This window comes from Puma concolor, chromosome A3 (genome assembly GCF_028749965.1).
Source record: "Puma concolor isolate L17-30 chromosome A3, mPumCon1.1.hap2, whole genome shotgun sequence".
NCBI lineage: Eukaryota > Metazoa > Chordata > Mammalia > Carnivora > Felidae > Puma > Puma concolor.
In genome coordinates this window covers 23,543,621-24,697,053 of record NC_141669.1, presented here as the reverse complement: position 1 = coordinate 24,697,053, position 1,153,433 = coordinate 23,543,621, and the positions used below count along the sequence as shown (strand labels likewise).

The 1,153,433-nt window shown below is 43.2% G+C and overlaps 6 protein-coding genes and 3 long non-coding RNA genes across 19 annotated transcripts; 3 read left to right on the top strand and 6 right to left on the bottom strand.

Annotated features, from left to right (window-relative positions):
• Positions 1–45,626: 45,626 nt before the first annotated feature.
• Positions 45,627–62,326, bottom strand: YPEL5 (yippee like 5). Of its 3 annotated transcripts, XM_086700289.1 has the most exons (4): positions 62,191–62,317; positions 59,220–59,447; positions 49,067–49,231; positions 45,627–47,547 (listed from the first exon to the last, which is right to left on the bottom strand). In XM_086700289.1, exons 3-4 carry the CDS (start codon positions 49,205–49,207, stop codon positions 47,323–47,325), a joined length of 366 nt encoding a protein of 121 aa, XP_086556415.1. In that variant the 5' UTR covers positions 49,208–49,231; positions 59,220–59,447; positions 62,191–62,317; the 3' UTR covers positions 45,627–47,322. The 3 variants fall into 3 exon arrangements, with proteins under 3 accessions (XP_086556415.1, XP_086556414.1, XP_025782881.1); XM_086700288.1 differs by lacking the exon at positions 59,220–59,447 and having other exon boundaries at positions 62,191–62,326; XM_025927096.2 differs by lacking the exons at positions 59,220–59,447; positions 62,191–62,317 and adding an exon at positions 61,117–61,253.
• LOC147582322 (uncharacterized) lies at positions 58,853–68,316 on the top strand. Its single transcript, XM_086702793.1, has 3 exons — positions 58,853–58,870; positions 61,121–62,681; positions 67,946–68,316. The coding sequence occupies exons 1-2, from the start codon at positions 58,853–58,855 to the stop codon at positions 62,246–62,248; spliced, it is 1,146 nt and encodes a 381-aa protein (XP_086558919.1). The 3' UTR covers positions 62,249–62,681; positions 67,946–68,316.
• A 207,957-nt stretch (positions 68,317–276,273) lies between these two features.
• On the top strand, positions 276,274–960,793 carry ALK (ALK receptor tyrosine kinase). Of its 2 annotated transcripts, XM_025927337.2 has the most exons (29): positions 276,274–278,092; positions 481,942–482,061; positions 500,709–500,873; positions 644,475–644,676; positions 776,201–776,328; positions 834,108–834,239; positions 841,683–841,814; positions 844,117–844,217; positions 863,078–863,247; positions 878,227–878,321; positions 878,493–878,621; positions 903,698–903,860; positions 914,320–914,470; positions 920,657–920,788; positions 921,533–921,677; positions 924,225–924,407; positions 925,571–925,669; positions 926,184–926,336; positions 927,391–927,495; positions 929,362–929,548; positions 930,254–930,344; positions 930,477–930,541; positions 932,288–932,417; positions 937,918–938,015; positions 941,646–941,738; positions 944,110–944,211; positions 954,041–954,175; positions 954,876–954,966; positions 957,955–960,793. In XM_025927337.2, the coding sequence occupies exons 1-29, from the start codon at positions 277,405–277,407 to the stop codon at positions 958,639–958,641; spliced, it is 4,872 nt and encodes a 1,623-aa protein (XP_025783122.1). In that variant the 5' UTR covers positions 276,274–277,404; the 3' UTR covers positions 958,642–960,793. The 2 variants fall into 2 exon arrangements, with proteins under 2 accessions (XP_025783122.1, XP_086556409.1); XM_086700283.1 differs by lacking the exons at positions 276,274–278,092; positions 481,942–482,061; positions 500,709–500,873; ... (10 more) ...; positions 920,657–920,788; positions 921,533–921,677 and having other exon boundaries at positions 924,215–924,333.
• On the bottom strand, positions 400,832–404,754 carry LOC147582321 (uncharacterized). The gene is made up of 3 exons (XR_015248693.1): positions 404,458–404,754; positions 401,240–401,370; positions 400,832–401,036 (listed from the first exon to the last, which is right to left on the bottom strand). It is a non-coding gene; the product is annotated as an uncharacterized LOC147582321 (long non-coding RNA).
• LOC147582320 (uncharacterized) lies at positions 922,179–924,437 on the bottom strand. 2 transcript variants are annotated; one of them, XR_015248973.1, is made up of 4 exons: positions 924,181–924,437; positions 923,491–923,737; positions 923,075–923,219; positions 922,179–922,633 (listed from the first exon to the last, which is right to left on the bottom strand). It is a non-coding gene; the product is annotated as an uncharacterized LOC147582320 (long non-coding RNA). The 2 variants fall into 2 exon arrangements; XR_015248974.1 differs by having other exon boundaries at positions 923,075–923,175.
• On the bottom strand, positions 949,768–956,212 carry LOC147582319 (uncharacterized). Its single transcript, XR_015248975.1, has 2 exons — positions 950,941–956,212; positions 949,768–950,325 (listed from the first exon to the last, which is right to left on the bottom strand). It is a non-coding gene; the product is annotated as an uncharacterized LOC147582319 (long non-coding RNA).
• A 6,378-nt stretch (positions 960,794–967,171) lies between the features above and the next one.
• Positions 967,172–1,050,493, bottom strand: CLIP4 (CAP-Gly domain containing linker protein family member 4). 4 transcript variants are annotated; one of them, XM_086700286.1, is made up of 17 exons: positions 1,034,641–1,034,781; positions 1,033,704–1,033,743; positions 1,026,728–1,026,875; positions 1,018,112–1,018,251; positions 1,017,222–1,017,315; positions 1,015,749–1,015,910; positions 1,013,844–1,013,962; positions 1,010,438–1,010,674; positions 1,005,402–1,005,537; positions 997,949–998,086; positions 993,388–993,477; positions 992,464–992,607; positions 988,737–988,871; positions 985,160–985,283; positions 981,082–981,146; positions 974,676–974,748; positions 967,172–969,347 (listed from the first exon to the last, which is right to left on the bottom strand). In XM_086700286.1, the coding sequence occupies exons 3-17, from the start codon at positions 1,026,858–1,026,860 to the stop codon at positions 969,026–969,028; spliced, it is 2,112 nt and encodes a 703-aa protein (XP_086556412.1). In that variant the 5' UTR covers positions 1,026,861–1,026,875; positions 1,033,704–1,033,743; positions 1,034,641–1,034,781; the 3' UTR covers positions 967,172–969,025. The 4 variants fall into 4 exon arrangements, with proteins under 4 accessions (XP_086556412.1, XP_086556411.1, XP_086556410.1 ...); XM_086700285.1 differs by lacking the exons at positions 1,033,704–1,033,743; positions 1,034,641–1,034,781 and adding an exon at positions 1,050,193–1,050,493; XM_086700284.1 differs by lacking the exon at positions 1,033,704–1,033,743 and having other exon boundaries at positions 1,034,641–1,034,778.
• Positions 1,050,494–1,059,125: 8,632 nt separating this feature from the next.
• PCARE (photoreceptor cilium actin regulator) lies at positions 1,059,126–1,069,847 on the top strand. Of its 3 annotated transcripts, XM_086700282.1 has the most exons (3): positions 1,059,126–1,063,187; positions 1,068,254–1,068,425; positions 1,069,058–1,069,847. In XM_086700282.1, exons 1-3 carry the CDS (start codon positions 1,059,457–1,059,459, stop codon positions 1,069,145–1,069,147), a joined length of 3,993 nt encoding a protein of 1,330 aa, XP_086556408.1. In that variant the 5' UTR covers positions 1,059,126–1,059,456; the 3' UTR covers positions 1,069,148–1,069,847. The 3 variants fall into 3 exon arrangements, with proteins under 3 accessions (XP_086556408.1, XP_086556407.1, XP_025783192.2); XM_086700281.1 differs by having other exon boundaries at positions 1,068,251–1,069,076; XM_025927407.2 differs by having other exon boundaries at positions 1,059,127–1,063,187; positions 1,068,254–1,069,076.
• Positions 1,069,848–1,078,129: 8,282 nt separating this feature from the next.
• TOGARAM2 (TOG array regulator of axonemal microtubules 2) lies at positions 1,078,130–1,130,889 on the bottom strand. Of its 2 annotated transcripts, none has more exons than XM_025927348.2 (22): positions 1,129,806–1,130,881; positions 1,128,778–1,129,407; positions 1,123,126–1,123,266; positions 1,118,699–1,118,838; positions 1,116,668–1,116,781; positions 1,114,888–1,115,163; positions 1,113,002–1,113,213; positions 1,111,966–1,112,156; positions 1,108,982–1,109,028; positions 1,106,491–1,106,657; positions 1,103,881–1,104,028; positions 1,103,512–1,103,673; positions 1,101,298–1,101,451; positions 1,101,078–1,101,183; positions 1,100,075–1,100,310; positions 1,097,965–1,098,123; positions 1,093,780–1,093,897; positions 1,093,310–1,093,404; positions 1,091,586–1,091,778; positions 1,090,478–1,090,694; positions 1,083,100–1,083,186; positions 1,078,130–1,078,622 (listed from the first exon to the last, which is right to left on the bottom strand). In XM_025927348.2, the coding sequence occupies exons 4-22, from the start codon at positions 1,118,724–1,118,726 to the stop codon at positions 1,078,366–1,078,368; spliced, it is 2,967 nt and encodes a 988-aa protein (XP_025783133.2). In that variant the 5' UTR covers positions 1,118,727–1,118,838; positions 1,123,126–1,123,266; positions 1,128,778–1,129,407; positions 1,129,806–1,130,881; the 3' UTR covers positions 1,078,130–1,078,365. The 2 variants fall into 2 exon arrangements, with proteins under 2 accessions (XP_025783133.2, XP_086556406.1); XM_086700280.1 differs by having other exon boundaries at positions 1,078,485–1,078,622; positions 1,090,478–1,090,671; positions 1,129,806–1,130,889.
• Between the last annotated feature and the right edge of the window lie 22,544 nt (positions 1,130,890–1,153,433).

The following is a 1,153,433-nucleotide window of genomic DNA, read 5'->3' as shown; positions in this document are numbered from 1 at the left end:
GTCTCTCTCTGTCTCAGAAATAAATAAACATTAAAAAAATTTAAAAATATATATATAAGTAAAATAAAAATAGTATCAGGTATATAAGACTCCAGATAGCCTGTCCCCAAACCCCTTTTTGAAACATTCTTGGAGCTAATTTTTTAGTGTAGGAAGGAAGCTAGAAAAAAAAAAACTTCCAGAATAATCCTGAAGAAAAAGAAGATGAAGGGGGAGGAGAAGGAGGAGGAGGAGAGGAAGGAAGGAAGGAAAAAGAGAGAGAGGGAGGAAGGAAAGAAAACATATACCTAAGGTCAAAAATCAGAGAAATAGAACATAGCAACAATAAGACATTAAATAAGCTGGTGTTGTGAAAAAGATTATAAAATATACAAATATTTGACATGACAAATACATGACAAAACTAATGGGGGAAAGAAAGAGAAGATATAAACCTGTAATAAATACTGAAAGAAACCACAAACATAGCAGAAAGTTTTAGACTAACAATATTATGAAGACTTGTAATTAGGAGACAATAAAATTGATATAATTTTGGCAAAATGTGAAATTCCAAAATTAGAACAAGAATAAATAGCACACTGAGTTATAAGTATTCAACTAAGAATTACAATACAATCAAAGACCTCCTTCTTCCTGAAAAGCCCTAGGCTCAGATGGTTTTACAGAAAAGTTCTAGCCACCTATTAAGAAGGAGATAATCAAATAAGATACATAAATTGTTCCAGAAACTAAAAACTGGTTTCTCTTTTGTTGTAAGACTGGTGTAAGCTTTATTACAAAGTCAGATAAGGATTGTAAAAACAAACAAAAAACTATCAGGCTATTCCATATTTGAATATAGATATGAAAGTTATAAATAAAATATTAGCTAACTGTACCCCACAATGTATTTAAAGAGTTATGACCAAGCAAGGTTGATTCTAGACTATAGGTACCTGTAATATGAAGAAGAGAAACTATTAAGGTCATTTTTACCATTAAAGAAAAATGTCATGCATTTTGTGCATTTAAAGCATTTGATAAACACCTTGGAATTTTAAATCGTATATTTTCTCAACTTGATGAAGGCTAGTTATTGACTACCTACAGCAAATATAGTACATGGAGAAAGTTTAGATGCATCCCTGCCAGCACAGGTACTTTCTATCCCTCCCGTGGATGAGCAGAGTACTAGAGGCTTGGCCAAATGATACAATCAGAACAACACATAAGAGCTATAGGAAGGAGGGAGAAGTATGACCGGCTGCACGGAAAACTGAACATAGGGGCACCTGGGTGACTCAGTCAATTAAGCGTCCTGACTGTTGATTTCGGCTCAGGTCGTAATCTCACAGTTCGTGAGTTTGAGTCCCAGGTTAGGCTTGGTGTGGACGGCATGAAGCCTGCTTGAGATTCTTTCTCCCTCTCTCTCTGCCCCTCCCCTGCTCATGCACACTCTCTTTCTCTCTCACTCTCAAAATAAATAAATAAACTTAAAAAAAAAAAAAAAAAAAAAGAACTACCATAGGATCCTGAAATCCCACTTCTGGTTATACACTTAAAATAAATGAAAATAGGATCTTGAAAAGAAATATACATTCCATGTTCACTGCAGCATTATTCACTATAGCCAAAATTAGAAACAACCTAAGTGTCCATCAACAGATAAAGATGTGGTATATATATGTAAACATGTACACACACACACAGGAATATTATTCAGCCATGAGAAAGGACATCCTGCCATTTGTGACAACATAGATGGGCCTTGAGCACATTATGCTAAGTGACATGAGTTAGAGAGAGGGCAAACACTGTGTATCACTTACATGTGAAATCTAAAAAAGGTGAACTCATGAAAATAGACTAAAATGTTTACTGGGGATGGAGGGTGGGGGAAATGGGTAAATGTTGGTCAAAGGGTATAAACTTCCAGTTACAAGATGAGTAAGTTCTAGGGGATATAATGCACAGCATAGTGATTATAGTTAATAATACTGTATTATATACTTGAAAATTGCTAAGAGAGGAAAACTTAAACGTTTTTGCCACAAAAAAGAGATGGTAATTATGTGATGTGATGGAGCTGTTATCCAGCTCCATCCGTAGCTAACTCTACGGTGGTAATCATTTTACAACACAGAAGTATAAAAATCAACACTCCTGTATACCTTAAACTTACACAATGTTATGTCAATTATATCTCAATACATCTGGGGGATAAAACTTGAGTGTGCATAAAAATCACCTGGAGATCTTATTAAAATGCAGATCTAATTCAGTAGAACTAGATGTACCTGATATTCTGCACTTCTAACAGGCTCCCAGGGGATGGCAATCCTGTTGGTCTGGGGACCACATCCTGGGTAGCAATACAGTAGATCTACACTGTCCAATAGGCAACCACTAGTCCCATGAGGCTATTTAAATTTTCACTGAAATTAATTAAAACTAAAATTTAGCTCCTCTGCCACATAAGCCACATTGCAACTGCTCGATAGCCACATGTCACTAGTGGCTACCATATTGAAAAGCACAAAAATATAGAACATTTCCATTAGCATGGAATGTTCCATTGGACACCACTGCTCTGTCATTCAACTATTAGAATACGTAAAACTATTACAGAGGATCAAGATCAAGGCAAGAGTATCAATGATTTACTGTCAGCCTTACAAGGAGTTAACTTGGACCTTTAGGTGACGGTTGAGGACTGACCTAAAGTGACTGATTCTGAACATCATCGTCACTGCCTTGGATGCAGGAGTCAAAAGCATGTATATACAGTAAATAAACAAATAATACAAAATGAGCAGGGAAACGCCTCCAAGCTGAGAATTCCAGTCCAGAGTAATATAAAACAAATCAGAAGCCAGTAAGAATAAAACAAATGAAATAGGTACAAGTAGCAAGTTATATATTTTGGGATGGCAGGAGTGGGGAATGAAGAATCACCGGGAATGAAGCAGAAGAAGGACCAGAGGTTAGGGCTGAAACAATAATACCAAAAAAGAAACACTTATTAAAAGCATCACAAGCACAGTGGTGGTCAGAAATGTATCTGGCTCAAGCATCCAAATGAATGAATGAATGAATGAACAAATGGACTCGCCATCCCACCAACCAAATTGGAGGGAGTGCCAGTTTGGGGGCTAAGAAGGGGTGTGGAGGAGTGGAATACAATGAAATTAAACCAACCAAGAAAGGGTCTTTGCACAGCTTGATAATGGTGATGATAAGTCGAGAATGGTGTGCTTAGATTTCTATACCGGAAATTTATTTATGTTTTTAATTTTTTTTAACGTTTATTTATTTTTGGGACAGAGAGAGACAGAGCATGACGGGGGAGGGGCAGAGAGAGAGGGAGACACAGAATCGGAAGCAGGCTCCAGGCTCCAAGCCATCAGCCCAGAGCCCGACGCGGGGCTCAAACTCACGGACCGCGAGATCGTGACCTGAGCTGAAGTCGGACGCTTAACCGACTGAGCCACCCAGGTGCCACTCTATACCAGAAATTTAAAAAGAGAGAAAGATCAGATGGAGAGGGATGGAAGGTCTCTGTTAGTGGTAACATTAGTGCAAGGTGATGTCTTTAGGGCCCTAAGACCAGGTCCTGAGTTTGTTATTTAACCATTGTATGACTTTAGGGAAATCAGTTAAGCTTGACAGATTCTTCATCTTAAAAAATGGGGTTAAAGGTATATTCTGGCCTACCTGCCTCTCAGGATTGTTGGCCTGATGAATAAAATCATGGATGTCATCTGAGGTTGTGCCCCTGGACAGAAGCATAGAGAGTTGTGAGCCGTCAGAGGGCTTCCGGGTGTGTGGTCTCTCTCTGGTGTTTCAGTGCTGAGCTATCCGGCCTGGAGGGACTTTGCCCACAGTCCCTGGGGTGGAGGGAGCTGGGTCACATTGCTGACCCTCATTTTTTCTCAGCTGCTACCTGGGGAGGCTCAGGGCTTTCCTCTGGGGACATAGGATCCCTGGGAACCGACAGCCCATTTGCAGCACACCACACTGGGATGGAGTGTCCTGAAAGCAGAGCAAGCCCTGCCAGAGAATGCAGGAAGTGGCATCCCCTTCTCCCTCTATTTGTCACCTCAAGGCCAGCCAGCGCCTCTCCCCCAGCCCTCCAGCACCCATGTCCACATGACCACCTTGTCAGCAGCTCACGTGCCAGTGAGAGACGATGTCAGGGGAGCAGCCTGTGAACTCACATGAACCAACCTGTGTGCAACCTGCAAGTACACTTTATAGTTGGCAAAGTGCTGTTGCCCTGATTATTCCCCTCGTCCTATGAGGCAGTTGTTATGATCTTTTCGTGGATGCGGAAGCAGGCACAGAGGGGAACGATGACTCAAGCTAGAAAACGGCAGGCTGACGATCCGAGGTTTGGATTGTTCGTCTTCAAATCCTGTGCGGGTTCTAGAGTCTTGTGCTGCTGCACGTCTCCTGGGGGCATCCTCCTGCCAGATGGGAGGGCTCTTTTTTCCATGCCTCTGGCTCTCCAATGCACACTGCCTGAGATTGGCCTTTCCCGCAGTCCACACTGGTGCGTTCCTGCTCTTTCTTTAGGGCTCTCAGTGAAAAGGTCTGACTGTATGGACTCCCAGGCCCGCCTGGGTTTTAAAGGATGTAAGCATGGAAGATGGCAGGCTTCTGCCGCCTCCTGGTGATTCACGAGCATTGCTAACCCATTGTCGAATTTCACCAAATACCTTTTCTTCTTCTTTGAGATCATTTTCTTTCTTGAAGATACATACTCTGGGGAATTTTTCAGTTTTTACTGTGTCTGAACAGAATAAAAATCAGGATATCATACTATGAGCCACAGATAAAAAGTCAGGAAACCTGGACTCAAACCACTTGTCTTTGTGGGATACTGGGCAAATCTTTGAGCCTCAGTTTCATTATTTGTAAAGTGGGAATACTATCTACATCTTGGAGGCATCAGGAGGGTTGAGCCATGGGACATATCAGTGTCACAGAGCAGGGCTCAAGGAAAGTCCCGGTTATTATTTGCTCATATTCATTGTTTTGCAGGATTGGCATAGGTCCTGCATTTGCAGGAGACCTCTTAAACTTAATTCAAGTATTTCAAAGAATTGTAGAATTGGAAGGCGGTGAAAGCAGATCAAAAAGTGACTTTCAGAAGTTCTTTGTAAGGCTCCTTAAAAGTAGTTAACATCCCAAGCACTGCTCAAATACTCCTGTCCCAACACCTTACCTCATATCCACCAGGGAAAGTCGCCATCTCAAGAAGCAGTCCATTCCTTCTCTGGCCAGCTCTGCCTGGGAGCAGGTGCTCTCTCCTTTGTGGGTAAGAACTTCACTTGACCACACTTGCTGAGGTCCAGAAGTGAGGTCAAAGGGCGGACTTAGAACCTATTTTCTTCCAAAGTCCATTTGCTTTACTCTTCGGTGGCTTAATTTAAGTTTGGGGCCACCTGGTTTTGCCTTTAGTAAAATATCTCACTCATGAATTTCCCCTCTGTAGAGTGGCTTTTGGAGTAATAAACTCCCATCTTACAAAGCAAGAGTTCTTGCATGGGTCTCTTGGCCATTCATAACTCGGTATAGAGTCCCTAACTTGGTGTCTACAGCAAAGGAGTCAGGACTGCCTTCGCTGAGAGGTAATCTGGGGACAGGCAAACCTGGATGGGGTGAGGGAGGTATAGCAATGGGGGGACCAGTTGAGACCATCTGGGAAGAAGGGCTCCCAAAGCTGGAGGTTGGAGAAGTGTTCAGAAAAGGAGTAAGAGAGCAGTGGAGAAGGTGGTTACAGTTAGTTGACAGTTTGGTAGCAGAGCTCCTGAAAAATCATCTCATACTCAGCCTTGGCCACTTGCAGGAACCACTAAGAAATCATCCAGTCCGGGATGCTGGGTGGCTTGGTCAGTTAAACGTCTGACTCTGGGTTTTGGCTCAGGTCATGACCTCACGGTGTGTGAGTTCGAGCCCCACGTCAGGTTCTGCACTGACAGTGCAGAGGCTGCTTGGGATTCTCTTTGTCTCCCTCTCTCTGCCTCTCTCTCTCTCTCTCTCTCTCTCTCTCTCTCTCTCTCTCTCAAAATAAATAAATAAACTTTAAAGAAGTCACCCAATCTGGAAGGCTACATAACTCCTTGGGTTCTTATTGAACCTTACCTATGTATCTTCTGGGATGAAGGGGAAAAGAAAGGAAGGACCATGGAGGACCAGGTTCCCCCATCTCTGTCTCTTCTTTTATTTGTATGTTACAGCAACATTTCCCTGTTTCACTGCTTATGGGGCCTCTAGATAAAATTAGTTCTGCATGTTTTATCTCCCCCTAGATGGTGGATGCCTTCAAGGTAGGACTGGGACTGATTTACTCATGTCTCTGGAGCCTCACAGAGTGCCTGGAATAAAGCAGATGCACAAAAATGCCTGTTGAATTTAAATGGCCAGGAGGTCATCTGAGTAGTTTAAAGTTGGAAACTTGACATCATTTAGTCTAGTAGTTCTCAAACCTGGATGTGCATTAGAATTGTCCTGCGAACTTAAAAAAAAAAAAAAATTAGTGCCCTAGTCTCTACTCAGGCCAATTAAATCAGAATCTTGAGGGCAAGATTTTCATAGTTTAAATACCCAGAAAGCACTCACTACCTGAAGACATGATACAGTAAATCCTTTTATAAAACTGAGAAATCACTTTCTAATGCACAATAATTATCCATTGTATCATGTTTGAGTTATCTTGTAATGCATTCTCTTAAAGTTGAGCCTGTGTGTACAAAATACATAGAACTTGAAATTTTTAAAAAGGAACTAGGAAACATATAAGGGGAAAAGCTAATTTTCACTGGACTTTCAGAGACTTGCCCATTCACAGCATGGCAAAAGATTCAGCATAATATCATAATGCTTGAACTGAATTTCATTTAAAAAAGTTTTTGTTTTTATTTGAGAGAGAGAGAGCGCGCACCTGTGTGCATGCACAAGAGAATCCTAAGCAAGCTCTACACTCAGCGTGGACCCCGACGCAGGGATCCCATGACTCTGGGATCATGATCTGAGCCGAAATCAAGAGTCAGACGTTCAACTGACTGAGGCATCCAGGTGCCCCTGAATTTCATTTTTTTAAAAAAGAAGACAGATAAGTCAAAGGGATGGAATAGAGTGAGAGAAAGGAGACTCCACCCTTCATTAAGAGTCTTTGTGTGACCTGTTGGGGCAGATGCTGTCCCACAGACACCTTCTTTTGAAATCTGTGTATATTTGAATGTCCTTATGTTTAAATGGGGTAGAAGGGATACAAACCTAAGTGTGGATTTTAGTTATATTCAAGGATCTGTTAAGAGAAGCTTGTGTGGCCAGCACCTTCCCTGCACAGACCCAGCTGCAGGAAGATGGCAGAGAGGGTCTACTGATCTCAGCACTTCAGTACTTGAGCAGGGTAGGGACAGGAAGTACCCTGGCACCTGTTTCTCTAAGTGTGGTCCTGAACCAGCGGCGTGGACCTCATCTGCTTGTTGCCTAGAACTACTGATATGAATCTGAATCTTAACAAGATTCCTGGGTGATTGATTTACAACATGTGAAAGGTTAAGAAACACTGCCTTGAAGGATGCCCCATTCAACTCCTTCTGAAGCTTGCCCCTGGCCTCACATGGAGAGGCTTGATCTTTTCTTATTCGCCCCAGTAGCCAGTATGTAACTCTTCCAATATTTGAACAACCTTTCTGAGCCCTCCTGATTTTTTTTCTCTTTATAGGGAAAAGAAAAAATAAATGAAATAGCTGTCATCACTGATCTTAGGCCCAGAGGGAGAGAGGAGAAGATCAAAAGTCAACATCTGTGATTCTGCAAATAGAAAATGAAATGTTTCCCAGGCGGGCTGGGAAGTAGCTCTCGGGTGTTTGGCTGGTCCTCTGTGGTCCCATCTGAGGTGACTGGGCTCCATCCGGAGCCTTTAAAGGGAACCCCGGGGCTGCCCATCGTGGGGCAATCGGAATGCTTAGCCAAACTTCTGGGGAAGCTTGAGGCAGATCTGCCAAGGCCCAGGCACCAGCCAGGTGGGTCACTGACAGCTCTTCTGCTCACTGGAGAACTTCCAAGAAGGAGTAGGATGAAAAGTCCCCTGATACAGGACACTCTGTACAGGTAATAGTCCACTTACCTCCTCTCTTCATCCCCAGCTCTGAGCCAGCACCTTGTCCTTCCTCTGTCTGGGGACCATGTCTACCTAAAAAATGAGGTAGAGTCTCAAGCCTTCTTTCTGTCTTTCTGGAGTTCTTGTCAAGTTGTTTCTCCGAAAGAAAAGCCAGAGTGCTACAGAATAACTGAGCGGCCAGCATTGTGGGCTGGGGACAAACATGGTGGGGGGAGGAGTAAGGGGTTTAGTTCCAGAGACTTGGTCTCCCAGAAGTCCCTGTGATCCATACCTGGACAGGCATCCCCATCAGGGCTCCCCCACCCTCTTCCAGTGTGCCCGTCTTTTCGTCTTTGACAGTGAGGCTAATCTGTTCTATAGGACAACATGCTGCATACCTGTTCTCCTTCACCAGCACACTTGGCCTGCACCTCTGCAAGGCCTACCTTCCCATAGCCAAGGACCTCCAAACAGGCTCACCTTGGCTCACATGCAGTTTCGCTTTTCTTGCTCTGGATTCTGGCCATGGGGAAGCCTCAGAGGCACTGGCCTCAGGGACATCAATTCCTCCCGGAGAGCTCCTATAGGGAGGGTGTTGGGCAGCCAGATCTAGAACAGTCCCTGTGCTATGCCATGAGGTGTCCTCTCTACACTGGACCTCCTCTCCAAGAAGGTAGAGGAGACTGGGAGGAATTCAGCACTTAGGGGCCCTGGGCTGGAAGCTCATTGCTGCCTGGGTTTGTGCCTTAATTAAGAAGCAGAGTTGGGGATTACTGAGCAACTATTCATTTCTGACCTAGTACCCCTAAACAAGCAAAACTAGGTATATTCCTGGCTTGAGGGTTAAGAGTGGGGAAAAAAAATTCCTTGCTTTCTTTCGATATTTTTTTCTAGATGTTCAAGTTACGGTTTATTTGGGGATAAGTCTTTAAATGTTGGCACTCCTTAACCAATAATTCCATCTTCCTGAGGACATATTCAAGCATATGAACAAAGGGCTCCACAGATGTTCATGACATTGCCACTTAAGATAGCATAATGTTCAACAAAGTAGCCTAAATGATCCATGAAAATATCATAAATGTTCAACACCAAGGAAATGGCTAAATCAATTATTATATAGCTTTATGGTGGACAATGATACCCATTAAAAGTAATATTTTCCAAGAATTTTAATGACTGGGAATATACAAGAATCATGTTAATAGAAAAAAGTGGGATTCAGAACTGTATAAACATTAATTATAATTGTGAAACTATATATAATATAGATGCGTATATATATGTGTGTATATATAATATAGAAAAAAACACCAAGCCTTAAGTATTAATAGTATGGAATCTGTGGATTATTTAAGTATGGTCTTATTTGTTTACTTGTTTCCTTATCTAATCTTTTCATGTTTTCTTGTTGGAATTAAAAAATGTATTCTAGGGGTGGGAAATTTGTATCAGGGCCCTCCTTATTCCCTGTGCAATCAGTCCTCACCGTGTGGGCTGTCTGGGGCCTGGCTCACCTACTCTGTGTGGGGCGGCAGCTGAGTCCACTGCCCTTCTGCTCCCAGCAGGCAGTCGTCTGCTTCTTCAAATCCAAGCCAGCTGTGTGTGCGGCTCTGAGGGCCACCGGCCAATCCTGCATGTCACCTGCATCACTGAAAGGAAGCGAGACAAATCCAAGTTCCAGTTTCTCTCCCAGCGTCCCCATCCATCTTTGTGGCGTCTGGTTTGTCCTTTTCCTCCCCACTCTGTGTCCATCCTCCCTTCCCAATGTCTATCCTAGGGACTTTGGGCCCCACACTGGATGCAGGAACAGCCACATTACATAGACCGCTCAACCAACATCCACAATTGCATGAGGTCTAATCCCCCCAAATGTCTATTTTCTATCACTCATAGAAGTTCTGCCTCTCTGATCAAACCCAATGGGTATAGGGAGGAGCCCAGGGACATCCAGACAAACACCCCCGAGCCAGGCTTTGATCCCAAGACACACTACAAAGAACAAACTTCTTCTATAACAGCATGTCCCTCCTCTTTTAATCTCCGATACCCAGGGCAATCTGTTCTATGGGACAATTGGCCCAATTTCTGCAGCAAGTCAATAGCATGGAATAAAAATAGCAGTGAAGAATGGGGGAGAATGGACTGCTAGGTTATAAGAGAACTGAGAGACAGGATATCTAATGTAAAGTGTAGCTAGATCCTGATGAGAATAAACCATTTTTAAAGAGATAGTTTTTAGATAAATCTAAATCTGGTTAGATGCTAGATGGTGGATATTAAGGAATTATAGCTTATTTTGGTAGGTGTGACAGTGACATTGGAGTTCCATGGGAAAATTTCTCCCTTTTGAAATACGTTCTGAAATGACACAGTCCTGGTGATTTGTATTAAAATATTTTGGCAAAGAAAAAAAAGGATAAATGAAGCACGTGTGGAAGATTTCAGATGGTTGCTGAACTCAGGTGATGGATAATGGAGGTTCTTTCTACCATTTGCTCTTTTGTTTGGATATGTCTATGTCAGCCCTGTTCCCTCTGGCACACGGTGGGGTTTGGGCATAAGTCTTTAAATCTCTCCAGTTGATTCCTTGCCTGGGAACAGAGTGGGGAGGAGCTAAGCTCAACTCTTGATGCTCAGGTTGGCGGTCCCCCAGTCGTTGCTCCATATGTCCTTTTCCCAAATGTTTCCCAAAGCTCATGGGTCAGAGAAGTGCAGTTATGGTGTGTCCCTTGCCCTGTGGCCTCTATAGTCTGTGTGGCCCATGAAGAGGAAATAGAATGTGCTGTTCCCAGCTGAGCTGGAGGGAACTAGTGTCCAGGACTTTCTGTGGTCCACAGAGAGCAGCAGCCTCTATTTCCTCCATCCCAAGAGCAGCTGCTCCAAGTCTTGACATACAAATTCAACTTTGTTTGGGTTTACATGGGTAAAGACTCAGTCTTCTGCAGACCAAGAGCCTATGCATTCTATGCCTGCTGTGGTTAGGGCCACTGCAATGATGTGGGCGCCGTGTGCCAGGACTGTGAGGGGCTCTTTACGCAGCATCTCATGACAATAAATGGAAGGTTCCATTCCACCCCTGGCCGTGCCCTGCCTCATCGATTAACAAATATTTATTGAATGCAAGGGCTAGAAGCGAAATTAGAAAAAATGATAACTCTCCATCTTAAAGGTGTGAAAAACTAAGGCCCAGAGAAGTGTGCTGACCTGTTGGGAATTTCTTGTTTTGACCAGCTGCAATCTGGATACTTTCCTGGAGGGGGGGGGCAGATTCCTGAGATAGCTACAGGGCAGGGACCCCTGCACCCTGGAAACTGGAAGCTGAGGGAGGTTGGGTGCTCTGTACCTCAGTCCTGGCAGGTGGGGGATGGGCTCATGAGCCCTGGGAGGTCACTCCTCCCAGGTCAATGCTGCCGCCTAAATCCTAGGGGGTAAGATGAAGGTGTGAGATGAGGCAGGAGGGGGTGTCAGCAGCACGTGTCCCCGGCAGTGGTGCCCACAAAGCTAGTGGCAAGTGTCCAGTAGGGGCAGTGTCCTAAGCAGGCCATTCCCGGGGCAAGGTTTCACCTGTGCCTCGCCTACCAGGGCCAGGTTCTCCAGGCTGCCCCTCAGTTCTCTGAGCTGCCTCCTCACTTGCTATATTAGTTCCCTTTTACATTTCATTTTATTTTTTTACTTTTTATTTTTTTTTAGTTTTTATTTATTTTTGAGAGAGAGAAAGAGAGCAGGAGAGGGGCAGTGAGAGAGGGAGACAGAGGATCTGAAGTAGGCTCTGCACTGTCAGCACAGAGCCTGATGCAGGACTTAAGCCCACAAACTGTGAGATCATGACCTGAGCTGAAGTCAGATGCTCAATGAACCGAGCCACCCAGGTGCCCCTTACTTGCTGTATTAGTTCCTAATGCTGCTGTAACAAGTTACCACAAGTGTAGTGACTTAAAACAACACAAACTCATAATCTTACAACTCTGGAGGTCAGAAATCTGAAGCAGGTCTAATAGGAATAAAATCCGGATGTTAGCAGGATTGGATCTTCCTGGAGGCTCTAGGGAGAACCATTCCCTTGTCTTTTCCAGCTCCTAGGCAAAGCCTTTTCCTGCATTCCTTGACTCATGGCCCCTTCACCTGTCTTCAAAGCCAGAAGAACACCTTCAAATCTGTTTCTGACCTCTCCTTCCAATGTCACATCTCTTTCCCTGACTGTGACCTTCCTGTGTCCTCCTATTAGAACCCACCCAGATAATCCACAATAATCTTCCCAATTTGGGATCCTTCATTTACACACATCTGCAAAGCATATTTTGCCATGTGAGTTGACATATTCACAAGGTCCAGGAATTACGACCTGGACATCTTTCAAGTATCATTTGGCTGACCATGCCCTCCAATAAATTGTTATCCTGTTTCAGAAAACCAAGAACCCTTTCAATTACAGTGGACCCTTGAACAACATGAGGTTGGGGGGGTTAACTTCTCACACAGTTGAAAATCCACAGATAACTTTGGATTCCCTAAAAACTTAACTAATAGCCTACTGTTGACCAGAAGCCTTACCGATAACAGTCGATTTGCACACGTTTTGTATGATATACTGTATTCTTACAGTAAAGTAAGCTGGAGAAAAGAAAATGTTACTAAGAAAATCACAAGGAAGAGAAAATACATTTTACAGTCCAGTACTGCATTTATCGAGAACAATCTGCATGTAAGTGGATCGGTGCAGTTCAAACTGTGTTGTTCAAGGGTCAGCGCATTTGCAACTGAAACTCCTGACCGGCACTGTCACCACACTTGGAATTGTTAGAGCTAGGACTGGAATCTGCTTTCTTTGAAGAAAATGGAATCTACAGAGAGTCACCTCCACACTGAAGAGCATCTTTCCCAGTATCTTGCAAACCTGCTTGACTCCCATTACCCACAGTCTCTCCAGCCAGGAAGGAGGCTTCGCTTGCTTGGTGCTCCACGGGGTCCCTGCGTTGGTGATGCCTGGGGAGATGACACAGAGCCCCTGCGCTGGGACAGCAATGGCCTCCCCTAGACATACAGCCAGGGAAGGCCACCTCTGGGGTGAGCCAGGCTTTCCACTGTGATGGGCGCAGTCCACTGGGAACAGCGGGAAGCACTGGGAGACACGTGACGGACGTGAAAGCCTGAAGCTGCACGGGCCACACAGCTGAAGGGATTCCTCTGCAGGAGAGTCTGAAAGGGCCAAGGAAGCTGCCCCACCAGAGCCAGGCTGCCTGCCTTTGGACATCCTTCCTTGACTTGCCTTAAATTTTGGCCAGCAGCTGCCTTAAACATTCGTGCCACGTTTGAATACCTTACTCCCCAGTGTGACATTTTTTTCCAGTCACCTTTTTAACACTTTGATGAATTATGTGCTTATGTAACCTAAGCTCTGCCAACTCCATAAAAAGCAAATGTAGTCTTCCCAGATAGAAGGTGCTATTCTTCTGAGAAATAACATTACTCTTGCCTTGAAATCTGTAGATTTGAGGGTCGCTCCTGCCAACTTCCAACATGGGGATCAGCCAAATGTTTAAAAACTGTCACAAGACAATAAGACTCCAGGGGGGCAGTTGACAGGAGGGGATGTTCAGAGCGATGGTCTGTCCCAACAGAACTAAACCAAACTAATTTTTTCAGGATGAATTTCTTATCTCTGCCATTCTTTGGAATATACTATTTTTCTGCTTTCTATGGAATATAAAATAAAATAATAAAATTAAATTAAAAAGGAAGGAAGGTGGTCCGGGGCAGGTGCTAATATCCCATTTTATGTATGGGAACGGAGAGGTTCAGGGTCCCATAGCTCATAAGAGTGGGTTCATCTTCAGACTCTTAAGTCAAAGATTAAGAAACGCATGTGAAGGGGCGCCTGGGTGGCTCAGTCGGTTGAACGTCCGACTTCGGCTTAGGTCACGATCTCCCGGTTTGTGGGTTCCAGCCCCGCATCAAGCTCAGTGCTGACAGCTCGTAGCCTGGAGCCTTCTTCAGATTCCGTGTCTCCCTCTCTCTCTGCCCCCCCCCCCCCGCATCCGCACTCACACTCTGTCTCTCTCTCCTTCAAAAATAAATAAACATGAAAGAAAGAAAGAAAGAAAGAAAGAAAGAAAGAAAGAAAGAAAGAAACGCATGTGAAGCACCTGACACAGCTCCATGAGTGATAAGGCAGAAGGGAAGATGGGGGACAGAGGTGACACTCCCCTTCTCTGCCACAGGCGCCTCCTTCCCTCCCTCTGGTTTCATCCCCTTCAAGACACAGGGATTTGTTTGGGGCCACTGTGACACTGCCCCCTCCTCATCTCTGTGTCACTCTTTGCTGTCCAGCCCACAGCCCTGGAATTACTGACCCTTTTACCTCAGCAGGGTGTTCTGCCACCATCCAGGCTCTTTCATTCCAGGGCGATATTGACAAACCCATCTGCTAAAGATAAGTTGGTGCCCCTATTTCAGCGGAAGCATACTGTGGTAGGTGCTGGGGCTACAGAGGGCGCCCCCTGCTGACGCCCTCAAACAAGATTCATGAAGAGCATCTTTGTGTTTTCAAGCTAATAAGCTCCCGATCGCCTCCCCCACTTCTTCTTCCTTTTCATTTTAACATCTCTTTCCCTACACCTGGCACTCAGGGTAATTCCACTCAATGGCCACTGTTCACAGGAGACAGGTTGGTGACCAGAGAAGGGACAGCTGGGAAAGGCATTCTTCAATTTATCAAGAGATGAGCTATGGCATCTCGTTTTTAAAAAACAGACTCTAAGAGCTTTCCCCCTAAGGTCTGGAACATGACAGGGATGCCCACTCTCGCCACTGTTGTTTAACATAGTGTTGGAAGTCCTAGCCTCAGCAATCAGGCAACAAAATGAAATAAAAGGCATCCAAATTGGCAAAGAAGTCAAACTTTCACTTTTCACAGATGACATGATACTCTACATGGAAAACCCAAAAGACACCAAAAAACTGCTAGAACTGATACATGAATTCAGCAAAGTCGAAGGATATAAAACCAATGTACAGAAATCAGTTGCATTTCTATACACCAATAATGAAACAACAGAAAGAAATAGCAAGGAATCAATCCCATTTACAATTGCACCAAGAACCAGAAAAGACCTAGGAATAAACCTAACCAAAGCGGTAAAAAATCTATAGAAAGCTTATGAAAGAAATTGAAGAAGACACACAAAAATGGAAATACATTCCATGCTCATGGATTGGAAGGACAGATATTGTTAAAATGTCGAATCTACACATTCAAAGCAATCCCAGTCAAAATAGCGCCAGCACTCTTCACAGAGCTAGAATAAACAATCCTAAAATATGTATGGAAGCACAAAAGACCCCAAATAGCCAAAGTAACACTGAAGAAGAAAACCAGGATGTGTGGGCGATCTGGCTGCAACATTGGTCACTGATCGCCAGGGTTGATTCGGCTGATCTGGCTGGCTAGGCAGGTGTTTCCTTCCTCCCTCACCGCCCCATGTGCGTCCCTCCCGAAGCACATGTCGGTTGAAGAGGACAATCTTCCCTGATAGAGGAGGACCATTCTTCCATCAAGGGTATACAAGTAGCTGTTCTCCCCTTCTAGAACCTCCAAACAAGCTCTCAAGGTCCATTTGTAGGAGAATGTAGGGTAGTCAAGCTTCCACGACTCCAGACACCTCCAAATGAGGCACTTCATGTGGCAGTCTGCCTTTCTTAAAAAAAAAAACAAAAAAACAAAAAAGAAAGAAAGAAAACCAAATCTGGAGGCATCACAATTCCGAACTTTAAGCTGTATTACAAAGTTGCAATCATCAAGACAGTATGGTTTTGGCACAAAAACAGACACACAGACCAATGGAATAGAATAGAAAACCCAGAAATGGACCCACGAATGTATGGCCAACTAATTTTCGAGTATCCAATGGAAAAAAGACAGCAAGTGGTGCTGGGACAGTAATATGCAGAAGAATTAAACTGGACCACTTTCTTACACCATACACAAAAACAAACTCAAAATGGATGAAAGACCAAATTGTAAGACAGGAAACCATCAAAATCGTAGAGGAGAAAACAAGCAACAGCCTCTTTGACCTTGGCCACAACAACTTCTTACTTGACATGTCTCTGAAAGCAAGGGAAAGAAAAGCAAAAATGAACTTATATTCATATTGTTCAAAAATGAACACTATTTCAGCAATATTTTCATGACCCTAAAAATCCTCTGTGCTCTGCCTATTCATCCTCCCCTCCCCATCCAGTCCCTGACAACCTCAAATCTTTTTACTGTCTCTATAGTTTTGCCTTTTCCAGAATGTCATGCAGTTGGAATCATACAATATGTGGACTTTTCAGATTGCCTTCTTTCACTTAGGAATATGCGTTTAAATTTCCTCCATGCCTTTTCATGGCTTGATAGCCCATTTCTTTTTAGCACTGAAAAATATATCCTTGTCTGGATGGACCACCGTTCCCCAATGTGTTCACCTACTGAAGGACATCATTTTGGCAATTACAGACAAAGCTGCTATACACATCCTGTAATAGGAAAGACTCAACTTTTTCCTCTCCTTTTCCTTCACCCCTTACTGTGTCTTTATCTTGTGTGTCTTTTTTACCTTCACAAAAAATACTTCACTTCTGACACTTCCCGTCACCAAATGTGTGGAGGTTTTTCCCCATATGAAGCAATTATCCACGATACCAGGAGGGTGTCCTTCAATATAGCTCATTTCTAACACTATCTACCTGGAGATAGCGTCAAATCCCACAGGGTAAGGTCTTAGTCCCACAAGACTGCTTCCGTCCCACTTCAGATGCTAGTCACAAATAGTAGGTCCCCAGGTTACTCACAACTTTTGTCCAATTTGGCAACAAATCAGAGATTTGCATGATTCCTTTCTCAGGTTTAATTAATTTGCTAGAGTGGCTGCAGAACCTAGGGAAACACTTAATATTTACCAGTGTATCATAAGGTATGTTAAAAGACACAGATGAACAGCCAGATGAAAAGACACATAGGGTGAGGTCTGAGAGGGTCCCAAGCACAGGAACTTCTGTCCCTGTTTAGCTGGGGTGAGTCACTCCCCTGGTGTGGTTGTGTTAACCAACCTGGAAGTTCCTCAAACCCTAAAACATACTGTGATTTTATGTAGGCATGATCAATCAATAATTCCATTTTCAGCCTTTCTCCCTCCTCAAGGGAACGGGAGGGTAGGGGGGAGGGTGGTGGGCAGGACTGCAAATTCCAAGCTTCTGATCATGGCTTGGTCTTTCTGTGACCAGTCCTCTCCAGGAGCCATCCAGGGAGTCTCGTTAGAACAAAACCACTCCTATCATCCAGGAATTTGCCAAGTTTTCAGAAGCCCTCTGTCAGGAACCAGGATAAAAGACCAAATGTTAGATTGAACAAAAGATGCCCCTAGTACCCTTATCATTCAGAGAATTTCAAGGGCTTCAGGAGCCCTGTGTCAGAAATGCAGGAGGGGAGGTAGAGACCAATGTATATTTTCTATCATCTCACACATCCTCGTGCAGGTTTTTCTGTGGTCCTAAGTTTCCTAGGCAAAGTATAACGCAGAGGGAGATAAAGGGCTTTGCATGTGTTGTGAGTGAATTGGAGGTGATTTCATAACTTGTGATACCTTTTTTTGAAACCTTGAGACCAGAATCGCTTTTTACAACCAGCAATGGAAATATGACATAGGATTTCCTCCTCTAAAATTTTTCCCTGAACTTCCTCCCTGCTATCTTCAGTTCCAGAAACCTACAGCTCTTTTGCAGCAGGATCACTGAAAGCTCTGAAAGCTTCTGAAAGCTCTCATGAGCCCATGAACTTACAACATTCTGTCTTCCACACCAGACTGTGAGGACTTGAGCACAGGGGACTGTGTCTTATTCATCTTTGTGAATGGACCCTAGCCATTATTCAAAAATTATTTCACAGATGCATACAGAAAGGAGGGAATTCTGTCTTTCTTCTATTCTAGAAACTGAAACCAAATTTCCATCTGTATCTATAGCTAAATCTGTTTGTGTTTTATGAACTCTGCTCCATTCTTCAAAGGATTTTTTTAAAACTTAGCCATTTTTACCAGTGCCTTGCTAGGCAGAAGGTGGTATTGTTTTTCCACTGGGATGTAAATTCTAAAGTCACAGAGCAAATCCCCAAGACAGGAATAGAACCAGTGTCTTCTGTCTCAAACCAATCTCCTCTGTCATCAGCTTGACCCCAATCTTTCTGGAGCAGTCATTCTTGAGACAGAGTGAATTTGGTACTGATGTCAGAGAGAGACAAACTTCATCCAACAGGATCATTATTCTACAACATGCCAGTCACTACTATAGGTTAATTGCAGCTGAAAGGATGGAGAATTGGCCAGCCTCACTGCACATGGTACAGTCAAGTGAAGGGGGAAGATGTGCTCTGAGCCCAGCCTGGTCCGTTCCCTTTCTCAGAGTTCAGCCAGAGAATTAGAGGCTGGGTGCCATACCTTAATTACCTGCTTTAATCCTCACAGCAGGTGAGATGCTGCTATTATCCTATTTTACAGATAAAAAATCCAACAATCTAGTTTGTTGACTTGCGCAAGGTAATCCAACTTGTAAATAACAAAAAACAGATTTTACTCCAAATCTAAAAAATTCCAACCAATGCATGTTACTTTCCTGTGGCTGCAATAACAAAGTACCACCAACTGGGTGGCTTAAAAAAAAAAAAAAAGGAATATATCCTTCTGCACTTCTCAAAGGTATAAGTCCAAAATCAAGGTGTCAGCAGGGCCATCTCCCTCCGGGGCTCTAGGGGCAAGTTGTTCCTTGCCTCTTCTAGATTCTGGTAGCTGCCAACAACCCTTAGTGCTCCCTGGTTTACAGATACATCACCCCAATCTTTGCCTCCATCTTTACTTGGCCTTCTCCCCTGGGTATGTGTTTCCAAATTTCCCTCTTCTTATAAGGACACCAGTCATATTGGATTTAGAGACCACCCTCATCCTGTATGACCTCATCTTTACTTGATTATATCTGCAAAGACTTTCTAATTAAGGTTACATTCACAGGTTCCAGAGGCTAATATTTGGACCTATCTTTTGGGGGGACACAATTCAACGCATAGCACCATGTTTTCTCCCATTATATCAGCTGCCTCATATTAAAGATGACTGAAATGGCAAATGCTTTACACTCAGGCATTATTTGCTCTCAGCTCTGTTTGAGGACTTCATAGTATGGTGGAAACAAGACTGGTTCTTGAGCTGTGGGTTGGGATCGCAACTCTGCCATACCTGGGCCCCAGCTTCCACGTATGTAGAAGATGGAAGTTAGATTTGATAAGTGGTAAGATCTCCTTAGAGCCTGATGTGATAGGCTACAAAGACAATAGTGACAAAATCTTACATAACACCTCTCTCTGTCCAAATTACAGCTATTTTAACCCAATTCAGTAAGTATTTACTTAGAATTTCTATGTACCCATGTCTAATTATATTGTATTTTCCACAACTAGAAATGTTCTTTTGAACAGTGAGTGTGCCTAGAACCTAGTGTGGGCTCAGGAAATGCTTGTTAAATAAACAGGGTAATAGAGTGTTAGGAATGCAGGAGACAGAGAATTAGAATGGTGGATTACGTTGACATGTTCACCAAGTGCTATGCAGATTTCTGCCTTGTTTCCCTCAGTAGAGTATAAGCTTGGGGTGGGTAGAATTTTCCTCTGTTCTTTACAATGCTAGGACCAGGGCTAGTGACTGTAGAGATGCAATGCGTGGTTTAATTCCCTGCCTCCTTATTCAGTTTTACATAAACACATAAACGTGATCACATCATTGGCTGTTTTATGTTGTGGTTCCCTTTCTCCTCCACCCTCTTCAGTACCCACTATCACCCCAAATCCTTCTGGGGGTAACTATATTAACAACCTGGTATGTTTCTTTCCGTATTTTTCTCCATACATGTAGACTCATGTGCAGGCACATGTACATGTACGTAGGTACTCATATACATAAATGAGAAGGTTGTTTGTCATTGTTTTATATGATAGTGTCGTATTTTAGAGACTTAAAAAGCTAAAGTATCTTGCTTTTCTTAATAATAATAGCTGGTAGAAATCCATCCAAGTTCATTGGTGTAACTCTAATTTGTACTATCCAATGGATGCACATAGTTTCAGGGTATATGTATACTGTAATTTATTTAGCCATTCCATGGCCGATGGACAGTATTTGATTTACTGATCACTTGTTCTTGAGAAAGACAGTTGCTGAGAATTCTCTGATCTTATTGCCAAATTATATTGTCCTCATTTACCACCTTTCTCCTTCCACCTCCCAGGTGTCCACATGAGCTGGCCGGTACTTGGAGTTCTGTCTTCTCCCATTGAAACTGAATCCACATGGTTCTCACTATTTCATCTTAATGGGATCTGAGGCTTTTAAAAATGGAATCCAGACTTTCTGGGCTGTTTCCAAAAGAGATGACTTTTTACTTAATGGCATCAACCCCACTAATCCTGTCTGAAATTTAATCAACACATCAGACAAGAGAAGAAAATGTTGTTTCTTGAGGGAAATGGAATGAGCTGTCTACAATAAACACACCTCCTGTCGATCAGGTGCCCTGAAACAAGGGAAGGGCAGCAGAACCTGACCTGGGATCTGGCCTTCTGAGCCAAAGCCACTCTGCCTGGGGGTCCTGCCCAGAGCCTCCAATCTTCAGCAGCATCAAGAGAGTAACAATCAAGTACCTTGTTTGATTGTTGAAAAAAAAATTTTTAATTGCAAAAGATAGCCATATATAAAAAACTATATAAAAAATAAGTGTTTAATAAATTACTATAAGTGATCACCTGTGTGTCTACTTCCAGTTCAAGAAACAGAATATTACCTGCATTCCAGGAGCCTCTTTCTGCCTTTCCTTGAGTACAATCCCTCCCCTCCTTCCCAGAGGCAGCAGGGTCCTGACTCATGAGAATCACCTCCTTGCATAATAATAATAATAATAATAATAATAATAATCACCTTTTGCTCAATGTTTTTAAAAATTTTTAGCCCTTTCTTACCCAGTTATAAAATACATATGGTAAAATGTATAATTCTTGCTGAGCTTTTGCATATGAATAAACCTGTGTAATCACTACCCAACTCAAGATATAGAACATGTCCAGCATCCCAGAAGACTCTTTTGTGCCCATTCTCAGCCAATGCTCCCCAAGGATAACCACCGTTCTGACCTCTATCACCCCAGATAAGTTTTGCCTGTTTTTAAATTTAGCATAAATGGAAGCGTGTTTTTGGAGTCTATTTTTTTCCCCCACATTTAATAATACCTGAGATTCGTTCATGTTGTTGCATGTAACAGTAACCGGTTCTTTTTTATTGCAGTGTAACATTTCATTGTATAAATATATCCCCCAATATTTATCCATTTTATTGATAAACATTGGGTTGTTTCCAGTTTTTAGATATTATAAGTAAATATGAGTAAAAAGCTTCTAAGCACATTCCTCTTCCTCTCCTCCTCCCCCTTCTTCCTATTCTCTCTCTTCTTCTTCCTCCTCCTCTTCCTCCTCCTCCTCCTGTTGTTGTTGTTCTTCTACTTCTTCATCTTTTTTTTCGTTTAGATAACAGAAATTTATTCTCTCACAGTTCTGGAGGTTAGAAGTTCAAGATCAAGGTTTGGTTTCTGGTGGTTTCTCTTCGTGGTTTGCAGACGGTTCGTTGCCTTTTCACTAAGTCCTCACATGGCCTTTCCTTTGTGTGTGGTATCTCTTCCTCTTATAAGAACAGTAGTCCTATTGAATTAGGGTCCACCCTTGTGACTTCATTTAACCTTAATTACCTCCCACCCACCCCGCCACTTAAAAAAAAATTTAACATTTATTCATTTTTGAGAGACAGAGAGAGAGCACAAATGAGGGGCAGAGACAGAGAGGGAGACACAGAATCTGAAGCAGACTCCAGGCTCTGAACTGTCAGCACAGAGCCTGATGCGGGGCTCGAACCCATGAACCATGAGATCATGACCTGAGCTGAAGTCTGAAGTCAGACACTTAACCCACTGAGACATTTAGGTGCCCCCACCCTCCACTTTTGCTTTTTTTTTAAATTTCTATGCACATTCTTATACATGTCTTTTCAAGGCTAATGTACTTGTTTCTTTCAAGTCTGCTGTACCCAGGAATGTAACTGCTGAGTACTAGAATAGGAATATATTTAGCCCTTATAGTACATCCAGATGAATGCCCAAGTAGTTGTACCAATGTACACTCCTACTGCTGATGTATGAGAGTTCCAGTTGTTCTACATCCTCTCCAACACCTGGTATTTTCAGTCTTATTAAGTTTAGCCATTCTGGTGGGCATGTGGCAATACATTGTCATAGTATAAATTTATGTTTCCTCATAGGAGCATTGAATATTAGCATGTATGGCTTGAAAGAACCTAAAAGACTATCTACTCCAACCCTTCCCTTCAGAAGAGAAATAATAAACAAAACAGACCCAAAGAGGTGTGACTTGCCTAATATCCCATAGTTAATTGGCATCAGAACAATCTAGAAGCTTAGAAGAGTTCAATCTGGTGCAGAGATTATCTCTACAGTGTGCAACTTTACCCTCTCATTGGCCCACCCCATCCAAGACAGCCAGCCATCTGTGTACTCTCTGTCTATGGTTTACTCATCTATTTCTGGCCTTTGGCCCCAGAGATATATAGCTTCCTGGCTTATCATTTATTGGCTGTGAAATTTTGGCCAACTCACTGGGATGGTTGATTTTGTATCAGCTTGGGGAGGCTATGATGTCCAGTTGTTTGGTCAACACTATTCTAGATGTTGTTGTAAGATATCTTTTAGATGTGATTAACATTTACAATCAGTAGACTTTGAGTAAAGCAGATTGTACTGCATAATGTGGGTGGGAATCATCCAATTAGTTGATGGCCTTAAGAGGAAAGACTGAGGTTTCCAGAAGAAATTCTCCTCAGGACTGCAACATAGAAACCCTGATTGAGTTTCCAGCCTGCTGCCATGCTGAATTCAGACTCAAGACTTCAACATCAGCTCTTACCCCAATTTCCAACCTGTTGGCCTGCCATATGGATTTCTGATTTGCTAGTTTCCACAATCACATAAGCCAATTCCCTAAAATATCGCTCTCTCTTAAAATCTCCCTATATAGAGTTTGCTCTCTATATAGGATATAATGAAACCAATCTTGAAAAGTTGTTAGAAAGATCAGATACAATGCATATAAAATTCCTAACACAGATATTTAATAGCTATTTAATACATGACTATTTAAAACATAAACCACCTAATTTATGTTAAGTAGGTTGAGAAAGTGGTATATACCCAGGTTGAAAAAATAATTTAGTAGAGCCAAAGGATATAAAATGAAAACTAGTCTCTCTCTCAGCCCAGAGAAAACTACTGTTAATGGTTGCTCATATTTCTTCTACAAATTTCTATGTAAAAACATGCATGGATTTAAGAATGCTATACCAACAGCCTTAGTTTTAGTTAAAAAAAAATGTAACATATATAAAATACGTAACACATATAAGACTGTCTCCACATGGTCCACATTCTGAGCAGTGTCCTGACCAAAAAAATCCTCAACAACCAAAAGTTAAAAATAAACTCAAGTTCATAATTGCATTGTTACCAGATGAAGGATTTGTCTTAGAAAATCTCACTTTTCTCTCCCATCCATTTGGCTCACATACCTGAGCTATTTGGCATTTTGTTCTTCAAAATTCCCTAGAAAATCTCTTTTAGCATGACTCCTGGTTTCTCTTCCTTTTCTCTTGTGCCGAGTGCCAAGCGCTGTCCATTAGCTGTATCATCTAAGTTAATTCTCACGCAAACCCTACCAGATCCACATTTTAAGAATGAGGAAACTAAAATTCAAACAAGCCGAGTAGCTATGTTAAGGCACTTGCAGTTGAAATAGCTAACTTATGCCAGAGGCCAGGGTCAAGTGCTACTGGTTTTGTCCCATCCCCCTTTCTCTCTTTTGAGTTTTGGGAGACTTCTCAAAGAGATGCCCAATGTCTAATGATGCTTTCAATGAAGTGTCTCCATTTATAGACTAGAACTTCCCTTCCTTACATCATAATATCCTTAGGACCATATTTAATTCCTCTCCGGGAATTCTGTGGGCACTACCCACTAGGGCCCGAGTGAGTCCTTCTTACCTCCTTCTCACTTACTAGGCTGGGAATGGAATGGCTCCATGACAGCAAAACTCAATGACATCTTTCAATTCTCTACCCCCTTTGAGTTTCCATATCATAGTTACAGTGAGGAAAGGGGAATGTGGGGAGCTACAGCTTTTAAGTGTTTCTATTTGTTATCATCTATGTAACTAGGAGGCCCACAGTATTTTTAAAATAGGTCCACAGAAACATGGAATCCAATCTTTCCTTTAAATATGGGTTGGACTTAGTGACTCCCTTCTAACAGATGCAGTATGGTGAAGTGACATTGTGATTTCCGAAGGTAGGAGGTAAAAAGGATACAGTGTCTGCTTGGCTTTCTCTATTAGGACCCTTGTCCTTGGTACCTAGCCACCATAGTCTGAGGAAGCCCAGGCCACATGAAGAGGCCACGTGTCAGTTTTCCGGCCAACAGCCCAGCTAGGCCTTCAGCCTACAGTCAGCATCAAGAGTTAGCCACGTGAGGGGATGAGCCTTCTGATTTCCAGCTAAGGCCCCAGACATAGTGGAGCAGATGCAAGCCATCCATCCCCTCGGTGCTCAGTCTGAATTTCTGAGCCACAGAAACAGTGAGAGATAATAAATTATTATTGTCTTAAGCTTCTTATTGGGCTAATTTGTTACTTAGCAATAGATGGCTAATACAAAGCCATTTCCAACCCCCTCAGTTTTCAGGGTTATGTCATTCACACTGAAATCTCAGAGGGTGAATGACTAGAATACAATGTCATCATTTATTGACTATCCTGCCATTTGGAAAGCAAATAAGAGACTCCTACCTGTTGCTAAGGAGTCCTGGGCCTGGGAACCTACTTGTCTTGTCTACACTGAGATCTGGAATGTCAGCCATCTGTCCTCAAAGGGTGGAGCCACACCTACCCAGCTGACTGAGGCCTGCAGAAAGCACATCTCAGATGGGAGCTTCGTGGATCAGTCCTGCTTCTCGTTGGCTGCTAGAATTGCTTCTTTTTCTTCCTCAGCCCACTGACGCTCACATTAGATGTTAACTGGAAGAAATGATAAGGGTAATACTCCGTGGTTTACTAATTTTTAGCTGTGTGTCATTGCAGCAGGAACTCAGAGAGTGCATGGACCCCCACGCCTTGTTCTTTGGGTTGCGGGCAGAAAGCACACACCAATAATTTCGAGAGATGTCAATATTCCCCAAGTCCCTGCTGTAAGGTTAAAAATTCAACATACCCAGCCCGGTATCTGCCCTGCCATATGCTCATTTCAGAGCAGCGAGGGCAACGTGCCCAGAAATGCCCTCCTGCAAACTCCCCTTTGGGTGGGGGCCTTGAAAATGCTCACGCAGGCATATGCCCCTATTCACTCAGTGTGTCTCTGTAGCATGTTCGAACCCCCTTCCCTAACCTTTTCTCTACTCCCCAGTACAGAGCTCCCTGCAAACCCTTCCAGTGGAAAGCAGTTCCGGTGTTTCCCAGATGTTCAGTCCCCCAGGCAGAGCCGGTGGGCCAGCAGCTTGCTGGCCCTGAACCAGCCTACTGTGATTCCGCAAGGGAGTCTCAGAGACTTCCTCAATTTAGTGACTCACATAATCGTTCTCCGCTTGGAACATCCAGTTCCGAACCGTGCCGTCTCCCAGAAATTGTATTTCCAGCCCCAGCCTCGTGTCTACGATATCCCTTTGGCTTTCCAGTGGTGTTGCAGGAAGCCTGCTCGGGCGGGCCTTTCTCTCTCCCCCAGAGATGGGTGGCCAGTATGAAAATGCACTTTGGGCTCACATCCAGGCGCACGATTTTAAGTCAAGATGCAACTGGGCACTGCCCTTTGGTTCCAGAATCCGGAACAGCAACACCCTTCCCCTCTGCCCCGTCCCGCCCAGCCCCCAACCCAAGCTGGAACACTCACAAAACCATGGTATAGGTTTAGAGCGACGTAACAATTAATGAAAGACAGGTATCCTCCACTTTTTGAAAGTTTGCTTTCTGCCACTTCACTTTTACGAACGACCTACACTAGTGTCTGTTTTTTCCTAACCAAAAGAAATCCGAAAAGGATTTCTCCTTTAAGAAAAAAAAGATGAGTGAAAATAGACTCCAGGGTTTGTTTGCCAGCCGTCCTAGAGGCATAGCGACCCCACCAGTGAGTGGCGCTACCAAGCGCCATCTCTGGGAACTACACTCAGTGTCTCCACCTCAAACGTCTGTAGCTTTCACTTATTTTGTGCATCCGTGAGCAAGATGTGTCCTAAGGTATCAGAATAGCCTTAAAAAGGTTATTTGGGGCGGGGCGGGGGTGTCTTGGAATGGTCAAAACAAATTTCTGTACAAATGAATGGTAATTGCTTCTTCACTGAATGTCATCGTTTCAGGTTTCATAGGAAAGGTCTACCTTCGGATTGCGGGGGGAAACAGGTACAGTGTATTGTTCTGCTTCATTTAATTTAATGGCTGCATCATGTACCATGGATGTACCATAATTTGTTTAACTAATCCTCTATTGAAGAACATTAAGGTAATTATTATTGTTATTAGAGGAGCAGCTGAACCTTGGAAACACACTCTTAAATGCTTTCCCTCTGAGGAGCATGAAGAAGCTCCTCCTTATCAAGCTAACAGTGCCCTTGGAGATAATTGCACACCAGCCAGAGGTTCCCTGGCATCCTCAGAGGTGGGTACTGATGGGAAGCGGGCCACTCAAGGGTGCTGGGGTGGGAAAGGGTTGACAACCAGCACAGCCTTTGAGGAATGAATTTGTAAATCGAGGAAAGTACAGGAGAAACTTCTAAAACATCCACCAAGGGAAAAAGTAACCAAACTTCCTTGTATTTTCTGATCCTAATCCTCAGAACCCTTCTTTATGCAGCCGTGGAATGTATCTTCTGGAGATGCCATGGCTGATGTCGCCTCCTCTTTGAGGTTCAGGAAGGACTGCTTGATATAAAGGAGGGAAGCCAAGAGACCCAGGGTCTGCACAGCCACAGTCCTCCTCAGATGAAGGTCGGCTCCTCACCGTAACCTGTGCTCCTTTGTGTCATGTGACAGTGCCTCAGAGCCAAAGACAGCCACGTTTAGGCAGGCAAGAGGGAAGCCAGAGGCCTCTGGGAACGGTCCATCCATCTGGGAGGGAAACATTGTGCTGGCAGTGACAAAGAGATGTCATCAGAGCCCGGGCTGGAGGGAGAGACCACAGAGAGAAGGCGCGGAAGCCGGACAGCTGTCAGCAATGACTGCTATGCTCCAGACACTCTTCTGAACACTTTACCTGATCTCACTCTGTTTACCTCATAGCAGCCCTTTGAGGCAAGTTCTAGTGTCCCCATCCTACAGATGAGAAGGAAGCACAGGCATGTCACATAACAGCCCAAAGTAGGCACCCGGTGGCCCTAAGACCTGAACCCTCCTGCAGTCTGACTCCTGTTCTTGCCCTGACACTGGCTGCTTTCCAGGTAGTGGGAGCGGAAGCAGTGGGGAGCGGTCAAAAGTAGATAGAGAAACAGAGTTTTGTGACTGTCAGTGGGACTAGGGTCAGAAACTAGGGGCACCCACTTGGGAGGGGAAAACAAGAGGACCGGGTCACCAGGACAGCACTGGTCCCCGAAGGACAAGGAGCCCTTGTTCCGGGCTCCAGGGGTAGGTGGGGCCTAACCTTGAGGGTTTTCAGAGCTCAGTCCCCATAGCTGCCTTGGGCCTCAAGTAATAGCAGCGGGTCTTTGTTTCCTAGGGCCTGAGAAGGCCTAACTGACTTGCTTTATTATGTTAATTGTGCAAGATAATCATCTTGAGCTAAATGGTCGGAGAGAAGAAAAAGAGATTAGGGTAAATAAACCGGGAGCTCCAGAACCCAGCTGAACGGCAGCTCGAAAGACAAAGGAGTTGCAAGTCGAGGGACCTTTAAATCAGACAAAGCGTCTGTGTATCAACACCACTGCCCAGTTAATCCCCATTGTGTTTCACAGTTTTCCATGGCTTTTCGTGTCCTCTGTTTATTTGTCACATCAACCCTACCAGGCATACCAGATAGGTACTACTATCTCATTTTACAGATGAAGCAGAGGCCCAGCGAAAGTAGGGATTGCCTAGAGGGCAGCTGAGCCAGAAGGAGAAGCCCCGGGTCTCTCAGGGGTGAGCAGGGTGCATCATGTCAGCTCTCTAGAGGTGAGTGTGTGCGTCTCCTCCCAACTCCACATCACTGAAACCAGTCATGGTGAGCGTATTTACACCATGGAAATCAGCAAACAAATTCCTGGCGCCCCCACTCTGCCTGCCCGCCAGAGCTGGTTGTTCAACCTTTACTGACACACCATTGAGAATATCCCCATCATTTTTCAGGTTGGTGCTAAAGAAAACATTATGCCCCTTGAGATAGAAGTTAAAGATAATAACTGAGGTAGGAAATCCGTCTTTCCCATCCGGATGGCCAACAGGCACATGAAAAGATGCTCAACGTCGCTCCTCATCAGGGAAATACAAATCAAAACCACACTCAGATATCACCTCACGCCAGAGTGGCCAAAATGAACAAATCAGGAGACTACAGATGCTGGAGAGGATGTGGAGAAATGGGAACCCTCTTGCACTGTTGGTGGGAATACAAACTGGTGCAGCCACTCTGCAAAATAGTGTGGAGGTTCCTCAAAAAATTAAAAATAGACCTACCCTATGACCCAGCAATAGCACTGTTAGGAATTTACCCAAGGGATATAGGAGTACTGATGCATAGGGGCACTTGTACCCCAATGTTTCTAGCAGCATTCTCAACAATAGCCAAATTATGGAAAGAGCCTAAATGCCCATCAACTGATGAATGGATAAAGAAATTGTGGTTTATATACACAATGGAGTACTACGTGGCAATGAGAAAGAATGAAATATGGCCCTTTGTAGCAACATGGATGGAACTGGAGAGTGTGATGCTAAGTGAAATAAGCCACACAGAGAAAGACAGATACCATATGGTTTCACTCTTATGTGGATCCTCAGAAACTTAACAGAAACCCATGGGGGAGGGGAAGGAAAAAAAAAAAAGGAGGTTAGAGTGGGAGAGAGCCAAAGCATAAGAGACTCTTAAAAACTGAGAACAAACTGAGGGTTGATGGGGGGTGGGAGGGAGGAGTGGGTGGGTAATGGGTATTGAGGAGGGCACCTTTTGGGATGAGCACTGGGTGTTGTATGGAAACCAATTTGACAATAAACTTCATATATTGAAAAAAAAAAAAAAGGAAATCCGTCTTTCCAAATGGGTCAAGTTCCCCCTTTGTGGCAGAAATCCTAAGAGCTAACATTTATTTTGTGCTTGCTAAGTGCCAGGCTCTGTGCTGTGGGCTTTATTTTCTTTTTAAATGTTTATTTATTTATTTTGAGAGAGAGCTTGAGTGGGGGAGGGGCAGAGAGAGGGAGAGAGAGAATCCCACGAGGGCTCCATGCTGTCAGCGCAGTGCCTGATGCAGGGCTCAAACTCATGAACCATGAGATCATGACCCGAGACAAAATCAAGAGTGGGATGCTTAACCAACTGACCACCCAGGCGCCCCTCTGCTATGGGCTTTATCCGTTATCTAATGGATTCCTCATCTCAAGCCTTCTGTGACAATGAGGACAGTTGAGGACTAACTTGCTCAAGGTGGCACAGCCAGAGTGCGGTGAAACTAGGATTCAAATCTAGGTCTGTACCAACCTCTCAATCATGGTGCCATCACCATTATTATTTCATAAGGAGGGTAGACTTTTCTTTTCAGTTCTATAGCCCCCCTCCTGTTCCCATCTTATAAACATATAACAGAATTATAACTAAAATCAATCAAGACAACTGATTTCTAACACACAATGAATATTTTAAGGGCGGTCTGAAATCTCAATAAAATTCCATAACCTATTAAACCGTTTTAGCTAAATTTATAATCATGGCCTATAGAGAATGTCAGAATTAATATTCGGCTCTCTTATTATTTCAGCCATCGAAGATATCTTACGTGATAATTGGCTCTTAGCAGCCACAATCTAATTTAATTTATTTATGAATACCTTGTATTTATATTTCATGGATATTGTTTTAATTATTAAATCACTACATCTTAGAAAGAAATGTAATTTTGTTATATGGCAAATGTTCTTCATGTCAACATCTGTAATGCCATTTTAGAAGTGTATAAGGCCAAAGAGATTGCTTAGGCTTCAAAGACAAAATTTGTTGCATTTTGCTGGAAACCATTTTGTCAGAAAAGAAATACTACAATAGAGACCTATTTGGAGATCTAAAACAACTATTGTGCGGATAAAGGGACAAAACCCACCTACTAATGCACTCTAAGCTGTAGTGTCTGTGGTGTCTAAATGGCGTGTCTCTCAATCGGATGGGGGCCTTCATATGTGGGGGGACATGGGAGCTGGAGAATTCACCGGAGGCAGAACAAAGAAGATAGAAGTTTATTGAATACACCGCAAGAGAGCAGTGTGCAGAACAACAAAGGAGAGGCTGTGGGTGGGGGCTGTTTTTAAAAGGGGAAGACGAGTTATGGTCAAGTATGGAATCTTCCCTTTTTTGGTAACTGTGCCTCGTTGTAAGTAGCTCATTGGTCAGTTAGGGCCTACGGATACTTTGACGTGGGTCACCTGATGTGCCTGTCTGTATTCAGGCCACAGGTGGTCGCTGTGGACCCTTTCTACATTCCAGTGCTCAAGCCTATTTGCCAAAAAGCTGCCTCTACAGTGTCCAGAATCAATATCGTATTTCAGAGAGGTGGACTGACTCAAAATAGACAAAAATAAGCCATCACAGAGTCAACAGAACATGGATGTGGGGTTGGTAGCTGGATCCTGGCTTCAAATTCCAGATCTGCCATTTTCTATCTGTATAACCTGGGGTGAGTTACTGAATGAACCCACTCGGAACATCCGTTTCCCATTCTAAAAATGGGATCAACAATACCGACCACACAGTGGAGTTATAGTGAGGGTAGAACTGGGTAAAATTTTCAGAGTACAGTGCAAAATGAAAACGCAGGGTCCCTTGCTCAAAAGTTGACAACTTGAAATGTTGTCAATTTCAAGACAACAACAGCAGAGCAGTAAACCAAGTGTGGGGGCCCTTCTGAGAATAGGGCCCTCTGAACTGCACAGTCATTCACCCCCGAAGCCAGCCACAGGTAAGGATCACATGAAGTGCTACATGTAAACTGTGTCCACTTGGGAGGTGCCTGAAGAATGTCAGCTACCCGTGTTTTGGCTGTTTGCCACCTTATTTTTATGCAGCATGGAAAAGAAATCTAGTAGTCACTTTTGTTTTGAAGATGGGTATACCAGAATAGTTTGGTAGATATCAAGCACTGAAAGAGTTGAAAGTCACAACAGTCTAGGCAAAATGGGGCACAGAAGCCATGAGAGTGCCCCTCACCTTAGATGTCTGTCAATTTTTGGAAGAGGAATAGAGAACGCGGGATTCTGTTTTCTAGCAGAGGTCTTGAAACCATAAAGCTAATCTCATTGGGTTTTGCACTACATTGAATTAAAGCCCTAATTCTAATTTCACCAAATAGGGTTACCGGGAGAACAGGAAGTGAAGCTTGATAACTGAGTTCCACTGTCCAGAGGAAGTCAAGAGAGAACAGAAAATCAATTTCCTGACTGCGGAGAAACTGGTAGAGTTATTCCAACCTGTTGGGAACAGTGTGTTTCTTTGTAAGGAGGCGAAGACATTTCTGCAGAGACTTTTCATGCAGAGGGGGGCCATATGGTTTTCTACACATTTCTCTTTGGGCATCCTCTATCACCATGGACTGATGGAGGCTCTGCTGACTTTCTTGGTTCTTACCTCCTGCAGGTGAGAACACACTGACCAGGCTATAGATAGGAAAGGTGAGTGTCCCTGGGGTGGAGACATTCATCCATCTCACCTACCTCTTCCAGAGAGTTCCTTTTTGATTTTTTTTTTTTTTTTAATGTATCAGCACCCAGCTTCTGCCCAAGGTCCCCTTTGATCCTTACAGCTGCCTATTTTCTCACCTAGGCCACACCGGACCACCCCAGCTTCTCATTGGTTTCAGTGCACTACTTAGGTAGAATATTTCCACCTAACCAACAACTTAGAAATGTATTGAACTTCAGTTTCGACACACCTCATCCAGCTGGTAGACTGAGGCCTTCACTTCATTCTGTGTGCCTTGAAAGTGGGAGACAACAATGAGGGTTGTTTTCTAAAGTACTTGTCCTTTATGGAGATGGTCCCTCTTTTACTTTATTTTTTTTTAAGTTTATTTATTTATTTTGAGAGTGAGAGAGTGCGAGTGGGGGAGGTGCAGAGACAGAGGGAGACAGAATCCCAAGCAGGCTCCGCACTGCCAGTGCAGAGCCCGGTGTGGGGCTTGAACCCATAAATGGTAAGATCAAGACTTGAGCTGAAGTCAGAGGCTCAACCCACTGAGCCACCATTCAGGGGCCCTCCTTCCTTTACTTTGTTTTTTAAATTTTTATTTATTTTTAATGTTTATTCTTTTTTGAGAGAGTACAAGTGAGGGAGGGGCAGAGAGAGAGTGGGACAAAGGATCTGAAGTGGGCTCCATGCTGACAGCAGCGAGCCCCATGTAGAGCTTGAACTCAAGAACGGTGAGATCATGACCTGAGCCAAAGGCAGACGCTTAACTGACTGAGCCACCCAGGTATCCCTCCTTTACTTCAGAATTCTCTACAACCTGTGCCCAGAGCCTTACGTGCAGTAGGTGCTGAATCATTAGTTGTTGAATGAATATATTCCTATGACACCATTCCTTTCATCAATGTAGTTTTATCATGCCATGTAGACCAAAGGCTCCTTAAAGCATTCGTTTATGGAAATATTTATCGAGTGCCTGCCACATGACAGGAAAGTTTCAAAAACAAAAGGAATGAATACCATTAACCCTATCAAATACTAACTTATCAATAACAACATAGTGGGTCCTCAGAGGGAAAGTGACCCGCTGGGCAGGCAAGTGCAGGTGCGGTCATCCAACAATAAATCCTCCCAGGGACTGGGGTTGACCTCTCTGTGAGAGCCAGAATCTGGAAAAAGTGAGGGTCTCAGTGAACACAGAATGGAGAAGGTCAGCTGTGGGATACTTTACGACAGCAACTATAGAATCAGACTTGTCAACTGGGGGCTTCCCCAAACAAGCCATAACCTTGTGTCTTCATCCATTCAGGCTGCTATAATAATAATACCGTAGACTAGGGGGCTTATTCCTCACAGTTCTTGAGGCTGGGAAGTCCAAGATCAAGGCACTGGTGGATGTGGTGCTGAAGCACACCACATCAGAAAGAAAATAAGCCTTCCCTACTTTTCTCCAATCCCCTAGAGTGTGGTCCTGCCTCCTCTCCAGTTCTACTGGCAAAGGAAGCAAGTATCAAGGATCATTCCTGGGCCCAGGGGTCCGCAACTCACAATGCATCGAGCTTTACCTTCTCACTCTGTCAGAAGACCTCTCCCCCCAGCCCCTACCCAGGCTTTATACCCCAACAAGGAATGGGGTGGAGTATTCAGGATGTGTTCTATCCCTTTTCTCTCTCCCCTGAAAGCCTGGCTTTTCCTGGGCCAGGAAGAGATAGCAGGACTCCTTTGATAACCTTGAGTCTCTGGCTCAGAGGAGATGAGGGCCACTAGGGCTCTCCATTCTTTCTGGAGAACACCGAAGGAGAGCAGAGAGGTACGTTCAGCCATTGTGCTCACCTCCCAGCAGGAACCATGGCCCCGCACTCTGACTTCAGCTGTCTCCAGCTTGCTGTGTGGCCCTCTTTAGGGCTGGCTATCTGGTCTTCAGGTGCACTCCCTGGTTTCACAGCTCTTCTGCAGTTGGGGCAGACCCAGTTGCCAGGTCCTCATTTCTGGAGGCTGGTCCTGGGTCTGCAAGTATGTGCTGAGGGCCCCCCAAAACCTCAAGCATGAGATGGGAAAGGTCAATGGCCCTCCTGCAGCAAGACCCTCACCTGCTGACCAGGAGGCAATCACAAGGGTACTTGCTGACAGGGTGGGCTGGGGTCACCAGGACAGCAGACAGAGCAAGCTGTCTTCTCGGTGCAAATAGGCCATTTGGAAGAATAGAAACCCTTCCCAAATGGTGCCTCACAACCACAGCACCCTGACCAGGGTCTCTGCTTTAAGCCCAAGAACAGGGGAGCCACTGAGGAGTTGTATCCAGGCCTGCCTGGAAACTTGCTTTAAAGCAGTGAAGCATGGGGTGCCTGGGTGGCTCAGCCAGTTAAGCATCTGGCTCTTGATGTCATCTCAGGTCATGATCTCACAGTTGGTGAGTTCGAGCCCCGCATTGGGCTCTGTGCTGACAGTACAGAGCCTGCTTGGGATTCTCATTCTCTCTCAACTAAATACATTTTTTTAAAAACTTTTTAAAAAGTTGTTTAAAAACATTAAAAAAATAATAAAGCAGTGAAGCAGGACTCTGAGCCACATTTCCTGGGCTTCCTGGCTACAGGGGTAAGGGGCCTGCTCTGAGCTGATTCTTGGGTTATTCCCTTGGGATCACCATCAGCTCTGCTCACGAGGAGCAGGGGCCTGAGGTGGCTGGCCTGTTTCCTGGCCAGTCTGGCATTTCCTTTGACCCAACCCGGATGTGCCCCCTATTTGAGGGAGAAACAGGCTGGCATGGTCTGACCAGAAAATGGTCCAACGGCGCCCCCTGCTGTTCGCATGCTAGACTGCATGGATTTGCAATGGAAATGTCAATCTGCTGTTACTTGGGGGACTTTTTTTTTTTTTTTTTTTAAGCATTATGTTAGTTAACTGTTGCTGTTTAACAAATGAGCGGCTTAAAACCAATAATGTATTCTATCTTCCGCTGTTTCTTCAGGTCGGGAATTTGGTTTGGCTGAGCAGTTCCGGCCCCAGGTCTGCCACAAGGCTGCTATCAGATGTTAGCCAGGCCTGCACGTCTCACCTCTCGTGGTTTGACAGGTGCTGGGAGATCCACTTCCCAGGTGGTAGACTTGTATCAGGCAAGTTGGCGCTAGCTGTTGGCAGGAGGCCTCCGCACCCCTCCATGGGGGGCCTTTCCACGGGCTGTTTGCATCTCAACACATGGAGGCTGACTTCCCCCAGGGCAAATGATTCCAGAAGCTGAAGTGGGAGCAGCCATGGCTTTCTGACTTGGTCTTCCACTGTATTCACACTAATTCACACTGGCTATGATTCGGTATAGGAGGAAACTACACGAAAGTACGAGTGCCCGAGGGTGAGGCTCCCTGGGGAACCATCTCGGAGGCTGGCTACAGTAAGCATCTATCATGGGCTAAGCAGTGTATAAACAATATATAACAACAGCTGGAGCATACAGTTGGCAATGATCTCATGTTAAGTACTTTCCCTGAGTTAGCTCATTTATCCTCGCAACGACCTGACAAATCTGGTCCTTCTATTACACGTTGGAGAGATGAGGAAATTAGGGCTTGGGGAGGTTGGGGACTGAGGTCACACAACCAGTAAGTGGTTGATTGAGCATTTAAGACTTTGGCCTGTGTTCACTGTGCCGGAATGCCTCCGTCGGCGTTTAGAACTAACGACCAGAGACGTGGGCACAGATGAGGAAACTGAAACTCAGAGGTCAAACATCACGGTCAAGTTTACCAAATCAGTAAATGGCAGAGCTGGGGTTGGAGTAGAGGCCTGATTCCAGAGACCATGCTCTGTCCAGCCCATCGCATTGCTCTGGAATGGGGGAGAGAGACACAGAAAGGAGAGAAGAATGCAAAGAACAAGGTGGCCAGCCCATCCAGTGCCTCCGTGTCTATCAGAAAGAATACTCCCTCCTGGGTGGCTACAGTTCTGCAGATGCTTCTGGGCTTGGCAAGCTCTGCCCCCACTATCCTCCTGGTCAGGGCAAAATGTGAGTGTGGCCACCCTGGGGCAGGAAGGTAACATGAGAGAGATGTGGTTAGAGTGTAAGAGGCAGTTGCAGGGGCTAGAAAAAGAGGGGAGAAAAAATAAAGAACAGAGAGAGGGGAGGGAGAGAGGGAGGGAGAGGGAGAGAGAGAGAGGGAGGGAGAGGGAGAGAGAGAGAGGGAGGGAGAGGGAGAGAGAGAGAGGGAGGGAGAGGGGGAGAGAGAGAGGGAGAGAGGGAGGGAGAGGGGGAGAGAGAGAGGGAGAGAGGGAGGGAGAGGGGGAGAGAGGGAGGGAGAGGGGGAGAGAGAGGGGGAGAGAGAGATGAGATTGTGAGATGAAGCAAGAGGGGGAAAAAATGGCAAAAGAAAACCAGACCAAGTACGTGGGATCTGATTAGTCTTCTGTAGCAGATGCTTGGGACCTTCTCTCCCAGTGGCTGGGAGCTCCAGCATGGCTAGAGCAGAAGATCAAGTGCATGGGGTCCTGAGACTCCAGTTCACAAGCTCCTCCTCACCTCCATCACTAGTTGGAGGAACGGGGTATCAAGAAGACACTCCAGCATGTAGCTGGCTGGAGGAACACCTAGTTTCAGGGAAAATGGGGTGGCTGCCAGGTCAGCAGCCTCCCAGGAGAGCCAGGGAGACCCAGTCCAGATGATAATGGTTATAGCATCAGAGAGCTGATTGACAGATTAACTAGAGCTCAGACTGGAAGGTGTAACTGGTGGCTTCACTATTGTGTATCTGTCTCTCTGTAGTTTGATCCCCAAAACGAATTGTTTAATTGGTGGGTTCATCTTTGTTACTGACCACTGTTCAATTAACGTCTGCTTGCCTTTGCATCTGAATTTGTCAAGTACGACTTTCACACCACACATGGGGTCAGAACCCACCCGGAGTTGCTGATCATTTGAAGTAGGAAGGTTATGAGACTCGGAGGCAGAAAGTCATGGCTTTGAGTCCTAGTTTTAGCAGCAGCTGTACATGAGGGATCCCCCACCCCAGCAACCTCAAGTGCTCCCACAATCAAGCCTCACTGGGGCTGCCTGTCCTGAAAGTTCAGCAGCCTTCTGGAGGCCAGTATCTGGCAGGAGGGCAAAGAGGAAAAACCACTTTTTTTCCTGCCTCCAGCCTCTCTCTACTCCAGTAAGATCTTATGGTTGCCAACTGGTTTTCCAAAAAAATGTTTATTTCACTGTTCTGTGTTATACTCTGCCAATGCTTTCCATCCACTTACAGCTCAAAGTTTAAATTCCTGAGCACAGCAAGTTGGGTCCTTCCTGGTTCACCTGCTCACTACCTTTATATCTTGGATCATGATGCTCCTGTGTACTTCGTTACCTCTGGGCTTTTGTTCATGCTGCCACTTTTCATTAAAAACTCTTCTCCCTCTCTCTGCATGGTATACTCCTTTTCAAACTTCAGACTGATTATCCAATCATCCTTCCAACCGTCCAACCATCCTGCATCCTGAAACTCGACTTCAATGTTTCCCAAGCTTATCTGCACATTGGTTCACCTGGGGAGATTTGAAAAACATACTAATGCCCTGTGTCCCACCTTCAGAGACTGTGTAACTTAATTCATCTGGAGTGTGACCTGGGCTTGGATTTTTCAAAGATGGCCAGGTGATTCTTTTTGAAACAAAACTTTTTTAATGTTTATTTTTGACACAGAGAGAGACAGAGCATGAGCAGGGGAGGGGCAGAGAGAGAGGGAGACGTAAAATCCAAAGCAGGCTCCAGGCTCTGAGGTGTCAGCACAGAGCCCAACGCGGGGCTCCGACTCACAAACTGTGAGATCATGACCTGAGCCAAAGTCGGACACTTTTTTTAAAAATTTTTTTTAACGTTTTATTTATTTTTGAGACAGGGAGAGACAGAGCATGAACAGGGGAGGGTCAGAGAGAGGGAGACACAGAATCTGAAACAGGCTCCAGGCTCTGAGCTGTCAGCACAGAGCCCGACGCGGGGCTTGAACTCACGGACCGTGAGATCATGGCCTGAGCCGAAGTCAGCCGCTTAACCAACTGAGCCACCCAGGTGCCCCCAAAGTCGGACACTTAACCAACTGAACCACCCAGGGGTTCAATGCCCAGGTGATTCTAACGTGCAGACAAGTTTCAGGACCACTGCCCCACCCTGTACCAAATACTGTAATAGCCCCTGAGGACTTAAAGGTACAAGTTGGTTTAGACTAGATATTTAGTATTGGAGAAATATATCAATAAATATATAATTACCCAACAATACGCACAAGTGTTATGACAGAGGTAAGCCACAGACGGTACTCTCGAGAAGGTAGAGGAGGTATACACAGCCCGCACTGGTGGGATTGAGGGGTGGCCAGAGCTGTTGAGTCTTCTGGGACAAGGAGGTGTGTTCCAGGCAAAGAAGGGGTTGGGTACCCTAGTCAGAGGGAAAACTGAGCATAGCACGGTGAGCCAGAGAGAGAGCAGGTCACTTTCAGAGGCGGACAAAAACTCAGTAGGACTACAGCTTTGAGGCTCATGAGCCTGCAGAGTCAGACGTGGTCTTGGAGGGAGCAGGGAATGGACAGTCAACAATGGGGGTGTCAGGGATGTGGCCTGGTCAGACTTAGTGGCTGTGAATGCCCAGGAGATAACAGCAGTTGGTGAACAAGGAGGGGAGACAGTAGGAACCAGTAGGAAGGCCTTCCCTTCTTCAGAGAAGTCTCCCTTACGTCTTCTCCACCTGTACACTCCAGCTCATCACAGACACCCTATCTTGGTGCCTCCGGCCCATGGCAAGGTCCTGGTGGAGAGTAAATGATCATGCCTCACGCCACATGGGGAGGTAGAAACGCCACAGGCTTCCGAGTCAGGCTGACTTGATTCAAGACCCTGTTCCACTCCTTACAAATGGTGTGATGCTGACGACGTCAGCCACATTCTCTGGACTTGGTTTTCTCCACTATAGCATGGAGAAAAGGCCAAACTCATATGATTCTTTTGAGCATTAAAAAAAAAAATGTATATCAGTGTTTTTTTTATCGTGTAGGCCCCCCAGGAACAGCAGCTTCAGCATCACCTGGGAATCTGTTAAAATGCAAATTCTCAGGCTTTACCCAAGACCTGCTGAATCAGAAAGTCCGGGAGTGCAGCCAGCATTCTGTGTTTGAGCACACCCTCCAGCTGATTCTAATGCACGCTAAAGTTTGAGAAACACTGGTGTGTGTAAACCGCTTCATCCCTGGACTTGCTTTTCTGGAAGCCTACACTATTCCTGAAAAGTAGAAAAACCCACCCAGCCACCCAGCTCTGGCCTCTGTTCCAGCCCCTCCCTTTGCAATTCTTCTCAGGTTGGTCACTGAGGATACAAGGCTGAGGAGGCCAGGAAATCGGTATGTCTGAGAGGGAGTGCCATACCCCCTGCGTGTGCGTTTGTGGATGCGTGCAGACGTAGATTTTCGACCTCTAAGGAAAGCTGTATGACCTTGACCTCTAAGCGTGCATGTGTCTGTACGTGGGAGGGGTAATGCTAACAGGCTAGTCATTGCTCTAAGCACTTTCCACATTTTAACTCATTGTATCCTCACGACAGCCTTACAAAGTCAGTGCTATTATCAGCACCATTATCATTATTATCAGATGAGGGAGTCGAGGCACAGAAAGCTTAAGTAACTTGCGTAAGGGCACACAGTTATTAATTGTTAGAGCTGGGATTCAGGCACAGGGACTCTGGCTGCAGGGTCCATGCTCTTAACCAGTCTGCCTCCCAAGGCTGCTGTGAAAATGTTAGTGTGCTCAGGCTTTAACATACTCCTGTTGGGCTCTCTGTTGTGTTAAGATGCCTCACCCCGAACAGAGTCTTCTCTCTGCTACTTAAGATAGCAGAGAACCTGCTACTTAAGATAGCAATAAGAACTTGGCTTTGTCATTTCTCCTCTCCTGGCCTTAGTTTCCAAATGTTTAAAATGTGCAGTTGGGCCAGATTAGGGATGTAAGCTGGAGCCCCAAGGCCCCAGAGAATAAGCTGTGTTTGGCCAGCTCTCTTGATCGGAGTTGAAAGTGATGGTCTTGAAGTGGTATACGTTCTCGCTCTCCACGCTGCAGCCCTACCTTCCGTGGTCTTACACGGGCCCACAGGCCTCACCTCAGTGAACTGTCCGGCATCCAAAGGCACTTGAGTTTGAGATCACTCATCAGAAAAATGCCTAAATCTGAGGGCCCATGAATTTACAACTTGCCCCAGCCCCTGCTCCTCCAATTTAAAGAACACTTTACCTGAGATGTTTCTTGTGCAAAGAAGGCCCTGAGGCTTGGCTCCCACCTTTACGGACATCCTCTACTTGGAATGGCTGTCAGATGTGAGCAGTGTCCTTTCTTATGTCCGTGTGCCCTGGAAATATTGATTTACCCTTCTCCTGGTTTACCTCCTCCTGGAAGGGAGACAGATGAAGCTTGTTTTAGCATGGAAGGCCAATCCAATTTCAGAATCCATTGCACCTGCAGAGATGATTTCTGTTATTTTTATTTAATCTGGAAGGTTCCGTCTTTTCAAACTTAGGAATGAATCGATTCCTGGAAGAATGAAGATGCTTCATCAGCTTTTGCACCCCTATGTTGGTTGCCTTTCATTTCCTGCAGGAGGGATACAGTCAGTATTGATAAAGTAGCTTGGAGCATTTTTACTGGGCTTCATCTGGGTGCTGGGAAGTGGGTGCCAGGTGCTGCTGAGTATTAGCATATTGTCTTACACGGGGAACAGGCACTCAAACGTTGCTGGATGGATAAAGGAATGAGCGAAATACTTTCTAGCAACTGGAGCCTATGCTAAATAACTCATTGACTCTCACTCAATTTATAGGAATGTATTTTATTTTTGGACTACTATATGGCTTATAAAGAATTTTCACACACATTCCCCATAATTTTTTTTTTCCATATTTTAACGTTGAGGCAACGAGGCTTCAGGAGGTTAACCTCAAAGTCACACTGTGGCGTTCAGTTTTCTGTGACTCACGTTGTCATTTCCAAAATAAAAGCTAATATTAAAAAATAGTTGTTGAAAAAAATACTGCTTGAAGCTGTGTAAGCTGAAACTTTAGATACTAAAACAAACATGGTAGAAAAAAATCACTTCTCCCCAAAACTAGAAACCAGACTATTTTTATAATCTTTGTAGTTTCCAAGCACATTCTCACATCTGATTTCCTTTGACCCCCACAACAACTCTACCCTGTTGGACCCCCACAACAACTCTACCCTGTTGGAGTGAAGTCCTCTCGCATTTGGGGGCACTGTGAGACTGTCTCAGATGTTCTTTTCCAAGAGACAGGTCAGACTGGCAGTTAAGGGCTGAACTTCTTGCGTACTCATGCCATCTACTGGTACTTTCCTGGGATCATGAGTCCCAGCTGATAGTCTATTAAAAACTATTTTTTCTTCATTGTAAACTTCAGCAGGGGCCACTCAACTGTTTTACTCCTTATTACTCAAGTCCTTGAAAATACTGCCTCCTCTCAATCTTTGAAACTTGTTTTCTATGGAGCCTACTTTAACACAGGACCTAAGGTTTACTCAGAAAGGGATTGGAAAAGCTTCTGGTTCCTCTTGGCATATCGGCAGGTTTTACAAATGCGCCTGAGCACCTTCCAGTTGGCTTGGAACCTGTGGGAAGGGAGATGGCTTAGCTAGGGAAGGAGAACTCTCAGAGAATCTTCATGTGTTCACACTAACACCTCCACTTTGCCCAGTATTTTCTGGGAGGGCTACAGGTAGTGTTGGTTAGCTGAGAAGGTCGGTGGCCAGATGCTGACAGCTCACCCCATGGTACCTCAACAGTTCGTGGAAGGGGAGTGAGATTCTGGGGAACAGCTGAAGCCAACCTCCCGATGCAGGGGCACATCGTGTGGGGTTTCTCCAACTGCACCAGATCCTGAAAGCCTCTGGCCAATCCTCAGGAACACAAATACCTCCTTTTTCAAAGCTGGGCTTTGCTCTGGATACATTTTCTAAGTTATTAGATGGAATTGGTCTTTGTACTTTGCTTTAAATCCAGGGACAAGACATGACATGTTCGTTATCTTTGGGGCAAATCTACAAAGGAGGATCAAAATGAGATGATTTGGTATATAAACCATTTTTGCCATAATCTTGGGACTCTAAAAATTGGATCAATGCTATTATAGCAGTAGTGTGGAATAGGCTAAGACAACACAGGAGAAAGAAAATTAGGTTTGGAGTAGTCACTACCTATTAGTGAACATTCTTACAGGATTCTTCTCAAAAGTTATCTTGTCTGGCTGCGGGGGAAATGGAGGTTTTATTTTTTCTTTATTTACTTTATCATTGAGGTTATATTCAATGAGCCTTTTACCTTTTCTTCCTTCTGTTCCATGGTAGGAGAAAAATAGGAGCTTTGACAATTTTTGAAAGCAAAGTAAAATGTCTATTCTTTTGCCTATGAAAGGCAAAAAGGTCAAGATGATAACATTTGATAAACAGCAGATTTCTTTCCCTAAATTGTTATAAAGGCATATTAAGACCAGGAAGGATTTCAAGAGCTTTGAAAGCATTCTGGCCATTCTTTAATTCAGAGTAAAATTGGAGTAAATTGTGAAGGATTGTGAAGGATTAATGAAAAACAGCATAGTTATTCCATACATTTGCATAATACTTAACAGGTTTTTAAGCCAGGTATTCCACTATGTTTTAACAAGAACCATTAAGATAGAACTTGTGTTTGTAATTTGTACTTAAGAAAGCGAAGGTTAAAAGGTTAAAACGAAGGTGAAGCCAAGGAGCACTTGGGTGGCTCAGTTAAGTGTCTGACTCTTGATTTCTGCGCAGGTCAGGATCTCATGGTTCATGAAATTGAGCCCTGCATCTGACTGTGCTGACAGCGTGGAGCCTGCTTGGGATTCTCTCTCTCCCTCTCCCTGCCCCTCCCCTGCTGGCACTCTGTCTCTGTAAAAGAGCTTAAGTCACATACTTCCCAAAGTCACATAGCTAGTAAATCATACTCAACACTGAGTCTTTAAAGTTTAGTGATCTTTTAGAAACTTTTTCCCAGGAGACTCTTCCTCTCCTTAAAAGTTATTATCTGTTGGATTATTCATTTTAAGGATCACTGTTTTTAAGCAGGTGGCAATCTTATTAATCCTTTTTTCTCTCCTTCCTACTTCTCTATGGGCCTCTTGTGAGAAACACCTGTTTGTACCAGGTGGTAACCATAACCATACATTATAGTAGCCCCTCCCCACCCCCTTATCAGCAGGGAATACGCCTAAGACTCCAGTCAATGCCTGACACTGAGACAGTACCGAACCCTACACAGTGTGTTTTTTCCTATATGTACAAAAGATAAAATTTAATTTATAAATTAGTCACAGGAGATTAACAATAAAGTAGGACAATTTTAACAACATACTGTAATAAGTTATGCAAATGTGGTTTCTCTCAAAATATATTGTACCTTTCCTCTTGTGATGTGAGAGGATAAAGTGCCAACATGATGAAAGTGAGCTGCATGACAAGGGCATTGTGATGGGAGTCACACTGTCAGAAGGATCATCTGCTTCCTGACCACAGCTGACCACAGACAGTGATTGATTGCTCAGAAAGTGAGACCACAGATAATGGGAGACTACTATATTTTGAGTTTGAATAACCCTTTGAATAGTGATTATCATGTATTCAGACAGGTTATGTTTGCAGTAGGGTAAAAACTCTGGGTTTCTTGGCTCCCCCTCAGAGACCAATTCAGTATCGGGAAAGGTAATGGGGGCATAATTCAGTTTAACAAGCCTCCCAGGTGGTCAGATTACAGATGACGTCACAAGCCTAAATATGTAGAGTGTTGTCCAGGGTCACAAAATCCTTAATGGTGCTTTGGAACCTGTATTTTACATACATAGTATAATATACAAGCTTCAATTTGTTAAGTCCCACTATTTTAAAACAAAGAAGCCATACAATTCACACTCAACTTTAGATGGGTATCCATCCTGATTTTTCCTTTTAGTTCTGCTTTATTTCTATAGTAATTTTCGTATCAGTGCAAAGTGCTAGCCTTTAACAGTTTTTCAGTTTAATCTTGCTCTACTCCCAATTCACACCTTCCCTAGAAGGTTTTATATGGCTCCTGGTGGGAAGCTGGTGTTAAAACAGGCATGCAATAGTGGATATCTATTTAAACTGAGATATTTTTATAACCAGTGTGGAAATGAACCATCATAAACATGTCTTTGAATATTTTACAACTGGTAGTTTCCCAATCCTGCCAGATCAAGATTACCTGTGGACTGATTTCAGCCTGGGCTGGGGCCACCTCTGTATTGAAACATCCCATGTGACTTTTACGAATAGGTAAATTTAGAAAACAGACATGGTACTACTATTTTTCTCCTCCAGTGCCAAAGTAGCCACTCACAAGGGAAACATAAATCATTACAATAATCACTAACAAATGCTTAACCCCAGAAATATTCACCTTAGGTTCTCTTTAAATAAAAGCACTCACGTGGCTTAAAATCAAAATAACTCATAGCCATTGTCACTTAAGAGGAAGGGTTCTGGGGGCGCCTGGGTGGCTCAGTCGGTTAAACGTCCAACTTCAGCTCAGGTCACCATCTTGCAGTTTGAGAGTTTGAGCCCCACGTCGGGCTGTGTTAACAGCTCGGAGCCCAGAGCCTGCTTCAAATTCTGTGTCTCTCTCTGCTCTTCCCCTACTCACATCCTGTCTCTTTCTCAAAAATAAACATTAAAAATTAAAAAAAAAAAAAAAAAAGATTCCGAAGTCTTCAAACATTAAAGCTTACTCTGTCCATCCCTCAGTGACCCACTGATTATGTGATATACTCCCCTGTATTTGGTCAACCTCCTCATCCCAAAGCAAAATCCTTCCCATTAGTGCTTTCCCATCTCCAGTGAACAGTGTGTTTGCTTTTCCATAAACAATCCAATTCAACTGGATCTTCCATGTTGCTTTTTTATTTTTGCCAAGATTTTAAGAGGAAGACAGAAGACCTTGTTGTTCATTGTGGTACCTGCCAGTCGCTTAAGTTAATGTAGTGATGGGTCATTTTATTTGTTCATATACACTATAGTTCATCAGTGCCCGAGACAAAGTCATCTCACAGAAGTTAGTACTGGTAAATTCAGTATCTCCTGGTGGAGATTAGGTAAAGTTGAGCCAGAATCTCACTTTATCACTGCTAATTGAAGAAAGCCACAGCTACTCAAAGGTATGACATATGTGTTCACGTTAAAACTAAGACAAGATGAGGAGTGCCAGGGTGGCTCAGTCTGTTAGGCATCCGACTTTGGCTCAGGTCATGATCTCGCAGTTTGTGAATCTGAGCCCTCCATCGGGCTCTGTGCTGACAGCCCAGAGCCTGGAGCCTGCTTCCGATTCTGTGTCTCCCTCTCTCTCCCTCTGCCCCTCCCCCAACTCAAGCTCTGTCTCTCTCAAAAATAAAAAGTTTTTTTAAAACTAAGACGATTACTAGAGAAGGCTCAGTGGAAAATAAGTAATATTGCACCAATGCAAGACAAAATATACTTTATTGTGACAGCAAATGCTCATAGTGCTGCAGATAAGGCAGGCTAAGCGGGGATGTGCATGTAATCCAAGGCCAGTATGGAAATGGATGGGAATGAAAGCTGGTTCTTAAAGCTTGAAGATTTATTCCACGGTGAAGGAAAGATCATTTGTGTCCACTTCTCTCAAATGCAGTATTATACACCTACTTCATCAGAGACCTATGCCTCTAACCAAAAGCCCGAAGGCAAAAAAGAGAAACTTAATCTTAACTGTACTCAGAAGTCACTTCTAATACCAATGACAGAAAGATTTTGCTAATTGAGGCAAATATCCTTTCTAGACAAAGACCTAGAGATTGAGCACGCAAACATCCATTCACACATTTTAAATAATTAGCCAATTTTAATGTTATTTATTCCACCAGAAACAAATACTAGAATATCTAGAAATAGTTTGGATAAAGAAACATTTATATTTTAATACTTCATAATGTTGTAAATTTGGGGCTAAAATAACACCCTGAGTCACATTTGATCCCTTTCTGCTTGAAAGGACCAAGTACAGTTTAAATTTCAATAGTTGAACTTCTGAGGGTAGATCTGAGAAAATAATGCTAATGACAGATCTAGTGCTTTGATGAAACTATTAGGTTCTACAGACTTGTCAAAATCAACACAAAACTGAGGACAGGCTGAAAACACTTTTTTGCAAAGCAGTAATTTTAGATAGGCTCCTTCATTTCTCCCCTTCTTTTAAAACAGATGCAGATGAAATGCTTTCTGCATGGATGCACAGACATTCCGTTCAACTCTTTTCTTAACGCAGTACTAGGAGTTTAAACAGTATGCTTTAAACAAAGTAATCTCTACACACTCAATTTAGCTTAAGAGATGAAAAGAAACACTACCAGGAAAATTACTTATCAAATACTCTGCTCTTTTAAAAGGTGTTTTTAAAAGCAACACAGGACCAAAAACATCCAACTATCACTTTATTTATATTACTATGCTTAAGTTACATGGAAAAGACAACCAAGCAGTTCTGCCCCATTTCAGGAAAAGTTTCCAATCAACACCAATTACGTGGTGACAAATAACTAGGACTGGTGACATCTTTGGGTCAAGACTGACAAGGAAGGATGGGCTCTGGTGCTACGGTTCATCTCCAACAAGAATATGGCACAATGGCCAGCACAAGCCATACTAACACTGAACCTTTAGCGCTGGTCACAAATTCGGATCTCTTCCCTGAAGCTAGCAAATCAAGTGAAATAACTGGGTTTAAAAAAAATTTTTTTTAAATGAAGCCCAAATAAGTTTAAAAACCATGCTCTTGACACATTTTTCCTTTCAAAATTTACATACAACACACTTTTTCACTCTAATAGCCCAGATTTTTTTCCTCACATAGCCCATCACGTAGCTGCAGATAGACTATTCTGCCTCAAGATGTAAACACAGGGGAAAAAAAATTAACAGCATCTGCATAATATTCTCTCTACACACTGCTGCTGGATGGAAAATTGAAAATTAAAAAAAAAAAAAAAAGAAAGAAAGAAAGGTTCCATCTTAGATTCTCACAACCTCTTGTTCCGCAGTTCATGAATCCGACCCTGATGCTAAGGTGACAGTGTATGTAAGTAGATTTTTGTTTTCAGTGAAGGAGACCTGGGAAGAGATGGAGTTAGCTCTTTTTCTTCAAGAGTTATCGGATGGTACATGCTCCTCAAAGCCCTCGCTCTCTCGCACTAGAGCGCGCTCCAGGATCACACGGCCCTCCTTATAGCGCTGGCTGTCTTCAGTGGCAAACTCATAGATCCATCCCAGTTTGCTATTGCAGTTCTTGCAGCTCACGTCTCGAACCATGTGGCGGCCAGTGAGCATGACCCGGTCTTGAACTTCACTGTACTGCAGGTTAACTACCTAAGAAACAGGGGAACACAAAATTGCAGAGCCATGTGAGTTGCTGGCCCAAAAAGCACACACTATTGTGGTTGATGCAATGACAGCAACTTGAGAAAAGCAAACAGCAGTTGTTACTTTAGTCAAACCTACCATACCCTTCCCAAGGGCTATTTTTAGAAGCTGCTGGGAAAGGCAAATATCTGGAAATTGCACTGGACATCTAATGCAATCTTGAATTACTATACTATATACTAGTCCTAACCATATTATTCATATACACTAGTTACATTTCTGTGTTGCAGCGAAGAGTCCTCAACTTGGAGTCGTAAAATGTTGGTTTGGATCTAGCTGTCATCATTCACCATTCAACGAGGAGTTCAAATAAGGCTACCAATGTAAAAGAACCTAGTATGCAACTTGTATTCCATAAAAAAGGTTTGCCAAATCTGTTTCTGGAAATACATTTTATATACAAACCGAAAAAGACACACTAAGCCAACTATAGATCATACATGGCAATACAGTTTTCAAGTGGATTCAAATAATCTGTGAAGAATTTCCAATGATTCTGACCATCCGAAAGTCCTCTACACTTTACTCTTCTGTAAATGGCCAGATAGTAAATATTTCTGGCTTTGAAGGCTATATGATCTTTGTTCTAACTATTTAGCTCTGCTGTTGTAGCACAAAAGCAGCCACAGGCAATACATAAATGAATGAATATGTCTGTGTTTCATTATTTACAAAAACAGGCAGCTGTCCTGCCATAGTGTACCAACTCCTGCTCCATCCCTAAAGAAAGATCAAGGGGTATACACTATCAATTCTTTGAGAGAAAAGCTTATTTCTAAGTGGAACAGAGGGGTGTCCACAGGGGAAGTTTAGTTGACCTTTTAAGAGCAGTACCTTAGACTAGTTCTGTCTCTTAGCCTAAAAGATTTGGGAATCCAACTCTGCTAGTACACATTAGAGATTTCCAGGAGACAGAATCGGCTCAACCAATTTTAAAGCCAGCCAGAAATTAGAGAAGTGGGCAGACTAGTCATTAATTAGTAAATCGGTAAATGCTCTTCCCCTTGGCATGCCATAAGCCACACCATAATCAGAAGGATGACTGGTGAGCATAAATTAGAGCAAGGGAAGTTGGTTAGATGATCTTCATTCAGTTGCACTGTCAAGCTATGAAAGCTTAATGCAGCTATCCCCACATAAGGACAAATCAGTAACATGGGTGTAGTGGCATTTCTACATTCTTCCACAGTCCATGAAGTCACTACTAAATTCTTACACTGAATGTTTTCTAAAGCAATGGAGACTACCCTTCTTATTGTAACAGTCTTCAAACTTTCATGGTAAAAAACTCACATTCTAGTAATCCCTTCCTAAGGTCCCAAAGGTAAGCTAGTGGGCACTCATTTGAACATGCAGATTATAGCTCTCATTTCTGGTATCTCCAAACTCTGAGAGGTATTCTAGTACTGCTGTCAAATACATTCACTGAACCCACTTAGGAAATGGAACTGGTCTTCCCACCAACCTTGTTAAAAAGAAATGCTCTGCCAGTGGCGCCTGTGAACCGAGTAGAGATGAGTTCTGAGCGGTTGGTCAGGATTGTATCGCAGTTTGCACAAGAAAACAGACGGGTACCACCAATGTGATCAAGGAAAATTCTGCCCATTTTTATAGCTGAAGTTCTAAAAACCTAGGAGCAAATGGAAAAGCACAAGAAAGCATTATGATTTAAAAAAAAAAAACTGCTGGTATCTACTTGGTGGGAGTCATTTATACATACATATATATGAGAACCATTTATTCATACATACATAAATTATATATATAAATAAAGTATCTACTTTGTAGTAGTACTCCTTTGCAGCACTATTATGGGAAATAGTTGACTCTGTACTAAAGGACCCAAGGTTCATTCACTGAACAAATAAACAGGCAAACCAAGCTAAGAACCGTTTAGAAACAGTGAGCCAAGGAAGCAAACATGTTTAGGCGAGGCCAGAACAAGATCACTTCTCTCTTGGTTGGTATGAAAAACACAGGAAAAAGTGGAGTATCAAAAACTGAATAATGAGAAGCACAGGCAGAGATGTCAGAAAGGCTTAGGCTAAGTGTTAAGTGTACATTCTGAGTATGTATAATTTGAGGAAAGACTTGTGGGGCATGAGTGGGATGATTCCAAGAGTAGAAAAAGGGGTGATCAGAAAACGAGAAGAGGGGAGTCTTGGTCCAGAGCATGGGGTGGCTCTGGTCATCAGGTACCTCTACAACCATGGAGGGGTGATGGCATTAACATTAGGTTGGAGTCTGTGGAGCACTAGGTGCTTTACTTATTTCAAAATTGTCACAATAACTCTGTGAGGTTATCAGCCCCACTTCATAACTTATCCAAGGTTATTAAGTGATCAAAGGTTACACAGCTTTCAAGTACAGAAAACCATGACTGGAGTGCAGTTCACCCAACCTAAAGCCAAAATTCTTCCACTGCCCTGGCATATGGCTAGGAAAACAAGAACAGAGAAGAAGAGAAAGAGAAGCCATTATTACATAACTTATGTTTAAGAAATCACACTGATTCAATATATCACGGAAGTGCTGAAACATTGGGGGGATGGGGGGGAGCTTTGAATCCAAATTCCAAAACAAGAATAATCACACTTCAGGATTTCAAAAGTTAGAGAGTGAATATATGCAACTCCTTCAATTTACAGCAATTAATCCCCTTAAACACCATTTTTTAAAGATCTAGATATAGTCAAGAATACACAACAGCTCTCATTAAAAAAAGAATTTATTCCCAGTGTGGCTTTCAGCTCCTGTGTTTTAAATATTTGTATTACATATATTTTATTTTTAAAAAATTTTTTTTCAACGTTTTTTATTTATTTTTGGGACAGAGAGAGACAGAGCATGAACGGGGGAGGGGCAGAGAGAGAGGGAGACACAGAATCGGAAACGGGCTCCAGGCTCCGAGCCATCAGCCCAGAGCCTGACGCAGGGCTCGAACTCACGAACCGCGAGATCGTGACCTGGCTGAAGTCGGACGCTTAACCGACTGCGCCACCCAGGCGCCCCTGTATTACATATATTTTAAATGGCATGCAGAGTTGCTATAGCTGCCACTATGAAAAATAATGTACAATTTATGTTTGTAGTAAGAATCCACTGTCATTTTAAATTTGGGGAAATTTCATTACAAATTAAAAATTCCATTCCTTCTTACATCTGTGAACTTCTTCTTTAGTTATTAGGTGGTCCTAAGGTCATCAGAAAAGTCATTATCACAAAGATCATTATGACTTCCATTAAATATTTTGATATGAAAGTTTAAGAAGAATGAAAAACAAATGGTAAATACAATTAAAATCTGTGGCTAGTGAAAGGAAAACCACTTCACTTTAAGCAAACATGCCAATGAATAAACCCTGGGTGAAAATGACACCACTTAAGAAATGGTATTTAACTTTTTGATTACATTTTTGCAAAATGACAACAGAAGGTAAAACTATCGTTTCAGCCTTTAAAATGATAGCTTTCCCTTTTCCAAAGGCTTAAGAACACAGTATTTGTTACATAAAGGTCAGAGGTTGCAAATTTGAGGCCTGCAGGCCGAACTCGTTTGGTGGCAAAAGGGACACAGCAGTGAACAAGACAGGCAACCCTTTCCTTACAAAACACATGTCCACTGTGGACATGTTTAATGTGGCCCACACAGTTTATTAATAAAAAAACAGCTGGGTCACCATTTAAGACTTGAGAGATTTCTAACGATAGAGCCTGTATTTTTTTTTTTTTTTTTTTAAACAATGGGGAGATTTGGCACATGGGGCACCTGTTCTCATAAGGCAACAATGACTAGAGTTGAGTGGTAGCTGCAACTCCCCTGAGGTCATTCTGTCTGCTCAATCACCACTTTGCATCACATAATTACTTCCCCTGTAAGACATCGGAGTGTATGACTCTTCACATAACCAAAGCATGCAACGGCTTGTGAGCAGGTGATCTGGGTCATGTTTCTTAATACCAGTCATCTACAGAAAGTAATCAACAGCAAGGTTTCCTGTCCTACGTCTTAAGACACAGTGCTGGGATTCTGTATTTCTCTGAAAACTAGTATTTGTGCAGTTCACCCCCCTGCTTGGGCTTCTGGGACTCACTACTTTAAGGCCAATTTTTCTCCAAACTTTTAAATATAATATTCATAGTGTAATTTATTTCAACCATAATACAGAAGTATCTAGATGTTTTTGAATTGGCCATGGCAAACACAATGCTGTTGTGGAAAATGTACTGGGCTTCAAAACGAACTCTGCCTATACCCTACATCATTCTATCTTTGATTCAAAATTACAATATAGCTTGACCATTTGCTACTGGCCCTTTATCCTAAATGGGGTAAAGAGATTTAATATGCTTTCTCTTCCCTGCTTCAAATTCAGTCTATTTTTTACTTTTACCCAAGTATTTTTACTGGATTCAATTATATGATTCATTACCAAAACCAAAAATATCTGTGCAGAGTCACTATTTCTAGTTGTGGTTTCCATTTATAGAGTACTATATATGTACACAAAACTGTAAAATGTAGTTCTTATTTGCCAAAAAAGCTAGGTTGGAATGCCATGGAATCTAGCAAAAACCAGCAAAACATCCTTTTCTGTCAAAAGTCTTTAGGAAGTAGAAAAACCTGTGCAGGGTGGGGTCATCAGGTTCTAGGTGTTAAGCCTTAGCGTTGCAGGGCTAGGAACAACCTACTACTGACTCACACTATCCAAATTCTCAAGAGGCTGGTATCAATCACAACGCCACTTTATTATTTAAGGAGGAAGGTCATTAAAAAGCTAAGACGTAACACCTGAATCAGGCTTCTTGGGATCTGGGGAATATATTAAACTCTGCCTTACACCTAGTAATTACTTAGCGTCTACACTGCATGGGACACTGCACTTGGTACTTTACATACCACATTTAATCTTGACTTTTCTTAACTAGGAATTTGTCACCCTCCTAGTTAGAGGAAGAAATAAAGTCCTGACACTGGCCAAGCTGGGGCCTGAATGAAACCTTGCCCCAGTTCTTTTGACTCTTTATTCTCTAGTGACCACTGGGCTGCCAGATTCAGATTTACCATGTACCCTTCCTGCCTCCATGCTGATCCCTCCTAGATTTCCTTTCTTGGTTGGTGGCCAATTCAAATGACACACTCTCCTAAATGAGAAACCCTGGCAACTTCTTAGAAAAATTGCAAAACCAACAGTACTTCCTAAATCACTTTTGGAGGTCTTTCCTCCTTCCCCATCAATGTCTTAATTCAAATTCTCATCCCTCCTAGATAAACCTCTTGTGGCTAGGGACCGTGTTATTATCAAATGCAACATACATTCACGCGTGTCACTATACTTGTGCTAAACTTAATAGCACTACAAAAATAAGGTCAAAGGCATGTGCTTTAGCCATCTCTAAGAGCTCAAATAGACTACTCCTTCACAAACTTTGAAACTTTTTGTCTGACAGCATATAGCTAATTCTTTTAAGAACCACCCCCCCAGATTTTTAAAGGAATAAATTACACACCATAAAATCTAGCCACTGTTAAGTGTACAACTGAATGATTTTTAGTAAACTTATAAAGTTATGCCGCCACTGCATACCACCACAAACCAGCGTTAGAATATTTCTATCACCTCCCCCAAATTCCCACAAGCCCCTCTTTAATCACAGGCAATCACTGATCTATTTTCTGGTTTTATGTTCAAAATATTTCCCAGATATGCTAAGTCCCTTGCTTAGACTTAGAAGAGTCCCCAAAACCCTTCAGCCACATATTTAAAAAAACCTTAAAACTGAGCTTTCATAGATGACTAACAAAGATTTCTGTGTCAACTGTAGGGACACCTTATCATATCTTAACTAGTAAAATGCACACTTTGGTCTCTGTCAGTGTTGAAGTTCAAGTTTATAACCAAAACTAAGGTCAAATGCATCACAGCTAAAGCTTTAAGATGTGTTTTTTCTTTTTAACATTTCAAGCAAAACACAATTTTAATAAGTACTATTCCCCCAGATAATTTAATAAATAAGGTCTCTTTGGTACTCCTTTTCTTAGTTCCAGGTTATTAAAATCCTTAAAAGCTTGAAAGAACTACCAAACGTGGTTGTTTATTGGTAGGCTATTATCAGTTTAACTGAAGTTACTGGAAACTGAGAAGCCAAGTTGAAAATACAAGTGAAATTCATAGATGATCTATAGATCACATTTTAGTAACTGTTTCAATTTCCTTCCCCTTGAATAGCACATTTAGCTACTTAGAATTTCCATTTTCTATTTTAATAGGAGACCCTAGTGAAGCAATCACATTTTTAGAAACTATACCTTTTTAACAGAATTTTTAAAAATTTACACGATTTACAGAACTTGTAAGAGAAAAAAAGAAAGGTTTTTTTCTTTTTTTTTTTTTAATTTTTTTTTTTTCAACGTTTATTTATTTTTGGGACAGAGGGAGACAGAGCATGAATGGGGGAGGGGCAGAGAGAGAGGGAGACACAGAATCGGAAACAGGCTCCAGGCTCTGAGTCATCAGCCCAGAGCCTGACGCGGGGCTCGAACTCACGGACCGCGAGATCGTGACCTGGCTGAAGTCGGACGCTTAACCGACTGCGCCACCCAGGCGCCCCAAAGGTTTTTTTCTCTTTGAAAAATCCATGAAAGACATCTCCAGGCATGGATTACAAGTGACTCTTGAACAAAATGGGGGAGAGGGGGATGGTCAGGGATGCCAACCCCCGCTCCCACCTTGCACAGTTGAAAATCTGCAAATAAGCACAGACTCCCCCCAAAACTTAATAGTCTATTGTTGACCAGAAGCCTACAGACAACATAAACATAACATAAACCACAGCCAATAACATAAGCATCAAATAACACCTTTTCTATATTAGATGTATTACATACTGTATTCTTACAATAGAGAACATTAAGAAAACCATGAAAAAATACATCGACAGTATTTATTGAAAAAAATGCACGTATAAGCAGACTCATCAGTTTAAACTTGTGTTGCTCAAGGTCAACTATGTTAAAAATTAGACAATATGGGGGTGCCTGGGTGGCTCAGTTGCTTAAGTGCCCTACTCTGGATTTTGGCTCAGGTCACGACCTCACAGCTCCAAGCACAGAGCCTGCCTGGGATTCTCCCTGCTGCCCACACATACTCTAAAATAAATAAACTTAACGTGTTAGACAATATAGACTATGTAATTTCCTAGTTTGAGGCCAAGTCAATAAAATATCTTCCTAAAAATGGCTATTTTTAGGTCAGATTTAAGTTTTGTTTCTAGCAGTTTTAGGTTCACAGCAAAATAAGGCAAGATTTTTGTCTTTCAGAAATGTGTGAAAGCCAGGTTTTGTATGGATAGAAGTTTTCAGCCCCTATGGAGAAGTACCAAGGAGTGCAATTGCTGGATTGTATGGTAGGTTTAGTTTTGTAAGAAACCACGGTGTCTTCCATTTTATGTTCCTACCAGCAAGGAATCAAAGTTCCTATTGCTCTACACATCCTTGCCAGCATTTGGTATTGTCAAGGTTCAGTGTTTTGACCATTTTAATAGGTGCGCATTGGTATCTCATTGTTGTTTTAATTTGCATTTCCCTAATGACATATGACATGGAGCAGCTTTTCATATGCTATTTGCCGTTTTTCAATCAGGTTGTTTTCTTTTTGTTCAGTTTTTAACAGTTCTTGGTATGTTTTGGAGAAATCCTTTATCAGAAGTCTTTGGCAAATATTTGCTCCCAATCTGTGGCTTATCCTCTTACTCTCTTGACATCTTTTGCACAGAAGTTTTTAATTTTAATGAGTTCCGGGTAATCAATTATTTCTTTCATGGATCATGCCTTTGGTGTTGTATTTAAAAAGTCACTGCCATAGGCAATACCATCTAGATTTTCTCCTATGTTATCTTCTGTGAGTTTTATAGTTTTGCCTTTTACATTTAGGTCTGTGACTGATTTTGAGTTAATTTTTGTGAATGCGTGTACAGTCTGGGTCTAGATTTTTTTTTTGCATGTGGGGGTCCGGTTGTTTTAGCACCATTTATTGAAAATACTATCTTTGCTCTGCTGTATTGCCTTTGCTGCTGTGTCAAATATCAGCTGACGATCTTTATGTGGATCTATTTCTGGGCTCTCTATTCTTTCCCACTGATCTATTTGTCTATTCTTTGGTCAATACCATACTGTCTTGATTACTGTAGCTTCATATTAAGTCTTAAAGTCAAGTAGTGTCAGTGTTCTGACTTTATTCTTTTCCTTCAATATTGTCTTGGCTAGTCTTTTGCCTCCTTATAGAAACTTTAGAATCCATTTGTTGATATTCACAAAGGAACTTGTTGGGATTGGGATTGCATTGACTCTAAAGTTGGGAAGAACTGGTATCTTGACAACATGGACTCTCTCCATTTATTTCATTCTTGATTTCATTCATCAGAGTTTTGTATTTTCCCTCATACAGATCTTGTCACATTTTGTTAGATTTATACCTAAGTATTTATTTTGGGGTACTAAATACTATTGTTCTTAATTTCAAATTCCACTTGTTCACAGCACATTTCTACACATACATATATATAAATCAGTAACAAATATGGTGTCCTGTTGGTTAGTCTGGCTCATTGCTACATACTTTCCTTAAAAACAGGGGTCAGGCCCTCAGCTGCAGCAACTTCCTACTCGACACATCTCTGAAGGCAAGGGAAATAAATGCAAAAATGAACTACTGGGACCTCATCAAGATAAAAAGCTTCTGTACCGCAAAGGAAACCATCAACAAAACTAAAAGGCAATGGAATGGGAGAAGATATTTGCAAATGACTTATCAGAAAGGGTTAGTACCCAAAATCTATAAAGAACTTACCAAACTTAACACCCAAAAAAACCAAATAATCCAGTGAAGAAATGGGCAGAAGACATGAACAGACACTTCCAAAGACATCCGGATGACCAACAGACACATGAGAAGATGCTCAACATCACTCATCATCAGGGAAATACAAATCAAAACCACACTGAGATACCACCTCACACAGGTCAGAGTGGCCAAAATCAACAACTCAGGAAACAGATGTTGGCAAGGATGGGGAGAAACGGGAGCCCTCTTGGCACTGTTGGTGGGAATGCAAACTGGTGTAGCTGCTCTGGAAGATAGTATGGAGGTTCCTCAAAAAATTAAAAAGAGAGCTACCCTATGACCCAACAATAGCACTACTAGGAATTATCCAAAGGATACAGGAGTGGTGATTCATAGGGGCACATGTACCCCAATGTTTATAGCAACGCTTTCAACAATAGCCAAGTCATGGAAAGAGCCCAAATGTCCACCAACTGATGAGTGGATAAAGAACATGTGGTATGTGTGTATATGTGTATATATATATACACACACACACTGGAATACTACTTGGCAATGAGACAGAATGAAATTCTGCCATTTGCAAAAATGTGGATGGAACTGTAGGGTATTATGTGAAGTGAAATAAGTCAGTCAGAGAAAGACAGATACCCTATCATTTAACTCATATGTGTAACTTGAGAAACTTAACAGAAGACCATGGGGAAAGAAGGGGAAAAAATAGTTTCAAACAGAGTGGGAGGGACGCAAACCCATACGAGACTCTTACATACAGAGAACTGAGGGTTGATGGGGGGTGGGGAGAGGTGAAAATGGGTGATGGGCATCGAGGAGAGCACTTGTCGGGATGAGCACTGGGTGTTGTATATACACCCATATATACATATAAGAGATGAATCACAGGAATCTACCCCCGAAACCAAGAGCACACTGTATATGACGTATGTCAGCTAACTTGACAATAAATTATACTAAAAAAATAGTAACCAAAAATAAAACGTAAAAGAAAACAAAACCAAAAAAAAAACCCAAAAACTCCAACCAAACAAACAGAAAACAGGGGTCAGGCAACTAAGGCCAGTGGGCAAAATTCAGCTCACCACTTGTTTTTATACCACCCACAAACTAAGGATGGTTTTCACAATTTAAATGGTAAGAAAAAAACAGAAAAATAATCAAAAGATTATTTTGTGACACATGAGAACTATGAAACATTCAAACTTTAATGTCCATAAATAAAGTTTTATTGGGACATAATCACGCACATTTGCTTATACTTGACAGCTGTCTCACCCCAACAGCAGAATTTGAACAGTTATGGCTGAAACCTCATGGCTTGTAAAATTCACAATATTCACTATCTGGCCCCTGACAGAAGGTGTGCTGACCACTGTTAAAAACTCCTTCAGATGGCGAACAGGGTTTTTCACTTAGAAAGCAGATAGTCTTTTTTAATTAAAAAAAAAAAAAAAAAAAAAGTAAACTTAGTTGCCACTCAGGGTTAAGGATCAACAGGAGTACCAGACAAGATCAATTTTATCCTGCTCCCCTTTTCTTCAGATTTTTCTAGCTAAAATCTTTAACTTTCTATAATCAGATTAGTTCTAAAAAGATTACAAAAATAAATAATATATTCCTAGCTGCTGCCTTCTTCTCTCCCATTTCCAGGATTTAAATAACGTGGCCCAGATATTTGAATTCTGGAGTCAGACAGCCTGGGTTCACATCTCAGCTCTGCCCCTTGTAAGCTGTGTAAACTTTGGATAAGGTATCTTCTGCTTCTTCAGCTGTGAAACGGAGACAGCATTACCCATCTCTGAGTTGTGACAATTAAATGGAGAGAATACATTAGGAGAACAGTGCCTGGCACATCATAAATGTTAAACAAAGGTAAATGCAGTAAAACTAGATTTCCTTCTTCCACATTCCCCACCCCAACTTCCCCTTCCTATTAAAGAGGAGAAATCAAAACACAGACTATGAAACAAACAACTGGCTTCATCTCCTGTTCATCAATGCAAAGCTAAGTGATGAGGTGACAGAAATTAAAAGCAGAAGGAAAGTTAGAAACCTTGTGAAGCATCTCAAATTCTCAGTGTCACAGTTCCAGGTCTTAAAATAGGTACACGCCCTCCCTGTGGTTAATAATCCAGTTAGGATCCAACCCTGGCAGGCAGAATTCAGCAAAGAAAGCATTTTACTGTCCAACCCTAAAAACTCCAGAGAGAATAGTAAGCACTGATGAGTTTCTAAGGATCCACTGACGGGAAAACCCCCCATTCACAGATAAGATTCTTCCTCAGTAGAGAGATTAGTTTCTTAGGGCATTTCCACAGACCACAGACCACACAATACTGGGACTCCACCTATTGCTGGGCCAGTAAGAGGGGCTTTTCCAATGCCAGAAGATGGTTGGCAAATACAAGGTACAAGGACTCTCTCCAGCAGGGAATGGTGTAGGAGCCCAGTACAGAAAGGGCTGAAGAAATCTGCCCTTTTAGAGGAGACTGTGTTTTGCAATAGTTCTGGTAAAATGAAAACATGCTGGAGCATGTTTATCTACTTTTCAGTCTCTCCCATCTCCAAAACAAAGGAACAAAATCTAAAGACTTTAAATAGTTGATTACTATAGTTAACATTTAATGCTGTTATCTCATCAACTATTTTCACACTGATTTGTGATGGAATTCTACTTAAAAACTACAAGGGAGAAAATACGTTAAATTCATAATGTATCATAAAATCAATTTACCAATTTTTGTACAAAATATTTACCAAGCCAAGGTTTCAGGGACAAAAGCAAGCTGTGTTTTCCTCTTGTTAATTCTCTTGCGACACCCGATCAGTTTTCTTTACTGTGTCAAATGATGTTCTAGTGGTGGAATCAGCTCTTCAACTGACAGTAACTTCACTATTTTTGTTCCCGTCCTTCAAATAATGCTTTTGTTGTTGTTGAATGTTTTCCAGGTTTACTATATTTCTATAATACGTATTTAGTCATCACTAGAAAATAGGAGTAGTCATGTAACTCAGTGAATCAGCTAAACAATCTGAGTTGGTAATCTCCCCAAAACACCCACTGGCAAGACAAATTCAAGATCTCTCCTTTGTTGTGATGCAATACCATGTGTCAAAAATACCATGGTATTTATACCATGTGCCTCTTATTGGATACACTAGAGTATAAATTAACTGTCTGGTTTCCTGATTCAGGTGTCAAGTAGCAAGTTCATGTCATAGCTAAGGTTCAGTTCCTACATTACCCAGCCATTACTACACAGGATTACCAGAGAAACAGATGATTTCTACAGCCATTCAGGCTCTATAAAACCTAAAGTGATATTCTTGGTGCAAATATACTTAGGACTATGTTCATATCTCATGAATATATTTAGAACTAACTTTCACATCTCGTGAACATATTTAGGACTGTTAGGCCTGTATTGGAGGGTACTGTCTAATTTAACATCTTTTTAGACTTATTTTGGTTTTATTTCCCTTTGCTTTTTAATGGTTTCTAAACCTTTTTCTCTCTCCTACCACTTAAGTAGAACAAAAGGCAAGTAAGTCTAGGGAAAAGTCCTTGATAATCCAGACATGTGGTTTAGAAACCACATGTATGTTACCAACCTTACTTTTCTAAAAATCCAACTTCCTTAGTTCCCCTGTACAGAACTAAATAGTTTACTTGAGCACATTTTATCATCTCCCTCTCTCATAGAGAAGATGGTTGCTAGAGATAAACTTCAAAAACAAGTCAACCAGTAGGCCTGCATTGGGCACTGAGCTGGGTGGGAGTATGATAAAGGTAGACATCAGTCTTTCCCAGGAAGTACATTCTACCTGGTGTTCCAGTACCTACCCAGAAAGATAATGGGAGATGGAAAATTCACTGTGTGCCAAATTCCACCAGCTCCACCTTCTCACTATTGGTAAATGGTCCAGGCCTATATTTCCTTCTAGGCCTGGATCCCCCAAAGACTCCCGTTTTCCAGGTCGGAGCAATACCGGTCCAGTTCGAAATGCTTCCTACTTGACTCTTACCCATTTTTTTCACTGCCCCGGTTTTTCAACCTCTATAACACTTATTTCGTATTTGACTAACGTTTAAGTTTATATGGTTACTCAATTTCATTTGTTCATGACTTTTTACTAAGTTACAGGCTTCTAGAGAAAAGACCATGAGTTCTTGGTAATTTCCATCTCATCTAATACAGTACATATATGCCATAAACTTTCAGGAAGAGAATACACCTAGACACTTCACATCTGGCACAAATATTTACCCAGGAAACACTTCATGTATTTTGGTTCACCTGTGTGCGAATTCGGCTGCAACACTGTATGCGCGGCTACGCAAAGTGAGCTAATATCCTATTACCCCCCTCCCCCCGCCCCCCAGTTACTTCACCAGCAAGGCTAATTTTCCAAAAACACAAGGTTAGCTAGTCTGAGGTTACATCAGGTTTTCCATCTGTCAGAGAGACCTGGAATAAAAATCCTCAGATTACCAACAAGGCCCTGTAAACAGAAAAAGTTTAAAAATAAATGAGGTGTACACCTTCCCAGCCTCTCCCTTGAAGGGGGGGGATTAATAAGAGTCAGGATTAAACAGATCTTTGTAGCAGTTCCGTTTTCCAACTCCCGCTGTTCATAATACTCATTGTCTTACCTAGCTGCCTAAAATAAAGGAGTTGCGAGAGCACGCCCACCCTCCAGCCGGCGGCGGGGGCGGAGAAGGGAACCGGGAGGAAGGGCGCGGCCCCCTCCGCCGGCTGCCGGCGACCGCGCGACCCGCCAGCCGCCTGCGGCCCCAGCTGGCCCCAGCTGATTGTGGGCACGTGACGCCGCGGGCCAATCGGGAGGGGCCGACCGAGCGAGGCGGCCTCCTCCCGCACCACAAACACGGGCCGGAAACAGCTGAGCGGGCGGCGGCGCGGGGTCCCGGCCGGCCCGCCGCAGCCCGGGACGCCCGACGGCCGCCCAACAGTCCCACCCCGCCCTCCGCCAACCCGGCGGGGCCACACGCTCGTTCCTGGGGCCAGCCAGCGAGCTGCAGGGCAGTGTGGCCGGCAGTCACCCGGGGGGGGCAGACACAAAGCCAACGAGGCCCCCCGCCCGTGCCTAGTGCCGGGCAGCCGGGACAGCGGCCCTTTTTAAAGACGACCCCCGCCCATTGCCCAGCAGAGCTCGGACTTCACTTCGACGCCGGGGGCGCGGCGAGGCTGCAGAAGAGCAGGCCTCCCGACGACCGCGGCGGCGCGGAACCCCGGCGCGCCCCCGACACTGCGGCGGGGACGCGGCCCGTGGGGGCGGGGCAGCCGGGGCGGGGGAGGTTGCCGGCCAAACTGCCCGCGGAAGGGCCTCCCAGGCTGCGCCGTGGATACTGGCCGGGCGAGAGACTGCGGCAGGAGGGCGCGGGCGCCGAGCGGAGGGGTCGCGGCTGTTGCGGGCGCGCCGGTCGCCCCGGCTGCGCGGCGGGGGCGGGCCGACGGCGGCCGCCGCGCCTGGGCCTCACAAAGAGGAAACAGCCCAGCCCGTCTACCCGCAGCCCCGGCGCCGGGACCCGCCCAGAGGGGTCGAAGGCGGCCGCGCTGGGACCCCAGGGGGAGCGCGGCAAGAAAGAGGCACTTCCTGCCAGGGTCCCCCGCCCCGGGCCGATTCCCGAGTGCTTCGAAGCCGTCGACCTAGAGGGCTCCTCAGCCTCCACCGGGCTCCGAGCCCGGCCCCCGCCAACCGCACTCACCCCGAGCGGCTGTGAGATCCGCGGCCGCCGGCGGTTCTTCGCTCCTCAACTGGGATGAAGCCCCTCGGCCACCCGAGTCTCCAGGTTTAGTCAGGCCCTGGCCTTGGCCCCGCCTCTCCCTGGTTGGGCCTCAGCGTCAATCACTCGGCGTAGCTCCGCCCCTCGAACAGTGGGCTCTCCCAGTTGGCCCAGAATGCCCTTCATTTCTAGGCCCCGCCCTCATTCCCGGCACCCTGCCCCTTCCGCTGGGCCCCGCCCCTTTTCTGGTTCACCCTCCCCCACTCCCTCACCCCTCCGCGGCGCTGCCCACCCCTCCCAGAAGCCGCAGATCCTGAGCCAGCTCCCGCAGCTCGCCCCGCCCCTGACTCTACTCCTCGTACTCGTGCAGCCAATCAAAGAGGCTAACTCTGCCCCTTCTCGGGAAGAGGCCAATGTGAAGAGACTTAGGATCCACCTCCTTCCCAGCTGAGAGCACACAACACAGCATCCACGTGAGTCAGCTTCTTAAAGGAGAAGGCTCAGCTTTCTAATTGCGGCAGCTGTAGGACATCGCGCGTCATCGGCGTCACCAGGTGGTAGCTAAGGCCTAGCTTTTTGAGGCCCAGTAATGACAAATGAAAACAACAGGCTGTTTTTCTAGGCAAAGGAGGTACCTAAATAGTTAAAACGTACCGTGTAATTAATTTCCTTGAGACTGCTTACTCTAGTCACTCCTTATAGAGCGCCACCATTTACTTACAAACCCCAAACCCTTTGAATCCCAGCATATAGGAAATCCTGAAGAACATCTATGGAAAACGGCATTTTTCAAGTGTGCTCGACTTAATTTACAACTCTCTGAGTTTTCTCTTGGTAGTGGAAGTGATTTTCAAGAAGATGAGAAAATTCAGAATCTTTTACATGGAGATTGTCTGCCTATGAAAGTCTGAGGTTTGTTGAAAAGGGTAGCTGTTCCCATAACCATCATGAACACTTGAGATAGAAGGCTTTGCGTCTCATTTCATTAACATTTCCCAGGTAATTACATTATGATCTTTGCCTGATTTTCAGGATGAAGTATAAATATTTGATGATGCCTATTTCTCAGACAAAAAATAAAGGCTAACATTTGAGGTTAATCTGCAAGGTGTTTAAAGCCATCAGGGGTGCCTGGGTGGCTCAGTTGGTTGGGCGTCTGACTTTGTTCAGGTTATGATCTCACAGTCTGTGAGTTCGAGGCCGGCGTCGGGCTCTGTGCTGACAGCTCGGAGCCTGGAGCTTGCTTCAGATTCTGTGTCTCCCTCTCTCTCTGCTCCTCACCCGCTCACACACTCTGTCTCTCAAAAATAAGTAAACATTAAAAAAAAAAAGCCATCTTTAGTGAGTAAGAGGTTTTGAAGCAAATACTAGCAATTTGACTTCTCATCAACCTCAAAAAAAACCACAGGTATTTTCATGCAGTTCAGATAAAAACCTGATCATCAAAGGAAAACAAGCAGATAGGAAGTTTTTTTCTTTTAAGTTTTATTTATTTATTTTGAGAGAGACAGAGACAGTACAAGTGGGGAAGGAGCAGAGAGAGAAGGAGAGAATCCCAAGCAGGTTCTGCACTGCTAGCACTGAGCCATGAAACTGTGAGATCATGACCTGAGCCGAAACCAAGGGGGTCCAATGCTTAACCAGCTGAGCCACCAGGTGCCCAGAGATAAGGAAGTTTTAAACATTTTTAAGTTTTTTTCTCATTGTTTTGTTTTTACTTAACTTTAATTACAAAGTAACACATGTTCATTGTAGGAAGGTCATACAGCCTCATGTCCTAACAGAAACCTGTGTCCTCTGCTTACAGTTTCATGTACATCCTATTCTTCCTGAAACAAATGTGTATGAAAGCATATTGCACCTCTTACTCCGTGCATCTAAAAGCCAATGCAACTTTTATCTACAAATTTACTTTTATCTATATCCACAGTTTTCCGTGGTATGACTTCACCATCTTTTATTAAGCATTTTTTTTCCTACAGACATTTTTCAATCTTTTTCTATTAAATGTGCTGCTGTAAGGAACATATGTGTTCACTGATAACCTGTTTGTCAGGTATTTCTTAATATAATCATTTGAAATGGACATATAGTGTCTAAACCCACAGGAATGAGTTCTTAAAAGTGAGCACTTTTGAGTGCCAGGTAAAACAGTAGGGAAGACTATTTATTTAACAAATACATAGTGCTAACTGTTCTAGGTTCTCTCACATTAACGCAGTGAATTTTCATGAAAACTCTGAGTTCAATACTGTTATCCCCATTTTACAGATAAGTCGACTGAAGCACAGTGATTAACAAATGTGTCCAAGGTCGCCTGGTGGATATAAATTACAAATATTAAGCACAGCATTTATAAGCTTGGAAGGGAATGATGAAAATCATATTTTAGAAAGATTAAATGATAGTGATATGCAGAGTTAAAGCCCAAATGTGAGGTAAGGAGGGCAGGTAGGAAAGGAACAGAAGTTGCAGGTTTGACTTTAACAGAAATGGCTGCACTGGACTGATTGATTGTTTATAGGTGGACTAAGAATTTTCCCAGATAAGCCAGAGATTTTCTAGGTGACTGATGGCCTCCTGTTGCCGGGTATAGGGCTGTTGGGAAGGTCAGTTTGGGGTGGAAGACGATGGATCCCCCTGATGGTGGCACACCTATTAGAAATAAAGAATATACAGTTGAAGATAATGTAACAAATATGGAAGAGAAATGAAAAAACGTAAGAGATTTTTAAAGATGGTCTTGTTGGGCTTTTGGTTACAGTTGTGTTATACCTTTTAGTTTAATTAAATTTGTTTTTTTTTTAACATTTATTTATTTTTTAAGACAGAGAGAGACAGAGCATGAACGGGGGAGGGTCAGAGAGAGGGAGACACAGAATCTGAAACAGGCTCCAGGCTCTGAGCTGTCTGCACAGAGCCCGACGCGGGGCTCGAACTCATGGACCGCGAGATCATGACCTGAGCCGAAGTCGGCCGCTTAACCGACTGAGCCACCCAGGCGTCCCCCTTTTAGTTTAATTAAATTTGGGACAAATTAGTACTTTATAATACTGAGACTTTCCCACTAAGAACATGGTATGTTTATCCATTCTTTTATGTCTGTATAATTTCATGGTACAGCTACCATCCGTTTGGTTGTTCATGTATCTTCTTAGGGCTCTATTTAGGTACTGTATATTTTCTGAGGATATTATGGGCTGAATTATGCCTCCCCATTCATATGTTGAAGTCCTAACCCCCAGGTATCTCAGAATGTGACTGTATTTTGAAGTCCAGCCTTTAAAGAGGTGATTGAGTTAAAATGAGGTTGTTAGAGTAGGCCCTAAAACAATCTGACCGGTGTTTTCATAAAAGGAGATTAGGGATGTGAGCGCAATCTGGCTGTGACATTTGTCACCCCTTTGATCACCATGGTTGATTTGGCTGATCTGGCTGGCTAGGGTGGTGTCCCCTTCCTCCCTCACCACTGCATGTGCCTGTGTCCCTCTCTGAAGCTGCATACTTGATGGAAGAAGACGACCTTCCCTGTTAGAGAAGGACCATTCTTCAGTCAAGGGGAGACAAGTAGCTTCACTCCTCTGCTGGAACCTCCAAACAAGTTCTCCAGGTCCATTCGTAGGAGAATGTGGGGCAGTCAAGCTTCCACAACTCCAGACACCTCCAAATGAATTACAGCTTGTGGACGTTTGCCTTTCTTAAAAAAGACAGAGATTACTACATAAAAAGGGATACCAGGGATGTGTGTACATATAGAAAAGACCATGTGAGGACACAGAGAGAAGGCTACCTGCAAGCCACAGAATAAGGCCTCAGCAGAAACCAAACCTGCTGACACCTTGACTTTGGACTTCCAGGCTCCAGAACGGTGAGAGATAAATTTCTGTTGTTCAGGCTACCCAGTCTGTGGTATTTTGTTGCATCAGCTGTAGGAAACTTAACAGAGGGGTTGCTGTGAATGGAACTTCTATTATATATTATAACTCTTCTTGGTTATTTATTTTGTAGGAAAAATAATGATTTTGTAGTTTATTTTCCCAAATATTCTAGATAGATTAGTCTGTCTTCAAATGATCATAATTTTGCCTACTTCTTTCCAATCATTTGCCTTTTATTTGTTTAAGTTTCTTTGAGCACATGTGTGAATATTTTGGTCAAAACTTCCTTTGGGGTACCTGGGTGGCTCAGTTGGTTAGGCATCTGACTCTGGTTCCGGTTCAGGTCATGATCTTGTGGTTGGGGAGTTCAGGCCCGTGCTGGGCTCTGTGCTGACAGAGCCCTCACCCTTTCTCTCCCTCTTTCTCTCTCTCTCTTTCACACACACACACAGTAAATAAATAAACTTTAAAAAAAAATCTTTTATTGCTCGTTTGTAAGGTTCCTTTTTTAAAAATAAAAAATGGGTGTGAAAATTTATCAAATACCTTCTCAGTGTCTATTAAGATAATCATGTTTTTCTCTTAGCCTATTTCATTGTATGATATATTACAGTAACCCATCTCTAACATTAAACCAGCTTTGCATTTTGGGATAAAAACTTTTTTATCACTTGATATGTGCTAACTCTGACATTGTTCCAATACATAAAATCAGAAACATGAGCATATCAACAAACACCAACATACTCTGTGCATTATTCTGGTTGCTGACTATGCTTTCTGGTGGAAACTCTCTGATATGCTCCAAATAGGTAGTTCAGTATCACAACTACAAACCTGGGGTCTGACTTTCAGAATGCCCTTCTGTTGGTGCTTCCGTGGACCTCTCCTTTGCTCTGATTTTCCTTCTCTTGGTTTGAAGGACTCTTACACTGAAGCTGGGCCCTTGGAGATAAGACCACCTTTCAAGTGCAGGCTTCATGCCCAGCTCTAAGTCTCTCTGCCTCCTCACACTTCCCAAGGCCTTGTAAATCTCTTTGCTGGATAAACCCTGAAACACTTGGACCTCCACCCACCTCTGTTACTCTCTGCAGAAAATCATGCAGACAATTTAGAGTCAGATTAAGACTGCTGGAGATGAGCTACCTCAGAGTTTCTCAATCTCAATATTTCCTCCTCTGTTTTCTATTTTCTTGGCACTTTCTCCAGTTAGAAGAAAGACAATCTCAAAAAAAAAAAAAAAAAAAAAAAAAAAAAAAAAAAAAAGGGAGGAAGAAGAGGAGGAGGAAGAGGAGGAGAAAGACCATCTTTTTTCCTTTCCAAAGGCTGATGGACACCTATACCTGGAGAACAATTCTCGATCTTGAAACTCAGGCAGTCTTTAAGAGAATCCACATCTTGTCTTAATAGTACAAACAACACATACTTCCTTTTTTCTTTTTTTTTAAGTTTATTTATTTTTATTTATTTTTGTTTGAGAGAGATAGAGCATGAGCGAGGGAGGGGCAGAGAGAGGGAAAGAGAGAATCCCAAGTAGGCTCTGTGTTGTCAGTGCAGGGGCTCAAACCCACGACTGTGAGATCATGACCTGAGCTGAAATCAAGAATCGGATGCTTAACTGACTGGGCCACCCAGGTGCCCACAACACATATTTCCTTAGGCGTAGGGTTGTCACTCCCCTCTTGTGCCTGTTAATAGACCACAATCCCCCTGGCTCCTTCAACCGCTGCAAGTACTTACCATCTCTCTCTTGTTGGGACCCTACATACAAGTAATCTGCCCTCACATCCAACACCTAGGTTTAGCCCCAAGTAACCTCTTAAAATAACTTGTCTATCATTTCCCTTGTTTTATATTAGCATCACCTTCATTCCTCCCACCCCCATCCTGTTGCCTGGAATGTGGATGCCGCCTGGACCACAGGACCAGGACTTTGCCCAAAGGATGGAGGAGCAGACGGCTGGAAGGAACGTGGACCCCAAACACTGCATAGAGTAGAGCTGCCATACGAGCCTGGGACTGCATGATTTGGGTTTTGTTTTGTTTTGTTTTGGTGAGGGGAGGGGAGGGACACTGCATGTTTTTTACTTTAACCTGAATTTATGAGAACTTTGGGTAATTTAAACAGACCAGCTCCTTTAGGCAGAAACATATATGTAAGTCCAGTCACAACTTGGTAGTTAAAATATCAATGTTAATTAAAATATTAATAACTTTCTCTTGAGTTGCAGCCCTGCCACTTTACTAAAAGCTGTCTCAAAAGTCATTGTTCATAAAATTCAGCTAAATCTTTTTGGACTACACAGATTCTATGTGGTATTTGAAATCATCAACCAAACATTCAGTCTTCCAACTTTTTATTCTCCTGGCTTTGGCAGTAGAGTAGTTACTTGTGGTAGACGGAATGACGGCTGCCCCCCTCCCTGCCCTACTATCTTCCACAATGGCTATGTCTTAACCTCCAGAACCGGTGAATGTGTTATCTTACATGACAAAAGGAATTTTGCTGGTGGGTTAGTTTAAGGATCCTTAAATGGGGAGATTATTCTGGACCATCCAGGTGAAGCAATGTCATCACAAGGTCTTCATAAAAGAGAGGTAGGATGGCCAATAAGCATATGAAGATGTTCGAGGTCACTAACCATTAGAGAAATGCAAAGCAAAGCCATAGTGAGAAATCACTTCATACCCTTCAGGATCGTTACCATCAAACAAAACAAAACAAAACAAAGATGTTGGCAAGTACTTGGACAAATTGAGCCCTGTACATTGCTGGAAGAAATGTAAAATGGTACAGCTGCTATGGTAAACAGTATGGCAGGTCCTAAAATGTTAAAAATAGAATTACCGTATGATACAACAATTCCACCTCTCGGTATATACCCCAAAAGAATGGAAAGCAGGGTCTCAAAGACATACTTGTTCACCCACGTTCATAGCAGCATTATCCACAATAGTGCAATACAATGATTTATAAGAAATATGTATGTGGTCATTCGGCCTGCTGGTGTCCAAGAATTGCTTGGTGTTGTGTGTGTGTGTTGGGGGGGAGTTAGGTCTGGGAGCCTAAAAAATAGCCAAGAGCTAGAAGCAACCTGAGTGGACTTCAGTGGTTGAATGGATAAATGAAACATGGTACATATACAAAATAGAATATTATTGAGCCTTGAAAAGAAATTCTGACACATGCTATGACATGATCTTTCAAGACATTATGCTAAATAAAATAAACCAGATACGAAAGGACAAGGATTGTATAATTCCCGTTATACACAAAATCTAGAGTGGTCCCAATTCATGGAAACACAAAGTAGAATTCTGCTCCCCAGGGGTTAGGGGGAGGAATTGTTGTTTAATGGGTATAGGGTGTAAATATGCTTAGTAATACCAGGCTGTACCCTCAAAAATGGTTAAGATGATCAACTTTATGTTTTGTGCATTTTACCGCAATTAACAAGTAAACTAGGTTTTCTAACAAAAATAACAGTAATAACAAACTGCAAAAAGGAGGTAGAAGAGTCAGTCAGAGAAGATAAGGGATGCTAGAAGTAGAGGTCGGAGCAAGCAGGACCTCGAACCAGGAAAAGGCAAGGAAATGGATCCTCCCTAGAGCCTCCACAAGGAACTCAGCTCTGACGACACCTGGATTTCAGCCTCGGGAGACTCATTTTGAATTTGTGACCTCCAGAACTGTAAGTTAATAAATTTGTATTGTTTTAAGCCACTAGGTCCATGATGATTTGTTACAGCAGCCAAGGAAAGTTAATAACATCCCCCGATTTTCCTAAAGCCATATTTTATATTGAGTTTTCTTACTAATGACCTGGTGCTGTTTATAATCAGGATTAATTTTGTTACCGCACATAACTATATTCTTTCTAACGTATGTTATTTTCAGAAGTCTGACTCAGCAAATGTTGGAGGTGTTAGGGAACAGAACCTCAGCCCACAAACCCCTAAGTCTTTTTTGCAACAGATTGTATCAACCAAGAGGATCTTGTAATATCCTCCCCTAAATTTCTTGTAAACCACCAACAACGGTGTTCATAAAATTTCCATGAGTTTTCTCAACACTAAGACCTTGTACACCTCAAACCCTGAGTCCTGGGGTAAGGATAGGTATGTGTCCGAAGTCAGGTGGGGGCAAATTGGAGGGGAAAATAAATGGTGGTGAGGAGCATGGGTGTTTGGGTTATGTAGCCTGAGGTCAAACTCCAGCACTGCCATTTGCTAGCCACCTGACCATGGTGAGAACTTCAATTTAATTATTAAAAATAGAGGTAATCTTAGGGTTATTGTGAATATTAAAGAACATAACTAATGTCAAGTGCTTAGCCAGTGTCCCCGACACCTATCAAGTGCTCAATGAAAGTTGCTGTTGTGGGAGTTCTTGTTATTATTTTCATGACTCTTGATTATGAAGCTGAGGCTAGAAGACCAGAGTGAGCAGGCTTTGCTCTGTTTCCCCTGTACTGTCCGCATTGCAGAATGGTAAGGTCACCTGGCAGACTGCCAGGCAAATGCCTGCTAGCTCTCTCATGTGGTTCAACCCTGAATCGAGAGAGTACTTGAAATACTGCCAACAGTCTGACATGCTTTATATCATGGAGATGACAAATGAGCCATTCAACTTCTTTCAAAACCTATCTGCCCACAAAAAGTCAATAGCAGGGGTCTCTCTGGTCTATAAGCTAGAATTTCATCAATGAGATAACATGCACTCTTAGTGACCGCCATTACCAATGATAGTCATTTAGGAGTCACTTTGAACACAAAATAAACATTGACAATGCCACCAAACACCAATGAACTGATATATTACGGTGTCCAAAATACATTATTATGTGGAAAATGGCAAGCTGTGGGATTACATGCATAGTCTTATCCAATTTTTGTAAAATAATAAGAAAACTATGTATTTATATATGTAGAGATAAAAATCTGAGATACTCACTTTATACACTGCCCTCATTTTCATAAACCTATCTTACAATGCCTGTGTTTAACTTGAACAATCAGAAAACTGATAAAATGTTATTGCCAAAAGCATTGTTAAGTTTAGTTTGTACTCAGCTTTTATTGAGGATGACACAAAAGATGATCACATGAAGAATTTGCATCTTCTGCTAAACTAGCAGTATCAGTCAACTCTGGTAGGTTGTGAGTAGCAGGAATCCAATTTGAGGTAGTTGAAGCATAAGAAGGAAGTGTACTGGCCCACATCACCAAAGAACAGGAAAGGGTGGTTTGATCCAGCCTTAGGGAACTTGGATGCAGCCAAGACTGGCTGATTCTGTCTCTACTTCTGTTTCTCTTTGCAAATTGACTATTTGTACTTCCCTACCATGGCATCAACCAGCTCCGTGTTTGCATCATTAAGGCTTCCTGACCAGAAAGGAAAGAAAGCTCCAGTTATAAAAGTCCCAGAGAAGGATTCTGACAGGCTGGGTGGATCAGGGACCTGTCACCATGGTCAGATGTGTGGGGTCTTGTGATCCCATCCTTCCCTAGTACCATGGATTTGGAGCTGGGGCGATGGCTCTCTTAGAACAGGCCACTATAGCAAAGTCCTATATATAGGTGACTTACAAACAACAGAAATTTGTTTCTTGTAGTTCTGGACATTGGAAGTCCAAGATCAAGGTACCAACATAGGTTCTGGTGAAGGCTCAGTCCTGGGTTGCAGGCTGCTGACACGTCATTGTATCCTCACATGGCAGAGAGAGAGCAAGCTAGCTTTCTGGCCTCTTCTCATAAAGACACTAATCCTGTTATAAGGGTTCCATCCTCAAGACCTAATAATCTACCAAAGGCCCCACATCCAACTACCCTTACATTGTGGCTTTGGGCTTTAACATACAAATTTTAGACAAGCCTTCAGCCCATAACAATGGCATTCCCCAAAAGAAGAGTGGTTCTGTTCTGGGCAGACAGCTATATGTTTCTGTTTCTGGAGACACTGCCAACATGCATTCCAGCATCTGTTGTAAAAGTTTATCGGTGACTAATGTGCCCTTAAACAAAGGCTCAGAGACCAGAAGTGTCAGTGTGCTGCGGGAAGAAAGGAAGACTGAGAGACTCTGTTTAACAGAATAGTATCTGTAGAGGGCAGTGTCCAGAGACAATATTGGAAACCCAGGTTGAGAATAAAAGGTAGATAGACCATCAGCACCAGTCTGAGAAATTTGGCCAGACCAATACATTTATTTTAAAGGGTTTGGTTTTTTTTTTTTACAGGTAAGTTTATTTTTAATCTCAAAGATTTAAAGGTCTTAAGATCCCCAACTTCAAGTTATTCAAAACCTACATTTTCAGGGACAGAAGCCTCACTATTGACAAAGGAATACTATATGCAAAGTTTTATTGAATGTCAATTAAATGAGTCTGTTAAACACATAGGTGATAGGACTGATGGATTTAGGAGTTCTATAAAGATACCTGTGGTAGGGCTCGCCAACCAATAGGACATGGATAGATTACTAGATAGATAGTTATAGAGGAAGAGATTTATCACAAGGTATTGGCTCGTGATTATGGAGACTGAGAAACTGCACACTTGCTATCTGCAAAAGCTGGAGACCCAGGAAAGCTGGTGGTATAATTCAAGGGGCTGAGAGCCAGAGAGCAGATCATGCAGATTTCAGTGTGAGTCTGAAAGCCTGAGACCAAGGAACACTAAGGGCGGAAGAGATCCATGTCTCTACTCAGTCTGGCAGAGAGAGATGGAATCCAACCTTCCCCTGCCTTTTTATTCCATTCAGGTTCCAATGAATTGGATGATTCCCACTCACCCTGGGTAAGGGCAATCTGATTTATTCAGTCTTCTGATGCTTAAATGCTAATCTTTTCCAGAAACACTCCCACAGACACACCCAGAAATAAGGTTAACCAGAAATCTGGGAATCCCATGATTCAGTCAAGTTGACACATTAATAGTAACTATCACAATACCTTTATGTCCTTACCATAATTCTGAATTTTCGTTGAAGCCAGCTGAATAAGCTTTGATTTGAAGAGATGTCATCTTATGGAGTTCATAGAAAGCCCTTTGTTTTGACAAAGATTGTAATTATATCAGTAATCGGGGAGGTGGTTCAAGGCTAGCACATTTTTACCTCTGCAGATATGTTCTCTGGCTCCAAAATGGACTTTGGAGCATGGGCAAATTAATCACTTCTTGGAAGAAATAGAGAGAGAGATACAGAATTTCAAAAATACAAAGATAATGACTATATAATAGATAGCTCAATGCTTGTTTATCAGATTGTAAATAGCCATCTCTTCCCCAGTGCCATGGTCATTGTGTTCCATTGTGTCCTGGGAAGCCTCATGTCATTTAGCACTCACCAGGCAAAGAGGTTAACTGTACCCACTGTAACAGCTCTGTGTCACTCATGCATCTTAGCCCAGTGAGAATTCTGCAGAAGACATCAAGTGGGGCCGAGTGTTGTCTTTCATGGATGTGCAGTCTCAATTTCCAGATGAACACACCATGAATATTAACCAGTGCCTTTTGATGATGGAACATGGCAGTTCAGTACACTGGCAGCCTTCCTCCCCGCCTCCCCCCAGAGCAACACTATGTGTTTATTTTCTAAAAATCATTGAGAGATATTAGGCTTTTCTTTTTTTATCCAGTTTTTGAGTGCCATACATAGAATATAGAATAGACTACATGTAGACATGTGCACCAGTTGAAGAGGATGACAAATTTAATAAAGGGTGAGAAGGTGCAGGTAAAAGGGATAAAATAGTGAGAGAAACTTTTATAATTTATGAGAATGTGATGCCTTTTCTGTAAACAAAAAAAAAGTATCAAGACGTATTTAGGTAGCTCTGTTCATAAAGTAATGCTTTCTGTGCTCACAAATAAATCACAGCAATGACAGTATGACAGTACTTACACAGCGTTTACTATGTGCCACTCAGTATTCTAAGTATTTAACGTATATTTTGATTTATGTAATCCTCGCAACAACTCTATGGGATGGATACTATTATTATCCCCATCTTATAAGAAAACGGCGATACCAGGCATGGAAGGTTAAACAACCTGCCCACAGAATGCAGGAAACCGTGGTAGTGGTGCTTACATTAGCGCTGGTGAATGGGACCCGTGTCCTTACAGAAAGAGGTCAGAGAGCGAGCTCTCTCTCTGCTGTGTGAGGACGCAATGACCCTCAGCAGTCTGCATTAGCACTCAGGCAGTATGGCTCCAGAGCCCATGCTCCTGATGGCTATGCCACGCTACCTGATGAGTCATTTTCCCATTTTGTGCAGAACTTTGCATCCTAGAAGAAGCTTATAGATCTAAACAAAAACCTGGAAATGATCTGAGTGTTCGAGAGAAATGGTTTTATAAATCATGGTTCAAATACAGTATAATATCTTATATAGAGAGAAGGGGGGTTTCTACACATGGACATAGAATGAGGTTTGCATAATATACTTTAGGTGAAAAGAACAAGGTGAAAAGAGTAGATATAGCATGAAACCATTATTTTTTTTTTAATTTTTTTTAACGTTTATTTTTGAGACAGAGAGAGACAGAGCATGAACGGGGGAGGGTCAGAGAGAGGGAGACACAGAATCGGAAGCAGGCTCCAGGCTCTGAGCCATCAGCCCAGAGCCCGACGTGGGGCTCGAACTCACGGACCGCGAGATCGTGACCTGAGCCGAAGTCGGCCGCTTAACCGACTGAGCCACCCAGGCGCCCTGAAACCATTATTTTTAAACTCATAGATACATATATATGTTTTTATTCTTTATTCAGTAACTATTTACTAAGGTCTTACCATGTACTATGAGCTGCTTTAGAAACTAGGGATGCAGTGCTGGGTCAGACCAAATCTGTGCCCCTCATGAGGGTTGAGCTGTAGTCAGAGAGTCGTGGAACAAGTATATAACTAAATACTTGCAGATTATTTTTACTGCCTTGAAGAAAACTAAGCACCATCTAAGGGAGGGGTGGGAAGACTTTTTGAGGCTGTGTAAGAAGGGATATTTGAGAACGAAGCGCCATGTGAAGATGCCATAGAAGAATGTCCCAAACTGAGGGGACATAAAATTGAAGGTCCCTGTGGGGAAGGAGCTCTGCATAGCCTAGTGAGCCAGGGGCATAGGGAGAGAAAGGGGAGCAGGTCATGCAGGGCCAAAGAGGTTGGATTTCATCCCAGTTGTAATAGAAAGAGCAGTCGTTTAAAGCTCTTTTTGGGGGGGGGCACCTGGGTGGCTCAGTTGCTTAAGCCTCTGACTCTTGGTTTTGGCTTGGGTCATGATCTCACGGTTCCTGAGTTGGAGCCCCAAGTAAGGCTCTGTGTTGATAGCTCAGAGCCAGCTTGGGATTCTCTCTCTCTGCCCCTCCCTTCCCCTTTCTTTCTCTCTCTTTCTCTCTCTCAAAATAAATGAATGAATGAATAAAAATAAATAAATAATAAAGCTCTTTTTTAAAAATTTATTTTGGAGAGAGAGAGAGAACCCCAAGCAGTCTCCACTCTCAGTGTGGAGCCTGATGCAGGGCTTGATTCCACAAACCCTGGGATCATGACCTGAGCTAATATCAAGAGTAAGATGCTCAACTGACTGAGCCACCCAGGCGCCCTGGAAGCTCTTTTTAAGTGTCCACCTGGCTGCTGTTGGAAACATGGAGATCAGTCAGAAAGCAAATACAGTCATTTAGGTGAGAGTAGAGGGTGGCTTGCACTAGGGCCATGGCAAGAGACACCATGAGATATGGCAGAATTAGGGTTGTATTTTGAAAACAGAGTCAGTAGGACTTCCTGATACATTGGATATGGGGTGCAAGGGAAAGAGAGAAACCAAGTCTGACTCCCCGATTTTAGCCTAGATGAGATGAAATTTGTGGCCCTGTAGTGACAGGGAAACTTTGGAGCATGAAGTTGGGCCAGTAGTTAAGTGGCCCATCTTGGACTTATTGTATTTGAGCTGCTTATTTGGAATACAAATCAAGATATCAAGTAGGTAGTTGTACATTCACGTGCAGGTATTATCTCCTGGGAGTTGACCTACATTGGTAAAGCAGACCTTACTTTGTAAGCTCTGAATCTTCTAATAAAAAATTTTTTTGCATTAAGCTTCTGGGTTTTTTGATAATTTTTAAAATGCAAAAGAGAAAATGTATATAAGTGCAAAGATAAGAGTTTGTGTAAAAGAGAGACAGGTCTGGAAAGAAACACATCATGGTCAGCAACGATGACGCTTAAGCCGTTTACCTTTTAAAAAGTTTTTTTTTTTGTTTTAAAGTTTATTTCTTTATTTTGAGGGGGGAAGGAGCAGAGAGAGAGGGAGAGAGAGAATCCCAAGCAGAATCCATGCTGTCAGTGCAGAGCCCGACATGGGGCTCTAACTCACAACATTGAGATCATGACCTGAACTGAAATCAAGAATCAGATACTCAACTAACTGAGCCACCCAGGAGCCCCACGCAGTTTACCTTTTACAGTTATGTATTAAACAAATTTTAAATATTTATTTATTTTTGAGAGGGAGACAGAGTGCAAGTAGGGGAGGGGCAGAGAGGAAGACACAGAATCCGAAGCAGGCTCCAGGCTCCAAGCTGTCAGCACAGAGCCCAACGTGGGGCCCGAACCCAGGAACTGCGAGATCATGACCTGAGCCAAAGTCTGACAACCGACTGAACCACCCACATGCCCCTACACTTACATATTGATTAGATCTTTTTAATTAAATAAAGAACCTATAGACTTTTTTCAGTTTCAAAAAGAAGTCCATGATAGTAAAGGCAGGTTGTGATCTCTGTATCACCTCTCGTTCCAGAAGGAACCGGATACACCATATCCATTTTGTTCCTGCTCGTCTGCCTGGGATTAATAACTGCACCATTCATGAGAAAGACTCATCCTAGGTGTAATTTTATCAGTTAATAAAGACAATCCATCTTTCTCTTTGATGATAGAGGCCACCTCCACAAATTTGAAATCTTAACGAATTCCTGTGATAGTCTGTGACACTATGGAGCTGAAGAGACCTGGAGCTTCTGTCCACCTCTCCCATTTGCAGATGAGGGTGGAGGTCTAGACTCCCCGCCTGGCTGTCTCTGCTGAGTGGGTGCATGGGGCACAGTGTTTCTTCTCTGTTATCTGGCTGGAGTTGAGTGGTTATTGTGTAAAAGCTCCTCTTATGCTAGACTGGACTTTCCTTGGTTCTGTGGCTGGAGGAAGCAGGCTTTTGTGGCTGGTTTTTCATGCGTGCTTGTTGCCATTTCTGAGTTCCCGATTCTTCAGCTCCAAGTCTGGGATCTATAATGGAGAAAGAAAAACCCGGGTTGCTCAGCACTGTGTTATTCCTTGTGTCTCAAGGTCCCTAGCCCATCTTCCTTCCTCTCTCCACCTTCAGAGTCTTCTTTTGTTTGTGGTATATAGCATGTCCATCATATAGTTGAATTTAGCAGGACAGATAGGGAAAAGTACACCTATTCCATCCTTCTGGAGGCAGAAGTCCTTTGTGACATTTTTAAACTACAGAATGGAAAAATAAAATCTGGAGTCAGCTCAGTCCTTCGTTTCCTCAGAAGACCTCCAGGCTCCGCAGCAATGGCTGCATGGGGGGTAGGGAGGAGGGGAGCAGGCGAGGCTCCTGTCACAGGCTGGCTTCTCTCGGAAGCAGACTCTGAGATGGAGCTAGCATGTGGAATGTTCAGTAGGGAGAACTGTGAGATCGACACCCATGGAAAGGGAGGGAAGGGAAGGAAGCAGGATTTTGTAGAGGAAAGATGTCAAGTCTTCACCTCCATGGAAGCTTCAGCTGACCTTGCAGGGCATTCTGAAGATGTCCCAAGTTGGACAGACAGGGTCAGACCTTTAGGCTCCCACGTCATCAGTCACGGGATGTGGGTCACCAGAGAAAGGGTGTGACTTTTTGCAAGGCAGTTTCCTTTATTGAGGTCATCTCTGGAGGGGGCTGCTAGCAATGCTCCTGGCAGCTGGGGAACTAAGTCTGTCCTTCTGAAGGGCGCTCTGGGTGATACATCACAGCTTTTGTCACACGTGACTTTCTGCAATCAGCTGGTGACAGAGAGCTCCAATCACTATCCTTAAGTTGTGGCTTGACTTGGAGGTTGTTGATTTCCATTGGTTTTCTGTAGTTTTGATGACTATTTTCAAGGAAAGGGTAAGCCTCGGCTATGGGAAATTTCTCTGGCTACACAAAGCTAGATCCTAGCAATGAGAGCAGAGAACAGACTTCTTACCCTGTCCTACCCCATCTCATCTGGCTCTAGCCAACCTTGCTTGTTAAACTCTCTTTCTTTAAGACTGAGCAGCCACCTCTAAACATGTTACTGTGAACAGCACTACTCATATGACCATACTTTATTGTGCATCACTGTGTTTCTTCAACTCACATGTTTTATTGTGAGTGCTCCCAACCACTCTGGGTGGTAGGAATTCTTATTCCTTATTTTCCTCTGCTTTTCCCACTATACTGCTCTGTCTGCCTCTTATGTATGAGGGCCTCAGGCAGCTTAACAGAGCCATTATTTCATAGCCTGTGTACCTCATGCTCTGTACAATATGAAACTGTCATATGCAGCTTCAATTTTAAAAATAATTTGAAACTGGGTGCCTGGTTGGCTCAGTCGGTTAAGTGCCTGGCTTTGGCTCAGGTCACAATCTCACAGTTTGTGAGTTCAAGCCCCGCATCAGGCTCTGTGCTAACAACTCCAAGACTGGAGCCTGCTTCAGATTCTATATCTCCCTTTCTCTCTGTCCCTCTCCTGCTGGCACTCTGTGTGTATCTCTCTCAAAACTAAATAAACATTAAAAAAAAGGTTTTTTTAAATAAAAATAATTTAGAAGAAAATATTTCAAATATTTACTTTGGCTATCTCCAGATTATTAGAGTTACAGGTGATTTTGTTTTCTTCTGTACGTTTCAGTGTCTTCTAACATTTTTATAAGAATACGTATTACATCATAAAGTAGAAAAAAGCCTTTGAAAAAAGAAAATAAACAGTCCGATAGAAAAGACGGTTCAAAAGTGAAGCCAGCTGTCAGTGGGCAAAGTGTGAAAAAAACACAACACAGTCCGAGAATAGACACATCTATATACTCTGCCCTCATTTGTAGAAATGATTCCATTTATGTATTAGATGAGTTTCTGAAATGTTGACTGTAAATCGGTTTTTTCTAAGTTGAAGCCTACTTTAGAAAGGATAGGGAAAGTACTTATATAAGTAAATATTGTAGTAACTCCCTTTGTATAGTTACAATAATACATTTAATTGCACTTTACTGTTTACAAAACATTTTAATGTACATTGTCTGGTTTCACCCTCCCAACACTGATGTATGGAGCACTGCTTTTTTTTTTTTTTAAATAATTTTTAATAGCTTATATATTTATTTTGAGAGAAGCAAAGACACCACAAGTGGGGGAGAAGCAGAGAGAGGGAGAAAGAGAGAGAATCCCAAGTAGGCTTCATGCTGCCAGCACAGAGCCCGACATGGGGCTCAAACTTTCGAAACCACGAGATCATGACCTGAGCCAAAACCAAGAGTCGAACGCTTAACTGGCTGAGCCACCCAGGTGCCTCTGGGCACTGCCTTTTTCCTTTTGCGGGCCCAAACGTGTCTGAGACTCAGAATTTTCAGTACATTGGCAATCACAGCTAGAAAAAAATCCATCTAGGACTTAAATTCATGTCTTATGACCACTCAATCTGGCCTTCTTTCCACTATACCAGCCTTGAATTCAGTTACTTACAAACACTGATTTCCATGTCTACTTGATGTGAATTTGTTTATAAGGCATTTCTTTCATTAACTCATTCTGAAGCTACTGAGTGCCTGCCATGTGCCAGGCCTCCTCCCTTGACTGGGGACACAGGTATGTACGAAACAGACACTATCCTAGTCTCATAGAATTTAGAGTCTGGGGGCAGGGCTTAGGGGTGTGGGAGAAAGAACTGACCAGGACCATGTCAGGTGGTAGCTGAGTATGATGAGGATGACAGGCACGACACTAGAGCAGAGAGACTCAAGGTGTGTGTGGGTGTGGGGGTCACTTCAGGAAGGGTCATCTGAGGGCCCTTTCTGAGTAGGAGGAAACTAGATAACTCAAGGGATTAGAGCATTCTGGTGAGAGGGAATCATAAAAGTAAATATCCTGAGGTGGTAGGAATAGACTTGGTTTGTTTACAGGACCAGAGGAAGGTCTGCAAGACTGAAGTGGGGGCTTGGGGCACCTGGGTGGCTCAGTTGGTTAAGCGTCTGACTCTTGACTTTGGCTCAGGTCATGATCTCACAGTTCGTGGGTTTGAGCCTCCACATCAGGTTCCACACTCTTAGCATGGAGCCTGCTTGTGATTCTGTCTCCCTCTCTCTCTACCTCTCCTTTGCTTGCTCTCTCTCTCTCTCTCTCTGTCAAAATAAATAAAAATAAAACTTAAAAAAAAAAAGACTGGAGTGGGGGCCCTTTATGGCTGGTGGACTATAGCTAAGAATTTGGCACGTGACTTATGATCATGGGACAGAGCCCAGCTCTTTCTTGAGGCTATTGTGTGAGCAATGGCCAGTGTGGTCTCGTGGGTTCCAGGCCTGACCCTGGCACTGACTCATTCCATTCTTGGGCAAATGGCTTCTTGCATTCCCAACCTCAGTTTCTCTACCCATGAAGTACAGAGGTTGTCACTGTCCTTGTTTCCTACTGAATTCATTCCCCCTGCCCCCTTCCTCACAAGATTATAAGCTCTGTGAAGACTGGAATGAGGTCTCTGTTTTATATCTAGCTTCTTCACACCACAACCCATCCGTCCACCCACACCCAGAAGCACTGAGGCCATTTTTGTTAAATCATGACAGATCAACTGTTACAGAAGGTAGAGATTTAAGAAATATCCAGGGGTTAGAATAAGCTGGATTTGTTGACCAATTGTAAAAACTAACAATCGAATTAGCTATAAAAAGAAAAAGGAGGCATGTGTAGGCACTTGCAGCTGTTTTCCTGCTAGCTCCCAGCAGCCCTCACCATCTGGGACCTGAGGGTAGAGCTCCACACCCCAATCCTCTCCCTCACTCAGGGGTGCCTTGCTGGGAAGAAATGTGCCATCTTGCCTGATAGGCTCTTTGGAAGTCAAGCCTGCTAGTCTGGAAGTCTTCTGGGAATGAGATTTACCTACCTGAACAGCCCATGTTTCATACCGATGTCTCCACCCCAACCGTACCTTCTTTGAAGACATTAGTAAAGAAAGGGATAGAAGATGTTTGCTCAGCTTCAACCTTAGGAATAAAAGGGTGAGTCTTCCAAATTCAAAAGTGATCATTTGCTCCCAGCTCTCCCAGGGCTCCCCATCACCCTTAGAAGGAAATCCAATATCCTTACAAAGACTTTCAAGGTCCCTCAAGTTCTAGATCTTACCTCCCCTCCCAGCCTTACCCCACACCATTCCGCTTCTCTCTGTCTTCTCACCTTCTCTTAGTCCCTGGGATTGGCCATCCTGACCTCCTCCCATGGCTGGGAACTCTCTCTGCCTTTCCCCTTGCCTTTCTCATTGGCAGGTGAACTCATTCCTATGCTCATCCTTTGCATGTCTGGTGGAATATGACTGCTGGGACACAGGCTCTTCTAGTCGAAGTCCCACAGCCCTCTAGGGCTCTATCTGTCAGACCTCATTGTAATTTACCTTTAATGCCCTGACTTCCCGAGGGAAAGGGCTGTGTTGTCTTATTCACAAGGTGGCCTTCCTGCCACACCCAATGTGTGGCATAGAGGCCAAAAATCTTTGTTGAATAGATGAACAAATGAACCAGGGAGGCCTTTGAAACTTGTCAGCATTAGATTTTAAGGTGAAATTTGGGGGATTGCTTGAACTTTTGTTTTTTTGACTCTGGCAGTTGTTGAGATGAGCAGAGGTTAGGAAGGGGAAGGTGGGAGAACAGTAATAATGACAAAAGCATTTTTGTGCTCTTATGTCAGGCTCTGCTCTAGACTCTTTACATGAATTGGCTCATTTAAACCCCACAATAAATATTATTATCTCTACTCTGCAGTTAGTCCTGGTGGGGAGGGTGGGGAGGTGGGCAGTATGTACTAGGTAGGCAACTTTAAACAGAAAGAAAGGTAAGATCAATCTGGGAACTGCTTTAAGAAAGGGAAGAAGCCCTAGGACTCTGGCTTCAGGGCTGGGAACTGGCTCTGGGTTGCCCACTCAACAATAGACAGGGTTTACTGTCTATTGTTCTTGCCAGTTGCTAGGCACCAGGCTACGAGTGCTTTCTATGCACACTTCATCCAGTGTGCCCAGCAGCCCACTGAGGAAAAGGAACTTCAGAAAGTTCAGGCACTAAGGTCACCTGCTTAGTGTCACACAGCTGGTTGGTGGCAGAGCTCTGTCATCGTCAGCTAGGACGGCTACAACAAAATACTGTAGGTTGGGTGGCTTAAATAACGGACATTTATTTTTCACAGTTCTGGAGATTGAGAAGATTGAGATCAGGATGCCAGAGTGGTGAGGGTCTGTTGAGAGCCCCTTTCCTAGCTTGCAGGCACCTGCCTCTTTGCCGTGTCCTCACATGGCAGAAAGAGAGAGAGAGAGAGAGAGAGAGAGAGAGAGGAGAGTGCAGGAGTAAACACTGGTCTCTTCCTCTTCTTATAAGGGCAACAATCCCATTAAGGGGCTCCATTCTTGTGACCTTATCCAAACTTAATCACCTCCCAAAGGCCTCGCCTCCAAATAAAATCACACTGAGGTTTGGGTCTTCCACATTTGAATCTGGGGGCGGGGACACAAACATTCAGTGCATAACAACCCTGAGGTCTACTTGCTCACCGGGAGAGTCCCAGATGCTCAATGAAGCGCCATGTTCTGGTTCACTTCTTGAGTGTAGCTGAATGTGTTTCCTTGGAGCACTGAAGCTGTATTAGGGATTTATACAAACAATGTACTGCGCAGGTCAGCAAGTCTAAGTTTGAAAGGGCAGATGCAGAACTCACTTTTGCCTCAGTAGAAGACAGATGATTTTAACTGAGATCCCTCAGTCTGGAGGCCCCCAGAGAATCCCCTAAGCTCAGTCTGGTATCTTGATCCAAGATATTTTTGGCTGGTGCTCCAAGTACTTTCTCTGTTCCCTGGCTGAGCCTCCTCCATCTGATACCCACAAAGCCCAATCTCTTCTATAAAAGCAAAATTTCTCTTTCTCAAGCCGAGTCTTCTGTCCTGAGCCAGATGCCTGAGGTCCCTTCTGTCTTATAGCTTCTGCTTCCAGAGTCATTTTATCTCTCCATGTAGGCTGACTAACTCATCTCTGTTTGCTGGGGACTTCACTGGTTTTATTTAGCACTTACAGTCTTCTGCCTTATGTCCCCTTTCAGTCCTAAGTAAACTGGGATGGTAACTTTACATCAAGATAGGGAAGAGGAATGTGTTTTGTCATCCACACACCATTTCCTTAGCCCCTAGTATATACATCTTGTCTGATTGTGTGACAAACTTTCATCCCTGGTCCCAGAGATTGGCAGGTTAGAGACAAAACACTTGTGCAGACATAGCAGATTTCTTTCACGGCTGCATGTCCCCTTTCAGACACTAGATGGCAGCCTCACCCCCTTTGTTTAAAGAAAAGACTGCAAATACCACTTACCAGGCCTCTTGGAAATGCTAGCCATCTGGGAAAACCACGGGGCCAGAGGATTAAGAGAGAGAGAGAGCGAAGTGAAATATATATGCTTATGGGACAGACTGGAATGAGCAGATTAGTGTGAGATGGCAAGTAGTGAAAAGCAAAAATAATCAGATTCAGCACAAAATCTTTCAAGCGTTTAGAATTGAGGGGGGGAAGAAAGGCATGCTGTTTCACTGCGGGGTAGGTCTGCTTTCACCATCTGATCCAAACAACATGTCCCTGTGAGCAAATTGTATAAAAGAGGAAAGAAAAGCCAACTGCAGCGAGAGAAGCCAAATGCAGGGGATAGACCATCTTCTGGGTCAATTTAATCACAGCTTTGGTTCTCTGGGAGAATGAACAGCCTAATACAGGAGACGTCCCTTGAGGTGTGTTTAACCGGACCCAGCTGACTGGCCGAAGACAGGCTGGCAAGCCTGGGGAGAGGCCCCTCTGGAGGCGTGACTCAGACCTCCTGCAGAGAGCACCGTTGCCATGAGCCCGCTCATCATCCTCGAGGAGCTAAATTTATATTCTGAGAAAAGAACATTGTGGTGCTGGAGCTGGCAGGAGGGAACAGGGAGGAGGTGGGAAGGGAGAGCTGCACCCTCTTGGGGTGGGTCTTTGTTGGCTTTAAATGGATTCACATCATAAGGGCTTCTGGGAGTGAGCCCGAGGGATTTTTCACGGAACAAGTAGTGTATGAGCAAATCTAGTTTTCTCTGTAAGCATCTTCCCCCTTAAATTTCAGCAAGTGCTAACAAACACTGAGTGTATGAGGCACGCAAATTGTGCCACTGACTTCTCCTCCCCATCTCTCAAGGCCTTATTTGAATTCAAGATGCATACACTGCCCTTCATAAGCCATACTTGTTAACCCAGAAAATGGTGGAGCTGGACGGGCCTCGGTGGCCTCAGTGGTCCCGGGGCTTTTCAAACCGTTGGAGAGTCCTAGCCACCCAGGGTTACTGCAGGGGTTCCTTAAACAGAGATGCCTTTGACTCTGCACATAGAATAATGTAAAAGTGTCTGAAGAAACAGTAACCACTTTCATCTCTTTTATTATGGGCTCTGGAAAAAATTTGGTCTGGAAAAAAAAATCCCTTATTACAAATAAAAGAAGCCCACAGATCAAGTTTTTTGGGCCCAGAGTGGCCAAGTGGAACAATGGCCTTGTCTGGAGCTGATCGTGCTGGATGATTAAACCCACGTGGACACGGCTGGTCCTGGCAGAGCCCAGTCAGAAGACACACTTTCCCTGTCCTGGATCCCGAGGAGCAGGTCAGAAGAGGGATCCGAGGCTGGGAGTCTGGAGTGGAGTCGCCAGTAGGCAATGAGATGTTTTTGAGGAGAAAGCTGAGGAGAGGCATCATGGAAGGTGCTTCCGCTCAGGCGTGGGAGCTGCTCTCAGTCCGTCAGAGGGAATTGGATGGCTGAAGAAGTTGTATCCCCTTTTGCTTTTAGGGATCAGAGGAATGTTTTTATGCTTGTGTCCTCAGCATGGGAGTCTGACACGCCAAGAGTTGAGGACAGCCCTGAACTGCCCGGCTGATGGGAATGTCCCCAGCTGGAGGGAAATGTGAGCAAAGGGCGGAAGGAGCCCTGAACATGGGATATGTCGGCCTCTTACCTCTGAGTCTCAGGGTCTTCAGCTGTAACATTAGGAGTTATATTAGAGGTTCCGTATTACCACAGAACCTCTAATATACGATCACAGGGTCGTTTGGAGAAACAAGTAAAATGGTAAATGTGGCAGGTGTCTTCAAATACAAAGTCGAATAATAAAAATGGCTGATAGCTTTGGGGCACTATGTTCAGCATAGGACTACACTTGATCTTAGCCAAAACGCTGAGAAGCGATTCAGCATAGGACTTATACAGCCAGTTCTCACGGAAGGATCTGTAGAAAGCAATGATGCCTTAACACAAAGGACATAGGAGTCCCCCATTGTACCAGTTAAGAGCAGGGAGTTTGGCATCACACAGGCCTGGGTTTGGTCCTGCCCCCAACAGTTCCCGACTAAGTGTGATGCTGAATGGGTTACTTAACACCTCTGAGTTTCACTTTCCTCAAGGTAATTCCTGGTGTATAGGATTGAGGTGGTATAGATTAAATGAGATCGTGTATATAAGACATTTAGAAAAATGCTTATCAAGTGCTTGCAAACACTTATCAAGTGCTTGCAAACAGCTTAAAAAGGATGTTTTTACATGAGCTTCTGTAGAGCTCCTATCCTAGTCACTAGGGGTACACTAACATTAGTAGGGCATCGTGTCTGCACCTGCCTTGCAGTGTTTACGATCAAATTGGGAGGTAAGATGTAAATGTAGGCAGATCACTAAAGTATAAGACAGTTGACAAAAGATAACAAATAAGTGATCCAAACTTTATATATTTTAAGGAATTTAGACTAAGGAGAGCAGTAACTTCAAGGTGGGGGCAGGAAGTAGGGCAGGAAGATTTTTTGCAAAGCCAGATTATATGTCCATGTAATTGATATTTTGTCACTCTCAGGGCAACCATGTAAGGTAAATCATGGGTAAACTCGACATCTTGTCCTTTGGGGATTGGATTTCAGCATATGAATTTGGGATGGGGGAACAAACCTTCAGTCTGTAACACCTACGCATTTCTGAGAACAGTCCCCTCCAGATGTTTTCACACATAGATATATGAACTCTGCGAACCCTTCTTGATTATTATAGTTAAGACTGGTGTCCAGAATGACCCAAACCTGGAAAGTTCTATTTTATAGTGAATATATGCCATTTGGCTTTCTCTCTAGCTAGCTACAGAATGAGGACTGAGCCAGGCCAGGCTTGTCATTGTAGTTTATTCTCTTGGCCACAATAACTGGTCAGTGGAATGAGCATTGACAAAGGCTAGGTAAGTCAATATTATTCCCTGGGATTTTTCATACGTAATTAAGAAAATCTGGTATCTCAGGTTATGGGTTGTGGTAGATTGTTATTTTCAAAGATGTTCACAACAATGTTTCCCAGAGTACAGCTCTTCTTACAATGTGACTTTTTCACTTCTATTGGGAAGTAGGGTTTATGTTCCCTCTCCTTGGATCTGGGTAAATTTGAGACTATGGTGGAAATAATCCTTTGTGATATCTGAGTGTATGTAATTAAAGATAATGCACTTTCCACCTGGTTCTCTTGGGGTACTTGCTCTTGGAATCCAGCCATCATGCTGTGAGAAGGCCCAAGCAGCCATGTGGAGAGGTTATGAATATATGTTCTGGCTGATAGCCCCAGATGAGGTCTCAATCAACTGCTAACATCAATCATCAGACAAGTGGGTAATCTCAGATGATTCCAGATCCCAGCTATTATCATTCCTAGTCTTTGAGACCCAGATGATGCCACAAAGACTAAAGATGAGAGCCTTGCCCAAATTAAAGATTATAATGGTGATAATTAGTACAGGTTTGTCAGCAAAATAAATGATGGTTGTTGTACTGAGCCACCAAGTTTGGAATGGTTTATAATATAGCAATAAGTAGTTGAAACATGGAACCCGAGAATAAGAATTTGGAGTGTCCAGCAACAGTGTCCTCTATAGCAAGACAATTTACTGGCAGTAGGAGAGAACAATGCCAAGCAGAGGTCAAAGTGAAAAGAGAGTTCCAATGAAGATCGAGTCCCCAAATTCAGTCCCTGAGCTTCTCAGATTTTCATCTGCTTCTACTCCTTTTCCACTCACACTGTTGAGCTACCTACTTCAGCGTCCTTCCAGCACATCCATTTTCTTGCTTAAGATAGTTGGACTTAGGTTCTACCATCACTTTTGTGAAGAGAGAGGTCTTAATGCCTCTTTCTGTCAGAATGTGCTACTTGGGATGTGGTGTGTAGACCAACAGCATCAGTCTCAATTGGGAGATTGTGAGATATGCAAATTTCTAGGGACCATCCCAAACCTGTTTGTGGGGGCGGGGCCCTGGAATCATTTTTAACAAGCTCTCTGGGGAAGTCTTATGCTGTTAAAGTTTCAGAGACTCACTACATTCTAGCAGTGCCTCACTGTTTTTCTCACTCTCCCTAAAGTAGGGACTAGGGACTGATGTAAGCGACATGAGATCCGAAAGGTAAATTCCTGACTCTGTCTCTCCACTGTATCCCTCTGAAGCTGCCTCCCTGGGGAATGGATAAGGAAGTGTGGCCGATGGTGACATGGCACGAAAATAATTTTCCCATAGAGACTATGCATTTGAAATTGTGTATTCATAACCATTCAGTTGCTGTATAGAATTTGCGAGGCTCTGCCTAGTTGTTGGGAGTGCATCTAGGTATTGACACAGTTTCTGTCCCCAGGGTAATTAAAGCTCAGCTTTGGAAAGATGATCTGAAGAAAAGAATTTAATAACACACTGTATGTAGCTCATGCCAAAAGCCAAGTGACAGATACAGTCATGCATCCTGGACACTCTGTATATTCACCATTTCAAATATTATGTTCCCTGGCCCCATACACTATCACACCATCTTCCAAAGTCCAATTTTTGAGCATTGGAGCCATGTTTCCCAGACTGTCTCTCACATCTGTCAACAGCACAAAACTCCACATCCACGTGCCCCAATTTTGGGTTCAGAAATATAGGCTCTATAGATAGGTTTTTAATGGAAGGGAAGATAAATTAACATCTAGTGGTGAAGCCAAGAAAGGATTTGCAGAGGATGTAAAATTAAGCTGGGTCTAACAGGAGGGGCAGCGCTTGGATTCTAGGGGAGAAGGGGGAGGGGCAGTCTAGGGGGTGGAAGAGGAACCATGTGACGTGAGGAGGGCTGAGGAAGTGCTGGGAGAGCGGCCAGTGGGTCTGTTAGGTCAGACTGTAGAGAAGAAAGGTGGAGAGAAGGGGTGGGTATTGTACTTGTGCACATAAATCATGGAAGATGACAGGAAATGGGAGAGCAAGGGCCCGCCTGAAAATGATCGCTGAGAAAGCTGATTTTAGCTGCAGTATGCAGGATAGGCTGGAGGAGACTGTGGTGGGCCTTCTCTTAAGGCCCTGCCATCATTTTTGTTCCATTCTGTGGGAGGATGGCGCTGTGCTTTTCAGGGCCTTTAACCCCATATGAAAACGATCCCAGGTTTATTTTGATTGCAGTCTTGACCAGTCATTTGCCCAAGGAGGTGTGTTCCTTTCCGCATGCATTGCAAAATACTAAAGCTCTCTCTCTTTTCTTTTTTTCAATATATGAAATTTATTGTCAGACTGGTTTCCACACAACACCCAGTGCTCATCCCAAAAGATGCCCTCTTCAATACCCATCACCCACCCTCCCCTCCTCCCACCCCCCATCAACCCTCAGTTTGTTCTCAGTTTTTAAGAGTCTCTTATGCTTTGGCTCTCTCCCACTCTAACCTCTATAAAGCTCTCTTTTTAACCTGTGCACAGTTGTCTGGCCTTTCGGCCACCATCCACCCCCTCCCCCACCCCCACCATGCCATCCAGTCCAGCCTTCTCTGCTTGGATCAGTGTTTGGCAGACTGTGGCAATGAACAGAGAGTGTTAAATGAGAAACAAACCAGCTTCGTTGAAGTATAATTGGTGGACAATAGATTGCACATATTTGAAGCATACAATTTGATGTTTTGACATATACATGTATATATAATGATTTTTTTTTCAACGTTTATTTATTTTTGGGACAGAGAGAGACAGAGCATGAATGGGGGAGGGGCAGAGAGAGAGGGAGACACAGAATCGGAAACAGGCTCCAGGCTCTGAGCCATCAGCCCAGAGCCCGACGCGGGGCTCGAACTCACAGACCGCGAGATCGTGACCTGGCTGAAGTCGGACGCTTAACCGACTGCGCCACCCAGGCGCCCCTATAATGATTTTATATATATGGTGTATACATATACCCTATGTATATACACATACACAATCATTACCATGATCAGGACAATGAGCATATACATTATTCCTGGAGGTTTTCTCATGCCAATCGGGACAATTTTAGCTGCATTTTATAGATGAGGAGACAGAAACATAGAAAGAGATTTTCTAAGGGGCCAACCTGATTGGAAATGGAAATTGGTAAACCAGAGTCTTCCAATTTGTAATGGAATTTTATGCTTTGGTGCTCCTTAAATTGTCATATTTTTAATTATTTAAATTTTTTAAATGTTTATTCATTTCTGAGAGAGAGAGAGAGAGAGAGAGAGAGAGAGAGAGAGAGAGAGACAGAACATGAGCAGGGAAGGGGCAGAGAGAGAGGGAGACACAGAATCTGAAGCAGGCTCCAGGCTCTGAGCTGTCAGCACAGAGCCAGATGCGGGGCTGGAACTCAGGGACCACAAGATCATGACCTGAGCCAGAGTGGGACACTTAACCGACTGAGCCATCCAGGCGCCCCTGTCATATTTTTAACTGTATAAAATAAAAATCAGGTAATCATAGTGTTTTAAAAAACGTTTGTATGTACCTGTATTTTTACTCGTCTTAAGCTACAAGTGTATACCTATAGGAAAACAAAACCACATTAAAGTAAGTATTAAATTTTGGGCTTTTGGGTACTGTTTTCCCTTTTTTAGGGAAAAAGGACTGCTACTCTTCAGGCGGTAACACAGATTAAGGAAACAATGTTTTAATCATAGCTGCTCCAGAGTTAAGTGGTTCAGGAGAAAGTTTAGATTGGATTAGGCCAAAGATACTTTACATTTTTTTTCCAGAAGAGAAACATTTCTACATAGGTTGCCTATTTTAGTTTTTAAACTCCAAATCAATTCAGAGTCCTTCAGACTAAGGCATTTATTACTCCAGGTGCCAATTTAGCTTGTACAGATATTTGTACAATTAGCTCGTGGATGAAAAACATACTTCCTTCTCAACCTCCTTCTATTATAAAAAGCAAAGTAAAAGAATAGAGCCTTTTTGGTAAGTCAGCTTTTTTGTCTAGTGTGAAAGCTCTTCCTTGGTTTTGTTCCCTTATTCAGGCAAAGGCAGCAGAGGTAGGTTCTAATTCAGCTCCAAGACTAACTGGGTTTTTACACTGGCTGCTTTAAAATCCTTGTTGAGGGGCGCCTGGGTGGCGCAGTCGGTTAAGCGTCCGACTTCAGCCAGGTCACGATCTCGCGGTCTGTGAGTTCGAGCCCCGCGTCGGGCTCTGGGCTGACAGCTCAGAGCCTGGAGCCTGTTTCGGATTCTGTGTCTCCCTCTCTCTCTGCCCCTCCCCAGTTCATGCTCTGTCTCTCTCTGTCCCAAAAATAAATAAATGTTGAAAAAAAATTAAAAAAAAAAATCCTTGTTGGACACCTGTGTCATCTTGGTGGTGTTTTCTCGATTGTCTTTTCTCAATCAAGTTGAGATCTTTGATGTTGCGTACGTTTTTAAAAAAATTTTGTTTAACATTTATTTATTTTTGAGAGACAGAGCATGAGTGGAGGGAGGAGCAGAGAGAGAGGGCGACACAGAATCCGAAGCAACTCCAGGCTCTGAGCTGTCAGCACAGAGCCTGATGTGGGGCTCAAACTCATGAACCACGAGATCATGACCTGAGTCAAAGTTGGTTGATGCTTAACTGATGAGCTACCTAGGTGCCCCAAGTAGTTTTTTTTTTTTTTTTTTTTTTTTTTTTTTTAATTGAAACTAGGATATCTTGAGTATTATGTTCTGAGACTCTGGATCTTAATTAAATCTTGTATGTTAGCAGGTCTTTGCTGATGCTGCTTTGGTGGAGGAAAGGGGGGCATTGCCTATTCCTGCCAGGTGGGGATGAAAGTACAGGTCCCCCTCCTGGCCTCAGTGGATACTCGAGGGGGAGAGAGACTCCTTGTCACTGCTGGACAGCAGTGGGTGGGAGTTAGGCTCCCCACATGGGTTCCACTGACACCTTGGGGTGGGGGTTTGCGTGGTGAGTCTCATTATTGCTGAGTGGTGGCCAAAGTCCCAACTCTCCACTGGGCCCCGTCTGATCCTCCAACAGCACCCCAGCAGAAAAAAGGAGGGGTGCCTTGCTACCACCTGGTGAAGGAAGAAGTCCAGGTGCCCCTAGAGTCTCCAATGACCCCTCCACATGGTCGGGGATGCTTGTTGTTGATCAGCAAGAAAGAAAAGCCCAGTTTCTCACTTGGCACCACACCAGCGAGGGGGTGGAGGGAGGAAGGGAGTTGAGAGTGTGTTATCACAGTCTGCAAAAGTAAAAATCTAGGCTTTCCTTTGACATTTACTGGTAAATGTGGGAGTGAAGCTGCAACAGTTTTGGGGGATATTTGGCTGGAGCTGAATCATTTTTGCCTAAAAGTTTTCTGTTTTGTCAGGCTGTCCCTTTCTTGGGAGGGAGCAGGCTTTTCTTGGAGGTTTTTTTTTTTTTAATTTTTTAAATTTTTTTATTGTGGTCTACGTTTATTGGCATTTCTAGGTTGCCAACTTCTCCAGCACTTAGACTGGAGGCAAAAAAGAAAACTCAGAGAACTCACTACTGTGTGGTTTCTTGGGTCCTGAGGTTCCTAGTCTGTCCTCTTCTGTCTAACTTTTAGAGTCTTCTTGAGTTTATTTTAAGGTCAAGGGTTTTTATCTGCACTTAGCAGGGAAAAGGGACAAATATGTCTACTCCATCTTTCTGTAAGTGGTAGTCATAGGGTCAGTTTTAACTCTAGCAGCCTGTGACCCTGGAGCCCTCTGGAATTCCTTATGGATTTGGTGAGCCAGTGGTACCCAGTGGCTGAAAGGTCGTTCAACCCAAATGATGACTCTGCTCTGACTGCTGTGTGACCCTAGTCAAGTGACTGCCTCTTTCTGATCTGGATTTCCTACATGTCCTGACCTGCATTGCTAGAAATGTAGGGTCCTCAAATTCAGAGCATTCTATTCTCTTTCCTTCTTGTTTTCCTTAACCATTAACTCTGGCCCTGTTCCTTATCTCTTTTGTCTTTTCCTTCTCCTCTTGTCTTCTTACCCTCTTTTCATTCTTTCTTCTTGTTCTTCTGACTCGACCTGTAATGTAGAGACAAAGTGTCAGGCAAGCCCCTGAGAGAGCACACTTTTTTATCTTCTGGGGGTGAGCAGAGTGGAAGGAGGTTTTTCTGGTGTGATACTCATGTTAGTTCTGTCCAGTGTCTTTCAGGGTACTTCCCAGCAAGTGTCCTTCCTAGCAGGTGCTCACAGGAGGTTGAGGCTTTGAGACCCTTAGGTCCCAGCTAAACAGAGCTGCTGTACCTCTAACTTTGTTGACTGTTGCCACCTTGTGGAGTGAGAGGGAAAGTCAGATGAGAGGAGACTGGAGAGGATATTCCAATATGTGATAAAGATGTCCCCTGAGTAAACTGCCCTTCCTGCCTGATGACTTTCTTTCCTTGAAGTTATATAATCATTTCAACTGGTTTGTGATTCTGACTCACATATATCCTTTTGAAGGAGAGTGCTGTGGGAAGCATAAAATGTAGACTTTGGAGTCCCAGAGAATGAGGTTTGAAATTCAGCTAAGCCTTTGTGGGAGCTATGTGACCTTGAGAAAGTCACCTGACATCTCTGAGCCTCTGTGAAAGAGGGAGTCATCCCAGAGTGATCCTAAGAAGGGTCAGGTAAGGGGGAAATGCCCGGGAGATGTTAATTTCCTTCATGCAGTGATGAAAGAGCATTAAGAGAAAGGCTTCCACTTCTTTCTGGGGATCATGGCTGCAACTGAATGCACTGGGTCAGAGGAGGAGGGGCACCGACATTTTCTGAGGTTCAAAGTGCCAGGTACTAAGCTACTTAAATAATTTCCTTTAGCCCTCCAAAAACCCTGAGAAGAAAGCACTTACTTTATAGGTGATAAGGCAAGCTTGTGTGTGTGTGTGTGTGTGTGTGTGTGTGTGTGTGTGGCGGAGGGTGTTTAACTCAACTCTGCTTCCTCTCCCTCCACCAGGTTCTACTTCTTCCTCTAGCATCTGCTAGGGGGGGTGACGTTGGGGTTCTCTAATGAGATTTGAGTCCCTGGCTGGAGTAGGAAGGAGTGGGAAGGCAGCCCTGGAGCTGAGGAGCTGGGCTGAGCTGGAGACGCCAGGAAAGGTGACATGGGGAGTGAGATTAGAGCTGTTAGAGATTCCTGAGACCTGCTTCCATGCTGGGAGTAGCCCTGGGACATACTGGTTGATAAAAACTGTCGGGAGAATCGTGACTTAGATGGTCTAGGAGATCTCAACTGTGCTGGAGGATGTTGGAGCCACTGTTGTCCTTGACTGTGGGTTGGTTGACTATATCCCTGGGACATCACACTGGCCAAGGAGGCCTGGGCGAAACTTTTAGGTTGAAGGGGGGGCTTGTTTCAGGGTCATTGCTGGAGCAGTAACAGTGGAGAAGGGAGGGAGAGAACATTAGTCTTTTTTTTTAAATTTTTTTTTTAACGTTTATTTATTTCTGAGACAGAGACAGAGCATGAATGGGGGAGGGGCAGAGAGAGAGGGAGACACAGAATCGGAAGCAGGCTCCAGGCTCTGAGCCATCAGCCCAGAGCCCGACGCGTGGCTTGAACTCATGGACCGTGAGATCGTGACCTGAGCTGAAGTCGGACGCGCAACTGACTGAGCCACCCAGGCGCCCCCTTTTTTTTTTCTTTTTAAAAATTTTTTTTAACGTTTATTTAAGTCTTTACCATTTGTGTACTACTTGCCATTTTAAAAAAGTTCTGTCACGTCTGTCACTTAAGCTACCATTTAGCCAACAATGCATGTTGGGTTTACTCTGAGCCCAGAAGTGTGCAACAGTGAACTGTGCAACCGTTGTGAACGAGGTTTCACATAAGGAATGGGATAGACACACCCTCTGCTCTCCTAAAGCTTACAGTCATCATCACAACCTTGTGAGGTGGACACATCAAGTACGATCCCATTTTGCAGGTGGGAAAACAACGTTGGTGACTAGTGTATGGTGAATTGGGACCTGAACCTGGGTTTACTTACTCTGGGGACCAATGCTCCTTCTAGTGCTCCATGCAGACTCTATTGTCATCTGAGTCTGTTTTGAATGTGGGTCTGCATTCGAATGTCTTCACTGTTCATTTTCTATTTTTATTCCCTTCAACTATGTTTGAATAGCCTTTCTGAAGTGCCCCAGAGTCCTGCAAATAAACCACCTAATCTCTCTTTTTCATTTCTCTCCTTCAGTGTGAGCTGGGAGTTTCTTAAATTGGCAGTTTAGTACAGAAAAGGATGGAAATCTTAAGAGAAAAATAAGGAATTCATCACCTATGTTTACTGATATTGTCATTGCAAAATTACCTGTATATTTATATATACACTCAAACACAAATATAAACAACCTTAGCTGACTCATGCCCTTCTCCAAACTTCATGGCCTATCAGCATCCTCTCTAGCATACACTCTTAAGTATCTTGCCTCTGTTTTGTTTTGTAGTATTCTCAGAGTAAAACTCAAACTTGGTTGAATGTAATTCTCTGGTTTCTCTCTGCGTGTACTCCTGCAGTCAAAGATGGCTGGAAAAATACACAGAACCATGCTGATCAGCCTTCCTCTAAATTCAGTACTGTAGTCCTATCATGTTTTCATAATGTTTCATAACCCGTTCAGTGTCTCCCACTTTTAGAGGCAATATTTTGTTCAGATTTTCTATGATGATGATGATGATTATTAAAGAATATTCGTAGCAGCTTTATTTGTAACAGCTCAAACTGGAAACAGCCAAACTATCCATCAATAGGTAAATAAAATGTGGTGCATTCAAACAATGAAATATTACTTATTTATCCATAAGAGGAATGAAATATTGATACATGCAGGAACACGGATGAATCTCAAAGTAATTAGGCAGAGTGGCAGAAGCCAGATACTAAGAGTAAACACTGGATGATTCTATTTCTAAAAAAATTCTAGAAAACGCAAACTAATCTGTAGTGTCTGCAAGTAACCCAGGGGCTGCCTGAAGGGTAGGGGGAAGATGGAAAGGGCAGGAGGGAGGCATTACAGGGGGCCCCGGAAACCTTTCAGAGTGCTGGATATATTCACTGTGTTGATGGTAGGGATGGTTTCATGCGAGTCTCGTATCTTAAAACTTATAAAATTGTACACTTTATATATGAGCAGTTGTTTACATGTGAATTACATGTGAATTAACCTCAACTAAGCCCTTAATTAAAAAAAAAAAAATTATTTGTTTTTGAGAGAGACAGAGAGCATGAGCAGGGGAGGGCAAAGAGAGAGGGAGACCCAGAATCTGAAACAGGCTCCAGGCTCTGAGCTGTCAGCACAGAGCCCAATGCAGGGCTCGAACTCACGAACTGTGAGATCATGACCTGTGCTGAAGTCGACGCCCAACCGACTGAGCCACCCAGGCACCCCAGCTCTTATTTATTTATTTATGAACATAAAGAGTAATAAGTCAAATTAAAAAAAAAATCTATGTAACCAGTAAGGCCTGCTTCATGTTGATCATATTTCTTTTTTGCATCTGCGTAAGGAACTAAAAGACCTCCACGAAATTTGATCTGCTACTTAGAAGTATCAAAATATACATTAATGTCTTAGATTTGGGATCCTTTGGGGGTTTTGTTTTGATAGGGAAAAATCTATTATAAGATGGCAGGTAGGATTCATAGGGGAACTCCAGTCCCCGAACCAAAGATTCCCCTTCCTGGTTCTTCTTCCTACCCCGCCTGCTTGCGCAGGCGCCAAATTACTACTAATACGGAATGCGGAAGTAACAGACTATAAATTGTTCCTTCTGCTTCCCCTTCGGGGCTCAGACCTGTGGAGAGTGATTTCTGAGCCCCACGGTGGGAATAAACCTGCCTTCCAAGATCTCCGAGTGCCGCTTGGTTCCTCCTGCCTTCCAAGATCTCGGAGTGCCGCTTGGTTCTTCTGTCGGGTGATCCAGACCAGGTTCCGTAACAGTTTATTTGTTTTCTACAGTTTTAATCTGGTACACTGGAAAGAAAACGTCACATGATTTTGGTAAATGACAAAGGAGACTGTTTCAAAACGAAATGGTATAAACGAGGACGCTGTGAGTGGCACACCGACATCTCGGGGGGCCTGCATGGCAGGAACCGGATTGCTACTGTACCCATTTCACAGCCCACTGAGGATGGAGAGTGCGAGTGGAGGGACCGCTTGCCCTGAGACCTCTCCATTTGCAACAGGGAGTCCAAAGACAGAACCTTCCCCAGGTTTTCTGTTAATCCTTCACGGAACTTTACCCCGCCCCCGGTTTCTCATTTTCCTGCTGTATTGTAGATCCAGACTGCATTTGCATCTAATTTAAATTTGGAGGTTTTCTTCTCGTTAGTCTCCCTGTTCCCCATTTGACCAGTTCACAGATATTGGGATTTATTTCTGCAACGATGTTCACTGCCGGTGTCTCAAGAGCCTGTCCCAACAGGAAGAGCTTGCCCACGGTCAGGCTGTCCAGAGCTTCTGCTGCCTCCCTAAAGGCCGAGCAGGCGGGGCGGCGCCCCTCTTCCTGGGCCTGGGTCTGTGGGCTGGGGCCTAGGAGCTGGGACCTGGGGGCTGGGGCCTAGGAGCTAGGGGCAGTGCACTGGTGACTACTTTGCCCCCCTCCGCCCCGCGACATTTTCTATTTTAGCTCCTTACTCTAACTTGGAACACCACTTTCTTAGAGCAAAAATCAGAAGGAAACTTCCCCACTACCACATTGACCCTCCATGGTCTGTCCTCTTATGCTGGGTCATCCTTCCTGTTACTTTCAGTTTAATTCTCAGGCTGCTAAATTTGGCCGACTTTGGCATTCTGTCCTGTCTTCTCAGGTCTCAAGGGCATTGCTTCTGAAGTTCTCCTTCATTTCTCATCCAATTCCTACATCTTAGTTCTCTCCACTGGATCATTCTCGTTAGCATAGAAGCATGCTATTCCTCCCCACCCTTCCTGTTTTTTTTTTTTTTAAACCTGCTTTTGACCCCGCTTCTCCCTTTAATACTGCCCCATTTCTGATTCCCTTAACAGTAGAACTCCTTGACCGAATTTTTGTATACTCATTTTCTCTGTTTCTCTCTTCCTGTTCTTTCCTCAACCAATTACCAGAAAGGCAGTAAAATAAAACAAAGTACCACTTTGTATTGAATTTATATTGAAATCCTATGGTCAATTGAAATCAGTTGAAATCAGTTTATATTGATTTATATTGAAATCCTATGGTCAATTTTCAGCGTTATCTTACTCTATTATTAGTGTCCCCCTTGAAATATTTTTTTTCCCCCATTTGTTTCCAGAACCCCACGCTCTGACATGCCTCCAACCTCACTGCCTCTTCTTCAGTGTCTTTTCTCCTCAACCTCTCAATGTTGGAACGCCCCAGAGCTTAGCCCTGGAACCTCTCCTCTTTCCACACTACTCTCTTCATGATTTTCCAATCCCATGTATTAAAATGCTATCGACTTACAAATTTTCATCTCTAGCCTAGACCCATCCCATGAACTACATATTGGTGTATCCAACTGCTGAAAAATATCTCAACTTGGATGTCCAGTAGACATTTTAAATTTAACATGCTCCAAACGATTTTCCTGCCCTAAAACATGCTTTACTTTCAGTCTTCTGCATCTTAGTTAATGACAACTTTAATCTTTTAGTCCCCGGATAAAAATCCTTGGGGGTCATTTTTGATTTCTTTCTCTCACATTCCACATTCAATGTCAGGAAGTTATATTGGCTCCACCGTCAAAATAGATCCAGAATTTGACCATTCTTACTGTCTATACTGAAACCACTCTGATCTAAACCTGCCTCATCTCTTATCTGGATTATTTTTACAGCCTCCTAATAGTTTTCTATTTGGGTGACTTTATGACCCTGCAAGTTATTCTGAATACAGCAGCCTAAGTGATCCTTTAAAACATGAGTCAGATGATGTCATTCCTTTGCTCAAAATTTGCTAAAGGCTCCATTTCCTTCAGGGTAAAAGCTAATGCCTTACACTGGCTGAGGAGGGTCGATACCCTCTGGCTAATTTTACCTTCCAGACCTCTCCCTTACTGGTTTCCTCTTTTTCTCTGAGGTCGTACTGACCTTTTTGCTTTGACTTAAATATGCTAGGTAAGCTTGCACGTCAGCCTTTGCAATGACTGTTCCCACTCCCTGGTATACCTTCCCCCAGATATCCCTGTGGCTCACTTCCTTTCCTTATTTAAACCTTTGCTCAAATGTCATCTTCTCAGTAGGCTTATCCTACTGACCATTCTATTTAAAATTACTACTTCCTCAACCTTAATTCCTGGTATCCTGTCTCCCGTTGTCTGCTTTATTCTTATTCATGTCGTTACCACATTCTGTAATACTAAACACATCCCTTATTTGTTTTGTCCATCTTCTGTCTCTGTTAGAATATAAGCTCCAGGAGGGCAAGACTTTTGACTGTTTTATGCACTAATGTACCCAGGACTGTGGCTCTGGCATGGCAGGTGAAACTTTCAGGTAGCTGTTATGATAGACTCCCAAGCCCTTGTGTGGGACAATGGGACATTCCTTACTGTAATACGTTTGGAACACAGTGTGAACAGTTGCCATAGAACTTATGCCATGTAGCATCTTGGATGCATTTCCAAGGCTAGAAAAAAGCCAAGTCATGTGGTAGGTGCTCAGAAATATTTGTTGAATGAAAGTGACTAAATGAATGGATTTATTGAGCTTTTTCTTCTAGCCTCATATAGGGTCTATTTTTGTAAATGTTGCATATCTGCTAAAAAAGTGATATTCTCTGCTGTTGAGTGTAAAGTTCTAAATACATCCAATAGCCAGTGTGACCATATACTTTATTGTCCCAAGTGTGACAGGCTTGAGAGTAAAAGGGGCCACTATTAAATTTTTTTTTTAACGTTTTATTTATTTTTGAGACAGGGAGAGACAGAGCATGAACAGGGGAGGGTCAGAGAGAGGGAGACACAGAATCTGAAACAGGCTCCAGGCTCTGAGCTGTCAGCACAGAGCCCAACGCGGGGCTTGAACTCACGGACCGAGAGATCATGACCTGAGCTGAAGTTGGCCGCCTAACCGACTGAGCCACCCAGGCGAAAGAGGCCACTATTAAAAATGAGCCAGGACATTAACTAGTACTGTCTGGGACAAATGAGGACATAGAGTCATTCCACTGATAGCTCATACTTATTGATTGTATTGTTCTCATCTTGAATATGTTTGCTTATTTCTGTCTGCTTGATTTATCAGCCTCTGAGAAGAGTATACTAAAATCTCCAATGGAAAATGTTAATTTATTTCTATTTTGATATTCTTGTACTTCACTATAGTGTTTGGTGCTCTTTGAACCCTTTCAAATTTGTTCATTTTCTTTCATTATAGGAAAGTTATTATTTATTCAAATATTTCTTTGCCTTTTTTCTCTTTCTGGATACCCTGTTTTTCAGATGTTGGCCTACAATTATTGTTATTTTTTTAAAATATTTATTTTGATAGAGAAGGTGAGAGAGAGAGAGAGAGAGAGAGCGAGCATGTGCAAGCGGGGGAGGGCCAGAGAGGGAGAGAGAGAATCCCAAGCAAGCTCAGCACTGTCAGTACAGAATCCGACACGGGGCTCGAACTTGCTAACTGTGAGACCATAACCTGAGCTGAAATCAAGAGTCAGATGTTTAACTGACTGAGGCACCCAGGTGCCCCTGGCCTCCAATTATTTACTTAGTAGATAAGTTTTTTTTTTAAATTTAAACCTTTATCTCCTTAATTTTTCCTGCTTGATTTTAGAACAGTTTCTCAATCTAATTTTCAAGCTGACCAATTACTTTTTTCAATTGATGCCATCCTTTTATATATTCTATTTTTATTTTTATTTCAACCATTATAATCATCAAATCTAATACTTCTTTTTTGTTTTTAAAAAATAATTTAAAATTTTTGCTTTGCATTAGTAACACCTTTACTTACTATACTTTTCATACTTACTTAAAAAAACAATCTTAGTTCATCTGTTTTAACATTTCTTTCTCAGATGGGTCTATGTTTCTTCAGTTTGTTGACCTTCCTTTGTGATTGTTCTAACTCTCAGGGGTCTAGTTATTTTTGCCTCTGAGCGCAAGCTCCACTGGGGATATCAGCTACTCTGTTTGGTAGTGTGCATTTTAAAAGTGTTTTTGTTTGTTTGCTTTTGGTGTTTTTGAATTAATTGCATTGTGATCAGAAAATGTGAGCTGTTTCATATATATATTCTTTGAACTTTATAGGGACTTGCTCTGTGGCCTCCCCAATACCTAGTCTATTTTTTAATAGTTGAACACGGAATTGAGAAGAATTGTGCATTCTGAAATTATTGGGAGGAAAGTCCTATAACTGTCCCATTAGATCTAGCTTGTTAATGCACTGTTCACATCTATAGCTTTACTAATATTTGACTGTTTGATCTTTTCAGTAACTGACAAAAGTGCATTAAAAGATTTCACTGTGATGTTGTGGTTTATTAATTCAGTCAGTTTTTGCTCGATACATTTTGAAGGTAGGTTGTTAGTTGCATACAGATGTAGAATTATTGTATCTTCCTGAGAATCGAGATTTTTATTACTAGTGATCTTCCTTGTCTGTAATAATATTTTCTGTTGAATTGTATTTTGTCAGATGTTAGTGTGGAGTGATCTGTCATATCTCAGTTATGGTAGTTTCTCAGTTTTTTACTTTGAAATATTCTGTGTCCTATTTTAGGTGTATCTTTTATAAGCAGCATACAGTTGGATTTTGTTTGCCATCCAAAATGATGATCTCTTTATTTTAACTGCTGAGTGTGCATAAAGTTTTCTTCTTTATAATCACTATTCTGTATTATATGTATGTATGATTTTGGGCCTTCTATTTGCCCACTTTTTCTTTTCTTTTTTTTTAGTAGGTGCCACACAGAGCCCAACATGGGGCTAGAGCTCATGACCCTGAGATCAAGACCTGAGCTGAGATTAACAGTCAAATGCTTAACCAACTGAGCCACCCAGGTATACCTATTTATCCACATTTTCATTGCTTTTCTTTCTCCTTTTTTAGCAATCTTAGGATTCATTTACATTTTGTTTAATCCCCTTTGTCTATACTGTTTTGGAAGTTGTATGCTTTGTTTTTAAAAAATTGTAATGGGGGGCGCCTGGGTGGCGCAGTCGGTTGAGCGTCCGACTTCAGCCAGGTCACGATCTCGCAGTCCGGGAGTTCGAGCCCCGCATCAGGCTCTGGGCTGATGGCTCAGAGCCTGGAGCCTGTTTCCGATTCTGTGTCTCCCTCTCTCTCTGCCCCTCCCCCGTTCATACTCTGTCTCTCTCTGTCCCAAAAATAAATAAACATTGAAAAAAAAAAATTGTAATGGTTTTAGGGTGCCTGGGTGGCTCAGTTGGTCAAGCATTGGACTCTTGATTTTGTCTCAGGTCAAGATCTCACTGTTGTGGGATTGAGCCCCACGTTGGGCTCTGTGCTGACAGCGTGCAGCCTGCTTGGGATTCTCTCTCTCTCGCTCTCTCTCTCTCTTTCTCTCTCTCTCTCTCTCTCTCTCTCTCTCGCCCTCATGCGCGCGCGCGCCTTCTCTCTCGCTCTCGCTCTTGCTCTCTCTTTCTTTCTCTCTCCTCCTGCCCTTCTGCTTTATCTCTCTCTCAAAAAATAAACATTAAAAAAAATTTAAAAAGCCATTAGTGATAAAAGCCACTTGTATTTATTTATCTGAAATGTGTGTGGTGTGTTATATGGATCAGGAGTCTCAGTGTTAAAGAGGGAACAAGTACAGTTGCCATCCCTAAAGCTGGGGGAGCAAAAGCAAGGGGCTAGAATTACTAAAACTCACAAGCTTGGAGGAGGGGCCTCATGATGCTGAAATGTCAATCTTTGGGGCGAGGGTACTTATTGCTTATCTGGTACTTATCTGGTTCTGGTGTCTGTGAGCTCAGGGGAAGGGCCTCCTGGGTCTGAGATCCAGACCCCAGAGGAGGGAGCCCAGCTGGTGGATGCTGATGTCTCTGAGGGTGTGCAGGGAGGCTTGCTCTGCTAGAGCTGAAAAACTGTGAACTGAAGTCAGCTGCTGCCTGAGTTAAGAAATGTGACTATTTCTTTAACTTTTCCCTTCATGATAGAGCGTCTCCCAGGCAGTCGTAACCTTCTTGAGCTTGGTGAGGATGCTGGAAGAGCCAAAGCAGGCATTGCAGTAGTTACAACCCTACTTCCTTGGTTTTGGATGCCCTCTGGAGCCCTTACCTGGCTTTTCATCCAATGAGAGTGTGCTTGAAGAACTGTAGAAATAATTTGAGGCTGTGGATGGTATCTCCCTCCAAAGATGATTGACTTTTGCCTCAGTCGGCCAGTTGTGCTAGGTGAAGACTTAATTCATTTTGAAATTCAGTTGATTTGATACTGGTTTTGGCCTCTGTGGGGGCCATCACTCTTATAGCTAGGGTGTAACTCAGCTAAGTCCCACCTGAAAGCCTGGGGTTACGTTACAGGGTTCTGAACTCCACTGTTTATCTCCCCAGCCTGTAAGACTACCAAGAGTTTGGCTTAGCTTCTCAACTTGTTTGTTGCTACTTTCTTCCCGACCTCCCATATTCTCATTTGGTCACTTTGAGCACATACTCTACGAGGAAAAAAGTACAGCTAAACATATGGCTCTTGTCTCTCCTTGTCTCTTCTCTTAGAGGTCTTAGGTTCACGTTCTCACTGTTTTGGTAGTTCTTCAGCGTTTAAAAACATCTTTTAAAATAACAGCTATGTTCTCATGGCTCACTTGGTTTAGTGTCTGGCTCTTGATCTCAGCTCAGGGTCTTGATCTCAGGGTTGTAAGTTCAAGCCCTGCATTGGGCTCCATGCTGTGGGTGAAGCCTACTGAAAAACAACAGCAACAACAACAACAACAACAACAACAAAAACAACCCAACTATATTCTTCTGCTTTTTTAAACATTCTTGATGGATGACTTGGTCTGATACAAGTCTTAACTTGAAACAGAACCTGTTCAGTTTTTGAATTCAATGATTATGTATTTTTATTTCTAGAAGTTCTTTCTGAATCTTTTGCAGATATTCTTGATTACTTTTTAATGGGCTGGAACATGATTTTCATTCCCTCTTTCATTAAATGTGTCTGTGTATGTATTTTATAAAGATGTAACTAATATACAATAAAATGCACAAATCTTTACAGTACAGTTTGATGAATTTTGACAATTGTATGTCCTGTGAAACCACTATCCTAGTCAGCATATTGATATTTCCTTAATTCCACAAAGCTCCCCCATATATCTTTTCAGTCAATTTTCCTCCTACTCCCCCAGCTGTTCTGAGATCTATCATCCGTAGCTTACTTTTGCCTGTTTTTGAACTTTATATAAATTGAATCATACACTATGTATGTGTGGCTTCTGAATGTGCTTTCTTTTTCTCAGCATCATGTTTTTGAGAAAAATCCATGTTGTAGTTCATTCTTTAATTCATTTCCATTTTATTGTTGAGTCATATTTCATTGAGTGAGTTATACCACAATTTGTTTATCCATTCTTATGGATGAATATTTAGGCTGTTTCTGGATGTTGGCCATTATAAATAAGGCTGCCATGATCATCTTTGGACAAGTGTTTTTGTTGACATGTGTTATATTCTATTTTTACTTATTTTATATTTTGTATCTGATAATTTTAATATCTGAGTCATTTGGGTTTTAAATTTTTGCTTTGTTGTTGTTGGTCCTTCCCTGGTGGTTTGTTTTCATGTTTTTGGTAATTATTTAAAAAGCTTATTTGTTTCTTTTGAAAGAGTGGGGAGGGGCAGAGAGAGAGAGGGAGAGAGAGAATCCCAAGCAGGCTCCACACTGTCAGTGCAGAGCCCAATGTGGGGCTTGAACTCATGAACCATGAGAACATGACCTGAGCCTAACTCAGATGCTTAACCACCTGAGCCACCCAGGTGTCCCTGTTTTTGGTAATTTTTTAAAAAAACATTTATGTATTTATTGTGTGTGTGTGTGTGTGTGTGTGTGTGTGAGAGAGAGAGAGAGAGAGAGAGAGAGAGAGAGAGAGAGAAGAGGACAAAGAGAGAGAGGGAGAGAGAGAATCCCAAGCAGGCTCCGTACTGTCAGCACAATCTCACGAACTGTGAGATCATGACCTGAGCTGAAATCAAGAGTCGGATGCTCAACTGACAGAGCCACCCAGGAGCCTCTGTTTTTGGTAATTTTGATTTAGTCATACTTTGCTGACTGCGGGAATCCTGAGGGGTTTGAGCGATTTTGCCTTTGTGTCTGCCAGGTGCCTGGGGTGATTTTGATGAGAAGCGCTTGAAATTAATTTTCCCTTTGGAGTTCCCTGCATATAGATAGTGTATCTTCAGACCCCTCCCACAGGAGGGAAGCCTTGTGCTTATAAATTCCCAGTGAGCCTTTTTTCAACCCTGAGCCATGGCCCGAGACAGACAGATTTCCTTCTGCTCCCACATTGACATTTCCCCCAGCTCACCCCTCTCCAACGGTGTAGCTCTTCAGAGATCCTGGATGCGTGCAAGGTCCCACTTCTAGCCTCCACCTTGGGTCTCTCAGTCGGCATCTGGTCTTGTATCTTCCATGGAGCACTGTTAAAACAGGGCTCCTAGGTTCTGGGCAGAGAACTCCAGAATAGCCCAAGTCTCTCTCCTCAGACTCCTTTCTGTTCCCCCTTCATTTTGAGACCTTGTGGATTTCTCTTATTTTCTTGTGAGCTTGGCTGTGCATTTAAAAGATTTTTTTATATCCATCTCGTACTTTTAGATATTTATAGCACGAGTTCCTCCCCTCCGCTGTCCACCCCAGCAAAGTCTGGTCACTTGCCCCAAATACAAGCCCTTGAAATACTTTTACACAGACACTGCTCTGCCTTCTGCGGAGAGTAGATCACTACTTCATGTTTTCCATTCTCCATATTTCTATTTTCGGAGTGAGCAGCAAGTCTGCTTACTCATCATAAAATCCTGCATTGTCACAGGGTTTCTGGATAGCGTTTTGGCATTTCTTTCCCTTCAGCTGTCTTCAATCAGAAGTGGAAGAGCTTTTTGCTACCTGGCCTCGCTGAGGGCTACTAGCTTTTTCATAAAGAGTTCTCATTTGGCTTCCTGTTTCCCCTGTCCTTGGGTGGTGCCAAGCGAGTGCCAAAATGCCCCTGACCTTGCTCAACTTGATGGTTGCTGGTTTGGCCTTTCGTGGTGTGTGCAGACGTCTCCAGAACTTCTCTAGAACTGTTCTAGAGCTCTTTAGAAGTTCTCTAGAACTTCTCTAGCACTTCCCAGGGCCATTCTGTGCCTCTCCCCCTGACTTGGCCCAAACGCCTTTACTGTCCATCCACTGGGCTTTGGCCTTTTGGCTGATTCCAGTTTCTCTGAAGGTGAATTTTCTTCCCCATTTTCCATCCTTTTTGGAAAGAGAGTGGTGTGCAGAGGGGTTTGGTGCACAGAGAGCACTTACTGAGCTGCCCAGGGCCAGAGGCCCACGCCTTGTGTCTAGAGCAGAAGTGACTCTAGGGACGCCTGTGGCTCAGTTGCGTGTCTGACTTGGGCTCAGGTCATGATCTCGCTGCTTGTGAGTTCGAGCCCCGTGTCGGGCTTTGTGCTGACAGCTCAGAGCCTGGAGCCTGCTTCTGATTCTGTGTCTCTGTCACTTTCTCTGCCCTCCGCCCACTCACGCTCTCTCTCTCTCTTTCTCAAAATTAAACATTAAAAACAAAAGAAGTGACTCTGTACAGTTCTTCCTACTCCTCTGGAAGGCTGTGCTCCACCTGCACTTGGGCCTGCCTGTCACAGTCCTATCCCACCCCCTCTCCTTGTGCTTATCAGCCTCCCTGGATAGATTAAAAAAACTTCCTCAGGAAAAGAAAGGACTGTCTTTTGTTCTCTGACAGATAGTGCCTGGCACATGTGAGTGTTCCAGAAGAGTCTGTTGACTGAATGACCTTGGGATTGCTCCGAGGCTGCGTCCTGTTTAGGGTTTGGGTTTGGGGCTCCAGATGTGGGACGCTAGATACCCCCCTCCCACATCTAAGGCATCTCCCTGGCTAAGTCCTAATGATGCAGCATTAAGGAACGAGCACTTAGGACCAGGAGACCTAGGTTTATAGATAAACCTGCTAACTTCTCTGCAGCTGTCTTCTCCCCATAAAACAGGGCTGTGACAGCTTGCTCTGTCTGCCTCCGAAGGTTGTAGTGGAGACTGTAAGGCTCTTGCTTCACCACTGTCTTCGTGAGACGGAATTGTTTCCCAGGGTCTAGTTAACTCACCCACCGTCACCTAACTCCTACCACCCCTCAGCCTGGCTTGTCCTCCTGACCTGGGAAGCTGGAGGGCAACTCTGCCTGGGTCATGCCTAGAAGCTAGCTCATCTTCTGTGCCCTGAACCAAAAGGCAAGTGATTGAGAGCCTGGAGTGATCTCTGTGAACACTGGGTGTCACTCTTGGCCTTAAAATACATCTAATCCCCTGCCCTGTAAATTTTCCTCTTCCTGTCCACCTTGGTTCGGGGTGTTGAGCGTGGCAGGGCTCATATGTTCCGTATATTTCCAGTATGTGAAATTCCTGGCAGTTTTTCAATTCCTGGCAGCGACCCTTGGTGCTGTCACTCCGAGCCCATTTAGGCCTTCGCTTTCGGGTAGAGAGTGCTTGTGCAGTCCTGATTTATTTTAATTTTCACCTCACTGACATGTGACCGGGAAGGTATGTCCATGGCCAAAGTGTTAGTAAATTGGGTTTCAGGACTAAAGTCGGACAATTTTTGAAAGTCAGCACATTTGGGATTGGTCACAGAAAGTACCCTGCATCTTCCTCAACTATTTTGCTGTTTAAAAAAAAAACGTTTTCAAACTGCTGCCTCAGGATGACCTAGTTATTCTAGTAGGACAGCAGAGGGATATCTCTGACTTTACATCCACCAAAGTTTTCCAGACGGACAAAGTCAGTCAGTGATGCTCTAGTTTAGCTTTTAAGTTTCTGGAGCTCTCTGGAGGTGCTACTTTGTTGATCGCTCTCCTCTTTTAAAAAGTCTATCTCAGGGAGCCTGTGCGGCTCAGTCAGTAAGGTGTCCGACTCCTGATTTCCGCTCAGGTCATGATCTTATGGTTTGTGAGTTCGAGCCCCGAGCCGGGCTCTGTGCTGACAGTGCAGAGCCTGCTTGGGATTCTCACTCTCCCTCTCTCTCTGCCCCTCCCCTGTTTGTGCATGCTCTCTCTTTCTCTCAAAATAAATAAACAGACTTTAAAAAAAAAAAGTGTCTATTTCAACTTTTGTTCTGTTTTCTCCTGGTGTGCTTTCCAGGCCTCTAGATGCTTCTTCTGAGCAGTCTTGCTCCTCTGTACCCATGCTGTCACCGTTTCCTGCGTGCACTGCCCTTGGCCTTTGTCCTTCTACGTCATACCAACCCCTCACCCACCGTTCCCAATCCATGTTGTATATACAGCTCTCTGCTCACTGCTGTCTCTAGCTGGCTGTCCCCGAAGACATTGCTTTAAAAAGTAGCTTTATTGGGGCACCTGGGTGCCTTAGTCCGTTAAGTGTCCAACTCTGGATTTCAGCTTAGGTCACGATCTCATGGTTGGTGAGTTCGAGTCCTGCATCTGCACTGACAGAGGGGAGCCTGCTTGGGATCCTCTTTCTTCCACTCTTTCTTCACCGTCCCCATTCATTCTCTCTCCCTTAAAGTACATAAATAAGCTTAAAAAAGTAGCTTTATTAAAAAAATAAAATTAAAAAATAAAAAAATGCAGATTTATTGAGGTATTTATTTATGCACAATACAATTCATTCATTTTGGGGGTATAGTTTCACAAATTTCAGTAACTACCACCTCGGTGAAGATATGGGCCTTAGAAAAATGCACTACTCCCATTCTGTAAAATTTCTTTTTCATATCTTAACCTTGGTTCTCAGTATTTGCTCGCCCTGAAAAGTTTTCCCGTGGTCTTTTGCAGTAGGTCCCCTGCCCTGATCCTTGGGCCCTGGCAACCACTGATCTTTCTGTCACTATGTTGTTTTGCCTTCTCGAGAAGTACATGAAAATAGAATCAAATGGCCTATGTTTTTTTGTGTTTGACTTCTTTCACTCAACTGAATCATCACTTTTTTTTTGAGAGAGAGAGAGCGTGCGTGCAAGTGTGCATGAGTGGAGGAGGGGCAGAGGGAGAAGGAGAAAGAATCTTAAGCAGGTTCCATGCCCAGCACAAATCCCTACCCAGGGCTTGGTCTCAAGAACCACAAGATCATGACCTGAGCTGAAGTCAAGAGGATGCTTAATCAACTGAGCCACCCAGGTGCTCCCCTAATCATCACTTTTGACATGTGCAAAAAATAAGCACATCTCTTTTTCCAAGCTTCTCTTGTGATGGTGCTTCTATTTGCCCTGATAGCAAAGTCAGAAACCTGGGTGTCATCTTACTGAGGCCCCTTCCTCTCATTTGCCATTCTCCGCCTATACCCTGCCACATGCAATTAGCCAGGAAGTCCTAGAGCTTCTTTCTCTTCTATTTCTGAGCCTACCCTTCTCTTCATTCTCAAGGTCACTGACTTGAGGTTCCATTTACTCCTTGCTCCTCTCCCTGGTCTTTGTGCCTTCAGCCAGGACCTATTCAGCCTGTGCTTCTCACAGTCACCAGTGTGAACGTCTGAAACACAAATCTTATCTTACCACTCCCTTACTTCAGAGGTTCTCCATGGCTTCTTAGCATTAGCTAATGCCACCTTGATGGTTTGATTTATTTCTGCCTAAATCTCTATGCTTTATTTTCCTGAACTTCCTCAAATGCAGCCTATGCTCAGCCATTACTTAGGATTTTCTTGCAAGGGCCATGCTCACTCATCATGCCTGTGCCTTTCTTTGTGCATGCTGTTCCCTTGACCTGGGATGCCCTTTTCCTTCTCCTTCATCTAGCTGACTCCAACTCACTCTTAAGAGCCAACCCATATGACTCTTCTTCTGCAGGGGTTTCCCTAGCTACCAGCCCCAGACTGGGTTAGGTGTTCCTCTGTTATCACATTTATCATCAGTCATATATGATACTGTATCAGTTTATTGTTGAGCTGGTAATCTGTCTTTCCCACCAGGCTCTTAAGTTCCTGAGGAGTTTGTGTTGTGTCTGAGTTTGTATCCTGTTCCTAGAACAGGGCCAGGCACATGGGTGGTATCCAATGAATGTTTCCTGAATGATTAAGGTAGACCAGAGAGAGATCTAGAATGTCATGCAGAAGCAGGGGCTAGGGTCAGGAATACCTGGTGTGGAAAACAAATGCCCCATTTTATGTCTCAATCATAGGTAGGTCTGCCTGTCATGGCGGGAAGAGAAGCATAAGTGGGGGAGTCATTGGGGGGAGTCCACAAAGGAAGTATGGGAAAGGAGGCATATTGGAATAGCTGGATCTCTGGTCTAGTAGTAAAAGTGTCTGACTGTGGAGAGCAGCTTCTTTGTTTTTTAGCAATGAGTTTAAAAAAGATTTTAAGGGAGGGAAAGTCAAGAGAGAAAGAGAGCCTGAACTGTGGCAAAAACAATAAAAATTAGAGAAGTTTATATTCTTAGATTTCCGTGTGAGAGAGCAAGACTATGGAGTACCAGACAGTGCTCTTTTGATAACATCACTCAACCGGGCTAGTCACAAATGTTGTTTCTGACTGTGAACAGTGTCCTGTGGTTGTCACAGTACTTTTCCAAGCCTTGTCTTATAGTATCTGCACACCAAACCTGGAAGTAGGTAGAGTTGGTATGGTGAATCCCATGGAACCCATGGTGAATCCCACGGAACCAACGAGGAATGGGAAGCTTAGGGAGCCTTGCTGACTTACTCATGCCACAGGGCTGGCACTCTTCCTCTTTCAGCTTCTGTCTCTAAGGTGAGCCCTTGGGCTGAGTTGCCAATATCAGGTATGTTTAGAGATGATGTGTTTGAGAAGGCCTGTGGCTATTTGCAGACCTTATAATGAGACAAGAGAGACCTGACCAAGAACATCCAGAGGAGGAAGCTACTGTAGGTTGGAGAGCAATCTCTGAGTCAATGAAATGTTAGAACAATTTAATATTAGATTAACAGGAGAACTGTGAGTTCCCCAAAGTCTTAATGTCTTCCAGTTACACAGATGGGGCAATTGGCCAAGGAAACTTTTGATTAACTAGAGCTTTATGGGATGAAACATTTCCTATGGCAGTGCTGTTTTTTTTTTTTTCTTTTTCCAATGAAAGAGAAAAGAAATGATTCTCAAAAGGGAGAAGGGATAGTTATAAAAGGAAGCACTTTTATATTTCCTTTTAAATAGATGTTCTTGTGTTAAATGATTTGAGTCTTAATACCATATTATCAATCTTTTTTTTTTAATGTTTATTTTGAGAGAGAGAGAGGGAGAGACAGAATTCCATGTGGGGTGAGATCCCATGAAACATGACATCATGACCTGAGCTGAAATCAAGAGTTGGACATTTAACAGGCTGAGCCACGAAGTGCCCCACCATATTATCAGTCTTATCACAACATGGAACTTGGAAGTTTTGGTTTTGAGTGGAAAACTGGCATTTTTCTTAGTTGATGTAGTGTAGAGGTTAAGAGCACAGGCTCAGGCTTGAGACTGTCTTAATTCAAATCCTGGCTGCACCACTTACAGCTGTAGGATCTTGGGCAATTTGCTTATTTATTCTGGGCCATTCTGTTCCTAACTTATAGGTTTACTCAAGTGTTAATTGATATGTTCAACAGAAATCATTTAGCGTATTATTGGAAATAATATAGTAATAATGCCTCATATTTGCATGTAGCTGGCTTTAACTTTTTAAAAGCCCTTCCATTTCATTCTTACAAAACCCCATTGAATAGGCTAGGCAGGATTATTGTTTTCTTGACACATAGGGAAACTACAGCCCAGAAAGGTTAGGTGATTTGTGAAAGGTCATAGATAAAGCGTGAAGGACAGTCTCCTGAATGCCAGTTCAGATGGCTCTTACCAGTCTACTTTTTACAGAGATGGTGGAATTCGAAATTATTGTGGGGGAGCAAAAGAGTGATTATGTTGGGGGGGGTCTTAGCCACTCTTTCCTATTCTTCTTTATCAGGAATTTGCTTTCATTGGGTTTTAGATCTTAAGTAAGAGCCTGAACATCAGCTGAGGCTCTATAAGTTAGATTGTTGTGTGTCAAATCCTACTTACTGATATTCTAAGTGAAATCTTTGTTATTCTCACTGATTATTCTTGGGGTTGTTTTGTATTCATTTTATTCTCAAGTTTAAACTGATTAGAGCCAGAGTCCATTCCAGTCTTTGAATAAGTATTTGTTGGGTACATACTACGTGCCAGGAAATGGGCTAAGTGATTTCACATTTCACACATTTAATCCACGTAGCAACCCTATACATTATGGTAAATTGTGTCCATTTTATAGAAAAGGAGATAGAGGGTCAGAGATGTTGAGGAATGCACCAAAACCTATTAAGGACCATTACAAGAAAGGAAAATTACAGGTGAATCTTTCTTTTGGATAATGATACAAAATTCCTAACAAAATACTAGCAAACTGGTCCAGCAATATATAAAAAAGATAATACAGTAGAACCTTGGATTGCGAGTAACTTGTTCTGTGAGTGTTCTGCAAGACAAGTAAACATTTCTAATAAATTTTAACTTGGTGAATGAGTGATGTCTTGCAATACGGGTAGTATGTGATGCTAAATGTCACACCGTCACAACTGAGTCAATGGTTGTTCTCTCTCATTCTCTCTCTCTCTCTCTCTCCAGGATTGTGGGTGATCGTCTCTCATGCTTGGATGCTCAGTCTCAGGCCATAGTGTTTGGCAGAAATTAGTGATTTTTCAGAATGCTGGAAGGTGCCCACAACTGGCACTAGTGTGTTTTTTGTCACTTCAAAGCACCTGTGGACAGTCCTTTGCTTTTCCATACAAGAGTGAGCTTAGGAATGCTTTACTTCATTCTAGGTCAGGCTGCCTGCAGATACAGACTCTTTACTACCTTTAATACAGTATATGACCAGAGTTTGTTAATACTGTACTGTGCTGTAGTCCACATCATGTGAGCGTGTACAATGGCCCCCATGCTGAAAAAGGTTGAAAAGAAAGGCGGTAAGAAGAAGGAGATGATTAGGGTGGAAGTTAAGAAGGAAATCGTTGAGAAGTATGAACAAGGTATGTGTGTGGCCGAAATTGCAAGATTTTATGAGAAGTGTGTGTCTGCATCTTGTCTGCAGAGGAGGAGGAGAAAAAGGTGGAGGAATCCCTCACTTCAAATAAGGCTGTAGCAGTGTGAGTGATGAATCTGTTTAACAACAATGCAACATCACATTGCGTTGAAATCCTCAAAAGGAGGCAAAAGCAAGTGTCATTGGATAGATTCCTTTAGAAAATTGCACTAAAAGAAAAAGATTCCATTGAGCCAATGGATAACAGTGATTCTATTAGTGATAGTGAAAGTTATCCTACACAATAACCTTCCTCTCTCTTGTCTCCCTTGCACCAGCCACGAAGGTTTTCAAAGGTAAGTACAGGCTAATCTGCTTATTTTTCTTTATATTTTGTATTTTCTTTATTATTTTGTATTATGTTACAGTATTGTAATCATTTTTATATGAATATTTTTGGGTTGTGGAATGAATCATCTGAGTTTCCATTGTTTCTTATGGGGAAATTCACTTTGATGTACAAATACTTTGGAGTACAATCATGTTTCTGGAATGAATTATGCTCGCAAACCAAGCTTTTACTGTATATCACAACCAAGTTGAGTCTACGTAGGAAGTCAAGGTTGGTTTAACATTCAAAAATTAGTCAATTCAGTTTACCTAATTAGCACAATAATGAAAGTCAAATGCTTAGTTTAATAGATGAAAATCATATGATTACTTTCATAGATGAAGTATAACATTTCATAAGGTTCAGTACTAATTTATGATAAAAAACTCTAAGTTAGCCAGGAGTAAAAGGAATCTTCCTTCTTCTGATAACAGGAACTTATGAAAAAATAATAAAAATCTATAGTAAACATAATTAATGGTGAAATTTTGAAAGTTTTCATGAGAAGATCAGAAAGGAGGCAGTGATGCCTGCAATAACACTTCACTCCAACAATATATTAGAAGTCCTAGCTAGAGAAATAAATCAGGGGGTAAAAAAGGCAAAATGAATAGTAAGAAAGAAATAAAGTTCTCATTATTTGCGGATGACACGATCATGTCCACAGAAGTCCAGAAGGTTCTACAGGTGTAAGATTTAGATTATTAGGTGAGATTGGTAAGGTCGATGGTTACCAGGTCAATGGGCAGTAGGAACAGTTAGAAAATGAAAGTTTTAAAACATAGCATTTGCACTAATGTCAAAACCATCAAATATGAGGAATACGTTTAAAGAAAGACCTGCAAAACCACTACGTTGGGTCTCCCTCTTCAATGTGCAGAATATCGTTTTTTACCACTGTTTTTCACTGAGGTACTTTGCTCTTGTTTTCTGATCAGTCTGATTTGCTCAAGCAAGCCTCACTAGTTCTGTTTCACCCATGGCCATCCTCTCGTCTCCTCCCAGAGAAGAAGGCTCCTTCATTTGGCTACTTGAGAGTGGGGTCCTTAGCTGCTTCCGGTCCTCTTTCCTCCCTTACCCTAGTCATTGGTTTTCTGGTTCCTCCAAATTTGGAGATTTTCTGTGGTTCTGAGGTGGAAAGGTTTGATTTGCTTCTTGATGACTTCCCCCTCTTCATGCTTAGTTCTCAGCTTTCTCTGTGTTCCTAAGTCAGCTATCACTTCCATTTTCTGGAGTCTTGTGGATGCCTTTCATTTGCTGTCATCCTCTCTCTCCATTTTGTCCTTATGGATTCACACCTAAAAAATTCTTGTCTTGTCATTTTAGTGGGGCTGGAGGAGGAAGTGGAGATAAATGCATGGGTTTAATCTGCCATGTTGAACAGGAAGTCATATACAAAGTTATAAAAAAGCAGTCAGGAGGCAGTGTTTGTATGTTTATTCCTATATAAGCCACTTAACACCTAATATCCTGCTTGCTTCCACAGCTCTCTTAGCTGCTGTCCTGCACGGGCATTTGAGTTTGCTGCTGCTACACCAGGTGATCTCTGGGGTAGCAGCCTTGATAGCTTGTCATTGCTTCCCAATGGTGTTCCACGCCATGAGGATCCTGGGTTGACTGACAGGAAGGAGACTGCAATCCCTGAGTCCTCAGTCCCCCCACTTCATTCGTGAGATTGTCTTTTGGGGTTTGAAAACACGGACCAGCTTGAACAATGCCATTAATTAAAGCGTATTCTAATTGATTGGATAATCCCTAGGCAGTTTAAGTTTAGGGAGGGAAGGGATAAAGGAAATGAGAATAGATGCAGAAATCTAGATAACTCTTTCTCCTTCTCTCAAGCTCATCCTAACTGCAAGCACCTGATGAAAAAGGTCTCCTTAAACTATAATTTGCTGAGTGAATGGCTCTCCTTCCTACCCTCTCCTTGCCTTTCTTCTGCACGCAAACATCTGTAGCGTCTCTGAACTGTGAGGCCGAGGAATGCGGGGATCAAGTGTGGGAATGCTTGCATTCAAATGATGCCTCCACCCCTTACCAGCTCTGTGACCTTGGGCAAGTTACCTAACTTCCCTGTGCCTCAGTTTCCTCATCTTCAAACTGGGGCAATAGTAATCCCCACCTCATGTGATTTTTGTGATAATTAAATGTATTTGTATGTAGACATACTTAGAGCTGTGCCAGCCACATATTAAGCACTTAACGCACATTTGCTATTATTATTACATTTGCTATGTGCTTGTCTTTACAAATGGAGTTGAAAGTCTTTATACTCAGGAGCTTGCTGTCTGTATGAAGATAGATTCATATTTTAGTAGAGGGACAGTCATTAATTCAGTGAGGGTTGGTGACTGGGGGTTGTGGGAGGGGGCATTTGGGAAATTATTCCAGAGCAGGTGGAGATCTTTGAGAGAATGAGTCAGCCATCACCAGAATGTAAGTAGTATGAGGGCAGGAATTTATCCTCAGTGCCTAGAACAGCACTTGCCATGTAATAGGTACTCAGTAAACATTTGTTGAGTGAATGAATGAATGATAAACGGGAAGGGTGGGCCAAGGAGTAATGAATTGCAGACAGAAGAAACAGAGTATTGGGCAAGTACAGGGTTCAGAGAGCATATGACACGCACTGGGGGGAAGTGTCAGGTCACAGTATAGAAGGAGCTAAGGGTCTGTGTCAGAGAATGGAGAACAGAGAGGAGGCAGGCCAGGGACCAGTGAGAATGTGGAAGATGGGCTTCACGGGACCCAAAAGTGATGAATTCATTTCAATGGCACATAGGCCCCAGACCCACATTTTCTTAGTCATAATGTCTTAGTTTTAATATCAATCCTAAATATCATCAATCAAGTTTACATTTTTATAATGCTTTCCACTGTACAAAGCATTGGAACACTTTCACATGTATTATCTCATTTAAGAATCGCAATACCTTGTGCAGTTGGTGATATCCCCATTTGACAGGTAAGGAAACTGATGCTCAGAGGGTTGTGGGATTTTCCAGGGTTACTCAGCTAATAAATTGCAAACCTGGGATTCATACTAGGACTTTTGAGAGCATAGTGAGTTTTGCTGTTGCAGAAACAAATTCATAGTTAAGATGAATAGTTTAAAAATAAACACCCAAGTAACTGTCACCTAGGTTAAGCCATAGAGACATTACCAGAGATTGCAGGAAGTCCCCATGTTTCCCACTCAGGTCACAACACCTTCCTCCCTCCAGGGGTAACATTATCCTGACTTGTATGGTCATTAGCTTGTTGTGTTTCTTTCTAATTGTAGCACCTATGAAATGCAGAATTGTTTTTTGATGAAGCATATAATCATTTATAATATGGACATTTTTCTATTAGCCTGAAAGTTCTGTGAGGAACCACTTTTGTGGCTTAATGCATAATTATTCTCCTGTTAAATGTTTAGTGACCGTCATCTCCCAAGAGCCCAGCAGCTAGATTCTGAAGAGCCAGAAAGAAAAACAGTCCCCGTCCTCAAGTTGGAACAACTTTATGGTCACTGATTTAACAATTTGTATGATTTTTAAATTAGAAATAAACAACATTGCCAGCAACAGTGACCCTCAACAGCCTTGGTGCACAAATACTTGATGTCCTCTGACTTTTTCGCAGGTGTGGCTTCACCCCTTCTGGCCAGGTTGTTTTTTGCTGTATGTGATGGATAGTAGGGTAACCAGAACACCAGCTCCTCATTTTGACCACTTGCTATCATGTTGGCACTTGGACTTTGTAGGTGTTGTTCACATTTAGAAATAAATTTGTTGTTCAGTGTTTCTCAAACTTGAAAGCTTATAGTCTCCTGAGAATACATCTGCTTGTTTCCAGCTTGAGGGACTTTATTAAAAGTTTAGCGCTTGTAGTCTGGGTAATCACTTGACTTCCATATGACCAACACCCACCTATAGCACTAACATTGAAATCTAATGGCAGTATTGCATTATCAGTAGCTATCTGTGAGCTCCAGAGTAAAGTTAGATTGATCAAAAAAAATTTTTTTTTAACATTTGTTTATTATTGAGAGACAGAGAGACACAGAGCGTGAGCAGGGGAGGGGCAGAGACACAGAATCTGAAGCAGGCTCCATGCTCTGAGCTGTCAGCACAGAGCCCGATGCGGGGCTCAAACCCACGAACAGCGAAATCGGTCGCCTAACCAACTGAGCCACCCAGGCTCCCCTTAGATTGATTTTTTAAAAGATTATCATAAAAAATGAAAGTAGAAAAAAGATTCTTACAGAGAGCTTTGAATTCCTGAGGATATAGATCTCCATAGACCCCAGTTTAAGAAACAGTGAAGTACTTTGTCAAAGGAAAGGCACACATTTCCATGTTGATTGGAATTATAGATAAACCCATGACGAGTCTGCTTTCGGACGCGTCTTGAGATCTTCAAAGCAGATCTGCCTTCCAGTTAGGTTGACATTACATTCTTATAACACCTGTTGACTCCAAAGGAAAATGAGCTGGGGGCAGAAGGTGGATGACTTAGGGTTGCACACTGTTCCTGGATAATCTGTGAGTAACCAATAGCATACTGAGTCAAGAGATCTGCCTTTGGATCCCCAGAGGAATTTTATTTTACATTCCCATTGACGAACCGGAAGATGGTCTTTTTCCCCATCTGGTTGCCTGGTAAATCAAAATCTTCAGTTTTTGCTCTGTTTGTTATTTCTCTGACCACCAGCCCCAGTGGATTAAATAACTCAGTGTGCCGGCTTGACCTGTGTCTATTCTAACATATGGAACAGATTTAATGAGCCTGTTGTGACTCCCAGCAGGAAGCTACCCAGGGAGTCCTGGAATTTCAGAGGAGAACAGAAAAGAAGGATGCGGCTTCACTGACTGTTGCAGCAGCCTCCTGCCTTGTTTCCCTGCTGCCAGTCTTCCCCGGCGCCAGTCCATTTGCCACACGGATCATAGTTGCTTTGGATTCCCTAGAAGCAGACACTGAGCTGGGTTTGGGGATGCTGGTGCAAAAGATTTATTGAGAGAGTGATCTTGAGGGAAGAGGAATGAGGGAAGCAGGACATGGTGAGGGGGGATGGGGAAATGGAAGGATGAGGTAACAGCTAGAGCCCACCTTCAGCATAGTCCCTTGAGAGGTGCTGGTGTGGGAATGGTACCGCATGGGTGTTCCCACCTTGGGGCAAAGGGGCCAGCCCTCTGTACTCCATGCTAACCAGTCATTGGTTGTGGACCCCCAGGCTGATGGGGAGGGGGGTGAGGGTGATTCTTAAAGTTAGGGGGCAGCTGTGAGCATTAGCACCCGATACCACACCGGAGAGTGTGTGCCATGTGAGAAAACATGATCTGGGCTGGACACCGGCTGTGCGTATTGCGCCAGATAAACCTAACATGCACATTTGATGCAGACAGCTGGCAAATTGACTTGCTTAGGGGCACACATCTAGCGCTTTGCTGATACAGACTTTAGCCTGGCTTATGTGGTATTTGGTGCTTTGCCGAAGGCCCTAACGCTTAATCTGAGATTAAGGTTTTTGGGGTGGAGCAAGAAAAAAAACCCCAAAAATACAACTCCAGATATTTCTTTTTTTTTTTTATTAAAAAAAATTTTTTTCAACGTTTATTTGTTTTTGGGACAGAGAGAGACAGAGCATGAACGGGGGAGGGACAGAGAGAGAGGGAGACACAGAATCGGAAACAGGCTCCAGGCTCTGAGCCATCAGCCCAGAGCCTGACGCGGGGCTGGAACTCACGGACTGCAAGATCGTGACCTGGCTGAAGTCGGACGCTTAACCGACTGCGCCACCTAGGCGCCCCTCCAGATATTTCTTATAATTCAGACAGGCTTGGTGGCCAGACACTCCGTACTGGATTTGCCCTACTGGAACTGGCTAGTCACAACACAGGCTCCCAACGAGGGTCACCTATCAGTGTCTGAAAGACTCAAATCCAGTGAGTTGGATGTAACAACGGGGTCTCTATAAAATGGCATTCTTACAGTCAGATGGGTAATAGAGAAATTCCAGAAGAGGACACTAGGAGTCTAAACTCTGGACCTGTGTTAAAACAACCTAACTGGACCCTAGCCACTGAGCGTGATGACACTTGTGATATGCTCTTGCCTTGGTCACAGTTGGCTCGGTGACTGTGTGGGACCAGTCCTCAAAGACTTTGTTGTACAGGACTGGTGAAGGCAAAAAAGCTACTAACTTTTGTTTCAAATCTTTAGTAAAAGATAGTATTTCCAATTTGAGAAGCTCAGATGAAGAGCTGGGTCCCAAGGGGATCTGTATTATTTTGTTACAAGCTAGTTGTTGCTTCATTTTGGTGAGAATTAAGCTTTTCCCTGAAGGCGCTGAATGGTTTGATGATCTTCCTAGCAATTATAGATGCGGTCTGGAAGCTGGTGCCAGATGAAAGGAGCTATGTCCCCGCAGTCTGTACCCCTGCGTGCTCTATTGACCGGCAAATATGGCACGTAGAATTTCGAGCATAATGATTGCTCAGCCATGTAGCTCAAATCTTATTTCTAAAAGCTGTTTTCTTTTGGAGCTAATATGTTTGTTCCTGACTCATTCTGATCAGTGGGGCATCGAGTTGTAAGGAACAGATTGGAAATTATTTCATTGATTTTTTTTTCTTTTTTCTTTACCAAAGGTGAGAGTGAATTTCCCTTCCCTGAGTGTTGTTCAGCTCTGAGTAAACCTAAGGACATTAGGATGTTTGGGGAGAGTCGATTTGGAATCATCACAACCTGACTTCGCTGCCTCGGCACATAAACACTTGGGAAACTGCCTTTTGGAGCAAAAGAGTGACTCTGAAGGGCAGAGTCAACTCTACTTTATGGCCCTGGCTGTAGTGGCCATTGGGAGATCTCCTCAGTGTGTGTAACCAATGTCCAGTGGGGGCCCTAGAGCCTCACGGACACCCCTGAAATCATGTTGTGGGACTGCCAAGGCCACTGTCTTGGCTCAGGCTCTTTGGGAATTGTCTGATTTTGAATCTTCCTTTCCTCCCTGGTCCCCAGTCTTTCATTAGGAGGGAGAGTGACAAGAGTTGGTTTCTGTCGATTCTAGGAGAAAGCTTTTTCCTCACCACTCACAAGAAGGAAATACCAGATAAGAAACAGGAAACCGTCTTTTTTCTTTCCCCTCAGGTTTTTCTTCCTCAGGGACTCTCCCAATTCCCATTTCCAAATCGTTTAAAAATTAACAGTGAGGGGCGCCTGGGTGGCGCAGTCGGTTAAGCGTCTGACTTCAGCCAGGTCACGATCTTGCGGTCCGTGAGTTCGAGCCCCGCGTCAGGCTCTGGCTGATGGCTCGGAGCCTGGAGCCTATTTCCAATTCTGTGTCTCCCTCTCTCTCTGCCCCTCCCCCGTTCATGCTCTGTCTCTCTCTGTCCCAAAAATAAATAAACGTTAAAAAAAAAAAAATTAACAGTGAAAATCATGCTTAGGCTGTCTTCATGCGGCCCTCTTCGGATTTTGTTCCCGTTAATGATTTTTTAAGTTATGCAAAGTGAAAACTTTTATGTGCACTGTTGGCAAACAGTAATGACCTACCATGGCACTGTGCTAAGCAGCTTTACATGCGTTACTTCATTTAGTCCTCAAAAGCACCCTATGAATTAGGTTATCATAATTACCTTCCATTTACACAGCTGGGAAGTGTTGACACTTGAATTCACACAGAGGCATATTGCCTAGGACTTTAGGGTCCAGTGCTGTTCACCATGAAGTTACATTACCTCCCAGCTCTCTGAGAGTGAAGGCATACCTAATTAGTGAGCCTTCTGTGGGGGCCTGGCTTCATGGTACAGTGGCCATCCCCCACCCCAGTCAAGGCCTTATGGTGAGGCCACCGTGGTGATTAGAATGGGCTGCCAGAGCCAGGCAACTTTACAGACCTGCACAAATTCATTTCTGACTTTTATACTATCCCACCTGACACTCCCCATTCACTGAGGACGTGTGATAGAAGACAAATTCTTAGATTTAAGAGAAAGATGCACCTTGAGTTGCAAAGAGCACTTCATTATCATGAGAAGAAAGATGGTTCATTACCTTATTGGACTTGTGGCTTACCCGTTGTCTCATATTGACCAAAACTATGTGAGTAGATTTTTAGTTGTAGCTGCTTAGAGCTCAGAGTTCTAAGAGTGGCAGAAAGTTCAAAACTGGTGTTGAAAGAAGTACCCTCTTTTGCATCTCTTAGGTGCTTAGACCAAAGAGCAGCTCTTCGATGCTGCAAAAATGTTAAGATGTTACAGATGTACTCCATTAAGTTGAATCAGTATCCTATTAGCTTGTATGTGTTTGATGTGGCCTGTTAAGTGGATAAGCACCACCCACGTCTCACATTTAGGTTGAGGCAGAAAGGTAATAAAGTAGTTCTCAACCCTGGATGCACATTAGAATCACTTGTAAAGCATAGCAATGCCTAGGCCCTACCCCAGACCAATTAAATCAACATCTCTGGGCGTGAGGTCCAAGCATCAGTGTGTTTTCAAAGCTCTCTAGGTGATTCTAATGTATCCAGGTCTGAGAATCACTGGATAAAAGCTAAGTCAACTGTGAAACTGTGCTAATAAACCGTGTCCTAAGTAAACTATGATACATGTGGGAGCTTGAGAATTAGTACACAATTCAACTGACCAGCCTGGAAGAGGTCATGGTGGCAGCAGTGGGGTTGCCCACAGTGATAGCTTTGCGGAAGCACGGGAAGGGCAAGGTAGAGAATGAGGGAGAAAACGATTGTCCGGTAGAGAGTGCTGTGGCAGTATTGAACTCTGGTGGGATAACTGGCTGAGACTGCAGGGAATGGAGTCAGGTGGCTATAGCATTGGTGGTGTTACTTTGTGAAGGTTTGGGGATGCAAGAGTGCAGGCACATCAGGGTAGGTCTCGGAATTATGGCAGCCTCATTGAGCGAGATCGTGGGCCTTGGAGACAACAAAGGGCAGTGGCAGCAGCCACACACTAGAAGCAGTGGACACGATGCTGGGAAGGAGCAGGAAGCCCCAGCCTCACGGTTTCCAGGAAGGTCAGCAAGGCATAAAGATTCCTGTCCTACCAGAATCCCTATTGAATACTGTCTTTTGATGTTTGTGAAGTCTCTTAGGAACACTTATAACTATGTATGTGCAAGCAGTGATAGCAAAGTGAGGACGTTGCAGAGGGTATGGTATTCAAAATGCTTGCTTGTGTGGTCTTCACAAACCCATCCTATCTTCTCACCCTGCTGCAAGAGTAACAGTGCATTGTAACTAGCCCAGAATTTAAGCCCAAGAGGCGGCTGAAGTTCCAAGGCTTCTAGAGGGAAAATAGGAGGAGGAAAAAAAAAGTCTCCATCCCTGAACCTAGACCTGTCATCTTGTGGAATCCTGGCTTGTTCAAAGAGTCACAGACAAAAGAGCCTGAATGGAGTCCAGAGATGTTATTGGGCCTGTTGTGTGTACGGATGGAAACTGCCCATCCTAGCACTTGCCGTGCTTGGAAACTTCCAGGTCTGAGAGGCCCAGAGAGAGTAAAGCAAGCCCCATTATCATTTCTTGACATAGTCCCATCTCTCATCACCACATCACCATAGCTCGGTGGGTGTCCCTTCATAGACTCCCTTAACAGTCCCTCCCCTCAAGGATCCCACAACCAAGTGGAATGGATAACATTCACAGCCATCTGTAGGACAGTGTGAATCTGTAAAGCGAGGTAATGCTTCTGCCTGCATTCTCATCGTGTTGTTATGAGAATCAGTTAGCTAACATAAGTATAATGTGCAATAACAGTTAAGGTGTTAGTATTATCAAAATTCAGGCTATTAAGCTATATTTCAGCTGTATTGCCATATTTTTCATGTCAGAACCCGATGTTTAATGCAAAATCACCTCCACTTCAGAAATGAGGTAAAGCCTGGAGGAATGAAAGTTCTTGAGCATTATGCCGAGAGGATGCCATTACAATATTTAATACATGCTCTGGTTTAAACTAGCTCCTTAACTATAGTCTTCCTTCCTGCCTCCCTCCTCCAAGCAAAATGATGAGACCAACTTTGACATATGGAAGAATTTCTGTGGCGCAAATTATCGTGGAAGAGAAAAACAAAACATGATTTGCAAATGCTATCAAGGAAATGTTTCTTTCCAAAGGCTGCAAGCAGAACCGAGCATGTATTGGTGTGTGAGGATTGTCTGGTGGCTGTGCATGGCTGAGAACGAGAGGGCCGTGGTGATGAGTGTGCCAGGTACCTGTCCATGTGCTCCACCCAGATGTTTTGCTGTGATGCTCTTAGGACCCCAGCATTGTCACCTTGAAATCCTCAAATATCCAGGAAATGAAATCAAATATTTCAGGAAACAATATTCCTACATCCCTGTCTCTCATCATGTGTAGACAGGAAGATACCTGGATATCAGGAAACACTTTGGCCAAGCTCTCCCAAGAGGTATCTACTCGTGGATGGCCTACTGAATGGCTTTAAAAGATCCTTAGAGGGAATATTTGAATTATGAAGACCGTCTGATTTTCCTAACAGGCCCTCTTTGAGAGAATCTACTGAGTGGGAAATGGCATTGGAGCAAAGGGAGAACAATGGTGCTTTTCTCTCACGGCACTTACAGATAGGCAGACGGTGTGTGGGCTAAAGGAGTCATCGCCTTGGTGACAGCACCTCAGCCGGTGTCGTATAGCAGCACTGAAACAGGGGCCAGATGTACTACACCACAATCTTGCTAGAAAACACATGAGAAGCAAAATTGTGTAGTGGATAGCAGCACAGATTTGGACAAAACTGGCTCTGCCATCTCCCAGTAAGATGATTTGGGGTGCGGTACGTAACTTTGCTACGCCAGAGTTTCCTTAGCTGTGAAATGGAAGATGGTAATGGTACCTCTCTCATGGAGTTCGTTGTAAGGATTGAGGGTAATAATGCCTGGAAGGGCTTTGGCACAGGGCATGGTGCGTTATAAGCATGTGACAAATGTGAATCAGGTCCTCCTGAAGATCTGAGGACAGTGAGGCTAGAGCATTTGCTTTGCCACCTGATAAAATAAGTGCCATCCTATTTGCAGCCAGATGGGGGGTTACGATAGGCAAATATTCATGTGTGACTGCAGCAAGGTATTCACATCCGGGTTTAAATGTGGTTCTTTAGGACATCATGAAGTTGGGAACTCTCCAAATGATGTACAGATGCACAGAGACTATTACAAACATGTGAAACTACGAGTCAACAACTTGAAGCTGGCTTGCGAAAGTCAGAGTGAAAACACGGCCAAGGGTGAAGTAGATATAAAAAGTTCTGTTAAACCAACAAACAACTTAGTGGCTTCTTAGAAACGTAATTTCAATTTTTGTCAAGTGAATACATATGTATAATTCAAAAAGTCAGCTAATACTACTAAGTGTATGTTGAGAAATTATTCATCCCCATCCACCCCATTCATCTTTGAGTTCCACTCACCATAGGTAAGGACTTTAAACTCTTTACTGGTGTGGGTGTATTTATGTCCTATTTCTTGTAACATACAATATTCTGTTAGTCAGTTTTCAGTTTCACATAGTCTCTGGTGTCTTCCATTCCCTCAAATGTCTGGTGATTCTTGACCAGTCATTTCCATTGAGTGAGGCCATAGAGAGTGGGTTGGATTTACCTCCCAAGCAGAAAAAGGATATACATCTGAAGTCCAGGTTGGCATTGAAAGGTACTTGTTGACTTGCTTTTCATCTGTAGAAAACTTGGTGGATACTGTTTTCTTTGTCTTTGTGGGACTGTATCCTTTTAATTCCTTTATTGTCATTTTAGTGTGATTTGAGATAGAATCAGAAATAAATGACAGGATTCCATCTCCCTGGAAAATCTCATCTATAACTTGTCAATAGCTTCCATAACTTGAGAGGCTACTAAGTAATAATAATAAAAATAACCAATAGCAATCAAACTTTAATCAGTGGCTTCCTCTGGGAAATAGGAATTCAGGTGGGAGTGAGGGGAAAGGCTTTTTTTTTTTTTTAATGTTTATTTAATTTTGAGAGACAGAGAGCGACAGAGAATGAGCAGGGGAGGAGCAGAGAGAGAGGGAGACACAGAATCTGAAGCGGGCTCCAGGCTCTGAGTTATCAGCACAGAGCCTGCTGCAGGGCTGGGACCCATGAATTGTGAGATCATGACCTGAGCCAAAGTTGGATGCTTTTTTTTTTTTTTTTTTTTTCCCAAAGTTGGATGCTTTAACCGACTGAGCCACCCAGGTGCACTGAGGGGAGAGGCTTTTACTTCTCATGTTACATGCTTCTTTTAAGTATATATATGCATATATAAATATATGTATTTAATCAAACTACTCATGATAAAAACAAGGCCATTTCAAATAATTTAGTCATTTGCAGTAGTTATTGCTCAAAAAATTGCACTTATGCCAGGGGCTAAGGTTGTGGTTAGGATTGAAATACTGCTTATTTTGTTCCCATTTTGATTTCATCAGTGTTCTGAGGAAGAATTTTTTTAGGTTATTTTCTGCCACCCTAAATGGCTATGGGATGTTAAATGAGATTTTTACTCAATTTGAACAGAAATTGATCGGGCCCCTGAAATGAAAAACAATATTTTGTAGGATGATATCTTCTGGATTCTAACTGCATTCTAACTGCAGAATGACTGAATAGATACTCCAAAAGTATGGAAGAAAGTAAAGTTGAAGTTTTCAGTAAGGCATGACAGACAAGTAGTTTGCTTTATCTGCTGCAAATGTCTTGAGTCCAAGAGCAGAAGGCATAAAGGCAGTGATATCAGCCATGATAACTCACTAAAAAACCCAGAGCAGGTGAGAGCCAGAGCCACGATCGGGACCCCTGTAGGTCCATCTTGGTTTCAGCTGGCACACTAAACACAGGAACCAAGGTACCTTGGAACAACGCTGAGAGACCCAAGGGTGCCATCGGTCTGGGATGTCTGGGGAAAACTTTATCCAAAGGGGACGTCTAGGCTCGGTAAGCAGGGTTTACTTCCGGCTATTCCCAGGCATCTGTGTGTTTTAGAAGGAGTGTGTATTTGTGGGGAGTAGAGGATTTGCCACTGATTTCCATTCCAGGAATGACTGTCTACTTAGAAACTTCCAATCAGTGTACTACAAAGTTACAGTGACCAAGTCAGCATGGATTTGGACTAAGAACAGATGGGTAGAGCAGTGGCACAGAATTGAGAGTCCTGTAACAAATCATTCTCAGATGGTCAATCGATTTTTAGTAAAGATGTCAATGTAGTTCAATGGGAAAAGGATAGCCTTTTCAATATGTGGTGCTTGAACAATTGGTTATTCTTGCCAGCACTCTTTCCTCATTGTTTGCAATTAAGCTCTTCTTGATTTCCATAAAATAAATGACTCAACACCGAGAAACTTAAAATTACAGGAGCACAATGGAATTAAATTAGAAATCAACACAGAGAAAATTTGAAAAACTCCCGAATACGTGCAAATATAAATAACACACTTCTAAATAATATGTGAATCAAAGAAAAAATCACATGGGAAATTAGAGCATATTTTGAACTGAATGAAAAATAAAAATGCAATGTATCAAAATCTGTAAAATGCAGCTAAGGCATGATTAAAGAAAAGTTAATATCCTTATATGCTTCCATTAGAAAAGCAGAAAGGTCCAAAATTAGTGGGCTAAGCTTCCACCTTAAGGAATAAAGGGCAAATTAAACCCAGAGAAAAGTGGAAGGAAGAAAAAAGATCAGATAAGAAATCAATGAAATATAAAACAGTCAAGTAATAGTGAAAATCATTGAAATCAAAAAACTTGTTCTGTGAAAAGGTGAGTAAAGTCAATAAAACTTCAGAGACAGAAAGAGAGATATTGAAAGAGAGAGAGCAAGAGAGTCAGATTACCAGTATCAGAAATGAAACAGAGGAGTGTCTGGGTGGCTTAGCCAGTTGAGTTCTGACTTCAGCTCAGGTCATGATCTCATTGTGATTTCGAGCCCTGCGTCAGGCTTGCTGCTGTCAGTGGGGAGTGGCTTTGGATCCTCTGTCCCTCTCTCTTTCTGCCTCTCCCCTGCTCGTGCTCTCTCTCAGAAATAAACATTAAAAAAAGAAAAAGAAATTTGAGGCGCCTCGGGTGGCTTAGTCAGTTAAGCGTCTGACTTTGGCTCAGGTCATGATCTCGCGGTTCATGAGTTCGAGCCCCACATCGGGCTCTGTGCTGACAGCTCAGAGCCTGGAGACTGCTTCGGATTCTGTGTCTTCCTCTCTCTTTACCCCTTGCCCACTCACACTCTGTCTCTCTCTCAAAAATAAATAAACATTAAAATATATTTAAAATAAAAGAAATGAAACAGGGACATCACTATAGATTTTGCAAACGTTGAAAAGATATTGAAGTAACAATATGAAAAGTTTTATGGCAACAAACTCAACAACTTAGATAAAATGGATACATTTCTTTGAAGACACAAGTTATCAAAGTTCACTCATGAAGAAATAAACTGAATTTTCCCATATCTGTTGAATACATTGAATTCTTAATTATAAACCATAAAACCTCTAAGCCCAGACAGTTTTATTGGTGAATTTCATTAAATGTTTAATGAATAAATAATACCAATCCTATACAAACCCTTTCAGAAGATTGAGGAGGAAGGACCACTACTCAACTCATTTTATGGGGCCAGTATTACCTTGATAACAAACTTAGATGAGACAACACAAGAATAGAAAACCACAGACTGGTATTCCTCATAAATGTAGATTTAAAAACCTTGAGGTATTCATAAACTAAATCCAGCAATATGTAAAAATTGTAGTACATCATGACAAGTGGGGTTTATCCTAAGAATTCCAAGTTGGTTTAACATTATTATATCAATGTATGTGCCAAGTTAATAAAAGATAAAACCCATTTGGTCGTCTAAATAGATGCAGAAAATGCCTTTTGAGCAAAGTTGACACGTACTTATGAATAAGAACTCTCAGCAAACTGGAGATAGAAGGGAGCCTCCTCAATTGGAGAAAGGGAATCTATGAAGAACCTGCAGCTAAAATCACACTTAGGGGTGAATATGTTCCACCAAAGATCAGGAGTAAGAGGACCCTGCGCTCATGACTATTACTCAACACTGAAACGTAGATCTAGCCAGAGTAGTAAGGCAAGAAGAAACAAAGCACATATAGATTTGAAAAGCAGAAATAAAACTTTATTTGTAAGCAGTATTAGCATGTATGTAAAGTGTTCTCAGACATCTCCAGAAAAAAAGAAAAGTTGCTAAAACTAGTAAGCTAATTGAGCAAGATTGGATGATGTGAGATCCATAAACCAAAATTAGCTGTATTTCTATATATTGGCAAATAACAAACCAGCAATAAAATTATAGAAATACCATTCACAATAGTAGCACAGAATCCTCAGAAATAAGTTTAACAAAAGATTTCAAGACTTCTACGCAAAAATATATAAAACCTTGCAGAGACAATACCTAAATGAATGGAGAGCTACACCAGGTTCATTTTTTGGAATAGTCAGTATTGCTAAGATGACTCTTCTCTCAAAATTGACTTGTAGTTTCAGCATAATCTCATTCAAAATCCCAGTAAGCTTTTTTTTTTTTTTTTTTTTTTTTTTAGATATAGACAAGCTTATTCTAAAATTTACATGGAAATACAAAGGAGGACCCAGAAAAATCAAACAATTAGAAACGAATTGAAGAACTTACATTTTCTAATTTCAAGAATTACTCTAAGGGGTGCCTGGCTGGCTCAGTCAGTAGACCACACAACTCTTGATCTTGGGGTCATGAGTTTGAGCCTGACTTTGGGCATAGAGTTTACTTAAAAAAATTCCTGTAAAGTTGCAGTGATCCAAGTCAGTATGGTTTTGGCATAAGGATATACTTGTAGATCTTGGCACAGAATTGAGAGTCCTGGAACAGGTCGCTCTTATGTGGTCAATTGATTTTCAATAAAGGTGTCAAGGAGTTCAATGGTGAAAGGATAATCTTTTCAATATGTGGTGCTGGAACCACTGGTTATTTATATGGAAAAAATGAACTTTGACCCTTACTTCATGCCATACACAGAAATAAACTACAAATGAATTAGGTATTAAAATCAAAATTTTTATGAGCAAACACAAAAATCACAACTTGGATTAGGCAAATGTTTCTTAGGACACATAAAAAAGCATAAACGATAAAAGTAAGAAACTATAAACTGGATTTCATCAAAATTAAAAACTTTTGCTCACAGAAAGACAAGAAGATGAATGAAAAGCCACAGCTTGGGAAAAATATTTGCAAAATATGTATTTGGTAAAGGACTTACATACAAAAGCACAAAGAACTCTTAACAACTGGATAAAAGAGTTTTAAAACTGGGCAAAAGATTCAGATGTTTCACAGAGAAGAACATATATATAGAAAGTACTAGGAAGCAAATGAAAAGATGTTCAACATCATTAGTTACTAGGGAAAAATGCAAGTAAGACCACTATGAGATACCACTTATTATTCCCAAGAGTAGCTGAAAAGATTGACAGTAATAAAGTGTTGAAAATAATGTGGATCAACTGAAATTCTCATGTTTTCTTCAAAACAAGTTTGACAGTTGCTTTTTTAAAAAATCAAGTTGAGCATACACTTACCATACGACCCAGCAATTCTGCTGCTTGCTGTCAATTCAAGAAACAAAAGCACATGACCACATATGGAGGCATTATTCATAATAGCCTAAAAGTGGAAATAATCCAATGTCAACCAACTGGTGCATGGAGAAACAAGATATGGAATATCCATGCAATGGACTGCTACTCAGCAATAAAAAGGAAAGAACTACTGATCCAGATAACAACGTGGATGAATCTCAAAAGCATGCAAATGAAAGATGTCAGCAACCAAAGACTCCATCATGTGTAATTCTATTTAGATGAGATTCTAGAAACGGTAAAACTGTGGTTGCAGAAAGTAGACTTATGGTTGGCTAGTACTCCAGTGCCAGGGATTGACTGCAAATAGATACAAGGGAACTTTTTCGTTTAAATTTATCTGTTTTTATTTATTTATTTTTTTAAAAAATTTTTTTTTTCAACGTTTTTTATTTTTGGGACACAGAGAGAGACAGAGCATGAACGGGGGAGGGGCAGAGAGAGAGGGAGACACAGAATCGGAAACAGGCTCCAGGCTCTGAGCCATCAGCCCAGAGCCTGACGCGGGGCTCGAACTCACGGACCGCGAGATCGTGACCTGGCTGAAGTCGGACGCTTAACCGACTGCGCCACCCAGGCGCCCCTAAATTTATCTGTTTTTAAATTTACATCCAAATTAATTAGCATACAGTACAATAATTATTTCAGGAGTAGATTCCAGTTATGCATCCCCTATGTGTAACGCCCAGTGCTCATCCCAAGTGTCTTCCTTAATGTCCCTTACCCATTTAGCCCACCCCACCTACCCACAACCCCTCCACCTCTGTATTTAAGAGTCTCTTATGTTTTGTCCCTCTCCTTATTTTTATATTTTTGCTTCCCTTAGGTTCATCTGTTTGGTGCCTTAAATTCCTCATATGAGTGAAGTCATGTGATAATTGTCTTTCTCTGACTGACTAATTTCACTTAGCATAATACCCTCTAGCTCCATCCACATAGTTGCAAATGGCAAGATTTCATTCTTTGTGATTGTGGAGTAATACTCCATTGTGTGTGTGTGTGTGTGTGTCTGTCTGTCCGTCTGTCTGTCTATCTATCTATCTATCTATCTATCTATCTATCTATCTATCTATCTATCACATCTTCTTTATCCATTCACCCATTGGTGGACATTTGGGCTCTTTTCATACTTTGGCTACTGTGGATAGCACTGCTATAAATATTGGGGTGCATGTGCCTTTTTGAAATAGCACACCTGTATCCTAGTAGGATAAATACCTACTAGTGCTATTGCTGAGAGGTAGGGTAGTTCTATTTTTAATTTTTTGAGTAATTTCCATACTGTTTCCCCTTCAGTATCACTGCAGTGATAGGGATTGTATTGAATATATAGATTACTTTGGGTAGTATTGACATTTTAACAATATTTGTTCTTTGAATCCATGAGCATGGAATATTTTTCCATTTCTTTGTGTCTTCAATTTCTTTCATAAGCTTTCTCTAGTTTTCAGTGCATAGATTTTTTCACCTCTTTGGTTAGGTTTATTCCTAGGTGTTTTATGGTTTTTGGTGTAATTTAAATGGGATTGATGATTTCTCTTTCTGTTGCTTCATTATTAGTGTATAAGAATGCAACCAATTTCTGTGCACTGATTTTATATCCTGCAGCTTTGCTGAATTCATGGATCAGTTCTAGCAGTTTTTTGGTGGACTCATTTGGATTTTCCATATAGAGTATCATGTTGTCTGCGAAGAGTGAAAGTTTGACTTCCTTCTGGCTGATTTGGATGCCTTTGTGTTGTTTGATTGCTGAGGCTGGGACTTCTAATACTATGTTGAATAACAGCGGACATCCCTGTCGTGTTCCTGAACTTAGGGGGAAAGCTCTCAGTTTTTCTCCATTGAGGATCATATTAGTGGTGGGTATTTCGTATATAGCTTTTATGATCTTGAGGGGTGGTTGTTATATCCCTGCTCTCTTGAGGGTTTTTATCAAAAAAGGATTCTGTACTTTGTCAAATGCTTTCTCTGCATCTATTGAGAGGATCATGTGGTTCTTTTCCTTTCTTTTATTGATATAGTGTATCACATTGATTGTTTTGTGGATATTGAACCGGCCCTGCATCCCAGGTATAAGTCCCACTTTGGCTGTGGTGAATCATTCTTTTAATGTATTGTTGGCTCTGGTTGGCTAGTATCTTGTTGAGGATTTTTACATCCATGTTCATCAGGGAAATTGGTCTGTAGCTCTCCTTTTTAGTGGGGTCTTTGTCTGGTTTTAGAATCAAGGTAATGCTGGCTTCATAGAATGAGTTTGGAAGTTTTTCTTCCATTTCTGTTTTTTGGAACAGCTTTAAAATAATAGGTGTTAAGTCTTCTTTAAATGTTAGGTAGAATTCCCCTGGAAAGCCATCCAGCCCTGGACTCTTGTTTTTTTGGGGGAGGTTTTTGATTACTAATTCAATTTCTTTACTGTTTATAGGTCTGTTCAAATTTTCTATTTCTTCCTGTTTCAGTTTTGGTAGTGTATAGGTTTCTAGGAATTTGTCCATTTCTTCCAGATTGCCCAATTTATAATTTGTATATTCTCTTATTGTTTGTTTTTCTGTAGTGTTGGTTGTGATCTCTCCTCTTTCATTCTTGATTTTATGTATTTGGGTCCTTTCCTTTTTCTTTTTGATCAAACTGGCTAGAGGTTTGTCAATTTTGTTAATTCTTTCAAAGAACCATTGATCTATGTCATTGATCTGTTCTACTGTTTTTGATTTTTTGTTTTTGTTTTTTTGTTTCGATAGCATTGATTTCTGCTCGAATCTTTATTATTTCCCATCTTCTGCTGGCTTGGGTTTTATTTGCTATTCTTTTTCCAGGTATTTGAAGTTTAAGATTAGGTTGTGTATATGAAACCTTTCTCCCTTCTTTAGGAAGGTCTGGATTGCTATATACTTCCCTCTTATGATGACCTTTGCTGCATCCCAGAGGTTTTGGGCTGTGGTGTTACCATTTTCATTGGGTTCCGTGTACTTTTTAATTTCCTCTTTAACTTCTTGGTTAGCCCATTCATTCCTCTGTAGGATGTTCTTTAGTCTCCATCTACTTGTTATCTTTCCAAATTTTTTCTTGTGGTTGATTTCAAGTTTCATAGTGTTGTGGTCTGAAAATATGTATGGTATAATCTTGATCTTTTTGTACTTGTTGAGGACTGATTTGTCACCCAGTATGTGATCCATTCTGGAGAATGTTCCATGTGCACTCTAAAATAATGCATATTCTGCTGATTTTAGATGAAATGTTCTGAATATATCTGTTAAGTCCATCTGGTCCAGTGTGTTATTCAAAGCCATTGTTTCCTTGTTGATTTTCTGATTAGATGGTCTGTCCATTGTTGTTAAGTGGGGTATTAAAGTCCCCTACCATTATGGTATTATTTTCAGTTTGGTATTATTACCAAACTGGTATTATTTATGGTATTATTTATTATGGTATTATTTCGAGTTTCTGTATGTTTGTGATTAATTGATTTATATATTTGGGTGCTATCATGTTTGGAGCATAAATGTTTACGATTATTAGATTGTAACGATATGATATTACGATGTAATGCCCTTCATCTCTTGTTACAGTCTTTATTTTAAAATCTAGTTATCTGATATAACTGTGGCTATTCTGGCTTTCTTTTGGTGACCATTAGTATGATAGATGTTCTCCATATCCTTACTTTAAATCTGAAGGTGTCTCTAGGTCTAAAATGGGTCTCTTGTAAACAGCATATAGATGGATCTTGTTTTCTTATCCATTCTGTTACCCTATGTCTTTTGATTGGAGCTTTTAGTCCATTGACATTTAGAGTGAGTACTGAAAAATATGAATTTAGTGCCATTATGTTACCTGTAGAGTTGGAGTTTCCAGTGGTGTTTCTGGTCCTTTCTAGTCTTTGTTGCTTTTGGTCTTTTTTTGTTTTGTTTCGTATTTTCTACCCTCAGAGAGTCACCCTTAAAATTTCTTGCAGGGCTGGTTTAGTGGTCATGAACTCCTTTAGTTTTTGTTTGTCTGGGAAACTTTTGATCTCTCCTTCTGTTTTGAATGACAGCCTTGCTGGGTAAAGCATTCTTGGCTGCATATTTTTTCTGATTCAGCACGTTGACTATATCCTGCCACTCTTTTCTGGCCTGCCAAGTTTCTGTGGATAGGTCTGCTGCAAACCTCATCTGTCTTGCCTTGTAGGTTAAGGACTTTTTTTCCCCCTTGTTGCTTTCATGATTCTCTCCTTGCCTGAGTATTTTGTGAATTTGACTATGATATGCCTTGTTGATGGTTGGTTTTTGTTGAATCTAATAGGAGTCCTATGTGCTTCCTGGATTTTGATGTCTGTGTCTTTCCCCAGGTTAGCAAAGTTTTCTGCTATGATTTGCTCTCATAAACCTTCTACCCCCTTTTCTCTCTGTTGTCTCCTGGGACCCCTGTGATTCTGATGTTGTTCCTTTTTTTTTTTTTTTCAACGTTTTTATTTATTTTTGGGACAGAGAGAGACAGAGCATGAATGGGGGAGGGGCAGAGAGAGAGGGAGACACAGAATCGGAAACAGGCTCCAGGCTCCGAGCCACCAGCCCAGAGCCCGACGCGGGGCTCGAACTCACGGACCGCGAGATCGTGACCTGGCTGAAGTCGGACGCTTAACCGACTGCGCCACCCAGGCGCCCCTGATGTTGTTCCTTTTTAATGAGTCACTGAGTTCTTTAATTCTTATATTGTGCTTTTTTGCCCTAGTCTCCCTCTTTTTTTCTGTCTCATTATTCTCCATAAGTTTGTCCTCTATATTGTTGATTCACTGCTCTTTTGTTCATCCAACCTTGCTGCCATGGCATCCATTTGAGATTGAATCTCAGTTATAACATTTTTTATTTCATCCTGACTAGCTTTTACTTCTTTTATCTCCACAGAAAGGGATTCTAATCTATTTTCAACTCCAGCTAGTATTCTTATTATTGTGATTCTAAATTCTGGTTCAGACATCTTGCTTATATCTGTGTTGGTTAAGTCCCTGGCTGTTGTTTCTTCCTGCTCTTTCTTTTGGGGTGAATTCCTTCATTTCATCATTTTGAAGGAAGGAAAGGAATTAATAAAATAAAAATTAAATTAAAAAATTAAAAACAACACAAAAAAATCAAATAAAGAATGCTAGGTCCAAGATGTGTTTTGGTCTGGTTGTTGAAAGAAGCTTGCTAGAGTAGAGAAAAAAGGGAAAGAATAGAAACGAAAAAAAGGGGAAAACAAAAAGAAAAACGTTTGAAAATTAAAAAAATAAATACAGTAAAATAGAATAAATTGAAATGATAAAATATAATTTAAAAAAATTACAAAGTAAAGATATAGTAGAAAAAAAATTAAAAATCTTTTTTATAAAAACGGAAAATAAAAATAAATTTTTTCTCTTTCTGTATTCAAGGATAAGAAAAGAAAAAAAATTGAATAGATGGTCCAGTGAACAGAATGAAATATGATTACAATTACATCCAGTTTCCCCTAAGTCAAACTATGAACCACTTTATAGTCCGTAAACTAAGCAGGCAGAGACTTGGGTTTCTCAAGAGCAAGGTTGGCCCAGTTGGGCAGGGCTTGGTGTAATGGTTCAGTTCTCCACCAGATGGCGTTGCTTAATTTACTGGGGTCTATCATTGTGGCGCATGTAGGCATGTATGCGCATGCGCGGGAGCGTGTGAAAATGGCGTCCCCCAGCTACCCAGTGGCTAGCCTCAGACCTCTGCTTTTGCCAACAGGCAGTCAAGCACCCCTTCTTTGTCCCCAACTTTTGTCCATTCCCTGCTTCTACACTGTGACCAAGCTGTCAGCCTACCAGGCGGCACCTCCCTCCCGAGTTTTATCTCCGATGGGGCTGTGTTTCCAAACCTTTCACAAAGCCCTGTGGCTGTGACCTGCTCCGATCCTTTGGGGGGAGGGTGTAGCTGAGCACTGGCCAGGTGCATCGGGACCCCTGGAATGGTCGTGTGACCGTGCTGTTGCCAATTCCCATAGACTGCAGCCGGGTGCCAGCCCACCCCAGAAAAACTTCCCGTGATGGTGTAGCAGCAGCGTTTCAGTTATTATGGTAAATCGCAACACGCATCTGGCACAAGACTTCATCCTTAAGGTACCTGTTCCAGCACCAGTGAATGTGGCTCTTCTCTGGGGTCCCAGAGACCTTTGACTGTGGGGAAGATGCACAGCCTCTATCAGATGTCCTCCCAGCAGGGGAGCCGCTTCTCCCCTTGTGACCAGAGAACCCCTTGGACCTTGCTGTCTGCTCCTGGGGATTCGCCCTTCCTACCAGAGCTCTGCCAGGTATGGGTTGTACTCCCATGTTTATAGCGTCTTAATGGAATTTAAGCACTCTTTCTCCTTTCTCCCTTGTTTTGTTCAGTCCCTTGTGGCTGTTTCCACTCTCCCTCTTTCTCTCCAGCTGCTTTTGGCAGGGGTGCTTTTCCTGTACTTCCCCCCCCCCCATCCTCTCTCTGCAAGCAAAAACAGTTCCCTGCCCTCCTGGCTTTTTCCTCCCCTAGGTCACCTCTCCCTGTTGCGTACCTGCCAAGTTCTGTGGTTCAAGTTGTGCAGATTGTTGTGTTAATCCTCAAATCAGTTGTCTAGGTGTGCAAGATGGTTTGGTGTTGATCTCTCTGCATTGCAGGGAGGAGAGAGGGCAAAAAAAGCTTCCATGCTGTTTCGACATCTTGACCCCTCCTCCCAAGGAACTTTTTGAACTGTACACTCTAAATGGATGGATTGTAAGTAATGTATGCTCCCATAAAATGTAGAAAAATATTATTACTATATTATTTACACAGTTTTTTTTTTTCTAGAACTCTTAAAAAAGTGTTTTAGCTCGAATAGTTTCTCTTGCTTCTTGGTGGCTGTATGTGGTGGCATGAATTTTCACGGCTAATTTACAGAACTTTCAATACTTGTGCATGTGAACTCTTAGATGGAGTTGAGAATACCTGTTGTGGTATTTGGGTAAAATGGGGATTAAAAACTTAAATCCAGATGAGATTTGATTTTTTTAAGGAAATATTTTAAGAAATGCTTTAGTTTACATCACAAAAAAAATGTGTCTGAAATTTTTGACTGGGGTTCTTTCCAGCAAAAATTTACATGCTTGTTTATTTGCATCTTTATAGATTGTATAAGGCCCTCCTCCCCTCCTGCCCTTGTATAATGCATTGGTGAGGAGAATGATTCCCATCTGTTTCTACTAATGGCCACATTTTAAGCTTCTGGAGAATAAATGATGAGAATATAAATGTTCTTTATTGAATGCCAATATTTTGGCTACTCTCTGGTTGGTGATTATGTTTAGAGAATATTCTAGAGGTCGAGGGCTGAACAGTGAGAAACAATAGTAAACTTTTTGTTTTTGGTAAAGAAGAGCTGGAATAATACGGGAGTTGGGTTAATGCTTATGAGAAATAATAATTTTTGTCTTGACTTCTTTGAGTGTTCCTCTTTTTTTCTCTCTCTCGTTCTTCCTGTCTTCCTTCTATACACACACACACACACACACACACACACACACACACACACACACTCATAACAATTGTGACATTTGGAGCCAGGAAATGAAGAGAGCAAATAGAAGTAAAAACCCAAACCCAAACTACAAACACCAAAGGCATAACTTTAAATGAAGTGTTTTCAGTTCCAGGATTTTATCCTAAGGAAAAATTAAGTACTTGAAGAAAGTTTAAGCTGTAAGGGTTTTTTTTTTTTTTTCCTATCTCACTTTGGCATGTAATAATTGAAAACTGAACAATCTAAATGTCACAGGAGGATTTTATTTAATAAACTACTGTGAATTTTTTTTCAAGGTCTAAGTTATTGAATATTCAGCTATATGCTTTTAATATTAATTTTTTCCAACTTTGTACGTAACTAAAATCTTTATAATAACTCTTGGATGTTCAACTCAGCTATATATGTGTATATATATAATTTTTAAAATGTTTATTTAAATTCAAGTTAGTTAACATACAGTGTAGTATTGGTTTCAGGAGTAGAACCCAGTGATTCATCACTTACATAGAACACCCAGTGCTCATCTCAACAAGTGTCCTCCTTAATGTCCATCACCCATTTAGCCCATCCTCCCCACCTCCCCTCCAGCAACCCTCATTTTGTTGTCTGTATTTAAAAGTCTCTTATGGTTTGTCTACCTCTCTGTTTTTATTTTATTTTTCCTTCCCTTCACCTATGTTCATGTGTTGTGTTTCTTAAATTCCACATAGGAGTGAAATCATAGGATACTTGTCTTTTCTTTCTCTGACTGACTCTTTTCTCTTAGCATAATATACTCTAGTTCCATCCACGTTGTTGCAAATGGAAGATTTCATTCTTTTTGATTACCAAGTAGTGTTCTATTGCACAGACTACTGTGATTTTACACAATAGAATAGCATGCAGCCACTAAAAAACCATAACTATACTACATGGATAAATGTTACTCTGCTAAGCGCAAGGTTGAATTTGCTTCCCCGATGGTGGTGGGTTCTTGGCAGGTCTCTTGTGGGACCAATAACCTTCTAAGAAACAGAAGACTGAAGCTGTCACTGTGATGAAGCAAAGAATTTCCTTACATAGTTTAGGATGGGCACATGAGGCAACTCCCAAGGCCAGCAATCCTCTACCACTTGCTTCTTCAGTGGGGTCCGTGGATCAATAGCATCCTATCACCTGAGACTTGTTACACAGACCAATTCTCAGTCCCCACCCAGACCTACTGAATCACAATCTGCATTTTAACGAGAGCCGCATGTGGTTCCTATGCACATAAAGTCAAAGAAAACCTTCCTATAACCTGATTGTGTGAGGGCTGCATGGCCCACCAAATTTTGAGTACCCACAGAGAGCTGTACTTATTCACATGTGCCCTTGGTTTTGTGAGTAATTGCATTGCTTGATTTGCTGGTTTGGAAGCCAATTTCCGTGAAAACAGCATTAATGGAGTTTGAGACACTGTTTCCTTCCTTCTTTGAAACAGACCAGCCTTTGCCGTCTAGACTAGCTCATATGTATGATTCTAGAATCAGCGGTTCCTAAGATGCGTCCACTGGAATACTGGTTCATTAGTTTTCTCAATAACCATTTATTAAACCACAAGTGTGTACCCAGCTCTATTGTAGGCTCAGGGTCACAGCAGGCAGCTAAACAAAATCTGTGCTCTCATGGGGCTTAGGGATCTAGTTGTTAAAGGTATGAACAGATTAACAAAAAGTAAGACGTAAGAGGGATTTGTGGCCAAATGCATTTATTAACTGCAGAATTTCTCACATGCTTTAATATATTATTGTACTTTAAAAGTTACCATGGGGGTGGAGGGGATGGGATGGGCAGAGGTTGAACATGTGAAATGCAGTATTTTCAAAACCAATTTGACATGGAGCCTTTTTATTAAGGGAATCCTGGTAGGATTTATGCTCTGCAGAACAAATGTAACTCCAAAATCTTAAGAACAAGAGGGTTTCTCATTGTTCTTATTGTTATTCAGGAGCTTAGTAGTGTAGGAATCTATTTTTCATAAAATTCAGAGATATTTATTCTTCTCTCTTTTACCTTCAAGTAACGATGTCTTATACTTATTTGACAACTAACTCCACAGGTGCTTGAAACATGCTGACATTACCCCACAATGATGTTAAGGCCAAATGAAGTGAGAGATATCCTCATTCACATGTAATAGGTGAGAAAATGGTGGAAGAAGGAGAAGAAATTATTGAAATCATAATAATTATAGTGGAGTGTGACAGCCAGAATTCTAAGGTGGCCCCCATGACCTTCACTCCTAATTTTATCCCTGTAAAGGGATTTTGTAGGTGTAATTAACATAAACTAGCCAGTTTACACTAAGGAGATTATTTTGGGGGGGGCTCCCCCCATCACATTAGCCCTTTTAATGGCAGAGTTTTCTCTGGCTAATCCCTTGATATCAGCCTGTGATATCCTGAGCTGAAAACATGACCATGCTGGCCTGGTCTTATGACCTGCAGAACTGTGGGTCTTGTTTTAAGCTTCTAAGTTTGTGCCAATTTGTTACAAAGCAATAGAAAACTAAAATCCAGAGCTAGAAAGCCATTATGCCTCTCATTTGACCAATGAAGGAAGTGAAGCCTGTGGTTCACCTAATGCAAGTGTCTTAGAGGGTCTCTGAGGCCACTTCACCACTTCCAACCTAATGATGCAATAGCTTTAACATCAAGCTGTCCCACTCCTGGGAACTTACCTGGCAGAGTGTTTTCATTACTCATATGATGTGCATTCAGAGAGTTCACCGGTCTGATGAGGGGAAGGGAACTGCCAGGTGCACAGAGCTGGTGCAGGTGGAGTGCCATACAGAGCTTTGCACCAGAAGGAAGGGGTATCTTCTGTATCCATTTGGTGGGAAAGTGTATGTGTTCGACTAGAATTTTGGTGATATGTGATATTGTGAAACCCTATTATTACCTGCAAGGACCTCTAGGATGAGTTCACAGACTTTGGACTGGGACCATTGCTCCTTTTATTGATGAGGAAACCAATATTACAAGAGGGGTTATGACTTACCTGAAGTCATGCCTTGGAATAGTTCAGCACTTGTTAAAGAACTCAGACCCACTGACTTGCCTGTCCTCCCTGCCTCCCTCCCTCCCTCCTTCCTTCCTTCCTTTTCTCGCCTCCTTCCCCTTTTCCCTTCCCTTCCTCCCTTCTTCTCTCTTTCTCTTCCTCCCCCACTTCCTTCCTTCCTTCCTTCCTTCCTTCCTTCCTTCCTTCCTTCCTTCCTTCCTTCCTTCAAAAAGCCAATCTCTTTGTAAAAGTACAAAGGAGGTGCAGCCCTTTTAAGAAACTGCCTCTGCCCAGACAAGACATACCATACTGTAAAGATCCCATACTTTTCCCACCTATTCTTTATGAATCCTGTCATCCAGAGACCATTTATGTCCTTTCCTTTGTCACTGAATCTTTAATTTGGTTCTTCCACCTTTCATTTCTTTCTCATCTCTTTCTCTCCTCTTTGGATTAGAATATCCAGGGATAGGGGTGGAGGGGTGGGGCTTTAGAAACATGTATTTTATAATTCCACATGATGCCTGGAACCTTCGCTTTCTTCATCTGCTCAAAGAGCAGTCTCAGACCTGGTGTGGCCTGGCTTTGAGGGCAAGGGCCGAATAGCCATGAGTGGAATGATGGTGACCAGATGGGATGATGCTGGTAATATTTGTTCCAAGGGCCCAGCTGCTTGGCTGATGTGAATGCCAGGTGATGTCCATGAACATGACAACTGCCTGGCTCTAGGGCCACATTCAGCTCTCTAACTTTTCCTGTGATTCACCCTCACTGGGGGCTGTTGAATGACTACTACCAGGAAGAGGCACTAATACTTGGCACTGAAATTTAGTAGCTCTTCTAGCCTGGGGACTTAATTAACTGGAGGGAGAATCAATGACAGTCTCTTTATGACCCAAGGCTTCCTACTTAGAGCTCCGTAGGACATACTGTCCAAGAACAAGAGCTGTACCATCTTGGAATGGATATCTGAGAGACAAAAATTTCTTTTTGTTGTTATTCATCCCTAGATGTTTATCCCTCTTCTCCACAACCCAGACCTACATCTTTGGTAACGTTGAAGTAATTATAACCTGGCCTTTGGAAGATGGAAGGACAATTGATTACAGATACTTAGGAAAGTCTGACTTTGGCAAGCTAAGAGCTATGATGTTAGATTCCTCACTCTGTCCTTGGGGAAGTATGTGTTCACTAGGTTTGTCATTCTATGTGTGCTTGCCCAAGTGTATCCCTAAGCAACCCAGTTTATGGTCTCAGAAGTATGCCTTTGCTTTCTCTGTTTCACAGTTGTCTTAACTTCTATCAATTCGAATCAACTCCTCAAAACATTTCTTGCTAAGAATTCAGTTTGGTTACTGTAGATTAAATATCTGAGTTTAGTTTCAGAAAATCTGGGTTCTAAGACTTGCTTGGCTGGTAACTCAGTATGAGCTTGGGAGAGTCATCCTCAGGAAGATGAAGATACTTAGCCATGGCTATCTCTTGGCATCAAAAGAGAAGACTTAATTGGAAGTTACCTTTTCTGAGGCAGTGCCCTCATTTTCAGGAGTTGCCATGGTTATCATATAAACATGGGCTTGGGCAAATTATGGAAAGAGCCTAAATATCCATCAACTGATGAATGGATAAAGAAATTGTGGTTTATATACACAATGGAGTACTACATGGCAATGAGAAAGAACGAAATATGGCCCTTTGTAGCAACGTGGATGGAACTGGAGAGTGTTATGCTAAGTGAAATAAGCCATACAGAGAAAGACAGATACCACATGTTTTCACTCTTATGTGGATCCTGAGAAACTTGACAGAAACCCATGGGGGAGGGGAAGGAAAAAAAAAAAAGGTTAGAGTGGGAGAGAGCCAAAGCATAAGAGACTCTTAAAAACTGAGAACAAACTGAGGGTTGATGGGGGGGTGGGAGGGAGGGGAGGGTGGGTGATGGGTATTGAGGAGGGCACCTTTTGGGTTGAGCACTGGGTGTTGTATGGAAACCAATTTGACAATAAATTTCATATATTGTAAAAAAATAAACATGGGCTTGGGAGTGGACAGACGGATTCAAATCCCAATAACAGTGTTGATTGGCTGTGTGTTCTTGGGCCAGGTTGTGAGTCTCATTTTCCTCTTTATCTGAGATGTAGGGAGGACATTGCATCATTGCATTATGTTGGGGTGCCATGAGGTGATTTTGACAAAGTATGATATGCATTGTATTGCAACCTGTGCTCCATTCCCTAGCACGTCCTGTCCCCTTAACTTACCTTTGTTTTTTTCAGAGCATTCATCAATTTTTGGATTCTGTATCATCTACTTATTTTGTTTAGTATCTAGCTCACAAGTGCCACGAGGACAGTTTTTTGTTTGTTTTGTTCACTGCTATATCCCTAATGCCTAAAACATAAGCATTCCATAAATACTTGTAAAATGAATGTTAAATGAATGTGATTTTTGTAGAGAAGAAAAAGAAAAGTCAGCAGACTTTTTCTGTAAAGGGCCGGATAGTAAATATTTTAAGCTTTGCAGGCCGTACAGTTTCTGTCACAATGACTCAGTTTGGTTGTGTGGTTTGAAAGCAGCCCCATAGACAATACATAAACACATGACTCTGGCTGTGTTTCTATAAAATTTCATTTACAAACAAAAACCAAAAACCAAAAAACAGGACTGGAGCTGGATTTGGTCCACAGGCTTTAGTTTGCCCATCCCTGCTGTAGATGCATTTAGTGGCTCTGAATTCTGAGGTGTCATTCCTGTAAGTCACTAATTCGGGAACAGCCCCCGTTTGGCCTCCTGTGTTGAGGAAAGAGGGAGGCCCATCCTGGATAGCCTCTCTGCCCCCGATGCACTCTCCTTGCTTCTGTATGCTGCCTCTGTCCTAGGAGGCTGACCCTGGATGGCTTTGTCCTATCCCTTTGCCCTTTGGCTTCTGGTTGATTTCACTGTCTTGGAGGCACTGGCCAGAATTCGGGACATGGGGGGAGAGGACGCTGGGGGGCTTATTTCCCAGCTCCCTCCCTGCTGGCAGTGCTCTGGGGAGACAATTCCTTTCCCAGAGCTCAGTTCTCTGCAGCTTCCAATCCCACTGTTTCTAGACCCAGGATACTTTATCTTTTTTTTTTTTTTTTTTTTTTTTTTTTTTGGTGTGTTCTTTTATAAACAGTGCCTTCATTAAACTTGCTTTTCTTGCCCATTTGAGAGGGGGCCATCTGTTTAGTGCCAGGTCCCTGACTCCTGTGCTGTCCATGGAAAGCTGTGTGTAGTGGAGGCCAGGTGGGACCTCCCTCATTCCCCATCTACTGCTGCCAATGATCCTAACCACTGCTCTTGGTTGAGACTTCGTGTTTTCTCTTCTTTTCCTGCCAGGAAGCACAGATAAAAGAGGAAGTGATTTGCCTGAGGTGGTAGGTTGACAGAGCGAGAGATTCTATTTATTTCTCAAATTCATATAAAGTGGAATAGAATGTCAGAACTGTTTGGTTCTAGATTCAGCCTTTTCATTCAATAACCCTGTGTCTTTGGATTAGTTATTTAACTTCTTTAAGCCTCAGATTACTTATCTTTAAAAGGGGTCTAGCGGTGCCTGAGTGGCTCAGTTGGTTGAGTGTCCGACTCTTGACTTTGGCTCAGGTCATAATCTCACAGTTCGTGAGCTTGAGCCCGTGTTGGCTCTGTTCTGTCTGCTTGGGATTCTCTCTCTCCCCCTCTCTCAGCCCCTCTCCCACTCACTCTCTCTCTTAAAATAAATAAGCTTTTTTTTTTTTAAAGGGGTCTAATAATCCCTGCTATGCAAATTTGATTATGTAGCATGATTACAACTTAATGAAGAGGAATAAAACTCAATGGAACTACCTTATATAATATGATATGCTATTTAAAAATGTTAGGCATGAAAGTCTACAGGTAGTTTTTTTTCCTTCCTCTATTTTCCAAATTTCATGAATGTTTATTGTTTTTATTATGAGAAAAAAAGTCACTGTCAGTTCTACAAAGTGGCTCAGGACATAAACAAAAGGTTATATTTGAATGCACTTTGAGGACCACAGAGTACCATGAGGATTAGAATTATCATGATTTATTTACCCTGTGGATTTGAAATGATTTCAGAAAATAACATGCAGAGTTCCAATATATTCTGTTTTCAGGTTCCCTTATTGTTAACATCTTACATTAGTATGGTACAGTTGCCACACTTAATGAACAAATATTGACACATTATAATTAACTAAATTCTATACTTTATTCAGATTTCCTTATTTTTTTTCCTCTTATCCTTTTTTCCCCCCTCTTTTCCAGGACCCCATCCAGAATGGCATATTGCATTTAGTTATAACATTAGGTCTCCTCAGGCTCCTCTTAGCTCTGATTGTTTTTCAGACTTTTCTTGTTTTTGATGACTTTGATAGTTTTGATGAGTATTTTGTGGGATGCTCTGCTATCAGAATCCATCTAATGTTTTTCTCATGATTAGAAGTGGGGATGAAAGGCTTTGGGAGGAAGACTACAGAGGCAAAGTGTCATTTTCATCCCATCATATCAAGGTTACATAATGACAGTGTAATTTGTCACTGGTATTAACCTTGGTCATCCAGCTGAAGTAGTGTTTGTCAGGTTTCTTAACTGTAAAGTTAGTCTTGCCCCACATCCCCTTCCATGCTGTACTCTTGGAAAGGAAGTCCCTACAAGCAGACTATACTTAAAGAATAATGAGTTACTCTTCCCCTCTTTAAGGACAGAGTATCTACATAAATTATCTGGAATTCTTATGCAAGGGAGATTTGTCCTTTCTCTCCATTTATTCAAGCATTTATAGTGTGTTGTGCTTTTTTAAAAATGCTTTTATTTATTTTTGAGAGAGAGAGAGAGAGAGAGACAGAATGTGAGTGGAGGAGGAGCAGAGAGAGGGAGACACAGAATCTGAAGCGGGCTCCAGGCTCTGAGTTTTCAGCCCAGAGCCCAACATGGGGCTGGAACTCAGGAACCATGAGATCATGACCTGAGCCACAGTCAGCCGCTTAACCGACTGAGCCACCCAGGCACCCCGCATATTGTGCTTTTAATGTGCATTTCCTTGGTCCTTAATGAGTTTAAGAAACTTTTATATGTTTATTGGCCATCTGAATACCTTTTTTGTGAAATGTCCATTTAAGTCTTTTGTTCCATTTTTAATTGAGTTGCCTGCATAACTGATTTGCAAAAGTTATTTATATAGTCTGGATAAGCCCTCCCCTCCCCCCCCCCCCCACTTATATATAATATCTTTTCCTTTATCAGTGTTATGTTCTGAAGCACAGCAGTTTTTTTTTTTTTAATTTTTTTTTAACGTTTATTTATTTTTGAGACAGAGAGAGACAGAGCATGAATGGGGGAGGGGCAGAGAGAGAGGGAGACAGAATCGGAAGCAGGCTCCGGGCTCTGAGCCATCAGCCCAGAGCCCGACGTGGGGCTCGAACTCACGGACCGCGAGATCGTGACCCGGGCTGAAGTCGGACGCTTAACCGACTGAGCCACCCAGGCGCCCCAGCACAGCAGTTTTTAATTTTATTATAGATCAATTAATTAATGTTTTATGGTTGTGTCTTGTGTAAGAAATCTCTGTCTGCCACTAAGGTTAATTCTCCTATGTGTATTTTCTAGAAGCTGTATTATTTTGCTTTTTGTATTTAGATCTGTAATCCACCTGGAATTGGTTTTTGTGAATAATGTGAGATAAGGGTTGATTTTTTTTTTTTTTTTTGCATGTGCATATCCAGTTTACCCAGTAACTGTAAAGTGATGATACACATTTACTCCCAGTCTCAGAGGAAAAAAACTCACAACAATTCAAAGTGAAAAAAACAAAGTTAAATGAAATGTTTGCTGTAAGGTTTTTAGTAGGCATCCTAGATCAGATGAAGAAAGTCCCCTTCTGTTCCTTATGGGCTAATAAGCTAGTTTTTTCTTTTAAACCATGAGTTGACATTTATCAGATGATTTTCCTCATTTATTAAACTGTTTTTCTTTCATTATTTTTCTATTAAATTGGAAAATTACACAGATAGATTTTCAAAATGTTAAACCAATCTTCCTTTTTTTTGGAATAAAACTACCTTTGTCTTAATGTTTTATATTCCATTTGTATATTGTATTTTAGTTATTTCATGCACATGGGTCTTGCCCCCATCACCTTGAGGACAGGGGCTTGCTTTGAACAGATTTGGAACATGCCCAGTGAATTCTTATGGAGGTAAAGTGCTATTAATCTAGGTAGAGTCATTTTTCCTTCCTGCAGTCAGGTGGGTTTGACAGTTTGGATGGTGTGATTCTCCCAGTGGCTAATGAGCAGCTCAGGAATGCTAATGAAGGGCTTCCTTTGGTTGTCTCTTGTGAGTCAGCAAATGAGCTCTGTAACTTGGAGAGCCAGAAGTTAATTAGCGACCCAGTATAGACAGACCCTGATGGAAATAAGGGAATTTTGGTCTGTCAGAGGAGAGTGCTAAGAAGCTTTGAAGGTGAGGCCAGGATTGGGGACGTGAGACGAAAGGCAAATGGAAGCAAGAGCTAGGATTTATAAATAAATGTCAGTGGGGAGGCTCTGTCGAGGAAGCCAGGAGAGGCCAGAACACGTGGCCTGCCTACATGGGGAGAGGAATGGGCCCCGCATTGGGGTATTGCTGCCATCATGGTTGCTGTGGATTCACATCTCTCCCTCACAGCAGACTGGAAGAGAGAAATGCAGGAGATGTGTACAGCATGGATAGCTAGTGCAGATCACCTGCTAGTGGGCAATGATGGATCAGGGGTTTTAGGTATTTTGCACTCCTTGTTCATTTTTCTTTGAGACAGGATGGAAAATCTAAAACCCCATCTGCTTACAAGTTTACTACAATAACCCAACGGATAAATAATTTGCCAGGCAATACCATGGATACTGTTCTCCAAATGAAATCGAGTAGGCTATAGACATTAGACAAGGAGGAAAGATGAGGGCCTTCCCTGTCAAGTGGCATGAGTGGTGTCCACCATAAGCGCTGGACTTGTGTGTACCAGATGCGCTCACGATCCTGGAAAGGCAACTTCAGCCAGAAAAAAGTGTCACTCCCTTGGCTTAAACAGATACCTAATTAGGTTAGGAGAAATGCCAAGAAGCAGCCTATTGAAATCTAAACTGTTGCAAGGCACTGTGGGTAAAATATGCAAAATGCCACCAAGGCAGAAGTAAGGAGGCCTGTAGAACAGGTACAACATAAAACTAAGCTGCCAGGGAGATTGTTTGCTTCCTCTTGAGATGGGTTTAATCTTTTTTCTTCCCAATGTGGGAGCTCTATGCCCTTTACCATTCAAGACCCAGAAACAGATATGCCCCACCTCTCTCAACCTAAATTTTAATGGTAGGCTGCAAATGGAAAGGGGGCTCCTTATTCTTCCATATCTGGGTCAGGTCTCCCAGCCACTCTGTGTTCACCAGAAAATGGTATAGAATGGAATATGATGTATTAGAATCCTGCCTGGTTGAAGCCCCTTCTTCGAAAGTTCAACTATTTGAATGCAGCATCCCTAATTTGCCCATACTGATTTTTTTTTAAATTTTTCATTACTTATTTTTGATAGAGACAGAGTACAAGTGGGGGAGGGGCAGAGAGGGAAGGAGACACAGAATCCGAAGCAGGCTTCAGGCTCTGAGCTGTCAGCACAGAGCCTGATGCGGGGCTCGAACTCACAAACTGAGATCATGACCTGAGCTGAAGTCAGACGCTTAACCAACTGAGCCACTAAAGCACACCTGCCCATACTGATTTTTTACTGCAATGATTATAATACAACATTGATGTCAGCTAGAGCCTCTGGAGCCTGCAGAAGGCCTAAGCTTGTCCTCACGATGTCTGCAGAGAAGCAGATTCTCCAGGGCTTGCTCTTTTATGGTTCTGAACTGCACCACAGGAATGGCCAGATGTAAAATGCAGCTTCATCACATGTACATTCTGCTTATGTCAATGTGTTTTATTAGTTAGTGGTTTTGCTACATGAGGTGGAGTGTGGTGGGGTGGGAAGAGTGGACAGGGGCATTGTATCTGCCTGTTACAGCGTCATGCTATCTTCCTGGCTCTCCCTCACTTCTTTCCCTCATGCTTTTCTCTGCCTTTTATTTTAGGAACCTGTCTTGTCTCATGCAGAAGTTTCTCCCCCTTCCCTGAGCCCTTGGTACCAGTTATACCCATGTCTTACTGGTTGTACATGTCTCAGGTGAGCTTCTCAGGGAGTTTTCCTACAAAGGAGTCTCTCCCTAAGAGATCTGGTACCAGCTCCTTTTGAACACTTTGAAGTGGGCATCATTACCCCCATTTTACACTTGAGAAGACTGAGGCCTGGAAAGAATGAGTGAGTTGCTTAAGTTAACAAAACAGGGCTCATTTAATGTAAGTGATGAATCCTAAATGAGGTTGCTTGACCCCAAGTCCCATGCTGTTTCTGTGACTCCCATGTTCCTTTTAAGGGCCCCTTGTAAGGACTATGAAAGCCTTTACCTAAGTGACCTCTCCCATGGTGAAGACGGCTCTTACACCGTATTGGTGCTGCAGAGTGCTTTTGCCACTTTGTTATTAAAGCCTGTGAATAACCCCTCACCTGTGAATAACCCCTTTATAAAGAAGAGGAAGCTGAAATTCAGAGAGGGCCGTGACTTGGCTGAAGTTCCACCATTAGTTAAGAGCAGGCCCACGTCTCAGACCCAGGCCTTCCACCTCCAAATCCATTGCTCCTTGCACCAACCACCACATGGTAGAAATTCAAAGTGAAGGGTGAGAGGTTTGTGATTTCCATGTGGCTTTTCATGTGGATGTTTAGCCCAGACTGGAGAGGATAGTGAGCTCAGCCACCAATGTGGGCTCATCACGCGCCTGCCTGCTCCCGGGGGCCCAGCCCAAGTCTGAGGCCGTGTCAGCTCCAGGGGCACCAGTGGGTGCTGAACCTCCCTGGCCAGAAGAGCCCTGACATGGCTGGACTTTCACATTTGTTTTCTCCCCTTCCTTGGCTTTTGAGGAGCTGAGCCTGTCATTAGTCAGGCTGTGCAGCAAAGGAAATGAAAAGCTGCCGTGGAAAGAACTCATTAATTAATTAATTAAGTAATTAATTAATTTTATTTTAAGTTTATATCCATAGGTTTTAATGATGTGGTCAAACAATTTTAAATATTATCTTTTTTAAAATTTATTTATTTTGACACAGAGAGAGAGAGAGAGAATGAATGAATGAATGAATGAATGAGCAGGGGAGTAGTAGAGGGAGGGAAAGACAGAATCCCAAGCAGGCCCCATGTGCTGTCAGTGCAGAGCTTGACTCAGGGCTTGAACTCACAAACCATGAGCCAAGATCAAGAATTGGATGCTTAACTGACTGAACCACCCAAGCGCCCCAATATTATATGTGTTTTAATAAAGCACAATGGTTTGTTTAAATTCAACTAGTCTTTGTGTTTAAGCTCCAAATGATGTTTTTAAAAATTTAAATCCAAGTTAGTTAACATAGAGTTAATTTAGTAGTGGTTTCAGGAATAGAATTTAGGGATTCATCACTTACATGTAACACACAGTGCTCATCCCAACAAGTGCCCTCCCTAATGCCCGTCACCCATTTAGCCCATCCCCCACCCACTTCCCCTCCAGCAACCCTCAGTTTGTTCTCTCTATTTAAGAGTCTCTTATAGTTTGCCTCCTTCTTCTTCTTTTATCTTATTTTCCCTTCCTGTTAGAAAGACCCCTTATTTATTTAAAATTGAAAAAAAAAAAAAACAACTAAGAAAAACCTGAAACATGTTTTCAATATACTGGATTTGCTTTTCGGGTTGTGAACAAGGGGACCTTGTCATTTACAATTTAAACTTTAGATATCTGGCAAGTTTGTGTGATGAGTCAAACAAGGTGGAGCCCTGAGTGACAGCAGTGGTGACTGAGGCTTCCTTCCTCTTCCCTCTGTACATTCTGAGGTGCTTTTAATTGCTTTAATGGTCCGATGTCACTGTTCTACAAGCACTGGGTAAAGGATGGAGTCCAAGAAGTCTGTGTCCTCGTTGTATAGTTTGAACAAGGCTTTTTATCCAAGCAAGGGAACTCTGGGTTTCCATCCACAAGATTGACTCTGACACCACCCTCCTCACAGCACCCCAAATACTCTAGCACAGTTACTTTTCTTTTTCTTTTTAAATTAAGTTTTTATTTTAATTTCAATGTAGTTAACATACAGTGCAATATTAGTTTCAGGCATACACTATAGTGACCCAGCTCTTCCATCCATCACCTGGTCCAGCATACTTTTGACTTTGATGTGAATATCAATCAGGAACATAACCCTTTGCCAGTCAGGAGCAAAGGCAAACACATCGTTTAGACAGCAGGACAGAATGGAGGAGAGGAGGAAGCAGAGGATATTATTATTGTTCTCCAGGGTAGCTCGTAGAGGAGAAAACCTGGCAGTGAGTGCACAGGAAGCAGTAACTGGCGGATATCATCCTGGCAATATGAACACTGGGACATAGTGTTCAGTGCTTTCAGTTGAATTGCAAAATGAAATCCCGGTGGATGGAGGAACCTCTCTTCCCATGAACTCATGCCCTCTCCTTCCTCATACCACAGCGTGTGCAAGGGCTCTCTTTTACCTGCAACTGAAGTAATTTTCCTCAGGCACACGTCCCTCTCCTGTGTAGGAGCCTGCAGGGGCTCCCTCTTGTCTACTGAGTTGTAGACTTGGCATCCAAGTTTGCTTTACCATTCTGCCCCTTGACTCATCCTTTCCTGTCCTTTCCACCTGTTGCCCGTGCATCCCTTCTTGCACAGATTTCAGCCAAATGGGACCACCATGTTTCCCATACCCACTTTCCCTCCTTTTGCTGTTCATGCTCTTTCTTTCTTCTCCACATGCTCTAAACCCCATCTTTGCTTGCCCCATTCTTCCCATGGTTTTAGAGCTCTGGTGAAGTGACACCTCCTTCTTTGATTCCTCTCCCTCACCTAGACAACCACCCCACTCTGGGTGGCCAGAGTCTTGTGTCTTGTTCATCATAAAACCCATCATCTTATACTTTGAATGTTTGAATTGCTTGGTGGGGTTTCTTTTCTGCATACCTTCCCTCATACGTTCTTTGAAAACAGTAGTAAGTGATTCTTTATTTTGTGTACTCTGGAATCAGGCAGGATGCCTCCGGCAGAGTAAGCATCCACAAATGTTTGATGAATGAATGAGTGAGAGGTGTATGGAGGTAAGGGTTAGCAGTCTCTGGCCCAGGTTGGTGCTCAGTGGTTGCGTCTGTCCAGCCTTTTCTTCCTGCTCTGTTTCCCCCTTTTGATTTTCCCTTTTCTTTCTTTACCTTCTCCTTTTCTTCTTTTTCATTTCACTTGTCCCCAAACCTTGGTCTCTAAATAGCTCTGCTGGGCATACCCCATCTCTCCAGGCACTGATTACTGTCACAGGGGGAGTTTGCCATGGTCCCAAACAGCTTTTAATTTTTTTTTTCAACGTTTATTTATTTTTGGGACAGAGAGAGACAGAGCATGAACGGGGGAGGGTCAGAGAGAGAGGGAGACACAGAATCGGAAACAGGCTCCAGGCTCCGAGCCATCAGCCCAGAGCCTGACGCGGGGCTCGAACTCACGGACCGCGAGATCGTGACCTGGCTGAAGTCGGACGCTTAACCGACTGCAACACCCAGGCGCCCCCCAAACAGCTTTTAAATTTTTTTTTTTTTTTAACGTTTATTTATTTTTGGGACAGAGAGAGACAGAGCATGAACGGGGGAGGGCAGAGAGAGAGGGAGACACAGAATCGGAAACAGGCTCCAGGCTCTGAGCCATCAGCCCAGAGCCCGACGCGGGGCTCGAACTCATGGACCGCGAGATCGTGACCTGGCTGAAGTCGGACGCTTAACCGACTGCGCCACCCAGGCGCCCCCAAACAGCTTTTAAAGAAGAACAACACAGAAGCTGCAAACTCAACATGGTCTGGTATCAGGGAAACAGGAGCCTTTTTCCATATGCTGCTAATTTGCTTTGTGGATTACCATGTGAAATTATGCATTCATGGAGCATTGCCTTCTCCCCTCTGGGCAGCAACAAGCATTCTTTCCTGGCCAGTGTCTCTGCTTACCTCCAGTGGAGGGTTAAGAATGGAGGAAGCAGGTGAACACAGCATTGAATAGCAGCTAAATCTTTTTTCTTGCTAAGATTCCTCTACAAACTGCAGTCAAGATTTCTGGACATACTGGTTTGGCTTTAAAAAAATAGGAAATGAACAAGGCTGTAGGGAAGGAGCACCAGGTTGGACCTGATCAGGTTCTGCCATCCCAGGGTGTGAAGGGGGAGCTACCATCATCTAAGGGGCTCAGTTTCCTCTTCTGCCCAGTGAGGCAAGGGGTTGAATGATCTCTGGGGTCTTTTCTAGATCAAACACCCCAGAATTCTTGATTTGAGATTCCAGATCTGAAAAGACTGCTGTGGCTGAGCCTGAAACAGGGGCCAGGAGGTGGCAGCGTCTGCCCTATTCGGAGCCCGCAGCCTCAGCTGCACTGCTGTAGGGCTGGGGTGGACACCACACTGCACTCCCATTTGGACTTGTTAGTTATGTACCATTGCAGGTCGTTTGTAATCTGCTGGGTCATGACTGCCAGGCCCTGGGTACTGGAAGCACTTACTGCTCCCACTAGACCCGCGTTTGACTTCACCTGGCATGACACATGCAGACCAGGGCACACTCATCCCCAGTGAGGCCCCAGTGACTGGCTCATATCCGGGCAGCTCGCTGGAGCTCCTTTGCTGGAGCTCCATGACGCAGGCTTGGGTCTCCCCCAGGGCAAGAGAGAGCTGCATCCGTGAGTAAGCGCCTGTGTTCGCCCACTCTGAATGTGCACTCCAGTCTCCCAGGGACCCCTGTGCTGTTTCTAACAGCTGCATTTGCTCATAGCACAAATGGAAATGACTGGCATGACTGATCCAAGCATCAGTAGATGACTTGGGGGTTACCCCTCTTATGAAGAGCTTTTGCTAAATGGGGATGGACATTGACACTTAAAATGCAGTAGAGTGTTTGAATTGCAAGGAATTTGTAGGATGATCTAGTTCAGTTATTCAAAAACCCTGTAGGGGCATCACCAGGAAGCTTGTTTTTTGTTTTTTGTTTTTTTTAATTTTTAAAATTAATGTTTATTTACTTTTGAGACAGAGAAAGAGCAGAAATAGGGGAGGGTCAGAGAGAGGGAGACACAGAATCTGAAGCAGGCTCCAGGCTCCGAGCTGTCAGCACAGAGCCTGATGTGGGGCTCGAACTCACGGACTGTGAGATCATGACCTGAGCCGAAGTTGAATGCTTAACCGACTGAGCCACCCAGGCGCCCCGGAAGCTTGTTAAAACACATGTCCTGGGCCCAGCTGCAGCACTATCCAGTAAGAATGTCTGGTGATGGAATCTAGGAATCTGTATTTGTAACAAGGTATGTCTAATGTAGCCGGTTTGCAGAAAGACATTTAGGAGCCACCCACCAGCTAGTCTGTAACAGTGCATTCAGGAAGCCTATTGGTAGGGCAGATCTCTGGGGTTGGGCCAGGTACTCTGTTTTAACAAGCCCTTCAGATGTACGGGTGACCAGCTCATCTTGGTCTGCCTGGAGCTTTCCTGGTTTTTGTCCTGAAACTCCAATGTCCCAGGGCCTCCCTCAGTCCTGGAAACACTAGGATGAATTGGTTCCTTTTTGAGGTGACTTTATGCTTGCTAAAGCTTGAGAGGCACTGGAAACAGTTCAATCTCCAGTTGAGGAAGTGGGGGCCAGAATGGAAGCAGAGACAGGATAAGGCTTCCAGCCCTGCATCCTCGCTATTCTTGGAAATACTTGATGCAAATAGCTGCCTTGCTCTTTCCTACTCCCTATTAAGAGCCAACCCCAGAGGAGCTCATTATGGAATGGTCATATTTGGGATGAATAATCTGTATTCTGTGGTCTCACCTGAGTGAGGTTTACAACAGTGACAGGTATAGGCATCATCAGACTTTCATGAATTCTTTCAGGGCTTCTCTTGTCCCAGGTGGGGGAAGTGATTTATAATTTAATGCATTTCCATTTGGTCATAACAGCATTACTGAGACAGAGAACCCTTGGAGAAGGGATTACAGCCCAGGGGCTGTGGTTCAACTGAATCAGGATCCTGGGCTGCTCTACCACCTCCAAGATCCCCCCCTGAGGTCCTGGGATAGATCCTAGTATGGTTCCCTTTGTTCTGTTGCCATTGGCTGCCAAGACTTGCCTGGCTATGCCCGATTATCAACATCAGGTTTGATTTATTTATGCCTGGGTGTCCATTGCATTACTAATTATCAAGGAATGGAGTACCAGGCCAGAAAGTTCTTGTAATACAGTGGTTCTCATACTGGAGCATGCAGCAGACTCACCTGGAGGGCTTGTGGAAGCTCAGATGGCTGGCCCCATCCCCAGAGCAACCATAGATTGGTATATTATGAGCACCTGAGTGGCTTTGTCATGTGGTGCTCATTACTGATGTCACCAGGCTGGTCTAAGTGTATAAAGCAGAGCGCTAGGTAATTTCTAAGGTCTCTCTTAGCAACGAAAATTTTACTTATAAACAAAGTAGATACGGCTTAATAAATGATGTACTTTTCTCATCACTGTTCCTCCTCCCCCTAAGTGTGCCTGTGTGTAGGCTAATATTTAAAATCCCACAAATGGAAAATAACTGTTTTGATGTAAAGTTTTAGTCTCATTAATATATATCTATATCTATATATATGTATATATATATACATATATATACACATACATACATATATCTACACACACGTATATATACACACATACATGTATCTATCTATATATATACACACACATATATATATGTCTTCAGACACCACACATGAAACATATATAAAGCCATGTTACATATGAAGTCTATTCTTTTTTCTATCTGCATGGCCCCTTCCCTAGTCTTGGCTACCACCATCATTTATCTTTTTGCCAATACACTGATTTCCTCCTACTTTATTCCACAGTGGCCAGATGATGGTCTTGAAATGAAAAGCAGACAATCTGTACCATACTGAAAACCAGTTCACATTCCTCACCACGGCCCACAAAGCTCTCCAGGATCTGGCTTCGCCTATCCCTGTAGACTTATCTCGTGCCATGTTTCCCTGCAGCCCACCTACTCCAGCCATGTGCTTTCTTTTGGTTTATGGAGCACAACAGACTTTGTCAGACTTTTGTGTGTGCTGTTCCATCAGCTTGGAATGTGTATTCTTTCCCTGTGTTGGTGTGGCTGGTTTCTTTTCAGACTTCAGGTTTTAGCTTAAACATCACAGCCTTAAAATATTCTTCTCTGACCACCATCCTATTGTAAGTAGTTGCTTTATGGCTTATTATTTTCTGTCAAGCATCCTGTTGGTGTCTGTGTTTGACCTTATAATCTGTACTTATAATCTGTACTTATTTTCTGCTTCCAGTCTGATTACTTATGTCTTGTCTCTCTCCCACAATGGACTCTGGGCTCTACATGGACAGGATGTTGATGATAGGAAAGAGGCTGGCTTCACTGCCTGGTGTGTAGATCAGGCCTTTAAGAAAGTAAATAAATGTATTAGTTCCCATTTGGAAAGTATAATAACCCTGCTTAGGGCTACCAACCATGGGCAAGAAGGAAGGGGAGGAACAGAGGAAGGGAAAGGTTTCAGACATGGGGAGCCATGGGCATTGGCATCAAACAGTGCTGGGCTCACAGTTCTGTTTTAGACCAGCCAGGTTGAAAGATTTCCCAAACTGCATGGAGCACAAGGTCCATGTCCTAGTCGTGGACGTGGACCGGCCTGGAGCAAGTCACAGAGCTACTCCTTATGTTCTTATTCTCCCCTGAGCATCTCAATGGTTTCTCATGGAGTACTGCATGGGGGTGGCAGTAATTTAGTCCATACTCAGATTTGTGCCTTTTGGTATGTATTTGGGGGAAGGAAGATATTCCTTGTGGTGGAGATATGCTTATGTGAAGTAGGGAGCCACTGAGAAGTTCCCATCTCTCCTCCACCAGTCTGCCTCCCTTATGCCTGGAATACTCACCCAAGCAAAAGCACCCTGTTCCAACAACTGGAAAGGGCAGGAGGTTTGGAAGGTACTGTTGTGTATTTGAGGACCAACAGAAAACAGTTGGTTCTGAGTGTGAGGAGATATGAGAGGATAGTGGATACACAAAGAGCTGCCTCTTAGAGAATGATGTGTTAGCTTCTTAGCTCGGCCTGGACCTGGGTATAAGCCTCAGAAGGTGATCTCAATGTCTTCTCATCATGTATTCATTCATCAAACATTTACTGAGCCCTTGAGATTGGCACATCTGTAGGCACTATGGACACAAAGTTGAATGGGGTACAGTCCCTGCTCTAAAGAGTTACAAAAATCATTACAGTTCATTATGATGAGACAAGAATAGTTCTATGCATAAGTCCTTGTGGGAGCACAGAAGAGTTCTGGGCCAACCTATGTGGTCAGAGAAAGCTTCTGGAAGGAGTTAACATCTAAACTGAAACTGAAAACTTTGAGTGGAAGTAAGTGAAGAGTAGGGGGACGAGGTGCAGAAATTGATGTATTCACTCTACAAATGCTGGCTGAGCCCTACTCTAATCCATGTACTGTGCTAGTTGTTTGTCTTCTTCTTTTGGAGGTTACCTAGGAAATTACAATTTTTTGGTAGGGGCTGAGCTTGAGGGTGGGCAGGGAGCTATGGGAGAAGCATACATGGTGATTTAAAGCATGGATTCTGATCAGACAGCATTGGAATTGGTTTTAAATTCAGGCTTTCACTACTCACTGTGTGACCAGGAGCAAGTTACCCAAACTCCCGTTATCTCATTTTTCTTATCTACTCAATGGGGGCAATGATGATGCCTACTGTTGTGATGATATAAGGCAAATTTATATTAATGCATTTAGCATGAAGTCAGAACATAGTAAACACACAATAAAAGATAGCTATCATCACTATCATTATCGTTGTGGTAGATTGTATAATTAGCCTTAATTATTTTCTCCTCCCTTCCCAGTAAGAGGATTCAACATCCCTTCCCATTTCCATGTGGCTTACGGTGTCTCCCTGTGGGAAGAGTATACATCCCCATTCCAGTTATGGCAAACTTGTCCATGGGATATGCTTTGATCAACAGAATGTGAGAGGAGGTGATGTGTACCAAGTCTGAGTAGACATTTTTAGAGGCATCTCATGTTTCCACGAAAAGAATGTCATATCATAGATTGGGACTGCTCCATCAGCCTGGGCCCTAAAATGAGAAGATCCAGGGAACAGAGCTGACCTGTAGCTACTGATTTGTAAGATAAGAGATTAAGCACTAGTTGTAAAGCACAGAGATTTTATGGTTGTTTGTTATTGCAGGAAAGCTGACTAATAACATTATAATCCTTTCAAAGGAGAAAAAAAGTAGGGAAGACTCTTTGGAGGAAAGTATTTCTAGGTTGAACCCTGAAGATGGTCTAAATATTTAGACCACAGGGGATGTGGATGGGGAGTATTCCAGGTGAAGGGAAAAAAAAACCCTGTAAAAATTCATGAGTTTATGAGAAGGAATGGAAAAGAAATTCAGAATGGCTGCAGAATGAGAAGGGGAGAGTGTTAGTAAGTAAAGCTACAGAGGGAATTAGGGCCACATTATGAAGGGTCTTGTGAGCCATGATGAGGAACTTGCTTTATCCTAAAGACAAAGGAAGGCCATTTCATGATCTGTTTTGCCTTTTAGAAAGATCACTCTGGCTGATTGCAGACACTAGATTGGAGGGGCCAGGATTATGGACCTGGTGGCACAGGGAAGTGACAAGTGTGTAATGTGTTTGGAAAGACGTGGGGACTTGCTGTGTGAGAGTTCAGGAGAAGGAGCCAATGATAAGGCCCAGACGTGTGAATTAGGTGAGTGGTGTTGATGGGGAGCACAGGAGAGGAGCAGTGTAGGGGAGGCAGATGAGGAGTCCGTTTGGCCATTTGGGGTTGCAGGTATTTGGGAAACACTGTGATGTTCCTTCTAACAACAGTTGTGTGTCCAGCTAAAAACTACATTGTGCATCTTCCCTTGCAGCTAAGGAATGGGGAAGAGTCCAGAGGAAGTGATATCAATAATACAACGATAAATACCATTCCTGAATTCCCCAGCAGATTTCAATTTGTCTGTCATTGGCCAGAACAGTGTCAGATGTCATTTTAAGTTTGGTTTTTATTTCCCATGAACATTTCCTATATGTGCATACTTTATGATAGTGTGGTTTTTTTTTCCCTGTAAATTGCTTAAAAAAAAACTTGACCACATGTCTTAGAATCTGTCCATATTGTTGTATATAGACCTAAATCGTACCTTTTAACTGCTGTGTCGTATTCAGTATGAATGTATTACTGGTTGGTTATCTAATCATTCTCCCATTGACAGATATATATAGAGTTAGGTTTGTTTGTTTTCAAGGTTTTGCTTGTATGACAATGCCATAAGGGACACCTTTGTATTTGCTTCTTTTTTTGCGTTTCATAAGTCTTTCTTAAACAACAAATCTCATAAATAATGTCTAAGACAAATACAGTAAAACCTCGTTTTGCGAGCATAATTCATTCTGGAAATATGCTTGTAATCCAAAGCACTTGTATGTCGTAGCGAATTTCAAGAACCATTGGCTCAGTTGTGATCATGTGATGTTCGGCATCACGTATTGCTTGTATGGCAAGACATCACTCATTTATCAAGTTAAAATTTATAAGAAACGTTTACTCATCTTGTGGAACACTCACAGAACAAGTTACTTGCAATCCAAGGTTTTACCGTAATAGAATAAGAAGGGTCAGCAGATAGGCATGTTTTAGTTTAACAGATGGTCTCAATTGACCACTAATGTGGTTGTATTGATTTTTACTTCCACAAGCAGTGCAAAAGAGTACCTGCTTCCTACAGTTTTGCTATGACTAGGTATTATAACACTTAACATTTGGATTATCTGATGAGTGAAAAATAGTGTCATTTAAGTTTATACCTTCCTGCCTGTTAGCAAGATTGTGAATTTTTATTTATTCCTCATTTGTAAATTTTTCTGTGAGCTATTCATATTCCAGTCTATTTTTCTGTTAATTTGTCATTTTCTTATTGATTTCTAGGTATTCTTTGTATATTCTGGATGCTAGTCCTTTATTCATATTTGCAAATATTTTATCTCAGTTTGTTGTAGTTATTTAAATTGGATTTATCTGCATGATTTTTACTTTTAGCATCTGTACCTCTAAGGATAATAAATACTATATTTCTGTCTACTTTTTATAGCTTTCTATTTTACTTTTAGATATTTATTCCATTTAGAAGTTATTTTCATTACAGTATGATACAGATATTTATTCTTCCTACCTAAAGAGGAAGCCTACTGCTCTAACACCATTTTTTGAGTAATCCATTTTTTCCTCTTCTTATAAATTCCCATATAAATTCCTCTTCTCCCAACTCCTTCCTTCTGGATTTTGGGTTCCTGATTATTTTCCTTTTTCCATCTTCTCGATTTTGGGAATTGACATCTCTCTTTGCTTCTTAGCGCCTGGGGTTGGTAATAGCCCAATTATTGCTGACTTTAGTGTATGGATAGCACTTTTACTTGTGATTTCCCTACACTCCATATCATGTATAAATAGCTCTTTTATTAAAACCTCCTGAAATCATCCTAATGTGAAGTATGCTGTTTATTTCCTGCTGGGTCCCTGAATGATAGTCACATTGAGATTCTGATTGGGATTATTTTGGGGAGAAATAAAATGAAATATTAAATTTCTCAGCCATAAACATTATTAGTCTATTTATTTTGTGTCTTTAAAAATATCTTTCATTTTTTAAAAACGTCTTTCAGTAAAGTTTTATGATTTTTTTCAAGAAAGGACTTGCATATTTTTGTTAGATTTATTAATAGGTAGCTTTTGTTTATCTCATGAAGAAGATCTCTTTTCTAAAGTATTTTTAATTGTTAAATGCTAGCTTTTAGAAAAGCCTTTGATTTTTATGTAGTGGTTTTGGATCCAGATATTTTGCTGAACTCTCTAAGGAGTTCCACTTGCTTCTCACTTGATTTTCTTCAATTTTCTAGGTATGTAATCACATCTGTGGGTAATGACAGTTTCATTTCACTTACAAGTTTTTAATAACTTCTGTTTCTTTCTTGTAGTTTTCCTTTTTTGGCAATATGTTGAATAATATTAGTGATGATGAACATTCTTGTCTTGCATGATATTGATAGATGTTTCCACCAAGTTAAGGATGTAAACACCTATTTCTCATTTGCTCAAAGTTTTAACAATAACAAATAGGTGTTGAATTGTATCAAGTGCCTTTTCAACAGTTTTGGAAGTAATCATATTCTTTAATTTTAATTTTTATTGAAGTTATACATGTTAAAAAGGAAGATAGTCTATAAGGGTCTAATAGAAAATATCTTTTTTTTTTTTTTCTCTCTTTTTTTTTTTTTTCCAACGTTTATTTATTTTTGGGACAGAGAGAGACAGAGCATGAACGGGGGAGGGGCAGAGAGAGAGGGAGACACAGAATCGGAAACAGGCTCCAGGCTCTGAGCCATCAGCCCAGAGCCTGACGCGGGGCTCGAACTCACGGACCGCGAGATCGTGACCTGGCTGAAGTCGGACGCTTAACCGACTGCGCCACCCAGGCGCCCCAGAAAATATCTTTTTTAAAGCGTATCCTTCTTATTTCCTACTTCCCTGAGTCAACCATTTTCTGATTTCTTTCAGTTCTTCTGCTTATTTACCTCAGTTTTTTTTTTTTTTTTAAATTTTTTTTTTCAATGTTTATTTTATTTTTTTGGGGACAGAGAGAGACAGAGCATGAACGGGGGAGGGGCAGAGAGAGAGGGAGACACAGAGTCGGAAACAGGCTCCAGGCTCCGAGCCATCAGCCCAGAGCCCGACGCGGGGCTCGAACTCACGGACCGCGAGATCGTGACCTGGCTGAAGTCGGACGCTTAACCGACTGCGCCACCCAGGCGCCCCTATTTACCTCAGTTTTTAAATTTTTTTTTTTTCAACGTTTATTTATTTTTGGGACAGAGAGAGACACGGCATGAACGGGGGAGGGGCAGAGAGAGAGGGAGACACAGAATCGGAAACAGGCTCCAGGCTCCGAGCCATCAGCCCAGAGCCCGACGCGGGGCTCGAACTCACGGACCGCGAGATCGTGACCTGGCTGAAGTCGGACGCTTAACCGACTGCGCCACCCAGGCGCCCCTTTACCTCAGTTTTTAATTATGTGATTATGTTGCTACTTTTTAGTTTTGAAAAATTTCCTCCACTGATTGGATGCAAGTTATGCACTTTATCTCAACTTTTCTAGGTCTTTCTTCCATTCTGACATGATCCATGTCATGAACTGTAGAGTTAATTAGTATTTATAGTCTTTCTCTGAATATGAATAAAAAGCAGTTCTTTATCTGCCTCCCCTTTATCTAAACCCCATGTTGCTATTGACTAGAATTTTGGGTTCATATTTTTATTAAATTTTTTTTCTTTTGCAGTCAGTACTTACTTAGACTTAACAATAAGCTTTTTTGATTTTTTGTCTCTCTGTATCTTATTTATAAACATTTAAAATTGTTTTTATTAGATATTAGGTATGTACAAAATTATATTTGTATAATGTGTATGAGTTATAAAATAAAAATACAATGAGCGCATAAGTACCCCAAATCCATTGTAAAGGAAAGAACAAACAGCTGCTAGAGTTCTTTCTTTGTTTAAATCCTGGGTTTACTATTTATCAGTTGTGTGACAATGGAGAAATTATTTAAACTCTTTGTACCTCGGTTTCCTTATCTGCAACATGAGCATAATAACACCTTCCTCACAGGGGTATTGTGAATGAGTTAAAAAAATCTAATAGTGTTTAGAACAGTACCTGGTATATTATAAGCATTATAGTTTATATAATAGTTTATAAATACTAGTATTCACTATTGTTTTTTTTTTTTTATATATGAAATTTATTGTCAAATTGGTTTCCATACAACACCCAGTGCTCATCCCAAAAGGTGCCCTCCTCAATACCCATCACCCACCCTCTCCTCCCTCCCACCCCCCATCAACCCTTAGTTTGTTCTCAGTTCTCAACAGTCTCTTATGCTTTGGCTCTCTCCCACTCTAACCTCTTTTTTTTTTTTTTTTTTTTTCCTTCCCCTCCTCCATGGGTTCCTGTTAAGTTTCTCAGGATCCACATAAGAGTGAAACCATATGGTATCTGTCTTTCTCTGTATGGCTTATTTCACTTAGCATCACACTCTCCAGTTCCATCCACGTTGCTACAAAAGGCCATATTTCATTTTTTCTCATTGCCACGTAGTATTCCATTGTGTATACAAACCACAATTTCTTTATCCATTCATCAGTTGATGGACATTTAGGCTCTTTCCATAATTTTGCTATTGTTGAGAGTGCTGCTATGAACATTGGGGTACAAGTGCCCCTATGCATCAGTACTCCTGTGTCCCTTGGAAAAATTCCTAGCAGTGCTATTGCTGGGTCATAGGGTAGGTCTAGTTTTAATTTTCTGAGGAACCTCCACACTGCTTTCCAGAGCGGCTGCACCAATTTGCATTCCCACCAACATTCACTATTGTTTTAAAGATATACCATACTTGGTTATTTAATGACTATGGACATTTTTTTTTATTATCTCAAATAGTGCTTCTATGGATATCTGAGCACATGTACCCTGAGCCACATGCATGTACTAAATCATAGGGTATGAACATCTTTAATTATATAATGCCAAATTGTTTTTTATGGTGGTTGTAATAATTTACACCTCCACTTGCACTGTGTAAGCATTCTGTTTGTGCCACATCTTTATTATACTTGGAATTAAGAGATTTTTAAATGCTTTCCAACAGGGTGGCTGTGAAATGGTATCTTGTTATGATTTATTTTGTACCTTCCTGGCTACTAGTGCAGTTTACTGTCCTTTTATTTGTTGGCCATTGCAATTTTCTTTCTTTTATGCAGTACTTATTCAACAGTTTCCCCATTTTTCTACTCTATTCTTTTCTCTTATTGCTGTTTAGAAGTTTAAAAAATATATATGTCATCCTAATGTTTCATCAATTTATATGTGTTATAAATTTCAGGCTTATCTTTTTACTTCCTTTATAGTGTGTTTTCATGATCAAAAGTTATTCAATTTTATATAGTTTATTTATAAATTTTGTCTTTTATTATTTTGTTTTTGTGTCATTTTTAAGAATCCTTTCATCACCCTGGGAACATAGCAATAATCTTCTATACTCTCTCTGAAAACTTTGCTTTTCACTACTATGCCTTTAACCCATCTAGAATTGAATTTCTATGTGGTGGGAGGTTTGAGGTTTAATTTTATTATTTTCCCATATAGATGACCAATTGTTTCAGCAATATTTATTGAAAAGTTGAATATTTTCTACTGATATACAGTGTTATAAATAAGTTGTTTTATTGAGTTGGATATTCTTTGTCTTTAACTGTATTATTTTAGTCCATTTGCATTTATTGTAAACACCAATTTATTTGCATATATTTCTGCCATCTCATTTGCTATCATATTACTTGCCTTGCCCTTGTTATTTTTTCTTTCTGTATTCTTTTTGATTAAATGCAATTTATTCCACTTTTTTCTTCTTTTTCTATTTTTACTAGTTTTCCTGGAAATGTTAACATAAATCCCTAACTTATCAAATCTAAAACATATCAATATCTGTAATCTTATTTGGAATAATAAGAGAACATTAGAGCAGTTTAGCTTTGCTTATCTGTGCTCTGACTTCTTTTATTATCTTGTTTATTTTTAATGCCACTAGATGCTATTATTGTATCATATAGACCATATTTATCTCACACTTACCATATCTATGCTTTTAGATCATTCTTACATTTCAGATCACTTTCCTTCATTTGAAGGTTATCCTTTTGTATTTCATTTAGTTATGGTGCATTATGCAAACACTCATCTTTTGTTTGTCTTAAAATGTCTGTTCATACACATAGATCAATGGCATAGAACAGAGAACCCAGAAATGGACCCACAAATATATGAACAACTAATCTTTGGCAAAGCAGGAAAGAGTATCCAGTGGAAGAAAGACAGTCTCTTCAGGAAATGGTGCTGGGAAAACTGGACAGCAACATGCAGAAGAATGAAACTGGACCACTTTCTTACACCATACAATCTCATATATTCAAAAGAGGGGAAATACCTAAATGTAAGACAGGAAACCATCAAAATCCTAGAGGAGAAAACAGGCAGGAACCTCTTTAACCTAGGCCACAACAACTTCTTACTCGACATGTCTCTGGAGGCAAGGGAAAGAAAAGCAAAAATGAAGTACTGAGATCTCCTCAAGATAAAAGATCTTCTGCACAGTGAAGGAAACAATTAGCGAAACTAAAAGGCAACCAACAGGATGGGAGAAGATATTTGCAAATGACATTGTATAAAGAGTTAGTATCCAAAATCTATAAAGAATTTATCAAACTCAACACCCAAAAAACAAATAATCCAGTGAGGAAATGGGCAGAAGACATGAACAGACACTTTTCCAAAGAAGACATCCAGATAGCTAACAGACACATGAAAAGATGCCCACATCACTCATCATCAGGGAAATACAAATTGAAATCACAATGCCATAACACCTCACAACGGTCAGAGTGGCTGAAGTTAACAACTCAGGCAACAACAGATGTTGGCAAGGATGTGGAGAAAGGGGAACCCTTTTGCACTGTTGGTGGGAATGCAAACTGGTGCAGCCACTCTGATAACAGTATGGAGGTTCCTCAAAGAGTTAAAAACAGAACATAGAGCCAGCAATTGCACTGCTAGGTAACTACCCAAAGAATACGAAAAATATTAATTCAAAAGGACATATGCACCCAAATGTTTATAGCAGCATTATCTACAATAGCCAAATTATGGAAACAGACCAAATGTCCATCGACTGACAAATGGATAAAGAAGATGAGGTATATATATACAATGGGATATTACTCAGCAATCAAAAAGAATGAAATCTTGCTATTTGCAACAGTGTGGATGGGACTAGAGTGTATTATGTTAAGCAAAATAAGTCAGAGAAAAATATCATATGATTTCACTCATATGTGGAATTTATGAAACAAAACAGATGAACATAGGGGAAGGGAAGAAAAAATAAGGTAATAAACAGAGAGGGAGGCAAACCATAAGAGATTCTTAAACACAGAGAACAAATGAGGGTTGCTGGAGGGGAAGTGGTGGGAGGATGGGCTAAATGGGTGATGGGCAGAAAGAGGGCACTTGTTGGGATAAACACTGGATGTTATAAATGTAAGTGATGACTGACTAAATTCTACTCCTGAAATCAACATACACTATATTTTAACTAACTTGGATTTAAATAAATACGTTTAATTAAAAAAAAAATTCTGTCTCTTTCTCCCTCTGCTCTTCTCCCCTGCTTGTGATCTCTCTATAAAACATAAACAAACAAACAAACAAACAAACAAACATACATTTATGTAATAATATTTTTCAAAGGTATGTAAGTGCATTTGTGGTCTAATAAAATGCACACTCATTAAAAATACAAGTATAAGTCAATGAACACTTAGGCTGTTTCCATAATTTGGCTATTGTAGATAATGCTGCTATAAACATTTGGGTGCATATGTCCTTTTGAATTAATATTTTTCGTATTCTTTGGGTAGTTACCTAGCAGTGCAATTGCTGGCTCTATGTTCTGTTTTTAACTCTTTGAGGAACCTCCATACTGTTATCAGAGTGGCTGCACCAGTTTGCATTCCCACCAACAGTGCAAAAGGGTTCCCCTTTCTCCACATCCTTGCCAACATCTGTTGTTGCCTGAGTTGTTAACTTCAGCCACTCTGACCGTTGTGAGGTGTTATGGCATTGTGATTTCAATTTGTATTTCCCTGATGATGAGTGATGTGGGCATCTTTTCATGTGTCTGTTAGCTATCTGGATGTCTTCTTTGGAAAAGTGTCTGTTCATGTCTTCTGCCCATTTCCTCACTGGATTATTTGTTTTTTGGGTGTTGAGTTTGATAAATTCTTTATAGATTTTGGATACTAACTCTTTATACAATGTCATTTGCAAATATCTTCTCCCATCCTGTTGGTTGCCTTTTAGTTTCGCTAATTGTTTCCTTCACTGTGCAGAAGATCTTTTATCTTGAGGAGATCTCAGTACTTCATTTTTGCTTTTCTTTCCCTTGCCTCCAGAGACATGTCGAGTAAGAAGTTGTTGTGGCCTAGGTTAAAGAGGTTCCTGCCTGTTTTCTCCTCTAGGATTTTGATGGTTTCCTGTCTTACATTTAGGTATTTCCCCTCTTTTGAATATATGAGATTGTATGGTGTAAGAAAGTGGTCCAGTTTCATTCTTCTGCATGTTGCTGTCCAGTTTTCCCAGCACCATTTCCTGAAGAGACTGTCTTTCTTCCACTGGATACTCTTTCCTGCTTTGCCAAAGATTAGTTGTTCATATATTTGTGGGTCCATTTCTGGGTTCTCTGTTCTATGCCATTGATCTATGTGTCTGGTTCTTTTTTTGCCATTATCATACTGTCTTGATGATTACAGTTTTGTAATACAGCTTTAAGTCCGGAATTGTGATGCCTCCTGCTTTGGTTTTCTTTTTCAACATTACTTTGGCTATTCAGGATCTTTTCAGGTTGCATACAAATTTTAGATTTGTGTATTCTAGCTTTGTGAAGAATTCTGGTAGTATTTTGATAGGGATTGCATTGAATGTATAGATTGTTTGTGTAGTATAGACATTTTAACAGTATTTGTTCTTCCAATCCATGAGCATGGAATGTTTTTCCATTTCTTTGTGCCTTCAATTTCTTTCATAAGCTTTTTATAGTTTCAATGCACAGATATTTTACCTCTAGTTCAGTTAATTTCTAGGTATCTTATAGTTTTTGGTGCAACTGCAAATGGGATTGATTCCTTGATTTCTCTTTCTGCTGCTTCATTTTTGGTGTACAGAAATGCCATAGATTTATGTACATCGATTTTATATCCTGCAAGTTTGCTGAATTCCTGCATAGGTTTTTGTAGTTTTTTTGGTGGAGTCTTTTGGGTTTTCCATGTAGAGTGTCATGTCATCTGCAAAGAGTGAAAGTTTGACTTCTTTTTTGTCAATTTGGATGCCTTTTATTTTGTTTTGTTGTCTGATTGCTGAGGCTAGGACTTCCAGTACTATATTGAACAACAGCGGTGGGAGTGAATATCCCTGTTGTGTTCATGACCTCAGGGGGGAAGCTCCAAGTTTTTCCCCATTGAGGAAGGTATTAGCTGTGGGACTTTTGTATATGTCATTCATGATGTTCAGGTATGTTCCTTCTGTCCCTAATTTCTTGTGGGTTTTTATCAAGAAAAGATGCTGTAATTTTTCAGATGCTTTATCTGCATGTATTGAGAGGATCATATGGTTCTTATGTTTTCTTTTATTAATGTTATATATCACATTGATTGATTTGCAGATACTGAACCACCCATGCAGCCCAGGAATAAATCCCACTTGATTGTGGTGACTAATCCTTTTAATGTGTTGTTGGATTGGGTTAGATTTGCTAGTATTTTGTTGACAATTTTTGCATCCATGTTCATCAGAGAAATTGGTCTGTAATTCTCCTTTTTAGTGGGTTCTTTGGTTCTTATAGAATGAGTTTGGAAGTTTTCCTTCCACTTCTATTTTTTGGAACAGCTCTAAAAAAAATAGGTATAAACTCTTGTTTGCATGTTTTGTAGAATTCCTCTGGGAAGCCATCTGTCCCTGGACTGTTTTTTGTTTGGAGATTTTTGATTACTGATTTCAATTTCTTAGCTGGTTATGGGTCTGTTCAAATCTTCTATTTCTTCCTGTTTCAGTTTTGGTAGTTCATATATTTCTAGGAATTTCTCCATTACTTCCAGATTGCCCAATTTGTTGGCATATGATTGCTCATAATTATCTCTTATTAATGTTTGTATTGCTGCAGTGTTGGTTGTGATCTCTCCTCTTTCATTTGTAATTTTATTTATTGGGGCTTTCCTTTTTCTTTTTGATAAATAGGGCTAGTGGCTTATCAATTTTGTTAATTTTTCAAGGATACAGCACCTAGTTTCATGGATTTATTCTACTATTTTTTAAAATTTTGATATCATTAATTTCTGCTGTAATCTTTATTATTTCCCTTCTTCTGCTGTTTTTTGGGCTTCATTTGCTGTTCTTTTTCCACATCCTTTAGGTGTAATGTTAGGTTGTATGCTTCCCTCTTATGACTGCCTTTGCTGTATGCCACAGGTTTTGGACTGTCATGTTTTCATTTTCATTGGCTTCCATGTACTTTTGCATTTCCTCTTTAATTTCTTGGTTAACTTATCCTTTTTTAGTAGGATGTTGTTTAACCTCCAAGTATTTGTCATCTTTCCATGTGGTTGATTTCAAGTTTCATAGCATCATGATCTGAAATACACATGGTATGAATCGTAGTGTCATGATCTGAAATATGCATAATATGATCTCGATCTTGTTATACTTGTTGACGGCTGATTTATCGATCATTATGTGATCTATTCTGGATAGTGTTACATGTGCACTTGAGAACAATGTGTGTTCTGCTACTTTAGGATGAAGTGTTCTGAATATATGTTAAGTCCATCTGGTTCAGTGTTTCTTTCAATGCCATTGTAACTTTGTTGATTTTCTGCTTAGATGATATTTCCATTGCTGTAAGTGGGGTGGTAAAATCCCCTACTATTATGGTCTTGTTATCAATGAGTTTCTTTTTTTTTGTTATTGATTTATATATTTGGGTGCTGTCATGTTGGGGGCATAAATATTTATATTTGTTAGAACTTCTTGGTGGATAGATCCTTTAATTATGATAGAATGCCCTTCTTCATCTCTAGTTACATTCTTTGTTTTAAAATCTAGTTTTAATATAAGTATGGTTACCCTGGCTTTCTCCTGATGTCTATTGGCATGATAGATGGTTCTCCATCCCCTGACTTTCAATTTGCAGGTGTCTTGAGGTCTAAAATGAGTGTGTTGTAGTCAGTATACAGATGGCTCTTAAACATTTTTTTTTTTTTTGAGAGAGAGAGAGATTGTGAGTGTGGGGGAAAGTCAGAGAGAGAGAGAGAGAGAGAGAGAGAGAGAGAGAGAGCGCACGTGGACAGAGAATCCCAAACAGGTTCTGTGCTGTCAGCATGGAGCCCGACATTTGGCTTGATCTCATGAACCATGATATCATGACCTGAGCTAAAATCAAGAGTTGAATGCTTAACCGATTAGCCACCCTGGCACCCTATAGATCTTGTGTGTGTGTGTGTGTGTGTGTGTGTGTGTGTGTGTGTGTTTTAAATCCATTCTGATGTCCTAATCTCTTTTGATTGGGGCATTTAGTCCAGTTACATTGAGAATGATTATCAAAAGATAGGAATTTAATTCCCTTGTGTTGCCTGTAGATTTGGTGTTTCTGGTGATGTTTTCTGGTTCTTTCTAGTCTTTATTGCTTTTGGTCTTTTTTGTTTTGTTTTGTCTTTCCTCCACTCAAAGAGTCCCCATTAAAATTTCTTGCAGGGCTGGTTTAGTGGTCACAAACTTCTTTAGTTTTTGCTTGGGTGGGAAACTCTTTATCTCTCCTTCTATTCCGAATGGCAGCTTTGCTGGATAAACAATTCTTGGCTGCATATTTTTCCCCACTCAGCACATTGAATATATCCTGCCACTCCTTCTGGCCTCCCAAGTTTCTGTGGACAAATCTGCTGCAAACCTGATTTGTCTTCCCTTGTCGATGAAGGACTTTTTTTCCTTGTTGCTTTCATGATTTTTTCCTTGTCTGTTTATCTTGTGAATTTGACTATGATATGCCTTGGTGATGGTTGGTTTTTTGTTGACTCTAATGGGAGTTCTCCATGTTTCTTGGATTTTGATGTCTGTGTTCTTTCCCAGATGAGGGAAGTTTTCAGCTATAATTTACTCACATAAATCTGCCTCTTTTGCTCTCTCTTCATCTTCTGGGACTCCTATGATATGAATGGTATTCCTCTTTAATAAGTTGCTGAGTTCTCTAAGTCTTGTATCATGAGCTTTTGCATTTGTTTTCCTCTTTTTTTCAGTTTTATTATTTTCCATAATTTTATCTTCTTTATCACCGATTCACTGCTGTGCTTCATCCATCCTTGCTGCCATGGCATCTCAAGATTGCATTTTGGTTATAGCATTTTAAATTTTGGTTTGACTAGATTTTAGTTCTTTTATCTCTGCAGGAAGGGATTCTCTGGTGTCTTGTATGCTTTTTCCAACCCCAGCTAGTATTCTTATGATTGTGGTTTTAAATTCTAGTTCAGACATCTCACTTATATCTGTGTTGATTAAATCCTTGGCTGCATTTCTTTCTGTGTTTTCTTTTGGGGTAAATTCCTCTGTCTTGTCATATTGGAGGAGGTAAGTAAATTAAAAAAATAAAATAAAAATTAAAAACAATACAAAACAAATAAAGGAAGTGAGATCCTAGGTGTGTTTCAGTCTGCTTGTTGAGAGAAGCTGCCAACTTCTCTTGCTGAAAATGCAGATTGTTGTGTTAATCCCCAGATCAATTTCCTAGATGTTCAAAACAGTTTGATGTTGATTTATCTGTGCTTTAAGGATGAGACAAGCTCAGCATCCCCTTACTATTCTGCCATATTAACTCTTCTTGAGAGAGAGATAATCTTAAGCAGACTCCACACAGAGCCTGATGTGGGGCTCCATCCCACAACTCTTGCATCATGACCTGAGCTGAAATTAGGAGTTGGTTGCTCAACTGACTGAGCCACCCAGGCACCCTGATATATTCTATTTAAAGACAATATTTGGTGTGCAGGTGGATCTTTAAAAAATTACCCACAGGTTAGGAACCATGGATGTAGGGACTGCTCTCAAATGTCACTTTCAAAAATAACCATAATAGCAATAACCATATATTGAACGCTTATTCTGTATTAAGTATTATTCTAAGTGATTTTCAGAAAACATTTTTATTTTAATATAATTTTAGATGTACAGAAAAGTTGCAAAAAATAGTAACACAATTTTAATATACCCTTTATCCTGCTTTCTGTAAATGTTAACAACTTACACAAAGATAGTAAAATTCTTAAAATCAGGAAATTGACATTAATGAGACTATTAACTAATCTACAGCCTTTATTTTAATTTCACTAGTTTTCCCACCAATGTCCATTTTCTGGTCCAGGATCTAATTATAGGAATTACAAGATTCCACATTGAATTGGCACATCTCCCTGACTCCTTCAATCTGACAGTTCCTTTTACTTTCTTTGCCTTTCATGACCTTGACACTTTGGAAGAATCCATGCCAATTATTTTGTAAAGAGTCTTTCAGTTTAGGTTTATCAGGTGTTTTCTCTTGAATAGATTGAAACTAAGCATCTTTGTCAAGATTACCACAGAAGTGATGTTTTGCCCTTCTTAGTGCATATCTGGGAGACATAGTGTTGATTTGTTTTATTACAGGTAATATTAACTTTGACCACATGATTAGGATGGTGACTTCCAGGTTTTCCAATTTTACCTATAATTAATAATCATCTGTAATTTTACCTATAATTACTAAGAATTAACTTATTTATTTGTGATTAATAACATTCTTGTGGGGAGACATGCTCCTATTTATTTCTTTTTCTTTCTTTCTTTCTTTAATATGAAATTTATTGTCAAATTGGTTTCCATACAACACCCAGTGCTCATCCCAACAGGTGCCCTCCTAAATACCCATCACCAACCCTCCCCTCCTTCCCACCCCCCATCAACCCTCAGTTTGTTTTCAGTTTTTAAGAGTCTCCTATGTTTTGGCTCCCTCCCTCTCTAACCTTTTTTTTTTCTCCTTCCCCTCCCCCATGGTCTTCTGTTAAGTTTCTCAGGATCCACATAAGAGTGAAAACATATGGTGTCTTTCTCTGTATGACTTATTTCACTTAGCATAACACTCTCCAGTTCCATCCACGTTGCTACAAAAGGCCATATTTCATTCTTTCTCATTGCCACGTAGTATTCCATTGTGTATATAAACCACAATTTCTGTATCCATTCATCAGTTGATGGACATTTAGGCTCTTTCCACAATTTGGCTATTGTTGAGAGTGCTGCTATAAACATTGGGGTACAAGTGCCCCTATGTATCAGCACTCCTGTATCCCTTGGGTAAATTCCTGATATGCTCCTATTTCTAATCATACTTTTTAATCTACCTTACTCATTTCATATTTTCTGCTTTTTTATCTTTCTGTTCTGAATTCTAGATAATTGCTGCAGATCAGTCTTCCAGTTCTCTAATTTTCTCTCTAGTTATGTCTACTCTGCTACTAAACACATCAATTATATTTTTAATTTTAAAGTCTTTAATTGGTTCTTTGAAGAAATTACCCATTTAAAAATTGCTTACTGATAAAATTTTATACTCATTTTACAGAGGATTTCAACTATACTTTAGAAAAGTCTTTTAAAATTCTGTTTTATTACTATTTCCCCCACATAGAAGTTTGCTTTGTTGGAGAGTTACCTCTTAATTCACTTTCATCTGACATTTATGTAATTCTTGGTTCTGCATTCATTTTCAGTGACAGCATCCTCCCCAGTGACCCTGGGACATGCTGATTTCTTTCCAGATGGCTGAATGTCTTCTCAGATAGTGTCATTAGTTATTTCTTGGCCTGGCAGGTGAGACAACCTCTTGTGCTTCCTGGCATGGTGACCCATCAGTTTCCCATGTAGGACTTATGATTTCTTCCCATGAAGTGTCAGGAGATACTGTGGAATCTTAGCTTGTAATAAGCCTTCCTATCTACTTTTATTTTCAGTGTGTTCACAACCTCAGATACACCAATATCATTTCTGTTTATATGTATTTATTAAAGTAAAGTTTAGGGACACCTGGGTGACTAAGTCTGTTAAGCATCTGACTTAAGCTCAGGTCATGATCTCATGGTTCATGGCTCATGGTTCAAGCCCTGAATTAGGCTCTGTGCTGACAGCTCAGAGTCTGGAGCATGCTTAGGATTCTGTCTCTTTCTCTCTCTCTGCCCCTCCTCAGTTTGCATGCCCTTTCTCTCTCAAAAATAAATAAATAAATATTTTAAAAAGGATTCTGGGAAAAAGTAAAGTTTTAAAAGTGTGGGGTGGTAGGATAGGTAGGATATGACTCTTAACATATGCTATTCACTGTTCTAAGTGCTTAACATATACTAATCTAATTATTCCTTACAACATTACTGTTAGGTAGGTACCATTCCTTATCTTCATTTTTTAGATCAGGAGAATGAGGTGCAGACATATTAAATAGCTTCCCTAAGATCACAGACCCAGAGTATTGCTGAACCATATTCTTTTAAATCAGATATAAAACTTCCCTGTTCATCAGCCAGAGGGCCCAGATTCTGCAGCTCTGACTCCCTAGGGCAGCATCCTACCACTCAAATGAAGGCTTGAAACCAAAGAGACTGGGAATACAAAACTGTCAATTCATCTGCTAATACAATCCATATGATCCTCTGGGCACAATGACAGATTGGATTTTGGACCTTGTTCTTCTGTGTACTGTCTCCCTTTTCTATCACTCTTCTAGGACTGTGTTGTTAAAATAAGATCATTGTAGGAATCAATTCCAGGTGAGATTTTAGGTAAGTAATGTCTTCTTCTCTGAGCCTGCTTTTCCCACCCGTAAATAAATAGAGGGCTGAGGGTGAACCGGAGGAAGGAATCTTTAGATTGTTTTCTTTTCTAGCTCTGTGGATTCTCTGAATGTATAATTCACACATGATCATATTTTCCTCACTTTCTTTCATTATGCTTTGACTTGTTTGTATACCTTTTACTTACTTTTTTTGTATGAGTCCATCTAAAATACTGAAATTAATAACACATGGTTAAAAAATTGAATGGTACACAAGTGCTCAAAATGAAAAACTGTGTCCTTCTTTCCACCTCCTTCTCCTCCCAAATATTACTCCCTGAAGACAACCTCTCATGGGTCTCTCTGGTTTTAGTTCTACTGGAGGTTATTTCCATACCTCCAAATAAGGGATGTATTGCCAGTACTTGATTTACGAGCTCCAGATATCACCCGTTGGGCCCTGCTTTGAAGAGTGAGGAGATAGCTCACTTCCTGTGGTCTAGGGGTGCAAGCACTTGCCCCAGCTTTGTGGTCTCAGCTCAGTTCCAGAGGTAGTGCCCCTGCAAGATGGGAAATTTCCCCCATATGTCTGCTTTGGTGTTGTGAGAGCCTTCTCCAGGTCTGTCGAGCAGAGGATGGGAGCATGGAGAGGCGCTGGAGACAGCCCATGGCTGGACTCTGAGGAGGGCCTTTTTACTCTGGAAACAGTGGCTGGGGTTTTAAAGAGGTTAATCAAGAGGGAGTACAGTGATTGTCTCAGATCAGCACATAGTTTATTGCTCCCAAGAGGGCCCTGTGGCGTTGGGGAGACAAAGAATAGGAGCTATTTTACCATAATTGATGTCTGCTGCTGTTCCAGGCAGTGGGAAATAGCAAGGTCACCTGAGATAGGAATAGCTGAGCACCCAGAAATCCTCTGGCCATGCCCAGTGAATGGCATAGGAAAATTTGGGAAGTGACCAATGTCATCACAGCATCACGGCAGGTCAGGTTTCCTCCATCCTGCTGGGGACCGGGAGAGCATCATTTGGAACCTTTGTGGCGGGGACTGTGGATGGGGGCTGGGAGCAGGTGGCTGCTCTCTGATAATTAGGTTGAAACACTGGAGGCCTGGGGAGGAGTGAGAGCCCCAGAGAGGACAGCCTTGAAACTCTGATCATCTTTCTTACCTAGGTGGGCCTACTAGTTCACAGAGAACTCTGTCACATGCCTGTCACTAGCATCGACCTCTACCTTTCAAGGTTCACTTTCCCAGTGTCTTTGGGGGAAAGGGGAGTTTGATTAATAGCTGCTACCAAATGCCCATGGGCATTTGCTTGTCTGTGATGTGAGTGTTCCCCTCTCCCAGCTCCATCAGGGGTTCCCCTCACATCACTGCTGTCACTGCCTGGAACTCGGAGACTGCCATCGCACACAGAGTGATGATAGGGCAGCCCTGTAGGCCTCTGTAGAGGTGAAAGCCACACATCCCTATACTGCCCTGCACTTTCTATCCCCCATCCCGCCTCTGTAGAAGGCTCAGTAGCTGAGGACAGTAACAGGAAGTAATTTGAGTTGGGGGAAAAAGGTGAATTAATGTGTGCTTTACTTTCTCTGTAGTGCAGGGGAGGAAAAACCCAACCAAATAAATAAATTCTCCACAGGGATCCCCTTGGGGTACACACTGATACCTAACTTCCCTATGCAACGTGTGAAGTCTCTTCTTCAACCTCTTTTTTTTCAGAGACCTTGTCAATTTCCAATGTGGAAAACCTCCACCTTTTAAAAACTGAAAATTCACACTCTTTCATAGTTGTTGATCCACGCCAGAATCTACTCTTTTCACCACACGTCAGACTAAGACTGTATCCCTGACAGCATCAAGGGGAGGAAGAAGGGTACAAGGGTAGTCCATGGTGAGCTTTGGCACTCCAAGGCCTAATGCCCTTTGGGGATCTCTCTGTCATTGTGAAGGTAGGTCCCTTCTTTAGTCCTGGTCCTCAGCCCTACACACACACACACACACACACACACACACACACACACAGATCTCTCTCTCTGTCTCTCTCACACACACACACACACACATACACACATACACACAAGGCACAGTAAAGTTGACCCTTGAACAATGCTGGGTGAAGGGCACCAACCCACTGTGCAGTCAAAACTTGTTTATAACTTTGAGGGGCACCTGGGTGGCTCAGTCAGTTAAGCGTCCAACTTCAGCTCAGGTCATGATCTCCTGGTTTGTGAGTTCGAGCCCGCACTGGCTCTCTGCTGTCAGTGCAAAGTCCACTTCAGATCCTCTGTCCCCATCACTCTCTGGCTCTCCCCCACTCGTGCGCATGCAGGCTCTCTCACAAAAATTAATATACATTAAAAACAATTTTAAAAAGGGCCTGAGCCTGGGTGGCTCAGTCGGTTAAACATCTGACTCCGGCTCAGGTTCGTGAGTTTGAGCCCTCAGTCAGGCTCTGTGCTGACAGCTCAGAGCCTGGAGTCTGCTTCAGATTCTGTGTCTCCCTCTCTCTCTCTGCCCCTCCCCTGCTTGTGCTGTCTCTCAAAAATAAATAAGCGTTAAAAAAAAATTGAAAAAAGAAAAAAAAAGTGCATATAGCTTTTGATTTCTCAAAACTTAACCATTCATAGCCTACTGGTCACCAGAGGCTTTACTGGTAAGATAGTCAATCAATACATATTTTGTATGTTTTATGGATTATCTACTGTATGCTTACAATAAGCTTTAGAGGAAAAAATGTTAAAATCATAAGGAAGAGAAGATACATTTAAAATACTGTACTGTATTTATTGAAAAAGTCCACATATAAGTGGTAACCCACACAGTTCAAACCTGTGTTTAAAGGTCAGCTATATTTTTCTGAAATAAGAAAAGGTGTAAAGGAGAAAAACATGATCTTTTCTGAAATATCATCTGCATATATTGTGCTGCCCAGAGCAGAGAGAATGCAATGGCATTTGTTCTTTTTTTTTTTTTTTAATGTTTATTTATTTTTGAGAGAGAGACAGAGTGTGAGCAGGGGAGTGACAGAGAGAGAGGGAGACACAGAACATGAAGCAGGTTCCAGGCTCTGAGCTGTCAGCACAGAGCCCAATGTGAGGCTTGAACTCATGAACCACAAGATCATGACTTGAGCCCAAGTCTGACACTTAACCAACTGAGCCACCCAGGCACCACACATTTGTTCTTTATTCATTCTTCCATATGCCCCAGACTCATTGCTCTAAAAAGGAAGATGGTCAAAGACCCTGGGCATTTAAAAACAATAATCACTTTTCTTACCTTTGGCCCAAACAAATTGTCAGGCATCAGTGTCTTTCTCCCCCAGTGTATAACAATCTTCCAGAATGGTGGTATAGTGGTGTCAGTGGGGTCTTTCACCTACATACATGAGCTCATGGGGTACCCCAACAATATTATTAATATTCCCTGTTTCACAGATCAGGAAGTGGAGATCCATAGGGACTTTCTGGTTTCTCCAAGGTCAAGTGTGGCTGAGTCAGGACTCGAACTCAGATCTAATGAGTCCAGGCCTAGAGGTCTTCCTATGCCATTAAAATGGAAGAGAACTTCACTGAATGTGTATCTCATTAAAACAGATTATTGCACTGGTAAAGGAGAAATTAGTGTGAGAATGTGCAAGACAGGCGGACCCAGAGCTCAAAATAGATCAAGTTATCAGTAAACTTTATTTTCCAGGAGGACTTAAGGAAGAAGGACCTGTTATCTTCTGTCTGTAATCTTGTTACAGGAGGCCTTGTTTCATTCTTCAGCTAAATTTTCTATCAGATACTTTAAGAGGATCTTAGTTTTTTCGTCTAAAGTTAGGGAATGTTGGGTTATGATCAACCCCTTCTCACCCCTACCATTCTCTGATATAAAAAGCTAGTGTAATACATGATATAAAGTAAGGAGAATGTCTTTCTTTGTCATGTGTTGATTCAGGAATGGTCATAGTAGAGTCCTGCAGCAATGTGGCTGATCTTATAACTTATATTGCATTCAATGTCCTTGAGTTACCCAGTCCTATAGTCCCGGTGAAGAGAAGTGCTTGATTTCATGATTGTGGAAGATGATTGAGCATAATCAAAAGCAAAGAACTCCTATCAAATCCTCTGTGAGGTTAAACAAATTTTGAAATGAGACACTTGACATGTAAAAGGAAACTTAAGTGGGTCAAGAAAAAGAGCTTCCGGCTGACACTTAAGGATTCATGAAGGTCAGATACACGCATGAGGTGGGGGTTCCATCATCTGCAAAATTGATGAAAATTTGAAAAGGTCAGAAATTTGGTTTGTACAAATAGACAATTATCTTTGAGAATGATGGTTAAGGACTTAAACTGAGATGAAAGAACAGATTTATTTTGAGAGAACACTTGAGGAAGAAAGTTTCTGTGATGATCGTGCCTTGCATTTGCTTAATGATCAGAAACAGCCAGGACTTGGCATTCATCTGGATCTCTCAAGGGGAGCTGGACACAGTGAAGGATTTTTGAGGAAAAAAGTAACTGGTCACACAATACTTTCTGTCTCTGGCTCACCTCTCTAGTTTACTCATAGTCACAATTCTTTATCTGGAAGCACTCATCAAAGAAAAAAAGGGGGGGGAAGTAATATCCAGTTTACAGATTGTTGTCAAAATGAGATTATGTGCATGAAAAGGCATAGCAACTTGAAAAGCGAGTGTTATTGCTATATTTTAGGGGGACTGAAAAGGAAAGGGGGTCAGGATGCAGGATGGTATCTTGGTGAGAACTGTGGTTTTGGCATCAGGAAGCATGGGTAATAAGCCCTGCTCTGTCACCCAGAGATAAATTACCTAACACCTAGAGTCTCATATTCCTCATCCATAAAATGGGGATAACAAATCCCACTCGCACAGGTGTGTGACTTATGGGAAGACTTTGCAAATGCTAGGGCACTGTATAAGTGTGAGGAATTATAAATATGATTATTATTGCCTGGTTCCCCAGTTTATGGGATTGAAATTCAGCTGCTCCACTGACAGATGAGTGGGAATACATGAATGATCACCCCCAAAGTATACTTTTTCTCTTTACCATCTATCACCAATAAATATTTGGTTTACATTTGAAATCTGGCAGCCTTGAAAGCCATTAATCCAAATAAATACTCAGCACTCTGCAAGGCAAAATGTTTCCCAGCAAGAGCCTCCACCTGCTCTGTAATGTTTGCCTTGCACACATGCTGATAGACTCATTCACTGCTGTTGCTGTCTATAATGACTCACCCATCAGTCAGCAGCCTGGCGTATGTGACCACTGTGCATGGAGCAAGTTGCAGGATCCCTAGGCAACTGTAGAGGAAGAATAAACATTGTCCTAAAGAGCTTTATAAGCTAATTGATCCTGTTGAGGATGACTGTTGTTTCTGTCTGTCCAGTCATCATTTTCCTTCTTCTGGTAGGAAAACCTCAGTTTTCTTTTTGTTAACCACCTTACCTAACTCTTGCCAGTGTGGTATTTGGGTGAGGCTGACTTCAGCCTCCTGTTCATAGAAGCTGGTATACAACCCAGGCCTTCTCACCAGAGAGCACCTCGGCAATTGGTTCTGAGATGGGCCATTGAATGTCAGGTCCAGATCTCTTGCTAAGCTATTGAGACAGAAGTTTTCCTAAGATTCAACATAGCCATAAATAGCTTCCTGCCAATATTTCTGAGCATCTGGGTATAGCTAGGTCTGAAACATACATTGGACTTTGAGGCTTACCCTGGACTTTGAAGCTTACCCCCAACTATTGAATTTCTTTTGTTTTCTTGGCCATTTGTTTGGTCTGGTCAAGGCTGTGCATAGCATATGACTACTTATGGCTGTGTTCATTCCTTCAGACTATATACCACTTATTGGGTGCCTCCTTGTGTCAGGACCTGTGAAGTGAGTTTTGATGACTAAGACCTGGACTGTTCCCTCATGGAGCTTACAAATTAGTAAGACAGAAAGGTTATTAAAACACAATGTAGCAAATATAATGAGTGATATATGTTTGAGGCATTAAACAGTATGAACCTCTTAACTCATCTAAGAGTCGGTCAAATATAGGGGATCTGGGCGGGTCTTCTACCTTGAGGAAGTAAACCTTGAGAGACTACTTAAGGGGTGAGTAGGAATAATCCAGGAAGTGTTGGAGAGGAAAACAGATATATGCTTGTTCTTCCCTCTGAGACACAGAGAATGATGTGTGTGTGTGTGTGTGTGTGTGTGTGTGTGTGTGTGTGTGTGTGTGTGTATTAAGGGCTGGGAACTACAGGGGAACAACAAGCAGGTCCAAGTTTCCAGAATGAAAATACAAAATCTCATTGATTGAACAGTGAAAATGAAAGACAGTGAAAGTGATGGGGTCATAATGGAAGGAATCAGGATGGTAGGAGGAGTCCTTGTAGCCATGGACTTCTCTTGAGTTTTGATTTCATATTGTAGGTCAGCCTTGAAATGTATAAAGCAGGAGAATGTTTTGAAAGGTCATGCCAGAAGTTTGAGAAAGACAAGCATAGAAGGAAGTAAACCAGTGAAGAGGCTTCTTGGGGTTCTTGCCCTAACCTTGATGAAAAACCAAATCAAGTTTGGAGAAAGAAATACAGATTGAAAAAAAAATATTTTGCAGGTGAAATTTATAGTATTTATGTCTAAATGTGCAAATTAGAAAGAGTCAAAGAGAAGAGTCAAGGTTTTTGGCTTGTGTGACTAGTGAAGATAGATGGCCAAATGAAATGATGAATTTGTTTTGGACCTGCTGAATTTAAGGTACATAAGGAATAACCATACACATGCAGAAGGCAGTTGGATATATGAATCTGTGGCTTGATAGAGAAGTCTATGTTAGAGAAATTTAGGAATCACCAATGTACAGTTAAAATTGCAATATCATCTAAGGAGAAAAGTAGAATATAAAGAGCAGAGCTTTCAGGAAAAGCTTTGGTTATGCCAATACTGAAGCATTGTGCTGGGGTGTAAAGAACCCTCAAAAAAGACCTTAAAGGATGGTTTGAAAAGCAGGAGAAGAACCAGGAGTGTGTGGAGTCCTAAAAGTTAAGAGAATAGAGCTTCAAGATGTAGGGAGTGATCATCAGTATCACATGCAGTACAATATAGGGGAAAAAATGGTACCCAAAACTACCTATTTTGAGAACTAGGAAATCATCTAGTGATCAGAGAGTGGGTTCATTAGAGGAAGGATAGGAGAAGGAACCAAAATGGAGTGAGTTGAAGTTGACAGAATAACTATGACCCCTCTTTGAGAAATTTACCTGAAAAAAGAGGAGAAAGATGGGATAGTAAATAGAAATGGACCCAGTACCAAGAAAGGTTTTCTCTTAAGGATGGGAGCCATGTGAGCATATTTTCAGGATAACAGTTAAGACAGACTTACCAGAAAGGGGGAAATTGAAGATATAAAATGAGAAGGTTTGGAGATGCAGCAAGACCTTAGAGCCTGGAGGGAGTGTGTTCAAGGGCATCAAGGGGGCAGATTGGCTTTGGAAAGCAGGAGGGTATATCATGCTCCAATAATGGAAGAAAGGTTTTTAGGATGGGTATGAGTTTTAATAATTGGGTGGGTGGAATCTTCAGGAAGAATACACATTATATCTCAGTTTCACAGAAGTGGGAGGTAAGAATGGTGGGAGAAGGGCAAGGTTGGGAAATTGGGGAGGTAATACCAGGTAACTTTTTTCCTGTGGGCACCATCAAGTTGGCTGGGAGTGGAAAATGATAAGAAAGGGTACGTTGCTGAAAACCACGTGGCCCAAAGGCAGGTGGCCTTTTGTCTTTTTTTAAATTGAGATATAATTTATACACCATAAAATTCACCTTTTAAAAGTAGTTTTTAATATATTCACAAAGTTGTGCAATCACCACCACTACCTAATTCCAGAACATATTAATCATGCCCCAAATCAATCCCATTCGCAGTCACTACCCATTTCCCCTCCTTCTTCCAGCCCCTGGCAAGATTAATCTATTTTTCTGTCTCTATAGATTTGCCTCTTCTGGACATTCTCTGTCAATAGAATCATTTAGTATGTGGTCCTCTTTGATACTAACTTCTTTCACTTTGTATAATGTTTTCAAGATAATGTATATTGTAGGATGCATTAGTATTTTATTCCTCATTTTTGCTGAGCAAATAGTTCATTGAATGGATATACCACATTTTGTTTATCTATTCATCAGTGATGAATATTTGATTTGTTTCACTTTTGGGCTATTACGAATAATGTTCCTGTGAACAATTATTTATATACAAGTCTTGTATGGACATGTTTTAAATTCTTTTGGGTATATACCTAGGAGTGGAATTACTGGGTCATAGGATTTATGTTTGACTTGTTGAGGAACAGCCAAACTCTTCCCCAAAGCAGCTGCACAATTTTATATTTCCATCAGCAATATAGGGTTCCAGTTTCTCCATATCATCACCCACTTGCTGTTACTGCCTTTTTTTTTTTTTTTATAACAATCTTAGTGGCTGTGAAGTGGTATCTCATTATGGATTTTATTTGCATTTATCTGATGGCTAATGATGTTGAACATCTTTTCATGTGTATATCAGCACTTGTATATCTTCTTTGTTGAAATATCTATGTAAATCTTTTGTCCATTTTTAATTAAGTTATTTGTTTTCATACTGTTGATTTGTTATATGTATGTAAGATTAGTTCTTTATCAGATTTGATTTGCAAATATTTTCTCCAAGTTTTTGGGTTTTCTTTTCACTTCTGGATAGTGTCATTGGAAGTATAAGTTTTTAATTTTGATGTAGTTCAGTTTCTCTATTTTATCTTTGATTGCTTGTGCCTCTGGTGTCATATCTAAGAAACTATTACCTAGTCCAAGGTCAGGAAGACCTTGTTTTCCTCTAAGGGTTTTGTAGTTTTGGTTCTTATATTTATGTTTTGATTGACTTTAAGTTAGCTTTTAGATATGATTTGGGGCTGAGGTGCAACTTCATTCTTTTGCCTCTTACTATCCAATTGCCCCAACACCATTTGTTGAAAAGACCATTCTTTCCTCCATTGAATTGTCTTGACCCCCTTGTCAAAAATAAATTGACTATAGGGGCACATGGGTGGCTCCATTGGTTGAGCATCTGACTCTTGGTTTCGGCTCAGGTCATGATCTTGCAGTTTGTGGGTTCGAGTTATGCGTCGAGCTCCAGGCTGACAGTGCAGAGTCTGCTTGGGATTCTCTCTTCCTCTCTCTCTGTCCCTCCTTTGGTCTCTCTCTCTCTCTCTCTCTCTCTCTCTCTCTCAATAAATAAATAAATAAACTTAAAAAAATCAATTGACTATAAATGTAAGGGCTTATTTGTGGATTTTCAATTCTATTCCATGAAGGCACCTGGGCAAGCTCCAAGTCAGGTCAAATAACGATAGGCCTTGTGAGTGGGCTCTTCCAGGGATTTATAAGATAGGCAAATATTTGCAGTTCTCTAGAAATTAGGCTTTGAAGGTGCTCCCCCTTGCTCTGCCCCCTCCAGTAGCTGTCAGGATGCTGATTTTCATCATGATTATAGGCTCTTGAATCTGTGGACAGGGGAAAATGAGGCTACTATCGAGCTGGGGTAAGTTAGAGACTGGGAATAGAGCAAGTCAAAATGCCATAATTTTACTGAGATTTTATTTTTTTCCTTGAATAAATGCTCCCTGGAATGCTTCAAGCCTTTGGTTAATTTTCAGAGTTCTGAAGAAGTTAATTCTGACAACTTTTCCCAGTGTTCTAGTTAATTTTATGGAGGGGAGGATTTTTAGAGGTCCTGACTCTGCCAAATTTACTGACATCACCAGATTTTTTTTTTTTTTCATAAGGCAAAAGTAAGTAGAGTGATGATGAGTTCCAAGGAGTCCACCACAGGGAAGAAATGGTTATAGCTAAGAAGGGGGATAGTGTGTGGGGTGCCTTAAACACATTTGAAGAGGGAAGGCTTATGCTTAGGTAGAAAAGGGGAGGGAGTTTCCATGTGATTAGAGAGGCAGTCAGGCTTCCGGGCTCCTAAAATGGGAAGCGTCAACTATAGAATGATGGCTAAACTTGTCATCTTGCAAATAAGTTCCCATCCTTAAAATAAAAGCTTCCATGATACTCTATCTCCTTTCAGTAACTATTCCATCTTTCTCGTCTCTCATGTATAATACTCAAAAGAGTGATAGTGTCTTTTGCACTATATGTTACCTTCAACCCACTCCACGTTGGCCTCTGCTTCTGTCTAGAGGGACTAGAGGAAAGAAGTCTTTAAAGAGAGTCATTCAAGTATGGGGTGGTTCCAGTAGAAATTGTGGATCTGGGCTCTGGACATGGAGTGAAAGGGGTAGGACTGAGAAGGATCCTTAGAGGACCAGTTGGCCTAATTCAGAGACAAACCACCTGAAGAAAGAGAGATGTCTGACTGGTTTTTGGTGAAATGGAACAATACACAAACAAGCTAATTAACATGCATTAAGAAATGAAACCAAGAAATAGCTTCTTACCTGTGTACCTCTTGAGAACATTGCTGTTCATGTTTTCAACTGTGGTTATTTTCTGAATCAAGGCACAGATTGGGAGGACATCTCTTTCTACTTGCTCCTTTGTCCAGGATAGGATCAGATTGAGGGTGAGAGCAGCCTGGATAAAAGGGGCTGATTGGAGACTTATATTCTTGCTGACAGGTAGCTGGATGAAGGCCGATGTTGAAATCAGCCCAGTTCCTGTCACCTCTTGTTTCCCTCTCTGCCTCAGCTAAAGCGAAAGGTGAACTCACTTTTCCTGAACCTCTGCTGTCTGTCAGGCATTGGGCTAAGGTGCTCTGTGTTCCCCACCAAATCTTCACGTGAACCCTAAGAGATGGAAATCATTGTTCTCACTTTATGGATGAGGAAACTCGGGCTTAGAAAGATTTTTATTTGCCCAGGGTCATACAGTGAATAAAAAAAAGTATAGCAAGATAGTAATTGTAGGGCTGACTAACTATTGCTTATTTCTTTTTATCACTGTCTGTTTTCAAAGAGTGAGTCTATGTCAGGTGCCACGGATGTAAAAAGTGCAAAGGTAAATAAGTAAACCCTGGACTCTGGTCTCAAGGAGCTAACACATTAGATAGGGGAAGAAACATGCAAATAAAAGAGAGAGGGTAGTACAGGTTCAGACCTAGATACCTGTCCTGGGGTAGTTGGGGTGCAGAGCATGAATAAAGGGCGAGATTCACTCTACTGTTAGGTGCTGTCAATAAGATCTGAGTTTTACCAGGAACATAGGTATACCAGGGTGGCCGAGTGCTCATTGTGTCTGTATGATTTTGATGTAAACACTCCCTTCTCCTGTCTGTGAGGGCCATAGCTCCTTCCTTCTTTTTGGTTTGAAAAAAGGGAAGAACAATTTGGGCTCTGTTTCCTCTCCGTCTCTTTTCCAGGGGCTCAACACAGAGCACTGCAGAGTTTCATTGCTGGAAGGAAAGGCTGGTGCATTTAGACAAAAATAAAGAGAGAGAGACTTTCAGAATTTATTTTATTTTATTTTATTTTATTTTATTTTTCAATATATGAAGTTTATTGTCAAATTGGTTTCCATACAACACCCAGTGCTCATCCCAAAAGGTGCCCTCCTCAATACCCATCACAGAATTTCAGAAATGTGGAGGAACTAAGGTAGCAAAAGAACCTGCTTGGTCTGTCTTCCCCATGATGGATGGTGGGCACAGAGCCCTCACAGGGTCACAAAGTCCTATCCTCCAGGGCAGGTCACACAATGAGAAACACAAGCAAGATACAGAAAACATGTGGCCCACTTGATCAATCTTGGTTTTCCCACTTCTGGTTATACACATGGGGGGCAAGAAATATTTTATTCTCTTTTTTCTAAATAAATAATGGATCAGGTACAATGATAAATGGCAACTGACTCCTGGCTGCTGTTGTAGGGAAGACAATAGGATAAGGTGGGGTCTGTAGTGATGGGAGAGCAGGTGCCCTACCTGAGGCTGGCAGGTATATTGGCTCAGTGAGTGTCCTGTCATGTAGGAATGTGGGCCCAGTTTTCCCAAATCTGATTTTTCAAGAGAAGCTGGAAAGCCAGATTTTCAAGTGAAATCACTCAATTACTAAGTGTGTGCACTTAATTCAAAAAGAAATTTTTTTAAAGAGCAGGTGGGTGGGCTATTGATCTGCAGGCCAAGCATAATAAATCTGCCTGCCACTAGTTGCAACTCTCATCAGATCATTTTGCATCCCAGATCCAGACATTTTTGGCCTTGGGGAACCAGCTTTCAAAGCGTGTGGGAATCTAGGATACTTTCACTCTTTAGGCAGCAGGAGAGCATCTGTGCGGGAGTGGTAGTCATTCTGCCTATCTGAGGTCAGGCAGACATGCTCTGACTTGATATTTCTAACTCCTGTGCATGCCATGCTTTATGGTTTGGCTTCCCCAGAGTGCCCTTCTTCCTTACTCACCTGTACACCCGAAGCAGGTGTCTCTAGAATGACCGGGAAACATAAAAAAGGATGTGACTCTGTGGGAATCCCAACCAGAACTATGCTATTCTAATGGTAGCCACTGGGTACTTGTGACTACTGAGCAATTGAAATGTGGCTAGTCCAAATTGAGGGGAGCCCTAAATATATAATATATACAAGATTTCAAAGCCCTTGCTATGAAAAAAAGAATGTAAAATATCTCAATAATTGTTTTATATCACTTACATGTTGAGATGACATTTTGGATGGATCAACTTAAATAAAACATATTATTAAGATTAACTTATCTGTTTTTACATTTTTTTTAAATGTAACTACTAGAAAATTAAAAATTGCACATGTAAGTAACTTTATATTTCCATTGGACATCGCTATACTAGGCCCCTCCATTCTGAGGGTAAATTGGGAAAAGATCATTGCTCATTCGGTTCTCATCATTGCAGGAACAACCATTCTGAAACTCTTAGGAGGTGATGGGACAGTTGTGAGGGGTAACTAGGCCTAGCAATGTTGGGCATCACTCTAAACAGCTGTGCTTTTAAGATGGCAAATGTATGTCCACGGAGTGGCCACTGAATTTTTAAAGTAAATGGTAGTCTATGGGGACAACTATAGGCTGAGTGCATCTCCACAAGTCTACTACTTGTTATTTCCTTTTATTTTGACCTCTGACCCTGGATTTTTACCTCTTTACTCTCTCAGGATCTGGCATTAGTCCTAACCCCATGTGTCTGTACTTGGGGGAGTGGCCATTTTGAGTAACAGCTCTATTGTTCTGCAGTTAGCACCAAACTGAGTGGAAGGCTGTTTGAGCTTGGGTGGGCAGGTTCAGGGATAAGAGGGCCTTCTGTCTCCTCATGGCTGGACCACCAGCAATAGGGTCCCCTTTCCTGGCTGGTTTTGCAGGTTGGATAGTGGCATCCCAACCAGTCTGCCTTTGGATGAGAGATTTATATTCCCTTAGATGCTTGACAGAAATTCAGCAGTCTGTGAGCTAGAGACCCCACCCCTCCCACCACATGCGTCAAGGGGTATCTGGAGGAGACTGCTAGAGGCAAGGAGCACCTAGAGCCAAAGGATGCTCTGTTGACTGGGAGTGCTTGGTGAACACGAGTACTGAATTCTGGCTGTGCCAGTAGGGATTTTAGCCAGAAGAGGAGTCAAAGCAGTAGGGACGAGAGTGCACGTGTTGAATGGAAACATTAGAAATCACTTTGAAAAATACTGTACTGCATGCTACCACTAGCATTCTTTCTGTATTTCTCCCTTTCTTTCTCCTTCCTTCCTTCCTTCTCTCTTTCTCTTTTCTTTTTCTTTCTTTCCTTCTTTCTTTCTTTCTTTCTTTCTTTCCTTCCTTCCTTCCTTCCTTCCTTCCTTCCTTCCTTCCTTCCTTCCTTCCTTCCTTCCTTCCTTCCTTCTGCTGGGGCATGAACCTGCCACCATATCTCTGCAGTCTATCAGAGCCCTGATTTATGCCACTCAGAAGTTTTGCATGGCTGTCACCTCATTAAGGCATTTATGTCCTGGTAGAGCCTGAACTTGAATCTACCTTGAAGGTGTAATTGTGTGTTGCTAATGTAATGGCTGGAGTTGCCCATGCAAAGAGCAACATGAGAAAGGTCACGGGGGAGGAAGGCAAGGTCATAGAGCCACCTGAAGCGTGCCAAGGGTTGATTTGCTCATTTCCTCCAATCCCAGGGAGGAGAAGTCTCATGACAGCAGGTAGGACTTGCAGAGGGGAATGACTGCAGCATGGGCTTGTACAGATGGGAACAGAGAGTTTATTGTGGTTTCCAAATGGCTAAAAGCTTCGCTGACAATCTGAGAACACACACAGCAATAGCTCCAACCCAGATGCCCGTAAATATGGATGAATCAATGGGAGAGGTGGTTGCCTCTCCCATAACAGTGGCTTGCTGTTTCCCTAGTGTTAGCAAATCTGTCTGCAAATCAATATAGGAAAACTTTTTCCTTTCTAGAAATTGATAAAAGATCCAGCTTTGCTTTCTTGCATTTGTTATTCCCAGGTAGATTCCTTCAGTTATGTGGCATAAGAGATGTGGTCAGATGGACCACTCCCTGGATGCAGGGAACTATAAACAATGTGCTAAATGTTGTCATGAAGGAAAAAGGGTGCCAGGGCTTCACGGAGAAGGGACATTGCACCCGGAGCAGGTGGCACAGGGAAACCTCCCCAGTGGCACAAGGCCCTGTGAATCCTACCTCTTAGAGTCATGGAAAGGACCTTAGAATTCATCTCATCTACTATTTGCAACAATGAAGAAACCGAGTCCCATAGAAGTGAAGTACAATCCCGAGTTTACGTAGCTGGTTAAGTGAAAGACCAGCTGAACTCAGGCCTCTTTAGTTCAGTCTATCATTCTGTCTCACTAAAGCTATGTAATTTTCTTTTCTTAATGTTGGGTGTTGAACGTATTGAACTTTAAGACATAGATAAAGAGTTGATGGGGACTAAAATGTTGGTGTTACTAATCATATAACTGATACTGGAGAATACGGCTGTGGTCTTAGGCGAAGGCTGAACCCCAAGATAAGCCAGACCTGTTTGCCCTGTCTTAGTGGTGCTGAAGCCAAGAGAACTCTAGTACCTGTGGACAGCTTACTTTGAAGAGAAAGAGGAAAGCAAAAGGCTGGTCTACCTTCTCCAGCCTCGTCTTCCACATGCAGCAAGCAAGTAAGGCCACAGTGAGCAGGAGGAGGGGTGAGGCCAGGCGTGCTGTTAATGAGCTCCCTTCACAAGGAGGAAACACAGGAGAAGGGAAAAGGCACATTCCAAAACTCACCTTCCATCTTCATTCATTTGTCACATGTTTTTGAGCACTTTCTCTTTCTCTCTGCTAAGTGATGAGGATTCAAAGATATCTTGGCTATGACAGAAGGCAATACCTTAGTAATGAATAGTATTTTTCCCTGAAGTTTAACATGGGAAGAGGAGGGGTTATTAAACATGAATTCTAAGTGACACCATCTGTAGGTCACAGAGTGCCTTTTTCTGTCCTTTGAGTCTGGAAGAAAATCCATGTGACATCACTTGCTGTAGTAATGCTCTCATCTTGGCTTTGTGTAATCCAAATCACCATGAGGTGGTGAAAAGAAACTGAGTTATATCCTTCTGTGGAGAGAATGGGACAGTTGTTTTCCTCTTTCCTGTGGCTGCCAGCTGGTCCTGCCATGCAGTCACACCCTGTGTCTCTCCCTCCCCCCATCTGACTCTCCTTCCAGCATCTCTTCTCCTTCTCCTCCTCATTCCTCAATAAAGATGTACTATCAGGCTTTGACTCACCCGTTTTCCAAAATTTCATTGACTACTCTTCTCAGAGAACATTTGATTAATTTCACAGACTCCTGAGTTTGGAAGGGTCTTAATATAATTGGGCATTGACCTTAGTGTGAGTGAGTTTTCTATTGTCTTACTTTTGTTTCCCCCCAAAAAACCCAGAGACAAGTTTGGGAGGCAGTTCAGGAAGGGCCTGTAGGGGGGTGAGGAAGTGATAGAAGAAAGAGAACAAAACAAGCCAAGTGTGAGTTAATTAGGAAGTTACTGCTGTGGGCATTTGGGGCTCTATTCCTCAACTGAGAGAGGCTGTGTACAATGTGCCTCAGAACTGTACTTGCAGAGTGAGGAAGTTAGGGTACCCGCCACATCTCATCTCTCACTAGACAACAGTTGCTCCTGAGGCACTGACTCCCTGGGACTGCTGGTTTCTCCAGAACAGACTGCAGGGCAGAAAATGCCCTGAAGCAGACAGTGCAGAAAGCCATCTGCATGATGGAATTGTGTGCAGTGACCTCCAGGGCAAGCTGGGGGTGTGGGCAGGGCACATGACCACCTTGGTCATGTCTCTGCTAGTCTCATAAGCCACTCTTTGTAAAAAAAATTTTCTGTACTTATACTCTTCTTCTTTTTTTTAATTTAATTTTTTAATGTTTTTAAATTTACATCCAAATGAGTTAGCATATAGTGCAACAATGATTTCAGGAGTAGATTCCTTAATGTCCCTTACCCATTTAGCCCATCCCCCCTCCCACAACCCCTCCAGCAACCCTCAGTTTGTTCTCCATATTTATGAGTCTCTTCTGTTTTGTCGCCCTCCCTGTTTTTATATTATTTTTGTTTCCCTTCCCTTATGTTCATTTGTTTTGTCTCTTAAAATCCTCATGTGAGTGAAGTTATACAATTTTTGTCTTTCTCTGACTAATTTCACTTAGCATGATACCATCCAGTTCCATCGACGAAGTTGCAAATGGCAAGATTTCATTCTTTTTGATTGCTGAGGAATACTCCATTGTATACATATGTACCACATTTTCTTTATCCACTCATCCATCGAGGGACATTTGGGCTCTTTCCATACTTTGGCTATGGTGGATAGTAATGCTATAAACATGGGGGTGCACGTGTCCCTTCGAAACAGCACGCCTGTATCCCTTATATAAATGCCTAGTAGTGCAATTGCTGGGTCGTAGGGTAGTTCTATTTTTAGTTTTTTGAGGAACCTCCATACTGTTTTCCAGAGTGGCTGCACCAGCTTGCATTGCCACCAACAATGCAAAAGAGATCCTCTTTCTCCGCATCCTCGCCAACATCTGTTGTTGCCTGGGTTGTTATGTTAGCCATTCTGACAGGTGTGAGGTGGTATCTCATTATGGTTTTGATTTGTATTTCCCTGATGATGAGTGATGTGGAGCATTTTTTCATGTGTCAGTTGGCCATCTGGATGTCTTCCTTGGAAAAGTGTCTATTCCTGTCCTTTGCCCATTTCTTCACTGGATTATTTGTTTTTTTGGGTATTGAATTTGATAAGTTCTTTATAGATTTTGGATACTAACCCTTTATCTGATATGTCATTTGCAAAAATCTTCTCCCATTCTGTCGGTTGCCTTTTAGTTTTGCTGATTGTTTCCTTCACTGTGCAGAAGCTTTTTATTTTGTTGAGGTCCCAGTGGTTCATTTTTGCTCTTGTTTCCCTTGCCTCTGGAGACGTGTTGAGTAAGAAATTGCTGCGGCCAAGATCAAAGAGGTTTTTGCCTGCTTTCTCCTCCTGTCTTACATTGAGGTCTTTCATCCGCTTTGAGTTTATTTTTGTGTATGGTGTAAGAAAGTGGTCCAGGTTCATTTTTCTGCATGTCGCTGTCCAGTTTTCCCAACACCATTTGCTGAAGAGACTGTCTTGATTCCATTGGATATTCTTTCCTGCTTTGTCAAAGATTAGTTGGCCATACATTTGTGGGTCCATTTCTGGCTTCTCTATTCTGTTCCGTTGATCTGAGTGTCTGTTCTAGTGCCAGTACCATACTGTCTTGATTACAGCTTTGTAGTATAGCTTGAAGTCTGGGATTGTGATGCCTCCTGCTTTTCTTTTCTTTTTCAAGATTGCTTTGGCTATTTGGAGGCTTTTCTGGTTCCATACAAATTTTAGGATTATTTGTTCTAGCTCTGTGAAGAATGCTGGTGTTACTTTGATAGGGATTGCATTGAATTTGTAGATTGCTTTGGGTAGTATTGGCATTTTAACAATATTTGTTCTTCCTATCCAGGATCATGGAATCTTTTTCCATTTTTTTTTTGTGTCTTCTTCAATTTCTTTCATAAGCTTTCTATAGTTTTCAGTGTATAGATTTTTCACCTCTTTGGTTAGGTTTATTCCTAGGTATTTTATATTTTTTTGTGCAGCTGTAAATGGGATCAATTCCTTGATTTCTCTTTCTGTCACTTCACTGTTGGTGTATAGGAATGCAACTGATTTCTGTGCATTGATTTTATATCCTGCAACTTTGCTGAATTCATGAATGAGTTCTAGCAGTTTTTTGGTGGAATCTTTTGGGTTTTCCATATAGAGTATCTTGTCATCTGGGAAGAGTGAAAGTTTGGCCTCCTCCTGGCTGATTTGAATGCCTTTTATTTCTTTGTGTTGTCTGATTGCAGAGGCTAAGACTTCCAATACTATGTTGAGCAACAGTTGTGAGAGTGGACATCCCTGTCTTGTTCCTGACCTTAGGGGGAAAGCTCTCAGTTTTTCCCCATCGAGGATGATATTAGCATTGGGTCGTTCATATATGGCTTTTATGGTCTCGAGGTATGCTCCTTCTACCCCTACTTTCTTGAGGGTTTTTATCAAGAAAGGATGCTGTATTTTGTCAATGCTTTCTCTGCATCTATTGAGAGGATCATATGGTTCTTGTCCTTTCTTTTATTGATGTGATGAATCATGTTAATTGTTTTGCAGATATTGAACCAGCCCTGCATCCCAGGTATAAATCCCTCTTGGTCGTGGTGAATGATATTTTTAATGTATTGTTGGATCTGGTTGGCTAATATCTTGTTGAGGATTTTTGCATCCATGTTCATCAGGGAAATTGGTCTGTAGCTCTCCTTTTTAGTGTGGTCTCTGTCTGGTTTTGGAATCAAGGTAATGCTGGCTTCAGAGAAAGCGTTTGGAAGTTTTCCTTCCATTTCTACTTTTTGGAACAGTTTCAAGAGAATAGGGTGTTAACCCCTCCTTAAATGTTTGGTAGAATTCCCCTGGAAAGCCATTTGGCTCTGGACTCTTGTTTTTTGGCAAATTTTTGATTACTAATTCAATTTCCTTACTGGTTATGGGTCTGTTCAAATTTTCTACTTCTTCCTGTTTCAGTTTTGGTAGTGTATAGGTTTCTAGGAATTTGTCCATTTCTTCCAGATTACCCATTTTATTGGCATATAATTGCTCATAATATTCTCTTATTATTGTTTTTATTTCTGTTGTGTTGGTTGTGATCTCTCATCTTTCATTCTTGATTTTATTTATTTGGGTCCTTTCATTTTTCTTTTTGATCAAACTGGTTAGTGGTTTATCAATTTTGTTAATTTTTTCAAAGAGCCAGCTTCTGGTTTCATTGATCTGTTCTACTGTTTTTTTGTTTTGTTTTGTTTTTTGTTTTTTGGTTTTGATAACATTAATTTCTGCTCTAATATTTATTATTTCCTGTCTTCTGCTGTTTTTGGGTTTTATTTGCTTTTCTTTTTCCAGCTCCTTAAGGCGTAGGTTGTGTATCTGAAATCTTTCTTCCTTCTTTAGGAAGGCCTGGATTGCTATATACTTTCCTTTTATGACCGCTTTTGCTTTGTCCCAGAGGTTTTGAGTTGTGGTGTTATCATTTTCATTGACTTCCATATACTTTTTAATTTCCTCTTTAACTGCTTGGTTAGCCCATTCATTCTTTAGTAGGATGTTCTTCAGTCTCCAAGTATTTGTTACCTTTCCAATTGTTTCTTGTGGTTGATTTAGAGTTTCATAGAGTTGTGGTCTGAAAATATGCATGGTATGATCTTGATCTTTATGTACTTAGGGCTGATTTGTGTCCCAGGATGTGGTCTATTCTGGAGAACGTTCCATGTGCATTGGAGAAGAATGTATATTCTGCTTTAGGATGAGATGTTCTGAATATATCTGTTAAGTCCATCTGGTCCAGTGTGTCATTCAAAGCCATTGTTTCCTTGTTGATATTTTGATTAGATGATCTGTCCATTGCTGTGAGTGGGGTGTTGAAGTCTGCTACTATTATGGTATTACTATTGATGAGTTTCTTTATGTTTGTGATTAATTGATTTATGTATTTCGTTGCTTCTCCCTTTGGAGCATGAATGTTTACAATTGCTAGGTCTTCTTGGTGGATAGATCCCTTATGATATAATGCCCTTCTGCATCTCTTGATACAGTGTTTTAAAGTCTAGATTGTCTGATATAAGTATGGCTACTCCAGCTTTATTTGTTGACCATTAGCATGATAGATGGTTCTCTATCCCCTTATTTTCAATCTGAAGGTGTCTTTAGGTCTAAAGTGGGTCTTTTGTAAACAGCATAGAGATGGATCTTGTTTTCTTATCCATTCTATTACCCTATGTCTTTTGATTGGATCATTGAGTCCATTGATGTTTAGAGTGAGTACTGGAAGATACGAATTTATTGCCATTATGATGCTTGTAGAGTTGAAATTTTTGGTGGTGTTCTCTGGTTCTTTCTAATCTTTTGTTGCTTTTGGTTGTACTTATACGTTTCAGTTTAATTTAATTTGAGCCCCAAATGCCCACAGCAGTAACTTTCTCATTAACCCCTGCTTGGCTAGCTTTGTTTCCTTCCCTTACTCACTTACTGGCCCTTCCTGTGCTGCCCCCCCCCCCACACTTGTCTCCAGGTTTTCTTTTGGGGGAACCAAAAGTCAGATAGTAGAACACCTGTCTTATTTATTACTGTATACCCAGTATCTAGCTCATTGCCTGAAACCTAGGAGATCCTCAATAATTATTTGTTAGTCGGATGCCTCACTGACTAAATGATTTGGTGTCCCTGCATCACCTTTCTATTTTGAGGGAATGTCTGGGACTGCCTCTGGGGCCTTAGTTACTGGGAAGAGAAAGGAGAAAAGGAAGGTTGGAAACTATTCCTGATTCTGGGTAGTTCTTAGACCAAGAATCTCTATAGGAACAGGGTATGGCAATCATTCAAAGGATATCCCCATCCCATTCCTGGGGCTTAACTCTGTGTGGACACTCTAAGATCCTTTCAGTGGCTCATTCATTTGATAAGTATCATGCAAACACTTTGGGCAGTGCACTATGTTGAGAGCTATAAGAAATGGAAGAAAGGGCACCTCGGTGGCTCAATTGGTTAAGCATCTGACTCTTGATCTCATCTGAGGTCTTTATCTCAGGGTCATGAATTCGAACTCTGCCTTGGGCCCTGCACTGGGCATGAAGCCTACTTAAAAAAAAAAAAAAAAAGCTACAAGGTGAAAGTTTTGTCCTCACAGAGCTTATAGTTGAATTGGGGGTAATAAAATAACTCATGTGAATTACAAAACAGCTTATATTAAGTGATGGATTAAGTATCTCAGTCTAAGTACTTGTAGCATTCAGAATCACCAGGCAGATTCAGTCCAGTAAAGGGAAATGGAACTCCTTGGGTGCCCCAGGAAGGCTGGACTTGGCTCCCTGTACACTCAGCCTTAACTGTGAACCCAGGACAGAGGAGGAGGAGATGTTCATCTTTGTGGGATTTCATGGGCTTGCACACTACTATATTACTACTGATGGACCATGGACTAGAGAGCCCTTCCTAACTGGTGCATACCATGCCAGGTCCCAGCCCACTTTGCCAACCCTGAGTGAGGAAAGTGCACTCCAGTTGTGACTAAAGTTAAATATGTCACCAACCCAATAAAGTGGGAGCTCAGAAAATATTAAATTCTATTTCAGGAGAGAAAAATAACTTGAAAATTTATTATGTTAAATGTTATAGAACAAAATTCATATCTGCTTCATGAAGGGACCTTATCTAGGACTGCTAAGAATCCAGTGTAGCACATATCTGTCCACTGATTTATTACCACCCTAGTGGTGGGACCAATTGGTTTTGAGGAAATGATTATTTCTCAATTGGAAAACTGGTGGGCAGAGATGAATGTGAACTCTCAGAAGTCACAGCTGATTTGGGGAACACCATGAACTTGTGATGAAAGTGAATTTGAAAGAGTACTATAGAATGCTTTAAACTTGTGTTGATACAGGTGGCTTGTACAATATTTGGAAGGAAGAAAACACAAGTATAGCTTTGTTAGATTACACTGACAATATTAGTTTCTCTGAAATCCAGTTACTGAGAATACAGTAACATTTTAGGCTCACAGAAAGAGAAATTTAAGGCCCTATCTATGATTTTATTTTTCAAAACAAACAAAATTTAACCCTTTTCCAGGATAGAGTGACATAATAGACTGATATCACCAATTGCCAGGTAAGAGAACTACTTCCCGAGGGTCATGGCAGGTGGAGAACAGACATCCTTGCATGATTTTACCAACAGTCTTTCCAATGGGGGTACATGGTATATACCTGGCATGTGTGAAAATTTTCAACATCATATGTCATTAGGGGATTACATATTAAAACAATAATGAGATCTCACTATATACCTATTAGAATGGCTGACATTGAAAAACTGACAACAGCAAACGCTGACAAGGATGTGGAACAGCAGAAACTCTCATTCATTGCTGTGGGAATATGAGATGGCACAGTCACTTAGAAGACAGTCTGGAAGTTTCTTACACAGCTAAACATAGTCTTGCCATATGATCCAGCCATTATGCTCCTAGGCATTTACCCAAACAAATTGAAATCTTATGTCCACATGAAAACCTGCATTTGAATGTTTCCAGCAGCTTGATTTATAATTGCCCCAAACTGGAAGCAACCAAGATGTCCTTCAAAAGGTGAATGGAAACAAATTGTGGTACATCCATACAATGAAATGTTATTTGGCGATAAAAATAAATGAGCTATCAAGCCACAAAAAAAAAGTGGAGGAAACTTAAATGCATATCACTGAGTGGAAGCAGTTAGTCTGAAAAGGCTACATACTGTGTGATTCCGAATATATGACATTCTGGAAAAGTCACCATATTCTAAGGAAGTCCCAGCTACTTGGAGATGTCTATGATGGTGTTCTCGCCAACAGTGCCAGCTAATGTCCTAGTTGACAGCATCAACTACTAGACATAGGAATACATGAACCTTCAGATAATTGTAGCCCTTACCTGTAAAGATGCCCTCAGCCTTCTGGTCTTCCAGCTGAGGACCCAGATATCACGAGCAAAGGCAAACCATCCCCATTGTGCTCTGTCTGAACTCTTGACTCCCAGAGTTCATGAGCATAATAAATACTTACTTTGTACCTCTAAATGGAGGGATTATTTGCAATAAATAACCGGGCCATATATATTAATAACAGTAGACAGCTGGCTCGTATATCTTATATTCTGGCTCCCATTTCATTGTTAGACAATTAATTCTTACATGGTAACTGTCAAGGAAGACTCAGACAAAAACACAGAGGAGGGTTACTTGTAAGGAAGCGAAAGATAGTCAGAAACACTTGTTCTCCAAATTACAAAAAACAAATGAACTCAATTTATTAGTTTCCTATGGTTGCTGTAACTAATTACTAAAAACTCAGTGGCTTAAAACAGCACCAGCTTATGTTATTGAGTTCTGGAGGTCTGAAATCTGAAATAGGTCTCACTAGGCTAAAACCAAGGTATCAGGAAGGCTGCATTCCTTCTAGAGGCTCTTGGGGAGATTCTGTTTTCTTGTCTTTTTCTGGCTTCTCAAGGCTGTCTATATATCTTGGCTCATGGCCTCATTCTTCCATCTTCAAACCCAGCAACATCAGGCCATGTCTTTCCCATGCTGCCTTCCCTCTGGTTCTCCCTCTTTTGCCTCTCTTTTCACTTATAAAGGACCCTTGTGATTACATTGGGCATCCACCCACGTAATTCAGGATAATCTTCCCATCTCAAGGTCAGCTGCTTAGTAATCTTAATTCCATCTGCAATCTTAATTCTCCTTTGCTATATTACTTTACATATTCACAGGTTCTGGAGTTTAGGACGTTATAGGCATCTTTGCGGGCCATTATTCTGTCTATCAAAGTTCCAAACTAACTTTAATGTCAGTTATGGGATAGGAGTTATGGTAGGTACTTCCATTCCTTAAACTAATCGGGAGTAAGTTGAAGCATGCTTTTGTATCTCTCTGCAAACTTTGTACATAATACATTCTCAGTAAATGTTTGTTGACTGCCTCCTCAAAAAAAAAAAAACCATAAAAAAGTGCAAGTAGAGAAAGTAAGTATATTCACATGCCATTTACATTGTTCTATGGAGAAAGAATAATAAAGATAATCAGGGAGCAATCTGAAACCCACCTGGGATGAATTAACTTGCTCTTGTTCTGGTTTATCTTAATGAACTCTTAGCATAACCTTGTGAAGTAGGTGGGATGGATTTGTTATCCATATTTTGCAGGTGGGAAAGGAAATCTCAGGGAAGCTGAATGACTTCTCTGAAGTCACCCACGGGTCACTATGGAGTCAGCCTTGAGGTCTGTCCCATGTTTACAAATCCAATGCTTTTCTCTTATCCACTGTGACACCTCAGCATCCCCTTAGCCTTTCCCTGAGAGGGTGAATTTCCTGCTTGTGTCAAAATCTTATGTTTGCTTCTGTCTTCCCCTTTTATTTCTTTCCTGGCCTAGGAGATTTCTACTCTGTCCTGTGATTTCATTTGCAGTATGATTTTCATATGAAGCTTGATGTTTTGGGACATTCTCAGAGACCAGCCAAGGAACACCAGGAAGAGCAGCTACATAAACTTTTTATCTCTGTGTCCTCTACTGCATGCAGACGCGCTAAATTCCATGCTCTTGTACCAGCACGTTTGCACTGGCCACAGCTGATGAAGTCTGAACTCACTCTTGAGCCATGATCACACTTCCCAGGGTCTTTTAGGGTTGTCAGGGGCAGAGGGAGTCAAAGTCACCAACAGCTTCCTCAGTTAAAAATTCACGAATTTAACCACCCATCTAGCTATTTAAAAATATTTATGGCCATATTTGGAGAAGTGGAATTGTTTAAGATTTCTCAGTCAGTTAGTAGCAGAGATGAGATTAGAGCCCAGTCTACTTCCTCAGCTGTATTCATTCCCATTATCAACCTGTTAACAGACAACATCATGGCAAGATGGCATGGTCAAGCTGTGAGGGCTGCTTGTCTCCTTCAGTCCATAGATGCCATGTTCTGAGCATGAGAAAACCCACGTTTTTGGGTTCAGAGGTTTGTTGACTGGGAGACATTAGGGAACAGAGGAAAGGGGAGAGCTGGGAGTGAGATTGGGATTTGAATCCGGCTCTAGAAGTTATCAGCTCTGTGCAAATAAGTTAAATAATTTCGAACCTTACCATCTTCTTTGTATAATGAGACTAATGATACTGTCTAAGACTTGTGAAGGTAAATAGTATGGTTCATATGAAAACATATAAGCAAGTATGTGACCCACAGAAAGTGCTCAGTAAATACCCACTTCTATCCTTCTTGTCTCAAGTGCATTTAGCCACACCTCAATGGTGTCCCTGAAGAAGACACCAAGGGTAGGTAAGGCGTACCTGGTAACTGAAATTATAGTCTTGGTTCTGCTGTTGCTCTGGATAAGATGCAGCCTAATTCTGTAAGTTGCTTTTTCATATCCATAAAAATGTGGATACTCAAGCCTACCCCTCATAACTTCACGAGGCTTGGTGAATGTACTAAGCTTCTAGGACTGAAAAATCTATATAACGTAGATCTATAAATTTGTAGAAAAACAGATTTCAAATATATAGAACAGTGAGAAAAAAAGAAGCTCAGCCGCTAATACTACTGTACAAGTGAGTAGAAAATAAGCAACCAGAGTAACTTGCCAACAGTTTAGAACTGTAAATATTTCAGGATGAAATGGATTTAGAATTGGTCAAAAAGCACTTGATTACTAGCTCCAGGGATTGAAATTTTTAATCAACATAGTTGCTGTTAATAGACATGTATTGAACAACAGCTATGCTCTAGGCAAGTGATAAATAAGAGTTTTTAAATGTAGTCCCTCCCAAATGTCTACAATTAAAGGAGATAAAAAGCAAGGTAGCCTGAATCAAATGAGAGAGGTACTAGGGGGAGAAGGGGGAGGGATTAGACTCATCATGAACCCCTTGAGCACTACATATGCCATGGGGCTCAAAGTCTGAGAAGAGAGGTGGGTAACTGGTCCAAAAGAAAGCAGCAAAATGGACAAAATGAACTCTGAAGGATGGTTAAATACTTTGGGTTGATTCCTCTGCAAATCAGGTTTCTGAGGCTCCAAATGTCCATTGCACACAGATCCATCCATCCTGCTCTCAGCTATTTGTTCCTCTTCCCCTCCCACTCTTTGTGGTCTGTTTCTAGTTTTATCAGACTGTGAGTCCTCTGAGGACAAGAGTCATACCTTATTTGTCTTTGAATGTCAGTCTACTGGTGTTTGTACAGAGCAAAGTGCTCACTTACTGCATGTTTACGGGACTGTTGAGTGACTGGGAGACAGGATGGATGTGGAGTGAGCAGGTCACAGCTGACTCAGAAGAATGAGAAGGTGGAGGTTATTTTTCATGACTCAAAAAAACATCTTGACACATTAGTTGGGAAGACAGCTGTTTGGATGTCGTGGTGGACATCTGTTGGTTGTTCACCTAGCATCCACTGCTGCCTTCCTCTCTTCCTAATAGCACAGAGTTTCCTTTCCATGGCTGAGGTGGGTATTACCTCACCCTCAGCCAATCAGTGTAATCTCATCTCCCCTGCCTGCATGTTGGTTTAGGACTAGGTGATAACCTAGGGCTAAGCTAATCAGGGCATGGATATACCTTGGTTCCTCCAGTTCTTTCAGGTTGATTTAAATCAGAGTGAAGCTTATTGGTCTGCTCCCAAGTTTTGGAGGAGAGAAGGTTCATGTCTCTTTCTTTCCTCTGGATGATGCAGAGCATGAATATTGTGTTGGAATCACTGTAACCACTTTGCTTCAGTCAGGGATGAAGCAAGCATATGGATAAAGGCACAACCAGAGAAATGGAACACAAATCTGAATCAAGCTGCACAGAAGACAGCTCTACATTGTGCATTTCTGTGCGAACCGGTACATTCTCTCAGTGTTTAGGCCAATCTGATTTAGATTTTATTAATATTCATAGCACAATGCATGTTAGGTGATGTAGCTGTAATTGTGCCATTAAAGTTGGAAACTGAGAGTCAGTGGCATGGTGTCTGGCTCTACTGCTCCCTCACCAGCTCTGATATTGGGTGAATTGTTTGCATTTTCTGAGAGTCAGTGCTTCTCATCTGTAGAGTGGAGTAAGGATAATAGGCTTTTGAGGATTAAATGAGATAATGCGTGTACACCGCTAAGCACACAACGAGAGCTCACAAGAGGGTAGCGCGACAGTGCTGACATAAACAACCTTGAAGGGTCCTGCCTGGGATTTCAAGTATAAAATGACATGTCCTGGGTCATAATTGAGCTTTTTTGTCAAAATTCTCTTTTGTAGGCTTGCTCACCTTAAGTTCTTTGTGTGTATTTCTTAAAAGGTCAAGTCAACTTAAATGGCTGATTAACACAGTCCATTGTATTTGTGCTTTGCTCCCCATATTTTAGTCAGGGTTCTCTCGAGAAACAGAACCAATAGGATAGAGTTATAGATATCTAGATACCTAGTTATATCTCTCTATATTTATATGTATATATCAAGAGATTTTTTTTATAAGGAACTGTTTTTTGTGTGTGTGAAAATTTCTTCGTAATTTAGCAAGTCGTTGCTCTTTGTTGTCTTACTTAATCCTCATAATAATCCTGTAAGGTTTTGACATATCTTTACCATACAAAAGAGGAGTCAGAGACACAGATTATTTTGTTGACTTGACTAAGGTCACAGAGCTCCTAACCAGTGGAAATAAGATGAGAATTGAAATCCTCTGAATGCAATGTAATGCTATTTTCACTCTACTGGATTTTTATATACCTATTTACCTGCAGATAGCTGCAAAGTTGAGAAGAGCCCATTTACAGAATTACCTATCTCTACTCTGCAGTGTGTTTAGGGACAGACAGTGCAATATGAAATGTCAAATCGTGTGTAATTACTATTATTACTCATTCACCAACAAAGTCTAACAACCTTGGATGCCTTTGTCCAATGAGCAGCTGCATTTGAGAAACATCCTTGGGTTGGCATCAGTTGACCACTTAATTCTCAACCTAAGATGAGCTCTTGTTTCGTTTAATGGCTTTCAAAACATTGACATGCATGGGAGCACAGAACAGCACTCTTTCTTGTTTTTCCCTCCTTCTAAAACCACAAGAAATTATTTAAGGAAGTTTTAATGAAATGCATCTGTCACTTATTAAGATGGATGGCTGGAGTGCAGCTTTCCATTACTGGAAATGGCAGAATCAAATTAGGAAATAACAGTCCTCAGCATCTTCTCCAACTGGCTTTTGCATAATGTGTTGGGAAAAATGCCACCTTGGCAGAAAACTGCTATTGTGAGGGCCAAGATTCCTAACCCAAAGGGGCTGTGTTTACCAGTGAGATTCCCCTTCTTTGGTGAGTGAAATGACTGGGTTTGAGAGTGAAGCTGCCTTGCTTATGGCATTTTTTGGTTTTTGGAGTTTGGAGGCTCTGTCTCACAGTCCAGGAGGCTCAGAGAACCTCTTAGGCTGTATGCTCCTCTCAGTCCGAAGCCCTGACTTTTGATTTGGCTTTCCAAACATTAAATTTATCTTGTCTTATTGGGCCCAACAGCAGCCATTCAACAAATATTGGATATCTACTATGTGGCCAGCACTCTTTTGACACTGGGGTTCCCAGCAAGAGCAAAACAATGTGCCTGCTTCATGTTGCTACTATGGTAGATGGGGACGCAGCAAATAAAGTTCAGAAAGTGTTTCATGCTATGAAGGTAATAAAGCCAAGCCACAAAATAAAGAGGAGGTGGATAAGGGGTTTATTAGAGAGAATAAAATCTCTTTCACAAGTCATGAAACCCAGACTCTTATTTCAGGATGACCATTGTATTTTTGTGTCCCTAGGGGAAACTGTGCAGCTAGTATTTTTTTGTGTGTGTTTTGCTGTTTTTGTTAAAAAGGATTTTTTGAGATCATTTAATTCATCTTCCATCCAAACACAGGACTGTTTTCAAACAACCCAATAAATGATAGTGGAATAGTCACCTTTTCCTGAATACATCTAGACTCAACTTTGTTGCCCCAGGAGGAAGTCAAATGGACTCAAAATGTTTGTTAATCCATATAGTTTTTCAGTAAACATTTATGGAGCCTCTATTATGTGCCAGGCATGCACGACGCCCTGGGAGAGAGCAGTAAAGAAGGTGCAGAATATCTTCAGCACACTGTTCATTTCCATATCACCTCACTGTTGCGAAGAGCTTTCATGCACATGATTTCATCCTTCCAACGATCCTGCAGGATTGGCAGGACAAGTATAATCAAGGCATTGAAATGTATGATTGTCATTAGCACTATTCTCTACATATTTCTGGCTTTCTGCTTTCTGAGCACAGCCCTTTTAGTTAGTTGTGCCATGTGACATGCTCTGGCCAGTGAAAAAGGAGGAGGATGGATCATGTCACCAATGATCCCAGACTCTAAGAGGACCATTCCTTTTCCCACTTTTGTGGTGATGGGTGATGACGGATGCTGATGTTCCTGTCACCAGCTCACTGAGGAACCACAGTGAGCAAACACCCCTCTTGTCCCACATTGGATGTGTGGTGTGTGTAAGAAATTAAACTTCTGCCATATGAAGCCACTGAATTTTGTGGTATTATAACTGCTTCATAAATGGACCTCAACGAATACAAGGTTTTGTCTGATCACTTTTCCTCACTGGGAGCTTAATATCTTGTGGAGGAACTTTGCATCTCAGAGGGAATCCACTCCCTTGCTAGGAAGTTTTGATTGTTGGGAAGTTGTTCCTTCAAAATTGAAATAAAATCTGTTTTTCCATCACTCCTGATTCCTCACTCTCCCCTCTGGAATATCAAGGGAGACACTTACATCTCCTTCTACATGGCTGTTCTTCATATAATATGACAGCTGTCATGTCTCCCCTCAGAGCTCTCTTCTCCAGGAGGAATGTGACTGATACCCTCAAACTGGTTCTTTGATGACACGGTTCCCAGATGTCTCATTATGCTTGTTCTCAGTCTCTAGATATGCCCTAACTACCAATGCAGCTTTTATATGGGGGAAATCATGGTTTCAGATGTTTTTTTCCTTTTTAAAAATTTCATTTCAAGTTAGTTAACATACAGTGCAGTCTTGGTTTCGGGAGTAGAACCCATCTCTTACATATGACACCCAGTGCTCATCCTAACAAGTGCCCTCCTTAATGACCATCACCCATTTAACCCATCCCCCAATCACCTCCCCTCCATCAACCCTCAGTTTGTTCTCTTGTATTTTAAGAGTCTCTAATGGTTTACCTCCCTCTCTCTTTTTATCTTATTTCAAATGTTTTATGACCACATCTACTACAATGAAACCTATATTTTTTTAATGTTCAGGTATTTAAAACTAAATATAAATATGTATATTTAGTAATATTTAAAAAATGTTTCTTAATGTTTATTATTTTTGAGAGAGAGAGAGAGAAACAGAGCACAAGAGGGGAAGGGGCAGAGAGAAAGGGAGACATAGAATCTGAAGCAGGCTCCTGGCACTGAGCTGTCAGCATAGAGTCTGATGCGGGGCTTGAGCTCACGAACTGTGAGATCATGACCTGAGCCGAAGTCAGACACTTAACTGACTGAGCCACCCAGGCACCCCATATTTAGTAATCTTTTAAGACAAATTCAATCTTACACTTCCTGCTTGAAATTCTTAAATAACTCCTCACCGTGTTTAGGATAAAGCGCTTCTAAGACCCTAAGTGATCTGACCATAGCCTACTTTACCAGTTTTAACCTTCCCAAACATCTCTGTGTTAATCATTTTTCTGTTTTCCCTCTGATCCATTCCTTTGGTCTACATCAAAATGGGATGGAAAGAATGCATTCCAGGGCTCCCATATTGGCTGGATTTCACTTAGGTTTGACCTACTGAAAGCACTGGTGGGAGATGAAGGGTGGGAGGGTATTTTTTCCTCTCCCACCACTCTGCCTCAGATGGTGTTCCAGAAATGGCTGTGTTTTCTATGTCTCCTGTGACTATAGCCCCTGTTAGGCTGTGGTGTCCTCTGTAACCCTATTCTTGCCTGGCAGTAACCTTTCCTAATTTTTAGGGAACATTAATGGGTTGTCTGTTGCATTGCAATTTGAATAGATTTTACAGACTTTTATTGAGGGGACATTTTAAAGTGGACTGGTTAACAAGTAAGAACAAAACTGGACTTAAGTAAAATTTATAAGTGAGGAATATGTTGCCTCCAAATCTAAATAGATCCAGTAAGTTGTTGGGCTTTCCTTAAAGCAGTGGTACCAGTAAGGTGAGAAGTTGGTTCCTTGATCAAACAGTGCCCAGAAATGTCATCGAAGTGGTAGAGCCTTGAATCTTATGGGGAACAATGGCTCAGCTCTAATTGGAAAAGTGCTATGACAAATGTTTATATATCCTGTATGAGTGTTTCCTTTGAATCTCCTCAGAGGAGGATGTAATCAGTGTGATGTCATACTTGTCATACTTGTGTTCCTGAAGAAAATTGAATGCAGTTAAGATCTTGCCTGCAAAGACTGAGTGTGATGGCAGGGCTGTTGAAATACCCCATGGGAAGGCAATTATTGTGTTCATTTAAAGGTGAAGGTTAGTTTCAACTGGGATTCTGTCAAAATAGGTACAGAAGAGAACATACTGGCCAAATTTATAACAGAATAATACTTTTAAAAAAAATTTTTTTTTCAACGTTTATTTATTTGGGACAGAGAGAGACAGAGCATGAACGGGGGAGGGGCAGAGAGAGAGGGAGACACAGAATCGGAAACAGGCTCCAGGCTCTGAGCCATCAGCCCAGAGCCTGACGCGGAGCTCGAACTCACGGACCGCGAGATCGTGACCTGGCTAAAGTCGGACGCTTAACCGACTGCGCCACCCAGGCGCCCCAGAATAATACTTTTCAATTGCTGATTGGATGGACTCAGTAGGGTAAATATTTGGTATGGGACTTTAACTGAGGGTATCATGGCATTAAGGTTATTGGTAAACCACTGTTAGGTACCATTTATTTTCATCAGGTTAGAGTGAGCACTGGCCAAATTGGGTTATTAAAGAGGGAGACAGTAGGAACAATGATCCCTTCTTTCAGTAAGTCTTGTGTAATGGCTCTTTTATTCGTGTAGACCTTGTTTCAAAATATATTGAGCTATCTGAAGTATTTTAACCAGGTGGAAGGGAGGTGTGGAGAAGGTCTATGGGATCCCATTTTGTGAAACCAACTGTAAGTGCCAAATAGTTCATTTCATTCACATTTACTGCTTGTGTCAGGGTGTCTATGCCCACTATGGGATATTTTAGGGCAATGAGTACTATGACCATGGGGAATTTAGGTAAGGTAATAGTGCTTATGGTTAAGGTAAAGCATACCTATTTGTCCTGTATTTATGTCTCATAACTTTCCTAAGGATATAGGGGTATCTTAGTATCTCACACCTATCAGAATGACTAATATTAACAACTCAGAAAACAACAGATGTTGGCAGGGATGTGGAGAAAGGGGAACACTTTTGCACTGCTGGTGGGAATGCAAACTGGTGCAGCTACTCTGGAAAACAGTATGGAGGTTCCTCAAAAAATTAAAAATAGAACTACCCTGTGACCCAGCAATTGCACTACTAGGTATTTTTATCCAAAGGATACACAAATGCTGGTTCAGAGGGGCACATGCAACCCAATGTTTATAGCAGCACTATCAACAATAGCCAAAGTATGGAAAGAGCCCAAATGTCTATCAACTGATGAATGGATAAAGAAGATGTGGTATATATATACAATGGAATATTACTCAGTCATCGAAAAGAATGAAATCTTGCCATTTGCAACAACGTGGATAGAACTAGAATGTATTATGCTAAGTGAAATAAGTCAGAGAAAGATAAATATATGATTTTACTTATATGTGAAAACAGAAAAAAAGAATAGGGGTATCTTGTTTAAATTTTTGTAACTTAGCCCAGTATTAAGGCCATAAAAATTTGCCAGTGGAGACCAGTGAACCACCAGAGAGGTATAGGGGCAATTGTTCCCAGATAGTGCCCGTTGCCCCTGGGAGATATTTAAGTTGCTAGCAGTGGCGTGAGAATCACAGAGGTCTGGAGGCAAGTTGCTGTACATCTGGTGTGGCCTGGCACTGGGGACCTTGTAGCTTCCTCATAGTCTGCTATAATGAAAGTTATAACTCTTCAGGGGTTATGTTCCAAATTAAATGATTTGGGAAACCCAGAGTTTAGAGTCTCCAATATCAGGCCCTTTGATGGGATCTTGGTTCGGGGGAGGTTGGTTGCCTGGACATCCTTTCTGATGACCATTGCTTCCTTTATAATTCTTATTCTCTCAATTGTTTTCTTGATAGGCAAACATTTATTTGGGTTTCATCCTGTTCATCAATAGCAACTAATGACTCTAGGCCATCTAATGCCTTCTTAATAGTGGCAGCCTGGCTAATAAGGGGAAATAAGGGGAAGTAAGGCTGTTTGATAATTTGGAGGTGCCCTTCTTAAGGAAAATTGACTGTCAACATCAAAAGGTTCTGTATGGGACTACTTAGGGCCTCTGGTGCATTGGGATTTTCAGTAACAATAAATCCATTGCACCATGCCAATTTTCCTCAATAGCTGTTGTCCTTCCTCCAAGGTTTTCCAACAATGGAAGGCATGAGCATTTGCAATGATGGCAAGTGGGATGGGCTATTTTCCATGCCATGAACACCCAGTGGATGGGAGGAAATACAGGGAGATGCATTATTATAGGTCCATTTTGATAGATTAAATGGGTTTCTTAATAAGTTACTAATTTCTGGATCATGAGATATGCCTGCCAATTGGCACATCTCAATAAATGTTAAAATTAATTCTGAACTAGTCTTCCAGAGGTGTAAAAGCCAATTGATTCCCCTTTCATCTTCCCATTGAATAAGTTCTTTTAGTAAATTTTGGGTTTCCAATCAGGTCAAATCATGGACTTCTGTTTTAATTTCTATTTCTTCCTGAAAAAAAAAAATTTTTTTTTTTCGAGTGGTGATGAAGAAGACTTCAGGGGAGGTCTTGCCGTGTCTTAGATTTAAGCTTCTCCACCCAGGGAATCCCAGTCAGTGTCATCAGGGTCAGGAATTCGACCCTTCCCCCCCACCATAACCTCACCCCACAATACCATCTTTTGTAGCCCAGTGGGGTTGGAATGGCCACTTAGCATTCTGATAGGTGGTAGCACTCAGAGTCTTTGGTGATCACTTTTTCAATTTTCCAGTAAAGTGTAGTTTCCTCTGGCCCCTTTGGGGAAATTTGGGTGAAGCATTCTGGTCCACTTTCATTACGGTTTTGCCTTGAGGCATCAGGCATATACTGCTGAGAATCAGGATGTGTGTGTATGTGTGTGTGTGTGTGTGTGTGTGTGTGTGTAATAGAAACAAAGTGGCAACAACAGCAGTGGCACTTTCAGTCTCACAGAGTCCTGGCCAACCAGGTTCCCTATGGAGCTTGTACCTCATGTAAAGTTGCTCTCCTTCATATGAGTGACCATCCAATGGCACATACATTGCACAGGGTATCAGTTCGTTCCTGAGTATTCCATAGAACTGGAGTGGTACCCACAAAGAACAGTCACTGGGCAAGAGTCCTTCCCTGAGCCTTGAGTCAGTCAGTCCTGGCTTATGGTGAAACCAAGATATGTGATTCAGTCTGAGACAGACATATAGATGTGGGCCATAGCGCACTACCCAGGGTGACTTTAAAGAGGGCACTAGTCCTATTTAGGGACTCTTCTTTCTAAGTGTCACATATTGAAGTTTCTGACTTAGATCAACTGGATTTAGAACCACCTCAATCGGACTCACAGTTCAGAATACAAGCTCCCCAGCCGGCCATGGCACAGCTCAAGGAGCACACTGGCCAGCAGGCAGCAACCACAAGTGCACACCCACCAAGAGGCAGCTGAGCTGGTTAGCAAGCCAATACCAAGAGAAGGATTCCCAGGTAGCAGTGGTCATTGCCCAGGCCGTCCAGCTTACAGTGTCTGTTGTCTCACAGTTGTCCGTGGAGGGTGAGATCAGCTCTTCACAAAAAATTTGTCGGGGCGTCAAGACTGATGATGCCACACCTGCTCTGAGAGAATATGAAAATAACTCATTACTTTTTAGTTGAGGCTTTCTGGGATGAGCAGGGCACACACCAAGCTGGTCTGAAATGGCTTGAGTGAAACAAGAGGCTGGTGGCATTGGTTTTTATTGTGGTTAGCAGCGGGCAGTAGAGTGAGTATTTCTGTGCACAGCAGGGCTTGTGTGGTTTGAACTTCTCTGCTGGCAGTCAGGGAGAGAGCACTAGGGTTTTCTCATCAGCTTGCCCAAATGTGGGGCAAGAGGGAAAGAGAGAGGGGTGGGGTCGGTCAGATGTACAAAATGGAGTCAGAGTCTTTAGTACACTGATACAAAATGTTTAGCAAATTTTAATTTTGGCTTACAAGCTCGAATTGTATCATCGGCAGCTGAGTGTTGTCAGGTGTTTTCCAAGAGGTGGCAGTCTCATTTTGTTTGCTTTTGACAAAGTGCAGTCTGAATAACTATAGTTTGTTAGTCATTCTTTCAAGAAAAAAAACGATGTTCTATGGAAAAAGTAGCCGGTGCAGCTTGCAACTCAGTCGCACCAGTGCTTTTCCTGGACATGCCTACGCTACTTGGGTATGTAGCACAAGTGCTTTAAGCTTACTTCCCATTTCCTCATGCAGACCATAGAAAGGCATTGTCTCAGGCATCAAGATTTAATAAAGTTAATCCTGTTTATTGCTTCATCAAGGAAATTGGTAGAGAAACCATTTTCTTTTGCTGCAAGTGTGTGGCTATGAACAACACAGTGACTACTGGTGCAGTTTGGTGGCACAGCCTTGATTCAGGCTTAGGCCCTAGCAGTTTTACCCAGTGTTGCCTTTGCACCATCAGTGAAAATATCAACTCAGTGTAAAAAGTAACTATTAGTATATCTTAGTATTATTACGAACATTGTTTTGACCTCATAGCCTCGCTGAAAGTATCTCAGGGACCACATCTTCCAGATGTTTGCGTCCCACACTTTGAAAACTGCTGTCCAGGGTCAACATCAGGTAGCAAGGAAGGACCTTGGCCCTCCTTGAGGCCATACTGTAAGGGTGCTACTACAAGGGGGTGACGAATTAGGACCAATAATTCAACCTATGGTATCTTATCATTCTCAGCTTGTCTCTCACCAAATTCACTCTCTTAATTTACATTATGTTCTAGACTTTGTTGGGGACATCAGTAATAAATAATGAATAAGATTTGGCTCCTGACATGTTTCAAGATCACCACAGACTAGACACACTGCAATAAGCCGTCATAAAGCACTTAATCATCAATATATCTTGTGATAGAAGTACATACTAAATGCTAAGGGAGTGCAGTAACTAAATCCTTACATTGGGTTCAGAAAAGACTTATGTGAGGACGTTTAGGCTGAATCTTCAAGAATAGTAGCAGTAATTCAGGTGGGAAAAAGAAAATAGGAGCTTTCAGTTAAGGAAGTGACAAGTTAATGACATGAAGGCCACAGAGTAAAACCTGCTGACATTACTTCAAAGCCAGCTGCAACTCTGGGCTTCTATGACTATCTCAGTGACCACTTCATTCACCCCAGATCACAACCTGAGCCTTATTCTCATCTCTGCCTTTTCCTTTTTAGCCATTCATTCATTCATTCATTTCTTTCATTCATCAACTTTGTATCAAGCACCTATTAGAAATTTTTGGAGAGTTGCATCTTACTCACAGGTGGGGCTCAAAAGTCTAACGTGGAGAAGGTAGAAAATTACATGGAGTCACAGTTACCTCTAAAAATTCCTTAGAGTACCAATAAAGTACAATATATATGGATTTACAAAGACTTGATTTGGGGGTACATGTTGCATGTAAGAAGGGATCTTTGAACATTAGATGTACATAGGGAGTTGAGACAAAGTGAAGGAATCATATTCATAACTTCTGTCTGGTTCACGCTCACTCCCTGAAACACGACCACTGAACGGAGGAGCAGGCAGATGAGTCTGCACATTTTATTTATTTTATTTTATTTTTCACCTTTTTTTCAAAAAATTAAATTCAAATGAGTTAACGTGTAGTATAGTATTGGTTTCAGGAGTAGAATTCAGTGATTCATCATTTACCTACAATACCCAGTGCTCATTCCAACAAGTGCCCTCCTTAATGCCCATCACCCATTTAGCCCATCCCCCACCCACCTTTCCTCCAGCAACCCTCAGTTTGTTCTCAGTATTTAAAAGTCTCTTATGGTTTACCTCCCTCACCCCCATTTTTATCTTATTTTATTTTTCCTTCCTTTCCCCTGTGTTCATCTGTTTTGTTTCTTAAATTCCACATATGAGTGAAATCATATGATAGTTGTCTTTCTATGATTGGCTTATTTTGCTTAGCATAATACACTCTACTTCCATCCACATGGTTGCAAATGGAAAGATTTCATTCTTTTTGATGGCTGAGTCATATTCCATTGTGTGTGTGTGTGTGTGTGTGTGTGTGTGTGTGTGTGTGTGTGTGTACACCATATTTTCTTTATCAATTCATCAGTCAATGGATATTTGGGCTCTTTCCAAAACTTGGCTATTGTTGATAGTGTTGCTATAAACATTGGGGTGCATGTGTCTCTTCGAATCAGCATTTTTATATCCTTTAGATAAGTACCTAGTAGTGTAATTGCTGGGTCATAGGGTAGGTCTATTTTTAATTTTTTAAAATATTTATTTTTGAGAGAGAGCAAGAACGAGAGAGTGAGAGAGCGAGAGAGAGCGAGTCAGTTGGGGAGGAGCAGAGAGAGAGGGAGACACAGAATCTGAAGCAGGCTCCAGGCTCTGAGCTGTCAGCACAGAGCCCGATGTGGGGCTTGAACTCACAAACTGTGAGATCATGACCTGAGGTGAAGTTGGATGCTCAACTGACTGAACCACCCAGGTGCCCCTATTTTAAATTTTTTGAGGAACCTCCATGCTGTTTTCCAGAGTAGCTGCACCAGTTCACATTCCAACCAAGAGTGCACAAGTGTTCCCCTTTCTCCGCATCCCTGCCAACATCTGTTGTTGCTTGAGTTGTTAGTCATTCTGACAGGTGTGAAGTGGTATCTCATTGTGGTTTTGGTTTGTGTTTCCCTGATTATGAGTGATGTTGAGCAGCTTTTCATGTGTCTGTTAACCATCTGGATGTCTTTGGAAAAGTGTCTGTTCATGTCTTCTGCCCATTTCTTCACTGGATTATTTGTCTTTTGGGTGTTGACTTTGATAAGTTCTTTATAGATTTTGGATACTAACCCTTTATCTGATATGTCATTTGCAAATATCTTCTCCCATTCTATCAGTTGCCTTTTAGTTTTGTTGATGGTTTTCTTTCCCGTGCAGAAGGTTTTATCTTTTTTTTTATTAAAAAAATTATTTTTAATGTTTTATTTATTTTTAAGACAGAGAGAAACAGAGCATGAGTGAGGATGGGGCAGATAGAGAGAGGGAGACACAGTATCTGAAGCAGGCTCCAGGCTCTGAGCTGTCAGCACAGAGCCCGATGTGGGGCTTGAACTCACAAACTGTGAGATCATGACCTGAGCCGAAGTCAGACGCTCAACCGACTGAGCCACCCGTGTGCCCCAGAAGGTTTTATCTTGATAAGGTCCCAATAGTTCATTTTTGCTTTTATTTCCCTTGCCTCTGGAGACATGTCTAATGAAAATTTGCTGCGGCTGAGGTCAAAGAGGTTGCTGTTTTCTCCCCTAGGATTTTGATGGTTTCCTGTCTCACGTTTAGGTCTTTCATCCATTTTGAATTTATTTTTGTGTATGGTGTAAGAAAGTGGTCCAGTTTCATTCTTCTGCATGTCACTCTCCAGTTTTCTCAGCACCATTTGCTGAAGAAATGGTCTTTTTTCCATTTGCTATTCTTTCCTGCTTTGTTGAAGATAAGTTGGCCATACATATGTGGGTCCATTTCTGGGTTCTGTATTCTGTTCCACTGATCTATGTGTCTGTTTTTGCACCAGTACCATACTGTCTTGATGAATACAGCTTTGTAATACAGCTTCAAGTCTGGCATTGTGATGCCTACAGCTTTGTTGTTGTTGTTTTTTCCTTTTTTTTAATAAAAAAAAATTCTAAGTTTATTTATTTATTTTGAGAGAGAGAGACAGCATGAGTGGGGGAGGGGAAGAGAAAGAAGGAAAGAGAGAGAGAGAGTCCCAAGCAGGCTCTGTACTGTCAGGACATAGCCCAACATGGGGCTCAAACTCAAGAAACCGTGAGATCGTGACCTGAGCCCAAAGCGAGAGTTTGGTGCTTAACTGACTGAGCCACCCAGGCACTCCTCATTTTTTTTTTTTTTTTTTTGTTTTGTTTTGTTTTTTCAACATTGCCTTGGCTATTCAGGGTCTTTTCTGGGTCCAATCAAACTTTAGACTTGTTTCTTCTGGTTATGTGAAGAATACTGGTGATATTTTGATAGGGATTGCATTGAATGCATGGACTGCTTTGGGTAGTATTGACATTTTAACAAAATTTGTCTTCCAATCCATGAGCATGGAAAGTTTACCATTTCTTTGTGTGTTATTACATTTATTTCATAAGCTTTCTATAAGTTTCAGTGTACAGGTCTTTGACCTCTTTGGTTAGGTTTATTTCTAGGTATCTTGTAGGTTTTGGTGCAATTGCAAATGGGATCGATTCCTTGATTTCTCTTTCTCCTGCTTCATTATTGGTAAACAGAAATGCCACAGATTTCTGTACATTGATTTTATATTCAGCAAGTTTGCTGAATTAATGCATCATTTCTTGCAGTTTTTTGGCAGAGTCTTCCAGGTTTTCCACATAGAGTATCATGTCATCTGTGAAGAGTGAAAGTTTGACGTCTTCCTTACTAATCTGTATGCCTCTGATTCCTTTTTGTTATCTGATTGATGAGGCTAGGACTTCCAGGACTATGTTGAACAACAGTGGTCAGAGTGGACATCCCTGTCGTGTTCTGGACCTTAGGAGGAAAGCTCTCAGTTTTTCCCCATTGAGGATTATATTAGTTGTGTCTTTTGTATATGGCCTTCATGATGTTCAGGCTATCCCAACCTTTTGAGGGTTTTTACCAAGAAAGAATGCTGTGTTTTGTCAAATGCTTTTTTCTGGCTCTATTGAGAGGATCATGTAGTTCTTATCCTTTCTTTTATTAATGTGATGTATCATGTTTCTTGATTTGTGGATATTGAGCCACCCCTGCAGCAAGGGAATAAAGCCCACTTGATTGTGGTGAATAATTCTTTTAATGTAATGTTGGATTCAATTTGCTAGTGTCTTGTTGAGAAGTTTTGTATCCATGTTCATCAGGGAAATTGGTCTGGAATTCTCTTTCTTAGTGGGGTCTTTGGTGTTGGAATTGAGGTAATGCTGGTCTCAGAATGAGTTTGGAAGTTTTCCTTCCATTTCTATTTTTTTGGAACAGCTTCAAAAGAATAGGTATTAAATCTTCTTTAAATGTTTGATAGAATTCCCCTGGAAGCCATCTGGCCCTGTTCTCTTGTTTGTTGGGAGATTTTTGGTTACTGATTCAATTTCTTTGCTGGTTATGGGTCTGTTCAAATTTTCTGTTTCTTCCTGTTTCAGTTTTGGTAGTTTATATATTTCTAGGAATTTATAGATTGCTTCACTTGTTGGCATATAATTGCTCATAATATTCTCTTATTATTGTTGGTATTTCTGCAGTGTTGGTTGTGGTCTCTCCTCTTTCATTTGTGATTTTATTTATTTACATCCTTTCCTTTTTCTTTTTGGTAAGTCTTGCTAGGGGTTTATCAATTTTGTTAATTCTTTCAAAGAACCAGATCCTAGTTTTGTTGATCTGTTCTGCTGTTTCTGTTTGTTTGTTTGTTTGTTTGATCTATGTAATTGATTTCTGCTGATTAGAACAGATTTCACTTCTCTGCTGGTTTTGGGCTTTATTTGCCGTTTTTTTCCCAGCTCCTTTCGGTGTTAGGTTAGGTTGTGTAGTTTAGACATTATGTCCTTCTTTAGGAAGGCCTTGATTGCTAAATACCTCCCTCTTATGACTGCCTTTGCTGCATGTCATTGGTTTTGGACTGTTGTGTTTTCATTTTCATTGGTTTTCATGTACTCTTCTATTTCCTCTTTAATTTCTTGGTTAATCCATACATTCTTTAGTGGAATGTTGTTTAACCTCCAAGTATTTGTGGTCTTTCCAAATTTTTTTGTAGTTGATTTCAAGTTTCATAGCTTTGTGGTTTGATACTATGCAAGGTATGATCTGGATCATTTTGTACTTGTTGAGGGCTGATTTGTGATCTGTTCTGGAGAGCAAATTATATGTGATCTATTCTGGAGAATATTCCATGTACACTTGAGGAAAATGTATATTCTACTTTAGGATTAAGTGTTCTGAACATATCTGTTAAGTCCATCTGGTCCAGTGTGTCATTCAAAACCGTTGTTTCCTTGTTGATTTTCTGTTGGATAATGTGTTCATTGTTGTATGTGGGGTGTTAATGTTATTGTATTATTAATGAGTTTATTTTTATTACTAACTGATTTATATAATTCAGTCCTCCCAAGTTGGGGCATAAACATTTACATTTGCTAGATCTTCTTGGTGGAAGACACTTTAATTATTGTATAATGCCCTTCTTCATCTCTTGTTACAATCTTTGTTTTAAAATCTAGTTTATCTGGGGGCGCCTGGGTGACTCAGTTGAGCGTCCAACTTTGGCTCAGGACATGATCTCACAGTTCATGGGTTCAAGCCCTGCATTGGGCTCTGTGCTGACAGCTTGGAGCCTGGAGCCTGCATTGGATTCTGTGTCTCCCTCTCTCTCTCTGCCCCTCCCCTTCTCATGCTCTGTCTCTGAAAAATAAGTAAATATAAAATCTAGTTTATCTGATTAAGTATGGCTACTCTGACTTTCTTTTGAAGTCCATTATTAGCATGATAGATGGTTCTCCATCCCCTCACTTTCAATCTGCATGTGTCTTTGGGTCTAAAACGAGTCTCTTATAGCAGCATATAAATTGATTTTGTTTGTTTTTTTTTCCTTATCCATTCTGATATCCTATGTCTTTTGATTAGAGCATTTAATCCGTTTACATTTAGAGTGATCATTGAAAGATGAATTTAGGGCCATTGTGTTACCTATAGAGTTGGTGTTTCTGATAATGCTCTCTGGTCCTTTCTAGTGTCTGTCGCTTTTGGTCTTTTTTTTTTTTTTTTTTTTTTTTTTTTTCTTCACTGCAGAGTTCCCCTTACAGTTTCTTGTAGGGCTGGGTTAGTGCTCATGAACTCCTTTAGTTTTTGTTTGTCTGGGAAACTCTTTATTTGTCTTTCTATTTTGAATGACAGCCTTGCTAGCTAGAGTATTCTTGGCTGCATGTTTTACCAATTGAGCACTTTGAATATATCTTGTCACTCCTTTCTGGCCTGCCAAGTTTCTGTGGAGAGATCTGCTGTGAACCTGATCTGTCTTCCCTTGTAGGTTAAAGGCATTTTTTCCCTTGCTGCTTTCATGATTCTTTCCTTGTCTGTGTATTTTGTGAATTTGACTATGATATGTTTGGCAATGGCTGGATTTTGTTGAATTTAATGGGAATTCTCTGTACCTCTTGGATTTTGGTCTTTGTCCTTCCTCATATTAGGGAAGTTTTCAGTTATAATTTGCTCACATAAACCTTCTGCCCCCTTTTCTCTCTCTTCATCTTCTGGGACTCCTATGATACAAATGTTATTATGTTTTAATAAATTGCTGAGTTCTCTAAGTCCGTATTCATGACCCCTGACCTTTGTTTCCCTCTTCTTCTCAGCTTCATTATTTTCCATAATTTTATCTTCTAATTGCTAATTCTCTCCTCTGCCTTGTCCATCCTTGTTTTTATGGCCTCCATTTGGGTTTACATCTTGGTTATAACATTTTTAATTTCATCATGATTAGATTTTAGTTTTTTAATGTCTGTAGAAAGGGAATCACTGGTATCTTCTATGCTTTTTCAAGCCCAGCTAGTATCCTTGTAATCATTGTTTTAAATTCTAGTTCAGACATCATACTTACATCTGCATTGATTAAATCCCTGGCCATCATTTCTTCCTGTTCTTTCTTTTGAGGTGAATTTATCTGTCTTGTCATTTTGGAGGAAGAAAAATAAAATAATAATGGAATGAAACAAAAATTGAAAAATTAAAAAAAATCAATAAAGGAAGCTAGATCCTAGGTGTATTTTGGCCTGCTTGTTAAGAGAAGCTTGATAGAAAAAAGAAAAGAGAAGAGAGAAAAAAAAATAAAAAAGTAATTAAAAAAATAAAATAACATAAAAAATTTTCTTCTTTCTGTATCCAAGAAACAAAAGAAAAGAAAAACAACAAAATGAAGAACAAGTGAATGAACAAACAAACAAACAAAACAAAACAAATGAAGCTAGGCCCAGTTTCCCCTAGAGCTGAAACTTTGCAGCAGTTTATGGTCAGTAGAATAAGCTCTGGAAGGGAATTGTGCTGGTGTTCTGGGGGAGGGGCCTGCTGCTCTGTTTCTCAGGCCGACTTGCCCTAGTGATTTGCCTGGAGGGCACAAAGGTGCAGGGCTTGGTGTAAGGGCTCCATTCTCCACTTGGTGGTGCTCTTTAACTCACTGGGGTTGATCAGTGCTGGCTGGCTAATGGTGTAAATGGCTTCCCCCTGCTCTCTATTCTCCCAACAAGGAAGTTCTCAGCCTCACTGACATGTGATCAGTCACTGTTCCTGTTTCCCCTGCTCCTGTCAGCTGCTGCCTTCTCCCATCTGTATCTGAGCTACCCACCTACCAGGCAGCACCTCCCTCTAGAGTTTTATCTCAGGTGCAGCTGTGTTTCAAAACCCCACACTAAAGAGACCCTTGTGGCTTGGACTCAAAGTGATCCCCTGAGGGAGGGTCTGGCGATGCTGTGGCCAGAGCTGGCCTGTTCCAGGAAATGGTCGCCCCACCGTACAGCGGCAGCCACTCAGAGTTTATGGTAAATCGCAACACACAGCCAGTGCCAGGGTTTGCTGCCCTTAGCTGGCATCTTTGTTTCTATATGGGTGATTGTGGCTTTATGGTTCCTGCTGGGTCTTTTGCCTGGAGAGGCCATATCACCTCTACCAAATGCACTCTAAGCAGGAGAATCTATTCTCACATGACCCAGGGGATCCTCAGACTGCACTCTCTGCTCCCAGGGCTCCCCCTGCTTCCTTGCCAGAGCACCACCAGGTGCTGACCTCTGAAACTTCAGACTCTGCTCCACTGTTTATCAAAAAACTGGCTGTATAGAAACCTTCTCCATTTTCCCTGTCAATGATTTTGGGGAAGAGTTTTCTTGCGTAGTCCCCTGCGTGCGTTTTTGCTCTTTCTCTCTAGCTGCTTTCAGGGGGAAAGCTTTCTTGTGCAAACCTGATACCCTGCTCTCTCTCCCCCTCTGTCTTTCTCCTCTTCACAAAGACAGCTCCCACACCTCTTGGGCACCATCTCTTCTCTTTCCCAGTTCACCTCTCCATGCCATGTACCTGCTGCATTCTCTCCCCCAAATTATGCAGATTTTTTTGTTAATCCTCAGATGGATTTCCTAGGTGTTCAAAATGGTTTGATGTTGATCTAGCTGTATTCAAGGGACAAGACAAGCCCAGGGTACCTTTACTACTCCACCATCTTAGCTCCTCCTCTTAAAAAAAGTTTTTTTTTAAATAATAAAATAGAATAAAGTAGATCAAATTATGCAGATTGTTCTGTTAATCCTCAGATCAATTTCCTAGGTGTTCGAAATGATTTGATGTTGATCTAGCTGTTTTCAAGGGACAAGACAAGCCCAGGGTCCCCTTACTACTCCACCATCTTAGCTCCTCCTCTTAAAAAAGTTTTTATTTTTTAAGAATAATAAAATAGAATAAAAAATTTGCTCTTTCTGCCAAGGTCTCTCGCTCAAATTATGCAGATTGTTGCGTTAACCCTCAGATCAATTTCCTAGGTGTTCAAAATGGTGTGATGTTGATCTAGCTGTGTTCAAAGGATGAGACAAGCTCAGGGTCTCCATACTATTCTGGTATCTTAACTCCTCCAAGTCTGCACATTTTCAATTTCTCTTCCCTCTCATGTGTACATACACACTCCCTGAATCTGTATAGATGAAAGGCATGTACTAGACCCCCTTCTATTCTGTCCCTGGTCATGTTGGCATTTATCACTTCCTTTATGCCACTGCTGTCACAACCCTGCTTTGGGCTCCCGGATAGCTGTTAGAGTTATGGATAGCTGGACTTCTACTCTAGTTTCTGCATGCCTCCATCCATTCTTGGCAGTAGAGTCATGAAGCTCCTAAAACCTCCTTGATTTAAAGCTTTCCATATGTTCTTCCATTGCCAAGTGGACACTCAGCACAGAAAACTTTGTAATTTTATTTTTTTTATCTCCCTGACTTTACCTCTCACAAAGAATGTGAGGTCTTTGAGTGTAAAATCATTTCTTCTACCCTTTGTATCATCACAAACTCTTCCCATTGTGGGCCCCCCATTAATTCTGGTCCTTTTCATTTCTGGAGAAGATGACATTGAAGTGTACATCTGGCCCACTGCATGCAAATCGATGCTTACTTGGTTTTGTTTATTTGTTTCTTTCTGTGTCTGCACAGTTTCTCCCTACATCTGCCTTAAGATAATAATCTGACAATGATTACTCACTTTATGAGCTCTACTTCTAGGAACCTAAAGCTGTCAATCATTTATCTTTTGCAGATCTGTTTTTCAAACCTGATTCTCATAAAGTCCCTAAAGCAAGTAGAACCAGTTTATAAGCATTTACAAGGTTGCTCTCCTGCATGGAAGTAATCGCTCCCTGCTGAGTTCCTTCTGACTGGAAGGACTGTGTGTGGAATGGAACCCCATGTGCTTTTCCACATGGCTTATCCAGGTGTGTGAAAGAACAGAGGGCACTAAGGAGTGGGAGTATAATACATGTCTCTTATTATTGGGGCCCAGCTTCTTTCTAAGAAGAATTCTGGGTAGCTTCAAAAGAAAAAGAAATTAACCATAAAAAAAAGGCAAAGAGGAAAAAAAAGTTCAACCTTATAAGATGCAAAAAAGCTATGAATAAATGCATACCATGAAAACCTCTACACTTGTAAAGGTGGGTGTGTGTTTGCTCCTGGCTGGCTGGCAATACCCTGCAATTAGAGCTACCCTAGAGTCACGGTGCCTTGAGCTTAAAACATGTCATCAATGGACAGAAGCACAGTTCCTATTATTGACAGAGAGAACTTCTCCTAAAGATTTCCATAAAGAATCTCTATAGTAAGCAGTGTCCTCAACAATGTTTTTACAATAGATGCAGTAGAGGGTTTCTTAAGGCTCTCTCTTATAAAGTCTCCAGATATAGCCCTAGGGAGGAGGACATCTTGGAGAAAAGAGGCTTCTTTCAAGCCTGGATGGTGGAGGGGGTAGTCCTGAACTAGATCAAGGTAGGGCTGACAGGGCTGGGTGAGGCATGGTGGGGGCAGGGTAGGGCTAGGCCAGGCAGGGCTTGTGAGCAGAACATAAACTGGATTGAGCAGGGCTTAGTTTGGCAAGGCAGAATTGGGCAGGAACAGACAGCACTGGGCAGAGCAAAGTATGGCTCTGCTGTGCCGAACTGGTCTGGGCAAAGTCTGGACAGGGCAGAAGTCATCAGAACTGGGCAGGACTCAGCAGGACTGGGCTGGGCTCCTATGACTGGACAAGACTGGACAGGTCTGGGCAGGGAACAAAGCATAGCTAGACAAGGTCTTGGACTCTGGACGGAAGTTGCTGAAGGAAAGAGAATGTTCTTTGTTCCCAGCAGTCCCTGGAAATTGCAATCCCAGAACTCATCCTCCCTGCATATTAGGAGCCTGCCTGCCCTGTTTTCATTGTGAACTGTGAACCCAGGCAAGGGTAGCATAGACTCAAGAGGCCTCCTCTGAGGATACTGGCTCAATTATTATCCACTGAACAGAGTAATGTCTTCCTGGTTGGAAAAGACCATTGGGATCTAATGTGTTCTCTGCCTGGAAGGCCCGTTTTCATGGAAAACTCCTTGTTCTTCAATACCTAGTGCAAATGGCACTTATGCCTCAGTTTTGCAAATCTTGGTCTCTTCACCTACATCCACCTTTGAGCACCAGTAATTTGTATCTGTGTCATTCCTGGTGCTGGTTAAAATTCCGTCCTTTCTCTCCTGCTCATTCATTATGATTAAGAGTGATGTCACTTGATTCAGTCTCTAATTTGGCACACCTAATGTTAGTAACAAACTGTTAATAAGGACACCTGTAATAGGTGCTGCTTTCATAGGCTAAGTTAGATTTGACTGCAGAATCAGGGAATAGAGTTGGAAGTGTTATTAAGAGGTCTTGTTAGGAAACGGAGGCCCAGAGTAGATAATTCATTTATAGAAGTTACCCAGAGAACTTAGGGGAGAACTGAGGCACACTTTTCCTGACTCTTGGTCTGATGTTTCCCCCTGCAGGATTTTCAAAACAGGTGGCTTTATATCTCAGAGCACTTGGGGCTAATGGCTCTGAAAACAAGATTCTCTAAATGTGGGTCAGTAATTCTTAGGATTTGGGAATTTGTAGAAATTTCTCTGGAATGTCACTGCTCAACCTGAACTTATGACCCTCTTCTCCTTGGTCCCATGGTATTTCCAAGGGGCTTTCTCTCTCTCTGTCTCTCTCTCTCTCCTTTTAAAAATGGTTTCGCTAGGGGCTATAGGAGTCCTTGAAGTTGAGTGAGAATCACAAAGAAACACATTCAGATCAGCCTGGTGGAAAGAGAACAGACCTGGGATTCATAGTTAGAGTGAATCAGTTACCATTCCTGAGTCCCAGTTTTCTGGTGTGTAAATTGGAGCTGAGATTATTTACCTCATAGGACCGTCACAAGGAATGCAAGAGATTATAAATGCAAAATACCTAGCACAAAGTAGGTGTTCACTAGACACTTTTTTTTTTTTTTTTGCCTTTTTCCTTAAAGGAGCCCTCAGGTGCCATTTATTAGAGCCTGTTCCTGCCTGAGAGGCAGTTCAGAACAGCACTCTTAGTTAGGGGTATGGACTCTGAAGTTGACACCAGTCCTACTTCAGAGGTTTGCTGCCACTTACAGGCTGTGTGAACTTCCCTAGGTGAACCTCGGTTTCCACATTGTCCCTCCTTTATAGAATGAATCATTGTGAAGATCAAATGAAAAACTGCATGCAAACAGTTTAGCAGCTCAGTGCTTAGTACCAATCAATGCTGGCCATTACTGGCAGTATTATTATGCATTAAAACACTGCAGACCAATGTCAGTGAGAATCATCCAAAGGCTGAAGCTCCTTGTGGCTGACTAGCAGCTTCCCCTTGGATCCAGCTTTCCGGCCAGGCCTGCTAAACCCTGCAGACACCTCCTTTCTGGGCTTGACCCTCTAGCCATTATGAAAATGGAGAGGCCTTGTGGCAGCTTCCTCTTCCTGGATGTGGCCAGTCCCAGGCCTACAGATCCCTTAGAAGCATGTCTGAAAACTGTATCACAGTTGTCACAGATATAACAGTATCACAGTGGTTAACCAAATGCAGGGGTCCTCCCTCCTCCCCATCCCTCCATGCAGGGGACTGCTGCTATAGCTCTGGGTCTAGGACTGCCCTCTGCCCTTCACCCCAACCCCTAATGTGATTGCAGATTCTCCCAACCAGGACCTGCCTGACCCAGGGTTTGATGCTTTACTCAGATTCACATTTAATGAGCATAGAGAGCAGTGGACTCTGTCCTGAGGGGCTCATGAGGGAAAGGAGCAGTCCTCCCCCAGCCCTGGACCTAGAGCTATATGTTGTGCACTACCTTCTACCCTTTCCTCCTCTCAAACTTGGCCATTCCAGCAGGCCCTTTAGGGGCGCCTCTATTGGGCTGGTTCCCCCAACCTCAGTGGTTGGATCTCCCCCTGAGGCAGGGGTGTGTGGTTGGGCCCCAAAGGATGATATGATTGGAGAGCCACTGACAGAGCTGAGCCACAGGGCAAGAAGAGCCCCTGCAAGAGCCTCCCCCTTTGCCCATCCAGTCCCAGAGAGGAAGATCTTATGCCTGGCTGGGCCCCTGGGGTCTTGGGAGTGACTTTAAAAGAGGGCCTCTCCAGGGGCCAAAGGGACATGGTGAGGTGAAACCACTGCCTTGGAAACCATTTTTAATGTGTTATATATGTATTATGTTGATTTACACAGTATACTGTGAGGTCAGCAAGGCACATCTCCATCCCCAGTTTATGGATGGGGGAATTGAAGCCTAGACAAGATGAATGGAGTGCCTGAGGCTGCCAAGTGAAACAGGCAGGGCTAACACTAGGACCAGAATTTTGAGGTCTTTTGACTTGGGTCAGTGCTCTTTGTAAGGGAGCCAGCTGCTCTAGGCAGGTCCACCAGAGGTCCTTGGCTCCTGGGGAGGGTCCTCAGAGAGGTCCTAAAAGGCAGCTGGGCCCAGATGTCTGCATCTGTGATGTGAGTGCTGGGCCTGATGCATGGGGGAGCAAAAAGCCAGCTGGCTGGGCTGGTCAGGTACTCCACAGAGCCCGCTTCATCCTCTGAAGGATGGGTACAAAGAGGGCTGGCCCCCAGATATCTTGGGACTACTGAGAATAAACTGAATGATGAGGGAGAAAGTGTTTTATAAATGGTAAAAAGTCATGAAGTGAGTAGCATAATTCACCCTGAGGCAAGGAGCAAGGTTAGGAAAACTCACAGAGGAAAACAAGGTAAGAAGAGAGGAGAGTGTTAGAATAGGGCTGGTTTTCTTTGCTCATCTCCTTCTGTCTTCCACCTGCAAGCTGTCTATTGTATCTGTGTGGGAGGTGCTGACATGTTTTATTTGACCCAGAAACCCCAAGACTAGCTTTGAGATGAAAATGACTGTATGAGGCAAAACTCCAATGTGTGTCCCTAACTTTCCCTGCATTTTAGATTTTAAGCATGCTATTATATTGATGTTTTAAATACCACTCTCTGTACTCCCAAGAATACAAATTAGATATTCTTCTGTTTGACACGATGCATTAAAAGAAAAAAACAATTTAATTCGATGTGCTAATGTAATTTGCACATAGATAACACTTAAAAATCATATCCTAAAAATGTCAGACTTACCTTGAACAAGTCTTAGTGGGGATATATGGCAAAGCGGAGGGAATAAATGCATCATATAGAAAGCTGTAAAATATAGAAACCTTAATCAACTGTGAGTGTACGTTTAGGCTTCAATAAAGGAGAATAATTATATGTGAGTGAATAATTATTTTAAATATAGATATAATTGGGATTACCTCTTGGCTCACACAGAATACTGTAAAACATGACTTTTATGCAGCATTTTGTCATCACTTCCCATTATTCCTCATAGAATATTTTTGGAGGAAGAAAGAGCTTTGCCAGTGACTGGAAAGACCTAAGGGAATAGGTCAGCATCATTAACCCTTGCATGAATGATGAACTGAAGCCTGGAGAATTTAAGTAACTCACCCAAGGTCATGCTGTCAATCAACATAGGGGATTGTGTAGCTCAAGTGCCCTGATTTCTGAGCTTGTGCATTGGTCTATAATGTTTAATTTTTTTAATGTTTATTTTTGAGAGACAGAGGGGCAGAGTGCAAGTGCGGGAGGGGTAGAGAGAGGGAGACACAGAATCTGAAGCAGGCTCCAGGCTCTGAGCTGTCAGCACAGAGCCTGACATGGGGCTCGAACCCACGGACTGCGAGATTATGACCTGAGCTGAAGTCAGACGCTTAACCAACTGAGCCACCCAGGCGCCCCGAGGTCTATAATGTTTAAATGCTGCTATTTACTAGTAGTTTTTGTTAGGGATGTCATCTGGTGCTATAGTTTCCTTTAAAAAGAAATCTTCTTAAATCTCATTTATAGAGCTCAATATGTTTTCCCTTCCCATTAGTTTCAGATTCTGTTGTAAGGAGACCCAGTGTTCTGCAAATATGACTTCACCCCAGAACATATGAGTGGATGGTGATAGAGAGGACTAAGGATGGGGAGTGGTAGTGGATCAGCAGGGCCTTCGTCCTCAGTCCCCCTTATTCAGAACTGCTCCACTATTTGTCATAAAGAATGGATTTCAGAGAAAAGAAATGTTTTTTTTTTTTTTTCAACGTTTATTTATTTTTGGGACAGAGAGAGACAGAGCATGAACGGGCGAGGGGCAGAGAGAGAGGGAGACACAGAATCGGAAACAGGCTCCAGGCTCTGAGCCATCAGCTCAGAGCCCAACGCGGGGCTCGAACTCACGGACCGCGAGATCGTGACCTGGCTGAAGTTGGACGCTTAATCAACTGCGCCACCCAGGCACCCCAAGAAATGTTTTGAAAAGAGGATTCCACTGCCAAAAAAAGAATATGAGGATACCACTGAGAGGAAACCATCCCCCTACGATTGTCAGGCCCGGGTTATGGAGGTCCAGGGTGGGTAGTGGAGGGCGGGGCAGCTGCTGTTTCCACATGAAGGCAGGGAAGGAGGCCTGACAAGAATGGGACTACACGTGTTGTCCTTCCAGGTGTGAATCTGGAGGAGCCAGGAAGCACCTGCCTTTCCCAGCTGCTCTGGGAGGTTCTGTTTGGCTCTGGGAATCTGGAGCAGCAGCCAAGGACTGCCTCAGAAAGGAACAGGCTGTTTTCTGAAAATAGGACATTTGGTGTCTTTAAAGGCAGTATACTCCCAGCTCCCCACGTGGTGCATTCACTTTGAAAGGGAGCAAGATTATAGAGATGTTCAGGGCTGAATGGAAGGTTCAGAGACATATAGCATCAAGCAGTCCCAAACTTCATGTTTGTGGGCCCAAATCCTTTCATCTTAGGATCTCAAAGCACCTTACCTGGCATTAAGGATGATTACTTCAGCTCTGTAGAGAGAAAACAGAGACAGGAGAAAGAACAGAGCCTGCAGGATGAGATAGTGAGGGGATGGTAAATTGCAAATAAATCCTTGAAATGCTGTTGGAAATTTGATAGGATTTATTTCCCCCTTTTCCCCCCTCTCATGGAGCTTGGAACTAAAAGAAGGGCGATTATGTGCATTTGGATCTAAATTTCATTTTTCATTCCTCAAAATATTGCCAATGAAATAATCCTAAAGTAAGGTTTCGATTATTATTAAGAAACCTGAAAAGGAGGTGCATTCCATCCTTTGAATAGGTCCTGAAATAAAAGAATAAAAAACATACTGTGCTTCATTGGTCACCAATTCTAATCCCATAATTTATTGATAAGGCATCAGCAAAAGATCCAGCAGATAAACCCGTGAGGATAAAGCACCAAATCTGAAATATATAAAAGTGAAAGCTCAGGGGCACCTGGGTGGCTCAGTCAGTTAAGGGTCCAACTTCAGCTCAAGTCATGATCTCACGATTTGTGAGTTTGAGCCCTGCATTGGGCCCTGTGTTGACAGCTCAGAGCCTGGAGCCGGCGTCAGATTCTGTTTCTCCCTCTGTCTCTCTGCCCCTTCCTGACTCATGCTCTGTCTCTCTCTGTCTCTCAAAAATGAATACATGTTAAAAAAAATTAAAAAAAAAAAAGGTGAAAGCTCAGAGTCTAAGAATCAGTGATCACATCATAGAAAGGGGGGAGGTAGGAACAACCTGTGTGAATTTTAAATATGCTACCCTATTTCATCCTCACAGTATCCGTTAGGTGTGGATATCATCATCTTCATTGTGCAGGTGAAGAAACTGAGACTCAGGCTATAACTTATTAAGATCACATGGTGAGGAAGAGTCAGGATTTGAATCCAGATGTAGTTGATTCTGCGGTTTGTGATGCTTTTTATCTCATTATGGGTGAGTTCTGATTTGAGGCTAAAGGTCAATGCTGTTAGACTTTTAAATGTGTTTAGGACAACTAAATGGATAAGACATTTTGAAATAAATTTAACAAAAGATGTGCAAATCCTGTATAAGCAAAACCATAAAACATTTCTGACGTAAAAGTAGACTTGAGCAAGTAGAAACACATCCCTTGTTTTTGGAAAGGATATCCCAATGTCATCAATATGTTGGTATACTTTAAGTAAATTTATAACTTTGATGTAATCACAGTAAAAATGCTAACATACTTTTTGCCCTGTAGTTGGACAAGATGATACTAAAAGTTCACATGGGAAAATAAACGTGAAAGAATAGTTATGTGTGTATGAGTGGTGGGTGGGTTGGGGTGGGTAGAAGGAGGGGTCAGGCCTGCCAGATATGAAAATATACTACATATCTCTATAATTAAAATAACATAGTACTGGGACACAGCTTGATAGACCAGTGGAATAAAAAAGAAATTCCCAAATAGAAACAGACCAAATATATACATAAATTCAGTGAATATAATAAAAGTGGCATCTAAAAATAACTGGGGGAAGATAGATCTTTAGTAAGTGGTGTGAGACAATAGGATAGCCATATAGCAAAAGATAAAACTAGACCATACAATATGCAAGACTAAAGTTGAAATGGGTCAGAGGGATGAGAATGCAAGCTGGTGCAGCCACTCTGGAAAACAGTATGGAGGTTCCTCAAAAAACTAAAAATAGAACTACCCTATGACCCAGCAATTGCACTACTAGGCATTTATCCAAGGGGTACAGGTGTGCTGTTTCAGAGGGACACATGAACCCCCATGTTTATAGCAGCACTATCAACAATAGCCAAAGTATGGAAAGAGCCCAAATGTCCATTGTTGGATGAATGGATAAAGAAGATGTGATATATATATGTGTGTATACACACACACACACACACACACACACACACACACACACACAAAATGGAGTATTACTCGTCAGTCGAAAAGAATGAAATCTTGCCATTTGCAACTATGTGGATGGAACTGGAGGGTATTATGCTAAGTGAAATTAGAGAAAGACAAAAATCCTATGGCTTCACTCATAGGAGGACTTTAAGAGACAAAACAGATGAACATAAGGGAAGGGAAACAAAAATAATATAAAAACAGGGAGGGGACAAAACGGAAGAGACTCATAAATATGGAGAACAAACGGAGGGTTACTGGAGGGGTTGTGGGAGGGGGGATGGGCTAAATGGGTAAGAGGCAGTAAGGAATCTACTCCTGAAATCATTGTTGCACTATATGCTAACTAATTTGGATGTAAATTAAAAAAAAATAAAAAACAAAACAAGTTAAAAAAAAAAAGAAATGGGTCAGAGGGAGAGTGGGACTTCTGACTATAGTGGCATCAAGAAGTTGGCATATTCCACCCTCCAGAGCCCTGACCCCCAAAATAAGTATAAAACTGGGAAAATTGTAAGAAAAAATCATTTAAGGGATTTAGAAACTGACCAAAGACAGACAGAAAATTGAGAGGCATCTATTCATAAAAATTACTAAAGCTTCAGGTGAGTACACCAGAGTCTGAAGCCTACTTACTAGGGCTGTGATCACTCTTCAACTATCATCCCCATCTCTACACACAGATCTGTTGGCAAGATTATGGTTTCACTGTTACAGAATTGGCCAGGAAAAACAGCAGCTTTGCTGCCAAGATGTTTGGACCCTGATGGGCAGAGGGCAAAAACTCAAGAGCGTTGTCAGCAGAAGTACATAATTCAGTATAAAATGAATAGGGAAAACCTACAACTCTGCCTACCTAAGGCTGTGTTTCCAGGGCAAGTCAGGGAAAGTGGTGGATCAGTCATCTATTTAAGGGGGAGAGCCTGGAAGTGACAGTATAGTAGGGTTACATAAGCTCTCCGCCTACCCTTGACTGACTATGAAAACTGGCACATGCTCAGAAGAGGCTCAGGAGAGCCCAGCGGAAACTGAAAGTCAATACAGACTTGAGAACTGGCTGAACTTTGAGCTCTTCCTAACCTATACATAGATAGGTCAGCAGAGGGGTGGGTGGAAGTCTTAAAGGATCAAGGTATTTGAGAAAAATCTCTACTCATTGTCCACTAAGCTATGTAATCCTAGAAAGTCTGGTTTAAAAATGAAGGTAAGAATAAAAAAAAAAAAAAAACTGATGAGAGACTTTGGTGTTTGCTCATGATGGTAGAGGGATTCTGCAGCTTAAGTCTAGGCAAGTTACTCCCTGCCATCTGATCAAAACAAAAACAAAGAAACCCACAAGAACTCAGGAAAAACAAATCAAAAGAGAATTCAGAAATGTTATACTATCTAATAATGTTTCCAACAAAAATGAGACATGCAAAGTAACAGGAAAGTGTGATTCATATTCAAGGAAAAAAAAGTCAATAGAAATGGATTCTGAGTAGACCCAGAATATTAGATTTAGCAAAGAAAACTTTAAAGAACTATTACAACTGTGTTCAAATAATTAAAGGAAACTGTTTCCAAAGAAATGAGGAAAATATGGTGATGACTTAACAAATAGGAAATTTCAATAAAGAAGAAAAACTATAAAAAGAACCAAATATAATTTTTAGAATTGAAAACTACAATAATTAAAACACTAGATGTGCTCAATAGCAGATGTGATATAGAAGAATCAATGAAATAAAAAAAATAGTTCAATAAAATTAAGCTAAGGAGCAGGAACAAAAATTATTGAAGAGAACTTAACCAGAGCCTCAGAGATCGCTGAGACAATATCAAACATACCAACATATCTGTAAAGGGAGTCCCAAAATGAGAAGAGAGAAAATATCAGAAAAAAACACTTAAAAAACAATTGAAAACTTCCCATATCAGATTTTAAAGATAAATATACAGATCCCAGAGGCTTAACAACCCAAACCAGAATAAACACAAAGATAACCATACTGAAACAAATCATAGTTGTTGATAAAATTCAAAGACAAGTAAAATCTTTTAAGTAGCAATAGAAAAATGATTTGTGTTATATGAGGGAACACTAATCCAATTGGTTTACTTGTCTTCAGAGAAAATGAAGGTCATAATATAGTGTAATGACATATTGCAAAAATGCCAAGAGAAAAAAGAAATGCCAACCAGGAATTCTATATCCAGCAATATTATCCCTCAAATATGAAGGTAAAAATAAACTTTTTCCAGATAAATAAAAACTGAGAGAATTCATTGCTAGCAGACCTATCCTACAAGAAATTCTGAAGAAACACCTTCAGAATGAAAGAAAATGAGACAAGATGTTAATTGAACACATAGGAGGAAATGATGAACACCAGAAATGGTGAATGTGTGGGTAAACTATAAAAAAAGAATGGAGGAAATTGAGCTTTGTTGGAATAAACTTGTTAAATTTTATTGGGATTAAGGTGATACAAATTTAAATTAGATTATGATAAAGAAATATACAATCTTATAGTGGTCACTAAGAAAATAACTAAATATAGTGAAAAATAAATTGAACCATTAAAATGATACACTAAAAATTGTTTAATATAAGAGCCACTAAAGGTGGAACAGACAAACAAATGGAAATGGAGGATCGTATGGAAAATAAGTAACAACTTGCAGACATAAATCCAGTCATATCAATAACTGCATTGCATGTAAGTGGATTAAACACTCCACTTAAAAGGCAGAAGTTCAAAGACAGACTAGGGTGTGCCAGGGTGGCTCAGTCGGTTAGGGATCTGACTTTTTTAAAAATTCTTTTTAATGTTTATTTATTTTTGAGAGAGAGAGTGTGAGCAGGGGAGGGGCAGAGAGAGAGGGAGACACAGAATCTGAAGCAGGCTCCAGGCTCTGAGATGTCAGCACAGGGCCCAACGTGGGGCTTGAACTCACAAATGGTGAGATCATGACCAGAGCCAAAGTCAGAAGCTTAACTGCCTGAGCCACCCAGGCATCCTACAGGTCCTATAGGCGTCCTTGATTTCAGCTCAGATCTTGATCTCACAGTTTGTGAGTTTGAGCCCTGCATCAGGCTCTGCACTGACAGTGTGGAGCCTGCTTGTAATTCTTTACCTCTCTCTCTCTCTGCCCCTCCCCTACTCATTCTCTCTCTCTCTCTCTCTCTCTCTTTCTCTCTCTCTCTCTTAAAAATATATAAATAAACATTTAAAAATATTTAAAAAATAAAAGGCACAGTGGATTGAAAAGCAAGATTCTTTAACAGGGAGAAACTTAGCGTGTCTGACTCCATATTGCTTGTTTTTCCCTTGCTGCTGTGACCTACAGGCTAGAAACTTCTGCTTAGGCCTGTATATAGGCATGTTACAGCTGAGATTTGCAAAAAACTGATTTTTTTTTTTTTTTTTTGCAAACCAAAACCTACCTCACTCAAGGAGTTAAGGAAGAATGTACAGAAATGACCGTGCTATTATGTTTAAGATATACAGGAACAACATGACCAGATTCCTGTATACAAAGACCAACTACTCAGGGACAAAAGAAGTTATACAACCCTCCTCAGATATCTACAGATGTCATCACCTTTTGACTCCAACCCTCTCTCACATTCCCCTCTTCCTAACATAAAAGAAGCTCAAATATTGTACTGGGGGATTCTTTGGGACAATACTCTTTCATCTCCTCAGTTTCCTGGCTTTCCAAATAAAGTCACCTTCCTTGCCCCAATACCTTTTCTCTCGACCGAATGGCATACAGAATGAGCTTGCAGCATGCAGAATGAACTTGGATTTGATGAAAGTTCAACTTTATGCTATTTACAAGAGAGCTATGTTTGACTCAAACAAATAATAAGGAAAGGATATACCATGCAAACAATAAGAGAACTGGAGTGGCTATAAATAGTATCACACAAAGTAGATTTGAAAACAAGAACTATAACTGATATAATGAGGGAAATTTCATAATTATACAAGAGTGAATATATCAAGAAGATAGTACAACTATGAAGACTTAACAATAGAGCTCCAAAATACACAAAGCAAAGGTGGCAGAAATGAATGGAAAAACAGATAATTCAATAATAATAGTTGCAGATTTCAATACCTCATATCAATAACAAATAGAACTAGAAGGAATATTAATACTTATATAGAAGACCTAGCCAGATATTTATAGAGCATGCCACCCAGCAACAGCAGAATACACATTATTTTAAAGTGCATATAGGGGCACCTGGGTGGCTCAGTCGGTTAAGCGGCTGACTTCAGCTCAGGTCACGATCTCGCGGTCTGTGAGTTCGAGCCCTGCGTCGGGCTCTGGGCTGATGGCTCAGAGCCTGGAGCCTGCTTCCGATTCTGTGTCTCCCTCTCTCTCTGCCTCTCCCCTGTTCATGCTCTGTCTCTCTCTGTCTCAAAAATAAATAACATTAAGAAAAAAAAATAAAGTGCATATAGAATATTTTCTAGGATAGATTTTATACTAGGCCATAAAACAAGTCTTGATAAATTTACAAGGATTGAAATCATACAAAATATGTTCTTCAATCACAACAGAAAGAAATTAGAAATCTATAACAGAAAGAAAAATTTATCCATTCATCAGTTGATGGACATTTAGGCTCTTTCCATAATTTGGCTATTGTTGAAAGTGCTGCTATAAACATTGGGGTACAAGTGCCCCTATGCATCAGCACTCCTGTATCCCTTGGGTAAATTCCTAGCAGTGCTATTGCTGGGTCAGAGGGTAGGAGGGGAGGGTGGGTGATGGGTATTGAGGAGGGCACCTGTTGGGATGAGCACTGGGTGTTGTATGGAAACCAATTTGACAATAAATTTCACATTAAAAAAGAAAGAAAAATTAAAATCCTTCAGTTTTGAAAATTAAGCACATTTCTGAATAATTCATAGATTGAAGAAAAAAATCACATGACAAATTAGGAAATACCTTGAAGAGAATGAAAATAAAATACAACATATCAAAAATTTAAGATGCAGACAAAGCAATGCTTAGAGGAAAATTTATAGCTTTAAAATGCTTATATGAGAAAGGAAGAAAGATCCTAAATCAAAAATCTAAATCTCCACTTCAGGAAGTTAGAAATAGAGCCAATCAGTTCAAAGTAAGTATAAGGAAAGAAATAATATATTTTCAATGAAATAGAAAACAGAAAAACAATAGAGAATCAATGAACTCAAAAGTTCTTTTCTTGAAAATATTTTTTTAAATAAAGATTAATCTTTACCTAGACTGACAACTAAATAAAATAAAATAAAATAAAATAAAATAAAATAAAATAAAATAAAGGAAAGACAAATTACCAAACATCAAGAAGTTAAAGGACTTATAAAGGAATATTATAAACTTCAGGTCAACAAATTCACAAATTTGGCAATTAGATGAGGTAATCAAATTCCTAGAGAGATACAAATTACCCAGACTAACTCAAGAATAAGTAAAAAATTTGAATAGGCGTACGAAGAGTAAAAAAAGTTGAATTCATAATTACAAATCCTCCCACAAAGAAAAATCCAGGCCTAGCTGAATTTAGTCAAATATATGCCAATCTTACACCAACTCTTTCAGAAAATAAAGGAGAAGGGAACAGTTCCCAGCTCATTCTTTGAGGCCACTCCTACCCTGACAGCAAAAGCAGACAATGACATCACAAGGCAAGAGCGTTATTCCTCATGAAAATAAAGGCAAACATCCCTAAACTGAATCCAGTAACATGTAAACAGGATTATGCACAGTGACCACACAGGATTTATCCACAGGAATCCACACAGGAATCCAAATGGATCAGAGACTTGAGTGTGAATGATAAAACCACATAAGTGCTGAAATAAAACATGACTGAATTTAGTATATCCTGATGAATTCTGTTTTGAACTTTGTAAAATCCAAGTGTACTAAAAGAAAAGATTGATAATTTTTACTACCTCAACATAAAAAAGAAAGTTTTCAATCATAAACAAGAAAAAAAACAACACATGCAGCTTTACCCATAATAAGAAATTAAAATAATACCGAAATACTGTTTCTTACCTTCAGAAATAGGATTGGAAAATAGGAACTGCCGTTTATTGCCATAGGAATGTGGATTGGTATAATCTCTGTAGAGAGAATTTGGTAATATCTAACAAAACTACCTGTATATACATAACAGTCTAATAATTAAGAAACATCAAGAAAACCCAAGTTGAGATAAATTTTGTAAAATAACCAACCTGTAATCTCCAAAAATTTCAGTGTAGTGAATGACAAAGAAAAACTGAGGAACTGTTTCAGGTTAAAGAATTCTAAGGAAACAGGACAACTTAATGCAATGTAATCCTGGACTGGATCCTTTCTGGGGGGTGGGGGAAGCTACTGCAAAGGGTATTATTAGGACAATTGATGAAATTAGAGAATCCGTAGTTAGATAAAAACATACTAATGTTAGGGGCACCTTGGTGGCTCAGTCAGTTAAGCATCTGGCTCTTGGTCTCAGCTCAGGTCTTGATCTCAGGGCCCTGAGTTCAAGCCCTGCATTGGGCTCTGCACTGGGCATGAATCCTACATAAAGACAACAACAATAAAAACATGTTAATGTTAAATTTCCTGGACTTGATAAGTGTGTTATGGTTTTGTAAGAGGATGTCTCTGTTCTTAGGAAAAATACATTGAAATATTAAGTGTAAAGGAATATGATATATATAACCCACTCTCAAGTCGTTCAGAAAAATTATTAAATCTATGAAATATGTAATATTTATATATTTATAAGGCATTAATTGTAATACTTTAATAATGCATGTATTATAAAAAATAGAGAAAGAAGATGATAAAACAAATATGGGATGATATTTAAAATATGGGTAAAGGGGGGCGCCTGGGTGGCGCAGTCGGTTAAGCGTCCGACTTCAGCCAGGTCACGATCTCGCGGTCTGGGAGTTCGAGCCCCGCGTCAGGCTCTGGGCTGATGTCTCAGAGCCTGGAGCCTGCTTCCGATTCTGTGTCTCCCTCTCTCTCTGCCCCTCCCCCGTTCATGCTCTGACTCTCTCTGTCCCAAAAATAAATAAAGGTTGAAAAAAAAATTTTTTTAAAAAATAAAAAAAAAATATGGGTAAAGGTTGTATGAAAAGTTTTGTGCTGTACTTGCAACAGCAAGATTTCTGTAAGCCTGAAGTCATTTGGAAATATAAACTTAAGAACAAAATTAACGTGGCTAAAAAAAATATCCAAAACCCTGTAAGACCTGTACTGTATTATGTATGAACTAGAGAATTAGATTTCTCTTTAGTAAAAAAAGTCAGGGATGCACCACATTTTTTGTGGGTTCTGGATTTTAAGATTTTTAATAACCCTTTTGAAATAATCTTTTTTTTAAAATAAAGCAGCAGCAAAACTAATATGCACATATAGTTTATAATAAAACCGATTCCCCCAGCCCACTCCCTGACCTTCCCATCCTCAACCTTGGCTGTTTCTCAGAAGCTTTATCTTTGAACCCTTCCTGGATTGAGTCTGGATCCCACTGCATATGTTACGCAGTACACTGATCCCACTCCCAATTTGAGAGAGTGTCAGTTGACTTCCGCCTACAGTGAAGGAAGATGTAGCTTGTTTATACTCTCATCCTCCCCTTTCTGTTCTTCTAGAAGAATGATGTCACTATTTTAAGTTCCTTTGGCTTTTTTTCCCCACCAGATTTATTAGGATATAACTGACATAGAACATTATGTAAATTTAAATTGTACAACATGATGATTTGATACATGTGTGAAATGATTGCCACAATAAGGTTGGTTAGCACATCCATCACGTCACATAATTACGTGTGTGTGTGTGTGTGTGTGTGTGTGTGTGTGTGTGTGTGTGTGTGTGTTTAGGACATTTAAGATCTACTCCCTTAGCAACATTTAAGTGTATGATACAGTATTGATTAACTATAGTCACCATGCTGTACATTAGATCCCCAGAATGTTTTCTTCTTATAACTTGAAGTTTGTATTTTTTATCAACATCTCCCCATTCCACCCTCCCTGCCCACCCCCCTCACCCACACCCTTGCAACCATTCTCCTCTAGTTCCTAGCTTTAAAATTTTAAATATTGTAGTTAAACCAGTGCATCTCATCATAGATAGAAAGTAAAGACCATATCTCTTCACTTGCACTTTGTAAAATGAAAGCATTAAGACCCTGTCGTTCCCTTTACTTCTTTTAACTCTTAATTTCTGTGAACTAAACCTTTAGATTGCTAAAGTTGAGAGTATCTACATTATATTTTGGAATTATAATTAAGTTTTCTTTGTCTTTACTTAATTCTGAAAGTGGAAACCAACACAAAACTTTCAGGTTACTGTGAGGAGGTGCTGTTGATTGCATAGCCAAGTACTGTGCTCTGATTACATTTCTTCCTCCTTGGCTGCAATGTCTTCACTCCTGTGCCACTCAAAGGAGAAATCCTCAAATGGATTTTTTTTTCTTGCACTCCTCCAATTGGTCAGACTCATGCCATATCTAAGCTTATTTCATATTTGGACTTTGCCTTTCTGGTACTTACCCCTTTTTCAAACTCCATGCTGAAATTACAGATTGCTTTACACTTTACTTGTTTAGGGGAGAAATGTATCACTTTTCAGCTCATTCCTTTTACTGCTCAGTCTCTCTGTTGTTCAGAATCCATTTCATTTCTTCTTCAAGGATAATGATCTCCTGTTCTGTCCTGTGTTGAGTCAGCTGCTTCATATTTGGACCCTAGCTTTCTTGAGAGCTTTTAGTTTTTCTTGGAGTATCTAAGTGCCTTCCTTTATTTACTTCCAGGTGTTTCTGGGCTTTGATCATCCCAAATGTGAGTTCACACTCCATTCTGTTGAGTCCTTTCTCCCTTCCTACTCCCACTCCTGTTTTCTCTGTGTTTGTTTGTTTGTTTTTTTGGGTTTTTTTCCCCCTTCACTTAGAACTTCCTTCTGAGAGGGCTGAGCCTCCCTGATTCATTCTTCACTGGGCTCTCACGCTAGGGCATTTTTTGTATTGCTATCCTTGTTGTATCCATTATTTCTTAGATTCCTTAGCTGCTTCTTTGCTTTTTCTTTTCTTTTTTTTTTAATATGAAATTTATTGTCAAATTGGTTTCCATACAACACCCAGAGCTCATCCCAACAGGTGCCCTCCTCAATACCCATCACCCACCCACACCTCCCTCCCACCCCCCGTAAACCCTCAGTTCTCAGTTTTTAAGAGTCTCTTTTGTTTTGGCTCCCTCCCTCTCTAACCATTTTTTCCTTCCCCTCCCCCATGGTCTTCTGTTAAGTTTCTCAGGATCCACATAGGAGTGAAAACATATGGAATCTGTCCTTCTCTGTATGACTTATTTCACTTAGCATCACACTCTCCAGTTCCATCTACGTTGCTACAAAAGGCCATATTTCATTCTTTCTCATTGCCACATAGTATTCCATTGTGTATATAAACGACAATTTCTTTATCCATTCATCAGTTGATGGACATTTAGGCTCCTTCCATAATTTGGCTGTTGTTGAGAGTGCTGCTATAAACATTGGGGTACAAGTGCCCCTATACATCACTACTCCTGTATCCCTTGGGTAAATTTCTAGCAGTGCTCCTGCTGGGTCATAGGGTAGGTCTATTTTTAATTTTTTGAGGAAGCTCCACACTGTTTTCCAGAGCGGCTACACCAGTTTACATTCCCACCAACAGTGCAAGAGGGTTCCTGTTTCTCCACATCCTCTCCAGCATCTATAGTCTCCTGTTTTCTTCATTTTAGCCGCTCTGACTCATGGGAGGTGGTATCTCAGTGTGGTTTTGATTTGCATATCCCTGATGAGGAGTGACGTTGAGCATCTTTTCATGTGCCTGTTGGCCATCTGGTTGTCTTCTTTAGAGAAGTGTCTATTCATGTTTTCTGCCCATTTGTTCACTGGATTGTTTGTTTTTCAGGTGTGGAGTTTGGTGAGCTCTTTATAGATTTTGGATACTAGCCCTTTGTCTGATATGTCATTTGCAAATATCTTTTCCCATTCCGTTGGTTGCCTTTTAGTTTTGTTGATTGTTTCCTTTGCTGTGCAGAAGCTTTCTATCTTCATGAGGTCCCAATAGTTCATTTTTGCTTTTAATTCCCTTGCCTTTGGGGATGTGTCAATTATGAAATTGCTGCAGCTGAGGTCAGAGAGATTTTTCCCTGCTTTCTTCTCTAGGGTTTTGATGGTTTCCTGTCTCACATTCAGGTCCTTCATCCATTTTGAGTTTATTTTTGTGAATGGTGTAAGAAAGTGGTCTTGTTTCATTCTTCTGCATGTTGCTGTCCAGCTCTCCCAGCACCATTTATTAAAGAGACTGTCTTTTTTCCATTGGATATTCTTTCCTGCTTTGTCAAAGATTAGTTGGCCATACTTGTGTGGGTCTAATTCTGGGGTTTCTATTCTATTCCATTGGTCTATGTGTCTGTTTTTGTGTCAATACCATGCTGTCTTGATGATTACAGCTTTGTAGTAGAGGCTAAAGTCTGGGATTGTGATGCCTCCTGTTTTGGTCTTCTTCTTCAAAATTACTTTGGCTATTCGGGGCCTTTTGTGGTTCCATACAAATGTTAGGATTGCTTGTTGTAGCTTCTAGAAGAATGCTGGTGCAATTTTGATTGGGATTGCATTGAATGTGTAGATAGCTTTGGGTAGTATTAGCATTTTAACAATATTCTTCCAATCCATGAGCACGGAATGTTTTTCCATTTCTTTATATCTTCTTCAATTTCCTTCATAAGCTTTCTATAGTTTTCAGCATACAGATCTTTTACATCTTTAGTTAGGTTTATCCCTAGGTGTTTTATGCTTCTTGGTGCAATTGTGAATGGGATCAGTTTCTTTATTTGTCTTTCTGTTGCTTCATTGTTAGTGTATGAGAATGCAACGGATTTCTTTACATTGATTTTGTATCCTGTGACTTTGCTGAATTCATGTATCAGTTCCAGTAGACATTTGGTGGAGTCTATCAGGTTTTCCATGTATAATATCATGTCATCTGCAAAAAATGAAAGCTTGACTTCATCTTTGCCAATTTTGATGCCTTTGATTTCCTTGTGTTGTCTGATTGCTGATCCTAGCACTTCCAACACTATGTTAAACAACAGCAGTGAGAATGGACATCCCTGTCGTGTTCCTGATCTCAGGGGGAAAGCTCTCAGTTTTTCCCCATTGAGGATGATGTTAGCTGTGGGTTTTTCATAAATGGCTTTTATGATGTTTAAGTATGTTCCTTCTATCCCGACTTTCTCGAGTGTTTTTATTAAGAAAGGATGCTGAATTTTGTCAAATGTTTTTTCTGCATTCATTGACAGGATCATATGGTTCTTATCTTTTCCTTTATAAATGTGATGTATCACATTGATTGATTTGCAAATTTTGAACCAGCCCTGCATCCCAGGAATGAATCCCACTTGATCATGGTGAATAATTCTTTTTATATGCTGTTGAATTCGATTTGCTAGTATCTTATTGAGAATTTTTGCATCCATATTCATCAGGGATATTGGCCTGTAGTTCTCTTTTTTTACTGGGTCTCTGTCTGGTTTAGGAATCAAAGTAATGCTGGCTTCATAGAATGAGTCTGGAAGTTTTCCTTCCCTTTCTATTTTTTGGAATATCTTGAGAAGGATAGGTATTATCTCTGCTTTAAATGTCTGGTAGAATTCCCCTGGGAAGCCATCTGGTCCTGGACTCTTATTTGTTGGGAGATGTTTGATAACTGATTCAATTTCTTCACTGGTTATGGGTCTGTTCAAGTTTTCTATTTCTTCCTGTTTGAGTTTTGGAAGTGTGTGTGTGCTTATGAATTTGTCCATTTCTTCCAGGTTGTCCAGTTTGTTGGCATATAATTTTTCATAGTATTCCCTGATGATTGCTGGTATTTATGAGTGATTGGTTGTAATAATTCTATTTTCATTCATGATTTTATCTATTTGGGTCATCTCCCTTTTCTTTTTGAGAAGCCTGGCTAGAGGTTTATCAATTTTGTTTCTTTTTTCAAAAAACCAACTCTTGGTTTCATTGATCTGCTCTACAGTTTTTTTTAGATTCTATATTGTTTATTTCTGCTCTGATCTTTATTATTTCTCTTCTTCTGCTGGGTTTGGGGTGTCTTTGCTGTTCTGCTTCTATTTCCTTTAGGTGTGCTGTTAGATTTTGTATTTGGGATTTTTCTTGTTTCTTGAGATAGGCCTGGATTGCAATGTACTTTCCTCTCAGGACTGCCTTTGCTGCATCCCAAAGCATTTGAATTGTTGTATTTTCATTTTCATTTGTTTCCATATTTTTTTTAATTTCTTCTCTAATTGCCTGTTTGACCCATTCATTCTTTAGTAGGGTGTTCTTTAACCTCCATGCTTTTGGAGGTTTTCCAGACTTTTTCCTGTGGTTGATTTCAAGTTTCATAGCATTGTGGTCTGAAAGTATGCATGGTATGATCTCAATTCTTGTATACTGTTTTGTGACCCAGTATGTGATCTATCTTGGAGAAGGTTCCATGTACACTCGAGAAGAAAGTATATTATGTTGCTTTGGGATGCAGAGTTCTAAATATATCTGTCAAGTCCATCTGATCCAATGTATCATTCAGGGACCTTGTTTCTTTATTGACCGTGTATCTAGATAATCTATCCATTTCTGTAAGTGGAGTGTTAAAGTCCCCTGCAATTACCACATTCTTATCAATAAGGTTGCTTATGTTTGTGATTAATTGTTTTATATATTTAGGGGCTCCCGTATTTGGCACATAGACATTTATAATTGTTAGCTCTTCCTAATGGATAGACCCTGTAATTATTATATAATGCCCTTCTTCATCTCTTGTTACCACCTTTAATTTGAAGTCTAGATTGTCTGATACAAGTATGGCTACTTCAGCTTTCTTTTGACTTCCAGTAGCATGATAGATGGTTCTCTATCCCCTCACTTTCAATTTGAAGGTGTCCTCAGGTCTAAAATGAGTCTCTGGTAGACAGCAAATAGATGGGTCTTGTTTTTTTATCCAGTCTGATACCCTATGTCTTTTGGTTGGTGCATTTAGTCCATTTACATTCAGTGTTATTATAGAAAGATATGGGTTTAGAGTCATTGTGATGTCTGTAGGTTTCATGCTTGTAGTGATGTCTCTGGTACTTTGTCTCACAGGATCCCCCTTAGGATCTCTTGTAGGGATGGTTTAGTGGTGATGAATTCCTTCAGTTTTTGTTTGGGAAAACCTTTATCTCTCCTATTCTGAATGACAGACTTGCTGGATAGAGGATTATTGGCTGCATGTTTTTTCTGTTCATCGCGTTGAAGATTTCCTGCCTTTCCTTTCTGGCCTGCCAAGTTTCAGTAGATAGGTCTGCCACTACTCTTATGGGTCTACCTTTGTAAGTTAGAGGGTGTTTATCCGTAGCTGCTTTCAGAATTTTCTCTTTATCTTTGTATTTTGCCAGTTTCACTATGATATGTTGTGCAGAAGATCGATTCAAGTTACGTCTGAAGGGAGTTCTCTGTGCCTCTTGGATTTCAATGCCTTTTTCCTTCCCCAGGTCAGGGAACTTCTCAGCTATGATTTGTTCAAGTATACCTTCAGCCCCTTTCTCTCTCTCTTCTTCTTCTGGAATTCCTATGATATGGATATTGTTCTGTTTGATTGCATCACTTAGTTCTCTAATTCTCCCCTCATACTCCTGGATTTTTTAATCTTTTTCTCAGTTTCCTCTTTTTCCATAATTTTATCTTCTTTTTTAAAAATTTTTTTTCAACGTTTTTTATTTATTTTTGGGACAGAGAGAGACAGAGCATGAATGGGGGAGGGGCAGAGAGAGAGGGAGACACAGAATCGGAAACAGGCTCCAGGCTCCGAGCCATCAGCCCAGAGCCCGACGCGGGGCTCGAACTCACGGACCGCGAGATCGTGACCTGGCTGAAGTCGGACGCTTAACCGACTGCGCCACCCAGGTGCCCCATAATTTTATCTTCTAATTTACCTATTCTCTCCTCCGCCTCTTCAATTCATGCTATGGCCACCTCCATTTTATTTTGCGCCTCATTTATAGCATTTTTTTTTAGCTCCTCATGACTGTTTCTTAGTCCCTTGATCTCTGTAGCAATAGATTCTCTACTGTTCTCTATGCTTTTTTCAAGCCCAGCAATTAGTTTTATGACTGTTATTCTAAATTCTTGTTCTGTTATATTGCTTAAATCGTTTTTGATCAATTCTTTAGCTGTCGCTATTTCCTAGAGTTTCTTTTGAGGAGAATTCTTCCATTTCATCATTTTGGGTAGTCCCTGCAGTAGCTCCTAACTGCAGGGCACTTCCCCTGTGCTGTCCAGAGTATCTTGTGTTGGTGGGCGGGGCCGCAGTCAGACCTGATGTCTGCCCCTAGCCCACCGCTGGGGCCACAGTCAGACTGTTGTGTACCTTACCTTCCCCTCTCCCAGGGGCAGGACTCACTGTGGAGTGGTGTGGCCCCTGTCTGGGCTACTTGCACATAGCCAGGCTTGTGCTGCTCCAATGGGATCGGGCATATTAGCTGGGGTGCATCTGCAAGGTGCACAGGGGCGGGAGAGGCAGGCTTAGCTCACTTTGCTGTCTGCTCCGGTCCGCTTTGTGGTCCACTTTGTGGTCCGCTTCGGGAGGGGCCCTGCAGCACCAGGAGGGAGGTAGGCTGGTCGGAGGGATGGATCCACAGAAGCACAGTGTTGGGTGATGGGAACTGGTTCCCTTTGGGATTTTGGCTGGGGGATGGAGAGGGAGATGGGATGGCCAGCCCCTTTGTTCCCCCTCTGAGCTGAGCTCTGTCTTTCAGGGCTCAACAACTTTCCCTCCCTTCATCGTCTAGCCCTCCCTGCTCTCCGAGAGCAGAGCTGTTAACTTTTAATATTCCAGATGTTAAGTCCCGTTGGTTGTCAGAACTCATGCAGTCTGGCCCCTCCGCTTTTGCAAGCCAGACTTGGGGATTCCACCTTGCCGGGCGGGCTGCCCCTCCACTGCCCCGGCTCACTCCCACCTGTCCGTGTAGCATGCACTGCCTCTCTGCCCTTCCTACCCTCTTCTGTGGGCCTCTTGTGTACACTGGCTCCAGAGAGTCCGTTCTGCTAGTCTTCTGGCAGTTTTCTGGGTTATTTAGGCAGGTTGGGTAGAATCTAAGCGGTCAGCAGGACGAAGTGAGCCCAGTGTCCTCCTACGCCGCCATCTTCCTCCTAAACCTGCAGTGCAATATCCTTCTAACAGAGTCTGCCCAGAGCCCTGCTGAGGGAGGTGGTTCTTGGAGGTTGTTGTACCATGGGACCCCTCCAGCTTCCCCATCACGGGTGGTTATATGAGACTTGGCCATGCCCCAAGGAAAACCAATCTATAGATGATGACACCAGCCTGTCAGGTGATTTTGCCTTGTTTTACCTCATCAGACTGATGGAGACTAAATTGTATCCAAGACTCTGTTAGCTGTTTGGTGATGCTGAGTGTGTGCAGAGTCTGCAGCACATGCAGTGAAGCAAATACAGAAACACACTGAGTCACATTAATGGTTGGGCATTGACGAGTGACAAAACAGGATAAGGCAGTCACTGGCACTATCATGGGCCCCAAGTGGCCTTCATCTGGCCTCAGACTCTATTACCAGGGTTAAGTCATGGAGCTGTTCTTCATATGAAGTTTGGCTGGAAAGCTTTTCTTGATTACAGTGAGGTCTGGCCAATGGCTAAGAGTCTTTTTCCCTTCATCTTGTCTGCATTCAAACCATTAGCCTCTTTTTGCTTGGGAGTGCTGTAAAAAAGTTTTAGAACTGGGGCCAGAATGAAACAAACCCAGAGGTGCTGTTCAAAGGCCATATGCTCCATGAAGCTACCACTGCCACCCAGGGATTGCTTCTTCAAAACTCACAGAGCACTTTGAACACTATAGATATTCCTTACAGGACACGGCCCATGCCCCATGTTGGCTTTTAGACCTGTGCTATTACTTCTGCAGGGTTAGAAGAGTTTGAGGACCATGCTTTGTGCACCGTTATGTCCTCCCATGTGCTTGGAGTGAGGATGACACATAAGGACTGGTCACCAAATGTTTGCTGAATCTGTGAATGAAACGATGCAAGAAAAGGAGAGAGCAGTGGAGAAAAGGATTTTAGTAAATACACATGGGAATTTCTAGGTATTATTTATTCCACTAAGCACATGGATGTATGAATTCATTTAACAAGAATTTCTGGGGGGCACATTTGCTGTGTATTAAGTGTTAGATATATAGAGACAGAGAAGATACAACCTTTCTTAAGGTGTTCTCAAACAGATGGGAAAGAGAGAGTTTATAATTATTATAACACAGGAAATGTGTTTTGATAGCTCTCTGAAAGTAAATCCAATATAGGAACAAGGAATTCTTCACCAAAAGGTAGGAGAGATTAAGCTCCTACTATGTGTCTGTCCTCTGCATAGATTCAGTGAGGTGATTCTCAGAGTAAGGCTTTTGTGCTCTGTATAATAAACCCTTTGTTCATCTTATAGGTGAAGAAACAGGCCTTGCGAGTTTGAGGCAGAGCCCTGGGTCCCACAGCCAGCAAGTGACTGAGGCAGGACTCCACCAGGCTCTTGTGACTTGAAAGCCGCTGCTCTCTGGAGCGTTGGGTACCTGCCACAGGTAAGTGCCGCAGAGTTGCAGACTGCTCAGACCCAGGATTTGTGGCCAGGAAACACAGGGTCTGATTTAAGATTGTTCTGACTATAACTAACACCCTTGGGGCCTTTAGGCAAAAACAAACCCACTGTTTATTGGCCTCGCAAGACTCTTTAAGCCTCAGCAGCTGGCTTGTGTTTCAAGGAGGCCTGGTGTTGCCGTCTCGCACCTGGCCCTCAGGCCAGTGTGGCCGGGCCCAGCTGCTGGGCCCAGAGGGAGGTGCAGACATAGGCTCCACGCTGTAGCTTCTCCAGCTGCTCTGGCCCTGGGCTTTGCAGCCCGGCTGCAGGGCTTCCTTTAATTGTCATAAACCTGTGGACTCTGTTGCTGTTTTCATTAGTGCTTTGTTTTTGTTTCAAGTACTAAGTTCAGCAAGGGGCCTGGAAGAGGGAGTAAAACATTTATCTATCATTGGTGATGTCATTACCAAAAATAGCTGGCAATTTCCAGGCCAGGGTTGTGCCGGAGCCAATCTGCAGTGCAGCCTGGTTCCCGGACAGAGTAAAATGGAGACACATACAGGAGGAGAGGGACCCTGAGGGACTGTACCCTGAGGGACTGCACAGCCACCTGCTGGTCAGCAGGCATCCAGATACTCAGGGATAAGGGGGGGGGGGGCTAGCAGTGATGGGAAGGGAGACACAGGCCCCAGGTGCCGTTCTAAGGGGACCTGCACAGATGGCAGCCACAGCACAGTGTGGCTGAGAGTGGGCACAAACACATTTCGTCGACCTTGGCACCACTTGCCTTCCTTGCTGTGCTGGTGAGCTCCTCGGAGCAGGGATGCTGCTGGGAGAGGGCAGCTGCCCATGCCCTTCCTGAGTGTTTGCCCTCAGGGTTCATGGAACCCTCTTGAGCACATTCAGTCCCTTCCTTCACCTCTTATGAACGCTCTGAGTGAACGACAATGAGTATGTTTCGCTGGAACAGAAAAGCTCACACAGCTCCAGGGAGAGCAGACCTGTATGTAGAGGTTAGGAGCATGGGTCTGAAGGTGAGAACAAGCACTTGTCCCCCTCCACCCCTGCCACTTTGTATTTGCACGAGCCTGGGCAAGGGACTTGGTGTCTCTAAGCCCTGGTGATCTGTGCAATGGGGCTGGTGCTGCCTACCTAATTTGTATGCAGATTTAACGAGATAACATTTAAGGGGCACAAGATATGGTGCAAGTGCTCACTGAGTGGAGGCCATTACGGGAGTAAAGTGCCCTTACTCCTCTATCCTCAGTGGGCCCCAGACTGAGGGTCCATGTATGTTAAGCCCTCTGCATGAACCCACACTTTCTTCCCCTTCCTGGGTTTGGATGGGTTTTACTGATACAAAACTACTCAGTTTAAGTGTTTCTCTCTGTCTTGAACTTTCCCTGACCCCCGACCAGGCTGAGTCAAATGCCCCTGCTCTGGGCTTCATAATTTGCCTCATATCCCATATTGTTTGGGTAATGATCTGTGCATGTGTTTCTCTGTCCCTTTATTTTTTTTTCAACGTTTTTTTTTTTTTATTTTTTTTATTTTTATTTTTGAGACAGAGAGAGACAGAGCATGAACGGGGGAGGGGCAGAGAGAGAGGGAGACACAGAATCGGAAACAGGCTCCAGGCTCCGAGCCATCAGCCCAGAGCCCGACGCGGGGCTCGAACTCACGGACCGCGAGATCGTGACCTGGCTGAAGTTGGACGCTTAACCAACTGCGCCACCCAGGCGCCCCTCTCTGTCCCTTTAGACAGTAAACTCCAGGAGGGCAGGGACGATATTTTCTTCTTTGTAATCCAGCATCACTCATAGTATGTGGTGTAGAAAGGTTCAATATGAGAAAAACTGAATTCGGGGTCCAAGGTTATCCCTTTCTATAGGTCAAGGCCAGGTGCTTGCTGGAGGAGGTTGGGTTGATAGCATCAATCACGTCTTTAATAGGACAGGATCCAGAGGGGAGCAAATTCTTATTCCTGCATTCCTTGTCTGAGCTGGGAATACTCTGGGGACTTTAGACGGATGTAAGCCATTAAAAGGAGAGGAAAACCGAGAGAAGAGAAAAACAAGCAGGAAAAGGAAACAAAAGCGTGAATGGGTCCATTATAGATCTTTGATGGTTGAGCAAAAAAATAATTGTTTGAGCATGAAAATAACAGAAGAGAAAGAGAAAAGTATTAGGGAGAGGACAAGCAAATAATGCCTCATAGACCCATACCTGCTGCCTCTGTGGGAAGGCCTGGCTCTGGGCCATGCAGTGAGGTTTCAACAGCAGGAGGAGGTGAGTGTGGGAGCCATGGACTCCAGTTCTGGAGTTAGATTGTCTCTTTGGGATCCATTTGCACCAAATGACCTCGAGCTGGCTCTTTAAAGTCATACGTATGGATAACAATATCTATTTTGTTGTTGTCATAAGGACTAAATAAGATGATGAGTATAGAAGCAGTTATCAGAGTGCCTGGAACATAGTCAGTGCTCATTAAATTATACCAATTATATAAATGTTAATGATGTTTCTGAATATCCTGGGTCTGATTCCAGAGTCTCAGAGAGCTGGGGGAATGTGGGATGAAGGGGAATCCTTGCATATAGGATAATGTGGCCTAGTAAAGATCTCCTCCTCTCCCAGTTGTTGTTCACCGAGATACTCAAAACATTTTTACCGTGGTTTTAAAGGAATTAGAAATATGGAGGGAGAAAAATAAAAACAACAGTGGAAAGAATGATCCTGGAGTCAGGACACCTGAGTGCTGGTCTAACTCCCACCACTGCTCAGTTTTGTGACCTGGAGCACGTTCCATAAGCTCTCTGGCCTCTGCTCACTCATCTGTCAAATAAAGGAATTGGTCTATAAGCTCTTTTTTTTTTTTTTTTTTTTTTGTCTAAACAATCACTGATTTTAATATCCAACCAAACTGAGTTGAAACATTTTTTCCCCCCACTTGTCTACAATTGCCTGCTACCCTACCCACTTGGCTGGGGCTGTACATTGATTAATAGGTGAAGCAAACATCACCAGACAGGGTCTTTGTAAAGGGAATTGATGCCTGAATAAATACAAGTTATATCTAGCACTATATATTTAAGAACCCAAGTTTAAGAACCCAGAGATTTGTGAGGTGGAGGTGGGGGTGGGGTGGGAGCGGCATAGGAAATACAAACCTTCCTCTGAATGCAGAGCATGACCAGGCTTGGGTGCGCATGGGTCCTCCTCTGAAATACAAGCAGTGACTAAGGCAGGGGTTTCCATCTCAGTGAAGGGAGGACCAAGAACAGACCGCAATGATCAGTCATATAAAACTGCAAGGTTGCCTGATGGAGGAGGGCATAGCCTCCCAGGGCCCTCCAGGGGAGAATTATGACCAACAGGACAGATTGCACATTTCAGTGTAATGTAAGAAAACTCATCCGTTTTATTGAAACGGGTTCAGAAACTTTTTCTGTAAAGGGACAGATAGCAGATATCTAGGCTTTGTGGGCCATACAGTCTTTGTCATAGTTACTCAGCTCTGCCATGTAGTGTGAAGGCAGCCACAGACAATACATAGTAAGCATGGCTGTGTGACAGTAAAAAATTATTTACACAAGTAAGTAGCAGGCCAGATTTGGCCTGAGGGCCATAGTTTGCTGACTCTGGCGTGAGAAGAGCATGTGTAGACTTGAGTGGCTGTTGGAGGTATGTAGTCAATACTGCCTCCCAACATCCCAGGAGGAGCAGTGTTTCAGTAGACATTGGAAGATCCTCTCACTAGTGTCAGGGCTCTCTCTTAGGTAGTACTGGCCTGTGGGGTTTGTTTCAGCACTAATTCCCACACTTCTTAGAAGGTGGACATAGGGCAAGACCATAGGGCTCTAAGTGACTGTGTGGGGGCAGAAGCCCTTGGAAGGAGAATTGGGATCATAAGACAAACTCCACAAGTAATCTGAGGCTTCTGCAATCTAGTCTGGCACTTTTCAACTTTGTTCCATTCTCTGCAGAGGAACATGGTCTGGGAGGGACTTTCTGCTCTTCCAGTTTTGGTAGATTTGAAGGGGGATCTCATGGAGATGGTCAGTTACTTAATATATCAGATAGGAAAAAAAGAATTCTTTCTTTTTTCTGTTATTCCCTGCCCCACCGCCACATGCTGTTTGCCCAACACACACACACACACACACACACACACACACACACACACACACACACACTTCACTGCTCACTAGTGGTGTTTATATTTTCATGCACACCAGCTGAATACAGAGCAGTCATCTAAGAACTTAAAAGAAACACAGCCTAGGTAGGAAACTGCAGCTCTGTCTCACCCCACACCTTCCTCTTCATGGTTTGCTCCCCAGAACATCATCTCCTTTTTGGATTTCCTTTATAACCTGTTCAGCCTTCCTCAAAAATACGGCAGTACTTGGAAGTGGAAGGAAGGCTTCAGGGTTGCCGGAGGGAATGTTCAGCATATTCACACCAGACTGCTGTTATGTGACTCCAGGCTGCCCGGCACTGCTGCACGTGGAATGTTAAGTCGCTGGGCCCCTCGGGCGGCTGCCGGCAGCTCACTGTGGATCCTGTCACAGGCCACTGGTAAGTTGAGTCCTCATGAAGCCCAGCTCAGTGGAGCCAGGCAAGATTCTACCTCTTTACTTGGTCATTCCATCCAGTCAAGAGCCAACTAGGAATCTCTGCAGATGCACTGAATTATCTTTCACCTTCATGGCCTGGCTGCCTATAGACTTCTGAGGCCTCCAGGACACTGGCATTTCTGCTAGGTTTGCATCTGTAGCATTTCAGGTAGAAATATGAAGGGAGCAGGTGTCAGACCATTTGGGTTCAAGTCCTGGCTCCATCACTTAGTACATAACAGTGCTTTTGGAAAGACTTGACTTTGTGAGACTTAGGACTTCTGTGAAAAGGAAGTTTAAAAGTGAAATAAAAGCCATCTAGGTACAGTGGATTTTTTTATTTGTGGTTGTCCTGTTCTATAAAGTCACCGAGAACACTGCATTAGCAAACACTGAACCAGTGCTCCTAGGGGAAATACAGAATTAGGCTCCTGTGAGCCTCTGGTCACAATGGTTTAATTAATATGCCAGCATATAACCCTGTTGTATGTGTGTTTGTGTTTAAAGACATTTTATATGTATCGTTGATTGGTTAACACTGAACTCATGGCCAATAGCACCGTAACCTGTGCCTGAATGAAGCCTATCTAACACACGCATTTCCTCTACCTTCTTGCTCTGCAGCACTCTAGCACTATGCTTGGGGACTACTGTACACAGTGAAATCACCAACACAAAGCACAAAATGTGTAAAATGTGGCATTAAATTTAAAAAGGCCCTTGTTTATATAGTATGAGAACTGTAACAGAAAGAGCATCATCTTGTCTGACCTGAGCTAGGATCATGCACACTTTTTGCTGCTCTGCACATGTGTGTGAATGACCACAACAGCACTGCAAGAATTAATTTTGGGGTTACAAGTAAATTTTGGTGACTAGGAGAATTTGCACATACCAAATGTGTCAATAATGAGGATTGACTGTCTGTGAGGGTCATCATGAGGATCTATTGTGATAAAATCCAAGGGACCCCATGTAGTGTGCAAAGCCCTCCAAGATCTATCCTGTCCCTGCTTTCCAAACTTTTCTGTGGCTGCCGCCTGACACACACCCCATTTTCCTGCTATCCTTGCTGTTCTCTGGGCAGGAAAAGAAATGCTGTTTCTTGCTTCTGTGCCATTACACACACTATTTTCTGCTTAGAATGCCCTCTTTATTTGCACAAAGATAAACTATTGAGCTCAAGGGATGCCAGTAGGTAGGAAACCTGTTCTTGCACACAATCTGTATATTTGGCTCAGAATAAAAAGGTTTGACTTCTAAGATTTATTTTTTAAGGCACACGTGAAACATATGAAGGTGTCTTTTCGTTAAAGACTACTTTATTCTGATTCTCCTAATCATCAGCTCTTGCAGAAACTCAGTCCCTGATGAATGCTGTCAGGATCAGGACTTGGGGTGAAATTCCTGCTTCATTTTTCCAGACTTTTATGCTCAAGATTTGGGGAACCCTCATTCCCAGCCTGTGGTTTCTACCCCTGACCTAAGCTTTCATCACACGAGACCTTTCAGGATGGTAAAGTTGGAATAGCAATCACTAAAATAACATCTGAAATCAAAGGCAGCCCTTTATGTTTCAGAATGATAGTCCCTCCCCCATCCTTGGTCACTCCAGGTCAGGGCTGGACTTCTTAGAGATGTGGAACCGTAATGCAGTGAGTCCCAGGAGTCTGGGTCCCAGGTACCTTCCTCCGAGCAGCTTGGCTGGATGTCCCTGCCAGCTGGGTTTGGGCTTCCATCCATTCTTCCTACCCCTTGCACATGCCCACTCTGTTTCTGCCTTTTCTCATGCCTGCATCTCTCTGGTCCAGGGGCTTGTTTCTATGTTTGTTTCATCTTGACTGTAGCCAGCTAATTTCCAGCTGCTCCTGGCTTCTCCCAACTGTGTGCACTGCCTTCCTGTCACCCCTCCTGCCAAGGCTCTGACAGTACCATATGACTCCAAGAAGAGGGGGCACCAAGTAGTGAAAGAACACTGGGTTGAGAACAAAGCAGACATGGGTTGTGGCCCTGTGTCCACCTCTTGTTACCTGGGTATTCTTGTAGGAGCCCTTTATTTTTCTGTGTCCCGGTTCCCCAGTGTATACACTGCAGGACATGTAGATTGTAGAGTGCTTTTTCAGCATGCACATTCTCTGACACTATGAATCCTTGGAAGGAAGATGGGGGGATGCTTCTCATTTGTCCACAGGTGGGTAAACCACCTTTGAATAGCTGCAGGGCTAATGAAAATCTGCTCTGTGACTGTTTGGTTGAAGATTTCCACCTACAAAGCTGCAGGCTGATGGTGACAGCACCTGTGTGAGTGCTGCTGACAAGAATGAAGATGGGGCAAAAACAAAAACAAGACAGAGGGTGCATGGGTTTCAGAGTCATCTCACATCAGTCAGTACTTTTCTCTTAGAGGAGAAGAACCTCTCAGGGTGTCAGAGAAAGCCTTACTGCTCACTTTTCTAATGTTTCTTGGTGGCTCAGACATTGACTCAAAAAGAAAACAGGAACAGCCTAAAGCCCATGAACCAAGGGAAGAGAATGTTCACCATTTATGGACATTTGTAATTTAAATTGAGCAATGCATGGCAATTACAAAGAGGACTGTGGTGGTGGGATGGTGGTGGTGAGGAGGGTGATGCTGGTGCTGATGGTCGTGGTGAGACAGTAGTGGTGGTGATGGTGGTTCTATTGGTGGTGATGGTGATGGAGGGAGGGTGATAATGATGATGATGACCACAGCCAGCACATACAGAGATACATATTATGTGCTAGCACTGGTGCGAAGTCTCCATAGATACCATTTCATTGAATCCTCAGAGCCACATTGTGTTAACCTAAGTCACAGGGATGTATCAACAATGATATCATAAGAACAACAAACCCATACCTGCTTTATATTTCTCCCAGTCTGGAAGCCACTGCTCATCTGTGACCCCTTTTCTGTTTTGACTTTGCAACAGTCCTACAGCACGGGAAGCCTGGCTATGTCTTATGTTATGGATAAGGAAGTAGAGACCCACAAAGGTTAGATAGCAGGGCACCTAAGAAAGAACTGTTGGAGATCACTTCAGGGAGCCTGCACTGGGGATTTGAGGGCAGTTCTATCACTGTGACTTGTGCAGCACAAAGAAGATAGAGTGTTTACTCTTATGTGGATAAAGCATTTACTCACTTGCATGTCCTTGGCTATGTTGAAACCAGATTTGGAAATATTTGCCATGTGAAAACTTCCCAAAATTCTTTAAAAAAGAACGTGGTTCCCCTTCTCCATGATCCTGAGCTCACTGTTTTTCTGTCCTGGTGGTAGAGCTCTTTCTTGGGTCAGCTACTGCCGCTCTGTGCCCCTCAGTGATGGCTGCTTTTTCTGCCAGTTTTTTCTTTGAAATTATTGACCTTTGAAATTCTAGGCTCACTTAATCTCCAGTCTGTGTTGCCTTGGCTGCAGCCAACTCTTAACCCAGGCACTGTGCAGAGTGGGGCCATGGGCAGTGGAGTGGAGTCCAACACTGGGGCCCTTCATTTTCTCCAAGGTCAGCCAGAGGGCCCAGACAAGAATAAAGATGATCTCAGTATGCTTGCTTCCAGTTTATACATTCAAGAACTTTATGAACTCATTCTTTTAATCTTTCTTCACATTTCTGTCTTGTCTCAGCTTGGTACCATGTGCCCTTCTGAGTAACTTTCTTCTTATTTCATCTTCTAGGTCATTCATAAGGATGTTAATCATTTAAAAGGATGGGAGCTTCCCCTACCTGGAGAATGCTTTTTCCTGAACTCATTGAAAGTCTCTTTGATTTGCCCAAGAACTAAGAAAATAAAATCTAGACTAAGTGGGAAAATATTCTGTGTGAATAACATATTTATAAGCTCTGGGTGTTATATCAAAATCCCCACATTGTGGAGAAGCCTGCTGGCTGGTCCCATTGGCAGAGTAAGCAGTTGCCTATATAGTGTGTTTTAAAGTTTGCTAGAGAAAGCTTCCTGCCTCTAAACATATTGCCTTGGATTCTGCCATTACAGATACATAGCTTAGCGTTAAATATTGTCCTCTATGTTTGTGAGATAGGGGTGAGAACCTCTTTTAAAATCAGAATGCTCCTAAGGTGGTTTTCAGCTGGAATTGTGTTTGCCTCTAGTAACAGAGTCTGGGTTGAGTTTTACAGGTACAGGCAGATGCTGTTAGTACCCTACACATGCCTGTCTATAATGTTCTCACTGATTTTGCAAATACCCCAGTCTTGGTCCTGGGTTTTTTTGTGTGTGTGGGTTTTTGTTTGTTTGTTTGTTTTGTTTTTTGTTTGTTTTTTTAGGCTGTGGGAGCATGCTTGGCTTGTGCACAGGGTGGGTCAGTGTGTTGGAGAATTCATGCCCTACAGAAGCTGGCCTCTCCCAAGCTGGGTTGGGATTTCATGCATGCAAACCCCAGCTCCTCAACCCTTAGTGTCCTAATTCTTTTATGTGTTTTACCCTGTCTCTCAGATTTCCCCAGTGGGACTAACCTCCAGTTTCTCACTGTGGAAATTGGTTGGATGACACACCATTCTTGGCTTCCTTCCCTTCCCTGTGTCGCTTTCCATCCCCCTACTGGTGTTTCCTGGGATTACTTCCCAAGTACACTGCAGTTGATTTTTTGTCTGAGGACCACTTCTGGGGAAACCCAGACCTAGACACCAGGTAGCAGCAGGTAGGCACATTCCATGAGGCATGAAGGACCCAGGTTGCTTCTTCCACTTCACATCTGCAGTCTATGATTTTCAATGTCATGGTAACAGCCCCTGAAGGCATTGGGTCTATGTTTCAGGCAGGAAAAAGGAGAAAACACTAAAAACCAAGACAAAGACTAAAACCTTTTCCATCAGAGGTTTTATTTTAAACAAGAAGGGATGTCTTCTCTGTGGTGTTCTGCCTGTACCTCTTTTGTTAGAATTATGTCACCCCACACTCGCATTACAGTGGATACTGGGGAACTGAACACTTTTAACTGAGCATATTGCCCTGCCAAACAAAACGGGGGCCCTCATTGTTAAATAAAAGGAGAATGAATACTGGATTAGGCAAGGAGCAGTGTTTCTCACAGGAGTTGTTGCCTTATAACGTATTGCTAATAGCCGAGTGTGGCATGGGCTTATTAGATCCATGGTACTCAAAGTATTGACTGGCAGCATTGGTGTCATCTGGGAACTTGTTAGAAATTCAGGTTATCAGGCCAGCCCCACACCTGTTGAATCAGCATTTGTTTTTAACAACCCCTCACAGTCAGGTAATTTATGCACAATCAAGTTTGAGAAGCCTGTCTTCACTCACTTTCTTTGGCATCAAGATGAACAAGGGAATCTCTGGCTCTTGATATCCTTTCCTTGGTCTTGCCCAGTGTCTTATCAGTGGTAAATTTCTGCTGGATGACTGAATAAGTTGTGCCAACCCAAGAGATGGGGAGACGTGTCCTCCCTAGTCCCTCACAAAGTGACTCCCCTCTCCTTTGGACTCCCCTCTCCTCCTCTCCCCTGGCCCCCTCGGTGCCCTTTGAGTCTTTTATGCATCATCACCAGTTTTGAACTTCTCTCACTGTTCTCTTGGACCAAAAAGTCTAGGATCTTATCTCATTCATCTTGGCATCGTTCCCTCCCAGCACCCAGCCAGGTGGTTTGCTAGGTTAAATTGAATGGAATTAAACCTCCTATACCTGGTTCTACTTTTGTTTTTTCACTGCTTTGACTATTCATTTCCATGTTCCTTTTCTTAAAATAAAGCAGCTCCCATAACTAACAAGGTAGTGTTTTCTTTCTGGATTTTCCTAGCATTGTTTTAAGTGACTCTGGTATTTGAATAAATAGAAAAAACATAGTGCAGAGATTTCAAACATTTTTTCGGCAGCAGGATTCTTTCTGCAAACATAGAAACTCAGCGTGTGCTCAGATCTGAGCTTTAATGAAGTGGTGATGGGGGTCCTGAGTCCTGGTCATGGGCCTCCCCTGCAGAACGCTTCCCAGCCTTCATAGTCCTTGTACATGTTTTTTACCGTAGTCCGCTTGCATGAGGCAAAAGTTCCATGACCCACCCATTCCTTCTTTCGGTGATCAATAGGATTGGTGAAGATAAAAAAGAGTTGAAGAAAAATAAAATCAACAAATTGTGATAAAGTGTGCTGCTAGTAAGAAATACATATTGCATACTTTTCACATCGTAAACGAGGAAAGCAAGCACAGGCAAGTGTATATGTGCTAAAGCAGCACCTCATGGTCTTAAAACAGCCCAGTGATTTAATTATGCTTTCTTTGGTAGAAGGCTCAAGTTATTCCAATGGCACACATTCACAGGCAGCACATTACAAGGTAAGTGTCCTTATAAAAGCACAGGGATATAGATGATTACTATTAAACTGCAATTATTGAAAAAACGGTAGGCCTGAAATACTGTTAATGCAACTATATATCATGACACACCATGGGGTTAACCCAATAATTGATAATACCCTAAACTGATAATAATGAGGCTAAATGAACAGCACTTTATACTTAAAAAAATCAAAAGTAGCAGCTCTTAAAAACCTCACCAACTCACAACAGTTGTGGTAATCTTGTTGCTAGTAAGAAATCATATGGAATATTATTCACCTTGTGAGTGCAAGTCACAATAGCAGTGAGGACCCAGTGATACAGAAAATCAATTTGCTCAAAATTGTTGGAGTACGGCTATCTCTAAGACATTGCATGAACAGGAAGTAAGAGTTGGGAAACGTGGCCAGGCTTTGTGAGGCATCCTCACGTTTTAGTGGATACTGAATTAAACTCCTCTGCAAATGCTAACAGTGAGCTACTTTTAGTTTATGAATCCCAACATTTAATGACCTCGATAACTCAATTTAAGTTGTTACTAAGTAGCCCATGGTCCCATGTCCTGATGAAATTCTAGAGAACAGCTCATCATCCCCTGGAAGAAAGGGACACCTCTTGTATTCAGCAGGCTTTGAAAATTGCTGCTGTAAAGGAGGAGAGGGAGGATGGAAAAATGCTTTGCTTCCCTCAAAGGAGCTTCCCTCATTATGTCATGCTGCTGGAGATAGAAGCTAAACTCACCAGATGGGCTCTTTCGATGGACCAGGTGTGCATTCATGTCCCTGCAAACTTGCCTTGATGTGGTGTGACTTTCGGGGAAGTAACTGCTGGTGATGTTGGAGGTTCATTAGCAGAGTCCTCGAAGCCCCAGGAGGCATGTCAGGAGGACCGTTCTGAGTAAGGGTTCCTTAATGGGCTGAGCTGCTTTACTCTTTTGCTAAAAGACCAATTTACTTTTTTCACTTAAAGACCAATTTAAAAGCAGAAGTTCTGCCACTTCTCACCACCCTTGACTCTAACCACAGGAGCTGCCTGTGGGTCTCCTTAGTGTTCTAAGGCTACTTTCCAAAGCAGCCCTGACTCCATGCATGTGAGGGGTAGATACTTTGTAAATATGGCTGGCTATCTCCAGGAATTCTTGTACTTACCTGTGGCCATAAGTCAGGTGGATTGACACCTGTACAGCATCAGCAGGCTGTGGGGAAAAGGAGGAGGCAAGAAGAGGGCAGAGATGTGTACAGGGAAATCAACCCTCTCCTACAAAATTAGAAGCCAGCGGATCAGCCATGTGGCAACCAGGGGGGGCTGCACATACCGTCTTGGATCTTGCTAGCCTTAATATCTAAGGCAACTCAGGAGCAAACATGTGTTCTGAGACACTGGGAAAGTTAGACACAAGCTTTCTCCATGGATATGGGGTCACAGAGCCAGTTTTGGGCACATGCTCACTATGGCTGGAAAGCTCTCCTTGTCATAGACTCTCATGGCCCATCCCAGTAAAGGCTTGATTTTTGTAAAGAAAGTTCCAAGTTACCTCATCTGGTTCTGGTTTAACCAATATGCCTTACTTCCTTCTTTCAGAATGTCCATTAGAATCTACCCAGGGATGATTTGCATGGGTTTCCATCTTCCCATAAATTCATAGAACCTTTGGAAACTCTGGGTTGAGATAGTTCAGAAATAGCGTTTGTTCCCTCTAGAGTGGTTGGAACATACTTAGATAATTCTAGGGACAGCCTGATGATTTAATTTGGACCTGGAAGAGTTGAAGAAAAAGAGCTGGGCCTTTTGGGCCGTAGGAATTTCATCAGCTCTTGTAATAGCAATGGAACTGTAGGGCAGTGTTTCTTCTCAGATTTTGGTATACATAAATATTAGCAGGCTTCAGTGGAGCCCGGATTCTAAAGGTTTTTTTGTTGTTGTTGTTGTTTTTTGTATTTATTTCAAGAGGGAGATAGAGAGCAAGAGGGGGAGGGGCAGAGAGAGATGCAGACAGAAACCCAAGCAGGCTCCATGCTGTCAGCACAGAGCTTGTTGTGAGGCTCGAACTCAGGAACTGTGAGATCATGACCTTAGCTGAAATCGAGAGTTGGACACTTAACTGACTGAGCCACCTAGGCATTCCCCAGGATTCTAAAGTTTTAATCAAGCATCTTGGGCTATTCTCATGCTCACTGAGAAACACTGATGTGAAATTTGGGTTTGTAAACTTTACAACGGTGACATTAGCTGGCTTGAGGTCAGGATAGGGAGTGTTTCTGAAATGACTCTGAGGCCAGGGCTGGGGTGTGCATTGTGAGTCAGAAACAGGCAAGGATTAGGGCACCTGGGTGGGTTCAGTTGGTTAAGTGTCTGACTTCAGCTGAGGTCATGATCTCACTGTTCGTGAGTTCGAGCCCCACATCTGGTTCTGTGCTGACAGCTCAGAGCCTGGAACCATCTTTGGATTCTGTGTCTCTCTCTCTCTCTCTGCCCCTCCCCCACTTGCACTCTGTCTCTCAAAAAATAAATAAAATGTTAGAAACAGGCAAGGACTTAGGTAACTCAGGGGGGAGGGTTCAGAAAGGTCAATAGTGTATGAATAGGTTTCGGTTTGAGGGTTTTGTAGCATAGTCTCCTTTCCTTAAATGTTCCTTGAAAACTAGTAAGGCCCTGATAGTAACTTCTCACTCAACACCCTAAAATGAAACTTGTGTAGTGCCTCCTTTTTGTAATCCATTTTAGAAAAAAAATGTTTAAAATTTTCTAATCATGGTTCTCAAGGTAGAGATTACCACCTGATTCTAAACTACAAACTCATTCCTCCAGCTTGAGATGTACATGCATATTGTCTGGCAGGTGCAGGATGGGGACCACAAAGATTGTTTGGGGGGATCTGAAATTTTTATGGGACCATGGAGTTTGGAAATATAAGAATTACAATTCAATAAAAGGTGAATTTTTCAAGGCAAATCCCAGCATCAGGCTTAATGGTGAGATTAGAATCCTTTTCATGCAGTGAGAACAATAGATACATAGCTCTACACCAACTTCATGATTTAATTTTGTTTTTTGAAGAGATTGACAATAAAATTTGATAAAGGAAGGAAAGATGGTCTCAAAATTGGAGAGAAAGAAGCAAAATTATTGTTGTTTGCAGATGATATAGTTGTATTCTTGGAAAATCGACAAATATCAACTGAAAAACTGTTAAGAAGGCTAGATACAAAATGAACATAGAAAAATCAATAGCATCCCAACATATGCCATAATAACTGGATAGAAATTATATCTGAAAGAAAAAACGTCCCCATTTGCAATAACAAAAGAAATGATAAGAATAAATATTACAAGGAATATGTAAGAACTGTGTGAAGACATCGTTAAATGTTATTAAGAACATGGAAAAAAAAAGAGCTCCTGTGTTATTGATAGAAAGACTCAACATTATATACTTGATCTTGGCCAAAAGGCCGAGAAGTGATCAAAAGGCTCAACATTATAAAGAAACATGATCTCCTTATGTTAATCTGTAAATTTTAAGTGATCTCAATAAATAAAATAACAGGAATTTTAAAAACTAGTTGAGTCAGTTCTAAAATTCATATGGCAAAATAAAGGAGCAAGAATAGGTAAATTATATAAAGAAAGAACAATTTCAAGAAGGATACAGCTGTCTACCTATTATACTTTAAGGGAGGGGTAGGCAAATGTATCCACGAACAGAATGGGGAATAAGAAAGAGACTCAAATTCCGGCAAAAAAATATTTTATAATAAAGTTGGCATTTCTTATCAGTGGAAGAAAATATTGTCCATGAAGTACATATTTTTTAAAAATTTAAATCTAAGTTATTTAACATATAGTTTAATAATGATTTCAGGAATAGAATTTAGTGATTCATCACTTGCATGTAACACCTAGTGCTCATCGTAACAAGTACCCTCCTTAATGCCCATCGCCCATTTAGCCCATCCCCCCATCCAATACTCTGCCAGCAATCCTCAGTTGGTTCTCAGTATTTAAGCATCTCTTATGGTTTGTCTCCTGTTCTTATCTTATTTTTGCTTCCCTTCACCTATGTTTATCTGTTTTGTTTCTTAAATTCCACATATGAGTGAAATCATATGATATTTGTCTTTCTATGACTGACTTATTTCGCTTAGCATAATACACTCTAGTTCCATCCACGTTGTTGCAAATGACAAGATTTCATTTTTTTGATCGCCAAGTAGTATTCCATTATATACATACATACATACACACACATACCACATCTTTGTTTATTCGTCCGTCAATGGACACTTGGGCTCTTTACATGCTTTGGCTATTTTCGATAGTGCTGCTATAAACATTGGGTTACATGTGCCCCTTTGAATCAGCACTCTTGTATCCTTTGGATAAATACCTAGTAGTGCAATTGCTGGGTTGCAGGGTAGTTCTATTTTTAATTTTTTGAGGAAGCTCCATACTGTTTTCCAGAGTGGCTGTACAGTTTGCATTCGCACCAGTGGTGCACAAGGGTTCCTCTTTTCTCTGCATCCTTGTCAACATCTGTTGTTGTCTGAATTGTTAATTTTAGCCATTCTGACAGGTGTGAGGTGGTATCTCATTGTGGTTTTTGTTTGTGTTTCCCTGACAATGAGTGATGTTGAGCATCTTTTTATGTGTCTGTTAGCCATTTGGATGTCTTCTTTGCAAAAGTGTCTATTCATGTCTTTTGCCCATTTCTTCATGGGATTATTTGTTTTTTGGGTGTTGAGTTTGATAAGTTCTTTATAGATTTTGGATACTAATTCTTTATCTGATATGTCATTTGAAAATCTCTTCTCCTATTCCATTGGTTGCCTTTTAGTTTTGCTGATTGTTTCCTTCACTGCACAGAAGCTTTTTATCTTGATTAAATCCCAATAGTTGATTTTTGCTTTTGTTTTCCTTGCCTCCAGAGACATGTCAAGTAAGAAGTTGCTGTGGCCAAGGGCAAAGAGGTTGTTGCCTGTTTTCCCCTCTAGGATTTTGATGGCTTCCTGTCTTACATTCAGGTCTTTCACCCATTTTGAGTTTATTTTTGTGTATGGTGTAAGAAAGTGGTCCAGGTTCATTCTTTTGTATGTTGCTGTCCAGTTTTCCCAACACCATTTGCTGAAGACTGTCTTTATTCCACTGGATATTCTTTCCTGCTTTGTCAAAGATTAGTTGGCCATATGTTTATGGGTCCATTTCTGGGTTCTCTATTCTGTTCCATTTACCTGAGTGTCTGTTTTTGTGCCAGTACCATACTGTCTTCATGATTATAGCTTTGTAATACAGCTTGAAATTGTGATGTCTCTAGCTTTGGTTTTCTTTTTCAACATTACTTTGGCTATTTGGGGTCTTTTTAGGTTCCATACACATTTTAGAATAGTTTGTTTTACCACTGTGAAGAATGCTGGTGTTATTTTGATAGGGATTATATTGAATATGTAGGTTGCTATGGGTAATATCGACATTTTAACAATATTTGTTCTTCCAATCCATGAGCATGGAGTATTTTTCTATTTCATTGTGTCTTCAATTTCTTTCATAGGCTTTCTACGATTTTCAGTGTATAGAGTTTTCACCACTTTGGTTTGGTTTATTCATAAGTATTTCATGGTTGTTGGAGCAATTATAAATGGGATTGATTCCTTGATTTCTCTTTCTGTTGCTTCACTATTAGTGTATGAAATGCAACTGATTTCCGTACATTGATTTTATATTCTGCGACTTTGCTGAATTCACATATCAGTTCTTGCTGTTTTTTTTAAGGTATGTGTTTTTTAAAATTTTTAAATGTTTATTTAATTTTGAGAGAGAGTGTGTGAGTGGGGCAAAGAGAGAGGGAGACACAGAATCCAAAGCAGGCTCCAGGCTCTGAGCTGTTAGCACAGAGCCCGATGTGGGGCTTGAACTCATGAAATGTGAGATCATGACCTGAGCCAAAGGAGGATACTTAACCAACTGAGCCACCCAGGTGCCCCAGTTCTTGCTGTTTTCTGATGGAATCTTTTGGGTTTTCTACATAGAGCAACATGTTGTCTGCAAAGAGTGAACATTTGACTTCCTCCTTGCTGATTTGGATGCCTTTTATTTCTTTTTGTTGTCTGACTGCTGAAGCTAGGACTTCCAACATTATGATGAATAGCAGTGGTGAGAGTGGACATCCCCCTGGTGCTCCTGGCCTTAGGGGGAAGCTCTCAGCTTTTCTCCATTGAGGACGATATTAGCTGTGGGTCCTTGGTATATGGCCTTTATGATCTTGAGGTATGTTCCTTCTGTTGCTACTTTCTTGTTCCTTCTGTTCCTACCCACAGCTTATGGGTTCGAGCCCCACATCGGGCTCTGAGCTGATGTTGAGGAACCCTCTTGGGATTCCCTCTCTCCATCCCTCTCTCTGACCCTCACTGACTCACTCACTCACCCTCTCTCTCTCAAAATAAATAAACTTAAAAATTTTTTCTATCTTTTCCTGTTTCAGTTTTGTTAGTTTATATGTTTCTAGGAATTTGTCCAGTACTTCCAGATTGCCCAATTTGTTGGCATATAATTGCTCATAATATTCTCTTATTGTTTGTAATTCTGTGGTGTTAGTTGTGATCTCTGCTCTTTCACTTGTGATTTTATTTATTTGGGTCCTTTTTCTTTTTGATCAATATTTCTAGGATTTATCAATTTTGTTCATTCTTTCAAGGAAACAGCTCCTGGTTACACTGATCTGTTCTGGTTTTTTGGTTTCAATATCATTGATTTCTGCTCTAATCTTTATTATTTACCTTCTTCTGCTTTTTTGGGGCCTTATTTGCTATTGTTTTCCAGCTCTTTTAGGTATAAGGGTAGGTTGTGTATTTGAGACCTTTTTTCCTTCTTTAGGAAGGCCAGGATTACTATATACTTCCTTTTTATGATTACCTTTGCTGCATTCCCAGAGGTTTTGTACTATTGTGATTTCAGTTTCATTGGCTTCCATGTACTTTTAAATTTTTTCTTTACTTTCTTGGTTAACCCGTTCATTCTTTAGTAGTATGTTCTTTAATCTCCAAGTATTCATGGTCTTTGCAAATTTTGTCTTGTGGTTGATTTTGAATTTCATAGCATTGTGGTCTGAAAATATGTGAGGTATGATCTCGATCTTTTTGTACTTGTTGACGACTGATATACGTGATCTATTCTGGAGAATGTTCCATGTGTACTCAAGAAGAATGTATATTCTATTGCTTTAGGATGACATGTTCTGAATATATCTCTTAAGTCTATCTGGTCATTCAAAGTCATTGTTTCCTTGTTGATTTTCTGCTTACATAATCTGTCCTTTCCTGTAAGTTAGGTGTTGTTGCCCCCTACTGTTATGGTATTATTATCAATGAGTTTCTTTACATTTGTAATTAATTGATTCATATATTTGGGTGCTACTATATAGGGGGCATAAATATTTACAATTTGTTAGATCTTCTTGGTGGATAGACCCCTTAATTATGATGTAATGCCCTTCTTCCTCTCTTATTACAGGCTTTATTTTAAAAATGAAGTTGTCTGAGAACAAACTGAGGGTTGATGGGGGGTGGGAGGGAGAGGAGGGTGGGTGATGGGTATTGAGGAGGGCACCTTTTGGGATGAGCACTGGGTGTTGTATGGAAACCAATTTGACAATAAATTTCATATATTAAAAAAAAATGAAGTTGTCTAATATAAGTATGGCTACTCCAGCTTTCTTATGACAACCATTAGCATGATAGATGGTTCTCCATCCCCTTACTTTCAATCTGCAGGTGTCTTTGGGTCTAAAAGGAGTCTCTTGTATCAGCATATAGATGGGTCTTGTTTTCTTATCCATTCAGATACCTTGTGTCTTTTGATTGAAGCATTTAGTCCATTTACATTTAGAGTGGGTACTCAAAAATATGAATTTAGTGCCATTATGTTGCCTGTGGAGTTGGTGTTTCTGGTGATGCTCTCTGGTCCTTTTTAGTCTTTGTTTCTTTTTTGTTTTGTCTTTTCTCCACTCAAAGAGTCCCCCTTAAAACTTGTTGCATGGCTGGCTTAGTGGTCACAAACTCCTTTAGTTTTTGTTTGTCTGGGAAACTCTTTATCTCTCCTTCTGTTTTGAATGACAGCCTTGCTGGGTAAAGCATTCTTGATGTCATATTTTCCCAGTTTAGCACATTGAATATATTCTGACACTCCTTTCTGTCCTGCCAAGTTTCTGTGGATAGGTCTGCTGTGAAATTTATCTGTCTTCCCTTATGGATTAAGGACTTTTTTTTCCCTTGCTGTTTTCATAATTCTTTCCCTGTCTGTGTATTTTGTGAGTTTGACTGTGCTTTGCCTTGTGATGGGCAGTTTTTGTTGAATCTAATGGAGTTCTCCATGCTTCTTGGATTTTGATGTCTGTGTCCTTCCCCAGTTTGGAAAGTTTTCTGTTATAATTTGCTTACAAACCTTCTGCCCCTTTTTCTCTCTCTTCATCTTCTGGAACTTCTATGATTCAGATGTTATTAATTTATTTATTTACTATTTTTTAAATGTTTATTCATTTTTTGAGAGGGAGAGCACAAGCAGGGGAGGGGCAGAGAGAGGGGGACTGAAGATCCAACGCAGGCTCTGGGCTGACAGGCTAACAGCAACGAGCCTGATGTGGGGCTTGAACTTTTGAGATCCTAATCCAAGCTGAAGTCAAATGCTCATCCAACTGAGCCACTCAGGCACTTCTGGATGTTCTTCCTTTTTAATAGGTCACTGAATTCTCTAAGTCGTATATCGTGATCTTTTGCCTTTGTTTCCCTCTTTATTTCTGCTGCATTATTCTCTATAATTTTATCTTCTATATAACTGATTCACTGCTCTGTTTAATCCATCCTTGTCATCGTGGCATCCATTGGAGATTGCATCTTGATTATAGCATTTTAAATTTTGGCCTGACTACATTTTAATTCTTTTATCTCCACAGAAAGGGATTCTCTTGTGTGTTCTATGCTTTTTTCAACTCTAGCTAGTGTTCTTATTATCATGGTTCTAAATTCTAGTTCAGACATCTTACTTACATCTGTGTTGATTAAATCCCTGGCTGTCATTTCTTCCTATTCTTTCTTTTGGGGTGAATTCCCTTGTTTTGTCATTTTGGAGGAAGAAAAAAATTAATAAAATTAAAAATTAAAATTAAAAATAAAACAAAAAAAATCAAATCAAATAAAAGAAGCTAGATCCTAGGTGTGTTTCGGTCTGCTTATTGAAAGAATATTGATAGAATAGATAAAGAAGGGAAAGGAAAGAAAAAAAAGTTAAGAAAAAATTTTAAAATTAGAAAAATTATATAATAAAATAGAATAAAATAAAGAAAATGAAATAGAATAAAAATTTTTAAAAAATAAAAAATAAAGTAAAAAATAAAATAAAATTTTCTGTACCCAAGAAAGGGGGGGGGGAAAGAAAGATAAAAAGAAAAACAGTTTAAGCAAAAACAAAAGCAAATAAAACAAACAGATGAATGAACCATCAAACAGAATGAAGCCTGAATGAAGTTACATCCAGTTTCCTCTAGAACTGAAACTATGAAGCCATCTATGGCTGATACACTAAGCAGGTGGAGTGACTTGTGCTGGTCTTCTGGGGAATGTGCTTGGAGGGCACAGTCGGGTTGGGCTTGGTGTTGTCCACTAGGTAGTTCTGTTGTCCACTAAGTTGTGCTGTTTAGCTTACTGGGGTGGACCTGTGTGCATGGCCATGTTCGTGCTGAGAGAGGTTGAAATGGTTTCTCCCAGCTCCCTAGTCTCTGGTACAGGAACTTCTTGCTCTCCCTGACCTGCCTTCAAGCACTCCCCATTTGTCTCAGGTCTCTGTGCACTACACCCCTCTACCCTGTCCATGTCCAAGCTGTCTGCCTGCCAGGAGGCACCTCCCTCCAGAGTTTTATCTCACATGGGGTTGTGTTACAAAATACTTCAGAGACCTAGGTGGCTAGGACCCACTCCTACTCTCTGGGGGATGGTCTCACTGAGTAATGGCCAGGTTCTGGCTTGTCCCAGAAAACATTCATGTGGTCATGCAGTGGCAGAGCTTCAGAGATTATGGCAAATCACAACACATAGCACCAGGTTTCACTGCACTCTGGTATCTTTGTCCCAATACCAGCAAATGTGGCTGCTCTCTGCGGTCCACTGGAACCATTGCTTGTGGGAAAGCCATATGGCATCTATCAAATGCATTCTAAGCAGGGGAACTTCTTCTCCCTGTGTGACACACGGACCCTTCAGACCTTGCTGTCTGCTCCTGGGGCTTCGTCCTACTTTCTCACCAGAGCACCAGCAGGCACTGAGCTCCGGAACTTTAGACTCTGCACTCCACTGTTTATAGAATCCTTGTGGTACTGAAACCCTCTGCTTTCTCCCTGTCTGTGGTTTTGGGGAAAAGATTTCTTGTTCAGTCCCCTGTGAGTGTTTTCACTCTTTCTCTCTTTCTCTCCAGCTACTTTTGATGGGAGTGCTTTCTTGATTGATCCGGATGAGCTACACTCTCCTTCCTTCTCTGTTTCTCTGTTCTCTTTCTGTGAAAATGGCTCCCTATGCTCCATGACTTTTTCTCCCCCACTTCACCTCTCTGCACCACATATCTGCCAAGTTTTGTGGCTCAAGTTATGCAGATAGTTGTGTTAATCCTCAGATCAATTTCCTACATGTGCAAAATGGTTTGGTTCTGATCTAGCTGCATTTCAGGGATGAGACAAGCTCAGGGTCTCCATGCTGCTCCACCATCTTCTTCATGGAATAAATATTGAGCTAATTCAATGAGTCCCATGTAGGAAGAAAATTTAAAAAATAAAGTTGGACTTTAATTATTTACCAAAAAATCAAATAGTTTAAAAAAAGCCATAAAAACTCATAAAAATACTACGATAAAATATAAGATAAATTTTTAAAATACGTGTGTGTGTGGCTCCTAGGTGGCTCAGTTGGTTAAGCTTTAGACACTTGATTTCAGCTCAGGTCATGTTCTCATGGTTGTGAGATCAAGCCCCATGTTGAGCTCTGTGCTGAGTGTGGAACCCGCTTAAGATTCTCTGTTTCTCCCTCTGCCCCTTCCCCACTCATGCACACTCACCCATGCATGCATGTGTGCTGTCTTTCTCTCTCTCAAAAAATAATAAATACATGTGTGTGTTGGGTGAGGGGAGCTTATAACCCAGAAGGTATGAAAAAATATTACTAATTTGATAGTTGCAAAATTTTTCATGGTAAAAGAAAATAATCAGAGGGCCAAAAGACACAAATGTGATAATATCCTTAATATATAAAGACATCCCACTAATCAATAAGAAAGAACTAATAAATCAAAAGACAAATGGGAAAACTGCATAAGCAGAGAGTTTCCAGAAAAGATGATACAGAAGACTTTTCAAAATAGGAAAATATACTTGATCTACTCAGAATGGGAGAAATAGAGTTTAAAAGTACAGTGGGATACTATATTTGTAATTATCTGATTTTAGTGATCAAAAGTTTGATAACACAATGTGATGGTGACACTGTGAGGGAACAATCACTCTCAACTATTTGAGATGTAAAAATTGATATATTCTTTCTGGAAGGCAATTTGGCGGTACATATTTTAAATGTGCATTCCCTCCAAGCCAGCAATCCCACCACTGTGGATTTACTATAGAGATATACTTGCATTTGTACAAAATGAGGGGCATACAGAGTTATTCTGTGCAATATTTATTGTTATATAATAGTAATCATGAAAGCAATGGCTTGGGGAAAAAAACACCAAATTCCATCAATAATAACTGGTTGAATACATATGGAACAACCATAAAATAGAATGAAATACAGTCATTTAAAAACACTAAGGCTGTTTTATAGGTGCTAAGATGAAATAATCTTGAAGATATATTGTCATATTTTTAGAAAAGCTACTATATATATTATATACGTAATATATACATAAACAAATATCAAATATTTTGGTCTCCAGAGGCCTCTGTGCTCTTAAAAATTATCAAGTACCCTAATCAAGCATCCTCAGTTGTCATAGAAAATCTTAGAAAACCCAGGAATACACAAGCACACATTTCATTAGCTGTCAAAGTGATGATATAATCACATGTCATGCAGCCTCTGGAAAACTCCACTGTATACTTGTGAAAGAATAAAAGTGAGGTAGGTGAATAATACATTGGTATTATTATGAGAATAGTTTTGATCATAGGGGCTTCCTGAGAGGGTCTTGAGGACCCCTAGGGGTCCATGGATCACACTTTGAGAACCACTTATCTACACATATGTGATTGTATATATGTAGATGAATTCTACATGAATATCCAGAATGGGTAAAAAACTGTCTCCTCTGGAGAAAGGACACTGGGAAGACCAGGGAACCCTGGTGGGAAAAAGATGAACTTTCACTGTATAACTTTTTGTGACTTTTAAATTCTATGCATGTGTTAATGGTTACTTTTTTTTTTTTTTACAAAGAAATTTAGAAGATATAAAGAAATGAATTGATATGCAAACAGATTTATGAGCTATAGAATTAATCAGAGACATGGGCTGAGATGGATATATATAAATATTTGTCACAGTATTATTTATAACAGTAGAGACTTGGAAAAACCCCACAAGTTCAAAGATAGAGATTGGTTAAACAAATTATGGTACATCTACACATTGTAATTCTATGCAGTCATTAAAAATCATAAATCCCTAGAATGTTCTGTGATATGGGAAAATGCTTACAATATAATGTTAACTTAAAGAAAGTAGTGCAGGATGTAACTTTGCTTGAGCCAAATTGTTGTAATTTAAAACAATACTGGGAGGAAATATACCCAAATTTTGAGTCATTATTTTTGGGTGGTGAGACTATGGGTTATTTAAACTTCTGAATTTCCCACATTTCCTATAATTAATGTGTATCACTTTTATAAACAGAAAGAAAATGCTATAAAAGAAAGAAATGGAAAGGATTCATTCCCAGGACTGTGGAGGGATGTGTAGCTTCTCTTGTAGTGCTGATAGGACGGTGAAGTATTTCTGAGGGGTACCTTGCCTGTGGCGGCTAGATGAACTGTGCCTTAGTGGATGTATTCCATCTTGGTGGATGTTTGGGCACATGCAGCACCAGCTCTGAAGGGCTGGCCTGCAAGGGCATGGCTTAGCTGGGGAAGCAGGTAAAAGGGGAGACAGAGGAACCTAATGAATTGGAAGGGGTGGTATAATTGTAACTTGCACAACAAATTAATCCAAAACTTAGCAACCTAAAATAACAATAAATATTATCATCTCACAGGTTCATGTGAGTCAAGGTTTGACTTAGCTAAGTGGTTCTGGCTCTGAGTCTCTTATGAGGTTACAGGCAAGATAGCAGCTGAGGCCACAGACATCTGAAGGCTTGACTGAGGCTGCAGGATCCACTTCTAAGGTGACTTCTTCACATGCCTGGAATGTGAGGGCTGGCTGTTGGCAGGAATCTTTTGTCCCTTGCCACATGGACCTCTCCATATGGCTCTTGAATATCTGTACAACATGGAATCTGGCTTCCTCCAGAGCAAGTCCTCCAAGAAAGCCACAATGTCTCTTATGACCGAACTTAGAAGTCCTACAGTATCATTTTTGCATATCCCATTGGTGACACTGGTCAGCCCTATATAGTGTGGGAGGGCAATGCACAAGGGTGCAAATATAAGGAGATGGGACAGTCTTTGAGGCTGGTTACTGCTGATGGACACTTGCTGTTCAAAGTAATGAGCAAGCCCCTCAGTCTTGGCTAACTTCCCATGGCCAAGTATCCTGGATAGGTGGGAGGTTTGAGGGTCTCTTTTGCAGAATAGGAACTGATTAGCTGGGCCATCCTGAGGCTGCCAAGTCACCAGGAGCCTTTAGGCAGGGTTTGGAAGAACTTGGAAAGGGAAAGGAGATACAAACAAGCAATTATGCATGTAATTAGATAGCTCTCCCTGTTTATAGGACTGCTTTCAAGTTATGGGGGCCTAGGTATTGGTTACTGGCGCCTAGGTATTGGTTATTGGTGTTATAAACTTGCATCCTGGGTGCTTTGGATCAGCATGATGTAACTTTATTTTCTATAGAGTCTAGATATATCTGCAGAATATGAACATTGCAATATCCAAATTGCCTACTGTATGTGGAAACCTGCTGTAGATAGAGGTCATATCAGATCACATGTTTACATTTGTGGCTTTGAAAATACTGTCTTAGGTTGTTCCAGTGCTGGTGAAATCCACCTGGATACTCAGTTCACAGTCAGCACAGAAGTGAAAACAGAGGACTCTGAGGCTTAGTGTTAATGGGATATGCCAGGCCAGTCCTGGATAGTAGGGTGAGCAGTGCTGGGGGTCAGTGCTCCTGGGAGGCTTAGAGAACAGTATCTACATAGAACCTGGGCAGGGAGTCAGTGCCAGGAAGGACTAATGAGAGGGGAAGGGCAAGCATCCCACCTTGTTTTAGTTTGGTTTGTCAGGAGCAAAGCCCATTCCAAATTTGCTCAAAAAGTAAGGTGTTTACTGTAAGGCCACAGATCTGATGGAAACCATCAGTCCTGAAGAAAGAGGGCATTCTGGTGCCCCACTAATAACATGACTCAAATGTCAGTTTCACACAGACTTTGCTTCCTAGTTCAGATTTTGGAGAGGGAAGCTGATTGGCTTAATCTAACCTGGGGATTGACCTCTCTAGAGTCAGATGGTTTGCAAACCATGATAGTCAATGATGCTCCATCTGGGCTGTGGGCTCAATCAGAAAAAGGTGGACAGGGGGAAAGGTGGGCATCCCTAGTTCATATCCCTGGGAGAGAGGACTGGGGCATAGCTTGGTCAGCGCAGGACTGGCACTGGGGAAGCCAAACAACAGAAAGCAGACTTCAGAGAAAGGGTATTGCCTGGAAGGAAGGTCCTGCAAGAACAGGGCTAAGTACAGCCCTTTAAGAAATTAGAGGTAAGGTGGGGCTTGGTCACAGGAAGAAGGGGGAAAAAAGCATTTATTTGAAATAGGATTCAAAGTGAGAGGGGGATTATCATGAATGTCAATTGATGCTAAGCCTTCTGATCTTAATTCTTCCTAGGTAGAACCATGATCACTGAACTGGGTAGAGCTTAGTCTAAGGCATTCAGTCAGCCCTGGATCTGGATAAGAAAGGAAGGCAGGGATACAGGCCCAGGCAGGACAATGTAGATGTGAAATGATGGATCAGATCATCCAGTGGGAATTGTTATTGTGATCATTCAGTTAGATGTAACTCATTGCTCAGAGATTGACTTGCCTACGGTCCATTTGATCTATCACATAGATGTGACTAAGCTCTAAGATACCAAGGTCTTCTTGATGCCACTAAAAGTCACAGGCCAGAGCACTAACCTGTGTTGGCTAAAAATCAGAAAGAACTGACTGCATTGGTTTGGAGCTCTTTAAAAGGCTTTTCAAGAAGACCATATTGATAAACCAAGTTACCCTTCAAATTTTATTTTCAACTTCCTTGGCCAAAAAGGATGCTTAAAGATGAGAAAATATTAGGATAGCAGCAGGTGATCAGACCAACACATGTTAGTTACAGTAAGAGGTCACACCCTTTCTCCCTAATGTACCATGCTTCAGCAACCACGGGGATTGAAGTACATAGTACTTCAACAAGTGAGAACTTGTGAGAGAACAAGTGAGTACTTGTTCTCACTCCTCTCTTCAGCAAATGTGAGATTGTTTATTGTTTCCAGGAGAGAGCTGTTAATCTCGGGTGGTTGAGAAGGGCTTTTTCTGTGGCCTTGCATATCATGCCTTGGGATGGAGAATACCAGGCTGAGCTCTTTCATTGTTTCTGCAATGACATAGGTACAGACTGAGAGACTGTGCTCTCTGAATGGCAGCGGGGCTACCCAGTTGGCTGTGGATCCCCAGGGAATTAAGTGATCTTTTCCCTGCCTTCTGCGTAACTCCAGTCCTCTAGACCCATCCTGGTTTAAATCAAATAATGCAGCACCTGCAGGTTTTTTCCTTCTTCCAATAAGGCTTCCTTCTTTTCCTTTTTCCAATAAGGCTGTTTTCTAGATATTTCTGACTTTCTATCTTGTGGAGTCTCTCATGATAGGGTAGAACCATATGGATATATCCAGCCAGAGGTGTGAGTTCCATTTCCACGTTGGAGTATTTTAGTTGTTGGTGAAGGACCCTACAAGCTCACAATAGTGATGGCTCCATCAGCCTGGATCCCTAAATGATTATGATGATCAGAGCCCTCTGCTTACCTGAAACGGACATAAATGAGAGGGATAGATTTCATTATTTTTAAGTTACTGAGAGTCTTGATTGTTGTTATAACATAACCTGGACACCCTGACTGATATACCTTCTTCATGAAAGCTAATGTTATTATTATTTGTCATACAAAACTATTAAAAGTCATCTGTAAAAAGAAACAAAATCACTCCCAATTCTGCCACCCCGTAAGTCTATTTTTCAATGTTTTCCTTCAGTTTTTTTTTGTATTTGTGATTTTTGCTTATATGTAGCACAGGCATAAATTCAATTTTGTATTTTGGGTTTTTTTTTTTTAATTTAATCTTATCATGGCTTCATGATGGTAGGAGCCCTGACTATTTTATTTACCACAATCTCTCTCCTTAGCACCTCATGTAAAACCAAGCACACAGTAGGTACTTAATAAATGATAGTTAAATTAATAACTTTACTTTCCTCTTAGCATGATGATCACTAGAAAATACCTTATGTATGACTGGTCAGCAATCGCAGGCTATAGATTCAAAGCTCAGGTTTGTCTAGTGGCAGAGACATTTTTTAAAAGAAGTTTTGGTTTTATTTTCACTTTTCTCTGGCTAGCATTAGGTCCAAGTTCTTTCCCTGGTTCCCCTGAAAGTTCATAGCCTCCTTCTAGTACTTGTCAACTCTGGTTCCCAGTCTTGGGTGAGACCTTTTGGCCACTTGGAGAATCTCACACAGAGTTTCAGAACAGATGTGTATCTTAAAGACGATACTTGGTCCTTCTTCTAATTTGATACTTGAGCCCAGAGAAAGCAAGGGTTTTCCTAAGGTCATAGAGCCTCTCAAGCAAGGCTTTAATTGAAAGCCAGTTTCCTAAACACAAATCCAGAGTTCGTTTGAATGTTTCTTCTGGGTCCCAATTCCTGTTCTTGGCCCAGGGTAAGCTCTTCCAATTGTGGGTTCCCAAATATCTTAGCCCAGAGTATCTAGTAAGGCCTAGTTTCAGCTTGACTTCCTGATTTTGCTTTTGCCTTTTTTCTCCTTCTCCTTCTTATTTCTCCTGCTCCTCTTCCTGTTTTCCTCCTTTTGCTCCCTCCTATTCCTCCTCTGCCTCCTCCTCGACCAACTAGATGCCTGACTTAGTTAACCCTGTAGGTCTCAGTCAGGTTTTGCAATTGTGAGATGTGTTTTGCCTTAAGTCACACTGCTTGGATTTGAGATATGTTTTTATCACTGCTTCTCTTATAGAGAATTCAAACCCCTCCCTGAGGTGTTTACTTCTCTGTTTTCAGAAATTGAGAGTTTACTGAAGAGGGTCTCAGTGCTCTCACTGTGCAACTTGGGCCTTTCCTCTCTTGCTACATGGACTACTCACTTTTCTCTCTCTCTACCTTACATGCTCAAGTCAATGGCAAGGTGACTCGTAGCAGCTCACCTCATTAGCTGTCTTCAGAGCTTCCAGTATCCCCTATCTGCCCCCCTCCTCACCAACCCCACTCCCTGCTTCTCCCTTTTTCAGTTGGGCTTTTAGTTTCTTTCTCTGTTCACCTCTGCCCACCTCAATCTATTCCATCCCACTCCATTTTCCCTCTTGTAAGATTGCCCAGGATTTCAAGTCATGGACTTCTTTGTCTGATACCAAAGTTCAACTCGTTTAACAAATCTTGTTCCCTGTGTAGTCTTCTTGGGAAGTCACTCTCTCTGAGCTTCCATTTGTGATCTGTAGAAGAGAGATACTATTACTTCCCCTCATAGTTTACTGTGAATCTTAAATGAGATAAAGCATGGGAATTATTTTGAAATATGCTGGCCGAAAATAAGTGTGTGAGACATGTTAGCTATCACTCTTGCTCATGCTTTTTATCCCTGTCTGTATTTCCCCTACTTGCTCTTAACTGCACTTTCTCATCTCCCTTCCTTTAGATGGCAATGATATAGGGTAGAGGTGTCAACATTATAGCTGTAGGCATGAGGAAAAGGCCTAATTTGTTCCAGAGGGATGTGTAAATTTTGGAGAAAAAGAATCATTGGTTGGAATTCCATTGCTGTTATTTACTTGCTATCTGACCTTGGGCAAATTATTTTGCCTCTCTGATCTTTAACTGTTTTGTCTCTGTAATGTAAATAATAATATGTACCTTTCTCCAAAAGCCCACTGTATGATGTGACAGACACATGCGTGCATGCACACACACACACTCACATTCCTACAGGTGCATGCATATAGTGACTAATGAACTATCAATATTCACTCCTGCCTCCTTTTTAAAATTAACAAAAAGTGGGGGGTGGCACCTGGGTGGCTCAGTCAGTTAAGCATCTGACTTCAGCTCAGGTCATGATCTCACAGTTTACGGGTTCTAGCCCCGCGTCGGGCTCTGTGCTGACAGTTCAGAGCCTGGAACCTGCTTCGTATTCTGTGTCTCCCTCTCTCTCTGTCCCTGCCCTGCTCACACTCTGTCTCTGTCTCTTAAAAATAAATAAACATTAAATTTTTTTATTAAAAAAATTAAAAAGGGAATAACAGTTTTGAGATTTGGTGTGATTTAATGTACAGGGAGAAGCACTTTTTCTTCTTCAGGGGAAATTTGATAGAATTTATAAAAATATGAGAATTAAGTGAGTCCTGCATCCACTGGGTGCAAAGGCAGTGGTCCCAGACTGACAACTGATGTTATCTGGGAGGTTAAACCCTGGCGGCTCTACTGAAGTTTCAAGTCTCTGCAGCCCCCTAGTGGCCACTGATTGTAGCAGAAGATTCATAGTTCTCGACAAATTACTCCAGTCAATTGGACTTTGGACAAGAATTATGTAGAGAATAAGGAATGGAGTGGGGGAGTGAAAGGACCTACATTTGAGTCTTTTAAACATTTCAAATAGAAAATTATTCTTCTATCAGTGTGCACACCAGTGAAAGCTGATGAAAATGAAAACATATATGGTCACATACTAGGAAAGTATCAACCAACATATCCTTTCCAAATATTAGCTCCCATGCCCTTTCCTTCCTCTTCTCTTTCTCTTTCTCTTCCTCCCTCCCTCCCTCCCTCCCTCCGTCCCTTCTATCAAGGTACAAGCATCCATTCTAGTCCTTGGGCCAAAGCATTCTTTGCCCTTAAACTTTTAAAGTCAGTGTACCGTTTGAGTTCCAGGGAGAAGCCAGTTACCTTGTTAAATTAAGTGAGTTACCACACATAGAGCAGGAAGCAAATCATTCCAAGGATCAATTTTCTTTTGTCATTAGGTCTTTCAGTTGCCAAAGGCAATGCAACAGGCCCTAAGGAACCCAGCCTGTGAGAGCAGAGGCCCTGTTTGGCTACCACCTCCTGTGAGTTAGTGGACACATTACTGCAGCACTCTGCAGCTCAGCGAGGGAGATTCAACTCCACTCTATGCTCTGATTCTATGAGGAAGCTTCTCTGCTGTCAGTCTATGAGCTCCTCAAGACAGGATCTTGCCTTATGTTTTGCTCTGACAGCACAAGGCATGACAATCAACCTTTGAGAAGAAGGAATGGAGGGATTTGTGTGAACTGAAGACTACAGTTCTGTCTCTGGTTCTAGTGAACCACTTGTTATAAATACAGCTATTCTCTGAGTTCTGTATTGGAAACTCTGGAGAGATAAAGGGAAAAAGATACTAGAGGTACAGTCCTTACTTCACAGATGAATAAAAAATGTTCTTTGGTTCTGAACTCTTGCTCCCAAGGCTATGAGCAAGTATTCAGTCATTATTCCTTCCAGCTAAGTCACCCTTCAGATCTTCTTGGTCTGTTATTCATGAAGAGATAGGTAAAGCCGCATGAATAAGAGTACAAGAGTGAGGGCCTGGGACGCACGTATGACTATGTGACCAAAGGAAAATCAATTGCCATCTGTTCGACTCCGTTTTCTCATCTCTAAAGCTGAAATTTAAAATATTTACCTTGCAGAGACGAAAGGAGGTGACACATGTTCAAGCACCGTTTTGAGAAAACACAGGGTAACTGACAAGTCTGAAATGTATTTGCTGCAGCTGAAGAACTCTTAAGCGATCACCGTTACTCTCTACCTCCACGCCGCTAACTTTTCTCATATCAATGGCAGAACTGTCAGGTTCCCAGGAATGCGTTTAAATAATGGAAGGGTCACAGAAGATTCTGTCTCGGGGCCTATTACAAGCTGCTCTCCATTTTGGCAATGTCGTGCTGCCCCTCCTCCCACTCCTTTACCCCTCGCCTCCAGTTTTATTTACGGAACCAGCTTTTCTGAAGTCGGACCCGTTTTAATCTTTTAAATGCATAATTAGGGAGAGTGCTTGATTGCAAAGGCCTCTTTCAGACCTCCCATTTATCCAAAACGCTCTCCTGTTCACATAACAGAGAAATAGGGCAGGGAATCTGGAGGAAGGGGAGGAAGGAGGGGAGAGTGATGGAGGGAGGGCGAGGCGGGCCCTGCGCTTTTCTCAATGAATGCCGAGGCCTCTGCAGATTTGCATAGGGGCCTATCTCGCCACGCCATTGGTTGGCGGGTGCGAGCGGGGCGGGGCGGGCCTGCCTGAGCCTGGCAGCAGTGCGGAGTTGGCCGTTCGAGCTCCGCCCCCGCCCCGGTCCCACCCCCTCCCGGCGCGAGCTCGCGCCTCAGCCAGCTGCAAGTGGCGGGCGCCCAGGCAGATGCGATCCAGCGGCTCCGGGGGCGGCAGCGGAGGTAGCAGCTGGCACATCCTGTCGCCGCTGTCCGGAGGGTCGCGCAGTACTGAAGCTCCTTCCGGCCGCCCTCTGCCCAGCCAACTGAAGCCAAGGGGGCTGCCAATGGGTGAGGAGGGGGCAGCAAGATTTCGGGCTGTTTTGCACAGAATGCTTTCACTCGGCTGCTGCCGCCGGGGCCGCTTCGGTGCCTGAGAACTCTGAGCAGACGAAACGCGGGAGGAGAGCAAGGACGCTGCAAACTTGCGCCGCGGCGCCCTGAGCCTCCACTTCACATCGCGGGGGCTTGATTCAAGCCCAGAAGTTCAGCGGGCAGTGCAGTCCGCAGACTTCTCGCTGCGGAGGGTTGCAGGAGGGTGCCCGACAAAGCAACCCCTGGCCCCGGTTTTTCCCTACACTGAGGAAGAGGAGCTCAGAAGCTCAAAGAAGCGCTGGGGAAGGGGCTAGAACAGCAGAACGCTCCGAACCATCGTTCCCAGCTGGAAAGTTGCGGACGTATTGGAGGCTGCTGGAGAGCGCGGACAGACCACAGCTCAAGCCTCGGAGGGCAGGAGAGGACTCCATCGCCACCTCCCTTCAACCATAGTAGTTTCTCTTGTTCTGGAGCGCAGTAAGCTACAGACGGGGGCGCGGCACGAGTTGTGGCGCGCCAGAGGCACAGGGTCCCAGCTGCTGAGTCCGAGGTGCTCAGGGTCTCTTGACACACCCTTGAGCCTCCAGCCCCATTTTATTGAGACTCCCGCTTGCCTCCTTGCAGTTGGAGGGAAGCTAGAGAATCAAGTGGACGCCTAATCCCCCAGATATCAGGTGGAAGGAACTGTTCAGGACCAAGGACTATTCGGAGCCCCTTTTCATTTGAGGGGAAGTGAAGGGCGAGGCTGGATCCTGGAGAGTCGGGAGACTAGTATAAACAACTCTTCTCTGGCGGGATGGGAGCCTTAGGGCTCCTAGGGCTGCTGCTACTGCTGCTTTCAGCGGCAGCCTTGGGCTCCGGAACCGGGACTGGGACTGGCACCGGCCATCTCGCCGGCTCACCCGCCGTGGGACCAGCTCTGCAGCCTCGGGAGCCTCTCAGCTACTCACGTCTGCAGAGGAAGAGCCTGGCGGTGGACTTTGTGGTGCCCTCGCTCTTCCGTGTCTATGCTCGGGACCTGCTGCTGCCGCCTTCGTCCTTCTTGGAGCCGAGGGCCAGACGGCCTGAGGCACGCGGCTCCTTGGCTCTCGACTGCGCCCCACTACTTAGGCTGGTAGGGCAACCGCCCGGGGTCTCCTGGACGGAAGGCTCCAGCTCGCCAGCCCCTGCCCAGGCACGGACGCTGACCAGGGTGCTGAAGGGCGGCTCGGTTCGCAAGCTCCGGCGCGCCAAGCAGCTGGTACTGGAGCTGGGAGAGGAGGCGATCCTTGAGGGCTGTGTCGGGCCCCCAGAGGAGGTGATTGCGGGACTGCTCCAGTTCAACCTCAGCGAGCTGTTCAGCTGGTGGATTCACCACGGCGAAGGGCGGTTGAGGATCCGCCTGATGCCAGAGAAGAAGGCTTCGGAAGTGGGCAGAGAGGGAAGGCTGTCCGCGGCGATCCGTGCCTCCCAGCCCCGGCTTCTCTTCCAGATCTTGGGGATCGGTGAGCAGCTCCCGCCTGAACGTGTCGGGATTTGTATTTTTAGGCACATCAATTTGCAACCACTGTCAACTAATCCCTATTTTCAAAACCCCAGCCTCTGGTTCTTAGGTCTTTCCTCCTTTTGCAAACCTCCTCCCACAGTTAGATCATAAAATACGGTCTTATGTTCTTGCTGAAAAGAGTCACTTCCCAGGGTTTTCCTTCCTCTCCAGTAACCAAGTTGGAAGAAAAGTTTTCTCTCTTGGCAGAATGCTTCTTCTTTCTACCGATTTACACCGGGTCCCAGCCAAAATTGGATGCACTTTGAACAGGGGAGGACCCCTGGGACAGTTGAAATGTCCTTATTACTTCTACGTTCCAAGCTTAGTTCTAGATGTCACGACTGTTGCCATCTTCCCTTTCCCTTGTTCCTCTTTCTGGCCACCGTAGATGTGGGTAATGTGGTGCACTTTCTTGGAGAATGTAGAAGTCTTCTTTATGTGGTTGAATCTCCCCTAGCTGTTCTCTTCAAATGTTGACTTATGTACAGATTGTCTCTTCTTCATTAATTTATTCTGCTCCCTCTCTCCAACCCCAGTCTGCTATCCACTCTCAGACTCTTTTTTTCCCCCCTCTCAGATGTTGTTGGAAGAGCCCCAGAGGAACTAAGAAATACGGGACAGGAGGGAGGTGTGAAGAGAGGGAGCAGAGTTGTTAAGATTCTCTCCCATTGGGAGAGTCACTGTGAAGCCAGAAGAGACAATAGTTCTTCTCTTGCCCACCCCCCCCCCCCAACCTTCCCTCTAATTCTTAGCTTGAATGTCTGTAGCAGCAGCTCTGGATGACAGTCTCTGGCAAGCCTGTTTCACTGCAGATCTCTCTGCTAGAGATTCCTGAAATAAGGTTTCTGTTTCATTTACTCTCATTTTCTTCTCATATTCACTGAGTTAGGGATGTGTGTGCAGGCACTTACTTCTAACTCTTCCCATAGTATTCTTTGACTGGAAAACCAGGTGGTTTTGAATGGATGTTTCTCTCGTAATACCACTGGGGAAAGGCTCAGTGAATAAAATATACAATGTAAATGAATGAGAAGACACAGAAAAGAAATCATGCCTTTTTAAAAGCCTACACTAATTCCATTGAGCAAACCCAGCATCTTTTCTATCATTCTCATCATCAGAAATAAATGAAATTTTTATGCTCCACCGGTTACTAATGACTAGTATTAATTGGATGGAAAGCACTGAAAAGAGCCCACTGTAGAGCTACAAGTACCTACCATGCTTGTCCCAGCACACACATATCCTCCCACGCATGCCCAGTACTATCACACAGCAGGGAGATCTAGAAGCTGAGGTTCTTCCCTCCTTGCACAGAAAACATACTTGTATGTGGTTCCCAAGGAAAACAGAATCTGGATGCATATTTCAGCATTAGCATTGGTATCCTTGGCACCCAAAATGACCCCTTTGTGTTCAATGTCAGAATTCATATTAACAGGCAGAATTTGTAGTAAGAAGCAGGGTTTGATGAGTTTGATAGAGCCTCCTGTGAACTGAGATAGGAGACCAATACTGTTGTCTCTCCACAGATACTTTTGTGGAGAACAGCTGTGCTTTAATGTCATGATGGCTTCTGTGGTTTATACATGCAACATTCTCTTTTAGCGCCTAATGTATTTGTAATGGATATAAGAATGACTTCTCTGGGAATGTGGATTGTCTTCTACTTTCATGTCTGTGAACATCTCTGGAGCTTCCCTATCACCTCTTGTTAAATGACCATAGGCCCAACAGTCTAGATCAGCTATTGTGAGATGTTGATGACAGACAAAAGGGGTCCTTTCTGCAGCCCTGAACTTGCCTACTATAAACAGGCAGGTAACATGAAGTTATCAGTGGGTGTTTCTGAAGAGTCACAGGCTTAATGCATGTGGAGCATATATTCCAGTCAAGCCTCTGGTAAGGAGTTGAAGCCACTGAGTAGGGGAGTTTCATGTCGAGAGGAGTGTGCTTCAAGAACTGCTTTGCTACTGACAGCAGGGAGTCTCTGTGAGCGTCCCAAGTCCTCCCTTAGCATCACAGTCCATTTGGCAGTTGGACCAAGGCCTTATGCATCATTTGACACATCTAGCAATGCTGTTTTCAGAAAGAGCCAGGATTCTGTCATTAAAAGGCTAGAAATTTTGGCCAAGCATTTTTCAGCAGCATTGGGATCAAATGATTATTGATGGGATCAAATAAGACACTAAGTGTAACTGGATGAGCTCCCCATGACCTCCAGAGAGACAGACAGCTTATTGAAAAGCATTTCAGGCCTTGTGGTGATCACACTTGGAACAGGATGGGCTCTCCTGCTCTGAGGCATATGCTGTTTTCAGTTAGGCAGCTGGCCATGCCGGACTAGCCTCTTGCCTTCCCACTGCCTCCCCAGCCTCATTCAGATATGGTTTCCACTGCAGACCTCCCCTTGGAGGGAGTGGACACACCCTGTTCTATCATGTTTCATGTTTGAGGCAACATATATCATGGTGTTTCCATTTGTTTTCTTGTATGAAAATTCAAGCTTAGGTTCTCACACTTGGATTAATTTTACTATTTATTATGTTTGAGGAAATGGATTTATTCCTTTTTATGGGCTCTGTTTTGTAGAAAAGGCATTTAACTCTTCTGTGACATAGGATATTCAGGCATACAAAGGGAAAATAGGCACAACTCAGCTTATTTCTCCCTGTTTCTGCCCAAATGCCTGTTGGTCTGGTCTAGAGGGGCACAAGTATGCTGATGGGGCTGTGAGGAGGGAAGAGAGTGGTGGGTGGCCTGCAGCAACCCATTTGTCTCAGACTGAAGATAGCTTCCTGAATCTGAACAGGACCATGACTAGGGATGTGATAGAAATGGAAAAGCACCCAGTCAGCATGAAGCAAAAACTCTGTTCCTTGTGGTTTGGGACGTCTGAGAGGACAAAAGGATAGCTGAGAGGCCTTAGAATGCATGACACGCAAATGTGTTTTCTTTGTGGGTTGCTTTGCTTTGAATTCATAAACGGGATCAATATTTCGAAGTCTGAAGCAGCTCCCCACAGCACTCATTCATGGAGAAGAGCGTAGAAAGGCCATTGCTGAGACTGTATGAATTTTGGTCTACCATTCTGGGACAGTCCAAACCTCAGAAAAGATGTCTGCCTGGAGGCAGTCACATTGCTCAGAGCCCCACTTTGTAACCTGTTTTCTGGATGTTTTGATGTCTTGCTTCTGCCTTCCCCCAGGCAGAGGCCTAGAGGATATTGACTTGTGGGCTAGGAGGGCTTGTTTCTCTATAAGCAGCCCCCTTCTCACTCCAGGAAAGGGGATAGGCAACTGGGGATTTTACATGTGCTATGGAGAGACCTGAGAAATTTAAAGTAGATGTATGCAATGCAATACACCTGACCCTTGACCTCACATATCTGTCAGTGCCTTCCTATTTCATTTCTGGAGAGGGCAAAGAGAGCCAAGGAAGATAGGGAGGAAATTGGAGCTCTCAGAAGGAATATCAGTTATTTGAGGTGAATTTGGGGAGTTGGAACTAGTCCAGAGAAGATCAGAGAGCTGATTTAAGAGTTGAGGGGACCAATTTATGGTGAAAGATGAAAAGAATTAAATATATATGGCTGAGCGAAGTGGCGATGAAGGGAAAGCCCTGGTAACAATCTACAAATCTCTGAAGAGGGAGAGGAGTTATATAGTGTCACCCAAAGAAGTAATAGGATGCAACTTGCAGAAGGAAACTTCAGGGTGGATATCAGGGAAACCTTATTTTCTGAACTTGATATTCCTCTGACTTTGGAATGGAATTCCAGAGGAGCAAAGAGTAAGGTGAGATGTGGGTCAGATAAGCCACAGCATTCATTATTAATCAGTTTTATATTTGGAAATGTTGAGAAGCCACAACAGGCAGGAGAGCTGGGATGGGGAACAAAAGCAGGAATCAGGATCTTTCAGGATTCAACTCTTGAGACACTTTGGGTCTGGATGTTTCCAGGAGGAAAAGACAAGAATTGCATATGTATCTTTGAAATTGGGTGGGATGTGCTTACAAGGAGACTGTTAGAGAAGAAAATCTTTTGAAAGTACCGAGTTTGTTTTTCTCTGCCCCCAGATTGACACAGAGTATTTCTCTGGGGTGTTGTGTGTCTATCCATGAGGGAGGAGCCACACCCATAGAACATTATGCATCTAAGATGCATCTCTAGTGTGTGTGTCATCAAGCCATTGGGCAGGGCAGGAGGTACGTGGGTCTTGAGAAGATGAGATCACGTCTAGATTTGGTGGACTCCTACTGGCTACTTGAAACCCCTTTGCAATGCTGAGAATATATATACACAGCTATTAGAAAGATGAAGTTCATCTAAATCCATTTGATCTTTCCACAAATTTACAAAAGAAAAAGAAGGAAAGCCCATGAGGGATTTGTGTGCATGGTGTGGGAAGACAGTGTTATCATTAATAAAAATGAAAGCTTTTATAAGGAAGTATGTCTTCTGAAGGACAAGGACGACTGGCCTCCAGAAGGGAGAGGAAGAGAGGAAACTTCTGTTTCAGCAGAACTTGAAGCCCCCTGCCATTCTTTTTTTTTTTTTTAATTTTTTTTTTCAACGTTTATTTATTTTTGGGACAGAGAGAGACAGAGCATGAACGGGGGAGGGGCAGAGAGAGAGGGAGACACAGAATCGGAAACAGACTCCAGGCTCTGAGCCATCAGCCCAGAGCCTGACGCGGGGCTCAAACTCACGGACCGCGAGATCATGACCTGGCTGAAGTCGGACGCTTAACCGACTGCGCCACCCAGGCACCCCAAGCCCCCTGCCATTCTTAGGATTACTATTTGATAACCTCATTTTGTGGAAATTTGCCTAGCCCTTTCTTTATAATCATTATTAATGTCCTGTTACAGTTGTATGGGACTTTATAATTTATAAAGAACTTTCAAATTTAATATATTTTTTTCAATCTTACAGTAGGCAGGGTGAGTATTTGTTTTATTTTATAAATGCAGTAACTGGAATCCAGCTACTTGTTAACACTTTTTCAAGGTGAAAAATGGTAGACCTAGAAACTTTCATTTATGCATTGAGAGGTTATGAGATGCTAGATGCTGTGCTAGGTACTGACTAGGACTATAGATCTTTTTGCCTTCAAATTAGGGCTCTTTCTACTAAAGGAATCATCCCAAAATGCAGATTATGTAACCATGTAAATGAAACCATGTAAATAGATGAAAAACTTTACATTATCCTTGTCAGAAGGCCATGCAACAAAGATTTGGTGTTCAATAACCATGACTTGAAAAGTTCCTTAAAATATTTGAAGTCCAGTTTCATCATTAGTAAAATAGGGATAGTTCCTATCTCAAAATGCTGCCATGGAGATTAAATTAGAAGACATGTATAAATCTGTAGCCCAATGCATGACATAATAAAGTGTTCCATCATTATAAACCATATGGTTTTTTCTAGAAGCAGCAACACCCCAGTGTCTGGTTGTACGTTTTAGTTTATTTGAATGATGCCATCTGGAGTTGTGCAGTCCTGATGTGTGGTCACATCTGGTGACCCTGGCGGTGGTAGTTGTAATACTGTGGGTTCCCATGCAACTAGCTTCTAATTCCTGGGCTAAGAAGTGAGATCTAGTGGAAATGGGGAGAGTGACCATGGTGATAGTTTCTATTGGCTTCCCCAGAAATGTGAATGAGGAGAATTGAGGTGTGGTATTTACTTCATTTCTATCAACTAGTGTCCTCCAAGGTCTTTTGACCTTGGATTCAGTCCAAAGACTCAAGCAGAGTATTCACAATCCAATTATTTTTTCTCCTACACGAAGAAAGCAAGCCTTAACTTTATGAACGTATGAAATCTAATAATGGAGAGGAACAAGATAGAGACATTACAGAGCAGTAACTTTCAGATGGTGGATCTTTCTTAACTGAGGGCAGTATGTGCGGTTCAGGCCCCTCCATGCCCACAGAGATGCTGGGCTACTAGCCTCTGGTAATTTCTTTGTTATAATTAGCTGGAGCTTGCCTTTTCCTTGTCAAGTGGGAATGCAGGAGAAGGTTGGAGGGTACCAACTGGTTGGTGGACATGAGCCCATTAAGAGCAGTTAAACCTTTGAGATTCCATGGAGACACATGGCTGAGGGAGGAGGCCACCTCAGAAAGTGCCTCAATCTAAAAGAGGCTGTCAAGTATCCATGCAGCACTTTACAGGTAGTGTTTTTTATGAACCATGGCTGAGCCATTGCTTTCCTAAGATGCACAAGGACATTATTTCTGCTTGGGAGTAGAAGGAGAATAGGACATGTTTGTGAGGATGGTTATAGGTCCAGGGGTTATGTGACGAGAGGTGTGAATAAAGTTACCAAGGAACCCTAGGGGTGTCTTCTTTCTTAGAACCATTGTGTTGTTCTCCAGTCTAGGATGTGGCCAGTTTTTCTTAACCTAGTGATGACCTGGCCTTTTTCACACAGGTCAAAGTGTAAGGAAGGAGCAGTTTAAAAGAGAGTATTGGCCTGGTGGGAAGGTGGGGAGGAGATGGGGGACATCTTAGCACTTTGTTGGTGAGTCAGATTTCTCAGAACAACTTTTGTTTCTTCAGATGAGCTTGGGTCCTTTCCCAGGAAAATTGTCTCAGGTTCACTTGGTGAACATAGACATTCTAGAATGTGGGAAGTCCCAGAACTGGGCAGAAGGAGAGCTCCATTGGGACATACACACCCAACTACTTGGTTAATTAAGAGTCTGTAGTTCTTGAACCTTACTTTTGTGGTTATGTAACAACAGGTGCATGGAGAGGTAGGTAGTCAGAATTCCCTGAAGTAAGGAAAAGGCTAAAGGGAAGATCTGAAAACAAAAATAAAAATAAAGAAAATCTAGGCAAGCTTGTAGGAAATCATGCAACTAGCCAGAGGAAATCAGAGGGAAATTTAAACCATTGACCATGTTTTTCTTTTTCCCTTATTTATCTTTTATTGAGTTTCCATTGGGACATGGTTTCTGAGGGTGGGTGTGGGCAGGTCTCCTTTATAGATCCTTTCCACATTCTCAGCCCAAGTAATTAAAGTCAATGTTCTGTGGTGGAGAGAATGCTACATTAGGAGCTAGAAGACTTGGATTCCATTATGATATTAACCTTTTATTAGTTTTGACATCTTGTGCAACTTCCCTAAACTTGTTGAACCTCTGGGTCTTTTTTCCTAAACGAGAAAATACAGAACGTGTCTTGGCTTACCTCCTGGAGTCTCTGAACATTTTGTAAAATAACCTATGTAGAAGATTCTCATCTGGATTATTCAGAAATAAATATATAAGGCAGTAGAAAAATAACAACACAAGATCATAAAAAGTGCTGAGATTCTATTTCATTGATTCATACTTTTAACCGACCTTTGACATTAAGAGCAGCAGTACTAGGTTCTAGATTTTGAGGCAAGCATTGGCCTTCGTTTAACAGCTCAGCAGCCCTGGAAAGGAGTTATGTGGCCCCTTCCCATGGTTTCTTGAAATGAGGTCCTTTCATTGAAGTAATTTTGCCCACTTCCATAATTTTCTGGAAATGAATCTTCAGTTGTGGGACATAAGAACTTACATATTAACATCAGAAAATTATTATTTTTTAAATTGAGCGATGACAAATGCAGTTAAGTATATTGAATGTATTAATCTTGTGTACAGCTTGATTATAATTCTCATCTGCAACATCCATATAATCCGCACCCAGATAAAGATTCAGAACTTTCCCAGCATCTCAGGAAGTTCCTTCCTGCCCTTTTCAGTGTGTATCCACCCCCAACCCAAGGTAACTATCCTTCTGATTTCTGTGTCATTAGTTAGCTTTGCTTATTTTAGATGAACTTCATGTAGTTGGAATCATGTACTTTTTTGTATCTGGCTTCTTTTACTCAATATGATTTCTGTGCAATTTGTCAATGTCTTTTTGTGTACTAAAATTCTTTCTTTATATATATATATATATATATATATTATATATATATATATATACATATATATAATATATATAATATATATACATATATACATGTGTGTATATATACATATATCTGTATACATAATATGTATATTATATATATATATATATATATATATATATATATTTAACATTTATTTTTTGAGAGACAGAGAGAGAGACAGAGTGTGAGTGGGGCAGGGGCAGAGAGAGAGGGAGTCACAGAATCCAAAGCAGGCTACAGGCTCTGAGCTGTCAGCACAGAGCCTGACACAGGGCTCGAACTAAAAACCGCGAGATCATGACCTGAGTCAAAGTGGGATGCTTAACTGACTGAGCCACCCAGTCGCCCTTCTTTTTTTATCTTTTTATCACCTTGCTGTGCTCCTTTATATGAATATAACACCATTTGTTTATCCATTTTTCTATCAAGGAATTGGATTTGTGGGAAATCAAAACTAGAAGATACTATTCTAAATAATGGGTAGAGTAAGTCATAGATCTGGGATTGAAACCTTGCTCTATCATTTCCTAGCCCAAGGCTATTTATTTTCTTCTCTTTGAACTATAGTTTTTTTATTTGTAAGTAATAATAATAATAATACCCATGTCCTAGGGTTGTTGTGAGAATTAAATAGGATAAGGCATGTAGTAGGCCCTGACACACAGATGGTATTTAACAAGTGTTAGTGTTTTCCTCCAGCTCTTGATTACATGCTTTCCCTTGGTGGCCAGAATGGGTCCTTCAAAAGCTTTCTGAAGTGGGGAAGGGGAGGGGGAGCCTTTTCACAAGTGAGGGAAAAGTAACAATCAAGGACCATTTAAGTTACATGTAATAATTTTTAATAAATGCTGCATAAATAAGCAACATCATTTTAATAAAACACAAATATTTGTTACAGTCTGTTTTAAAATTAACAAGGAAGGGGCGCCTGGGTGGCGCAGTCGGTTAGGCGTCCAACTTCAGCCAGGTCACGATCTCGCGGTCCGTGAGTTCGAGCCCCGCGTCGGGCTCTGGGCTGGAGCCTGTTTCCGATTCTGTGTCTCCCTCTCTCTCTGCCCCTCCCCCGTTCATGCTCTGTCTCTCTCTGTCCCAAAAATAAATAAAACGTTGAAAAAAAATTAAAATTAACAAGGAAAACAAATTCAATAAATAAATAAATAAATAAATAAATAAATAAATAAATAAATAAATAAAAATAATGGAATAAAAAACTCTTTGATCTTGTATTCAGATCCATTAAAGACGAGAGGAAATGGTATAGAAGGGACAGAAGATGGACAGAAACCACCACATTTAAGGAAGAGACAGAATGACTGAGAATGACAGAGATAGGGTTGGTGACACAGAGAGGAATGTATAAGGAGAGGTAGTCCAGGGAAACAGAAGGTAGGAATTATTTCTTGGACACAGAGAAGCATGGATGTAGATAAGAGACCAAAAGAGGGACAGAAAGAGAATCAGAGGGCAGAATCAGTGGTGTAGGGAAGGAGGAGAGAGGGAACACTTGATTATTTTTGGCCTGGAAGAGTTCTGTCCTGATACCAAAATCTGTACTGTGAATCTATGGCCAATATTATATGATGATTATTTTTAATTTTATTGACATATAATTCATATGCAGTAAAAAACACCTAGTTTAAATCAGTTTTATTTTTTTGATATATGTATCACCTGTGTGAACCGCCACCCTAATTGGGACATAAAACAATTCTGTCAACCCTCAAAAGAGCCTTCTTGACTTTTTGTAATGACCTCCTGCACTTCCTATTCTAGGCAATTTCTGGTTTGATTTTTATCATAATAGATTCATTTGTCTGTTCTGGAAGTTGGTATAAATGGAATCATATAAGTATATTCTCTTTTGTGTTTGGCTTCATCACTTGGAGTAACACTTTTGTGATTTATTTGTGTTATTACATGTGTTAGTAGTTTTTTTTTTATTACTGAATAGTATTGTATCATATAAATATATCACAATTGTTTTAAATCCTTTCATCTATTGATGGATATTTAGGTTGTTTCCAGTTTGGGGCTCTCATGAATAAAGCTGTTACAAACATTGTGTGTATAAGCCATTGTGTGGACATAAGTTGTCAGTTCTCTTAAATTGATTTTGGAATTAATGGATTATATGGTAAATATATGTTTAACTTTATAAGAAATTGAAAAACTATTTTTACAAGTAGTTATACTACTTTATACTCCCACCAGTAATATATGAGAATTCTACTTACTCCACATCCTTCAGAATTCTTGATATTGTCAACTTGTGGTTGTATCTTGCGGTTTTAATGTATACTTTTTTGCGTGTTGGTTTTCTAATATCGTGTAAGATATTAATTAGCTTAAAAATTAGTGGTTCAAAATAATAACTCATTTTTTTTTATAGTTCCTATGAGTTAGGAATAGCTTGACTAGGTTTTTTTTACTTGGATTCTCTCATGAGATAGTAGTCAGATACCAGCCAAAGATGCAGTCAAATTAAATCTTGACTGGGGCTGTAGGATCTACTTACATGGTACCTTGTTCACAAGGCTGGCAAGCTGGTGCTGGCTAGTGGTGGGAAGTCTCATTTCTTCTCCAGGTATTCCTGTCTGTAGTGCTGCTGTACCATCCTTGTAACCTGGTGTCTGGCCTCCCTGAGAGTGAGCATCTATTGAGATCATATGATCTTCTTTTTGGGGGTAAATATTCTGAATCACAGTGTTTGATTTTCAAATGTTGAATTAGCTTTACATTTTTTAGGATAAACTGCACATGGTCAAGATGTGTTAACCTTTTTGTGTATTGCTGGGTCTGCTAATATCTTGTTGATGATTTCTGCATCTGTGTTCATGAAGTTTGTTGATCTGTAGTTTTCTTGTTTTTAACAGGCTTTAGGGTCTGGATCATGCCAGGCTCATAAACATGAGTTGGAAAGTGCTTCCTCTACTAGTTTTTTCCTGGAGGGGAATTACAATTTTTTTCTTTCTTGAATTTTTGTTTAGTAGAATTTTCCATTGAGGACATGTTGGCCTGGTGTAGTCATTGTTGGAATGGTTTAGATTACTAATTATATTTACTTAATAATAATTGTAGGGTTATTCAGATTATCTGTTTCTTTTTGAATGAATTTAGCAGTTTGTATCCTTCAGGTAATTGGTTTATTTCATCTAAATTGCTGAATTAATGCAAGTTAAATTGTTCATAATATCCCCTTATTTTTTATGTCTGTAGGGTCAGTACTGGTGTCCTCTCTTTCATACCTAATATTAGTAATTTACATCATGTCTCTCTTTTCTTTGTGATTATTCTGGCTAGAACCTTACCAATTTTTTTGGTTTTCTTTCAAAAAAACATTTCTTGTAATACTGGCTTTTTTTTCTGTTATCTTTATTTCATTTTTATTGATTTTTGCTCTTATTATCTTTCCTTCATTTTGTTTGCCTTGGGTTAAATTGTTCTTTCTGTTTCTAGTTTCTTATGGTGAAAACTTAGATCATGGATTTGAGACCTTTTTTATTTTTCTAATATAAGCATGCAATGCAAAAATTCTCTCTAATAACTGGTTTAGCAACATCATACAAATTTCATGATGTTATAATGAAATTTACTTTATATTCAATTAAAATATTAAAGATTTTCCATTTGGTGTTTCTTTTTGACCTATGATTATATATGTGTCTTTTATTTCTGAATATTTGGGGATTTTCCAGATATCTTTCTCTTACTGATTTCTAGTTTAATTCTGATATAGTCTGAGAACATACCTGGTTTGCTTTTCATTATTTAAAATTTGCTAAGGTTTGTTTTATGCCTCAGAATATGGTTTATCTCGCTGAATGTTCCATGTTCCATACTTCAGAAGAACATGTTTTCTGCTGTTGTTTGGTGGAGTGTTCAATTAATGTCAGTTTGGTCAATTTGGTTACTAGAGTTGTTCAAGTCTTTTGTGTCCTCACTTATTTTTTGTCTGTTTGCTATTTGCATTACCAATAGAGGACTTCTAAAGTCTCCAAGTTTTGTTTTGTCTATTTTTCCTTTCAGTTCTATCATTTTTTATTTGATGTATTTTCAAGCTCTGTTATCAGGTGCCTACACATTTAGAATTGACTTTTTTCTGATGATTTGATTCCTTTATTGTTGTATGTCTTTTTTATCCCTGGTGATACTCATATTTGGACATTTATTTTAATTGATATTAATATAGCCTCTCCATGTGTCTTTTGATTAGTGCTTATGTGATACATCTGTGCCAACATTGTACTTTTAATCTATATCTTTATATTTACAGTGAGTTTCTTACAGAAAACATATGGTTGGATTGTGTGTGTGTGTGTGTGTGTGTGTGTGTGTGTGTGTGTGTGTTGTCTTTTTGTTTTTTTTTTTTTAAGTAGGCTTCATGCCCAAAATGGGCTTGAACTCTGACCCTGATTTCAAGAGTCACATGCTCTACCAACTAAGTCAGCCAGGTGCCTCTGATGTTGTGTGATTTTTAAAAATTTAATCTGTTAAGTTTTATCTTTTACTTGGTCTGTTAGGCTACTTGTTTTTAATGTTATAATTGATATGGTTGAATTTAGGCCTACTATTATAGTTTTTTTTGTATGTTTTTTGTTTTTCTCTTTTTCCTTTCTTGACATCAGTTGGGAGATGTCAAGAAAGGAATTTTGAGTATTTTTTAGTATTTGAATTAGTTTTTAGTATTTGAATACTTTTTTAGTATTTCAATTTTAATTTATCTATTGTTTTTTGGCCATATCTCTTTGTATTACTACTTCAGTGGTTGCTCTAGAGATTACATATATACGTCATGTATATATACATATGTATGTTGCATTTATATGTCCATACACACACACACACACACACATATATATATATATATATATATATATATATATATATATATATATATATATAAATTTTCATAGTCTACTTTTTTCAGATTTTTACTTGAATTTTAGTTAACATAGTGTAAGATTGATTTCAGGAGTAGAATTTAGTGATTCATCACTTACATATAACACCCAGTGCTTATCCCAACAAGTGCCCTCCTTAATATCCATCACCCATTTGGCCCATCCTCCACCCACTTCCCTCCATCAACCCTTAGTGTGTTCTCCATTGTTTAGAGTCTCTTATGGTCTGCTTCCCTCTCTCTTTTTTTCCTCCTTCTCGTATGTTCATCTGTTTTGTTCCTTAAATTCCACAGATGAGTAAAATCGCATGGTATTTATCTTTCTCTGACTGACTTAATTTTGCTTATCATAATGTACTGTAGCACACGTATTGCAAATGGCAAGATTTCATTCTTTTTGATAGCTGATTTTCCATTGTATGTATGTGTATGTATGTGTGTGTATATACACACACACACACAACATCTTTTTGACCCTTTCATCAGTCGATGGACACTTGGGCTCTTTCCATAGTCTGGCTATTATTGATAATGCCGCTATTAACTTTGGGGTACATGTACCCCTTCCAATTTTTAGTTTTGTATCCTTTGAGTAAATACCTAGTACTGTAATTGCTGGGTCATAGGGTAGTTCTATTTTTAACTTTTTGAGGGACCACTATACTGTTGAGTTGAAATTTTAGTACTTCATATAAAATATATTGCAACTCTATAGATCCCTTTATCACTCCCTTTGTTATAGTTGTCATATGTGTAATATGTACATAATTAAAAGCTCTGCTAGATTATATATATGTATTAAATACATATGTATATATGTATATAAATGTATATGTATGTATATATGTATGTATGAATACATGTGTAAGTACATATATACACATGAATGTATAAACATATATGTATATATGTATCAATATGTATATAAATATATATGTATGTTTATATATGTACATATACACACATATATATTAAAGCTATATATATAGCTTTTAACAGTTATACATATCTTAAATAACTTAAAAGGAAAAAATTAGTCATTTATATTTACCCAGATACATACCATTTTTCTTGCCCTTCCTTTTTTACTGAAGTTTTAATTTCCCTATTTTATTTTTCTCCTTCAACCTAAAAAACTTCCTTTTTCATTTCTTTTAGAGTGGTTCTGCTGGCAACAAATTTGCTTAGTTTTCCTTTATCTGAGAATGTCCTTATTTCACCTTTGTTTCTGAATTGTGTGTTGACAAGTCTTTTCTTCTTATACTTTAAGAATGCTGTTCCTCTGTCCTTCATAGTTTCTGATAAGCATTCTTCCATTAAATTGTTCTTCCTATCTGTAGCTCTTCTCAAGATTTCTTCTTTGTCTTTAGTTTTCAGAAGTTTGATTGATTATGATGAATCTGTGCATGACTTTATTTGATTTTATCCTGCTTGCAGTTTGTTGAGATTCGTATTCTGTAAGTTTATGTCTTTTATGAAATCTGGTGAGTTTTTGGCCACTATTTCCTCATTTTTTTTCTGCACCAATACCTTTCTCCCCTCCTCTGGGACTCAAAATATACAACTTTTCAATCTTTTGATATTGTCTCACATTCTTTCGAGACTCTGCTATTTCTTTTTTTCAACTTTTTTCTCTCTGTCTTGCAGATTGGACAGTTTCTGAGATCTATCTTCAAGTTTACTCCTTCCTTTGTTTCCATTTTGCTAAATTTTTAATATTAGGTATTATATTTTTCAGTTTAAATTTTCTATTTTTAAAAATAATTTCTATTTCCCTACTTAGACTTACCTTTCCATGCATTTTCCAGAATGTTTACTTTTCCCTCATGGAACACAGCTATAACAGTTATCTTCTTTAAAGTCTTTGATAATGTCAACATCTGGATCATCTTGTTATTGACATTTGTTGATTATCTTTACCATGAAGAACTGGTCATTTGTTTTGTTTTGCTTTTGTATATTGAGTAATTTTACATCATATCCTGGAAATATTAAATATCATGTTGTTTGGTCTGAAACCTGGGTGTGGTTTAAACCTTTTTTCTTTTCTTAAAGCCTTTATTATGCTGCTTCATGTCTGTCCACACATGTGCTACCCAGAGGTGAGCTGGGACACCAGGCCAGTTTCTTCACAGATTTAGCATATTTCTGTCTCTCCTCTTTAGGCTTCTTCTTAAAATCAGTTTTAAATATCTGTACTACTTCTGCACAGTTTGTGTAACTGGGGCCACCCTCTGGCAAAATAGATAATAAAGAGAAACAAATCAGGGATTCTCTCCATACTCTGGCCTGAAGTGCACCCTTTCTCCAGTCCTCTGGCCTGAAAGATGTGGTTTCTAACAGGATCTCTATTCGAGTTTTGGCTGCTGACCTCACTAGCCATGCTGTCTGTGATGAGAGCTCAATATCATGAAATGAGAGGGTCGGGAAACAACAAAGAAGTAGAGATCTCCCTCTATACTCTAGGGATCACAAGGCTCCTTTTCCCCACCTTTTGACTGCAAGGAAAAGATTTCTGTGGGCATTTTACCTGTCCATGGTACCGTGACCACAGCTGTCTTGGGTGCCCACATTTGGTTCACAGGTACAAGGGAAAAGAGGAAAAAATAGGAAACTCACCTCTATATGGGTTGCTTTTCCAAGGTTTGACTTTCTTCCTCTATATTTCTGGTTTTATTTATTTTTTGGAATCCTTTAGTACTTTTTTTGTTGTTGTTGTAGTTTTTATTTTTGTTTTGTTTTGTTTTGTTTTAATTTTAATTAATTAATTTTTGTGCAAGTTCTCGGTTGTAAGCAGAAGGATAAATAGGATTGAGTGGGCTTACTCCATCTTGCTGCACCAGAAGTCCCTCATTCCTTTTTGGAATCAGAGTTTCCATCAATGATATTTTTCCTGTATTCCCTCCTTCCCATCTTAGGGTGTGGTAAATGCTGCCAGGCAGGAAATCAGGACAATACTAGGGTCCACCACATTTATTTTCCCTCTCTCTTGTGCTACTGATTATCCCATGAAAACAGTTTTTCATATATTTAGTCCAATTTTACAGCTCTTTATTACAAAAGAGCTTAGTCCAGTGCTTGTTACTTTATCATGGCTGGGAGCCTAGAAAATGAGCTTTGAGATCACAGCCATGTTGGCTTATCTCTAGATATACCATCTAGATCTGTGTGAGAGGTGTTCACCAAACAGAAATTAGACAGTCTTCTGCATGGGTATCTATACATTTGGACTTTTGGCTGAATAAATGCTTATTTATTCATTTGCTTCCCCCCCCCCCCCCGCCCCCGCACTGAGCACTTACCAAGTCGAATGGAGCACAGTCTTTTTCTCCCAGGAGTTCACAAACAAGTCGGGGAGAACAGGCAGACAAAGCATGCTAATAAATAACTCCCGTGAAAGGAGCACTTCATGCTGAAGAAAGGGTGCAGATGGTTATAGTGGTTCAGTGGAGGCTTGGAGAGGTCAACTCCTGTGGGGCCGATTAGAGATAGTTTTGTTCTGTACCTCCAGATCTCAAAAACCATTCTCTTAAAGGCTGATGAATTCTACTTGCTCATTGCACAGTGGGAGGGGTGAAGTTCCTCTAAGACAGGAAATTATACCTCTGGAATTTTGGAAAGAATAAGCTTATTGCCTTTTGGCAGGGGGTCAGGTCGAAGGATATCTACCGAAAATGATAGTTTTCTTTTGGGACTGTGATAGAAGGGAGTTAGAAAAAACTTCCAGGAGGTGACTTGAGAAACTCTTGGAGGGAGTATAGAATTAGAGAAAAGAGAAAGGCAAAGGACCTTATATATTTGGGCCCACAAAATAATACCCAGAGGAGGGACAATTGTTGGTGAGAGACAGAGACAGACACTGTGTGTGTGTGTGTGTGTGTGTGTGTGTGTGTGTGTGTGTGTGTGTGTAACAAAGCAGGACTAGCCAGAGCAGAGAAGTCTAAGGAATTCTGGGAGTTGAGAGGCTCGGTGCTGAGTCAGATACTCAGAGTTAGAGGTAGAGCTGGCTTATTGAATCAGGAATTTACATTTGATGCTGGAGAAATCAGAAAGTATTTAGTTTTTGAGTAGAGGAATGCACGTTGACTGCAGATTCTTCAGGAAATGGTATTTGGTTGTGGGTCTCAGTCCTGGACTGCACAGAGAGCTGGCAGTTAGACTAGAGCCTTGGGAAGTGGTTACACTGGCTCGGGAATTAAGGGACTCAGAGGTGGGCCAAGGAGACGCCCAAATATAAGGGGAACAAAACGAAATGAGTCAGATGCCAAAGGTTTTGGCTTGAGACCATGTAGACTTGGTGGCAAGACAGGTGGGAAGAACATCTGGCTTGGGAGGAGAGTGCCTGACATGACGACACCTTCGTGGGCCTCTATCTCAAGATAAGGTTGTCTGGTACACACATGAAGATAGGGAACAGAAGCAGGAATGGGTGAGAGGTCCAGGTGGAAGACAGTGATGTGGGAGCTGTTTATATGGACCTGGTGGCTTATTTCTTGAGAACAGATGCATTTTCTTGAGAACGAAGAAAGAGGAAGGAAGGTCACACCTTGGCTTTGGGAAAGTTCATAATCTGATAATAGAATGGAGTCAATGACATCACCGGAAAGAACTTACAAGAAGGAAGAGAGACCCCTGGATTGTGGTGTCGTGGAAGCTAAGGGAGATGGATATTCCAAAGATGGAGTGGGCCTTGTGTTTGGCCCAGAGCCTTCTGGAAAGCAGGCATAGGCAGGAGGAAGTTTAGGGGGAGTGCTAAAGAAATTGAAGCAAAATGTGCTTATGTAGTTGTTCAGTCTGTGAAAGGAAGAAGAGAAGACAAAGATAGTGAAATATCAATGATGTTAGAAAGTTTAGCAGAATGAAGAAAAGATGTGTTGAGGATGAAATTTCTTAAAAACACTGAAGAGAGGGGCACCTGGGTAGCTCAGTTGGTTGAGCGTCCGACTTCGGCTCAGGTCATGATCTTATGGTTTGTGAGTTCGAGCCCCGTGTCGGGTTCTGTGCTGACAGCTCAGAGCCTGGAGCCTGTTTCGGATTCTGTTGTCTCCCTCTCTCTCTCTCTGCTCTCTGCTCCTTCCCCGCTCATGCTCTTTCTCTCTCTCAAAAATAAATAAACATTAAAAAAAAAATTAAAAAACACTGAAGAGAGTGGCGGTTTCAGGTATCAGCGAGGGAGGGGATAATTGTGTCGTCTAGTCTAGGCAGTGTGGACCTCTACAAGCTTTAGATGCACTTCATCCAGGCCCTGTCTACTTCTTAAAATAGTTTGTGCCACGTTATCCTTTTAAATATTTCTGAGAGATGGGGATCACTATTTTATGAGACTTCCCAGTGCTTACTGGACAGAACTGTTGGGAAAACATTTAATACTAGCTGAATTCTACACCTCTGTAACTTAATACTAGTAACAACTACCATTGAACAGTTTTACACAGGTTACTCTATTTAATCCTCACTGTAACACGGTAAGGCTGACTTTATTATTACTCCCATTTTCCAGATAAGTTGAGGCTAAGGGAGGTTAAGTAACTGGCCATGGTCACATAGTGTGAGAAGGATCTAGCATTCGAGTCCCGGCTTGTGTAGCTGTACATGTATTATCTCTGTGTCTTCTTGCTCCTGCTTGTGGTTTTCCTTCTGCCGTTCTCCCACATGAGGGCCCTTCAAATATTTGAAGTCAGTTATCCCATATACACTGCCTAATTTCCTTTGTCTCCTCCTCTTGTTTTTCCTCATCTTTCTTGCTTCTTCTTCTTTTTTCTTTTAATTGTTAATTCAGCAGATAATTACTGAGTAGCTTCAGCATGTCAGGCACTGTGTTAGGTGCTCCACTGACAGCAGTGAACAGAACAGACCAGCACTTTGCCCTCACGGGGTTTACAGACTGGTGAGGGAGGCATATTAAATGTGCAAATTAACGCTTAACTGTATAATAAGAAACAATAAGGAATTCTGTGAAGGAAAGGAGCATCTCTAGCCACCCTTGGAACTCTGGGTTTCAGAGGGCTCACTCTACTTGCATCTTTCCTACAGGCACCTTTCCTTTTAAGGGGTGGACATCGAATGAGGCCATGTTTCCACCACTGTGACTCTCTTGGAGCACAGTGGGCATACCTCTTAACTGAGAAACCTCATGTTATCACAGCTTCGAGGTAGGAATGGGCCAAACCACAGGCAGGAGTGACTAGAGAGAAAGAAAACTCCCTTCTGTGAGACAAGAAGACAAATGTGCAGAGGGCCATGCAGAGACGAAGGATGGAGAGCCCAGGAGTAGGGCCAGATGGTCTCAGTCCATTCTGTGAAGTGTGACCAGAGGTCATGCTAAATGGATTAGGAAGCCATGCATTCCCTTCCAGTCCACAAATCCTGCTTTTCCTTTCATGCTCCAGCCCCTCTGTACCCATACCTCCCCTCCCTCCTCTTCTCTCCCCCTCCCTCCCTTCTTCATTTCATTTCTTCTTCCCTTTTTTATTTTCTCCCTTCCTCCCTTTCTATCTCTGTCTCTCTCATACTTCCCTTTCCTTCCTTCCTTCCTTCCTTCCTTCCTTCCTTCCTTCCTTCCTTCCTTCCTTCCTTCCTCTTAGTATTAATGTCAATACCATAATTTGGAAGAATCTAGTTGGAGAAAAATGTCAAGAAGTACAAATGCAGATTTGATACGTCTGACCTTTCTTCTCTTCAAAACAATAAATGTCAAATAGTTTAAAATGACAGGCAGGATGGCTAGAGATTATTTATGTGCTTAAATATTTAGAGAAGAAATGTAGTTCAGACTTACGTGTAATTTATGTGAAGATTCTAACCTATGAGAATCCTAAGTACTTTTAAGGAACCAGCATAAGCAGTGATGTTTACATTTCAGGAAACAGAAAATGTGAAAAATCGGAGTAGAATGAAATGGTAAATGATCCCTGATAGGTAATGAGAACATTTGATAACATCGAGAAAGTATTTTGCCACACAAAATTGTGTTTGGGTTTCTCATATGGTAGTGTGGTAGCATTTCAGAGAAAGACCCATAATCCACATGTCCTCTCCTTTGATGAAATACAAAATACCTTATATATGCAGGTTTACCTGTATGACTTACCCTATTTTACTGAAGACATTTTATTGTTAAAACAGAAGGAGGGAGAATTATCTTGCTCCAGCTGTGTAAATCCTGATAGAAGTATAATGCTCCAACCTAGAGTGTAATTCTGTATTCAGTCTCATACTCAATTATCATCAGAAGCAGCAGCATCCTTTTCAGAGTGGAGGCTCTAAGAGGTTTGTTGTTTTTGTTTTTTGTTTTGTTTTGTTGTCATTTTGTTTTTTTTTTAAAGAACTGTGAACATTAGTTAGCCCATTTACTTCTGAAAGGAGACAATATTGTGTATTAAGAAAATAGAATGTGGATTTTGTTCTGGGTTTGGTGCTCAGCTCCAGAACTTACTACACTAGTTAGAAATTCTTAAGGTAGTAAGACAATAACTTAATTTTTCTGCTCCTGGCATCCTCGTCTATAAGGTAGAGAGTACTATAGCACTTGTTTTGTAGAGTTCTTAGGAGGAGTAGATGAGATAATTAAAAAAGGAGTTTAGTATAGCACCTGGCACATGGTTAGAGAACTGAAAATATCCATTATCTTCAATTTTATTATTATTGTTGTTTTATTAATAAAGGGGCTTCCCCTGATTATTTTTTTGTGCCTTCCTTTCCATATCATCTTTGCTGAAATATAACTATATACAAAATGAGAGTTTCTCTTGTAGAAGATACAATTAAATAAATGAAGGGCCCAAAAGAAATCTTTAAATATTAGGGACTAAAGCAGCCTATTTGCTCAGAGCTAAAGTCATCAGAAAGTCAGAGCCATCCCATTGTGCATTGCCTAAGAATTCCATATGGAACCAGCAAATATTTTATTTATTTATCTTTTAATGTCAAAGAATTTTAATTAAGTCATAAAGATGATTTCTAAACCCTTAAGATATTCATTATAAGAACTTTTACTTTCATAGCAGGAAAAGCCTTATATCAACAATTAAGTATGAAGTTTGAAAAACTAAAATGTTAGTTGAGGTATGGAAGGAGGGAAGAGACTTATGGACTTGGAATTGTGGGATTAGGTTTTCATTTTAGGATATGCCGAGTTGCTCTGCTTGAACCTGGGCAAATCACCTAAGCTTTCTGAGTCTTAGTTTCTGTTACGTGAAACAAGTGAGTTCTAATCTCTGCTCTTCTTTTCATTCTGTGATTTTAACCTAATTCCAGGGCTGGTGCTGAGACATTACTGGGAAGATGCTATTTCTATAAACAGTTGGAGGGTCAGTTAAAATTTCACAGAGCAAGAATAAGAAATGATAACCTTCTCTGATTCTTATACCTTTGGAAACCGGCAGATTATGATAAGAGCTGTTTACCTCTAACTAATATGCCTTAGAGACTATGATAAGATTAAAGAAATTTATTTTCATTTCTACCCAAAAGGAAAACCGAAGCAGGTTACTTTGGTTCTTTTCTGGATATATAGTGAACTTGTCCAAGATACTCTGTTCTCATTACAGCTAGTCAGGGACCAATTGTGTGGACACAGAGAATAAATAGATAAATTCTTATCTACCTACTTACCTATGTACATGAAAACTGTACTTCCTCTTCCTTACTTGGGTAGGGTTTAGGTTAGGGGAAGGATCTTGGGACATGGGAGTCTTTGACTCATCTATCTCACTATGAGGCACATGGAGGTATTCAGTAAATACCTGGTGAATCAATGAAGAACGAATGAGGGATAAAAATATGGTATATTAAAATGGCTACTTGACAAGCCCTTTCCATCTTTAATAACCCAATGCTGCAGTGAATACAGTGTGTGTCTTACAAGTGCACTTGCTCACTTCATGATGGCTCATTGATTCTTTTCTTAACTTACATTCTCCATTCAACAAATAATCATAGATACCTCTTGTGTGTTCAGAACTTTGTAAAATTATAAAGACAATAATTACAAAATATGATTCCTGACTTTAAAGAACTTATAGTCAAATAAGGAAGATGAGAAGTGTGGATTTGGAGTCAAAAGTTAGGGATTCAAGGGCACCTGTGTGGCTCAGTTGGTTGAGTGTCTGACTCTTGGTTTCAGCTCAGGACATCATCTTGCAGTTCGTGAGTTCGAGCCCCGTGTTGGGCTCTGCGCTGTCAATGCGGAGCCTGCTTGGGATTCTGTCTCTCTGTCCCTCCTCTGCTCTCTCTCTTTCTCTCTCTCAAAATAAATAAATAAACTTATAAAAATTGGGGGATTTAAGACTTGACACCAGCACCAATTAGCTTCAGGATCTTCATTTAAATGGTTTGGAGTTCTACTGACATGCAGGAGATGATTCCAACCTCACAGGATTAAGAGGATCAAATAAGATTATATATGTAGAATTGTACTCTCTAAAATTGAAAACACTGTGAGCTTTACACCAGCTATTTGAAATAAAACAGGAGGGTGTGGGGATTAAAGTCTAAGTGTATTGGGGCAAGGAACAGTGAGTTATGGTGATGAGTAGACTTCCTGATGGAGCTGAGCCTTGATGGATCCTGACTGGAGGATGAGTAGAGATTGGACAATCAGGATGAAAGGACAGCATTCCAGATAGGGGGCATGGAGCATGGAGTGAGAGGTGCCAAGCTCAGTATGATTAAATCAACTAGTCTTCCTGGAGTTCCTGATATGAACCTCATGCTCTGCTGGGACTTCTCTGGAGACGAGATTTGGGAAAGTATAGTTGAATGGGAAGAATGGGCTCTGGAAATGATAGGAGGGCCTTGGAGAGTATGCAAGAGTATTTAATCTTCTCATGGGAAAAAACAGGCAGCTGTCAACAGGTCTGATTGGAATAGAATTTTAGGACAATGAAACTGATAGTGGTATGCAGTTCAGATTAGAAAGTAGGGACTGGAGTTGGTAATCTGGGGTGCAGTGGGGGGGATGGTTTGGAAAGTGGGATGAAAGAGAAAAATATGAGTCCAGAAAAACTTCACAGACCCTGTTGTCGGAGACAGAAAAGGAAGGAATCTAAGTTATTCTGGAACTTTCTGGAAGCAGGATTAGAGTATATTTGATAGAAAAGAATTGAGAAAGAAAAGATTTGAGGAAGGAGAGTTGAGTTCCATTTGCACATGGGGGAACTGAGATAATAGCTGACTCCAGGCAGCAACATCCTGTAGGCATTTGGAAATGTGGGACTAGAACTCCTATAAGAAGTCAGGGCCAGGCATGGGGATTTGGGAATCATCAGCACAGAGACTTCTCATAAATTATGCACTTTGCTTAGAACTTAATTTCATGTTTTTCAGAAGATAAGAGAAATGAAAAGCTTGCTGAATTATGGATTATGCAACTGTATTAAAAGTAATTCTCCCTTTCCCCCTCCCGTCTGCCTCCCTGGTGATTTTGGTGTTCTGTTCTTCCCTCTGATCCACCCCCCTTCCCCTAATACTTTATAAACTGAGGGACACGATAACCTCTATTTCTGTCAGATCAGAAGATTGTCAGCGAAGAGATTAAGGTGATCGGGAATGTTCACCAGAAGATATAGTGATCCTCTTGGCACCCTCTCCAATCCTTCAGAGATCAGAGGGATAGAAGGTTTCTCCAGAGGAAAGCAACCATTTATATTTATAGGAGGAAATGTTTAAAGAGCTAAATTCTCAGCTCCCTGGACAGCTCTGTTGTTTGATTTGCAGCTTTTCTTAAGTAAAGCACTGATTCTCAACAAGAGACGAGCTGCTTGGCAGATAATGTGATCAGATGAAGTAGGGCTTTCAGAGCTGGTGGATGGGCTTGAAGCCGGGACTCCTTTCCTGGCACCAACCTTTCATTTGTGGTTTGAACTGAGTTAGCACAAACAGCAGGTGCAGCTCTCAGAAGGCGAATTTTCTGTAGTCTAATCCTCTTCTTCCTCCTCTTCAAAGGGAAAATTTTCCCAGCAATTTACTTAGATGTTCTCAAGCTTTACCTGGCACAGGGTATCAGACTTGACTTTCGATGAGGTAATGATGGGGATGGAGCAGTTGGAGAAATAAGATGCAGGTGCTAACATTTATCGAACATTTATTATATGCCAGGCACTTTGCGGGGACATTCTCTCATTTAACCTTTACAGCCACAAAAGATGAGTATTTTAATCTGTCTCACAAATGAGACTTTTGGGGTTTGTGTGACCTGCCCAGATCATAAGACGAGTAAGTGACTGAACTGAGATTTAGTTCCCCTGACTGGGATTAGGTTTCTAAGCCTGAAGACTTCCTCCTCGTTCCAAGCTTGTGCTTCCTTCCCATCCCTATTTTAAGGAAAAGTTATTTTAAAAAAAGACACTTGATTATAATTTTCCAGAAGCCTGTGGTGCTCATATCCATGTGCTCCTCAGCTGTGTCATTCGTGTTCTTTGTCCCTCTTTCCTTCCCCCCGTCTCTTCTATTTTCTCACCAACTTGCATTGTGGGATTCTCTTCTCTTCTCACATTTTCCTCTTGGGGTGTGCAGGTTAAAGGGGTGAGGCAGAGTAGGGAGCCATACAGCATCAAGTCTTTCATTTCTTAGGGTGTACTTGCACTTCCATTGACCTTCTATGGAGCCTGGTCAAGGGCAGGTAGATACTACAGTTTGGCTGCTTTATCTGATTTTCTTTTTTCTTTTTTTTAATGTTTATTTATTTGCTTTGAGAGAGAGAGAGAGAGAGAGAGAGAGAGAGCGAGCATGAGCATGGTGAGGGGCAGGGAGAGAGGGGGAGAGAGAGGATCCCAACTGGACTCCCTACTGACAGTACAGCGCCCGACTAGGGGCTCAGTCTCATGAACTGTGAGATCATGACCTGAGCCAAAATCGAAAGTTGGACACTTAACCCACTGAGCCACTCAGGTGCCCCAACTTCTGATTTTCATTTTAACTATGGACATTGAGAGAAGTACCTATCATATACAAGGCACCATGGTGGGTGCTAGAAAAAATTACTTTGAAGTGGCTAAATTGGAATTTCCTTAAAATAAAGGAAAAAATGTGCTTAGTTTTACATATTGAAGAGCAATGGGCCAAGGGGAAAGAAGTGGAGAAGAGAGAGGAGCAGACAGCACTTCCGCTTAGAGGCTAACAAGTTCCTGGGGATGAGAGACAAGGACAGCTTGATGTGTGGCCCTGGCCACCCACCCTGGTACACTACACAACCACTACTTGGTCCACAGCCCTCATGCGTCCAGGGTCTTTACTTGGTAACCTGTTTCCACTGATGATTCTGAGGTGGTCCTCCATGCAGGCTCTCTAATCTCCTCACCTTTTCCTCTGCTCTGATATCTAACACATAAATGAATGGATGTCAGCCTATCCTCAGGGTAGCTCTATAGGTGCTTTCTAAGATGCATTAATCTGGGAAAGATTGGGAAAATGGAGTGGGCCAGGGCCCCTCAGAACACTAGAGTCAGTCAGTCCACATCAACTACAGCCTTCCACAGAAGTGTTGCTAATACTGAGGGTTTCAGGTCAGTGAGGAGGTGAGGGGCAGCTGTGAAGATGATGCAGATGATTGCACAAGAGATAGTCACCACAGCACTTGGCACATGGTAAGTGCATCATAGACATTATTTGTACTGTGATCATGTTTATGCTCATCAAGGTCAGTTAAAATGCTTTTGGCTACAAGTAGTAAAGATCCAACTAAAAGGAGCTAAACAGTCTTACATAATAAGAAGTAGAGAGTTGGTGTTGATTAATTCATGGCACATGACAAAGTCAAGAACCTAGGCCCTTCCTGTCTTTCCACTCTGCCGCCTTCAGGGTTGGTGGCTGCAGAAGCTTCTTCACACACAGCCAGAAAGGGCAAATGTTTGTGTTTTGTTCCTTCATAAGAAGAAGAAAAACTCTCCTGAAGGCCCCTAATGGGTTTCCCTTGTGTCCTATTTGCTAGGGCAGCCTAACATGGCCATGCCTAACTCAAGAGATTATCTAGAGGAAATAATACTGTTCACTTGGTCTCAAACCTGAACATACATCAGAACCAGTGGCAGACCTTATTAAAACAGACTCTACGGGGTCCTCTACCCAGAGAGCTTATTAAAACAGACTCTATGGGGTCCTATACCCAGATATACCCAGAAATTCTGACTCAACAGGTCTAGGGTAGGGCCTGAGAATTTGTATGTCTAATACATCTCTGTTGGTGCAGAGACCACACTCTGAGAACCATTGGCTTAACCCATTCTGCAGTCAACTCCCAGGTCTGGGGCAGTGCCCTTGACATACACTGATACCCCATATCTGACCAAAGTTGAGCGTCTGTTAGCAGGAAGGGAGAGGGAATGCTGGCTGAGTGGCCAAATCATCATTTTTGATTTGGGGAGTTAGAGAAAGAGCAGACAGTTCCATATATGCCTCCTGATTCTCTCTGGGTCAAATCCTATCGGGTACCTTCTCCTCATGTGGGACAATTCAGGAGAGTGTCTGAATTGCAAATCCAACTCAACTGAAGACTGGAGAAGCTTCACTATCATTCTGGTACATAGGCTTGTGGATATCAAACATTTAGATTAACAAGCCACCAGAGATGGTTGTGGATAGTGGTGGATGGTGATGGCAGCATCTTCTTCCCCCTCCCTCCTCCTCCTTCTCTTCTTCTTATTCCTCTTCCTCCCTATAAACTTCAGTGTCAGATGAAAGTTCTATTTTTCAGAAGACTGAATTCTTCCTTGTCCTGCAATGAGCACACTCAGAGCTTCCCGCTTTGGTGACATGTAGCTCCTATGGCAACAAAGGGCTTGAGGGCCTTTCAGCTAGAGGCTGAGCAGCACAGAATCAGCCATCAGGGAGCTCGATGCTGCGGTTATTTCTAATGAACGTTCATTATTGATGCTAATTGAACTTGAAGTTAATGAAAAAGGATTATTTTACAGGGCTTAAGTTGAGGCCAAAATTGTTATTACAGGTTAATTATTCTCCTTAAAAGGCACCATTACAGCCATGATTGTTTTTTATCAGCTTTTTCTCTGGTGCTGAAAGAGATTTCTTCGAAGGCAGATTCCTGATATAATTAGTCACCTCATCTAATTCTTAATCACCAATCATTTCTTTCCAGATAAAGGTTAATCAAAGGTAGATGAGTTGGATATTCTGCCTTAATTGCATTTGATCAGTTTCAAAGAAACCTTTTTTTTCTTACATTTTTGGTTAGGAATGTGGCCTTTCTGTGTGCTTTTATTCAACTTTTAAAAAAATGTTTATTTATTTATTGAGAGAGAGAGAGAGTAACAGGGGGAGAGAGAGGGGGTGAGAACAAGTTGGGTAGGGCAGAGGGAGAGGGAGAGGGAGAGAGGAAATCCCAAGGAGGCTCTGTACTGTTAGCACAGAGCCCGACTTGGGACTCAGTCTCAGGAACCATGAGATCATGACCTGAGCTGAAATCAAGAGATGGATGCTTAACTGACTGAGCCACCTAGGTGCCCCTATTTGTGCTTTTAAACCTAGAATCTGGAAGAGGGAGTCAAAATGGGTTCACTGAAAAAAAACACACTTGCTCTACTACCGGTGGCAGCCAGAGGTGGGTGTGCCTGGGCCCGGGGGTGGGGTGGGAGGGGGTGGGGGGGTGAGGGGCTGGAGCTGGGAGAGGTCCTCTGTGGCAGTGTTGCTGGGAGTCAGTGACCTGAGGACTGGGTCTCTGCTGGCCTTTCCCTTCACTCTCCTCCCTTCGTCTCTTCTTTCTTTTCATGTTGGGGGGTGGGTGGGTAGGTGCCCACATGTAGATTTGGTCCATAGCAACACCTGATTTATCTGCACAGCTCTGTGCTTTTGTCAAGTGGTTCCCTTTTCCAAGGTGCCCTTTCTGTTCCTTTCCATCCTGGGAAATGCTCTTCATACCTCACATCTCCACTCAAGAGTTAACTCCTCCAAGGTACATAGCCTCCATAGCGCCCTCCCTGCCTCTGCAAGAGAGACCCACTCCTTCATTTGTGTTCCCCATGAGCTTGTGACTGCATGCATTTTCTTGCCATTTCGGTAGCCATTTCTCAGTCCTCTTGCACCCCCGTTCCCTCTCCCACCCTCCCATTGCAGAGAACAGTTGTGGACCCTCTGGGGACATTCAGCCCATGTTCCATATATCAGGTTGAAGAGACCTGTGCCTGAATCTTCTGGCACCAAACGCAATGCCTGGGAAAGTATAGAAGGCCAGGGAAAGAGAGAGACCACAACTTGAGGTGGCCCCCGTTCTTTGCCCCGGGCGATTGAACTTGCTGGAGAGCCAGGGGCTCACTCCTGTGGCATCCTTTCAAATGCCCATCAGCTCAAAAGAGAGTCGTGGGAGCCAGTAATCTGGCCAGCAATTGACCAGATTGAAGCCTACAAAGAACTGTTGAATTTTGATGGTTAAGGGAGCTTGAATGAAGCCACTGGAAGGACTGTTAAGATGCAAGTATTATCTAGAAGGAATAAAATAAGAAACTGTGGTTAATCGCGCAATACTCATTCATGAAGACTGTGAATTCTTTTCCACATTATTTAAGTGGTTACCCCGTAGGTTTCTGAAAGAGAGGTAAAGGCGTAGGACCATGGTTCTGCCAGGCTGACAGCCACAAGCACGGGGATTGTGGGAGATGTGTCCATTCTCAGAACATTTTTGTCTCTCTGCCAAGACTTTTGGTTGTATAACTTTCAACTCACAGTCCATTCCCTTTTAGAGAATACCTGTGTCTTTTAACCCTTGTTCGCTTTCAGTGTCTTTCAGAATGAAGAAGGTTTTCTAGTAGAATGTCTATTCACTTTGGCGTAGCCCTGGCTTCCTAGGTTGTTACCCATTCACAGTGCAAAATGGCGAGGAGGAGGAGTGACAACTTTCAGGGCTAATTATGGTTTTAAATCATCCTGGAGAATTAGGAACAACCGGAAGCCCTCTTGTGTGCCACTGTAACTTGTCAACCCCAAATCCTGCCTTATCTCCAGGCATAAAAGCCACATTAAGTTTTAAGACCTGATTCAAAAATGCATTATGGATAATGATGACACCTTGATATGAATTCTTCAGAAAGGAGCCTGGGCATTTGACTTGACATATTGAGGTTTTACTGCTGATAAAATCATTAGGGTTTTTATGGTTTCCATTCATTGTTAAGCAAATACTACATTTTTCTATAGGAAATTTTGACCCAAAAAACTGCATTTTAAGAGGACTGTGTTTAAGTGGTATGTGTGAGTGAGTGAGTGAGTGTGTGTGTGTGAGTGAGTGAGTGAGTGTGTGTGTGTTTGTGTGTTTAAAGCATCACCATTCTCAGGCATTTTCCATTGTCTTCGTCCTAATGGAAAAGCAAAATACTTGAGAATTTGAAGAGAATCCTGAGTCAAAGAATATAATATGACATTAACAAAAGTGCTTGAAGAACAAGAATGAAATGTTAGGTAACATGATACCACTGTGATGTTTTAAAATTTCATTTTTCTACTGTAGAAGAAAATATTCTGGCTAAAAATCATGTTATTTGGGTTCTCATTGCTCTCCCACTAATTAGGTAAGTGATCTTAGATAAGTTATTGTGAGGGTTTTTGTTTTGTTTTGAGAGAGAGAGAGTGAACATGCATGTGCGTGCAAGTGGAGGAAGGGCAGAGGGAGAGAGAGAGAGACAGAGAGAGAGAGAGAGAGAGAGGGAGAGAGAATCTCAAGCAGGCTCCACACGGAGCCCAACGTGAGGCTCCATCCCATGACCCTGGGATCATGACTTGAGGCTTAAGAGCAGAGACTTGACTGAGCCCCCGAGGTGCCCCAAGTTATTGTGAATTTTAAGAGCTAACACTTTATTTGTTTTGGGGGTGTTTTGTCTCCACTTCTTATATAACCATCCTAGCAGCCCCACAAAGGAAGTATGATTGCCTTTTCCATTTCACAAGGGCTTAGGGAGGTTAAGTCACCTGTCCAAGTGGGAGAGCTGGGCTCTTGCTCAGGGCTTACAGACGCCTAACACCTGCCAGTAGCCACCTTGCTCTACTGCCTGTGTTGAGTCTAACAACACACTCCACAGCAGCAGCAGATTCTCACTAAGTGCCTACTGTGAGTCCAGGCACTGGGAACAAGATGGAGACAGGTGTGTTCCCTGCCTTCAGAGCTGGCAGAGCAGGACAACCAAGTTGTCCTTGGGTCCTTGGGTTTCTTGATCTTTTTCTAGTATAAGAAAAGATTTCAGGTCCTTGGCATCCCTTTTGACTTGAAAGCTTATGAGCATTTAAATTATTTGCAATGACTTCTAGTCTTCCATTTCTTTATTAATATTAGTCACACACTTTTATTGGATGACTGTCATGTGCCAGGCACTCTGCTAAGGGTTTTTATAGAACTATTGAATTTAGTTTTCATGCCAGTCCAGGGAGAGACTGCAAATGAGGAAATGGAGGCTCAGAGAGGTTATCTTGGCCAAGGTCATTCAGTTTATGAATGGCAGAGTGGGAATTGAACCCAGTTCTGTCAGCCCCATGCTTTCCCCATATATAGCAACTTCTTGAGCCACTGCCCTTGAAATTTCATAAGCTCCATTCATTTAAACAAGTTAATTCCTATAACTACAGATATCATGGAAACAGGAATCTTCACAGTTTTGAAGCTGGGCACCAGCCTGTTTATCATAGGCAGCACTGTATACCAGAGAGTTCAGACCCGACAGCCTCAGCCCTCGTGTTAGGTTTGTTGGAAGGTGAGAGTGAATCGGGGCACCATCATGGCAATGAGAGTTAACATTTCACCACGACAGACTGAACTTGGGATATTGTTAGTTTTAGAAACAACAACCACCACAAGGAACTAATATTTATGTACTTCTTTTTAGTTTCTCAGGCCCTTCCACATCCATTATCTCATTTGATAAGAGGAAAAGAATAATGGAATGAGTTGGAAGCCTGCAAATATATAAAATGATATGGCGTCTGCCAGGGAGAAACTCAGCAATGAGAAAAAGGAGCAGGGTCACTCGTCAGAAGTAGACTGGCTTATCTTTAAATACCTGATCAGGAAGGCAGCTGAGCAGTAGATAAATGTAAAAAGGACCATGAAGCTGAGAATAAATGGAGCAATCTTTTTCTGAATGGAAAGTAGCTGAAATTCCAGGGCTAGGGAAGGGGAGGGGTGGAAATATTCAGAAATTATGGCTGGAGAAGAATCCCTAAAACTGTCAGGCAGCAGGGGATGACAACAGCCCATCAGGAGTGGTCCAGAAGATATGGGGCTGTAAATCAAGGGGAGAAGCATTATGGCCATGGCAAGGCACTGCTGTGCCCTAATGGAGAATGGGCTGGACGGCTTTATAAAGCTGGGTCTCCTGGGCTCTGGGCATGATGGAACTGACCGTGTCAACCTTGGGAAGGCTCAGAATTAAACTTACTTTTAAAAATGGGCTTGGGGGCTACTTAGATTATTCTGAAGTTCCACAAGTCATCTTTCCCCCTCTCCTGAGAACCTATTTAAAATAAAAAAAGATTCTGTTGGGAAAGAGTATGTGTGCTGGAGCAGGTAAGAGGTTCTGGGTGTCCTGGCCTCTATGCTTCCCAATTTCATCGATGCCCATAGAAGAAGTCTGGGGTGGTGCTGATGAGAGCCAGGCCCTGGCATGGATGGTCTTGGTTTCAGGTCCTGGGTCAACCACCAGTCATGGATCAGTCCCTTCATCTGTCAGCCATCAGACTTTCTCAGCTTTAGTTTTATCATCTGTAAAATGAGGACAGTAATATCTTGATTATAGCTCATTGTGAAGATCAAGTGAGCCAATGATTGTAAAGGCATTTAGCACAGGGTCTAGTGCAGAGTAAGTGATCAGAGGCAGTTATTAGAAGGGGAAACAGGTATGTCTCTTTACCCAGAAATCATAATCCGACAGATGAAGAATGTAGTAGAAAATTCTCTTTGGGTTATGCTGGATAAACAACTTGAGACTCTTACTGCTTTATACCATTTATACATCTCTCATCCATGCTGCTTACTGGTGTCATGAGATGGATGGCTACTGTTGCTCTGCTCTAGGCTGTTGGTAACTTCTGCTCCATGCACCTTCTCGTTCTGGGATTCAGGATGAAGAGGGGGCACCTCTGCCCTGAGTGTCAGTATTCTCATGGCGGAGGGAACTAGTACAAGAGAGATTCTGCTTGGAGCTGTTACCTTACCACATCTACGTCCCAATTGCCAAAAGAAATTCTGAGGCCAAGGCCACTGTCATCGGGACAGGGAAGTATATCCTCCCATGGAAGGTGGGAAGGAGAGACTATTTGCAGGATGGTAATGGAGTCCACCTCATGCTTGAGACCATGGTTGTGTACAAAGTCATTTGACTGGGTCAGGGAGAGAGTGGCGGAACTCAGTCAAGCCACCGTTTATCCAAATAATAGACACGTGGTCAGAGAATGGGCTTCTGCTGAATCTTGCTCTTAGCTCCGGCACTGTGTGGAGAGGCTGAATGTCCAGAGGGCTGTGCCTGTTCTTCCCACCACTGTCGCACTCAGGCCTTGCCTCATCTCTACCTCTCTAACTGTGACTGGTGATGACCTCCCTGTTCCTTAGTTCTCAGTGCTTGGGTGGTAGTTCCAGGGCTGTGTGAGTCAATGGTGACTCAGTGTCTCCCTAAGCAGTTGGATGCAAATGTTAACGCTTGTTCCCAGGCAGCATCAGAATTTAGCAGTTTCTTATGGTCCTCCCCAGAATCATAAAATGTTCTTCTTTATGGGCCTCAGACTTGTCATTTCTAAATGAGATGTGGTGGAGTGATCTCTAAGGCCATTTCTAGTTTCTATGGTCTATGACCATGATGATTTGACAAGGTTTGGGAGGCATGAATGAAATACTTGATCTGAAACTTCCCAATGTAGATAAGTGTTAATTGGAATGTTATGCTCATCAAAGTTGTACTGTATTACCCATATTAGTATAAAAGGGTGATCATCACCCAGCATCCTCTCTAGGTCTCCCATTATCCTGGGATGCTTATTTTCCTAAATCCACCTCTTTCAAAAATATCTGCTGCAAGGTGTGACTAACGTGTGCGTGACTGGTCATTATTTCCATTTTTGAAAGAGATGAGTCTTTACCCCCAAAGTAATGATTTTCAAATACCATGATGTGCCAGTTATATAGAAGAAAACATTTTAGGTCAAGAAGGCCCCTTTTCTTCCTTTATTCGAATTTGACAAATTTTTATAGAGCACCCATTATGTTTCTCACCAAGCCCTGGGCTTTCATTTATGTTGGTTCTCTTAATCCTCACAAACTCCCTTGAAGGAAGATAAAACATCCCCATTTTATAGATGAAGAAACTGAGTTCCAAAGGAATTAACTTACCAAAGTTATACAGTCAGGAATGGCAGATCTAGGATGTAACTTCAGGTGTCTTTCACTGCAGTTTCCACTTCCCTTTTATTACATTTTGATGAAATGTCCACTGAGCTAAGAGCTGAGGGCCTCTGTCCCAGACTTGAGCCTGCTCCTGGCCCATGTGGCCTGAGGCAAGCCTCTGACTATGTGGAATTGAGACAAGGGGACATTTAGCTGCTGGGAGCTTTTGTTTTTAGACCCAGGTTCACAGTATATTAATCCAACGACTTTGGGTTAGCCTCATATATAATACAGGACTTATGATATCTACCCTGCCCACTTCCCAGAGATTCTGAACACAAAGAAAGAAAAATGTGAAAATACTTTGTAAACTGTTTAATATTATTCAAATATATGGAACTATTGGTGGTCCTGTGTAAGAGGAGAAAGGAGCTAACTGCTGCTTCCCCTCTTAAAGACAGGTTCTGCCTGAGAAGGAAATCCTACTCCCTCGAATATTTATTTTTAGGGTTCCAGGAGACCAGAAAAGGACCATTAAGTCTGTAGCTTCTTTGTAGCAGAGAGAACAAAAGATCGAATTTCAAATTCACCTTTAGAAATCCCAGTGCACAGAAATCCAGATTTCCATCAAAGGCATTTGGGGATTCAGACCCAGGCTTGTTTGACCTTGGAAACTCCCACTTTTTCCATCCTAAAACAGGATGAAAGTTAGGTTAGGTACTAACAAAGTTTACCAAATATAAGACGTGGTCTCTTTACTCTAGTGGCGTACAGTCTGATTGGCATGGGGAAAAGAACGTTCCACAGAGCAGTTAAATCCTGGTGCCACTGGCATGGAATATAGGGGTCTACTGCCAAAATGAATGCCTAGTTAAGACAGAGGACAGAGCTTGCTTCTCCCCTACTTGTATGTGCTCTGTGTTCAACTGAAAATGGAAATGGCCTGGAAATACTCATGTAGGTGCCTTAAACCCTTAGGATATACACATTTTTGGAAGCATTTCTCTATGATGTATTTGTAAAGCACACTGTTGTCTTGTTTTTTCAGTTTATTTCCAATACAATCCAGAAATAGCTGGTGAGCTGGTTGTCCTTTTTATGTAACAAGCTGCATCATAAATGGAGTGACTGCTCTGTCAGTCATCCAGGACTAAGAATACTTGAGACCGTCCCCATCAGAGTCTCTATCCACCTTACCTGACCATCCACCACCCCCAGCCCCAGTTTCATTCATTCACCCTCTCTCTCTCTAGAAATAGATCCATCCATCCAGATCTTCTTCCTTCTTTTCTCTCTCTCCCTTCTGCAGAGAAATCATTGTACAGCTCTGGATACATTTTGTTCCATTCAAATGTGCTTTTCTTTTTTAAAATTTTTAAATTTTGTTTAAATTCAAGTTAGTTAACATGTAATATAATGATGATTTCAGGAGTAGAACTTAGTGATTCATCACTTACATATGACACCCAGTGCTTAAATGTTAACAAAGTAAAAAGACACAACTCTTAAATGTTTATTTATTTGTTTTGAGAGAGATAGAAAAGAGGGAATGGAGGAGGGGCAGAGAGAGAGAGGGAGGAAGGGAGGGAGGGAGGGAGGGAGAGAGAGAATGAGAATGAGAATCCCAAGCAGGCTCCAAGCTGCCAGTGCAGAGCTTAATGCCAGACTCAAACTCGCGAACTGTGAGATCATGACCTGAGCTGAAATCAAGAGTTACGCTTAACTGACTGAGCCCCCCAGGCACCCTAAAAGACACAATTTAAAAAAAAATTTTATTACATTTATTTATTTTTGAGAGACAGAGAGAGACAGCACAAGTGGGGGAGGGGCAGAGAGAGAAAGAGACACAGAATCCAAAGCAGTCTCCAGGCTGTAAGCTGTCAGCACATTGCCCGATGCGGGGCTCCAACCCACAAACCGTGAGATCATGACCTGAGCTGAAGTCAGACACTCAACTGACTGAGACACCAAGGTGCCCCATAAAAGACACAACTTTTAAAGAGGAAGCTGCCACACTAGTTTTCTATTCAAAGTCATTTTTTGTTTAAATTAACGTCTACCCAGTGGTTTTCAGACTGTGTCCAGAGATGGAGATCTCCCCACTTTTGATTCCACCATAGCTCCATTAATTTTATACGTTGGGATCCTCTTAGGATTTCACCTGATGAAATGTTCTGATACAAATAAACAGGATGCAAATTCCTCTTTTGTACCAACAGTGGGTTTCCCAAGAGTCAGAGGAAATGGCATACTGGATGTTAGAGTAAGATTTTCTAATAGGAAAGAAGTGGTCTTAGAAATTGGCATGTGGGGTGCCTGGGTGGCTCATTCAGTTAAGCATTCAACTTTGACTCAGGTCATGCTCCTGCAGTTCATGAGTTTGAGCCCCACACTTACAGTGTGGAGCCTCCTTGGGCTTCTCTATCTGCCCCTCCCCTACTTGTATGCTCTTTCTCTTTCTCTGTCAAAATAAATGAACTTGAAAAAAACAAAAGAAATTGGCATGTAACTTGGTATTTTTTCCATATGGTCTTGAACGAAGGTACGAAAAATGTATTAAGAGGAAATTGTTTTTGAGAAATTGATAGGAAGTCACATACATATCTTGAACTTGACTTCTTTGAACTTAGACTACTCCAGATGGTATATTGAAAAGAAGCATTCATGAGGTTTTTTTGGTGGCGGGAGAATATATGGTATGTTTCAAAGCCAGTGGTATCCATGCGTCTCTGAGTTCTGAACTAGGTTCAGTTGCTGGAGCAGCACAGCCCTTGGAAGTTCTGTACAGGGGAAAAACAAATCCGTACTTGTTTTGGTTGAACAAAGGGAAACACCTCTTTAAAGAAAATAGGTTCTGTGGAGATAGTAATTTGTAGCCGTTGAGAATTAATCCAGAAATCACCCTATTTTATCTAGAGGTTTATATTTCTTTGGATCCTGCATCGAATTGTATCATTCCTTAAATACGCAAGTAAATGTTAGTGAATGAAGTTGTGTTAACCTTGATCATCAGGTAGTACATGCTCCTTTTTCATAGAAAAGATACTTGATTGAACTATATGCTTGGTGCCTCCATGCCCAGCCCTCCACACCCAGAAACATCCATGGTAATTGGGTCATTAACGCCTATGACCAGAACCCACGGCATAAGTATTTACTGGTCAGCAGCTAGCTGAGTCACGATCTTGTCTGAGTGTCCAGAGGTGATAAACAGCCAGTGAGTCCTCTTCTTACATGTGTCTTCTTGGATGTGTCTCTCCTCAAATAGATGGTGGAGAAAAAGGTGCCCAAAAGGTTTTATGATTACCTGACCTGACATCCTCATTTGCCAAAGGTTCCACCCTTTAGTCGTGGTAAGCTCCCTTGTAAAATGTAAACACAGGGACATTTCTTTCTTTGGAAATAAAGGTCTCTGAACATAGCAGTCTTTCCAGTGAGCGCAAGAAAAGATTGGCTGGCTGAGTTTTAAATTAAATGAAGCTACCAGGAAATGAGGCAACAGAAACAGGAGCAGACAGGATTTTGGTTCAGTGGAAGATGGAATGTAATGGGCTGTCGAAACCTTTCTTACTCAGTGTATCCATGGAACGGTAGTAGCAGTATCAATTGAGAACTTTTTAAAAAATGCAGAATCCCAGGTCCAACCCCAGACCTGCTGAACCAGAAACTGAATTTTAACAAGACTCCCAGGGTGACAGTTTAAAAATTGGGTCCAAATTCCTTGATACTCCTGTTGGTGAGAAGTGGGGAGTCTGTGTCCCCTCCCCTTGAATCTGGTTAAGCTTGTGACTGCTTTGACCAATAGCATATGGCATGAGTGACTCTGCATGACCTTCTGAGAGTGGGTCAGGAATGGCCAAGTAGCTTTCTCCTGAGAGTAGCTTCCTTCTGATTCTCTTGAGATGCTCATTGTGGGGCAAACCAGCTGCAAGGTGCGAAGTCTGAGCATCATCTCATAGCCAGGAAGACACTGTAATGATCTGTCGCTCCTAAGCCTCGACTTCCAGTCATCCTTGCCAAAGTGCAGATGCATGAATGAAGCCACTGGGGGCCCTTGAGACCAGCCCATCCACCAGCTGAATACCACCAAAGGACCCCAGTCGATGCCACACAGAGCAGAATTGCCTAGCTGAATCCTGCTTAAAGTTGTGAACCATAAAATTCATGAGATATAATAAAATGATGTTGTTTTAAGCCACTCCATTTTGATGGTACTTCGTTAGGCAGCAAGAGACCTGAAATGTATCTGTACCAGGCAAACTGTATGCCCAATGAAAGTGTAGAAGCACTAGACAAAATAACAATAATCACTCACTCAAGGAGGCATTAAGAGAAATGTGCAGAAGTCGTCAAAATGCCGGGGTGGATTAAGATGTTCCTGAATTCAAGCGGGAGTGTTCCTCTTTCAAGTCTTTCTCTTCTCATCTTTTCTGTATAAACCATGGCAAGTCTTACGACCAGAATTTGAAAACCGACATCTATTAAGTGTCTACTCTGCTGAGTATTGAGCTAAGTGCTTCAATGTGTTGTATCTGCTACTCTTCATAACAACTTTGATGAGTTAGGTGTAATTATTCCTATGTTATAAATGATGGGACTGAAGCAAAAGAGGTTATAGGACCTGCCCAAGGTGAACCACCTAGAAGTTAAATGTAGGTCTCTCTGATTTGAAGGCCTCTTTTCCTCAGGTTGTACCTTTTTTTTTTTTTTTTTTTTTGATGGCATAAGGTTGAGATTCATTTGCCCTTAGGACAGACAAATTACTGTCAGCTCAGCTAAAGGCACTTTTCCTCCCCTTCCCTCCTGGAAAAAAACAGACATGATTGGTATCTCTGGTCTGAGTTTTGAGTTCATCTTTTTTTTTTTTCTTTTTTTTTTTAATATAGCCAGTCTCTGACGGAGGGTTAACAGATAAGATGCAGGTGACCAAAGAGGTACAGGACCAGGTGCATATGTGCTGCACCCATGTGATAGATTTGTCTTAGGCAAAAGGCTCAAATGTAATTAATTGGCCTATATGAAACTTCTGTCTCATTCTTCAAGGAGTGAATAGATTTGAGCCTAGTTTTTACCCCATTGATTTTGAGTTACTCAGCTCTGTATTTATCTCATGAAAGAAATGCATTTCATTTCAGCATTTTTTACTGAATGTCATTGTGTGTCTGGAGGAATGCTGGCACTATGGGGTGTGGGGATCAGGATTTCATCATCATGTACTGATGAATAATGTCATGGGGCAGAGGCCTGGACAGTCTGGGAGGGGAAGGGAATATTTTCTAGGTAAGGTGGGTCTTGAGGATTTCACAGACAGAGATCGGGTTAAGAACACTCAGGCAAGAGGCTACTGAAAACAAAGGCCTAGAGTAAGGAAAAGACCGAGGGACTGGGGATCACCGAACACACCACAGTGGCTGGAGTCAGTCCAGGCTTTGTGTTGTGTGTGTAGATGGAGTGAGTTTTGGATGGGGGCCCCTATCCTGTTGACCTTCCTAAAAGGGAAATCAAGAACATTTAAAAAAATTTTTTTTAATGTTTATTTTTGAGAGAGAGAGACACACACACACACAGCATGAGTAGGGCAGGAGCAGAGAGAGAGGGAAACACAGAATCCAAAGCAGGGTCCAGGCTCTGAGCTGTCAGCATAGAGCCCGACATGGGGCTCGAACCCACGAACTGTGAGATCATGACCTGAGCCAAAGTCGGACGCTTAACCGACTGAGCCACCCAGGCTCCCCCAAAACATTTTTTTTTTTAAAGAAAAAATTCTCTGTCAATATCAAGGGTATGCTTGCTTACTTGTTTTTCCATTTATGACCAAGTAAAAATGTTTGGGTGTTAGGTAGAGTTGCTAGATTTAGCAAGTAAAAATTTAGGATGGCCAGTTAAACTTGAATTTCAGATAAACATGTTCCATACAATATTTGGGATAGTCATGCACTGTCTCAAATGTATTTGCTCTTTATCTGAAATTCAGATTTAATTTGGTGTCCTGTATTTTATCAGGCATCTCTAGTATTATGAAACGTAAACAGCTCCTTTGATGACTCATGTCTATTCCACAGGTAAAGAGAAACTTACTTGGTATTTTCTAGGTTTTGTAAATAAGTGAAGTTTCAATTTAATCCGGTGTAACAGTTAATGTCAAGAAATCATGTTATGCTTATACATTATTTTTTCTTATTGTTTTTAAATGACCTGTATGCAATTTTCACTTGGCTTCTTCCTGTGTGCCCTTATTCTCCTAATACTTTCAAGTCTGACAACCGTGGTTCTGGAAGGTGTTCTAGGTCAAGCCAGGGTTTTCTGTGAGGAGACATCAAGGCCCTCATACTTATAATCCTTCACAACCTTTTGCATTTCATAGCAGACTTGGAAATGTTTATGTTTGTTTAGACAAGCTCAAATGGTATATATCCCTGTTTGCAGATGGGTGGGGGCAGTGGTGTGGTGGGGTTCTTCACCAGGCTACTGAAGAGGGGAGGCTCAGGAAAGGAGTGTGTCATGCAATGGGGTGGGCCCCACTCCTAAGACTCCCTGGATTGGGGAGCCTCTACCGAGTGTCTCTCCCATTTGATGGCAGTAGACATCATCGAAGGGAAAGGGGAGGCATACATGCAGTGAAGATGATGATGAGAAAGTGATTCATTGTGACCTAGAGAGGGTGAAGGGGCTGTGGGAGGGTGGGGAGTTAGGAAAAGTTTCATGGAAGAGGTGACATTTCAGCTGAGCCTTAAAAAGTCGAGTAGAATTTTCGCCCTCTTCTTGCCTGTGGAGTCTCCCCTGCTTCCCCCAGTCTCATCACATTACTTTGTGAAGAGTACAAGGGCTCAGCTTGTGACAGCGTGTGGAGGAGTCAGGGAGACAGCCGGCAGGCTGCTGTGTCTGGAGGAGCTGGCAGGGGAGCCCCCACCACGGGCACAAAGGTTTGCTGTGCCCGCAATGCCACTGTGCCCTCTGCTCTAGAGTCAGAACAGTTCAGCCCCATCTATCTTTCTTGCTTCCTCTGAAACTTGGTAAAAGCACCAACCTGCCAATCAGAAGAGGGAAGATCCTAATTAATGATAATAGCCCTGTTTTAATTATAGCTATTTAGCAAGTTAGCAGAACAATACCAGTAACACAGTTCCACACTGAATGGATCGCGAGCAGCCTGCCGTTTCTCTCAGCATTCACTCGGTGCCCCTGGAACTTTGCAAGGTTCGGCTGTCTGTAACTGGAGGGGTTGTAAGTGCGAGCTTAGCAGTGTGCATCTTCCCCTTCCCCAGCAATGTCTTTCTTCCTTGCTTTCTTCCATACATGTTGCTTCTCGTCTGGCTTGAGTCACTGACCTCTGAGGCTGAAGGTTGAAGATAGGCCTACATTCAGTTGGGGCAGAGGCCAAGTGTTGGGATATGAGGTACCCAGTGAGGCTTTCCTTCCTTGGTTCATCTCTCTGTCCTGGTCAGACTGAGAATCCTAGAAAGTCAGCCCGGGAAGAGACCCTAGAGATCCTATGATCCAGCTGCTCAAACTCTTTAAGGCCAGAAGAGCTGCTCTTTTTTTTTTTTTTTTAAATTTTTTAAAATGTTTATTTGTTTTTGAGAGAGACAGAGAGAGAGTGTGAGTGGGGGAGGGGCAGAGAGAGAGGGAGGCACAGAATCTGAAGCAGGCTCCAGGCTCTGAGCTGTCAACACAGAGCCCCATTCGGGGCTTGAACTCATGAACCGTAAGATCATGACCCGAAGTCAGACGCTTAACTGAATGAGCCACCCAGGTGCCCCCAGAAAAGCTGCTCTTATTTAAGGGGGAGGTGAGAGAATACCCACAAACCTCTACTCATATAGCTTCCACCTTGCTCCTGGCTCTAACCACCTGGTAGTGTCTTAAGGAACTCTTTTTTTTTTTTTTAATTTTTTTTTTTTCAACGTTTATTTATTTTTGGGACAGAGAGAGACAGAGCATGAACGGGGGAGGGGCAGAGAGAGAGGGAGACACAGAATGTGAAACAGGCTCCAGGCTCTGAGCCATCAGCCCAGAGCCTGATGCGGGGCTCGAACTCACGGACCGTGAGATCGTGACCTGGCTGAAGTCGGACGCTTAACCGACTGCGCCACCCAGGCGCCCCATTAAGGAACTCTTAATACTCCTTGAAGAAGTTATTCATCACCCTCTTTCTTAAAGATTGGGTGACCAGAGGAAATACAGCTCTCCTACACCCAAGCACTTAGAGACTGGAAGAATTAAAACCCAGACCTCCTCCCTTCCAGAGATATACCATTATAATAAACCCACTTAGGTTATCCTTTCCTTGCTGAAAATCCAAATCCACCTAACCAAGCATCCCAAAGGACCTATAACAGAGGAAAAGAGGAGCATAGGTAGGTCTTGGGGTCAGAGACAACCCCTAAGTCAATGACTTTTCGGCTGTGGTCCGTATGTGGTGTGTGTGTGTGTGTGTGTGTGTGTGTGTGTGTGTGTGTAGCATGTATGAGCTCTTTGTTGTTGTTGTTGAGAAGAAAGTGGATAGTTTTCATCAGATTTTGTCAGGATCCATGACCCCCCAATATTTAAGAACCATTGCCAAAGGTTACTCAGCAGATCAGTGAAGGGCTCTGATAAACCCCAAGCTTCTGCTTCCTTTCCAAATCAGATTGGTACACCCTTTTGCCATGCCTTCCCAGCTGGTTCTTCCTACTTCACAGCTAATTCTGAGTGACCACCGACCCGATCAAGATGGAACCTGACAGGTAGCAAAGGCATGAAGCAGAAAAGGAGAGGAGCAGGGTCTTCCCCAAGGCGGCCAGGGGGAGGTTTGCTCTGAGAGATGACAAAGTGGCCTTGTCATTAATGAGGCAGACATCTCTCCAAGGATGGGTCTGAAGAAAAGATGGCATTTTCCCAATCCTTTTTCTGACAAGATGCAGCCTTTAATGGATGTAAAAGAAATCTGTCGGATGGTGTTTCTTGGATCTGCTGTAAATCTGCCATGGGACACTGGCAGTCAGAAAGCGTCATCTCAGGTGATAAAGAGTGGGATTAGCATCCGATGACTATGAAGTAATAATTTGTCCCTTTGAAATAATTCAGGCAGCCTTTCTTCTCTCTGACAGATTCAGCCCATGAAGTTTCAGCCTTGTTAGTTATCAGATTTACAGGAAACTTACTGGCTGCTTCTTACCAACGGGAAGAGAAATTTCTCCCTAAAAGATTTTGACCTGGCAGTCTTTTTCCTTTTCTAATTCATAAGTGGGCATGCTGTCTTTGTTTCCGAGGAACAATGACTCTGTTGCTTTTGAGAGTAAAGGGACAAGAATAAGCCGGTACATTACAGCCACCCCATCTTTTGAGTCAAGATAAAGAGACCATTATCCAGCAGACCAGTCCTTGAGGCCTCAACTTCCCATGTTCGGTCAGTCTTCTGGAACACACATGGAGTTGCAGTGTTGGTTTGGGAGAGAGAGGACATTAGACCAAGGAGCTGGAGCAGAATGGTTTAAAATAGCACATACTGCTTCATCCACCATTACCGGTCATTGATGAGATAGGGATCTTGCACCAGAGTCACTAAGCTCACGGGTTAGTTCAGTTGACATTGTTTTCATTGAAAGACGTTCTCAAAGGGGGACGCGGTGTTTTGCTGCATCCTTATTTCAGCACGGGCCACCACTTTGAGAAGCACTGGTTGAAAATGAAAGTATTTCCTTAAGCTGCTTGGTCTAAAGGTTGGAAGTTTTCCAGGCCCGATGCTCTCAGAATCTAGGAGAATTGACTGTAGGAGGGATTCTTGTTTGCTGGGTCAGGTCAGTGTGTCCTCGTTGTTACATGCAGGCTTGGGCTACCTGTGGATTGTAGCCCTTTAGGACCATGCATGGGGGCGCTTAGGGCCCTAATTGACTGAGTTGAAAGGAACTCATGGTTCTGGGTTTACTGCTGGCAGAATTGTGTTCCCTGAGCCACTAGGGTCCACCACAGTGATGTCCCCAGCATCGGTCCTGTTTCTTGCCTGCTCATGGCTCAGCCCCTCTGCCTGCTTTGCTCAGCCAGCCTGCTGAGCAGCCCCATATCCTGGCCTCTCTCCCTGCCCCATCTACCAGCCTAGCCTTCTTGACACTGGATTCCTGAACAAAGCCATCTCCTGATGCCACTGTCCTCATAGTGACCCTGTGCCAGACACTTGCCAGCTCTAATGCACCCCAGTCCCTCAGCGCAACTCTGTACTTCCCTTTGCTCTCCAATCCCATAGCAGCAGCAGGTGGTCATTCTCCAGGCTGGGCTGGAAATTCCAAGGCCCCCGTTGTGACCTGGGCCTGCAGTAACATCCAGATCTGAGTTGGGTGAAGTTGTGTTAGAAACTGCCCCAGCAGGACAGCGCAGCGTATTTGCCTAGGAATAATAATGGTCAGAGAATAAAACTGAAGCTTGGGATTAAACCTGTGGTTAATGGTTTACCAGTGGGTGGAGTTCAGGCAAGTCACATGACCATGGAGCCTTGGTTTCTCAATCTGTAAAATATGGATAATTACGGGAATGTGTGGGGACAACAGATGCAGTGAACATGTATTTACCCCAAGGCTTGGCTTATCATAGTTCCGATTATTGTCACTCAGCCTCCTGGAGACTGAGTTTCCCTAAAGACCCATAACTTTCTTTGTCTTTTCTCTCCTATTTCTACACCTCCTCCTGTACTCCTTAGTGGGTAGAATACTGCAGCTCCACACCAATATTTCTCAGAGGCAATCAAGTCCCTTTACAAATGGTAAACAGGTGGTTTCTTTGTAAACAAAAAACTGTGCACTTGATTTATCCTGCAATCCAACAAAATGAAAGAGACGGCTTTTTATTCTGTACAATAGCAGAAAACCCATTCTTACCAAACAATACCCTCCTCAATTTGTCTCCCAAGTTGGGACGGATGGGATAATGGCCCCTACAGACTGCAATAAGCAGGTGGACCCCCCCCCCCCACCCTCTGATCTGGTTGTCATGTCTCTCCTCTGGGTCTCAGAAAGAGGCCAGTGTTCTGGTGCTGGGCAGAGGGAAGAGGGGCTTCCTTGCCTCTGTTTTACAGGGAGCTACATGGTAGCTGATCTTGCATCTTCCATCTTCCTGGAACAGCAGCCTCCTAGACAGTCTGCAGTGTTCTCCCACCGTGAAGCCAGGGACAGCCACAAGGAGAGTCCTAAAGCCCTCCTGCCCTGAAGCCCTGGTTCCCAGACCGCAGAAGGGCAGAGCCTCTGTGTGATAGTGGGGAAGCGGGAGGCTTGCCCATATTTTGCCTCTGCATTCTGTGACATTCTGAACCAATCAAATCAAGGATAGACTGGGGCCTCTGGAGTTCAGGAAACGATTGACTGGCTAACTCGCCAAATAAGTGAATGAACAAATGAATGATTATTTAATGCCTACTCTGGCAGATGCCATTCCAGGTGTCGGGAATACAGCAGTGAGCAGAATGGGATAAAAGTTCCCACTCCCTTTATATTGTAGAAGGAAGAGTAGATAATAAGCCAAGAAATACAAAGCACATCAAGGGGTAACAAGCCTTAGGGAGGAAATGGAGCTGGGGAAGGGGATGGGCAGTGATGAGGTGCTCATTGACATACAAAGGTGAGGGAAGTGCCTGCTACAGGCTGATGTTAGAGCAGGAATAATAAGGGAGGTGGAGCCATGGGGAGACCTGGGGGGAAGATCACCAGGCAGAGGGAACAGCAAGCATGAAGAGTCTGTGGTGAGAGTGTATGTTAGCCCACGTCAACCTCCAAGCTTATAAATAGGCAACAATTAAAATTAAAAAGTTACATGCTTATTTCTGATATGCAAGTGTGACCCCATAGGGGCATATGTAAATATAAGTGTGTGGTATGAGATTTGCTCTGAGCTCCCTTCTGTAGGATAGAGCTCGGAGGCTGATTTTTAATCTGGGTACCAGTGGGCCATGGATGCAGGGAGAAGCCAATGCATTTTACTCAGGTGCAGCGTCTTTGTGTGTTTCAGCCCTTTAGCATTCATACCTGGCAGAGCGGGGCTCAGTAAGTGCTTGCTGAATGAATGACCTAGAAGTCAGTCAGGCAGATGAGGGCCAGGAGGAAAAGCTAAAGTCAGGAATGGAGAGGGCACTTGGGAGTGAAGGGGCTGGCTTGTTAGATTTGGTGACCTTTAAGGTCACTTCTGGTCCTGAGAATCTAATTCAATGCCAGTGTTTGAACACAGGGTTTGCTGCATATCAAATTACCCCCAAATTGGGGCGCCTGGGTGGCTCAGTCGGTTAAGTGGCCGACTTCAGCTCAGGTCATGATCTTGCGGTCTGAGTTTGAGCCCTGCATCAGGCTCTGTGCTGACAGCTCAGAGCCTGGAGCCTGTTTCAGATTCTGTGTCTCCCTCTCTCTGACCCTCCCCTGTTCATGCTCTGTCTCTCCCTGTCTCAAAAATAAATAAAACGTTAAAAAAAAATTAAAAAAAAAAAAACAAATTACCCCCAAATTTAGCAGCAGCTTAAAACCGCAAAAACATTATCTCACAGAGTTTCTAAGGGCCAGGAGTCTAGGCATGGCTTAACTGGGGGTCAGGGTGTTTCCTCAGGTTGCAGTGAACTGCGGGCACCTCAAAGCTGGACCAGGGCTGAAGGATTGCTTCCAAGGTGGATCACTCACACAGCTGTTGGCAGGAGGCCTGGTTTCTCATGACGAGGGCCTCTCCGCAGGGCCCCTGGAATGTCCTCACGGGCCCAGGGGCCCAGGGTCTAAGAACAGAGGCAGGTTCTGTCTCTGTTCTTCAGAGTATGGCAGCCAGCCTCCCACAGCACGAGTGAGTTGAGGGACAGAGCAAGCTGGAAGGAGCAGGGCTATTTTCCGTGCATTGGAAGCCAGGCCTTAGGTCCAGCTCATACTCCAGAAGGGGTGACTTAGGTCCCGCCTCTTGAAGGAAAGAATATGAAAGACTTTGTAGACTTTTAAAAATCACTGTGTCTACTTTTTTAGCTGAGGGAACCTCATCAAGTCATTAACTTCTGATCCTCAGGCGCTCTTCCATACTGCTTTAAATATGCAAAGCATTCAGTTTAATATTTATTCACTTATCTAGGAGAAGAGGCAAGAACAGGTGAACAAAAGACAGCATGGCCAGATATTAAAAAAACACGTGGGCTGTGCCCAAGAGATTCTGATTCAGTTGGTCTTAGGTAAGATTTTTAGCATGGGTATGATTTAAAAAAATTTTTTTTTCTCTGCTTATTTAAAACAATGTTTATATTTATTTCTTACTGTGGTAAAATATACATAACATAAGATTTAAAATTTTAACCCGTTTTAAGTGTACGTTGACATTAAGTACATTCACAATGTTGTGTGCCTGTCACCACTATCTCTAGAACTTGTTCATTACCCCCAACAGAAACTCTATACCCATTAAACAATAACTCCCCACCTCCTATCCCTTAACCCCTGGTACCGTCTTTCTGCTTTCTGTTTCTATGAATTTGCCTTATGGGGGTGCTTCCTGTAAATGGAATCATATAAGTGTCCTTTTGTGTCTGGCTTATTTCACTTAGCATAATGTTTTCAAGGTTCATTCCCGTTGTAGCATCTGCCAGAATTTCACACCTTTTTAAGGCTGAATAATATTCTATTGTGTATATACCACATTTGGCTTATGCATTCATCTGCTGGTGAACAGATTTGGGTTGTTTTGACCTTTTGGCTATTGTGAATAATACCTCTATGAACAGAGGTATACAAGTATCTGTTTGAGTCATGCTTTCAATTTGGGGGGATATAAATCCAGAGGTAGAATTGCTGGGTCATATCGTCATTCCATGTTTAACTGTCTGAGGAGCTGCTCGATACAGATATGTTTTAAAAAACTCCTTAGGTGATTCAGATGTGCAGCCAAGGAGAGAAGGGTTGACTGTAGGTGAGGGCTGTTAAGGAGAGTCATCTGATGGGTGAAGAAGGAGGCAGCTAGTTGTCAAGGCCCATGGTAGTTAAATCCCAGGGGTGTGTATCTGTGTAAACTCACCTCTGATGTTTTTTATGGAGGCCCCTCTGAAATGGGGAGTCCAGAATGCATACATTGGCCTCCATCTTGGCTTCCTGTAGGAGTTTCTGAAAATGATTTCCTCATATATATCTCAGTTTCCCCATGTGAAAACCACATTTTTGCCTGCTCCCTTCTGTCCTCTTGGCATGTTGAGAAACAACCCTAGTCGTGTGGAGATGGTATATCTGAAGCTTGGACAGTGTAAACAGCATTTTCTCTGGATGCATGTGGGCTGAGAGGTTTTGTCCATGATCCCTCAAATGCTTTAGCAGTGTCCCTTACGTTAAACGTCTGAATTTTCTCATTGATTTCTGACTTCATCTCAAGAGGGAGGAAGATGTCTGATGTGATGTATCTGATATTTCACTTAGTCCCTTTGGATTCAACTTGTCATTGCCAAGGTTTCTTACAAGTATGTCAGCCTTTGTCATTCCAACAGAGAATTTTTTGTATTGGGTTTCTGTAGACAGATGTCAAGTGTTGCTTGGTTCTGAGTGGTGGGGGTGGGGTGAGGACCAGTGAAGGAAGCCATAGATAAGGAAATAATCTTACAATCTTTTAAAGCCACAGAAGCAGTCATACTGACACATGCTTTGGGGAACACAAATCCTGGTGCAGTGGGACTAGAGGATTTGTTCATACATTTCTTTGCATCAGTAGATTTGGTCAGTAGTTAGTGGATGCTTTGATAGCAGAGTCATTTCTATTCACAGTTGGGGAGGTCATTGTAAGAATGGCCCTTTATGGAATCTGTATTTCTCCACTGCTAAATTTGGGCCATGCTGAAAGAGAGAGCTTTCAGAACAAACTAGTTTCCTGTACACATGGGGAAATACCTGCTTTATTGGCCACAGGCCATTGCTTTGTCTGGTACATTAAAAGGGTCAGGCTGTTGAGGCCCAGCTTCAGAGTGGAAGTGTTTCTCAGGCAACTGTGTCTGGGTCCTGAGAAGTAACAGGGGTTCTGATTGTTCTGGTGGCATTTCCCTATCACAGGGAGCTGGGAAGGGTGACCCCAGCTCCACTGGCCACTGCTTTGCCTGGGAAGAGGCCTCTGCTCTTCCTGACAGGAATCTTCTTCTTCTTGGCTGCTTCCCTTAAAACTCTCCTCTGAACTCCTGCTGCTGAATTCTCTCCCTACAACTTGGCTCTAGACCCCCTTCTGGAATCTGTCTCGGAGCAGATTTTTAGCATCTTGTTTTGCTCCACTGATTTTAGTTGGTCTCCTATCCACTGTCTGATCTGGAACCGATTTATGAGTACAGTCATTATTATTGACTCCCAGTCCCAAATTCCAGTGTTCCGGTCCCCCCTCAGCTTCTGTTGCTCCCTTGGGCTGTGCTGACCTGGCCTCAGGGGCTCTCTGCACCCCAGTGCACACCCTTCCCCTATCTGCTCCCTCTACCTCCCTCAAATGTCCTTCTGGCTCTGGATATGATCTTTGGAAGCGTTGTGGGGAAGAGGCATCTGAAATCAAGCCATTGGATTCTTGACTTTTCCTCTCTAATTGTGAGAAATAATACTCGGATCTCATGCCTGATTGCATTGGGAGCCCATAGCACTGAGCTATCACTTTGACAAACCATCGGAGTCAGTGACCAGAGCCGTAGCCTGGGGTAGACACCATCAGTGCCCCTGCTTCCTGGAGGGAGCATGCATGGGGACACGGTATGCTAAGGAGCCCACTCAGTCTCAGTCACTTCCAAGGAAGCCTTTGGGAATTTCCTGGGGTTCTTCCAAGGAGAGATGCTGCTTACTTTTTGATGGGTAAATGTGCCTGCCAACTTGAAAGTGAGGAGATCTGCTTTTATTTTATTTTATTTTATTTTATTTTCTTAATTATTTATTTAAAGTTTATTTATTTTTGATAGAGAAAGAGAAAGAGCGAGCACAGGGGAGGGACAGAGAGAGAGGCTTCAGGCTCTGTGCTGACAGCAGAGAGCATGGGGCTTGAACTCAACAAACTGCTAGATCATGACCTGAACCGAAGTCTGATTCTTAACGAACTGAGCTGCCCAGGTGCCCCTAGGAGGAGAGCTGTTTTGAAACAAATCTATAACAGAGCTGAGGAAGAAGAAATTTAAAGAAATATATGGCTATAAGAGATCTAGTGACTATCTAGTTTGTCTACCTGTTTTGTCTCCTCACCGGATGAGAAAACTGAGACCTGGGAAGATCACAGGATGTCCTAAATACCACACTATTCTTCACCAGTCAGTTGCATCTCCTGTCTGGCTTTGTCCTTAAATTCCTTGCAAAGCCCTCAGTTCTCTGGATTAAGAATGTTTCAGAGACCAGTTCAGTCAACTCCCTATCATTAAATATTTTGGAATCTCTTTTCTGAAAGCCTGAAGCACTAATCAGAAAGAGAGAAAGATGGAGGGTGTGAGGTTTCCTGTAGTGTGGGTCTGAGGGTCCATGTGTCTAACAGGCCTGTGACGTCATTATTAGCCTGACGCTTAATGATACCCAGTATAGGGTTTGAAGGGCAACAGGCTGCATGGTTTTTTGGCCAGGAGAGCAGGTTAGAAGGCTTCTTTACCAGATTGGGTAGTTTTTCTCCAACCCAATGAAGCAGGTACTGTCATTGCTCTCAATTTGTGATTGCTTCTTCAAAGCTAATGCTTCTGTCAGAATTGGTCTAGGATATGGTATGAACCAGCTGTGTGACTTTGGACCAGTCATCTTCCCTTTCTGAGCTTCAGCTTTTTGACTCTGTAAAACAAGAAGTTGCTGATATCTAAGACTATTAGGGGTCCTTCATTCCATGACTCATGCCATATTGGTAGCATCCACTGAAGAATGATCCCAAGCCTCTTTTCCTATATTTCTTGTAGGCTTCTTGTGGTCAGGAATATAGTTGGAGTCATTGGTTGAGAGGTGGTTCCAGAATCAATGGTTTTGTTGCTCTAGGGTGCTGCTCCTACTCTGATTTGTTTTTCCCCTTTTCATACTGCTTGTGTCTAATAGGCCTGAACTTTCCACTGCTACAGACTTAGTCAATGGCCAGTCTTGGACTCCTACTTATGGAGGAGTAGGTGGATGGGGGTGGAAGGACCTCCGTAGTAGCTGGTCACGTGAAGACTGTCCAGGACATTCCATCCAGTAGGATTTAAGGGGTTAGTGCAGGATAGTTGCATGGATGTATTATGGCCTTAGTACTAGCTGGAAATAACTCAGGGGTACCTGGATTAGTCTAGATACAAATTTCTACTGGGCCAGAAGATGCCTATGCTGGTAGTTGGTTGTAGGCTTGGTCTTAACTGGATCTCTTCTCTGGATCAGCCATCTTATCCCTCAACACTTGGCTTCTACCAACTTTTTCCTAAAGCCAGTGGAGAGACGTCTATACCAAGGTTCACGTATGTTGACCAGCCAGACTTCTCTATTCCCACAATGGACTGAAAAAGGAACATGAAATATATCCATCCACAAACTGAGGGTTAATGTGCACACATTAACATCTGGTCCCCTTCCTCCAAAGGTAGCTATTTGAACTACGCTATAATCCTGCATGGCCTCGTGGTTCCGGTGGACAAGAGAATCACTCTTCAACAGAGACCTACAGCACTTACCTTCCCTTACAGGGAAATTGTGACCCAAACCTCGATCAGTCTTGCCCTGTTTTTTTTTTTTTTTTCCTTAAAAAATTCCAACAAAACAAAAATGTATAAAGCAGATAAAGAAATTTACCAGTAATCCCTAGAGATAACCAGCACTATTAGTTTGAGGTACATCTTAGACTTTTTTCTTTGCAGAAACATAAGTATATTTGCATATTTTAAAATTTAAATTGTGATGACATTTTCCACATCTTTAAAAACTCTTTGTGAACATGATTTTAACAAATACATAATATTTTCTAAAACAGATATATCATAATTTGCTTAACTATTTTCCTAATGGTGGAAATTTATCCTACATTGTTTTCAAGGTTTTTTTTTTTTCTTTTGTTTTGTTTACCGTTATGCATGTTGCCAACTTACTTCACCAGAGGTTATATAAAGTATACTTCCACCAGCAGTGAATGAGAATACTAAGCCCATAATGCACCATTATTATTATTATTTGCTATTATTGTAAGTGAAGATCACTATTACCTCATTATTATTTTAATTTGAAATTATTTGATAACCCATCGGGTTGAATATTTACCATTTGGATTTTCTCATTTAGAATTTTTGTGTTTGTGCCCTTTGTCCATTAGTCAAATAAGACTTTGTGCTTTTGTTTTGTTTGCTTGGTTTTTGTGCCTTGTTATTTGCTTCTTTGTTGCAGGTATTTATTTATTGTCTTTTCATACTCCTTACAGTTTTTTGGCGTGCAATCCAATCCATTGGTATTTTCCTTTGTAATTCCTTTGCTTTCAAATTTAAAAAGTTTTTCTCCCCTCAATAAATAAAATATACCTTTATCCATATTTTTTTATTATTTGATTTTTTTCATTAAGCCCTTTGATTTACACTGAATTTATTTAAGTGTGGATCTGAATTGATTTTCTTTCAAGTAGTTAACCAAGTGTTCCAGTATCAATTTTTAAATAACCTTCCCTTCTTTACTGATTTGTGATACTTCCTTTAACTTTTATTAAGGTTTGCTTCTGGGCTATTTTTTTTTTTTTTTTTTTTTTTATATGAAATTTATTGTCAAATTGGTTTCCATACAACACCCAGTGCTCATCCCAAAAGGTGCCCTCCTCAGTACCCATCACCCACCCTCTCCTCCCTCCCACCCCCCATCAACCCTTAGTTTGTTCTCAGTTCTCAACAGTCTCTTATTCTTTGGCTCTCTCCCACTCTAACCTCTTCTTTTTTTTTTTTTTTTTTTTTGTTCCCCTCCCCCATGGGTTTCTCTTAAGTTTCTCAGGATCCACATAAGAGTGAAACCATATGGTATCTGTCTTTCTCTGTATGGCTTATTTCACTTAGCATCACACTCTCCAGTTCCATCCACGTTGCTACAAAAGGCCATATTTCATTTTTTCTCATTGCCACGTAGTACTCCATTGTGTATATAAACCACAATTTCTTTATCCATTCATCAGTTGATGGACATTTAGGCTCTTTCCATAATTTGGCTATTGTTGAGAGTGCTGCTATGAACATTGGGGTACAAGTACCCCTATGCATCAGTACTCCTGTGTCCCTTGGATAAATTCCTAGCAGTGCTATTGCTGGGTCATAGGGTAGGTCTATTTTTAATTTTCTGAGGAACCTCCACACTGCTTTCCAGAGCGGCTGCACCAATTTGCATTCCCACCAACAGTGCAGGAGGGTTCCCGTTTCTCCACATCCTCTCCAGCATCTATAGTCTCCTGATTTGTTCATTTTGGCCACTCTGACTGGCGTGAGGTGATATCTGAGTGTGGTTTTGATTTGTATTTCCCTGATAAGGAGCGACGCTGAACATCTTTTCATGTGCCTGTTGGCCATCCGGATGTCTTCTTTAGAGAAGTGTCTATTCATGTTTTCTGCCCATGTCTTCACTGGGTTATTTGCTTTTCGGGTGTGGAGTTTGGTGAGCTCTTTATAGATTTTGGATACTAGCCCTTTGTCCGATATGTCATTTGCAAATATCTTTTCCCATTCCGTTGGTTGCCTTTTAGTTTTGTTGGTTGTTTCCTTTGCTGTGCAGAAGCTTTTTATCTTCATAAGGTCCCAGGAATTCACTTTTGCTTTTAATTCCCTTGCCTTTGGGGATGTGTCGAGTAAGAGATTGCTACGGCTGAGGTCAGAGAGGTCTTTTCCTGCTTTCTCCTCTAAGGTTTTGATGGTTTCCTGTCTCACATTCAGGTCCTTTATCCATTTTGAGTTTATTTTTGTGAATGGTGTGAGAAAGTGGTCTAGTTTCAACCTTCTGCATGTTGCTGTCCAGTTCTCCCAGCACCATTTGTTAAAGAGACTGTCTTTTTTCCATTGGATGTTTTTTCCTGCTTTGTCAAAGATGAGTTGGCCATACGTTTGTGGGTCGAGTTCTGGGGTTTCTATTCTATTCCATTGGTCTATGTGTCTGTTTTTCTGCCAATACCATGCTGTCTTGATGATGACAGCTTTGTAGTAGAGGCTAAAGTCTGGGATTGTGATGCCTCCTGCTTTGGTCTTCTTCTTCAAAATTACTTTGGCTATTCGGGGCCTTTTGTGGTTCCATATGAATTTTAGGATTGCTTGTTCTAGTTTCGAGAAGAATGCTGGTGCAATTTTGATTGGGATTGCATTGAATGTGTAGATAGCTTTGGGTAGTATTGACATTTTGATAATATTTATTCTTCCAATCCATGAGCAGGGAATGTCTTTCCATTTCTTTAAATCTTCTTCAATTACCTTCAAAAGCTTTCTATAGTTTTCAGCATACAGATCCTTTACATCTTTGGTTAGATTTATTCCTAGGTATTTTATGCTTCTTGGTGCAATTGTGAATGGGATCAGTTTCTTTATTTGTCTTTCTGTTGCTTCATTGTTAGTGTATAAGAATGCAACTGATTTCTGTACATTGATTTTGTATCCTGCAACTTTGCTGAATTCATGGATCAGTTCTAGCAGACTTTTGGTGGAGTCTATCGGATTTTCCATGTATAATATCATGTCATCTGCAAAGAGCGAAAGCTTGACTTCATCTTTGCCAATTTTGACGCCTTTGATTTCCTTTTGTTGTCTGATTGCTGTTGCTAGAACTTCCAGCACTATGTTAAATAACAGCGGTGAGAGTGGGCATCCCTGTCGTGTTCCTGATCTCAGGGAAAAAGCTCTCAGTTTTTCCCCGTTGAGGATGATGTTAGCTGTGGGCTTTTCATAAATGGCTTTTATGATCTTTAAGTATGTTCCTTCTATCCCGACTTTCTCAAGAGTTTTTATTAAGAAAGGGTGCTGGATTTTGTCGAAGGCCTTTTCTGCATCGATTGACAGGATCATATGGTTTTTCTCCTTTTTTTTGTTAATGTGATGTATCACGTTGATTGATTTGCGAATGTTGAACCAGCCCTGCATCCCAGGAATGAATCCCACTTGATCATGGTGAATAATTCTTTTTATATGCCGTTGAATTCGATTTGCTAGTATCTTATTGAGAATTTTGGCATCCATATTCATCAGGGATATTGGCCTGTAGTTCTCTTTTTTTACTGGGTCTCTGTCTGGTTTAGGAATCAAAGTAATACTGGCTTCATAGAATGAGTCTGGAAGTTTTCCTTCCCTTTCTATTTCTTGGAATAGCTTGAGAAGGATAGGTATTATCTCTGCTTTAAACGTCTGGTAGAACTCCCCTGGGAAGCCATCTGGTCCTGGACTCTTATTTGTTGGGAGATTTTTGATAACCGATTCAATTTCTTCGCTGGTGATGGGTCTGTTCAAGCTTTCTATTTCCTCCTGATTGAGTTTTGGAAGAGTGTGGGTGTTCAGGAATTTGTCCATTTCTTCCAGGTTGTCCAATTTGTTGGCATATAATTTTTCATAGTATTCCCTGATAATTGTTTGTATCTCTGAGGGATTGGTTGTAATCATTCCATTTTCATTCATGATTTTATTTATTTGGGTCATCTCCCTTTTCTTTTTGAGAAGCCTGGCTAGAGGTTTGTCAATTTTGTTTATTTTTTCAAAAAACCAACTCTTGGTTTCGTTGATCTGCTCTACAGTTTTTTTAGATTCTATATTGTTTATTTCTGCTCTGATCTTTATTATTTCTCTTCTTCTGCTGGGTTTAGGCTGCCTTTGCTGTTCTGCTTCTATTTCCTTTAGGTGTGCTGTTAGATTTTGTATTTGGGATTTTTCTTGTTTCTTGAGATAGGCCTGGATTGCAATGTATTTTCCTCTCAGGACTGCCTTCGCTGCATCCCAAAGCGTTTGGATTGTTGTATTTTCATTTTCGTTTGTTTCCATATATTTTTTAATTTCTTCTCTAATTGCCTGGTTGACCCACTCATTCGTTAGTAGGGTGTTCTTTAACCTCCATGCTTTTGGAGGTTTTCCAGACTTTTTTCTGTGGTTGATTTCCAGCTTCATAGCATTGTGGTCTGAAAGTATGCATGGTATGATTTCAATTCTTGTAAACTTATGAAGGGCTGTTTTGTGACCCAGTATATGATCTATCTTGGAGAATGTTCCATGTGCACTTGAGAAGAAAGTATATTCTGTTGCTTTGGGATGCAGAGTTCTAAATATATCTGTCAAGTCCATCTGATCCAATGTCTCATTCAGGGCCCTTGTTTCTTTATTGACCGTGTGTCTAGTTGATCTATCCATTTCTGTAAGTGGGGTGTTAAAGTCCCCTGCAATTACCACATTCTTATCAATAAGGTTGCTTATGTTTATGAGTAATTGTTTTATATATTTGGGCGCTCCAGTATTCGGTGCATAGACATTTATAATTGTTAGCTCTTCCTGATGGATAGACCCTGTCACTATTATATAATGTCCTTCTTCATCTCTTGTTACAGCCTTTAATTTAAAGTCTAGTTTGTCTGATATAAGGATGGCTACTCCAGCTTTCTTTTGGCTTCCAGTAGCATGATAAATAGATCTCCATCCCCTCACTCTCAATCTAAAGGTGTCCTCAGGTCTAAAATGAGTCTCTTGTAGACAGCAAATAGATGGGTCTTGTTTTTTTATCCATTCTGATACCCTAAGTCTTTTGGTTGGCGCATTTAATCCATTTACATTCAGTGTTATTATAGAAAGGTATGGGTTTAGAGTCATTGTGATGTCTGTATGTTTTATGCTTGTAGTGATGTCTCTGATACTTTGTCTCACAGGGTCCCCCTTAGGATCTCTTGGAGGGCTGGTTTAGTGGTGACAAATTCCTTCAGTTTTTGTTTGTTTGGGAAGACCTTTATCTCTCCTTCGATTCTAAATGACAGACTTGCTGGATAAAGGATTCTCGGCTGCATATTTTTTCTGTCTAGCACACTGAAAATCTCGTGCCAATTCTTTCTGGCCTGCCAAGTTTCAAAAGAGAGATCAGTCACGAGTCTTATAGGTCTCCCTTTATATGTGAGGGCACGTTTACCCCTTGCTGCTTTCAGAATTTTCTCTTTATCCTTGTATTTTGCCAGTTTCACTATGATATGTCGTGCAGAAGATCGATTCAAGTTACGTCTGAAGGGAGTTCTCTGTGCCTCTTGGATTTCAATGCCTTTTTCCTTCCCCAGTTCAGGGAAGTTCTCAGCTATTATTTCTTCAAGTACCCCTTCAGCACCTTTCCCTCTCTCTTCCTCCTCTGGGATACCAATAATGCGTATATTATTTCTTTTTAGTGTATCACTTAGTTCTCTAATTTTCCCCTCGTACTCCTGGATTTTTTTATCTCTCTTTTTCTCAGCTTCCTCTCTTTCCATAACTTTATCTTCTAGTTCACCTATTCTCTCCTCTGCCTCTTCAATCCGAGCTGTGGTGGTTTCCATTTTGTTATGCATTTCGTTTAAAGCGTTTTTCAGCTCCTCGTGACTGTTCCTTAGTCCCTTGATCTCTGTAGCAAGAGATTCTCTGCTGTCCGCTATACTGTTTTCAAGCCCAGCGATTAATTTTATGACTATTATTCTAAATTCACCTTCTGTTATATTGTTTAAATCCTTTTTGATCAGCTCATTAGCTGTTGTTATTTCCTGGAGATTCTTCTGAGGGGAATTCTTCCGCTTGGTCATTTTGGATAGTCCCTGGCGTGGTGAGGACCTGCAGGGCACTTCCCCTGTGCTGTGGTGTATAACTGGAGTTCGTGGGCGGAGCCGCTGTCAGACCTGATGTCTGCCCCCAGCCCACAGCTGTGTCCACAGTCAGACTGGTGCGTGCCTTCTCTTCCCCTCTCCTAGGGGCGGGATTCACTGTGGGGTGGGGTGGCCTGTCTGGGCTACTTGCACACTGCCAGGCTTGTGATGCTGGGGATCTGGCGTCTTAGCTGGGGTGGGTAGGCAAGGTGCACAGGGGCAGGAGGGGCAGGCTTAGCTTGCTTCTCCTTAGGTGATCCTCTTCAGGAGGGGCCCTGTGGCAGCAGGAGGGAGTCAGATCCGCTGCCGGAGGTTTGGCTCCGCAGAAGCGCAGAGTTGGGTGTTTGCGCGCGGAGCGAGCAAGTTCCCTGGCAGGAACTGGTTCTCTTTGGGATTTTGGCTGGGGGATGGGCGGGGAAGATGGCGCTGGCGAGCGCCTTTGTTCCCCACCAAACTGAGCTCTGTCGTCCGGGGGCTCAGCAGCTCTCCTTCCCTTTGTCCTCCAGCCTTCCCGCTTTCTGAGCAGAGCTGTTAACTTATGACCTCCCAGACGCTAAGTCGCGCTTGCTGTCGGAACACAGTCCGTCAGGCCCCTCCGCTTTTTGCAAGCCAGACTCGGGGGCTCTGCTTGGCCGGCGAGCCGCCCCTCCGCCCCGGCTCCCTCCCGCCAGTCCGTGGAGCGCGCACCGCCTCGCCGCCCTTCCTACCCTCTTCCGTGGGCCTCTCGTCTGCGCTTGGCTCCGGCGACTCCGTTCTGCTAATCCTCTGGTGGTTTTCTGGGTTATTTAGGCAGGTGTAGGTGGAATCTAAGTGATCAGCAGGACGCGCGGTGAGCCCAGCGTCCTCCTACGCCGCCATCTTCCCTCTCCTCTCTGCTTCTGGGCTATTTGTTGTTTTTTGCTCATCTCTGTTAGGGTAATATTGAGACTATTAGGTAGCTGTTAGGTCAAGGGACAAGGAAAGACATTAATCTTAACTTAGCATAACCACCTCTACTCCCTTGGAGATGCTTAAAGAAGTTATATGCACAAGGGACAAGCAAATAAATATACCGTTTATTATTAGCTGAGGTGGGGCTCTATCCTTTATTATGGATTCTCCAGTTATCTCTTGCAGCATAGCAAACCACTCAAACTTAGAGGCCTCAAACGACCATTTTATTATGCCCATGGATTATATGGGTCAGGAATTGGTAAGGGCATAGCAAGGATGTCTTGCTTCTACTCCATGATATCTGGGACTTCAGTTGGGAGTAACTTGGTGGCTGGAGGCTGGAATCATAGGAATTTGTTCACTCACCTGTCTACTGACTGATGATGGCTGTCAGCTGGGACCTCAGCTGGGGCTGTCAGCTGGCATACTTACTTGTGGTCCCTCCATGTGACTGCGTGTGCTTCCTCATGGTGTGGTGGCTGGGTTCCAAGAGTGAGTGTCCCAAGAGAACCAGGCAGAAACCTTACTACCTTTTATGGCTCAGCCTCAGAAGTTATATAGGATCACTTCTGCCAGAGCCTCAAACCTGTCCAGATTCGAGATGATGGAAAGAGTGTCAAAGGCACATTATAAGGAGAGGATGTGCGATGGGAGATACTGTTGTGGCCATCTTTGGATGAGGTACAATTGCCAGAGCAGGGAACTTGGACAAGCTGAGCTAGAGCATGAGGCATAGACTATTTCTCCTGCTCGATAGTGTCTTCCCCCAAATACCCACATGGTTCACTGCCTCACTAACTTCAAGTATTTGCTCAAAGCCACCTTCTTAGTGAGGTCTCCCCTGCTTATTCTATTCAAATTTGACCCTTCCTTTTTCTTTCCCTAGCTTCTGGAATACCTTTTCACTTTACTGCTCCAATGCTGTAGACTTTCTGTTCCCCACTCCCTCTTAAATGACTGGTCCTCACTCTGTCTTACCTGAAGTGTGGGGTGTACCATCCTGGCTCTGAGCCTCCCAGGTCACTCACACCTGCTCCCGCTGCCTTGTTCTCCACCTGATTCTACAGGGCCTGTATCTTCCTGTCCTCACTTACCAGTGGGAAGCAAAGGCACTGTTTCCTCACCAACTCATTGCTATATCATCTCCCTTTACCACCCTTCTCACTCAAGCAGGACAAGGACACTTGGGTCCTCAGGACAACCCTGGGAGGCAAGATGGCCAAGTATGGAGGTATTCATTTGATGATGACGAAACTAAAGGCCACATAGTAAAAGAGCTTGCCTGAAGTTATAAAGAACAGCATCTGGAGCTAAGATGCCCCTCACTTGGAGTACATGAATCTCCATTTATTTGCGTCAATCCTTTCTGATGTGTTGACTGTCTCGATTTGTGACTCTGGACCGCTTCTCAGTCTTTCCGTGTTTCAGTTTCCCCAAAAGGGAATTTTAAAACATCCCAAGTTGTAAGGCAATTGTAAGCCCTCAAGTTGTCAGGGACAAAACAGCCTTGTTGCAATTCATGAATCAGTTGAATAGCGTGAACATGGCAAGAAAATGGTTGAATATCTCTTTAGGATATCTCTTTAGAGAACCTTGTAGTTTGATCAATCACCTTCCAGAAATACCATTTTGACTATTTTTAATACAGAAGTTACATACTAAGCAAATGACTATTTTGGTTATGGTACTTCCCCTCCCACTACCTTCAGTCTAGAGAACATTTTGACAATCTCGCTCTCTCTCTCTCTCTCTCCCTCTCTCACTCTTTTTTAAGAACTAAATTTCCTTCAGGGGCGCCTGGGTGGCACAGTCGGTTGAGCGTCCGACTTCAGCCAGGTCACGATCTCGCGGTCCGTGAGTTCGAGCCCCGCGTCGGGCTCTAGGCTGATGGCTCGGAGCCTGGAGCCTGTTTCTGATTCTGTGTCTCCCTCTCTCTCTGCCCCTCCCCCGTTCATGCTCTGTCTCTCTCTGTCCCAAAAATAAATAAACGTTGAAAAAAAAATTTTTTTTTAAAGAACTAAATTTCCTTGAAAGGACATGAGGACACAAGAAAATAACTTTATTTCACTTTCTTTGACACACTCATTTGAGATCTGGGCCTCGATAAATGGGGACTATTTTCTAGAAGGTTCCCCTTCAAACTGTCATTCTGCTGTTATGTAGTGATGTCCTGCGGAATGCGGAGTGGGCTGGAGGCTTACTTTATGTAAATATATTAATCCTTCCACTGCCCTGGAAGCTGCCATGCAGTGCAAGCCACATAATGAATTTTGCCCTTCAAATATTGAGCCAGTGTATATATTTCAGCTAAAAGGTAGACACCGGCTTGTTTGTAAGTGGCAGAAGGGCCTAGGAATGTACATTTTTGGCAGGTGCCCCAGGATTCCAGAGCACACCACCATCTAAGAATCACAGATCAGAGCGAACAGGAGCAGAGAGCCCTGAGGAACCTCACTGGTGCATATTGGGGCACTTGCCTTGCCCACATGGCTGTGGCAAGAGTTTTGGAGTTTCAGACAGCTGACTTGTACTCCACATGGCACATTCTTTTTTTAATTTTATTTTTTATTTTTTAAAGTTTACATCCAAATTAGCCTATAATAAAACAATGATTTCAGTAGTAGATTCCTTAATGCCTCTTACCCATTTAGCCCATCCTCCCTCCCACAACCCCTCCAGTAACCTTCAGTTTGTTCTCCATATTTATGAGTCTCTTCTGTTTTGTCCCCCTCCCTGTTTTTATATTATTTTTGTTTCCCTTCCCTTATGTTCATCTATTTTGTCTCTTAAAGTCCTCATATGAGTGAAGTCATATGATTTTTGTCTTTCTCTAATTTCACTTAGCATAATACCCTCCAGTTCCATCCACGTACTTGCAAATGGCAAGATTTCATTCTTTTTGATTGCCAAGTAATACTGCATTGTGTGTGTGTGTATATATATATGTATATACATATATATACATGTATATATATGTATATGCATATATATATGTATACACACACACACACACACACACCACATCTTCTTTATCCATTCATCCGTCGATGGACATGTGGGCTCTTTCCATACTTTGGCTATTGTTAATAGTGCTGCTATAAACATGGGGGTGCATGTGTGCCTTCGAAACAACACACCTGTATCCCGTGGATGAATGCCTAGTAGTGCAACTGCTGGGTCATAGGGTAGTTGAAGGCCTACAGAGCACAAAGCACAAGGAATAATTTATTGTTAGGCTTATGATATCGGTAAGGGTATACAAGCAGAAAAAAAATTAGTGTAAATATTCAAGTCGATTTGTATTTCCCTGATGATGAGTGATGTTGAGCATTTTTTCATGTGCCTTTTGGCCATATGGATGTCTTCCTTGGAGAAGTGTCTATTCATGTCTTTTGCCCATTTCTTCACTGGATTATTTGTTTTTTGGGTGTTGAGTTTGAGAAGTTCTTTATAGATTTTGGATACTAACCCTTTATCTGATATGTCATAATAGGTTGCCACTTTACACCTGTCAGAATGGCTAACATTAACAACTCAGGCAACAACAGATGTTGGCGAGTATCTCTTTTGCATTGTTGGTGGGAATGCAGGTTGGTGCAGCCACTCTGGAAAACAGTATGGAGGTTCCACATTTTCAATAGGCTTTTAATAGGCTTCAATTGGCACATTTTCAATAGGCTTTTAAGGACTTTTCCCCTTATTTGTTTCAATCTCTCTCAACCCCTTTAATCATGTAGTTCTTTTCATTTGCTAACTCAAATTCCTCCTCCTATAGATTCTCTTCAGTTGTTGCTAGTCCCTGGTAAATCTGCATATCATAGTGATCAGCCTGGGGCATAGGGAGGTGGCTCATAAATTTAGCCTGTAAATAGAACTGGAGTTTAAGCTCCTTATTACCATAGAAATTAAAAATTCTTCCACTCACATGTAGGTTTGGTCCTTAGACAGGGTCTGCTAAACCCGCCAACTCCAGGTGGGCTCCGAATGCCCTGTACTTACCAGCCACTGAGCTGGCACCTTCCTTGGGAAGGAATCAGACACTGCCAGCCCCACTGCTCAAGGCCCCTCGTGCATTGTGTATCGCGCTGTCAGATGCTGCTCTGTGAACATGAATGGGTTTCCCTGCTCTTCCTTTCATTCCAGTTACCAGAGAGTCAGTGGGATTGAGTTCAGTTCCTGGAGCTGAGCTGGATATGAGAGATGATATGGAGGAGAAGGAAGACTCATCCCCTGGAGAGCAAGGTGGCCTCATTCTACTTCCTGCGGGGCCCAAGGAGCCCCTCTGCTGCCTCTGGGCTGGTCAGGGTCAGTCTGCAGTTTCCCCTTGTTTTCCTTTATGCCCTTTCTTTCTCTGCCCTGTAGAGAAGACATCGATGTTGCTGTGGTTCTAGAAACAATGGAAACAACCATTAGCTTAGTTTAAAAAAAGAAAAAAAATTAGAGAACCCATTCTTTGCCAGGTACCAGGCTAGATGCTGAGGATACGATGCTGAATAGACTGGTTCCTGCTCCCAAAGACTGTTGGGCCCTGAGAGAAAGCCCTTGGGCATCTGGGGATGCTGTAGAAGGTTCTGAGTCCTTCCTCTTGCTAGCAATGTGGCTTTGGGCAATAATAACATTAATAAATTCTATTTTGGAGCACTAACTATGTGCCAGGAAGAATGTTAGGTGATTTTACACACATTATCTATTTAAGTAAATTTGCCTTTTCTTCTTCCAGTTTCTTTGCACTAGACAGACTTTTTGTCATCCCAGCTCTTCTTCCACTGTAGATCTCTCCCTCAGGACCCATGGGCATGCTCATGTGATCTAGGGATGGTTATCTGAGTAGAGAGGGCCAACAGTCTTTATCCCGGAATTTGGGACTTGAATGAGTTGGGTCAGTGGAGAGAGTGAGGGGAAGAAGGTGAATCTGTGAGTCTCTGCGTGTGTGGATTGTTACACATAAAACTCAAGAGCAGCTGAGGAAGTCAGTCCACACATGAGAACAAATAAAGCAGATTAGCCGCAAGGTGGAGACAGAAGAAGGTGAGAGGGGCCCCTAGGGCTCTCCAGGCCCAGGTAGCAGCGTGCTGTGGATGCCCAGCTCTTCGCCTGTTCTCGGGTTCTGTGAAATGGCGTGAGTCCTGCCTGGCAAGATCTTCCCTTCTTGGCTGGAGCTGGTATGAATTGGCTTTCTAACCGTTTTAAAAAAAAGTTTTAAATAATATATTTCTTATGTGCAAAAGGGAATTGTCAGAATTAAATGAGACCACATGTCTGAAGATGTTCTATGAGCTGTAAGGATTTGTTTAAAATGAAGGAGATTATTGACTGATGATGACAACAACAGTGATGATGATGATGATGATGATGATGATGATGAAGAATATCACAAAGCAGGGGACAAGTTAAGCTGTCTGTAAGATGTGAGATGAAGGAGAATTTTTTAGTAGAGCTCGAATGATGGTGGTATTACCTGGTATCAGGTGGAGTAGATATGATTTGGTGCTGGAACCAATGGCTTCCATGGTGACTTGGGAGCTGATCTAGAAGTGTGAGCTCAGTGAGGATGGAGCTTGGGCCAGGGGAGCAGCTGACTTCTGTCTCAAACGAGCCCTAAGAGACACATGCACCCCAATGTTTATAGCAGCACTATCAACAATAGTTAAAGTATGGAAAGAGCCCACATGTCCATCGACGGATGAATGGATAAAGAAGATGTGGTATATATACAATGGAGTATTACTCGGCAATCAAAAAGAATGAAATCTTGCCATTTGCAACTACGTGGATGGAACTGGAGGGTATCATGCTAAGTGAAATTAGTCAGAGAAAGATCATATGACTTCACTCATATGAGGACTTTAAGAGACAAAACAGATGAACATAAGGGAAGGGAAACAAAAATAATATAAAAATAGGGAGGGGGACAAAACAGAAGAGACTCATAAATATGGAGAACAAACGGAGGGTTACTGGAGGGGTTGTGGGAGGGGGGATGGGCTAAATGGGTAAGAGGCATTAAGGAATCTACTCCTGAAATCATTGTTTTATTATATGCTAACTAATTTGGATGTAAATTTTAAAAAATAAAAAATAAAACAAGTTAATAAAAATAAATAAATAATAATTAAAAAGAGCCCCAAGGACTATTTATTGCATTAGATTTGCTGGACAGGGTCTCCCTCCCTCTAAGGAAATGACCTTTTTCCTTCTCCTATTTCTTACCACCCTTCACCCTAACTAACCCCACTATCTTGAACTAGCTCTGACCAGCTTCTCAGTTAGTGGGGGGGGGGGGGGGGGGGAGGGGGCAGGTAAATGCAGTCCGTGAAGTTCACATGCCCTGAGTAGGTCACTTTAGGGTGGTGAGGAAGTCATGGCTATGTTGGGAAGACATCATTGAGACAGATCACCCCAGCCACCAGCTCTATCAATTTAATTGTCAGCAGCAGAGTTCTGTCTTGAGCTGACAGGGACAAACCCATTGAGCTCAGTAGCATCAGGCCAGAGTGTGGTTGAGAGGACTAGGCTGACATCTCTGACACCTTTGATGGATATCAACCCTGCTTGATCTCCACTGTCCTTCAGGGGAGAGGACGGGAGGTGTTTGTCATCATGATGTGACTTGCATGTTGAACTGCTAGCTCTATGTACATCTTTTCTGGCAAAAACATTGTGTTTTCTTCAAAGATGGGATGTGTGCTTGAAGGCTGCAGACTCTCCCATTGTTAGAAACACCTTGGCACCTGGGGACATTTTGGGGCTGTGAGAAGTGATCTTTTTCTCCCCTCCAAAGGACTTAACTTTTCTCCTTTCTTTTCTTTGTGTTCTCTTCCCCCATCATTAAACAAAGTAATATGCATTAGAAAATACCATGCAATACATTTATTTATTCACCCATTAATTTTTTCTACAAATGTGTAGTGACTGTATGTCAGGCACTGTACTAGGGTTTATCAATACAGTAGAAAGAGAAAGACATGATTCTTGGTGTTGTAAGACATGAGGGGCAGAAACAGACCAAAACACTAAGCAGAAGAGTTAAGGAAATAATCTTATATTGAAGTGAGTGCTGTGAAGGAAATAAACCAAGGCCAGACTAGGGACAAGGGATCTACTTAGTTAGGGAGGCCAGGGAGTTGAGTACTCCTCTGCCAAGATCCATAAGAGGAGAAGGACTTTCAAGGGAAGAGCATTCTCAATAGTAGAAACTGTGTGGGGAAAGGTCCCAGTCAGGGAGAACTGAGTGTGTTCAGGACATGGAATATGGCCAGGGTGACTGCAGTGATCTTGGACAAGCACTTACCCACTCTGTGCCTCATCTGGAAAATAAGGACAAAGGTAATGGGGTAGAGTGCTTCATTCATTCATGTCTTCTGAGAAGCAGATGCCAGGAAAGGATCCGTGCAGTAGATGCACTGGGAAAAACATTTTCAGGGGTAATGGGGAAGAAGCCAGAAAAGGTGAGACAGTCTTAAGACCTCAATGCAGAGGGACAGGAAGGCGTTCCAAGAAAGATCTGGCCAGACTTGAGAGGAGCCCTTGAGCCAGACCTGCTTGTTGGAGGAGTCTCACAACTCACAGGAACGTGCCCATAGTGCCCAGGGACAGGTGTGGCCTTGCTGTGGACTCCACGGAGCCATAGGGATGTCTGCTGGGGCTGTCAGTCAGTCATGCTCCTGCAGCAGGAAGTCTGAGCAGTGCGTTTTCATGCATGCCAATAGTATGTGCTTAGTTGACACTCTGGCACATAACAGGTGTTAAAATTCAAGTGCAGCTTTTGTTGTTATTATTACCAAGGCACTCTTAGTAATGACTTTTGTGATCTTATCCTTGTTTCCCTAATTGCCTTTTTTCCCCTAGCCAGCTGTTAGAACCTCTGGACATTAGCCATCCTCATGGTTGAGTAAGGGAGTTACTAGCAAGAGAGAGGAGGCAGTTGTCACACAGTGGGACTGGAGAGATACCACTAAAATCACTCTTTCTTAAAAAGAAACCCGTCATACTACTAGAAGTTCTATCATTAAGAATTTCTTCCTTTGGGATACTCCTCAAACCACAGCTCCCAAAGGGAAGATTTCAAAGACTCTTTGTAGATTTTTATCTTTGTTCTTTTCAATCATTTGGAAGCACTCAACATTGCTTAACTTCTCCTTAAAATTCTCCTCTTCCCTTTCATGGGTCCCTGCTACACTGATTATTCCAAGCCCCTTCCCCTTCCTTTGGTCCATGTCTATATTCTTTGCTGACTTACTTTTTCCTTCCATCCTTTGGGAGCCCTAAGACTCTCTTAACACTCTTTCCCTCAGAAATCTACTATGACTGTAACCAGAAGCATGCCTGTCAAGTCAGTCTGTCTGATCTGTAGCTCTTCCAGGCTCTCTACGGTATCTCTCAACTTTCCTGTGGTCATCTCTTCTGGAAGCCCTCCCACTAACTCAGTCTCATCATGACCAAACCAACTTCTCCACCCCTGCTTTTCCCCGCCTCTGGGTTTCCCAATCACTCCAGCTGGGAACATGTGTGATGTTTTCCTCTCCTTCCCCTTCACTTCCAGTCATTCCTGAGTCTTCTGGTTTTTTCTCAAGTGGTCACTTTCTTCTTTTTAGCTTCTCTGCCATTATCTTAATTCAGGTTCTCTCCTCCCACCTGTAGTTTTGCTGTGGCCTCTTCACTGGTCTTTCTGCTGGCTGCCCTTGATCCCTCCATTTATTTGGAACCATCTGTTGATTATTTAATACACATGGGTGAGTCAGAGTGGTTTTTTGTTTTTTAATTTTTTTAATGTTTATTTAACATTAACAAATATGACAGAGAAAGAGGCACAGAGTGGGAGTGGGAGAGGGGCAGAGAGAGGGGGAGACACGGAATCTGAAGCAGGCTCCAGGCCCTAAGCTATCAGCACAGAGCCTGATGTGGGGCTTGAACTCACGAAGGGTGAGATCAGACCTGAGCTGAAGTCGGATGCTCAACCAACTGAGCCACCCAGGCACCCCAGTCAGAGTATTTTTAAAGTTCTTTAAAGTGGTTTTTTTCCTCAACAACTTCAGCTGCTTACAACCTTCTCTGCATATGTCACTTGTGCATAGGCCTGGCTTTTGAGAGAGAACAAAGGCAAACTTGAACTTCAAGGCCTTTCTTGCCCCCATCCCAGACCTGACCACTTGCTGAACCACTGTGGTTTGTACTTGACCTTTCAGACAGTGCATCTTCTTGTCCCTCCCCCTATCATCTGTGGGGGGTCCTGTCCCCATTGCATGATCCCTGTAGGGAGACAAATCTAACCCCTCCTCTGCATCCTGCCCACTGAACCCACTGAAGTTGTTAAAGAAGACACTGTGGCTATTTCCTGAGAATGTCAGAAAGTTCCGCTGCATCAGACCCATTGTTTATGTAACCCACTGTTAAAGCATCAGAGATACTTTGCGAAAGGGCAGTTCAACTTTTGGGTCTCAATTATTACCTCAAGGGATATTTCTCATCCTTAATTATGTGCTGTTATCCATAAATGTTAAAGCTTATATGATTCCACTTATATAACATTATTGAAATGACAAAACTACAGAGCTGGAGAACAGATTAGTGGTTCCTGGGTGCTGAGAATGGGGGCAGGTGGGAGGTGGGTGTGGTTATAAAAGGGCAACACGAGAGATCCTTGTGATAGAAATGTTCTGTCCTTGACTGCTGCTGGATATAGGAACTAACACGTGGGGTAAAACTGCATAGAACTAAGCATGCATGTGGGGGTGCGCACAGGTATAGGTAAAACTGGGGAAATCTGATTAAGATTGTTGGATTGTATCGTGAGTATCCTGGTGGTGCTATTTATTATACTATAGCTATGCAAGATGTCACTTTTGGGGGAAATCGGGTAAAAGGTATACCCCAGGATCTCACTATATTATTTCTTATAACTGCATATGAATCTATACTATTCCAAGATAAAAAGTTTAATTAAAAAAATGTTAGCATGCCTCAATATAACTCAGTGGTATTTGTTGAACTGAACCATTTATTCTTTCAGCCAGTTCTCCCTCTTGGGAGTAATAGATTTCATGGGATTTTTGTTCACTTAATGAGAGAATGCTTCCACTTTCCAAAATGTACCTCTAGCTTTAACTTCTCCAGCATTCTCTTTATTGTTATACTCACAATTTTATAGACATCACACACTTTCTTGGTTCTCTTGCCTATGGACTGAAGAACCCCAGTGATTGTAGTGCAACCTCAGTGTCCCTTTGATTGTTTAAATTCTTGTTCTGTGTGATTTTTGCTTTCTAAAGCCCAGAACCGTACTCAGCCACAGCCCAGCCATGCTTGCACGCTGGTTTGGCACAGTACAATGGGATCTTCTGTTTGGTTTTGATTTTTCTTCTTCCTCTTTTTTCCCCCCATTCCAACATTTTTGACCACAGAAGCACCTTAAATGGAAGCTTACAGAGTCCAGTCTAGGAAAGACTCCTAGGTAAATTCCCCAGATCTTAACTGAGAATTCAGAGCTTTGAATCCTGTTAAGCTGGAGAAAAATGCCTCTGCAGGCTTTCCCCTCCTATTCACATAGTTTCATAGGAGCTTGTGACTTCTTTCCATCAACTTGCCAATTCAATATCCGAAAACATTTAGTGTCACCTGAAAAATATGAAAGTGTACTGCACATTCCATGCTCTAAATAAGGTAAATAAATTTGAGTCCAGTTCTGATTCCCTAGAGATGGGCATCCACCCCTTCTGGATCTTTTAAAACACTAGGCCATGTCCTTCCCGCCCCCCCTCCCCCCCCCCAAATCCCATCCCCACAATCCCCTGACCAGCACATATAGTTACACAATGTTAACTAAGATGGCTTGGCTAAAAAGTAAACCTAAGAATTGTGGCCCAACTTACTACAGAATCCTAGAGGCACCTAGAGGCAGAAAAAACTGTAAGCACATCTTGTTTCTGATTCAGCACTCTCCCTAACCCAAGAGCTTCACTTGTTAGACGTTCATTCTTACGGTAGGTCCACATTTGTTTGCCTCCAGGAGGGACACAGGTCCCTCTGTTGGTCATGCTTTTCTGCAAATTGAAACCCCATCTCCTCCGTGTTGTATGCACTCAATCTTTCAGCCATCTTGTACACGTTACAGGTAAACAGAAGACACAACCAGGCCTTCTTTACCCATTTATGTATGAATCTTTCCATGGAGGTGTTATTTGGTAAAGGCAGTCTCATGGTGGAGTTACATAGATCTGGGTTCAAATATCTGTTCCTGCACCTACTAAATGGGTGACTTCAAGCAAAGTGCTAACTCCCTCTCAGACTGTGTCTTCACATGTAAAGCCTGGCTGAAAAGGTTGAGGTGAGAAGCAACTGAGGTCCTGTGCATAAAATCCCTGGTATGTAGTAAGTGCTTTCAGTATGGTGACTTACATTACTAGTCATAGCTGCAGTAATTTCTAGTTACTTTGTTGAGCACTTCACATGCAGTATTTATCTTCACTCCTCAGGACAACCCTATAATAAATGCGCTACAGTCATTTCCCAGTTTACAGATGAGAGAGCTGGGACCAGGTTAAGTCACTTGCCCAAGGCCATATAAGCAGAAAATGGCAGAGCCAAAATTCAACCTCAGATTTTTCTAACACTAGAGGAAAGAGTCCTAACTCACAATTCCATGTCATCATTTTTCCCCTTCCTCCAAGAACCTCAATATGTTAATCAGGCAGTCACCTCACATCTTTCTTGGGAAGAGATGGAGTATAAGTAAAGAGAAGATGCATATTTTAACTGGAAGGAGCTACAATACCTCTCACTCAGTGTTTGTATAATTATCATAAATTTCAAATTAATGTTGTCTGAATTAATGGTGTCACATGCTAAAGAAACAAAACATGATCTTTAGGGTACTTTTTGGTTTTAAAGTTTGATGATTCTATACACATAGCAAATCACAGGAAAATAAACAACTAAATAATTAAAGAATTGGGAATACTGGACAGGATTGATCATGATTTGGATCAGGATTCTTCTAGGAACTGCAAAACCATGGCTGCTCTAAGACAAAGTGGACAGGGCCTCTGTCCAATCCTCTCTGACCTGAGGGTTCTAAAGAAAGAACCAGGACTCATAAATTCCTATAACCACTTATTTAAGGGAGGCATGGAGGCTTTCGTCAGTGTGTTGATTTCTACTAATTAATTTTTAGGAGCTCTTCTGTTAATTTTTCCTAAAGTTCAAGGGTGTAATCCTTGAATATTGACCAATTAATTAAAGGTTATGTATGGGCCAATTAATCAAGGTTCTCATCTTTACATTTCCATTTCCTCAGGGGTGTGAAGCAGCAATGTCTTGGTAGAAGGGAGAAGGGGATAACTCTCCCTGTGTCGTTCCAAAGAAATGAGCGTAGCACTGTGTGAAGAGATGGGTCACTTTTGCATCTAGGCAGCAACACTGTGCCTCAGGGATCCAACATTTAAACTGACTTGGTTGTCAATCTCTTAAGCTATGAGCCTTGATGTGTTCAAGTTTAGAAATGAAATGACAATTATAGGGGAGCTGGGAAGATTAAATGAAATCTTGTATGTTAAGGGTTGTGGTGCCTGCTCCTTCATCGGTTCATTCAATAAATATTTAGTGAGCTTTCCTGGGCGCCAGGCCTGTGCCATGCACCAGGATTACAATGGATTACATTGCTTACAGTGAAAAATAAGTCAGGTTGTTCCAGTCCTCGAGGAGCTCACAGCCTAATGGAGAAGAGAGACAACAAAGAGTCAGAGATAAAAGGTAGAATTACAAAATGTGATAAAGGACCTGGAAAAGAACCCAGATGTAAGAGAGGATATGTCAGGGGCTGGGGGTGAAGGAACTGGGAAGTTGCTGTTTAACGGGCATGAGATTTCAGTTCTGCAAGATGAGTAAGCTGTGGAGATCCGCTGTATAGCATGGTGCCTGTGGTTCACATTACTGTGTTGTGCACTTAAAAATTTGTTAAGAGGGTGGATTGTGGGTTAAGCATTTTGGCACAATAAAATTATCGCATAAACCAATGTAACTATAAACTATAAAACTACAAACAAAAGTTGTGCACACACTTCATTGACTTGATATGAGTAAAGCATTTGGAATATTGCCTGATATAGAGGAAGTGCCATATAAGTATATGTTGACTAAAATAAGTTCAAATGTTAGGGCTTTATTCTAAGAAAATAATTGTAGGATGCATGAAGATTTAATTGTGAGAATGTTGCACCCCAGGATTGATTGTTCATCTGAAGTTGGAAACAACCTAAATGTCCAACAGTGGGCAATTAACTAAGCAAATGATATTAATCCATAGAGAATAAATAAATAAAAGAGAACCCAGGGCGTGTTAATATCGATAGTGTGGGCAGGGAAAGCCTCTTTGAGGAAATGATGGACTAACCAATGAAGGATGAGAAGGACCCATCCTGCGTGGGATAGGGGGTTGTGGGGTTATAGAATAACATTCCTTATGGACAGATCAGTAAATGCAAAGGCTGGTGGTGGGGAGGGGCTTGTCAAATCTGAAAGATGAGCCCTAAGGGAGGAGTGAATGAAGGAGGAAGGAGAGGTTTCAGAGAGGCTGGGGAGCAGGGCAGTGTCTGGTGCTGCTGGGTCTCCCAGGGCATGGCAATGAGTGTGGATTTCATTTCCATGTGTGCCGGAAAGCCTTTCAGGAGGTTTACGTGGGAGGATCTCATGGTCCAGTTGACAGGTTAAGAAGACTTCTCAGGTGGCCGCCTAGAGGATGGCCTGGAGGAGGGCGGAGGTGGAAGCTGGGGGGCTGGTCGAGAGGCTGCTGGGCACAGCCAGGGGGAGATGATGGCAGCTGGACTGGTGTGGTCGAAGTGTGGGGAGCAAGATGGGTGGCACTGGAAGATCGTGTGACATCAGAACCAACAGGATTCGCTGAGAGATTGGGTATCCAGGAGAGAGAAGGTGAAGAATTAAGGACAAAGCCTGGATTTTTGGTGTGATAAGAAGGATCAAGGTGTCATTCACTATGACAGGGACACTGGTTTGTGGGGAGAAACAAAGAGCTCAGCTCTGGGACATGTTGGATTTAAGGTGCCTGCAGAATATCCAAATTGAGAGATCAAACAGGCTGTGGAGAAGTTGGGATTGGAGCTATAAGTTTGGAAGTCATTGTATTCCTAAATGATCATAAGAGCAACTTGCAGTTTACCAGTTTTCACCATGTTCTTCACTTACAGCTGTCAAGCACACCCATTAGGTTGTGTTGTCAGGAGTCTAACTGAGTGACTTAGGGCAAGGGGAAGGTTTGTGGAGGGAGATTTCAGAACTGTTGGACTTCTCTGCTGCGCAGGCCTTCCTCCAAATCCAACTCCTACCGCCAGATTTGAGAGGTCTGTCCCATGGCGTGAGACCTTCTTGCATTCCAAAATGCAGCAGCAACAGTTGTCATACTCCAAGGCCTCCCTGGGGTGGCCCCCTTTGGGGGAATCTGGGTGATGGGGGGTGAGGCAGCTGGCCTGGTTTTGGAGTCTGGAGGGGCCAGGGAGAGTCACATAGACATCATCGCAGAGCAAGTGCACAAGCGTCTGGGCTGTATACCCCTCTGCCTGTCTGATTGTCACCCCGGTGGAAGGCTGTGATGCCCGTGGAAAGGTAAGATGTTGTATGGAATTATCGATCCATTGCTGTCTTCGCTACCTTAGCATATTGCCTTCCAAGGAATCAAACTGTGTGCCACAGGTCATAGGACCAATGCTGCCTAACAGGCTGGAGTTCTGATTCCTGTGGAGACACCTAAGGCAGTGGAAGAGAAAAATGGATAACAGTTTCTGTTTTGTTCTTTATCTTCCCCCACAGGTTGATGTGGCCAGAGCAGACCAATATTATGAAAAAGTTCTCTAGCTCCCATTCTGTTTACTGCCTGTCTGGCTTTTTCTTTTCTTTTCTTTTCTTTTTCTTTTTTGCAAGTGCCCTGAGCACCCTGAATCTCAGCTGGTCCATTTGAGGAATAGGAGCAATCTCCAGGTGCTCTGCCTTTCTCCCAGAGTTGTTTTAAAGATTGAAGGAGACAATAGGTGTGAAGGTGCTTTGGCAACAATAAAGTGCCAAAAAGTGTGAGACACCTGTTTTCATGTGTTCAGCCACGCCCCTGCCCTCGGGGGAGTTAGTCTGCTGAGGAAGATAAACACTGAGGACTGACAAGTGTGCCCAGGAAGGGGGTAAGAAGGTATATCTTTGGAGACTAACAAGGGTTGCTTGGTTTTGACCTGTGGTTCTCAAAATGTGGTCCACAGACTGAGCAGCCTGGGAACTGGTTAAACATGTGCATTTCCAGGCCCCACCCCAAACCTACAGAATCAGAAAGGCTGAGAGCTTGCATTTTGATAAGCCCTCTAGGAGATTTTGATTCATGCCCCAAATTGAGAACCACTGGTCTAGGCATTCAGGAAGGCCTTTCTGGGAAAATGACTTCAATGAAATAAGGAGAAATAATTAGGTTTTAGTTAAAGCAGAGGGGAGGGTGGGATTAAGAATACTTACTATTCTAGAGGAAGGGTTTGCACAAGAGAGAACTTAGTCCTTTTGAGATAGTGAAGTGAGCCCAGTGTGGTAGGAAGCAAGTGTAGGAGGGAATGGATTGAAGCGGCCCAGTGGAAGGGGCCTTGTAAATCCTGGGGAAGGTTTTGCATTTTATGCTCAGGTCAATGGGAAGCCGTTAAAGGGTTTGGAGCAGGGAAGGGCTTTTTCTGGTCAATATCATGCTATTGTAATTTTAAAACATTTCCTTACAATCCAATAAAGACGGTTAATTGTCTTAATTAGAGCTTACACTCTAATTGAGGGAAAGGCACAATATAATCAGTGGGCCAGTCTATGAATATCTGATCACCGCTAATTGAGTGTTTGGCACTGTACAAGGCACAGAAAAGGATGGAGAAGAAGCAGCTCCTTCTCTCAACGAGGATTGAGTACCTGGGTGAGGAGAGGAGATGAAAGTACACACACAGCTCGCCATGAAGGATTCCAGACACTTTCCCCTGAAATCCCAATCACCTGAGCTGGCCAAGGCAGGCTTCCCCAAACTGGGTCAAGTGCTGGGGTAGTCAGGTCAGGCTTCCTGGAGGGGGCAGGGCCCAAGTTTGGCTTGGTGGAGGAAAGTGTACCAGGCAGAGATGAGCAAGGGATTTCTCTGTCTCCTGGAAAGGCTTGACAGTTTGCAGAACACATTGGGAAGTCCTGGGACATACAGTGGGAGGGGTGTCTGGGACCAGATTGTGCAGCAGCCAGGCCTAAGGAGAGGAGGCCCCTTGAGCTGGCTGCAAAGGCCGTCAGATGATCCTGACCCCAAACAAAGCCATCCTTGGAGTCCTTGGCTAGGGTGCTGATGGGAGGCATCAAACAAGGGAAACGAGGGCCATTTTGTGCAGTCACCACTGAGAATTTCGTCTCCATCTCTTTCCCAGGCTCTCCTTGGGCATCCCTCAGAGTTGATTTCTTTGCGCTTGTTTTTTTTTTTTTCTTTTTTAAACGTTTATTTATTTTTGAGACAGAGAGAGACAGAGCATGAACAGGGGAGGGTCAGAGATAGGGAGACACAGAATCTGAAACAGGCTCCAGGCTCTGAGCTGTCAGCACAGAGCCCGACGCAGGGCTCGAACTCACAGACCGCGAAATCATGACCTGAGCCGAAGTCAGCCGCTTAACCGACTGAGCCACCCAGGCGCCCCACTTTGCGCTTGTTTTAAATCATTGTATTAAAATATGCTAATCATAGCAGAAAGTTCACAGATCTTAAGTTAATAGATACAGAAGTTCCCCAAGTGCACACTCCTTCGTCGACCCTACACATGAGTTTGGGTGATCAGCAAATGCAACATTTCAGCGCCCCAAAGCCCCTTTCTCCCTCCCAACCATTCATCCTCCACTTGCAGCCCTTCCCTGGAGAGTCCTGTTCTGACTGCTCGCTTCTTGTTGGACCTTATGGCCTCTCTGTTTCTGACTTCTCAACATCACGTTTGTGAGATCTGTGTTGTTGCCTCTAGCTGCTGCTGATTTCTTCTCCAAGCCAAAGGATGCGTGAATACGTGACCATATCCTTATCCATTCCACCGTTAATGGGCATTTAGGTAATTTCCAGTTTGGGGCTATTTTTTGGTTGCATTTTAGACATTGATCTGGGTCTTCCTCTTCAGTTTGCTCAGATTTCCCTTATTGTCACTAAATTCATGTCCTCTAAAACTGAATGCTCTGCTGTGTGTGCATTTTGCAGGAAATAAATAGAAAATAATACGAAATAAAAAGTGCACAGTGAGAAATGGATGGTTGGAGAAAACTGCCTCCCCACCCCAGCCTCCTGCCCCTCTCCCTCTTCTTCAGGGAACCCAGGTGAGGGGACCTGCTGCCACCAGCTGAGAGGTGCTCCTGGCCAGGTACCTGTACCGCTGGGCCAGGGGTTTGCTCCCGGGAGCCTGTGGAGGGCTGGAAATGTATCTTGTTCATTTTTATAAATGGCTTGGTGTAGGCGCTTGGTAAATGTTTCTTGAATGAATGAGCGTCTAATAAAACAAAGCACACAAGTCGCTGTGAATCTATGATATGCCACGGGGGCCCCGAGAATACAGCGAGCTATGAAATCCTTCTCATGAGGATCTTTTGAAAAATGTTTGTCAAGCACTTTGCCCCTTGCAGGGCACCTTCTGGGGCCTTTACACCTGTCATCTTCTTTAATTCTTACATAGCTCCATGGGATAGTTACTTTTCTAATCCCCATCTGCAGACAGGAAAGCTGAGGCACAGCCCATACTCAGTCACAGGTAACATTCAGAGTCAGCCAGTCAGCTCGCGTCCTTGTTCTCCCCCACCTAATGGCTGGTGTCAAGTGAGCACAGCCAGCAGTAAGCCTGTGGGAGGAAGGAACTACAGGGAGTTCCAGGAACCCTCCTGGAGGAGGCCCAGATTCTCAGGGGGAGGTGGGGTTGAGTGGGACTTTGAAGAGGGGTGAGGCTTACAGAGATGGAGAAGAGCAGGTAGGTCCTGTGAGGTGAGGGACCAGCAGGGGGTAGATGCTGGGAGGCCACCCTGAGGAGGCTGCAAGGGGGTGGGGAGTATGGGGAGAGAAGGGGCAAATCCTGGTTGGATTCAGAATGCAAACACTGAGAGGATGTTGTGGTACGTCTATCCACAAATGCTGCCCGAGTCAGTATTTCCCACTGCAGGGTCTCTGCGGCATGTCCACTGTTTGGCTCTCTGGCTGCCGACTCTCCGTGGCCCTGACTTCTGCATGTCATGTGAGCTCAGCTTGCCTCCCTACCTAGTCTCCTAAGTTGGCTGTTGCCCACTGCCCCCAAGGCATGACCTTGCTTTAGGCCTTCACCTAGGCCCTCAGGGTGAGGCTGCCCCCACTTTGTCCTGCACCTGATTGCAGGATCCAGCCCCAGGGAACTCAGAACTGAGACCTGCCTGGGTCTCTCCCTTCCTACACACATGCATTCCCCATCCTAGGGAGCCCTCTAGACAACACACAAATCCATTAACGTTTATTAAGGTTTTAGAGGCAAGGTATTAAAACACAATGCAGAAAGCTCTGCGGCCCAGCAGAAACACTTTAGAATTCTCTACTCCTCCCCCTCTCACCACCAGCAATTTGATAATTATCTTGAAGACAGTTGAGATGTTCCTTTCCTTCCTCCCCTTAAGTCTAGCTCAGTGGTTCTCAAACTTGAAAAAGTCTTTCTGAACCGGGTGGTAGGCGAAGCACGTTTGCTGCACTTTATAGGCAATTGAAGGGACTTTGAAACATAGTTTTGACTCTGTGCGAGTTTTTCCTCCTGTGCTGATTTGAGAATTGAAGTCCCACTGTACTGGTAAATTGGCTGGGAAGAAAAGCCCTCCTCCTGCCCCTTCCTGGGAGGACTAGGGCACACTCAAGGCCCACTGCCCCCAATCCCCCAGGGACCCTGGCAGCTGCATACCCAGCCTTGCCAGCCGCCAAGAGGACACTTCGTGGAGACTTGAAAATCCCTGCCACTTGTGGAGAGATTTATGTCCAGTTGGCTCCTGAGCTGAGCCTGTAGTTTTAGAGCCAAGAGTCTGTCTCCCCCACTAGACAATGAGCTCATCAAAGGCAAGACTTTCCTCTTCTCCACTTTTCTTCACCCTTCCCCTCCCTCTGCTCTCTTCCTCCTCCCTCCTTTTCTCCTCCTCCTCCTCCTCCTCCCCCTTCCACCCTCTCACCTCCAAGTTTCCGCCCCTGAGCACAGCGGCTAGCACAGAACAACTATCCTATAAAGTTTGATAAATGAGCGAATGAATGCCATCACTTGGCTTCCGAGGAAAATTTTCTTTCTTTTCTTCTTCTTCTTCTTCTTCTTCTTCTTTTTTTTTTTTTTAAGTTTCAGGTCCTTGGAACTGAATTGTCATGTTCACCTTTCTGTCTTTTTCATTATTCCCTGAAAGCACAAACTCAATTTAGGCTTTAGTGAAAAATGAAGAGCATTAGACCAACCTTTCGAAATTGCTTGGTCAGTACTTCCTGCTCGCCTGTACTTCATGGTGCTGTCATCACTGGGTAATTATAACATTAAGTATGTACCTGATCAGCAAGTTGCTTTTAATTAAAATCCCCTGTTGGTTTCCTAGCACCTCAGGGCTCCTGGAGTATTTGTTCAACAACTTGGGCTGCTGGAAGAGTTTTAGCTGTAGGGGGATAGGAGCACATCCAGGGGTTCCGGGTCAACATTTACATCCCACCAGACGCTCCTTCCTCCAGCTTCCCCAATATTTTTTTCCACTGTGTGGTGAGTAGCTCACTGTGTTTGCCTCAGGAAGGGGACATGTTACCTGTCCAGGGACAGGGGAATGCTTAGGTCCTACAGAGGGGGGAAGGAGCCCCTGGAACCAGAGCTTCTCGGGTGATTCCTAAAGCACATGCAGCCTGCAGGGAGATGCCTCCTTGTGCTGTGGACTGTGGGGCCACCCAGCCTCTCTTCCCCTGTCTCCTCACAGGGGAGTTGGCGAGTGTGGCAGAGCTGTCTCTCCTATTCCTTTCACGTCTATTTACAGATTCTGCAGCTCAGCAAGCAGCTAGCCTTTCTGTTTATAAATCCCAAAGTACATGACTGTTCTCAGCTTGGTTTTTTCATCTATAAAATGGAAGTAATAATAGAACCTATCTCTTGAGGATTAAATGATATATGTAAAAAGTGTCACGTAGTTTCTGGCACGCAATAAACTCTCAATAAGTGGTGTCAATGATTACCGTCACTCTTCCTCTTCCTCCTCTTCCTCTTACGACTACTGCTACCACCAGCCGCAGTAGAAGTAGTAGTTCGTCCTAACCATTACCCAGTAAGGAGGGTGCCTGACCTTAGATGGCCTCCAGAGGAACATAGCCTCCCTCCCTCTCTTATAGTGTTAAATGGCCTTCAATGCCAGGCGGTGAGTCCTGGACCCACTTAGAAGACTATGGATGGAGAAAGGAAGACCTTCACCGGGATATACTGAACAGGCTGTAGAAACTGAGAAAGTTTAAGGAGCAATGTCGATCTTTGAACACCCAACATGTGTGCCAGTAACCTTTACTAATACTTATGTTCCTATTTCTTTTTGACAAAGGATTATATCCCCCCCACACACTTATATAAACAAAAGAACCCAATGGCTTGCTGTTTTATTATTTCAATAGGAATTTATTGGGCACTCACTGAATATCCCGTGGATGTGGCAAATGTTTTTTCATCATTCGGTTACCTTTTGTGTGCCTGAGTTGGAGGTGGGTGTGCAATGGTGAATCGGTTGAGCTGCTGTGCTGAAGGAGGAAATGAAGCACACAGAGGTCAAGAGCCTTCCCTAAGGAAGGATTCTTAATGACCCCAGGCTTCCTCCTGCTTACCCGGCACCCTTTCTGCTGAACTGCACTGACAGTGGTCTCTGCCTTCAAGGGGATTGTGATACTTGTTATGAGACAAAAGCTATTAGCAACAAATCTTTAAAAGCATTCATTCATTTAACAAATACTTACATCCCTACTATGGGCCACGTTCTGGGTGATGGATGAATACAAGAGAAAAGTTATTGTTCTCGTGGAGCTTATATTCTAGAGGGGAAGACAAATGATAAATGAGCATATAAATAAATGAATAAGGCAGTTTTACTTAGTGATAAATATTGCGAAGAAAATAAAACATAACAATGGAACCATAGGCGATTTGGAGTTCCAGTGGCTGATGAGAAAGAGCCACCAGCATGAACTGACTGTGGGGGGAGAGAGGCAGGCATGTACATGGGTGCAAGAATGAATGTGACAGGAAACAGATGGAGGCCAGGGTGACTGGCCTAGGAGAGGACCATTTAGAGTGAGGTCAGGCCCAGACTCTGGAGAGCCTGCAAAACATAGCACATTAAGTTCCCAGGTCCTAAATTAAACTTCTTATAATCATGAGCCAAAATGTAGACTTGACCACTGAAGAAAGCTTCCTTCATGAGGAAGGATTTATTTATTTTTTATTTTTTTTAATTTTTTTTTCAACATTTATTTATTTTTTGGGACAGAGAGAGACAGAGCATGAACAGGGGAGGGGCAGAGAGAGAGGGAGACACAGAATCGGAAACAGGCTCCAGGCTCTGAGCCATCAGCCCAGAGCCCGACGCGGAGCTCGAACTCACGGACTGCGAGATCGTGACCTGGCTGAAGTCGGACGCTTAACCGACTGCGCCACCCAGGCGCCCATGAGGAAGGATTTAATATGAACCTTGAATGGGAAATGAGGGCTGTATATTGTGCATGAATGAGGGCACAGAGGCCCTTTAAGAGCACTTTGGAGAGGCACATTTCTCCAAATATTCCTTGAAGCATGGATGTTGAGAGATGTTCCTCAACCAAAGCTTCTGGGGAAATCTTTAAGAGGTTTGAGGAATTTGTAAACTGGACTTCCTTCTTCAAGGTTAAAAACTACCAGAAAGATCCGGGGTGGGTCTTGCAGCAAAGTTACTTGTTTTACCTTTTGTAATCCAAAGAATCTCAAGTTCACTTGACCATAGAATCTTATTTACTTTCAGGATTCCTATTAATATCACTTAGAATTAAGATACCAATGAATACCCTTTGGGAATTACTGCTAAAGAAAAATCTAGGGTTTATGTGGGCCCGAGGGATTAGTAGCTTCAGCTCCGGGATCTCAGGGTGAATGATTCACTCTTGTGCACAGATTGTTCACGCTGATGATCCCCTCCAGCGACTCAAATCATTGAGTGTCAACTACGCCTTTGTTGGCTCTGATCCACTTGTTTTATTTTCACTTTGCTAGCAGGACAAGGGAGGGCCTGGAGAGAGGAAGTGAGTAGACATGCATTCATAAGTGCCCAGACTTGGCTGCTGTGACTGACCTGATAATGAAAACACTCTTGGGTTTTAGACAGTAGCCCTATGAATCCCAGTCTTCTGAAAGGGTCTATATCCATAGCTTGTGAGGGGCCTCCTTTAGGATGGGTGGTGTGTGTGTACTGGAGGAAATTGTGTGTGTGTGTACCTGGTAGGTGGGAGTGGGTACAAAGTAAGGTAAAACTTCACTACCAATAATTCCAATTTATAGTTGAGACCAACTCTGCATGGTGTGGGGCACTAAGACCCCTTCTAGCTGATGAGCCCCTTTCCCCCCTTCCTCTCCATCAGCACAGGCTCATATTATCACTATTACTCAAATCTCAAGCCCTAATATCTTTCTCACTCAACCACCCTTACCTACTCACCCTGCCCTTGCCACTTAGTCAAGGTGTGTCTTGATGGTTTCACAGTAGGGAGGAGAAATCAGGAGCCTGGCCTCATAAGAGATGAAAAGCCAAGGCCTTCTCCTTTCCCATTTTCTCTGCCCTTATTGATGGAACATTTGCTAAAATTTCCTTTTTGCCTCAGCATCCTGCCACTCAAATATCTATGTCCTTTGAGCCCATTGTTCCCTAGATGCAGTTACCTCCCCACTTGCAAGAGAAGAGTTTGGATGGAACTAGGTGTGAAAAAGATGTATACATAGCTCCAGGTGCTCAAAGCATACTGTTTTTGTTGTTGAGATTACACAGTCAAATATAGCACCTGGCAAAGCTGCTCTGTTGGAAATGAGCCCTGCCTACTTAATACCTCCTTACCTCTTCCCTCCCCACATGGTCCGGTCCCAGGCATTGTTTGGTCCATGCGATGGAGGCCTGGAAGATGGTGGTCATCACCTTCTGCCTTATTGCCACTGGGTGTGTCCAGAGTCCTTATTACCCCTTAACCATAATCAAAGAGTTGAGTAACTGTGTGGTGAGAAAGTCCATTGTTAAGTGATTAAAATAACAACAACAATAACAACAACAACAGCAACATAAAAACCCGGATACATAGGATGTAGCTGTGTGCCCCGGTGGAGCACTCGAATGATGGTGAGTTTCTGAAACAGTCCTGGGTCCAGATTCACCCAAGCAGTTCTTGCTTGTTCTGAGGTTTGATGATGAGGCTCTTCTTGAGTTCCTGTGCTTAGGTAGCCTTCCAATAAATCTCTTGTTACCTGAGGTAACCCACTGTAACCACGAGGGTCTATCTAGCTACAACTTTTCCTAGGGTCCTTAATATTTTTTTCTTTCTTAAGTCGTAAATATATCTGTCATGTTTTCCTTATCAGATTATAAATTCCTTAAGATAGGTTCCAATTCAGTCACTCTGTTAGTTTCTGATAAAAATCGTTAGAATAAAAAGAGAAAAGAAAGGAAGGAGGGAGAGAAGGAGGTAAAGACAGGAGGGAGGGAGGAAGGAGTGAACGAGATAAAAAAGAAGGGAGAGTAAGAAGGATGGAGGGAGAAAGAGAAGGGTGCAGGGAGGAAGGGAGGGGGAAGTTAGTTTTTAGGAGGTATGTGCACCCTGCGTGTTATCTCTGTGTGCACCATGGCTGAGGTAAGAGTGGGGAGGAGGTGGATGAACTTGGGATGAGGACGAAACTGAAGGTTTCATGAAGAAAGGCTAGAGAAGCCCTTGATTCAGAGTAGAGTTTTGTTTTTGGAGAAATTATTTTTGATGGATATTTTTGGGAGCTGGAAAAATGGAAGTTCACTTCACTGCTATGTTTGCCTGTTTCAATTTGGCAAACACAGATTTCTTCACTCCATTTTGTGTGTCAGATGGCACTGAAATGCGCAGCACTGGCTGGGCTGTACTGACTCTGCCGGTTGGTCGTTTCTCTAGCTCCCAGGACTCACCAAGCACAGCCCCCAGAAGAGGCTTCCTGCTATTACTTAGAAGGCCAATAGAGGGCTCCCAAGAACACTGAGCAAAATTGGGTGGCCAACGCCAGGGAGAGGTTCAACTATAATGGCACTGGTTATTATGGTTACCTAACACGCAAAGGGATAGAACTGGTTTCAGATGGTAAGGGCAGAAACACAGGAGCAACTGTCATGAATGCAATAGAAGTTGCTGCATTGGAGGACTCTCAGATTAGTTTATATACAGTATTCTGGATATATTAAAGCCTTGATTCTGTGCACTGTTATCTTGGGGGAAAAATCACTTAATTTCTCTAGGTCTCAGTTGGCCCTGCTTAAAAAAAATGTGATTCTGACATAGTGAGAGTTAGGCTTTCTAAGACCTTTTAAGGTTTAACCTTCTATTACTACAACTTATAGGAATCATATTCAGGAACAGTCTGACAAAACATGGCTTGCTCAACTGAAAGAGGGCTGATCCTGCCCTCCAACACAGGACTAATAAAATGATTCTATTATACACTTGGAGTGATAGTTAGAATAGGGAGTGCAGTCGTGAATGACCAGTGAGCTAGAGACACTATGATGTGAGTGAAAGGTAACACTAACTGCAGCCAAAAGACTTAGATGGAGATCTTGATTTTATTTACTAGCCAATCCCTTCACTTCTTGAGTCTCAGTTTCTTCATCTGTAAAACTGAGGTCACCCAAGTTTCCTTGCCTACTCCAAAGTGCAAAAGTCAGATAAGATAATGCAATGAAAGTACTTTGGCTACTGCAATGTGTCATACAAGTGTCCAGCTATTAGATGAACTAACATAACATGGTCGAAATTTAGTGACCTAGAATGTGTGAATGCCTTGAGTTCTTTCTGTCCTGAATTTAAGATCTCATATAAACTTCATTATAGTAGTTTATAATCTTTGTAATCTCCTTTCAACAGAAAATAAATTAGGAAAGAAGTATTTCTGAGGTGCAGAGGAATAGGAACTAGATTTGCAGAACTTAGAACTGGAAGGGAATTCAAGAGACTGAGCAAAACCAGGTGATTAGTAGCTGACATTGAGACAGTGTTTGAAGTAGGAATTAATATTTTTTTGTATTCATTTATGTATTCATTTCAGCTTCTTGAGGTTGTAAGAATACAAATTTTGGAATTGGGGAAAGAAGCAGGGTCTTGTGAGGGGGTTGTATATCTATTCATCCCTTCAAGCATATGTTGAGATATATCTATTTTCCAGACACCATGTTGATGCAGGAGGCAATACAAAGATGTACAGAATATGATTCCTTCCTTCAATGAACAGAGAACACTCTGCCTGTCATATAGCAAGTACACTGAGATGGAGATAGAGATCAATTTTTGTTTTAGGACAAATGAGACACAGATGTCAAGGAGGTAGTACAGTGGTTAAGAACAAAAGCTTTGAAGTCAGAGAGACTTGGGTCTAATCCTGCATCTTTACCCTTGAGCCAGCTATTTAGCTTGTCCAAACCTTGGTCTCATCTCCTGTAAATTGGGTTAGTGCTTGTTGTCTACCTTAAAGAGTGGCTATAGTGATTAAATGAGCTGATGTGTATAAAGCACAGTGAGTAACACATTGTAAAGCAACTATACATGGTGGTTATTATTGGTATCATCATCATTATTATAGAGAGCCACAATACCAACCCATGCTAGATTTCACAAGACATACTGAGCATCATGGAAGTTCAGAGGAGGGAACACTCAGCAAGGCTTTGTCAGGAATGATCCATAAGCCACTTAAAGAATGGGAGGATTTTCCATTGGTAGATGTAAGGAAAAGGTCATGCCAGAGAGACACAGAGGGAGGGATATAAGGAAAAGAGGGAAGCAGGAGAGAGTATGGCATGGGGTGAGAATAACAAGATGTTTATTTTGTCATAATAAGAAGCTCATGCCGTGATCTACTTAATGCATTCATTCTGATTTTGAAATTTCCATAAAGATAACTTGCCATGTCTTTCTGTGTAGGAAATTGCCTCAATTATCCTAATTCTCTGTTGGTCTGAATTGGAATACACTTATGTAGAATCTTGAAGGTGCTGAAACTTGTCTTCTGGAATTCTCGGCTACTTTTCCCTCTGCCAGTGTTCCATCTTACTAGGGTCTTTGACCCTGTGCACTCATCCAGGACCTCCATGTACTTAAAAAAACTTCATTTATTTTTCTTAATACATATGTAATATATGTTTATTAAGGATAAATTAAAACAGAATAAAACTACCTCCTGTGGTATTGACCCAGTCATCTCCCAAAAACACATTCTTAGAAAAGGAGCTGATACACTAATTTATAAAGGTATAAATGGTTTACAGTGTTACCCCATTTAAGGACCTTTTGCTTTATGAACAGGCATAGGGCTTCAAGGTAAGTGAATTAGAATTTTAGGCATCTTCAGGCACACAGGAAGTCATTTGGGGTGGTAAAGGTGATACCAGCATGTACCTACAAAATAAAAGCATATTATTGACCACTTATACATAGAAGTTGATTTTATTTTTACTTTTTAAAGTCTTTTATTGAGAAATACATATATATGTATACCATGAGATGCATGTATCTTTAGTGTGCAGCTGGAAGTTTTGACAACTGAATGTACTTGCATACCTCCATCCCTATCAGGATGTACATTTTCATCATCACAGAAAGACCCATTATGCCCCTTGTCAGTAATCCACCCCTTAAAGAAAGCACCACTGTTATTTCTTTCAACATAGATTCATTTTGCTAGAATTTCATGTAAACTGAATGATACAGCATGTGTTCTTTTGTGTTTGTCTTCTTTTATTTACCATAATATCTGTGATATTCATACATGTGTATCAGGTTTTTTTTTTTTTTTGATGAATAGTATTGTGTAATTAAATTACAAACTGTTCATACATTCTCCTACTGATGAATATTTAGGTTATTTTCAGTTTGGAGCTTTATAGATAATCCCATAAAGCACTGAGGCTCTGTTCTTTTTTTCTTGTCATTCTTTTCTGTCTGATTCTCTATTCCTTTTTAGTTTGGAGAGTTCCTATTTCCTGGTTTTCAAGTTCACTGATATTTTCTTCTGTAGTGTTTTCTGTTGTTAAGCCCATGCTGTGAAGTTTTCATTTCAGATACTGTATTTCTTTATTCTAGAATTGCCATTTGATTCTTTTTTATTTACCATTACTCTACCATGATTCCTTCTTTGTTTCTTCATTAAGTTCATATTTTCTTTTAAGTCTTTGAACATATTTATAATACCTCTTCTCAAGTCACTAACTGCTAATTCATTCTTCTCTAGCATTTCTAGTTTCTACTAAATGAACTTTCTTGTGGTAATGGATTACTTTTTTTTTTTTTTTTTTTGCCTATCTAGTGATTTTTTTATTGTATGCAGGACATTATTGATGCTACAGTGTTGACTGCTTAGATTTTGTTGTCTTCCTTAATAGTTGAATTTTATCTGGCAGGCAATTTATTTACTTGTGAGTCAGTTTAATCCTACTGAGGCTTATTTTTAAACTTCCTTAGGGATGACCTAGGGCAGCCTTTAACCTAGGGCTAGTTTAGGCCTACTCTTAAGGCATGGAATTTCTGGTGTCTCTACTGAATTAATTAGGATTTTCCACTCTGGTTGCTGAGAACTCTAATGTCTCCCAGTATCTCCAGTAGATTGGGATACAATTTCTACTAGAAAAAGGAACAATTATCCTCTGATAATTTATCTTTCTTTAGTATATGTTATTTTCCTAGCCCTGTGAAGTCATGCCCTCCACGTATACAGTATAGTGTTCAACCAAAGACTCAGGGGACGTCTGTGCAGATTTGTGGATCTTCTTCTTTACACCACTGTCTTATGTCTGGTACCGTATCCCATGAATTTCAGCCACCTCAGTATCTCTGAGCCCCAATATTTGCCTCCTGGGTTCAGCAAGACCATGTTTATGATCCATCTTATTGTGCTACAGTCCATCAAGTGCCTCCAGTTGGAAAACTGAATCAATTGCATGGTTCATATCATGTTTCCTTTTTCTCAAGAATCGGTCTTTTTCCCCTTGCTGTCTAATGTCAAAAACAGGGATTTCATATGTATTTTTCTGATTGTATAAATATTTTCATTAGGACATAAACCCTGTACCAGTTATTCCATCTTGACTAAAGTGAAAGGCCACATAAAGTAGTTCTGTGAGCTCATTTTGCATATGGAGAAAACGAGACATTGACCATAGATTATTTAGGACCACGATATTACTAACCCTGTGGTAAAGCTGGAGGAATAGCAAGTTTTAAGTTCTTAATTTCTCTAACCAACAGCATAGTCTCATGTAAAAAAAAAATGTCTGTAAGCAGATTGTGGGGAGAGATTGATATGCATTGACACTAAATCATGTTTCATAGAGAAGCAACAGATCTCAACATTATAAGCTCTGATTTACTGTAGTAGTTGTTAGTGAAGTTTTTCCCTACCTGCTTTAGTTAGGTGGGACTATAAAACTGGTTGAAGACAATGAGTTTTAACAGAAGTGATATGTGTTAATTCCAAATGAACACTTATTGCTGGCTGAGAATTTCAGTCTCTTTTTTTCATTTTGTGATGATAACTGGCATTGTTTAAGATAATGGCTCTGTCAGTCTGAGTTTTTGAGTGACTAAGGTGAACAGAGAGTGGCTACTTTTTAACTCTCAGTGGACAAATAGCATGAATGAGAAGTAGTCCTTTATTTTTTAAGCCATTGATTTTGGATATTCTGTGTTTTCATGGTGTAATGTAGCCTATCCTGAATGATAGAATTGTAATAAAACTTTTTTTGTCTTAGGTTGGTTACCCAGAAACAGACCCTGAGATGAAAATTAGTATGCAAGTGACTTTTTTTTTTTAAATTCCAGTGTCCTTAACATAGAAAGTCATATTAATTTCAGGTATGCAATATAGTGATTCAACACTTCCATATATAACGCAGTGTTCATCAAGATAAGTTTACTTTTAATCCCCTTCACCTGTTTCACCCATTCCCTGACCCTCATCAGATGGTATGCTGCAGCCTGATTTTGCAGAGGAATTCTGGAATTTAAGTTTTGCCTTGGTATTGTTTCAACTCAAGGCAAGAGAGTTGGGCTTTCTTATAAACATATACTACCATGGTTAGGGAGAGAAGGCTGGTGCACACAAAATGAGTAGGAGGCAGTAAGGGGTTCTAGGGTGAAGCAACAGCATGGCCCACTACTGTGGTTATAAGAGAGGGAAAAAAAAGCTTTATGCCTTCATTTTTAGTTCTGTACAACAGGAAGACTCATAATTCTTAGCTCACAAAAATGGCATGGAATAAATGCACTGTAATATTTTTTGAAGGTAGAAATTCTGGTGGTTGAGAAGTTTCATATGGAAAGACATTTTCTCACTCATGTCAGTATGTCTTGACTGCAAATAAACACTCCATAGTATAGCCACTGAATTTTCATGCAAATCTCCTACTAGTATTTTTTCCCCTATTTTCTCAGCCTCTGAATGAACTTAGAGTAAAACGAGAGCTTCAAAATTTGCCTTCAATTCTTGTTATTGCTTATTTGTTGGCTACCGTCAGGGTACTCAGACCATTTGTTCTACAAAAAGACATGGGTCGAAATTGCTTGTTTTCTTGTCACTACTTGATTTACCCCATCGTCAGCCCAGCCTGAGTGATGGCTGTCTCTTTATTTGGCTCAGATCACAAGACTTTGGGGGAACTTGTCTAATGGGGAGATTGTCTTTACTAAGAGAGCTGAGTGAGTTACGCTGCCTTTTTTGAAAGGTGGAGAAAATGGAATTTTGCCTGCCACAATTTTTTTTTTTATGTTTTAACTCTTTATTTTTATTTTTATTTTTTTAATATGAAATTTATTGTCAAATTGGTTTCCATACAACACCCAGTGCTCATCCCAACAGGTGCCCTCCTCAATGCCCATCACCCACTTTCTTTTCTCTCCCACCCCCCCTCAACCCTCAGTTTATTCTCAGTTTTCAAGAGTCTCTTATGGTTTGGCTCCCTCCTCTCTAACTTTTTTTTTCCCCTTCCCCTCCCCCGTGGTCTTCTGTTAAGTTTCTCAGGATCCACATAAGAGTGAAACATATGGTATCTATTCTTTCTCTGTATGACTTATTTCACTTAGCATAACACTCTCCACTTCCATTCATGTTGCTACAAAAGGCCATATTTCATTCTTTCTCATTGCCAGGTAGTATTCCGTTGTATATATAAACCACAATTTCTTTATCCATTCGTCAGTTGATGGACATTTAGGCTCTTTCCACAATTTGGCTCTTGTTGAAAGTGCTGCTGTAAACATTGAGGTACAAGTGCTCCTATGCATCAGCACTCTTGTATCCCTTGGCTAAATTCCTAGCAGTGTTATTGCTGGGTCATAGGGTAGATCTATTTTTAATTTTTTGAGGAACCTCCACACTGTTTTCCAGAGAAGTTGCACCAGTTTGCATTCCCACCACCAGTGCAAGAGGGTTCCCGTTTCTCCACATCCTCTTCAGCATCTATAGTGTCCTGATTTGTTCATTTTAGCCTCTCTGACTGGCATGAGGTGATATCTCAGTGTGGTTTTGATTTGTATGTCTAAAAGGGAGGTTTTTAAATGTGGCTTCCTCTTAACCAACTCAGAAGGATAGCCACTTAATCACTTGGCTGAAGTGAATGTGCATGCTGCTTTTACTGCAGTTAATGCTGCAATTACCAGTGAAGGCAGATCAGGAAGCTCTGATGTTTGTGTGTTTTGTTGTGAGTGATGTGGAAAGATTTCTGAATTAAGTGCAGTAAAGTGGCTTGGGACCACTTGATACTTTGGGAAAATAGAATCATATTCCTCTTTATCTCCCCTTCCCTTTTTTCCCCTCATCTCTTCTCCCCACACTCTCCTCTTTTATTTGTTGAATTTCTGGACAAAGTATTCCTCATTGCAATCTCAGTTCTTCCTCTGGATTTTTAACTTGATAGAATGTCTGTTATATTAGTATTATAGCTGATGACTAAACCAACTTCATTCTTAGTTTTGGGAAACTTTAACTGTGCCTTCCCACTCTGTCTAGTTTCTGCATGTTAGCATTGCCCTAGTTGTTTGGAGTTGATCCTTCCCCTAGAATTTTCTGCCTCCAGCTCTGTCAACCATTTACGAAAATAACCTGTCAAATCAGTTGAGGTAATTGATGAGATGGGCTATTTAGCATTGTGTTGGGCCCACAAGACCTGACTAAGCTGGATTTTTCACTTTTTTACTAATTGGGTGGGTGTCGTGTAGACAAAAAGCATACCATGTGGTTGGAGCTCCCAGTCAGAAAGAAGTGCTCTTCTCCCATGGTCACCAAACAGCATTGGCTGAGAAGTGGAGTGATTTTGACCCTACAGATGTGTGACCTTGTTAGACACATTATCTGATTTCACTGGCATTTTTGAGTCTCACATTCCTGATGTATATCTTAGGATAATTTAAAAAATCTATCAGGCATTAGTATGGCCCCCTGCAGTTTACAAAGTGCTTTTGTATACCTGCCTCCATTTTATATGCCCAACTGTATTTTGTTGACTTTATATGATTAAACCATGTTCCTCGGCTTCAGAAAATGAGATCTGGGTTGGGCTGCGGAGTATAATTAATTTGCTAATGAGAAAATCTGTAAGGGGTGTCCAGAAACCATGTGACTAGGCTTCCAAGGACAATGGCACCAAAAGTGTCTAGAGCTGGAGGTTGTGAGTTGTGTTTGTAATTTTTCAGGAAAGGAGAAGCTGTGTGCTCCTTGTCTATAGGTGAGGTTAGAATCCAATAGACCTGGGACAGAGTCCTGAATCCATCACTTACTAACAGTGTTACCTTATGTAAATTCTACATCTTTGAGTCTGTTTCCTTGGTTAAAATGCCTTCACTATGTAGCAGTGCTGTGAAGATTAAATCAAACAATGCATGTTAAGCACATGTACAGTGCCTGGCACGTAGTGCTCTGTAAAAGGCAACGATTATTCTGTGTACCGAATCATCCTTCATTCTGTTTAACTCTAGTCTCTTTTAGAGAGATCAGAATATGGAAAATAAGTGACTCATTTCTTCAACTCAACTAGTGAAAATTCAGACTGCAGAGCATGGGAGGCCACTTTGTCCAAAGACTGACCTGATAACAATGTGAAGGCAGCTAGATTTCCTATTTTGTCCAGTTTCTTCCAGATTCAGGGACAAACCATTCCTATAGGGATTCAGGGGTACAGGGCAAAATTGCCTTTTCATCAGATACACTTCAGAGATTCTGACAGAGGAGAGAACAGGGGCCTTGTGCTCACTGACCTTCTAGGCATGAAGACTTTTAAGAGTTCAGACTCTGGGGCTGTCCAGGAGGCCCTGTCCTCTAACAGACCTCTGTACTGTGCAGTGTGACTCCACCTCCCTGCCTGAAGTGCTTCCTGGACTTTCCACCTCACCCACCTTGGTCTTCTCTTGTCCCTCCTTCTTGTTCTCTTCCTTTGGCCCTCTTTCAGCCTCTAGTGAATACACTTTTCCTACCCTTCTTTGCCAAGTCAAATTGTACACATTCTTCAGAGTTCACCTTGACTGCCACTTCCTGAGGGAATAAGCTTCTCCTGACCTCCTAACTCCCCTTACATGGTCTCATAGTGAAGCGACAATTTTGCATTCATTTCTGTGCTTACTTAATCTATGTTCACTAGTCTTTGAGATCCATGAATGTAGGCACTGCCTTACCCAGAGCCTGCTGCATAGTAGGTGCTCCATAAATATGTGTAGTCTGGGTGGATAAATGAGTAGACAGGTGAATATTAGGAAGCGGACACAATGGTCGAAGGCTGGCCCAATGTGCTCAAGAAGCAAGGGTTTTAACTTTCTTGCTGGCTGAAAGAAGCTGAGTTCAGAAACTTGAAGATCTCTGGGCAAAACACCCACATATGTAGTGCAATGAGGCATGACTGGGAAAGCCAGGGCATTTGTGTAGACACTAGTGTGCACATGCTTTCACTCTAATGTGCATTCTATACATTGCATCCCTCCAGAGACCACCTATTTTGAGTTTCTTTTTTGTTGTTCTTTGGATTACCCCTTTGAGAGATCCACCTTTTACTCTTTACTTCACCTTAGTTTCCCGGTTCTGACACATTTTGGCTCTGTCTGCCTCTTGGACATACTCCTGCTTGTGAGACCTCCTCCCAGGGACTTACAATAGTCCCCACTCCCAGATTTCTGAAATTCCTACTTGAATTTGTCAGATATTCTGCTTTCTGGGTCCTCCACCCTCTCCCTTCCTATCACTAGTGAGGAGTCCTATGGAATTGGCTTTTGAATATCTGGGGTGTTAAGATATCCCACAGTACTGTCCCTTGCTTGTTCATTTTCATAGAGATGACAATGCACATAGGGGACCTCACTTGCAGTGAAAATTCACCCTTACTTAAGATTCCTTTCCTGTTGCTAGAGGTTTTTCATAAAGCTTGTGATGTACACTGAGATCTTTCAGTGATAAGACCCCACTAAGTTACAGAACACTGTGAAACCCCAATTTTTCTAACAGTCTCCGAATTAAGCATGCAATGAAAATGGTTAACCTATCCAGGAGATAGCGGCCATTAACCCAGACAGATGCTCACAAATAATGCCTTGCACTTGCTGTACAATAATGAGCACTATTAACTATGAATGACCTCATTTGTCCTTCTGGCATGTGTGTCCCATAGAGAGTGACACATATGTATATGGCCATTTAGCATCTGGGGAAACTATAGCCTAGATAGGTTAAATGATTTTTATCAACAACTAAGGCTGATTATTAGTTGTTGGACCTTGGGAAGGCATTGCATTTGGGTGACTTGATGCCATGAAAGTTGCCAATTAGAGTAAGGGTAGGATGAGAAACCAAAAATATAAACTGACTTGGGTCAACAGTATTGGGACTGGGTCAACATGGGACACAGTGCAAACAGCAAAAACATGAGAGGAGCTGATTAGGGACTAGGAGTTCAGCCTATAGTGGAGTAATCATACCTAACAGCATAGGGAAAGGAAGATCTAAAGTGTGCTTCAAAGATTTAATATACATACAGGAATCCCAGGGATCTTGATAAAATGAAATTCTGATTCAGGAGGTCAGGGTCAGGCCTGAGACACTGCATTTATAATAAGCTCCAAGGCAATGTTGAGGTTATTGGTCACTGGATCACTTTGAATAACCAGGGTCACAAGAGCCCTTGACTGCGACACAAAACCTGTACCAATGGGACTCTTCTTAGCTGACATCTCTTTTGAAAGCCCTACATCTGTTTCCCTGGTGTGGTCTTCTTCCATCCCATGGTTGGCGAGATGATGACTGTCAATGGGGCATACTGGGCTATGCCCACATCTTGGGAAGTGACATTACCAACAACCCCACCTTTTGAAGATTGGGAATTGTTTTCCTCTGCAATGGTTAACTTAGTTGAAAGGAGAGAGAACTCTTTGCTGTTGGTGTCTTTGTGAAGGTCAAAACATGTATTTGTTCACAGAATTGTAAAAAATGATTGAAAATAAGTTTTCCTGAAGCTATTTACAGCCAAGAACCTCACTAAAACATCCACTCCACGTTGAGTAGAGGGGCGATAGGCTACACAAACACCCTGTCTTCAGCAAGTTGGAGCCAAGTCCATGTTAAACTTCTCAGCAGCCAGCGGCTCCATGCCACTTGAGTTTGCCAAGGGAGTGATGAAGGATGCCCAGATTGGAAAGCAAAACGTCGGGAGAGACAGCAAATTATGGCATCAACTTAATGGAAATCTCAACTCTTCACCAAAAGGCTGAAAACTCCTGTGTTCCAATCAGCCCAGTGTTTTTGCTGAGATTTGTAACTACTGAGAAGAGAGATCAAAGTCCGATAGGAGGAGAGAGCTTCACAGATCAGGATCATACCAGGCTGAGATGTAGATGCATACATCCATAGTTTGGGGCATCAGGCTTCAGAAAAGCACTGGTCTTGCACTGGTACCCTGAGATTTTTCTAACACCAGAACTCAGTAGTATTAGGATAGGTTTATTATTCACTGAAAATTGATTTAATGAATAATATACTTCCCTTTGTAGGTAAAAATGATCTTAGTAGTGGACCCACCTCACGCATATAAGTGGAGACCTGTTATCTGATTCTATCTAAATCAACTGTCCTCAAACAACTGTTACAAGCCTAAAGAATGTACAAACTTGCTTGGTAATGATCTTAGGCTCCATGCAGTAGGACCGAGACTAAGGGATGTCCTTGTTCTCTTCCCTTATAAACAACAACCTGGACTGCTTCCCACCTAGCTCCTTGATTTTGGGAGGGATCCCAGAATCTACAGGCTCATCTCCAGCCAGCTCTAAGATTAGACCTGGGTTAGTTTAGCCATTTTTATCCTTCATCCCAGGACACTTTGCAAAGCCAGTGGTGGAAATTTTTTTCAAACTGTGGAACTGGTTTCTTTTAAAATATTATTTTTTTATTTTTTTAATGTTTATTTATTTTTGACGGAGACAGAGACAGAGCATGAGCCAGGGAAGGGCAGAGAGAGAGGGAGACATAGAATCGGAAGCAGGCTCCAGGCTCTGAGCTGTCAGTGCAGAGCCCAACACGGGGCTTGAACTCACAGACTGCGAGATCATGACCTGAGCCAAAGTCAGATGCTCAGCCGACTGAGCCACCCAGGCGCCCCAAAGCTGTGGAACTAGTTTCTTAGTGAGGACACTAAATCACCTGAGATGGGATATGAGCCTGCCAGTTAAGTCCCTGACCCTGCCCTCAGTCAACAGAGCTCACTAAACAGATTAGACTAAGTACTGGGGGGGGGGGGGGGGGGGGGGGAAACCGACCCAGAAAGCATCTCTAATATGTAAACTCTGCAAATAACTAATCATTGGATAGAAGCTCGTAAGCAGAGAAGACCTGTACGTTAGTGAACATCACATCATTATAGCAAACCACAGGGAGCAAGTGTGTTTCTTTTTAGAAATGTTTGGATTGCCTCTTCTTCTTAGAAGGTCAGTGGGGTTTTGCATTAGACAGTGAAACACAAATTAGGGATTTTGAACAAATTCTTTAGCCTCTTTGGACCTTGACTCCTAACATATAAAATGACCTTGGAGGCCTTCCCTTCCAACTCTGGTATTCTCATTTTCCTGGGCTTGACCAAAACTATGCATCCAGAGCTGCTTCTGAAGTGACTGCTGTTCTGAGACCATTACTTGATATTTCTAAGCCTCTCTTTTCCTTCTAGCAATGTTTTTGCCATCAAATATCTTATGATCATTGTTTGAAAAATACTGGATTGAGACTGATTTTACTGTGAGTCTCCAAAACTTGGATTTCAGTTCATATATTTGGAAATCAATCTCCTATAAGAGTACAGCAGCTGAGAGCAAACCTTTTGAAATGTCACACTATTAACAAACTCCCTTAAATGGGTTTAAAGTTTGACATCTAATACCCGCATAACATGTGCCTGTAGAATTGCAGTCGTGAGCTTAGATAAAAGCCTTGTGAGTGCCAGTCGAATTCTCTGTTCCTTACAGTAAAGAAACCAGGTGATGCCCTCCCTGCAGTGCTCAGTCAATGCTTGGTGGTCCCAAGGAGGTGGCAGATAACTGGGGAGAACAAGATCTGATTTATTGCTCTGATTAATCATGGAGGGCAAGACAGGCTGGTGTCAGACTTTCTCTTGAGAGAGCATGAGAACATTATTCTCCTCATTCCTTGCACACCAGGAATATTTGCTGCTGCTTCAAGCACAGAAAGGGTTGCATAAACATTTTAATATTGCATGACGCTTGTGTAAGACTGAGTATGTGAATGGTAGACCCTGACACATAAAGAGACAGAGAGAGAAAGAAAGAGAGAGAGAGAGAGAGAGAGAGAGAAGAGATCCTTGTAAAGACCTAAGATTGTGGTGTTTATTTTTTATCAACTAAAAAAGATGTCTGTAGTCCGCGGGTTCGAGCCCCGCGTCAGGCTCTGGGCTCATGGCTCAGAGCCTGGAGCCTGTTTCCGATTCTGTGTCTCCCTCTCTCTCTGCCCCTCCCCCGTTCATGCTCTGTCTCTCTCTGTCCCAAAAATAAATAAGCGTTGAAAAAAAAAAAAAAAATTAAAAAAAAAAAAAAAAAGGGGCGCCTGGGTGGCGCAGTCGGTTAAGCGTCCGACTTCAGCCAGGTCACGATCTCGCGGTCCGCGGGTTCGAGCCCCGCGTCAGGCTCTGGGCTCATGGCTCAGAGCCTGGAGCCTGTTTCCGATTCTGTGTCTCCCTCTCTCTCTGCCCCTCCCCCGTTCATGCTCTGTCTCTCTCTGTCCCAAAAATAAATAAGCGTTGAAAAAAAAAAAAAAAAAAAATTAAAAAAAAAAAAAAAAGATGTCTGTAGTAACTAAGAATGTTTTGATGATTCTCATTGTAGAATTTTATCATGGTATATATATCACAGCCCATGGTAAATCAAGCCCAGGTGCCAAAAAGTACAGGGATATTTCCTGTTTTATCTTGATTTTTCACATGCAAAAATTAAAATCACAGCCACTCACCACTCTGTATTCCTTTTTCCCCATGTTTGGGGTTTTGCAGTTGGATTTCTAGTACCCTAGATTGAGAGAGAGGCTTTCTGTCGATTTCAGAACTATGGTCTGTTTGTCATTCCTACAGAACTATAGGGCCATGACAGAGCTGCTGGAGAGAGGGTGGTAAGTCAGCACAGGCCAGGCCAGTTCTAGGGGGTTACCTCTTGCCCGAAAGGGCCCCAGGGAGAGCACTTGTGTGGGGAAAGCTTAGTTTGTTTAGTTTTAGCATTTGGTGAGTCGTAAGACGAAGCTGTGGGTCACCTGGCATCTTACTCTCAATGCCCCAACCTCCAGAGCATCTTTCTTATGATCACTGTCTTCCAAGCCCCACCATCTCCACATCTAACTGCTTTTTCTGATGTTTTGATTCTAGCTTCTAAACACTTCTCAGATGCTTCCATGTCTCTTCACCTCCATCCTGGTCCAAGTTCAAGTCATCTCCCGCCTGGGTCACTATACTGGCCTCCGAGCTCATTTCCTATATCTTCATTTATCTAGTCCCTGCTGCACAATAGTGGGTTTGTTTGTTTGTCTTTTGACACAAAATTATCTTCTCAAGACAAAAACCTAGTTGTATTACAACCGTGCTTAAAATCACTCAATGATTTCTTCTAAGATTCTTTTAGATAGAAAACATCATTCTTCAGCTGGAATATCAGGCCCTGCAGATCTGCCTCCTGTCTGTTCTCCAGCTTCCATGGCCACCATTTCCTACCTTGGACTTCATGGTCCAACCCTATTAACTTATATTCCTTGAAGTACAAAGGTCTCTCGCTCCTGTAGCTCTTCGCACACACTTTGTGATATTTATTTAACTCCCTGCCTCTCTTCCTTGACTATAATTAAGTCGTGGACTGAACCTTGCCCATCTTTCTCATTGTTAGACTCCAGGGCCTAGCAGAGGATCTGTCCACTTAATAGGCACTCAACAAATATATGACAAATGAATGGATGGATAGGTAAAGAAATGAAACAAAGAAAGGAGTCAGTGTCTGGAAAAGACTCTTTCTACTATAGCTCCTTCCATATACAATCATTGAATTTACAGGAGATGAAAACTGAGAAGGACCTTAGGGAGAGTATAAGCAACTAACTGCCTCATTTTGTAGGCAAAGAAACCAAAGGTCTTACAAGTCAAATGATTCACCCAACATCACACAGCACACACCCAACTAGTACACTGAGACTAGAATCTATGTCTTCCAACACCTATTCTAATAATCCTGTATCCATTGCTACATCTCCAAAGATTTCATATTTGTCAACTTCTAGAACCCTAGAGATGGGGAAATCATTTTTTCATTTTATGAGTGAGGAACCTCCTTGAGGCTCAGAGAGGTAGAGGGACTTGCTCCAGGTCGATTTTTGCAAACTGCCAACATCCTAGAGAGCAAGATGGGCATCGGCCACTCAATCATAGCCGCTGCTAAGCTGAAGTGAGGCAACCCATGAGCTAATAGACAATGACTTTTGACTACTCATGAGGCCAGGATGGTGCCCTCCGCAAATGTCAGAATTTAGATTTAGCTCTTCCAGTTTCATATTTCCTCTGCCCTCTCCCAGCTGAGAGCTGTTTCTGCCTTTGTTTCCCCCCTGCCTAATTGCTCTGGCACCTCAGCTGTCTCAGTTCGTCCCAGAAACCACCAGCAGATTCTAAGAAGTGGTCCAAGACCAAGCAGGTAGAATTCCAGATCTCCTCCTGGGGCACTGCGGAGATAACAGAGCCACTCACTCCAGATCTCCCCCTGGGGCCCTGGGGAGACAAAGAGCCACTCACCTTTCTGTGCACTGGTTCCTCTCTTGGCTGAATGAAAAGGCATTTTGGAAACTGACTTTACTGGATTACTGGGAAAATGTGCATAAAATCCTGTGTACTCCTTGGGGGGAAAAAGACAATGTAAATTCCAGACATTATTGTTATTTCTTCCTGCAGAAGAAGGCCTGATTTGAAGCTTAGAAGCTAAATAAATGGGGACTGAGAAATCTGCCTGAGACCTTTCTACTTCCGAGCAGGCCACAAGGAATGTAAGGAGAATGTGTGGGATAGCTACCTTGGAGTGGACTCTCAGTCCCCAAATCCTCTGTCTGTGCTCATCTTTAGGAGGGCGACTGTGGGGAAGGGCAGTTCAGGCAAGATTGATTTCCCTTTGCTGAGACTTAATCATGGCCGGCAGGAGGAGATTGAGTTTCCTTCTCTCTTTCCTCAGGTTTGAGGAATGGGAACAACAGAGAGAGGTCAGGACAATCCAGTTTGTGAAATGCATTCCAGAGGTCTCCCAATTAGTGCTGGGAAGATGTGAGGAGCCAAGTGGTCTGGGGTAATTGAGTACCCCAGTACCCCTCCAGATGAACTCCATCAATGTGGGTGGCCAGGGCTGGGGAGGGGGCTGGCCTCCTTTTCATTCACATTTGTGATGGTTGGCCTTGGCCCTGTCAGGGAAGGAGGATTGAATCTCAGGGATTAAAACTTCTCACCAAGAGGCCCCCTTGGTGCAGGAGTTCAGGTCAGCCTCCCTTCACTTTATCTCCTAAGAGAAATTTGTCAAGATTAGTGCTATTTCAGAGCATCTGGGTGATTTGGTCGGCTGAGTGTCTGACTTCGGCTCGGGTCATGATATCTCGGTTTGTGAGTTCCAGCCCCGCATCAGGCTCTGTGCTGATAGCTCAGAGCCTGGAGCCTGCTTCTGATTCTGTGTCTCCGTCTGTCTCAGCCCCTCCCTCGCTCATGCTCTGTCTCTCTCTCTTTCTCAGAAATAAATAAACATTAAAAAAAAAAAAAAAGAAGAGAGAGATTAGTGCTATTTCATTCCAGTTTTCCCAAGAGGTCGATTCTTGAGGTGGGGATGGTAACAGAATACAAAGGAAAGGAATACCAGGCAGGGAGGGAAAAAGGTGGAAGGTGAGGTAGAGGAGCGTGCCCTCTCTTACTGTCACAACCTTTCTCGTCTTCCTCTGGCACCAGTGGGTGGAAGGACAGAGCTGGGTTCCACATGGTTCTACATGGTGCCAAGAACGTTTACTATCCCACAGAGCTTTGGTGGGTCAGACCTCTAGGAACAGCTTAGTTGTATGCCTCAGGCTCAGGGTCTTTCCCGAGGTTTCAGTCAAGTTGTTGGTCAGGACTGCAGTCCCCTGGAGGCTTGACTGGAGCTGGAGAACTTCCTTGCATGATGGCCTATGCACTTGGCCTTAGTTCCTCGCTATGTGGACCTCTTCACAAGGCTGCTTGCCTGGACTTATGGCATGGTAGCTGTCTTTGCCCAGAACAAGTAGTCTAGGAGACAGCAAAGAGGAAACTTCAATGCCTTCTTCAATCTAATCTTACAAATCAAATACTGTCACTTGTACCACACTGCATTCATTAGTAGTGAGTCACTAATATCCTGCTTACTTTCAAAGAGAGAGGAATTAAGTTCCATCTCTTAAAGAAAGGAGCATCAGAAAACTTGTGGATGTATTAAAAGTCACCATATCCTGCTACCTAATTATAGGGACAGGTGTCCCTCATGCCAGGTGAATGTGGGCACTGGAATTGCCTGTTCCTCATCTGCGACTCGACCCAACCCCAAGGAAGATGCGTTGCATTCTGGTCCACTAAGGATACCATCACAGGGAGCGTGGATGGTATAAGGCAAGCTGTCACTTCTGGTAACATCTTTCAGTGCCCTGCTGACTGGAGGGAGGATAGCTCTCAGAATGAAGTCACTTGAGCAAAAGGGAGCAAAGGCAGGCAAACCTCAGGCTGCAGCTACATGTTTTCACCCTTTCCTAATGCCCTGACATAAATGCTGCCATCCAATGGGTAACACCAGTATGCTGTGACAATGAGTTTTTCTATATTGTGCATTTTTCTCCACAATAGGGGGATGTGAAAATACCTGGGTGAGTGGGAGTCTTAGTTTTCACCCAATCACCACCCGCCCCCACCATGGCAATAATTAATCAAACTCGGAGAATACTCACAGTGAGCCAGGCACTGTTTCAAGCAGTGTTAACTAATTTCTTTCACACAACCGTTGTGAAGTACACTCTGTAATTCATTTTGTAGATGAGGAGACTGAAACACAAAGAGGTTGTACAGCATATGCTCCGTCAAATAAGCAGCACGGTGGTTTTGATCTCCGCGGTGCCTGACTGCTGAATCTGGGCTCCTAGACGTGAGTCCTGGTGGCTTTACACATAGCCTTGGATGAAAATACAGGTGAATGAGGCAACGTTTCTCAGTTCATAGGCGAGTATGAATTTCCTGGAGTTCCTGGGAACCTGTTAAAATGCAGATGCTGATTCTGTGGGCTCTGGTTGGGGGCTGCAATTCTGCATTTTTAACAGGCTCCCACATGGTGCTGATGGGATAGAGGGGCCGAGGACTACATTTTAAGCGATGCGATGTCCCTCCCACATCCCCATTCTTCCTGTCCTGGAACAGAGGTTCTCCACTTTAGCTGGACTTTAGTATCCTGTGGTGGGGGTGGAGCAGAGGATGGAGATGTGAAGGGAAACAAAAACAGAAACGAAACCTTTTACGCTCAGATATTCTGATTCACTTGATCTGCAGGGTCTTCTTGGGGAAGCAGTAGCTTTAGAGGCTCTCCCGGCAATTCTCACGTGCAGCTGGGGTATACACCCAAGATGCCAGGGGGTGAGTCTGTAGTTTACTGGGAACATCCTGAGGCCCTACCCAGCCCAGGACGGACCTGCCTCATGTCCCTTTGCAGAAGCTTGTGGCACTGAGACACCGCAGCGAGGGCCACCCCACACTGGGCTAGGCGCTACCAAACCCTTTATCTGCTGCAGGGCTCCTGAAGAGACTGGGGACAGAGCAGCTCAGAGCTGCATTACTTATGCAACAGAACGTTCTTGGAGTGCTAATGGGCTGTCTTGCTCTGGGGGAGAACAGCAGGCGCAGCGTCGGGCTTCCGAGCTCAGCCAGCCTGGAAAACCTGCGCGCTGTTCCGGGCCAGCATGTGTTTGGAGATGCAGCGCACGCGTCTGGCCGGGCTTCCTCTACCGTCTCATTTTGCATAACACTTTTTGTTTTCATTATGCCTAAATTCGGCCTGCCCAGAGAGCGTGATTAAAATGAAAACCTTATTCTAATAGAGCTTGGGAAATGGGGGAAGAAATCTAAAAATAGGCCATGGAAAAGAGAAAACTCAAATGGTATAATGACCAAGTGGGTTCAAACACATACACTTGCAGTCATTTCTCTGGGAGAGAGAAAACAGCAGTGACATCCACGCAGGTGTTTGTATAATCCAGGTCACATCAAAACTCCAGTCTGCTTTACAAATTCAGAACCCTGGGAAAAATGGAAGCAAACAGTAATAGGAGATAATAGGAGAAACAATAGGTCTTACTCCCTGCCTCTTTCACAGTGGAGTTTGGTGAGCCAAGAGAGTCTCTGTGATGCACTTTGTTCTCTGCAGCAAAACACTGGATAGTGAGAGGAAATAGCTTGTTCACATCCTAACACGGAGCCTGAGGTGGACTGGCCATAGGCACTTCGTTTTTGGTTTCATTCCTTGCTTTCTCTATAATTAAATAACCTACCCTTAAGAGTTCAGCTTAAACTTAACTCTGTGTAGAAATCAAGACATCCTTCAGTCCCCTGGCCTTAAGTTAAATTAACCAGCTCCAAGTTCCCATCATCTTTTCTATTTCCCCATCAGGGGACTTGTTTCTCTTTATTACCTTTGTTTAATCTGTGTTTAGCTCAGCCCTCAACTCCATGGCCTTGCACCATACAAGACACTTAGGAGATACTTAGTATGAATGAATGAATGAATGAATGAATGAATGAATGAATCCCTGGGAAAGTCACTTGCATTCCTGAGGCTTCTGTGTCCAAATCAGCAAAATGTTGGTGGAGAAGAGTTTGGGCAGATGGTCTCAAATCACCATTTGCTGTCTGACTGTCCATTATGAAGGGCTTGGTTTTTCTGGCCTAGCAGTCTCCTCTGTGGGGGCAGAGTGCTTGGCAAGGTAGACCAGTGACAGAAGACCTGTCCCCAGGGTCTTGTTGCTCAGGGGAGCAGAAAGGACCACTAGAAAAGATACCGTCTTGCAGTCACACTTCGTATTCATTTTACACACCATTCCATGCTGTGTAATTTGTTCTAGTGTATAGGTGTTGTTGTATGTAGGCTATGGGGTCTTACTGCCTGGCTCAAATCCCAGGCCTCGTTCTTACCAAGCTGTGTGACCTTGAGCAAGTTACTGCTTCCCTCCTTGTACCTCCATCTTATCCCCTGTGAACAAGGGATGGTAATTTTTCTACCTTATAGGGTTGTTGTAAGGATTTAATGAGTTAATACACATAGCACTTAAAACAGGGCCCAAAGTAGGCACTCAATAAATGTCAGCCCTTTTTATTACTCCCTCTCTCTTGTATATTCCTGTCTCTGCCCTTGTGCCTTTATTTATGAGCTCCCACTCCTCTACTGAAATCTGATTCAGCTTTCAAGGCCCAGCCCCTCAGACCATACATCACAGCCTGTCAAGCTGGGAGGAGCCGTATAGATAATTGAATCCAACCCCCTCATTTTACAGATGAGAAGTCAGAGGCACAGAGAGGCACAGCCAGTTGCTCAAGGTCGCAGAGCCAGCTGGTGTTGCACAGGCCACGAACCCAGGGGGACTGACCTTGCAGCCAAGGTTTTCCTTCCAACGTGGGGCAGCCTCCCATTTTGCAAAGAGCTCAGATCTCTTCTTTCAGCATCTTTCCTTTGCTGATTAGTCTCTTGTAAAGCCTTTTTACTAGGATGTGGTTAGTAGTCACTCTTAGAGTAGTCTTTCTTGATTAACCTTAAGTTCTCCACATGCTGAACATGTTCTTTTGTCCACAGTAGGTATTCGCTGCTCCTCCTCCTCCTGAGCTATATCGGATTAGTAGGTCATTATTTACAGAGTACTTTCAGATATATTCCTGTCTCATTAATGCAACAATGCCAAGAGGCAGGGATTATTTTTACCTCTGCTAGCGAGGGGGATACAGGTTTAGAGAAAGGAAATGAATTGCTCAGGGCCACCTAGCCACATGGCAGGGAATCCACCCTTCTGCAAATAGCCCTGCTATTCCTGCTTGCCTAAATGAATGAATCTGTGACTTAATGTTCCATGTGGATTTGTCTTGTTTTCTTCACTAGAAGGCTGGGGCCATGTGTTAAGAATTCTTTATATTCTCAAAGACTCTCCAGTAATCACAGCAGGCTTGCAATATGTATTTGTTGATGAAATTAGTAACAGTTTTTCACTGTTGCCTCCAACCCCGAAAAGATAGGGTCTGTCCAGACACAGATATTATTGGCTGCATGGCCTTAATCCACCTACTTCCCAGACTGTGTTTCTCTTTCTTCCTGAGCAGTGTGGTTAAAGCTATTGACTTCCTTTCAAATTCTTGGTGATGCTTTGATAGCAGGTTGGCAACTAAACATTTGTGGACTGCTCGGGCTTTCTCAACACAAAGCCAAGAGAAGGAGTGCATATCAGTACTTCAGAGGCTCAGTCTGGGGACAGAGTGTTTCAGGATTACATCAGGGAGGAAAAGTTTGGAGGGGACATGGACAGGAGGTAGGTGGGAGGCATCAGGCCAACCCACTCCTTTCCCCTATTCCCTCAATCTTCAATTATATCCTTATTTCATGAATTAATGATGGCACTACCGACTTAATATAATTCATTAAAGCAGTTGATTCCATGCAACTTTGTGTGGGCTCCTCTGTGAGTCTCACGGGAGAGATCTCTTCACAATCTAGTAGCAGAAGGCTTCCAAGAGGAAACCTCTCTCGGAGAGGGACCAGCATGAGAGGGGCTGGTGCAGGGTCCAGGTGCCTCCAGGGCCTTCTGGGTCCCAAGAAAGAGAACTGTTTGAATTAAACAGATGGTGGACCACGGAATACTGGGGTCACTCAAAGACTTTGATGAACAGCCCTTGCCTCCTCCCTTTTCTTTTTAAATACATTAGAAAGATCTGCAGAAACATAGAAAATTAAAAAAAAAATTCTTAAATGTGCATTTATTTTTAAGAGAGAGAGAGTGAGCAGGAGCGGGGAGGGGCAGAGAGAGAGGGAGACACAGAATCTGAAGCAGGCTCCAGGCTCCAGGCTGTCAGCACAGAGCCCAATTTGGGGCTCAAACCCACGAACCACAAGATCATGACCTGAGCTGAAGTCGGATGCTTAACTGACTGAGCCACCCAGACACCCCTAGACAATTTTAATTTAATCCAAAGAGGTCATGAATTTAAATGTCAATGGGTGCAGGCAATTTATGCAATGAAACAGAAAGAATGCCAAGAGCCCAGTCAGATAAATGGGACAAGCTGGCTTCAGAGAAAGAAGGTAAGCAGAGGCTGACTCTTGCCCTGTGGGAATCTGGAACGTACATGAAAGCTCTCTGGTTTTAAGTGTCGGCAGCTGATTAAAATGAAAACAAAATAAAACAACACACACAGACACACACATGCACACACAACCCTGTGAGAGAAACAAGACTGACTGGGAGGCAGGCTGGAAGCAGGGTTACCAGTCAAGGAGATCCAATGGGAGATCACTTGCATGCATGTGACTGGTGCCCAAGGCCCTAGCCTTTGAAGGGAGAGAGTTTTTGAAGGTGTTTGGGAGGCCAGAAAGCTTTCGCTATGCATTGTTTTCTTTTAAACTGTGTACCTAAGAGGAGGTCGTAGTGTCTTTGTACGAAAATGCCAGATACTGTGTTAAGTACAAACTTTGACTTTTATCCTCACAACTCTGCAAGTTGGCTACTGCTGTCCCCATCGACAGACAAGAAGCCTAAGTAACATATCCCAAGTCCCACAGTTTTTAAGTGACTGAAATTGAGAGACGGTCACATTAGGACTATCTGAGGTTCTAGGCCCAACTCAGAAAGCGTTCTAGATTTTTAATCGTTCTGTGCTAATAGCCTGCAACGCACCCGGAGGTATGAGTAGGTTGGACCTCCTCGTCAATTATTTATCCTTTTAGTCATTCCAGATTGGATTAGAGGGTCTCTAGGGCATGACATTCTGTGATTCTGAGACACAACTAGCGCCCCCTACTGCCACAAACGTTTCCCTGCATAGACAGCTTATTAGATGCCAGGCACTGTTATGTGCATTTAATTGCATGTGATTCTCATGCCAATTGTATGGCATAGTATTAGTCCCATTTCACAGGGGAGGAAACTGGCTCAGAGAATAGCTTGCTCAAGTTCCTGCCACTAATAAGGCTGACCCAGGATCGAATCTCAGGCATGTCAGACTCCTAACCCCTAAGCCTAGGTGTCTGGGTTGGAATTCTACCTCCTCCACTTACAGCAAGTACAATGAAACAGGAGCGAGGCACTTAGTCTCACTGGGCCTCAGTGCCTCATCTGTAAAATGGGATAATAGTCGTATGCCTTCCTCCTAGGGTTGTTGTTGAGTTAACATATGTAGGGAGCCCGGAGTCATGCCTGACACTGGCTGAAGTGGGAGCTGTCATCTTTCTTTTCTCTTCTCATGGCCCCGAGACTCTTTTGTAGCTCTGAGGAGGGCGCAGTGACACGTGTGTTCCTCCTTTGCACCGTGGTGGCAGAGACACGGCCCCAGACTTCTGGAGAGAGGCTTAGAGAGGCAACTCTCTGATGTTACAGAAATATTAACTTATCCTTTCTTTCTCTCCTTAAGTTTCTTTCAACCATGAAAGCCTTGGACTTAATAGAATTCAATTCACTAAAGTTCTATTAGTTCTGAATATGAGTTATAGAAGGAGCTTTCCCAGGGAGCTGCTTATGGGACTGGCAGTACAGCAGCTATTTTCCACACCACTATGGATTAAAGGTTCCACGAGGAGAACATGCTCAGCCAGTTCAGACGGGAGACTTGGGGCGGGCAGGTGTGGGTGCTGTGAGGGTGAGGCTGTGCCGCAGGGTTCAGGGTCTGGTCTGCGTCACAAGCTGGTCTCACTACAGTGGAGCATTATCTACGCAGGGGCTGGGACCTCTCCCGGTGTTTGAGGAAACGTACGCCCATATCCCTGCCAGTTCTAGGAGGTTTATGTACGTATTTATTTTTAAGGAAGGGATTTTATTTATTTATTTATTTATTTATTTATTTATTTATTTATTTATTTATTTATTTATTTTGTTGTTGTTGTTGTTGTTGTTGTGGTTGTGGGTTTTTAAGTAGGCTCTATGCCCAACGTGGGGCCTGAACTCATGACCCTGAGATCAAGAGCCACACGCTCCACTGACTGAGCCAGCCAGGTGCCCCTAGGAGGTTTATTTTCACATTTGTTTTTTCACCTAAGTAGTGAATTTAGTAGAATGTCTTGAGGGAGACATTGCCCCCCTGCCTCTGGTATAACAAGAATATCTTTTCAGCCTTGAGCCCTCCAGGGGTTACTCCTTTGGCCTGCTGCCCTTCCCCCTCTGTCCACTCCCTAATTCCTCTTCCACCCTCATCCTGAGTGCTCAGAGACTCTAGCTGGTGACATCTCTGCTGTGCCTCTTTGGAGCTCTCTGGCCAGACTGAAAGGGGTGATGGGCACCTTCACCTAAATGCAAGAGAGAGCATGCTGACCCGAAAGAGCATGCTGTCTCCTTCGACATCTGGCAAGTGTGGCACTCCTAGAGGAGCCCAGCAAATGCGGGCTGGGGGAAGGCATGCACGTGCTGGGCTCAGAATCAGCCATGTTTCCTGGAATGCTCCTTAGTCCTTCATCACCTCCTCTATGAAGTTTTTTTCCCTGATTACGTCTTCCTCCTGAAACACGGTCTTCTGATCCGAAGTCCCATGAAGTTTGTCTCTACCTCTTAAAAGAATATCATGCTTTACGTTGTGTTGTCTGTAATTCCTGGTTCCCTCGAAGGATTCAAATCAGGACCAGGTTGACCCGATATTTATTCTCTGTACAGTACCCAGCAGGAGCCCATTAGTGAGAAGCCTGTGTGTGTGTGTGTGTGTGCTTGAAAGCATTTTCTCTATGAGGGCGATCTCCCATTATAATTGGAAGTCTCGCAAAGGACTGTGAGCTCCTCTAGGTCAGAGATTGTATCTTTGCTTCCTTAGCACACGGCAGAACCACGTGCCCTTCATGCAACCATATTTGTAACTCCTGTTGTCATCTCTCTGCCAGGGATGCTCATTCTATTCATCTTTCAAGACCCTGCTCAACTCCCACTTGAAGAACTGAAGGAGAGCTGATTTCTCCTTTATGTGTGCTGTCGCTCTACCTAATAGAGAACCTGGCTCATCGTGGCTGGGCAAAGAGACTGTTGGGTAAATAATAGGATTGATACTTTATGAATATCTGCTGAGTAGATGATGGAACATGAGAAGACCAGACTCTACTGCGCACCTATTCCACTGTCATACTTATGTCTGTCTCCTTTCCTAGCTTGTATATGTGTGTTAATATGTATGTGTGTGAATGTGGCCCCATGCCCGGCTCAGGGCCTAACACATGGTAAGGGATCCATACATATGTGCTGAATACAGGAAACCCAGGCAGGAGATGTTATGGGGGAAAAAACAGCCAGGGGTAGTGGGAGGGGTGGTGGGCTCTGAAAGACCTTGGGGGTGGAGGGCTCCCAACAGATGGTCTCCCTCCCCTTCATGTGGTGCCGTCGGCCAGAATTGGCTGAGCCGGATCAGCCAATCAGTTCTTTTTGCCTCACTGGGCTTCTGCTTCCTGGAGCCAAGCATCATTCTGGTGATACCATTACACTTAACATTTGGTAGAAAGCAAATGGAATTTAATCTGAAACCCCATAAAAACATCTCATTTCTCTCCCTCCCTGCCTCTCTCTCTCTCTCTCTCTCTCTCTCTCATTGTAAAATTCTGAGGCTAAGCAATGCATAGGAGATACTCAGCTGGTGTTAGTGGCCTCTCATCCCCGCACCCCAACCGCCCAGCACGGTGTTGGAGTTCAGCTCACACACGCCCCTGAAAGCCAGTTATGTGCATCTCTTCCAATCTCTGTTCAGTGACTTTTTGTTTGTAACTAGAAATTGACAGTGATGGGAATGTTTATGCCACAGAAATTGGCAAACGCTACAAATCAGAGCTTATCCCCTGTCCTTCCCTGAAAGCCAGTTGCTAAACATTCACCAGCATACCCCTGCCCGTGTAGCTGCAGTGGGCCCAGAGCAGTGAGATCTGTGGAGAACAGAGTGAATGGGGACTGGGGTAGCCTTCTGGGTCTCACACCTTCTCCCTCCTTCATGCACCTGCACTCAGCCTGGCTAACACCTGGCAGTCACGAGGAGGTATGGAGGACCTGAATTACTGCCATTTAAAAAAGGGGAGTCTCTTTGTCATCCTTCATATCTAGCTGTGTCTCCCCCTCCACACCCTTCATTTTTTGTTTTCTTACATCCTCAACTTATTTTTTCCCAACCCGTTACTCTGTCTGTGTCTGAGCTTTGCCACATTGGCATCACAGAATCTGGAAACATTTGAACCGGATGGGACTTAGACATCATCTAGTACCCAGGAAGTTAAGTAGGTTTTATTTCTTGTGCCGATTGAATCAATCCACTGATTGGGGCTTCCCTGTGCTGTCTGTATCCGAGCTCAGTGGAAATGAGAGCCAGGACTGATTATGTTTTCCCCAGGTGTGGGTATGGGAAGCCAGGCTGGCTTTGCATACACACTGTACTCTCAGATCCTGGCTCAATCCACCTCATGAAATAAGTAAGAGGACTGAGGTTCAAAAGGGTTAAATGACTTGCTGAGGTCACACACCTTATAAGTGGCCAAGCTGAGATTCCAACCCAGTCTTTCCCCAGTACCTTACTCTGGGACCTCATTTATGCAGACATGTAGCCTTGAGGGAGGAGAAGAGAATCACCAATACCAAGACCAATACCATGAATCTTAAATCCAGATCAGACTGGGAATTGGAGAAACAGAGAGGTTACAGGTCTTACAACTCAATCTACCATCCTCTGCTTGGTCTTGACTGCTTTTGTGCTTCAGATTTACCTCCTTGTGAGAAATCAGTTGTGTTAAGAGAAGAATAAGATATTTCCTGTGTGAAGCAAATAATTAAACAAATGTCATGCCCTGTCAGTGAGTTACAAGCCGGAAGACTTGAAAGGTCCATACTTGCATAGCCTTTGGATTCAGGGAACACTCAATTTAGAAAGACTATTAAATTTGGTCTATCCCCTTCTCTTGAGAAATGGCCCAACCTCATGGTGCCCCAATGTAAATACAATTTTTACATGTCTCAAGGGTTGGTAATGTCCATATCTCTTACAGGTACTTATGGGTAGGACCTTGACCCCGTCCTGTCAAATATCTCTCCACTTTACAAAATCCTCAAGCTATTCCCATGTCTCATACTTTGACATCCAAAGGAGGAGTCAAAATGTGCCCTCTCTACCCCTTCACCTCCCCTTTGCTCCCTTACACCCTGGACTTAGACACCAGACCCTCAACACCACATGAATGTTCTTCATTTGTGTGTCACTTTACATTTCTTGTCATAGCTCATCTCTTTGGATCCTATATTAGTCTGCTTGAGCTGCCATAACATGTACCACCGACTGGTGTTTTAAACAAAAGAAATGTGTTTTCTCACTTTCTGGAAACTACAAGTCCAAGATTAAGGTGCTGTCTCAGCATTGGTTTCTGGTAAGGCCTTTCTTCCTGGTTTGTGGATGGCCACCTTCTCATTGTGTTCTCACATGGTCTTCCCTCTGCGCGTGCATGGAGAGGGAGCTCTGTGGTGTCTCTTTCTCATCTTATAAGGACATCAGTCCTATAAGGGTAGTGCCTCACCCTTATGACCTCACTTAACCTTAAAGCACTTCTCTAAAGGCCCTAAGTCCAGACACAGTTACGTTGGGAATTAGTACTTTAACCTATGAATTCTGGGAAAACACAATTCAGTTCTTAACAGATCCTTCATAGAAGGCCAGGAAAGCATTAGGACAAGCATTGTGATTGCCATTTTCATCAGCATAGGATCTGAGGCTCAAAAAGTTGACAGTGGAGTCCAACAACTTGCCAGGCTGGTCACTGTGGAAGCCTAGGAGAGAACCTGAGTTTTCTGATTGTGCCCCTGACCTCTTCCTCTTGTTGTCCCATGTCTCCAACACAAGTCATCCACAACTGAAAATAACAGCTGTCTCTTCTCAGTTCTGACCTCCTTGTCAACATTTCACAACGTGACCACATAACCATTACTTTTTTTTAATAATGACATCTCAATTCAATTGCAAAGGCGAAACTCATTCTCAGACTGGTCTCAGAGAGATGGAACTGTCCGGGCTTACCTTGTTGCTCTCTTTGCAAAACAGTTAGCCAACACTAGTTGCTTTCAGGAATTTCCTGCCTTTATCTATCTCTGGGAAGTAACCATTTGAATTTAAGACACAGCAATGGAAGACATATTGAGACTCTCACAAAACCTACACTCTGACCACATTTCAAGATGGGAAGTGGGTGTCACTGGGATTTCACATACTCTTTCAAATGTCCTGCCCCTCCAAATTTAGGAAAAGGGCTGTGTGAAAGCAAGATGCCAGGCAAATACATTAAGAAACAGCAGCAACCCCTCTTAAACCAGGTTTACTCACTGAGAGAGTAGTAGTAAGGTCTAGCAGAAGGAGCATGGATGGAGTAAGACCAACTATATTTCATACCCCAATTCTGCCACGTGGTCATTCATTATTTCTCTCCCTTGTTCTTACTCCCTGGTTCCAGCAAAATTTTAAAATGGCTTGCTGCCTTCTACTTGCTATTGAGGTGACATTCAGCAAGCCACCTAACTGATTTCTGACTCTCAGTATAATGGACATACTGACAGCCATCTTGCAAGCCTGTTTGGAGGGTTAAACAAAATAGTGTATATGAATTCCAGGTACATGTGGCACATGGTGGGCGGTCAATAAACAATATCCATTATTTGGAAAATGGAAATGTGTGATAGGCTTGTATTTGCAAAGCCTTGTAGAAGAAAATGTCCCTCATCCACAACCTTCTTTAAAACTCATGTGCTCTTAGATGCAGTTTAGGTTCTGCATAAAGTTTATGCTGCCCTGGCATCTTCAGTAAGGGACTCATTATTTCAGTGGTTTCCAGCAATCCCTGGAAAGGCATTAGGATTTGGGAATGGCAGGTGATTATGGATGGAGCTAAATTATTTACTTCATCAAAGTGTCTCTGGCTTTATCATGCAGACTGTCATAGGAGGCTGTACATAAGGATGAATAATGGTCCCTTTAACTCAGGGATCTGAAAGGTCACTGGGGCTGTGGCAGACATATAAGGTTGTGTTTGCTGCATCCATCAATATGCAATTGTGTATGGTTGTGATGCATGGCAGGCAGCATGAGGGTGGACTTTTACTTTCCACTCTGCATTCTGGTCACGCACGGCCACCATGTGGAAAGGTGGTGATTAGCTCTCTGGAGGCCCCAAATCCCATACTTACAACCATTCTTTGCAGACACCACCTCCTATGGTGGAACATTTAGGACACCAGGGGTTTGGAGAATGGACCAACGAGTGTAGGGTAATGGCGTCTGTTTTTCCATCTGAGAGCTATCTTGGCTTGAGCTCGCTTATTATTTCCCAGGGATCTAGGAAATTGATGGAAAAGGAAAAGAAAATGAAAGCAATGTGACTAACTCTGTGGCTGCCATGTGATGCACCCCAAGGTTTGGGGGGGGGCAATTGACTCTTGGTTGTACATTTCTTGGCCTGAGAAGGAGGGACCGACTCCTTCTGAGAATCTTGGGACGCAGAGCTTTCGAGAAGTCATAGGGTTTCTCTGAGCTCCACATGCTTTTTGCATGAGGCCGACTTCCCTCCTCTCCTTCATAGGGGCCAGCAGCATGAGTGGAAATTACCAACCACATGTGCCTCTGTGGGCAAGTCATTTACTACTCCAGATGCAATGTCTTTATTCTCCAGACCCCAGTCACATTCATGACATCTTCATGAGCTGTGTCCTACCTGTGTAACATGTTCTACCATTGTTTCCCATTGGGCTAAGTTTTTATTTCAATAAATTTATTTTTAAAGAAGCTTTAGATCATTATAACAAATGGATATAAAAAATAGGTGAAAGAATAGGGACGCCTGGGTGGCTCAGTCAGTTAAGTGTCCAGTTCTTGGTTTCAGTTCAGGTCATGATCTCATGGTTTGTGGAATCAAGCCCCACATCAGGCTCTGCACTGACAGTACAGAACCTGCTTTGGATTCTCCCTTCCCTTGTCTCTCTGCCCCTCCCCTGCCCATGCTTTCTCTCTTTCTCTCTCTCTCAAAATAAATAAATAAAAAGACATTTAAAAAATAGGTGAAATAACAGATAAAATGAAAACCAAACAATGAGATGAAACTCCTGCTAGATGCTTTGGCCAAACATTGATGCTCCACCTGAAGCTTGTTCTCTTTTTGTTAAAAAGGGAGCTTGGCGAGTGCTTCAGAAATGTTAAAGATGTAGTAGCAGCCAACTAAAACTTTTTCTTTGAGGTACTCAGAAGAGTTAAAACGAGGGATCAAAACAGGAGTAACTTTCTCACAGTGTAATTTAATATTATTTAATAATCGTCCTTGGGTAATCTGTAGCATTTTCTGGACTATCTAATGTCTTATGTCATCCTAACGGTCGTATGAATCCTATACTTTAGGGAAAACCACACTAGGAATCTTCAGTTCCTTTCAACTCCAAATTTTTATTACTTCCATCTATTAGCCCTAATGATTGTCTAATTAACTATTTCTATTTCCACTTTCATGTCTACTGCTTGCTTACTGGGTGGTATTAAACTGGTATTTATTTGAACTGCCCACCTGGCACTTTGCACTTTCAAAAAACTTCCAGGTGCTAATTAAAAACCATTGACACTTAAACTCAGCAAATTACTGGAGTCTGGAAGCAGGCCAAGGAATGAATCCCTGAGAATCCCTCTGCCCACTGTTCCTGACACACATCGGGCCCTTGAGCACAGAGCCCTCCCTAGCAGAAGGAAGCCTCCCTGCTCCCCTCCTCAGGGCTGCCGCCATTCCAATGAGTAATGTTTGAGACAGATGCAAAATCGATAGCACTAGACGCACACTGCTCTGGTTATCCCCTATTCTTTTTCATTCAGCCTCCCTTGGCTTCCCTGGATGAGAGTCTGGGGAGAGATTCATCTCCTCCCTTGTTCCTTATTATATCAGTGTTGTAGCCACAGGGACAAGAGTGACGGATATTTCTGGGTTGTCAAGGGAGAGATAGGAGAGATGAGCTCTTTGTAGCACCTGACAACTCCCCATAAAGACCCAAAGTGCCGTTTGTGGATTTTAAAAAAATTAACGTTTTAATTGTCATTTCAATCTGCACAGATTGTAATCTTTGCTGAGGATCACTCCCGAGTGAAGTTTGAAAGTACTTTAGGTGGTTAAGTTGTCTGAGATCTCTTTAATGAACGTGCATGTGAGTGTATGTGTGTATCTATGTTTTCCCTGACAGCTGTCTAACACAGAATCATGGTCTTTTCTTTCAACACCCGTGTTTGTTCTTCTTACCACCATTTAACTTGGGACCTTCCTCCATGACTTTTTCTTTTAGTGTCCTGTCGCTTAGCCATGTAGAAATGGGTGTCCGTCCAAGTCTGGATACTCCCTGTGTGGTGGGGAGAGCTGTCATTAATCAGTTATTTCCCCATCTGACCTCCTTGTGTTGTTACCAGTTTCTCAACATTCCCTTGGAAAGCTTGAAGTCCTAACTTCTTTCTTTCTCTCCGTCCCAGATTTTTGGAAGCATCCACATTGCTCAGGTAGAAAATCTTGCTGGGTGAGTGCACAGGCATGGGAAGTCTGGCCTCAGCTGGCCCTCAGTCCTGCCCAGATTTTCAGCCACTGTGCCATTTCTGGGTAGATTTGCAGTTGCCCACATGGACTTGTAGCTCTTTCTCTCTAAGTTCCAATTGGATAACAGTAGGGTCTACAGCTCTCCTTCGTTTTGTTGGGGTGTCCCTACCTTTCTAACTCATCTTTTTCTGACCTATTCCTTTCTTTTTCTTCTACCTCATGGGTCCTTTTCCTTCCAATATATAACATTGTTAGTCTTTCTCATGTGCTATTAGGAAGCTAGTCTCAGGCCTTTGTCATTCGACACCCCTTCCCCTGATAGCAACCAGAATAGAAACAAAGCTTTAGGGCTTTTCATTCAACTCTCCCTGACTCTTGTCCTCACCCTTAAAACCTCCCTAAAGCACTCAGGTCTTTCCATTAGATACCATAGCTAGAAGAACATGGAAAAATATAATAGTGCATTGGAATTTTTATTATTTTATTTTATTTTATTTTATTTATTTTATTTTAAAGTTTATTTTGAGAGAGAGAGAGAGAGAGAGAGAGAGAGAGAGAGAGCACCAGCACGAGCAGGGGAGGGGCGTAGAGAGGAGACAGAGAATCCCAAGTGGGCTCCATGGTAAGCATGGAGCCCATGACCATGAGATCATGACCTGAGCTGATATCAAGAGACGGATGCTTAACCAACTGAGCCACCCATGTATGTGTGCATGCAGGGACACACACAGGACCCCTCCATTTCACCTCCTCATTTACATGTATGTGCCTTGTCCAATCCACTACACTCCTTGTAGATTGCGCTCTGTCCTCCTCAGCTGGTGTCTTTGTCTCCCTAACCTACCAATGTAAAGAGGGTGTCCAGATGAGTTGTGAAACAGGAGGTGAAGACAGGGACGGATGGGTGGGAGAAACTTGCAGCCTGGTACACATAAACAATGGCAGGAAAGGGTGGTGATAATGAGAAAAAGTGCTCCCTGGGGCTTATGCCTATGTATATAGGGTGCCTGTCTTATAGCCCTTGACATGTGTGAGGCCTCTTTGTTTGTTCTCTTAGCTGCTCCCCTCAATCACTCTGTGAGGTTGGGAGGTTGTTCCCATTTTAGAAGTGATAGATCTAAGAAGCAGAAAGAGTGGGAATATTCTGGAAGGCCAGGAGTGGGACCAATGGGCTGGCACCGCCACCCCCAGTCAGCACCTCAAACCCAATGCTGGTATGTGTCTAGAAAGTGGAAAGCAGCAGAGGTATAGTGGGCACCATGGGCCCTACCTCTGGGTAAGGAAGTTATTATTAGTCTAGTAAGCTCTCTGAACTTCTGTTGCCTTATCTGATGAATGCAGACACTCTTTCTGGCCTTACTTACCTCGCATGGTCACAGTAACAAGCTGCATATGAGGCGAGGGTATGAAAATTCTTTGTGACCAATAGAATGCTATGCAAACATAAGGCTTCAGGGACTAATTCATACCCTGCTTCCAGGCCTGCCCAATTCTCAGAGAACTCATCAGTTCCAAATGGAATGAAATGGCATCAAAGGGGACATAGCACTGGCTGCCCTGCCTTGAACCCCACCTGTGACCCATACTCACCTGTCTGTAGAGCCTAGGGCAGCAAACAGGTATCTTTAACATTCCTTTGGAAATGTGTCTGTAAATACAGTAGTTACCTCTTGAAGGATAAGATTTCTGTTCTGAAAATATTCTAACTGCTAACTTCACAGATAGGCAGTCTTTTACATTTTGTAATGCAGTAATGGGAAAAAAAAAGAGAGATTTAGTTTTTCTGGTTTGCCTCTGAGTATTGCCTAATTGTCTTGAAAAACAATTGACTTTCTGTTTCTTCCTCAGCTTCTAATACCAAGCATACATATATTATGTCTGCTAGCTTACTTATCTATTTACCATTGTTGCTTGGGGAAGGTTAATTTCCTCTCTAAGTTATTTGTTCCCTAAAAATGCCGCCATGAAGGGACACTGAGGCTTAGCCATATGCATGTGTAGGGAAATGGAGAGCTGTGTGATTTACTGAGTCACAGATCCACCAGACAGATTGGACCCCATCTCTCAACCCTCGACCTCCAGGTTTGGGATGCCATTATCTATCTGCATACCTGTCTTAAATCTACATTTCACTATGTAGACAACCTGAGACAATGTTTATTCTACATGAATAAATCAACCCTGGTGCAATTTATTTCTCTTAGTGGGATAAAAAGACAATTTCCAGATGATAGATCTAATCAAACCTACAGCAATCTGAATTAATGGCTAAGAAGGTGAAGACCAGCACCCTGACAGCCCACTGTTATTTTTCTCTCTAAACAGAGCAGAGACATTTAAATCTCTGTCTTCGATTTTCCACATCTTGACCATGAAGAATACCCCAAATATGCTAGTGGGGTAGTGGACTCGTGCAAACAACCAATTCCTGATTTAAGAAGTTAATAACCAGTTGCTTATCATTTAATTATTATTAAACAGCAAGTTGAATTCGAGCAAACAGCTTGCTTTTCTTGACTACATTCAGCTTTTCGATAATAGCTTGTGGGAGCTCCACCTCTTCTGGTCCATTCCCTGCCCAAGCCTGATGCCTGATGGCCTTAGTTGTTCAGAACCTCATGTTAGCAGAGTTGTGGCAGTGATAGATTTCTTTGGTCTGAATTATGTGGACAGTTGCCCAAATTGCCACTTTGTTTTGCTGGCATGGACACAGCCCATTGAGAGTGAGTATCTCCCTAAGTTTGTTCTAAACAAAGATTTGGCATTTAATAAAAGCAGTTCCTCACTTGCATTACAGTTCAAGCCATGTAAATAATTAAGAAAGAATTCCTTTGAATGCATCCTCAGTATTTTTTTAAATTCTATTATTTTTTTTGAAAGCCCTATTTAGGTTATTTGTGCCCTCAAGGGGAAACAGAGGGACTGGACTTAAGCCAGCATGTGTGGTTGGGGGTCAGCGTAGAGGAGATGGCTACAGTTGTCTAAAATATGTCTCGAGCTTCCTTTTGGTTTTCAACCTTTTCCTCCTTTGTTATTGTTACAAACCATAACTGCTAACCAAATAAATTAGTTTTATATTTTCTTTTCTTTTCCAGTAGAGGTACAGGGAATAGAGCAATGACCTAAAAACCATGTCAGCAGAGGGAGGGGGGAAAGCAAAGATACTGAATAACCTACCAACTTGATAATCCGTCCATGAATCAGCTACAGAGCATCTCCCCACCCCCGATGATAAGCAAGACCATGGAGTCACCTACTACAATCAATTGCTAAGCTTTCTTCTCTCATTTAATCTCCATACTTGACTGAGCTTAAGTGGCTGACTATTTTGGGAGACATGCGTGGGTTTCTTATGTGACTGAGCAAAACATATTTGATCTTAATTAGGTTTGGGAGATTTTATTTTGTTTTGTTTTGACATTTAAACCAAGTCAACATTTGAAGCAGAACTATTCTCTTTTATAGCATAGTTTACAGAATTAGAAGCAGGTTTTCTTTTGAAATCTATCATTATCATTATTATTGTTATTAATGCCATTCTAGATCTACGGGTTAGGAAGTTGTTAACTCTGTCATGTCCCAAACTGACCTGCCCTGCACCTGTATAGCAATGCTGGAATAGAAAGAATACTAATATCGGGGTTAAGTGACCCAAGGTCCCAGAGCTGACTCAATATATACCTGTGATTCCAGGCTGTGATTTATTGGTCTTGATTTTCTCAATATGAGATGATGAGTTACTGGAAGATTTCTAGAGACTCTTAACTTTAATGGTCTGTACACTCCCAGCAAATGGAGAGATGTATTTCTTTCCCCCCGGAAAAAAAGAAAGAAGGCAGGAAGAAAGAAAACACAAAATGAAAAAGTTAAGGGAAGAAAAGGAGGCAAAAACAAGGAACAGAGACCACTTTCTACTAGAGTGGCCGGGTGGCTCCCCTCATCCCCTGATCCTCTGAAGGTTGACCAGCAGCAGCATATACACAATGCACGATGCAGGCAAATCCTATATGTCTTGGAGCTGAATTCACAGTCATTAAAAGTAAATGAGAAAGCAGAATTGCTGCTGAGTATAGGTAGCGACATTTCAGTTTTGCTAGCTCTCTTGCTCTCTCTCTCTCTGTCTCTCTCTCTCTCTCTCTGTCTCTCTCTCTCTCTCTCTGTCTCTCTCTCTCTCTCTTTCTTTTAAACAAAAACAGTCTCTGGGACCAAGAGATAGATGACTAGTCATTGAGCTTAAAAAAATTCTATGTATTTTTCAAATTAGGTGCAATGAAGGGGAACTACAAATTGGGAAAGCAAATGGGTTATTGTTTCTCACATTTCTTGTTTTTTCTTTTTTTTCCCCCTCATTCTCTAGGTGGGAGACATTTCTCACACCATCCACTAGTTATTATATATGGTGTTCTTTTTCCACCATCCACTAGCTGGGAGGAGAGTCTCCCTGGGCTCTGTGTGCTTCTCTGGGTTAAGGGTTGCACTTGTCATCTGTGGGTTTAGGGGGACTTGGGGGAGCTGCTTTAGTACCTGTCCCTTCCTGGGGCAGGAGAGGCTGTGCATGCCTTCAGAGCTGTTCTGCTCCTCTCTGTGAGTAGGACCCTTCTGACCTAGATGAAGTTGGCCACTATATATGGGAGCCAACAACATGGACATTCCCAACTTTAAGGTTATGCTCTGTTCCCATATATCAGAGCTGTGAGTTGCATATATATACATATACACACACACACCATATATATGCTGTGAGTTAGCTCCCCAAATTGCCTTGTTCAGGACCTGGAGACCCTAAGCCCCGGGGAAGCTGTGGTTCTTTTCTTCTGCCTGCATTTCTTGGTTATGGGGTAGATTTGAGCCAAAAGGACTCTTCGGTCTCAAAGAGACAGATCTGCTGCTAAGTCCAATGTGAAGGAAATCTGAATGTCCTCAGGGCCCCCGGTCCTTCTGAAAGCTCTCCAGTTGCCAGCACTTCACACTGGAAGCTCTGGAGGGCTCTAATCTCAATGTTATTTGGCTGGGGGGTGGGAGGGGTGTTGTAACCAGTCTGCCCTCATTGGCTAGCTACTCCTAATAGGAATCCTGTTCTATAGCAACCTATTCTCTGTGTAGTCCTTCTCCCGTTTATGAAACCATGTTGGATTGCTTTTATAGAAGGCAGATATAAATAACAAATAAATTAAATGAATGAATTGCTCAGCTTTGCTTCCTGAGCCTCAGGAAATGCTGAGAATGGTGAAGATACACGCAAGGTTTATCGGTCTGCCCAGATGGAGGCTAAGGGCTGACTGAATCGAGGCCTTTCCTTCAGACAACATGGTAATAGCTAAACCTGAGTCTTTCTTCTCTGAGAAGTTGATTCTGGTATCTCTTAGCCGTGAAAGCCGTGCCCTACCTCTCACCCTTTTAGACTCCGTTCAGGTGTCCCTTCCTCTGAGGGATCTGTCCCTTCCGTGTTCCTCTCCACCCCTCACTTCTGAGCCCTGTGGGCATCCTCATTCTGGGCTGCCAGCATTCTCAGAGTATTGAACCCACCACAGAAAATACAGTTGTTACTTTGCATATTCACTTCCCCTATCTGGAGGCAAGGTCCTTATCCTCTTCTGCACCCTAATGATGCACATGCCTGGCACAGAGAACATGGTGAACACAGGTGTGCTGACTGAATAGATGAATATATTATATGCCGGCTGGCCCTAGCCACACCTGTCGCATCATGCCTTTTTGGGGCCCACTTTTGCATTTCTTGTTCAGTCAAATGGAATTTGTTGATGACAGTACAATAATATGTTCTTTGTCATTTTGAGGTCTTCTTTTATAATGAATTTTTATCTCTCTCTCTCCCCCCCTCCTTTTTTTTCAGTCTGGCCAACTATTCTCTATCTTTTAAGAAAAATACTAAGATTCTTAAAGTGATGCATGGTCATTCTTCCCAACTCATCTCTTCCCTATATTCCTATCCATTGAGAACAACTCAAATATCCTCCTTACTGCCTTGGCTGGATCTCAGTGGATCATTCAGAAGATTTTTTAAATGTTTTTAATTTAGGGGCACCTGGGTGACTCAGTCTGTTAAGTGTCCAACTCCTGATTTTGGCTCAAGTCATGATCTCATGGTTGTGGATTAAGCCCTGTGTCAGACTCCACGCTGAGCATAGAGACTGCTTTGAACTCTCTCTCTCTCTCTCTCTCTTTCTCCCTCCCTCCCTCCCTCTCCCTCTCTCCCTCTTTCCTCCTCTCCCTCTCTCTGCCCCTTCCCCACTTGCAGTCTCTCTCTCTCTCTCTCTCTCTCTCTCCCACCTCTCCCAAAAAATTTAAAAAAATGTTTTTAATTAGAAAAGAAGTTTCTGAACATGTTTCTTCTTTAGTTGAAAGACAAGTGAAGAGAAACAAATAGTATAGAGAAGATGCTATGGAAACTTTGTTGGTTTTGTTGTAATGTGGCTGGTGAGAAAAGTCACATCAAAAATGGTCAGATTTCAGACGTTTTAACATCCCCTCATCTCACTGTTTCCTTACAGTAGCTCTGTGAGGTAGGTGAAGAAAGTCTTTATAGTCCCATTTTGAAGGTGGTAAAACTGAAACTCAGAAGGGCTCAATGACTTACTCCAAGTTCTCATGGATACTGAGCTCAAAGGCAGTATCAAAGGACTAGAATCAAGGCTGCTGACTGAACACGGTGCTCCAGCCACTACACCAGGTGGCCTCCCCATGTTCTTCCTCTTTTTCTTTTCTTCCAGGAAAACTCTGTTGAAAGGTCAATATCCTTCTGTCTCTAGAACCAAGCTTTCTGTGCACATTCTCCTCAGGTGTGTTTGGGGGGTGGGGGGATAAGCCCCTCTACCTAAATGGGGTTTGAGGAATGAGTGGAGTTGTTTGCATTGTTATCATCCTTCATTTGGATATTTATAGAGGCATGGCAGTCTTTACATGTGGTGGCAATTTATAGAACATGGTTCTCACCTGTACTTCTCAAGAGCTTCACCATTCCTGAAATGCATGTGATAGTAACTTTGTGATACTGGGAGCAGAGAATTTTGTCATTTGTGATGGGAATACTAAACCCTGCATATTCTCTATCCAACACAGAATCTCTGTATGTCATGTATGAATTCTGACCAATAACTCTCTTTCCACGTTTTCCAGATGCAATAGAAAAGAATTCTAATTCCTTAGATTTCCTTTTAATGGTACTTATGTGGATAATCCTGCCCCTGTAAGTAAACCTATGGCTGAGAGCACTTGGCTGTCCCAAAATGAAGGGAAGCTGGTGAAGGTACTGATTTAATAATAAAGCACCCAAAATAATTTTATACATGCACACAGAAAGGGAATATTTGGCCATTTTGTAATTACCAAAGTGGTGGCCATTATTCTCCTTTTGGGTTTAGACTTCTGAGCTTGAATACTGATTTTATAGTAAAGGATACTGGTAGGTGTGGGAAACCGGTCTGCTCACCTTCACCATTCCTGATCAGTATTTGATGGCAACACCCATGCAGTGCTCACTCTTAAGATACCTGGTTGTTAACCCTCAGGCAGCTTTCCCTACCTGTAAGACTTGCTTACTTGCCAGAGAGATTCGAAGCTCATCACGGCACTGTCTTCTGCAGATGGTCCTACCCATTCATTTTTGCCTTTCCTTCCAACCCCTAGATGGCCAGGGCTGAAACCTTACTTGACCTAAACTCTTGAGCCAGTGACTGCATGAATAAGTAAGTCTGGTCCTTTGGTAAAAGTGAAACACTCCTCCATTGCTGTGTTCAAATTTAATTCAACAAGTTGGGCACCTACTTTGTGCATGGATATGGACATGAATAAGAAAGAGTCCTTGATCTTAAGAAGATTTAATATATAAATGTAGTAACTACTAACTAGAGACAATAGATTGGTGATTGGCAGTGGCAGAAGGTGGAGAGTGGGAGAAATGGATGGATTGTTTTTGTTGTTTAGTTTAAATAAATTAAGTAATTTATTTAAAAAAAAAAAAAAAGAATCTCTCCAGCTTCCAGCTAGCTCTCACTGTCTCCAGGATCCCTGCGCTCTCATGTCAGAAGTCTGACTGTAGCACTGGTGAGGCTTCTTGTAGGTACTCTGATCAACAATTCCAGTTGAGCCCAGCCTATCGGCTCTCCCTGCTGAGGCACAGAACATGTGAGGCCAACTGTCTTGGGTCCTCCAGACCAGCCCTTCTCCCAGCTGAAAACCACTTAGTGACATCTGTTAACAATTTGTGGAATAGAAGAATCAGCCTGCCTGAATTCATGACCAAAGTGATGAGACAGAAAAAAATGGTCATTGTTGTAATACAGTAAGTTTTGGGGTAGTTTGTTATGTGGCAATAGGTAGTGGATTGGATATACATAAGGTCAGGGATATGCAGGATTTCTGTGAGAGGTATTTTGAGGCAATATATGCTATATGGCATGCTCATTTTCACATTTATTCCAAATAGCCTTTTCTACATTGTTCCTGAAAGGAGGGTAGATACTAAAATGAGAGGAAATCATGGAAAGCAAGTAGCATGTAATAGATGAACCAAAAAAAAAAATTTAAGAGTAGACAAATAACTAGTCAGTACATAGGTTGTTCATTCATTCAATGAATATTTGGTGAGCACTTCTCTGCCAAGCGCTGTCCCAGGAATTTGGACTACAGTGATGAATGAGATAGACATGACCCCTGCCTTCAGGCGAGGACAGTCCGGAGGGAGAGACAGTCCAGAAAGGGAGAGAGACAGTTAAACAAGCAATGGTAGTAAGGAGTAATTAGTGATTTGATGGGGAAGGAGAGGGTGTTCTGGGATCTCATAGCCTGGGTGACTACTCTAATCAACTGAGTCTTAAGAGAGATTCAAAGGCAAGAAATCAAATATTATTGAGAATGTAGGGGCAGAGATCAGAGGATGCTTCAAAGATAAGCATTTGAAAAAAATTATCTGAAAGATTAGTGAATAGTGGCAGAAGAAGATCATTTTTGGCAGAGGGGAAGAGCATGAACAAAGGAAAGGAGGTTGGAAAGTAGAAAATATGCTCAATAAATACAGGGTTATCTGGACTGGTTAGAATATAGAGTGTAGGGGCGCCTGGGTGGCGCAGTCGGTTAAGCGTCCGACTTCAGCCAGGTCACGATCTCGCGGTCCGTGAATTTGAGCCCCGCGTCGGGCTCTGGGCTGATGGCTCAGAGCCTGGAGCCTGTTTCCGATTCTGTGTCTCCCTCTCTCTCTGCCCCTCGCCCGTTCATGCTCTGTCTCTCTCTGTCCCAAAAATAAATAAACGTTGAAAAAAAAAAAAAAAGAATATAGAGTGTATACCCAAATATGGAGACAGGATTATTAAAAGAAATTACTGAACAAATAATTTTTAAATTTTTACATTTATTCAAATCTAAAAGAAAAGTTGCTAGGATGGTATTCTGAATCTCCATATACACTTCTGTTACATTTTTCAATTATGTACATATATTCATAAGTGTGTATATATCTGTATATATAGTTTTGTTTTTGTTGTCATTGAACCATTTGATAGTAAGTTGTAAACATCATGACCCCATGTATATCTCCTAAAATCAAAAAAATAGGATTTTATTTGTTTTACATTCTTTATATTTATTCTTTTACATTAAAAAAAACTTATTAAAAGACAGCTCAATCACCCTTTCCTCCCCTCTGACATTCATTGCGGTCTGTTTCCACACCGCCCCTCACCAGCCCCAAATTTCCTTTAAGGTAGTTTCATCTCCACCTGCATCTTTCAGAGCCTTACACTGAACAGCTGCTGAATAGCCAGGTTGCTTGGAGAAAAGGAACAACTTTAAACAACTCCAAAGTCGTTCGCAGTCTCTGCTGGGTTTAAGCAGACGGGGCCATCTGTGCTTTCTGCTCATCTCTCAGGGCCTGAAAGAAAATATTCTATGAAGCCTAGGAGAAAATGACATAAAATGAATCCATTCTGCTGTCAGAGATCATAATGAAACTAGGGAAGAGGTACAAAATCAATTCATTCTTATTATAATTTTCAGATTGCCATCTTCCCGTTTGTTCAGATGTGGGTACGATGGCTCGAATTGGTCTTTGGAATATTTAAGGAGCTTTTTTAGTTCCTTAATATTGGCTTATCAGTTCCAGTAATTTTACCTCCCAGAGTGAAATTGGTTGCTAACATTTGGAGAAAATTCGTGCTGTATTTTTTTGTAAGTTTTGCTGATCATCACCCGCCAGGCTACAGTAAATGCACTTCTGGCTTATTAGGAAGACAGTTGTGGAGACTGGACGCTTTATCACAAAATTGCTGGTCATTCCAGGAGCTCTTCCCCAGCGGAAAGAGGCTTTGTGAATCATTTATCTATTTTTCTTCCTGCATAGTACCTTAGGTCTCCTGTTTAGAGGAAGTCTTCCCATTTGGCTTCCAGGAAAAAAGAGAAGAATCAGACATGCAACAAGTGATTCTTTTATTCCTCCTTTAAGGCTGTGTGTGGGCTTCACAGAGATGAGGAAGGATGAGAAGGGTAGAAAAAAGGTAGACTGAGCTTGAAGACCCAATTTAATTTTTCTTGTGTTGCACAGTAATAATTGGAATTTACATCTCTTCTGTTTATGAAATTATTATTTTAATCATATCTTAGTATATGAAATAATTATTAAAATTTTAATTATAAAAACAATAAATTGACTTTTGATAATTGAAATAATACAGAATGAAATAAATGTCCATAATTCTCCTTACCAAAAATAACTTCAGTTGACCCTTGAATAATGTGGGGGTCAGGACCACTTCTGCCTCCTGCTTTGTTGAAAATCCACATATAACTTTTGTTTCCCCCAAAACTAACTACCGATAGCCTACTGATGACTAGAAGCTTTACAGGTAACATAAACAATCATTAATACATATTTCGCATTTTATGTGTATTATTTCCTGTATTCTTACAATCATCTATAACTTAACTTTTTTGGTATTTCTATGCTATGCAGTTCATTTGTGTTTCTTCAGATGGTTATGAATCTCCAAAAAAATATATTTATTGAAAATATATTATTCCAATATATTTTTTGAAAATATATGCATATAACGGGACCCGTACAGTTCAAATCAGTGTTATTCAGGAGTCAATTGTACTTTTAACAATTAAATATATCCTGTAAGTCTTTACTTTGTGAGTTTTAAACAGTTGAAAATATATTACATGTAATATTTTGAAGATATTCCATTACATAAACATTACATAAACTCTTAATAAACATCTTTTTTAGAGGTGACATAAAAATAATGTATCTTGTGGATACCCATGATTTACTTTATCATTATTTATTTCAGGCAGTTAGTTTGCCTCCTAGTTGTTCTGATTTGTTTGGTTTTTCCTGAAAAGATTGGGGCAATGAAGATCCTTATGCAAAAAGCTTTTATGTGTATATCAGATCATTTTCTTGGGATAGGTTTCAGTAAGTTAAATTAATGGGTCAAAAGGTAGGCGCATTGTAAAGACTATCTATATTTGCCTTCAGAGAATTTTTGAAAATGCTCTGCTAGAACAATTTATACTCCCACTAGCAGTGCATAAGAATGCTTATCTCACTGAACACTTGTCAGAACTGAATGCTAGTTTAAAAAAATATATTTCAATCTAATAGGTAAAGAAAAAAATGCTATCTTCTTTTAAAATTCAATTTTTTGCTTACTAGTGAGTTTGAACAATTTTTCATGTTTGTTAGCAGTATGTATGTGTGTGAATTTTCAGTTAACGTCCACAGCCTTTTTTACCTACTGATAGTGTTTTTCTAAATTATTTGGGTGATATCAGGAGCAGCAACCCATGTGCATTTTACATTTTTCCTAGTTTAAAAGACTTTTAAATAATTTTTATGCAGTCTTAAAATTTCATGTAGTCAGATCTTTTCCCCTTTTCTTTTAATTTTTTTAGTACTTGTAATCTTAGAAAGTCCTCTCTTATTTAGAGATGCATAGAATACTATTTTGTATTTCCATTGAGTTTCATTATTATGAACTAGTGTGTTTTTTTATATAGTTATTTTACTTTATTCTATCTACCTTTTATTGAGGTAGATGATTCGAATTGAGGCTCTAAACGAACTTTTCCCCAGATAGCTAATCAGTGGCTCTAGCAGTATTTATTGGCTAATCCTACCCTTCCAACTCAACTGAGATGCTCCATTTGTCATGCATTAAATTCTTTTGTAGACCTGAGTCTGTTCCTGGAATCTCCATTCAGTTCCACTGATATTTTTTGTGTCAACACCACACTTTTTAAAAATTGAAACTTGATAAAATACCTTAATGTATGATAATAGAATCTCCCATCTCTCCATTGATTCTCTTTTTTTGAAAAAAAGGTTTAAAATCATTTTAAACTGTTTAACATAAGAATTGTAGAATCATTTTTTCCAAGTTCCAGAGAAAACCTGTTGGTGTTTGAGGTGGAATTTTAAAACCTATACATGAACCTAACTTTTCTCAAGATCCCAAGTTAATTTTTATTTCATCAGCTTATGTTATGATCGTAATTGGTGATTCTTAAACATATAACACTAAATACTGGTTTTCACATCACTTGGTGCCTCTGAATCACCCTGATTGTTTGGAGAGAATTCTGAAATTCTCATATTCCCTAGAATTTCAATTATTGATTGATCATTAATGACAGAGTCTGTCTCTGGGTCTACATTGGGAAAAACATAAAAACAAGTTGAATATAAGTAAATGAATGAATGAATGAGATTACAGATGGGCCATGAAAAACAAAAGATCTGGCTTACTAGCGGCCTTCGGTGCCATCTTGGCAGAGTGACTTTACTTGTAAATTACTGATATCAAGTCTGATGGTATCAACCAAATGGTTCCCCATGTGCAGTACAGAGATTGGAAACTAAATATTTATTTATTGAGCTATCCTAGACATTTTGCTAGGTACTTTTCATGTGTTATCTAATAGAAGAAAATAAGATAGAGGAAAGGAAAAGACTTACCCAGGTTATGGATGTTGTAAGCAGTGCAGCCAGGTACACATTCACTTTTCTTGGTCTTTAGGGTCTTTGCAATCCATTCATGTTCCTATAGCCTGTGTTTGGGTGGGTCTAATGTGTCAGTTCTTAAAGAAAGATTATTTCATAGGTTCCAATTTCAGTGTATCAGAAATAGCACAGATAGGAACATCTTAAAAACTGAGTCCCACTGATGATTCTTTTCTCTTGGAAAAGACCCAAAAGATTCATCTTTTGTCCCTATTATATGGAAATAGGTCTACAAAGACTTGGGCCACAAAGGAGTCTACTGATACGTGCTGGAGCACCAGAGGATTCTACATAGATTAAAGACCAGTCCATTTCAATTGTGATTGCATAGACATATCTCACGGAGACTTGACCTGGCATCCAGTCTTAACAAGAGCAGACCTGCTTTAATCTGCTTTCCACTTTGCCACTCTCCATCCAGGCAAGATAGTCTAATTATGGCAGATGCAGGGTTGTGAACTGTGGTTTACTCTTCCTTAAAAAAAATGACATTAATGTTGCTGTAATCATTCTTTAGCTGCATATATTAGAGATTCCTTCCCAAGAGCCCCAAACACTTTGCAAATATGATCTCATTAACCCACATGCCAACCCTTTGTGGTAGGTCAGCCGTCTTGGCGGCATTTGATAATTGAATTATGCAAAGAAAAAGTGGTCTTTTCAGAGCCGCCTGCCAGCAGGGGATGAGACCAAGATTAACAGGGAATCTTAAAACTATACAAGGCCCAGATATCACTTGGTCCAACATCCTCATTAAATAAACAAGAAACTGAGGCCCAAAGGGGTCATATGACTAAAATCCAGGGTTCTAAATAAGGGCTATATGTTATTATCACCTGGGAAACTAAAAATGTGTACTATTGTCCAGGATCCATCCCAGACCAGTTTGATCAGTTTAATCTCTGGGGCCTCCCTCCATCAATTTTAAAAGCTTTATAGATGGGGGCACCTGGGTGGCTCAGTTGGTTGAGTGTTTGACTTCAGCTCAGGTCATGATCTTACAGTTTGTGAGTTTGAGCCCCATATCGGGCTCTGTGCTGACAGTGCAGAGCCTGGAGCCCCCTTCGAGTTCTCTCTCTCTCTCTCTCTCTCTTTCTCTCTTTCTCTCTTTCTCTCTTTCTCTCTTTCTCTCTCTCTCTCTCTGTCTCCCCCCTTCCCCCTGCCACTCACACTCTGTCTCTCTCTCTCTAAATTAAATAAACATTAAAAAGATTAAGAAATAAAAGCTTTGTAGATGAAGGGATTAAGGAGCGCACTTGTTGTGATGAGCACTGGATATTGTACGAAAGTGAATCACTGTTGTATACCTGAAACTAATATTACACTGTATATTAACTAACTGGAATTTGAATAAAAACTTAAAAACAAAGTTGTTAGATGATTCGAAGAAGTAGCGTGAGTTGAGATTTAGCTGGACGAAGGCAAAACCAGAGGGAAGAATCTGCCTAATGCATTCTAGTATAAGGATCTGTCTGTCCATTGCTTCCTTTCGTCAGTCCAAGTCATACAGCTTGGCTTATGGCAGTTTTTGAGGTTTTAACAATCTAGGCTGGCATTTTTGAAACAGGAAATATTTATAGTAATTTCTTAGCTTTTCACTTCATTTCACCAGGAGAGGCACATTGCAAAACAGTAGCAACATGATGCCGAAGTAACTGTGTTATTCTGACACGCCAGTCAATCAACTAGTCAGTTCCCTGGACAAAATCAGTCAGATCAGTTGGTTGGCTGACTTAGCCATTTTAGATGGAGTGCTCTGCCTAGTTGTCTAAGTGTGGGCATTACTTTTATAGACATTGCTCTTTACAGGGAGATGTGATGATATATTCTTCATAGATTAGTTGCTATCATAAGCTCCGTTCTTGGAAGCACTGGGAAGTCTCAGCATTAGCCCTATAAAAGAAATGAAATCCTATCCTCTGAAACTATAAGGATTCGAGATTCAAGAGTTCATCACAGTGCCCATAGTGGGTGCTCAGTAAATGGTAGCAATTATTGTGTTCTTATTGCTTTGGGGTATTACAATGACCTAGACTCAAATTCAGTTTCAGCATAAACACACACACACACACACACACACACACACACACACACACACAGTGCCAGAATGGACTGTTTTTAGACTTAGCTATTTGCAAAACTTGGCAAAAGTTGAGATTAGGAGGAAGAAACAAGTCCATTAACTCCTTTACCTCCAGAAAAAAAACCCAGCAGGGCAGAAAGTGGCATTGGTGGGTAACAGAAACACAAAAATAGAAAGCTATGTCTGAAGAAGAAAGTGTGGTTACTTTTCTTAGCTTTACATCAGGTGCAGCTACAGTGCACTTCTTGGCTTTTGCTGCTTAGCCCTCTAGCTCCTGAAGCTAAATCTCCTTGACCCTGGAATCTGGGATCATTCCTGTCCCCCAGCTCAGTAGCTTTCCATGTCCTTTCAGTTTAATTATTTGTCGCAGTAAATCTAATTGACGTCGTGCCTGGACCTGTGCTCTGTTCCCAGTGACTCAAGTCTCACTTCGTTGCCTGTTAACCATCTCCTGTATCTTATTCAGGGACAGGGCCCTTGTGTATTTTCCTTTCTTATGAGGCCCTGAGTCCTGGTACAGCCTGTGACTTCTCCCAGGTGCAGGAATCCTGCCTTTGCATCACAACAAGCAATAAAAATGGAAACAATGTAACCAATGCTCCCAATGCCCAGGCAGGTTGTTGGGGATCGGTCTGGTTTCAGCAGCTAGACCTTTTACATCTCTTATGCACAATGTTATGCTAATTTGTCCCCTGGAACATCCCCTCATTGCCTGCTTCCCTTGACATTCAAACCCTTCTTGTCTCAAAACCTGTCGTGACAGGTGCTGTGGCTATGTGGCCAGGTCATGAACCATGTCACTGAGGCACTTGGCAAGTTATCACTAGGCTCCTTAATAGAAACAGCTGTTCTACCATCAGACAGCTGGATGAGCTAAGACAACTCTATTTCTTGTCCCTAAACACAGGTCACAGCCTGCAGACCAGGCACAGGCTACGATGCAGATCTCTCATCAACTGTAATCACTGCTTGCTTTCCAGAAACCTTCTCTTGCCTGCATGGAAATCCTTAATGTCTGCAGCAAATGAGGATGTGTTTCTATTTCCACAACTATGCTTACCTGTCTCACCTAACCACTGCTTTCACATACCAACAGTTTGAGTAAAGGTATAGATTCTCACTCACCTCACTTTCATGGGATTAGTATTTACTAATGAACACTAAAGAGGATCACTGGGCACTTGGATCCCATTTTTCCTTGGTGTGGGGTGTAGCTGTTCATTTAGTCCCCCCACCATTTCAGCATCATTTCCCTGCCTCTCCTTCAGAGAACCATTTAAATGGTCTCCCTTATGGATCCCACCCTACTCTCTTACAGCTCTGTTGTTACACTTGTGGCTCCCTCTCTCTAGAGTCCTCTTCCTGGCTAATTCTAACTCACCTTTCAAAACTCAACTCACATGCCAACTCCCCTGTAGCCTTCCCTGAGCTGTTCTCCATGCTCAGTACCTTTTGTGCGCATATTTCTTTGAGGTCTTTAAGGAGAAACCTGGGCATGATTTAGTTTCACATACGCGATGTGCACAGTGTGAACACAATCAGTGTTTGGTGAACAAAGGGAATCAATTTAAGTGAAAAGTAATAAACACAGGGCTTTGGATTGCCGTCTGTTTTTTTCTGGCTCATTTATGGGAAACTGTTAAGTGCCTTAAGGAATGAAACCCTCGTTGATTCATTTTTGCATCCTTCACCCAGCACCTAGCACTGTGTCTAGTACATAGTAGGTGCTAATACCTGTTTCCTAAATGAATGAACCATTGTCAGGTGGGTTACTGTGGTACCAGCGTGCCCTACCTAAAGTGATATTTGCTTGGGTTAGATTGATCCTGACATGGAATGTGAAATTGGACTTGAGACTTTTCTTTCTGTTGAGTGGGTTTCCATTCCCTCTGGAAAACTTGTGGGACAATCCTCGGTGCGTTTGTCTGTATAAACTCAAGAAGCAGAGGGAAGAAAGAGAAACTTCATTTACATCTAGTTGTTACCTGGACTTTGGTCTCCCACTACTAAAGCTATGAGTTCCTCCGTTCGAGGGGCTGTGTGTTATTTCCCTCAAGCTCTAATTTCCTAGCCCAGTGCCCCTGCACACAGTCAGTGCTTTAAGATGTTAACTGAATGAGTGACCACGTGGTGACCTCTACATTATTACATTATTCAGGTAGCCCTCCAACACCATCTCCTTAACACATTTTGGTTTAGCATCAATCATTATGGATGCCATTTCCTCTTTAGGCAAAGTTATTTGTTCATGTGCAACTTACCTGCCTTTGGATTGTTTTTGATAAAGAGTCCCTGATGGGCATGCTGATGCTTTAATAGATGGAATAAAGTGTTTCCATTTTCATATTGTTGGCAGCTAGCATTTGTGTTGGTTTATGGGTAGTGGTTAGGGCTGGGGGAGCAGCCCTTGTCCTTCTAGAGCTCTGTAGAAGTTTCAGATAATGGGAGAGAAAGAAATCAAAGATTGGATGGAAGAAGGGGAGAAAAACTCAGCGAGGCAAAGAAAATGAATATGAAAAAACTTCTCCAAAGGACGAAAAATCGGTAGAATTCATCATTAAAAAGAGGAGAATCAGTCATTCTCAGCATTACTTTATTTTCATTGTGTGTGTGAGTGAAAGCACAGGTGGAAATGACAATGGTGAATACCTTTTAAAAGGCACTTTATCTAGGAACAGTGAATAAGAAAGATGTTTAGTTCTAACCTTTCAGATGGGGTAAAAAAAGAATCTATCAACTGTAAAGCATTGTCCCCCAGGTGGATGAAATTCCTCTGAACGTTTCTTATGCTTCCTAATATCAAGGGAATGGAAGGTGAGGAGCAGTCAGAACCTGTAGGGTTGTGTCAATGGGGAACCAGGGTGGGGCCAGTGGTGGTTCACGGCTACAGTTCATACTAAAGCCTTTTTCCGGCTGCAAGATTCCTTTTCAGTCCCATCTGCTTTCTTTCTGGGTCTTAGCCTCGTGGCTGCACAAATTTGCATGCCTTGCTTCTTGCTTTACTCGTTTCCCCAAATCACATGGACTCAGACCTGTGTAACTCTCCTTTGTTATTGCAAGGCTGTGTGAAAGGTTGTGGACAAATGGAACTTTTGTAAATCTAATCATCTTTCAAATGTACTCGGGAGCTTTCTATTTAACAGAAGCCAGGCTTGAGTCTTGCACAAAATGAAAAAGACTTTAGCAATACCATTCACATACCAGTTTGTCTTTGCTGAGAGAGAATTTTTTTTAAATCTCCTATTTTCTTTTTCTTTTTTTTTTTTTTTCCAACGTTTATTTATTTTTTTTGGGACAGAGAGAGACAGAGCATGAATGGGGGAGGGGCAGAGAGAGAGGGAGACACAGAATCGGAAACAGGCTCCAGGCTCTGAGCCATCAGCCCAGAGCCTGACGCGGGGCTCGAACTCACGGACCGCGAGATCGTGACCTGGCTGAAGTCGGACGCTTAACTGACTGCGCCACCCAGGCGCCCCTAAATCTCCTATTTTCTTAAAGCTGAACCTGACTTTCCTGAAGCAATGACTCGGTGACCGCAGCCTGCAGGATGTTGAGGTGCTCCAATGAAACAGCTCTGATCTCTCCCTTCCCCTCACTTACTACCAGGAAGTGCCTGGGACAGAGCTGCCCCTTGCTTACTGGCACATGTGCACCCAGGTTTTCTGCAGTCATTGGAGGTAGGTAGTGCAGGTAGGGCCCGGTGCAGAGCCATGGGAGAAATTTGTGGTAGGAGTCTAGACCCTGCTCTCCAGATGTCTAAGTGAGTGCCTGTCCCTCCCAGTGGGATTCGTCCTGAAATGTGATACTTGTTGTCAGTGATTTAGGGCGTATCCCCCTTGATTCTTCCCTTCCACATTCACAACTGCTGATGGATGAAGTTGCTCCCCTCATGGATTTTTCAGAGATCCTCTACTTGAATTATACTTGACAAACTAAAGCAGAAGCAAGCGCTAGATCTCTTGCTAACCTACTGGGAGAATGGCTTAGGAGGCAGCATAACATAGTGGAAAGGCTGGCTTGGGTTCTTAGATTCAGTCCTGGTATAATTAATTATAAGCAGTGTGAACTTGGACCAGTTTCTTAACCTCTCTGAACCTTGGTTTCTTTTTCTGTAAAGCGGATATATTCATATCACCTCAGAAAGCTGTGGGTATTGAACAAAAATGTATCTACAGTAAGGTAGGTACTGAATAAATAGGAACTAATTGTTATCAGTTAACTAATCATTTCATTAGCATGAAAGTGGTCTTGAACTTATTTTTGTTTTATCCTCACCTCCCCACTTTGTCTACCCTTCCATTTTCTGTAACACTTCTCTTGTGGTTGCCTAAAGACATTTTCTATTTCCTATCTCCTTGCTCCCTCATTTCTTTCCCTTTCTCTCCGTTGCTTTCTCTCACATCTAATGTTATGGTATTGCCATTCTCTCTTCCATCTAAGAATCATAAAATCTCAAAGCTAAAATGGCCCTTGGAGATTCTTATATCCGGCTTCTATCACATGACACAACCAAAACCCAAAGAAATGGACATTTACACAAGGTCACCAGGTGGTAGAATCCTAGAAAACTCGAGGTGGATGCTCAGCCTACCTGCTCCCTTATGACTCTCTGTCCCTGGAGGGGGACCATATGAGGGATGTTTATCCCCATGGAACTTGGCAAGGACAGGGATAGATTATAGTTCTCAGGCTATCTAATGGATAGTGTTCTTCCTCTTTCCTTTCTAACCCCTTAAAGGCATTTTGTATTTCAAAGTTCTTTGATAAAACAGCTAAACTAGCTCATCTCCTGGGGCAGCAAAACTCAGCTAAGACGTCTCCTGAAATTCTCTTGCTGTTGGATTGGGGGTATTTAAGTTTTTTTTTTAAATTCTAAAAAAATCTACAGTTGCTCAGCATGGATAGTGCATCATGAATGAACAGTAGTGGGCCTTTGATCTAATTTTCATGTGTGTCTTCTTTCTTAATAATAAATGGGCTTTTGTTATGAGAAAGGTTGACACTTACTGAGTTTGCTTTTTATTGGTCCGTGGCGAGTTGGGAGCAGCTGAGAATGTGTTCTCTTTCTTAGTCGTATAGCAAAACTGTGACTTGACACATAATTGGACATTGTTGCTTAGCCCTTTCAATGTTCCAGGCATTGAAGAGAGAGAAAATTGTGTATTTTCCATTTGGGAGAATAGCATCCAAACTAAATGTCAGATGACAGTTTAGCATAGTGGTGCCTGATATGATCCATCACAAAGGAGAGAAGAACTATTGATTACGAGGCTGAAAAGAGAAAAACACATCCTGGAGAAAAAAGGTAGGAGAAAATGAGGAGCTTATAATATAGCAGCTGTCTTTAAGTCACTGCCTTTGAGTAATGACAAATGTCTTCTACTGGCTCAGATTTCTTTGAATCAGCCAGGAAATGGAGCCCAACACCTCTACCATCAAAGGCAGTAGGAGTGATGTTACAGAAAACTGTTGTGCGTAATGTTAATGTTGGGCAGAATTGCTCACACAACAGGACATCCATTTGGAATGTGGTCAGAGGGTACTTCCCAAAAGTCCTGAGAATGAGGACTGGGGGAGCAGAACTGACGTAAACACTCAAGAAGGCTCATTTGTGCTCTCAGAAAGGGTAGGTGAGAGGCAAAGGCACACTGAAGCCTGGCCCTGGGGAGTGATAATGGTGTTTGGAGTCTTTCACTTTTGTGCAGGTCACTGGTTCAGATCAAACTCTAACTGCAGGAAATTGTTACAGCTTGATGGCTGATGGGAAATTAGGTCCCAGCCTTCAGTTGGCTTCCTAAACGTATTCACTGTAATTGGCCTCACTTCCTGGAAGGCTGCTGAAGGCTGGGGAGGGCAACAGGTACAGAACTGTTCAGACTCCAAGAGGGGATTCTGTTGGGATTGGAGGGGGATAAATGCTAGGGAGGCACTGAGAGGAAAGGCCATTCAGAGAAGGGAGGAAAATGCTTGGCTCCTCTAGGCTCTGAACTTGTGAGGGTTGCAGGCGTCCTCAGGCCAGCCTTTAGGCAGACCAGTGTGGGGACATTGGACAGAGAGTTGGATTGAGTCCCATGAAGAAACTCACATCTTACCACCAGCATCTTTGCCTCCAGCTCCCTCCCACCCAATTCCAGAGTCTTGATCCAGTTTCTGGGCAGGGGAGCATGATCTGTGAGCTAGCTTCCTTATCCCTTGTTTAAACCTCCAGCCCTTCAGCTCTTAGTTTGCTGTAAAACTCAGGCTTCTGCCAAGCAAAAGCATTGGCTCTTGGAGTTCAACTGCTTTTTATTTTTTTCTTCTATTGTCATCCCTCTCCTGACACAGTGAATGGGGAGTGGGGTGGTGTGTCACTAGCTAAGAGGAAATATACAGGATGGAAAGCCCATCAGTTATTATGTCCAGCTGTCACCCTGCTCCATTTAATTTCATGTGTTTCTTTCAACACTTACCCTTTTCTTGGGCTTTTGAAGCCTCTGCCCAGTTAAGCCAGTGGATCTCCCAGTGGGTCCATCCACTTCCTGTCAAGAAGGAATTCTCCTTGTGGTTGTGGGCAATTCACAAATTCAAAAACCCTGTGAAGATCTATTTTGTAGAGTGAAATAGGGGACAGAGGAAAAGAGACAGAGGTTAGAACCTGTGGGAAACCTGGCAGGGTCTAATAATTTATGGCTTACAAACTTTTGGTCACAGGATGGGAGATGTGAGAGAAAAACTCAATATAGCTCATCACCCATCATAACAGGTAGTCAATGTCCCTTTTATGTAGGCGAGATAATTTATTTGTTTGCATATTTTAATGATTTTATGTCACTTTGAAAATGATGTTTTTAGAAAGTTTGCCTAGCGTGTTGACTGTATGGCTGCAGGCATGTTCTTTCTCCCCCTGGAGGTGGAGAGCCTGGTTTCTAACTTGGAAGGCCCACAGGAGGGTGGGGAAGCTGGTAGGCTAGAGCTTTCATTAGGCTTGGTAGGAACTCAGAGAGTGTTTTCCTTTTGTCTTTGAAACACAGGATTTGTGCAACAGCTTCAGTACTGGAGTAGAATTCTTTGAGAGAATGGCCCTGCTGAGGCAGAGGGTGGGATGGAAAACAAAGGTGGTGTTCTTAGGAACCACCTGTTGTATTTGCACTGTCTTGGAAGGAGGTGGGTGTGTTTTCGGTATTTGTGTGCAAGTTTCCCCCTCACTGTACCTTCAACTCCCTGGGGGCAGTGTCTGAATCATCTCTGTTCCCTTCATTCCTACCAGCTGCCAGACATGTGGTAGGTGCACCGAAAATACTTGTTAGGGATGAATAGGGAGAATGGAGCTTCGGTAGTTTTACCTTTTTTCTGAACCTGATACTTGGCTGCCATGGCACACTATCTACTCTGCTTTTCAAGTTACACTGAAGCACCCAGAAAGTCATCAAAGAACATTTTGCTGATGGGCGCCTGGGTGGCTCAATTGGTTGAGTCCTACTCTTGATGTTGGCTCAGGTCATGATCTCATTATGAGTTTGAGCCCTCCATCAGACTTCATGCTAAATGTGGCACCTGCTGGGGAGGTGAAGAGAGAAGAAGAACATTTTTCTGAGTAGGTGAGAAACAGTTCTTGAAAACTGGAACTTAGATCTGAGGGTCCAGGGTTCATGTCCCTGTTCAGGCACCAAAATCGAAACGAAACGAAACGAAACAAAACCAATACCAAGCAAAACATTGGAACTTAGGCTTCTGTGTGATGATAAGGCCAAAGCTCAGTCAACTGGAAGGATGCTGGGTGTATCTGGAGAACTTCCCACTTCTCAAACAATACAAGCTCTTCCTTGTGGCCTCTATTACCCTCTACAGTCCTGGGTGTTACCCTCTACAGTCCTGGGCTGTGCTAAAGAGGCCCATCAGCTTCAGCAGAGGGTGCTGCCCCCTGGAGGGGTGGGACAACCTCGGCTGTCCATGGATTAGTTTTCCCCACCTGCCTTCCTCCTGCGTGTTCTGGACCCCACGTGACCCTGTCATGTTGCATTTAGGCCCAATCAGTAGTCTTTTTAAATAAGATTTGCCCTTTGAAAAGCAGCCCTAAGCACTTTGCCTTCCTTTTATGTTTGAAAAGTTCAGTTTTGGTCTATGCTAAGTTCTAAAAATACCCACATGAGTGGGAGACCCAGGCTGTGCAGTTCAAAGTTGTTCCAGTAGGTCAGGGTCTCCAGGGCTTGGAGTAGCTCACTGGGGTGAATTGAGCACCTTCACACCTTCAGAGAGTGAGCTTCACCCCCGCAGAGTAGGAAAGCAAGCATTCTGTCACCTGGGAGTGTTAACTCCATGGAAGGCAGGAGGGCACCATGTCCTGGAAGTTGCTGAGATCCCTGTGTTGAAATGGCTGTGATTATGTCTTAAATTTTTTTTTTTTTTCGTTTTCAAGATGGATGTAGTGTGTAGGCAGTATTGATTCCAAGTCGATTGATGATCCTCAGTCTGTGTTTCTGAGTGTTCATGTGGAGATCAGGAGTCAATACCCATTGTCTTCAGGGCTGGAATGCTTGATACACAATTGAAGCTGGTTATTCTTAGCATTCCTGAGATCAAAATCCATAACTGAAAGACTATTTGCTGGGTGTAAGTGAAGTAATACACTTGTCCCCTTTACTGTTATTGTCCCAACGTGGATGGCGGAGGCCTATTCTCTGTTTTTATTCTGTGTCCTTGGAGAATAAAGGCACAGTGAGATACATGCTGTTCAAACACTAAGCTTTACACTCTGTTTATCTGATTCTTCTGTCTAATTAAAGTTACCTTTTACACTTGATTGGTTTTTAAAGCCCAGTATTTGGCAATTAAACCTTCTTTATTCTAACAACTGGGTGGCACTTTCCTGAGTGATTTAGCACATGATGTATTATCTGCAGAACCAAGAACTGGCTTCCTTGGAGAGCTTCTCTTGAAGAATTTCATGTCTGGGTGGCTGCTCTAAACACCCACCAAGGAATCTGCAGATAGAATTGTATGGATTAAACTCAGGAGTCCATAGAGCTGGTGTGGGGAGAACCTTGGCTTGAATTGGGAATCAGGAGACCCGATTTAATCCTCAAAGGTGCCATTCGTCTAAGGCTCCCTCAAGGTCTTCGAAGGTGCTCTTTATCCCTGTTTTTGGTCAAGCCGGAGAAGTGTGGCCGATGCTGGTGGAAAAGCTGGCCTGCCCCCACCATCACAGCAGACTCTTAGCCCTGTCAGCCTAGGCATGTGCTGGTTTACAGAGCTCTTGATCATGGGCAGGATGCTGGAGGATCTTGGGACACACAGAGCTTCTCAGTTGGACTTGTTAAGACATGAGGAGCCATTCATCTCCACTTGGTCCTTTTTTTTTTTTTTAATATATGAATTTTATTGTCAAATTGGTTTCCATAGAACACCCAGTGCTCATCCCAAAAGGTGCCCTCCTCAATTCCACTTGGTCCTTCTTGAGAGTCTAGTTAAAGCACGACAAATTTATGTCTTCTCAGACAGGAAAGGCTGTGGCAGAACATGCAGGCACTGGAGGGGGTGTGAAGGTTGTAAGCATGACCCCTTCCCTTACCCTGTAAGAGTGGACTCTGTTTCCCATTCAGGTTTGCTAGGTTCTTGAAGGACAGTTTTAGTGTTGCCTTTTCAGGGGAAATGAAGAACAGGTGGTTGAGGTACGTTATACTGCCATAGAAAAGAGGATGTTAAGGAGATGGTAGCCATTTTACAGAGAAAGGATTAGTGTGTTTACCTCTTCCTCTCTGCCCTGCTCCTGCTGCCCTCCCAACACAGAAACATGAACACATGTACACATGCACACACATGTGCGCACACACACACATGCACATACACAGCCTTATGTCTGCAGAGCTGGTGAATATGAGCCATCTAGGAGTGCACATAGTGCTAGCGTCTGGTCCATTCTCACCCTGGTGGGGAGATACTGTCTTCTCTGAGTCTGGCATTTGAGCCCACATTTACTGAGTGACAGTACTGAGGCCCTTCCGGGGAACCTGGTCCAAACACATAAGGCGTTATTTATTTGTTTGAGAGTGTTTTCATTTTCAGTCTTTTATCCTCACATATGAGTCCAGAGTGATGCTTAAGGGAGCCTAAATTACCGCCACCAACCTGATCTGATTCACCGTGAGGCGATTAGCTCTGCCACCTGACACCAAGGACTGTGGGACTCATTGTAATGTGTTTGTATTTCCTGTACTGTGAATGCAAATGATTTAGGGGGTTTCTCCCAGACTTTTTCTCCTTTCCTGAGGACTCCCCTGGGGAGGATAACTGGAGCTACTGAAGATACACTGTAGTCATTCTGGCAAATCCATAAGCTTCCTCAGCAACACTGCCCTGTCTGTATGTGTCCTGCTGTCGGAGTCCTTGCCCTTCTGAGCTTGACTGTCTTCACCAGATGGAAGACTGGGCTGCGGTATGGGGACAGCATAGAAAGTGAGAGGCCTTTGGGAGTGACCCCTGAGACTCCATTGTTCTGGGAACTTCTGGCTTAAATGGCTCTGGGGTGAGCTCACAGGTTAGGGGCAGTCAGATTGGAAGGATCCCTCCTCCCATGCAACTCAAAGTGTGGCCTAAACCAGAGACATCACCATCATCCAGGAGTTTGGTAGCATGCAGAATCTCTGACCACAGCCTCGACATGCCAAGTCACAATCTGCATTCTAACAAGAGCCCAGGCCATCTGTAGCTATGTAAGAGAAAACAGCCAGTCAACATCCGTACCTTAAAGGCTATTCTAATAACTGTCCCTCTGAGATAAATCATACTGAGAAAATGTCCACTTGGGGAATGGAAAGGAAGCGAGGTAGAAGAAATTTGCAGCATGGATTTCTGGTTCTGGGATCTCTAGGTGGCAGAAGGACCAAGGAACCCAGTGGTAGTCAGTGGGACAGACAGTGGCATGAGAGGGCACAGACGGAAGGCCTGAGTGGACACACACTTCCTTGACATCCCTTCCACCCTCTTTTGCTTCCCCACAAACCAGCTGCCACTGACCTCACAGGTGCCCACTTCTGAGCTAAGTGATGATTTTAAGAGGCCCTGGGTCCCTAAGAAGCTTATGGTGTGCTCATTTCCCTATTCCTGCCATGGAATTACAAATAAAATAATAGTAAACTATAAAATAGGTATAAAAAGTATGAAATTTTAATTCTCCCTTTGATGAATACTTTATTTCTTGCTTTAAAATAACAAATGTCATTTTCATGTGTGACGCTCAGCTTTGCTGGCACCCCAAGTGTATCAGTGGGGTGTCAGATCCTGCCCAGTGCACCCTTGTCCTGCCCTCATTGCAATTCAAGAAGACACTGGATGAGGAGACTAAGGTCCCAGCTCTGTGACACCCTCTTGGTGACAGAGTCATTTACCAGTAGATTAGGGTCCAGAACCGGTTTCTGGGGTTCCACCTGTTGAGGTACTTCTCGGGTCTCAAGTAATCCTGGGTCTGTCTTGGCACAGCTGGTACCCTGAGGGAATCGTGAAAATAATGTCAGCTTCCAGGGCTTGACACAAACTAGGACCTGTTTTGAGTTTATCCACATCTCAGTGTCTGGATGCTGATAAAAAGCAGACCTGAATTGGACTTGAAAAAAGCCAGCTAGTCATTCAACTGCCAGCATTTCACTTGTGCTTGCCACAGGTCAGAGTGACAGATTGGCTCCCTGACACACCACAGGAGACCTACCCCAAGGAATGGGTCTCTGACAGACCTGTTCAGAAGGTCAGTGCAGACAGGAGGGAAAGGGAGAGGCTGCCCCCCCGCTACTTGTTGCTCAGCACTGAGTCGAGGCTGGGATTGAAAGGACTGAGGAGGGGGTTAAGAATCATGGCTGCTTTTGACTTGTCAATTAAGTTTTGATGAACATCCTTCTTGCCCATGCTTAAAAGGCCAGCTTAATTATCACAAAGTCTTGCTGACAGTATGCTCTCTTTCCCCAAATTTCATTGCTTTTTTTGTTTGTTTTAGTTACAGCTAAGGTTGTGTGTGTGTGTGTGTGTGTGTGCGTGTGCGCGCGTGTGTATATAGACATATATATATGAATTGGATGTATATATATATTGGAAATGGATGTAAGAGTGTAACCATGCTTTGTGCTGCCACCATGCCTGGCAAGGAGAAGATAGATCAACATGTATCTATTTAGTGAAGGATTTGTGATGTCATCAGTCACAAGGTCCCCTGCTTCAGAAGTGGAAATTAGAAAATATTCCTGTCCACTGCTTTACAGATATGACTCTAGTAGACCTAGGAACCCCCTAATCTTTTAAAAGTCATGTGACTTTTTCAAAATGACTAAGAATGTGTGCAACACTGTACAATTACAAGATTCTCTTGCCATAACCTTCATGGTTCTCATTCAAGGCCAACACTTTCTCAGCCACTAAAACTTTGAACTAAAGCAATTTCTCATTCTAACATTTATTGAGTGGTTACTATATTCCAGCCAGGAGGCAGTAACTATATTCCTGTTTAGCTGTACTAATCAGTTCTACGTTAATGAATTAATTTAATCCTACAGTAGCCTATCAGTAGGTACTATTGTTATCCCCATTTTACACTGTAAGTAACTGTGTTAAGGTCACCCAGCAAGTAAGTGGGGAAGCAAGGATTTGAACCTAAAGAAGTCTGTCTAGAACAGCCAAGCTATTAGCCACTGTGCTATCTGCTAAAGGTATATAGAGCCCTTCTCCACCCCTCCTTCCCCCCCACATTTTTTTTTTTTTTTTTACTTCTGCTTTGGCTGTTTTGCAGCGGAGGGAGAATCCTCATATCCTACAGTATGAAACAGGTTTCCAAGCGTGAGAAAGAGGTTTGGGGTATAACATCTCAGTCCTCCCTTTCTTCCTTCCAAGTGGTATTCAGCTATTTAGGAGTTATTTAGGTATTCATGCTTTTCTCAAGAGGCATGACTATCTCTAGTTCCTTTGGTTAGCAAAATAATAAGACTGTCATTTTCCTTTAGGTCAAAGTGCTTTGGTAACAGAAATAGTCAGCCTCAATGAAAGATTACCCTGACTTCCAAGTTAGAGAATGGTTTTGCTCAAAGTTAATCAAAACCCGAGGGTTAGAAGGGATTTTAACAGCCCTTTTGTCCAAATCCCCATCTAATTTATGGCTCCCTTTTATAACCTCCTACCAAGCATCATGTTGTATTTTGGTTTATCTTTTAATCAGTCAAAGGTGGCCCTGTGCTTCTTGACACTGCCGATGATTAAAATAAGAAATCTTTTTTTTTTTTTTTTTGCCTTGTTCTGAATCTTCAAACTGGCTTTCTTTTCTTGTTTCCATCTTTTCTCCTCTTAGAACCTGTTTGTCTGCTTGACATGAACACCCAGGTTAATTACATCCAGAAAGAAATCCCTTCTTTCAATTATAGAATGATTAACTATGTAACTTTAAATTAACTCATCCCCAAGTCAGAATTTTGAAATCATCTTTTTCAGCAACTCTTTGGTGAATATCATTTCACTACTGATTTTTCTTGGGAGTACCATCATCCGTTTTCAAAGAGAGGACATTTATACACAACCAGAACTGTTTGTTTGATGTCTTGGTTTTTATGCTTTAATGGACCACAGAATGGTGTCTTCTGCATTCTATTGGAAGAGATTTCTCAGACATGCAGCATTCTATTTTTATCTCTTAGGCCCACCTCAGAGTCGAAGTGTCAGCATTTTATGTAAGGAGTGCTGGGCTAGAAGCCAAACAACTGAGTGAGTCCTAGGTTGGATTCTGCTCTGGGACCTTAGTCAAGGCATTAACCTTTGGGAATCTTGGTTTCATCCTCAGGAAAATGGGCATTCTGCCAGCTCTGCCCCTGTTATAGGATTGTGGAGAAGCTCACATTGGGAATGTATGTAAAAGCACTTAGTAGACTGTAATACAGGATGGTAAATGTAAGGCCAAAGCCCTGGGTGCCCAGAATGGTTATGAAGTGGGTGAATATTAATATGGGGGGGCAGAGAGCAAGAGAACCCCAAAACTCTTAACCCGACAGTTGATTCTTGTCTCTCTAGAGTATGTGTGTCTGCACATATCAGGAAGAAGTTGAGATTAAGTTGCCTCAGAGCTGAGCATTCCTGTCAGTCAGAAATGCGTCAGTCAGGGAGTTTCAAAGCAACAGGGGGAGAAAATGAGCTGACAGTCATTTGTACGAATTTATGAACACTAATTAAGCATCCAGTTTGTGAAAAGCACCAAAGATAGTATAACATAAACCTTACCTGGGCCATTTCAGGGGGCATTAACCAGAGGTATGTTGCTTGAGCCACCACTGTGCATCACCTCCAATGCCTCTGCCAAATTCCAGTCCCTTTATTTGTATCTTTTAGACATTTTTCCTCGATAGGACCAGCTCTCAGGTGGATAATCTCCTACTGAATTACATTTTTCCTAAGATTTTTATAAATTTGGTACCATTCTAGTTCTAAGATCTTGTCTTTAAAGAAGTCTTCACAGATCCTCTTGCTTCCCTTTGTTCCCTTCAAGACTCGAAATTAATTTATTCTTTCTTTGAAATCCTATTCTTTATGATGTTTCTTGAAAAGAATAGAATTTCCTAGGAAATTCATGAAACAAAATTCAGCCAAAATTGCACATAGTGCTTAAATAATGCAATGGATGAATGTTTTACTTGTATTTCTTTGAAGAATACAGTCTTTCCGTTATCAATAAATCTTAACTTTGGAAAGAAATCCCTTATTATGTAGTGAGTTTTTCCCTCTGTGGTCATCAATACTGGCACCCTTTGGGGAAACTCACCAAGTTGCTAAGTGGTGAAATCAGAGCTGAGACCCTCCGGAAGGGCACAGGCATCCCCTCTCCAAGTAGTAGAATCATCTACTACAGGAGAGGATAGAAGCTGCTTCCAAGAACATAGGCCCCTGAGGGATTATTTTCTCGTCAGGATTCCTCATTCCTTACTCATTCCTGAACAATAGCTGTAGGTCCAATGGTATTCTGGTAAACGTTTCACGACTGGCCCTCTGAAAAGAAAAATGTGTGTGTGTGTGCGTGTATGCACACACTTACTGCATATTTTACTGATATAAAAGATGTGTAGTGCACAATTTACCATGGGGCGCCTGGGTGGCTCAGTTGGTTAAGTGTCCGACTTCAGCTCAGGTCATGATCTCAGGGTCTGTGAGTCTGAGCCCTGCGTCGGGCTCTGTGCTGACAGCTCAGAGCCTGGAGCCTGTTTCAGATTCTGTGTCTCCCTCTTTCGCTCTCCTCCCCCCGCTCATGCTGTCTCTCTCTTCTCAAAAAATAAATAAATGTTAAAAAAAATTTTTTAAAAACCACAAATTTACCAAATAATAAATATTCTTTTTCTTTGCAAATTCAAATTGATTCTCCTGGAATGCATTTGTTGATTGTTGCCAAAATTTTTATTTGTAGCCAACATATGGTTGTAATTAACAAATGACTACAGTTCCAATGTCAATGTTGGTTGATATTTTTTATTTACAATCACAAGGAAGACAAACATGAAACAACAAAGATCTGTGCTGAAACTCTAGCACATGTCACGTGAGTCCCAAAGTCCTCCGGTTGCATGTTCAGCCAGTCCTCTCTTTGAACATTGAGAACAGATGAGAAAACACTATTATGACCTGGGAGAGGAAAGAACAATTGTAGAATTGATATTTGTCAAATTTTATACATGCCCATAGTTAAGAAAAAAATGGTGTATAAGACTCGTCATGCAACACGGCAGTCCTCTGGCTCTTACTGTCCGTTTCCTCTCACCAGAGAGACCACCTTCAACCCACCTAGCTGATTTAGGGGGCATATAGCTCCATGCCTCTAAATAATAGACATAAAATGTTTTTCTCTTGATTTGGGGTTTTAAACACTACTGACTTTCCACTATGATAGGTGATGAATGGGCTCTTGAAGGCTCTGTCATCTACTATGCAGCTACTGTACCTGCCAAGACATGCCTTTCTGTCCCTCCACTCATCCCATAGTGTTAGATTTTAATTTTGTTCAAATCAATATTCAGTGTTTATGGTATAGGGTAATGCAAATGATATTCATGGCCAAGCCTTTACTTATCCTTTCATGTGCAATCTTTTATTTTCCCTAGAGGTTTTGTTTTGTTTGGGTTTGGTTTTATATTTACATTTAGATTACATTATATACTTTTATATTAGCTTAGTTTCCTCGGAATTTATCACTATTTCAACCTCAAACTCTGTCAGTTGTTTAAATGTTGTCTCCACACAGCAGATGCCTCCACTCTCCTGCCATTTTCACCTTCTTTGAAGAATCTCTCCTGGAGTCATCTGCCCTGCTCTGACCTGGATGGGATATGCTCTGACATCCTGGGCCTTTCCTTTTCCTCTCCTGTGTTAGACACCTCTTTTCCAGTGTCTCGCTCATATGGTGGAGGACACATGCAGGCAGCTTCCTGAGAGTGAGCACAGGGAGATAAAACATTTGCAACCTTGTGTATCTGAAAAAAAAACATGATTTTACCTTTGTGTTTGGTAGTTTCTCTGAATATAGAATTCTAGGTTGGAAGTCATTTTTCTTCAGAGTTTTGAAGGCATCGCTCCATTTCTTTCTATCTTCTGGCATTGTAGTTGAGAAGTTCAAAGCCATTCAGATTCATAATCTTTGGCATGGGATCTGTTTTATTTTATTTTTTTCCTCTCTGGAAGTTTATTTGATTGCATCTTTTTCCTCTGTGTTCTAAAATTCATGACACTGTGCCTTTTGAGTTTATTTTAATTTTGTTCTATGGATCCCTTTAATCTGGAAACTCAAGTCTTTCTGTTGAAGGATATTTCCTTGAATTATTCTGTGGTTAACTTCTTTTTTTTTAATTTTATTTTTTATTTTTTTAAAATTTACATCCAAATTAGTTAGCATATAGTGCAACAATGATTTCAGGAGTAGATTCCTTAATCCCCTTGCCCATTTAGCCCATTCCCCCTCCTACAACCCCTCCAGTAACCTTCAGTTTGTTCTCCATATTTATAAGTATCTTTTTTGTCCCCCTCCTTGTTTTTATACTATTTTTGTTTCCCTTCCCTTATGTTCATCTGCTTTATCTCTTAAAGTCCTCATATGAGTGAAGTCATATGATTTTTGTCTTTCTCTGACTAATTTCACTTAGCATAATACCCTCCAGTTCCATCCACGTAGTTGCAAATGGCAAGATTTCATTCTTTTTGATTGCCGAGGAATACTCCATTGTATATATGTACCACATCTTCTTTATCCATTTATCCGTTGATGGACATGTGGGCTCTTTCCATACTTTGGCTATTGTTGATAGTGCTGCTATATACATGGGGGTGCGTGTATTCCTTCGAAATAGCACATCTGTATCCTGTGGATAAATGCCTAGTAGTGCAGTTGCTGGGTTGTAGGATAGTTATATTTTCAGTTTTTTGAGGAACTTCCATACTGTTTTCCAGAGTGGCTGCACCAGCTTGCATTCCCACCAACAATGCAAAAGAGATCCTCTTTCTCTGCATCTTTGCCAACATCTGTTTTTGCCTGAGTTGTTAATGTTAGCCATTCTGACAGGTGTAAGGTGGTATCTCATTGTGGTTTTGATTTGTATTTCCCTGATGATGAGTGATGGTGAGAATTTTTTCATATGTCGGTTGGCCATCTGGATGTCTTCCTTAGAGAAGTGTCTGTTCATGTCTTTTGCCCATTTCTTCACTGGATTATTTGTTTTTTGGGTGTTGAGTTTGATAAGTTCTTTATAGATTTTGGATACTAACCCTTTATCTGATATGTCATTTGCAAATATCTTCTCCCATTCTCTCGGTTGCCTTTTAGTTTTGCTGATTGTTTCCTTCACTGTGCAGAAGTTTTTATTTTGATGAGGTCCCAGTAGTTCATTTTTGCTTTTGTTATCCTTCCTCTGGAGACGTGTTGAGTAAGAAGTTGCTGTGGGCAAGATCAAAGAGGTCTTTGCCTGCTTTCTCCTCGAGGATTTTGATGGTTTTGTGTCTTACATTGAGGTTTTTCATCCATTTTGAGTTTATTTTTGTGTACGGTGTAAGAAAGTGGTCCAGGTTCATTCTTCTGAATGTTGCTGTCCAGTTTTCCCAGCATCACTTGCTGAAGAGACTGTCTTTATTCCATTGGATATTCTTTCCTGCTTTGTCAAAGATTAGTTGGCCATACGTTTGTGGGTCCATTTCTGGCTTCTCTATTCTGTTCCATTGATCTGAGTGTCTGTTCTTGTGCCAGTACCATACTGTCTTGATGATTACAGCTTTGTAGTATAGCTTAAAGTCTAGGATTGTGATGCCTCCTGCTTTGGTTTTCTTTTTCAAGTTTGCTTTGGCTATTCAGGGTCTTTTCTGGTTCCATACAAATTTTAGGATTGTTTGTTCTATCTCTATGAAGAATGCTGGTGTTACTTTAATAGGGATTGCATTGAATATTAGATTGCTTTGGGTAGTATTGACATTTTAACGATATTTGTTCTTCCTATCCAGGAGCATGGAATCTTTTTCCATTTTTTTGTGTCTTCTTCAATTTCTTTCATAAGCTTTCTATAGTTTTCAGTGTATAGATTTTTCACCTCTTTGGTTAGATTTATTCCTAGGTATTTTATGGTTTTTTGTGCAACTATAAATGCGATCAGTTCCTTGATTTCTCTTTCTGTTGCTTCATTGTTGGTGTATAGGAATGCAACTGATTTCTGTGCATTTTTTTTTTTATAACCTGCAACTTTGCTGAATTCGTGAATCAGTTCTAGCAGTTTTTTGGTGGAATCTTTTGGGTTTTCCATATAGAGTATCATGTCATCTGGGAAGAGTGAAAGTTTGACCTCCTCTTGGCTGATTTGAATGCCTTTTATTTGTTTGTGTTGTCTGATTGCAGAGGCTAAGACTTCCAATACTATGTTGAATAACAGTTGTGAGAGTGGACATCCCTGTTTTGTTTCTGACCTTAGCGGGGAAAGCTCTCAGTTTTTCCCCACTGAGGATGATATTAGAATGGGGTCCTTCATATATGGCTTTTGTGATCTTGAGGTATGCTCCTTCTATCCCTACTCTCTTGAGGGTTTTTATCAAGAAAGGATGCTGTATTTTCTCAAATGCTTTCTCTGCATCTATTGAGAGGATCATATGGTTCTTGTCCTTTCTTTTATTGATGTGATGAATCACGTTAATTGTTTTGCAGATACTGAACCAGCCCTGCATCCCAGGTATAAGTCCCACTTGGTCATGATGAATAATTTTTTTAATGTATTGTTGGATCCAGTTGGCTAATATCTTGTTGAGGGTTTTTGCATCCGTATTCATCAGGGAAATAAATTGGTCTATAGTTCTCCTTTTTTTTTAAATTTTTTTTTTAACATTTATTTATTTTTGAGACAGAGAGAGACAGAGCATGAACGGGGGAGGGTCAGAGAGAGAGGGCGACACAGAATCTGAAACAGGCTCCAGGCTCTGAGCGGTCAGCACAGAGCCTGACGCGGGGCTCAAACTCACGGACCACGAGATCATGACCTGAGCCGAAGTCGGCCGCTTAACTGACTGAGCCACCCAGGCGCCCCTATAGTTCTCCTTTTTAGTGTAGTCTCTGTCTGGTTTTGGAATCAAGGTAGTGCTGGCTTCATAGAAAGAGTGTGGAAGTTTTCCTTCCATTTCTGTTTTTCGGAACAGTTTCAAGAGAATAGGTGTTAACTCTTCCTTAAATGTTTGGTAGAATTCCCCTGGAAAGCCATCTGGCTCTGGACTCTTGGTTTTTTTTGGCAGATTTTTGATGACTAATTGGATTTCCTTACTGGTTATGGGTCTGTTCAAATTTTCTATTTCTTCCTGTTTCCGTTTTGGTAGTGTATATGTTTCTAGGAATTTGTCCATTTCTTCCAGATTACCCATTTTATTGGCATATAATTGCTCATAATATTCTCTAATTATTGTTTTTATTTCTGTTGTGTTGGTTGTGATCTCTCCTCTTTCATTCTTGATTTTATTTATTTGGGTCCTTTCCTTTTTGATCAAACTGGCTAGTGGCTTATCAATTTTGTTAATTTCTTTCAAAGAACCAGCTTCTGGTTTCATTGATCTGTTCTACTGTTTTTTTTTGGTTTTGATAGCATTAATTTCTTCTCTAATCTTTATTATTTCCTGTCTTCTGCTGGTTTTGGGTTTTATTTGCTGTTCTTTTTCCAGTTCCTTAAGGCGCAGGGTTAAGTTGTGTATCTGAGATCTTTCTTCCTTCTTTAGGAAGGCCTGGATTGCTATATACTTTCCTCTTATGACCGCCTTTGCTTTGTCCCAGAGGTTTGGGGTTGTGGTGTTATCATTTTCATTGACTTCCATATACTTTTTAATTCCCTCTTTAACTGCTTGGTTAGTCCATTCATTCTTTAGTAGGATATTCTTCAGTCTCCAAGTATTTGTAACCTTTCCAATTTTTTTCTTGTGGTTGATTTCGAGTTTCATAGCGTTGTGGTCTGAAAATATGCACAGTATGATCTCGATCTTTTTGTACTTACTTAGGGCTGATTTGTGTCCCAGTATATGGTCTATTCTTGTCTTTTCTCCCCTCAGAGAGTCCCCCTTAAAGTTTCTTGCAGGGCAGGCAGGTTTAGTGATCACATACTCCTTTAATTTTTGTTTGTCTGGGAAACTTTTAATCTCTCCTTCTATTTTGAATGACAGCCTTGCTGGGTAAAGAATTCTTGGCTGCATGTTTTTCTGATTCAGCACATTGAATATATCCTGCCATTCCTTTCTGGCCTGCCAAGTTTCTGTGGATAGGTCTGCTGCAAACCTGATCTGTCTTCCCTTGTAGGTTAGGGACTTTTTTTTCCCTTGCTGCTTTCATGATTCTCTCCTTGCTTGAGTATTTTGTGAATTTGACTATGATATGCTTTGTTGATGGTTGGTTTTTGTTGAATCTAATGGGGGTCCTCTCTGCTTCCTGGAGTTTGATGTCTGTGTCTTTCCCCAGGTTAGGAAAGTTTTCCGCTATGATTTGTTCACATAACCCTTCTACCCCTATTTCTCTCTCTTCCTCTTCTGGGACCCCTATGATTCTGATGTTGTTCCTTTTTAATGAGTCACTGATTTCTCTAATTCTTAAATTGCGCTCTTTTGCCTTAATCTCCGTCTTTTTTTCTGCTTTGTTATTCTCTATAAGTTTGTCCTCTATATCGCTGATTCTCTGTTTGGCCTCGTCCATCCTTGCCGCCACTGCATCCATCTGTGATTGCAAGTAAGTTGTAGCATTTTTAATTTCAGTCTGGCTATTTTTTTACTTCTTTTATCTCTGCAGAAAGGGATTCTATTCTAGTCTATTTTCAACTCCTGCTAGTATTCTTATTATCGTGATTCTAAATTCTGGTTCAGACATCTTGCTTTTATCTGTGTTGGTTGAATCCCTGGCTGTTGTTTCTTCGTGCTCTTTCTTTTGGGGTGCATTCCTTCCTTTTTGTCATTTTGAAGGGAGAAAAGGAATTAATGAGGTAGAAAAATTGAAATTAAAAAATTAAAATTAAAAAAATATTAAAATTAAAAATCATACACACACACACACACACACACACACACAAATCAAATAGATGATGCTAGATCCTAGGTGTGTTTTGGTCTGGGTGTTGAAAGTGTTTTGATGAATTAGAGGAAAAAAAAGGCAGGGGGGGAAGAAAAAAAAGGAAATCATTTGAGAATTTGAGAAAATGAATACACTGAAGTAGACTAAAATGAGATGATGGGGTAAAATAGAATTTGAAAAAAAATACACAAAAGTAAAGAATATAGTACAAAAAAATTAAAGAAAAATATTTGTAATAAAAATTAAAAATAAATATGAATTTTTTCTTTTTCTGTATTTAAGAAAAAAGAAAATAAATGAAAAAGATAAAAAAGATTAAAAAAGAAAAAAAAAGAAATGTGGTTAACTTCTTTCCCGTGTGTGTGTGTGTGTGTGTGTGTGTGTGTGTATGTGTGTGTGTGTATGTATTTTGTTTCCTGTTTCTGAAACTGTTATTATTTGCATGTTGGTCATCCCAGACTTGTCATTTACTTTTCTTATTTTTCCTGTCCTGTTTTCTATCTCTTATAATTATCGTATAATCCTCTGTTGACTTTTTCCATTTCTATTATAATATTTTTAATTTCACCAGTTCCATTTTGCTCTCTTAGTGTTCTTTTTTCATATTATCCAGTTCTTGTTTTCATAAATGCAACCTATCTTCTTTTTATCTCTCAGGATATTAAATATATTCTGAATATAAAATGTTTTCCTTGCATAACTCCTAATTGCTTTTATCCTTTTTGTTTGATTTCCATCCCTCACATTACAGATTTTCATCAGATGTGTATGAACTCTAGTTTCTGCTCTTATTAAGAGCAGAGTGCTCAAATGCTGTCTGCAAGTTCTGAGCTTGTCATTGGGGCTTGTTACATGTGGGCTTCACTATGGAGTGTGGCTGGCCTATTTTTTTGGAGAACCTTGATGCCAGTATCTATAGGTCTTTCCTCTTGTGCTGTTCAAATCCCCCTGGGAAAACTCTCCTGGTCTCTTGCTTTTAGGTAAAAGCCTGGTGGCCATGTTTGTAGGAGCCAAAGAGGAAGAAGGTTGGAGGTATGGGCACTTAGGATGCAAATGACCTCTGTTTTCCCCCTTGCCCTTGAGTTCTGCTTGGTGTCCCATGCACCAGGGAGTCCCCATTTCCCCCAGTCCAGAGAACTAACACACCCTCATTCTTGCTAGGGCTGGGCAGGGGTTTGTGGGTTTTGATGAAGCTTCTTTGCATAGCTTCTCTTTCCTCCAACACTCCTAGAGGTGATCGAGTCAGTTCCTCACACTTTGGGGGGATTCAGCTCAGAACTTAGTGCTGCTTCTAGGCCCCCGTGCCCTGCCAGTTGAGAACACAGGTTTCTCAGCTCTGTTAAGTCAGTTGGCTATCAGTCTAGTCATCCAATTGCTGCCCAGTTTCTGAAATGCTGCTGCTCTTGTCTGCTTTCCCATTCTCTTTCTCCTTGCTTTTGTGTTTATACCCTCCTTTTCTCCCATGGCATTTTGGTGCATGTTTATTTCATGGCACCTCTTTTTTGTGTATTATAGTTCATTGTAAGTCTGTCTACTCTGTCCTTAGAAGGAAGAGACACATTGTGCACATTTAATAGCCCTTGGTACCTAGCAGTGAGAGACAGCTGTGTGCTGAAGTGTACCTACCCTGAGGTCAGGCTCAAGGCCCAGCCAACTACTAATGGACACAGACACCCAGATACTAATGGGCACAGTCTGCCCTCAGGGAGCTTGTGGTTGGGTGTGTCTTCCTCCCTCCAACCATAGAGAGCCTGGTTCTGACTATTGGCATCTCAGTGGCTAAAGAAAGAAGTGATGGCTCTAATCGCAAGCTTTATTTGCCCTCTTTATCAGAACAGAGACATGGAGAGAGGTGAAAGATGGGCTAGAAACAAAGGGACATGATGTGTTACAGATGGGAGGGAAAGGAAGGACTGGGGTGAGGTTGAAAGTCAAGAGTCTCCAACCCCCTTCCATATTCCTCTTTGCCCTTTTTTTACATGAAAGATTGCTTCCTGATTATAAAGTAATGCAAACAAAATGTGGAAACTTGAGAAATAAAGAGAAGTTAAAGAAAATAACTAAACTGATAATGCCATCACCTTTAAATATTCTGTTACAGTTGTGTGTATGTATGTACACATTTATACACATATAATTTAATGACATTGGAATTATAATGAATACAGTATAATATTCTGCCTTTATACTCAGTATTACATTGTGAACTTTTCTTACATCATTAAATTCCCTTGAAATCATGACAGCAAGATTCTATGTAGATGTATTTTGTATTTGAAACTATTTTGGCACTTTTTAATTTTCATTATTATACATAATGCTTTAATTAATAATATGTTATATGCAATAACATTCAACCCATTTTTATTATTTCTTTAGAATTTGTGGAAATGGATTTAATGGTTTATAGAAAATAGACATCTCTAAAGATCTTAATGCATATTATCAAATTGCCAAACAAAAATTTGCGCCATTATTTAGTACCACCAGGAGAAGATAAGAGACTATTTCTCTAGTCCCTTAAATAATGTGTGTGTGTGCGTGTGTGTGTATTTCATAAGCAAATTTCATTTTTTAAATTTGCATTTCCATATTTGGTTAAATTATCCTCCTTCTTATTAATTTTAGATATTAAGCAACTTTAAAATTTTTCTGTATTGTTAAATTTGGCCCAATTTAATACTTGGATGTTTATTATTTTTGTTTGATTATCAAGAACTGTGTATATCAATGTAATGAAACTTTTGTTGTGTCTTTTCCTTCTGTTTATTATTTCCCTTTTTACTTTTGTTTTGACATCTTCTGACATAGATTGTAGATATTTATGTAATCAAGGCTGTCCTTCCTCTGCAATTTCTTCTAGCTTTATACTACGAAGTGTATTAAGTAGATTTTCTGAACAGGACATGAGCAGGTTTATTTCTGAAAAAGCCATGAGCTTTTTCAGCAATTGCTCAATTATCATTTATTAGTCCCATTCCATTTACTTGAAGTTTGGAGGCTGGCTCGGATACTGGATGGGAAGATTAAGCCTTTTGGAGCTCTGGTCCCTTTTGCTAAACCTCTCCATTCTCCTCTCTGCCACTTTCACACAGAGAACGTGCTGACTGCTGACAGAACCACAGACCTTGCCAAAGCTGTCACCACATCTCTAAACCATGAAAATTCCCTGGTAGCTACTTGAGATACCCCAGCCTATATCCACCTTTATTTGAAAGTCCTAGGGTCCTCCCCAGAAGACTTGCTGAAACAAGACATTGCAAAGACTGCTCCAGGCACCAACCGACAGCTAGACAGGAACGAGTCATTTTTCTCTCCTTGTAGCTACCTAATGAGTAATTGTCATGACTTCCCCCAGACTGGGGCTAGAAGATGAGCAGTGTTCCTTGGAGTTATGTCCTTTCATCTTGCCTGTTTGACATCCCTGTTGACAGGACACGAGATGCCGGGCCAGATGGCGCTAGCCGCATTACACAGATGAGTGGCAGGAGTCCAGGTGTGCCGTGTGGGGGGAGGAGGCAAGGGAGAAGCTGGGCATTTCATCACTGGAGTATACTAGAAAGAACAGTTGCAGCTGGGGTCTGTCTCTTTTAGAGAGCCCTAGTGATTAATGTTCTAAACAGATTCTGAAATGCCTGTTTTACCGAAGGCCAGGAAAAATGAACATGTGCATTCTAATGACTTCATCTTCCATTATGAAGAAAGAAAGTATAGTTTATAGTGGAAAGAGCACTGTGCTGGGAGGCCCTGGGTTCTATTCTCTCCTAGGGTGACCAGTGGTCCTGGTTTGCCTGGAACTAATGGGTTACCCAGGACACTGGACATTTCATTTCAGAACTGCAGCAGTCCTGGACCAAGATGGTTGGTCTCCTTATCTGGCTATGTGGATTTGGCCATGTCATTTATCTTGCTGAGTCCCTGTCTCCTGACATCTACCCCTGCTCTGCCCTTAAAAAGTTGAGTAAAAATCACCACAGTATTGGGAAACAGAATGGTTTATGAGTTGTGTGACCTTGATCAAGTTTCTTAGCCTCTTTTAGCTTGATCTTACTTTCTGGTCTTTATAGTGGGGTAATACTAGTGAATACCTTATCAGATTACTGTGAGAAGCAAATGAAAAGTGAAAATTAAGTGTAAATTCCTGATCACAGTACTGGCACATAGTGCCCTCTAAGAAATGTTAACTATGCTTCTCATTACCAGTATAGTAGAACATTATCAAAAGTAGGCTACAGCAATGTCATTATTACTGGAAGAATCCTTGGATTTCGGAAAGTCGGTTCTGCCTTTTTTGGGTTGGATTGCCTTCATCAGGAGCCAGGAGTCTCAGAAGGCCAGTGTGTACAGTGGCTTCTAGAAGAACCTTCTGGAAGCTGGGCATGGACAAGTTAGGAGCCATACTCAGAAGCTGGTGGTAAAAACGTTCTCCTTTTTTTTCCTGGACATGGGTTCCAATTCTGTCAAAGACAATTCCATGTTCCTTATTAGAAAGTAAATGCTGCAGGGCAGGTGGAAAACTATATAAAGCATTTTATTTACCATTCATTTATTAAGCTCCACCTCTGCTCCAGGCCTGACACAACTTGCTGTGCACACAAAGATGAGGAAAACTGTTTCTATTCGATCTTAAGGGGTCATGGTCCTGTTGAGTAAACAGGTACTTTAAATCATAGACATTTGTTTGGGTGCCATAATATAGCTGTGTTTGTATAATTCTGAGAAGACCAGGGAAAGCACTAACTGCTCAGGATACATCTTGAAGAATGAGTAGGGGGTGATGGGGAAGAAAGGAAGTTTCAGAGAATGAGAGACAATGACCAAGTGTATGAGGCATAACCTGTATAAAGAACATGGAGTAAATTCATGGTGGTTGGAGAAAAGAGTGGAGTCTGTGTTGTGTAAGCTTAAACTGCTAGCTTGCAGTCTGGGAGATCTGGAGCATTCTGAAGGGCACTGAACATACTGAAAAAGAGTTGGGCTTTGTGGGTGGTCCAAGAAGATCCATCTAGATGATTAAAGAGGAGATAGAAGAGATGTAGAAGATCAGATTTCTGAATTTGTATTTGGTTTCTCTACACAGATTTATCTTCAGTTATGTTCCCCATAACCTTGTTTATACCATCAAAAATTAGAAAGTTTTTATGGATTTTGTTGAGTCAATTATGTGTTGACACAACAGAATACCATACATCTATTTAAAATCATATTTGTGATGTATGTTCATTGGTACGGAAAGGCTTTAATGAAGAGGTTACAACAAAGGATGTAGTATTTCTACATTTCACTGAAAATTATATCTCTATTTTATGGTGGTGTACTAGTGTACAACTCATAGAAGTTCAAAAGAACCAATTGTTAGTATGTCTTCACAAGTTCACGTACAGTAATATCATGCTGGTAGCTTGAAATCAGCCAAGTGGAAGTATTCATCATGGAAATTGGCAAATACTACAAATCAGGGCTTTCTGTTTTTATTAACAGAGAGCCACTTGTTAAACCTTTACCAGTGCTCCACTGTGTATTATGTAAATATGCAGAGAAAATCCTGATCATTGCTGGGTGGTGATATTAGTGATTTCTTTGCTTATCTGTATTTTATAAGTTTTTAAAATTAACATGCATTACTTAGGCAATTTTTGCTTTAATTTCAAAAAAGGGAGGGCTCACTCTGGCAACATTGTCATGATAAGGGATGGGAACTGAGGGACCAATTTTGAGGTTATTCTGACCGATCTGTGAGCACACATGAGACCTGGGATTGGGCAGTGCTGAAGCAGGGAGAGGAGGGCACTGTCATAAGATTTCGGAAAGCGGCCACCCTATAACTTCAAAAACTTCAGTCATTTTCGGGTGATAAATCCACAGAGAATGAATGCAACCAACCCAAGGAAAACCAGAAACAAATGTCATGAAAATGAAGTATCCATGGGTTTGAACATGATTTCCAACCTTCATTCTAAGCCAGAATTTCAAATTCTTTCCCAACATCATTATGATTGAAGTTGATGACAAAAAGCAAAACGGCTGGACTTGAATGTCTTTGCTCTTATGAGTCCCTGTGGTTCCTAAGGGGATAGATCAAGCCAATGACAGAACAGAAGACATAAGCAGAGAAGATCCATTTATTTTTATGTATCTGTGGTGCCTTGCACGGTGCCTGGCCTAGAGAGAGTGCCTGAAGAATGTTTCATGAATGCATGAATAAAAGATGGGGCTTTCCCTATGGTGTGCTTTCTGAAGGAAAAACTTCCACATTGGTGGCATTTGCTGAAATTTGTGGTTTAAATACTCTCATCATGACCAATTTCAGGCTACAAATGTGAAGTCACTGAACTAGAGGTTGGGAAGACATAAGCACAGTTAGGTTCTTCAGACTCTAAGGGAGCAGGCCTCAGCACACCACTGGCCCATTTGCCCATTTGGTGTTCAGGCATATAATGACTACTACCGGGTATCTCTGTGGCTGGGCCTACCTTCCCCCTTCTCCTTGGCTCAGTCCTGGAGTCATCCCAGTGCCTCTCCCTGACCTTGTGGACCTTTGCGATAAATACTGTGTCCAGAAGTCAAGGGATTTACCTCAAGTAGGGAAGTTATTGGACACACTGGGTTAGGGTTGAGAGAAATCTATGGTGTATTCACGGCTGACTACAAGGAGTTCACAGGATGTCTCTGGTCCCTGTCCCCTTGTCTGTCTTCTGTAGATTGGTGTGTTCTACCTCCCAAGGTGGCTGAGAGGGCAAGATAAATAAGTTGTTACTGGGGGGAGTTATAAGAAGCTTGAAAATAGGCATGGAAACCTGAAGGAACCCCCTTCTCTCCTCCTTTCTTTCTCTTCTCTCACTGCACTAACCTCCCCAGATTGGCCCAAGCCTTTTTATATAGGAACAGGAGCCAAGACTACCTTTTAGTGTCTTGGGGTTTGGGGTTAAGGTTTCAGGGATCTTGGGGGCTGAGATAAATCATAAGTAAGTTGTAGACCACAGTCCTCAAAACTGATATTAAAGGGACACCAGGAAAATGCCCTTAACCCTTCTGCCACAGCCTCTGACCTATCAGGCAGAACTAACTGGTTTCCCTGCAGCAGAGGTGCTATGAGCAACTCCAGGGGCAGCTGGGTCTCCAATGGCTGATAAACATGGAGGCTGAGCCTGGTTTGATGAGGAAACACTTAATTTGCTGATTTATGAAGCACTCAGTTTTATTAACTGTCCTATTTTATTAGTCCTCATTCATGACCTGGGAAAATCCCTCTTCTTGTGGTTCTCAATGTCAAGACCTCCATCCGAGCCGAGGCATCACATCATTTGGGGGTCATATCTCTGGGAGAAAAACTCACCCTCAAAGTGCCTAGAGGGATGATGACATTTATAACAATTGTAATAACACTCTTTTGCTGCCTGCTATGGACCTGGTCCTGAACTGTTGCCTTATATGTCATCTAAGTCTTAAAGCAACTGTATGTAATAGACACCATTACCCCATTATACGGATGAAGAAGTCAGGGTTTGACAAGCTTTGCAACTTGTCCAGTGTCACACAGATAGAAAATGGTGGTGTGAGATCCATACCCAGATCGACTGACTCCAGAGCCCATTATTGGGCCCTGCCATAGACTCTTAGAGCTTGGAAAAGGCCAACCGCTCTCTCCCTAGCCTTGTTGTGTGACCGGGAACCTTCAGTGAGTCACTTAGGCCCCCTGTCTCCCCATTTCTTCTTCTGTTTCATAGTATGGTGGCACGGTAGGGTACATCTCCAAGAGCTGCTATATTTTAAGGACTAACATACTCTCAGTTATACCTGAGTCCTAACACATCTTTTTCTCTCTCTCTCCTGAAACATGGATCTGGCACCGTGCTTTTCCCTTGTCAGATGATCGAGGACTACAAGTTGCTCCACAACATATACTCACTGGACAACTGCAAAAAGCAACCCTCTGCTCAGCTATTAAAACAACCTTCCCTCCATAATGGATTAGTTATTTCAGCAATGAGGCCCATTTGAAGGGAGATCAGGAGATAATTGACTGTCAAAGAGTTGAGCAATGTTAAGGTCAATTGTAGTGGAGGTCAATTCGTTTGAACAATGGGCTTGCTTCTGACAGGCCTCATAATGTTGGTAATAATAACTTTGGTTTAATGGAAGTGTTCAATGATGTTAGAGAAGAATGAACTATTAGATGTTCAGATTAAGTATTGTCTAAACCCAGAAGGTTTTGGAGATGGTTTGGTCATAGCAAATGCAAAATCCTCGGCTGGGGAAAACTGGCTTTAAAGAACAGCTGGATTTAATGTCAAAGGCAAATGATTTCCTTTCCCCCTTTACCGATTGACTTGAATTTACACTGTGCAGACCATGATTATTCCCCGACTCTATATTTATAGCTTCTCATTTGCATTTTCCAGAATAATTAAGAATTTAACCTAGAATGGGCCATTTTTGAGTAGAGGTGAATGCTTTCTGATTTTTAAATGAACCGTCTAAGTCAGATACTAAATATACATTGTATTCTCCTTGTCTCCTGCATAAAGTCCTTCTCAACTTCTGGACTCATTACTGGAATCCAGTGGGAGAGATTTCTCACCCCATCCAGAAGTCTGACTGTCTGGGAGGGTGGCTCTCATCTATAGGAGACAATGTTTCCCAAATGTGACCCTCTGCCTGCAGTTGTGGGGAGCCCAGGGATGAGCCAGTGGTCTTTTTAATGGGGGCACCAAGAGATTCTCCAGCACACAGCAGAAGAAGAAAGTTCTGCTCTGTACTCTTTGCTTAAATTCCACCAGAAATCATTTCCAGTCTCCTTTGTTTCGCTTGCCGGTGCTGGCTCTTGCTTTCAAAGGATTTACTTCTCCAGAAAAAGTGTAACTGCACAGCCCCTGAGTGATGCTGCCCTCCAGGTTCAGCTGAGAAGCGAAGAGCTGATTCTCAGCAGTGCCTGCTTCTCTGGACAAAGCATTGATATCCTTGTTATTGCCCCCATTTGGCACAGGAGGTCTGAGGCTTCCAGGGTTAAGAAACATGCCCCATTTAAAGCCTGTTCTCTCTTCCTATCTACTATGCTACCTCCCACATTTATCAACAGGGCCTAATATCTTCGTTTTTCAGCAACGTAAGCCCATGTCTCCTCCCTAAGTTCATTCTCTGTTAGTGGATAAGGGGTCACTAAGGCCCAGCAGTTGCCAGATTCTGCAGTGTAACAGCAAAGTTCTTAAGAGAGGGAATGTGTTCTCTCTGGGCAGGTGGGCCCTGTGTCCCCTGGCAGGCATGATCAGAGCTGCAGAGATAATTCATCAGAACTGTCTAGAAAGCCTACAGCCACGGGCATTTTTTTTTCCTTTAGAGCAGAAGGGAAAGAGGGGGCACCATGAGAGTCTGGAGGGGCGTAGGTATGAAAACAGCCAGAGGCTCCTTCAGAGTCCGGGGAAGGAGGCAGGGTGTGCTGAAGTGTGTTGAGGACAGCTCACCTGATCTTACTGTAGGTTAGGGAGTTTTCTGCCAAGTTCTCTGCATGGTTGGATTACAGGGTTCCAAACACTCTGTGTACCCTGAAGAAAATGGGCAGTGATCCCAGCATTAGTGTCTATAATGACTGTTGCAGAGAGGCAAGTGGCAGCCAAATAGGGTAACCCAGGACTCCACTGGCCCTCACTTGAAGCAGGTTATAGGTCAGACTAGTTCACAAAGATCAAGGGGGAAGACTTTATGGTATCTAGTGGGTCCATTTTGTTGTTGAAGTCCAGCACTTGGGACATCCCCAAGGAGGCTGGGCCTCGGTGAGCTTCTTCACTGGAGGAGCTTGGTCACCTAGATAACAAGTGCTGGAACCAAGGCTCTCACCCAGTTAGTCACTCAGACTCCAGAGACAGGCTGAGCAAATGGAAAAGTGTGTGTGGCAGGGTGGGGGATGAGTGGTGATGAGAGATTTTGCCTGTTATACATTTATCTTGAATTGTGCTGGCATTCTTATGACTATATGGAAAAAGTTTATACTGTGCGTGTGTGTATGTGTGTGTATTCCCAATATGTACCTATACCCAAAATGGACTGTATTTACCATTGCTTTTATCCCCATGGTTAAGGCTATCAGACAAGATTCTCAGTGCTAATGGTGATTGGCCATCGCTGTGCAGGCTTCTGTTTATCTAGAAGGCTGGTATAATATTCACAGCCAGAATAAAGCAACTCTAAAGCTAGTTTTCCAATATCAAGGAGGAAAAAGATAAAATGCATACATGTTCAATGAACAGACCTATTCTGAAGACCTTAAGTAATTCTCCTCTAGAATTCATCTTCCCATTTTCTGGCTAGATAAAATAAGGCCAAGCTGCCTAGCCTGAACATAGGAGTAAAATGGTGACTAAGTAAAACACTTCTATCTTAGTCACCCTTCCTGTGGCAGGGAAAAAAAAAAATGACTTTACCTCCATGAGAATGATAAGCAGGGGTTTAGAAAAAATCCTGTAATACTTCCTTTGTTTTGGCTTCAGACATGCTATTGATAACAGCTTTTACCATCGTACAGTGTGTTTATTGTTGAGTAATTATGTTTTGCTTTCATATTGGCAAAGCTATTATTTGCACTCTTAGAAGCAATGGACATCTTGTGTGCACAAATGAATTAATGTGGCAATGGCTTTTGACTTTGGAAGTGATGACTTATTAATACTTTCATCTGCAGTGTTGTTAAATAAATACTCAGATCTTTTCATCATGGTACCTATCACTAATGGGTTTCTCCAGCTACAAATAGCACAAGATCGTGCAACCCACAGGGCCAGATTATGGAAAAGAGAGAGAGAACTTATGGACATCTCTCTTATTATAATTTTCAATCCAGCCCAAAAGCCAGAGTGTTTCTGATTTAAAACAGTCAGATGGATCAAAGCCAGACACTGGAAACTCCCTAGAGAGGATGTCAAAGGGAAGATTCCTGCACTGTATCTGTCCTGGGAAGACTAAATCAAAATGACGTTACTCTCCTTCTACCCACACATGTGCACACACATGCACACACACATGCGTGTGCACATATATGCACATGCGTGCATATCCAAGGATATTTTATTTCTGTAGAACTTCCTAAGTACCTGGTAGAGGGTTTAGTCGATACTATTTCTTGGCTGTTTTATTACCTTTTCTTGTATACCAGGTACCATATAGTTAGCTAAATCACCCACTAAATTTTCTAAATGGAAAGGCAGACAGAAAACCTAAGTTACATGCAGGATGATGGATATTTTCAAAGAATAGGAAGACACAATAATGAAGAAGTCTTGTGTGAGGGTCCTGTAGACTTGCATGCAAATTGGTTAACTTCAGAAAAGAGAGGAGGCCAGTGAGCAGCGAGGGGACAGCTTAGACACACAGAGGAGGAGATGGGACATGAAAGGGTTCCACTTGGCAGATATTCTAGTATCTTCATTATGTGCAAAGTGGAGTGTGCATTGCAAAGTCAATAGGATAATGTACACCATGTGCATAAAGAGGCAGTGGTTTCCATGCCCATGAAGAGGCCTCGTAGGGCATAGAAAAAAAAAGGGAAACAAGCCTCGCCTCTAAGACTCTTCCAGCCAAATCTGAAATGTCCAGGAAATGGGAAACTTGAAGGTTTGATGAAAGAGGGAATGCACTTTGGCTGAAGTGTCTTTAATTAGGAGAAGAAAATGGAAAGCAGCAGAAGCCAGGAGGTGGTCACCCATGAGGATGGGTGATGAATAAAGCAGGAGTACAGCCTGAGGGGAGAGGAAGAAGCCAAGGTGGGTGCCAGGGTCTCTGATGCAAACACACAGAAGGACAGGGAGCAGAAAGAAGCCCAAGGAGACATGGAACACATAAGGTAATTCCTGTTCATCTCCGATACATCTTAGAGGCATGGGAGCCCTGGGGCCAAATCACCATCTCGGACACAAGTGGGACACACGTGATCCTCAGAAAAGGCTTATTCAGTGCCAGGTCAATCAGGAACCATGGGTGAACCATAATGCCAAAGTGAATGCCAACTCTGAGGCCAGCATGGAGCTATTCTTCTAGCCCATGTTAAACCACAAGTCAACCAGCTCCTTCATGGTCTCTAAATAAGAGTATTGTGGGTAAGGTGTGAATGTTGTTACTTAGGAATGTATGAGAGTTTTCTCAAATGCCAAGCATCAAGACCTAAGTCAGTACATGTCTGTCCATTACTCAGAACCTTCTAGATTAAGGATCAGAAACCGTGGCTGGCATGCCCTGCAAGCTAGGATTGGTTTTTACATGTCAAAGGTTTGTTGAAAACAACAGCAACCAAAAACAAACAAAGAAGAATATGGGACAAGGACTGAATGTGGCCTTCAAAGCCCAAAATGTTTGCTATCTGATCCTTTGTAGAACAAGCATGCTGACTTCTGCTCTAAAGGATTCCAGCACATTTAGGAAAAACCAGAGTTTATTATGTCTTACAGATAGTGGCGATTATCTGACCAAGAACAAACAAACAAAACAAAACAAAACAAAACAAATCAAACCCCCCCACACACAAAAACACCAAAAAATAAACCAAAAAAAAAACCACACAAAACCAAACTAAACCCTGACAAATGTACAACCAAAACACAATGCCCACACAGTATTTGGGATATAGTTAAAGTAAAAAAATGATTTCCTGTTTATCTGAAATTAAAATGTAACAAGCATCCTGTATTTTCTCTGACAACCTTATGTACAGGGCATAAAGGGGTGGTATATAGCAAGAGCATGGGCTGGAATCAGACTGCCTGGGTTCAAATCCCAGCTCTGCCACTTATATTACCAAGCAGACAGTTGACCTTTCTTTGCCTAGCCTTGTCAGATAGGGAGGATGGGATCTCGGAGGGCACCTGGAACAGTGCTTGGTACCAGCTGTTGTTACTATATCGTCTTGATCCAGGCTACCCCTCTGACTTCACCTCCTGCTACTCTCCCGTCCCAGACTTCACTCCAGACACAGCGGCTGCCTGGCCTTGCCTGGACCCTGCCACATGGGCACCTGCCTTAGAGTCTTTGCATTCAAGGACTCCTCTGCCTGGAACTCTCTTCTTCCCAGTATCCCCTGGTGTTTACTCCTTCCACACATACAGGATTCTCCTCTTCTGCTGTCTCCTCCACCGGCCATCCCTGGCCACACTGCCACTCTCTAGTCCCCTATTCTGCTTTACTTTGTCATTGTAGCTAGCTTTTACCTCCCCGTCACGTTGTACATTTGTGTTGTTTGCTCTTGGCCTTGTTGCCTGTTATGCTCTTAATCCCCAGCACAGTGTCTGACACTTACTTGAAGAGTAAATGAATAAATAAATGATGGACTGTACTTCTGTAAGGGGCTTAGTTCAGAGTCCTGAGGCAGTTGTAAAGCAGCCAGCATGTGTTTATGAGGGTATACTGCAAGCCAGCGATAGCATGGTAAGTAAACAGATGGGGTCCTGGCCCCCTTTCGAGTTTACAGCCTAGCAGCCTCGCTGGGAAGGCAGGTATTGTACAGGCACTTAGGAATGATGAAATAGAAAAGGGACATCAACGAAAAGTCCTGGGGGCCTTGAGAGCATTTGACAGGGAGGTCAGGGAAGGCTTCTCTCTGAAGGGGACCTTGCAGTTGGCCATGAAGCAAGACCAGAAGTAAGGGGGAAGAAGAGCACTGGAGGCTGAGGGAGCCACCTGTGCAGGGGCTTGGAGGTGGGGCAGCCTCAGCATGCCCGCTGAGCACAGAGGAGTCTGGGACGCCTAAGGATGGGGGTGCACTGTCGCCATATTTGGCAGCCTATCCATCCTGCGTGCAGCGTTCAGATATTTTTGTGTTCTGGCTTGATGCTTATGTCAGCACTACCGAGATGGATCTCAGTTCACTGCAGCCTCCTTGCATACACTTCCAAAACTTGTGCTTATTATTACTATTGAGTCATTTTAGCACTGGCGGAAGGGGATGCACTGACAGGTCTGAAGACTGATTCATGGATCAACGATGCAGCATAGATACCAAAAGGGGCTACAACCTCCTCCATCACCATTTCCTTTTCAGTGGGGACAGCCAGTAAGAAGAGCTGGGGCTTCCAGCCAGCCCTGTGTGTTCTTCTGCTGACAAGCTCTGACCTTGGGCAAGTTAACTACCCTTTCAGAGCCTCAGTTTCCCCATGTACAAAATGGGGAGGTGGATATTTATATGTGCTCTATAAAATTAATCAATTGAGAATTACAAGAGAAAGGATGTAATGTGTCTAGCTTATTGCCTGGCACAGGTGGGGCGCCCAGGAATGGTGAGCGCCTATCTCCCATGCCTGCCTTCTCAAACCCAGCCCTCATCTGCTTGGCAGGATCTGTTCCAAGGTGAAGGAGGCATTTCTCATCATATACTTTTTGAATCCTAGTCCCCTGAGATAGTCTTCAGAAACAGGTGCTGTGCTAAAATAGGTCTCTAGGGAATTCCTTACCCCAAACTTCAGGGTTCCTTCTCAAAACACCAGCCAGTGAATTTGTCTCAGAACAGAGCTGAGGGTGTCTGGGTGTTCACCTGGAGCTTCCTGGTGAAATCATACAGGGCCACTCACCTACAGAGGCACTCAAGGCCTATGACTGCAGATTTGAGGTATTTTGGAGTGAGCAGCTGGTCCCCTGAGAGGAGAAAGGGCTAGAAACCAACAACCCACACACAGTGTTGTGGGCCACCAACTTCTAAGGAAGTGCCTTCCTTAGAAAGATACTATGAAGTAACAAGATATGAAACACTTTGAAAACATTTAAAGCAATTCATCCAAATTGAGACTACTGGCTGTGTTTAGGTGTTAATGCCCAAAGCAAACATCTGCACTTCTCTGGACATTTGTAACATCAGATTCATAGCCTAGAATTGTCAAAAATTGACCAGAAAAAGTTTCTTGGAGTTCGTCAAGGGCACCCTGTTATAGTTCAGTCGAGTTTAAATCTTGGGAAGCTGCAGGATGAAATTGGAAATCGCCCTGGGTAATGGAGAGCCAAATTGGGCCTTAGAGCAGGTAGCTGGGTGACTTATTTTTTAATGTTTCCAACATGAAAGAACACAATTGATTTTTTCCTCCTTAATCCCTGCAACTCCCTAGCTTTTATTGTTTCTAAAATAAGATAAACCAAGCAGGTATTATTTCGGCTCTGTAAACAATCTTTATTTTTCTGGCTGATAGGAATAGAAATTGAGACGGAGACCAGGCTTGAAAGAGGGGGAAACAAGGTAATCAAGGAAATCATTGATCTTAACTTAGTTGACGCCTACCACTTCTGCAAATGCTCACAGTGGTCGTGCACCCCACCCCCACCCCCCCATAACTCACCCTCCAGGTTTTGTCGATACCTCGCAAAAGTGCAGAGCCTCAGGCAGTGAAATCTTCAAGCACTTTGCTTCCTTCCACGGATCAAATCACACTCGTTATTTTTGAAGATTAGTGGCCACTTCGAAAATGACTTTACTTTCTTGATCCAGTCAAATAATTGTCAGATGATTTTATTTTAATGCTTTGGTTCTGGGAACATTGGAGGGGTTTCCATTTTATTGCATATTCTGAGATTCTCGCTCTGGTTTTCCTGCTTTGTGCGTCTCTGCCATGGGCAAAGCTATATTAGCTTCAAAGTCCTTTCCTGAGTTGGCAGACACTCAGCGGGGTGTCTGTGAGAGGAGAAATTAGCTTTAATGGGCCTAGAGGAGGAGACAGGCACTTTCTCCTGGGCTTAGTATGAGTGTGAGGGTTGCAATACACACAGGCCCCTCCCTGTAGCCAGGACTCAGTATCAGCTGGACGTGTGTGGCCCAGGGGATATCCCCCTTGACTCCACTCACAGACCCTGGCAGGTACTGATGCAGCTGCTGCTGGATGTGGGCATCCCTCCAGTCATGCCCTGATCCCAGTTCCTGTGCCCCCTCTTCTTGCCCAGCCTTGAGTACGTCCCTCGACTTCTGGTTCATGTGTCCTGGTTCGTTGATGTTTTTTTCTCTTCAAATTCAAACTTGTAAGAATTTTGAACAAGACCAATAGTTTTGTCTGGGGAGTGAGGATGTCATAGCTGGCTCCGATGGCAAGATTGTGTTTTCCTTCTTCCTACCTTCCAGGGTCATTTTACAGTGTTGGGGTTGCATGTGAGGGGAGAAGCAGCAGGATATAGAGGACAGGTAAGGTCTTTGGTGACACACAGGTCCAGGTTAGCTGGGGGTAGCTTTGTGGAATTCCCTTAGCTTTCGGAGTCTCTGTGTCCTTCTCTTTAAAATGGGGACAACAGGGGTGTCTAGGTGGTAGATTAAGTGTCTGACTTTGGCTCTGGTCATGATTTCATGCTTCATGAGTTCGAGCCCATTTTGGGCTCTGTGCTGACAGTCGGAGCCTGGGGCCTGCTTCAGATTCTGTGTCTCCCTCTCTCTTTGTTCCTCCCCTGCTCACACTCTGTCTCTCTCTCTCTCAAAATAAAGACTAAAAATAAATAAATAAATAAAATAAAATGGGGACATTACCCATATCACCTGAATCTCAAAAATGTTAGTTATAATTGTCATATTTTACAGCTCTTATTAATAGTATTTACAGGGTTTATGTATATTTTCATCACCAAGATTAGGACTCATGGTCCAACAAGAAGACAGACTATTTGAACCACAAACTGTTCCAAAAGAGCCTAGAACGTGGGAACATGCTGAGCACTCCCACTCCTTCTCCGTTACCTGGCTACACATCACCTCATGGAAGGTGGTACCTGCCTCAAAACTGTCCCTAAGCTTTGGCAAATTGGAGCCTGGTGCAAGTAGGTTCCTGATACGTGGGATCCTGTGCTGCTGCCTCAGAAACTTGTCTGGTGTAATCCACGAACTCAGAGTGGCAAGAGGGCAAAGGGAGTGGAATCATTACCTACAAGTAAAAAAAAGAAGCTGCGATGCTCACACTCATTGAGTGTGAGACCCAACACTTTCACCTGCACTGAGACCACAGGGCAGGCCAAACCCCAATGAAACTTTTTCCCATGTCCCAGCTCAATGTACACATACTCAGCTGAGGTACTGTTTGTCTAGGATGGCTGTTTTCTGGCTGTCATCTCTTCCCTGAAATACTTCTCAAGGCTGTTCTTTCCTGGTGAGGAGCCCTCATTTCTTCAGGCTAAAGCTGCCCTTTATGTGTCAATGTGAACCTGCTTCCCAGAGTCTCGGGCAGTTTTAGGGGTGGGGGCCACAACTAGTTACCACAGGTCCTGGGGAGAATGTGTTTCCATCTCATGATACAAGAGGACTCCTTTCTTCTCTTCCTGTCTTGTTGCAATCTAAGGAAGGACTCAATGAATTAAAAAGTGGCACCCTGGTTTCCGTATGGACAACCATGCAGTTGAGCTAAACCAAAGCTCCCATCATGTGGGGTAAGAAATTATTGAGTTCATCAGGTTGGAGGTTGTTTGGGCAGTGGAGGAAGCCATGACCTCCTTTTCTTTGGGGACTGAGAGAATGGGGTTCCACCACCCCATGTAGGGGCTTCCCTCCTGCTTAGCATGGCGGGGTCTTTCCTTGGGCTTGGGCCTAAGGACTTCTTCAGGGATAGAAGGCACAGCCCCATCTGAAACCCCAAACCAATTAGCAAGCAAGACCCCTGGTCCTTCTGGGGCCCTAAGGGTATGTATTTAACTTTATCATCTATTCAGGATTAAAGGCCCTTACTTTGGAGAGCTTGTTCCCTGAAGGGTACTCAGCAGCCGAGGAGTTCTTTTAAAAGACATACCACTAGCTCCTACACCCTCAAGATACATTATAATGAGTATGGGAACATAGGGGTGGGTTGAAAAGCTGCTCTGGTGATTTTGATAAGATTACCTTTCACCTAGACTGGTTTTCAAAGTGTGGTAGGCAGATCACATGAGCATCACCTGGAAACTTGTTAGTAGTGTTAATTCTCAGACCCCACTCCAAACCCATTGAATCAGAGACTCTGGGGGGTGGCCCTGCAATTAGCGCTGTGACAAGCGCTCTAGGTAATTTTGATGCCCTCTAAAGTTTGAGAGCTCCTGTTCTTGGTGGTCAGGAGGAGTGGATGCAGGTGTGTTGTTTCTGCTCTGGACAGACCAGGAGACACACCCTCCACAAAGTCTTCTGTGTCAGTATCTTTTAAAGTACTGTTCACTAACTGCCTTCTATAGATAGACTTGGGTGGGTCTATTAAATATGCAGATTCCTGGGCCCTACTTCAGATCTGCTGAATCAAAGTCCTTGAGGTTGAGGGCCTGGGGATAGTGCATGTTTAACATGCTCCCAAGAGGCTTCTTGCACTCAGTAAATTTAAGGACTTACCTCATTGAATAGACCTTCATTGCTCAAAGTATGGTCTGTGGATCAGCAGCATGGACATTGTCTGGGAGCTTATTAGAAATGCAAAATCTCAGGTCTAGCCAGATCTACTGAATCAGAATCTGCATTTCTAACATGATCCCTAGGTGATTTGTGTACATATTAACATTTGAGAAGCATTGCCTTAGACCATGTGCTTGGAGCACCTGCCATCTGTGGGCAGCTGATTCATACAGCTGTGAGTAGAAAGTATCATTCCAGAGTAAACTAAGGATGCTTAAAATGTACCTTGTTCTGTGGGTCCTCATTCAGACATCTTGGAGCTTGCCCCAATTTGTAAGTAATAGGAAACTAGAGGTCTTTGCAAAGCACTGGAGAGCTGGCCAACACCTAATAAGTATAGGGTCAAAGAGCACCATGGGGATCCTTGTTGTGAGTCTTGCATCTTTTAAGAAGGGAAGGCCATTGAAATGTCCTTACAGACTACCTTTCTGCATGTGCCCCCCCCCCCCACCACCAAAGGGTAGACAAGCAATCTCAGTTTATTCTTAACACTTAGTCCACAGAAGCAGAGATTTAGGACTCACTTGATTCAGTCTTTTGCTTGTAGCTGGTTTCCAGAAAGTGCCTGCCAACAGTCCTTTATACCTTAGTGTGAGTTGAGGTTAATTGATCTTTTCTTTGGGTCTTGATGCTTTAGAAGGGAAAGGTTGACAATATGTGTTGTGATGGACTCTAGTATTTCATTAAAGGAATGTTGCCTAAAGGCAACATAACAGATGCAGAGGTGTTTAGGGATGATGATAGTCAAATCACTAGCTTTCTAGGAGCTCCTGAGGTCATGTTCAGTATATCTGGGCCTAACCTCTGAATGTTATTGGTTTGTTTCTGTTTTGTATTCCTGGGAGGACAATGGTTGGGTTGTACAGTCTCTGGGTCTCTTTCCATTTCTGGAAATTCTCTGAAAATTTGCTGAGCCTTCAGTCTGTGCTAGCCCCTATGCTGGACACTGAGGGATTGGGAAATTTAAGATAATGCTTCTTCTGTTTTCCCAGGCTAGGGTCAGGGAGAGGGATAGAAACATCTGCCCTGTCTTTGAGGTCTGTGAGATATTTTCTTCCTCTCCCTTCAAAACTGATATACCTGAATGGTGACCCAATAGCATCTACAAAGAATGTAATGGAAACCTCTACTTTATTGGTTTGAAGAAACTTGTTCATTCATTCATTCATTCATTCAACCATTTTTTATATGTCTACTACTTGTAGTTAATTGTTCCTGAGATTTGTTTTTAGGTTTGGTTGTGAAAGCAATCTTTCTTAAGAGCACCTGCTACCAATGTTTTTAAAATTTCATAACAGTTGAAACAAATTATCATGAACAGTGTACTGATTAGAGGAGAAGAAATGACTTTTCCCCCTACCCCCACTCCCAATTTCCCAAAGGCAGTTTGAGGAAGGTCAAATTGAAGTTCTAATTAAGGAAGACCTTTCTATCAGTCAGTATTGGCCACTCATCGATTATAGTGACACCCCTCCCCCAACATTCTCTCTCTCTCTCTCACACACACACAGGCACACACACGCGCGCGCGCGTGCTTGGAACTGGTGGAGGACAGGAAGAAGAATCAGCTGTCATTGCCAAAGGCTTTGAGACGGGACATGGACTTGGCAGCCTTCCAATCCTGAGATTCTGTGAGAAGAATAGGAATGCATGATATTCATCTCAGGGACTGTGGTTCTTTTAGCATAACAACATCTACATGGCTTACTCCATTATGTTTCTACAAGATGAATAGAAGGGCTGGCAAATGCAAGCGAGATTCTATTTCTCTCTCTCTCAGGTGTGAAGACACTGGGAATATGGCTTAAACATAGTAGACTGAGTGGCAAACATAAAGAGCTTAGAGTACAATCAATATCTCAAAGCTAGTAACTAGGAACAGTTACAGGAACTCCTCCTAAAGTAGTCTAAAGTCCCAGGGTTGTGGTGGATCCCAGAAAACTTCAGGCCTCCCTCACCAACAGGTCTCTGAGTTACCTAAGTGCATCACAAGACACTAAAGGAGGGGAGGTGCTGGAGGTGGCCTGGGGGCCAAGTTCCACATCAAACCATAGGCCTAGACAGAAAGTTGAGAGTTTGATTTAATTTAATATAGTTTACAGCAAGTCATCCTCTTTTTAAAGGGTTCAAGCAAGGCCAACCCTCATCATACCACCCCCTATGGGTCTTCAAGGGGCTCATGAATATGGCTCCTACAATTTGGGTACCTGTCACCAGTAAGCAGGGACCTGCTCCAAATACTAGCTTTACATGAGGAAAAGATATTCTAGATTCTAGATATTCTGCCATGGAATTTTTGTTTTTCAGAAAAATCAATGGTTCAAAGTTAATCTCCAGTTGCTTTTTTATTAGACCTTTAAAGAAGCCCGGAATTGGCAGTATTGCCTAATAACAGAGAGAGAAGGCTGTGGAATCAAACAGACCACAGTGGGAATTTCAGCCTTGATTCTTTCTAGCAGCATTACATATATTTTCTAGGAACCTCATATTTCATCTATAAAATGGGAATAGTTCAATGCCTGTGCCACAGGTTGTTGTAAGGATTAAATGAGATTCATGTGTGTAACGTGCTAGCAGAATATCTGACTCTAAGTAAGTGCTTTGTTAAGATCACTGCTACTGTGCCTGGTTTTTTTATGGTGGAGCTTGCGGGTATGGACTGTGGTCCTAGCATCAATGGGTCAAGAACTGAATCTCAGCGTTTTCACAGTCTAAGGTCATTCTTCCATTCATTCGCATATTCACACAACAAACGTTTATTTAGCACCAGCTCTCTGCTAGGCACTATGTTAAGCACTTGGTGTAGGTGAATGAAATAGAAGTTGTCTCTGCTCTTGGGGACCTTCCAGTCCAGGGTGGGAGTCAGAGAGTAAGCAAGTGGCTAAACAGATATGTAATTACAGACTGAGGTGAACAATGTGAAGGAAGCAAACAATGGGCAGTGATGGAACATACCAGTGTACAGGAACCTCCTCTGATAGTGATCACGGAAGGACAGTTTGAAGAGATGACATTGAACCTGGGCCTGAAGGATGAGAAAGATGTAGCCAGGCAAAGAACTTGTGATTCCTCCATTAGCACCCCAGATAGACCCAGTCTCAACAAGAGTACTCGATCCAAGGTGAGAGCCCCAACCACCTTCCCGTCTGTATAGGTAGACTTTGCCATCAACTGGGAGAGAGAATTTTGTTCATTTTATAGCATATGAAGTGGGTTCAATCACAACACAGTTCTCTAGGGCTCAGCATTTTTAGGATGTTGCACCATGTACTAGTAAGGATTCTCCAGAAGAAACAAAACCTATAGAATTATATGTATATATGGTTCATAATAAGGAATTGGCTCATGCATTATGGAAGCTGAGAATTTCCATGGTCTGCAGTCTGCAAGCTGGAGATCCAATAAAGCCAGTGGTATAAATTCCAGTTAGAGTCTGAAGGCCTGAGAACCTGGAACACCACCAATGGTGTAAGTACTAGTCCAAGGGCAGGAGAAGACTGATGTCTCAGTTCAAGAAGTCAGGAGGAGAGAGAAAATTCAATCTTCTTCCCTCTTCTTGTTATACTCAGACCCTCAGTGGATTGGATGATCCCCACCCACATTGGGGAAGGCCATTTGCTTTATTCCAGTATACCAATTCAGGTGCTAATTTCTTCTGGAAACACCTGTACAGACAACCCAGAAATGATGTTTAACCAGATATCTGGGCATCTCTTGGCCCATTCAAGTTGACACATAAAATTAACCATCACGCATCACCAGGATCCAGTTCCTGTCCAGTGCTGAAAAACTTGTGAGAAGAAAATTGACTTTAGATCCAGACCTGTGATATGACCTTTCTCTGCCATTTCCTAGTTGAGTGAGCATAGTCAAGTTACCTAATCTTTGAGTCTGTTTCTTCATCTGTAAAATGTGAGTGTGCTTCTTTTGTTAGCACTGAAATCGAAATGAGATAATACATAGAAAATGTTTATTATAGTGCCTTATATAGAGTAGGCATAGAGTAAAGCAAGTTTTCCTGTGGGATTCTTTAAAATAGTGGAAACCCACCCCTATTTTCTACCCCATGTGGTAGAAAAAGAATTCTTTGGCTGTATAGTAGTTTCTTTTTTTTTTATTTATATATGAAATTTATTGTCAAATTGGTTTCCATACAACACCCAGTGCTCATCCCAAAAGGTGCCCTCCTCAATACCCATCACCCACCCTCTCCTCCCTCCCACCCCCCATCAACCCTTAGTTTGTTCTCAGTTCTCAACAGTCTCTTATGCTTTGGCTCTCTCCACTCTAACCTCTTTTTTTTTTTTTTTTCCTTCCCCTCCCCCATGGGTTCCTGTTAAGTTTCTTAGGATCCACATAAGAGCGAAACCATATGGTATCTGTCTTTCTCTGTATGGCTTATTTCACTTAGCATCACACTCTCCAATTCCATCCACGTTGCTACAAAAGGCCATATTTCATTTTTTCTCATTGCCACGTAGTATTCCATTGTGTATATAAACCACAATTTCTTTATCCATTCATCAGTTGATGGACATTTAGGCTCTTTCCATAATTTGGCTATTGTATAGTAGTTTCAAAACATGGCTGCAGATTCTTTGACACTTCTCCCTTCTCCTCAAAAGTGGGCTTGTCTGACTGACTCACACCTAATAGAATGCAGCAGAAGTGATACTGTGTGACTTTTGAGGCTACATTGGAAAAGGAAATAGCTTCCATCTGGCTCTCTCTCTCTCTCTCTGTCTCTCTGTCTCTGTCTCTGTCTCTGTCTCTCTCTCTCTCTCTCTCTCTCTCTCTCAATGCCCTCCATCCCTGACCTTGGAACCCAGCCACCATTGTGAAGAAGCCAAGTGGCCACATGGAAAGGCCACTTATAGGTGTTCTAGCCAGTGTCCTGGATGAGGTCCTGGCCAAGAGCCAGCATCAATCACCAGACATGTGGGTGAATGAGCTTTTGGATGATTCCAGGCCGCAGCTTTCAAATGCCCAGCTGAACCATGAGTGGAACAAGGATGAGCCACCCCATCAAGCCCTGCCCACACTGCAGACTTGGTGTCATTGTTTTAAGCCCTAAGTATTGGAGTGATTTGTTACATAGTAACAGATAAGTAGAATGGTACACTTCCCTGTCTTAGTCCATCCTGCCCTCTTTTAACCTACTGGGCCCAGAGTAGCAGAGATATCAGATCAGGAAGGACACTGTCCTATGGTGGGATCCTGTTTCTTCCACCAACACCCCACAAAGTTTTGAGGAAGTAGCTTCTCCTCTGTGGGCTTCAGTTCTGTCCTCAGTGTGATGGTTTTGGAGTAGAAACCCTCTTTGGAATTTGCTAGTTCCAAAGTCATGTAGGAAACTAATATGGAAGTAGGAAAAGTTGCAAGTTTTAGGTATTTTGGATTGTGAGCCTATGCTTTGCATGCTGTCTTTCAATGTTCTCTGAGAGCTTTCTCTGTGAATTTTCAACTATAGAAAACATAGTCTAAGCACCTGTGATTTGAGAAGATTTTGCATGTCTTCTCAATGAAGAATGAAATAGGCTTGGCTGGAGACTTGCAGGCCTTTTCCAATCCAGTTGTCTAGTAATTCTCATGGAGTCCTCATTAGAACCTGTGCCCTGAAGAGGTCTGCAATCCTGGGGGCCTATTTAACACCTGCATATTCTCTTAAAGTTTAAACAAAGACCAGCAGGCTGCAGGCTAACAGAGTTTTAAGCCCCCATCTGTTGAGTGGTTTCTGGCAGATGGTCTCTAAAGGGTGCTGTGTGTTTTATCATTTCAGTTTCTTCTTCTGAAGGATTTAAAATCAATTTAGGGGTCATGTTCGGGGACTTTGTCAAAACTACAGGCTCCAAGTCAAACAGGAATCGGTCCTCAGGGGCTCTCTAATGACAAAGGGAAAGTGATCTGGGCTGTTCCTAGTATTCTTGTTCTCATCCCCTTCCTTTGCCGAGGGGCTGGCTTTTCTTTTGAAGTCTGTTGCCTCCTTCATTTATTCTTTAATTTCATACCACTGAGGTGAGTCTGCTCAGTCTTGTGTCCGTAACTCCTGTTATGAGCTAGGCTTCTCTGATGAACAAAAGCTAGCCTGAAAGGGGCTGCTTTGAAAACCAGGTCCCATGTTGAACATCACATCTCTAAATGAAACAGAAGAAACTCTTATAATTAAAGGAAACTTCTGGGTGAGATTTGGAGAGGGGGGGGAGGGAGAGAGGGAGAAAAGATTGTAGAGGCTTTAGAGATCTCGTCTAGCTTGTGGAATATCAATATGGAAAAGCTGATTATTTTTGTTTTTTACTCCCTATCCCCACCCATAAATAGGCAGATCATGAAACTCAATGTCAGAAAAAGTTAATACTAAGAGCCCAGCAAGAATAAAACTTGTTTTCCTTGGTCTGCTTAAAGCTGCTGAGATTGGATTTTATCCCCAGGATATTGGGTTTTCTCTCCTTCTACTGCCTGGAGCCTGGCCATTATTCTGATATTGGAGAGATGTTGTCAAAGTGCAAGAGATGCTTGGTGTTTTAAGTCCTTAACTGAAGGCTGGCCAGCACATGAAGGGTCCTGTTCATCAGCTGAGCTTTGTAGTTGTCATCCTAGTGGTTGTTGAAGCTGTGTATAGGGCTGGCTCTTGTTCTGGGATGCTCTTAGAGCAAAGGAAAGGGAAATGATAAGCAGTTTGGGGTTGGAATTTTAATTGAGAGATTTTTACTCACCTGGCTAGGATGAGAGACTAGATCAGATCTGGCACACCAGAGGTGTCCTGCCTGGGGGTCCCTGACCCTGAGCTGTGGTTGTTGGCTTCTGGTGGTTAGAGCACTAAAGGGTCAATATCCAGTGTTGAATCTCTAGCTGGATGAAGGATGTAAGATACGGATTTAAAAGCCAAAGGTAAAATCAGAGACAGGAGGGACCTTTAAAATCAATTATTCTAGATCCTTTATCTTACAAATGCAGAGATGGAGACCTAGAGCCAAGGTGTGATTTGCCCACAGTCTATAACAGAGGCAAGGCCTCCTTTGTCTTCTGTCAGCCCCAGCTCAGATCTCAGTCCAGGGCAGGCAGCCTGCAAATTCTAGCCCATGATCACAGGAGTGACCCACAGAGGGGTTAGCACCATTAGCCCATACCTGCTATGAGAAAAGCAATTTAAAGTTTGCCCTATGGGTATCTGTCAGCAGTGCCACCTTAGGGTTAAAGAAGGCACCTTATATAATGAACCCGGCCCTGGCCAGCTAGTCTCCATCAGCAAAAGGTCCTGGGCAAAGTAACCTCCCTGCCCAGTTCATCCATAGTCATGCAGCTCCTGCCTGAGGTGAGGGTGAGTGGAAACACAGGGCCTGTCATGTGGTAGAAACCATGTCCAAGTCCCAGGGGAGCCCTGTGACAGTGAAGTTGTTGGTGTGAAGGAAGCCGATATGCTCATTGGTATGGGAGGCGGGTTTTGTTGCAAAAATATTTAGATTTTTTTCTGAGGGGTGACCGAAACCTTCTGAGTCCCAGCACTTTGGGTGAGTGGTTCTCCTCACCACCCCAGCTTCTCCTCCAACCCCCCTTTGACCCTAGTCATGTAACTGCCAGGCCTTGCTGATTGGAGTCCCTCTCTAGTTACGTAGGAACCATGCAGCTTGGTCTGATTCAGTCTATCTAGACAAGCCTTCAGCTTGTCTCAGAGACTTTTCTAAGAAAATGGAGGCCAAAGAGGCCTTTGTCTTGGAATAATCGCCAATCCTCTGTTTCTAAGAGAGGGGTTGAGTTTGGTTCCTGTGAGCTTCCCAAAGGCTACATGAATGCCATTGGGGAAGATAGGGGCTGGTTGGATTTAATAACCAAGCAGCCCACTTAAAAGCTCAGATGGATCTGACCTGTTTTCAGATTTTTGTGTGTGTGTGAAGACTGATTGGTTTTACTATGCAGATTATAGGAATTTAAAAAAATTAAATATACTTATGTTGGTATGATTTATCTGTTTTATTTGACACTTACTGTTGACATTTTTCATTACCATTTATAACCTCATGCTTTCTCTTATTTTTAATATGTTTAATAGTCCATTAAATAGGTAAGAAGACAGTCTTTCAGTCAGTCTGACTGTCCCTCTGTCTGACTGTTCCTTTGTCTATATTTCTGACTGTCCTCTGTGTGACTGACTGTCCCTCTCTCTTCCCTCCCTTTTCTGTTTTCCCTTTTTCCCTCCCTTCCTTTTTTTCTTCTGTTTTTTATTGAATAAGTATTTGATCTCCTACTATGTGGAAAGTATTATTTTTTAATTCATGAAGCTGACAGAATTCCTTTGTACCAGTGTGGAGCTTGATGGTAAACTGGCCCTGCAGAGTTGAGGACAGAAGACTTCTCAACGTCGGAACGACAGACTTGAAATACCAGTGTCTGACCTCACATCAAAATGCAATAGGTCTCTGAAGTTCTGCTAAACTAGAGAATGAATATGGATGGTGTAGGCATTCAATAAATGCTTGCTGAATTGAATGCAATAAAAATGATAGAAGACACATTACAAATGCATTTTTTTTAAAACTTCATTACATGTACTGAAAGATGTTTTTGATATTTTATCTACATTCCTAGTCCCTGGCACATATGATGATGGAGTTCCTTATGCTGCCATGTTGCGAATCACTGGTTGCAGAGTCCAAACCCAAGCTGGCGTCTGATACTTTGATTCTGATGGGGTGGGGAAGACTCACATTACAGGCATTGGTATGTGCATGGCAGGAATAATACACATCTCATAAAATCTTTTAATAATCACATAAGGCAGAATTTTCATCCATATTAAATTTTTTAACATATGAGAAAATTGAGACTCAAATGTGTGCATTAATCTGCCTCAATCACATACCTGATAAGTATAGGAGAGAAATGTAAATCCAGATTTATCAAACTTTACAAAATATGTAACCATGTTCTTCCTACCTTTTCTTGCGTACCCTTGAAATCACATCACAGAAATTATTTTTTGCTATTTTTGGATTTAGGTTAGTTTTCAACAGCAAGTATCCTCTGTGTTCTAACTTAGCAACATTGCATTTTGAGTCTCATGAAACTTTAAGCATAAAGCTTCAAATTATCAATGGCTCATGGTATTCTCACCATGTTTTAACTCTAAGTTCAGGCCACTCTTTAATGAATTCATTACCAATAGAGGATAAATGATTTTCCTTTCAGTAGTCCCTGTTTATCATGTTGGTCTTTCATTTGATACCCATGTTGGAAAGTCCTAAGATCTATATACTCAAAATATGCCTCAAATTTTTCTTGGTCTTGGGGCACCTGGGTGGCTCAGTTGGTTAACTATCTGACTCTTGGTTTTGGCTCAGGCGATGAGCTCATGGTTCGTGGGACCAAGCTCCACATCAGGCTCTGTGCTGACAGTGCAGAGCCTCCTTAGGATTCTCTTTCCTCTCTCCCTGCCCCTCCCCCACTCATGCTTGTATGCTCTCCCTATCTCTCTCTCAAAATAAATAAACATTTTAAAAAAATTTTCTTCGTCTTAAAAACCTAGGCAAACTCCTCTAAATATGAGCAGAGATTGATACATGAGTTGTGTCATCACCACCCTGTAATTCTAGAGTGACAACAAAGTAGTAGATGACTGCGCAAGTTAAAAAATTCACTCAGTGGGCTTGTAAGCCAAATTATGCTTTCAAGAAAAAAACATGAAACCTTATTTTATAATAACAAATAATGATACATGCAATTTGAGTATGATTCCTCTGCAGAAAAAAAATAGGAAAATTTATGTGTCACTTTTCAACAAACTCCATTTGGTTGTTCTTTTTCTTTATTTAAAATTTTTTTTTAATTCTAGTATAGTTAACACAGTGTTATGTTAATTTCTGGTGTACAATATAGTGATTCAGCAATTACTCGCTACTTATCATGATGAGTGTACTCTTAATCCCCTTTGTCTATTTCACCCATCTGCCCTTCCTCTTCTCCTATGATAACCATCAGTTTGTTCTCCATAGTTATGAATCTTTTATTGTCTGTCTCTGTTTTTTTCTATGTTTATTTATTTTGTTTCTTAAATTCCACATATGAGTGAAATCATATGGTATTTGTCTTTCTCTGACTGACTTATTTCAATTATCATAACACTCTCTAGATCCATCCATGCTGTTGCAAATGACAAGATTTCATTATTTCTTATGGCTGAATAAAATTCCATTGTATATATACCATATCTTCTTTATCCATTCACCTATCAGTGGACACTTGGGCTGTTTCCATGATTTGGTTATTATAAATAATGATGCAATAAACATAGGGGTGCATATATCATTTTGAATTAGAATTTTCATATTCTTTGGGTAAATACCCAGTAATGGAATTACTGGATCCTATGGTAGTTCTATTTTTAATTTTTTGAGAAGCCGCTATACTGTTTTCCACAGTGGTTGAACCAGTTTGCATTCCCACCAACAGTGCAAGAGGGTTCCTTTTCCTCCACATCCTCACCAACATGTGTTGTTTCTTGTGTTTGTGATTTTAGCCACTCTGACAGGTGTGAGGTGATATCTCATTGTGGTTTTGATTTGCATTTTTCTGATGATTAGTGATGTTGAGCATCTTCTCCTGTGTCTGTTGGCCATCTGTATGTCTTTGGAGAAATATTCGTTCATGTCTTCTGCCCATTTTAATTATATTGTTTTATTTTTTTGGTGTTGGTGTTTTTTTTGGTATTGAGTTATAGAAGTTCTTTATATATTTTGGATACTAACCCTTTATTGGATATGTCATTTGCAAATTTCTTCTCCCATTTAGAGGTTGTCTTTTAGTTTTGTTGATTGTTTCTTTATCTGTACAGAAGCTTTTTATTTTATTGCAGTCCCAATAGTTTATTTTTGCTTTTGTTTCCCTTACCTAAGGAGACATATCTAGAAAAATGTTGTTATATCCAATGTCAGAGAAATTACTGCCTATGCTCTCTTCTAGGATTTTTTTTTATTTCAGATCTCACATTTAGGTCCTTAATCCATTTTAAGTTTATTTTTGTATATAGTGTAAGAAAATGTTCCGATTTCGATCTTTTGCATGTAGCTGTCCAGTTTTCCTGACACGTTTGTTGAAGTTACCATCTTTTCCCATTGTACCTTCATTCTTCCTTTGTAAAAGACTAATTGAGTATATAATTGTGAATTTATTTCTGGGTTTTCAATTTTATTTCATTGATATGTGTGTCTATTTTTATGCAAATATCATACTGTTTTAATTACTACCACTTTGTAGTATAACTTGAAGTCTGGAATTGTGATATCTTCAGTTTTTTTATTTTTCAAGATTGCTTTCACTATTTGGGATCTTTTGTCATTCCATACAAATTTTATGATTGCTTGTTCTAGTTCTGTGAAAAATGCTGTTGGCATTTTAATAGAGATTGCATGAAATTTGTAGATTGCTTTGGGTTGTACAGACAGTTAACAATATTTTTTCTTCCAACTCATGAGCATGGAATGTCTTTCCACTTACTTGCATCATCCCTAATTTCTTTCATCAGTGTTTTATAGTTTTCAGAGTACTACAGAGTACTGCAGAGGTGTTTGATAGTCTTCTACCTCTTTGGTTAACTTTAGATATTTTATTATTTTGATGCAGTTGTAAACAGGATGGTTTTCTTAATTTCACTTTCTATTGCTTCATTATTAGTGTATAGGAATGCAACAGATTTCTCTACATTTATTAGTGCTGGTGGAGTCTTCAGGGTTTTTTTGGTGGAGTCTTCAGGATTTTCCATGTATAGATAGTATCATGTCATCTGCAAATAGGGAGAGTTTTACTTCTTCCTTACCAATTTGGATGCCTTCTATTTCTTTTTCTTTTCTGATTGCTGTGACTAGGACTTCCGGTACTATGTTGAATAAAAGTAGTGAGACTGGACACCTTGTTTTTTTCTTGACATTAGGGGGAAAGCTCTCATTTTTTCACCATTGATTATGTTAACTGTGGGTTTTTCATATATAGTCTTTATTATATTGAGGTATGTTCTGCCTAAACCTACTTTTTTGGGTTTTTTTATCATGAATGAATGTTGTGCTTTATCAAATGCTTTTTCTGCATCTATTGACATGATCATATGGTTTTTATCCTTTCTCTTGTTAATGTTATGTATCACAGTGATTGATTCACAAATACTGAGCCACCTTGCATCCTGGGAATAAATTCTACTTGATAATTGTGAATGACGTTTTTGATGTATCATTGGATTTGGTTTGCTAATATTTTGTTGAAGATTTTTACATCTATGTCCATCAGAGATGTTGGCCTGTAGTTCTCTCTCTCTCTCTCTCTCTCTCTCTCTCTCTGGTGTCTTTATCTGGTTTTGGTATCAGTGTAGAATAGATAATAACTCTTCTTTAAATGTTTGGTAAGAAATCACCTGTGAAGCTGTCTAGTCCTGGACTTTTGTTTTTTGGGAGTTTTTTGATTACTGATTCAGTTTCATTGCTGGTAATCATCTTCAATTTTTTTTTTATTTCTTCCTGAATCAGATTTTGGGAGGTTATATGTTTCTAGGAGTTTATCCATTTCTTCTAGGTTGTCCAACTTGTTGGCATATAATTTTTCATAATTTCTTATGATTTTTGTATTTCTGTGATGTTGGTTGTTATTTCTCCTCTTTGATTTCTGATTTTGTTTGAGTCCTTTCTCCTCTCTCTCTCTCTTTTGTTTTGATTGGGCCTAACTAAAAGTTTATCATTTTGTTGATCTTTTTAAAGAACCAGCTCCTGGTTCTTTTTAAAGAACCAGCTTCATTGACCTGTTCTATTGTTTTTAGTTTCTATTTGCTTTACTTCTGCTCTAATCTTTATTATTTCCTTACTTATATTGGTTTTGGGTTTTGTTTTTTCTTCTTTTACTATATCCTTAGGTATAAGGTTAGGTTATTTATTTGACATTTTTCTTGCTTTTGAGGTAGACCTGTATTGTTATAAACTTCCCTTTTAGAACAGTTTTTGCCACATCCCAAAGACTTTGGACCACTGTGTTTTCCTTTTCATTTGTCTCCTTGTGTTTTTTTTTTTTTTTTCATTTTTGATTTATTGGTTGACTCATTCATTGTTCAGTAGCATGTTATTTAACCTCCATGTATTTGTGTTCTTTCCACATTTTTTCTTGTGCTTGATTTCTACTTCCATAGTGCTGTAGCTGGGAAAGGTGCATGGTATAACTTTAATACTTTTGAATTTGTTACGACTTGTTTTGTGACCTAATATGTGATCTATTCTGGATAATGTTCCATGTGCTCTTGAATGTGTATTCTGCTGTTTTAGTATATAATGTTCTGAATATATCTGTTAGATCCCTCTGGTCCAATGTGTCATTCAAATCCACTGTTTCCTTGTTGATTTTCTGTTTGGATAGTTTATCCATTGATGTAAGTGGGATATTAAAATCTCCCATAAAAACTACTATGGAAGCTTCCTTGCGGTTGCCAGTCATCTCTCCACTTCTCAACTCCTCCCATGCCAGGAGCAGTGTTTCAAAGCTCTCAGCCCACCAGGCTTGTATGTTTACCCTTTCCCTTTCTCATGCTTGTCTTTCTCCTTCTTACTTTGGCTCAGTTACTCTTGTCATGACCTTTCTGTTCCTCCTGGAGCTCACTCCCAACTCCAGCTCTAGCTCCAGCCATTTCCTACCCTCCATGAGGATATAATGCGTTATTCTGGGGAATTAGCCTAGGATATTTCCTTCTGGTAGATACACAGGGAGGATTATGTAAAAGAAAACAGATACCAAGTTGGGAGGGATGGTAGAGTGGATTTCTCCCAGTAGACTCTTCTTTTCCAGGCAAACCTTGCTTATGGCAGATGTCCCTGCCACCTGCTTGTTTTGCTCTGGACTCCCTAGTTTGTCAATTCTTTTCCTAAAATAATGCAAGAAGTGAATGCAGTATTATCAATGTGCTTTGCCCACTGTGGAGCCCAAAGGAGCTACTGTTGCCTATAGTCTGGAGGTTTTGCTGCTAGTGATGTCACTTAAGATTGGACTTAACGTCTTTTTAGCTGCCATACTGCATTGTTAGCTATGTAAGAGATTAGGGCAGTCATACATCCAGAATCCCCAACCCCCCCCCCATCTTTTCTATGTGAAATGTTGAAAAATTGGCACCAACTCTAACACCCCAAAACACACTCTATAGTGGTTAGAAGATATTTTTTAAAGAATTTGATGGAGCATAATGAAAAAATACAGACACACAAAGCTACCCATAATTAAACTATGCAAAGATATCTGCTGCTGACATTTTATGGTATAGCCTTCCAATCTATATATTCCATGCACTTATCTCTAGCTCTTTGCCATTTACATATTTTAACCAAATTAGGATCACATTGTTTTACCTGCCTTTTTTAACTTAAGGTATTATGAAAAATCTACATCAATAAATAAATTCCTACAAATCCTTTTACTAGATAATATTCTATTTTAAGGGTGCCCACAGTATATTCAACTTATCATGTACTGTTAAAGATCTAATTGTTTCTAATCTTTAGGTGTTACCAGGAATATCATTGGGACTATCGTGCATATTCTCAGGTTTTTCCTGAGATGTTTTTAGAATCCCATCATCAAAATAATGGTTAAATTATTTTAAGGCATTTGATACATAAACAGTTGATACTTTTGAAAGTTTAATGAATATTATATTTCATCTGAATTTGGCTTAGATAATTTCATTTTTTAATTATATTTAAAATTCGTTTCCATGACATTGGAAATTGGTTTATATAACTAACTGGTTTCCATACAACAACCAGTGCTCATCCCAACAAGTGCCCTCCTCAATGCCCATCACCCACTTTCCCCTCTCCCCTGTCTCCCCATCAACCCTCAGTTTGTTCTCAGTATCCAAGAGTCTCTTATGGTTTGCCTCTCTCCCTCTCTGTAACTTTTTTTCCCTTCCCCTCCCCCAGGGTCTTCTGTTAAGTTTCTCAAGATTCACCTATGAGTGATAACCTATGGTATCTGTCTTTCTCCAACTGACTTATTTCACTTAGCATAATACCTTCCAGTTCCATCCATGTTGCTGCAAATGGCCAGATTTCATTCTTTCTCATTGCCAAGTAGTATTCCATTGTATATATAAACCACATCTTCTTTATCCATTCGTCAGCTGATGGACATTTATGCTCTTTCCATAATTTGGCTCTTGTTGAAAGTGCTGCTATAAACTTTGAGGTACACATGCCCTTATGCATCAGCGCTCCTGTATCCTTTGGGTAAATTCCTAGCAGTGCTATTGCTGGGTCATAGGGTAGTTCTGTTTTTAATTTTTTTGAGTGGCTTAGATAATTTCAAATTTCGATTCTGTTTTCTGTTGCATTAGTTATCATTACAAATTTTATAAGGAATTTTTCCATGTCTTACTGATTTTTTAAAAAGTGTTGAAAAGGATAAGGTCATTCATTTTGCAGCTATTTGCTGGAAGTTAACACCCCATAAAGCACTGTGCTAGATATTGGGGTAAAGGGAGTAGAAATTCAAGAATGTGTAAGTCTTAATCTTGGTCCTCTTTTATTTACTTAAAACAGGAAGCATCGTTTCCTTAATAAGCAGTTCTAGACATTTTATGTTAAATATGTTGCCTTTCTTAATTTACTTGGTCAAATTTTAAAATACATTGCCAGAAAGAAAAAATATTTTTAATAAAAGTAATTTGGCTTGAGTATGATTTCCCTTTATTTCCATCCTGAATTAAAAAAAAAAAAGACACATGTTTATTTTAGTAAATTAGAAAAATTCAGAATAGTGTAAAGAAGAAAATAAATGACTCATGACTGGACCATTCAAAGACAATTACTGTTAATTGGTGTTTTCCTTCCAGGCATTTTCTTTGTATATTTTTTACATAGCTGAAATCATACTATATATGTATTTTTTCAAGCATATAATGTAAATATCTCCTCATGTTATGAAAAAATTTTTGGAAACATTACCTCTAATGGCTCCATAATATTGTATCCTGGAAATCAATTAAATTTGTAAGTTTTTATATAGTAAATATATAGTAAATACTCTGGAGTAAGATTGTATGGGTTCTAGTCCTGATGCTACCATGGGTTAGTTTGTGATTTCTGGCTAGTTACTTAACTTTTCTGTGGCTCAGTTTCCTTACTTGAAAAATAGGATAATTATAATCACTGTCCTTTAAGATTTCTATAAGGAGGGGTGCCTGGGTGGCTCAGTCAGTTGAGCATCTGACTTCTGCTCAGGTCATGATCTCATGGTTCGTGGGTTCAATCCCCATGTCAGGCTCTGTGCTGACAGCTCAGAACCTGGGGCCTGCTTCAGATTCTCTTTCTCTCTCTCTCTCTCTGCCCCCCCTCTCTTTCCTTCTCTCAAAAAATAAATAAAGATTTATATAAGGAATACATGGGCATTCAAGTGAAGCTTAATCTTATATAATCTTATATAAATAAATAATTATAAATAAATAAATAATTATATAATCTTATATAAATAAATAAATAAGATTTATATAAGGAATACATGGGCATTCAAGTGAAGCTTAAACTAGTACCTGGCACATAATGAGCAAGCAACAAAGTTATTATTATTACCATGACTACTATTACTATTTTCTTTCTTTTTTAAAAAGATGTTTATTTTATTTATTTTTGAGAGAGAGAGTGAGCAGAGGAGAGGCAGAGAAAGAGAGAGGGAGACAGAGAATCCCAAGCAGGCTCCATGCTGTCAGTGCAGAGACCAACACTGGGCTCGATCCCACCAACTATGAGATCATGATCTGAGCCCAAACCTAGAGTTGGACACTTAACTGAGCCACCCACACAACCCAACTATTTTTTTTACTCATTCCATCAAATCCTAGATAATCTGTTTCTAATTGAAATAACATTTACTGTTATAAAGTTACTGTAGAATGTAGTTGTTCACATTTTTTCTCTGCTTTTTTTTTAATGTTTATTTATTTTGAAAGAGAAAGAAAGTGAGCACGAGTGGGGAGGGGCGGAGAGAGAATCCCAAGCAGGCTGTGTGCTATCTGCACAGAGAACACTGCAGGGCTCAATCTCCCGAACCTGTGAGATCATGAGGTTCATGAGATTGTGACCTGAGCTGAAATCAAGAGTCAGACACTTAACGGATTGAGCCACCTACACACCCCAACAAATATTTTTTTTTGTAACAGAATATTTTTTTAGAATAAAATCAGAGTCAGTGGTATGCACACTCTTAAGATTCTAAATATTACCAAAATTGCTTGTCTACACCTACAGTGTAGTGTAGTGTTGTTATTCTCAGCGGAGACATAGTTATGCCCAGACCAGAATCACCTATGGGACATTTTCATCTCTCCTCATCCTCTCCCTACGCATCTTCCCTCTATCAGGTGACATGTGAGAATCAGAATCTCCGGGGCATTTGAAACTCTAATCCTCTTCATTTCTTCGTCTACAGAATGAGGATATTAATACCTTTTTCATAGGATTGTTGTGATAAATAAGATGATGCATGTTTATAGGGCTTTATGCATAGTAAGCTTTCATTGTTAGCCATTATAACATTATTGTTACAAATAGCAATTAAATTTATAATTTATACCCCTACCAAGGATGTATCTGTCTCATTGACCCTCATCATTGTTGAGCATGATCATTTTAACATTTGTTTTATGTTCTTTTATTTTTTTTGCTTCCAATTTTTATTTAAATTCTAGTTAGTTAACACAGAGTGTAATATTGGCTTTAGGAGTAGAATTTAGCAATTCATCACTTACATAGAACATTTATTTGAAATTAATTTAAATGAGTTTAAGCTATCTACATTACTAAAAATTATTTTTGAATATTTTCTAATTCAATAAGTGGAAAGCAGTATTTTGGTATTTTAATTTGCTTCCCTCTGAATACTGTTAGGGTTGAACTTCTGTCAGATATTTATTAACCATTTGTATTTCTGCATGTGAGTGTGTGGGGGAGGGTATAGTGAGGGAAGGAGCAAAATCAGGATCTATGTATTTTACAGGGGCCTTTGTTTTGTACTTATTTTCCTTTTTGGTGAGGGGAGGGGACTGTGTTGCTTGTTTTTTTATAGTAAGTATATTACTCTTAGTCTGATCATATCTTATTCCTATTGAACTAGTTTTGTCTCCCTATGGTCAGTCTATATTTCTAAAGGTTTCCAAGCCATCTGGTTGATTATCCATTTTAGAATCATGCCAGAGAGCACTGTTAAGCTTACAAGTCTAATAACGTCCCTGAACTCCCTTCCTTTTTCCCATTAAAAATAATCTGAAAATATTTGCCTATCTCCTATCTTTGGCACAATGTGAAATCTCCATGATTTGCCCAGAGATTCCAGGAGGTGGTAGAGATTGTCTGTAGCACCTTCTGTCCGGGCTCTGTCATGGATGAGGGGAGTGAATACAAACAGCATTAAATAGAAGGAGATTACTCGGTCAGTCAGTGAGTCCAGGACAGGGTGAGAGGGAGGCTGACACCTGGGTCCAGTGTCATCTCTGGGCCCTGTTTCTCTGCTTGTTCTCCATGTTTCCCTCCTAACTGGGAGCTTACCTTGTTTTTCTGTTCCTGAGTTCTTGCCATGGGAATCTAATTTATGCTTTACTGGCTCTCAGACTGGCCATGTATCTGGCACCCTCCACCTTTGTAAGCATAAGGACTCAAAGTTCAGGCCTCTACTGCTGGCCTCTCTGATATTAGCCAATGGTCTGCCAGGATCTGCATGCCGAAGCTCCCACAGCCACTTTTTCCTGAGGCAGCTGCTTCATCCCCTCTTGTCACTGCCTACTCAGCCCTGAAAACAACCACCCCTGTGTCTGTGTCTGGATTCCAGATCTTTTCTGCTGCCCACAAAACTCTTGTTCTCCCTCATAGAGATCGTACAGACTTACCCCAAATCTCAAAACTCAGACTTCTCCGTGGCTGGACCCAAATTTTGTCCAGCATTTCCTCTATTTATTATAATGATAATACATTATTATTTATGGTGATATAAATAATACTTACTGAACACATACCATATGCTAGGCATTGTGCCAAGTGGCTCAGAAGCTTTCTCTCACGGCATCTTCAAGGTAAGCGCATAACGTTGATTCTGTTACTGTCCTCACATCACAGACAAGGAAAGCGGAGCTTAGAGAAGTTGAATAGCATGGTTGAGATCACCCTGGTGGTAGTAGGTGTTGGAGCTGTGAGTTGATTTCAGGTCAGCCTGATGTCTAAGCCAGGATCTAAACTCCAAGATGATAGGGCACCGTCTGGGATTCCCCATCTGGCCTCCTCTTCTTAATCTAGTTTAAAGCCCCTTTTATAAACCCTCATCTCCTACCACATACCTCTATAGCAAGGATAACTCAAACAGGAGGAAGCTTTGGCTGCCATTTCGTTCTGCTGGAGTGACATTGGGTTTTCTCTTCCCTGATCCTGCTTGTAATTCCTGCATGACTTTGGGGGAGCTCGGCTAGGTCACTCTCCCTCAGTGCTCCCCTTGCAGGACAGGGGCCCCATGAGCCAAATGTGTGTTTTTCTTTTTGGCGTTACACTCTCCTGTTTGCTCTGGGAGTGGATTGCCTTCAACTCCCTTCTAGTTTCCTTCTTGCTTTTGCCAGCCGACTGCATCACATTCTAGAGCTTCTCTCTGTTGGTCTTATATCTGCTCCACTTATATTCACTCCAGAGAGTAAGGATCTCAATGTTTTTAATCTTTGGGGTCTCCCCACCAATGAGCAACCTACAAACATGCTTTCCTCAAGCCTTTTCATCTCAAGGGTGAGTCAGGCTTATCGTGGATATAATTGTTGTGGATATAATTGCTACTTACCTTGGACAGGAAGACTGCACAGATCTACAAACGTGGGAAGTGGGAAGGCCACGGATGGATTTCCAGTATGTGTGAGTTCTTTCCTCCCCTCTACCAGTTGCAGGATCTGGAACCTGAGTATCTACCCCAGAGGACCCTACTGTACCTGAAAAAGTAACTTTTGTATCTGGTTGTATTCCTCTTTCATATTCTGACTGCAGCAACTTCTCAGTAGTGACAGATTTAATAGTCACGGTTTTCACTATTTGTAGGTGATTCCAAATTCCATGATATGTAATCAATGGTCGTTTTGCTGAGATACGAATTTTAAAGTCTCATGCTATTAGGCTGGGTGTGGTCCTCAGTCACTTGGTGAATGATTTGTTGTTTTCTGCCTGTTGTGGCAATGCATTTTACAGAAGTAATGATATGCTTCAGCAGTATTTATGGATGTGGGTATTCCAGAAGTCTCTGGAATGCATTCTGTACAAAAAACAGAGTTGGGGGGAGGTTTATCTTGGATGCAAGGGCGGGGGTGGGAGGGGTGGAAGTAATGTACCTCCTTCCCACCCACTGATAATCTATTGGTGAATGTGAACAATTAGCAGGGAATTGAGTTCACCTTCCTACAACACCTTTTCTGCTCATTGCAAGAACCTCTCTAGAAGTCAGTCTACTCTATACACAGTTATAGGCAATATAAGTAGTAGTATCCAATTAGCTCATGTTTTCTTCACATGCTCCAAATATTTCTAATGCTCAGTCCTAACTGCTTCTCTTGGGTTAGATTGATAAAGGGCATGCACATTATCCTGACAAGAATGGAAACCTCTGGTTAGCATTTGGAAATATTCAGGGAAGTAAGGAAATGTTTTCATTTTCCACCCAGGGGCTTAATATCGTGTAGATGCTGCCTGAGTACAAACTACTTGTACTGAGGATACCCTTTGAGTCAGCAGGCTAGAAGGTTTAGTTTATCATATACCATCGTGTCCTGATGTTGCTCAAGCTCCCCAGTGACAGCAAGACCTAGGAGGTTTGGAAGAGATAGACTCTCACTTGCAGAAAAGGAGCCCATTATCTTGGAAGTCACTCCTGGAGTCATTGCTGAGAGCAATTTCTCAGAGTTTATGCTCAAACCTTAGAAGTCTCCTCCTGCCACTATGATTGAAGGGACAAGGGATGGAGCCCAGCCGTCTTGGTTGGCAAATACCATCAGTCATGATGAGCCACTAATCCTGATGAGGTTCCTGATAAGACTCTGCAATGATGACAGATGAGGCCACGTACAGCAGTTAACGCAGTCATTTGTAATCATTACTTTTTGGCCATTCAATAACCATCCCGTAAAATTATTTTCTGAATTTCCCAGGGTGGTGAAAGGAGCTGAGTTTACCTCTCATTTTTTTTTTTTTTGAAGCATCTTAGCAGTTATAAATGCTTGAATGGAACTTTCTATGGCTCCATCAGATCCAACTTCAAGACCCTTATTCACTTGAATCACCTGCTTTGTGTGGTGATGACAGTGTTGAACATACCTGCTGTTTTCCTGACTGCCTGCAGAGTGAACCCCGGGATTCTTCTGTGGCTAACATCTCTGTTAGGACATTTGAGATGTCCTTGGGGCAAGGTGCAGAGTGGTGGCATTCTCTGTTGCTTCTCACAATGTAGCTCTGGCCACATCTCTTGGCCCAGAGCTTCCTTCCCCCGAAATGCCATGGTCATGGATATACTGCAGATAGCCAACAGTTGTGCAGAGATACCAAACTGTTAACTCCTTAGCACTCAGGGAGGCTGAGTCAGAGTAGGAGTGGCTGAAGCCCTTGGACCACTTGCCTCAACTACAAGTATCCTGTGTACCCCAGTGGGCCGTATAACATCATTTTCTCTTTGTGTCATGATGTGTAAAAAGGTTAGGAAGCATTGACTCAACCATTTGGATTTTCATTTTCCTCCTCTGTAAGTTGGGATTTTTTTTTTTATTATTATCTTACAAGACCATTGTGAGGATCAAAGGCTTGAATGCATGTAAAGGGGCTTTAAGAGCTGCCATACATTTGTTGAGTGTATCACTGGCCACAGAGCGATAGGACTCTTTCTCCTAGTTTATCCTTATTGGCTGTCCTTTTGAGGTTAGGATAGAATTCCACCTATTTTTAAATCTCTCCCAAGTCATGAAGTCAATGTACCACATCTATTATTTAGGCTCAAGCACTGACATAATACATTTTCTAAAAAAAAGTTTTTAATGTTTATTTATTTTTGAGAGACAGACAGACAGAGTGTGAACAGGGGGTGGGAAGGGACAGAGAGAGAGAGGGAGACACAGAACTTGAAGCAGGCTCCAGGCTCTGTGCTGGAGTCAGACACTCAACCAACTGAGCCACCCACGGTGCCCCTGACATAACACATTTTCTGTAGTCTTTGGTTCTTGTGACTTCTTTAAAGCATCTGCCAGAGCAGAAGTTCTTCACCCCTCTGCCCAGTGATGCTGAGGTACACAGCAGTGTGCCTGCCTCCCCTGGTCTCTCTGCATTTATATCCCAGCTGCTCTCAAGTCTGCTGAGGCCAAGGCCTCTGCTTCCTGATAAAAACTAACCTTGGGGCGCCTGGGTGGCGCAGTCGGTTAAGCGTCCTACTTCAGCCAGGTCACGATCTCGCGGTCCGTGAGTTCGAGCCCCGCGTCAGGCTCTGGGCTGATGGCTCGGAGCCTGGAGCCTGTTTCCGATTCTGTGTCTCCCTCTCTCTCTGCCCCTCCCCCGTTCATGCTCTGTCTCTCTCTGTCCCAAAAATAAATAAAAACGTTGAAAAAAAAAATTAAAAAAAACAAAACAAAACAAACAAACAAAAAAAAAACTAACCTTTACTCCCTGCGAACCTGTGTTGACTTTGCCATTGGGCCGAGAGCATCTCAAGTTTCCTTGGTTTTAGCATTTGTGCCCCAAGGTGTTAGCTGCCTGGTGTTGCCCACCCCCGCCTCCCCCACCATCAAGTGGTTCTGGAGAATGCCTTTTCTTAGTCCTGAAGAGATCTCATGGGTGGAGAGAAAATCTCTCCTGCCCTTCTCAACAGACCTTAAGCCAAATGCTGTAAGTGTGAAAACCAAGTGACAGAACCATGCACCATAAAGTGTCAACACTGGATTTCTGGGTGCTGGAGGTAGGAGTCGTGCTTATTTTCTTCTTCAGAAGTTCCTGACTTTTTTGGATTTTCTATAGTGAAACTGAAAGTGTATTTTAAAATATATTTCTAATAGATGCACTCAAGATGTGCTTCATGAAGGCAAATAGCAGCTCCGACATTCCTTCACACTTGCTGGCTCCAAATTACTGCCTCTGCTTTCAGAGCCAGGCGGTTTGGAGGGGGTGGAAACCAGGAGGGAGGGGGTAGAGGCAGCCGTGTGGGCCATTGAATTTCCTCTTTTCAGACATTTCTCTGGCAGCTAATTTCAGGGTGCTCATCTGTATGGTGGCAGCATGACTTTCATGTTTTCCCCAAGGTGTTTTATGGCCTTTTTACAGTGGTACTTTGAATAACTTTCTCTCGGTAACTTCCAAATGGTGAAAAATATCAGATGATTTCCCTTCTCCCTCTGCACTCTCCTTCTCTTTGTTTCTGCACACTCCTCATTGTTAGTCTCTTTACCATCTCTTCCCTTCCCTTCCTCGCTCTCCTTTTCTTTCTCTTCCTTCTGCCCGCCCCCCCCCCACCCCCCACTTCTCTCTTCACCTAATATTTAAAGCAAAATAAAATACGGCGGTGAGAAAGAAAGGCTTTGGTTGTGTCGGCCTGGGCCTTAGTGAGGGGAAAGCAAATATGGATTTATCATCAGGAGCTAGATGGCGGGAAGAGTATTCCAGGGGCAGGTTCATCCCTTCACTTTTCCAGAAGGGAATTTAGTTTTCAGACCCATAACAACCTGATGTGTCTTCATCTGACTTCGTCCTTAAGGCCAGGGTAGAATTGCCTGCCTGAACTGGGGCCCTAAAGTGGATGAGCAGAGTTAACCAGTTAAAGGGAGTGGGACAGGGAGGCAGGGCACACAGGGAAGGGGTCTATTGGAACCCACGTCCGTCTCAGTCCAGAGTACTGGCTCCTTTTTGGCCACCAAGAGGGGTGAGGTGTTACTGAGGACCCCTGCTGTGGGGACCAGTGAGCAATGCCACAGCGCAACTCAGAACCTCTTGGCGACGATGTTGGTTGCCCTGGAGAACAGGGACAGTGAGTGGCACACAGAAGAGAGATTGGTCAGATCACAGATACCTGCAGCATTCTCCTAACTGAAGGCAAGGCTTCCTTCAGGTCACCCAGGAAGGTCACCTAGAAGTATATACTTTTAGTCAGGGCAGCTAGCTCTCCACGGCCTGAAGCTCAGCCGGCACTGTTTCCATGGAGACCACCACCAGGCCTGATGCCTTCCCCATAGATGGGGCCTTGGCCTGACCAGGGGAGGGTTGCATAGGGTGCAATTTGTCAGAGGCCTGGCAGTCTGAGGGAGGACGTGCTGAGGAGGAAACCCCAGGGGAATAGACGTGCAGAATTTAAGCACACAGACATACACCAAAGGGAAGGGCTGGGTTCTGGTGTCTGGATTCCAGGCCTTCTCCCTCCAGGAAGCTTGGCTTATGGGCTGAGTGTCATAGAAAAGGCAAAGGATGACCAATAGGACAGAGTAGTCTTACCAATGGGGTATAGCCTGTCTGTGGCAGTCCAGGTGACCTTCCTGGGTGACCTGAAGGAAGCCTTGCCTTCAGTTAGGAGAATGCTGCAGGTATCTGTGATCTGACCAATCTCTCTTCTGTGTGCCACTCACTGTCCCTGTTCTCCAGGGCAATCAACATCGTCGCCAAGAGGTTCTGAGTTGCGCTGTGGCATTGCTCACTGGTCCCCACAGCAGGGGTCCTCAGTAACACCTCACCCCTCTTGGTGGCCAAAAAGGAGCCAGTACTCTGGACTGAGACGGACGTGGGTTCCAATAGACCCCTTCCCTGTGTGCCCTGCCTCCCTGTCCCACTCCCTTTAACTGGTTAACTCTGCTCATCCACTTTAGGGCCCCAGCTGAGGCACCGGTTTCTCCGGCAATCCTTCCCTGCCTTAAAGCTGAAATCTAGTCTCTCTTTTATACTTTTTCAAAGGGCCATGTGTCTTTCCTTCATAACACATATCAATGTTGAGGCATTACAAGGATTTGTGAGGTGGTTGGACTGCTGTCTGCTACGCTACCACACTCTAAGCTCCTCAGCCTGTGAGCTCTAAGAGGGTAATGTCTAATTCTGCTCACTAAAGCATCCTATCTGCCAAGGGCAGAGTTTGGCACAGAGAAAATGCTCAATAAATATTCATTTATTGAATTAATCTTAATTCCATTCTTTTTCACTCCAGGACCTTGGGCAAGTTACTTAACTTCTGTGAGTGTCATATCCCTCATTAGAAATGGGGATAATAATCCCCCATTCAGAAAATTGTACAATTTACATGGGACAGTGATTGTAAAGCACCCAGTATGGGGCTAGCATGTGTAATAGGCACATACGCGGAATATTGCTTTTTTCCTTAGTTTCTTTTTTCATCCCCTAATACCGTAGAGAACAGAAGTTTAAAGGTTTAAAGAACAAAAATACATGTCCCCCTATTTCTTTTCCCCTCCTTCTTTCTTTATTACCTTCTTCTGCAGTTCGACGAGGCACAGAATGAAGGCTCCAAAGATCAGATTCTTGATTTTTCACTAGTGAGATGACCCTGGGTAAAGCATTGGCTCTTCCTTTGTTTCAGCTTCCCCATATGTGTTATGGGAAGATGTAGACAAATGGTCCTTAGAGCCCTTCCCCACTCTCACCCTGGGTTTCTGCATAGGGGTCAAGGGTAACACTGACCATAGCTGTTCACAGTGTAAGATGAAGGAAGCAAAAAGCAAAAAGAGCAGCCTCAGAACAGGGAGGAGAAAATTAGGCTATTGGCCTATCTATTTTAATACAAGCTGAGTTTATTTTAGTAATGCAGGTGAAGAATGTTTTAAAATGCATCATCATGACAATGCCCCTTGGTAACAGCCCAAGGATTTCTAGTATATCTTTCTTCAAAAGAGCCCGAGGGCTTTGTATATACTGCCTCATTAATTCTCAGAACATCCCTAAAGTTGGATGGAAAAGCATGATGAGTTCTGTTTTATATGCAGGGAAACAAAGCTTCAAAAAGGTTAAGTAGCTTACCCAAGGTCGCACAGTAACATCACTGTTCCCAGGAACCTGGGTCTCTGTTTAGCACACCAGGCTGTTCAGGCATTCTTCTTCCATTCTCTGGAAAGGAGTCCAGCCATGGGTGAAAGGTCTTTGTTCTGAGAAATGTTTTTGAAGTGTGATTTCCTGGAGGATAGACTCTTTCCTGAAATAGGAGGGTGACAAGTAGATAAAGAGAGATTGAAAGGACTAGAAGTTAGTAGAAGTAGAAAGTGCTCTGCCCCTCTCCTTCTGCCATCCCAAGCATCCTTTCCCTGGACCAGCCAAGGCCCATCTCAAGGGCCAAGCATCAGACCTGGTGGTGGTTGCCATGGAAACAGTGCACGTTCAGCTTGAGGCCCTGGAGAGCTGGCTGCCCTGACTGAAGGTGTGTGTTTCTAGGTCACCTTCCTAGTTGACCTGAAGGGAATCTGTCATCCTCAGGAGAATGCTGCAGGCAACTGTGATCCGATCAGTCTTTCTGCTGTGTTTAACTCGATGTTGCTGTTCTCCAGAGAAGTCAGCATCATCATCTCCAGGAGGTCTGTGTTGGAGAGTGGCATTGCTGGTTAGTACATATATCAGGGTCCTCAGTCATGGGTTCTGTCATGATACTAGCTATGTGACCTTGCACAGGACAGATATGTTTTCTGGGCCTGAATCTTCTCATCTGCAAAAAGGGTTAACTCACAGGACTATTGTCAGGTAATCCTGACAGCAGTCATGATGAATGACTTTTGGGATGAATGACTCCCCAAAGCATCAGTGAGTCAAAAGCTCTTGGTGATTGTGTAAGTAATATCCACTCTTCTGGGCTAGAGCTCACCTCTTATTGTGAAAGTGGGCCATGCCCTTTCCAGAGATTACTCTGGGAACTATCCCTCCCCATCTTGACACATCAGGTCAAGAGAAAACCCAGTTGTTGATAGTTTGTAGCTTCTTGTTCAACTTAGCCAGAAACTACTGGGCCCACTGGTGGATGGTTGTCCCTACAAGCACTGCCTTACGCTGTAACGTCTTTCATTGATGGACTTGGTTTTCCAGGCTGCCTGGTCTTTGTGTCACTTGCAGTACATTAATTATTTACCTTCTGGTAAAGCTCTCTGAGATCACAAGATGAAAGTCCTAGTGTCAGTTTAAAGTCTTCCTTTTGATTATTATTCTACTCAGTGTATTTTGGGCAAAGAAAATAGGCTTGAGATCACAATGCAGTAAATTTCATAAAGAGTGGAGTGCAAGAAACCCACAGAAATGGACCTGGATCAGAGAGTCATGTTGCCCTGACAGGGTGTGTGTGCGTGTGTGTGTGTGAGTGAAGAATCAGGCCACCTGGATAATGATACCCTATCTGTTGCTCTTAGGGATTAGTATAAATGCTAATTGGCTTTCTCTGCTACTGAAAGCCAATGAGTCCACCCTGGACAGATAGGTAGGATCAATGACTAAGTATACCTGGAACAGGGATGGCAGGACAAGAGAAGGCATTACAGATCTCACAATCCAGTCATGAGCTTGGGACACTGAGGTCATCTCTAGATAGGTCAAAATGTAGCAGCTTAGAACACAAATTCTGAAGGGGCAGCATCACATATCACAATGCCTCCATTATCTTGCTTTGGCCATGAATTATGAGTCACTGGTGGCCTACCTACACATGGTATCCCAACTGATTGGGAGCTACCTGGGGTCTATGTCCCTGATTTGTCCCTGACCCTGACCCTAGGAAGAATGTCTTGCATGAGATAAAACAGCAGCCCCTGTGAGAAGCTTCCCCTAATTTCTTCTAAATCTGTGAGTTTGAAATCTGTGAGTGAAATTAACATACTTTATCTTCTATTGTCATGAACAACCAAGGTAGTTTGAACAACATTTGGTAAGTGACCCCAACACCACCATCCTAAGTAGCAGTAAGTCTTGGTGGTCAAGGAGGAAGGAGGGCCCAGGTGATTTTTGTGTTGGTCCACTCTGAATCCCAGCTCAACTACTTTGATGGGCCTCAAGCTCAGAGAAGATGGGGAACCTAGGAGAGGGAGGGATTTGGTTTGGACCTTTGAGAAAAGGCAGGATTTAGGAAAGCAGTAGTTGAGGAAGGATGTACTAGGCAGAGATCAGTTTAGACAAAAGTTTGAAGACATGTGTACTAGAGACTGTAGAATGCAAAAGGATTCTGAGTGGGAAATAAGGCTAAGAAAAAGTGTAGGCAGAAGCATGAAGGCTTCAACTTTACACATTTTAACCATTTTTGCAGTAACCTCTTTGTGATTCCCTTTCTGGTGTGGGTCTGGTATACCCTGTAGGTAACCGTCTCCTCAAGGGCAGGAACTGGGCTGATGATTTCCTTTGGATTCCCTCAATATTCCTTAATGCCAGCTTCTCCTGAATGACAGACGTGGTTCACCGCTGAATGAACTCAGCAGCTATACACGAATCCTTTTGGGGTTGGGGAGAAACAAAACACATATGTTGAAACTATGACTTTCAATAGGACAAGAGAATATTATGGGAGATAATTTTTGCTTCAGGACTTGAGCTGCAAAGAAAGAGTGCAAACCTTCCTGGCAGAGTGGAAGTGGGGCTTGGAGAAAGCGAGGTGGAGTGAGGGCCGCTTAGCTCCATTCACATTCCGCCCCTGACACTAATAGCCCCTCTCTGAATGAGCCAGCTGGAAGGAGACGTGAAAGCAAAATATGGAGAATCAACTATGTGTGAACTGGAGAAGACCTCAGCTAGCAGCTGATTCAACCCCCTCATTTTCTAGGCCCAGAGAAGGTGTGGGAGGTCTGTGTGTGTAGGACAAAGGACACATCTGCACATCTCTCTCTTTTCTCTGAAAATCGCATCTCTGTTTTTTAGAACTGCCTGTTACAACTCCAGCCTCACCGCTGACTCTAGGAGCAGTGTAAATTCACTGGGAAGGTTCTTTGGCTGAGCAGGTGTGGGCTCAGCCTGCTGAATATGAAAAGCATTCCCTTGGGCTGCCGGTCCCAGTCAGGGAGGCCTGCCCGGGGCCTGGCCTGGCTACGCCTGCTCACCACCACCATTTGACATTAGGACCACTATTTATTTGACCACATTAAACTTTGCTTTGTGTGACACAAAATCATTGTAAAAGAATGCATTATTAAGTGTGTTTTCAAATAAGGGAGGAAAACTAGCAGGCTGTCACTGATTGTTTTATTGTCGGAAGGAAAATAAATAAGTAAAACGTGTATGAGGCAAGACAGGAATAGTTCCAAGGAGTGTTCAGAACAGAAGCATTTTTACATTTTATTGACGTAGGTTTGTAAAACATGTTTGCTAGTGAACCCAGGGCATTTATGTAAATAACCATCACACACAAACAGCTCTTTATTATTTACACTGAGGCAAGTATGATATATTTATTATATAATGTACATTGGCTTAGGAATAAATGGACACACAGTGAGACAGTGTAAAATAAAGACTGGAAATGAAGATACTGGCAATTGATGGAAACTGGAGTATTAGAGATTATGGACAGTTTGCAGAGTTAATAATTAACTGGTGAATAGTACAGAAACAGCTCTCGGGGAGCACTTTTAATTTCTGGACATTGTATTTGAGATCCCTGGACATATGAAAGGCACCAAGACTCCCCTTCGTTTTGGATTCTGAAGCAGAGATAGAAGCATAAAACTTCAAGAGTGGCATAACTGGTATTTAAAGAGTAGATCACGCACACATTAGCTCATCTGGCCCTTACAAAACCCTGAGGGTTGGTAGAACATACATTATTCTTGATCTTATCATTTTCGGAGCATTGAGGTTTCTCAGAGTATGTGATTAGCATGAAGTCCTATAGCTAATAAGTGCCAGAGTTAATTTCCTCGAGGGCTCTAGTTTCATTCATTTGACAAATATTTACTGAATGCTTACTATGTGGCAGGCATGGGGATGTATCAGTGACTAGTATAGAAGATACGCAATAAACAAGTGAATGTAAATGTAGGAAATAATAAATGCGCATGAAGGGGATAGCAAGTGGTTTACAGGGAGTGCCATTTCTGGCAGGATGATCAGGAAGATCTTTCTGAGAAGGTGGCATTTAGGCAGAGACCTGGATGGAGAGAAGGAATGGCCATGTGCATTTGGGAAAGAGGAGCTTTCCAGGCTGAGGGAAACAACAGTGCAAAGGCCCTGTGGTAGGAGTTTGCTTGGTGAGTTTGAGAGATGACAAGGAGGCCTGTTAGAACTGGAGCTCCACAGGCAAGGGAAAAATGGCTGGAAATGAGTCTGAGAGAGAGCCAGGGGCTAGATCACATGGGGCCATCAAGGGCCAGGCATGGCAAGAAATGTTAAAAACATTTCAGGGCTGAAAGGACAAACTTCTGTGTGGAAAATAGCCTGAAAGTGAATAGTAGTAGAAGCAGGAGGCCTGCTCTGGGCGTACAGAGTAATCCAGGTGAGAGACAATGGGAGAGAAATGGAAGGAGTAAAATTCAGGTAAAGCCAGCAAGATTTGTTGATGAATTGCTGGGGGGGGGGGGGGGGGGGAGAAAGAAGTCAAGGATTCCTCCTGGTTTGGGCCCAACCAACCAGAAGACTTTTGTCCCCTCTCTGAAATCAGGAACACCTGGGTTTAAGTGGTAGGCCATCAAGTGTTTAGTGTTTTGTGTTTTTTTTAAGTTTATATTTTTTTGAGTGTGTGTGTGTGTATGTGAGAGGGAGAGAGAGAGGGAGAGAGAGAGAACGAGAGAGAACGAGAACACACGAGCAGGGGAGGGGCAGAGAGAAAAGGAGAGAGACAGAATCTCAAGCAGGCTCCATGCTGTCAGCACAGAGACTGACATACGGCTCAATCCCACGAACCATGTCATCATGACCTGAGCCCAAATCAAGAATCAAACGCTTAACCAACTGAGCCACTCAGGTGCCCCTAGTTTTCACATGTTAAGTTTGAGATACTTATCAGGCAATAAAATGAAGATTTCAAACTGGCAGTTGGATATATATTCTGCTGTTTAGGGAAGTTCAGCTAGGAGATATAAATTTAGTGGAATTAGTATATAGGTGGTATTTAAAGGTATAAAACTGGGTGAGATCAGTTTGGGAGTGAGTTTAGGTGGAGAAGAGGAAATATCCAATCTCCCCAACTTTCAACAACTGTCTAAAATTAAAACAAAGATAACCCCCATCCCCCGACCACCAGAGGATAAAAAAAAAAAAAAAGCTGGGCATATTTACATGTCAGGCAAGGAGAAATTCACTGACTAGTTCTCTAAGGAAGAAAAGTCACAGTTTTTAAAGCTTTAGGAATAGGGTTCCGTGGTGGTGATGCTAAGTTGGTGGTTGGTTAAAATAGATTCCTTGTTCATTGGTCAGGAGTCTTCAGTGAGGTCCAGGAAGGGTCTAGTGTCTTGGGGTCACTTGAAATTCATGGTCATTGATCACTGTCAGCTGTTTAAAACCACTGTGATGAAATTCAATATTCAGCCATGAAATCTCCTAGGCATTTGCCACTGGAAAGTTGAGAATGGATGGCTGTGTGGGATGTTTCGTTTTGTTTTGTTTTATACAGCCTGGAAAATGGGGAAGATCTGGCAAAGAACAGTAAAGAGGATCCGCCACTGGATTAGGAGGTGAGGACTGTGGCAGCCAAGGACCATGTGGTCACCAGGATGCGAGGAATCCAAGAAGTAGGGAGAAGTCGGTGGGCTCACGTGCTTCTGAAAGACCTAGTAAGACTGAGGCGTAGTAAGAGAAGGAGTAAGACTGTCCATTGTATCAGCAACTTGGGTTGCCAGTGACCTTGACCTGGGATAGTGAAGACAATTTTGATTTTATTAAGTTAAGGAGAAAAGGGGAAGGAGAAAGTGGAGACAGGAGCACAGACAAATCTTTTAAGAGATGTAGCTGTAAAGGAGAACAGAGTAGGAGGACAATGGCTGAGGAAGAATGTGGTGGTCAAGACAGTTTTTTTCTTTTTTCTTTAAACATGCTGTATGTTTGCTACGGATGAGATTGACTTGCTAGAGGAGGAAATTGTTGAAGGCAGGAGAAAGGGGGACAACCAATAATGCCCTCAGTCCAGAGTGCATTTGTGTGCTTTTTGCTCTGCAGGTGGTCTCGGCCATCACTTCTTCTCTGCACTTGTTAGATGCAGAAGTGCTTTCTTCTGTATATTCTAAATGATACATAGTCTGTGAACTTTGACTAGAATTCACGTCTATCTCAGTGCTTCGGATTTTGGCAAGCAACTTGGTTTAGGTGGGCTGTGTTTCCTTGGTCTTTACTTTTTCAGATGCCCATCCTTTCGGTTGACCCCCACATGCAGCAAATCACTCACTACCTGTCTCCCTCTGGGGACCATATGAAGCCAGCCTCCTGGCAGAAATTCTGGGAGTTCCTGTAAGGGCAGGATACATATTTCTGCTTTTTCTCCAGTATTCATCTTTGAAGATGCCCAATAATTTATTGGAATTTTTGGATAGAAAACACTTTATGCTTTTTGGGGGGATGACCCACAGTGATGCCCATGACTCCTAACTGGGCCATGACTCAGCCCTCAGAGTCCAATCTTTTGAATGATTTCAGATATTTTTTATCCATCATTATTTAACCTGGCCCTCATCCATATAAAAGTCATCTGCTATTCAGTGCCCACACACAGATTTGTAAGTGCTTCCTGAAGTCTAGTGCCATCCACTTGGTGCTTCTGGTCCAGGAAGAAGTTAGTACCATTCCCAAACTATGTCGTTAAGAAAAATGACTTCACTTGGAAGCTGGGACGTATTGCTTAGGCTTGATCTTCCTACTGCTTCAAAACTACTTAAAGTTTGAGCTGTGTTGATAGACCTAGAGATACAAATTTTTATTCACATGGAAGTCATTGCAAGGGTTTGGTTGTCAGTCTTCTCAGATCCCTCACACAGTGGCCCTGCTCTGGAGCATGCTCTGTGGTGACCCCTGGCCTTAGCCATTGCACTCTGGGGGCCTGAAGCCCAATAGAGAGCTGTAGAACCCCTTGCACTGGTTTGTGGGGGTCCATAAGGATGGTGGAAGAAGCATGGGTTGTAGCATTAGGCTAACCTGGTCTGTTGACTGTGGTCTTCTGCCTACTGGCCATGTGGCCACAGTCCAGGTGTCTAATTTCTTTCAGCCTCAATTTCCCTGGCTGTAAAATGAGGACCAATGAGGGGCGCCTGGGTGGCTCAGTCAGTTAAGCGTCCGACTTCGGCTCAGGTCATGATCTCATGGTCTGTGAGTTCGAGCCCCGCGTCGGGCTCTGTGCTGACAGCTCAGAGCCTGGAGCCTGTTTCAGATTCTGTGTCTCCCTCTCTCTGACCCTCCCCTGTTCATGCTCTGTCTCTCTCTGTCTCAAAAATAAATCAACGTTAAAAAAAAATTTTAAAAACAAAAGTGAGGACCAATGATACTACTATTCACAAGGTTGTTGTCGGAAGTGAATGTAATCACTCATTTAAAGTGCTTAGCATAGTGTCTGGTCCATATGCGCTCGATTCATATTATTAATTTTTTTAAAAAACTGTAATAAACCTCAGTCCTTCCCCCAAGTATACCTGTGGTTTGGGGCATGATGTCTCTTAGCTCCATTGTCCATCTATAAAACAGAGCTGACATGAGTGTGACATGAGATGGCTTCCTTTTGAAACTTATTAGCAGAGCTCCTGACCCTTTCAGCGCACATTCCCCGAGCCATTTGTAGAACTGTTACCAGAAAGATGTATCTGGGCACCAACCAATTCAATTCTGATTTCTTTAGATCAGACATAGGAGTAAAGTAAAAAACCCTTTCTTGGTACTCAGAAGCCAGCACTTCCAACTCAAATCTTTGGTGGTGTTGGTTTTTGTTTGTTTGGCTTTTTTTGTTTTAAGCACTCTCCAGACCTAGCATGGACCCTAACATGGGGCTTGAACTCATGACTGTGAGATCAAGACCTGAACTGAGACCAAGAGTCAGACACTTAACCCACTAAGCCACCCAGGTGCCCTCCATCTTAAATCTTTGGAAGGCAGAGATAAGGATGCTTCTTTCAGGAGGGTGACTGTAGAATGCCCATCCTTTTTCTAGCTACAAGGCCACATGCTCCCATGGCCAGCTTTACCTAAGTACAGCACCAGCAGATAAAACAGTGGAGGGGCCTGGAAACAAAAGACTGCCATGTTCACCCAGGATGGTAATTTCCTTAAAGCGCGCGAAGAGGGGTTGATACTAACAAGAGGTTGGAGGCAGGAGAATACGGCCCAGTGGAACCGCTTCTGGAGGTGATTTGGAAGAAGCAACAAAGCAGACAGACTGGAAAAAGCTTTCTGTGCTGCTTCCTGTTCCTCTTTCTCTTCTTCCTCATCTTTCTCTTCACCAAGTCTCTCCAGCTGGCTTAAGAATTATGTTTGAGTAGCAAACCAGCTCACTCATGGTGGAGCATGGCCTTTTGATACAGGCAAACCTGGGTTCAGCTCCTGATTCCATCATTTGCCCCTCTGAGCCTCAGTTGTTGCAGCTGTAAAATGGGGGTGATCCTGCTTATCTCTGAGAGTCAACTGCAAATATCACGTGGGATTATGTGGGTTGAGTCCAGCATAAGTGCCTGGCTCATGGAAGATGCAGAAAAAACCCTAGTCCACCTCCTTCCCTCTTTCCCTCACTCAGGCTTGCTCACATCTATCTCTGAAACAGAGCTGTTCCTTCTTTAACAGAAGAAGCTTTGCCTGCCATAAAACATTAGCAAATAGTGATTGACTTGGGGTTTTTCTGGGAAGAACTGCATAAGAGCATGTAACATGTGTTCATTTGATTTGTAGGTATATTATAATTACTTTTCACCACACAAAACCCACTCGAGGTACAGTTAAGCAAAGGAATAATGCTGCTTTTGTTCCTTTTCTCTCAACCCTTCTTTCTCTCATGCAAACAAGAACATTAATCCTTTGTGGCTCCCTGGACTGGTGACTGTGGGAAAACCCATCACCTAGCTCTTTTTTTTTTTTGGTCCCTGAAAATAACATAATTGTCATAATCTCATAACTTCTGAGTGCAATTTCAACCCTCTCATTGATAAGGCAATAATAACCTGAGCAAACAACTTTAGATGAACTAACAAGTCTGAACATAGAGTGGAGGCATTATCTAGATGAAATGAATTGAAGTTCTCTACGAAGTTGTACAAATTCTTATAGGCAGAATAGACTTTGAACAGAGCTATTAGACCAGGCCATTAAGTAGCCTGGCTTCAAGTTAGTCTCCCAGAGATGTTTGGTCACAAGATTCAGACTTCTTAGATTTGGCTGCCTGGGTAGAAAATGTGCACTGAGGTGCTTGGGGTCAACTCAATCTACTAGTGGCTTGGTCTTTTTTCCCTGGTATTCCAGTGGAAGACAAGAAAGCCTCTTACACACTTCTCCTATAAGCCATATGAGTGACAGCTAGAAAACACACCTTAAGCACATGGGTCAGTATTCTCTCTGTTTTTATGTTCAGGTCACAGCTCCTTGGAGTCACCGACAAACGTGCCTTCTCCTCCTCCTGATCCTTTTGTATGGAATCTGACCTGGATAATGAAAGATTCCTTCCCTTTCCTGTCTCATCGCAGTCGATACGGTAAGTATATATTTTATAGTCGATGTGTAATCACCATCTCATAATTAAGGAAGCTGTGAGTTTTAGTATCCACTGGCACACATTCCAGCCAGGCCTGGCATCTCCAGACCAACAGGTGCATTCTTTATCCTAGATAAAGCCCATGGCTTTGTTGCTGCCGTATCCCAACCTCCCAGCCTTTGTGGCGTATAGTGTTCCTGACACCCCTGCCCAATCATTAGATGCCACACTTATTTGCATTTTGACTGTGGTTTCTAGACATAGGGCTCTAACTCATGAGTGTTTCTAGCAGTGGTGACCTCTTGAGAAAGAATTGTTGTTATGAAGGTCACAGGTCTTCTGGGGCCCCTCAGGACATTCTGGGGCCCCTGACATTTGGGTAACTCCTTAAAGTTTCCCAGACATACTCCTAGATACTAGTTCAACTCATGTGACTCTGCACCCACTTCAGAAGTAAGGAGGCCAGGTCCCGTTCCATTTTCACAGATGTAGAAACTGAGCTTAATAAGATTGTGCAGAGTGGACTCTAACTACAAAGCCAGAATTCTTCCCTTACATTCCCTTTTCCTCCCAGGGGGGCCACCTACTCAGCCTGCTACATCCTGTCTTAGGAGGCCATATATGTATGGTATAGGATTCTTCATTCTTTCTCTGTGCTAACAGCTAACATTCTAATAGTTCATAGGAGCTGGGCCTCTGCAGAGGGAAGAGCAGGTTTGGAAAAGAGCTGATGTATTTTCAGGTGGACATTTTTTCTTCTCTTGAACTTCTCTAGAGTGAACCCCATTAGAGCAAGCACTAAGCTGCATTTGTTCCCCACTTTATTATATCACATAGAACATACTCATAAAGGCTTGTGCATGATGAATGAATACAAAAGGCTTCTGGGGATGGAACTTACTCATGAGGTCTGCTTCAATTAAGTATTTATGAACCTGGTATAGCAGTGAGTTCTAGATTCCCTTCTGGGCATATTTACTCATCCTGATACTCGGTCTCTGCCATTGGACCTGAGCTTTTTAAAATGCACCTAACAGAGATCTTCCACTCACTGCTATCCCTCATGCATAAACGCAGCTAGTCTTGGTTCATATTAACTGTACCTTTCATTTCAAACTTAAAAAAATAAATGCATCAAAAACCCTAGGGCAGTTCTAGGATTATACTCTGCTGGGATGTTTCCTGCTGCTTCTAAGCCTCCCTAGTGGGAGAGGAAGATCAGTAGTTGTCAGAAGATTCCAGATAAGAATTACTTCTTGATTTTATTTAAGCCAGACATTGAGTGTCATTTTGTGATAAGGGCAAGTGTCTATAAATAATTGAAATCTTGTCCTTTGTATCGTTATTGCTTTGTAACCAGATTTGTGATACAACCGGTCTTTGGATAACATTTTGAATTTGCTCTCAAAGTCATTCAGTATCTCTGCAGGATGACAACTTTTATAAAATGCAGAATGTCCAAAAAAGGCATTCTACCTCCTGCATGACACAGAGGGCATTGCATTTGTTCTCTGTAGAGCATCCAGAAAGAGGTTGCAGGTTGAAAGGAGAAAGTCACTGGAGTTTATTAAGCTGCTCCCTACCACTGCTTGGCCCTGATACACCTACTTCCTTCAGGCCTCACCCTTATCTATAAAATGAGGTAGAAAGACATGCTGCCTTGGGGCAAAAGAGTAGATCAGGAGCATTCTCGAGAGCCTTTTCGAACTCTCCTTATGGCCTAGTATCCTCATGAATTGCCTTCTTCTAGGCAAAAGAGAGGACCCAAACCATTGGCCAGACATTGCCCAAATGCTGGATGGAGATGCCAAAGGCAGTGCCATTATTGCTATTGATTACAGGGCAGGAAGAACTGATTCTTGATTGGTGGCTCCTTGACTGAGTGCAGTGGTAATTTCAGAGCCTTTTACCTTACTATATTTAATTCCGCCACAACCTACCTGCCTCCACTATCACCTCTATGTACCTGGTCCAGTGCCAGATGGGCAGAGGGGATACAAGTACAAAAATAAGTAAGACTTATTCCTGCTATCTCAAGGCTTATAGGCCAGAGAAATAATTCCAGAGGCAGCTAGGCTTATTGCTACAGCAAGCACCTCTGGGGGGCTGATCCTGGAGCACAGATGTTGAAGACTCATCCGAAACCCATTACAGAGCAAACTGAAGGCCAAGACTCCTGTCCCCTGAAGGATGTTTGTGGGGGCCCAGCCCACATGTCTGTATGAACCAGAGAGGCCAACAGACTCATTGGTGATAAATCTGTACCTTTCAACTGCCGTGAAAGACATTTTAAGAAATGTTAACAACTTCATTAATTTTAAGGCCTCAAACTTGGGCAGAGAAATTTGACTGGAAAATTGCCGCCTGAAGGGATAGTTCTTCAGACAGTGAGAAGTAACCAAGTCTCAGCAAGTCATTGTGGGCGTTTGAGTGGCGGAGTCCCATGCCTGCATTCTGGGGATGAGGCAGAAGGGGATATTCTGGAGGGGGCGGCGCACAAAGGGCCAACAAGAGGGGCCAGCAACAACCTCTCCACAGGCATCATGACAGACAGCAGCAGGCCGGCCCCCTCAGGCAGGCTGTCCGGTCCTGAATTGAATGTGGCTTTCTTTTTACCAGTGTTTTATGAGAAGAGACGAGGTGGAGAGAGGCTAACAAGATTTACTCACCCCCAGCCTGTAATTATCTGCTTGAGGAAAAAGTTTGACCTACCTTTTTGAAGTCTTCCCATATTTCTTCTAATTTACATTGGGCCTTTTATGTCGTGTAAAATATATTTTCTTCAGTGGCATTTGGTATCTGATTCCAGCTCTTTCTCGCTTCTTGTCTTGAAGGACTGCAGCCCGCTTGTGTCATCATTGACAAGCAGAGAACTACGCATTCCTCCCCCAAGGCTTGGAAGGGGGGAGGCATCTAAAGAAATACCTTTTTTTCCCCTTTTATCATCACCTCTTATGCCTTAAGATTATTTATAGGCTTGGCTAGAGGACTGGGCTCTTGTTATCCACCCAGATAAAAATCTGTTCCAACTGATAGCTCCAGGTGCTAAGAGACAGAGGGCACTGGGAGCTATCATCATGTTGAGTTCTAGAGCCACAGAAGCAGATGGTGTCCTGCCCACTTTAGCTCATGTTTGCCCACGCTGGGTGTGGGAAGAATCAGATCAACATGTAAAATGTAATATAATCAAAGGTTCTGCCCCAGATGAGGAGGAGAAAGAGAATTCCTGTTTATTGAAGAACAAAAATGTTGATACTTTGCAGAACTCTTTCACACCCTTTTTCTCACTTAAGCTTGTTATGAAATTATTTTATATCCCATGTAAATTGAGGGCCAAAGAAGTTTATTAACATGGTCCCATCATGGAGCAGAACAGCAGTTAGAAAAGCTTGAACCCAGGGGCGCCTGGGTGGCGCAGTCGGTTAAGCGTCCGACTTCGGCCAGGTCACGATCTCGCTGTCCGGGAGTTCGAGCCCCGCGTCAGGCTCTGGGCTGATGGCTCAGAGCCTGGAGCCTGTTTCCGATTCTGTGTCTCCCTCTCTCTCTGCCCCTCCCCCGTTCATGCTGTGTCTCTCTCTGTCCCAAGTCAGATTGTCTGACTCCAAGTTGAGTGCTCTTTCTACTACAACACAAAGTGAATTCACAGATGAAGTCTTCCCTCCACGGAGAAGGCTCTTACTTCCTGGTGTTGGGACTGAATGACTAGTCTGTTACCCAAGAGCTAGGCAGCTATAAAACCAAGACTTGATGTCCCCAAATTGAGACTATTCCAGGCAAGCCAGCTAGTTCATCTCTTCCCAAACAAGGGGCACCTTGGGCAGTCTTGTGTGCCCTACCATAGACTGTGGTCTCTCTTAAGGGTTGAGTTGTGTTCCCCCAAAAGAAATATTGAAGTCCTAACCCCTAGTGCCTGTGAATTTGGCCGTATTTTGAAATAGGGTTTTTGCAGAGATCATCAACTTGGGTCCATACTGCATTAGAGTAGGCCTTAATCCAATATAACCAGTGTCCTTTTGAGAAAGCAGAGACGCAGACACAGACACACAGGATGGACACCATGTAATGAGGGAGGCAGAGATTACAGTGATGTATCTATAAGCCAAGGAATGCCAAGGATTGGCACCAACCACCAAAACCTGAGAAAAAGGCATGGAACAGATTTTCCCTTAGAGCTGTCAGAGAGAGAATAGCCCTGACAATGCCTTGATTTTGGACTCCTGGTCTCCAGAACTGTGAAAGAATCAATTACTGTTATTTTAAGCCCCCAGTTTGCTGTACTTTGTTATGACAGCCCTAATAAAGTGATACAGTTCTTTGTCCCTCCACTCCTCCAATGTCTAGAACATTGACTCCTGGAAGAGAAAGATTCCCCTTAATGCCCAACATCAGGCTACAACAAAGCCATTGTTAGACTTTAAATAAAAGTTCTATTAAAACTTTTTATGCTTTCAAGCCCATTGGGACCCATCCAATTTGAAGTCTGGTGCTATTGGAAAGAAAGAAAAATTAGACTTTTTAATTACTTTCCCTACTGCCACTACAGGGGCCACTACTGCGGTCCTGTTAATGTATCAATTTCTTTGATTGAAAAGACTGGGTAAATTAAACATATTTCTTTCTCGAAAAAAAAAAAATCAACCTACCACAGAATTGAAAATGGAAAACAAAAAAGCCCACAAATGCCTTACGGGATTTGCTTCATAGTTCAGGCAGGAAGTCAGTTTGATCACATTTCTGAAATTACATATTTAATGTGGCTGGACGTGATCAGCTATTCCACCCTCAAGTGCCTGGTGTCAGTGAAAAGCAGCTCCCAGTTCCCTTGTGGACCACTGTCAGGGCTGAAAGCTTTCTTCCCCGTTCCTCTGCCCTGACAGGCCAGGACTTCTTGTGTTCTCTTTCGACCCTGCTCCATTGAACTGGGAAGTCAAGTTCATTCCTAGTCCATGCTCTTGTATTTTAATCTGTAACATGGTAAGTATAAGCCCTGTGAATGCATTCACCAAAAAAGACTGAGTCCCAAGGGATACAGCAATACTGCTGGTTATATAAAACCAAGAGCAGGGTATATCTCTCACCCTGAGGACTGTTGGCCTGCTAGAGGCCAATGAACCCTATCCATGGAAATTAAATAACAAGCAGATGGCTTAGGTGTTTCAAGAAAAGACTTGTCTAAAATAACCCACTTGATCATATACCCTACCTTTAAAATGAAGATACATAGATCCGCTCAATAAATACCAACAATTTATCTCTATGTTAGTGGCAGATTGGGTAAAGAGAAGCAGAAAAGAAACAAGGCAGATTAAAAGATAAAAGACTGATTGACCAACTGACACAGAGGCAAGAAAAACAAGTTAAAAAAGAGCCATTTAAAGCAATTGTCACAGACATGGGGAAAGGTATTGACAAAAGGGAAAGAAAGAAACAGATGAGGGAACAGAGATAGAGATGCACAGAGAGAAATACAGACAGATTAATGTGGAAAGGATCACTCAGGCCTGTCTGGTCTCCTGTCAATGTGTTCTTTCTCCTGCTAGCATGGTCTTAGCAGTCCTACCTGGGCAGGTGGTTCCCTAATACGCAGTCCAGTCGTGGCTTCACCACTGAGCATTGTTTCTGTATCCCTACCTGCCTGAATCATTTCCCCTTACTGTGTCTCTGATGCCACAGGGTATGAGAGAGTGGGTATAAACACGCTTGGAATACCAACTGTATGTTTGGTTCTGCTCTAGGCATAGCAGTGATAAAGACATATAGGACACACTCCCTTCCCTCAAGAACTCTCAAGGAAGAGGCAAGCATGCCTGCACTATGACAGGTGCAGAAACAGAGACATGCTCAAAGTTCCTGAAATGTAGGGAGAGACTTCCAGTTCTGTGGAGGACTTAAGAAGTTAGATGTCCTGGAGATGGAGATAGCTCGGTTGGGCCTTGGACCCTGAGACCAATGAGAAGGGCATTCCTGGTGCAAAGGCATGTTCAGGAACAGGTTAAGCTCAATACCAGAGGATATGGAGGACCTTGGAGGAAGCAGCAGCAGTGTGCCTGGAGAAAGTTACTTCCAGATGTACTCAGGATTTAGACATGATCCTACATGTGAAGCATAGGTTGGAAATGGAATGGCAGGATGGGAGTCTGGGACAGATTCTGGCTATAAGTTGAGCATGACTTGGTTGTCCATCCAGGAGCGTCCAGCTTGGGTAATTGAGTATTTGGACATTGTGTTAACTGAAACAGGGAGGAGGATAAACAGTTGGCAAGGAGAAATGGTGACCAAGACCTTAAGAGAGGAGAAGGTGGAGAGAGCTATGCTGAGCAAGTTATATTTGAATGTCTTCAGGGACATCCAGGTGAAGACAACAGGTAGAGAGTTGTTTCTTGTTAAGAGAGGTCTTTCTTAAGTACTTGTATGATTGTTTTGTATATGTGTGCAGACCCCTGGGTCTGATGATCTATCAAACCCAATAGGAAGGTTTGCATGGGAAATAATACTTTTCAGTTTTAGCAAAGACTTAGTATGTCTGTTAGATAAAGAGAGCTTATTTTTGGAAACCATCCAGTAAGGATTACCACCCAGCAGCTGGTGACCGCATTAACCCCAAATTAGAACAGCCCGCAAGGTTGTAGACTTCACTCTGTCCCTGTTTTCTCACCAAGGAAAGTTGTATAATGTCCTTATGAAGTACTTCGTATTTCTGATGTCACACTTTTCAGTGCGACATATCTTAAGTTATTTGTGGCCCTGAGTCATCATGATTCCGAGACTGTAAGCTGTTAGAGGTCAAGGAATCTACATTTTGTTCCCTTTTGCATTTCCAGTGATTAATCCACTGTTTTGCAGTCAGTTTAGCTCCTGATAAATATACAGTAGATGAAATAGCAACATTTGCTGAACAATCCAGGGGCAAACCAGGAATTTGGGTCTCTCAGTTCCCAACTCAGCTTTTCAGCCCCTGAGGATCTCTGTAAAGGGTAGGGATGTTCCCACAGCCCTCTTATTCCTAAAGTCATATTAACTGGTTTCAGGAAAGACATGTGTCTAGGGGAGAACAGTTCCTTTGGTTTAGAATTAAAAGCTATGACATTAACTATTTAGGCAGGCTTATTTTTTCTCTATTCAATCTAAAAAAGCATATTCAGCAGACATGAGTGAGCTGAGGAATTTTTGTTTTGACAGCTTTGGGACATCTGAGATATTGTATACAGAGCATTCCCAACCAGCTCAGAAAGATGTGTGTCCAAAACATATGCAGGAAAATGACTGATCAAGAATGAGAAAAATGAGAGGAAATCCTCTTAAAATGAAATGTTTTGTCAAGAGCAACCTCAGATGCAAACATTTATGCCAGAAGAGACCTCAGATTAACAGGACTTTACCCAGTCCACTTGAGTAGATGCCTAGAATAATTTGGTTTGTTAAAAATTGTGAGCTGTCAGGGCCCAGAGTGGTCTAGTCAAATAGCCTCATCTTACAGATGAGTACACTAGGCCCAGAGAGAGGTCAGCAGTCTTCCCAGAGCTAGTGGCAAAGCTGAGATTCAAATCCAGGTCATCTGTTTGGAAAAGCCCACCTTTAACCCTTCTAGTGCAGTAGACGCATGGGCGGTGGTTCATATTTTCTCAGTACTTGGGCTGCAAAGCATTTCCTCACACATCACTCCCATTTGTTGCTTTCTCCATCTCATCATTTTAATTCCTTAGGTCTCCACCACTCCAGCGGGTTCATGATGTCGCAAGGGTTACATCAGTATAGGGTCAATACCATCCTGGTGTGGAAGGACCCTCGGCCAGGCCCAGTCTGGTTACCTCACCATCATGTGGAGAGCTTCTTAAAGACAAGATCTGGGGTCCAGGAACAGTAGGACTAGGTTTGGGAACCGTAGCTCTTCCATTCACCTCCTTGTTGCCTTTAAATGTCCTGTGTAACATCCAAGCAAGCTGTCTGCCAGCCTCTCTGTCTGAAAGCAAAGCACAGAATGGTGGGGAAGAAACTCAAGTTGGGATCTGAGATGTGAAATTTGCAGCTCAGATTCCTGTGAGTTTTATTACCTTCAGCCAGTAAACCACTCCCTGATTCTGTTTGTCATCTGAAAAATGGGAATGATTCCTCATTGACAGCATTGCTGTAAGTTCTGTGAGGACAGATTTCCAGATGCTGGAGCACAGGTGTTTCACCTTTGGAAGAGGAATGAGGCCATTCCAGTGAGAGGCCAATAGCCTGCATTTGGGTGGCCTGGCTCTACTTTGCTAGAAAGTTTTTCCTTAAAACTCTTAAAGTCCCTAGTTTTTCCCTCTAGAAACTGAAAGTACTTTATATTTAACCATGATACTCTCCATGCTGGGATTTAATCCTATGTAGCCCAGCTTCAAAATTCATAAAACTACACGAGAATAAGCGATACTAGTTCCCCATCTGCCTGGAGTAACATTATTCCTTCATCTGTTCTTACAAACTTCCTAGCTTAAGCCTATCCCATGTTAAAATCTTTTCATTCATCAAGATGCAGCCCCAAAGTTGCCTCCTCCATGAACCTCAGGTCTTCCCAGGCAGAAAATCTCTCTTGTTCTGTGTCCCCATGGCCTTACCATGTCTGCCAACTGTGAGAGTTAGGTGTGAGAAGTCTATCTCGCCACCCTGGAGTGGGAGTCCCTGAAGGGCACAGGGTCTGTTCTAGGACAGCCTTGTATCTGTGTTCTGAGATTGGCATCGGGTGGGGGAGTGGGGGGAGCCCCATGGTAACCTGCAACATCTAGCAAATCTTCACCATTAGAGACCAGAAAAGAGGGGAGGGACATTTTTTTATGTTCTGAAGTTGAGACTGTTGATGACCATCAGCCTCTTCTGGTTATCATGGATGCCATATTGCTCAGAGCTCTTCTCCAACCTTCTGGTTTTAGAGGTGATCCTAATTTATGGATGTCATGCTGAGCAGTGTGCAAACTATTAAGGTTTTGAACATGCTCTGTGGGGTCTGCTTCATTTGCTTAGAGATGATCCTGAAAATCACAAGGAAAGAATTGGACTGGAAAAGTCCAATCTGGGTTCTGGTCTCAGTTCTCTTACTTATCCAGATCCTAGGCTCTGCCACTTTGGCCAAGTCACATGAGCCTTGGTTTTCCCATCTGTAAAATGTGGAGGCTGGGCTCGTTAATTTCAGAATGTCTGGGATCTTAATTATTTTCAATTTTCTGTTCTGGGATGAGGAGCAGAGTCCCATTTCTTCTATCTGTAACATTGCACTGGCCACAAAAAGAGAAATGAGAATTAAGCTTTCTACACATATCTCCCACCATCCTGGGTATGCTTACACACACACCCTCCTTGAGACTGTCTTTTGAGGCTGTGTTTATATAATTGATTGATTGAAGGAGACTTGGCCCTTCTTCGCTGCAGCTTGATTATAAGTGAGCTAAACAGATGTCTTGAATTGGGTGATTGGTTCCCAGATGCATTCCAGGGAGCGAGATGGTGGGAAGGAAGTGAATGATTTCAGTTCTGGGGCCCCATGACAAATGAATAGTGGTTGTGGGCGGGGCGGGCAAGGGGCTAGGTTTGCTACTTAGTCTTATGAAGTAAGTGGCCAGATGTTGTTGGCAGCTGGTAGATTAATACCAAAGGTAACTGGTGGGCCAAGTGCCCCTTTAGGAGATAACCCAGCAAGAGGGAGTAGAAGCCCCTAATCATCCAAGCCTGGGCTGGAAGTCAGGACTCTTGGGATTCTGCTGACCAGCTGTTAGAGCCAAGTTAGAAAGCTTGTCTTGGCCATCTGCCCAAAAAGGGAAATTGGTCTTAAAATGGTAGAGATGGAAGAGACCTGAGGATCATTTTATTCCACCACTTAATTTTTCAGATGAGCACACTGAGGCCTGGAGAGGTTAAATGGTTTGCCTGAAGTCACACTGCAGAACCGGGGCTAGAATGCAGCTCCTCTTATTCAAGGTCTAGTGTGACTTCACTTAAAAAAGGGAAGCTAGATCAGTGTGTCAAAAGCAAAGATTAAGGAGTTTCCACAAAGTTTGACACAGTCAAAGCTTTCTGCCTTCAGTGTTGGACATGGACCCATTTAACTCCCCTCTGCTGTGGCTAACCCCTGGAGACACCTGAAGACCAACAGCAAGGACTGCCAAGTTTAATAATAAACAATGTGCAAGTCACTGCCACGCTGGGCGCTTGGTATGTGTATTGCATTTAATCCTCCTCACAATCCCCTGAGGTGGTCCTTGCTTTAATCCCCATTTTACACATGAAAGAATTGAGGTACAGAGAGATTAAATAATTTGCCCCCCGGATATGCAGCAAGTCAAGTGACTGAGCCAAGCTTTCACTTTGAACAGTCTGATCCCATGCAGCAGCTAGTTCCTCAATATTCCTCAGACACCCTAGTGCCCCATGCAGTTTTGATATAAAACAGAGCAAGCTAGGAAGATACCTGTTTTGGTCAGTGTCTCCCTGGGTCCTCTGAGGTCAAGTCAGTCCAGCTCATTTCTCAGCTCCTGGTGGTAAATCTGAGGCACAGGCGACAAAGGCGATAAGATATGCATATATAGTACTTTGTAATTATAAAGCATGTCCACATTCATTACCTTATTTGATCATCATGGCGGGTATTATTATTTTTATCAGCATGATTATTGTGATAAATCTCTCACATTCATACATGAGGAAACCAAGACTCAGGTGGTTAAATGAATTACCCCAAAGCACAAGGCTGATTAGCCCAGAGCTTGGAAATTTCCAAGAATTGTCTAGTGATCTTTCTCTTTCACTCCCACTGCGTTTCCTCCCTTTGTTCTTATCATAGCTTCTAGCCTATGCACAGACCTACTCTCTAGCAGGGAGCTTCCAACAACCATCAAAAAACAGCTTGTTGGCAGAAGAGTACATCTAGGATGAGAGAAGCCAGTAAGCCTTATTGGAAGTGATTTGAGCCATTGAATCACTGGGAGATATTTTTTTTTTAATCACTGGGAGATATTTGAAACCTAGCCATATGTGTTTTTGCTATCTTGTCTCAGAAAAAAAAAAAAGTCTAGAGTTTTGCGAATTGTCCTAATTGTTTAAAGTATTATTATTATCATTATTATTATTTTGTTATAGCTTAGAATAATAATAATAAATACCACAGGGCTCGGAACCAGATTTTAGTACCAATTTTGCAACCCACCCATTTGCATCCGTAATATCTCTAGACTTCAGTTTCTTCATGTCAGATAGTCCCAAAGGTCCCTCATCACCCAGAAGCTCAATGATCAAGAAGTTCTGGAGAATACCTTGAGAAAAGAAGATGACTCTGCCTTGTGCCTCAGGATTGCTGGCAGCCAAGGGAGCTCCTTTGATCTGGCTACAATCCTTAAGGACTGCCAGAGTTTTGAGAATGCTGGTCTCTGGAGCTATATATAAATGAACCGCAGCCTCAGACATGAAGCTCTATTATATGACCTCTAAAGGCCACCTGCAAGAGAACTGCTACATGTGCATGATGCTTCATACAATTCTTTGTTGAACCCACAAATCAGGCTTGTTAGGGATACACCGGCATTTGTATATGCCATCCCTAAAGCAATCTAGCCTCAGCTTAAATGTGCCAGTAAGCTAAGCCTGAGGAAGTAAGAGCTGGTGATTCAGCAACTGATGTTCAGCCTGGAGCTACCCAGAGAGGATGGCATTTGAAAAGGCCTCCACAGGCAGGAGAAATGCCCTCCACACTGTGTGACCAGCCACATGATCCTGGGGTAGTCTTTTCCCTTGCCTGGGTCTTGGTTTTTATCACCTGTCCAATGGGAGAAGGAGTTGACCTCAAATGTCATTTCAAGTTCTAATAGCCTTTAACTCTGTGAATATTGTCTAAAGGTAGACATGCCAACCTTCACATGGGACAACGTAATACCAAGGAAATGGTCATCTGCTATCAGCTAAAATAGCTCATATAAATATTATTTCTCATGGTAAACAGAAACTATTCAGAAAGGGCATGACTGTACAGATTCTGAATCAGCTAATGTGCGTTAGGAATTTCTCCATTCCAAGCGCATGCATCATTTCATTGGATCCTTCTAGCAGTTCTGGGAAGTTAGTCTGTCCACCGAGATGACCGATGCTCTGAGAGAAGGAGAGAGTGCCTAATACTGCCCATCTGGCAGGTGGTGTAATTGGAATCAAATCTCAGGTCTTGTGCTCTATCCCTGAGAAACAAACCTGATGATATTAAGGTCACTTAATGAATAAGACATATTCATTCATCATAGATTCATAGGAGAAGATTATAGGGCTGGATGGGACCACAGAGACTACCATTCAACAAGTGAGGAATGCCAAGCCCAGCCTCAAGGCCATCTACATCCTGGCAGTCAAATAGGAATCCCAAGACATATCACAATCATGCTGCTATTTTTTAAACTAGCAGCTGATCTGGTAATTTTGTTAATGTTTATTTACTTTTGAGAGAGAGACAGAGACAGAGAGAGACAGACAGACAGAGAGGGAGACACAGGATCCAAAGCATGCTCCAGGCTCTGAGCTGTCAGCACAGAGCCCGATGCAGGGCTCAAACTCATGAACTGTGAGATCATGACCTGAGCTGGAGTCAGAAGCTTAACCAACTGAGCCATCCAGGTGCCCCCAAAACCAGATAATTCTCTGTTTTCAGATGCAGATTCCATGGCTGAGTATCCACTTGGGTGAATTCTCTCATGGGTCCCTGATGGCCATAGAAACCTTGCCCATACCACCCTCAGTTCCCTCAACCCACCCCTATCCCTATCCAAGAAACACAGCGGATATCCCAGAACATATTAGGAAACCTAGATGGGTTACTTTGAGCCCTGGGCCTTACTTGAGGTGTACTCTTAGCTTCCTGAGTCAACACACCCATGGGGGGTTAAGACTTGAATCATAGAAATGTGTACTCTGACTCAATCCTCACCTAGGCCTTACAGTTCTGTCTCCATCAAGGGAAGCTCAGATGCTCCAGCTCCTGTCCTGCCTCTAGCTGGACCCTGCCTGTTTCTCCATGGGTCCAGTTCCTGACCTGCCTTGATGTAGGTCTTGACTCTTATTGGTGTCTGTGGCTCTGAAGGAGGGTGGCTCTGTTGCTGCTTCCTTTTCAATTCATAATTCCCTGTTTGTGAGATACTGTCATCAAGGCCTCAGGGTCCCAGGAAGGAAGCAGGTCAGTGAAAGCCCACAGCCTACTCAATCACTTCATATCTAACTCAGATGTAACTTTATTTCTCTAAGCCCAGTGTCTTTATCTGCTAAATGGGGGTAAGAATCCTGCCTACTTCATAGGATCAAATAAGATAATGATGTAAGGTGCCTGGCATACTGTGTCCAAACACAGTAAGCTCTCAGTAAATGTAGTCAGTTATGAAAATACTTCCCACAGGCCTTCACAGAGGTCCTCCCCTCAGGTCTTTACAAATGCATACCCAGTGCTGCCAGAGCCAAGAGCATTAGTCCAACCCCAAGCTTGATTTCTGACACACTCCTAATAAGAGGAAAACAATTAAAGAAGGGTGAAGTGTCATAGGATGGATAAATATGGTGCTCTTCTCTTTTTTATTACTGCTTTTGCTTTTCATTCTACAATATTTGTTTCTAAACCTCATGGTGGGCTGACACTAAGAGACATCAGCAAGTGGGTTCCTGTGGACCTGCCCAAGGACAGCTGCTCTGAAGGATCCTGGAAACCAGCTAGTCTTGGAAAGAAAGAAAGTTTAAAAAACTAGAGGCTGCTGGTCCCCTCACTTGAAATTGACTCAAGGTGACTGAGGAAACTAGTAGGAAATCTCTGTGTTTCCAGGGTCAGGATCAAGGAGGCAGAAAAGGCCTTGATTCAAAGGAGCTTTTTGGAGACTTGGGTCAGTCAAAAAGGAGGACTGTTTGAGTTTCTAAGCTTACCCAAGGGGACACCTGAGTGTCCAAAGGACACCATGTCTCCCTATTACCTTTATGTGGTGTTGTAGATGGTGCCTGGAACTTTCACAGAATCTCCTCATGCATCTCAGCCTGGGAGGACCCCCATCTCCACTGATTAGCCAAGGTGGCCTCCTAGGCACAGGCCTTAGCATGGATGTTTGGGTAGGCTCACACACTTCTAAAGGCTAGGTTTCCCCCCTCAGACTCAGTGTGCGGTCATTGCCAACTCCTCTACAGCCAAGGGCATTTGAAAAGGGAACTGGGCATCTCTCTGGGCAGGGCTACCACAGGGTTTTCTGATCAGCTTCTGTAACATTTTTCTGAATGGCTGCCTTTTATACTAGAACAGTGCCTTAAAGCTAACTGTTAATGAATTCAGTTTTTGAAATGTGACTCATACCCTGGAAGGTTTCAGAACATAGGTACAAGCTGATAAAAATGTATGAACATACATACGCACATACACACATTCACATTCACACTTACTCAGGAACAGTCAGTCACTGTAAAACCTGAGATTTTCTTCTTAATTCTCTGACGATCTTGAGGTAAACTGAGTCCCCATTGAGTGAGATGCACTTTCAGCCTCGTTTCATGGGGACTCTGCTTCTAGGGATGACAACAAGCCCTCATTTAGAGGTAGGCAGAGTGAAAGTGACTGAGGGTCTGTAGGTTTGGTTGTGTTGGCCTTATAGAATCACCAACCTTCAGAGACGGAGGGCACTGTAGAAGGTATTTGCTCCATTTGTTTCATTTTTCAAAGGTAGAAAACTAGGCATAGAGAGGTGAGTGAACCTGCTGAGGTCTCTCAGCTGCTCTATGCAGGACCAAGCCTGGAACCATCCTCACTGCTCTACCAAGACCTTTCTCTTCACAGCACCTGACACCCCTCTCAGCAGGAGAACTGTTTCCAGAAGATTCCATTACTTTATCTTTTTTTTTTTTTTTTTTTTTTTTTTACAATGGAAGTAACAAGAAAGTGGGTAGCAATGATCAGCAGGTTCTGGAAAGTATGTCTTTTTCTCATTGCTATTTTTCAATGGTTAGATTCTCCTGGGTCCTGATAGGTAAAGTAAGTTTGAGATCTCTAGATTGTTTTGAAATTTTTTTAATGTTTATTTATTTATTTTTGAGAAAGAGGGGAGGAGGGACAGGGATAGAGAGGGAGACACAGAATCCAAAGCAGGCTCCAGGCTCTGAGCTGTTAGTACAGAGCCCGATACTGGGCTTGAGCTCACGGACCATGAGATCATGACCTGAGCTGAAGTCCGAAGCCTAACTGACTGAACCACCCAGGTGCCCCGAGATCTCTGGAATGTTTTGAAGGTCATGGTTACTTTGCAAAATAAGCCTGACACAGAGGAAATATAAATCTGTTCCCTTAGGGGCAAGGACAAGCCTTTGCAAATATGAAGAGGTTGCAGACTTTGGGTGTAATAATAACCAAGATATAACACTTCCCAGGTTTCTCATATATTATTTAATTTACTCTGTTGGTCCTGGATTGTGATTTTGAAACTGTGGAGGCATGATCAAAAATGTCTCAATCTTCATTATTATTCAGCCTTAGGTCACATTCTGGTTCTGCCTTAGGGTGATCCTTTGATCTTTAGGCAAGTAGAGTAAACTTTCTGAGCCTCTGTTTCCTTACCTGTAGAGAGAAGATAACATCTACTTCTCAGTGATTTTCTGTAGATTAGATATAGTGGCATCAGAAAAACAGTGACATAAAAAAAACCGCACACACAGTCTCTGGCAGATGGCTGGGACTCAGTGAATGTTATTTCCCATGCCTTCTCTTGAATGTTGACCTGCCTCTGCCATTGGATTGCTTAAGGCTGAACACTTCACTGAAACCCTTGATCCCTCTGAGTCCTATCTGTAAAATATACTCTACAGTCCCTATCCTACCAGGACTGGGTCAGAAGAGGGTTAAGGAGACACAAGAAGCTTCATAGGTCTACAACTTTAGAAAAGACCCAAGGAGAATACTCCTTATCCTGGTGTTTTTAGAAATGAGTCCCAGGTGTTATTTCTTGAAAGGCACTGAGGCTAGTGCAGGAGAAAGAAACCTCTCTTGATATTTTATGAGAAATTAAACTGGAATTTAAAAAAGCCCAATTCAGTTTCACCCAAAATGAACAGTAATATTAACCTCCTTTCTATTTAAAGCCAAAGAGTGCAGCTTTGACAGCTAAAGGGAGGCTGCCTTGGAGCAAGAATTTCAAAATGAACCTATTTGATAATTGGAGCATGTGCCTAGCTTGTTTCACCAGGCAGGGTTTGGTCCAAACACAGCCGGTTCTCTGACTCTTCAGAGTTAAAAGATCCCAGGACGGATGATGCTTGATACTAGGATTGTATATTCTGTTGTCTGTCTAATATACACCAGGCAGTATTTGATCTTGCATGCCACCCCTCTGTTCCAAATAGAAATAGGATGACTTTAATTGGAGAAGAAAAATCAAGATAGAGGCTGGGCCACAGAAGAGAAAGCTTTGGGAAAGTCACCAATAGTTGTCTATGTGGGATGGGAATGGCCAGTACCTTTCTCTCCCATCTTTTGACTCAGTCATTTGTTAATATAGATGGATCTTTTTGACCCTCTTTAGAAAAGCCAAGATTAGTGGCTACTCTTTTCATTATAAGGATAATTTTTATGCTACAAAATACACAATGTTGGACCAGCTTTCTCCTTGCATTCTGTAATCAAAACTAGGTGGCTGGCAAGTAAGTCGTGAAGATTAAAGTGGCCTACAATTCATGGACACCAATTCATGGACACAGCAGCAGCTCAGCCCCCAGAGGCAAGTAGAAAGTCTTCAAAGCTGATAAATATGTTGGCAGCAGGTGGCATGTCAACTCAAACAAGGTTGTAGTCCTGCCCATTTCAGCTCACCATTATAAAGGTGAATTGTCTGTATTGTGAAAGGTCAAGTAGTATTAACCTTAGGACCAGAAAGATGGCAGCTCCTGGAGAGCAGCTGGTACATAAATCTCTACTGGCTGAGAAGCAGAAAGATACTTAATAGAAGTGTAATGGAAGGATTTTTCTTCCCCCACAACCCCCCACCAACCCCCACCTAAACTTAGTTTGGCTAAAGTCAACAGGAATTCTTTTACTCCCACTCTGGCATAGGGCTTAGCTGCCTGTGTATGTGACTAAGGGACAATCCAGTGACGACCAGCTGCCTGCACTAGCATTGACACCCTTCCCCTCTGCATTCTGAAATTTTTAACACCAGATTCATCTTGGAGGTCATGGTAGCAGTAGCCACAGAAGCAGCTGTTACGATGCACAATGATAATTGGGAGTTAGCACCCATTAGCACCACTACGAAGATTGATTTATCAAATTCCCTATAACACTTCTGAGAACAAGGACTTAGGAATCTTTAAAAAGCCAAATTAAGAAGGAGCTTTAGAAAACATCTAGTCTAAGTCTCCTTTTGTATTTGAGGAACTTGAGGCCCAGAGAGGTGTAGTGTCTTGTTCAAGGGCACCGGCAAAATTGGTGGCAGAGCTGAAGTTGGAGCCCAGGTCTCACTGGGCATTTGTTTCCCCAGTCACTTGGTCTAAACCCATGTTTTTCAGATGAGGGCACCCAGTGCCACACATGAGAAGAGACTGTCCAAGCCTGGACACCAAGTCCAGTGTTCTGGGTTTTTTATATCATATTCTCCCTTTCTTCACATCCCCATGGCTGAGGGGAGACAATGAAGTCAAAAGTGGGTGAATAATTCGCACTTTGGCACACATTCCATTTACCCATCAATGAGCATTGAGAACCTACTGGGTACAAAGTACTTCAGCCACTTTGGGTAATGCATATGGAGTTAGGAAGGGGAAGGAGGTGAGTGTATCTTAGAAGTAGGGCAAACATAGAATGGTTTGGGCACAAGAATCCTTGTAAAAGGTCATAAAATGTCCCACCGTATGGTCTCTTCCTGCCTCCCTTCTCTCTCTCTCTCTCTCTCTCTCTCTCTGTCTCCTTACCAGTGACCTTCCCCACCCTCTCCCCCAGAGAGAATGAGCCCAGACTAGCTTTCATGGCCTTGGCCCTCTTGTCTGGAGGGAGCCGAAGAGTAGATCTAAGGCTGGAAGACAGGGCTGTGAGTAAAGGCCTGAGCTCCCTTTGGCCTTCTCTTCTCAAATAGAGCAGAACCTGGTGAAGATTTTTCTTGAGCATCTACTGTAGGCAGGTTCACAAATACAGAAAGCACATGATCCTCCTGGCTCTTACAGCAAACTCTAGAGGTAGATTTATCATCACCAATGTACAGATGAGGAAATTTGAGGCCACAGAGGCTGATTTTCTTGCCTGGAGTCAACCCAGCTGCTAAGCAGCAGACTTAGATTCAGACCTATCTGGTTGCAAAGCCAGGCTCCAGCCACTTGGCCTCAGGCCCTTTCATGTCACCAGGTAACCTCACAGGATGTAGAGCTTCTTCCAGTCCCACCTGTTAGCTCTTTTTTCACCTGCCTTCTCTAAAGATGCCTCCTTTAATCTGAGTAACACAAGGAACACCTTTGTTTCTCTCTTAGTCCCCTTTACAACAATGTGGAGCCAAGCCAGCTGTGAAACTGACAGCTCCCCACCCTGGAGAGATGAGGGTTGTGGGTGAGATGAAGGCCACCTTCCTGGAGCAGAGGGCGGAGCAGGGGCGATGCTGGAATGTTTCTTTTGGGAGACAGTTTGCTCCACTGACCTTTGGCTGTCACTGCAGGTCTGGAGTGCAGCTTTGACTTCCCCTGTGAGCTGGAGTACTCCCCACCACTCCACGACCTCCGGAACCAGAGCTGGTCCTGGCGCCGAGTCCCCTCTGAGGAGGCCTCCCAGATGGACCTGTTGGACGGGCCTGAGACAGAGCACTCCAAGGAGATGCCCAGAGGTAAGGGTAGAGGCCACCACAAAGTGTCCCAGATGGGCTAGCACAGGGTTTGTATGTCTATTTCTGTTTGCAGTTTTAAGGCTTCCTGGCTCTGTTCTAACCTGTTTCCTTTGAAACCTGCTTTTAATGTGTGCACCTTCCGTAGAATGCAAGTCCAGTTTCAGGACCAAGCCGACCCTTCACTCTCTCACCAAGTAAAGGAAATAGGATTTTATAGCTCTCACACTGATGTAGGAGAAAGTGCTGATCTGTTTGTCCTTTGGGAATAGAGTTGCCAAGTAAAATACAGGACACCCACTTAAATTTGAGTTTTCTGATGAACAATGGTTTTTTTTTAGCATAAATACATCTCATGCAATAGTTGGGCCATACTTATACATTAAAATTATTCCAACTTCCAATTATATTTAAAAATTTCAGGGGCACCTAGTGGTTCAGTAGGTTAAGCATCTGACTCTTGATTTTGGCTCAGGTCATGATCTCACAGTTCATAAGTTCAAGCCCCACATCAGGCTCTGTATTGTCAGTGGGATTCTCTCTCCTCTCTCTGTCCCTCCTGTGCGCGCGCGCGCTCAATCTCTCTCTCTCTATCAAAATAAATAAGTAAACTTACAAAAAAGAAAAATTCAAATGTAATTGAGTGTCCTGCATTTTTTTTTGCTAAATCTGGCATTTTTAATTTGGAAGGTATCGTATAACTGGGTTAAATGTTAGTTTCAAAGCCATTAATGAATATTCAGGCTGTGTTGTAGCTTTGCAAGGTGTTTCCAGTAGTCCTGAGCGATTAATGAACATCCTCTTCTGAATTATCAGGGGCCGGAGAAGTTAGACTCTGAATAAGTTGTGGGTGTTTGTTAAATATTTGCTGAGTGTTTAGAGATAGATGCAGAGACACTAAGCCCTAGTCCAGCTTTCAGGTCTCAAATCTTAGGTGGCAAATCTTAGAGCTCCACGTTCCTTGGACCCAGAAAACTCTGCTTATTCAGAATTGACAGCCTATGTTTCTGACTTGTAGGGAAAAGTAGCCACTGATGTGGTAATGGACTCACTGAACCATTCGGAGTAGTACTTTCATTTTGCAAAGCCCTTCCATGTACAGTCTCATGGGATTCCAATTTTGTGAGAGAGGCAGGGCAGATGAGAAATTGAGGGCTCAGAGAGGGGAAGTGACTTGCTAAAGATCACATAGCTTGTACGTGTCGGTCCAGGTCTAGATGTCTCCTGTGATGAGTGCCAAACAAGGACGCTTTCTCCCACATCGTGTTTCTGTCTTTGCAGCAAAAGCTCTAGTGAAACCCTGCCCTGGGCCCAGGTCCGGGAGGCAGTTATCTCAGGCTCATGCTTCTGTGAATCTAACGGGCTCAATTAAGTTTCTGGGGGAGGTCGGAGGTGGCACAGAAATAAGCCTGATGCCCTCAGGCTTCTATAGCAGCCTCAGACCCTGAACTGTGAGAGAACTTTCCTTTCTTCATACTCTCCCAGGCTGACCTTTTTTTCTGTTTTTATGACTCTTTTGAAATTGCTTGACCTTGATTTATATTTTAAGCTGCTTTCACCTGGATGCTGATGTGTATTGGCAGGGGGAGGGGGGAGTATTGTGTGTAGGTGAGTGGCTCTTAACCCTATAGTGCATCTACAGTGCATCTGACTCCTCTGGAGAACTTATACAAAGTACTGCCTGGTTTCCGCAGCCTGGGATACTGATTCAACAGATCGGAGATGGAACCTGGAAATCTGTATATTTTTAAATTTTAGCATAAAATCTAGCATGTGCAACAAAGTGAAACCTGTATGCATGGATTCACAATTACAATGAAATCAACATGTGTGTTCTCAACACCAAGCATAAGAATTTGAACGTTTGTCAGTCCATTTACAACCTCTTCTGTCACCCACCTAGATCCAAAATCTTTCCTTTCCCTCAGAGGGAACCACTATCCTATTTTGTGTCCATCGTTCATTTGCTTTTCCTTATGACCTTACCACTTGTGTATATAGCCCCAAACAGCATGTCGATTAGGTTTGTAACCTGTTATACAAATGAAATAATATTGTTGTTTTGTGGCTTGTCAATGTAGATGCATGTAGCTGTGGTTCATTTGGTTTTCAATCACTGCATGAAAATACCACAGTTGATTTCTTCCACCATCCTTAGACATTTGGGTCATTTCTGTGGTTTGGCTGTTACCAACAGCACTACTGTAAGCATTTTGTACATGCCTCTTGGTGCATATACACGTCCAAGAATTTCCCTGGAGCACAGAGTAGGAGTAGAATTGCTGGGTCATGGGTTGCAGCTTCCATTTCAATAGAGAGTGCCGAACTATTTTCCAAAGTGCTTGTACCAAGTTATACCCCATTTTGAGGTATTAGCATTCCTCCCCAGGACTTTACATCCTCACCAGTACCTGATATTGTCAGACTTTGTCATTTTCGTCCATCTGGTGGATGCAATACAGTATTTCAGTGGAGTCTCAGTTTTCACGGGACTCTCTCCTTCTTTTTTCCTTTGTGTTTTTTTAAAAAAATATTTTTAGACACTTCTCAAGTGATTCTGAGACATAACTAGGTTTGTTATACTCTTGACGTGGACCTGCTTTCATGCATCCATAGGGGTGGCTCCAGAGCCTAATCCCCAACAGTCCTGGTAGTACATGTACTTTTGGTCATTGTATGTTTTTTGTTTGATGGCTATTGAATTGTGAGTGCAGTTCAGTGAAATCAGGAGATAGGGACAAGTAGCAATTGTCCACAGACTTTGTGGAGTCAGACTTTATCAATTTTAAAGTTGGTGTTTTTTAAATTTTTAAATGAATTTTAGAAGAGTGCCAATAGATTACGCATTGCCGCTCTGTGACCTGTCTCTCCTCCTTTATCTGCTTTCTTGTGATCTCTGGCATCTTCATGTTACCCTGAGTTATAGGAGAAAAACGAAAGGAAGAAGAGGAGAGAAGAAAGAAATAAGTGTTCCTGAGTGTGGAAATATATCCGTGCCTTTATGTTTTTATAAAGGGCCAGTACATGCACTGACTACAGACTTTTTCCAATTAGTTAGACCAGTAAGGATTGGAATATTCATGTTTTAGTGAGTACTGCCAACTTCCATTTGTCTGAAAAACATTCTTTTTTTTTTTTTTTTAATTTTTTTTTCAACGTTTATTTATTTTTGGGACAGAGAGAGACAGAGCATGAACGGGGGAGGGGCAGAGAGAGAGGGAGACACAGAATCGGAAACAGGCTCCAGGCTCTGAGCCATCAGCCTAGAGCCCGACGCGGGGCTCGAACTCACGGACCGTGAGATCTTGACCTGGCTGAAGTCGGACGCTTAACCGACTGCGCCACCCAGGCGCCCCTGAAAAACATTCTTACTAACATGAAGGACAACGATGTGAATAGCCATGGCAAAAGCCATTGTAGATATATCAGTCCGCTTGATCAAGTTCCTTAGTGAACAAACACATCCAAGCATAACTTGAGGGAATCTCAGCACTGTCAGAACTGGTATTTCTTTTTCCTGGGGTCTAATGGAAGTATCTGTATAGTCACACAGCCTTGATCAGTCTTAGAAACAAGGGACTAGCCTCTAGCCTTTGTAGGCACACATCTGGAATGTCACTGAGAGGTGTTCAGAACTTCCAGTAATGGGCCGCTCATTGCTTTTTGATTCAACTAATTATATCACTCCCTGGTCACTGAAGTAAGGTTGCTACTCATGAAGCAAGCTGATGTGTCTTAACGTCTCTTGACTGTCATGGAAAGAGGTGAAGGTGAAGGAGAGAAAATGGGTGCCCAATTTGCACAGCACCAAAGCAAGGACCTATATCCCAATCCTAAATGCCATCTCTTTAGAATCTCCCTTTCTCTGATGATCCCCTCTTGGCAGAAGGGATTCTGGTTGTGGAGATAAGAAGGAGGAATGGGGTGCACTTTAGGGTAGTACAGTCAATAGAGATTTTTAAAAACTCAACATTTATTGGTTGGATGGTATTTAGACTCTATTGCAATATTTCTTGTCAGAGGATATAGAAAGATCAGAAAAAGGCAGTGAGATAATACCAATCATAGATAATGAACTGTAAGAGTATAAATTCTGAATGATTTTAATTTATAGCCGCTGTAGCTGAGAATAATAAGGAAGATACAATTCAGAGCAGCAAGATAATAAAAAGTGATGGTCTTGATTGAACACAATATTATAAATTAATAAGATCTTGAGGAATCATCAGGTTGAGGCGTTCTATGACTTTTTAAGAAGTGCCAGGAGCATGTTTGACATCTACAACTTCTGGTGTTTTGGAATGTAGTCACATTTTTCTTCTCCAGCAAGACAAGATCTAAGTCTCCAGCATGGGCCCTAGCTTCAAAGTAGAAAACAGATTAGCAGCTTCTCCCCAGAACCCCTCCATAACCCCTCAGTCATGTGTATACCCAAGAAGAATGGGACTAGACTCAGCTGAGAGGAGCGGACATCCTTCCTGTATCAACTCAACTCTCTTCCACAAAACTGATTCTCAAGTCTCTGTTTGGGTTTGGCTTATGTCTTTCTCTGACTTATTTTGCTTAGCATACTCTCTAGCCATATGATTTCACCCATATATGTGGAATTTAAGAAAAAACACAAACATGCAAAGGAAAATAAGAGAGAGAGAGAGAGAGAGAGAGACTAAGAAACAGACTTTTAACTATAGAGAATAAATTTTTTTTTTCCAACGTTTATTTATTTTTGGGACAGAGAGAGACAGAGCATGAACGGGGGAGGGGCAGAGAGAGAGGGAGACACAGAATCGGAAACAGGCTCCAGGCTCTGAGCCATCAGCCCAGAGCCTGACGCGGGGCTCGAACTCCCGGACCGCGAGATCGTGACCTGGCTGAAGTCGGACGCTTAACCGACTGCGCCACCCAGGCGCCCCTAACTATAGAGAATAAACTGGTGGTTACCAGAGGGGAGGTGGGCAGAGGGATGGGCGAAATAGGTGATGGGGATTAAGGAGGGCACTTGTCTTAAGGAGTATCCAGTGATATATAGAATTGTTGAATCACTGTACCATACACCTGAAACTAATGTAACACTGTATGTTAACTATATTGGAATTAAAAAAAAAAAAACATGCCTTGAGTTCAGAAGGCTAATAAGTATTGTCATTGTCCTAGAATTCTGGAATGGCTAATACTGCTGCCACAGATGACAAGGGGACTACAATGCCAGAGTGGGGTCGTTCTGCTCCAGTTATACCCTTGTGCATTAGTTTCTTATAGCTGCTGTAACAAATAAACACAAACTAGGTAGCTTAAAACAACATAAGTTTATTTTATCCCAGTTCCAGAAGCCAATAGTCCAAAATCAAGATGTTATCAGAGTTGGTACCTTCTGAAGGCTCTGCAGGAGAATGTATTCCATGCCTGTTGCCTACCCTCTGGTGGCTGCTGGTAATCTCTGTGCTCCTTTGCTTGTAGATGCATCAGTCCAGTCTTTGTCTCCATGTTCACATGGCATTCGTCTCATGTCTCAGATCTGCCTCTTATAGGGACATATATCACTGGATTTGGGGCCCATCTTAAATGCAGCATGATCTCATCTCCAGATACTTAATTTCATTTTCAAAGACCTTGTTTCTGAATAAGATCATTTTCCTAAGTACCAGGGATTAGGACTTGGGCATATCTTTTGGGGACCATGGTTCAACTTACTACACATTGATTTTTCTCCCCTTGTGTGTGTGCTGGCATGTGGATCATGTGTGCCTCTCCCTGCACTTGGGGGCTCTTAGACCCTTTAGGAAGTTAGGTTAGGTGATTTCAGAGGAGCCCAGATTAATACCAGCATTTCTTCTCCTTCCTTTAATTCCTTCCCCCCAAGGTTTGCAGAGTTCTTAAAAGAGTGTCTGAACACTTCTCAGATTGAATCCATCCTGGGAGTAGCTGGAACCTGAAAACTGGGCCACATTTTGAGCTGCAGGTACAACCTTGATGGGCAGTTTCTCTCAGTTTCTCTCTGCACCCACTCTTCCTGGGGGCTGCAGCTAGTGGACTGAGCTGGCTCTAAGTCTTATGCTCTGACCTTAACCCTTTTTCAGTATTGACAGGAAAATGGAGGGATGAAAGTCTGCCTAGCATTTCCTCCTTCATCCAGTAAAACTTGTCATTAGCCACCCATTTCTGCTCTTGGGCTTTACTGGCTGACTAAGTGGGACCTCATAAATTAGCCTCTTCCATCATCGATACGAGCATGTGAGTGGGTTTACAGCTCTTTCTGGAGAGCCAGTTCCATGGGTGAGAACAGGATGGAGATGGCAAGACAGGCTGTCAGTGAGGCAGAATTGAGAGGAGCTCTAGGGCTGGAGTGTCATTGAGAGCACACCCTGGCGGCACCCCTCTTGCCCCAGCCCTCACTGTCACAGAGGTGAAATGTGCTAATGCCTGCTTAAAGTCAAGTGCTTCCTGCCCACAGGGTTTAGTGATCACCTTTCAGGTAACCTGGCTCATGGGAGAGTCAATAATTGCTCACCTTACTTTGTGTAAGCAGCCTTTAGCAAAGACCTCTGGTTTTAGGGTGTAGAAGCTGGGAGAGTGGTCAGTAGAGATAGGCAAACTGGAATAGAAGAAAAATACAATTACAATGACAGATACTACACACACACACACACACACACACACACACACACACACACACACACATTCCAGGACAGAACAATGTTTTTGTGTGTGTGTTTTTGTTTTTCTTTTCACTTGTTTCAAACGGGATGATCCCAACTGGGACTGTCTATGCAAAGTGTTCCTGGGCTCCTGCCCCCAGGAGCTCTCTTCCTATGCTTCTTACTCTGTCTACTATGAAGTTTCTGTTTTAAGGCAACAGTCTCTGAACTTTATTTATTATATGCCTCATCAGTAAAATATTTCTGAGCATGTACCCCTTCCATGTAAATACTTATCAATTATATGTATGCGTTTGTTCCTCACTGTGTAATACTATTGGTAAAGCTTCTTTTCTGTCTTCTTTAGATAAAAATAAACATAATCATGGGTACACTTCGGAGACACTTTAGAGATAGGACATCTGCTGTTCCATCCTATAAATGGTATCAGACTTCTGGGTTCGTTAAAGCATGTCACCTAGCCCCAGGGTCACTTATGTCTCTGACGGATTCTTTAAGAAGCTGCCTCAGCAGGTTTCTCCCTGAGCACTCACCTCCCAGATTCTAGGCTACACTGGCCAGACACTCCTCCACCAAGAAGGCCTCTTAGACAGGTCTAGCTCTTGTGGTCTCTCCAACTCATAAATTTCAAAAACCATTTAATCTCTTTTCTTAGACTCTACCTGGTTTAGATAGGAAAGAAATCACTTCTGGGCAGAGTGCCACTAATAATACAAGCTTAACCCTTAAGAATCAAAAGATACCTTCTCTATAGACTACCTGACCGACCTAAGAAACAGGGTCGCAACCAAGTATTTCCTACTGGCTTATCTAAAAAACTACCTTGGTGGTGTTGTTTATGATGGTGAAAGAAATCATTTAAATGCTCAAACAATAGGGAATTTGTTACATAAAGCATAGTATACCTAAATATTCTGCTGCCAAAACAGATCAAACAATATGTGTGGTATAAGTTGTTTTATAAAAGAGAAAACGAGGTATATACATAAGGAAAAGGTCTTTATCTGCCAACTTGGTGGTAGAAGTTATTTCTAGATGACTGAATTATCAGTGATTTATATTTTCTCTGTGTGCTTTGGTATTTTTCAAAGTTGAGTCAGTGAACATTCATTGCTTTTATAATAAAATAAAATATGTTATATATATTTTTTAATACAAGAGATCAAAAATTCTCATTTGAGGGGCGCCTGGGTGGCGCAGTCGGTTAAGCGTCCGACTTCAGCCAGGTCACGATCTCGCGCTCCGTGAGTTCGAGCCCCGCGTCGGGCTCTGGGCTGATGGCTCAGAGCCTGGAGCCTGTTTCCAATTCTGTGTCTCCCTCTCTCTCTGCCCCTCCCCCATTCATGCTCTGTCTCTCTCTGTCCCAAAAATAAATAAATGTTGAAAAAAAAAATTAAAAAAAAAAAATTCTCATTTGAGGCTATTATTTTAGATTTTTGTTGGGGGGGTGAGAAGCATGTTAACTGTTTTCTGCCACAACAACAACCAAAAAAAAGCCGGCGCTATTGGCAATGGTGGGACACACAGGTGGGTGGACAAGCAAGTTGCTTTTCTGCCTGCCAGGGTAGGGTGCATTAACATTGGCCCACAAATCAAGAGCATTCCCACCCCACCCTCATTCTGCTTGACTTGTCCTTGAAGGGTGGGAAGGGGTAACTGTGGGAACCAAATGTGCATCAGGTTCAAGAATGTACCCAGGTACCATTTACAGCATGTAAGCAGCAGGGGCATGCTCTATTTCAATTGAATTTTTTCCTCTTTAGACATTCCAGAAGGGTTCTTAGTGGCCATGCCTTTCATTTGAGCCAACTTCTCATCAGAGCAAGGTCGCTGGAGGGATTTGTAGCCTCTTATCCCTGCCCCTCCTCTGGAACTCACCATGAGAGGCCATGTTAGTTCTCTGGTGCTGCTTGCAGAAATGTGTCCCTCATCTCCTGAGCAATGAGGTCACTGGGCTTTAAGTCCTGACCCTCGAGCAAACCCTTCAACAAGCTGTGACTTGTGATTCTTTCATTTTAATGAGATTCTGGTGCCAACCTGGCAGCACTTGAGCTCCAGTGAGGGACTTGCCTTAATGAGCCAGAATACTTGCAGAGTGTCTGTGAAGTATTTCCTGCCACTCCATGAGGACGAGCCTTTCCCAGGGTATTGCCTCTGCCTCTAAAGGAAGCCTTCACTGGGAGGGGATGGATCATGGTTGTCTGGTGATGATTATGCCCTTCTTTACCTGAGCTTAACAACCTTGCCCACAGAGCATGTGACATAAGGAAAGAGGACTGGCATTGGAGGGAAAAGGGGTCTGGGCTCTCATCCCAACTCTGCCATAATGGATGTCACTTTATCTGTAATGGCCCTTGGGTTCCTAATCTGTAAGGTAAAGGTCTTGGACTAGATTGTCACTAAGGCTATTTCTTGTTCTGATAAGGGAGCATTCCTCTAGACACTTGTGTGACACCATGGAAGGAAGAAAGAGGAGCTCCTATGCCCATTAGCATAGATGAATTTGTCAGGTTAGCCCCTGAGGCTGGTGATCCTGAGAGTGTCCACAGCATGGGACTGTGGGCTGGTATGACAGATACAATTATGACCACCCAAAGAAGCCCTAATTCCCAGAACCTGGGAATATGTTAGCTTACAGGACAAAAGTGACTTCGCAGATGAGATTATTCTCGATTATACGCATGGGCCCAATGGAATCACTGGGGTCCTAATATACAGAAAAGGGAAGCAGGAGAGCTAGAGTCAGAGCAGATGTGATTATGGAAGCAAAGGTCAGAGAGAGACAGAGATGTGAAGATCATCATGTGCTAATAGGCATCAATTTTTCAATTTTGTTTATTTTTTGAATCATGTATTTCTTCATTTCTTAAACCAACAATTGGTAAGCCCCTACTGAAGGCAGAGCACTGCAGGTTAATGTCTAAGTCAGGGGGATGTCTAACATCAAGGAGGGCACAATTCCATGTAAAGTGGTAGCACAGCAGCTGCTGGCATTGAAGATGGAGGAAGAGGCCAGGAGAGAAGGAAGGCAAGCGGCTTCTAGAAGCTGGAGAAGGCAAGACAGTGCCTCCTCCCTTGAATCTCATCTGAAAGGAATCAGATCACCAACCCATGTTAGACTTATGACCTCCAGAACTGTAGGGTAATAAATTTGTATTATTTTAAGGCGCTAAGTTTCTGGTAATTTGTTATAGCAGCGGGAACTGAAGCTAGAAGTAGCAGAAGTTCTAGGGATATGACTCCTGTGGGTAAGAAGGACTGAAGGCACCCTGGGCAGGAGCTGGAGGGACTGATGTTCCAAAATGGAGAACGTGGGGTGAGGCTACCTACCTCACCCATGGAAGGAAGCTGAGATGCTTCCCAGGGCAGTTTCTGTGAAGCTCCTGTGTGAGGTGGCTGGAGGAGACAGTGAAACCACACATGCAAGGCCTGTGGTGAGTTGCTGACAGCTCAGGGACTGGCCCTTGGCTCTGTCCTAAATGAAAATGGCAAGAGCTACAGTCTGCAAAGTGCTTTTTTGTCCACAATCCCATTTGATTCTCATAACATGGTGAGATGGGTATTATTAGTGTGACTAAATGAATAGATTGGTAAACTGAGGCTAAGTGGTAAGCATCAAAGAAAGAAAACTAGGACTTTCCCATTCATTGTGATGTCCCAAGAGCCTGGCCCAAGGTCCAGTATAAAATAGACATTCATTAAGTATTCCTTGAGCCACAGACAGAAGCTTAGAGAAATGAAGTAAATTGCCCAAGTCTACAACACTGGTATGTAGCAGAGCCAGATCGTGAATTCCAGCTTTTGAACACTGAATCTCATGTCCTTTCCATTATACTAAACTCTTCCTAAAACACAACGTTTCCCAGGGCCTATTCCTATATGGGACTCACCCTCATTAAATGTCTGGAGGTACATTCAGCTCATGGCATTGACTACCTGCTAGTGATGCTGGGGAGACTTGCTCAGTTCTCTGACACAACCAGGTTATAGCCACTGTGGTGTCTGTAAAGGCAGTGTCTTCATAAGGGTCCAGGGAAGTCCACTGTCTCCTTTATCTTCTTTGCCGATGGCCAGAGCAAGGAGTACTGCCTGAGGCAGGCACAGCAGGAAGCTTGCTGTCCAGACTACATGGTGAGGCAATTAGTGTGAGAAGGTAGAATTGGGTTATTGCAACAAGCACTGCCCTGTAGAAACAGAAGGAACACTGTGCTGGGACTCAGGAGTGGTGGGTCTGCCCTTCACTAACATGTGACCTCAGGCCTCAGTTTTTCAACTGGTAAATTGAGTGGGTAGGACTAGATAATCTCTAAGAGAAGCTGTCTTTCTGACTTCCTTATTTCCTCTTATTAAGAACCTTTTATTAGTGGAGTTTTTAGCCTCACTTATTTCTATATATCAAATGGTTCAGATAAGACATATCTTAAAGAAATATGGGCTCTGCTTAAGAAAAGTCATGAGCCTAGTGAGAAAGAATGAAATGTGACCTTTTGTAGCAATGTGGATGGAACTGGAGAGTGTTATGCTAAGTGAAATAAGTCATACAGAGAAAGACAGATACCATATGTTTTCACTCTTATGTGAATCCTGAGAAACTTAACAGAAGACCATGGGGGAGGGGAAGGAAAAAAAAAAGAGGGAGGGAGTCAAAACATAAGAGACTCTTAAAAACTGAGAACAAACTGAGGGTTGATAGGGGGTGGGAGGGAGGGGAGGGTGGGTGATGGGTATTGAGGAGGGCATCTGTTGGAATGAGCACTGGGTGTTGTATGGAAACCAATTTGACAATAAATTTCATATTAAAAAAAAAAAGTCATGAGTGGCTTTGAATTTATACTTGAGGAGTATTGAAGGAAAGCCAGAACCTTGCAAAGAGGAATAAAATAAAATTCTCTTGAATGGGTATAACTACAGTGTAATTCTACTTAGACTGGAAAGGTAATCTTTACTCATTCAAGATGGAGAAAGACTGGTTCAGTGTGAGATGAAGAGAGATCTGGGGGTAATTTTACCTCTGTGGCTGTCTTTCCTGACTTGTGATAAAAATCGATGGAAATAATGCATGAGAGACCACTCTGTAAACAGCAAAATGGCATATAAAGTAACATATAGCCTAGTCTGACCATGGTTATCTCAGCCACGCAGCTTAAAACAATGAGTTCTACTCACTCTTGATTTAGGAATCTTGATCCTAAAACATAAGAAGCTCATTCATACTAGGTATCCAAGTATAACATCTCTAGTGGTGTTTCTAAACTTAGGACTTTGGGGACATGACAAAAGAATTTGCTGAGAATGACTGAACCCTCACCAACAATGGTAATCATGCACATTTGCAAATGGAATTGTAGTAGATTCTATAGAATACATGGGGGTTCAGACTTTAGTGTCCAATTCTCCCCCACTAAAAGATAATTAAGAGCCTTTAATGTGAGTGGCTACAACAATAGTTCAGATTATTCTCCTCTAAAGCATTATGATCTATTTTGATTCATTCCACTTCTTGCTTTAGGATTCTTAGTACTGATTGCTAGTCAATGCTTGATCAAAACACACTTGGGTATTACATCTTTCTTAATTGATTTTCATGGAAGCTGTTATTATTTGGAAATATGCTTGGTGCATTTATCTGTTAATGAGACTGGTTGCATGCATAGTGTGGCATCTCCCAATGCCTTTGTTATGGAGCACCCTGACCTGCAGTTGTGTTCTCTTTTGGCAAATGTCATCTCTCTGATGTGATCAGCATCTATATACAGGAAGCGATGGAAGGGGCATTTGAAGTACTATGCTGGCAATAAGTAATGATTTATTCCTTATAAATAAAATGAGAATGTTCAAAAAGGAGAGTGCCTAAAATGAGAATGGTCTTCTCATAAAGTAGATAGACGTTAAATTCACTTCTGCAACAATGACATGAGAGGCTCCTTTTTAATACTCTCATCTGCAATATTGCTTGGGCTAGACAATTATATTAAGATATAATTCATTGGATTATATACTCCCCCTCTCCTAAGAATTCTTATTTCTTCATTTATTAACAAGATGTGTTTATGCCCAAAAGGCATCCATTCCACAGTGATGTGTACTCAGGGAGTTGAGTATCAGAAACCTCAATGCAGTCGCTGCTATCCTTCCAATGTTCAAGCTCTTAACACAGATTATACCCTATTTAGAGACTAACTATAAGTTAGATCACGAACACTGAGAATATTTTGGGGCACCTGGGTGGCTCAGTTGGTTTAGTGTCCAACTCTTGATTTCAGCTCAGGTCATGATTCCAGGGTCATGGGATCAAGCTCTGTGTTAGGCTTTGCGCTGAGCATGGAGCCTGCTTTAGATTCTCTCTCTCTCTCTCTCTCTCTCTCTCTCTCTCTCTCTCTCCCTCTCTCTCTCTCCCTCTCTCCCTCCCTCCCTCCCCCTCTCCCTCTCTCCCCCTCTCCCCCCAGCCCCTCTCCACACACACACACACACACACACACACACACACACACACACACACACACTTTCTTTCTCTCTCTCTCTCTCTGTCTCAAATAAAAAAAGAACATTGAAAATATTTTTTTAAAAGAGCACTCAAAATAATTAATGCTTTCAAAATGAGGATTTTGGAGAAGGTAAGAGTCTCAATTCTTTTGACTTCTCAACCCTCCAGAGATCACCCACATTTGTCCAGCCCTCACAAAAATGCTTCATTCCTTTCCCTTATTTTTTGTCTCTTGCTTTCCTTCTCTCTTCTATTCCTATGTCTTCTGATCCTCTTCTGTTTTCAACCTGTATTTCTCCTGAAAAGATGAATGTATCTTTCCCATTGTCCACAACTCTGGAAGCAAAATAGGCAGGATCAGCAGGAATGGCTGGCACATGGACAGGAAGCAGGCTTTGCCTACCAATAAAGACATATTCAGACATGTTGGCCTTTTGTGTGACACACATATAAGGACAAGTTTGAGAAACACTGCTAGAGAAACAAGAAAGTTAGACAAATTCTTGAACCCCTCTGCTCCATGAGGAAATAAATAAAACCCCACTTACTAGAAACATAAGCTGAATCAATTGGCTTCTTTATCTCTGGGTTGAAAGGCAAGACAGAAATTCAGTGTCCTGCAGAAGGGAGCTAGATGTTTAAATGGAGTGAAAGAAGGATCCTGAAGCTGTCCTGAGTCTTTCAGAGGGATTTAGAAATTGAGTTTCTGCAGGAAATCTAATTAGCAATACTCTTCCCACATCCACACTAGCAGCAGGCAGCAGTCCACAACTTATTTTTAATTCATGTTTCCATAAATGCATGAGCAAAATAATTGAGCCCATTTACTCTGAAAAAGGGAAAGAAAAAAAGAACATGAAAACAGAGGAGAAACAACCAAAGGACATGAGAGTAATGAAGGGCTTTTGTGTAAGCATATTTACTGGGCCAGTTCAAGATAAAAGACTTGACACTCACTAAGAAGGTCTAGAAGTGAGGGGAGGAAGGTAACAGGAATCAGTGTTCTGAGACCATCTAGACTGTATGACATTTATGTGTGAATTAAAAAAATCTTGCCTTCTCTGGGTAAAGGAATTGGGAAAACATGCCTCCTCTGGATAGATGCAGTCCAGTGCTGGAACTCATAGCTGGACAAGCAGAGCATGAGCTGAATTTCATCCCCATTCATCCCCTCACTCAACACATTTGTGCAGGGCACAAATCACTCAACTGTGTATAGTGACCCTGTTAATGTTTATCAAGGGCTTACTTTATGTCAAGCACGTATCATGCACTGCTTTATATGATTCTCATAATAACCCTATAAAATAGTTTCAGAAACATGGATATCTATGTTTCAGGTGAATAAAATTAGATTCAAAGAAGTAAGGTAAGGCAGGATTTTCAGCCATGGTGAAGTGAAGAGACTGGCAAATTCTTTCCCCCCCAAAGCAACTATAAAGCTGGACAGAATTAACAAAAACAACCATTTGGATTCTCTGAAAAATTGACCAAATGAATATAATGATCTGAGAAGTATTTGTGCTTAAGAAACTGATGAACTTCTGTCTTCCTTTCAGAGTGTGGTTACAGATAAGACCCAGGTAAGAACTGTGGGAATCTGTGGCATTCTGACCTGGTGCTTCTCCTATCTACCCAACTCTGTCTACACAGAGGTCCTTACAAAGTAGGGTACACCATGGAGACAAACAACTTCTGCAGTTGAAGGTGGCTCACTAGATTTGGAGGAGGGGGCAAAATACATGCCTAGCAATATTGTTGGTGAAAATGATAATCTGTGGTGCAGCTAACCTGAGGCCAGGGCAGGTATATTCATGGTTGAGACTATGTATATTCCCAATGAGAATGGAAAAAGGTCCAAGCTGGCCATAACCTTCTATTTAACCCTAAGACTGTGCATACATGCATAAGAGACATCAGTATCCTGAGCATTGAATATACTACCTTACCCACATACAGATCTATTGACAAAGGACAGAATTTTTAGTGGTTCAAAGTGTTTAAGCATGTCCTCTGTCCAAATATTTGCAGACCACTAAGATATATATGGATGAAGCATAGGAAGCCAGGCTTAAAATTAAAAGCAAGAACACTAAAACCACAGCAACAACAACAATGACAACAACAACAACAACAACAACAACAACAACAACAACAACAACAAAGCTGAACAGAGTCATCAGTGGTCATACACTGTGGAAAGACAGATTTCACAGATATAGCTCAGCCAAGGTATTAAAGAAACAAACTAAGTTAGTAAAAATAAAACAAAATAGCAACAACAAAAGAACCAATAAAAATATTCAGGGGAGAAAATTAGAACTCAAAGTTGCCAGCAAACCTACCTTACAGTAAATATTAAAGTAAGTCCTTCAGCTGAAATGAAATCATACCAGGGGATAACTTGAATCCACAGGAAGAAATGAACAATAGTAGAAATAGTAAGTATGTGTATTAATATAAAATGCTCAATAAATACATTTTTCCTTATTTCTTTTGTTAACAACTCTGAAAGACATAATATATAAATGCACAATTACAAAGCTATATTTTGGGTTTACATAAATATAGATGTAATACACATGATAATAATAGCACAAAGGGTAGAAAATGGAGCAAAATTTCTATATTTTACTGGAATTATGTTAGTGTTAATCTGAAGACTGTGATAAATTCAGATGCATATAACATAGCAACCACTAAGAAAATAACTCCTAAAATGCAAAAAAAAAAAAATAATAATAACAGAAGTTTTAAAATGATCCTCAAAATATGCGGTCAGGAAGGGATAGAGGAAACAAAAACCAGGAGACATATAAAAAACAAATATCAAAAAACAAATATGTAGATCCAACCAAATCACTAGTTATATTAAATGTAAATAGTCTAAACAACCAGGCAAAAGACAGAGATTGTCAGGCTAAATAAAAAGCAAGATCTAACTTAATCTTTTTATAAGATGTACACCTTTTATTCAAAGACACAAACAGGTTGAAAGTAAAAGGATAGAAAAAGAGATACTATGCAAACAGTAACCATAAGCCAATAACTATATTAATATCAGATAAATGGACATTAAGACAATAAATATTACCAAGGAAAAGATGGGCGTTTTATAAAGATAAAAAAGAGTCCGTTCACCGGGAATATATAACAATTACAAATATATAGTCATCTAACAATAGAGCCTCTAAACACATGAAGAAAAACTGTCACAACTGAAAGAAGAAACAGATCATTTAATAATTATAGTGGGAGATTCTAATAACCTACTTCCAATAATGTAGAATAATTAAACAGAAAAGGATATAGAAGACTTGAACAATACTATCAACCAATTAAGTCTAACAGATATAATGGACACTTTACCCAAGGACTATAGAATACATATTCCTTTCAAGTGCATAGAGGACTTTCTCCAAGGAGACTATATGCTAGGCCATAAATGAGGTCACTGTAAATTTACACGGATTGAAATCCATATAAAATATGTTCTCTGGCCACAATGGAATACATTAGAAGTTGACAACAGAAAGAAATATGGGGAATCCACAAATGTTAAGAAATTGAACAAATAATTCAGGTGTAAAAGAAGAAATCACAAAGAAAATTAGAAAATAGTTTAAATGAAAATTAAAGTGAAGCATATTAAAACTTATGGGATAAAACTAAAAATAAATGCTTAGAGAAATGTATAGCTTTAAATGCCTATAGTAGGAAAGAAGAAAAGTTTCAAAGTTATAACATAAGCTTCCATTTCAATAAACTTAAAAAAATTATATGAAAACTCAAAGCATGCAAAAGAAAAGAAATAAATATGAGAGTAGAAATCAATGAAATAGAAAACAGAAAACATTAGTGAGAAGCAATGAAACCAAAAGTTGGTTCTTGGAAAAGATCAATAAAATTGACAAACCTTTAACTGGAGGAATCAAGAGGAGAAGAAGAGAGAAGACACAACAAATTACCAAAACCAGGAATGAAAAAGGGAACATCATTATTGACCCCAAAGAAATTAAATAATTATAAGGAAATATTATAGATTTTTTCCCAATAAATAAGGCAACTTAGGTAAAATGGACAAATTCTTAGAAAGATAAAAATTACCAGAACTAATTCAAGAAGAAATAGAAAAATTCGAACAGACATATAACAAGTACATAGCTTGAATTTGTAATTTAAAATCTTCCCACAAAGAAAAGCCCAAACCCAATGTCTTCACTGGATAATTCTACCAAATATTTAAAGAACAAATAATACTATGAGGTATACTATGAAGACATATACTCTTTAAGAAAATAAAGGAATGTACACCCCAACTATTATATGAGGCCACTCACTTTTCCCTGAAACTAAAGCTAGAGTAAGACATAACAAGGAAAAAGAGCCATTTACAAATATCCCTCAAGAACATAGATACAGAAGTCCTTAATAAAATATTAACAAACAAAATACAGCAACATATGAAAAAGATGACACTGTGATCAACTGGAATGTATCCAGGAATGCAAGATTGGTTTAACATCTACAAAGCAATCAGTATAATACATATACCATATGAATAGGATAAAGGACATAAATCATATGACCATTTTAGTAGACACAGAAAAAGCATTTGATAAAATCCAACATTCATTTATGATAATATCTCTCTACAAACAAGGAATAGAAGGAAATTTCCTAAACTTGATAAACAGATCTATGAAAAATCCATACCTAACAACATAGATGATGAAAGACTGAAAGTTTTCCCCTAAGATTGGTAACAAGGTAAAAATGTCTGCTTTCATTACTTCTGTTCAGCATTGCACCTAGCCAGTACAATAAAGAAAAGAAAAAGAGAAAGATGAAAGAAGGAAGGAAAGGAGGCAGAGATGGAGGGAAGAATGATAGATGTACAGATTGAAAAGGAAAAAGTGTCATTTTCTTTATTAGGTAATATAAACTTTTATTTAGAACATCCAAAAGAATTCACAAGAAAACAAAAAGTAATAGAAAAAATAAATGAATTTAGCAAGATTACAAGATACAAAATCAATATAATAAATCAATTATATTTATAACAGAAAACAAAAATAAAACTCTCAGAAAGGAATTAAGAAACCATTTCAAATGACAAGAGCATCAGAAAGAAAAAAAATGCATAGGGATAAATGTAACAAAGGAAGTGGAAGCCTTGCACACTAAAAATTACAGAGTAGTGTTGAAATAAATCAAGGATAATATAAACAAAAGTAGAGACACTACATTTTCATGGATTGAAAAACTCAATAGTGTTGAGATGGCATTTGTCACCAAATTGATCTGTAAAGTTAATGCAATCCCTATCAAAGTCCCAGTAGACTTTTTTTTTTTTTTGGTAGCCTAAAGTCTATATGAAAATGCAAAGGACCTAGAATAGATAAGACAAATTTTTTAAGGAGGAAAAAATGGAAAATTTTGGAGGACTTATGCTACCTGATTTCAGATTTTAATGTAAAGCCAAGTTAACAAAGATGGTGTAACATAGGGGCAAGGAAAGGCATATATATCAATGGAAGAACAAAATTGAGAGTACAGAAATAAATCCTTACATGAATGGTCAGTTGATTTTTAACAAAGGTAGCTAGATAATTTAATGGGGGAAAAATAGTCGTTCAGCACATAGTGCTGGAATAATTGGATGTCCATATACAAAAAAACTAAACTTAGACCCTACTTTACACTTTACACAAAAATTGACTCAAAATGAGTTATAGAGCTGCATATAGGAGCTAAAACTATACAATTTCTAGAAAAAAAATAGAAAATCTTTATGACTTTTGTTGGGAAAATAGTTCTTAGATACTATGATTCTAAAATCACAATCAATAAAGGAGGAACTGATAAATTGCATCTCATTAAAACTCTAAACTTTTCTGCTAAAAGATATCATTAAGAAAATGAAAGAACAAGCCACAGACTGGTAGAAAATATTTGCAATCACATACTCTATAAAGGACTTGTATCCAGAATATATAAATAACTTATAATTCAATAATGACTTAACATCCCAATTAAAAATGAGAGTCATAGCATCTACTTCAAAGGGATTTAGTGAGAATTAAGGTAATGCACTAACTCTCTTTGCCACAATGTTTGGCATGGAGTAAATATTCAGTAAATGGCAATGATAGGTATGATAAAAAAAATATTAATTCAAAGGGGCCCATGCACTCCTATATTTATAGCAGCACTATCTACAAGAGCAAAATTATGGAAATAGCCAAACTGTCCATCGATATATGAATGGATAAAGAAGATGTGGTGCGTGTGTGTGTGTGTGTGTGTGTGTGTATAGTGGAATACTCAGCCATAAAAAAGAATGAAATCTTGCCATTTGCAATGATATGGATGTAGCTAACTTGTATTATTCTAAGTCAAACAAGTCAGAGAAAAACAAATACCATATGATTTCACTCATATGTGGAAGTTCAGAAACAAAACAAACATGCATAGGGGAAAAAGAGAGAGAGAGGCAAACCAAGAAACAGGATTTTAACTAGAGAGAACAAGCTAATGGTCACCAGAGGGGAGTGGGTGGGTGGATGGGTGAAATAGGTGATGGGGATCAAGGGGTGCACTTGTTGTGAGGAGAACTGGGTGATGTATGGAAGTGTTGAATCACTATATTGTACACTTGAAACTAGTATTACACTGAATGTTAACTAATGGGAATTTAATGAAAATTTTTAAAAAGTTATTACTATTTAATAAGTAAACAAGCTGAGCTCTGGAGAAGGTGAAGGACTTTCCTCCTGACACTCAGGCTGCAGCTTGCAGTGTCCAAGGAGGATTTAGAAAATTTCACAGTGAACTTCATGCTGGATGCTCTTCTGAGCCTTCTCTTCATTCAAAGGGGTGGGGCCTTCACTGTGTTCCTGTCCCATTAAGTTCTGCTAGTAGGGGAAGCTGGGGGGAGAGGAGGAGGGAGAAGCGGTCTGCCTTTAGGAGGCAACTTTCATGGTCTTGAAGTTCTCACTCCTTCCCTGTCTTGATTTTCATTAATGTTTAAACATGACTTCTGTTGGCATTGTTTGGAATAGAAAAAAATGCAAATTACTTTAAATGTCCATTAACAGGGACTGGCCAAATTAACTAGGATTTATCCATAACAAATTTAATCACAAAAGCAGTACATACTTATTGTGAAAAATTTTAGGTAGATTTATAGATCTATGTACTGACATGGAAAGCTACTGATATAGTTAAATGCAAAATGTAGATTATAAGACAATATGCATGTTATAGCCTCATTTTGGTTTGTATGTGTTTATTTAAATATGGAAAATATTTTTTTAAATAAATAAATAAATATGGAAAATATTCTGGAAGCACGTAGATCAAACCATTATCACCAAGTTGCTTCTGGAGAGTGGTAGTTTTGTTGGAGAGCCAAGGGGAGAATATATTTTTTCATCAGAATTTTTTTCACATATTTCTTTTGTAACTAAAAACTAAAGAAAATAAATATAACATTTTAAAATGTGTTTATTTAAGAATTAGTATTTACTTTCCATTAAAAAAAAAGAAATAGGGTGCATTACTTAAAGTCATACAACTAGTAAATGGCACATTTAGGATTTGAACTCAGATCTGTGCTTTCTCCATCATACCATCCATCTTTCAGATGAGAAATTAGGAAGTGCTTCCTGAGCATAATGTTGTGAATCATTGAGTTAGTTATCAAAAGAAGTCTCAGACTTTCCTGTTATGGGAGACTTTGAATAATGGATAATGGCCTGAAATGGTTCAGGAAGGTGATGGAGGCTTGAGAAGAAGCAGGGGCACTGACCAAGTGACTCCTGGCAGCCCCTTTCTTATTCTTCTGTGACTCGACAGAATAAGGAAATTCTGTTCTGTTGATAGTATCAAATTAGGTAGCAAACTTTCAAAGCAGTTGTGGTAAAAGGGATCCTAGAAACGACCATCTAGTAATTCAATTCCTGTTAAAATAGTGGAACAAATATTAAGAGGAAAAAAATACTATCTAGGATAATGGAATTATGAGCAATAAGCATTATGGGTTTTAAAAGAACAAATCATGCCAGACAAAGTTGATTGCTTTTTTGATTAGTAGACTAAGGGAATAGACTAGATGTAATATATCTTTATTTTAGCAAAAGGTTTGATAGTGTCTCATGAAATTTTACTCAGGAAATTAATTGAAAATGGCCTAGAGATGAGCAGTGTTGCGTGAACTTCAGCATGGTGGCAAGACAGCAGAAAGGAATGAGAAACAGCGATGCATCATAGTGGGGAGATGTGGGGCAGGGAGGTTCAGGTCAGGGGTCAGTTCTATTTAATTATTTCATTACTTCTCAGGAAGAAGAGGAGGCTGCTCTTACGTGAGTGAAATTCATAGTATAGCTTATCTGTGTGTTTTAATGAAAAAAATCCTTTAAAAGCCAGCAAGTCTACCTTGTTTCCATTCCCAGGTATAACCTCATTGTGGGTCCTAAGAGAAGCTCTATGGATGCAAACAATATCATGTGGTCCCATAATGAACTTCAACTCTAATTCTGAATGATGAGGTGGATGTAATTGCCTTAGTCAAGAGTCCCAAATATTCTTGTCATCATGCCCTGAGCCTGCCTACATAGGCCCCCTCTCAACCTCTAATACCTGGGATCCCTCCAACACTTTGGAGCTTAGTACTTAACTCTATAATTAACTACTTAGTACCTACTATGTGCCAGGCCCATGGTAGACATAAAAGATAAATGATGTCATAAATACGCTAGACATATAGTTCACGGTTCAGGGTAGGTAGCAGGCACATTAAACTGGTGGTGATCATTGCTGTAATCAAGCTTAAACAACATTCTATGGAAAACCAAAGGAGGCTGGGAGTAACATTAGGTGAGAGAGAAGAGTTTGGGAGAGCCAGGGATTTCTGAGGCCAGCTTCAAAGAGGGGTTGATATTTGACCAGGGGCTTCAAGGAAGGGTAGAGTTTTTATATAGGATGGGGAAGCAAATGTCAGTCCATCCAGAGGATAAGGACTAGTGGACAACCTTGGACACATTACTGAACCTCTGTAAATGATCTATGAAACTATAACAGTCATCGTGTCAACCCTATGTGGTGTTGCAAGGAGGCAGCGTTGTCTGTAGAGTTCTACGTAGAGCACAGAGTGGAGGTTCAAGAGCTGAAAGCCATTACGCTGTGCCTGCCAATGGGTGGGGACAGGGGCAAAGTGAGTGGGGTTGTGGTGGGACATGAGGATGGAAAGACAGATTTAAACCAACTTGTGAAGAAAGACCTTAGAAGTCACATTAAGGAATCCAGACTTTATAAGGCAGACCATAGGAGGACATTAATGGGCTTATAAACAGAGGGGTAACTTGGCCAGGTCTTGTTTTGCCAAGACCATTCTGATAGTGATGGAGGAAGAATATGAGGAAAGAGTAACCAAAACAAGGCCAGGAAAGAGACTATTCAAGTGCCTCAAACCAGGGCAATTGCATTGGGAGTAGAAATTAGGCTGTAAATATGAAACCTGTCTTGGTGGCTGAAGAAAAGAGAATCAGTATTGACTTAATTATATAGTTTAAGCAACTGGATATTTAGTAATGTCACTATCTAAGAAATGGAGCTCAGAAACAGAAATAGCAGACCATAAGTTTGGTTTTTTATCATGCTACACAAAGTTTCTCTGGACTTACACAAATCAAGGATATGAACTATGGCAGGAATGCCATTCTCATCATTGTCTTTACCTGTGAGGCCAACACTGAACTTTCTCTCCCAGCAATCAGAAACATTGGCAATAGGATCAGTGTTTGTAGGAGAAACATTTCTGGAGGTTTCACCTGGGGGAGAATAGGGAAACCTATGCTAATCAGGAGGAAGGAAGGAAGGAACCAAGAAAATAAGACCATTCCCAAAGATAGTACCCTCCTCTCTTTCCTCTCTCATTTTATTGTTTCAGTGTAATAATAAAAAAAAAAAGAAACACATTTTCAAAAGTTCTTCTCAGGATATTTTCAGTGTGGAGCCAAACATTTCATTATTTTTCTAATTGGCATATAGGCAAACACTAGAGAGAAGCATTATAAACACCTGACCTGAAACATACCAGGTTATAGACCAGACCTGTTTGCTGTGATTTTCCTGCCATGACATGCACCCAAATCTAAACTTTCATAGCCCTTTATGTCCAAAGTTAGATTTTGTCCTATGCTTCCCTTTAAACATTAAACAAAAGAGAATGAAAACTAATTGAAGATATTGTCTGATTCATTGAAACCTGCTGTGAGAAGATACCCAGTATGTCCTAGATACCTGACACAGCTGTCCAAATACAATCCAGTCCTCCTGAAGTGGCCCTCATGAGGTTAAACTCAATAAAGGGAAGTTGCTCCAGGATTGCACAGATGTTTTCATTGCTCATTTAATTTTCTGGGTTAAAAGTTGCTGAAAGAATGGGGCAGGGAGTGAAGGAGGATGATGGGAAGGAGAAAAGGAGCGAGAGCAATCATCTTGGACCAAGAATTTTCTTTCAACCTCTTCTGTTAAAGCTTTGACTGATTATGTTTACTTTGACTCACCTAAAGTGATTGATAAGAGCGTGGCGTCATGAAAGAATTCTCTGCCAGCATAATCAAGACACTTTTACTTAAACTTTTTTCAGTGTCCCAAAGACATAATCACTAGGTCATTTTGGAATCATGTTTTACAGTTCCTCAGGAAGATGAATATTATGAGTTTCAATGGGGAAATTATGCTCATGGTTTAGTCTGCTCTGATTTATGAATTGCCCTTTAAGGAAATACAGTGGTAGTTGTACATGGGTTTATGGACAGTCAGTGTTGTTCAGAGAATGTGTTCAGTGGGGAGAGTATTTATCTAATAGTCAAACTTCCTATGAGTCGATGTATGAATATACAAAGCTGTGGTTTCTTATTAATCATCAAACAACCCTCAAGCACCTAGTGTCTACTGGTCTACTAGGCCCAGTGGGAAATACATAGCTGTGTAAGATATGGTACTTGTCCTAAGGAGCTAAAACTTTTGTCAAAGTGATAAGTCACAAACATGCAGCAAGGGTTAAAAGCTGTATTATGAAAACTGGCACACAAATTCCTCTTGGGAAGAAACTGTCTTTATTTAGAAAAATATTTTCATATGAAGTGCTTAGGGGTAGATAACAGATCTGAAGTTATAAATGTCCATGTGTTCTGCATGAAAATAATGAGAGGACCAGTAAATCCATCGTTGATAGTTCCTTACTAGTGGTTGAAGAACTATAGGAGCCGGCAAGCCTATGTTCATTTTGAGACTGTTCACATTCCTCAAATGTAAATTCTTTTTCTGTATTTATTGCTGTTCCCCTTCCCACAAATCTTGTAGTAAATACATAAATTGCCTTGTATAAATGATCTTCTCTGTGGAAGTCCAGGCAGAGGTCAAGTTTCTCTTCAGGGCCAACTTGTTATGAAACTGACATGACATTGGCACAAATGAGACAAATCTATGAGTTTGGAGCCAGAAATGGCCTTGAGTACCTGGGAATTTTGGAAATCTTAATGAGAATTTTAGACTTCCACAAGGTAGGGAATTAGAACTTCAAGCTCGTCTTCTCTAGACTTCAAAGGGCAGGGAAGCAGGCCCTAGTAGACTTTAGGGTTGCATATGCATGAAAGAGATATCAATAAAAGACACAGTGTGGGGGCGCCTGGCTGGTTCCATCAGTGGAATATGCGACTCTTGATCTCAAGGTCATGAGTTTGAGCCCCACATTGAGCATAGAGATTACTTAAAAAAAAAAAAAAAAAAAGACAGTGTGAAATTTGCCAAATATGTGGAGCTCAGCAGGTGAGGCATTTCTTACTTTGGCCTCTGTCAAATTTCAGTTTTCTGCAATGTAAATTCTAAATCATGCAGACTGGCCATTTCAGTAGTTTGTAAGTGGAATATGCAGGTTACCAGGACCATGGAGTAAACATAGGCTTGAGTTCAGATCTTGGCTCCATATGTATTAGCTGTATGACCTTGGAAAAGTTCCTTTATTCTCATCTGTGAAGTGCAAATAAAGAGTCCTACCTTGTAGGATTTTTGTGAGGACTAAATGGCTAATATATGGCAAGGTCTTACAACAGCACCTATAAAACCTAAACAATCATTGTTCTTTCTCTTCTTAGAGTTCAAAGGTATTTCACACTCAATGTGTCCTCACAACATTGCCATAAAATATTCTTATCTTAATTGTAAAAGTGGAAACATTTATTTATTCATTTAATAAAAATATAATGAGCTAGCCCATGTGGTGGGTCTGGGAATATGCCCCAAATCACAGCATCAGTGCAAAATTACTTTATCATCTATAAAGTAGGAATAATAATACTTTTATAGAGCTATGATGAGATTTTAAATGATTCAATGTATATATAAAATCCCTAGAACAGTACTTAATACTCAGTAAATGTTGGTGTCTTCCCTTGCTTCCATACCTATGTTGCAAGAAGCCTAGAGGAGCAGAGGGGCAGTTAGTGCTTTTGACTGCACAGGACATATGTCTGACATAAGCACTTTCTGGGAAAAGTCAACCAGATGAGAAGTAGGGCAAGGACCACTTGCCCTTAGGGCAATGTGTAGTCTCATTGCTTTATGTCTTTATAGCTAAAACAGTACTTCAAGACAAGGGTAAGGGAGGGCTGTGTAAATCACATTCAGAAGGAAACAAGAAATAGAGAAAATAATGGAAATGAAGAAGATCCCAAAGAGAAGAAATCAGTATACTTTGGTATAGCTGGGTACACTCTTGACCAAAAGGAAAGTTCCAGCCTTCCCTTACTTGCTGCCTGCTGCCTCTGCCCACTCTTCTTCCCACCCCTTTTTGCCTTCCTTCTCCCCTCTCCCTTGGCCTTATTTATTTCCCTCCTTTATCTTCTCCCTAGTTTTCAACTGACATCCTTCTTTCCCCTTTCACCCTCTCTTCCTCCTGTGTTTCCTTGTTCCTTCCTCATCATACTCCATCCCTTGGAAAGGACAGAGTGGAGAGCATTAAGCATTGGTCTGAGGGTTGGCAGAGCTGGGTGGCCAGCATCCAGGGAGTAGTCTGGCCCCCACGGGTGACTTCCAGATGAGAGTGGCCTCTAGAGGGGGCAGCTGAGGACTGCCTTGGCCACTCTTCTTGGGCTGTTTGTTTCTAACTCTGCTGAACAATTTGAGCATGGATGACTCAGGCTTTAAAGTGTTCTTTGGTCTGTGTTCATAGTCAGTCCACGTACTTTCCTTATTCATCTGGTACAGCATCTCCCAGACCAGAGTTTAATTGCACAACCAATCAGCAAACGTGTCTGGGGGTCTGTGGGTGTGGAGCCCTGGCTGGGTCCTAGGCCCCAGAGGGACCATTCTGGGCTGACTCTCGATACCTCCATTTTCTACAGCACGTCAGGGACTTGCTTGCTAAGGTCCAGGCTTCCTTCCAAAATCACATATGTTAAAGGGATGTGTATTTTATGATGCCTTTGGATAGGAGTGTTGATCTTTTCAAAAGATATGTTCTAGGGGCGCCTGGGTGGCGCAGTCGGTTGAGCCTCCGACTTCAGCCAGGTCACGATCTCGCGGTCCGTGAGTTCGAGCCCCGCGTCAGGCTCTGGGCTGATGGCTCAGAGCCTGGAGCCTGTTTCCGATTCTGTGTCTCCCTCTCTCTCTGCCCCTCCCCCGTTCATGCTGTGTCTCTCTCTGTCCCAAAAATAAATAAACGTTGAAAAAAAAAAATTTTAGAAAAAAAAAAGATATGTTCTAGTTAATAATATAGAAAGTGAGGATATGTAAGAAAGGGTTATATTAGGGCAAGGAAAAGACAGACATCACGGAAGAGAAGAGAAGAGAAGAGATAAAACAAAATGAGAAGGTGGAAAAGAATGTAAAGGGTGCAGAAAGGAAGAGGAAGAATGTTCTAAGAGACTGATTAAATTGCTCGTGTTAAATATTTTATGAAGATCAAGACTCCCCCGAAAATAGATACATACATACATTCATTCATACATACATACATAAATTAAATTTTTAAAAACGAACATCTACTTCCAAATGATGTTGAGTCAGAGTGGATTGTCAGGACTGCCTAGTCCCTGAAGACAGATATTATAAATGTAAAGGTGGGTTGGTTTTTACTTGGGGGTTTGTTCACCTGGTAGGCTGGCAGAGTTTGTTTGCTTGCTTTTTGTAACATCTTGGGTCTTGTCTCAGCCCTGAGAGACTAGGTAACTCCCCTCATCTCTCTGAACTTTTGGTCTCCTGCTGTATCCCACCACAGGTAGAATATCTCATCTTCCTCAAGGAGCTGCTCACATAAAGTGTACAGCAAGCTTTTGTGAACAGTCCACATCTTATGCACTGCTAAGTTACAGTAGCCAACAGCTCCCAGTGGGGACCTCCAGCCCCTCTCTTCAGCTCACTTTCCCAGGGCAGAGGAGCCCGCTCCGGGATTCAGTAATGTTAGTCACACATACTTGCCTACCTGGGACTGACTGATTCGTCGCAGGATGTGATGTGCTACCTATAAATGCACTGCTTATTTCATTAAGTAGCATTGTTCCTAGTGGGACAGAGAGTCTCCCTATCAACCACTAATTCTTTGTTTGAATGGGTTTAGAGGATCCCAGTCATTCCTGTTAACTACCTGCAGCAGGCTTGGTGGTGAATGTGCATGCTGGGGGTGGTAGGAGGAGAGGAAACCACAGTTCTTGAGTGTCTGGCTAGGCATTAAAACTAGGGCTTTAACTTCATAGTCTCTTATTCAGGAGGAGGTGGAGGCAAGACAATTCTGAAAGCCCAGTAAGATGTATGTGGTAGCAAGAGATAATGAGCCCCTCCCTAATTTTTTTTTCTTTTTTGCTGAAAACTTTATAATTTTGAATGAAATATGGTTTCAAAACCATAGCAGCTGAACAGTAGCTTAAACCAGCTCATAGAGGGGATTAAACTTATGGTCCCTGCTTCAGTGTAGTTTATGAGCCTCTTTATCTTGGTCTTTTCTGGGGGTGAGTATGTAATAAATATTATATATGTGTAGTATATATTATACAACACACATAATTAAGAAAATTTGTATCACTTAATCTACCCTAGAAAATAAATACTCCAGCGTGAATATGTATGGTAAACAAAATGGCATTCATTGTGCTTGCATATTACACATCTTTAAAAGAAACACTAGCATATTTTGAGGCCAAGGCAACCTCTGTACAAACACATAGGTGTTTTATTTGAGCACTTTCTTAGCCCTGGCAACTCCCATCTCTGAAGAGGGGCTGTACCAGGCCTTATACTGATGTCTTTCTGAAAGGGTGTTCAGTAGTATCTGGCAAATGCTTGACATTTCTCAGAGAAAGAATGTATATTTATTAATTCAAACTTCTTAATGTTAGAAGGGATGCCAAATGAGTGTCCTTCCATGCAGATAGGCAATTCAAGCGAGCGACAAGAAGCCTGGAGAAGTTAACCTTATCATGGCGCCAGAGCTCTTCAATGGGAGAGCTGGGCCGGTAGTGTGGACTGGGACTTCTGCAGGCTGCTGCAGTGTTCACTGTATTCACTGTGGCACAGCACTCTGATGCTCATGTGAATGATGTACAGAGGCAGAAATAACCTCTTTTAAGTGTTTGTGTTTGCTTTGTATCTCATTGAAATTGCAGTTCTTTGGCCTGGCTTGAGTGGGTCATGGGGGGAAAGGAGCAGGAAGAGTACCAGAAGCTCATATTTTTTCCGCATGGTATTTGGCCCCACCTCGTGCTCCCAGAAACTGGACATACGGGTGGCCTGAAGACACACCCACCATCCTTCCAGTTGTTCAGTTGAGTGAGACAGATGCTCTGGCCGGCAAGTGACCTGAAGTGACTGGCAAAAATTAATTAACTTGCTGCGGAACTAATAATAAGCCGCTGGTTTGTTTTTTCTTTCCCTAACACCAGTCGCCAAAGAGTTTTTCATTAGGGGGCTGAATGCTTCCTTTGTAACCAGAATAACCTCATTAGTTACAGTCCCATCGTGGCTGGAGAGTTAGACAACAAATCATTGTCTCCTCTTCAGCCACCGTGACCTGACTTGTCATCTTTCATTGTCCTGCTGGGTGGAGTTTCTCTCCACCCAGCAGCAATCTCCATCCGTTCTTCAAGGTCTCTTTCAGGAGTGACTTTCAAACATACCTACTTACATTTTTTTTTTTTTTTTTTTTTTTTTTTTACATCAAAGCTAGTAGTTGACCTGGGTATTTGTCGGAAAGAGAGTCATTCTGATCGTTCATGTTCGTCTTGCCAACCTCCCAGGCCTCTTTGCCCAGCCTTCTTTGGCTGGTGCTCCTGCCATTTTAATTTCTATTTGTATTGTGCTCTAAGAGGTGTATATCAGTTTCAAAGACATCTTTAGTCTTCACAATACCAGTGAGGTTTATTGAAGGGTTTAATGTACAAAATTACATTTGTAAAATTCACTCTTTGTAGTGTGCAGTCTTGTGGATTTTGATAAACACACACAGCCATGAAACCACTACTACAATCATGAAAAAAATTTCCGTCACCTCAAAAATTTCTGTCATACCTCTTCTGTGCATTTGAATTTATACATACATGTATGCTTTTGACTCTCAGACAGAATTATATATTCTTGGAGGAAGAAGTCTATGGACATATATATGGATAGATAGATATAGAAAGATAGATATAGATATATAGATATAAAGGTATAGACATTTAACAGAATGGAGAGTCAGCTCTTTTGATGCAATCTCTCCAGCTATGGTATGATCATATGCCAATCAGTTGAGAAATATTGAGAAACTTGAGATTTAATCCAGCATTTTTCCAAGTTAAGTAAATTCAATCCCTCATAAAAGAGAAATGAATCTTTATATTTTCTTTTTCTTTCTTTTTTTTTTTTTTTACAAAGAGTATCTAGACGAGTTTATCTTTGCTCAAAAGCAATGCATGTTTGTAAGGTTGGTTTTTAATGACCCTGGTCTCTGAAAGTATTTGAGATTTTACAACACAGGGTAAAGATGATACATGGGTCTAGAACCCAGAGAACTATCTTCTTGCCCTATATGATCATTACCGAGCCCTTCTAGGCCTCCATGGACACAGCTCAGAATAACCAGAGGAAGGACTGGATGAGTTCCTTCCAGAATCTGTGGTTAGTAAGATTTTAGTGTTAGTGTGGATCCCCTAAGATACTACATTCAGTATCTTTTCAAGGACCCAGGAGGTCAGCTTGTAGAAACACCATGGGGAGCTGGTATATTATCACTTACTATTCCATTGGATACCTTCATATCTTTCTAAAAACATAAAGTCCAAAACCATTCAATTAGGTCCACAAAATGTACACTTCCCAGTTTCTCCAAATCTCCAGTTTATTAATGCCACCCTACTGAACACCTACCAACATTTCTACATCATTCCAAAGTTGCCACTTTTTCACCTGTAGGAGCATCCTGAGATTGCTTTTCTATACTCTAGAAACAGAGAACTCTCTTAGACTTTGAAGGTTGATAAATCAGAGACAAACATGTTTGTTCTCTTTAGTTTTTGCCCATTTCTGTTAGTATTTTTGAACATTTCTGTGAATTCTATTTCTGGAAACCAGTATATGGTCTTCAGCAGCCTAGATCCATTAAGCTTCTTGTAGATGTCTCTAGTTAGTGGAACAAAAGAACTTGTTTTATTGGCCTACAGTAAGCTAACAATGACAGAAACATTCAGTTTATCATCTATTCTTTATTAACAGATGTCAGAGTAATTGATGACAGCTTTTTTTCAACCTTTGGTATATTTTTTAAATGGATTGATTCTGGGGCATTTCAGTTCATTTACTGACAGTATCTTAAGGAGTAGAATGTGACTGTAATCAATTTTCATTATCATTGTGTAGCTAATAGGGCTAAAAATAAGAACTCTTAATTTGCTATGGCATGATTGATTATCCAAGAAGAATATGGAAATAATGTCTTTTAATATGCCTGAAGAGTTACATTAGACCTTTAAATTTTTTGTCCTCAAAACATATCACTTCCTGTAATTCTCTATCCACTAATAAAACAACTCAGGACTCATAACATCACTTTTCTCTGGCTCTTAATTTCAGTGGGTAATCTCCAGTTGCAGTTTTCATATTCAGTGTTCCCCTGTACACAACCTAATGGCCCAACCTTTTGTTTTCATAAATTCTCTCCATACTTATTTCTCTTGAAATAATTGTTGGAAGGCATGCTAGATTTGTAAGACCCAAAACAGCTTCCTAGAGCACTTACCCTGCTCGTAGAAGTTCTCTGTAGACCAAAAGTAGGTCATCTGGAGGATGGGATTCATCACAGAGTCCCTGATATGCTGTGGTAATGACAGAAATTTGAAGCTCATATGGCCTCATGTGAAAGTACTAGGCTAAGAATAGCAGACATTGGGTCTAGATTCAACTCTGTTCCATCATCTTGACCAACTCTTAATCTTTGGGGCTTCAGCTTCCTCATCTGTAAAATGAATACTAATGCCCATCCTATCTCACAGGGTTGTTAGGATTTGGCAATGATACAATGTACATAAGTTTAATTTGTAACCATAAAATTCTCTATATTATTTTAACTAATCCTCCTTATATTCTTTCTATCCCTATTTTGCATCTTCTGTCCCTCCCACCTTAGATTTTTTCCCAATTCCTTTACCTTCCAGTAAAACTTTGCTCCTGCCTAATATTTACTGAGTGCCTACACATGTCTGGTCCTTTGAGATATCTTGAAGCATTTATTTCTCATAATAAATCTGTGGAGTACTTATTGACATGACCTTTTACAGACAACAGACTGGTTTGAATTAAGCTAACTTAGATAAGCAAGTGGCAGAGCCATGATTTGAACCAAAGACCATCTGCTTCAGGGGTACATTCTTCAATAGTGTGCTCCTCAAGTCTAAAGAGGTTGCTATTACCTGGCCGGGTCTAATTAAAAGACAAGATGTTATGCATTCAAAGGCAGAGCCAAAGGAACAAGAATTGGAGAAGGTCTCCCTGGGCAAATTGGTGGCTTTCTTCCTCTTCAGCATCAATGTTTCTTGCAGCCTTCAAACTGTTCAGAAAGCATTCATTATGGAAGAGGGCACCTTCATCATTCTCCCCTTCAATTTTAAATCACTTCTATACAAAGAGAATTTTATTAACCACTTTATTAACCAACCTCAATATGTTTTACTCCACTAAGGGCAGGAAACCCTAAGCCGGGGGTTCCCAAAATGAAAACTAATATGTCTGGAGAGCTATGATAAGGAATCTCAAAATCTGACTATGGACTAAAACGATAAAGATATCTCATCCCTCTGGACAACAGTGTCAAAAATATATAGAAGCAACAGTGAAGAACAAAATACAAATTCATTTAAGAACATCACTAAATTGTAGGACAGTAGAAGTTCTTAATAACCTCCACTTTACCAACTCACTGTAGTAACTGCTCCTTCTGTAAAGCATCCTGATTGATGCCCACAGCAGCCTGAACACTCGAGGTCAACAGGCTATTCTCTAGTACACCTGCACACTTCTGCTGCCATCAGTTAAGATGTTAGCTTCCCAAGAGTCCATTGTTATATTCATTCTCAATGATATTTATGGTAATTACAAAATTCAATTACAATGCAAGAAGAGAGCTATTGTTTCTATGAAAATTCAGTTGAATGCTTTGGAAAGATTCAATAAAGACAAGCCACTAAAAAAGAAGTTACTGCTGAATGAGACAGGGCCCCTGAGGAAGGCTCTGCAGATTGTAGCCACACAGTCCGAAGGAGCCCTATGGATGATTCCACCTCAAGTTGTATAGGGCACAATGGCAAGCAGCACACAGAGCATCTGCAGTGGAAGTAAGATGACTATAAAAGTTTAGAAAGAAAAGCATTAATATCATTAAGAAGTCTCTATTCAAAATGCTCCACAAATCTTTTTAGGTTATTATTCTCCTTTACATAAACCCAAATGGGAAATTATAGAGAATTCATTAAGGGTATGGTGAGTATAATAAAGATAATTCACAAACAGAAGACCCAAGTCCTTGGCTTTGGCCCTACACAAAAAAATTAGGGGTGTGTGTGTGTGTGTGTGTGTGTGTATGTGTGTGTGTTTTCTAGTTAAAATAGAATGTTCAAGGGGCATCTGGGTGGCTCAGTCGGTTAAGTGTCTGACTTCAGTTCAGGTCATGATCTCATGGTCTGTGAGTTCGAGCCTGCGTCAGGCTCTGTGCTGACAGCTCAGAGCCTGGAGCCTGCTTCAGATTCTGTGTCTCCCTCTCTCTCTGCCCCTCTCCTGCTCATGCTCTGTCTCTCTCTGTCTCAAAAATAAATAAAAACATTTTTTAAGAATTTTAAAAATTAATAAAAAAATAAAAACAGAATGTTCAAGGTATCCTATCTTAGGATTCTCTGACCTAACTGGTTATATTCATTAACACACAACTGCTAGTCCCTGGGGATTTTAGCCTTTGCTTGTTTTCCATGTTCTCAGCCAGCAGATACTCAAAGTACAGCCACCATTATGTCATGAAGGGTGATCTGTAAAAAAATTTTGAATTTACAAAGGAGATTTGTTTTGGTGGCACTCAGCTAGCTCTCAACTGAATATAGGGCTAGGTAATACTGTTGTCAGAGAGGGCACTGAGATTCCTGCAAACACTGATATCAGTTTCTGTGTATGCCACACACTTTATGAACAACCCATACCACTGTTGTTTCAAGAGCTCCAAGTTACTCTGAGGCGACTAGCAGACTCTGCATTCTCCATAATTACACCCAATTTTCCAATTGAATTATCGCATGATTTAATTCGTTGGCTGCATCTGGAGAGCATCAGCATTGTGCAGCTGTTGCAGCTCCAAGAGCTAATTGTTACTAAGCACATTAAAAGTAGCCCTATTGCAATGCACTAGAGTAAGAAGGGGAGGGGGTGCAAACTTTCACTTCACATTTTCTCTTTGGTTGAATCATCACCCAAAGAGCCTGAGGGGGTAGAAAACATTTAAACCCTGTTAACATGAAGACCTCATGGGGTATGGTTATTGTCACTGGATGAAAGCCCCTAAGTGAGTCAGACATATCCAGATACCAAAATACACAGAGACCTGAAAGCTCTAATTGGCATGTCTCAGGGAACCATGACAAATAAGATTAGGTCACAAACTAAAGGCCCAGTTAAAGGAGAGACAGTCCATCATCAAAAAAGTACTGGGAAGCCAATTGTTGATGAGGCACAAAGACCTTTAAAGATCCCCAAATCTTAGTTCCATTTAGAAGCAACCATATACTTGCCACCCTACCCATGTGTTAAATGTACCTTCATATGTTTCCAAAGAGCATCTACTATGTGCTTATTCATGTAAAGGCTGTGGTAGTCTAAAATATTTACTGGTGTTCATCTTTATTGTTACTTAGTGTCTCAAAATCAGGAATCTGAAACTGGAAAGGCTTGGATTGGGCATTTTCCTTTCTTCATTCCCTTCTTTATGGTTCCAAGGATGTGGAGTTTGATTCCCAAAAGCCTAAGTCCTCTGCCTAGAATTAGGAATCTACACGTAGACTCTATTTATTATGTGAAAGATGAATATTATGAGTTAATTTAAAATATCAGGGATATTATATCTGAACTTAAGGCTGGCAAGGGAGGAAAGAGGGCCAGGGAGAGGCATATATAAAGGCTGAAGGATGCAAATGGGCCAACTGAGGGAAAGAATAGAGGAACCCCAAATAGAATCTAAGGATAGAGTCCAGGACACAGGCAAGGTGAAAGCATGGGTTTGCATCATACTGCCTACTGGGGAATTAAGGGAGAGTTTCTATCCTAAACATTCCCTAGTTTGTTCCTTCCCACGTCAGGCTTCAGAAGAATGGCAGCCAGGGTTATGCCCTCCCAGCCAGGAAGGAAAGCAGAAGGTTTCTCTCTGAGGAACCTGGAAAACCCAAGAGAAAAATTTACTGATCTTGACATGGGGGATCCTTTACACAATGGTTAGGTCCTAGCCCAGTCACCCTCCTATGAAGTTTATTAGGCAACAGCCCTTATCCATGCACTCAGAGGTTCCAGTTGGCTTTCAGTTTCTTCAAATCTTAAATGAGAAAGGACAAAGACCAACAGACATTTGATAATATTTTTAATAGAACTGTATAGTTCTAACAGGAAAAACAAAAACAAAAACAGATAGTGACACCAAAACCAAGAAGCAAATCAAAGCAAAGACGGGGAAAGGTTCCCAGATTAATGCAGGGAACATGAATAAATTTCAAACACACACAGACACACACACACACACACACACACACACACACAATAACCTCAGAAGGTGCCCAATACAGTTAATTCCACAATATAAAAGGTGTACACAACAGCTCATAATTGCAAAATTTTAAAAGACTAGAAAACAAGGAGAGATTGCACATCTTTCAGATGAAAACATATGAAAATCACATACAGATAATAGGTAATCAGAACAATATCTGCAATTTAGGGATACAAAAGTTAATTGATAAATGCCTTCAAAATCCCAAAGGAAAATAATTTCCAACCTACAATTCCATACCCAGCCCAACTATCATTAAATGTGAAGTTAAAATAAAGATACTCTTACAAGTGCAAAGTCTAAAATATTTTAATTTGTATATACCCTTTCTTCTTAAAAATATACTGGAGGATGTGCTACATCAAAATAAAGGAATAAAAATAAAAAATAGGAAAACATGGGAACCTAGAAACAGGAGATCCATCCAGAAGAGAGGCAAAGAGAATTCCTAGCATAATGGTGAAAGGAAGTCCTGGGATGAATTGAAAGTGTTATATGATACAACATGGATAAACCTTGAAGTCATGCTGTGTGAAATAATCCAGTCACAAAAGAATAAATACTCCATGATTCCACTTGTATGAGGGATCTAGAGTAGTCAGACTCATGCAGACAGAAATAGAATGGTGCCTGCCATGGGCTGTGAGGAGGGGGAAATGGGAATTATTGTTAATGGATATGAAATTTCAGTTTGGAAAGAAGAAAAATTTCTGGAGATGGATGATAGTAATGATGGTTGCATAAAAATGTGAATGTATTTAATGCCACAGAACTCTACACTTAAAATGGTTAAAGTGATAAGTGATAAGTTTTATGTTATCTATCTATCTATATCTATATCTATATCTATCTATATCTATCTATATATATATCTATATATCTAGATATCTAGCTATATATATCTAGATATCTAGATATCTAGATATAAATATTTGGATATATAGATATACACACACCCAAAAAAGGGAATAAGATTGAAAGTGTTTGCTCTGGGAATGAGAATTAGGATGGTGGGGCAACTGCTTTGTGTTGTAAGTCTGGAGCGCTAATTGGCTTTTTAAACTGTGTATGTGTAACGATTTCATAATATAAACAACAATAGTAGTAGTAATAATAATAATAATAATAATAATAATAATATTAGTAATAATAAAACGCCAAAGTAAATTTTAGTTGGGAGAGACATTCCAGGCAAAGACAACTGAATTAACAAAATCAGAGAGGCATGAAAGATAAGCATGGGGAGAACATTAAGAAGTTCTGTGTTCCTGGAGGGCACTGAGCAGGCCATGGGAAGGAGCTGGGGCTCTATTCTCTCTGCCCGTGTCTCCCATACTGTGGTGTGCATTTACAGATTACCCAATACTCTTTGTCATTTGAAGAGTTTATATTTAATTTTAAGGTTACCTCCTATTCATAACAAATGACACCACCTTTTAGTTTATGGAAGTAATAATAGCGACATAGATTCTTTAAGTTAGATTTAAGTTTATAAATATAAGTTGATTTTAGGAAGAACATGAAGTCCACAATAATAGGAGAGGCACACAGTTGTGGAAAAAATCACGAAGGAGGTACATGGATGACCAAGGTAGAGAAAACACTTTTCCAAGTGAAAGACCACCTTCGATGGTTTATGTAAGGCAGAGTGTCCTGGCCAAGTTTGAGCTCCATATTGATCAGGGAATATGAATTGATTTCTATAGCTCCCTGAGACCTGGAGACATCTTCAGAGGCTGCCTTAAGGTGAGAGATGGAACTTTAAATGGAGATTCTCTGTTCTATGAGTCTAACTACAAGTTAAAAAAAGTGGCCACTAAAAACTGAAAGATGACAGACCACTTAGATAGATCATTCTGGTTTTCAGGGGAGAGGAGAGATTAGAGGGGAAAGGCTGAGAACAAGGAGACCAACAGAGAATCTTCTGTAGGTGACTCAACAGGACACTGGCCTGGGACAGTGTGTAGGGAGAGGAGGAGACGGATTAGAGGTATAGAGCTCCTGACTATAAGCCTAGTGATCTACCTGTGGCAGTGCCTCCAAACTTCAAGTAGAGCACCTAATGAAGAAATAAACAGCTCTTAGAGAACAAGCCTTATATGCCCAAATAAAGGAGTGATGGCAGAAGTTCGTTGCCATATTGAATTCTTCAACATTAGTTACATTATTATGAGCAGTGGTATTAGGAACTGATTTTTCCAAGGCCAGGAGAGTGTGAAACTAGAAAAGGAGCCATATATTATAGTCGAAGGAGATTGGACTTGGAGGCATTTTTTCATTCATTCACACCACAACTATTTATTCAACACATAACACATGTGTGAGGAACTGTTCCAAACACTAGAGATCCATCAGTGAACATAACTGACATAAATTCCTGCTTTCCTGTTGCTTATGTTCTCATAGAGACAAAAAAATAAATAAGTAGAACATACAGTGTATTGGAAGAGAATAGATACTATAAAGAATAATAAGGCTGGGAATGTGGGAAGAGTGGAGTATAATTTTTTTTTAAGTGTAGTTAAAGCCTTGTGTGAGTGTTGACATTTTAGCAATTACCTGAAGGATATAAAATAATGAGCCATGTAGACTTCTTGAAGAAGAGCATCCAGACAGAGGGAAGAGCAAACACAAAGGCTGTGAAGTAGGAGAATGCCTGGAATGTTTAGGAATAATTAGGAGGCCATGTGGCTGGAGCAGAGTAAGCCCAGGGAAGTATAGGAGATGAGGTCAGGGAGGGGTGAGGGACAGGCTACACAGGATCTTGTAAGGACTTGGGCTTTTACTTTCAGAGAAATGGAAGGCCTTTGGAAGGTTTGGAGCAAAGGGGTGACATGCTCTAACTTAAGTTTTAAAAGGATCACTTTAGCTGGTGTGTTGAAAGTATAGTGCAGAAAGGGCTGGGGCAGATAAAGGTGTGGAAGACATTTGCAAGAAATGAATCCTGGCAAGAAAAAAAGGTAACTAAACAGATACTATCAGGACAGAAGGTAGCAATTGGTCAGATGTGAGGTATATTTTGGAGGTAGAGCCAAAGATTTGGGTATGAAATGTGAGAGGAAGAAAGGAAACAAGAGTAACTGCAATGGTTTGGCCTAGTAGGATAGAATTGCAAAATTGGGGTTATGAATGACTATGACTAGATCAAGTTTGTGTGGATGGGTCATGAATTCAATTTTTGACATGGAAAATTTAAACATCTATTGGATGTCAAAGTGGAAATCTTAAAAAAGCAGAGAGATAAATGGGCCTGGAATCCAGGGGAATGGGCTGGGTTGTAGATGCATCTTGGGGGTCTTCACTAGGGAGATGCCATTTAAATCCGGGAGACTGGATGAGATTTCTCATGGGAATGAGTGGAGCTGAAAACGAGCAGAGGTCCAAAGGCTGAGCCCTGGGGAACACCAGGATTAGCAAGTTGGGGAGATGAAGAGCAATCAGCAAAGAGATTAAAGAGCGGACAATGAGGAGGAAGGAGAACCACGAGGATTCTGTATCCTGGAAGTCAAGTGAAGAAAATGTGGGAGTTGGAGTGATCATTTGTGGATAAATGCTGAAGATGTTCCAGGAAGAGCATCTGAGGGCTGAGGATTGACCACTGGATTTGACAACGTGGAGGTGACTGATGACCTTAACAGGAGCAGCTTGGTGGAAGAGGAGACAAAAGTCCGATTGAAGTCATAATCACTGAGCTCCTGTCCATACTACTAACACTCAGGGTGACGAGATAAATCACACAACTTCTCTGGAATCCGCTTTCCCATCTGTAAAGTGATGGGATTTGAATTAGAAGATCTCTGTAGCTCCTCTAGCCTTAAAATTATAAGATCTTATGATTATTTTAATGGAGCAGGGTTTTTTTTTTCTTTTTTCATGAAATTCATACACAAACGTATTTGGAATCGGAAACTTGAATGTGAGACTTCTCTTTTCCCAAAGGAAGGAAAATGTGGTTGGAAATATAAGACATTCATCAAGTTGACTATTGGGTCTTAAGTGAAAGAAGCCCAATTAGTTCATTGCTCTCAGTTTAGCGCATACACACACACACACACACACACACACACACTCACTTTGTGACTTTTCCCACAAGGAAAGACACTTCAATTATATTTGTATTTTAGTTTTTGTTCTGTGTGTAATATTGATCCTATTTAATTAAGATTCTCAGACTCTCATCAAGCAGAGTTTATTTTGGTAATTTCCTGAAAGTGAGACTTTACACTTTGATAACTCCACCTGTCCCATGGATGCACCTACCTACCACCACCTGGTGGTAACAAAAATATTACAAAATTGAGCAAAAGAGGAAAAGCAAAGAAGGAGCCTTTCGTGGTTTGTTGCTCACAAGGATTGGTCCTGGATCTTTCTGGGTGATAGTCCCTTTGTGATGTCTCCAAGGCCACTGAGGCTGTGCGATGTGCACCACTCCATGGAGATCTGACACCTGGGGCTTGGCATGGGGTCCTTACATCCAGAGCCAATGAAATCCAGACACACCAACTATTTACCAAGTATTCCTAGGGCAATGAGCCAAGTGAGGGCCATTAAAATTAAGCCTGATTTTCTGAAACTGCTTTAACTTTCTGCTTAAGAAATTATCTATGCAAGCATTGTTTTTAAAATTACCTTTTTGAAGACATACTTTTAGAAAACCGTTTTCAGTAGAGGTTGGGTTTTTTATTTTTAAGGTCTTCCATTTGTGCCAGAGACAAACTGTGAGCATATCCGGTTGCTAAGGGATGTAAACTTCTTTAAATTATCAGCAAACACAATAGCTAACAACTGGATTCCTACATGAATAGAGAAGATTCTGCTATCCCTGGAGAGTAAAAAACAAAGTAAAACTAAAAAAAACAAAAAACAAAAAAAAAACCCTTTAATTTGAAGAAGAAATAGTTACTGAGATTTATTCTACTGATGCAAAGACATGCCAACATGACTATACTTTCTTTGTGTTTCTGAAACCACAGGGAAAGCTGGAAGCAGCTCTAAGCAAGGAATAATAAAAGATAGCAGGAAAATGCCAGATTTCTATCATTATAGCACCCCATCACCTCTCTCCTCCCTGGATTTTTCTGAGCCAGCTTAGAGAAGAGGGTCTGGTTTATAAGACAGAGAGAGCAGAGTTATGAATGACACCAAGGAGAAGAGGGATTTTCCCCAAAGAAATCTATATTGTTGCCCTGAACAATGATAGGATTCAACACCAGGTCAAATGAGTGTGATAAATATTGGCATTTCTCTTAATAAAGGAAGTGATTAAATATCACATGAATATAACATGAGTTAAAGAATAACTCTACCTGGATGTTTATTTCTTGAAATAGTTCTGTATAAATGTATAAAGGCTTAAAATTGTACTATTTAATGGGGTGGTAGATTTACCTACTCATGGCAGAAAATATGAAGAAACAGGTAGGACCCAAGTAATGATGGAGACCTGTATATGTTACAATCCAATTTTTTTATATAATATGAAATAAGTCATTAGGAACCTAAAATGATATTGGTTGAAGCATCCAGCTGGCCAAATAAATTTAGTAGTAGAGGTGTCAAACAGTCAGTGATTTGGCATTGGAAAGGAGAAATGTGGCATATTTGAGTGATGTCAGAGAGAGAAAGAGCTGGTCTTCATAATCTTCATGTTAGAGTGGAAAGATTCAGAGTTAGAGTGTGGATCTTTGGTCTACTCCTCAGCATTTTAGATATAAACTCAAGACTAGAGAGAGAGGATTAGCTACCCCAACTCTCAAGGGAATTAGTGCAGAACTGGAGCAAGAATTTATGTCTCTCAGGCTAGCATTCTTCCCAATTCCTCAATGGTATCTTGGCACCCTATGTGAAGTATCAGACTTAACGGGCATGTCTGAATGAAGAGCTTTGATAGACAAGGTCACAGAAAGCTGCAGTGAAGGATGTTCTGGTCAGGGGGAAGGTAGGTAGATAAGAGAGAATCTTCAGCTCTGCCATATTGATTTTAGAACATCCAACTAAACACCCTTGGTGCCTTCCTCTTCCTTCTCTTTCTCCTATCATATTCAATCTCACAGGCTCCCCTCTGCTCTCTAGAAAGATGATCCCCAGATCGCTGCTTTCAGTTTCTTCCCATCTTCAATTAAATATTTCTAATTGCCTCCTCGATTCCTGCTGGCATGACAGACTGAAGATGCTCAAACTGAATTTACTGCCTTTACTTCAAAATAACTGTATTGGTTCCCTAATTAGTACCATCATCTTCTCAGACATCCTGATCTAGACCTTTACCATTACTTTTACTTATTTCTCTTCCTTGCAAATCTTTAATGAATTTCAATCTATTTGGACACCCAATATAGTCTCCTTTATCACCATTACATCTCTTGCCCCCACCCCCTCTTCTCTGCCTGCTCTTAGCTTAGGCCCTCATTGCTCTGTACCAAACTTTTTATAATGCCCTTCCTCTTACCTTTCAGTGTACGATACTCTTTTATCAGTATTTTCCTCTAAAATCTCAGACTTGGCTATATCACTCTTCTATTGAGAAAGCCTTCAGTGCCTCCTATTGCTTATAGAATAAAACTCAAATTTCTTACCGTAAAATTGAAATCCCCCTCATCTCTCAACATATTTTTCCATTACTTCTCTTCATACAGGGGTCATTCTAGTCAATTTTGTTAGATTGAGTTGTTTGGTAACCCTATATGTGGTAACTACCTGATCTTTGCATGTGCATATGCTGTTTTCTTTCCTGGTTTTCTTTCTTTCCAGTGCTGGCCCTGGAAAATTAAACATCTACCTATATTTTCACTTCTCAGTGCATATTTCAAACCCACCATGACGCTCAAGGAACCTTTATTTTTCCCCAGCTAAAAGTATTCTCTCCTTTGGCTTTCTCTCAAACTATTTTCTCTCTCTAAATCTTCACTTTTCACTTTCTGTTAGGTATTATTATTCCTGAAGTTTAAATCCCTAATAAACTATGGGCTTTCAAAGAGTAGAGACAGGTTTAATTTACTCTCACCTAGTATGATACCTGGGTATCATACTAAGTAGGTGCTCAATGCATGTTAGTCAAATGAACGACAATGGATGTTAATGAATAAATTCCTGAAGACAGTAGGTAGATTAGGTATGAATGCAAGTGGAGAGGTGAGGGTGGAAAAAGATTTGGAAATTATCCATCTACTATTGATGGAAGAAATTACAGCAGGTTTTTGTTGTTATTGTTGTTGTTGCTTATGATGTTTGGTTTTGTTTTTCTAAGAATAGCTGAAAAGGTGAGATCCAAGTCTAGATGAGGTAAACTGCAACACATAATCCAGAGTTAGAAGGACCCAGTGGTAAAAAAAGTTGAAAGGAAAGAGGATATACAATATTCCTGAGGAGAAATTTATGCAGACCCAAATTTGAAGTCAACCTCTGATTATCTACTATTTATATATTTTAAAGAAATATGCACAAGATTTTAGTGCTTCGTGGTTTTTTTGTTGTTGTTTTTTGGCTTTTTTGTTGTTGGTTTTTTTTGGTTTTTTTTTTTTTTTTTTTTTTTTTTTTTTTTGCTTGTCTCCCAATATATGCATGAGCCAGCACAATCCAAGACTTGATTTACCTTTGCTGATTCGGCTTCTTTTCTCTGAGCTTATTTATGGCTGTGAGAGAGGCATTGTGTCCTTGCTGATAAAGGACACCACACTATATTTTAGGCTCAGCTGCTGAGTTGTACAACTCCTGGAAAGTTGGCTTCCCCAGCTGCCAGGTTTTCCTGAACTCTAGGAAATAAGGACCACCTGTGAAAGGTAGAGTCCCAGAATAGAGCTTCTCAATTTTCATGTGCATTCAATCTCCTGGGACTCTTGTTGAAAAAGTAGATTCTGTTTCAGCAAGTCTGGATGGGGCCTGACACTCTGTGTGTCTAACAAGCTCTCACGTAGACCACACCGAATAGCAGAGTCCTAGACTTTTGGAGACAGAAGGAACTTTAGAGCTCAGCCAAACCAGTGGTTCATAGCCCCAAGTGATCATTGGAATCACTCAGGGAGCGTCGTAGAATCCAGAGACCCTGGTTCCACACCCAGAGTCTTGGAAAGAGCCCCAATAAGTGAATTTTCAGGAAGCTCCCTAACTCATTCTGAGGTACAGACTGGATTTGAGAACCACAAATATCATCTGCCCACTAGGAATGGCAAAACTGAGCCGAGACAACTTGAATTCCATGAAGAAGATTCTGTTAATATGGAAAAGATTTTCCTGAAAAAACAATCCCTATACATTTTGCTACCTCAGTGAAAGCTGCCCTTTCAGGCTGCAGAAATAACTGGATCCTGTATATAATTTAATTCTTAAAAGCTGCTAACACAGAAACCCTTTTTTTTTTTTTTTTTTTTGGCCTCTTTTAGAATGATAAATACTCAAGATTATTTTAGGTTCATCCTAATGGTAGGGGGTGGTGGTAGTGGTGGTGGTAAGGAATGGCCATTAAGCAATTATGTTATTCAAACACATCATTATTATTATTACCATGATGAGTGGACTCTTCATAATTGAACAATAAAAGCATGAATGACTTTGCATTGTTATCAGTGTCTGTCTCAGGGCCCCTGCCTTTCCCAGGGGCTATTGCGTCAGCAGACATGATTCTCAATGCTTGTACTTACAGTGCTAAACTTGCAAGCCACTGCATTGGCTTTCAGAGTCTAATGTGGTCATCTTTTCTTTCCCAGTGCTTGCCCACCTATTGTTCTCTCAAGACTCTCACCCTTCCCCCTACCCCCACCCCAAATAACCTAATCTTAGGAAGACTGTGGTCTCCCTGCCTCCACTCTTGTTCTCTCATCCTTTTTTTTCCAGACGGCAGCTAATGATGAACAGAATTGTGAACTGGCATTATAATTCTCTTGCTTAAAACCTGCTAATGGCTGCCTGTTTCTTTTAGGATAAAATAAAAATCTTTGTTTGGCAAGGCCTCTGAGACCCTTAGTACACTGTACCACTTCCTATTATCAGCCTTGCTACCAGCCATTCTTTCTTTCCCTCTTGCCATACTGTTTTGGGCTTCTGGAATGTTCTCACATCTCCAATTTCTGGAATGTTCTGACTTAAGAGACTTCGTGCATGTTCTCCCAGTTTGTAAGATTCTTTCCCCAGCTATGTCCTCCTCATCCTTCAGCTCTCAGCTCATATGTATGTTTCTCAAGGAGACTTCTCTGACCACCCGATTAACATTGACCTCCAGTCAATCCCTTCCACAACACCCAGTGCTTCTCCATTGACACCAGGAGTTACTTGCTCAATAGTTTTCTTCCCTCACTTATGATGAGCCGATAAAGACACGGCTGTCATTTTGAAGATGATTCCTCATTGTCCAACACATACCTGGCTTGATAATTATATGATGGAGGAATGAGTGTGAGAATCCACCAGGTACCTGAGCTGACCATAGAGAATCATAAAGATCTGAGAGGAAAAGGCACAAGGCACTGGACCTGCCCCCTGTCTTAATTCCCTGGGTTGGGTGCTGCCTTCCTTTTCCCAGTATCCACATCTCCCTATCTTCCCCCAAACATGTTTTTTAAAAACTTAAGTAATTAGAGTTAAATTTTATTAAATATTATCCCTAAATTGGACAATAAAACCCAGCATATTAGATCTATGTTTCCCAGAACTGCTGCTACAGTTTACCCTAGGACAGTACATGGGTGAAGCAACATAGAACCCAGAACTGTACCTTTGTGGACATGCTGTGAGGATGCTCTTTGCCACTCTATGTCCCCTATGGAAAGGCCCACCCAAGAAATGGCTCTTTTATTTATTTTATTTTTTATTTTTTAAAATATTTTAATGTTTTATTTATTTAATTTTGAGAAAGAGAGAGAAAGAGAGAGAACGAGCATGCAAGCAGGGGAGAGGGACAGAGAGAGAGGGAGACACAGAATCTGAAGCAGGCTCCAGGCTCTGAGCTGTCAGCACAGAGCACAACATGGGGCTCAGACTCACGAACTGTGAGATCATGACCTGAGCCAAAGTCGGATGCTTAACCAACTGAACCACCCAGGTGCCCCAAGAAATGGCTCTTTTAGATTCAGATGTCAGGAAGAGCTTCACTTCATTTGGAAACTGTTGAGTACTTTCCTTAAACCACTGAATTTGTGTATCACATTTTTCTCTTTTAGCTTTTGCTGCCAGGAAGCTCAGAACCACATTCTCAGCTCAACTTTGTTAACTGTGGAGGCCTATGGCCTGCATAGGTGCAACATAACTTTTCCCTGGTCTTGATTTTCTATTCTAAATGTGTTTCTCTGCTCTTGATTTATTAAATTATTTATAGCTTTCTATTTTAGAGTATGAAATCTTGTAAGCTTCCTCAGATCCACAGTGGAATGAGACAGGGAGATACATGAAAGAAAGAAATTCATGAGGCTCTGAGATACATTCCCTTTAAAGTGCAGAGGGTTCCTTTCTGGGGCTGATCCTGGCAGGAGCAAGGAACAGAGAGAGCCCTGCTGGCCAGGTGCTCCTTAGCCATGAAAAGACATGGCAGAGCTTCTAGGAAAGAGAACCCTTTCGGAACGGCTTATTGAGGTGCTTTTGTTTCTGATCTCTTGCCAAAGGTATCTTCAAGTAACCTAGAAGTGTGAGTGACTCTCTCCTTTCTTTGGGATTTGAAAATTTTTTTGAAGAGTGGGGCTTGTAATGTGTCCTGAAATTCTCTGTGAAAGCTAGATTTCCATTGCAATAAGGTCTTCTATTATAAAGTCAGAAGCAGAGTGATTTTGTAGGCAAGACTAATTGTAGCTACTTTCCGACTCTTTAAGTGTCCAATATTGCAGTAGAAACCCTATTTACTTTAAGAAGCTGGCATCATCTCTATCTTTAAGGGGAGCAGGAACGAGCACGTGTTCCACATGTACTGAGTGCTGGATGCTATGTACTTAACCTCACATGGGCTGATTTAACTCCTGTACCCATTCTGCAAAGCAGGTTCATTATCTGCTTCTTATATGTGGGTAAAACAAGGCTCAGGTAGAGAGACTTGCCCAGGGTCACCTGGCTAATGAGAGCTGGTGCCAGATCTTCTGAACCTCAATGACGTTGATCTTCTGCAGTTCACTGAAAAGATCATAATGAGATCAGGAGAAACTGATAGGGCAAAAATCAGGCTGCTCAATGAGTGGGTGAGGCAAAGAGCAGTCACATGGGGAGCTTGGAGAGGATTCAAAAGCAGAAAGGAAAGGAAGAGACCCTCATAAGACCCAGCCCCTATCCCCAGTAAAGATGCACTGCCCCAATATCCCCCATCCTGTCATCTTTGGTATTCTGTTATTGCTACCAACAAGTTCCCTGACACCACAGGCTATCATGGAGCCATTGCTCATGCATCTTAGAAATGAGATGTAGATAGATATAGATACAGAAATATAGATATGTCCAAAGCATCCTTCTAGGTGGTAGATACTTCTTGAGATTGAATACTAATTGCTGAATATTGATATTGGCAAAAGTTGCTATGTACTGAAATATTGTTGTGTTCTGGACATGGTATTATTTCATGGAAACTTTACAGGTATTATTTCATTGAAACATCACAAAAGACTAGCATGGTAGACACGATTATCTCTGCGTTGCAGGTGAGAAAGCCGAGGCTTACAGAGCTTGCCCGTGGTCATGCTGTTAGCAGGTACTGGTGCCCCGGTTTCCTGCCTCCCATTTCCCATCATTGCTGAGATGCCAGTCATGGTTTAAGAGAGTTCTTTAAGTACTAAGTTTGAGGTGCCTCCTTAGGGAGAATGGAGTCAATAAAGAAGAATGTATTTTATAGACTTCCATAAACTTCTGATTTGAACACTGGTTCTCTTCACTCACTTCATTGACATACATATTGATTTGTTTTCAAGTTTATTTCAAAATTCTGTGTTGGGTTTAATTCCCAGCTTAAGTTTTAATAGCAACTATATATTTTTAATTAAACTTGTTATTTTGAGATAATTATAGATTCACATGCAGTTGTAAAAAGTAACATGGAAGATTCTATTTACCCTTTACCCAGTTTCTGCTGGTGGTAACATCTTGCAAAACTTAAGTATAATATTAAACCAGGATATTGACACTGATAGAATTAAGATACAGAACAGTTCCAATACCACAAGAATGCCTCTTATTGCCTTTTATAGCCACACCTCTTCCATTGCCATCCCTTCCTTAATCCTTGCAAACACTGATCCATTGCATGTATCAGTAGCTTGTGGGTTTTGTTGTTGTTGTTTGTTTGTTTGCTTGTTTTTTATTTTATTTTATTTTATTTTATTTTATTTTATTTTTTTTTTTTTCAACGTTTATTTATTTTTGGGACAGAGAGAGACAGAGCATGACAGAGACAGGGAGGAGCAGAGAGAGAGGGAGACACAGAATCGGAAACAGGCTCCAGGCTCTGAGCCATCAGCCCAGAGCCTGATGCGGGGCTCGAACTCACGGACCGCGAGATCGTGACCTGGCTGAAGTCAGACGCTTAACGGACTGCGCCACCCAGGCGCCCCTTTATTTTATTTTTTTATTGCTGAATAGTATTCCATGGTATAGATGTACTACAATTCATTTAACTATTCACCCATTGAAAAACATCTGGGTTTCCTGTTTGGGGCTCTGATGAATAAAGCTGCTCTAAAAATTAAAGTACAAGTTTTTGCGTATGAAATGTCTTCATTTCTCTGGGATAAAGTTCCAGGAGTGCAATAGCTAGATCCTGTGATTATTGCATGTTTAATTTTATATGAAATTGCAAAACTGTTTTCCAGAGTAGCTATGTCATTTTACATTTCCACCAGCAATGTAGAAGTGATGTAGTTTCTCTGCATCCTTTCTAGTATTTGGTGTTGTCACTTTAAAAAATTTTAGCCATTCTGATAGGTAGGTAGTGATGTCTCATTGTGGTTTTAATTTGCATTTCCCTAATAGTTAATGATATGTAACATCTGTGATGTGCTTATTTGCTTTCTACATATCCTCTTTGGTGAAATGTCTTTTTGTGTCTTCTGCCCATCTGAGGTTCGAGGTTCTTTATATATTCCAGATACTAGTCTTTTCTCAGATTTGCAAAAATTTTCTCTCTTTATCCTTTTAACAGGGTCCTTTGCAGAGTGAAAACTGTGAATTGTAATGAGATAGAATTTCTTCATTTATTTTTATAGATAGTGCTTTTGGTGTCAAATCTAAGAACATTTTGACTTGTCCTACATCTCCCAAATTTTCTTCTAAGTTTTTTATAAAAATGTCGTAGTTTTACATCTTCCATTTAATTAAGTCCATGATCTGTTTTGAGTTAATAGATGTCCAATTGCTCCAGGACCATTTGCAAAGTCTAACCTTGCTCCGTTGAATTGCTTTTGCACTTTTTTCAAGAATATGGGCATACTTCTGTGGGTCTGTGTCTGTGTTCTCATTATGGCCCATTTATCTATGTGTCTCTCCCTCCACTGACACCACATAGTCTTCATTACTATAACTGTATAATATCTTGAAATCAGGTAAAGCGGGGCGCCTGGGTGGCGCAGTCGGTTAAGCGTCCGACTTCAGCCAGGTCACGATCTCGCGGTCCGTGAGTTCTAGCCCCGCGTCAGGCTCTGGGCTGATGGCTCAGAGCCTGGAGCCTGTTTCCGATTCTGTGTCTCCCTCTCTCTCTGCCCCTCCCCCATTCATGCTCTGTCTCTCTCTGTCCCAAAAATAAATAAACGTTGAAAAAAAAAATTAAAAAAAAAAAAAAAAGAAATCAGGTAAAGCAATTCTTTTCATTTTTTTTAAGTTTAATTGTTTATAGGGGGAGGGGCAGAGAGAGAGGGAGAGAGAATCTCAAGCAGGCTCTGTGCTGTCAGCACAGAGCTGGACATGGGGACATGGAGGTCAGTCTTATGAATCATGAGATCATGACTTGAGCCAAAATCAAGAGTTGGATACTTAACCGACTGAGCCACCCAGGTGCCCCAAATCTTTTCATTTTATTCTTATTTTCCAGAAATGTTTTAACTACTCTATTTTCTTTCTATATAATTTTTAGAATTGTCTTATTTATATCTATAAAAATCTTCCTAGGATTTTGATAAGAATTGGGACCTTGTGTTAGTTTCCTGTGGCTGCTGTGACAAATTACCACAAACTTGGTGGCTTAAAATAACAGAAATGTGTTCTCTCAGAGTTCTGGAGGCCAGAAATCCAAAATCAAGGTATAGGTAGGCCCAGTGTCTCTCAGAAGGCTCTACGAGGAGAATCCTTTCCTTGCCTCTTCCAGCTTCTGGTGACTTCCAGCATTTTTTGGTCACACCACTCCATCCTCCATACCTGTTAATAGATCACCTTCTCTTATCTGTGCATATAATTACCTTCTGCTACTATCTTACAAGGACATTTGTGACTGGATTTGTCTAATCACCTACCTAATCCAGAATAATCTCTCCATGCCAAGATTCTTAATCACATCTGCAAAGACCCTTTTCCATATATGGTAATATTTAATTTATAGGTTCTAGGGATTAGGACCTGATCACTTTGGGTGGTCATCATTCATTCCTACTATAAACCTATGATTCATTTTGGGAAAAGTGACATCTTTACTTTTACCATGAACCTGGTATGTCTCTCCGTTTATTTGGATCTTTGATTTCTTTTGTCAGCATTTTGTAGTTTTCAGTACATAAGTTCTATGAAAGTTTTATTAGATTTATACCTAAGTAGTAGTATTAGATTTTTTTGATGCCCATGTGTTCATTGCTGGTATGTAGAAATACAATTTTTTAAAAAAATTTTTTAATGTTTATTTATTCTTGAGAGAGAGACAGAGTGGAAGTGGGGAGGAGCAGAGAGAGACAGAATCCGAAGCAGTCTCCAGGCTTTGAGCTATCAGCACAGAGCCCAATGTGGGGTTTGAGCTCATGAACCATGATATCATGACCTGAGCCAAAGTCTCACACTTAACTGACTGATCCACCCAGGAGCCCCATAGAAATACAGTTGATTTTTATATGTTGATCTTATATCCTCCAACTTTGCTGAATTCATTTATTAGCTATACTTTTTTTTTTTATTGATTCATTGGGGTTTTCTAGATAGACAATCATGTCATCTGAGAATAAGGACAAGTTTATTTATTTCTTTCTGAATAGCATTGGTTAGAGTGGATATCTCACCTTATTCTCAGTCTTTGTAGGAAAGCATGACTCTTTTACCATTACGTATGATGTTAACTATAGGGTTTTTTTGAAGACTTCTTGTATCAATTTGGAGTTTCCTTCCCTTCTTAGTTTTCTGAGAGTTTTTATCATGAATGGGTGTTGAATTTGTCTATTGATTTTTCTGCTTCAATTGATATGATTATGTGATTTTTTTTCTTTCTCCATTCAATATGATGGGTTATATTGATTGATTTTTGAGTGTTGAATCAGCCTTGCATCCCTGGAATAAATCCCACCTGGTTGTGCTGCACAATTATTTCTATATTTTGCTGAGTTTCATTTGCCAATATTTTGTTAAGGATTTTTGTATCTATATGCAGGAGGGATATTGGTCTGTAGTTTCCCTTTGTTGTTGTTGCACTGTCTCTGTTTTGTTTAGGTATCAGGTAATTTGAGCTTTATAAAATGAATTGGGAAGTGTACCTCCTTTTTAGTTTTCTTGAAGGGATTGTGTAGAATTGGCATTAATTCTTCTTTAAATATGTGGTAGAATTCTCCAATGAAACCAGCTAGACCTGGAGATTTCTTTTTTCTTTTTTTGGAGTTTTTAAATGGCAAATTCAACTTCCTTATTAGTTATAGGGTGTTCAAATGATCTGTTCCATAATGGGTAAATTGTGAATTTGTGTTTTTGAAAATTGGCCCATTTTGTCCACATTGTTAAATGGACACGTGTAGATTTGTTCATAGTATTCTCTGGTTATCCTCTTGATGACTGCAGGATCTCTGTCATCTGTGTCCTGCCATTCTCCCTTTGTTATTCTTGCTAGATGTTTGTCAATTTTATTGATCTTTTAAAAAAAATCAGCTCTGTTGTAGTGATTATTCTATTCTTCTGTTTTCAATTTTATTGATTTATGTTCTTATATTTATTAAGCCATTCCTTCTGCTTGCTTTCAGGTTATTTGGGTTTGTTTTTTTCTTTGTTTTTCTGTGTTTTTTTTTTTTTTAACATTTATTTTGAGAGACAGAGATAGAACATGAACAGGGGAAGGGCAGGGAGGGAGGGAGACACAGAATCCAAAGCAGACTCCAGGCTCTGAGCTATCAGCATAGAGCCAGATGTGGGGCTCAAACCCATGAACCATGAGATCATGACCTGAGCCACAGTTGGACGCTTACCCAAATGAGCCACCTAGGCACCCCTCTTTTTCTGGTTTCTTGAGTTAGGAGCATAGATTATTGATTCAAGAATTTCATTCTTTTCTAAGTAAACATTTAATGCTATAAAATTCCCTTTCAGCTCTGCTTTAACTGTGTTCCACAAATTTAGATATGTTTTTTGTTTCTTGTTTTTCATTTTCATTCAGTTCAATGTATTTTTAAAGGAAATTTTAATTTCCTTTTTGACACATAGGTAATATTTGACATGGGTAAAGATACCCCACACCTCCTGAGTCCATATGCAAAGTGGAGTCTCTTCCTGCCCTGAAAATCATTTTTGACATGGTCATATTCTGACTATGATTAAACAGATTCCACCAGAGGAAGAAGTGAGAAGTGAAGCCCATTAATCATGTGAGCTGGGTCATTATGGACTTCACCTTCAGTCCAAGCTTGCCATAACAAAAGACCATGGACTCGGGGCTTAAACAACAGAAATTAATTTTATCATAGTTCTGAAGGCTGGAAGTTCAAGAGCAGGGTGCCAGCATGTTTGGTTTCTGGTGAGAGACCTCTTCCTGGCTTGCCAATAGCTACCTTTCCACTGTGTTCTCACATGGGAGAGAGAGACAGAGACAGGGACAGAGAGAGGGATCTCTTCCTCTCATAAGGCCACCAATCCTGTTGAGTTAGGGCCCCACCCTTAATTACTTTTTTTAAACTTATTTAGCCTTAATTTAACTCTATGTATCTTAACCTTGTTTAACTTTAACTTAACCTTAATTTTTTAAATTAATTACCTCCTAAGTTGCCTAAATTTAACATTAATTACCCCTGAAATGCAACCTTATTCCTAAATTACTTACATTTAACCTTAGTTACCTCCTTAAAGCTGTATCTCCAAATACAGTCACAAAAGAGATTTAGGGCTTCCACACATGAATTTGGGGGGGGTGACACAATTGCTTCAGGCCATAGCCCCTTCACTCAGACCAGCCCCACACCCCCAGAGGAGAACCTGGTCCCTCTCAGCTCTCACACATCAGTTCAGCATCAGTAGCCTTAACTGGCTTCATATTCTGTGCAAAGCTCTGCCTTGGACAGCATAGAGGTGGAGAGGGAGCAGTCTCAGCCCTCTACAAGTTTACTACTTAGTCTAGGAAGAGACATACAAAAACTCTACAGGAGGCAGCACTAAGAGAGAGACCTGGACTCACCACCTGGCTCTGCTACTTACGGCTGTATGAGACCTGTACAGTTCGCTTATGTGCACCCTTATCTACTAATTAGGGACAGTTCCTATTCTGTCTGCCTTAAAGGAGTGACATTACCACATGGGATAAACATGAAATACACATGTGAACATGCTAAGTAAAGTGTATGCAAAGTATGGGAGAAAACAGTAATTTATTTGATTCATGTTGCTGGAGCAGAGGGTATGTGGATCAATGGAGAGGAAACTGGGGCAGGATATATGGGATGGGACTAGCTGGTGTAGGATGTTGAAGGCTGTGTTGCAATCTAATCTTTGTTCTTGAGACAGGTTAACTATGAAGTTCAATACATATCTGTTTTACAGCTTTCAGGAAACCTTGGCATCCATTTTCACTTGATGCATAATAGTCCTTTAAATTGTTCAGGGTAGATACTGTATTTTCAGTTTTAGATTTTAAAAAATATGAAGCTCAGAGAGGTTAATTAATTTGCTAAAGTCAGGTAGGCAGTAACTGGCAGAGCTGGGATTTCTAACTTCTAGTCCTCTGTCCGCTGCCCCACCCAGTTGCTATAGGGATGTACATCCAGTCCCTGATGGGATCTAGAATAAAAGTCTATTTTCATGCTCACATATTCACACATATTAGCAGAGCCTGAGGTAGGGGCTCCTTTGCATCAGCAGGATTTCCCTGATTGATCTAAACTCTTCTAAAATTAGGAACAGCTATAGCTCCAACGTGGAATGATGATAAAGGCTAGTTTCCTTTGTTTGTCAAGTTTGAAACTTAACCTGAGTCACCCTCTTTGTGAGGTTATAGCCCAGGGGCCAAAGTTGTCACTTATTAATGACATCTATTAATGAGAAATTTTCTTCAATGAATCTTAATGTGTAACATTTATGATGTAGAGGGTACACAAATGCTTTCTAAATCTTGAAGCTCTATATATAACTGTAAGACCTTGTTATTCATGTACATTTTTATTTGGTTCGTGTTTAGTGCAGTTTCAGTCTGGTCATTTTATCTATAGAGCTGTGAATTGGTTTTCTTATTTGAATATATTGAAAATGTACATTTCGATATCCTCATTTTTCACAAAGAACCTGAAGTGCCATGAGTTACACAAATCACACCTAAATACATCTATCTGTGGAGGTAAGATCAGTAATGGATCCTTGATTAATAATGGCTAGTGTGACTCTGGGGCTTGTAAAGTCAGTTCAAAAGAAGAAAAAAATAGGTATCAATAGATAATGAGACTACAAGTCACACAGTGTGAATGCCAAAGCTCCTCACAGACATAGGTAACAAATTTCAAAATATAACCTATGATAACTCTGTATAAATGTGCATACTTATATACATATATATCTTTATAGCAAAGTATTTCTAGGAGGATCACTAATACACGATGGTTTGCATAACATGTTCCGTGATACCCTTAAGAACAGCATTTAAAGTATTGTATTAAAATTGTAAATACCTAATACACTCAGGTACTTAGTATTTGCAAACCTTGATTCTGTCTCTTTTTTTCTTCTCTGCTTTCAATAAAGCCTTAACATTTTCTTCTCATTTATAGTAGCTTGGGTGTCAGAGTCCCTAAGCTACCATATAACTCTCTGGTGCTTGGAATTAGAGGCCCTGTAGTTAGGCTTAATATCACCTGCAAAAAATGAAACAAAACTCTTCATTTATGATGGCTCTATTAATACCAGAAAATCCCTAAGGTCACCTTTTAGCTATTGTTTTACTTTCCTACTTCTTTGTGAGGAGGAAGGGCTTATATTTCTCCTTATTTTATTTGGAGGAAGCCAGAAGAGGGGAAATATCCACAGTCCACCTCAGGTACCTTCCTGTGAATCTGCAACTCTTATTCTCCAACTAACTGTCCATCCACCTCACCTCTTCCACGTTGGTTGCCGGTATTTTATGGTACACGCGGCCATTAACATTCAATTGGGTTTCTGTCTAGACTGTGAATTTTTGTGGTGCCTTGGGAAGACAACTGACATGAACTACCTAAAAAATGTTTTACCCTTTATCATTAAAGTGCTACTATGGGCAATGATGGGGAGTAGAATGGGAACTGTGTTTGTTGGGTACTCAACTGCCCCCTAGGGTCCAGCCACCATTTTCTAGGTCTAGGAATGTGAGGAGCCTCTCCAGGATCAGCTTGTTTCCACTTAGCTTGGTGGTTAACCCTGTGAGCATGGAGTCAGGCTGACCTGCATTCATGTCCTGACCCATGACCTGCCACAGCGTGGTGTACTGCTCTAAAGCTTCCACCTGCAAATGGGAGTAGTAACAGTACTCACCTGAGAGGGTTGTTACCAGGAATAACTGAGACCATGTATGTGAAGGACTTAGCATAGTGTCTGGCAACTCAATAATGTTAGATGTTGTTATCGATGAAAGGTAGATAGTGTTCACTAAGTGGATAGCAGTGCCTTGGGTTGTGGTTCCTTGGAATCTGTGCTTGTTGTAACAGAAAGAATTATGAGAGCAATTTAAGATTATTCAATTTAAGATTCTCCTATAAAGCTTAGCTTTAAAAATCCTAAAAGAAAACTCTGACTACTAGGTGGGGAAATTCAATATTCCATTCCAAGAAAGATGAAAACAAATGAAACTCCTCTTGTAAGCCATTGTATATCTGTTCACAGTCACAGATATCTGCTTGAAAACACACCCATGGTTGGAAAACAATTTCCCCCTTGTTCCATTCTTTCCTTAGGCTCTCGAACTTTCTGGCACTTGTATACAGAGTGACTTTGAAAAATATAATAATGGTTTAAATATTTGATTTGACAGATTATTTTAATCATAGTTAATAGGTAGCAGTCCTATAGATTGGCTTCAAGTGTGAGACGTCTTAGGGACCCAGAAGCATGTGTAAAGGGGAAATTCTCCCAGGGTGTCCACATCAGGTCTGACACCATTGCTTTAACGCACATGTAACTAGACAGTGGCCTCTCAGTGACAACTTGCGGCTTATTAGAAGTGGATAACTTTGCCTTCTAAACACTTCCATGGCAATCTTAGGCTCAACTTTTCTTCACTTCCTTACGTCCTATGTACATTAGAAAGAATGGCTCAGTCCCTCCTCATGAGGTCATTCTCTGTTTGCGGGGGTGGTACTCCAGTTTCTGAGGAAAGACAAATCATAGAGTCTTGAATATACTAAATCTGGATCACGTAATTCTTTTATTATGTTATTTTTTACATATTTTTCTGTATTTGAATAGCTTCTCCTTTAAAGCTTCATTAACTTAGAAGTTATTTGCATTGAGTTGCTTGGGATTATGTATGAACTATGTTAGAAAACAGCTTTTGCAGTGTGGTCTTTGCCAAAGATTTGGTTTTAGTTATTAAGGTGGCCAGACAATTTTTTTTTTACTTAAACATTTTAAACAGAATGCCCTGGGTTTAAAACAGAACTGTATACCAGTTTCTTTATAATACAACATAGTGTTTGCTAGGCAATAACAAGTAAATACAGTATACCACTTGTAAAGTGGCACAACTGAATTCTGTCCAAGAAAACTCCACCATATGGTTCTTCCAACTCATAAGTTTGGCTGAAATCCTTAAGCATTCTCCTGGTAACTATGGCTGCTGATACACTTAAGCCCCATGGAGTCACGAAAAATTGCAGCAAAATGAAAATTAGCTTTAAAGCACGTTTTAATGGAGAATACATGTGATTTATCCTGAATGTGCTAAGATTATATAGAAAAGTGTAAATTTTTCTTATGGTTTTGTGGGACAATTTAGTGCTCGTCGATTGCATGTTGACAAAGGTAGAATGCTTGCAGTGAATCATAAGAGGCCTAAATGGTGCTTTTATTGTATTTTGGGGTCTCAAGGAAACATATCTCCGAAACCATAATGGAAGTCAAAGGGAAAAGAATGTATCTTAATACATACCTTTTAACTTTACACATAGCTACTTAGAGACTGCCTGAGATGCATAAAGTAAGATCAAGCTTTACTGAATTTACCAATTCTTCATCAGAAGAATTCTTAAACTAAGCCCTGTTGATTTCTCCACTGGATGCTGAAAGAGAATTAATGATATTTCCCAAGCCAAATCAACATTTTGATGCTCTGAAGATTATTTCACTGCTTTTCCCTTTTCAGCATTTTCTTTCAACTCGGGCCCTTTGCGGTGCCCTATAAAATGGAACACACTAAACTTTTCTGTCTTTAAACACACAAGATCTTTTCTTGCTTAAATGGTAATGAATAAATTACTTTCTGCTGCCTGACAGAAAGATGAATTGTTTAGCACTTATTATGCGGCCATCTACTTTAAACCCTGATTACAGTTCAATTCATATTTGATTCATAGAACTTGAAATATTCATCATTCCGCCCCCTGCCCCCCTTCAAAAGGTCCTGGGACATCTTCCTGTTTTAACAAACAAGTTGTGACTCATGCTTGCCTGTTGTCTCTCCTGTGGGGGTCTTAGCGGTAAACCAGCCAGAGACACGTGTGCGCGCAATGAGGTCGAAGCTGGGTGCATCAAATGCTTCACAATTCCCTGGCCCACTGCAGTTCACACAACGGAGATACGATAATCATCGTTATTTGCTAAGTTAGGGAGTCAAAATAGGCTTCTGCTATCCACTGCAGAAATTTTCAGCATCAACAGTGAGTGGTGTTTTGGGGGAGAGGGAATGAAGAGCAGGTAAATGTCCTTCCTTGCAAACAGCCCTGCCTTTAGAATGAATGTGTTGTCCTCTAGGTACTGTGCAAAGGGCAGCTGGGGCTGGAGAGCACCAGGGAACGGGGGAGAGTTTTCCATTATAATTGGGCTAGAGAGAAATCTTTTTATAAAACAGAGCTGTGGTGGTCTGGAACAGGCTGCTGTTTGCCTTCCAGAAAGTGTCTTGCCCAGCAGAGCCCCCCTGCATCAGCCAGGCCTCAGAGCCACAGTGGCGCTTGGCATTAAGCATCATTAGGGATGATGGGTACGATTACCTGACACTGATATCTTTTTCTTTTGGAAACTACAGCCAGGCTCCTAGAAGCAGGTCTAATAACTGCAGTGGGTAGACTGCGGGTGCTTTGGAGGAGCTTCTGGGTGCAGGGATGTTTGACAGCTGGGGAAGGGATGAGAGGGGCTTCCTTTTCATGGCAAGTCGCTTGTACTCCTTTGGGTTTCCACCATGATCTCTGTAGAGGTGGAGTCCTGTTTTGCCAGAAGGCAGCTATATCCAAAGCAGAAAAGGAGACTGGAAAATGCATACTGTCTTAGTCTTCTTGGGCTGCTATAGCAAAATGACACAAAATAGTCACAGTGGCCAACAGTCACTTATTTTGTATAGTTCTAGAGGCTGGGAAGTCCAAGGTCACAGTGCCAGCATGATCAGGTGTTTGATGAGGGCCCTATTCCTGGCTTGCAGATAGTTGCCTTCTTGCTATGTCTTCACATGGTGCAGAGAGAGAGAGAGAGCAGTGCTGATCTCTTCCTCTTCTTATAAGGACACCAATCCCATCATGGAGCCCCATCCTCATGACCTCATCTAACCCTAATTGCCTCCCAAGGGCCTTTCCTCCATCACACTGGGGCTTTGGACTTCAGCACATGAATTTGATGAAGACATAAACATTTGGTCCATAACACCTACCGTCAGCAGTTCTCCAGAGCCCTGTGTTGTTTCTCACTTCTTTTGTAGGAGTCGTTTACTATGATGGAGGTGCCTTCTTCTATATCAGTCTTGTAACAAGCTCGTGTTTTAAGATGCTGGTCGAAGGGTCCTTGAAGCCCCACTGCAGCCTTATCTTCATTTGCCAGGTAGAACAGAAAGGCCCCGTGTGCACACCTTTCTCCCCTTCCCCCGTGGCATGCAAAACTCGAGGCCTCCTCCATACCAGGTGGAGGCAGAATTGGATTCCTTTCTGTGTCTTCAGGGACTGGCCTGGACTGGCCTGCCAGTAGCAGTCTGAGGAGGTTTGCTGGGTGAATGAGTGAGTATAGGAAACATGAGATTGATAGGAAAAGCGGGTTTACACACTTACTTTGCCTTTCACCAGTTCACTTATCTCTCATACTCTGGTTATCAGTTTTCTAATCTGTTAAATTGTGGTAATTATAGTTGCTACTTTGCTGGGCTATTGAAAGAATCAAATTAAATACCTGGAGGGGAAGAGCTTTGTAAATGATAAAATATTGTTTGATTCAAACTGTTTGGAAAACCTTCTATGAATACATACATACACATATACATACACACATACACACGTGCATGTGTGGTATTCTTCCTTCTACCTATGGATTTTGAAGTCAAACAGCTAATATTGAAGTCAAGCTCCAGCCCCCTTCTAGCAATGTAATTTTTAATGATTAACTTTCTCATTCGTAAAATCAAGAAAGTAAATAGAAGATGCTGGTGAAATTGCTTCTCACAGAGCCTATGTGGAATCTACAGATGTTCACCCTTATATCCTTACACACACCCCAGGCTACATTGACCCAGCTCTCCTTCTGCCCACACCACTCATGTTGGCCACTGTGAATCCTACGTGGTATGGACTCTGAAGTAGCTTTTCCCCAGGTGTTAATCTCATCACCCCAGTGAGTATATATCTCTTGGAGATGAGGCACCACCACCTCACCCAGCACTAGGTTCTGCCCACAGTGAACATCCATTCCATAAATACCAGGTGAATGAATGTCTTTATTTATAGTGCCTTGTAGCAGGGCCTGAGGAGAACACAGAAACAAGGAATCTTAGATGCCAAGTAATGGTGATATTGTCCTTGATGTTCTGGAACCTCACACTGCCCTGCAGGAATTGTTCCTCCAAACCAAGGATTGCGCTTGTCTTCTGCAGGCATGAGACCAAAGAGGAAGGGAAGCCCTTCCCTGGCATCTCCTTTCTTTTCTCTGCCTTTACTCCCCTTAGAATTTCTTGCATTCATCTATAGACGTTAAAGCTCCCTTCATAACACAGAAACATTTCTGTGCAAGAGCTCAAGGAATTCCCGAGGGTTGGTTCTGCTTTGATAGGAGGCCCCAAATGAGATGAACTCGGAAGAAATTTAAGGGTCAGGCATTACCCTGGTCTCTCCTACACAGCCCCATCTGAGAAGTACCCCCCAAGACTTGGTTTGGGGTTCCTACTTCCTCCTAGAGCAGTACTAGGGTTTGAGCAGATGGAGAACCCTATTTCCTTCACATGCCACCCCCATATCCCCCTGGACCTGCAGTGAGTATATTTTGCAAACTGAAACAGGACACATGGTTTGACAAAGGATTTTTTTCCTGACTAGTGAATTGATTTCTTTCTATGAAGAGTCTTGCTAGGGTATAAACATCTAGTCCCATATGTTACACATTACAGCGAATACACTTTATTGAAAAAGAAAAAAAAAATACATGAGCAGAAATACGATTTTGGCTTTATGTGTATCTGTGTGTGCATCAGGTAATTTAGTATTTAAACATTTTAATTCAAGACAGCTCCAGAATATTTAATCCAACAACTGAACACACTGTTGTAAACCTGCTTTGCAAGTACACACCTGAAGATTTATATATTATGATTAATTTTTTTTAAAATTTTATTAAAAATATTGTTCTTCTGTAAGGATAGCATAAGCACATTAGAGATAATCTTAAACACAGGAGGAAAAAGTAAATATATTTATATTTTCATAACCTTAGAGCAATAACATTTTGTTTATTTCCTTCCAAACCCTGGATGAATTTTGTATCGTAGTGGTGGAGAGCACAGCCTCTGGACACAGACTGAGTTCAAATGTACACTCTGTCGCTTACCAGCTGTATGATTTAGAGTAAGTTACTTAACCTCTCTGTGCTCCTGCCCCCATCATCTATAAAGTGGAGATATTAATGGCACTGTTAAAAAATCATTCCTGACGTTTGTTAAAGAATAGTAAGGAAGATTTTATTCATGAAGGGGCCTATTACAATGAGTCTATAGTAGATAGATTGGGCTCAACTTTGAAAGAAACAAGGAAGAGTGAGAATTTATAGCCAAGGGGCAGAATGGGCAGCCAGTGGATGGAGGAAACACTGTGGGTAAAGGAAGATACTGTCTAAACTGACCTAACAGGATTCTTGCTGAAGGCAGGTCAGAGGGATCAGATATTACCTGGGGGATGGGGAAGGATAAGGACCCAGAACAGATATTGAGGAGTTTTGGCAAAACTGGCTTAGCAAGATTCTTGCTAGAATTGGACTCTATAAAGAAGGACATAGGAGCCCCAAATTGGGCCTAGTCAAATGAGAGCTCAGAAAAACCTGCCTAGAGTTTGATCAAGGGGAGAATTTTCATCAGCACTCAGCACACATGGTCTTTGTAAGAATTTAGAGTTAATACAAGGAAAGTGTTAAAGTGAGCCACGATATATGTATTAGCTATTATTATTTTACATTATCTTAATTATCCTACATGCATTTTGTATCTTTTTCATTTAATGTTTTATCATACTTTTTCTTCCACATTGGATATAGTTTCTCATAACCATGATTTTTTTAAGTTTATTTATTTTGAGAGAGAGAGAGAGAGAGAGAGAGCACACACTAGTGGGATAGGGACAGAGAGAGAGGGAGAGAGAGAATCCAAAGCAGGCTACACACTGTCAGCACAGAGACTGACGTGGGACTCGAACTCATGAGCTGTGAGATCACACTCTGAGCCGAAATCAAAAGTCAGCTGCTTAACTGACTGAGTCACTCAGGCACCCCTCAGAAGCCATGATTTTTTGTAATATGAAATGTATTGTCAAATTGGTTTCCATACAACACCCAGTGCTCATCCCAACAGGTGCCCTCCTCAATGCCCATCACCCACCCCCTACTCCCTCCCACCCCCCATCAACCCTCAGTTTATTCTCAGTTTTTAAGAGTCTCTTATGGTTTGGCTCTCAGAACCATGATTTTTAATGACTGCAAAACGTTGCATCAGATTGCAACTTAGCTATTCTTCTATTATTAGACATTTAAGTTCGCTCCAGGTATTTTTTATTTCACATAACACTGTCCTGAATATCATCATGGAGATCACTTTTTCATAGTTTATCTTATTTGGAGAATAGATTCCCAGAAGTGGAGTAGCAGGGTCAAAGGCTATAAAGTTATGATTACTCGCAATATATCTTGCCAAATGGCTTTCCAAGGACCTTGGATCAATTTATATTTCCACTACAAAATGGAAGATAAGTATTTCAACTCACCCTCACCAAATTGAGTCCTATCATTTTTTAATCAGCAAATTTAATAGGTAAAAAAGTTTCTCATTCATAATAAATATTGTTCAGCATTTCCTAAGTGCCAGGGACGGGGTCTCACACTAGGGATGCCAAGATGGAGGTCATTGGTTCTGCCTGTACTCCAAATGAGGAAATCGGAAACCAAGCTAATAATTACAACCAGAGGGATGAGTGTTGCAGAGTGCAGGCAAGGGACTCTCAGCTAGCTTGGAAGTCAGAGAAGGGCTTCCTGGAAGCGGTGGGCTTGAGTAGTCTTCAATGAAGAATAATGCTTAGCCATGGAAGGTGGTGGAAAGTGATTCCTTACCAAGGAACAGCATGTGCAGAGGAGGTGTGAGGGGCTGGAACACTTGGGGTACTACAAGAAGTTGGGCATAAGTATTGAAGGAATGTTGAGAGATGAAGGTAGGCTGGGTCAGCAGAGAAGCTGAGTTCTTTTAAAGTTAGTCTTTAAAGGTTGTTTGTTTTTGATCATATAATCAGCCTCAGTAGAACCCTGCAAGAGTGTTTCTGACTGCCTATGATCATATCTACCAATTGGATCACAGTATTAAATGCAAAAGGAATTTAGCCATGATGATGCATCACTAAATAAAGTTAACCTGTATACTATTAGTGTTCTGCTTCACTAAGTGAGGTTAATGTGTATTGTAGCCCAGGTGGCAGAGCAGTGAGGCTGGCAGAGATGATCTTCAAAGTCTTCCCACTACCCCCATCACACCCTTCTTTTGTTCATCTCCTTCCTAGTTGCCTTCACAGGTTTGAAGACCTGCCCCATCCAGGCCCCCCTCTAAGTAATCTTGCAATCCATAGAGGATTGTTCGACAAGCCCTCTCATACTAAGATGCTGGTGATCAGTTAAGAAGTCTAGCCCTTACCTCTCCAGGAGTATTTAGATTTTATTTTATTTATTATTATAAAGTTCATTTATTTTTGAGAGAGAGAGAGCAAGAGCAGAGGAGGAGCATAGAGAGAGAGAAAGAGAGAGAATCCCAAGCAGGCATCACACTGTCAGCTCAGAGCCCGACGTGGGTCTCGAACCTGTGAACCATGAGATCACGATCTGAACTGAAATCAATAGTTGGATGCTTAACTGACTGAGCTACCCAGGAGCCCCAGGAGTATCTGGATTTTCAAGGGGATCATTTACAACCCCCAAAATCTCTGATCGTTGAATTTTAGGCCAGAAGGCTGGCCAGGGAGGGAGCTCTTTAAAGCTAGGGGTAAGCAGGCAATGCCTTGTGGGCCCCTTTCATCACCCAACATGGTGGAGAGTCTTTGGGAATGTCCACACATGGATGGAAACTTTTGTCCCCATGCCTAGGGTTGGCTCCCATCTCGGATTCTCTCCTTCATCTTGCCTTCTAGATAAAGTATGGAATTAGTGTCCTGAGATAGAATGTACCTTGTGATCAGCTGTCTCTGAAAGCTGGTGAGAATCAGGACAATGGCCAGTGGCTGGCTGGGAGGGGAGGGCTTCTGTGAAATGGCTGTATTTCCATAATTTCAATGTCACCTACATTTTTGCTCTGGGAGAAAAAAAATGATATCTTTTTCCACCTTCTAGGTAGCAAAAAAAACACAAAAATTATCTAGGACAGGGCTTTTTTTTTTTTTCCTCACCTCAGGAAAACATTATAATTCCCTCCCAGAAGATTTCCTAGATCTTAAATATCAGCTCAAACATTTATGCATGAAAAATTAGAGGCCATGAATGATGCATGTGTTCTGGAAAGTCTGCTCGTAAATCTCCCCTCCTTCCTTTGGAAAGTCCCAGGATGGCAGCCAAAGCCTCATTTCCAACCCCTATTTTGAAGCCACCTGAGATGAAATTTCTTATTTGTTTCCAACTTTTGTGGCCTTTGCATATTCAGCCCTCCCCCATGGCAGATAAGTCTGCTATTATCTTGTCTGAGATATTGTTCTTTTACTTGACCAGATTATAGCACAATTGTCAGTTTGCTCTTTAATAATACTACTTCACAGGGGATTTGTAAGGATTAATGAAATAATGTTTGAAAACCACTTTCAATTTGTATGAACTCTTTCTGTGGAAGCTTGGGGGTTATTATTTCTTAGTGTTTATACTGTATCTTTCGTATAAGAAGTTTTAAATGCTTTGCAAACATTTGGATCCATTTCAATTAGATGACGAAGCTATTGGCTGTTCAAACTGGAGGGACCTTTGAGACGACCTAGCCTTGCCTTCAGACTGCAGAGGCAAGAAGTCTGAGGCCTGGAGAAACGACTCCATCCCCAGCACTGCAGAGCTGCTCAGTGGTGGAACAGGGTCTAGGATCCACCCCCCTGATTCCTTGTTCAGTTCTTCAAGTCTGATGCATTGAACCCCTCCCCAAATTCAAATGTTGAAGTCCTCAATCCCTCGTTCCTTAGAATGTGACCTGATTTGGAAATGGGATTCTTGCAGCTGTAATTAATTAAGATGAGATCATACTGGAGGAGGGTGGGCCCCTGGTGCCCTTGTAAAAGGGGGAGATTTGGGCACAGGCACACATAGAGGGAGAACACCATGCGAGCATGAAGACATCCATCTACAAGCCAAGGAGAGAAGCCTGGAAGGGATCCTTCCCTCACAACTCTCAGAAGGGCAAATCCTCCCAATGCTTTGATTTGGGACTACTAAACTCCAGAACTCCAAGACAATACATTTCTACTGGTTAAGCCACCTGGCTTATGGTACTTCTTTACAGTAGCCCTAGAAAACTGTACAAAGTCTTTCCTACCCTTAATTCTAATTATTGCCATTTCGCACAGTAAGATATTGAGGCAAGAAGAAAGGGAGCTATTTGGTCCAAGGCTGGAAAGCCAAGTAATGAATTAGGAAACCTAGCTCTTGTCTTCACTCACCCCAGAACTCCTCTTGGGCCTGCTGCAGGTGGCGGCCCAGTTTGATGCCACTCGGAGGCCCTCACTGTGGGTATAGGCACCTGCCACAGCCCATAATGATACACCCATGCCTTACAGGCTGCTTCCTGGAATTCCTCTAACATCTTTCCTATCACCAGAAGGGAAGTAGCAGGGCTGAGTGAGGGCAGCAGCCCAGGGACCCTCACTGCATGTTGTTTGTCCATCCAGGAGGCATCTTCAACTATGAACGAATGGAAACAGGTTCTAAAAGTCTTCTCATAAATGAGATGCTAGGAGCTCAGAATCCATTTTTCTGGGACAAAGCCCACCATACATCAGGGTAGGTTCCCAGGCCATCCACAAAGGCCATGTGAGTAGTATTGTCCTAGAAACTGCACACTAGCAGTGCCACTTGCTGTTTGGGAAGTCATGACAACATTGAAGAGGACTCTGTCAGTGGGGTTGACAAGCTGGCAGGCATATTGGGGGCTTTCAAGGGAGGGGGTGAAAATGCAAAACCCTCAGAATTCACACGCTCAAAACAGAGGGAGGGCACCAGGAGAACTAGAACTTGAGGGGTCAGCACACCCAAGGAACAACTTTTGGAAGTTATTTTTTACCACACTGGGAAAGCCCAAGTATATTTGTAAATTAGGAAAGGAGCCAGGCCCATGAGATCACAAATGATCCTAGAGGAGGCCTAGAGAGGTTATGGCATTGGTCTGAGGCCACATGGCAAGTGAGTGGCTGAGCAGGGACTCCTGGCTCCCAACCCAGGGCTCTCTGCTGTGCAGAGATTGTCTTCACTTCAGTCCATTGTTTGTAAAGCCACATAATACTCCTGTTCTCATTTACTTGGTATTGTTATAAGTCAACTAGCTTTTTAAAAAATTAAATATATTTAGCCTCATCTACAGTGATAATATCTGCAAAATTATGGCTATGACATACTAGTTATATAACTTTTAAAATACATACTCAAATAAGTACATAACTATTTTTAAAATGTTTTTTTTTTCTCATCCTTTTGTACACCACCTGTAGTAACCACCTGTTTCATAGTTTGGACAGCTCTGCACTGGGGATGGCACATGATAGGGAGAGGAGAACAAGGGCCTGGGGTGGACAGGTTAAAAGCAAAGAGGAGGGTTTAGTTCTAGAGAGGAGGAGGGACCTTCTTCCCCCAAAATGAGGGCAAATGGGTTTAGGGACAGAGCAACATTGACATGGAGGGGGAAAAAGATGACAGGGCTCACATCCACTGACCTTGATTTCTTTTTTAACAAAGCAGTATGACAAACTGATGACAACTTGAAAGGAGCATTGAGCTTTAGATTTTAAATCAAAATTATATTATCGTCCCCCTGAGACTTAACCTTGTTTGTCAAAGGGCAGAAGCAAGTTGTTTCAGAGGAAAAAAGTTGGACTTTGAACCTCAACTGTGGTTCTTAAAATACTACTATAATTGCTTCTGGATTGGATTTTGAGGTTGACCTTTGATCAGAAACATTGGTTTCCTAAGATGAGACTGCTCCCTGAATAAGGGCTGGTGTGATTGCTCTGAATTGCGTTGAATATGGGTCAGAAATGAAGAGCAGCTTCTAAAGGACTAGCCCATGCCCTCCTCAACAGTTCACCATGTTGACCCCAAGGAGGGGGATTAAGGAATATGCTGGGGCAGACTCTGTAACCTCCCCACCTTTGACCCCAAAGCACCTACCTATAGTCACCATATAAGCGTAGGGCTTCCCAGCCTACCTGTGATGCCAGGAAGGAAGATTTATCACATCACTGTGGATAGGCTGCCTTTTCACTCAAGAATTAGGTAAACAAATCCATGTTCTCTTAATCTCTGAAAGAGAGGAAAGATGATGGCAACAATCATTGGAACATGCTGTTAAATAGAAATGATTCTGACACCTGGTAACAAAGACTTTATTCAAGACTATTGCAATAGGGGAGAGAAATGGAGCCCAACCCTAAATACAAGGACATGTGAGGATTTATAGTCAAGGATCTGGTTGAGAGGGTCAGTGGATGGAAAATCACGAAGAGCGGGGGTAAAATCATCAAGGGTAGGAGGATTCTTGCTAAACTTCTCAGCAGGACTCTTGCTAAAACATGGCTAGGTAGGCCAAAGACAGCACAGGGAGCCAAGGTTGAGGCTCTGTGGTCTCAGAAGAGCCTGACAAAAGCTAGGTCAAAGAGAGAATATTTGTCAGTCTCTGAATCATTTGGAGTGAATAGAATATGCTGTCAATCTGCAGAGGGAGAACCTTGCAGAAAACAGACAAACTAGATAAGTCTGGAAAGGGGTAGGGGCTGGAGAATAGAGAAAGAAGGGAATTGACCATAACTGAGCCTTGACTGGTGGCCTACCATCATGCCAGGCATGTGAAAGGGTAAACTTTTTTAAAAAATGTTTTCCTCATTAGTTATTTTTCCTATTTAATTATTTCCTAGGGAACAGTAACTTGTTGATGTGAGAGGTTTATAAATTACAGAATGATTACCACCATAGTTATTAGTCCCGTCACATAGTTACTATTTCTCTTTTGCCATGAGAACATGCGAGATCTCTCCTAGCAACATTTAGATATATGATACAGTATTATTAACTATAATCACCATGCTACACAGTAAACCCCCAAAACTTATTCATCTTATAATAGGAAGTTTGTACCCTTTGAGCAACATCTCTTCTTTCTCCCATCCCTCAACCTCTGGCAACCATCACTCTACTCCTTTTTCTGAGTTTGTCTTTTTTAGATTCCATATATAAGTGAGATCATGTAGTATTTGTCTTTCTCTGTCTGATTTGTTTCACTTAGCATAATGCCCTCAAGATCCATCCATGTGGTTGCAAGTGGCAGGACGTCCTTTCTCATTTCTGAGTAATATTCCATTCTATGTGTGCACACGTGGGTGTGTGTATAAATATAAATGTAAATATAAATATATTTCACATCTTTATCCACTCATCCATCAAAGGACACTTAGGTTGCTTTCATATCTTGGTTATTATGAATAAGGATGCAGTAAACACAAGAGTACAGATATCTTTTCAATATCCTGTTTTCATTTTGAAATAGGTTAACACTTAATTGTGGGACAAGGATTATTCTCCCTTTTGAACAAACTGAACTTCTGAGAGGTCAAGTAATAACACAGCTGGCAAGTGGTGGAGTTGGGATTGGACATCAGGTCCCACTGATACCAACACCCCCTGGAACATGCTGCAGGGCTTGCTAGCGAGGGAAGGGCTTAGGGAGACAGGTGGCCCTGGTCAGCAGGCACCTGAGGATGTAGGGGCCCAAGAAAAGCAGGACATTGTTTTAGGGAGGAACCTTAGGTAGGGTTGAGGGAAGGTAACTCTGCTCCTGGCTCTTACCCATTTTTCTTAAGCCCTGACGTCCCTGGTGAGTCTCCTACAGTCTGGGCTCGATCAACGCTGGTTGGACATAAGATGATGGTTAAGCAGCCAACACTGACTTCTGCCTTATTGCCCATTAGTCCCTGTTCTACAGAGCTCACCTTTTCCCTGACTTGCCAAAAGCAGATCTGTCTCTATTTAGCCATAAAGAAAAGGCCAGTCCCAGTGAATCTGCACAAAGCTAAGAAACCAGGTTATCACACGACAGGAATAGATCAATCTTGGTAATCACATTTGGCAGTATTTGAAGCCATTCTGCTTGGACAGTGCAAACTCATTTTATAGTATAAAATGTTGTTTGTTTGTTGTGGAAAAACACTGAACTCATTCCTGCTACCTAGTGTTCAAAATCTCCTATCCATGGAGAACAGGGTTTTATTTTCTTAGTGGAGGAGATACAGATGTTGTAAGGTGCTTGCGTAACTATGTGATACTTGCCCTGGCTAAAGATAAGGTGTCATCAGTTGAAGTCCACAGTAGGAAAGAACAGTGCCCGAGCCAGTGGACTCTGTTCTCTGTTTCTCTTTCCATTTCTTTCTCCAATGTTTTTTTTTGTTTTGTTTTCTTTTTTGTTTTTTTGGGTTTTTTTGTTTTTGTTTTTTTTTGTTTTTTACAGGAAGGGCTTATTCCTTGAAAGGAAGTGTCAACATCTGAAAATATTAGCTAATTTTACTTCCTAAAGAGAAATACAAAAGGGATAGAAGTGGTTTATTATGTTAAATCTCAAATAACCCTCGACAATTAAAAATGGAAGGGGAGCCAAAAGTAATTAAAAGGAGAAGAGAATGAGAAATGCCAGGCATCTGGGATGAATTTATGATTGCAGTTGAGCACTAAATTTAGCTCTGGGCTTCCTTTTGGCACAGACATTTAAAAAAAATAATTTGGGTTAATAAAGTTTTTTAAGTTCATTTACAGAGTGTTACCAGTGACTGCAATCATGGAAGAATGCTTATGACTGAACAATTAGCCTGGGAATTGAAATATAAATAGAACTAGAATTCATTAATTTGCTCTCACTGTTTTTCCATTCTGTTGAAGCTCAGGTTTGATACTGTACCTTGACATATAGACTCCGAGCACCCCTTGTGTGGGAACAGGTTATGCTCCTTAAGTGTTGTATTTGTTTTGATTTCTTCCTTCCCACACTGGCTTGGAGTTGTGTTGAGGGTGACCGTGTTGTATGGAACTATAAAATTCCAAAGGTATTTTGGAAGTCACAAAATCAGAGCTGGACAGCTGCAGGAGTAACGAGATTTTACTCAGGAACAATTGCAGTAGGAGAAAAGAGGGCCACCTGGGTGGCTCCATCAGTTAAGCATCTGACTCTTGATTTCAGTTCAGGTCATGATCACACAACTGATGGGATTAAGTCCTGTATGTGCGTGGGGCTCTGTGCTGACAGTACAGACCCTGCTTGGGATTCTCTTTCTCTGTCTCTCTGTCCCTCCCCTGCTTCCTCCCTCCCTCCTTCTCTCTCTCACTCTCTCTCTCTCTCTCTTTCAAAATAAATAAATAAACTTTAAAAAGTAGGAGAAAAGAGGGGCGCTTGGGTGGCTCAGTCGGTTAAATGTCTGACTTCGGCTGAGGTCATGTGATCTCATGGTTCGTGGGTTCGAGCCCCACATCGGGCTCTGTGCTGACAGCCCAGAGCCTGCTTCAGATTCTGTGTCTCCCTCTCTCTCTGCCCCTCCCCTGCTCACACTGTCTCCATCTCTCAAGAATCAATAAACATGAAAAAAAGTTTTTTTTTAAGTAGGAGAAAAGAGACCTCAGTATGGAACTAGGCTAATCTCTGAATATCAAAAGGAAAAGTAGGGATCTATTTCCAAACAGCAGTTGTTGGATAGAAAATTACAAGGAGAATAGGGTAAGTCTGGTTATACTGACATAACAGGAGTCTTGCTGAAGGCAGGCTGGAGTAATCAGATACTCCCTGGAGGAGAGTAGGGGATGAGGAATTGGCCAGATGTCTGGGGTGGGGATCCTCTGGCTTACCCAACTTAATGGGATTCTTACTAAAATTGTGCTGTGCAGGACTAACAAGGATGCACACTGAAAGCCAAGGCCCAGAGGGCTTAGTGGAGGCTGATCAGAGTTAGGTCAAAGAGGGAGTCTTTGTCATAAGACAGCAAAACTTCCTGTTCCCAGATTCACCCTCTCAGTAAGCATCGGCCACCACCTCATCGTGAGCTAAACCATCTGGAGAGAGGTACCTGGGTGGCTCAGTCCGTTAAGCATCTGACTCTTGATCTTGGCTCAGGTCATGATCTCACAGTTGGTGAGATGGAGTCCCACGTTGGGCTCTGTGCTGACAGTGTGGAGCCTGCTTGGGATTCTCTCTCCCTCTCTCTCTGTCCCTCCTTGCCCCCCTCTCAAAATAAATAAATAAACTAAAAAAAAAAACAAAAAAAAACACCTGGAGAGCTGCCATGTGGACTCCTCCACAACAGGGTGAGCCTTCAGGGCTTGGGCCAGAAGCAAAGAAAGACAAGGTCAGGAGAGCAGTGGCTGGAAATAAGTTCACCAGGGAGAACTCTCCTCTGGACAAAGGTGATTCCTCCTCAGCTGGCTCAGCGCTGCTCAATTTCATAATAACTTTAGGAACCAGAGAGAAACTGTCCATGTCAGAAATAGAATTCCTACATTTGTTGCCAACGTGGAACCCTAAAATGTGGACATGACTGGCAGGAATGAGTGAGGCCAAGATAGCAGAGTGAAATGAAACTTATCAGGGACTTATTAATGATCACCCAGGTAAAGACTGGAAAAAACAAACAACAACAACCAAAAACAAAAACAAAAAATCTTGTAGGTAAAATGAAGGGGGTAGATGCAAATTACATTTGTAAAGGCTTAATTTTTATCTTAGTTTTTACATTTAAAGTCAAAGACTCTGTTAGAACACTACTGAGATTGTGACCATAAAAGTATCTTCCAAGCACCAAGGCCTTAAACGGTTCGTTCACATGGAAGGCAGCCTAGGGGTGGGAAGGGGGAGGACGCCTAGCTTCCAGTGCCACTCTGGGGTCCAGTCCCAGTTCTCCACTTCCTGCTGTGTGATCAGGGGCACATCACCCCGCCCACACCTGCTCCCACAAAGAGGTACTGGCATTGACCCTAGAGAGGAAGAACCTGTTTGTCATTTATTTATTTATCCAAATGCCACCTCCCTCCTGGTAAGATTTAAGATGGCTGACATAAACATTTAGTCAAATCGCTAACAGCAGACAAATGAACAAAAACAGAACACCCAAAATCTACCTGTCTAGAGTTATAGGGAGGGAGTACTATTCTTCAAAGCAAAGTACTGCTTGTAAGAATGGTTAATCTGTGGGTGGGCACGTAGTACCTACTCAGTAAATGTTCGTGGAATCTGAAAACGTGCTCCCGCCAGCCCAAGGAGGTGACGCAGTGTGGCGTCTCCCCACAACACCCCAAGGAGAACTGGAGAAAATTTCTTCTCAAGCAGCTTCCTTTTCCTGTGCATGACGCATAGTCCCACACCGTCCACCCCCTCAAGGCCTGCAACTCTGACAGTGGTGCCCTTTGCGGTCATTCCCCTGCTGGTCATCCACCCTGGAGGCTGTCAGGTGAAGCGTGTTTGGACTGATAGGTAACATTGCCCCACCTGCCTCTCTCCCAGGTCACATGAAGGAAACTTTTCTTCTTCCTTAGGAGCTGAAGCCTGAGAAATGGGCTCCAGCAGAGATCTGGAAGAATCAATTAATGGTCCCAGACACCTCGAATAAATTTTTTAGTGGGGTCTGGGAGAAAGTACTGTGTCAGCAACTCCAAACTGATTTCGGTATAAGTGAAATGTATTCAAGTAACAAAATTCACAAGCAGATCTGGAGCGTGATTTTATCTAGTCATTTTTTAAATTATTGTTGAGAGGCAGAATCTAGTTACAGAGAAATGATTTGATGCTGATGCCCAGACTCTAGCTGTAAAATGAGATACAGGGTAACATTTGCCCAATGACCTTTTACTTCCACAGGACAATTAATAGATCTTATTTTTGTAGAGCTATGATCTTGTCAGTTTAAATTCGGCTTGCTGACCAAACTGGAGAGAAACCTTTGTCTCCAGCAGACCAAGTGCTCCTGTCTGCTGCTGCCTGGAGTTGAGTTTACTGGCTGGTGTGCGTGGAATTTTAGCTTTATCAGGCCAGCAGTGGAGCAGAAATAATAAACATGGGATTCGAATGAAGGGAAAGCAGAAAGTAGAACTCATCTAAGAAGAATGAAACTCTCTAAATGAAAGTGCATCTTTCTCAATAATAGGAATTCTAATGTTCTTGGAGTCGTTATTATAATAGCTTTCTCCAGAATGTGCAGTACATTAGGGGATCCGAGTCAGAGCACAGGACGAGCAGCCCTGAATCATTTGTCCACCGTGAGATGTCTGCTATCCTTACGCCTCGGTTCCCCTTCCACACCTTGGCAATGGCAGCACTACCCTCTCCTCCTCTTGCAGCCTGTGGGCAAACAGAAAGATTTACTGGTCTATATTTGCTTTAATAGCCAAGAGAATTATACTGGTGTCCAGGTCCAACATGAATGGATTGAATGCCTTTTTTCTATGCTCACAGACCTGTTTGAAGACCTGGCAAATAAGTGGAAAGTGAGATTTATGTGGAACTCAGTCTCAAAGACAAAAACCAAGACCAATGTGTGGAGGCTTTAGGGAGCTGGTTTTGATTCAACCTAAGGAGAGTTGTAGGAGAGTGAATATATTTTGTTGATAAAGAGGCTCAAGGGAAGGTGACCCACCTGTCACAGGTATTTCAGGGGACACTGCATTGGTGCAAAATGGTTCAACAATACACATTTGGGATCCCGTCCAAATCTGAGATACTGTGTTCTAAGATGCTATTCACTTTGAACATGTAGATGAGTGAGGGAAGACATCTGACACAATGTGTCACGGTCTCTGTGTCTGGCACTGGACCAGGCACATCTTTGGACGAGGCAAAGATGTCACAGAGCCCCTGCCCCCTCCCTGCTTGCCACTGTGTAATAGAATCTTCTCAGAATGGAAGGGCAGACTTGTAATGCTTTGGGCTAGACACCAGTAAGGGTGAATGAAATTAACCATTCACCCAGATAAGGTAGGGGCATTAAAAACTGGAAATGCAAATTTGAGGGACCAGCCAGTAGTTACGAGGACTCTTCACACATCACACAAGATGCCCACCGCTTGTTCACTGTTATAGTTTAAGAGCCAAGAAAGTTGCCTTAAATGTGAGTTGTAAATTCATTTCCTGCTGCAGAATCCTCGAAGATTTATGCCACAAGAAGGAGCAATGGCTGTTACTATAAGGACAAAAATCTTCTTGGTCTCATTGTGTCATTACGATGGTAGTAACTAGGAGCCATGGAAAGAACTTAGCTTGGAAGGCAAGGGGCAAGTCGCCATTGTCTGCTCAAAGTCAGTCTTCACCTAGGAACTCTATTAGAGCAGATATGGAACCTGTGTCCCTATTGTCCACCACTGTGGCTGGTACTTGGTAGAAACCCAATCAATGATCAGGTTTCCGGTATCAGCTCTGTCACTAACAAGCATGTGATTTGAGTCATAAAGACCTAAACTTAGCTCCCTCAGCTATGAAATCATGTTGAATGCTACAACCCCAATGCAGACGACTCGTACCTCTGTTCACATATCATAAAACATGTACTAAGCGCCTACTATGTGCCTTTCAGGGCTCTAGGCTCTGGGATTATAGCAGAAAACAAAACAGCTTCTGCTTGCATGCAGCTTAGGTTCTAGTGGAGGAGCAAACAACTAACAAATAACTAAGCAGATATAGATGATATCAGATGGTAATAAGTGCTAAGAAGGGAAGGGGGTAAGCATGGTAAGGGAGAACTGGCAGGCAGGGGTAATGGGTGTTTTTTATACATATATTTATAGAGGGTGGTCAGGGAGGACTGTACTGATAATATGATATTGTAGCAGAAACATGAAAGTGAGCCAAGAAAATCTCTGGGGAAAGAATATTCTGGTCTGAGGATAGAGATAGAAATGTAAGAGTCATCTACTCCTGAAATCATTGTTTCACTATATGCTAACTAATTTGGATGTGAATTTTAAAAAATAAAAAATAAAATTAAAAACAAAAAACAAAAAAAACCTCAGTGAGATAGTAAAAAAAAAAAAAAAAGTAAGAGTCATTGGTATTTAAAGCCATGAGACAGAATGAGATCACCTAGAGAAAATGTAGATAGAATCATTCCAGCAAGAGGTCTCAAAACACTCCAGTAGGTAGAGGTCAGGAAGATGAGAGTGACTGTGGAGTAGCTGAGAAGGAAGGGGCCAGTGAGGTAGGAGGAGTGCCAAAGGAGAGTGGGATCCCAGAAGTCAAGAGAAGGATGTGTTTGGAGAGGAAAGTCATTCTCTGTGTGGAATGCTACAGAAATTTTGGGGAGGAGAGTCATTCCTGTGTGGAATGCTACAGAAATTTTGACCATTGGGTTTAGCCACATGGAAGTCATGGTGAACTTGACAAAAGCCATTTCAGGGGAATTATTGGGGGAGAAAGCCCAGCCGTAGTGGGTTCAAGAGAGAATATGAAGAGGCAATTGAAGGAGATATGTATAGACAGTGATTTGGAGGAGTTCTATTGTAAATGCTAGCAGAGAAATGGGTGGTAGCTGCAAGGGGTTCCAGAGATGGCTTGGGTTTGTTTGTTTGAATATGAAAGGTACTATGTTCTTCACTCAGAGGAATGACCCAATAAAGAAGGAAAATATGATGACATAAGAGGGGGGAATCCTCTGGTCCACTGGAAAATTTCCTCAATTCCTGATACAGCCACCTCCTCAGAGAGAAAGGCACTGCACACCTGTACTGCTCTGGCCTAAGGAGAGCACCACCACCCTTCGCTCAGTTCTCATCAGTGTAACTGACACTATACTGGAAAATCTAAGCATGACTCGTCTACAGGCTGAGAAAAAAAAACTGAAAGAAAATCAATTCAAGGATCAGTAATAAGCAGCAAGATTGGTGTTTCACCGAGTGTGCTCCTTGCGCTCCATGGAATGTTGATAGGGTCAAGTGAGTCTGATGAATGCTGAGTTAAACAAAGATAAATAGACATGTGCGATGGGACTTCTTGGAGCTTTTAAAAGGCTAATGATCACCATGAAATTTCCAAGGAGGGCATCTCGTGTGAAGCATTTCCCTCAATATATTTGGAGGGGAGTATCACCCAGGACTAGTGTTGCAAGGCATACAATATAGGAAGTAGCAAACTAGATCAGGGGTTTTCAGACTCTTTTTGGAAAGGGCTAAATAGTGAATACTTTAGGTTTCATGGGCCACAGTCTGTATCACAACTACATAACTCTGCTATCATAGCAAAAAAACTAACCACAGAAAATAGGCAGATGGATGAGTGTAGCTTTGTTTCGATAAAACTTTATTTATGAAACCAGGCAACATCCAGGTTTGTCAACCATTAAATCAGATAATCTGCATCAGGGGATGAACTCATTCTCCTTCAGTCCAGCTGCCCACAGGGATACCGAGTTTTTAGTTCCCTCTATGTGGCAGGAGCTACTGTTTCCATATCTTCCACTTAGGAACACTCTCGAATACACTTAAGTTCTTTGAAGTTCAGCACAAAGGCCCAAAACCTAGAATGGCTCATCTAGATTCCCATTTCCTTCCTGGAATCCTGCACCTGTTCCCTATGATTGATCAGGAACATCCACTCTTTCCGCCATTTCCACAAGAAATATTTGGGTCCAAATTTAAAGTGACTCTTAATGGTCCAGATTGTGGCTTATCCAATAGAACTTTTACTTACTTGCATCTCTCATTTCTTCAGTCCTGTGAGGGAGATACGGAAGGGAAATGAAGTGAGCATCCAGAACATTGGCTGTTTATTGTCTCTGTTGAAAGCTTTAAGTGAGGAAAGAGACTCAGAACCATATGAGGAATGGTTATAAAATGCAGCTGTTGGGTCTGGAAAGAGAGGATTGCTAAGATTATGGGGAAGTGGCTGTGGGGGTGAGAGGTGGGTTGAATGGTTGTGGAGCTGTTTCATGGAAGGGAAATTAAGCTTTTCTTATGAAATCCAAAGGATGGACCCAAGACCATCAGGTTGGACTTACAGAGAGTAAATTTCAAGTGATGATCAGAAGTCGTTGTGATCTTGTCAGAGGCGTGGGGACATGGCATCACATGAGCCTTCAAGCAGAGGCGGTGGAGAGGACACTCAAAATTAAGGTGTGTGGATGGGCTGGTGTATTAGTGTGGACTGCTATGACAAAATCTTGTAGCCTTGGGGGCTTTAGCGATGAACATTTCTTTCTCAAGTGTGGAGGCTTAGAAGATCAAGGTGTTGGCAGATTCAGCTGCAGGTGAGTCTTCTTTCTGACTTGCCGACAGCTTCCTCCTCTACAGTGACATTCTGACACAGAGACATAGAGGGAGAGAAAGGCTCTGGTCTCCTCTGCTTTTCTTACAAGGACACTGGTCCAGTCATGGGGGTCTCACCCTCATGACCCCACCTCAATCTAATCACCTCCCAAATGCCCCACCTCCTGACACCATTGCACTGGGGACTAAGGCTTCAACATGGGGATTTTAGGAGGACACAAATGTTCAATTCATAATGACTAGACAACCTTTTAAGACCTCTTCCAATCCTGAGAGTTTATAAGATCAAAAGCATCAGCTCAGACATTGTTTCCTCTGGGCTTAGATTATTGTCTTCCCCATAGCTTCCTCGACCACTACCCTGGCCCCCATTGTCATTAAACATCATCTATATTTATTAGTTGAATGAAATATGCCAAATATCCCAACAGCAATGATTGATGGGAGGATTCACGAACTTTGAAGAGACTTGAATACCAGTGTCGCCACCTTAACATAGTTCTTGTTTGAGAGGAGTGAGCTGAAGCAAGGCGCGGTAATCCAGGGACATTTGTCTGCACAGGACTGTGTCTTTGTTCCGATGTCAGAGATGAGAGTAGGAACAAAAGCAAGAGCTGAAAGCAGAACAATGTGGCATCAGAACATGAAACTCCTAGGGTTGTTGCATTTTGTAATAGAATGGAAACCAACCTCAGCTTCAGCCCAAACAGAACACATCAGGCATCTTTTCACCAGAAATGCTTTTATCCCTTTAAGTGTCTTTTCTCAGGGAGGTGTTCAAAGTGGCTTTTAACAAAGCACCTTTTATCCCAGATCCTGGGGGATATTTACCTATCATGGATATCTAGAAAACCTGCTGGGGGAGGGGGGGGCAGGTTAGATTCTGGGCCATGGTTTTTGCAGTCCTTGTTGCCAGTTTGGATAAATTCAGTAAGTGGAAACCCTGCAGGAGTTTGAAAGGTTTGAGTTTAATCCCTGACACATGACTGAACTTCAGCATGGCCCTTCTCTGCTTTTTTTTTCTCTGTTGTAACTACTCGACTCAGCCGTTATAATGTGGAAACAGTCAATACATAAATGAATGAACGTGACTATGTTCCAATAAAGCTTTATTTATGGACAGCGAAACATGAATTTTGTATAATTTTCACATGTGAAATATTATTCTTCTTTTGATTTTTTTTTAATAATTAAAAAATGCAAACACCATCCTCAGCTCACAGGTCACACAAAAATGGACAATGGGCCAGATTTGGCCCACAGGCTGTAGTTTGCCAGCCCCTGTGAGTGCCCTTGGATATACAGAGGTGATAATGATGGGTGTGGTCCTAGCCTCATGACATTTACTGTTGATGGGAGAGATGGATATAAAACAGAGAATGCAAATTGTTCTTATGGAATTACTAATTGCATAGGAAGGAAAATAAAGGATGTAATTAGGAATTTTAACAGGGAAATATTTAAATTGGGGAATCAGCACCTGAAGTGAGAACAGAGACCTAAGGATGAGAGATACTTAGCCAGGAAAGAGTAGATAAAAAAGGAAGTGTTCCAGGCAGAGAGGAATCATAGCTGAGACTGATAAACTAAGCAGTGGTTTTTCTCCTTCTTTGTAGTCCTATCAGGTAAGTAAATGCTCTGGTAAATTTAGAGAGAATGTGATGCCCCGGTGTGAGGGAAGGACCTTGTCTCCAAACGTGACACAGGAAAGGAAGTTCCCTGTACTTTCCTTATTGTCATTGTGTATTTTCAGAAGTTCAGCCTCTATCCTGATCTTTATCACTACTCTTCCTTTCCTGGGAGGCAGCTGAGGGGCAGTGACATTATGAAGCAGAACAGGAACAACTGGGAATAGGACACCTGGGTTCTGTATTCACTTCTGCCACCACCTTGCCCTGTGGTCCTAGGCACATCACCTAACCTTTCCTCAACTGAAAAATAAAGGGCTTCTATACATCAAGTCTCTGAGCCTAAGAATGACTGAGTGATGGGATGCCAGCTCCCTCAGGGCAGCCCATTTGTATCTGTTTTACATCCATTCGGACATAGAGTTTTATTAAAAGTTCACTGGACCCAGTGGCTGCTGGACCCTCTCCAGGCCTTCCCTCCATGAGTTTGTGGTAAAGATCTCTTTTCCAAGCTTGTCCATGTTAGATCCCAAACTAGGAGGGGACTCAGGTCTGGGGACTTCCTGGGCAACTGGACCATGGGAGTGCCTGCCCAAGCTCTCTGTCCTGAGAATCAGGGAAACTCAAGCCTTTTTTTCAGAAGATGATAAACCCCATTCTGCTGGCAAAATGTCAGGGGGAAAAATTCAGTTTATGTCAACATTGTCCAGCTTCATTACCCCAGTGGCACCTCAGGCAATTAGTGACATGCACTGGGCAGCAGGCCCTTAACTTCCTGGTCAAGCAGCATCTGACTGTGAGAAGTTTCCATCCCAAAGAATGCTGAGCCAGGCTGAGTCCTGTCTCCCAGTCAGTGCTGTTGGACCAGTACGCCTAGGCTCTGAGTCTGGGAAGGAGCATCAGGCAGCGAAGGCCAGGACGAGGTTCTGGACTCTGTTTGTTGAAATCTGCCCAAACCGTGTTCTGAGTCTCCCAACCCAGCATTACTCCGCTGGACATGCTCTGCCACCCAATCATCCGACTTTTCTGCCCACCTTTTGTTTCCTTCAGGCGCTATTTTCCCGCAGCTGTCTTTACTCTGTGGAGCACTTGGGCCAACTGCATGAGCATCACAACTCTGTCCTGTCCTCTCCACAGTGAGGAGAATCTCACTGGTACTCTTGACGCTGCCAGTGAGATCAATGAGTCATTAGAAACCAGGTCTTGGGGTCATTAGAAACAGATTGGCAGAGGAGGCATGATTATCCCCTGTAATACATGGGGAAGCTGAGGCACCAGGATCAAGTTATTAAGTAGGGGTGGAGCTACAGCTGGTGCCCAAGGTCTTGAATGAGTTTGAAATTAATATTCATAAAGTGCTTAGAACCGGTGGCGGGGGGGGCTTGTTGCAACACCAGGCTCCCACTCTCTGGTTCCCCCACCTGATATTTCTGTATTGCTCACAGAGGCCATTTGCCACAGTCTGAATTGGCTACTTGGAAACAGTTTTTAGATGGGATATTGGACAGAGGAAATTTTTCTGCATTTAGGCAACAACTGTGTGCAAATGCAATTCTGGCTATTTTGAACTATTTTACTGTGAATTTGAGCTCCCGAAATGAGTGATTGCCAAGGAATTATAAAAGTAGGTTACAAACCCAATTCTGAAGCCTTTAGCCAAAAATAGCCAGTGACCCAAGCAGCCCTCTCCTTTCCACCCAGACAGGTGTCCCTCTGGGCTCGCCTGTTAAGGAATTTGCCATTAAGCTTCAGTAGAGACACTTAGCCCTTTCCAGTTCTCCAAGCTAAACTGCCTATTTCCAGATATATGATCTGGGTTCCTTTCTACCCGGCCCCCCCCACCATACCTCTCTGCTCTATTAATTTCTATGTTATAGTTTATTACCTGAGCTCTTAAAGTGCCCCAGTCCTCCATTTGAATCATCTCCTCAAATTCCATCTCTCACCAAGTTCAGCTCTGGATCTCTGAGCTCTCAGGGCCACCCCACTGTGGAGCCAACACCACTCACAAGCAGCACCTGGTCATGGGTAGCTCTACTGGCTCAGTTTGGATGGCCTGACTGTCTGTCACCCACATTTCAGACTCAGCATCCAGCCATTGTTCCTGTCTTCTGTTTGCTTCTCCTCAAATGCCAAGAGCTACGTCTTCAGCTTCCAGCATTTTGTTTCCCACATAAGTGGTGACTTAATTTCTTCTTCTGCACGTACAGCCTTAATTTCCAAAATTTCTACAGGTCTTCTTTTTTGGAACCATCTCTTCTTATTCCATATCTTATAGTCTTTTCCATGGATGCTACTGCTTCCTTTGTCTCTTTGAGTTTCTTGAAGATATTTAGTTAGGGGGAGCGTGGGTGGCTCAGTCGGTTAAGTGTCTGACTTTGGCTCAGGTCCTGATCTCACAGTTCGTGAGTTCAAGCCCTGCATCGAACTCTGTGCTGACAGCACAAAGCCTGAAGCCTTCTTGGGATTCTGTATCCCCCTCTTTCTTTGCCCCTCCCCTGCTCATGCTCGGTCTCTCTCTCTCTCTCTCTCAAAAATAAGCATTAAAAAAATTAAAGATATTTAGTTAGAAAGCCTACTTAAAGTTATTCTACTATTTCTAAATCCTCATGTAAGTTCTTCTGTTTGTTGTCTGCCTTTCATGGTGTTCCTCTCCCACACAGGCCTGAGGAGTTCGGTTTTGTGAGCTCATCTTCCACCACAGGTTTCACCTCTACATATCCTGGATGATATCCCAGGAAAGCAGGCCTGTAGAGCCCCCGCCCCCGGCTTGAGGAGAAGTGGTTCCCAGCCAGGCCTGTGCCTGCCTGGTTTGACCCTCTTCTGGATGGACGGTGTGGTTCTGAGCCCTATTCTCACTGGTACGATGCAGCTCTGGGTCCTGGTCTTATGTCACCTGTGACTAGACACAGGTGGGCAGTTTCACATCACCCCCACCCAACCTTGAGAAGATGGAAGGGGTGAGGGACGACACTGCTTAGTTCTGCAACACGGATGACTACCACAACCTAGCCCCCAGCTTCATGAGAGTGGTCTTGTATTCACCATAGGCAAACAACATTGGACCTATTGCCCATGATGGGAAACTGCGTTTCCCAGCAGGCCCTGCGGACAAAGCCCTGGCCGCACTCTTGTACTCCAAGAGCAGATTCATTCAACAGCTTAACCTAGAAGTCCCCTTGGTACTCCACAATTCTAGCCTCCAGCTTCCTTAACAGTGACAATTACTCATCCCCTGCTAAGGGGTTTTTCAGCTTAAAAACATGTTATCAAGTAAGACAGTCACTGTCCGACTCCTGGCAGTCAGTCCCTCATTGACTCTGAAACATTAAGAAGTACTTAAGAGCTCACATTTATATTTCATCAAATCTGGGATTGTTCCTCATACTAAGGATGTTCTTGCTATACACAGCCTTTTCAATTACATAGCACTCCTCTAGGACAGAGCATATATATATATATATATATATATATATATATATATATATTTTTTTTTTTTTTTTTTTGCAGACTCAGATATTTAAGTGAATTTTATTGTCAGGTTTTCTTTGTAGTCATTTTAAAGCCAGCCACTGTTCTTAAGCTACCTCTGAGGTAACTTATCTATTGATGACACAGCTATATCTTTTTACAGTGTTCCACACCATACAGCTTAAGTGCCTGGCCATCGTTATTTTAAAGTAGAGATTTTTTTTTTTTTTGGTCTTTGATTTTCTATGTGTCCTTTTACTTGTAGTTTTAGGTGTCCATATACTTTCTAATAGGGAATAGAAGACATGGCTTAAGGTACCTTATAACTTAAGACATCGTTTTAATTTGTATAGTACAAATTATATGTATATTTTTTGCTATAAAAGTAATCCATGCCCAGTATAGAATATTCATCAAAGACCCAAATATATAAGAAAATAAAAATAATTCATAACCCCTTAAAACAGAGGCTATTAATCACTATTAATATCTTGGAGCATTTTCTCCCAGTCATCTTTAATGTATATAAGTGCTCATATATATTATATATTACATGACTGGAATCAGTGTGTGTGTGTGTGTGTGTGTGTGTGTGTGTGTGTGTGTGTGGTTTTTATAGCTCACTATTTTCACTTAGTGTCATGCAATTTTAAATCCAGAGCCAGATGTTCTTTGCTCTTTAGGTCCATTGCAGCTCCCTTCTTTATAAGGTGAAGCCATGAGCTCTCACAGTGTCCATAGTAAAAGGTATTAGGATGAGAACAATTTGCTCTAGGTTCATGCAGTGCCTTAGTGTCACTGCTGGTAGTCTGTACTGGGTCCTAGTACACTAGTCCCTGTGCAAAAGAAAAACAAAAAACAAAAAACGAGTGTTTTTTTTTAATGTTTATTTATTTTAGAGAGAGAGAGCACACGTATGAGCAGGGGACAGGGAGAGAGAAAGAGGAAGAGAGAGAGAGAGAAAGGGAGAGAGAGAATCCCAAGCAGGCTCCACACTCAGCATGGAGTCTGATGTGGGGCTCGATCTCGTGACTGTGAGATCATGACCTGAGCCAAAATCAAAAGCCAGACACTTAACCAACTGAACAACCAAGGTGCCTTATGGGTGTCCTTTAAAAAAATTTTTTTTAACGTTTATTCATTTTTGAGAGACAGAGACAGAGCATGAGCAGGGAGGGGCAGAGAAAGAGAGAAACACAGAATCCAAAGCAGGCTCCAGGCTCTGAGTTGTCAGCATAGAGCCCGACGTGGGGCTCAAACCCACGAACCATGAGATCATGACAGCCGAAGTGGGATGCTTAACTGACTGAGCCACCCAGGCTCCCCATGGGTGTTCTTTTTAAAGTATTCTCTGAACCTCAGTTTTCTCCTCTACAAAGTGAGGAGATTGGATAGGTGGTAAAACTTTGGCCCAGACCCATTGGTGGACACTGGCACTGGCACAAAACTCTTCTCACACAATTGGTGGTCAGTCCCTCTCCTGCAGCTCTCCTCAGCCCTGCACCCCTACCTGCTCTGTGGTCCCCTTACCCCCCTAGAGGATATCTGCATCTCCTCATCTGCTGAACAGAAGAGAGGGCTCTCCCGGGGCTTTCAAGGTGTTAATTAAACATGACTCCAGTTGAGCAGCAGTATATATTAAAACTTTTATTGAAAACACTGCTAAGGTTCCACGTTAATCAGGAAGCCCCATCTTCCCTTAATGGACAGAATTACTCATTAGATCATTAGAACCAGTTGAGACCTCTTGACTGGCAGATTTTTTCCCCCTTAATGCAAAATCTGTATGAGTCACTCTCATGTTAGGAATTAATAAATTTATTATTATTTGATTGGTTATGTAATTTTGAGAGAAAGGCACCTGGCTTTGTTGAGGAATTTCTGAGCACCGCATGGGAAATGGAATGACTCGGCACCAAATTAGTGGTGTCGATTCATATTCTTATTTGATTTATCATCTTTCACATGCTCTGAAGCACCACTGACATGATGGCTCTGGGAATGAGCACTAAATCTTTCCCTCACCACCCTGTTGACAGTAGCTACTTAAGTAGAGTATGATTTGTGAGGCTGGCCAGGCTTGCTGTCCACTGCCTCAGTCATGGCCAGTCAAGGGATTGGATTTCCAAAAGACCTTCCCTTTCCTTCAGGTTTCCTTCACCTAAACTCATAATAATTATCTTGCATTTCCAAGGAACTTCACTGTGGCCTTAAAGAGTTTCACTGATTTAGTCTCATTTCCGGTCTCAGAGTGAGTGGTATTTTCATGTCAGTCTTGGAAGTTGGGGGAGGCTGGGAGATATAGGTACTGACTGACCGAGAGTTACACAAGTTCAAGATCCAATAGCCTTTACTGAAGTGTTCCCTCTGGGAAGGAATTTAACAACAGGCAAGGGGCCTTTAGACCCCACCACAGAGGGTAATGTTGAAAGACCTCACGAATGACTTTATGAGGTCTGACCTCATTCAAGACATAGTGGTCAGTATGCACTCCAGAAGTATTCCTGGGAGGTTCCCCACCTGCTCTTGGAGCTTCTCATTAGAAGTCAAGACCTGCTCCAGTGTGTCTGAGGAATTCCCAAGTGGACAGGGTCCTTGCCACCATGTTAATACTCTTCTAGAGTCTATTTTCTTAGCTTCTTTCATCTACAGCTAGTCCTTTATTGTTAAAGTTACCCACTGGGTTTGACGATCAAGTCATAAATCCTTAACATGGCCCAAGGCTTAAGAATCTGGGCCTGATCACCCTTTCAGGCTCCCCTCTCCCCTCCCTGCTTCCCAGCCATTCTGAATTTGTGTCATTTCTTCAGATGTCCATGCTCTCTCCTCTTGCCTTCAGCCTTCAGACATTGCATCCTCTGCCTGGAGCACTTTTAGGTAAAGAAAAATGGTTTGTAGAAAGAGACAGTGAGTTGTTTTGGACATAGTGAGTGGCGGTAACAGCAAAACATTCACGATGTCTATAGGCTACTAAAAATATCAGACATGGGGAATGCAAAATTGAGACTTAAGCTGTGTACCTGAGTAATTTTCAGAGAGAGGGCAGTTGAAGCCACCATTTAGAATATAGGGAGAAGTGCATAGAGCCCTGAACAGAGCCTCTAGTGGGGTTCGGAGAAAGACATATCTAGCAAAAGGGTGGGGTAGAAACAGGTCCATCTGGAGGAGGTCAGGAGTAAAAGGAAAATCGCAATAGTGTGTGATTGGAAGTAAGAGAGAGGAGCTAAGATTTTTTGAGGGTCTAGTAAGAGCCAACACTGAATTAGGCTATTTGTATACATGTAGCTGAAATTCAAACCTAAAGCTTATGTTCTCTCCAACATATGACCCTGGAGATGATTCCAGTGCCAAATGTTACTGAAAGATCAATAAGATGGGGATTGAGAACAGTTGCTAAATGTAGCTAAGGAAATCACTGATAATTATCAATAGATGAGACACTGTTGAAATGAGGTCTAGGTTTTATTTATATTTATCATCTTTGGGATATAGTAGAAGGACTAGATTAGAAGTACATAGGTTCTATTTTTAAAACTTTCATTGACTAGATAAGTCACTAATGCCTTTGATCTCAGTTTCTACCATCATGGAATGAGGTATGTTATTAAAGGATTTGATATTAAAGGATTTGGTCCTCCAGCTCTTCCTGGAATCCATAATCTTAACTTAGTTGAATTTTGCCAGCAATGTATGTACCTGACATACTGCTATGTGAGACAGAAGCATTGCCTATTTTGTTCACTGTTGTGTCCACAAAACCTCAAACAGTGCCTGGAATATAGTAGACACTAAATTTATATCTGTTAAATAAATGCAAGTCATTTTGAATTCATCTAAAGAAAACCATGGGCATTGTCATATTGGGAAGCCAGACAGTGTAACACAGTGTATTAAAATCAAACTTCGGGGCGCCTGGGTGGCGCAGTCGGTTAAGCGTCCGACTTCAGCCAGGTCACGATCTCGCGGTCCGGGAGTTCGAGCCCCGCGTCAGGCTCTGGGCTGATGGCTCAGAGCCTGGAGCCTGTTTCCGATTCTGTGTCTCCCTCTCTCTCTGCCCCTCCCCCGTTCATGCTCTGTCTCTCTCTGTCCCAAAAATAAACGTTGAAAAAAAAATTAAAAAAAAAATCAAACTTCAAGAATAACAAGTAAAAAATACTGAAACTCTAAAAGTGAATATTCAGATATAGCGTCATTCTAGTTATAAAATAGTAGGAAACTCGAGTTGAAATTGAGGAGTGGAGCAGCAAAGCATGGGGTCACTGGTTTAAGTTGTTCTGCCTTTGAGGAGTCAAAATCAGAAAGATGTGAGTCAATCTGAGTCTACTAAATATCTGAAATATCAGTAATAAGATAGGGTGTTGATGCAGTTGGGAAAAGAAACCCAACCTGCAATGAGGACATTCAGTGCTGTGTTTTGGGCCAACCACTTTGGATTACTCTGTCACCTGGAAAGATATAGACCACTCATACATATTTACTTCTGGACATATGCTCTTTTTAGAAAGAACCCCTTTTTTGAAAATACAGAAACGTGGAAAGAAAGAAATAGAAGTTCTCATAACCCTAGCTAGTAGCAATGCCCTGTTTTACTCTTTTGGAATGCTCCTTCAAGTCTTTTTTCTAGGATACTAATGTTTCACATAGACCCGCAAGGTGAGCCTTACTTGGGCCAATAGCCATAGACCAGCAACTGGGAAACCTGGCGATAATCAGTAAATTCTCCACACCCACCTCTACCTCCTGGAGAACAAGGATTGGGCTCAGTTATCTGGGTCCCAGGATATAAGTGAACACTCTCTTTTACTTCCAGTTCCCCAAATATAGTTAGCCTGTTTGCTCATTGTCCATCCAGCTGTCAGCTCCTGGAGCACAAGATGCCTTATCTCAGACTGTAGTTTACTCCTGTCAGTGCCCAAGGCTCTCCTGTGCCCCCCGCTCAGGTCCAGAACTCTCTTAGCTTCAGAGAGCCTTTCTGTTCTGCCTCAGTCTCTATGCCACCACTTTGTCTCATCAGACTTGTTTCATTCATGTATTCCGTTTTAAAATTTATAAAATTCTTCTTTTACTAGGTCATGTTTTGTTTTCTTTCTCTTCCTTTCCCGCCCTTCCATCATGTTTTCTTATTGAGAGAGACTCTTTAAAGATGTTACCACATCACAGAGTAATCTCTAATTCAACACAAGAAGAGTAAGTAAATCTGAATGTGGTAGCTACCATCTGGCATCCTGGCTTCCAACTTGGTTCACTCTGAAATCAAGTTCTACTTCAGCAAAAGTAAAATTGCTTTCAAATACCTGAACATCAAGAAAAAAAGGGGGGGGATCATCTTAATATTTGCTAATATTGAGTTATTATGCTTCCTATAATCTAAATATTCTAATATCCATCTACTTGACATCACAAAGAAAAGACATTTGGGTAATGGATTGATTTTTCATTTTTCATCCAGATGTTTTGATAGTGTAAAAAGATAGATTTAGATGCACGACTTCCTTTCCATTTAAAATTATTTCTTGTAAACACCCTATTCCTTCAATTCCTTCATTTCTTTTCTTTTGCATTTTTATCAAGGACTTCATTTTTCCAATCTTCTTTGGCCCCCTACCTGTTTCTGCTTAGAAAAAAATAGAGATCTCCACTTCACTGTGTTCTTCTGCAAAAAGTAAAAAAAAGAACAAGAAAATCCCACCCCAATTCACACACATTGTATCTATACCTGCAGTGGTGTGCTAGTGAATTTTAATAACTGGCTCTTCAAAAGCAAGGGGAAACTTCATTTGTAGAGTTTGCCTAACCCATGGTGTAAATCTTTTCCACCATGGCCAGTTGTAAGCTACTGACATGATTTCATCAAGTGGGGAGTTGGGAAGAGATACATAGTTCATATCATTATATGGTATTTCCAGCATGCAGATATAATATGTATGTAAATATATAACCTCAAAAACATAAATACCAGTAAGTAATTAGGAAGTGGTGAGTTTTGATGGATTGGCTGCCCTTATTTTTAATTTTATTTATTTGGTTCATGATTTGTCAACCTTGGTACTGTTGACATTTGGGACCAGATAATTCTTCATTCTGGGGGTCTGCTTTGTGACTGTAGGATGTTCAGAAGAATCCCTGGCCTCTGCCCATAAGAAATCGGTAGCACTCACCAGGTATGACAACCAAAAAATCTCTCCAAACATTGCCACATGTCTCCTGGGATGCAAAATCACCCCTAGTGAGATGCATTGACTTAATTGTAAGTTTGCATACTTTAATTTTAATGCTGGCTGTATTTAACAACCTTCTTCTCAAAATTCCCAAAATTTAATAGTTAGGTCTTACTCACTACTACATCTCCCATAGAGAAGCTTGCCCTGAGAATATAATGGTTTGCCATGGCCACACAATTAATGAGAGGAAATAGAAGACAGCTAAGCCACACTTTCTGAATTTGTTTGGTTTCTACATTTAACCACTGGGTTTGTCCCATCCCCATACATAGAGCAACATCTTTCTTTCATTGTGTCTTTGGTTTTCTTTGAATTAAAAGTGTCTTGGCTGCCTGATTTTCTTCTAAAGTGGACTTCCCTCTAAGGTGAGTGTGATTTTCTGCTCAGCCAAACTTAGGAACTTCCCCTAGGTCCTCATGTACCATCGTGGAAGCTGGCTTTGGAGTGGGAGGAGAGGAGGAAGGGGCCTCTAAGGCAGCATTAGGCAGTGATCTGGGAGGACTCTCCCATTCCCTGGAGAGACTGTGTCCTTGGAACAGGAAATTCAAGCTGTCCCCGTCTCTCTCTCCAGGAGAAGGGGAGCTAGAATGTGAAAGGCATGAATTCAGAGCCCTGTCAAGCCATAGGGATGGGGGTGGGGGCACTCCCTGCCTCATCTATAGACAAATGAGGTTATTAGCCTTTGCAGATTTGAGATTATCTAGCCATTTCCCTTTCTGAGGCTTTCCTGATCTCCTGATGCCTTCACCCATTGCTCCCACCAAATGCCTAATGGCCCTTTGTTGACTGAAGTTACCTTTGGCTTCATCCACAGCTCCCATGGCACATATCAACCAGGCAGAGGGGTAATGTGACCCACAGACTAATTCATCCCAACTTGTGAGGGCCACTTTATAACTCCACAACTCTATCTTGTCAACAGAATTTATTCCATTCTTGGTAGAATTTGCCTAGGGGGATATATTAGCTTCCTAGGGCTGCCGCAACGAATTACCACAAACCGGGTGACTTGAAACAACAGAAATTTATTCTCTCATAGGTCTGTAGGCCAGAAGTCTGAAATCAAGGTGTCAACAGGGCCACATTCCCTTCAGAGGCTCTAGGAGAGAATCCTTCTGTGTCTCATAGCTTCCGGTGGCTTATGCCAGTGCAACTCCAATCTTTGCCTCTGTCTTCACATGTCTTTTCTTCCTGTGTTTCAAATTCTCCTCTCTTGTCTCCTGTGAAGACACCAGTCATTGGATATAGAGTTTATCTAAACTTAATTACATCTGCAAAGACTCTATTTATAAGTAAGTTCACCATCACAGGTATTTGAGCTTAGGACTAAGACATGTCGTTTTGAGAGACACTATTCAATCCACTGCAGGGGGATTAGGGTTGAGGCTTATCGCTCCTGCTCCACAAATTACTCAAATTGTCAGGGCATCCAACACTAAAAACTAGCCAGGAGGTGAGGAGAAAGAGCCTTGGTGTAGAGAGGGATTAACCATGCTTACACTTCCTCCCTCTCCTCCCAGCTTCAGGTTGAGGAGATATCCCCAACACCTCAGTGGGAGGCACCCTTTTCAACTGCAAGCAGGACAGGTTAAGGAGTGGAGTGTTAAGGAGTGTTGGCCTCCAGCCTGACCTGGGAGAGACAGGGAGCTGAGTCCCAGGGTACACGGTGCTTCATAACTAAGTGCCCAGAGCAGTAGGGGACAGGGTGCTGTGGCTGAGGCCCAGCTGTTTGGGACCCTGGTACCATAGAGGTAAAGGATGGGGATTGGGGGATCTCCTGGGATCCCTCCCAGTACCCTCGAAGCCATCAACTGTTGTGACTCCCTGGGCTTCGGCTCCTTCCCCCCCTCTCATTCTTCTCCCCCTAGCTCATTCTACTCCCCCAGGCCCATCCCCAGGACTTGTAGTCTGACTTTGCTTGGAGCTGGATCTCCAGTGACAGTTTCCCTAGCTTTAAATGTTGGTAGCCTGACTTTGTATCTGAGATAGACAAAGATCTTAAAAAGATTGGCTAAAATGGATCTTAAGCCAAAAAGGATAAAGACGGATGCATGAGAAAAACAACAGAAAGAATAAAGTCCAGAATAAATTCAGGTCCTGAAAAATGCTAGCCATAGCCCAAAAGGTTTGTTTTAGCTCTGATGTCAGTGAAAGTGAGAGGGCACAGGAAGGGGTGGGGGGTTGCAGGGGTGGGGGGAAGGGGGACAATGGAATATACGTAACTAAGGTTCTGGAGATTGAATGCTTCTGAAAAAAAATTCATTTTTTTCTTCTTTCTCCTACCAGGCCCCCTCCTTCATCTCCTTTTATTTCTTTCTCTCCCCCTCCCTCCATCTCTCTCCCCTTCCCTCCATCTCCCTCTCCCTCCCTGCTCCTCTCCCTCCATTTCCCCCTCCCCTTCCCTCCATCTCTCCTCCCTCCTCCCTTCATCTCCCCCTCTTCCCTCTCTCCCTTCCTCCCCCTCTCCTTCCCCCTCCCTCCCTCTCTCTCTCCCCCTCCCTCATCACTCCTTCCTCCTCCCTATATCTCTCCCTCCCCCTCCCCCAGCTCTCCTCCTCCCACCTCCTCTCTCTCCCCCTCTCACCTCCTTCTCTGTTTCTTCCTCTTTCTTCCTGTCTTTGCTCCTCTCCTTCTCTGCCTCCCTCTTCTCTCTGACCTTTAGTAAGAAAAATCCAAAACACATTCTCCAAGGAGTTGCTTTGGAACTCTATTTATTTCCATCTTTTTAAATTCTGGCAGAATCCAGCCTTCGCCTGTGTTCCTCTGGTGTTTTATATTCTCCTGTCTTTCTAGCCATCGACATTAATGTTTCACGGCTTTGCGGTATAATTGAGGAGGCGGCCATTCCCACTTGCCTAACTCCAGCCCTCCTACATGCTTCTCTGTCTTACTTTCTGTTCTTCCCTCTGTTTACTATACTGGCTGTGGCTGGTAATCCAAATATTCTCTGAGATTCCAAATTTAAGAGGAGGTTTAAATTTTTGAACTTCTTTCTTGTGACTAGAAAGAACCAAAGGAAGACTTTAGCTTATCATAATGAGAAACTCCAAAGGGCCTGATAAATGAAATTAGTTTAGAGGGCATTGGTGTTTTGTTTTAATAAGGGAGTTATTGAACATGAACATGAGTTTGGATGTAAAAAATTCAACCTTTAAAAATGACTAACTGAAAACAAACTCTAGAATCATGCATGATTTGGGTACACCACTGTTGACTAATGAATGCAAAAACAAATTAGCGACCGATTTTCAAGGAGTTAAAATGTAATAAACTACCAATAACATTATGTTTAGAATAATTAAATTCTTCTAAGAATGCCGCGAGTCACAATTAAGCACATGTGTCCTCATTGCCCTGTAGATATAGGCAAGTGTTTGCTGATGAAGTCCTTTCAATGACAAGTCAGAAAAGCTAGCTTTGACTGTGGCTGGATGGCACTCCAGGGGTGACTCTTCCCTGATGTGTTCAATAATGTCTCATTCCCTGTCACATAGAGAGTTTGACTCGATGACCCCCGTAGTCCTTCCAGACTGGCAATTTGACAAGCATTCTACAGGGTACTCTGCTGTTTACTTTCTATTCTGCTGAAGAGCTTCCATCTGCAACAGAGATAACCACTCCCTGGCCACCAACTTTATCTTTATAGAAGTTCTTTATGCCAGTTCTCTGGATATTGATTGGATTCTTTTGCTCTGGGTCATGTCCTGAAAATACTGTACTCTTCCATAAAATGGGGATAGTGCAACTTGCCATGCTAGTATCATGGATGAGACAGCCCCCACTCTGTATAATAATGGTGGGGTTTCCCGGTGCTGTGAGATATTGTTGTCATGTCCTGAAGACTGTGGGCTGTACGTTTTTGAGGTTTCTCAGCCACCTGTGATAAAAGCTGTATACTGTAGCAACACCCACAAACTCCAGGACTCCAAAGACCCGGTGTTAGAGTTCCAGCTCCACTGCTTATACACCGTGTGACCTTGAGCAGGTTGTTCCTCCCTGCCCCTCAGTTTGCTCAATGTGCAAGGTCAGGCCCGCCCCATCTTTCCTGAGCCCCTCCTTGTACAGGGCTGTTGTGAAGACCTTTTCCCACGTGAGAAATGATGAGGTTGGACAAGGTCAGAAGTGCTCCACTTCCTCCCATCCCATGGCTCTGGGACACCCAGGACAATTTGTCCTGAACTCGAACTTCACCTATCATTCATGTCACAGCAGACCCCTTCTCTCACTGTCCTAAGAAGGCAGATCAGAATGCAAGTGAGGGAGAACAGCATTCTTGTAATGAAAACGTCAGATCTGCTCTAATTTATAAATAGGCATAAATCACCTGCAAGCTCTGGTAGTTTATTGTCAGTAGCAAATTAATTAGGATACACCTCACCTATTGCCACTCATGGTTGAAAACGGCAGAGATGGTAAGATTTCTTCCACCTCTAAAGATCACAAACCTAATGCATGTGTTCAGGCCATATAAATGGAAATGTTGACAATGATCATACCAAGTGTGGAGAGGGAGAACACATCCAACAGAGCCCCTCCAAGAAGAGAGTGACGGGTCAGTCTATTCACCAGTCCCCACGTGTGTTCACACGGGTCATAGAATAGCCTAGGGGTCGGCTACAACTGCAGGCCACATCTGGCGTGAGACTTAATAATGCCTTTTGCATTGAAAATGGTTGGAAAAAATCAAAAGAAAACAATTATTTTATGATATATGAAGGTTATATGAAATTCAGATTTCTGGGTCCATAAATAAAGTTTTATTGGAACATAACCAAGCTCATTTGTTTATGTATTGCCTATGGCCACTTTCCCACTTTTTTGATTAGTTGTAACAGAGACTATCTGGCCCATAAGGCCTAAAATATTCACTATCTCATCATCTTTAGAAAATGCTTGCCAGCTTCAGGAATAACTTGTGACTCACCTTAATCCCCAACATCTAGAGATAATAGAGTTTGAATTTCTATTTTATCTCTTTCTCCACAAACAAGGTAACTATAATTTATGGTCCAAACTGAGACTTTTTTGAAAGTGCCTTCATTCGTTCAGGCTACTATTAACAAAATACCACAGACAGGGTAGCTTATGAAAAACGGAAATTTATTTCTCACAGTTCTAAAAGTCCACGATCAGGGTGCCAGCATGATTGGGTTCTCACGAACAGGGCTGTCTTCCTGTCCCAGACTTCTCTCTCCCGGTGTCCTCACAAGCTAGAAGGTGCTGGGAAGCTCTGTGGGGGTCTCTTTTACTAGGGCATTAATCCTCTTCACAAGGGCTCCACCCTCATGAGTTAGCACCTCCTAAAGGCCCACCTCCTAGTACCATGACATGGAACTTATGAATTTTGGAGGGACACAAACATTCAGACCATAGCTGAGAGTGAAAAGGACAATGAGCATGAGCTGGGACAGATCGGGAAAGCTGGGACACATGTCACCCTAGTTACATCCCCTGGTGGGAGCAAGCTAAAGCAAGTTTGTCCAGGGTGGGGACAGGAGGGAGGCTTTGTTGGTCTGAGCTCTAAGAGATTCAGTCTGGCTTCCTGAACCAGGAGATGCATCTCTGCAGGAGGATGGAGAGGAGGGCTGGATCTGGGGAGTGTTGACTCCCCACCTACTACAGTGTTCCTAGATCAGCTGACCCACCTCATCCCTTGCCCTTCTGTCCCCCTGCCCTCGTTGTTTAGGGAGTATTTTGATATTTCTGTATGTTCTTGCTTTTGAAGGGATAAGCTACTTAAATTTTTTTATTTTATTTTTAGCACATAGGCAAATAATGAACACAACATAAACACAGTCTCTCACCTTTGTTTTTGAAATTTACTAAAAATATGTCCATCACCCAGTCTCTAGTTATTTGTATGGAAGATGGGGATTGAGAAAAGTCAAAGAAAGAAGTGTGAAGCTTCTGACAGGTATGTGTTTTCAGGAAAACCAAAAGCGAAATGCTAAGTGTTTTTTGCCCCAGGTCAGTGAATTGACACATTAGCATGTGGTGGAACTGAAAAGGGAAATGGTTTTCAGAGGCTAGGAACTTGGATCCTCTGACTAGTTGACCTCAGAAAAATATAAAACAAAATTAAACTGATTGACTCTGGTAGGGGCAGAAGGAGAAATGATCTCTCAGAAAAGTCAGGGCCATATCACCTTGGGCTTTATACCTCATTATGAAATCAATGCTTTGAGTTGTGCTTAAAAATAAGCTCACAGCCAAAGCCAGTTATAAAACAAAACAAAGCAAAACAAAACAAAACGAAACAGATGTATCACATCGAACAGTAGCCAGGGATCACAGGTCTGCTGTACCATGAGACCAGGAACTTGGTGTCTGTGACCTGGACTGAAACCCAGGAACATCCTGCCCCTCCTTCCACTTAGAGAAGAAATATATCACCATCACTTCAGTGGGCCTGGGGTATTGCCTAACTCACCATCTTTGGAGAAAATAATCACCCCTAATTCTGGGAACCAACACAGGGATTTTACTTTCCTGGCTTTTGCTTTTTGTTTGTTTGTTGTAACCTAGTGGAAAGTAAAGGGATTCATGTATAATGGTGAAATTTAGGATCCATCCCTACATGCTAAGTTACTGTATATTTTTGGTATGTAGCAATGGGGGCTATATCTTCCCGATTCTATTCTAATCATACCACATAAGTTGTTATCTGCCATCGTAAGTGAATGTTAGTTTCCTATTTCCCAGGTTAGAGAGCAGAATGGCTAATCCAAAGGATATTAGAGAGGGTTGATACATTCCATGGGCACAGAAACCCCAGAATATACCAAAATAAATTTTGGATTTTAGCTAAATTTAGCTAAACTTAAAAGATCAAATCATTTTTGGAAACTTTAAAGAAAATATATATCGATAGTTATTTCATCCTCAAATGTAGAGAAGAGTTAAAATAAATTGAACAAATCCATTGAGGTGATTAGATCATTAAAATCCTACAATCAAAAATTGTAAACACAATGAAAACACAAACATATGTTCCAAAAATTCATAAGAAAACAGTTCATCTATTTAATATACATGAAAAGCCTCATATAAATAAAAAAGAAAAGCATTAATACCCTCAGAAGAAAAATGGGCAACTGATATGAAGCAATAATTCAAAGAAAAATACACGAAAAAGATCAATAAAGAGATGAAAAATGATTGAGATCCTAGTCATCAAAAATGACAGTTAAATTTGTAACAGTGTATGGTGGTGGATATTAAGAAATGCAAATTAAAAAAGAAATTGTTTTCCACTACAAAATAGCAAAGTTTCTAAATGATAATATAATGTAATCATGCCAGTGAAGTCCCTGCGCTGCTGGCAGGGTTGAAGACTGATCCAGTGGTTTTGGACAGCAGTTGTGCAATATTTATCAAAAGCATTAAAAGTGTTTATATCCTTCAAACCACCAATTCTCTTAGGAATCTATCCTCAAATAATAATTAAAAACTCGAACAAAATATTCTCTGGAAAAATTTTAATGCTGTATTATTTATAACATAAAAAAACCCTAAAACCATGCCAAAAGCCCTCAAATAAGAAAGTGTCAAATATAGAGACTATTAAAGGTAACAGAAAAATGCTTATGACACAATCAGTGGAAAAAGCAAGATACAACCTTTTATATGGTGTATGATTCTAATTTTGTAAAACTTGACAGAAAATACATAAAAATATTAGCAGTCCATAACTTTCTCTAACTGTTGTCATTACAGCTGGATTTCACTTTCTCCTGTTCATTGGCACTTAAAATGAGCATTTAAAATTTTTTAATCATGTATTTATATCTTGCCTAATTCCAAAAAGAACTTAGGGTTTAAAAATAGGAACAATTAAACCGAATAAAATACACTAAAAAGAATTAAGAAATGAAGATGAAAGAGAGAACATGGATAAGAAGGTTACTCTGGATCTTGGAATGCCCCTGGTACAAAAAACTATGCAATGTATTCTACTGATTGAGGAAACCACAGATTTAGCTTCAGGCTTCCTAGCAGTCTGCAGAAAGTATGCAATGCTTTCAGTTACAAGATTCATAGTGTGTCTAAAGTGAAATCAAACCCTTAATTGCTTGGTAAAAATATGTGTGGTCTGAAACTGACCAGAGAGAAATGTTTCATATGGATTCTTAAAGAAAGACCAATACTCAGCATCATCTGAATAATAATCATAGCAATGCATTTTATGCAGCATTGCTTACAATGACCATTAAATATAGTATGGAGTCACCATACCAAGATATAAGTCAGAACAGCAATTCTGATCCTTTGGCTACATCCAGGAGTAGACTCTAGGACTGAGTTCTGTAGATCTTTGATCGCTGAGTTTCTCCAATGAGAAAAGGAAGCATTTCTGTGGTCATAGGGGGTGTGAGGACACCTGTGGACCATGTGCCTCTCTGAGAGTGCCAGTACATGATTATCAAATCAAACTTGATTCAGGTTTCCCCAAATGTATTTGACTTTTTTTTTCCCCAAAATTCCTGTTAAGATCCAGATGAACCAGCCATTGGTCTTTCTCAGATTTTACTTTGAGAAAATTTTCCAAAGAACATTTACTGCTTTTTTTAAAAAAAAATTTTTTTAGTGTTTATTTATTTTTGCAACAGACACAGAGTGTGAGTGGGGGGGGGGGGGGGTGCAAAGAGAGAGGGAGACACAGAATCCAAAGCAGGCTCCAGGCTCTGAGCTGTCAGCACAGAGCCTGACACTGGGCTCGAACTCATGAACCCTCGAGATCATGAACTGAGTCGAAGTCGGACGCTTAACCGACTGACCCACCCAGGCGCCCCAAGAACACTTACCGCTTTTAAAGGCAGAGGAACATCAACAAATAATAAAGGAGGAAGCTCCCTGTATCATGAAGTGACTACATATGCGGTTTCTTAGGGATTTACTGCATCCTTGCCCTTGCGCTAAATCCTGCCAGATGTGACTCCAAGGTGGTTCCTAGGGGCACATTCTCATTGAAACCCCACCCAGATTTAGTGATTCTTTGGAGTTTTTTGTTTTGCTTGGCAGGTGTGGGGGTGCTACTCTGTCTTTAGAATGTCCATCCCTCTCACCCTATCTCATCTTGGTTTTACCTTTAGCACCCGGCTCCCTGCTACTATAGGGCCCAGATCCAAGAATGATAGCTAATTTTTATTGTTATACACCCCGGCTAGAGCTGTCTGGGATGCAGAGCTGGAGAAGGTGATGAGACCTTGATAGACACGTAGTAAATAAATCAGGCCTCTAATTAGATTTACATGATAAATAAATAGGTTGTCTCATTTATTTAGTAAACAAATTTAGGCAGATAATGAGATTTCCACTGGAGGCTGTACAATGCCCCAGAGGCATATGCCCGCTATCGCCCTGTTAACATTCCACATTTTCTGTAGACGGGTTGATCTGGCTCATCGAGTCGTGGTGTCTGCAAGAGAAGGGACGGGTGCCAAACAGCAAGGAAAAGACATCCCTGCCACACAAGGCGGTCTGTCCTTCCACTTATGGCCATAGAAGAAGTCAGAGAATAACACCCAAGAAAGGGGTTTTAGGGAAGAAGGAAGCAGATTTCCTGTGGTAATTGGAACAGGAAAAAGGACAGATGGAGCATTTTTATCTCGGTGTTAAAAATCAAGAAACGGAGGTCGGTCACGAGGGCTTGGAATTAGAATGAAGCGTGTGACTCATGCTCTCCACACAGGGCTCTGCTGTGACTGGAGGGCTAGCAGAGAGCAGGATGTTTGGTTGCAAGGCGCACACTTTCTTGAATTAACAGAGAAGCACGCTGTGGGATTTCCCGCTGGCCAGTGGCATGGCCTTAAGCAAATCATCCTATGTCTGTGTGACTTAATTTCTTCATCTCTAAATGGAGACTAAGACTGGCGAAAGGCTCACCAAGTGATTTTAAGACTTGGAACACTTTGCAAATTGTAAAGCGTGATGCAAATGTTTCATTTTATTATAATATTATGTAAATGACAGCAGGAAGAAAAGTGTAATGGAAAGAACAGCTTATCTGAATTAAAGAAGGAGCAGGGCTTGAATTCTGACTTTTTGTTCTTCTCCGAATGTGACAATGACATTGGAAAAAATTCTACCTCTCTCTGATTCAGTCTGTCGGTCTTTCTCTGTATCCATGCCTAGGACTCTGTCTGTCTCTATTTCTGTCTATGAAACAAACTCGACCACCCCTTGGAAGGGAATCTTGATGCCAGACTTTGAGAATCCTGTTCCTCAAAATTACAGTGAGATTCTTTAGATCATCAATACAGAAGTGAACAAGATGAGAAATCGCATCACAGTGTCCATTTAATTAGCAAGGCTTGTAGCCCTGAACAGCCTGGCAGAGACAGGACAGGTGAGAACATACAGGACAGGGTTTCCGAACAATCTGACACTCACCCAAACTCGAGGGCCCAATATTAGGTCGTCATTATCAGACTGGTCTCATGGGTTCCTGCCTCAAACTCCCTCTCCAGGCCTTGTTATTAAAATACAGGACACGGGGCGCCTGGGTGGCGCAGTCGGTTAAGCGTCCGACTTCAGCCAGGTCACGATCTCGCGGTCCGCGAGTTCGAGCCCCGCGTCGGGCTCTGGCCTGATGGCTCAGAGCCTGGAGCCTGTTTCCGATTCTGTGTCTCCCTCTCTCTCTGCCCCTCCCCCGTTCATGCTCTGTCTCTCTCTGTCCCAAAAATAAATAAACGTTGGAAAAAAAAAAAAAGAAAAAAAAATTTAAAAAAAAAAAATAAAATACAGGACAAAATCCATTTTGCATTTAGAAAACAACAACACATAAAAGGAAAGCGAGATTCCCATTCTCCCAGGATTTGGGATGGAATTTCTGGAGTCTACTCCAGTCTCTCCCTCCCCCATGAGCCTTTGCCTCAGCAAGAAGGCCACACTTCTCTGCTGTACCTGTGGGCTGTTTTGTTTCCAGCACGTTTAGGCACGCATCCTGTCCTTTCCTGCAGATACGGTTCTTGTCATCTCTGAAAAGTGCGAACAACACAAGGTCAGGGGCTGCATGGGAGGTATTGCTGTGTCCTTGCCGCACTGGCCCAGTGCCTTCCAAACAGACAGGGCCTGATAAATGCTTGTTGAGTGAATGTTGGACAGGAGTCTGTACTCGAGATGGGGGAGGGGTAGAAATGCACAATGACTGTTACCCTGTAGCCCACTTTGCAGAGACACCCATATTCACTCAGGCCCACACTTCCCGTACCCTGTTCACACCCTTCTCTCTGCCTGAGAGGCAAGGAAACAAGGCAGGATAGGCATTTAAGCTATCAGGGGCAAAAACTTGGCAGACCCTAATGCCAGTCTTCTCAGAAATTGTTCGAATTTGGAAAAAAAGAATACAGAAGAAAAGAGACTCCTTCCTGATCTGGGAGTCCAGGGACTAGGGTCCCTGCCTGTCCCTCACTGCCCTGGTCATCTATGATGATCATCATTTTCCAAAGCTCTGGCTCTTGGTCCAAATGACCCCCACCCCTTGGCCTGCAACCTCTAGACCTTGAGACGCGCCCAGGCCACATCTCACCTTCCCAGTCCCTCTCTCCTCCTCTAGTGCTCTGACAGCAGAAAATGGTGAGCAGAGCCTGCTGGGAAGTGGGCGCAGGAAAGTAGTCCCCGCAGGTGTTCTCTTGGCTCTGGGACTGTGGGTGAATCCCACCAGGTAAGCCCCTCCCTCTGAGCTGCTGCTGTGCACAGGCTCTGCCCCATGCTGTTCTTGACGGAACCACAGGGTAAGGCCTTCGAGCTATGTAGAAGACCTTGACCTTGGGAAAAGAGGCACCATATGTTCCCCAATACCTATTCATCTCTTAGCCCTGGCCTTGACACTTCTTTCTCTCTGCCTGAGACATAAGGAAACCAAGATTGAAAGGGCATTTATGCTTTCACTGAGCAGAACACGGCAGAGCTGACCACTGCTGAGCCGGTGGCATGGGCCTGCCGTTCAGCCTCTTTGACTTGGCGCCACTGGGCAGCAGGACGGCATAAATAGCCCCAAACCACGTCAGGGCCTGTCTTTGTTCAAGCTGAACCAAACTGTCGTACGGATGGCAACTTTCCCTTTCACATCTGTTTAGCATAATTTGAAAATCACAGCCCTTGCACCTCCGCGATCGGCACCACATGTTGTTCATCTTCCTTATTATCCCAAATTAAAGTGTTGCCTGGTGTCTGGATTTTCTGCATTGACTATAATAATGGAGCTCTAATCTGACTCCCAATCAAACTTTGGGAGAAGGCGTCTTGAATCAGAGGGGAATTATGTAAACCTGATCTCCACGTGGCCGCAGCAAAGGAGGCCCCCAGCGTGGCTGGGCCTGAAATCCCAGGCTTTGCTTATAATGATGTTCAGATGCTAGCGCTGGCCTTGGTTTGGCTCCTGTGCGTGACAGAGAGAGGGAGAGCGAGAGAGGACACCGAAGCGAGTGCATCTGGGCTTCATTAGTTGCAATGTAATTTACAAAAGGCAGCTTTTCAGATGTTGGGATAATCAGCAGGCTGTTATCGAGGTAGCGCACGGTAATCACGGGTTGACATGAGCAATCCATGCTCAGTGAGATAAATGGGTTTGACTGGCAGGGCAGCGCTTGGACTTTAATAAAAAACAAATTGAATTTTTTTTTTCCTGTGGCTTAATATAAGAATCATCTGGACATATGCATAAAACCCACACAGTAGCAAAAACCTCTGGCAGAAAGAAAATGCCACAGCGCTAGGTCTCAGAGCCAATTTCTGTGTTATAAATTCTGTGGATGTTTGGGCAGTGGTTGGAACGGAGAGGTGGGTGGGGTGAGGAGGAGAAAGCAACGCGGGGACCTCCAGCCCAATCCCAGCATAAATCACATAATAATGGACAAGTAATTTAATACCATTCTGAAGCCTCAGTGAATCATTGCTTTTTCCTACAATGAGTCTGGGTTCTGGTGGGTGAAGAACTTGAAACTGTTGACTCCTAGAATTATACCCTCTTTGGGGGCAATATATCCATGTGCCTAGCCTAGCCGAGACTGAAGACTTTGAGGAGGGGTCTGTTAACCTTTCCTCTGCGTAGCCAGTACCCAAATCACATGGAACTACCTTCATTCTGCCATACGCACTGTCTCCACACCCCTAAAAAGCTTTGTAGGGGCACACCCATCCCTCAGAGCAGCTGTTTCTTAGTCTGACTAGCTGGCTATATGCACAGTTTTTCAAGTCTGGCACATAGCAGTTGCTCTTGGAAAAGCCTTGGGATGGCTCATATATGCTGAGTTAGTTTGTAGGGCATAGAGGAAAAGAGCAAAATATCAGCAAAGAGCACAGAGGTCATTGCTGAGGATGCAGGGACCAGGGGAGGGGGGGGAGGGGGTTCTTGGAGCTTCTTTTGCGTATACCAGTACATGTAATCATCAAAGCTAGGGTAACATTTTCTATCATGTCACTCCCACATGGACCAGAATGTCACCTTTTTGAAGGTCAGATTAAATAAGAATAAAGATGCTTAAAGGGAATCTTTAAGGTACCCACCTAAAGCTTGTGAGGACAGAAAGGAAGAACAGAGACCTATTTTTCATAGCAAGTTGATTGAAAACACAGACGTTGGTGCAAAGTTGAGGTCATCAGTAAAGATCAGAGAGAGCCTAGAATTCTGAAGCTTGAAGGGTCTTGGAAATAATCCATCTGTAGATGAGGAGACACAAAGATAAAATTACTCACTCTGGATCACATGGCAAATTGGCTACAGAGGCAAGGCTGGACCCCTGGGCTCTGGGCTCTCTGGTGCTGCCTCATGCCCTGTGGACCCATTCAGCAGGGCCACCCACAGATGCCAAGGAACAACCTCAACGTCTCCCTGCAGATGGCTACTGCTTCCCCAAAACGGTGCAGTCAGCATGGCTTAGCTGCCTCCACTTGCCACATTCAGCCGGCGAGGGCACCCTTCCTGGCATTACCAGCCAAGAAAGCACAGAGATAGCTCAAAGAATGCTTGAGGGCCCAGGTCGTGGAGGGGAAGAGTTCACCTAACCAGCCACTGTACTAACCAGCTGGGTGACCTTGCACAAGTCTCCTCAGTTTTCTGGACTTTAGCTCCTTAGACTCTAAAACGTGGACATGGGATAAACCATCTCTGGGGCTTTTGCAGCAGGTTTTGCTTGGCTGAGATGAGACCCTTTTATTGCAGGTGAACCCTTCATTGGCCACACACCCCAGCTGTAGGAAAGAGATGAAGAGGAGTGGTTCTGGTCAGAGGTGGGGAGGAACACGAGCCTTCTGTGTCTCCTCCGCACCCCTCGCGGGCCCCGATGCCCCTTCACAGGCTCAGCGCTCTGCAGAGCATGGTTAGAGGGACACTGGCAGGCGCTGTCGCAAAGACCCGCTCAGCTGCAGCGTTTTATGATTCTATTAATAGCCTGGACTCAGGTGTCTGAACAGAGACCGTATTAATCCAGGGCACTACTCCCTGTGACCCCTCCCTGAGCTGTTGCTGATCAAGATCTTCTCTTGCTCGTCTTTACTCCCCCGGGGAAAGAGCCCATGCAGCCAGGGGGTGCCATCCTGGCTTGCCCATGGGCATGCTACCCAGAGCCTTCTCCCAGCTTTCTCCTGATCCAGGAAGCAGCCTGGCTTCCAGAATTGAACACCCTGTCCTGCAAGAAGAGAGGTCTTGGATGTTTTGAGAATTAGGTTAGAGTGTTCATTTACACTGTTGGAAACGATTCATCACCTGCTGATTCGCATGAGAACTGGGGCAGAGATTCCCCAAGCACATGGTTTGCTCTCAGAGGAGTGTTTTAGGCCACCTGGGAGACAGGGAGGTTGTGAAGAGCACTCCTGTGTTTGCAGAGCTGGGAGGAGGGCCGGGACCACCAGTCTGTGATGGGCAGGGATGCACGAGGCTGCAGCATCCCCACAGACTGGGCCCTTGACTCCTTTCTTGGCCTGTCCTAATCCTTCACCATCTGAGCCCCCAAATCTTCTCTGGTGGACGTACCAACCCTCCCTTGTACCTGTGCATTATTATCTATGTTATGTAAGGCAATTAGACACACTTTCAACCCTGGACTGCTCACCAAATCCCTTCTTGCCTTTTTTTACACCTCAGGAAAGGAAGCGTGACTTATTCAGTGACTGCTGGGTACCAGCACAGGGCATGTGGGCACTGCTGCAAATGTCATCTGCTTTAAGTTCACCTTAGAGGGATATCTTTATTTCCAAATGAGGGAACTGAGGCTCAGAGGGGTAAAACAGCTCCAGGAGAATAAAACGTGGGCCCCAGATTTGAACCCAAACACATCACAGTTTATGTTGCGAACTTCCAGTAGCACGGTATACAAGAACATGGATGAGGTCTTGGGCTCCTGAGGGGTGTGAGGGGGCTGACAGGAACCTAGGAAGTTCTTCTAAGGACTCCCAGTAGGGGCTGTAAGGGGCACCTGCAATCGGCAGCGAGCTTCCCCGAGGACACTGGGCAAGCAGAGAAAGAATCTGAACTGGGAGGGAGCAAGGGCTGGGTCCGTTTCCTGGGCAAACACTGACAGAGCCAAGCACTTGCTGAGGATGGTTGCCTCTCCCTCACCAAGTTGGTACTGAATCGAGAGGGGGAACCACCAGGCTAGCCTGTAGTCAGAGGGTACGACACAGGGTGTTAAGAAGGAAGCTGAGGGAGGAAAATGAAGAGCCAGACTGGGGCCTGTAGCCCTGGCCCTGGAGGAGGCAGGAAAGAGGCACTTGGAGTTTTTCTCCTGTTCTGAGACTTGAAAGGGCAGGTGAGTTTGGGGCAAAGCATACTTGTACTCTGGGCCATTTCTGAGTGTACCGTGATTATTGGGGGATATATAAGCAACCTCTACTTTTTTCCAGCACATCCTATTTCTCTGTTTCATCCACTTCTGAGTCTTTTAAATATACTTCTGTTTTGAGCAGCAGATTGGTCACTCAGTCCCTGACCCTACACCCTTATGCATCTACCATTGGATAGAAAAGGGAGACATTGCAGGCCATCCACTACCTGCTCTTGCCTGGAATTTTTCCTTATTCCATCTCAGCAGTGAGACAGGCAGGAGCCTAGAGGCAGACTTGAGTGGGGAGGCTGGAAAGGTGCACACTGTGTTCTCAAGTAAAAGCATTTCCCCTGTGACACCCTCTGGTTGTCAGGGTATGCCTTTCAGGAGAACATCAACCACATCCCTGATGCAAAGCCCCCTGGACCCATCTGGGTTGTGTGTTTGGCGAGCCTGGTATTAGGCAGGCTCGGCCAACAGAAACACCATCCGGGGGCCACAGCCCTGAAGAAGAGCAATCTTCTGCCCAGAAACTTTCCAGAAGGCTGGGAACTCACTTATCTGCTGGCAAAATTGCCAACTTGGGGATTCAGCACCGCTTCTCGGCAAAAACAGGCGTCGAATTACCCCTCACTTAACAAATGGTTGCCCTGCTCTCCTAAAGCTGCCAACACAAATTGAATTGTATTTTTTCATTGGTGTATACGGTGGGTGTGCTCTAGAGCCAGCACTAATTTCCCCCAAGCAAGATAAATGCACAGACCTGAGCCTTCCTGCTTACATTCTGTCTCATTCTAGCAAATTAAAATGTCACAGAGCGACAGCGGTCCTGGAGGAGACCCGGTCACATGGGGGTGGTACAGTGTGGGGTGAGGAGGCTATCATTTGATTTCTCACCTCCCCTGCCGCTTAGGTAACTAAGGAGAATGAAAACTGACGACAACCTGGTTGAAACACTCACAACGTGCCATAAAATAAGGGTCTGTAGAAGGCACTGTTGACAGAAGCAAAAGGCTATTCTTTTGGCAGTTTTATTCCTAAGAGTTATTTTTACACGACTGGTGTCCTCTCATGGATTTTCACTCTCGTAACCAACCACAATCAATTTGACTTAATTGAGTTCTATGAAAGTTTTTACCTAGAGTGGCCATTTCATGAGTCAGAGTTCATCAGCCAGCAAAGGTCATGTGACCAGAAACAGAGTTTGATTTTCAGAGGCTCTTGGAGGAGCATTGCAGCAGGAAACCGAATTGTGTTTGCAGCTGAACTTCCACGGGTCACGCGCACCCGGATTCTCTGAAGTGGTCGAAGGACGGATGTTACTAACGTAGAAAGGGCACTGCAGCAAGCTCACTTTTGTCCCGAAGGTGTCTTTTTTTGCAGAGGGGTGTGTAGGTCTGCGCCCATCCCATTTTCCAGAGCAGAAGACACAGGCCCATACGGAGCTCCCGAGGACCTCGGTCATAGCTAACAGAGGAATCCAGGGCCAGCCCCTCTCCTTGCCAGTGAAATGGTAGGAGCACTGGCCCCCTCAGGAAGCACCGTCCTCAAGGCAACTCTAGAGAACTTTTACCTTTTCCCACCCACGTGCCCAGGGTTCAGGCTTTTCTCACCAAATCGTCATTAACAAGGGTCTGCTAAGGGGCACTTCAAATGAGAAGCAGTCAGGAGATGTAGTTTGGAGGCTGAAATATGAGACTCTCTGGGACAGTTCAATGGTTTATAGTGCCAGCAGGACCAACCATATGAAATCAAAGCTGTCCCAGAGAATGCAAGATAAATGGTACCCAACCCACGGGGACCTATAATCAATGGCAGAGAACACCCACAAAGGCAGGCAGGTAGAAGCCCATTGAGATGAGGCGTAATCCCCTCGTGCACAGTTCAGTTTAGAAAGAGCCTTCGGGTTCACGATCTCACTGAACATGCTGAGGTGGATGGGGAGAGACGTCCCGCCCTGCTTCATGAGTAAGGAGGACAGGCTCAGGGAGACGGAGTGGTCAGAGCAAATCTCGGAGCATGGCTAGGTCCAGTCACAGGTCTCCCGATGCTGCAGCCATGTTCCAGCCAGTGTACCACACTCCCTTTGCGAACGAGGACAGAAACAGCGTGGCTTGCTCTCTCTGCCACAGCAGGGTGCTGCCAGGAACAGTTTCAAATGGAAGGTTCTGGCCAAGGACCCTCCTCCCTTGAGGTCTTTGCACTTGGTACTCCCAACTGCTAGAAATTCTCTCCCCTCTACATTCAGGTCTCCTCCTGCACATCTTTCTGGTCTCTGCTCGAATGTGAGACCAGTAAAGTCTTTTCGTGCCTAACCCATGCCCATCATATTTATCCTCATTCTCCCAAAGTTTCCTCCATAGCATCTCTCACTTTTTATTTGTCACTGGCCTGTCTCCTTCCTCTAAGTCCAGCTATGAGACTTTGTCATGCTTCTTGCTCCCTCCCAGTGTCTAGATTAGGAGTTGGCTGCTATTGTAAAGGGCAGATAATCAATAGTTTAGGCTTTGGGGGCCATATGTTCTCTGTTGCAACTCCTCAACTCTGCCGCTGTAGTGTGAAAGCAGCCATAGACAACATGTATATGAATGGGGATGTCTGTGTTCCAAGAGAATTTTATTTATGAAGTTTGAACTTGATCTAACTTTTACATCATGAAATATTCTTCTTTCTCTTTTCCCCATTTAAAAATGTGAAAAACATTATTACCTGTGGGTCATACAAAGCAAGTATTAGGCTGGATATGGCCTTTGGGCCATAGTTTGCTGACCTCTGGTCTACAGTAGTGTCTGGCCCAGAGGAAGTATGCAGGAAGTCATTGTTGAATGGGTTACTGGACAAATATGTAACTCAACTATATCACGCAGTTGCATCAGCTGTAATCGGCCATCAGGTGTTTATGAAGCAGTTCAGGCACGCTGGGAGTCCGACAGGGCCCCATATGCAGAGAGCCCACAGTCCTGTTCTCATGGAAGGGGAGGGAGGGCAAGGAGGGAGCTGTAGGAACTCTCCATCAGGACAAGAGGAAGGCAGGGAATCATCTCATCTTCCCCAAAGCTTACCAAGAGATTGGGTCTCCTTAGTAAAAACCCCTTTGGACCTACAGAGAGACAGGCTGATGAGCCCAGAAGGCAGGGCCTGAGGGGAGCAGTGTCATTTTGGGGGTCTAGTTTTTCCGAGGGAAGAGCTGAAGCACGCTTGTCCCCAGAGGCGCACAGTCATGGTGCTGCGTTGTCTGGGGCTGGGTGACGGAATGCCCTGGACACTATGGGAAAGAGGGAAAGAAGCCCCTCCCACAGCCTGGGAAAGCAGGATGAATCAGGGGTGCTTCCTTGCAGGAAATATTTGAGAAAAGCCTTCATTCAGACATTCACCTGCCATGTGTTGAGTTACACAGGACTAGGAACTGAAGATAAAGATATGCGTGGGCTTTGCCTTTGAAGAATTCACAGTTGCAGGGGATTAATAGACCTTCACCATGATCTTATTAAATTGTTGGCAGATGTTATGGAGAAGAAGTAGAAGATGCTGTGAGAATATAATAGGCACCCAGGCTAGGTGCCAAGGAGGGTGTGTGTTTGTCTGGCGGATAAGGTGGAGAGGTGCCTTCTAGGCATGTAGAGCATGTGCAAAGGCCAAAGGCCCAGTGGCATGAAGGAGCCATCTCTGGATGGTCTAACATCTTGAATTCTCCATTAAGAGCTCAAGACCTCTCATCAAATCCACTTCACAAAATAATTTCCAAGAAAAATCCACATCTATACTTAGGGCTTAACAAACCCACATGGCTTTAAGTGACACCATCTGAGATATTCTAAACAAAGTACCACAATTTGAAAATGATACTCTGAACACTGGCCGGTTTTTCTTTAAAATGGGATGCAACTCTAGCCACTTTGCAGGATGAAAAGTTCAGAGTTTTCTCCAGTAGAAGTAAAGATGAGATCTTCTCCCTAACATTAGTTCTTAATTTTTTATCAGTCGGTCTGGTAAGGTCCAGCACATTCTTCAGCTGGAGTTTTTCTGTGTTTGCCGGTGTTCTGGTTTATAAACTATCTTTGTGTGTGGTTGAGCCTCTGAGTGTGTGGCTCTGTGTGGCACCACATAGGACTCCTTGAGTTCCCCGGCAGAGTATTCCTTTCCATCTCTCACCCTGAGGGGGGAGGAAGACCATGTGATGCTGCCTCCCGCACTCCCACTGGGCCTGTCGCAGTCCCACTGGGCCTGTCGACTCTCTGTGTTCCTCTTTTTTTTTTTTATGATTATTTATTTATTTTGAGAGAGACAGAGAGACAGAGAGGGAGAGAGAGAATCCCAAACAGTCTCCATACTGTCAGCGCAGAGCCCAATGCAGGGCTCGATCTCATGAACCATGAGACCATGACCATGAGAGCCAAAACCAAGAGTTGGATGCATAACTGACTGAGCCACCCAGGTACCCCTCTGTGTTCTTCTTTTCTTTTTTTGTCTCCTCTGTCTCTTTCCCCATTGTTTTCCCCTTCCCCTCTCCCTGAGTCTCTGCTCTGTAATTATCCATATTATAAACAGAGGATTTTATTATTTTGTTATCATCCTTTGAAAAGATTTTATGTTTCCTGCTTCTAGTTTAAGAGGCTGACAAGAGAACATAATTACACACACACACACACACACACACACACACACACACACACACACACCCTCTGTCAGAAACAGGTAAATCCAAGTTTTGCTTTGTTGATGAACCCTCATTGGATGAAATGTTTGCCATCTGCTCCGTGCACAAGAATGCCCTGTGCCAGGGAACTCTGTTCTCATCAAAGTCACTCCCAAGCAGCCAGCTTTCCTGTTGAGTGAAAAGTCCAGAAGAGAGAAGAGATAAGCTTCTCAGAGGCTCTGAGGATCCGTACTCTGCAGTTGGAGTTGACCAGCTTCTGACAGAGCTCTTTCTGCAGGGACTCAGCCTCAGAGCCTGCTCGGTGGAGACCATTTCTATCTCCTGGGAGACCCTGTGGTCTGCATTGGGTGACCCTTCAGGCCCTTTCAGCCCAGAGCACTTACCCAAACACAGACACCCAAACAGACATCTGTTCAGATGTTTCCTTCTTGGCACATAATACTCCCCAAATGTGCACATCCTTGAGCACCGGCAGGGCAAACTCACCAGTCTCCCTCGGCGAAGAGGTCCTAAAGAATAAGCCAGTGTGCCATGCATGGGCAACTGCACATGCTCACATCAACTCTTTTCTTTGAACATCACCTTCCGGGCCTAGGCTCTCCACAATTGCTTGAAAATCTATCTTCATCATTTATCTCCTCTTTCTTTCAGAAATCAGTTAGAGTCCTACGTTTTACTAGTTGTTTCCTTGATATAAGGAGTTTAATTGTGCAGCTCTTAGCAGCCCTAGGGAATCTAATGAGAAATAAATAATCCTCAATAGACTCCTTTAGGGATGAAGGATAAACTCTTTATCCAGAGGCTGTCGTTCAGGAGATTTGTTAATTGTTCCAACAGTGGTAGGCTACTCCCCAATTAAGGAGGAGTTTCCTTTAGAGCCGAGATCATTTTATGTCCTCCTTGGGTACTCCTTAGGTCCTCCACCCTGGGGCAGAGGAAGGATTCCATGCTGCCCCAGGAGCCCTTCTGTGCTTCCTTGATTAAACAAGCAGTGGCTAAGGAGCTGTCAGTTTCTTGTTGCTTCTATGTCCTCCTCTGTAAAAGGAGACACTGTCTCTTGACCTACTTGGAGAAAGGAAAGGGAAAGGAAGTCACATTTATTGAGCATGAGGGACATCCTGTGTTAAGTATTTTCCCATCTGTCATTACCCCTAATCTCTACAAAATACACTTTAGTATCTATCCCATTTTATAGACAGGAAACTGAGACTCAGTAATGAGGCAAAGTGGTTCCCCCAAGTAGTGTCGTTATTAAGTGATAGACGTGAGATTACATGACTTACTCAGGGTGAGGACCTGGGATGGCAGGCGGTAAGGGCTCAGTGGGCCGTAATGACTGTTGAGCCACTGCTATGATTAGAAAGCCGGGCTATTTGACTTCCAAGCTCAGGCTATACGGATGAATGAGAGGAAGCATGAGAAATTCATTGAGCTAGGATGAGGAGCCTTGCACACTGGGTGAAATTCAAGTAGTTTCAGCTATACACAGGTGCAAATGAACACCCAGTGTCTGGAGAGCTGGCCAGGGGACATGTGGCTGGAAGTCCTCTGAGCGCTCAGCCTCTGGCCTCCCCCCTTGGATGGAAAGAGGGCTACTGCCTGCCAAGGTCCCAGGCTACAGTCTCTCTAGAAAGACTCAACTTCCCCACTCTCCCCCTGCCCCGCCAGCAGGCAAGATGTGGAGAGACCCAGCATAGCTGGAAAGTGCTCTGTCCACCCCTCCTGCAGACGGCACACAAGAGCCAGGTGGATGGCATGTCACTGCCCATGGCCACACCAGTGCCAAGCAATTCCTTTTCCCACCCAAGCCTGCTGGAAAATAACATTGGCAACACACACCAATTTTAGGACCCAGAAGGGAAGAACTTCCTTCCAGTTCAAGATAGTTCTCACCCCTCCTTACCATCCTTGCTGGCCAGGGGCCCAGCCTGCATCTTCCTTTCTTCAGTGTGCTAGTAGAGCAGGGGACGTAGGAAGACCATTTAGTACCCAGGTACACAGAGCTGTGCTGTGCCCAGGAAACACTGGGAGCCTTCACTCCAAAGGCCTGCCCTACACATTGAGTCACCTGCCTGAAAAGCACACTACACATTCAGAATTACTGACCGAAACCAGTTCTCAATTTGATTTTCTCTGCCCCTTCTCATTCCCCTGGCTAGACTCAGGCAGTAACACTTGTCGCTGCTACAAAATGTGGCAGCGGGGAAAAAAAAATGTCTCTATGCTGTTGACAAAAGAGGAAAGTCACTGTGTTCAATCAACTGTGGGAGAGACTGAATTATTTATACCACCTTTGTCAGTCACTGGGAAAGGTAATTTCATTGCTGAATTTTAAGTTTTTCATTAATTAACCACTTTTTCAGTTCAGTGCTCCGCAGCTAGGCATAAACTCACGGCAGAGCCCTTTTGGAGGGGGGGGGGGGCGGTTGGGGAGGGGGACTTGGCTTTGGCCCCGCTGCTCCCAGTGACATATGGATGTTTTTGTGTTTTTGTTTTTTCTGCAATTTCTTTGGCTGTGTGCTGGTGCAGATATTGGATGTTTCATTTAAGACTCTGAATCTCACCCAAACCGTCTGCAATTTAATATGTCACAATATATACGTGGGTAAATCATCTCCGTGTCATCTTTCTCAACGTTCTGTTATTAAAGCCCATTTTTCATGGTAAAATATTCCTCCAAGAGATGGCATGAGGTGCACACATCTCTGCGCCTGGTATTTAACGCTAATAGGCTGAGCTTTCTCTCTGAAACTAAACTAGGAATTGAGAAAATGTAGCAGAATGAATCAGGAAAATGCTTTCCTGGAAATGGAATGAGATTTAGACTAGAAAGGGGAGAGAGAAGAAAGCTGACATTTTACCTGAACTCCCCAGATAATTGCTTCATCTTTTCCACTTCGCTCGGAAAGTGGAAACCTGGCTAGGCTTGCCTAGGGGACAGCGAGTGACTTGTTTCAGGGAGTCTGTGCAGTGGTACTTGGCAAGGAAGAGCGTGCAAAGTTTTCAGAACTTGATTTCCAGTGTAGCAGTAAGTTGATGATGTTGTGTGATTGTGAAACTTCTGTCGGAAGACATCTTTTTTTGTCTGAGAGTCTTTGAAATGTCACTGCTGCTAGAAACAGAGCAAATCAAAGAAGGATACTAAGGTGACTACTATGTGCCAGGCACAAGACAGGTGCTGGGCAGGTGGAGAAGAACATGGGCTTGACCCCCATCCATTTATGAGCGACTATACTGAGATGGAAAACATCAGCGGGTCCCGCTTGTTGGCTCTCAGCAAGGCCAGAGTTTCTGGGCCCTGGTCCTGTGATGCCACTGTGTCAATAAACCATAGGTAATCCATCTGTCAGCAAGGCTGTGTTGAGTAGCTAGTGAGTCCTGACTGTTGACAGAATGCAGAAGTCAGTTAGACAACCAAGAGGTGCTATCTAGTTTCCGTTGCCTTTGGTCATAGAGCTGCTGGCCTTCCTTAAAGGCCCCTCCTGCATTGTGACTTCCTCATTTACATAAAGGACCACCAAGAGTTCCTGACATCTGCAAAAAAAATATCATTTCTATAATTTGTTTTGATTCAAGTAACGTGTTCATTGTCAAATTTTGAGAAAATAAAGATCAGCGTAAAAATACAGAAAAATTACTCATAATGTGATGACTTCAAGATAGTCACATTTAACATTTGGGTGCATATCTTTCTAGTTTTTTTTGTGAATATATTTACATACATGGTTTATATATCATAACACAATTCTGTTTTGTGACTTTTTTATTACATAGAAATATATCATGATCATCTTCCAGGTTATTACTACTTGTTCTTCTCTAATCTTATCTCCTGTTCTCATTATGTGCATGAATTATTTCACTTAACCATTCTCCTTCCTAGGTTATTTCTATCTTTTTTGTTTATTATTATCAATATTTCTTAGAATCTTTTGGAAACTAACTTTTTACTCACCTCCATATCATTTCTGTTGAACAGATTTTAAGCTTTGAATTGATGAAGATAAGGTTTTTTTAAGGTTCTTACCAAATTTTCCACAAGAAATCTTCAACTGATTTACATTTCTATCAGCAATGTATATGACGACTGGTTTTCTACATTCTTGCCCTGGTTTCTTGCTAGGGCTAACTTCCTAACAATATGTGAGTGTTTGGGGATACCCTGACCCTACATACCATCAAGGTTCCATGCAGACCCAAGTCAGGACACCCAGAGCATCTTCTTTCTTATATTGGGATATAACAAGTTGATTTTGCTACTAACTACTGATTTTTTAAATAAAATGAGGCTAGCTAGCAGTGCTTCCTTGATGCTCTAGTGAGTTCTGTAAAAACCCAAGATGTCCAGACCAAGCATGATGTGGCCATAAATCACTTAGACTCTGATGACTGGTTAGAATCCAGCCATGATGAGTGGCCATCATCAACAGGCCAGAATAAATTGATCATAAAGTGATCCAGGCAAAGTGGTTCTGGCTTCAGCCTTCCCCTATTTTCCTAGCCTACCTTTCCTCCCTGCGAGCTTCTAGCTCAAGCAAGAGACACCAGGTTCAGCTTGCCATAAAGGGCAGCTCCAGTATACCCTCTGTAACTAGCCACACTGGAAGAATCTGTCAAGATAGTAAAAACTGAGATGGTACTGATGCACAAAGCTTTTACTTTTGTGCCGTAGCGGTCCCCATACCTGCCCATAGGTTTTTCTCTTTCTTTTCCTTTCTTTTTCCTTCCTTTCTTCTTCTTCTTTTTCTTTTTTTAACTGCTCTAATTCAATCTCACCAAGTATTGAACTCAAATGCAAAAGGCAATTAAAACTCTTTTAGGAATAAAACAGAGTTTATGTTCAGAATAACAATCTGCCAGTTTTGCAAGGTGCTATGGAGTTGCCGCTGTGAGATAGTGGCTGGGCCTGGGCGAGGTGAGCTGGCTGCCTTTGTCTTGCTGCTCTGCTTTTCCATGTGAGAAGCCAAGCCTGGGGAAAGGTGGCTGCTGGTGATTACAAGAGCTGGGCCACTGCCTTTGGGGATTCTCCACTGAATAATCTCGCTGAGAAGTAGATTCCCCAGGCTCTTCTCATTTGTTTTGGCTCTCTTGTTATTTATTCAGTAACTACCAAATATTATTTTTCCATAGTTCACTTGCTTGATGCCTAGTTTCTAACACCTTATTATTTTTCTTTGCTTCCTTTTGCTCTTCTTACCCTCCCCTGACTGACTATAAGCTTCCCTTAGGCTTGCTAAGAAGCTAAACAGGGTGTTGGGATATCTGTATCTATATATCTATATCCATATCCATCTACCTAACTAGCTACGTATCTTCCTGCACCTTGGTGCCCTTCAAGCTCACTGTTAAGAAGCTCCTTGTTAGTTAAGACCTAGGTTTAAGTCTTGGTTCCAACATTTAGGTTCTTTTTGTCCTTAGACCTGAGCCTCCTTTGCCTCAGTTTGGTCATCTGCAAAAATAGGTATACTAATCTCCCCCAGGGATTTAAGTAAGGATTAAATGAGCATGTGTTAGGTCATCCTGTCAGGCAGGGCCACAGCCGCACATGCCCCCAGAGGGCACCATTCACACGGCCAGCCTGAGTTGTGCTGCGCAGCTGTCCCTCCCCCAGTTCCCTGCCCGGCACAGGCACATCACAGGTGATCAGTAACTGGGAACTGTGGGTATTGGTTTTCTGAAAACAGCCTCAAGCCATTAGTCTGGAACATTAACCCCTAATGTTCTGGTGAATGTCCCTGGGTATATGTGGCTTACAAGCCTGGGGCTCCAGTGAGAGGTTAGCCATTCTGCCTCTGGAAAGATCCATGAATGGTAGACCTGAAGGCAGACAAAGCCTTCTCCTTCCTAAGGGAAGCAAAATGCCTTTGAGGGCTGGTTTATCACCTGTCCATTGTTCAGGCAGAGCAGTCTTACAGAAATGTTGCTTATACCTGTGACAGTAAAACTGGTTTCCTGGGGCGCCTGGGTGGTGCAGTCGGTTAAGCGTCCGACTTCAGCCAGGTCACGATCTCGCAGTCCGTGAGTTCGAGCCCCGCGTCAGGCTCTGGGCTGATGGCTCAGAGCCTGGAGCCTGTTTCCGATTCTGTGTCTCCCTCTCTCTCTGCCCCTCCCCCGTTCATGCTCTGTCTCTCTCTGTCCCAAAAAATAAATAAACGTTGAAAAAAAAAAATTAAAAAAAAAAAAAAAACTGGTTTCCTAGTCTCAGCTGCCCTAAATCTCCATAAGCGTGTCACCAAGGTGCACCTGGAACCCTACAGTCAGCTGTTTGGGTCAGAATTTGGAACTTATCTATCAAACTGCAGTCCTGGATGTCTTTTAGAAACAATGCTTTCCAATGACTCATCCCAGTGGTTCCCGAATTTACCTGCACATTAGAATTGCCTGGAAAATTTTTAAAAATTGTCAAAGCCCATGTTCTTCCCAGACCAATTTGTCACCATTTTGGGAGTCGGACACAGATACCAGTGTTTTTTTTAAGCTACCAGGTGATTCCCATGGCAGACCAGTTTGGAAAGCACTGTGGTTTAGCTGAAGATGACAAGAAGGTCAAAGCTGGGCAGCAGCTCAGAGCCCTTCATGGTCCCTCCCTGCTATTAGCTGGTCCACCATAGCACTCCCTCTCCTGAGTGCAGTTCCTGGGAAATTTGCTGTGGGGTTTGTTTCATTCCATTGATCGTGATGCCATTATGTCTTTTTCTAAAGCCACATTGCCACATGCATCATGGGCACAGCATCTTATCTGTATTTTCTTGGGAAGAACTCAGAGGATGCTTTGCAAATACCATAGTCAGAGCCTTAAAAGGAAATAAACCAGAGTAAAAGTTTTCTATCACTGCCCTCAGCAGACAGAACTCCCTCCCCTGGTCTGTCTGTAATAAAGCAAGGAGGCACAGGGGTCCTCTCAGATCAAACCTTGGAAAAACCATGGGAAAACCAAGTTATAGCAGTGTGGGCGCATGCATGCGTGCGTGCATGCACACACACACGCGCACACACACACACACACACACACACACACAGACAAAAGCAGCAACCCGGAGGTCACAGAATGGCTCACCCCATCTCTGGCTCAGACTCCCTTTTAGTGCCTCTGATTCCTCCCTCATGAGGATCTTGGTGAACAGCTCTGCCATTCCAGGATTCTGCAAATATGGGGGCTTTTTATTATTTTCATTTCCTTAGGAGGAAATTGAAGAAAGAAGATGAGTGGATGGGAGAATTGGGTGACCAACTCTGTGTCAGGCGCCCCCTCAAGATGACCCTAGTAGTGACAGGAAATCTTGGAGGAGATGGGCACTTTGCCACATTGTCTCTCTAGAGCTAGGAAGCAGCAATCTGTTCCCCTTGACTAGGGATGGGAGGTGGTGGTAGAGACCCTCTGCTCCAGGCACAGGGTAAGGTGTTCTCTGCCCACTCATTTTTGTTGGAACACCCATTTGACAGTGTCTGTTCCTCTGTTGGTTTGACTTTGTTTTGATTTTGATAGTTAAGTAAATAAGATAGATAAGAGAAAATGCCTGTCACCCCTTGAAATTGGCCTTGGAGAGTTCAAGTTGGAATTGTCTTTTCCCATGGTTCAGAAGAAATTTCCCCTGGGAAGGTGTATAAACACAGAGGATGGGGAAGGCAGCCCCCCCCACACACACACACACACATCAGAAAGAAGATATTGGCTTGTATGTGACAAAATCATCCATTGCCTTACCTCCCCTTGTTTCCCTTTCAGCCTCTGCCATGTCTGTCTCTAGAATTCTCCTAATTTCATGTCATTATGAAAAGGGGATGTGTTAAGTTTGAGAAATGGTCCTATTCTATGAATAGTCTCAAGATCAGGGGAAAAGACTAGATATTCCTGACTTTTTCTGGTACTTTCCTGAGTCTTCTCTCAACTCCAGCATCAACCCTCCTCCCCACTGGAGTCCAGTGTTCTTTTCTGAATAGCATTCAATGTCTGTCTTCCATTTTGCAATCCAAGTTACCACACTGCAAAAAATTGAAAATGTTTATATAATAAACTACATGTAAAAGCACCCTACCTAGGTATCTAGCACAGAGTGAGTATTTGATATACATAAATTGAATTTGAAATGAATTGTCTTTGGAGACAGATGTGGGTAGTGAAGCTAGCTAAGAAGTAGATACCTTCTACCATGTTTTGGGCCCTGTGACATCACAGAGGAGTCGAACGTGGCCACTGCTTTTTGAGAGGCTATGTTTTTGTGAGAAAAGCTATGTAAGGTCCAGCTTTTCATTTCACAGCATGGAATTCAAATAGCCTCTCTAGGCAGGGGATGTGATTTGCATTTGATCCGGGCTTATCTTTGGGAACCAAATCATTTTCCCAAATAGAATACACCCTACCCAAGATGGACCCAGCCCTTTCAGATCTGCTAAGCCTTTTGCTGAATATTGTCACTTTGCCCATGTCCCAAAACTTTAGTGGCTGGAGAACTTGTTGGAAGATTAATAGTTAAGAGAAATAAGTTGAAACAATGAGAATTCCTTTCTCTGCCTATACCTCCTCCATTCTCATAAACTGGATTGGTGTTCACTCAGATGAATATTTTGTGACATGCTATACTCAAATGTTAAAATTTTACGGCTGAAAAATTTTAGGAATCTCGCTTTCTCTTTTTTTTTTTCCTTCTCTTTTCTCTGTTCAGTTGTTCTGCTGTTTAGCCAATGTGGTGTGGTGGTCGCATCACCAGGAGTTTAACGGCCTTATCAAGGAATGTAATTGCCCTGCTGTACTCAGCCCTGGGCAGACACCATCTGGAGGATGAGCATCCGGAGTCTCCACATTTTAAAGGGGAAATTGACAAATTCATGCTGAGAAATGGTTACAGGCCTGGAGAGGGGGCCATGCTGGGAACAGATCAAGGAATGGAGGTTGTGTGGTATATAAGAGAGAGCCTAGCAGTCCTGATAATTGTTTTCAAATAGTGGAAAGACCACTGTGTAGGGAAAGGGTAGACTTCATCAATCTTGTCCAGGCGGCAGGATAAGACTGTAAGTGGGCATGAGGGAGCAGCAGATTTGAGCTTGGACTAGGAAAGACACAGCTCACAATTAAAGCTTGGCCCAAACAGAAGGAGCTGTCACATAAGCTCCAGGCAGCGTCCTACTCGAGGGCTGTCCAGCGGAAGCTTCATGGCCACCAGAGAGAGTAGAGGGCAATTCCTGCCTGGCAGGGAGGAGGATTGAGAAGTTTGAGGGGCCTGTTGGTGTCTGTGGTTCCTCCTTGTCCATCTCTTCTTCCTCCTCTTTCTATGAATCCAAAACTCTATTATTAAGTGCTTGCTGATCAAGGCCCTGAATTGGTGACTTTCAGGCTTGCCTATCTTAGAGTCACTTTGAAAGCCTTTCAACATATCATTACCAAGACCCAACCCCAGGCTAGTTAAAAAAAAACATATCTCGCTTCCACATATTTTTTAAGTCCCCTAGGTAATTTTAATGGGAAGGCTGAGCTGGGAACCACTGGCCCAGAAAAGGAGAGAATGTGATAACTCTGCTTTCTCCCATGCCCACACCCACCCCAGGCTATTAAGATCTACAATTTAACCATGCTGTATGACACTATCTTATTAATTAATTAATTAATTAATTAATTTAAAATAGGCTCCATGCACAGCTCAGGACTTGAACTCATGACACTGAGATCAAAACCTGAGCTGAGATCAAGAGTCAGATACTTAATGGACTAAGCCACCCAAGCGCCCCTGGTACTATTTTTTTTTAATAAAATTTAGTTTTGTCTCTTAAGATAGTTTTAGTAGCTTGCATTCTTGTATTATTTTAGCAGGTAACACTGGCATTGAGAGATATGTAGGGTATGTGAACATGTAGATGTTCAATGAACATGATCCATTTTCAGATGTGGCAGATGCTCTATTGACAATGAACCTGGTTTCCCCTTATGCTTGTACCTCAGCTGGCAAAAGGTCACACCTTTTTCTGTGCCCAGCCCCAGCCCTCTTCCAGTCACCAGGGTACTGCCGTATAGTCAGTGGCCTAAACAGCTGTGATCCAGGTAATTCGCCTCTATTTTAGAGTCTTTTGACGGATGCAAGCACTCTGTTCTCACATGGAGCTGGTTGTGAGCCAGGAAGAAGGGAAGCATTGTTCTCTGGAATTGAACAGAAGTATGGGGATTGCTTAGTTGACATCATAGGACCTTCTAAAGTTGTGCTGTCCATTAGAAATATAATGTAAGCAACATACAGAATTTGACGTTTTCTAGCAGCCACATTACAAAATAAAAATAAACAGGTAAAATTAGTCATAATGCCTTTTTTAACTCAATATATCCAAAATATTATAATTTTAACATGTAAACAATGTAAAAGTTATTACATTAAAAATTATATGGGAAATATTACATATTAATGGCATTGAGTGTAATTTACATATTATAAAATGTCCTCATTTCCTCATTTCATCATAAGATTCAATGATTTCCAGTAACTTTATTGAGTTATGCAACTGTCATCAGAATCTAATTTTAAAACAGTTCCATCACAGGGCACCTGGCTGGCTCAGTCAGTAGAGCACGCAACTTTTGATCTTGGGGTTGTGAGGTCAAGCCCCACATTAGGGGTAGAGTTCACTTTTAAAAAATAAAGTAAAATAGCTCCATCACCCCAAAAAGAAGTGCTCAGCCCATTTGCAGTCACTCTTACTTCTTATGCCCAGCTCCAGGCAGCCAGTAATCTATTTCTGGTTGTCATAGCTTTAAAGGTAATTGTATCTGGTTCTTTGGGTTTGGCTTCTTTCACTGAATGTAATGTTTTTGACGTTCACTCATGTTGTAGCGTGCATAGGTACTTTGCTCCTTTCTATTGCTGAGTGATATTTCATTATAAGGATATGAAACATTTTGCTTATCCATTCACCACCAGTTCATAGACCTTTGACTTATTTCTAGTTATTGGCTATTATGTGTGGATAAAACTTCTGTGAACACACATCCAAATATTTGTGTAGACATAGGTTTGCATTTCTCTTAGGTAGGTATCTAAGAACGAAATCTTAAGGTGTAGGTTAACTCGATGTTCAATGTTTTAAGAAACTTCAAAACTGCTTTCCAAATATTGAAAACTTTACATTTTTAAAACATAGTCTTCAAAATCTGGTGTGTATTTTACACTTACAACACATTTCAGTTTGGACAAGCCACATTTCAGGTCTCAATAGCCACATGGGGTGTGGGACTACTGTATTGGACAGTACGGATCAGAAATGTGTCTACCCAGACATCCTATTCTAATCCTTAGCTAGGTCAGGAGAATGTGTTTTTCAGACTAATACACACACACACACACACACACACACACACACACACACACACGCGCGCGCGCGCCTGCATCTCCCCATACACACTTATACACTCACCATAAACATATACATAGCAGCTCCACCCTCATTACTCTTAGTTTATGATTTATTCATTTGCCTTTACTGAACGCTGTAATAATTAGATTGTGCTAAATAAATATGCTTTACAATAATTTATCCGTGGCTTGCTGAAGCACATTTCTCGTGGGACCGAAGGTGATAAATTAACAGAAGTATATCCCCCAAAATGAAGATATAGAACCTCATTAAGGGTTGATGGCAAATATTAAGAATGTGGAGAGACAGCGAAGATTAGAAAGCTGAACATATTAAAAGTTGTGTCATAATTCTGGAGATCTCTCTTACTTGTCAGTGATGACAAGTGTTCAGCCAGTGAGCTTCTATTGGCAGGAGTTTGGGGCTACTTCTCTTATGTACTCCATCACTTCTACCTAGTTATTCAACAGTCAAGATTTTGGTCCCTTGGCTCTCTGAATCTGTAGCAAACAGCCTTGGATGTAATTCTGAGTCTCTAAAGCCTACAGAGTAAGGGTCCCAAGGCCATCAGATAGGTCCCCCTTCAATACACAGATTCTTGGAAAGCCTGTTGAAGTTTAGTCTGAGGTTATCTATACCACTTCATGCAGCTAAGCTAAAGTCCTACCACTGTTCAGGAACTCTTTGCTTTAAGATCTGGGTAGACCTGGGGTGCCTGGGTGGCTCAGTCAGTTGAGCATCCAACTTCGGCTCAGGTCATGATCTCACAGTCTGTGAGTTCAAGCCCTGCATCAGGCTCTGTGCTGACAGCTCGGAACCTGGAGCCTACTTCAGATTCTGTCTCCTTCTCTCTCTGCCCTTCCCGCACTTGTGCTCTGTCTCTCTCTGTCTACCAAAAATAAATAAAATATAAAAAAGATCTGAGTAGACCTGTCTGAATCCTTCAGAGTGTATCAGATACTAGATACTTGTTGACTAGAAAGTTTTCCCACCTGTGCATGTATATGGTGGTGTTTATGGATGGAAAATTATAGTCTATCCACTTAAAATCTTCAAATTTGATCTATTATAGCAATTAGTAGATGAATTTGTATTTCTAAACCTAAATTCCCTATCATTTTAATTCAGGAGTCACTTATGGGTATCTACTATGTGTCAGGACTGGGGTAAATGCTTGGGAGAATGAGTGACTGATTGAATGTATGAATAAATGCTGAATGAATGAATGCTGAATGAATGAATTGTGATTTGTACCCTCGGAGAAAACATAGACTAGCTGGAAATACAGGTACACAGTCATAATAATACTAATCTTTGGAAAATATACAAAATTATGGATGTAGGAAAGACAAACAAGACTAATTTTGCTAGAGGAAATTGAAATGGGCATACTAGAGGAAGCAACCTTGGAATAGGCCTTGAAGGGTGAATAGGAGATTTCTAGGTGGAGAAGAGGAAGAAAGGCAGAAGAGATGGTCTGTGCAAAGGCTTGGTGGCATGGAAGAGACCAGTGCTTTGAATAGCAATGATGAGCTCTGTGCATTGGGGGCTGGGTCATGGAGGGACCTGAAGGGCCTGAAGGGAGGGAGGTGTAAAGAGGATGTGGGCCAGGCTAAAGAGGTTGGACTTCTTCATTCTGTAGGCAAAGCTAAGAGTAGAAAGGATTCCTGGGGAAAGCAGAGCCAGAGCATTTAGCCAAGGACTAACCCTGAGATGAGCAGGAATATGTCAGTGCAGAATCAGAAATCTCTAATTCTAAAAGATTCTAATTCTAAGGACTCTAACAGTCCTTGCAGTCTAAATTCTAAATCTAATTCTAATTCTAAGGACTCTAAGAGTCCTTGCAGTCTAAAGTTCCCTGATTTTGTAAATGATCTGAAATGTTCTAACACATGTCATAAACAGACAAAACTGTTTGAAAATGAAGAAGAGGTGATTAAGGATGATCATATAGTGTTTATAGATGCCACAGACAAGGAAGAACTTCTCAGATCAGATTTGGTTGGCGTCCCTCTTTTCCAGCAACCAGAGAGTTTTTGAAACAAAAGGATTCAAATGTGGAATGCAATGTAGACATCATTGGCCAGACATGGAAGGAGGAAAGAAATGGTCTTTTATCTCTGTAAAGGCACGTATAGACTGTTGACCTAGATGACCCCTTTGTGAGGGCTTCAAAAGAGCACATACACATAAGCTCAGACTTCTCGAGTCACCTTGGAGGAGAGGCATGGGAGATGACATACGCAAATGCTCAGGCTTCACTCACAGCCTAAAATCCCAGCATGTGTTATTTTACAATTCTTTGGCACCTATGACTTATCTGTGACTTTGGCTTTGTTCTTCCTTTTCTTTCCACTATACTATATGTTCCATGATGGCAAGGAAGATATGTATAATCTTTTAGAGACATCCCTGTCTCAATATATAGTGCTTAATATATAGTGCTACATACAGTAAATACTTAAAATCTAACTTGTAACCTGCCAGTGGGTGTTTCAGATGAAGGAGAATGCTTCCTTTTGGAAGTCCTTCATCAGTTTTGTCTCATGCCCAGCTGTTAGTTAAAAGGTCAAAGTGGGTAAATTCCTAGCAGTGCTATTGCTGGGTCATATGCATAGGGGCACTTGTACCCCAATGTTTATAGTGGCACTTTCAACAATAGCCAAATTATGGAAAGAGCCTAAATGTCCATCAACTGACAAATGGATAAAGAAATTGTGGTTTATATACACAATGGAATACTACTTGGCAATGAAAAAGAATGAAATATGGCCTTTTGTAGCAATGTGGATGGAACTGGAGAGTGTTATGCTAAGTGAAATAAGTCATACATACGGAGAAAGACAGATACCATATGTTTTCACTCTTATGTGGATCCTGAGAAACTTAACAGAAGACCATGGGGGAGGGAAGGAAAAAAAAAAGTTAGAGAGAGAGGGAGCCAAACCATAAGAGACTCTTAAAAGCTGAGAATAAACTGAGGGTTGATGGGGGATGGGAGGAAGGGGAAAGTGGGTGATGGGCATTGAAGAGGGCACCTGTTGAGATGAGCACTGGGTGTTGTATGGAAACCAATTTGACAATAAATTTCATATTTGGAAAAAAAAAAAAAAGGTCAAAGAAGCATGCTGCTGGCCTGCCTCTACTCCTATTCCCAGCCTGTCAACCTGCCAAATGCCCCAGGATCTGAGACCAGTGAGCTCTGAGCCCTGAGACTCTGATTGGAATTATTTAAAAATTTTTTTTTTTCAACGATTATTTATTTTTGGGACAGAGAGAGACAGAGCATGAACGGGGGAGGGGCAGAGAGAGAGAGGGAGACACAGAATCGGAAACAGGCTCCAGGCTCTGAGCCATCAGCCCAGAGCCCGACGCGGGGCTCGAACTCCTGGACCGCGAGATCGTGACCTGGCTGAAGTCGGACGCTTAACCGACTGCGCCACCCAGGCGCCCCTGGAATTATTTTAAAAATAGTTCCCTAAGGGGCGCCTGGGTGGCTCGGTCGGTTAAGCATCCGACTTCGGCTCAGGTCACGATTTCACGGTCCGTGAGTTCGAGCCCCATGTCGGGCTCTGTGCTGACCACTCAGAGCCTGGAGCCTGTTTCAGATTCTGTGTCTCCCTCTCTCTCTGCCCCTCCCCTGTTCATGCTCTGTCTCTCTCTGTCTCAAAAATAAAATTTAAAAAAACGTAAAAAAAAAAAAAAAAAGTTCCCTAAGATAGTGTCAGCATCCTTGGCTAGATAGGAAATACCTACATTACTCATGACCATTTGGTTCCTGAAAACCAAGCACTTTCAATATGTCTTAGTGTTTCCAAATAGGCTATTTGATGATCTGCTCTAGGCTACTTACAAGCAGAATTTAGAGGATATGTCTCAATTTCAGGGTTATGCTTAGTTCCCTCATTCTTTTCTTTTTTTCCATTAAAAAATGGTTGCATTTGCTTTTTTCAGCTATCAATCACTCAGTGAACGTCTACCTGTCTAGGACCTACACAATACTTAGAGAACAAAGCATATGTGATTTTATTATACATTTGAGTGATACATGTTCCTATCCTTGGAATAGACCACATGCTGTATGAAATATTATAGAAGAGAGCCAGATAATAAAACTGAAGCATTTGTAAAAGTATTTCTTATTTCACCAGTTAGTATTAAAAGAAGGGAGAAATCAAAATGGAAAGTGTCATTTACTACAAGTTGTCTGGATGAGAGATATTTACAACTTATAACATAGGCTAAATAGTGTAAGATTATAAATTTCAAATGAAGGCTAGCTCCGGTCCCTTAAGGCTTAGTAACAAGCCTCAAGAAACTTGGGAAATGTCATCAGTATAAACCTGTGCCAGTAGAATATTGATCAGAAAACCCTAAGCTGAATGTCACTTCCAGGTTTAAAATGAAACTTGGATAGTTCACACAGGCTCTACTAAACTCACTAGCAGAACCTAAGACTTCTTGATAATAACTTTTGTATTTAAGAAGAGTGAGCATATAAAATCACAGCACTGCCTTTCTACTCCCCTCCCCCAGCCTCCGCCTGGCCTACCCCCATTCAGGTCCTTATATGGTGACCGTGACCTTGAGATTTTGTCCCTGCTGCATTTCTTGTCTCCTTCGTCATTGAAAGTTGTCTTGACAGCAACACAAGTGCTTAGGACAGTCTTGTTTGCAATAGTAATGATCGTGATGACAGTAATAATGAGAGTGAACAGTTATTGAGCCCTTGCTGAATACCAGAGTGTCTGCTAAGTGCTTTTACATGGTTTTCCTCTATGAATCTTCACCACACATCTGTAAGAGCATCCTATCACTGTCCTATTTTACAAATGCCTTAGAGAGGCTATTTACCTCATTCTGTAGTAAGATCACATAGCATGTAATGCAGAGCCAGGATTTGGCCCAGGTGATCAGACCTCTAAGTGCTGGGGCCATGTCAGAGCTGCAGCATGTCTCAGGTAGGCTCCCAGGTACCAAATGGGCCATTGTAGGTACAGAGCTCTGATGCCATATCTCCTTAGGGACCAGTTTTGACCATTTTATCATTCAGTGAGGATGTAGCTGCCAGGATTCCAATCCCCCTCTCCTGTGTCAGGATCCTTTGGCCTGGCCCTTAAGTTTCTTTCTGCACAAGCTTACACCTTTTAACAGCCTGAAAGCTATTTAGTTTTTCCATCCACAACCAATTTTTTTTTCTAAATTGTATTTATAAATATATAACAGTTATCCTTTTCTTTTTCTTTAGTTCTAGGTAACTGATTGATCTTTGGTCTTTTTTTCTCCCTCCTGATTTTTGAAATTCAAAGCATTCTTGTTTTCTAAAGAAATTGAGAGTCTGCCCCTATTTATTTGCCATCACCACATATGGCCATTAGGATATAAGATATAAGATGCCAACGGCATCTTCAGACAGTCACAGTGCAGGTTATTTCACTATGCTTTAGGTGGGCTTTGTTACAGAATTTCTGAATTGAAGTCAATATAAATCATGTTCATTAGATCCAAACCAAGGGAAGGGGGAAGTGAAAGGGATGGTGGGTGGGAGTGGGAAGCAGGTAGCAATTTACACTTATAGAAGTGGATAAATCCAATACCCACAGACTGACTGATCCCAGTTCAGAAGCACTGGGTTTACACTGAAAGCTCATGGTTTTCTGGTTGGTGAGATTACCAAGTAGATTCCAGAAGCCTGATTTGATATCCCAAACCAAAACACAAATGCCTACAGCAGCCTTGCAGACAAAGTAAATGAGTGAAACAGGCCAAGCCTAAGATGACAAATGGTCACTGACCCTCATCTTCAGTGATAGGACATGAGGGCATGGTGGGGACTGTGGGGAAAGAGAACACACAGCCCTCTGAGAGGTTAGCAGATACTCAACTCCAGGCGATTGTCACCAAAAACCAGGTCCATTGTTGCCAGATCTTCCTTTTTTTATTTTCCAGAGCAGCTAAATATGCAGATATTCATGTGGTTGATATTTACTGACTTTTAAACATTGACTGTTAACCCAAATCTAAAAGCCAGTGCTGACCAAAGCTTGGGCCAAAGGAAAGCCAGCCTACAGACAGTGGCCTCTGAGGGCTGATGATAAGCATGCTTATTCATATGCCTCCTTCTCCAGACCTGACTCTTGTTTTGCAATTTAGATCTCAGTTGAAATTTAGGGCTTTTTTCTATGTCTAGTAATAATAGCTAAAGGAGATCTAAAGAAATCTCAATTTATACTATAAATTCAGTGATTTCACTTAGGTTTACTTTTTTTTTAAACTTAATGATTTCTATGAATATAATTATGCTTAAAAGTTCTATCTAATGACTCAGAAAGCATTTGGTATATCTTTAAAGTGATTATTTTTATCAAATATTATTGAAGGTGATACTGTGGAAAACCATTAGAGAACATTCAAGTTCATCAATATTAATAGGCAAATTGATAAACTTTATATGTAAGATTTTGATAGCATAAAATTGTTCAAATATTTTTACACTAAAAACAAAATTAAATGACAACAAATGGGAGTAATTTCTTTTAGCAAATAGAATAGACAAAGGGTTAATAGCCTTGTTTTTTAAAGAGCTCTTACAAATCAATGAGGAAAACTAACCCTGCTATAGATAGCTGAACAAAAGAAATGAACAGACAATTCACGAAAGAGAAGAAATAACTAATTGAAGAACATATGGGGAAATGACTCAACCTCACTAGTAATTAAAGAAATGCAAATTGAAACAACAAATATTATCATTCCCAGTGCAGCCAAGAGTGCAATGAAACAGGTACTTCTATGCATTACTGATAGACACAGTAGAAAGACTTGTTGGTGAGCAGTTATTTAATAGAAATCAAGAGTTCAGTTCTGTTAAGCAAATATCGAGCTCCTTTTCTGTGCTAGGAATTGGTGTATGCGGATGACAAGGACCTATCCTTCCTCCCGGTGAGGGAGCGTGTCCTGTGTGGGAGACAGACACAGATAACTCCATCATTAGGAGGTAAATGGCAGAGGCATCCAGAGCACAGAGCAAATGCAGGAGTAACATGATAGCCCAGTCTGGAGGGTTTGGAAGGATTATTTGAAGAAATCATCCTGAGATGAATCTAAAGGATGATGAGAATTTGTCTGGATGAAGGAGGGTAATGAGAGTGGAGAAGAGGAAGCAAGGAGATCTCTGCAAAAGGTAGAGCATGGGCAAAAGTATATAGTGTCTGCAAGAAGGTTGGAACTCCTGCACCACTGAGTGGGAGGCAGAGATGCCAGATAGGAGGCTGCAGAGAGAGCCCGGCCTGCCCATGCTTTGGTAGCATGAATTTCACTCTAGAAGCAGCCCAAGGTAGAGAGGCAAGAAAAGACACAATCAGATATGTATGTTTTTAATCCTACATAAAAGTCACTGTGGTTTATTTTTCTCATTTAAAAAGGAACAGATGAAAACAAATAGCCCAATTAAAACTTGGACAAAGGACTTGAATAGACATTTCTCCAAAGAAAATATATAAATGGCCAATAAACACATGAAGAGATGCTCAACATCGACAGTCATTAGGGAAATGCAAATCAAAACCACAATGAGATACCGCTTTATACCAATTAGGATGGCTATTACTTTTTTTTTTTTTTTTTAAAGGAAAATAAATACTGGTGAAGATGTAGAGAAATTGAAATCCTTGAACAATGCTGGTGGGAATGTAAACTGGTGTGGCCATGGTAGAAAACAATTAGGCAATTCCGCAGACTGTTAAACATAGGATTGCCATATGACCCAGCAATTCCACTCTTAGGTATATTCCCAAAAGAATTGAAAGCAGGGACTCCAACAGATACTAGTACACCCATGTTCATAGCAACATTATTCACAATAGCCAAAAGATAAAAACAACCCAAATATCCATCAACAGATAAATGGATAAACAAAATGTGGTATATACACAATGGAATCCTATTCAGCCTTAAAAAGGGATGAAATTCTGACACATGCTACAACATATATGAACCTTGAAGATATTCCATTCAATGAAATAAGCCAATCACAAAAGGACAAATGTATGATTCCACTTAGGTGAGGTACTTAGAGTAGTCAAGTTTATAGAGACAGAAAGAATAGAAGTTACCAGGGACTGGGGTAAAGGGGTAACCAGGAGCTTCTCTTTGTGATGATGAGAAAATTCTTAATTGGATGGTGATGATAGTTGCACAACATTGTGAGTATACATAATGCGGCTGAATTGTACACTTAAAAATGGTTAAAATAGTGAGAGGTGCCTGGGTGGCTCAGTTGGTTAAGTGTCTGACTTCAGCTTAGGTCATGATCACACGGTTCCTGGGTTTAAGCCCCACGCTGGGCTCTGTGCTGACAGCTCAGAGCCTGGAGCCTGCTTCGGATTCTGTGTCTCCCTCTCTCTGCCTGTTTGTGCTCTCTCTCTTTCTCTCTCAAAGAATAAATAAACATTAAAAATTGTTTTTAATTAAAAAAAATTTTTTTAATGGTTAAAATGATGAATTCTATGTTACATATTTTTACCTAAATAAAAAATACCAAAAAAGTAATAGGTGCTTTGGAAAAATTAAAAAACACATGTGTAAAAAAATATTCTACCCACTTAACCTTTTGGTGAATACCCTTAAGTATTTTCTTTTCTCATATACATATTCACATATTTATTATATTTTACTATATCGGGGTCACACTATCCCTGCTGTCTTGTAATTGCATTTTCCATCTAGAGATAGACTGTGAACATCCTAGGTATTTATACAGCACAGTGGTTAAGGAGGTAAGCCCTGGAGACAGACCACCAGGTTTGTGTCATGGTTCCATTGCTTACTCAGTGGCCAACTGAAGGGCCCTGAGAGATCACCTAACCCTCTAAGCTTGTTTCTTCATCTCTACCTACAAAGGAAATGATAATAATAGCACCAAACACATAGGTTGTTAAGGATTAAATTAGTTCCTAAATATGTATAAGCACAGTGCCTGCCACTAAATAAAAGAAAGCTATTGTTATTATTGTCAGTGTTAGTTAATAATCCTCACCTGTTCCTCAAGACAATCTTTTTAGTGGCTTCATGAAGTACTTTATCACATAGATATACCATACATTCCTGAACGAATCTCCTATGTCCAACATTTACCATTTCTAAATATTTGCTCACATAAATAGTGCTACGCAACTTTGCAAAGAAGACTTTATAGATTACTGTTTTTTAAAGCAGACCCCTGTAAAGGCAATTGTTGGGTCAAAGAACATGTACAATTTAAGATTTTTGATTCGTGTTGACAGACTACCTCCCATAAAGACTGTGATATGCAGAGGAGTGGAACAACTTTATCTATAACAACAAAGAGTCAGAAACAACCTGTCTAAACTAAAAAAATAGTTTAAATGTGATGTTCCTTTATTGGAACATTATACAAGTATCAATAAATACATTTTCAAAGCCTACATAAGATCCTAGAAAATGCTTATGACACAATGCTAAGTGAAAGAGCAAGAAAAAATATATTTAATAGAATTATAAATTTTAAAAATCATGTGCATGTGGAGAACAAAAAACAAGTAAAATAGAAAGTTTGAATAGTAAGACACTAGATAAATTATTTTCTCTTAATATTTTGTTTTTCTAAATTGCATTTAACAAGCGTATACAATGTTTATAACAAAAAAATAATTTCACTGGGCAAGTATGACTTGTCCCTATCTTTGAGGGCTATTATTGAAATTTAGTTTCACATTGAAAGTAGGTCTTTAAATAAACACCCATAGTAATGAAGGCAATATTTCAATTTTCGGGCTGAAAATTTTTCAGATACAAAGTCACCTTCTTGCCCTTATCCATATATTCAAAGCCTGTGGAGCTTGGAGATTTTTCTACTGCATGCTGTTGGAATCAGCAGCAAGATCAGCAGACGTTATTTCCCAAAGGAAATGAATCTAAAGGACTCCGGGAGATATAGCTGCTTATATGTCACTCAAACAGAGCCCAGCTACTTTTGTGAGGGCTGTAGTCCAGGGAAGAGGCCTAAATGTTCAGTCATCTGCGTGAATCTCCTAGGCTCTGGGCCCCTCAGTCTACGCCACGTTGAGCTGAAAGGCAGGTTAATTGATCTCTCTGAGCCTCCATTTCCTTATCTAAAAAGTTCATATAATCATCATATACATACTTAACAGGTTGTTATGAAATCAAATGCAGTAAACCTTGTAAAATGTTAACCCAGTGCCCAGGACATGTTAGCTACTCATTAAATATTAGCCATCCTTATCCTATTTTCCTATCCTATTATCATCCTATATTCTATATTTCACTCACTATTTTTAAAGATAACGGTGAAGCCTAGGAGAGGTGGCTTGTTGTAGTTTCATGGAAAGGGCCACAGATTTGGAGTCAAATGACCTGGAATGTAATAGTGGTTGAAGCACTTACTTATTTCATGACCTAGGATGAGACACTTAATCCTCAGAGCAGTTCTGTCCAAGAGAAATATAGTATGAGCCAAAAATGTAATTTTGGATTTTCTGTAAAGCACATTACAAGAAGTAAAAAGAATCAGATGAACTGAATTTTAATAATATATATTATTTAACCCAATATTATCCAACATGTAATCAATAGAAAATTATTGATGAAATATTGTAACCCAATATATCCATTATCCAATGTGTAATCAATATAAAAATATTGATGAAATATTGTATATTCTTTTTTCTGTAACTAAATATTTTAAAGTCAATATACATTTTATAGCAGCTTCCAGTACAACCTGGAAGCTACATTTTCATCTGAAATATTTTATCTGTATTTCATAAAATTTGTAGTTGAAAAATTAGATTGACATACCCAAGTTGTTCACATTTTCCCAATAACTGAATCAACTATCAATTTTTAAATTTGAATTAAAGTTAAATAAAATGAAGAATTCAGTTCCTCAGTGCATGAGCCACATTTTGAGTACCAGTAGACATGTTAAGCTAGTGGCTGCCATATTAGGCACAGTTACAATTGGAGATAGCCTGTATTTCACCAAATTATTATTAGAATGTTATATGAGAGAGTTTTATATATCATAAAATGCTGTCCAAATAGATTACTTCTCCTCCCAAAGTCACTGAGCTAACGAGTTGTAGCTTAGGGACCAGAATCCTGCCAATATAATGTCCATATATAGACATTTGAAATTAAAAAAAATATTCATCTTGAGACTTTCCATTTTTTTAACTGTGATCCATAGGAAGAAGTATACTGTACATAACGTGGTACACAGAAACGCATGTGCACGTGTGTGTGTGTGTGTGTGTGTGTGTGTGTGTGTACATACAGATCAATAGCCATTATTCCCCAAAGGAGAATCACAATGTGGATATTTTTAAATTCCATTCTACTTTTTTCCTCCTTCTAATTTCCTCCTCTTTCCCTTTCTCCTTTTCTTTATTTAATGTTGGTCATGACCCACTAAATTGATTTCATGGCTCACTAATGGGTAATAAACCACAGTTTGAGACACACTGATCTGAAGAGTCCAAACTTCCAGGCATATTAAAAATTGATTTGTTTAGTGTTGTAAATAATAATCCTTCCATAGCCACCAAGCGGTTTCAAGGGAACAGTGTTCTCCTCAATATAAATAAGAAGAATGACACTATTCTAGATAAGATACAAGAAAACAAGTGAATTATCTGCTCTTTTGTTAAGTAACATTTCTTTATCCACTCAGCAAATATTCATTGAGGAAGCACTGTCCCTGTCACTGTGTTAGGCACTAACAGCTGGCCCAAGACAGACAAGCTCCCTGCTCACAAAGTCAGCTACAAAACAACCGAAGCCCTTGCTGCAGTGGCTTAGCCAAATAAAGATCTTGGGTGTTTTGTTTTATTTTTCCCATGAGAAGACTAGAGGCAAGTAATGGTGCAGGTGTCCAACAACACCAGTAGTGACTCAAGTCCCGTTACCTTTCTATTCCACATGCTCTTGCCTGTCACTTTATAGTCGGAAGACAGCTGCCATACCTCAAGGCCTTCTGTCTATGTTCCAGGCAAGAAAAAAAACAAGCAGAGGGATGAAGTTGTCCCCAAATTCTCCAGCACATACAGTTGCCAGATAAAACAGGATGTCCAGTTAAATGTGAGTTTCAGAAAAACAACAAATAATGTTTTTAGTCTAAACATGCCCCGTGCAATATTTGAGACATATTTGTACTGAAAAAAATTATTCACCATTAAGGAAATTCACATGTAACTAGGTGTCCTGTATTTTTTTTTAATGTTTGTTGTGCTGATAGTGCAGAGCCTGACATAGGGCTCGATTTCACGAATCATGAAATCATGACCTGAGGGGCGCCTGGGTGGCGCAGTCGGTTAAGCGTCCGACTTCAGCCAGGTCACGATCTCGCGGTCCGTGAGTTCGAGCCCTGCGTCGGGCTCTGGGCCGATGGCTCGGAGCCTGGAGCCTGCTTCCGATTCTGTGTCTCCCTCTCTCTGTGCCCCTCCCCCGTTCATGCTCTGTCTCTCTCTGTCCCAAAAATAAATAAAAAACTTTGAAATCATGACCTGAGTTGAAATCAAGAGTCAGTCGCTTAGCCAACAGGGCCACCTATGTGCCTCAGCGGTGTCCTTTATTTTTATTTGCTAACCCTGGCAACTCTATGAGCACAATTTTGCTTACATTTCATTGGCCAGACTGTGTCACATAGCCACTCTTATCTATATAAAAAAAAAAAAAAAAAAAAAAGAAAAGAAAAGAAAAGAAAAGAAACTGGTGAAATCAAGTCATTTGTTAACTTGAAATCTCAATAAAAAAGAAAGTCAAGAGAGAAGGAAGTTGGTCGGGGGTTGAGTGAGCCAACCTATAGTATCTGCTACAGCTCAATTCCCCTCTGACCTTCCTTGTACATCATAGTAAGAAATTTGGGTTTTAATTCATGGTCAATGGGAAGCTATTGGAGAGTTTAAAACAAGAGAGTGACTAAATTATATTTAAGAATATGACTCTGGCTGCTGTGTGTGGAATGTAAGGGGAGGAAGGTAAGCAAGAAGTGGGGAGACCAATTGGAAAAAACCCAGAGAACTCAGCATAGCCTCAGGCCTGCCTCAGGCAGTCCCCTCACCATCCTGCATGTGGTTCCCTCTTCTAAAAAATGAAGATTTGGTCTCTTAGTGCTCCATACAGCATGTCCAGAGTGGCAAGCAGTGCCATGGTGGCCTTCTCTTGCTTTTCAACTGCATCACTTAGTTGTCAATGTTGGCTCATGTTTTGTGCTCCTTCTTCAACAGAGGAGTGTCTGAGAGCCAGTTCATGGAACATCAGAACTTACTATTAGGAAGCTAAGATCCTGTGAGACTCCTATAAGAAAATGGGTAAAAAATTGCTTTTTAAAATTTTAATTAAAGAAAATCAATGAAATGCATAGACAAAATCTGCTCTGTCTTAGCAAAATTTAAAAAGTAACATGGACGATTTTTATACCCTGACATCTGGGACTTAAAGCAAAAATTGAATAATCTGATTCCAGAGCTAAGAACCTATGCGGGTAAGGCAAAACCTGATTTCATGCTTCTCTCCCTCCAAAGGGGATTTTGTTACAACAAAGGCACTCTGGTCCCCCAACCACCTCCCATTCCTGCCCCGCCTGCAGCAGATAATTTTCTCTCTCCTTCCTCCTGCTTCTCATGGAATTAAATCAATTGTTTAGTTTTCATTTGGCTTCTCCTTTCTCCCTCTCATCAGATCAAGTGCTTTTCTATTTTCCTTGAGGATTACCAAAATGAGCTCTTAGGGAAAAAAAGGTTTCTCAGCACTTTAGCTTCTGTTCCTTCTATTTATTTGCTTTGCCTTTTATTATCTGGTTTTTGCTGACATCCCAGGACACGCATGTGGTATATAGAGGTTATGGCTTTTTCCCTTTTTCCTAAATAAAACCTGTTGGTTAAAAAAAAAAAAGTGTGTCCTCAGAAAGATTTATCGATTTATTCTTTTTTAAGAGGGTCAGAGATCTAATAAGGCATCTGTATAAACATACACACATACACAACGATATACACATTTATATAGCTATTTATATGCATGCACACACAAATATACACATACTTACTACACACACACAAGTGTAAATATATTTTTGCTTCAGTTAACTTGGATATTAGATGCAGTTTACAGAACTCCACCAAACATGCAAATGTGCTACTACTCTGGGCTACAACTGAACTCATAGTGTTAAGATTAATAATACTGTCAAGGAAAATCAACTCTCCCTACCTCCCTTCCCTCCCTTAATGAGCACACTTGGTTTTTCTAATCATTTGATCTCAAAAACTGGTATCATTTCTCTTCAAAGTGCTTCGCAGCGAAGGGGCAGTAAAGCAATACAGTTAAGTCCTGGTGGTGGAGGGCGGAAGAGCTAATTCCAAATATTTGACATCACAGCGGAGTGAGATGGTAAAAGTACACAGGGCTGGGACTGGAGGTGCTGGGTTTCTACCACAGCTCAGCTGCCCGCTCTGGAGCTCAGGCCTATCCCTTCATCCCACTGGATCGAGTGTCCTGCCCCACAAAGTGAAAGGTTGCACCAAATGATGACCCCCAAGAGCTCTAGGTCTCTGAAGTTCTAAATTTGTAAATTAACCCACTATTAGGCAAAGCATGCCAGTGAACATAATCCTACCTATCCCTTCCTTTAAATTTCAAAATTCTGCACTAAAACCTAAAACCAGAGTTGAGGGCAGGGTAGCAGAATTTGAATTTGAAAAATAAACAATAGGAGAACTCTTAATGTGGTGTTCATGTGTTTTGGCCACTTTGTAAGACCACATACACAGAGGAGAACTTCACATGCTGCCCAGCCATAGGGGACCACCGTAAGCTCCCACAAGTGATTTCCAAAGAACTCACCTGTCGTCTCACTGGCCTAGCCTTAGTCTGTGACCTTTGCAGATAGTCAGATGGATGGGCTTGAGACCATCTTCTGAGCCTAGTGTTCAGACCTATGAGGGTGCAGAGAAAGGAAAGTGAGGTCAGGAGCAACAGGTGTCTTGCCAGAAATATCATCACAGGTTTCTATCATAGACAGATGGGGACCAGGGTTCCACTGGACAAGAAGTCTGAAAACCTTATTTTGAATTCCAGATCCACAACAAATTTGCAGTGTGATCTTGGGCAATCCTTAGCTTCTTTGCTTCTTGGCTTTCTCCCCAGTACAGCTAGGGGTTAAGCTTTGTGACCGCCATGTTTGTCTCTAGTTCTGACATTCTGAAAGCCAGATATGGATGTAGTGCTTTTAAGTCTCATCAGGGAGAAAAACCCACGTGGTAACTTAGAGGAGCCTCTGCAGAAGCAGAATGCTGCCATAAGGAGCTCAGTTCTTGTTGAGAGGACAGTTTAACATCAGACAAACACAGAAGATTTAAGATTTAAGGGATGCTATAGATACAAATATATTATTCACCTTCTACGCTACCTTTTTTTTTCATGATTTTTTTTTTCCTTTATCAACTCTGTGCAAGTGATCTCTAGAGCAGAAATACATTAGAGGTGGGTTTCCAAAGCATATTCCATGGTACATCATACACAACAGCAAAAGAGTTCTGATTCCAAAGGAATTTGGGTAATCTTAAGTTTATAGTCTACTCTTAAAGAGTCATGACTCTATGGTGTACTAAGTTTCTAAGAAACCCTACAGTGAAAGAGCCCATTTACTTTTGTTTGACCCAATAGTCCTCCAACTTACTTGATCCCAGAGCTTTCTCCTGAGCCCTGTCAACACCCTGTGGGGCTGGTGTTCAATGGAACGTACTGTGGGGGACAGCACCCCATTATTCCCTGACACTGCACCTAATAGCATACATCTTATGAGGCCTGTGTGTGTCACATTGTACTTCTTCTGTCCATATTCCAGCCCATTAAACTTCTGCTGCTCCTTAGGTCTCACCTAATATGAACAGCATCATGACCCATTGAATGAATAATAGCTTATAGTAATGATTTAATAGTTTAATTGCAATATGGACAATTAGCCAATGATGGTAGAATCCTGTGTGATTTACTGAGATGGAAATCTGTCCATCCATGCATTTGTTTACCAGTATTCTCACTCAAAGAACATGATTAAGAAGCTTCTGGTTCAGGATGGCAGGTTAAGCACGCACTTGTCTCCTCTCCTGCAATACCACTCAAGTGATAATAAAGAATTCAACAGAGGAATAAATTCTAACTAGCAAACAGAACAGGAGAAGAAATCATGAGCAATTTCAAGAGCACAAAGCTCTTGATGGAGGAACTGAAGCAGCCATAGCTGAAAAGATGCAATAAGGGGCTAGAGCAGAGGAGGGAGCCCATCTGCTGGGAGGCACCACAGTGAGTACTGATAAGGGATCCCCCGGAAGGGTGGAGCAGAGTAAAGAGAGGGAGAATGGTTCCACATGTCTCTGCCCCTTCTCAACCCCAGTTTTCCAGACTAAAAGGTAGCAGGATACTAGAGGGGAAAGAAGGAACGCATCTCTGAAAGTTCAGGTGGACTGGGGCACCTGAGTGGTTCAGTCGATTAAGCATCCAATTCAGCTCAGGTCATGATCTCAAAGTGTGTGAGTTCCAGCCCCATGTCAGGCTCATTGCTGTCAGCCCAGAGCCAGGTTCCAATCCTCTGTCCCTCTCTCTGCTCCCCCTTCCCCACTTCTCACATGCTCTCTATCTCTCTCTCAAAAATAAATAAACATTTTTTTTTAATTTTTTTTTTCAACGTTTATTTATTTTGGGGACAGAGAGAGACAGAGCATGAACGGGGGAGGGGCAGAGAGAGAGGGAGACACAGAATCGGAAACAGGCTCCAGGCTCTGAGCCATCAGCCCAGAGCCCGACGCGGGGCTCGAACCCACGGACCGCGAGATCGTGACCTGGCTGAAGTCGGACGCTTAACCAACTGACTGCGCCACCCAGGCGCCCCACATTTTTTTTTTAATTAAAAGAAAAAGTTCAGGTGGGCTGGAAGAACTAAAACTGCTGGCAGGAGTGTTCATACCCAGAGTGGTGTGTCCATCATGCTGACGCTGGGGAGCGGGCATCAGCAAAGTGGCCAGGCCCTGACGCCATCAGGCCAATCCTGACAGATTAAGAACCATCTATGTACACTGAAGTTCCTATCAGCATAGCTAGTCAATCCTGTTTAAACAAAAGGTGCTGATTCAGGATCACTCAGCATATGAATAGCCCAGCAGAATGAAAAAGAAATATCAACAACAACAAAAAAAAACTGATCCCAGAGAAAACAAAGACACATTAGGTTCCAGAGATTAATTGGAGAGAGAAAGCTCTTTAGAAAGATTCAAGGCTGAGAAGAGGGGAGAATGAAGGTATGAGAGAAATAACAAAACAAATTTACTGGAGATGAAAGAGGTGTGTATTTTCTGATTGAAAGAACCATCAAATGCCAGAAGGAATTTTTATAAAGATCCATATCTAGATACATTGTCCTGAAATTTCAGCAACTCCGTGTTAAAGATCCTAAAAGCCTCCTAGAAGAGAAAAAGCATATTGACGATAAAGAAATTAACAATAAAACTAGCCTCAGACTTCTCCTCAGTCACACAGATGTTAGACAACACTGAAATGAGGCCTTCACATTTCTGAAGCAAAATTTCTAATCTAGAAACGATAGCCAGGAAAGCTATTGAGCAAGTGTAAAGACAAAATAAAAATATTTCAGATAGGCAAAGATTCACAAAGAAGTTTCACCCAAAGGAAGTTTCCTAAGAATGGTAGGACTAATGGAAGATCCCAGTGAAAATAAATTCCAGAATATTGGCTGTGCAGAAGCCCAGAAAAGCGACTGGCACAAATTAAAATAGGAAATCAGTGTCTTTGAGAAGAAGGGAGAGATTTTTTTCAAGGAATATATAAAGGCGTTAGTGATACAGTATAAAAGGCCAATAGAAAATAAATAGAAAAAAGAAAGAAGGCAGAAACAAAATAAAAGAGAAGAGCAACTAGAAATTTCTGGAAAAACAAACTGCACAAGAAATTCTGGATTCAAATAGAAGGCAAATTAAAACATGCCACAATTTTGACAAGTGACAGTGTAAGAAAAAGACTATTCATTTGATCTGATGCTAGAAATATTCTTCATGAAGTAGGTTGTGTTATTTCGACCTATAGAGAAGATCACAAACATAACCCTTCTTCACTGCCCTGGGAAAATATAGTCATCAGTATAAAATCTCTGTCTACTGGTTGGCAAGGCTTAGCATCAATCTGTAAACAAACACAAGACTTAATCACTCGTATGCAATGTTGACGATGTGAAAGAAAAGCCCAGCTGACCTGAGAGGTGGATGTGGGTGAGGAAATTGCAGAGAAGGGCAGAAAGACCAATAAATAGCCTCAGCTTTTAGTGAGGAGAGCCAGGTGGTAGTGTCTAAAGCTCATGGAACAAGTAATAAATTGGAAAGTTAACAAGGTAAGCAATAAAAAAGTAAAAAGGTTTTTAAAAACAGTCAAGAATTAGAAGGGGAAGAGTGCCATTTTTCTAACTGTCCCATCATGTAAGGAGCCTACAGCCAATAAATAACACGACGATCACCATAGTCAGAATTGTACAGGCAGCCACCAAAAGAAATTAGAAATCTTTAAAGATGTCTCTGGGATTTGGAGACATGGTAGCTTTAAAAAATTATTATTATGGGGATGACTGGGTGGCTCAGTCAATTAGGCTTAGGTCATGGTCTCACAGTTCATGAGTTTGAGCCCTGCATCAGGCTCCTGTGCTGACAGCTCAGAGCCTGGAGCCTACTTCAGATTCTGTCTCCGTCTCTCTGCCCTCCCCTGCTCATGCTCGCTCTCTCTCTCTCTCTCTCAAATGTAAAATAAAACATTAAAAAATGTTCTTAATAAATAAATAAATATTATTATGAGCAATTCAGAACTCTTTGACTTCCAGCCACATGCATATATTACTTTGATTTTTAAAAGCCGTTGAGTACCTGCTGTATGGCAAGCATTGTGTTAAATACCAGGTATTTAGAGATGATACCAGCCTTATAGCAGAAGCATCTACAGAAATAAATGATGCCGATTTAGGAGCCCTTCCCGGAAATGTGTTTGTGTAAATTGGAAGAGAGGAAGCAGGGCAGGGAATCACACTTCACAGCTTGGCCGATTTGGCCAACCGATTAAAACTGTTGGTATAGAACCGCCACAGGGGTGAATTAGGACAAGCCTTTAGGACTTGGGGGCTTGGAGACATGACATGGTTCCTTTAGATTGATAGTATTCTAGGCAGGCAGATAGAGTTACTGACAGTTTGGAGCTGTAAGGGTCCTTAGAGAGACTCCATCCAACCCTTTCATTTTACAAACAAAGGAGGCTTGGTCGTGGCAGAGCTGGTCCTTCTGATTCAATCCTTCTGATCGCAAGTTTAGTAATAGATAAAAGGAACTCCACGTTAAGACGCCCTTCTGAGCACAAAAATCAACATCGTTCACGCACCATACTGGCCACTTCATGCATGTTATTTAACTTCATCTCCACAACAGCCACATGAGGTAGGCTACACCCATATTAAATGTGAGCAAACTGAGGTTTAACAATTTTAGATAATTTGTCTGAAGTTTAGAATTAGACACAGGGCCTGGACATGAAAGAGTCTGTCTGTCTTCAAGGTTCATGCCCTTTGTTTTCTGGCCCATAATTTGGTACCCTGCTGACTGAGATAAGAGCTACACATCCCTATATTGGTGACCAGAGGTAAAAATAATGACCATTTCATATTTCATGATTGAGCATATCAACATGATCCACTAATAAGGGAAGCATGATCCTGGCACTAAGCAGGGCTCTTTGATCGGCTTCTCTGCTCCCCCATGGCCCACTCTGGGGGAGGGTCTGTGAGCTGCCCAGCCATCCATCTTAATTACGAGGGACCCCAGGAGCCTTTGAGTAGCCCCAAGCTATTCTGAGGAAAATAAACAAGAAACAGAAAAGAGGGAGGGGAGATAGAAATGCTCACTGACTCTAAAAGATTTATACTGACAATATCCCAAGGAGCTTATGAAATGTATTTTTTCCTTTTTTTTTTTTCTTTCTTGAGACGGAAAAGCTGCTGATGAAGAGATAGCTCTCAACTAGAGTTTCATTGACAGTGAAAATACTTTAAGCTCAGGCTCTTATTGATAGTCCAGTTGCACAAAATAAAATTCATATAAACATCATCTCACATATTAGAACTGGAAAAATAATCCATCTTCCAGTCAACTTTGAAAGAGTCCCGTTATTGAGCTACTGAATTACAAGGACAGAATTTACATGTGTTTCCACACCCAGGAGGGAAGAACACTGGTGCAGGAGAGCCCCAAGTCCAGCACCTGCAGTATGATTTTCTCCTGCTGGGAACTTGAATTTCCTGGGGTGGGGTATGCGTGCACGTGCACGTAATCTTTCTGAGAAGAGGAAAACATCTCCTTCATCTTGCCCACATTCTTTCCCTCAATAGCTCAAACACCTGTTTTCAGTATGACTTTCCACCAACCTGAAAACATCCGAGTACGATCTCAGACAAGGGCACAGTTGTTGCTTCCATATGTGTGACATGCTGCCTTCATCCTAAACCCAGACCATGCCCCGAAGTATCTAGAGCAAGACTGTGCCCCAAGACATGCTTCCAGGACTCTCATCTACTCTGGATAGACACACATCAATCTGGTATTGGATACCCCAGTCAATTCCAGAGTCTATCCCCAACATGGCACCTTTGCTTACAATAGTAACAATCTAAACATGTCACATTTGCATTTAGTCACATCCCTGCTTAGTGTAATTAGTACTATAGGATGAGGTCAGGTCAGTATTGATTCCCACCATTCCCCTACCATACCAGATTAACTTTCCTGAAGCACCGCTCTGATGATGTCACTTTCCTGCTCAAAAACCTTTCCAAACATAGAAGTGAATACCTCCAGCCAGGAATGAAATGTCCTATATGGTCTTGCCCCACACTCGCTGCCCTAGTCTTCCTTATGCCCCAGCCTTGTCTTCAGGTAGTACCCCTTTGCAGCCAAGTGTCTCTACACATTTTCTACGTTTATGCCTTTACTCCTCTTCCCTCAAGCCCCGCATGGCCAGTTCTGCCAATATCTTTGTTTTTCTCTCCCTTTAAGACCTAGCTCAAAGGTCATCTTCTTTATGAATCTTCCCAACTGAACCTAATGTCTCCTTCCTGGAGCCTCCCAAAGTGCCTTACCTGTAGATGTCTTATGACTTTATAACCTCTGCTTTTGATTGTAGTTATTACAGTGATCTCATCACCCCTACTGGACCTGGAGTTCCTTAAAAGCCAGCACTGTGTCTGGTTTATGTCTGTGTCCCCAGGGCAAAGCCAGTGCCTGGATGTTTGCTCAACAGTGGAATCCAGTAAATGAAATTTGAGGGCAAGAAAGAGTGAACAGGGAGCCAGTGAACAAATGGATTTGGTTCAGTACCCCACTGTCTGTCTTCTTCTCTTCCTCCCCCTCTGAGTTCCTGAGCTGTACAGCTTGGCCACAATGCACGCTGATCATGTTTTAAGATAAGGGATACAGTGGGATAATGAGAAACATATAAGGTAAAGAGCACTGGTTAGGAATCCAAACCCCTGGAGTTTGATTTGGAGTTTCAAATTAAGATGTTGGACAAGTCATTTCTCCATTTTGACTTCTAGTCTGCTTCTTTAGGAAAGTTAGGGCATCATATTACGTGATCTTTAAGTCCTGTCTAGTTCTGATATTTGATTCTATTCCCTTTCTTCTACCTCTGTACCCATCACAAGAATACCTCTCCCATTGTAAAACAGAGTAATAGTATAGATTATTTACTGAGGGTTGTAGAGCACTTTCCACTAGCCCATCTGCCATGCTGAAACTTCCCAACAATTACAAAGGGTGCAGTTTGCCATGCTGACCCCTGGTCCCCAGTCCAGCTCAGAAACAGTCTTGCACTGACCTCATCCTGATTATAACTGGAAGTCACATTTATCTACTTCCAGAATATTGCAAATCTCCAATTCCTGACACAATACCTTCTCCTTAAAGAATGCTTCTGGTAGGGATCCCTTCTTTCATCTGTATCATTCTCTACTGCTGACTGCTAGTTCATTTACGTACCTGGTAAATTGGGTTGTCTATAGAAGGAGACCAGCTTGAAGTGCTCAGGAGTGATTTAAGAGGGCTGAGCACTCATTAGCTGGTTCCCACTGGAGGAGTCAGGAATCTTGGAATAGTCTTCCACTGCAAAAGAAGCAGCATCAAATGGTCCAAAACTTCAGTGCAGAAGTGTGACAAGTGAAATTAATGCATCAGAAGGAATGCCTGGAACAATAAAATGGTGCTGTGCTTTTATGCTGACAGTAATCCCCATGAATACAGGTTTCTTGTAGATCACTTGGCCTATACTACTGGAATTAGGGTTGGCTTGCCCCAGAGGCATATTTTGCCATAGGCACGGCACGGCACCAGAGAGGATTTGTAGGGCTTTCTTTATGTAGACCAGTTACAAATCCACATGACGCATAGACTCAAGAGCTGAAATGGATCTTAAGAGATTATCGAGTTCAGCCAACCCTTCTCACTTGGTTTTATAAACGAGAAAACTGAAACCTGAGAAAGTTAATGCTTTGCACAAGATCACTCAGCTAGTAACCAAAGGAGCATGAGCTGTGAACTTGACTACTACATAATAAGTGACCCAAATGCTGCCTCTCCAAGCTGTCAAGGAAAACTTTGAACTGGTCAGAGTTATTTGAGATTATAGAGCCAATCCATACATTCCTGAGAAACTCTGAATTGGCCATAAATTGAGTGCTAAGTTGGCTTGAATGTGATATGGAGAACTCAGCTTTTATTTAAACTGTGACCTGTAGGGTGGCCTGAGATGCCCCCAGAGTGTGCTTTGGTTTGTAGTGTTTGGAAACACCCTACATGGATGTTTACAAAATGGCACTAGTGTCCTGGCTCCATTCTTGGCACATTTTGGAGGCAGCGACTATTTAGGCTGTCCCTCTACACCAGGCTGTAAATCCATCAGAACATCTTAGCATCTGGGTTGGGTTTCTCATGCTGGTTATTATATGGGGATTAGGTAATACCCCCTATTTTTCTCCAATTGCCTGTGAGACTTTGTTAATCATGCCTATTGGCTGACAAATAATCTGTAAGCTATCATCTCTACTTTAACTTAGAAGACAGTTGAAATCAAGTAATTGATAATTTAATAGGGGCCTTCCTCTCCACCCAAAACTGGGTAAAGTACTCCCCATGCTTATCTCATATAATCTTTACAACCACCCTTTGATATAGGTGTTTTCATTGACATTTTACAGATGAAGAACCTGGGACTCCAGTACATAGAACTAGTGAGACAGGGAACTAGGGTGAGAGCCTTAGTAAGTCCAGAATTACCATTCTCTTGCTTCAGGCTTTGCTTTTCACAAAGATGATCTAAGAAAAGGGAAAGAGGGTTGTGTGTATGTGAAGAAGGTGAGAAAGGCCTACACCATTGCTGACTTTAGTGCCATTGGTCTCTATATCCTGCCACGAAGATGCTGCTGGTGCTATCTGTACACACCTGCAGAGTCACCTTGTCTGTCTCTTGCCAGGCTCCTTCCTGCTCCTCAACACCTCAGCAAACTCCAAGCACACCATCCTGAGCCCATGGATGAGGAGCAGCAGTGAGCACTGCAGCCTGGCTGTCTCAGTGCACAGGCATCTGCAGCCTTCTGGGAGGTATGTCGCCCAGCTACTGCCCCACAACGAGGCTGGAAGAGAGATCCTTCTGGTACCCACTCCGGGAAAGCATGGGTAAGTCCCTCCCCATGTCCAAAACTGATGATATAAAAGGCCATTTGGCTTTTGGCTGCGAATTTCCAGAATCTGTGACATCTACTTAAAACTCACAGTCATCTTTCAATGGGTAGGGTCCAGATTGAGCCATTATTGCTAATATTCCCAAGGCAGTGTCTCGGGCACTGTTCTGTAGGGCCCTTTGGCTGCCCAGGCTGGTGGTCCTTCCAGAGGCCAGAAGACCAGCTGGCAAAGTGGGCATTTAACGAGTGGGTGTTAAAGGTATTTATTTCCCAAAGTACAGATGGAGCCAAGAAGAAAACAGCCAAGGGGAGTGTTAAAAGGCCAAAATGAAAGTAATTTAATATGCTGGAAATGGGATTTTACCATCAGGACTTGAGCAGGTAGGGAAAGAGCAAATCATTGTAGCCACCTAAGCAGGTTGTGCAGGAGTGTGGGACCCCAGAGCAGAACTGGTCAGGGATACCACAGTGGTATCAATTCAATAGAGATTGGAACAAGCTTCATTCCAGAACCTCTGAGGCTTACACAATACTGAAATCACACCAGATACCCATGTCCATGAGCTCCTCAAGCTTCCAGAATATATTCACTTGCTTACTCAGTGATCCACTGGGCCTCTAGAAGTAGTAACATTGGAAAGCAAATTTGAACCAGGGTATCTCTGTGCATACCTTTTTTTTCTTATTACATAAGAATAAATGCCATCATAAAACCCCACTTTTGAGGGGCCCCAGATCTGATTAGTTTATAATCAAGGGTGAAAGATCTTTCTTTGTGGCATGTTTACAGAAGATAGACTTCAGATTTCTATCTAAGCTTAGAGTTAGCTTCTTTCTAAGAAAATATCTTTCAGAGGAGTCCCATCTGAACAGTGATATTACCCATTGTTTACCTCCATGGTGTGCTGGGTCAGGAGGGGATAGCCTGTCTACTGCTTTTCCAAAAAGCTCTATGGCCTCCTTAATAATTTCTTGAAAATCTCCACCCTACTCTCCTACTGCTAACTCATCTGTATTTAGCTGTGCTTCAAAAAACTACAAGCTCCTACAGTCCCAGGAGGAATAAAATCTTAGCTTCAAGAAGGATGTTGTCCCCATACCTAAACTCTATATCCATCTTCATGCCTCTGAAATGCCTCGTTGGGCTGGATGGGAGGGTCCATCCAGCCAAGTACCAAGTACCAAGTACCAGTACCAAGTGCCTCTTCCTATGTTCCCCAGAAGTTAGGAATGTTGGGTGTCCGGGCTGCCTACTGTTTTAGATGAGCTGTCCTTGGGGCCGAACTTCCTTCCAGCATGGCCTCCCTTTCTTGGGAGAAGCCCAGATGGTAAGGCCTCCCATCCATGTGCAGGGCGGGTGCTGGCCTCTGCTGCCATGCCATCCTGTAGGCGTCTGCCCAGTCTCATGAACTTGACTTCTGCACTCAGCATTCTTGCCCCACCAATCCTGGAAGAGACCAGACAGCACTGCTCAAGGCTGCTGAGAATTCAGACCATCAATCTGTTAAAGTGTGTGGTTGGAGGCTGGGACTCATTGATGTCACAGGGTGAAGTGGAGTTCAGAGTCTCCCTGAAGTGCAGGCTGAGAATGTGCATGCATGTGAAGGAAGAGTGCCAGAGGGATTTCAGTGCTTTCTGAGTAGCAGAGCCTAGTCCCCTGGATAGCATGGTTTGGAAGACCACAGCTCCTCCCAATGACTAGCCATGGGGTCTTGCAAAGACGTTTCCCCTCTTTATCTTCCTATGCATGCAACTACCTGGTGAGTTCCCACTTAACAAATGAGAAAACTGAGGCAGAGAGAGGAAATAGGAAGTGATATGGCCCAAAGTGGACTCCAGATCTCCCCTTCTCTCATTAGTTCACTTTCCAGGAAACCCATAGCCTCTCAGCAGGAACTCAGAGGGAAAGGGCAGGGTCAGGGAAAAGGAAATGGAAGGTGAAAGAACCTTACAAAAGAGATCCACTAGATCCTCTAGATTTGAGACAGATGAGCACAGGGGGCATATGATGGCCACCTTCCCTTCATAGACAATGAGAATAGGGAAAGGAAGACAGCACAGTGTGGGCAGGCTGTGATTCTCCCCAGTCTCAAGGCCCATCATGCTAGCCATTGCATTTTTTCCCAGAGCAACTCTCCCACTGTAGGAATTGGCCTGCCCCCTGGAAAGTGGTTGTTGAAGCAGGAGAAAGGAAGCAAGTGTGCTGTGGCAAGCCCCCTGACTTGATGCCTTTGCTTGGGGCTGCCCTACATCTACAGGGCCTTTGCATTAGGCTGAGTTCCAGGCATCTCTGTGTAGAGATATTCTCCCTTAGTCCTGACAGAGCCATCTTGGAGTTTGGGAATGAGCAGGAGTGGTTCCAAATTGAAACTAAAGATGCCTGAGACAGCCTCCCCACCCCTAACAAAATCGATGTGGTGAGGATAGAAGGTGGCAGCTGAAGGGGCAATCCACAGACTGTCCTGATGCATGGAGGAGCTGTGCTGCCCCAGGCATCTTGGCAAGCTGCAGGGCACAGGCACTTGTTCAACACTTCACAGAGCTCTAGGTATTTGTGTAGAGTTGGATCTGGGTTGCTCAGCCTCAGCACTATTGACATCTGGGACCAGACAATTCCTTCTGTGGTCACTGTCCTGTGCATGGCTCCCCAGCTTCCCAGGCCTCTACCCACTGGATGCCAGTAGCATCTCTCCTGGTCATGGCAACAAAAATGTCTCCAGACATTGCCATATGTCCCTGGGGGGCAAAATTGTCCCCTTTGAGAACTACTGAAATAGCTAGAGAATTTTAGAGCTGGGAGGAACCCTGAGATTTACCTCAAGATTCAACCTTGTCAATTCTCGGGAGTGGGGACTGAGGCCCAGAATGGGGAAGGGACTCACTCCATGTCATGTGATGAATGCCAGTGTTGGTAGACAGGTGTCTTCAGCCCTACACTCAAGTCTATGTGCCAACCACTGTACTGATTCCTCAGTTACATAGATCTGTAAGGTGCAGTCTCTACCCTTAGTAATAATAACTGCTATCAACACTTTTTAACACTTCACAGATGTGACTTCCCAGTCAACACTGTGCACTTTACGTGTATTTTCTTATTTAATACTCACCAACACAATGAAGCAGTCACTGTTACTATCTTCCATTTCACAGATGGGGAAATTCAGTAAGATCAAACAACCTTCCCAAGGTCACTGGCTAGACAAGGTGCAGGAGGTCTGAACCTAAGCAGACTGACTTCAGACTATTTTTGCCCATTGCTGGAAGAGCTCAATTAGGCCATGTTGCTGCAGCAAAAAAATCAGTATTCTATGAATCAAAGCCCTCAGTTTAGGTCCTAGTTCACTATTCCTCAGTTTGGAGAACCATTACTCATTGGGTACTTTCTATTTGTTAGGACCATACAGGTGCTAGATACAAAAGACTAGCCTTTGATGGTCTATGAAAGGATTTTCCATGAATGAGCTCTATGACTTCAGGGTGAATCCCACCCCTACTAAACCTCAGTTTCCCCATCTGTGAAGTGAGGATGATGATGCCAGCCCTACTCATGTTGTGCTGTGGAGTTAAAGGAATAAAAGACGTAAAGGGCTTTTCACACTAAGCAGGATGCACATGTAAGAGACCATTATTTAATACCCTAATCTGCTCTGTTCTGCTCAGAATTGGGGAACACAAAGAACTAAGACTCATCTGCTCTCTGATTGTGGGGTTGGTGGCAATCTCAAGGATCCTTTGGTTTTGAGGTCCTTGGCACTTTGCCTCACTGAAGTTCATTCCCTTTTATGTCGGAGACGACCCGACAACATAGTGCTCCGAGTGGTGAGGGGGACACAGTGAAATCCTGGTGGTGATGACAGTGATAATTACAAATGGGGCTGGCTTCCTCTCAGGACAGAACATGGGTGGTTTGGGGACTGCTATTTGCAAAACAACATTCTCCATTTGTAGTAACAAGGGAGGAAAGTGTCATAACACAGTCAGCTGGGGAGAGCTTGACTCATAGGAGTGGGCTGGGGAAGGACAAGCCTGAGGCCACTGAGTCCCCCAGACACCAAGTCGTGAGTACGAAGTGCAACACTGGGGGAGCAGCAGCCTGCCTGGAGACACCGGAGGCAAGGACAGGCAGTCGGGGAGCCCCAGCAGCTGCTCCCTTCCTTGCCTCCTGGAAAGCAGCCACATACATGAGGTCTAGTGAATCACAGAGCATGAGCGCCCGCCTCTGCCAAGGAGGCCTGGCTTTGGCCTGGGTCTCCCAGGGGATGCAAAGTGATGAGTGCCTGGCCGGCTCATCTGCTCCTCTGCCCTGCCAGAATGGCCACAGGAGCACGGAAGCGGAGAAATGCTCTGTCAAACAGCCCAGCCCTGCTGGCCACAGAATCCAGCAGGCATAGGACATCTTAACTAGAAGTCAGAGGTTACAAAGTCCCCATGAATTGAATGAATATGATAATCCCTATTTAGAATGGTGAGCTGTGAAATGGCATAAGGAAAATGGTTCACGCTGTGCCAACCATATTAGGTACTTAACACATGCTAGATGCTTTCCAGGGTATCCGTCCCTCTAACAACCATGGATCCTGTGCCTCCCAGGCAGTAGGTGTTGGGAATACGCAGCCAAAGAGGGCACAGGCACAACCTTCAGGGAACATACAGTCCAGTAAGGAGGATTCAGCACGTGCTTGTGCAGATGGCTTTAAATGGGGGCCCAGAGATATTAAGGTGCAGAAGTTGCCAGTGTGACATCGGTGCCCTCCTGGACTCAGGACCCCAGGCTCAGGGGGTGGGGGTGTTTGGGGTTATAGGAGTGCCTCCTCAGTTCCTTCCCGGACACCCGAGCACACACCTTTCTCCTGCAGCCTTGGGTATCCGGGGACTTTATTGTGTGTGACCAGAGCTACACAGTGTGTAGAGGGAAAAATTGGGCCCTGAGGGGATAGAAGTTGCCAATCATTTGAATTACTAATACTTGAAAAGATGCTTTAAACCTAAAGGATCTGGGGATACTCAGGCTTGAGCCACGATAAGCTGTCAGGGCCATTCTGTAGCACAAACAAGGTTCATCACAGAAGGTGGCCAAGAAATAAGTCTCCCCTCAGCACAAAGCTTCACCTTTCTGCAGGATCTTAACCCCTACCCTCAGAGGAGACCTGAGTTCCGTCTCTCTTGTCCACTGGGGATGCCAAGGCCCTGAGGGGTGACGTGACGTGATGAAGGACAAAGTATGAGCTCTTGGTCCTCCGGAGCCCTGCTTTCTTGTACTCTCTTCTATCTCCTGGCTGAACAGCTGCATCAGGAAATCCTCAAGCTCACTGCCTTCAGCTTAAGATCCGCAGCCACCCACCCATGGTGAAGAAAACCCTATGTCCGTGCTGGGTACCAACGCAGCTGCCATATTTATTTAGACCAGTCAGTTCTGGCCAAAGATACCAGCTTTAAAACCAGAACAATCCTAATGGGAGAGCTGCCAAAGTCATTTAATTCAAAGCAATATTGACTTGTGGGTGTGGCAGTGCTGTGTCAGTCCTGGCTCCCCTGCTAATCTGCGGCTCTTCCCAGCCTCAGTTTCTTCCCTTCCCAAGGAGAGAGTCCAGCTGCATTCTGTCCCCTTCCTCATCCTGCAAGGCCAGCTGCCTCACCTCAGGTGGTCACTGAGGACTGGGGTAGCAGGAAACAATTTTCCCCACCCCGGAGTCCTGCTCTTTGTCCCCAGTCTGGCTTACAGGACAGTTACCCCCTCTTGACGCAGAGACCTTCTGCTGCAAATGTACAGAGCCCTGAATTCTCCTGTAAATAGACCGAATGGTCTCAGCAGGCTGAGCGAGGGATAGGCTTCGGGCAGGGCAACATGGAAAGATGCCACCAGGCATGTGCTTCTGAAAGGATGCCTGACTGCCAAACTGTGCCGGATTTAACTTCAGTTGGCCCAGGGTGGTGTGGCAGGTCTGGCCAACACAGGGAGATCAGGGGCCTGTGGCATTCAGCACCCTCCAGCCAAAGTCCTCCTCACATCCTGCCTGCGTGATAAACGGGATCGAGAATAAAAAAGGTGATCATTTATTGAAATTGATGCCCTCAAGTGGCAGTGTCACAATGATTTAATTTCAGACCCAGCATTTTCTCCCTTTCAAAGTCATTCAGAGTGTCGGCTTTTCTCTTTTCCCCTTGGTCTGAATAACACACTAATAAATATACAATAAGGGCTTTAATGTCTGGGTGATTTACACTAAAAAGAGAGAGCCATTCAGAGGCTTTAAAGACAATTTTTAAAAGCCTTAACACCCACACCCAGGCTTGTCAGGTGCATATTTCCAGGACACCTGGTCACAGGAATAGTCACACAGGTTGTGGTTCTCTGAGCATGAGACTTGGGTCTTTAGTGTGCTTGGAAGTAGCTCCCACACACAGTGTGAGTTTAGGCAAGTCTCTGACTATCTATGAGCCTCAGCTTTCCTATCTGTAAAATGGTAATAATTTGCATGCCTCATGAGGTTGTTGTGAGGATTAAATTAGATGACATGCAGAACAGGTGCTAATAGTGCTTTGTTCCTGCTCCTGGCGGCCCCTCAAAGGGGCAGAGGAGCAGGGCTGGCCTTCCTCCAGGAAGCTCAGGGCTGTGTGGGATTGGGTATGAGGACAGCCACAGTTTCACACCCCCTATCCTCATAGTGACTGCTTGTGTTCCCTAAGTTGGGCCCCAAAGGACCAGTCCCATTGGCTGTGCCTGGATTCGCTGTATTTCTCATCCCTGTGAATAGTATTGTTGAAGCAACTACTGAAATGCTAGTCCTCTCTAGAACACTTGGATTTGAAGCCATTAATATGATAGGTCTCAAGCTTTGGCGGTACAATTCAGAACCACCCATTTTATAAAATTTGTATAGCTTAGTCCCATGCAGAGTGATTCTGATTTTATTCATCTTGGGAAGGGGCATGAGCATGAGTATGTCTAGAAAAGGACACATGGATTCTGGTGTGCATCAAAAATTAGAAATCATGGCAAATACCTCACCTTAAATTAGTTGATTACATAAGCTGGTAACTGTCTACAATCATTTGCTAAATACTAAAGACAGAAGGTTGGAAGAAAGCTAGGAGAAATGAGATACACTTGTGTGCAGGGTGTAGAGTCCTATTTCCCCCTCACAGGTACACATGCTAGTTGACAAGGTTTCCCCCTGTGGCCTGATCCTGCCTGGGGGGTCCCCATCTGGAATAACTGGGTAAACCCAAGGCTATTTAAGGGACTGGTCTCCACCAGTGCATCTACTACACATCTATCATTCTCTCTCCAGAATTACTGTGGCTTTTAAGGCCTTAGGGGACTAGGAAGAATACAGGGTGGACTAGAGAAAGCTGGACTTTTCAGAGTCAGAGAGATTCTCCATCCATCCATCCATCCATCCATCCATCCATCCATCCAAACATCCACAGCCACATTCATCCATCTACCCACCATCCATCTCTAGTCTTCAGAATGTCATGTGTTGACTTTCATGTAGGTCCCAGGTTAACATTGGAGCATGGCACTCCTTTTTGTTCTCAGGGGATAGATACTATCCTGTTAGCATTCATAGCAACTCTGTACAGTGCATGTTCAGGTTCCAAGGTGCACCAACTACCATCAGCCCAGCAACTCATTTCATCTTCATTTTGATCTGTGTCATATATTATTTTAAAAAATTTTTAATGTTTATTTTTGAGAGAGACAGAGACAGAGCATGAGAAGGGGAGGGGCAGAGAGAGAGGGAGACACAGAATCCAAAGCAGGCTCCAGGCTCTGAGCAAGATCGTGACCTGTGCTGAAGTCAGACGCTTAACCGACTGAGCCATCCAGGCGCCCAGTGTGTCATATATGTTATTATCCTCATTTTACAGATAAGTAAACTGAATCTCAGAGAGGTTCAATGATTTTCCCTTTGTTATGGGGAAACACATAGAGAAACACATATCTTTTGGGTGCTTTTTTTTTTATCTGGCTCTTGTTGTTTCCACAAGGAGGCATTGTACTGGAACCCTGGTATCATGTCTGACTCTGAAGAAACTGGCACCTGTTCTTATCCAGTCAAGCAAAGCTCTTCTCAAGAAGACTCAGCTGATATTTGGTCATCTAATTCTGAGCCAGAAGCCCTGAAGGTCGAGACCTCAGGCTGTGTATCTTCTTACTCCTTGCACACGATGCTTGCCTGGCACAGCATCTGGCCCATAGTAAGTGTTCTTTGTTAGGTGCATGGACACCAGGTCAGTTTATGGTAATCTACGATGCAACTCTTCTTAAACCTGAGCTCTGAGTCTAAGACTTAAAGCCCAATCCGAGATCATAGAAGAGTCTCCAATCAATAAGAAGATGAAAAGTATTTTGTTCCCACCTTTTGCCCCCGCCCAGGGATACATGTATAATCCTCTCTGGGGTTCAGGAAGCAGCTGTCAGAGTGCACCTCAACTGTGAAGGTTGCCACTAAGTACAAAGGACAATTCCTTTCCTGGCAGGTACAACTTTTGCTCATGATTGCTTTCATTGATGGGCGTCAAGAAAAATAAATGAAAAGACCATCGGCTTCTGCCAGTTTTGACCTTTGAGATTTGACAGCCTAGGGCTTGTAGGGGGGCTCTTTTGAGCTGGTTGCTTTCCTTTTTCCACTCTGCCCCGGATATTTGATGGATTAAACACTAGGAAGTTGAGAGAATGTGAATACGTCTAACCCCTTGGCTTGTCAGATGGCATCTTGGAAAATCCCATAATGATAAATGTACGTTGTATGCAAAAAGAAGACAAAATGCATAACAACAATCAGGTTTCATCTAAGAAGTGTTTGTTGACCCTCACCTTTTCCCAGTGGGGAGGGAGATATTAAAAATAGGTGGAGGGGGGCGCCTGGGTGGCTCAGTCAGTTAAGCAGCCGACTTCAGCTCAGGTCACGATCTTGCGGTCCATGAGTTCGAGCCCCACGTCGGGCTCTGGGCTGATGGCTCAGAGCCTGGAGCCTGCTTCCGATTCTGTGTCTCCCTCTCTCTCTGCCCCTCCCCTGCTGGCACTCTGTCTCTCAAAAATTAATTGAAATGTTTAAAAAAATTAAAAGAAAATAGGTGGAGGAATTTAGGCAATAAACCATTAACGTCAAGCAATTCACTCATTCATTCCATCAGGCATTCTGTCAACAAACGTTTATGAGTTTTGGTTGAACTCTGATGGCTCATCCTGCCTTCAAGGAGGTCACAGTGAGGTTTAGTGTTAGGTGACAAGGGACGGCTGTGATGCTGTGGGGAAAGGGCTATAATGAGTTTATGCATAGGACGTGTGCAGAGGGGTGTGGAGGAGTGTATGCATGAGTGTGCTGCTGGCTGGTAGGCAAGCTGGCCCAGAGAAGACAGCTTGAGCTGGCTCTGAAGGGAGGAGGGGCAGCAGTCAGGGGGGAAATGAGCCAAAGGCATGCATGCATAGAGGGACCATGTCCCAAGGCCCAGCAACTTGAGAAGTAGGTGGTGCTGGGGCTACATGATCATTTAGCCAGTCTGCCCCCATCCAGTCTCTCAGAGTTCTCACACTTCGTACGAATGTGCCTCTGGCTTGCGTAGTAACAGTACCCATCCCTTCCTCACCAAGGCAGTCTCCAAAGAGAAGTCTCATCCCTGGACCCCCTCCCCCACCTCTTTCTGTAGCAAATGTCCTTCTACAAATACTCAAAAGATTTCACCCCGAATCCAGGCTCTTTTCTGACTTTCTCTCCCTCTATTAGTTTCTTCCTCCCTAGTGAGGACTCCAGATTCCTATAGACAATCCATCCACGCACACAGCTGATTTCTGCCCCAGCACAAGTGGACTCAGGGTGCAAGCTATTTACACTTTTTGGCTACAGTTGGCTCAGACTCTAGGACTTTTCTGTCACCCCTCCCCTCCTCTTCCTTTGCAGCAAGAGTAGCTAAGGTGATTATTCCTTATGGATTGCCCTCCACTCCCGTCTACACCACAGAGACCCTTACTCATTCTGCAGTGTCCAGTTCAGTGTCTCCTCTGATTCAGATTCCATGGATGGCATCAGCCTGTGGCCTTGTGATGATCCAGCTACAAGGCCCTCTCCCCCACTAGTCGACAGGGATCCAGCATCCTTCCTTTCACTGCTGGCCCTCAAGTGCCAGCATGCAAAAGATGGGGAAAGAGTGAAGCTGCTGGCCAGGTTGAGCAGGAGCTCACCCCACTTCTTCTGCTCCCCTTAATTTGTATAATTATAATAATGGAAAGGAAGAAGAGTGTTGTAGTCCATTCTGGCTGCTATAACAAAATACCAGAAATGATAAAAATCTATTCCTGACAGCTCTGGAGGCTGGAAATATAAGACGGGATGCCAGCAAGGTCATGCTTTGGTGAGGGTCCTCTTCCTGATTCACAGTTGGCACTTTCTCACTGTGTCCTCACATGGTGAGAGGGGCCAGGGAGCTCTCTGAAACCCCCTTTATAAGAGTGCTAATCCCATCCATGAGACCTTCACCCTCATGACCTAATCACCTCCAGTGGCCTTACCTCCTACTGCCAACATTTTGGGTTAGGTTTCAGCATAAGAATTTGGGTCCGAGTTGGGGGAGGCATGTTCAGACCATAGCAAGAAGAGAGGGATAGTTGCTTGGAATTTGCTCAGTGGTGCCAAGCATTGTTCTAAGTGCCTTCCACGTGTCATGTAACTTAATATTATGCTCACTGCCATTCAATGAAGGAGGCAATTTTATTACCTACATTTTACAGTGAAGAAAGTGAAGCTCAGTGAGGTTAAGTAACTTGCCCAGGGTCACACAGCTAGTAAGGAGCAGACTACATCTGAAGCCAGTCTAGCTCCACAGTCTACACTCCTACCATGCTCCCGGCCTCCCTATCACCAACCAGTAATTAAGAATATATTATTATTTGTGTATGATGATACATATGTAACATATCATCACTGTATGGTCTTCATAAATACCTAGCTACATCTTTTCTGTGGTATGTATATAATCCTTCCCATCCAAAAATAGAGGGCAAAGTTCTAAGGCTTTTGGCCCAAGGAAGAACATTTTGGAAAGTGGCCAGCCTTAAGAATAGGAACTAGAAAGCCTGCCCTGCAGAAGGTTATATATAGAAAGTCCAACATGGTCCCAGCTTCCCTGTTTCCTGAAGATCTAGGCCAATCCAGGCCCCCTTGCCTGGGGAGGCCAGGTCTCTGTCTGTGGTGAAGGAGGCAGAACCAGGTGATGAAATTATCTGCTCTTTTAGTTGTAACGCAGAGTCCAGGGCACCGGTGTTGATGGCAGCTGAGTAAAGAAACGCCATGAGCTGCATAATAGCCCAGCTCCACTTTGCATTCACTCCAGGCCTCAAAGCAAACCTCCCTATGTTTCATTACCTGGCCTGCTTCTGAGTTTTCTTTTTTCCCCTTTGTTTTGTTTATAGTACCACACTCATGTGTCTAGATAAACTCCTTGTTTTTATAACAGAAATGCATTTTCTTATGGTTCAGAGCCTTAGTTAAGAGCCATATCAACCATGGGACTTTGCATTTAAAAGGCTTTGCAAAATCTACATGCGGATTTGGTACAATGTCTATTCCTGAGATGATCTTACACCACTAAGCTCCAAGAAGGAGTCTTCCCACTGTTGTCAAAATGCTGATCGCTTTCCCTCCGTCAATGGGTACATCTTGTGGTTGTGAGAAAGGGGAGGGTACGCAGTGAAGGCCACAGCTTTTCAAGAGGGAGCAGGCTGGGCCCAGGGCATAGGAACTGCCTGTGAGATATTCACCCAAGGACTTCAGGTTACCCGAGCGTCAGGGGCCTCCCCGCACCTCTCAGGGCAACTTAGAACAAATGACTGGCACACAGTGGGAATCAAGAGAGGGCCGTGAGCCATGTTGCTTCCCTCGTGGCCCTACTTCTAGACTCAGATTTTGTTCTTCTCTGTCATATTATACTGTGGAATGTTCCTTGAAGTCTTTGAGAACAATAACCTCAGTGACTCCTCCTGGGCATTAGGAAGTCCCAAAATAGAGCAAGTCAAGAACTTGATAAGAGAACTAGCAGGTGAACATTGCACGTTGCTAATCTCCTGCTTCAGATCCTTCAGTAAACCCCTGTGGATCTCAGGATCAAGTCTGAGCTCCTTTTCAGCATGGCACACGACCCCAGTCTGGCCCTCCCCGTCTTGGGCTTACCCCATTCCTTTGGACCCATGCTTCATTTATAATAAGCTGTTCAGTTTCCCTAACTGAAGCCAGCAGTTTCAACCCCTCTTCCTTCCCCCACCTCTTGGACCACCAAGTGCAATCTTTCCCCTCCTTCAAAAAAGAATCTCTTAGCTCTCAAGCCTTTCCTGGGACTCCAGACCCAGTCCAAGCAGTGTTGATTATTCCATCCTTTACACCCAGTTCTGTGGCTTGTTTCACATCTCTGTTACTGTTCTCAGCCCTGAGGCACATTTGTTCTTTTACAGGCATTTCTCACCAATTAGACGTCCTAAGAATAGGGATGGCATTATTTATCATTGTGTCTCCTCTGCCTTGCACAGAGCCTGACCCACAGAGTGTGTTCAAGAAATGCTTTTTAAATGAACAAACCATCAAATTAATTGGACCGGGAACTCTGAGAATTTGAGATATGGTTTTAAGAAAAAGATGCATCTGGAAAGCTCTTGACCAAAATCCCATCTCCATCCTCCTTAATATCTCACTTCCTTCTACTCAACCCCAGGTATAATGACTGTTCCTCAGCCCACACCACTAAGCAAATGCTGGCATACATCAGCCTTGAAAAATAAGATGTTTCCCGTACTTCCTGATAGCCCACTCTGGGATCATCTTAACCCCCTCAATTTTCCAGACAATTTCCTATATGCTTCCTGTGTGTTTTCTTATCTTCCACAAGAATCTTCTCCTTGGTATTCCCCCCTCCAACGTCTTCCTCTTCTTAGTTTACCTATATTTACATTCCCAGTTAAGCACACCGACTCCTGTTGGTTTTTTTTTTTTTTTTTTATCTTTTCAGACAAGCTAGGATGAATTCCTATTGTGTTCTCTCCAACTATTCCTTAAATATTCCCTCCATTGTTTGTTTGGTTTTTTCCAGGACTAAAATCCCTCAATGACTGCATGAAATTCTATCATTTTTCTATTGGATGTTTACCTACAGGCCTCAGAGTGACTCCTCTGTCTGGACTTTTTTCTCCTGGTCACTTTCCCTAAGGAGCCTCTTGGTGCTCATTGAGTCTTCTCAATAGACACAGATGATTTTCATTTATAAAAATCCTCACATGTCTACCAACTTTCTTGATTAACTCTCTGCTTTCCTGTCTGACTTAAGGCTGGCCTCTTGGGTTTGGGGTCCTGATGGCATCAGGTTCATTGTGTATGTGATTGAGCCAAGAAATTTGATGATTGGCAAAATGGGAGTCCAGATAGAAATAAAAACTTCTGTATTGCACTGTCCATGGTCCTTGAGTCCTTGGTCTTTTCCTGTGGCTGCCTCTCCAATTTCACATTCCCACATGACTATTTATGCTAATTTGGGTTAAAGGCATACTCTAGCCAGCAGAACTAGAAAAATAGTTTAGACATAGACTCATCAAGCAGAAAATAATCTTAAAAGCCATTGAATCCAGTCCCTTTACCTTCACTCCAAACCAACGCAAGAGCCTCTTCCAAAGCTCATCTGACTTCAGCTTACCTGGTTCCAACCAATAGGATGCTCACCTCGAAAAGCAGACTGCCCCCTGTGAGCCAGCTTTTGCTGCCAGGAAGAACTTGCTAGTAGCCCACTGCCTTTGTCATCTTGAAAAGTTGTTGAATATTTCTGAAAAGTTGTTCAATTTCTTCAGGTCTCCTGTATCTCATCCATAAAATGGGAATAGTAATACCTATCTTACAGGAGCTTTTAACAGTGATAGCTAATATGCATTGAGTGTTTATCATCTTCTTAGCACTGAGGTATATAATTGAATTTAACACCACAATTTTCCTGTGAAGTAGTACTATGATTATGCATATGAGGCATCTAGGATAATTTGAGCAGATAGTGTATGTTCCCTCTCCTATTTCACGATTATCTGGTTGATCTTATATTTGTCCTCTGGAATCACATAGAACAAGCCTACTTTCTCCTAACAAGGCAGTTTTCATTTCTTTGAGGATAGTTCTCATGTCTCTTCTTAACTCCCCTACCACCCCCTGCCCCCACCAGGCTAAACAATTTTAGTTTCTTCTACAGCATATTTTCCGGAGCCACATTCTTCCCATATGACCTTAACCAGTGAAGTGGTCGGGGTGGGGGGGGGGGCAGTTCTTCAATGATCTGGAAACCTCTACCCACCAGTGTAGCATAAGCTTGGCTCACTCTTCCCCTGAATCCTGCTGCATCCTGCTGTTTGAACCCCAGGCACCCTAAAGTTAGCAACCAGGAAGGCTGCTGGAGCATTTCATCAAAACCATTTTCTAGACAATTTGTGTCTTTTCTTCCCAATGGAGAATCCTCAAGTTTCTCTTGCAGGCAAAGGAGGCCTTTCTTGTTTGCTATTGACATTCCCAAAAATATCTGATTCAAAAAGAAATTTAATTTTGTCCCCAGCTTTCACATCGTCTAGCTTTGTTTGTCATCCTTGTGGTCCGCCAGCTTTGCCCCTTTGTTCTCCTAATTGCCAGAGACATTTTTATACTGAGTAAATTGCATCAGGCTCACTGCAAAATGAATCAATTTGGGAAGAGTATGAGCTACACTGTTGTCTTAAGTGTGCATTAACATTTAGATGCGTTATTTAAAACGGGTCTGGGGTTAGTGCCAGGGAGATAGCTTCATGACTATTCTGACTCATTCTCTGCAGCCAGACTCCACTGAATGGAACTGAGGAACTCTGAAACCCATCCCAGCCCTCCATCCCTCTAGGGAGGGCTTGAACTAGGTGAGATATTTTAGGAGCTCAGATTTGGGAACTTGATTGACAAACTGAGTTTGACTTGGTGATCTCAGAGCAAAACACAGCCAAGCGTAGTAGCCAATGGAGAGGAGAGATCCTCTTTCTCTCTCATCATACATCAGGCATGCACATGACATGTAGGTTTAAGTACAAATCACATAGCCAGAAGTCTTTGGCAGTAAAACAAAGCATGCACCAAAAAAAAAAAAAAAAAAAAAAAGAGACACCAGCCAACCCTCTCTAGTAAAAACTTAAAACAATGTTCTGAAAGCCAGTGAATAGGAAAAGCTGCAATCCAGATGATCATGTGGTGATTCAATGAGCTAATTCTTTTATCATCAAGAGGGTCAGGTAATATCTCCATTAGTAGCAGAAGGTTTAAAAATTGGAGAGAGTGGCAACACCAGGACAATTGCCTGATTTATGCTTTTTCAATCACCTGGGCTTATAGCCTAAACTGGTAATGGACTCCATCCATCAAAAAATTATTCCATCTGGCATCCTGGTTTCTGAAGAAATCTGGACGTCCTCATAGAGAATTGGCCAAATGATATAATGCGTGTGAAAGGCCTTAGCACAGTGCCTCGGTAAAAGGTGGTTGAATCTGTTTCGTTATGTTCAGAGATATGGTACATTCGATACACAAGAGAAATAAAACATCAATTGTTTAATGCCATAATTAAGATTCTGAAATCCTGAGAAGTACAGCTATGAAGATCGTAAGGGTAGCACTTTCTCAAGGAGCTCTTCCCAGACACTTCTGTCCCTGGGCATCTCTTCTCTTTCAGCCTCTAAGGTCCTTTGTAAGTAACAGCTCCAATCCCATGGAAATTCACCAGCTTTGTGCATTTCTGCCCATTTTTCCCACTAGAGTCTGAACTTAGACAAGCATACTCAGTGCTTGCATTTTGGTGTCCTCAAAGTCCAAAACAGTGTCTAACACAGAAACGGCATTCAATAAATGTTTGTTGACTGAACAAGTAGAACTCAAAAATATTATCTTGCTGCTTTCAAAGTTGAAGTAGATAAGGATATCTTACATCTTTCTGCTGGGAAGGCCTAAAGCATTAGGATCCCTGACCAGAGATAGAAAACAACGCATAAAGACTACTACTGCCAACCAGTATATTGCCTTGAAATAACAATAGCTACCGCTTGTATAGCACTTAATATACAGTGGGTATTGTTCTAAGTGCCCTAACCTGTATTTATTCATTTATCTTCACAGTAGTTCCATGAGGTGACATATCATTTTCATCCCCATTTTATGGATGAAGACACTGAACTTGTCAACAGTCCTACAGCTAGAAATGATTAGAGATGGAATCTGAACTCACAGGGTCTCACTCCAGAGCCCATGACCACCACACTACACGATGTAACGTCTCCAAAAGAGATGTGAGAGGGGCTCTCCCCAGGCCTCCCCCAGGTAGATCACAGGTGGCCCCATCAGGTGGCATGTCAAATAGACAGGAGACACCAGTGAGAAGAGACTGTCTTCTCTATGTTTCACCTGAAATGGCATCTCCACTGCCTACCCAGGGACATATATCATGCAGGGCAGAGAAGCAGGTCCCTTATTTCAGCTACCCTTAGCCCTGGGAGGAGGATGCTATGCAAAGCCTCAGCTATGGTATTGGTTTGGGGAAAATTAAATCAGAACCTTTGCAGGCTTTCAGTGAGAATAGGAGAGAAGTTCCCTGCATAGCCTGAGGACAGGAGTGGAGAGAAGGAAGAAGAGGCATGTCAGACCTGCACTCCATCCAATCCCCCTTTAGAGCCCTTAGTCCTTCTATTTATAGGTGAAATTGAATAACAAACCACTAAGCAGATGGACACATACATAATGTATTATTAGGTAAACTGAGGCAAGATGGAACTAACATAGTCTGCATGCATTCTGGCTGCTGAGCTGGGACCCAGACTCCAGCCCTCTCACTGCTGGAGCCCCTACTCAAATCCCTGGACCCTGCTCTCTCCTCCACCCTGCTCAGTCAGGCTTGAACTGGCCTTATACATCAATGTGAATAGGATTCTCAAAAGCTTTAGAGGAAAAGTGAAAAACATCTCTCTCTTTTCCAGTTGGTTTATGAAAATATCTTCCTCTAATTGAACTTTCCCCTCTTGCATATGCCTTTTGATGGCTGCATTTAATTGCCTTAAACATAAAGCTGCTGTTATCAGAGACTTCAGAGTTACATATGCATCTTTTGTGCTGAAACTGTTTTACCATCTGGTTCTAAAGCAGCTTATAGGTTGATTTTGATAAGAGCAATGTAGGTGCTACCAGTCTTACTATAATTGGTTGTCTGCTTACATGATTGGGGAATGAAAATTATTTATTGATTCCTGATTCAAAAAGAATATCAACAAATGTGTTTCCCACAACCACGATTCCATTCTGACCCCTCTGTCTTGCTGAGATTATGCCCCCATGGCCCACCCCTTCCCCTCTTTCCATCCATGGTTGCCTTTCTCTTTGTCTTTGTTCCTTCCTTCCTTCCTTCCTTCCTTCCTTCCTTCCTTTAGTAAATGTGTCAATTAAGTATTCCTCTACTATTTCAGGGAAGTGTGCTATATGGTGGGAATTGAGCTGGGAAAAAGCAGAAACCACTGCTGTCTTCATGAAGCTTACATTCTAGAGGGGGAAATGAATGCTACATTACTAATGACATGTACAGTCATGCAATTACCATAGTGATACATGGCGAAGGAGTACAGCTTCTGTGAGCTTTTATAAGAGAAGGACCTGACCCAGGCTGAGGGATGATACAAGCCTTCCTGAGCAAGTGGCATTTGAACTGAAGTCTGAAAGAAGAGTGGTAGTATGACAAAGTGGCAAGACTCTTTCTGGGAGTAGGAATGGCATATTAATGCCTGGAAAAGAAAGATGTGACATTTCTGAGGAAATCAAGGCAGATTCATGCACGTGGATCTGAAGGTGAAGAGAGGCCTGGCTGAAGAGAAGGATGGGGAGAAAGACAGGCGGAAGAGGCACATTCAGGAATACAACCTTTGTCTTAAAACTCAAGGAAAGTTGATGTAGAGTTTTAAGAATAGGACTGTGAATGAATTGGAGGTAGGGCAGGCATGGGTATGAAGATCCCAGACCTTTGCAGCAGCCCAAGGGACAAGAGGATAGTCCTGATTAGAGAGTGTAGATAGAGAGAAAGGAGCGGGTTTGTACATATCTATGTGCAAGGTGCAATAGGCAGGTTTAGTGATGGATTGCCTTGACCAATTGGGTGGATGGAGGCATTCACTAAAACAGGCAAAAATGAAGGAGGCCCATGTATGGAGAGGAAAGTAGAAAATGTGGTTTGGAGATGTTGAGTCTTTAGTAACATAAACATCTAAGTGAATATGCAGGTAGACATAGGGGTCTGGAGATCAGAGAAAATACCTGGGCTGGAGAAAAAAATAGAGGAGTTTTGGTATGTTGACAGGACTTTGGAGGCAATGGGAACATGTTAAATGCCTAAGGAATTAACCGGCAATGAATCATAGACCTAAATGTAAAATCTAAAACTATAAAAATTTCTAGAAGAAAACACAAGAGAAAACCCCTGCAAACTTGAGTAAGCAAAGATTTTTTAGATAGCACACAAAAAGCATAAACTTACAAAACAAAACATTGATCAGTTGGATTGGAATTTCTCAAAATTAAAAACTTGCTCTTCAAAGGATTTGATTTAAAAAATATGAAACCAAGTCACAAAATTGGAAAAAATATTTGAGATTATACATATAGGTCTCAAAGGGCTTGTACCCATCCAATTAAGAAGTGGGCAAAATATTTTAATAGACACTATGCAGAAGATATAAAATGTCCATTAGTCATGTAAAAAGATACTCAATATCACTAGTCATCAGGAAAATTATAATGGCTAAAATTAGAAAGACTGACCATACCAAGGGTTAGTAAGGATGAGACGGAACTAGAACTCTCATATACTGCTAATGAAAATATAAGATGGTATAACCACTTTGGAAAATAGTTTAGAAGTTTCTCTAAAAATTAGATTACACACCTACCATACAACTCAGCTATTTCACCCCTGGATATTTATCCAAGAGAATGAAAATGTAGGTCCACACAAAGACTTGTACATTAAAATTTATAGCAGCTTGGGGCACCTAGGTGGCTCAGTTAAGCGTCTGACTCTTGGTTTCAGCTCAGATCATGATCTCATGGTTCATGGGTTCAAGCCCCGTGTTGGGCTCTGCGCTGACAGTGTGGAGCCTGCTTGAGATCCTCTCTCTCTCTCTCTCTCTCTCTCTCTCTCTTCCCCTTCCCCACTCACACTATCTGTCTCAAAATAAATAAATGTCAAAAAAATTTAAAGATAAAATTTATAGCAGCTTTATTCACAATATTCCCAAACTGTAAATGACCCAGTTGTCCACTAACAGGTGAGGGGATAAACAAACTGTGGTTTGTGTATACAATGGAACACTATCCAGCAACAGAAAGGAATGACCTACTAATACTGACAACAACATGGGCAACTCTCAAAATCATTATGCCAAGAGAAAGAAGCCAACCACAGAGACCACATAGTATGTGCTTCGATTCATGTATGATTTTAGAAAGTGCATCCAATCTACTAATCTACAGTGACAGAGGCAGGACAGTGGTTTTGTAGGAAGTGTCACAGGACTGACTGCAAAAGGGCAGAGAACCTTTAGGGTGTGGTGGGACAGTTGGTTTTGAATGTGGTTATGGTTCCCTGGTGTAACAACTGTTAAAATGCTTTAAACTGTACACTTTATTTTTTTTCAGTGTTTATTTATTTATTTTGAGAGAGAGTAAGGGGGAGGGGCATAGAGAGAGAATCCCAAGTAGGCTCTGTGCTCAGTGTGGAGCCTTACATGGGGCTCAATCCCACAAGCCAATATCCAGAGTCAGATGCTCAGCTGGCTAAACCACCTAGGTGCCCCTATATGATACACTTTACATGGATGCCATTTATTGCACACAAATTATACCTCAATACAGTTGACTATAAAAAAAAAGTACCTAGAGAGGGAATGGACTGGGAAGACAAAAGACCTGAGAATAAAGGTAGGGGAAGGGAGGCAGTGAGGTGGGTATACATGTGTAGACAGGTTGAGGAGCTTAACGAGATGTGAGAGGTGGCAGCTGGAGGAATCAAGGCAACTTATTCATGTCTTGTACTTTGGTGTGACTTTCATGTCTCAGATACCATTAGTCAAGATGGAACCCCTGGTTCATGAGTTATCTCCCTCATAAAGGCTTCCCAGGAGACCTCAACCACTCTGTTCTCTTCTCTTCTCAACTCTGTAAAACTGTCTAGACTACAGAATAATACTCCAGGGTCCCATCTGATCAGATAATGCCTGTAGGTTGCTATACTCAATTCTTTGTTTCCTCAGTCTACCAATATCCAGTGCTATTTTTGTTTACAAATTGTTTCAGGTGTTTGTGGTTTCCCCAGAGACTTTTCTTTAGCTACTAATTATTGAAGTTTTGCCATAAGCTGGAAGCTTTAAAAATATTGTACATATTAAGTACTTGTAATAACTTATGAAGTAAGTGTTATTAACTTTAGCTTGTAGGGAGGAAAACAACTAAGGCTCAGGGAAATTAAGCAACTAGAAGTGGGATTTGAACTTAGGTCTTTGTGAGTTCTGAGTTCTCACTACTTTCTGAGTGCTAAAGCCTATTCATACACACTGTAGATACGGCCTCCTTCCAACTGGGGCCATGTTTTATTCTTAATTTTGCATACCTTTGCACCAGTATGGTGTTAAGCATATTGAAGATGCTAAACAAATATTGATTTATTCATTGATTCCCTCAACTAATATTTTAATGCTTCTTTAGAATAGCAGCCTCCTGTCACCAGGGTCTCTTAAGGGGCTTTAAGAGTGTCAATAACTAGGTACATTTCAGCCTTGCTGGATCAGATTAAGGAATTAATTAAAAGGTCCCCAGATTTGTTGTTACTGCCTGAGTGGGATAAGAGAAAGGTGGGTCAGCTTCTTTCTCTCTGCTCATTCCAGCTACCATTTCACCCCCTTCCCTTCAAGAGGAGCCCCAGGAATGTTGAGGAACTGTGGCCACTTCCACTGGCCACCTTGGTCTAGACCCAATGTAAGAGCTTCCATTACAGCCGTGACCCCATAGACAATCCTGGAGCAGGGAGTGGTGGTTGAAGCCACTGCTTGGTTGGTCTTTCTTCTGATTGCAAAGTGACAGTGTCCACATTTTAAATGCAAACAGAGAACAATTGCTAAACATAAAAACTACCTTTCAATTGCCTTGCACATAAAGATCCCTCTCTAGTTCGCCCTCTCTCTTCCTCTCCTTTTTAAAATGTCTCTCTTCAACTCTACCTTCTTTCTTTCTGCCTCGCTAATGTCCCAGAAAGCCTGCATCATAATGCTTACCTAGAAGGTTCTTTCAGCAGCAAAAAGCATTCTATTAAAAACATATTGGAACTAGACTCCAATTATGTGTCCTTGATTTTTGCATAATGTAGTGTAAGTTACTCTTCTTTGAATCAGTGGGGGATACGAATTCATTCATGAATAATGGTTTCCAAAGATTCATGAGGACCTGGATGAGATACTTGCCTGGAAGGTAGAAAGGCTTTGCTCTTCCAGATTTCAGAATTTATATTCAACAAAAAGCATAAGAGTGGGAGGTACTGAAAAGGATTGTACAAGCAAGTACAGAAAACTTTTGCTAATCTAATTCACTCTTAAAACAGCCTTCTCCATGGTTAAAAGAATCCCTGTTCTCCTTAAGCTTTTCTATCTTGGATACATTTTTTTTTTTAAATAAGCCTCTTTTAATATATCAGAGGAAACCAGGAATGTATTGAAGATGTTTCAGTAAGACATGAAGTTTAAATCAGTAGTGCTGGGAAAGGTCAAAGCCAGAATTATTTAAATGTTGAATACCCAAAATTTGCTCTAAGTTGCTTATCAACATTCACAAAAGTCAATGTCCTTTTTCTGTAGAAGTTTTCATTACAAGGAAGCCTCCTGCACAAGAACATCAGCACTGTGGTCAGTGTGTGTGTGTTTGTGTGTGTGTGTGTGTGTGTGAGAGAGAGAGAGAGAGAGAGAAGGAGAGAGGGAGAAGAGAGGGAGAGAGGGGGACAGAGACAGAGATGGGGCAGGGGAAGGGAACAAGTGTCTTTTCATAGCATGGCTTGAGAATCCTTCTTCCCTGACTGTTCAGATGGGGAGGGGATACCTGCACATACTACTCACATCCCATGTCTTACCTTCTTTCCTTCCCATTAAAGTAAATATACCTAGTGAATCAGAATCACCAAGGGAGGAGCCTGGGAGTCTCTTTGATAACACACTCCAGATGACTCCTATGACTGGGAAGGCTTAGGAAACAGGAATTAGAGGGTCTGAAGCAGAGCTTCTCAGGGTTTTTTGTGCACATGAATCACAGGGGGATCCAGTTAAAATGCAGATGCTTTTTCAATAGGTCAGGATTGGGTTTAAAATCTGCATTTGTAGAAAGGTCCCAGGTGATGCTGGTGCTGCTCCAACCACTCTGTATAGCAAAGGTCTAAAGGCAATGCATCCCAATGTCCACACACAGATATTAATTGAGGCTAAAGGGGGGGAACAATTAGAGAAGGACCTGTGCTCCTTCTGCATTCCTGGCTCATCTGACATGTGATGGTAGAAACAGTTTTTGAGAGGGGCGCCTGGGTGGCTCTGTCGATTAAGCATCCCACTTCGGCTCAGGTCATGATCTCGCAGACTGTGAGTTTGAGCCCTGCGTATGGCTCTATGTTGACAGCTTAGAGCCTGGAGCCTGCTTCAGATTCTGTGTCTCCTTCTCTCTCTGCCCCTCCCCTGCTCACACTCTGTCTCTCTCTCTCTCTCTCTCTCTCAAAAATAAATAAAGGCCCATCTTTCCTGCTCCTATTCGAACAAGTTCTTTCTTCTCTTGAAGTGTTTGGGTTCAGATCATTCCTTCATCTCTCAAACATGAAACCCTCCCAAGTCCCAGGTGCTGTGCAGGGCACTGAGGTCACAGAAATGTTAGTGAAAATTGAACCCTGTTTTGTGTCTGAAAGCCCTTCTGTCTCTTACTTTATATATATATAAAATTTTTACTTTTGGAAAATTTTAATAGCAGTGAAATACTTGTATAATTTACCATCTTAACTACTTTTTAAAGTTTATTTATTTATTTTGAGAGAGAGAGAGTGAGAGAGAGAGAGTGTGTGGGAGGAGCAGAGGGAGAGGGAGAGAGAATCCCAAGCAGTCTCCACGCTGTCCATGCAGAGCCCGATACAGGGCTCAAATTCATGAACCCTGAGATCATGACCTGAGCTGAAGTTGGACACTTAACCCACTGGGCCACCCAGGTACCCCATTAACTATTTTTAAGTGTACAATTCAGTTGCATGAAGCACATTTACATTATGGTACAACCAACACTACTATCCATCTCCAGAAGGTTTTCATCACCCAAAACTGAAACTCCATATCCATTAACTCCTCAAGGATATCCATGTTGTATCATGTGTCAGAATTTCCTTCCTTTCTAAAGCCTAATATTGTATTTTATGGATACATACTACATTTTGTTTATCCATTCTTCTGTTGATGGACATTTAAGTTGCTTCTACATTTTGGCTATTGTGAATAATGCCACTATGACCTTGGGTCTGCAAATATCTCTTTGAGACTTGCTTTCAATTTTTTTGGATACATGCGTTCCTTGTTTCATTTCACTTCACAGACATTGCATTTATTTGAAAATGGAAGGTTTGTGGCAACTCTGCATCAAGAAAATCTATTGGCACCATTTTCCCAATACCATTTGCTCACTTTGTGTCTCCGGGTCACACAGTGGTAATTTTCACAATATTCAAACTTTTCCATAATTGTTATAGTTGTTATGGTGATCTGAGATCAGTGATTAGGACTTGATGAAAGCTCAGATGATGGCTAGCATTTTTTAGCAATAAAGTGTTTTTTAATTAAGGTACATACATTTTTTAGATATAATGTATTGTGTACTTACTAGACACAGTAGAGTATAAACTTAACTTTTATTACAGTAGGAAACCAAAAGTTTCTTTGACTTGCTTTATTGCAATATTTGCTTTATTGCAGTGGTCTGGAATTGCTAGGTCATGTGGCAATTCAATTTTTAATTTTTGATGAACCTCCGTACTGTTTCCACAGTGGTTGCACCATTTTACATTCCCATCAGCAGGGCACAAGGGTTCCAATTTCTCTGTATCCTTGCCACTACATCTGACTCTTGGTTTATGCAACTTCCTCAGCTGAAAGTTGGGCCATTGCCCTCATGTGCCACCTGAAACACTCTTGTTCTTCTCTGCCCCCTCCAAATCTTTCTCAACCTCTAAAGCCAAGTCAAGTCACATGTTTTCTACAAAGTCTGATGACATTAGCCCCTGATGAACCCTCCTTGTCTGGACCTGAGACCATTCTTATTTTCCCTTGATAATGAGTGTCTTGTTCTCGAATCATCTCCTGTTACTCTAAGTAGAGGTCATGTTCTATGCTTTTTGGTTTTACCTAGCAGTAGAAGCAATGGCTATTTGTTGTATCTTGTTTAATAGAATAACATAAAGAAAATCAAGAAGTGTACAGTCTGAAAAGTGTACAGTCTGAAAAAGCTTGATTTCCATTTTGAGAACTCTGTACCTGAAGAAAAGAAACTGAGTCTTCTTGCCCCAGAACATGGTCTCTGGTGGAGACTTACTAAGAGCCTTTGTACCCACCTAGTCAGACATCCTTCCCCTAGGATGTCATCCTCCAAGGCCACTGTCACCTTGGAGATACTGATCCCAAAGATCATCAGGTGAGGAGAGATGGTTCTAGGGGAAGATACTGACCCCAAAGATCATCAGGTGAGGAGAGATAATTCTAGGGGATGATTCTGGGAAGGCTAACCACAAAATTTCAGCAAACCAGAATTCATTAGTCCAAGGGATTGCTGTGTGATTCCATGTGGGTTTTATTACAATGTCTGCAACCACTTACACTACACAAGGGCTAAGTTTTCTTCCATACCTATTCACTTCATGGTGGATGTCAGTAAACAGTCCCAGTGGGGCTGCTGCTGGCTGCTGAACCAAACAAATGTTACTCTTTTCCCCAATTAATCTGCTCTCTTATAGGTTTGAAATCTTTTTGACCTCTCATTGTGTTCTCTTTAGGGATGCTATAGTACCCCTTGGCTGCCTTATGTTATAGAAAGAGCTGAACAGTGTTGGAATTGACCTCTTAGAATGATGATTTCTCTGCCATCACATGAATGCCCTGGCATGGCTACTGTCATCCCTGGCTTGCCCTGTACCCATTTGTCCTTATGAAGTAACTCCCTGAAGACTTCAGCCAACACAAACAGGGAGTCGGCAACAGAGGACCCCATTCCAATGTCCTTTCAAGTTCTTCCATTCAGAATGGCATTCCAGTCCTGTCAGAAGTCCCCAAGCGAATACAGATCTCCTCCCAAGCTGATCAGAACCAAAGAGGAACTGGAAGCTCTGGCAGGAAGGAGACCTTTAGCACATTTATACAACTTCCAGCTGGTATTTGAAGCCTCTGCCAAGTGGTTGTCAGTCTATTTGAGCTTTTACTTCACTGCCCCTGAATAGTCATCTCTAGACAGCACATTTGTTCTAGAGATGTTGATGCTCCAAGGTTCTACTAAGAACTGGCATGTATATAAACAGAGAGGAGAAGCCACCTGCCTGGCTCTGTGGTACCAGCAACTCCCTGGACACCCTTCCCCTTCCTGATAGTCCTGTGAGGCTGTACTGAGGACTGTGTGATGAGGTGTGGGCACTCCAAATGATTAGAAAGCTGCCATCAGTGTATCCCACCAAGTAGGGAATTCATCAGCCTTCCTGCCCTGAGAACTGCAGAGCATCCCAGCAGCTCCCAAGTTATGCCCCATCAAGAGGCCCCAAAGGTTTTAGATTCTCAGCCCAGTTGGCTTCCCTTACCCTGATGCAATTACTAACCCCTCCCAGACAGGAACCACATTTTTCTTCATAATCCTAAGAGAGATGGATACCTAGAGTGTCAGCAGACCATAAGCAGCCTAAGGTCGCTGCCCTGCTTCAGGTACTATCACCTCTTGCCTTGACCATTACAGTCAGTTGCCTTGACTCATCTCTATGCTTCCAGGCTCCTTGCCTCCAGCAGTCAAAATGACCTCCTAAAGTACCAGCCCAACCATGTTATTCTGCTCAGCGTCATTCCCTGGCTTCCCCATCTCCTATGGGATCAAACCCAGTCATGCTGCCAAGCCTTGAAGTCCTTCCATTTTCTCCATGTTAGTTCACCTCTGGCTGCCTCCCCCACCCTATCTCAGGAAGTGGCCCATCATCCGAGCATTATCCACGGCTGTGATTCTTCCTCATCGTCTACTTCACCCCTCACCCCTCACCCCTCACCCACTTAGAGATTAAGCTCCATCACTTCTGCCTCTAGTGGGTGTGTGTATACACACACACACACACACACACACACACACACACACACACACACACTTACCCCTTTCTCCCACCATGCTGGTCCAAGCCATCACTATCTCTCACGTGAATCACAGCAGTATTGTTGCTTTCACATTTGCTCCCTTCTAATTCACCCCCTACATAGCAGCTGGAGTAGGCTTTATTTTATTTTATTTTTTTGGAATAGGCTTTAAAAGTACAAATCAAACTATGTCATTTCACTATAAAACATTAGAATGGCTTCCCATTGGTCTTAGAATGAAATCTTGGCCAAAATCCCTGTGTCATCTGGCTTTGCCCATGTATCTGACCCTCTCTCATACCATTCTCCCCTAAATCCCTATTTATTTGCCTCTCCCAACTACTGGTCTTTTATATTTACTGCTCCCCTAGTGTGGGACACCCTTTCCTTGGCTCTATACCATCATTCCTGCTCATTTTTTTGGTCTCAACTGAAACATGACCACATCAGAAATGCTTGCTGCCACCTATTTTCTCTATCACAGCACTTTGTTTAGTTCCTTTTAGCACTACTTTCAATCTGTAATTAATGTATTTGGTTCCTTGTTTATTGTCTAACCCTCTCACTAGAAAGAAAGCTCCTGGAAGGCAAGGAGCTTCTTTCTCTCATTAAATCCACTGGATCAATGGCACCAAATGCCTTTCTTAACACTTGGTAGGTACTACATAAATTTTGTCAATAGAATACTAAATGAATCTAGCCACTACTACTTATCCAGTCCTTGTTCTCTGATACCCCTCACCCCTACACCTGCATTCCAACCACACTGACTGGAATTCCCTGAAGATGTAGGCTGCTTCATCTCTCTGTGCCTTTGAACCTACCCCTGGGCTGAGATTCCCAAACCACTGTGTCTATCTAGGAAAGTCCTCTAATTTATATACTCTGTCTTCTCCAAAGCCTTTTCCAGCCTCACCAAGCAGTTGGTCACCCCAACCTCCCTGTGCCAGAGTATGGTACCCATGCTTCTGTTCTTGCTGTTGGTAGTTTGATTGTAATGATTTATTTTCATAATGGTATTCTCTATAAACTGTGATATCCCTAAAGAAAGAGATCATGTCTTCTCTATCTCTCCAATCTTCATGCACAATCAAGTACAGAAGAACCTAGAACATATTAGTTGCTCAACAAATGTTTGTTGAAAAGATGAATGAAGTGGAAGATCAGTCCCTGGATGTAAATTCAATAGGCCAGATTACTTTTTTTTTTTTTTCCCAATAGGCTATATTACTAATCCCGGCTCCCTGGTAGGTAATCTGAGGACTCATGCCACTTTGTGTTTTGGTTTCTTCACCTGTAAATTAGGAATAATAATTAACTACCTAGCTATCTCAGATGGTTAAAGAATAAAATGGTAAATATGAAAATAGTCTAAAAACTAGGTTGCCTGGGTGGCTCAATGAGTTAAGCATCTGGCTTCAGCTCAGGTCATGATCTCATGGTTTGTGAGTTTGAGTCCTTCATCAGGCTCTCTGCTGTCCGCACAGAGTCCACTTCAGATCCTCTGTCCACCACCTCTCTTTCTGCAACTTTTCCATTATCTCTGTCAAAAATAAATAAATGTTTTTTAAAAAAGAAAATAGTCCTGGGGCGCCTGGGTGGCGCAGTCGGTTAAGCATCCGACTTCAGCCAGGTCATGATCTCGCGGTCCGTGAGTTCGAGCCCCGCGTCAGGCTCTGGGCTGATGGCTCAGAGCCTGGAGCCTGTTTCCGATTCTGTGTCTCCCTCTCTCTCTGCCCCTCCCCCGTTCATGCTCTGTCTCTCTCTGTCCCAAAAATAAATAAACATTGAAAAAAAAAATTTAAAAAAAAAAAAAAAAGAAAATAGTCCAGAAATATAAATTCATTCATTTCAAAACTATATATTGAGTCATTATTCAGTGCTAAGGCACCCAAGTTACAAATATGAAGACATGATCCCTTGAAGGTTCTACTTCTTCAAGATGGCATCATTGTTAGTCAACCACCACAAAGACTGTCATGATTCTTGGTCTACTTTTACTGTTGTGATTCTTGGTCTGTGGCATCTTTGCATTAATCCTTTGCTTTTGGAATCACTGCATACCTGTGTATTCTAGTTTTACTAGAGGTCTCTGCATGCTTTCCAACTATAATCACGGCTGAATGATTCCTTACCAATCCTGGTTCCACTTCAGGAAAACTGTCAGCCGTACACACAGCACCAAGCCCATCCATCTGTGTAAGAGATAATGTAATTCTAAGACAATATTTAACAATGTGGGACGAGGCATAAACTCAATATGTTTTCAGGCAGAACAGAAAAAAAATATGTGCCCCATCTCATTAATCACAATAAGAATGAGGGATGGGGCAGATACCCAGGCTGGTGCTGTTCCCTCCAAGTTAATCTGTCTTAATACTAGGCCCTTGGTAAAAAGAATGCCCATGTCGTCGTTCTGCTTGTTCAATGGCAATTTACATTGGGGAGCACAAGATTTATGGAGTAACAAGAATCTCTCAGTAATAAAAACTTGAGTGATCCATGCTGTGTTTGGAAGTAGCTTCTACTGCAAACACTCTCTGGGGACAAAACTTCAAGAGAAGGATTTCAAGGTATGTATTGATAAAACTGATTTTAGTCACAAGTTCTTATTGTGTTCATTCATTCACTTACTCAACAATTTTTTACTGGGCACCAATTCTTGCAAAAGGCTCTGTTGAGAGGTTTGGAGACAGATAATGGTCTATACTCTGAAGGGTCCCCCTCCCCCCATTGAGGAGATGCGACTCATACCAAATAATGAGGGTGCCACATGAACTGTAAGCTCCACAGGGACAGAAATGACGTCTGTTTGATCTCCACTATATACCAGCGCCTACCACAGGGCCTGGCACAGAGAGAAGCTCATTAAAAATTCATTATGTTACAAGTGTCCACCAACAGATGAATGGCTAAACAAAATGTGACACACATACATGCCATGGAACATTATTCAGCCTTCAAAAGCAAGGCAGTTCTAACGTATGCTACAACCTAGATAAACTTTGAAGACATTTTGCTAAATGAAACAAGCCAGTCACAAAAATACAAATACTGTATGAACTCACTTGTATGAGAGGTCAAATTCAGAGACAGAAAGTGGAATGGTGAGTTGCCAGGGGCTGGAGTATGAGGACATGGGGAGTTTTTAATGGGTATAGAGCTTCAGTTTTGCAAGATGAAAAATGTTCTGGAGACGGATGGTGGTGATGGTTGTAGACCAAGGTGAATGTACTTGATACCAGTGAACTGTACACTAAAAATTAGTTAGGATGCTGAACTTTATGCTATATACATTTTACCATAACAACAACAATAAAATTCTTTAAAGGGCTAGCAAGAATTCCAGAGATAGCTTGAGGCAGGAGATGTAATGGAGGAGTGTCCTGCAAAGAGGGGTCTTTGGAAGGTCATGTGCTTTCCCAAGCATGGAGGAAGAAGAGGGCATAGAATTGTGCTGAGAATGCATTCCAGGGGTGTCATGGAAGGGAAGCCAAGGGGAAGTGTGGTCAGAACATGCAGGAGCAGTAGGCCAATTAGAAACATGGAAAGGAAGGGTCAGAGAGCTCCGAGAAAGACCTTTCAGAGGATGACAGTGGTTGGCCGAAGACTCTGGTTTTGACAGGTGGGAGATAAGGGGTGACCCCTGGTAGAGCAAGCATCTTCAGAGTATTGTGAGCATGGGAGGCTGCAAGGGGTTGAATACCAAGTGAATGAAGAATAAGACACTGAAGTTTGATAGTAAAGGGAGGAGAATGATGGCAGAAACTGGAAGGAATCAGTAGAGAGAGAAGAAAGACTTAGCAAGCGACAGAGGGATTGAAAGAGAAGGAAGTAATGTTCTGGAAGGATCTAGAATGGCTGGGGGCAATGAGTTGAGGACTCCTCCTCCCTTTGAAACAAGAGGGCAGGATAAGAAGATGGAGGAGGTATCGGGAAGAAATAGGTGAAGAGGGAGCTGAAGGGCTGCTGTCTCCTGAGGGAGGTGGGAAGCCAGGTCAAGTGCTAACAGTGACAGGCTAAGAGTACACCACAGAAGAGTTAGAGAGTTTGGAGATGGTGTCATGGGGAATGCAGGTGGACACACAATGAAGAGTGGTGAAGCACTGGATTCAGCTGGGATCAGAGCCCCTGTATGTGTAAGACAAGTGGGCCAGCCCTGGGGCTCTTGGTGGCCTGAAGCAAGAGAACAAATGGCTTATTTGTGCAGTGGGGACAGGTAAGATATGTTAGCATCAGGCCAGAGCGACCTGCTTCTTCAGGAGGACAAGTGTGTGGAGAAAACCCATGTCCATGAAGTCCAGGCTGCATGGTAAGGAAATCAAAATCCAAGGGAGCTAGGATGATGTCAAGTCAGAGAGACTCGAGTTCATGATGAAGGTGAGGAGATGGTTCTGGAAGAAAAGAGAAGCTAGGCCACAGAGGAGTTTTGAGTCTGAAATCATGATCAAGGAGCAGCTGTGTCGGAAGGCAGGGTCCAGGAGAGCAGTGCTGACCGGGAGTGGACACCAATAAAGTGTGAAGTCCAGGAACTGTGAGGTCCAAGGATTTGTAGAATGTTGAAATGCCCCCAGGAATGGTCAGGGAGTGACAAGGTGGAGACAAGTGTTAGATGAATAAGAAAATCAATCACTGGATTGGCGGTGTGAAGGGAAGGGTTTCCTTGGCTAGCAAGGATAAGAAGAAAAAGATCTTGTTGAAAGAGATCCATGCTGCCATGGGACCTGAGGAGCCCAGAAGACCCTGTCAGTCAATCAGTCTGTGAGGAAGAAATGGGCCAGGGTGGGGGAACCAACTTCCACTGAAGAGGGTCTGCTATGAGATGGCTGAGGCCACCCATGAAGGAAGGAGGGCTGGAAGAAGAAAGCTGGATTTGGAATTTATAGCTTGAGCAATAATTGTGAATTTGTGAATGACAAAGAGTCATTCTAGGGGGAGAGACAGAGACAGGGAGATGTGTGGTGAGGAAAGCATCCAAACTCCAAAGGCCTGTAAAACTAGTCAACCCCCAACCTGATGTCGAGAAACCCCAGGAAGGAGATCTGGCGCCGTAATCAGATGTTGGGTTCTCAAATGCCAGAAAACCAGGGTGACAAGGATCTGTCTTGGGAACGAGGGACTCCTGCTTCTAAATGTACATGCCTATCAGTGTTCTCATTCCAGCTGCTACCAGCCAACATATGAGCATAGTAATAAGCCCTTTTTTGAAGGTGAGGGGAGTTCCTCTGAGTCTTAAGACTCCTTTTCTGCAGAATGGAAGTGTTTGGAATAGATGGTCTTCCAGCTTTAAAATGCTGTGATCTTGTGAATCTGTGTCCTTGACCTCTTCATGCCACTCTTTCTGACTGTGTTCAGTTACAGTGATGACCCAACTCCACATTCCCTCCACTGGTGGGAGGGGCAGACATTCATGAGGAAACAGTGGAAGCCCTTGGCTGAATAATAATGTCATTACATACTTAATCAGAGTGGCTGCCAGCACAAACAACTCCTTCTTGCAAATTAGAAGGAAAAAAAAAAAAAAAAAAAAAAAAACAGCTCCTGGCAGACAAATGAGCAAAAGGCCATGGCTTGGGAAGTGGAACCAAGCTGGACTGGGGGCCCTTCCTCCTTTTAGCAGGGTGCTCTAGTGCAGGCCCCAGCCTTCACAGATGCAGCCCTGATTTCCATCCTTGTGACAACAAAATTGTCACTGATGGTGAGTCGGTGCTCCCATTTTACGGATAAAGAAATCAGCAGGCAGACAGCTTCACTAATGCCCCTTCCATCTAGCAGCCCTCCAGACACACATCCCACTCCTATATGCTTGGAATTCCTCAAAGGGTCTCATTTCGGAACTGTTTTTTGCATATTTTATATCAATGAGTATTTCCTTGCCTAAAAAGCTTTACACTTAATGGAGGGTATCTCCTTCTCCCCCCAACAACCCGGTCACTGTGCCTCCCATCCCACTTTTCAAACCGTATTTGGACATTAATCATATTACCCACAGTCAAAATGCCATCTCATCCGGAAGGAATATAGCTGTAATATTAGGAGAGCATAGAATAAATACTGAAACCCATAATTCTTTATCATCCTCTCAGCTCCCATATGCACTTACTGAAATGCATTTGGCTAAATGAGAAGGGGGGGAGAGAAAGGAATCCTAAAGAAGTTAATAGTAATAGCATAAGAAATTGTATTTTGACTTATCCTATTATTACTTATCATAAGTGATGGCATTATAAAGATATCAGGAGCCCTCAATTAGTTTTGTGTTTTTTGGACTTGAGAAGAGAGGAAAAAAATTTAAATTTACTTTCCAGACCAGGAGAGTAATAATCACTTTATGACTATATTCATTTTCTTAGCCTCAGATGAAAAAGGTGACCAGGGACTAGTTATAACAAATTATGGTGCTTTTTTTGTCAAGGCCCCTTACATGACCAAAGCAATATGGTTTGTGGAGTTCTCATGGGAGCTGAGTATTGAACCTAACTAAATGGAAGATAAGATTCTTCTTCAGGGGATTTACCTACTTGATGCGAATCCAGGGCCTTAGACACATTAACGCATGAAAAGAGTTATAATTAGTTTTACAAAAACATACAAATCATCACCAAGTGCTGATTAGTAGAAAGCAACAGAGCATGGGTGTGTGTGGAGCTTATAGAGGGGAGAGGGGACCTGAGTGAGCTGGGATTAGTGGAGATGTGAGTAAAGCCAGGAGCCATGGTCACTCTGGGTCATAAGCACAATGTCTGACACAGACCAAGGCTTTGTTCATATTTGATCAATGTGTGAGGAGCAAAGCACAGACTAATGGAGCAGTGGAAGCCAGGTATTTCCGATAGAGACAATGGTGTGCCAAGATGTGGAGAACAGTCCCAGAGCTCTGGTGGCAATTTTGCGTCCTCATATAAGGACAATCATCACTGCATTCCAGGCACGATAGATTCATCATCTTGAGATCCTTACAACCCTCTGGAAGGGGTTGTAACACAGTGATGGCAAATATGTGTCAGCCTACAGGGCAAACCTATTGGTCATTGGTGTTTGTCTAGGATATGGTGTGGGTTACATCCAGGTTTGGGAAGAAAGGAAGCCATGATGGGTAACAGGGGTCTGCTATGGGCATAGAGTGTTGTGATATCCATGGCAAATATTTGCCATCTCTATTCTAAGGGATGCCAGTTGAGTAGATTAGGAAACCAGGTTAAGTGCAGAGCCTTCATAATTCATCGTTGCTTTTTGTGAAGCGAGAAGAGGGTCATATTAGGAAAAGGCATCCCTTCCTCAAGAAATTTGACTTTCATCTGCTATAAAATCATCATAATATACAAGTTTAACAGAGCAAGACACTCTACTCCCCTATTCTGGAATATTGTCATAAAAAACATGAAGACATACCGTATCTGTGATATGAATGCCTCAGATGTGACATCCTGGTACAGGGCACAATTGTGCGCAATGACCCCGAACCAGGATTGAATGGAGATGGGCTATATGAGTTCTACCCCACACTGCCTTTATGAGAAAGTGAGGGAGCTGGAGAGGAAAGGCAGTAAGTTTTTAGAGGGCTTAAAATTTTACCTAGAGAGTTTGGATCTGATGTAATACATAATAAGCAAAAGAGCTGTTTATGCATATACTCTCCTTCAATCAGGTTTTTGTAGGTTTAGTACCTATAATGCTTTGCATTTTGTGAAGCATGTTAATGCTTCTTAAAATATTTCAGGTAAGTTACTTCATTTGATTTATATGTGGAGCATTATAGGTTCCTGAGCAAGGAACTGGCATCAGTTGGTGGTGAGGGAGTGTTGGCAAGAGTGTGGGCAGGAGAAGGGATCTCAGAGCAGGAATTCTATAAAGCTTCCCTCTTTTAAGAGGCGTATGTGAGGTTGTGCTCTTTTCCTCAACTAGGTTTGGATTCTCTTACCTGAAACTGGGATGTGTGTTTTATTATGTAATTTATCAGCATCTCTAGTAGACTTGCTAAATCATAATCCCACTCATTGCCTGTGCCAGCATGATTAATTACACTGTGATACCCTGGACAGCATTTTCCAGGGACTCAGAAAAGAAGACTAAACATGAGAAGACAGGAAAATCTGGGTTCATTTTCTATATCCAACATGGGATTCTTCAGTTTGAGCCCTGGCTTTCTGTAGTTGAGTGGCCTTGGGCAAGTCACTTCCTAAGTTTCCCTTTCTGTCGAAATGAAGAGTTTGGAATAGACGATTTTTATCATTCAGGGGCAGAAAGAGGAAAGGAGATTCTTAGGAAAGGAGATTCTTTACAAAGGTGTGGGCAGTGTAAGGAAACTATCAGGAATAGAGCAGTAGCCCAGGGCCAGTGACTGTAGGCCATGGCTACCCCAGTTCTGAAGGGAAGTGGAGGCATTGTTACTAGCAGCCAGAGAGAGTTGTAAAGAGAAGTCAGTGAGCTTTGCTGAGGGACAGCCTAACAGTGCCAGAGCAAGGGGAGTAGAGAAATAAATTCCCCAATGCCACGCTCCCTGCTCCCTCCCTCCAGTCTCCTGTGAGGCTCCCTATTGGCCAAACCCAGTCAGAAGCCAAAAAGCAAGGGAGCTGGGGATGCATTCCATGCAGCTCCCCACCCTACAGCATGAAGCAGGGAGAAGAAGGGCAGAGGGCAGGTCTGGGGGTTGGCATGAGATACCCAGCACACTCCCCACGTCCATCTCAGCAATATGAACTTATCTGGTGTACATTAAATCAAATATGCAAAATAGAAATGTGTGAGAAGAATGTTTTTAGTAGAGAATGTGCTGGCAACTTAGGGGAATATGTTGTAAAGCATGGAGTCTGCCATATACTAGGTGAGCAAAATGTATTTACAGAATTAATAAATACATGAAAGAAAAAATAGCTCCAACTAAGGTCTAACAGCAAAGAACACACACACACACACACACACACACACACACACTAAAGAGCTTTGAGCTTCTCAAAATAGCTTGGAATATACTAGGTAGTGAGTCAGTCCTGAGATTCCAGCCTTGAGACAAAATTATTGAGGCCCCAAAAGGGGTCATTGTAGTGCCATGTCACGAGACCAGGCAGACCTAAAATCCCAAGATTTTAGGCCTGGGAAGGACTTGAAGGAACAGCTAGTACAGCCCTCCTTTTGGTGTTCTAGGGTGGGCCAGTAACTACAGAAAGGCCGGGAAGGGGCGAGCCTATGCTGCAACCATTCTCAGCCCCCCATTGCCCTACCACCCCCTTTAGGGCTCATGTTCACACTCCAAAGTCACAGCTCACGGTGAATGTGGGAAAGGTTGCTGGTTTTTCAGATCTCAGAGCTCCAAAATTTGTGGGCCTTCTAAACACCCTCTGTTTTGCAAGCTGTCTGCAGTACGAGCCTTCACCTCTCATCATGTGTTTCTTCCATAGTGGCTGACCAAGATTTTTTAGCTGTACTCTTTCTCACATTAACAGAGACCCTGAATGGACTAATACCAGGTCTAAAGACCTGAAGGTTTAGCCTGTTCTTTATTTTATTATTACTGGAAGTAATTTTTAAAACTTGCCATTTATTCAGCATCTCCCAGTGCCATGCTTTGATCTAGACAATCTCACATACCTATCTCAGCTAACCCTCCCCAAATCCATCACGTTGAGATTCTACTTCTTATTACTCATATAAGGACACTGAGAAACCTGCCTAAAATTCCATGATGAGTTAGTGGAAGACCCTGTATATCTCTCTGTACTCATCCCACTGCCTCCCCTCTGTTCTACCAGAGTCAAAAACCCTCAAGGTTAGAAAGAACCCACTACTTCACCATGGGGCCATTTTTTCCTGGCAGTAATGGCCTCTCAAGGAGGGACTCTGAGGTCTGCATCACTAACCAAGTCCCAAGGGCTCTGCAGGGCACCTCTCAGGGAGCCTTGTTCAGCTTCCTTAATATTCCAGTAGGTTCTGGAAAGATGGAAGGGAACTAACATTTACCAAGGGCCTCCTCTGTACTTTGTGCTTCAGGTAGGCCATGTCATATAATCCTTCAACGATTTTGTGAAGGAGGAATTATTATTCCCGTTGTACAGATGAGGAAACTGAGACTTGCCAAAAGAGTAAAGACTGGAGTCAGTTCTGTTTTGAAAAGTAATATTCTTTGTACATACACTACTTACTCAGATAATGAAACATGAAGCAAACAAGAAAGCTTCAGAGAACATCTTAGTCAATGTGTCAGTGATATAGGACCTCCTAAAAAATGTCCCGACTAGGACTCACACTACCCTTCCAAGGCAGCTCATTAGGTTATGGGACAACTGGAGAAAACACTCACTCACCAATATAATATGCCTTTGACCTTGGCTGGGACAGAGTTTTGGAATGAGGGGACACCAGGGCCTGGACCACAGGAGTCCTCAAGACAGCTGGAGCCACCAGAATCTCAGGAGTGAGCTATCCAGAAGGGGAGCCATCTGAAAATCTGATTGGCATGCCTTCCCATCTTAATCCCATTGTTGGATAAAAACCTTCAGCAGGACATAGCTGGGGACAGAGAGACATTAATCCACACTCCTTTGCTGTTGACGCTCAAGTAACTATAAATCCACTTAATACTGTTACCAACTAATCCACATCTATCTTATTACTCAAATGGTTAGCGGGAGAGACTACACCAAAAGCGGAAATGAGATGCGTGTTCTCTACTGCATCATTTCCCAACCTGCCATGTGCCAAGCCTATCAGAAGAGAAAACAAGATTGGTTTACATGCCTTGTTCTGAGTTTATGCACTGTGTCTTTTCAGTGATCCCTGTGTTCTTTTCTAAATGCTTTGAAACCATCTGGTTAGAAATCTGTTTTTAAAATTTGGCCAAGGATCAATGCCAGTATTACCACTACAAAGTTGATTTTTAAAATCAGAGGGCGCCTAGGTGGCGCAGTCGGTTAAGCGTCCGACTTCAGCCAGGTCACGATCTCGCGGTCCGTGAGTTCGAGCCCCGCGTCAGGCTCTGGGCTGATGGCTCAGAGCCTGGAGCCTGTTTCCGATTCTGTGTCTCCCTCTCTCTCTGCCCCTCCCCCGTTCATGCTCTGTCTCTCTCTGTTGTAAAAATAAATAAACGTTGAAAAAAAAAATTTAAAATCAGAACACTTACCTATGTCTCATCTGCATAGCCAGACAGCCTTGGGCTACCTCCCTAGCTTGGCCAAGCACACTCTTGATGTTAAATCTGGCCTCAAAAATCATCTTTAAGAACCGCTATGAACGGAAGGCAGGTCCCCATCCATTTTCTTGGTTTTGTTCTTATTAGGCAGAACCACTGGACCGACACAAAGTCATAAAACTTCTGCTAAGAACCTACTATGTGCCACACACTGAGCCAGGAACTGAGAAAACCCGGAGCTGAATAGTCCAGGTCAGGCCATAGGAAAATCTTGCCCTATGGCCCTCATTCTCTCTTCCTGTTCCTAATGCCTCTCTCCCACTCCTTCAAAGCAACTCTGCTTTATACACTGTTGTCTCTTCTATCCTCAAGGGCAAGGACTGTGTTTTGTTTCTCGAAGCATCATCAGTGGTGACCCCCATGCCCATGGAAAACACAGTCAATACACACTTGGAATAATGAGTAACAGTGTTGACGATGAGTTGGGGCAAGAAGACACAGCCCAAAGAAAAAGGGATTTCTTAATCAGAAGGAAGGAGTTATGAAAACACATTAAGCATAGTGTTGCCAATTAATATGACTGAGTATTAAAACAGACCCTGCAACACTATAATTTGAAATGGTAACTGTGGAATATTCTTCCAGTCAGGCCAGGGGTGATATTTTTCATGATTAGTTTTTGATTAATCCTATTAGATAGATATTTCATTTACAGCCTATACATTTGTTCTTAAGGGTTTAATTGCTTGTGCAATTTATAAGCATTAGAATTGCTGTTATGTAAATGAATTTCCAGCATCCAATTCACCTTTAAGGTAATTAAATTAAGTGTGGTTAGTTAAGAACATTAGACATCTAGGAAAAGCCCCTGAGAAAAATTTGGTTTGTTTGGATGAAAAGGTGGCCTTCTGTGTTTCTTTTTTTTTTTTTTCCACATTGGATTTCTCCCAGTGCCTGAGTCCCTCCGCATCCACACACTCAGTAGCCCCTGCCTCTCTGCTCTCCTGCTGGCACTAATTTGTCAGTTAAAGAAGGACACATGTTGAGTGAAAGTAACAATCTGTTCCATAAACAAACTCTTCTGCTTCCAAGAGAAACCAGAGGGACTCATGTTCCTTGCTGAGATGCTCCTCTCTTCAATTTGTTGAATTGTTTTCCAATTTTGATAGAATAATGTTGCTCATGGTATGTGTATTCAACATGAATGTTAGAATCCAAGCTCAACTGTCAGGTCTAGCAGATGAGGGAACTGATCTTATTTGTTCCTGCCTCCTGGGTAAATAAGGAGAAATGTGCCATTTTTATAATAGCATAGAGTGGATGGGGAATTGAAAGAGCATGGACTTTTGATGTAGATAGGTTTGGCTTTCATTCAGTCCAGTGAAGTTCATTCATTCATTCATTCATTCATTCGGCAAATACTTAATGAGCACATACTATGAGCCTGGCTCTATTCTGGGCATTGGAGGAAAACTAGCTCATTATTCAGGAAAGCTCAGCTCCAATGGGGCTTTGAATCAGCACTACACATCTGACTAGCTGTGTAAGGTATTGGTTATATTTCTTCAATTCTCTGAGCATTAATTTCTCCATCCATAAAATGGGAATATTAAAAATATTGTTAAAAGAATAAAATAAGATGGTATTTCTCAAATACTTATACCAGAGGTCTTAATCCTGTGTCTGTGAATCCTTAGGGGTCTGTGGATAGAATCAAATGGCCTATGAACTTAGATGGAAAAAATTGCATCTTTGTTTTTACTACCTGTAATGGAAAATAGCATTTTCTCAATTGTGAATGTAGGTAATAAATCTACTGTAGCAATAATAATACTTGTGAGTTTGTCACAAACACAAATATCATCACAGTTGATGCAGACATCATGAAATACTTTTTTTTTTTAAAACAAATACATTTTTTAAAGGGAGAGAGACAGAGACAAATTATGAGCAGGGGAGGGGTAGAGAGAGAGGGAGACACAGAATATGAAGCAAGCTCCAGGCTCTGAGCTGTCAGCACAGAGCCCGACATGGGGCTCAAACTCGTGAACTCTAAGATCATGACCTGAGCTGAAGTTGGATGCTTAACCGACTGAGCCACCGAGGCACCCCATACTGTTTAAGCTCATCACTACTTCAAATTTCCAGATGTTATTAGATCTGTCATGAGATACTGTTATTAAATGCATTAATAAAGAAGCATACATATTACTATATCATAACTTTTTTATTGATTTTGAAAACTGTATTTCAGTAGAATTCTCTTCTTTCTGACATGTTTCTCTCTTTTGTGGGGCCATGATCTTTTCAGAATACCTGCATAACCAGTTCTCTATCTGCATGTCCTTCAGATACCAGACCCTGGTAAAATCCCAGGCTGAGCACCTGAGGCAGCTCCCCTGGAATAAACTTCTGGGGTCTGGTTCCACCTGCTTCAGTTAACCCATCCTTCTCAAGCCCACTGTGATACACGCCATGTGAGTCCATCATGCCCCAAAAGGCATATTTGTCATGCTTTGTTATTTTGTGCTGGATCAAGCATTGTATTAATATAACATCTTTGGAGGTGGTTATACATGTAGAATATTTAGCTCAATTAATCATTTATTGGGTATCTATTAAGTACCAGCCATCATGCCAAGCCTTGGGGATAGAAAAGGAAAAAAACTAAGTAAGATACAGACCTTACTTTAAGAAATTCACAGACTAATATGAGATATGAACATAAATAAATAATTATGCTCTTTTTTAACCTCCTTTGCATATTCATTTGCATAGTTCTGCTCTAATTAATACTTCATCTCTAAATCTTCTTTAAGTGGACATTTTCTTAAATCCTGAAGATGACCACTTATGAGTTCCTCTTTGACAGTTTTTTGTCCTTTGGTTTTCTTCTCAGAGACTGTGGTTCCATTTCCTACCCCAGTGATCCCAGTGATCATTTGGGTTCAATTGGCTAATAACATGATACCCCTCTCCTTTGCTCCCTGGAAGATAAATGATGAGCCTGGACAAAGACAAGAGCCTTCCTAGATGGAAGAGAACCAGGTTGTGATCAAAAGCAACCAACTAACTTCACCTTCCTACTAAGCCCACCTGGTACTCCCATTTCCATTGTCCTCATCTCCCTTTGAACACACTCCATGGTTATGGGGCTCCATGAGCCTGAGCAATTTAAAGTTCTCCTCATTACCAAATGGGAAATGCAGATAATGCATAAATCATGAATAAAAGAAAATACAGTTAGACGTAATTTTTCCATTCTTTGGTTTTTCATCCAACCTCAGTGTAATTTGTGAAATTTGACCATGAAGGCTATTTGGATTCTCACCGGTATTTGGCCCAAGCCAACCTACAGCTCTGATGTGATCAGTCGTGTTGAGGGAACTGCTTGACATATCCTGAAGTAGTGCCGCTGTGCTCCAGTGCTGCTGTGATTAATTAGATGTTTAGGAGAGCTGGTGAGTCACCGTGTTTGAGTATCAATTTGGGGGCTTAGGGAGTGACCCCAGCATTCTGTTGAATAAGACAGCAGGATGAAACACAATTTACATAATAGGAACCAGGCACCTGGTAAAGTATGGTGACAGATTATCAAGAAGTAAAGAACAAGAAGTTGTCAGGTGCCTGAAAATCAGCCTGCAAAACTACAAGAATGCAAGTAGTTGAACCGTTACATTTGCATTTATTAATAACACCTGCTTTGTCCAGAGAACTGTCCTGGGATTACCTAGAACTGCATATGAGGTGATCCTTGCTGCTATAAAGTTGAGTCTAAGTAGGACAAACAGAATGTGGAGGGCTGTTGGTGTGTGTCTGCATGTGTGTGCATGTGTGTGTAACTGTTGTGGAAGCATCCAACAGGAAAAAAAAAAAAAAAAACAATGCAAGAAAATGAACTGAGTGGAGAAGACCAAAATAACTTCAGTTACAATAGGCCCTTCTTGCTTTTGACTATGGGCTGAGCTCCAGAAGCAAGCACAATATAGCATGCAGCCTGCAGGGATGGGGACAGACACATGCTATGACCCTGATTCTATCTCAGTAAAATGACAATTAGATCAGTAAGTGGGCAGGAAATTAAACAAAATAACATCTAATACCTTAGTAAAGTGACTGGTACACATCAGGCATTGAATAAATGTCTCTCTGTCCCCCAAACCATCTACCATTAACCCCATTTTACAGATTAGGAAACTGGGCCTCAAAGAAATTTGATTGCCCAAGGTCACAGAATGTTAAGTCACAGGGATGAGACTTAACGACCTTGAATCTGGGGCTCTGAACACTATGCCACCTTGCCTCCCATTTCACATTTTCATGGATTAACCATCTTAAGCAGAGTACTTTCTTTAGCAGAAGCTGGAGTTCATAAATAGCACAGTCTTAATAGAGGGCAACTGCCTTTCCTCAAAGTCCAAGCTGGTACTTGGAAAAACAGCCCCACATCATTATCTAACCTGAGTCCTGTTCCCACAGCTGCAGATTCTGTCATAGCCACAGACAGCTGTAGGGGGTGTGACAGTTCCCTCCCATACTGCTCTCCCACCTCTGGCTTACTTGCTGCCCTACATACCACAGAGATCTGGTGGGAGGCTTCCGTTCACACTCCCCCACATGGCCATCTGTTTATTTCAGTCCCTTTTGGGCCATGATCCCAAACTGGCGATCCTTAGAAATTCAATTTTTGTCTACTTTTTTGAGGACTCCAAAGTTCAGAAAGTTAGTATTGCTTTTTAACTAATTCTACCATTCAGAAGCTCAAAATACATAGTCTTAGTAATAACTATCCCTTCTAACTCTATTGGAAAACAGATATGGACCTGTTAGTTGGCATTGTTTTTAGTCATTGTTATTCTCTTAGGACTCTGCTTTAGAAAAACCTGCATTTTTAAAATTGCTGTCATATAATTCCATAGGCAGTTGATTTAAGCTTCATTTTTTTTCCATTAAATGAAAATTAAATTAAGCTCATTATTGTATTAGACAGGCATTGATTGTACTCACTTTGGTTTTAATTAAATGCTACTATTCATTATTTCCTCCTGTGTAGTGCTTTTAATTTTCTTTGGTATACAATTTGGGGTAACAACAATATCAGTAAATTATCCTTCATAAATAATATTCAAAGAGAAAGACATACAAAACACACTGTGAAAGCAATTTGAAGGTATTTGCTTATTGTTTTTAATTTACTGGTAGGATATTTATCAGGGAACATTTTGCATGTTGCTCCTTTGTGATAAAACAGGGCATGTCCATATCTCTCTTATGCAGCTCTGACTTTTGCAGTTAATGGCTGACTTCAAGACGTCATTGATCTTAAAAATGTGCTGACTTTATGTGCAACACTGAAGTTATGGGCCAGGGGGTAGATGTTTGAATTTAAGTCTAAGAACATTATCAGAAAGGTTCAGAAAAATGTCCAGAGAAGCTTATTTCGTTTTTTGTATGACATTTGTGAAGCGCTTATTTCATGCTCTACAATCTCCTGGGTCCTGGAAATGCAAGGAATGATAGAGAACCTCAGACGTTCTCCTTATGGTACTTATATTCTAAAGGGTAGGTGATAACATAATATATACTAACTCCAACTGTCTGAGAAAACAGGATTCCCCATTAACCTGCTGACAGCACCTGGGCCATTCTCTGCAAATCTAGACTTTGAGAAAGAGGGTGTATTGTGCATTCCCTTCTTCTAAATATATCACAGCGATAGGTATGTAGTGATATAACTAAGCTCAAAAATGCAGACACCATCTCTCAAACCCAAAACAGAAATGGACAATAGTAGATAACACTGGGCCCAAAGAGCTCTGGGGAAGGAAGCAGTCCGTACAGCTAGGAACGGGGCCCCTCAGAGGTGAGTAGTTCTCAGGGTAACCATCCAAGATGAGGACTCAGTGCTCAGTGCCTGCAGCCAGGGTTGACACAGGATAAGCTCCTCTGATCCTGAAAGGAAACTAAAAAGGGCCACTGAGGCCATTGTTTTTAGCAATCTGCTGTCCTATGGACAATGTATTGTGACCTAGAACTGAACCAAACTGCCCAGTGACTGTATCTGATTCTGATCTTGAGGGAAGAGCAAGCAGGGGCAACACAAATGCTAGAAAGGGAGGGGGAAAGCCTGGTTGGGGGGGGGGGGCATGTAAACAAACACAGATCACTCAGACTGAGCCTAGGCTTCAAGTACAAAATCCTAAAATGTAAAAATATGCCAAGAAAAAAGCCTACAATCAATGATCAGGGTAGGAATGCTCCTCAAATTAAAAGTTTTTGCACCAGTCTGAGTGGGCTTTAAAATGAGTGCATTTAGGGTCTACTTAAATATATACATGAAGAAAAGTTTCTATTTAAAAAGTCAGGAAACAAAAGTTATAAAACAAAGGTTGGCTGACATTAAATGAAATGGGAACATAGAAAGAAAGTGATTTATAAATATTGGGAATGAAAAAGATAGCCATTAAAAATAAAGTAAAAATAAAATTTCAAATCAAATTTAACAGCTCAATAGACGGGATGAACTCTTGGTATAGTCTTGTTCACATGGAGAATTAAAGCATTAGGTGGTTACACTCAAGGATCCACCCAGCGCTCAGCAGAGCGAGACAAAGAGATTTGCAACATTTTTGAAAAAGCAGTTTAGAGACCAGGAAATAGAGAGGGTCTTACATAGTCTAGCAGGATGTTGGAAGAAAGTAGAGGGGATGAAGGATAATAAAGAGAAAAATTAAAAAGCTGGTAGCATATTTTTTAAATGGACTACATATAATCAGCACAACATCAAACTTCTCATTAGCAACAAAAGATATCAGGAAACAGTAGACATAGTATCTTTGAAGTGCTGAGGACAAGAAGTTGTCAACCCAGAATTTTAAAGCCATCTAAAGTATCATTAAGAAATAAGGTCAGGATGAAGACACCTTCAGAATTATAAGGACTAAGAGGGTTTATAATCCATAGACTCTCATGAAAAGAACATTAAAGGATATACTTCATCAAAAAGGAAAGTAAATCTAGAGGGAAAGTATGAGACACAAGAAACAATAGGTAGCATAAAACTGATTAAACCATGTTGGTAAATTTTATAATGTTACAATTAACCATTAGTTACAGGAAATAATTCAGAATATTTTAAGAGGTGAAACTTAAACTCTCAAGGAAGCAAAACAAAATGGGAAGTGATGTTCAACGGGTACTTAGAAGGCATGCTAAGTTCTGTGTTGTTTTGGAAGAGGGTTGGAAACATGGAAAAAAGTTCAATTTAGTTTTTCTTCTAAGCAAATTATAGTTAAGTATGTATGTAAAAGTTTAAGATTGTTTCAAAGAAGAGAAAGATAATCTATAGCTTCAGGTATAAATCAGCTGAGGAAAAGTTAACATAGTATATACAGTCAATATACTATGTAACATATAAAGTTAATGTAGTATATAGGAGCACCTGGGCGACTCAGTCAGTTAAGCATCCAACTCTTGATTTGGGCTTAGGTCATGATCTCACAGTGGTGAGATCAAGCCTCACATGGGGCTCAGTGTGGAATGTGGCGTTTGCTTGGGATTCTCTCTCTCTCTCTCTCTCTCTCTCTCTCTCTCTCTCTCTCTCTCTCTGTGTGTGTGTGTGTGTGTGTGTGTGTGTCCTTACCCAGCTCCTGCATGCTCCCTCTTGTTGTTTCTCTCCCTCTCTCAAAATAAATAAATAAAATTTAAAAAATGTTAATGTAGTATATAGTAATATAGGATAGTATAGTAATGATCTAGCATCGGGCAAGGGGAAAAAATAAAAGAAAGAGAATGTAAAAAATATCAAAAAGATAGTGATGTCAGTTGGTAGAAATGTGACAGATGTATCGGTAATCACACCAAAAAGGGAAATTGACTAAATTCACCTATTTGAAAGACAGATTTTCACATTGAATTAAAAAGAGAAGCAGCAGCTACCTACTCCTTTCAAGAAGCATTCCTAAAACAAAACCACACAGAAAGGTTGAAAATAAGGAGATGGAAAAAAGATTTGCTATATTACCAAAAGAAATTAATATCAGTTGAAATAGAACTTAACAGCAACAGTTCGTAATATTGGTAAGGGACATAACAAAATAGTAAAGGAAGACTCTGGCAAGCTTTCATGTAGTTTATGATATGGCCTTGTGAGGTATAAAGTAAATGAGAGATGACCAAAAACAAAGATGAACTGACAAAGCCACTCTCTCAGAAATTTGGAAATCAAACAGAAAAATAATCAGTAAGGATATAGATTTGAACAACAGAATTAACATACAGCATCTCATTAAGAACCCGATTATGAAAAGATACCACATTCTATATCCAGAGGAATATATGTTAAGACTGATGCCATATAAATCATGTTCTCTGACCATAGTGCAATTAAATTAAAGGTAATGATAATAAAATATAATTTAAAAGAATACTAACATATACTTAGAAACATAAAAATGTCCTCCTAAATAACTCATGGATTAAAGAGATAATCACAGAAGAAGTGACTAAATATTTAGAATCAAGAAACATTAAACATACTAATCAAAATTTGAAAGCAGCTACAGTGAACTTTGAGGTCAAGTTTATAACCTTATGAACACTTTGGAAAAAAAAAAACTATAAGATACAACTCAACAGGCTACAAATATAAAACCTAACTCAAAGAACAGATAAGAAAGAAGTAACAGAGTAGTTAACGAAGCTGGCTCTTTGGAAATACAAAACTTAAATATTTAAGTTCCCAAGTGACACTGATGCTTAAAGCTTTCCTTTAAGAGAAAAAGGAAAATCAGGCAATAACTGCAGAAACAGTAAAAAATGTTTTAATGAATGAATTCAATCAACAATTTTATGTCAATAAATTTGAAAACTTAGATGAGATGCATAATTGTCTTGAAACAGATAAATTAGCAATATTGACTCAAGAAGAAATAGAAACTCTAAATAAACTGATATGCATTAATGAAAAAGAACAATAATCAACCCCTCCAACATTCTGCACAAGATCCAGATGGTTTTATTAGGTAAGCTTTTTTATTTTTCCAAGAAAAAAAAATAATCCTATCTTTTACTGAATATTTCTCATTTAATATGGCCAGCATACTCTTGATAACAAAACTGACAGTAAAGGAACACTAAACCAACCTCATTTAATACCATAAATCCTAAATAACGTATCAAGCAACTAAATCCTGCAGTGTATTTAAAAAGCATGTAGATATAGATACAGATATGTCATGTCCCATTATGATTTGTCCCAGGAAAACAAAGATGGATTGACAACAGAAAACTTACTGAGTAGGCAAAGCCATATCTACTATCTATCTGCCTATCTGATAATAATGTAAAAGATTCATGAAATAGAGAAATACTTAAGTCAGGATAGTAACTACATCTATGGAGAGAGGGGAAAAAATAGGATTCAGGAGAAATACATAGAGGGACTTCAACTTAAAATACATGTTACTACATTAAAATCTAAAGCAAAATGGTAACAACTAATGATTTGGTAAAGCTGCTTGGGTACATGGTGTTACATTCTTCTCTAAGTGTTTCTATATGTTAAAAATATTTCACAATTGAAAATAAAATGTTATTTGGAAGTCGTCTGTCTTGGGGAATCTCAAGCCTGGATGTGCGTGTGAATCATCTGAGAATCTCATTAAAATGCGGATTCCCCTTCAGTATGTCTCTGGGCTGGGGCCTGAAATTCTGCATTTTTGGAAAGTTCCCAGGTGAAACTGATGCTACTGGTGCACCTGGACATACATTAGAATTGGCTGGGAAGCTTTCAAAAGAGCCTGATGACTGTGCTCCAGCCCCAGAGATTCTAAATCAATTGGTGTGAGCTGGTGCCTAGATATCGGTCCTTTTTGAAAGCTCCTCAGGGGATGTTGGTGTGCAGACATGTTTTAAAACCATTGGGTGGAACCCATTTTATAGCTAAGGAAACTAAGACTCTAGGAGAGGCAGACAATTATCCAGGTTGCACAGCTTGTTGGCCCCTGAACTTACTCTTGTAATTCCTATTCCAGTTCTCTTTCCAGGTACAGATTTCCACTTCAGTCTCTTTCAAGTTCCTGCCCTTGGGTTTCCTACTGTAGGGCACATGTTGCTCATTCACCCTTCTTAACCCAACAACCATCTAGTGCCAGCCAAGTAAAATAGAACTGGGCAGGTCCAATGCCTATAAATTAAGGCAAGCTTCCATTGGTCTATCCACCTGCCACCCACCCCATTCATTGTCCTTCCACACACAAAGGGCAACATTCATGGGGTACTTCTTGCCATAGATTTGAGTAAATGACATCATGGAAGAATAAGGAATTTTCTTCTCCAAAGACGGGGTCTCAGAGTTTTTCATTTTTCACTTTGGTTTTGTTTTGGGTGTTTTGCCTTACTTTCCCTTTAACAGCACTGTCCTGCTCTCTCATCTGCTGAAACATATGACTCTATAGTTGTTCCACTGCACCAACAATACTCATTTATATGCAAAGGACCCAGGAGATCCATGCCATGGATTTCATGCCAAAGAAAGCCCTAGTGCATGACCTCATGTCCCATCAATAGCTCGGCGCAGGTTTGAAACATTAGGTAAAACTTTCCCAAGTGTCCTCAGTTTTCATTCTTGTCGTATACTTTTGACCTCTGCTCTTCCTTGCTAATCATCTCTGATTTGATCTTTCTCCCTTAGTTCTTCTTGATCTTAAATAAATAGGATTTATGCTTGCACTCCAAGTCCACCTTCAGATATAAAGTTTTTGAACTATATACTGTTAGAGTTAAGAGACTAGAAAATCTTGCAGACCAACACTTCCCTTTTGTGAAACCAGGGCTCTGATCATACAGCAACTTTCCCCATTCATATCCAGTGGTATATCTCCTACCCCTAAGCAGTACCTTTACAAGCCCAGAGAAAGCATTTATGTCCTAACACTGCTGGGGTTTTCCTTACCAATACTGGTCTCAAACGAGGACTGTCTCAAGGGAAGGAGGCAGTGGCTGGTCAGAATTTACCCAGGGGTTTTTTTTCTAAATATTTACACTTTGTCCATTTGAGATCTGTGGTCACAGGCAGGAAGGGAAAGCCACAATTGGCTTGATTAGGTTTCCTAATGGTGCATTGGCCTGACCATATTTTTTCTTCTAAGGCAGGTAGGCAGTGGGGCAATTAATTTATTTCTTTGTGGGAAGAACTGAGGCTTAAGAGCCTTTGAAAATCAATCTACAAGTCATTCTGTTGCTGGGTTTTAAATAGTACCTTGACCCTCTTTCCTGAATATAAAGTAACTACTATATCAATAGTCCTTCCTTTCACTTATCACTTTTCTGGGCAGGAAAGCTGTGAACCATGTAAAGAGAAAAATGACATCTAGAGAAGAGTCCTAGAAAACCATATTTAAGGTATACAAAGAAGAAAGCTTTAGGCTCAAAAACTATTAAAACTGAAAAGACCTTAGAGGCAGTGGGTCCAACACCTTTTGAGGTGAAGAAATTGAAGCCGAAAGAAGTAGCTTTGCAAAAGTCAGAGATTCTAGAAAGCTAAAGAAAGACAAGGACCTAGGGTCTGGCAGGGACAGAATAATCAAAGTGGGTCTTTATTTGTGCAATGTGTGCTGATAAAATAGTACATATAAATTGATTTATGGTAAAATCACGTTATATGTGAAGTCTATTGTGGGAGCTTGCAGTTTGTAGGAATCCTATGATAAAGACTGAAACAAACAATTTTTTCCCTTCCCCAGTGCTCTTTTATTTTAAATCTGGGTTAATCTACAGGGGAGTTGCTTTAAACCTACTATATTGGCAATTCAGAGAATTCTTACTGTTGAGTTTTTTTCTAAGAGGAAAATGATGAAATAGTAAAAGTTAAAACACTGAACTACAGATCAGGAACCCAAGTTCCAGTCTAGATCTATCACTAACCAGCTGTGTGGTCATGGATGAGTCACTGTTTCCTCACCAGATTATTCCTCTGGAATAATCTCTAAGGCTCCCCCTTCACTAAATATGGAGATGAACCTCAGACATAGGAGCACAAGCTCGCGTTGGAGGGGTACACCCAAGTGCCATGTGGGGTCACCCAAAGGACCACCCTGAATCTTGTTCCTTCTTCAGGACGTTGCTGCTCAAAGTGTGGTCATTGTCCAGCAGCAGCACCTGGGAGTTCATTAGAAATGCAGAATCTCAGGCCTCCCTCAGACCAGCCAAGTCAGAATCTGCATTGTAACATGGTCATTAGGAGATTCATACACACATGTAAGTTTGAGAAGTGATTAGCTTAGGACATCTCCAATATCCCAGATGACTAATGGCTTTCTGTGGGGCTTCCACACTGCCCACTTTTGCCCCCACCTGTGTGTGCCTGTAGGGCTCTTGCCTGACCCAGCCAGCCCCAGTTCTGTCTGTGTCTGACCAGTCTCTCTTCTTGGCTGATAAGTAAAGGAAGTGGGTAGGTTGACTGACAACAGCAAAAAACGTCAACATGTCCCTGGGGCAAGGGAACAGTAAAAAGCAGAGACAAGAAATATAAATAGACAACCTGGGACCTGTTAGAGATAAACAGTTCCATACAACTCAGCAAACTCTGAAAATACTTACAAGAAAGCGGTCAAGTTATGTCTATTTAAGGAGTTGTTACATGAGTTTTTCTAGCTCAAGAATAAAAAGCACGAAAGACAAGAGAAAAATAAGAGTATGACGGGCAAATCACAAAAGAGAAGGTAGAATGGTCAAGAAATTTGTGTAAATATGCTCAACCTCAGGAAATTGAAAGTGAAGGGAAAAAAATACCATTTTACACCTCCTTGTATAATTTTTATTCTTTTAAAAATAATGTTACTTTATATTTGTGAGATATTGCAGACATACAGAAAATAATATGCCAAGTATAACAAATACCCATGTACCCACCACTTAAAATTGATAAATACTAACATTTTGCCATATTTGCTTTGGTTCCCTCCCCCCCCCCTTTTTTAAATAAAGTTTGTCTCCCCCGTTTTTTTTTAACATGAAATTTCTTGTCAAATTGGTTTCCATACAACACCCAGTGCTCATCCCAACAGGTGCCCTCCTCAATGCCCATCACCCACTTTCCCCTCCCTCCCACCCTCCATCAACCCTGTTTATTCTCAGTTTTTAAGAGTCTCTTATGGTTTGGCTCTCTCCCTTTTTTTTTTTTCCTTCCATCCCCCACGGTCTTCTGTTAAGTTTCTCAGGATTTTCCCTTTGCCCTACCCACCCCTCTATTATTCTCCTGAAGTTTCTGAGTGTTATTCCACATGAAACTTTCTATTTTTCCTATATATGAATGTGTCCATACCTAACCTATATTCTTGTTTCGATCACACTGCATATATCTTTTGGAACTTGTGTTTCTTTACTCGACACTGTTTTTGGGGATTTTCCTGTGTTGAAATGTATAGAGTTCATTCATTCTTTTTAAAGTGCTATTTAATATTTAACTGAAGGAATAAAGCACCGAGTAATAGTCAGGTTGAAGAGAATGAAAAAGGCTTAGGAAAAAAACCCCAAATTTTAGTTACGTGTCTAGTGTGTTTTAAGTTAAAGATTTTCTGTGCTAGGTTGCAAGAATCCCATGCCTCTTCTCCTGGTCTAAACCAAACCTATGCCTCCTGCCCCTGAGAAGACTTTCCGTACACCTTCTTAATGTCTCCCAAGGTCATTGCCAACAGAAACACCAATGCCCCTGGGTGGTGGCAGAAAGAGACTGGCAACCCCCAGGGCCCACAGCCGAGCCGCCTCACATCCCCCCTGTCTTACATACCCCATGGTCTGCAATCAAAGTGCCAATAACTGAAGAGGGCTCAATTCCCCAGCACCAAACAATAGATGGAGAGAATGCAAACACTTTATTGCTACAATTTATCCTAAAGGAGATTTGCAAAGCCGCATGCTTGAGATTTATGGCGTGACATCCTGAGATTTCATACACTGTATTTCTCATTTATGGGCCTCAATTTAGTTAAGAGAAAAGGAGCTTTCTAGAGCAAAAACACCCTAAAGCTTTGGTAAAATAGGGTATTTAATTAATTCCAAAATCACCAAGCGGGTAAAGAGTGAGTTTCAGACCCATGTGTTCAAGCGTCCCCTGGGCCTGCTTGTTAGTTCTCTCCTAGGTCTTGGTCTTGGTAACAGAGCTGTGCACTGAGAAAGACTGAGGCTGTGCTTGAGGGCCCACATCACAATCTCAGCAGTGCGTGAGCCTAGGGAGCTCAGGGTGGAACCTTGTCCCTAAAAAACCTGGCACTGTAATTGATTTGCATATGCAAATGACTCATTCCTAATTGGTCTGTGGGAGCCTTGAGAACACAGACTAAAGGTCAGCACAGAGTAAGAGGGCAGTGAAAGAATTCAGTGGCCACCGGGGAGGCAAGTACCTACCTGTCCATGGCTATTTCCACACACACACCTGGATGACAGCACCTGCCCTACCTTTTCTGGGAGGAGCTTGTTTGACACGCGGCAGACAAGGGATGTGAGAGCTGTCTTCAGGCTACAACACACTTCATGCGAAATAAGGATTGTTCTAGTCATGTGTGCAGTACAAGTTTGACTCTAAATAAAGAATATGGCGTGAGAACTGCCTTTCCTCAGAAATTAGAGGAAGAAGGCAGGTACCATATTCATATATGTGTTTATGTTTTATAGGTATGAACATATTTATGTTCGTGTGTGTGTTTTATTCATATTTGTGATTTTGTTAATATTCATATTTCTATCTATTCGGTCTGGAGCCAATAGTAAGGAGCCTGGGGATCTCTGAGAAACTAAAAGTGACACAGTCTCTTCATTTCTTATGGATGGAGAAACACATCAAGCACTTTCCACAGCTTATCAATATTGAACTCAGACTCGAGAAAATAATTTTTTTTCTTTTCTGTTTAAAATCAATGTTTTATCTTCCGGCAAAAGACCTTCACTTGCCTTGCCTATGTGTTCCAGCACAGCACTTCCCACCAGAACCCAAGCAACTAAATCTCATTCAAATTCAGCTCACGTGCTGATCACCCACCTCACACGAGCTGGGTAAGCAATTTGCCCTAAGTCATCCAGCCACATCTGAAGTCCCCATATCTCTTGTTGCCCCTTACCACACAGAGCCCTCCACACTCCCCTCGTCTGCCATCACTGCGCCCCTAAAACCGGTAAGCCAGTGAGCGTCTATCACCCTCAGAACGGCTGTGTCCCAGAGCAGGAAAAGCTGGGACCTTTGAAAGATCACCCTTTTAGTCAGTGACCTTCAAAACCTGGGAAGCACTCTGGTTATTAAGAATCATATGATGCCTCCAGTGAAACAGCCTGATCCTGAGGGTGGGAACTTACTGACTCACTTAGCTGGCAAGGAAAGAAAATCAACATCAATTGAATACACATTGTGTGACAGGCACTCCCCTAGGCAATTTCCTGGTTTCCATCTTCCTAAACCCTCACCACAATTAGAGAGGTAAGTATTGCGATTTATCTTATGCTGTGGAATCGTAGAAATGTTAGAAATGTGCCCCAGACCACATGGCTGGTAAGTAACAGAGCAGCTTTCTCTGTGGCAGGCTGCTGCCTCCGGCTAATGGGATAAGGTGGCACTTAGGCATGTGAATGACAGCCATATAGTAATGTCCAGGTCCCCTGGCTCATTCCAGCTCAGGTCTTCACCCCATCTCCCTGCTCCTCTCCACTCACCCAAACCTTACCTAGTCTGCATTGCTCAGCTAAACCCTCCTTCCTCGACCACCTCCTCCTGTGGCACCCATAGCCTTTCCAGTCCAGTCAACCCCCAACCTAGACCCTCCTGCATCCTGTGCCCACTGAGTGGAAAATGAAAACCCCATAACCCCATCATTTGGTCAAGCCCCTCAAGGCAGAGTGCAGGGCCCTGGAGGAACTGTAAGCATGGGCCTGATGACAGCCACTTGTGGCCCTGGCTTTGGCTGGAATTTCACTATTCACATTCATTTATTTGGCTCAAGAGTCTATCACTGGTAACAGGAAGGAATACTGCATAATGAGCCTTATCAGGCATTTACATCATTCACTTTATGAAAGCAGTTTTGATAAGGAGAAGTAGAATCAGTGTGAGGTCTGAGTTGCTCAAGGACAATGAAAAGAAGAATAGCAATTGAAGGGAGGAAGAGTTTGAGTGGGAGAGAGGTCAAGGTCACCCTCACCCTTTTGCCAAGGTTGCCTAAGGGCCTGGTGGTTGTTAACTGATTGGTCAAGGATTCCAGAACAGAAGTGGAAGAATTCTTAGGAATCACTAGGTCTGTTCCCAGAAACTATAGAGAAGGTCCTAAAGAGGCAGCTGTCATCTTCTTAAACCACAGATATAACTGCACCACTCCTACACTACAAGATCTTCCTCGCCATCGGCCATGGCAGCCAAGCTTTGATGTCTACAGGCATCGCTCTCATGCGTGACACACATCCATCAGCATATGCAGATTTTGACTATTCTTCCATTCAATACATAATCTTTTAGTGCCTGTTCTGTTCCAGCCCCTTTAGGGACCAAGTGAAATGTAATTACCTTGGCAATTTCATTGCTCCCAGCTTAATTAGCCTTCCCCATGCAGAACCCCTGTACTGTTCTTTCACAGTATTTTTACCATTTATAATGAAACATTGATCAGCATGCTTACTTGTTTAAAGTCCCACTCTGATTTCACTGTGTACTCCATGAGGCAGGAACATTTGTTCATCATAGTGAAGTGTATCAATGGTCCAACACATAGTAGGCATTCAATAATAATGAATGAATGAATGAATGAATGAATGAATGAATGAAACATGCTAGAGCTGGGATGTAGCAAACATTAAGACAGGTATGGACTCAGGGTGCCTGGATAGCTCAGTAGGTTAAGCCCAACTTTTGGTTGTGGTTCAGGTCATGATCAGGTCAATCATGGAATTGAGCCCCTTGTGAGGCTCTGTGCTGATGGCGTGGAGCCTGCTTGGGATTCTCTCTCTCTCTCTCTCTCTCTCTCTCTCTCTCTCTCCTTCTCTGTCTCTAAAAAATAAATAAATAAACTTAAAAAATATAAAAAAGACAGGTATGGACTCTGCCCTCTCAAGGCAGGAAGGGATGACAATGCTAATAATTATCACAGGGTGGGAGGGACATGTTGACACTCACTCCTGGGAGAGGCACCACTCTCGCTCTGCTCTACCCCTTTCCCATCCACTTTTGTGGCCAGTGTGGGAATGAGATGAGGTGCTTGATGACCACTTTGAATCTGCTTTATTGTATTAACTATAAAAAGCCAAGCCAATCAATATCTGAAGGGTCATTAATAACAAATTACCAGAAACCCATCTCACACCTAATTTCTGCAGAGTGACACCACAGTGAGAAAGGCTACAGGATGAGCTCCAAGTTGTTTGTGGGATCCAGAGGCTCCTTTGCAATTGACCTGACCCATGTTTTCAATCTTTTCTCCCATGCCCTCCCCCCTGGGACCACCAGTCCCAGCACACCCACCATGCTTTCCTGCCCTTTCCTCACTCTCTCCCAGGGAAGCACTGCCTTCCTTCTCCATCTGGAAAGACCTCCCCACCACCTGGGTCACGCTCTGAGCTCCACCCACTTTCTGCCTCTTCCACTGCTGCTGAGTCACTGAGTATATGAGCTACATCTATATACCTAAATGTGGACAGTGATTGTCTCTGGATAGCAGGATTGTGTGTGGCTTTTATTTCCTTCTCAATATTTTCAATTTTTTTCTACAGTGTATCTTTCCTACAACTGTCTTCATAAATGACAAAAAAAAAAAAAAATGCCAGAGTTAAAAACAAGGAGACTGTAGTTATTTTTTGTCTGTCACTCCCACTATATAGTGGGATTGTCAAAGCCAGAAACCAGGTCTTTTTTCTTTTATCTTCAAAGCTCAGAACCTATTGTATGCTAGTTGTATGTCTGGTGAATGAACAAATTAATGAATAAATGAAGAGTTGGCAACTAAAGACATGGCTCCAAGCTTCAGTTCATCACCTGGAAAGTGAGTAACAAATCTTATTGGTCCCAGCATCATAGATTACTAAATTGTTCCTAGGGATTCTTGTGACCTTGTCTCTCATAGCAAGTGCCAGTGGGTCACACAGCTTCCTGGCTGGAGTCTGTGCCCCACTGTCCCCACCCTATCTGTCTGAGGCAGTCTACATGGCACAACTGACACTTTCTTTTCACAGCAGTTGTGGGCCTTGATGTCACCAGTGGCGTTTGCTGCCTGTCTGGGATGTTATAGACATGCTTTCTCTGTTTATTGTGATGTCAGTTTGCACAATTTCTCTTCAGGCGCTTAGAGCCTTTCAAGCATGAAGCTCCTAGAGATGAATGAGCTTTTATCAGGGACTCGCTGCTCTTTACTCAGTGGGAGCCAGCTGTGCTCTCTGCTGTCTTAAATTTCCAGCCAGATTTTCTAAACCTTTGACTGAGAGGCCGGGGCCAAAGAGAGACTGGCCCAGGGGGTTCAGGGATATACCCAGAGTGTCAGCAGGGAGTCAGCCACTCACTACGGATAGAAAAAGCTGCCTCTCTCTCCTGCTGGCTAGCTACAAGGGCCTAAAGACGTAGCCTCCTGCAGCTAACCCAGGAAGGCCCAGAGTGTTCACCGGTGCAGGAACCTGGAGAATGGAGGACCCCAGCAGAGCAGGAAAGAGCTCTGGGAGAAGATTGGAGAGGGGGATTCTGCCAGCTACACACTATGGCCTTGGGCAGGGGGCTTCATCTTTCTGAGCTCATTTCCTCATCAATCAAATGGAAATAATGTTATCTGAGATCATATGGAGTACAGTAATAGATATTCAGTAAACTGTCTCCTTCAGGCTCCTTGAGGCCTATGTTGTCCCAGAGACATGCCTCTAGTTCAGCAAGGAGAGGATTTCTCCCAGACTGGTTGCTGGGCCTCTGACCTCACCAGTGCTTTCCTCATTTCTTCTCCATTCCCCGCCCCCACTCTTTGGTTGAGGTTGGGAACTTCTACTTCAGGAAGCAAGCTGAAGGAATCAGAGGCTGAGTAGGAGGGGATGGGAGGGGACTTCAGATTAGACACAGGAGCCACTGCGGCTGCTTCTGCCGGAACTTCAAGAGTCCCCTAAGGTCTCCCTTCAAAGTAATGCCAAGCCTGAGCCCTGACAAGTGGCAGGAGTGGTGGACGGGCCCCAACTGAGAAAGCATTTTGAGCAGATCATTAGTTCAGGCTTTTGTGCTGTTCTGTCTTTGCCTTTCAACTTGATCTGATGGATCACCCCTCCCCACACCCATCTTTCTCCCCATCCCCACTTTTATTCCTCCACAAACCCAACCTGAACTAAACTTCCCTAAATCCAACAGAATAAGAAATGAATTCAGGAGTTAAGTTTCTATGCTGCAGTGCCACTTTGGCATAGCCCTGAATTCACAGTTTGTTCCCAGAGACAATGGAGGTATTGTCGCTGTTGAGTTATCTACACTATGGTAACCAGAACTCCATATGTGATATTTACATGGAGCCCACTCTTTGGGGTTTGGGCAAGGATACATGTCTACCTAGGATCAGGAAGTCATGGCTGTTGCCATCAGCATGCCTCAGGCATCACTCCTATGTTTTCTTCTTTTTATTTTTTAAAGTCTTTTTATGAAATATACATACACTAAAAACTACACATCGGTGGATGAAATTATACAAAATGAAATCATTCATACAACTACCACGCAAACCAAGATATGTAATGTTACTAACATATGAGAAGGCTCCCTATGCCCACTTCCTTAAAGATCATTATTTGGACTTCTTTCCCTATAGATTAAGTTTCCTGCTTTTAAAATGTATACAATTTTATGTGAATAAGTATATGAATATTAACTATTTTGTGTCTGAGATATTTCCATTTAATTTTCATTATTGTATAATATTCCATTGTATAAATATACTACAATTTTTATAGTGAATTAGGTTGTTTCTGTACATATCTTTTGGTGTACATATGTATACATTTCCTTCATATATATACCCCTGGGGGTGTCAAAAGTGTGTCTCCATTCATTTTTAGAAGATATTGCCAAACAGTTTGCCAAAGTGGTTGTACCAATTTATAGCAATATATCAGACTTCCAGCTGCTCTGTGTTTTCAGCAACTTTATAGAGTCAGTGGGGGTTTTTAGTTTTTTGTTGTTGTTCTTCTGTCATGTTTGTCTCTAGCCATTCTGGTGGTTACGAAGGAGTATTTCACTGATTTTAATTTGCATTTCTCTGATGAATAATGATGTTGAACATCTTTTCATATGCTTATTGTACTATGCAAATCTTTTGCTCTTTTGTTATTGTTATTGTATTATCTATATATTTCTTACTTGATTTTAGGAGTTCTATAAATACTCTGAACAAAAGTGCTTTATCATATTATGCATTGTGAATATTTCAGATATTTTCTCCAGTCTGTTGCTTGCCTTTCCATTTACTTAATAGAATTTTCTAATAAGAAGTTTTTAATTTTTATGAGGTCCCATTTGCCAATTCTTTTATTAGTGTGATTTGTTTCCTGTTTAAGAAATCTTTACCTATCACAACATCATAAACATATTCTGCTGCATTATCTTCTAGAAACTATATTGTTTCACTTTTCATATTTAGGACTATAATTCTTTCATTTTTTAAATTTTATAAAGTTTTATTTATTTTTAAGAGAGAGAGAATGAGATAGAGTATGAGTGGGGGTAGGCAGAGAGAGAGGGGGAGACGCAGAATCCAAAGCAGGCTCTAGGATCTAAGCTGTCAGCACAGAGCCCAATGCAGGGCCCAAACTCACGAACCATGAGATGATGACCTGAACCGAAGTCAGACGCTTAACCAACTGAGCCACCCAGGCACCCCTAGACTATAGTTCATTTGAAGTGGATTTTTATGTCATGAAGTACAGATGCATACTCACTTTTTCATATAGATACCCCAACACTGTTTGTTGAAAAGATTATCCTTTCTACACTGTATTACGATGGCAACTTATAAGCAATTATTAAGTGTGGGTTTATTTCTGGACTCTATTCAGATGGTTTCTGTGTGTCTGTGTTTGCATCTTGTTCTTCAAGATTGTCTTGTGCATGCTTAACCCTTTATTTTCCATGTACATTCTAGAATCATCTCACATAAAAAAAAGCCTGCTGAGATTTTGATTGGGATCGCATCGCATCAATAGATTAACTTGAGGAGAACTGGCATTCTTACAATGTTGAGTCTTCTGGTTCATTAGCATAACAGAGCTTTCCATTTATTTAGGTTTTCCTTAATTTCTTCCAGTAATATTTTATGTCCTTGACAATCTTTCTTTAGATTTAGTCCTATGTGAATTTTAAGTGTTTTTATAAAAGTTGTTTTTAAAAATTCATTTTTCTTTTGTGGCTGGTATTTTCAAATACAATTTTTGTTGTGTATTTACTCCATATCCAAAGACCATGCTAAAGTTACTTATTGATTCTAAAAGTTTATAGATTATTTTGGATTTTCTTTCCTGGTGTCTGCCAAAGCTGAGGTTTATTTTTCCTTTTCTAAATAGTATGCTTTTTATTTCTTTTTCTTGCCTTATTGTATTGGCTAAGAGAGCCACTAAAATGTATTTTAAAAGTGATTTCATTCCTTAACTCAGAGAAGCTCTGAATATCTCATCATTGAGTGTGATGTTAGCTGTAAGATTTTCAACACTGTCATTTATCAAATTAAGGATGTTTTCTTCTGTTCTAGTTCCTATGATTGCATACTAATATTCAGTGGCAAAAAATAACCATTTATTATCCCCAAAGATTCTGTGGGTCAGTAATTTAGACAGAGAATAATAGAGAAGCTCTGTCTCTGTTTCACAATATCTGTGGCCTCACCTAGAGACTTGAATTTGAAGGCATGGAATCATTTGAAAGCTTATTCATTCATATATCCTTTGGTGCTAATGGTTAGCCTAAAACCCCTCTAGTTGGGCCCCTCCCTATAGTCTCTTCATCCAAGCCAATTTGAGCTTTCTCATGCGTAGTTTATTGAATATCTCCAATTGTGAGTATTCTGCAAGAAGATAGAGTGGAAATTGCATTACCTTTTATGATCTAGTTTCAAAAGTCTCACAGCATCATTTCTACTACCTTCTATTCAACAGAGTTCTGTAAGTTTAAAAGAGCATGTGGGAACAGAAACATTGTGGCCATCTTGGGGAAATAGTTTAACACAACTCCTGTACCTAGTGTTTGGAGAGTTTTAATCATGAATGGATGATGAATTGTATCAAGTGCTCTTTCCATATCTATCAAGTTGTTTATATAATGTTTATGCACTTTTTTAATTAATGCACTGAATTACACTGATTGAATTTTGAGAATCAAACCAACCTTATACTGGAATAAGCCAAACTTGTTGTAATGGATTATCCATTTTATATGTAACTGATATTGATATGCCAATATTTTCTTTACACCTTTTAGAACTTTTTTATCTATGTTCATGAGAGAGATTGGCCTGTGAGTTTTCCTCTTATAAGCCTTCTGAGCTTTTTTTTTTTTTTTAATCAAAGTTATTCTAACCTTATAAAACAAGACGGGAGGTCTCTCTTATTTTTCTATTTTCTGCTAAGAGTTTGTGTGAAATTGGTTATACTCCATCTTTAAGTATTTGGAAGAATTCCCTGCTAAAGCCATCTTGGCCTGGAATAATCTTTGTGAAAAAGTATTTAATTATGCATTCTATTAATTTGTTAGTTATATATTCTTTCATATGCTGTTAGTTGTTACCCTAGAGATCCTTAGGGTATGTATTAAATTAGTATGCTTATCATTCCTGAACAAAGTGAGGACCTTAGATTACCTAAATCCCATTTACTCTCTTTTGTCCTTTTGCTGTCATACATGTTATTGCCTCACATATTTCAAATGTCTCAAGACATCTGTGTTAAATACTCAAAATTCATTTAGATATTTCCACATATTTTCCTTTTCCAATGCCCTTTCATCCCTTGCATTACTGTGGTTTTTTTTTTTTTTTTATGTTTATTTATTTATTTTGAGAGTGGCGGGGAGAGGCAGAGAGAGGGGGAGGGAGAGAATCCCAAGCAGGCTCTGCACTGTCAGCATGGAGCCCAGTGTGGTGCTCAACCTCACAAACCTTGAGATCATGACCTGAGCCAAAATCAAGAGTCAGATGCTTAACTGACTGAACCACCCAGGTGCCCCTGCATTACTGTGTTTCTATCTGGGACTGTTTTCCTCTTGCCTCAAGTGCTCTCATCACTATTTCTTTTAGTGTAGATCTGCTGGGGAGAGAAAAACTTCTCAGCTGTTTTGTCTGAAACTGTGTTTATTTCACCTTCATTTTTGAAGATTACTTTTACTGGGTAAATAATTCTTGGCTGGCAGTCACTTTCCTCTGTATTTTATGTATATCATTCTGTTCTCCTCTGGCCTTCATTGCTTCTGTTGAAAAGTCAGTTTTTAGCTTTATTACGCTCCTTTGGAGGAAATATGTTTTTTCCTTCTGGCTGCTTTATTTTATTTTATAACTTCTGCTGTCGACCAGCAAATATTTTATTTATTTATTTATTTTCGAGAGAGAGACCGTGAGAGCAGGGGAGGAGCAGAAAGAGAGGGAGATAGAGAATCAATCCCAAGCAGTTTCTGTGCTGCCAGCACAGAGCCTGACGTGGGGCTTGAACTCATGAATGGTGATATCATGACATGAGCCAAAACCAAGAGTCAGATTCTTAACTGACTGAGCCACCTAGGCACCCCTCCACCTGGCTATTTTAAAGATTTTATTTTTGTCTTTGACTTCTAGCAGCTTTATTATGATGTAAATAAGTGTGTTTTCCTTTACATTTATTCTGAGCCCGTAGTTTTTCAAATATTGCCCCCTCCTTTCCCCTCTCTCCTCTCTGAGACTTCAACTTACATTTGTTTTAGACCTTTTCAATGTGTCTCATATGTCTCTCTTTTCTGTATTTTTCATCTCTTTTTTTTTTTCTCCCCGTAATTCAATCTGGATATTTTTACTGATATCTCTTCTAGTTTACTAATTCTATCTTCTGTTGTGTCCAATGTACTATAAATCCATCTGCTAATTTATTGATTTTAGTTACCGCATTTTTCCCTTCTGGAATTTCCATTTGATTCTTATTTCACAGATTCATTTTCTGTGAGTGTTCCAGATTTGTGTTCATGAAAATTCTTCATATTTCATTGATTTTCTTCAGCTTATGCTTAAGATAATTATTTTACAGTATATATTGGGTTACTCTAGTACCAGACTTCAAGTTCTATTTTTCTCTGTTGCTTTTTATCTTGGATTTGGGCCGTTTGACCCTGTTTCCTGTTAATCCTGGCAATACTTTCTTGAATTCCAGAAACTCTTGAGAATGTTGTTATTCTTTTGAGAAGTTTTGTTTTATTTTGGCAGGCAGATCCCATTGATCTAATCAAGAAATAAATGACAAAGCTGTGGAGACTTAATGAAAGACTGGTTAGAATTGACAGGAATTATCAATATATTGGAAATCTAGAGCTGGAGGAAAGGGGATGGTTAGGATCGTCAAGAAAGAAGACATCAAATACTCTAAGTTTGGAACCTTAATGACAAAGAGGAGGATGGCATTAAAAGAGCTGCAAGGAAGACAAAATTGGGAAAGAATAGGAGTGATTTGACTGCCACAGAGTTGGAGAGGCTTGTGAAAGTATGTTGGGCCTGCATAGACATAGTGATTTTAGCTTTTGGGGAGAGAACACCTTAAAATACAAGTCAAAAATTAAAGCAAGAGGGACTGTATGAAAATACTTAAGTGAATAAAAGCTGTAATAACTGAAAATCACCTGCCACTTCCTCATTTGATGTTCCTGTTGACATCAGGCCCAGTCCACATCAAAGGCTCTGGGTATTAAGAAGTTGATTTGGCACAAGATAATGGCTCATGGTCACTAATTTCTGTAATTTTTTACATTTCTCCAACATATCTACAGATGTGAGTGGATCAAACACTCATCTCTTCCTGACCTTGTTGACAGGATGCCTGCTCCCTCATTCAGATTGGCAGTAAGAGTAGCTTCCTTAGCAAAGCTTCTTACCACCATCTCTACACTTTCAGGCTTATTAGGGCTGGCCTCTTCCAAGATACATCAGTCTGTGTCATTAATGGTAAGGTAATCACTGCACTTTGTTTTGTGGCAATTCAGTTTGAAGCAGGAAACTCTCATCTAGAAGGATGGAAAAGAGAAATGTATGTTCAAGAACTTATATTGCATTTACATCTCCAGTAAGCTGGCATTCTTCTAATCTGTATATCTATGACTCCTCAGTTTCATTACAAAATGTATCAATTGATCCGTTAACTACTCAGCACTGGTCTAGATCAGAAGGTCTCAAACTTTTTGCCTCAAGATCACTTCACACTCTTGAAAATTATTGAAGATCCCACAGAGTTTTGTTCATGTGGGTTAAATCTATTGATTTTATCACATTATATATTAAAACTGAGAAATGTTTTAAATGTTTATCTGTTAATTAGTTTGCAAATAATAATAAACCTATTACATCTTAACATAAATAACTAATTTTAGTGAAAAGCAACTTTTTTACCAAAACTAAAACTAATTTATTGAGAAGAGTGGCATTGTTGTAATTTTTACAGATCTCGTTAATGTCTAGCTTAAGAAAAGTGATATAGCTTCTGGAAAATTCTACTATATACTCATGAGAGAATGAGAGTAGAAAAGGCAAATATATCTAAATATTATTATGAAATAGTTTTACCCTTGTGGACCTCCTGATAGAGACTCAGGAACCGCAGGATCTCTAAGCCACACTTTGAGAAGCAGTGGTCCAGCTGACAGGCTGTTAGACCAGAAAGACTGAGGGAATTCCAAATTCTGGTCTCCAACCAGGCTCTTCTTTTTAAATGATCCTCTCAGCTTTTTAAATCAGAATTAATAACGTATTACAATTCCTTCAAATGGCAAAAATTGAAGGTAAACTAATTTAAGTGAAAAAGGAAGATTAATTGGCTCATATAACTGGAAAGTCTAATAGGACCGGGCTTCAAATTCCACCATGTTAAGGGGCTCAAGAGTTCTTTAGAATGTAAGCATTTACCGGGCTTTTTCACTGCCATATCCCTAAGGCCAGGAACGATGATGAACACAGCAAGTACTCAATATATATTTTCTAATTAATTATACAATAGATGAATTACTATTAGCAGGACTCTGTTTCCATTCTTCAACTTTGCTTGCCTCTTATTTTTTCTGTTAGCAGTAAGACTCCCTGGCAAGATGGCCCCTGGCAGCTCTGGTAAAACATGGTTCTTGGTGCTCATAATCCCAGAGAAAAAGTCATCCCTTTCTTCACATAGCATCGATATTATTCCCCAGATGAGAAAATTATTGGCCCTTTTTGGGCCATGTGTCCATTCTGAATTAATTACTGTATATAAGAGGAATGGGTATTGCTAGCTCAGAAGGGGAAGTGTGGGAAAATTATTAACAACCCTACCAGAATCAAATTAAGTGAGAATGTAGCAATTCCCCAAAACAAGGAATATTGAGCACACATCACACAAAATTACAAATGACCAACGAGTATATCATATTAACCTATTAACAAATGACTGGCTTATCTAATCAAGCATAAACTCAAGTTATCAAATGTATAATATCAGGTCTGGTCACTTCACTGATCCAAACAGAGAACTGTAGGCCAGCCAAATTATAATTGAGTGATTGACTTGTGATTATTCAATTTAGTCTTAGGCACTGAGCTTCAGAATAAAACTATTCAACTTTTTTCTGCCTCACTTCCACTAAGTGTAAAATATCTGAGAGCACTGCTGTCATATGGCACACCATTCAGAAACCATCAGTGATGCCTGTTACCTATAAGGAAGACCCTCAAACTCTCAAGACCAAGCCCTTCAGTCCATCATAGTGGTTCCATGGTTCCCAGCCTTTATAAAATTGAGGAGCCCTTTTAATAACTCACATGAAGTAGAAGTTAATTCTTTAGTCATAAACATTAATTAATTAAAAGACATATAATGACAGCAAGTCCTATGAATTTAATAACACTTTAAAATAAATTTGCAACACATGTATTTGAACATTATTATACATTTATTGTGAGGAATATTTGACAGTCAGACTCCAAATACAGTTTGGGGTATGTGTGTGTGGTTTCCATGACATAGAGTGATAACAGATACTGAGAACTAAGATATCAACGCTGTCAGAGAGGTTTAGAAATTCTTTTCTAAGGTCTATACTAATGTTTTCATGACTTTCTAAAAAATAAGGAAGAAAGAAACTGTGGGACCATAAAGAGCTTCAAATTACTAGAATATTTTTTTAATTCAATTTAGCTTCACTTATGGTTTCTTAGCTAAACCTCCTTGTTTTATATCTTAGTGGGTGTTCTAGGGTTTTTATTATTCATCTTAAAGTCAAAATCTACCCTCAAATAGTATTACTTTATGTGCAGTATAAGATTGTTATATTAGTATAAATCCAATCCTCCTCTTCCAACTTTTGTGCTATTATTGTTATACTTTTTTAAAAAAATTTTTTTTATTTAATTTATCTTTTTAATTTACATCCAAGTTAGTTAGCATATAGTGCAACAATGATTTCAGGAGTAGATTCCTTAGTGTCCCTTACCCATTTAGCCCATCCCCCCTCCCACAACCCCGCTAGTAACCCTCTGTTTGTTCTCCATATTTAAGAGTCTCTTGGGGCGCCTGGGTGGCGCAGTCGGTTAAGCGTCCGACTTCAGCCAGGTCACGATCTTGCGGTCCGTGAGTTCGAGCCCCGCGTCAGGCTCTGGGCTGATGGCTCGGAGCCTGGAGCCTGTTTCCGATTCTGTGTCTCCCTCTCTCTCTGCCCCTCCCCCGTTCATGCTCTGTCTCTCTCTGTCCCAAAAATAAATAAAAAACTTTGAAAAAAAAAATTAAAAAAAAAAAATATTAAAAAAAAAAAAAAAAAAAAAAAAAGAGTCTCTTATGTTTTATCCCCCTCCCTGTTTTTATATTATTTTTGCTTCCCTTCCCTTATATTCATCTTTTTTGTATCTTAAAGTCCTCATGAGTGAAGTCATGTGATATTTATCTTTTTCTGACTAATTTTGCTTAGCCTAATACCCTCTAGTTCCATCCATGTAGTTGCAGATGGCAAGATTTCATTCTTTTTGATTGCCGAATAATACTCCATTTTGTGTGTGTGTGTGTGTGTGTGTGTGTGTGTGTGTGTGTGTGTGTGTGTGTGTATACCACATCTTCTATATCCATTCATCCATTGATGGACATTTGGGCTCTTTTCATACTTTGGCTATTGTTGATAGCGCTGTTACAAACATCAGGGTGCATGTGCCTCTTCGAAACAGCATACCTGTATCCCTTGGATAAATACATAGTAGTGCAATTGCTGGGTCATAGGGTAGTTCTATTTTTAATGTTTTGAGGACCCTCCATACTGTTTTCCAGAGTGGCTGCACCAGTTTGCATTCCCACCAGAAGTGCAAAAGAGATCCTCTTTCTCTGCATCCTCGCCAACATCTGTTGTCGCCTGAGTTGTTAATGTTAGCCCTTGTGACAGGTGTGAGGTGGTACCTTATTGTGGTTTTGATTTGTATTTCCCTGATGGTAAGTGATGTTGATCATGTTTTCATGTGTCTATTGGCCATCTGGATGTCTTCTTTGGAGAAGTGTTTATTCATGTCTTTTGCCCATTTCTTCACTGGATTATTTGTTTTTGGGTGTTGAGTTTGATAAGTTCTTTATAGATTTTGGATACTAACCCCTTATCTGATATGTCATTTGCAAGTATCTTCTCCCATTCCATCGGTTGCCTTTTAGTTCTGCTGATTGTTTCCTTTGCTGTGCAGAAGCTTTTTATTTTTAATTCTACATATGCTAAAAAACCCACAATACATTGTTATTATTTTTGCTTTAAACAGTCTAGTCTTTTACAGGGATTGAAAATGGGACAAATGTTTCTTATATTTACCTACATATTTACCATTTCTGGAATTCTTCATTCCTTTGTGTAGATCCAAATTTCCATCTGGTATTATTTTCCCTCTGCCTGAATAACTTCCTTTAACATGTCTTATAGTGAATGTCTCTTGCCTTCACTTTTAAAAGATTTGTTCGCTGAGTATAGAATTCTTAGTTAACATTTTTTTCCTTCAGCACTTTAAAGATATTGCTCTATTGTCTCTGACCTGCATGACTTCTAACAATTAGTTGGCTACCATTATTATGTTTGCTCCCCTGTACGTAATGCATCCTTCTTCTCTGGATGCTTTAAAGATTTTTTAATCACTGGTTTTAAGAAATTTGATTTTAATAGATCTATTTTTTAATGTTTATTTATTTTTGACAAAGAGAGAGACAGAGTGTGAGCAGGGGAGGGGCAGAGAGAGAGGGAGACACAGAATCTGAAGCAGGCTCCAGGCTCTGACCTGTCAGCACAGAGCCTGATGTAGGGCTCACACTCACGAACTGTGAGATGATAACCTGAGCCAAAGTTGGACACTTAACTGACTGAGCCACCCAGGTGCTCCTGATTATTATAGATCTTAGTGTGATTGTCTTTATGTTTTTTCAGGTTGGAGTTCACCGAGCATCTCAGATCTGTGAATTTATAGTTTTCAACAAGTTTGTAAATCTTTCTGCTATTACTTCTTCAAATAGTTATTCCCTTTTCTGGGGTTCCAGTTATACTTATGTTAGATTAAACTCTTTGATAACAATCTCATAGTTCACTTACACTCTGTTCATTTTTTCCCAGTCTTTTTCTCTCTGAGCTTCATTTTGGATACTTTCACCCTGCTTTTACATCCTTGAGCATATTTGTAAGATTTATGACAGCTGTTTTAAGGTCATTGTCTACTAATTCTATTATTTCTTTTACTTCTGATCTGTTGCCATTGACTGATTTTCTCCTGATTATGGGTTATATCTTTTTCTTCTTTGGCTGGTAATTTTTGGTTGGATGCCGGACATTGTAATTTACATTGTTGGGGCTGGATATTTGCTATGTTCTCTTAAAGAGTTTTGAATTGTGTTCTGGTGTGCAGTTAGGTAACAGTTTGATCCTTTTAAGGATTGCTTTTAAGTTTTGCCAAGTCAGGTTCAGAGTAGTTCTTATTTTGAGACTAATTTAACCCTATTACTACTAAAGTATGATTCTTCTGAGGACTCTACCGAATGGTATTACTAAATTTTTCCACTCTGGCTGGTTAGGACACAGAATATTCATAGCTTTGACTCCAGGAATTGTTAGGCTTTTGCTTCCTGGTGCTTCTTTCCTTGTAATATGGTGGTTTCTTCTCATGCATGCCTGAGTTAGCACTCTGCCAAAGATTCAAGGGGACCCCTACAGATTTCCAGGATTCTCATGCTTTTCTCACCACACACCTCCTCCCTCCAGTTTTTCCAGATTGTTCTCTGGTATCTTATCTGAAAATTGTAGCTAATTTGTCCTCCCCAAACTCCCATCTCTGCCTTTTCAGCTTGTCAAAGTCACCATGCTCTGCTTGGGTCTACTATCTCTGAATTGTGGCCTAGAAGCTGCTTCCACACAACAATCTGGGAAAATTATAAGGCCCATCTCACTTATTTCCCTTCCCTCATGGATCAGTCTTTGCTATCTTTTCTTAAATGTCTAAAATCTACCACTTTATGTTTATTTATATAGATTTTTACCTGGCTAGTTGTTTATGACAGGACGCCAGTCCCTGTAGCAGTTAATCCTCACGGGCAGAGGTGGAAGTCTCCATGGAGAGCTTTGAATAAAGCAAAGCAACAGCAGACTTCCCTTTAAAACATTTTTTTTTTTGTATGAAAAATACCACACCTGCCATTGTGGATCTCTGAGCAACAGTCATGATTTTGCATGGCATTTCAAGTGAATACAATATTTGGAATACTTCTGCTTACTTCAGGAGTCAATCCAAAACAAGGGAGTGCATAAATACTAATTTCCTTGGATATTTCACACTTATCAAAGAAGTGAGCACCTAAATTATCCTGTAAAACTCCGTTTGAAGTCTCAAAGAAGCAAGCAAAATTATCACTCGTTACATGTTTTTGGTTTATTGCTGTTACTGTGTTAGTTTTAGATCAGATTTATGGTGTAGATTTTTATGTTTATATGTTATATGACTACTTTGATTATACATAAGCCCAAATGTGCTATAATATGTTCAATATATTTATTCCCATTTTATAGGACTTGGATCATCATTTTATTATTTCAGATGATGTTACATTTTGCTCTTGTGCCTTGTTATTGGTTATATTTATAATTAATTGGATCCTATGTCTTTGGTTAGGAATATAACCCTTTTTATGACATAATTCCTATGGGAGAAATAGGAATCATTTTATAATGATTTGCTTTATAACACTGTTCTCAGGGACATATTGTAGCAAAAAGTAGCCTTTGCTTTAAATGGCTTTGGTTTAACTCTTGCATTGCTCCTCAGCATGGTGTATATATATATATATATATATATATATATATATATATATATGTGTGTGTGTGTGTGTGTGTTATCTCTTTAACTAGGTGACAAACGTGCTGAAAGCAAAAATCAAGTATGGTAATTATTGTATCTGCAATTTCCTCTAAGAGGAAAGTAGTATGGCATAATGCCATTTTATTTTAAACTATTTTTTTTTGATCAGCAGAATAAATTATGTCTTGAAATAAAGTCCAATTTATAAAATAAATTAATAAGAATACTTCTGCTTGAAATGGAACAAAGAACCTAGACCTCCAGCTCACTGGGTGCCTTCCCATCTATTACAAGGTAGTAATGGAACCACTTCATTGAAGAGTGAGTCTCCAGAGAAGATGGTTCATGATTTAGAGTCTATGGACTGAGGTCCATAAGACATGCTCGCTGTTTATTTGCTGAGAGATTTTTTTTTAAATGTCAACATTTTATTTTATTTTTTTTTACTTTTTAAATTAAAAAAAAATTTTTTAACGTTTATTTATTATTGAGAGACAGAGAGACACAGAGCATGAGCAGGGGAGAGGTAGAGAGAGGGGGAGACACAGAATCGGAAGTAGGCTCCAAGCTCTGAGCTGTTAGCACAGAGCCTGATGCGGGGCTCGAACTCACAAACCCGGAGATTGTGACCTGGGCCGAAGTTGGACGCCCAACCGACTGAGCCACCCAGGTGCCCCTTGCTGAGAGATTTTGAGTTTGAAGTTACTTAACCTCTCCAAAGCTGTTTTCTAAAATAACAAAAAAAAAAAAAAATCCAAGGATTTTAATAATTATAATACCTCTGTATCAGGAATGATTTTAGCTGAAAGTTATAGAGAAAATCTAATTTATAGTAACTTAAAAACCAGGTTTATTTTTCTTACATACAAACAAGTTCAGATATATGTAGTTGCTGAGGGTTTTTTTTTTTCTTTTTATCTTTCTGCTTCACCATATTTAGCATTTTGGCTTTCATCTTTATGCTTATTGCTTCAAAGTTACAAGATAGCTTCATTTATGAGTTCCTGAAAGAGAGGAGGGGCAGGCATCCACCTCAGGAGGTTGTTTGTTTTTTAATTTAGGAAGGGAAATTCTTCTCAATATACTTCTTTTTCTATATCATTAGCTAGAACATGCTCATTCTTTGCCAATCAATTGCCAAAAGTAATGAGTTTGGGCCAATCAAAAATTTTCCCTTGAGGATGGGATAGGAGACCCATGTTCCCAGGTTTCACGAAATATCCCACCCAATACATGAATGCATCAGGGTCCTGCTGACAGAGGAAAAGCAGCAGGAGAGAAACACCCACTAGCATCTACTCTGTCTGCCCCCTAATTGCCTGATGGAGTTCAGATGGCTGTATGAGCTTCAACTAGGACTTGAAAGTGATTTCCCAACTGTAACAGCACAATTAAATGAGATTCTTCATTATGTTAAATTTTTGGTAAATGTTTGAGAAGTGAATGGAGAAGAAAATTTCAGTAAAGAATAATAATGGCATCGAAAGTCCTAAGTCAGTGATTATCAAAGTAGACTTTTGCAATGCCTACTTTAGAAGGCATCAGAAGGCTTGATGGTTAAACTATAAATTCAGACCTACTGAAGATGAACCTTTAGGTGGGTTCTAGTAAACTATATTTCAAAGCATTTCCCCAATAATTCTTATGCCCCTTAAAATGGAGAACCATGGCCCTGCATGACAGGGGATGACTATTCTTGGGTAGATGTGCACATGAGAGACGGGAATGCCAAAGGAGCAGACTGCTGAACAGCAACAATGCCTTCTCTTCAGCACAACTCCAAACACATAAGCACTCAATAATGCTGGCAACATTTATTATTATTGAAATTCTCTCCAGCACCAGGAGACCTAGATCTTAATGGATGCCTCAGGTATGGTTCAGTTGTTAAGTCACTGTCTGTGAAATGAGTTCACTATCACCCAAGTCTGTACGTGGTAGGCACCGTCGAGGTCTCCTAATTCAATCCACAGGAACAATAGGAAGTTTCCAGTGCATTGTCTAGGTCATTAAAAACTTTCAAGCTTCCATATTGTCTTGAAGGTAATTGTAAGACTGATGTAGTATCTTTAAAGGCTATAGAGTCCCTCAAAAGAAAGACAGCCTGAAACAAATTCAAGCTGTAATGATTAGTGGCATCTTTTTAGCCCAGAGTGTTTGGAAGGGCAGATGATAAATTACTATAAAACCCTTGGCAGAATGCTGAAAAGTTATACATAACATAACAACATAGCATGTCTGAGGCTAAGTATCTGGGTGTGATTGAGCAGATGCTTTCCTGGTTGATTTTGAAAGAAATTAATCAAGTTATAGACAATCATTCTAGGCTGTGTGTCCCAAGCTGCATAACTGGACCTGAAATAATTGTTAAATGTAAATACATATATACACATGCACATATATATTTAATCTTATATGCACACACATATATTAAATATTAAATATATATGTGTGTATGTGTATATATGTATTTGCATTTAACAGTATTTCAGATCCAGTTATGCAATTTGGGACACACAGCCTAGAATAATCATCTATAACTTGATTAATTTCTTTCAAAATCAACCAGGAAAGCATACACACACACACACACACACACACACACACACACACACACACACACACACACGTTGTAAAAATACTGTGGGAGCCACATGGTCAACATGGTTATTGGTTTAAAAACTAGATTGCATATCTCCATTTGTCATTCTTTGAACTTTTTTTCTATAAGCTAAGCACACCTCTAAGTCTTGCACAAAGGCTATTTATAAGCACTGCATCTGAAACTTCCCTAAATTTCCTACAATAGTACCTTCAAGATGATGAAGAGTTAGCAGAGGGCAGGAGCTAAAGTGTATGGAAGTAAGGAATTTTTTTTTACCTTGGACAAGGCATCTAACTTATCTGAACTTTAGTTTCCTCATTCATGAGATGGGAATAATAATACCAACATCAGAAGACCACTACTGAGATCAAGTGGAATAATGTCTATAAAGCACCTAGTACAGTCTCTAGCACATAGTAGACCCTTGAGAAGCCACTGCTTGTTTTACTTTTACTCCCCTCTATACTTAGATGTGACAGGTTTGAAGAAACGATTTGAACATAAGCTCCCTGACTCATGGTGTCCAAAGGCACCAGCTGAACTGAAAAGGAGGGAGATAGCCCCAGCCCAAGCTGGCCAGGTGTACTACAGGGCCCAGGGCCTGGCATGTGCTCCTATGGAAAAGTTCTCCTTGACCTGCAGCTGCAACCCGTTCTCCAGCATGGAGGCCACCAATGCATAAAAGTTGTATTTGGAAGAGGCACTCTTTGACATCACCCCTTAGAAGTCCATTTCCTGCCAGCTGCAGAACCCCTCCCCAGACAGGGACTGACCTCCAACTTACCTCCTCATCCTGTTTCTGATGGCCATCTGAGCATAGCTGTGCAGGAATGGTTACTTCCCACCCAGAAATTCCACTCAGCAAGGTGAGTGAGGATCTGGTTCCCATACCCGAATCAAGCTAGTGCTGAAATGCCTGTTGGCTCAGTGAACAAGGCAGGTAAGGATCCTTTCTCCTTCACTTTTGAGACTTAGAAAGGTATTCCTCCACTCCTATTTTAAACTCCAGAGAAATTTACAATAGTTCCTCAGATGCTCTTTTCTGCATTCAGTTTGCTTCAAGGAGTAGATTATCCTTAAGACATAAAATGGAAGGAAGCAGGGTCTCCAGACTGACCTATAATTAATGTATTCTTTCTTGTAGCATGATCATCTATATGTAGCAATGTTATTCTATACCATCTCCATCTGTGTGGCCACTTAAGGGAAGGCTAGGAGTGGCTCCATAAAACTGTATATGCTGGATGGAGAAGGAGACGAATATATGTTATACAACTACTATGTGACAGGCACTGCTCTACCTATTTCACATATACCCACTTTAATCTTCAAAATAACCTTGCCAGTTAGGTGACATTATTCCCATTTTTTTTAATTGTGGAAAGATAAACATAAAATTTACCATTTTAACCATTTTTGCTATAAAGTTTATCCCCATTCACATTTTTGTGCACCCATCACTGCCATTCATCTCCAGAACGATTTTTATCTTCCCAAACTGACACACTGTGCCCATTAAACACTAACTCCCCATTCCCCGCTCCTCCCAGCCCCTGGCAACTACCATCCCACTTTCTGCCTCAATGAATCTGACTACTCTCAGTGCCCCATACAAGTGAAATCATAACAGCGTTTGTCCTCTTGAGTCTGGTGGATGTCACGTAGTATAATATCTTCAGAGTTCATTTATATTGTAGCACGTGTCAGGATTTCCTTGCTTTTTAAGGTTGAATATTCTAGTATATGTATAGACCACATTTTGTTTATCCGTTCATCAGTTGAAGAGCACTTGGGTTCTTTCCACTTTTTGGGTATTGTGAAAATGTTGCTATGGGCATTGGCAAATAGTATCTGTTGGAGTTCCTGCTTTGGGTCCTCTCGACTACATACCCAGGAGTGGGATTGCTGGATCCTATCGTGATTCTGTGTGTAACTTTTTGAGAAACTGCCAAACTATTTTCCACAGCAACTATACCAATTTGTATTCCTACCAGCAATGAGGGGTTCCAGTATCTCCACATCCTTACCAGTACTTGTTATCCATTACCAATCCTAATCCAGAACTCTCAGACCTCAAACTTTTCCCTGTATTCCTTGCTCCAGCAGAACGCTAGGAATGCCAAGCCCTCAGGAAAACCACAGAGGAGGGCGTCCATTTAAGACAAGAGCCTGGTTGAGTCTGTTTTCATTCCCAAGAGCCATGCAAGGATGGACAGGCTGTTTCATCCTGTTCAAGAACAGAACTCAGAATTTCAGTTTCCACAGTTATAAATAGAGGCTTTTCAATTTCTGTTTCTGTTGCTTCTCTTGGTCAGCCAAGTGCTTTCTAACCTTTTCTTTCTTGCATCTGGACTAACGTTCCCCCTTGGAGACACTGTGCATGTGCCTTTCTGCAGCCAATTACATCATTTTGATTGTGCAGTCGACATACAGTTTTTATTCAAAAACTCAGAGAAAGAGAGAAACACACACAGAGAGAGAGAGAGAGAGAGAGAGAGAGAGAGAGAAAGGCAGTGAAATAGAAGCAATGAAGGAGAGGAAACAGCATTGTGAGACTGATGCATTTAGCATTGCACAGAATTTCAGTCAGTTAAACCACCTCTGTATCTGTCCCTGGAATATGGGATAGCAAAAGTCTCCAACAGGGAACAGATGCAAAGCCCCACATTGCCACTCTCCTGGCATAGGAGTGGGCTTCCATATCTTCTTCATCTGACCAGTAGCACAGCTAAAGCTCAGAGCAAATGCCTTGACTGAGATCCCACAGCTAAAATAACGTGAGGGGCAAGAAGGGACTCCTGTCTGCTGACAGTTCCCCTGGGCTTTCTGCACATGATTTCCACTGACCTCCTGCTTTAGCGCTTTGTGAAAGAGACAGTAGCCAATGGCCTCTTTCTCTTAAAGTCTATTCTGTCTCACCTAATGCCTATTATTAGCCGTGTGAAAGATGGGGCAAATCAGTGTCGAGTTTAGATGATGTCTAAGACCCTTTTCAAGAGCTTTAGATGAAAGAGAATTCGGCCTGAGTTTCTGGTTCCATGACTTCAGTGCTATATAAATTAGAATTGGTCATTCACCTCTCTGAGCTTCATTTTCCTCATCCATGAGGCAGAAATATTAACTTAATCCCAAGGTGTTTTTATTGTGAACTAAGGAAATATATAACTAGATGCTAAGGCACACAATTAATTTTCGATATGTAAAATTAAAATAATACTCATCGATGAAATTTCATTCCTTCTGCTAGAAAGACAACCCAAATTTTGAGCCCTTCTTATGTTCTTAGATTTGGAAGGCAGTGAAACATGTAACTTTATATATCCTGCAGTTGAAAATAGACTCAGTTCTGTAGGTCATCCCAGTATGGGCTGTGTTTCACTGAATTAATTCAGTTCCAATTTCCAGTAGTCTATAGAGACTCACTTACTGTAGCTCCTAGAACCCAGGCCTCAGACTGTGCCAGTTCCATTTAGCAGCCAGCATTATTAACCTGCCCACCAAAAGCTAGAGAATTCTCTTGGGAGGGCATTGCTTGTGTTAATGCAACCACTGCATTGAATGCAAGTCATTAACTATTCTAATTAAATCAAATTCAATAAATGTGTATTGAACACCTAGAATGTGGCATGGTGCTAGGTTCTGGGGACACAAAGCCCCTGCCTGAGGGATATCCCCAAGCCTTTGGGTGTCCATGGCATGTAGCAGATGCTATGAGTGAGCCTTTTCCTTGAGGACCTTAACAGGCTGTTATATATTTTGCATATTCTTCAAGAGACACCTCAAGTCTTCCCAAAGCCACACATTCCTTTCTTCCCACACTTCTTCCATTGCTTCTCCCTCCCTTTCCTCCTCTTTGCCTTCAGTTCTTGCTTTCTTCTAACCTATCCTTCTTTCTTCCTTCTCATCCTTCCTCCCATTCACAAATTATTATGTAATAGGTACTACTTTTCTAGAACAAGACAGATAAGCCTCTGCTCTTGATCAGCTTATATTTTTTTAGAAAAAGTTCTTTTGAGATAATTTTAGACTTAGATAAAAGTTGTAAACATGGTAAGAGAGTTCCTATATACCCTTCACCTAACCTCCCCTTTTGCCAACATCTTATACAACCATTGTATAAATACCGAAACCAGGAAATTAACATTGATATACTTATAATAGCAATCCTACACATACTATCAGGATGTTTTTCCGGTTTTCCCATTCCTTTTTTCTGATCCAGGAGCCAATCCAGATTCCTGTATCATGTTTAGTTATCACATCTCCTTAGTTTTCACCAATCTATGGCAATCCTTCAGTCTTTGTCACCTTGACACTTTTGCATAGACCTGGTCAGATAACCTGTAGAATGTCCCTCAACTTGGGATTGTCTAACACTGTCTCACAATTAGACCGAGTGAGGTTCTACAGTATTGGGGAGGATGCTACAATAGTGATGTATCCTCAGCGCATCATATCATGGAGATACATGACGTCAAGATGTCTTGTCACTGGCGATGGGATACACTTGGAGAAGTTAACGCCTGATGAGGGTATGGTGTCTAGATGGTTTTCTTTCTCCTCTGTAACAAAGGTACCATTTTCTCCTTTATAATTAATTAGTGTCTTGCTAGGAGATAGCTTGAATCTATGGAAATATTTTCTCTCTCATCAGGCTTTCACCACTGATTTTATTACACATTGTTTTTTGAGCGCTTTCTTACTCAAGAAGTTCCCCCTTTTATTAGAAGTAACAAAGAAGGAATAAAGTAAATTAGATGACTTTTGGTAGTGAAAGTGTCGTAAAGAAAATATAAGAAGGTAGAGTGACAGAGAGGTCTACTTCCGATGGCAAGTTAGGGAAGACCTAAGAAGATGATATCTGAGCCATGAGACCTGAATGACAAAAACCCAGCGGAGTGAGATCTGAGAGAAAAGCACTCCAGGCAAAGTACACAGCAAGAGCAAGAGCCCAGAAGCCAGTACAAGCAAGGCCTGTTTGAGTAAAGGAAGTGAGCCAGGCATGGCTAGAGTGGAGCGAATAAGGGGCAAAGTGGCAGAAGCTAAGGATGCCGAAGTAGGGAGGACCAGCTTAGGTAGGCCCTAAAGTCAGGACAGAGAGTGCAAACGTTTTCTTTTCTTTCCTTTTCTTTTCTTTTCTTTTCTTTTACATTTATTTATTTTTGAGAGACAGAGTGAGACAATGCATGAGTGGGGGAGGGGCAGAGAGAGAAGGAGACACAGAATCTGAAGCAGGCTCCAGGCTCCATGCTGTCAGCACAGAGCCTGACACGGGGCTCGAACCCACAAACCATGAGATCATGGCCTGAGCTGAAGTCAGACACTCAACTGCCTCAGCCACCTAGGCGCCCCAAGAGTGCGGAAGTTTTGTAAGTGCAGTGCAACTTCCTTCATTAAATACAGTTTCTATCTGCGCTGTCCCATAGGTTATTTACTATCCATATCTGCTACTTATACTTAAATTCTGACTGGTTGAAATAAAGTTAAGAAAGAATTCAGTCCTTCAGTCATACCAGCCACATTTTAAAGTGTTGCATAGTCACTATTGTGGCTAGTGGTTACCCTATTGGATGACACAGAGACAGAACATTTCCATCACAGCAGACAGTTCTATTGGACAGCCCTGTTGTGAATGCCCTCTGGAGGTCAGTCATTATGTTCATTCCTATGGGCAATAAACAGCTGACTGAGTTAAGAGCCCTGCTCTCCAATAACTTCAAGGATAGTAGATAAAGGTGCAAATAAACACAATGCCAGTACCATGTATTAAGACCACAGACATGGCACAGGGCGTGGGGGGGGGGGCAGGGAATGCTGTGGGATTTGGAAGAAACAGTGATGAGTGGAAAACCAGAAAGGACTTCGTAGAGAAGCAGCACTGAGGGTCTAGGCTAGTACCATCCTGATGGCTTGAGGTGAGGAAGTCATTCCTGCTGAAAGGCTCGGTTTGGGAGACATAAAGTACAAGATGAGACTGAAGAGTACTCTACATTGGCTCGAGCTTGGGTGTAGGCAGGAGCACGTGGGGGGAAGAGGAGCGGGCAGGTGGGCGACATGGTGTGAAAGGCATTGGAGCATGCTCAGTTTTATCTTCAGCCTACAGACAGTGGGGAGCCATCGATGTTTTTTACCAAACAAGTAACCTTATCACACACAAAGGTGTGCCCCAGAAACATCACTGGGTCTGTGCTTTCTGAGGTGAACTGTGATTGGGAGAGACAGACTGCAGGGGGCGTGCTCGAAATCCATTTGCAGTTGAGCAAACGTAAACTTGGTCCCATTCCAGCGTATATTTTTCTAAAGCCTGAAAGCATTCTCAAGCACATAAAGATAGGCCGCTTGAAATACAACATTCAGAAACAAACTTTGAGATTTTAAAATACACCACTTACTCTTTATAGCAAGCAAGTGTGTTACAGAACCGTAGTATAAAACTGAAACTATAAGGTTAAGATTTATATATAAATCCCATAAGATTTGGTGTGGATATTTGATAAACAGGTGCTCTTTGTGCATGTGTATTTACCGAAATCAGAGTTTGGTGTTTTTTTTGTTTTTTTTTTTAACTTTAGTGTTCATAAAAATCACCTGGGTAGCTTGCTGCAGGGCAGAGTCCTGGGCCACATCCCGGAGGTTCTGATTTATTAGGTATGGGATGGGGCCTAGGAATCTGTATTTTAACAAAAGGAGCAATAATTCGAGGAAGGTCGCCTGAGAAGCACTTATAAGCTTTCTTTCTTCAAGTTAACAGATTCCCCTTCTCATTATTTATAGGCTGCAGCCCTGCAGATACAAAAAAAATGTTCCTCTCCCATCATGCCTTTTTCTCCTACCTCCGTGGAGTAGTAGATTTAACAGAACTATAACATACTTTTCCACTTGTAATTTCTTCTTATTTTACCTACTTAAAATAGGCCTAAAGGGGCACCTGGCTGGTTCAGTTGGTAAAGCGTGCAACTGTTGACCCTGGGGTCATGAGTTTGAGCCCCACATTGGGGGCAGAGTTTCCTTTAAAAAAAGGTTTAAAAAAAAATATATATATATATATATAGGCTTCAAGAGGTACCCCTTGTAAAAAAAAAAATCTAAAAGTTAAAAAAAATTATTTAAAAAACAGTGCTTAATGAAGAAAAAAAAGAATTACCTTTTCATTGCCTTCTTTTTCCTCCAAGTGCTGGTTTCCAGAGGCTCATCTGTCTACCCTCCTCCCACATATCCTCTATATTGACATGTTTTTTGCTTTGCCCTGTCTGCCCTGCAAACCCAAAATCCTGTGAGGACAGAGGCTTTGTTGGAGTCACTTCCATGAAGCCAGCAGGGCTCAGCCAGTGCCCTGGGATCACCACAGCTGGCACTTGTATAGTCCTCCTCAGAGCTGTAGCCCACCTGGTACCACGAGTGTTCTAGTAACCCTGCCATACTAGATTCATTACCAAAGCCATTTCATAGATGAGGTTCTTGAATCTCAGGGGGTTTGAGTGGCATTTTGAAGGGCATGCAGTAAATATCTGAGTGATTTTGAACCTAGGTCTCTGAACCCAGCACCCCATAGGTTTTGCTCTTCAGCCCATGGCCCCAGAAGAGACAGGTGGTGATGCTGATGTCCCTGGGTCATAGTAGCTCTATTGTCAAGGGGGTAGCAGGAGAGTGGTCAGGATGTGGAAGAAGTATCTTGCCCTTTGCCATTTGGGTTTTGTTTGGTATTATTCACTTCCACCTCTGGCACTTTCTCTTCCTATTTCTCCAATGCCCAATGTCCAGGTGCAATCAGTACTAACAGGCAGCTGTTCCATTAGCCCATCTTCAAGAGGAGTGTTCCCAATTCAAAGATACCTGGGGAGTCCAGAGGGTGATAATTAAGGACCTTTCCTCCAACTCCACGCAAGGAAGGGGATTTCACAATTTAACATGGCCCCTTTCTCCTAAATAGGTCACATTGCAGACAAAATGCTTGCAAAAGGAGGCTCAGGATTTCCTTTGGCAATCTATGCCTCTGCAAAACAGCTGAGGGTTTTGGCACAAGAGCCTCATCTGCACAGACAGTTCCTATAGGGAAGTGACTAGGGTGGAGGGGGGACTGACATCCATGACCCCTCAGGTCCTGCAGCCAGACCCCTGGGGACCTTGTCCTCTCTCAAGGATTTCCCTGCTCCAGATGAAGTGCCTCTGGGTTGCACACCCAGGTGAAGAGAGTTGGATCTGGACTGTGAGCAGAAAAGTACCTAACAGCAGTAACTGCCAGGGCTTGCATTAACGGGGACCCCAACAGAGGGGCTGGGCAGAAAAAAAAAACATACAAATCTAATGAGGAATTAACCAAGAAGCCTAGAGAGCAGGTAGGAAGCATGCAGACCTCAGAATCCATGACCAAAGCTACCACCTTGGAAGGCCATCTGTGCCTCCACTCACCTACCCACCCACTAGGCAAATAACTGTTTTCCTGTAGGTCCCCAGAGAACATTGTTTAGACCTTGACTCACCACAGTAAAGTCAGATTCTTTGACTAGGTGGCTGATCCCCAATAAGATTGTGAGAGCAGGTTCTATGTCTTATCCACCTCATATCCCTAGACCCTGGTTTCTGACACATGGTAGGTGCTTAGTGTATGTTCAGTTAGTGAACGAACAAAGAAATTATATAGCACGACAGCATGACAGCTGTCTGCAACTACTGGAAGATTGTCATGTGAAGAGGGATCATTTCTACCATTTGTGCAGTAGTGGGTAGAGCTAGCAATGCTGCAGTAGAGGCTGTGGTTTTAACAACATAGAGATTTTGGTTTGTGTTGTTTTTTAATTGGACACTGAGAAGTTGAATGAGTTAATCGCTTGGAGGCAGTGAGATCCCCATCGCGGAAGGGGTTCAAACAGGAAACTGGAGGGAAATATGCAAAGATGTTAAGAGGCTTCAAGCACGGGTGCTTGGATGGGTGGCTGGTCTAGACACTTTATGGTTTCTTCCAACCTTGAGACTCTGATTTCAGGATTTGTTTTTATTCACCTGCATAGCTGCTTTATTGGCCTGAATATATACGGGGTTATTTTTCATCTTCCAAAGTAATCCGAAGGCAGCCTCTTCACTTACCTGAGGAGCTTTTGGTGGGCAGCGTGGATTGACTTATAGTGGGGCTGCCTTGCATGCTGCATGATTCACTGTGCTCTATGGCTGCCCCCAAACACGTATATCATTGTGTCTGCTGTTTCTAGATGACACTGTTATTTCCCACCTGTGCAAATACAGCTGTAAAAAATGACACATGGCCAGCCTTCCCTTCCCCAGAGTATAGACAGGGAGCACACACCCTCTGGCTTAACACGCCCATGAGGCACACACACCCTCTTCTGAATTTCAACACTCGTTTCCAAGCCTGCTAAGAAGAGAAGAGAATTGCAAATGAACTCACATTACCAGCAAAACCAAACCAGCCTCCCTCCTAAATTACTTCATATATTAAGTCTGTGGACTACAGAAGCCCCTGCATCCTCTGTGGCTTCCTAGAAAATCAAAAAGGTTTCCAGCAGTTTCAGCAAACAAGCAGGCTCTGAACCTTCTCTCTTTGTCAGAGATTTGATTCAAACTGTGTCCGCTAGCAATGAAATACAAAGGGAAAGAAAGTCAGTATGGTATAACTTTGAAATTTTTAGCAAGCGCCACAGGAAAGAATAATAAACCATAAATTGCTGCATCTGGCCTTAAATTTATAAAGAAAACAATAATGCAAGAAACCAAAAATGTTACCCCTCCTTTGTCATTAAAAAAATTTTTTTCAGGGGAGGAGGGTGCCTGGGTGGCTCAGTCTGTTAAGCATCCCTCTCAATTTTGGCTCAGGTAACAATCTCATCGTTTGTGGGTTCAAGCCTCAATTGGGCTCTGTGCTGATAGTTCAGAGCCTGCTTGGGATTCTCTCTCTCCCTCCATCTCTGCCACAACCCCCCCCCCCCCCCGCCACACACACACATATTCTCTCTTTCTCTCTCTCTCTCTCTCTCTGCCTCAAAATAAATAAATATTTTAAAATTTTTTCAACCCTTCATCACTTTTTGCTCACCTTTTACTTCACTGCAATTGTGAAACTGCATGAAAAGCAACTCAGTTTCTCCCTACCTTCCATTAGCCAGTACTCTCGCACTGAAAAGTTCACACCAATTCAAGTAGCAAGGAGGTCAGGAAAAGTTGAGAGTGGTGAGGCCCTCCACCCTAAAGACAAGATGTGTGGGTGGGTTTCCAGCTGGAAGCAAAACCAGGAGCTTACCTGGAGGAAGCTTACCTTTGCTATTGAACCTGAGACACAAAGTGTCCATCTGTGTCCAAGGTAAAATCCCTGCACTTCTCCCCCAGCCACCCTCTTTTTACCAAAGGCACCATTGAATGGTGTCATCAGCTAATAGAAGCAGACTGTGGAGAGAAGGACAGTGTCTGACTCCATTTCCTTTTCTTTTGTGTGTGCCCAACAAACCAGGACCAATTCTGTTATATTTTGTTCATTTGGGTCAGTCATCTTGGGCTGCATTATAATGAGCACATGGGATTACCCACCCTAAAGCCACTGCTTGCTGTGCTACTCAAAATAGTTGCACAGTCTGACAAAAGCACCGCATGCCAGCAGACCTGTTCTGTGTGCACTCTCTGCCCCCGTCCTACCCAGATGCTGTGGTGCCTTAATCTGAATGCTCCCAGCTCAGGTGCTGGTGTACCTACCAGAAAGGTTTCTTCAAGAAATCATGATGGGCCGTGCTAATGAACAACAGCAAATGATCCCTGGGTAAGTAATAAGGCTTGCCCCTAGAGCATCGGGTTAAGCAATGTCTGTGCCCTGCTTGTTCCCTTAGCCGAGGGCAAGAGGCAGGAGGTAGCCAGATGACCAGTCAGTGTTGTGGCCATGCCATCGCCATGAGGAATGAACCAAATAGGGGCATCTTGGTGGCAGAGTCAGAGAGAGCACAGAGAGGGTCTGTGGGCAGAGTGAGGGAACGGTCTCCCCTCACCTCCCTGCAGCCTCACTCCTCCATTGAAAGTACTGATGTCTGGTCCTCACCCTCAAGATCCCATTTGATTGGTGGGGGTAGAGCCTGAGCACTGATAGGCTTCACATTTCCCCATGGGGTGTTGCTGTGCAGGCAAGGTTGAGAAGCTCTTGTCCACACTCTGGAGAAGTGGAAGAGGGCTGCACAGCACCCGACCCAGAGTCCATGGGTGGTAAGTGTGAGTTGCTCTTATCATTATTATTATTACTATTACTATTACTATTACTATTACTATTACTATTACTATTACTATTACTATTACTATTATCAATACAAAGGCTGGTTGTGCATCCATATAGCATCTAAATTGTAATCCTCAAGAGGGGAGGGTACTGTCCCAGAACTTTACTGTTCCCTCACTACTTTCCATACAGGATAGGTGTTCAATTAATATAGCCTGATTTGTTTAGATGACCCCTAGAAAGCTGATCAACTTATTATTTTCTTGCACTCATGGCTGTGAGCCATGACCATCCATTTATTATAGAGTCCTGGAGGGGCATCTGGGTGGCTCAGTCGGTTAAGCATCAGACTTCGGCTCCGGTCATGATCTCACGATCCATGAGTTTGAGCCCCATATTAGGCTCTGTGCTGACAGCTCAGAGCCTGGAGCCTGCCCCAGATTCTGTGTCTCCTTCTCTCTCTGCCCCTCCCCTTCTCATCCTCTGTCTCTCTCTCAAAAATAAATAAGCATTAAACTAAACTAAACTAAAATAAAATAGTCCTGGAGGTGGCACTTGGGTTCTTGTCCTAATTCTATCAACTTGATCAAGTTCCTTCTCATCTCTTGGCCTTGGTTTACTCATTTGTAGAACAAGGGTGTTGGATTATGTGATTGATCACTAAAGATCCACCTGCTTTAACTTTCCCTAGCTTTAGAAGCCTAAGTTAACAAAATATTTCTGTTTGTCTACTAAACAGGAACAGTGATATGATGCTCTTTGGTATTTGGGAGATAAGCAACATCAGAGGCACAGAGCAGGGGGAGGGGTTAAACACGTTTGGAAGAATAAAAATATGACACACTGAGCACACCTGGGAAAAGTAGAGGTCTCACGAAAAGAGAAATGGGGACAGATTCTGGTGGGAAGGTCACTGGGGGCTAGATTGTAAAGACTCTTGAGAGCCCTGACCAGGTATTTGGACTTTATTTAGGATGGCATTGGGCACCACCCGTGAATGTATGCCAGGAAACTGATGTCCCAGGTGTGTTTTAACAGGCAGCTCTGGAATCCACATTGCCAGGGAGGTCGTAAGGGAGAGCTGGTACCTTACTCTTCTTCTAGTAATGTAGTTCCTGGTACCATCATTGTTGAATAATTAATCAACAAAAGACTTTGCTTAACTGCTATGAGATCTCCTGATGAAGACTAAAAAAGCATAATAACCAGACAGCTGAAAAGCCACACACTAAACTCTAGGTTCCCTAACATCTATATTTTTTAAGCATCTGGAAGGGTAAGTGAAGTTTAAAACATTCTTCCTGATGTTTGTGAGGATGTAAACAGCCTTTGGCCACCAGATTTTTCTAAGCCAACACAGGGACACTATTTGCATGTTATTTTGCATGAAATGTAGTCATTTACATACATTTGCATGGTGCTTTCAAAAAGCCCTAATTCTAAGTATGTCAAATAAAATAAAACAAATTAGTGTAATCTACTGCCATTGTATGGCAGCCCAGCCAGGCGATGGTGGTAGTGTCGGGGGCCAGCGGCTGGGAGAGCAAAGAGGCAGCATTGAGGAAGCTGTGACCACCCCTGGTTTAGCGTATTCAGGGACAAATGGATATAATAATGTCTGAGAACAGGAAACTCTTTGGGGGCAGGGTAAAGTCTCAAACAGCAGCACTTGGTAGTTTCCAAACCCCACTTACATCCCTTATTTCATTTAAGCCACACAGAAACTTACATGTGTGGTAGGGGTGGGATTGTCATGGACGAGAGGGGTGAAGTGACTTGTTCATGAGACACCAAGAAATGGTCATGCCTAAACATAAACTTCAGACTCTCCCAGACCTAGGCCTCTTAGTCCTCCGGAAGCTTGATGCTCTGAGAATTGATCAAGCTCCCTCCAGAAGCGGCGAAATGTCCCCACTTACTGCTAATCCAGCAACTCCTCTCCAGCCACCAAACTGCCTCTGGGAAACTGCACAAGGGAACCCCCTTATGGCTCAGGGACAGCGTCGCCTAGGCCGTGATGCATCTGGCCCTAAGTAATTGCCTTTTTATCGTTTGAGACAGATACTTGAAAGTTACGGTAATAGGGTGAAAATATAAGCAGCTTATAGTTTACTAGAACATTAATCCTCTGGGGATGATTTCTTTTTCCCTCTGAGCTTCTCTGTGGTACCTTGTTCATTGCATTATGTAGAATTTATTTTTAGACTTTTCTCCCTATGATCCACCATCACCAACCCACCCTTGCCTAATTACTAATTCCCATATTTTCTAAGCTTCATATTATGTCTGATGCAAGTTCTGGAAGGCCTCTGGAATAGGGGAGTAGTGTTCAGTAGCAGGAAGTAGAAGTCAAATCATGGATTTTAGAGCCAGGCAGAGCTAAATTCGAATCCTGACTCCTCCATCTTTGATAACTTGACTTTGGCCTCTTTGTGCATCCGTTTCTTCATTTGTAAAGGCAAAAGTGCATCTGCCCCTCCTGGAAGCTCATACCAGTGCTCTGAGGCTGATCCTGTAAATTTGGGCAAGCCTAGCCTGGACAAGCTTGGGCAGACCTGAGGGATCCGTGACTGCAGCCAACAGCTCTAGGAGGCAGCAAATGTCCCTAGGGCGAAACTGTCCCAAGGCACAGCAGGCACAGTGCCTAAGGCCACAATGCTTTTAGGGCCCCGCTGAAAACATTTCAATTTCTTTTTAAAGTCAGAAGGGGAGAAATGAGATTTTAGGTTGAATAAAGTGTTTTAATATATAATGTTAATATATTTATCTGTATACCAATACAACTGTAAAATAAATTTTTAATTTTCTTCTTCTGGAAGAAGGGTCCCATGAAGGCAAAAGTGCCTGAGCCCCTGAAAGCCATAACTTAGATGCTTCTGCCTAGCCCTCTGTTGTCCCCTGGGCACCCAGTCTGTTCAATTTTCATCTGTTCATTTACAAAAGAGCATTCAAATTGGTTGATCCAGCCCCCAGCATCTCAAGATGATGTGAGAACCCCACTTTTCTGAGGAGGTCATTTATTTCAGAATGACAGTTGACTTGTCCAGACTCATCTACTTGTTTTCCCTGTGTCTTGCTTCAACCAATGTCATTTCTCATAGTCCTCATGTTCCTGCCCACAACCACCTGACTGCCAAGACCAAGCAACAGGACAGAAAAAAGAGAAAGTGCTTGGGTAACTGGGAGCTCCTGTCTCCCTATTCCATGGTATACCATTTTCCCCTGCCCTTTAATTCAGAAATAATTTGAACAGTATAAAAAAATATTTCAATAGTAATCATATTGTTCTTTGCTGTAGTTTATTTGACACAACCATTGAGGAAATAGAACCAACGCCAATCCATGATGTGACTTTCTCCTTTCTGTGCCTCAGTTTCTCCATGTGCAAACTGAGGGTATTAAGAGCAGTCTTGTAGCAGCAATGGGTAGGGGAATGAAACTGTAGCTGGGAAGGTGCAGATGCCTTCAGAAGAAATATTCTAGCTGAACTAGGAGTTATTATTAGCTTGATTATCAGTGGTCTCAAGCATCTCAGAGTACCCAGGGCATAAGGACTTCCTGGGAGGTCAGGGCTAACTATCCTCCTCCAATTCCTTCCTGAATTACCATCATTAATTTCATCACTATTAAAAGGGCCCTGATTTTGGTTCACACCCACTCTCAGTTCATACCCATGACCTGTGAATGTCTGAGGGAGCCACTAGTCGGTTCAGCTTGCAGACTTAGCGATGCGCCTTCCCAACCACTTTGGAAATTGTTGATCAACCTGGTGGGCCTGAAATCCAAGAGGTGAGAATACGGGAGCAAGAAGGGAAGGGCAAAGGGAGAAAAGATAAAGATGTCATAGGGAAGGGAAAAGACACCCTTATATGCTGGGGTGTCACTCCAGGTCTGTGCCCATATTCTCTTTGAGAAGGACACTCAAGAAGTGCACCCTTGTCACATTGCAGCCACCATGTGACACCTAATCTTACCCAGTGACAGAGTCTTAGCTTTGTCTCTTTCAGATTCTCAGAATCAGAGGTCTTTGACCTGGAAAGGACATTGGAAATCATTTTTCCAACATTGCCTTTTTACAGATGAGAAAATTGAAGCCCAGAAACTTAAGGGACTTGTCCAAGTTCACATAGAAAATAGACCAGGACCCAAACTCAGGTGTTTGTTTCATTGTGGTGCATAAAGTTGTTTAGGTGTGTGCATGTACACACACCCACAGAAACACACACCCACATACACATTTCCACATGCTTGGGAGTCTAGGTGTGCTTTCATTATTTTATGCATCCTTATAGCAACCAGGCCTAGAAAACGAGTAATATACCCCCTTTTTTACCAATGAAGAAGCTAAAGCTCAAAATGGGGAAGGGCAAATACTCAAGTTCACCCAGGTTATTGTAGCAAACCTGGGATAAAACTCAGCCTCCTGACTCCCAAACAGCAGACTTCCCACAACACCACACTGCCTTGGAACCAACTGTCCAGAGCTCTCGGCTGTGACTCTTATGAAAGAGCCAGGATTCCCATCCATATTTATAGGAAAAACTTCTGGCTTAACTGCATTTCATGCTTAGAAGTCTCAACATTTTTTTTTTAATTTATGAGAGGAAAGAGTAACAATGGAGTTGATGGGCAATTTGTGTAATTAACACCCCAAAGTTACTAGTACTATAAGGTTTTTTGATTCAGTGCATTCTCCCGACAGATGCTCTTTTACTGGTCAAATGTCATTATCAAGGATTACAATGGAGGGGGAAATACACCTGCCAGAGGAGAGTGGAGGGTAGGCATGATTTGGGTTTGTCATTAGCAATCTTAGGTACATTTTGGTGTACCTATGAGCCTGCTTCCTGCAAAGATTTGAATGATGAAACCCGTGAGTTCCACACAAGGAGTTGGACATCTGCTTCTCAATTAGTGCTAATTTAGCTTGTTTAGAAATGATTTGTGCCTCTACGAGACAGAAAACTGAAAGTTGTTTTCTTTCCTATGACCGTAACTTTTTACTCGTCTCACAATGGGCCAGATGGACGCATCAGAGGGGTCTTGCTGGGCTGTCGCAGAATGGTGGATAGTCCCATTGCTGCCAGGGCTTGAAAAGTCGCGGTTACTCCATAATGTCAGTACATTCTTAACACCAAATCAAGGTCTCAAGAAATGTCCAGTCCCTTCCAAAACACTTCGTGACAGCACATAATCGGCTCTTCTATAGTTGTTAAAGCAGGACGGATATTCAGGCAGCATATACCACTTCAACTACGTTGGTTATTCAAACACTGATGTTTTCCAGATCAACTGGAAAATAGCCACGTCTCTGGGCCATGCAAGTGCCCCATTACATCCCCAGCTGCCCCAGACTCAGGAAGCCCAGATGAACACTAATAAGGAGCTTCCCTGGCCCCCAGGTGCCCACCAATCTGCCAGTCAGGCCCCCAGGGCATCTGTGTACGAGGGGAACAGTGTTTTTCACAGAGAACTCTGAGGGTATGGAGCCCACTTGTTGGCTGTGAGGTTGACATGGCAAGCTCTGGAGCAAGGCATGCCAAGCCCTACCTCTTGTAGGGGTCAGGTGGTTGATGCCGGAGGCTGCTTGCCCGGACCCTGACTGCAAAGCCAAGTTGGAGTCAAGTATGGCAAGGAGCAGAAGTCTAACGTGACTATTAAAGCCAGAGGCTCTTGATCCAAGAGTTACCAGCCAGGGATGAGAGCCAAACAAGAATTAGAGAACCAGGGGAGACAAGAGAGAATGAGAAATGAATGAGATTTAGATGTTCCTGCTCCTCAATCAGAGTCCATGGTCATACAAGGGTCTGTGAGTTCCCTCTGATAATTTAAATGATCTGTTTTCATTTTGATGATAATCTAAAAGAAAGACATTTTTGCCTCTACCTTTGGGCTTATGTTTTTCATCTCTTTGGCACCGAAGAGTGGTGCTTTAATTGTCATGACACGTGAAAAAGGAAGCAAGGCAGCCTTGGTAAGGGTTCATGCCTTTGATGGCCAATCTACCATGGGAGACCCTGATAAGAGAAGGGTTTGCTATAGTTGGCACGGCAAAACCTCTTGGGAGAATTGATTCATCATACAATCCACGTAGCATGTGCACATCAAGCTAAAAAAATCTGTATTTGTTTCTAATGCTGCTATAAGGAAGTACCACAAACTGGATGGTTTATTCCCTCATGGTATGGTGGCAAGAAGTCAGAAATTAAGGTGCATCTGGCCTTGCTCCCTCTGAGACTCTGGGTAGAATCCTTCCTCGCGGCTTCCTAGCTTTTGATAGTGGTTGTTGATCCTTGGCCTTTCTTGGCTTGCAGCTGCAACCTTTCAATCTCCAGTCACATGACCTTCCCTTTTTTCTTCTTAAAAGGACACTAGTCACATTGGATTAGGGCCCACCCTAATGACCTCATCTTAATTTGACTGAATCTGCAGAGACCCTATATAAGGTCACATTCACAGGTACCAGGGGTTTGGACTTCAGTATATCTTTTTGGAGGATACAACTCATAACAGAGGGTGGGTAGGAGTAGTCTGTGCCCTAGTTGTGCTGTGAGCAGTGCTGTTGTTTCAGGAAATAGCACCTGCCATCACATTGAACTGATGTGCACATTTGAATTGCATGGTTTTGTACATTTGTTTGTATTTGCTTTGTAAATAATTATGAGATTATTTTGTTTGGTTTTAATAGTCATACAAGAGCTGTAAGCATAAGGAGATTATAGCCACTTTTATGTTGTACATTTTTAAATAACATTATAATACAAATAATTTGTCAGCTCAGGTAGTCCTTGACAATTTTCTTTTGTTCTATTTAAAGTGGCTGCATGTTGTTTCAGTACAAGAGCCCCTGGGGTCTAAATGAATTCCAGATGTGACAGGAGATGGTGCCTTTCCAAAGCTTGTATGTGTGAGTAGATGTGCTAAAAGGAGCTTGCTTAGGCATATGGTCCAGATTTCAAATTCCCTGAAGGTCTATGTACCTCTTTGACCAGCGTATGCCCCTGAGGTCATTGTTGGGATCTGACATAGACATAGGGTAGAGTCAAGGCCAGTTGTGTCAGGGACCTTTTCTTTCTCCCATGCCTCTCAGCAGTAGTATCTGGGCCAGAGTGGGGCCACACTATGGCTTCCATCCCACAGGGAGGGCTGGTCTCGAGAAAGCCAAGCTCCAGAAAGTTGGGTGATCCCCAGAATCCTAGAGAATAAATGTCATGTCAGACAAGTCCACAGCTCCCCTCCCTCTCCCAGAATCAGTGGGAGCCCCAGAGGACATTGTACCCTACTCCATTGATCCTCAGCTCCACCTAAGTATCCCTAAATGTGGACCCCAGCAGGGTAGGCGTGGAAATCTCAGAGAATAGCCTTAAGCCACTTGCAACAAATAACGACTGTCTTTGCTTTCTTTTTATCTTTACATTTTTCTTGAGCTTTCTTTAGCTATAAAATGTTTAAACCTCATTCTTTTTAAAAATACTAAACTAGTTTCCTCCAAAATCCTTGATCAAAATGGATGCTTCCGAAAAACATTGAGCCTTGCCCCTCTCTCACCTGCAGTCTCCAGCTGCACTAAATAACAAACAGTTGGCGGACATTTTTCTTCTACAACCGGCCAAGGGGAAAAGACGCTGAATGGGGGGCAAGAGCAGTTGGCTCAAACCCAGGTTCACATCACTCAGCCAGGAAAAGCAGTGCGATTGTGCCATTCGTGACAGCATGATGGACCTCGGGAGTGCTGTGTTGAGTGAAATAAGTCATGCAGGGAAAGACAAACACTGTATGATTCCACTTATATGTGGGACTCAAAAAACAAACAAACAAAATGAAAAAAACAAAACAGAAACAGTCTCGCAGATTTAGAGAATAGCCTGGTCATTGCCAGAGGTGGGGGAGATTAAAAGGTACAAACTTGCAGTTATAAAATAAAAAGGCAGTGTACACAATAATACAAATGATACAATGTATGGCATAGGACATAGTTAATGGATAACAACTTTGTATGGTGACAGATGGTAGCTAGATTTATCATGGTGATCACATCATACTGTATATAAATGTTGAAGCTCTATGCTATACACCTGAAAGTAATGTAATATTGTGTGTCAACTACACTTCAAAAAAAAACCTGGTTACAATACTTAATAGATGTTTGAGCTTACATTCCCCATTTAACAATACTGAGCCTCAATTTCTTAATCTGGAAAATGGGTATAATAATAATACCTAAAAAAAAATAATAATAATAATAATAATACCTATGTGCCTTCCTAATGGTCATGAAGATCGAATATAATAATGGGTGTGAAAGCTTTTTAAAATGTAAGTTACTGTTTCAGCGTGAGTTATTTTTGCCACATGGCAATGCCCTTCAGGCACAGGCCACCAAGAACATACCTGTAGTTAAATTAGTCGGGTCTGTTACCAGTTGCCGAAGAATGAACACCATGGAGAACCATGGGATGTCTTGGTAAGAGAGTCTTAGAACTTATTACAGAATTTGAGCTTTGGTTGGATGATTTGAGAGGGGGTCTAGAGAAGCAGGGGTTTGCTCTAACCTGGATGCCGTCAAAAAGTGGGAGCAATGCAATAATTGGGAATCTCAGTAAATCTTCTCTGTTGGGAAAGAAGCCTGGAATGAGGATAAAGCTGTAATCGTAGTCAGTAAGGAAGCAGGAGTAACTCATATTGGTCAAGAGAGGGGGTGTTTGGTATTTCGTATGCAGCATAGTGATCTTATTTTTGTCTGTGCTAAGAAGTGGCCTTGCTTTGTCTCTTTTTATCACGATCTCAGAGTAACCTTGTCTGAGCTCAGTATTCTGTGTTCATGTCTGATAAGAGAATAACATGGCCGAGCTGTGAGTGCCAAGCCAGCTTCTGAATGTCAGGGGCTGCTCTTTTCTTCTTTCTCGCAGTACACGTGTTCAAACCCACAGATTCTCTGTAGAAGCATGGGCCTACACGGAGTTTTAAAAAATAGATGCCCTCAGGGGCGCCTGGGTGGCGCAGTCGGTTAAGCGTCCGACTTCAGCCAGGTCACGATCTCGCGGTCTGGGAGTTCGAGCCCCGCATCAGGCTCTGGGCTGATGGCTCAGAGCCTGGAGCCTGTTTCCGATTCTGTGTCTCCCTCTCTCTCTGCCCCTCCCCCGTTCATGCTCTGTCTCTCTCTGTCCCAAAAATAAATAAACGTTGAAAAAAAATTTATAAATAAAAAAAAAATAGATGCCCTCAGGGTGGGTAAGAGAAGGAAGAAAGGAGAGAGAAAAAACAAGGAGAAAGGAAGGAGAAACTTAATGAGGACAAGAAGTGTAGTGTACATAGCCACTGAAGCTCTGGGAGCAGAGGAAGAGCTCCAATGGATTGAGTGGATTCCACTTCATAATAAGCAACCATGGAAAGGCCAGCCTAGAAAGCATTACACTACTCAAGTCCCTTAGAGGGACACCAGTTTCATCAAATTCTGGGATTGGCTACGGATTTGGTCCTAACTACCTCTCCCGCTTTCCCTGAATTCTGTCACATACATCTTGGGGTCTGTGCTTCCTGAATGGTTTGAGGGGGATTCCAGAGCTATTTTCTCCTCTGGCTGGTCTATGGTCCAAGTGCACAGATGTTTCATAAAACTTAAAAATTACTAAGCCATTTACCTCAGGTGGCTAATCAAGCAGGTTTAAAGAATTCCAACGTATCAAGGAACCACAAGTGCAGAGTGGAAATTGAATTGCAGTCACAGATCTGGTTTGGCCATTAAAAGCTGAACTCGATGGGCTAATAGAGAGTTATCAGCTGATGAGTGGACGTCAGTATGATAGCAACAAAATTGGCCTCTGTTGGAAGGGGCTCTTCTGAAAGACCTCATGATCCCAGTAGAAGATGAACTCTTGATACTTGCTACATCTCCGTTAATAGCCTCAGTTGAATCAGATTAATTTAAAGGGGCTAATGAAAATGATGTAGGAGATGAGTTTGGAGGTGATAATTTGATGCGAAGATATCAGCTAAAAGATGATGAGATTATGAAACCAGTCCCCTGGGGAATAGGCAGTGGGTACTGGGAAGTGAGAAGAAAGCAGGGGATTCCTGCCTCCTTTCTGTCAGTTCACCACACCTCACTGAGGCAGGAAGATGTGGCAAAACTTGTTGACATTTATCAGTAAAAAATTTTATATGACCGTCAGATTTCTAAGGACTTCAAGTCTTACTGATGGTTTTATAATATATGGATTCTGCTTTTTTTTTTATTTTTTTGGCATTACTAGGAATGTCCTCTGGCTGTACTTGCTGTGCCTTACTAGTCTCTTTCTATCATTTTGGGGGGACCAAAGTTATACTCAGAGTCAAATCTTAGCATTATTCAGGCCAGAATACATTATACAGAAAAAAAAGTGCCTAACACAAAGGTCGGAAATTAAGTGGTTAATAAGTAGGAGGAAAGAATCTTAATGGTCAAATGGATCCCGCCTTTGCTACTTGTTTCAGTAAGTTTGAGCTGTTCTAACAAGAATACCACAGATGAGTTGGTATTCTTCAACAGCAGATATCTTCTCATAGTTCTAGAGACTGAGACATCTAAGATCTAGGGACCCACAGGTGTGGTGTCTGGTGAGGACCCACTTCCTGGTATGTAGACAGCCACTTTCTTGCTATATCCACACATAGGTGAGAGAGGAAACTCTGGTCTCTTCAATTCCTTATAAGGTGACCAATCCCATCACAATGGTTCCACTCTTATGACCTAATCATGTCCCAAAGTCCCTGCCTGCAAATACCACCACATTGGGAATTTAGGCTTCAACATAAGAATCTGGGAGGGACACAAACATTCGGTCTTTAGCACTACTTTAAGGCTTAAGGTGAAGGTCTGTCTAGCTGACTGCTCCTGACACATTCCTCAACAAAACTGACAAATAGAGGGCAAAGCTTAATTGCCTTTGGGGTCGACTTAACCTGTTTTCAAATCTTAGCTCAGCTTTTCTTACCTCTTGACCTTGGATTGACTTCATAAAACCTTTCCAAACTTCTGTATTCTTATGGCTTTATATATATATATAGGGGAGGGGAGCAATCCTTCATTGTGTTACTGCCAGAACTAGGTGAGAACATGGGTCTGAAAGCACCTGACATGGCACTTGGAGGCTCAAAAACTTGTTTATGTTATGTTGTTCTCAGTTACCGTCTTGTTTATAACACCTGACAGGATCACCTCTGACAGGTGCATAAAGGTATTACTCTTGAGGTAGATTTAGCTGAATGGTTTTGGTGGGGCTTCACAGTCCTCTGAGTGTTTCTGTTGAGAAATGAGCTTTGAAGTTTCAGGTAAGAGAGTTCAGTGATTCCTCAGGATTTTATCATTTGAGTGTCTGACACATAGTAGACTCAATGCATACTTTGTAAAACAAATGGATATCAAGTGGTACAGACTCTATTCATTTCCTTTAATCGATTAGTTAATTTTCATTCTGTTTTGGGTCAAAGCCATAAAAATCTATTGGTAGAAAGAGGAATGGCTCACTAAATTGGGGGCTTCCGAGGACATTGCTTGATACGAGGCATGTGCTTTCTTGAACTCTACTGGCCTAACAGCCAAGGAGATCTGGGTGCTTAAAATAGTTGTGCAACCTTGGGCAAATAAGTTCAGTTCTCTAGGTCCCAGTGTTCTTATCTGTGAAATGGCAGCTTTGGGCTGGATGATTTCTATTATTCCTTCCCAATTCTAATGATCTATGATCCAAATTTGTTCCCTTGCAAATGGATTCCCCACTGATCTAATGGGAAAAGATACAATTACTGTGTCAGTCAACCATAAGCCCAGCAATGTCCATTAGAAGTGGAAGGTGTGTCTCCATTGTAAATGGATATTAGACATGTTGGGGACTGATCAATGCCTTTCCTTCGTGGGGAATGAAGGGTTAGTTTGATAAATGCCTATCTTATGAATTTTAATCACGTGGATTGTCAGCACTCCTCAAACTCTAAAGACCGAACTATTGTTATTAATTATTGACTGATTTAGAGCCAGGTCAAAGAAACAAGTCCCAAACATTGGCAGCCGAAATATTTATGATGTAACTGGCATTGTTTCCGAGGAATGTGCACCATATTCAGGAAGAAACACATTACGGCAAGCAAGGGCTTAAATTGATGAACGTGTTTCCATTTTAGCCATGCAAATCATTCATCAGAGAGAAATCAATATGAATTGGATATTCCTAGGAGACAAAGCAGGAATGGATGGAAGTGGGCCTTGGGACTGATTCTGCTTTCTCGACATTCTGAAAAGGAAGAAGCTATCCCTGGTATCCCACTGAAGCCCCAATCCCATTCCCATCGATCCATCATGTTCCTCCATCCTCTTTTTACTTGGAGTATGTCATGGAGATATATAAAATTAAGATTAGGAGTTTTCAAAAAGAAAAGACTTCATGCGTTCCCTTTCTAACCAAGGATAACACATGAGGGATTACTGTACAGGTTCAAATGCTGAAGTGATGGAAAACATAGTTCATATGCCTTCAGACAAAAGCATGCATCCACATGTCTGCTGCTTCTCTACACTTTATGAAAACACATTGACTGGTTCCAACTGCTGGGGGGTTAGTGTCAAAGAAGCTCTGAGGTTTAAAACATCCTGTTGTAGATATTCCATTAAACTTGGTCTAACAGATGTAGAAAGCCTTAGAGGAATTACCAGCAGGGTGGCATGTGATACTCCAGGTAGAGGAAGGCATTTGGGCTATTATTGCCTTAGGTAAGAAGGTACCTTTTCTTCTAACTTTTAACAAGAGTAAAATCCATCAGTGAATAAGCACTTACTAGGCACTTGCTTTGAGCAAGGCCTGGGGGTAAGTACTTGGGGAAATACAAGCTAGTTGAAATTTGGTATTCTTTCAGATATAGAAGCCTCCTGATACCAGTCTCATGTCTCCTCCTCAAAACCCTGTAGAGCCTTGCTGCTAAAAATGTGGTCAGCATCAGCACTACCTGGGAGCTTATCAGAAATACAGACCCTCCAGCCCCACTGTAGACCTACTGAATCAGAATCTGCATTTTAACAAAATCCTCCTGTCACTCACATGCACATTAAAGTTTCAGAAGCACTGCTGCAGACCAGAGGAGCCTGAGAAACAACCACTTAGCCAATCAAAGAGTACTCACAGGGGGCCTCCTGAAGTCCCTACTGTGTATCCAGTATTGTCGTAGCAGCCTCTTACAGTCATTAAACATTGTCTGGTCACTTGGGAAATAATTAGAGATTTTCTCTACGGGTCTGATAAAGAGGAAATTTTTGTTGATTATGTGAAATCATAGATGGTGCAGCTGGGAGGGATCTTACTACATATTTCCTCTCGATAGAAATAAGGAAACCCAGAGCAGGGAAATGATCAACAGCTAATGGCTAGTCAGTAGGAGATCTGGGGCTAGAACTGAGATCTCTGAACTTACTCTCTCGTGCTTATTCACCTGCACTCCACTCTGTTCCCCCTCCAATGCAGGGCATGTCTGGATGAATCGCTTACAAATCAATCGCTGCACAATGGATCAGATCAGCCGGTAAAAAGCAACTACATCTAATTGACCATTGGGTGATCCATTGCTTAGTGTCATATTCTCAAGGGTAGAAAATAGGACCATAGGAACACAGCCATTTTGTACCATAGCTAGTGCCATGGTGTGAGTCAGGGATAGTAGGCAGACTGACCAAGTTTAATCATCAAATATATGACCTAGTTATTGTACAACCTAAGATTATTTGTTCCCTGACAATCCCAGAAGGTAAGTGTGTCAGAGAGACACCTAATTTTAACCTAGGCCTCAGGGGTCGAGAGGGTCACCTCAAAGTTCCTTTTGTGCTGGGATGCCTTCCTTCAAGCTCCATCCTTCAAGGACCAGCTAAAATGCTGCCTCCTCCACTTAATGAATGGGAATGAGAATAAGAATGAAATGGAATGGAATGGAATGGAGTGGAGTGGAGTGGAGTGGAGTGGAGTGGAGTGGAGTGGAATGGAATGGAATGGAATGGAATGGAATGGAATGGAATGGAATGGAATGGAGCACTCTCTCCTCTACTGGCCTGGGAACTCCTAGAGATATAAGCACATCTGATTTATATCTGGGTCCCCAAATCACCTAGTACCTAGTAGACCTTCAATCCCTATTTGCCTGGTGGAACTCTTAAGTGGGCTATTTCATAATTCACAGATTGATTCAGCCTCCCTCATAAGAATGACTGATTGTGGGAACCTCAGCTTCTACTGGCAGCCATCACCAGGGGCACACACCTCCTTGAACATCTCCTAAGTCCCTGTTGATGTTCTTGTTTGCAATTGGCATGGTACACATACCTGTCAGTCAGCTGAGTCAAGGGACAAGCAGGCAGTTTGCACAGAATCGTGAGCAAGAAGAAAGGTTTCACCAAATTGATTTGTCAGTCCTTATACCTAGAATAGATCATAATGGATGGAAGAAATAAATCACTTCAGTGATTTTTATTCATGATTTAGTTTGGGCTAAAATTCAGAGTCAGTTGGTTGCAGGAGTCAAGAGAATTGACTCCCATCTCCTACTTAATCTATTAGCGTGAATGTTCTGCTTTTCACATTGTTGTTTTCTCTTATAGACATAGTCTTAAATGCATATCAATGACTTTTGTAGAATACAATCTGAAAGCATGTTATCTTCCCATATTTATCATTTGGTTTGATTTTCCAACCTCCTAAGTCCCTTTGTGTCTTGTATCAGAAATCATTTGATTGAATCGCCCTAAATCAATTTTCCTTTGCTTTCAGCCAGCTTACTGTTGTCCTTTCTGGCTCACAGCTTATAATGATTCTCTTGTGTCTGGCATCTCCAAATCTGTCTTTTGTGGAAGTGATTATATTTCCAAGAACTCTTATTTTTACCCCCTAATCATAGAAAAACACTTTCCCTTTGCAGTGTAGCCTCCTTGACCTCAGTGTGCATCTCAGCCCAGCCACATTCCATCTGGAACGCTGAGAGAACACACCAGCACTGCCCTGGCTGGGCTGTTTTCCAAATGAAGCTCTGAACCGAGGTGCTCCGAAACCCAGGGCATTGGGAAATTTGTGAGGAATCTAGAATCAGAATACATGGGAACGATGCATGCACTACTCTGTGTGTAGTTATTATTTCTAGTCCCCTCAACAGCGAGTTGGTTATTATCACCACTCCACCAGTGGGGAAACTGAGGCTTAAGAGGTTCAATGACTTGTCTGAGATCTCACCTTTAGCAAATGTCAGAGCCAAGAGACGAAACCAAGTCTCCTGCCCTGAGACTCTCACCATGCTGCCCTTGAGTCTGTAGCACTCAGTGTCATGCTTAGGATACAGGTGTTGGTAAAATGAATGGAAAAAAAAATTATAAGTGAATGAATCAATAATTGAACTCTTAGGCACAGAAGCCTAAGAACGTGTATCAGCATACGGCTACCCCTGCTCCTTTGCATTTTGCTTTCAGGCTTATTGGTGTACCTTCACAGCCCCCTCTCTGATTTTGCTAATTCATTCCTCTGCCTTAATGACAATCATGATATGTAACAACCTTAGCCCTAAATTGATTAAATTAGATCGCTGGGTATTATTGTAGCCACAGTGCTCAGAAGTATAATACTAAGCTCTCTGGAATTTGCAAAAGGTCTTCCCTTTGAGTTTATTTCACTGACACATTGCAGTAGTAGTGTTCCGAGCTATTCGATTTTTGCACAGTTTGCCACTTTGACTATTGTTAGGTCGGTCACCTACAACGCTGTATTATTGAGAAATTCATCCAGCTGCACCATTCACGGTATGCTTCTACCTCAGTCTATTTCTGACAACTACCTGGATTGCACAAAAAGTTGAATCAGTGGCTTCATTCCAAAAGCGAGCTTTACTTTCTAAGTTCCACTTTTCCTTTCTTCCTCTTCCTTTTTCAGAATTAATTTTTCATTACCCAAGTAACACATGAATTTATTCTCCTTGTGAAAACTTCTGTGGATACGTATTTGTGTGTGAGAGAGACACACAAAAAGAGGCCTGAAAAGATCTCTTCCAAACTGAACGCAGTGGTTATCTCCAGGGATGCAAACGGGAAGGGGAGAAAGGGGGCCTGCTGGTCAAAGAGAATACTAGGCTTATCTGTAATGTTTTACTATTTTACAAGGAGAATGGGCCTTCCTCCTCTTTGTTCTCTTTGCTCACTGTCGTCTTAGTGCACGCATGTGAGAATGTGTATATCCCCACATGTATATGAAGTAAATTCAGCCAAAACCTCCTAATGGGTCCCCCAATGTCCAGCAAAATCACTCACTCCTTCCTAAATGTTACCTCTTGAGTAAGAGAAATGGAGTATCATTCTTCTTGCCTGTGCCTTTCTCATCTACAATGTACATTTTCTATTAGCTTGATCTGCTGTGGTTTATGGCAGTTTTATTGCTTAGATTATTTGCCAGTAAACACCAGCTTAATCATGAAGGAGCAGAGAGAATTGAAGAGGTACTTCGAAAGGCGTATTCTGTTACCAATCGCTAGTCACATCTTTGCTTGGAGATTGAGCTGGGGCAGCCTGGGGAAGACAGCCACCCGGGTGTGGCACAATCCAGCGATGCATTCCCACTATCTCCTCCTTTGATACTAATTGCTCCCACATAGTCACAAAAGAACACAGATTGTTAGCTAGGTCAATGCTATGTGGTGAGAGAGCAAGGACTTGGGGTCTGGGGGGGGGGGTGGTGTTGATCCTGATACAAATCCTAGTTTGATCTCTGGCCATGGGTTCACAGGCAAGTCTCAGTCTCTTTCAAGTCAGTTTCAGTTTCTGCCTCCCCCTCCCCTCTAGTTTCCCCTACTTCCCCTTCCCCCCTCCTCCTCCTTCCCTCTCCCCTGCCCCCCTCCTCCTCCTTCCAGAATTAAATGACACATGAAAGAATCTAGTTCCATGAATGCTGGGGTACATGAAGGTGTTCTGTGATTGCCACTTTCCTTTCTCTCTGCTAAGACAGAAAAAAAATTCTTTCTCATTTTTTTCTGGAATTAACGTATCCTCTATTTCTCCTTCTAAAACTATGGGGAGCAGTCCTCACCCATGCCCATCCCGCTGGCATTGTTGGTGACATTTACAGATAAGATCCCTTAGACTGAACAGAAAAAAATAAAGCACCAAATGTGGTTCTGATGGAGGTTTGGAGTTGTCACAGACCCAAACACCACTTTTGAAGCAGTTCCTGAAAAAGCTTCTAAGATGAAAGATTTCTAATATCTGTAGGAGAAGTATAACTTGGGCCCTGGAGGAACAAACCCCAGGCCATGCCAAATGCTCACGTCCTTTAGATGGGGGCTGTTGTGCAGAAACAGCAGCTGGCAGGAGATGTCATGGGCATATCTTATTTCCATGTGATAAGCTTGGTGTGAAGGATATCTAACAAGTCCCAAAAAGAGGGTGGAAAAATGACATAAAAACTTCTTGAGTGCCATGTTGTTTTCATCAAGCATTTCCTCAGAAAGCAAATATTAAGGAACCTGGAAAAAGGAGAATGAGTGTCACATTCAACTGACACCTTGGGAAACACCCAAACTTACTAATGTCTGGTGGTACTCATCATTTGTGGTAAGAAGCCTGGGACTCAAGAGGCCTCCTATAGGATTAGGGATGAGGTTTTCTCTGAGTAAGTACATCCCACCAATTTGCAGCCTGCAGTCAGTCACAAGGCTGCCCCTGTGCCCAGGGGGACTGGGCTTTCCATTAGTGAGAAAGTTGAGAGATGCCACTAACTCTCCTGAATCTCACCTGGTTTTGCTGGAGGCCTTTAGCTTCTTCTGAAAGGACTTGCCTATCATTAGTCAGCCTTTTCCTTCTATGATCCTGGCCTAGAGGCTCTGAGTTTCTCCCAGCTTACCTCCAGGCTCCTAGTAGCCCACCCTGATTTTACTCTCTTGACTTTCATTCCTCAGCCTCTCCTCATGGACAAAGCCCAAGGAGCCTCAATATATAGGCCTTATCATAATGAGGTTTTCTGGGGAAATTCCAGAATGGAGTTTACTTAAAAACTAATCCTAAACATTCGTGGAAGTTAAGAAAGGATTTCTAGCAAAAAAGGCTCTTCCTCAGGACATTACAGGGGCATATTCTGTAGACTTTGATTTGCAGAATGGGGCTTTGCAGGAAGGTTCAAATATTAGGGCTCTTGCCTACTCCCACTGTGGCTGTGATCTGGACAAGAGTTACTTGAGATGCCTGACCACTGCCTGACACTTAGGATTCTCCTGTCTGACTCAGTGCTCTGGCTTTCTGAGACATAGGAGGGAGCCAGGCTGAGCACTGGGAGTCAGGACCCACATCTCCCATCCTTTGGTTCTCCGGTCTCTGGTTCTTTGGTCTCTGGTAGGGTTAGACAGCACAGTCACCCACTCACAGACTGTTAGAGTGGGAAGGGACCTTAGAAGTAACACTCACCCTTTTGCTTTTAAAGGAAACAGGCCAAGTGGAATCACATGGCCTTCCAAGTACCTCCTCTCCCGCAGGGGTCTCATGCATCTTAATGTTCTCAGCTACCAGCATGCTTCCTGAACCATGATAGGTGCTCAACAAACGTGGAATGAATGAGCCTACACTGTGCTGGTGAGTCAGTGGTAGAGCTAAATGAGCACACAAGACTCCCTTTTCTAGCCCCATCAGTCATCAAGGCAGCTCTCAGCACTACTTAATCAGCACGTTCAAGCACCGTCCCTTGGAGCCAAACAGAGTCACAAAAGGTGGCCTCCTGCCAGCACGCAGTCTGGACAGCTTCTCCTTTCCTTGCTCAGCCGACCTCTGGATGGAGGGGGACTGCACCTCGCAGTTTCCGCAGAGGATATCCATTGATGAAGGAATGGATGGGAGCCAACGTCCTGTTTGGATAGCAGGGCAGATTAACAACAGTGCAGTTTGCCCAGAACCAGCTTGGCTCGACAGGGACTAAGCGTGTGGAAAGAGGAGGGGCCCTGAGCCACCAGCAGCACCCTGGGCCGTTGCTCTCCGGGGCCAGTTCCGTGATGGGGGAGGGCATGCAGCCTTTGTGGCTTCTGCTCTTTGTGCGTCAGCAGAGGGGGCAGATTTGTCAGTGTAAAAAGAACGGTCTGGCCAGGATTCCATTTCTTCAGACTTTTTAAATAACAGGCTGCGGGGCTAGCGTTTCTCCTTTCTACGGTTATTATCTGTTTCTTTTTGCAAAGCAAGACATTCCCGTGAAGGGCGCTGGGACCGTAAGGCGGGTCATAAAGGGTGACAAAGCAGAAAGAAAGTCGCCCGCAGTCTCCTCTGCTGGCGATTCACTCCGCCTGGTTATTCATCCGCACAGAGGAGTCACGGGCCTCACTCTTAAATGGCTTCATTCATGATGATTGACTTCGGAGATTTGCCCGTGTCTTTTGCAGAATGTTAAGCAGGAAAGGATTTTTCCCTCCTTTGAACCCGCTGTGTTAGGATGCTGTTGGTTTCACAGGCCAGGAGTGGAAGGAAGACTGGAAGGAAAAATCAGCCCTCTGGGGGAATGCATTCCTCAAATGACAATAACCACTGAATAAATATGGTAATGAACCTGGGAGCAGCTCCTTCGGGGTGACATTGAGGCTTCTGGGCGCTCAGGTGTTTTCCTCACCAATTCTAAGCAGCATCTAAAACCTTGGAGCATCAGTAAAAGTTTCTTTTATTCATGTCCATTCACTTTGGTCTGCTGACTACCTTCCGTCCCTGTATTACAGAGGGGTAATCACTGTCCTTTAGAAATGCAGTGTCAAGTATGTTAGTGTGATGTCTCCCCTCCTCCCAGGCCTCACCCCTGACCCCTAAATATCTTCCCTACTGCCAGTGCCAAAACTTTTTTCCTGTGGACTACTTGACTTCTATAACTTCCCTGGTGATGATAAACTTTCATAAGCTCCCCACTGACTCTCAAACAGAAACTAAACTCCTTCATAGATCAGATAAGGTGTTTTGCTTTGCATCATATTAATAATCCTCTACATTCTCCACTCCAGTCAAGCAGTTTCACTCCTCATTTATAATCAACCTTCATACCTTCTTGCTCTGCAACTTTTACTTATGATTGTTCCTCCACCTGGAAGAACCTCACCTCCCATCTCTGCAAATCACATTCCAACGCATGCCCTAGGGTCAGGAAATCTTCTGATATAACTGATATAACCCTATAACTGAACTTCTTACGTTATAAACGTATGAAGAGATAGCCCCTCTTCCTCCCTAGAACATAGGGTTATTAAGCATAGGGATCGTGTATTTTTTGTGTTTCTATCCTGCCCCCTCGCCTTTAGTAGCCCACCGCTTTGCATGTCACATACACTTAAGTAATCTTTTAATGATGAATGAATGTATACATGAATGAGTGATCAACAAATTAATTAACTTGTTAATTCATTAATAGTGGACATACCTTCCCTTACCCTCTACTCTCTATTTTCCTATCCTACCCAAAGCAAAGAAACTCACCTCCTAGTAATGTGATTTGAAAAACCAGATTTAAAAATAGCTGTTACTAGTTATGTTTTTTCTCTGAAACACTTGGTTGCAAAAATACTTTAAGAGTAGAACATAAAAACTTGGAACCAAGGACTGGGTTTTCTGGTCTCAGGAATCCCCATTGAGTACTGAGGTGCGGGGATTGGAAAACATCAGGGATGAGACCAGCCCGAGCACACAAGAGACTGACTGCTTTCTGGTCTGGGTGAATATTTTTCAATTGTAGAGTTGATTCAGCTCTCTCAAAGGTCAAGAACTAGGAAATCTAACTCTCTGTGGTTTTACTTTAATTAAAAGACTAATCGAATCCAGCCATTAAAAGCAAACCGCTTCTTGTGGGTTATAAGTATAGGGTAAGAAAAGGAAGCCAGGAAGCATGAGCTTAGAGGGGTGCCATACCCCTGGGTTATGAAGCTTTGAGGTCTCTTCTGTTGATTTCGCAAATAGAATTCCAACCATACTTGTGAAAAATACATAAAATAAACATGTCCTGAAGCATATAGTTCACAAGCCCAGCCACTAGGGTAACTGCACTCTTGGCCTGAAGCATGTCATTCAAATATAGTCAAGGACATGAGACCATCATACTTAGCAGTTGCAAGAATAGAACACAGTAGTTCTGGTCCTTCTGCACTTAAAGCACAGAGAGGGACAGCCTTAGGGAAGAGTCTTTCTGGTGTCATATCTGGGTTTTTTATTCAGGTTAGAAATTATCTAGTTGGTGAACACAGGATGTATGCTAGAGGCTGTTTAATCAGCAGTAACAGCCTTGCCTTGGGATGAACATACTCTGTCTAGCCATATGATCTTGAACAAGTCACTTCCCTCTCCCTCAGTCTCTAGCCGGTGAACTGAGGGATTAGAAAGGAGGGTCTCTAGATCTCCTTTCAATCCTAAGGCTCCCTCTTGTGAATGAAATTTTAGGTTCATAGCATCTTCAGAACAATCACTTTGCAGTACAAGTTTGCCTCTTGAGATATTCCAAAAATGGGTTTAGGAATTTTAGGGAAGGAAGGAGAAAGTGTTTCAAAAGTTGATCAACAAAGCAAAGAAAGGTTGCTATCATTGATTGATTTGCTAGAATGCATAAAATGTACCAAACAGGAGTAATAAGACAGGAGTAATTCTTGTCTTATGAGCAAATATTTATTGACTGCATACTATAGAGCAGATATTGAACCAGGTACTAGAGATGCAAAATGGAGCTTACAGTCTAATTTCATTTTACAGAGAGAAAAGCTGACCTTTAGAGACATTAAGTGATTGGCAAAAGGTCACATAGCTACTGGTGGGTGGACTGCTCTGACTGTAGTAGTACATCATATTGCATCCTGGGAATTGAGACAAAAGAACCAAAAGGAGTATGGTCTAGTGCCTGAGACCGTATCTGGCATTGTGCATATTCTTTCCAATGGAGCCATCACAATTTTTTATGCTTCCTGGCACTATCCCCAAGGTCTGCTGGTCTCTGAAAATCCCTTACTTTCCTTAATAATTTTTGCAGAAACATTTTCTGTGAATCATGCTAATCCCTTGGAAAATTGCTTCTGGAAAACTCAAAACTAAGCCTCTGGCCTTGGGTGCCATATTTGATATTTCTAGAAGCTAAAGGGGACTTTGTCCCATTTCATACCACAGATCAGGTACTTGAAGAATTAGCTAAAAGAGGGCTCTCCTGTGCATTGGAGTTTCGTTCCCTAACTCCAATCCCCAGCCCCAAAGCCCCTACGTTCTTGTTGGATTTGCTCATGAGCATTAAGGCACCTGGCAGGCATTGTGAGGACCCATAGAGTTGCTCCTTTACCTATCCCACCCCACCCCACCCCCACTTCTGACCTGCAGCTTTCAGGCCTGTGTTCTTAACACAGTGGTTATGACTCGGGAGCTTGCTTAGGTTCCCAAACCTAATGGATTAAAGCAATGTTCTACCATTCTAAGGTAACTCCTTGCTCACTCACTCCTATAGGGTGGCAAGGCAGAAACCTGGAGGTTCAAAGGGATCAAGGTGGAGGCTAGAAGAAGGTTAACAGCCTGAGTTTAGACTCCATTTTATGCAAAAAAAAAAAAAGTTCTTGAGGAGAGAAAATAGAGCTTTGGCAGAGATGAGACTAGGGATTTAAAAACATGCTTTGGGAGTATAGGGGAAAGATAGTGGGTTTCAATGTCAGCTCAGCATACTAACTGTGTATCTTGGGTCACCAGGCATTATGTATTCACCTACTGAACAAGGATAGTAATAGTTCCATTGGAAGGCCATGAAGGTAATTGCTAACATAGAGCAAAAGTCTAGTTTGCAATTAGAGGTACCTGCTATTATTTTTGTTTTATTTGTATTATCCCTCTTGAATCAGACAAGATTTCAGACCCAGAATGTCAGCACTGAAGCATTCTGGATGGTCTTTTGTTGGTAAGGGAAGAGGAAGCTTAACTGTGAAAAGAAACATGTGATTTTGTTTTCTGTGTATGTATACATGGGGGGGGGGGGTCTGCATGTATGTACATGTGTAAATGTGCACACATCCTATGTACACGTGCATGCATATGCATGCCCCTGGACATGGAGCCATACTTCCATGTGGCATTTCCTGAAGTGACCGGGGATTTTGATAACCTCCCTTCTCACGCAGCCTGTCTTGAATGTGGCAGTTTAAGAATCCCAATTATAGACTCTTGTCTCAAAACAGCCTGGAAAACATAAAGACAAGCCTCACAAACATTGTCTCATTAGTTCAGTAAAACCTTACTAATTTACCCTAATTGTGGGGAAAGATCATTTGCATGCGGGAAATGTCTGAAAGGGGCCTGCTTTAATAAATAGACAGGACTTATTTGTAATTAGTGGTGCCACTCACACACAAACAATCAATGTGCTCGAGTCCTTAAAAACAGTTTGTTCTCGTAAGTGGGTTGCACATTCCCACTGTCATCTTGAAGCTGCTAATGCAAGAAGTGACCTGGGAGCAAGGGTCCTTTATTGTCCTTCTTATTTTCAAGTAAACAACAATCTAGCAGATGGCCAGGGGATTGAACTAGGGCCTACTTGCAGGGAGACAGGGAGGCAACAATGGCAAAGCTGAGAGCTTTAGCAAGAGTCAGGACTCAAAGACCTAAATTCTAATCCCAGCATGGTCCCCAGACTGTCACATTACTTTATCTCTCTGACTCTCAGTTTCTCACCTCTCAAATGAAAGAGTTTAGCTGAATGGTCTCTCAGTGCTTTTAAATCATATTATTTCAGAGCTGTAAGAAATCCTAGAGATTATCTGATTCAACTCTTGATTTACATATGAAGATAAGAAAGGGTTATTACCATGCTACACTCCTGTGAGCATACCTGAGCTACAAACTATGAAGGCTGAACATATGTTTAATGATGTATATTACTGAGATAAAGACTCAGGCATGAAGGTGGGACTGGAAGAACTTGACCCAGGTCAGGGTCCAAGCAGAAAACAGATGAGCTGCCAACAGGGCACACAGAGAATGGGCAACCAGGGAAGCCAGGAATGAGCAATGTAGTAGAGAAGTGGGCAGGAGAATCCGAAGCTCAAGGAGCAGCATAGGTTAGGGGTCACCAACAGAGCAGGTAGGTGGGAAGCCCCCTAGAAATCAAGGGCCCAGGTAAGAGTCTTAGCAAAGAAAAGCAAAAGTCAGCAAAAATATTAGGCCATCAAAGAAGAGAATGAGGCTTGATGGGGAGCCATTGCCCCTACCAATGGTAGTAATTACAAGACTAGAGGTCTAAAGGCTTCTTCTCTTCTCTGAAGTCCTGGGTTTATGAGTTGTTTCCTACCCTCTGGACACATGTAGATTAATGGATGGAAGGACTGGCTGGTTGATTGAAGGGAGCTCCATGTGGTGGAGGGCATCCAGGGAGAAATGGTTCAAAGCAGCAGGAGAGGCAGTGCTCGTGGCACAGGTGAGCCATCAGATTGGAGCTGGAGCTGAAGGTATGAAAGTCATCCCCACAGAAAGCAGCCCTGAACCTGTGAGAAAGGACAAGCTCTGTGCAGAGAGCAAAGAGAGAAATAGAAAGGTCAAAGACAATCTTAGAGAATACCCCCATTTGGGCTGGACAAACAAATTAAAAAGTGATCTGTGCTCTTCCCTTACTAGAGGCTAATAGTGAAGAATATATTAGGGACAGGTGAGAGAAAGGACAAGGGACATTTTAGAGGACACAGGAATAAATATGGGCGTTCCTCCTTGAGTTGCCTATTATCAGATCCACCTGTCTGTGCCTCTCCTTCACTTACATTATTGTTCGCTGATGAGATGGCATCTCCATTGTCTCCAGAATGCAAACAATGACAAAACAAGTCCCGGTTTTCTTTTCCTTCAGAGAGTGTGGGTTGAAATGTGGAAGCCACAGAAATAATTCAGCCCCTCCACATGGATGTTTGCATGTTTCCTTCTCCCTGAGCAACTTCATTCCAGAGAAAAAATCAGCAAGTCCTGCTTTTTTTCTTGATCCAGTTTTCTAATGGCATGTCATGATCCAAACTGGTGACCTTGAGGTGGTCGACTGTGGCAGCAATCTCAAAAAGTTCTCCCCACCTGTCTTCTTAGCCTAAAATTGATAGCATTCAAAATTATGTCATCTCTCATCACACCCCACCTTAAAAAAAAAAAAAAATGAAGAACCAGTTCAAAAGAGATAAAATGGCTTGCCCAAGTTCATCAGTGCATATAATGGATTAGGTAGTAATTGTCAGATCAGAGTATTGTATGAGCCTCTTTTAAAATAAAAAAACAAGAATATTTTATGAGTCCTGGAGGGATATGCATGCTTATCCTTCCAGAGAACCCCAGTCCAGGTTAAGAGTCCAAAATCTAGTTCAAGGTGACTGGTGATGGAGACTTGTCTCCTGAAGAACCTGGCTAAGATGTGTTGCATGTACCTCTCCCACTAGCACACACCCTGAACTACAGCTGGCCTGCTGCCCTTCGTGAACCACTCCCATCCTGAGCTCCTGGCAGGTTCTATAAAAAGATATTTCCTGAATATTTTTGCCTCCAGGAATTTTCCCAGACCCCACCCTGTAGTCTGCTCACTCTTTCCCCTCTGACCCTGATCGTATATCTTTCTCTGCCTCGGTTGTAAGGGTCTCTGTGGCTTTTTGGCTTTCCAGACCACACTCATAGGATTTGGCCTTTATTTGGTTCCCTTCCTGTCTCAGATCCACACTCATGCAGAAGGTGAGGCAGAAGAAGATAGAGTTTGCCAGGTGATCTCATGGCTGGGCCACCATGATATGGCACATGGGGAGAGAATGTCAGTGACCCAGTAGGAAGAGGGCACAACCTTGGGCAGCTCTGAATGGAATGTGGGTAGAAAAGGCTGCAGGGTCAAAGAGGATGTGTGGAGACTTGATCCATAATATTTAGGACTAAAGATACATAGAAAGTCCTAGACCCCCTGATTTTGCAAATAAAGAAGAAACCAAGTTCCAGAGACCCAAAGGGACTTGCCGCATTCTGCATGGTTTGGGAGGCAGTACAGATGGTGGTTAAGAACAGTGGTTTTGAACTAAGGCAGACCTGCAACCTCAGTTCCAACTCCACATCTGTTACTAGCTATGTGATCTTGAACAAGTCACCAAACTTTTCTCAATTTCTCTTGTCCCATCATGATAGTCCTACCTCATAAGGTTGTAGTGAATCAGGTTGAGTGAAATAATGAATATGAAATTCTTACCACAATGTCCAGCACCTAATAAGAACTCAATAAATGTTGGCTGTGAGAAGCAACAAAGGTGCAATTAGCAACCCAGATCTCCTGAACCCCTCAGCTGGGACATTGCACATTTCACCCATAGGAGACAAAGCCGATTCACAGGTTCATTTATGGTTGCATCTCATGACAAATATGCTCTGCTAAGAAGATAAAGAACTTGCTCAGATCAAAAAGTTATAAATTCTAAACAGTTAGATACAGCATGGAGCGTGTGGTGATGCTTGTGTACTCAATGCACAAAATAAGATGTGCTCCTAATAGGGACCACTGACAAATGGACAAAATCAGTGTACCGTGGCATGGGGGAACAACAAGTTCTGCCTCCCAATCTTTACTCAGGCCAGTTCTTTCCTGAAAATTCTGTTTTAACTTTATCACAGAGAAGGTCCATGAATTGGGCACCCCTCTCAGTTCCACCCATGTTCTGCAAACGAGTAGAGGTACAATCAATGATCAGTGGGCTTGACTTTAGAGACCCCAGTCATCTCCCAAGCTGAGGCCCCTGAGGTTTACCCAAGGCAAACCTGAGGACAGACTGGGAATAATTCATCTCATAGCCTCAGATTCTCATTCTACCTCAAATCCTAAGGAGTCTTGGTACAAAAGGGTTCTGGGTGGCAGGAATGGGGAATGGAGTGGTGTGGGTAAGGGGGTTGGGGATCAGAGTTCCTAGGGAAGATGGCAGAAGACAGAGTGGCAGAGTTGGTGGCCTGATGCCTTCATTCCTTTGGATTTTTCTGTAGAGGATGCCCCACCCTTCCCTGAATTGCATACTGGGGAACAGAAAGGGTTGACTTGTCCCAAGGTCATGCTCATCAGTGATAGGGGTAGAGAAATGTCACTCTGGGCCTCATTGGCTCCGCAATTATTCAAATGCTTTGCTTATAATACAATCACAGCTCCCAGCTCTGATTATTGGCATCATCAACATCATCTATTAATGGTTTTTGAAGTCCTCTGGGTACACAGCATTGTACAAGATGCTAAGTAGCACCAAATACAGATTGAGAAAATGAAAGATGAAAGAGAGCAGAAAGTGGACCCAAACAGGCATCTTTCTGAGTAGCAAGATCTAAATCAGCCTAAATCCATTGGTGTGAGCTAATCTTAAAGGGCCAGGTCTCCTAAATTCAAGGACATTCATTATTCCAGGGTCTTCTTTATCATTCCTGTCTTCATTATTTTCAGCTGCCTACTTTTAGCCGGAAGTATTTAAACTATTAGTTTTCCTTTTATCCTTTTAGTTAAATAAACTTTCTCTTTATCACCTATCAGCCTTTCCCAACGTCGTTGTCTGCCAAGGGGAGAAGTAAGCAGAAATCTAATAGTTAGAACAAAATAAATAAGTAAAGGAGGAGTTGCCTCCAAATTGGCCAGACCTTGCTGTATTTGCACGGTGGCACCTTGCCACCTGGCGTTTCTACTTGATGGTAACTTAGGAACTCAGCACAAAGTGAGGAGACACACTTTGCTGAGAATGCCCATCACCCCGGCATGAAACGTGCTCAACCCGCTGCAGAGCAGCAAACATCTGTTCTGCCTCTTTGTGCATGTGCTTTTAAGCTGATGGTGGGAGACAGCCTGCCAGAAACGTCTGAGTTTCCACCAAAGACATATTGTAGGTTAGAAGGCAGACGGCTGCTGTTGTATTGAAAACCTGTTCATCAGAGTTTCCAAAAGGAACAGATATGAAAGGTTCAAATGAACCCTTCAGGGTTTCTCCATCTAACCAGGCCTTTAAGCTCTGCCTCTCATTAATCTTTAATGAACAACAAAGAAAATGCGTCGCTGGCTAATTATCGTGTAGGGTGGCAGATGCTGAGCGAGAAAAAGTCCCCAGAGTCACATCATTTAAAGGGACACTGTCAAAAAAAGGAAGTCTTACTTCAAAACGGGTTCTCTGACCTGGAACATTACCTATTTCTTGTTAAATTGAAATTTTGCTTCTCTCTCGACATTTTTGCCATTGTCTCTATCGAGGGGATTTGAACTTTAAGAGTCTGGAGCAATCAAGTGACGGAAACCTAAGTTTGTGCTTCCATCCCCCAACAGGGAATTTTCATCCCTGCTCACAGGAGCTGGATGCAGGGACTTTGGTGCTGTCTTTGATCATGTCATGACACCTACCTGCAATGTCTTTCCTGGCCTCCACTTCCCTCAAATTCCTCTGTCTCCAATTACTTTGAATTTTCTCAGCCCTTAAGCAGTCTCAACACATGAATTATTGAATGTAACTTCCCTTCGGTCAGGAACTATGCCCCATCATCCATGTCCAGGACCTACTGTGTGCCTAGTATATAGCCTAGTATATACTCCATAAGGCTCCGTAAGGAGCTTTGGTGAATCCAGTGAACTAGCTTACATGTGCCGTGAGCTTATTTGTTTTTTATTCTGTACGACCTCTTTAGTCTTCACAACTAAAAATTCCTTGAGGGTAAGATTCTTGTCTTATTCTTCCTTTGTCCTGCCACTAGAACACTTGCGACAGATTTATGTAATAATTTCTTCACATGTTGGATGGCCATGTTGATTGCTATTTAAAGTCTGTTTTTTATACCAATCCAGCATGAAGTATAAAATGTCCTATTGGAGTAAATTGTTATATGCTTTCTATATAAGATGAAACTAGGCTAGTCTGAGTAGACTTCCTTTTATAGCCAATTTTATTTTTAAATTTTTTTAAATTTTATTTTTAGATTTAAATGCAAAGATCTCAATGCTATATTTTTAGGATTATGTTTACTTCAGGAGTCAATCAAACATTTTTTTTAATTTAAAAATATTAACCCTAGTCAAATTCTAAACAAGTTGCTGAAGAAGTGGTCTGCAACGTATCCAATAGCCAACATGGGCGCACCCAAAACGGGTCCTGGAAAACACCTTCTTCAAAAGAGTTGTGTGATTAGTAGGATGAGGAGATTGACAGACACAGAATCTCTTAATTTAAGCAATGCATTAGGCAGGGTTCCCGCTGATATTCTGATAGGTAGGTCTGCAGCAATCGAACACTTGTCTCCAAAGAGGCATAGTGAATGAGGCTTATCCATCTGGAAGGTATCTCCAATAAAAACAGTAAAGGATTCTGCCTTGACCTTTGGTTCTTGTGTGTTTTGATGCATGGCCAAGATGATGGCAGAGAGATTTGCTCAGACCTACTACATGCCTGCCACAGCACTAGAAGCTATGTGTTCATTATCTCATTTCAGAGGAGGCCTGGTCTGCTGATGACGCCATGCTTGGTAGAGAGCTAATCCCACAGGTGACAAATTCTAAAGTCTGGATACCAAGCCAGTTAAAATTTGCTGCAGGAAATGTCATGGTTCTGCGCTTGGGGTTCAAAACAATCCACTGCTTTGAGCCACAAACTATAGGATCTGGCAAATCTGGCTTGGAAATCGTTTTTGGGAAAAGGATTAGGGGTAACGAGAGGTGGGGGTGGATTGCAGTTGATCACAAGTTGACATAAAGCCATGGTGTGCTGCAGCTGCCTGAGAAGACAGTGCTCCAAGAGGCTGCAGGCTCAGAGCCCAAATCCCAGGGGGCTATGACCCTGGAGTTCCCCACATTGGCCAAACTGCAAGGTACTGCCATCATGCTAGGATCCAGGAGCTGAAAGGAACTTCAGGAGCCATCTAGCTGTATTTTTGTTGACAGATTTCAAAGGAACAAACTTAAAATAAGTCCTGAGGAGAATGACCCCAGCAAGGTGAACATTAGAAACCAAAACAATAGAAATCTGTTAAAACACATATTTTTAAAACACTTTCCTATTCATTCTACCATCTAGCCTTCCAGGAATCCTGTGAAGGAGTCAATAAAATAGAGGAACAATGAACAGAGAGGTGGGGTGACTTGCCAAAGATCCCCAGCCAGGGAAGGAACCAGACCTTGAGCCAGGATCCTGGGACACTCAATCCAGTGCTCTTCCCCAGTGGTGCGCCACCTCTCCGGGTCAGCTCCCTGGCCTGCCGCTCACCTGGCAACTGCTGTCTGCATGGTCTGGCCTGGAGCAGCTACACAGCAGGCAAGGGCCATTTGCACCTCTGGCTTTCAGTGGAGCTTAAGCTGGAGCTCACTGGGGAATGGCTCTGCCACGTTTTCACTCAACACCCCTCCGCCAAGCCCAGCCTCCCTCCCATCACTGATCTCTTGTGAAGTGAGGGATGTAAAACACAACACAACGCAAACCTGTGATTTCCTGCCAGCCAGTCCCTGAGAGCTGCCCCTGCTCCCAGAAACAATACCCTGATTATCATTCATTATTTCTACTTCTTAGTATTAAAACCCTTTTAATATGGCATTGGAGACCATTGGGGAGTTTTAAATTTCATGTCAGACCAGAATTTATGGGCCAGTTCTGAAATTTTACCTCTGGGCTCGATAATTGCAATTCGCTTTTAATCGCTCTCTTAGACACCTCTGTTAAAAGACTTCAATTATTTCCACATAGTGGCCCCCGGGATTTGGCCAATCTGAATACTCAACTTGTGTCACCTCCTTTTGGAGGCCTGCATGTGAGACATTAGCCATGGCTCATGGGTGAAGACGCCAGGTCTAACAAGCTGTCCCACCAAGAAGCCTGGGGTTCTTAGGAAAGACATCTCCCCTCACAAGGAGCTGAGTTTAGGAACCACACCCTCATTTACTCCTGCCCTCCTGGTCCCCAGTAGGAAGCAAAAAATTAATGCATTGGGGTATGCATGTTCACCGTGCTAGTTGTAAAAGTTATACAATCCTGAGAACATGCAAATGCAGAGTGGGAACCCTTCCATGGAAAATAGCTTAAAGCAATATGATTCAAGAAGTCACTGGAAGGATCAAGGAGGGAGAGATCCTTCAGCAGAACCCCAGAGAGCTCTGAGATGCTTTTGGGAAAGTAAAAGCAGGTGCTATCTGAGGGGTTGTGCAGTATTGAAAAGGAACCCCCACACACATACCACCACCACTAAGGACAGAACGAGGACACTGGAGCAGCAACAGTCTGCTTGTTCTGGAAACCACACCAGTTAAAATTTTCTGCAGGAAATGTCATGGTTCTGAACATGAGTGCAGACTCCAAAGACCCAAGAGGACAGGGTGTAGTGCAGGATACTAAGACAGAATGCTGGGGTGGAAATAGCTAAAGGAGCCACCTCTGAGGTGTCATTTAGTGTTTTCTATCTGGTAGTGGCAATTTGTATGGGAGAAATGCACATTTCTGTTTGCAGAGTCACCAGCTGCTGAAAGAAGGTTTACTTATGGGCTAAAAACATCTGCTTCTGTTGGGAGACAGTGGGCTGGGTGGGAGCCAGAGCTCAGACTGAGAAAGGGGGAATTCACCAAAAAGGCTTGGCCTCATACACTGATGTTCTAAGTCCTGTGTTTGGGTAGAGGCAGCCAAGAGGGAATGAGACCCCCCGCCCAATGTTGATGAAGAGGTGCCCCCAGGCCCTATGTCTGCAACCTTTCCCAGGTTACCTAGGGGTTGCCTGTCCTGGGAGGCATGTTCTGTTAGATGATTAGCAGATGGGACCAAAGCAAGAAAAGCCTTCCTTACTCAAGAGGGTTGATCTTCTAACATGACAGTAGACTAAGCCAGTGCATCTCCACATGGAGGGCAGTCACTCCACAGGCATACAAAATGGTTCCATGGAGGTACTATAAACATATCTATTTATAGGTGTTACTCATTTAAAAATAACCTATTAGATTTTACTTATATTTAATATCAGATAGGAGTATATGTACATGCTCAAAAGTTTTTTAAAATAGAGGAAAATAAGTAATAAAGTCTTTTAAGTTAGATGATTCTTTCTTTCTTTCTTTCTTTCTTTCTTTCTTTCTTTCTTTCTTTCTTTCTTTTTAATTTAATTTCAAACTAGTGAACATACGGTGTAGTCTTGGCTTCAGGAGTAGAACCCAGTGATTCATCCCTTATATATGATACCCAGTGCTTATCCCAAAATGTGTCCTCCTCAATGCCCATTACCCATTTAACCCATCCCCCACCCCACACCACTCCAGCAACCCTCAGTTTGTTCTCTGTATTTAAGAGTCTCTTATGGTTTGCCTCCCTCTCTGTTTGTATCTTATTTTTCTTTCCCTTCTGTCATGTTAATCTGTTGAGTTTCTCAAATTCCACATATGAGTGAAATCATATGATATCTGTCTTTCTCTGACTGACTAATTTCACTTAGCGTAACATCCTCTAGTTCTACCTATGTTGTTGCAAATGGCAAGATTTCATACTTTTCATCACCATGTAGTATTCCAGTGTGTGTGTGTGTGTGTGTGTGTGTGTGTGTGTGTGTGTGTGTGTCTTCTTTATCCATTCATCAGTTGATGGATATTTGGGCTCTTTCCATACTTTGGCTATTGTTGATAGCGCTGCTATAAACATCGGGTTCATGTCCCCTTTCGAATCAGCATTTTTGTATCCTTTGCGTAAATACCTAGTAGTGCACCTGCTGGGTTGTAGGGTAGTTCTATTTTTAATTTTTATGGAAACTCCATACTGTTTTCCAGAGTGGCTGGCTGTACCAGTTTGTATTCCAACTGACAATGCCAAAGGGTTCCCCTTTCTCCAAATCCTCACTAACATCTGTTGTGTCCTGAGTTGTTAATTTTAGCCATTCTGACTGGTGTGAGGTGATATCTCATTATGGTTTTGATTTGTATTTCCCTGATGATGAGTGATGTAGATGATACTTTTAAGTTACTTGGTAGTAAAATATTCAGTGACATCTTCAACATGGGCTCCAGCCCCTGACCCACCCCCAGTCACATGCCCATAAACAAATACAGGGCCAAGTCATAGATGAGGACTAAAAGGCCCCAGTTACCTTAATTCAGTTCAGTAAGACACTATAAGGATTAGGCACCAGATGCTGGCCCTAGGTTCCTAATGTCTGTGCTTTGCCTACCTAAAGAACTGAGTTCCATTTCCTTCTGCTTTCCATGAGTCCGTTTCCTCATCTGTAAAATGGGAAGAGTCATGTATTATCCCCGTCCTACAAGAACTGATGTTTATTTTCATTCATGTGAAAATGCCAGGAAAGGAGTAAACTCCCAACTCATATTTGTTACAGCCTTCACCCCCACCCCCCATACATACCCCTCATCTCCTGCCAAGGGATGACTCTAGTAACAGGAGAACATCATAAATCAGTCTCCACATGTACCAATGCCAAGCAGACAATATGGCAGCCAGTCTCCACAGTCTGAGTCCCTTCCTGCTTCCAGTAATCTTTCAGGGGATGGATAGGAGAGCACCAGCCTTGGAATCACAAGACAAAGCTCTAGCACTTACTAACTAGTCTTCTGAGCAAGCCTCATAAGTCTCCATTCCACACTACCTGGCTGTGTGACAAAGAAGATAAGAAGGCCTGTGTGCTTGTCACCCAGGGTGACTATTAAGAATCAGATGAGAAGGTGTGCGCAGGAATACAAAGCCCCTCAGATGGGAGTTAGTGTGCTGAACTGGATGGCCCATGTCTAGTCCAAGGAGAACTAGCTTTATGGACATGAATATTTGGGAGGGAGAGTCCATTTTCACGCTGAGTCCAACTCATTATTAAATCTCCTGATACACATGGTAAGGACTGTGCTCTGCCACAGTAGGCCCTCAAGAAACTACTGTTATCTCAGCCTTCTCTGGGATACCTCTCAGCTCTGAAGTTGTAGGATCTCAGAGTGTCTGAGGCCATCTTCCTCGGTCTCCTAAAGCAGCCCAGGTTGTGTCCTACCTCTGTGAGAAGCTGAGGCACACAGAGACAAGCCATAGGCTTGGAGTTTGACAGGGCTGGGTTTGAATCTCAGCTCTGTTACTTACTAAGTCGAGAATAAGATAATTCACCTGCTGGAATCTCAGTTTCCTCATCTGTGCAGTGTGGCAACAACACCTTCCCCTCACAGCTTTTGAAAGGTTCAAATGAGAGGCGCCTGGGTGGCGCAGTCGGTTAAGCGTCCGACTTCAGCCAGGTCACGATCTCGCGGTCCGTGAGTTCGAGCCCCGCGTCGGGCCCTGGGCTGATGGCTCAGAGCCTGGAGCCTGTTTCAGATTCTGTGTCTCCCTCTCTCTCTGCCCCTCCCCCGTTCATGCTCTGTCTCTCTCTGTCCCAAAAATAAATAAACGTTGGAAAAAAAATTTTTAAAAAAAAAAAGAAAGGTTCAAATGAAATAGCTATGACAAATTCCTTCACAGGGTCTGGTGTAGCATTTGTGTCCAAAGAGTGGTTGGCATTATGATACTTACAGTAATCTAACAGCAATATAACAATTATTACCATCATTGCTTGGATGACATCACTGGCAGGTTTCCAAAGCCAGAGATGCTAGCAGACCACCAATTCCTTTTACGTCTTTCAGGATCCACCCATAGCAGCACCAGCCACACAACCCCTACTCTATGAGCATGAAGAGCCAGAAGTGAGTGTCCACCACCTGCTTGGTGCAGAGGCCATCAGACCCTTGAATCAGAAGCTCAGAGCTGTTTTGAATGATGTCTCTGAGCCTGTTATGAGCTGTTGGCAGAGCCAACCCACAGAGCTTACAAGAGCCAGGAGTTCACATGCTGGACTCTGTATTCCCAGCCTTTGTCACAGTCCATTCTTGCAGTCCTCTGTCTTTTGAGGATGCCATAGACTGGAGAGAAAAAGAGGGCTTCTGCCGTCCCTCTTGGCTCCATGAGAAACACGCCAAACAATTGGATAGACTCCAGCTTCCATGATCTATGATTACAAGGCCTGAGCAAAGAGATGAGTTTTACAACCTCATCTCCAGGAGTCAGTTTTTATTGACTCTTTGGAGGTTTCTGCTTGGTTTGGTTTTAACAAAACTGCATTGCAGGCTTACCAGTGGCTATGGTGACATTTATAATACAGTGGATATTCAGACAGCTCTTTCTAAGACGCTTTGCATATATCTCTTGGGAGGCAGGTAAAAGAAGATGGGCTATTCCTGTCTTGTAGGTGACTGTTCCCCAAGCCCTTATTGATTAAACATATCACTGAAGGGCTGAACCGGCCCCAAACCGGGAGCCTGCTCATTCAAGAAAATTGCAGCTTCCAGTATAGGGCCAGGGACAGTGCCAAAAGATCCTGAGTGCTCAGAGCTTTCTAACCATGAATATTCAAAGTCTGAGATGAATCAGGAGAGGGGAGAAAAGGTTGGCCCCACTCCTGGGGATTCCTGCCCACCTCAACCCCAGCCCAGAACTTTCTGACTCCCCCATGTGCCTCTGCTTCTAGTACAGTCTCAGCATGCCTTAAAAATTCCAGGTCACTCTTTGAGCTGACCTTCTGATGTCATGTGAAAATTGGTGTTGGCAGTTTCAGCCCAGAAATTAACTCCCAGGTGAACATACCATTGGCACAATCTCATGGCCTCTCAAGTGGTTCTGGCTGTTAGGTTCTAGAAATCTCCCACGTGGCTGACATGGTAAAATCTTGAAGTCCAAATTCCATTAGTTTCCTCAAGCATGGCTTAAAGGTATGAGCATTACCCAGGCGAAGCTAATGGGCCCATGATTCCTAGGTTATTAGCAAACCTTTCCTAATACTCTGTAGTGGGCCTCCCTGAAGGCAAAGGTGATATTATTTACCTGGAAGGCAGAGGTAAGTGTGTAGGAAAACGTCCTGCATTCTTTCCTGCCACAAGGAAAATGGGGCTTCTTTGTGAGAAATGAGTTGTTTTTTCAGTAGCCCGTGAGCTTCCTGTCCATGGGCTGGTCAACACCAGGTAACCATTCACAAGGAGTTAGTAAAACTATTTTAAAGTTTTTTTCTCCACTGGGATGGTTGGGATGGTTTGGAACTATCCACCTATATTCATTTTCTATAGTGACCATAACAAAGTACCACAAGCTGGGAGGGCTTAAACAACAGAACTTTCTTATCTCATGGTTCTGGAGGCTGCACGTCTAAGCTCAGGACATTAGCTGGACTGGTTCCTTCTGAGAGCTGTGAGGAAGAATCTGTTCCATGCCTCTCCCAGATTCTGGTGGCTTGTTGGCAATCTTTGAAATTCCTTCCCTTATAGATGCATCACCCCATTCTCTGCCTTCCTCTTCAATGATGTTCTCCCTGTATGTTTCTGTCTCTATATCCAATTTTCCCCTTATTATAAGGACACAATCATATTGGATTAGGACCCACCCTAATAATCTTTTAATTTGATCACCTTTATAAAGAACCTGTTTCCAAATAAGGTCACATTCTGAGGCACCGAGGGTTAGAACTTTAACATATCTTTTGGGATGGGACACAATTAAATACATAACACCACCCTTTCTGTCATCCCTTCTTGAACCACAGTAGACCAGCCAGTAATAACAGATGTCACATCCTCCAAGAAACTCTTCTAAAAACCTCCTGGGTAGAGTTAGGCACATGTCACTCTATACCCTCTATACCCTAGAGGTATAGACTCCTCTATACCCTATACCAATCACCCCATTCAGTCTGGGAGTCAGATGACTAAGAGATACCAAGTTGAGTCTTGATCAGTGAAAGCCCAGCAGAGAAAAAGCAGAAGGGGGATTCTGGGTATAGGGGGCACCTTGAGCACATGCATAGGGGCAGGAAAGAACCCTGGCATGCTCTGGGAACCAGAGGCAGCTCCTGAAGGCATTGGAGAGCACAGTCATGTTTCGCTTTTAAAGAGATGATTCAGGACACAAGGTATAGAATGGAACTCTCCCCTGGCCGTGGAATGGAGGTGCATAGTTCAGGCCTCAGTCTTTCTCTGCCACACAAAAGGAAGACACGTGGTGATTTCCAAGATTCGTGCCAGTCATACATCATCATCCATGATACTTGCCACGATACAGTATAACCACTGTAGCAGGGCCAATGAGCCCCCCTGGGCCAAGGAACTCAGAACATGGTCTATCATTGCCTCTGGAAATTACTTCTGCATCCCTGGATGGCCAGGGATGGGGCAGGTGCAGCATGTGGAACAGGGGATCACCTCTGGTGGGACAAGTCTGTGGGCTTGTCCAGGCCCGTCCAGCATTTTCCAGCTGACTACTATCCCAGCCTCAGAATTTGCTTACAGGGCTGCAGTTTATGGCCAGGTCTACCCTACCATATGGAGTTTGAGCACAGAGTGGCTTTACTTGGCCAGAGATTCATGACTGAAATGGAGTCTCTGAGCTTAGGCGTCAGCATTTTGCTTGGCGCAGAGGCTTGCATTAATATTGAACCAATCAATACATTAACACATTAAATGGCATTAAGGCTGGCTCTCAAGGGAGCAAGATGGGCGACTGGCTATCATGTGAGCATGGGCAAGGAGGACTGCTTTCAGGCCTGGGAAATCAGGGGTGTCGAGGTAGGGGCACAGGATAAAAGCCCCAACCCCAGCCCCACTCAGGACTCAGAGCTCGAGTTAAAGGCAGACTGCTCTGAAGGAAGGATCCTACAGAAATGGCCACATTTCAGGTGTCAGTGTTGTCTTTATCCTTTACCCTGAGGAGGATGTATTTTAAAAACAAAAACAAAAGGAATGCCCGCATTGAGTTAGCTTGAAAAAAAAACGTTGTGTTTGAAAAGAACAGATGGTGCTGAAAAGTTACTGGAAGAAACAGAGTTAGGAAACCAAATTCCAGATTCTTACTGTCTGCTGGTGGGTGATGTGCCCGCATCTCCTTACAAAAGGAGTTTGAAAGGCAAAATGATTACCTCGGGCTCTAATCTGAGAACATCCACAACCCACCCCACCGGAGAGATTATCTGACAAGCCTGTAGAGTAGGGAACACTGCTGAGATCCCCTCTTGTGCTCACTTCTGTAATTTTATTTTTTTATTTATTTTTTAATATGAAATTTATTGTCAAATTGGTTTCCATACAACACCCAGTGCTCATCCCAACAGGTGCCCTCCTCAGTGCCCATCACCCATTTTCCCCTCACCCCACCTCCCATCAACCCTCAGTTTATCCTCAGTTTTGTAGAGCCTCTTATGGTTTGCCTCCTTCCCTCTCTGTAACTTCCCCCATCCCCATTTTCCTCCCCCCTGGTCTTCTGTTGGGTTTCTCAGGATCCCCATATGAGTGAAAACATACGGTATCTGTCTTTCTCTGCCTGACTTATTTCACTTAGCATCACACTCTCCAGTTCCATCCCTGTTGCTACAAAAGTCCATATTTCATTCTTTCTCATTGCCAAGTAGTATTCCATTGTATATATAAACCACAATTTCTTTATCCATTCATCAATTGATGGACATTTAGGCTCTTTCCATAATTTGGCTATTGTTGAAAGTGCTGCTATAAACATTGGGGTACAAGTGCCCCTATGCATCAGCACTCCTGTATCCCTTGGGCAAATTCCTACCATTGCTATTCCTGAGTCATAGGGTAGATCTATTTTTAATTTTTTGAGGAACCTCCACACTGTTTTCCAGAGCGGCTGCACCAGTTTGCATTCTCATCAGCAGTGCAAGAGGGTTCCCATTTCTCCACATCCTCTCCAGCATCTATGGTATCCTGATTTGTTCATTTTGGCCACTCTGACTGGCATGAGGTGATATCTCAGTGTGGTTTTGATTTGTATTTCTCTGATGAGGAGTGACATTGAGCATCTTTTCATGTGCCTGTTGGCCATCTGGATGTCTTCTTTAGAGAAGTGTCTATTCATATCTGCTGCCCATTTCTTCACTGGATTACTTGTTTTTTGGGTGTGGAGTTTGGTGAGTTCTTTATAGATTTTGGATACCAGCCCTTTGTCCGATATGTCATTTGCAAATATCTTTTCCCATTGCGTAATTTTAAATGATTCCTGGAATGTGGCACCAACTGAACCCTCTCTCCTTTCCCATTCCTTGCCCAGAATCCAGCCGAGTCCCTCTCTGGTTAGGAATGTTTAGCAGATGCTGGAGGAGGTAGTGGCTTGTGTGGGACCTAAGCCAAAACACAGAGGAACTGAGAGAAGAGCTTCAGGATTCTCAGGCTCCCTCCTCTTTTTGAGGTTTTCTCTTACTTGATTTTTTTTTTGCCTGCTACTCAGTGTTACCTCCTTTAAAAAGAAGAAAAAAAAGCACTGGTGAATCCTCTGGGTATTTCTTTATACAACCTGGAGCAAAGAAGAAACCCTCTTAGATGACAAGCTTGGGACTGTCAGTTGCTTGGGAATCAGCTAACATCCTTAAACATTTTGCCTTTGCTTGCTGCTTCTAAATGCATGCTAATCCACCAGTCTCTTGACGTAGCGCCAGAGCGTTTGCTTCCACTATAGGCCTGTTGACTGGAGTTCTGCTTTTTCTTTCTACGTAAACCACATTCATGATTTTCAGTTTCAATTTCTTTAAAGCACTTGGGAAGTAGTCTGAGAACTTCTAGAGTTTTAAGTTTTTCCCCCCTGATCTTTTCTGTTGCCCCATATATACTGAATTAAACAGCAATTATTTGTAGTGGTTTATCACTACTAGTCTTTACAAAGTAATTCAAATTTTTCTTGCTCATGTTGCATCAACTGGATGAGCACAACTGCATAAACAGACTTGGGAACAAGTATAAGTGATTCTCAGTGGGTGTCTAACTCAGGTGATGGGAGCGGAAGGTGTAGATGTCCTGGAGAGTAACGTCCAGGAGGCACAAAGGGTTCCAATGAATGTGCAATGCAGAGATTATGCTAACTCAGCAAGCTGACTAGTCACATGAGGCCAGTTAAGAGCATTTCTTCAACTGTTATTTTCCTTACAACTGTGGCTATGATCAGTCTACTTATGTTCACCCCACTTGCAAGGATATAGGAGCTAGGTCATAGAGATAAATTCACTCTCCTCTTCCTGGCCTGAAATATAGAATGAAGAAAAACATCTCAACTAGGGGCTGGGGGAATCCTGCCTCCCACAAGTCTGCATATCCCAACCTGGATTAGGATAATGTGGAACCTGAGGAGGGAAGGAATAGGGTAGCCTGGGGCAACAATGGGAAAAAAGCCAAAATATTTCTTGAATACCTCCTTTTCTGCACACTGCTGTTCTTCAAATACTAACCACTCTCAACCCACCAAAAAGCTCTTCTAAAAAACTAATCATTTGCATTTAGCATAAACGTAAACCTATGTGCAATGTTGTAGAAAGTGCAGCAGTTTTGAGATAAAGAGTGTCAGGTTCATATCACCTCTTATCATTTACTACATGGGCAAGTTGTGTAAGCCTCTCTGAGCCTCAATTTTCTTGCTTATAAAATGGGGGTGATAATATCTGTCTCATGCGTTTATTGTGAATATTAAACGAGATAAAGTAAAATAGCTTTATTTATGTTCTGCCTTAAATCCCTTCTGGAAAGAGGCAGAAAATAAATAAACATGCACACAGACCAATAAAGTGCTTGGCACAATGTTCCCTGGGATACCTGCATTTGTATATTTTGAAATGAAAGGGGCCTTATTAATCTTGGTATTCTGGGGTGGGAAGTTGCCCCCAGATTCCCAAAATCCTACCATATGGCCAGTTTTCTATTCCACCTTCTTCTAATGTTGCTCCTTAAAGGTCATCTGCCACACTAGATTTAGGAGAGAAAAGAAACACTAACATAATAAGAGCAGTATCACCTAAGGCTTATTGAGTGTTAGCTAAGTGCCCTACATGTCTTACCTCACACAGTCTTCACAACACCCTTGTAAGATTCTATTATTATCCCCACTTCTTAATGACAGAACTCAGGCAGAGACAGGTTAGGTTAGGTGGCTGACTGAAGGTCACAGCCAAAAAGAGACAGACTTTGGACTATAAAACCAGAAATCTGGCTCAGAGTTTGTGGTCTTAATATGTTCCCTTGAAGGAAGGAAAAGGGGAAGAAGGGAAGGGAGGGATGGATGAAAGGAAGGAAGGGAGGGAGGACAGAAAGGAAGAAAATCAGAAGAAGTTAAAGAGAGCTCAAGTGCCCGCTCACTTTTTCTTTGCTCAAAAGCATGAGAGAAAAATTTGAAGAAACATAGTTTGGGAACATTTTCTTGGACCCTACTAAAGCCAGGTGCAAACTTCCAGATCCCTGCCACCTATACATCATGTCTGATGTAAACCAAAACTGCTTTCTAGCTACCAATGCTAAAGTCTCGGCTGAATCCATCTATGGCCACAGGGAGCACGCCCTTTGTTCCAGGAGAACCAGATGCCGCTCAGCCTCCAGGGAGCTTTTTGCCACCATGGACCAGTGGGAGCCATATCCAGAATCAACCTGAAACCTCATAATCTCATTTCTGATCTAATCCTTTCCAGAGCACATCTGTCTAACTTTTGGGAAATTGTAAAGGGCAAGGGAACAAGGAAGAGTATCCAAGGGTACCTGGATAAAAAAAAAAAAAAAAAAAAAAAACCTCATACACATACATGTTATTATTACAGAAAATTAACAAGCAACAAAGGACTTCACACTAAAATTTACATTGATCTGGCATTTTTCCCCCGCTATCTCCCATAAAATGCTTTAAATGCAGGCTGATTTAATGGAAACGATAAAAATAGTGCTGAATGGTTTATATTTGCCGCAGAATTACTATAAGGTATATTTTAAGAAAATGTTTAAAGTTATGTGTGTTTTTTCCTTTAGGATAAGTTTAAGGGGAGAAGGGCAATTGGCTTTTTTTGTTTGTTTATTTGTTTGTTTGCTTCTGTATTGATCTAGACGAACTCCCATAGGCTTAGTTTCTTGTTTCTAACAAATCTTCACACCTTCACACCCATGTCTGGACACTTGTCAAGAAAGAGTCTTAGCAAAGAGACATGCAAAGGACTGTCAACAGCAGGGCCAGAGCCTTGACCATGTTATGCTCACTAACAATAATAGTCGTGTGACTGAGCTCTACCAGAAAGGGACACATTGGTTGGCTAATATATGTGGTTTTCATCATCCTCTGCTTAACCCATGAGTTTGGCTGTCTTGGCAAAGGGCCTCGTCACAGTCTAAATGACTTTGCCCTTGTGACCACTACAGAATACGTGGATGACTACATCCTTTATCTTCTGGCCTGCAGCCATGTTCACCAGGGCCAGAAGTTGGAAGAAAGCCTCAAGAAGACAGTTTTTAACCTTAAGAAGCTTAAAAGATCAGTTTAAGATGGTATTCCTAAAAACTGTGGAGTCACATTAACCTGTGTTTAAAACTCAGCTGGAAGTAGTGTATACCATAGGCCTTCCATAATGTTAACTCTTATTGTTACTCTTGTTAATATCCATATTGACTGGGTTCAAGGTTGACCTGCCCTGTAGAGGACATTCACGCATCAGATGGGACCTCTCCTGGTTGAACACTCAGATCACTTCATGTCTCAATTACTACAATTCTCTGATTCCTTCCTTGGGTTCTAGGTACTTGGACAAGAGGTAGTTTGATGGTTGCTTCCCGTGGCCCTGCTCCATTAAAGAACAGACTTGTAGGCAAATGGAGAGTCAAGAGCTATGTGATGAACCAACCTGTGAACATCCCTCAACCTCCAAACTTTCCCAGTCCTTAGGTTTTTCCTAATAGGAAAGGTATCATTATTACCTGAATGGATAATAGCTAATGATAATGAAATGATGTGAACTTTTAGATAACCTCAGCTCCACTACAATATAAATTTTATCCAAGAATGTCAGGACCTTGTCTGATTTAACAGAAATGTGTTCATTCATTTGTTCTCTCATTCAACAAATACTGAGTATGGATACACAATGATGACTGAATGATGAATGACCCTAGCTTTAAGAAGGGGTGTGTAAGACACAAGGGACCTCCCTCCTGTAATGACAAATGAAAAACATTGACTTCAACCAGCCTGGACGTCCTGTTCTCAGAATACACAGTCTATATTGCCTTTGCTCATATGTTCATGCAAATATCTCTGCATTGCCTGCCCCCTCTGCACAACCCACCCTCAAGTCTCACCTTGATCACACAACCTGAGACATCACTTTGCCCTCTAAGCTTTAATAGTACATAATGCCTATGCCACTCACTTAGCTTTTCTATACTGCCATTCACTATATATTTTGGTGTTTACTTTTACTCTTTCTCACTAGTCTGTAAGTTCCTTGAGTGCAAAGCTAAATCCTAAACCCTTAGGCTCCCCAGAGCATTTAATACTTTATTTAGTGTACAATAGTGCACTGATAAATACCTGAGAAATGGAACTCAATTCAACAAATTCTAACCAAGTTCTAAACACAAGGCATCTTTCCACATGCTACAGGAATATACAAAGGTAAATGAGAGGCTTTTACTCTAAAGTGATATGAGAGCCCTTTGGAGAGCTCTAAATACAGTGTTGACCTCCCATCAGAGTCACTACTGTATTTTGTCGTCTGGGTATTTCAACGTGATTTCTTTGGGCTGTGCTTAACACATGAAGAATCCATTTAAAAATGAAGAATTCTTTCTGGTTTAAACAAATAAGATGTCTGCTATTGATAAATTGCAAATGCTTTTCTCCCATTCTTTTATCTACATTCCTTTCCCCCTTGAATCTCATAAATGAGTTGAGATGCTAATAGTTTCATGGACCAGTACCATTCCATGAAGAAAGCTGTGGTCTTCTATAATAAAAGCTCCCACTATTGAGAGCCCCCAAAGGATGTTCCTTCACATACATCCTTCTGACAAATCCTCACAACAATCTGGTGAGGTAGGCATGATTTCCATCTTAAAAATAAGGAAACTGAATATCAGAGAAGTTAAATTACTTGCCTAAGGTCCCTTAGCTAAGCTGATGGTGGAGCTGAGAGCTGACTCTAGGCCTTGCGATACTGCAACAGCTAAAACCATCTCAGAAAGGCATTCCAGTAAATAACATGTAGTTTGAGGGCTTGCTTTTGTGAGCCAGCCCTATGTCAACATCATACCTATTAGAATATCATACAATAGCAAACTAATACACATTCCTCTGTCTTGTCAACTGCCATCCATAGTCCTCACACGCTATCAAAAAGTGCCCCTTCATTCTGGACTTAAAATAACTCTGTATGTCTTCATCCTCTTGAGTCATGGCTGCCAACCCTTCAATCTTGTCAGCAGCTGCCTCACATCAGATGTGCTGACAGTTTCCTTTAAACAAGTACAGACTCTTCTAGTAAGGAGTGGTGGGAGCTTTGGAGATTCTTGTTTCCATGAGAGAGCTTCTTAGGGTTTTTTGTTTTATGTGTGCATTTTCTGACAATGTATTTTATTGTCTGGCTGGCCTGTTTACCCTTAAAACCCAGACTGGTGATTCTTCTAATAATGCAAAGGAGACACCTCCTTTCCTACTTTTGGGACACCAGTGATATGAAATGGCAAATGAATATACAGGCTGATCCATAGTTTACACTGACTCCTGTTCTTGCAGTCTGGGAGCAATAATATACTTGATTTTAATCTTAGGTCTGCAGTAACCAAAAATGTGACCTTGGGCAAGTCTTTCCATTTCTCTGAGGAGATGGAACTTAGTCTCTTTGCAGATATAAATCTGTAATTCTTTGCCTAATCACTTCTTCCACCTTCTGTAGAATATTATTTGTGTATTGCAGCCTTCAGGGTTTTCATAAAGTGTTTTGTCACTAGGACTCCTGCAAATTGCTAGAGAAGTATAAGCATTAGATCAATAATGGACCTTGGAGAACCTTTGATCCAATCCTTGCATTCTGCTAACAAAAAAACTAAAACCCAAGGAGGTACAGGAACTTGCCCCAGCCCATGCAAATCCAAAACCAGAATCCAGGATTCAGCTCCCACTGAATGGCCTCTGTTTTTCCTGGGGTTTCCAGTCTCTGGGTCAGAAATGGACCTTGATATTCACAAACCAACTCTGCTTCCTTTTTTTTTTTTTTTTTTTTTTGATGGATTCTAATTTATTCAGTATAATATAGCCACTCGACAAAAATGTGTGGTCAGGTTTTTTTTTCTCAGCAAATTTACACAAAATTGGAGATACTTTCTCTGGTTGAGAATACATTGATCAGAAAACGTGCAAAATTTCAGGCATTCAGAGTAAAGTGCCTTGTTCAAAGTCATCAGAAACATGAGGGGCAGAGCCAAAACTGGAAGTGGAGAGCTCTAGAGAGACAACTGGAAGATAATGGATGGTGACAGGCTGACCATACAGTCTTTCTGGCTTCCCAGAATCCAGATGGACTCCCCACACTGTCAAGTTGATTGATTGAAGCCCCAGTACTAAGATAGCCACAAATCCCCAACACATGGACACAGCTGCACATTTGTCTCTAGGAGGATCTAGGTCAGAACATAACTTTCCCTCCTGCAAGCCCAAGTAGAGTTGCCACAGCCAAAGAGGAAAACAGAACCCCAATAAGGGAGTTTCATGACTGCTGGGATATAAGCAGAGAAAACGGAGGCAGACAGAAAAGAGAGCTTGCATTTGCTTTTCCTGGGGTTTCCACTGTCTCTTAAACAAAGCTGACCCTAGGTACAAGCTTGCCCTTTTCTTATCCCAACTTCCCTGGTTATAAAATACATGTTTGGCAACTGCCCTGAAAGTTATTAAAGCTGCAGCAGTAAACTATGGGAGGCCAGAGAATTTCAGACAAAAGTTATTGCATCAGTAACTCAGAAACTAATTCCTAAAACTCTTGACACATTTATCCAGAGGGCTAGTGCCAATATAGAAATGGAAATCATTGTCAAGGGCCACAGTGTACCTGGATTAAAATCCATCATTCCTCGCAGCAGAGAGCTATGATTTTGGCAGAATGTGAATAGTCATGCATTTCTCCACCATCTTTCCTCAAAAAATAAGATTCTTTCTTTTTCAGAAGAACAAGAAAAATTCTGTTCTCTTTGTCTCGTTTGTTTTTTTCTTAAGAACCCCATGTTTACATTTTCTTTTCAGATATTTCTTTCTTTGACAGCTCCACATTTAAACCGAAAGGCCTCCTTTACCTTATTCAATTGCACTGGTTTTATTTTGGATAGAAATCCTGCTGGGTACAGTAACAGGGAACAAACTTTACAACAGCCATAATCCCTTCTACAGCATCTATTGTGGGGAAACTTAATACACTTGTATTAAATGGCTGAGGCATTGGCTCCAGTGATCTGAATTAACTGCAGAAGAGCATAGTTTGAGAACAAAGCTACCTTCTTCACTTAGCACATTCCTGCTGTATGCCCAGCAACATGGCAGGACTGGAGACTCAAAACTGCCAACCAAGAGCACCCCACTGAAAGACCACTGATTGCCTTAGGCAATGACTTCATCACCAAAAGGTAGCAAAGACAGAAAAGATTTGACAGGATCCAGTGTTAACAAGCAGTTGGAGAAACGGGCTTTCTGACTCACTGTTGGAGGACTGACAATATGCTCAGAGTTTTCAATGTACACACACTTTGACTCGGGTTCTAAGAATTTGTCTTAAGGCAGTTTTACAGAAGCATACGGGGTTAACCTCAGCATGATAATGAAAAGGAAAATTCAGAAGCAATGCACAAATCATTAAATATGCAATCATTGAACTAATCATGCAGTCTATATTTATTGTCTCCTGACATACCATTGAATGGCAAAGTCCAGTCACAGAGAGCATATGTAGGATGGTCTTGTTTATTCTTTTTCTTTTATTTTTTTAAAATTTTTTAAATGTTGATTTATTTTTGAGAGAGAGACAGAGACAGAATGTGAGCACAGGAGGGTCAGAGAGAGAAGGAGACACAGAATCTGAAGCAGGCTCCAGGCTCTGAGCTGTCAGCACAGAGCCCAGTGCAGGGCTCGAACCCACGAACCGTGAGATCATGACCTGAGCTGAAGTTGGATGCTCAATCGACTGAGCCACCCAGGCGCCCCTTATTCTTTTTCTTTTTAAATTTTTACTTAAATTCTGGTTAGTTAACATACAGTGCAATATTGGTGTCAAGAGTTGAATTCAGTGATTCTTCATTTACATACAGCAAGATAGTCTTGTTTATATAAAAGCGTAGCTAAAAGGTTACAGAAGTGTTGACAACAGTTATCTCTGGATAATGAGGTTCTGGGTGACTTTTACTTTCCTTTGTTACCTTTCCTGAATGGGTGGATTTTTTTAAATTTCTTTTTATTTTGAGACACAGAGAGAGAGAAGAGAGCAAGGGAGAGGCAGAAAGAGAGGGAGAGAGAGAGAGAGGGAGAGAGAGAATCCCCAGCAAGCTCCTCACTGCCAGCGCAAAGCCTGATGCAGGGCTTGACTTTACAAACTGTGAGATCATGACCTGAGCCAAAATCAAGAGTCAGGGACTTAACCAACTGAGCCACCCAGGAGCCCCTTTCATGTTTTTTACTGTGAGCATTGCTTTGACTTGTGGGAGAAGGGGTGCTTTAAAAAAATTTTTTTAGCAAAAAGCTAATCTTTCTCTAAATTCCTTTGCACTTGTACTTTCCAACCTACCTATGGTCTTACATAATGGTAGGACAATATGAAACATTGTGAGGAGTTCATGGGTATATACATATGTCAAAACTCATTAATTCATACACTTTAATTCACTAAACTATACATTTTAGGGCATGCAATTTGTATATTAAATATACTTCAATAAAACTGTTTTTAAAGGAATTTAAAAGAATATGTAATTTACTGTATGTCAAATATACTTCAATAAAACTATTTTTTAAATGGAAAAAAATATGAAATAGTCCAGGTAATTCACCCACTATGCAAAATTGTCAACATAACTATACATATTTTAAAAAAACGGAATCAATGGTGGGAAGTAAATTTGATGTTCCAATCAGTGACAGGAGGCTATTCCAAGAGGTTAATAGCATGAGTGAGGTGTAAAAAATGTTCATTCAGCTTATTCTCTGTTCTCCGGCGGTGTCTGTGTCCTTGAACAGAGATGGCTGCAGAGCTCACCATTCGACCTACTTCTATCTTCTTCTGTTTGCACCTTTTTTGTAGAGTTCACGCCAATCTTAGGTGCCTTTTACCCCAAAGTACATGCTTCGGTGCACTTTAATTTTCCTGCAGTAAATAAATAGCCCTTGCTAGCTTCCCTTAAGCAACCATATAGCGAACTCAAGGGTTCTGAGACTTTGAAATCAGAAAAAAATCTGAAAAACATTCTTCCCAGAGATAATTATGAATACACCAATAAACCTTCACTCTGCTGACAGGTTTTCTTAAGAACATATATTCTTTTCCTGTAAGACTAACCTGCTAATATAGCCCAAAGGTCTGCAATTGCCTGAAAGAATATGACAAAAGGAACACCGGTGGCCACTGGCCCCAGTGGCTTTGAGAAGTGGGTCTCTGAGTTGGTGGGACAAGAAAGAAACAAATGTGTGTGTTGACGTCAGAATCGTGGTTCTCAGAGCCCCTGGGGTCGCATCTGTTGGTGCCCACAAAGAGCATGGGCCCTGAAATCATTGCAAGCTCTGTGCAGGTTAGGCCTGCTTCTCACCACTGTTTCTCTATGTTCTTCCCCTCTGTTTTCCAATGCAACCAGTTGGACAGTGCTTCAGGGAAGAATTGGGCGACCAGAGAACCCATTCCGAGTGGCCCTGGAATACATCTCTAGTGGAAACCGAAGCTTGTCTGCAGTGGACTTCTTTGCCCTGAAGAACTGCAGTGAAGGTATGTGAATCTGGCTTTCCCCTCCACTTTTTGGTAGTGTGCTGTCTTAAGTGTGTTGATAGCCTGCCACCATGATTAGCTGGGAATGTGCTTGTTTATACAGTGAAGTCTGTGGTGCCTTGGAGCTGGTTCTGAATATTACCAAGTACTCCATTCCCCAGCTGATGGATTTTCAAAGACTGAGTATGACATTATATCTGCTTACCTTGAAACTTCGTCAAACAGAATAGTCTTTGTTAGAGAACATATCAGCTTAACTTCCCTGGCTGCCAAATGCTTTCAGCTACATTGTTTTGTTTTGTTTTGTTTTTTACTGTGGAAAGTTTCAAATGTGTACAAATAAATAGAATAGTACAATGACCCCCATATACCCTCAACCCAGTTTCAATTGTTATCAACATGCTGCCATTTTTATTTCACCTGTATCTCTACCTACTCCTCACCCTACCAACTTGATAGTGGTTATTATTTTCTTCTTTTTTTCCTGAGTCAAATTGCATGAATAATTATTTTTAATGACTTGATTTCTGCAATTATTTAGGGGAAACTTGGGAAATGGTTTTATATGAAATCTTTTGCTTATTTTGTAAATACCATGAAGGTATGGTCCACTCGATCGTTGAATTCCTTTTGTGTAAGTCCCACATTGTGTATTTACTCAAGATTTATTACCAAGAAAAAGCATCTCTCTCCTAAAGAATGCTTTGTTGTTGTTTTTTTTCCTTTTGCCTTTGTTGCCAGGAAACTCTGAACTCAATGTAGTACTTAATCCCAGTAATTACAACTGTATGTGTTTTTGATAAACTTATTTCCCCTCCCTCTACAGAGTTTTTGACCTTCTACTTTTATTTTCAAATCATATCTCATATGTATCTTTCATTAGCTATTGCTTCAAGTCTGATTAGTAAGCAGGAAGAAATGAATCATCAATAGATAACATGAGGTTGATCTTTCCTTGATTGTTTAGAAGACCTAGCATCATAATTATCAACATCCTTTATTGTTTCCCTCATGTAGAATGTATAGGAGATGGGATTGAATCATACAATCTTCAGGAAGAAGTTGCTTTCATTACTGCTATTCTGCTGTGCCTGCCTCTGACCAGAGGTTCACTGGGAAGGAAGGTCTCAGGTGTGCCATGGAATCTGTGGTCTAAGAGGCCCAAGGATAAAGTATGGAGAGGAATGAAGTCTGTGGCACTCCCAGACCTAAATTCTCAATTTAGACTGTTCATAAACAACCATGAAGGCCCATAACACCCAGCAATCTGTTGCATGCAGAAAAGCTCAGCTTTAAATCACAGGCCTCTTAGAGGTGGTGTATGTACGAAGGGAACTCCCTTAAGAGACTACTGACCAGCCAGTTTCTTATGCTGTTAGGGGTCTTCATTCATTGCTGGTCTTGTAAGAACTTTCACAAAATGGTTTTCTTTTTCCTTTAATGAAAACTGGTTTATGTGTGAGAAAAAGAAAAATCATCATAATGTGATAGATTGAACTTCAGTTCAAGTTGAAAAGGTGGTTAACCTGTGATGTGAAGCAATGTATAAGAAACATGTGGTTTGGGAGAAAGCCAGAGCTTGTACAAATGTTTCCACATTCACAAACTTGGGGATTTGTGAATGGCTCTGGACACCATCAATCCTCACAGATGTCAATGTCTATGTACTGTCCAAAAGAGACCATCTATTGAAATGGAGCCAGTTAACAGGAATGTGACAGGGAGAAGGTATCAGTTCCCAGAATTGGCCTAATCTCATTTGAGTAATGTGAAAAGAAGGGAACAGGAGGCAAAAAACGCCAGATATCTGGTCCAGCCCAAATAATGTTGCAAAAATTCTTTGTACGTCTGAGTCAAGGATCTGAAACAAATTTTTCCTCCCTTACCCCTATGACTCCATTTAACCTAAAAAATTCTTCCTCTATATCTTATGTTGCATTTGCAGTGAGTTTGTTTCAGGGTTTAAAAGACCTGTTTCTTGTCTGCTTCTCTACCCTTATGAAACCAAGAGAGTTGACCTCTCTTGATCCAAAAAGTATGTCTTCTGACAGGTCACTTTTTTAGAGGAAGGAGGAAAGAAGTCTGCTTCTAATTCCCTAGAGCAGGTAGATTGGCCAAGAGACCTAGGAAGGTTCTCATGTCCCAGCTACCTTCCTTCAGAGACTCCATGTATAAGAACAGATGCTCCATGGAGAGGCAGATGTTCTCTGCACCCCTTCTCTGACTTGAACTCCTGTGGCCACCAAGGGGTATGAAGGGATAAGTATGGATGTGTAAAGCACAGAACAGAGAAAAACAAAGTAATTCCTGTGCTTCCTGGGAACTTATAATTTTCCCTCCCATGGTAGAACAATTCAGGTGCACATCAGTTGGTATGGACAAGTTGCAGACATAAGAAGCATCCTACAACTACATTCCTGTTTTTAAATGGAAGGAGTTGTTTCTGAGGTACACTCAAAGCCTATTTGATATAGACAAATGTCTGTGTTTTCTTATGTCATTGCTTTGGTTTAGGTCATGAAAGGAAGGAAATAAGGAGAGTAGTATTGTCTTCGAGAGAGTGAACAGGGCTGGTGGCATGTTAGCCAGGGTTATAGATAGGTCTACAGCATGCCTGGTCTATTTTCTGATGGTAACTTGGTCCCCTCCTGATGAGGCACAGACAGAATATTAAATAAGAAACATCTGTAGAACTCTACAGCTCTTCCTTGGCCTACATGAGGAGAGGTGCCATTTTAGTTAGTATGGAGAAGACTTACAGGGGATGTTGGGACAAATTTCCCCATATAGGAGATTATACTTATTTGTGGATGTCATGGGCTGAGTCCATACCTCTTTCCTCTCTTAATCCTGACAGCTATCACAGTGTGTAACACTTAATAGGTGCTCAGTTAATAAGCAATAAAAGTTAACATCAACAGAGCACTTACCATGCACGAAGGGAAGTGCTGATCCTTTCACATGTGTTATCTCATGTGAACTTTACACTAGTGCTATAAAGCAGGTTCTATTATCTTATTTTACAGATGGGGAAACTGAAGCTCACAGAAGTCTCAAAACTTGCCCAGGTCATTCAATTAGGGAAAGATAGAGCCAAACTCAATCCCAAGTCAGTCTGACCACCAAGCCAGTGTTTCTGTCCACCACATTCTATCACCTTTCTAGACTGTGTAGAGGAAGAGGTTTTATTTATTACCAGAAGATTTAGATTTATCTTTGACTCATCCTCCTCTCCCTACATCCAAATGGCCAAGCCCTGAGCTTTAGACTCATGGCTGCCTTACATCCTATCTGTTGCTATCTAGATGCTACTGTTGTTGTCTCTTGAATTTACCCTTATGACTTCATTTCCACAACAACGTACCTTATCTGGGCCTTATGCTACACATCCCTGGGCTTTGGCAGTAGCCAGCTAGTCTGGCTGATGCCATTATCCATCCCTAACATATTGCCACACCAATCTGCCCAAAATTCCCTTTCTTTGTGGCACTTTCATGACATCTCAGTAACTTCTTATTGCCTCACACATCAGAAATATGAGGGGGCTAGACTGGGCCACCTCACTCATTCCTGGGTCCAGGAAAGTGATGGGCTGGGGACCACCCAGCTGGTTAGTGATAGAGCTGGGAGTGACATCAGAGCCATCTCGACTCCAGCCTCAGTACTTTCACCATTGTTTAGTCCTGCCTGGAAAGCCTGAGTGTCTCTGCCTGACTTCCAAGCTTCTTTACAATCTGGCCTCAGGACCTGTCCAACGTTATGCCCTCTGTTTTCCACACCTCCTGCCCTCTAGTCAGACTGGTTTTCTGTCCACTGTACCAGGAATGGCCACCTTGGTCCCAGCTCTTCCATTTTGAATGCAGACTCATCATTTAGGATCCAGTTTAGGGCCCGAACCCTCCAGAACATCATTCATAGATACAAAAATCTTTCTCAGAAAGCTTTGCTATTACATCTAAATTTAGCATCTATTTTATAATCCTTTCCAAGTTAGTTATTTTGGGACCCTAACTTGAGGTTTGGGATCTTGTCTTATATTTCTTTTATTTCTCCAGGGGGCATGTAACACAGTGCTAAACACATAGAAAACACTACGTAAATATTTGTTGACTGATTGTTAGTTAATCATTGATAAATGCTGCTCCTGCTTTTATAGCTTTGGGCTATTAGCCTATTATTTCCAAAAGAAGGTAGCAGTGAATGTAAATTTGTTAGAAGAGGTTTTTTTCCTGATGTTAAAAGAAAAATAGTTGATAAATTCGTCAATGATGGGAGAGATATCAGCCTCCAGAGACACCCATGCTTGGGCTTCCAGGAACCCTTCACCCATTCACAAAGACTTTTCTTCAGCAGACAAGCCAAAGCAATAGAATTGTGCAGGATACTCATCAGGACTCCATGTGTTCAGAGGAGTCTACAGAAAAACACGTCGGAAGGGGCAGGACTAGCTTCCTGAAAATGATTTGTAAAAACACTGTGCCTTTTAGCAGCTCATAAGAATATACCCCAATGTTTATAGCAGCACTTTCAGCAATAGCCAAATTATGGAAAGAGCCTAAATGTCCATCAACTGATGAATGGATAAAGAAGATGTAGTTTATATATACAATGGAATACTACTTGGCAATGAGAAAGAATGAAATCTGGCCATTTGTAGCAACGTGGATGGAACTGGAGAGTGTGATGCTAAGTGAAATAAGTCAGGCAGAGAAAGACAGATACCGTATGTTTTCACTCATATGGGGATCCTGAGAATCTCAACAGAAGACCAGGGGAGAGGAGAATGGTGGGGGGGTGGGGGGGAGTTACAGAGAGGGAAGGAGGCAAACTATAAGAGACTCTTAAATACTGAGAACAAACTGAGGGTTGATAGGGGGTGGAGTGAGGGGAAAATGGGTGATGGGCATTGAGGAGAGTACCTGTTGGGATGAGCACTGGGTGTTGTATGGAAACCAATTTGAGAATAAATTTCATTTAAAAAAAAAGAATATAATTGCAAACACCCATCTCACACCTTCTATGTGCCAGGCTCCATTCTAAATTATTTGCATATATTAACTCATTTAAGCCTCACAATAATACTATGAGGTATGCATTATCATTATCAGCATTTCCACTGTATAGATGAGGAAATCGAGGCACAGAGACTTAAGTAATTTGCCCCAAGTCTCACAGCTGATACTGGAACAGAGCTCATCTACTCCAGTATCCATGTCTTAGCTGCTGTGTGTTGCTGCTACTTCCTAGAAATCACCCCAGAAAGCATCTATTCTGACTCCCTTACCAGTGGAAATTGAATAAACAAACCACCCAAAGGTTTACCTTGAATTTTGATACACTAACTTATTGGCCACCCCAATGTGATTTCTACCTTCACCTCATGGTTCTCAAGCTCTCAGTTTTTCTAAGAATCTAATTTAGAACTTCCCTTTCCCTGCCTAGGTTGGTCAGAGGTGGTTTAGGTGTACCACTGCCCACTGGCCAACAGTGGACACCCCATCCATGAACATCAAGGAGCTGCAGATGGCACCTGTGTGAGCCTAAATACATTTTACCACCAGTCCCCGTGGTTCTTGTTCTCTTTCATGAACCTACAAGAATCATATCTGAGGTTTCCTGGGTCAGAACCACATTCAGCTCACTAACAGATTTCTCAGCAAGAAGCACTCTTGGTTCCTTACCCTACTGAGACACTTTCAGACACAGTAATTTCTCTGATGTGCCCAGCAGAGAGGATGTCATAATCCTCATGTGACCAATGAGGGGTTATTTCACTAACTTCTGTAGTGCAGGAAAGGGCAGGAATCCAGTGTCAAAAGCAGTCCCACCACCATGGATACCTTAAAACACATGTTCCTAAAGAATTGGGGATGCACAGGTATCTTAACCTCTCTAGACCTAAAATGATGGCATTTAAACTGGATCTATGGTCTTCAAAGATTTTTTAGAGACTGAACCCTTAATTTAACTAAAGTTTTATGTATACATCCATTATATAAAAGTACACAAGCAAAGCTTCCCTAGGAAAAGTGATGGTTGGAACCTACCTCCTCCACAGCTCTTGACATCCACTCCCCCACCACCTCCATGGGGGTTCATAAAATACATTTTGAGAACCACTGGGCATTCTTATTTTCAACTCTCCTATTAATTCCAGGTTTTTGATCTTATGATTCTGTGCTTACATAAAACGTGATCGCCAAAAGTTGTTAACATTAATTGTACCTTCCTTAAACAATTAAGACTAAGGACAAGGCTGCTATACTTTGGGCTATGGCCCATTTACACAAGGCAAGTTCTTGTCTCACTGAGTCCTGGCTTTGAGATGCTAAGTATGGAGCTGGTATGAATGTTTCCAGTAAAAAACAAAAATGTGTGGCATGTCCCAATGTTGTTCCCTCTCTCTCCTCCTACTCCACCAAAGACAACGATGGCCAGGCAAGAATGCTCTCCTTAGGCCAAGAGGGGACAAGAGGAAATGAAAGAAGCTGAGCAAATGGATTCTAATCTTGGCCAGCCGTGTGGAACCAATCAATCTCTGGAGTAAGCTCCAAAATCCAGCTGGGTAAAATGAGGGATAACCTCATGGGCTCCTGGCAGCCTGGCCCAAATGGGGCATTTTCTGTTCCAACAGCAAGCAACACCCCAGCAGGATCCTCAGTCCGTGCTTGTAAAATGGTGATTACTGTGGCACTGTCCTCGGGCTGCCAGCAGAAAACTCTCTATGTAGTAGAAACATCAATCGTTCCGTCCACAGGCTTGCCTGTTTCTTCAACATTTACTGAGCACATACTAGACTGAATGCTCCGTGATACTGATAGAAACTTGCTTCTGTCTTAGGACTGAGTTTTGGTGTGGGGCCTTAAAATCCCCATTCTGCTTTGCACAAAACTGCTCCCCCAAGGGCATCCCTGACTTACATTTAATTCGCACCAGAGGTATTGAATAAATGCTCCATTTGTACAGGTCTCTTCCTCTACACTGGTTGCCATGTGTATTGCTCAGAAATACCACAAAATGAGCACTGAACCAGCAATCAAGGGATCAAAGTCCCCCTTCCGCCTCTTATTTGCCACAGTCGAGCCAACTCTTCAGATCAGAAGGAATATTAAAGGTCTCTATCAGAATTGGCACATCGTTGGTGTTTTTTATTTAAAATAGGAATAAAAATATGTCAGTGGTTGTCCCAAAACTGACCTTAACCGTGAGGGTCAAATGAGAAGATGACTGTGGGGACGCATTATGGATGATGATGCCCTGAGCTACCTGACCTCTCTGCGACTCACCTGCCTGAAGCTTGTAAAAACAAAGGTGCTCCCTCACTGATGCTCCATTTCTTATGGAGAAAGTACTAGTCACAGAAGTAAATTGGCTCTTCTGATGCCTCCTGCAAAATTATGTGATGCTAACAATAACCAAATGCCAAGCAGGTGTTGAGAGCCACAGAACTGCCAATCTGACACTGACACCAAGGTGGCTATCACCCAGCTTAGTCACTTCAAGGAACTGAGTCAACTGTGCAGTGGTGGTTGTAATGCTTGGAAGTGAAAGCCAAGGAGAAATAGCAACCACAGCCATGTCCCTTGGTTCTCCCTGTGCCCTCCACGTGAAGGGTAAGGCCCACTTACAAAACATTCTCCTTATGAACTGCCTATTTCTAAAATTTCCCACTCATAACTTACCTGTGGATTGTACTGTTTAAAAGATAAGCATTAAAATTGTGATTTCCTGTAGCCACTGAGATCTCTCTCACATTTCCCCAAACACCTCGCACCTCAACCTTTTGTTCCAGCGGTGCCCCCTTTAGAGTCCCCTCCCCCTTCCATCCCCAATATCTGTCTCCTCAAGCCCTACACTTCTTTCAAACTTCAGCTTTAATGCTATCTTCTCCAAGAAGTCTCAGCTCAGAATTATGTCTCCATATATTTCCTTTTTAGAACAGTCTACTTCTTTCCAGAGTTATTTATGTATCTTGCTCAATAGATGCTAAATTCCTAGAATCAAAGACTGTGTCTTTTTCTTTTTAATCTCTGTACCCCAATTAGCAACTAACAGTGCTTCGCTCATAGTAAGCACTGAATAAAGCTTTTCTGGTTACAATGGAGGATGAGGATTACAGGCTTTGGAAACAGACAGAATGAGTGTGGCATTCCAGGTCTATCACTTACAACCCTTCTGAGCTCAGAAGAGTTTTTAAGAATCTTTGAGTTTTGGGGGCACCTGGGTGGCTCAGTCGGTTGAGCGTCCAACTTCGGCTCAGGTCAGGATCTCGCAGTTTGTGAGTTCGAACCCCACGTCGGGCTCTGTGCTGACAACTCAGAGCCTGGAGCCTGCTTCAGATTCTGTCTGTCTGTCTGTCTGTCTCTCTCTCTCTCTCTCTCTCTCGCTCTCTGCCCCTCCCCCACTCACGCTCTGTTTCTCTCTCTCTCTGCCCCTCCTCCACTCATGGTCTGTCTCTCATGCTCTCTCTCTCCTTTGGAAATAAACATTAAAAAAAAACTCTTTTGAGTTTTGGCTTTCTCAACAGTAAATGGGACTAATGTTACATAATTATAGGTTTGTTGAGAAATGAAAAACTGATATTATGCATCCAGCCCCTGGCACGGTGCTTGGCACAATAAATGTACCATTGCCTTCCCCCTTCCTCACCCCTGACTGAGATGAATGTCCTCATTCTGGAACCAGGATGGGATAATTCATCACAAGTATCCCAGGATATGTTTGCAGGCTCAGGCCCACCTTTCCCTTTACATCTGCACCTTGTCTGAGCCATTGGGCCAAGGGCAAGTTCACCCCCGCTGCCAGCAGAAACTTGGAAAGCCCAGATCTGTTTTCTGATTTAGAAGGCGGTTGCTTTTCTTCCCGCCCACAATCTATGCTTTTCTCTCTGATAATGTCATTTTTTTTTCCCTTTGTGACTGGGTGCCCAGAATCCAATGTGCCCTGCAAAAGAGTGGGACTGTTTAATCCTGTGAGGATCCTTAGTGGCCAAGGAAGACCCAAACATCCTGTGATGTACGCTTATCATACTTCTGAGAATAGGATCTAAATCAGCCAGGCCCCCAGCTGGTGGAACCAGGAAAGCATTTTGCTTGCCCCTCCTTTCCCTACGGATGTACAGCTGCTGTTGGCAGAAACTTCCTTACATTGGAATGGCTTATTCATAACCACTAATAAACCCAATTAAAAATGCCCCACAAAGTACATAGGAACAATGATTGCTCGATCAACTCTTTTAAATATTTGACCATTGGAAATCACCCGGAAATGGAGGCCAAGACAAAAGATTTTTAAATATAAATAAATAAGGAACCAGTGCACTGAGGTCATTGTCCTCCCAGAAGAAAATTACTTTCAAATTACAACTACATAAAAGAAATAATTGAAAAGATTAATCACACTAAAATAATTGGTCTATTTTACAAGTAATTTGGAGCAATATTCAGTCATTGACATAAATGTCTAGTAGTAAAATAGTAATGAATTTCATTCTCTGACTAATGTATTTATTTTATTAATGGTACTAAATGGTGTTACTCCTTATAAATATTTCATAACTTTTAATTCATTAAAATGTTCAAGGAATTTCCAAAAGTATTTATTAGTTTTAAATCATCCTTAGTATTCAATATGCGATTGCCATTCTGCCTGGGTAATTAAAAAAATTATTGTTTTGGGTAATGGGAGTCTCTTTGAATGTGGAGGATTAAGCCCCAGTTATTAATGAGATCGACGCTCCTGCTGGTGATGAATGAGGGGCTTGGTGAAGCTATGCTCCCCCTCTAGGTCTCTATCTGTGCCTGTGAGGCGAACCCAAATAAATAAATTCCAGAGATAAGAGAAATGTCAGTTTAGACATTGGTTTCAATCCACCACCTCTCCCACATCCTCTCCATCTTCCAGAAACAGCTGACAGCAGAATTCGTACATTCTGACCTCACCTCCTGTCTGTTTCTTTCATTCTTTGATAGAGGCCATAAGGAGGGAAATGGGCATAAGATGCAACAGAGAGAAAAGCAAGGGACGTTGCATCATGAACAGTGGAAAGAAGATAGGATTTGGATAAGAAAACGTGGACTTGAATCCTAGCTGAGTTGTTTGGGTGCTGTGTGTCCGCTACACCCTGCAGTGCTAGATAATTAATGTGTAAAATGAAGACGTTGGCACCTACTCCATGTGAGGACTTAATTCGCGTGGGGATTAAATATGATAGTGTGTATGCCTTACATGACACAGTGCCTGCAACCTAGCAGGAAATCAAACAGGGTTAGTTCTCCCCCTCCCTAAGTCCAAACAGTAATGTGGATCCAGTGGCCTTGACAATTCTTAATTAAGCATGGTACAAATAATTGGTATGAGTCATCAAGATAAACTGGACCAACAGTGAATTGTTCAACTTCAAGGGCTTGGTGAAGTCTAAGGACATCCCCTGGAGGAAGAATGGGATGGCTCCACTCTCAGTGCCCTGTCCCACAGGTCTGAGGTCAGGCTCACTGCCCTATCTCCCAAGCCCCATCTGCATAGGAAGTGGCTAAAGGCATTTGGCTGTGAGAAAATAGGGAGGGGCCAGGATCTAACAAGTGGGTTGGGATAAAGGGGCAGGTGTTTCTCACATTCGGACCCTTGTACTTTGAGGATATATAGTGGCGCTCTGGGCACATGCAAACCCACAGAATTAACATGGTACATTTTACCAAAATGTTGGAACAGAGGGATATTTTTATATTTAAACCAGCATGGCTATATACTGGGCTTCAATGCAAATTACACACAAATCTTAAGATAAAACAGGAGGTTTAAGACCTTTTCTGCTGGAAGTGATCCCCCAGATTCTGGGAGGTGACATCACCCTTGTCTGCCATGGGAGGGTACATCAAAGGGGATGTTGGTGAAGCACAACTCTAAGGGGACAGAGGGACAGGAGTTAAAACAAGGAAGTATGGCAGCCTGGAAAGCTGGACCAAATCAAAGGTATTCTTTCAGTTGCAAGCCATTGGTGGATGTGATGGCAGGCCAAATCCCAAGGTGACACCGAAGACCAGCAGGGGGACCCTAACCTACCAAATCAGTCAGAAGGACTCAATTCCTAAAATTTATGTACCAAATCAGGGCCAAACTAACCAAATATTAGATTTAAAAGTCCCCTGTGTATTGACCTAAAGCTTATTAAATTTCCCCAAAGACAGAGTGGATTGCAGAATTGGCTTTGTTTTGAAGGGAGATACAGAAAGGGTTACTAACTCTCCATCTGAAGAGCTAGGAGACATTTTACTTCCTCTCTGCCCAGACCCCTGGACAGAGCTTCTCACAGCAGGGACTATGGGAACCAAATGGCCAAGTCTTCCAGAGCAGAGCACAAGGATGTGGTGTGTTTTTTCTGTTTTTACTCAGTTAGTTTGAAGTTTTGGCATTCTCTGTCTTCAGATTATGCTGCGAGTGTGGAACCTTAGTTTGCCTTTTTTTTTTTCAACGTTTTTTATTTTTATTTTTGGGACAGAGAGAGACAGAACATGAACGGGGGAGGGGCAGAGAGAGAGGGAGACACAGAATCGGAAACAGGCTCCAGGCTCTGAGCCATCAGCCCAGAGCCTGACGCGGGGCTCGAACTCAGGGACCACAAGATCGTGACCTGGCTGAAGTCGGCCGCTTAACCGACTGCGCCACCCAGGCGCCCCTTAGTTTGCCTTTTTTGTTGTGATTTGTTTGGAGAGGAAACACAGGTGAACAGTTGCTTAGTAGGTGCCCAGAGGCCCCACAATTCAGTCTGCAAGTCACAAGGCAAATGGTCTCTCTGATCCCTCCTTCCCTCAGCTCCAACATTCTGGAATTCCATGAGCAGCATTTGGGTGGATGTAAAGTCTTTTGGCTTTTGCTGCTTTTGCTTCTTTATTTAGCTCTTAGCCAGCATTTTGTGTCTATAAAATGCTTAACAACATTGACTAATTACCACTTATTAATCATTCATGCAACTGATAGACCAGGGTCTTACCATTTCCTTCAGCAACACAGGTGCAATATCCTGTCTGGTTCCCAAGTCATACACAGTGGGAGTGATGGGACCATCATGGCAGCACTGGGATCCTCCTGAGCTCACTGGGGGAATGGGCCAGAAGGTGGGCACAGGCTCTGTGAGGCTACAACCCTCTGCTCTAATGAACAGGAAGGATGAGCCACATTGCTGGCCAATGGCAGCTGAGAAGCAATAAGCTTTAATTAGAAGCTTCTTCCTGGAAATTCACATGGACATAATAACTCTGTTGTCTTAAAAGGCCCAGAGAGGTTGAATGCCTCAACTTTCTTTTGCTTTTATAAGCTGATCCTTTCAATCACTTTTGAAATGTAAATATAATTAAAACATTGGTGCCGATTAGCTTCCCTGTGCTACAGAGACAGGCAACTCCTGTCTAGGGTCAGGAGGTAGCCTGTCTGTAGGTTTATGGTTCAGGAACACAGGTGAAGGAGAACACAGCTGGGGATAGCAGCAGAACAGACCACTGCACAGGCTCACTTTGGTCTCCAGGAGCGCTAGGTGTGGACAAGCTCCCTGCACTCCACTCCCCAGAGATCAAAGAGAGCCTGTGAGTAGCCCAAAGCCTCTGTCCTGTGGACTTGGGCTTATGAGTAGGTAAGGCTGAGGTGAGAAATTCCCAGAATTACATTATATGGATTAAAATAGAAAGCAGAAAATTACAAGGAAAGTTGTTCCCTATTTCTCTTACCATCTCAGGATTGGTATCTTTCTTGTCAGTGTGCAAACACAAGCCCTTGCTTGTTGTGTTTCCCATACTCTCCCACATATCCACTGGGTGTGCATGCATACTAATGTTAGAAGATCTATCTATTCTCTGCCATTCTTCCCCTGGCATGGCCCTTCCCCCATTCTTTTCTCCCCATTTTTTTCCCATGGCTATTTGTAACACCAAAGCAACTACTCAATTCAGAGCCTCAGTGTTTGTTTACTCTGTGTGATAATCAATACAGGAAAGCAGACAGATCATTACCCGTCGTGGTGTTTGTTTTGGCATCCTGCGGGCAGCCTACATCTCCTCACCCTCAGCCTTCCTTCCCTCTGTCTCTCCCATCCAGTTACTCTGGATGCTTACCTGTGACTTCACTTTCACTTCTCAACTTTCTTCCTCTCTTTTCGTGAGGGGGAAAAACCTGGGCCATGGAATTGGCCATCTGATTGCTGGGGCACCTCAGTAATCAGTGAAGCCTGTTCTGCTTTTACTCCAGACAGATGGACAACAACTGAAATGGCCAGATTGGCTGCTCAGGGGCCAGATCTGGGGTGTGCACATATGAAGTCTTCCTCTCTTTCTCTTCTGTATTCTAAGAATAGATTTTCTCCTCTCCTCCTTTTTTCCATTCCCCAATTTTGCCTCCTTTCCTTCATGTACCCGTCATTTTCTGGTTAGAAGACCTCATTTCACATGCATACACATGTTGCACACAGGAACAGTGTTGTACATGAACAGTGAGGAGGTTTTGTGGGGCATTTGGACATGGTGATCCTGAAGAAGTCCTCAGGGTCAAGACCACCATCTTTAATTGAGAGTGAGGACTTCCTAGTGTCAATCACATGGCAAAGGCAAGACTTAGGTAGATAAGAGGGTCCAGCATTTTCTTCTAGGGGTCAAGAAATTAAATTGGAGTGAGCTCTTGGGTAATGGGAACTGAGCTTGCAGTCACTACGGAGAAGACACTAGAAGCTAGGAAGGAGAGTCTTGGGAAAACTCATTTCTTTTCAGGGTCAGCAAAGCAGAGTCTAAGCTCATGGCATGGGAGCTCAACTCTCATGGGAGATTTTTTTCCCCCTTGTTTTTCCCAGTCTTTAGCAAGTCATGTTGAACATTCCAGCTTACTTTGGTTGTACTCTAAGAGTTTTATCTGGGCCTTGACCAGGGTTTTAAAGGGTTTAAACATCACAGTTGTGATCCATTGGATTCTCCAAGGAAATAACAAATCTCAGAAAAAGAGGGAGGAAGGAGGGGAATAAAAGAGAGAGGTAGAAAAGACTAGGAGGTCTGGCCACTCCACCCACCATAAAGTTCACCTTCACCTCCTGTGGAAACTAGGAGGTTCAGAGCTTGCATTGATTAAGGAAAGTGGGATCTTCCTACCAACTGACCTGAAATCTGTCCCCGTGTGTAAACTGGGCTTCCGTTTCTCCACCACCTAGTAACTGGACTCTATGCTTCCAGAACCAAGGCTGGAGGATTTATTAAATAACCCAAACTCCTTGGGAGTTTTAAAAATCATATTTGCATTTCCATGCTATTATATTATATAGTGCGACTTCATATAGAAGCTACTATATGAGGCTCCACTATTTCTCATCATTGGTTGTTGCTTTTCAGACATAAAAAATAGAAGAGGAGTCACAGTCACCATGTGATGGTCTCTTTTGTCAGATGTAGAACTCCTCCCACCATACCCTTACCCCAACCCTTGGTTCCAGCCACAGACAACCTCATTAAGTGTGGTATAAGGGGTAGCCCAGTGCTCAATCCACAGAATTCCAGGAAAGCTTCATATGACTTGGGTGGATCATCCAAGTACTATGGCCTGTTTGACTTTTGCTTCCGTTATTCCCCCCCCCCCCACTCCTGCTAAGTTGTGCAATTTTCACCTCAAATCTACATCCCTAGCACTTGGCTTAAAGCCTGGCACGATAGGGGCTCCATGAATTTTTGTAGAGTTTTGAATGAGTGAATGAATAAATGAGTCAAGAGGGAGCACTGTGAGAAAGTGTCTATGAATGCAAAGCAGAGTGGGAAACTGACATTAGCAGCAAGAAATTGTAAACAAGGCAAATATATCAATATTTCAGATGGTTTCAGTTATCCACTTAACCATTTCAAGTGGGCATTCTATTTTGTAAGTATAGGCAAAGATAAACACACCCAGTAGCATAAGCTTAACTTCCAGATTCTCCCCTGCCAAAATAATAATTATTAATATTAATAATAATAATTGCAAGAGTAGAATCTCCAGTACACACCATCTGGAAACTCCTTACATAGGTCCTGAACATTGCCAGATGACCCAAATTAGTGATCAGTGATATACTTACCCCCATGTGATTTGCTTGAGTTAGGACTTAGGACTTGGCCACTGCTTTGAAGATGTTACAATAGGATCGAACAGCAGATGAACTTGTATTTGCTATATTCTATCAACTCTATTGCTTTCTGGGACTTCTGTTAACTATACAATTCTGCACTTTTAAAAACCACAGTTTTCATTTAATTTAGCATCTGGAAAAGGCCTAAAGAAAAATTGTTTTCTTTTCTCCCTAATTTTACAGATTAGCAGACTGAGGCCCAAAGAAATTAAGGTTCTATAATTATCAAATGGCCAAGTTGTGATTTTTTACCTCTTATTCTATTTTTCCTTCAACCTCTCCCTGCTATTTCTCAGCCTTGGAAAGATTAGAAAGTGACTTTAACACCTATGCATTTCTGTTCTCCACTCCATGGGGGCCCTGTCCCAGATCCTCACCATCTAGCATAGAGCCTGGCACAGATCAGATGTTCAGTCAGTGTTCTTAATGTTCTTAATTGAAATAAATAGAATACATGGCATCCCAATAAAGTGTTAAGTGAATGATAAGCATATTGGAACCTTGTATCTCAGCTTGTATTTTTAGAGAGAGAACCAGCCCATGCTCAACCAGGAAAAGGGCATGCGTAAGAAAGCTATAGTAGGGCAGAAAGGCCAGAACAGTTTTCATATAAGAGAATCAGCCCACTGAAAAGGATTTTAAACATCATAAAGAGGATGTAAACTTTACAGTCCATATGCAAAAATGAAACCTGACTTGGCTCTTAGGAGAACCCCTCATTTCCACTGATGGCAAACAGCTTAATCTAGAGTCAAGAGTTAAAGTAAACTCTGAATGGAATTTTTAAAATTTCTCTTGGATAGATAATCAGATGGTTCTGAATTCTCCCCTTTTCCATTTTCCTTCCCATTGCTCTGGAAAGCAAGTAAAAATAGGAAGTCTTCTGTGCCATCTAGTGATGAAAGAGCCATCTATTCTGGCCTCCCCTGAGAGATTCACTCCTGTTTGTCTTCAGTCATAGGGCCAGCCCCATAAGTATCACTGAAGAAGTCCCTGTTTGCAGGTCATATGGTCCACTTACATCACCCCAGCTCCATCCATAAGACCTCCACAGGTCTACCCACAATCTCTCAGCCACCTCTGGGCCCTTCTCGGGGAGACAGTGAGACTTTTGATGCTCTCCCATGCTGCCCTGGGTCTGAGCCCCCCCTCCACTCTCCTGACTCTACTGAAGCAGCCTAGAGCTAACCCAAGGCTCAAGTGCCTTCTTGATTGCAAGTCCTTTCAAACCTTCTGGTCTTTATCTCCTTCCCATGCCCCTGCCAAGATAAATCCCATCAAGTATAGGAAATGCACAGACCTGGTTGCCCTAACAGAACCACTTGAGTGTTCACCCTTTCTAATTTTCTCTTTGTTTCCAATCTAAGGGGTCTCTTCCACACCCTTTTCCATTCTGCCTCACTCTGTGTTTTTTACTAATAGGCATGTTTGGAGGCCTATTGATTCTTGGTTCTAGATAATCAAGACTCAGTCTCTTTGACTCCAAGATCCATTTCACTCTAAAAAAATTCAGATCTTACTGTTTAAAATCTATATTTTCCTTCCCTAAGTCAAGGAAGTGCCAGGAGAGAGTGAGAGCAACTCTGAATGGAAAGTAGAGGCAGCGGGTCTGCAAAGTTCAGAAAAAAGAAACTTCAGATGACTATCATATTTTGAATCATAATTATCATAATCATGATAATATTGTATTACCACACCCCCAACTCCAGTTGTCCAAGTGTGCCTCCAGCTAAACAGTCATCAGAGGGAGCCCCTTTTTAATGACTTCATGGAAAGAGTTTCCATAACAATTTTGATGGTACATAAAGAAGACAAAATATCTTAAAGTTCTAAGATGTTCCAGCAAACACCCAGTCCTTCTAAGTATAGACTGCAGTCCTGAGTCAGACTCAGAGCCCCACAAACTATATGTGAATCTCTTTGGTTTACATTATATTCTCTCCTGGCAAAAGATCATGACCTAAGGCAAAACCCCACCTGTGTTCTGTGACAGCCAGATGCATTTTTTTGAAAGCACCTCTGACATCTTTTTCCTGGCCAAGATCACTATCACTTGTAAAGTTCAAAGTCATTGAAGCTTTCTTTCTCTGGCCTCAACCTTCCTGTATACCCCTCTCCATTTTGTCCTCTGACTAAATCCCATACTCCAGCCCACCAGATCAACAACCTGTCCTCCTGACAGGCCAGGAATGGTCATTCCATCTGTCCCCATCCCAATTACTTATCAAAGACCATCACAATGCTCATTTCATCCCCCAGTGGCATCCATGAGCACTTTTTATGGCATCATCATTTAAACCACTTACTTGGCACTAACTAGCCTTAAGACATTTTCTACCCATGACTTCTTATAGAGAGTGATTTCATTTTTAGTACTGGTCTATGTTTTGCATAGAGTCTACCAACTCTTGGTTCATCCAGCACACAAGAATGTATTCCTGCCTGTCTAGATGGTAAGCTCTCTAAGGGATAGTACACTACAGTAAAAAGATCTTGGAACAACATACAGCAGTCACCTAACTCAACCCCTCTAAGCCCTGGTTATTTCTTATCATAAAATATATATGCCGGGGCGCCTGGGTGGCGCAGTCGGTTAAGCGTCCGACTTCAGCCAGGTCACGATCTCACCGTCTGTGAGTTCGAGCCCCGCGTCGGGCTCTGGGCTGATGGCTCAGAGCCTGGAGCCTGTTTCTGATTCTGTGTCTCCCTCTCTCTCTGCCCCTCCCCCGTTCATGCTCTGTCTTTCTCTGTCCCAAAAATAAATAAACGTTGAAAAAAAAAATTAAAAAAAAAAATATATATATATATATGCCAACTTGATAAGAATGAGATTAGACCCAGTGAGACAAGCTGCATAAAAATTGGCACAGGAAATCTTTTTAGAAGTTGATTTTCTTCTTTCTTCCTCCTTAGAGTTCTACCTTTTCTTCTCCATCCCACCCTCACTCCCCAAAATGGTTCCTACCAACTCACATGATGGCCTGACACCTGAAGCTTAAGAAGTTGTCAGTAAGGATGTGCTAGATGGATGAAAGATAAATGGATGAATAAATTAATGAGAAGGAACGACATGTTAGGATTGCTCCATTACCCACACTTGCTCTCTGTTCCACATTCCATCTTCACCAGGGGCTTCACCCAGCTTCTGGGAGGTCCCTGACCCCTACCCCAAACCCTAGATTTCCTTTGTCCATCTTGTTAAGGGAGAGCCTGGCAAGGATCCATGAGCTGGGCTTCAGTTTCCCTTAACAGTGAAAAACAGGGCACATGTAAGGCATGATAGCTGGCTCTTTCCTCAAGGACAGTGTGTCCTTCAGGAAGAACTGGCAGAATTTCTATCAGAACTGGATTCCCTCTTAGTGCAAGTGTGCTAGGGGCTTCCAGCTTTTCTAAGCAGTGGCACAAAGCCCATGTCAAGCCAGCCTCATTAGCTGGCCGTTCCCCAGTTTAACCACTGCCCTGCATTTCAGAGAAGTCATCACAGCTCCTCGTACTGTTTCCTTTCCGGAGGGACCAAGGAGAGGTACCCGAATGAGAGCCTGTCAGCCATGCCAGCTATTATCATTATCCAAGCAGGACATTTCTTTTCCTGGTCTGAAAATGCCAGTTATCTGCCATGGAGGTGGGGTAGCTGTATCTGTATAGAAAACCTCCCTTTAATTAATCTTTAATCATGAAAGATTCCAATGCAATGTAGAGCATTAACTCAGTAATATTTGGATTTTCCCCATTTTGAATCTGTATTTATAGTTCATAATAATGAGGGACTGAGGTTGGGTGACATTTTTAAGGGCTTAGATTTATTTCAGTGAGACCATCAGAGAGTTTCATAATCTCACTCCCAAAAATGGGAGGAAGAAAGAGGTCTCTTTGGGGAGAGGATGCCAATTCACTCCAGTGTTACTCCAGTTTCCAGCCAAGGTATTATATTCTCCCGATGCTGTTCACAGATTGCAATCTAGTTTCCTCCATACATTTCTTAATAACTTTTCTGAAGAGATGACTGAGTCTGAATTGTTGACTTAAATTGTACCAGCTTTCCAAGAATCTTGCTTTCAGAGGTGGGAATGATGAATTGAGGAGTTATTTATTTTGATTTTTTGAATATGTCCATTACTGAGGTCCCTAGGCTTGTGTGCAAAGATCAAAAGACACAATTCCCTCAGAAAAATAAACTGAGTAGCCTATATGTAGGCCAAGCCAACTACAGTCTAGATAACCATGCAATCTAGAGGTGGTGGTGGTCCAGTGAGACATGTCCGGGTAGAAGTGAAAGTTTCATGAGGATGTGAGACATAAGGCCAGGTGACTTCCACCTATGCTTTAAAGTCATGACACTAATTTTTGAAGCTGAGTGGTGTGACCTCAGAGAGGCACCATTCTGTGTAAAAGGCCATGCCTCCAGTTTTCTGGATATGCTTCTTTCCAAGAAATACTCCAGCAGTGATGGACGTAGTCCCTACCCAGGAAGAAGGAAGCCAAAGTGGGGTCCTTGCTCCCAGGAAAGAGATATTCCCAGGAGCCACTGATCTATGTTAATGCATACCCCAGGCTCTGACTAAAAGAGATCCTTGGAACCTCATACCCTTAGGTAAAGGTTCTAGATGGCCACTATGAAAGGAAAGCTGAGGCTAACCCACTTCTACTCAGGACCCCTGGGGAAAGGAAGAGGCAGGTACAAAAGAAATAGGAGGGAAGGAAGAAGAAAAGGGGAAAAAAGGGAAAGGAAGGCATGGATGTTGATAAAAGTATTCAGAGAAACATCTTACTCCAAAATGGTGGTGATGTGATGGAAATACTAGACTGGGAGTTAGTTGTCATGGTAACCCCTGGAAATGGGAACCAGAAGAAGAGTTGTTACATTTGCCTAACATTTCCATTCAATGGGCTTTGGTTTGGGTTTGGGGTTTGTTGTTTGTTTGTTTGTTATTGAAACTGCTTTTTGCTGGCAATGTGCTAAGTCCTGGGCAATATAAATATAAAAGCAATTCAACCAAATTTTCTGGCCTTAAGGAGCTCAGTCTAGTAAGGCAGACATGTTAGGAAGTGATTACAATCCAGTGAGGTGAATACAGATTTGCACAGAGCTACGGAAATACGGAGGACAGAGCGACTAACTCGGGGCCTGTGTGGAGGAAGATAATTCAACAAAGCTATAGAGAGGGAGCTGCGTAATAGAACAGCACAGAAATCCTTCTCATCTCATGAGACCCGTCCAGTTCCATGAAGCCTCCCTGACCCTCCTTCCCTCCCTGGAGTAGAATCTATCCACATTCCTTGCTGTGTACACACCTCTCCTGTGCTCCTCTTTCCACACCTTGTCACACATTAAACACTCTGTCTGCTTCTAATGCACCGTATACTCCTCACATGCAAGGACCATGTTTTATTCATGTTTGCATCTTTAGCACCTAGAATATTGATGTAGAATATTGTGTGTCAGATTGTAGGCTGCTAATTAGTGTTTGTGGGAAGGGAGGAGGGTGGGAGGGAAGGGGGAGGGGAAAGAAGGGAGGGGAAGAAAGAGGGAGGGGAAGAAAGAAGGGAGGGGAGGGAGAAAGGAAGGAAGGAAGGAGGAAGAAGGGAGGGAGGGAAGGAAGGGAGGAAGAGAGGAAATGAGTTTCTTAAACTTCCAGGGCTTATATATATAACCTCCTGTCATCCTCCTGTGTTTGGCCTCCTTCCAGTAACTACTGCTCCAAGTCTGTCCCTCTTTTCTCCTATTCTCTTCTAATTCTTCCTCCTCACCCATCCCTGCCTGGGCCTTTCCTCCTCCCTTCCTCAGTCCCCCTTCCTCTCTTTCTTGTCCATTTCCCGCCCCTTTCCCACTATCTTACCCCTGAACTTCTGTGTCCTTTCTCCATCCTTTCCTCCCTACCTTCCCATTACTTTAGTGAGGTCAGAGGTCTGATATGGATCATGAAAAATGATGAAGTGAAAGAAAGGATGAGCCAAATATAATTTGTTTCAAAGGCAGCCAGCCTTCTTAGACCTTAGGACAATGAGGAACAAAGAACTAGGCCCAGGGCCTCCACAGCTCTTACTCTCCGCGGTTGGTGGCAGTGGATAGGCCACAGTATCCAAGGATCATGTGGTCAATCTGTTTTGAGTTTTCAGCCCAAAGCCAGAGTCATGGAAAGTCCACGCTGTGCTGATGAAGAGCCCACATAGTGACCCCAAACTGCAGTTCCCACCTATCCCAGCCTCCTGACGCTACAGCTTAGGAACCCAGGCACCAGAGAAATTAAGTGACTTACCCAAGGTCACACAACAAGCCATGGCTGAGCCAAACCCAGAACCCTGTCTCCCGACAACTAGTGCAGGGATTTTCCCATGCGGCGCATTGCCCCTCGCTCTGGCAGTACATTTCCTGCATGCCAGGATTGATGCAGCTGACACGCACACACACACAGGGACTCATTCTTCCTGCCGAGAAATGCATCCAGTTATGGGGAGGAAGGTGACAGCTGTTTAATAGCAGCTCTGTGGGATGGTTCTGGACTTAGAGTGTGGAATATTATCTCCTGCTAATGCGTTAGAGGAGATGCAGGGAAACAGAATGTAATTACCCAAACGGCTGTTTTTCCCGGATACCAAAACTAATTCTCCCGCCTGGTGAATAATGCTGAGGGGTCTTTAACAATTGGTTTATGCCCCGTCTGAAAGCTGTCACCACTCCTAATAGCACAGGGACCTGTTTTGCCAATAAGAGGTATCAATTCGAGACTGCCTCAGAGATAAACACGTGGGTTCATCCATTTTCTGAGGGGCCCTGAGAGTCTCTCCAGCGAGAAGGATCTGGAGAGGCTGCTACTCAGCTTCTGACAGCATGGCCTCTGGGGAGGAGGGGAGGGCTCCCTCAGATATGGCTGTTTTTCTTCACTGCTCTTCATCTTCCACCAAGCACCCAGCAGCCTGTCTCGTTCTAGGCCCCAACAACAGGGGGTGCACAGGGAGTGGGAATTTAGAGAAACACTCTATTCTTAGAAAAATCCAGAACAAGTGGGCTTCCTACCACCCCTCTTTAAACAAACCTCATATACAACCATCTTGACTATAAAGCACATAAATTAAGCATAATTAATTCATCTCGTCAATCTAGAAATAACTTCTCCTCCTCTAAATGTCTGTAGGCTTTTATTTTTACCACCATTATGGTACTTATGTTTTACCACAGTTTCTAGTTATTTGTGCTCCTGTCACATCTGCCCTAAGATTGCTACTCTTGGAGGATAAGAGTCAATGAATCATCTCTATATTTCTACAGCACCTGACACCTACCACAGGAAAGATGCCCAACGAATAAAACCTTAACATGGAGCCACTGACAAAAACATGTTTAATGCATGGCTTTAGAGAGGAGTATTCACGTGCAAGGGTGAGCCTTGTGTAGGAAGCTCTGGATAATGTGCGCCCTTTCTACTTCCTGCTCTGCAAAGACCAGTAGGCCACACAGAGACTAGATCTGTGACACAGGGAGGGTCAGCTGGCCACATTCAGAACAGTGTGCCAACTCCATAGCAGCTCATTAATCAGAAAAGAAGGAAACAGCCTGCTCAGGTGAAAATGAGCCTGGGACCCAGAAGTTCACTCATGGCTATGTAGACTCTGCCCAGAAAGAGAAGGTCAGTGGAGTGGTAGCCATGACTCCTGACTTGTGAATCTGGGTCAGGCTTTGAGATTGTGGACGCTCACTGCCTTGGATGTACGAAGAGAGTTGAAATGCACGTCTTTCCCCCCACCCAGGTGATGAGGAGGCATTTGGACAAAGTCTGCAAAGATGCAGGTACCACTACAGGGCCCAGCTGCATAAGCTCTGTGTTAGGCAGAATTGTCTCCAAGGTGGAGGGAGATGATGAGAAGCTGGTGAGACCACCCACTCAGCCCGCCCACTCAGATTTCCAGTCTAAGGATGAGCTGGATGGCACTGGCTTCCTTCTGGGAGGTGAGCTGGCAGATGCAGTCACTAATGATACGCTGAATTGAGTCTCTGGAAGTCCAACTAGAGAGTGTATTGATCCCAAAGTCACCCTCAGATGGAACAGCCATAAATTACCAGTCAGCTTTTATTATGTGAGAGACTTTCACATTCTAAGAGTTTGACTTTCTCCCTTTTATTATCCTAATGAAATACCATGACTTGGCCCAACCACAAGAAAGCATCCAGTGAAAAGGGAACGAGATTTCTGGGCTAATTGACTAAGCTCCTCACTGAGAACACCTGGACACCAATCCTGCCGGGAACCCTGCTGTGTATGGGGGACAATCTGAAAGCTGAAAGGCACAGATTCAGTGGTGCTTGAAGAAGATGGAAGTCTGGAATTGGGGTGCAGAGGAGTGCTGGGCCAACCCAAATAACCCCCTCGTCAGGGGCTGGGGAGCTAACTGCAGTGTAAACTCTGATTTAATGATCCAAGGAAAACAATAGAACCAGTTAGTATGTATGTGGCTACTACAGTGCACACTTTGAATGGCTCCTTTTAAGTTCTAGTGTGGCTCATCCTTCTAGATATACATCAATAGTCTTAATTGTTCATCACTCAGTTGAAAAAGTCCTATGCTAGATCCACTTATTTATTCATTCCAAATATTTATTAATCATCTACATAGTAGGGAACCGCTGATCCTCCCAGAGCTTGTAGGGTAGTGAAAGAGAAGGATATATGACAACTAATTATGATGGAATGAAGTACCACTAGGGGAAAAGCTGTGGAAATGGGGAAATAAGTAGATGATTCCAAATGGGAGAGATGACATTGGTGCCTGCCTCTCACTGAGACCACACACAGTTTATTTTGTGGAGATGCAGATGAGAAGCTGTACCAAAAAGTGGGAACCCATGGATAGAGTAAATCCATATGCAAGTAGAATTGGTGAACAATTGACTTTCCCAACACTTGAGCAAACTTAAGATCTAGAAGGATCCTCCTGAGCCCTTGGAAGAATTTGCTGTCAACCAGACTCCTTCCTGGGGGCCATATGCCAGAGACTTTTGTTCTAATTTGGAGACAAACAACACTGAGAACCCTAAACAGAAGCAGGCTGGATCTCCAATATTCTGTGTGAAGTTAAATATTTATCTGAATAAGATGTTTTCTCCATCTTTATCTTTCATCTAGGACCAGAATATTTGTTTAAAAATTTTAGAATTTGTTCAGTCTATCAATCGTTATTCAAAGACTTAAATTTCAAAATAATAAGATAAAATATTATCTGAAGACAGCATCGCTTATTTCAAAGAACAACACTTATCCCAGCACAACCATGGTTCTTTTTGGCTACATTTGCAGGTTTCCTTACATAAGTTGCTTCCTCTCTCTCTCTCTTTCTCTCTCTCTCTCTGTCTCTCTCTTTCTCTCTCTCTCTCTCTCTCTCTCTCTCTCTGTCTCTCTCTGTCTCTCTCTCTCTCACTCACACACATACACACACACACACACACACACACACACACACACACACACACAACTTCAGAGGCATCCTGACAAACTCAAAATATTGATTAAAAACTCTGGCTCTGGAGTCTGATGTTCTGGGCTCCAGTCTTCATTCTGCTGTTTGTCAGCAGTGTGAACTGGATCAGTTCTTTTGCTCCTCTTAGCCTCAACGTATTCATCTGTAAAATAGTGATGATAAGAAGGGTGCCTATCTCATAGAGATGGAGAATGGAGTAAATAATATATTGCATATTCTATGTTTGTCACAGTTATCAGTACATAGGGAACTTTGATAACTAGAAATTCATATTTTTAAGGGCCCAGGAAACAGACAAGCCAATGAGATATCATTAGCATCTCAGAAATTGAAGATGTAGTTTCTGAAATACACCCATGACAACTATATACAAGAAGAGAACTCCTACCACCCACCCCAGCCCCCAGGAAGAGCCTGCTAAGTCAGTCTACAGATTCTGCAAGGGGCATGCTGACATGAAAAACATACCAAGTTAAATCCCAACTCTAACTTGGTACTTGACATGGAGACCTTAAATAGCCCAAAAACCAGGGAGGCCAAGGGGTGTGCCATGGCACTCACCTAGGACAGAATGGGAGTTGAGTCTGGCCTTGGTATGACCCTAAATAGCAAAGATATCTGCCATGAAAACTTGTCATGACTGCTGAGATCTCAGGACTAACATAACTGGTCTTTCTAGAAGCCAGAAGCAGTGTTGTAACATACTGTGTGAAGGCAGAGAGGCTGCCTCTCTCTGGAAGGGCCACAGAAGTCTTTAAAGAAGAAAAGTACGAGCTGGGCTTTGCCATAGGGAGAGCTTGGACTGAGAGATACAGGTGCAGGGGGAAGTGAGAATAGGGGCAAGGAGAGAATGAGAGTAAAGCACAAACATCAACATCATCCCCATTTGTCACTATTGACCCATATTTAGTCCTGCCAGGTGCCACACTGTGCTAAGCACTGCACATGGGTCATTTCGTACCCCCCACCATAACCCACATGGTAGCTCATTATCCTAATTTTAGATGCAGAGAACCTACAACACAGAGGCTGCAGCTAGGGCTTATGTGTCAGAACAAAGGTGTAGCCATGGCCTGACTGGATCTTTTCATTCAATTCAATGGGGAAAAAGCCTGGGCTTGCTTCAGCAACCATGAGTAGCATGGGGTGCCTGAAGGTCCAGAGGTGGGCTTAGGAGTTTTGAGGAAAGGTAGACCTGGGGCAGTCCAGGGAAGGTTACAAATGGCAGGAAAAACCCTGGGCACTAATAGGTTTCAGCTCATACCCAGGCACCTGGAAATTTCTTTACCCTGAGCTGAACTCCAGTTTCTCCTTCTCTGTCCAAGACAGCCTGGAATAAACAGCACCCAGCAGCTGTGTGGGAGCCCATGCTGTGTGCAGGGCCCAGATGGTGCGCTTGACTTTCTTTATTTATTTAGATGTCATTTTCAGTGTGATTGAGTGATTCCACCACCCTAGTGGGGTCTGCTTAGTCTCCCGTCCCAAACTCAGGCATGATGAGTGGAACAATTTTGAGATTTCCAAAGTGTACTTATAGATCGAGCCAAGTCTGAGCAAGCAGCTTTCACTAAATTTCAGAACCAGAAGCAGCACAGTGCAGAAGGGTAGAAGGGAATACCCATTCCTTCATTTAATACTTTAGTGAAAATGTTGCTTGACTTCCTAACATTTTTTTTAACCTGGGAATTTTTTTCCCAAAGTAAAGCTGATGTGGGGGAGAAATAGAGCGTAGAGGTTAAGAGTGTGAGGTTAACAGTCAGACTGCCTAAATATAAATCCTGGTGCCACTCTCACTAGCTGAGTAATCTGAGGTGAATTACTTAACCTCTCTGAGCCTCAATTTCCTCATCTGCAGAAAGGCAGTTACTAATACTATCTACTTTTAGGGTCTTAAAGAGATTAAGTGAGTTAATATTTGTAAAGCCTTAGCACAGAACTGGTGCACGTTTAGTGCTAAGTCAAGGTCAGCTATTGTTGTTCTGTGGAACAGACAAAAGCAGAACTGACCAGGTTACATCAGGACTGAGGGGCCTGCAGTCCAGTCCCTTCAGCTGCCATGCATACTCACCATGCAGGCTCTCATGCTACCTCTGGGGGCCCCAGGCAGTGGTGAGTGAATAGATGTTTAACAACCGGCTCTCCAGAATCATAGGCGAGAAGAACCTCAGATTTTAGCATTTGCCAATTTCTGCTGGGTACATACTCCCAATAATGGTTGATTTTAAGATACCACTATGAGGTCACTGAACATGGATGTGGGGAAAGAGGCACTCATACATCTGTCTCTAGCATACTACTGGGCCTCAGACTCTGGAAACCTTACATGGAAGCCAGAGAATTTTGGAAGTCCCTCCTAGCTTGAGCTTCATATATTCTACCTTAGGGTAACCCAGACTTCAGAATCAAGCTTCCCCCAGTGGTGGGCAAACATAAAGGAATGGACAGAGTATGGAGCAAGAAGAACAGTCTGGAGAGTTCAGGGTCTTGGTTTTATGCCTAATCCAAAAGGCAATGTGTCTGACAGTTCAGTGACTCTTAATTAGATGAGATTGAATCAGCAGAACTGCTTCCTGTGGCTAAAAGGCTTTCCTTTTGAGTGCAGCCATTCAATTACTGCTAGGGCCCATTGGGCAACAAGCCTCAGCTGAGGGATGGGAGTGTGGAGTAATGACGTGCATTGCAGAGACCTTCAAGGATGATGGGTGTGGGGGGGGGGAGGGATGGTGGCGGGGAGCACAGGCCAGCATGAGCTGAGAGTGTTGGGCTTATAAATTCAGGAGTTATCTTACTAGAAGATGACCCAAGAACTAGAGAGATCACATAGAAAAGCCTGGATTGGGATCAAGGAACCTGGATTTTTGGCCCAGCAATGTATGACTTTGTTTTACCTTCTGAAAACATGAGAATTATAATGCCCACCATGTCTTTTCCACATGAGTATTGGAGGGTCAAGTGAAATAATATTTGTGACCACTCTATACAAACAGACAAGATTAAACCCTACTCATCAGAGAACTGGCAAAACACCCATGGGTTGGCCAATGGCTTCTGAAATCAGTCATTTGCTAAGGCAGGTATCAGTTACCTACTCATGTCGCCACCAAGAAGAAGGGGAACATTGTAAAGGTATTCGTGGTCTAGGACTGGAACCAGAAAGCTATAGGAACCCAGAAAGTGATTCTTCATTTTACTCTCAAAGGAGAGATGAGAGCATCTCATTTCTGCTCCTATGTGTTAGGAATCATTAAAACCTCTGGTTTTTAGCTTTTCTGTGTCTAAGATTGGGATAATGAGGAGAAAGCATGCAGAATAAGCTGAAGAGTTAGCACGTGCCCTGTGCATTGTTTCTGCTTTTATTGGGTACTGTTATGCTTTCCTTGCTCTGCTAACGAGCTTATTCTTAACCTCAGCTGGAGAATGGCTCAAAGGGCTGTCTTGGCCCCCAAATCCACCCAAGTACATTTCGGGTGAGCCACCACAGGCAACTAGAATGATCTCAGCTTCTAGTTCTGAAGAAAGACACCCAACTAGCCCAGATTAGCCTTCCAAGCAAAGCCATAGAAACCATGGGTGATCAGCCAGCCTGTGGAAGGACTGCCCTTAAATCACAACAAGGAAGGGGTCACACAGCACAGAGAGAACCTGGCTACTCAAGACAGGGCAGATTTCTCTAGGAGCCAGTGCAGAGAGCAGACCACAGTTAGACTCTCTAGGACATCTTGCCATTTTGGACATGTTTCCAGTCTCTTAATGACCCCATACACACTCAGAAATAAAATTCTGAAAGCCTTTGCAGCTGACACATGAAACTACCCTGAAGATCATACCAAAGGTGCAAGTATGGTGTGGGACATTTTAGCTGTACTGAGAGATGCACCTCTGTCTCAGAGTTAAGACTCTCCTCTGAATAGGGGCCAAAATGGCAGCCCTTTGTTGGAAGGTTCAGTATCCACTCATTTCTCTATTTTTGAATTTCATTTTCCTAATCAGGAAAAAGAAAAAGGTAAGATGTTTTCCTTGTGGAATATTTATGAACAGTTTAGCAGCATATGTATGTATTAGGTTGAATCATATGAAATTGCCATGCCCATGGGTCAGCAATTTCAACCTAAAAGAAAAGCTTCAATACAGCCCCTCACTTCAACATGACCTCCTGCGCCACAAATTGTTGAAAGGCCACACTGCCTTCAGGTCATTTACAGCTCAACACAAATGTGTAATGGACAAAACAACTCTCCCTGGTGTATAGACAAGTGGGGGCTTTAGCTCAGATAGCACCTTGTAAGCCTCTGCCCTCTGCCCTCTAGAGATGGGGGCCTGCTGTGCATGGTGCCAGACCCAGACTTGGCAATGCAACAAAAGCTCTGTGTTCTCAGGTTGGAAAACTTCAGAGATGAGTCCTCTGTTTAATTATGTTGGTTTTTTTTTCTCTTTTCCCTGGAAATTGGGGTGATTGCAAATGTAAACACACAGAAAGTGAAAAATTGATGGTTGATAGGGAAGAACAATGCATCCAGCTCATTATCTTCCCTTGGAGCAGCTCTTGCACAGCCAGGGTCTGATGGAGGAGGTGGGGCACAGGGGAGTCAGGGGGTAGCTGTGGCAGAACCTGGAGGATGCCGGCCTAGGAGTCAGGTCAGCTGTTAACAACAGGGGACTCAGGACTAGCTCCTCTCCCTTACTGGGGCTCAGGTTCCTCATCTAAAAAATGAACTCTCAGTTAGGTGTACCCTCATTCCCATTCAGCAGCAACAATCTCTGAGACAAGAGTGAACATAGTCAGATAATCTGAAATGAGAGGGGGCATCCAGGATGAGTCCTGCCCCAACTGTGAAGGAGTGGCCCCTGCTCATTCACCCACACACACTCAACTCCTTCTCACTCTGTGCCCTTCCTAGACACCCCTCCCAATGGGGTGCTCTTGGGCTCTGCCCCCTTCCTGCATCTCTCTTAGTCCTCACTATCCACCTCCCAGCCACCACCCTCTGGCCTCTCTTCTTCCTCTTACCCATCACAGTCTAAGTGCCTTCAGGTCACTACTCTATAGACGGATCTGGAAGTGCCTGATTTGCTAATTGCTGATTAATTAGTCAACATCACAATATCTCATAACCTGTCCAGGCCTCAGTTGTCCCATCTGACATTCCATCCTCCATGCCTTCACTTTAGCATATTTGATACTGCCACCATGTAGGCATGTGACATTTGGGGAACATGTGAGAGATTGAGGTTTGAGTGGGCCTCAAGCAGTGGTATTTCTTCAGAACCACATAGTCCATCTTAGCTGGAGACTGTCTCATGTGGCTCCCCTGAGCATCAGCAGCCCCCACATGGCCTTTAAAGGCATCTCTACTTTTCCTTTTTACCTACTTTCCACCACTAATAACAGTAATAAATCTACGTTCTTGTACAGTTTACCAAGGGTTTTCATACATGGTATCTCCTTTGCTCTTCCCTTCAATCCTTATTGTCTCCAGGTTTGCAGTGGGGGAGGTGAGGGCACAGCATAGAAATGAAGTGGGTGGCAAACAGCACAATTGGAACCAGAACCCAGATTACTAACCCCTAGCCTGGGGCTGTCTTCATAATAGTGCACCTCCCTGCTCTGAGATAGTCACCATTTCCAACTCCTTATGCCAAAGGGAGCTGGAAGAAGTGATGGTGACTGCCAGTGTCAGGGGTGATGATAGAGTTGGCTTCGCTGTAGCCAGGGCTAAGGGGGTTCTGAATACCCAGGGCTAAAGGGACCCCAACAGGAATGTTCCTGGCTCTTAAAGCCAATATCTTCTCTTCACGTGGATCAGCCCCAATTCATTGTCAGTCCTCTCTTTGGCTCTTTTTCTTCCAACTAGAACCCTCTACTTAAGGAATACATTTCTGCATCCCTTACCCCACCCCTACTTCCCATGGAGGTAACTGAATTGCACCTGACCCACCCTGGCCTCTCCAGCCTGACTCCCCTCCAAGACTTTTCAGCTACAACTGTTACCATAAATCATCAGATCTTTCCATGTGTTTGGTCAGATTTCCCCAGTTGAGAATTTAATTTCTCTAGCTTATTTCTTTGAGTTGGACCCCATAAGTCACAGGTTATAGCCAGCCTAGGAATTGGTTGTCCCTGGCTCAGTCAGATATGGCTCAAGCCAGTGCTGTGTGGATCACAGTTGGCCCTCCAGGATACAGAAACTGGGGACAGTGAAGGCAGCAAGACCAGCACATCCAATGCAGAGATGTTATTCATGTCCTGACCTTTGCTTGGGACACTTTCCCTTCTTTTCTTATCAGGTGGTCCTTACTGATTCATCATGGTCCAACCCAAGTGTTACTTCCTCTATGAAGCCTTCAGTGAGAATGTCAACCCTCCCTATAAATTTCCATACATCTTTCCCCAATTTCACATATGTCTTAACCTCTACAAGAATATAAGAGTCCAAAAGAATCAAAGTATTTTTCATCTATCTTTAATAATTCTATATATTATTTTTTTAAAGTCATGAGGTAACTTACTTCTTCCCAGCACCATTGGGATGAAAAGTACCCAAATTTCTCTATGCAGGACATTTCAGAGCCTTTAATTTGCTAATGTCCATTGTAAATTTCAATGGGAAAATAAAATATGTAGCTGTCCTTTACTTACTGCTATGAAATTACCTTCTCAGGAAGCACCAAAACAGCTCCCAGAATCAGTGTTTTCTGTAGAAAGTGGTTTGGGAGATGCCAATGTAGCAGAAGTTGCTTAGACTCAGGTATGGACAAGTCATAGTTCAAATTTGGCTCTGTGACCTCAAAGTCACTTAACTTTTCTGGGCCTAGGTTTCTTTATCTGTTCAAAGATAGTAATACCTACTCATAGGGTTGGTGAGCAGATGAAGTGACATATAGTGTATGCAAAGTGACTTGCACAATGACGGGCACTGAACAGGAGCTCGATATATGGTCACTGTTGATTTCTTGGTACTCCTCCACTGCTGCATTTACTCTAGGCAAGCAGTCAGGAGATGCCCATTCAGAAACATAGTGCCATGAATATCTAGAAGTCTCCTGATAGCCAACAGAAACCCAGTGAGGCCAAAGCCAGCTGCAGCCATCCTTTTGGGGACTCACACACTCAGCTCAGTGCAGGGTTCTTCCTAGGAGTTCCACCTCTGCCCATCCCCGCACCAGAACTAGAGATCACTGCTCGACTTCTAACTTCTTTCTGGCCATAACAAATGCCCACTGGCTCTGGGCCACTCTCACCCAGCACATTGAATAAAATAATAAAGTTACTTACATTTGCAAGCTCACAAAGAGCTTTCCTTTATGGCTTCTGTCGCATCACCTCAACCAGGTCCAACAGACTTCACACAGAATGCCCTGGAGTTGTACAGCAGGACAGTTCTGTTCCCAGTGACAGTGTAGAATAGATAAGACATGGATTATTTATGCCTATCAAGAAGAAAGACTTGGAAAGAGTAAGCCATCAGCCCAAGCCTTTGACCTAAGATCAATGATTCACAATCTGTGCCTACTGGACATGGTCTTACTGATTTTCAATCACCCTTCAGGGCTCTGGAGCCTGCCTTCTTCCACTCTGAGCATGTGATATTCCTGTCTCAGTGATACCTTCCTTTCCTAGGCCAAATTGCTCTCCTGAACATCCCTGTCTGGTAGCCATGATGACAGAGATCCTGTGGGCACTGGTTCTATTTGTTCATCTTGGAGCCTTCCCCACAGACCTCACCATATACCCCAGGCTACTATTCACTAGGCATAGCATATCCCCAGGTGTTGAATGTGTAAACCATGTCTCCATCCTTCTCCCTGCTCACATGGTTCCTTTCTATGAGCCGTCACCTAGCCAACCTCTACCTATCCTTCATGGCACCTGAAAAATGTTCCTCAAGAGCTGGAAATAAGGAACGGAGAGGCCACAAGCCAAGGCACAGACTGCAACCTATTTTTGCATTTGAAGGTTGAAAACAGCCTCGGTGTGGTGGTAGAATCCTGCCTCCTGGATATGGAGTTGTTTTGTGTCTAAATAAACGGCTCTCTTCAGCCCCTGCCCCTGCCCTGGTGGGCTCTGCCATGCCAATTGTCTCTACATAATACACTCTGATTTCCTCACTGTGACTTGTAATGGATGATTAAACCAATGTTGCCCCATGAATCTTAGACTTATGAGGCAGCAATCACAAGAAAGAAGTTTGAAATGACTTTCCTTGGATTAGACCACAAACAGAAGCCAAAACTCAGGCTCAGGCCTGTTGTCAAGACACCAATCAGAGGGGGTCAAGAACAAAGAGATAGGCTGTGCTGCAAGCCAGGAAAATCACTGCTTCCTGGTAATTAGGACCCAGCAATCCTCATAGAAGAAGGCACACTCCACTGCCTTCTCCAAGCTGGCAGAGAGGGAGGCCCTGCAACCCATTTTATCAGGGGGAGTGATAGTAATGTCGCAAGCATTCAACCTCTGCTCCTGGTCAAGCACCCCTGAGAGCTTTATGGACACTGACTCATCTGCTTTTCACAAAGACCTGATGAGGAAGGAACTCTTATTATCCCCATTATACACTTGAGAAACTGACTCTTAGCAAGGACATGCCACATGCCCAAGCTTACAGAGCAAATATGTGGTATGGCCAGGGTCAAACTGAGGCAGTCTTCAGCGCTCAGTTCAGGACCCACTGAAGGGTCCTGATTGAATTGCTTCCTATGGAGCATCTTAACTAATACTGTTTACATGAAAAGGGCATTAAATTAGAAGTCGTCCTGACAGAGGGAGTTGTAAGTAGGAGAAGTAGGGCTGCCTTCAGCTCTGCCTTGCTCCTTCTACATGATCCAGGCAAGAACAAAACCTCTTAGAGCTTTATAAATACCTCACACAATTATAACAAAGATTTAATCTCATAATTTGTGTCAAAGTGCTGCAGAAACCATGACGTTGAGTATATGAGCCATTAGATCTTCCTGCCATGTGAAGAGCCAGTATACGAGGAACTCTGCTCCTGACTGGCTAACTGCAGTGGCTCAACTGGCTGTGTGAATGGTACATCTGAGGTGCAGCTTTCCAACCACAGAATGATGCCATTGACCCACAGCCACCTTCTCACCTTGCTTCCTACCGACCTAATTGTCCAAGTTGTAAAAGCCCCAGTGAGCTGTGGCCCATGGGCGACCTGAGGATGCACAGCCACCATATGAAGGGAAAGCATTTATTATGACAGTGATTGCACCAAGATGCCCTCTTCAGAGAGCTGCCAACACTGAACCAACACAGTTCATTCATTCTTATAAGCAGACCCAGATGGACCACCCTGAGGGACCATCTGGCTGGGTGGATGTGCCAAGTCAGCCTCGGAGAGATGGGGAGACTCCAGCTCACTGGGATGGGGGTGGAATCCTGTAACTCATACTTTCAACCCCTGTTCTTCCTGGCACGGACTATGTGCTTGCCTCTGAGAGAAAGGAGTAGATTCCTTCACTCCAAAATTTCCCCTTGTCCTTAAGGACCAGGTTGCCAGCCCACATCAAGATCATGAGAAAGTCTTCACGGTGACACAGCAAACCCCTACGGCAATCCTTTGCAGACCAGGTCCTTACAGCAGAGGTTCTCAGGGTGCATCCCAAGACCAGAATTTGCATAATTAGAAATACATATAAGTTATCAGGATCTACCTTAGACCTACTGAATGAGAAATTTGGAGGGTTTTAAGAAGCATGATTTTGATGCATGCTAAAGTCTGAGAACCACTTTCTTGGAGTAAATCCCAGTCCCAGGTGGTTGATTTGGGGCTCATGGAAGGCACTCTCTGCAGATATACAGGGTTAGCAACTGACCCTTCATTATTCCCAGAGCTGGAGGCTGAAAGGCCATGGAGTTTAAAGCTCCTCCCCCGCCCTACCACCATTACCACCCCTTTCATTCCCCTTACTGCTCAAGCATCTGCTGCATTTTAGGAGTGGATGGGACCATATTCCAGTTCTTTTATAATTAGTAAGATGCAAGAAGAGAGAGGCTTCCTAAATTCTTTTGCTTGGGGACTGAGAATTTGGACCTAAATCTTCTCTTTGTCCTCTGAGAAAGACCTCAAGGTTTCAGCTGTAGGCAGACCTCACAGCATCCACCCTGTCACTTCCTCCCCACCCCATCCAAACCAAATGATTACCTGTAGTGGTTCTGATCAGTATTTGCCCCAAGTGCTAATGGAACTGCTCCCACCTTTCATTGCTAGGAAGAGAACTCTGCTCTGACAGGTAGCTCCAGATTAATTAATAATCGGGATGTGAAGGGAAGCAAGCAGGCACACTTTCTGTTTAGTCTGGCATTCCCCCAGCATACTGGCATATCTGACTTGGGAAACTCAGGGGCAAGGACCATGCAGTGTCTCATTTATCTCTGTAGTCCCATATGACATGTGAGGGGTGTTCTGTAGTAGTTTTGACTGGGGCGGGGGGATCTACCCTGGGTTCACCAGAGTGTTCCCAGCAAAGCCTGATTTGAAGGAATGCAGAGTGGAGTTGCCAGCTGCCACCCCGGGGCTGGCAGACAGCAAGCCTGGGGAGGGTTGGCGCTAGGTGGTGTCAGCGCCTGCAGAGATGTGGATCTGACTCATGGTCCAGATCAGGGAGAGCTTGAGACTGGCCTGGGGTATTAAGGAATTGCTACCAGAGGAATGTTGGCATCGGCTATGGTGGATAACTCATTGTCATCCCACTGTCTTCATCATCAAGGAGCCCTGTGCCCATTAGGAGATGGGGCCAAGGGAAGGTGCTCTGGTTCTATAGACTGAAAGACAACTCTAGAAATAAACAACTGGTGACCTTTGGCATGTTACTAGGGCTTCAAAAAGTGTTTCTCATCCAGAATGTGGAGAGGATAAAACCTGCGTTCTAGGATTGCTGTGAGAACCAAATGAGGGAACGTATCTGAAGCACCTTATCACACAGGTGACTTTCTCTTCTATCCAGTCCTTCTGAGGACTCAGTACTTTGAGGCAAGGACACAAGAATCTTGGAATCCTAAAATTTGAGGAAAATACGGTGAGTTAAAAAACAGAATGGTCTGGCCACAGAAATCTGTGGAGTTAAGTTTGCGCCCCAAAGCTGGTGGTGGCCGCTGGCTAACTGGGGTGGCTTGTCAGAAGTTTGGCATGAGTTCCTTCACATGCAGACACTAACCACAAACAGACACCTTCCCATTGCTGTTCCCACCCAACCCTCCAGGGTCTGGGCTCTGAGCTCCATGGGGAGCAAGATCAAGAATGGAGAAGGAAACAGAAGAGTCCATACCATATGTTTCCATTTATCTAAAATACAGACTAATCTAGAGTGACAAAATGCAGACCAGCAGCCTCCTGGGCCCAGGATAGAGGGAAAGGATAGACAGCAAGGGAACGTGAGGAATTTCTGGGGGTGATGGAGATGTTCTGAATTTTTTATTGAGGTGAAGGTTTCACAGGTATAACTGCCACACTTCATAGACTTGTACACTTTAAATGGATGCCGTTTACTGTACATAAAACAGTTTACTGTACATAAAACAGCTTGAGAAAGCTGATGAAAAAGAAAAGGGAAGAAGCCTCAGGTCCCCCAAATTATGAGGCTGGTTCAGCAAATGAAGACTAGAAGCTTATTCTGCCAATCTTATAAAAAGGCAGGCCCCAGATATTTGTGCGTGTTCATAGCAGTGTTATTCATAATAGCCAGAAGGTGGAAGCCACCCAAGTGTCTACCAGTGGATAAACAAAATGTGGTCTATGCATACAATGGGTCACTTGACAGGTGGGGATACTCACCACCAAACTAACGAGGATGGATCATTTGAGTAGTAAGGATGAAGGCCTTAAAAGGGAATGAAATTCTGCAATATTGTACAACATGGATGAACCCTGAAGGCATTATGCTAAGAAAGCCAGACACACAGGACAAATTTTGTGATTCCACTGATATGAGGTACCTAGTCAAATTTATAGATACAGTAGTCAAATCCTAGGGACAGAAAGTAGAAGAGTAGTTTCCAGAGATTTCAGGGAGGAGGAAATGGGAAGTTAGCACCTGACGTGTTTCAGTTTTGCAAGATGATAAGAGTTCGGTGGATGGATGGTGGTAATGGCTGCGCAACACTGGGGATGTATTTAATGTCACTCAACTGTGCACTTAAAAATGGTTGAAATGGTAAATTTTTCATTATGTGTATTTTACCACAATTTTAAGGGTTTTTTATTTATTTTTTTAATGTTTATTTATTTTTGAGAGAGAGATAAAGATCATGAGCAGGGGAGGGACAGAGAGAGAGGGAGACACAGAATCCAAAGCAGGGTCCAGGCTCTGAGCTGTCAGCACACAGCCCAATGCAGGGCTCAAACTCGCAAACCATGAGATTATGACCTGAGCTGAAGTCAGACGCTTAACCAGCTGAGCCACCCAGGCACCCCAAGGGTTTTATTTTTAATATAAAAAAGGGAGGAGCCACCTTCCCCAGCTAGCTGGGATCACACTGCATGGTCAGTGTGTCCTTCATCAGCACAGAAGCCTGCTTGGAAAACCAGGTTCTAGCAGAGGGAGGGTACCCAGGCTCGGGAAGAGCAGTCAGAGACCTTCCTCTTAAGCAAAGCCAGAAACTCTACCCTTCGAATGTTCTAAAAGGTGTCCCAACTGGCAACCAGGAGACCACAATTATAGTCCCTCTCTATCCTTAGAACCTGTCTGACCTTGAACCAACTTCCTCATCTATAAAATGAAAGTGACAGTAACATGTCACAGAGTTGTTGTCACGATCAAATGAAATCATTTATGTTGTTGAACTTCAAAAAATGGAGGATGCTGTGCATATGAAGGTCTTTATTGTTCTGAGCCACTGATCTTCAAGGGAGACCAGTGAGGTTAGGAGAGCAGATGTAGACTAAGTCTGACCAGGTCAAGAATTTATGAGTGAAATTATCCCACTGATTTTACTGGGGCCCAGGAAGTGTGCTGCGATGTGAATAACCAGCTCCTGGGAACTGCCTGTCCAGGTCAGCTGCCTCTGATTCATTCCTTTTCTCCCTGTTAAGATTTCTGACAGATGGACACAGGAATTGCTTCCTAATTCAGTGAGTGAAATGGACACAGTGAATAGTTTACAGTTTACCCCTGAGCCAGTAAATCCAAACTCCTCTGCACTGTATTGTGCCTGGAACATATTAAATCTGGCACAAGATGAGACATAAAATATATCAGAGTTTAGTTGATGTGTTAATTTAGCTGTCAATGGAAATCAGATGTCTAGATTCACTGCAGTGCAAAGTAGCAATTTGTGCCTGTGTCAGAAGTACGGGTCTAAACCGTGATTTAGAAGCCTTGCCAGAGCACCATGGATGTCTTGAGGATGAGGTGGCCCTGAGAAGTGTCAACAGCTTGGCAGTCCAGCCCTGGGTAGGGCCCATCATCCTGTCTCTGCCACTGTCCTCCCTGTACAAGCGGGAGATTCTCAGGCATGGGTCAGAGGTGTGGATGAGGTGTGTATTGCCCAAAATACAGCAGAGATTCCATTCAAATCGTATGGATCATTTGTCCCCTCTAAAAATGGAGGGAATCACTGTTCTGCCTGCCTTCTGGAGCGATAGTGAGAAACTAATGAGATAATGGACCTGAAAGTGCTTTGAAGAGTTCCATGAATAGAAATTCAGGTGAATTGGTGTCCTTAGAATGTAAGCATCAGTCTAGGAAGAGAGGGAGGATTGACAAACTTATGCTTCTTGTAGAACAATTTTACTTCCTTTATTCTGGTTATCATAGTTATGTATGTCCATTATAGAACATATAAATTCAGAAAGGCATAAAAAAGAAAACTCAAGTATTCATAATCTTCAAGCTCAGAGGGAACTTCGGTTAACAATTTGACATATTCCTTCCACTTTTTCTTTCTGTGATATAAACGGGTTTTGCCATGCTGTTCCAACAGTCTTAGCTATAGGTGGGTCTTGTTTTATTTTATTTTTTTGTGAATTTATCATGAAAATTTTCTCACTTAGTAAAAGTTCTTTGAAAACATCTCTTTGCATGATTCAGGTGTGCCAGCTTCTATTAGCATTCCTCTATCATTAGACTTCTTTCTTGGTTTTTACTTTTATGGTATTATAACCTGCCATAAATACCTTTGGGTCTAACTATCTTATAACACTCTCTTTCCCCAAGGACATTTTCTACAAGTGGAACTTTGGGTCTAAGGGTCTGAATAAAATTTTTCAAGTTCTTGAAACATATTGCCAAATATGTCCAGGGAAATTCTGTTGGCTTACATTCTCATCAGCAGCCTATGAAAGTCCCTGACTCACTACATCCTTGTTAGTACCGAATATTATTTTTAAATCTTGGCTGGTGTGATGGAGCCCCAAACTTTTCAATCTAACCCTCAGTTCACTTAGGTGCTTCATAGCCCTATACAAAATAGAATGAACATGCCATTGATTTCTAAAAATTTTTTAATGTTTATTTATTTTTGAGAGAGAGAGAGAGAGACAGAGTGCGAGCAGGGGAGAGGCAGAGAGAGAGGGAGACACAGAACCTGAAGCAGGCTCCAGGCTCTGAGCTATCAGCACAGAGCCCAACTTGGAGCTTGAACTCAGACCATGAGATCATGACCTGAGCTGAAGTCAGACACTCAACTGACTGAGCCACCCAGGCTTTCCCATGCTATTGTATTTCTATACACATGCAGGTGAGGATGTTGTCATCCATAACACTTATGAAGACCCACAAAATGATTTCTCTTAGAGCTCTATGTCAGGAATCACATTCATTTTCCTATTAACAGTGTGAATCTTATAACTGATCCTCTCTGCCGTTTGGCTTTGGCTGCTAGGAAGCACAGAAATGTACTTTAGCTAACCTTTGGTTATCATGTAGAAATTTGATGGCATCTTTGCACTAAAATATCATCCTTAGATCAGCCTGATTCATTTATTCATATGCTTTTATTATATGTCATTACAGGCCACCTCAAATCCTTTTTTTGAACAATGCAGAAATAATATCAGCTTTTCATCTATTATTTGCAAAGACCTGAGTTAGTTTATTCTCATTGAAGAGAGTAACGTTACCACCAGTAAAATGGACATATTTATGGGAAGTTCTGATGAGGGGTTCTCACCTCCATTTCCTTTCTGACACTTCAAAGAGTTGCATGTTGAGCTCTCCAACGTAATATTTGAATGTGCTGAACTAGTTCACCAGGCCTACCCTTGCCCATTCTCTCCCTTCTCCTCCCCTCCACTGACAGGAGGTCTCAGAAGTTTGACATGACCATTGCAGGAAGTAGGCTGGCTGCTTAGCTCAAAGAAGTTTAGTGCTCAAGCATCTTCCTAAGGGTCCTTTTTGCTGAGCCTACTTTTGGCATAAGACATCCCAGCCCAGCAGATCTGGCTCTGTTAATGACTTGGATGAGTTCCAGTCATCAACACTGTTCGGGTGGGGCTGGTCCTTGGCCCGGAGTCTGCAATAGGCAAGAAGGCTGCCCTGCCAGCACATCGGCAATGTTCCAGGGAGGTCCAGAAATGGCTCTGCTGCTGCTTCACATTCCAGGCTCAGACTGCAGAGATGCCCAAACCCCGGCATCTGAGCCAGCATCCTCCCGTCCCCCTGGCACCTGCCCTCTCCCCTCTGCTGTGCCAAACACTTCAACAGAAAACCACAAGGGAAAGCCAGCACAGGGCAGCCCCGTCTGGAGCCAGGGCCTGCATTCGTCCACCAAGAGGCAGGTGTGTGCCCAGCAGAGGAGGCGGCTCTCATCTGCCCAGAATGTTCAGCTGACAAGGCAGGCCAATGGCTGCCAGTCAGAGCTCAGAACAGAGCTTTGTGCCCAGTCTCCTCATTGGTGAGATGGGGTCCCAGGTGGAAGGACTGGAGAGGAAAATGTTATGGTCCAGCCTCTCTGACTGCTTTCCTAAATTCTGCTTAATCCTTGCAATTACCCTGCAAAAGAGAAAGACATTGTCTCCATTTTACAGAAGAGGAAGTTCCATGACACAGCCACGCTAGGGATGGCTGGCTTCAAGAACTGTTGGCATACAGTGCAGGTGGTGTGGAGGAAGAGACAGACCCTTAGAGCAGAGGAGGAGAAGAAAGAAGGCATCCCTCTGTCTTCAGTCCAGTCCTGACTTCACTAAGAATCTGCAGCACATAAACCTTTGTGGTGACTACAGGGTAAGGAGGGCCTGCAGAGCCATCTGTTCTCAGAGCCCCAAAGACTGGAGGGCAACAGGGAGAAGCTTATAGGGGGTAACCAAGTTAATGAGGACCAGAGCCAGCTGGGTCTCCAAGGCTCTCTCTCCACACTTCTGCTAGCGTGCCTTCCCAGAATGCCACCTGACCTTAGGACCATCAGGACACACTACCCCAAGCCCCAGTCAGAGTCCTCCCAGCACTTCCCAAGCTCGCCAATGTAGTCCTGCCTCCTGGGCCTCCTGCAAGGCTCTGGAGGCCCTGCCACAGGACGGAATGGAGTGATCCATGTCACTGCCCCTTGGTGCAGTCCTAGCTGGCAGCCACCTGCTTCTCTTATCTGCCTCTGCAGATGAAGGTCCACCATTTCCCACATGCTTAAACCTCAGTGCCATCTGGTACTTCCTCCACCATCCTATAGTCCTGATTCTATCTTTGGTATAGTTCTCACCAGCCCCCTCCTTTCCACCCACAGCCCTGTTCTGACCCAGGCCTCCCCAGACTCCTGCGATGGCCCTCTGACCACCAGCATCTCCAACCGCCTCCCCTCTCCACCCCACACCTTTCTCCAAACCCCTCTAGGACATGGTCCTAGTCTTGTCTTCTGCTCTGGTTCTATTTCTTTCTGAAGTATTTTGGATATTCTTTGTCATCTATGAGCTTGCAGTCCACAATCCTCCCTCTTGATTTATTCCTGAGGCTGCTAAAATGATCTCTTACACCCTGGTGGGTCTAGCATATTGATTAAGAGCATGGGCTTCAGAGTTAAGCAGACCTGTTCAAATCCTGGCTCTGCCACTACTCTATGACTTCACAAATTACTTTACAAATCCTTAGATCCCAGTTTCCTTCTCAGTAAAATGGAGATAACAACAGTTACTTCATGTAGTTGCTGAATGGTCTAATAAGATAATGCATATAAAGCCTAAAGTCTGAACTCTTTGGCATGTCATTCAAGGCTTTCATGAATTGCTTCATGTTTGTTTTTCCAGATTGCCCCATGGCCAGCATACTGGGGCTCACCCAGACATCCTACTGTTTTCTGAGCACACCATCCTCTTCCTGGTGTTTCCTTGTCCTTCCTCCATGTTTGATGCTGAGCACAACTCAAGCATCAACTCTTTTCTTGAGCCTTTCTTTGCCCCAGAGTTAGACATCTTTCCTCTCTGTGCCTATCATTCATACATTTCAGTAATCTATTTCTGAATAACAAATTCTCCTGAGTGTAGCTGCTTAAAACAACAACTATTATATTTTGCGGGACAATAATTCAGGCAAGGCTTAGCTAGGTAACTTTTTTGTACCATGTGGCATTGATGGAGGTCATGTAGGAGCATTCAGCTGGCAGACCAACTCGTGTGCAGGGTCCAGGATGGCTTTGTTTACATATCTGCTGCATTTGCAAAGTTGGTAGGGAAGCTGGGCTCAGTTGGGTCTGTCCCTGGAGTGCCCGGCTTTGACCTCTCTAGCATGACAGCCTTGGAGGAGTCAAATCCCTCACATGGAAACTCTGGGATCCAAGGCCAAATGTCCATGGGCAAGGTGGGAGGTGCATAGCTTTCTATGATTTAGTCTCAAAAGTCACATGGTGGTTTCTATCATGTGTTATTGGTCTAAGCAGTCATAAGCCTGCCTAGATTCAAGAGGAAGAGACAAGAGATTTTCCACCCCTCAGTAATCCTCTCAAGAGGATTATGAAAGAAATTGCAGATACATTGTAAAACTATCACAACACCTATGTTAGCACTTACCATATTAATAATAATAAGATTATTATTGGCATAATTATTAGTATATTATTATTATTTGCCCACATACCTGCCCCAACATACAAGATGGGCTCAAGAGTGGAGACTGTATTTTCTCCTTCAGTTTCCATTATTAACCTCTTCCTGTGTACTGGACACTCATGCTTACCTGCAGTCATTCTAAGCCTGCAAAGAACCCTGTAAGGTAATTGCTGAAGCTCAAGACAATGGAGTACTTGGCTCAAGACCAAATAGTGGGGTCAGAATTCAAATTTGGTTCCTCTCTCTCCAAAACCAGCCCTATTTCTTAGCTTCTGTGCATGCTCAGCAAATTACAAAGATCAGTGAGGATTCAGGACAGTGACACAATGAAAAAATTTTCCCCTGGGTCCATTCAAAACAGGTTACCCTGGACCTAGGAGTTCCATGGAAGATCTCTTTTCCTCTCTGGACCCATCCTGAGCTGAGAGGACACGTGTGTCTGTGCCCCTGTGACTGGGCAGGCCTGCCCAAGACCCATGGGCATGAACAATCCTGTAGGTTTCTTCACAGACCTGGCCCATCAAGTCCTGTCTCTTCCTCACCTGTTTTTTCCAAATGAAACTGTAAATTCACTAGCACTTCACTCTCAAGCATACAGTAACCAGCAGAAACCCCCCCTGAGTGTTCAGGAAATACTCATAAAAGTGGAAGTGGAGCCCTGTGTGCCCAGAGACCAGCTGGGCCTGAAGCAGCCCTCTGTGTGACATGCCCCACATTTAATACCAAGAGTGGGGTGCTGAGAGGATTCTAGCTGAGCTGGGAGTGTCTCCATAACTTTTCCAAATTGTCATCCACATTTATCACTCTTGTGTGCCCTCCCCCACAAGAACCCATCCTGCTCCTTCTTCCTACGTATGGAACTCTTCTCCCCTGTTCCCTGTTGTTACTTGAGACCTCAACCCTCAGGTTGGGGGAATAAAGGTCCCTTAGAGTTCACCTGGTCTAAGCCATCATTTCACAGATAACCAGACTAAGGCCCAGAGAAGGCACATGTCCATTCCAGCATCACTGGCCTAGCACCTGGCAATGTCTGGGAAGATCTGAGGCACCCTCACCACCAGGCTAGTGCATTCTGGCTGCATCCACTGCCTCACATGCCATCTTATTCCACTGGAAGCCAAACAGAAGGGGTATTTAAAAGAAGAAGAAAGAGAAGAAGAACCTGAACTCCTTGAGAGGCCACAGCAACAGGCTTTCTCTTTAGGCCTCACTGATGTCCTCTTGCCCTGCCATCTTGATTAGGGCCTATTCTGAAGGCAAGCATAATCAGTCATCTTGTTTTTTAATCATTGTAAAACACGCATAACATAAAACATAAAATTGACCATCTTAACCATTTTTAAGTGTACAGTTCAGTGGTGTTAAACGTAGTCAAAAATTGTAAAAGTAGTTAAAAAATTGTGCAACCAATTTCCAGAACTTTTTCATCTTGCAAATTAAAACTCTGTACTCATGAAACAATTCCCTATTTTTCCCTCCCCTCCAGTCCCTGGAAACCATCATTCCACCCTCCATCTATGAATTTGACTATGCTAGTTAGCTCACATAAGTGGAATCATACAGTATTTCTCTTTTTTGTGGTTGGTTTATTTCACTTAGCATAGTGCCCTCAGGGTTCACCCATGTTGTAGCATGTGTCAGGATCTCCTTCCTATTGAAGGATTATAATATTGTATTATGTATATATACTATTGAATATATCATGTAGTGATTTTCTTTTAATTCTTTGAGGAACCACCATACTGTTTTCAATAGTAACTAAGCCATTTTCCGTTCCTCCCAACAGTGTGCAGAAGTTTCAATTTCTTCTCCACATCTTGCCAAAGTTTGTTTTATATATATATGTGTATATATATATATATATATATATATATATATATATATATGTATATATAATGACCATTTTAAATCACTCACTTCTTGTAGATTTCAGTGGTGTACATGTAAGGAATCAAGTGAAAGATAATACACACCAAAAAAGGCTGATACACAGTAGGTACTCCCTGCATATTATTTCATCTTTTAATTATTTCTCATCTTTCCTCCCTGCCTGTTACCCAGCTTTCCTTCTTCACCAGGTTTCTCTCAATTTTGTGGTTCTGAGAAGGTCAGACTCTGAGAGTCTTAGAAAAGAACTAAAAATGAAAAAAATTCAAAGTGATTCTTGACTCCTAGCCAGAGCAAGTGACCTTGATCTTTTCATAGGAGACTCTACCCCCTTCCAGATGTCTTTGCTTAACAAACTGAATAACCCAGAAGCTCTTCACATTTCCTCCGAGGAAACAGAGCTTCCTCTTGACTCTGGCTGGAAGTAGCCTATCCACTGAACACTGAGAGCTTGCAGGCTGATCGCAGCCTCAAATGGGAAGTACTTTCTGACAGTCTCACTCCTTACTGTGAATTGACCATCACCTCTCTCTTCTGTATCTGATGCTCCCAGCAGCCTCCGTCTGCTCCAGCTTCATTACCTCCCTAGTTAGGGCTCCATTATGCTTACAAGTATGCAGCCATCATCCTGGACAGGTTGGCAGCACTTGAGCGAGGTCTTTAGAAACAGGGAATGCCACAGCCACTGCAATGAACTTCTACATGATTTGCTTTTTATATGGACAAATCCCAATTTTGTACACATGTAGCCATGGGGGTTGGGGATACATGAAGTGTCTCTTCAGTGAATGGCCTTTTTCTCTGAAATACCAATTTTTCTCTGAAATACCAATTGTAATTGTGAATAAAACATAAATCCTGCATGTGAATCCATTGCCCAAAGTTACTTGTTAAAAACATGTATTCACCTCTTCTTTTCAGCAAACGTTTACTGAGCACCCACTATTTGCTAGGCACGGTTCTAGGAACTAGGGATTCCATTCCTCCAATGCTAGTAGGAGAGTGGCAAGCAATGGAACTAATAAGAGAAGTGTATATTGCCCAATTGTAAGTAGAAAGAGAAACAATATAGCAGAGAAGAGACATAGAAAGTGTCTAGGGTGAGAGCAGGGGAGAGATTTTAAATAAGGTCACCAGGAAAGCCTCACTGAGAAGTTAACATTTCAGTAAAGATGTGGAGGTGAGGTAGTGAACCTCTTAGGGTTTTGGTGAGATCCTGTATAAATGTCAAATGTTTTAATAATAAAAATAAAATCTTAACAATTTTCTAGCACTCAGTGGTTTAAAAAGTACTTGTCCTTAAGTATTTGACCCCAAACATTCCTGACAGAGATGTTTGCCCGGCCCACAGTACAAGCCATGAATCTGGATATTCAGGTCCCATCTTCTTCCCCCATGCCTAGACCCTGACTTAGCACCTACCTGGGTTCATCATTTCCCTAAAAACGTGTTGCCAGCCCTTTGAGGAACTAGAATCTAGTCCAGAATCCCAGCTAGCTTCTCTCTGTACCCCTCCACAGTTCTCTGAGACTGCCAACTCGCTTGCCTGGCCTCGGTCTCCAACCTCTTGCATGCATTCTCTCTCTGGTGCCCCACTTGCTTGCAGCCCGTGATCCTCCTTCGTTATTTATTCCAGGGACTTCTAACATGGCCTTTCCACCTGGGGGGGTCTAGCATACTGATTAAGAACATGGGCTTTGGGGTCAGGTAGACATAAAATCCTGCCTCTATGACCTTGGGAATGTTTTTACAAATCCTTGGGTCCCAGTTTCCTTCTCGGTAAAAAAGAGATAATAACTACTTCATATGTGGCTGTAGATCTAAATAAAATAATGTATATAGCTGTTAAGACAGTACCTAGGAGATGACAGGCACTCAATAAATGGTGAGGGTGGTAGTTGTTATTAACATGATTGATATCTGCATCAGCACCCAGTGGCTCTCTTGTCTCTTCATCAATCAGCCATTCCTTCTACCACAGCTTCCACGGATCGAATGGAAGCAAGGTGACCTCCCATCTTCAAGGGGCTGGATCCACCCAGCCCCCTTCACTGGAGTTGTTGCCTCAGGAGGCTGTTCTACCTGATCAGTCCTCCTGTCCACACCCCACGGTGCGAATGATCCCTACTCACCTCTGCTCTCCATTCCAAACAGCTTTCTCTACTGCACAGTCCCTCCTGTGGTCTCAGTTGTAGCTATAATTTGTTTGTGATTAGTACTAATTCTCCAAGGCGCTACTGGAATTGTTCACTGCTTACTGAACAAACAAGAGGAGAAAACGACATATTATATGGGGTGCTGTGGTGCAGAATGGTTAAATATCACCGCTTTTCAGGGAGATTAATGGTAAATGTGCACAGAGGTCATTTATAATATTAAAAATAAAATTATTGCTGGGTCTTTTCAGCAAAGCAATGAAGATAAATGTCGCATAGAGAAACCTTGGGGAAAGGTCCAGGCAACAAAATCAAGGGCCTGTTGAGGGTACAAAGGGATGAGAAATTTTTTAATTTCTTAAGAGAGCTCAGCCATGAAAACAAAACACAGTCTGCTTTCTTCTGGCCTACACAAATCTTTGTGTTTCTCCCTAAGTTTATACAGAGACTGACTTTGTCTGAGGAATTGGGATTTTGAAACAAACCCTCAGTGGCTCTGTCATGTCATATGGCAGCCATAGTTCATTCCTAGTGCTGTCCCTGGTGTCCCTGTCTCCCCCTCACCTCCAGACCATTGGCCGGCTCTGCCAGGGTCACCTCCAACATGAAACTCACATCACTCAATTCTTTCCAGCTCCAGGACTGTCACCAGGCTCACACATGCTGCCTTCATCACTTGCTTGGGCAGTTTCCACAGCCTACAAACTGGTTTTCTCAGTTCTGTTGCCTCTCCAAGCCATTCTCTCTAAATTGCTCAGAATGACCTTTTTAAAAATGAATCAGATTATTGGAAAACAATTTGAGATTTGTCTAAACTCCCTAAGCAAACTCCACGCTCCTTCAGCCCACAAGGTGCTGCCTGGTTGGGCCTCTGCCTTCCTCCCCATGGCCCTCCTGACCCTCTGTGACCGTTCAAGCCACACCGGCCTTTGCTCTATTTCTAGTCATGAGCATCTTCTCCCACCCTGGGCATTGCCATTCCTGCTCTGCCACAGCCTTTTTACATGGCTGACTCTCTCAGATCCTTCAGTGTCAGCTCAAATATCACCTCCCCAGAGAGGACTCATGCAGCCCACCTGTCAAACTAGGTCACCCATGTTCCCCACTGTTCACTATTCCTAACCCCAGTGCCAGCTGTTTGTAGACGCTCTGAACACATTTGTTCAATAAACCAAAAATTGAATGAGGCAGGGAGGAGGGTAGGGGAGATGTCTACAGTGTAACCTAAAGGAATTAGCAATTTCCAGAATGCAAGAAAATTCCACCTCACTCCATTCTTCTACTTACACTTGGTGATCTATTCTGCGCTCCTTCAACATACATTCATTAGTGCTTGCTGTGTGCCAGGCACTCTCTGGGAGATAAAAACAAGACAGGCCCCCTGCCTCAAAGAATTTAGAATTTAGCGAGAGAAACTAACAACATAGACATAATCACCCAACAGGGGAAGTGAGTGCATAGTTAAAGGTAGGGAGCGATTACCAGCATGCCCCAGGGGGAGGCAAGTGTCTTTCTTTAGGGAAGATGAACAAGCAACCGGGGAAAGTGACATCTGAGTTAGGAGGAATTGCTCAGGTAGAGAAGATGATTCTGGACCCCAGAATAGGGTTATACAAAGGTTGTAGCCATGGCTGCATGTTCAAGAAACTGTGAGTCATGGTGTTTGGCTAGATACAAAAGAACACAGTGGAGCTGAGAACGTGGGCTGTGGCAGGAGTGCAAAGCCTCAATTTGGTTTGAATGCCATGGAAACCAGCAAAAATTTAGGATTAGGACCTAAAGGGAACTGGGATCAGAAAGCTAACTCCGGTGGCGGGGTGACTCCAGAGATAAATAATCTTGAAAATTCATCATCGCAATTATTTTTCATAGCTATTATTTGTGTTGCAGGTTACTATTGGGTTTGTCACTGTCATTGCTTTGTTGGAAGGGTCTGGCCCTGTAGATGTTCAGCTCTACTGTGGGATATGAGGGATTCCCAAAGGTATTGTCTGACCCCAAGATTTGGCCTATTCAACCCCATCATTGTCCCCTTCCCACTCACCCTCCATGGCCAATTCTTCCCAACACCCTGGGTTGTTCTCTGAAATTAGCTCATAAGAGACCCACGTACTATTTTATGTGTATAGTTTCATTTGGTCCTCACAAAAACCCTGTAAATTAGATAGCATCCGCAACTTACAGAAGGGAGAGGCCCTATAAACTGTGTCAGAGTTCACACCACTAGCTAGTGATGCCTTGGGCCTGCTGGAACGATAATAGAAATGGAATCTGGGTGTGAAGGGAACCCTAAGAACCCTGGACCAAGGAGGAAATTGTCATGGTGAGAGAATGGGTGGTGCTGGGAGGCTCTGGATTTCTCCAGGGGACAAGGAACTGAAGATCCATTTATTCCTCCAACCCTAGAGGTTCTCAGACTTTAGTGTACCAGTTGTCACCCAGGGAGCTTGTAGAAAATGCTGGTTCCAAAGTCTCACCCCCAGATATTTTGACTCTGTAGGTCTGCAGTGAGGCCCAGGAAGCAACATGGTTACCAAGTTTCTCTGTGATGTTGATGCAGAGGCTCTGTGGACACACCGTCAATGCAGTAGCCTAAGCCCACAGTGAATGTGAATGGCTGGCTGCAGAGGGTCTACAAACAAGGAAACTGAGGCCCAGAGAAGTGATATGCTCATGACCTCTGAGGCCTAGTGGCAGAGTCAGGCCTCCAACCAGCCCTCCTGACTCCCAGCAGGGTGCTTTCTTACCCAGCCCACTGGGGCCCTCAATACTCAGGCCCTCTCCTCACCAGTTTGCATTTTGAGTAGGAGCCCAAGATGCCAGTTCTTTAATGAGGTTGTCCAACTACAATTTACGAGGCCCAAAGCCCTCAGCAAGACTGGCCTCTGCCAGGCTTAATTTACACAGTCCGCAGGCCTTCCAACACCCCCATTAACATCAGCATGGTGGCAGCAGCTATTAGTCTGTGCACACTATTTGACCACATCCTTATCATGTCACCATCCATTTTCACGTCTCTGGGCTTATTTACCCTTGAGCACTAGGTTCTCCTTGTCCTAGAAAACATGAAGTTTCCACCAGCAGGTGGGAGCTTTGTTCCACCCCTGGGCTCCAGCTCCAGCCCCGCTCCTGACCTCCCCGCCCTCTGGAAGCCAGCCTCCTCCCCACACATCATCTCCCCTTCTCTTTAATTTAAAAACAAGACCCCCTTCTCGCTGACACAGCACTCAATTTTTCGCCCTTTAACAAGTGACATCGGTTAGGCAAGAGCAAGCAGGTGGGAGACGGCCCAAAAGCTGATACAAATGTGCCTTTTTTAATGCCACATAAATCACCTTAATTAAAAATTAATTAAGCGCCCTAAAATTTGACATTCATTTAAAAAAGAAATTTGAGTTAGGAGAGTTGTGTCCATGGCATCAAATCTCCAAGACGTAACTGAAGGAGGTGAGCATGTATGGGTGTCTGTTCTGAATGCACAATTAGGGAAAAGGAGTCATTCCCAGGGAGTGAACTCACTAAGTCCCCCATGGTGCAGAAGATCAACTCATGTACCTGACCTGAGACACACATGTCTCTCGTGCAAATCTGAACTTGTTTCTACTACATCCACAGAGGAGATAAATGGGCAAATGTGGCATTCTGTTTGCTGTTTCAGGAGAGATGTTCCAGGGTGCAGATGACAGATGACTGAGACAGGAAAAGCCAACATGAGGCAACCAAGGGAAGATTGCTGGGCAAGTGAGTGGCTCAGTAAAGATTCCTACCCAGCAGGGCATCAGGCTTCAGGGGAGAGGCATTAAGTGGTGAACATTAATAAAGATGGCACCAACTATATCAAATCAACCTTTGCCAGAGAGCCGCCAACAACCATTGCTAGAACCCCAGAATCAGGATGTCAATTATGGAAGGGGTCTTGGAGGTTGGATTTGAAGTTACTCTCTCACTGTACCAAGGGGGCGCTGGAGAACCATGGAGGTAAAGGATCCACCTAAGACACACAGATGCTCAGGGGCAGATCCTCCAGCCCTCCAAGGTAGTGGTTCTCAACCCTATGCCTTTGAGAATCACCCGGGAAGCTTCTAAAATCACCGGGGCCAAGGGACCCTCCTCCAGAGAGACTGATTTCACTGATTCAGATGGGGCCTGAACATCAACAGTATTTCTAACTTCCCAAGTGACTCCCATGGGCAGTTAGGGAGCTGCTCCAGAAGGTAACGGAATCTGAGTCCTTGGAGAGTGATTCCACCTGGGATCGTGTGACCCAGTTCTGGGCATTTCCCCTGTGATTTATTAGCTGTGAGACCTCAGGCAAAGCACCTAGCAAGTAACCAGTTGCATTTTGTTGTACCTAACTGATTAAAAAGAATTTCTCTTTACATTGTTTAATCTCTCAAATCCTCATTCTTTTGATTAATCAGATGGGGATAATAATAAATGTTCTGCCAGTTGTTTATGAGGTTCAAACAAAGAAGGATTAGGAAAGCACATGGCAAGTTGTTAAAATGCTATAGAAGGGTAGGGAATGGTAGACAATTTACTACCTCCAGTGCCTTTGATGTCATTCTGGAAAGAACTGCCTTTCCAAAGGTAATAAATACATTCCCAGAAAAGAAGACCCTTATTAACCAAAAATCCTTAAGCACCAACTCTCCCCAGAGTGACTTGATCTCAGCTCTCCATAATCTTTCTGTGATTATGACATTGGTGTTTCAGTGGTTCCCAGGAATCACTGACACCATGGCCGGAAGCGGTCATGAAGTGCCATCAGGAAGCTCCTTCCTTACTGCTCTGGAGCAGGCTGTGATCATCCAGGCCCTCGGGCTACCTACTCCACAAGTTGGAACGACCATTTCACAGCCACAGAGGGGATGCTGTTAGGAAGCTTGGGCCCTTGATTAAAACCATTCACCAAGGGTACTTTCCTCCTTGGAATTTATGGGCCCCATAAAGAAAAGAACTTGGGAAGACAGAGCGGTTGTTTCCTGTTGCGCCTCATTAGTTTTGAGTTTGGGCTGGCAGTAGAGATCAGAGTACCAGGCGTCCATCTAATTGAATCTCTCACAGGCATAAAGTTCCCCATGGTACAGAGGAGGAAGCTATCAGGGAGCCTGGAAGCCTCCAGCCAGGGGAGGGAGATTGGAGGAGTTGATAGAAGCAGGGCTGAAGCAGACAGTTCTCTGGGCTGCGGCTGTGCAGCAGAGAGTTCCTGGGGATAAACTCGGGGGCATCTAGAGGGTGGAAGCAGAACTCCCTTCCAGCTACTGGACCCCTCCTTTGTGGAGGCTTATGTTCGAAGGGGAGGGATATTGGCTTCCTGCCCTTCTGTACTCCCTGTCACTGTTCCTGATGACACCCATCGCCCAGGGGGGTGTCCACAGTACAAAGGATAGAAAACAAAGTGTCCAGTCTCTTGGCAAGCCATGCAAGCACTTGGAATCTTCATATTCTCAACTATAAAATGAACATAGTAATACCTGCCCCAGAAAATACATAGTTTCAGTTCAACTTCCAAACTTTGGGATGGGAAGATCTCTGTAGAGGGCACTGTTGGGAACTCATGTAGATAAGACTTCCCTTCAAGTCACTTACAGTTTGCTGAGAAAGATAGGCATACAAACAGCTAGGTATCACATCAGGGGCACCTGGGTTTCTCAGTCAGTTAAGCATCCATCCGACTCTTAGCTCAGCTCAGGTCATGATCTCACAGTTTGTGGGTTCAAGCTCTGCATCCAGCTCTGTGCTGATGGTGCAGAGCCTAACTGGGATTCTCTATCTCTCTCTCCCCCTCTGTTCTCCCTCTCCCTCTCTCTCTCTCTCAACATAAATGAATAAATAAACTTAATAAAATTTAAAAAAAGAGAATGTCCTCCATGTTCAAGCAAGAAGTGGTGTGCCATAGAAGCCCAAGTGAAAGGACAGTTCATGGAAGGGGGAGAAGGGGACAATCCATGAAAGTGTCACACATGAGCCAGGAATATCTAGATCCCCATTGCTGAAAGATGGTGAGTTGGCAGAAGATGTTCCCAGATGCCAGGGCAGCCTTAGCAACGGCAGGACAACCCAAAGACTACCAAGGGTGACCCACTCACTGCCTACCATGTGGAAGAAAGCCTGGAAGCCTAAAAGGGAAAGAATCAATCACCAAGGAAGATATGGATAGTTCTGGATTATGTCCAAGTTTACAACTCCTGCATATCAAGGTGCATTATAAACAGAGCAAAAATACACACGGAATACTGGGGGAAAATTGTCAAACATACAACCAATTGTTTCACATCCTTATTAATAATCTCATACAGGGGTGCCTGGGTGGCTCAGTCAGTTGAGCGTCCGACTTCAGCTCAGGTCATGATCTCACAGTCTGTGGGTTCAAGCCCCACGTCGGGCTCTGTGCTGTCAGTTCGGAGCCTGGAGTCTGCTTCGGATTCTGTGTCTCCCTCTCTCTCTCTGCCCCTCCTCCACTCACACTCTGTCTCTATCAAAAAATGAATAAACGTTAAAAAAATACTTTTAATAAAAAAATAATAGTCTCATACACATTGGGGCACCTTGGTGGCTCAGTCGGTTAAGTGTCTCTTAATTTTGCTCAGGTTACGATCTTGTGGTTTGTAAGTTCGAGCCCCACATCAGGCTCTGCACTGACAGTGTGGAACCTCCTTGGGATTCTCTCTCTCCCTCTCTTTCTGCCCTTCCCTTGCTCAAGCTCTCTGTCTCTCAAAATAAATAAACTTTAAAAAAAAATCTCCTACACTTCAACAGGAAAACATAAAGAACCTAACAGACAAATTGGCAAAAGGAAGTGAGCAAGTCCACTGAGAGTAAAATAAAGCTAGTAACATGTGGAATAATATCCAGCTCACTAACTATCAAAGAAATACAAATAAAACAGCAGGGAAATACTTTGAGTTAAAAATAAAAACCATGCTAATATTCAGGGTTGGCCAGGATATAGTAAGAGGGGCGTGCGTGTGTGAACACAGCTGGTGAGAGTGTAAATTGGATTAACTTCTAGAAAGCAATTTGGCAATATGTATCAAGGGCCTTTAAAATGTTTATACTCTTTGATTCAGTAATTCCACTTCTGGGAATCTATCCTATGAAAATAATCTGAAATGCGGGCAAAGGTTTATGCTCAAAGATATTCTTCAAAGTGTTATTATAAACAGTCTAACAATCCAGTCATTGAATAACGTTTAAATAAATGATGGTACATATCACACAGGACTGTAGTCATTAAAAGGTCTTCTTATGGGGAATTTTTAAACCCTGAGAAAAGCTTGTGATATAACCCTCATTATCTTAAGGCATGTATACGTATGACACAACTATATGCACTTTGAAAGCATAGGCCAAAAACAAGATGTTAAAAATGATGGCATCTGGGTAGTGGAATTCTGAGCATTGTTTTTGTTTATTTTTACGCTGGTTTCAAACTCTAAACAATAGGCATATGTTTTTTGAATGAAGGAATATAAAAGAAAGTATGAGACCTATTCAGGGATTGACAAGTAACTGGCATGTGAAACATGCGTGTGTTCACGAAAACACACAACGAAAAAGCAAGGCCTAATCATAAGGAGGGAATAAAACATGACACAATTTTCATTTGCTCCATACGTTTTTTTTTTTTAATTTTGCTTATGTTTCCTTTGGTAGTTCTGAGAGTGAGGGTAATAAGGTCCTAATTATTTAATGGTCACATATAGAGCATAAGAAGAAAATGTTTGGGAAACTAGAAATCAACAAGCGAAGACGAAGGAGAATTTTTCCTGTCATCCTAAAAAGTCTTTGCCCTGAAGGAGGGGCAGAGTGGACAGGCATGTCACCAGCAGGCCGGGTCTGCCAGCTACAGTGGACACACCAGTCTGCTTTCAGGAGTAGCACCCAGCTGGAGGCCATTTGCCGGCCACCACGCCTCACCTTCACTTAACTGGGAACTACCCCCTATGAAATGGAAACAACAGAGCTGCCCTGTCCCAGCAGCTATAAGGTTAGTGCACAGGCAGGTCAAGTGCCCGGTGCTGTCCTTAGCAGGAAGCAGGTATGCCACATATGATGACAGGTGCCTTGCTATGTGCTCTTGTTTCCTGGGACAAAGTCCACAGCCACCCCCAGCAAAATCCCCTCCAGTCAAAGCTTCAGGGAGGACACCCCTCCTCCAGGTCTGCCTGGGGAGAGAGAGACTGCACTTTCTGGGGACCAGCACCAGTCTCCTAGAAGCACTGTGTTTCTCAGCTTCCAAGATGACAAGCCTGACAAGTGGAAAATTCATATGCAGAATTAAGGCTATAAAATGAATTTGGCACCTTACCTTTGAAAATGAGCATTGTGTCTCCTGTCATTCCCTTTTTAGTTTGATCCCACTGTTGAGTTTTGGGAACTGGGATGGGGAGACTTTCCATTGCGCAGCCCCTGCAGTTGGAATTAGTAAGGGATTTGGTGGACACATTGTTTAGGCTGTCTTGTGGTGCAGGGATGGATAGTGGGGGCGTTTCTTCTGTGTGGGGAGGAAAGGCAGAGAATGTCTAGTCCAGAGAACCACAGGTCACAAAACAAGCTATGGAACAGAGGAGTTGATCTAAAGCCATGCATGCTGGGCCTCAGCTGACTTAGCCAGTGACTGGAGCTGGAGTATTAAAGCCAGTGGGTTTAGCTGGTGTATTAGCTTCCTGTGGCTGCTGTAACAAACCACCACATTAAGATAACACCCTTTTATTCTCTATGGGCAGAAGTCTGACATCAGTTTCACTGAGCTAACATCAGCTTAGTGGCAGTGCCAGCTCCTTCTGGATTCTCCCAGGAAGAATAAGTTGTCTCGCCTTTTCCTGCTTCTGGAAGCCGCCTGCCTTCCCTGGCATGTGACCCATTCTTCACACTTCTCCAGACTCGCTTCCATGATCACATCTTCTGCTTCTTTCTTTGACTTTCTTGCTGCTTTCTTTTAAGACCCCTTGTGATCATACCTGGATAATCCGGATAATTTCCCCATCTAGAGAACCTTAACTTAATCCCCATTTTGCCACATAAAGGAACATATTCCAGGTTTGGGGGGATTAGGATATGACTATTTGGGGGGGGGGGGGGCGTGTCATTTTTCAGCTTACTGCAGGCAGGGTAATCTAATGTGCATGCTTTTCACAAATCCTTGCAGGGGCCAGGCACTGGCTAGGGCTGGGGGGACAGCACACAGATGCCCGAACAACTTAATGAAGAAGATGGGACCACACACACATGTTCTAGGGCCACGTTGCATGGAATGAACAGCAAATGAGGCTTGAGCACAGGTTTGTGCAGAGAGACAGTGAGAAGTGAGACAGGAAAGGAAATTGGGGCCCAGAGCACAGAGGACCTTGCAGAGCAGGGAAAAAAGTTTGGATGTGATCCCCTGAAGGAAGCAGGGCCTGTGTTTTCCATGCCCACAGTTACACAGAACACCAAGCCAGGCTGGAGGCCCATCTGAGAATGTTGGTGGCCATGTGGCAACCACTGACAAATTAAGCCTTATCTGGACTGGCCTGTGAGATGGAGAGAGCAGCTTTGCAGTCTGACAGGCTGGGTCCGCACCCCACTTAGCAGCTTTAGGGAAGTCACTCAGCTGCCCTGACTCAGTTTCCCCACTTAGGAAATGGGTACTGTGAGGACATGCCTAGCTTCTTCACAGAGCCAGATGTGCTGAGTCAGTACAGAGATGATTCTAGATGTAAACAGGCTGGACTTGGTGTTAGTTTCAGTTGCAACTGAAATGAACCAGAAAATCATAGAATTTTAGATATTTTTTTTAATGTTTATTTATTTTTGAGACAGAGAGAGACAGAGTGCAAGTGTGGGAGGGGCAGAGAGAGAGGGAGACACAGAATCTGAAACAGGCTCCAGGCTCTGAGCTGTCAGCACAGAGCCCGACGCAGGGCTCGAACCCACGAACCGTGAGATCATGACCTGAGCCGAAGTCGGATGCTTAACCTGGAATTTTAGATATTAACGATGAGCTAACCTGGAGAGTACCACATCACAATCAGCTGGGAGGTTGCACTGAAATGAAATTTAACAAAGGGGAGTCTAAGCTCACAACCAGGGTTGGAGAAACATCCCCCCCTCCCCATATATGAAGCTCAGAGAGGCTGTGGAACCCAGCCAAGTGGGAATCCTGGTCACCCTCACCCCCACCCAGCTGAGCATTGAGGCAGGTGGGATGGGGGTGGGGAGACTGCTGAGGCACCAGCTGCCATGCGGAAGGAGCTAGAAAAGAAGACAGAGTGCAAGGCCACTGGACTTGGGGGGTCGGCCCGGGTGGGCCCTGCCTGCTCATCTCCACGGGAGCCAAAGGCTGCCCCCATCCCCCCAAACCAAGAGCTACCTGGCAGGAGGCACACTCAGAAAAACAGAAAAACAAGCCAGGCCCTTGCTAGGTGGTCTCCAGGCAAAGTTCCCCATTTAGCAGGGCAGGCCGGTCCAGGCCAACTTAAGCCTGGTTCTCTGGGGTCACAGGTTAATTCATTATTATAACCCATTGTTCTTGACACAGAAACAAATAGCTGCTAATAGGTTCATTATAAATGGCTCCTTCTCTCTTCTGCCACTGGATAATATGATTTATATGAGATTTATGATTTATATAAAAATTTCAGAATGGACCTTAGAAATATCATCAAAATCCCTCCTTTTATAGATGGGGAGACAGAGGGCCAGACAGAGGAGAGATAGGTTCAGCATCACACAGCTGGTCCAACAACAGAAAGTGCTGTATGTTTCTAGAACCACTCCAGTGGTACATCTGGAGTCAAGAACTGTGGGAGATACACTGGACCAGATATGCCCCAAACCTGACCTCGTGGGTATAGCTGTATGTGTGCAGATGAGACTACAGGCTCTCCACCTGGCACACTGAAGCCAGGGGTGGAGGACCCCAGAGTGCTGGGGGGATGTGGACCTACCTAGGCCCACTCTGCTATTCACCATCACTAGAAAGTGGGGGTTTAGGGACAGGGTGTTAGGGCTTTGCCTTCCTCTTGGCCTCCTGGTGTTGGTTGGCCCTGCGTGTAGCCAGATTGGGCGTGTCAGCCAGACCTTGGGATGTGAAGGGCAGGGCAGAGTGATGCTGTCCCTGAGCCTTCCCACAGCGCCACCCGAACTGACCAGGGGCATGTGTCTCTGTGTGCTCTCCAGGAACATCCCCGGGCTCCAAGATGGCCTTGCAGAGTTCCTTCACCTGCTGGAATGGGACAGTCCTCCAGCTCGGGCAGGCCTGCGACTTCCACCGGGACTGCGCCCAGGGAGAAGACGAGGGCCAGCTGTGCAGTGAGTAGATGGGGCTGCCCTCCACCCCAGCCCAGCCCGCACCTACACCCCCCTGCCCCCATCACCCCGGGCACGAGAACTTAGACACCCTCCCTTACACCCAGTGCTACCTGTGTGCCGTCAGTGACGACTTCCAAAAGCTACACAGTCTCCAAGAGACAGAGCCAAGATCTGCATCTAGAAACAGGAGCACAGAATTTAAGAACCAAACAAGATCATGTAGCTCATGCTGTCAGCATCCTAGTGGCACAGAGAAGGTGTGCAGGATAAAGCCTAACTCAGGAACATGAGCCCCCCTGTGCCCAGACTCCCCTCCCTTTTCAGGCCTTATCTTCCACCACCCACCTAGCCCTCCAATCCTCCTGGTCTTCCGTGTGCCTCAGCGCCTGCTGGATCAGACCCCTTCCCCGCTCCAGCACACCTCCATGGCTTTGCTCGTGCGATACCCCTGGCCAGAGTGCCCCTTCCTCCTTGGGTCACCTCCAGAGTCAGTCCTTCTGGGAAGCCTCCTCTAATGCCTCCCACAAGTACCACGCCAACAAATATAGCTGGCTTTTCCTCTCGACTCCCTCCGTTGGTGTATCCATCCATCCACTGCGTGTCCCTTCTTTTTTATTAACAGCTTTTTAGAAATACAATTCATATACCATACAACTCACCCACTTCAATTGGACACATAAGTGTTTTTTAGTATAGTCCCAAGGCTGTGCAACCATCACCACAATCTAATTTTAGAACATTTTTATCACTTCAAAGGTAACCCCTAGCAATCTTTCCTCATTTCCCTCCAATCTCCCCTCCCCTACTCCCCCCCAGGGGCCGCTAGCCCTAAGCAACCCCTAATCTACTTTCTGTTTCTATAGATTTGCCTATTCTGGGCATTTCATATAAATGGAATCATACAATATGTATTCTTTGTGATTAACTTCTTTCACTCGGCATAATGTTTTCAAGGCCCATTCTTGTTGTGTCGTGTAAGGATCTCATTCCTTTTTACTGCCAAGTACTATTTCATTGTATGTCTATTAGCACATTTTGTTCATCTATTCATCGGTTGATGGGTATTTTGGTTGTTTCTACTTTCTGGCTGTTGTGAATTATGCTGCTTTGAACATTCCTGTACAAATTTTTATATAGACAGATGTTTTCTTTTCTCTTGGGTACATGCCTAGGAGTAAATTGCGGGGTCAACACTGTATTTAACATTTTTTTTAAGTTTATTTATTTATTTTGAGAGAGAGAGAGTAGGGGAGGGAGAGAGAGAAAGAGACAATATCCCAAGCAGGCTCTGCACTGTCAGCCCAGAGCCCAGTGCAAGGCTTGAACTCAACGAATCATGAGGTCATGACCTGAGCCGAAATCAAGAGTCAGATACTTAGCTGACTGAACCACTTGGGCACCCCTGTATTTAACATTTAAAAGAACTTCCAGGCTGTTTTTCAAGGTAGCTACACCATGTGACATTCCACCAGTAATGTATGAAGTTTCTAATTTCTCTACATCCTCATCGACACTTATTACAATCTGTCTTTTCATTTCTGCCATGCTAGTGGGTGTGTACCTATTCCATTTCCTGGAGGTGGTTTCCACATCTCTCTGCCTCACCATGGGCAGATTGGATCTGTTTCTCTTCCCCATACCAGTATCTCCTGGCACAGCATAGGTGGTCACTATTTGTTGATTCAAATGACTAAATGAGTCAGGACACTTGGTTTCCATGGACCAAAACCAACTGCTGAGATTTCACTGATAGCTGGGGGCAGGGTTAGACTCCCAGCCCAGTGCTCATTCCGGCCCGAATCCGGTGTTCTCGGCAGCTGCCTGGTTACGAGTATACACTCGAGAGGTTTTTACATTTATGCCAGGGAAAGCACAAACACTTATAAAACACATATATTGAGAGCTACAAAATGTACTAGAGCCCACAGCAGGGATGAATAACAGGCACCTGTCTTTAGACTGCTGAAAATCCAGCACAGGGGAAAGGACCGAAGCCACAGAGTTGCATTAGGGAAAGGATGTAGCACATGCATGCCTGGGGTACACTGGGGCCCAGACACAGGAGCAAATGCCTCGCCCCTCAGATGCACTGGCCCTAAGACATTGTGGCCTGCAAAATAGCTTTAAAAAGTTAACAGTATCCCCCATATCACCTGCAGGACAGGTTTTCCCTTGGGGGAGAAAAGGTTTTATTTATTCTCTTTTAAATGAAGCAATAAAGAAAATCCATTTTTCAATTTGAAAAACTTCCTTTTTAGATAAAACTTCCCAGTGAAGTTTTCCAATAATGATGGAATTGTGGTTGTTTAGATAAAACTCAGTAAAGACTTACAGGTAAGCCCTTTGTTTATCCCACACTGTTCCTGGCCTTTCTTCACAAAGCTCTCACTCGACATGTGGACCAAAATGAAGCCAGCCCACCCATGTTGTCCTGGGCAGGGGTCTGCGTGTGTCTCTCTAGTTACTGGTCTCTGCAGTGTTTCCAGCAGTGCATCTGAGCTGTGTGATTTTGCTTTTGCCTTTTTAAAGTTTTTTGATTCCCACTTCCCAGCTGGGACACAGGTCAGGCCAGCCATGCCCTGGTTTACAATTGGGAAAATGAAAGCACAGAGAAGGTAATTGATTTGTTCAGGGTCACACAGCATGTCAGGAACAGAGCCATGATTAGAGTGATGAGTCTGTGGGATCCAGCCCATTACTGTAGGCTCAGGGCATTCTCTTACCATTCTAGGGCTGCTGTTAATGGATTTCCAAGGCCAACTCCAAGCTTGAGGACAGCCTGGCTCCAGAATGGAGGGCAGGTTCCTGAGGCCCAGAGACCTTTCCAGCCACACTTGAAAAGCTGCTCTGACCAGCTCTCAGAATGACAGTTCTACCCTGGAGAAACCCCTACTGAGTTCTTTGCTACAGAAATCAGTTGCTAGGAAGAGAAGTTCAATTCAGAAGGAGGGTTATTTCGATCTTTTTGCCACTCTGATCTTGGCAGTACTCTTAGCAAATATTCTTTCCTTTCTAGTGTGTCCCATTTTGTCTGGCGTTTTTGCAGTTTTCCCATCACATTGACCAGTGTTGATTCTAGAAAACATCCCCATGAAGAAGAAGAAGAAGAAGAAGAAGAAGAAGAAGACGACGACTTATTGAGCATTTACTGGGTGCCAGATACTTTTCATATATGAATTTATTTCGTCCTCAGAACAATCCTATGAGATGCTACTATACCCTTCTTAGAGATGAGGAAGCTAAAGTCCATGAAGCTGTTAGCCAGCGTGAACCACTGCAAGCCAGACTCATTTGTTATCTGAGTTTCCAGTGGTTGATTATGCAAGCCCAACACTAGCTACGTATCTACCCAGGAAAAAGAGGAGGAAGGGAAAAAGTCAGGGAAGGTCCAGGGCTCTGCCACCACATTTCTAAGTGGGGGAGAGGGGGCGTCAGATCATTTATCTTCACCCTCTGGGCCTATTTCCTCGCTGTAATATGACTTGGAACATGACACCCACTGATGTCTTGATGTTTGTGATGCATTTAGGACCTCATCCTTACCAGGTAGTCTGGAACCTGTTAGAACGTCTTCTCTGGGAAACTGGTCACCCAAGCCTTGCTGGGAATGTCCAGTTCTAAGGAACCTGCATGAGGGTCATGAATCTCTAGCCAATGCAGTCAACTATGCCCTGCCATGGCTGGAATTTGGGGGGAGTGGGGGGAGTAGGTTGTATGCCATCAACCCCAGCCTCAACTCCCCACACTTGCTCCAGAAGGAAGTCCACACACAGCTTCATTCAGATTATTACACTCAACCTTGAGCAACATTTCAAGCCAGGATAAGTGGGAGACCTGACATGGAGGTGGCAGTGCCTTGCCCTTCTGCATCCAATCATGAATGTGTCCATTCACACCACATCCTTCAAACCACAAACATATGCCATCCTCCTTCCTGCTTTCCAGTTAAGCATTGCTGATCCAAGTGAGATATCCTGGAACACTGGAACCCGTAAAAGGGTGTGTTGAGGGTTCCCTGTGTGTCAAACAACAGCTTCAGTGGTGTGGCATGCCCCAGAAAAGGGTCAGGTGTCTCCACTTTGTCCCCTGATAGGTCACTGACTCACTTCCCCTTCACGTAACCAATAATCTCATCTGTTTGGTGGGGATTCTCTTCCTGACAGGCAAAAGCAATTTTTCAAAGTTTATTTCTTTATTGTAAAATAAAACATGTTGGTTGTAAAATATTTGGAAAAACTAGAAAAGTACACAGGAGAAAATAACTACTGCCTGTAATCCTCCCTCTCAGACATTCAGAAATAACCATAATATGATGATGTATTTCTTCTAGCATTTTTTCCCATGACTCTATATTTTCATGGAAATGTATAACACGTATTTATCAAAAATGTTAACAGAGCTGTCATGCAGGAAGGAAAAGAAGTAGTGTCATTTGGCCTGGAGTTTACACTTGGCAGCTTCCTGTAACTTCTGCTGAGGCCACATCTTCGTGACCCTACCAATTTGTCTCTCTTACAATGGAATCAGGTGTCATGATTGCCAAATGTTGCAGGATTGATTGATTGACCCCCACATAGCCTGACTTGGCCATTCAGCCAGTGAAGTAAGAGGATCAGATAGGGCAGTGCTTCTCAGCCACCAAGGTGCCTAGGAACCACCTGGAAACCATTAAAAATGCAGATTTTTGACTCAGTAGGTGGTGATGGGGGTGGTGGACCTGAGATTGCACACTTCTAACAGTTTCACCGGTGATGCTGGTGTGGCTGGTCCTTCAGCCACATTTTGAATAGTGAAGGGTTAGATGCCTGAATCCACTCCCCTTGTATTCAGCAAATAAGTATGTCAGTCCTACAGCATGGCAAGCGCTGAGTAGGTGCTTGGGGTGAATGAGAGGAGAAAGGCATCATCAAAGGAGTTGAAACCATTGTACTCAACTCTGTGTGCCAACGTTGTGCTCAGCCATTGGCCCTGACAGCAGTGTCCCAAACCTGGCCTAATCCATCAAGGGTTCTGATGTCCCCCACCCCACCAGCTTCCTTGGGAGTGGCTTCTCCCTGAGCACACACCTGCTGTGCTGGCAAGTGGCAGTAACCCTCTCCTCCTGCACCTCATCCCACTCTGCGAGGTTTTCAGAATCACATAAATTGTCCACCGACCCAACTATTTTGTCTAATTCCTCTTTATTCAATCAGCCGTAAAGAAAGTGGCTTCCAATCCCAGCTCACCCTGGATCCTGTGCAAAGCTAGGACAAGGGTGGGCTTCCAGAAGGTGGAGAGTGCCAATAGCTTTCCTCATTCCTGTTCAGGTGGAAGGCATAGGCAGAGCTACCATGGGCATTTCTAGAGAGGCAGCTGAGGGACCTGTCTCTGCCCCCAGGGCAGTGTTGGCTATGTCAGTTCATCCTCTGACAAGGTCCCCTGAGCCAGGAGTGAACAATGACTAGTAATGCCACCACCACTCTGTATTTGCTCAACTCTGTTTACAAAATTCCACACTCTGCCTTATTTTACCCTCAAAACAGCCCTGTGAAATAGACACTACTATTACCCTATTTTACAGATGAGGGAGCTAAGTGTTTGAGGAAAAGAAGTGCCTTGCCTAGAGTCACCAGCAGAAAGCAGCAGGTTAGGGCTAGAACCAGGGATCCAGATCCCAGGACCATTGAGGTATCGACATCCATAGTTGGGCTGACTTCTCTGTCTCTGCCTTCTAAAAGGGGAAGGAGGGAGTGATAAGCTGTAAAAGGCTTCAACCCAGCTCCTCCTTCTACCAGGAGCCATTGCCTGCTAGAATCTTCCATCATGGTTCCTGGTTGAAAGCACACTTGTAAAGGACGCTTCATGGAAGGTCACTTCCAGCTACCAGTTAGTTTTTGCAAAAGAAGTGGATGTGGGGTCCCTTGAGGGGGCATAAAAAATAAAACAGAAAGATCTCCTTAGCTTTTGGATTTTTAATCAGAGGAACATGCGGGGCTTGGGGGAAAATGATTTCTTCAGGGGGGTATAAATGGGAAGAGATGCTCAAAGTCAGTGACAGCCGGTTTTAATTTATAATTCTGCCTCTGTGTGAAATGCACAGAGAATCAGGGGGAAATGAGTAATAATTCACTAAGGTGCTGTCACAGCCAGGAAGCGTTAGGGCCCTCTTTGTCAGCCTGCCATTGCCGGGAAGGCTGAGACAGAGGAAGGACACAGAGAGCAGTGGGTCCAGCTAGAGCGCCTTTCCTCCTGCTCAGAGACTTAGCCCTGCTGCTTCTCCCTAGCCTGGCCTGGGGCCGTTGGTGCTATCGGAATAGCCTGGAATGGCCCACCAGCTCCTCAGACTGGGTGCCTTCCCTGCAGCCATTCTCTGAGCAAGCTGCAGAATGTGAGCTCTCTCTGACCCTCTTCTCCTTTCCTCCTCCTTCTGAGGGCACCTGGGAAATATATGGTCATAAAGCTGATTGTGGCCTTTTCAATGGGACCTGAGGTCAGCTTGATATAGAGAAAAGGGTAACAGGGCCCTTTATGCTGAGTCAACAGATGATATAAAAAGGCCCCATGGCTGGCATTGCTTGGTTGGGATAAGGTAGGTTAGAGCAGTAATAAGCCATTCCTAAATTTCAGGGGCTAACATAACATTGACAGTACCTATGCACCAAAGCGGGGGGTCTCCACAGGATCTCTCGGGGCCCCAGGCCCCACCATCTGACAGCAGTGGTCTCAGGGACGGGAATGCCCCTTGGCCACCTGAGCAGGGAGAGAGAGACCAAAGAATTGCACAGGGGCTCTTCACAGCCTCCATCCAGAAGAGACACACATCACTTCTGCTCACATTCCATGGGCTGGGGCTATTCATGTGGCTTCCCTTAATTGGAAGGGGGGGTGGGAAAGAAAGGGAAACAAATAGAAAATTTGAGCAATATGTGTCTCTGCAGACAGGGGTGACTTGAGGGACGCAACCAACTCCCACCAACTCTACCCCTGCCACCATCACATTCTTGTCATTGTGTCTGCCATCAGAAATCTGTTCCAGTGCCTTCTCCTGGGGTAACATTCGTGCTCGATCAGAATAAGGAGCACAGATTCAGAAGCAGATCTTAGGGCTAGAGCCAGGGATCCCGTGTTACCTGCTGGCTGTGTGACCTTGGTCAGATTGTTTAACATTCCTGAGCTCTCCTCTCTCACATATAAAACTGGTTTATCCCCATGCTGCCACACTATTATTTCTTTTTACTGCTATTTTATTTTCTGAAGATCAGAAAAATTGTAAACCTTCACATGTACCAGTTAAGGACTGGGGCTTCTTTTCATTGTCATCAGTATTATTAGAATCAAGGGTCCAGCTAGGGAGCTGTTGTTGATAAGGATACTTTGGTCATGCCTGACTCATCTTACTTGACATTGGCATATTTTGCTTTTAGCCGTCCTGGAAATGACCATATCCCTGTGCTCTTGTTGCAGGTAAACTCCCTGCTGGGTTTTACTGCAACTTCGAAGATGGCTTCTGTGGCTGGACCCAGGGCACGCTCGCACCCCACGCCTCCCAGTGGCAGGTCAGGACCCTGAAGGATGCCCGGGTCCAGGACCACCAAGGTACTGCTGCTCTTTTCCCTTCCCCCTGGTGCCCATCTGGCCAGACAAGAGATTTAGGACACCACCCCAGAGAAGCTGGAGCTCTCCACCCCTGCAGGGTGACCTCCCCACCCCAGCGCAGGTGACTGCCCAAAGCTTGCCTTGAGGTGTTCACACACAGTTCCCTCTTCAGACCTCCCAGGCTTCCGAATGATTAAATCAGGACAAGGTAGTCTCCCCTTTTGTTCCCTAAGATGAGACTCTGGATGAAGGATTAGCTAAAAGATAAGAAGAATAGTGGCAACAATAGTAATAATCCATTCATTCAACAAGTGTTTGTTAAGGACCTACTATGTGTCTGGCGCATAACTCACTGAGAGGTAAGGAAAACTATAGCTCTCTATGGGGAGGCTGAGGCACAGGGAGGCTTTATGTCATTGGGCCCAGGGTTGTGCCCTGAGAATCTTGCCCCACATCTGATCTGTTCCCTGGAGCCCAGCTTCCTCAGCCATACCCACCATCCTTGCCCAGCTCAAGCTGGCAACTCCCACACTCCCAGTGCCAGAGCCTCTCCTCCCCCTGCCTCTGCTTGGCTTCCAGAAGGGCAGGGACCTCCACACATCCAAGAGATGGCCACCCACACCTAGGTGAGCTGACTCCACACCTGGAGACACAGCTGGGTCATGGAACAAGGGAAGGCCTGTGAGGCCAACACAGCTCCCAAGTTCTGGCTGCTGGAGAAGCCAGACCACCCGGCCACGGGCCCAGCCTTGGGCTGTACCCAGTACTAGGCCTGAGCAGGTCCTGCGGCCCACCTCTCTGCAGGATAGAGCTGGGCTTAGAGGTGGGGGTTCTCTCTCTCCTTCCCTCCCCTGCATTTGTCTGCTCTTTGTGGAGCTATAGTCCCTTGTACCAAATCCCTCTTTGCAAGCAAAGATCATACATCCTATGGATCCCTTTAAGAATTAATAATGATGATGATGATGATTAAGGTATGAGAGAGAACCATGTCCTGATCAACCACTGGGGATCCCAGAGCCCGTGCAGTCCTATCCTGGCTAACTGCTCCTGAAAGAGCTGGCTTTGACCGTGAGGAAGCAGGCTGAGTTACCACAGCCCCAGGAGAGTTCTGCAGGCCCCTCAGCAGAGAGAAGGCCCCTGGAGCTCCCGTTTCTCCTCCTGATCCCACACTGTCATCCTCAGCACCTTACTGAGGAGCAGAGAACAGACACAGAGCTCGAAGTCAGACATGATCGTCATGTTTCTGCTGTTTGGAAGCCCCCAACAGCACCCATAGCAAATAAGCATCCAACCCTGGCTCAGTAGCTCTAGGGACTGGGCTTTCACTGCCTCCTAAAGCAGTCCTTCTGTCAAAGACCAGTGTTCCTTTCCTGGAGAGAAGCTCCACCACTCTGTAAATTCTACCCATGGATCATACTTTCTGTCTCCTGGAGCCCCACAGAACTCAACTACTCTCTGTCTCACCAAAGCAGCTCTTCAGATATTTGAAGGCAATAGCTGCTACCCACCCACCACAGGAGACTCTTTCTCTCCCTAGTCACAGATTCTTCCTCAAGGATGGGCCATATGCCCTCTAGGATTGCTGGCTGGTCTTGGTTACTCTGCTCTGGACCCATTTGAATTTGTTACTTGGTAGTAATCCAATATCAGACTTTGCTAAGAAAGAACAGCAGAACTGAATGAGTAAAGTTCTTTACAGGGTTCTGTGACACCCCTGAAAGGCTGGGGGGAGTGCTCTGGCTCCCATCTCCATAGAACTGACCACCTACAAAACCCTGTACAGTTCCTGGAGATTTACAGTTGCTTCTTCCCTGCCATGTGGGGTTGTTGGGGGTTTATGTTCTCCCAGATTTTCAGGCAGATACATGCTTAGAAAACATAAGAAATATGACTTCCTGTTCATGTCATAGGGTACAGGATGACCTGGTGGAAAAGAGTGAAGGTCATGCAGACCCTGGGAAGGCAGAGGGCCAACAGGAGTGTAATGGGGAGAGGAGGGGCTGGGAGAGGTCAGCGTGCTTCAGGCTGCTCCTGGGCTGTGCGCTAAAGCTGGTGACCTTGGGAGGTCAGGGATGCAGTAGCCCAGATGTATGGTGCTGGGATATTGCAGGGCATTTGGAATGAAGACCTTTGCGTGAGCCAAGTTTTATTGATGGTGACAAGTAGGCTGTCTTATCCACTGGAGGCAGCAGAAAACTGTGTCCTCAAAGGTGTACCACGCCTAGAGAAGAATGGGCAGAGCCCCAAGGCCCTTCAGTGCATGAGGGTGGTGCATTTCTGACTCTTTTTCTCTCTGCCCCAGGCCATGCCCTGTTGCTCAGCACTACTGATGTCCCTACTTCTGAAAGTGCTACAGTGACCAGCACTACGTTTCCCGCCCCGATGAAGAACTCTCCATGTGAGGCAAGTCTCAGTGCTCCCCTACTTCCTGGACTTCTCCTCCTACCCCTCACCTTGGGCGCTTCCAGATGAACCCAAACATCAGCAAAGTAGCCTGGATGGTTGGGCTGCTTGTGCTCCTGGGGGGAGGATACAATGGCATTTTTGTCATATTTGCAGAGAGCATGCACCAACATGGTGGAGTCCCATCTGCAGAGAATCTTACCTCAAACACCCATGCTCAGCCACACTGAACTCTTTGCAGCAGGGCCTTGATCTAAGCAAACCCAGAAAATATTTCCAAAACATAACAGGGCAGGGTAATAGTGATCTACAAAAGACTTTCTACAATATCAAGCTCTTGTAATATGTTTCAGATTTTATAGAGCATCAAAAATTTGATCTACATAAATTTCACTAAGACATCAGTAGCATTCAGTAAGGTCCCCTCCAAAGCCACTTACCCAGATGGTTCCTATGGCAGTTACCTTTTTAGTGTGGTAGGTCATAATCTCTAGAGAACAAGAAATGTGTTTAGACCCCAAACACGATCCAGTGGTTCAACTCATGGACTCTGGAATCAATTGCCTGAGTCCCAGCTAGGCTCCACCACTGACTGGCTGCACAATTTTCTTGGGCAGTTAATAATCTCTCAGGGCCTCAGTTTCCCCACTGTAAAGTGAGACAGTAGGAGTGCCTACTCTAAAGAGGAGAAGATTAAATAGGTTAATACATATACAGGGCTTATCACGGCTGCTGGCACATCATAACCACGACAGTAGTTAGCCAGCAGTGCCCGGCACCCTGAGTAAACATAGGTAAGGAGGATGGGGGAGCCAAAAACCAGATTCTAAGTTCTCAGAGAGCTCTGCATGCCTGTGCTTCTTTGCACCACCACACGGCACCACATCGACATCTTGCACTTTGTAGAAAACCAACACATAGTTGAGATTTGGCCAGTCCTGTCTTTCTGGAAACTCACAGGAGAAATCCCATCCTGGCTTTGTTTCAGGAATAGCTATGTGCCCCCTGAGCAATTTGTTTCCTTTCAAGCTATGGACATTGTGAGACTGAGCAGACTTGCTTCCCCTCCGCTGGCTGGTCGAAGCCCCAGGGAGATCCGGGAAACAGGCTTCCGCTGCTAAGGGACACAGCCACACTCAAGCCCTCCAGGCTTTTTATGAAATAAAAACTCACCAGCATAAAACACATAAGAATGGAAAAGAAGTATCAGTGACTTTTTTTTTAATCAGAAGAACGGTCACGTTAAATCTGAGGCTCCCCTTTTAGTAAGTAAATAGGGGTTCATGATGTGTAGTCTGTAATCAGCCTTACTCCTGGTTCGATCTTCTAACTCAACATTTACCCAATTTCTCACCCTTTTCTAGTTAGTTTCTGTTACCTTACTAGATGTTATGTATCTCTGGGAGCCACCTTAAGTCCTTTTTGGAGGAAGTCAGGGCACAAATAAATAGATTCATTACATTAACTTGTATTTGAGAAATCACTCTATCTGATGCAGATTGTGGATTACACAGTCATCACTGATATCTCTCAGCACCCCCCACACCCCAATGCCACCCAGAGCAGACACCTAGAAAGGAAGGCTTCTTGAGAGGAAATCTAAATGAGGAGAGATGGTCACCCTTCCTGAGAGGTCAGGGGGATCCTTAAAAGAATTTGATTTTTAAATATACTCTTCACTGTATTTAACATGAGCCTAATTTTAGAATAAGAAATGTCAAGGCTAAAAATGATATTTTTCAAATACTTCATCATTTCCCTGATAACCTTTGGTTGATCAATAGTTTAAACAGGTGTTTTGTTTTACTGGCCTGTTTTATTTTCCCTCCAGTCAAATTTGCTCTGGGCTATTTCTGCTATTTCCTGCCCTTTTCCATAACTCGACTCAGCAGGAGTAATGAAGGGAAGGCAGTGACTCCATTCTGTTCTCAGCTCACAGCTAGTTCACATTCAGATTTTCAGACCATTCATCTACTGCTGATGGGTCTTGAATCCCCAGTGTTGGGGTGAAATGTTTTCATCAGAAAAATAAATAACCAAAATAGAAATACGCATTTCCAGGTCTGTAAGCCTTGCCATTTATTTGATTCAGATCCTAAATGCAGAAGGCATGAAGCTGATTTCTTCCTCCCAGGTTAGCAAATGTCAGTGACAGGGGATGTTGCATCACTGTGTGAACTGTGTGAGGTTAACTCAGGGTCTTCAAACCCCACCAGCCCTCAAGGAGCCTGGCTATGGGGCCCAGGTACGGGAAGGGGACACTTCCTGTACCTAGGCCCTACAGGTACAGGGTAGAGATGGGTGAAAGTCTCTGGTGAAGGTCAAGCCCACAGGGACTAAGAGGCTGGCTAAGCTCCAGGGCTGACGCCCACCACTGAGTGTCGTCTCTAAACGCAGACTAGTCCTGGGAGCCCTAGAGTCCCTCCACCTCCTGGGAGTTGAAGTAATTGCAGAATTTCTCAAAATACTCCTTCAAGATACCCTACAGTCATTGGTGAATTCCCAAAAGGGAACTGGTGTCACCTTCTGTGTGTTTCCTTGAAAAATCTAGCTACAACCTGCCTAGTAGGTCTCTGTCTCTCCAGTTCCAGTCACTTGGAAATTGTGATCAGGACGGATTCTTAGGCCCCATCCCAGGCCACTTGGATGACACCCCAGAGTGGGGCCTGGGAATCTCCGTTTTCAACCCCCGCCCTCCGTGATTTGGAGGCACGCTGACACTTGAAAGTAATTGACCATAAATGCACCTGCCACTTATGACAGAAATTCATTATGAGTCCATGCAGAGAGTTTTTCCTCCACTACCCATGGTACCAAACAGTGTGACGTAACTTGCCTTTTATAAAGATGAGTCAGAAGTGGTGAGCAATGACAGGGTCAGGGACATAGGTGGTGGAGACAGAAGGGACTAGGAGAGTCCCCCTCAGAGCCCATTTGGAACCAGGTCAGATGCCCACCAGTGGTGGAGACATAGCCAGGATGTGCCAGTCAGCTTCCAGGCTTTTCCAGAAGCATGCCTGCTCCAGCCTCCTCCCTCCAGGTGCCTGCAGTCACCACTACTGGCCTGGCACCTCTCACTGGCTGGCCTCATGCAGGCACTGTCTCCTTCTCCGTCACTCCGCACAGTTGCATATGGGGCATGAATATTTAAAGACCTCTGCCTAGCCGAGCCACAAACAAGAGAGAGTGTTTTATATATATATATATATATATATATATATATTTTTTTTTTTTTTTTTTTTTTTTTTTTTTTTTTGCCTCCCCCAAGCTATTCTCTGTGGGAAACTGGAGATCCACTTACAATATTCAGATTTTATTTTATTTTTATTTTGCGGCGCTCCAGTTCAAATAATTAAAGTTGCCACCAGGGAGGGGAGCCTTGTGGTGGCTTTCATGTGCACGCTTGCTGTCAGACCTGCTCTGTCCTCCTTGGCTGGGAAACACACTCGGATGTGTCTAGCATTGCAGCCGCTGGTAATGAAGGGGACAGAGGGTGGCAGGGGCTGTCTCTGCCCCGCCTCCTGCCTTTCGCACATCCCAGAAGCCTGAATGTCTCAACAAGCCCCGTGCAGTTTGAAATTCTATTTTATTTGAATAGCCTGCCTGTGACTAGAATATTTTAAACCATATTCTCAGGACAGAACAAGGCCTGGGGGGAGGAAAAGTGGGCTTCCCTCATTCTCCTTCCTGCTTCAAAACATGGAAGCGGTTTTCCTTCTATGAGCTGCAGGAAGGAAGAGGGCCCAGGAAGTGGGATGTGACCACTTGAGTGGTGGCCGCACCCAAAGGCAAGTGAGCTCCTAGCTGCTGGTTTTTCTGACCTCGCCGGAGCTATAGCCACCTCTGCCCTCCCCCCACATACTGGTGCATGCACACAGACACTGGGATCCTGGAACACACCTGGGGCCTTCCTGCCCCTGACATCAGCCCTGTAGTGATAAAGGCATTGGCTTCAATGGGCCTGGGGGCTACTGAGATCAGGACAGAAGGCCACCACGCAGGCCTCCTCAGGTCTGCATGAGCTACCTGGCCTGCAGGGAAGGAGACCTCCATTTGGTGTCATTGAAACCAGGAAATGTGGCCCAGAGGGACAGGAGAGAGCAGCCTGGCATCTGAACTTGCCCTCTTCCATCTGTTAAGCCCTTCTCAGAGCCCCACTGAGAAGGAACCCCCTAGGGCAGGCAGAGCCCTGAAGGCTGGAGGCCAGAGAAGTTGTCAGCAAATTGCTCTCTGGTTGACTCCGTGAGACTTTTCAGGATGGTGGTGATCATTCCTGGACACAGGGCCCATCCTTCCAGGGATTTGGCTGGCAGAGGGTTCTCTAGCATCTCACTGTAACTCAAAAGCAAAATAAGGTAGGCAAGTCATGGCTGGTGTTGTTCAGGTTTATTTAGGCTGACCCCACTCCCTCCCCGGGGTGGGGGGCAGACAAATAGAACTTTCACATAAGGTGAAGACGAGATCTTTTCTGACTACCATGTTTTAAGAGTTTATGAAACTCAACAGCAGAATCCTCCGTGGAAAGGCAAAAAGCAAGGATGAGCAATAGTAATTATTACAGGATGGCTTGAGGTAGGGGAGAAAACAGAACCATAAGGCTTTTCCTTTAGCAGCCCCCACTGAACCCTCGACAAGGGTATTCTCTTCAGCCTGCTTACGGAGCAGATCTGGGTGGGGGCACACAGAGGGCTGCCCAGGGGACAGGAACAGCCCACCCCAACAAGGCAGGAAAGAAATGCACCCAGAGATGCATAGCCAGTAAATAAAAAATCAAGCTCAAACCCAGACCTTGTAGCCTGAGCCTTGTGCTTTTCTGTCACACTTCCCTGCCCCTGCCGAGGGCAGGTGGTAACTTCTCGGCATGGGAGGAGCTGCCGTGGGCCTCCACAGCATCCCTGAGGACTGGCATTGCTCCTGCCTAAGCAGAACCCCTGCCCACCCCACCACAGACTCCTCTTCTCTGGAGGCAGGAAGGAAACACCGCCCCATTTTGCAGCCCTAGTTACTCAGTCAGTGTCTTCCCAGGCAGAGACCAGTCGATGGACCTAATTCCTGAGCAGCTAAGGGGACATTGTTACTCACCTAGGAGATTCAAATGTTATGTGTGCCTTGTGTGTGCCTTATTCTTAGCCCCACATAGTCTCATTTGTTTTAGCAAACAAGGAAGGAAAAACTGTCCCAAGAGGCCTCATGGTCTTGATCCTAAATAAGGTTGTCATTTTCTGGATCTGTTCCACCTTCTGTAGAACATGTGTCCATCTAGGGAGAAGGAAACCCTCTCCTCTCTCTATTCACTCATCCTATTTCACTGCTGACCAGTGAAAGCTGGTCCTTACCAGGCTCCACCTGGGACCAGCCTCTGCCCTTGTATGGCCAAGCAATGCTGCATAGACACCTTGTGGGGCTATAGTCATCTTCTTTGTAAATACGGACCAGAGCTGAGCTAGGGGGGCATTCCAGGCTAACCTCATCCCTAGCTCCCCTCTTACAAGCCTGAGCTCCTTGGGTCAGGTGTTTGGGAACTGGAATCCAACCCCCATCCCACCTAAGGCTGTGACAGCACTGCAGAGACAGAATGCTCACGAGGAAGGCCAGCCCACCTTTGGACAGCTCCAGGCCTCAGCACTTGCCAAGTGGATTTGCTGGGGATTGCTTTCCACTCTGTGTTCCCTGCGCTTGTCCTCTTCCTGCTTTGGAACTTTCAAAGAACAGAGGCAGGACTCCATGCTAGCTATGTAACCTCCAGCTGGGCTGTCCACTCTCTGCCCGCAAGGACATAGAGATGCCCCCACAGGAAGCACAGTGCCCTCAGACTCCCTCCTGCCCCATGTCCCAACAGTCTCGACATAACCCATGTGCGAAGGAACCCAGCTGGTCACGCAGGGCCAGAACAAAGGAACACCTCCAAGGCAGTGTAGTGTGGTGGGGAGAGCAGAGCTTGGAGGCCACTTAGACCTTGGCAGGGTCCTGCCACTTTGTACCAGGGGGAGCTTATGTGAATCACCTTACCCTTCTCAGCCTGAGGATCCTCTGCAGGACTGTCAGGGGAAACTAGCAGAGGGGCATCAAAAGTGCCCTGCCTGGATCTGGACACATAGAGATGCTTAATAAATGGCACATGTGGCCTCTGCTCCTCTGCTGCTGCTGCTGTTCCTATTATTACCTGACTTTTGTGGTGATTCCAATATCAAAGGCTGGAGTCTGCCTATCTGAGGGTCCTGAGTCTGGAGAAGTTGGCCTCTGTTCCACCCTGCGTGACCTGGCAATAGAGGGGAAGGGGTATGTTGCCCAGCTTAGTGACTAAGGTCCAGGGAAGCTAATTCTCTCCCAGCAGCAGATGGGCCCCTCACCCCCTCCTCCATCCCCACCAGCTCCTCTCCCCACCAGGAAGGGCATGGCGAGCACCCTCTTCCAGTCTAGCGAAAATCCCTTTTCTCCACAGCCCATCCCCACCCCACTCCCACCCTGGCAGCAGACACCCAAAGAGATGATATTGTCACATTTTCACAAATGAGGAGGGAGCCTGCAATCATGCACGGCTGGCTGGCAGTGTGGCCACATGTCCTTAAGATACAAAGGCATCTGCACTTTCCCCTGGGGTGTGGGGGGGGGGGGGTGGGCTCCTATGAAAGGGACAGCTGCAGTATATAGGGCATGGCCTGAGAAAAGAGAGGAAGTCACAAAGGCTGGAAGGGAGTCTGGCCAAATGACCCAGAGCAGAACATCACACGCCTGCCTTTTCTTTTAACATCTCTTTTTATCACCTGAAAATGGATGCCGGTTCTGCATCTGATCCTCGAATGTGCCTGTTTCTTTCTACTACTTACTCACTACTTACTATTGAATGGCCAAGACTTCAGAAAGATACCCCTGTTTACCCTGTTGCTTTGGGTCCCCCTAGAAAGACCTGGAAGGCATATGTCCCCCAGTTTAAGAAGCCCAGAGGAAGAGCTCCAACCCCCTTTCCAGGGGGGCTCCAGCCTTTGAATCTCAAAGGCTTCCTCACCCTGTGTGATCTCACTTCATCCCTCATGGTCACCATTAGGCCCATAAATGGCGCATTTTGAAGAGTATCTGCCCTGCCTTGGTCACCTCTAAAGTCCATCTCAACTGTGCCTGTCCCCCACCCCCACCCCACAAGTCACCCTAACTCTCACCTGTGTCTGAAACTCCAGGAGGACCTTAGATCTGGTAGCTCCTCACACCCCCTGTGATGGAGACAGTGCTCTTAAAGCCTTAACCTGGGGCCTAAGCACATGCCACTTTGTATCAGAAGGGAAGGAGGTGGAGGTTAGAAGTGGTTCCGGAAGAATTTTCCAAATGGCTTTTCCACAGACCCACTGGATGACTAAGAGATTTGGACCCACTGTCAGTCTCAAATGATGAGCCCAGACACATGTAATAACATTATACCCATACCCTGTATTAAGAATCCTCTATAATGTCAAAGACCACAGAGCCTGCCCACCTCCCCAGCCACCCTGTGAAGTGAATGAGATCTTCCCCATTCTACAGAGGAAGAGCCTCACAGGGCTTGGAGACACCCCCACAGTCACAGGCTAATCTACACAGAAACCAGGACTCAAACTGTAGTCTCCTAACTTCAAAGGTATTTGCTCAGCCACTCCCCTGAAGTAGTCAGGAGGTGGCCCCCTCAGGATGCGAAGGGTGGACAGCTGCAGGGATGGGATCAGAGAGGTAGCTTGGAACTTGGCTGGGCTGGATGGGCACACAGATACGTGGCAGGAGGAGTGAGGGAGGGAAGGTCACAGAGGGCTCGCGGTCGGGCAGTGAAGCAGCAAGTACTCATTTCAAACCCACCATGTGGCCAGTCATGCTGGAGATAGACCACAGGAATCTGGGATCTCTTTGAGGTGTTTTCAGCAGAAAAGTTAACAATACTTGCTTTCAGTATAACAGGTCCTGGTCTCCAGGTTACTCATGGATCACTTGGCTGAATTACATTAAAAAGCAAGCCAAAGTTCTTAACTCTAGCCCTCAAACACCCTAACCATTTGCACTCTTGGGAAAAAGAAACCTTCCTTAGTCTGGGTCTGAGGAAGGGACGCTTCATAGTTGATAAGCCAACTGAGGGAGCATTTTTTAAATATCAATCCCTTATTATGTGGCTAAGACTGTGCTAAGAATGTCACTTGTTTTATCTCATTACCAAAACAGATTTGTGAGGAATCGTGACCCCCATTCACTGACAGAGAGAGACCCTAGAGCCTTGACAACTTAAGTGACATGCCCAAGGTCACCCTGCTACTAAGAGGAGGACCCAGGATTTAAACCAACCTCTGTCCACCTCCAAAGCCAAATCTTCAAACACTAGTTAAGTCACTAACTTAACTCAGGTCACCTGAGTTTGAATCCCAGATCTGCCCCTTACAAGTCATGTGACCTCACGTGAGTCACCCCCCCAACTGGGGTAAAACTGGGTGTAAACCTGTTGTACTTGCTGCCTGAGGTTGTTGCAAAGACCAAATGAAAATGTAAAAACTCTTTGTAATGGGAGCAATTCTTCTTCTTCTTTCTTCTTACTTTGCACGGGCGGGAAGAAGTCACTCCAACGTGAATTCAGACATTGTGTGTGTTCTTGTTTCTCCTTTCAGTCAATAGTAACATGCGGGCAGGTTGGGGGCATTATTTTGCATAGTGCCTAGGATTAGTATCAGGAGGACATGCCCAATGAATTTGCTTAATCAATCATTAATTAATTAACTAATTACACAGCCCCTCAATTATGAACATGACTCTGTCCCAGGATAGGAGCCAACAAGGACACTCCCCTTGGATTCTCAAGATACCAACAAATGTAGCCCCACTGAGATTTCTGAGCCAAAATAATTCTCCCCTCCATACCTAGAGCTGAGAAGCCACTGGAACCTAGCATTCTGTCCCCACTCATCATGATGTGGTTGACACTCCCAGGCCACATGCTAATGGGCCAAAGTAATCAACAGCAATTGTAATTGCAGTCAGACATAATTAATTTAATACCTACGAGCCATTCAAAATGAATCCCTCTGCTATTACATGATGAAACTGAGGCATAGGCAGAATTGCTGTCAAGGCTCATGGGTGTGAATAAAATCCTCCTGGGCACTTGGCGGAGATTTGGACCCCATTCAGAATCCACCTGCTAATCATGGACCCTTGTGGCCCCTACTGGAGATCCTTATACCACATTCCAAAGTCCCATGCCCAAGGGGGACACCCTGTTGCAAGCACAGACTCTCCCCACCTGTCAGAATAAATACTCCCCAAGTGGCTCCAGGCCCCCACAAACACTCACATGCCTGGGGTCCATTCTCCTTCCACTGGTTGTCTGTAAAGGTTCTAGGACTTCCACTGCACAGTTGATCCTGTTCCCCAGCCAGAGGATTACAGAGCTATTTCGCAGCAGCATCCCCATTACGCACAGAGAGACAGAGGTACAGAGGAGGCTGTTTGCCCAAAATCATACCATCAAAATGTAACTCAAAAGAAAATATCACCCTTTTTCTTCCCATAAGACAGAAAAGATAACTCTCTGGGGAAACTGGATGCTAGAACACTGAACTGAAAAGTTTAAATACAGCATCCTTCACCCTGTCCCTTTCTATCTTTTGTGAGCTGTTTATCTCTAGCATGGTATTGCCTGCTTGCCCTTACCCATACAGGAGGAGAAAACTAACATTGATCAAATGTATTTGGTAGGCTGGGCACTGGGCTTTGTAATCTTATTAAAGTCCCCCAGCGACTCTCTGAGCAGAGTACAATTGGTCCCATTTTACAGATGAAGACAGAGGCACAGATTATACCACAAATAAAGACAGAACGGCTGTTTTAGTTCAAAGCTCATGCTCCGTCTGCATCACTCAATCCCCAGAAGCCCCCACCTTCCCTGGGTCTTCCTCAAAAAGCCCACATATTGCAGGCAAGAGAAACTGATCCTCCCAGAAGGGGGTGAAAAGAAAGCATTTTTTTCCCGACTTTCAAACGACATCAGAACCCTCCCTTGCTGCCACTTTTAATATAGTGTTTATTGTTTTTTCTGATTATAAAAGTGTTCTATGTTCATTGCAGAACATTAGGAAAATATAGGAAGGCATGAAGAGAATTGAAATTGCTCACACTCTTACCCCCCAAAGGTAACCCCTCTTACCACACTGGTGCATTTCCTTCCAGACACATAGACGTAGATTTGAGCAGAGTGAAAAGGGCTTATACAAATTTTGCATCATACCATATAAGTATTTGATGTCTTCTGTATTTATATTTTCTTACATCAGTGTTATTTTTCATCAACATGCTTTTAATAACCGCATATGCTACATTTACTTTATCATTCTTGTTCTAGTTATCAAAAAGTAATGGATATTCATTGTAAAAAAAAATTAGAAGAGATTAAAGAAGGAAAAAAAATACCTGTAATTCCATAACTTCACCAGCCAGGGATCCCACAGTTATTATTTTTTATGTATAACCTTCATGTTTTCTTGCCGTGTTTTTACAAAGGGGGCATCCCTGGCTGGCTGTTTCTGGCTTTGATGTGATGTCTTGGAAAGAAAGAGACATGGGGTGATATTTTCAGACAGGATATCAATCTTTTAAGTCTCCTACATGGCCAGGAATCCAGCATTTCTTAAGCTTCCATAATTGCAAGTATTTGCCAGCACATTTTATTTGCTTGTTATCAAAAATCTGCATCTGGCCTGCTTCTTGCTATGTTGGGTTGATTTTTCATTAGGCTATTTATAGCTGGAGAGTTGGTATTTATTTTTTCCAGGTGAAGTAGGAGATGGCATACAAAAACACTGGGTTTTGCAATGAGTCAACACTCTTAATTAAAGTTAATAAGAGACTGTGGAACTCTTATTAATAAGAAGCCAAAGAACTCTTAAAATTACCAGTTCACACCCATACCACAGCCCTGTGGCATCTTAGGTTGGGAAGGAGCCTTTACCTTTATTCTAAGCTTGGATTTCCCTGACAACAACTTCAATCCTGGTTCCCCAGCCACTGCTGGATGACTCCCAGGGTGGGGAATATCAAGCTCATCTTTGAGCATCTCTCTCTATTAGAAAGCATTTCCTTCTGTTCAAGTGAAATACACACTAGAACGTGCATCCTGGTTTGGTCTCTACTGTGGGAATTCAGACAGCCCTTCAGAAAGACGAAGAAAAGTAGCACCTTCCACCTCACAGCATTGCTACATTTGGGAGTGCTGAATGCAGAATGGGCATTATTTGATACCATTGAGTCTCTTTTGTCCCATTTCCGCTTAAGTTCCATGCTGATATTTTTTTAATGGATTCAAGAGATTGTCGTGAAGTTGCCACGAGGTATGCATAGCAAACACAGGGCATATTCTAGGCATAAAATTGCAGTAATTACCTCTGGAGGAGGAAAGGGCCATGAGAGAAATAATAGCATTAGGCCTAGCCACAATACTCCTCTTGCTTTACATACAGAACTTTAATTAATAACATGACAAACACTGGTAGCACGTAATTGGAAAGTCTATTGGACCTCATCGACAGGGAGAGGGAAAAGGCCCTTGTGAAAGGGCCTGCTGGAGCCAGAAAATATAATTGCTGGTGGCATGCTCCTGGAGTTGTCTCTTTTCACTTGTCCTATTTTCTGTCTGCATATAAAATAGGTTATTAGTCAAAAGCTATCATTTATAACCTATATCTATTGGATGTATCTAGAAGGATCGGCATTTTTATTGTCATGGGCTCCAACAAGTGTTATTTCTCACAGACATTATTTAGGATTTGAATAAGATTTCTCATATTTGCATGAATACACTTGTCATATATATGTACATGTATGTATATACATGTATATATGTATGTGTCTGTATACACACACGATACTAATTGTCTGGCAGAGACAAAGGTTTAAAACCCACCACTTCCCTAATTCCTCTATTCTGAAGGTATGTCTGAGCTAAGAGCTTGTTAAAATATAAATTCTGATTCAGCAGGCCTAGGGTGGGACTTGAGACCCTGCATTTTTTATTACTTCCCAGGTCATGCCAATACTGCTGGTTTACAGACCACGCTCTGAGCAACAAGGATCTAGAAAACCTTCACAACACACCCACAAAAGGTTTAAGTATTACCATAACATGCTGCGTGTATGTAGTGCTATAGATATGGTAGAAACAGCACAGACCATAGTGTGGAAACTGGCTCCACAGCATATGGGCCCAGCGACCATGGGTGACTTAACCTATCTAAGCCTCAGATTCCACATATGAAAAATGGGTATGATAATATCCACAGGAAGGAATGTTGTGAGTATAAAATGAGATAGCATATGTACAAGTGCCTAGCACAGCTCTCTAGCATTCAATAAATAGGCATTTAACAAAATACTTTATCCTATAGGTTACCCCGATAGAAATTGGTCCTATTAAAATCAAATACCAAAAGAGTTTTTTGCCCACTCTGAGCACCTGAACTTTAACTCCCAATAGCAAGCCAGGTCTACCTGGCATGGATATCTACATATAATAGTATCAAAGGGCTTCTTTTATCTGGGACTGTATTTAGGAGGAAAATGGAAGTCTTTGAGAGGGCCTTGAACCTGCAGTCTGCCCTGGGAACTGCAAATAGTTACTCTATTTAGATAGAAATACTGTATTTAGATACAAATAATGAATAAGGGATATTCAGAAAGAATTGACATCGGTCCTCCATGTCTAACTAAGAAATTGGTAAGTAGGACCAAGAGGATAGTTCTGGTCCCATTTGTATTCTTAGGTCATCACTGCTTACCCTCAGCCCATGAATCTCTCACTCTCAGGAATGTCCTCAGTCCTGGCCAAAGGATGATGTGGCAGGCACGTGAAGGCCCTCTGCTGAGTCTGTGTCCTCCCCCTTGCAGGAAAAACACTTCTTGTACACCTTGGTGATTGTGGGCACATTTTAGGCTATTTTTTAGTTATTAAGAATTGCCTCTTACTCAAAGTCTGAGATGAAAATGGACCCCTGACCAAGAAGACCAGGCTACCTCCTGCACTAAGTAGCCCCATCTCTCCAGTGGTCTCAGCCTAGGATGTACTTTAGAATCACCTGGGGAGATTTCAAAAACTTCTGATGCCCAGGACCTACCCAAGACCAATTAAATCAGAATCTCTGGAGTGGAACTCAGACATGAGTAGGTGTGAAAACTCCCCAGGTGATTCCAATTCGCAGCCCAGGTTGAAAACCACTGGCTCAACCATTTCATTCACAACATGTGGGCTCTATTTCACATTCTTTACTTCAGTCTTTATGACCACCTTTTAAGGTGGGCAGGGAAGGGATGGTTATTATCACAAATTTGGCTTAAGAAAGAAAATAGAGGCTCAGAGAGGTAAGTGGTTGGCTTAAAGTCACACAATTCATTCACTTCGATATTGGAGCACAAACCCCAAGTTATCCCATCGTCAACAGGTAATGAAACAAGGAGAGTTTGATAGGCCACCCAGGAATGAATGTTGATGCAAAGGGCAATTGCTTTCAGTGCATTCTGGAAAGGAAGTGGGATGAGTCATAGGAGCACAGGAACAAGGCTCCAGAGGTTGCTTCTCTGCCGATTCTGATGCAGTAAGTCTGGGATCAGGCAAGAGATTCTGCATCTAAGTTCCCAGGTAACACCAATGATACCAACCTGAAAATCACCCTCTGAGTAGCAAAGCATTGACTGACATTTTAGAGGCAGAATCTGGAATCACTAGTGATAACTACAGGTGAAAAGTAGGCCAAGTGAAAGACCAAAGGTTCTAGACTGCTTATATCTGAGGAAGAATACATCACCTGGATACACCACCTTACTAAACACTTGGTGGGTGAAAAAAATAAATGGCAGAAAAACATACTTTGCTAGCCATTCACTGGCTGCCAGTTTTCAATCTCATTCCAAGCCTTTTGCACCTGTTTCTAAAACTAAACTTTATGGAAACTGAAACAGTGCATGTCTTGGCTTGAGTTGTAGCTGTAGATATATATTTGCTGCTATAAACGTAGGTGATGGTATTGTAAGTTGAAAGGAAAGTCAAATTTTTAGTTCTACTATTTGTCTGTAGTTCTGAACAGTTGGATCAAGTGGCCATCTTGACCCAAGTCCTGATTGTCTTATGTCAAGTGTCTTGACTTGATTGTCTCATGTTTTAAGTCTTTGCTGTCAAGTGGCTCTGATTACTTCCCTTTTGCTACACCCAGCAAAATTGCAGCTATTCATTTAAATTCTGACTTCCTGGCAAGCTGATAAGCTTCATGAGGGCAGGGAAGGTATATATAATAATGTAGCACAGAGTAGGTGTGCAGTAAATATAGGTTGAATGAATAGATAATCACCTCAAGAACTGGTACCAAGAGGGATCCTGGTAGATCTCCTCAGGAGCTAGTGATGCCATGCCTTGGCAGCCAGTACTGTTCTCAGTTCCCAGGCCTATTGGCCTAAAATGTAGTGCAGGAAGATGGAGAAAGCTCAGCAGTAAGCTAGCCAATGTCCCCAGTGTCAATATGACAGGGCTACATCTCACCAACATGCTCAGCCCACTAGCAGACTCTACTTCAGACTGAAAGCTTCTGAAGAACACTGGGAATTGAGCCATTTCAACTACAGCTGGTTAGCTGCAAAATGGGTGGATCCTCTTCCCTTTCCTGGTACCCAACCCCTAAAGTGTAAGAAAGTGCTAAGGAGCTTCATAGGTGGGAAGTTGGTTTCTGTCCCTGAGAGGGGACCTGGTGAAGACAGAAGGGTCTTCCTGGAAATGTATACATCTTTATTTATCCTGATATTGATCAGCTCCTACTGCGTGCCCTCACTTAACCACTACTATGAATACAAGATAAGATGTCCCTGCCTTGAAGGGACTTGCCCACAGAGGGAAGAAAAGTCACCAGAGCTGTGTCCCATAATGGTCCCAATAGCCTCAATTGTAAGATTTCAGAGGAGGGGGAGGTCATTTGTGAGACAGATGATAAGAAAAGGTCCGTGAAAATTAAATATTTAATTTTTTTAAATGGTGAGAAGGAAAGAACATGTAGAGGAAATGGAAAGATCAAAACCATAGAAGCAGAAAAATCCATGTCAGGTGCAAAGCTGACATGTAGACTGATGTGGAGGAGTCTAGGAACTAACATTCACTGGGCCCCCATGTGTGGACTACTGGATGAAATCTACTTACCTGTTGCTCTAAGGTAATACAGACCATTTTTAATCACTTCAAAACACAAAACAGGCTTATTTAGAAATCAGAATGCCCATCTAATCAGAACTTTAATCTTGCTTTAAAGTTAGGGCTTATTTCCCTCCCCTCCCTCTGCCACACTTGACCCTACTATAGATGAAAAGCCTGAAATTAGGGAAATGGTGGTCACGGTTCTGTCCCCTTCACTCAGCTTTCCTCTTTAGTCATCTGGCTAACTTGTGACCTTTAATGCAGGGAAAGGAAAAGAGGCAAAGAAAGCAAAAAGCTCTTACTTGACCAGAACTGTTGTGGTAATCTGGCGTTGGTATTCTCTGGATAGGACAAATATTTAAGTCTTACTAATTTTCACAGGGGGCACTTTTGTGGTTTCTTTGGAGATCTACATTTCTCCTCACCCCCTCCACTATTGCTAGGAATCTTTCACCTTGACTGGGGCATATGTATCTCCATTCCAGGAGGTCACTTACTCTTTTCTCTGCCCTTGGGCATCTCAAGATGCCTACAGCTTCTTTCTTCTGAGTTCTATTTACCTCTTCAAGAAGCCCTCTTGGACAAGATCTAAAATGACCCACGTGGGCCGCTTTTTACACAGCTCACTCTAGTCTATGTGTAATGCTCATGCATGTGTGCACCACCAAACTCTGAGAGTGCAAGCCATCCAATGGTTCCACCTTGCCTTTGTCCTGCCATCAGAGCAGCTACCCAACCCCTGGTTCATACTTTAGATTTTCCAGGTAGGAGTTAGACAGCATTCTACTGAGCTCCCCAAACTGTAAATGCTCAAGGTGGCATCATTAAAACTTCTCTCTTGGGATGAAGAGAGAAACTTCTTTGCAGAAGGGTAAAGTGACGTGGAACTCATGATATACAAAAAGCACATTCTAAAAAACTCTCTCCTGGTATTCAACCACCAACTTTTTAAAAAATCCAAGTATGTATGAGAGATTAAGAATTGTGTAACCTGTTTTCATCCACCCCTCTTGAAAGTCCTACATCATTGTGTTCTCAGACTTCCCTTTGAAGTATAGTATCTATTGCCTCAGTGCTTCAGCCAAAATTCCTTTTTAACATTTACTACACTATTTGTTATCTCATTAAATTGTCACTGTAATCCTAAACCTATTCCATCTTAATGGAATACAGAACTGCACTTCAAAAGAACCAAAGTGACAACAACAGTTTTTGAATCCAGATCTCTCTAACTCAAGCTTTTAGACCATTCTAGGGTGGAGGATACATGTGAATCAGCATAAGTACTCAATAAATATTCATTGAATGCCTAAAAAGCTGATTTTCTTAGATTATAAAGAAACATGAATGCCTTGATATTAGTTGATAAGGAGAAACCACTGAAAAATCAGTCACAGATGGTAGTGGTAAACAGGAAGATGTGATAGAAACATACAAAAGAAGTTAGAAGGGAGAAAGTAGAGAGGGAGAGGCACTTTAGGAGGCCATAGAAAGAGCTGAAAGAGCAAGCTATAAAGGACATTGTGAGTGCTACTTTGTTAAAGTAATGAAGATAAAAGCTAGGTTGAGAGAATTTAAAGAAAGCATGGGCAACAAGGAAATAAAAGCAGTTACATGCCAGTTATCCAAGATGTTAACATCTGAATGGGGGTAAAGAAATAGGTTGCACATCAGAGGAGCTAGCTGGATCAGGGATATTTTTCTGGGATGGGTGAACGCTGATCTTTTCTGTAGACAGAAAATCCAAAAGGTACAAAGAGTCTTAAGGTGCTAGAAGCGGTTATTGAGAGAGCAAGGACTGGGGGGGGGGGGGGGGGAGGGATACGGGAGATTAACATAGAAGAAAATGAAAGATACAGCTTCCTCTAAGACAGGAAAAGAAGAGAGAAGGTAGATAAATAAACACCTATGCTGAGAAGTAGAAGCAGAAGTAGAAGTAGAAGTAGAAGGAGGAGAGGGAGGAGGAGGAGGTGGAGGAGGAAGAGGAAGGGAGGATAGAAGGGAAGGGAGGGAGGGAGGCAGAGAGGCTGAAGTAGATTGCACCTAATAGAGTAAATCTTTATCAGTAAAGTAAGAATCAAAATAACGGATCAGGAGTTGTGGACCAAAACGTAACAGCATTAGTGTTTGAGGAAGAGTTTGAAACACCCATTGTTCTATGTGTGTTCAGAAGTCAACTGTGGAAATCAGTGGATGAGTAAGTACCAACAACCATCCAGAGCACTGAGGTTCAACAGTCTGATTTCACAGCAGTCCAAATCATCAAATATTCTGTGGCCAAGGAGCAAAAGGAGAGAAAGGATGTAGCAAGCAATATTCCAAGCAGGGCACGCGGCATGGGCTAAAGACTGAGAGGGCTTAGTTAGTAGGATTAAAATTTCTAGTCATGGCATCTAGATTGCACAAGGAAGCCACATGAGATCAGAAAAAAAACAATTGACAGATTTGTTAAATTATCCTGGGAGTACTCATTGGAGACAAGTATTTGCTACACCAGATTTGGGAAATGGGAAAGGTATAAGTGAAGAGGTTATGGTTATAGACCAGGCTTGCCTGACTCAGGATCTCAGAAGTAGAACAGCACCTGGGCACCCCAGTGCCAGGTGTGGCCTTGTTAGTTAAGAGGCCATGTGCAACAAAGTGGGAAGTTCATGGTATATGACCTCTTTGATCAAATTATAAGCAAACCATGAGCTTGGGGACTGGGAGACAAAGGAATGGTGATTTATAGAAGAGAATGTCTTCAAACAATGAGAATCAAAGAAAAGGGGCACGTAGCAGATGAAAACTACAGTTGCCATAGGACATATTTTACCTTTCATTCCACAACAGCCATTTTTTTAAATTACAGGATCTAAACAGTAATATTTGGGGCAATTATATGCTATAGTTGTCCTAAGTTTTAAATGTTGTTTACAGATTGTTTCTATCAAACAAAAATATCAGAGACCTTGTTTATAGCATGTACTGATTCTGGGCATGACTGCACTTAAACTCTTTTAGAAATATTCACTATAGTCCCTTTTCATATATCTAGGGAACAGTGCCATAGGAAACTTTACTAAAGACACAATGAAAATATATGATTGTAGCTTCCTTTTGTCAAAGTAGACATCCTAATTCTGAAAGATAACCATCATAAAGTATCTCGATGAGTAGACTTTTGTCCCGCCTTTGCCTACCAGTGGCCATAAGTATCAAGTCATAGAGTCTCTGGTTAGCTAACACATGGCATGGTATCTTTCAGATAAGAGTATTAGAGTCTCAATGAGGAAGAAAAATCTATGATACTAAGGCATTGAAGAAATTGAGTCATAAAATCACTTCTCCAAGGTCACAAAGTTAATCGGGGCCACAGACAAGAATCTTCAGAACCACTTTAAGAAGTTCACTTCATATCCCATTGATTCTTAATATCACCTCAGATGCAGAATCTTGTGAAACTTAGGATCAACCTGAACAAAATTCCAAAATTTTGTCCCTAATTGCCCCTGCCCAGCTCCTTGAATCTTAATGAAAGCCATTTGGAGAGACAATGAATAAGATCAGACAGTCACCAGCTTTCTTCACTGGGCATACCTTGGCTGAGTCTCCAGCAACATGCTTGAGGCTTCAGGTGAGAGTTCTAGGAAGGGGACCTAAGGATTCCTTTTAATATTAACACCTGTTCTTCTGGCTCTGCTCTCCCTTACAGCTCCGAATGTCCTGGCTCATCCGTGGAGTCTTGCAGGGAAACGTCTCCTTGGTCCTGGTGGAGAACAAAACTGGGAAGGAACAAAGTAGAATGGTCTGGCATGTTGCCACTAATGAAGGCTTGAGCCTGTGGCAGTGGACAGTGCTGCCTCTTCTCAATGTGGCTGACAGGTGAGCCTCCACCCATTTCTGTCACTCTCTTTTCTTCTATCAGCCAAGATGCAGAACAGGGTCATGTCTTCCCTCCCCCCACCCCCACTACCCAAGACATGCATCCAGATGAACACATACATGTGCATACACACAAATATGAACACACACACACACACACACACACACACACACACACACACACATACACACACACCACTTTCTGCAGACTTGTAGGGAGCACTGAGTTTCTCTGTAGGATTTCTAGGCTAATGAGCACTTATCTCTTGTATCACTAGCCTGGCCTGATTCACTGCCTCCAGTATCTGTAGTAGAAATAAAATTCATACTCATGAGTTGAACAACTCATATTACTGCCAAATAATAATCAGGCTTTATATGTATATTTTCTCCTAATTAATGCACTTTGCCTTACTTTCCCATTTGACATTTTATTTATCCCTTATTAACAACAAAATGTGTGACATAGGTAGTACAGACCTCATCACGTTCCCCACCTGCCGTTTCACAAGATTCTCATCAAGAACCAAAGAGTTATCGGCACCAGCAAGTTGGCATCAGAATGAGGACTGGTGCTCAGGTCAGTCCAAGTCCAGGACTTTGTGGAGTCAGGTCCCTGAAGCAAGTAGATGAGGAGAAGGTAAATTCTTCACTAAACAGAGGAGTGATTCTACCAGAGGCCCTGACTCCTATTTAAATTCGATCACTAGTGGCTTTGTGACCTTGAACCTCTCTGAGTCTCAGTTTCCTCATCTTTAAGCTGAGAGGGTTGGACTAGAAGATCATTGACTTTGCATGGCTCTGCAATGGAGAAGTAACCACTGAGATCAACTGCCACTTGTCTCCCCGGGATGGCACCAGTCTGCCACCTGCAGCCAGCCTGGAGCAAGCAGTGCCCAGCCTAGCACAGCAGCTCACATGACTCCTTGATGAATCATACTGAACCCTTGATGGCTGGTGTGCTAATCTGTCCCAGAACAAAATAGGCAGAGGGTGGGAGTTATTTCTAGAAGGGGGGGCAGATAAGTGGATCTGGAGGGGGAAAGCCAACTTTAACAGGCTAAATATCAAACCCAGCAACCCTAGCTCCTCTGCATTAGACTCTTAAAACCCATCCAAATTACCATCCTAATGAATTTGCCTCTGAAAAATGAGGACAAAGAGCTTAAGGCAAGGTGAAGGTGATGCCAGTTGGCATGCAGCTTTGTAAGGATAAAGTTGGGTCTCAAATTCTTCACTCAAACTTCACAGAGTCTGCTATTTCCAAGAGCTCATAACTTCAGCTGTGCTGTCATAGGAAGAAGTGATTGTCCTCACTCTGAGCACTAGTTTCCCACTCCTTCAGATGTGTGTCGGTTAAAGATCAAAGCCCTTGGACATCCTGAGGCACAGTGCTACCCCTAGGACAAATGGATTTAATTAAAGTGGAAGAAGGGGCAGTGTGGGCACTCCCTACCACAGACTGGTCTTTTGTCCTCCGGGATTGTGAGAGTTGTATGCAGGGGATGGAGAACAGGAAGGTGATGGCAGAGCCCTTCCTCCTGGGAGATGCTAAATTAATTCAGATGAATCAAAGGGTTTTTTTTCTCTTCAATCCAGCAAGTCCTCTCTCTTTCATAACCACTCCAGGGGATTTAAAGCAAGTAAGATGTTGACTCTGTTCACTCCCATCCGTGAGAGTTTTGTTTGAAGGAGACTTTGTTCTCAGCCTCCCTCCTCCCTATTAAAAGCTGTTTACCAGACTGACATTTCCAATATTGGTACTGAGACCAAACTGTCCAGTGGGGATTCAGACAAAGGCCAGCTTGGTTTGTTGATGCCTTGTGACCTAATAAGTGTGCAATTACAGAACACACAAGTGACTCCATTCACCAGGAGCCTGCACACCACTGACATGCTCTGATGTAGGAAGCTACTCCCCCCATCCATAGCTAAAGATGATATAGAAGGCATCAAGACCCAGAGGTAAATGGAACTGCAGGAGAAGGAGGCATGGCAGTTTTCAGTTGCTAAAATCGCTTACCAGTAGAGATGACTGGCCCATAAAACTAAAAAAGCACTGTGGATAAAAGACCATAGGCTTTAGGATCAGATAGTCCCAAGTTTAAAACTGTCTCCGACACTCAATAGTTGTGTGACCCCAACCAATCACTGAACCTCTCTGGGCCTTGGTGGCCACATCTGTAAAGTATCATCACAGTACAACTTCACGGCGTTGTTATGAGACTAAATAAAATGACTGTCAAAAGCATCTATATATAGTAAGTATCAATGAATTTTATTTCCCACATCCTCCACCCTCATCCCTCAGTTATGTAGCCTCAGATAACTTATTGGGAAAAAAGTAGCACAAGTCACAACCACTGATCTTCCAAGTCAAGTCATGTTGTATAAAACAGAGATAATAAAGTTTACTCTGAGGCTTAGAGAGTAAAGTTCTTGGTAAGCTTCCTGGCCCACAGTAAGTGCTCAGTCAGTGATAACTACTAATAATAACTACAATATAATAATAACAATAACAATAACAATAATAATAATAATCTCCCCACCTGATGCCTCAGAAGAGGCTGGGATGGACCATTTAGCAATAATAACTAGTCATGCAACCCCAAGATGATAGAGGTGAGTGTTTTTATTAATTTTCTGTCATCAATGTTGTGTAGACTCCTTCTAAGGGGAAGGAGCAAGAAACATATTCTTCCTTTTCCTCCTAGAGAGAGTGAGCTATAGCTGCCAGATTGCCAGAAAATGAAAATGGGAGGAGGGAGAAGTAGAGGAAGGAAATATATAAGTGAAAGAGAAGGAAAATGGATAAAAGACAAAGAAGAACTCTCCTCTCCCCCAACCTTTAGGTAGTCACTAGCTCCTGTACCACCTGCTTCCTTAGGCAAGTTCTGACTTCAGCTATTCAGCACTCACATCGTGGACAGCTCCTCAATCAAGGACCTTGAAGGAGCAGGAACTTTATTCCCAATGTTAGCCCAAATCTCTTCCAATCCTAGGTTCTCCAACATTACATTACATTGCATGCATTACAGAGTTTTTTGAAGCAGCTTTATTAGGGTTTACAGGTTAGCTCTAAAGAGCTCCCATCTTTTAGATACTTCTTTCAGTTCAGTTATACTTTGCTAGATTCTTACAGGTTTTTGTACCTTCCATTCTCTTCACATGACATGTTCTTCCTCTACCTTCCTTTTCCCTAACTGCCACTCTTCCTTCACTTTTTAAAGACCTCTAGACTATAGTACACCTACAATATATTCTCATGGCTCCTGAAATATCTCTATAATTTGTCACTCTCTACTATCTATTTTTTTAATACCTGAATATACACATTAACAAGGTAGAGCTCAGATCTGTCTTATATATCACTGTTCCTTGAACATCTAGAACCATTCCTAACACACACATCATATGTCCAACAAATATGTGTTTACAGAATGATGTGTTGAGAGAAATTGCATACATTTCCAAATTCCAGCTGAACTAACTGAGAATTTCACTTACTGGAATCCATCTAACATTCTTCTTGTGTTCAATCTAACAAAACAGATAAAATCACATTACAATAAATACTGCTGCAAAGTGTTCTGTATACCAAAGCAACACCTGTGTCCCATCAGATGAAATCAACCAGCATTTATTACTCTTATGGCAAGGAATTTTCTTTAGAGACTTGGCTGGTACCTGGACTTCCTTTATCTCTGGTCACTGCTCTGTCAGAATCACTTTATAAGAAAGACTTTGATCCTAATTGTGTGCCCTAATCCTTTTGAGTAGAGAGATCTAGAGCTGAGCACTTGAGAGCAAAGAGCTATATTCACATTGCTGCCACCACATAGTAGTCTTTCTGTGAAAGCTCAGAGAATATGCCATCGGTATATAAAGGCTTATAATGGGGAGACACTGATCCATGGAATGGTATTTCTTCTGTCCATTTACAAACAGGCAAAGGAATAGTAATAACGCCATAGTCTGTCATCATGAAGTGATATTAACCATAAATCCATATCATAAAGAGAAAAATCTCCATGAGTAGTGCCCATGATGTTTTGAGCAATAGCAACACCCCTGGAATACAGATATGTTCTTTCAAGGTAATTTTGAAGGGCAGCACCAATTCAAATATTGGCTCAATGTGTGCTTAAAAGTTATCTCATTACTTTACAGGCACCTCATATAACTAGTTTTCTTTATTCTCTCCCCCATTCAATTGCCATTCTTTCTGTTGGAATTAATTCTATCTTTACTCAAATGGACGAAAGGCAAGTTCTCTTACCTCAATCTGTCAGTCTTTTATAGGGACATACACCTAGTTTTTCTCTTTATAATAATATATCCTAGTAAATTAAGCACAATGTTCCCACACCATCTTAAGCTCTGACACGCTCACAGAGCAGAAGCAGGTGCTAAGTTTGACTCATTACAAGATAGATTTCAAAACACTATGGATCAAAGCTTGTCCCACAAATCACTGCCATCATACAGCCAAATAGAAAGTACATAACCTAATGTTCATGTGGAGGCTCTATTCCCCAGCATTATCATTATAAAGGCTTTTAGCCATATCCTATATACATAGTCTAACAAGAAAAAATGTTCCCTCTGGAGATATTTAGATTTCTGTTCCTTTTGTATCCTTTGTCCTAAAAGACAAGTAGTGTGTTTGACAAATGCATCTTTCAAATGGAATCTGTTAAACTGAGAGTTATGTCTTTATATACTTAGGCCAAATTCCACAGAGCCAAGATTTTTCTCATATCCCATTCTTGTTTCTCATCCACAGAATCTCCACTTTACATAGGGTGCTATCAGTAACAATACTGCCCCTTTGTGTAGTATCTTTTGGTGATGAGAAAGGCATTAGAGGGGCATTTTCATCATTTATTACCTGAGTAGAGAGGCAATTAACTTCCAGGGAGAGGAAATCCAGAAATTTCCAATGAACCTCAGTTTGCAGGTCTAAACACACTCCTAAAAAGTTGTGTTTAATTCAGATTTTTTTAAATCTGAACCAATCTGTAAATTGAACCAAAGCTTCCTCATAGAGCCATGAGAAGAGTTAGAAATAATAGTGACCGGAGCCAGCATTTGTTAATGCCAGTCACTGTAACAAGTAGTTAACATGCATTATCTCATTCCATCCTTAAAACATCCCTTGGGATAGATACCAAAATTAATCCCCCTTTTTATAAGAGGAATATGAGGTCTAAAGAGGTTAAATAATTTTCTCTTAGCCCTTAGGCTGGTCTACTTCTATGTACATGCCTGAGGAAATGAAGACACAGTGCTTGGCATGTAATAGAAAACTTGATAAGTGATAGCCATTGTTATGAACAAAACATTTTGGTTTGGGATTTTTTAGGCCACACCCCTTATTCATTCTGATTTAGTTTATTGTCTTCCCTTTTCACCATCTACCACTGAAACCCATCATCTTAATTCTGCAGCCCAGCTCCTGCTAAAGACCATTTCCCACCCAGCCCTTACCTGCCTGCCTTCTCTTATCTCCAGCCCAGGCAGCATCACCAGCACAGGGAGATTCTCTTCTTTTTCTTCTGGAACACAATGGCCCCTTCCCCATGTGGTTTTTCAAGTCACCGCTCTAGCATGCCTTTGACTATTTCCACTTTAGAGCTAGAGCATAAGTCCTAATAGGCATTTTTCATTTGCAAATGTAGTAATGTACCATGTCTAACAAAAGCATAAAAATAAAATACATTTAGTTATACATTTAACAAACCACCCTCTGGTAGAGAATACAGTTCACTTCCATAAGGACTGACACAGAAAGTCGAGGTCATATAATGCCTACATGGTCCCCAGGAGAAGCCAGTGAAAGGTCAGGCCCTGCCTGGGGTTTTCACATTATGCCTGCCTTCCCTTCTGTGAAAGTTTCCATTTATAGCTGCTTTGCCTCCACCAGTCCTTCCCCAGAAAGGAGAGATGCCTATGAAAGAAGAAGATGTCACCCCTGCAAACCCAACACACCAGTGTCTGCTACTCCTCCGCTGGACAGGCTACATTTCATGGTCACAATAGCTCCTCGACCACCCTACACTCTGTCCCATGTCCCTTGCCCATAGCAGCCTTGCACCTGCCTCCCAGAGTGCTCTACCCCCTCACAACTTGAGGCGCCCACTCTGTCCCACACTTCTGGGTGGCTGGGGGAGATGTCATCCCCATTTTCAGGTGAGAAAACAGAGGCACAGAGGGGTTAAATCAAGGTCCTACAGGTAGTTAAACATAGAGGCTCTTTCTTAGAGCTCCTTCTATCTCCTTTCAGTCCACCAGAGAACACCTGTGGATGCTCCAGTGTAAAATGGTACTAACCTCCAAAATCATCCAGATATTATGTATTTATCCAGCCAACACTTACTGCCCTACTTGGTGCCAAGTGACAAACTTACCTGGAAAGTAATGTATTTCAGCCCTCTAGGAATGTCATCTATAGGGGGAGCCTGGTAGGAAAACAGACCTTTGTATCACAGGACAGTAAGAGCCAGAGAAGAGGGAAGTACAGACAGAGAGAACATCATGAGGCTCAATAAGCCACAGCTGTTGGAGCTCCTCACTTCCAAACAGGCTCCTCTCTGGCAGCCAGTTTGGGGTTCTCCCTCTGCCAGATATGTCCATGCCAACAGAAGAGCAATGACTGTCACCTTGGGTAGCCTGCATTTGTTCATTCACTCACTACCAACAGATGCACATCAGGCACTCACTCGGGAGTGGCTCCACAGGCTTCAAAGTCAGAGGTGAGGGCAGAGGGAAGGGGAAGATCTCAAGGGTCTGCTTTCTCAGGTGGTGCCTACCTGTCCTGAGTGAGTCTGACTGCCCTGAGTCCATGTACACAGGCAAAAAAAACAGCACTTCTAGGGCCCTTTTCATAGTGGGTAAAGAAAAAAAAAAGGTGTTTTCTGCCCCTAACCAGCTGTGGCAGTGCAAGTGTCCCTTCCTGAAGCTACAGGGGCTGGGGATCTCAGCATGCTTATTCACATCAGCCTGAGTCAGTTCTCTGCACTAGGAGAAAATGGTAGGCTCCAGGGTAAATTTAGGTGAAGCAGGGTGCATAGCACTGAGTAAACCCAGCAAGCTCAGAGCTCTTCATGGAAAACTTGACTTTGCTCTCCTTACCTTCCCCAGAGAGATGAGGAAACTTGCATCCCAGAGCACTAGACCACACTCCTTGAATCCACTTTGCCTTACTCAGGCATGTCCCTAGTCCTCGAGTGGGATAGAGTGTGAACTAGGTGATGACTGTAGTTGTGAGGGAAGGGTACTTCTGAGTCCTGCAGCCAGACAAGGGCTAACTTTACCCATAATCATACTCAAAGAAGTGAGTTAGTCATCAACCCAACCATGTCAGATACATGGAGAACACCTAAGCAAATAGGTTTGTGCTACACGATATGTTAGTTGGGTAACACTACTCAAAGTAACATTAAACTTCCAATCCTCAAGGATGTAATTTATTTCTTGCTCATGTGAAATCCAAAATTAGTGTGCTAGTTGAATAGTGACTTTCCATCTTGTCCTTCAGGGACCCAGCCTCCTTCTCCCTGTGGCTCAATCCTTTTCTCCAGTTTTGGAATCCTTTGCATTAAGACAGCCAATGGAGAAAGGGCATGGGAGGGGTTCTCATATAGGAAGATTTTTGTGAGTCATTACTTCATCTCATTTTCCATTGGCTAGAACTCAGTCACAAGATCATACTTAACTGCAAGGGATGCTGAGAAATGTAGTCTAGCTGTGCCCAGAAGAAGGGAAAATGAATTTGATGGGGGGGGGGGGAATGATGTATCATGGAATAAGCCAAGGAATACAGCCTTTATCTCTGGGCATCTATCAGAGTGTCACTTGAGAATACCAATTCCTTATTTAGCTACTCTGACCATTGATTAGTCTTCTCCTAGAACCTTCATAATTCAAGGCTGAAATCAATTCCAGGATCTTTTCTAAAGCATGAATGTTTCATTCCCAAAATTTTATGATGTAGCAAAACCTTACTTTTTGGCAGAAATCATCCCAGAATTTCTTTTACTGAATTTCTCCTTTCTTAAAGCAATTTTGATATTTGACCACACTTGGAAGTCATTGACACAAAATGTCAGATTCAGATGTCTTGTGGGCAAGACAGGGAATTGAGTGACTAGGGAAATGTCATTGTCACATCATCAGCAAACATATTTTAAGCCCCCATCAAGCACAGAGGATGGAAAGGGGTATATGAACCAGCCTCTTGCCAGTCACAAGGCCTGCATGCTAGGGGATTGGGGGAGACACAGAGCATATGCAATGAGAGGGAAACAGCAATACATGAAGTATTGTGCAGAGGCTGACAGCATGGTCTGTGTTCAGATGGCATGGTGACCTCCATGTCAGGGAGGATGAAATGGAGAACACGAATTATTATAAGGTGGTGGACCCTGTGGAAAATTTAGATCTTCCTGAAGTGGGAAAGGAATAAGAGCATTCCAAAGAAGGTCATCAGGGTGAGTGGAGGCTTATAGGCAAGAATGTTTTATGTGGGTTCAAGAGTAGCCAACTAGGTCATATCAGAGAATCCTGAGCAATCTCCTTGGGAGAAGGTGAGCAAGGATATTAGGCCACATATTTTGGACTCTGCACTGTGGGTAATAGCCATTGAGCACAGAGATGGGAAACCAGAACAAGGAGACTATTGAAGGCTCTGTGAGGGACCAAATGTGAAATGCTTTGAACCTGGAAGTGGGACTTAGAAAGGGGGAAGATGGGCTGGGGGAGAAGAGGCTGCCACCTTCCACATGGCACCATTGGCCCAGGACAGCCTTGAGCTGGCCCTCTGAGAATAGTGGAAGAAATGTGGCTGGTGGCTCAGCAATGCAATGTGCAGCCAGGCATAGATATATACAAATCAAACATTCATAACTCTGAAAGGATCTGGTCCTGTTTCTTTCTCAGGAAATATCCCAGATCACTGGAGCAAAGAGTAGATTAGCAATTCTGAGCTTTAAATCCTATTTCTAACACTGATTTACTGTGACGTTTGGGACAAGTTGTTGCTTTTGATTGCTAAGTTTCTACAATCAAGAGTGCAAAACAGTGAGACGGATCCTGCCTGTGAGCCTGGTTTTAAGAAGTAGTCGCTCAAAATGGCAATAAGTGAACCCCTTTAGAATAGCAGGATGTTTGGATCAGCTCAAGATTTTCTTGGTAATAGCCACAGCTCAATTTACAAGTCAACAGATGCACATATTTTTCATAACTCTTAGTGCCTCTGAAAATGTAAACCTATGTTCTCGGCCCTTCTCTCCCCAAGCACAAAGTTTGGAATTTAGGGGATAACTGGGCTGCTGATATTTGAAACAAAGCAGAATCCAGTTCTATACATGCTTTTCTCTAGGACCTCACTGGCGTTCACCACTTCCTCTCTCACTTCTGTGCAGGTGACACATCATCTTTATCTCACCTGAGTCCCATACCTGGGTTTCTAGCTGCCTGACTGGCATCCTGCCCACACCTTCAATATGCCCCCTCCTGTGTGATTCTTCTGTCCAAAGCCCTGCCATTATCCTAGGCATTCAGTTCTTCAAAGTCTTTCTTAACTTCTCTCTCACTACCCAGATTCAGTGTTTCCCTAGGTTGTACATTCTAGCTCTATAGGGGCAGAACTAAAAAGGTGTTTAGAAATACCCTAGTCACTGAATAATATGAGTCACAAGTCATATGAATTCCTCAAGGTCAAGGTTGATGTCTTTCTTGTGCACCTCTATATTCCCAGCTGCAGACAGCGTGCCTGAACTCATAGTAGGTGCTCAAATAATCTTTGCTCAAAGCCAGAGGGGGAGATATGGAATTTATAACACTACCTGAGGAAGCACAGATTTCTAAAAATATATATAAAATAGGAACAATGAATCAGAATCTCCCATGTTAAAGAAAAGCTTCCACTGTGAAAATACCCACATTACATAGGTATTTTTTTTAAAAACCAAGATGGTGCCAGGGTGCCTGGGTGGTTTAGTTGGTTAAATGTGACTCGATGTCGGCTCAGGTCATGATCTCATAGTTTGTGGGATCGAGCCTCATATCGGGCTCTGCACTGACAGCTCAGAGCCTGCTTAGGATTGATATTCTCTCTCTTTCTCTCTCTCTCTCTCTCTCTCTCTCTCTCAAAATAAGTAAATAAACTTTTAAAAATATAAATAAAATTAAAAAAAGATGGTGCCTAACAAATTTCAGTGACTTGCCCAGAGTCCTACCAACTATGTAGCCCAGAATTCACTCCACTCTACCTTTTGAAACTCAGCCCTCACCAAGCAGAGAAAGCTGGTAATTCAGGCTCATAAAGATATTTGTCAGGATAGAAGGAAACCAGCAACCACCCTTTTCCTCTGTCTTCCCACCATGGAGGGCACCTCCATCTCTGGCACTACCTCAGCTCTCAAACCATAAGCTGACACAGCAGCAAAGAGAAGAGGAAGAGGTCAGTGTTAGAAATGTCTCTGGAAGATGGAATGGACTTCTCAGTCTCTTGAAAAGAATGACTGCAGATTCCTTCTAGCTCTGGACAGCCCTCCAGGCGCCCAGTTGCTCCTACGGCCCAGGAAGAGCTTAATATACATGACCCACAATGAGAAAATGAAAGAGCAATATGGGAACTTGCCAGAGAAGGGCTTCTCCCCGCCGTGAAGTCTGGTGGAACACCCATGTGGCAGGCGACCTTTCAGATTGGTGGCGGGCCAGGGCAAATGTGGGAACCAGAACCATTAGTCACAGACAGCCAGTGCCTGGAAGCCTGGGACTGAGATTGTTGAAGAGTGTGAGTGATTCTCCGTGCTTGCTCAGCCTGGCTGAAAACTCATTTTCTCCCCTATTCTACTGCAAAGGGCTCCCTCACAGAAGCCAATTCATTGCGAAAGATCTCTATGGCCCTTGGCAACCTTGGAATCACTCTGTATGGACTTTTCCTCACTGCTCTTGGTGTCATTATGCCCAGGGAGAAACCAAATCAGAAGATGGTAAATTACTTCTGAGAGTCGGGGTTGAGCAGGAAGAGAGGGTGCTCCCAACTACTGAGTCTGGCCTTTAATGTACAGGCCCACTTTACTGTGTGAGAGCCAAAGGCTTCTAGAGTCAGGCAGGGCACACGTGTCCAGCCCTAGCCATGTTGATCCCAGACAGGCTGGTCCCAGGATCCCAAAGCTGGCCATCGGCCCCTCCTTTTCAACTGGTAACTGAAGTCAATTATGCAGATAATAGGATGGATGCGGCAGGGCTTTTTCATCACATACATTATTCTAATAGAAATGCATACCGCGACCCAAGCTTTGTGACAGTCCATTTTAGAAGACTTTTGCCGAGCAAATCAAGTGCGCAGTGAGAAATCGGAGAAAGCATTTTTACTCAGCAGTATCTGCCCTCTCTCTCCTAAGCAGCCAGAGCCCAGACAAGTCCCAGCTGCAAAAGGGGATGCAGAACGCTCCCCCTCTTCTGAGCCCACTAAATGGTCCAGAGGAATCTGAGATGCGGTGCCCATCCGTTAAATAAATGCTTTTTACCCAAGCCAGCCATTCTTTCTTGCTCTCTCTCTAACGCATTGCTATTCCCTCAGTCCACATTCAGACACACACCTTTTTGTCAGCTACTTAAAATCATTAAGTGAACTTAATTAGGTTTGTCAATCCCTAAGGCTGGCAGAGTGGCAAATAAGGCACTATATTCACTGTCCATTAGCAGTCTGTTGTCTGAACGAGACTGCGTGTTTTCTGAGCTGTGCACGAGCAGCTTTAGCATTTTCTATGCAAAGATCTGCCCAGTGAGTCTGGGAGATACCGAATTTCAAGGCCGTCCCCTCTAAACCTGGCCCACTGCCCCAGTGGCCGCCTCCCAGGATCCCCCGAGGCCAATTTTCAACAGGCCTCTCTGTAAAGCTGAGCATGACAGAGTCAAGGGGTGCGTTCTCTAGGCAAAGACTGGCTCCAACCAAGATCTCTAGCCAAGTCTGTTGTATCAACAAGCTCCAAACCCCACCAGCTGAGGAAAAAAAGAAAAAAACAACAATAACCCATGCAATCAAAAATGTCATCTTTGGAGAAATTGAAAGAACTGAGCAGGTGTGAACTATTGAGTGGCAGGGAGAGAAATCCATGCTAAGGCTGTAAAGACCTCAGCTGCCATGTTTTTAAACAGCACAGATCAGTGAGGGAGTTTGAGGATCCCCAAAAAGCTGGCTCTTCCCTTCTCCTTGACTGGGCTGCCCATGAAGAGGGAGAGCTAAGCTCTACCAGCCATGGGGGCTCAGCTTTCTTTCTCCATACAGAGCTAAGGCTTTGGGATAAGGGCAGTGGAATACCTATATGTTTGTTGGAACCACTTGGCCCCATAATCCTGGCAGTAATGTGGCATGGACCTTGCCTTCCCTTAGACCCAGAGTAGTCCACCTGGTACATGCTAGAACTTTCCCCCAATTCTAGAGCAGTCCAATTGGTACATGCTAGAACTTCCTGTCAGTCTCAGGGCAGTCCACCTGGTACATGCTAGAACTTTCCCTCATTACCAAAGCAGTACATCTGGTATATGCTGGAACTCAAGACCTGAGGCCACAGCTGACCCTGGAGAGTGACTTGGTATCTGTACAGGAGACCAAAACAGGAAAGACTGGTTGCACCAGAAAGACTGAGAGCCTTGAGAAGGCCTCACCCATCTTCAGCAGGGAGCGGGGAGCAGAGCCAGGAGCAATCTCTTCTTCACATGAAGTTCAGCTAAAGACACACAACCAGGTACCATCCAAACAGAAAATCCTGGATCTGGGTGGTCCTGATGGCCATCTGGCCTCTTGGCTAGTGCCTCCCACAGAAAAGAAACTCCCAGATTGGTTTTGCTGCCCCCTCTCTGCCCCAACACCTACCTTCCCCTGACCCCATTCACAAACTTCCTCTGCTTCACCCCTGCCCTCCCCACACCCCAGCATGAGCCACCTTTGTCCTCCCTGTCCCTTCCTGCAGCCTCAGGAGTCTGGAGCATTTGGGGAGCAAGGGTTGGCAGTGTGGCCTTTCGAGTGGACAGAGGCAGCATTGCATGTTTACATCTGATCCGACATCTGATTGAGTCTTCCCTGATTGTTAGGAGTGTTCCTGACTCAAAATATGTGCAATTCCCGGTGTCAATCAAACTCTTTTAAACAGCAGCTGCCACTGCCGTTGCCGTGCAGCGCACTTTAGAGACTCTTCTATTTAGAAACCATTCCAGCTCCAGCGTACATCATGCCTTCCATGCTAAGAGGCCCAGTGGCTGGTTGAGAAGCTTGCAGTCCTAATCTCTCAGTAATGATGAAGGACGGCAGAGAGGGGTGGGAGAGCGGGGGGAAGGGGGGGGGCGTGCAGCCTCCCTGGAAGGGCCCAGTTAGGGCAAAACAGGGATTTTTGTCCCTCTCCCCCACACTCAGTGGGTGCACACATGTAATTTACTTGCTCAGGCACCCACGGCCTCCTGGAAGCTACCCCCATGGTGCTCAGCACCTGGCCTGGCTCCTCAGCCTGTGGATGACAGATTCGGAGATGGTGACCCAGAGAGGAGAATCAGAAAGGTGGGCTGTGGGGCCCTTACCCACTGCTCTTCCACCTGGGAATGTGAATCCTTCCAGTCACCATCCCCACATGGCTCTATGCACCTGTTCTCTTGCTGCCTGCAAGCAGCGTCTTTCTAACCCTGGCAACTGCTGTAAACAGAACAAGATGACAGTGTTAAGGCCCCTGTTGGCCACTTGAGAATCCCAGGCCTGGCTGTGTCCCATGTTACACAGGCTTGAGCTGGAAGCTCACCTGCAGACCATGTCCCCCGGGGAAATCTGAGACAACTGTGATCTTGCCAAGGCTTGTGGAGAAGCCTGATGTGGGTGTGTGATACACACGTGCCTCTCACTGTCTTTGTGTCCTTCCACACCACTCACACGTGAGCCATGGGGGCTCTGCCCTGCTCTGACACATCCCTCACTCCACTTCCTCCACTGCAGATGCCCTCCCTCACCATCCCCATCTACATTTCCAAGTCCTCGCCTTCTTTCAAAACCAACTTAAATGCTACCTTCTCTGTGAGGAAACCTCGATGGGTTTCCTGTTAATACTTACAGCCCACTCTGTATTGGTTACAAACCCCCAGGTCTTAGTCAAATTATTTGATATTTAACAACAGGTCAGGCACTACACAGACCAACCCCAGTGGAGACCGATGCTGGATGAGACACTAGATCCTTGAGACCCGGACTGGGTTAAAGTTTTGGTTGCTGGATAATGTGAAAAATTAGAATACCCGGGAAGGAACCAGGCTGCCTGAGGCAACAAGCATGGGACACTTGGGGGACAATGGCTCTTTATCAGTTGGTACAGAAGCATTTTAGTATTTTAAGAATGACTTCAGGGGCACCTGGGTGGCTCAGTCTGTTAAGCGGCCGACTTTGGCTCAGGTCATGATCTCGCGGTCTGTGAGTTCGAGCCCCGCGTCGGGCTCTGTGCTGACAGCTCAGAGCCTGGAGTCTGTATCAGATTCTGTGTCTCCCTCTCTCTGACCCTCCCGTTCATGCTCTCTCTCTCTCTGTCTCAAAAATAAATAAAAACCGTTAAAAAAACTTTTTTTAAAAGAATGACTTCAGCTCTACCAAGGAGTACCTGCTGAATGTCAAGCCCACTCATTTCTGTCCAAACGTCCACACCCAAAAAGTGAAAGAGTTCTCCTCAGAGTTTCAGGGAGTCCTGGACCCAAGTCCTAGACTCTAAACTGGTTAACATATGGAACAATCCCTCCGAAAGGGAAGTACTCTGTGCTGGAGAAGTAGGGGGAGCTGTGGACTGCTCCAGTCTCACAACTGCTCTGCGATTAGGTAAGGCTGATAACAACTATGGTAATGAGCCAAGTATTGGCACACATTCACCAGATGCTGAATCCTGAGAAATGACCAACCCAGGTTGTTCCTTACACACACTCCTCTTGACACACATACAGGTTCTGGCTGCAGATTGTTGCGTGGTGGGGGCAAGGATCCAGAGCCACCGTGGCTTTTGACAATATCTCCATCAGCCTGGACTGCTACCTCACCAGTGAGTTCACCCTGTCCCTTGCACTTGTCCCCGACCCAGACTGCCCCGGGCCTCACTATCCCTCCTTAACCTAAGCCCACCTGCCTCTCCCACCTTCCCCGGGGCATACTCATCTGTCTCTCTTAAACAGAGCCTCACTTAACTCAGCCCATGGGGTCTTCTCTATTCTAGTCAGTGGGGAGGACAAGGTGCCACAGGATACAGCACCCAAATCAAGAAATCTGTTTGAGAGAAACCCAAACAAGGAGCCGAAACCCTGGGAAAATACACCAAGAGAGACCCCCATCTTTGACCCTACAGGTAAGGGTTCAACTTACAAATGTAAGTAAAGGAAATTTTTTGTTGCAAAAGGCAGAAGAGAGATACGTGCGGTGATTATAGTGGGGAGTGGTGTCTAAAGAATAAGATGGTCAACCTTTAAAAGGAACAGAACCTACATCCTGGCTATGGGCTCCAAAAGGATGTTTTTTGGGTCTCTTATCACCTGGCCGAATGAAGCATCTGGAAGTTGTGCAAAGGAGCTACTGGGGAATACCCAGGAACCAAACAGGAGAACCAAGCTGGTATCCTTTCCTCCACTCAGTCCCTTGAAACCTCTCCCCATTTACTGAACAAAGCAAACCCTACATCAGATTTCTTCTCCTCATAAAGAGGGTTGGGCCCAAAGCCGTTATTTGTTGCACAAAGACAGGCTAGCCCACCACGGGTAAAGGCCCAAAACCTTCAGGTTCAACACATTTCCCCAAAGCGTGGCTTCCCCACCCCACCAAAGCTGTTTTATTCAGCATTTTCTGGGCTGCAAGACTTCTCATGAAGACTCTTACTGCTTTGAACCCAGGCCTCTTCAGCCTCTGGCCCTAAACCATGGTGTGACTTCTCAGCTACTCTTTGTACAAGGAGGAAATTTCTTAGAATCAGTCTCTAAACCCGGCATGATGTTCCTTGGCAGTTATTAGACCTATGAGCCTCGCCCCAGAGAAGCTGTGAAGCCCCCGGCCTGACACCAGCAGATCAAGGGGTTCCCCCAGGGTAGGGGTGGTGCACGTGCCTGGGTATGGGAGTAGTGCGAGTAACCTTGGTAAGCAGGGGCTCGGCACTGTCCACCACACTCTGTTTCCTATAGAAGGTCGCTTCATTAAAATAACAATAGATAAATGATAAATGTTTAATTTCTGCTTATAACGTGAAATCCTCGTTTAGTGCAAAGTACAAAAAAAAAAAAAGCAGAAGTTTATACCTTCACACTAACTTCACTGACTCTCAACTTATTACATAAATATCAGCCCTGTTCTCTCTTTGAAGGAAGAAATCCCTTCCTTCCTCTGCCCTGAAAAGCCACCCCAGGTGGAGCTCTCTCTGTCCCCGATTCCTGCCTGATCTAACCCAGGGGCCAGACCTGGGCTTTTCCCTTCATCTCTCCCCTGTCCTCCCTTCACCTTTAACTAAAACCTCAAAACACCTTTTCATTTTTCCACATGAAAGGGAGCCTGCCACCTCTCTATTTCCCGACTCTGTCTCATGGTCATTCATGAAACGGGCTAGCGTGAGGGAGGCGGCCTTCTGTTCATTGTTTGATGCCTCGCCTCACTGTCCCACCCCAAGGACTGACCTCCAGCGACTCCCCAGCCCTGGTCAGTCACTGCCTCCCGACCATGAATTCAGGACCCATTCAGCAAACATCGTGGCAAGCCCCCGCCCTGTCCAACCACCAGCACTGATTACATGGCAGGGGCTCCGGAAACACATATTGATTGACCCAGGGGCACTTGAGGCTTGAGCTCAGTTCTCGGATCTCAGATATTGGCAGCCAGCTTCCCTGCAGCCAGCACTTAGGAGCAGCCATCCACCCCGCCTGACTCCCCAGTTTATTGCCATGTAATTCCCACTGTCCCTAAAAGGCTCATCGATGAGGGTCTGCACAGTGGCCACTCAGACTAATGAAATCATGTGGTGGCTGGAAAGCCACAACGCTACCCCACCACCTCCGACTAAAATCAGAAGCGAGTGGCTGCCTGAGAGACTGGAGCTTCCTCTGCTGCCCGGCCCCGCCTCAGAGCAGGAAGGACAGGCAGGTGGCTGTGGGTCAGCGTTCTGTCTCCAGACCCCCTTCCAGAATGACCCCAACTGTAGGGGAAGAGGACACTGAGGCAAACACGTCCCCAAGCAGCCTGAGTAGGCTCCTTGGACAGGCTTTAGAGAACTGGGCACAGAGGCAGTGCTTTCCCAGGAACCCGCTCTCGCCCTGGGGAGCAAGAAGGGAGGGAGAAGCTGAGGCAGGCTCCCAGCCCCTAACCCCCCTGACAGATGCCGCAGTCCCACCCTGTCGCCCACCCCTAGCAGTGTGCGGTGGGGGTGTCTCTGAGTCATCAGGAGGAGGATGAGCAGGGTGTCCCTTCCCTACTACCCACAGGACAATGTCCACCACACCCCCTGAGGGGCCACTTGGCCAGGGCTCAGCCTCATGGTCAGGGAGAACGGGCACCCTAGGTCCATGCCGAGGCCCTCCTTCACCCAGCTTTAATCTAGACCCAACCACAGCCCTTGCACACTTCCTCTGTGGCCAGTTATGTGCTCAGAGATGGTGAACAGAACAAGACCCAGGTCGAGCACCCAAAGAACTCCCAGCCTAGACGAGGAGAGCACAGGTGGGAAGGGAGGGGTGGGCCTGTAAACCAGCAGCTCATGGCCTGCGAGGTGAAGCTTAACCTAGCTTAGAACTTCTGCCTGGGAGGGCCTCTGGAGAAGGAGGGAGAGATGCGGTAGGGAGGGGAAGGAAGGGGAGGAGCAATCTAGGAGCGTGCCTGACCCTGGGCTGGGCTGTTTCACACACCAATCCCTCCTGTCCTCACCCTGGCCACGGGTAGCTGCTGTCATTACCACTGTGGGATGAGAAGATCATCTGGAGGAATGAGCCCCACAGCTGACAAGGAGTGGAGCCAAGATGTGACCCCGAAGTCTCCATTCTTTCAGCCAGCTAAGCCACTTTAGGTGTCCCCATCCAGAGATAAACACTAAAAATGGAAGAGAGCAGGAGAGCACCCCAGGTGAAAGTCCCTGCCCCCACGTCAGGAAGCAAATCAGCCCCCAGCCTTCCAACAAAGGATGGAGGAGACAAAATAACAAGATTGTCTTCCCAAAGTTCAGCACTGTCAGTTTCCTCTGGGCTGGAACAAGGGCGGCTGGTGGCATTTCAGGTCTCCTCCTGGAAGGTGTTAGAGCACCTCCTAGAAACACAAAGGTCACATCAGGCCTTTTGAAAACAGGTACTCACAAAACATCCAGGTTTCCCTAAACACTCCACATTTCCCCTAATTCAGCCCCATGTCGAGGGCCTGACCTCAGGGTTTGGGGGTGGCCTTACCCCCAAGCCCATGGGGCAGAGCTGAGCCACTGGAGCACCTAGGCAGGAAAAGCCTGTCCAGGTGCTTCTCGAAGCTTTCTCGGAAGCCTGAGTCACCTTAGCTAATCAGATGAAGAAACTCAGAGAGAAAATGGGGCAAGTATTAAGTCTGGGGAAATTACATTTGTCAGCTTTGCACATACAATTACACTAACCAAATGGTTGGGATAATGCAATCACAGGACTGCAGAGTTTCTCTCTCTCTCTCTCTCTCCCCCTCTCTCTCTCTCTGTCTCTCTCTCAGCAGTAATGACTGTGCAAGCAGGCTCTGCCACCCACCCCCAAAGCCCAGACAAGGACAGGCAGGACCCCCAAGGCCCAGTGATCCTGCCTCAGCTTCCTCAGCTTCCTCTCTCATTCTCCTGTGAGCTCACATGTTGTATAGGGAGGGCAAGAGGGAATTAGCTCAGTTTACGTAATAAGAACTGCACACACCTTGGGCCCAGCCCACAAGTATCTGTAACTCATGGAGCCCTAGCATCAAATCACAGTCTTGCCTGTGAGTTGTTTAGTGATCGTTGGTTTACTGTTTTCTCAGTAGACATCTCTTGCCAAAGGGTAGGGTCAGGGTGGGGGGTGGGGGCGGACATTTAGAACTTTGTAGGATCATGGAAAGAGCACTGGACCAGGAGTCAGAACCTCTGTGCACAGCCTTGGCAGGTTTGCACTAGCAAACTGAGGTCCAGGGATGTGTCCCACCTCTGCACAGCCTTTTCTCTCCTCATGTAACAGCTGGGGCCTGTCAGCAAACCCACAAGTAGCAGAGCTCAGAGAAGAGGGGCTAATGTCAACACAGGCAAAGGCAAGAAAATGCTTCTTTTCTTTCTTTCTTTCTTTTTTTTTTTTTTTTTAGCATTTATTTTTTTGAGAGAGAGAGAGTGAGAGAGAGCGCTCTAGTGGGGGAGAGGCAGAGAGAGGGGAGGGGGAGAGGGGATCCAAAGCAGGCTCTCTGCTGTCAGCACAGATGTAGGGCTCAAACTCACGAACTATGAGATCATGACCTGTGCTGATGTAGGACACTTAACCAACTGAGCCACCCAGGCATCCCGAAAACTGCTTCTTTCAAAACTCAAGGTTTGGGGCACCTGGGTGGCTCAGTCGGTTAAGTGTCCAGCTTTGGCTCAGGTCATGATCTCACGGTTCATGAGTTTAAGCCCCACATTCGGCTCTGTGCTTAATAGCTCAGAGCCTGGAGCCTGTATCTCCCTCTCTCTCTGCCCCTCCCCTGCTTGCACTCTGTCTCTGTGTCTGCCTCTCTCTCTCTCAAAAAAAATTAAACATTAAAAAAAACCCTCAAAGTTTGAAGTAGACAGTTTTCAGGTCCCTCCCCATCACCAGCCCCATGTTTCTAAAGGCAGAAGGGATGTGGGGTAAAGCAGCCAGAGCTTTCTTGGCCCATCTCTCCAATTAACCCACAGCACTGCTAATGTGCCCAGAAGAAAGGGTAACAGACTGTCCATTTCTACACACGCTTCTATGATTCAAGAACAGATGCCAATTTCAATGAGAAAGTTTTATGTGTTTCATATAAATTGATTGAGTCTATTTCTGCTAAATGCATTATCCATTCACCACAGAACAACTATTAGAGTTAATAGAATTTGTAGCTAGAGCCATTATGATCCAAGCATGCCCTTCTGGGGATGACGGCATTGTGGCAAGGCGGCTTCCCAGGGCCCGGCCCCCTCGCTCACAGCCTGTCTTCTCATGTCCACCAGAGCCGTCTGTGCTCAGGTGCCGCAGACGCGGCCAGGCTTACTTCAGCGGCCCACGGAAATAGTCAGGATTCATCTAGTTCCTGAACAAACAAGTGTATCCTAATCCAATCCCAAACAAATCCTATCATCCTGTCACTTGTCAGCACCTGCCAGCTTGGGGGTAGCGAGGAGGCTGGGGTTCGTACTTTCGCCTTAGCTTTTTACCATGTGCCAGTTTTGGAGGCAGGGGGCCCCAAGGCAGGGAGGACAGGAAACAAGTAAGGGTAGAAGTGCCGGGAGCCCCACCCACCCTGGGGGGACTCAGGCTGGGCTCTTGGGTTCATTGCATCATTAACAGCTTTCCCCAGAAATGCACAGTGACAGAATCTGGGACTTCCTGGGTGCAACAGGGAGTTTGCAGTGTTTCTCCAAGTGTGTCCCGACACCATCTGCTTCTGATCACCTTGCTAGGGGAGGGAGGACCCAGAAGTGCTGCTCATTAAAAATGAAGCTTCCTGGTCCCCACGGGCTTGTGGAATCTGAATGTCTAGGAAAGGAGAGCTGACACTCTGCATGTTTAACAAAACTCTCAAGAAAAGCCTGATCTGAAACAAAGTTTAACAACCCTCTTTTAAAAAGGCAGCCTTTTTTTTTAAATGTTTTATTTATTTTTGAGAGAGAGAGAGAGAGAGACAGAGTGCGAGTGGGGGAAGGGCAGAGAGAGAGAGAGAGGGAGACACAGACTTGGCAGCAGGCTCCAGACTCTGAGCTGTCAGCACAGAGCCCAACGCAGGGCTTGAACCCACGAACCGGGGCTCGAACCCACAGCCCGTGAGATCAGCTGAGCTACCCAGGAGCCCCAACAGGCAGCCTCTTTTAAACAGATGAGGAGCCTAGGTCTGGAGAAGGTGAGAGGCTGGCTCAGAGTCACGTGACATACTTCCAAGTTTTTCTCTCTTAGACAGCAAAGGCCTTGCATTTTGTCGTCACCTCTTTACACACCTAGAAACCATCAGTCACAGGGTGGTGCTGGGTGTTAGGAACTGTACTGGGCTCTTTTGTATGCAGTGTCTCATTAGTTGGTACTATAACATAATCCCCCTTTTACAGATGAGGCAATTGGCCCACAGAGGGTGAGTAACTTGCCTTAAGTTACACAACTTGTGTAAGAGGCTAAAGAACATGGTCTTTCATTTTTTAATCATATAAAAAAATTAATTTTTCTAAGCCAGGTAATATATTGAAGGGCAAGTTGTAATAAATCCTCTAAGAATCCTACTGTTGACTAGTCTTCTGGAGGAATCTCTTCTCTGAAAAACTCGGGTTTCTAGTGCTTTTGCTTAGAGCACATCTGCATCTTCACGGATACTCAAAACAGCACACTGGGTACACAGTGTACCCACAGACATGTAAGAAAGCTGATAATTGCAGCTAATTGGCCTCCCTCTGTGTAAACCACCACCCTGCTCCCCAGTCAGAGCACATGAAGGCACTTAGCACCCATTCAACTAAGGGTAGAAATTCCTTAAGACTCAGGCAGGCATGGGGCCATCAATACAGTCCTTGGGACCTGTTTGGGTGGTTGGCCATGTTCCTGTTCAGCCGGCCTGCTTTTCAACCAAGTGCTGTATGTTCCTTCTTATTTTACTAAATTTAGATTATCACCTATTTATAGCGAGGGAACTAGTGATGACACAGGAAGCGCCAGCCTTAACGAGGCCTGCGGGACCCCAGTCACTGCACCAGGTTCAGAGCCCTCCCGGTTACAATGTCACTCTTCATCTGAGCGCGTCTGCCTTCCCTGGAAGCTAACACAGCTGTGCTCCAGGAAGAGACGTGGGGTGGAACTAATTCATGATTCACGATCCCCATTACTGACGTTAAAGAGTCTCTTCCGGTACAAGAGGTTTTGTACTTTGGAGACCTAGTCAGCATCCCCAAGAGGTGGCCTTGCGTGGTTGCCAAGGGAGAGAAAGTTGCTTGGTTGCCAAGGGAGAGAAAGTTGCTTGCGCGGGGACCTGGTGACAGTATGGGGTGGAGCAGAAGGCTGAGGAGGAGGCTTGCTCCCCTACGGACCGCTCACCAGCAGCAGCTTCCGGGCTGCCTCCTTTGATCTGTACACAGTTACTCAGCACACTCAGCATCTTTCATTTGGTCTTTACAGGCCCCCAGGCTCCCCGAGGATAGACATCACTCTCAGGAAGCAGTATGCCATAGGGCTTTGTTTGTTTATTGTTTGTTTTTTGTTGAACTCTAGCCGACACCCAGTGTTACGCAAGTTTCAGGCGTCGGACACCTTGATTCAGCACATCCATATGTTAGGCTGTGCTCACCACAAGTGCATCTGCCATCTGGCAGCATACAACAGGGTTACAGTACCACTGACTATATTCCCTATGCTGCACATCCCATCCCCATGACTCATTCATTCCATGACCAGAAGCTGCACCTCCCACGCCTCATCACCCATTTTGAGTCTGGCATGCTTTTCAAGAGCACGGACTACCTGTGTTCAAGTCCCAGCTATGCCACTTACTTTAAGCTACTCCCTTCTCCTTTCCGTGCCTTTGTTTCCCCGCGTCAAAAAAAAAAAAAAAAAAATGACACTTACATTATTAGTGCTTACATTTCATAAGTTCAGTGAAGTGAACGCATATCACAGGCTGAAAGGGGAACGGGACACAAAGTGAGCTGTATGAGCCATCGCTGTTTTCTCATTTCAGACGTAAGGAAAGGTTGTGTGACTTGTCCCACCCATCACGTACAGAGCCAGGATCCAAACCTAAGCTGGCTCACTCCACAAAGTCTTCCCGCTCTAACCCTATACCCACTGGGAGCAATCCCAAAAACCACCTAGCTGCTGACCACAGCAAGGGAAAAGCTCTTGCTATATCCAGATCGACCGGTTTTCTCTTTCCCCTCAGGAGATTCAACTCAGCATTCAACACAGAAAACATCATTGCTTTCTAGTCAGTGTGCTTTTATAATTCCCCAAATCCCAATCCTAGAAGGGAAAAAAAAATCAGGTAGGGCTGAGTTCAGTTCAACAAGCTTAACAAGCATGCGCTGTATGCCTGCTGTGTGCCAAGCCCTGTGCTGGGTGCTGTGGGGCCTGCAGCTGGGAGTGAGCCAAAGCACCACTCTTGAAGAATGTGCCACCCAGAGCTAGGTCCACATAAGCCTGATGTGAAACCACCACCCTCTAGGCACAAGAGAAATTCCAGTTCCATTTCCAATTTCCAATTCTGATGGCATCTGGAATTAGGACAGGTTCCCTGCTCCCCACCCCCCCCCCCCACCCCACCCCCGGCCAGCTCCATGGTTCTGGCTTCACTCTGTGCTAGATGGTGAGGAGGTCTTCATCCAAGATTGGTGCACTGCAAATTATACTAAACTGATCATCATTTTTGAAAAGAAATCTAGTGTCCTTTGAGAAAGGAAAGAATCTATATTGTTACTTCATAACTTCCCAATCCTGGGCCCCCCTAGAGAACTAGCACAGCATCATCCAGCTCTGACAGGCTCAAAAACCCCTCACAAATGCCCAGTCTAATGCTACTTGGTGTTTGGGAGTATGGCAAGGCTACAGACAAAATGCTGTAAAATACCAGGCCATGACTCCTGCTAGCAGAAGAGAGGATTCACTGCCTTTCTCTCTCCTGGATGGCTTGAGAAAACATATTCCTTGTTTCCCATTTGTTTCAGTGAAAGTTTGCATAAGTGGGAGGCAACAAATGATCCAGGAACTCTGGTCTCAGCACACCTTGATTAAGATCATTTAGCTCCAAGACCAGCAGACACAAAAGATCCCTCCATCGGTACAAATACATTAAGCACTTGTTTTGAGGGAAGACCACTTTTAATTATCACCCTACTCCCAGACTTGCTGGGTCAGCCTGCAAAACAACCCTATATCCCCTTGGAGCTTATTCAGCTTTCTGCTTATTGCAGCAAAGCTGCAGTAGTCCTGGACAGAGAGATTTATTTTAATTCATCTGGGCCCAGAGCTGGACAGAGGAACCTGAGGAGACAGGCTGAAATACTAACTCTAGATCACATAAGGGAGTCCTCCCCACTTGCTCCTCCACTGACAAGAGGCAAAGGAACAAGAGGTGGAATCACCCCAGCCATCACTGCCTCAAGGAGGAAAGAGAGAGAAGGCACCAGGAAGAACAGAGTCTAGCCAGTGCCCTCCATGCTGGGTACTTGCACAAAAGATGAGGAAGCCCATGAAAGTGCTGGTGTGGGGTTTTGGGGTACCTAGTGATTTATTGCATTATAACACATTATCATAAATGCAGTAGCTTAAAACAACACACATTTGTTATATCGGTGTCTGTAGGTCAGGGAACCAAGCTCAGGTCAACTGGGTCCTCTGCTCCATAGTGTCTCATAAGGTTGCAATCAAGGTGTTAGCCAAGGCTGAGTCTCATCTGAAAGCTCCATCAGGGAAGGTGCTCTTCCAGGTTCACATAATTGTCGGCAGTTCTTGGAGAAGCCTAGGAAGAGGAGAGGAGGAGGGAGAGGGAGAAAGAGAAAGGGAGAGAGAAGCTGCAAGCAAGATGGAAGTTACAATCTTATGTAATCATGAAAATGACATGATTTTATCATGCTTTTATCATATTTTATTGCTTAGAAGCAATGCACAGGTTTCATCCACACTCAAAGGGAGGGGATTAAGCAAGGCATGACTACCAGGAGGCAGAGATCACTGGGAACTACCTTAGAGCCTACCTGCAGTGGGCTTTTGTGTGCCAGAGATCACTCAATCACCAGCAAGCTTTGAGGGCTCATTGTGGAGTCTGATGGGCAAAATTCCTGGAAGTGATCTCACACCTATCAGACACTTAAATATTCACAAAACGCCTACTGAGTGCCAGTCCACAGCAAGATGATAAGTGGGTTGACAAAGATTCCTGGAGACCAAGGTCTCAAAAGCTCTGCAATTTGAGAATCAAACGTTCCAGGCCCCAGGTTTTCCTTCATGTGCAAAGCAGGGGTGAATGAACTGCTATGGTGCTTTCTCAGAGTAGGCTATTGTAGTGAGCAAATGAGATCACTTCTAACAGCCTTTGAAGGGTACAAAAGAATATACTAATATAAAATGCTGTGCTATTGTTATTAACATTATTATTAAAACATATAATGGAAAAGATTGGGCCAGTTTACTCATCCCTCCATATGTTGCCCTTTATAAATTTTCAGGGTATTTATAGCCCTCCTCCTTCCCAAACTATGAGCTGTGCACATTTGTTTATACATTAAGTGTGTGTTCTAGGTATATTTTTCCTCGAATTTTTTTTTTGCAAAAATTTCAAGCAAATCCCAGCTCTTAAGCTAAAAAGGGAGAGGGGGTAGTATTTTGCATTTTGGGTCCTCTTGTCAAGCAATTCCCCCAACACAGGTCATTGTCAATTTGCAAATGAAGCATTCAAACTCTGTTTGGGGAAAATAAGTGACTTATGTGGAGCCATAGTGGATTGCTCCAAAAAGACCCACTCGTCCATATAAATTGAAAGAGGGTTTTAGTCTTTTATTTTTTTTTTAACGTTTATTTATTTTTGAGACAGAGAGAGACAGAGCATGAATGGGGGAGGGTCAGAGAGAGAGGGAGACACAGAATCTGAAACAGGCTCTGAGCAGTCAGCACAGAGCCCGATGCGGGGCTCGAACTCACGGACCGCGAGATCGTGACCTGAGCCAAAGTCGGCCCGCTTAACTGACTGAGCCACCCAGGCGCCCCAAGTCTTTTAAAACTTGTCAAGATCTCAGTCTTAATTTGTTTTTAAACAAATTCCAGGAGACTGGATCTGAGCGGTCTGATTTAGTTTTTAGTGAATATTGACAGTATCTTCATAATAATATGAGCACATTTTACTCATTTAATTATTATTTCTTAAGTGAATGGCAGATTAATCCTATTCCAGGATTAATGCTTTTTTTATATTAAATATAATTTATTGTCAAATTGGTTTCCATACAATACTCAGTGTTCATCCCAACGGGTGCCCTCCTCAATGCCCATCATCCGCTTTCCCCTCTCCTGCACCCCTCATCAACCCTCAGTTTGTTCTCAATATTTAAGAGTCTCTTATGGTTTGCTTCCCTCCCTTTCTGTAACCTTTTTTTTTTTTCTGATGCATAGGATTAATGTTAACAAGTGAGGAAATTAAGGCATGGCTTACACTTGTCTAGCAACCTAACAGAATCAGAAAAATGCCCCAGGCCTCAGAATAGCTCCCTGATAAAGAGGACTATTTCCTTTCCTCAACTGGCCTTATGACTTTGATCTACTAACTAGTCCATTCAGCCTATCAATTGATAGGTTCCATCAACCATCAGGTCAATGGGGTGTCCCTCAAGCATTCTCATAAAGACTGCAGGGCTCCCTACATTTCAGTAATGTGGGTGTGGTTGTACACATATGAGTGTGGGCTGGTTGTGTATGTGGATGACTATGTGAAGATGGTTGTGGCCCCTTAGGACCCTACCCCTTTCTGTTGTGCAGTTATGGGTAAGAGACAAAATGCCTTTCAACAAACATCCATTTGTATGACCAGGACCCCCCTGGATCCTTCCATCCTATATTGCTCTAATTCTAATACAGGAACACCAAGTGCCAGTGGTGCTCCCTCCAGACCACACCCAGCACCCTCAGCAGGCATGATCTCCTCCTCTGACCACTTGAGTGGGTTCAGGGGCTGATATTTGGTCTGCTCTCTTCTTTCTATATTGTTTTGTTCTTCGCTCAACGAAGGTTTGTGAACCTCCTCCTATGTGACTGGCAATATTGTAGGTCCTGGAGGCAAAGCAGTGAACAAAATCAACTAAGCCTCACTTAAGCTTACATACAGTGTACATGCTGGTAAGGGTGACAGACAACAAACAAGTGTACAGGTGAAATAGTTTCAGATAGTGATGTTTTGTGAAGAAATCAAAGCAAGTTAAGGGGACAGAAATGACAGTGGCATAGCATGTGTGGTATGTGCATATGTGCTATAACAATGGGGGTGTTAACAGAGAAAACTTCAGGTTCCTTCAAGTGTATGTCAGAGCAGAACCAGATAATACTATTTGTCACCACCATTAAGGTCCTATGTTTTACTCTTTGCCTGGCGTGGCCTGGGGAAACTTCCAAGGCCCTCAAGACATAGCTATAACTCTCCTAAACTCTAGCGGCCTTGACTATGAAGTGTTCAGAGACACAGCAGAAGATGGGTAGGAAAAGGGGAACATGCCTGGAATGAAGAAGCCAGGTGGGGTGGGAATGACCCGGATGCCTGGCTCCTCACCAGGGGGATGGCAAGCCAAAAGCCATGAACAATGTCTAAAGGGCCTTGGGAAACCTACTCCCTATCTAAACCAGCACTGCTATTTGAGGGATAACAACAGGAGTCTCTGGTCATTGGTGTTTCTACTACAAGCAGGTGGGATATCTTGATTCTAGGAGGTTCATTCAGCTTGAGGGGTCAAAACAATAGCTGGGAGCCCTAGGAAGGGTCCAGTCCCATAACAAAAAGTTCTTTATAGACGACTGCTGCATTAGTCCACTGGCCCTATACATGACTAGTGTCATTAATTTGGTACCTGACCATGTCGACACACACATCTCTGTGATCTTCTTGGCCTTTTCCTCATGCTTGTTGATCATGGTGCCCATCTCTAGCTACTTGGTAGCATCATAGGCAGGAATAAGACAGAAGTATCTCTTCTCTCCTTTTCTCTAGTCCCCTCATCTCAGATACATTGCCTTCCCTTTTTGGTCCGCCATTTGCTCCTATTTCTTTCACCACTACTTTCCCTTCTGCCCTTGACATCTGTATTTCCCACCCTCTCAGGTGTCATTGTTTTCCAATTCCTCTTAGAGGGTCCAAGACCCAGACCCAGAGTCAGGACCCATTTGTTCTTTTCTAGTTCCAAATCACTTGGCCACTTGGGCTGCCTGTACTCCATCTGTCCATCTGTCAGAGGTGTTCCAGTCACCAGGACCTCGTAAGGATTTCGCCCGTCATGACTTAGAACCAGACAATAAGCAAGAACTACTAAGAATAAAGCTATGAAGGAGGGATTCTGGCCTCCCGCACCATTGCTGTCTCTCAGGAGGCAGCGAGCCCTACTCACATAACCCTTATAGCCAAGCACCAGATGAAGGTCTTCTCCCCCCTTGGTCCATGGACAAGAGCAGATAAGGACAGAAATCAATAACTCTTCAGGGCTGCATGTGACAAGGCTGGTGTTTGAACCACCACCACTTCCCACTTGAAACTCAAAACCAAATCCATTAAGTGTATAGTGTAACCCCCAGATGGGTGAGTCCACAACACCCCTCTCCCTATCAAATACTTTATTAACACAACTCCAGCCTGATACCAACTTGGGAATAACCAAATTAGCCCCGAGGACTCCCTTAACTTAATTTTTACAGCTATGCTTTCAAGATAGTGTTTTTCCTGTGACCTTTCTCTTCTCTCATGTGTTACTCACTTTCCCTCAGGGAGCAGGGGGTGGCTGAGAACACAACACAGGAGCCATCACAGGAACCATTAAAAACTCCCTCAGATTGCCGTGTGTCAGAGCTGTTTAGGGTAATTCAGTCCTGAAAGCAGCTTTTATCTCAACAGCCCTGACTTGCTGCCCTGTTGATGGCTTGCTCAGAGGTTCCTTTCCATGAAGGGATGTCTGCCTCCCAGCAGAGAGGGAAGTGGGCCTCTGGTCTTTGTTCTGTGGGAGACCTCAGCATTTTTAGGCATCCTCTTTGTCTAGTGGAACTGTGTGAGGGGCAAACGAGATGACGGTGTAAAAGTAAAAACAGACCACGTGTGAGCGTATCTAGCACAAAAGGCAGGCTGGTGTTATAATTATTGTCACCAGGTCCCAATTTCTCATCATCAAAAAAGAACAAGAAAGAAATAACCAGAAATCTTTGCATAGATGAACATGGGGTGTGTGAATGTGTGTGTGCAAGAGTGTGTGAGAGTGTAACCATGTGTGAATGTGAGGTGTGAGTGTGAGAAGTTGTATTAGGTGTGTGTGATGGTGTGTGCGGTATGAGTGTGTAAGTGTGTGTTGTATGTGTCATGTGTGTGGTGTATGTGGTGTGTGTGAGTGTATGGGACTGTGGGTGTGAATGTGTGTGTGAAAAGGTTCATGTTTGTGCCGATGCCATGCAAACATGCAAACAAACTCAGTCTGAGAAGCAAACTAGAACATGAAGAATTCACCAACTGAAAACTGACTGTGTTGTAGAAAGAGTCAATGTGACCTGCCTCTCTTCACTTAGCCTGAGATTTAACTTTTCTACATGGTTGCCTACCTGATAGGATAAAAGCGATTCTTCCCCCTTCCCTATCTACTGACCTAACATGGTTTTCAGGAGCTAAACCTGCTGGAGAATATTGAGGTGCCACGTTATGTGTTATAATTAAATAAATTGACATTGGAGGACTAACGATTTCTAGCCCTGTCCACTCAAAGTCGTAGTGACATCTTTTTACCTCAGGTTAGACTTCCAGGACCTTCCACCATCTATCGAATGTAAGTACCAAATATCAGCACATTCCAAAACTGTGAAATCAAAGCTTGTCACAGGTAGCTGGACCTCAGCCTGATACACAAAGATACAGGACCACTCTCATGCCCTCACCCAACATCGGGTGTAAACTTGAAATTAACAGGAGGATGTGCTGAAGCACTAGAAAAACATACATGACAGAAGAAAGTAAATTAGTGTAAAATATTTCTCTCTGGCGCCATTTAATGAAGGGACAAATAGCCCTAAACAACTGGTTAGGTGTGGGTGGCACTATCAAGAAAAAGCTAAGTTATACTTAGTGGGCTGTCTCCCAAAAAAAGGAAAAACATGATATAACAGCAAGTTCTAGGCCATGGTCAATGGAGACATCCCTGGTATGCAATCTGAAAACCCTGCAGCCCAGGAGTAGAAATGCAGGTGAGAGACCTGACCAGATAGATAATATAAAAGGGCTAATCATAGCAAGTGACCTCAAGTGATCCCTACATCATAATTGTTTTCAAGGATTCTGGGACAATAGCAGTGATGGAGGTAACAGCTTCGTTGTCTAACTCTCTGAATCTAAAAGCAGAACGACCATATATTAAAACTGAAAACCCATAGACATTTACAACAAAAATGTTTGATTAAAAAATGCCCGAAATACAAATGGGTGAGGACAAAGTACAACAACCATAAAACCTGAAAAATATCAGCATCTGAACAAAAGAAAGGAGAGGAAAACAACAGGCTGGTCTTATAAACCTGAGAACAGGAGAAAATGGCTGACAGATATTTGCTGGAAATGACTGACAGCCAATCTGAGAACCATTGCTGAACCTGGGAGAGGCTTTGTCCAGTCCAGGAGTGTGTGGGTGCAAGGTGGCCATGCTAATGTTCAAAGGAGCTAGACCACCCCAGCCACCAAGCTTCCTTTCCAGGAAAGGGCCCACATTGAGAAGAAATTTCTAGATGTCAAATCAATATTGAATAGGATAGGAATAATAGAAACAAAATAAATGAATAAAATGATGTCTAGATAAATATGAAAGAATGAGACAGAGCCAGAAACTTTTGAAAGCAAAACACCATATTTTTTCAACACAACATGAAAAAAAGAGTAGAGGGAGCTCGGTGAAGTTAGAAAAACTCCTGAACCCTTAAAATCCTAGAAAATTAATTTCATGTAAAAATGCATAGGTTATCAAGACCAAATCTCATCCACGTTACAATGAGAATTTTACTTTTTTTTTTTAATATTGTCAAGTTAGCTAACATACAGTGTATACAGTGTGCTCTTGGTTTCAGGGATAGATCCCTGTGGTTCATCGCTTACATACAACACCCAGTGCTCATCCCAACAATTGCCCTCCTCAATGCCCATCACCCATTTTCCCCTCTCCCCCAACCCCATTGAATATCTCTTCTTTAAGTATAATTGAAAAGATGTTCAAATTGTAATGTATATTATTATGAGGAGTAGTAGTAGTAGTAGTAGTAGTAGTAGTAGTAGTAGTAGTAGTAAAGTAAACTCTACCCCCAATTTGGAGCTCAAACTCATGACCCCAAGGTCATGAGTCATATGTTCTACTGACTGAGCCAGCCAGGCACTTCTAAATTGTAACGTTTTAATAATATATTCTTTTTTTTTTTTTTAATTCACATCCAAGTTAGTTAGCACATAGTGGAATAATGATTTCAGGAGTAGATTCCAATGATTCATCCCCTATATATAACACCCAGTGCTCATCCCAACAAGTGTCTTTCTTAATGCCCCTTTACCCATTTAGCCCATCCTCCCACCCCCAACACCTCCAGCAACCCTCAGTTTGTTCTCTGTATTTAAGAGTCTCTTATGTTTTGTCTTCCTCCTTATTTTTATATTATTTTTGCTTCCCTTACCTTATGTTCATCTGTTTTGTATCTTAACTTCCTCATAGGAGTGAAGTCATATGATATTTGTCTTTCTCTGACTAACGTCATTTAGCATAATACCCTCTAGTTCCATTCACATAGTTGCAAATGGAAAGATTTCATTCTTTTTGATTGCTGAGTAATACTCCATTGTGTGTGTGTATATATATACATATACACATGTATATATATGTATATATATACACCACATCTTCTTTGTCCATTCACCCGTCAATGGACATTACAATGAGAATCTTGAAAGAGCATAAAGAACAAAACAACACCTCCACGGAAAAATGAAAGCATACCAGAAAGACACACCGCAGAAAATATCAAAATTGTAATCTTCTATTTCCAAATGAGCTAACAGGCATTAAAACAATAATAGAAGACATGAAAAATAACACAAATCAGTACCACAAGAGATGAAAAACCAAGCGGTAGAACTCAGAAAAGAATTTGAGATAAAAGGAAAAAATAACTTCAGAAGTGAAGACTAAATTGGAAGACATGCAAGAGCAAATAAACACACAGTTAAATGCCTTAGAAGAAATAGAAGGTGAAAAGAGAAAAAATTTTTAAATCAAGAAGACGACATACATCAGGATAGGCAGAGAAGATCCAACATACAGATAACAGGAGTGCCTGAATTAGAAAATCAGAGAAAGGGAGAAAAGTTAAATGCTTAAAGTTATCATTCAAGGAAAATTTTTTACTGAAACTACTTATTAAAAGACCACACTGTGTTGCTGAGAAAACTGACCCAGAATGAGCAATGCCAAAGGGTATTCTAGTAAAATTGTTGGAAATTAAAGAAAAAGAAAAAAGAAGGATTGGAGACACCTAAGCAAAAATAGCAAGTGATTTATCAGAGAATGAAATTTAAATTATCATCAGAGTTTTTGACAGTACTATTTATGCCAGAAAAAATAGAGTAATGTGTTTTTTCAAGGGAAAAAATATTATCAATATCCAAGAGCTCAAAGAATATTATTTCTATGACCCTTTCTAGTGAATCTACTTGAAAACAAGCTTCTGACAACCAAACTGACTAGAGATATATCAACACAACTGATACGCACATTAAACCTACAGTACTTACAGAAAGACTAGCTGGAGGTTAAGAGGAAAGAGTGTCATATGTAATGGTGATACCCCCCAAACAGTGTAGATAGAGTACAGCTTCAGGAAACCATAGGAGAATGGAGAGCACATATACCCTGCACAAAAATTTAACTGATCTTTACTTTTATATTGATGATGGTAAAATAGTAGTGTTGTAACTCTGATACTATTGCGTGTATAATGGAGGATAAAGGAACTGAGTAATTATAGAATATTCTACACCTGTTATCACCTGTGTTCTTGAGAACCAAGATTCTCCGTGTGGAAAAAAGAAATGTGTATGCAATACAGAAGGGATTAAGTTTAAAACCCTGTAGTCCTGAATTTGAACTGGAAGTATCATTGTGGGCTCATGACGTATTTTGTCATATACATATGTGTCTACTTCATATGTATGTATGTGTATACTGATATACATACGTGTTTCTTAGTTCTGGCCTCTAGAGAAACCTAGAAACAATCACCAGTTCTGTAGCAATAAGTGTCTATAGCACCTAGATTATATACTTACAGAACATTTTTCCACTAAAAGAAATCAAAGCTTTTGAGAAAACGGGTGAGTCCAGGTCTGGGGAAGGAACAGTCCATCATACAAGATAGCAAGGAAGCAAAATAACTAAGGAGGCTACCACTGGGCACAAATGTAATGGTATGAGCTTCTAAAGGATAATAATTGTGATTAATTACAGCCAAAAACATGCTTAAATTCATGGATTAATAATGATATATAAACAACTAATTGGTCAACTTTGGAGGATGATAGAAAATCCATCATCTTGAAAACTGTAAGGAGAAAGAATTGAGCATTTATCTTGCTTTTTCTATATAAACTGTACCACTTGGTAACCAAATAGTAGATGAGAGGAAGCATCTCTTTATATATTCCAACTAATAAATAAGAAAAAAATATATATCATTTGAATATCATTATTTTACAACTCCCAATAAATAAATGGACCTAAGCATTAAGTTTCACCAACTGCTAACATCCAAAACAAAACAAAAACAAACAAACAAAAAACAAAAACAAAACAATAATCAGACACTGGTCATATATCTAGAAGTAGACACTGCTCCATTGTTTGAAGAGTTGAGACAGATAGAAATGTTTTAACCTCACGATGGCTACAATATGTGTATTATTTTTACTTTGCCCCAATAAGGAGAACAATTTATTAATTATCATCATGTACCCAAAAAGGGGTTACTTTTTTCAATTTATAATAAAGAATGATATCATAGGCATTTATGGATGGTGAGTAATTATATTTACTTGGATTTTAGTCCTGATTTTATTTAATGGCATCTACAATGGCCATCAAAGCAGTTCAATATGCCACAGCTCCCGTGAAGTTCAGCTCAGTCAACAGTTGTAAATAAAATTCAACTCCATGGATCAGAATCAAAATGGTACAAAAGATTCACCTATGCCATTGAGCGCTACTGTGTGGTACAGCTGCATAGGCCTTAAACACGAGGCAAATTCCTTATTATTGTGATTAATAGTAATAGTTGAAAACTTATTTTCCTTGGTATCACGCTTTATTTCTTTGCATTCAATTGAGCAGATGAGATGGCTTAGCAACAGTAATAAAACTAGTACAATCACTGTCTAGCCCATTTTTTTAACATGGTGAGGTATATTACTAATTGATTTGTTTCTTCTTGGAGGGTGCTGCAATATACTTAAAATGAAACCCAGTGCTTAATGGATTTTTCTTTACTCTGCTGTCTATAACCAATCAGTATTTTGGTGTTTGTGGGTCCTTTATACAATTTAGATGTGAACGAGTATTAAGCTAGGTTTCCAATGTGTGGTATAAGTAAGAACAAGATAAAGCAGTTCATTTTTTTTTCTTTCCTAAATGAGATTTAATACAATAGTTTGTTTGTTTGTTTTTTTTCCAAGTGAAGGGAAAAGAGCCAGTCTTCCTCCTTCCTCTACCCCCAATCCAGGTTCCTCCTTGGGGTCCACTTAATCCTCCACAGAACCTCAGGGTCCAATGTAGACTCTCATCTAGGGAATACAAGGACCCTTGTGCTCCCAGGTTAGCAGCTCAGCATCAAGTCCATATCACTGCTGGTCTAACTGTGACCTTGATCTTCTCACCAAAAACCAAGGTTTTGCCTTATTGCTTCTGACCCAGTCCCTCTCTGTTATATCTCTGCTTCCTGACCTTGTAAACATTCCAGTTTCTGGATTTTATTTCGACACCTCCTGGCTCCCTATGGCCTCTCTGGGAACCAGAGTCCTGATGCTAAGGACCAACTTTCCCTGGTTTGTGCCTATGACCCGCTAAAGCCTACACTGTGCTAGGCTATGATACTATAGGGCCAGGGTAGGATGTTCTGGGGCTGAGGGCCCACTCACCATGATATCCCGACCAGACTCTCACCTGTCCCCTCATGGTGGCCTGCCTACTCTCTGGGCCTTAAGCCAGCTTGATATTGTCTGTCCTGGCTTTAACTGAGCCCAAGCATTATGTATTTAAAAGAAAAATAAAAATAGATTCTCAGACAGGTCCCATGAGGATTTCCTGGTGAGTCTAGCAACTTTTTCAAGTCTTGAACTTGAACTCAGATCTGTGCTTAATGCCTGGCTTGACTGATTATTCACTCTGTGTACCACAGGCTAGTCACTCAGCTTGAATTTCCTGATTTTTAAATTTAATACATATTTAAAGGCACAATACCTAACTCATATTATATACACATTCTATTTTGAGAGGTTTTTGTCACCTTCATGGGAAGAATTTACTTCTCAGGTATCTGAGGTTCAGCCCTTCTCCACTGGACACACACACACACACACACAGAGAGAGAGAGAGAGAGAGAGAGAGAGAGACAAAAGGAAGCATAAACAAATCAGGAAATAAACAGCTTCTACCTGGGAACCAAAGCTTACTTTGACTTCTCCCCCCTGGAACCACTGTCACTAAATCTCTTGCCTCTCAGATTCTGGACCTACCTGCTTTGATCTATAAGGTTGTATCCAATACTTTCCACCCCCAGAGACACTTCTGAAAATCACCCTAGCATTTTTCTACTGTCTCATGGTTCTAACTATCTGCCTTAGCTTAGAACTGATATCATGCCTACCTTGCCTAAAGTACCTGCCAGACCCTTCCTGCTCCAAGAGTCCCTTGTTCCAGATACCTCCTCTGGGGCCCTCCTAGGCCCACAGCAGTTAATATCACCAGGCTCAGAGCAATAGTAATTTTCTTTTAAATCCATGAACCCACCCCTCAAGCAAGGATCTGGAAATTAATATAGTCTGCTCCCAGCCAACGTTAACCCAGTGTTCAGCAGAAGGGAGCCAACACCATGTTAGGCACTTTAGAGGGACACTAGAAATAGAGCAGAGTAGCGATTGTCCCTGTCCCTTTATACAAAGCCACAGGAACTTACAGTTCTGGTGAACTTATCTTTAAAAATAGATTCTAACAGGGGCGCCTGGGTGGCGCAGTCGGTTAAGCGTCCGGCTTCAGCCAGGTCACGATCTCGCGGTCTGTGAGTTTGAGCCCCGCGTCAGGCTCTGGGCTGATGGCTCGGAGCCTGGAGCCTGTTTCAGATTCTGTGTCTCCCTCTCTTTCTGCCCCTCCCCCGTTCATGCTCTGTCTCTCTCTGTCCCAAAAATAAATAAAAACGTTGAAGAAAGAAAAGAAAAAAAAAATAGATTCTAACATTAAAGTCTTAATAAGGACACAGGATCAGGGAGGGACTCCTGTAGGAACAATCTGAAAAGGCTAGAAATCTTCAGTGCAAAAAGCTGGCAAGGCCTTATCACCACCAAAGCATCTTTGGACAGAGAAAGAACCCCCAATTTTTCAGTTCCTTCTCTAAGGCTGACTTACTCAGAAAAGTCTGGAGAAGGATGTTCTTTCTCCATTTGAACAATGAAGTAGATAGGACTGAGTTCACAAATCTCACTGATTCTCCTGGGAAAGTTTTTACAAAATGCAAGTATTGTCCTCCCCCAACCATCGCCCAACCTAGTATCTACTAATCTGAATACCCAGAGTTCTGAAATTCATACTTTTAAAGGTCCTCAGGTGGTTTGGAAACCACTGAATTCAGCGATCTCCAAGGCCCCATCTTGCTGTGATATTCTATGATGTCAGATTCCAGAAAGAATGAGCAAAGGGAACCAACAGGTGAGGCTTGAGCAAGACAAGCCCACACACATAATAAGCAGGAAAGCCCTTGGACAATGGACAATGAAGTTAGAAACCCCATACCCCTAAGAGATATAGCTGGTGGGAAACATAAATTGATTCCAAGGAACTCTGGGCAGATTTATGAGGGTCAAGGCCATCAGAGGGAGCAGGGAAGACCATCATGCCTGGAAGGCCGCTGAAAGCAAGCAAATTCTAGCTGGATAAATCATGGGTCTGACCTGGGATGGCAAATCCTGTTCCCATGGAATCTACTCTGGAAAGAATTTTCTCTCTGGACCTCTCCATCAGAAATTGCTGAAAATAAAAACAAAATTTTGTATACAGAAACCACCTGAGACTAACATATGTCCACTGAGTTGGGAAAATACTGATCCCTTTATTGAGAAGCAGCCCTAATGGCCCTCCTTTATGGAATGGGAACATAAATCTTGAGATTGGGTGTCTCTGCTTCTCACAGTCAGAAATTGAATAGGAATTTACACAATTTTAAACTGTGTTCATTATGTATCTCCAATGCCAGATGTTATTCTAAGCATTTTGCTTAGGCCCTCACTTAATATTCACACTAAGTCTAATCTCCATGTGTTCAGATGAAGAAACTGAGGCTCAGAGAGGTATATGATTTACCCTGGGTATCATAGCTGGTGAGGGGCAAAATCCAGGATAGGAAAAGTTGGCCCATCTGGACCCAAAGCCCTTGCTTCTCTCCCTACCTCACCAAATGCCCCATCTGGTCAGGAAGTAGAAGCCCAGCATCTCTGGGAATGTCTCAGAACATTTAGAACAGAGTTAACCCGGATGGAAGTTAGAAGTGGGTCCCATTGAAGGGGAAATGCTCAGGTATGGTGCCAAGCCCATACCTTTAGCTCTCTTCCTCAGCACACCCTTAAGAACAGAAGAAAGTGGGGTGCCTGGGTGCCTCAGTCATTTAAGTGTCTGACTCTTGATTTAGGCTCAGGTCATGATCTCAAGATTGGTGAGATCAAGCCCAGAGGCAGTCTTCATTCTGACAGCACAGAGCCTACTTGGAATTCTCTCTCCCTCTCTTTCTGCCCCTCCCCTGCCTGTGTGCTCTGTCTCTCTCTCAAAATAAATAAATAAACTGGGGGGAAAAAAAACAGAAGAAAGAAAACACACACACACACACACACACACACACACACACACACACACACACACACACTTCATTTCCAGGACTGAATTAACTGCATGAACTGTCATGCTTCTGCTCCAGATTGAGAAGGCTGCCCCCAAATCTAGGCTGCTTGCCTCAGACACAGACTGGATTTGAGAACAGGCTTCAAGGAGCTGGAGATCACAGGACAAGTGGGTTTTGTGATTCCCCTTCCAGGATTGTCTTTTCTCTCCCTGTTCACATTCTCATCCTTAGCTCACTGGGTTTAAATCCCTAGGTGCTGCTGGTGGAGGATTCATCCATATTCACGGAAACTCCCCTGGCCACATTTCCCATTGTCAGGAACAGCACCTGCCTTAGGCATAGGCAGGAGTCATTAACACAATTCATATTTTTAGAGTTTGGCACTTTACAAAGACCTTTAATATCCCTTGCTCCCTTTAATCCTCGTGCCCATCCAGCCCCTTTTACAGACTAAGGAGCCCTGTCAAGGTCCCACAACCAATAATTTATAAGGGAGCCCCAAAACCCATGTCCTTATCCATTTCACCCCTTGGACACAGCCCACACTTAGGATTTGGGTGCTGAAGAGAGTAAAAGGGCAATTGACCAGGAGAGCTCTGTTAAATGCCCTCAGTAAAGAGTTAGCTCTTTGAATTAATAGGTTACTCCTTTAGATTATAAAAAAGATAAGAAAATTAACAATTAACCATTCACACAAACATGAATGGATTCATCACGTTCTTGCCCTTGAAACCAAATCGGCCTTCAAAAACCAAATAGATATCAACACCTTCATTTGAAAAAAGTAAAGTGGAGAAAGTGTTGAATACCCAGTGTTGAGTAGCTGTATGCTTTGGAACCTCAACTAGAACTTCCATTTCCTGACCTTGGGGCCAGGGCAGTGTCACAAAAGCCCACCACACTGGCCCAGTTTTCAGATTACCAAAACTCCCCAGTGCAATCTCAATCTGATTGCTTGTAATTAGCAACCCAAACTAAGCTTTCATTTCTGTATCGTTAAATCAGTTGAAAATCTTCAAAAAAATTTTCATTTTAACATTTTAGTGAGCAAAAGTATGTATACCAAATTAATTTTTCAATAATTCTCTATAGGTAGAATTTGACTTAATCACTTTAGAAGGAAATAATTTCTTCAGTCTTATAATGACATTTTTATATTTTAAGTAAAAGTAATTTACCAAGAACACATTTTTAAGAAGTTTTTATAGGTTGTACAAATGTTAGAATTCTAGCCAACATGAAATCTTACAATTCCTCAGGATCCAGCCTGGCTCAAAGATAGAAAGTTTCAAAGGAGGGGTGGGGTGTGCTAAGTGATCCTGAGCCACCCCTAGAAGGCCACCTAAGGACACTGGGTACTCTGGAGACACAGCACCCGGAAGTGGTGGTGAGGGGCTCTGAAAAGGAGAGCATGCACTGGAGAGAAATGTGATCTGTTTCCCATTTTTTATACTTTCTGTTACATAGAGAGCCTGGAAGCCGCTTTCACTGTGTTTACAAACCTAACTTGGTTATAAATAAGGAGGCTGAGCCTCACTGGGGGCCTGACAGATGGACAAAGCCACTGTCCTGGGTGCTTGGCCAATGGGGAACAGAGGGCTATGGAGCTGATTCTACCTCCAGTTTATTCTTTTGAGCTTCTCCAAGCTAAGGGGATTCTACATGCATGTGTCCAACCTTTGGGAGCAGGTTAGATGAAGTTACAATAGCATAGATTGAGCACCTGTGATTTGCCCAGCGCTGTGCCCAACTTGGTGAGAAATTGGGAAGGGCCCAGCCACTGCCCATGCCTGACTCACCTCAAAAGAGTCTTCTCTCCCTCCTCAGAACTCCCACAGTGCAGTTAGCCGAACTCTCAGAGGGCTTTTTTTTTTCTTACTGTCCTGTGTTGTAGATAGTTGCATCCCTTTTAGTGTCCCTTAGTAGGCTATAAGCTTCTTTTTTTTCAAGTTTATTTGTTTTGAGAGAGAGAGAGAGAAGGCAAGTGAGGGAAGAGCAGAGAGAGAGGGAGAGAGAGAATCCCAGCACAGAGTCCGTTGTGGGGCTCCATCCCACGAACCGTGAGACCATGACCTGAGCCAAGATCAAGAGTTGGACACTTAATCAACTGAGCCACCCAGACGCCCCTAGACTGTAAGCTTCTTAAGCCCAGATCAGTCAGCTCTGTCTGTGTCTCTCCCCTTATATCTGACCCGGGGCCTGGCACATAGTAGATCCTCAAGAGAAGTTTCCAGTTTGAATGGCTGATCGGTGTTTCTTGCCTTGACCTTGGTGCCATCTTGGAACATGGGTTTGGGGCAATGGAGCGGACAGCTCAGAGGCAGCCCAGGGAAGCCCAAGGAGGAGGGAGGGCCAGGCCAAGTGAGTGATTCCCTTTCCTCTTGTGCTGCAGTTCACTGGCTGTTCACCACGTGCGGGGCCAGTGGGCCCCATGGCCCCACACAGGCCCAGTGTAACAACGCCTACCGGAATTCCAACCTGAGCGTGGTAGTGGGAAGCGAGGGGCCCCTGAAGGGCATCCAGACCTGGAAGGTGCCAGTCACCGACACCTACAGGTATGTATGGCAGAGGGGGTGGGGGAAGCCAAGGGGCAGATCTACCCTCCTGAAAATGATGGGGGTCCTGCCTGTGGTTGCATGCTTGTGGGGTGCCTGAGCACACAAGGCTCAGAGGCCACAGACTCTGGCCCATAGAGGGATATAAGGACTAGAGATGGGGAGATGGGGGATAATGGGATATGGCAACAAAGATGTTTTCTCTGTCTTCAAGGAGCCCACAGACTATTTGTGGAGATGATATACATGCATGAGCTAGCTTCAGAACATTCCTTATCTTTATTACTAATAATTGAAATTATAGTGGATTCTTTGAATATTACTGGATGCCATTCACATGAGGCAGTGCATGTAAAATGTCTGGGAAACAAACATACCATGTCATGAAAGATGATGCTCTTATCCTTAAACCTCCTTTCCTGGGCCTTCACGGTTTGCAAGTAAAACAGTGGTCCTCAAACTCTTGTCCCACACCCACCCCAACTGCATGGTATTCCACTAGAGCGAGGCCAGGCTGGAGGGAGACCTGACTCCAGTGGGCCACTTGGCTAATAGGTGAAGCTGACAGCCAGCAAGGCTCAGACCAGTAGTTCTCAACCATCGAAATGGCTGAATGACTGGCTGATGCAGGTTACTAGCCCCACATGGAGAAGGTCTGATTTTGTAGGTCTAAAGTGGGGTCCAAAAATACAAATTTTAAGGAAAATTTTGTGCTAAACATTTTTATATTAATGAAGCAAATGTGACAAGATGTTGACACTTATTGAATCCAGGTTGGGAAGGGAGACATAAACGGTATTCATCGTACTCATTGTGTTCATTCATTCATCCATTGAGAATATGAGTTTCTAACACGTTCCCAGGTAATGCTGATACGGCCCCTGGGAATGACTGAGTTAGGTTAAACCCTTGAGTGTAGTCCTCACTCAGCTCTGTGGACAAGGCCAGTGCTGCAGTCTTCATTTTACAAATGAGGAAACCGAGGCTCAGAATGTCAGGAGCATCCCCACAGACACACAGTCTGGATATCACCTCCAACCCCAGCCTTCTGAGGCACAGACTTACTGAGGCTCCTTCCACAGCAAACGGCAGGCTTAAACAGGAAGCATCATGATAATGACATTGTTGGTGCAAATGCCCCAGACGCCAAACACAGTGGGAAGTGAGGTCTCTTTCCACTTCCTCAGCACCCCCCCCAACCCCCCAGCACCACCCCCCAGCACATCCTCAGCCCCCTGGGAAGGAAAGAGGCTTCTCAAGTTGCCCTGTTTTCTGTGCGGCCCCACCCCTGGGATCTCAGTGTAAATGCATTTCAGGGAGAGCCCTAAGTGCTTTTTAAATGACATTCTGGGCAGGAATGCAATAACAAGGTTTGGCTGCAATCAGATTAGCTGTTCTAGGTCCTACACATCCCCAGTAAATGGTCAAAGACACTCAACCACCCCTGGACTGGCCACGCTGAGCAGGCCAGGCCTCTCCTTCCTGCCCGGCTGAGGTTTCATGGGTCACCCCCTGTCCCAGAGAGACAGAGATCAATGCTTGCTGAGGACCTACCAGGTATTCCTCCTTTTAGCGGTGCGGCAGATGTCATTATTATTAGTGATATTCCCTTGTTTCCATAAAAGGAAACTGGAGTCAGCCACTTTGCAACAGATCTCAGGCCACATAATCAGTGACGGAACTGGAATTTAAACCCAAGGCCCTCGGGCTCAAAGTCGGTGTGTTCTTTCCACTAAAAGTCACACAGGGACTCTGAGAGGCATGCAGGGGGACAGAGAAAACAAGAAAGGGAAGTAGGCATGGCAGTCATGCACCACCCACCTCCAGGAAGCCTCTGGAAATGAAAGCCTGGGAGGGGAGCCCTCCTCCCTCCCCCCACCCTGCCTGAAGGGGTGTTGGCCAGCCCAGCCCTCGGTGCAGCTCTCCCTGTATAAAAAGCAATGTGAAGAGGAAAGCACAGGAGCTGTAAGGCAGAGACCTCAACGGTAAACCCCCACTGAGACCCACTGTCCCATCACTGTCCAGGGCAGCTCCCAAACCAGACTGGCTGCAAGTCCCTTACTGCCCCTCCCACAAAGATCCACAAATAGGAGGCGCCATGTAAGTAAGGTGTTACTCTTGGGCTGCATTTCCCCCTGAGACACTGTGAATCAGACCCACCTCCAAATGTGGGCAAGTTATTTAACCTCTTGAGACTCTGTTTCCCTATCTGTAAAAGGCAGGGGCTGGAGTTTGCTAACACTTGCCCAGCTGGTTGCACAGATTATGTACAAGTGCCTCACACGATGCCTGCTCATGCTAGGTGCTCCCTGGCCTGTGGGCAGAGAAACCGGCTGGAGCAGTGATAATGTCAGGCAGCAGGCAGTGGCATGAAAGTATTTCCGGTAACAGATTGGTCCCACAGAGAGTACTTCCTAACTTCTCTGTTTCCAAAGACTTTTTTCTGACTTCTTCAGATGGGCCCCATGTTTTGAAAGATTTTGCCTGGAAGACAAACTATACTTATTTTTTCCCTTTTTCTTTTTCTTTTCTTTCTTTCTTTCTTTTTTTTTTTTTTTTTTTTTAATAAATCACAACCACATCTAAGTCTAGCCAGGTTTCTGATCTGCATGAATTTCCACAGTATTGCCACAGTGCACTGGATATAATCCCAACCCAAATCCGGCAACTCTTCCCATTTCTCTCTGGAATATTGAGACTAGCCCGCAGCCCCCAGCGTTGCCTGGGGAACACTCACTGGAAACGTGTACAAGGAGCCATCTTGCTGTTCAAGCCAGACACGTCAAAGTGTCCAAATTGGCAAAGGGGACATTCTGATCTGTAGGACTTTTTAAGACTGGCCTGAGATAGCACCACATCAAAAAGGGAAAAATCAAAACCCGGAAAACTTCAGGGTTTTGTTGTTGTTGTTGTTGAATCCTTGGGGGGTTTTTAATCCTTTAAAGGCTATAATAGATATTTCTCACCTTGACCCTGGATGAGGCTCAGGGCTTGGACGGTAATGTATATTGATCATATAACTGAGTATCAAAGGAACAGACCATTTAATGATTTGCTTTTTAGCCCACATCAAAATGTCCCCACATCAGAATATCTATGTGGAAAATTCAGGTACCCTCTTTCTGGAGGACATTTTCTCCATGTTAACTAATTCTTGTTTAGTAAGTACAGTTCCTCTAGTGAGAAAAACACATCAAGAGAGATGAGAAAAAGGTGAGAAAGTGTGAGAGCATTTCTTATGATCTTCCCCTATTCCTGGAAGAGTGTGAGCACTCAGCGAGTGCTATCTGGCTGCTGCCTGAGACCCGCCACTATTATCGTTCCAGCTGCTTCTTTACTACTGATCAGAGAGGTGAAGGAAAGAGAGCTAAATGCACCTACTGTTATGCCAAGGTGGGGCCATCATTGCCTGGGGCTTCCTCAGGGATGCACACAGGTAAACGTGTCCCCTACTCTTAACCGGTCAGTTATCCTGGGCCCATCTCCCACCCTCTACTCCTTTGCCCACCACCACGGAAAGGGAGAGGAAGAAGAGGCTGGGGAGAAGAAAAGAGCCGGCTTGGTGGGGAGGGGCTTTCGGGGACAACCCCTAAATCCTCATCTCCCCCACCCCGCTGCTTTCCTGCCTTGGGCTTCCCCTTCCTCTGGATTTGCCATTTCCTCTGTCAAAACAGAGATGGTCTCACTCCCCCCAAGGACATATGTCCTTGTGTCCAGACCTGTTCCCCCTCGTAATTCGCAAGTCTCAGTGGACCGCATTCAGCACATATTAGGACGCCGTGCCTGACACGAAGTATATAAAGGTGCACATGATCCACTCCCTGCCTAAGAGGAACCCCAGCCAATGGGGGTGTCGGACACAGAAAAAAGCATTTCGGTGTGATGTAGAAAGTACTGCATGGAGGCTTCATCAGGCGCTGCTATCAGAGGCCAGGGAAGGGCCTGAGTTCAAGAATGGCTTCCACGGGGAGACAGCTTGAGGGCAGTCTCTAAGGTGGTAGACTTGTCCACAAAGAAGAGGGGAGGAAGGAGCCCCTAGGCTGGAGCCTCGCGTCCCAAATGCCGTTGGCTCCCTCTGGCGCCGGCTTGAGAGAGAAGCGAGCCTGGAGGCGGTGATAGCAGATGGAAGGCAGCTGGGTTGAGTCCTGAAGAGCTAGGCTGGGGCAGAGAGGCGCACATGGAGGGGCCCCGCGGGGCCACCAAGTATTTGGGAGGTGGACTCAGCATGACTGCTGGACTCGGCGAGGAGGCGGGACCCAGGATGACTGCCATGCCTGGGTGCTGAGGAGGCAGGACAGCGAGTGACAGCTACCACCTCGAGGAGCTTGGCTGAGAAGGACAGGCAAGGATTAGGGTAATAGGGAGAGTGTCACCTGATGAAGGGAGATTTCTGGGTCACTGCTCTGAGTGACGATGTCTAGAGTGTGCCCGTGGGGGTGGCGGCCAATGTGGGGCACAAAAAGATCATGGATGCTGGGGTGGGGAGAACCGCAGCCTCACCGTGGAGTGGAGACAGACTGCTAGGGACTTTGTGGGACTCTTTGTGGGATGTACCCCACACATCAGTAGATGTCGGCAGCCACCTCTCACTCTTCCTGCCTTCCTCTCCTGTCTGTCCCTCCTTTTCTCCCCTCTGCCTTCCTCCCTGCTTCTCTAGAGTTCACCCTCCTCCCCAGCCCTCAGCCTTCCCCCTGCCCCACCACCCCCCACACACAGATCATTTATAAAAACATTTGTCAAGCACGGCCCACAGCTCCCGATGGCAGTTCTCTCATGGTTCACTTGTTCCTCAGACATAATGTACAAGAGGTCCCGGACCCCAGCTGGAGCCAGCAAATCCTGCCAGCTGACCTGGGCCACAGCTGTTCCTCGTGGTCTCCATCACTGACACGCATTTCCTCACCTGGCTCCAGGGACCAGAGTGTGCAGCTGGATGACACTATAATTCAACCCAATCCACAAGCAGCCACAGGGCTCCTACTGTGTGCCAGCCACTGAGCCATGGGGCTCCTACTGCGTGCCGGGTACTGAGCCACGGGGTTCCTACTGCGTGCCGGCCACTGAATAGGCGCTGCATGACTTGCAGAGAGGACTGAGACACTGGAGCCTCACCATCTTTGCAAAGACTGCAGGGCACAAAAGTGAAATTAACAGTCCACAGTGCCAATACAGTCCTAGACAACTGTAGGAGAGAGTCACAGGCATGATCAATTGCCAGAGTAATTGTGCAGATAGCCATCGCCATGGAGAGCACAGAGCAGGGAAAGTCAGAGGCAGGGAGATTGCACAACGATTGATGGGCTGCAGGCAGAATGGTGTTTGGGTCCAATTTCTGCCACTGACACCATGTGACCTTGAAAGTGTGCTTTCCCTTCTCTGCAGTGTCTCTATCTGTAGCGGGGTGGGGGGGGTGGCGGGCAGGGTTTTAGAGAGAGGTTACTGAGCTCCCCTCTAGCTCTGATATTCCCAGGTGCTTAGGGCTGCACTGGTCAGGAAGGTTGCACCATCAGCCTTGCTCACTGGTGCGATCCAGAACAAAACTGGGGCTGCAAGAAGCATGTGCCTCCACAACTCACCCCTTACCCCCAGGGGTGTCTCCTGATGGCTCAAATGACCCATCTAGATAATGCAACTATGCATGTAAGCAGAAATTTTCCACTGACCAAGCCTCGTACACACTCCCATGCCTCCTGTGCCCTCGCGATAAACCTGTGGGCTGGGATGGGCAAGGCAGATCTTACTACCCTGATTTCAAGGCTCAAAGAAGAGAGGGACTCACCCAAGGTCCCGCTAGGAAGTAGAGGCAGAGCAGAGAGTGGGGTTCAGGAGAGGAATGAGGTGCTCCATGTATCTCCAAGCAGGTTCACTCCCTCCCTCCGTCGGTCAACCTCCAGTGTCCCCACGGATGCGTGGCGGCTGACAGGCCATCATACTGCACACTAGCCATGCTTTCGTTTCGGGATCCAGCAGGCAGCCACTTTGATTTGCTGCTAATTCTTTATTTTAAAAGATTCACAACTCAATTACATCAGGTAACAATGGTTCACAGTCAATAATACAAAACGCAAACCCAATAAACATCCATTCTGACCAGGGGGCATGGATTTAGATGAGGAAAAACAAAAAAATTACAGCATCAGCTCGTCAAGAACAGTATCTTGTAATTTCCAGTAAATTGGAATCACTGCAAGTCATTTTCCCCACTTGAGTGGCAGGTATATTAATTTGTTGTCGTTTGTCAACCATCAAAAATAAATTGTTTACAAGGAATCAGAGTGGGGGGCAAGCTTTGGAGAGTCAGGCTGAGGTTATTATTCTGGCATGAGTTTGTGTGACATGATTCATATGACTCGGAGGTCTTTAGAATCATCAAGGCTGCCTGTGCCCCCACTGGTTCCCTGGGTGAAACTGGATAGCCTTGACCCCAGACCCCTGTGGCCACAGCCCCCTCCACCTATTGGCCTATTCTCTAGAAATCAGGGCCTCATTCATTCACTTGCTTCCACCTCCCAGAAGTCACCCCCAGAAGAGGAGTAGACAGGCTCACCCACAGGGATGCATCAGAACAGCAGCTGCTATTTGGTGCTCGCTGACTACCCTCCAGGCACTGAATTGGGTCCCTTATGGGCATTATGTCATTTAATTCAAACAACAACATTGCAAGGTAGGTACCTCTCTTTTGTGGATAAGAAAAGTGGAGCTCAAAAAATGTCAGTAGCCTGCCCAAAAGTCACACAGCCAGTGAGTAATGCTGGCAGGGCCAGGAGAGGTAGGCAAGGTGCCTCAGACACAAAATGTAAGGGTCGGCCAAGTGCAGGGTCAGCACCCAGGAAGGGGCACCTCACCCACTCCCGGCATCGAGTAACAGCTTGGATTTGGATCCAGGTCTATCTGCATTCTTGCTGTGGCACAGCCCACTCCAGAGGAGATGAGCATTGTACGTAGCAGCAACTCGAAGCTTCCAAAGGAGGGCAGCTCCATGGTGGGACTTCAGGACTCAGAGGGTTGACGAGGGAGGTGCCCCTTCTGCTACAATTAGTCCAGGCAGGCTGTCGCCTGCTCCCCTGGCTTTAATCCAGTCCCTAATCCAGGGTGGAGTTGTGGGGCTGAGGCCAGCAACAGGAAAGTGAAATCTGGCTGCTGATGGCCAGTTGCCAGTTGCCAGGCTCTACTGTCTACTCTGGAGAACTGACCCCAGCCCCGAGTCCTACCTTGCACTTGGCATCAGTGTGTGGTCTCTTCAAACCCACCACTTCTCCTCATGAGGGCAGGGGTCCTTGTCCTCATTTTATTCCTTGGTGGGGAGCTGAGGCTCTGGGAGGTTAACCAGCTTGCCCTGAGTCACACAGCCCGCAGAATGCCCAGCATGTGCCTCAGGACTCAGGCCTCTTTGCATCCCACCTAATTGCCAAGAGCCAGGTCAAGGCCTAGAAGGGGCTAGAGTCCATAATGGGGAGGGGGGCAGGAGAAATAGGGAAGAAGGGCTAGGGAGGGAAAGTGAGTCAGGAACAAACGACTTCTAAAATATAATAATTTGGCTAAATTTATACATGTGCAAGAGTTCAGAATGATTCATAATGCATGCAGATTTATGCAAATGGATATGCAAACAAGGCAGGATGGGATGCACAGGGTACCGCTTACCTCTCAGCCATAGCACAAGTAGGCAGGACGAGGTCTCTGTCTCCAGCAGCAGTTTTCCAAGCAAACCACACCTTCAGGTTGACAGGATTTTCTCCTGCAACCTGGCAAAGCCCCGAAACACGGAGTAGCTGGCAGGACTGAGGAGAGGGGCCTAACCACATGCTATCCCTACATTCTACACAGACCGTCTCTGGAACCCCACTGCCACCCACCCCTGCCCCAGGCTTCCCTTCTCTGGGCTAAAGAATTTTCTGCTGCTTTCCTCTCACCAATAAGCCTTCCTTTCCCCTCAGCCTTTTAATTGTCCTTGCCACCGTCTTTATTTCTAAATGAGTCAGGAGCAAGGATGGGCCAGTAGCTTCTCAGGCCACCCTCCCTGTGTATCCACAGAAGCCTTGCAGCAGCATGTCAGAGAGGAAATGGCCTCTTCGAGGGGAAATGTGGGGGTTTGGACAAGGGTCTGCCACTGACCGGCTGTGTAGCCTCAGATGAGTTACTTAATCCCTCTGAACCTCGGTGTCCTCGTCTGTCAAATGAATTACTAACAGCTACTATTTATGGCTATGGGCTGGGGGGGGGGGGGGGTGGGCAGGGGGAGTCATGTGCATTCATGCCTGCCACCTTGTGGGATGTTCAGGAATTAACCCTACCTCCCTCTGCAGACCTACCTCCTCTTCCTTCCCCACCCCAGCCACCCTGCTACAGCCACACTTTCCATAGGTTTTCCTGCCTCTTCACTTCCATTCACTTCGCTTCCACCTGACTCCCACCCTCCACCTGTTTCTGCTTGTCTGAGAGTCCTACCCGTCCGTCATCTCGGCCACCCCCAGTGCCACCAGAGCATGCCACTACTACAATGCCTGTCACAGTCCTGTCTCCCTTTTCAGGCTCAGAACACCTGATTGCCCTGACTTTGTGCAGAGATCTGCCACTTTCTCAATGCTTTTACCCATTATCTCTTTTTGATGTTAACCTCCCCTCTATCCTGTGAGTTCAGAAAAGAAGATATGGCTCTTCTTTTTTTTTTAATATGAAATTTATTGTCAGATTGGTTTTCATACAACACCAGTGCTCATCCCAACAGGTGCCCTCCTCAATGCCCATCACCCACTTTCCCCTCCCTCTCACCCCCATCAATCCTCAGTTTATTCTCAGTTTTTAAGAGTCTCTTATGGTTTGCCTCCTTCCTTCTCTGTAACTTTATTTTACCCCTTCCCCTCCCCCATGGTCTTCTGTTAAGTTTCTCAGGATCCACATAAGAGTGAAAACATATGAGAAAGACAGATATGGTTCTTTGACTACAGAAGAGGCTAGGACTCTAAGAGGATACACAGCTAGGAAATAGTCCACTCCGTTCACAGAACTCAAAGTCTTCTGGTCCCTCCACTTGGCCTCCCTGATATAGCCGCCTTTATGGTGGGACTTCTCTTCTCATAACTAGGCCTGTCTCTCTAGTTTCTTTGTTAAGCCCCAGGAGGGCCTGGAGCCCATCTCCCATCTCCCCTTATGCACACAGCCCTAAGCCACATCAGTTTTCAGTGAACTACTCTCAGTGCCTGGCGACCCACAGTGGCATTCCACGGAGACCTCAGTCCTTCACCTGCTACATTAGCAATCAGCCAGCCCTCCAGGCTTCTCTCTGCAGAACGGGGCTTAGCTCTGCCTTAGGAGAGCCCCCAGGAGACCCTTCACACGCTTGGAACATGGAACATTTCCTAGAATTGCAGGTGGCGAAAGCCACTGTGTGTGCACACGTACAAAACTGCCTTGCATCTCTTCCTGAACGCTTTTCATAAAGAACCTCGGATCTGAATGCACAGGGACGTGAAAACCTCCCCCGTCCCTTTCCCTGGCAGATGATCTCTGGGGAGGCATTTGTAGCTAGTGTGTAGCTGTCTTCCAGACATGCTGCTTTCCTGGTAAGGGTCACCAACTGAGTTCTTTTTCTCCCATCCTTGTTTGACTTCATCTCAACAACCTAAGAGGCAGCGGAAATAATCCCGCCACACCTCCCCCCAACTCTGTTTTTATTTCTCATGATTGGTTGTTTGTTTTCTGCCCACACATTGCTCTAGAAAGAGTTGCTAGTAGGATGGGAATAAGCATTCTGCTCTCAGAAACACTGCTCACCTCACTCATTCCATGTGGAACTTACTTGTGTCTAGACCCGGTGAGGAAACTTTAAAACTGTGTATGAAGTCGATTACTACTACCTTCACCATTAATAATAATAATATATAAGTTATAATCATATATATCGTATAATATAATAATATGTAATAACTACTGTTATAATAAATGTTTATTATGTATCAGCCACAATTCTATGGCTGCTTGTCTTAATTGCTTTACTCCTCACACACACATGGGCTAAAAGGTAGGTCCTCTTGCTAGCCCTATTTTACAGATGTGGAACAGGACAGTTAAGTCAATTGTCTAAGGTCACATGAGTCCTTTGATCTTGGACAGGGAGAGAAACCATAATGGGAAATCCCAGACATTCAGGAAATCATCCCCCCAACACCCCACATTAGAACAGACTCTACCTGTTTCCCTCTCTCCTCCCTTTCTTTCTCTTTTGTACCCGTTATTAGTTCTTTACCTTCCTACCTCTGTGAATGAGGCAATTCCCTATCCCTCTCTAAACTTGACTGTCCTCTTCTGACCATGGGGAGAGGATCCCTCCTTGCTGACCTCATGGCCTGATGATGTGGGAGAGAACCATCAGGACCACGATTGGGGTGCACTGAGCCCACTGGAACCTGCTGGGTTCGAAGGAAAGGAGTCAGTCTTCATGTGCTCTGCTCTGTTGCAGCATCTCGGGCTACGGAGCTGCTGGCGGGAAAGGCGGGAAGAACACCATGATGCGGTCCCACGGCGTGTCTGTGCTGGGCATCTTCAACCTGGAGAAGGGCGACACGCTGTATATCCTGGTCGGACAGCAGGGGGAAGACGCCTGTCCCAGCGTAAGTGCCCAGAGTGGGGACCTCTCCTTCACACTCAACAGGACCTGGGCAGTCCCTCACAGGGCATCTGGACTCTTTTCTTCTGGGGGCTCATATTCAAAGATGGCAGGACTCAGCCCTTGTTCTGCCTGCAAATGTCCCTCCATTTCCTGGCCCATTGGGGTACATAAGAAAGTAGGCAGTATGGCTGTTGGGGTTTCACCTCCCCACAGGAACTAAGGCTGAGGCATGGATTTCAAGAGGAACCCTTAAAACTAAAAAGCTGGATCCAACTTGAATGGGTAAATGGTTGTTCTCAGCAGACTACAAGTTGAAGCCCTTTTCCTAAACTTTCTTGCTAGGACACCAACGTCTTTAGCCCATTATTATAAAACTGGAAAATACCAGTTTAAATTTTTTTAAGTGTATTTGTATTTTGAGAGAGAGAGAGAGAGAGAGAGAGAGAGAGAGAGAGAGCAAGCAGCGGAGGGGCAGAGAGAGGGAGAGAGAGAGAATCCCAAGCAAGCTCAGCACTGTCATCATGGAGCCCAACATGGGGCTCGAACTCATAAACCATGAGATCATGACCTGAGCCATAACCAAGAGTCGGATGCTTAACTGAGCCACCCAGGCGCCCCAGGAAAATACCAGTTTAAACATTTTCTGCTCAGCTCTAAATAACAGATTCATAGCCACATAATTGTACATAAATGCATAGGGAAATTTCCAAAAGATACAGATAACAGTGGTTGCTTCCTTTTTTAAAAAATTTTTAAATGTTTATTTATTATTGAGAGACAGAGAGATGCAGAGTGTGAGCAGGGGAGGCATAGAGAAAGGGGAGACATAGAATCTGAAGTAGGCTCCAGGCTCTGAGCTGTCAGCACAGAGCCTGACGCAGGGCTCAAACTCACAAACTGCGAGATCATGACCTAGAGCCGAAGTCAGTAGCTTAACCAACTGAGCCACCCAGGCACCCCAGACAGTGGTTGCTTCTGAGGAGGAGACTAGAGTTGGGGTTGCTTTACTATTGATGTCTGATATCACAAAAAGAACGTATTCATGTAATGTTTATTATCTGGGTGATTAAAACTAAAAAAGAAAAATTAAAGCCTAGAATCAGAGCTAGAACACCATGCAGTCCACTCTCCCCAATTTACAGATGAGAAAATGGAGACCAAAGAGGTGAAGGGACTTTTCCAAAGCCACTCGTAATACAGCAGAGTAGAGGCTCTGGCTCTTGTTTGTGCTGTGCCCTGCGCTTGCCTGGGACTCGGTTTCTATGACCTTTGCCTTTTCCCCACTTAGAGCCTGTCATCTAACAAGCCAGACTGCCATCCTCTGTAGTCCCAGAAACAGCCTGTCACTCTGGTTTCTGACCCCATTGCAGTATCCACCTGTCAAACACGGAGCTCTCCAATAGCAGAACTTAAGAAAGACAGCAGTGTTCTAAAATTGCCGGAAGAAGGAGACCCTGAAGCCTAACAAAGGAGCAACCATGCAGAGTCCAGCACGCCAGGTGTTTGCCTCTTGTCTGTGTTGGCGGAGACAGGAGCCTGGTGGTGCCGGCTCTCCTGGAGGGAACGCAGCACCGTTAGGTACTGACCTTAGGTGCTCACCTGAAGCACGGCTTCTGCCCAGGGTGGGGCCAAGGCAGGGTGCAGAGTTCTAGTGCCCAGGACCCAGGGTCCCTTCTGTAAAAACTTATTCAAGAGTAGCCTTGGGGGACAGATGTGGGAACAGGGACTACACAGAAAGGAGTACAATTCCACAAAACAAACTCAAGACTCCTAAAAGCTGGGCCACTGGCTGGGAGCGAGGAGTAAAGCACAACACCCATCCCCACCCCCACCTTTCAGGGTTAAAACAAAGCAACAGGAGGAGGCTTAGCAGGTGCAATCTTGTGCATGAGAAATGTCTGGACTCCAACTTTTATTTAGCAACTATAATCAGGACTTTCCAACCTGATACAATATATTAAGTCATTAAATTACAGGCTGCTGTAATTTCCACAGGAATGTATTGAGTGCTAATGTAATTCTTTCATCTAAGCAGAAAGATTGCATTGACTTCTGCAAGGGACTTTTACTTGATTGGATTGTAATCAGTTATGTCTTTTCACAGGACCAAGTCCTTTTTTTTTTTTTAATTCAATTGTAATCTACTTGCTCCTCAGGGTTGCTGCACTTTATCATTGTATTAATCAACCTACTTGCTCTCAAACTTTGTGAAACCACAAGGAGAGCTCTGAAGAAGCCCATTCTCAGCCAGGGACGGAGAGCAGCTCCCTCTGCTGGTGGGGCCAGGCATCGTAGGAGCAAGGGGTGGGGTTAGTCCTGGGGCTTCCCTTTGGCTCCACATCGCGGGAGTCACTGGCAGAGAGAGAAAGAAAGACCTTCATTCACAGCACTAACTCAATCTCCAGTCCTCTCCAGGCAGAAACATGGTGCCTAGAGAGGATCCTCTCAAGAATGGAGTGCACTCTAAGAATTAAACTGCAGGGTTTGGCAGCTTTCCTGGTGCGATAATACACCTGTGTGGAGTCGTTCTTCCTTTGTGCGTGGCTACACTTGAGCCTGGGATGGGCTCTGGCCGCTGGAAACCCCCTCAGCTCCTGCTTCTCCAGTTCCTCCCAAGCCTCATCTGGTGGCATGACCACCAGATCTGGTGGGATGGGTCTCTCAACATCAGCACTATTGACATTTTGGAGCAAATGGGTCTTTGTTGTGATGGGCACTGTAGGCTCTTGAGCAGTATCTCTGGCCTCTACCCACCTGATGCCAGTAGCATCCCCTCAGTGCTGACAATCAGAAATGTGTCCAGACATTTGCCAGGTGTCCCCAAGTCAGCAAAACCACGGGTCTAAATTTTAAATGTCACAACTACCATCACTCACAAGGCAAATATTGTGAGGCATCAGCCCACACCCAGACAGTCGCCAGTTCATTCACATGTATTCAGCAAATATCTATCGAATACCTTCTCTGTGCCAGGCACTGCTCTAGCAACTTGATATATATCCATGAACAAAGAAAGATCTTTGCCCTGAAGGAGCTAACATTTCCGTTGGGGGAGGAGGGATGAACAATGGCTAGTAAACATCAGTCAGTCAGAACACCCAGAAGTGAGAGTGTTTCGGTGAACAGAAGTAGGGTAAAAAGAGTCAGGTGTGTGGGACAGGTTGCAATTATACATAGGGTGGTCGAGGGAAGCCTATTGGACAAATGACAGCTGAGCAAAGTCCTGAAAAGGATGGAACCAGGAAAATATCTGGGGACACCAGCCAAGCAGAAGCCAGGTCCTTGAGGTGGGAGTGTGCCTGGTGTGCTCCCAAAATAACCAGGGTGAGTTGGGGGAGCAAGAGGGAGAGTACGTGAGAGATGAAGTGATCAGGCCACCATAAGGACATTTTTAAGCCACAGGAGGGTTTGGAGCCTATGGGTGGGAATAAGGTGGGATAAGGAGCTGCTGTGATTTGCCTGTTGTAAGACTCACCCTGGCCATAGACTGAATAGTCCACTTGGGCCCAAGGGAAGAGTCAGCACGATAAATTCAGTGCTTACTACATTAGTCTGGGCAAGAGATGATGATGGCTTGGACAAAGATGTCAACAGTAGCTGAATTCTGGACATATTTGGAATGCGAAATCAAAAGGGATTTCCTGTCCAACTAGATGAAGAACTGAAACAGAAAAAGGATCAAGGATGACTCCAAGAATTGCACCTGAGTCACAGGAAGGAGGGAGCTGCTGTCACCTGAGCCGGGAATGCTGTGGAAGGAGATTGGGGGCAAGGTTAGGAGAGGTCTGGTGGACAGCCAGGTGGAGATTTCCAGTAGCCAATGGAGATGGGCCACTGGACTCCAGGAGTGAGGTCTAGAGTAGAGATAGAAATTTGGGAGAAGTCAGCATAAAATTGAGCCAGGATGAGATTGACTAAGGAGCAGTACTGATTAAGAGGAAGACCAAAGACTGAGCCCCGGGGACCCCCCAACATTAAGAGGTTAAAGAATAGAAGAGCAGAGGAGGCTGAGGGGAACAAGCCATGGAGGTCAGAGGAGATTCCAGAGGGTGTGGTCTCCTGGAGGTCAGTCAGGTGAAAAAGTCTATCATGGAGACATGAGCAAGTCTGCCAAATGCTGCTGCTGGGTCCAGCAAGAGGCAGGCTGAGAATCCACCCTTCTTCGCAGCCCATGCAATTTAAAGGAGATGCCCAGGGGCAACGGGGGATGGGCGAGAGTCTCAGCTCTGGTTAGACAAAAGGCCATCCACTAGCCCAATGGTTCCCTCCTTCCCACTCCTGCAATCTCCAGCCCTCTGCAGATTCTGTTCACAGGAAGAAGGCATTCCCAAGGAATTGAGGCCTCACTGCTGCTGGGCAGAGAGGAGGAAGAAAGTAGGGTCTGAGGGCATGGACCTTCTTAGCACCACTGGTTCATACTGGGCAGCCCCTCAATTTACACTGGAGGAAGCAGGGCCAGGGAGGTGAGATGCTTCACCCAACGTGGCTCAGCAAATCTCCAACAGAGCCAGTCAAGAAGCCGGATTGGACCCCGTATTTTGTGCTCTGCTCTGCCCAGCAGACAGCCCACCTTTGGGTCCGCTGCCCCCCGGGCTCAGCCCTCACAGCATGCCCTGACATTTCATGTCCACCCCAGGCAGCAGTTAGCAGCCCTCCCCCCACCATCCCCCACCTGGACAGCACTGCACACACACAGGAGAAATGTCAGCTCTCGACAACAGCAATTCAGAAGCTTCCACCCACACTAAATCCACTTTAAAAAATATCAAATTATTTCCATCATTAAATCCAAAATGCCATAAAACAAATTGCATCTTGGCTATTTATCTGGAAATTTCTCTAGTACTCATTGCCGGCACCCCTGAGTGCTTTAGCATAAGGAGTGGCTCAAGATGAATTGCCACGTCCACTGGCTGGTTACACAGCAGCATTCAATGGAAATGTGATGTTTTATTGGCCTTGTTTCTAATAAGTGAAAGGAAAGCCATTTTCCCCCGAAGTTGGGTGGATGTTTGGAGTGTTCTTCTTAGCTGCTGTGTCTGACGAGCCGGCTGGCTGTTCCTGAAGCACTACCTTCTTTATTCAGGGATTCCAGGATCCTGGGCCACAGGGATTTCCTGCACATCCCCAGGGACTCCCAGATGCCTGGGCCCACACCAGGACCACGTGCAGGCCCAGAGTACATCTATATAAAATAACAACAGCCATTTATTCGCTCCCTAACTTGTGACATACTATCCCAGACACCTGTCTGTACCATCCTCAGTAAAGATGCCTGCAGTGTCTGTATTCCCATCCCACACCTGGAGGTCGGAGAGGTGGAGCACCTCCTCCACGGTCCCCCAGGGGTGTCTGCTGATTCCTGGGGTCACACCCTGTTCTCCAGGATGAATACAGAGAGCTCCATTTAGAGCCGTGCCAGAGGATTTCTGGAGGCAAGAAGTGGGACATTAGATGGGAGGAAAGAGATGTCCAAAATGGAGACATGATTTTCCTGCAGATGGACTGGGAGTAAAATCTGAGCCTGGCCTCACACTGTTGTGTTCTCTTCCCATGATACTTCAAAATGGCAACTTCTCAAAAATTTATTTCAAGGGCTCGCCGCTGCCTAGAGAATGAAGTCTGGTTGGATTCAAGGCTTCTGGCCATTGTCTGACTGTCCAGTTGTATTTCCTTACCCACTCACATTTACACTTCCTCTGCGCTATCTCCCCACCGAGGGCCTTGGCCATTCCCCCTTCAGAGTCCAGAGGATCCTAAGGTGGACTTTTCTGAGCCAAAGAGACTCTTTGTGCGTTTCCTCAAATCCGCCCCCCCTCACCTCCTTCTCTCTGGGCTCATGCTGCTCTCTTCCCCTGGAATGCCCTTTCCCCATTCTGTTTTAAATCTCCCTATGCCTGGAGGCCCAACTAAACACCTCCTACAGGCAGGCCTCCTTGATCACGTCAGCAACAAAATCACTCTCCCTCCCCCAACTTCCCATGCATTTTCCAGCTAAGCTATCCTGTCGTCCTTCTCTCTACTCCCTAGTGACAGTTACTTGTGTATAGATTTGTTTTTTTCTCTCTTCAACTCAACTGTAAGCTATTTGAGAGGTCTTCAGAGCCTGTCATGAAGCATAGAAGGTCTGTCTGCTGGGAAGTAGAGAACCTTGGACACAAACCTGAGGTGCTTTTTGTTCCCACAGACAAACCGGTTAATCCAGAAAGTCTGCATTGGAGAGAACAACGTGATAGAAGAAGAAATCCGCGTGAACAGGAGTGTGCATGAGTGGGCAGGAGGGGGCGGAGGAGGGGGCGGAGCCACCTACGTATTTAAGGTAAGGTCAGCTGTGCCAGCTTCCCATGGGTGGTGATGTCCGCGAATCGTGGACCCACCACAGTGGGTTCTCACGATGGCCCTGGGGATGAAACACCTCAGGTGTCCTCAGCCCCATTTAAAGATGAGCAAACCGAGGCCCAGAGGGACATAAGGGTCCCTGTCTGTCCAAGAACCAACAGGTTCTTCTCTCGCTGATGTCACCAGGCAGGCCCTACCCCAGAGTTCCAGAGGGTCCCCTGGTGCCCTCCTCTGTCCTAAGGTGGGGTTTCTGACATGATGAAACCCAGGCCAAGGCTTCTTGCTCGGTCCTTCCGCCAGGACAGTGATGCCGAGGGCTTAATCTTGAAGTTGTGGAGGTCAAAGCCAGAAACCCTGGAGAGCGGGGAGGAAAGTGGGAGCAGAGAGACCCGCTTCTGAGCACCAGCACCCAGCCCTCTGAGGCTAGTGTGACAAGCTTCAGGAAAAGCCCCATCCCCACCTCCTGGTGTTGGTATATTTATATCTCCCGGCGCTTTGGCTTCTCTGATTGAACCCTGATTGATTCAGGAGCTGGGGGAGGGTGGGAAGGGGGGTGGGTGAGAGCTAATGGGTGGCGGTAGCACGAGGTCAGACCCCTCAGACCACCGAGATGTCACCCACGGCCCAGCAAGCGCTCAGACACTTTAAACACTGAAGTGGCTCAGAGATCCCCATAGTGGAAGCCCAGCTCTGTTTCTCAGTCTCTGAACATCTCCCCGGGCAGATGAAGGATGGCGTTCCAGTGCCCCTGATCATTGCAGCTGGCGGTGGCGGCAGGGCCTACGGGGCCAAGACAGACACATTCCACCCAGAGAGACTGGAAAATAACTCCTCGGTTCTGGGGCTGAATGGCAATTCCGGAGCCGCAGGTAAGGCACCGCAAGCCCGCCCTTTCCCAGGACGTGCCCCCAGGACCGCAAGAGGTTGGGCTCGGCCGGTTGTCATTGCACCTGCATCTTGGTTGCTGGCACTCGAGAAGCTGGGAGCTCTGGATATTGGTACCAATATTGGTACCAGGGAGGAAGGGCATCCCACGGCTCAGGGACCTGGAGTCATCTTCACTGACCTGGGGTTTGGATTGCGGGCCACTGGGAAAAGGAGACAGGCAGCAGCATTAGCACGGGCAGCCCAGCCTCCCTGAACTTCATCAGATCCAACTGGATATGAGTGGATGGAAGAAGTATGGGCAGAGTCAGGGCGCCTCCCCCCCCCCACCTGGAGGCCCTCTGGTCGGTGCCTCCAGGCCCTGGGCTACCAGATCACACATCCCGCTGGAAAATCTCTTTCTGGAATCGCCACGGTTTGGCAATCCGTGCTCGTTAGTGAGAGCCAGCCACACAGAAATAGGAGACAGACGTTGACGCCGTGTCTGAAGAGAAAATGCAGTTCATTTTTGTATTTTCTTTTCTCCACAATCAGACCAAGGATCTCAGAAGGCATATAAGATTTGAGATTAATGAAAACAAGTCCTCAAACTTTCCCTACAAGTGAGAGATGGCTAGAAGAGAAGGGAGAGTGGGAGTAGGGCTTGGGTGCTTGGTGAAGACCATCCAGCGATGTTCACAGCGGCAGTTAAGAACTCTCCAAGCACTTCCACATCTGTTGTACGTGTGCTTCTCAGCACCACCTGCAGGGCTTTCCCGTTGTACTATTATTCCCATTTTACAGAAGAATCAATGAGCTCATAGAGTTGGTAGATTTTTTTTTTTCTCCAAATAGCCAAACTGTTTCATACTCAGTCCATTGTTTAAAACACTGCTGTGGTTCATTTGGGTTTTTTTCTCTTTATGCCAATTGTTTTCTTTTCCACACATTTGCTTAAAAGCTGTAAGATGGAGTGAGGGATTAGAAACCATCTCAGCTGGGAACCCTGCAGGGCGCAAGGGTACAGTGGCAGGTGCAGGGGAGGGAGGGAGGGTGGGCACAGGGGAGGGCGGGCAGACATGGTGCCAGGTCTCATGGCCCCCGCTTCAGGTCCCTAATGGAGCTGGAGGGCCTTCCCTTAGCCACGAGATGTCAATGGCCCTGAAAGGCCCACATTCTGCCCTTCAGCTGGAGGAAAGGAAGCCAGCAGCCTATAGCTTTCAAAGCTGATTTGCCTGGGGGCCTCAATTCAGCTCTGATTGTCCATTCTAGATTGAGCTTGTTCCTGACCTTGGCCTCCTCTCCTAAAACGAAGCTCCCTCTCTCTAGCACAGTGGTGATCCCCAGCTGCAGCTCCCCCATGTAGACATCCCTCTGCTGCCCCCTCAGGGTCCAGAGGAACCTCTGCCACTCATTCTTCCAGACCGCCCTTCCCGGCCAGTTAACCCTCATGGTTCCGCAGACTCAAGCACTGCTGTTTCTCCAGGTCCTTGCTACCACCATCTGCTGGAACAGAAAGGACTTTGGGGTCTTTTGGAGTAGAGTGCCTGTTGAAATATCATACAAAACAACATAAGGGGAGAGAATGGGGGTCCCGGAATCTCAGGGGCCAGCAGAAGAGATTGATTGTAATCAGCCTGTGGCCTTAAGATAAAATTGCTTTCAACCTCAGTTCTGTAAATAGCATTTCCTTTGCAAGAGTTCAAAGTAGCCCCCAGGCCTTAGGAAGCCCAGCTCCAATGGTGGCTGTCTTCCCAAGGGTACTGCCCATCCCTTCCCCCAACTTCTCCCCCCCACAACTCCCCACAACCCCATCACCTTTCCTGAGCTTCAGAGCGTGAGGCCCTGTGCACACACGTGTTCACCTCATGCCCAACGACCCCTACACGTCGTGGTTTCTGAAGCATTTTGCACACTCGTTGTCCTCTTTGGTCCAAACATCAACCCAATGAGGCAAGTCTTATTATCCCCAAGTCACAGGTGAGGAAACTGAGGCTCAGAATGGAGAAGTTCTTGCCCAGGAAACAATAAAGCCCATTGGTTTGTCTGGCCTAATCCAGGGTTCCTGCAAAAGAACTTCACTGCGGTGACCCCAGCGGGGCTCTGACAGTTGGCTGCCCAAGGACCGGTGGGTCCCGGTTCTTGTTGGATGGGAAGCACTAATGAAACAAAGTCCCAGCACTTCAGGGGTTGGGGGCATGAAAAAAAGGCAGAGGAGTGGGTTTAGTTGTCATGCTACCTGTCCCCCCCCTCCCTCATCCCTAACAAAGAACACTCCCCAACTTTTAATCCAAAGGCCTGATGGGAAGCAGGGGTGTGAGGCGTGGTCCCATCTGGATATGTATGTCTGTGGCCAAAGCAGGTCTCACTAGGGCAAAGGGCATGGCTCCTGTTTTTCCAGCTGTGGATTCTGAAGCCCCCAGGCCCCACAGGCCCTGGAGCGGGAGCAGGCATCCTCAGAGCATACTGCATCCTGCTTCCTCTGCCAGATCCAGCGGCTGACCTCACCTGGCCAGCATCCTCACTTGGGGTTTTCTCCGTGTCTCCTGCAGGTGGTGGAGGTGGCTGGAATGATAACACTTCCTTGCTCTGGTCTGGAAAATCTTTGCTGGAGGGCGCCACCGGAGGACATTCCTGCCCCCAGGCCATGAAGAAGTGGGGGTGGGAGACAAGAGGGGGTTTCGGAGGGGGTGGAGGGGGGTGCTCCTCAGGTGGAGGAGGCGGAGGATATATAGGTAAAGATGATTCGTGTTCAAGGTGTCACTCCCTCCCCTCTTAGTCCTAGGTACTCCCTGTCCTCTCCCTCGCCCTCACCTGCCCCTCCCTTGGCCCACCTCACCTGTGGACTGTGATGTCACTGTGCACGCCTACCTCTCAGCCCCACAGGACCAGCCAGAGGCAGGGTGTTGCCTTCCGAGCCAGCATCCTGCCTCGAGGCTTCAGTAGCAACAGCTTCAAGATCTTATGTGTTCTTGAGGCCCCCCTCCCCCAAAGCCAATGCTAAAGGGGCTTTGATTTCCCCGGGCTGTTCTCTGAGCCACCCCCAGTTCGTGCTGGCACAAGAACCTTGGAGGCCAGACTCCCCAGCCCCGTGCCTCCCTTTGGTTGGCCTGGCCTGAGTCTTCCCTTCCCTGCCCCAGCCCACCAGCTTCCAGAACCCCTCTACATGCTGATGGGCAGCCCAAACCCTTCAGCCAGCAGCCGGCCACTGGCCCCAGCTCTCCTCCGAGCTTCAGAGCAGAGCAGAATAGCCTTCTGAAGCCTAGAGGCTGGGAGATAGCAGTTCCACCCTCCCCACAGATTAGGACACAATGCATGCATATGCTGTGATGTTCTGTCTGTTTTGCTTCACGCTGTGTGTAAGATGCTCGTGTTAACCAGATGCTCTTCTTTCCCAAACTCTGGGTGGGTGGGAGGAGCCTGAGGGGGGAGCCCAAAGATGACCCAGCCCAGCTGAAAGGAGGGACAGGAGCCTAACGGCACAGGGGCCCATCCCCCCATGTCCACCCCTTACGCGATGGGACTGGAGAGCAACTCCTCAGTGCCACTGCCCTGGCCAGTCCTGGAAGAGGTGCCAAGGGTCTAATCCAGCCTGGGGACACTAGACCTCTTCTGACTCCTGTTCACATGAACTGCTTCCTAGCAGCCCCGTGCAGGGGTGGGGACTCCCTGGTGGGAGCTGGCCTGGACCTGGAGGGAAAGTGGTCCTCACACGCAGCATCTACCTGAGCCAAACCCCAAGCACAGCCCCTGTGCCCCGGGCCTCCCTTCCCTCCCCACCACCCCGCCCCTAGGCCCCTCACCACCCCGAGGCCCATGCATGCCCCGCTGATGTGCAGATGTGTTGAGACTTGGGCCCGAGCCTCTCTGCGTTAAACTCTTCTCTGGTTTGGCACAGGCGGCAACGCGGCCTCAAACAATGACCCCGAGATGGACGGGGAGGACGGGGTTTCCTTCATCAGTCCACTGGGCATCCTGTACACCCCAGCTTTAAAAGGTATCGCCTCTGCCAGGAGGCAGAACCGACCTCCTCAGGCCAGTTCTTCCACCAGATAAAACCTCAGGGCTACTGGCATGAGGCCAACGTACAAAGGCATGATTGTGGGTCCCTTACAGGCAAGTCTTCCTAACACTCATCTCAGCAAGTTTTTCTGGAAGTAGGATGTGTGGCCCGATATGCACTTGGAGGTGGAAGACTGGCTTCCAGACAGGTGGGACCTAGAAAATGCAGCAGTGATAGTCCCCTTAGCTGTGCCAACCAACCTGAGGGTCATGCACTTGGACCTTCCCATCTGCCTACAAAAACGCAGCCACGTGTCCTCTGAGCTCCATCAGATGCATCAGGGACTTCCCTACACACAGTGGTGCTTCAGTGGCATCAGTGGGACATAGGGACAGGGACCAGAGATCCAGCACTGACCAGCTGGAGATAAAACACCGAGGCCGGGAATGGGGTGCAGTGTGGTCTTTGCTGCCTCCACCTGAGGCTGATCCTCCCTTCTTGTCACCAGTGATGGAGGGCCATGGGGAAGTGAATATTAAGCATTACCTAAACTGCAGCCACTGTGAGGTAGATGAGTGCCACATGGACCCCGAGAGCCACAAGGTCATCTGCTTCTGTGACCATGGGACAGTGCTGGCTGAGGATGGTGTCTCCTGCATTGGTAAGAGGGAGTTGAAGGAGGTGACAGAGAAGGGGCCCAGACTGTGAGCCCATGGCGGCTACCGCTGGTTTCCATGATTCTGGAACACCTCAGATGTAGTCTTGTTGGCTTTCTGACCCCCATCTGCCTGCCCCAACACGGGTGCTCTAAGGACTGGGCAAAGGGACCTGTGTGTGAAAGGCAGGTCGTGGCTGATGAAGGAACCCCAACACATCTAGTGACACCCCTATCCCAGGGTGTGGGCCCTCACGTACTCACCAAGGGGCCATCCTGTCTCCACTGGAACACCCCCAGTGCCTGGGCCATCGACACCCCCAGGGCACGCTGTCCCCTCCAGAGTTCCAAAGTCAGACCCTGTTCCTTTCAATTTCCACCCTGAGGTTTACTACTCGCAAAGCCTTTCAGATGCTGCAGGCGTTTGAAGACAGGGCTCTGTTCTCCTGCAAATCTCCAGGTGAAACAACCCATTTGTTTCCCTCAGTTCACACAGAACAGTTTTGTCTCCTCCCCATCCTGTGTCCCGTGTCTGCAGGCGTTCCGATACCAATGTCCTTTTGAGATGTAGTGCCCAGGACCAGGCAGGATGTCCCAGAGTGGTCTGTGCCAGTGTGCACCCAGACCCCGCTTCTGCACTCGGGGCCCAGTGCTTGCAGAACTACAGGCAGTGATGAGCCTCCAAGTGTTACTGACGGTCACCCTCAGTTACTGGGTCATACCGAGTCTGTGGTCCCCTAAGTCCTCTGAATCTCCTCTACAGCCACTATTAGCTCGCCTTCCCACCCTCATCCTGTCCTTGTGCAGTTGATGCTTAGGATCGATGTCCAGAATTTGATATTTATCCCTGTCACATGTTCCCTCCAACCAAAAGCTACTGTTGAAAGTTGTAAACCAGATTGACCCCACTTCCTGTGCCCCCTCTCTGCAAACAAAGGCCCCCAAGGTGGAGGAGGAGTGGGTGGCACTTGTCCTGGCTGGGGAGGGCATTTCTCTCTTGGAGCTAGCTCGTAGGACAATCAGCATTGTCACTGGTGCCCCATGGGATCCTGTCTTGCAGTGTCCCCCACACCTGAGCCCCACCTGCCGCTCTCGCTGGTCCTGTCTGTCGTGACCTCAGCCCTTGTGGCGGCCCTGGTCTTGGCTTTCTCCGGCATCATGATTGGTGAGTGTGCCAGAGTCCCGGGGCTTCCAAGGGGGTGGGAGGTGGCAGGAAGGCAGATCTGGCAGAACAGAACAGCATTTCAGGCTTTGCCATGGATGCCAAGGTATCACTCTGGGTGGGTGGTGATTAGAGCAGCCCAGGCCAGGCCAAAAACCGAAGCCCCCTCTCCCAGCCCCCTGGCTCCCTAGAGGAACTGCTGATGCCACACCTCAACCCCCTGTAAGGCCTCCTGGCTGCTCTAGGAGAGGTGGGGAGGCACTCTGCGGAGGGGACACAGTAGCCAAAGCTCACCCCCACCCCCAGAGTTCATTTTCAGCTGTCATCAGACATGGGCTTCAGTGGACACGTGGCTTGGCTCACTCCCCAGGGACCACCGCCAGCCCCACCATTCCCCATCTCAAGCAGACAATGCAAAGTTGCTTTCTAAGTGTTTCTGTTACGCCTGTGAGCCAAGGTGAGCTGATAGGCAGGTCTCAGAGGGCTCAGCGCGGTCCAGCCAGGTTCTTACTCTGGCAATGCCCAGGGCAGGTGGGTAGGTACACGAAGGAAGGCAGAGGGAGAAGATCCGCACAGGCAACACTTTTAGACCCTTCACAGTGGGCGGTGGGGGTTGGGGGTGGTCAGGGAGATAGCAACGTGTGTTATTCCCAAATGATGCCATCCTTCAAAGGGACAGGATAAGGAGAGCTAACACTTGCACACGTCCTACGTGCCAGGCGATTTACACATTTTAGTTCACCCAATCCTCACTTAAGCCTACGATCACGGTTGGTGCATTTCATAGAGGAGGGGACTGAGCACACAGCAGCTGACCCACTTGCCCTGGCCCGTAACTGATGGGGCCAAGCTTTAGAAACAGAATCCACCCTGGGCATCTCAGTTTTGTTCTGCCTCCAGTGAACTTTGCCCTACAGAATGTTCTCACATATAGCAATAGCAGGGGTAATGATCACGTGCACTGGTAGAGCTCTTTAAAATTTTTCAAAACCATTTTCTGTTGGTGAATTCACTTCATTATGACCTCCCGAGGGGGTGGGGGGTGGGGAGCGTAGGGGACAGGCAGGAGTTACTGTCCCTGCTGACAGAGAAGGGGGCTGAGGTCCAGAGAGGTCACATGACCTCACACTGTTGCTCAGCTTGTAAGTGATAAAGGTGGAATTAGAATGCAGGTCCTCAGGCACCAGCGAGAGACCTCCTCACTCTGTGGCAGTTCTCCCCGTGGCTGGGCAGTTTCCAACTACGGGAAGCATAAGTGATCAAGAGACCCAGATGCACTCTCAACTCCACTGCCATGTTTGTCCCACCCAACGACAGGGCTTAGCAGAGATTCTAAGGCAGGCCCATTCCTGGGAGACACAGGACCCCTCTGATGGCTGACTTTGGCTCCAGACCTTTCAGCGGTCTTGCTGAAACCTCTTTAGACTGTGTAGCTGTCCAGGTCTTTACTCACCCTTCCCTCAAGCTCCCACACTTGGGGTCAGTGCCTGATGGCTCTCTCGGCCTTCCCTCCCCTCTTCCTCTCAGCCATTTCCCCTGACGAAATCCTTGCATGTTTAATCCCACCTTGGGTCTGCTTCTCAGAGGACCTCCAACGAATGGGTTTCTGCCCCTGCGTGACACATTAAAATCTTTCCCCTTTATATGATTTTAAACTTTACACTAACTTTAAGTGACCTGTCAGTTAAGGGATGCTTTCATATCCATAATCATTTTGTTAGTGTTACTAACTGCGATGGAAATGTTTAGGTCCCAGAGGAGGAGATGGAGATCCAGGAAGGCTTCCTGGAGGAGGTGGCCTGAGCTAGGCTTCAAGGGCCAGGCTGCCTGGTCCAGGCCACATTGCAGCTGACCTTCATCTGTCTGTAGTGTACCGCCGGAAGCACCAGGAGCTGCGAGCCATGCAGATGGAGCTTCAGAGCCCTGAGTACAAGCTAAGCAAGCTTTGCACCTCAACCATCATGACTGACTACAACCCCAACTACTGCTTTGCCGGCAAGACCTCCTCCATCAGTGACCTGAAGGAGGTGCCTCGGAAGAACATCACCCTCATCCGGTGAGTGCCCCACCACTGTCCTCCGGGGTGGTGGGGTGAGGGAGTTCTAGGGGGCTGGATGTCATCCCTGCACCACGGATCTTTCTAGGCACAAGAGGCCAGCAAAGCAACCGCTCGGGGCATTTCCAGCCCTCCCAGAGGGAGAAGGGTTAATGTTTAGGGCCATTTGAGGAGGTATTTAGTTGCTTCACATCCTATACATTCATGGCATTTGTACAATGAGAAGAAGACAAGATAGGAGGGAATCAGGGCGTTCCTCGGAATCCAATGAAGCACTCCTTCCCGAGCCTTCTGGGTCCCTCCCTCCTCTAGGGGAGCACTGTGCCCCTCGTCTGAGCTTCCAGAGCACTCCATGCCTTCCTCCATCATTCACTGAGCTCGCTTTACGGGAGTGTCTGCCCGTGACCTGTCTCTCCCCAGGGATCAGGAGCCTCTCCCCAGGCAGGGCATGTCTTAGTCATTTTTATGACACTGGCAAATATCAAAAACTCAGTCTTCATTGAGTGAATGGACATTCAACCAGTGTTCTGAATCCTGTTGGAACCTTTCTTGCCACTTTTCAGATAAAGCAGTAGGAGGCCTGGGATGGTACGGCAAAGCCAGGTCGAGGGTGTTACTCTTAAGCGTGTACGTGACCCCTGCCCCTTGTGTGCCTCTTTCTCATGACCCACCCCCCTGCCTCATCTTGCCTTTTCCTTTGCACAGGGGTCTGGGCCATGGTGCGTTTGGGGAGGTGTATGAAGGTCAGGTGTCTGGAGTGCCCAGTGACCCAAGCCCCCTGCAAGTAGCTGTAAAGGTAAGAGGCAGGCTCCATCACGGGCCTGACCTTGACCAGCAGTCTCTGTGGGCCTCAGCTCTCGCCTGACAGCCTCTCACCCCTGCTGCTCACAGCCTTCTCCCCCTTTCCACCCTCCCCTTCTGTGTCCAGACGCTGCCTGAGGTGTGTTCTGAACAGGATGAACTGGATTTCCTCATGGAAGCCTTGATTATCAGGTAAAGCCACAGAGAGACGCCCCCATCCCTGTTAGACGTTCCTGTCTAACTGTCTCCAAGGGAAACAGCACTGTCCTCCAGCATCCCCTTCCTCTCCACCAGGGGACTCCCTAAAATTCTTGGCACATCTTACCAGAGCGAATAGCCCCAGGTGGTTGTCTGAGGAAAAAAAACCTCTGTGGCCTAATAATTCAATAGATATCCCTCTGCCTTCACCTAGCACCCCTGTGTCATCTGTTGGGTTTTTCCCCCTTTTTCTTAATAGAGCATGCTAGTTTTTGACAGTGGAAGATACATTTTCCCTGCAAGTAAGCCTTCCACAAGGCCCTTCACCAATCCCAGCTCTTAGATCTCATGTAAAGGAAGTGCATCCCTAACATGAGGGAGGCCACCACACCCTGTTGCACACCGGGCTTGCACCCTTCAACATGTGGCTCTGGGGCCCCTCGCTGGGAATCTAAGTGCTCAGAGCTCCAGAGGGCATGCGTTCTGACAGAAGATGGCCTTAACAAGGATGCAGGTGTTTGACCTTGAGATCTGGCTGCGCTCATGGCCTCCTGTTACACTGGAGAGCCTCAAACATCCTGACACATTGGGGTGACCTGGGGCCCCCCCGCCGGGCGAAAGTGTTAGGGGAACAAGGCCAGGGCAGTATGCGATGTGCCCGTGGTGTGCCTGGAGCCACAGGAGGACGCCACGAGCAGGCTCAGCACCTTGCTTAAAAACTAGCATACTTTGTGATTACACATGTAATCCATGATTATTGAATATAGCTCGGAGAGTATAAGATTATATGGAAGGAGACCCAAATCATTCCATCTCACTGTTGCTGAAAACCCATCACTGCTATATTTCAGTGTACAACCAGGTGTGTGCTTCAGCTCTGCGTGCAGTTCCCACGCGGGGTTCACCAGCCCCACGGCCCCATGTGTCCTAATAGGACCACATTAACAAGAAAACCCAGGGTCACCTGGGTGGCTCAGTCAGTTAAGCTTCTGATTTCGGCTCAGGTCATGATCTCACGGTTCGGTTCGTGGATCTGAGCCTGACGTCGGTCTCTGTGCTGACAGCTCAGAGCCTGAAGCCAACTTCAGATTCTGTGTTTCCCTTTCTCTGTGTCCCTCCCCTGCTTGCAATCTCTCTCTCTCTCTCTCTCTCTCTCTTTCTCTCAAAAATAAATAAAACATTTAAAAAATTTTTTTCATAAATAAATTTAAAAAAGAAAGAAAGAAAACCCAAATCTTGGGACCTCTTGGCCAGACTTAGCACCTCCCCATGAGCACCCAAGGGGGATGCACGTGGCCTTCCTCCTCACTCTCCTTCACATGCGGTCACGTGGCAGGGCTCGCTCAGTCCCTGGAGGAAGCAGCTTCTTCAGCTTCTCTGCCTAGGGCTTTCTCGAAGAACTCACACGTGAATCCTAGCGAGCAGCCCATGCACCAATGTCCAAGACACTGGCTGCTCCCTTGTTCCCCCACCCACCCTACTTCCTTCCTGAGCACCTCTCCAGCCTCCAACCCAACACTCCCATGCGGACTGAACTCCCGCCCCGCCCGCTCCCTGGTTCTTCCACCTGCTCAAGGGTGACACTCTCCCCAGCCTCGGCTCATGCTACCCACATTTACAGAATGCATTCACATAATGCAGCTGCTGAAAACATGACTTTGTATCCTGCTTTTCCCACTTAAGATTTTCCCAGACTCAGCTCCGTTAAATTTGGTTACCCCCCCCTCCTCTGCTCTGCAGCAAATTCAACCACCAGAACATCGTGCGCTGTATTGGGGTGAGTCTGCAAGCCCTGCCCCGATTTATCCTGCTGGAGCTCATGGCGGGAGGAGACCTCAAGTCCTTCCTCCGGGAGACCCGTCCTCGCCCGGTGAGTGAGAACTGGTCTTCTAGTGGTTGTACCAGGGAATGGAGCAGAGGGTGGAAACAGCAGGAGTGGACAGCCTGAGAAGCAACATACTCAGTGGGACCAAGGGAGTTGGCCTCTGGGCTTGGATCTGGGGGAATGGCCAGGAGAGATTGGACAAAATGTGGACGATGGCTGAGGCCACCCCTGGGGAGCTTGCGCAAGGCTTGTGCAATGGGTCCTCTAGCCTGAATCCATTTTGTGACCTGTTGACTCTGGAAAACCAAACCAGGGACAAGCACAGAGGGGGACTTTCATGCCAGCCATGTCGTTAACTCAACTGATTTGGGGCAGATCATTCTACATCTACTCATTCTGAATCCCACTATCCTCATCGCTTAAGTGGGGACATCCTGACCTTGTAGTTTTACTGTCAAAATAAAATACTTATAAAGTATATTGTGAAATATTTATGAAGGTTCTGCATGTGTGTCATGATTAAGTGGCTGGAGCTTGTAGGTGAAGAAACCTAGATGGACCCCAGGAATGCCATATCCTAGCCCCGCTTGGCCATTAGACAGCGATGTGGCTTCGGACTGTGAACCCCCTAACCTCAGTATCTGCAGGGTGAAATCCAAGGGCTGGACTAGAACATCTCGGAGGTGGGTTCTAAATTAGAAGGTGTAGCACACTGGGCACACTCAGAGTCCAGCTGCCCACTCCTATCCCTGCCAGGGCCTTCAGGAGGCCCTGAGCACCAGGAACTGGAGCAGACCAGACCCCTGAGTTAGGACCCAGCTTCCTCAAGTTGCCGCTGGACCATGAAGACCACAGGGAAGACTTGTATCCTCCCCACCCCCAGGAAAGCAGAAAAAGACGACAGCCACCTTGCTATGAAAAGCCCAGAACTGAACACTGTGTTCTCAGGTACTCAAACTGGAGGCGGAAACCTTGCAAGTTCACACCTGCTCTAACCCCCACCGACAGTCAGGCTGCATCTAGAAAACCTTTGCCCTGGCAGCCTCCCCATACCGTTCCTGTAAGCCTCTGGGTGAACTGTCTCGGCATCTAAGAAGAATCGGGTCTAACTCCCTGAAAAGATGAGTGTGCGCACCTGAGCAGACCTAGTGGGAGAAAGGGGGGGGGAGACCAACCCCCATCTCATAATAATCCTCATCAGCACTGTCTTCATCTTCCTCATAGTTGCCACGTTTCTAAAAAAAAAAAAAAAAAAAAAAAACCCTATGAAGTAGATGGTGTAGATCTCAGCTTAATTTTACAGATGAGAAAACTGGCTCACAGAAGCTATGTGACTTGCTGAGGCCACACAGGAAGTGGAAGAGTTGAGACTAGAACTCAGGACTTGTGACTGGCTCCCCATTCAGTGCTCTCTCCAGCCTATTATGCCGTTTATCTCAGTGCTCCTCTTTGGGAAGCCATGGAGCCAAGATGAGCTCAGGTCGTTGACAGCCAATACCCCCAGCTATGCAGACGTCTGTGCCAGGGTCTGGATACCAGCCTCAAAGGCTTTCCACCACCACTCAGGAAGGCAGAGCCTTCAAGTCCTGTGCTCTGAGATTCTCAGCAGTGCTTTTGGCAGAGGTCAAATAGGGCCACAAAACATCACGCTCTGGAAAGAGGCTTAGTTCTGATTTTCCTACTGGACATTCCTGAGGCTTGAGGAGAAGGAGGTATTGTGCATGCAAAGGACAGTTGTCCTTGTAAAGGGGATCTGGGACCCCATCACTTGGCAAGCCCAAGGACGTCAGGGGTGGGGAGCTTCTGTGTCTCTTGCAGGCAAAGGCATCTGTCTCTCTTTTGATGGTAATGATGATTTGAATATCGTCCCAAAGAGCAAAGGTGTAGTTCATGGGCACCTCCCAACGCTTCCTACCCCCAAGGAAGCTCAGAGCAAGGAACCTGGTGCCAAGTTGTGACCTCTAACTGCAGGCACTGCCAAGGGGATGCCCAAAGCCAGAAGAGGGTCGACTCTAGTTGGGAGAGCTGCTTCTGAGGGTCAGGGTCCCACTCACCAAATCCACTCTTTTAACCCTTGACCCCACTCTTCCTTCATGTGGTTCTCCTTGGCAGCCATGCCCCCAAGCCTTTGAAGCACCCCAATAATCCTGCTCCTCACCTTCATACACACCCACCCATCCCAGGTGAGCTGGTCCCTCCTGAGATGCCTGCCCATGAGAGGTGATTTAAATGTTGGGCTAGAGCCCTCCAGGGTGAGCCCATGCACATGTGTTCCTGGCAGCAGCTTCCTAGGGGTTGGGGAGATTTGCTGGGCATTGTTACAGATTCTCAGAGCCACAAAATCCAACTGAGCAGAGTAAGGATCAGGTTGACTGTGAGAAAGGAACATGCGTTGTAGTGGACAGAGGGATCCAAATATCAGTAAGCCCTGTACATGACGAAGAAGGGAAGGATTGGCTAATGGGCATCACAGCTGGAGAAATACACACCCCGAAAGATGGTGGGTTGAGTTGCCACACTTGCTGGATTCAAAGGCCTGAGTTACACCTGATTCATTTGTTTGAGCCCCTGAGATTCTCGGGGCTTACCCGATGACCTGCCGTTTGAGGCGCTTGGCCGGGCATCCAGAATCAGACAAGGTCTTGGTCCTGTCTTCCTGCCATCCCTGGGGTTCAGCAGTTCCATAGACTTTTGGGATTGAAGCACCTCAGAGATGGCCCAAGGGACTCCGGCTTCAGATGGACATGAAGTGATGGAACAGATGTACAGACACAGTAGGACAGAACGGATACCCTGGAAACAACCATGTCTGTCATGGAAACAGAATGCATGGGTACAGATGAAAACCTCATTTGATCCCAGGACTCCACCTTCTCAAGAAGGAAAGACCCTGTTTAATGTCAAAATAATTTTACAGGACCAATCTTTATTCAACAAATATTTATTGAGAGTTTAATATGTGCCAGATATGGGCTAATAGCTGTCCTTTGGTATCCATTGATTTAATCAATAACAAGAGAAGCCATTAAGGATTCAGTAATCTCTCAATTAAAGGTGGCAGTCCAGTAACCACAATAGTGTCTGTGCCTGTCCGGAACATGGTGATGCCTCTGGTAGTGGGTCTAGAGAATATGCTCAGTACACGGGAGGAGGCTCCCGGAGGTCACAGAACACAGGTGAGAACCTCTGCTTTGGGCTAATGTCCAGGTGTAAATCTTTGGCTCTGGTGTTGCCATACCGCTGCTGGCTCCAAAATGCTTGAAGGGGCAAGCAGGTGCCAGTGAAGAGTTGGCCACATCAGTGAATCTGTGAAAACAACAACAAAAACAAAAACCTGATTCCAACTCCTTCTTTGTCCAGGATAGATACAAATGCCATTGGACATCCCAGCTACGCTCTGCATTGCTAGTTTCATTATCAGTTTTGACACAACATCTACACCTCCCCCCAAGTCCCCCCGACACACACACACACACACACACACACACACACACACAGGTTGCCAACTATCTGCTTCTGTGCAGACTGATTAGTGGAGCAGTTAATTTGCTCTGAGCAGCCAAGACAGGGAGTTCAGATAAACCTGGCCCATGGGTTAAAGCCTGGGAAGATTTAGTCCCTGCAGCCTGCCAGGCATTTAAGACATCAATGGTCCTGGCACCCTGAGTGATGGGGGCTAAGACACAAAGAGACTTGGGGGAAGCTATGACCGGTCCTCTTTTATAGGAACAGAACATTTTCCTGAAGAGAAAGAAGATATTTCTAATACTGCAGCAAAATGGATTAATAGTTCCCTTGGAAATATATTACATTTTTCCACCCAGAAAATGGGGACTGTCTCTCTCACAGTGCCCAGTAGTTCTGATCCTAACAAGGCCCCTAAGAGAAGCCAAACACAAGGACCATTTCCCGAGACCCCCAGTCCCCTCCGTGTAGTAACCCCACCATAATTGCAGATGCCTTTATGAGGGGTTCACTCTGTGCCTCTTGCTGTGGGTTCTTATTACCATCTAGTGAAGGTGATAGTGTCGTGCCTCTTTCTCAGACAGGAACACTGGCTTTGAGACAGACAAAGCAGTTAGTCCCAGGTCACACAGCCAGTAGGGCACAAGCAGGGATGAAGCCCAGTTCAGCTCGACTGAAATAAGTTGCTCACTGCATTTGTGTGCTGTATTCTGATTCAGTTGGGTACTCTGCACTGTGTCCATGCACACTCCATCCCTTCCCTGACACATGGCTCCCAGAATCCTGCCTCCCCCAGCCCAGATCCTCAAAGCCCAGCTCAGGGCAGTTTTGGCTCCTTCCTATTGGCTGTGTGACCTGGAGTAAGTCACTTAGCCTCTCTGAGCTCTCAGCCTTCTCCTCTTTAATACGGAGATACCCTCTTTTGCCTACCACCACACAGGATGTTGCGTCAAAGGGCGTCAAGTGCGTGGACTTGCTGTATTGCACGTAAGGCATTGCCTGATGTGCCATGGGCAGAGGGTATTCCCCTCCCTGCTGTCTCCCCCAGAATTGAAGCATGCCCTAGAGAAGCATGACCCCTCCCTGCCTCCCCTAGACCCATACTATTGCTCCAAGGAGTCCTGCGGAGGCCCTGATCTGTGGCAAAGAAAATCCCAGCCAGCATCTGGGTAAATCGTAGACCGCTATGATCGGCCAACCTACCCCCCGATATTCATCGAGCCACTGTGGTGTCCCGAGCATCGTGCTGCGTACCGTGGAAGTAGACGCTGAAATCCCTGTCTTGGGGCCCTCAAAGTTTACTTGGGGACATGGTCGAATAAACAGAACAGCATAGTGAATGTGACACTGCATGACAACATGCTGCTGCAGACTTCGTGGATTTAGGAATTAAAAGAGACACCATGATGGGAATTCGACCTTCAGAAAAGACTTCTGGGTGCTCAGCAAGGCTGTCCGGGAAGCGGAGACGAGCTCACCCCCGGGGGTGGGATGACATCTCTTTGTGCACAAAAGACTCCATACCGAAGAGCTTGAGATCGCCCTTCAACTGCCCAGCATTTCCTGCAAGCTTGTCCTTTTCAATCCACTTTAGGTCCAGATCATCTTGGAGAAGATTAATTTTTTTTAATACTTTTAAACATTTCAATAGAGCATTTTAAAAACATTAGCTCCCTTGATTTCCTCACAGGTTGTTTATAAGCTGGGGGGACTCGAAGGTGGGTGAAGATTGAGGTGGAAGAGTTTGCAGACTACATGAACAGGGGAACCCGCCCCATCCTGGGCTGCTGCAGCTGAGGGCACTCAGCCCTGGTGGCGCACTGCACTGACCTGGGTGGAGGGGGTGCTGTGAAGGCTGCAAACGCTACACCCACCCAGGGAGGCTGATTCATTGGTCTGGGGTGATGCCCCGGCATCTGTGTTTGTTTAAAGCCGCCAGGTGATTTCTGATGTGCGGCCAGGCTGAGACCCAGCTGGGCATCGTGTCCGTCTTTGCTCCTTGCCAACACCTGAAGCCCGTATTTCAGATCTTCTCTCCCCACGAATCTCTTGGCAGTGGATCGCTTCTGTCTCCCCACAGAACCAGCCTTCCTCCCTGGCCATGCTGGACCTTCTGCACGTGGCTCGGGACATCGCCTGTGGCTGTCAGTATTTGGAGGAAAATCACTTCATCCACCGGTGAGTCAAAGTGACCTTGGTCTTCCCCTCTGCCTTCTTTCCGTATGCTTCCCTACGTGTCTCAAGGGCCCAGATCCCCCACTTCAGAGTAGAGTGGTGGGTGTCTCTGCAGACTTGTTCAGATGACTCAGAATCGTCTTTTTTTTTTTAAACATTTTTTTAAAGTTTATTTATTGATTTTGAGAGAAAGAGAGAGTGCGTGTGAGGGGGCAGAGAGAGGGAGAGAATCCCAAGCAGGCTCCATGCCGTCAACACACAGCCCTATGCAGGGCTCGAACCCATGAACCATGGGATCGTGACCCCAGCAGAAATCAAGAGTCGGACACTCAACCAACTGAGCCACCCAGGTGCCCCAGCCTCACTTGTCTTTAAGACAACTACTTACTCTCTCAGGGCTTCATCTGCCCCGTATGTAAAATAGGTATCATAAAATATCCACACCAGCACTGGAGACCTAGCTGGGCAGTCCTTGACCTCCTGTTAGACTCCTGTCTGTATCTCACAGCCCTCTATCACATTAGTGTGTCCCCCATCTAGAAAACCTACCTCTTTAAGGGAAGTTAAAGGAGTTCATAGTTTCACATATTTGACTATCGGTAGCTCAAGGGCAAGGACCCTGTTTTATTCATCTTCATAGCCCTGGTATATCGTGGGGCACAATTAATGTCTGTTGGATACCTAAACTTTTTCTAAAATACTTATTCTGAAATGAAGCATAATGTTTCTTTTCTTTGCCTCCATAGTTCATTTCATCTACTGTCTATGACCCTTATGTTTAAATCGTGTTTGACTGGGACATCAAATCCACATGTAGTGCTATAGACATGATAGAGTCTACATATTTCTTTCCAGGCGATGTTGATGACTTTCCCAGCTGACACCTTGATTCTGAAATCTGAAAAGTCAAATAGATTGTTAGGCTCTTTGCAAAGCTCCTCCCAATGATACACTTCTCGACTGGTAAATATCCACCTGGTGAACTATCAATCACTTTTTAACCCATGTCTTCAAAGAGTATAACACATGTGTGTAATAGTTAATATGTAAAGTACAAAGCAGGAAATGCGAGAAGTTGTATGAGTTCAGAAATGGAAAAGCAAGTAGGCAGATAGCAAGCCCTGCTTTTTGCCCTAATAAAAATGGAGACATTAAAGATCAAGAAATGTGCTCGCCCAGGCTCCCAAAGTCATTCCTAAAACAAGGCAATAAATGCTTACACCAGCTTATCCTTTTACTGTCCCTCCATCATTTTGGTCTTCAGATCTTCATCTTAATTCTAACTCTGTCCAACTTGCAGGATTTGTGCTTGATAGAAATAACAGGAGTGAAAAAGGGGCTGGGACCAATCCTTCGTGTTCCCTCCAAAGCTACACCCTTTGCTTCAAAGTGCAGGGCAGTCTTGCCCTTTTCGTTGTGCCCAGAACTTTCCATAAATCTCAGTTCTGGACTTTATTGCTCTTCAGACAAGACAAGGTCATACTCTTTTTAGAATTCATCCCTAGCTAGAGCCATCTTTCCACCTGTTGTCTGTGTTCTCTAAGTCTGGACTCATCGGACAGTAAGCTGTGCAGTCACCTTGGTGACTGCGGATACCTGCCTTCCCTTCTCACTGAGCTCATTTCTGCTTTTTCATCTCCACCCTGTGTCATTCACCCAGTATCCAGAGTCTCTGGCTTAGAGATCACATCCTTCTTTCCCCTGACGTTTTGAAATCTGCTTTCCTCAAGCCGTGATATATTTCGACTATATCCAGCACTCTGTCATTATAGATAATAAGATAACAGGACCACATTCTCCCAAGAGTCCTACCACTTCCACATCTGTAAATAGTTACCAAAGGTCAGAATTAGATCCCAGGGTAATAGTTTGTTGCTGCTCTTATCGTTTTTGAGAAATGGAATTGTCAAAGATCAAATCAGGAATGTATCAGATGGTCTGCTTTATAAGCAAAAGGCAACTTCTAATAGAAATTGTCCATCTCGATCAAAGTTTTTCTTCTGGGGTAACTGGCATTAGGAAGGCATCTTTTGTACTTCCTCGCTGGCTATGGGCTCTGTGGCACGCTCCTACAGCAGTGTGACCTCTTATCCTCTCTCCTCCAACGACATCTGCCTCAAGATTCACAGGCTCCCATGCATGCACACCTTCTGCATTCAGAGAGGAACTCCTTCCCCCAGATTCTCACGCTCCCATTTTTCTATTAGATCTGTTTCCTTTGGACATGGTTTATTGCCATTTCAAGAATTATGGGTCATTCTACCAATTCATGGCATGTTCTATGATATCACACTCACTTTCTTGCCGTTAAATTCAAAATCACTTTTTTAAGCAACCATTTCACGCACATCAGCGTAAAGACCTTCCTGGAGATATAAATATTGTTCCTGTTCTACTTCAGTCTATTTTTCTTGAGAAGCAATGGCTATATATCCTACTATTTTTCTTCTTTTTGATGTCATATATGTTATGCTTTTATAGTTTTATTAGGGCATTTGATGCACTATTGCTCCTCGAAATTCAACTTAAACCTTCGGCATCAGGTCAGTGGCATTAACAACATCCATCTCCCACTCCAACCCATTGTTCTGGTATCTTAAGTGTCCTGATGACCCCCAGTCCTGGTCCTGTTTATTTTCCACGTCCTTATTTCTCAACCAAAGATCAGGACCTTTGGGAAACCAGTTGAAATTATGGAAGCACTACCTGTACTGCCTGAGGAGTACTTTTTTTTTTTTTTTCTGTCTGGGACTTTAATATTATGAGAGGCCCATCCCAGACTTCTTCTGGATGCATCCTTCATTCCCACGCTCAAGTCAAGAATGGGTAAGCAGTCAGCAAGTAGATGCTGATGAGCCTTGGAAAGCTTTGATCATGCCTTATAGGCATGCCACAGGAAAGCAGGCCATCTGGTATACAACAGCAAAGAAGACATGATAACTTTATAACTTGAAAGAAAAGATTCTTCAGCCACAGAGCTGTGATACACACAGCTTAGCAAAGGCTTTAGTGACAATCATGGACGTGAGAACAATAGTAGCTTCTTAAAAAAAAAAGAAAGAAAGAAAAGAAAACTAGAATTACTTAGGAATACCTTGACCTGCTTGAATTTGGTGTCATGGAAGTCCTGCTGTCCCCGCACAATCCTTGAGACAACTGGCAGACTCCAACAGCAATCTGTACAAAACAATAGCCCAAGGCCAAATGGCATTTCTTACGTCCCTCTATTATTTTCTTTTAGCTTACATTTTTTACCCAAATGAGAACAATAATAGCACCCTGTATCTTATTGGGTTGTTGTGATAATTACCCATGAAGCACTTAGAACAATGCTTGGTACAGAGCAAGAGGCCAATAAATTCTAGTTCCTATTATCGTTACTTTCATTATTATTCTCCCATTAGACATTTTCAATCATCTCCCCTGTTCCGTTTCCATTTCCCTGGTAGTTCTGAGGGTGGAATTGGTACAGCTATTTCTTTCATACTGAGGTAGAAGTAGCAAAGGAAATACAGGGCAGAGAGGGAACTATTTGAACTCAGATTGCAGGTGGAAGTCCTTGTGATGGATATCACGTTTATCTTCCCAGAAATAAATTCAGAAGTGCATTTTCTCTTTCATTTTTCTTCCCAGGGACATTGCTGCCAGGAACTGCCTCTTGACATGTCCAGGCCCTGGCCGAGTGGCCAAGATCGGAGACTTTGGAATGGCCCGAGACATCTACAGGTGAGCAAGGATTGCTGTCACCCATCCAAGCCCCATCCCCTCAAGAGGATGGGACGTCGCTGCTTGTGCTTGCGCTGGTACCCTGTCAACTGGCCATCTAACATTTCCTTGAGTCCCTGTCCAGGACATACGAAATCTTAATTAGGGCCCATGCCTGGCGGTCTAATTCTAGGATCTCTGACTGCAGTCACTGACACCACATTCTTTCTGGTTCCAACTCTCATTAATCCCAGGATGTTCTCAGACACAGAATAACCTGCATACTTGATATGGAAAACGTTCTCAATAAACTTTTACTTAACCCCTTTCCTCACTAGCAGGGAATTCCAAATGGACTTGGCTTCCATCACCCCAGGCAGGAGCACCCCAGAACTGACAACATAACGGGCAAGCTCACTGGTCTTCTCCACCCGCTCTAGGAGTCATGGGAGGGTGCCTAATTTAGCTTCATTTCTTTATCCCTGCCATATTCTCAAGGGTACATTAAAAAAAAATAAAATAATTTTTGTAATTAAACAAAAATCTTCAATTGTACTTTACCTTACTCTTCTCTTCCCAACCCCCAGGTTCACTTCTGTCTGATTATTTACAACTGTGACTTGCTCGGTGAGCTGAGAAAGTCACTCCTTCGCATGGTCACTAATGACGCCCTCCCTGACCCAGGGGAAGAGTGAGGAGAGATGGTCACTTAGAGTTTTCACTCTTGGGAGAGTAAGGGCCTCCCCACCCCGCCCCCGCAGGCCCCCGTAGAACTGATAATCATCAACACGGGTGGGAATGCTGATGCCACCCCCTTCCTGCAGGAGAGAAGTGCAGGGAGGACTGGGTGCTCCACTCTCTCTTCTCCCAGCTCTCAGAGTCTCAGCATCCCTTCGCCTCCTTTCTCAGAATGCCCAGAAAGCCCATGGTTTCAGATACCAGTGTCGCAGCATGACTTAGCGAGCCCATCGGCGATGGGCGCCTCCTCTCCATCCCCACCAGCTCTGACAGCTCCCTGGCGCCAGGCTTCACCACCCCAACTTGCGCACAGCCCTGCTGTTCCCATCAGCCCTGCTAGGAAACTTCCTGTGCCTTGCCCCTGCCCCTGTGGCACTGAGCTACATGCACACTTACATCCTCATATGCATTGTCTACACCGCAGTTGTCTGTGTGTCTGTTTCTTCCACTAAACCGTACCCTTGGACGAGACGGACTATGACTTCTGTCTTCAGCACATGGCAGAGTAAATAGTACAGGAATCCCCCTTTATCTGCGGTTTCTCTTTCCCCAGTTTCAGTTACTTGCGGTCCCCTGTGTGGTCTGGAGGCAGATGACCCTCCTCCCGACACACCACCAGAAGGTTACTAATAGCCTAACTTTACGTCACAATGCCTGTGTCACTCACCTCACTTCATCGCACCACGTAGGCCTTTTATCATCTCACATCATCACAAGAAGTAGGGTGAGTACAGTAAGATGTTTTGAGAGAGACAGAGAAACCCCATTCACCTAACTTTTATTATGGCATGTTGTTGTAATTATTCCATTTTGTTATTAGTTATTGTTGTTCATCTCTCACTGTGCCTGATTTATAAATTGAACTTTATCATAGGTACATATATATAAGAAAAAACGTGGTATATATAAGGTTAGGTACTATCTGTGGTTTCAGGCATCCACTGGGGGTCTTAGAGTATGTCCCCCATGCGTAAGGGGAGACCACTGTACATGTTTATTGAAGTAATTAATCTAAGCAGCTAGAGGGGAGCTGCCTCCAAAGGTATGAGTTAATTGATCAGTCTTTGTCAGTGATGTCATTAACGCAGCTCATGATAAAAACCAATCAACTAACTCACGCCTTTGAAGCCAGCTCCACCCCCAGCCCTGTGCTCTCCTGCCGAGGGTGCTGTGGGAGGCAGCTTCCCTCCAGCTGCCTAGACCCTCTGTTGAGCACCCATATTGAAACTAAATGCTGCATGAGCGTCAGGGAGGATCCAAAGTGAACACGACACAGGCCCTGCTCTCAGCTACCCCAGGCTAGGTCTCCTATTACTGCAGACCATCAGGAAGCAGGCTGTACTTACAAGGCTGGAGTACTGTGATTCATTGTGAGTTATAATCCACAAAACCCATCGGGGAAATCTAACCATCTGCTACTGGATATTTTAGTCATTGCATAGATCTTCGCTTTCATGCTTCCAGCGAGCTGCCTCCTATTAAATGACACCAAAGTTCTTAACTTAATTTTAAACGATCTGTGTTCCCCTGCTCTCCTCCTGAACCGCAGAAAGGCCTCGTTAGTTTCAATGCTGTGATGGCTACAGCTTGTTGTTGCCTGGCCACTCAGGGACACCTCCAGAACCAAGTCTGGGTTTCCTCTTCTCCCCCACAGAGCGAGCTACTACCGAAAGGGAGGCTGTGCGATGCTGCCGGTCAAATGGATGCCTCCAGAAGCCTTCATGGAAGGAATATTTACTTCTAAAACAGACACGTGGTGAGTCTTTCTGTTGCCCTCCTGTGGGTCTCACTGTGGGCCTTACTGGTAGCACTCTTGGGCCACAGGATCCCAAGCTCTCACGGGGAAGGGGGAGAGGAGACGAGTCAACACACCTCTACAACAGGGGCTGTCAAATGTTGGCATGTATCAGAATCGTCAGAAAGGCTGGTAGAGCACAGATTACTCTCCCTACCCTGAAATCTTATGGATCACTGAGAATTTGCATTCCTACCAAGTTTCCAGGTAATGCTGATGCCACTGGCTGGGGACTACACAGTGAGAGGCACATGTGATTTGTTTTTTCCACATACCTATGAAGTTGGGTTTCTTTCAGGAACGTGACATTGAGTTAACATCAGAAAAATTGATCAGTGAAATCCTCCCCATTAACAGAAGGATAAAAGAAAATAATTATCAGCACAAAAGTGCTGCAGGTTACAGTGGTGTTGAGACCCCTTGTGCAGTTAAAAATACGTTGGAAAAACACTGTACATTAGATCTCCAGAACTTTTTCATCCTGCATAACTGAAACTTTGTGCTCCTGACCAACATCTCCCATTTCCTCCTTCCTCCTACCTCTGGCAACCATCTACCCTCTGCATCTATGGCCCCACTTTTAAGTGAGATCATGCGGTATGTGTCTTTCTGTGTCAGGCTCATTTGACTTAACATCAGGTTCTACAGGTTTATCTATGATGTCACAAATGGCAGGATTTTCTTTTTTAAGGCTGAATAATATTCCATTGTATATAAACATGCCACATTTTCCTTACCATTCATCTGCCAATGGGTATTTAGGTTGTTTGCACATCTTGGCTATTATGAATAATGCTGCAGTGAACTTAAGAGTGCAGATATCTCTTTGATACACTGATTTTATTTCCATTGGCTATATACCCAGAAGTGGGACAGCTGGATCTTTCTTTTTGTTTCTTCTTTCTCTTAAACTTTATTTATTTATTTTGAGGGGGGGGAGGGGAGAGGGAGGTACAGAGAGAGGGAGAGAGAGAATTCCAAGCAGACTCTACACTGTCAGTGCACAGCCTGACATGGGGCTTGATCTCACAAACAGTGAGATCATGACCTGAGCCAAAATCAAGAGTCAGACACTTAACCGACTGAACTGGGATAGCTGGATATTAAGGTAGCTCTTTTTTTAAATTTTTAGGAAATCTCTGTACTTTTTTACACAAGGTTTATAAGAGCAACACATAATTTTAAATGGAGGATTAAACCTGTGCTCCCTGCCAAAATACACACACACACACACACACACACACACACAAGCACACACACACCATTAAAGGGAGTCTTTTTAGTTGTATAAAAATCCCCAAGGATAGGGGCGCCTGGGTGGCGCAGTCGGTTAAGCGTCCGACTTCAGCCAGGTCACTATCTTGCGGTCCGTGAGTTCGAGCCCCGCGTCAGGCTCTGGGCTGATGGCTCAGAGCCTGGAGCCTGTTTCCCATTCTGTGTCTCCCTCTCTCTCTGACCCTCCCCCGTTCATGCTCTGTCTCTCCCTGTCCCAAAAATAAATAAACGTTGAAAAAAAAAATTAAAAAAAAAAAATCCCCAAGGATAAAAATGACAACAATGACAATATTTTGGAAACTGGGAAGTTTATGGACAAGTGGTACCTTTCTTAGGACACCAGAAAGTTGATAACTAGGTCCAGAAGCAACCTGGTTCGCTCTGCCCAAGAGCCCAAGAAAGGCCCAGAAAGTAAAGGTGTCAGGCACCCCTGGAAGTAGAGGTGCAGCAGGTCGGAAAATCAGTGACAGATATATTTAAAAAGTAACCAGAGTCGTGGCCCATTCCCTCACCGCCTGCCTCTCCCCTACCATAACACAAGACCGGGGGTTCCTTCTGTTAAGAGATTGAATTAAAGTCTTTCTGGTCTTAGGGACATTGGACATCACTGAGGATGAATTCTCTACTATAAACAGGAATATATATATCCCTGTTTATAGGTATGTATGTATATATACATATATATACTTAAGTCTACCTACTTAAGTTTATTAAGTCTACTTACTTAAAAATGTATGTCCCCTTGGGGTGCCTGGGTGGCTCAGCTGGTTAAGCATCTGACTCTTGATTTTGGCTCAGGTCATGATCCTGGGGTCATGGGATTAAGTCCCATGTTGGACTCTGCACTAAGCATGGAGCCTGCTTAAGATTCTCTCTCTCTGTCTTTCTCTCCCCCCCCCCCCCCGACTTGTGCTCTCTCTCTCTCTCTCTCTCTAAAATTAAAAAAAGTAGGGGGGCGCCTGGGTGGCTCAGTTCGTTGAGTGTCCAACTTCGGCTCAGGTCATGATCTTGCAGTTCATGAATTCGAGCCCCATGTTGGGCTCTGTGCTGACAGCTCAGAGCCTGGAGCCTGCTTCAGATTCTGTGTGTCCCTCTCTCTCTGCCCCCTGCCCCCATTCATGCTCTGTCTCTCTCTCTCTCAAAAATAAATAAACGTTAGAAAATTTAAAAATAAGATAAATGTATGCACCCTTCTTCCCCTCAGTGACAGGAACATGGCAGAAGGTAGGAGTTGACCAAAGGGTTCCTCATTGGAGGAGCTGACCAATGAAGAGAGAAATTCCAGGTGCTCCAAGTGGCAATAGTCTAAACAATGGTGATCCAATGGCCCTCATCCCAGAAACCTGTAATTGATACCCATGTAAGGAAAAAAGAGCCTTTGCAGACGTGATTGATTGAGGATCTTGAGGTGGGACAGTCATCCTGGATTATGTGGGTGGACCCTAAATGCCATCACAAGGGTCCTCATAAGAGGCAAGCAGAGGGAGATGCCACACACAGAGAGGAGGAGGCAATGTGAGCACAGATAGAGGTGAAAGATATGTGACTACAAGTCAAAGAATTCTGACAGCCTCCAGAAGCCAGAAGAGGCAAGGAACAGATTCTCCCCTAGAGCCTCCAGAGGGGGCGTGGCTCTGCAGACACCATGATTTCAGTCCAGGATATGGCACTGATTTTGGACATCTGACCCTCAGAGCTGTGAGAAAATAAACTTCTGTTGTTTTAAGCCACCAAGTTTGTGGCAGTTTGTGACAGCAGTGACAGGGACCGATACCCAGTGAAACATGCAAGCCAGCTGCTCCCCCACTGGATAAGATCTACATAGAACTTCTCATCGGCTTTGTAATGTCCCCATAATAAAATATGAGCAGCCAGCCAAGAATCAACAAATGCTTGAGAGAAGATTCTAATCTGAAGGAAACAAATATATAAAGAGGAATTTGGAGGCAGAAAAATGCAGAAAGCTTAGGAAAACTTCTAAAAACTATAATATCCTCAGAAAGATGAATTGTTGCAACCGTAATCTAAGGACAAAAGATTGTTTAAAACAAGGGTTTTAGAGAAAAAAAGTTCTTAGAAATAGAAATATGAGAGAGCCCTCAAGGAGGTGGAGCATTAGTCTCCTGAAGCTCATGTGAGCAGCACACAGCCATGTTAGGTCAGGTGGTCAAGGTCAGTATCTATAGTGATAGATCATGTTGGTAGCATGTGCCCTTGATATGATGTGACGAAAATGGCATTTAACCTCTGTGGTCTTTCTCCCCACACCCAACAACTCTAGTCTAATCATAAGAAAGCAGACAAATCCCAAATGGACATTCTGCTAAAGCCCTGACCAATACTCCTCAAAACTGTCAAAGTCATCAAAAACAAGGAAAGCCTGAGAAGTTGCCAAAGTCAAGAGTAGCCTAAGGAAATAGGACAAATACATAAAATGTGATATTCTAATGGTGACCTGGAACAGAAAAAGTAAATGCAGCAAAGGCTAAGGAAATCTGAATAAACTATAGGTTCTAGTTAATAATGATGCCTTAATATTGGCTCATTAATTGTAACAAATATACCATACTAATGTAAGATGCTAAAAGTAGGGGAAATTGAATGTGAAGTATGTGAGAACACTATTACCTTCATCCTTCATTTACAATCTAAAACTATTGTTAAGAAAACAGTTTATATTTTAATATGATAATAATGATAATGTAAAAGTAACAGGTTGAAGTCAGAGTTGAATAAATCTTCTAGAAAATAAAACAACTATGAACCAATGGGATATGTAGGAAAGAAAAGAAAAGAAAATTAAGAAGATTAGACCCATTAGATCCAATTATCTGACAAATGGGAGTCCCAGAAAGAATGAACAGAAGAAGCGAAGGGAATAAACATATCAAAGAAACAATTCAAGAGGATTTTCCAGAACAGAAAGGCATACATTTCCAGAATGAAAGTGTCCACCAAGTGCCAAGCGTGGTGAGTAAAAAGAGCCACGCAAAAGCACGTCATCGTGAAATTTCAGACCAGTGGTGTTCAAGATTTTGCAAGCTTTCAAGGAGACAAATAATAATAGTAAAAAATTATAAGAGATTAAAATAGGGAATCCAAATGGTTTCGAGTTTCTCAACAGCAACACAGGAAACCAAGAGGACAATGGACAAACGTCCTCCAAATTGCGAAACACATCACAAGACGGGGGAGTCACAATGATCAGAATCCCCTTCCTGACCCATGTTTTGATGATGTGAGCAGGAGCCTTTGTTGTTTTAAGTCACTGGGATGTGACTTACCCAAACCCAGTGGATCACAGTGGTCCTGGGATCAGCAGCCGCAGCATCACCTGAGACTTGTTAGAAATGCAGGTGCTTAGCCCTCACCTCGGGCCTAATGAAACAGGAGCTCTAGGGGTGGGGCCCAGCAATCTGTGTTTTAAGGAGCCCTCTGGGTGATTCCATGTGCACCAAAGTTAGAGCATCACCAACTACCCTAGCCAAATGCAGATAGTAAGTTCAGTAATTAGGTAACCGTTCTGAACACATGTCTATCCTGTGACCCAGCAATTCTATTTCCAAGTGTCTACTTTAGAGGTTGACAAATATGGATTTGGGCAAGGATGTTCATTTGCAACACTGTTTATAATAGAGAAAAGGCAAAAACAACTTAAGTATCCCTCAAACGGGGGATGGAAAATAAATGGTGGTTTGCCGATATCACAGAAAACTATTTAGCAATATGAAAGAACACACTAAACCTGCATGTATCAACATGGATAAATCTGTATGCAACCTTTATTGAAAGAAAGACAAGTTCCAGAAAGGGGTGGGATATCATTATGCATAATTTTACAATACAAAAGCCAAGTCTGTAATACAGATTTGTTATTATGCTTTCACACATTGCAGAAACTCTGCAAACATAGATGGGAATGTGACATTCCAACTTGAGGGAGGGGAGGAGGAGAGGAGGGAGGTTGGGACTTAACTGTATTTTTTTTTTCTTCAAAAAAAGAAGGGGCGCCTGGGTGGCGCAGTCGGTTAAGCGTCCGACTTCAGCCAGGTCACGATCTCGCGGTCCGTGAGTTCGAGCCCCGCGTCAGGCTCTGGGCTGATGGCTCGGAGCCTGGAGCCTGTTTCCGATTCTGTGTCTCCCTCTCTCTCTGCCCCTCCCCCGTTCACGCTCTGTCTCTCTCTGTCCCAAAAATAAATAAACATTGAAAAAAAAAAATTTTTTTTAAATAAAAAATAAAAAAAAAAAAAGAAAAGGAGACTGGACACAAATAAGACAAAAGTTTAACACCTAGGTACAAAATTATCTATTATATTACCTTTCCTTTTTAAAGCTTACATTATTTCCTAATTAAAATGCTTAAAGACACAGATAAATTGCATAACCTCGGATATTGATGAGTGCCATGGAGACAAAAAAGCAGAGGATAAAGAGTGTGGGGTGGAGGGGCCTGAGGAGGGAGGCTGTTTAGTCCAGATGGTGGGGAAAGCTCCATGGAGGAGGTGACAGCCCAATGCCTGAATGGCAAAAAGATGGAAAGATCTGAGAGGAAGGCTTTCCAGGCTGCAAGGAAAGTCAAATGTAAAAGGCCAGTGGCAGAAGCAAGATGAGCTTGTTTGAGGAATGAAAACAAGTCTTCATGGCTGGAGCTGGTGAGCCTGAGGGCCAGTGACAGTTGAGAAAGAAGGGCAGGCAGGGGCCAGACGCGGAGTGCCCTAGGAACCAGGTTAGGGGACGTGGGTTCTATTCAGTGCACAATGGGATGCCCCTGAAAGGTTGGAAGCCAGAGCTTGACAGGATCTGTAAGAAAAAAAAAAAATCACTCTGGCTGCCAATGAAGTGATACTGGAGTGGGGCAGGTGAAGATGGGAAACCCTGCCCATTTCTCGATAAGAGAACAGAGAGGCAGGCTTAGTGGTGGCAGGGCAGCCAGTAGCCGTGGTGGGATTCGAGCTGTGCCTTGAGGGTGGACAGGATTGCTGAAAGTCAGCTGTAGAGTGGGAGGTGTGGCAAGAGTGAGGTCGAGGGCACTTCCTGGGATGGCCGCCACTGGAGAGAACAGAGGAGATGGGTTGGGTGGGGAAAGAGCTTTTGGACAAGTCCAGTCTGAGATGCCTGTAAGACAGGCCAGTGGAGATGCTGAGTGGACTTCTGGTCTGTGAGTCTCGAGCTCCCAGGAGAACTGCAGGAGACAGTGGGATCAGCTGGCTGGATACCTAAATACAGTACAGTAACCTTTTTTGCTGTACTGTTGTTGAAGTACAGGTGACACATAATGTACAACATAGTGATTGGACGAGTGTATACATTATGCTGTGCTCATCACAAATGTGGCTACCACCTGTCACCACACAGCGCTGTTACAATCCCACTGACTGTATTCCCTACGCACTGCCTTTCATCCCCTTAACTTACCCATTCCAAAAGCCAGACGCACTTTTGGTTCCCATTTTTCCAAAAACTGTGCTCCAAGCTATGAATAAAGGAAAATAAAATGTAACTTTAAAAGACTGATGAGCACAGCACGATTCACGATTTTAAAACCTTGTCACCAGATTATCTTCACTGATTCAAATTCTTAAAACAATTTAATCAGCAGTTACTTAAGCTGTTTCTTTAATTTCAGGCAGAGCAAGTTTAATACCAAGAGAAGGAAGAGTATCTTGTTTTGTTTTGTTTTTTAAATACGTGTTTTTATTTGGCTTTGAATGTTTTGGGGCAAAGCCGTGGGCTCTATTGCTCCTACTTAGGACAGGCTTATAGGTGATTAAAGAACCATTTGGCACACAAAACATAGAACCATTTGGCACATAAAATAAAAGATGACCAGTTAAAATTGGATTTCAGATGAACAGTGAGTAATTTTTTAGTATAAGTATATCCCAGGCAGTATTTGGGATATACTTATATTTTAAAAGCATCTCTTGTTTGTCTGGAAGAAATATGGTTCCTGTATGGCTATTTGCTAAATATGACAACTCTCCTTACCTAAAATTATCAAAGTTCTATGACCAACACTGCCTCTTGCTCCTTTGAACTCCAAACCAAGAAAATAAATATCTATTTGCTGTCTAATATGCTGCTTCTCTCAAAGGATACTACAATCTATTTCTCTAGCTACCTAGACAGGCAGAAAAAAGATAGCTGGAATTCATTATGCCTTACTACCAGGTTTTTTTGCATGATTTTGCCTATTTTGTTTTGCCTTGGGAGAAGACAAACTGAGAAGAATATATACACCAGGCAATTTGTAGTTAGCAGAATCGAGAGATCTAATAACGTATTCCAGTCTGTCTCAGATTAACTGTATAATAACCTCTGCTTCAGAATTCTCACCTGAAAAATATGGACAATATCTTTGCCCAATGCTCCTCACAAGAATCTTTGAAATTTCACCAAGATGATGTACTTTTTTTTTCCTTAGGAGATGGAGAAGCTATAGTTCTCTACAATTTTTGATAGAATATTTATTAACATCTGAAAACTACACCCAGATGCAAAAACAAGGATAGACCCTTTTTTTTTTCTTTTTGCCAAAAAGCTAAGTAAGAAATTAAAGGCTAAAATAAAAATTTTAGTCAAAATATGAAAGATGATGCTTCTGGAACATGATAGCATCATTTTAAAGTTTATTTAAAACGGGGGCACCTGTTAAGCGTCCAACTCTTGGTTTTGGCTCAGGTCATGATCTCACAGTTCGTGAGTTTGAGCCCCACATCAGGCTCTGCGCTGACAGCTCAGATCCTGCTTGGGATTCTCTCTCTCTCTCTTTCTTTCCCTGACTTGCACTCATGCGCTTTCTCTCTCTCAAAATGAATGTAAACATTTAAAAAATAAAACTAGGGACGCCTGGGTGGCTCAGTCAGTTGAGCGTCCGGCTTCAGCTCAGGTCATGATCTCACGTTCCGTGAGTTCAAGCCCCACATTGGGCTCTATGCTGACGGCTCAGAGTCTGGAGCCTGCTTCAGATTCTGTGTCTCCCTCGCTCTCTGCCCCTCCCCCACTCATGCTCTGTCTCTCTCTGTCTCAAAAATATTTAAAAAATTTTAATAAAACAAAAAAATAAAGGTCATTTAAAACAGATTAACAAATGAGAATTCAACTACATTTCTTAAGGAAAAAACTGTCCTACAAGATATTGCAACATAAATACACAAAATGTAACACAGAATGGCATCATGCAAGGAGCAGGCAAATAGATTAAGTGAATAGAGAGCTCAGAAACAGATGTGTTTTTACTCACAAGTCAATAGTCAGGGGGAAATTATTCTATGAATAGTATTAGAGGATTTGTTGTTTGCAAATGATTCAATGTAGACCCTTACCTCACACCACACACCAAACTAAGTTCTCAAATCCAGCTGGAGAAGAAGAACAAATACAACTTAGAAGAAAACAGCAAATACTCATCTAGTCTTTGGTGAAGGGAGGATTGTACACTCTATAAAACAGATGGAGGAAATCACAAAATTTTAAAAAATAGATTTGACTACCTAAAAATAAAAATCTTTGGGATGCTAAAAAGTGGAATTAGAAAGCAACTGATAGAATTATTTCAATTTTGGATAAAGGTTAGTATCTCTGATAAAGTAGGTCTACAAATAAAAAAGAAAATTAATAAATACCAAAACAATATGTAGACATAAATGGGCAAAAAAATACAAACAATTCATGGTGGGGGGGAGCGAATATACTTGAGAAAACAACCATGTTCATTATCAAGTCAATAAATATAATCTAAAAGATTCTACCATTTTCTACCTTAAAATCAGCAATAATTCTCATTTTTGATAAGAATACTCAATGTTGGGGAGAATGTCTGATGCATTATTGCATAGTGCTGCTTGGTTATTGGGAATGACACATTTGGAAGAGTGGAAGTGGACAGTATGTGCCAAGAATTTTTTGGTGTTCATATTCTTTTGATCTAGCCATTCTACTAGAATTATCCTAGATTTTACTAGATTATCCTAATCCCAAATTTGAAGAATTTTTCCTAAGGAAATTGTTCTTGTAAACGACGCACAAAGATGTTCATCACAGTCTTTGAAATATTGTAAAAAATTAAAAACAATATGGAAATGATTAGGCAAATTATGGCACAACTACTCCAGGGAATGTTTTGGGACCATTTCAAATGTTTCTGTTGGCATAGAAAATGTTTATCCTGTAATGGAAACTGCAAAAACAGTCAAGGTTCAAAATTGCTTATTAAATATAACTGCAATGATGTAAAAAAAAATATCTAAGTACAGGAACTTGACTGGAACAAAAAAAAGAACATGCTAACAATGGTTACCTTTTTATGGAGCATCTCATGTGGCTACTTTCTCATTCTTTTTGTTGTTGTTCTCCATATTAAGAATTCCCAATTTGGGAAAATGTGTAACAAAAGAGTCAAATTTTATATCTGTATGTGTATGTCTTTGTGTGTCCCTGTGTGTATGTCTATATATCTGCGTACGTGTGTGTGTGCGTGTGTGTGCCCATATCGTATCTTCTGTTCTGTACACAGGTCCTTTGGAGTGCTGCTGTGGGAAATATTTTCTCTTGGATACATGCCATACCCTAGCAAAAGCAACCAGGAAGTTCTGGAGTTCGTCACCAGCGGAGGACGGATGGACCCACCTAAGAACTGTCCTGGGCCCGTGTATGACTCTTTGGGGAACATTTCTACAAGTTGCTAAGGATGATTTTCCTTTTCAAAAAATACTGCAGCCACATATGCTTTTTTAAGATGAAGGGGCAGATGGCTGACCTCATTTAATATGCCCCAGGATAGGAGTGTGTCTGTGACTTGCGTGAGGAGGGTTAGTCCTCCAGCCCCTCGGAAGCAGTAATGTCATGACTTGAAAGTTATCTACTGTCTGACTGGAGGCTGTGGACTCACCAGGCTCCCCCACACCTCTTAGGAATCTGTGTCCCAGACTCCACCCCGGCTGCCCTATGCCATCTGTTTCAAGTCACCTTTAAAGATTTCCAATCCCTGCATTTTCTGCTGTCTTGTAGGGCATCCCTCACCTCCTTCCCACAAGCAAGGCAGATGGGAAATATAATTAGAATATTCTTCCCCAGAGGTGACTTTAGTTCAGAAATGGAATGAGAGGAGCCATATTTCATGTCAACTCCAGGACGTCTGTTAATGAGCTTTGGTGTTCTAATAGCCTTACACCTGGGCGCGATTCCTTGGCCCAGCGGCAGAGGGCGGCATATGCCAGCCACATGGGACATAGATGAGTTTTCACTCTCCAAGACAGTGCCACCTCTGGTCCCCCTGGGAAAGTGCTGGGGAAACTATTTTTCACCCTTGTTTCTCCCGGTTTTAATGAGTGTGCTTACTCTTCTTTTAGATACCGGATAATGACCCAGTGCTGGCAACATCAGCCTGAAGATAGGCCCAACTTTGCCATAATTTTGGAGAGGATTGAATACTGCACCCAGGTATAAACTCTTTTCCCTTTGACCAGCATTTATATGGAAAAGATGGCAAATACCAAAATGTGAAATGAAAGTTAAACCAGCCAGGAAATAGGGAGTTGCAATCACTAGAATGGTTGTTTATCTCTGCAGTAAAACGACGAGTGCCTCAGTTTGCCCGGTTTGGAAATAAATGCTAGTTACCGCCTCTTCCTTCACCAACACATGACGCAGTTTCAGACACTCAATAATATTAGGGAATCAGGTCTCACAAGTGCTGACTAAAACCCTATTGGGTAACTAATGGTTTTGTAGACAAAACTGGAGCTTCAGAGACGTATGGGAAACACCTGCTCTCAAACAGTTTATGGTGTGGCTAGAGAAATGTTAATGTGAAACCACTGCCACTATATAATTGTTAAATCTTGTGCCCAATGACCTATATCAGAGGGATTCAAGGGAGGAACAAGGTGATTCGGAGAAATTTTAACATCATCAAAGGCGTTAGTACAGCATCTGTAATATGCAAATCGCTTTCCATGTATTCCATTGTATCCTCAGTCAGGTACACAAAATATCCCCACTTTCCAGATGAGTTGAGGTTTGGAGAGGTTTCTCCAAGCCACACAGCTTCCTAGCAGTACTGCTGGTCCTTATTTCCTTCAAAAAGGACTCTAAATTCTCCCTTTTCTACCCCATTCTAGCAGACTATGCCTCCTACCTCAGGAGAGGAGAAGCTAAGAATTCATTTCCCCCCCTGCCTGGACATCTACACCCAGTCTCACCCCCTTCCCCACGTGTCAGTGGAGGTGGAGCCCCTCCACCTGCATCACCAGCTGCATGGTGCCCCCCTGTCCCCCCCAGGAGTCCCTCCACCTGTACCACCAGCTGACCCTTCAGGGATGCTCCCTCCCTGTGGCAGTGTCACCTCTCCACACATCTTTCCCTCTCTCAGCTCTCATTCTGCCAGGATATCTCGAGAGTATTTCAGAAGTCAGACAATGAGCCACGACCTCTCTAAATCACCTTAGTTGTGACAGGAGACACATACATGTTCAAGCCACATCCTTCGTTCCCAGCACCAGAGTCTCACCCTTCCAGCATCTTCCGTTCAAAAGTGAAGGCACTGGGGCAACTGGGTGGCTCAGTCGGTTGGGCGACAGACTTCAGCTCAGGTCATGATCTCACGGTTCGTGAGTCCAAGCCCCACATCGGGCTCTGTGTTGACAACTCAGAGCCTGGAGCCTGGAATCTGCTTCGGATTCTGTCTCTCTCTGTGCCCCTCCCCCACTCTCTGTCTCTCTCAAAAATAACATAAAAACATAAAAAAAAAAAGTGAGGGCACTGGCATTTATCTAGATATCAAGTTATTTGGGGTTCTTTCAGAAAACTTGGTGTTCTGTGAATGGCATTTTAGGTTGTTATACTAATGGAATATACCCACTTGAATGTGTGTGTGTGTGTGTGTGTGTGTGTGTGTGTGTAGACACACACACACACACACACACACACTTCGGAGTAATTTTTCTCCAAAGTATATAACATCCCTCTTAAAAGCAGGTAATTTTGTACAAGTATATTTTGAATGACTCCCCCCATAGAGATTAATAATTAACAGGGAAAGAACTAAAGAATAAGAGAACCAGGATGTAGTTATTTTTATTCTCACACTCCTTGTTGACAAATCCTGGACCAATGTGCTCTTCTGCAAAACTGAAGCAATGGCTTTCCCAATTTGCATAAAATATTAAAGAATTAAATTCCCCCAAGTTTAAGCTTCCTTCCACAAATTTTCTTCCAATCTCTGGCAACTGCTTCTGCCTTTCTATATTACAATCCACTGCTATAAAAATGATCTAGCACAAAGTCGGGTTTGTAAGCAGTTTTCCTCACAGCACTGCCGCATTTCGTGGGTTTCACAAAGAGGCTGAGCATATCCAGGCCAGATAAAGACCACTGTGTAATCTGCACACACGAAGATGTAACAGGGGAAAAGTTATCATCAAGTGTAGCCCAGCCAAATATGAAAATGGAAGGTAGCTAGGAAGAAAAGAGATCTTTTTTTTTTAATGTTTTTATTTTTAAGGAAGAGAGATAGTGAGTGGGGGAGGGGCAGAGAGGAAGACACAGAATCCAAAGCAAGCTCCAGGCTCTGAGCTGTCAGCACAGAGCCCGATGTGGGGCCCAAACTCATGGACAGCAAAATCATGACTTGAGCTGAAGTTGGACGCTTAACCGAGTGAGCCACCCAGGTGCCCCAAGAAGAGAGAAATCTTTTTTTTTTTAATATTTTTGAGAGAGAGAGAAAGAACATGAGAGCGGGAAGGGCAGAGAGAGAGGGAGACACAGAATCCGAAGCAGGCTCTGAGCTGTCAGCTGTCAGCACAGAGCCCAACATGGGGCCCGAACTCACAAACCACAAGACCATGACCCAAACCGAAGTGGGGTGGTTAACCGACTGAGCTATCCAGGTGCCCCAGCCGAGAAGAGAGAAATCTTGTAAGCCAGCACAGCATTTGTGTCTCCTCTCCTCCCTTCCCCTCCCTCTTGTCCTGCGTGCATACACACGTGTGCATACACATGTGCGCACACACACACACGAAGTCAAACACACAGACTTTTGTAGTTGAAGGATTTTATTGGGAATACGCTGGAGTAATTTTTTAAACTGATTTATATATTTTTTAACCCGTGAATCTGCAAGATTTGCCCAAGGTGGTGGGCATAGCCTGCATAGCCTGTCCTGGTCGCCTCCCCTGCCCCGGGCAGTTGGCTGCTTCCCAGCACCTGACACTTCTATACTAGGGTTTCCTCTGCGAGCTCTTCAAGGATGAGGATGATTCCTGTTCACTTCCTATTCCCCGGTGCCTATGAATTAATATATTCCCAATAAACGCTGAATGGTTTCTTCATCTGTAAAGTAAGTTTGGACGAGACCATCGCTAAGGGATCTTCCAGATCCAACAATTCTGCGATTCAGCATCTTAATCGGTTTGTTTCTCCCACCTGTAGGACCCAGACGTGATCAACACCGCTTTGCCCATAGAGTATGGCCCACTCGTGGAGGAGGAAGAAAAGGTGCCCATGAGGCCCCAAGACCCGGAGGGTATTCCTCCTCTCCTAGTCTCCCCTCCACAACCTAAACGGGAGGAGGGGCAGGATCGAGCTGCCCCGCCCCCTCTGCCTTCCACTTCCTCCGGCAAAGCCTCCAAGAAACCCACGGCCGCGGAGCTCTCTGTTCGCGTCACCAGAGGGCCCGCCGTGGAAGGGGGACACGTTAATATGGCGTTCTCTCAGTCCAACCCGCCATCAGAGCTACACAAAGTCCAGGGATCTAGAAACAAACCCACCAGCCTATGGAACCCAACTTATGGCTCATGGTTTACAGAGAAACCCACCAAAAAGAACAATCCTCCGGCAAAGAAGGAGCACCATGAGAGAGGAAACCTGGGACGTGAGGGAAGCTGTACCGTCCCACCGAACGTTGCAACTGGCAGACTTCCGGGCGCCTCTCTGCTCCTAGAACCATCCTCGCTGACTGCCAACATGAAGGAAGTGCCTCTGTTCAGGCTACGTCACTTCCCGTGTGGAAATGTCAACTATGGCTACCAGCAACAGGGCTTACCTTTAGAGGCCACCACTGCCCCTGGAACCAGTCATTACGAGGACACCATTCTGAAAAACCAGCCTGGGCCCTGAGCCCACTGGCACTCATTTATCTTCCTTGGGAACCCTGAGCCCGTGGAGGAGGGACAGGAAATGGCTCCCCCACAACCAGAGACCAAACGTCACTTTTCATTTTGTGCCAACTTGTTTTGAAGTGCCACAGAAACAGCTGTATTTTCAAAATGCTTTAGGAAAAGGTTTCGAGCATGGGTTCATCTCATTCTTTCAAAAGAAGAAAAATATCATAAAGACAAGCGAGAAACACAAGGCCCCGACTTGGGGGCGTTTGATGTATGCTGCCTCCTGCTTCTCTCAAACTGTGTGTGCTCTGCCTCAGTGCAGTCAGAATTCGCTGCTTATGTGTCTCATAGTCGGAGTCATGGGTGGCTCCTTACCTTGCTGATGTGGACCGGGACCACTTGAAGAGGGGGGAGGGAACAGAAATAAAGGAGGTGCTTGTAATGGGCTGGCACGGGGAAAGACATTCATTCTTTACCGGGCAAGGAAAAATCAGAGACAACTAACTGAAATGTCCCTTTAGATGATGTCCGGATGCTTTCGATTGCGCCGATTCAACGATGATTGTAAAAACATGAATAGTTACGGTACCATAAAGAAAATGTGAATACACTCGTGTGAATGAAAAGCAGATATTCAGCGTAATTTGAATATGATACAAAACACCGTACGTACAGATCCAGAGATTCAAACATCCTGCTAATATACCTCATGCCTTAAGAAAACTCCTCCTACTAAAAAGGGGAAAACTGAGTGTGAGGATTCCTACTGGATTGAAAACTCAAGATTTGCATTATCACTTACTTAAAACTTTCCACTAATTAAAATAAACTCTGATCATTTAAAAGCAAAAATCTTAAGTAGCAGTGATACATTGAAGCATAGAAACCCATCCCTTCACGGGCCTAGGTATCAATACCTCCCCGGCCAAAACCTTCCAAGAGTTTCCATCATGAAAGTTACCACGCTGACGTGTCCACCTGCAAGTGACAGGCGGGTCACTGGAGTAACAGGCCGTCAGTGGTCCTGAGGAGGGGTGCAGTGTCCTTCCTTCCAGTGTTCACCTACGTTCATCCCCCTGCATCATGTGATCCCAGTGGACGAGGGGACACACATCTGCTCAAACATACATAGCATCGTTTGTCTAGCTACCAAATGCAGACCGAAACACAGAATTCTTCTTCTGGGGGGCAGAGAGGAGAGGGGCTACAGGGCAGTGGCGTGCAGAGACTGACACTGGCATGTTGTCGTGGGGGCTCTGAACTTGTTTTTCACACATTACGTTTATTTCCACGAAAACGAACTGGGGACCAGTTGAATTTGACACACCCACACCTACGCAACAAGGCTTTACCAGTGAATTTTCACGTCGTTCTTTCTTTCTGCTGCTCCTCCGGCCCTTTGCTCAGCTTCTTTCCTGGTGGTAGCTGTGCCAAAGCATTGCTTCGGGAGGAGAGCATTTTCCATTCCTTGCTAGGCTCTGAGCATTCCCGAGCAAAAGGACTATATGTACATATCCACCTTTTCCCCCACCGCCCCACTTTCGCCTACATCACAAGTATCACTTTGGACGTGGGAAAGCCATTCTGTTCTAGGCCAACGCTGGACAAGTGTCCATTCTTTCTATGGCAGATGCCTTGCCCTAGTCAGTGGTTCTGCACATCTGATACCCTCAACACCACTTTTTCTTTATCTTAACTGCCAAAAATAATCAGTACAGTTCTGGCTCATGCCAGGTACAAAAGTAAACAGTCCAATTATGTAAACATTAATCTAACTCATAAACCACCTAAAGGGGCCCAAGAGTGATACTTTGAGATGCAGTCTCCTAAAGGATAATGACAGGGGAGCTGACAAGAACTGAGAAGAACGATTTCATTTTAGATCTGTAACACCAGTAACCAGTTAAACAGGGAGCATGCTACATGGCTAAACAGCCAACTCTTTATTGTCATTAATGGTGGGGGGGAGGGGAGGGGGGCGGAAACTGTATCCCTGTCTCTTCTTAAAAACTATAAATCCATTACATTTTCAGGTTGTGCCTTACTACCACTGAGTTTGATTTGCTGATTCTAATTGTCTTCATTGGTATCAATTTTCATGTAAATGATAGTCAAGTCTTAAAAGCCTGTATACGTGGATAAGTAAATAAACACCTCCACACTGAGATATGACCTCAAGATGTTTCATTTAACTCACTGTAAGCCCTAGGTATCACCACAAAATTAATCCCAACTACTGTCCACTCAGTACTGCCCCGGCCATAAGGCCACGGCCATTCATACAGATGCCAGAGATGCTCTTGTTTATTCACTATGATAGAAGAGTCCGACCTAGAGCACGAACAGACACAATGACAGTTTAGAGAAGCCATGTTAGTTAAACCATAAGCTAGAATAACTTATTTATATTCCGTATCTGTAAGGAAGCTCACCACAAGTTCACAACCGTACCACTGGGAAACTGGCAATCTGTAAGAGAATGACCAGTTTAATATGTAGCACCTCAAAATCATAGCAAATCAAAAGAGCGGGAATAAACTTACTTTTTCTTAAAGAGTATGATCTACATAGTAGTCAGGAGACTGGATTCTCTCCCACCAGTTAGGGTGCGAGTCCCGGCTCCCCTTGGGGTATCGGATCTGCCTGGACCTCAGCACCTCCGTGTGCAATGGGGAGAATGGTTTCCCTTCCTCGCTGCCCCTCATGGAGATTACGAAGTGTATACAAGCACAAGCACTGGCTCGGATGCCTCCTCAATTCCCAAGTGATCTGGGCTGGGTGTGGGGAGAATTTCCAAAGTCACAACGTGCCTCTATGTCCCTGCCCTTGTACCCACCCCTCTGGGCCTCGTGGTTCTCCTGTTTGTACCAGGTTTGGTTTCATCTGCCACTTGTTTAGTAACAGTAGCAAGAACCTGCTAGAACCCAGTCCTTTTCAGCTCAAAAGAATAAGAAGACTCTATCACACTTAAAACTTGGCTTAAATGTTAAAAATAAGCACCACAAAAAGGAAGATACTTCATCAGTTTGAGCAATTTTTTAAAAATTTTCTGGCTGCTTCATGTAATACTTGGCAAGCTCTAGAGCTATAAGAGATTGTAACTGCAGATTAACTTTACTTGACTTTACTAAGAAATTCGAAGTGATCAGACTACTTTAATAGATTCTCTCCAATAACAGCAAGATTAACATTCACATGAGCTTTGTGGACCTAAAAACAAGATGCATATAAATTCAGACTACCCTTGATAACAGACTCCCCATGACAAGACTCATAAAACTGTATGAAGTGTGTTGTCAATCTGTCTTTAGCTAATGACTCTTTAAATGGGTCCCCAAAGAACATACAATTTGACTTTGCTAAGTTCATCGCAGCAGATGGTTGCCCATGTTGTGCGAACATGCAAAACAAAACCCAGCATTCCCGTAATCCTCCATAGGATGCCCTAAAATAAAAGAGAATTATTGAGAACAAACAGTAAGGCTTCTATTAAGATTCTGTTTTCCTTTGGTATCCTGAGTAGGTGTATTTCACTTTTAATGCGCTACCCAAGCACAAAGCTATTTTTAGCTCTAACTTAATTTTGAAACATTGGAAAAGTTCAGTGTAAGAACAGACCATTACCTACAATGGGGGTGGGGGGCAGGAAGGAACACGAACTATGACCACACAACCGAAGCAAGGACTTCCCCGCTCTTCAGTGTTCAGTAAACGTAAAACAAGTGTTACCCTTCAGGTAAAGATGCGCTACCGGGCTAACCTCGGAACGACCGCGAACACCAGAGTCTGTAGTGCTGGCCCAAAGTCCACTTCTCAGCTGCCTCTGTTGCCCACGCTCTAGCTATCTCCCTTACTCCATCTATCTACCAAGGCTACTGCCTCCTTGAAAGCAATTACAATTATTTGTCCTGCCATCACTCCAGTGCTCGCTCAGAGGCACGTCAGCTGGTATTAGTTGAAAGACAGTCGTATTGAACGAACTCCCACTAAGCTTCAGCAACTAGTGCATGTTGCTAGAGTCTAGAATGTTTACATTTTAATATCTGCCAATATAGGTGAATAGCAGATTGACAAAACTTCAGATGATTATAATATTTTGGCTGGTTTAGCTCTCAGCACCTCTTTGAGAGATGGCAGGCAGACTGGGCAGCAGCTAAGAGCCCCGGGTGCAGTTACCAACCCCTGTGACTCAAGCAAGTTAGGTGAACCCTCACTTTCTCACTTAACAATATGAGACTTCACCTCTGTGTGAGGCAAATCCCAACACCCGGCCCCAAACCCACAGGAAAGGAGTGGTGCGTGGGCACACGTGTGTGCCTTTCATTAACCTTGACACCTTGACCCCTAATGCATTGGGAGCCAAGGCCAATTAATTCAGTGTGTCATCCCAGTAAGCCAAATTACGTTTAGTCTTTATACAGAAGCGGACCAGAAAGAAGTTTATAGTCTCAGTTCTGTTTATTCTTTCTATTCAAAGATCTCTTTAGCAAACCATAAAATTAGCGAAGAAAGTTAATCGGGTGGTTTCCTGAAAGAAAGCAGCAGGACTATGAGAATCACGTCCATTTAACAACCTTCAGGGGCGCCTGGGTGGCGCAGTCGGTTAAGCGTCCGACTTCAGCCAGGTCACGATCTCGCGGTTCGTGAGTTCGAGCCCCGCGTCGGGCTCTGGGCTGATGGCTCAGAGCCTGGAGCCTGTTTCCGATTCTGTGTCTCCCTCTCTCTCTGCCCCTCCCCCGTTCATGCTCTGTCTCTCTCTATCCCAAAAATAAATAAAAACGTTGAAAAAAAAAAAAAACAACCTTCACGCCTTCGGCACCATACCACTCACTTCCCTTAATGTCTGTTACAACTGCAGACTTATTGGCAAAGTAAAATCATAAAACTTATCTTTGGAAGGTTCTCTTTTGCCACACCCGATATTTCACGATAGGTCTGATGCACTTCCTGTCCACTGCCAATTTGCACCTCCCGCTCTCCACTCCCAGAGCCACAGAACAAAGCCCAGAATAAGCCACAAGTCTGGGACCAGGAGGTGTCTGCGGAGTCAGGCGGTCCTAAACGAGGATAACGGGGGTCCGCCCTCCCAATTACAGAGGATTGGACAGAATCCCTCTTCTCAGGTTTATAGACACACCTACTGTTACTGGATAGCAAGTCTTTGAAACTTGTTGCAGATAATATGTCTTCATAGTGCGTCTAGAAATAGGGAATCTCCAAAGAGAGCCAGTTCAAATGTCCCACCAAAAGATGAAATTGTGAAGACTGCAGGCAAATTTTCTACATCTTAGTACCTCTACTCCTTGAGAGAAAAAAAAATTAACACTTTTGCGTTATTTCAAATAATATTTGTACAGTATCTCACAGCTCTCAGAAGAAATAGAATAATGTTAAAGGCAGATTCTTTTTGCACACATATGCACCAATAAGCAGCTGGTCAAGTTTCATGCAAGACAGGAGCCTAGTGCATAGTATCACACTGGACTCTCCCTGGTCACACACCGGGCAGTGTGAAGTGAGGCCTCCCGAAACTCCAGGCGATTTCTTTATTCCCTAAACTCCATTCCCTTCAAGAAAGGGGCAGGAGGATTTGAGAAAATCACAATCCTTCGAACTGATAATCTATTGGAATTCTTATTAGAAATTCACTTTCACTAGCAGGGTCAGTAAAGGGGGCTGGCGTTTTTCACTTTTCTCTGTTATCTGTAATGCAAAATTCACTTTCCCTGCCATCGATATGGGACTTTTTGTGGCTATTAGGATTCATTTTAAAATCCATCTTAGGATATTTTTTTCCAAAGATATTGGAGAGTAACACCTCTCCTTCATAACGAGAACTGTCAGGGGCAGCCAATGTCAGTAGCCCTGCATACTGAGATTTAAGCTGAATCTCAGAAGTCATATTAAACAAGAATAAAAAGAATGCTTGAAGCTTTGTGTATCATTTTAACATGATTCATTTCTCTGCCAGTCTGGTTTGTTATGTGAAGAGTAATTAGTTCAGTCCTGAAGAAGGTAAGTCTAGTTCGAGGAAAGCCAGCCTCAGTTCTGTTGGGCTGGAGTTCAAAGAACTTAAGCTCTAGGAGATTGGCTCGGGCCAATGAGGACACAGCATCTGGGTACTGACACCCCCTACGCTCCAGAAATGAGTGAAATTCAAATCCAGTGCAGTCCAAGTAGATTTCTGAGACCATTTAACTTCACCTATCCAATTCAAACGACTCTGACAAAATAGCCAACCCTGAGACCAAACTCCTCCAGAGCTGTGCATGTGGGTCAATACCCTCAATATCTACAGAAGCAGCACACCGGTCTGTTCATTTAGGATTTTAAAGCTGAATTTAAGCCAGATTCATGAGCACTTTTTAAATGACACTAGTGGTCTTTAGGAACATTTTAAGCTAGCGCCTAATTTTTTACTAACCTAATTCAGAACTTCCTGCCCCCCTCAGCACCACTGCGAGCACCCCACTGCCCTGTCTGAACCGTAGAGTATGTGATGAAAATGTTGAAGCTTGCTGCTGCTTCAGCATGAAGATTCCACCCACTTGAGACATTCCAAAGGAACAAGAGGAGAAAAGGTTCCCACACCTCTTGGTGTTCTCCTCGAGAGAGAGGCCGTAGGCAGAAAATCAGCTTCATTTCTACCGAGCACAATGAAAATACAGTCTCATGGTAACATGTGCCCATCAACCCCAATTCTTTTCCCCTCCTGCGAAAAGGAGCATTAGCAAAAATTTTGGTAGAGGAAATTCTTTTTGCCTATGCAAAAGCATGTTCTGCTTATCACAAAATCTTAACGTGTCCGATTTAACTCGTTCAGCCTACACACAAGCGTCATTAGGAAAGTCCGTCGAATGTTCAAGCGGCTTTATGTGTGACACTGGAAATAAGGGCCTATGTAGCAAGGGAGATTATTAGATAATTACTAAAAATATATGTGATGATGTGAGTTTTGTATTAACTACTGTATTTGTATTATAAGTATAGTGAAAAAAAAAGGGCATGAAGAAAAATAAAAAAATTCTCCCCCTGGCTTGCAATGTGGTGATACCTATTATGTCTCTGAGTCAATCATTTAGATAAAAATTGTCAAGTGAGTAGTTACAATTATTAGATCTATTTCTCAATTAAGAAGGATTCTTAATACATTGGGTCTCTAGCCATAGGTCAGTGCGACCTAAATGATACTATCACGTATTCTAAATGGTCCGAAACGAAACCCTGGAGTAAAAACGTTTGGCACCACGGACCAACGTCGGGCACACTCGGCATCACACCATACATGCTACTCCATCCTCTGACTTGCCATCCTATCAAACTAGAAATTCAAAGCCCCTCCCCGCCCCAGGGAAAACACACAGGCTGGTGCCTCAGGGGACCCTGTTGCTGTGCCCTCCCCTTCTCCTACCCAGCACCTGCCATCTTCCTATCTTCTGCAGGTCACTGTTGTGGGGGAAAGTTGGACTACCGTGACCCTAACCTTTCTTGTCCTCTTTCCTTCCTTCCCCAGCACAATTACCTGTTCCACAGCCGGGTCTCTCGAGGCCACCTGTCTGAAGTCAGCTAGATAACATCTCCACTTTGAACCGTCGATGGCCTTCATTGCCTCTGTTCATTCAACAAGCATTCACTGAGCATCCACTAGGCGCCAAGCATTACTCCAGGTGTCAGGGATAGAGCAATGAACCAGTCAAAATCCACCCCTCCATCTAGTCAGGGAAGAGAGAAATAATGCTAAGCAGAAAGTTGAGTATGACCAAGGATGGCAAATGCTGAGGAGAAAAATAAAACACAAGAGGGGCATATGCAGTTTTGGAGAGGAGGGCACAAGGCACTCAGAACAAGACTGCCACGTCTCCAAGTTCAGAGTCCGCAAACGTCTGCATCCGAACACTTTTAAGCACTTAAAAACTATTCCCACCAAATTACCCTAAAATGAAAAATAAAGTTTTTTAGAAGACTGTAGGTAATTATTTATATGTTTTTTAAATCTAAGTTCAAAATATTCTATCCTACCCTAAATAAACAAATGAAATCCCATCGGTACAAAAGAAAGTTAAGCAATTTTAGAAAACTGTAGAAACCCCTTTCTTCTTTTAAATGGCTCTCTGTCCTTCAAAACGATACAGCAGGAGGGTGGATAAAAACACAACTTTACTTGCTTAGTAGAAAGCATGATACTTTAAAAAAAAATTTTTTTTATTGTGTTTATTAGAGAGAGACAGAGACAGAGTGTGAGCGGGAGAGGGGCGGAGAGAGAGGGAGACACAGAATGGAAGCAGGCTCCAGGCTCTGAGCTGTCTGCACAGGGCCCGATGCAGGCTAGAACCCACAAGCCGTGAGATCATGACCTGAACCTAAGTCACATGCTCAAGTGCCTGAGCCACCCAGGTGCCCCAAAAGCATGATACTTTTGAAGACACTAGAAGGATGGGACAAATCCAAGTCACAGTGGTACGAAAACAAGCGAAGGATGAACCCGTGTGCTCTGAATCACCAAGAGAAGGGGCTGTGCGGGTCGGGTAAATGACAAGATAACATTCCAAAACCAAAACAGCTTCCCTTTTTATTAATGCTCAAGAAGTGAACTGTGAATGACAGTGAATCAGCAAAACACAAATGAAAACACCTAATCTGTATGTATAGTATATGTAAACATACACAGTATATGGATTTAATAATCCTAATCTAAATATGAGAACAACCGTTTCCCTGACCTTAGTGTTGGCATTACTGTTTCTAACTTAGGGTGTTTCATATTTAACAGGAAGAATTATGGACACCCAAGTTCAGAGTAGTCATGATTTTCATATTAAGGTATAAATAGAGTTTTAAAGAAATAAGCTGTATAATAAAATAAGTTTACTTCTGAATTGCAATACAGGCATTTTCTTTAATCAATAAAAATATTCCTTGATTATAAAGCAGCCATACTTTGCAAATGTATATCAGGAAAATAGCTCTGGCAATATTTGAAATACCACACTTTTAAAAAGGCAGCAAAGCAACAGAATTTAGCTTTTAAATAGTATATTGCAAAATAGTTCAACGTATTATTTCTAAGCACAAAGCGAGTTCCATTCTAAAGAATACTTTTAATCTTATAAACTGTTCCAATATTTCTGTGTAGTTTAAAGTCTAAATATCTACAATAAAAGATAAATCTTTATACACATAGGACATAAACGTCAATACATATCCACGACACAAACGTTTTCCATTATATCACTCTATTTTGAAGGCTAGTTTGTTAACATGTGCTCAAAAAAAAATACAAAAACCTGATACAGGGCTGTAGTTTTGTAATAGGCTGAATTCTGCAATGACTGAAAATATAAAAACAGCAGTGATAGCAAACACAATACTAGTTTTATGAACAGAACCAAAAAACATCAAGAAATCATAAACATTTAAATGAATAACTATTATATGCTTCATAACACATCTTAATTTACTCTCTTCTCTTAAATATAATTTTTTCTAAATGTTTTTCATATCCCGGGAAAGAATAATGGCAAATTCTCCACAAAGATGAAAGTGCATTACATTTTAAAAGTGCTTCGTGTGTTTTATTATAGACATGTCCAATAAGGAATTAGACAAGTATGTGCAAAAAATTCCAATTGCGACTTGAATTCATAGATCTAATGATGGGTTTTTTGTAGTTCATCCAGATGAGGCAGTTGCCAATACATAAGAAAAATCTGTGATTACGCGCTTTGTATAGAGGAAAGGTAGGAAAGGAGACCCCCCTGTTCATCAGCCGGTTAGAGACCCTGGGTGAGGAAAGAGGATCTCTGTATCTGGCAAAGGCTGAGAGGCCCACCACCTCCAGGGCTCTAGCAGATCTCTGGATGTGGCCTTCCTGGAAGGGCAAATCAGTTCAACAAAAAATAGGAAAACTACACTAATCACAGAGCTACTATTCTCTCATTGTCCTTCTTAGTACGGAAAGAAAATCTCCAAAAACACTTGACAGAGAAAGGCCAGGTGAATGTCAAATGTTAACCAAAGCCTGTGAAAACCCTCACAACTATGGCATATGGAAAATCCGGGATTATGTGCAAAAGCCAAAGAGTAAACACCGTCAGTCGGTTACCTAACGGCACCCGTTTTTTCCCGAAGTCTCAGAATGTTCTTGGGTCTAAAGTTTCAAAAGCTTCTAAAAATGCTTATTTTGAACTTGTTTTAAATGAATCGTGATGCCCACGGCTCAGACAGCTTTTTAAAGGGGTCTCTCCGAATTGTTAGAATGGTTCCTAGGAAGATAGCTCTACTTCCAAATCTAGAACAATGGCTAGATAACTGAACCATTTGCTGTGGACTCTTTATCCTATGTACGTACGTGAGCTCATTTAATACTTCAGCAGTATTAGTATTTAGTATTTAATACTTCAACAGCTCTCATCCACAAGCTTTGACCCATTTATTCCCCGATAGGTTACTCTGCTCGGCCTAACTAAGACTCCGTGGTTCGGCTTACAGGTGAAATAGCGCTTGTCTCCCACCGCTCCGTCATTCTTCCCCTTGGCGCTTCGAAGCTCCAGTCCCAGCCAGATCCCTGATGCAAAGTCCGTGGGGCCCACGTACCTAACGGTCCCCATCTCATTGGAGCTTGTGAGGAGGACCTGGGAGCCCTCGTGCAGCTTCACGCTCCCTTCCACGCCGCCCGTGGTGGGGGCCCCGCTCCAGCTGCGGCGCAGCGCGGGTTTCCATCTGCGCAAAGGGGAGAGCAGGGGAGAGCGTCAGTAGGCAAGCGGTGCGCGCACCCAGCCTCACGCTGTCAAGTTCCTTCCCGCCCCAGGGTCCCAATCCATTCACAAGCTGCTTTTATTCTAAGTAGCAATATGAGGATATACTTTTGTTCAACAGTTAAAATGGTTTTCTCTTGGCTATTTTAACACTACCCTAAACTGAATTGAAGATTTCACTAGGCGGGGCTCCTGGGTGGCTCAGTCGGTTAACATCCGATTTCGGCTCAGGTCATGATCTCACAGTTTGTGAGTTTGAGCCCCACATCAGGCTCTGCTCTGTGCTGACAGCTCAGAGCCTGGAGCCTGCTTCGGATTCTGTCTCCCTCTCTCTCTGCCCCTCCCTCGCTCGCTCTCTCAAAAATAAATAAACATTAAAAAATATTTAATAAAAAAAGATTTCACTAGCAATTTCTAAATATACATGCACACACACATATACTTTCTATAAAATAGCAACTAGAAAAAATACATTTATAACCTATTTAACTGCTATCAATTATCAAAGCCAAAAAAAAAAAAAAAAAAACCTAAACATTAGCACTGTAGTAAATTAAAATGACCTTTTATTCACTTTTTAAACATTTATTTACCTGAAAACAATGTTTAAAAACTGCTATTCTTAACTTTATAAAATAAATGTATATATATCTTCTATGAATGAACTCCGGTCACACCAAAGGGTTTACCACCCTCCCTGCCACTAACAGTAAGGAGGGTCTTAGCTTCCGGGAGGAAGACTCCTCTCCTTTTCTCCATAAAACATGATTTAAAATGTGCTGCCTCGCAGCACCCGCCCTTGAGCTGCCCTGATAACGAAACTACTGCGCACCCACACAGGGAACTCAGCCAGGCCTCGAGCCAGTCCCGCCCCAGAGCTTCCTCTCTGTCACCGGGAAATAACTGACCTGAAACTCACTCACAGTGCAAATGCCACTAAGGTCTTGTTCCCTGTGACCTGAGGCCTCTCCAAACGGTTTTCCTGAAACCAGCACCAGCGGGGCCTTGCGTGCTCAGTCTGCTACCACCTCTCCTTGAAAGCAAACCCATCTCCCGCCCCCACAGCAGAGACCACGCGGAACCCGCTACCCAAACTGCACAGTGCCTGACTGTGAACAGAGGCCGGGTCCTACCTATTCTCCGTTGTATTTCACGGTCTATGGTTTCTAATATACTATCCACACAACGTCTCATTTCCTCCCATTAACCACCCTGTAAGAAAGGGAGGGCACTCAGATTTTACGGGTAAGAAAACTCAAGTCCAAAGACTTGTCCCAAGCCACACTTGCCACTATGTGATAGAATCCTAATTAGAAAACACAATGGAAAAAGTATTCTTTATCATGCCAACTGCACAAATAACAATGATAAAATTAACAAAGAATACATAGTGCCTGTTAGAAAAAGTATAAACCTTTACTGAAGAACATACAAAAGATAAACGAAAGAGCTTTGTTCCTGGAGAGAAACACGTATGTGTTGATTCTCCCCAAATTCACCCCCAGAGGGACACTGCCTGCAACCCACACACAGTCACTCCACAGTCCACACAAAAATGACGCTATCACTTCCTGAGCGCCCACTGCGTGCCAGACACTTCCCATTCGTGATCTCATCCAACCTCACCCAACCACTGACCTAGAGATGATCTCCCTTCGAATGTAGGAGAAATCTGAGGCTCAAAAAAATCAAGCTATTTGCTTAATTAATGATGGTGAAGAGGAGAGATGGGGCTCACGTGCAAGTTGGTCCAGGCACCAAGGCCAGGCTCTTACAACCACAAATGGGTGCTGATAATTAAGACAAAATTGAAAACTAACACAGCAAAGATTTACAGAGCTGTCATGCTAAATTCTAAAGTTACAATAATATAAACAATGTGGCTCTGGCAGAAGAATGTACTTTTTATATGACACAGAAAAGAACCCTTAGAAAAACACACATAATTTTTTTTCTTATGTGATTAAAAAGGAAAACTTCACATCAGTGGGACAGGAATGAACATTCAGCTAGGGGTGTTGTAAAAGTCATCTCGGGGAAAAAGAATATGATTCCTACTACTCACTGTATATTAAAATAAATTCCAAATAAATTAAAGAGCTAAATACATAAATTAGAAAATAGAGAACTACAAGAAAATAAAAATGGATATTTACCTGAACACACACAAACACAGGTGGTAAGGGGAGGAAACAAATAGATGTATATAAAGTTTGGCATCTACTATTAGTTAAATCTTGATTTTTTAAATTAATTTGTATGCCATAAAAATGTTTCCATATCACAGGACAGTCTTTAAGACCTTACAAAAGCCACACTAAGGAAATCTGTTAAAGAATGGGGGATTTATTAAGGAAAAAGCTTTCAAAGGGTATGTAGAGTATGATTTGTCCATTTTTGTTTAAAATTCAGATACATGCTTTAGAAAAAAAAATTGGGAAACTATACACCAAATGGGAGTAATAATCTCATCTAGGTGATAAAATTCTAGATGATCTTTATCTGCACTTAGCTTTTTATAATTTTTCAAATGTTGTACAGTCAACTTTCATAATCAAAAAGGTTTTAAAAGAAAGAAGGAATACATCAATTCAAGATCTAAACCAAAAATTCATGGTTTGGATAAAGACTAAACATTCTAAGAAGAATGATTTGATTCAACTTATGTCAAAGTTCTAAAAGCTCCGGGAAGTGCAAAACTTAGAATTACAGTACATTTCAGAGCTCTGTTTACTCATTCAAAAACATTACTTGACCACGTATGAAATGACAGGCCCGGGCTTGGGTTCTAGGATTTGTGAATAGTCAGTAAATAGTTATAAATACTGCAATAAAGACTGTGTATGGTGCAGAAGGAGCAGAAAAGAGAAAGAACTCTATCCTCCCTTAAGGGCCAGGGAAGATACTTGAGTGAGGAAGAGACACGTAGGCCTCACTTATGAGGAAGTCGCCATGAGAACGAAGTCAGGAGAAACAGGAGCTGTGCCTGCTGGAAGGACTTTAGATGCTGTGCCAGTGAACGTGGACTTCATTCTGGGTTTGAGAACTGAGAAGCTTCAAGGGGCGGGCAGAAAATGCAAACAGATGATATGGAAATAATGGAACACTCAGCAAACTGGATTATGGGAGTTCTGCCTAAAGACATTCACGTGTGAGCTGACCGCATAAACCGTGTCAATAGGCTGGATTCCACAGACAGGACGTGCTGTGATAACACAGAGAGGGGCTGAAAGAAGCTGGCAAGGACCGGAATGAGTGACAGAAGAGAGACAGATGCAGGCTGGACGCGTCATGACTACCAGGTCACTGTGGTGCCGGTACAAATCCCAAGCCGCCTTTCCCTCTACCCCCATTCTTGGGGTAGAGAATTCTGAAGACAGAAGAATTGCTTCGACCCTCTCTCCATCACTCTGTCCTCTGAATGAAATGCATTCATCACTGTCACTCAATAAACGACACAGAAAAACAGATCCTGTTCCCTTTCCTCACTTCCTCTCTCATGTGGGGCAGGCATGTCCTTTGCCCAAATCCTTCATGTTTCCTCCCCAGGAATGTTCATCACCTCTACATTTTCCAGGTTTCTTCTGAAGTATCATTTATTTCCATATGAATGAACAAGAAAATGGTAGTGCATGGGGAATCTCAATAAACTCATTTTTCAACCCACAGTCTTCAGAATACATCGTGCTTCCAGCCTAATAACACACAACACCCGACCAACTCTGTGCCCACAGGTCATCCATCGCTCTAATCTCCCCCTACCCCAAGATCAGACACGGGGCTCCTAGTACCTGTCAACACCCAAAGTTTTTCTTTTGTTCCTTAGAAGAGCAACCACCAAATATTTTAGTCATGTACTCTATAAGCAAAAATAAATTATTTTAAAAATTGATTTTATACCCTTAATAAAAGTGTATTTCTTTCTCTCTTTTTTTTTAAACAGGCGCTAGTCTCAATCTGTACAAAGTATCAGTAAAGCTTCATTTCTTTTTATTTTTATAGAAAACAAAGAGAGGTACGAATGTTCTCCCCTCATGTCAGACATTATCTGGTGTGTAACCATACCTGCTGCGTAAGCCCGTGGTTCAGATTTCTCCTCCTTCCCTCGCTTCCCTGGACATTGTGCTCTCCAACCCCCAGCACTGCACATGGCCTCTGACACTCCCCCTGTCCTCGCCCCCCCGAGAGTCCTTTATATCCAGGTGGCCTCTTCCTGGTATTTCTTCCATTCTGCCTAAAAAGGCTTGGATGTCTTCAAGAAACTGGAACAGAGAGTCACGGCCCTAAACTCTCTCAGCTACTCAAGTGAGGAGACCAATTTCAACATTCTCAAAATTGGTGAAGGTTTTATGGAAAGAAAAAAAACAGAAACCCTGGCCACTTCTGCTAAACAATACCTAGCAGTGTCGTGGGACAATCAAGGTTGGCAAGTGACATCTGCAATCCTTGTGACACCCCCTGTAACTTCTCACCAGATTATTACATAAACTGCCTGCTTGGTGCTCAGTTCACTGCCACATTCCAGTGCCTGGGCTCCACTTCTAGTGGCTTCCAGAGCACCACACCCACGCAAGATTGCGCACTTCTCTACTCACTCAGACCATTTTCCTTTCCCCACCCCACCCCGACCCTACCCCAATACATACACAGCGCCGGCCATTAGTCTTTACATTAATTGGAAGAATTAAAAAAAAAAAAAAGAACTCCTTAACCCATTCAATCTAGAAGAGGCTTATATTCCTCTAAAAGAAAAAAAGTTCTCAAAAGTGTCAGAAAAATATTCAGGAGAGTAAAGTGGGTCTGAAGGAAATAAATAGAAATGAAAAAGGAAAAAAAGATTCTATAAAGAAACAACAAAAAAAACCATTTTGAGCAGTATACTCTACTAGAGGAAGTAGGAGTATTTTTTAAAATAGCAGTAAGATCACTTTATGCAGAAAGACCTGACATTTCTTTCCTGTGTTGCCAGAAATATTAACTCAAGTCTCTAAGTAAACAGTTTAAAATCAATCCACCCTATGATAACACAAAATATAAATTCCTCTAAGTCTTATTAACAGTACTAAACCCCTCTGAAAATAAATGCAGTATACCACTCTCAGTCACTAGTGACATTTTTAATTGAGCTTGTGAGGGTGGGAGGGAGGACTCTGCTCAATACACTCACACCTTTTCTCCTAAGTGCTAAAATTCTACCGAGCAATGTAAAAGATACAAAATCTATTTTCTTTCTTCACAGAATCCTGTCATGTTCATCTTGAAAAGTGTTTTTCTAAATCTTCTTAATACTCACTTGGCAAAAGCATTTCTTCTGTTAATCTCTTTCTGGGAAGAAGCAGAAGTCGTACTGAAACTTCTCCTAAAACCTAAATGTCAAAGTTAAGGTCAAAGAGGAAAGATAAATCACAAATTTGCAGTCCTCATTAAAAGTTATCTTTTATCATTCCTTCTACAGGTGTTCTAGTCTACCCAATATTTCTTCAGGAACAGAAAGCAAAGAAAATAAGTACATACAGAATACAACAGTGGTTTAGATTTTTTGATGAATTTTTATCTTACCTTTCTCATCAAACTATACATATTTGTATCAATAAGTTAAGATCATGACATTACATTTGGAGGTTTCTATTATAAAATTTCTTGAAAACCAAATAAAACTGTATAATGATAAAGCTGAATCTTTTTACTCAAATATTTATCATCTTGATAAATCACATAAAGGATAAAATGGTTTAAAAACACTATCACTAAATATATTCCATTTATAAAATACTGAACAAATTTCAAGAGTTTACGATTCTTGGAACCCCCAAGGACAGAATTATTAAAAAAAAAAAAAAAAAGATTTCATGAAATGTACATTTTTAAAAAGATGTTTTTAAAAAAATGTAAGATTTCCAGTTCTGGAAAGCTATGGCAAGCAGATGTGCTGAATGAATCTCTCAACTGAAGCGAGTATAATTTTAAACAACTGTACTTAAAATATATATATATATTATTGAGCTGATACAAAGGCAAATTTCAGGGAGACCAACAACCAAACAGAGAGCACATGAGAAGTAACCAAGCACCAAAGCAATCTATCACCTTGTGCCACAGGATTGCCACTAACTTCTAGAGAATTTTGGCTTCTGCCTTACTGGCTGCACCAGAGATGGGAAAGGGCATAAAGCCCAGGGCCTAAGAAGATGGGGATTCTAATGCTAGACTCTCTGTTAAAACGTGGATCCCAACCAGCTCACCCTCAGTGTAAGGTTAAACGAGAAACAAAATGAAATACCATTCTGACAAAGATAAAACAAACACTTGTGTCAACCTTAATGCTCAGAAGGCAGCAAAATTTCCTCCCTTCAAAATCCGTGATAAGCCAAATTTTATCTGTGTAATAAAAAGAAAAACTGCAAGGACTGTAAATTAAAGTAGTCCCGGGTTGTCAGTGCCTCCAGGAATAACTGGCAGAAGAACACGCAATCTTCTCTGGAGGCATGAACCCAGGCTTCAAAGAATTTCTGTACATTAAATTCTGAGTAAAATAAGCATCTCACAATAATAAATCACAAAACTCACAAGTAAAGAAAGTACCATAAGCTAGATTCACAGAAACAGATGGCAGAATCAGACACATGAAGACTTCAGATATGAAACTACTTAACATAAAAGATAACAATATTTCAAATGTTTAAAGAGATAAAAGAAAAAACATGGGGAAATAACAAGCAAAAATAAGTGACAACAAAACAGTTGTGAAAAGGAAACAAGAAATGCAAATTTTGTAACTAAAAACTTTGTGGGTGGATTAAACAGCATAATAAACATGGTTGAAGAAAGAATCAGGAAACATGAAGACAGAGCTGAAGTTGTCTAGAATGCAGTCCAGAGAGACTAAAATGTGAAAAATATGAAAGAGGCATGGGAAAGTCTACCACACTACTCATCAGAGCTTCCAAAGGAGATAATAAAGAGGCAGAAGGAGGAAATATTTTTTAAGTATGCAGACAAGAGTCCTACAGAATTTACCAAAGATAGTAATTCCCAGATCCAGGAAGACCCATGATAGCAAAGAGAATGAAAAGAAATCTCCCTCTAGACACGTCATAGTGAAACCATACAACACAAAGGAAACAGAGAAGATCTTTAACAGCAATCAAAAAGAAAGACAAATTACCTACAACAGTATAGATTAGATAGACTCACAGACTTCACAAAAAAAGTGACAGAAGATAGAAAATAGTAAAATTATATTGTCAATGTGCAACGAGAAAACATCTCTCAAACTCAAATTTTCACCAATTTTTACTTTTACCCAATAAAACTATTATTAGAAAAGACAAAAACATGAGAGACAGACACTTTCTAAAAGAAATTTCAAAAAATATACACGTGGTAGGAGTGGAATATCCCAAGTTAAAGTTCTGAAGATTAATGACACTGGTAAATACATGAGCAAATTAAATATTGGTTATTAATTATACTAAAAAACCCATTATAAATAGGGGTTCCTGGGTAGCTCAGTTGGTTAAGTGTCTGGCTCTTGATTTTGGCTCAGGCCATGATCTCACAGTTTGGAGATGGAACCCCACATAGGGCTCCACACTGAGCGTGGATTCTCATCTCCACTCTCTGTCGCTCCCCCATTTGCTCTCTTTCTCTCTCAAAATAAATAAATAAACTTTAAAAAAGCTATTATAGTAATGCAAAATTTGTGGGGGAAATCAAATAGATGAATAACTCAGTTTCTAAGGATTCTCTGTCATTTGGGAAAGAGTACATATAATGCTTAACTGTAGACTTTGCTAGGTATGTATGTCAAAGCACCTATAGTAATTACTAAGAAGTATGTTCACAACTTTCATTCAAGTACAGAATGGAATGAAAAAAAGGACAGAAATGTAACTAGAATAAAGTCAAGAAAGAAAAACAAGTATAAAAATTGAAAAAATTGAAAACAGCATAAATAAATCCAAATATATGAGTATTTACAATAAATGTAATTAGGTGAAACTCTCAGGTTAAAAGGAAAACATTGTCAAACCATATTTTTTTAACAAGTGAAATCCAACCATATTCTATTTAGAAAGTATTCCAAAAGCATAGGATGTAGAAAAGTTATAAGACAACTAATAGAAAAGCAATTATTTGACCAAAAGAAAGCTGATATAATGTAAAAAGAATTATTTAAAAAGCAATACAATTTACATTAACACCAAAAAAATGAAATATTTAGGTATAAATCTAATAAAACATTTACAAAATCTATATGAGGAATATTATAAAACTCTAATAAAAAAAACAAATAAGATCTAAATAAATGGATTCAATGTTCATGGATAGGAAGACTCAATATTGTTAAGATGATAGTTCTTCTCAATGTGATCTATATAATTAATGCAATCCCAAATTCCCAACAAATTGTTTTGTGGATATCAACTAATTGGAAAGTTTATATGGAGAGGCAAAAGGCACAGTATAACCAGCATAATGTTACGGGAGAAGACCATGAAGACTGACACTACTAAACTTGATGAATTACTATAAAGCTACATTAATTAAGACAACGTGGTATTAGTGGAAGATAACAGGTCAGTGGAACAGAAGAGAGAGCCCAGAAATAGACTCACACAGTCAACTGATCTTTGACAAAAGAGCAGAGGCAATTCAATGGAGAAAGGATAGACTTTTTAACAAACAGTCCTAAAATATGCAAAAAAAAAAAAAAAAAAAGAATCCAGACAGACTTCACACCTTTCACAAAAACTAACTCCATGTATCATAGGTCTACATGGGAAACACAAAACTATAAAACTCCTAAAAAGATAACACAGGAGAAAATCAGGATGAACTTGAGTTTAACAATGACATTTCACATACAACACCAAAAGCATAATCCATGAAAAAAAATGTTAAGTTGGACTTTACTAAAACTAAAAACTTCTACCCTGGTGTAGACTGTTAAGACAATGAAAAGACAAGCCACGGACTAGAGAAAAGATATGCAAAACACATTCTAATAAAGGTCTAGCATTCAAAATATACAAAGAACTCTTAAAACTCAACAGTAAGAAAACAATGAACACAATTTATAAATGAGCAGAAGACCAGAATGAACAATCACCAAAGAAAATATACAGATTGTGGGAATGCAAGCTGGTGCAGCCACTCTGGAAAACAGTATGGAGGTTCTTCAAAAAACTAAAACTAGAACTACCCTATGACCCAGCAATTGCACTACTAGGCATTTATCCAAGGGATACAGGTGTGCTGTTTCGAAGGGACACATGCACCCCCATGTTTATAGCAGCACTATCAACAATAGCCAAAGTATGGAAAGAGCCCAAATGTCCACCGATGGATGAACAGATAAAGAAGATGTGGTATATATATACACAATGGAGTATGACTCGGCAATCAAAAAGAATGAAATCTTGCCATTTGCAACTCCGTGGATGGAACTGGAGGGTATTAAGCTAAGTGAAATTAGTCAGTCAGAGAAAGACAAAAATCACATGACTTCACTCATATGAGGACTTTAAGAGACAAAACAGATGAACATAAGGGAAGGGAAACAAAAATAATATAAAACCAGGGAGGGGAGAAAACATAAGAGATTCTTAAATATGGAGAACAGAGGGTTACTGGAGGGTTTGTGGGAGGGCGGATGGGATAAATGTGTAAGGGGCATTAAGGAATCTACTCCTGAAATCATTGTTGCACTATATGCTAAATAATTTGGATGTAAATTTTTAAAAAATAAAATTAAGGAAAAAAAAAAGAAAATATACAGATGGCAAATATATGCAAGTATCCTCAACTGTGTTATCAGCTGAACTGCGTTGTCAGCTGAATTGTGCCCCTGTCTCCAAATTCATATGTTGGAATCCTAATCCCCAGGACCTCAGAATGTGACTGTGTTTGGAGAACAGGCCTTTAAAATGTCAATTAAGTTAAAATCAGGTCACACAGGTCAGCCCTAATCCATGACTGGTGTCCTTATAAAAAGGGATTAAGACACAGACACATATGGAGGAAGACTATGCTAAGACATGGGAGGAAACCACCATCTACGAGGCACGGCATGAGCCTTAGAAGAAACCAACTCTGTGAACAGCTTGATTTTGCCTCCAGAATTTTGAGAAAAGCGGATTTGTTGAAGCCACACTGTCTGTGGTACTTTGTTATGCTAGTCCTAGCAAACTAATACATCATACACCATCAGGGAACTTCAGATGGAAACAATGAGGTACTACTCCACACCTATTCTAATGGTGAAAATCCATAAGCCATAAAATTAATCTCAACAAATTTTTAAGGACGGGTATTATACAAATCACTCTTTCACAGATGGCTATCCTATGGAAAAAAATGAAATTAGACCCTTAGCATACACAAAATTCCAGGTGGACTGACAAATATGAAAGGCAAAAATACAAAACTTTTAGAAAGCAGTACAGGAAAATATCTGTGTGAGGTCTGTTCCAGGAAAAGGTTTTCTTTCTTTTTTTGTTTTTTAATTTTTAACGTTTATTTATTTCTGGAGACAGAGAGAGACAGAGCATGAGCAGGGGAGGGGCAGAGAGAGATGGAGACACAGAATCTGAAGCAGGCTCCAGGCTCTGAGCTGTCAGCACGGAGCCCAATGTGGGGCTTGAACTCACCGTGATCATGACCTGAGCCAAAGTCAGTTGCTTAACCGACTGAGCCATCCAAATGCCCTCAGAAAAAGATTTCTTAAGATAAAACATGAAAACATAATGGCTTCTTATTTTGACTACTTAAAATTTAAATATTTCTGTTTATCAAAAGACACCAGACAGGCAAGCAAGGTATTCGCGACACACAAAACTAGCAAAGTATTAGTGTCCAAGGTATAGAAAGAAACCTACAAATGAGTAAGATAAACCAACCAAAAGAAAAAGGGGCAAGAGACTTGAACAGTTACGTCACAAAAGAGGAAATGCAAATGGCTCGTAAACATGAGGCTCGACCTCATCTGTAATCTGGAAAATGCAAGTTAAAACCACGAGATGCAGCTTAAATCCATCAGATGGGTGAAGAGTTCTAAATCAAGCAGGACTAGTGTTGGGGAGGTAAAGAGCAGCAGGGGCTGTCATCCCTGCTCATGAGCATGTGCTCTGCCAACAGTCCGGCACTGCCCAGGGAGGGTGAAGATATGGACAGACCACACCTGGCCATCCTAGGGAAACGTTTGCAAATGTGTAAAATGGTCTAGTTTGTAACGGTAAAAAAAAAAAAAAAAAAAAATGGACATAACACAAATATCCATCAAATATAGAATAACTACTATGTTTTAGTGGAACACTAACAAAATAGCCAATGACAATCAAATACATATGTATTTCCTAATATATATTATTTATTAATACATCTATATGTGGGTGATAAAGATATAAAGTCAGTCAAGGGAATAATGAACATAAAGTTCAAGACTCATAACCTGAGGACAAAGTATATGAAAAGGGAGGCAGAGGAGGCTGGGGACACTCAGGGCCCCCCCCCCCCCCCCCCCAGTACAGGTCATCTTCACCTAGCAGACGGGTAAAAGATGTTTGCTTTATCATTACAGTAACTGTATGAATACATTTATATGCCCTTTTGTATACACAAATACTTCACAATAAAAAATTTTCAATAGATAAAAGCAAAGGAACAACGATTAGGAACATAAAATTGTGTAAACTTACCAGGATAAGAATGATTCTGTTTATTCGAGGAAATTTCCGAAAGGGTGTCCAGGGAGTCTGTTACCCTGTGAATAAAACAAGTACTGTAAGCCTCATTAGAAGAAACAGCAGGTCTTCAGATTTAAGACTGGCGCTCAAGTGAGGTTTTCACAACAACAGTTATTTCTTAGTTCACTATTCAACAAACATGCATTGGGTATCTATCAGAAGTCCGAAAGGAACTTCAAGCTAGCATCAGATACAGGCAGTAATAAAATACAAGAGCCCCTTGTTGTTTAAGGATGGTTAATGAAGAAAAAGATGACTTAAGGTGAATTCACTTACAACAGAGACCTGACTTTATTTCTCTGGAACTTTATCTTCAAAGATGAAACTAAATAATATGGAAATAAATTTGTCTTACATTAAATTTAACAAATGTTCAATTAGAATTGTAAAAACATCACATTTTTAAATTGAAAATCAAATACTGACTCAGTCTGTGTACGTATGTGATTTTCTGATAAAATTGCACAACCAAACACAATTCAACGTCTTTTACTTTCTATTTGACCCCAAGCACAACCACAAAGGTAACTTTCCTGACAGGACTGTATTTCTTGATATTCAAATCATTCTTTATTTTTTTAAAAGCCAATCCTAATAGTCTCGTTTTCTTTCAGTTGTTTACTGACCTAACCCACAAAGCCTTCTTTCTGTCAATCACTTCTTCCAGGACACTTGGTCACCATCAAGAAATCCAGCAACTCTCACAATATTTGCAATTCCACCTTGCAATTCACATGCATCATTTTTACTTGACATACACACTACAGCAATCAGTGAGAGATTGCTGAACGCAAAGACTATGACTTGATGAAGAGGACGGATAATCAGGTGGTGATGGGTAGTTGAGAAGAACTTAATTCTAAAAGCGATCAGTTCATTAATAAGTACCTATAATGGTGAGAACTAAGAATAAGAAAATACTGTGATGAGGAAGACCACTTGGACAAAAAACAGGGAGGTAGGCAGAGAGAGCAGATCAGATCTAGTCAGTAAGTTTTCTTAGAATTTCTGCAAAGAAATAGGTTGATTTATATGTTAATGGAAGAAAAGGTATTAACTAAATGAAAGCTGGGTGATAGTAGAAAGCTATTGAAGCACAGGAAATAACATGTGCAGAGATTCTCAGACAGGAGGCACATTCTTTTTAACGCAAAGCAGGGGGAAAGAGCCAGCTACAATCTGGGAAGAGTGAAATTGTGATTGGTCACCACTTCATTAAGACTGTCCTCAAGCAGTCCCTAGTTTAAAATTCTTTCCTCTTGGAGATCAGTGGTGTCTTTAAAGAGCTCCAAAGCTGGTTTAAATTAGAAATTCCTCAAAATCAGGGACCATGTCTGTTTTATTTGCTTATAGAATGCCTAGCACAGCACAAAGTGCTAAAAGACACTTAATAGTATTCGATGATGATGAATGAGACAATCAGAAGATGACAGGAAGACAGCTGGATCGAGACAGCAGTTCATTTAGAGAGAGAGCCCTGTATCTTTTAAGAAGAGGGGGCTGCTTTTAAAAGAATCACCTTAAAGACGACCAAATAGAAGGCAAGGAAAAAAAAAAGGTAAAAACCTATAAACAACGCAAGAAAAAGAACACGAACATGAGAGAGACAGTGACTTCACAATATAAAAGGGGGAAAAAACTGTCATAGCATAAGAAAAACACTGCCCTAGATTTGGTCAGTATCTACTGTGCCCAAAATATGCCCAACCATGTCCTCTGGGCAATCAAATATAAATGAAGAACCCCGGTCCTCAGGACTAGGAGACAAAACTTGTAAGAGACTGTAGCAATGTGTTAATGGAGATTTGTCCAAACTAATAAGAGAACCCAGAAGACTGGGGACTTAGCATGGATCTTACCCTAAATGAATCTTATTTAAGACATCAGTCCTGAAGAAAGGCACCAACTCTCTCTTACTCGTCACAGGGTACTGGTTAAGAACACACATTCTGATATTAAACTACCTGGGTTCAAATTCCCACTTGAAAGCTGTGCACACTTGCCTACTAGTTCCCTGTGCCTTCATCTCCCCACCTGTGAGACAGGGGCATTACAGTACCTGACCCACAGGGAGCTGCAAAGGAGTGAACGATACATGCGGACCTCTAAACCGTGCTGACCCGATGATAGAAGTACTGTTCACTGGCTAGTATCTCTTTTTCTTTATGTATAAGGCACATACCAAAAAACAGCAAACTACCTAAAAGCAAGGGCTTAGGAAAAACAACAACAAAACAACAAACCCAGGCTGAGTCCAGCTCCGTCATTAACTAGTGTAGGAGAGACCAAAATGAGCCACTACCAAACATGCTGCTCTGCCATAAGGATTATTTTGAACTAAAGACATTTGAGAATCGACGAATGCGGGAAGAGGCTTTCTCTGAACTCCCCTTATCTGCCTAAAACAGGTGCTCCAAAGAGAAGGACTCTGCCCTCCCCAAGTTACATCAAGCAGGGAAGACAGACTGGCATCCCAGAGGAGGAGACGGGAAGTTAACGCCACACCCAGAGAGACGCTGTCACCAACTATCTCACCTCCCACCCATTTTCCCAAGGGCCCGTTATCTTTCCAGAAAACCAGCTGCCCTCCCTTCAGAGGCCTTTCTCCCAGTAAGATGGTCTATAAGCTCTCCAATCTCACCACTCCTTTGGGTATTCGCTTCTTTCTGTGGTGCCCAGGTGCTGGCAAATTTAAATGTAATAAATTTGTATGCCTTTTCTCCTGTTAATCTATCTGCTGTCAATCTAGTTCACAGACACCCTATCCCACCCCCCACTCAGCTACTGACCCTAAGAGGATAGAGGAAACTTTTTGCTTCCCTACACTATATGACTTTAGCTAAGTCACTTTCTCCCTGAAACTTCTCTTCATTGGCAAAATAAAATAATCACAATACCTTACAACTCACTGGATTTGAAATATGCGTCTAAAATACACTGTACAGAGCACACCATTTACTAAATGCTCAATAAATTTTTGTCACAGTTACTGTTATTTTCCAGATTGCTTGACCAAATACTTATTAGGATCAAATGAAACAACATTTAATTGAAGTTACTTCATAAACTGCAAAGCATTATATATGTTCAATACTCTGTCATAAATAACAAGAAAAAAATTGTATCAGATACATCAAAGAAGGAAATTAATATAAAAATTGCATGTAGCTATTAAGAGAAACAAAGTGAAGGGGAAAACAGACATAAAAGCGATAAGATGTGCCAGGAGGCAGTCACACAGTCTAGCTAGAAGGGAACTAGATGGGACTCTCGGGATGCGATGGCCGATCCATTCTCATGAACGTGATCACACCATAGACGTTATTTCCTATTTAAAGATTAGTATCCCATTTCCCATCTACTGAGAAGCACGCCAAGCCAACTTCTTTCAGCACATAAGTCATTTCCCATAATGGTACCTGGAATTTCACAAGAACTTGTTTCTGCTCAACTTAATTTTTTAAAGCCAGAGTGAGCAGCTACAAAAGTGTACCATCTTAAGGAGAAACACTGAGGAGGTATATTATATATAAATCCTTAAAGCTTCACTTCCCCCAAAGATCTACTGCCTATCTATTTTTGAAAACTAAAGAAATCAGAGGAAAAAGCCATTTTGGTTCCATTAGGTTTGTAGGAGAATGAATGGGGTGCCTGCTGGCAGGAAATTTAATGTAGTTAGGATGTGACTGAAGCAATCAGAGAGCATTTTTACTTTTGTTTGCATGACAGATTAAGCTTGCTGCTCTCACTGTTCTTAGCAGCAAACGCCACTTCTAATAGCCTACACATACTCATAGGGTTTGCAAATGAGGAATAAAGGAGGGTTTTAAAATTGCAAATCCTCAGCAAAGCAAATTTAGCTTTCCATGAGCCTTCTCTCTGAAGAAGGTGGTTGGTTAACCCCTTGAAAGAAGACACGAGCTGTAGTCAGTGCAGTGCATGTCTTTAATACAAAACGAGGAACTCTCACTATAAACCATTGCAAATTACAAAAAGCCTTGTGAATAAGCATAAATGCCATCCTTCTCACCTTTGTACTCTGGATGGGGGAGCAAATATTCCGTATCTCGGAGAACAACTAAAATACTGCACACCTCCAACTGAGCCATCATTCTTGCCATGGGGTTTCTCAAGCTCTATACCGTACCAATATCCTAGAACAAGAATATTGAATTTTAAAAGCATTTGCACTGTATCCAAAATTGTTATGCTATTATAAAAACCCAAAGCCTGGATGGCTTGACACTTTCATATATGACCAAAATGATGGAAGAGCATCATGATCGTTAAGTTTTCAAATGATAAAATTTGAAAATTTAAAAAAATAAACAGGAAAAACATTTCACAAGCCGAATTATGTATGTTAAAGGAGAGAGAGAAAATACACAAATTTGGCACAAATTAGCTATTATGCAAGTAGTGTATGGCCAAAATGTATCTAAAAGCTATAATGAAAAAGAAACCGTCCTTGACTCAGGAATATGGTGTGTTTGAGAGAAATACAGCACAAAAAAATACTGAGCTGTATAAATCATAAAATGAACATATAATATTTTCATTTTCTCCTCCCAACATTACAACACCACAAACAGTTCTTAAATAATTAAAGAAGGTCAAAAGTAATACGGAAAATACAACAAGACTTCATGGTGACTCTTCTTTTCTTTTTTGCCCCAGCCAGGGTAAAAAGAAAAATCATATTCAACCTTAGCGAAAAGATTTAGATTACCTAGCAGGAAGAATTCTCTAAAAGGCTTTTAAGTATATAAAAGGGACGGCTCTGAGGAAAATTATAGGACTTCCTTTTCTAGAGAACCTAAAGTTAAAGCAATGAGGTTGCTTTTAGTGTGGTAAGAATTATGTAAATGGACATATACTCCTAGTCTAAGTATAGACATATATACTCCTAGAATAAGGATTCTCAAGTTGAGGGTACCCCAAGACCACTTAAAAGTGTCTAATGGTCTAGGGGCACTTGGGTGGCTCAGCTGGTTAAGCGTCCAACTTCCACTCAGGTCATGATGTCATGGTTCATGGATTCGAACATGTCTGTGCTGACAGCTCAGAGCCTGGCACCTGCTTCAGATTCTGTCTCCCTCTCTCTCTGCCCCACCCCCGCTCATTCTCTCCCTCTTTCTCTCTCTCTCTCTCTCTCTCTCTCTCAGAAAGAAATAAACATTTAAAAAAAATTTTAAGTGTCTAATGGCCCATTTGTTTTTGTTTAAAAGGAGAATACAGTAGTAATTGCCTTTGGCCTCTTACAATCAGCATCAAATAAAAAATAAAAACACAGACATTGAGAAATTTACTGCAAATTAGAATACAAAAATATTGTTTCTTTCAGATTACGAATTCAAAGAGCCAATATACCCTTAAAAATGACAACCTAAAAGTTCTTCAGTCTTTTCCTCTCATGTTCAAAAAGATGACACTTGAGCCCATTTCTAGATACTTTTGTGTTGAAAAGACTAATGCATGACCACTGTCTTCCATACTTAAACAGCGTGCGAGTAATGCATACAAACCTACTGCTTAGTCAAACTCATGCTCTGGGAATAGAGCATCATACTTCTGAATGTCATTAACCAGGGTTGTCTGGTTGCCATTTTTATTTCTCTGAGTGCCACCGTTACAGTGTTCCCACTTTAACATACCACATAACGGGGACACGTTTACCATATGACTCTCGAAAATGGGTAACATACCACAGAAAGACATTATGACAAGTGCCAGCAATTGTGAGTACACACAGTCTGGTAATGGTATGTATCGCTTCCCACTCAAATGGTCATTTTCTTTCCAATAGAAAAGGCTAAAGAGGCCAAATGACCTCCCTCAGGCCTAGATCTTACAATCGGTAAAAAGCCTCGATAGTAGCACCATTCCCTAACACCGACTGATTGAAATTTTGATGCCACAAGAAACACATGCTACTACTTTCTAAAAAGACAGGATGACTTCAACAGAAAACTTTCCAACTTCTATGTTTTCTTATGACTTCCCACACTTCTAAATGCTTAAAATCAGGAATTGAAAAATGAAAAGTCAATGGAAAACAATGACTTGTAGCCAGTGAATCAAACCATTCTAACCTTGTTTAAGAGAGAGAAAGGAAACTCCAAAGACATGGAGATTGTGAAAAAAAAAATACCCTACCTTTGGGATTCTTAGGTTTTTATTTGAGAACTATATTAAGACCATCCTAACTAATCTCAATTACTACCTGGAGACCTATGAGAGACATGAATTATACAACACATAGCCCATCTCAAATCAATTAGCTGGGTTGCAATTATAAGTGGTATAATGAAAAAGTCTGTGCAGGGAGACAATTCTCCATGGCTCGCTCATGTTTCTGCATGTTTTATGAACAGAGGCACTTCCTGTCCTTCCATGGATGTCTGCACAGAGGGCAACCTTGGAGGACAGAGTGTGGGCGGCCGGCCCACACAAAACACAGGCATGCTTGCTGTCTAATACAGAGGTTCTGATCCCTTATGCTCAGGGCCCTTCTCCTGTTAGCATAAACCACTGCGTGTGCAGGTGTCACCCCCTGGGAACGGGGGCTCAGGGAGCAAGTGTAGGAAAATGCTGACACACTGGTTTCTGCTGCTGCTGTGAGTATGAAAGGGCTGTGTCTGAATCAGGAGCCTAAAGTCTTCCATCAGCATCTATGAAGCTGTGGCAACTACACAGGTGGGGTAAAATCTCAGATCCTTCACAGTTCTTGACAGAATGCTACAAACTTAAAATCAGTGGTCTCGGTAACCTTTTCCTCAAATGCTGCAATGCCACCATGTGTCAAAATAGCATATTGCCATTTAAAACACACAAACATGGTTTCACTCAACTGGCTTCTACATTTGAAATTAAAATCACTGAAAATGTGCGTCCGACTTCGGCTCAGGTCATGATGTCACGGTCGTGAGTTTGAGCCCCGCGTCAGGCTCTGTGCTGACAGCTCAGAACTTGGAGCCTCCTTTGGATTCTGTGTCTCCCTCTCTCTCTGACCCTCCCCTGTTCATGCTCTGTCTCCTCTGTCTCAAAAATAAACATTAAAAAAAATTTTTTTAATCACTGAAAATGCAAAAGAAAGCTAATCTTTACTTTTGGAAACACAATATTAAGTCTAGGTTGGAATGAATATATAAATACACGAACATGTGTTTTTAAGGTCCCAGGGTGCACAAAAGCTTTTTCATTTTCCCTTAAACCCTGTTGCTGGCTTTTCTCTCCAAGCCACTCTGATAAATGCTCTATGCCGTGAACTCATTTTAAGATTATCCTTAGCAAATATCTAATCCTAATATTTTCTCTCTGTTATTTAGCACGCTTGGCAATCAGTGAAAGTCAAGTTGGGAGAATAACAACTAATTTTAACACCAGACAATTTAAAACACAGCTGGCGAGGAAAATTTATGGACAAGAGTCAACCTGAGTACAAACAGTCTGGTTTTATCACTGTATCGCTTTTTCGGTGCCAGAGCTAACATCCACGACAACTGTTAACCAAGAATTCTCTACAGTTAAGTTTTACCCACGTAAAATTTTAAACCTTTTGTATTCTAAAGCATGCAAACTGAGCAAAGAATGCACAGACAAGTTACCTGGAGCAAAGTTCGTTGTCCCGAAGAATTTAATGACGCCAATTCTCTGGCCTACCACCAGTACGCGATCTCCCAGGTGGAGCTCTCCAGAAGAGCGGCTGTTATTTGCTACAGATGCTGCTGAGGAATTCAAACCTGTTTAATTGGTTGGTGGAGGAAGGGGAAAGGGCAGAAAAAGAGCAGGAGAAAAAGGGGAGGAAAAAAAACAAACAAACTCAAAAAGCATATTAGCCAAAAAACCACTATGTATTCTAACCAGTCTAACTAGTTGAAGATTTTAACATATGATGCCTTTCATTATTTAATTTTTTTAATGTTTATTTATTTTTGAGAGAGAGAGAGAGAGAGAGAATGAGCAGTGGAGGGGCAGAAAGAGAGGGAAACACAGAATCCAAAGCAGGCTCCAGGATCTCAGCGCACAGCCCAACGTGGAGTTCGAACTCACGAGACATGAGATCATGACCTGAGCCAAAGTCAGAGGCTCAACTGACTGAGTCACCCAGGTGCCCCGTGACACCTTTCATTATATACATTATCTACAAGCATGGCTCTCACATGTGAGGTCAATATATTCAAAAAATTTTTGAAGGGTTTCCTGAAAAAAAATTATTGCCATGGGAATTTAATACACACGGTTCCTGGTACAGTACCCATCCTATCCAGATCGCCCGGGGCACGCTCTACTAGAGCAGAGGCCAGGATGCTTTTTCTGTAAAGGGCCAGAGAGGGAGGATTTTAGTCTGTGCGGGGGATACCGTCTCTGTCACGACGACTCAGCTCTGCTACTGCAGCACAAACGCACGCAGACACAAAACGGGCATGGCGTGTTCCAATACGACTTTACAAAAATAGGTGGTGGGTTGGATTTGGCCCACGCACTGTAGTGTACCAATCCCTATTCTACTAAAATGCTACAATTAGAAAGTAATTCATTGGAACTCAGTGTATAATATACATACAGGAAGGTGATTTCAAAGTGAAAATTGCTGTAAGTTTCCAATTACCTCCAACTGATCTCCTTATTAGAAACGAAACCACTCCCCCTCCCCTTGATTCAAACCTAATCCCTGAAATGCCCACTGTGAAACATCGGAAGTCCTAGAGAAAGACTGTCTAGAAAGCTGTTCTGATATAACAGAGAAAAAGTGGGCCCTTGAGGCTTCTCCCATCAGTCCATAAACAGACCTGAATAGCAATAATCTGGGAAGGCAGGGGACAGAGGGTTAATCACACTGCCAAAGGGAGAGAGACTAAAGACATGGCAACAAACGAGGAACATAAACCCAGAGAGAAGGAAGTTCTGGAATAAGCGCTATACTAAAAAGTCTTAGGCCTTCATAATAACTAATATTTCTACAGCACTTCACAGTTTACAAAGTGCTCTTCGTAGAATTATAATTATAGATAAGATACAAACTCAGAAACTAACTAAGACATGGTGTTCCCAGGTAGTCAAGGGCATACCAGGATTAAAGGCCGGGCCCTACAGTGGGCCCAAGTTCCCGGGTGGGTCCCCAGGCTATTTCATGGCCCAAGGACAGCACATTCAACAACGGGATACAATGACGTTAAAAACACAGACTTCCTCCCCTACCCCTGCCATTCCCCTGGTCTGCTCCTTCTGCTCCCCTGTACCCTAACTTCCCCGTACGTCCGCACCCCTCAAATGCAAGCCTACAGGAAAGTGAAATATCTACTCACTCTAGGAAAGTGTCCTGGGGAAATGTTCCTGGGGTCCCCAACATGGGTTTCTCTCATGGATCTCCTATTCTCTCTGCCTCCCTTCCTACAAGTTCCTCTTTCTCATTCCAATTGACAACTCTTTTCATCTACTATTATCTAAGCCTACATACCACTCAAATTTATAAAGAGGGGAAAAACATTAAATAAGTAGGCACACTGGAGCTACTTCTTGTAACAGGCAAAAAGGGTAATTCAAAAACCCAAATCCCAAGTGAAGAAGGCCTTCTATGAATGTGACTAAAACGAGGGCAGCAGGACAGCTGCATGCCCGGTCCTCTCACCTCTGTTCCTCAGAGGGCTGGGCAGAAACGGCTTAAAAGGGAAAGAGCATCTACTCAGAGAATACAGGTTCCAGGTGAACAATTTCAGGCAAAACTTCTAGGTTCTCTGCTTTTACAGTTTCAGCTTGTAGGTGTGTTATGCCAGTGCTACTGCTGAGGGCCCCTCCCCACCACGTACAATCAGTATTTTAAAGAGAAAAAATCCCGTCATCAACATTTTCTATAATAAAATATTGGTTCAGTACAACTGTTAACAAGCATTCGAAAGAGAATCTGGGAACTATTATGAGGTTCACTGAAAACAATTTATGCCAAAATGGCTTCATTTCCTTTCTGGACGAGGTTGCTATGTAGGTAAATAAGTGAACTGCAACATATTCCATATATGCTGATTTGGGCAAGAAGTCAGCTATGAAGTGTTTTCTATATGCTCACTCGCAGCTGGAGAACTATGGGCCGCACGAGGTTGGGCAGGACTCAGGGCGAGTTAAAAAGCCCCATCAGGGGTACTTGGGTGGCTCAGTGGTTGACTTCAGCTCAGGTCACGATCTCACAGTTTGTGAGTTTGAGCCCTACATCAGGCTCTGTGCTGACAGCTCAGAGCCTAGAGCCTGCTTCAGATTCTGTTTCTCCCTCTCTCTCTGCTTCTCCCCTGCTCCTGCTCTGTCTCATTCTTTCTCTCTCTCAAAAATAAATAAACATTTAAAAGAAAAAAAAGCCCCAACACAACAGTCAACCTGTCAGGAGAGCCTCTGACCCTCTCGTACATAGTTTTAAACAAGGACTCGAACTTTATATACTCAGATGACACAAAAGTAGGTGAAAAAGCTAATATTCCAGATGTATGAAACCAAATTCAGAGGGATAAAACCTCTAACATTAAATTGCATGAAAATACATGTACAGCCCTATATGGAGCAGCAGAATGAAGAGCGCCAGCATAAGGCTCCGTCTGAGCCAATGACACCGTGTGGTCAGCAAACTGCAGGAGCAGCCCTACACTGTACTTATGCTGCCAGGCGGCAGTCCAGCTCTCTACAGGCTGACCGCCAGGGGTCTGGAGACCCGGGAGCATGAGGAAGAGCTGGGATGGAGGCAAACCATAACAGCAGCAGAGAAAGCATCAGACGGACCTCAGGATGAAGCCCGGGCGTCCCACTTAGAAACCGCCATCAGGCACCGAAGACTTACCTCCCTAAGTCTCGGTTTCCTCATTCATAAAATGAGGATGATAATAATAGTACCTACCCACAGGTTTGTTCTGAGAATTAAGTGAAATAAGGTGTGTAAAAGGCTTAGACTAGAACCTGAAATAATAAGTATACAATCCACATTAGTTATTGTTAGGTCTAGATTAGAAAAGAAGTAAGAAAGATAATAACCATACGGTTTCCACATATTTGAGGAGCTATCATAAAGTTCTAAAATAGCCCTTAAAGAGCCAAAGGCATTAGATGCATCGGAAAGGGAAGAAGTCAGTCCAGATAAGGGAAGTGGCAGGGGCACCGGGAGAAAGGCAGGGAGACAGAGGATGCCCACGAAGGGGAGAGGGGTGGGGGCCACGGGAAAGACAGAAGAGGACAAGTAGTTCAATCTGACTGAAGTAAAAGTTTCCTTCTACACATTTAAAAAGAGCAAATCTACTTACAAACAAACCAAGATAAAAAACACCAAGAAAGCCTGGTTGAAAAAGCCATAGATACCAGCACTGGCTCTAGAGGAGACAGATGGGCTTTTGCTCACTGTCTTCTTGCCATTGCTACGTGCATTCAGCTTCTTGGGGTAGCTTGGTTTGTGTTCCAAAGACGATGTAGAGGAGGAGCTGCTGACGGATCCAAGCAGGGTAACTAAAACAGGTAAAGGAAAAGAACACAGAGAAGGGTGAAAAGTAAGAAATGAGCCACTAAGATGCTTTTCCAGGTAAATCCCTCTGAAACCCTCCATTTAGCTTCCTCTGTGGATTATCCAATGTTGAATTAAATGCCCGGTTTCATCCAAACATACGGTAGTTCATACAGACAAGACTTTATAACCCAAGCAACTGTATTTTAATGATTCACGCCGGACGAGGACACTCTTTCACAGAAGAGTACTGTCACATCATTAACTGAAGGTGACTACTTACCTATTCTACCCACCACTCTCTCTCACCTCCCACTTTAGATGGCTTAGTAGAATCCATCCTATTTATATTTTAAAATGCTATTAATTTAAGGTTACAAAAAGATAGTATTAAAATGTTTTGAGTTAATGAAGGCAAGCAGGAATACTCTTGAATTTTCTACCCATGCTCTATTCACCCAATGATTTGACAGCTGAAGGCAACTTTGAAACATTCTTATGAAGCCATCTATACTGGGGAATTTTCTTTCAGTCTCCCTCTTAATCTAATCGGATTGCTCTCTAATTTAAGTGTACGTGGATACACAGTATAGGATTTTATGCCAAAACCACGTATATACTTTATGACGAGCTGCTGAAGGTATTTTCAAGGATGATTTTCTACTATAAAGATTTTTTCCTTAAAAACTTTAAAACTTAGCCCTTTATAAGCTTTATCACTGTATTATTTTAAAGTTCCATCAGTAAATTAAATTTTTAGAATGGAAGTTATAAAATTATCTTACCCTCTTTGTCTGTTACAGGTTTTGATTCTTCACCAGGAGGCAATGAAAGTGTTGATTCAGAAGCACTATCTTTTTTGGAGGTCATTAATCCTACCACATAAAAACAAACACTTTCAGCAAGAACTTTAACATTAAACATGAAAATGTATTTGCTTTTTTGTGTACAGACATCCCTCATTATCTAAATCTTATCCACTTCTGAAAACATGTTGGATAATCAATTCGCAGACAGCAGGGACCAATATTTCAATACATAAAGAGGGGAAAAAACGCATTCTTAGCCTCTCCATCTGAAAAACCCAATTTCCTCAAATACCACTAAAGTCTCTTTTAAACCTATTTAACAATCCACTAAGGAATTCTAAATACAGTAAAACATTTAAAGCACAGGTGCCTAGTTGTTTGACACTTTGCACACTCAGTAGTGTGTCTGCACAATGCCAGCAGGTAGAGTGAACCTCACAGCTGAAGCACCACCGCCACCCACCCACCCACTAGGACTTGCAAACAACTTACAGACTTCACTCATATGCGCGCAAACCCATTACAACAGATTTTCTATTTAGATAGTGAACTCTGGGTAAAAATTTTTGCAAATCATGATAGCCACTATTCATCAAAGTGAATGTCAGACAGTAAGAAACCCCCCACTCTCTGCCCTGGGTGCTCTGAAGATAACTATCACCACACCCAAGTCTCACAAACAAACTCACTTTAAAAAAGAAAAAGCTCATGAATAATACTTCGCCTTATTCAGACTTCTGTTTCCATTCTCCAGAACCAAACTGTTTAAATAGGAAACCTAATAGACCGCACCCAGTTCTAAATTCCATTAAGCATCCATTTCAGTTCTTCTCACTTAGGAAGCACTGGAGTGAGGAACTATACTCTGAGCATCACAAACATGAGCAAGACCTGGTCTCAGCCTGAAAGAATCTTTTCAATCCAGTATGGTAGATAGATAGGGAGCATGGATAACTAAATAACTAAAATATGAGGGCATTTATCGATAAGCGCTAACATAGAAAAGGGAGACAATAATCATGGCTACAAAGATAAATTAATGTCTCGAGAAGATGACATTCTGAGATAGGTCTTGAAGGACAGGTAAGACTTCTTCCAGAGCACAGTGGAGGGATGGTCAGAAAGAATTGAAGGTAGGCATTCTAGATGGACAAAAAGAAAAAAATCTTAAGAGACAGGGTCAGGGAGGATAAGTAGCTTGGCTGGAATAAAGAACACTTTGGGATATGGAAGAAGTAAGACTGGATAGATAGGTCAGAGTGAAATCTCAAGGGACGATGGTGCCAGATAAGGAATCAGTCCTCTTGTGGAAGGAATGAGCCTCTGATGGACTTTGCGTGAAAGAGGGCTGGCATGAACAGATGGGGGAACGCTGTCACCCTGGCAGCAAAATTTAGAAGGAAACTGGATGGGCAGAGACAGGAAGCACAGACCAGAGAGGAGTTACTACAACAGGTAGAACGAGGACCAGAAGGACAACAGCAGGAACTGAACAGAGGGGTGGGTAACAGAGACTTTGTGCAAGCACCCCACAGAGAGTTCATTTCTTATTTTTCAGTTTTAAAATATCCATTTGGCCCTTCCTTATTTGAACTAGTTTTAATGTTTATTTCTTGAGCAAGCACGCCGGGGAGGGGCAGAGAGAGGGAGACACAGAATCTGAAGCAGGCTCCAGGCTCTGCTCTGTCAGTACAGAGCCCAACACAGGGCTTGAACTCATGAACCATGAGATGATGACCTAAGCCAAAGTCGGACACTTAACCAACTGAGCCACGCAGGTGCCCCTGTTATCTGAATTTTTGAATTGAGATTTCTGGAGATTCGCATGTAGTTGTATGAGTAATACAGGGAGATCTCTTGCATACTTTGCCCAATTTCCCCAAATGTAGCCAGGATACCAACATTGATACAATCCATGAATCCTGGGGCACCCCAGTTTTAACCACACTCATTAGTGTGTGCGCATGTGCCCATGCTCACACATCGCTTGGTTCTTTTTCACATCCTCATTCCTCTGAACTTTCTTTCCACTTGTTTCAAGAATTAACCTTAATTCATAGAGGATGGTTATAATATATTATTTAAAGCCTTTATCTGTGTCATGTCTGTGTCATGTCAGGGTTGGCAACCTTTGATTATCTTTTTCCTTAACAGATGTTGAGATTTTCCTGGTTTTTCGTATTTTGAGCAATTTTAGATTGCATCCTGTACATTTTAAATACATTATGTTGTGGGACTCTGGATCTTGTTTAAATCCTATGCAGAATGTTTACCATTTTGTTTTAGCAAGGACTCAACCCAGTTAGGTTCAGGCTGGCCATCCCTCCCCACCTTCTGGACGCTGTGCTTCCAATGCCAGTTCAGTTTCCAAAGCCTTTTGGGATCCTTCTCAAAGGTTGTGCCATCCAGTAGTGTCTGGGACCTGGGCAGTGGTCTACCCTGGAGACCAAAGCCCGTGGTCAGATCCACACGTGTACAAGTTGAGAGTAAGCCCAGGAGTTCACAGCCAACATTTTGAGACCACTTTCTTGAGCTCCCTCCTCTCCACAGTCTCCCTGACACTTTCCTGCTCCTGGAAGCACCCCTTCCTGGTATCAGGGCAGGGTGCCTAGGCTTTAGTTCCCTTGCTCTGTCATACAGTCTCTGGGGACTGACTCTGCCTTTGGGGACAAGCAGTGAGTAAAAAGAAGACAAACTATTGGAGAGATTCCATCCCTATTCCTGGAACCACAGTTTCTCTGGTGAGAGAGAAGGGTCTTCCTCCCTTGGGGTTTCTGGTACCCAGCCACCCACGGCTGCTACTGCACCGTGAAGGACTGCCTAGGGACTGGGGAGGGAAAGAACCAAAGGAATATAAAAAAAAATCTATCTTTTTTAAAAAAGGGATTTCCTCCATTTCCTGTCTAGTAGGGGACCCCCAGGGCTTCTCTTTGGGCTTTCTTCCCATAATGGCTGTGAACTTCTGGGTTTCAGGTTTAAAGGATACCATTTACAAGTGCATCAAAAAGTATGAAGTACCCAGGAACAGACCTAACAAAACTGGTACAAGATAGCTATAGAGAAAATTATAAAACCTTCCTGAGATATTTTTAAAGGACCCAATTAAATAAAGCAATATCCCAAGCTTATAATTAAAAGACTGAATATTGTAAAGATGTCAGTTCTTCCCAAACTGACTTATGGTTTAAAATGCAAAACCAATAAAACTTCAGCAGATATTTTTTAAAAGAAACTTAATAGCTTACTCTAAAATTTATATGGAAGTATGACTTACAAGGATCCAAATAGGCAAGACACTGTTCAAGAATAAGGTAGGAAGCTTTCCTTTACTAGATATCACGATTTATGTTTTTACTAGTTATGAAGTCCACTACTGACACAGAGATATTTAAATAGCTCAATGGAAGAGAGTAGAAAGGCCAACCAAATTCTTGGGCAAAATCCCTTAATCACAGTAGAAAGCCTTTCTGCTTCAGCCACTGATAAGTTAGCAAGTACTTACCAAGGGTCTATTTTGTGCTATGTACTACTACCGTGAATACGAAAGTACAAAACACTCTCATAGCCCATTTAAAGTTTAAAATTTTGCTGAAAGAATAAAAGATCTGCACAAATAAAGCAAATGGAGGAAAAGACCCAAGATAACAAAGAATTGTGTGGTATGGATACAAGTGTACACAGAATTAGAGAGAATGGAGACACCAAAGTGATCTGGGTCATCAGCGAAGTTTTCTTGGAGAAACAGCATCTGAATAAAGAGGTAAAGCACATCCAGGACCTCAAAAGGCATGAGTCAAATTACTTCACCCAGAGAAGCAGCACGAGACAAAGTATGGAGGGAAGAAGGAAGACAACATATGCACAAGACAGTGAGACATGAAACCACAGTTCACCTATGGAGGCAGCCAGAGATCCCATCGAATACAGGAAGGACTCAGAGTCAGAATATTTTCTGATTAAAAGAGAAGGCACTAGGGGCGCCTGGGTGGCGCAGTCGGTTAAGCGTCCGACTTCAGCCAGGTCACGATCTCACGGTCCGTGAGTTCGAGCCCCGCGTCGGGCTCTGGGCTGATGGCTCAGAGCCTGGAGCCTGTTTCCAATTCTGTGTCTCCCTCTCTCTCTGCCCCTCCCCCATTCATGCTCTGTCTCTCTCTGTCCCAAAAATAAATAAACGTTTAAAAAAAAAAAAAAAAAAAAAAAAAGAGAAGGCACTAAAATTCTTGAATAGGTGAGAAACATAAAGCTAGTTATGTTTATAAGGATCTACTGGAGGTATAAAATCTAGCTTGGAGGTTACATTAGCCAGTGATGAAGGTTTCCGGGTGGTAGGAAAGAAAGGAACAAATGTATAGTATTGTTGTCAGGAATCGAAATCATAAACCATGACTGATGTTTAAAACCACGTGAGATGTGGGTTTTATTAAATTCAGGTTCCACAGTTATCTAACAAAAAAGGGTGAAGCAAGCTAAATATAAGGCATTCCACAAAAGAAAGAAATATGCTGAATAAAAGATTTAACTTTCTGGCTTGACCTACCAGTATTTACTTTGGACGTTACATGAGCTACATCAATTTTCTGGGACCTGATAAGAGGCACAGCTTTTGCAGAGGTGTGTACTGTATTCTTCCTTCGATCTTTTGCTTTACTGATCTTTGAAAGAGGTGCAAATATACCTAAGGGAGGAACGTAGAGCTTGAGTTAGTGCTAAACAATTAAAAGCATTTCCAATAAAGGGGCAAGTACAACCATTTGATAATATAAATGTTTAAGTTCTTTTTTAGTGCCTACCGGGAATCCTGTAGGGAGAGACAGGAAAAAGAAAGACACAACACTTACCCTCAGAGAGCTTACAATCTAGTTGTCGAGATGAACAACATACACAGTAATTTAAAAATCACATAAAAGATGCATTATCAGGTATTAAGTGAAATTCAGGGAAAAGAGAAATGAGTGAAGGTAATACTTGTCCATCATTCCATCATAATGATTTCTGACTAGGCTACTGGCAAATAATAGTGCACTTCAGAGCATACAAACTATTCATCTGTGTCACTTTGTGTCTCCTTTAGGACATATTTTCCCCACACGACAGCTTTTTATGCCCTTGTTCTATTTCTCTACCAGGCTGTACACCTTTGGAAGATGAAATTCAAACATTATTCATTTCTGCATTTCCCCACTGTACCTAATTTCAGTGCCTTACACATAGTAGGGATATAAAAAATACTCTCCAGTACAAAATATAATCTTCCCAAAAGGCCTAGCCCTCAGCTCCTGACAATCATAAACAGCACAGTGCGTGCTTGGGAGGGGAGGCATGTGGGGACAGAGGGAGGGCCTGCGGATCTGCAGCAGCTCAGAGTATAAAATTCCATTTAAAAAAGAGGAGTTTATCCAGGCAGTGAAATATCCAGTATAAATAAGTATGCATAGACATTAGAGATAGTGTATAGACTACAAATACAAAGATTATCTGGCTAAGACATTTTAAATGATAAAAAAAGTCATAATATGTATATCACACTCTTCCATCGGGTGTTTACAATCTAATAAAGACATACTGTGACCAAAATGTAATATGTACATTAAAAATAACTTTTTTTTTTAAATTTTTTTTTCAACGTTTTTTATTTATTTTTGGGACAGAGAGAGACAGAGCATGAACAGGGGAGGGGCAGAGAGAGAGGGAGACACAGAATCAGAAACAGGCTCCAGGCTCCGAGCCATCAGCCCAGAGCCTGACGCGGGGCTCGAACTCACGGACCGCGAGATCGTGACCTGGCTGAAGTCGGACGCCTAACCGACTGCGCCACCCAGGCGCCCCAAAAATAACTTTTTTTAAAATGGGTCTGTAGAAATGCTCAAGACTACCAAAAGTGAGTGTTTTGTTAATAACCAAAAAGTGCTAACTGTATGCCTTTTCCGCTAATCATGAAATGCTTTCCTCCTTGGGATTTTATATTACTTTCTCCTGATTTTACTCTCTTCTGACTTCTCCACAATGTTCTCTCTTCTGTCTCCCACCTAGCATATTTTCCTTGAGTTTCTATCCTTTTCTCTAAACTCTTTTCCTTGCCAAATACACACACACACACACACACACTACAGTGTGATAACTACATCCAATTGCCAAGGGTTGGAAGACAGAAATTATTTTATACTCCAGAAATGTAAATTTGTACAATATTAATGGAAGACAAAAATTCTGACCTAATCCTCTTTGTGGCATTAATTATAAAGAAGTATTTATACTTAAAGATGATCACAAAGGTTACAAAAGTTACATTCGTATAAGGAAAAATATCGATAGATTTGTGAAGCCAAAACAATTTCTAGTTTACTGCTATGATCCAATTATACTTTTGGAAATTAATCACCAAAAAAAATCCAAATGTGAGGAAAAGACTGTATCTGAATGTGTCATCAATGCAATTCTATTCATAAGTAGGAGAAAACGATTATTTGGCAATGAACTATTACATCACCATCAAGAAGTGAAATAATACAAATTGTAAAGAAATACAGAAAAGTATGAAAATTAAATCAAGTAAATAAACATGAAGTTACATGTTTGATTATGCTATGGTTTTATCTGAAAAAAATGTTATGTGTGGATATAAGAAAGACTGTAAAAAACTAAAAACCGAAACATACTTATGAGAGCACTCAGACTATGAGTTATCTTTTAAATTTGTCATTAATACCATAATAATGTTGCTTAATGGGTGGTTTTTTCTCAATCTGAGGAAAGTTATACGCTTTTTCTTTCAAGGTCTTAGTAGAAAATTTCCACATCATATTATTTCACATAATACTTTTAAAAAAATATTTAATTCCATTGCTTTAATAGATTTTTATAGCATATAAAACCTCACCTATATAGTTCTCATTCTTCCAGTTTTCTCAATTGAATAGATCATTTGGGAGAACCAAAATAAATGTAAAGCCATGACTGGATGCAACCAAAGCCCACAATGCACACACAATATGGGCTGATATATCTATTCAGTAACTCACGCTAATCAAAATACTGGTGGGATTTTTTCCCAAATCTCAACATATAACTGTAAAACTTAACTACAGTGAACACGTAGGAAGAATTATTTTTTTTAGGAAGAATTATTTTTAAACAGAAGAGTAATAGGTTTCTAGATCAACATGGCCCGTTTTGTTTTACCACAACTCCTGCCAAAACTCCACTGAAATATTAGCAAGGAATAAAAATGAAACAAACTCTAAAGAAAAAAGAAATGATAAAAAGGAGAAAAAATACCAAAAGCTTCCAAAGAAGCTTCCAAAGGTGGGGGAGGGGGAGGGAGTCAAAAACAGAAGAAAGATTTTGAAACTTCCCCACAGCAACACTGGAAGCTCAAGATAATAGCTGACGAGCCAATGGCCCAGGAGCCACATCCCACCTGCCACCTATTTTTGTAAAGTTCTGTTTGAACACACCCACGCCCATGTGTTCACACACTGTCCACAGCTGCTTCTTCACTACAACAGGGCAGCTGAATACTGCAAACAAGACACTGGGTGGCCCTCAAAGCCTAAAATATTTACTCGGGCCTTTTACAGAAAAAGTCTGCCAAACTCCATCAGACAATAGAGTATAATTTTCTAAATACTGAAAGAATGTGAGTTCCAACCTGACATTTCTTATCCCGTCAAACAATCATATAAAGTGTGAGAGTAGGAATAAACATATTTTTAGGATGGAAGGTTTCAAAAAAATTTTTAGGATGGACACAACTTTTGTCAAAAAGCTACTGAAGGATGTGCTCTGCCAAAACAAATAAGTAAACTGAGAAAAAAAACTGACTTAGAATAATAAAGAAAAAAACTCTTTCCTCAGAGTATAAAGTCAATAAATGTCTAAAATTGGAAAAATCAAGGGCACCTGTCTGGCCTAGTCAGTAGAGCATGCAACTCTTGTTCTTGGGGTTGTGAGTTCAAGCCTCACATTACACATGGAGATTATATAAAAATAAAATCTTAAGGAAGGAAGGAATACATACATACATACATACATACATACATACATACATACATACATAAATAAATGAATAAAATTGGAAAAATCAGGAGAGATTCATATAAATATCTTATTTATAAATATAAATACTAATATCAGAAGATACAACCGAAGAAGTTGAAATAGTTCCTGCCTCTAAAGAGCAGGACTCAGGGTCAGGGAAGGACAAGCCAGGGAAGGATTTAACTAATGTTTTTAATAAACTTTATGATACAATTTGACTTACTGAACTAGGTACATGTATTCATTTTGGTAATTATTAAACTTATTAAAATACATAAAAATGGTATTACCAAGTATTTTTTTAATGTTTATTTATTTATTTGTGAGAGAGAGAGAGAGAGAGAGAGAAGCTGAGAGACAGGGAGACAGAGAATCCCAAGCAGGCTCCACGCTGTCAGTGCAGAGCCCAATGTGGGACTCAACCTCACAAACCATGAGATCTGACCTGAACTGAAAACAAGAGTCAGTGCTTAACCAACTGAGCCACCCAGGCACCCCAGTTTTGCTAAGTATTAAAATTTATTATAAAATTTTCATAATTGCCAAAACTTAGAAGCAAACAAGATATCCTTTAGTAGATGAATGGGTAAATAAATTGCAATATATCCAGACAATGGAATATTAATTCAGCGCTAACAAGGCATAAACTAGGAAGCCATAAAAAGACATGGAGGAAACTTAAATGCAAGTTACTCAGTGAAAGAAGCCACTCTGAAGACGCCACGTTCATATTGTATAATCCCAATGATATGACATTCTGGAAAAGACAAAACTAAGAAGACAGTAAAAAGATCAGTGGTTACCAGGCATTGAGGGAGGGGAAGGGATGAACAGGCGGAGCACAGAGGATTTTTAGGAAGGTGAAAACACTCTGTATGATACTGTAATGATAGAGACATGTCACTAAACATTTGTCCAAACCCACAGAATGTACCACACAAGAAGTGAACCCCAGTGGAAACTATGGGCTTTGAGTGATGATGAAAAGTCGGTGCAGGTTCATCTATTTTAAGAAACGTAGCCTCTGATGAAGGGATGCTGGTAATGGGGGGTGGCCACACATGCATGGGAACAGGGGATACACAGGAAAATCCAGCACCTTCGTCTCAATTTTGTTTTGAACCTAAATTGCTCTAAAAAAAGGTCTCAAAAATTATTATAAAATTTCTACAATTTAAAAAATCTAGGGGCACCTGGGTGGCTCAATCAGTTAAGCATCCGACTTCAGCTCAGGTCATGATCTCATGGCTCGTGAGTTTAAGCCCCATGTCACGCTCTGTGCTGACAGCTCAGAGCCTGGAGCCTGCTTCAGATTCTGTGTCTCCGTCTGTCTCTGCCCCTTCCCTGCTTGTGCTCGCTCTATCTCTCTCTATCTCTTTCTCTCTCTCTCAAAAATAAATATTTTTAAAAGTTTTTTTAATAAAATAAAAATAAAAAATCTAATATATGCTAGAATGAACAGATCAGTTGAACAAAAAATCCTGAAACTGATGATAGCATTTATAAGAACTTAATTTATAATGAAGGAAGCACAAGCCAGAGGAAAACTGATAAGAGTTAAGAGGGGAGAAAAAATAATAATAACTGTTGCTGAGAAGAGACAAATTCTTCGGCTTCTGCTTAGGGTTCTTCGGCTTCTTAGGGTAACCCTATTTTTAAATCCAACACATGATCATTGCCCTGCCCAAAACTCCCCTTTAAGCATGTAAAAGGGACAGAAGCAGGTCCTTGGGGTATCCAGCTTTGTCCTCATCAAACATGCCTCTCCTTGGGATGATGAGATCTGGGGGCAACATGCATTCTGTTACAATCAAAGCATTTCCCAGGAACCTGACTGACATCTGCCCTGTAGGTTGCTAGCAGTTTTGCTCTTGCCTTCAGTCTGTTTGACAGTTACCAAAATTAGCTAACAGAGGAAAATTAAAATTAAATTCTTAACTCCACCCAACTAACCAAATACATTCCAAATGGGTTAAATAACTCAGCGTAAAAAATTAAAACATTCAAAAGAATAAAATATATAATTTTAAATTAATCCTTGGATTAGGAAGAAGTATCTAAGCATAAAAGCAATGTAAGAAGTTATAAAGAAAAAGTCTTAACTACATAAAACTCTGTGCCAAAACACTGCAAATGAAGTTCAAAGGCAAATGAAAAACTGGGCAAAACATCTGTAATAACTGTGAGAATTTAATATCTTAAGTATGTATTTGTGTTTCTAAAGTTTTTAAAAACCCACTAATATCTCAATCTCAATCATTTAGTAAGTAATACGAACAAGTATTTCTGGGCAATTGCCAGGATGACACTGTGTGTGTGTGTGTATGTATCACAATAAAACATTTTCACCACAATCGAAGAAATATGAATTCAAACATAGAAACTTTCAGCCATCGGGGCGCCTGGGTGGCTCAGTCGGTTAAGCGTCCGACTTCGGCTCAGGTCACAATCTCACGGTCCGTGAGTTCGAGCCCCGCGTCGGGCTCTGGGCTGATGGCTCAGAGCCTGGAGCTGCTTCCGATTCTGTGTCTCCCTCTCTCTCTGCCCCTCCCCCATTCATGCTCTGTCTCTCTCTGTCCCAAAAATAAATAAACGTTAAAAAAAAAAATTAAAAAAAAAAAAAAAAAAAGAAACTTTCAGCCATCATATTGGAAAAATTAAAGAAAATGGAGCCATTAAAAAATCACATTTTCTAACAATATTTAATGATTTGGGTAAATTATAATAGCATTTTGGGGCGCCTGGGTGGCTCAGTCGGTTAAGTGTCCGACATCAGCTCAAGTCATGATCTCATGGTTCGTGAGTTTGGGCCCTGCATTGGGCTCTGTGCTGACAGCTCAGGCCCTGGAGCCTTCTTCTGATTCTGTATCTCCCTCCCCTCAGCTCCTCCCCCGCTCACACTCTGTCCCTCTCTCAAAAATAAAGATTAAAAAAAATTTTAATTATAATAGCATGTCAAGTAAAAATGTAAAATACATATAACTATATAATCCAAATTTCATGAAAAGGATTAAATGGAAATATATCGGTGATTTTATCTTCTTCTTTTAACCTTTTTTATATTTTTCAAATTTTATACAAAAAACAGTTTTATAAAGAAAAAAAATTAATAATCCACCAAAAAATGATGCTCCATTTTAAGTGTATGACAAAAGAAAACTAGTAACTTTGATAAATGCATAACAGTTAGCAAATAGCTACCATTTGTTGAGTACTAAGAGGGAATCAAGCACTATTCAAGGTGCTTTATATATTTATCATACAAACTCTTGAGGTATTGTTAGCCCCATTTACTGAAGACAAACTGAGGCACAAAAAGAGAATTAAGGTCACACAGCTGGTAGGTAGGGAAACTGATTCGTACCCAAGCAGTCAGACTCTAAGCAAGGACTTCAGCATTAAATCATAGTGCCTCCTTGTGGAGCTGATATGAAATACTGAACAACCAAGGAAATTAATGTTCTAGAAGAATATTTCATGGCAAGGAAAAATATTCACAAAATAGTAAGTGACAAATTCAATTCAATATGTCAAGGGGTGTGTGTGTGTGTGTGTGTGTGTGTGTGTGTGTGTGACAGAGAGAGAGAGAATGTGAATTTAAACAAACATCTGTCAGAAAGAGAAAGAATCATCCCGTCTCAGCAGTACAGTTATAAAGTTGGCCTCGTTTGCTATTCGAAGTTTTCAAGCTTTTCCACCTCCAGAGCTCTGCACTTCCTTGATAACGAAGTCCCTTCCTCAGCCTTGAGAGTACCCTGGGCAGGACCGACGGAGGTGCAGAGAGCCGGGTGTACTCCTGGTGAGACATCATCTCCCAATCAATGTACTGCTCATAGCAAGAACAGGGCAGCCCCTTCATTTACTACATAGGAAAGTTTTATTTAAAAGCCATAAAAGAGTAAATCTGATTATCTTAAACTAATTCTCATTAAGTTAGACTGTATCTCCCTTACCATATTTGGGGGCACATTTAAAGTACTGGATTTTCCCAACACTTCCATTGTTTTTTCCTTCTGGTTCATCCAACTCAATGCCAGCCCAGTGCCCACTTGCAAATTCAGTTGTTCCACAAAATCTTAATGTTCCAACCTAAAGAAAACATAAATCAGAATACATTTTGAGGATTACTAGTAACTCTAAATGTGCTACTCTTGCAAATTTTATAGAAGTTTTTAAAAACTATTCTCTCAAAGCAGACTTCAGAACAGTAATATTACCAGGGACAAAAGGAAATATTATATAATTATAACAGTCAAGTCACCAAAAAGACACAAGAATCCTAAATCTGTATGCACCCAACAACCGATCTTGGAAAATCTCCAAATATTTGGAAATTAAACAATATACTCCCAAATAGCCCACGGTGAAAGAGAAAATCGCAAGGGAATTTAAAAACACTTTGAATTGAGTGAAAATGATAACATGATACATGAAAATTTGTGGGATGCAACAAAAGCAGTGCTTAGAGGGAAATCCATAGCATTAAACACTGGTGTTAGAAAAGGCCTCAAATCAATGATCTAAACTTCCATTTTATTTTTTTTTTTTTTCCTTTTTAAAAAAAAATTTTTTTTAACGTTTATTTGAGACAGAGAGAGACAGAGCATGAACGGGGGAGGGGCAGAGAGAGAGGGAGACACAGATTCCGAAGCAGGCTCCAGGCTCTGAGCCGTCAGCCCAGAGCCCGACGCGGGGCTCGAACTCACGGACTGCGAGATCGTGACCTGAGCCGAAGTCGGACGCTCAACCGACTGAGCCACCCAGGCGCCCCTCAAATCCTTTTTTAAAAAAGGTTATTTATTTTGAGAGAGAGCGCGCGCCCAAATGGAGAAGGGATAGAGAGGGAGGGAGAGAGCATCCCATGGGTGAGCTCGAGACCTGAGCAGCCCCTCGAGTCCCTTTGAATTTAAGGGTTGCCGGGGAGAACGGAGACACCATTCCTGGGCCGCGACCCACGAGCAGACGAAGGTTAGGGCAGACCCAGGAAGAGCTCGCGGATGAGGTCACCGGTAACATCCCAGCGCCCACTCCCGAACCGGCGGCCCCCCGCTCCACCGCCGTCCTGGGACCGCGCGCTGCTCCGCGCCCTCCCACCCTCGTGGCCTCGGCCGCTCACCGAGCCTGGAAGAGCGCGCGGCGCGGGAGCGGCCCCTCCCCACGTCGCCTCTCACAGGCCGCGCCTCCTCAGCTCCGCGCGCTCCCACGCGCTCCCCCGTCCTCGCGGTACCTGCCTCTCGGAGTCGGACCCGCCCGGCCGCCGCGAGAAGGGAGCGGAGAGCGCGCGCCGGGCGGACGGCGGCGTCTGGAGAGCCTAAACTTCCATTTTAAAAAACTAGAAAGTGAAGACACAAAGCAAGCCAAAGGAAAGAAATGATAAAGATAAGAAATTAAGAACAGAAAAATAATAAAGAATATCAATGAAACCAAAAGCCGGTTATCTGTAAGGATAAATAAGATTAATAAACTTCTAGCTAGAGACCAAGAGAAAAATAAGAGAGGACACAAACTGCAAACATCATGAATGAAAGCAGGACACTGTTACACCCCCTCAGTCATTTAAAGAATAGTAAGAAAGGGGGCACCTGGGTGGCTCAGTCAAGCAGCCGACTTCAGCTCAGGTCATGATCTCCCGGGGTTCATGGGTTGGAATGCCACATCAGACTCTCTGCTGTCAGCACAGAGTCTGCTTTGGATCCTCTGTTCTCCTCTCCCTCTGTCCCTCCCCCACTGGTGTGCACACTCTCTTTCTCTCTCAAAAATAAATAAACATTAAAAAATAATAGTAAGAAAATACTATGAACAACCCTATACCTGTAAATTTAATGAATGAGATAAGATAAAATGTTCCAATTCCTTAAAAGATGCAAACTGTCAAAGCTCACACCTGAACTGAATTTATAGTTTAAAACCTTCCACAAAAACAAAACAAAACAAAACAAAAAAACCCTGCAGAACCTGATGGACTCACTGGTGAATTCTACCCAAGAATTTGAGGAAAAAATAATTCTACACAAACCTAGATAGAATATAAAAGTGGAAGGACTAATTCTCAACTCATTCCCAGCATTACCCTTGATACCAAAAGCAGACACAAGGATCCTCAACAAAACAAGAGCAAATCAAATCCAGCAATATATAGAATCCAGCAATATATGGAAAATCAAATCCAGTGTCATGACCAAGTAAGGTTTATCATAAGAAAGCAAGGTTAGTTCAACATTTGAGAATTAATAAATATAATTCATCATACCCACAAACTTCTAAATAGAAGAAACTTATTCTCTCAACAAATGCAGAAAAAGCCTTTGGCAAATTTCAACATCCTTTCATGATAATAATAATTTTTTTAAAAAACTTTCAGCAAACCAGGATTAGATGGGAACTTCCACAACTTAGTAAAAGATACCCACAAAATCTACAGCTAACAATTATGGTACTTAATGCTGAGTGCTTAATGCTGAGTGCTTCCTCCTCCAGATGGGGAGCAGAACAATTGATCAGTTCTTACTACTTCTACTCATCGTTATACTGGAGGTCCTTGGCAATGAAACTAGGCAAGAAAAACAAATGAAAGGCATACAGATTGGAAAGAAAGAAAACTGTCTCTATTCACAGATAACATGATTGTTTCCACGGGATATCCCAAAGAATCCACAAACAAGGTCAAGAGAATTCATAAATTAGGCAAGGTTACAGGATATATGGTCCATATACAAAAATCAACTGTATTTCTATAAGAAATTTCGAATTCATAAATTGAGCAAGGTTACAGGATATATAGTCCATATACAAAAATCAACTGTATTTCTATAAGAAATTTCCAAAACACCACCATTTACAATAGCACCAAAGATCATGAAAAATTTAGGTATAAATGTAACAAGGTATATGCAGTATCTAAATGCTTAAAACTACAAAACTGATGAAATAAACCTATTAAATAGAGATATACTGTGCTTGTGTTTGAAAGACTCAGTATCTTTAAGACATTCGTTCTCCTCAACTGATCTATGTCAACACAACTCTATTCAAAATCCCAGCAGGACTTTCTGTATGATTTTAAATCCATAAGCTGATTCTACAATGTACATGGAAAGACAAAGAAACTAAAAACAAAACAAAACTGAAGGCCTAACAACAAATGATTGCAAGACTTACTATAAAGCTACAGCACTTAAGACAGGGTAGTACTGAAGAAAGGATAGTCATTGCACCGATGGAACAGAATAAAATCCAGAAAGACCCATACACATAAGGTCAATTGACAAAGGGGCAAGGGCAATTCGAGAGAGAAAGAACAGTCTTGTCAAAATATGGTGCTGGAACAGATAATCAAACACAAAAAAAAAGAGAAAGCAACTCTATACCTAGCCCTCTGCACAAAAATTAACTCAAAATTAAATACAAACTAAATGTAAAACCTAAAACTATAAACTTCTAGGAGAAAGCATATGTGCTCTATCCTCTACTGTACTATGACATAGTGGAAAGTTTCTTAGCTATGCTAAACACACAATCCATATAAGGAAACGCTGATAAAATGGACTTCATCAAAATTTAAAACTTCTGCTCTTTGAGGGGCACCTGGGTGGCTCAGTTGGCTGAGTGTCCAACTCTTGATTCCAGCTCAGGTCATGATCTCGTGGTTCAGTTCATGGAACGAAGCCCCACATCAGAGCCTGTCAGCTCCGAGCCTGCTTGGGATTCTCCCTCTCTCTCTGCTCCAACCCCCTCACTCTCTCTCTCTCTCTCTCTCAAAATAAATGAACGTTTAAAAAAACAAAAACAAAAAAACTTCTGCTCCTTAAAAGACATCCCTAAGAGGATAAAAAGACAAGCAGCAAAGCAGCAAACTGAGAGAAAGAATAAAGGCAGCAGGATGGCCGTGAAGTGATCAAGTTAAACCAGCTGACTGGTACATGCACACTCATTATATGCTTCTACTTTTGTATAGCTTTAAATTATCCAAAATTAAAGGTAAAATAAAACAACAGAATAACTCTTCTAAACACCCATTCTCGGGCATAAGACAGGAAGACTAAGGAGGCTGAATATTAATCCCAAGTTAAAAATAATAACAATAATAAAAGCTAACCAATGCCCCATGGATACATTCTCTTGGAAGTTGATAAATGTCCTTCTCAACATAATCATTTGTTTGTAGTTTACCTTCCTTTTTGAAACAATTTGCTCAAGAAATCCAACTTCCCGATTTTGGTGTTTTCTGAGGAACCCGCGTCACCCTCCCCATAAGCCCACCCAAATATTTAGACATAACTGTGTTAGGCAATTAGATAGGCAAGCAGGGATGCCCTGTTCCATTCTTCATACCACGCTCCCCATTAACCCCAAAGCTAAAGAAAAAAAGAAAAAGAAAAAGAAACAGCCCTTCCTTATGAGGTATTAGAAAAGAGAGAATGGCAACAAGTAAGTGCTGAAAGGAAACAGAGGCTTTGGAGAAAAAGAGGCATCTAGAGCATCTTCAGTAGGCCAGGAGGGGAGGTCCTCTTTTCCACATACACTTTTATTATCAGGTTAAAATAATATCCAAGATTTCTCTATTTATGGGATCTCAAGGCCAAACACCCATGAACAGCAAGGGTCTCCTTTGTTCCATTTGTGCCAGGTAGTCACAGTGGGAAAACCCACTGAAGACTGCAGGGGGCTGCAAGGAGATAGCTCTGGACTCAGCAGTGTCTCAGCTCACGCCTCTGAATTCACGCAACAGTTCTTCCGTACTCCAGCCCTCCCATTCCAGCAAAGACCTCTTCATCACTAAGTCCAAGTTGTTTATATTCTTAGATCATACTTCATAGTAAGCGTGCATCTAAGCTTCACAGCTTCCGTTAAGTATGCTTCTACTTACACAATGCACTTTTTAAAAAAAAAAAACTCCCAACTCTGGCCACACTGTATATACCTTTGGCACCCAAGCCACAAACACTATGACCTGAGACACAGCTTTAGAGACCACAGTTACTTACTATACCTTCTGTCCTGCAATAACAACACGATCCCCCAACTTCAGACCGAGTGATGCAAGCATCGCCTTGCTAGTAACACGATCATAGCTTGGAAGCATGGGCTTTGAAATGTCGCATGACAGGGGCACCGCATCTAACAGCATCTGCTTGATTTCTTTAGCAGTTGCTGCGGCATCGGCCATTTCTAATGGCATTTCAACCGGGTCTGGAACAACATCAGCAGGGATCTGTCCTTTGTCGTTCTACAAGTAGAAGAGAACAATTTCAATTCGTATCTACTCCAAAGCTCTACACGGTCATACACAATTATTAAAAAAAAAAAAAAAAAGTTTTTAAAAATTTAAGTTAAACTCATTCCTCATATATTTATTCAGACAATTTACTGAACATCTACTACATGCCAGACACCATTCTAAATGCTACTGACGCCACAGTGAGGAGAAAAAAATCCTGCCCTCAAGAAGCACACCTTCTGGTGGGAGAGACAGACTACAAACAATCAAACAAGTCAAGGATATATTATCTTAAATGGTAAAAAGTGGCAGAGAGAGAAAAACAATTCAGGGAAAGGAGGTGGAGACCAGGAGAGCGGTGTCTATGCATGCACAGTGGTCAGGGAAGGATGCACCGCTAAGACGCACTGACACCGAGGCCCGAGGAGTCAGGTGTGGGAGTACCATGCAGGGTAGCCGGTTGGGAAAGGCGGCCCAGGCTCGGGGAAGGGCAAATGCAGAGGTCATGAGTGGACAGCATGCCTGGCTATGCAGGTTTGGAGACAGAAGTCACAGCACCGACTGGCTTCCCAACCCCAGATCCGAGATTCTGCCCACTATTCCACAGCCGCCGCCTCGGCTCTGTGACCTGACCCATCCTGCCCACTCATGGAGTGACTCAGATTTCAGGAATAGAAACTATAGTTTCAACACTTCTAAATTTGGGCTATAATCAAGAAAACAGCTCTGGTCTCACTATAAAGGAGAGACTGCATCCTTGGATTTATCCTGCAACAAGATAAAATGGTCAGTTACGAGCCCACTAACATTTGCATGGTGTTTATATAACCAAATCCTATCATATAAATTGTCTCATTCGATTCTCACATCAAGAAAAAGCTTACGAATAAAACAGATAAAATATCCATGCCCATGGAGAGTTTATACTGTAGTAGGAGAGACAAAAACCAACTAAACACACAGAATATTACTACTGTTTCCACTTTGTCCATTAGGAAAATTCAGCGAGAAAAGATTAATGACTCACTCAAAGTCATTTACGTGATTCCTGGCAGAGGTGACATTTGAATCCATGTCTAGGACCTGCTAGACTCAGTCGAGAATTTCTCCTACTCAGGGCGATCCTTCCCTCAAACATGTATCTCTCTTCTGTGTTCCCTAACCAAAACACTTGGATTCGATAAACATGCTTCCAGACTGTAATCTTCTTCTAATAAGATGAATCAAGATTCTTTTGCTGAGAAACTTCTTTTCCTTGTCTTCTCTACTGATTATCTTCAAATGCTCCGTATGGGTGAAAATATGAGGCTTTTAGAACACACTTAGTTTGCAAGTGCCTCACATTTTTTGTTTTAAAATTCAAGTCAGTTTGGTCTTAAGTAAACATATGGTAGGAAGACTTGTTACCAAATGGCTGAGACGGTGATGGGTCTATTTTAATCCCAGATTTCAAAGAAAATATACAAAATATAATAAAGGTGTGTATAACACAAATATGTACTCTTGATACAAAAGGGGGGGGGGATATTTTAAAACCTCGTACTGATAAGCTGCAAACTATATTTACAATGACTATTTTACTTTAGATTTATAAGTCCTCACCTCTCTAGAGTAAGTCACACACTTAACATTAATTCCTAGAAAATGTGGCAACTAAAACTTGTTAAAAAATACTAAATAATAATAAAATAACAGTGATGATGTCATGCTAACATAAGAAAGCTTGCTCATGATTAATTATAGAAATCCATTTTCTTCTAAAATTGTGGTTATCACAGTATGAGCCAGGGACTACTGCTGACACACATGTTGGCTGCTTTTTTTTTTTAAGTATTAATCTTCAAAATACAATAATCTATTATTATTTCTGGCTTGAATTGGTAATCTACCTCAATGGCATGCCTCACTGCCTCTTACTAAATTCAAAATATTCTCTCCACTAATGAGGTCTTGTCAACAGTTGTACTAGGGAAAGCACACACACATCCCCCTCACATTCCAACCAAACTGCACAATCATCTCCTAGCCTTCGTGCACGCTACTCTCCTCTCTGCCTAAACCGCTCTTCGCACCTCCCTCCTCTAACCGTTACTTCTTAATGATGTTTAAGTGCTCAATGTCACCTTTGCCAGAAAGCCTTCCCAAGGCTTAGAGAGATACCCCTGGTACGTGACCCCATGGCACTCTGCGCCCACTCCCGCATCATAACCCACTGAATGCAACACACTACAGTAAAATTACTTGTCCATCCTCCCCTCTGGACTATATTCTCTTTGGAGACAAAAACTTTTATTTATTGTTGTATTCTCCCAGTGCCCAATAAACAACAGGGAAGGAGGAAGGGAGAGTGGGGGGGGGGGAAGGAAAGAGGGGAGAAGGGTTAATTAATCAAAGATGGGATTAAACAAAGTGTGGCAGAAAGAAGTAGGGAGAAGGAAAACAAGAAAGCGGGGAGGGCGAGAGGAAAAGGGAGAGGGGGGAGAGGAAAAGGGGGGAGGGAAGAGACTTTTTCAAACACTGCCCACTCCTGTCCCTTCAAGGGAAGGCACAGACCCCATTAAGAATCCCCACCAAAGCAAGTCACTGCTGTTAATACTAAGAAAAAGAACACTGAGAGCTGCTCTGTGAAGACAATAAAATAACCAAAGATTTGAAAATTATGAAATTCAATCCTGTGTGTTAACTTTGTAAATTAGTAACACAATTACCATGAAAAAATTAATTTTCCCTTTAATTTTTAAACATTTACTCCACTCCTAAATGTGCATTTTTAAAAATTTTCTGGAATGCTTTTCCAAAAAAATTTGAAATATAATTTAACATAGAAATATAACTTTAACATATGCATTTTTGATAGCTAACTTTTTATAAATACATCAAAAAACTAAATGAAAGATACTGAAACTCAAAGATGGTAACACTTTAAGGTACATTTTACTTCACTGATGAAAGGAAATTCTGTAGAGCTTACCAATACAAGGGGACTGAAATTCACTGCTATGCCTTATAATTATTTGAGATAAAGTTGATCACCATTACTCTTTATACGCAGCACAAAAATCTAAATTCTTTCCTCATACATATTCTATAACAACATCCAGATACAACTCTTTACTGGGAGATAACAGTAGACATTTTAACTCTTTTAATATTTTTCACTTTTAATTTAGTCTCTTACCCTAAATGCAGGATTTGCTCCATGTTCCAATAAGCATCTCACGGTACTTGCACACAAGTTATATGCAGCAATATGCAGAGCTGTTCCAAAATTAAAGTCACTGCAAGTGGCATCTACATCTGCAATGACACACCACACGTATATTAACTAAAAACTTAGATTTAGCTATTACAATATAAAAGGAGACAGGCTGAGTTTGTCTGTTTGCTTGTTTTGGTTGGGGGAAGAACATTAATAAGCCACTTAATGAGACTTAAACCAACCTGCTAGAAGCACCGTTTCACATATTTGTCACCTATGTGATCACATATGTAATCACCATTCATAAATACAATCTCCATGTTACAATCTGGTCAACCAATTATTTTCTTAGTACAATAAAATATCGTTACAACAAGAACTGATATTATCATAGACTTTCCAACTATCACAAACTAAACTATATTTAAAAGAAGTTAATGGTAATAATTCACATTTGTAAAAGTATCTGAACACAATCTCTCATTAACCTCTTGCATACGTGCCATGACAACTACAATGAGGTAGAAGGGTTTACGTCAGGAGCCAGTAAACAATGGCCCAGGGGCCAAGCACAACTCGTCATCTGTTTTTATAAATAAAGTTTTACTGGAACATGGCCACATACATTTTTACATATTCTCTATGGCAAGACACCTTCCATAACTGCAGAATCAAGTAGTTCCAGTGATCCAGACTCCTATCTGGCCTTTTACATGGAAAGTAGTAAGTAAAATAATGCAGAATTTTCAAATCAGCAATAAGTTAAAGACTAATTAAACATGCAAATGTGTGCAAATTATATTAATTCAAAATATTTCATCAAACAAATGAATTTGGACTTCATAGTAGGAAAAAAGAATCTTGCAATTCTAAGGACATTTTAATAACCTTTCAATAAATCATCAAGATGCTATATTTAGACACAAGAAATCTTCCAGATTTGGAAATCCCATTTTGAATGTTTTCTGTAACAAGGGTTTTAAATACTTGGTTCCACTCATCCTTCCTTAACCTAAACCGTACCAGCCCACATGCCCTACCAACAACGGCAAACAACCAAGACATGCTCAGGACAGACCTTCCTGAGTTATTCAAGACACTGTACTACCAAAAGAGGCCCTTCTTCCCAACATCAATCAAAAATTAAAAGGTAAAAGTTAAAGATAAAATGGATGATTATACAAAGCAGGTTAGAAACAAACATTCTGGGAAATTTAACTGTTGAACCTATAGAACAAGTCTGCTACAAACGGGGAGAACACTGTATCCCGCCCACCTTCAACTTTAAGTATTACTACTGCACATGCTCTCATTTTTTTTCTCAAAAGAAAACCAACCCACTTGAGAGGACCAGAGAAAAAGTCAAAATACCAGGACTGTAATTTAGACACTCTGATGTTCAATTTTAGGGTATCACCATCAAGATAGGAGTGAGGGGGAAAAAAAACCCTTGAAATTGTGTCCTTTAGTGGAATCACAGAATTTCAGAACCGAATGCCATCTAAAATACTCTTTATGATTTCAATGCTTAGCTCTGAAAGCTTTATTGCTCTATTTCTGGCTACTCGAGAGAAAAGAATTATATAGCACATAGATTCAATTACACTTTATAAAATCCATGTTAAACTGGGGAATTTGCAGATATAAAAACCCAGAGAACACTATTTTGTACTTTTAATTTGTATCTCTTTGTACCAAGCCTTTTGTGAAATGACAGTAATTAACCTTCAACATAGAAATATTAAACTATTCCTGAGAAAACGTGGAATAGGAGGTCATATGGAACAAGATGGATTAGAAGTCAAATCTCTTTGAATTTTAATTTTTATGCCACTAATAAAGTGTTCAACTAATAACATCTAATGGTGATCTTATAGTACTTGCCTTTTGGTTTAGATGTCTTCAAAATCACTTTTATAAGCTCAGGGACATCAAAATAAGCAGCATAATGCAAAGCATTCATATTTGTCCAACGACTCCGTAAACTAACATCTGCTCCCAGATCAATAAGTTGAGTTGCAAATTTTACAGCTGTATCAACATCACCTAAAGAAAGTTTTCTAAATTATTCTTCTTCAGTACAAACTGCAGTTCCAATAGATGGCTATCTAGTACCTCATTTTAAAAGCCAAAGTAAATAGCATACCAAATATATACATACACCTCAAAAATTTCACTTACAAGGAATTTATTCTAAGAAAATAATCATACTCAGAGATATGGATAAACACTTAGCCATAAAGATGTTCATCACAGCACTTTTTATCACGAATAAATTTCTGAAACTAAACTACTTTACAAATAAATAATAAATTTTATTCTAAAATAAAGTTCTAAAAGCACAATAATAAGAAACTGGTTAAATAAATCATAAGTCATCCACATAATGGAATATTTATACAAAGCCATTAAAAACAATGTACTAGGGGTGCCTGGGTGGCACAGTCGGTTAGGTGTCTGACTCTTGATCTCCACTCAGGCCATGATCTCAGGGTCATAAGTTCAACCCCCACATTGGGCTCTGTGCTGGGTGTGAAGTCTACTTTAAAAAAAAAAAAAAAAAGGCAATGCACTAGATTAGTCCTACTCAGTGTGCTCTGTGGACCACTAGCAGTCCCAAACTGTAATTTCTCTGTCCTTTTGATAACTCTTTTCTTTTTCCCTATACAATCATTTCTTCAGAATAAATTAATCAAAATTTCATGCATTATGAAACACAAGTGGGCTTGTATTTTATATCTCTATTTCATTTTTCTATTATAATTTCATTTTTACTTTATTTTACAAAAAGAATCAGTCCATGATGGATTGTAGAAAAAAAAGTCCTTAATCAACAGCTTAAGAAGTCTATATCAGACTATTGAAACAGGGACAGAGACTCACAATATATAGTTAAGTAATAGAGGCAGGTTTTATACAATGGTAAAAGCACGGAACACCAATCTGGGAAAAATGTGCATACATGTTATGTATATACAAATACCCCTCGGACAGGCCTAAAGGCTGGGGTCTGTAGGGACTGGATACTTGGAAAACAACTTGGGTTGTCTAACCGTGCCGTAAACTCTCAGGAAGGTTCTAGGGTGTTACCGGTTACTCTCACCTAGCGAGCATGCAGCAATGAAGCCTGCTCGGACGTACCAGGCTGGGATGTACCAGGAGACTATAAAGCCCCCCTGAGAAAAGGGAGGGAAGGGGACAAGGTTTTGGGGAAGGCCCCACTGAATGCTTGCCTATTCAGGGGATATTGTTATCATCAGCTGGGTACCCTCCCAGGGACTGTGGATGGCATAAACACAGCTTATACAAACACAAATACAGATGTCTTAAGCCACTAGAAGTTTGCCACACACTTACCAATACCATGAGCTCCAGATTTGCAAGTATAATGTAAAAGTGTCATATCTGTCAATCCATCTCTGTCATTCACATTGCAACCTCTCTTAAGAATCTGAGGAAACCAAGGATGATATCATGATAACATGGCCACTGAAAGCCGATTTCAAACCCATGCTGAGAACCAGGTTAGACCATCTTATTGGAATTTGTTCTCAATAAAATGAGTATCGAGAACGGGCTTCTCTCAAGGACAAACTTTAAATCTACATCCAATAACAACGATGAAAACTGAACTTGTCAGCAGACTGAAGGAAATTCCTAAAGACGATTCCAGGGTAACCTGGCACTCCAGATACGTACTTTACTTAACCTCTCAAAGGATCAGCAAAATTTTCTTTATAATGGGCTTAATGGCATTTGAAAATATATACATAACCTTTCTCTCCTTACAATGTGACAATGTGCAGGTCAAGGAACCCAGTAACTCTTGCTTCCCTCCTTCAAAAAATCAAATGTTTTTAAAAACTATACTCAAGCCTAGATCTTTACCAAACCACCCAAAAGTATAGGTAAAACGTGTCGGTAATCAAATCTCCTCATAGAGTGTATTTTTTAAAGTTAACAAAATTAATTTGTACAAAGAAAGGAAATATGGAAAATGCCTGCTGCCATCAAGAGTCTATAACGTCAGAGCTCCAGGTGTCAGCAAATGAGGAGCATGAGGGAACAACGGAAAGAATGTACAACTGCTCTGAGCAAAGCCTGGAGATACAAGAATAAACATCAGAGTGTTTCAAAGGTTTCCCATGTATCACCACCTTTCCGTTCAGATGGCAGGGTTCAAAGGGGAGCACCTATACAATTAACAATCCCAATGATGCCAAATGTAAAATGTAGGAATTCCTTACCTCATTTCCAATAATGTCAATGTTCTGCTGGACCTGAGGAACCCACTGTCTTAAAATGGCAAATAATTCTGATACAGAAGTTTTAGGATCAAAGAGAATTTCCTGGCATGATGTATCATTAGGATCAAAGAAAGAAAACTCTGTTTGAAATTAAAAAAAAAAAAGGTATAAATTAAACTTATTAAAAGTTACAAATAAATATATTGAAAATAATAAACAATAAGACCAGTGCTCAAATGATACAAATATTTTTAGATCCTAGCAAAAGTTTACCTTAAGCAATTTTCAAAACCAAAGTCAAGAAAGCCAAAAAAGTATGAAGCATTCCTGAACAGCTGTGAGAACGAGATTTCTGTGCATCATACCACATTTTTTTTACAGATGAAACAAAAATGTGAGTGCAACCCATCTCAAACACTGAATTTTCCAAGAACTACTTCTAAGGCACAGAAACTTTGTCAAATTTTATCAATATTTTCAGCTCTTACAACATAAATATATCATGAACAGTAGATTCACATCAACCACTCATAAAAGGGAAAATACCAAAATATCAACTAGTCTATAATTTTAAATATTCTTTTTACTTCTCTGATTTGCCCAATTTTCCATAAGAAACAGGCATTGCATTACTTTTTACGCACTGGAAAAGCACAAGGAGAACTGCCACGCCAACCAATTAGGCAACAGTCTCTGGCAACGCAGAAATGAAACCTTAGGACAGAGTGACTGGCTTATTTTGGAATGTGTATTAGTAAAAACATGGAATATTAGCAACACTGAACATTACCTAAATATCTCTTAAAACTTTTCTAAGATAAAACTTTTCTAAGATTCACAGACAACTTTGGTCATCCTATGGCTACAGAATAAAAGAGAATGGAAGAAAATCAGATTCTACGATCTTGAAGAATCTTAAAAAAAAAAAAAGGGCAGGGAATCTAAAAAACCAGAAGCATTTAAATAAGGAAAGCATTAGCGAACCAACATTTGCTGAGTGCTTACAATTTACCAAACACTACACAAGTCCTCACAAACACCTTACCTAGGAGGGATTATTGTTCTCATTTTGCAGATAAAGAAACCAAAGCTCAGACTAAATCATACTCAAAGTCACACAGCTAGTGAGTGGCAAATCTGGAATGGAAAACCAGTTCTATATCCAAAGTCTATCTTCCTTCCTCTACTATACTGTCTCCCGAAAAGAATTCACTATTGAAGTCAGCTTCTAACAGCATACATGAGTAGCAGGATTCGTATTTATGTTCTTTATGTTTTTAAATATTTTCCAAAATTACACTTACATACACATAATTCATACTTTAAGAATCAGGATAACTAAAAGGTGAGTATAAAAGCCCACAACCAAGGATGTGTATAAAAGGGGAGCCACAGTCCATTAGAAGAGAATCAGAAAGACTAAAACTAGAATAAGATACTATCCAAAATCTCAGACAACAGAATGGTCCTCTAGGTTCAGAAGGGAAGACACAGAAAAGAACTGGTATCCAACATGGAGAAGCACCTTGCATGGTTTCTTAAACATAGATTTTGGCATGTTTCTTATAAACAGCAGTTGACTAGATTGGGGAGGGGGTGTCTAATTGATTTATCTATTCAATAAATATTTATGGATGAACCCCTTTCCTAGGCATTGGGCATTTCTAGTAGAGAGATTTCTAAATATATACCTAAAGAGACTCTTCTGCATGTGTCTGCAGGAGACAGATTCAAGAATTCTTACTGTAGCATTTATTATAATGGCAAAACATTTGGGCTGAAACATCTCTCCATAAAGGAATGGATTGGAGTGGCCTATTCTTTTGCTTTTTTACAACTAAATAAATGAATTCAGATATCTAAGTCATTAACTGATAAGCATAGGTCTCAAAAAAAAACATACTGATCAATAAGCTACATAATAATATGCAGTATCTATCATTTACATAAAATTACAAATACACAAAACAGTACTACACATTGTTTACGGATGCTCATATGTATAATAAGTATATAAATAATATGGTTTGGAATCATCACACTAAATTTAAGATAGTGGTTACCTCTGGAGAGTAAGGGGAATAGGACCAAAGGAAAACAAGGAGTTTCAACTTCAAGATTTTCTTGTAACTAAAAAACAAGAGCTAAAGGAAAAATGACAAAATATAATATCTATTCTTTCTGATGGTAGATATGTATGACTTACATGTTTGCTATTATTATATTTTGTGCATTTTTATATTCCCATTTTATATTCCTATTTTTAAAAAATGAAAAGCAACGGGAAAAGAATCCCACACATAATATCAATTAAGGTAACAAACATACCAATGAATGTGTGAAGCTTATTTATAGAAAATTGGAAGAGGAGAGGGATTTATTTTTTTTTTAATTTTTTTTTTTCAACGTTTTTTTATTTATTTTTGGGACAGAGAGAGACAGAGTATGAACGGGGGAGGGGCAGAGAGAGAGGGAGACACAGAATCAGAAACAGGCTCCAGGCTCCGAGCCATCAGCCCAGAGCCCGACGCGGGGCTCGAACTCACGGACCGCGAGATCGTGACCTGGCTGAAGTCGGACGCCAACCGACTGCGCCACCCAGGCGCCCCTGGAAGAGGAGAGGGATTTAAATGGAAAAGACATATTACATTGCTGAACTAAAAACTAAAATATTTAAAACTGTCAATTTTACCAAAAACAATTATTTAAAATAATTTCAATTCTAATCATCATCTCACCAAGACTTATTGTAAGAGGAGATACAAAATGACTCTACTGTTCATCTGTTGGCAGAGTTTCTCAAACATTAGTATAGATAGGAATCACCTAGGGATCTTGTTACTATGTAGATTCTGATCCAGTAAATCTCAAGTGGGGCCTGGGATTGGCTAACAGGCTCCCAGTGATGCCAATGCTACAAGACTAAAGATCACACTTTGAGTAGCAAAAATCTAGAAAGTAAATGTAAGATAAATAAACAAGAACATCTGAACTAAAAAGAATAATGACCTGAGTAGCAAGAGGGAGCAGTAGCCCAATAAATAATAAAGCATATAACAATGCTTCAGTAATTATACACTGAGGTGATGGCAAACAGCAGGTATCATTTAAATAGTACTTAATAGGTGCCAGGGACTGTTCTATGCACTTTATAAATATTACCTAATTTAATCCTCATAATGACCATATGAGGTAGGCACTATTATTGTTCTCATTTTATCAAAGGGGAAGTAGAACAAAGAAGGGGCAGTTAAAAATAAGTAATTTGCCTAAGAATACACAACTGGTGGGGCGCCTGGGTGGCGCAGTCGGTTAAGCGTCCGACTTCAGCCAGGTCACGATCTCGCGGTCCGCGAGTTCGAGCCCCGCATCAGGCTCTGGGCTGATGGCTCGGAGCCTGGAGCCTGTTTCCGATTCTGTCTCCCTCTCCCTCTGTCTCTGTCTCCCTCTCTCTCTGCCCCTCCCCCGTTCATGCTCTGTCTCTGTCTGTCCCATAAATAAATAAAAACGTTGAAAAAAAAAAATTTAAAAGAATACACAACTGGTAAGTGGTTGAGTCAGGATTAAAGCCAGACTGTTTTGTGATCTTAACCTCTATGCTACACTGCATAGTAACAATTCTAACTAAATCCAAAGTTTGAGCCCATACAGAAAAAAAAAAAAAAAAAGCTTTAACCTAAAGAAAGGTGGAGGTGTCCCGTTTACCCACTTCATGTCAACATGGAGTAATGGGGACCAGATTTACCCTGCCATCTGAAACAACAAAAAAAACAAAGGAAATAGATAAAATGCAGTTTTCAAGGGCACTGGACATGAAGGCAATGAAAGACAGTGACTCCTAAGAGACAGGTATAAATAAGGTGAGTCTTACGATTGTCCCAGGTTTCTGCACTACAGTGCAGAGAGAGGGAAACCAAGAGAAGCCCAGAAGACTCCCTATGTTGAGGAGACAGCGCTGAGAACCCAAGGAAATCAAGGAAGCTAGAGCTCACAGGGAAGAGTATCAGAGGAGAGAGAACCTCAAAGACTTATGGAGGGTCCTCTTGAGTACTTGACATACATTTACAAGTAAAACCCAAAGTAAGAGAAAGAACCGTCTAAAAGGATTAAAAGGATCAGAGCCCAGTGCTTATAAAAGGCCTAAAATAGTGCCTATTTCTACCAAAAAGACTAGGGAAAAAATTCACAGGGCACTGGGTAGAGTACTGAATAGTGAGAAATAATTAGCCTGAGATTAGCACTGCTCCAGAAGTACCTAACAAATCAAAAAACCAGACCTGAAATGGCCAAACTATTTCCAAGTAACTTAACTGCATCCCAGAACAAACTTCAAGAATATTTATAGGAATAGAAAAAACACAGCACTGAACAGGTAAATTCACAATGACTGTCATTCAATCAAAGATTGCTGGGCATGCAAAGAAAGGAGAAAACAGGACCCATAATCAGGGATAACCAACTGAAAAAGACCTAGAGGGGGCGCCTGGGTGGCTCAGTCAGTTAAGTGTCCAACTTTGGTTCAGGTCATGATCTCACAGTTCATGAGTTCGAGTCCTGCATCAGGCTCTGTGCTGACAGCTCACAGCCTGGAGTCTGCTTTGGATTCTGTGTCTCCCTCTCTCTCTGCCCCTCCCCTGCTTGCACTGTTTCTCTCTCTCTCAAAAATAAATAAACCTTAAAAAAAAATTTTTAGGGGCACCTGGATGGCTCAGTCAGTTAAGCACCTGACTTCAGCTCAGGTCATGATCTCACAGCTCGTGAGTTTGAGCCCCGTGTCTGGCACTGTGCTGACAGCTCAGAGCCTAGAGCCTGCTTCAGATTCTGTGCCTCCCTCTCTTTCTCTGCCCCTCACCGACTCATGCTCTGTCTCTCTCTCCTTCAAAATAAATAAACACTAAAAAAAAACTTTTTTTAATAAAAAAAGTAAAAAATAAATAAATTTAAAAAAAACAGACCTAGAGTTGGCACAAAAATTATAATTAACAGTGGGGCACCTGGGTGGCTCAGTCAGTTAAGCATCCAACTTCAGTTCAGGTCACAATCTCATGGTTAGTGAGTTCGAGCTCTGCATCAGATCGTCTGCTGTCAACACAGAGCCCACTTCAGGTACGCTGTCTTCCTCTCTCTCTGCCCCTCCCCCACTCTCACATGCTCTCTCTCTAAAATAAACATTAAAAAAAATTATAATTAACAGAAAAGAATATTAAACCAGTCATTATAACTGTATTCCAAATGTTCAAAAAGTTATGTAGAGACATGGATGATATGAAAAAGACATAAATCAAACTTTAGGGATGAAAGCAACATCTGAGATGAAAACTACACTGGGTAAGATCATCAGCTGATCAGACACTGCAGAAGAAGAGATTAATGAACTTGAAGACATAGCAACAGAAACTAAAATGAAACAGAATTTTTAAAACATGAAAAAAACATCAGTGAGCTGTGGGACAACTTCAAGTAGTCTGATATTCACGTAACTGGAGTGTCTGAAAGGGTTCAGAGGCAGGAAAAATATTTGAAGGAATGATTACCTAAACTTGATGAAAAGTGAAACCAACGGGTCTAAGAAGCTCAACAGACCCCAAGCACAAGAACATTAAAAAAAAAAAAAAAAATTACACCAAGACACATAATGGAAAAATTACTCAAAAATCAATGATAAGGAGAACATCTTAAAAGCAACGGGGGGGCGGGGCGGGGAAGACGCATTACATTCAGAGAAACAAAAATGAAAGCAGATTTCCTATCAGAAACAATGCAAGTAAAATGACAATGGACCAACATCTTTAAGCACCAAAAGAAAAAAAACTATCAACCTAGAACTGTATACTCAGCAAACATTTTTCAAAAGAGAAGGTAATATAAGTATGTCCTTAGACATATAAAAGCTGCAAGCATTCCTCACCAGCAGACCTGTACTACATGAAATGTTAAAGGAAGCCCTTCAGGCAGAAGGAAAATGGTGTTGACTGGAAATCTAGATCTGCACAATAAAGAACACTGGAAAAAATGGTAACTACATGGGCAAATAAGATTTGTTATTACTTAAGTCCATTTAAGAGGCAATTCACTGTTTAAACAAAAGTAGTAACACTGCATTGTGCAGTTTATGACACACGTGATATGTGCTCTGTGTAAACTGGCTCTGAAGGTATTCAAAGCAATCAAAAGTCTTTATATTGTCTCACAGAGTAACCACCTTGAGAATCAACACTGAACTATACATCTAAGCTCTGGTTTGTGCAGGGTGGTCTTTCTTTGTTTCTTGTTTTAATCTCATTCTCAGCCTCACATTCAATGGCTCGCTTTCATTACACTTAGCATAAAATACAAATCCCTTGCCAAGGCTTAAATAATCCTGCAAGATTTGCCTTCCTCTCCAACTTCCTCTCCTGTCATTCTGCCCCTCAATCACTTTGCTTCTTAGCCACGATGGCCTTCCATTAATTCTTAGGATATACCAAAGGCTTTTCCCCCAACTCTGTGCCTTTAACTTCCTATTCTTTGGCTTGTAACACTTCTCTCCAAGATCTTCTTGTGACCAGCTTCCTCTGACTCCAGATGACTACCCCATCTATAATAGATGCTCCACTAATCCTCTATCACAGCACCCTGTTTTTTTCCTCCACAAAATTGACTGGGATATTTATATTTTGTTTATTAATTTACTATCTTTTCCCACTAGAATGTCTGTCTTGGTCACTGTGTTATCCTCAGCACCTAGGACAGTACCTAGCACATAACAGGCCCTCAAAAAATACTTAATAAATTCAGGGTGCCACTTTTAAAGGGGACACTGACAACAGTGTACTAAGAAGGAAACAATTAGAATGAAAAGGGTCTAGAAATCCTGCCACTGAGGGAATGATGAAGGAACCAGAAACTTGTAGCCTACGGAAGTACAAGCTAGGTAAAAATATTCAAATTATCTCTAAATATTTGAAGGCTATCATATAAAGAAGTGTGTTCCACACAGCAAAAACCAGTATCAGTTGGCCAAAGTTTCCAGGAGACATATTTTGAGTGTAAATACAAAAACAATTTTATCACACCTAAAACTTTTTAACCATGAAATGGACTATTTCATTAGTTTCCCACTCTTGAAGATATCCAAGTGACTGAGTGGTTATTTATTAGAGATCTTGAAAATAGAATTTCTATCCTAAGAAGTGAGTAGGGAAAAGCTGACCTACAGGTCCATTCAGATTCTAAGAATGTATAATTCTAAGCATATAAGCAATATTTAATTTCAGTTATACATAAGGGTCAATATCCATTATCACCTTACATTCAGTGTATTTATTCAACAAACACTGACTGAGCAACAAATGGCTATATTAGCCCTAAGACAAACCAAAACAAAGCTTGATTGCTACCCCATCCCAAAGAGCTATGGTCTGGGTAAAGAGATCACACAATTATGACTTGGGATAGAACGAAGTAAGCGTCATAAGCAAGGTACAAAGTGCTTTAGTTAAGGTTTTTCCTGCATTACTGATTTTGTTATACCTGAAGATAAGCCCAGTCCATGTTTTGTAAAAGCTGCACATACCTCCCAGGATATAGGCTCAGGTTTTACATAATACTTTTGGTGATTACAAGGCAAAATCTGAACTTGGAGATGAGCAGTTATTAAAATCGATATTACTAAGTTAGATAAATTCCCAATCTAATAATTTTATACCTACTAATACTTAAAAATTGCATTTCTAAACAAAAAAAAATAAAAAATAAAACCTGCATGATCTTTACCTCCAAAGACGATTTGAAATGATGACCCAATACTTTACTTGAAAAATCCTAACTAAATTAGAAATGTAACAAATCTATCAAATTTATCTCCTTGTTTTCTTTTATTCTTTTATCAGTATCTGATAAAACACAGGTCTAGGGAAATAAGCCTAAATAAGTAAAAACTAGAATAGTTATAAATTTACATTTTACAAAGGATATTTAAGTGAGCTGATTTAAATATGAGCCAACCCATTCCACATTCCAGGGAAAGGTCTCACTCTCCCTGCCTAGGCATATGGCTTTTTTTTTTTTTTTTTTTAAGTTTTACTGTCTTTGTGTATACCTTATAATTACAATGGAAGACACCTGGGACAGTCCAAACTCGGCTTGCTTATGTACTGAAACACATAACTTATTACACTGTCACCCAAATTTGGATCATTTCAGCAGTGATTATTTGGTAAATTAGATCCTAGCATTTCAGAGACAACAGGGCCCTTAGAGATGGCTAGCTCACAGTATTTTGTTTTGTCTTAATACATGGCTTTTTAAGCAAGTCAGTATATTTAACCAAAATAAATACATCAATAGCAAAAGAATGCTAGATGTCTAAGCACCACTGCATTCTAAAAATAAGATCCTCTAAATCCATCATGGTGCTTAAAATGAACATTTTTACATAATAAAAATGCAGACAGCAGAAATAAAGCATTTAGCTTAAGAGGCAGAAAAAGGCAATTGTATTTTTGAAAAAGGAAAACTAGCAATTTTATGAAAACCACAGCAAATGGCTTTAGGAAGAATTATGAATGCAAAAAGGGCATAAGATAGAAGTCAAGTCTCCAGTCTACGGAAAACACATACGGCTACTTAACATACCACAGTCCGAAGGCATTGGTGCTGCAGAAATGGAAAAGACAACTGGTGTATCAGAACCTGGAAATAAAAATGGGTATCTTCCAATCAAAGAATTTCCTTCTACTGGAAAATCTGGAAGGTCCTCTATGGTCATCTTCTAGAAAGCCACCTTTAATGAGAGAGAGAAAAAAGCCTATCTATTGTATTTGTATGCAACTTAGAATGATTGCCTTGAATCACAAAAAGCCTATTTTCTTTTAATATATAATCTACTGACCTTTTTTTAAAGATTTTAGTAATCTCTACACCCAACATGGGACTTGAACTTACAACCCGGAGATCAAGAGTTGCATTCTCCTCTGACTGAGCCAGCCAGGACCCCCAATCTACTGACATTTTTTAACTTCAACCTTCAAGAATCTTTTTGAGAGAGGAAGGGGGAAAAACTTCCTTTTAGCAAACTGCTATTAAAGAATATATGTTGTTTCACACTGTCTCTTACAGACATGCAATCTTTTTAGACAAAGCTCAGGAGAAATAAAAAGCTAAGTATTTCCCCCAAAACACATGAAAACCTTTTTTATATATATTGTTTTTGCTTTTTAATTTTTTTTATTTTAGAGAGAATGAGTGTGTGCATGAGCAAGTGGGGGAGGGGCAGAGGGCGGGAGAGAGAAAGGGAGAGAGAGAGAATCCCAAGCAGGCTCCATACTTGGCACAGAGCCCAATGAAGGGCTCAATCCCATGACCCTGGGATTACGACCTGAGTTGAAATCAGGAGTCATAACCTTAGGGCACCTGGGTGGCTCAGTCGGTTAAGTGTCCAGCTTCAGCTCAGGTCATGATCCTGTGGTCCGTGGGTGGGTTCGAGTCCCACATCAGGCTCTGTGTTGACCACCTCAGAGCTGGAGCCTGCTTTGGATTCTGGGTCTCCCTCTCTTTCTGCCCCTCTCCTGCTCGTGCTCTGTCTCTCTCTCTCTCTCTCAAAAATAAATAAACATTAAAAAAAAAATTTTTAAGTCAAACACTCAACTGACTGAGCCACCCAGGCACCCCTAGGTGAAAAGGTTTTTAAATGCTGAGTTAACCCAAGTGGGTGATATTCTCTTTACTTAGAGTAATAAAGGGATATAATATCCCTTGTAGATGTACCTCTATCATAGGATCTGACACAGGTTACATTATCTGTCTTCTAACAGTTCATGCCATGTGCTCATCACATGAAAATAATCTAGTTTAGAGTGTTCTCATTCTTTTCTGACATCCTAGAAAGCTTCACTGGAAATCAATCACATAACTTGTACAAATATGGGTCTAAGAGCTCCCAGCATTGTTTACTTCTCCCCAACATACAACATCCATTTAGTCCATCCATGCAGAAAATGGAAGGCCATGCCTTTTAAACCACATCACTGATATTGCCTCTTTTTCCCAGAAAACATGAGAGCTTAGGATGTTTGCCCTGCAGTGGACTGCTGCACCCTAGCTCAGATAGAAATGGCATAGCAGAGCAAATGTTGGTACAACTGAACTATATATAAAGGTAAAAAGCATCCAGTTTCTTTTGCATCAAGTCTGTAAAGTCTGAAATATTATAAATCTCTTCATCAGTGTTAAATATAAGCAAAGACCATACTACAAAACTAAATAAAAATGATTCTAGGCCATTTCAGTAGAAAGAATAAAGATAATTAACTGGCAGCTTACCCTAGCAGATAACACCATGCTAGAAATTATTCAGTGTGTGTTCTATACTTAACCAATCCTATATTAACCATCTTTACTCCACCATCACCACCCTGATCCAAAGAAACAGTCACCTCTCTGAGCTAACTGGTTCCTTTCCAATGATTCATGTTTTCTGAAGACTGTCAGGAACTAGTAACGAGTAAGGTGACTTTTTTTTTGTCATAAGGCACATGCTTATGTGGACATGGATATTCTTTATTAAATAACCTAATACACTGTTACTATGTTAAAGGTATTCATGTTTTCTTAGATGCTAAAGTTAGTTGCCACCCAATACATTGAATGATTATGATAGTAACCCTACCACATTAATGGGGAAATAACAAGGAATTGGTGCCACACAGCGAGGTGATCTTCCTCAAACACTTCAATTCCAAAAAGTAACACACATCCCCAAAGACAGTCCTCCTTCAATGCTATAGCTTCTCAGTGATGAAAGTAACAGGATTTCTACTTGTTGGCTGCTACTTTTGGCAGTAAATCTGAGCAAAATAGTCTATGCACAGTATGAAGCTTCCTTTGAAATCAAGGGACATAAACAAGGCTTAATAACTATTAAGGAACCACCACATACAAGGCACCACACTATTCTGGATGTTTTGGAAAATACGAAAGTGAGTAAGATAGTCCAGGCTTATTAGCTAGCTTACCATCTACTAGGGTGAATAAAATAGCACTAGTAACTATAGATGATGAAATCGAATGGGGTATGTTCTGTGACATAAGTACAAGGAACATCTACATTGGGCACTCCTGACAATCAGAAACAGTGCATGAAGAAAGCATATCCCAAGACGGGTCTTGAAAGATCAGTCAGCAGAAATTAAAAAGAAGAGCATGTTAAAGGAAGTAGGCTGGAACAAGGGCACATTTAGGTACATTGTTTGAGGTAAGGCTGTAATGTTTTTTTAGGACTCTACTTGGGAGTATTTCATACACCTGATCAAAGACCAAACCACTTTATTCCATAAGCACTGGGAAACTCCTGATTTCTTAAAAGGAGAGAGTTCTGATTCAAACCATGTTTTAGAAGATTCATCTGACTACAACCACACTTTAGAACTCACTCATGTTTTTATACTCCTAATTCTTCAGCCAAGTGATTAAGTGGCTATCCTTCTGAGTTGGTTAAGAGGAAGCCACCTTTAAAAACCTCCCTTTTAGGGCGCCTGGGTGGCGCAGTCGGTTAAGCGTCCGACTTCAGCCAGGTCACGATCTCGCGGTCCGTGAGTTCGAGCCCCGCGTCAGGCTCTGGGCTGATGGCTCGGAGCCTGGAGCCTGTTTCCGATTCTGTGTCTCCCTCTCTCTCTGCCCCTCGCCCGTTCATGCTCTGTCTCTCTCTGTCCCAAAAATAAAAAAAAAAAAAAAAAAAAAAAAAAACGTTGAAAAACCTCCCTTTTAGAAATACAAATCAAAACCACACTGAGCTATCACCTCACGCCAGTCAGAGTGGCTAAAATGAACAAATCAGGAGACTATAGATGCTGGAGAGGATGTGGAGAAACGGGCACCCTCTTGCACTGCTGGTGGGAATGCAAACTGGTGCAGCCGCTCTGGAAAACAGTGTGGAGGTTCCTCAAAAAATTAAAAATAGACCTACCCTATGACCCAGCAGTAGCACTACTAGGCATTTACCCAAGGGATATAGGAGTGATGATGCATAGGGGCACTTGCACCCCAATGTTTATAGCAGCACTTTCAACAATAGCCAAATTATGGAAAGAGCCTAAATGTCCATCAACAGATGAATGGATAAAGAAATTGTGGTTTATATATACAATGGAATACCACTTGGCAATGAAAAAGAATGGAATACGGCCTTTTGTAGCAACGTGGATGAATTGGAGAGTGTTATGCTAAGTGAAATAAGTCATACAGAGAAAGACAGATACCATATGTTTTCACTCGTATGTGGATCCCGAGAAACTTACAGAAGACCATGGGGGAGGGGAAGGGGAAAAAAAGTCAGAGGGAGGGAGCCAAACCATAAGAGACTCTTAAAAACTGAGTATAAACTGAGGGTTGATGGGGGGGTGGGAGGAAGCAGAGGGCGGGTGATGGGCATTGAGGAGGGCACCTGCTGGGATGAGCACTGGGTGTTGTATGGAAACCAATTTGACAATAAATTTCATATTAAAATAAAATAAAATAAAATAAAATAAAATAAAATAAAATAAAATAAAATAAAATAAAATAAAATAAAATAAAAAAATAAAAACCTCCCTTTTATAGGGTAGAGCTTCCCATCCAAAAAAAATTTTTTGAAAGTGATCCTCAGAGCAACTTTCATTTCCTTGTAGACTGCTGAGATCCTCACAGAACTCTATCTTGCACAACTATCACAGGAGCTAGATTAGTGTCTTACACATATTTCATTTAGATGCAGTGTGGAAAGATGATTCACTCAACAAGGTGGAATAAACACTGTCATTTCATATACTAGATACTTCAAGCCCAGAGAAGCTACAATATTACCTAACCAACGTCCTGAACATTCTTTGTATTTTGTGTCTTCATTGCATCTTTCCTTAGTCCCATTTCCTTTCCTTCACGAAAACTCAACAGTCTATCTCTAGTCCCACTTAAGAAAACTGCACACCTCTAAAAGTTTTAGAATCCTTCTGAAAAGCAATTTTTGGGTCTGAAGATCTAAGACACCTGGGATCTCGCTCAAACTTGGTCAAACTAGAATCAAATTCCCCAAACTCTGATTTATATAGGAATCCCATCCTACACCATCACCCCAAAACAGCTCTGAGAAAATGCAACTGGTAACATGGCTCAAATATCTTGTGATTTTTTCAAGGATTCCTGGTCTATTCCCTAACACAGAATGGTGGTGAGAAGAGATGGCCACTAACTTTTTCAAAGCGGTTCAAGGCTAGTAGACCTCACTAAGGAACCTCATTATGGTCAAAAGACTCCCTCAGCTTTATCTGGAATATGGTTCAAGGGCAGCATCTTTGAGCTACTCAACTAACAGGAGATCTAAGCTGTGTCCACATGAGTTAGAATCACGAGGCCCTTTCATTCATTTAAATACTATATTTTGCCAGGAGCCTTTATTTCCATTAGATTCCCAAAAAATTACCATAACCAAAATAAGCATTTAAATCATATCTCCAAGGTTCCTTTAAAAATTAAAAATGGGGTGCCTGGGTGGCTAAGCATCCAGCTTCGGCTCAGGTCATAATCTCATGGTTCATGAGTTTAAGCCCCGCATTGGGCTCTGTGCTGACAGCTCAGAGCTTGGAGCCTGCTTCGGATTCTGTCTCCTTCTCTCTCTGCTCTCCCCTGCTTGCACTCTGTCTCTGTCTCTCTCTCAAAAATAAACATTTAAAAAATTTTTTTAATTAAAAAAAAAAAGTAAAAAATAGAGGGGTGCCTGGGTGGCTCAGTCAGTTCAGGGTCTGACTTCGGCTCAGGTCATGATGTCACAGTTCGTGAGTTCGAACCCCACATCAGGTTCGCTGCTGTCAGCACAGAGCCTGCTTCAGATCCTTTCCCCCCCTCTCTGCCCTTCCCCTACTTGAGCGCTCTCTCTCAAAAATAAACATTTTAAAAATTAATTAAAAATTAAAAATAGAATTACTAAGTGATCCAGTGATTCCACTACTAGGTTTTTACTCAAAGAAAATAAAAACACTAATTCAAAAGATGTATGCACCCTACCTTTACTGCAGCACTATATACAATAGTGAAGGTATGGAAGCAACCCAAGCATCCACCCATAGATGAATGAATAAAGAAGACTGGAGGTAGAATATTACTCACCCACAAAAAAGAATGAGAACTTGTCATTTGCAACAATATGGATGGGCCTAGAGGTTATAATGCTAAGTGAAATACGTCAGACAGAGAAAGACAAATACCATATGATTTCACTCATGTGGAATTTACGAAACAAAACAAAGGAACAAAGAAAAAACAGACTCTTAAATACAGAGAACAAACCAGTGGCTGCTAGAAGGGAGGTGGATAGGTGGTGAGTGAAAATGATAAAGAATAGTAAGAGTATTCTTATCATGATGAGCACTGAGTAATATATAGATTGATGAGTCATTATATTGTACACCTGAAACTAATATAACACTGTATGTTAATTATGCTTCAATAAAAGATAATAACCAAAAAAATTTAATGTAGTATCTCCAGCTATCCATTTATTTGTTACATATATAAATCTATTCAATCACTAAACAGGTATTTACAGTATTCGATACTTAGTTGCCTCTCAGCCCTAGAAAGAATATAAAAGACACCTGCCCTCCAGAAGTTCATTAGTCACTCAACAAGCATTTACTGAGTGTTTCTAAGTCCTAGGCTGGGCATACAAAGAGAAAGAAAATAGGCATGCCCTTGTCCCCACATAGGTCAGAGTCTAGTATATTCCTATAAGAAAGTTGAAATTACTGTACAGTTGTAATAAATGCTGTGTTCAAGAGGGTCAGTGGAAGCTTCCTGAAGGACTAAAAATTTAAAGTTGCAGTGTCCAACCAGGTAGCTACTAGCCACACGTGGCTATTTACATTAAACTAAAATTTCAGTTCCTCCATTGCTCTAGCCCCACAGACGTACTCAAAAGCCACATGTGGGTAGCAGACACCACGCTTAGTGCAGAAACACTTCCCTCGTTGCAGAAAGTTCTATAGAACACCACTGAAGGAAAACAGTGCTGCTCAAATTCCAGATGCGAAAATAATAAGAATCAACAATAAACAAAGGCTAACAAAACTAAGCAAGCCAATAGCAGCACGGTTAATTATACATAAGGAACCAGGGAACAGTAAGCCTGAAAGTAACCAGATATTTGTAGGTTTAAACAGGGAGAAAGAGTTGATTAACAAAAAGGCCACTAGTACATGTTTCAAAACTGGAGTTAAGAACAATAAAAAGACACCATATAAATATCACTTTTTTTAAAAGACCCTGCTAGTGAAAACTGTATCTGGTGAATCTGAAATGTCTGAAGTAGGTACTACAAATAATATACCATTTGTTAAATCTTCTATCAAACAAGTAAAAATACTCATATTTCAAGATCTAATCTTACAGCCCAGGTGGTCCATTACCAAATGAAAGCATTTTTTAAAAACGCATATTGTTAGCAAAATAAGATAGAACCAGGATGCTTTTGCATAATAAAGATGTAGAAGGCTAGATTTCTGCCATTTTCAATTCTCTGCTTTCCGTCCATAGTCGCTCCGTGTCCCACATCGCCTGATCTTCTGCCATTTAGACGACTTACTTCAAATTGTGCAGAAGGTTCATAAATGACAAACGTCAATCTGAAAATGAAGTATTTGCAGGATGTTTCTAAGGAGGAGCGTGTTTCTATATTGAAATATTTCACAGGCACCGATTTATACTATGAAATTGCTACAATGTGAACCACAGTCTAGCTGGGAACATAGAGCAAGTTACTATCCCTTGAGAATATCATCCTCTGATATATATCAAAACACTGTCTCAGAGTTTAAATCCAAACTGCCTCTTTAGTCTCGGGATGAATGAACAACCTGACATCTAAAAGAAAGCTGACATTATAAACCCATCAATCTAATCTACAAGGATGAGGTCTAAACCACCTCTCTGTTTAGGGCAGGGCTCAGAGCAAGTGCCCCCAACCCTCCACCCCAACTTCCCTTCCCAATTTCCTATTATTTCGAATTAAGGAATCTCAGGATAGCCAAAGTCTGGAAGCAAAGCCATTTGGTTTAGCTTTGCATTCCCACCGGCAAAAGGTTTCTTAACAATTTATTAAGCAAGGGGAGGCACGGGAGATGTGAAGAGGCCCGCTGCAGGAAAAACACCAAAGGCGGCGCACCGCACGCAGCACATCTGCGTGCGGGTGACACTCCCAGGGCGCCCGGGCGGCCGCGGCTGCGGAGGCGGACAGGGGGCCCGCAACCCAGGCACCGCGCCGCTCCTCATCCCAAAGTTACACAGCCCGCGAGGAGCGGAGAGGAGAAACCCACCTCTCCGAAGGTGGGCCGCGCCGCCCCCGCCCCCGCCCCCGGCGACAGCCCCGGGGAGGCCTGCGGGAGCCCGCGACCCCTGCGCCACCCGACGCGGACGCGGCGCTCCCAGCGCCTCAGAGCGGCCCTCCCCGAGCCGTCAACAGCCCCTCGGGCACCCGCGCCCCCGCCCAGCCGGCCCGCAGCCCCCGCGCGCTCCCGCCCCACCTGCTCCTCCGGTCCTCTCGGGACGGCCGGCTGCGAACGCGGAGACACGGAGGCAAGGCCGAGAGGCGCGCTCCTCCGCCCGGCGCCCGTCTCCAGTGGCCGGCCGCGGAGCCTCCCGCTGCGCCGCTCCCAGACCTGGTCCGGCCCCTCCCGCCTGCCGCCTCCGCGCGCGCCGAGCCGGGCCCCACGCGGGGTCGGCGCGCGCGCAGTGCAGGCGCCCGGGCCGCGCGCAGGCCTCGGCCCCAGCCCCGCGCACGCGCCGGGGCTGGGGGGGTGGGGTGGAGGCGAGGAGCGCGCGCCTCTTGCCTGCGCCCCCGCGGGCCCCCGCCCACGGAAGGTGGAGCCTCCAGGTTAGCACCGCCTGGGAGCTTCCTGGGTTAGGCTTGCGTGGAGGTGGTAGCGCCGTGGTATTTCCATCGCAGTCGCAGGAAGGTTCTCGGGGGAACCCCGCAGGGCCCAGGGCAGTGGGTAGGGACGGCAGCCCTTGGCGCGCTGTACTCCTCCATTAAAGCCCTTAGCTACCTTCTCCCACCCCCGCCCCGGGGCTAGGAGCGCCCCCACCGAGTTCACAGGGGCAGGCATGGCGTCTTATCTGTTTGGGGCTCCCCTGTGTCTAACCCTGTGCATGGCCCAGAATAGGTCCACCAGTCAATTACCTGTTTGCAGGTTTTGCTGTAAAAAGCCTAGCCGATACTATACCCAGGCCGAATACACCCAAAGGTGTCTGTGGAGGCAGAAGGGGAGACGTGAGTAGTCGTCCCAGAACTTTATTTCTCCTGCTGCTTTGCTCATTTCTCACCTTCTTCTCCCTCGGTCCCATCTCCATTCCCCAAGAGCCAGAGGTGGTGAAACTGTAACAACTAACAGACATAAGTGCTGACATCCTGGTTCTCCATCACCCAGTAGAAGGAAAGGTGTTGCTTGGCACTTAATGAGTCTCCTTAATGAAGGAACTTAATGAGTCCATTGTTTCCCCATGACTGAGGTTTATAACACTGCATCACTGATGTTACAACGTAACAACTCTCTCTGAGGCCTTTTCATTCTGGCTGTGATATACAGATTACCACACTGGACCTCCGTGTTCGCCAAGCACAGTGCCTGGCAAGAACAGATATTGAATGACTGAATGTCTATCTGGGTCTCTTGCAAGAGCAGAGGGAAGTGCTGGGGGCACACCAGAGCATCTTTTCCTGTTGGAGTCACGGATTCTGGAGATTAGAAAAAGCCCCCTTCCCTTGCCTGGGTCTCCCTTGCAGCATCCTTACACCAAATGGCCATAGTTGAATACCTCCAGTAACCAGGAACTCTTTCTTTAAAAGCAGCCATTTTATCATAGACCAGCCTTGTTGACAAGCTCTTCCTACCTTGAGCTAAATCACCTCCCTGCATCTCTCCTTATTGGGTTTCTTCTCTGGGGACTTCTAGATCATGTCTGCCTCCGATTCAAGATATCTAGGACAAGCTTTCTCTGTCCCTTAGGCTACTCCTTGTACGACAGGGTCAAGATCCCACTCACCAGCATGTTAAAGGAGTCTTTATGACATACCCCAGCTTGTTTAGAGCTCACAAATGAACGTGGTGTCCTGTTCAGTGCAGAGAAGATAGAAACTCTCACCTCTTTCTAGGTCCCATGCTTCTATTAGCATAGCTCAAGATATCAAAATAGTTTGGTAGCAGTCAATATTACATTGTTGAATTGGGTGGAGCACACTGTCAGCTAAAACCCATAGAACTTATGCAATATTTAAATGCCATGACCATCCCACGGTCCCTGGTCAGCTGCCAGTTTCTCTTTCTCTGCAGGTTCAGCACCTTCATGGACGCTCAGAGATGATCATGTGACACAGTTGCCTCCTCCCTTTGGGAGTTGCACCTCCTTCTCCCTGCTGCCATCATACCCTCTTCTTGTCTGATCCTGCCCACCTCTTTCACTGATTAGAAGAAGGAAGGCAACTTTGGTTGGCTTTAAGCAACTATCAATTAGTCCTGTTGTCAGTGAGCCACAAAAACTCATAAAGATCTGTGTGTAACAGAAGGTGCTATTGGTGTAGCTGTTTCCATAGGTATACAGTTCACTTTTATTGCTGATTTAAATTATCCCTCTGAGATACCACTATTAGTAGGTGACAGGGTGTGGCTAGCTGAGTTGTTTTTAACTATAATAAAAGTCTCTGTTAGAACCAGCCAGGCTACTGGCCTTTTCTGCTACACCCAAACACAAAATAGTACACAGGCAATTTCCCAGGATACCAAGCAATTAGGGAGAGAGTCTCCTATTCACCTGGTTGCCTTTGTCCAAAATACTGAATTTATTCCATAAGCCATCATCAAGAATGTAAGCACTCATCGGAATCATGCTCCCTAGAAAACCCCATGGGTCATACAAGTATGACCACGTATTGCCCAGTTAACAAGAGTTGGACCAGGACTTGGAACTTAAACCATCTGCTGGGGTGGGAAGGCACATGGGCATGTGGTACAACTGTACCTACTAAGATGCAATTGTATCTGAAGGCACAGCGAGGTTCCTGGACAATGAAACATAAACCACAGTCACAGGAAGTTATCAGCACTGGTGATCAGTATAGAGAAGGGGCATTACTGACTGACCACTGTGTGGCCCTTTACCTATGGGATTTTACTTGCCTTCACTTCACAAATGAAGAAAGAGACTCCATCAGGTTATGGAACTTGCTTGATGTACCCTGGGGCAGGAAAAGATTCAAATTAAGTCTGTCTGATCTGAAGTCTTGTGTTGATCCACTATTTTGTATTACCTATGCAGGGTGTCCTTTGGGGCATTCAAGACACAGAAATGTTGTGTCAAATAGCAGGGACCATTCAGAAATTCAAGCAGACAACCAGAAGTCAGCACCAAAAAGGTCTCTCAGCAGCTAATAGGACCCAAACCATGGTAAAAGGGTTGAGGACATAGGCAAAAGAAGACTGAGCCACTGCTCTTATGTGGACTGAGGTATTGGGCAGGATATCATATCATTCACTGAGAAGAAGACAAGGCTCAGTTTTCAGAATCTGGATGTAGGGGCCATCAGGACGTAGGAGTGCCAAATTGAAGCCCAACTAGCAGAAGTCGTGAAATGCAAAATATCAGAGCACTGGGTAGAGCCCCTAAAATCTATATCTGCAGATGATAGGATCATCATCAGAGAAAAGCTAACAGAATCAACTATTAGAAGTAATAAGTGAGTTCAATAAGGTTGTCAAGTACAAGATCAATTGCTAAAAATAGTTTCCTCTATATCAGCAGTAAGCAACCAGGAAATATAATAGACAATAAGATTTACAATAGCAATAAAACTCTTAAGCGTAATATCCAGGAATTAACCTAACAACTTGTAAGAACTTTATGGAGAAAGTTTTAAAATTCTATTTAAGGACATAAAAGAAGATTGAGGGGTGCCTGGGTGGCTCAGTCAGTTGAGCGTCCAACTTCAGCTCAGGTCATGATCTTACACTCTGTGAGTTAGAGCCCCGCGTCGGGCTCTGTGCTGACCACTCAAGAGCCTGGAGCCCGCTTCAGATTCTGTGTCTCCCCCTCTCTCTGCCCCTCCCCTGCTCATGCTCTCTGTCTCTGTCTCAAAAATAAATAAATAAAAACATTAAAAAAATGTTTTAAAGAAGATTGAATAATGAAGACATGCCATGGATAGGATGCCTTGACATTGTAAAAATCCATCTAATTTCTAAATGCAATGTTATACCAACTCAAAGTTTAAGGAACTTCAATAAACATATGAGGAAAAATAAAAATTTTCATAGTTAAGTCAGTTTGGAAAAGCAACAGCAAAGAGAGGAAGCTTGCCCTGCCAGATATTATTATTACCACATAGTGATAAAAAAAATAGTGTGATCCTAGAACAGAAATAGAACAGTAAAACAGAATAGGGAGCTCAGAAGCAGACCGTGAGACCTCAACATATATAAAGGTGGTATCACAAATCAATGAGAAAAATATATGTCATTTAGATGATATTGTTGGGGAAACTGGCTTAGTTTATGAAGAAATAAAGCTGGATGCTCCATGTCTACCATATACAAAGATGAACCCCATGGGGCACCTGGGTGGTTCAGTTGATTAAGCGTCCAACTTTGGCTCGGATCATGATCTCATGGTTTGTGAGTTCGAGCCCCGCATCAGGCTCTGTGCTGCCAGCTCAGATCCTGGAGCCTGCTTTGCATTCTGTGTCTCCCTCTCTCTCTGCCCCTCCCCAACTTGTGCTGTCTCTCACATAATAAATACACTTAAAAATTAAAAAAAAAAAAAAGACAAAAAACAAAAACAAAGGAGAACTCTAGATGAATTAAAGACCTACATTCGAAAGGTAGAAGGAAGATGTAGGAGAATGTCTTTATGAACATGGGGGTAGGGACTTACTTCATAAAACAAGACTACAAAAGTACAAACCTTAAAACAAAAGGCTGAGAGATTTGCCATACATCACAATGAAGGCTTTTCTCCAATGAAGACTACTATAGAAAAAGTTAACAGCAGCTGACAAACTGGGAGAAGATATATGATGTGTTCAAAAGTATTTAGGGATTAATATTTAAAATATGTAAGGAACGCTTGCAAGTCAACAAAAAGAAGTCAGAAAATCCAATATAAAAACGAGAAAAGGATAGAAATAGGCCGAAGGAAAAGCCAGAATGGCATGCAAGCATAGAAGAGATGCTCAGACCCTCTAGAGAGGAGAGAATAGAAACACAACAAAAAGTATGGTGCTACCTATAGCCACTGGGATGCTGGTGTATTTAAAAACCAGCTCTGGGGGGTTAGGGCAGGGGCAGTCCTAATTTTAGCGTTTGCTAATTTCCATGTGCAAATACTCTCACTCCTGCCAATTTCAAACTACCAGCAGGAGGTCATTGAACAAGGATTTTGGAAGAAGTGCGTTCAGTCTGCTCTCATGAGCCAGCACCAACACACCAGTGCCTCACCCATCAGCTTAGCAAAAATTAGAAAAATCCCGAATATTGGCAAAGATATGGGGAAATGGGAATCCTCATGCACTGCTGGTGGGAATTTAAACTGGTAAATACATTCCATTGAGCAAGCTGGCAGTGTCTAGTGAAAAAAATTATCAGCGTGCTTTATGACTCAGCAATCACCCTCCTAGATATGCCTCAGAGAAACTGTTTGTAACCTTCACATGGCTTCCAGGAAGCCATTCTCTCATTTACTAGATGATCTCATCCCATCCAAGGCTTTAAATGCTATCTCTATTTTCAGGATTCCAAAATTTCTATCCCTAGCCCTGAACTTCAGACATATATCCACTGCCTGCTCAACATCTAATCTATAGTGTATAATAAGCATCTCAAATGTAATATGTTCAGAATAGAACCCTACCCCACACCCTTCCCATGTCGGTAAATGACAGCTTGATTCTTCTCTTTGTTCACTGGAGTCATCTTTTCCTTCATAGTTCTGGATTTTCCAAACCAAAGCCCCATTCCCCGTTTTTAAGAAAAGTTCATAACATCATTTATTGATGGAGAAATTCATCAATACCACTGAAATCCTTTCAAATCAATAGTCACCAGAGACCCCAGGAACTTCCTACTGCTGTCACCTGGGCTTGCTTTCTTCTGAAGAATCTCCTTTTCTCTCTCAAAGCTTCAAGTGGGGACCTGCCTGCTGAAGCAGACTACAAACTAAAGACCTCACAAGCCTTATTATCTGAATCCTTGGTTCTCATTCCTGGTTGCACACTTGAATCTCCTGAATACCTTTCACAAAATAAACCAGAGACTTCCTCAAATATTCTAACTCAACTGGCCTAATTTAGATTCGTGCTCTTCTATAAGTTTATTCTCTCTTTTGTTAGTCTAATTCCCAAAAAGACACAAACAAATGAAGTTTTCAAACCCAACTCATTCCTATGTAGGAACTGCTTCCCATGTCCTCCAGTTGGGCCACTCCCCAACACCACATGATACAACAACTTTTAAAGTCTTCTTTATGGTAGGGTGCCTGGGTGGCTCAGTGGTTAAGTGTCTGAACCTTGGTTTCAGCTCAGGTCATGACCTCATAGTTCATGAGTTTGAGCCCCATGTTGGGCTCTCCATTGACAGCATGGAGCCTGCTTGGGATTCTGTCTCCCTCTCTCTCTTCCCCTCCCCTGCTCTCTCTCTCTCTCTCTCTCTCTCTCTCTCAAAAATAAATAAATAAACTATTTTTAAAAAGTATTCTTTACAGGCCAACATAAGAAAGAAGGAACACAGGGAATGTTTCATGGCATCAGGATTAAAACTGCCTCTCTAAGGAACAAGTCTTTCACACTGGCTGCTCAAAGCTATGGCCACCAAGGCAGTTCCAGAAACATCTCTGGCACATAATAGCAGCATCGAGATGGTTTCCACTAGGATGTTAGTTCCAACGCCCCTGCCCCTCATTGAAACATACTTTAACCAAGTCTCTAGATATAAATATCATTTTATAGAAAACATGAAGCATGAAGGAATATCATAAATTACATCATGAGCATGTAATAGGCCAAGTCCAAAATGTGGAAACTTCTACAGGGAAAATAACCCAATTCCTACAATCAAAAAGTGGCTAAGGGAAACTAGTGTAGATCGAAAGAGACATAAGAGCTCTATCTACAAACTATAATGTGCAGAGCATTTAGATCTGGATCAAACAAAGAAATGTAAAAAAATTCTTGAGGCTGTTGAGGGAAATTTAACATGAACTGGACATTAAATTGTATCAAGAAGTTTTTGTTAACTTTTTTAGGAATGAGAATAACATGTGATTACGTTTTTGTTAAAAAGTCCTTATCTGGGGCACAAAGTGTTTGACTTTGGCTCAGATCATGATCTCCTGGTTTGTGAGTTCGAACCCTACATTGGGCTCTCTGCTGTCAGCACAGAGTCTGCTTCAGATCCTCCGTCCCTATATCTCTCTGCTCCTCCCCCACTCACACGCTCATGTGCGCTCTCTCTCCCTCTCAAAAATATACATTAAAAAAAGTTCTTATCTGCTAGAAATTCATACTAAAGTATTTATGATAAAATGTTTAATGTCTGAGATTTGCTTTAAAGTGGCCCATAAGTGTGTGATGGGAAAGCAAATTGGTCCAAGCACGATGGAAATCAATATGGAGGTTCCTCAAAAAATTTAAAATAGGTTTCCCATACAATCCAGCAATTCCACTTCTGGATTTAAACCCAAAGGAAATGAAAACAGGAGTTCAGCAACGTATCTGCACTCCCATGTTTATCATAGCATTATTCACAATCACCAAGATATGGAAACAACCCAAATAGCCATCAGTGGGTGAATGGATAAAAAAGATGTGATACATATACACAGTGGAATATTATACAGCCATGAGGAAGAATATATCTGACAGGATATGCCACAACATAGATGGGCTTTGAGCAACTACACAAAGTCAAACAGAGAAAGATAAGTATAAAGATATCACTTTTATGTGGAATCAAAAAAAGTTAAGCCTGTAAAAGTTAGTAAAATGGTGCTTACCAGGGGCTGGTGGATGGGGTGGATAAGAGTGATGGTGTTTAAAGACACAAACTTATAATAAATGGTAAATAAGTCTTAGAGACCTAATGCACACGTAATGAATGTATACAATGATATTGTGCTGTGATTATGTAATATGATAAATATCACTACACTGGCAATCATATTATAATATACAAATGTATCAAAATAACATGCTATGCACCTTAAACCAATACAAGGTTACATGTCAAATTTATTCAAGTAAAAATATAAGTGTATGGTGGAAGGGACAGATGAAAAAAGAATGACAAAATATTGATCATTATTAAAGCTGAATGATGAGTATTATTATTTCTTCTTTTGCATACATTTGGAATTTTTTCCCTAATAAAAAGCTTTAAAAGAAAAAGCTCCAGAGGGAAGAAATTTTAGTCTATTTTTGTCAGTGCTGCATCCTGAGTACCTAGAACCTAGTACTTGGCACATAATACAAATTCAATAAATATTTGTTGATAAAATGGGCCTGGTTCTTTAAGATTTCAGTCACAGAAAAGATAACTATCATATCCAAGGAGTTGAGAAATCAAAGAAGTTGTCTTTGTATCACATGCATGCACACACTCTAAAATGGGAAGCATTCATACATCACTAAAGCTCTATCAAGTTGTCTTTCCAGCAGCTGCTTACAAAACCAATACAGTTTCATCTCTGTTCACTGTAAACTATCAGCTGCTTAATAGCATCTTGATTAGGGGTTGAAAGACTGTCAGACCCACTGGAGCATCCTCCCCCTCCCCCACCCGGTGGGGGGTAGAGAGCAGTTTGCACCTTGTCAACAATGGATCAAATGACTCACCTAACAAAGAGAACCACTGACAGACCAATTAGCTGGGAGAAAGTCTCCTTTGTGACAAAAACAGCATTGATAATAAGATGGGTTTTGACATTCCTCATCTAATCATATTTGCAACAGCAGGGAACAGTTAAGACAAAATGTGAATTGTGTTTTTAGATTCACATAGGGTTCAACCCAAGAAGAGTAAGTTACAGTCCATCCTTTTAAGGCCCATCAAAATATCCCATGCAATATCTTCATCATCATCAAAATAATCACAACCATAAGCCCTGAATGACACTTAGCAAGGCAACCAAATTGCATATTAACCCATCAAATCAGGAATAAACTGAATACTCCTTCCTAAAGGAAAGTATGGAGTCTACCACAGTATAAGATTTGCTCCTTGTTTTCTAGGATAGGAGGAAGAGTGTTGAAGCTGTCATCATGTGCAAACTGAGCTGGAGCCGCCAGAACCTTCTCTCCCCAGCTCAGTAACCCTAGAAAATCACTTAACTTCTCTGGGCCTTAGTTTGTTCCTGTGTAAAATGAGATAAAAAAAATACCTGCCTCCCACTGTTGTCATGAGTACAAAGCCTAACTCAAAGTGGGCTAGCTGGAGGAAAACAATCACATGTGGTCATGAGACATGAACATGAGAAAAGAACGCCAACAACGTGCCAAAGAAGCAGTGTCTAGGGATTTCCCAAGAGGGAGCACACATTGCAGGATGGGGTGATCAGGAAAGGCTTCGAGGAAAAGATATATTCTGAGTTAAGTGGGGAGGATAACGAGCTCCAGTTACATGAATGAGGGGCCAGCATTTACTGAGGGCTTAGTATGTGCTGTGCATTGTTCGAAGCACTTTCATGAATTATTTTACTTCTGAAGAAGAAATATCATTTTAGTTTCACCTTCCAGTTGGAGAAATAGGCATAAGGTAGTTAGGCAACTTGCTCAGGATCACTCAGTAAATAGCAGAACCTGGATGTGAACCCAGGCAGTTTGTTCAAGAGATTAAACTCTTAACCACAATGCTTTGCAAGAGAAAGGCTTGGAGGCAGAAAAGCTAAACGTGTGTTTGGAGGACAGCAAAGGGCCTAAGTGGTGCAGAGTCCGTAGCATGAATTGGTAGAAGATGAGCTGGAAAGGGAGGTTGAGAATAGATCAGGAATGGCCTTGAATGTCACAGTAAGAGGCTAAGAGACATTTATGAGGATGAGGAAAAGCCACCATGGAATCTGTCAGCACTGTCCAAAATAGAAACTCCTGCCTGACCCTTATGCCCCATATCTGTTACACTCTCTTAATAAAAAGCCTAAAACAAAAGCATACTAAAAATTCAAGCATTTTGAAGTGAAACTCAGCAACTAAAAACAAAGTTGCCTTGAAAGTGTTAGCCTTTATCAATTCAATTTAACTAGTTCTTTTAAATAGCAAATTATTTTTATAAATGATTTCTCCACAGACAGCTTAATTTAACTTGGTGAAGTATGCACAGTAATGACCTGCATTCAAAGTGAAGTGGAGACAAGTTATACAGATGTCCCTGGGGGATGGAAATCTATTGTTTCTGCCTTTCCCATCACACCCCATTAACCACTTTGCAGCATAACAATAACACCTACATATCATTATTTTAACCATTTGGTTGTTATATAATAATGTAATAACATAATAATCTTTTGGATATATGTGCATTGCACAAAAGCATATTCCCAGTGAAGAAACAGCCACTCAGCTTCCTTGGGTGCTGTCCGTCCATCAAGGTGCTGATGGTCTTGCTACCCACCCTATTGCGCTCCTTTTCTTGGCACCATGGTTTCTGTTTCTCCAGCCTCATCCAAGCCCTAACTCAGTCTTCAAAGCAGGGAGTCTCTCAAGGTTCAGCTTGTCAAGTGAGGCACCACACACCTACCAAGGAGCTGCATTTTCACTAACTTAGGGGCACTGTTGCTAGTAACAATAGCCTAGCATCTTTGTAAGCAATGGTCAGTGACATCATGGTCCATTTTATGTCTCTATTGCAGAGGCCAGTGGCCACGCTCAGGTCTCAGCTGCATCTAAGATTAGCTGCCCTTACGCACACCCACACAGTCCTGAGCGTCTGCAATCCAAAGAGGCTCAAGAAAAGAGGTGTGGCCTTGGAGGGGAGCTTCTGGTCCTCATTTGTCAAGCACTTACTAAATAATTCTTGGTGTCAGTAAATACTATTAGATATCACCCTGTCCTTGGTGACTTTCTAACATAACTGAGAGGAGAAACATTAAATCTCAAAAAAATTGGAAGCAAGATAGAATCCCAGACTTTGAAGCCAGACATATAAGGTTTGCCTGGAACTGAAAGGGTTTCTAGGGTGTGAGTACTTTCAATTTTAAAACCAGAACAGTGCCAGGGATACCAGAACAAGTTGGTAACCCTACAGAAAAACTAAAGTTCAAGTTTAATTAGCTTTGGGACCTTGAACACACAAAATAACTTCTCAAAAACTCAGCCTCCTCATTTATAAAATTGGTATCATAGTAGGACCTACTTTATCACATATTTCTTGTATGAATTCAATGAGCTATTGTATGAAAAGAACTAAGCACAGTGCCTGATGCTGAATAATTGCTCAATAAGTGTTAATACTGTATATGTAATCGATAATTATAAGATAGCATATAATGAAAGGCTGCATTAGGTATTTTAGGAACTAAAAAATCAGATAAGGAAGAATTGGATCATTAAGAAAAGTTCCAGAGTGGTAGGGTTGACACATAAAATATAGGCTGCCCAATTAAATTTGAATTTCAGATAACAAATAATTTTTTAGTAGAAGTATGTACCAAATTATTTTTTCTAATTATTGTTTATCTGGAGTTCAAATTTAGCTGGATATCTGGGTATGTGCTTAAAATGGTGAGAGACAAGAGAAAAACACTAGGCAGAGAGATAAACATGAGTAGCAGTGGACCCAAGACAAGAGCAATGCATGGGATGTTCTTATGAATGTTTAGAGATGCTTCATAGAAAGAATGAACAAGACTTTGTGAAGGAAAAGAATGGATCCAAGGTTTTGACCCCAGGTCATTATGAGAGGGACTCTATAGTTAAGGAGATCTAGTATGTGGCTGTCAGGCAGGTGGCTTGAATTCAGGTGATCAGGGTGGAGGTGGGAGTGGGAGTGGAAAGAGTTGGATTCAGAGAGGTTTTATGAAGGAAGGTAATGTCTGTGGAGGAGGTAGTGACTAGAGTTCTAAATATGGATGTGTCCTTTCACCATGAAAACTTCCTTGAATCCCTGCAGTGTCATTATTGGTGACCTGAATAAGCAATTACATATAACACTAGAGAGGTCTCATGAGGTAAGTTAACTCAGACCAAGAAAAAAAAAAAATAGGGCATTTAATGCCCTGTGTGCTCTTCTCTTTGTGGTAAGAAGAGATTAAAGCTTTGGAATTCATACAATTCCCTCATTGCTTTCCTCCCTCCTAAGAGACGCCACAGAGTTCTCCTGCCCCCCAGTAATGACAGAGTTCTTCAAAGAGACTGAGTTCAACGCAGCCAGCCAGCAAGGGGCCTGGGAAACTCAAAGAAACCTCCCTTGGCATCTGTATCACTATTTTTGACCTCTCAAGTAGGTTGCTTTTTTCCTGATGTACGTATGTGAAATTCTACTCTTGGGGCAAATTAAAAACCTGCAACCCCATTTGGTAGTTTTTCCCCAGAAGGGCAGTGCTTCTCTTTAGAAACACTTCCTGGCATACGCCTGTAATTCTGATTCAAAGAAGCAAATGGTTCAGAATATCTGCCTTGAGGTATATGTGAAACCAAAAACCAATGGTCCTAAAAGAACCAGACCCAAAGGATCTGTTTAGAAACTCCCTCTGAGCACTTTATCAAGTTCTGATTACTCACACGACATTCTTCAAAGTCATCTCCCACCTCTGCCCAATGTGATAAAACCTACCCCTTCACTCCCACCTCCCCATCCTATACATGCCATTCTTCTGCTTAGACTTTACCTGCAATCTACCTCCTCCTATCCAAATCCAACTACCCCTCCAGACCCTTCCTATATCTCACCTCTTCCATGGGGAGCTAGCTCTCTAATTTCTCCCTTTAACTAAAAAAGGACACATTTTAAAATCCAATTATATGCTGTTTTGTATATTAGTCACTCATGTGAAAACATTGGGGCACCCAGGTGGCTCAGTCAATTGAGCATCTAACTCTTGATTTCGGCTCAGGTCATGATCTCAAGGTTTGTGAGTTCGAGCCCTACATCGTGCTCTGAGCTGACAATGTGGAGCCTGCTTGGGATTCTCTCTCTCTCCCTCTCTCTGTCCCTCCCCCACTCTTGCTCTCTCAAAATAAAGAAGAATAAACTTTAAAAATAAAATTGAATGAAAATGTTTAATTTAATATCTTTCTCCAGATCCTGAGTTCCTTCCTCTCTTTCAAAAGACAGAAGGAAGCAAAGAAATAAAAGGCAAAGAAGACATTTAAAATGTGGACCAATTGGGGCACCTGGGTGGCTCAGTCGATTGAGCATCTGACTTCGGCTGAGGTCATGATCTCATGGCTCTTGGGTTCAAGCCCTGCGTCAGGCTCTGTGCTGACAGCTCAGAGCCTGGAACCTGCTTCAGATTCTGTGTCTCCCTCTCTCTCTGCCCCATCCCTGCTTGTGCTCTCTCTCTCTCAAAATAAATAAACATTTAAAAAAATGTTTAATGTGGACCAATATACAAAAGTCGATTGTTTTCCTGTATACCAGCAATGAACAATGGGAATTTGAAATTAGAAGCAACTCTATAAACAGTATAAAAAAGAGAAAGAGAGAGAGAGATGCTTAGGTATAAATCTAACAAAATATGTACAAGATCTATATGAGGAAAACTAGAAAACTTGCATGAAAGAAATCAAAGAACGTCTAAATAAATAGAAAGCTATTCCATGTTCATGGAAAAGAAGGCTCAAGATAATTAAGTCAGTTCTTCCCAACTTGATTCAGGCATCCAATTCAATTCCAATCAAAATCCCAGTATATTATTTTGTGGATATTGAGAAACTGATTCTAAAGTCTATATGGAAAAGTAAAAGGCCCAGAATGACCAACACAATGTTGAAGAAGAACAAAGTCAAATGGCTGACCAGACTTAAAGACTTAGGATAAAACTACAGTATTCAATGACAGTGTGGTATTGGCAAAAGAAAAGACAATTATATCAGCAGGATAGAATACAGAGCAAAATATACCCACACAAATACAACCACTCTTTCACAAAGGAGCAAAGAGAATTCAATGGAAAAAGAATAGTGTTTTCCATAAATGGTGCTGGAACAACTGGACATTCACATAGAGAAAAATGAATCTAGACACAGAACTTACATGTATCACAAAAACTAACTCAAAATAGGTCACATATATAAATGCCAAATGCAAAATTATAAAACTTAGAAAACAACATAGGAGAAAATCTAGGTAACCTTGCATTTGGTAATGACTTTTTAGATACAACACCAAATACAAGTTGGACTTCATTAGAACTTTAAACTTCTTGGGGCGCCTGGGTGGCGCAGTCGGTTAAGCGCCGACTTCAGCCAGGTCCCGATCTCGCGGTCCGTGAGTTCGAGCCCCGCGTCGGGCTCTGGTCTGATGGCTCAGAGCCTGGAGCCTGCTTCCGATTCTGTGTCTCCCTCTCTCTCTGCCCCTCCCCCGTTCATGCTCTGTCTCTCTCTCTGTCTCAGAAATAAATAAATGTTAAAAAAAAAAAAAAAAAAAAAAAAAAAGAACTTTAAACTTCTGCTCTGCAGAAGAAGTTAAAAGAATGAAAACACAGCCATAGACTCGGAGAAAATCTTTGCAAAACTACGTATCTGATGAATAACTTGTATCCCAAATATACAATTCCTAAAATTCAATAGTAAGAAAACAGCACAACTTAGGCTAATGATCTGAACAGACCTCACCAAAGAAGATGGCAAGGAAGCATATGAAAAGATGCTCAATATCATATGCTATCAGGGAAATGAAAATTAAAACAACAATGAGATATCACTACAATTCTACCAGAATGGCTAAAATCTTAAACACTGACAATACGAAATTCTGGCAAGAATGTGGAGCAAAAGGAACTCTCATTCATTGCTGGTGGGAATGAAAATTGGTACAGCCACTTTGAAAGACAGTTGGGCAGTTTCTTACAAAGCTAAGTACTGTATAGTCTTACCTTATGATGCAGCAATCTCACCCCTAGATATTTACCCAGTTGGAAAATTTGTGTCCAAAACCTTGCACATAAATGTTTACAGCAAAGTTATTCATAATTACCAAAAATTGGAAATAACCAACACGTCCTTCAGTAAGGGAATGGACAAACAAATTGTGGTACATCTATACGATGGAATATTGAAAGTGGTAAAAAGAAATGAGTTATCAAGTCATGAAAAGACTTCAAGGACCCTTAAATATATATTGTCCAGTCTGAAAGAAGCCAGTCTGAAAAGGCTACAGTAAAAAGATCTGAAAGAAGCCAGTCTGAAAAGACTACAGTAAAGAGATCAGTGGTTGCCAGGGGCTGGGGAGGGAAGAAGGGAAGGATTAATAGGTAGAGCACAAAGGATTTTTAAGGGCGGTGAAACCATTCTGTACCATGCTGTAATGGGGGATATATGACTTTACGCATCTGTCAAAACCCATAGAATATACAACACAAAGAGTAAACCATCATGTAAATTACGGACTTCAATTAAGAGTAATGTATCAATATTGGCTCATCAATCGTAAAAAAAGCAAAAAAGGAGTGGATTGTGAAGCATTTTTAATACTCCATTCAGGTTTTTAGCACTGAACAGACTTTTGACTTCTGGTGTTATTATATAGGAAAGGATACAGTTCTGTAAAATATGTCTAAATTGCCTCACAGCACATGTCCAACTACTGCAACCCATGTTAACTTGTTTAAAATAACAGTATACTGGGGTACCTGGGTGGCGCAGTCGGTTAAGCGTCCGACTTCAGCCAGGTCATGATCTCGCGGTCTGTGAGTTCAAGCCCCGCGTCAGGCTCTGGGCTGATGGCTCAGAGCCTGGAGCCTGTTTCCGATTCTGTGTCTCCCTCTCTCTCTGCCCCTCCCCCGTTCATGCTCTGTCTCTCTCTGTCCCAAAAATAAATAAACGTTGAAAAAAAAAATTAAAAAAAAATAAAATAACAGTATACTTTGTTTAGGATGCTCACCTTTGCCTTTGCAGAAATTAAGTTTCATCGGAGGCGTTGGTGGGCGTGAGATTCATTTTATAGTGAAACTTACCCGAACATGACACTATTCTTTCAATGTCACCCAGAAAAAAATTTTTTCAATATCTCATGGGTCTTCCTCAGAAAGAGCACAAATTGTTTAGAGTGTTGGTTGGGAGTCTATGAAAATAGGTGTTTTCATAATGGGCTCCCTTGGGCCCATAAGCAGATTCCAATTACAGAAAGCCAGGGTGGTGGTGGCCAGCTTAGACTTGACTCCCTGTGGTGGAGTCCTCCTTTGAGTGCAACAGCCTGCTTTTCAACAGACAGCAAATACATAATAATGACATTGCCTGTGGTGCTATGGATACCAGATTTAAAGGGCCAGAAACCATAGTTAGGACTTTTAAGCTACCTCTTAGGCTGCTGGAAGCAATAGTGGAAGAAGAAAAATGGCTTCCAGAAGAAAAATGGCTTCCAGAAGAAAAATGGCCCGAAATAGGGCCTGGTCCTTCGTGTCATGGCAAGGAAGAAGCCTAGAAGCTGAGGAGACTCTCGCAAAGGGAAGCTGAGGAATCAATGCCTGGACTTACTTCTCCCTCCTCCAAGTCTCGGCCCGTGCATCTCTAGGGCTGGAGCACTAGGGATCCGTCTCCCAGAGTACTGGCAAGGGTGCAGAAGTGTGTAGAGTGGGGCACCTGGGAGACTCTGTAGGTTAAGCGTCTGACTTTGGCTCAGGTCATGACCTCATGGTTCACAAGTTCGAGCCTCTCATTGGCTCTCTGCTGTCAGCACAGAGCCTGCTTCGGTCCCCTCCTCTTCGGTCCCCTCCTCTCTCTGCCTCTCCCCAGCTTGCTCTCTCTCTCTCTCTCTCTCTCTCTCTCTCTCTCAAATAAATAAACATTAAAAAAAAAAAAAAAGAAGTGTGTAGAGTGGATCTGGAGGAGGAAAACAGAAGGCATCCAGCATTACCTGCAATTTCCTATCTTCCCCCTTTTGGTCATAGGGTTATAACCTAGACTCCAAAAAAAGTTGTGTTTTGTTTTTTGTTTTTTGTTTTTTCCACCAACAAGTGTTGGTTCTGTCTCTGATATAAAGAGAACATACTGAACAGAGCTTTGAATGGATTTTGTCATGATTTCTGATGATAAGACATTGTACTGACCTTTTGGGCTGCAGCAACAGATGAAGTAATAACTTGGAAAAGCAGCCTATAGCTTCCGTGGTCTATTCTTGAGATTTTGCTGACACCTGGCTGCCTATAATTATTGGAACCAGTACAGATTTCACAGTCACTGACTCAAGTGTGCAAAAATGTAATTTTCTCTATTCTTCTATAATTGAGTGTAATTTCTGCCTTAAGCCTCCATTCTGCCTCAAAGCAGAGAAAATTTAATCTAGTCACTCTCAGATAAACTCATTCAAATTCAGTCATTTCTTAGTCAATTCAAGTTTATAATTCAGTCACAATTCAGTTTAAAACTCTCTCTCTTTTCACCCCTCTGCTTCTCTTCCCTGGAACTGATCTCAGCCCTCAAGAGCTTATCCAAGGAGCCCCCTTCTTGGTCTTCCTCTGTCCTATCCAGTAGATGACATGTGCTCCCTTGAGAGGTGACCTGAGCGATCTATGGGGCACAAGGGGGTTCCCACTAGTTCTCTCTGTTGAAAGGGCAGGCAGCTCCATCCACCTGGGTCTCAACCTCATCCTGGGCTAGCTGACCCCCTAGCTTTCTTTCTCTGGTAGATTTGTTCCACATGGAAGCCTTCAGGACATTGTAGGTGATCTGTTTCTGCCAGTCTGACTGTGGGAGCCTGGGGTGGGCAAGTCTCCCATCCTTTTGTACAGAGACATGCCACGCCAGCCTTCTCTTCTGCCACTTCAAGGGCATATGAGGCTCTTCTCCCCAAAGCTTTCTGGCTTGTTATCTCCCAGCCTCAGGCTACGGCCCAGGAAAGGGGCTTGAGAACCTCTTCTCTCAGGAACCACCCCCATGAAGCCTTGAGATCAGAGGTGGGCACAGAAGTGCCACACTCACACAGAACCCTGTGGCTTCTCTCTTCCTAACTCAGGAGGTATTCTTTAACTATGGAAAGAATTGGGGGGCAGGCGGCTGTTGTGTCTCCTCCAATCTCCTTGCAGATCTTTTCCATCTAATACCTGAGTGGAGCCTTTGAACTCTGAAGCTGGTGATTCATTGACTTGCTCTCTGGTGCTTCACAAAAGGGCTTCCCCAACGTGGCCGTGAGGAAAGGGGCTAGAGATGCACTGAAGACATCTGATGAGTAAAAGGAGAGACAAAAGCACCTCCATCAACATTCCATATCCCAGTCTGCCACACCACATTCTGCTTTATTTCCATGTCCTATTTTACTTTGGGAGGCACAACTAACCGTAATTAGATTAATTTTATTTCATGACTGAAGTTGGCTCAGAAGAAAATTCTCAACCAGACTGTTCTGAAAATTTGGGGGGGGGAGTGGAATAGCTACTTGTTGAAATACATGTTTATGGCCACCCCCACTACCCCATCACTCCCAAGCCCCCAGATCCCCATTTCTGAGGGCTCATTTGGATATGTAAATTACTGGAGGATGGTGATTAACTTGCCTCTTTACTTAATAATCACATTTCTTATCTTCATATACTTTAAAGCTCATCTTTCACTTTAAAGTTCATAGTGGTCACTTACACATTTTCAAGTCACCCCATTAGTTTGCCATTTTGTGGCCCCAAAGAACTTAGTATCCTGTCAGCCAGTTCACTTCCATTTTAAGAATTCTTTAAAACATTAAAACCAGTCCCAGAAATTCTTGAGAGTCCCTATTTTGCATTATCCATCTTGAAATGTGTCCATCTCAAAGGTGTGCTTGAAATGTGTTAACTGTTTCAGAGCCAAAGCTCGATCTAGCTAAGTCCTATCCCCCCATTTCACAGGAAACCGACACTTAAAAATAATAACTTCCTAAAAGAATAATAATACTGACAAATTCCCAATTACAAATTTGTCCAGGTGTTTCACAAGGTATAAATTTAACCTTTCTAAACATGACAACAAAGATAAAAATTATAAAGAGAAAGACCAAAGAGTTGGTTATGTGAAATGAAAACTTTCGTACTCCAAAAAATATCATAAAACTAAAAGGCAAAAGGAAAACTTAAAAAAAATACTGGCAACATGGCAACATATATGACCAATTAAAATACTAATATTCTGAAAATTAACAAAGCAAAGATATACACCCCAGTTTCTACAAATGAGCAAAGAATGTACAAGTAACCCTTGACAGAACATATGCAAATGGCCAACAGAGCATATAGTTTTTAAAATACACAAACTCTCCAATAAATTCATGAATGCAAATTGAAAGGAGATGCCACTTTTACTCTTTTTTTTTTTTAAATTTTTTTTTTTTTTTTTCAACGATTATTTTTGGGACAGAGAGAGACAGAGCATGAACGGGGGAGGGGCAGAGAGAGAGAGGGAGACACAGAATCGGAAACAGGCTCCAGGCTCTGAGCCATCAGCCCAGAGCCCGACGCGGGGCTCGAACTCACGGACCGCGAGATCGTGACCTGGCTGAAGTCGGACGCTTAACCGACTGCGCCACCCAGGCGCCCCTCACTTTTACTCTTTAAAATCAGCAGGGTTTTTTAAAAGGACAATATCCAATGCTGGCAAGTTTACAATAATATACATACATATTCACACTCCTGCTTGGAATGTAGCTGGTATATAGTCTTTCTTCCTAGAGAGTAATTTCACAATTTGTACCAAAAGTCTTCAAAATGTTTATATTCAGGGGGAGCATAACTCCCCCCTCCCTATGCGTGGCTGCCAATCATACTTCCAAAGAGTATAGTAGAGAAATGGGATAGGGAAACACCTTCACGGTGGAGCAGTCTTACATACACCGTATCAGCCAGGTGATCAAGGTCAATATCGCCAGTTGTAAATCATGTTGATAGTATGTACTCTTGATATGATGTAATAAAAATGGCACATTACCTCTACGATCTTCCTCTCAAAAATCCATAACACCAATCTAATCATGAGAAAAACGTCAGACAAATCCTAATTGACATCCAACAATTTGACCGGTACTCCTCAAAACTGTCAAGGTCATCAAAAACAAGGCAAGCCTGAGAAACTGTCATAGTCAAGAGGAGCCTAAGAAGTCATGATGACTAAATGTAATGTGTTCTGGATGGAATCCTAAGACAGATAAGTGACATTAAGTAAAAACTAAGGAACTCTGAATAAAGTGTGGGCCTGAGCTTATAATTATGATTGATTCAATAATCGTAATAAATATACTACACTAATGTAAGATGTTGTTATAGGAGAAACTGTGTAAATGGGGAGTATATGGGAACTCTCACCTCAATTCTTCTGGAAACTTAAAACTATTCTAGAAAAATTAAGTCAATTAAATTATTTTAATGTTTACATTCTTTGGCTAAGCAATTCCACATCCAGAATCTATACTTAGGAAATAATCACAAATGTGATCAAAGATTTACCTACAAGGATAAGGATATTTCAGGGGCTCTTGGGTGGCTCAGTTGGTTGAGCATCTGACTCTTAATTTCAGCTCAAGTCATGATCCCAGTATTGTGGGATCAATCCCCACGTCGGGCTTCATGCTGAGCGTGGAGCCTGCTTGGGATTCTTTCTCTCTCCTTCTCCGTCTCTCTCTCTCCCTCTACCCCTCTCACCTGCTCGCTCTCTCTCTCTCTCTCTCCATCTCTCTCTCAAATAGAAATAACCTAAATATGCAAAGAACTACAGCCTGAGAGTCAGCCAGACCCGAGGTGTAAGTCCCCATCTCATCACTTCCAAGATGTTTGTCTTTGCTACGCATGGGCTTCTCAGACACACCCTGTACATTTGATCACCCTCTTCTCCATCTACCTACACCACAGGGCAGGTGTGTGGTTATGTCTATATGCATCTCTGTGATGGTATTCTCTCTGAGAAACACCTGCATGGAGGAAGAAGAGTTAGCAAATTCAAAATTGTGCTGTGATTTATACCTAGGGACTCTGCTATTTATCTTTCTCTTAAAGTAAGAGGTTATTGACTTGATTATATACAACACAGTTTTTCACGTTAAGTGCTTTGAAACAGAGTAACGCGGAAAATGTTTATAATGTGTTTTTAGTGAACGAAGATAATATAATGGCATGTACAATACGATTAGCAGCTGTGCAAAGTATATATACAGGTAGAAGAAAAGAGGGGAAGGTAATAAGCAAAAATAAAAATTACAATCCTTGTGAAATGCAAGCATGCTTATGAAATGAGAACATTTTGGCTGAAATCAACACCTCTTACTTTAAAATGTCTCTAAGAATAGAAGTCCGACACTGTCTTCCTCTGGTAGCAACTTTAATCAGAAGTTAATATGAAGTTATTTTATATATTTAATTCCCTGCCCCCAGCCAGCACTCTGGTTAGCTAGCGTCCTAGGAGGTGAACCAGCTGAGGGACAGAGACCCAGAGTCTGGGCAGAGTTCAGAGGTGGTGGAACATGGGATTTCCTGCGGGATCTAGAATTTAGAGGTAGGGGTTATCTGAAAGTCCCCACCCAGGGACAAAATTAAAATCAGTGACCATCCACCCAAGTCATCAATCCAAAGGAATAGTCAGAGACAGAGAAGGTTTGGAAGGGCAGCCTGGAGGACTTCTTTGGGCCACATAGCAAATCTGAAGTTACCTGTTGTCGACTCCTGCAAGCCTCCTCCTGGGGGCCAGAATCTGAGCATATGACTGAAAAGTCCAACACGAGATGAACCACCAATCCCAAGTGGAGCTTGAAATGCAGATATCTCATCCAAAAACATGTAGTAGGAATAACACCGGCTTTGGAACCAGAGAGACCAGGGTCCAAATCCCACATCAGCTATATGCTAATTATAGGGATTGAACAAATTATCTAAACTTTTTCAGCCTCTGTTTCCTCACTTGGAAACATAGGTGTGGCTGAAGAGACTCCTTGGCCACCAAAAATTGGGGCTCCCCTTCCATGGTAAAGAGATGTCGCTGAAAAGTATAGTTGTTCTGCCAGGGATTGATTACATTGCTTTGCATGTTATGGAACTTTATATAAACAGAACCATGCTGCATACACTCCTTTATGTCTGGCTTCTTTCACTCAGCATAATAATTTTTAAAGTTATATTGTTACATGTTTCAATAGGTTGTTCCTTTTATGGCTGGGAAGGACTCCATTGTACAATTATGCCCGATTTATTTATTTCTCTATTGACAGATTTTTGGATTATTTCCAACTTGAGGTTATTATGAGTAAAGCTAATAGGGATATTCTTGTACTGGTCCCTTTTGAGGACCTATGCATCCAATACTCCTGGGTAAATTCTTAGGAGTGGAATTTATGGGTCATAAAGTGGGTATATGTTTAACTGTGAAACAATTTTCCAGAGTAGGTGGGTCATCTTACATTTCTACTCAAATTACTCAACAGTATTCAAAGTAATTTTTTTTTCATTTAAAGCAAACGCAATTGAAAAGAAAGAAAAACAAAATTAGTCTTAATGAAAAATGAGTGGCAATGAATAAAGAACTTCTTCAATTATTTGGAATAGTCAAGAAAACCATTCTACAAGGTACAGAGCTATCTGACAGCTGACCCTGCAGGCAAATACTTTTATTTTGGTCATTGGTTTGGAAATAATTTTAGCCACTTAGATCAAAGGTTTTCATAAAGATGATTTGACCAGGGCCCCAAATCCCTAGAGGAGAAGAATGAAGAATGTACACGAAGAACCCTTCAGATGAGCTTTCCACTCTGTTAAATGGAAGAAAGAAGAATTTTCCCACATGGCATACTTGTTTACTGAGCCAGCCCAGTGCTGTGACAAATGAAACAACTTCTTGATGCCTAACACAGCTCGCCCCCAGGCACTGAGTCACAGCTTTGTGTTTCCCTTGAGTTCTGCAGCAAACAAACAGATCAGATAACTTTATTAATTACGCACCCTGGGGCCCAGGGCCGTGACAGGCTCAGGCTCTGCCAGCAGCCCCGGTAGTCCGTTTCCAGCCTGCTCACGGCACAGGAGGTGTTTACACGTGCCTTCTGGTTCCGAAAGCATCCTGACACCCACGGTAGTGTTTCCACTGGCTGTATGGGGCTCTATAAGAAAAAATGAAAACTGTAAAGCCAGAATATCAACTCCAATCTCAGCAACTGTAGGAGATGCTCAACGCCATCTTTTTTTTCTCTATTAGGAAAATACAAAATTGGCCACCAGCAAAATGTCCAGAAATGAGAAATGGTTAAATAAAAGGCCCTCTTCCTATTGCAGATGGTGGGAATTGTGCATTTAAGAGCAGGGAAACGACACAATGAGGCCTTGGGAAAATCCTGAGGTGGCAGTGTGCTGAGCAAAGGGCCATTCTGCACACACAGAATGGCCAAAAACCCAGATGTGGGGGCCGGAAGCCTACCAGTAGGCAGTTATTTCCAGATGATTCAGGAAAGGATTGGGACTTGGTCCTGGACAAATTAATGAATTTTCTTATGACTTTTATTTTCATAAGTGGGTAAGATGCCAGGGGAAAAGGAGTAAGGAATCCTTGTTCTTTTCTTTCTTTCTTTCTTCCTTTCTTTCTTTCTTTCTTTCTTTTTGTTCTTTCTTTTTTCTTTCTTTCTTTCTTTCTTTCTTTCTTTCTTTCTTTTTGTTCTTTCTTTTTTCTTTCTTTCTTTCTTTCTTTCTTTCTTTCTTTCTTTCTTTCTTTCTTTCTTTTGTTCTTTCTTCTTTTTTCTTTCTTTCTTTCTTTTGTTCTTTCTTTCTTCTGTTTCTTTCTTTTTCTTTCTTTCCTTCCCTCATTTTCTTCCTTCCTTCCTTCTCTTTCTCTCTTTCTTTCTTTCTTTACCTCTTTCTTTCTCTCTTTCTAATTTACCACTGGCCAGGCGCTGCACCAAGCACTTATAAAGCATTAACTGACTTAATGCCTACAACACCTCCACAAAGTAGGTACCATTATCCCCATTCCAAAGATGAGCTCTGTCTCAAGGAAGTTAATTAAGTTTGGAAGCTTCCCCAGCTGAAAGGAGCAGGATTTAAACCTAAGCCTCAAGCCTCTCTACTTGCTCTAGACTACTGACGGTTTTAAAAAGTTCAAGAGGAGTTTTAAGATGGGCGGCTGCTACCCTTCACTATGGACAAGAGCTCCATATTAAGACTGCCTAGAAGCTGTGCTTAAAAAGGAAAAGATACTTTTCCCTTATGTTCTACTCCTAATGACCAAATCGCTCCCCACTGCCCAGGGCTGGCTCATTTTCCTATGAGAAAGATTTAATTAAAAGCCTCTTTCTTTGACAGCATTACCTCCTGGAGCCCCTCTGCTCCATGGGGACCAGCCTTGAGCTCTATATGGCAGCGCGTTTCTCTGCTTTCCCCTCCAAATCGGGGAAGCCTTCTTCCCTGCTATCAGACTCACTTTTCCAGTGTAAAGGAAAGCCACCCTGCCTTCTTTATTCACTGTCTTATTTAGAGAAGTTCTCTAGCACTAGAGCCGTGGTATTTTTATAAGCCACACGAACAACAATGTATTGCCTCAATTACTGTCTATTGTGTGTTTTGGGGTCTCCTTGATAATAGCAGGCTGGATGGAGCACACTCCACTGCCTTGCCCTTATTAAACTGTGAAGGTCACTTCTCTGCCAGGATCTGTAGCTGGCGAGCCCTCCCTTCTCTTCCACAAATGTGTCTCTTCCAGAGCTTTTTGCAATTATGGCTCATTTCTCTAGGTTTCATATGGCAGGCGTCTGAACAGAATTAAAAGCATAAGCACGTGCAAAAATAATCCGCTTCCCAAGATAGCAAATGCTGAGAAGTTCTATATTAGAACACACTGGGAGTGCTGACTGGCTAGGGCATGATTAACCTAATAGGCTTAAAGTTCCACTTGCCATGCACATCTGTCAGGACCGGGGCTGAAGCAGGCCCATAATCCCTGAGACTGGGGTCCTTCAGAATTGCCCTGTTGCTCACTAACAGCAGAGGGTTCAAGATTAGAACAACAAGACAACAGGCACCACCACCTCTTCATGGTGGGGCCAAGGAACTAAAGAAAACTGATTCCAAGGACCCGGCACCATGGACTTCAGAGGATTCTGGCCTGGAAATTGCCCGGACAGATTAGTAAGGCTCGCTTTTGTTCCTCCTATTTCAAATTTGATTCTCTGCAAACTGTGAAGAGTGTTGGGGGGGCGGGGAGATGACTACAAGCTGAAATCATGGGGTGCACACCTTCCCACAATGACCTTGTTAATAGCGTCGCTAAGAGTGGCATCCAGTTTTTTAAAAAGCCCAAAGCAATTTTGCCGGGACGTCAGGGGGGCAGTGAAAGATGCTCTACCCCTTCGCTGCTTCCCACCTCCACCTGCTATGACTCTGGGGGAGGCTTGTCCCAGGGACAGAGGCTGGCACAGGAGCATTCAAGTTCCCAGACCCAAAGCTCGGCTGAAGGTCTTTGTCAGCTCCCAAGAGATCCCACTGCAGGCAAAGGGAAAGATATGGAAGGACTGCCCCCCAAAGCCAAAACCTCCCAATCCCACCTGGGCAAATCACAAAGCCGCACGGCTAAGGACATTCCGTCCAAGACACAGAGCTCCCACGGGTCACCAGGGGCAGCCTCCTCTGGGGAAGCCAGTGAAGAAAGTAACACCCAGGAAAGGATGCTGAGATGCCACACATGTGGCCAACAGGGCCATTGCTGCCAAAACAGCATTCCTGCTCACGAGCCTCAGGGCAAAGTGGACTTCCCCGAGCCCCTGGTGAAAGCTCACCAGCATGCCTATACCTACCTCCACTCCAGCCTCTCCAAATATGAAGCAATTCTGTGCATCACCCATCAGGCCACCCAGACCCAAGAGCTGCTCCAGCCCATGGTCAGCTTCCTGCTGCTGTGCTTTGATGAGGTCAACCGGCTCTTGGGGGAGATCTCCAAGGATGGAGAAGTGCTCCTCCAAGAAGTTAGGGAGGATCTGGCGTGGCCATTGAGGAAAGGAGAGCCCCAGGAGCAGCCGGACCTCCTACCACAGCTTCTGCAGCACACAGTCAGCAAGCTGCTGGTGCTCAGGGGCATGGTGGCCTCACTCACCGGCAGCTTCCTGGAGAGCTCCAGCAGTTACCTCCATGCCACTGCGAGCCACGTGGGAAAGAAGCTGAGCACAAAGAGGGGTGTGGATGAATGTCTCCTGCGGGCTCTGGGGCAACTGGAGAGCTTGGTGAGTGGCCACAGCGACCCTGGGATGCAGGGTCTGCCCTTGTGCTCCGAGGACAGTGGCATCGGTGCTGACAATGAGTCTGTGCAGCTGGCCGACAAGCTGGGCAAGCAAGCCAGCTGGGACTCAGTGCCGGAGCCCGCGGAATGGAAACCAGCGTTTCCAGCCACACCGGAAGCCAGGCTCTCAGGACACACCTGGCAGCAAAGTCCTTTCCAGATGGATTCAGACCGACCCCAGGACTGCCCGCTCTCGAGACCTCCTATGGCGAAGGTTCAGCCAGAGGCACAGGGTGGGGCTGGTGGCCCATGCCCCTCCAGCACGGGCCCAAGAAACACTACCTCCAGCCCCCTGGGGATGGCCAAAAGCACTTGGCGTGACTCCCTTGGGATTGGGATCTCCAGGGAAGCACGTTTTTCTAAAGGCCCCAGGTTGATGGGCACGTCTTCCCTCAGTGAAGGTGAGGACAGTAGCCCAGAGGAGGAGGAAGACCAAGCGAGCAGCATGAGTCCCTGTGCATGGCGGGAAAATTCTTCCCAACCAAGGCCACGGTCTTCACCTGGTAGCCCGGAAAGCCTGTTTCAGCCACACCCCAGGAGGCTTAGGAGCCCCCAAGCCCAGGAAATGATTCTGAAGATGAAGGAAGCAATCAGCGAAAGGATCAAGTTTGTCCCTGTGCCCTCGGGGCCCCAGGACTGGCCTGAGGAGGAGGACAGGAGGACGGCGGTCCCACCAAGACCCAGCACAGCCAGTGGCAGCAGGAGGGCCCCTGTGAGGCAGAGGAGGTCCCAGTCAGAGGGCTGTCTGAAGAGCCAGGCCGAGGACCCCACCCTCCAGGAGCTGCGGAGGGTCCAGAGAGACCTCAGCCAGAGGCTGGAGGCATTTTACGCCCTGGGCGCACGACAGCAGGGGCAGAGCGCGGGGCAGGTCCCGCAGCCCAGAGCAGCGGCTCTGAGGCCCGACAACTGCAGGGTCACCCCGAGCAACACCATCAGCAAGCTGAAGGCCTCTCTCACCAAGAACTTCAGCATTTTGCCAAGTCAGGACAAAAGCATCTTGCCGAAATGCGGTCCCCGCCCTGAGAGTGAACAGCCCTGGTGGCGGAGAGCTGAGGGGCTTCCGGTGGCCATTGCGTCGGGTGAGAGGGCCAGTGAGGCTCCAGGAGCCATGGACTGGAATGTCAGGGGCTGCCCCACCAGAACATCGGTCAAGAAACTCATTGAAACTTTCAGTCCCACTAAGAGTCTGAGAACACTGGGGGATTCCAAGGACTCTGGGCCAAACCCCTGCCTCAGGAAATGGGGGGTCCCCATCATGCCTCCCAGATTTCCCATTTACAGGGGGCTTGCCCCTTTGTATCCAAAGCCACAAATTTCTCCAGCAGCAAGCAGAGACCCCCTCCAGGTGGGGCCAGACTGGAGGCCCCCACCTCCTATTTTTCCCCCTGTGCTCACAGCAGAAGCATCCAAGAGTGAGGATTTCAATTTCAACTGTGAAACAGAGGAGGACCCAGAGCATCTCCCTCCACCGCCTCTGGAAGTCCTGATGGACAAATCCTTCATCTCTCTGGAGCCCCCAGAAAGCAGCAAGCCAGCAGGGAGCTCCTCCAAGGAGACCCATGTGCCAGGGCCGGGAGGGGCTGACCCTGCCCGGAGAACGTGGGCTTCCCCAAAGCTAAGAGCCTCCATGAGCCCCACTGACCTGCTACCCAGCAGGAGCACGACTGCCCCCACCAGACCCCACAGCACAGGGCCAGGGGGCAGCAAGAGCGGCTGCGGCACCAAAAAGCTCACCTGGGACCTTAACCACCTGCCAGCAACCAGCAGAAACCCAGAGGTGGAGGGCAGCGGGGCTCCGAGTCAGGCACCTGCAGACAAGGCTGCCAGCCTGTCCAAGCATCCCCAGAAGGCCATCCCCTGGCACCACTCCAGCCACACATCTGGGCACAACAGGACCTTGGGACCCAGCCTGGCCAGGCCAACACGGGGGCCACATTCTCCTGAGGCCCCAAGACCGAGCCAGGAGAGAAGCGCCCTGCTGGTCAGGAAGGCCTCTCCCTCAAGGGGATACTGGACACCCCGAGCAGTCAGGAGGCAGCCCTCCTCTCACAGACCTGCCCGGCCAAGTGCTCCTTCTGTGCATGGCTCCTCCAGCCCACCTGTCAGCCCTCCGGTGAGCCCCAAGGTGCTAAGCCCCCCAACAACGAAGAAAGTAGCTTCCCCAGCAACACGGCAGCACAAGCCGCCCAGCCCTCCCCCCGCGAGCCCACCCACACGTCACAAGGCCTCCAGCCCCCCGACCCAGCACACAGAAGCAAGTTCCCTTTCCTCTGGCGCCTCCCCATCCCCCCCAGTGTCCCCTACTGAGGGACAGGAAACAAGAGGTTCTGAGAACAATCGGGCAGCCACAGCCAAAGTGTCTGGGAACACGTGTTCCATATTCTGTCCAGCCACCTCCTCTCTGTTTGAAGCTGCGCTGCCACCTTCAACCACCCACCCGCTCACCCCACCATCGCTGCCACCTGAAGCCGGGGGCCCTCGTGGGACCCCCGCAGGATGCTGGAGGAGCAGCTCAGGGCCACGGCCGAGGGCGGGCTCACAGCGGGGCATGGCCCTGTGTGCCCTCAACCCTCAGCCTTTCGTCAGGAGGACAGCTTCTGACCGCCGGCCAGGTCTCCGCCTCCCGCTGCCTGTCCCCGGTGCCACCAGCAACGCTTGTGAATCCCCACTCAGCAGGAGCAGGTAAGGAAGGTCGTGGGCCCCGGCCCTGTGGTAATCAGAGTAGAGCCTTGGGTCCTTGGGATCATCTGGGTCAGTAGTTTTCCAACGGTGCTCCAAGGGAAGAGGCAGTTGGAAAAGGGGGCTGGGGGATATCCAGCCTCCTGCCACCCACCCCTTCCTCGAGCAGCTGTGCCTTCATCTGTCACTCATTTCAAGTTCCCAAGAAAGATTTTAATTGAAAGAAGTTCTGCTGTGTGAAAAATACAGTTTAGGGGTGGCTGGGTGGCTCAGTTGGTTAAGCGTCCGACTTCGGTTCAGGTCATGATCTCACGGTTCATGGGTTTGGGCCCTGCATCCAGTTCAGAGCCTGGCGTCTGCCTCAGATATTCTCTCTCTCTCTCTCTCTCTCTCTCTAACCCTCCTCTGCTCATGCTCTGTCTCTGTCTCAAAAATAAATAATAAACATTAAAAAACATTTAACAAAAAAAAATTTAAATAATCACATTAATCCAAGCACACACACACCCCCTTTATTTTGCACTTAGGGAAACGTAGATGAAGTGACTTCCTATGCCCCTACACCCTCCATTGAAACACTGTCACCCTGTCTGGAACCAGCGTTCTCATTACTGTAGTTTCTAGTTTACTAAAGTTGACCAATATCTATGTGGGAGGCCCTCAAACTTCCTTGTCCTGGGACCCCTTTAAACTCTCAAGAATTAGAGAGACCCCAAAAGAACCTTCATATAGGTGGGTCGTATCTATCACTTTTTACTGTATTATAAATTAAAATTGAGAAATGTTTAAAATGTTTATGAATCCATTTTTAAATGACCCCATTATATGTTAACATAAAAAGTAGGTATATTTTCTACAAAAAAAAATGTTTTTGAGCAAAAAGGGTGGCATTGTCTTATATTTTTGCAAATCCCTTCATGTCTGGCCTCACGGAAAGATGGTGGAATTCTCAAATCTGCTTCTGCAGTCCATCTGGTGTGATATGACACGTCATGTAGACTGGAAAACTCCACTCTACATTCACGGAAGAATGAGTGGAAAAGGCAAATAACATCTTGATATTATTATGAAAATAGTTTTGACCTCAGAGATTTCCCCCCCTCAAAACTGTCTCAGAGACACCCAGAGGACATGCCTTGAGATGGCTCGTCCTGGATGTGTGTGATAGAAATGTTTGGCTTCCCCATGCCCCCAAAAGCCTGCCTCCACTCCTCCTCTGTTCTAGCCTCACCTCTACCTCCCTGTTCAGAGTTGTCTGGGGCAAGAGCAAGACTCTTCATGGGCGCTGAGTACCAGAACCGGGTGGAAGGACTGCCATCTCTACCCTCAGCAGACTGAGTTCATGTGTGCTTTTCCGGTGAGGGCAGCTGGCTTGCATGTCATTGGCCCGGCCATGTGGGCAGGCCTGGGCACGAGGCTGCGACGGGCCATGAGTCACACTGCACCACTACCTGCACACAGAAGGAAAGGCACATATGCCCAAGTGGACGGAGTGCATGGGGACATGCATCTTTTCCAGGATGTGGCATGGGAAGAAATCTGTCTATCTGAGACCTATTAGAGAAGAACTCTTATCAATGTGTCTTGATATCAGATCAGACGAAGCTCAACCAGCACGGTCCTTTCTATCTTCAAAACGCCCACCACTGCGTCAATCAGCAGTGTATTTCTGCCAGAGTGATGCGCGTTACAGACTTCACAATCTGTTGAGGCATGAATGGTAATTTTTTACAAAGTCCTCGGCAGTCAATTTTAAATAAAGATGTTATCTAGGGAAAGTTGTGCATTATTATAGTTATATAAACTTCCCCAGCCACTTGAAAGAAATGAAATATTGATTATTTTTGCAAGAATCTTAATGTAATACTGCTCTTTTCTTAAATCTAAAATGAGCTTCCTACAGCACGGTGCTTTTCATCTAAGAACCTCTATAAATGTTAATGCATCACTCCTCACTCTAGCCACTTATTCAGATATTACATTTCTAAAACTGTGCCCTTCAGGAGAAGAGCTTGAGAGAACAGGGACAATAAAATGGCATTAATTAAAAACACTAACATTTTAAAACAGCAGGAGCAATACTAAAGTAACATAAAATTGTTCAAGAAGAAAATAATGCCCTTCTCTCAGGCTTCTCGTCGGAATAGGGCAGGCTAAAAGGTTGTTTTATGTCCTGAATCTCAATACTTGGGGAGATGGGGTGGTGGGGGCGGAGAGAAGTGCTTGCAGCTTGAAAGAAAGGAGGATCCGTGAACAGGCGCCTTCCCAAGGTCACGTGGAAGGTCACAATAATGGCTCACACTCCTTCCCCTGCCTCCTGCTAAGACCACACCTCTCAGCCCCTCCAAACTGTGAGCCTATGAGCACGTGGTGGATGTGAGGGGAAAATGCTCATTCCCCAGTCCCTCCACACCTCCGCCCCTGTCAAGTTGGCATCTGGGAGGAGAAGTACTCCAGCTATAAAAGCACTGAGTGGTTTCACCCTCTGCAGCTGCCTTTGTTCCTGCCCTCCTGCATATGGGAAACCATACCGAGGAACTAGGCATAATTTCCCAAGATCGAGCAACTAGCCAACAAGCCAGCCCCAGAGAGCCTGAAAGACTCAGGACGGGCTGTTTCCGCAAGCAGGGACTGGCAGGGATGAACCACACCCCACACATCTTGCAGCAGAGGCAGGCGTGCAGGATAAACTGGCCTGCATCTGGCATTGACCTGCTTTTCGTCATCCAGGCCGGGCACAAGCCCCTCTTATAGAAAAAATGATGATGTTTATCCTCCCAATCTTGGGACCCAGGGGGTTGGGAACAGTCCTTGGAGGCTTACCCAGGAAGCTCCGTTACTGAGCTCCAACTGTTATTTATGTTTTGAATCCCCTGGTGGGGGTGCCGTCTCTAGGTCTTAGCCTGCTGGGGCATTGTGAGCGTTCAAGAAGGGTCCAGGCTTTCTCCCCTAAATGCAGTGCTTTTCGTCTCTGCTTGGACTGGACCACCCCCGGCAGGGGCTCTCTGCAACTTAAACCCTCCCCGACCCTATTTCCTGGATCAGGCTACCTACCAACTGACCAACAGGGCAGTGGCTGGGCAGCCTGCCTCCCCAGCTGTCCTGGGACCAGGTAGAACCACAGCTATGTTGTGGCAACCAGGAAAATCTGCCTCCTAGCCTGAGCCTCACACAGATGTGGAACCTGGTTGGGGTTGGGGAAGACGCAGTTCTAGGACAAAGTCATTTGTCACCTCCACCGACACTACCCACCACAGCCTATCTCCGGGAAAGCCCCTCCCATTCCTGCCAGCTACCCCATTGGGGAGCAGCACAGGGTCATGGATGAAGTGCATCCTACATCTGGCTTCCCCTGCTCCAGAAGAGGCACCGGGAGAAGTCAGTAAGATGGGAGCTGGTCCTGCACACAAAATCACACTTGGTCAGGCAGGGACCGGTCATGGGGCCAGAGGCCAACCTGGATGAGGTTGGCTCTGCAGAACACAGTGAGACTCTCACTGCCGAAAAATCACATTGGTGCCAATCTTAGTGCCCACTCCACCCCACCCCACCTTCCTGCCACCTTGATCCCATTAGGATCCAAACTCAGACTTGCCCTCCACTGGTTTGACATCTCATGTAAGCCTAAACACATAGAGCTAAACATGCTGTGTAATGAAGCTCCCGGAAGAGTCAAGAACCTGCTGTCACGGGCAGAGAGAAAGACCTTCTGGTCTGTGCATGTGAGGAGCTGGGTCCAGTCCTGAACCTGAGGTGACTGATTGAGGGACTTTGGCCCTCAGGTGCCTACCTGTCATATGACAGGGTGGTCCCTAGTATCCCTTCCAGGTAAGACTTCTCGTTCATGCTATAAAGTGGCAGCACCAGAATGACAGCTGGCCATTTATTGAGCACTTATCATGTGCTGGTTAATATGCTACGACTATATCATACTTTATCCAATACTGATACCTTTGAGTGCCCTATGAGATGGGTACTGTTATTATCTCCATTTTACAAAGAAGAGAACTGGGAATCAGAGAGATTAATATGCTACAGGGCACACTGCTAGTAAGTGCAGGAATTGAACCCAAACAGCCAGACTCCAACCTCCAAGCAGTAACTACGAGGTTAGCCCGCCAGCACACAGCCAGTGCAACTTTCCGAGCCAGTCCCCTTTCTTTAAAAAAAATTTGTTTAATGCTTATTTATTTTTGAGAGAGAGAGACAGACAGACTGTGAGCAGAGGAGAGGCAGAGAGAGAGGGAGGCACAGAATCCAAAGCAGACTCCAGGCTCTGAGCTGTCAGCACAGAGCTGGACGCAGGGCTTAAACTCACGAACCATGAGATCATGACCTGAGCTGAAGTCAGACGCTTAACCGACTGAGCCTCCCAGGTGCCCCTGAGCCAGTCCCCTTTCCAGCCCAAGCTTGCTCCATGTTGGTGATCATTCTCCATTCTACACTCCCAGTGCACACTGGCTGTCCCTCTCCACCCAGACCCCCTGTCACTGTGTCATTCAGTGGCTGGAAAGCTCTATTCTAGCCAGATGCCAGGCCTGGGCCAAGCACTTTCCATTTTACTCCATTCAGGAAAAGGGTGGCAGCTGAGTGAAGCAGGGTGTGGTGAGTTTTTTGGTTGTTTTTTTTTTTTTTTTTTTTTTTTGCTGTTATTGTTGGCGTTGCTTTCAATTCAACGAGCTAAGCCTAACCCTTTATTAAACAAGAAGTGCTTTAAAAACAAAAACAAAATAAAGGCCCAGCTCCCAGAGTTCCCGAGGGAGCTGCTTTGTTCAGAGCAGCAGGATCCTGGGCATCAGAAGAAGAACAGGACTCAACCTGTCAGCACAGACACCAGGGGCTGGGTTCCCACGGTGCCCTACCACAGCAGGTGCACACAGGACAGCACCAGCCAGGCAAACCTGATGCAGGAGGGCAGAGGTCTGACAACAAGGGGCCACAGGCCTGTGGGAGAGAGAGACAGAAGGACAGAGAGAGGCAGAATAGGGATTGAGGCGGGGGCGGGGGGGCAGGTTGCAGAAGGAACAACAGAGGAGTTCTTGATCTACATTTGTCCTTTTTCCCAGCAGCAGCAGTGAGGAGAGCCCCAAAAAGGACACTGAGCCATGGAGCAGCCCCTGTGCCCCGGAACTAAAGGGTTCTGGCTTGGATGCATCTCCCCCAGAGCTCTGCGTGTTGGGCCACGGGCTGCAGCGGGAGGCCAGAGCCAGCTGCGCCCAGGACAAGCCTCAAGAGAAGGAAGTAGCCTGACAAGCCAACCAACAGGGTCACACTGATGCCAGTCATCCCAGAATATGGGTGACAGCCAAGCAGCAGACTGCCCCATAGATGGTGGACCAACCAAACTCCTATTGAGGTGTCCTAGAAAGATCTGGAAAGTACACTGCCCAGAGAGTCTGCTAAATTCTAAACATTCGCCACTTTCAGTCCCAGATTCTGGTTTGCCTTGGGGCTCAAAAGTTAACTATAACTTTAGACCCCCACAAAGACACTCTTCAATCCTTCAAGTACTGCCTTAACTCAGGGGGGGGAAGGTATTTATCGCACGCTGGATGGGCCAGGGGTCTTACCTGGGTTAGTTTCATGGAATCAATTAATCCTCACAACAAAGAAGGAAGCAGATAGCATCCTCCCTATTTGCAGATAAAGAAAACCAAAGCGCCCCTACAGCCCCACCCCAACAGTGTCTTGCCTGAGGTCACACAGCTAGGAAGAGAATACAGCAAAAATCAAAGAGGTGTTCCTGGCACCAGAATCTCTTTGCTTTTCGTTCCATTTCATTGCCCATGACTCTTCCATTACTCCATCTGCCCAAAGCATGTCTAGTTGTACAAAGGGTTGGAAAGTTTGGGTGTTTGTTTGTTTTTTTAAAGATTAAACAGTGGCACAGCATTCAAGTCACCACTGAGGGCTTTGTTTGGAAACCGATTGCTTCAGAGATAGGAAGACCAAGGTGGAATTAAGACACACACCCTTCTCTCCTCCCTCCCAAGCACAGACCCAAAGCCCTCAACACAAAGCTCCCAGCCCACTTGAGCTGAGCGGCCTCAGATTGTGTCTCAGAGGAGTGTCTCACATGCTCTGCCCTACGCATCCACATGCCTCTCAAGCTGGGTGGGTACAACCAAGCCTTGCAAACACACAGCCTGTTCTCTGTGCCCCAAAGGGGCTGGGGTTCCAGAGGGTACACACACGCACGCTCGCGCACGCACGCCAGTCTCCCCCAGGGGCTTCTTGGCCAACATTATTCATCTGCAAATCATCTGCACAACTTCTGCTGGATCTGAGATGGAAACGAAGAACGACTGGCCATGCCAAAACCCTGCCTCTGCCCATGCACTAGATATCTGCTGCAGATCTGGAATTTTTCCATCGGTGGCTGTAGAGGGCTTTCTATTTAGAAAAGAATTTGCCATAATTGGGTGATTCAGTGCAGGCTCAGTGGGTTGTCTAAAGACAAGAATTCTCGCCCACGGGGTACAGCTAAGGGGCAATCCTCCAGATCTGCTGCAAAGCCGATTTTTTAAGTTTGGGAAAATTATAGACTTCAAGTCCTTTCTTGTTGAAATAGATCATGACTCAAGAACGTGTTAAACTGGGCCCTGGGGCTACAGCTACCTCCCCCAGGGACAGGCCGTGACTCCAAGTAAACGAATTCATCTTCACTTGTCCAGTTATTAAAATAGGGGTGATGAGGATAATCTCTTCAAAGGCACCCAAGGATTAGTTGATTAAACCACCAAGAGGGGCCACAACCCACCCCTCTATTGGGAAATGCCTGTGCACACCCAGCTGGATGCTCACGGCTGCTGGTTATCTGTGCTGTCAGAGCAGAGCTCAGGCAGGGGCAGGGCTGGTTGTGGGCAGGGCTACGTGCAGGGTGAGTGGGTGGGTGGACCTGGGGAACTGCGTGGGCCACAGGAAATGGGAGGGAGTGTAAGTGTGTGAAAGCAGCCAGGTTTAAGAAACTTCCCTGCTACAGAGTTGGCCACTCTCCTTACCTGGGCAGGCCAGGCACAGGGGGACCGAGGCTGTGGGCCCTGGGTAGGCTGGGCACCGGCCTGAGTGCAGGGGAAGCAAGCTGGGCGGGAGATGCAGCTCACTGGTAAACAGCTTCAGGGAGGGACTGTCAGAAAGCACACGCTGCGCTGGGCTGGGGTTGAGGGGCAGGCTTCCAGGGGGCTGAAGAAACACAGCAGAAACCGAAATGAAGGGAGACTGGACAGGGACCCCATCAATGAAATTGTGATACAATGTAGGAGTGTAATCACAGAGACGATAAAAAGTCTAGTTCCTGGAACCAGGACAGGAAGTGGGAGTCACATCCACAGGAGGAGGAAGTGAGGCCAAGCTCTCTCTTAAAGGGCCGCCTCTTAGAGGTTTGGGTTCGTTTGAGTCTGTAGGTGGGGGCCAAGTGCACCCAGCTGCAGCAATGAAAGCTAGGTGTGGGTGGCTGGTAGAAAGGTCTGGAATGAACCTCCATGAGTGTGCCTGGCAGGAGGCTCTCTGAGAGAGGCTGCCCCCTCCCCCAAGCAGCAGCTGACACTCACCCTTCCTATATGAAGGCAGCAATGGAGGAGTACTGGGCTTCTAGGATTCCTGCTGTCAGCCCTGGAGCAGTTCAGGACTCCTCTTCATCCCTCCACATTTACTGAGCACCTGCTTGTACCAGGACAATGCCAGGCTCCTGTCACATATCCCCATATGTGATGTAGTGAGAGGCCTCCAGGCCCAGGTAGCATAGACAATTAGTTGGCATAGACCATTGTGTTGGCCCAGGACCCAAAGGCTTCAAGAATCCCAAGTCAGCTTTCCCTGTGGTAGGGAAGGGGTTGTCAATGCCAAGTGGCTGGGAGGCAATAAAGGTCAAAGGTGAAGCAGTGCCGAGCCGGCACAGGAGCAGATGGGTCACAGAGGTGGTTTTTTGGCTACCATCCCAACCACCAGACTTAGCCCAAATTATAGGTGAATTAGACATTGTACAAAAGAAATTAAATCTACCACAGCAGGCAACTTATGTGGCTTCAGCTCAGTTTCAACCCTCCTCGAGACCGGGCCTTTACTCAAACCGACATCTACGGTTCTGCCTTAGAAAGCACACTGCTGGTGGCCATGAGGGACAAGCGCAATCCCACAACTTCTCAGATGGGTCACTCTCACCTCCACCCAAGAACCTCGTCCTTGCTGAGCCCAATCCACTTCTTGTCCTCAAAGGAGAAGGGAGAGCAGGGTCTGTTTTGTTTTGTCTCTTTAAAATAATTAAGCCAATAGGGGCACCTGGGTGGCTCAGTCGGTTGAGCATCCAGCTTTGGCTTAGGTCATGATCTCACAGTTCGTGAGTTCGAGCCCCGCGTCGGGCTCTGTGCTGACAGCTCAGAGCCTGGAACCTGCTTCGGATTCTGTGTCTCCTTCTCTCTCTGCCCCTCTCCCACTCGCGCTCTGTCTGTCTCTACCTCTCAAAAATAAAGAAACGTAATAAAAAAATATATTTTTTAATTAAGCCAATAGACCCAACCATTAAGGACTCATGAGTCTGCACTTTTTCTTCCCAAAGTTAGAAACAAAGAAGAAACTTTGGATATAAAGACAAGAGAGGCTGCCACCAAAGAAGATAACAGTTTAAGAGGCACATATTATACCCGTGTTCTTATTTGGACCAAGTCTTTTCCAGGGGTGTCCAGCCATCCTCAACACTCATGGAGACCCCAGAGCTGCAGAGAGGGAGATGCTTCAGCTCTGTATCTAACACGTTAGTAACATAGCATATGGTTCTGCCCCAGGGGAGAAACACAATTTTCCAGTTCCATCAAAAGGATTCATTGAGAAAAAAAAAAAAAAGGAGATATATACTCTGGCAGAACAGTGATAGCTTCTTGCAAGTATAAATACAATCTTCAAGAGGAAATAGAACTTTCTCTCCACAGCCTGGATCTGTGCAGTTGTTTAAGCAGCATCTATCTCTTTCCTCACATCATACACCCAGTTCAGAACCTGAAATAATCCATATGGATAGAAAATGCAGGGCTTGGGGCGCCTGGGTGGCGCAGTCGGTTAAGCATCCGACTTCAGCCAGGTCACGATCTCGCGGTCCATGAGTTCGAGCCCCGCGTCAGGCTCTGGGCTGATGGCTCAGAGCCTGGAGCCTGTTTCCGATTCTGTGTCCCCCTCTCCCTCTGCCCCTCCCCCGTTCATGCTCTGTCTCTCTCTGTCCCAAAAATAAATAAACGTTGAAAAAAAAAAAAAAAGAAAATGCAGGGCAGACAGACCAAAGAGACTTCTCTTGCATTGTGAAAAGCTTCTGTTTGACTTGTCTCATCAACCCTACACCACGAATGAAAGGATTTTGAAAAATGCACGCTTTCTTCTACAATAAACCAGCGTTTTGCATGTATCAGGAGAGCTGGTGCAGTGACTTATAAGTGTGAACATGTTTGTCAATTGATCATTTGGTTGACAGTTTATAGGCTGCCAAGACCCACTGTATCTTCCAAAGGAAAGCCTTGCAAAGGTAATATATTTTTAAGTAGCCCCACATCAAAGCCTCTGTTGAACTGCCATAAAGTAAATGTGTTCTGGGCCTATATTAACAGAACAAGTTATACTGCACTGTGGTTTACTCCCAGTGCCTACCTGAAGTTTAAAGAAAGTTCCATCAATCCATCCCGACATTTTTATGAAATGTAATTAAAGATGCATTGCACACGCAGTGGAGCAAACGGTTAATTCGCTCAGCCATCTAATTCAATTTTATGGGGGACCCTGGACACTGCTGGCTGGATGACTCTCATGAGCTTCAGAAAGTAACTTCCTGGATAATCTGTGGGCCCTGTGACCACAGAATTCGAGCCATCTAGGAGCCAGGGTTCTGAATGCTGAATCCCAGATACCCTTGAAGTCTTGCACACAAGCCACCAATCTGTTTTGGCTGGAATGGCAGCACCAGGGAGAGTCAGGTAATGCCCAAGGCAAACCTGGTGGGTCTGAGACCTGAGATGGGATGAATCAAAGAAACAAGGTGACCAGAGGAGAAAGGAGGGGTGTGGTGAATGCAACAGTCACCCTGGGGAGCCAGAGTTGGTCCTACTCCTGATGGTTGGAATTGGGACACAGAAGCCTGAGACTCAATGCCTCTATCCCACAGCCCTGTGACCAGGCTTCTAGGGATCCGTTTCTTCATCTGCAAAGCCACCATAACATTGCCAGCCTCCTTACCCTGCCACCGACAAGACTTTTAAACCATCTTTCTGAGCCATCTGGAAGAACTGAGCTGACAGTCCCTCCACCCCGGGTCCTGGTAATGTTCACCTCTGCCACCCCCACACCGGGAGATTCTGATTAAGAAAAGAAAGTACACGCCCACCCCTTCCAGATCTGCGCTTTGATTCTAGGAGAAAGTTAAAACCTGCCAAGTTAAATGCAGCTAGAACGGACGTTCTTCTCTGTAGCGTTCCGTGTCTCTCAAAGTGAAAAGTCTTTAAAACATTTTGCTGGCAAACATGGCTACAAATATCAAATATTCCAAATGGGAAAAAAAAAATGAGCTTCAGAATCTCCCATTTATTCCCATGCTGAGTGGTGGGTGAGCTGTCAGTCAGATGGTGGGAATGGCTTCCGTGCATCCTGAACAGCAGGTTTTACTGGGCTGAGGCTACAGTTGATAATAATTATACCTTTTCTTTGTCCGTAACACTCTACATTTTCCAAACACAATTATCTACATTGTTTTACTAGATTTTTCAAAAATCCTGTGAGATGAACAAAGCCAGTCTTTTTTTTCAACACCTTTTACAAATGAAAAAAAAAAAAAAAAAGGCTGAGGGATATCAAATATTTGTTCCTAAGACACCCTGCCAGCTAGTGACACATTCCTCAGCCCCTGCTCAGCCTTGGTTCTAATACCTACTGCCAGCAGTATTTAGATTATTCTAAAAGATGCCACAACCTTCTTTGGCAGAAGTTCTCAGTTTTCTCCAGCATTTACAAAGAGGAAATTATTTTTCATATCCAGCCAAAGGCCAGCTGTAATTTTAGCCATACTGCTTAAACTAGCTTGGATAGAAATTCAAAACAAAATTTCCAAGAGAATTTTAGAAAATAATAGTCCCCTCTACGTACCTCAACAGCAACCTGTCCCTCCCCACCACTGCCCCGGCATTAAGAAAAAAAAAGAGAAGTCATTTTCAAAAAAAATTTTTTTTTAAATCTTCATTCCCTGTTGCTGTGAACCCCCACCCCGCCCCCGTTAGTGGGCTTCCAGGTGAAACCCCCTGAAGGGAACAGAAGGCACTTTAACAGACAGCACTTCTATTTTATTGCCAGTGCCCCAAAGTAGTAAAAACCAATGGATGAGACAGAAAGGAAATACAGACCCTGGGAAACAAATTGCCTCCATGAAAATTATTTATCTAGCTTTTTTTGTTTTCCCTCCTTTGGAAGGGGGACAGGATTGGCTGTGTTTACAAAACCTGGAGACTTTTTAAAGCTATTGTTTAGTTAATGGCTTCTGACACCAGCCTCAGAGGTGTGGATCACTTTCTGGATGTCAAGATTCTCAAGGAGAGCCCAAGGTGACGCTAATAACAGCTGTCAACCCACGGAGAGGTAATTATAAAGCCGTGATTAAAACAACACAAAACCTTCAAATGTTACAGCCTTCTTCACCAAAACACCAGGTGACGAGATACGGAGGAGACATAACACTTCCCTGAATAAGCCCCAGTAATGGTAAGGACCAAACTGAAACCCCTACTGGTCCCAGACTCAGAAACACCCACCTGGTGAGCAATGCTGTCCTCCCTGGAGGGACTGAGCCAGGCTGGGAGCAGGCACTTAGGCACTGCTTCTCCAGCCCAGCTGCTCCACAGGAGGACGTGGTTGCGGCCGGGGGTGGGGGGGGTGGGGGGGGGAGGGGGGGGGCGGCGGTAATCAAAGCATACAAACTTCTAGTTGTAAGATTAACAAATTCTCCGGACCTAATGAACAGCATGGTGATTATAGCCACTTATTCTGTATCATATACTTGAATGCTGCTAAGAGAATACATCTCAACACAAAAAAGAAACAGTAGTTATGCCATGGGATGGAAGTGTTAGGTAAGGCTATGGTGGTAATCACTTTGCAATGTATAAATGTATCGAATCAACACATTGTACACCTTAAACTCACGCAATGTTATATGTCCATTAAATCCTAATAAAGCCGAGGGGGAGAAAAAGAAAGAAAAGACCGTGCCCTGGGCCCCACCCCATACCAAGTGAATCAAAATCCCTAGTGGTGGGATCCCGACATCAATCAGGGAAGAGAAAACAAGATGAGAAGCAGGGCCTGTAGGCAGCTTTTCCTAAAGTCCCAGAAAGTCCTAAGCAGATACAAGTCAAGTCTAGTCCTTAATTCTTACACTGGAGGGAGACAGGGGCCCTTGCATAACTAGAAGCTATATTCCCACCCCAAGCACATCTTCAGGAGGTAGGGCTCCTGGCTGCACACACAGCCAAGCAAAGAATGGGGTGGCTCTCAATCTTCATTTCCCACCACTGACCATCCATTAGGGCCTCCTTCCCGCACGCACTCCCGACAGACCGAGGCTAATATGCTGTCTTCCCTGTTTTAAAAGTAATGATGTGGGAGGGGTGCCTGGGTGGCTCAGTTGGTTGAGCATCCAACTTCAGCTCAGGTCATGATCCTGTGGCTGGTGAGTTCAAGCCCCAAGTCAGGCTCTGTGCTGACAGCTCAGAGCCTGGAGCCTGCTTCAGATTCTGTGTCTCCCTCTCTCTCTGCCCCTCCCCACTGCCTCTCTCTCTCTCTCTCAAAGATAAATAGACATTAAAAAAAATATTTTTTAAATGAAATTTAAAAAATTTTAAGGAGTAATGATGTGGGAAACCTTTGGAGGCTGAAATTTCCTAAGGCCCTGAGAGAACCACCCAGGCCGTCCCCAGTGGGGTTGGGTCAGGGGCATTGCCCACAGAGCCCAGCTGCCCAGAGACTCGATCTAAAGTTAAAATTGAGTGGAGGAAAGTAGAACCTTGCAGTTATTTGTTGCTTTTCAGCGGTTCTCAGTTATTTTAAACTCTCCACCCAGGACAGTGGATACAGAGCACAGGGAATGGGAGGCTTCCATTTTGAAGACGTCCTTGGAAAACAGGACCTCAAAGCGGGAAGAGAGGACGATGCCTTTGAGCTTAATTTCCGCCTTCAAAGTCCCTGCCAGACTCTACATCCTTGGGCTCCTACAGGTTCTAGGATCTTGGCAAGCAGAAAATGTCAGTCTCCCGACCAAACCCAAAGAGTCTGCTCAGACTCCAAGCAAACACAATTAATTAAATTGTGTAAAACTTTAAAATGTTTAAAAATCAGCCTCTTAGGCATCTTTCATGACTCCCTGTCCAGCAAGCCTTTAACCTGCTTCAGTCAGAATCAGCCAGGGAAGTGGCTGCTGGGAAGCCCCTGCTGGGGTCACAATTAGCGAGAAGCAGCTCCTGCTGGGGCTAGAATTACTTAAAGTCACACTTAAGCCACATATTAAAAGCGAGTCCCGGGATGATTGTACCATACCCAACCTCACCCTAGAGCATTGGGGGGGGTAGGAGCCGGCCTTGCTGTATCTGGCCACACAGGCAAGATGAAAAAGTGGCTTTCTCAGGGATACCCATGAACATGGAAACATATAAGTGAGTTGATTCAGGGCTGCCCAGCCAGCTCTGGGCCATTCCCCTCGGGAGAGGCTTGGAACCGTGATGTAGAACCGATATTATGCCTTGAGGTGGGTGACACTGGACGGGGTCCACCTCTGGGGTTCTGCCAGAAAACTTGCAGGCAGGAGGCTGGGGCCTCAGGGCCTCAGCCATCTGGATCTGCCCAGAGTGTTGCTATGGGTCTGGCTGGGTTCCTTGGCTGGGATGGGATGCTGCCCCTTCGGCTCACACCTTATACGTGTGTTTGAGTTAATGACCTGAGCTCTAATTCCTCCTGGTCACAGTATTGCCAACCTGCCAGTGGCCCCAGGCAAGGCAAAGCCACTCTCACTGCATCTAGGGCCCCAGCCCCAGACGTCCCTCTCTCCCTGCAGGACCCCATTTCCCTGGCTGCTCCCTCAGTGGGCAACACTTTCTCTCAGCTTGTGTTCTGGCGCATCCTGTACCCAACACACCCCTCCAGCTTCCCGATCCAGCCCCCAGTGGAGGAACCCATGTAATTTCAGAGCTCCCACACGACATCTGCACATCATGTAGCTTTATGCTTAGCCAAGTGCTTTCATTTATGGTATTTTGAGTGTGAAACATCATCTGACCCTCGGCAGAACTAGTCAGAATGCCATCTTGCTGAGAAGGCTTTTAGTAATGCAAATGTCAAACTCCCCCTGCCTTTTGAGAAGCTGGACAGATCTATTAGAAGATTCCCACAGAGGGGCACCTGGGTGGCTCAGTCGGTTAAGTGTCCCACTCTTGATGATATCGGCTCAGGTCATGATCTCATGGTTCATGGGTTCGAGCCCCACATCAGGCTCTGTGCTGACAATGCAGGGCCTGCTTGGGATTCTCTCTTTCCCTCTCTCTCTGCCCCTCCCCCACTTATACCCTTTCTCTCTCTCTCTCTCTCTCTCAAAATAAATAAACTTAAAAAAAGAAAAAACAAAAAGGAAGCCTCCCACAGGATCAGGATGACCCTGGAGATGTTTGCCCTACTCACCTCAAATCAGGCTTATAACAAACGGACTGGGTTTAAATGGCCAACTCAGGGTCTCTGGGTTCAGGAGGGCTTGTCCAGTCTGTCACAGATAGGGGGCCGTGGCCAAAAGGGTCTGCAGCACAGGGGTCTGTGCTACCCTTTTTCTCCCCATCTCTTCGTTTCGATGTCATCTGCAGCTGATTTTGCTGTTGTCTTGTTTTCTTTGTCACAAGCCTAGTTATTGAAAAATTCCCTGAGGTTAAAAAAGCACACAATAATAAAGCCTTAGAAAAATAAATAATTCCTTTATTCCTACTTCAAAATATACTATGTGCATCTGGAACTCTAAGAGAAAGTCGGCCGGGAGACTGTTCCATCATAAAAATCAAGTAAGATAAAAAATAATGACTGCCCATTTCAGATCCGTTTGTAACCCAGGTGAAAGGGGCACGAGCTGCCAGTTGTTTTGCTGTCAGATGCCACCCCTCTGTCGGTGACGTTGGCTGGGGCTGCCTCACCGGGATTCTGTGTCTAAGAGTTCCTGGAGCATTTTGAGGACTTGCTTTGGCTGGCCAGCAGCCAGGTGCCGCAGCCGGGAGCCCATCTGTTCCTGGAGGCCCCTGGACAGCCGGCACACCGCCACGCGGACGTTCCTGCCATGCCCAGGCAGGACACCGTTCCCCGTCATGTTGTTCAGGAAATACCAGAGGACCGGAAGGACCTGACGCTCCACGGCCTGGGGCTTCTGGGGGTAAACAGAGGCCACCAGCACTGTTGGGCAGAAAAGAGGGAGAGTTACTCAAGGCAGGCTTGCTCTCTCTCTCTCTCTGTGTTTCCCTGCCCTCTCTTGGGACACCAGTTCTATCCCCCAAAGGGCAGGCAGCCCAGAAGGGCCAACTAGTCCATCAGACACACGACCTAGGGCTCAGGACATGTGGAGGGGCCCTGGAAATGTTCTTATTTCTTTAAAATCCAGAGGAAAAAAAATATGAAGATATCCAGCCTGATTTATATTCATGTTTATACCAATCAGTTGTAATATAAAATTTTTAACTTTTTTTTTTTAATGGAGGAATGAGTATGTAAAAACAAAAGTGCTCAGAGCCCATGACAGTCGTCACTGGTCCCTGCAGCCCAGGGGAGAGGAAAGAGGCAGACAGGGCCAGACTGCAAAACTGCCTCTGCTATTTACTAGCTGTATGACTTGAGAAAGCCACCTAACCGTTCTGAGGCTGTTCCCTAATCTAAGGATAATCATCCTGAACCAAACTCTTAGGACTGTTAGAGCTTAGATAATACATGTACGTGAGGTGCCCAGGTAGGTAGGCAGGTGACAAAGAGTAGCTAGGACTAGTGTCACTTTAATCCACATTCCCACCTATGTGACTTCACACGAACAAAAACTTGTACCAGGGAGGAAAACCAACATTCTCTCAAATGAAGCATTCTGAAAAATGAAACAGGCAGCAGGAGATAAGCCCAGTGTGGCCTCCCCAGTGTCTGGACACCAAACCTCACAATAAGACCAGCAGTAATCCGGGAGGCCTGAACGTGCTTTTCAACCGTCAAGCTCTGCACAGACCCATGATTCAGTGACGAACCCCTGAAATCGGGTTATCCCAGCCTCTCTACCCTTTTTAATCCCCAGAAATCCAAGAAGCAGGATACCCCTGCCAGCAAGCCCTCTGTCAGACTAAATGCCGGGGTCGAGACCACCTCAAGAGCTACCCCAAGTCACTTCAGAGCCACTGCTCCAGCCGTCAGCCACAGCCACCATTACCCTGAGTGCATCGGTTCTAACAATGCTTGCTCTACACAGCGCGGTCCGCCTGTCATCCTGCCGAGGAGAAGGGCTGGTGAGGGCAAACAACGCCGAGAGAAGCACTTTACTTATTTATGGAGCAAAGCAACTGGAAGGTTCCCTGGGCCAACACACACCCAGAAACCTAACACTGCCTCAGTCCTGAGTCTGGGGGTCAGAGCTTTGCAGCATGACTCCATTGTTCTCACAGCACCTCAAGAGGCAGGACACCAGCCCATCCTGCAGAGGAGGAAGCCAACACTCAGGGGTCAAGGAACCTGCCCAAGGCCACGTGGCTAACAAGGGCGGAGGGCAAAGGTCAAGCCCGCCTCAACTCCACGGCTCATGCTCTTTACCCCCCACTGTCCCCATCCTCCTGGAGTTCTTCAGAGGCTGGTGTGTTTTGTTTCATTTTTAGTGAAACCTCAGTTTGTCCTTCCTTCACCAGCTTAACATCATCCGACCCCCCAGGATATTTCCCACAGGACCCCTCTGACTCCAGAGCAAGCCTCGGACAACAGGGGACCAGAGAGGATGAGCTGGCCCCCTCAGCTCGGCCTGGCACTTGAGCCATGCCATTTCCCATGGAGCATCTACGTTGGCTTTCAGGCCACACCCCCAGGGCTCCCGCACCCCACAATGTGGGACCTCTCAGGGGCTCCCCAAGGTCACAGAGCCCTCAGAAAGAAAGGCAGTCCTCGTTCCCAGGCAAGGTAGGACGGCACCCACTGACTCAAGCCAGCCACGTTGGGGGTGAGCAGCCTCATAAAGTGGGGCAGAGAGGTGGGAGCTGGAGACAGCCCTCGAAGCCAGAGACAGACTGAGAAGGAGGCCACAGTTAACAGGAAAGCCACGGGGGCAACCCTAAGGTGGGGGGAGGCAAGTTATACTGAACAAGTATAACTCAGAGTCTTTTTTAGACCTCCACGGGATCTCACCTGCAAACCGAGGAGACGGCTATCCCAAGAACCAGGTGCAGGTAGGGCTCCCCTGTGCCCACCCAAGGGTGAGGGGCTCACCTGCCCCCAACCTGCCCCGCGTCACTTGGCCGCGGCCCCCGGCAGGCTGCACTCACACCTGACCTCTCTCCCTCCCAGCAGCGAGGCCTTCACAGCTGAGCCCAGGAAGCTCACTTCTGCAGTCAGGTCCACGTTCCCCGGGCACAGAAGGTGGAGGTCACCTGGCTGATGGTGGTGGGCCTCTCAAGCGGGCAGAGGCAGCGATGGCCCTTCTGGGAGTCATCACGGGGAAGAAAACCCCACTAAATTTTGAGCTTAAAAGGCAGCTGAAGTAATTAGCAAAAGATTTACTCCTGTTAAGCTGTGCTATTATTAGTCCACACCTTGTGCCAATTGAAATTTTCTTCTCTGTTCCTGTCTGGGCCTGACTTAACGGGAGAGCTACGTAGAAACTCTTGCTTTTGAGGTCTCTTGGAGACAGATGGAAAATATTTACAGTCAAATGGAGGATCTAAAGTGAGGTAGCCATCCACCTCCGGGGCCCATATATCACTCACACAAGGACAGGTAAGGGTTTCACCCAGAGAATGTTGATGTTGAGCAACAGAAAAGGGTTCCTTGTCTGGCACCCAGGTGGTCTCAGTTAGGGGGCTCCTGGGCACCAGCAACATGACACCGTGGCTGCATTCAGCCCCCCGCCCTACTTTGCTTGGAGAAGGCCTATCACCTGGGTGGAAGCCAAGGGTCCACTCCAGGGACACTAAAAGGGCTGAACCAGGGCACAGAGGCAAGGCCAAGAGCAGGACAGGGCTGTGGAGGAGTTGAATGACGTCCTCAGCCAGGCAATGTGTGCTGAGCACCCCCAGTGCGGACTGAGGCTGTCACGGGGTGGGGGGGTGGGGAGACATGCTCCTGAGAGGCTCACGAAACTCAAGCAGGGGGGTAGGGAGGAAGGGGACACAGAAGTTGATGCCAGAACCAGGCCAGCACCACCCAGGTGGAGGAAGAAGGGTGGAGAAGGGCTCTCTCTGCAGGACGGGAGCCGCATGTGGGCAGGACAGGGCAGAGGATGGGAGATCAGCCCCAGCAAGGCTGGTGGCATGCTGGTGCCACTCAGGGAGGGCACTCAGGGAGAGACAGCACAGCACAGCACAGAGGCTCTGTGGCTAGGCTCCTGGGGACAAAGCCCAGATTGCTCGCCAAGGGACCTTGGGCACTTAACCTTTCCGAGCTCCACTTTCCTTACTTCTACAAAAGGGATAATCATGGCACCCACAGCCTCTTTACGAGGTTGTTAGGAGGATTCGATGATCCAGTGCGTGTAACTGGGGGAGGGGGAGGCGAGAGCCTGGAAGGCCACTCCAGGGAGCCTCGACACTGTCCTGAAGACAACCCACACAACGACTCAAGCACGGGGGTAGCACAGCCTGTCTGCATTGTAGAGGTTGGGCGCTCAGAGGTCTGGAGAACAGAGCCCTTCCGCCTCCTTCCCAAGAAGGTAGGGGAGGCTTTTGGTAAGCACGGAAGATTATAAAACCAAGTTAAATAACCTGCCCAAGAGCAGAATCGGCACGTGGCAAACAGGTCGGTACAACCACAAAGGCCTAGGTCCTCCCCGTGCTGCCTCCTCCCACGTCCCTGGAGGTTTCAGACCTGGAACGGAATCACTGGAGACGGCAGACTCAAAGAAGACACCACCTGGGAGCAAAGCTCTCTTCGGCCAAAGCTTGAACACAGCAGAGCAGACGCCCGCCAAGGCCCCAAATCCCATGTAGTGCAGCCCCCGGGCACCTGGCGCAAGCATCAAGGAGGGTTGAAATCCAGCCTGTGCTCTGCTTTCCAGCCTGTGCGTGCCCAAAAAGAGACAACGCTAATTCTCACAACAGTGTTGCCGCTGACCAAGCCATGTAGCTGGGAGGCAAGATCTACCCAGAAGAGGTGGTTTTTTTGTTTTTTGTTTTTTTCTGATTCACACAAAGGTACCCTATGGCTTAGTGGACGTCCTGTTTGCAAAGAAGAAATGCATAATATTTTCTTTTCTTTTTTAATTTTTTAACGTTTATTTTTGAGAGAGACAGAGTGAGAGTGGGGGAGGGGCAGAGGGAGAGGGAAACAGAATCTGAAGCAGGCTCCAGGCTCCGAGCTGTCAGCACAGACCCCGATGCAGGGCTTGAACCCACAAGCTGTGAGATCATGACCTGAGCCGAAGTCAGATGCTTAACCAACCGAGCCACCCAGGTGCCCCCATAATAGTTTCTTAAAAGCTATTTTGTTTATGTACAAACCTGCCCCATTGTGGTCAAAAATGAAGATTACCTTTGGATAAGGTGGGAATTATTTATAAAAAGCAGATTATCAAGTTTTTTTAAAGATCTGCGAGGATTATTTGATTATTTGGGGGTCTAAGATAGTGGGTGGTTCTACATGCCGGGAGAGAAGAACAGAGATGGACTGGAAGGCTAGGGTGAGGAGCTTTGGGGACACTCACCGGACAGACGTTCTGTGACATCAAGCACTGCACGGCCACTCAGGAAGCGCACCTGCCCAGCAAACGCTTGTAGGAGGCAAAGCTTGTCTGAAAGAGAAGGAGAGGGTCAGTGGCCGTGAAGCTGTGGCTGGTTCAGTGCTGTTCAGTTCCAGGTCCCTGCAACACCTACCTAGGGAAAGAGGCCCGTTGGGGAGCTGAGTTAAATGTCCAAGTCGCAATGGAGTGTCCGGGGAAGAGTGAACGACCTGGCATAGTTAGTTACACTGGCTCCCAAAGAGGCTTCATGGACTCCCACAGATACGGTTCCTATTATCTGTGCTTCCTTAAAATTGAGTTTGGGGGCAAAAGAGGGTTGCCCCAGTCCCAGGCAAACCAGGATGTTGGTCACCCCATCAGCAGCAGAAGCATCTGGCTTACTCTGGTTGGGTCAGAGGAGGGAATGTGCGAGGACCAGCAGGGGGCGGGGCATGTATTAGCTCTCAATAGTTTATCTATAACGTCCCTGTGTGAGACCCAGGCCCAGATGGCATCCTTGTACAGACAGCAGAGTTTATCCTCCACATGCCCCAACCCACTTTTCAGGAGGTTTAGGGGAAAGAGGGATTTTTTTTAACCTTTTTTTTCTTTTTTTTAAATCATCCCAGCACCCCACACCCAGCCCCCGGAACCAGCTCTTGCTGCTACCCAGCCACACTCATGGTGGGGACTGAGGACTGGGTACTTCCCCGTCTGGCTGTTGAAAGAGTGTTTATTAGAATGAACCACTGATAGTGAAAGCACAGGCAGCTGCAGGGGGGCTGCTTTGGGATAAAGAAGCCCTCTGGCATTCTTTGAACGTATTTCTAAAGATCCCACAGGTGCTGAATGTAGACACTGCTCATTCTTCCCCATTCTGGCTGACGTCTCCTGGTTTCTCACACTATTAAAACTTGAAGTCCTGCACTCCTCACAAAGACGCACAGGGTGAGGAAAGTAGCCCTTCACCTGAGAAAGGCGTGCTAACATCGCTCCCATATACCCAGCTCCCAACAGTGTGCAACCACGGCAGTCCCAGGATAACCCCATGGGAGGGAGTGCAAACAACAAAACATGCTCTTCGGGGGTGTGGCTGCAGGGCCTGCCTACACCTGTCACAGAGGTCTGTGTGGGTGTCACCACAGGTGCCCCCAGAAAGTAGGTCCCGGGATCCTAGGGGCTGACCCACTCAAGGTGCCAGATTTCTCTTAGCAGGGGACAGAGATTAGAGACCCACCGCAGGAAGTCTTTCCAGACAAGCTCCACCTTCCCTGAGTTCCTTAAATACCTCGGCATCCCCCTGGATGTGCACAGCTTCGCTTTTCCCATCAGGCGACAATTCTAGCTAAGAGCTCATTCCCATTTCCTAGCTCCCCTCCTGAGAGCTGGAAGGGGTACAGAGGAGGAGATGTACACATGAACATCACGCATATCCCTGCTGCTTGCAAAAGCTCCATCCATAAGGCAAGTCTTTAAAATTATTTGTTCTGGGAAATAAAAGAGATGCCAACCTCTACAACATTGCAGTTAGCGAGAAGCAGTCTCAGGGCCACTTGGTCAATCTGTAGTCGTGTAAGCATAGGTTTTTATATCAATGTCGTCTGCATTGTTTTTTCCAGGCGCTTCTATTTGTCCCACCCCCACCTTTAACCATGAGCTCACCTCCAAGGACAAGGACTTCTGCCTCCTTGCTCTCCCCCAACAAAACTCAGTTCAGGACATTTTCTGGACACAGCCAGACCTCCCCGCTCCTGGTGGCTGACATGGCCTCCCAGAGCCAGAGACAGGTAAAGAACTCGGGGGATACTAGAAAATGCACATCCGACAGACATCTGTGACAGATAATGCTCCCATGTGCCTGGCACACAACAGGTGCTCAATAAATGCTCTAGGACCACAGAAAGTGTTCAAGCAGAGACATTAAGCATGTCCGAACTGGTTTATAAACCCCAGAGCACCACACCCCGAGCAGATGGCCTCTCTTCCTCTGTTTGCTTTTGTAGTGATGGCTCACCACCCAGGTCACACCCAGGTTTATTGAGAGGCAGGAAAATATAGGGTGAAGGGTGTGAGCTCTGGGTTCAGGTCGCCTGGACCGAATCCTGGCTCTTCCACGTTTCTCTATATTAACACTGGACAAAACCTCCTACACTTCAGTTTATTCATCTATAAAAGGAGGATAACATCTTCCTCTTAGAGCCACTGTTGTGTTATGATACTTAGGATATTGCCCTGGGCATATAATTACTATGTAAGTATCAGCTATTACTGCTAGTGTTACTCTTATTACCTGAGAATGTTCCAAAAGCCCAGCAATCTGAATGGTGGAGAGACCATTAAGAGGCTGGAATCTAACTTCCAAACCCTTAAAAAAAAAATCCATGTTCCATTAGCCGGAGCTCTTCACAGGCTCCTGTTCTGCACCACAAGGGAGCCACAGCTGCCACAGCTGGCCTTGGCACTGCCTGGACGAAGAGCAAACAGAGCCATGCAGCATAGGGAAAACAGCTACAGGCTGGCAGGCCACATCCCCGTCCTCCCTGGGCCTCGCCTTCCCTCCCTGCAAGGGGGCGGAGGTCTCCGGGCCTTGCACCTGTCCCATGCAGCTAAGCCCTAAGCGCACCAAGCCACATCCTCCTCAGGCTACTGGGGAGCCAGAGAACTTTTTTTAAAGCACAAAAAGTATGGTAGCATAGACAGTGACAGCAAAGAAACTGGAGTCAAACTGGACTCCCAACAATAAGCACAGGACTCCATGAATCATGACATGCCACACAGCCACCCAAGCTAGGTGCGTTCATTGCAGCAAAAGTGGGAATGATCCATTTAAACAGAAAAACACAAGATGTGGTCCAGCATGTGACAGACCTGTTAAAAGTGACTCCAGTGTGTAATCATATGCAAATGCTCACGCTCTGCTTCTTTTTTTTTTTTTTTAAGCTGGATGTAAATTTAAATTTTTTTTTTTTTTCAACGTTTATTTATTTTTGGGACAGAGAGAGACAGAGCATGAACGGGGGAGGGGCAGAGAGAGAGGGAGACACAGAATCGGAAACAGGCTCCAGGCTCTGAGCCATCAGCCCAGAGCCCGACGCGGGGCTCGAACTCACGGACCGTGAGATCGTGACCTGGCTGAAGTCGGACGCTTAACCGACTGCGCCACCCAGGCGCCCCAAGCTGGATGTAAATTTAAATGTGTAATATGATCGTGACTCTGCACAAGAGTCATGCACGTGACTCTGCACAGGAAAAAAATCTAAAATGAAAAAAGCCAAATGTTAATAATGGTCTCTTCCAGGGGTGCCTAGGATGGTTCAGTCAATTAAGCATCCGACTCTTGATTTCAGCTCAGGTTAGGATGTTACAAACCATGAGCTTGAGCCCTGCTTCAGGCCCCGTGTCAGGCCCTGTGCTGATAGTGTGGAGCCTGCTTGGGATTCTCTCTCCCTCTCTCTCTGCCCTCCGCCCCCAAAATAAAATTTAAACTTTTTTTTTTTAAATAACTGTCTCTTCTGAGAAATTGAGACTAAAGGTGAAGGGTTTTTTCCTTTCAAATGCTTTATATTTTCCATTTTCTCAATAATTAAGAAGTATGACTTTTATGTGATGGAAAGTAAACTTCTTATTTTTAAGTAGAAACACTGCATGAGGGGCGCCTGGGTGGCGCAGTCGGTTAAGCGTCCGACTTCAGCCAGGTCACGATCTCGCGGTCCGTGAGTTCGAGCCCCACGTCAGGCTCTGGGCTGATGGCTCAGAGCCTGGAGCCTGTTTCCGATTCTGTGTCTCCCTCTCTCTCTGCCCCTCCCCCGTTCATGCTCTGTCTCTCTCTGTCCCAAAAAAAAAAAAAAAAAAAAAAATTTAAATCTTAAAAAAAAAAAAATTTAAATCTTAAAAAAAGAAACACTGCATGATAGCATGGAATACTGGATAGTTAAAGAAGCAAAGTCTAAATCGTGTTTACCTTACAATCTCTAACAAGGGAAATCTGTACACAGGCAGACAGGAAATAGAACAGATTTTCAAGCAGTTGGTATATTAGAGGGGCACCATGGATGAGTTTCTAAATTCCTTTAACAATACCATGTTGGTCATATGATTATATAAGGTAAAGAATTCGGAGTCAGAGCAAAATCAAAAAAGTAGATCTGAAGCTGCCCATTCCCAGCTTATCTGCACTCTCCAGCACTGGCCTGGGGCCACGCTAATCAACAGAACTCCTTTTGATGCTCAGTCTGACTGGGAGGGGGGTGGCTGTCAGCAGCCTGATGTTTTAATTAGTGAAGTTTCTTCTGTAGCTAGCCCAGTCACAGGGCCCAAAGACAGAACCAGCCAGCCAGCTCAGGAACTGCCCTGATCCCCAGAATAACTCCCCTGAAATCAGAAGGTCCTGGCGGAGAGTAGAAAGGATGCCACCCCAAGCTCCTTCCAGCAGTAAGAAAGGGCAGAGGTCAGAGAGCAAGGTGCCCACATGTCTCCTTCCTCACGCCCCCCCCCAAAAAAGGGGACATGGGCAGAAATCCCCACCTGCTCTGTGGACCACCGCACCACCTGCCCCATACACCCACGGGAAAACCAAGGAACCGGAAGAGATGTGGTGACTGTTGAGTCAACTTATCACTGAATTCCAGAATCAAGAGGGACCTTAAAAGGTTGCCTAAGAAGGCCAACCTCCCAGTTTGGCTGTGTCATCTGGACTTTGCGCCAGAAGGCAGACTACCCGACTGTGTTCTTGTTCTCCTGGCCCCCTGTTGATCGGGGAAACAAACCACAACCTGCTGAGTCATTTCTTTGTGATTCTACACATTTAAGTACTCCACAGCATTTGGCTGTTCCTCTCCAGCCTGGAGCCAAGAATCCCTTGTGGGGAGTGACACCAGTCTTGGGAAAAAAGCTCCCTCTGCTCAAAGGGCTCCAAGCTACTTCCAGAAGGGACCCTGAGATGCTAAGAGTCTATCGGAGCCACCAGGCTCCACCTGGGTGACATGGGAAGAGAAGATTTACACCCCTTCTCTTCTGCCACTCCTGCCCCAGTCTCTGTCTACCACCCAATCCCCTGGGACAGTGGGAAGTTTAATTATTTGCATCCATTTTTCCCTCTGCAGGCCAGACTCAGCCCATTCTAGACAGATGAGAACCATTCCCAGAGAGAGCTTGATTCTACCCTAGGTACTCCCTGGCAGGGGTGAATTCTTACTGGCAATCTAAACCCATCCACTTCTGCCCTTTCTGGATATAGAAATCAGCTAGTTAAAAACACCTCCAAAACCAAGACTCCTCATTGGGCTGTGAGTATGGCTCACAGCAAAGCCACATGGCCCCGAGAGCTGCTGCTGCACCTGCTCAAACTGACCGGGAGCCAAGACCCTGTGCTTCCCCCTTTGGGCCCCACAGAAGCTTTTTGCCAGGGATTTACTGGACTCCATCCAACTCCCTGAGGCCAACGACATTCCATTCCAGCCTAACACTGACCTAAGGATTAGAGAGGAAAATAGTGCCCTTCATGCCTGCCTCTGTTCTCCTCCCATCAGATCCTTTCACTGATGGGATGGGGCAGGGGCGGGGGGGGGGGGGTATCATCAGCCATTTCCAAGGAGACCCTGTCCCAGGAGGAAAGGACAACTATAGGCATCTTTCCTGGAAGCTGCAGCCTGCCTCAGGGTGTGGTCAGATCACAAAAGCAGCCGTCTCCCAGCCCCTTTCCAGGGTGTCCCACCCAAGTGGGTAGAGGAGGGCCTCAGGTAGAGAAGGCCTGAGCCTTGTGACAATGTGAGACACCACATCCTGCAGCCCAGAGTTCCAAAGCTCCAGCGTGCTCCAGGAGGATGGCCCAAGGACAGAAAGTGGAGACAATAACACCTGGAGAGGAAAGTGTTAAAGCTCCTCTCCGCAGACAAGGGTGCTTAGCCTCTTCAAATAGCTAAAGCCTATTTTGCTTGGTGCAGGTTTTCCCAATAAATCCAGGGCCTGCAGTGATTTACCAAGAGCCGTGGTTATTGGCAACAGCAATCTCACTTACCCAGAGCAGCGCTGTGAACTAGCCGTAATTTAAAGCCGGATTTATATTGTTTGTTCTACAGCAACAAACTCAGCAAATCATAAATTCCCTTTGAGATGAAGAGAGGAAACTGACAGTATTTATGAACTGAAGAGGCAGAGAAGGGCCTGACCAGGCCTTTGATTTGTAACTGAAACTGCTTCTGGAAGCTCCAGCCAAGGACACAGCTGCTGTCCAGCCCCAGGGAGCTGGGCTCCCATAGGGTGTGGGCACCAGGAGGGGAGGGGTGCCTTTCGGTGTTTCCAGGCTCACCACGGGGATGCTCTGCGGGTTCTCAAGGCAGGACATTGCTCTGTGCTCATCGGGACATACAGCAACAAGGCCAAAAAGGTGGTTCTCCGAGCATAAGCTTGGTCACATAGAGTCAAGAGTGGTTTGAAAACCCTTGGTTCCTCTGGTCTGGACATGACTGTACTCATGTGCTACATCACACACACATCTGCACTTCAGTCTGCGTCTTAGATACACCAAATATCACCTTCTAATCATCTATGAAAGGCATGGAGAACAGAAGCAGATGTGCCCCCAAATTCCACCCGATGTTGGAGAACCAAGATGTGTTAGTGCGAAGCACATAGGACTTAAGGAGCTCTTGCCTTCCCTGATGTCTCTCCCATTGCCCCCCCCTTTTCCTTTTCATCCCACCCCCCACCTCCACTCCCCCATCACCCTCCACCCCTCATCCCAAATTCCTCCTTCCCTGAGCCCTGGCCCCGAACAGTCTTTCTCAAAGGCAATGCTTGTCCATCCCATGCTCAAAAGCCAGTGGGATCCCAGCCTGACTCCTGTATCAGACAATCAAGGTGGCCTACCTGGGTCCACTCACCCATCTACTTTGTCCTCCCCAGCAGACTTGCTCTGCTCTCTCACCGCCATCCGGCCTGGTCCTCGTACAAGCCACACCCACTGTTACCATCTCTACACTGTTTCCAGCTTCTTCCTGGTAACCCTGACCTATTTTTCCTTCCATGCCCTGTTGGCTCAATCACTTCAGTACTGTGTGACCCTGGCTGAGTCATTTCTGTCACATGTACTATGAGGAGGCAAGACTAGATCATCTCCACATCTCTTCCACTCCTACCATCGAGGACCCTCAGGTGGCTGTGACATGGAAAAGCCTGCCAACCATGTCCTGGGCTGTCCACCCCCGTCCTCTATAGCCTCCGGGGAAACATTTGGCCTGAAAGCCCCAGTGTCTGTTAGCACTCTGCTGATTCCCAGCAGGAAGGGTGAGCCCACCCCAGGGAGGGCTCAGGGAGCGAGCCCACCGCATAATGGAGCCAAGCAGGGCTGTGGCAGGAGGCTTACCCAGGTTCTGAATCATGGCGTCCAGCGCAGCCGTGGCAGCGGTATAAATCCCCGAGTTCTTGGAGTTGAGGTTGTCTGCAACAGCGATGATGATGGAGAGCAGCATAGGGTGTAAGCTTGCTTTGAGGAGGGGGATCATCTTGGCAAGGGACTCCAGGGCCCACTGGTTCACTTTCTTGTTGGAGTCCTGAAGCCTTGGGGTGAAAGCATCAAAGACCTATTGAGGAAACAGAAACCAAGAGCCCATGGGAACCCAGGCTGGGCAGGAGGCCCACAACCCAACCAACCACCCTTGGTCATCCAAACTACACCAGAACATTCTCAGTGACGAGGAGCTTACTTCCTCAAAAGGGAAAGAGGGGAAGAGGGGAAGAACAACTGTATATTGAACACTCATTGCGTCAAAGCATCTAGAGCATCCCGTTAGGTACCCTGCACTCTCACGGAACGATCCAAACCGATGAGGCATGCGTTCCCATCCTCAGTTTACTATTAAAAACAAAACAAAAACTGAGGCAGAAAAAGGTTCACTGACTTTCCCCAGATCACACAGCGAGGCTGCTGACTTCAAGCCTGTGCCCTAAGTACTCTGCTACATGGCTTGACCATCAGCAGCCTCAGTCCTGGAAGAAGCAAACATCTGCCCCTGTTTCCAGCCTGTGAAAGGCCTGTGCTTGCTCCTAACCCACCTGTCCAGCCATCATGGCCAGTCCCCTGGCCAACACATACTCTGCCCCCAAACATCATGTGCCTGGCTAGACCAGGAGCAGCCTTCAGCCGTGGCATCCTCTACCTCTAGCTTCCCCCCCGACCCCCCCCCGCCCCCCCCCCTCCGCCACCCCGCTATAAAGCTGCTAGAGGGATGAGAGATGCCAGGACATCTCTGGGTGGTCCCAAGGGGCCTGGCAAGAGGTGATGCCCTTGCCCCCTTGGCTACTTCCAGGCAGTCCCACAGTGTTACCAAGGCAACTGGATAGCAGGTACTTTTCGGGCTCCCTTTACCCTGAGGGGTCTGGCACAATGTCAAACCCTGTCCTGAGTTTTCCAAATTGAATTTGCACCCACAGGGGACAGCCAGGTGAGACAGCAGGGAAGGGGCAGCGCTCACCTGGACCAGGTTGGCGGTGATGAGCTCTGGCTCAGCCTTGCAGCACTCCAGGAGCCGCCCCACGCCCTCCATCCGAGACTGGTATTCTCTGGCCTCCAGCAGTCGCGTCAGCTCCCGAAGCCATTCCACCACCTCCGGGCCACTGTGCATGGAGGGCCGTAGCCCTGCCAGCCGAGGGCCATTGGAACTGAGCCTACGCAGAAGGAACTTCTGACCTGGGCAAGCCCCAGAAGATGGATGCACCTCTTGTCCCATGCCCCTTCCAGACAGGTGGAACTGAGACAGGAGTGTCACCTGCAGCGCAGTCCACCCCCAGCTTTCCACCCGCTGCTTCAGGACACTGGCCCCAGAACTCTGGAAATGCCTTTTCCTCAGGGGACAACAATCGGGTTGCCTAGAGCCCCATCCTTTCATCAGGGGACAGGGCTCTTTCTTCCTGCCTTTTTTTCTCTTTTCAGAAAACATGTGAAGAATGGGGGGTGGGTATCAGAACGAGAAGTGGGAGTCCACGAAAGAATGACTGCACATTTAATGTAGGAGTGAGGAAAGGTCTTGCCAGCTGACTGTGTCCTGAGCCCTGGTTGCCTAGGCCCTGCCCTTCTCCAGTGACCAAGGAAATGTTAAGACTCCCTGTTCTATCATTGTGGGGGCACATAGCTATAGTATCCCCTGATCCAGTGCAGCCAGTATGAGAGCAGTTCCAAACAGGACTCCTATCCCCCACCCTAGCTCAGAACCCGGCTCTCTGAGCTCATGCCCTGCACCCAAGTCCCCTCTGAAAGAGCCCAACACCATCCATTCTGTCATTCAGTCCTACACTCCACACTGTTTGCCCACTGAGTGCCAGGAGCTGTACTGGCCACCGAGAAGAGGGACGTGAAAGACACGCCCTTTGCCTTAAGGAGCTCACAGACCAATGGGAGACAGGTGGGTCAACCGGCTGACAGAGTACTGAAGAACAGAGGGCACAGAGACAGCCTCGGGGAGACAGTGACAGTGATCCGAATCTTGTGGAGTCTTGCAGAATAAACAGGCATGTTCTAGATGCAGGTGGCTCAGCATAAGCAAAGAAAGGCTCAGTAGGAGATAGGATGGTGGGGAAGGGGGATGGGCAGGGAACATGAGCTGCTCCTGTCTGGCTGAGAGGCTGTGTGTAGGAGAGAGCAGGAAGCTAATCTTAAAGAGGTGACAGAGGCTTTCCTGGGCGCCTGCTAAGGAGTTCAGATATGATCCCTCCCCGACACCACACAAGAAGTTTGAGTTTCAGGCACATCAGTGATCAGGAGGTTTCTGCTTGGTTTCGGCTCCTCCCAGCACCTACCCACCCTCCGCCTCTCCGCCCATTCCCTCTCATCTACCTTCCTCCCAGCTCTGCCTCTAAATTTGTCCCAGGCTGGGCACCCTGATGGCAAAAGGGTGTGCTGATCTAAGGGCCTGGCCAGCAACATGCCCCGCCTGTACGAGCGGAACTGCACCCCACTCGGCAAGACTGCAGTGGCCAACTTCTACTGGCAAGTGCTTCTGGTCCCATGATGTGGTCTCCCTGAGATTTGGGTGGGGGAACACCTCCTATAAATTCACCCATGAGTGCTGCAGACCCAACTAGGTCTCCACCGTAGCCCAGATCCACACAGACTCCCAGAGCCACCCCTGGCCCAGGGCAAGCAGGACGTCTGTGTCGTCAGCCTTCGATGAAAGCTGCAGGGAGACAGGCGCAGCCATACCCATCCTCGCCGGGCAGCCCGTTCTCACACAGCACCAGACTCCTTGACACCTTGCGGCCCTTGGCAGATGAAAGTCCATCACTGTCTTCTATTCCCTTGAAAAATGCACACAGAACATGAACCAAAGGGGTGGCCCTCTGGGGAACTGCCGGCCACTCCAGGCTACACCATAAGGAAAGGAATAACCCCTTCGACCTGGCAGAGCTTCGGAGGGAACAGCTGAGCCTTCCGGAGCCCTGGTAGTCAGGGCAGGGGTCAAGATCCTCACTTAACAGGAGACAGTGTGGACGCCCAGCAACTCAAGGGACACAGGCAGAGAGGAGCACAACCAGGTCCGAGCACAGAGCAAGGAAATCACATTTATCCCACCAAGCAGGGGTTGTGAGTGAAATGGAAGCTTCTGGAGTGCACACTCCCCTGACCGGCCCAGCTCTGATCTCCACCCTGACCTGCTCATGCCCCCGACTCACCCGCTGCTTAATGGCAGCCATGACCTTCCGCAGGTCATGGGACGGGAGGCTCTGCTTCAGAAATGCATCAAACTTCGTGTTCGACATCAAGATATTCACCATCTTCCGGCCATAAAACCTGCCACAGGAGAAAGAAAGGGATGAAAAAATAGCCATAGAAATGCATCATAAATCTGCTTTACAGATTTGCGTAAGTTTTCTAATTGTAGTAACAGAGTTTTTAATACTTTTTCTCATGAAGACAGGAATCGCTAATTGAGCAGTTAAAAACTAGATTCATAAAAGAATAAACATCACCCAAAGCCCCATTACCAAGAGAAAACTACTATTAAATTTTTACATATTTCCGTGTAGTCTTTTTGACGCGTATACATTTTCTTTGCTATCAGAATGTATATACAACTTGCCTCTGGCTTTTTTCACTTTATCATTAATCATCTTCCCATGTCATCCTTTTTAGTGCATTCATAATATTCCTTTGGATGACTATACTGAAACGTACTTAACTTTTTCTAGTATGGGGCATCTAGAAATCTGAGGAAGGGTGCAGTGGGGCAGTATGGGAGGAAGTGGTCAGCTCTACCTGGTGAACAGTGCTGGGTGGAGGGGGCGGGGAATCAAGGAAGACTTCATAGAAGAGGTGACCCTTAGATTGGGACACAAAAGATGAGTAGGAGTTCAAGAGTGAGACGGATTAGGGGGTAAGAGGGTGGTGGAGGGGCGTCATTCTAGGATCCATTATACGGTCTGACATGTCAGCAGGCTTGTGGTTGGAAAACAGCAGGCAAGACCTAGATGCAGGATAGAATACAGAGAAGGTACGACCCAATTTCTCAAAACATGAAGGAGTTGGGCTTTAACCTGCGTGCAGTGGGAAGCTGAAGAATGATCAGAATTGCACTGAAGTCGATATGTCTCTGGCAGCAGTGTGGAGGATGCGTCTCTGTGGACAAGGCAGGGGGGAGGGGGGCAGGGGACCTGCTAAGAGGCCACCATAATAGTCTGGGCGAGAGATGATGAAGTCCTGAAATAAGGCGGTAGAGTGGGAGTAAGGAGGGGTGGTCAGATTCAGGACGTGCCGAGAAAGTTGAAACTTCAGGGTGTGGGAGCTGATTGGAGGTGGAGCTCAAAGCATCTTCCGTTCTCGTATTTCACCCAACCTAAGACTCCACTGATCATAAAATGCACCATTGACTTATTTTCCACTAAGGAAAAACAGTAACAGAAAACACTGGCAATTTCCACTGCCTTCTATGACACTGCCCCATGTCGGAAGGCAACCCTTCTCTGTATTATCTCAGAAACAGAGTTAACGTTACTTTTAGGTAGTGCCCTTCCCTCCTTAGGTTGGGTAAACTACTTGGTTTGTGGTGGCCTTGTAAGAAAATGTGGAATTTGGTTATTCCTTCCATGATGACTGTTTGCATTAATATCTAATTTATGTCCCATCTCTCTATTTCCATACCTTTTCTCATACACTATAACTTTTCATTTCAATGCCGAATAAGAGTGTAATATTTCCAAGACATTTTAGAGAGCAATTAAACTCAACAAGTCCCCACAGAGCATCCACGGTGACTTCTTAAAATAAATATAAAAGGCTAACAAGCAGAGAAAGCCTCATAGTTTACTTCCTACAATGCAAACTGTAATTCAAGGGTTTATGCTATGAGCAATAACGACCAAGTTTGCAAATGTGCAGATAGTAAAACCCAAATCAAAATTGCTGCCTGGCCAACAGCAACGGTGAGACGCCTCTGATTGTAAGATACTAAAATGCGGGGGAAACTGTGTGTTTTAGAATCAATAAAGTAGGAAGGTCTCCATTTTGCATCTTCAGTGACTCAGTAAATAATAGTGACTTTTAACAATAGAATAGTTACAAACAGAGAGGGAGGGAGGCAAACCATAAGAGATTCTTAAATACAGAGAACCAACTAAGGGTTGATGGGGGGGTGGTGGGGAAGAGGGGAAAATGGATGGTGGGCATTGAGGAGGGCACTTGTTGGGATGAGCACTGGGTGTCGTATGTAAGTAATGAATCACGGGAATTTACCCCCAAAACCAGGAGCACACTGTATATACTGTATGTTAGCCAATTTGGCAATAAATTATATTTTAAAAAAAAAACAATAGAGGGAACACAGCCAGAGAAAGGCTTGGGGAGAAGGCAATGGGTTCATTGAGGGACATTCTGCCCCAAGGATAACAGTGGGACATCTGGTGACAGGCCCTCTGGAGGTAGAGGTAAAGCACTGATGCTCAGGGAAGGGAGACCCTAGGAAGCATCAGAGTTGCTCGGGCTGGAGCCACGGAAGTGGTGACAGTGGTCAGGGAGAGTTGTAAGTGGGGGACAAGAATGAAGACACTACTGTGGCAGGCAGGCAGAGAGGGGGCCACAGAGGGAGAGCGGAACCCGGGAGTGCAGGGCCACAGACACCGGGAGGCATAGGAGCCAAGAAGGAAAATGGAGTGTGGTCGATTCCTGCAATGGAAGAGAGGTCAGAAAGGAGAGGGACATTCGAGCTGGAGAGATATTAGATCTTGATCCATCCCCCCACCAACAACCAAAAACAAATCTACAAAACCTTCTGGCTCCCCACCAATAATCCTCATTTCAGTGACTGGCACTAACACTTACCCAGCTGTTCAGCTGAAAAACCCAAGCATCATCTTTGATTTCTCTTTGAAAGCCTCACCACCCACATCCTGTTGGCCCTGCCTTCAAAAGACACCCCAATCCAGTTCTCCCCACCCTCTGCTAGCCTCCAGCACCCCTGTCAGGGACTGGGGAGCAGCCCTCTGTCCGGTGCCCCTCGTCCATCCTGCTCCCTCTCTCCTAGCAATCCTCCAATGAGCCGCCAGAAAGACTATTTTTAAAAATCAAAAGGGCAGTGAGCCTATAAAGAAACATAAACCCTAGTAATCGGGGTGGGGGAGGAGACTCTGACACAATAATGAGCTGTTATTTTTACCCATCAGATCAATGAAAATTAGAAATCCAGATAATGCAAGGTCGCGAGGACGTGGGCACTGGCACCATGGGTGGGGGGCGGAGGGGCACAGCGTGCTCCCGGGCGCCCTGTAGTGCTCGGGCTGCGCCAGGGGACACATGCCCCTGACCACAGTCCTGCCCCCAGGGCACATTCCCAGCAGCTCTCTGCTCCATCAGCGAGCCATGTGCGCATGTGATGCGGGGCACTGTCGCAGTGGGGAGGGCCCACCCGTGGACTGCTGGTGTGAAGGCACCGGCTGGTGTGGTCTCCAGATCTGGTGACCAGACCCAGGAACCAAGGAGTGTGATTAACTGGACCCTAACCCTAGCTCTCCAAGACAGTGAATCAGGTTCTGTCACTCTCCTGTTTAACACCATCGAATTATCTCCTCACACTCCTACTAAAAATCCTCCTGTGGCTTCCGGTCACACACCAGCCCAAATCCCAGCTCCTGGCCGTGGCGCGTGGGGTGCTGCCAGGCCTGGCCCTGTCCTGTCCGCCTCATCTCCCGCCCACTGCCCCCCCCCCCCACCAGGCACCCTGCAGCCCAGCCTTCTTCTTCCTCTAACACGCGGCCTCTGTACCATTTCCTTTGCCTGGGACACTCGCACCCCAGACCCCCAAAGAGCTAGCTCCTGCTGGCCCATCCATTCTCAACTCAAATGTCACCCTTCAGAAAGATCTCCCCAGATTTGTAATCAAAGTAGCTGCCACCCCATTCTCCGTTACATCGTGGCGTTTTTCCTCTGTATCCTTTATCCATATCTAGAAGAATCATAATAATTTCTTTATTTTCTGCCTACCCAGACTAGGGGTGAGATCCAGGACAGCAGAGGCCTAATTTTTCTTATTCATTGCCCTATTCCTAATAATGAAAAATGATCTGTTCACTATCCTTGGAAGGAATGAACAGTGGTCTTTGAGAGTGGGACTGGGGTGGGTCAGGATGGGGAGGGAGGGCAGCAGGAGAGAGGGAGCACCGGAGGCAGGGAGTGTGGACCCTCCTACAGGCCTGGCTATGCCTGTGCACAGAGACAGACAGCAGCCCTGAGGAAAGCAAACAGCTTCAGTCTATCCGACCCCAGGGAAGCTGAGCTATGGGAGGCCAGGGCCTTCAGGGCTCGCTGGTTGTCTTATCTGCCCTGGGCTGGCCAGGTAAGCAGCCCCCAGGCCCCCTGCCCTGCATCACCTGGTGTCCTGGTTGGAGTCCTGGGCCAGCCTCACCAAGTTGCGCACCAGCATATCTGTGCTGTCCCTGGTGCCTGAGAGAAGCTTCTCGGCGCCTATCTGCTCCAGGACGGCTGAGAGGTGCTCGGCAGTGCATTTCCGGACTAAGGGGTTTCGGTGGCTGAAAGGAAATAAAATCACAGTCAAGGGCTCACACAGGAATGGGATGTGGGGTCCCTAGAGTGCCACACATGGACCTACACCTGTGCACCCATGCTTCATGCTGTGATGGGCTCTGAAATCTGTCTCCTACGGGCTATAGGGAATCTTCAAGGAAAGAGCAGCCACGTCCTGACAATAGAACCCAGGATGACAATGGCAACAACAGAAGGAAGAAGGAGCACCTGAAGCCACCTGATGCTGTTCCACAGTCCCTGCCAAAGGTGCTGGAGGCTGGCAGAGGGGAGGGGAGAGCTGGACTGGTGTGTCTTTTGAAGGCTCACCACCCCTATGCCTTCCTGAGCCCATGTTTGCCTTCCCCATCTTTTCTTCACCTAGAAAGATCCTACCCAATCAACGTCTCCATCTCTGCCCTCTCCAGCCCCCTAGGCAGAATATCCCCTTGTCCCCTGGGAAGTACAGGTACACCCCTGTGGCTCTCCCACCAGGCTAGGAGCTCCCAGGGAGCTGGCACCAAGCTTCCTCTCAGTGGAATCCTGTGCCCTGCTGGTGCCCGGCACATGCCCACACGTGGTGGGAGCTTACTGCACGTTTGTTGAAATGAATTGAGACAGGAGGGAGGAACAGGGGATCAATGGGTGACTTGGTAACCACAACAGGAGGAACCTGAAATCTTACAAGAGAAGCCCATCAGGGTGCCACTTGTTTCTTTCCCACCTTTTCCAATGGGGCCTGTGTGTCCACAGTTCATTAGGCAGCACTGACCCCTATTTCCCCCAGGGTCCCATCCCAGTGTAACACAAAGGGGTCTTTTGGGTTCTCCCTACTCATTATGGTCCAAGGACCAGCTCCATTAGCATCTGAATCAGAATCTGCATTTTAGCGAGATCCCTGGGAATTCAAGTGTGCAGCCCCGAGGACACCTGACCCTGGTTCCTGCGACAATGATAGGGTGGTTCAATTTGTAGTTAGTGCATGCACTGAGCCAGGCACCCTGCTGAACACCTTCCATCTATTATCGGTTCAACTCCATAAGCCACTGTTACCATCATTTTGCCTGTGAGGAAGCTGTGGCTAAGGGAAGAATCCAGAAAAAAGTACAATTAATTTCTCCCAAGTTAATAACAGCCCCAGTAGCACTCAATAAATGTTCTAGTAAAGGCAGGCAATGTTCTAAGTGCTCCTTCATGAATCAATTCATCCACTCCTCACTGTTTTATGAGGAATATACCATTATTATCCCCATTTTACAGATGAGGAAACCAAGGCACAGAGAAGTTAAGTAACAATCTGGGATGTGAACGCAGGCGACACGGCTCTGGAGCCCCTTACCCTCTGTACTGGGCTATGGTGCCATTACCAAAGGCAATGGCTGCTACAACACAGCCTGCGGTCTATCTGAGAAGTCTCCTACAGGAGCGTCGTGACCGGCTCTGGGGTTGAGAGAAAGGCTTTGGGAAACGGTTTTGGTTTTGCTTTAGTTTTGGTTCCACAAGTGAAAGCAAATCTGGCTGCAGAAAGCCTCCGATGGTAGAAAGCACCTTCCTCCGCCCAGGAAAATGTCAAGAGGTGTGAGCCAAAGTAACATTTTGTGACTTGCTCTCCTCACAGCCCAGATTTCATCAGAAAGAATGCCCCTCCCCTGGGAGAGGTACAGGCTGCAGGCTGCCTCTCAGCCCTGTCTCCAGGATATTACCACGGACACTATGATCTCCCCAGAACACAGCAGCTCTCCCCTTCCAGCTGAGGCCCAGGGCTGCCCTGAGCTCACCTCATTATCCCCAGCCTGGCCCAGGAAGGGCAGGAGAGAAATCCCCCAGGAAGCAGGGTCTTCCTCCCCCAGCTAAATGTGTGAGGCACCTGTCCCATCTGCCTGCTCCCCTCCCATCCCCAGGCCTCTCCCCTCGCCTTACCTTCCCAACCCACCCCTCCCACAACGAGCCAGCACGTACTAGATGCCCGCTGAGGTGAGGGCCCCCAGGGAGCGGGCAGGGGTCACATGCTCCACCATGGCCCCCAGGGACCGGTTGGCCGCTCTCTGGATGAACTCGCTGGTATTCCCCATCTTCTGGAGCAGGCAGCGGGTGATCTCCTCGGCCTCCTGGTCCATGTTCTTCTTCAAGGCCCGGAAGAGGTCTCCCAGGGTGCTGATGGCCAGGCGTGACACTTTGGAGCGGAGGTTGGTGACCTAGGAGAAAGATGGGAGAGGGACCCTCCAGGACCGCTGGACTCTGCCAAGGGCTCCAGAACATGCGAATAATAGGGCACGGCACCACCCTCTCCCACCACCTCCACCCTCATTGCAGGCCCAGGCCTTGCCAGGCTGGAAATGAAAACCTTGCAGCAGCTCTGGACGAAACAGCCCTATTTTCTTAAAAAACACTGTTATTGTTATCACCATAATTATTAATTCCACCTGTAATTTGAAATTTGAACATCTGAAATTTGGGCAACACTTAGTCAGCAAAGTACCTTTACAAATAATGTTCAATTTGGTCTTCACAAGCTGCCCCGCCCTCACCACTGGAATAGTCTATTCCCAAAAAGGAGCCCCACTGTTCCTCCAGGCCCAGCCTAGGCCCAGGACCAGTACCAGGGGGAGAAAGTCCTTGGGAAATGTTAACTTCCCTGAAGATGGAGATTTAGCCCAGAACACTCCAACCCTGCTCAGGCATCTGAGTACAGAGAACAACACAGGGCTGTGGCAAATGGGCATACAGGATTCCGATTATTACAATACCCAGCGATGAGAACAAAGGAAACCCCAGGCCCCAGTTTTCCATTCTGAGAAATGGGCAGGTACCTCCCACCTCCATGGCTGAGGGCTAAGAAATAAGCAGGGAGGGAGCCACGGCCCCTCCGTGGCTACCATGTGACCCTCACTGAACAGGGGCACCAGGGAAGGGGGAGTGGCTGCAGGGTGGGGACAGTGCCCAGCTGTCTAGGTGGCCTCACCTCCCCCGTCACAGCCAAGGACACGTCGTGCAGCCTCCCAGCAAGGACATCTGAATGACAGGCCGCCAGGCGCTGAATGCTCACCAGGCCCTTCTCCTTCATCTGCCTGAGAAGCGAGTTCCAGACCTCGTCACAGGCAGGTAGGGAGGAGCCCTGCAGACCAGGGGCGCCCCTGCCACCACCCCTCCCCTTGCAGTAGGGGGAGAAGGCGTCTCCTCACCAGTCACTGCTCTCGAGGCACTGGAGGGCATCCATCAGCCCCAGCTCAGGGTTCGAGAAAGGCCTCAGCTCCTTAGAGGCTCTGAGAGCCATCTCCTCCTCCTCTTCTTCCCATTCGGGAGACCCCAAGGCAAGCACCGCAGGGAGTGAGTTGGCTGCACTCACAGAAAAGAGAAGGAACAGGGAGCATTTCAGCAGGAGGACCCAGGCCTGGCTGCGTCCCAAGCCCCCCTCACACGAGGTGTGCTCAGAGAAGGGACTGGTGGGGGCCGAGAGGGCAGGGCCTGTGCTTCACCACCGGGGGGCCACGGACACCACCCAGCACTCTACCTTTTGTCGGCCTTTTCAGTCCCGGCCCTGCCAACCTGATGGTTCTGAACAAGCTGGCCTGTGATATGCTGTTGATGTCATGTGACAAAGCACATCATGCCAGTGACTCACCCCAATCCTACCCTATCTGTGGTTGGGTGAGGCTCATACATCTGTCAAGGAGGGAGCCCCTACTCACACTGGTCGTGCTCTAACCTCATCCCCACCCAGGAACCTGTGTTATCAGTCTGTCCTCCTCCCCCCCACTCTCCATCCTCTGCGAACTTGCCCACAGGCAGGGAAGTGGTCCAAAGGAGGAAGCAGGGAGACGAGACAACGCAGCTAACTGGGGCCCGCGTGGTCAAGATGTGGCCACACTGGCAGGGACTGCCGAAAAGCAGGGATGTTGTTTAAAAATCGGGTCATGTTTTCTAGGCTCTCCTTCCTTGGGGACGGGGCCAGAATCACACAATCCTAGTGGAACAGGAGGGCAGTTTAGTCATCTATCTGGTCCAATGCCTGAATCACAGCACTGAGGCCTCAGAGGTTGGGCCCCTTCCCCCACAGTCCCCCCACGGAGCCATGACAAGAGGGTCTGCTCTGAACCCAGAGCTGTCACTGCCACACCTCACTTCCTTGCTACTTCTTTTCAGAGACTTTTCAGAGACTGGATTCTCCTCTCAGCTTTGGTGTTGGATAAGAGTCATTAGCCAAAATCTTAGTCCCTATGGGCCACCATCACCTAAAGTCAACTTAGGGGACTTTGGGTCTCTGGGTCTCAGTCCTGTTGTCTGTAAAATGAATGGAGTGGATTATCTAGATCAATATCTCCTGAGTGTCAACCATTCAATTACCACTTTCACGATTATTTGTCATATCTCTTAATTACCTATAATTTTATTCATATGGCATGTTTCTTCAAGCTGACCCACTTTTTGAATCTTAAATAAGTTTATTCTAAAGGGAGATTTATGTCACTGCTGTAATTGGTAAACAAATATTATTTTGTCATAGAATAGGATATTTGCAAGAAAAGTAAAAGGATGATATAAACTCCAGCTATCAAATTATAGCCAGTTTCTGATGCCTCCAGCTGGAAGGAAGATCTCTTTGTTTAAAAAGGAGATTCCAAGTCTGCGAGGCATGCTAAAGACCAGCACCGAATTTAGACTTTCTGCTTGACAGAATCAGAGGGATAGAAAGAGAATGGAAAAGAAGGGTGAGTCAATATTATTTCTGGCACCAAAAAGGTGTTCTATTCTACCACCATGGTCCCACCACACTCCCCACTTAAAGAAACTGTGAACCAGGCTGGTTGTTTTCCAATGTTCTTTAGTAGAAAATCTTTCAAACTTGAAGTCTCAAGTGGTTATGCAATAAACAAAAAAGTGAGGCAAAATAGGTATTGCTCGGGTAGAATGGGGTCAGAGCCTCCTTTGTCCCTTGGCACCTTCCTGAGCATCCCACAGAACCTTTGGATCCTGAGATCGCAGGCTGTAACCAGCCCTATCCAACACTGACACTTCATGAGGCAAAGTGTAGGAACCCAAGGTCTTTACAGACCGCTCTCTTCCTCTTCCTGATGTTTCCAGCTACTCTCGTGGGTGCTTTCCACAGGATCTGTGGTCCTGGTGCACTGGTGAGCCCTCCAGGACAAGTCATGTGGGCTGGACACACCTGCCCTTCTCCCAGTAATTCAGCTGCAATTCCCTGGGTCTCCAGGCTGGCTCCCACACTATTCCTCTCTCTCTGGCAAGGTGATTGCACCTCAGGCCACCCTCTACTCTAACGTGGGTAATGAGGAGAAGCAGAGCAGTCCCGGTCACGTTTGTCGTGCCCCCAGAGCATCCCGAGGCAGCACAGTGAGTGGGACGTGTGCCCCCCAGCCAGTCAGTCTGGCCCCTACCTGAAGCATGGCGGGCAAAGCTGGGCTCCTGCTTGCTGACAGGGATGCTGGGTAATGAGGCCCGGTTGGCCCGCTTCCTGAGGGTGACACCCATGTTTCTGCGTGGGATGCTCAGCCCAGTGGGCACAGACAAGGTTCCACTGCCCCGGAGGGGAAGGAGGCCTGTGGAGGCAAAGAAAGTCCTAGGATGGAGCTTGTCCCGCCTGTCCTCGGCCCCAGTGTCCTCCTCTGGAAACGGGCCCATCCATGGCCCCCTGTCTGGTGTGAGGTTGGGGGACATGGGGAGCTGTGGGTAGTCCCTCTCTTGCCCAGGGGTTGGCCAAGAGGTCTCCCCAGCCTGAGGGGAATCCTGCCCTAGGCACCCAGTACCTTCCTTCATCAGGGATCTCCGGGAGCCCAGGCTCTGGGAAGCAAGCTCCCTCTCCCTCTCCGGCTCCTGTGCCCTCTGGAACTCCAACTCCTTCATCTGCCTCAGCCGCATCTTCTCCTGGGCAGACTTGGAGATGGTGACCTGGATCTGGCACAAGGTCAAGGCAAACTCCATTACCCTGAGGACCCAACTGTGTTTTCTGTACCTTCATTTATTCAATCATTGGGAATGTGAGTGGCTTCTGTGTGCCATCACTGTACCGGGAATGAACACAACCACCAAGACCTTGCTCCCTAAAGGCTGCCATGGAGTGGGGAGACAGCAAACAGAACAATCTCGAACATCAGGTGATATGTACCAGAAGGAGAATAAGGGACAGAGGGTGATAGGGCTTCCATTTTAAGTAGGAAGACCCAGAGGGACTCCCTGAGGAGGTGAAATTTAAGCAGAGACAGGAATGAGATAAGGGAACCGGGGCCATGCAGATTAATAGGGGAGAAGTGTGTTAAGCAGAGGGAATAGAGTGCAAAAGCCCCGAGGCTGGAGTGTGCTGGGTGTGGTTGGGGTGAGGGTACTGGCTGGACCACCCCAATCAAAGGATGGTAGGACACAGGTGGAAGGTGGCAGGCGTGCACCAGTCGCCGTGGTCCTTGGTGGGGAGTTGAACTTGTCCTCTGAAGGACACAGCAAACCGCTGAGGTTCTGAGCACAAAAAGTGACATGATCTGACTTCCACTGGGGGGTGAGGGGGTTCCCCTAAGTGTTACTATTTTTTTTTAACTTTATATTTAGGAACAACTTAAGACTCACAAGAAGTTGCAAAATAGAACCAAGAGTTTACATGTGGTGGGGTTTGCACTGGCACAGCAAGAATGAACATGACAAAGTGGCCTGATTCTGGACATGTCCCAAAAGTAGGGCCCACCACTTTGGCTGATATATGAGGTGTGGGGTGACAGAGAAAGAGCAGAGGCAAGGATGGGCCCAAGATTTTCAGCCATTGTAGCTGGAAGGCTGCCATTCGCTGAGAGGGGACCCTGGGAGAAGAGGAGATTTGGGGAGGGGGGTGGTAAAGATTCAACAGTTGAGTTTTGGATAAGGTAAGTTTGAAATATAATTAGATATCTAAATGTAAATGCAGATATCAGTGAATACACACTTAGTAATATAATTTAACTGCTACTGGAGGTCAGGGGAAAGTATGGGCCAGACAGAGAAATTTGGGAGTCCTCAGCATATAGATGCCACTTAATGCCTGGCCTGGATCAGGTCACAGGGGGTCAATATAAATAGACCAGAGGCCAGAGGTCAGGGCTCTGGGGCCTCCAGTGTATAGAGGGCAGGAGGATGAGAAGGAGCCAGCCAAGAAGAACCAGGAAGGAATGAAATCTGATGGAGGCAGAGAATCAAGAAGGAAACCACCCCCTTGCTTCCCCTCCAAGGTGAAGACTTCAAGAAGGACAAGCCATGAAAGCCACTGGTGGGTCAGGTTAGAGGAGGACTGGACTGTGCTGCACATGGGAGGTGGAGGTCACTGGTGGCCTGAGCATGAGCAGTGTCAGTGGGGCCTAAACCCAACTGCAGTGGACTCAGGAAAGAATGGGTGCAGGCAAGGGAGTAGTCTGGTTTTCCGAAGAATACAGAAATAACAGAGAGCTAAGATGCTGATGGGAGTGGTCCCATTTCAAGGAGGATGTTGTTGACGCAAGAGCAGGGAGCAATGCTGGGGCTGGGTTGTGGATGGACAAAGCCAGAACAACAGGAGATGGGGACACTGGAAAGCGAGGTGCCCATGGGGATGAAGTTATCTTGAGACCCAAGGTCTGACCATGGGTGTGAGTGGCCAAGGGTGGGTCGGTGGTGAGGTCATCTCATGGCCCTGAATCATTTTGCCTTCATTTCATTCCTGGCGCCCTGGCTGGCGTGGGAGAGCTGTGGCACGTGGGAGAGCTGTGGCACCTGGACCTTATCATCATCATCATCATCACGGGATCCTAACATAGCTCACGCACACAGCAGTCCTTTTGTATTTTATATCTCTGTTTCAAAGACTGAGCACGGATCTCCCATAACAGTGACTCTTCAAGTTGTAGTAAATTCATCCAGACCAGGGAAGAGAATCATCTAGACCAAGGTCACCTTAGAAGTGCAAGGTATTTGTCAGCCTGTCAAGCACAGCCTTTGGCTGATCTGCCTCTGAGTCAGCGGCCTCTCAGTTGCTATATTGGGTGTTGGTTCGAATTACTCAACTTGGTTCACCTAAGCCCCTCTGTACTCTCCACATCCTGCTTCCTTCCGAACCATGTGTGACCTCCTTCTGCCCTCCCTTCCTCCCCCATCTCACGCCTCAGATCCCCACTGTACTCTGCCTTTCACTTAGCCACCCCCCCCCCACCCTTCTCTTCCTCTCTCCTGTTTCTCTCCCTTTCTTCGGTCCTGATCCCCTAACCATCTATAGGTTCCAGCCTTAAGTACCAGGGTAGCTGCCTCAGGGCTCTTCCTTGCCCTCCTCAAGCTGGCCCCACTTTTATGTACTTCAGAAACATGCTTGTGTTCATCCAGTGGTCTACTCTGACCCCAACTTTCTCCTCCCCTCACTTTCCAGATACCTTGGTACTGCTCTCCCTCTGGTCTTCCTCTTTGAGCAAGAGGCGGGCTTCTTTGGCATGGCCGAAGGAGAAGGTTGTCATCATAGGAGCAGAGTGAGATGAAGGCAGGGCAGCCTTCTCGGGGGCAGCAGACCTGTCTCTGGCAGGTGGAGCCGAAGGTTTTGGCTCTGAGGAGTCAAGAACAAGAGTGCAGCTGAGGACACCCAGCACCTTGAGGCAGTATTCATCCCTTTGGGCTGTCCTGGGGCCCTATGACACTGTGGTTGGTGTAACATTTTACTGCCTAAGACTGCCTCTCTCCATTGTTTTGCCCAGTACTTCCTTGTGGTTAAATTTACTCTACAGAACAGCACTGGCAGGCATAGAATGTTCTCCTCCTTTCATTCATCCATCCACCCATCCATCCATCCATCCATCCATCCATCCATCCATCCAATAGTTACTGTATACCTTATTATAAGACAGGGAAGGGAGGGAGGAAGTGTGGGCAGAAAACAGGGGGCAGGTCTGTTGTCTAAGAAGTTTAAGATATTTCCTGAGAATGCACGTCTGTCTTACCTGGGAGGTGTGCACCTCAGGAAGAGAGAAAATAAAATGAGTGCCCTCATCACAAAACATGAAGAGACCAGAGAACCAACAATACTAGTCCAGTCCTCTCATTTTACAGACAGAAAAGCTAAGACCCAGCAACCTTCAGATGCTCTTGTGATTGATACAATACAAACTGATTTCCAAATGACATCAAATCACTAGTATCTCTTTGTTAATCTAGATTTTCCTAATCAATGAATTTCAAGAGTATGTTGTCTTGTGATGGAGGCAAGACAGGGGTGGATTAGTTTTCTTTTAATGAAAGAAATGTTAACTGGGTTCTCCTGTTCACAAAGGTTGGAGCTCACTGTCCTTGGGTGAACCTGCAAATAAGGGGACCTTAAATATCTGGGGCCACCTGAGGCTGGAAGGGGTGTCTTGAATCTGGGGCCTCCAGGAGGGCTCCCAGGTTACCCTGGACCTCTGCCCAGCCCATGCCTCCTACCAAGGATCCCTCTGCCTGCGTCCCAGGAGAAGGATCAAGGGCCAAGATGGAGGAGGGATGAAGCCTCCATTTGTCCAAAAGTAAAGGACAGGGCAGAGGACACAGATGTCCAGGTACCAGCTAACCAGGGCAAGGACTGCAGGAATGCCACAAAATTTGGGAAGCCCTCAGCTTCAGACAATACCATGCGAGCTCCTTCTACGTGGTAGACGTGTTACACGTATTGGGCAATGTTATCCCCAGCTGACAACTGGAGGGTCAGAGGGCCCTTTAAGGACTTTACTACTTGGCATCCCCTCTCCTCACCTCCACCTCCAAGAGAGGCCCTAAAAAGCCTTGTCTGAGCAGCCTGGACCCTGCTACCAAGCCCCCGGGGACCTGGTTCTCAAGCAGCAAGCTTGCGATGCAGACAAAGGAGTGGTTACAAACTGGGGTCTCCTGGCCCAACCCCCTGACAGCACCCTCAGGGGTAGTTGTTGAGGGACACCGTGGTTGCCAGTGGCTGTCACAGCAGACTGCCCAAGGTCACCCCACTGCAGCCCAGCCAGAGAGCAGCAGGGGAAAGAGCCACCACAGAAGTTTCTATGCCAGGACCGCCTCTCGGGCTCAGCTCGAGTCCTGACCCTGGGGTTTCTTGGGCAACAGCCTCCCCCTAGCCAGTGGACCCATCTGCTAAGCTATACAGAGTGGCCTGCCAGAAAGCTGGACCAGGAGTCTGCCCCCGCCTGCCGGTCAGCACAGCAGTGGCCTCCAGCCCTCATCCCCGGGCTTGGGGATCCCCTCCCCCAACCTGCCCAGGGCTCATCCTCCCTCCTCTCCACAGAGTGAGGTCACAGAGTGAGGTCACAGAGTAAGGCTAGAGAGCTTCCTGCTCCCTCTTCTGAAGCCTCTCTGCGCCTTGGCCTCTCACTGGCCACCCAGTTGGCCATATTCCCCTGATGCTGAAACCTTCTGGGGCCAGCTGACTAAGGGGTTCACGGGATGTGGTTTAATTTCTCACTCGGTCTGGTGAGGAGTATTCTCCTCCACTTGCTCAAAACCGTGCAGAGGCAGCCCCTCGTGTCAGAAGCTCCGTCTTTGGAGCCATGTGGACCCGCTTGCAGATAAGCCGGGACTGAGACCTCCGTGAGGGGACTGAGACCTCCGTGAGGAGACTGAGGACAAAACCCAGCTTGCAGAGTCTCGGAGCATGCACTCCTCTGTCACACAGGGTCTGCACTTTCCCTCTCAGCTGGCTCATGAGCTGGTGTGGGTCCACATGCCGGGCATAGCACAGGGCCACTGGTCCCCAAAGCGGCACCGCTGGTGACTTCAGCTTCTCCATCCATGAAATGAGGGGTTCGGGTCCGAACGTGCTCAGGCCTACTCGAACCCCAGTTCTGCCCCCACACCCGGTCCAGGAGGCAGGGAGTTGAATAGATAGCAAGTGGGAGTGCGCAGGGGTGGGGTACATACCCAGAGATTTAGGGGTCTTCTCCCGAGGCCCACTCTCCCGAACCAATCTTAAAAGAACAGGGAAGAAAAAACACTATGAGAGATGGCAAGAAGGAGCCCCTGCTGTGAGGGGTCCGGTAGCCCCGGGATGGGGCAGTGGGCGGGACGGGGCACACAGTAGAGGGGCTGTGGGCGGCTCTGTAAAGAGGCTCTTGGCTAGGAGTTCAAAGCTGCAGGAGACGTAACTCCATCTGCAAAGTCAAGGGCAGGCTGACCGGGAGACCACATCAGGCCAGGCTGGGTCCAGACACCGCAGACCACTGCCTCTGCTCTGCCAGGCGCCCACGGCTTCTCCCCGCACTGCCCGTAGCAGCCTCTGCCTCAGTGTGCACCGCCCTCTGTGGTCGTCAAAGTGGCCTTTCTAACTCAGATCTCATGGCACTTCCACACCGAAAGGCCTTCAGCAGCACCTCATTCTCCAGGCTAAAGCTCACCGTCCTCACTTGCGCACACAGGGCCCCGCCACCCTGCTAACCTCACCCGCCTGTGTCATACAAACACCGGTGCTGCCGTGCAAACCCCTGACAGTTCCGTGAACATCTCCATCTCTCCCTCTTCATCTCCCAAACTCTCCTTCAGCCCTCAAAGCTCAGCTCAGGCCTCACCTCCTCCAAGAAGGCTTCCTAGCCTAATCGAGATCAATTTCCACTGGGCTCCCCAGAACCAAGGGCAGCCTTCTACCTTAATTCTTACCTCACTAGACCTCGATTCAGTAGGTTACTAGTAAATCTCTCTCGTGAGCTCCTAGAGCACAGAGACTGTCTTGTTTGGCTTTGTTTCCACAGCACATGGCACATAGTAGGTGCTTACTAGCTCTTAGCTAAGTAAATGAATGCATGGATGGATGGATGAAAAAGCAAATGAATGAAAGAAATGGTAATGCAGGCTCCTTCCCACCTATTTGCTAGCCTCACAGAGTTAATGGAGAAAAATCCATGCTATAACTGGACAGCAAATGAGCAGATATTTATAATATCTGTGTGTGTGTATAATCCATGCCAGGGACCAAGCTTGGCACCATGGAAGCTGCAGAGGTTTCTGGATATGGCCTCTGCCCTGTAGTGCCCCAAGTTAAAGAATAGGTATGAGGTTTAAATAAAAGTTGAACAAATCAGTGGAGGGGATGTGGTCAGGCAGTCCGTGGGCTGGTTGCTGTGTGGACAGCGCAGAGGATGCCCTTCCCCCATCGCCTCCTGGAGGAGGGCAGGGAAGACTAGCACAAGGAGAGGCATGGAACCGGGGATTAAAGGACAGCAGGCTCTGAAAGCAGAGTGAAAGGCTGGTGTTAGGGTTGGGGAGGTGCCGCCCGGGGCTCTGGAGGGTCTGGGGGTGGGAAGGTTCCTGCAGAGCAGCACAGGGGGCCTGCTTGAATGTCAGACCAAGGAGAGTCGACTTTAGGCTGCTGGCACAGGAAGTCAAAAAATGTGGATCGTGTAGAAGAAAGGTACAGAGGGCGGTGGATGAGAATAGATTAGGATGCAGAGCCCAGGGGGGCCAGGAGCCAGGCTAAGAGCTGTCAGGGAGCTCAAGAGGGAGCCAGTGAGTGAAAACTGAGAAGAAAGGCAGAAGCAAGAGAAGTCCTGCACCTCAGTGGACATCGGGAGGTCATGGGAGGGAGGCAGTTTGGGGAAACATGAGGTGCCCCATCTGTGTGGTTGGGACGGAGGCACAGCCTCCCTCTCTCTGACATGACAAGACTGGAGTTGCCCAACAGGAGGATGGAAATCCAGAGCTCGACTCGAGGGAGACCTCAAGGCCGAGCAGGGCATGAGGAAGACACCCATCCCTGGAAGCTGCCAGCACAGACAAGACTCCCCCAGGGGAGAACGAGGAGATGGGTACAAAGGGGTGGGAACAAGCTTCAGGAATGGCCGTGTTTAAGAGATGGACAAAGGAGAGCACAGGGGAGACTGTCTGGAAGGTCTTGTCACAGAAGGTCAAGAAGCAGGTTTCAAAGTCAGGAAGGCAAGGAAGGAGAAGACTCCAAGGACATCAACGCCCCACGTGATGTGACGTCAAGAGCAATGAGATGGGCGTAAAGGTCACTGGTCTGGGGCTAGAAAGTCCTTCCAGCCCCCAGGAACGGCTTCGAGGGAAGGAAGGAGTAGACGTTTGAGCAGAAAGGAGGAGGGGCCTAATGTGAGGAAGTAGAGGTTGATGGAGCTCCAATCCAGGAGCAGGCCCACACTCCTCCAGGGTTGAGAAGGAGGCAGACATGTATACAGACAGAAGGGAAGGCAGCATAGGAGATGGAGAGGTGAGGACGCATGAGAGAAATGGGAAAATTCAGTACAGCATGCCCCAAAGCTATGCAGGAAATGAGGCCTTTCTCCCTCTCACTCTTGTCTCTCTGTCTCTGCCACTGTATCTGTCTCTCTCACGCATGTGCACATGCGCACGCGCACACACACACACACACACACACACACACTTGCTCTGACATTAGTCTGACCTGCCCATGGAGATGTTCTAGGCCATCTGAAGAGATCCGTCTGTCCCACTTATGAGCCATAAATGTGGACTCATTAACAACACAGCAACCCTCTACCCCATCAGTTCCCAAACATTTTCGAGTCTGAAGACCCCTTGTAAAATCTAAAATTTTGTGGACCTCTCCCTCCTGCTTCCATACACACACACATGATAAAGCTTGTAATTGTAGCATCCGTTAATGAAGAAAATATATGCTACCATGAATACAGCTTGTATTTTATTCATCACCACAGCAGCCACAGATAAGAAACTGGTGGAAGACAGAGGCTGAGACATTGTCTCCTAAGCCCAGACCACCCAGCTCGCCTTGGCCTCCTCAGGTCTGTGGCTCATGGGAGAGCCAGGCCCTTCACACCCTGGGTGCCCCAGACCTGCGCTGGAGTGGAGGTTCAGCGGATCTTGGAGGGATCGGAGAGAGGACTACAAGGCAGTTGTGACTTAGGGCAGCTTACCGTGTGCGGGGGACCCTCAGGCCCGTGAGGACATCCTGGCCTGGAGGCAGGAGGCGGGGAAGGGAGCCAGGTGCACCGGAGGGGGTCCCAGCGGGCACCCCGGCCTTTGGGATGGGCGGGATCACAAGACCCCCCAGTGACTTGTGCATCTTCTCATCCTTGCAGTGCAGGTAGTGCCTGGAGATCTGCACCTGAGAATGGAGGTTGGGGGAAAGGGTCTGGATGCTCACATCCCAGGCCCCTCATACAGGGCGGTCCCTTTTGTCAGGAGCCACGTGGGGTGGCAGGCAGTGCTGGGAAGTGTCCTCTGGTTTCTCTCTGCAGCCACACACCCCTAGAACTCCCCAGAAAGCTCAGCGCTTCCTTACCACTCCAAGACAGGAGACTGGCCAGGGGTCCCCCTCATCCCTACTTCCTTTTTGTTATTTATTTTTCTCTTCTTGTCATTTGAGGAAATCCTAGAACATCAATGCTGAAAGCAGTCTTCAAGAACATCTGGTCCAGTACCTCCTTTTTATAGATATGCAAAACAGACCCAGAGAGAAGGGTGACTGGCCCAAGGTCACACAGCCCGTGAGGGGCAGAGTGGAAATCAGAGCCCAAGTCTCCTGAATTTTAGCCCAGCCTTCTTGCCCCTCAGCCTATAATGGGGAGGGTCAGAAGCATGAGGAATTCTGGAACATATAGACCAAGTCTCCTGAGTTTTAGCCCAGCCTTCTTGCCCCTCAGCCTATAACAGGGAGGGTCAGAAGCATGAGGAATTCTGGAACATATAGACCAGAGAAGGCCTAGGGACCACCAACCGTAGGACTGGTGGTCACACAGCTCTGGGGCAGCCAGCCAAAGCTCACAGGCTGGCCATGAAGGTTTGGGATGCTGCCGGAAAGACGAAATGAGGACCCAGAGCCCCATCCTTGAGGGTGGCCCCTCAGACACTGTCTGAGAAGCTAGAGGCTCAGGAACCAGGGGTAGTAAAGAATGGAAAGAAAGGCAGAAGGACCGAGAGGTAAAACTCAGAGCAGTTGGATCACCTCACCTCCTGGGCTCCGGGTCTCAGCTCCTGGGGACCCTGGCTGCTCCCGGGCAGATCCAGGCCATTCTCCTTGGCTCCGCCAGCCTCAGGGGTGGTGGGGATGCTCTGGATGGGGGGCATCGGCTTGGGCACCCTCAGCAGCCTCTGAGAGGTGGCCCGGGGGATGAAGCTCCTCAGAGGAACTCCTCTGGGGCCTCCCAAAGGATCCAGAGAGACTGTGGGATAAGGATGAGGAATAAGTTAGTCCCGGGAGCACAGGCTGGGGGACAGTTCAGATACTGGCAACAGGGATGGAAGGCCAGGCCAGGGACAGAAGGAGATCCACCCGGACCGCCCCGCCATCAGGCCTAGCAAGCCGACAGTGCGGAGGGCCTGCTCTCCCTCCTATGAAATTTGGTAGAAAGGGCCCAAGTCACCTATTTAAAATTCAGAGGCAGGGGTGCCTGGGTGGCTCAGTCAGTTAAGTGTCCAACTCTTGATTTCAGCTCAGGTCATGATCTCACAGTTTGTGAGTTCAAGCCCAACTTTGGGCTCTGTGCTGACAGTGAGGAGCCTGCTTGGGATTCTCTCTCTCCCCTCTCTCTCGCTCTCTCTGCCCCTCCCCAGCTTGCATGTGTTCTCCCTCCCTCTCTCTCTCTCCCTCTCTCTCTCAAAATACATAAATAAACATTTTTTTTTTTAATAAAACAAAATTCAGAGGCAGGCTAGGCAGGAAGGGAAATCTACCAGTACTAGACTAGGGGTGAGGAGAGTGGGGTCCCGTCCTGGCTAGAAGCTGTGTGACCTTGGGTACATCTCTGACTCCCCATTTGCTCTTCTGTAAGATGAAAGTAGTCACATCACGGGGTTGTCCAAACATTCAGTGACGTAACTTACATAAAATGCCAAGAAAGTACCTGGCCCATAACTTACTTCTGTTTCCCCTTCCTTTTCAGCTAATGATGTGGAAGCGTAGCTGTTCTGACACAGGGGGCACCCTGACCTAGTCTAAAAGCAGACCACCACACTTGCAGCTCTGTTATTAGTACCTCATGCGTCCGGCAGACATCTTCACTGCGCTTTGCCCCACCCCCTGCCATCCCTACAGTAAGGAGCTCAGGATGGTCTTTGCAAATTTTTTGGCGGTGGTGAAAATACTTAGCACTGAACTTTCGAGGGCCATCTTGTTCCAGCTCCTTGTTCCAAAGTGGTTGCATCAAAACAACCAAGTCAAAATATCTTCTCCGCAACCCTGCCCAGCCCGGCTCCGCCCTGCCCTATCATCAGTTTGGTGCGGCGAGGGAGGTGAGGAGGGGTCACAACCCAGGTGGGGACGTCACCACCAGCATGCCCACCTTGGGCCCCACCTGGGCAGTGGTGCAGAGAGGCCAATGCAGCCCCAACTCAGAGTGGTGAGGGCAGCCCCAGCCCCACTCAGGGTACCAGAGATTCCTGTCCCGCCACACTTGCCGAGGGACCTGATCAATCAAGATCACTTCCTATCTGCACATTGCACAGCTCCTGTTCTTTTTCTCCTCCACTAGACCTTTGTGAAAAGACATGACACGTCTAGAAAAAAGACTTCAGACCTCTCAGGGAGAGAGTCACTGGTCTGGCAATTCCAGAAGCTGTATGACTTGGAAATTAGTTAATTAGTTAATTAAAAGGATGCCTCTGGAGAGAAGACTAGAAGGAGGCAAGGGAGAGAATGGGGAAGTTAGTTGGGAGACAGCTGCAGGGCCCAGGCATTCCCCCGTAGATGGCTGACAGGGCTCTTGGTGGGTTCACTCTGAGCAGCTTGGAGAGAACCCGGCTGCCAGCTAGATACCTACTGATCCTCACGGCCAGGTAGCCTGGTGTCCCTCGCCTCAGGGTGGGTGGGTGGCAGGTGGGCAGGGCCTGGGGCTCACCTTGGGAAGATGATGCCAAGCCCTCTGAGAGCCTCCTTTTCTTGAGCTTGTCCTTGATCTGGGTGGTGTCCCGGGCCACACTGTTGGCCTCAGACTCCAAAAAGGGTGCCGGGTGGTTGGGCCCCAGAGATAAGGCAGCAATGTTCCTGGGGTGGCCATTCCTGGCCTGCCATCCCTTTGGAGGGGCATCCAGCTTGAGGTTGCCAGGATCCACTTGTCCACTCAAGGGCTGCAACGGCTCCTCTTGCAAGACCCTCGGAGCTGGCTGGAGGGATGCTGGGGGAGATAGAAGCAGGAGAGGCTTGGCACACAGAGCCCAAGGCGGCACCAGGTACCAGCAAAACCTTTGGTGCTGCTTCCTTGGAACAGTCAGGACTTGTCCCGTGCTCCCGATCATTCAATGTTACTGTCACTCCTTGGGTCAGTTCATTCATCCAACAGTACCCGTGAAGACCTGGGTCATGAGCTACTCGAGAGAAGAAAAGGGGACTCGCTACACAGCCCTTTCACAGCACAGATGTGAGGCCACAAATACTTAGGGTTGGCCTTCTGCCCAGGGACCACCATCCGGCAATCTCCAGGATCCCAACCAATACACTCGATATACCTGACGATACCAAATGCAGATTGAAAAGAGAAGTTGAGGTGACTCAGGACAGATCGTGCTTCCGTGCAGACTCCAGGTTATCCAACGACTCACCCAACAAACACTCAGCGAGCGTCTAGTATTTGCCAAGCACTGTCCAGTCAGTGGAGGCACAGAGATGTGTGAGGCACAGCTTTATCACTGAAAGACTTGCAATCCATTACAGAAATAAGATTTGTCCCTAAATGGGTTCATTACAAGGTAAAATGTGATATGTGCCATAAGGGTGGTATCAATAAAATGCTTTGTGCATATAGAGGAGGAGGAGAGGGATCTGGAAAACCTTCACGAAGTGGTGATGTCTGAACTGGGCCCTGAAGGAGCTTAGACCGTGGAAGGGACAGGGAGAACAAACAGAGACCAGCTTTTGGAATCTCTGCCCCACACAGAACAATTTTTTGGAGTGCCTTGACATAAGCCACGAGACCCACAGAAGAAGCCACAGATACTGGACAGCACCAGACCCAGCAAAAGCTGAAGTCGGTGCCAGCCACAGGCGTGTGAGGGGACTAGCCTGAAAGAGGGCAGGTAACCGGAACAAGCTAGCTTTCCATCTAGAACCCTGGGACAGGAGCTCTGCAGAGAAGGGGGGTCTGCAGCTGGAAGTTAGAGCAGAAAGTGGCCAGGAATCTGAATGAGGGTCCTGAAAATCACCGCTCCAGCTTCTGTCCCTCTAGAGGTGTCCACCTCCCCACTACCGCCCTGCATGCTGAATGCCCACCCAGGGGACAGCGGACCCGGTCTTTCCGGGGCACATGGATTCTCCTTGGGTCCTGAGGAGAGTGAGGGACATGCTGAGATCCCCACTTCCTTGTTCCTGTGGACCCCTCTCTGTGCACCTCATCCTCGGAAGCACAGAATTAAAGGATCCACCTAAAGCCAAGGGGCATCTGCAGCAGGGACCACAGTAAAGACAGCCTCTGCCAGTAGCTGGAGGACACAGCCAGACATCCAAACAAACTCCTGTCCTCTCTCCAGGATGAGGCCCACGCCCTGCTCTCTGGTCACTGGTCCTCATCAGGCAGCTGCTGGTGGAACTCCAGTTCTCTGCCCCAAGTCCCCAGAGAGGCCACTCAGGGCACTGGAAGGCCATCTGGTGTGACCGAGTCAACAGGCCAAGTCCCCCAACCTCACCTTCTCCATAAGTCCGAAGCCTGGAGTCACTGCTTCCGCCCGGAAGTGCGTGGGGCCCGGCACTGGTCCGAGGGACACTCCCACGGTACACGGCCACGGGGGCCAGAACCTTGGCTGGGGACAGAAGCATGGGAAGAGCGTCACCTTAGCGTGCACCGAGTCCAGGACTGGGGAACAGACTGTTGGAGCACTCTGCCCCTGGGGGTCTCTGTGGCCCTTCCCCCAAACCAGAGCCTGGTCCACAAAGGGGGACCCGCCACCCCACCCCCAGCCGGCCGCGGTACCACGATCCCCACCAAAGCCCACCACCCCACTCTTCCCAGCCCTGGATCCCCACTTCTCACACTCACCTGTCTTCTCCATCCAGCTTTGCTCCAGCTCCCCAGCCCCACCCAACCACTCCATACCTTCTTAGCCTCCTTCAGAGCTCCCCTCCTCCACACCCCTGCCCTGCCTCTGTCCACTGCACATCTCACACTAGCTGCTTTCATGAGCCGCTCCTCAGCGCCACGCCTTTAATTGTCACCCTCATGTGGTAACCCCCTGACCTGTGGCTTTGGCCCTGACCTCTCCCCACAGTGGCAGGGCAGAGCATCCAATTACCTGCTCAACAACCCTCACCTGGGAGTCCTCCAGCACCTCATCCTGCACTGACCCTGCATCTTCTCCTAAACCTCCCCAACTCAGCAAATTGATTTGATTGATCCCTACTGCGGATATTCATCAAACGCTGTCTGTCAGGGACTCTGTCCCCCAGTCCCTGGTGATACAGTCCTGGGCAAGGCCCGAAGGCAGGTGGGGGAGACAATGAGTAACAAGCAGTGACAGTGTGGGATTGGGAGCCCAAGGAGAGGGGCCCTGAGCAGAGACGCAGGAAGCGAGGAGGGGGAGCCTCAACTGAGCACCCAGTACTTTGAGAAGCCTTGCCTCCCCTCTGTGCCCCCACAGTAGCCCAGGCATGCCCCATCTTACCTTCCCCTCTCTTTGCCTCTCCCCTCCCAGCCCTGCCGCACTCAGGCACAGGGATCATGTCCTATTCATCTTTCGAGGACCTGCACTCAGGAGGAGCTTAAATGTCCGCAAGCTGAATCATTAGTCCTATGCCTCCATGACTCCTCCTAGGCACATCTCAGGACCATCCAGGGGGCCCTAACCCACCACAACCCAGCATACCCACCCCCAGGGTGGAAGGTCACAGGACCGGGAGTCGGGCGTCTGTTCCCTTCCTGTTTCTGTCTGCTGTGTGACCTTGAGGAAATAAGTTAGCCTGAGTCTCAGTCCCCAGGTTGGTAAAACAAAGGAGTTAGAAAGGACTATGGGTTCACATAGTCACATCTTCATTCTATTTCTAGATTTCTAGGTTTTTCTTAAGTTTTCAGTACTTCCCACTTCCCCACGAGAATCTAATGTCCGACAGGATCTGAAAGTGGCACTAAATTACGCATTTGTTTTCTCATTAATATAGCAAAGTCCCAGGGTGCTCTGCCCCTAGGTCATGACCTATTCCCTGAACTACTCTGACATTCTGGGGTCCTCTACACTCCTCTCAAGTCATCACAGGGCCCCTGTTCCAACCCCCCCTCCCGAGGGAAAAGCAGCTCTCCACCTCACCAGCACCCCTTCCACCCATGGCAGGACCTATAGATCCCTTCACCCTCCAAAGGAAACTGAGGCTCATCCAGTAGGTCTGGAACCCCATCTCTTGACGCTGAGCTGGGCACACTGTTCCCATTATCCCGCCCTGTCAGCTGAGGAGACAGAGACACCCTGAGGCCCAGCCACATGTCCTCTGGCCATCCACGTGCTCCCTCCACAAAACAGGTCAGCTCCTCAGCCAGCCCACCAGCACAGAGTGGAGGCAAAGCCCAGACAAGTTTCTAGAACACTCCGAGCCTTTCCCTAGGCTAGGGAGGCCCCAGACAAGAAGCTGAGTATGGAGAGCCAGCACAGCCGGCAGAGAGCCTTGGGCAAGGGCAGGAAGGCATGGCCACCTGCCTGGCTACATCTCCCAGGCAGAGTGCAGCCCCGTACCTGGGGGGACAGCATCACGGGTGCCCATGCCCCTATCAGTGAAGGTGCCTGGGAGGTTGTCCAGAGGCAGCTGCTACTTCCTGGGCCGTGAACGCAGTCCTTGGGGATCCAGAGGTCCACAGCTTGTAACATCCAGAGACCTATGGTAGGGAGCGGCTGAGTGAAGTGAGAACAAGTAACAAACATTTTTACAAACATTTTTTTAAATGGTTATTTATTTATTTTGAGAGAGAGAGAGAGAGAGTGAGAATTCCAAGTAGGCTCCATGGTGTCAGTGCAGAGCCTGATCTGGGGCTCGATCTCACAAACTGTGAGATCATGACCTGAGCTGAAGTCAAGAATCAGACTGAGCCACCCAGGTACCCCCAAATAGCACACTTTTTAAACCACTTTGCAGGAAGCCCATCAGGAATTGAAATATTCTTATACTGAAGAAATCTGCTGCTGAACGAAAGGACACCTCTTTTCTGACATTCTGACTGTCTTAGACGCTTGCAACATTCCAACTGCCAAGGCCACAAGACTGTGACCAAAGTTGGCTATGAAGAGTGTCACCAAAACCCACTAACCTGGATTCATTTGTGGCTTTGACAGGGACACCTTAGGGTCTCTGGGGAAGGTAGAATTTATCAAGGCAGAGTCTGATGCTCTCTTTCTCCATTAGTTTCTATTTTCTTCAAAAACTCATTTTCTCCGCCAGCTGCCCTCACGACAAATGTCGAGATTTATGACTCTGCCCGTCCCTCAGACGTCTGGCGGTGTCTCCCAGAACCAGCTCTCTAGTTTTCTCTCAGGATGTGCCAGTCTCCATCTGCATGAAGTTCTTGGCCCTCAATCTCACCTCACTGACCAAGCCAAACTTCTGTCAGAGAGTCATGTCATTGTCCTGTGGCCAACTGCTTGACTACTTCAGGCCTCTTCCTGGTCTCCCTCAAACTCTGGGGTGTTGTCAGCTCTTGCTCTTGACCTAACCTCATTCTCTTTCCATGGGACAAGGGTCTCACCAGAGACTCTGCCACTTTACACAAGTTTATAGTCTTTGCTGAGCGAAAGGTGACCGACCCATTTCTACCCTGACAGGCAGTGAGGTGGATGGCCAGGGCTGATCAGTGATAAAATCTGGGGTAAAGGCCACATGTCCCAATCTGCACTCTGGAGTAACTCCCTCGAGATATCATCTGGGAACAGGGCAAGATACAGGGCCAGCTTCCTTTTGCTGAGCAGCAAATTCCAACTCAGGAAGTGAGAAAACCAGCCTCCCGTCTGGAAGCCAGCCTGCCACCGTCCCCACTCAGGCCCCAGAGGGCACGGCAGCTCCTAGCAACGCTTCTGGCCCAAACAGAGGTTCCAGCCTAGCCTCTGCCTGGTCCCATTGCTTACGTCCTCAAGCTCTGAGGAGCATTTTCCTCGCAACTCCCTGACCTACCTCTGCTGACTACTAAGATAAGCATCTGGCCACAAGGTAGTGACACACAGCTGAGAATGTACGTGAGGTGCAGCATTTCTCCCAAGCAATGTGGTGGACATTGGTCTCAACACCCTGCCCCTTGCCCCAGTCAGCCGGCAAAGAGGCACACTCAAGAGATTGGCAAGGCGGCTGCTTCCAGCAAAGCCCGGCAGGAATGTTCCAGACGGGGACAGACCATCCACAACTGAATTAAAGCAAATAAGCTAGAGCCCAGGCTTTGGGGACAGTGAGAGCCTCAGGCCCCACAGACTCCTGCTGCCATATCTAACCAGAGCAGAGGCTTTCTTCATGAATTATAAGCAGAAAAGTGGTATTTAGCTGCAGCCCTTGTTCTCGACCTTGGCTGCAAATCAGAATCGCCTGGGAACTGATAAAGTGACAGATTCCAAGGCCCCACCTCCGGCTCCTGCTGAATTAGTCTTCTAGGGAGCAGCCCACAGGGATCTGTTTGGTTTCTTTTTCTTAACTCCTGAGTGATTTTGATGTTCAAACAGGATTGAGAACCACTGGGCTGTAGTTCAGATTCACTTTCTTTTTTTTTTTTTTTTTTTTTAAGTTTATTGATTTTGAGAGAGGGAGAGGAGAGCACATGCGAACAGGTGAAGGGCAGAGAGAGAGAGAGAGAGAGAGAGAAAATCCCAAGCAGGTTCCTCACTGTCAGTGCAGAGCCCAATGCAGGGCTTGAACTCACAAACCATGAGATCATGGCCTGAGACGAAATCAAGAGTCAGAAGCTCAACCTACTGAGCCACCCTGGTGCCCCCAGATTCACTGTCTAAGGGGATCTCAGCCCTGTTTCTCACCTTATGCTGTCAAAGTGGTTATTGCTGCCTCAGTTTCCCCAAAGGGATCACTCACTAAGAAGCTAAAGAAAAGATTTGGAGCTGCCTGAGACTACAGATGAGAAAAGTTTCAGTGGCCAGCTCTACTGCAAAGGGCCTTCTGAACCAGACAGTCCCCTCCCCACTCGCCACAAGCTCCTCAGCAGGCAGAACGGCCATTGGCCAAGACAGCTGACATTACTCTGTGCCCAGAGGGACACCCGCAGTACAGAAAGGAAACCTGCATCCACGTCATAGCTTGCCAGGGCACCCCAGCAGGCAGACCCCCTCGTAGGCCTGCCCCTGCCTGTATCTACACATATGACCCCTTAGGCTCTCAGGGTCTACATGCAGGATCTCCTGCTCAAGGGGAGGTAGCCACAGCTGCATATGGACAAACAACCATGTCTTATGTCTTATGTGAGAACAATGGGTGGCCCCTCTCTGGGAAAATCATGTAGACCCATGACCTGGTGGGAACTTAAAAATCCATTTGCAAACTGTAAAAACCAAGATCCGAAATTCCAGCTCAAATGTAGACAAAGCTTTGGGGTTTAGCCTGGACCGTACTTAGCCCCTGACCAAGATACAATTCACTGAGCCCACATTTGCACCTTGCACTGTTCTGTTCTGGGCACCAAGGAGTGACTATTCCTTATTGGAACAGCCAACCGCTGACCTAAAGGGCTAATAGCCAATGGGTTCTGGGGACCAGGATTCTGTCCTCACTCCCTGAGGCTCTGGATTGCCCAAGATGGCTGACTCCTCCACCCTCAATCTCAGTTTTCCACCTCATGGAATGGAGTGGCCCAAGGTAACTGACCGTTGTCTGCTCTTTCCACTAAAGCTATGGCTACAGAGGTTCCATGGTGACTGGCACCACAGGAATGAAGAAAGGTGGCAGAAGGGACTCAGGTTTCAAGTGGAAAGGAAACGAAGCAAAGACTGGCCCAGTAAAGAATGTCAGCCCCAGGGACAAAATCCCAATCACCCCTGTGCTTTGCACAGCCTGCAGGGAGCCCATGCCCCATTCCACGTCCACTTTGCTCCCAAGGGAGCTGGGCAGAGCCGGGCTAAGTAAGAGCACTTACTTAGACAGGAGGGCAAGGCAGAGGCTCTGAGGAGGGGTCAGAGCAGAGAGGCCCGGGAGGGGATGGGCCCCCGATCCTAAGATGCAGCCCCTCCTGCCCCCTCTTCCAGGGGCTACTGCACGAGCAGCTTCCTTCGTGTGGCTGTGACACTACCCATTCCTGCTTTTAGAGACCTCTGAGAGGCACGGGTTCTGATAAGTCAGAGTTCTCACCTCCTCAGACATGCTGGGTGGGAACAGTGGTGTCAAATGTCACGGTGGGTAGAGAAAGGGAGTAAGGGAAAGACGGCAGAGCGAACAAACCTAGGTTTGGAACCCCAAATTGTCCCCCACCGAAACATTCTCTCTCTGCAGAGAGGCCTCAGACAGGCACCCCTCCCAGCCCACACCCCTACCCAGTATGCTCCTGAAAGCCCACGTTGGGACACCTAGATCTTTGGCCTTGAGGCAAGACACAGCTGGGTTAACTTGGTAACTGACCCTTGCCCCTCTCATATTAACTTGGGAAAGTTCCCTAATTCCTCTGAGCTTTGGTTTCTTCATCTGAAAAACCGTCCTACCAAAAGGTTCTGTCAGGATTAAGGGAAGTCATGTGCAAAAGTAATTCAGCACCATTGCTGGTAGATGGTCAGTAGCATCAGGTGTGACCTCTTCCTTTCCCTTCCCCTGCCCATAAGCTCTCTTTAAAGTTATGACGGGGGTGACTGGGTGGCTCAGTAGGTTAAGCGTTCAACTTCGGCTCAGGTCATGATCTCACCGTTCGTAAGTTCGAGCCCCGTGTCGCACTCTGTGCTGACAGCTCAGAGCCTAGAGCGTGCTTCAGATTCTGTCTCCCTCTCTCTCTCTACCCACCCCCCAACTCACATTCTCTCTCAAAAAAAGAAATAAATATTAAAAAAAAATGTTTTAATATATTTATGATGGGTCAGCCCTCTGTCCTTACAAGACAGACCCAGGTGACGCGTGTGCCCCTCAGGTGGAGGAGACACACGTGTCCATGGAGGCAGCGGCTCCAACTAGCCTGGCCGGGCCCTCCCGCCGTTCTCACCTGGGATGCTGTGCTGTGAATTCGCACCCACCACGACGCCAGGGGTGGGTCCCGGGCAGAGATGGGCACATGGGAGACCAGCAGTGCTGTCTGACTAGGCGCCTGGACACCCTCCACAGGAAAGCTGCATCCTTGTTGGGCCTGGAAGGAGGCAGGGTTCAGACGCGGAGGGAAAAGGCCTCCCAGGCCGAGAAGACAGTCTGAGCCGAAACATGGAGGAACGGACTGTGAGTGTGGGATTTGGCAGGAGGGCCCGGGGCTGGGAAGGCAGATGAGGGCCGATATGTGGGGACCTGCAGCATTCTGTCAGAGTCAGGGCGTGCTCTGCCGGTAAAGGGAACTCTAAAGACTTTTAGGAGAGGGGCGCCTGGGTGGCTCAGTCGGTTAAGCGTCCAACTTTGGCTCAGGTCACGATCTCATAGTTCGTGAGTTCGAGCCCCACGCCAGGCTCTGTGCTGACCGCTCAGAGCCTGGAGCCTGCTTCACATTCTGTGTCTCCCTCTCTCTCTGCCCCTTCCCTGCTCATGCTGTGTCTCTCTCTGTCTCAAAAAATAAAATAAACATTTTTTTTAAAAAAAGACTTTTTGAGGAGAGAAATGACAGTATCTGACCCCTGAGGTTCATAGCCCCAGGAGCCATCTCCACCAAAACCAGGAGACTGATCCCTGCACCCACCAGACACACCAGGAGTGCCCAAGTGCTCCCACTCAGGCTCCTGCCTCCAGACGTGACTGGCACGTGGGCCAGCAGGAAGGCAGCTCACAGATGACGTGTACCCCCCAGTCCGCCATAAGTGCCCCCTTCCCCGGGCCCCTTCACCAGCTTTGAAGCTAAACCCACTGATTACAGATGCCACCTCCCTGCCGTAATGGGATCAGGGGGGTCAGTACTCCTGTAACCCTCTGTCTCGAGACAGTAGCAGGTGCATCAGCTAGCAGGCCCACAGGAATGTAAAGAAATGCAGACAAAGTGCCAAACACAGCTCCTGGCACATAATAAGAGCTCCATAACCGTTTGCAGCATGCAAGAATGGAGAAATCAACATGAAAGCACATCTTCACAGACAGTCTCATTGAGAAGAAACAAGGGAAGGAGACTAACATTTCTCAGTTCCATGTTGTTATGCACCAGGCGCTGAGCTAGATGCTGGCAAATATCATGCCATTTAACTTTTGAAATAGAGCAACAAGGCAGATATTATTGTCCTCGTTTTGTACATAAGAAGACGGAGGCTCAGAAAGGTTAAGTAGTTGCATCGAGGTAAGTGAAGGCCTCAGGGCTGACAATCTCTGCTCCTGGAGACAGAAGAACATGGTATTTCACAGCGCGCACTCAGGAGTCAACAGCCCTGTGTTAGATTCCTTCCCCTGCTAGTTACAAGACTTCACATACAACACATTACTAACCCCTCTGAGCTTCCATTTCACTGCAAAAGGATAAAAGTAACACCTGTCTCACAAGGTTACTGAGAGTATTCAATAAAATATGAAAAGCATTTCATACTGTCCGGCCCCTAAGCAAGTATTCAACAAACAGTGGCTACTGATACTATTGTTTAATAACTATTTTAGTGTGCGTGTTAAGATGCGCAAGAAGAGGGGAAAATGCCCTGTTTGAAAGTTTCTGGGGCACGAAGCTACGGTGGCCTGGCTGAGGCTGGTTGGCAAAATGGAGGTGCCACCTGGTGGATGTCCTTCATCGCATAAGTTTTCTGGGGTAAGCAGGAGGCAGCAGACAGGCTGGGGCAGGACACTTAGAAGAGCAGCTCAAGTATCTATCACCTTGCTGGGAAATGCTCCAAGAGATCCCTTCTCACCAGAACAGAGTCTGTTAAGGAGGCAGCTACTTAGTGCCCGTGTCTTAATGACTTTCTGGGACAGTGTGGATTTCATGGTCAAGAGAACTTCTCAGCCATGTTTATTGCTAATGCAGCTAAGGAATGTTGCCTTCCAATAGTTTACTGTGTGTGTTGGGGGTGAGGGGAAACAGAGGGTGGAAGGGGAGAGCTGCATTTATATCTAGGGCTGTGACATTCAAAACAGCCCCCACCTCCCAGGAATTCTGATATGAATCATTGGTCTAGAAGACATGGGAAAGCCTATGGGTGAGAAAAAGTTTTATTTAAGCTGTGTTTGGAAGACAATGACAGTAGGGGACAAGCAGGGCTGCCCTGTGTGGTTGTTCAGGTTGGGCACTTCACAAGGCATCACAATTAAGGGGACCCCATTCACACTGCAGTCACCACAAATTTGCACATTTATTGCCCTTCTCTGACAAATAGAAGTAAAGTGTCTTGATAAAGAGATGTCTTTTTCTAACTCACACAAAGGCACTGTATGTGCAAGTGGTGGCCCTAGTGGAAAGGGTGTGTAATATATCCATAAATTTACAAAATTCAAAACCTTCTGAGCCTGCCCCACTTTTGTGTATCATCTTGATGCTAATATAAATTAGAGATCAGAACACATGCTAGTAATTCAATGAAGCTTCACCTTGTGTGGACAAGGGGTGCCTTCATCTGCTTCTCCTGTCACTAAACTGTGAGCTGTAAGTGACCTCGAAGGTAATCTAGTCTCCTGGCTGGCAAATAAGGGGTTAATGTGGGGTCGGGCTGTATGACACACCCAGGGCCGGCAAGAGCCTAAGCCTACCCAGGGGTCATATCCCTGCAGGCATCACACTGGCCACCAGCTGACAAGGTCCTCAGCTTCCTCCTCCACCCTCCCACCGAGGCCTCCCCAAAATGGTTGGTGCAGTGCCTCGGACTGCGGTGCCTGGTCGGAGCCAGGACAAGGGGTTCCTGAGGAGGACTACGTTTCCTGGTGGGGCCGGGTGCCACCGTGTCAATCGTGCCTGAAGTTACACAGCCACTGGCTGAGACTTGGAACCTTCTGCCCTCCCATCCTGAAACCTCCCCCATCAAGGTGTGAGTCGTCCAAGAGCTTGATCCTAGTGCTGAAGTCTTATGCAAAGTGGCCTGGTCCACTGCCCCAGGAAGGCTCTCTGCAAGGTTTCCTGGCTCAGGGACCCCCGCCCAGTAGTTGGAGCTCCAGTCATCAAACCACAGTCTGTGAGCACTTACAGGTACGAGAGGACCAGAAAGGGCTGAGAAGAAATAAACACCTCTTCCACTCAGCATCTCGGCAAGCTTGTGTTGGCCATGCCCAGTGTCTAAATGTCTGTCACATTCCAAGAAGTGGCTCTTGACAAAGGTCTCCCCGTAAGAAGCTCAGCAGGCTTCAGACCACCAGCTCTGTCCTTTTCCAACGGCCCCGGGAGAAAGAGGACTCTGCTTGACCAAAAGCTCGAATCTTACAGGTGCCTCTCCAGAACGTGTGCCAGGTTTTGCCTGGGCAACTGAGACAGTTTCTGTGGAGGGCCATGTTCTTCTGTCCTTTTTACTGAAAGGAAAGCCAAGGCCCAAGAAGGGATGCAAGTTGGGCCCAAAACCAGAGGTTTTAAAGCACAGACACAGTGGAAATATCAGACTTCCAGATCGCTGCCCTGGAGCCCGGTCTAGTCTAGGGACAGATGGGCCTGGAGAGCAGAGAGAACAACGGAGGAGGCTGGGAAACAGCACGATGCTGAGCAAGGAGACCAGGGGAAAGGGGCCTCCCCCAGAGAGAGGAAAGTGGGGAGTAAGAAAGCGGCAAGGCAAGTCCCAAATCCTGACCAGAGAAGTGCTAGTCAGTCAGAACACTTGTGTCAGTCAGCCAAGATCACCAACAACTAAGCCTCTGGATGGACGACACCAAGTGTTGGTGAGACCAAGAGTGGCCGGAGCTCCAACGCACAGCTGGCGAGGGGGACACGAGCACGGGCACGGAGAGAAGCAGCCTGGCTTAGGTACTAAAGATGTGCAAGCCCTATGCCCCGCAAGTCTGCTCCTCGGCACCTGCCCTAGAGAAAACCTCACATGTGTGAACCAAGAAAGAAGTATGAGAACGTCCACAGCAGCTCTGATTTGGCAATGGCCAAAATGTGGAAACAATCTCAATGCCCAACAGGAAACTGGAGAAAAGAGTTATGGGTATTCATGCCGTGGAATATTCCATTGGAAATTCCAAAGAAAACGAACAAACTACTACTCCCCTCAACGCCCTGGGTGGCCCCACGGTGTCATGTTTACTGAAAGAAGCCAGCCAGGCACAGAAGATTCCATAGGGTGCCATTCTGTTTCTATGAAGTTCAAAAGAAGACCAAATTAAACACCCTAGACATGCACACAAAGATGGTGAAACTTTATGGAAAAGCCAGGGGAAATGAGAATACAGTTAACCCTAGCAGAAGGGGAAGGGAGGTGGCTTCCATAAGGAAGGGGCCTGTGGGGGAGGCTTCGGGAGGCTGCCTAAGTGGGCGTCTATTTCCTGACCTGGGCAGTAGTGGCTACACATTCACAAATTCTACTTAAAAAACATTTTCTTTTTTTTTTTTTTTTTTTTTTTTGAGAGAGAGAGAGAGTGAGCATGAGTGGGGCAGGAGTAGAGAGCGAGAGAGAGAGAATCCTAAGCAGGATCCACACTCAGCACGGAGCCCAACACGGGGCTCAATCCTACGACCATGAGATCATGACCTGAGTCGTAATCAAAAGTCAGACCCTCAACTGACTGAGCCACGCTGCCTCCCCTATAATTCTACCTTAAACAATTCATGAGTTTTATACATCTTTCTGTTGACAAGAGGTTGAGTATGCAACAAGCAATAAATTTCCAAGCATCCATGCAGGTGAGCAGAGTCAGGTGCCTGTGAGGTGGCCCTGAGGACAACAGGCGACCCTGAGGTAGGTCCTTTTTTATTTTTATTTTTCATTTTAAAGAGAGAGGCAGCACAAGCAGCGGAGAGGGGCAGAGGAAGAGAGAGATTCCCAAGCAGGCTCCACGCTCAGTGTGGAGCCCAAGGAGGGCTTGATCCCACAGTCCTGGGATCATGACCTGAGCTGAAATCAAGAGTCAGATCTCAACCAAGTGAGCCCCCCAGGCACCCCAAGCCTCTGACTCTTCACTTTGGCTCAGGTCATGATCTCGGGGTTCATGAGATCAAGCCCCGCTTTGGGCTCTGCAGTACAGAGCCTGCTTGGGATTCTCTCTCTCTCCCTCTTTCTCTGCCCTTCCCCTGCTTGTGTACTCACACACACAGTCTCTCTCTCTCTCAGAATAAATAAACTTTAAAAAACAAAAAGGACCGGTTTGGTTACAGCCCTACACATCCCTGCTGGTGGGACTGGGTGCCCCTGTGTTCTGTGACCCCCTTAGCACTGCACCCACAGAGCACTGGCCATACAGTCCCTTCTTGTGCTCCTCAAGGTCCCCAGCCAATGTGGGCCTTTGTCCTGGAGAGGTGGCCCCTAACACAGAGCCTTCCTTACCCCTCTGGCACCTTCGCTCTCGGCAGCCCCAGGGAGTGGGGCTTACCCCCAAATGGGGAGCTCTGCCAGCCGCCATGGCCAGCAGGAAAGGGCAGCCCGTTTCTTGGCTCACAGGCTCAGAGAGCAGCAGGCTCCAGAGAGAGGAAGGGACTGCCCCCACAGTCCCACAGCCTCTATCCATCGGTGCCCTTTGTCCTGGCTCCAGGTCGGGTCCCCAACACCCCTCCAAGGACTCCTGGTGGGCTGACCCATCCCCCACCCCCTTCCCCTGCACATCCCCTCCTCACCTTTCCACGCAGAGGCCAACCCCTGTCACTGAAGAAGCCCAGGCTCTGTGGTCTCTCCACGGACGATGCGGCCCAGGAGTCCAGGGGTGCAAGGATGAGGCGGCCCCACGCCTGGCCAGCCCCAGGCTAGAGGACAGGCCCCTGGCTCTGCTGCTGGTGCGCTGCCGGCCTCTACCACGCTCTCCTTGAACAAACAAGGCTGCATAGCAACCGCTGCTCTGAAGGAGCCCGCAGCTCCTGCAAGAGGGAGAGAAGGAGCCAGGAGACATTTCCCCTTGGCCTCATTTCCCCTGGGGCCCAGCTGGGCACTGGGCACTCCCAAGTGGCCAACCTGTCCTGTGGGGGCTGCCGGAGAGAGAGCCGGGCCCCGCTGGGTAGTGACCACAACAGGGGAATGCATGGCAGGCTTGGGGCTGGGACACCGCTGGCAAGGAACCCCTGGTTTTGCTGTAGTGGCCTGTGGGCCCAATCCGGTTCAGCTCTCAAGCTATTTCTAGGCGCAGAAGGGCAGGTCGTGTGAGCATCCAGGCCTTGGCAAGAGGCTGAACTGGCTGTGAATCCTGATCCTGCTTCTTCCAGCTGTGTGACCCCTGGCCAGTCCGTAACCTTCCTCACCTTCTGTCTCCTCATCTATAAAATGGGGGTAACAATACTGACTTGATAGGGTAGCCACAATGGGCATGTAACAGACTATGATTATGTCCAGCCCATCATAGGCCCCCCACCTCAGTTAGCGCCCTTCCCCAGAAACACACGCATACCAGGAAGCCTGTGGCCTCCTCTTCAAGCCAGATCTCACTGCCCCAGCTTTCGGAAAATGTGAACTTGAGTAGCCCATGCATGCTTCCTCACTGGGCCCTTGCCCTTGGATGGAAACACCAGGCTCACATTGCCCTACCTTGAATGAAAATTGCTCCCTCCCCTCACCCTACCCACTTCTAACCCTCACCATCCAAGGGGCACAGGGTGGGGGCAGAGGGAGCCAGAGGCTTCATTGACTTCACGCGGCCCTGCAAAGAGCCACTCACCCAAGATGTTTTCTAGGCAGATCCCCGAGGGTCTTTACAGAGAAAACAGGCAGGCGTACGTAACACAGGGCAGGAGAGCTGGCGGGAGGCTGTTCACACATCCGGAGGCCCTGCTGACTGAATCAAACGTGTCCGGGGTTTACTGATTGAAACCTCTCCTGGCCTTTCTAGCACTTTCCTGGGTTCTTTCCTCTTCTCTGAGACACCACTGAGGGCAGGCCCGTGGGGGCCTCTCCTGAGGCCCTGGAAGGAGCAGCTTTCATTAACCACGCTTCACGAGGGGCCCAGGAGGGCCAGCCCATAAGCACTGAGGAGATCCCCCATGGCAGGCACCAGCCCCGTGCCAGAACCCCACAGGCCCACTGGGCTCCACGGGGAGGCTGCTCCCATCCACAGCCCCTCAGGGGGCAAGCTGGCATGGTGAGCTGAGCTCCTGAGCTCCCTTTAGCAGAGGCCCCAGGAAGGAGGTTCTTCCTCCCAACCAGGACCAGTGGCAGCCAGCAGCAGGAAGAGGCTCCTGGGTGCTTTGCAGTGGATTCCCCCTGAGAGGTAGGTGTGAAGAAACCCGAGTTTACAGATGGGAAAACTGAAGCCCAGCAAGGCAAGCCCTGGCCCGTGTTTCATAACTTGTAAGTGAGAGTGAATCATCTCAGTGGCGATGCCAGACAGGGTGGGGACGGGACGAGCCTGGCCTCCACGTCCCTGAGCTCTGTTTGGAGAGGGCAGGTGGGCGCCTCCCCGCAAACCCATCCTCACATCACAGCCTGAGAGTCAGACCTTCCAAAATACAGATCCAATGGTCACCCCATTGGACACCCCAGCTGGACACCCCTCGTGGCTCCCAGTGTCCTTGGGAAAAGGTCACACCTAGCACCGCCTCCAACAAGCTCCTCCAACCTGGCCCCCATCCTGTCTTCCTTCCACCATGTCTCTTCCTGTGCCTCTTGCTCTCCAACCTGACCCTGCTGGACAGTTGAGCATAAGTATCTCCTGAGGACTGCTTCGCCCCGCTCTCTGCCAGATGTTGGAAATAGGGGAGACTACGGTTTGCCCTTGGGAGCCGAGTGATGGAGAGAGACCCCCACTGCATGCCTACATTACCCATAATAAGGGAGGTACAGTTGGCTCAGCCCTTGAGAAACAGAGCCCTGGAGGCAGACTGGATCTGACCCCAGCCACCGCGTCACCCTGGACAAGAAACAAGCTCTCAGAGCCCCAGTTTCCCCACGTGCCAAGCAGGGAGGAGCACAGCTCTGCCCTCCTGGTGTGTTTGACCCTCGGAAAGCACTCGCACTGGTTGGCAAGGAACAGGCACTCGGTGAGTCACACGCTCACGGTTACTATGACCATGTGATGAGAGTGAGCCTGGGGGCCATGAGATGTGGTGTCAACCTGAAGCCAAAGGGTAAGGAGCTGGCCAGGCGCCAGCAGGGGTGGGAGCTACTGAAGCTGCTGGACTCCCAGCCTGGGGCCCTAGGAGCCAGGAGAGTTGCCCCGATGGGCGAGTGGAGGCATGGTGGCAGGCTGCCCTGTGGAAGCTTTCTGGTCACTCGTCTGAAGAGATCCCAGAAGAAAGGGACTTGAATCCCCTGCCCCAGTACTTTGTTGTGATTTCTTTTATCATCCTTAATAAATACTTTCAGATCTAATTTTGCCTTCTTTCTTAATGAAGCTCCCAAATTGTTTAAGCACCAAGCCCCACAAAGCCTGGATGGACTCCTGATAGAAGAGTCTCCAGGGCACAGGCAGAGGAGTTCCAGGGGTGGGAACCTACGGGGCACAGGTGAAGGGGGTGAGGGAGGAGACCCCAGATCTCAACGTCATCTAAGCCACCTGAAAGATCCCCAAACACGTGGCTCTCAGGACTCTTGGTTCTGTTTAATAGCTCCCCCTGCATAGCACACACATGCCCACACAGGCGCACACATGTGCACACACACATACACACATGTATGCACACACTCACACACATACACATGTGCATACACACATATACACACGCATACACACATGCATGCACACGCGTATATATACACACATGCATGCAGGAGCACATACACACATATGTATATATACACACATGCTCGCAGGCATGCACGCATGTGCGCACACACACACACACACACACACACACACAGGGAGAATGCCATGGGAAGTTTGGAGTTAGGCTGCCACAACCAACCAACTACCAAAAGCCGGAAGCAAGCCTGGAACATCCTTCCCCAGCACCTTCAGGGGGGACCTGGCCCTGCCAACAGCTTGATTTTGGACTTCTGGGCTCCAGCACGATGAGTCAATAAATTGTCACTCTTCTCAGCTGCCCGGTGTGCAGGACTTTTTACATAAGGACCAGGAAACTGCTAAAGAGTTCCAGCACCCTTCCTGGGAGAAGCTTCCCCTCCTGCAGCAAGTCTGTGTGCAGGATATCTCCCACTCCGCTAGGGTCCTCTCTCCCCCGTCACTCCAGGCTCCCTGCCTTCTGACTCCCTTGGGTTTGGCCAGTGGGAGACTGGAGGGGGCGCCAGGGTCCTATTCCCCCTGCTTCGGCCCTACGCAGTCGTGCTGGGCTGGCTGTGCCCCTCACTGGAAGGTCACGGCTCCTGACAGGCAGCTGGCTACATTTCTGCAGTCCTATCACTAATCCTTTCAAGCCCAGGGGTGGTCCAGGTGCCCAGAATGACCAGTCAGCCCCAGAGCTTCCCCCGTGTGAACCCCTCCAACCACCCAATTTGAGCAGGAGGCTGTCTCCAGCCGCTCCCTATGTTTCCTGTCATCTCACTGAGTCTCTGCTGAGCTTATGACTCCATAGGGGTGTCCCCCACCGTTCTGTGAGTTTCCCGAACACAAGGACCATGAGTGATTGTCTCCCTACACTCGACACAGAGCATGAGGCTCAGCCCACCCTAGAAGGCATTGAATAAATACTTGAAATGAATGAATTAAATGGACTGACGGACTGTGCACAATCACAAGCTGGGAAAAGGGCTCTTGTACAGAGCAGATAAGTAGTCCCCTCCACAGCCATAGAGGACAGCCCTTGTCTACCCAGCAAGCAGCTCAAGATCTCAAAAACTGATATCCTAAAACTTTCAACACATGATTTGGTGAATGGACGATTACATTTTGACCCTATTTCCTCAATGAAAATGTCACTGTGGGTCCTCCTGGCCCTTAATAAATTAAACTTCTTCTATTCCCAGCAATGTAAAAGCCCAGATACCCTGAACACACTTCCCATTGCAAAATATCTGGAGGTCTGATTAAAATATGCAAATAAGCATCTAAATACACAACTGAGAAAAAGCCTCTCTCCTAACCCTACACATATACATGTTGCCTCTGGCCGAGTCCCATTCCCCTTTGAGGAGCCCTCCTTGACACCCCCAGGATCTCCCCTGCTTCTCCAGCCCCTGCATGGACCTGTCACGACTCCACTCAGCACACTGAGCTGCGATCATCCACCTGCCCCTGCCCCCAGCCAGCTCCACACACACCCTAGGCTGTGAGCTCCCTAGACGCTAGCCCCAGCCAGAGTGCCCAGTAGACCCTCAGTCATGTGATGGAAGTGACATGAACCCTGGTGATGTGGAAGACAGGGGACAGTTAGTGACATGGAGCTCCCTTTCCCTGCAACATTCACTGCTTTTCCCAGGAGCAGACATTGGGAATGTTACCTCCAGGCTACAGACCAGAGTCTGAGCACCATACATTATATGGAAGAGGGGAAGGGGGATCTGGAGCCACCCCTTGACCAGTACTGCCCCATTAAAAACCAGCACTGGGGCATCTGGGTGGCTTGGTTGGTTGAGCATCAACCTCTGCTTAGGTGACAGCACACAGCCTGGAGCCTGCTTTGGATTCTGTGTCTCCCTCTCTCTCTGCCTCTCCCCTGCTTGCACTCTATGTCTTTCTCTCTCTCTCTCTCTCTCTCTCTCTCTCTCTCTCTCTCTCTCAGAAATAAATAAACATTTAAAATTAAAAAAAAAAAACAGCACTGTCCTAGCCACAAGGAGAGGTTACCTCACAGGCAGTAGGTGGGGCAAGTCACTCCTGGTGGAGACCCTGTGGGGGTGAAGGCCCAGGCTAGGCCTTGTGTTCCCACCTCTCAGGATAAAGCAAGTCCAATTTACTGATGATTAGCACGTGACCAGACCAAGGGTTCAAGACAAGGAGGCAACAGGGTTGGTCCCAGTCCTGAGCCTGTCATCAACTTTACTGTGTGACTTCTGGCAAGTCCCTGTCTTCCCTGGGCTTCTTTCATTATGAAACAAGGGGATCAGGCACTGGATGACCTCTAGGTCATCCTGGAGGCCAGATGCCCTGTATCCTGGGTCCCACCCCAGGCTGAGGAGAAAGGCTGGAGTTCTCCCTTCCTTCCACATGCCACACACCCCTGCACGGAGAAGTAGAACAGTGGAGCCAAGCTGGCCCGTTTCTAGACTGACACTTGGGCTGACTCATCCTCCCAAAATATCACTCGTGTTCCTTCTTACTCCAGCCCAGACCTCAGAGCCCAGCCTATGAGAGCCGGGGAGGTGCTGACTGCAGTACAGGCTGGGTGCAGGTGCTCAGACACTCTCAAAGGCACAGAATAGGCCCCACTCAACTGGCATCCCCCTGTGTCCTGTCTCATTCCTGGGAAGTTCCTGAGAAACTCCAAAATAATATAGGCAACCTGAGCCACAGGGTCAAAGAGAGGACCAAGTCAAACCCTTCATATTACAGATGAGGGAAACTGAGGCCCAGAGGGTCTCAAAGGAAATCAGTGATTGTAACAGGGCATGGACTGAGGCTTTCTGATTATGCTGCTTCTGGCCCAGCCCCTCAGCCCCTTATCCCAAGATAAGCCAGCCCCTTACCCCATATGTGGCATGCCCCCTCCAGCCTTTCCCCCCACAGAAAGAGAGAACACAGAATGTTAGGGGAGAGAAGCTCGCTGCCCCACAGTCACAGGAAAGAAGATGAGGGAGGATACTTGTTCCTTCAATAATGGATGGATGGATGGATGGATGGATGGATGGATGGATAGGAGGGAGAAGGGATCGGAGGAAGGAAAATTAATATGGGAATAAATGAATAAATAAATGAAATGAAAGAATGAATCTAAAGAAAGAGAAATGGGGCACCTGGGTGGCTCAGCCAGTTAATCATCCAACTTTTCATTTCAGCTTAGGTCATGATCTTGTGGTTAATGGGATCAAGCCCCACATCAGGCTCCACACTGTGTGAAGCCAGCTTGAGATTCTCTTTCTCATTCTGTCTCTGTCTCTCTCAAAATAAATTTAAAAACATTTACATTTTTTTTAAAAAGAGAGAGAGGTATATAAAGGGTAGAAGGAGAGAAAGAATCAATAAGTGAGCAAATAATTCTGGGAGCTACTAGAGAAAAAGAGTTTGATACATTTTTATAAGAACATGCAAAGAAATAAGAAAAGTCTTAAAATGCCCCCACATTTCCGGTTTGTGAAAATTCATCAAGCTTATGATCACATTCTTAGGATATGTGTACATTTCTGTATGTTTGTTTTTCTTTTTAAGGTGCCACACAGCAGGGTGCAGTGGGAACGGAACTTCCACCCCCACCCTTTGGAAGTGAGGCAAGGCATGACAGTGGGAGGCAGTGCCCTGCTTTTGCTGGGATGGTGCTAGTGGGGCCCAGTGGGAAACTGAACATCCATCCCTATCCAGATCTGTGGGCTACACCTAGATAGCATGACTATCTACAGAAAAGGAGCCTGAATAGGATCTCTAGTCTCACCACATAACACTCAAATACTCAAGATACAACTGGAAATTACTCTTCATACCAGGAACAAAGATAATATCAACTTAAATAATAAAAGATAATCAGTGATACAACACCAAAATGATACAGAAAATGAGGATTTTAAAGCAGCCATCATAAAATGTTTTGATGAATATACTCGAAACACATAAAAAAGTAGAAAGTCTCAGTGAGGAAATAGAAGATATAAAGAAGAACCAATTGGAAATTTTAGAACTGAAAAATACAACTGAGATAAAAAAAAACTCAATGTGAATATGACTATGCCATAGGGCAGAATCAATAAACTTGAAGGGAGAACATGGAAGTTACCCAATATGAATAACAGAGAAAACAGACTGACAAGAAAGGAACAGAGCATCAGGGACTTGTGGGACTATAACCAAAGCTCTAACCTTTGTACTACTAGAGTGAGTATGGGGGCTAAAGAGTGTGGAGCTAAAACGTATTCAAAGAAATGCCTGAAAGTTCCCCAAATATAGTAAAAGACTTTAATCTACAGATTCAAGAATTGAGAAAACTCTAAATAAAGAAATATACTCCAGGAAATATCACAACCAAAGTTCAGAAAAGTAGACAAAGAGAAAAAAAAAAATCTTGAAAGAAAAAAAAAAAAACCTGTTAGCTCAGAATTCTATACCCAGCAAAAATATCCTTCAGGAATGAAACTGAAATCAAGACATCCTTACACAAAAGAAACGAAGAGAATCTGTCACCATCAGAACTACCCTAAAAGAATGGCTAAGGGAAGTTCTTCAAACAAAATGGAAACAAAAGAAGGAAATTGGAGACATTAGGAATGAAGAAAGAATAAGGAAAGAGTGAAAATATGGGTAAAGGTAATAGGCCATTCTCCCTGGAGCAGGGCAGGCACGCAGAGTGAAAGAGAATGTTCCAAAGGCTTAAAAACCTTCACACACAGATCACAATTGGAAACAATCAAGGGACAAAGTGAAGAGGTATGTTTGAGGCACTTTGAGACACTGGGTCAAGCAAGCTGCAAAACTTACTATCAAATGCCAACTAGTGTGTTTGCAAAGTTTCTTTATTATTTAAGACATTTTGAGGAGGGTTTTCTATTACTTGAAGGTGACAGTTTCCTAAATCACAAGGCAATTTGTGTACTGGAACTTTCTATCCAAAGACCCTTGTGCTGAGAACAAAACGACTAAAATGGAAAGTCTTGACAAATCCTCCTCACTAGGGGTGACACCTAATTTAGCCCATGTGAATACAAATCACATCTTTGGTGTGGACCTGTGTGGCATGGACAGTCCAATCAAAGAACCTACACATAAAAGTTGCTGCCCTAGGAGAAAGGCAAGCAGTGAGAGCTTGACCCCTTCTCCACTAGGGACTGGTAGCAGGAGCTGCTCTAGGGACTGAAAGGAAACGTTCAGTCTGCATTCAGATCTGCTTCTCCTTACTGCACTGCGGGAAGGATATCAGCAAACAAAAGCCCATCCAGAGGAACAAGAATGTGACCACAAGGCCATAACATCACATAAGGAAGTGTGAAGACATAGAAAAGATGGACTCAGAGGGGAATGTGAGGGCTCCATTGAGCCACTGAAGGGATAATAAGCCACAGTGAAACTGGGCTTGGCTGCACAACTCCACAGGTCAGGGCACCACTTAACATACGTGCAGGACGCTGTGTTTTCTGGCATGCTAACAAATGGCTTCCCCAGGAAGCAGTGAACTCTCTATCCTTAGGGATGTGTGAGGAGATGGCAGCCAGACAGCATCCTTCCAGGATGCCTACTAGGGATCCAGCCTCCCCCCACTCAGCCTTCCATTCCCCAGCCCCCCACTAAGAACATTTATCACTCCACAGCTCTGGAACGTGGGGAAAATGGAGATGCAGTCCCCTGCATTCCAAGTGAATTCTGTTTCATTCCAGCTGCATTCTGGAACGTAGAATGAATCTGGACTATATAGGGAATATCAGCCCAGCTATCCTCCAGTTGTATTTTGTGGAATAAATATAAATACAAAAAAAAAATTCCAGTAAAAGTAGTTTGGGAAACATAAACTCAACTAATGTTGAACTAGTTTCTTAACTAGATGATGTCTCAGGACCCTTAATAGGTTCTATGTATTGTAATGCTCTAATAAGGGGTAGAGGATGAAGTGGTTTCCAAATACATATGACCATAGACCCATATGAAGCAATTTCTATATCTGTGTGACATAGAAGACCTGTGTGTTCATGAAATATGTCTTAGGACCAGAGTTTTGAGGAACACATGTTACAAATCAATGTTCCAATCTCTCTCAAAGTTTGCAGGGCAACTAGCCCAGAACTTGAGCCCAAGTGAATAACAAATTTGTAATTCAAATTTTTATAAATCATATTTTACCTCTTGGGACCATCAAGAACAAATCAGATCTCAAGAAAGTTGTTCAGATGAGTCAAGGTGTGTATCTCCCTCACCAGCTGGTACCAGGACACCGTTACTTCCCTCCTGAAAAGTCATCAGAAGCAGAAGAGAAGGAAAAGCCCTTCAGAGAAAAAAATACCCCAGAGAAGATATAAAAGAGAGACAGAACATGTCTTCCTACCATCACACAGTCAACTGAGGATCTCCCTGACAACCACCACCACCAATCTTCTCTCTAAAAATTATCAACTACCACAAATGCAAGCTTTTCTGAGTAATTTCAGCCCCCTCCAGACTACAACCAACAAACACTTCCCCAAACCACCCACCCATTACCTGAGGTGCCAGGCTTCAAGGGCGTTTTCAAAGGCGAGAAGTCCCAGGCCCAGTTCTATAGTTTCCAGACCTGCTGGTCTCCAGCAGCCTCGAGTAGTCAGCCAGGACTCCCCGGGGGGAGAGAGAGACAAGCAGGAGGAGACACCCACATCCTCTCCAAAGAGACTAACCAGGCCTGATGGTCTCTGGGTACCTGGCTCTGTCTGATGAGTATGGAAAGAAAAGACTCTTGTTTCTCACTGTTCCTCTGGGTGACAGTTACCATGGATATGAATCAATTTTGGGTGCTTGTCATTTGCCAATAGAAAATAAAGAGCAAACTCGCCCTGAACCACAGTCATGTAGGGACGCATAGGCAGACAGCCTAACACCAGCCCGGGTCTGCTGATGGAGTGGACGCCAGCTGTGAGCTCACGGTAGGTCCTAACGTGGCACTTACGTGAGCACACGGGGCCCTCACAGTACACACGCTCTCACAGAGAAGCAGTGTGACGTAGATGGATGCTAACTCCCTCTACCCCTTATTAATACGCAGGAAACCAGAATTCTAAAGGACACCCTCCAGGAATACCCAAATATCTGAAAACAAGCCCATGGGGGCAGGCCTGGTAATGGGGCATTTAATAATCAGAGCCACCCTTAGTTGCCAGTCTGAGCACTTTATAGACACTAGCTCATTTATCCCCACAACAATCCTTGGGGGTACATACTCTAACTACCTCCACTTGGCAGATGAAGAAACTGAGGCACAGCGCATCATCGAGACAGCAGCGGTAGGGCCAGGATCAAAAACCAACTTATCTAGTTTCCTAGCAGTTCTCCTGTACTGTCAGGACGTCAAGGACCCAGCTTGTCCCGGTGGCCTTGTGCAGATCAGTAAATGTCTCTGTACCCCATTTTCTCATCTGTAAAACAGGAATAAAAATATTTTCCCTGCTTACGTCCTAGCACCATTATAAGAATCATGTCAAAGCTAATCCAAATTTAGGGAAGAGAAAAAGAAAGGAAATTAACATTCACTAATCACCTACTATGTGTCAGAGAAGTTACATTGGTTCTTACATAATGGCTTGTCTCTAATTCTGCAAGAGAGATAAGGAAAACCATGTGTCAAAGACCTCATAGTCAGGAAGCCCAAGAGTCTGAATTCAAAAGGGGTCTATCTGGTTCCAAAACTTTTGTTTTTTATGTTTTCCATTGTTTTTGAAAAATGTTTTTTAAATTTTGGTAATGTTTATCTATTCTTGAGAGAGCACGGGCCAACATGGGAGGGACAGAGAGGGAGGGAGACACAGAATCCGAAGCAGGCTCCAGGCTTTGAACTGTCAGCACAGAGCCAGATGCGGGGCTCAAACTCATGAACCATGAGATCATGACCTGAGCTGAAGTCGGACACTCAACTGTCCAGGCACCCCTGGTTTTTGTATACCAACATGGTTACAAAAAGAACCCACTAGCATTAATAACCCAAGTGCCTTTAGGACTCTAGTCTTCTAGAATCCTCATTTGCCCCACCAGTGTGAGCATGTCCTGCCTCACTGGACACAGAAAGGCTGTGGCCTCCAACTTTTGCAGGTGGGAAAGGTGGCCACCCTAGCCCAAGACCCCCTGCCTGTGAGTCATCTGTAGCACCCACTACTGTGCCCCACATCCTGCCAGGCAAGTCCAGACCCAACATACTCACTTTCCAATGGGGCGAAAACCAGAACTGAAGGTGACATGGCAAGTCTCAGCCCCTAGAGGTAGCACGCAGTGCAATGCAAACCTTGCAGAACTCCTAAAGCCCAGCCAGAATCTTCCTGAAACCTCTCCGTGCACAAAGTAGCCTGACGCTTCACCATAAAACACAGATGGACATTTGTCACTGTTGCCACAAACAGAAATGGCACATCCTCCCGGCGACACCAAAGGGCAAATAGCCTGCATTTCTCTCTTGCTGGTGTTATCAGAGCCCGCACAACAGCGGAGAGATGGTCTCCCCTTGCCAGAGGCAGGGTGAGCCTGCTTGGGGGACCCTCTGAAATACCATGACCACGGCAGAAGCAATGACTCTCTAAGGATCCTGTGAGTGACAGGGGAGTGCTTCCCAAGAAACACATCCTTGGGATGTGTGTAGGTTGGAGGAGGAGGGCAAAGGTATAAAGAATGAAGATGGCCTCGTCTCCTCCAAAGAGACACACTGAGAAAGAGGGCAGACCCAGTGGGGTGGGGCGTGGGGGAGACAGCGTGACAGACGACAAACAGAGCCAAAAAGAGAACATCTACGACAGCACAGCACGTCTCTGAATATAGAAGCCAAGGTGGTCACATGGAGAATTTGCAGTGTTATGGGGGGAAAGCAACAATTTAAGCTGTTTAAAAAGAGAGGCCTTAACTGGAAAATAGATGAAGACGGGGGAATGAATACACTTCCGGTTGGGAGCAGTGGTTTTGTACTTGATGTTCTGCTGGCTCTGTGGTCTTCAGCTAGTTTTGTAACATCTCTGAGGCTTTTTACTGAACCTTCGTGTGCTGCTGGCCACTGGAGACACTAGGAACCTTATTTCATTGCATCTTTACAGCCACCTTTAGGAGATGTTACGTACTTTGATTTTGTGGATGATGACGCTGGTACTCAGGGAAGGTAAGGGCTTGCCAAAGCTCACAGAGGAAGTGCTGGGGTCTGGACCCTCAGCACTCTGCTCCAAAGCTTTTGCCATACTCAATTTCTTCATAGGAAAAGGCACACCAGGCCTGGCCCCCTCTGATAGGGCCCATGCAGGCCCTAAGATAAGACAAGAGTTACAGAGCTTTAATGTGTACAATTTTTAAGCAGAGTGGCCTATTTGGGTTTTATTCTTTCTTAACTTTAAAAGATCCAAACCAATAAACAGTCCAGACTTGAAAAAATTTCTTGAACTCTGACAATCCATAAAAAAATATTCTCTGTCTTTGCCCCCTCAAACAATACATTTGAGGACAAGCTCCTTGGGGGGGCCTAAGAATACAATGTCAAACCCACTGCTTCTCTTTCTCTTATAAAGGTTTTACATTTGCAAACTTGCAGACTTTAAGAAACAAAAAACAAATATGATTTTCTTGTACACATGAAAGTTCTCAAGTCCAGAGTCTTGCAAATGTCTCTGAAATGCGGTAGGCTCTCCTGAGAAACTCATGAGCTGTCATAACACAGAGGAAAAATGGCCACCATTTCTCCTGCGTTCTTGGGGAGTAGGCAGCTGTTATAAACCATCGTCCTGGTGGGGATAGTATGGTCTTATTTTTATATTTATAGATACATATGCTCATAGAAAAGTCTGGAAGGATATATGCTAAAACATTATTTCTGCTTACTTCATGATGGAGGGATTATGGATGATTTTTACTTCAATTGGTATTTCAAGGTTTTCCACTATGAACGTAGATAATTTATATGCATTTTTAAATTACTGTAATAAAGACTATGTAGCCACATAAAAAAGATCAATAATCAAAAGTTAAATGAGACGTCTCCTTCTGACATGATGGAATAACATAGACCGGATTTACCCTCCCACGATAGACAATTAGAAAAACAGACAAAATATATGAAACTATTATTTTTAGACCCTGGACAACAGGCAGCACTAGCAATTCCTGAGGGAAAGGAAACGGATGTAGTGAGGCCTGAAGGAATCTGCTTGGAGGCACATTCCAGACCACAGAGCAGGGAAGGGGACCCCCAATCCGGCTGTGTTGAGGAGACAGAGAGGGGGGTTCAGAGGAGCTGATGCAGCTGGAAGTCACAAGACAGAGTTCTGGTGGAGAAGGAGGTGGGTGGAAAAATGGCTCCAAACAACTCTGCCTAGGTGTGCCCTTGAGTCTTTACGAATACCAAGATGCTCATGTGTAAAGTGAAATTCCAGGAGGTCAAAGAGCTACCAAGAAACAGTGAGCGGAGGAGTTCCCAGAACTCACACAGCATTTAACCAGCATTCCGACTAACCAGAATGGAGAGTCCTTGTTGATAACTCAGGGCATTCACTAGGGACCCATAGGGTCATGCATATTGTGATGCATGTGGAAACCTAGAGCCATCAGTAAAGTAATAAAACAAAGAAGTAGAGCGAATAAGACCATGGTGAAGATAAAGTGGAATTATTTTGAGAGAGAGGGTGTGAGCAGGGGAGTGGCAGAAGGAGAGACAGAAGAGGACAGAGAGAACCTTAAGCAGCCTCTATGCCCAGCACTGAGCCCAAAGTGGGTCTCGATCTCACAACCCACCATGAGACATGACCTGAGCCTAAATCAAGAGACTTGTTGAACCAACTGAGCCACCCAGGTGCCACTAAAGTGGAATTTTTAAAACTATTTATCCAAAAGTCACGAAAAGAAGGGGAAGGGGTACCCTGGGTGGCTTAGTCGGTTAAGCATTGGACTTTGGCTCAGGTCATGATCTCGTGGTTCATGGGTTCAAGCCCCACATCAGGCTCTGCACTGACAGCTCTGAGCCTGGAACCTACCTTAGATTCTGTGTCTCCCTCTCTCTCTCTGCCCCTCCTCCGCTTGTGTGCTTGTTCTCTCTCTCCCTTTCTCTCTCTCTCTCTCTCTCAAAAATAAATAAATGTTAAAAAAAAAAAAGAAGCCTCCAAGTGTTTATTTAAACAAAAGAAGAAGACAGAGGGAACAAAGACCAGAAGAGACAAATAGAAAACTAATAGCAAGATGGTACATTTAATCCCAATCATTCTGATAACTACAGTAAATGAACATGGTCTAAACATTCAAGGAAGAAAGAGTCAGACTGGGAAAAAACAAAACCCAACTATATGCTGCTTACAAGACATCACTTTAAAATTTAAAACACAGGGGCACCTGGGTGGCTCAGTCGGTTAAGCATCCAATGATGCTGAGCCTGGAGCTTGCTTCGGATTCTGTGTCTCCCTCTCTCTCTGCCCCTCCCCCACTCGCACTCTGTCTCTCTCTCAAAAATAAATAAACATTAAAAAAATTAAAATAAATAAATTAAATAAAATTTTAAACACAGGCAAAAAGTAAAAGAATGGAAAGAGATTTAATATATTGTGCAAACAATACACATAAGGGAAGTGGCAATGCTGCGTTAATATCAGACAATGCAGACATTAGAATAAGAGCTTCCACCAGGTATAAAGAGGGACATTCCACAATGACAAAGAGGCCAATTCATCAAGAAGACACAATAATCCTAAATGTGGACGTGCCCAATAATGAAGCTTAATATACGGAACCAAAAACTGGCAGAACGCAAGGAAAAACAGACAAACTCATATTTACAGTTGAATACTTCAGTAGACCTCTTTCAATAATGGATAGGATAAGTAGACACAAAAAGTAGAAAACCTGAACAACACCATCAAACAACTTGACTTAATTGATATGTATAGAACATTCTACTGAACAATAGCAAACACCCATTCTTTTCGAGTGCAAGAGAAACATTCACTGAGGTAGATTATGTACTGGGCCATAAAACAAGCCTCAGTAAGTGTAAAGAATTAAGTCATACAGAGGATATTCTCTTACCATAACAGAATTAAATTAGAAAGTAATAATAGAGAGATCCTCAGGAAATCCCCAAATATTTGGAAATGAAAAATCACACTTCTAAATAATCCATGAGTCGCAGGAGAACTCACAAGAGAAAAGAGAAATTAGAGAATGTTTTGTGCTGAATGAAAATGAAAATACAGCCTGTCAAAATTTGTGGGTTGTAGCAAAGGGAAAACTTAGCTTTAAATGCTAAAACCAGAGGGGCACATGGGTGGCTCAGTCGGTTGAGCACCTGACTTCAGCTCAGATCATGATCTCACACTTTGATCTCATAAAATTCAGTTCGAGCCCTGTGTCGGGCTCTGTGCTGACAGCTTAGAACCTGGAGCCTGCTTCAGATTCTCTGTCTCCCTCTCTCTCTGCTCCTCCCCCACTTGCACTCTCTCTCTCAAAATAAACGTTAAGAAACAAAAGATTTGTTGAAACCCATTCACCTATATACTTAAAATGTATGCTACTGATTGTAAATTATACCTCAATAAAGCTTGTTTTTAAACCAGCATCACTAATAGTGGGACAACGTATCATTATCTCACCTCCTGAGGTGTTACAATATGAAGTATACAGTGTCATCTTTGAAGTCTTATCGAAACCATTAAACCTAAATCTAATTAAGCCTTAAGATCCGTGCTGCTCCGTACCATAGCCCCTAGCCACATGCAGCTATTTCAATGTATATTAATGAATGAAAATTAAATAAAATTTAAAAATCAGTTATGCAGCCATGCTGTCTACATTCTAAGTGCTCAGTGACCACACGTAGCTGTTGACTACCATATTGGACGTCTCAGAGAACATTTCCATCATCACAGAAAATATTCTAGTGGATAGTACTGAGTTGTAACATCCAGATTATAGAAAACACAGAGGATAGAATAAGTTGTATCCTCGACAGGGAAACAACCAAATCCAGCATGTGGCTCATTCTATAAGACAACTGTCATGGTCTCTTCAATGTGTTAATGTCATAGAAAAAAACTAAGGAAGGAAAATGGGAGATACTGTGAGCAAAAGTAGCAAAAGAAGACTTAAGCAGATCCAGTGAGTGAACCTTGACTAGATCCTGGCTTGAAAAATGACAGCTATAAAAAATAAAATACACTTGGGGGACAGTTGGAAAAAATCGAATATGAACTGGACAAACGGGAATTACTATTTGATCTTTTTAGCATAATATTGGCACTGTGATTATGTTGGAGGTCACAATTTTCAGGAACTTCACAATGAAGTATTTAGAAGTAAAGTTTGGTGACATCTCCAATGCACTTTCTAAAAGATCAGCAAAAATAAACATGCACACAAATATAGATGAAGCAAAATGAAATATTAGCAGTGGATTAATGTAAGTGGTATGCATACAGATAATTACACTATTCTTCTAACTTTTCTGTATATTTGAAATTTTTATAAGTTGGGAAAAGTGGAAAAAAATTCTACGTCCCTCCCATTATTGCCATAGCATAGAATCATGGTCTCCACGGACCAGGCTTTACAGGGGAAACTGATGCAATTGATGTATGGTATGTGTGACCTTTCTCTGATTTTGGCTTTATTATTATTACTTCACTTTTGAAGGAAATGCAGGAAGGGGAACATCCAATCAAGCTTCCTGTGCTGGGTGACTCACAGACGGCTGCTTCTCCTGTCGGCTGGGCATTTTGTCAGGTAGGTGCTTGGCCTCCAGTGGGGAAGGGGGCTGGTGCTGGCAGTGGGTCCGGGAAGGGTGCAGACAGGCCAGCGGCCCACTTTGTCCAAATGGGCCAACCACCTGAAGACTCAACCTCCTCTAAATAGGGGTTCACTTCTGGGTCCTTCTCATAATGCGTGTTGCTGGGCTTGAGACACCCAGGCTCTGTTTTAGGACCTGGACACCAGAAAACAGAACTGGGAGCGCCTCATGGTTTCTCTGGGGCAACCCCAGAAAGTAGGGTGTGCAGAAGGCACAGCCCCACAGAGAGGTCAGAACTAGCAGCTTTTCCTCAAGACTCCCGAAAGCAGAAATTTGCACAAAGCAAGGATGGCACCTAGTGGTTGTTTTATATGGATGCTGTCCTTCCAGCCTGAGAAAGTAACCAGGGCAACCTGGGGAGGATGGGAGAAAATTCAACGCCCTGAGAAAACTCAAGCAAGGGCAGAAAGCAACACACGTGTGCACTCTAAACTAGACACTGAATGTCCAGTGAGGGTGAGAGGACCATCTGGGACTACCTGAGAAAATGTTGCCATAGGCTCTCCCCATTCATCAAAACTCATTTTGGTTTCTTGAAACTAGACAGTCTCCCACACTTCACTGATCAAGGATCTCAGTTCTAAGGTGTTCATGTTATGTTTCTAGAACGCACCTCTTAAGCATCTATTTTGCTCCTCACTTTTGTTCTTCGACATTCTGATCTCTGGTTGGGAGTAGATTGGTCTCCCCTTTCTCATGGCTTCCACGGCACCTGTCTTGTAAAAATAAATGACATTTACTTCATTCTACCTTGTTTTCTAAGTACTTGTTCAACTGTATCTCCCCACTCATCCCCACCCCTAAATTGTAAGTGCCATAAGTCACAATCCCAGGGACATTCCAACGCTGTGTGTCAAATGCAATCAACTGTGTGCAAAGCACTGAGCACCCAGCTGTGAAACAAGAAAGGCAGGAAAAACCCTTCTCGATGAAAAGATTCCCACCTATGCAGAACCCCAGTGCCTCCCGTATCCTACTGGAGTCCTAAACAAACACACAAAATCATTCAGTCATGAGGTAAGAGCCTGAGGAATATGATGTGCCAGAACAGGCCAATTATTTACTTTGCCCAAACTGGAATGTTCAGCCACACACACTCCTAAACTACAATTAGATCATTTCTTCCAATGCGATTACCCCAACCTGCAGAGGTAGTAGCAAGAGCCACCATTTCCCAATTAAAAAAAAATCATCATCATATGATATTCCTATCCAACGGGAAAACTAAATTTTAATGTTATAACATTCCATGATGGAATCAATTATTTTACTCCATTGCTCTACCCCAAGCCAGGCCAACTGGTCCTGAGGCAGTTTTAAGGAATGAGGAAGTTCTGTCTTCAAACTTGGAAAGTCTTCCAGCATGTGCCAGGTAATAAAAAGTGAGTTCCAGTTGCAGAATGCTACATACAGTATACCATTTACGTGAGAAACAGAGAAATGACTTATTTTCTAAGAGCACATGTATGTAGGCAAAGAAAGGCATAGGAAAAGCTTCAGAAGAACCCAGCCTCTAAAATAACCATGCTCACCTCTGTGTGTGACCATCGTGAGTGGTGAGGAAGGGGAGCCGAGGTGGGGGGCAGATTTAGTTCAGCCTTATACATAATGTTTTCATCCTTTCTGACAAGAATGTATTTCTGTATTACTTGTCTAAGATTTATTTTTTCAATGAAGTACCTGGAGCGATCAGATTCAGAGGCAAAAGGGACAACAGTGGTTGCCAGGGGCTATGGTGAAGGGGAGAGGAGTTAGGGTTCAGAGGGTAAAGAGTGTCAATTTGAGAGGATGAAAAGGTTCTGGAGATGGGTGGTGGTGATGTGCGCACAACATGAATGTACTTACTAATGCCACTGAACTGGTTAAAATGGTAAATTTTATATTATGTATATTTTACCACAACTTAAACATTTTTTAATTTGTTAATGCTTTAACTCTCTGTGAGGTATACAACAGCTCAGTTCACAATGAACCTGACTTTGGGCAGGAGACTGCCCCCTTCACCACCGTGATGTGACATGCCCAGACCTGGGTGATTGATGTGGTGATACCTGAACCAAATCGAAGCCACGCTTTCCCAGGAACCGGCAATTTGGACTGGCTCAAGCTCCCAGGGGGAAAACAGTAACACACTTTGATGGTGTTTGAAGAATTTCATAAAGGGGCTACTTGCAAAGGTGTGGGCAGAGTTAGGGGAAATTGGCCGGAGAGGGTGAGGCATTGAGAAAGATAGGCAAGAAAGCAAAGTGAATTCAAACTGCAGCCACAGAAGAGCAAAGGGGGGATTGTTCCTGGACTCTAGCCAGAGCTAAGTCCCTGCCACCCCAAGGCCAGCTGGCTAGTCGGGAGAGCTAGCCCAGGCCAATAAACAAGACCCTCCTGTCCTCCCACCCCTGCCAGTCCCACCCATTGGCTGATCCCAACCAGCTGCCAGCCCAGGAGCTGGGCTGATGCAGTTTATAAAACCCAGGCTCCTAGCCATGGAGCAGATGGAGAAAGCGGGATAGTGGATCTGGAGACGCAGAGAATATCCAGCTCTCCTGAGAGTCAGCAGTGGCTGGATTATAACATCATAAACTTGGGGACAGAGGCGACAGAGGGCAGAAGATAAGGGACTGCTCAGAGCCGTTGCTGGTTCTTCCCCCTCCCACCTGTAATCCCTTCCTGAGGGCCAGCTGGTTCTGCCTGTGCACTGAGATTCTCTGAAGTTGTAATACGTTTGTTTTGCTTAAGCTGCCTCCAGTCAAGTTTTTTTCTTACAACCAAAGAATATTTACTTAACAATATGGAAGAATGAAAAAATATTTAGGGAATATTTATAGGTATAGAGATACCAACAACAAAAATGAATTAATTGCAAAGCAACACTGGTTCACACCAATGTAGCAGTGATACAAAGGAGAGAACAGTGAATAGAATGGTTGGCAATGAACCAGACCTGCCATATGAGCATACGTCTACAGGCCAGAGTCTTAGTCTGCTCAGGCCGCTGGACAAATACCACAGACTGGGAGCCTTAGACAGCAAACATTTCTCTCTCACAGTTCTGAAGCCTGGGAAGCCCAAGATCAAGGTGCCGGCAGATCTGGTGCCTGGTGAGAACCTGCTTCCTGGTTGGTTGGTGGATGGCCATCCTCTCGTTGGACGCGCACACGGAGAGAGCAGAGACAGGAAGTAAGCTCTCTCGGGTTTTCTATATAAAGGCAAGAACCCCACCATGAGAACTGCACTCTCCTGACTTGATCACCTCCCAAACGTTGCATCTCCAAATACCATCACATCGGGGATTAGGGGATCGACATACGAATTTGGGGAGGACACAAATTCAGTCCAGTGCTAACAGTATTCAACAGTGTGGAGAAAACTGGTGTGTGTGGAGGGAAAACTAAATTAGAGCCTCCCCCATCTCACAGATACATGGAAAAGAATTCAAAATGGATTACAGCAGCAGCTTTCAAGTGTCTTACCCACAGAAACATGTTTTAGATTGCAACCTAACATATATATGCCCCTCTAAAACAATCACTCTCATCTACATGCAACGTATTGATGTTTTATAGCAATTATTTTTTCTACTTGGAAAAATAGTGGTTGCAACCAACTTTATTTCACATGGATTGATAAATCACAACCAGTTACTAGAAAGGTAAATGTGGGGGGGCAGGGGAGATGAAGAGGACTAAAACAAAATACAAGGAGTATCTTCCCAGGGGAAAGGTTTTTTAAGCTTAAAAATAAGAAAACCATAAAGGAAAATAGTATCATACAAAAAATGAAAAGGCAAGTCGGGGGAAAATATCTGTGGCATGTTTGGCAAGGGATGAATAGCTTTAATAAATAAAAAGTCTTTACAGATAAATAAGACAATCCCTTTAAGCAAAGACAAGGACCTGATCTTGCAAGTCTAAAGAAAGAGTCATAAAAAAAAAAAAAAATCAATACAACCTTTCTGGAAAAGGATTTAGCAAATTTCATGTCTGAAGAGAATATTCATGTATTTTATTAACTAACGCTATTCCTAATACCTCATAAGGATACATTTAAAAAGAAATACAAAACGTGGGCAAAATGTTCACTGTAGCGTTACTTACAACAAATTTAAAGTAGAACATGATGGAATACTAAAAACCACAGATAGCATTATTTCAAAGGGTAATTAATAATATTAATGTGACAAAGAATAAAATGAACAAATGTTAGGATTCCAATTTCTTAAGAAAAATGTGTGCGCACTCATGCAAAGAGAAAAAGATTTTTTTTTAATTTTTTTTAAAGAGAAAAAGATTTAAAGGAGATACTCCAAACAGTATAAACGGTTATCTGTTAATATAATTTTATTTTCCTTCCTTACGCATTTTGGTATTTTCCAAAATTTACTCAATGGATGCCATTGTTTTTAAAACAATAGGGTTTAAAAATACATTAAAGAAAAGGGGGTGGGAGGGGTGCCTGGGTGACTCAGTCTGTTAAGTGACTCTTAATCTCTGCTCAGGTCATGATTTCATGGTTCCTGATCTCATGATCTCACTGTGCACTGACAGTGTAGAGCCTGCTTGGGATTCTCTCTCCCTCTGCCCCGCTCCCCTACTCGTGCGCTCGCTCTTTCTCTCAAAAAACGAACAAAAGGGAAAAGGAAAAACAAATCGGTTAAAAACGTCCACATATATTTTGCCACAATACAGAAGGGGAGGCAGACTTTGCTAGGTTGAAAATACTTAACAAGGTCAAAGTTTGGCTGAAAATGGCAAGTTTATTGCTTAGGTGTAACTGCATGGTGATGGTGCCCATGGTCAGGAGGAAGCTGTCCACTAAATTATTAGAATGTACCCTAACCAGCCGTCCTAAGTGGGTGGGTGCCTGAGGAGGCCCAGAACACCTGCGTTCCAACCACAGTAACTGTCCCATTAAAAGCAGGATCAGGGGCGCCTGGGTGGCGCAGTCGGTTAAGCGTCCGACTTCAGCCAGGTCACGATCTCGCGGTCCGTGGGTTCGAGCCCCGCGTCGGGCTCTGGGCTGATGGCTCAGAGCCTGGAGCCTGTTTCCGATTCTGTGTCTCCCTCTCTCTCTGCCCCTCCCCCGTTCATGCTCTGTCTCTCTCTCTGTCCCAAAAATAAATAAACGTTGAAAAAAAAAAATTAAAAAAAAAAAAAAAAAAAAAAAAAAAGCAGGATCAGTATGAAGTGAAGGGCCCAGAGCAAGGTGAGGAAAGCCTAGAATTCCACCCCCTTCACAATATAGACTACACACTGCCCGTTACACAAGCTAGTAAAACCATCCAATTCATTGCTTATTCCAATTTCACACTCTGGTTCAAAGACAATCTTCCAATTATAAAGCCAGCTTACTCTGTGGCTTTCCTGTGCAGAAAGACAGGTCTCACCAAACTTGAACACGCTACTCCACTTGAGAGATATGCTTCTCACTGTAAATACACCATTTAAATACCAATCTTTCCTAGAAGCCTTGTTAACTCTTTCACTTCACGAAATTGCATCACTTCTAAAGACAAAGGCAATTAGTTTCTGAACCTGAGAAGCTTTGGCCCAGTTTTGCAACATCGTGACCACACAGGGCCAGCTAAGGCAGCTAGCTGCCACATGGCCTCAGTCTTCAGGGATTGCAGAAGGTCAGGCACCACCATGCCCCTTCGCCTCTTTCTAACTGGAACAAAACACGCTACGGTGGGGCCAAGGGTCTAACAAAATGCTTTCATACCTACTTACTTCCATCAGGAAATCCCTTCACTTCAGCGGCCAGTTAAGTATAGTTATTTCCTCCCCCTTTGAGTGATCATTACCTACAAAGAATATGCCAGGCAACTTTTAGAGTGGTGATTTTCAACTTCGGGGTTTTTCATTTGACATTCCTCACGTGCATTTATAATTGCCTTGTTCTTCTCAGAACTACCTTCCTATCAAAAACTATCCACAAAGTACTTGCGAAGTACGCTCAATCTGGTTTTCTCACAGCCAGTCAGCCAGCATTGTACAGAAGAGACACAATACCATCTATCCCGCACTTGTGCCAGACCGTGCCTGCTAATCTGTCTACACGGCTACAGACTCTCATTCTACATTTTCTGATCCGGTATACAAATTGTGGACACAAAATGGGTTAGCACAAAGGACAGTGCTGAGGTGCCGTAAAGGTAAAGAACACATTATATTAAAAAACAAGTTTGCGGGGGAGGGGGGGGGCCGAGGGGGCGCCTGGGTGGCTCAGTCAGTTAAGCGTTCGACTTCAGCTCAGGTCATGATCTCATGGTTCGTGGGTTCAAGCCCCGCGTTGGGCTCTGTGTTAACGGTTCAGAGCCTGGAGACTGCTTTGGATTCTGTGTCTCCCTCTGTCTCTGCCCCTCCCCGGCTTGTGCTCGGTCTCTCAAAAATGAATAAATGTAAAAAAAAATTTTTTTTTTAATAAATAAAGATAAATAAAATCTTAGGGGCACCTGGGTGGCTCAGTTGGTTAAGCGTCCAACTCAATTTTGGCTCAGATCATGATCTCACAGTTCGTGAGTTTGAGCCCCTCCCTGCCTATTGTGGGGCTCTGTCCTGGCAGTGTGGAGCCTGCTTGGGATTTTCTCTCCACCCCGCCCCAATCATGCTCTCTCTCTTAAAATAAATCAACAAACTTAAAAAAAAAATATTTCCTTCCTTAAAAAAAAATTGTACACCTGAGTTGCCTTCAAAGAAGAGATCAACAAATGGTCATGAAGGGCATCATAAAGAACACCGTGGCCTGGGAGGACACACCAGTAATATCACCTACAGTTGAAAGAATCACAGCTGAAGGTTGTCATGAATTCAGATTTCAAGAGAATAAAGAGTAAATAAACATCAGCCCCTCCTACTCCATGGTCATGCTTTCTTGGATGCATTCCTTGAAGTTTCTCTTGTCGTACTCAGATGCTGAAGCCCCAGGCCTGGGTGCTCTTCCTATGTACAAGTGCTCTATGGGAAGCTCACGCAGTCTTGTGGCTTAACTGTCACATACATGTCAATACTAAACCTACACCTCCATCTCACTTTCGCCAAGTCAACTGGGTAGGTATGTGCCTTCTTAATTACACATCTAGAACTCAACATGTCCAAAACTCAATTCCTGATTTACTTTTCTAAACTTGCTCTGCCCATAGCATCATCCAGGTGCTCCAGCAAAAAACACTGGGGAGTCTTCCGTGACTCATCCTCTTCCATACCTCACAAGAAATCCAATTAGCTCTGATTTTAAAACAATCCCAGAAGCCAACCAAACCCAGACTACCACAATGGTCTAAGTCACCATCATCTCTCACTTGGATTACTGCCAAAGCATCCTCCTGGTCTCTGCCTATTAGAATACAATTTTTCGATTTCTCAACATAGCACCAGAATGATACAAAATTCTCAACACATAAGCCAGATAGCACTCCTCTGCCCAAACACTGCAACTTTATCAGTGAGAGCACAACCAGTGCCAACAATGGCCTGCAAGGCCCTATGAAACCTGACTGCTCATTACCTCTGCTAACCTCTTGATGTACTCTCCCCGTTTGTCTCACTGACCATCTTGCTGCAACACAATCACAGGCAGGTGCTGGCCACAGGGCTTTTGCTCAGGCAGTTTCCTCACCTACAACACTCTTCCCCAGATACCCACTTGCTAACTCCCTCACCCCTCCTAGTCTATGTTCAAACCTTACCTTCTCAACAAACCTTACCCTGATTATGTATTTAATTCTGCAGCCTACACTCTCCCACCCCCAACTCCCCCCCATTAAGTCACCATCTAACGTACTACATAGAATTTACTTGCTCTTACACATTGTGTTTGCCTATCTCTCTGGTAGAACACAGCTTCTCAGG

Bases quoted from the DNA above. Each gene is read 5' to 3' on its own strand.
- TOGARAM2 (XM_025927348.2), bottom strand. From the start codon at position 1,118,726: ATGGGCACCCGTGATGCTGTCCCCCCAG. The intron at 1,109,029-1,111,965 runs GTAAGCTGCCCT...TGTTCTTTTAAG, and splicing joins CTGAGGGTCCCCCGCACACG to ATTGGTTCGGGAGAGTGGGC. The intron at 1,100,311-1,101,077 runs GTGAGGCCACCT...TCTTTCTCCTAG, and splicing joins CCTTGGCTGTGACGGGGGAG to GTCACCAACCTCCGCTCCAA.
- ALK (XM_025927337.2), top strand. From the start codon at position 277,405: ATGGGAGCCTTAGGGCTCCTAGGGCTGCTGCTACTGCTGCTTTCAGCG. The intron at 834,240-841,682 runs GTGAGTAGATGG...CTCTTGTTGCAG, and splicing joins AGACGAGGGCCAGCTGTGCA to GTAAACTCCCTGCTGGGTTT. The intron at 925,670-926,183 runs GTATCGCCTCTG...TCTTGTCACCAG, and splicing joins GTACACCCCAGCTTTAAAAG to TGATGGAGGGCCATGGGGAA.
- PCARE (XM_086700282.1), top strand. From the start codon at position 1,059,457: ATGGGGTGCACACCTTCCCACAATGACCTTGTTAATAGCGTCGCTAAG. The intron at 1,063,188-1,068,253 runs GTAAGGAAGGTC...TTTTCCCAGCAG, and splicing joins TCCCCACTCAGCAGGAGCAG to CAGCAGTGAGGAGAGCCCCA. The intron at 1,068,426-1,069,057 runs GTAGCCTGACAA...GTTTTTTTAAAG, and splicing joins ACAAGCCTCAAGAGAAGGAA to ATTAAACAGTGGCACAGCAT.
- YPEL5 (XM_086700288.1), bottom strand. From the start codon at position 49,207: ATGGGCAGAATTTTCCTTGATCACATTGGTGGTACCCGTCTGTTTTCT. The intron at 47,548-49,066 runs GTTGGTGGGAAG...CCTGTTTCTTAG, and splicing joins GAGCATTTCTTTTTAACAAG to GTAGTTAACCTGCAGTACAG.
- CLIP4 (XM_086700285.1), bottom strand. From the start codon at position 1,026,860: ATGACCATAGAGGACCTTCCAGATTTTCCAGTAGAAGGAAATTCTTTG. The intron at 998,087-1,005,401 runs GTAAGGGAGATA...TTCCTCCCTTAG, and splicing joins TAAATGTGCCCCCAAATATG to GTATATTTGCACCTCTTTCA. The intron at 969,348-974,675 runs GTGAGTATTAAG...CCCTTTGCGCAG, and splicing joins AGAAGAAATGCTTTTGCCAA to ATGGAAACCCGCGCTGCGCC.